At 37.4% G+C, this 1,153,433-nt stretch overlaps 45 protein-coding genes, 5 long non-coding RNA genes and 2 other non-coding genes across 113 annotated transcripts in view; 24 read left to right on the top strand and 28 right to left on the bottom strand.

Moving 5' to 3' along the window:
• Nucleotides 1–10,240, top strand: part of LOC122570632 — a 23,197-nt gene extending 12,957 nt beyond the window's left edge. For 3 of the 5 annotated variants that reach the window (XM_043733208.1, XM_043733206.1, XM_043733207.1), the window contains 4 exons: nt 5,373–5,516; nt 6,152–6,406; nt 8,993–9,083; nt 10,134–10,240. In XM_043733208.1, coding sequence (XP_043589143.1) covers nt 5,373–5,516; nt 6,152–6,406; nt 8,993–9,075 — 482 coding nt within the window. In that variant the 3' untranslated portion in view covers nt 9,076–9,083; nt 10,134–10,240. The remainder of the gene's footprint in view (nt 1–5,372; nt 5,517–6,151; nt 6,407–8,992; nt 9,084–10,133) is intronic. The other 2 variants (XM_043733210.1, XM_043733209.1) reach the window with 2 other exon arrangements.
• Nucleotides 1,547–5,366, bottom strand: LOC122570637. The gene is made up of 2 exons (XR_006317869.1): nt 4,320–5,366; nt 1,547–4,169 (listed from the first exon to the last, which is right to left on the bottom strand). It is a non-coding gene; the product is annotated as an uncharacterized LOC122570637 (long non-coding RNA).
• Nucleotides 6,289–8,986, bottom strand: LOC122570636. The gene is made up of 2 exons (XR_006317868.1): nt 6,570–8,986; nt 6,289–6,467 (listed from the first exon to the last, which is right to left on the bottom strand). It is a non-coding gene; the product is annotated as an uncharacterized LOC122570636 (long non-coding RNA).
• Nucleotides 10,241–10,583: 343 nt separating the features above from the next.
• On the bottom strand, nt 10,584–20,303 carry LOC122570627 (serine/threonine-protein phosphatase PP1-beta catalytic subunit). Of its 4 annotated transcripts, none has more exons than XM_043733188.1 (6): nt 19,458–20,303; nt 18,863–18,934; nt 15,771–16,258; nt 13,964–14,065; nt 13,629–13,868; nt 10,584–13,293 (listed from the first exon to the last, which is right to left on the bottom strand). In XM_043733188.1, exons 1-6 carry the CDS (start codon nt 19,507–19,509, stop codon nt 13,186–13,188), a joined length of 1,062 nt encoding a protein of 353 aa, XP_043589123.1. In that variant the 5' UTR covers nt 19,510–20,303; the 3' UTR covers nt 10,584–13,185. The 4 variants fall into 4 exon arrangements, with proteins under 4 accessions (XP_043589123.1, XP_043589124.1, XP_043589125.1 ...); XM_043733189.1 differs by having other exon boundaries at nt 13,964–14,062; nt 19,458–20,300; XM_043733190.1 differs by lacking the exon at nt 18,863–18,934 and having other exon boundaries at nt 19,458–20,299.
• Nucleotides 20,304–20,430: 127 nt separating this feature from the next.
• On the bottom strand, nt 20,431–26,755 carry LOC122570629 (mortality factor 4-like protein 1). 2 transcript variants are annotated; one of them, XM_043733192.1, is made up of 7 exons: nt 22,652–26,755; nt 22,086–22,319; nt 21,825–21,942; nt 21,446–21,754; nt 21,149–21,361; nt 20,893–21,062; nt 20,431–20,808 (listed from the first exon to the last, which is right to left on the bottom strand). In XM_043733192.1, exons 2-7 carry the CDS (start codon nt 22,111–22,113, stop codon nt 20,636–20,638), a joined length of 1,011 nt encoding a protein of 336 aa, XP_043589127.1. In that variant the 5' UTR covers nt 22,114–22,319; nt 22,652–26,755; the 3' UTR covers nt 20,431–20,635. The 2 variants fall into 2 exon arrangements, with proteins under 2 accessions (XP_043589127.1, XP_043589129.1); XM_043733194.1 differs by having other exon boundaries at nt 21,284–21,361.
• A 43-nt stretch (nt 26,756–26,798) lies between these two features.
• LOC122571147 (transcription factor E2F2) lies at nt 26,799–37,192 on the bottom strand. Of its 5 annotated transcripts, none has more exons than XM_043734525.1 (8): nt 35,170–37,192; nt 31,037–31,134; nt 30,800–30,957; nt 30,479–30,620; nt 30,190–30,403; nt 29,836–30,109; nt 29,385–29,745; nt 26,799–27,563 (listed from the first exon to the last, which is right to left on the bottom strand). In XM_043734525.1, exons 2-8 carry the CDS (start codon nt 31,113–31,115, stop codon nt 27,439–27,441), a joined length of 1,353 nt encoding a protein of 450 aa, XP_043590460.1. In that variant the 5' UTR covers nt 31,116–31,134; nt 35,170–37,192; the 3' UTR covers nt 26,799–27,438. The 5 variants fall into 5 exon arrangements, with proteins under 5 accessions (XP_043590460.1, XP_043590462.1, XP_043590459.1 ...); XM_043734527.1 differs by lacking the exon at nt 35,170–37,192 and adding an exon at nt 34,232–35,137; XM_043734524.1 differs by lacking the exon at nt 35,170–37,192 and adding an exon at nt 32,172–32,612.
• A 450-nt stretch (nt 37,193–37,642) lies between these two features.
• Nucleotides 37,643–40,231, bottom strand: LOC122571153 (protein archease-like). Its single transcript, XM_043734533.1, has 5 exons — nt 39,270–40,231; nt 38,953–39,141; nt 38,696–38,720; nt 38,282–38,486; nt 37,643–38,028 (listed from the first exon to the last, which is right to left on the bottom strand). Exons 2-5 carry the CDS (start codon nt 39,002–39,004, stop codon nt 37,843–37,845), a joined length of 468 nt encoding a protein of 155 aa, XP_043590468.1. The 5' UTR covers nt 39,005–39,141; nt 39,270–40,231; the 3' UTR covers nt 37,643–37,842.
• A 2,523-nt stretch (nt 40,232–42,754) lies between these two features.
• Nucleotides 42,755–48,626, top strand: LOC122571151 (circadian clock-controlled protein daywake-like). The gene is made up of 5 exons (XM_043734531.1): nt 42,755–42,912; nt 44,309–44,401; nt 44,734–45,000; nt 45,167–45,325; nt 47,471–48,626. Exons 1-5 carry the CDS (start codon nt 42,837–42,839, stop codon nt 47,617–47,619), a joined length of 744 nt encoding a protein of 247 aa, XP_043590466.1. The 5' UTR covers nt 42,755–42,836; the 3' UTR covers nt 47,620–48,626.
• Nucleotides 48,206–52,201, bottom strand: LOC122571150 (circadian clock-controlled protein daywake). The gene is made up of 5 exons (XM_043734530.1): nt 52,075–52,201; nt 50,902–51,035; nt 49,756–49,928; nt 49,311–49,519; nt 48,206–49,023 (listed from the first exon to the last, which is right to left on the bottom strand). Exons 1-5 carry the CDS (start codon nt 52,151–52,153, stop codon nt 48,872–48,874), a joined length of 747 nt encoding a protein of 248 aa, XP_043590465.1. The 5' UTR covers nt 52,154–52,201; the 3' UTR covers nt 48,206–48,871.
• A 3,003-nt stretch (nt 52,202–55,204) lies between these two features.
• LOC122571152 lies at nt 55,205–58,152 on the top strand. Its single transcript, XM_043734532.1, has 4 exons — nt 55,205–55,310; nt 56,979–57,241; nt 57,620–57,731; nt 57,841–58,152. Exons 1-4 carry the CDS (start codon nt 55,238–55,240, stop codon nt 58,131–58,133), a joined length of 741 nt encoding a protein of 246 aa, XP_043590467.1. The 5' UTR covers nt 55,205–55,237; the 3' UTR covers nt 58,134–58,152.
• A 3,760-nt stretch (nt 58,153–61,912) lies between these two features.
• LOC122571149 (protein takeout) lies at nt 61,913–69,396 on the top strand. The gene is made up of 4 exons (XM_043734529.1): nt 61,913–62,092; nt 63,642–63,929; nt 65,896–66,045; nt 66,871–69,396. Exons 1-4 carry the CDS (start codon nt 61,927–61,929, stop codon nt 67,020–67,022), a joined length of 756 nt encoding a protein of 251 aa, XP_043590464.1. The 5' UTR covers nt 61,913–61,926; the 3' UTR covers nt 67,023–69,396.
• A 4,859-nt stretch (nt 69,397–74,255) lies between these two features.
• On the top strand, nt 74,256–81,252 carry LOC122570760 (protein takeout-like). Its single transcript, XM_043733566.1, has 3 exons — nt 74,256–74,517; nt 76,247–76,478; nt 80,075–81,252. The coding sequence occupies exons 1-3, from the start codon at nt 74,451–74,453 to the stop codon at nt 80,514–80,516; spliced, it is 741 nt and encodes a 246-aa protein (XP_043589501.1). The 5' UTR covers nt 74,256–74,450; the 3' UTR covers nt 80,517–81,252.
• An 84-nt stretch (nt 81,253–81,336) lies between these two features.
• LOC122570761 lies at nt 81,337–86,287 on the bottom strand. Its single transcript, XM_043733567.1, has 3 exons — nt 86,134–86,287; nt 82,760–83,122; nt 81,337–82,088 (listed from the first exon to the last, which is right to left on the bottom strand). The coding sequence occupies exons 1-3, from the start codon at nt 86,192–86,194 to the stop codon at nt 81,784–81,786; spliced, it is 729 nt and encodes a 242-aa protein (XP_043589502.1). The 5' UTR covers nt 86,195–86,287; the 3' UTR covers nt 81,337–81,783.
• Nucleotides 86,288–91,206: 4,919 nt separating this feature from the next.
• LOC122570757 lies at nt 91,207–96,877 on the top strand. Its single transcript, XM_043733564.1, has 6 exons — nt 91,207–91,252; nt 93,322–93,362; nt 95,176–95,378; nt 95,505–95,676; nt 95,751–95,900; nt 96,090–96,877. The coding sequence occupies exons 1-6, from the start codon at nt 91,227–91,229 to the stop codon at nt 96,242–96,244; spliced, it is 747 nt and encodes a 248-aa protein (XP_043589499.1). The 5' UTR covers nt 91,207–91,226; the 3' UTR covers nt 96,245–96,877.
• Nucleotides 96,878–97,025: 148 nt separating this feature from the next.
• Nucleotides 97,026–102,752, bottom strand: LOC122570758 (circadian clock-controlled protein daywake-like). The gene is made up of 4 exons (XM_043733565.1): nt 102,358–102,752; nt 98,583–98,963; nt 98,343–98,492; nt 97,026–97,908 (listed from the first exon to the last, which is right to left on the bottom strand). Exons 1-4 carry the CDS (start codon nt 102,419–102,421, stop codon nt 97,760–97,762), a joined length of 744 nt encoding a protein of 247 aa, XP_043589500.1. The 5' UTR covers nt 102,422–102,752; the 3' UTR covers nt 97,026–97,759.
• A 4,609-nt stretch (nt 102,753–107,361) lies between these two features.
• Nucleotides 107,362–112,085, bottom strand: LOC122570856. The gene is made up of 5 exons (XM_043733743.1): nt 110,994–112,085; nt 109,770–110,042; nt 109,346–109,472; nt 108,920–109,078; nt 107,362–107,638 (listed from the first exon to the last, which is right to left on the bottom strand). The coding sequence occupies exons 1-5, from the start codon at nt 112,083–112,085 to the stop codon at nt 107,517–107,519; spliced, it is 1,773 nt and encodes a 590-aa protein (XP_043589678.1). The 3' UTR covers nt 107,362–107,516.
• A 1,448-nt stretch (nt 112,086–113,533) lies between these two features.
• On the top strand, nt 113,534–116,131 carry LOC122570756 (protein takeout-like). Of its 2 annotated transcripts, XM_043733563.1 has the most exons (4): nt 113,534–113,654; nt 114,305–114,545; nt 115,333–115,775; nt 116,037–116,131. In XM_043733563.1, exons 1-3 carry the CDS (start codon nt 113,579–113,581, stop codon nt 115,772–115,774), a joined length of 759 nt encoding a protein of 252 aa, XP_043589498.1. In that variant the 5' UTR covers nt 113,534–113,578; the 3' UTR covers nt 115,775; nt 116,037–116,131. The 2 variants fall into 2 exon arrangements, with proteins under 2 accessions (XP_043589498.1, XP_043589497.1); XM_043733562.1 differs by having other exon boundaries at nt 115,333–116,084.
• Nucleotides 116,132–119,746: 3,615 nt separating this feature from the next.
• On the top strand, nt 119,747–127,188 carry LOC122570755. The gene is made up of 4 exons (XM_043733561.1): nt 119,747–120,246; nt 124,817–124,909; nt 125,384–125,665; nt 125,882–127,188. Exons 1-4 carry the CDS (start codon nt 120,129–120,131, stop codon nt 126,184–126,186), a joined length of 798 nt encoding a protein of 265 aa, XP_043589496.1. The 5' UTR covers nt 119,747–120,128; the 3' UTR covers nt 126,187–127,188.
• Nucleotides 127,189–127,338: 150 nt separating this feature from the next.
• LOC122570753 (MFS-type transporter SLC18B1-like) lies at nt 127,339–139,706 on the top strand. The gene is made up of 8 exons (XM_043733558.1): nt 127,339–128,208; nt 133,588–133,683; nt 134,801–135,091; nt 135,530–135,650; nt 135,734–135,957; nt 136,123–136,298; nt 136,637–136,805; nt 137,619–139,706. Exons 1-8 carry the CDS (start codon nt 128,098–128,100, stop codon nt 137,919–137,921), a joined length of 1,491 nt encoding a protein of 496 aa, XP_043589493.1. The 5' UTR covers nt 127,339–128,097; the 3' UTR covers nt 137,922–139,706.
• A 3,819-nt stretch (nt 139,707–143,525) lies between these two features.
• LOC122570752 (protein piccolo-like) lies at nt 143,526–199,942 on the top strand. The gene is made up of 10 exons (XM_043733556.1): nt 143,526–143,802; nt 181,916–182,341; nt 184,843–185,008; nt 188,370–188,494; nt 188,650–195,534; nt 196,305–196,713; nt 197,249–197,668; nt 198,012–198,213; nt 198,302–198,496; nt 198,692–199,942. The coding sequence occupies exons 2-10, from the start codon at nt 181,996–181,998 to the stop codon at nt 198,869–198,871; spliced, it is 8,928 nt and encodes a 2,975-aa protein (XP_043589491.1). The 5' UTR covers nt 143,526–143,802; nt 181,916–181,995; the 3' UTR covers nt 198,872–199,942.
• Nucleotides 199,932–201,660, bottom strand: LOC122570763. 2 transcript variants are annotated; one of them, XM_043733572.1, is made up of 2 exons: nt 201,531–201,660; nt 199,932–200,600 (listed from the first exon to the last, which is right to left on the bottom strand). In XM_043733572.1, exon 2 carries the CDS (start codon nt 200,597–200,599, stop codon nt 200,033–200,035), a length of 567 nt encoding a protein of 188 aa, XP_043589507.1. In that variant the 5' UTR covers nt 200,600; nt 201,531–201,660; the 3' UTR covers nt 199,932–200,032. The 2 variants fall into 2 exon arrangements, with proteins under 2 accessions (XP_043589507.1, XP_043589506.1); XM_043733571.1 differs by lacking the exon at nt 201,531–201,660 and adding an exon at nt 200,945–201,503.
• A 105-nt stretch (nt 201,661–201,765) lies between these two features.
• LOC122570754 (heparan-sulfate 6-O-sulfotransferase 1-B) lies at nt 201,766–209,484 on the top strand. 2 transcript variants are annotated; one of them, XM_043733559.1, is made up of 4 exons: nt 201,771–202,324; nt 203,044–203,447; nt 203,841–204,020; nt 205,256–209,484. In XM_043733559.1, exons 1-4 carry the CDS (start codon nt 201,886–201,888, stop codon nt 205,571–205,573), a joined length of 1,341 nt encoding a protein of 446 aa, XP_043589494.1. In that variant the 5' UTR covers nt 201,771–201,885; the 3' UTR covers nt 205,574–209,484. The 2 variants fall into 2 exon arrangements, with proteins under 2 accessions (XP_043589495.1, XP_043589494.1); XM_043733560.1 differs by lacking the exon at nt 203,841–204,020 and having other exon boundaries at nt 201,766–202,324.
• Nucleotides 209,485–209,626: 142 nt separating this feature from the next.
• Nucleotides 209,627–211,069, bottom strand: LOC122570762 (SPRY domain-containing protein 7). The gene is made up of 4 exons (XM_043733568.1): nt 210,731–211,069; nt 210,185–210,462; nt 210,022–210,124; nt 209,627–209,947 (listed from the first exon to the last, which is right to left on the bottom strand). Exons 1-4 carry the CDS (start codon nt 210,834–210,836, stop codon nt 209,850–209,852), a joined length of 585 nt encoding a protein of 194 aa, XP_043589503.1. The 5' UTR covers nt 210,837–211,069; the 3' UTR covers nt 209,627–209,849.
• A 399-nt stretch (nt 211,070–211,468) lies between these two features.
• Nucleotides 211,469–212,732, bottom strand: LOC122570764 (60S ribosomal protein L35a). Of its 2 annotated transcripts, none has more exons than XM_043733573.1 (4): nt 212,648–212,732; nt 211,881–212,140; nt 211,590–211,748; nt 211,469–211,515 (listed from the first exon to the last, which is right to left on the bottom strand). In XM_043733573.1, the coding sequence occupies exons 2-4, from the start codon at nt 212,136–212,138 to the stop codon at nt 211,492–211,494; spliced, it is 441 nt and encodes a 146-aa protein (XP_043589508.1). In that variant the 5' UTR covers nt 212,139–212,140; nt 212,648–212,732; the 3' UTR covers nt 211,469–211,491. The 2 variants fall into 2 exon arrangements, with proteins under 2 accessions (XP_043589508.1, XP_043589509.1); XM_043733574.1 differs by lacking the exon at nt 212,648–212,732 and adding an exon at nt 212,436–212,458.
• A 128,125-nt stretch (nt 212,733–340,857) lies between these two features.
• LOC122570748 (neuroligin-4, X-linked-like) lies at nt 340,858–564,091 on the top strand. Of its 4 annotated transcripts, XM_043733544.1 has the most exons (13): nt 340,858–342,270; nt 443,102–443,175; nt 488,912–489,097; nt 525,946–526,356; nt 526,806–527,116; nt 537,793–538,090; nt 541,389–541,541; nt 542,650–542,850; nt 554,207–554,399; nt 555,334–555,778; nt 559,927–560,200; nt 560,337–560,483; nt 560,840–564,091. In XM_043733544.1, exons 5-13 carry the CDS (start codon nt 526,922–526,924, stop codon nt 561,484–561,486), a joined length of 2,553 nt encoding a protein of 850 aa, XP_043589479.1. In that variant the 5' UTR covers nt 340,858–342,270; nt 443,102–443,175; nt 488,912–489,097; nt 525,946–526,356; nt 526,806–526,921; the 3' UTR covers nt 561,487–564,091. The 4 variants fall into 4 exon arrangements, with proteins under 4 accessions (XP_043589479.1, XP_043589480.1, XP_043589481.1 ...); XM_043733545.1 differs by lacking the exon at nt 443,102–443,175; XM_043733546.1 differs by lacking the exon at nt 488,912–489,097.
• Nucleotides 405,084–405,190, top strand: LOC122571279. The gene has a single exon (XR_006318015.1). It is a non-coding gene; the product is annotated as a U6 spliceosomal RNA (small nuclear RNA).
• On the bottom strand, nt 513,842–516,314 carry LOC122570749 (AP-1 complex subunit mu-1-like). 2 transcript variants are annotated; one of them, XM_043733549.1, is made up of 2 exons: nt 516,154–516,314; nt 513,842–515,806 (listed from the first exon to the last, which is right to left on the bottom strand). In XM_043733549.1, exon 2 carries the CDS (start codon nt 515,781–515,783, stop codon nt 514,524–514,526), a length of 1,260 nt encoding a protein of 419 aa, XP_043589484.1. In that variant the 5' UTR covers nt 515,784–515,806; nt 516,154–516,314; the 3' UTR covers nt 513,842–514,523. The 2 variants fall into 2 exon arrangements, with proteins under 2 accessions (XP_043589484.1, XP_043589485.1); XM_043733550.1 differs by having other exon boundaries at nt 513,842–515,817; nt 516,154–516,302.
• On the bottom strand, nt 519,452–521,931 carry LOC122570750 (AP-1 complex subunit mu-1-like). 4 transcript variants are annotated; one of them, XM_043733552.1, is made up of 3 exons: nt 521,793–521,931; nt 520,175–521,459; nt 519,455–519,712 (listed from the first exon to the last, which is right to left on the bottom strand). In XM_043733552.1, exon 2 carries the CDS (start codon nt 521,434–521,436, stop codon nt 520,177–520,179), a length of 1,260 nt encoding a protein of 419 aa, XP_043589487.1. In that variant the 5' UTR covers nt 521,437–521,459; nt 521,793–521,931; the 3' UTR covers nt 519,455–519,712; nt 520,175–520,176. The 4 variants fall into 4 exon arrangements, with proteins under 4 accessions (XP_043589488.1, XP_043589489.1, XP_043589486.1 ...); XM_043733553.1 differs by having other exon boundaries at nt 519,452–521,453; nt 521,793–521,929; XM_043733554.1 differs by having other exon boundaries at nt 519,452–521,470; nt 521,793–521,904.
• Nucleotides 564,092–564,227: 136 nt separating the features above from the next.
• Nucleotides 564,228–566,594, bottom strand: LOC122570751 (la protein homolog). Its single transcript, XM_043733555.1, has 7 exons — nt 566,280–566,594; nt 565,731–566,084; nt 565,485–565,627; nt 565,305–565,404; nt 564,985–565,230; nt 564,765–564,897; nt 564,228–564,555 (listed from the first exon to the last, which is right to left on the bottom strand). The coding sequence occupies exons 1-7, from the start codon at nt 566,478–566,480 to the stop codon at nt 564,476–564,478; spliced, it is 1,257 nt and encodes a 418-aa protein (XP_043589490.1). The 5' UTR covers nt 566,481–566,594; the 3' UTR covers nt 564,228–564,475.
• On the bottom strand, nt 564,624–564,708 carry LOC122571277. The gene has a single exon (XR_006318013.1). It is a non-coding gene; the product is annotated as a small nucleolar RNA U6-53/MBII-28 (small nucleolar RNA).
• A 1,027-nt stretch (nt 566,595–567,621) lies between the features above and the next one.
• On the top strand, nt 567,622–569,829 carry LOC122571040 (translationally-controlled tumor protein homolog). The gene is made up of 5 exons (XM_043734229.1): nt 567,622–567,775; nt 568,325–568,395; nt 568,530–568,717; nt 568,796–569,066; nt 569,370–569,829. Exons 1-4 carry the CDS (start codon nt 567,748–567,750, stop codon nt 569,025–569,027), a joined length of 519 nt encoding a protein of 172 aa, XP_043590164.1. The 5' UTR covers nt 567,622–567,747; the 3' UTR covers nt 569,028–569,066; nt 569,370–569,829.
• Nucleotides 569,830–569,912: 83 nt separating this feature from the next.
• Nucleotides 569,913–637,194, bottom strand: LOC122571038 (retinoic acid receptor RXR-alpha-B). Of its 11 annotated transcripts, none has more exons than XM_043734224.1 (7): nt 614,554–614,570; nt 606,776–607,142; nt 585,928–586,057; nt 585,203–585,364; nt 577,308–577,614; nt 575,887–576,212; nt 569,913–575,213 (listed from the first exon to the last, which is right to left on the bottom strand). In XM_043734224.1, the coding sequence occupies exons 2-7, from the start codon at nt 606,858–606,860 to the stop codon at nt 574,940–574,942; spliced, it is 1,284 nt and encodes a 427-aa protein (XP_043590159.1). In that variant the 5' UTR covers nt 606,861–607,142; nt 614,554–614,570; the 3' UTR covers nt 569,913–574,939. The 11 variants fall into 11 exon arrangements, with proteins under 11 accessions (XP_043590159.1, XP_043590158.1, XP_043590154.1 ...); XM_043734223.1 differs by lacking the exon at nt 614,554–614,570 and adding an exon at nt 614,092–614,219; XM_043734219.1 differs by lacking the exon at nt 614,554–614,570 and adding an exon at nt 614,059–614,195.
• Nucleotides 583,018–585,192, bottom strand: LOC122571041. The gene is made up of 2 exons (XR_006317935.1): nt 584,282–585,192; nt 583,018–584,197 (listed from the first exon to the last, which is right to left on the bottom strand). It is a non-coding gene; the product is annotated as an uncharacterized LOC122571041 (long non-coding RNA).
• A 628-nt stretch (nt 637,195–637,822) lies between the features above and the next one.
• Nucleotides 637,823–639,464, top strand: LOC122571007 (uncharacterized protein C7orf26 homolog). Its single transcript, XM_043734133.1, has 4 exons — nt 637,823–638,143; nt 638,227–638,848; nt 638,920–639,221; nt 639,294–639,464. Exons 1-4 carry the CDS (start codon nt 638,065–638,067, stop codon nt 639,380–639,382), a joined length of 1,092 nt encoding a protein of 363 aa, XP_043590068.1. The 5' UTR covers nt 637,823–638,064; the 3' UTR covers nt 639,383–639,464.
• Nucleotides 639,465–639,502: 38 nt separating this feature from the next.
• Nucleotides 639,503–644,059, bottom strand: LOC122571008 (ribosomal RNA-processing protein 7 homolog A). Of its 4 annotated transcripts, none has more exons than XM_043734134.1 (5): nt 643,921–644,059; nt 640,525–640,584; nt 640,108–640,440; nt 639,719–640,021; nt 639,503–639,640 (listed from the first exon to the last, which is right to left on the bottom strand). In XM_043734134.1, the coding sequence occupies exons 2-5, from the start codon at nt 640,577–640,579 to the stop codon at nt 639,555–639,557; spliced, it is 777 nt and encodes a 258-aa protein (XP_043590069.1). In that variant the 5' UTR covers nt 640,580–640,584; nt 643,921–644,059; the 3' UTR covers nt 639,503–639,554. The 4 variants fall into 4 exon arrangements, with proteins under 4 accessions (XP_043590069.1, XP_043590072.1, XP_043590073.1 ...); XM_043734137.1 differs by having other exon boundaries at nt 640,525–640,642; nt 643,921–643,991; XM_043734138.1 differs by lacking the exon at nt 643,921–644,059 and adding an exon at nt 640,829–640,883.
• On the top strand, nt 641,234–644,079 carry LOC122571006 (transmembrane protein 145-like). Its single transcript, XM_043734132.1, has 5 exons — nt 641,234–641,553; nt 641,911–642,334; nt 642,400–642,989; nt 643,113–643,384; nt 643,946–644,079. The coding sequence occupies exons 1-4, from the start codon at nt 641,458–641,460 to the stop codon at nt 643,380–643,382; spliced, it is 1,380 nt and encodes a 459-aa protein (XP_043590067.1). The 5' UTR covers nt 641,234–641,457; the 3' UTR covers nt 643,383–643,384; nt 643,946–644,079.
• On the bottom strand, nt 643,387–645,239 carry LOC122571009 (FAD-linked sulfhydryl oxidase ALR). 3 transcript variants are annotated; one of them, XM_043734140.1, is made up of 3 exons: nt 645,104–645,239; nt 644,547–644,732; nt 643,387–644,375 (listed from the first exon to the last, which is right to left on the bottom strand). In XM_043734140.1, the coding sequence occupies exons 2-3, from the start codon at nt 644,628–644,630 to the stop codon at nt 643,983–643,985; spliced, it is 477 nt and encodes a 158-aa protein (XP_043590075.1). In that variant the 5' UTR covers nt 644,631–644,732; nt 645,104–645,239; the 3' UTR covers nt 643,387–643,982. The 3 variants fall into 3 exon arrangements, with proteins under 3 accessions (XP_043590075.1, XP_043590076.1, XP_043590074.1); XM_043734141.1 differs by lacking the exon at nt 645,104–645,239 and adding an exon at nt 644,774–644,918 and having other exon boundaries at nt 644,547–644,706; XM_043734139.1 differs by lacking the exon at nt 645,104–645,239 and adding an exon at nt 644,930–645,068 and having other exon boundaries at nt 643,424–644,375.
• On the top strand, nt 645,206–647,710 carry LOC122571004. Of its 2 annotated transcripts, none has more exons than XR_006317932.1 (8): nt 645,206–645,401; nt 645,479–645,973; nt 646,060–646,268; nt 646,348–646,421; nt 646,496–646,607; nt 646,668–646,730; nt 646,835–646,967; nt 647,041–647,179. XR_006317932.1 is itself a non-coding variant. In XM_043734130.1 (8 exons), exons 1-8 carry the CDS (start codon nt 645,209–645,211, stop codon nt 647,171–647,173), a joined length of 1,437 nt encoding a protein of 478 aa, XP_043590065.1. In that variant the 5' UTR covers nt 645,206–645,208; the 3' UTR covers nt 647,174–647,710. The 2 variants fall into 2 exon arrangements, 1 of the variants encoding a protein (XP_043590065.1); XM_043734130.1 differs by having other exon boundaries at nt 646,810–646,967; nt 647,041–647,710.
• LOC122571003 lies at nt 647,630–651,850 on the bottom strand. The gene is made up of 4 exons (XM_043734129.1): nt 651,141–651,850; nt 650,305–650,657; nt 649,998–650,209; nt 647,630–649,899 (listed from the first exon to the last, which is right to left on the bottom strand). The coding sequence occupies exons 2-4, from the start codon at nt 650,584–650,586 to the stop codon at nt 648,741–648,743; spliced, it is 1,653 nt and encodes a 550-aa protein (XP_043590064.1). The 5' UTR covers nt 650,587–650,657; nt 651,141–651,850; the 3' UTR covers nt 647,630–648,740.
• A 210-nt stretch (nt 651,851–652,060) lies between these two features.
• On the top strand, nt 652,061–663,256 carry LOC122571002 (calcium-transporting ATPase type 2C member 1). 2 transcript variants are annotated; one of them, XM_043734126.1, is made up of 17 exons: nt 652,061–652,308; nt 653,917–654,247; nt 656,165–656,380; nt 656,470–656,559; nt 656,648–656,745; nt 657,135–657,393; nt 657,475–657,811; nt 657,895–658,283; nt 658,373–658,529; nt 658,593–658,763; nt 658,847–659,162; nt 659,239–659,424; nt 659,513–659,660; nt 659,734–659,829; nt 659,908–660,049; nt 660,134–660,226; nt 663,021–663,256. In XM_043734126.1, the coding sequence occupies exons 2-17, from the start codon at nt 654,137–654,139 to the stop codon at nt 663,074–663,076; spliced, it is 2,865 nt and encodes a 954-aa protein (XP_043590061.1). In that variant the 5' UTR covers nt 652,061–652,308; nt 653,917–654,136; the 3' UTR covers nt 663,077–663,256. The 2 variants fall into 2 exon arrangements, with proteins under 2 accessions (XP_043590061.1, XP_043590062.1); XM_043734127.1 differs by lacking the exon at nt 663,021–663,256 and having other exon boundaries at nt 652,062–652,308; nt 656,180–656,380; nt 660,134–660,941.
• LOC122571012 lies at nt 660,669–662,279 on the bottom strand. Its single transcript, XM_043734145.1, has 3 exons — nt 662,036–662,279; nt 661,568–661,680; nt 660,669–661,313 (listed from the first exon to the last, which is right to left on the bottom strand). Exons 1-3 carry the CDS (start codon nt 662,051–662,053, stop codon nt 661,196–661,198), a joined length of 249 nt encoding a protein of 82 aa, XP_043590080.1. The 5' UTR covers nt 662,054–662,279; the 3' UTR covers nt 660,669–661,195.
• LOC122571011 lies at nt 662,625–663,956 on the bottom strand. Its single transcript, XM_043734144.1, has 3 exons — nt 663,821–663,956; nt 663,035–663,166; nt 662,625–662,913 (listed from the first exon to the last, which is right to left on the bottom strand). Exons 1-3 carry the CDS (start codon nt 663,839–663,841, stop codon nt 662,770–662,772), a joined length of 297 nt encoding a protein of 98 aa, XP_043590079.1. The 5' UTR covers nt 663,842–663,956; the 3' UTR covers nt 662,625–662,769.
• A 112-nt stretch (nt 663,957–664,068) lies between these two features.
• LOC122571010 lies at nt 664,069–664,811 on the top strand. The gene is made up of 2 exons (XM_043734143.1): nt 664,069–664,257; nt 664,349–664,811. Exons 1-2 carry the CDS (start codon nt 664,222–664,224, stop codon nt 664,718–664,720), a joined length of 408 nt encoding a protein of 135 aa, XP_043590078.1. The 5' UTR covers nt 664,069–664,221; the 3' UTR covers nt 664,721–664,811.
• LOC122571005 (beta-1,3-glucan-binding protein 1-like) lies at nt 664,791–669,249 on the bottom strand. The gene is made up of 8 exons (XM_043734131.1): nt 669,034–669,249; nt 667,550–667,777; nt 667,253–667,467; nt 666,954–667,090; nt 666,710–666,876; nt 665,656–665,990; nt 665,004–665,105; nt 664,791–664,931 (listed from the first exon to the last, which is right to left on the bottom strand). Exons 1-8 carry the CDS (start codon nt 669,176–669,178, stop codon nt 664,830–664,832), a joined length of 1,431 nt encoding a protein of 476 aa, XP_043590066.1. The 5' UTR covers nt 669,179–669,249; the 3' UTR covers nt 664,791–664,829.
• Nucleotides 669,250–671,329: 2,080 nt separating this feature from the next.
• Nucleotides 671,330–683,787, top strand: LOC122571001. 2 transcript variants are annotated; one of them, XM_043734125.1, is made up of 17 exons: nt 671,330–671,431; nt 671,575–671,746; nt 673,714–673,930; nt 674,168–674,281; nt 674,350–674,844; nt 674,970–679,350; nt 679,514–679,583; nt 679,716–679,787; nt 680,766–680,955; nt 681,033–681,149; nt 681,238–681,414; nt 681,503–681,670; nt 681,744–681,836; nt 681,933–681,975; nt 682,235–682,347; nt 682,420–682,550; nt 683,398–683,787. In XM_043734125.1, the coding sequence occupies exons 3-17, from the start codon at nt 673,793–673,795 to the stop codon at nt 683,414–683,416; spliced, it is 6,321 nt and encodes a 2,106-aa protein (XP_043590060.1). In that variant the 5' UTR covers nt 671,330–671,431; nt 671,575–671,746; nt 673,714–673,792; the 3' UTR covers nt 683,417–683,787. The 2 variants fall into 2 exon arrangements, 1 of the variants encoding a protein (XP_043590060.1); XR_006317931.1 differs by lacking the exon at nt 671,330–671,431 and having other exon boundaries at nt 671,608–671,746; nt 682,420–682,617.
• A 625-nt stretch (nt 683,788–684,412) lies between these two features.
• On the top strand, nt 684,413–688,207 carry LOC122571076 (signal recognition particle receptor subunit alpha homolog). Of its 2 annotated transcripts, XM_043734333.1 has the most exons (8): nt 684,413–684,638; nt 684,830–685,199; nt 685,628–685,669; nt 685,929–686,070; nt 686,154–686,292; nt 686,380–686,912; nt 687,000–687,414; nt 687,496–688,207. In XM_043734333.1, exons 1-8 carry the CDS (start codon nt 684,522–684,524, stop codon nt 687,619–687,621), a joined length of 1,884 nt encoding a protein of 627 aa, XP_043590268.1. In that variant the 5' UTR covers nt 684,413–684,521; the 3' UTR covers nt 687,622–688,207. The 2 variants fall into 2 exon arrangements, with proteins under 2 accessions (XP_043590268.1, XP_043590269.1); XM_043734334.1 differs by lacking the exon at nt 685,628–685,669 and having other exon boundaries at nt 684,414–684,638.
• LOC122571079 (ammonium transporter Rh type A) lies at nt 688,018–731,925 on the bottom strand. 7 transcript variants are annotated; one of them, XM_043734339.1, is made up of 12 exons: nt 726,870–727,001; nt 722,072–722,313; nt 719,171–719,309; nt 717,660–717,719; nt 702,324–702,510; nt 697,586–697,736; nt 695,996–696,143; nt 694,915–695,133; nt 694,743–694,825; nt 690,197–690,340; nt 688,805–688,970; nt 688,018–688,447 (listed from the first exon to the last, which is right to left on the bottom strand). In XM_043734339.1, exons 2-12 carry the CDS (start codon nt 722,072–722,074, stop codon nt 688,290–688,292), a joined length of 1,458 nt encoding a protein of 485 aa, XP_043590274.1. In that variant the 5' UTR covers nt 722,075–722,313; nt 726,870–727,001; the 3' UTR covers nt 688,018–688,289. The 7 variants fall into 7 exon arrangements, with proteins under 7 accessions (XP_043590274.1, XP_043590279.1, XP_043590276.1 ...); XM_043734344.1 differs by having other exon boundaries at nt 702,324–702,501; XM_043734341.1 differs by having other exon boundaries at nt 722,072–722,281; nt 726,870–726,974.
• On the bottom strand, nt 705,291–708,534 carry LOC122571080. The gene is made up of 2 exons (XR_006317950.1): nt 708,320–708,534; nt 705,291–705,561 (listed from the first exon to the last, which is right to left on the bottom strand). It is a non-coding gene; the product is annotated as an uncharacterized LOC122571080 (long non-coding RNA).
• Nucleotides 731,926–733,080: 1,155 nt separating the features above from the next.
• Nucleotides 733,081–1,081,113, bottom strand: LOC122571077 (connectin-like). Of its 4 annotated transcripts, none has more exons than XM_043734336.1 (9): nt 1,080,970–1,081,113; nt 1,035,823–1,035,886; nt 985,914–985,975; nt 895,333–895,409; nt 865,233–865,801; nt 859,373–859,866; nt 747,206–747,391; nt 744,412–744,536; nt 733,081–742,265 (listed from the first exon to the last, which is right to left on the bottom strand). In XM_043734336.1, the coding sequence occupies exons 5-9, from the start codon at nt 865,775–865,777 to the stop codon at nt 742,017–742,019; spliced, it is 1,599 nt and encodes a 532-aa protein (XP_043590271.1). In that variant the 5' UTR covers nt 865,778–865,801; nt 895,333–895,409; nt 985,914–985,975; nt 1,035,823–1,035,886; nt 1,080,970–1,081,113; the 3' UTR covers nt 733,081–742,016. The 4 variants fall into 4 exon arrangements, with proteins under 4 accessions (XP_043590271.1, XP_043590273.1, XP_043590270.1 ...); XM_043734338.1 differs by lacking the exon at nt 1,080,970–1,081,113 and adding an exon at nt 987,559–987,625 and having other exon boundaries at nt 1,035,823–1,035,842; XM_043734335.1 differs by lacking the exon at nt 985,914–985,975.
• A 716-nt stretch (nt 1,081,114–1,081,829) lies between these two features.
• LOC122571095 (myotubularin-related protein 9) lies at nt 1,081,830–1,085,533 on the top strand. The gene is made up of 8 exons (XM_043734383.1): nt 1,081,830–1,082,051; nt 1,082,152–1,082,336; nt 1,082,430–1,082,595; nt 1,082,682–1,082,974; nt 1,083,054–1,083,157; nt 1,083,313–1,083,617; nt 1,083,709–1,084,032; nt 1,084,115–1,085,533. The coding sequence occupies exons 2-8, from the start codon at nt 1,082,181–1,082,183 to the stop codon at nt 1,084,513–1,084,515; spliced, it is 1,749 nt and encodes a 582-aa protein (XP_043590318.1). The 5' UTR covers nt 1,081,830–1,082,051; nt 1,082,152–1,082,180; the 3' UTR covers nt 1,084,516–1,085,533.
• Nucleotides 1,085,534–1,089,535: 4,002 nt separating this feature from the next.
• Nucleotides 1,089,536–1,152,216, top strand: LOC122571187 (glycogen synthase kinase-3 beta-like). 10 transcript variants are annotated; one of them, XM_043734625.1, is made up of 9 exons: nt 1,089,536–1,091,445; nt 1,109,487–1,109,519; nt 1,139,321–1,139,511; nt 1,140,389–1,140,472; nt 1,141,194–1,141,232; nt 1,142,353–1,142,463; nt 1,142,894–1,143,131; nt 1,144,065–1,144,258; nt 1,146,251–1,152,216. In XM_043734625.1, the coding sequence occupies exons 1-9, from the start codon at nt 1,091,361–1,091,363 to the stop codon at nt 1,146,620–1,146,622; spliced, it is 1,347 nt and encodes a 448-aa protein (XP_043590560.1). In that variant the 5' UTR covers nt 1,089,536–1,091,360; the 3' UTR covers nt 1,146,623–1,152,216. The 10 variants fall into 10 exon arrangements, with proteins under 10 accessions (XP_043590560.1, XP_043590559.1, XP_043590562.1 ...); XM_043734624.1 differs by having other exon boundaries at nt 1,139,300–1,139,511; XM_043734628.1 differs by lacking the exon at nt 1,089,536–1,091,445 and adding an exon at nt 1,091,641–1,091,745.
• Nucleotides 1,097,852–1,102,785, top strand: LOC122571198. Of its 2 annotated transcripts, XR_006317989.1 has the most exons (4): nt 1,097,852–1,099,324; nt 1,099,594–1,099,997; nt 1,100,083–1,100,283; nt 1,101,100–1,102,785. It is a non-coding gene; the product is annotated as an uncharacterized LOC122571198 (long non-coding RNA). The 2 variants fall into 2 exon arrangements; XR_006317988.1 differs by having other exon boundaries at nt 1,097,852–1,099,997.
• Nucleotides 1,152,217–1,153,433: the final 1,217 nt, after the last annotated feature.

Below are 1,153,433 nucleotides of genomic sequence, written 5' to 3'. Positions count from 1 at the left end.
CAATCGCATCGTCGATTTGAGCGACCTTAGGCGACAGCAAATTGCACGACACTGGCAGACTAGAGAAACTAAACAGCGAAACACGCTTACTACAAAAGTGCGACTTCGTCATTGCATACGAAGAAAGGATACTGACATCTTGCGCGATACTAACCTACTCACTATAAACTAATACTAAACTATACCCGATACGCTCTCAATAACTGTGATTAACGATTAGTATCTTGAGCTTGGTAACGTTACAGTGAAGTGTGATATTGATAAAAATTGCAAGTTTGTTTATTATCGTTCTATTTTTGATTATTATCGATGATCTTCACCTTAGGAGAAATAGACGCGATAGAAAAATATTTGACTTTTAATATCGAGCGTTCGTACAACTGCAACTGCCACAGATCAAGATATTAATTGTTGAGACATTACGAAGTAACCCTTGACATTTGCTTAATGGTACACAAATAATATCGTCCTTATCCTAGAATTTACATTAACTGATTAAACTAGTGATTTCTTCGTTCCGAGTGGTACACTATCAACCAAAAGTACTTACCTACGTAGTCTTTACATTTTACCATTCGATCGTTTCATAAAAAAAAATCCCTATATAAAATTACTTTCACGCGTGACCCTTCATTTATTAGGATTAATAACCAATCAATAATAAGTTGATTACACGTACGAAGTATTCTCACCAAATTCTTATTCTCCATAATTCCATAATTCTATTTTTCCCCGGTAGAGTTTCTAAAATCAATTTCGCACTTTACGTTCATAGTGTACGATGAGCACGAATCGTACACAAAAATCAGATCCAAGTATACAGTTGTGTATGGTAATTTGCTGGAATCATGCAAAGCGTACTTAACATACTAACAATATGCCCGCGTCACGTTTTTATCCCATTTCCCTCATCGACACGAAAACGAAAGAAAGAAACGAAAGCAACGATTTCACACATGCGCACGTGCCTGGATTTCTCTCCATCGATGTGTTCAGACGATCGTCGAGAGAATGTCACGACTACCCACGGTTCTCGAAAGCATGGGAAAGGAAATATGATCGAAGCCATCTTGAAACAGTGGCCAATGCGACGGATCGAGAATACAAATCGCTTTGTAATAAGCACGAGAAAGCTGCTACACACTGTATATGCATATGAAATTTCCAATAAATTCAAGTGACTCAACGATCGAACGTTTTTTTTGGCTAATAATTTTTCAGCGATCGTTTTTTACTACTCAAGATACGGCATATTTTTATTTTTTCGAGAAGCGCTGCTATTGAGAAGAATTTCGTTTTCTCGATGTTATTGATTTTATGCTACTTCGAGACAATTTTTCTAATTACACGCGGGCGAATATTTTTTCAAATGCGATATTTTTCGTTGCGTTTCGCCAGGAGCGTTGCCCTCGCCAACGCTATTTTTGATTTTTCCTTTTTCGCTGTATAATCGAAGGAACTTTTTGTCTTTTCACTTTTGTCCACGACGGCAAACGATATTTAGGACGTGTTAACTCTTGCAGCTGAGGTGGAGGTCGCAGTTTGATTACACTAATCTGGATCGAAAAGAACGACAGATGAATTAAAGAACAAAAATAAAAGAACGATTTGGATAGGTAATCGGAAGAAAAATATAGAAAGGAAGAGCGTATGACGGCGATTCGATCGTAATAATTGCGGTAGAAGGCTGAATTCATCGGAGAAAAAATAGTCGTGAGACTTATAAATAGAAGAAAAATGAAAAAAAAGGAAAGCGAAAGGAGTGAATAAAAGGAAATTCAATATGGCCGCCAAACTTGAAAAAGCTGGAAATTTTCTCTCGACGCTTGCGCGTTCTAATTTTTTACCATTGATCTATTCGATCCAATATCGTCACTTATCTCCATTCGTTATTCAATTTCTTAATTTTTATATTCGTTATTATTATATTATCACAAACGAAGACAAAATGAAGAAAAGAATCGAATATAGGAGATACAAGGACGATGTGGAGCAATTGACCCAAACATTCCAATTAATATATGCTTTACTACGCACGCGTATTCGAAGTATTCTTTTCCTCCGACTAACAAGCGATAATTAATTTCAGCTAGATCCAAAAATTTCTATCTTTTTCAGGAGATGGCATGTACTTTTTTTCTTCTCTCTCAATCCGATCCCTCCAACCCCAACCCTTTACCTGCTTATCAATTATAATACCGAGTTGGTGGAAAAGTAACGTTGATCTTTGATAGCACTAAAAGGAACAATTTCAAATAGTCACTATTTTACAATAAATAATGTAACAGATTCTAAATATTATGATAAATCCCATTTCATTGTCTAATCTTTGCTAAAAATTACGTAGATGGAAAAGATACAAATAAATTTGTTAAAAGCAAAATCGATATCTTTGTACGAAAATTTCATCGACCTAGTCTTTGGTCTAAGTTGCAATCGTGTATTTAAATATACGACGAATTAATCGAAATGTTATTTTAAAAAAATTGCAACAGAAAATCACACCTATCGATAAGTTAAAGAATTGTTTAACGATGGATTTGTATCGAAATCAACTCAAAGAATGCAGCAGAAATTAAGATAGAATAAAATCAATGAAAACAATGAAATTGTGTAGCAATCGCTTTGCTCTTCGTTACTTCTCCACCAACCAAATATAATTATAATTCTTTCCTTCGACAGTGACGCATTGATTAACCGGATTAAAGTAATTTTCGAACTAGTAGAATCGTAGCAGTAGATAGATAGCGATATAGATTCTGTAGAAAAACTCTGTAGAAATCCTTGTAGAAAAGACCTGTGTTTCGTGCAGTCTTGATGATGGCCACGAGTTCGTAACGATTAACAGGAATAACTTGTACCTCGCGGCGAATTTCTAAGTGTATTGCGATTCATTGAGCGACCGGCGAGCAGTGTAAAAAATGAGATAAGAAAATTTTTAGAAAATATCTGATCGCTCTTTTTTCCTCTCCGTTTTTGGAGAGTACGATGCGATTTTTTGAGGCGGTATTTTTCACCCCCCACCAGGTTAGTATACTTTTTTACACGTTACGTGGCGTCGTGTTACATTTCATTTCTTTCTTTTTTTTTTCTTTTTTTTTGTGAGAGCGGCTCGAATGTTTCGTTTTTCTCTTTTAGAAGGAAAGAATCGTGCTTCGATAAGCTTTTATCATATACATCTACGGCTTGCTACGGATAGGTGAAACACGCACGGCTTTGAAAGAACACCCAAAAACGGGGACAAAACCCTTGTGAACCTTAACTTGCATTTTTGCCCTCCTATTTATTCGTTTTTATCGGATTAACAGCGAACGGAACACGATGCATTAATTAAGCTTGTTACTATCTTTTTAGCATAGGGTGTTTTAGGTAAAGTGTCAAATGTACTATACGGTAATGAAAAGAGTTGAATGTAACTCATTAATCTTTCCCATATAATTTATTTTTTATTGTTTTTACTCTATTTTAACTATTTTACTGCAACACCTTAGAAGTAAGCTTAACAATAAACAAGATAAACGACAGCGATATGTACATATGGTACATGTAACACTTTTAGCTGCAAACAGCTAATTAAAGGAATTTCGTTAAATCGCTTGAATAATTATTGTATCAAATTGTGTTATATTCTTCCTAAAACACCACTGCGTCTTTTATTAAAGCCACGTACCAACAGTGCATGACACTGCGGCCTGGAAGATTAACAAAAACGCTGCTACTAACAAGAGAAACATCTTTCTTTAAAGAATATGTAGATGCTGAAAGCTAAAGTACTAAACCAGAGAAAATGAAACGCAAATAAATAATAGTTGGGCAGATTCCGGCCAGATTCGCGACGAAATCAAACCGATGGTACGCACGGTTTTTCACATTAGGTGTCATTTATCATACGTAGATTGTAGCATACGATAAACACATAAAACGATTCATCGGAGAAAGACAATTTGAGGAGATGAATCTCAAGCCTCTCAATAGTTTAGTGACATGTTGTTTATGTGGACTTGTTACATTTCTTCATTCTTTTTTTTCTATAGAATATCATCGGTCCTTCTCGATGGAATATTAATCCTTCTCGAGTAAAAAAATGGATTCCATTCATTTTTTGATCAACGATTCGAACGAATTTAATCGTTATTTTAACTTTTTATTAAACTGTTTCGATACCTAGTCTATAAATAAAAAAGCAATCAGTAATATGATGAAATAAAAATTGCTTTGTGCAATATTAAAAAAAAAATGATCTTCCAATTTGCTAAATATTAAACGTTGAAAAATATTCTACACCGGTGTAGGAAGTTCTTCTTCAAAAAAATGATTACCATTGATCACAGATGTGTGAGATGTTTTAGAAAACTCCATCTTTTGGATATCTCCTTAATATTTTTAATTAGCTGTGTATCCTTTCTTTACTCGAAGGAATCTGCAAGCCTGTAACAAAAAGTTGAATTCGATTTACGATAAATCTGATTCGACCTTTTGCTTGTATTTTATATACATATTGAGTTCACGAGAGCATTTTGTACATCGTAACAAGGCAAATCAAATGAAAAGAAAATTAATGACTTCTTAAACGTTGAAATAAGATACGAATAATTCTTCGTTGAACTTGATTTGTCGAGAGATTTTCAATAAAAAGAAAAGCGCTCTTGTCACCTCAGTGTCGTTTGTTTGATCATGCAACGTGGAGAAATTCGCGCCTCGTCATCGATTACCCACGGGACAAATCAATATCTCGTGTAACGGTCGCGCGCGTTAAAAGTTCGGGTCACGTAATGCTGCGATTTGTTGAATTCTCCATGTTGCATAACTCTATCGATTGCATTCCTGTATAGGTCGAACCCTACAAACTGGTTGAAATAAATAAGAAAGATAGGAAAAGATTACATAAGCGAAAACCAAAAAAAAAAAGAAAATAATACAAATTCGCAAAATAAGAGAAGCAAAATATATTAAAGCATAGAGTATATTCTAACTATGATGATAATTTCTAGTCTTTAAAATCGCAACAGTAAGAAAAAAAGCAAATTCTGTCAGAAGAATGAAATAAATCCTATATAACTATTTTTAAAAGTAAATTTTTCCACTACGCTAGATACATGAAAAAGCTAAATTTATAATGAAAAGATATCCACTGTCGATTTACAACTATAGATTTCGAATAATATACGAATCCTAATAATAAACAGAAGACTTCTCGTGTATTTCGTGTACGCTTGTTCCCTTGTTGATGCCGGATAAAATTACCGGTGTGCTCGTGATTAATTATTTTGACCGAGTATCAAAAGATTCAGGGTCGGGAGGGGAGAGACCGTCAGGAATGCACGAAACATTGTGCAAATTTTTGTTTCATTGCCATAAATATCACGATACAGCGAAACCGTTCGACCCTGAGAAAGCTTGGGCCGATCATCTGAACCGCTTGGCAGACATCGACAGGCTGTATCCGAGCAAATCGCCTTTGTTGGCTCGGCATATTAGCCCTCCTCTCAGTACGAAACGATTGTTCGATATCCACGGTGAGTACTTCTCGTTGCTCGCCTTTCACTTCCTCTTTTCTAAACGAGTTTCTTCTTTGAGCATCGCGTCTCAACTCAGAACTCAAGAAAATAAGTGTATTTGACGTAATGAATTAACTGTCAGTGTGATTAATAGCGAAGAAGATTTTAAAGAAGATCGACGAGTCGTTGTTGTATCAAGTTGCTGTCTCTTTATGACATTTTATCGGGCACTTACGTGAACACTGTTACTTTGAATACGAAGATTCGTAAGTGGTACGGATTTTAATAGCGTCATGATTTAGCGCAATAGTTCCGGACATTAAAATTACAAAGAGTTATTACTTTCTTCTAAAATCTAAAACACATTCTTTTATCTCTCTTCCGATTGTCTCGTTTATTTCAAATTCTAAGTAACTGATTCTATCTAAACTGAAGTTCAAAACGCTATCTGACGTCTCAAACATACTGTTCCATTGAACAACCGACGACTCGCAACTTGTAATTTTTACTTTTTCATTGAAAACACTGACGTTTCTTCTTCTTCGTAATTTTCCACTCAAGTAACGCAAGTGTGATTCGTCAAATATACAATATTAAGCATCAAAGAAAAAATCCAAAAGGAACCTGTGAACGAATATCATTTTTAATTCCAGGTAACTTGGTGACCGATTACGATTACTTACCATCCTTCCCCTCGTTGTTACGCAAGAAGCCTTTGTTCGATCTTCTTGAGCCATCACCAATGGCACCGATCAGTGCCTTCACCAGAGACCCATGGTGGTACCCAAGCTTTGCTCCCTATATTCCCAACTATGCTGCGAGAGTTACCCCGTTTTATCTGAGGGACAGTTACCTCAGTCCTGTTAAACGTAGCTATCTGTGGAGCCGACATCCAATCAGGCCTTTCGGTACGTAATCGCTTTATCTTTTTACTGGCGACGCTTTCATAAACAAACGATCGCTCCTTGTCTGAGAAAGTATTTGCAAAAACACCGTAGTACAGGTGTAGGTCTAGCAGAGTTTGATACACTTCTTGGTTATTAAAGTAGTTCGTTTGTTTCAAATACTTACTTGAGAACTTCGTCCTATGAGTGATAATAATTAGAGTGTGGGCTTGTCTATACGAATTTGTATTTTTATGAACATAATTGAAGGAATGGAAATTATGTAGGGATTTATTTTACTCTCTGAATACTGTAACGAGTACTGTGGATACTTTATTTGAATATTTCCTGTTTTCTTTATTTTTCTCTTGACGTTAAAGTATTTGTTCCCCTTCTTATTTTGATATTTGTTTCGTTACGATTTTATTGGATTTATATCGTTTCATATGTGGTAGATGACGACTCACTCTGTCGAAAGAAATAAACGTTTAATAAGTGGGTAATAATTTCATGGAAATTACATTTTGAATACTTCTGTGTCGTATAAGTAACGAAATTTTCTCAGACAAAGAGCGAAAAACAGTTGAAAGCAATTTAGGATACCGCAATATATTTTAAGAATTCTTTTTAATTAAAGACGTTTCAATCATTTCTTAATTAAAAAAAAAGGAGTCAAATAAGAAAGCAGGAATTAAATCCTTGCTAATCTCTCTAGAGTTTGCATTTAAATCAATCGGAGCGAAATTTGCCTGGAGACGCTAATTAGTAGATATGATGCAATAAATTGCACAACAGAAAGAAACTACTTAAATTAAATAGGTTTAAAAATTCAGCGGTATCCCTGTTTATTGCAAAATCGAGGAAAAGTACCAAAATCTAAATAAACAAGGCTGTCCAAAAATTCCCAGACAGTTAGGATTTAGCTTGAAACAAAAATACAATAGGAAACAAAAGCGACAGAGCTTAAACAGGCAAACAAGATTCAAACAATAGTCTAGAAATTTTTTCACCTTACTGTACCTTTTTACGGTAAAGGAACACGCAACGTAGTTATCAATTATTTATGATATCAATGTGTTATCAACGTTGAATTATTTACAGAATCTTAAATCATTCCGAGTGAAAATTTCTTTCCGTGACATTCGATCGAGTGCTTTGTTACGTAACATTATAAAATGGGATTACGTCTGGCATTATCTGACCGATTGTTTACCATTTGGCTCGAGTACAGATACGGTTGCTTCAAAGGATAAACCGCAAAATTCATGGCGACACGTGCCAGACGCCAACTTCCGGATTCGAGCCAAGTACATACGTACATATTCCTTTCTCTTGGCAGACTCTAGTCAATTATTTAACGATTACATCTTCGCTTTGCACTCTATTAAAACACTATTATTCAACTCTGTCGCTGCTTTCGCAAATCGGACAGTCGATATCGCATAAAAGATTTATTACTAGAAACCTGTTGAAAGTGGTTTAAAGAACAATGGATTCTATGAACACAATGGAATCCATGATAGGTTGCAATGATCTGAATTAAGAACTGAGTATCGCATATTCTAGTTGACTCTCTATAGTTTATTAAGTTTTATAATTTTTAGGGAGAAAGAGAGAAATATTAATAAAAAGTTGTAATAACTTGGAACTTACTTATAGAAAAGCAAATTATATACGCGTTATTAAATTGCAAGACGCTCGGGTCAATAAACAGCCTGTTCTTTTTATAACAAAGGCAAGAGCGTTATGGTGAAACTAATACTTCCGGTACTCGCACGATTCAAATGTCAGGGTAATAATATCGCCATCAAAGAGGCGATATCTTCTTTGTTCATTCAATTCCCGTGCCCTATTTCTTCAACAGCATAATGATTCGATTATTACTGAAAAAAAAATTTCATTAAAAAAATTTAATACGAAAATATTTAATAAGCTTAGAACTAAGAAACTTTTATTCGATCTTGACTAATTTTTCAAGATTACTTTCTAATAATATCCAAATTTCTTTTTTGATACTTTCCAACTTGTTAATGTCGACATGTAAATTAGCGAAAGGAGTATTTAAAGCAATCAAATTCAAATATTTATTCTCGCGTATCAATGAAATGAGAAACGTGTGTGACGATAGGAATATTTAATTTAGCTTAAATCAATGGCAGAAACTGGAAATCGTTGTAAATGGTACTGTGCAATTGTTGCTGACTTCGCAGCATTGTTTTACCTCGCAAAGGTTTCACATTGATGCGAAGCCATTCACTTGCTAGATTTTCTCAACATTATATTGTCACGTGAACATGAGCCTCGATCGACCGCTATTTCTGTGGAAGATATGTATCTATTCGTATAAAATCTATCGATCCTAATTAATCAATCGCTTCAAACGTTCGTAAAGATAATATAAACATAATCAATAAGGAAGGTTGCATTCGAAAATTCAGTGGAAAATAATGTATAAAGATTCGAAAGCAATTGGGTAAAGTATCGGATAAAATTTAATAACAGAAAAAAGAAACGAAATAAAACAGGACGATAGTAAGAAAACAACTAGAAGAAAAGACTTGTTAGTGAAGGAAAGTGATATGCAACTCGAATATATCTGTTGTATTTCAGGAGACTTATACTACTATTATTCGAAGCCAGTTCCACGATTTCACTTTACCAGCCCGTGGTATAATAAACGTACCACACATTAAGAAACAAAGTGAGCGATAAGATTAAAATGTGGCCAAGTGTTTTGCATCCTGTTACCCTTACACGTTAATTCTGTGAACAAATAATAATCAGATGGAACGAATCACGTCATGCTGCTGTACATATTTCTGGCTACGATGAGATTTATTTATCAATTAACACGCAGCTAAACGTAACAAACGTAACACGAAATGAAAACGAAACAAGTCTTAAACGAAGTTTAGAATCATTATTATAGCTCGTGTTACCTGGGCTGTTCGAGCGAATGAGACTGAAATACATATATCGAACCTAACCGTGTCATCATAAGATCATATAAAATCACTCACCATTACTTTTTTTCGTATTTACAATACGAAACAATTCATGCAATTAAAAAAAAAAGTTATAGAAAACGAAGAATTGTTGCCAAACAGTGTCACACATCTTGTTTGTAATTTTGTACGTGACTTATGTGCCTGGATTTACAACGTCCCCTCTAATAGGTTATTTTTATTTGAGATACGCTCCTCTATGTACATTTCACTCGACTAATATGCATATCAATATACAATTGTATACATATCGACAGAATATCGAAGCATGTCCTGCAAACAGAAACTCCCGGAGTAAGGTAATAACAATAAACGGATCTTTGTTCACGATTTTTCAACAGCTACTCGTTTCCACAGACTCGTCGATAGTAGTTTGTGTTTGCAGAGAATTTCAGATCTTTTAACACATCAGCTTTAGATGTCCCGCGAGATATCGACGGACACCGGAAACACGATCCGTGTCGAAAACATTTTTCTTACCGTATAAAGAGACATTCCTTTCCCTCCCCTGTTAAAAGATACTTTAATTTTTACTACGTACGTGTATGTGTATATATACCTACTCTGTTATCCTAGCGTTACGCTTTGAGAGTTCTAGCGAAAACACCGTACTACATGTTTTCACGGATTTGAAAAGACTCGATGCTGGAGAACGTATATTTAAGCGATTAGAACTCTCGAAGCAACGTTCACCTTGTTCTAGATATGGATATTTGTGCCTGATCCATCGATCGATCTTTTTGCAGCTCACGTCTACTGATGACTGTGCCGCCCCGCATGGAACGCGTGATACGAAAATAAACGATGGAAAAAGCCAAATAAAGTCTTGAAAAAAGTTAACAAAAAAAAAAAACAAAAAAAGAAAGATGTGAAAGAGTATTTACATCGTATCCTACAAGCAACCATTCGATACCTATTTGCCTGATTATCTCTTTTCTCACAGTACGTATCATCGTCCACGGAGTTCTATTTATTAACGTTTCTCATCACCATGGTTTATTGTACTATTCGTTCGTGCTGTCTACGAATAAAATAAACACTGCCTAAATTTTACTACAAATCTCCTTTCTCTACGAAATTATGATCTTATATGCGTGATCTTATCGCTCTCTCCATCTCTATCTTCCTCTTTGTTGCATTGTATTTATATAAAGAAGCTTAATCTGAAAGCGAAATATCAAACCCAGAGGGACAGGTTTGTACAACAATATGCATGTTTATTATCTGAAAGTTTTACATCTTTAGGATGTCCATTGCATTGGCCTGTTCTGTCGGGATTCGATCGGTGTAACAATAGACAGTAGCCGATGTATGTACGTTCACGCAACTTGTATTTAATAATTACACTTTATTCTCGTATTTGATAGAGCATCATCGTCGAATCCCGACCGATCGGCTCTTTACAAATATAATATCTGTGTACATAATTTATGGGTCTCGGACAGAACGCATATCGAGGGATCACAACCGCTTCTTTTACAATTAAACTTATATTGGGAGGGAGAAATAGAGGAAGAAAGGATCAATGGAGGAGAATGTCACGAGGGAAGAAAGATGGCCGTTTTTAAGTCGGCTTGCTTCAAATCGCATGACCTCTGTAAGAATTACCTAAATAGTCGGAGTAAATTCAGAACGATGTACCGTCGCCAACATCATCAAATATGCCCATTTTTGTCTTCTATTTAACAATTCATAACGATAATTCGTCTATATAATAAATCGATTAAAATTCTCACGATTATAGAAAAAAGTTCACAATAACTCATCCTCGCTGCATAAATAACAATTTTAACAAACATAAATTACTTGGTATTTGTATAAACAAATTGGCTAGTCCTTTTTTTTTTTTATTTAATTATCTAAACGTAATGCATCGAAGTCGATTTATTTCACTTTCAGATAATACGTTTGACCGTTTTACGATTGTTCATTTCTGGAACTATGTAAGTTATTCTGATGATACGGTGCGGTCTAATGTACTTACGTTTCATTTTACTTTTATATATATGTATATATATATATATCTTTTTTTATTTTTTCTTTTCGCTTTTTTCAAATAGTGTATTGTTTCCATTTTAATGTACTCTTCGTAAATATTCTTAGATACTTATCTCCTATAGACGTTGGTATTCAAATCGTTTCTGATACTTTCTAGACTGTTCATTTATGCGAACTACGTTTTATATTGCACAACTTAACAGAAATATTAACTCGTACTTAATGCAAGGAACGGATTCTTCTTAAAACAATTCGAAGAGGATAAATGTTTCACGAAGTACGAACAAAAATGAAATACGGTGTATGTTACTATTTTGCCAAAGCATGTATTAGGTAGTACAGTACTAAATGCTGCCTATTGCCTCATATCAATTAATTACGTAATCGAGTTACATTCGAAACAATAAAGCGACGAAAACATCTGAAAGTGAAATAGTACGTTCTTATAAATGGCAATCATCCAAGGACTTTTTTTTTATCAGCCAATAATAATTGCATTTCGACGATTTGATAGCCTGTAAATCAGTTTTAATATACGTAATACGTATGTACTCGATTTATTTCATCGCAAGATTAAAAATCTCTCAACGACTGAGATTCTTCTTCTTACACGCAAAGTGCTAATACAACATCTCGTTAATAATTGTATTTTGCATCTGAATTAATATCTTTTTCATTTTCTTTAATACCCATTTGTTTCGTTCGAGCATATGTCCTTCGAATAAAGGCAATAATAATAATCTGCATAAAATCATCATCCTAAAAATACTGGTTCTCTGTTTTTTCTCTGATTTTTCGTTCATAGAGAATAAACAATCTAACATTTCTACAACGTACCTTGAAACATGTTGTCGATAGTTTGGAATACTGAAAACTAAAATATGTATTTAATCGTATGTGTACATAGAAATACGACTTAACGCGAATGAAGAAAAATATAAGAAACGGAAAAATAAATGTAGAGCGAAATGAAAGAATATCTATGTACATGATACAGCGCATTTCATTAAACAATTCTAATCAAATCAGCTGCAAAGCGATGGCAATAAGAGTAAGTGGAATAATCAGCAATATCTAATAATTACACTGAACATTGAACATGGAAGCAATAAATAGTCGAAATGAGAATGTGGAAATTTCTTTGAAACGTTAATGGCAATAAAAGAATCACTCGGATCTGGAAGATATAGCTACATAATTGTCCAGAGAACACAGAAGTGATCCTTGATCCAAATCCAACGAAAAAAGAAAGTATTAATTTTTAATTATCATATTAATTATCTTATTCAGATGTAAATCAGGAAAGAAGTAAATTTTACTCCTTTCCTTTGACGTCTTCATGCTAAAATATGAAAAGTAATATTCACGAAAAAGCATTAGCGAAGTCAGAATTACCGTCCTTCTTTTTTTTTTGTTTTTTGGTTTTTGTTTGTTTTTAAACTTTTCATAACAAGCACACTCGGGCGAGTTCTATCGATATACGATTACCTTTTAATCACTAATCAGTCAACATAATAATAATTACTTAAAATGCTATATTTAAATCATACTCGAAGAAAAGAAATTAAAACTGCTTTTTGTTTTTAAAGTCTTCAACGATCACAAATACCACTACGTGTCTCACCCGTTCTTTCCTGTTTTTTTTTTTTCTTTTTTACTATTCATCTGTTTGGCATAACCGCTAGTTAGTGATAAAACATATCATACAATGTTATGCTCTTAATGTTCGCGCCTTAATAAAAATTGTGTCGCCTTGTCGACGAGCTTCCTTAAATGAAGGAAAAACCGAGTACAAGGCTGTCATTTCTTTTTGGCTGGATTCCTTTGTGGTGTAGATGGTCTTGTGGCTTGACCCGTATTCAAACTTAAGTACTGGTATTTAGCCTTCTTCTCTGACGGTTTCAAAATCTGCACGTACACCATGAATAATAGATAAGACATGAACGAAATGCACCATGCAATGCTCAACAAATTATAACGCAGTAGCGCTCGCTTAAAATACAATACAAATGTTTCAACCAAATTCAAACGATCGCGATTATTCCCAACTACTGAATATCTCAGGCTCAGCGTGACAAAAACTTATTGACAAAAACTAGAGTGATAAGTAGGAGATCAGATTTGCTCTTATTGTGTTCTCATTTGTTCTTCCTTATTTTAACATAAATTACGATCTAGCGCTCTAATTTATTGGACTTTAAGCGAACATTACTATTTCATCATCGAATATTCACAAATCCTACCTGAAAACTGCACATTAAAGTTTCATCAACGCTCATCATTCCTCCGGCATTGTCGAACTCCCCGCAGTAATTTGGCGCGGAGAACAGGGTGACCAATTGTCGTTTCGCGAAAAACTCGTAACCGTCTTCAACTACTTGATGTGCTCTACATATTAAGTCCATATCATGGCGATTTAAAAACTTCGACACCACGTCTGGTCCGAATGTGAAAGATACACCTCTATCGTTTTCGCCCCATCCCTAAAACATGGAAGACAAAAATCCACAGTATATTAGTTTGGAATTATTTCGGAAGAATCGACGATAAATGATTACATAACGAAGAAACATTATACCTGGACTTCTTTATCTGGATCGGACCATAACAAGTCACAGAGAAGGCCAGTATCAGGTACATCTGTCGGACGCATTATTCTTTTGATTTGTTCCATATTCTGCTAGATAGTAAATAACAAATATTTTTTATTGTACATTTTTTGATAGTCAATAATTTTACGATGGAAATATTGTTAAACATACGATGAAATTAAATTACATTAATTACGTGATAATTGAAAAACCTTGCGTAAAGAAGGGTCTATTAAATAGCAGAATCGTTTCGTAAGACTTTTATGTATTTTGTAAATATTAAAAAGAAGGCTCTTTAAACGTAGCTAATAATTAAAAAATGGCTAGGAAAATTCACCATTTTATCTAGTAGGCCTTCCTCGAAAATTCTTCGATAATTCTTATTTTTATAAATTTTTATCGAAGAAAATATCCAACGGCACAAACAGAGCAGCAATGTATTTATGGAAGAAATTTTCTCAAGAAGTGACCTTTTTTTATGAATGACAAAAGATCGATAGTTTATTTTATGAAGATATTAATCTTTTGACATTCTAACAGGGATCAAACTTTTAATATTTTCCTTCTTACATTGAGTATAAATAGAAAATCAATATTTCCAGCGGCCAGTTCTTTTATAAATCTTTCTTCGCGAACGAACATGCTACAGAAGGTTTCGATTAAAGATGAAAGATTCAAGAAATATGGATACGCAATGGCCACGAGCCAGATCTAGCTTCAAATTCAGCCAAGGTTAATAGAATTTAATTTTTAAATAGTAGAAGCATCAAAATACGGTCATCGATTTAGGTCTTATTTTTTAAATGAAAATCGAATATTAAATCTCCCTGGCGAGTACAAATTTCATACCATATATTCGTCTGCAACAGGATTAAATAAATCAACGAATTTCACGCTTCATTATATAAGCCAATCAACAAGTTGCGTGCTAACAATCGCAATTTTAACTCATCTTAACGCCTTAAAAATAATATCGAAAATTCTGTTTTAAATATAGATTCCATTTACATTAATTATTCTTTTTTATTTTCCATCGCAAATTTCAACATATTTTGTAATTTGTTTGTTAATTTCGTCGTTCGAATAAATAAATGTAAGTTATCCGAGGATCGTTCCGAGAAATTTTACGAATTATACTTTAATCTTTTATACAAATGGACACACGTGTATTTCATAAATTTTCCGTTTAGCCTGCTAAGAAATGCTCTTTAATGGCGTATCGATTTTAACGCGCCACTTCCGCACGCAACATTACAGGAATGACTTCTTGCTTGAAAAATTTCGCCTCTTATCCAACGTTTAAAATATCTCTCACGCAAATACCTTTCTGCGATCTTTCGCTTTGTTATATCTTTGACCATTCACGATTGTTATTATTCCTATAGATAATAACTACGTAGAAATTCGATAATCATAGACACAAATAAATATCAGACTATATACAGAGTTACAAAAAAGTATATGATTTTATGAGCATAAAGTATTCACAGAGAAAGAGGAATATCTATATCTAATCGACATAGATGCTAAAACTAATTCTTTTTTGATGTTATAGGGAATTATGAAAACTTACAGAAAGGAAAAAAATATACATCGTCTAACAACGAATAATAAGAAAGTAAATCGTAAATTATCTCGCGGTCTTTTATCCCCAGAATTATCCTCAAAATAAATCATCATCTGCGTTAGAAACATATTCGTTGATATATACACATGAAGAAACATAAAAATCCCCGGTAATTTAATTTCGAAAATTTTGCAAATAATTTTCTGCAGAGATCGATATCGAATCACCTGAAGATCTGGACTGAGGCCGCCATGACAGCAGAATATTTTCTCGTCGATGATCGCAGCGATCGGTAGACAATTGAAGCAATCGGTGAACGTTTTCCATAGTTTGATGTTGTACCTCCTCTTACATTCGTCGTAGAACCCGTATATCCTGTTTATGCTGGCGCACTCGTGGTTGCCCCTCAATAAGAAAAAATTCTCCGGATACTTGATCTTGTAGGCGAGCAGCAAGCATATCGTTTCCAACGATTGTTTGCCCCTGTCTACATAGTCGCCGAGGAACAAGTAGTTCGCCTCCGGCGGGAAACCGCCATATTCGAATAGCCGTAACAAGTCGGTGTACTGGCCGTGAATATCGCCGCAAATCTTAAGCGGCGCCTCCAGTTCAAGCAGGATCGGCTGCTGAAGGAAAATCTCCCGTGACTTGAGGCAAAGGCCGCGCACCTCGCCCTCTGACATTAAGACGGTCTTTCCTGGCCGGCATCCTCGGACTGCGCCCAAAAATTCGCACGTTTAAATGGATTTCCTGCCTCTGTCCCCGGGGTTGGGCGACGCATCGCGAGGCATCGGAGAGTCGTTTTGTCACAGGTACATCGAGCATAACTCTACGCTGGAGCATGAAGGTATCTGACTGCCGAGAGTCGATTTTTTCTCAAAAGGGGGAAAAACAAGGGTAATACGATTATACGGATTCCACGGATCGTCCTATTCGGTAGGGTTTTCTCTTGTTGCTTACATAAATACAATCTGGACACGTTCGGGACTAATGGTGGCTAATTTTTTTCCGATCGACTCGAATGACAAAGTTCGTTATTCATATATCACATTTCGTGTTTAAATCCCTTAAACGCTAGCGTAAGTGAAATTCCACACTGTGCATGCTTTGTTTTGTCATGTTCGACCGGTGAATTTCGTTTTTATATTTTAATTATAATATTTAATCGAAGAATAAAATTGTCCGAGTACCTTATGACGCACTTAGTATTTTGCATCGATACCGTAATATTAAAAGTATTGTAAGTTTGTAAAAAATAGTTTTATAATAGAATGTATTAATTTTATCTGTTTAATCAATTATCAATTTTTAAAATAAAAAAGAAATGCACACGGGGTGAAATTTCATCTGTGACAGCGTTAACGTGATTTCCTTCGATGACAACTTTTAATGTTGATTCTTCAAAACAAAAATAAATATCTAGATTTTACTATCTCGTATCGTTCTTCTTTTTTTACAACAAAATATTCATGTAATGAAAAATTATCATTCAGGCAACAGTATTATACAAATATGATCTGCTCCGTTAGGATTGAAGACGCAAGAACGCAAGAAGTTTAATCACAAAAACATCAAGCATAGCGATATAGGTGTTCTCCTGATGCAATACTCAGGGACACAAATGATTGTCGTACACCGTCGTTATAATGCTTCGAAGGGATTAAGCGGCTGTATGAGTTCGAATAATACCGTATGAGCGTAAACTTGCGGAACAGTTGAAAACAAAAGCTCGAAGCCGGTTGGTGATCACGTGTAGATACCACTGATCGTGATATATGAATATAGACTACAGTAACGTATAGAATATAATATGTATATGCATGTATATCAAGAGTACGTTGTACGTATGTATACGTATACGAACGAGCAAAGAAATATGAAATTTCGTTCGGAGATTACTCTTCGGAACCTTGCATCAGTGTCACTGGATTATTTATAGCTATAAAGGAATTCACGGTGCGGTTAAACTGGGCCGATGATGGTTATTGGAAAACTGCATATCAGCAAGGTCACATCAACGAGTCTCTAAGCACCATAATTAATGGCGGAAAGGGAGAGAGAGAGAGAAAAAAATGATGGAATTCCTGTAGCGGAAGAATAACAGAGAGTTTGAAAATGACAAAATGTCGGAAATAAAATCTATTAATAATTCGGTTTATTTATGGAAACGGGGCGTATGATGAAAAAATTGTAGTCATCGTCATCGTTATATTTGCTCACACACGCGATAATTTGAACTGCTCTTTAGCCGCGACGTATTACGATTTATTTCAATAGCGTTATCAATTCGTATATTGTAATAAACGTTTCATGGAAATGTTATTCGCGATAAAATACAAAGATAGTACTGTTGTAGGCACGCAGGAAAGATCAAAATGATTTCTCTTCACCAAGCATTAACATCTTCATTCAAATTAAATAAGTTTCCTTTTGCAACTCTCAGAAGAATGAATTTCCTTATTAAGCAATGGTACACGTGTGTTATATACATTAATCTTTCTGGTACATAACAAACAATTTGGCCTTCTTATAATGTATGTACGTCAAATAATAGGCTCGCAACAAATATGCTTAAGAAAGTCAGTGTTGTAATGTATATTTATTAATTGAACACATTGAAAGAAACATATGCCAGGGTAGTATAAACATTGATACTAAAACATACTCATGAATATACATCAAATTGTGCTGTAAGTTCTTGAAGAAGAATGTGATACTATTCTCTTAAGAAAGTAATCGATTCGCTAAAAGAAGATGGAAAATAATTGTACACATACTATTCGTATGAAAGCTTAAAACAACACTGACAAGAATCGTATGAAACATGCATGTAAACTAACCTGCATTCAAGCAATAATTTACGTGCAAATTGGATCATTACAAATTATACCCTTTATATAAATATGGCTTATTATTTGAAGAAAGTGATTTGAGTTCGATGCATTTATTCATTATAAAGACAATCCCAAAAGCTTTTTGTTCTAACAGGTATTAGATACATTACGATATAGGTATATTTTACTTACGTATTTCACTTTAATAGAAAATTCATACATATTCACACATAGTTTCTTGCCATAAAGAAGCTAATGGGACATTATCAATATGATGATTGAGTTGACTGAGAATGAAGATGATATCTTGGGAAAATTTTGATGTTGCAGGTACCACAATGCTGTATATCTAGCTTTCTACTTTATTTTACATTGTAAATCATAAGCAAACGATGGCGAGCTTTCACGCACGACGTTGAGGCAGGTAAAGACGCAACTAAAGAACGGAAAGAAGAACTACATGGGGTGGTTTCCTTGTTGCATACCGACAAAATCCGAAGAGAAAATATCTTTTAGCTTGGCTTTCTTCTGAACCTGGTCTTTCTGCGTGTGGTATACTTTACCGCAAAGAGTGTTCCGACATGTAGCATGAGAAAAGAGAACAAACAAAAGGAAATAGTTTTGCCTTCTGAGAAAGTAAAGAAAAAGTACGGAATAAATCCAAAGACCTCTGACGTGTCTAAAGAATTACGACGGACTGCAACAACTGGAAGAGATCGATATCTTTTTTTTTTTTTTTGATGTATATATATATGTGCTTTTTTCTCTAATATTCTACAAATCACGAATTAGAAACGAACTTTCGACAAACGAGGAGACTCGAAGAAAACCATTCGTCGACTCGCAATATACACAGATATTGGATGTCATAAAGTAGATCGCGCACGATTTAATCTTCCTTTGGCTGGAAAGAAATAGTATACATATATACTCGATGTACGCGGCGCGACTTCGCATTGAGCGATTTTCACTGGGTATTACCGAGAAAACTTTCAATCAACTGTACACCAAACTGAAGATGATATTACCGAAAACAATTTCACACTTTATTTTCACATAGGCCCCCTTTTTATCACGTACCTTCCAACAATCTTTGTATCAGGTTGTCGACGTTCAACTCGACATCCGCCATTTTTTCTTGCCACTGACTGACTGACCCGATGTTTGTAGACTAGATGATACGTTTGTGTACGCACTTAACTGTATATATTACTCTTGTCGACTTTCATTGTGTATATACATGTGCTGTTATCGACTGCTAGTCCTATATAAATACAAGAAAGATGATCATCGCAAAAACCTAATTTTATCGTCATTAAATACTATTTTCCAGAAAAAATGAACATGGATTTAGATGAATGCAACTGTACTGCATTTGGTTTATCTATATATGCATACATATATCTATATATGCGTATATCAAACAATAATATGTCTTATGTAACGCGAAATGTCTATTCTTATATAAATGAATGCGTATAGACAATAACAATTTGCATATTGTAAGAATGTTTATGATTTGATCGTATCATCGAAATTTACAATTTACATAGGCATTCAATGATTGATATCTTGTTTAAAAAATACGATAAAATCATAATTTCATATCATATAAATAAAATCATATATTTATACATAACAACATAAATTTCTGCTATGTACATTTAATTCATAATAAATACACATAACGTAATTTTGTAATCTCGGTAATTTAACATAATTGTAACTGAAAACTGTTAAAAAAGCTAGAAAAGATAAAACGTGCATTTAGAATGGTATTAATCAAACACAAGCTACGCTCGTGTGTTGAGTATTTCCAAATATGTATAAAATTGTAATTAGATAGTAAAATCGTAATACATTATATTTACAATAAATAAGAGATATATATATACATATGTATATACATGCACATATGTATGAATATACATGTATATATGTATATATGTATATATATATATTCATATTAATCATATTAATATTTTAGCCTAAACTAATTCATATATTATAAAATGTACTACATTTTTTGTGCACTTAATAAACTAAAATGCTATATTCACACAACGGAAAATTTTCAAGAAGATTTCAACACAATTTTTACAATTTTATCTTCTATATTGAATAATTTCTAATAACGCGTAAATGTACATATATATATATTTTTTGAAGAAATATTGCAGCTGCCTTATTAATAATCTCAGATAAAATATTGTAGTATTGCTGAATTTAATTAAAAGTATCCAAACATTTATACTAACTTAGGCATATTTCCTGTGATAATCGGGTGGTGAGTCTGCATAGTCTTGTTGAAGATTAAAAAGTTCAGTATTATTTTTCTGTAAGTATTGTAAAAAATCGTGAAAGTGAGACAGTAACAATTGTATGCTTCTTTCATCCAATGTTGTGTACGACAACATTCCTCCAAGTCTCACTGCAAAAATAATTGACGTAATAGCAATACTTTTGATGATAAGTACATAAGAGTGTTATTACAAAGTATACTTAGAAATAGTACCAAATAGCCTTAGTAAATGAAATGCACCATATAATTGACTGGGCAGTGTTTCGGGATTATCATTCATAATTTGTATAAATTGCGGACGTTCCCACTTATATAACAATTGTAATCCCAGAGAAATATTGAAATATTCGCGAATACCTTTAGTTATTTCTAATGTGCTTTCCCTAAAAATAAGTCAGAATTTAAGGTTATTTATCTTCAAACGTAGAAAACTGACAGCTATTTATATGAAAACTACTGATGCAAGTACCTAACAGAGTCATTTTTTCCTATCGACTTTGAATCTACATAATCATCTAAAATTTTGTCAACTGTATTTTTCACAGGTAAAGCAGGTAATTTATGATATTTTAATATTACTTCTGATTCATCTATGAGTACAAACTTTAATTCCTCTGGTATCTTGATTTTAACTTCCACTTTAGTGAGATATTCTTCCGTTTCACCAGATGGCTCTAATCGGCTACAATAAAGTATTTCGTTTTATACATCTAACACATAAAGTTAAGCTTCTTGTAAAAATTAGTGAAATATTTTTGAGATAAACCTGCGCTTCTTGCGTGGTGCATCCGATGTGGAATCATGCGACGATGATGGTGTCACACTACTACCAGTACTTTTATTGAACCTACTGACACCTTTATCAACTGTTGCAACAGGGGTGCTAGCTCTACTATCAGTATCCTTTTCACGACCACCTTCACTCCTCCGACCTTGAGTTTTGGACGAGGTACTACCCTTTTTATTTTTCTGTGCAGATTGTTGATTCGAATGTGCTCTTTGAACCTCTCTTTGTCTTTGTACATTTGCTTCGTTGTATTTAAGTACTCGACTTTCAGGAACCCACTCATCCCAACTGTTTACATCACAATTGTATTTATGATTTCAACCTTATTAGAAATAGACAATGTAAAACGAAATCTTACTTCTTATTCCATCCTGCATAATGAATGAAATATTTAATTTGCTTTTCTTTAGTAATGGAGGACTTTAGACATTTTGCTTCATATATTAATGGCCCATGAAAGCACAGAACCTTCTCCCCTACAAATTAGCAGATATTTATTGAAAATAAGATGAAGGATTATAGCTGAATAAAAAAAATATTTATTATTCATTGATAAAAATTCATTAAATATACGCTAGGACCTTCGATACAGTTGTATTAAAAATTAAACGTAAAGTACCTTCTTGAAATTTACACTTGGGAGGCATGCTCGTGTCTTTTGAATTGCTTATTTTGACTGTTAGTTTTTTAGCCGTTAGTTTTTAAATATCGCCGAAATTTGCCCGATAATTCGCGCCAATGGAAAACAATTGATTTCCACTGATCAATTTAAAGCAGAACTTTGAATAAAGCGTCTTTTGCTTTGTGTTACATGTTCCCACGAAAAGGCTCGTTCACAATACCAGCGGTTACACTAGTGATAAAAGTTTCAACGTCAGTGATATTTCGTTTGCGCATTTATCATGCCTGAGACGCGGATTTGTTCAAATTTAATTCAAGGCTTAGACATGTGCAACATGAATAACTATAAACATCAAAACATTAGATATATTTCTTTATATTAAAATAAGTATTGCATATCGGCTACAAACAATTGACATAACAACAGTTATATATTTTTTTTAAACCAAATGTACAATCTGTGAAATGTACGACAGTTATCTATGTATTGCTTATCTTAACCCTAACCTATGATGTATTGATACAAAGTACGAAAATAATCAATAATGTTAGTAGCATATTTACATTGTGACTAAACTTTATCTCTATATTCATAGTTTCGTTCCTTTCTTTTTATATAAGATTGTAAGATCATGTAGAAACACCAACATATATATGAAACAGTCGATACTCACACCTCGAGCGCTGACGCGGGAATGACGAATAATTTACCGTAGCGCGGAAATTAGTAATATGCAAACATTGCGCATGCGCTCTTCATTTGAAACAAGGTGAATGCGTAAACTTCTTCTTCAATTAAAGCACTGATTAATGTTTTTATATATACTTTTTAATTTCTTTCTCTTATCCCTTGACAAAATTATAATCGAAATAAAATATCAAGATCATAGATTTAAGCGGTAAAATTATAAATCGCTTTACTTATTCGGATTCATAATGGTGCATGTACAACAAGCGTAAATACGTTCATAATGATCAAAATCAAGTTTTGATACTTTATTTTCTCATACCGTTATACGTATTAAACGTACATAAAAATATTTCTTCTGCTACATTATTCGTTATTTTGATATAGACATTTAGAACTTGTACACAACTTTCACGAACGAATTTTCCGGTGCAAAATTATATACAGTAGCAATTAAAATCGAGTCGAGCAACGAGTGTTTAACGTCGAACAACGGAAATGCCGATTCGAAAAAATAAATACATCCCCTTACTGCTTTATATACGTATATGACAAGGTGAACGAAAACCATAATTTTTCGTCTAATAAGGCGTGATAAGCAAAACACAAAGGTTGTGGAAAATTAAAAACATCACATCTCCCTATGACGTTACACAAGGTTATATTTTGTAACTTCTTCTTCATTTTTTCGTCTTGTTTTTACTGTTCGACGGGTCATGCCCGTAAAATGTGACAAAATTCTCATTCGTCGTATTGGTACGTACATCGCTCAATTTTTTTTTTTTATTTTTTTCTTTCTAAGACAATCGATCAGAATTAATTTCTGTACTTTTTTCAGCAATATTTCTGAACAGTCTCTCAAATACATTCGTAGAAAAGTGTATTTGCTTGCGTGTATAATGCGTGCACGCGAATAGCGATGAAAAAAATCATCGACGAATTAGAATCGAACGAATTCCAAAAGAATATCTATACAAGAATATCTAAAGCAACGCGTTTCTATTATACTTTCTTTTTTTTTTTACGTTTCCTTTGATAATTTAAATAATCGAATCGTCGTTGTTGCTCGCCGCTAACAACAATAATAATTTACTCTCGATGCTTAGGGCCGAGTTAGATCGCGTTAAGTGAAGACCATAAAACTGCCACTAAACGAAAATAGAAAAGAAAAAAGAATTGAGGAAAGGCTCTGTTGTCCATTGTAAAATACGAGAAGCGTCTTATTCGACAGACTGCCAGAAGCGAGCCAGAAGTTTCTTTTTTCACGAATAATCGGGTTTAAAATATGAAAACTGATGGACTGCCATCTTCGCGATAAGTTATTGTAAACAGATCCCGGTAAGTCTGAAAACGTCACAACGTTATTCGCACCTTCGTTCTTTTTCTTTTTTCTTTTTTTTTTTTTTTCTTGTAATCGATGTGCTTTTTACAACGCAGCCCTTCTTCGAACAGAATAAAAAATACAATATCAATAAACCATTATTATTACACTTCTTAAAATCCCGGACGCGCTCAGACTTCGCCGAGATCCCCGCAAACATTCAGGTAGAAAATATCGCAACTTCTCACTGGTGTGTCGGGATCGTTAATCGAACCGTCGACCATCGAACATTCGTATCAATTATCATCATTCGATCATCACGTCCATTCACACACGCTCACGCACTCTCTCGATTCACGTTTTCTTCTTCTTCTTCTTCTTCTTCTCCTTTTCTTCATTTTTCTTTTTTTTCCTTTTGCTTACCCTCTCGTTGCACGATGCGTATGAGAAAAGCACGATACCATCAATTTAATAGAAAGAAAAAAGAAAGAAAAAGAAACGAGAAACGAAACTAATACAACCCTCTCTGTTGCAGACAGGTATTGCGCGCTACGAACATTGTGCAAAATAATGTTATCCAAGGATTTTCACCTTATTTATTTCATTCGACGGTAAAACGACAAGAGGAAAAGTTATATTTAATTGTTTCTCATTTGCTCTGAGAAATGAGCAGTTATTCGTTGAAATAAATACACGTACAGCTAGAAGAAATATTTCGCGTTTTTAAAAAAAGTGTCCTAGTTTTGCAAGTAATGAGAATCCAGCGATTATTCTGCACAATATTCGCTTGACTATAAAACATATGTACTTATTACATATACATATACATCGTACATATATATATATATATATATATATATAATATATATATAAGTGAATTTATAAACTAACATTTTCCTCGTGTAATGTATCAATAATTAATTATTAATCGTAATTAAAACTAACTAATCGATATATCGTGATAATCGCAATGAGGTGTCCGCAGCATCCGGTTTTTCTTTCTCTATTATCTCCGTTTTTGTCCATCGGGGTCGTCACGTTCTTACATTTTGCCTGTCTGTGTGTATGTATATATATATAATATATATATATATTCATATATTTTTGTATAGTATGTAAATTATTTACAGTTCTTTTGCAGAAGGGTGTGATCATTATTGTGTAGGCACTATGGCTTTGGACGTACACTAATTGTAAGTTGTACGTTTAGGGTACATCCTTAAGAGATTTCCAGTTGAGACAATTCCCTCCAATGCGCCCTCGACTTCCTCAAGGAACAAATATTCGTCATCTTGATCCTCCCTCGTACTTAATCGAATTTTTCACTGAAACACCGACTCTTTCAAACTTTCTTTCTTTTTTCCACGCCGTTTCACGCGGCAGAAGTCAAGGCTGACACTGGTGCAAAATTCTCTTCGAAAAATCCCTTTCTTCTTATAAATCAGGTTCAGAATAACACTGTATCCTGAAAAAGAATCTTAAACGTTCTTTATCGTTACGACTCGAATTAAATATACGTGCGTTTGCATACAACGATACGCCCTAAGGTTTTCTGCTTTTACACGATTTTTCCTCTGCTTCGTATGCTCCTTCTTTCCCATCGTACGCTCGAGTTCGTCTCCGTGTTCGTTACGACATCGTCAAAGAAGCTAATCCAACACGACGATGATTCAACACGATGATCATGATCTATTAGCCAGACTGAATAATATTTTTTTCGGTAGGATCGTACTGTAAGATGATAATGTTTCATATATGTACGTGTTCGTTATGTGTGTATTTTTTTTTTTACATGTCACAAAATGTTCCGCACCGATAGATAAATTCAATTATTATAGATATACTTTTCTTTTTTTTTTTTTCTTCATGCATCAAACTGTACAAATTGTCGCTCTTCTATTCGGAAAATTCGACCGATTACAAAAGTATATAGAATAAAAACTATGCCTTCAGCCGTTCGCGCTTTTCATCTTCTTCGTCTCTTTCTCTCTCTCCCTCTCACTCCGTTTTTTTTTTTTTATCATCATTTTCTCTTTTTACAAACGATTTCTTCGTCGATAACGCCTACTGTACGCATCGATCGCCTCGACAAATATTTTAATAATTACAATTCGATCATTCCGGACGGCGGTCTCTCGGCGGTAAAAGCGCACGATTTAGAAAAAAGAGAACAATCAGTCAGTCGAAGTGACAAGAGAAAGGCGACCGCCCGGAAAACGTTTCTCCCGTTGCTCTTATCTTTTCAATTATATATATCGATAGAAACATTATTCTAGGAAGGACCTTTTTTTCATCGAAACTATTTTCTTCTTCTTTTCATACGCTATCGATTCTAATAATAATAATTTTTCATTTTATACAATTCGATTAATTAACCGTAGAAAGAAACAAAAGAAAAAGGGAAACATCGTAGTTGTTCGTACCAGTCTCTCCTCTCTTTGAAACTTCAAATATATCTTCTTCCTGCTATATCAACCGTTCATTTTCACAACTAATCTCCATACTCTTACATCATTTACAATATTAGTACACACATTGCACAAGAAAGCGGCACTTCGACTTCACCAGGGCTGTTTTACGAAATTATTAATCCCATAAACTCGATCGGCCGCGACCGTATCAAGCTGGAAGTACTTCACCGCGCGCATTCAACATTAGCGTGATATGTTTCTCCCCCCACCCCTCCCCCACCCCAATCACTGTTTATTTGATACTTTTCTTATCCTCGCAGAGGCCGAATTTCGAAACTTACGGGCCGACCGTGATAACAACTATGTGCAGTTGATCTCTCGCGGAAACTGCTTTAAAAAATAATAATAATAATAAAAAAAAAAGAAAAATCACCGCTCGTGAAACACACCTTTAATAAAATACTATTCGGTACTCGAATAACACGTTCTATCTGTATACTTTTTAATATATTTACACACGTGTTTATCTTTCTTTGTCTTTACAAAAACTATATAAGAAGCAGAATTATTTATTGTTGATAAAAAAAATTGTCAGAGCAACGTGTCGATTTCCATTGTAACGTGAATTTGATTGCGTTCGAAACATAATTGTCGGAGTATCCCTGTTCCTATATTTTCCTTATTTTTATCCCAATTCGTGTAATGGGCCGATGGATGATTCGTACGCTACGTTTTCTGCTCGATCGTTCCCTTTGAAGTTAATAAAACAAACAATTGTCAATCGATACGAAAGCGCTAGCATTATTGGATTAACCAAGTGATCTCTATCCGTTCGAATACTAAGGAGGCGAACTCAGAGTGGTAGTCCAAAAAAGACAGGGGTCTTTGCGTGTATTGCGTGTCACGACGACGACGATTAGGACGATATCCTTTAGAATTTGAAATCAAAGAGATCCGAAAGTCCCTCCTCTGTGCCTAACGCGAACGAATAGTCGTTTTCGGAAAGAGGCGGTTCCAGAGACAGCAGGTGCTCACCGAAATCAAGAATACTTAGATCTGCAACAAAAGAGAGAGAGCGAATGCTGGATTTGTCCCGTCTCATCGAACATTTTCGCATTTTTCATTTCTTTTCTTTCTCCTAGAACTTCTAACGCTTCTCGTTTCATAGAACTTGTAATTTTCGAGAAAACGTCCAGTTACATTTGAACATTAAAACTTATTTGATTTATTTTTGAAAGACAATAAGCAAGAATAATTATTATTTAAATTAAATATTAATTAGCGACAGTTAAACTGCTAATATCGTTATGTTAATTTATTGTCCATTTAATGAATTGCTTCGCGATGATATTCAAAGATTCATGTACATATTTTTATCACGCTTATACGTATTATGATTGCTTTTGTTATTTATTTTTAATAATATTAAAATTTCATGAGTTATTTATAGAGCCTAGTAGTAAATTAATATATTGGTTTCGACTAATTTATTACAAGCAGAAACGTGCTATAATCAAATTTCTACAAAATTATAAAATTAAAAGTGATTAGTTTTTAATGTCGTTTGAAAAGTTGCCTACTTTTGCTTAGATTATTATTATTAGTAAACTACCAATGTACTAGGTATTAATATAATATCAAGATAAATAGTAAGATATTCTGTGAGATAGAGTGGAAGGATTAAAAGCAATTTGTTTCAATAATGAGGTGAATGCCAGAAGAAAAAGATCACATACATAATTGCATTGAAATACAAACAAGCCAATAATTATTTTATCCATGAAACGTACCTTCGTGCGACATGAGCTTTGCTGTTTGAAACCGTTACCTAACTAGAACTCTGCCTGTGATGTGACTTTCATTTGGTTAACACACAAGTCACAGCCAGAGCTCCATCAGGGTACGGCTATCCTCCATTGTTGAAAAGGTAGAAGATCAAGGAAAAAAAGATAGCTCAAGTTAATGGAACTCGATAAATAATGAAAAATCAACTCTTACTATCTTTTTTTTTAAAGAGATATTTTTATTAGAGCTGTTCTAGTAGAATTCATCAGTGACATGCATAACATTTCTTTCAAGCATTTAAATAAAATTTGAATATTAAGATGATAAATATTTCTTTTATGCAAGAAAGAGATGTATTTGAAATATCTCGGAAGTATACAAACAAAGAAGTGCAGTGTGAAAAGCATTTATTAAAAAATAAAATAAAATAAAGGTATATTTGTGTTAACAAGAAAGAAAGAAACAAGACAGAAGAAAAAGAAATAAGAACTGGAGTGGAAAACAATGTTGAGAAACTGTACAAGAGAAATATTAATTAATTAAAGCCTAATAAAAAATTAATTAGAATCTTGCACTAAATTGTTAAAGCATTGTTATAAATTAATATGTTAATATACATTGATAACAGACTTAAAGAACTCAAAAGTAATGCAAGAAGATAAAAACAAGCTTAACACTTGTATTCAAGATATATATACTATTGTATAGATATATATATACTGTATATATATACTATTTTTATTTAAATATTTACGTTAAAAAGGTTGTATTCACCTTCTTGCAATTATTAGTATTTTATACCCAACATTCGTGATAAAATATGCGATACATTTAAAAGCGTGTATACAAAAAACGGCAGCATAAAAAAATAAATAATTATGATATAACTTCACAAAAAGAATAAAAATTAATATTCATACGGATGCATTGACCTTACTTTACTAAATCTTAAGCTCCGTTTATTTAAAACCATTCACAAATTTTATTAAAAAAAAAAAAAAAAAAAAAAAGGAAAAATAGAAAAGAAGGCAAAATAAAGAATAATAAGTAAATCTTAACAAATCCTGGTTTTGAAGATATACGCCATCCTACCTGAAGTGCTAATTTGATCCTCCGTTTGGAGTTGGAATTTGCCTCCACCCATTGGTCCATAATCATCAGATTCACACAAAAGTGCGTCCCTCATGCCTGCTAAACTGGTAACTGCAGATATAACCGGTGTGGACAAACGAGTATTCAACGAACTCTCGACAGAAGGTACTGGTTCAACCCGAACCCCGCTTTCTTCATTGGTTAAAAGTTCAGGAGGCAGACAAGGTATTTCGGATTCTTTTGACGAAGGCACAGGTTGCGTCGTCGTGTAACCCGGATTGGGAGACGTTTTGACTGTAGGATCATCAGGGCAGAGGAACACCTCTATCTCGCCATGAGATGACCTCATGTGCATTTGAAGCTGCAAGCATAGAAATAACACAATAAGTAAGTGATAAAGAAATATGGATGGTTCTAATTTTAATTGATTTTTATGAAGAAAAATAGCTACCTTTTGCTGACCAAGGTTATTGATAGGTTGTGGAACATGAAGTGTGGCTTCTGGCGGAGCTTTTACTGCCATTATAGCCTGGTCTTTGTACATTGGGACAGAACGTAAATCGTGATACGTTACATAAGCGTATTGTCTGTCTGCACAGAGCTCCCTAAGATTTTTGTCTGCACCGTGAATCAATCGATCCAAGGTGTTTTCCTTAGCTTCTAGATCTGCCACTTCCCTTCTGAGATCAGCGATATCGTTCCTATCGTTTGGTAACTGACCACCTCTATAAAATAAAATAATTACATTTACCATTCGAGTAGAAAAATTCGGTATTTAATTCTTTATAAACGATGAATAACGTACTTCCATTGTATATTGTTTTTACTTTTCTTCTCCAAAATACCTATGCCTTCCAATACATTCGTAATGTCGTATATACGACGTTTCTGTACTTCTAACTTTTCAGACGCTACGTTTAAATCTACAACACCGTCTTGACTGCTCTCGACTAAATGTATGAACTTTTTTGTAAGTAAGCTCAGTGATGTATCGTACCGCGTTCTTTCTACCGTTTTACCTGCAAACGAAGATAACATTTCTTTTCCTCGAAGATGTGAACGATATTATTTTAGGCGAAAGAAGGGAAATTTACTTTTTGTAGGAGTGTGGCCAGCCAGAGAACTCGATCCAGATCTCCTACGTTTGCCTCTAGGGGCTTTGAAGGCAGATTGGCTAGGACCGGTAGTTCCCATTTCCAGATTCAGTCTTCGTTTCACTGCTTGAACTGATATTTGCTATAAAAACATAACAAAACAAAGTAATATTAATATATTGCAATACTGATTTTACTATCATAGAATTTAATTATTTTTTTAAACAATGTTGATTGAAAATATCATATCTGATTAATATGTTTACCAGGAAGTGTTGTCTGATCTAAAAATTATGTGAATGTAAATATAGCCTTATTTACTTCAGTTCGTGGTGGTGGTTGTGTAGGTTTCCTTGTTACTTGATAACAAGGTGTTTGTCCATATTGATGGTCTTGAAGATGAGGACTTGGTGTTTCTTCAGCCACTTTTTGTGCTTGAACTTCATCCAAAGAGCCATCGTCCAAAAACTCTTGTTTCACTAAAAGTAATTTATGCGTATACCAAGTATGTAGCTAAATTAAATGAAAATTATGAAATAACTAGTAATTGATACATACATAATTTAGTTTCCACCATGTCTGGTGTGACAGGCCTGGCAGGATCTTCCAAGACCACTTGTCTCCTTACTCGAGGCATCTTGATTGTTTAGGAGAACCTATAACAAACAATTATAAAAGTATAAAATAATAAGCTTATGGAATACAAAGTACATTATGTAAGATTGAAGGTAAGTAAGATCGGGAAAGATAATATCAAAGTTATAGTAAATATTAACTTCTTTAAACATTTTTAGTCAAGAATTTCAAACATTACACAAATATTTCATAGGAATCTGGTACAAAAAGGCATATCAAGATTATATCACAATATGTTAGAAAGTTTTACATCGTATTACATTGGTTCTATTAGATATGTATGTTTGTAATAACAAATCGTAAATAAAATTTTCCCTATCTGATATGAAATACTATTTTTATTTTATATTAAAATTAAATCTCAGTGACAATTATAGGGAAAAATAATTACTCAGAAATTCCTGTCATCACATATAAATATTACTACATACGATAGAAATACATAGAAATAATGTTATTGAATTCATACCAATAAAGATATTATCAAGAAAATACAAATATTCCTAAACATAATGTACATTTTTAAGAGAATACAATGAAAAATATATATTGTAAATGTTCCATTTTGCTTCTAGAATATATGAAATACTACAATAAATTTGTTAGCAAATACAAAATATTAAGAAATATTCCTATATTGCTTAGAAAACAATACTATTTACTTTGTACGTTTGAAAAATTAATTACATTCAATATTGATAAAATTTTTTTTAATATCATTATGTATATTTATACAATCTATCGATGATGAAACGAATGTTAATACCATTAACAATAATGTTCATAAGTATTTTTTCCTACTTTTGATTGGTTAAATCGAACTGTCGAAGTTTTTTAGAAAACGTGTCATACACTACACATCGTCCATGAAGGTTAATAAGTGTATACTATTTTGGCGGATATGTATTTTTTATTTCATATCGTTTGTCGTAAAAAAATTGTGTATTGTGTATTTGGAATGTATCTGTTACTGAATGTTCGTTAACAATGATTGCAAGAGTAGAAGAAAAATTGATCGGAAAACATGAAATGTAACGTTATAACGTGATATTAGTACCTTGTTAACCTTGTCAGCAGTATATGCTTTATCAAAAATATACCATTTATATGTGAAAATTATTGACAGCGAGGTGTGCGGATCCGATAAAAATTTCTATCGATCGTCGTCCCTTCATTCTCGAGTTTTTGTCAGTGCCACCCATTTGTGAGTGTATTTTATTCGGTCGCGATAGCACATTTAAGGAGAAGCGACTTTTTAGATGCATATCAAAGAACAGACAGCATAGGGGAGAAGGTTTTTGTTCTTGAATCAAGCAACATTGGTAAATCCTAATAATAGAACTCGTATTCCAAAGAACTTCGCATTTGTCTTCGCGAAGGAAATGACAAACTTTCATGTTACAATAAAACAAAAAGATAAACAAGAAATAGGCAAATAAAAAAAATTCTGTCATTATACTATTAATAGGATATTTAAAATAGATTTCTACATTTTCTATTTGTCTTGGATACTTTTAACATAAAATATTTTTATTTATTATATTTGAATCATATCTAAATATCTTTTTTCTGAGAAAATATTAATGATATCTTAGAAATAAAATGTTTTAGATATTTATAACATAATAGTATATAAAAATAGTAGTTCCATGAAACAACGAAACGGAAGTGGTTGACCAAACGACAAGGTGACAATTTTGTAAGTACTGAACATCTGGTGAAACCTACAGATCAATTTCTGTATTGTACTTTAAGTTAAACGTGTATAGCAGCTGCAAAGGTCGAGACCAAATGAATGGAAAAACAAAAAGAGATTAAAACAGGCATTGTTCGTTATATGACTTTTGTATGTATTTGATTTTCCTAGATTTTTAAGAACCACTTCCTGTAATTTTTATAAAGACGATAAGATTAGACGACGTAGCAACTTCGACTATCAATTATTTTATAAACAAATTAAGAAAATAACTATATTATTATAAATATGCGCAATATAATTTTCTACTATTGTTTAAAATCACTATTAAAAATAGTTTCAACTATAAACAGATAGTGCATATATTATTAATTCCAAAGATTAATTAATAAAGTAATAATATAATTAAGATCATATAAATTTTACTTTTAGAATAGTGACATTCGAATTACTATTTCTAAAAACAAGTGATTCAGCGTTATCAACTGTGGCAAGTATTTCAAAGTCGATTAGAATTCTAAACTAATTTCCAACGCGTCGTCTCAGAAAAAATTCCCTAGAGTCGTTTCCTTTTGTTATCCATTTGTTCCGATCGTACATGGTGCGACGTTTTTTCGCCGTTTAGGAGGAAAGATCACAGGAAAACAAAATAGCCGCGAGAAACAGGAGAAAATCGTTCCTAAGGTCCCCGTTTTCAAAGGTCTCGTTACGCGCCTGAGCGGAATGAGAGACCCACGGTGCGGACGCGTACGAGAATTTTCGAAAAAAAGAGCAAGCGTCCCGAGAACACGAGGCAGCGTTCCGGGTGTGGTTTAAAGAGGCACGCCGCGCTGCAGGATCGTCGTGTTACAGCAGCCTTGCGTTGTAAGCAGTTTTAGAAGCAAACTCCCGGTCGAACTGCGTGGTTGTCTCGTTTTCGCCTGTTTGGCCAAGTACACACCGTACTACACCGTATAGAACGAGCGATCGTGAGGCCAATAGCATGGTAAAGCGCATTCGAAGGTTGGGAGCAATGCACGATGCTGAGGCATTGATTGGTAGGATGTTATCTCGAAGATAAAACCCGACTGGTGTAACTTGCGTCGACGGCATTGGATGTAGAACTAGCCTAGAGCCCATCGATTGGTAGGAGTGAGGTCTTTAAAATACGAGATATAACGTCTGTTCACAAACGTTCCACACGAACGACCTTTAAGGAGGTATGCAATAAATCCAATGCTCTCTTTTGATGCAACAGTTTTTTTTTTTCAACTTTTTCTTTTCTATTTTCTTTCTTTTTTTTTCAAATTCATAGAACGTCCTGTATACGAAAAACGTGCAACGCACTACAGACAGGAAATATGGTAAAAGCTTCAAATGGATAATCGTACAGGCATGCCTTGTGTGCATGAGGCTTCAGGCCCCAGATGTTAGCGACGAACCTTACTGTCCTCCTTTTTTTCCGTCCTTCCGCTCGTGGAAACCGCACAGGTCGCAAGGTCTATCAGTGAGACCCGAATAATCGCTCCCTTTCTCTTATCATTTTACAAAAAGAAAAAAAACGTGCATCCATCACAGTGGATCTGGTCTTACAGATCGTTCGTTACAGAGTGACCGCGATCAGCTGTTAACGTTGATTGAAGGTTCAGAGGTTGTTTTCTTTTCATTTTTGCTCGACTTATTCTCGTGTATTTGCGATACCGCGTAAAATGTCCGATCACGACCAAAGCAACGAACTTATACCGATTTTATTGAACTCGGGTAATGCGTACTCGCGATATAAATCCACACGCCACGCACCGAAGCGGCCATGCATACGAGAGCGAGCGAGTGAGCGCAAGCGGGCGGACAACGAGGGAGCGCGGTTATGCGAGCGCGCGCACACACACTACTCCTGCTCAATACACACACATAGAAACGCCACGATTCGCACGCAATACGTAGAGCCGTTTAAAGAGCCAAGCCGGGACTAGAGTATCCCTAGTTAGGCGTGCTACCGGCACGGTCATGAGGAAACCTAGAATCAGTGCACGCTTTCGCGATTGATCGCGAGAGATGCCAGCGACTTTCGACGCACCAAATCGGTTGCGCTCGAAATAACGGGCCATTCTTTCCTTTTCTTTTTTTTCCCTTTTTCTCTCTTTTTCTTTTAATTCTTTCCTTTCTGTTTATGCGCTCCAGTAAGCACATCTTTCGTACACGATAAATTGCGATAGAGAAAAGAAACGCGCACGACTTTTCGGATGGGGACTCGGAGTGTGAATGTTTCGAAACAACTCTGTTACTATTTCCTCTAGGCGGAGAATATTTCTTTTTTTCCATCCGATCGGAACAAATGGATATCGAAAAACTGATTGTACGCGTGTTTATTTCCACTTACTTGGCTCTCAAGCGTGCGGTAGAAACTGCACAGTATTTTGAGACGGAGGCCCACGCTCTCTTCCGGGAGGTTCAGCCAGCACACGGCGCGGCGCGTGTCACAGCGCCGACGAGCGAGGCATATCCGTGCCTCCTCGATAGAGGCAAATACGTCGCCGTCGTGGTCGTGATCGTTGTCGTCGCGTTGCCGATATTTCTAGATGCAATTTTCACTGTAGGCCTGTCGATGACAGGACAAGGAAACGTGTTTGTCTGGGGAAACGACCAGACGACGAGGCTTCTCCTAACCCGGTCTTCCGAGGCTAGCCCATGCACGAAATGCTTCTCTTGCTTTTTCGCTTTGGTATATTATATACACACTTCGTACATATGATTTACTATTCTCTCGCCCTCGCTCGTTTTCTCTCCCTCTGTCCTTCTTTCTCAACTTATAAACGGTTGTCGTTGTCCTCGTCGTAGTCGTAGTCGTAGTAGTTGCGTGGCCTTTATTTCTCACACACACACTTTCTCTCTCTTTCTCTTTCACGCTCGTTTTTCTATATATCTGCTTCGTTCTGTCTCTCTACCGCACTGGTGCGGTATCCATTTTCTGCAGGGCCGATCTCAGCAATAGGAACGACAACCAAGCACCAGCAGCAACAGCAGCAGCAGCAGCAGTAGACTGGGGACCCGAAATAATCGTGCGTAAAGGGCCGAAACTGTACGTGCGTTCGTCGTGTTTTCAGCTTCCAAGGAATGTATAGGCTTTAAAGTTCACGATAAGCCCCGCCTCGACATGATCGGTCGAGCCACCGGCGAGGAAAACGAACCTTTTCTGTCGGGGTGTCGCGCGCGCACACGAGGCCGGCTCGTGAGCTGGGCGATTGGATGGACGGGGCTAGCTGGCGCGCTGGCAACTGGCTCGGGCTACGAGGCAGATAGACCCGTCTGTACCGGTAGTAGTAACACCGAACCGCGTGTCTGTGCGCTCTACTGCGCTCTCACCAACGCTCAGTGTCAATGTGGTAGTGGCCTTCTACCACTGACTCGATATGCTCTTGAACGCTTCTCTGTCATAGTGGTAGTACGTGCTTAGGCGCCTGTCATGTGTCGGTGCGTTCGTGGACGCGCGCGTATAACGTACCGGCGCACCGGCCATCTGCCGGTCGTACACAGGAGTCGAGTACGCGCGCCAAAACCGTCACTTCGCTTTTCTCCGTCCGTAACCACCGCGCCGCCAGCGATAGCAGATATCCAAAAAAGTTCCTAGATCGTGTCACCTTTCCTCAGTTTTTCATGAAAATTATTCACAGGTTCACTTGTTTTTACTTGCCTCTTGATGTTGTTTAAACGGCTATGATCTTTCAAGCATTCGCGATAACGTTTGTTTATATCCGTTAGGGTTAGATGTCCCACGATGGGTACAGGATGTCACGCTTTTCCGTTACAGCATGTCGTTTATGTTGATTGAAAAATGGAAGATTGAAAATTAGAAACACACCAGTTACACAACCTTTTCATGAAGATAAAAGACACACGCGCCAAAACTGTCCCTCTCGTTTTCCTCGAAACTGCCACGCAAGCTCCGGCATGTAGGTGAAAAATCCCTATATCACGACTTTCCCGAGACACGTTCAAGCTTGATGTATCGGTTACTCGTATTTGACAGTTTAAAACGTCACGATATATCGTTTTGATAGATTATTACCGTACCAGTCCGCCATGGTTAGGGGTGTACGCTTTCGAAACAAACGGCCACGCTTGATGTTGGCAGTGAGTCCCTTTAACAGTGGGCCTTATCGCGAAGGAAAGGGGGCAAGAATCAAACGAATGATTAACACAGTCTTCTATTATGTAATTTTCGAAGCTTTTTGATTCTCTTCTCTCGAGTACACGCGCTTCCGAAGATTGGGAGGATCCCACTGCCTATCGTTTCTTGCCCGAAACTAAGCGGGCGGTCGTCGCTTCCTTCACGATGGAGGGGTGTTCGATGCCAGGGCCGTATCACTTTGCACGTGCGAAAGTACTCTTAACTATGCTTTTCTATTCTATTCTATCGTATGGCAAATCTCAACGTTAGTCGATGACTTACATTCTAATTCATATTTTCTTCTAACTACAATTTTATCGTAATAATACAAACATCGATCTTTCTATTCTTTGGTGGCGAAAATTTTCACTGACGCGAAACATAAAAAACATCTTTATTATATGTTTATAAAAATATACAAACATTCTTATATAATACTTGTTATACGTGTCTGGCATTTATAAGTTACTATCAATAACTTTCGACAACAATCAAACATTTGTTAATATAGGTACAATATATAAAGAATTAACAATTGAAATGTTTACGTTATATAAATAAATTGTGTACGGTTATACATTGGCGGTATAAAGTTCTTGAACGGTATCCTCCACAAAACGCAGGGTTCCATGGTACGTTACTACGTACTTGAGGTAGATCGCCAAGAAGGGAGCCCGGTGTTTTCTTCATAACGTATTTATTTGAACCCTACGCAAGTACAAAAGGATCGTACCCTACGTAGGACGTAAGAGAGGGTATATACATCCCTTCTTGCTTCTATATTCATACGTTCCTACATACTGTTCTGTCTCAAGCCTTAACCCGAGCCAAATTACACGGGCGCGCCAAGAAATCAAACAAGATACCGAACTGAATCCGAAACGGCTATATGTCTACGATCACGAAAAGTTCGGGACGTTCTGATTCAGGACGATCGAGGATTTGCATCGCTGAGTACGTAATCGCTTTCACCTCGGCGTTTTGCGTGTGTTTGCCGATCGTGAACTCTTCTCCTAACGCCGTCGCAGAGATCTTGAAGTTCTCGCGGTCGAAATTAGTAATCTTCACTTTCTGATAACACAAAGCGATACTTCTTTTTTAAAAAAATCACAAAAGACAGCGTTTTAAAGGAAGAACAAGGTACTTTATTTCAATTTCTGAATAAATAGTTAAACAACGTATTGAACGGAATGGTCTATCGAATAAATGATATTGTATAAAAGGTAAAAACAGACATAAAAATGCAAAGTAAAGCGTTTTGGTAATCGAGGAGGGATTTTAATTGCAATAATGATGTAATCAAAGTTTAATGAATGCAATATACCTTCGCAACGATAAACGGTTCAGCGCTAAACATGAATAACAATTCGTCGAGGAAATGAAAAAGAAGACTTTCCATGTCGTGTCCTTCCGCTTCTATGTAATGTAACTGTGTCATTTGAACTCGCTCTAAATCCGTCATGTACCCAAACATGGCCACCGCACATTGCTCGAAAGCCTCTTCCATGGTATTGCCCCATGCGTGCAGTCTATAATACGTCATGAGCATTACGATATATATTTATTTTAATAATATAATATTGTTAAAGTTATTGTTAAATTGTTATTGTAACGATATATAACTTGTCGCTGTATTAACAGTAATTATTGTCCTATTTTTTGTTTTAGGTTATCTTTGCAAGTAACCTCTACAATATATCCGCTTTAATTGCGAAGGATTTACAAACTTAATACTTACTGCACATCAGCCGTGTGGTCCAAATCTGAAACAGGAAACGCACGCATATAATTTCAATTATCTTTTTATGTAATTTCTTGTACAATTAGGTGTGAAATAATGCTCTAAATTTTGACTTCGACTCGTTCACATGTGGCAAAATGGACGCCGGTATAATGGCGCGCCGGCTGCCGGTTATATCATTCTAGTACGATGAAAGTGTTTACTTTGTGAATTTAATGCGTCATTACGCTCAAAGTATGATACTGGGTACTTACATTCGTATTTAGCCGGAGGTATCACAAAATCTTCTTCGCTTAACGTGTCCATGATTGCGCACAGCTGATCTCACGTACGTGAATAACCGATCAGCTGATTCTCTGACAGGTTTAATCAATGGCAGTCCCGGTTGTGCGTGTACGAGATTGTACTACGTAGATGGCGTTACGTAAAAGGATACTCACGATCTTGATTACCGATGGAGCAAAAATGGTAAACGCAATCATAAGAAAAGTATATATACATACGTATACATGATTTGAATTAATAAAAATTTATCAACATTCAAAGGTAGGATAAGGAAAAGATTAATTACAATTTTTTTCATTGGTATTTCCAGTTGATCATGATATCTTGAAACGTCCGTATAATCTTTTTAAAGGCGCAGTATGTTTGTTCAACTTTGTGTACTTTTTCCAATCTTTATTTTTGCAATTTCAATGGAAAAGTAGCTTACATATCTCCAGATTAGTTTTAATACACTTACAGTTGCTCTCTTGCCGGGTTTATCGAAGCATTTACAAATCACTACGCCACGCGCGATCGAGCGTAGATTTCGAATTTGTGTCATTTGTGCGCATTAGTTTTCACGATAGCGGCAATCACCGATCAGTGAATGGTGAACCGCATAACCAGCCTTTAAATGCCAACCAACAGACCTACATATTTTTCTTCTGAATAAATACGAGATGCGATTGACTCATTTTTCGAGAAGATGTAAAAGATGTTAAGTTTTGATTAAATTGTTCTTTTCTCATATTTTTATTTCCATGTTAACTGAAATTGTTTTGTCCTAATAATATATAGCTTTGTTTGTTCAGATTTTTTTATTGTAAATAGACAATGTAACGAAAATTTATGATACTGCACTGAAATGAGAGTATATAATACATAAGAACATACGAAGATATTCAAAGTATAGTACTTGTTATAATATTTACTGGATCAGATGAACTTCTGCACAGATTTCATTTCTTCAATTGTACCCACAAAAATATGATTTTGTATAAATGTCCACAGTCTACTTATTGTCATTATATATTAAAAACTACCGATAAATTCATCAACCTAATCATTCCAACAGAAATATCTATTTGCTGGCTTTTCCGATGTTCGAACAAATTATCGAACGATCTCATCGACGATCATCGGTGAATTCACCGCTTCGACGATTAACTGTGTCGATTGATCCTATCGATCGAACGAATGAGAATCGGATAGGCTGATCAGGCATGTAAGTATGTGGTACAGTTTCGTTGGGCATTTTTCCTTGTCAGTCGCCTCCCCGATGAAAACTAGTTTCTCATATCGGTGCGACGTGATCCAAGGGCGTCTGGTTCGAGCTCTTCGTAATCCCCTGTTACATAAAACTGCGTAGACGGTACCATAGCAGTTCCATAGGAACATCTTGTCGTCATTTGTTTACAGTATCGTTTTCAACTAGCTACCGCTAGTGGCAGGTATGTACTTGCAAGGTCACAAGGTCACGGATGCCTATATTTGCTCGCATGTGATTTATGCGCGATCTTGGTACCACAAGCCATATCTCTATCGTTATCTGCTTTTTTTTGATTGACTGTCTTGTATACTCTCTTATTGGTAATTTTCTGTTGGATGATGTTGGACGAGTTTAATGGATCTCAGAATTTTTATAAATAGAATTCATGTAATTAAATGTTTTTATTTAACCGTTTATCTCTTTCCGAAAAGAGACGAGTTTTCAAAGAAACGGCCTGCAAGTACATATATTTTAATAATAAATTACAAGATCTGTTAATAACATCCTGTTTATCAAGTTAAGACGTAGGCCATTAATGTATCTTGCACTCTAATGGTCATAGCTTGAAATAAAGTTTCACGGGAATGGTACCAGGTGCAAACTAGCGACTTTAACGAGCTTCTGCACCACGATAAAGCTCGAAACGTTACTTTCTTCTCTTTATGGCTTAATTTACAATTGCTTTATTATACCGGGTGGTACGCATTGGACGAAAGCCATTAATTTTGCCAGTAATTCTTGTGTAAGTAATTCCTTAATAAAGAAAAGAGTTTAAAAACAATGTATGCATAATAATCACACTGCAATATTAGAAACTCTTCAGTTAATAAAAACAATCTATGATTTGGTCGATTTGAAATTAATAATACCATAATATTATAATATTAATATTAGCATTATTAGTATTAATATTAGTATAATAGTGGTATACACACGATTAACAGTGGTATAAAATATGAATTAAAATTGGATAAATTAGGTATCGTCTTTTAAATTTGAAGAAAACAATGACAGCGCAATAGACCCGATTCAGTCGACCCTCGTTCAAGTCCGTTTTGTCAGCGTTCGTCGTTTCTTTTTTTTTACGGTTCTCGGTATCCTGAAATCGTACTATAATTTTGCACGCAGTGTCGCATCATCTGATAATTAAATGATTGGTGGATGTAGCATCAGAGTCCATTCATTACACACGCGATGCATTAAGACAGTAATCAGAAATAGAAGAAGCTAAATATTGCTCGATGCGGAAGCGAATAAGTATAGTAGAGCAGTAATAACAAGAAATTTGATAATGTTCTATCATTAAGCAAACAGCTCGTGATAATTACAAGATTGTCTCCATTGATCATTGGTTTGTGGATATTTGTATATTTACACAAAATAGTGCAACAGTACGTAAAATATACGCTATCTGTATATAAAAGATATACATTTTTTAAAATTTTTGAAACATGACACTCGTTACAATATTTAGTGGGTGAAACGAGTTTCTGCCTAGATTTTTTGAAGCTATAATAAATAACACTCAACGGCTTATAAGAGAGATTCTATTAAAAATATCGTAGGATTTCATTTCATATTTATCATCTGGCTAATATTAGATCGTTGCAGAAACTTCTAATTTCCATTGATAAAACAAATACCTGTTTGCAGACTTTAACTATGCAGCAGGAGTTGTTTTCGTGTTTCTGCAATTTTGAATATAGTATGAACCTCATTTGCATTTTTGCGAATAAAAGTGTTTGTTCGAATTCCATGACTATTTCACTTTAAGGAGTCATCCTATAAATATCTTATTTCTCAAAACAGAGTTGAAAATTTTGTACCTTTATTTTGTTTTTAACAAAAATGTATTACTTCGTCTCGCAAAAGACAAGCCGACACTTTGGCTTATAGATTATACGATATATCATGTTTATCAACTCATTAGCAATATAATTGCAGTGTTCTATAAAAAATCGAAAGCGATCTAATTCTACCGTAACAATCGTATTTAATCCTTGCAAAACTAAAACTACTAAAATCCTCCTCCGCAACTTCTCCGCCATTCACCCTCTATAGACTTCCTAATCGAATCATTCATTCATCTTCATGGTCCAACATCCCAGATGTACTGTCATCAAAATCAGCACGTACCCGTATAATTTGTCATCGTGGTTCGAGAAGTATATCGCAGCAAAAGTGGTAGAAGGTAAACAAGCGTAGAAATTATTCCGATAGCGGTTCTGAGAATGCCTATGCAGACCATCGATCGCGAAAGCCAGCCGGCACGCCAGAGATGCCGATGTAGTGACAGAAAAGTCTAAGCTAGATCAGCCTCCTCCGATAGAACAACGTTACTTTGTGTAGCTGGTGTTCAACAAAAGAAGAGCGGATTTACGCGTTCTCCGGAATTCGCGACACCGATCGTTACTTCGTTGCACTTGTGTGTATCATAGGCCAGGCGTAGCGCGCTGCTTCTCGCCTCTCACGTGTTGGCGCGTTTTAATGACATGCAATTTTGCAACGTAGCTCTCTGCCTGGAGTCCTTGGCGCTGGAAACTATATAAACGGATCGCTTATAATTGGTTAGGCTAGCTGGAAGATTTTTAACCAAAGTACACCATGTCGTTCCACGCTGTTCGTGCAGTTGTCATCGCGTTATGCGCTATCGCTATCGTCGCTGGGGATTATCAGCTCCGTAAGTTCACGTTTAGGATCGTTCTATTAATCTTCTGCTCATATTCAGAATTCTCACTTACTTCTGGTTCATTGTTTATTTTCGTATTCGGTTGTTTGCGTACTATGGTTGTTTGAGGTAGTCAGGATTTCTGTGGAAGCGCGAGTGAAAGACACTGAAGTAAGTTGGGTTTGAAGACGCTTTATTTTCTCTGTTAGTTCTTTTTTCATTGGGGTGGTAAGTTAGAGTTTTGAGCTTCTTCCTCGGAAGATTGATGAGAGCTCTAGTAAAAGCGTGAGAGTGGCAATGATGGGTTGTAGGGGTAAGTTTTCCCTCTCCGAAAGCTTTTATTCTATTTGATTATACCGTAAAGTTTCCTTGCTGGTTGAATCTCATTCGCAATTATTACTATAGTTCTTTTTTGACCTTAATTAAAAACTAATTAAAATAAACTTCATTCCAATGGACAAAATTTACATAGAAAGAAATTATCATAGGAAAATTGTTATAATTTTGGGATTGGACGAAAAATTTTACTTCACGTTTCCTATTAATGACATCTAAAGATGCGAGTTAATGAAATAAATCGAAGAATATCTCGGTGTAATGTATCATTGTAATATAAATTTACATAAATTGGACGTAAAATCGTAATCGTTCGTGATAATCGGCGCACGAAATAGGTTTGTTTTTACCTCGAATTACAAGTAAAAGTTTCCTTTATTTGTTCCGTAGAACTAGTGAGTTAGAAAGTTAATGTGGGTCGTTTCAGCGTGTTAGTTAGTTGAATTTTAGCGATATCTGAAAACTGCCGTTCACTGTGTTCATTCGTTTTCCTTTGTAAATCACGGAATAACATGAATGGTTTTCCTTTTAACGAGTACTAATGTCATATTAATTAGGCAAATATGATTACAAATGACTATGATACATAAGTTTAACACAAAAAATAAAATTTTATTGTAGAGCATTGTACTAAGGAGGAGATGCTTTAAATATTTGCTTATAATCACCGAAATTCTCTCTCTCAAAATATCCCTAGTGTAAATGTTATTTTTCCAGAAAGACGATTGCAAAATAATTTTATCCCTTTACTTAAACACCAGGAATAATAAATTAGTAATAAAAATTTGATAAATGCTCGAACGTTTTACGTCTCGTTAAAAAAATGTTTCAATAGTTACAAAAATCTCTGGCATAATATTTAACAAATTAAACACGAGCGATTCTTTTTTGTTTTAAAGTTAATTTAAAATATATTAGGAGATGGACAGTGTGTATTTCCAATAATTTAACAGAACGTATCTCGCAATTATTTGGGAATTATATATGCTGAAAATTGTTCCTCATTATTACGTTTAATTGAATTTCAAGTCTTTTCTATCAATGAATAATTTGTATTTATTTTATTCCTCAGCTGAAACTGTGAAAACCTGCAAAAGAGATTCCGATGACTTTTCGTCTTGTTTGAGGCTAGCCATACAAGAAGCATGGCCCACGTTCGTTTCAGGTAATATAATTATCTCTAGCTTATATCTCTGTCATTTTCACGAAGGTAGATGAATTATTAAATTTATGCATCGAGTTGTTTTCATATGCGTCACAATCCAATAATTACAATTCCTTTTTTGTTTAAACTTATCTCGAATTCGTCCTTGCAACGATTGATTTTCCCATTTTTCTCTTGGATAGCATTAAAACGAGAAGGATTACATAACGCTGCATAATTTCAAAGACTACGTTAGAATTTTTACCGATTACAATACTATCAAGATAATAGACGTTGATTTATTAAATTTTTTATTCACGAGTTACGATTAATTTTTGCAAACTTCGCAACAGGATTGCCAGAGTTCGACATACCCATTTTGGATCCTTATTACACCGAGTCTCATTCCATGGAATTCGAAAGTGGCCAGCATGGTGGAAAAATGCTTGCCACGGACATTAGAACATACGGTCTTGCCAAAGCACGTTTCTTATCTGTGAAACCGGAGATGGTAGACGATCTTTTCCGCTTGGAAATCGACGTTGAGATACCAAAGATTTTAATCGATGGCAACTACAAAGCCGAAGGTTACCTGGCATCTTTTAGAGTGGGTGGAAAAGGTATACCAATTAATACAACAAACTTTAACATTTTCCTTGAATTTTACGATATAAAGGCAGAATTATGCTGTTTCACGCGACTATTTCGTTACTATTTCTTACAGCGTAACGAGATAATAGAATTTAAAACAATTCATACCACGTTTCTCATATTTGCATCCAACAGGTTTCTTCAACATTAGCATGGAGGACCTCAGAGTCACATGGGACATCTCTGGTCATGTAGTAAACGATATATGGGTTGTGGAACACTTCAAACTATCGCCTACAGTTGGAGATATGAAGATCTGGTTCAGTGATCTCTTCAATGGAAACAACGAACTGAGTAAGTACATTAGACCATCGTTATTAATAATTGTAGCGAGTAAATTGATTTGTTACGTTAAATAAAAATATTCGAAGAAAATAATGTAGATGACACGATCATTATACGATTGCGACAAAAAAGGTATGATTACTGATAGAACTAAGTACTATTGTAGGTACAATTTGCTGTTTACTTAAGGTAACTGCCTCAAATCGACAGGAACTTTCATTAGTTGAACGACGTTGTCTCGACATTCCATCATTGCATAATGTTACGTTGCCATAAGTACATGTACACCGGGACTCGAGTTTCAAAAGAATCCTGTGCCGCTTAATTAGCATAGAATCGCTATATCTTGCTGTTATTTACTGCCTACCCTAGTACTTTTGTCTCTGCGGACTTCATTCGCTTTTTCTTACGATATCATCGGGTTGTTACGTGACCATCGACTTTAGATGAGCATCAACTGTACAGCTTTGTGTCTGGCTGTAGTTTTTTTTTTTTTTTTATTTATTTAATAATTTACATTCACAATTTGTCCAATTTGGACATTTGGTAGATTTTTTTAGCTGTTTGATTATCGTGTGGGTGGCTACCCCCAACGGGGTAGCATCTTCGTGTTTGTTAAGTTTTTTTTTTTATTATATTGTTTATTTTTAATTTTACAATTTGTCCAGTGGGACATTAGGTAAAATGTTATAACATATGATTGAATAGCATGTGGATGGTTACCCCCAGCGGGGTGCCATCTTCGCGTAATGTTTGTTAAGTTGTATCCTTTGTGAGATCTGTTGGGTGTTTCCTTTTCAGTCTTCTTTCTATACTGTCTGGCTATAGTGTACATATTTACGTTGTTCGATCCTTTATGTTGAGCTGGTAAGGACATGTTGGATGTTATTAAAGTACTCCGGTGTTTAACTTCCACAATGTTTATTTCGATGTCGAGTGCGCGTCATTTTAGATCGTAACGTGACGCACATCGAGCTCGAGCGATGACGATACAGGATTGACACAAACTTGATACAGAATCGATATAAACTCGGTACGAATTAACTGTGACTATCTGTCCGATTGACTAACCGTACGACTTCCAACGACTACCGTGGACTACCATCAACGACAATGGACGACTATGATGGGTTGTCCCGAGCTTTCCCTCGTTTCTCTTTTTGTAAGGTGCCAAGGTCCTCGGAAGAGAGAGTTTTCCTCCGAGGTGGAGATGGAAAGCAATAAAACAATAAATTTTCTTTTCGAAGGCCCATGGGATTTTTTGTAAGTCCCAGGATTTATTCTTTTACGACGTCCTGTCCTCGGACGTCGTTTCACAGGCCATGTGGCCAACACATGTATTTCAATTCTGGAACCTTCTCTACGGCCACGAGCCGCTGCAATGTATTGGATTACGATGTAATTGTTCAAATAATCTTGTATTTTCTCAAGACAATGAGATTCTTTTTGAGATTTTGGTAATGAATGGAATTTATGCGGCAGTTTAGTGCGATTCATTCATCCGATGATGGCATGTTAATGGCTATGTCAAGTAGCTGCATTTATATTTAACGTTTGTCGTTTGACAATGACTGTTGATTAATTTTCTTCCCCAGAGAATAGTCTTTAGCTTCTTTGTCTATGTAATCGTTGTAGATTTATCAGCATGAAATATCGACGATATTCTACATTCGTTAGTTTCTAATTGTTTCTTATAAAATGATCATAAATAAATCGATACAATATTCTATTCTTTAAAAGAGTCATCACAAGATTTGACAATCTTCAGTTTCTTCTTAAGTAATCGCTAAATAAAGCCATTAAGTAATTTTTTTTATTGTTTTATTGCAATTTTACAATTTGTCCAGTGGGACATTTGGTAAAATATTATATCTTAAATATACATAGCATGTGGATGGCTACCCTCAACGGGGTATCATCTTCGTGTTTGTTAGATTATATCCTTTGTGAGATCAGCTGGGTGTTTCCTTTTCAGTCTTCTTTCTATGCTTGTGTTGATTGTTTCTGCAGCCAGCCGGTGCCATTAAGCAATGGCTAAATAAGCAAGGCTCCAATAATACGATTTTTATAAGTTCGAATATTCCACAAAGAAGACACATTACAGAGCACATTATTTTGATTACGAATAACAAAATAAACTAATTCTGTTTTCAGATCGAGCTGCTCTCGTCTTCATCAACGAATACTGGCCTTTAATATACCGAGCAATATTACCAAAATTGACGGATTCTTGGGACACGTATCTGACCGAATTCACCAATCGGTTCTTCTCGAAGATACCTTTCTCAACTGTATTTCCTTGAGTCACGTCGGAACTATAGCAATAAAATAATTGTAAAAAAAGGAAAAGGCATAAATCTAAGAAGGAAGAAAGAAATGTGAAGAAAATTGAAGAATGGAACCTGGATAGATTTTTCGATGGAGTTAAACGTGGGTTGAAATGGGAGAAAGGAACGCAGAACTGATATTATATTATATAAACGACGTAAGGCGAATAATTTTATGGACATTTTGTAAGATTTATTTGATACACAAATTGTATAGTTTTCGAGGATCCATTGTTAATTACCGAAGACACAGCTGCTAACAAAGCGGTGATTATACACATGGATTGTTAACTAGTGTTGTTATTGGATGAAGCATCATGTAAGATAGAAATAAACGCGATGTCGAATGTTAATGGAGGTAACTTTAATTCAATAATTCCGGATTATTTCGGTTAGATGAATTAATCTAATTCAACTAATTTAATCAATCAGGATAAATGGACAGATGCCTGGTAGAAAGTTAAAAACAGATTACAGAGTGTCAAGGCTAATCGTACACGTTCGTAAAAAGCTCAGAGTAAATTAAAAAAATACACAAAAATATTTTTACAAAAGTTGTCTGTTATTCTGGAATTATTACAATACTTCACAGACCTATGTTAAACAATATTTATTTATTCAATTTGTCGATTAAACGATCAAAATTCAAATACAGGTGCAAAATACTGTAATCACAAAATTAATTAGAAAAAAAAAAAAAGCGGAGAGCATAGGTACGTTCAAGTCGATATATTTGCACAGATTCTTGTAAACATCCGTCTACGTATTTTTAAAATGCAAAGTACATGTAAATTATAGAGAAACGTATTCATCATGCTGTAAGCAAATCTTGTAATGTAAAACGATTGTACTTTGCAGAACGATTCTCCTCTTGTAATTTTTATTGCATGAGTGATTATTGCGTATAATATTATCGGGTCAAGGGTAAATAGTTGTTAAGAAAACAAACCTACGCTTTTATAAATATATACAATATACATATATTTTGTTGCCTTCTCTACAATAAATTCAACCTTATATTATCAGTTGCATTGAAACGAATTAAACTAAACGTCGTAACAATACTGTTCCTTGTTTATCTTGTTCTACTCGAAGTTATTAACCCAAGTTACTCGTTACTGTATCGTAACCCTCGGTGAAACGCACTAATTTGGACTATTTGTCGTTTTCTTAGATTTTTTTCTTTCTTAATCGTATCTTTTCTTTTTTCCGAGGAAAAATGCGAAATTCAAGGCAGTAGGAAAACTTCGACTGGCACGTGACGTAACAATTGATTAACGATTCCAGCGAAGAGTACGGACAGCTTCCTTTTCAACTGCGGCTCCATCACTTTTAAAACTTCCTGTCCGTTTTCGCGGAGGAACAGGTTGGTTGCCTCGGCTGTAATCATAGTCAAATTTGTACAAATTATACTTTTAGTCATCGGTTGTTAGTGACATAACGTAACATTCTGCTAGTAGTGTTGTAGGTAAAGTTTTACAAATGTTATCCGTCTAGGAGATATTCTTAGAAATCGTTGCATCAAAATTTAATTCAAGTTATCTAAGAGACTCAGGGAAATGGAGATGATCAAGGAGTTTGGAAGATTAAGAGCTAATGATATAAGAGGAACAAAAATATAAATATCTATATTTCTAAAACTATTCCATGTTCAACGAAACACTTACTAAGGATTCGATTGTTGTTAAAAATCTTTCGGACCCTCATATTCACATTCTTCACTTCCAGAACAACGTCAAGGTTATCCACGTTAAGGTACGTTTTTCCATCCCTTTCTTTCGTCGAAACGGTGCCTTTGACCAGAGCTCTGACATCGTCGAACCGCGCGTGGAACGTTCCATTGCCACTGGCTGGTAAGATAATTAACACTCCTGAACTGACATATTAAACCAAAATAAATGACAATATCGCTGAAAGTTAAAAGTTAAAAGAAATTCTTTTATTTTTCTATTTCGTTGAACATTTTAATATAAATGTTTAATATTTAATTTCGTCTTTTCTCGCATACAATTACCATACCATGTTTTATGTATGAACGTAAGAAGAAGTTAATAAAGTAAACGGTTAGAGAGCAGAATCTAAATAGAGCAGAAGCATTTGCAGATCGTGAACCTGGAATAATGCGCGTCCAAGACGAGGGCTGGCATTCGTACAATGGCTTCGAAGGGTGAGCCGAGTTTGATGTCTTCCACGGTATAGTTACTCGCTCCCTTTACGAACAGTTCACGCAGTTGAACCTTGTAACCGTTCGTACCACCTGTCAGGGAGAGAGTCAGCTCGTCCATCTGTCAGAATACGCGGAGTCGTAGCAGATACGTGGGATAATCAGTAGTAAACGGGTGAATATTAAAATTTGCTAAATTCCCTGTCATATTTTAATTCTTATTGCTGTAAGTCGAAAGCTGACCATGAGAATTTATATCCCTTTGATTTCTGATTCCAGTTGTATCAGATTGACATGGAAATTCTGTAGATTAATTCTCTCTGGACGTTTTAAAAATCTTTTTTCCATACATTTCTAAGCATATCGTTTTATGGATTTATGTATGATCCCTTTTGTAGTAATAGAATAAAATGGATCAAACGTAATTCAATAAAATAACATAGAACAAAAAATATTGTGCATCTACTACTTCCTTATAAAACGGAAACAACTTTTGGACAAGCTAACATTTACATCAGATATGCAAATTTTAATCAATTACGTTAAGATGTTTAGAAATGTATGGAGAAAAGGTTTTAAAAATGTCCAGAGAGAATCAATCGATACGCAGTTGGTAACAAGATATCAAAATTTTCTAATTTTCTAATATTAATCGTTAAACGGTGCTGCATAGTTTTCTTGCGTTAGGTTTGAATGTTTCCTAATGCATCAATAATATTGGTATAAAGATCAAAGATTCGTTATTTCTTAATTTTTACTATTATAATCCTAAGTATACGAGAGATTTTTAATTAAAAAGTTTCCCAACTGTATTATACTTTTCGTTCGTAGGTTCTTTCAAACTCCAAATTCACGATTTTAACCTGTTACTTGAACTCCAAACAGCGATCAAAATTACGGTGGTATAATTTAACGAAAAATGACTATTCTAATGACACACTTGTATGGAAATTTCGCTGGACGTGACGTTCTTAATAAAATTTTAAATATTTATTGGAACCAAGCGAAGGATCATTGTGCATAATTCTGTTAACGAAACAGGAAACATTAACTTTTAATGTATTAGGAGGATATCGAAAGCGGTGAGAACTTACGCGAAATGGTTCGACGGAAGGCAGCTCGATTTCCGGTATTCCGACACTCAAATACGGTCTCAAATGGTGTAACGCATCGATCAAGCATGTTTTTAGCTTCGGATCGCTTCTCGAACACTGTTTCACGTATTCAGCTGTAAATAAAGAGAAATTCATCAAACCATTAAATCGACGAGTTATGACAATTGTTAGAAGGTAAATATTTTCTGTGCTAATAAATAGTTTTCTTGAAATTGCCGATAGAAAGTTTTAATGAGTTGTGGCAGTTGAACAAACGCAAAAAAAAGAGGATTAAAATGAAAAAATTAGAAAAACTTGTTGAATCGATAATCATAATTAGAGAATGAAAGGGAAATTAACAATCCGTGGTCAAAGACGGTAACAAGCGGAAACGGCGTGTCTTTTACACGAAAAGATAGTTGCCAGGCAACTTGTTAGTTTCAACCGCACATTGTGAAATTCAAATGAAATTTCTGAGGGATATTCGCACGAGTGACCTCTTTACTTCGTGTAGTGCATTTATGTAACGTTTACTTCTATCGCTCTTGCCTCAGCAAAAATCTACAACCACCTACTCGTAGCTAGAAAAGTAGAAATTCCTATCTAAAACGGTAAAGGCCACCGTCGTCACAGTTATTGATTATGAACGCATTTCTGTAACATTTAACTTCGCTGTTATGAATAAAAGATCCGTATCCACCTACCTTTATGTAAAAAGAAAAAAAATTAAAAAATAGGAATTTCTATGTAAAAAAGAAAACTAAAAAAAAAGGTCCATCCTCGTCGACAATTTAACTGCATTTATGTAACATTACTTCCACCGTTCTAGAGTCAAACAAAAATCGACCTATTCGCTTTCTACCTTAAGGAAAGAACAGAGAATCAGCTCCATCCTCGTCAATTATCCTAAATTAAGAAACTAAAGTTCCTGAAAGTGATCAACCTGCCGTCGATTCGTCACTGATACGATTAGCAAAACTGGCCAAAATCGATCAAGAATGTAATTGAAAGAAGTGGTTTTCCATCTTCGATGCACCGCGCCGCATCTATCTTATCGGACTTTCACTTGATTTTCTACAAATTTGGCTCTGAATCTTCAGCTCGCTCGAATCAGCAAGCAAACCCATTGCCGTGCAAGAGGTCCAGCAGTCGAAAAACCCCACGATTACTCACGATTCGAGTCGATGGAGAGAGTGGTGACAGCAGTTACGACCAGTAGAAAACACAATGTCGCGATGTTCATCGTGCTCATCCTAACAGCTTCTTTCAAGGTGAGTTTCAAAGAGGAAAAAGGTCTCCAACGTCGTTAAAGAGCTTTCGTGGACTCGGTCGTTCGACGAACAGGATTCACCAGGTATAGAAGCTGCTGACAGACACGGGCACTTTCGACGAGCGAACTGAAAATCCCGGGTCCTGATCAAACGGCACCGCTAGACTTCTACCGACTATGCAAGAGGGCATTGACAGATCGTAACTGCACTCGGATACTTTCACTGCTGTGCAACATGCACCTGCGCCTTCTTCGTCTGGGAAGAGAGACGAGTCTCTAAGCTAGGCCATGTTAGACCTAGTCGAAAGTATATACCCCAGATACTCTTCGATCTTTTCCAATCTTGCCGCGCTCTCAGCAGGACTGGAAAGTTGCTTCGCGAAATGCTCCAACTGCGTCCTGTTCACGCGTCTCTATTTTTATACCAATGGCGCTTGATATTGATTTTTACCCCTTTTTTTAAGCTTTCCCTCGTGTCACCTCGTTTACGTAGGAGGATACTCTGGGATTTCTTTCAGTATTAAATTATTGTTTGACGATGTTTGTTGTTTGGAGAGTTTCACGAAATTTTTATTTATTTTACAAATGTCAGGAGAACGAAACTCTTTAAGCGTTATTTTTATTATCGATTCGGACGTGGCTAATATCAAGGCTACAACTGAAACATTCGATTATCAGCCAATTTACTTTTGCTTTGTTTTTAATTTAGTTAGTTAGTTCAGTAGTTTAATTTAGTTTTGTCTCGTGGGCCTTTTCTACGGACGAGTACTTAATTTTCGAATTTAAAATCGATCGTGGTCGATCCTTCTCGTATCATCAAAATTATTTCTTTGCACGATTTTACAATTGTATAAGCTTTTGTCTTAAGGTAGCAAGAAAAAAGAAGCTAACATAACGAACTCACTTTACAATTAGTTATTAATGAAAATCGCGGATTTCTAAATGCAATGCAGGCATTTGATATAGAAGATGATACAACGGAATGAAAGGTTGATTGCTATTATTTGACGTTCCTGATAATGTCGGCAGGCAATTTGCATTAATTTGTAATCTTGCTTGTTGCGTTTTGGAATCAGATTTTCGGTAGACTGAACGCTTGATATGGATTCATGCCTGTTGATTCTATGTTACCTTCGATTTCGCTCCTGTTTTGGTGTACAATGAATGCAAAGAGATGTACATGTTGAATGAATGAAAAGTAACGTTTCAGCGAAAGCTAAAAATTGTTATTAAAATTATTTTTATTGGAAATCCAAAGTCATATACTTTATCTGAGAAAGTTTGAACAATTTTTCACACGTACGACGTGGAATTATCCGTGAACGTTCGTGGTCAGGTTTTACACGACTGTATGCCTGGTTGTCCTCAGGAAGGTGCAAGGAAAATTCGAAATCGTTTAACATGAAATAATTCGATTAGAGGCGGCTCTTTTAAAGAGAACACATCTCCAAATAAAAAAGAATTATTTCATTTTCTGTAAAAAAATTCTCAAGTTCAAAACTGTCCGTATCATTGCAGCATCTTCGTATTCGCTCTTGAGATTGTTCTATCACGTCTAATAAAAGAAGTTTCGAAAGAAACTTTCTTCTTCTTTTTGAAATTTATGAAATCCGAATTTGTATCAAACTGATACAAACAAAATTGAAGATTATAATGGATATAGCAAAGTGAGTTGCAACAAGTGTTACAAATAATATATCTGACGCTGCAGTACGTATATTCAGTCTTTAGGGTTATACTTTGAAGGAGATAATCTCACATTTATTTAATCTCGAAAATGAGATTTTTTTAAGTCGGTTATTTTCGAAATTTTGTTGCCACATTTCGTATAATAGCGATACATTATGTAAGAAACTTTCGCTTACTGAAGAGCTCACGTATTTTCTCACATATGATATGAAAGGAGTCACGATTAATTAAAAATCGTACATTTACGTGTTAGCCGGCTCAATATTATTTACGTCTGTCCGTTCTTTCTATTTGATTCCGTTCTCGCACCTATTTCTTCGTTCTAATCTCTCATTAGTACACTTTCTATTTATACATATCGAATATTTCACAATGCTAATACCGGTTACTTCGGTAATATCGATTATTGTTTGTAAGAGCACGGTATTTCATATTTTATAACGTTACATTAAATAAAATATTTTCTTAACGAAAATTGAAAATAGCGTAAAGATCATTCGGTGTTATTGACATCTATCGATAAAGGAAAGAGATAAGTTTGCCTGAAGTCGTGTTAGTAAGGTTTTATTACGAATGCGAAACAGATTTGAAATTTCGGAGAAAATTTTTACAATACTTAACGGAGAGTCCTAAAACGTTCAAACTTTATTTAGAAAATTTTCATTTCACGCAGATGTTTTGCCACAAATTGTTACTCTTTCGTGTCACGTGTTAACAGCACTTAACATTTACAATGAGCTTCATTGAACCTTGTTTCGATCAAGTGCCCCCATATGTATCTATCTATGTATACGTTCTTTTCACTTTCAAATCGAACTTCTTTCAAAACGAAGTATAGTTCAAGAAATGTTGTATAAATTGATGATTTTGCCACCAGTAGTTTAATACGAAGACAATTTTAGTCTTAGATATCAAAGATCTCTTACGTTAGCTGGTAGCCTGTTTACAAAACAACTCCTTCTTCGTCGCTAGATCTAATTCTCTCCATTTACGCCATCGTTCAAGGATATTGAAAATCCTTCAGAAAATTGTTATTGCACCAGTCATGTCACCATCCACGAACAAAAAAATACACGTTCGCTAGATTGCGAGAAAATAGAGCAGCAGAAAGTACAGTGTAAAATATTCCAGCGTGGAAGATCGTTTAATTTTTTATTACTTGGTGTCGTTGATAAATGTGAACTGTCCCAGTTCTCGGCGCTGGATTGTGTAGGATCGACCGAAAATCTTAGTACAAAAACCCAATACAGTTAACCTTTCTCTCAGATGTATGGTCGAGAGTGAAAGCGTAAGCATCGCTCGTGTTGTTCGGAATTACACTTCTCGTGCGTTTGATCGCGAACGGGTTGCACCAGCAACACGTTATCGATCGCCGAGATGTCATCGTCGATCCAGATTTTCGTCGTATTCATCTCCTTGTTTTGTGCATCATCGATAAGTGCGGACTTTGGTAAGCGAATGGCATTTCAAAGTTGAATTTCTTCCATCGATACATTTTCGTTTTCTTGAAGCTGGAGTTGAAACAGTGCTGGGTGAGTTATCGTTGTGATACGCGGATTCGACGGACCGAAGGATCGATCGGTGATTAGAATCGACCACATCGTTAGGAATAATTGGAAGAAATAATTGCAAATTGGTTCGATAGTAACAGTAGTTTTATTTCTTTTCAGTAGCTTATTGTCTTCCCTTTGGCATTGCATGTTGCTTACATGTTGCAACATGGTTGCTTATTTGGCTGAGTAGTATTTTGCTGGTTCTTTTCTCTTATGAGTAGAGAAAAGAAAAGGAAATGATACTCATGCTTCTGCCAGTGCGAGTAAAATTACGTTGACCAAGATATCATCTCGAATATGTACAGGCAAAGTGTAAAATCGTAAATGCAGTTTTCGCAATTCCTCATTGTTATTTGCTCGCAATGTTCGTTGTTTCTCTTTACGGGTTTTCACGTAACGTCTTGACGAGTTACGCGAGAGGTTTCGAAAAATGCTTCGTTAAAATATTACCACGATATTGAATAACATGACTTTCACCATGGGCCAACATTATCAATATCAATGCCTCCATTAATGTAATAACAAGATTATAAAGTAACGATAATAAGAAGAAATATTAACTTATTTAGCGAATCGATAAGAAAGTTTATTGCGATTAAACAATGAGTAATTGATTAAACTTAACAACATTGCGAGTTTTATGGACGAAAACTAGTGTGTAAGGTGTCCTCAGGTGACCGATAATATCGTCGATGTTTCAAGGTTCTCGATGAAAATGCGCTTTGTCAATAAATATTGACAATATCGTATTGACGATACATATTGATCCTTTTAGTCGACAATCTCGAAACATTGACAATATATATTGATAGTTTGAGTATACATTGATAACGTCCTAAGGAATGCAACGAAGCGTAAGCGATGCGAGTGAAATTTTCTCAAATGATTCGGAACAATTGTAAGGAAATTGGGGTGAACGGACGGTCTGTTGCGAAAGAGGAAGACGGCATTTGATATAAATTATAATTTCCTTGTGGTATTCGAAGAATAATAAAGCGTACGGAGTGTTTCATTCTATTTTCACGTTGTTTAGAAGAGAATTACTATTTTTCAGAAGAAATAGAAAAGTATTGAAGGGTGCAGCTGATTAATACTTATTCTACAATTAGAATAATAATTATTTACATCTGTCACTAATATGCTTCTAAATGGTAATTTCGTATTCTTTCAACAGTAATGCCCCCATCTTGTTACGTTACTGTTTTTTTATTGAAATAATAATTAGAATGTTGCACGATATTGATACCACGATAACACCTACTTATATCTGCTTTTTTTTTTCTTGTAATTTCCATAATTGCATGTTGCATCAAACACGTTGAAACTATTACGAACTAGATTACTGTATGCTTAAAATGGTAACATAATTCTATGGTTTTCATATTTCCAATTTATCTTTTCCTTTTTAGTTCAGCTAATCTAAAACGCCATATCTAGCTGCATATTATTTTTTCTTTCCTTTTTTCTATTAAGAATTCGAAATCCTACGTGTGGTTTATTTCAGCTGCGCAAGTTTTAATGCATTTCTTCGATTATAGCGTCCTAACAGTATCTCCTTTTCTTAGAGGACTATTTCAAGGATTGTCACCCAAATGTGCCAGGATTCGATGGATGCATACGAGAAGCGTTAAATGCAGTTCGACCTTTCTTCAAAACTGGCCTTCCTCAATACAATGTAGTCACGTTTGATCCACTTTTTGCCAAAGAAGTATCAGCGTCACGCGGAAATGCCAAATTTGGCTTTACCTTAACGCTAAGGAACGTTACCGAGAGTGGATGGACTAATAGCAAAGTGACGAAATTCGTCAGTGACATACCGAATTATAAGGTAAGCAAATATGCTTAGGCACTGAAGCCAAGTAATAGAAAGCATAGTAGTTCTAACTTTCCCTTTTTCGAAATATTTCGAACATAAGATCTTTATCTTTCTTTGAAGACTCGAAAGCGATCTATCACAGCTGTTACAGCTGCAAACTAATAAAAATACACGCTGATCATCTGTAAATAGTTACGACAAAATTTCAAAGTTTCTACAAATCGGTTCAAAGTGCGTCTCAACGCGATTCTTCTTCTACAGCGTCGAAACTGTCCATTTCTTTCATAATACAAACGATAAATGCTAACGTAACAATCGAGCGCAAAGAGAAAGACGAAGATTTACTGCGATACTAGTAACCACTAATTGAGAAATGATATTAATTTTTAGATAGTGTACACTCAGAGTTTCCCAGCAAAATTCCTGTCAGGTTGGTATGAGTTTAAAGGGACAGCACTGGGCTCCAGTATAAACAATAAGGGAACATTCACGTTGGATCTTTGTAAGACAGAGTTTCGATATTACCTTCAATAATTTTTATCTTCGAACGATTTCAGAGTAAATTAATATGCACGAGAAATATAAAATTATCACGGCTGTCTTGTTCTTAGATGATTACTTTCAAACGACCGTCGTTACCAGAAAACCAGGACAAAAGATTCGAGTCGACGTGGATGTACAACAGATCGGGGATTTGAAGCTTCACATCACGAATTTGCTATCCGGTCATAAAGTACTGGAGAACATTCTCGATAAAATAATAAATGGCTCGTGGCAGCCAGGATTTGTGGTTACCAGACGTATAATCAACGAACTTGTTTCTAAAGGCTACACGGAGATTTTTGACGGCTCTTTTCGTAATTTTCCTTTCGACAAAATCATCAAACCGCGACCTACGAGATAACTGTGCGAGGGTTGTGTCACGATTCTTTGTTTAATTCTTTTGTAAAATGTAATTTTCAAGAGATAAAGTCGATTGTGATATCGAAGTTGTAACTTTTTAATTCTGGCTAATTTGTCATAAAGAATCGAAATTTTTGTCTTTGTTATGATTTTTATATCGTATCTAAGTAGCTTCCAAATTATTTTCTTTCTGTTCTATATGTGCTCTATATCGTTCTATGTGTTGGTAAAAATAGATCATTATGCAGTTTACGTTATCTATTTTTATTTTAAAACTATTTCGCGACTTATGATGTATTTGAACTTTAGATCGAAGAAATTATATTTTACACAAGACTTTTAGAAAGAATCATACGTTTCTACGGATTTCGATATAATTTTATTGAAAAAGCTGGTGAATACTTTTGGTCATCACTCGGTACTTTGTATTTTTGGATATTTTGTATTTTTGGTCGACGATTTGGTATTGCCAGAAATGTTTCTTTATCGTTTGATTTTATTTTATACACGTTTTGTAAGAAATAGGAGAAGGAGAAAATGATAAAACATAAGTGAAAAAGAAGGATACAAATCTCATGTGTGTGGTAAAAGAAAGATGATTGGAAATCAGCTAGATTCTTTTTCAAATTCAGAGAATGTCGATTACTTGTACAAGTGAGATCGATAAGTAAAGACGTGTTTATTATGTAAAAAGCGGGATTCTAATTAAAGGACTGCAAATTCTCTAGACTAAACTAAACGTGGAGAGACATTTTCTTTATTTTCTCGAAGGAAGTCTTAATGAATCACGAGTGACATACTTAAACGGTCTGATAAAAAACCAGGATACGGAAATTATAGGTTTGCGTAAACGTTTTGATACGTAGAAAAGATCTTAAGAGAAGTAGAAAGGGCTGATTGAATTTTTAAAAGCAAACACAAATTTATTGTTATTTTCTCGTTGTCTCCTACGTATTTTTAGTTACTCCACCTCCTGATCTTCTGTCAGACAATTTTGCAACAGATAATGCAATTAATTCTAGTTATTCCTCTTTTTCAAGTGTTTTTATTTTCTTCGCGGTCTAATGCAAATATTCAGATCTGTTAGTTTCATATGAATGAAAAACTGAATTTTCATTTCTTTATCGGCTATTCACCCAATGCAAAGTCCCATCGATCGATACATCTATTCTACTCGTAACTTCTATTCTTCGATCTTATCCATCGACATGTCCATTGAGTAAGACCAAACAATTGGCTTTTTACGATGGCAAATTACGATTCAAGGATTATTCAAGAGCTTCTCGGAAATCGCGAATCTTCTCTTCTTCCGTTCGTACTAACGAACGTAACGAAGCGAACACGAGACTTTCTTCCTCTGTCAGGATAGCTGTTCGCCTTGAGAGGCTGACGGTCTCTGACCTCGCATTCTCATGGTGCGTCGACTCTCATCGGACACTGTCGATAATTTGCGTTGAAAGGAAGACATTAGGTAACAAAGGTACCGACTTTGAAAATGCCCCTGCGGAACGTCATTGCTTTTTTTTTTTTTTTTGTAACGAAAAATAAATGGACCACCCTGTACCGTTTCTATCTTCCTTTAATTCGACGATATGTTTGGAATTGGAAAAACTTGGTTTTTTAAAAAACGAATCCTTCGATGCAGTTTTGTTATTCTTCGTTCTCCTCTTATTTCCAGCCATAACAATCTCACTGGCCTTACTCGTAGAATTAATTACGAGTAATTTTACTCTACTGTGAAATTTGTTATTCTTATAGAGGTAGAAGGTGCGATAAGAAACGATAATCAGGGATATGCAAAATCATAGGATTAAACTTCTGAAAAATATCGCTGCTAAAATATTGCTTGTAAAAGCATACCGATGTTTGTAATACGATTTTATTACGAATCATCAACCTTAAGGCTTCAAATATTTTAGATTCGTGCGTTTGCGTATAATGTAACACCGTACGAAAACATTACGGTTAATAACGCTCGATCATGATCGATTCCTATCATGAGCACGAGTTACGGTGCTTATTAACGGTGCTTAACATTCTTCGCTAAACGCGCCAACTTCTCTGACGTCTACCATTCACATCCGCTTACCTTCGTCGTACCTTTTATCGTTCGTTATAATAAATGTGTTCCGTATATATTAGTAATACATAAACGTGTTTGGTGTTTTAACGTATGTTAAACAAATATTGTTGGTTACATTGTATTTTAATAAAGTTATGTTATATTTTTGAAGTTCAAGCTATTTTTAAAACGAATAGTTCCTTCGCAGAGGATCAGAAACTTTACTATCACAGTTCTGGAAACGACAACAATCTTCCAGAGAATTAATTTCTGTAAACTACAATACGAAATAATATTTTCTCCGCTTTTCTGTAGCAAACTGCCATTTATACTTCGAAGATTAGCAACCTTCTCAAGGGTAGATTAGTTCATTAACAAACTGTGTTTCCAGTTCGTGTAATATACCGTTTTAACTAGAAATTCGTGACAATATCGGTGATTAGCGCCACTTTTCGTACATCAGCTCGTCTCCACGCGTAGAAGAAAGTCGCGACTATGGAAACTGTGAGAAAGCTGGCCACTAAAATAATTAACACGTATCGTGCTCTGTATCGATCGTGTGATGTAATGTTCTCAGAGAAGAAAGAAGAAGGAAAGTACGAATTTATGAGAATTGTTTCGTTAGAGACCAGCTTGCGCCTTCTAACGCAAATGTAAACATTGACCTCTATACAACGTAACGATCCTGAACGAAATTATATTACGCGTTAAAGAAGACGAAATCTTTTTCCTAGTTTTTATTTCCCATGTATCGATATACAACATACGCGGCTATAATAATTTCGTAAAATAAGGATCGTTCGCTTTACAACGTTTCTTTTTAAATAACATCGAAATAAATCCGAGTAGAATAAATATGTTAATACGATACGAGTTTATAATACACACTTAACGTTGTTATGCGTTTTGATACTTTGCTTTGCACAAGAAAACACTACATCTATGCGCGTTAATTTAATTTCTGTAGCAGATAATTTTTCATATTACAATTAATTTCTAAATGACCGAAAATAGTTTAGGAAAAGCATTATACAAAACGGTTCAAGAATTGTAGTTCGCCATCTAATCGTCGAAGCCTAGCGCTTGCTTCCTTATACGCGCGTTGAAGTCTCCAGCGGTGCTATCGTTTACCAGCGCTGTTTTACCGACGTTGACTTTCAACTATGTCATTCCTGAACTCTTTCAAAAACTTGTGTACCATTGCGTTGAACCTGTTCGTTGTTTTACGCGCATTGAAAAGTACATTATTGTATCGGTATTGATATACAAATATCAATATAGTAAAATAAACGAACAGCGCATTAAATACAAGAATATTATGTTACATGCTAATATAAAATAATATGTTACGATATGCAATGCTAAAGCACTTGACCTATGTTCGTCCTAATATAATTTCGTCGAGTTAATCGATTTGTTTATCTACAGCTACGCTACTATGAAGCTCGTGTAACGCAATGTTTTGGGAACTTAATTTACAAACGACTCGTCCGTGCTTAATTTCGACATCGAAGAAAGTCCTTCAACAGGGAGGTGCTGTGATCCATCGTTGGGTTCTGTTTTGTTTTTCGTGTACAAGCGTCGAAGGCAAAGCGGGGGCAATGTCAAGGTGCTATAAGGCTTGGCGCATCCCTGACTGTCGGTCATTCCACGCGGAGAAATTCGATCGACACGGAGAAGGTTCGGGGAACGTCGACGTACAGGAGCCAACGATCTGAAACCGAAGACAACGATGAAGAGCATCTTGTTGGTGTGCGCGTGTTCGTTGCTGATCGGCGTACAGGCCATCGGTAGATACAGAGGATTAGAGTTTTTAGAACCTTGCTCCAGCAGGGACTACAACATCGAGAGTTGCCTCGCTAGGTCAGCCAATGTACTCACCGAACACTTCCGGCTTGGTAAGAAATTATTTGCGTTGAACTTTTTGGCCAAGTTTAGTGGAATAATTAATTTAACCTAGCTACGTTTGATTTTTCTTTTTTAATATTTACCATCCGCGTGTATTTAGGTTTTTGACAAAATATATCTATTAAACTTTTGTTAGCAGATATCTTAAAATAGGTAGGAAAGTTATAATAATCATTAGTATAATTATATTTGTTGAGTATCCTTCGGATTGTGAATTTTTAGCGGAAGAAGAATTTTGAATTCGATGTTTTAGAAAGTTACACGCGTTTTACACTTTTTAGTGTCGCTACAGAGACGACGGCCTCGGGAAGAGCGCCGCGATCAAAATCCTCCTCTAACGGTACCTATCTTGTAGAAATTCTCATGGGAATATCAATATTCTACTACGCGTAATTACATAATTGCGGAATTAACGTAACTCTAGAACACACGTATGTTTAGTTTAATTATCTTCAGACATTTTATTTAACAAGTCGATAATTTTCTACACGTTTTCCCATTTATTCCGATTTGTTTATTATTATTTAAACATACACTAACCTCGTATACGTTGAGTCCTTGCTTAATACGTATAGGATTTTAAAAGGTACAATGATTGCTTACAATGGTGGAATGATGTTACTTTTTCCAAATGTTTCAAAATAATTTCTCCGATATTTATAAATATATTTGCAAATGAACAATTATTCTCTCCTATCCTTAACAACGTCTTTTCCGAGAATATGAAAGAACACGTTCACCGATAAAATTTTATTTCGATCGTTCGATTTAACTCTGAATTTCGTTTGTATCTCGAACCTGTGACTTTTCTTTCGTTCGTTCACCGCAAGACACCTGATAGATCGCAGTAACCAAGTTGCATTACACGCTTGCCCGAGATCCGTAGACCCATTTTCTAAAAGTAGGGTTCGCGTGTCATGCGGTGAAAAATACGGAAGTCGAAAGTCGGGAATTACAGATTGCGGGAGCACGTGGTATCGTTGAGAACGAGTAAAAAAAAAAAAAAAGAACGCCAAAGAAGCAGGTTATAACGGTGTATTCGAATGGTCACCCAGTGTCCTACATTCCACTAGAACTACGCATTACAGTACGACGGAATAGGTTCGGTTTACTCGAGAAGATTGAACAAAACATCACAGGAATTTTTAACATCGAGGCGTTCGGCTTTATTTGACATTTATAAAAATTTTTTTCTCAAAATTCTCGATAAATGATACAATAATAAATAAACGTGGAATGAGCTGCAATCGATCGATTAATCTTTTCGCCGTTGCTTTTAATTATAAGCACAAAATTCTGCCGGAGGCTGATATAACTGTTGACGTTTATTCGCATCTGCAACAGGTGAAATGAAAAAAGATATTTTTTATATTTCTCTAAATATACATCGAAACACGTCAACTTTTTCGAGTGTTTCCAATCATTCCAAATCGTTTCAATATTTAAATGATATTTAAATTTCATAATTTCGACGATAAGCCAATAAAATGCTGCCTGATACAGATCAAACGTGTTAATTTAGCGATTATGAAACCTCAGGTTTACCGCAATTGGGCTATCCAGAGGTAGAACCCATTATCCTTGACGAACTTCATATCGCACTTGGTGGAGGACCGGATGGCTATAGGGCTCAGTTTAAGAACATTACGGCAAGAGGAGTTTCTACGTTACGGGTGACTGGTTTGAGGGCCAGATTATCGGAGGACGAGGTGCAGCTGCAATTAGCCCTCAGCATTCCGAAAATCAGAGCCGCTGCCAAGTACAGGTCTAGTGGTACCTTGGTGTTGGTGAATGCCAGCGGTGCTGGTGACTATTGGGGTGAATATGGTAAGGAACGATAGTTATTTTTAACGCGATCGACGATGGAGAATTTTGTGATAATCTGCGATATTTACTGATTATTAACGTAGTAATATGGCATATATGGTATATATTGATATAGCGAATATCAGTGTCAAGGCCGGCGTGATCTTTTGCGGCGCCTGAATACACATTCAAATCCTACACTTAAATTTTACAACGAGGAATTATTTATTTACGAATGCTGCTACATATTATATATTTTTTATAAACAGTTTTTTAAACAAATCCAAGTAATATTTCTTCGCATGCGTAATTCGCTTTCAAGGGGCAAAAAATTCAATGAAAGTAGAAAATTTGTAATCATGTATGACTTTTGCAAAAAGCTATTGATGTAGTTTAATTTCTTTGGAAGCGCCTGAATTTTTTTCATCTAAAAAGTAGTTTCCAGGAAGACGAGGACTTTATGGAGTTACACTGAACTTTCATGATTTTTGTCACTCCTTTGAACTGAATCATTGCTAGTAAAAAAATATCTTGCGCCCGTTAATGGTATCATCATTCTGTAAAAAGTTAATCAAAATCGGTGTTTTTTAATTGGACAATTTTCGTAGACCGCGCGGCTTCTCAAAACGCGGGGCCGGGTTCCTGATCAGTGCTATCAAGACGAATGATCGTAAAGGTTGGCAAAATTTTCGCTTCGCCGATAGTCGAATTATCGTTAAGAATTGCAATATTAGAAATTTGCAACCGCATAGATGGGAAATTTTCCTATCTTCTACGTAATATTGAATTTCGATTGCTGGGCTAAATAACGTTAATCTAATTATTGAAATGTTAAATTTGCCTATCGTACCAACATTGTGAAACATGGAACATCGTGAAACATGATTCGAGTTCAAATGGGTTACTCGTGAGATAAAGTTCATCAATTAGATGGCTGCGAGTAGAAGCGGGTTGTGACGGTGAGCAATTATAATTGAAGAGATAAATAAACAGCGATGGTAGAACATCGTGGGCTAAGTGAAAAGGTAAAAGTCACTAGCGTCCTCAACTTTCACCATCGACGTAATGCAAATTTGTTTTTAGCTGATTTTTATGTTCCGTACCGCAGGCTATACTGTGTCGAATTCGCAACAATATCTATCTAATTATAGAAACGATAACATCGTTCCATATTAACCGTAAAGATTCTTGAAAAAGATTTTCTTTTACTAAAAATTATCTTCGAGTACCTCGAGATTGAGTATCAACGAAGTATCTGTAATGAATTGGGAAAGTATATAAACACTGATGTTCAAGATTCTTCATTTGTGTAATACAACACGCGCTATTAAAAGAGAAAATAAAAAGCTGCTGCTCTTTTGCTTGGAAAAATGAATTCACATAACAATTTCAAAATTCTTCCAAAAATTCGGTATACGTAAGATACAAATATGAATAATACAGCAATCTTATGGTCGATTTATTTATTTATACAACGAAGCTATCCAGAATTGTAGATATATACATTTTTAATTTATTATACATTCGTTCGTTTCAAAGTATTCAGGTATAGCTTTCGGTGAAAATATGGTAATAAACTGTTGAAAAAGTGTGCAAAATATAAGTTCTTTTTGTTCAATGCAAAATGTTTATCTAAAGAAATGTAAAAAGACACGGGTAACGTGTGCATCGTGAGAGACACTGAGCTTATCTTCACGCGAATGGCAACGTTGACCTCTAATTAATTCGCCTTGTAGAATGCAACCAGTTTGATGTAATTGCACTTTGCTGTTTGCGACGCAGAGCGCAAACCTCTTAGTCAATGTGCAGATCTTCAAACATAAATGTTTGCTATTGGTAGGGAAATAATATAATTTTTGCAGGATCTATGAGCCTTTATCGTATAAATTCTGTGATTAATGAGAAAAAATTCTTTAGAATTCTACCCGTCAAGTATATAAAAAGAAGATCTGCTTAGATTTAAAAACGCATCTGTTTATGATTACAGAAGGTGTAAAGGCAAAAGTATTCATCCGAGCGAAGCCATTCGCTGCTCAAGGTCGCAATTATTTAAGGTTGCAGCAACTTAAAATGGACTTTAGCGTGCAGAATATTAAGATGGGCGTCGAAAATGTTCGTGACAGCAACGCCATTATTCGTAAGTTTTTTTTCTAAAAAAAAAAAAAAAATCAATGAACTAAATCACACAAATGTATGCACTAATCTTAATTAAGGTTCAACTGTTCAAAATGAAATTTAACAAGCATTTCGAAACGCAAGACTCGAGAAGAAATTTAATTCGGTAAAAACTACATTTCAAATTCGATCGACGTATTATCGTGTATTCGTGTGTTTGCGATTCAAAGTATAATAAATTATAGCGTTGCTAATTTTGTTAAAAAAGGTGACAAATATATCAATAAAGATCTTTGGAGTCAGTTTGCTAGAAGAACGACATACACGTATTAAATGCACATATCTATGTGTATTTAAAAGATTCTTAATTTGCTCAAAAATTCATTCCAAAGGCGAACATCTTCCAGGAACAGAGTCGTCTTACTTGATAGAATTATAATATTTGAAATAAGAAAAATGTTAGAAGTAAAAGATTATTTGATTTCTTTCTTTAACTACTAAGCGAGACTGTTACATAAACGGCAAAAGAGGAGAATCTTTTTCACCACCAAATGATATAATTGTTAGTAATTTACTGTAAGTTTATCTTAGTCTTTCTAACGGTGTGTTCTTCTTCTATAAACCGCCGGAATATCTATCTAAGCAATCAGTTTTTGATGGAAATCAACGAGTAAATCGCTGTACGCGTAACGTAATATAAACGTTCGTGAAAATCGTGGTATTATGTATCAAAGCTTACATAAAATCTTGGTTTTATCGGTCGTGAGCGTTAAAGTCGATCTGAAACGATCTTAATTACCGATCGATCGTGTTTAATAAGAGTTTTCTTTTCTCTGTGTTATTTCAGTGGCAGCATTAAATCTCTTCATTAATACCAACAGTCAAGAATTGTTAAAGGAGATGAAACCTGATCTAAGGAGGAAATTAGTTCAGGTAATGTCAAGCTTCGTTGAGAGGATCTTTGCTCAGGTGCCATACGATGCGTGGATCGTTGATTGAATCGACTAAAATGGCATCGTATCTGTCGATAGTCACTCGAGGAAAAGGGATCGCCAAATATCTTGCGACACGTCGATTAAAAAATATGAAGTTTATGCATGCGAAAGATACAACAACGAAGATGTTATCTTTATGTTGTTTTCCTTTTTAGAAGATTTTTTTGTCCGCTAGAAAACAGATGAGATGGGCAGCAAAATTGAGTTTTATAAATATTTATTAATTTGTATATAATTTGTATTTAAATGTTCTGTTAAAATTGACAACTGTGAATCACAATGTTGAAAGCCAGTCCGTTGCTAATTTTCATAAGATAGTGTCCTGCATATATTATTGTAAAGCTGTATTATGGCGTAAAACGTACCGTGGCTGAGATTAAAGTTATACAGTTAATTTTTACAGGTTCTTTAAAATATAAGATTAAATTGGTTAAGCTGCGATAATTTGCAAAAGTATATTAGTCGAATCTTGAAGTAATTCGAACTTAAGATATTTCAACCTGATAAGCTTACTCTCGCATTATTTATGTCACTTATACGAATGTGAAATTTTGTAGACATTATGTAAGCGTATGTGTGATAGTTATAAGGAATGGATGATTTACAATAACAATTTAAATACCATCGAATTGGGCCAACCACGTTAAGTTATGTATTCGCGCGTTCATCGATTCCATTGTTACGATTATTTATGACTAACTGAAGAATGAGAACGACGGAAGCTGAATTATCGTTTAATATTCTTATCATGCCGGTAAACTGGTATTCATAACGATCGCAGCTTTCTCCGTTTTCAGTTTTTAGTTTATAACGTGTGCTTCCCAAAATATATTTTTTTATATCCTTGCTTCGTGTTATACGTTTCGTGTATCATTCGTTTTATATTCTCCCGTGTGTTTATCATCAGAAATGGATATATATTTCTTTGATTACCATCGTCGTGTTCAAGTAAAGACGAGCTATTTCATTTCTACCGAATTTTGTAAAGAGCTGTTGAATCTATTTTAGACTGAAAAACATATCGAACGATGTTATTAATACGAAGCTAAAAACAGTTTATTTTCTGGTATTTAAGAATTATGATGCAATGGTCGTTACATATGTATGTATGATTGCAAATAACACGTGTAAAATGAATCGAAATTGCAATCGCTAATTACATATTAAAATAGGAATTTCCACGAAGGAAAATCCTATGATTTATGAATTATTCACTATAGCTGTGCACGTTTTGTATTTAGAACGTATATAATCTTAAAATCCTCTCAGTATGTCAAGGAATAGTGTATTAGAGAGAGGAAGACAGCTTGAAGAAATAATCGTTTATAACATTAAGGGAAACTTGCACATTTAATACGAAAACGTAAGAGGCGAGAAAGCATCGTTTATTTTTACGACGTACGTTTGTCAATGAAAGAAGCGAAAAGTTATCATCTCTCAAACTCAAGCAGATGAATCCACAGTGTCTGCAAATGGTATTTGCGCGTCGTTTATATTTATCATGATATTTACGTACTAATTAATTATGTCCAGACATATGGAATTTCGTATTGTTTAGTAGAACTTTTATACGAGTGGAAAAATGTAATATTATGAAAACGAAACGTAAAACCTGATGGAAAGTGCATCATTGAGAGATAAAAGCGTGCGAAATTATTTTTTGCAGCTACTATACATACAAAATTTAATAGCCTTAAATATAGAATCGGGAAATGTTTTCCAAGTTGATGTTTTAAATTCTAAAATTGTATATAGTCGATATTTAACTCGTGTTATTTTCATTTACATGATATTTAACGCATTTGCAATATTTGTAATCCACTTAACTAAGTTAATCGTGTTGTATTAACAGTTGGTAGTATTTTAATAGAAACTTAATGCACCACACGGTAAAAATAAATTACAACTATTACGCTGTTTGGTTCGCTAAATGTAATAATTTCTTCAATGGAACGTCTCGTTACGAGCGAGCCTATTTGTCATCTTGCAATTTATCAATTTCGATGAACGAGTGTCGTGACTTTTAATAGAGTTCGTGGAAACCATAGAAAATAGAAGAAACGAGAAGAATAATTAATGATTTCGACGTTCGCGACGTTCCGAAGTTCCGGAGCCTTTCGTGAAGATGATTATGCACGGCCGTCATTATTCCTTGGATGGCAGATGAGGAAAATTAATGAAATTACCAATATGATTGGTCACATAATCTAATTAATATTGAATCATGCGCACGAAATGACAAAATAAACATAAAATGCGATCGGTTGATCGTTCGAAGATGACTTAATATCACTGTTTTTCGTTTCCGTGTCTTTTCTTGTAATATGAAATATAATATTTGTACGTTGTACAAGGATGGAAGATATTTTCTTCGTAGTATAAAAATCGTATCACTTTTGTATTGTCTGTATTTGTCTTTATATTGTTTGTCACTGAAACAAGTCGTTACCTTCGGATTATTTTTTCGGTCTTGTCCGGAAGAAAAATTAAACTTCTGATTTTTTATCTCGTACCAATGTAGTAAACAGAGAAAGTACCAAACCGGATATGACTTTTAATCACATGACATAAAATATGTATAAAATATACATATATATATATTACATACAGGAATTATTCAGGTTATAGCAGATAAGATGCAAGAAAATTTGTATTCTTAATCCGAGATGTTGTAGTATTCCTCGAATAATCATGAAACAATTATTTACGTTCATAAAAGTACTATACTCGTAAGAATATTTTCACGTATGAATAAATACACACATACACAAAAACATGTAAATAATATTCCTGCCAACGTTTATAAAAAAGATAATCAATAATTCATGTTCTTAAAGAAGCAGATAAAGACACCGGTACTCCTTGAGTTTACATTTTTATTGTGATTTAACTCGAACAACACGATTCGAAGGTGACAGTTTTTATAACACATCCCTGCAATTAACAAGAAACTATTCGTTTTCGGCATTTCCTTTCGGCGATGATAATGGAAAGAAACACGAATGAAATTAAACAACTGGCGAATCTTATTTCGACGTATAAAGAATTTTATGTTTCTTAGTCTGGATGAAACGACACGAAACTTCTTTTCTCTTAATATCGACCATTTATTGCTAATTTTTCAATGATTCAAGTAATTTTCTCTATGATCATTTTGATATTTTCATGACATTTTGCTGAAATTCTTTCCGAACGAATGCCCAATACATTGATTCACATTTATACGTAAGCTTGTTATCATTTATCTGTAATGTTATATAAGAAGCTTTAAAAAATATCCATAGAAATATGTTTGTTACTTTTAATGATCTAAATTATAACGTAATTGAAATAAATTGTCGTTACTTAAAATACTGTTTTTCAGAGTAAATAAGAGTTCTTTAGAGTAAATAACATTAGATCAAAATTAATGGTCTATCTTTGTTGAAATTTTATAACTCGTTATAGTAAATAGTTAAGTAATTATATTTCGCAAACGTTTGTAGAATTCGGCAAGAAATTTTAATGAAATTTAACAAACTCAATTTCGATTCTATTTTTCGAACTGTCAAATAATTCTTTCAACGTTAAACTGTTCACTCATGAATAGTCTAATTAAAATGCAATAGACTTATTCGTTTTCTTCTTTAACTCTCCTACTCCACTAATGATATGTTTAAAACGATGGATTAATTTTTTTATACAATCGTTTTTCTTTTAAAAATCGCTATTCACTTCTGAAAGAAACCAGTTTTTGCTAATTATTCACAAATACGAGTTCAAGTAAGCTGGCAACCTATCTTCTTGTTATTCATATTTGATCTATCGAAGAACTTCAAATGAAATTTTTACTTCTAAATAGGTTTTTGGGGTTAAATTTTAATTTGCTAAATGAAACGTTTTTTAAACGATATCTATAGGATATCGACAGTATCTTTCTGCGTTCAAGCAAAATTGCATTAAAAATTCCTAAATCAAGCAAATCTAAATACGAAGATATTCTCTTCTTATTTAAATCTCTGTCGGTCATTTATATGCAGTGAGATGAAGAGATGCTTACAACGGAGCCTTGTTTCCCTTTCGTCGCTCCATGGCGTTGATTTCATCGAACAGATACGCCGTCGAAGAATCAGAATGGACAAATCATCTCTATGACGCGTTTCAAAGTGGTGGACGCGCTGAAAAGCACGACCACGCTACCTCGATCTACTAATATTCTAAATGCGTATTGTCTTTCCTCTAGCAAGCTGCTGGTCGTTGCCTGTTTTCCAAGAAAGGGACGCGGACAAACGAAAAACCGGCGAACCGGCTCGTGATACTCGACGACGTCGTCGAAGGACAGGGTCAAAATACTATTTCTACCTTGATACATCACGTGCATATGCTTCCCTGCAAACATTTGCTTCTTTTCGAGCACGTTCGCTCCACGTGTACGCACGTTTTTCCTAAAAATTATTACAATTATCCTGTCTCTCTCTCTCTCTCTCTCTGTCTCTTTTTACTTTCCCCCGCGAGGTCATTCTGTATTTTCGCACAATCAGAATTTTGTTCGTACGTAGAATAAAATACACGAATATATAATTAGAAATCATTTACGAAAATATTAAATTATCTTGTAGGATAAATACGGGATATAAGTAAATATATAATTTTGTATTTTAATCCGACATTTATTTAAGAATTGACAATGGTTATATCATAAGCGGATTTCTTGATATCGGCATAATGTACAGTGATCGGTAGATTATGAATCTTTATGTATATTTATGGGAAATGTAATGCCACAACATTTATGGGCAATATATAGATATTTGATGTACAAAGTAAATAAAAATGTAAAAAATATTCAAAATATATAGTCCTTGTAATATAGTCCTTGTAATATATTCAGTGGCTAAAAAAGAAATATATCTGCGGAAATATCCTTGTTCATAAAAATATACATTTGCATAATGATCAGAAATGTAGCTTTTATAAATGTAAAAAGACATATGAATAAGCATGTGCAATTATTCAGTATACATTAGGTACACTTGAGCTAGTAATAACGTTTTCTCGTCGGAACAAGAAAGCGTAATTGATCGTATCTTTATAGAAGTTGATACATCATTTCATTCTCTTCTTCGGTATCTCGTCTTTGTAAACCTTTGATTTTTATAAATGATTTTCTTAAATTCCTTTAATACGGTTGCGCGTAGCGAAATCGTAAAAGAATACAACGTAACGTAGTACCGTGGTCGGAAAGTAAAATTAGAAAAATATCAAACGAAACACACGAAATGGTAGTACGATTTCAGTTTGTAATAGTAGCAACGGAAAGAAATAAAAATAATAGATTTTTATTGTAATTGTAAAGTAACAAGGGAACAATCAAATTATTAGAGCCGCAGCGCGATGATAAGAAAATAACGTCTATGTAAAAAGATCATTTTTCTAACAACGTTGCTAATCGTGTATTTATAATGAAAACTCGGCATGATTAGATTTTCATTTGAAAGTTAATCTGAAATGATCGTTTAATACAAGTGGCTTTAACAACAATATGATTATCGTACTGCATATGAATATTGGTATTAAGCAATTAAACACTGCAAGATGACGATTAACCACCTACTTATTCAATGTTTTTATTCAAATAGTAGCGAATTGCGTCGCAAGCGAGATAGTTTATCAGTTTTTACGATTGAAATTGAAAAACATTGTAAGTGATGATGACAAGACAGAAAAAATCTTGGATAGGAGAAAAAGTTTTCCGTAGGTGTCGTTGCATTTTTCAGCAATGAGTCAACACGAGCCAACAGTTTTGTCTCTTTTTGTATTGCATAATGATGGAAATTAATGGAAAAAATATGACGATAAGTATGGTTAACTTATTGCAAGGAAGATCTATGGAAACTTCGTTATAGGAATGAAAATGTGAATGGAAAATCTTATGAATAAAACAGAAATTTTAAAGATTCGTTCGCGAAGACGAAGACGAACGACTATAGATGAAGTTAGCACAACCAGATGGAAGGAAAGTAAAGTATTATTATTATTATTATTATTATTATTATACTCGGATTTTAAAAGGTCGTAAATTCTTTTATAATCACTTGAACCGTATTCTGAATTAATTTCAATGACTGATCCATCCGATTAAATATTTCTTGTAATTTATACGATAGTCCAAATAAAATTCTTGTACTCGACGCACCAAAGTAAAATAAAAAGGTCAAATTTACAAACGTACGTATTAGAAATTCAAGCATTATTCTAAACTTTATAGAAGCGCAATCTTTATTCTTGGACTTGAATTCTTTTAAAACATAAATGTTTACTTAAATGTAATAATATGTTTAAAACTCAATAATAATATTAAAACTCAACAGTATTAAACACTCTAGGATCCATTAGATCCTGGAATTTCCTCTTAGACATTGCTTGTACATCTCGAACGAATCTTCAAACACATTAGTGTAGTAGAATTCCATTTGCTTAAAAGTCAACGAAGGACAAATAATTTATGTAACTAAGGTTCACTGACTTTCCCCACAATCTATCATTTCTCGCTGAAATAATAGAATTTCATGTTCAGATAAGCGAATTCGCTCAACAGGAAGTTCATTATCGATCACGTAGTGGCGTAGTAGGTACAAGGCATAATAGCGTGGAAACGCAACATCATTGGGAAACGGAAACGAAGTAATTTACAAACTATAAAAACAGAATAGATTTGCGTGATTAAAAAAAAAAAAAAAGAGCCAGTCTGTCATATTTGCGCAATGTAGGGTAAATATTTCGTAATTTACGAATTTTAGATAAAAATTTTAATAATTTGGCCGAGACCGAATTATAATTGGAAATTTCGAGGATTTTATAAATCTCCTTCTTCATCGTTATTATATTATATCGTTATAGTTATATCACGTGTATATTATTACAATACGCGTATATTATCTCATACATAATAAATAACGTAAATAAAGTAACAAATATTGCAAATAAATCGCATTAATACGGCATTGACCTTTAACGGATTAAACTTCGTCCGAGTAATTAATGAGAAGATAAATCGAGTTGTAGATGTATAGCTCGCATGAATATGCACATTTTAACGTGTATACGATAAAAAATATCGCATCACGCGCCTTGTCAAGATCACATGCTGAGAATTCGTAATGTCCTCCAGCACGTTGATCTGGATGCTCTAGAGCAAGTATCATCGACGAATAACAGCAGAGAGGGGAGAAAGGTAGAACTATAAGGACTTGAGGCTGACCTCCGCGTTATTCACTTGTAGACCGACGATCTGATCATTCGTGGGTGACTAAACAGCCCTGCTCTTTCATTAGCGATCGTTCTCACTCGAGATTCTCTGTTAACAACGATCAACATATACTTTTATATTTATTTTGACTCTCTAAGAAAATTTTCTTCGACCCAAGAAATTAATCTTTAAGAAGAAGAAGAAATGAAGACAATCGTGCTAGCCGGATTTATCGTGGCGATTTTTGGCGTTACGTTCGCGCGCGAACTACGTAAGTGACACTTTGCAATTTTTATTCTTTCGATCGAATCTCTTTTAATTTTATCGCTTAGGTTTTCATTTATCGTTCGGGTACTGGTTGAATTTTGCCCGCAACGTAGGACGAATTTCGGTGATTTATAGTCGAAGGTTTATGTTCCTCGATGATTTATCGATTTACCGTGTTTTTGGAATACTTTGATACGTGATATTTTAACGTACGATTGATAAGTTTTTAAAACGAGTCTGAAATTTTATTCTTTTTCATTTCGTTCGAAATTCGTTTACGCGACTATTGTGTTTTTGTAGAAAACTATTAAACGAAAATACGTCGTATCGTCTGGAGCAACGAATTCAAACAGGCGCGTAATTCTGACGTTTAATTTGATTTGAAAGATTACCGGTAAGCGCGCACGATAATTTTATCGTTTGCGGGAATTTTATAAAACTGTCATTGAAAAATGAATATGCATTGGTAAAATTGCTCGTATTATCAAACCTCATTTTCTATTTAAGATTGAGCTACCTTACTTTTAGATTCGGTGTAATTTCCAAATTGTAAGTCAGATAGAGAAGATTATTTTAAATCGCAATTAGTCATTGGGTGCACGTAATCGATGAATCACATCATTAATTTTAATGTATGTATGTATGTATGTACACTTACTACGTACGCATTTCAATAGACATTCTAATCTTGATAATTAGGCAAGTATGTGAGGAATATAATACAGGAAATAGCTGCATTTTTCTCGAAAGTGAGATGCATAAGATCTGTATTCATATGAAATTGTATTATTGACTTTCAAGTCCTTTTAACAGCATGTTTTCATATTTGAAAATATATTTTTTTTGTTATCTATTCTATATTTCCTACAGTTGTTAATACATGCAATACGTTAAATCACACAAGTTACTTATAATCAAGCAGTTTTCTCAAACGAAAAGTTTCTGTTAATCTTTGTCACGAGTAATTTACATTGATTATGTTTAGTCATTAATTTGTCGCAAAGTACCACAAGGTAAGTCTGGCAAGAATTGATATATTTATATATACTTGACTAGTATCGTCATGTTGCTTTTTGAAAATCTGTCTGGAGTTTCAATTTGCACTACAGAAAAGGCAACTGAACGTATGGACATATAACTGGATGTACGTTTAATTTTATGAAAACGATATAAATATTGAACATTAATTAACTTTCTAGCAATTGAATGGAAAGAAATTGTATTCCGGCAATTTTGATAGATTTAGAAGACTATCAAAGACAACATTTTTGAAATTTTTCGTAAAATTCCTGTTTCTTCGATTTATCGTTCACAAGTGTAAATTAAACGTAAAATAAAAATGATTTATCGATGGTTACATTTTCGGGATTATTGAGATTTTAAATGATCATATTTCTTCGTAGTCCATTTTTTTTATCTCTACGTTTTATTCTTTCAGCTGACTTCTGTTTGTTAACATATTCTACTTTCCGTTACGTTTCACGCTCAATGTTCGATGTAATTTACATATTTACGGAAGAACGTTACTACTGAATTTATCTTCGATTAAATAAAAATCATTTGAGTTTTAATTTTCAGCCTACCATTTTGTAGCAAGAAGAAGAAGAAGAAACATCTCAAAATGAAAAATTACAGCGGACATTTAGATTTGATCATCGATTTAGATGTTTCATCATTGATATAGATTTCGTGATTAAATAGTAATTAATACTTTTTTCTTAAATTGCTTGCAGCGGATTTCATTCACGTTTGCAAGAAGAACGATCCGAACTTGGCCGATTGCATAAAGGCAAGTGTGAATAACCTTAAACCCAAATTGAAAACTGGAATACCAGATTATAAAATACCATCTTTGGAGCCATTGGAATTGAAAGAATTGGTAGCCACGACAGGAGGGAACATCAAATTGATGCTGAAGGATGTCATCGTTCATGGCGCCAGTAACTTCACGTTATTGAGGTTGAAGTAAGTAGCAAAATCAATAAGAAAACAAAACTTTCCACAATTTTTAATATCTGAAGGCTTCAAAGCGGAAGAAAATTGAAAAAATTACGATTTATTCCTCTTAATCCAACCAGTCACATATTTGAAGTTAGAATTATTTCGACCAGATTAAATGGCAAAGTTCTTCGTGTTGTGTTCTTCGTGCTGTTTCCAGTTTGCGTGGCATAAATGTTCACGCGATAAATTTTCTGCAAATTCAAGATTATATTATATTGTTCAAAGGTCTACCAATTGCCATAATCGCAACATCTCCCATCTTGATAATATCTTTGTTGCTTCATTCTCGATCTCGCTGAATCGCGCAATTACAAGATGTTTCAGTAATCTGAAGCGGCTGAGAATATATCCGATCGTAAACTATTTATGTTCCCAGTCAATATACAATGATAGTTAGATTCTAAATTGTTGTGAGAATACGGCGATACGTGTTAAAATGTCTGATATTTCACGCTTAAAGAGAGACGCGTTATATTTTGCTGTGATATTTTAAAATATTTTTAACAACTAGATCGTATAATATATTAAATTATTAAATTAAATATATAAGTTTTGCACGAGAAGAATTTCTATTCAAGCTTCGTTTCTTTCGTTGTGTTTGTAAAAATATAAATATTCCCAGTATAGGCGTTGTTATTACACGTAGTTATGTTTTAGAAAAATATAAATTACATTTCAAAGCAGATAAAGATCTTCTTTCCATACGTAAAGATGTTATGAGCGAATTTTTATCGACGAATTTTCTACTTTTACGCGTTTTTCTAGTTGTAACGCGTTACAATAGTTTATTATAAAATTCAATGCGCTGCGAATTATGTAAATGCGACCGATTTATAATAACGTTGCATCGTTAAGTATGCGTAATAGAAAGTCGATAGGATCAGGGAAAATGCCATATTCGAGCATTATTGTTGTAATCCTGATAACGAACGATCGTTGTGAAAAAAAAAGGAACGAAATTGTGACGGAATCGTTGTGTCTAGACGCTTTAATGTGTCGTTGATTTATCAATCATCAATTTTTATTACAGCATAACATTCATATTAGAGAAGTGATAAGATCACGATTATTTAAAATTTTAAATAATTAAAAAAAATTCAGTTTAGCTTTTGTACCTTTGCGTTATAAGGACGAAGTTATTAATATTTAAAGTATTCAGTAAATTTCACAAGTATCAAGTATCGTATATAATACAATTTTTACTATGAATTAAAATTGCTAGAAACTTGCTATATGTTTCCCTTTACGATAGATCGTACAAAGTTTGTTTATTACGAAAATAATGATGTTGTTGCAAAATTCGATTTACCTACTGTCGCTGTAGGTTAATTATTCGAGACGAGTTTCAGTGAATATGAAGGAAGATTGCGTGGCGGGTTTCATAAAACAAACTTGGCTTCCGTCATTATGTCAAATTAACCGGGTAATGACACATGTTATGAACTCGGCGATGAACGACCTGCCTTGAAATCACATTCGGAAATGACGACGTCGTATAGCGTAGCAGTTAAGTGTGTTGGCGAAAACGAACTTGGACTCGAAGAGGATCGAATTAATTTCGAATGTTCCAGAGAATTCGGACAATCGGAAACCTAAAAATTCCATTCTTTAGTATTGGGATTACCTAATTTATCGTAATTTCTTAAAAATATAGAAGAATGAATTATATGGGTCCCTATATTAATTTAAAGCTAAACTTTTTGAAACGATTGCAACAGTAAATTCTATTTCTCAGGATTAAAGATATTTAATTTATTTTACAGAAATGTAAAAAACGTAAAGTTTTTAGAATTAGGTTTATTTAATTTATTTTATTCTATTGGGTTGGCCAATAAAACCCAATATATTAGGTCGTCCGGAAAGTTTCGTTCGTTTCACAGGGTGATAATAGATGAACAACAATTTCTGTTTTATATTATTTTATTGAATTACGTACATTTCTACGTCATATTTCTATTATGACGTTCGCGCATGATTCGATAAACTAATATAAAACAAAAAACATCGCGCGTCTATTATTTCTTTATAAAACGAAAGAAACTTTTCGGACAACCTAATACATAACGTGGAAATGTGTTCAATCCATTGAAAATAGATCGAAAATTATTGCGTATAACGGTAATTGAACAGTTTACATTTTTCCTTTCTAACAATTATCGGTTAACGTCGCATCAGCGATAACAAGGCTGACAATTTGTAAAAGGTATTCCATTATGTGAATACCTTTTGTTATTTTTATTATACCAGAAGGTTGATTAACACTGAAACTACCGATAGTTAACACGAACCTATTTCTACCAAAACCAGCCAAAATGACTGGTCCTCAAAAATAAGTAATAATAGAATATTTCTATATTTATTGATTCATTACTTTCTTACAGAAGCAATTCCATGTTATGTAGTACATTTTTGGTGTTATTAATCCATCATCCCTACACGAGGATTGACACACTTATAAAATTGTAGAATCAGTCATTCTGACTGGTGTAGTATTGCTAGTGTTAGCATCTAGCGATCTAGCGATCGATCTGGAATTTTCCTGACGATTGATATCATCATATCGAATGATACGTAGTAAAAATTTTAGAAACGCGTGGCAAATTGTACAAAACGAGGAAACTGGTTAATTGAAATTAGATAAACAGATTGCAGGAGCCTTTTGCACCTTGACAGGTAGCAGTCATTTCAACTGGTATTGCTATAAGTAGCCTCGATACAAAATTATTTTCAGTTTGAATACGTAAAAAACAAAACTCATTATATCATTCTTTTAGTTATCGTTGCAAAAGTCACTACACCATTGCGGAAAAAAGATATAACACGAAATAGGAATTTTATAATAAAATCGTAAAACCAGTCAATTTGACTGGTATGGTAGTTCTAGTGTTAATCGTCTTTCACATTTTTAATGTTTCCCCTTTTCCCGGTTTATATCTTTTTCAACGTTTCGTCTCAAACTCCGTTACTTGTCGTCCTTAAGTCTTGAAAATCAGATGCAATTCATTGGTGTTGATTGATTCCCGACCGGGTGACTCATAAACGAATAAATAAAACAACAGTAAGAGATCCTCTCTTTGTATTCCGCATATGCACGAGTGACCGTGACACGAACTGCTGTGTCTCTAGTTGGAAATAATTTGTATGGCGAACGTGACAGGTGAATTGCAAAAAGGGATGGAAACCATATGTTTGGAAACGATGAATGTCAGTGACGTGTAATTTATTAATCAAACGATTCTCCTTGTTTCTATCAATCAGAATCGTTTCCATTTTAACTAAAGGTTCTTTACGAGCACAGGAAATTATCTAAAATTATAAAAGTAAATAATCTTCCATCGTTAAACGCTTCGACCGCCATGAGATTTTTATACATTTTGCCCTGAGAATATGGAAATAAATCGAGGTATACCGCACCGTGACTTTGAATTTTCGCAAAATATATACCGTAGCCGCGCATCTTTTTCAACCTGGCTCATCGGTGTTCACGTTGACGTTCAACGCGTTAAAATTTAAGAAATTCTTGTATTCTTTCAATCCTACATATACTCAATTTTCCGCAGAGCCAGCTTGGATACCCTAAGCTTCGTAGCCGAGCTAGACATTCCAAATCTTTCCATCGAAGGGAATTACGACGTGGATGGACGAATAATCCTTCTTCAGATTCGAGGAAGTGGGCCGATGACTGGCGACTTTACAAATTGCAAGGCGTTGGTGAAGATGCAGATGCAGATGTCGAACAGAAACAACGGTGAAAATTATCTGAAACTGACCGATCTTAAAACCAGAATCTCGGTAGGAGGTGGCAAACTGAAACTGCAAAATCTGTTCGGCGGTGATCCAGTTCTTGGCGAAGCTGTCAACACTGCGATCAACAGCAACTTCGACTCATTTCTCAAAGAAATAAAGCCGTCTATCGAGAGCGCAATCTCCAACACGTTCACAGATATTGCAAACAGTATCCTGCAACAGTTTACTTACGAGATGCTTTTCCCAGAATCGTAAAAAACGTACCAAAAAATATCGTAAATCAGTGATCGAGCACCGACGACAGTGAGATGATCTATGTCATTTTAAAAGAAATTCATTGAAGTATGTTAGTAAACGACGAGGAGGATTTCTTAGTATTCTTAAATCTGGAATTATGATTTTGCACTCGGATTACGTTGACGAGATTGGACGAGATTATTGTACTTATTTGTTCGAAAGATGGAAAAATGCGAGTGTCGGGTACATTACGGATTTTTATGCATTTTATGGGAAATTGAGAAATGTAAAAATATGCATAGAATACATGTAATACGGCAAATATATGAAATATCCAAATAGTATATGTATATAAGTAGTTTGTAACAAACAAATTTCTGCATAAATTCTATTTCTTCTTTTTTTTTTTTTTTAGTGTAAATGCATCAATACTCGCAGTCTGGTGACGAAATATGTAAGACGAATTTATACTTTTTCGCTACCGTTCGTAATAATCGCGTTAATATGTTAGTTTCTTTCGTTGAGTTTTCCATCTTCCGTTTGCAATTATTATTGCGTTATCGCTTGTACTTTCTTTCTTAATTAATTTACAGATACATTTGCAATATTGTAATTCTTCAGTTGCCATTTTCGATGTTTTGTGATTATTACAACACTTTGCGATAAATTGTGAGAAAGAAAATAGTTATCTGTATAATGCTTAAGGGAGTTATATATAATGCGTGAGTCAAATAAAGAAGTTAATTTTACATTACATTTACAGTTACATTAGTTTTCGGTTAATCAAATAGAATGATACTGATACGTGAAATTGGTAAGACAATAAACAAAAGTATAATTCTGAAAGATTTTATCAAATTTATTATCACAATAAACCATTGTATCAAGTATTTTCAGAAATGCGTACTTTTTACTAGTAAGCGTGTAGGGTACATTTTTTTTTTTTTTTTTTTTTTACAGAATATCTTAGGACGTTTAACGAGGAGATAATTTCAATAAATTACAACATAAAAGAGAAATTAATTACAAGAATAACGAAGATGTTATTTAAGTCACTCACATAGTTGACAACTTTTTAATCCACGAAATTTATGTTATTTCATTTTTATTTATTTTTATAAAAATGTTGACGAATTTGTCATCGATAAACCACCGTGGCTAATATATGGTTAAACAAATATTCGAACAACGAACGACTTATTTTATGGGAAACGTAACTCAACCGCTTATTTCGTTCAAATCGCTATTTCCTTTTATTTCACAGGGATTTTCGCAACGATCTCGTTTACTCCCGATCGGGGAAAAGTTCGTCGTAAGTGAAATGCTTGCAGATCTTGTTAGATATTTCTAGGCATCTCTGGCTAATGGCTTTCTCTAAATTAGGTCTGGTCATTTCCAATATTTCCCGATTATTGTGGCCAACCGCCTCTTTGAACGCATCTCGCAGAGTTTCGTCGAAATTTTCCGGCTCGTATTTGATGGTATAATCCTTGACGTCCAAGTGCGTGGTCATCGACGAGAAGTAGACATACTGTTTTCCAGCGTGTTCGACTAGGTTGTACAACATTCTTATCTTTGCGTTCACGTCATCTGTAAAGGGAGTTTGTAATTATCGTTACGGAAAGACTTTTCGCGACGAAGTGTTCAGTTGCGGTTTTGACGGTGAACGTGAGGCGAGGGGAATAGCTAGAACGGATCGATAACAGTCGATTTCTTCCGGTCTTTTCTCCCAAGAATCGTATCCAAACAATTGTAAACCGACTTTGTTAAAATGGACAAACGTTAGGAAATTCAAAGATTCGTATTTCTTAAACAAATTCGAAATCAATAAAATATTGATTCAAACTCTGGCTAATTTCACATGGACTGTAGCATATTTCATCTCTAAGTGGCCCGTTTGGCGTGGAGCAACCCTCTTGTAATTTATATAGCGCACACAATATGCGTACAGACGTTTTCTATGACAAGTGTCCAAACATGTAGTTTCTCGAGCCAATGTACCTGTATCCATCATTTTATAAGCTCAACTTCGCTTTGGCTTACGCCAAATTTGTAGCTGTTTCTTATAACACATACGTTTTTACGAATAGAATGCAGAAATACTTGTTTTAACGCGCGGATATTATTATTTTGAAAATTATCTATATACAAAGTATATATACATAATATGCCTTATGACTCGTGCGCATCCTCAGGAGTTAGACCGAATGAACGAGCATTTTCTGAATATAAAAAATTATACAACGATACTTTGAACTTACTCGTGGTAAAGGTAAGAGGTCCTTTTCCATTTATAGGGATCAAGATCCTAGCGCTAATATTGTAATTGCCATTTATTTTAGCTTCAGCCAAATTCAGATCGATGTCTACCTGATGCTTCTCGAGATCTAGGTGCAGACTATTTATATGATACGTCAATAAGCCATTGAGCGTGACATCGGATCCAGTTGCCTTGAAGTTTGCGGTGTCAATAAGTGTCATGTCTCCGATCAACATTGGGTCTGTTGGTGGAACATTCAACTCTGGTATACCAACGGCCAGATTCTTGGATAGAGCATCCACGCTTTTGATGATGCAGTCATCGAGATTCGGATTTTTGATGCCGCAAATATGTATGTAAGGAGCTGCAAGATGGTCATCAGATTTATCAATATTTATCTTTCAATCTTACTCTTCGAAACATCGGTTACGATTATATTCTATTGTTTCTGTAATATTGGGCCCTGAATCTTCTTATTTCGATCCTTGCAAGATTTTATATTCTTTTATATCGTTAAACAGAGAAAAAAGAAGAAACGAGAAAAGAGAAGTGACAAAAGGAAAAGGAAATAATCAGAGTCACGGTTGGCACGAGATATTAGAGCGTAAGAGGAAATGGAAATCCCGGGAACACTCGATGTCCGTAGAACCTGAGCGACTGGAAGCAAGACAGCTGGCCATTTTGTCATTAGGTGATATTGACAAAAACCGCAATCACTTAGTTGCCAACCCAATAGTAAGAAAATAAGTTAGTTGATAAGATAGCTGAAGGGTACTGTACGGTATTTTGTAGAGGACACGGAAATCCCTCAAACCTGTTAAAGGGAAAGAGCAGTAAAAGAAAATGATTTTTTCTTGAAACTTTCTATCCTTATATATTTATTTCTGTGAAGAAACTGGTCGAGTCGATAATTAAAGATTTATCATCTTGCTACTTGAAATTACCCATTACGTATTTTTATTCTTCTGAAGTTTGAAGTATACGTGTTCGTTCCTAATTCTTTGGCAATTTGATATTTTTTATTTCTAATTTTCTTTGTTTTCCCCTAATTTATTTTCCCTAATATTTTATCATAAAGACGAATAGAAAACTCGAGACACTTTATGCGGCACAAGAAAGAGGAAAAACATAGATTTCCAGGAATACACGTGTTTACTTTTTTTTTTTGCAAGGAAGTTAATTTTAAATGTTGTACAGATGCAGAATAATTAGCAATTACAAGTTGATTACGTAAAGTAGTCCGATAATTAGTATATTTGGTTAGATATTTTTCATTTTTTTTTAGTTTTTCTTAAGAATATTTTTCAATAGACTACAACAATAGACTAAAAATTCAACATATGATATATAAAATTGTTATTCGTTTAATCGTTCAGTTGTACTGACCGATTAAATAACGATCCCTCTAGGGTATGAATTACTTCAACATCGTTTGCATAAAAGGGTAGAATATTATCTAACGTAAGATCATCCGTTTTATTACTTTATTACAAATTAAATTACCGTTTAAATTACTTTATTTACTGTTTTTTAACCTTTTAATTTTTATTTTCACACTTACGACTAAGACGATAATTACATGTAATAGTTTATTTATGATATATATTCAAATCAATAAGAAAAATTTTATTTTTTATAAACAGATAGAAGAAGATAAAAGAGATGTATATATTCCAAATTCTAGATCGATACATTTGACGCATTTCTTTTTCTTTATATTTATATCTTATATTTAAGTTTTTACGCCTACTTACATATGTCAGTGTTTTATTTTTATGCAATGAATTTAACTTTGAAGTACTTCATTTAATATACAATGTATAATGTAATGTACAAATTGCGTAAAATATTCTCACTTTAATACCACCTTTCAGTCAATTAGATTATCTTAGATAATTTGAGATTACTTTAATATATTATCATCAATTAACATACTATTTCGTAAAATGTTTTCACCTACGCAAATAAATATTCAACGCTCAACGTTTAGCATATTTTATTGCAATCTATTGTAAATTGTAATCCTTTAAATTCTTTGCGCAATCGGACTTATGGGCTTCCTGGTTTTCGACAGCATTCATAGTATTAGTATGGCATGCAAAGTTTCCCTCTGTGTTACGATGTACAGTCGTGCGTGATATTTATTCATTTATGGATATCCTCGATATATCTAAGTATTAATTGAAATATCAGTATAAAAAAGCCTTCTCTTCACTTTTTTATTTATCTATATTTTATATCCTGTTGCGAGATTCTGATTTATTGGCTCTATCGATGCGATGTGTTTAAGTCACAATAAAAAGATTTCTTCTAAATCGCATCTATCCGTATTATGGGCTTGAAATTGTATCTTAATAAACGTTAGTCGTATCTTCGTTGAATTTATGGTCGTATTTGTTATAGTGGAATTATATTTGTTTTACCTTTGAATTGACTAAAATAATTCACAGCGAAGAATATTGAATTTAGAGGAAGTTACAACGTGTTTGATTATTATTTTAGCAACACTTCAAAATGTCTGTTTCGCGTTGCAGTGCGAATTTTCAGTGTCAATATTTAATTATATAAAATTATACTTGGTGTACGTATATATATATTTCTATATACCGTGACATTCAATACTTTATTCTGCATTACATCGTATGACACATTTATCGAATATTCAATAAACACTAATGCAGGATTACAGATTTTATTGAAGATTAATCGAGTTTCAATCGAAGGTGAATATGAGTAAATTAAATGTTAACAGATTTTTTCAAGTTTCACTATCTTTCCTATCAACTGGTTTACCGAAAAATGAAGACCGAGAAGAGATCTGAAACAACTCCCAAACTAACTAACTCTAAAATGACAAATAAGTGAATTTTTCATCGATATTAATTGATTGACGGTAGTTTAATTAACTGCTACGATTTAATCAATTATAATTTACAAAACTCGGTTAATATTTATGCAATTTATATTTGTCTCTTTATTTAAATTAATGTTTGCCTTCTCGGAATATATGCTGCTCGATCTATACAAATATTTTGTACAATTAATATTTAATAATATGATAATATAATACACAATGTAATTTGTATATGTAAATGAATTAACACACCGTATATGTAAGTAACTGACGTTTTATTTTCAACTTTCAATTATCCTATTCTTTTCCCTTCTTTCGACCTTCTGATCACCATAATTTTCTACATTTTATGTTTAAAAATCTGAGATCTTAATTATACATTTTTAGTTTAAAGAAATCTAAAATATTATCCTAACAAGCTTTCGAGTTTATAGCTCGATAAGTTTATAGCTTTCAAGAAGTTCGATATATTATTTTATTAAAAAAAGGAAAAGATCATATCGGACTTGAAATTTACTTACGAACTTTAGCTGTCACAAATCCAACAACAATCGTCAGAAAGACAAGCAACCTGGACGACATTCTTTCGTTCTGTCAGATTCAATGTTAAAGCGGAAGCAATCACAGATCTCCGTTTTCCTGTACAAATCGGAACTGATCTTCGGCCGTCTGCCAACCTCTTATATATACTCTCAGGGTACGCTGAATCGACAACGATTCTGAATCATCAAAGTCCACGACAGTCATGATTACAAAAACACATAGGACGAGTCTACTTCCACTATCTTTGTTTTATTAATTAGTCCTTTCAAATTTAGAATTTTAATTAGCGTAATAAATATTTATGAATCAATATTTTGTTTCACGTTATTCCTTCCTCTTTCCATCTTGTTTTCTTTCCTTGTTCCATCTGTTTGCGTATAAGTGATATTTTGTACGATATTTATGTAACCAATATTTCGATTCACGTTATTCCTTTCCTTTCTGCATCTTCTTTTGTTCCATCTATTTGTGTGTAAGCGATTGATTGGGATTAGGGGTTTTCTTATTATCGTAACATTACAATATTTTTGGAAAAGGAAATATTTGACAGGTTTTTAGGAATATTATTTTTACAATGTTATTAAACTTATCTTTAACTGAACTATGGTATGGTTATGATTATTATAAGGAGGATTATATAGGATAAGGAGGATTTTATTATAAGAGGAATTATATTAATAAGGAGAGGAAACATAAATGAACGTGTGAAAGCGTATGGTTTGCAGCCAGAAGTGTTTACAATTCACAGACCAAGAATTATGACTTGTTTCTTAATCGTATAATAAGAGAAACTACTATATTTAGTACTCTTTTTTTCTCTACTTTTTCCTATTCGATATTCCATGTAAATATTAAGCGAAATTTCCTATCGTTATTCTCGTAGTAAAAAAGCGAAAAACTGCAAGCGAGTAAGGCGAAATGGATCGGTAGTTGCCAGACAATCCTCAGATCCTTTGCGATATAACATTCTACTTTTAGAAATAACCTTTCTTAATTTAATTGTCATTCTAATTTCGCACTTTCAATTTCACATTAATTTTACAAATTTGTTTCCTTGGAATTTATTATTGATATGTTTTATTCATGATGAACAAGCAACATTTTTTTTTTCAGGTATTTCGCAAGATCGAGAGATACGACACTATGCGATGCATGATACATATTATACATTCGCGTATAACCAGAGAAACAACGTTCTCTTCTCCATCGATCCACCAGACAATTTCCCAATTATTCTTTTACTATAATTCTACTTTAATACGTTAATTGCTTCTTTGTATTATTTACACAGTGGAGAGGGAAGGAAGAGGAACGGAAGGAATTTTCTGAAACCATGGAAATAGCCGCGAAGCTGGTCATAATCGTCGCAGACGATACAATAGGAAACAAAGAGATCACTTGAAAATCTACGTAGTATTGGGTTGGCAACTAAGTGATTGCGAATTTTGTCATTACCACCTATTGACAAAATCCACAATCACCCAGTTGCCAACCCGATACAATGGGAAAGCTAAGAAAAGGAAGATAAGTTAAATACCATGATATAATAAGATCTCATAATAGGACTTTCGGTTCGGTGCGAGGCAAGGGTAACACGTGGACGGGGAGCTCTGTAGAAAAAGTGAAGTGTGAGGGGAAAAAGGAAAGGAAAGCGCCAAGTGGCACGAAAATAAAGTGGGAACATACGAGGAGGAAATAAGGAAAAGTGAAAAGAAGACAAAACAAGGGAGATTTACAAGTAAGAAAAACCAAAAATAAGATCTCATAATAGCGACATTAAGGAAGAAATTTTGAGGATCGAGCAACACCACCGATGCAATTATATTGTAAATAGGATATTATATCGTATCGTAGCGTACTATACTATACTATAGTTAAATTCACGCACATACAAATTATATTGAAACTGAGTAAACTATGAGCATAATTAATTCCCGTCGTAAATCGATAATTTGCCATAATCTCGTAATAAATCTCAATAGTTGATTCTTTCTCTAGTAAAAACACGAAAAAAAAATCGCAAAGAGGATACTCGATCAGAAACTCAAACTTGTTTCCTAAATTGATCGACTTAGGAAAAGAAAAGGGAAAGAAGGGAGGAAAATCAGAAAGGCAGAGAAACCGCTAATAAAATCCCTGATCGGGTTGCAACATTATTCCACGAACGTGGTACGATGATTAAGATCACGCTTCGAGGTGAGTGACCAGGTTTACTCGCATATTTTGTCACGGATCGCAGAATTTAGGGCCAGCACCGCGGCGATCGCTTTTGCAACTTTCGCCGTCGCTTAACGATCCTCGTAAAAACCGCAGAAATCGCCACGACCGACTCTTTCTCCCTTCTTTCATCCCCTTCCTTCGCCGTTGTACGAATACTTTAATTTGCAATGGTCGAAGAACATCGAACTCACACGATCTCAGTGGATCGTTCTTTTGGGACAACTGTCTTTTAACGTGGCCACTTTGTCGTTCCGATCGATTAGCATAGCTATTAACGATTGGCTAGTAGTAAAAGCGAATATTTACTTCGTGAAGTTTATTAGTGGAATCGCGATTAGTATTCAAACGTCGACAACTCAAAGATAATTGCGTGTGCACGTCATTGCTGGTAACGTGGCTGGTTCGATTAAAGTTGAACGCTTGTTCTGACAATAAGTAGAGAAAAAATGTACTAAAAATTATGAGAATCGTTCGATTTTTTATTCGGGAAACAAGGTACACGGGTTTTGCTGAAGTTAAATTGAATTTTCTTCGGTTTGGGGATTTTTGATAAATCAGAGGCTAAGATTAGCTGAAATCGAACGGGCAATTCCCTTTAAGAGGAGAAAAAGAGCTAAAATACTACGAGCTAATAGTCACCCGCCTAACTCTTATTGTCCTACACGCGAAAATTGTTATTAACCGAGCGATATGTGGCAAAATAAATAGCAAATCAATGGCAATATCTGTAGACGACAACGGTAGGGCTTTCTGGTTAACAGTCTTGGACATTGTTCGATTTGTTATGCAAAGGTAACAGGCTGCTGTAATGATTGTTAATTGTTATGCCCTTGATACTATGTATTGCTGTTATTGCAACTTTGAGCAACTTAAAAAACGCCATATCGATTTAAATAATTTGATATGTACAGGAAATTCATTTAATATAATAATTAATAATATAGAATAATTGGAAATTTGCAATTGTGTTTCTTCCATCGACGCAGAAGCCAAGTTTGTTCGGCTTCCTCGTGAGGGCTTATTCCGAGAATTCTTCTCTCTCTCTTGAGAGATATTTGATAGTCAATGATATGGTAACGGTATTAATAAATAAAGATTGTTTTTATTTTATAAAAACCGTAGAATGCGTTTTTCTTTCAAGATACTTTTATTCATATGACTTTTCCTCTTCCGCCAAAGGTTAAAAAATTAATGTACGTGGTATTAATAGTTCGAGTATTATTTGCAATTCAGGATGTGACGAGTTAATCGTCGCGCGTTTTGCAAATAAAATTATCTTCAAGTATCCTTATGTTCATTATAAATTTTCTATCTCTAACGTGGTCCATAGAATTTTTCAAATCCCACGTCCCCATAAATCATCCGTACCCTTTCCTCCTTTCACCCGTTTATTCTTCCATTTCTTTACTAATTTATTAAATCCCTGGATGTAGCAAGGAGTTAGAAAAAACTACATAACCAAGTAACCTAAATGAAAGTGTGACGTAACGTTTACCGTAATTTACAACTGTTTACAAGTTTTTACTCGGTTCGTCAATTTCACTCGCACAACATTCCTAGTTCTTGCAATAAATGCGTGTACACCTGCAACTGTACATTCTTCACGTTATAATTCTCGTATCTGTTATTACACAATGAATTCTTAAGATAAAGTTAAACGTTTCATACGTCTCTCTGTGGTCAGAATGATTTGTATTGCAAATTTCTTATTTTTATTTTGATAGTATTTCTTCCCCATTCGCTAATAACTCCTTCTTCGATTAACGTACCATATGGAATATAATTTTTATTATTTACACGTGTTCTTAGTACCATTTTCAATTACAGGCATCAACAACCCCTTCCAAGAGGAGACAAACAAACAAACCACGATCACAGAACCTTAAGAATTCCGTAAATTCTCTCAATTTCAACTTCTCCTCCTTCGAAGGTTTTTCTTCTAGCTGCTAATTTCTACATTTCTTAATTTAATATCTTTCCTCAATGTTCTTTTACTTGAAATCTCCCCAAACTATCTACACTTAAAAAATTCCAGCCTTTATTCTCCTGAGATTATCCAAAATTCGAAATCCGCCTTTGGCCATTAGAACCCGAAAAATCATCCCAACCGCACGAACCGTGAACTGTTGAAACGCTTGAAACGTGCCTGCCCTAAAAGTCTCCCATTTTCACTCTGCCCTAATTTCCCCTGAGAATTCTAAATCTCCCTTTGGTTATTAAAATACCAAATAATAAATAAAATATGAATTATTAAAATACGAAAATCTGGAGAATCGTCTTGTCCGAACGATCCACCGCCCCTTGACTCTCCACTCCCCTACCGTAACCACCACCTACCTAACTCTTTGAACTCTCGACCTTCCTCTGAACTGCTCTAACGTGTTCACTGCGGCGCGGTTTTCAAATTCAACGGAAGGAAAATTAGGAAACGCGGATAAACAACTAGTGGCAACCCGTTCGGCGCGATAGTTGCCAGGTTCCGCCAAACAGGAAAGTCGAGTGCGCAATCCGCTTGTTCGGTAGCGGCGAACGAGAAAGTTCTGGAAAGCCGCGACAGTGAACGCGTTAAAGAGTTAGAACTCGAGCATCGAGTGAGTCGTGAAAATCGCGAAGAAAGACGGATGGATGGAGGCAAAAGGCGATTCGACGGTGTGCAACACCGTTCTCCAGAAGTTAGCATCGGTGTGGCGCGAGCCACGGGGCTGGACCAATGACCGACAAGTGGCACGAGGTAATCAGCATGCTTAATGCGATAAGGCAATCCCTGCAGTCCTGTCCGGGGATCGTGGCTTTACATATCATCCCCGTCTTTCGATCGGTTAGACGCTAGAGAACCTGCTGACCGACCGTGATGTACGCTCTTCTTGTGCGCCTTTGGTACGACCAATTTGTCTTCTTTCTCCTCTTTAGTTTCTTTCGGTTACGGGTTCAAAATTAACTTAAGCCGCAAAGGATCGACGTTTAACTCGCGTTTGACAGGATCGCGTTTTGACTGGTTAAAGGGAATTTTGGCTGCTTGTGTTACGTCGCAATTGTTATGGTTGTATAATCGTATTACACGATCGATGGTCGATGGGCGTGTTATTTTTCTCTATTTTCTTGATTTTAGTCTTTTTAATTTTATTAGCTGATCGTGAGCAAAAGTTTCCAGTGAAATATGTGTTCAGTGGGAGTTTGAAAATGTGCGGTTAGCAGAGATAAGTGCGTACTGTTAACGGGGTGTCTTTGAAAGCTTGAAGATTGTACTGTATCGTACTATAGTTATCGAAGAATATGACGATGTTATTGGTAGATTCGAACGTTGAGATATTAAAGTGGGAGCATTTATAAAGGAATATTCGAAATCTACCATGATACTCTTTCGATAAATATTTTATTTGTTTAAGAAGAGAAATATCCGTATCGATGTACTGGACAATTTTCTGAACGAGGCGATACTTTGCGAGCACTTCAGGAAATAGATGACTTATATAAGTAGAATTTCAAACCTACCAGGCAAAATTTTATTGAAATTAACGTAAATTCATAATTACATATTGAACTTGATCCGGTCGATAATCGTAGCGCGTAAAAAGTGGTTGTCATTTATCATGTGCTCGTGCAGACTGGTTTTATTGTCGATTTTATTTCAAAGGCAGCTAAGGATATTTCTTAACACCTCGAGGTGTTACGTTTTCTTCGTGCGAGTTAGATGGACGCGACAGTTTTAAATCAAACAAATAATTATATATTCGCGTCTTCTAACTTTGATCTTCTGAATTTATCGATAAACGTCGCGAAACGATAGAAACATGTACATTACGCGTAATAAAGTGCATAAGAAACCGTGGAAAGTTTAAAAGTAAAAAGTTGTGGACATAAGAAATGTTTCTTTAATGACTAACTCTCGACGAAAATTTGCAAGATCGTAAAACGCGGAAGACATAAAGTTACACAAACCGCGGGTCGAGTATGTTGTGGTTTGGAAATGCTACACAGTGATGCAATACTAGACCCGGTTTATGCCAAGCAGCAGCTATTCCCTTTCTGTTTCAATCGATTATTTAATGATGTACTACACGCTCTCCAGTTGATGGATTATCTTTTAAATAAATGTTTGTAACTGACGTGTTTTCAGACGATTACTTACGAAAGTATCTGATACATCACTATAGCAAATTATTTTGAATTATATAGTTAAAATACAATGTTTCGTTAATCATAGTAATTACAGATGTGTTTAAGACGCCTTTGTGCAAGGTATATAAGACAACCTTGGCATCGTTCGTTTAGAGAATCTTACCAGCATACAGTTTCTTCATAAAACATGCACATACGATTTACGAGCTACTGTGTAATCTCTGATTCGATGGAGTTCTTTATTCAAGTTCGATGTAAATAAATGTGACAAGTTAATTCGATAGTTCATAATAGTTTATTTATGAAGAAGTCTTGAATAAAACCATCTATATATATATACAGAGAGAGAGAGTATATATAAGGTTAGGTTAGTTAGGGCTAATTATTTAAGGTTAGTTTTATTTTAGGTTAGATTTATATATATATAGATGGTTTTATTTAAGACTTCTTCATAAATAAACTATTATGAACCATTGAATTAACTTGTCACATTTATTTACATCGAACTCGAGAATAAAGAACTCTATCGAATCAGAGATTACACAGTAGCCATATATATACATGTATATATAGCTCTATTCGTTTAAAAGTCAAACAACTTGTATAACATAAAATAATCAGCTTTTATGCTATTTTCTTTTCTCTTTCGATGTCTTTCCCCAAAATAAAGCACCATTCATACTTCTCACTTGAACGAAGAAAATTAGATCGATGAAGGTAAAATACCGAGATTCTATAGTCTTTTGTTACAAAAACATGGAATGAAATTAGAGATATACTTTACGATGCAATAAAATAGCAATTAATATTTTTCTATCTTTTTTCAGCTTAACAGCGACTCTGTTCTCCGCAGTCCTTGCTGTTTTGCGTGAGTATTTTCATAATAAAAAACTTATAAAATCAGAAACGAAGGATTACAAAATTAAAAATATAAAAATCCTGTACATTAAAATTAAAAGGAAAATTCCGAAACGATCTCTACTAAGAAATTCTATCCACTTCGAATCACTCTTCCAAGTAAAAGGAAATTTCGCACAAATCGCACATCGAACGATCGGTCATCCGCGAGTTTCAAAGGAATTAATCTCCTTTCACCAGTCCTTATCCTAATTTTTGTCTTGCTTAATGCCAACGAGATCTTCTCGAGAATGTGTTGATAGGTATTAAGGATCGATTGCAAAATTTCAGTAGTGACTCTCCATGAAAGACAGAAGTGAGTACACATGTAGCGTGCATTTTAAACGCGTTTCGACATCTATCGTGCCGCTTTCAGTTTTTTAAAACAGGACTGCATCCACGACATTGAACTCGATTAACAACAAGAAACAGGATCGCCGATCTGGTTCATTTCGACGATCATTCTCTTTCGACGAAATCTCTGATCGATTAAGAATTCATACCCCTGAACCTTTAACAAAAAAAAATAATGTCGAGAATTTTGGATCTTTGAAGCCGAAATAATGTTATGGGAACACAAAATTTACACTTTTAATTAATGTTTGAATAGTTATACGTTTATTTAATGGACGATCTCTATTATATTTATCGATACGTATCTGCACGCGTCTCAGCACTTTCTTCTTTACCCGACTGTTAACCGACGACTCTTGCAGATGCTTCTATCGACTGGACAGTTTACATCCATCTGTTTTTGAGACGCTGTGCACACACATACTCCCACACACTGATACTCGCATACAAGTATTCTTACTGCACGTTTAACCCAGTCCAGCACAGAAAATTATACATATCTGAACAAATAATATTTCGGTAATAAATTGGATGAAATAGAAGATAGAATTTCGTAGTAGAAGATTCGCATTCGTTATGATTGATCGTTATATTTTTGGAATGACAGCAAGTGACACGCTGAAGACAATAACGGAAATAATAGTTAAAGGTGATGTTAAACAAACGACAGAACGAAGATCTTCTTGCGTTGTACAGTGGATTTCGTAATTAAGTAGATACAAATAGATATCGTGGAATAAAGCTTTACACTTTGTATTTAAAAACGTTAGCTGTATCAATCGACAGTCTTTGTTATAAGTGTAGTAACTTTTTCATCATTCGTACGTGTTGGACTTTGAAATTGTTAAAGAGATCGAAGATAATAAATATTTTCTTGTATTATTCCTTTTTATGGAACAAGTAACGTAAAATTGATCTGAATAATAAAATTAGAATCTACAGCGATACAGTTGATATAACGTGAGAAATAAATGGAATCGTATTGACGAGGCAGCCTTGTATTTTCTATTTCCATCGACGATGAATCAAACAAATCACAATGTATGTTCCATTTTTCTTTGTGTCCCTAAGAATTTAAATTTGCTTAAACGTGCATGATCTAATTGTTAATAGTCACGCTAAGAAAATAGTAAATATTATACAAATTCCAATCTCGTGCACAAAGTAACACAATTTTCGTTAAAACGGCATTGTTAATTCCTGTTCCAAGTGATCCATAAGTATTTCTTCTTCGTTTCTGATTTTTAATTCCAGATCTTAATCTTGATTTCTAATTGCCTAACTGTTTCAACCTTTCAACTTCTTCGACCAAAATACACATTTGTATAAAATTGCTTACATTTCTTCGTATTACTTGGACCGTTCGAATCACACGAGACGATTTCAACGCGTCAACAATTAATCCAGTTTGAGCAATCGTTCAATTTCAGCGTCTTACATAAAGCCGTGCAAGAAGAGCGATCCAGATATCAACAAATGCATCACCAGGTCCATCGACCAGCTTCGTGATAAATTATCAGTTGGGATACCAGAACTCGGAGCACCAGCCATCGAACCCCTAAACCTCAAACAAATTCGTCTGTCTCGAGGACCAGTCGGAGCGAGGCTCGACGTCAATCTCACGGATTTGCGGGTAAATTTGTAGAACGGATCGCGATCATTTCCATAGATCGATGTTACCTGCCCGACCCTCTCTTCCTCTTTTTCTTTCGTTGTTATAATTTGTTTTTTTCCTTTTACGTTAATAATCGAAAAACAGGTGTTTGGTCCATCTTCGTTCAATATCCGGGACCTTAAAGCTGACGTAGAGAACGTGGTCTTCACCTTCAAAGTGAATTTCGATAAGTTGAGCTTTCAAGGGAAGTACCAGATCGACGCAAGACTGCTTTTGCTGAAATTGACAGGGCAGGGTGATATCACTGGATCTTTCAGTAATTAAATTTCTTCGTTTCATTTCATTTCTAAATTCTATCCACCATTCATTTGATTTATCTTCATCCCAAAGCCGATTATGATTCGGACGTGGTCCTACGAGCACGTAAAGTGCACAGAGATAACGACGTCTACCTTAATTTTGAGAAGATGAAGATGAAGATCAAAATCGGCAAGGCGCATTTAAATCTCAGTAATTTGTTTGGCGGCGATACTGTTCTTGGTAAGCCAAGTGTTATCTTAATTATATATTCAAATCGGCAAACTACGTTGCTAATTTTCCTTAATTGCTTTCGTAGTATCCTAATTATTTCTCAGATCCTCGTAACAGTGAATAATTATTATTCGATAGTGAATTATGAATTGCATTAATACGTTTTCGAGGTGTTAATCACATTTTTCGTTCGATCAGCCGCTACCACGCACGAGTTGTTAAACAACAACAACGCGCTATTTCTGGACGAAATCACACCGGTGCTGGAAACATCGCTGGCAACACTTTTCACGGACGTGGCCAATAAAATCACAAAGACTTTCACGTACAAAGAACTATTTCCGGACGATTAAACTGTCTAAATCGTTAAGATTCGGTTTCGATAATCTTGTAAAAATTTGTACAGCTATTTTTGTTATCTTTTATTGTCAATGTATATTCATACGGGCATACATTTGCATACGTCGTATATTTTATAAACGAATAAAAGAACACATTTCGATATTGTTATCTTGTTAAAGAATTAACAACGAATAATTGGAAAATAAAATAAATGTATAACATTTGGAAAAGCATTTAGGCGTGCTTTTAAAATTGGTGTAGATCGTATATTGTTAAATGTTACTGTAAAATCAATGTAAGATATATTCAGCTTAAGATTTATTATAACACTTATTCGGTTTATTACAAAAGTTTTCGATCAACGAACGACAAACAAGAAACCAGACAGAAAATGGTCAACATGATACGTAGTTGTGACAAACGATATTATAATGTAGTTATGAAATTGTGTAATTACGTCGTAACATGTCAAACGATTTGTACAAAAGTAGGCGAATAATTTTTAATGTACGAAGGAATGTTCAATTGTAACGAAACATTTTGCCCCATGAATAATAAAATTTTATCAAAAGATCGTAAAATGATTTGCTTTAACAATTACACCTGAAAATTAATAACAAACGTATAATATTCGATATCTATATGAAGATACACATTTATATATACAAACAGATTCTATGTTGTTTCATTGTATATAACAGAATAACGACGAATTAAGATTTCACAATAACAAAAATAACGTATATTCAGTTATTTAAAGTATAATGTTCAAAATTTAAAATATATTTCCGCTTTTTGGTTGTTTAAAAATACTATTTTTGATCCAGGCTATGACGACAATAAACTACCATTCGTTACTATAGTTAATCACATTAAGCTATATCTAATATGCAGTATAAAAACGATCTAAGTACGTACTTAAAATTTAAAAAAATTCTCTATTTTTCACTTTAATACGTTTCCTGTCGAACCTGATTTTCCATGTCGAAATCGACAATTTTGTTCGTGATATTCCAGAACGTTGGAAAAATGCTCGTTAAACCAGAAAGAAACGTTTAGAAGGACTTAAGAAATTATGCAATATATGCGTGCTAATATTTATAATATTGGAAAGATTATTATGACGAAAAAGAAACTGTAGTATTTAAGTTACATCTGGACAAATAACTTTGCTCAGTGAATATGCTTTGAAATATTTACGAGATTATTAACAAAGAAAATGTGCAAATGTGTCCAAGTATAAAATTACAATACCTTGCAAAATACAAATGCTCGCTACTTGACATAATCTGATACCAAGCATTTGACATTTTACAACACTTTTCACGTGTATTAAATACAATTAATAATTTAATTTGCCAAACGTGTATCATTTGAAATTGATAATTTCGAGTTGAATAATATTTACATTTCAATTATATTTCAATGAACATGAATTATTGGATTGTTCATAGTTGACGAGACAGGAAACGCGTTAAACGCACTCTACCATTACTTATGGGATCGCCTAACGTAGCGAACGTGGACTAGGGAAGTAATTCCTCTTTTGTGAGAGCCCCTAATGCTCTGGCGGCCAATGCTCTGCTAACAGTCGCGGCTGTGTCCTCGATAATCGGGCTGGCGATATCCAGGACTAAGCGTGGATTCGAGTTGAAAAACGTGGCCGCTGCGTCAGCTGAAAAGACGAAATTGCAGCGAAAGGTGAGAAAAAGAAGGGAAAGAGGGAAGATCGGAGAACGAAGAAGGGAGGAAGTTGGACAAAAGCCTCGCAGATTGTGGTTGCCGGGGCAGACTTAAAGTTATTGAGCCAGAGAAAAGGAAGTATTCCATACTATTGAATTTCGATTGTTACGAAGAATGTTATTATGTCTGTTTAACGGGAAATTTAGAGAGAATTCACAACTGGCTTTTGTATTTGTATTTTCGTTTCAGTGATCATTCAAATTATCTTTAATAAATATGGACAGATCGGGTATTGTAGCGGTAGACGATTTTTTTAAAAGAATTGGATTGCCCAGGGAATTAATCTCTTTTAACGAATTAAGCTCGCCTTCCCTTCGTTTTTCGATTCGAGACGAAAGTTAAGTTACAGATTAAGTAGATAGTTACCAGCTACGGTGTGACTAGGCGGTGCTTTTAGTTTAATGTTTCCGTCTCCCACGCGAATCTTTGTCACCAGCTTATCGATCTCGATCCTTTGTATTCCATTCTTATCGGTAACTTCTTTGCCTTGAGCAGATACTTGCGCTTCCGTGCTAGCTGTAGCAATAAATCAATTCGATAATACGAAAGATAGAAATATTTAGATTCGGACGTATTGAATGAAACGTTCACTGGAAATATACTCACTGAAGTTTCCTTTGAAACTACCAGCTCCATTCAATGGAAGTAACAGCAATCTTCCTTGTACATCGTAATCTCCGTTCACATGGACATGGGGCAGCTGAACTTTGAGACGAACCGACAGATCATTCGGATTGGCCTTCAAATCGCTAATAACGAAATTCGTTGCGCCGTACACGCGAATCTGGCTCATGTTCGCCTTGATCTTCAGCGAATCCAGGTTTCTATCCACCGTTAGCGATGGTAGGAATAGAGGATCTAAAGCTGGCAACTTCAAAGACGGGATCCCCTTGGCCAGGTACGGCGTTATAGCGTTCAATTGCTGCACCACGCATCTGTCGTATTGCGGTAGGTCGAGCGCTCGTGGACAAGACTGCACACCAGGTGCTGCAAAGCAGGTGCAATAGTGTAATTTTGACGACGACGAAAAGTGAAACGTTTCTTCGCAATAGGTGATATCGATGGAAGGTTTTTGAACGAAAGGATCTGGATTTTTTAAACATGGACGCTGTTACAGGGCATCCGAGTCTTTTCGTAGGCGATAATTTAGCAGTTAATAATAATAGCAAATCGACAAGTTATAAATTACGTGCTTCTTCTTAACGATTTTATCATTTTTCGTTGAATAGAATAATCGGATAATTTACGAAATGTGTAAAAAATTTGTTTATAAAAATACTTCATTTGTTTCGTTATGAAAAATATTCGAATTACGCGAGGGGATTTGTTAAAAATCTTTTATTTTTTTTTTTTTTTTGGAAATTAAACATTTGTGGACGATAGCGAAGTAAGAAAGTGTTTGCTTTATATTATTACTTAGGAATTCAAATGATGTTCGTTCATCATATAAAACGTTTAATTAACAATTTCTTTAGATGCAATATGAAAACGTTTGCAGAAGAATGCGTCTAACCGGCGTGACATAGCGAAACTTCCTTTTACGTTGCGAAAGGGGTCCTGACATTCCAATCGGTGAAAAGCAACGACTCGCGTGTTCGTAGAACCTATAATTATTTTAGCTGGACGCAGTTTAAGCAATTTAAATGACCTACTTTCCACCAGCTAACCAACGCAAACGCTTATTTTAATATCCAAGGCCAATTCGATTAGTCTCACGAAATAATTAACATTTCTTATTATTGAACGATTAATTGGAAACACTGCGGACATCGTTACAAGTAACACGTTAAAAGAACAAACGAAATTCTACTCTACGTGCTTCTCTCTAAATGAAGATCGCATTAGACTTTAAGCCTCGCTGCAATAAATAATATACATACATTATTAAACAATTAAGTATCTAAGTAATTACTTTTTGTCTATTATTTCAGTTTTCGTGATATTTCCCATAAACTTTTTACCATACCGATAACAGTCGTTTATTATTAAACGTAAGAAACAAAAAGAGAGAGATTAGGAATAACTGCTCCTACCAGATATAAATCGGTTTTGCAAAATGATCGCATCTCTTTATATTTCTCATTCTACAAATCTCCTGTTGTCCACCGCAAGATATAAATCGGTTTTGCAAAACGATCGCCTCCTTTTCTATTTCTTATTCTAAACTCCCTTTATCTAAACTCTTATTCTAAACTCCCTTTTGTCCACCACTGTACGAACGACGAACAATGTATACAACGCACTGCGTGAAGAGTCAACGAAAAACGTGCAAACCTTGAGCGACTGAACAATCAACGATGGTTGATGACCAGAGAGTCACGGTGAGCGTCTTTTTGCCAGTTGCTGGAGGCTAGGCTTAAAATCGAAAGTGAAAAACGTTCGGTAGAAAGTGAAATTACGCTGGCGAGCGTCCATGCTCTTTCTACGACCGTAATTCTCGGTGCTGAAGAGTCCGAAGGCAGGAGAGAAGAAAACACACGTGTTCGGGAAAGGATCGATCGATACAGGGGATCAACGGGATCGGGGCGGTGCCGCATTGTTACTGATTGATAGATCGCCGATAGCTAGAAACAGCGGACCGTTGTGGACGATTGATCGTTCTTCGAGAATGTCCTTACGACCTGGAACCTGTCCTTTCGATCCGAATTTCTAAAAAAAAGTTGGATCGTAAAACTCGAAGCACGGTTGAGAGTGAAACGAGGTGACAATAACGTTGATTGAGGCTAAGGGTTGGTTTAAGAGTAGAATTACCGTTCTTTCATGCGTATCTCAACCTATTGTGCACGATTCGAAGTCGAGAGATTTGTACGACAAAATTAGAGAAATATGTACAGTGACTTGCGAAAGTATTCCAATGCTAAAAGTATTTTATGAAAATATTTATTTTGCCTTTTGTCTCTATTTTCTTATATTTTAACATTTTTCTTATCTTTTTAATTTTATCTTCTGTAGAACGTCGAATAAGGATCGTCTGAGATTTTGTATGAAAAATAATGTAATATTTTTGAATATTTTGATGACATTATTTTCAACCTTTTCAACCTGTAGGAAATTTTTCGCGTTCCGTTTGCATATCTGCTACGTTGCTTCCTTGTTTCACCGACGTTTTCTGTTTTTATTGAACAACAAAATTCATATACGCTCGTATGCAAAAGACATTCGAAGAACAAAGTTTGATTTTGTTATTTAAGCAGTTTCTTTCGTCACGGTCGATTACATTCACGTCGAAAACCTGAACCGTCCAACACGTTCGTTACGTCACGCAACGTCATTCTACACGACGCACCTTTAACAGATGTTTACAGGTGTCAAGTTATAGCTACATAACATCGAAAGTTCTTTGGACGATAAATTTTTTAAATGTCGCATCTCGCTTGTTCCATCCTTTTTCTCAAATATCGTACGTATCTTATTGTTATTTTCTTTATTTTATCGGAGCAATAAGAACTTAACTACGTTACATCGTAAATAAAAAGGACTTAGTGTGGTAACTTTTTCAGGAACGTTTTAACGCTGTTGGTAGAAGAAATTTTGTCTCATAAGTTTTGCATTTTAGATCCGTAATGATTAAACTAATGATAGATTTACCAAAAAGCTTTGTAAAATATGTACTTATGTTTATAACGTTTAAGCTGACAACATACTTGTAAAATAAAAGTGGTACAAAAATATTTAAAGTACTTTAACTATACCACTTAACTACTTTACTAAACATGTTGTGACATAAACTACTCTAAGCAGGATATTATTTTAAAGACAGACAATCTTAAATTATTTTATTTCTCAAAATGCTTGATATTCCTGTAAGATTCCCAGAAAACCCTCGAACTATGGGAAGTTAATTTTATTATGTACGTAAATACCTATCAATAACGAAGTTGAACCATGACAGTAGTCACCGTATTAAGAATCAATTTTTCGATTAATATCGTCCTCGAAACGTTTCTATACACGAGTCGTGGATAATCGCGTGTCTGTATCAACGTTTCAACACTCAGATAGATCAGATCAACTCAGCCAGGACATGCCAAACGTTCTTCGTGGATGCAAGTTGTGTTAAACACTTTTTACCTTTTAAGTAACAGCTATGAAGTGTCGCGACGTTTGCAATCAAGCAACGTCCATTATGTGGTATTAGTAATTACCAAACCGCGGTATTTTATCCATCTATGTGAAATTTAAAGATGCAAAACTGTATAGAACGTTCATAACATGCACAAAATACATGAGATACACAAAGAATAGCGCTCTTTAGAACATCTAGTGGATGAAACATGTCATCGTTTCCCAAGATACAACGACGTTTGAAGAAAACCAGATGCGAACGTTATCTCAAATTCGTAACAGGATTTAGAAGCGCGAGGATGAAAATGGTACTCACGTAGTTCGGAGAAGGCAGCTCCGGTCCAGCTGGCAATCAGGAACAATCCGATCAACAACGTCATCCTGTCGCTGGCCGGTGTCAGGAGGACGTGATTATCTCCACCGATTGAAATTAGTAGCGAGAGCGATATTGAAAATGTGTACGATGGCCCGCGTTGCCTGGGTATATATCAACTAACGCCACTTTCTCCGACTGTATGCCGCCCCACTCGCCGTAATGGTAAATTTATCACGGTAGAATGCCTTCTTTTAACTCAGTCAGGGCCGTAGCCACGCACACCGTATTCCATTTGATAGAATTCGCGGTGCTTCTACGCGGAATCGCGCGGAGGTAGGTCAGGATAAGACGCAGAAGGTAATGGCGAGGTAACGTGGGATTTTTCATTGTTTTCGCTTGATACCCTGTATATTTTCTTCTTCTTCGCTGAGGAAAATTAATAAAGCGTTTTTCTGTTTCTACTCGATAAAATATTTTCAGTGTTTTTTGATTTTTTTTATTAGGATCTAGGTCTAATTATCTGGGTCTAATAATTAATAATAAAGGTTGCTTTGTTTGGTCTTGCAGGGGTGAATTTTTTAGTATTTTCTTCCCACTTCTGTTTGTCAGGATAGTAGATGTGAATGTTTATTATATATTAAAAAAAATATTTTGAATATCTTCATCTTTCACTCAGATTGTATACTACTATTTATTATTATTAATTGTTTTTATTTATTATTATTAATTGTTCTGGCAGAGTTTTTGGTATTTAGACATTTCTGTTCCTTTTTATTTACTCAGTCTCTTTCCTGTGTTTCTATTACCGTAATATCGTAATTTGCGAGTCGTTAATGGGAAGCTTTTAGCTCTCAATCCCGTGCTAAAAACACGGCGAGTGTTATCTTCCTCTTTTCTCTAGTCTTCTTCAGAAGAGTAAATTTCGTACAATATTTCTAATCTGAAATAAAATCAATCGTTAACGATATAACTCTAATATCGAATTCAATTTTGTCAATTCAATTTTATTTTATGTAAATAAAAAAGTACTTCCGTTCTTAAGTTTATCGTATCGCATTGTATCTTAAAAAAATAATACGCCAATTGGATAATCTACTCTTCGTCGATGTTATTTTCCTTCGTTGCATACATTTGCGCTTGTAATTGGCTATTATGTTAGATACGTGCAAAGAAAATAAAAGTTGGGCCATTGAAATTCGTCCAGTCAGACTTTGGTGAGAGCGTTCGAAGGATCCACTCGTGAGTAGAGTGCTCGAGCGAATCTTTAACGTATTATACCGAATCAATTAATCGATTGATTTTATCAAGGTTCTTTATAATCCAAAAATTGCAAATAATTTTTGGAAATAGCATAATGAACACAATTGCCGAGTGACTCCGTAAATTAAATATTTATATATTGGATTGAATGTATAACTAAAACGATTTTGTTTGTGATTTGAATTAATCAGGCTTAATCGTTTAGTAATAGATTTTAATTTCGATCTACCATTGTTGAAAGATTCAATAGCGAATGAAAAGTTAATTGGTACGTCAAGAATGAATTATATAATTCACGCGCGTTACACAATTGTCACAAGCTTCCTTGTGGTCAACTTTTGGAAAGTAGGAATCATTGATTATTTAAAAGACCTGTCGCGTTTAGGCTATAAATTCCATAGTAATCGATTTTACATTTATATAATATCATGTTTATAATAATCAAATCGACTGTAGAAAGTAGTAATGTCTCAGGCTAAAAATCGTCGAATTACTCTCGGTTAATAATTTGCCTCTGTGAAACATGCTAAGTATAAGCTAAGTATAATACGTTTATAATATATTCATAGAGAGTAGAAACATTCTGACTTGACGGATATTTTTAATCGGTGTTCATAAATAAATATTTAATAAATGACACATAGCTGAAGAAACTGAATCCATCTAATTGAAAACAAAATAATAATAAATAAAATTTAATCCTTTTCTGTAAGAGAAATTCAAGAAATTATATTCTGTTTCTAAAAATACTGATTTGTCTAGTTATAAAGAACGTATTCTGTATGTTTAAAAATTAATTACCGCTATCTATAAACAAATATATTTATCCATAAATAATTGTAGGTAATTATAAAATAATTGGAAAGAAACATTCTCTGATAGCATTCTTCTAATAGAATAAAATAGATAAAATAATAGCGAGTAAAATTCTCACTAAATTATAATCCATCAAACAACGGAATTCTAATTTGAATTTCTTTTGCATCAAGTAATTTCTTCCGTCAATTACAGTTTCCTTTAGCGACATCCTCCCATCGCAATAATTTCTCTCGCAACTGGCCAAGAATCGCGACGATAATTTTCCTTGCAATGATTCGTCGTTAATCTAACAATCATTGAGTCCTTGTCGCAAATTCCGCCTAATGTTTCGTGTAATAATTCGTAATTTCGGAAGAGTACGATAAAAGATAATAGTTTCAGCGAACGATTGTTCGAAAAAGATCTTATCGTTGGGTGCGAAACGATGGAAAAATTTCGAGTGCTTTCCTAAGCTTTTGCAATAGTTGGCACGCAAATCCTTGCCACATTTAGGTCACAAATATCGTGAATCACTTTATGCGGTGTTTTGCAGAAAGTTCCACACGTAAAACTGTTAATTATCTTTTTCTGTTAATGCTAATCGTGAAGTGACGCAAACCTCCTGTGTTTCGAATTGCTGAAACAGAATTTCCTCCTTTTCCAGACGCGATGGAATCCTTCGGCGTTAAAAGTTGCCTAACTATTTTTCATCTGTTCTATCGAAAATATATCGTAGAGATTTGACATTATTTTAACGATGTGTTTATTCCTTTTGTAACAAATTTCCTTCGCTAACGTGTAACGTTGCTCGAAGAACGAATTATTATTTTAAAAATATGGTTTCATGTCTGGCATAAAATAAAACCAACGGATTGACAGACTGAAATAGATCGTAACGAACAATTTACAGACTATGAAAAACATATTAAACTCAATGCCTAGATAACTCTTTTTATTTCACATCTTAAATCTCCAATACATTAGAAGATTCTTACATATCAATATATATATATATATGCTATAATATTAGTACATTTACGTATTCTTATGCATGAAGTATTTCTGCAATTATTATATGCATTTTGTTAAGAGTATATATTTCTATTTCGTAATATAGATTCTACATTTCCTTTACTCTATCACTATTACCATTATTATACATAACAGTGTAACCATCTTCCGTAATTCAGTTCTAACTTTATAACATATTCTCCACATAAATATTATCTATATTAATTGTATTAACCCTTGCATCCTGGAAAATAGCCTTTAGATGTATATTGCAGAATCCAAGATAGATCGTTGTGCGATCAATAAATGCACGGGCCACTGTCTTGGTACGCGTTACATTTAATTCATCCTTTTTTACATCGTTCGTGTTCCATCGTTCAAATACCTAACGATCTAACGATCTACATATTCGTATAACGCATAAATGCTATTTGGTCGACACGGTTTTGACCAGCGATCAAAAAGAGAACAAAAGTTTGAAAAAATTCAACACGTATAACGTGTGCCACATTCTAATGCAATTACTTCTCTCTCGAAAGGAAACCATTTCCAAGTCCCTGGATATTATATTTCCATTTTAACGCTAAAGCTACCGGACTAAGGAGAAACGACTGACTCGTAATCTTCAGAAATTTTATAAATTTTACTACGGTGTGATTTTTTGAAGATTCAAACGATCCTCTACAAAGTATATGCATGTCGTCTTATTCTCTTTAATTTAATTTTTTATATACTACTGGTATTTTACTTTTCATATTATAAAGCGTCACGCTAGTGTTTCCTGCGTTAAAAGATCCAAAAAACGTAGCCATCTTTTCCTTCGATTTCCAAAAATTACATTGCAAAAATCAATAGCCAATCGATATTACTTCGCGTTATTCAGCTATGCGTCATAATGAAAGCGTTGAAACATTATTTACCACCTACCATACCCTAATTACGTGTAATAATTCTCTGCAACGACATTCTAATATTCTGCTAAAAACGATGTTGATATTCTAAGGCTAACAGTGTAACACTAAAACCGATGTTTCCATCGATATCTAATTCTAAGGAAATTTACGAAATGCAGACCGACGACAAGATTGCACGATCGATTAAAAAACGAGAAGCGTAAAGAAAAATCGCTGCAGCCTCCAGATTTTGTGAAATTTCTACACGTTTCACAACTACTTTCCCCGAGTCGATGAACGTTATTGCAACTCGCTGAATTTCCCAAATGCGGTTATGTAAAATCCGACGGATCTCAACTGGTTTCGCGATGGTGCCGCGTATGGTGTAAACGGCACGTAACGTTCGGGAACCCGTTTGCAAATCGCGCCACTGCAATCACACGGTGACACAACCCGGGGAACGTGATCGGCTACGCACAGGAGTTTCCAGTTTCTGCGGCTAAAGGTCGTGAGATAACGCGTGAACCTGATCGTTTCCATATTGAACGCTCTGACAGTTCTATTTTTTAGCAACGAAGGGACAAATGATTCAGCAGTCTAAGTACAAATTCTACAAACTAAGCTAGATCGACTTGTGGTATATAAATTATAAGGTATTTCTAATACGCGTATGTAATGTAAAACATGTGTGTAATAAATATATGTATAAACTTGAATATAACGTTAAAACACGAGCTACGTTGTAGAAGATAAAATAGAACATAACGTTACTAATAAATTAATCGGTTCTGTAACTATGAACAGAAACAAATAAATAAGTAAATAAATAGAAGCATGCAGTTATTGATTAATATTTCAAACGATTATTTAAGAAACCTAACGTTGAAGGAAATAAAAATATTTGCCTAAGTGAAGTCTGAAGATCTTTCGGTAATTCAATGCTAAAAATTCATAGGAAATTCCTTAAACCTGTGCTATCTTTTTGAACCTGTGTGTGCTTTTCTCCTTTTTTCTTCTTTTTTCTTTTTTTTTTTTTTTTTTTTTTTTTTTTTTTTTTTTTTTTTTTTTTTTTTTTTGTTTGATACAATCATCTTGAAACAATCGTTTTGAGCATTATGCGTCAACGTATTTTATACGATATAAACCTGTGAGAATTACAAAAGTCCAATTGAATGGTAGAATGTCCTCGACGCCACTTTAATTGACCGGAAGGTTTTTGTACATCCTATAAATCATCGCGTCCGCCGTTTTGTCGTTGAGGGCCTTGGTAGCCAGGTCATCGGCAAGCATGGCGGCTACCGCTTCTGCAGCCATCAAACCTATGGTCGAAAGTCAATCGTGAATCTATGATTAAGCGAGTTAATACGCTGGATGTCGCGCATGGATGGTCATGGGGTGCATTAAGACGTCCATTGAAAGTGGACACACTTTTACTTCGCTCGATCGATGTCAATACACCCAATCACTTTTACTTTCTTCCATTGTTTCCTAGTAGCGTGCGCGAAACGTGCATTTCTTTCGATAGCGAGCGAAATAATCCATCGCGATAACGGAATTAGTAAAATCGATTAGTTCTCGTGGAATAATTGATCCATAACAATTATGAAAATGTTTGTCGAATATTTATAGAAGCTATTTTTTATGCATCTATGGGAGATTTAAAGATATCGTCCATGGAAAGCACATGATATGGGAAACTATATAAAATATCTAAATTAGAGCGTAATATCTGAAGCGTGCAACGAAACTCGTCTTTAGGTTTCTTATGTATATGTCGATCTCTTTTCTCTTACATCTAAGAATACTAATTTGCATAAATATCCACATTATGAGGATATTTTCAATAATCAGACGCGAAGATGTTTGTGAATTTATGGTTTACGGAAATTTAAAGATTTGTTAATCGACCGAATAAAGCTACAATTTAAAATAGATCGATTGTAAAAAGAATTCAGTGAACGTATTTTCACGTTGATTATTTTCAGAGGAAACGTTTTTCTTTCTGTGATTCTCATATTTTATGTAATTACACGCATGCCTGCCACGTTCTACGATTTTAATATGCAGCATACATCATCGGTCGTCGATGTTCAAGCGCAACTTTTTAGATCTATTCACGTCGCTTTTCTCTATAAAATTCCACTTTTTTCTGGCGTTTTTCATGACGTCTGCTAATTAAGGAAGAATACCGGTTCTACGACGTAACGAGGACAGATGAAAAGCTTTTACATAATGTCCCGTAATTGCTTTGTTCCCACCGTCTGCCACTTACAGGCGAAATAAATATTTCCTCAAGTACGTAATATGTTACTGTTATTTACGTCATCTTTGATCTAAGAATCATTTTTAATCAATAATTTGTGGCAATAATTTTTTAACGACCAATTTTATTTCTACTTTCGCATTATATATTTACTTCGAGTTGAAATTTAATTTGTAACGCGTTACGCTTTTGTGCCTGTTTTAGACATAGCTTTTTACCATTTTGAAAAATTAAAATACTATATTTAGTATAACATATTAATGCATATATTATGTAAGTCAGATTTAATTAGATGAATCAATGATTAGACAAAATATAAATAACACAAGAAACTCACTGTGACTGAGAATGGACTTTACTGGTCCCTCTTCGTTCATTCCCTGAAGGGAGACATTTTGCTTCCTGGAATTCAATTTGCTTCTAGCTGCACGAACGATTAACGCATCCTGTCCACTGGCTTTTTTCAATTCGATCGTAAAGTCGCCAACGACATCGGCTGCGTTCGTTCAAAACAACAAATATTATTTAAAAAATATCGACTAATTTTTATAATTATCCTTCTCTGCTTAGAGCAGTTATTTTAATTCTTTCTTAATCTTTAACATTATTGCCATTCTCTTTGTAACTATAAATTTCCTATCGTAAAACTTGCTTTCCACCACAAAATTTCCATCATAACTAAAAATATTACGTGCTAGGAGAAAGTAACAATCAAGAAACAGCACTTTTTTCCCAATAAACTTGACACAAAGAACACACTCACTGAAGTTGCCATTCAGCTGCCCGTTTCCTCTCACTAGTTCCTGGCCAACTTTACCCATCAGATGATAATCGGATTTCACGCGAAGCAGGGGAATTCTGATTTTCATAATGACGTGCATAACATCATCCTTGGAAATCGGTGGAAAAGAAATTGAAAGATAATTAAAAACCTTACCGGGAATAATAATAAACAGAATAATAATTTAATGGTAAATAGAATAATGGAATTAAGTAGAATAACAATTCAGATTAATTATTTAAAATAAGAAAGGAGAAAAGTGACCATGTCGATTTGAAAATCCGTGAGAAATCCTTCTAGAGTTCTAATGAACGAAAAAAAGATAAAAAAGAGAGGAAAATAACGCCATAACTGAAACAAGTAGAGATATGAATTGCACGCTAAAAAGAACATAGTTTGTACTTACATCGGTATCATTCCCTCTATGAGCACGCTTGTATCTAGCCCCTTGAGCAAGTTTCTCTTCCCCAGGATTCTTTCGATCCATTCCACCATAATGATAGACCAATTGCATCCCTTCTTCGAAGTATCCTTGCTTCTCCTGATAGTTTGTCGCGTATCTAGACAAACCGTCCAATCTCTTCGCCTCTATGGCCGCCTTAACCGCGTCGTTCCTCTTCGTCAAGGATTCTCCCTCGGTACAGTTGCGACTAATAACCCGTTTATTCTCGAGGATATCCTGTTTACATCGGTTAACTGCTTTACTGCAGCTTAGGAACAAGATCAAGGTATATATACATAGCAATATCTATTTATAATAGTAAATTGCTATTATGGCATTTACGAATAATGAGGCTGACGTTAAATTGTTGGTTCGAGTACCTGCTAATTTTAGTACCTGATGATTAAATGCTGACTCTGATAAAGGTACGTATTATTGCCTCTTTCTAAAGTGTTCTCGATCAGTTTCCCAGAAAGAAAATTTTAGGATTTCACGGAGTTTAAAAATTCGTCTAGCGGTTTATTTCAGAAATTTTGCTCTTCTTAACATTTTAAGAATTTTCTACCATTTCTTAGGAACTATTAATGCTTCCGTAGGATTTTTCAAAATGTTCTGTAAATTACGTTCAAGAGTTTCTTGATACCGTTTCTAAGCTTCTCCGCGCAACTTTTGAAAGTTTCCATAGAATGTTTCTACAAATTATTATACGATTTCATAGATTTCTGGCTGGATTTTTAACGTATTAAAAAATTCGTTCCATCGTGATGGTAATTTTACTTATTTAGAAGATGTTGGTCCTAACATAATCGCAAGGAAAATAATTCTAGAATTCTATCTGCCATCTCAAATTAACGTATCCACGACAGTAGGTTCACACGTATCTTCAAACGCTGCTACTTAATGTAGAATTGTTATACTATCTCTCTACCTAATCGCATCAGTATAGCGGCATACTATTTATTAAATACCAGGAAGTTACAGAAAAATGAATGTTATCCCTTTTTATTTTACTTTCTAGCGGAAATTCGCAACGTCAGAAGCAGGAAGAGGAGTCGATTAACTTGCAGGAAACACGTAGGAAAATTGTTATCATCGACATTTCTACGAAATTAGCAAATCAAACGTCTCCTCTTCGAAAGAACATTACAAAAATCTTCGTTCCCTCAACAGGTAAAATCATTTCGTTACCTTTGAAGCATCCTTCGTACCAAACACTCTTGCATCCCCCTTAGATTTCATTCTGTCGTTCCCGAAACGCCTCACGCCGCCATTACGGTTCTCATCTGCGTAAACTATATCGATATAACCTGGTTGTTCCTCTAGACGTTTCGATTCTCTACCATACGCCTGTTCTCTGCTAATCTGTCCAGGAACAAACCTCTGACCCGTCACTGTACTCTCCACGTTCTCTGACGCTGAAGTCTCAACATCCTCGTGACGTTCCTCGGTTCTTCCCCTAGCGAAATTCTCTCTTCTGTGGCTCTGTCTGCCGTGTTCTTTGTTCAGACCATCATAAGGACCCGGTCTGGATCCATCGTAATTCTCTTTATGCTCAGGATTCTTTGAGTTGAAACCAGAATTTGTTGCGCTCATCGCATAAATCATTTGAACGTCCGAAGGATACCTCAAGTTCTCTACGATTCGACTGGTGTCCGATTTCGAAAGAACCTTTGCGTCTTCCATGCTGTAAGTTCTGAATCCAGATTCTTGATGCAGTTTGCGATTATTCTGAGGGCGATCAGTCGTTGGTTCCTTCATCTTCTCCGCTTGAATCTTCATCAAGAAGGGATCGTACTGTCTGAGTCTTTCGAAACGACTCTCTTGCTCCCTGGCACTAGCCACGAACTTGTTCTCTTGATTAGTGGCAGAGACAATGGCCTCGAAGCTTTCGTTTTGTTCTTTAGGTTCCTTGATTAATGTATGGAATCTGTACCTGATGGAGTCCAGATCTCTCAGGTCGCTGTAGCTCACGTAGCCAGCTTCTAGCTCGCTGAGGTTCGATTTCAATCGACCTCGAGCTATGTGGATGCTATCCAGTGTAGATTCGTTTAGTCCAGTGATCTCCACGTTCCGAAGAATTATTCTGTAGCTGGTATTTCCTTCGGATTGATCCACTTTGATTACCGGCACCTTTAGTGGATCTAGCTTGCCAGCTTTAGAGAATCCTCCCGATAAAAGCTTCGTCCACAGTTGTTGAGACATTTCTAGCAAGGATCCCTGACAGTTCGCCAGGGTCAACAGACTCAGAGCTAGCAATGTGATAGCTACAACCTTCGTCATCGCGTGTATTTATCTCTTGAACCCTTTCTCGCTACCGTAGATTCAGTCCTTTAGCACTTGAGTACTTCTAAGTATCTTTAAATACTATCTTTTAAATATTTCAATCGAATATTTCGAAATAGCTCTTCAGAAGTAAAGAATCTTCAAAGGAAGTGCACCAAAGTATCATAGGTGTTTTATATTATAACATTTCTAAGCGTTATGACTGAACGTTTAGAATCTCATTGCCGAAGAATCAGAAGTCTCCGAAGATGTTTCTATTCCACGCTTTTCATCTCCCAGACGTAGATAGGCTTAAACACCAAGAGAACAACGATGGCAACCACGATGAAGACCAGAAGGAAGCAGAAGAGGGCGGCGCACATCAACACTTTGGCACCTGGTCCGATGATTCGTTCTTCTTCCAGGCTGTTCTCGATTAATCCAAGACTAAAGTCAAGTCAACAAGATCCTTCACGATCATTACTATCACTGGTTAGTGTCGTTCGACGTTTGTCCCTAAGGCGTGTGCTCGTGCAAAAGCGGCGATCGCGAGTGGATGATGCGTTTTATACAGCAGCGTGGAAGGGCATCGGATCTGGGCCATGGACCACTCTGATTCTTCTGATACTCGTTAACTAGGTGTTCTTTCTAGTTGTCTATACAACTTCTTTTCTTTCTTCTTCTAGCGACTTGAACATCGCGTTTCGCCCTCGATGCGACGTAATAGGGGGCAAGGTCCTTCCCCGACCTTAAGTGGAAGACATTATGGCCGCAAATAGCGCACCACCGGAGTTGTTCGCTGTTGCGTAATAGCTTGTTCTTAAATGTACATCGCGGTATGTGGTAGCTGCGACATGACGCTTAATGGGGAGCATAGTTGTGCTTTGTTCAATGATTCGGTGGGAAGGTTGGAAAAAATGTGGGGGGAGAATGGGGAGGTGCGACGAACTTGGTTTTTGGGTGAAGGTGAGGCTAGGTTTTATAATAAAAATATCGTTGAAGGTTTCCTTCGAATTTTTATTTAGATTCGAACATGCTGATCTATTTTCGTGTGTTTTGTTACGCCTCGACGAACATTTTGTTAGATTTAGGTATTTTTATGTGCCCGATGAAACAATTGTATTATTATCACAAAGAAATAAATTATCTTATTATTCTTTATTATTATTTATTATTTCAAGACGGTGTAAAAGCTAGGTATTTTGATGGAAAATTAATATCCGATTAAAAACATTCGCAAGGGAACGTTCGTTAAGAAGATTCGAAACAATATTTTTTACTTTCTCGAGTCGATGAATTAATTTGCGAGGGAATTCGGTGGACGCGAAGGAATGACAAGTGCGATAAAATTGACACAAGACAAATATCGGAACATTAAATTGCGTAACCCGTAAAGGGAACTGCAGGTGTAATAGAAATGACGATGTCAGCGGATTGGCAATCAATAACACGTTGGCAATTTTCGATGGCACACAATTATTTCGCGATCGAACATCGTCGTGACAACAACAATGCGGTTCCACGGATTTTTCTTAATACTTTTGGTGACAAGTTGCTTGTCGATTCCTTTACTTGTTCCAGAAATCCGTAAGTACCTTATTTTTCTCGTAAATGTCGCTACACAATTTTTACTGTATCTTCTCTTTTTCTTTCATTCTATCTAAACGAAATATTTGAAATGATATTTACATTATTTGACGGAAACTATATATTTTCTAAGATTAATCCAGTACAATTTTATTCAATAAAGCACTTTGTAGCGGTATTTCAAATTAAAATGAAATATTTGCTTCTTAAATATCTCGCTGCGACATGACATAACATGACGTATTGTCACGATAGATTTTTAAAACACCCGGTATGCAGGCGTTATCATTGCAAACTGGAACACTTGCATTTAATTCACGATGAATCGTACAGAAAATCATGCGATCTAAGTGTACAAAGAATTCAGGTCTAACTTGAATTCTGGACGAGATTGAAGGCTAATAAACGGCGAACATAATACTTGGATTTTTCTTATAATGAAGGGAAAACGCCTGCTTTATTTATAATCGATAAAAATGAAATGTTTCGTGCGAATTTTTATATGAAGTATAATTCGAACGCTTTCTTTCCCCGACATTTTACATAAGTACATAATTACAACGCATAAAAATGAAGTGTTTAACGAATAAGACATCGAATTTTATTTTTCATTTTGAATCACTGAAATAAAACAATGTGGTTCCTTTTAGCGTCGTTCTTGAAGATATGTCATCAGAGTGATCCATTCCTCGACGATTGTATAATGCAAAGTGTCCTTTCCTTGAAACCGTATTTAAAAAATGGAATAGCAGCTCTTGGGATTCCAGCGTGTGAACCTCTTCGCTTAGAAGAGATCCAAATTGACCAGAGTTCCGGTCCAATCTATATTCACGCGAGGTACAACAACGTGTCCATTTATGGTGGCACTAACTTCGCACCTAAGAGCATCAGGTATGTCCTTGAATTTCAATCAATATCTCTATGTATTTTTCTTCCTTTCTATAACTCACACATCGCTCGAAATACGTACAATATATTGAGTTGGCAACTAAGTGATTGCGGATTTTGTCAATACTATCTATTGGTAAAATCCGCGACCGCTTAGTTGCCAACACAATAGTCTGTAAATTCCTTGTATATCGATTTGTCGGGCTTTGATCATTCGTCAGTGAACTTCGTATATTCCGAAATATTTAATCGCAATAATTTTCATCGTATCATATTTCGCCCGTACTGTATCATACCTGGATTAACGAAAAAATTAACGAATCATGCGTCGCTAATCCTGAAAAAATTAAAATAACAAAAAATGATAATAAATATATATATATATGTAGGAATGTTATTAAATTAGTTTGTAGGTTACAGTATGATAAATACAATATCGTTTGCACTGGCACGAAAACGAATACAATATCCGTTTTGCGTATTTATTTCTCACTACTTTTACGACACGGCAACACAACGATCTTCACACGACCACGATAAATTCAACTCTGACAGCATTTACCACGCTCATTTTTCCCTTAACATACCTTGGTAACGCTCACAACACTCCTTGACAACATTAACATATCTTAACAACGCTAATAAACAATTACCCTCACGCCACGTGCTTCCCTGATGTCACGCTATCCCACATATATGTAATGATAATAAAAATAAACAATTTTCTTAAAAAATGATCTGGTAATCTTAAGTATTTAGATTAACTCCACGAATAATATCTTTTTACTAGCTTCGACTTAGACAAAAATATAGTACACCTGGAACTCTACATTCCACGACTGGAAATGGTAGCGAATTATATCATGGATGGTAGAATTATAATGCTACCAATCACAGGAAATGGTATCGGATACGGAAACTTCACAGACATCGATGCCATTGTCGCTCTACAGTTGGAACGTTATCGTAACGAGAGAACAGGGTTGATTCATCAGAAGGTGGAGGACATTTATGTCGATTTTGAGATCGGCCATGCCACTGTGCGCTTAGATAATTTGTTCAACGGCGACGAAACGCTTTCAGCCGCCATGAATCTTTTCCTGAACGAGAACTGGGGCACGGTGATAACGGAAATAAGGCCGAAATTGGAGGAAACCGTTGCCATGTTGGTCACGAATTTCACGAATACGATTTTCTCGGTGTTTCCGGAGGACGTATTATTGCCACCTTGAAGTAAAATATTATATATTTTTTTTCTCCTGTAAACATGTTAATAATGCGATGTATTGATTGATTTTGTAAGTTTTTTTTTTAATTTTTATATTTTGTTTTTAAATGCTGTTTTCGAAATTGTTATAAAATTACACATTGCAGTTATTTCTATTTTGTCTTAAAAATTTTTAAACATTTTTTCAAGGTAGTTCTCAGATTTCTTTCGACGCTTCTTCAATTATTTGAAAATAAGTAATTAGTATTCGATAATTAATTTTACAGTTTCCTACAACTCATGTGCCTAAACGAAGATAACCACACGACGAGCGTGTAAATAGTACAACAGTATTGTAGGCGCTAATAAAAGTCCTCGCTCATTATATCATATTCCATGTATTCTTATTAGAATTCTATAATAAATAGTAAATAAAATTATCTTATATTTATATAAGATTATAAATTTTCTTACTTCGAAGCTTCAATTTTTGAAAAATATATTAACAATAGATTCTCAAATGGTGTCAGAAAGTAAAAGCAATTACATATGTACGATATTATTTTAATACACGATAAATAAGACTTGGATGTTGATCTTTCTGATTAATTTCCGATTGAATTTTATAACAATATAAGTTCATTCAACTTACATTTGTTATTTCTGGAATTTAAATAGATACATATGTATGGTTTTATATATATATACAAGGCTCTTTGTTTAAATAATACTTTATCCGCAGCAGATTTGAATTACGAATCAAGGGTCGTAATTCTTTGCTGCTCAACTATTGTCGTGGAGTAATGATACCATTGCGAAAGAGGCTGCGAAGAAATTAAAGACTGAGAAATCAACGGGTCTGTTGATGTAATTTTAGGTCAGCGATCGGTTGCTTTTAAAAATTATTAATTCACGAAACATTTATATCATCATGTTTCCTTTCAGAGTCAATCATTGCCATTGATATTACCGAAAAGATGCCAACTGCACGAATGATCATGCGCGTGAAAACCGTTTTTGTTGCCGCAATGTTCCAATGCATTTGCTTCGTTTTCTTTGCTTGGGATAAGAAATTATTTAAAAAATTCAGAGATTAGAAAATTAAGAAAAACAAAGTTTTATAAAACTTTTATTTTATTTAACAAAGTAAAATATTGACTTCTCTAAACAGTTCACGAGAATAAGTAATTTCCTTTGCAGTTGTGTACCGGTGTCGCAATAAAATTGCCTTTAAAAGCCTTTCGTTCATCTTCGCGAAAGTATGTATAATCACGTTCAAGCGAATGCAAATGATTCTCCTTTGGAAAATGAACACCTTTGGAATTCTTATAATACGTTTGACATTTTCAGTAATCGATGCACGATGCTACCAAACATTGGTCGAAACAATTTCATGAATATCACAGGGTATGGTACTCGTTATTGCAATTGTATAGCCGAATAATTGTTACGAGATCTGTTTGCATTTAATTTAATTATTGGTAATAGATAATTAACACTTCTGTCTTCTGCTCTATGATAATTTTCTGTTGAATTTGAAATTTGGAATTTTTTATTATCACCATTGCTCGTTTTACACTTGTACTTAGAAACTTTAGAAAAATTACTATGAAGATTTTCCATATCCTTCTCAATTTTCCTTATTTCTAATTGCAGAACTGTTCTTTCATTTCTAAAGTATTTATGTATATTTATAAAAATCTCGTATTACAAAGCATTGATGTCGACATTTGGTTTCTTACGAGTTACAAATTGGGCAACGGCGACAAGTTCTTTCGGAATTTCTTCAAATACCGTGAAACATCCGAAAGTTTCAAGGTCCCTAAGCGACTGGCTGGATCATTAAAACCGGAATAGGTTCGTGAAATATTTACTCACATAACGCCTATGTCTTCCTCTGTTAAAAGTGGATAATTCAACAAACTAAATCATCGTTATGTTGATTTTGATGTTTGAAAGGAAAAATTGCTCAATATCTTCTTAATATTTTTATATCAAAGATATTTACTTAAAGATGTATTTAAATAATCTAAACTAACGAAAGTGAATAATTAGCAATGAATTAAATAAAAGACCGTGTTCAGTAATGGGGTATCTAGAAATATGATAATTAAATTCTTTCAATTTTTCAAGCAAAATCTTACATTTTCTAGCGCTAAGTATATCCATTTAAGGCAGATTCGTTTAAAAAGATTAAAAAGCAACAAATTAAGTTATTCCTTTGCAATATCTCTATGTACGCAATTTAATTAAATTTCATTAAGTATCGTACGTGAAATATGAATTTCTGATCGTAATCTTTTGAAAATAAATTGCTGACTTGGGTATATATTTATTCCATCAGATTGAAAGAAGTCTTGCAAAATGTAGCTTCCTTCGTTGCTTATTTCCGAGTAATTTGTCAAGCATGCAGTGCACGATCTCTATCAAGGACCAATTCGAAAAGACAATGCCGCATTATACATTCATGGCCAGCAATGCAACGAACATCGTGACTTAATATTATCAGCCATTAATACTTCTCGCCGGAGGCTTAAAATAAACTATCAATTTTTACATAATACTCTCAACCGCTAAATTCCTGTTCCTTTTCTAATTTTGTCCCAATCGATTTACTTTTATTATATAGAATTCATATTCAAGCACTTTCTGTCTCTCCCGGAGTAAAATTAGTTCGACGAGTTAAATTTAATTTGATCGCCTAAGAAAGGAAATAACGACGATTTTATTAAATTTTATTAAAAAGAATCACATGTCGAGGATATCGGGATTTATGGAAATAATATTTATCGATACGAAAGGAAAGAAAATTTGTAAATAATCGGTTTAAGAATAAGAACGATTAAGAAGGGCTTCGTAGAAAATCCCAACGTTCGTCGTCCTTGCAATCTCGAAAAAACCAGACGATGATGGATGTTTCCCAATAAAATTTCGCTTGCTATAACCTCGATCCCTCTCCTATAAAAGCCAACCTAAACGTTTCATTTATTACACAATATTTCGCGCACTGAACAATTACTCGCACGAACGTCTATTTTTCTTTTAATTTCGACGATTCTCCAAAACTGACTTTCGTCATTGATGAAGATGCAGAAGACAATGGCGCGGAACAAAATGACTGAAATTACAAAGAAGAGCACGACCAAGCGAAACAAGGTGCTTTCACAATGAGCATTCTCCATCTGTTTGAATTAATATCATTAAAACACTCGTAATAGGCCGTTCGGACGATGTAGAACTCTCGCAATGATCCAGCGAAGCGCGATTACGCAAATTATACCGTTCATTCGGCAGTGCATAGGTATACGCTTTTCTGTGTCTGTCTGTTATGTTTCCTCGACACCATATTGCGTAACGTTAGACTCCTAAAAATTAAATGTCGTTTACAACAGTTAAATTCGATTAGAAAATTGCACGGTTTCGATAATTCTAATATAACGAGGGTTCTAGATCTACCTACGGTTTATCGAACCACATAAGCGTGTAATAATAGACTTGTGACAGAAATGTGTGACAGTAAATTGCAGACAAATTTCTTTCTTATTCACAGTATCGCAATAGCGTTGTTAATTGTACGACGGACGAATATTATGACTTTTTAAATAACGTGACAGGATAATTAATTTAAATTGGAAATATGTCATAGACATGGTATTCGTTGATATTCGGACGGTGTTAATTGTTACTTCAACCTATGAAACAATGCTGTAATTAATTCTATTTCATTAACGATATTTCGATTACCAAGCAGGTAAAATATTGTTTTACTTCGGGTGAGATATTCGTATGAGATGGAAATAAAAGGAACGCGAAAACACGGGAGCATCCGATGAATTATTCTTCAATTTTCATCAGAAACTTATTTTTCTGGTTACAAAATAAAAAGTATGAATTACACCTGTGAGAGATAAAAAGCAGAGCCGAATACGATGGCGTTTACAGTCGAACAGAAGTCAGAGTAGGGGAACCCTCGCATATAAGACAGAATACGAAGAGAACGCGTGTTTAGTTTACGAGAATCGATCCATTCAGCTACCACCTTGATCCCTCGCTTTCATTCACCATTTCTCTTTATACATCTCGTGTTTCTTTCAAAAAAAGATCAAAAGGTGCCCAAATTATCGAAAATTAAAACAAAGAAACAGATTAAAAGAACAGTGAATTGGTGTATCGAAACGGTTAATAAAACTTGCAAAGTGTATTCGTCGACAAATTAAAAAGAGACCATCGACTATTGGATATTTAAAATAGAATTTTTAAGTTGCACCTTAACGTTCGAAGTTGCTGGAAAAATTTAGAAATATTTCAAAACACGTACAACGTCCAGGACCGATTAAAAATCTTCCAGGGGACCTCGATAGAGGTCGAAGTTCTCCAGAATGTTGCAGCAGCGAGGGATACTCTGTGTGGTGATATTTGGACTGTTCTCTGGAGAACTCGTGTCCTCTGACAAGGAGCAAAACAATCCTGTGTCGAATGAGCCGAACTTCGAGATACGTAAGCCTCTTTAGTGCCTCTTTTACGCTACGGTGGAACTTTGTTTATGCAAACTCCATCTACCGAGGATGTACGCGAATTTAACGAAATCTTCGTTGAATCTTCTCGTTTGAATGTGCGTTCCTACGATATAAACGAAAGGTCATAAGTGCGTGCAGGATCAGTGAATTCCCATTGCATGAACTGCAATTCGAATAAGTAGAATTCTACCGCAATTTTGCGAGGCGCACGTGTCTCGATCGTTTTCCTATCAACTCTGTAAAGTAATCTGTTAACGAAATTCGTCCTTTGACATAATTTAACGGTGACAATCGATCGATAAAATAATTAATTGGCAACTAAAAATCGTAATAAGATTGACGTTTGAGAGTTAATGAAACTAATGTCGTTATGCAATCACTTTCCACGATATTACGATGACTCAAGATTTGATTCTTATTCAGACGAACGTTGGATAATAATCAGAGGGTGTTGGAAATTCCGGGATTCTATGATGACAAGCGTTATTTTCGATTAGCTGGCAGCTTCGTTTAACAAGAGCGTACGTAACTAGCGTAGAATGAAGTTAAATCGCGTCACGAACGAGTAATTATTACTCGTATTCTCCTTTTACGACCATTGAGCGTATCTACCTTTCTCTTTCCACGCGGACGGCAATTGTGGGAAACGATTATATCGCGAAAGCGTATTGCATCGCGCGCGTTTCCCTTTGTTATCAAATCCTTTCGTTTTCTCGAGGAATCGAGGCTTCTGTGCAACACTGTGACCGTGTCGGTTGTCCGATTATTTTCATTTCCTCTTGGATGTTTATTGGAGACAGCTTAAATGAGAGAATTTCGTTGTGAGAATTTAAAGCGAGATTGAAGAAACGCGTGGGTAGTATAGGTGTACGTGTGTGAAAATTATTACGTAAGTTAGTTCGAGAATAAAATTGAAGATTTTGATAAGATTTTTAAGGAAACTGAACAATTCTGACCAACTTTGGCGTGCGATTATTTATCTTCTCTATAGAAAATTCATTTTAAAACTGTAATTGAGGAACTGTAATTTTCACGTAGAATTTTGAACGAGTCCGTCGTTTATTGCTCCTCGAGGAAATTTCTTTTGAAAATCAAATCGAAGAATTGCGAGATCTGTTTTAAAATTTTAATCGATCGCGTATCGATTGTTCGATTATTTTCGTTTCTTCTCGAAGACTTGTCTTCACTGTGGTATTGGAGATTCTTATTGCGATAAGAAACATAAGACGAACGAATACCTACAAATTGAATCGGACATTTTTCTTGACATATTCCTGGCATGATACTTTCTCTTCCTACGTAGGTAGAGCACAAGGAAATTACGCATTAGTTGTGGAATGCTAGCGAATTTTCTAGTTGCGTCGTTACATCGAACGAAGGTCGGGCTTTCAAACTCGTTTCGAAAACCGCGGACGCTTCATCGTCGAATTCACCGCGCCAATTCACAGTACGCTGTTCAATGTATTCGCTCGAAAAACTGCTGGACTATTGCGGTGTTTCATTTGATTCTTTCGGGCAAACAGAAGCGCGTTATTCATAAAATGAACTGAGAGATCAATTCCGTTAACCATTTAATCCCACGAAACCACTCGACGATATTAAAATTCTTGTCGCAATTGTCTTCTTCGCAAAAATTTTAAAAGCTCCTCTTCATCCTAAACCGAACTCTGTCAAAAATTCGCACGAAACTGTCGAAAAGCTTCGGTCTCTACCCTCCAACCCCTCTCAAGGTCCTCAAGAATTACCCGTTGCTGTTAAACGCAACGTCGTCGTTCTACTTCGATAAGAATTACAATTTAAAATTCCTGGATCGTAGAGAGGTCAGTTGGACCGGCCAAGCGAACGTTTGAAAACGTCAAAGGTATTGTTGGTCAGCGCGTCCGACGTAATGGTAGCGAGCATGGCGTAACAGCTCTGGATGGCGTGGCGAAGGTTATGTCAGAGATTGCATAACGGGTCTGTGGATCGACGGTAATCGGCCGGAGAAAGTGGCGACGCGGTCGACGCTTACGTACAGCCGGTCTTACGATGGCGTATCCTCGACCAACCGCTTACACGCTCGTCTTCGCGCGAGTCCGACCCTTCCTGCGATTCCTCGAGAGTGAAAGCCTATACACGGAACCGGGACGGTGCATCGAACGGTCCAGATTGTTTCTTTGGTCGTGCACCTTGTATGGCATGTTGTCGATGAGCGTGGTTTTGAATATGATTGACGGTTTTGTTGATTTTCCCCGTTCGCCAAAAAGGTGACATTTGATCGTCTAGTTTTGCAGAGTTTCCTATGGCTCACATATACGTACGTATAAATATTTTGGATAGAGTATGAGTTTAGATCTGAGCGTTCTTAGTCGACGTAGCAAACAATTGTTGAAATATTAGATGTTCAATGTTCGTGATGAAATTCACAGGTACGACGCTAAGGCAAGGTGACAATTTATGGGAAGTTTTAGTATAAATTAATCTTGGTATTTATCGGTTATATTATTCAAAGGTAATTAATATATGCACATTGTATCACAGTTACTCCGGGCGCTAAGTATCCTACTATTGCATTCATGACGCTGTATATTAGGTTGTCCGGAAAGTTCCTTTCGTTTTATGAGAAAGTAACAGAGACACAAGGTTTTTTGTTTTATATTACTTCCTCGAATTACGTACGATCCATTTTGTTCTGTTGAGATAAACAGCGCGACATTTCACGGACTTGCTTTCACGTTTGTACGAAGGTGCACTGTTGTAAGAAACACGTTTGCGAAGGAAAGACACTTTTCGGACAACACACTTTTTGAAACACACACAAAGACACTTTTTGAACTATCAACATATTCAGTGTTATACCAGAGTGCATGGACTTTAGTACAAGTATGTTGATACATTCGCAAAGACTGAAACTGACTTATCTCTATTTACATTTAATTCCATTGCTTGAAACTGGTTAAAGCTTCAGATATTTCTTGAGGATGCGCGAACAATGTTGCGTCGGAAGTGACTTAAAGAACGTAACAGGATTAAAGTATCCCATGAAATTCCAAATGTTACAACATCGGGCCATTGCGCGTTATTCTCGACCGTTACAGCAATACGTCAAACGAATCTAACGCAAGAACCGATACGTTTGTGTTTAATGGCATAAATTTCTAGCCAATATAAAGCGTTTTATGATTTAACGATTATTCAACGAGTAAACGAACTGTTCTCGAGGCAAATGAGAATAAAAGTAAGGAAACTAGTAAATTTCAGTATAAACGTTAAGTCTATCAGCTCTTTGTATCCTTTTGTAACGTATAGCGTAAAAGAAAATGGAGAAAACCAAGCGTCGTAAATTTTATCCACTGATGTAACGTACAATCATTGTGATTGGTTCTCATTCGATGTTTTAAAGAATTTGTTGGCATAGACGCAGTTGCTACGTTAGAGGAAAATAAATCATGCCATGTATTCAAGCAAATTGTTCGATGACGAAACGAGGAAAAATTCCAACATAAAAAGACGTTTTTAAATGAAGTTATTATTATTTAACTCCTTATAATGCTGCGTATTAGGTTGTCTGAAAAGTTTCTTTCGTTTTATCAGGAAATAATCAAAATAAATAACGTTTTTTGTTTTATATTATTTCCTCGAATTACGTACGATCCATTTTGTTCTGTTGAGATAAACACCGCGACATTTCACAGACTTGTTTTCACGTTTGTACGAAGGTGCATCGTTGTAAAATACACGTTTGCGAAAGAAAGACACTCAACAAGCTAATAATTTCAAAGTTGTACATATTCAAGTACCTATATCTTATAAATTTTATCTCTTTGGTTAATATTGTTACGTCGTACTCTACCATCGCGTCGTTGCTTCGATATTAATGCGTAGAAATTGATATTCTACAAGTTCCGCATTACGCGTAGAAAATTTGCATTTATTTATCGATAAGAATCAATTTTAGGAGCTTTTCAGAAATTCTCTGAGCGTCGAATTGAATTGTATGTCAAGACCGATCGACCGTAGGTGCTTTGCATTTCTATGAGGAAAAGCACATGGTTGGCGTCATTTGTGAAATGAATAACGAAAAAGATAACAAAATCTGTACAAATTTTCAGGATAGACGCAAAATTGAAACGATGAAAAGTTTGGAATATATCTAATTCACGTACACTTGGTCGATTATCTTTTCCGCCAACGTGCATTTATGAAACAAACAGAAAGTCCTTCGAGCATTAAACAAAGAGCTTCGTAATTAAATTAAAAGCCTGAAAACGCAAAAGCCAAACTAAACGCTTTAAAAAGCATAGATAATGGTCAAATAATTATGAAATGCCTGATAACCGCTCAGTGAATAATTAACTAGTAAATTGACGCACTAGAAAAATTAAGTTCATTTACCGGGAAGATCGGAAGTGAGAGTGGTTGCATAAAGGTACCGGAAGTAGGAAGACACGCGATAACCTAACAACCGAAGTTAGGATCGCGTGACTGAAAATTTCACGGGTCTGCCGTCGTGTAAAGATAATTGTTCAATTTTCTGAATCTATTCTTCCAAAATTTTTCCTTTTCCACAGCCGAGTACATATTACCGTGCAGTAGGTCAGATCCGAAGTTAGACGTATGCTTTCAGAAAACTTTGAACCATCTGCAGCCGTATTTACTTAAGGGTAAGTAGAAGATTAAGTTTCAAGATTGAATTCTTTGTGCTGAATCGAAGCGAGTATTACCATTGCACATCGAAGTGAATCGACTCTTTGAAAAATTAAGAGTACGCTATCGAATTGCATTAGAGCGAACGTGTGTTGTGTAATAGATTTCTGAACATCGGTTTAATCGCTACGTATAATATTTTAGTATTTATATAACCTGTAATTAATAAGCGCATATAATTTGAAGTTCTTACATAAACCAGCGGTCTTTCCATCACTTTGAAAGCTTGCCTCGTTCGTGTCCTTATTCCCAAACATCTCTTCGTATACCGCTCCTACTAAAACGCTAATTGATCAGAAGCTCCGTTATACCTTTTTACACAGAACACGACAAACAGAATTGCGAATATAATATATACATAAAACGAAAGAGAGAGAGAGAGAGAAAGAGAGAGTTAATTACTTCCATTACACAGAATTCCACTTTCTTAGGTATTCCTGAATTGGATTTACCTCCGATCGAACCACTGATCATCCCGGAATTAGGAATGGAGAACGGCCAAGGAGCTGTTCGTATTAAAGCGCTGTTCTCTAATATCACCGTCATAGGAGCGGGGAATTATACACTTTCGAAAACACGAATCGACATACAGACATATAGGCTTGATCTTCATTTGGCATTTCCAAAGATCGAACTTGAAGGCCGCTACGAAGTGGTAGGAAACGTGCTGCTCTTCCCTATTCAAAGCCATGGAGAATTTTGGGCGCTTTTTGGTGAGTCGATTACGTTTCTAAAACTCTGCTCGAGAGTTTTCGAAAATTTTCTACGTAAGTTCTATTAAATACGCACACACACACCCACACACATATATATATCCCCGTAAAATATCCGTAAAATATTTTTTTCCCCCGTATACCCTTGGAGGACAAAGTTAGAAAAATCTCGTTCTTGGATAATCCTACAAAAATCCAGGGAAATGTGTTTTGCAGGCGACGTTCAAGCCATCGCTCGTGTCCAAGGAGCAGAGGTGATCCGCGATGGGATTCGTTACTTGGAAGTGGCACGAATGCTGATCGATTTCAGCTTGGGTCGAGCACGATTCCGCGTGGTCGATCAGTTAAACGGTGACAACGTGATCGGTCAGGCGATGAATCAGTTCCTGAACCAGAACGCGAAGGAAATCATCGAAGAAATGAGACCAGCCGCCAGTGCCAGCATCGCCAAACACTTTAAGAATTTCCTTGGCAAAGCCTTGACCAAGATCCCGTTAAAAGTTTGGCTTCGTGACACGTAGTTCCTTCAGATCGTTCCTTTCTATGAACGTTATCGAAGAAAGTCGCGCTTTTTCATTATTTTCGAGCGCGATTTGAACGTGGAACAGACGAACCGTGTTGCACGTGAAACAGAAGAATGATTGAAAGTCGAAAATGGATTTCGCTGGACTAAATTCGTATGTATCGTGCATTTCTGTGCATTTTATCGTCGATGGTAGGTAAAAGAAGATTAATGAAGAGAAATTTTTTGTAGGAATTATCGAGTTGTGAATACTGTTGTTGTTCGATTGGGGTTAGGGTGGAACTTTGATTGCTTGAACCGTAGTTGAAGGATAATTTATTCTAAACGTACTGTAGTGTATAGAATATAGAACAAATTTACAAGCCATCGTTATAATTTTGATTCGTTTATCTTGATCAGTTTAATATTCTCATTACTTTTTACTTTCCTTTATTTTTCTTTTCTTTTTTTTTTTTCAAAGTTTTAAGTATTTTTCGAGATACTTTCAAACTTTTACCGCTTTTTCGTAAGTTTTTAATTTTTCGTTCAAACAATCTTTGTTACACCGTATTACTTTCTGCTGCTTTTAACAAGAAAGTAAACTTATAGCGTAATATACTTATCGTTAATTTCAATATGCAATGATCTCTCGCTTAACTTTTGCGTTATCTTGTTTCCTGCTTTATAAAGAGAAAGGAAAATAAAAGAACTTTATCAGCGTGCTTGGATAAATAATTTATCAGGCGACTGACTAGGACATTCTAGATAAGTTGTCAAAGACGAGCCTCAAGATTTCAAGATAGTTAAATTTTCTGTGTACATTGTATGATAATAGCTGTTAATTTTCTGACAGTTTCTTGTTTACAAACGTATATTACGAAAATAAGTTGACGGTATTCGTCACGTCTTAGTTATACGGAAACATTTGTAAATCGTATATTTTCATCGTGACTGTCGCGTTTACGTTTATGGAACATATTATACTTGGTTTATATACACGTTAATACATCCTACGAACGAATCTTCTTATAGAGTTTCGATACACTAGCTAACCAGAATTTCCTTTCCATACGTTCCACAAATCGATTGAGAGGGTAATTTTTCATTGAACGACCAATCAAATTTTCTTTCCCGATACTTCACAAATCATCGTGAAACATAAACGTCTCCAAACTTCTTCTATAGGTTCGTACACCAACCAATCATATTCATTTTCCAAAGACAACAAGTACGCGTATCGTACTTCCTTTATCCGTACGTTTAACTAATATTTTGTTACAAAATATAATGAATCATCGTCGTCGTTGCTATATCAAAATAAATCATATTCCCTTGGAATTCTTGTAAATCTTCGATGAAAAGAAAGAAAAGCTAAAAAATGCCCTTATTGCGTGCACGAATGATCCCCGAAGAATCAGAGAAAAAAAGAAGAAAAATGCTTCATACGTCGACCAACGATCTATTAGCACGATCATGAAGCAATTTAAACAAGAAACGAAACGTAGAGGTTGTTTAATGTTGGCTGATAATGGAAATTAGAATCGTGGTAGGCTGGTAGGATGCGTATCGTTCGACCTCTGACCCTGCTTCGTTCTCCCTCTTTGTTTCTTCTGTTGCTTGCCAAAGATTGCCTTGTTGAAAAGTAACTGGTTCCTTGGATAGTCGAGTCACAAGCGTTTCGAGATCAAACCGGGAACGAACGTGTGCCGCTGTTACACGTTCGCGTACGCTCGTCGTTTGCAACGACAAATCGGTGATAAGGGTGAGCCGAACGATCAACGGTCAGTCGAAGACCGATCGATTCTGGTGTTGGTGGTTCCTGATGCAACGCGACGAAAACGATTTGTAACGCGCGAATAGTCGAGACAGAGGATCGTGAAAGCCGTTGGTGTTGTCCTTCGAAGGAAGTTGTTGGGAAAGGAGGGCCAAGATGATGGCTCAATTCACCAAGAGGCAATGGCTCACAGTGATTGTCATCAGCATCGCCGATTTCGCAAACGCGATCTGTGTATCGCTACAGGCGCCGTTCTATCCGCAGGAGGTGAGTAAAAAGACCGTAGGATATCGAGGGAATTTCTACTTTCGTTCGAGTGGAACATGCGTGAACACAAACGTTGACCATTGTAGTTTGGTATTGTCTGTAAACAATTTGCTTGGACGCCATTTTTAAGTAAATCACGCGCATTGGTGAGTCAAAGTCACCTTGTTGACCTTATTATTAGCGAACGAATTGAAAATAATTGTTCTTTCAAGTTAGTTATTAGTTTCTTCTTACAAAATGTTATTGCTAACCTTTCTCAATTTGTATCGTTATTGTTCATTGGTAGAACAAATAATAAAACATTGTAGCGTACAGTTATTGAAATTATATTTCGTTTACGAGGTTACTCGAGTTTGTACAAGATATCAAATTGCGATCAGTGAGTCCTAGCGAGATGCTATTTGTGGAAGGAAGAATGCTATGATAAATGAAAATTATCATTACAACGATAGAGTGTAAATTCGTTCAACTCGTCGAGGGGCAACCTAAAACTCGATGTTTCGCCGCTATCGAGTTTGTTTTATCAAACCGTGTCGACAGAAGCGTATCGGATACTGGAAAAACACATTTGAAAAAATGTGTCGAGAGAACGCTGAAAAGATGCCAACAAGGAAAAGAAGTTTTGCATACGTTGATAAGTCGTTTTGTGATCGAAAGAACGTTTTCCATAATAATCGCCGCTTATCGATCTGTCTGGCTAAGGGTTAAGTATCGATGCTCGAGTACGAGTTATCAATTTACGTGGTTCATTAAGAAACATAAGCGCGATCCACGCGTCGCTCGCTGAAAAATCTACAATAATTCAGCAAACAAGAATCACGTTGTCACGAAACATTCAGGGACATAGTGCAAAAAAATTGTTGTTTATGCAGAATTATTTTAAGTAGTTAATTAATCGCGTAAAGTAGAGGAATACGAGCTACGAGGATAGTCGTTCGGAATTCGCGATCCCGTTTATCCCGCGGTACAAAATTCAATGAAGAAATTATCCTGATAATACACGAAGTTTGTTCGATCCGATTCGAAACGTTTGAGGGAAATTAATCTCATTGTCAGTGGCAGGTTAACATAAATCGGGACGCAATTGCCAATTAATGCAGTACGCATGATCTGTCGAGTCATTAATTTAATCAATTGTGCTTGAAAAATGCGATGAAGGAATTCCAGTTTTTGGCATGTTCGATGTTTGTTCGATGAATTTTTATTATGATAATATTGTTTGCGCGTTTAAGCATCGTTTAATAAAATTGCAATTTCTATTGAAATAATTTTACACATACGATTCATGGAGATCGTACAGATTGTGTAATGTAGACGTAAAAATGTCTCGTTGTGGCGTCGTTTACGTCAGTCAGATTTGAAAGTTTATCGATACTGCAATTTGTTTTTTATTTTTTTAATATTTATAAATAAATCTGTAATCCTGCTCGAAAACAAGTAATCTTTCTTTCATAAGGAGGAACGATGGCTGAAGTGTCGTAAATTATATTACATTCTTCGTATGCTTGGTGAAAAAGATTGTAAGGGAAACATGCAAAACAACAAATTGCGTGGAATATAGCGGACGTGGAAGTTTCTCTTTCGCTACACGGAAATTGTAATGTTATCTAAATTATTGAAATTGTTTTTTGAGATCATTGGTCTATTAAAATTGTATCGTCGACAATTAAAATGTTGCAAAAAAAAAAAAATACTGTATTGTGCATTGTTAACATTTTGATACACCATATAATCCCGTAACTATTGAACTTAAATGGCTACGATTCTATTCGAAAATAATATTAATTAAGAAAGATTGAAATATCACGAATTATACAATTTTATAAACTTAAATACAAGAGCTTTCTTTTGTGTCCGAATATTAAGTTGAAGTACTTTAATCTAAGGTTTACGCTCCAAACATATTTGGCTTAACAAAATGAGACACTTTGATATTAAAAACAAAGAAATTCCGCCAATTCCACCAAAACAAAAAAATATTAAGAAAATCCTGATGAAATTGGCCACGATCATTACTATGGTTTACTTTTCCTAAATCCTTCCACGTATCTCGTCATTTTTTGTTTATATATTATAAAATTGAAGAAAATACAAATTTTTGATGTGAAAGTTCAAGAGACATGACGCGAATTAAAACGTTGCCTTTGATAATTACTGATAACATAAAATCTACGATTTATCGGTTAACTTGGTTGCTTCTTGGTTGAATATCATTCCAAGTATAGAACTAAATAATACAAATACAGTAATTCAACGGTTATAAAAAGGAATTAATTTTTGTTCTCTGTTTTCGATGATTCAAACTGAATAGCGGCAAATGTAATTTTTGAGAAAATAGAACAGCAACTTCCCAGTATGTAAATTGAAATGGATCGTCCAGTAAACGAATCGTGTAATGCACAAGTGTATCGCACCGTAATCTCAGAAATACAAAACGTAGATGCCTCGTCGGATGAACGTTTCAATCTCTTTAACTAGAGATGTTAATGACATTTTCTGATAATAAACTAATGTACGAACTTTTGTATTGCTCTTGATTTTCTGTTTAGAAATTTCCGTTTCACGCAAGTCGAACAAAGCTATCGTCTATTCTCATTTTCTTCTTTGAAATCAATGAATCACCTTTATACGTTTATATAACACTAATTAGAGGAAATAATTTCGAAGTGGCTTAAGAAATTTCGAAGATTGAAACGTTGAATCTGATATTAAGAAATTTCACAAGATTAAAACGTAGAAATTGTTTAAATTAAAATCCACATATCCATTAAAACCTTCGTAGGTGATGTAAGATAGTTTGAAGTAAACAAGATAGTTCAAAGTAACTGTAAAAAGGATTTTCGCGATGAAACACGCGAAGCTTACGTGTAAATGATAATTCTGGAACGATAATCGGTCGTGCCACAAATAAATTAGCCACGAGTTAGACGCTGCTAATTATGGAACACTGAAATAACAGTTTCGAGTACTTTTTCGATGATTCACATTTCAGACGGGGCGAGAGTTATCGATGACGCATACTCCTACACTAAGCGTTTTATGTACGATTCTAGATTGAAATTATCTAATGATGTTACGCGTCAAAGAATAGAGCAGAACGTTGCATTTCCTATCGAAACTATCCTAATTTGTTTTCTAATTGTATTTGTAGAAGAAGCAAATTTCTTTAACTAACTTTCTTTTCGCTCTTTCTTACATTTATAACTCTTCGTTTTCACATCTTAGGAACTGATTGAATCGTAAAAATTCGTTTATCGAGTAAAATCCTACTTTCATTTCATTACTTTAGTAAATATACTTGCTTATACGAAGATGCATCGTAAATTTCAGCATATTACAGTGATGTGACTTTTGGATATTTAAGGCAATGATTTACTTGTTCGTTTTTCCCGATTTCTAGTCTTGTATCGATCTCTCAACCACTTTTTCAGTCCTTTTTTGAACGATATTTACGAACTGAAAAATGATCTTAGATTGAATATTCCGATAACTATCACAAATACGGTAGAAAAAGTAATTTATAAATATTAAAAGGAAAATTGTGTGTAACCTTTTTTGATTAAATAATTTGTAGGCTAAAAATATATAACATATATCTTCCTGCTACGTATCTTTGTAATTATGCCATCCTCTCTAAGTAAGAATCACTTCTTTTTGTTATCTCTTGTTATTGTTAGAGTTCTATTTTAGAATACACCGCACTCATAATGAAGGGAGATAATTCATGTTTTGATCTCTATTCCAGATTTTCAGGAAGTCTTCATTATAGTATTACACATATGTGCGCATAATCCCACTGCACGTGTACTAAACACTTTAATTAGAATACAATCGTATGTACACAACACAGCACGTGCGCATTCTAATTATCTCTTGCGAAGATATTAGAGAAATATGAATGGTAATTTAGATACAAGGAAGTAACTAACAACGAGCCTCGTTTTAATGACGATCAAAACATAGATACAAACGAACAGAAGTTAATTCTGTCTCTGTTGCTGAAGATGTTTCGCACGTTTATAGGAATTTTATTAAAAGAGAAAATAAAATAACGTTTTGCAAGTGCGCAAGTTGCCTTGAGGATAAAGTTAAAGAATAGGGAGAAGTAAATTTATGAAATGGGCAAATAACATTGAAATAGAAAAGTATCTATTTATAGATGTAATTTTCAATTTATAAAAGCAATATCCTTTTCACAATTTCCTGTCTACGTTTCTAAATCAAACCAAGGATTTAATCGCGTTATTTACTCCTGTAACACGAAATACATGATTCTTGTCGATCAACGAGTTCTTTCATTATTAGAACCTCCTATCTATCACAACGATTAACACTCTGCAAACGAGGATTTCACGAATGAAAGAGAAACAGGGCAACGTACACACGTTTAAAAATGAACTTTGATCATTTTCATCGACTGATTCACCGTTTTTGCGTTTTAGTAGGTATAATTTGTCTGCGGCAGACAAGACACCGTGTAATATGATTACATGCGTATAACAGACGATTGATTATTCGTCGAAATGGAGCGCAAACATTCGACTAAAAGTCGAGCATGAATTTTCATCAGCTTTCATAACCATAGCAAAATTCTTCTCCGAAGTTTCATCGAATACTGTTCTTTATCTCATTCTGATTAAGTTAATAGCTACATTGTCTAGAGTACAAATTTCTTTAAGCTAATCATCCAATTTAAATATATTTATGTACTTACATGTACTCTAAATTTGTTAATCTTAACTTTGAAGCATAAAGATTATATGTTTTTTCTGAATATTTTATCAAGCTATATTTAGGTAAAGATGATTTTGATCCGAGATGATGTCGAAAAAGTGTAACGCAAAATCGTACACGTTATGTATATAAATAACATTGAAATGTTATGTACATACAACACTTTCAGATTTATTAGAATAATTTAGAATTGATTATTTTTCGAGGAACTTGGAAGCTTTTCCTGGCATTCAACCGTCTCAAAATTTTTAAGTCTTCGTATAATTCGTAATTTTCATGTTCTATCTGCATGAAAAATATAGAATTTCTTGTAAAAGTTATTATTTCCATCCAAGCATCAGCAACAACGAGCATACTGTTAAAAACCCAATGGCAGAGGATTTCCTTGCTTTCTGAAATCGTTTCCTATCCACGTTTGTGATTCTCTGCTGCTGTGAAGTGTCTAAAGTTTATCGGCATTTATCATGGCCAGCGTTAATTGCAGTCGAACGCGTGATAATGCGACGAAATGCGTAGTAATAACACGGAATCGTTTAACATTTCGTATTCCTTCGCGTAAAGTCAAAAATTTGTATGAAAAATTGCACGCGTTTATTATACATTGATCGATTGTAATTGATCGTTTTCTTATCTGCTTGTTTGCAGGCCGAGAAAAAAGGAGCATCTCCGTCAGAATATGGATTGGTCTTTGGAATTTTCGAGTTCATCGTCTTTATCATCAGTCCCGTTTATGGACAATACGTGAGTAAAATAATTATTATACCATAATCTTTTATTGATCCTTGGATAATATTTATAACAGTTAATTATTATACACCAACATATATAAAAAATTATATTTAGAATTTTAGAATTTACTCGTCAAATATATTACTTTCTTTATGATGAAATCTTCTTCGTTTAGTTGGTAACAGAAAGTTTAGTCAAATTTTTGAGAATTTTTGAGAAATTTTACACTGATTTCATTTTTGCTATGACAAAGAGAAAGAAACTATATACCTATAGTTGAGAAAGCATATTTAAAATGTATATGTGTATAAGAGAGACGTTGCTTCAAAAAATTGACAAGGATTGGAAGAAGAACAATTCCATGAACAATTCTGTTTCCTTCAAATCCTAAAGTCTTAAAGATGTAGGAAAATACGAGACCCTAAACGACGACAGCTTCGTTTACTTAGCTGTCGGAGATTGCCTACTTTTAGGCGGTCACTTTTATCAGCGTTGTTTTTTCCCTTTAATCTGACGAAATACCCGAGCGACCACGTTCGTGGGTCTAAATAAAGCTATTAAATTAAAATGAACGAAGGAAAGAAACAAAAAATTAATCAGTCTAAAATTAATCAATCGTTTAATCTGTACACACAGCTGTAAATTGTCCTTCCTTCTTATCGTATTTACGGAGAAAAAGTCCCTTTTTCAATAAAAGGGTATCTTTATCGGTAAGAAAGAAGAGAATAACGTGATCAAAAGGTCTGAACGATAAAATATCGCCTGTGAGCTATCAAAACACTTCCACCATAGCTACTCGTATTTCTACTCATAACAAATCTATTTTTCGCTTTGAACTATGCTTGGTTCAGTGTTGAAACCAGAGAAACGCGCAACTACTGATTTATAATTTGTTTTGACGAGCAAGAAAATCAAATTTTAGAATTCTAAATGTAGAGATATAATTTTAGTCTTTTATTTTCTATTCATCAGGCTTTCTATTTTTACGATTTAAAAGGAAGTTAGAGGAAATGGATTTTACTTACATTACCTGCATACTAGAATATTTGTCTAACTTTTTATCTATTTTTATCTACTTTTCTCCAAGTACTTCAACGTTGATTGCATTCACTGCCATTCACGTGCTTAGTTACATCGAATCGGACCAAAACTGTTGTTCAACGGCGGCATCCTGACGACAGGAACCTGCGCCATCTTCTTCGGTCTGCTGGACAAGGTGAACGGCCATTATCCCTTTATAGCCCTTTCGTTCGTGATTAGAATCGTCGAGGCTATAGGAAATGCGGCATTTCTCACCGCCAGCTTCGCCATTATCGCCAAGGAATTCCCGGATAACGTCGCTACCACCTTTGCCAGCTTGGAGACATTTTTTGGCCTGGGTCTCATTGTTGGGCCAACTGTTGGCGGTGCCCTTTATCAGGTAAACCAATGCGCTTCCAAATATTTTTGTGTCGATCTACTGTTTTTCTTGAAACCCATTAAGGGTAGTACGTTGTGAATTATTCGAAGATGTTTGATCCTTTTTCCTCGGAATGATCAAGGTGAAGACCTTGGGTTAATGGCCTTGACTAAAATCTGGCGGTTCTAACTTAAAATAATGAGCCTTTCACGATTTACTCGGAGAAAAAAGTGGACGATACAGAACTTGTTTGTATGTTAGGATGTTAGACACTCTCTGTTTCGATATTTAGTTTGTTCTTTTAACGAATGAGTATCATTGTAACGACTAATTGAATATCAGAATTTAAAAAAGATTTAATAAATTTAATAGAATACACATGGATTATTAAATTGGATAATTAAAAATCGATATATGAATAAAGGGTATGCAATGTTTTTGTCAATATTTTCAATACAGGTCGGTGGATATACGACGCCATTTGTTGTCTTAGGATCAGCCCTCTTTACCACTGCAGTTATGACCATTTTTATCCTACCGGTTCACTCTAACAGCAGCGAAGCAACTCACAGTACAGTAGGTAAGGTTTCAACAATTAATTATTATACAAGAGAAAATAGCAGAGATACGGATAAATATTGTGAATTTAAAATATTTTTACAGGCGTGACGAAGGCGTTGAGAATTCCAGGCGTACTGATCGCCACATCATCCATAATCGCGACCAGCATGAGCATAGGATTTTTGCAAGCTACCCTTGAGCCACATTTAAGGCAATTTAACTTGAGCCCTATCGTTCTGGGCTTAATGTTTGTTATTAATGGTGGCACATATGCCATTACCGCTCCTGCGTGGGGCTGGCTCTGCGATAAGCACTCACATCCAAAAGTAACTATCGAAATGTTGCACTAATTATTCATTAACCACCATACTAATACTACTCGATCTTCACTCATTTAAATTCCTCGTATTTAACGATTGTCTACATCAACTTATCTCCTTCGTAGTTTTCAATCCTATGTGATTTAATTTCAATTTGAATTAAATTTTCAGGTGGCCACCGTAGCTGGATGTATTCTCGTGGTCGTAGGATTCTGTTTAGTAGGTCCAGCACCTTTCATACCGTGCTCGACTACGCTTTGGATGACAATTTGTGGTCTGGTAATTCACGGTTTAGGCATGGCTGCACAGCTGGTTGCCAGTTTCACGGATGCATTGAGGACATCGATGTACGTTAACATAACAAATTATTAATTGTCTATTTTTAATAATGGACATTGACCCTACATAGCTGAACTCTTTCTTGCGCGTGAAGAACCGCAATTAAAGTTCTGCGTTTAGAATTTTAGAGTACGCAAATTTAAAAATGTAAACTCAAGTGCTTGTAACTTTGAGATTGAAAAGGGAATTGTGAAAAATAAAGTGAGATTAGTAAAGGTGTTAGAATTAACAAATTGGTAATGAATTACGTGTATTAAGATTTGTAGTTCAAGTTTATAGCACTGAACAGAAATTATAACTACTTTATTGTGACTTGATTATTGAAAATGATGTTTGTAATGTTTAGACAATACGGATTTTCAAATAATCTGGAGACCTACGGCCTAATCAGCGGACTATGGACCAGCACGTTTGCTCTTGGAGCATTTATTGGTCCGAGCGTAGCAGGAATTTTATTGGACAATATTGGATTTCGAAATGCTACTATGTTCATCGTGTTTCTTCACATGCTTGTGGTAAGATATCGTTTCTCTAATGGCAACGATTAAATTTAAATCCTTCCTCTCTAGCGATGAAAATTAAATTTAAAACTTCCCTTGCCCGTAGCAACAAAAATTAACTTTGTAGCTTCTTAATCATTTGCTAACGATCTCTCAAAGCTGAATTTTAATATCAATATTTGAGATCCTTGCGAAAAAAAAGTTCCAAATTGATCAAAATAATCGCACCAATCAAATTCCCATCAAATTCAACACTTAACGACACGTTCCAAGAAATTCTAAAGACACCCGACTGTTATACACTCGGGCCTTCATTACGATGTTGCGAACACAGAGCAGATTTCTGAGAAATAGGTCCCAGATGAAAAAGATAAAAATTGCGCGGCCTTGCCAGCCGGAATTACACTCTAAAAGGAGGAATGTGAACGAAAGTCGTAGAAAACGATTTCACTAGGTAGGATGATTTAGAATGACGCATCATTTGAGAGAGTGTGCGTGTCTTTTCCCAAAGCGAACACATCTTAAAGATTTAAAGGCCAATTTCATTCTCTTGAAAATAAAAATATACGTATCTTAATACATCAGGCATGTCTTAATTAGCAATCGTAATCCTTACAGATTAAATATACAATTATATTCTGGAATATTTTTAACGTGTTCTCATCACTGTCTTATTCAAAATGTTCCTTCTTTACATTCGAAGGCAGAGATCAAAGGTTTTATTTAACTATTACAAAAGATGGTCGCGATTCGAGGAAGGAAAGAAAACACTGCCTTACAACGATCTTTAGATCGATTCTGAATAAAAATTCTCGGGTTATCTTTCAGGGCGTGATGGCGGCAGTGTTCTTGAGCGTCTGCACACAAAACCATAAACCATACACAGAGATCAGCGCGACGGAAAACTTAAGGATACCGTTGACGGACAGCGAGCGCTCGCGGAGCGGGAGTCATCGTCATGTTCGCGGTCAGGGCGTGCCGATCGATAGGCCCAACGGCATGAACTCCCTGATCGTGTGCAACAGTTATTCGAACAGAGCCGGTGCTTGGTCCCGAGCATCGTACAGCGGCCGTTATTCCCATAGTTATGGTTCGATCGAGACGAAAAGGTATCTGGAGTTGACCACGTGATGGCTGCAGCCATTCAATGACACACGGACAGGAAAATCTCGGACAGGGTCGTGCCCGGTAGTATTCTCAAGCTTCGTGAGCCTAACTCAACGTTTGGGAAAGCCTCTTCGGTCGTATTTACGAGGGTCGAAAGATTTATGGCGGGGTACGTTTTGATTCTTTCGTTGAGTAACAGATAGTAACCTATGAGTAGAAATGATTTAAAAAAAACGCAAGGTTATCGATGCCGAGGAACAAAATTATTGAAAAATGTTTGAATCGAAATAATTTTAATAATCGAAATAATTTTATACGTTATCAGTCGAAACTTTGGAACTGATATGAGTTTTGCTATTTTAGAAAATATTTTGTTAAAAATCGTACGCGGTACGAATGGGTTCGCGTGTGAAATATAATTCTTATTTATTTAACTTGTGTTTATATGATAAATACGTTGAATAGAATTAACTTGCTTAGTAAAAACTTTTTACTTTGTTTTTTAGATTATTAGGTTATTTTAGATTAGATTAGATTATCGAGTAATCTAAAAGAATTTATCTTCACAACGAAAGAGTCAAAAACATTTTTATCGAAGGATCGAATTTAGGATGTGTTGTTTCTTTATGAAAAAGTAAAGAAAAAGGAAAAATAAACGCGCTTCTGTCTTCTGTCACTCGTCTCCAATTGAAGAAATGGCAGATTCGAAGGGATACGAGGGTTACTAAGGACACAGATTTATGCCTCAGACGTCTCAAACAGTATTCTCAGGATGCAGATGCAGGACACATTTCTACGCTTCAAGCGTCAAGTGTAATCGATCGAGAACAGCTATTTTTAACGGACGAAAAATTTTGAAAGGAAGTGAAATCACTTATATTTCACTGATGAATAAATCAATAGATTAGAAAATAATTATTTTCCTAACAAAGAATTTCATTTTTATCATCGTTAATGGACTTTTACTTGCAGTTAATAAGAGGCACGACCCTAAAACGGAAATCAAACAAAATCTTTTTGATAAAGAACAGGTTAATATCAACGAAAGTTTGTTCCTATCGAATTTTCATTGCATTAAAACCACCAAAGACAAATTACGAAAGGATTGTACTTATATACACTCGCGCATAATTTTAATTGTTATTAATGTACTTCGTCGATGATATCTTTTCGGTTATGTTATCATAGAATAATTATATTTCAACATATCTTTCATAAAAACAACATTTTTATTTAATATTCTCTGGTATCGTTGTCATTGATGAATCTTCTACTTAACATAAAACGTTGAGTTTCATAAAAAGTAGCCGTTCACGCAACTCGAGTCGTGACTTACATCCAACATAGATTTTCACTCTCGATCGCGAGTAACGCGTCGCGTTTTCTACATACCCTTAAAATTCCAAGGCATTTGCGCATTCGCGACACACCCACGCACGTATGTGAATTCTTTTGGAACAATAGCGATCCTGGTCTGACGCCGCTTGCGCGACGCTGCGTGCACGTGCATGTGCAACGACACCCATGGAAATCGATAGTTTCTCTGTCGATGATTCACCTCACCAGCACTGGTCATCCAGAGTTCCAAGTAAAACTAGTTCCCTGTTCTCATCTCATTTTACTTTTACAACTAAATTGAAAACTTATTACAAGATATAGGTGATGCTTTACAAAACGGTATTGTTACGCAATCAGTTACATTAAATGGCGTTTCCTTGCTATCGAATATATTTATAAAAGTCAAACTATTTTGTATTTCATTCTGTTGAATAATATACTCTCGGTACAGTGATACATTTCCAAGTATAACTTTATAGCCAGTTCTACATTTTTAAACCACTTGCATAATGATGTTACCTCGCTCAATGACTACCAACCTTTGATGTATATCTACATGTTGTTACATATCTATGGTATACAGATATTTTCTTTTTTATTTGCTAGAATTTTACAATCAATTCTCATTGAGAATTATAAGTAAATTATTCTGGCGTGATACTATAACTTGGATAATAAGAGTTTATAGTATGTTTGATTCTAGTTGAATCTAATGCTTCAATCCAATGGGTATTTTCTTTTTAGTCTGCGGATCTGATCCGTCGTGTCAAGTAATTGGCTAACTAATGGGTTTTCGTGGTTGTTAACTCTTATGTTATATCTGTTACTGAATTTGGATATTTCTTCTTTCACTGTGGGTATCTTAATGGTATACAGATGATTGCAATTAAATCGACACGACGAAAAGCTAATAATAGAAATCGATATTAATTTTCTCAAAAACGCCCAAGACTAATTTTCTTCTTCTAATCTAATCGCGAAAACGTCACATTGACAGCTTTGATAGCTTTGTTTTAAGACGCGACAGTAAGTATCGACAAGATACATACAATTCTCGATCAACAGTAATTTTATCCAATGTTCAAAGTCTACTGTACTGGATCCACTCTGGTATTATCGAAGCGTGTGCACCGGTAGTTTCTGATTTAAGACGACAGCGAACGCGTCGCGTCCCGCTACTTCCGGTTCGACGTCCGATAACTCGATCGTAAATTTCGCCAGCGAGTCACCCCCGCGCGAATTCGCAGCTCGTAAAGCAACACGTACGCGCTTATAATCGTGACTGTATTCCCTGCTATGTATTCCACTCGGTTCTGTTTCGTTCTCTTCTATTCGACGGTGTGCATCGACTCGCCCGGAAATTACTCTGTTCTCCGCGTGACGCGGCGTTTCTCCCGAGGCACGTGCGAATTTATTCCGCCATTAAATATTGCAGACGCTCGTTGAATCGTGTGTCACGATTCTGTTGCCGATCTGTCACCGAGTTCAATCAAAGTTTAGTCCAGTAAACTACTCTACCACGTTAGGAGATAAACGTGGAAGTAATAAATATGCAAGTGATAAACGATCAACGCTGAGAGATTGATAAGAGGAGAAAGGAATGTCAAAGAAAACGGTAGATACAAATTAGAAAAGACAAATTAACAGACGCAAACAGAAGGAGGGTTTGAAGGCGATGGACGCTGCACGAGGCGATCGTAATTATTTTTTCAACACACAAACGAGCACGAAAGCGAACCGAAGGTACGAAAGGAAGAGGAGTGAATTATTAACGTACGGTGAGGTCAACGATGTGCATCCAACTGTCCGTTGATGCAGCTTAGTCCCTTTTCCTCTCGGTTTCTTCTCCTTTCCCCTCGCCTTTTTCAACGAACAAATGCGAAATTCTTCCAGATAGAACGTATCGTCTAAGAATCGAGGAAGAAGCAGCACGGTCGAGGGCACAGCTACTGAGATAATCATCTGATCGATGATTCTTTTTTCTCTTTCCTTTGTTTGCACATTTGTAACCACACAGTTTCCTCGACATTGATATTTATTACATCATTAGCGTTATGAATATCAAAATTTCCTCCAATCGATATTACTCTCGTGTAAATGCTCCTGTAATACACCTCTTTATATCTTAGAAACCTTTTTCACATCTTACAAACAATTGCTAAAATACAACCTATTTTGCTATTATACTTTTATTTTAATTGCCTATTTATGTAGTTTCTATTTCTATCATTCGCGTATTAGCATAGTGAATTCGTTAGCCGAGGACAATTAAAGTTAATGGTTGCGACTTTATGTAATCAGACGTTACACGCTGTCCAACAGTGAAATAATTACGTAAGCATCGACAAAATGTTTCGAAAATTTATAACGACGATCAAGAGCTCGCGTATGCGGGGAAAGCTAGCGACAAAAGTACGAATTTATTGTTCCATTATGTCCAATATATATCGTCCAATTATGTCTGAAAATGTATTACTATTACGCTTAACCACGTAATTACCGGGCGGACGCAAACGAAACGTAATGGGCCGTACGATTAACTTGCGTAATGCGAAGAAAAATTTGCAAGAAAAAGTGAATGATTTACGCAAACTATGTAACAGTTCTGAGTTTTTCTTGGAACAACGATCGTAGAACATTTCCATGTTACTGTTTAATTCCTTATTCATCAACTTTTTATTTCGAATGAAAAACAAAAGTGGCGCCGCGTAAGAGAAAATTGCTGGCAGAATTCAACACCGAGGAGTATGTTTGTCTCCGCGCAGTGAATTGGAACTTTTATGAGAATTGTTCAAAAGATTTATTATAGCGGAGATTACACCAAGTATTGGGTATTTTAATCACATTAAAAACCGCTTCATGTTTTATATTACTTTACTGAAATTCAGGAATATTCTTGACCATAACTTTTCATGCGATGATCATATCGATTCTTCGTAGCAACATTTTCATTAAAATATCGAAGAATCAAGTTCTTCAAGACCCGAGAAACCAGAAATCATAAACAAGCGGAAGAGATCATTCTTACGCCAATGCGGCGCCAGGATTAGGCGAACGAGAATATCCACAGGTGAATAGTGTTCAGAATGAAAAGGAACAGGTTCACGAAGGGGGTTGGCCGGTAATCCTGTACGTCCTCGATAATAATTTTGAGTGCTGCGGAGATTATTATACACTGTACGCTGTACTAGTTTCAAGGGACACTTCCAAATGACACCTCGAGATAGTAAATTATGAAAGGAAAACGTAATAAAATCGCTGTCAGGATGTCTCGATGTCGCGATGTTTAAAATATCGTATAGAAAAAGAGCGGAAATAATTACATAAGACATTGCAAGGATAGTAATTGAACTTCAAAATTACATAGCAATCTCGAGTAAATATATTTCAATATACTTCATTATGTAAACAATATATGTTTTGTTTTTACGTTAAGTTGCATCTGATTCATAATGGATAATTTGTTGGAAGATTATGCAACAGACTAAAGCTAACAGATAATATTCATATATTCAGCTTAATTGCACTTTAAATATGTAAACTACTACTTTGGAAACAAATTCTAGCATATGGAAGTTGAATCGAATCTCTATCGACACTCTAACCTTTTGAAAGATACGAACACATATGGGAAAACCTAATACATATTACTTCGATTCAAGCGTCATTTCAAAAATTACAAAACTATAATATACGAGCACTACGCTTTTCAGAGATTTCAAAATATGTTCCAAATATTGTCTATCCCGTTTAATATCTGCAACGATACTTTAAATAAAAACCACCGAGAAATAAGAAACTCCTTTTAGCTTTGATAAATTCGTTCCTAAAAGAATTGAACCCTCGGAACAATAGAAATAAGCAATAGAAATAAATAAAATAAGATAAACAAAGAACCACGAATAAAATTAGACGAAAGGAACATCAATCGTGAAATCCACCTTCTGCAATTTCCTCCAAAAATGTAAATAAATTCCACAACTTCCACCATCGTAATTCACTGAATTCAACGTAGAAACCCTGCTTATTAAAAAAAAATCCCTTCTTACGCCACTGTAATAAACACCGGCTGAATCGGGTGTCAGATGAGGTGCTGCCACCTGAGCAGGAAAATCCGCAGGTGGACGAATCGGGTGTGCATGGGACGTCGTGAAAACAAGCAGGTCCACGTAAGAGGGTTGCCGGTTGGTTCCCCCGCCATGAGACCCAATTCATCATGGTGGGGGTTTCTCGACGCATGCGCACGCCGTCCTGGGTCCTGTGACCGAGAGCAGCGGCCAGTTCGGGGGCCCAAAGTCTGTTTCCATCGCGAGGGAAGGCCTCGGATCGCGCTCGTCTCGTCAGCGTCCGGTCAGTCCGTGTTTTCCCGCGTTTCTTTCGTCACGTCGCGATTTTTCACCCCGAAATTGGTCGTCGTAAACTGCTCGCGCGAGTGTACACGTGATCCAAAGGATATCAGAGAGACACTCACGGTGGAACTTGTTCAATACGTTTCAAAGGATCCAGAAACGATCGTTGTGTTTACCAGTGTGCCAAGTGTCATGGGGATCTAGGAACGCCGGCGAGGGTGAGTCTGTTCGCGCTACTGGAAATTTTGCGTTCTACGATAAATTCTCGGATACTCTGCAATTGAGATTGAGAATGTTCAACGAGTGATTGATATTTGGTGATCGTTGATTATATTGGAACAGGAAGACGTGTGTTTTTCTGTCATGTTGAAGGTAGATCCTTTGAGAAAAATCACTCGTGGTACAAGTTGGTCGATGTATGTACATATATACATTAATTATAAGGATGTTCGTATCAGATAGTAGGCTGAGAGTAGGTGTTGCCGTTATGCTCGTAACAGCGGGCACCCTACGGAAACGAGTTAAGGTCTAGGAATTAATTTCATTGAGTTCCCTGCTGCAAATGAGCTGCGCTGTAACAAAGAAAGTGGCTGGCAGGAGCACTGACCGGTTATTCGAATGCACGATACGGTGATAAAGTCGACGATCTTTCGCTTCTAAACGCTCTTTGTTCAGTCTGTGTTGCATAAAGATGCAAAGTACGTTAGATCGAACAGACTATATAGAGACGTAGAAGTCTCTTTACACGGAATGGTTATAGCGTGGCTAAAAATAGACAGTCTCGTGTCATGGAAAATCTTAATTAGGGTCGTAATGTCAAACCAAACGATGCGAGTTGCTGTTGCGATTAGTATTTATAAGAAAATCGGAAAGCTGTTGGAGACAATTTTCTCTCTCGCGATACTTTTAATGATACTTCAAATCTAATAATTAACTGCATAATTACACTACGTGGTCTGATAATCGTAAGTTCCATTTAATTAGGTATTATAGTAGGATTTTTAAAAAATCCTAGCCATAAGAATTAATATCACGAAACTCGTAAACTGAAATCATTAAAGAGCATTTTTTAAAGCAATATGTAGGAATGTAACAAAAATAGGAGATGTTCTTAGACGTTACTATTTCCCCATTAATTTAATTTAAGACGAAGGTCTATAAAATTTACTTTCAAGCTTACCGGGCCTCATCATCCGGCCTTAACTAACTGCTTATAAACCTCTCCAATGATCAACGATCCAAGACGACTCTTACTACTTCCTTAAGATTCTCAAGGACACTTGAAGTAGAATTACAAGATGTAGAACAGATGCTGAAAATCATTTCAATTACATTTCAAGATTATTTCATTGATCTTTCCAACGTTAATAAACAAGTTCAACGACAAATCTTTTTAAATTGATCAATGAAATTGTTCGGTAAACAACTATGGCGAAGTTATGGCTTTGCATGGGTTAGGCAAACGATCGGAGGATCGGTTAGGACATTTGAAATTGTGATTCCAGGCGTGTCCGGGAAGGGGAGGTTAGGCCGAACGGACGGACGTGTTCCTTTCTACGTGCGCCTCTGTACAGATGGAGTCATGCTAGACTAATACGCCGAACGAATGCGTTGCGGCTAGATGGTGGAATCTTAAGTGTCTTCTAAGTGTCCTGAGATCTCTTTCGTAGGATAAAGAACCCAACAGTGCATAGACTCTAGAGGAATTATCGTATGTGTGCCATGGCTAGGGGAAGCAATTACTGGAATCGGATGCTTATATCTTCTTATACTTTTTTCAATTTGCTTCATTTGTTTGAATGGGTAGAATTTTTTTTACGGTGGAAATATTTACGTAATCTCCTCTTTTTGAACTCGAGAGCATGTATATGAAATTTTTAGATATATAAAAATTCATTTGCAAAAGTAGTATGATACTTGATCCTGTTGAATTCTGCGAGCTATTTCCGATTCAATCGCACGTTTCTATGGCTAAAATGTTTCTTTAAATTTGAAGATAAAACGAAGGAATCGTTATTGATACGTGTAATCTCACATAATGTCTGCATAAAATGTTCTCAAAACGCTAAAAGTTTTTATCTGCTGAAACAGGAGTAAGATATCGAGGCTTAAAAAATTCGAGAAATACAACGCGGTTAATGACGTTGCCAATTTCGTTAGAGAAGTTTCAGTGGATTTTAAGCTAATTTAGAAAAAAATTTCTTGGCCATTCACAGTTATACGCGTGTAAGTAGGGTGTAAATCGATGGCAATTAGCAGGAAACCAAGATTTTCTTAAATATTGGTAATTATCTGCTTGTAAATGAATCCCAGGTACAGGGTAATTCGTTGAAAATTAAGATTTTCTTGGCTATGGTAATTATCTGTCAGAGTGAGTTGTAAGTTGTTGCTCGGTTTGTACATTACCTTTATATATCCCTATCTACAGATCTACGTATATAGTAAATAACCGCAGTAAATTCAACTTGAATATCTTATCAGGAGGAAAGGATTGGAATTGGTCGACGAAATGAATTTAAATATTCCACTTCTATAAAAGATAGGAAATATATCTTCTTATCGTGTTTGGCATCTGTGATCTTCGTAATACAGAAATCAATCAAAAATTGATCCATCTTGTCTCACTGCATGTTCCAACCACCCACTGAATATCCGTCGCACTACATCACGAGCCGATCCTGCAGAAACAAAAATTTCCTCGCCATTCACGCCGACACCATTATTCATCAATCGTGTTCCTGGCGAAATTTCGCCAGGCTTTGGACTCGAGGCCGGTCCGTGGCTCGCTCAATCGTTTCCATGTGTTTTGCATATGAGATCGAAAGTGTGTACGTGGTGCACACGGAACGTGGGGAAACGCTTTGTTGTATTGGTGGACGTGCACGTGTGTGCAGAGTAGCCATGAAATGCAGTCGAACCGGCTGTAGAAGACGCGTGCATCGTGGCCCAGGCAGAGCTGTGAGCTTCGTGGGTCCAGTGTTCACGGGACACGCTGGTTGCGGATTTTTTAAAGATCTTCCTTGTTACGGATCGGAAACGGGGGTTCGAACGTAAATAAAAGATCCGCGGTTCGCCTTGATGTCTGAAATTCCATCGACCTCCACGTTAACTCGCGCGCGCGAATGTACATGGTGAAAAAGGCTTTCGTCGAATTCATTAGGAAAAGGAAATACCCTGCAGAATCTGTGGTTTGCTCACGATGTTTGCGCTTCTCCTTTTTTTCCGTTTATTCCAAGACTTTTTAATTGTTCTTCTTGGTTCCTTGAAAATGATTTTGACTCTTAAAGAAATGTCATTGAGGCAGCTTCTCGACTTAAAAATAACCACTGTTTCTGGCAAAATCTCTCGTTCGACCGTTTTCTCAACTTTTCAACGAATTCTATCTCCAACGATACTCTACCGAACCAATTCATCGAACAAAAGCTGGCCTTCTTGCCATCAAAGAAATCTCGTTCGATCTGCTTTTCAGCTCCAAAATGACTTCTACCTACAACAAATCTTACCAATTTCAACGATTCCAAATTTTTCACAATTGCTCGAATTTAAAATCCCTTTTTCCGCTTTAAATACATACGTAAGATGGCTGTCTTTATGCGTTGTTTTGGCGTATGGTCGAAACGCCATGAAGCAGCAAAGAAAACAAGAAGAGAAGGGAAAGGGAGTGAAAAGAAAGAAAGAAAGAAGAGAACGAACCGACTAAGAAAGGCGACGTAGGAAAGTCGTTGCACTGCGAACAGCTCAAGATCCATGATGCTGCGCCACGCGGCGAACAATGGTCTCTGACGTCACTTCGAGGCTACACCTGCGGCGCTACACTTGTATGTGCAACGAGCCACCGACAAACCACCCCGCGGAGCGTGCTCCGATTCACAGCGGCCTGTTCGATTTCAAAACGGCCACCGGATCGAAAATAGCTGGCTACGTGCGTATGTGCCTTGCCACGGTTATGCTTCGCTGTTTATCGAACACCGCGGGTAATACGAGCTCCGTTCTTGCCTCGAAGGAGAAAACGAGACTCGATCTTACAATCTTAGAACGTTACGATGGGTCCGCTCGAGATGTTAGAAACGAAGATTTTAATTGTACGTAGATCTTTTAACGGTGTAAGCGGAGAATTCAATTTTAGGTCTGTTTGATATTAGAAGTTAAAATTCCAATTACCTAAAAAGGTACTTGAACGTTAATTTTCACAAATACAATACGAATAATTCTTCAAGGGGAACTGTAAATGGAAAATGTACCAAGAAACCCTTCGTAGTTGCTTGTTTTCTTTCCTCGAAAACAAGTCTCCATTATATCGATCCAGAACGATTTACGGTACACTTTTGCAACTGAAGCAATCAAACTTCATTTCGTCTGTTATGTTGGCTAAAAGAGTGAGCCGACTTTCGTCCGCACGCTAACGAGGAAAATCATTTCTGTGGGGACTTTCATAACGATGAAACGATTCGAACGAATATAATGATCGGTCACAATCGTGGCTCGTACCGTTCGATTATGTAAAAGTTCGAATAAAGACCGTGTCGAATTGTGATCTGTGCGCTACGAAACGTGTTCCATGTGCAATACTATTTACGTAAGCACGCACATACGACGATCAATTGCAAAAGGAACATTTATTAACATCGATGCATCTGAAAATGGAAAGCGCCATCATCCAAACGCGTTGCACGTAATGTTTTATAATAAACGTTATCACGTTTGTTATGTCATGAGATAGTTGGTTGACGTGAATTATTTGTAACTACGATAAACGTTTCTTCTTCGTTAGAGATATTTCTGGTTACAAATGGTTACGAGTAAATTGTAATTTAAAATAAACGATTCTCATTTATTTTATGTAATATATGCACATATATAAGCATTTACAATTTCGACGATTCGATAGATATTTCATTTTTTTTGAAAGACGTACATTTTTTAGTCATTTCAATCGCCTGTTTTTACTAATACTTTTTAAAAGTAGAATAGAGAATATTTTCGAGCTATTTTAATTTAAAAAGTTTAGTCTTATTTAATCTTGAAATTGTTTAAACGACCGCCATTTCTGAATCACGCGATATTATATTCTCAACCAGGACAGGTATCTAATCTTTCGAGCTTCTTGGATACGTTCTATCCGCATTCTTCATCCTGTTTGGTATGCTGTTCATATCCTGTTCGACAATACGCAAGTAATCAAACCGATAAACGTTTAGTCATTTATAATAAATACAGTCATGCGTTACTTTATCTCGCAATTACGGCTGATTCGCATGATTTTCCTTTGAAAAACGCAGTAAAAGGGCCCGAGCGAATAACGAAAGAGTTTCAAGTAACGCACGAATCGATTCATTGTAGTTCTAAAATATTCATCAACGATCATATTTTTTCACGCGTGTGGAGAAATATCCAACGGTCGAGTGAGAAGACTTTCATTTAATCTCCGATCTCAAATTCTTACATTTTTAATTACTAATTTTGTATCGATTATTTTTAATAGATTCATCAAAGTTGAGATATTCTAAAAAGAATGTTATCCAAAACATCTTCGACCCGACAAACGCGAAATGTTTTTCTACTATTTCACAGAGGGAGATCCACTCGATCGGTTTCATTTTACACGTAAACCGTTGAACTCGAAAGATCGTCCTCCTTTTCCGAAAAGAGGTCTTGTCCAACTCAAGTTCGAGACGTCCTCTTTTTATCAAATTCTACGCAAACAACTTTTCAAAATCAAAACGATTCCTACGTAGAAGGAAATGTCAATCCAAACGATAGGTGAGCGAAGACGGTCCGAAACGTGCGATCACATTTTTCGCGTATCGTTGTAGGACACGACGTTTTTCGTACGCATCGATCGAGTAAGGGGAGACTTTCACCATTTAAAATTCGTCTGGCTGGCAGAGGCGAGTCATCGTACAGCCAGTTCCACCGACCGGATCGAGAAGGAGGCCTCGCTAAATACCTTATTACTTTTGAATTAACATATCGGTACCAAGGTAACAGGACTTCTTCGAGAGCTCGGTCGCGGATTCTTCGGCGATCGTTGGACCGGCAGGAGCCGCTATTTTTTGGGTCACCAGAGAGCTTCTCCTTGTTTCACGTTCACACTGTTAACGCTTTGACCGCCACGTGAATTTTAGGCACACGTACATTTTGCCCTGCGAGCAAATCTAATAGATCGAAATATACCGCAGCGTAACATTTAATTTGTGCACCCTTTTTCACGCAAAGTTACCTAAGCCATTGTCGAACCATCGTTGAAAATTTCTTACACGCAACAATTTCGCTATTTGGCAATATCTTCACGCGTCGTTTCATTTTGTCTTTTAACGAAACAAAGGACGTGTTTGAAATGAAGTCGAAATGAAATCCACTTGAAATCGCACAAGTAAGACAAGCGATCGCTGTCAAGTCAGTGACGGAGAAAAGAAATCCGCGGAAATCGGGACGAGTCGAATTGAGAACACGCGTTCCAAGAATACTCGGACACCTTCGGTATCGTTAGAACAAACAGTTGACTTGGTAGATTCAACTCATCTCCATTGATCAGTTACCTTACTACGGTAGGAAATTACACCTGTTGTTAATATTTCAAACTTTTGCATAAATTTCCGTATGAAATCGTAAAAAGATATGCAAAGAATGGAAATTCGGAGCGATTAGATTGTGTGATATTATCGCTAAGTATTTTCAGAAAATAAAGATATTACGAAAGATATGAATACCTGATGCTAGGGTTAAACTTTAATCCTGAAATATTAGATATTCTCTCGATTACAGAAAAATAACAACGGCCTATCGAACTCGCTTTCATCGAAGACACGTTAAATGGACTGAAAGAAAAATCTTGTCCCATTCCATTGTCTCATCGAGACAATGAAAAAAAAAAAAAAAACGGCTCGTCGAAACGAGACAAGGATGGAATATACGCAGAAACGAATATCCATCGCGCGTCACGAAACGAAACGGCAATTACCATAGTCGGATAGGGGAGACACTAACTGAAAAACAGCGAGCCGTACTCGAAAGTAACCAGCTGCGTTGATAGAAACTCAAATGAAAGCTGCTAAGTGAGTAATCAAGCAACAGGAGGATTTCTTCTGTCCATCCATGGGGCGCAACAGGTTTTTCTCCCGCCTAGAAATCCCCCAGTCACTAGAGGTCTAATCGTGATCGATCCTTTTAGTCGTAATATTCGAGAAGACAAGGGAAACGTTCGTTTAGCTATATTGTCTATTATGAATAACTTTAAATTTTACACAGATGCCGCGTATGAAGGGTTTACGACATATATATGACAATTTACGCTCGAGAACGTTCGTTCTTTGGAAGAAGAAACGTTTAAGGATTCGGCATGATTATATTCGGTGAGTTTTATCACTTTAGCTTATTTGGCAATATCGTTGAAATTGTTTAGCGTAACGAACAATCGTTTCGTTCGCATAACTTTCAATTAAATTCATTCGTAGAATTTTTCCAAAATATTTCAACTCGTACTCAAACGGTTTGACCACGTAAAGCCACAAGAACAGGTTGTGAAAGGCCGAAGGATCTCATTCCACAACCGCGACCTCCGATAACTATACAGTATAAGCAACTAGACCAGCGGACAATCGTTGTCCTCGAACGGTTCCATTAGACGAGGAGACAGTTAGGTTGCGTTGTCGGTTGATTACGATTGCATCAACATCTTCCTGTCTGCACGCGTTGTGGAGCTCTCGTTTCCATCTGGTTCCGTGACGTTCCAGTTTCCGTGGAAACGGTAATCGTTGCTCGACGCGAGGGGTGTCAGGAAGAAGACGAGAAGAAAGAAGAAAAACAAAGGGAAACGTCCTTGATGTTACCGTTAGGGCAAAAAAAGGTTGATCAAGTCGCGTTCACACTTGCCACGAGTCGAAATGGGAATGTTAATGGCGGCGTTTCAGCTTCCGGTTTAGTTAACGCTTCCAAGGAATCGTGTTTTCCGCATTCAGATCGAACGATGTAAAAATAAATGGAGAAATAAACGAATAATTATATAAAACATCAGCGGTAATAAAATTTTGCCATTAAATTCAACGTTTGATTATCGCCAATTGATCTATACGATTCGAACATCTAATAATCACGTTTTACGTTAATATTAATCTCTTTGACGAGGTAATTACCATATAATTGTCAACATTTTCAAGACTTAAGGAAACCATCAATAAGAAGCACGGCACAAAAGCACGATCGCTGAGATAACATAGAACGTAATTACGTGGTTTAAGTAACGAAATTATTATTAAGAGTAATTGAACAATGAAAGATACTTAGCAAGTAACGAACGTTTAATCGCTAAGGAAAAGTGGTCACTGAATTTCGCTGCAAATTACTTCTGATTAATTAGAATCTGATAAGTATGACTCTCGTCTCTAATTATACTAATCATTGAGTGACTTCCAAGTCTCTCATTTCCTTCCTCTCTTAATTTTACCTGTTTGCTTGTCTAACGATCAAGAATGTCGTTGATTGTCCGACTAATCGTATCTAACCGGATTGTACGAATCGTTTGATCGAACAACACGAAGAAATTGACCTCGATGATGTCATGGAAACTACGTAGAGAAAGATGTTCAGCTTTCCTCGCGATAATACGCGACTGTTCCTGATTAATCGATGATTTCTTGTTCTCGTATCCTTCTTCTGGCATCAATGTCGCCGTACATGATCGAACGTTTCACATAAGAAAGAGCTAATGAAATACGAGGAAAGTATGAAACATTTGGTCGTGAAATATCTACCTTGTCTATTTTAAATATCTACTTTGTGAACAATTTACCTGTGTTCTACCAAACGAAAGAGAATAAAGCCGATCGAATGAATTAAATTAACCTTTCCATAGTGGAATTGTCGCGGTTACATCGATGTAGCCGTCCTTGATGATGCAGCCGAGATTCCATTAAAGGTTGAGTCGAGCTTTCTCCGAGCATAAGTCATTCCGAATTCCTGGCAATCGCGAACGAGCACGGTAACCGCAACTCGAAAGTGCATTCGAATTCCTGCTTTTCCCCTTGCGCGCGAAAATTATCGAGAATTTTCCTTTTGCCACATAAACTGTTTCTGTTTCTTTTTCCAACGAAGAAAGTTTCGCTTTTACGTATACAGTTCCCAGGATGATTAAACTCAATCGAACTTCGTAGTTGCTTTCATGCAGAGTTACTTTCGATTATTTATTTCCTGTATTACTCGTAAAAGAGAATAAAGATATCGGACAGGTAAAATAATACGTTTTACGAAGCATCGATAGGTATAAGAAATTTACCATTGCGGATAATTGGCGTGAAATTTAATGGTGTAGTATTTTTAGTTGCTTTATTATCTACCCAGTGACTCTGTGTTTTCATGTGTAAATCATTTTTCTATGGGTGAACGCCGATGGTAGTAAATAATACAACTCATTATTGTTGTAAAAGAAGTTTATTAGGAAATGATTAATAAGCTAATTAACGCCAAATTTATGAAGCGTCAAATAGCAGGCGTTGCAGAATTATAAACGGATCACTTTGGTTTCGTCTAACACGCGATATTAACATTTTTTTCTGGCTGTCAGGAAATCATCGCTTCATTTTTTAATCCCATTGCACCTCTTTAACATTATATCGCCATATGTATATTTTCCATATTTTATTTTATTTATTTATCACGGTGTTGCTATGTGATTCTAAAATTAGTGCCGTAGAAAGTGATCTATTTAACTTTCAATTTTCAAATTGAATTTTAATCAAATTTTCTTATCATTCCCATAAGAGGATTAACTTACGAAAACGAAATTTAAATCTGTTGTTGGTATAATAATTGACTTATATAAAAAATTAGTCAATTTATCGGCAAAGTGATAGTTATTTATTATCGTTCGTTTACGTAACGGTTACGATGTTATAATTTATATATATTTTTCTTGTCACTTATTATACGGACAATCCATCACAGCTGTCTTCCTACTTTCAAAATATCTTTCTATTTTTAATTCGCGTAACTGTAATTGCCCGCATGTTCTTATTTCCCTAACAGGTCAACCGTTGATGACGGAAGTTCAACAAACGTGCACGACGCACCTAGTTATTCCGATTGTATAACCTACTCTCGTCTTTCGCGACCGCCTCTCGTGCAGGCATTCAAGATCGTTCCACATATTCCCACAGGAATTCCCTCGAAATGCCATTCTTTCCTTTACAATACGTTATCACAGAAGAGACCTCGATTATAGTACCAAACCAGCCTATTCTACCCTCTTAAGGAACGCCAGATAACCAAACTGCTTTCCCAGCGATAAAACCAACGTTCCATTGCTTTCAACTCTTTACAACAGCCGACCGATATTCATCCTGGCGGGATTATCCGGATTACTAATCTCCTTCAACGTTAGTAGATAACATTTTATATATAGAATCCGCGTAAGAAAACGCGGTTTAATATTGCAAAATTAATATAATCGTAAAAATTCGCATAGATATCTCGTAGTCAAATAGGGAACATCCTAAACGTATCGAGTACAAGGATTCGCCACTTCTAAAGAAGCTGACGCGCAAAGTCCATAGACCGTCGCACGTTCGAGACGGATCCAATTCATAGAAACCATCGTCGAAGGTGATCTTTCGCGTCTGGAACTTTTTACTCGCTCGAATCTTGGCGCGATCTCTCCTCTTTCTCTCGACCAACGGCTCGAGCAACCTGGGCAAGAGGTCCATTGTCCGATCGGCTGAGATCGTATTGTCAGTCATGGGGAACTGAATTCTCTGGCCAGTGGAACGAAACTGTAACGCCAGCTCGGTTGTTGGACCGCATACCTACAGCCGATCGGACATTGGCAGCATGCAAGTGAAAGTGTCGCCCGGGTCCCATTCTCTGTACGCTGAAACGCGCACGGTTCGCGTGTACACACGCCTGCCTGTTGCTAGAAATCCGCCATGCCTGTCCCTGTTGCCATAGCTAGCTAGTCGAGCACTATGATACCATCCTGTATTCCTGTTCCTGTTCTCGCGTTCCGCCCGGTATCGCGTGTCCATATGCAACCATAGTGAGAAAAGTGGACCCGGCTCGACGAAAAGGTGTTGATCTTCTCCCATAAAAGCGGTCGGGTTCGATGCACCGATGGTGTACGTGTGCTGCTTTAACGCCCTTAACGTACATGCAATTTTCTCCAGCCAACCAGTTGAAAATGTACAATTTTATTCTTAGCGGGATTATTTCTTGGCTAAATAATACATCGATAATAAACAATAACACAATGCTGTAGCTTGCGTTTTTAATAGAATAGAACGCAACCTATGAAGTGAAAGAAAGCAAGTGTTTCTATAAATAGGAAAACGCTATCGTTTATTAGTACAAAGAATGGTTCGCTGTTCCTGTGCGCACGTTAAAAGATTAGGTAGCTTCTTGCAGGGATATTAGAGGTAGTGTATGCTTCTCGAGAATGCGATAGGAAGATTGGGTTGTGTAGGATCATAGGGCTTCCTGGATGAGGTTTCTTTCTTCGTTTTAGGGAGCCATTTTGGTTAGACGGAATTATTGGCCGGTAATTTTAGATCCATACTTCGGGTACGATTCATACTTAATTTCATAGCTATTAAATATCGCGAAGGAATCCGGAGAACAGTAAAGAACAAAATTACTAGTATTCGGAATTTCGTATCGACCCCTGCGTTAGGATGATGGATTAATTGAAATGATCGTGCCCAAACTTGGACAATATGTTACACTAATCTATAGCAATTTCACCTCCAACTCCGTTTCACAATCTCTCCTTTCGCAATATCCATCGTATGACCGCACAGTCGTACGAACCAGTTCCAGACCAACGTTTGCTTGTTCCGTCGAATACGAAAGGATTAGGGTAGCTTAACGATAACGGAAGTAAAATTACTCGTACTGAAGAAGACGCAAAATTAATTCTCTCGATCACCGTTATATCGTACAAAGTTTGTGGAAGTAAGAGGAGAAGGGCGGCGATTCGAAAGCCTGTTCGACATCGAGTCATAAATTCTGAACGATCGCTTTCCATAATAGTAGCGCAGTTTTGCTGATCTTAGATGAATATGGCGGTAATGATAAATGATCCAATCCGCATTAAATTACTTTCTATCGATAAGGAAAAAATATTTTTCTTATATTTGGATTTGTAGTAATTGGCAAACTACGGATGTTCATGCATCTACGAGACATTGGAGAATATAGAAAATGCGCGTGATACGATGTAAAAATATATAAAATATCCAAGCTACGATGTTCTTTTGCAATATTCCGTAGAGACGATAATTTTCTATCCAGATAATTTTCATTTTTTTTTTTTTTTTTAACGATTCCTACAAATACGAATTTGCATAATTATCTACGTTCTAGTAATTAGAAATGAAAGATATGTCGTATAAATGGCTTAGTTATATTACTACATAAATGGAAATTTCTTTTACCGAAGGTTTCATTGTCGAATTCTAACTTAGAAATTGGTAAAAAAAAAAAAAAAGGAAAAAACGTTAAGGAAGTCGGAAATCAGTGATTCGAGTCGCAGATTTAATTCCAGACGCGACCGATGCAACTCGAATCGAATTCCAAGTGTAATCCACTTAAGAAACACCCTGTGAGACGACGTTCTCCGAACGATTTGCAGAATATGCAAGCGGCATAACGCCTACAACCGTGCTGGATTGCACGCTCACGGACGGCCTTGAAAATTGCGAAACCGCTCGAAGCGGAAACCGAAAGCGCAACCTCGAGGCTCCATAGAACGGTTTCTAAACTCTCGGCGTCGTGAGCGACTCCCTGTCTCCTACGAACGTGTTGCACTCGTGTATCGTTAGGAGCTATTTTATTACGACAAAAGGACGTGCAAAACGGTTAACGATCTTCGATGTAGAAGAAATAATTGGATGAGTCGGTATTATTAACGCGCAAACGTAATACTCGTGAGAGCTATTGTTTTATGTTGAGACCGGATCCCGATGGCTATTTCAGATTCTTATAATAGACTACATAATATAACGAGGTTACTGCATCGATTGATGCGGTTACGTACAGGGTCGTATGCATTCTTAGATCTTTTTCAAATTAAATTGAGAATAAAGTATCGGATTGTCCGCAATATTTGTAACGTGAGTTACAGCAACGAGGGAAAGAAATAAATGCGACAAAGACAAATGATCGGTTCAACGATAAAAATAGTATAGACGTGGAGAAAAGATATAACAGAGTAGCTATGAAGACTATGAAAATGTCAAAGCGCAAAAAATAAATAAATACTCGACCAGCTGATTACAAAGTCATTCTCGAATGTGAACGTCCTTCGAATTCCTAGGATAATCTCAGGAAAATTGAACCAGATCGCAAAGATTAGATAATGTTACTGTTATGTACGAGAATAATTATTGTAAATCAAGGCAGTGCACTCCGATGGAACGGTGCCAAGAATCTCGACACGCAGTTATAATGGAAAATTCATTCGTCGACAGAGGAAAAGAACGAAGCTGGATCTCAGATGCGAATAGCCGATAGGAAGACAAATTGTTTCCACGTGAATCAGCCATGAATCCAATGTGGACATATGGAATCCAGTCGTGGGTAGTGCGTGTGTAAACCCTGGCACACCATCTGCAATATTCTAATGCGTTTCGTTCGAAGCGTAAAATAATATACAATAATATTATCTCGATCATGCGAAAGCTTCCAGTTTTGATTTATCTATAAAGTTGCTCGAAACTTGGTCGCAGCCAGCATCAGGTATAGTTTCGTATTGGCGAGCAAAAGTTAGCTATTGAACTCGAGGAAGCCTTCGTTATTCATGAAGCTAGGTCGCCTTGTGCGGGCACGACGATTAATTAACACCGGTGATTACTAATTAGAGAGCGCGCTGTGTGTGAGATGGCGTTTAATATTAACAATGCTAACGATTCCCAACGACTCGTACACATTTAAATACAAAATCCTCTTCTGTTCGTTAAACACAAACGAATCGAACGTGAAAAACAAATTTATGCGATACGCTGGAACATTCGCCTATTATTCTCGATGGTTGAAATTCTATGGAAAAACCATGCTCGATTCATTGGGCTTATGGTCGCTACCATTCGTAATCGAGATGGTCATGAATATTGAGTAGACAACAGGCAATTGTTTCTGGCGTGCACGCGCGTTTTAATTTCTTTCCATTAATTTATGAGCTAACTGTGTTTCGTAATAGTTTATTAGCTGAATTCGCGCATTTTGTGTTTTATATTGCCCTCGTATTTGGTGGAAATGAATTATAGAAAGTATCGAGTATAGAAATTGTTTGAGATAATATCGCGAAAATATTAATTGGAAAATTTAGGTAGTAGAACTACAAATGACGAAATTTTCTAACGATTATACTTACGACGATATGGTTTGATTTTCTCTTTATCAAATCAATAAATATTTTTCTAATAAGACTTTTTTATTTGATTTGTACTTTACAATTTGTCCAGCTGGACATTTGGTAAATTTTTCTAACTTAATTGCTAAATAACATGTGGATGGCCATCCCCAACGGGATACCATCTTCGAGTTTGACTATTTCACTTCTTTAGTGAGGTCAGTGGGGTGTTTTCCTTTTAGTCTTCTTTCTATGAGAGTAATAAGACTTGGTCGGCGTAATTACAAAGAATTTACGTACAAGTACAGGTTTAAAGAAAATTCCATTACTTAGAAACGGATTTCATTACATAGAAACAGATCTCATTAGTGAATGAAGGCGTAGCGGCGATTTCAAGGCCGCTTTCACCTTCCTCAACCAAATACCATATTTTTCTACCCTCTGGTTAATGAAGAGTCGATTCAAGGTCATTAAGTAAAAGGCACTTAACAGTTCACGGTTCTTACCAACTGCACGCGGAAAATGTGACGAAGTACTGTTACACATGAATCAAACATGTTAATGGGATAGCTTCGACCGAGCCTACGGAGAATATCTGATAAATTATAAAATGGGAAGATAAATAATACTGCAATGGCAATGAACGTTTCATTCATTCGCAAACCCATTGTAAGTTTGTTTAATCGAACGAGCAACGCAATCTTTCTTTCGGACATTTGTGCAAGCTCGTTAAATATTCGTGCAAACGTAATTGATACAACAAAACCACGATACACTCAACAAGGAAACTCGTAAAAAGATAGTTGAAATCCCTAGAATATTTTGTCTTAGAACACTAGAATTTTCAACAATAAACAATAAATTACGAGAGAAAGATAGCTCGACAGCTACAATTTTTTAATTATCTACAACCGATAAATCATTAACTGAATAATTTCTCCTTGTTATACCTACTTCCTGGTGAACATACAATTCCCAAATGTACATCACGTTTATTGATCAGCGAACCTTAACCATTAACCTATCGACATTCTGTAAGTACAAAATTAGATAGTTCAGACAGTTTTAATCCATCGTAAACTGAAATTCGCTTGACATTTTGCAGCTGTTCCGTTTTATTGTCCGCGTGTTGGCCAAGCCGTTGAATTAGTCACGTTCGTTTTTAAAATACCCCTCTGTGTTCATCGGTGGCCGACTTTGGTCTAGCAGAGAGAAAGGTCAGTTCCAAGAACCGTAAATTCTATACCTAATACCAGAATCCCCAAATATATCGGTTACATAGTTTCGGGGCGAGGCAGGTAGCTACGCTCGTTGAGGCCCGCAACACAATGCGAGGCGTCGCGAGTTCGAATCCCTCTCGCCCAGTATAAAAAAAAAAAAAAAGGAAGACATCAGAAAATTATATTAAAGCTATTTTACCCGTATTATTACATAGTTTCGGAATCGGCCTAACACGTTACCCTACTTCTCGTTATTGCCATGTGCTCGCCATCACAGTCTGCTTATGGTGTCACGTGTTTCTTCTACCGTGACGACGTCTTAATTTCTGGCAGGACCCTACTTTCCAGTTAGTTGGAGAAATTAAATGTTGACAGACGAAACGAGTGCTTTTTTTCTTCAATGACTGTAGAAAGATATAGTTTACTTATTAGAAGTTCCCTTTGGATATATATGGAAAGATGATAAGGATTGACCCACGCCGCCGGATAGAAACGCAGATCGTGATCCATCGGTGAGTCACGCGCCGGTTTACACGTGTTAAGTATCAATGCCCGTTTGTTTGTTTTGAAGGTCGCTAGAAATGATTAATATTTAATCGATACTTGAAAAAGAATGTCAAAGAAGAAAGTTCATTAAAGAACCCTATCCTTTAGCTTTTTACTCAAAACGCAGCCTGATGCGTCTAACTTTAAATAAGATGAGAATAATCACTATGTTTCTCCTATCGCGTTCCCTATAATATGTGCCTTTCAAAGTACTAAGTATCCCTGGCATCGAGATCTTTGTTAAATTTCACGCTAATTTTCTACGGTATTGGCATGGTAACTGTCCCAGAGCTACCGCGATTGTATGTGGTACACCGGTTACATAACCCTGGCATTCGTGCGATGAAAACGAAGGAAACGATGAACCGCGGCGCGGGAGAAGAAGTTAATTGAAAATGGCAAAGTACGTTCGTCCGGATGGATCGCGAGGCAGCAGGTTACGAGCCGTTTCTCATACGTCAACGAACTTCTATCGTTCATAACTTAACGGTAAATTATTAGTCCTTCGTTTCTGAAGAACGAAGCGAACTGCTTGCTCTGCCGGAACAGAAGCGTGGCTAACAATAAGAAAGGTGCAGGATATTTCACGCGTCGTCATGCTACACAAAGAGCTGGAAAGATGATTAGATAAAGGAATGCGGGTTATTTCTGGATTGATTATTTCTGATGGATCGAACGCGAAACAGTATTATGCGTAATAGAAGCATGATCGTCGAGTCTCATATGGAATTCTGAAATTTATTACGAACGAATATTATAAATAAAAAGAAAAATAAATTTAACCGCAACATTTACTTCCATTCTTCTCTAACAAATAACGTTCATTCCTTTCGATAGAATATGCTTTTTTCAATCGACTCTCTCTTTCTCACGCATGAACGACCTTTCAGTGGCATTTCCACGACATTTTTCCGTGCATATTTCGCGCGTGCACTATCCAACGACGCAAGAATGTTGCATCGACGGCTATGAACGAACGCGGAAGCGTTTTCTGGAAAGTACGTCGAATCGTGTAGCGGTGTGACGAACGGTGCTCGCGTTCAATCATCGCCGGGGCAACAGGCCGCAAGAAAGATAATTCTTCGATTAGGAATCGACCGTTTGTCTCGTGTTACCTCGACCGTGAAATGGCAATTTTCAAGGCTACCATGGGTGTTCCAGTCCCGATGATACGTTCCTGGACAAAAAGAACCCTCATGTAAATTGTGTGTCGTTCGCTTGCGGTATACCTCGAGGAACGTTGATCTCTTAATATCGACGTTGATGCACCAACAGATACAGATTTATGATGGAAAAACATGGTGGAAACGTCGTTATTCAAATTGCTTTTTCGAACCGATGGTATACGAGAGATTCTGGAAAATTTTATAACGCGACAACTCCAAAGAAGGAGACAACGGCACATGTTTTCTTTCGGTGCGTGTGTATATATTAGAGTGTGTATATACGCTTGTATATGTGTATTTACGACGAGATCGCAGAGAATACAATGGAAACGTTATTATTAAAAGCGATCTTTTTTTAACACGGTGTATACGTAGAAGGTTCCAGAGAGACTTGTACAAAGTGTCAACTTGAAAGCGTCGCGACGAAGATTATGTAAAAAATGTTTTTAGAGCGCGCTTGAAGCGTGTAAACTCGTAAAGAAACGCCGGCATGAAAATTGTTCCTTTTTTAAACGTAATGGTGTTAAGCAGTTCAAAAGAGTTTCGTTACGTTTTAATTTTTAAAACCGTCACGTCGAAGACGATGTAAAAACCGTTTTCTTTTTCTTTTTTTTTTTTAAACGATCGGAGCGTGTAACGTGGGAACGAAAGAGCAGAAACGCGAAAGAGTCTTTACGAGTCGCTGGCTCTTCTCATTTTGCGAGAGATGAGAATGAGACGAGAACTGAATGAAGAGAAGTTCCCTGTTGCACTTAAAATATGGACTTGTCGGCGTAATTAAAGATTATCTTTTGCATAAAACAAGCGAGGAAACGTTAGAATCAACAGTTATAACCTGTATCGTCCGTTTCAATGAATTTACCGCTTGGATCGCAACGACGATCACTTTCAAAACGTTTCTGTTATTTCTTTTCGATGTTTCTCGTTTTGACACTTTTATGGAATTTAAATGTGAAATGAAATTCGACATTTTTGACGGATTCGTATATAGAATAACAAAATGACGATTTTAAATGGCAGACGTAGTTTGAGGAGGCTTAACGAGTCGGCTGAACTTTAACGAAGCGTAATTGAACAGGAAGACTACGTTTAATTATGCCGAATATTTATCAGCTTGACGTCACAGTCGACGATATTCCTTCGCGAGTTTAGAATTACCTAAAAATCAAAATTATAAATTGAAAAATTTGTCGTATGTTGCCGCGTAGCTATTCTCATTATTCGAACACATTTACAATCGATAGAACGTTTAGAGCTATGCTTAACAGCTCCTATGCATTTTAAATAAGAAATCTGATGCTTTCACTATTCGAATTCCTATAGGCAAGTGCCTAATACGATTCTGAATTTCCAATTACGAGTTACGTTTCATAGAACATTGGTAAAATATAAATATATAGCCGAATGTCGAGAAACAACGGTGATGATTTTTATAATTCTTAAAAAGAATGAAATTTTTAGGAAGATATAAACGTATTATTATTAAATTTTACAAGCAGTTTCAATCAATTTTTGTCATACTATTGGGTCGTAGCCTGACACGAATATAAAATTCTCATCAAAAGCTGTTTCGATATTTATGAATATTGATAAACCTTTCTCGTGAGAATTTTTTCGAAAGTCCAATGATGGACGGTGACAGGACTCTGTTCGATTAATAAGCGAAGGCGACATTACACCTTCATCCTGAATGAAATCGAAAACGATCGTCAAGAGAGCCCCGCCTATCTAGCATTCGCGCGCTAGACTCGTCCAACATGTAGCAAGGTCGTTTTGTCTTTTCCTCTCTCTCTCTGCTTTAGCCAGTGTGCACTTTCATTTCGAGGCAAACCGTCGGTGTCTTTCGCGACCGTTTATGGCTATTAAATTAAATTCCACGTCCGTCAGCCAGTTGGAGTCGTAGCCGGTCGAACTGCAGAATGCAGAATGCACGTACGAGAGCGTATGCGCGCCTGGCCATTAGTCAAGTTTTATCGGAATCGCGGCTAAACTACTGTCCAGACCTCGGAAGAGAAATTCTCGGCTGTTTCACGCGACCAGAGCGTTCACTTTACGTTCAGAAGCTTTATTAGGTTGTCCGAAAAGTTTCTTTCGTTTCATAAGGTGATAATAGATGAACAAGAATTTCTGTTTTATATTATTTTATTGAATTACGTACGATCCATTTCGTTACATTTCTATTATTATGTTCGTGCATAGTTCAATAAAGTAATAAAAAATAGAAAACATTGTGCGTGTATTATTTCCTTATAAAACGAAAGAAAGTTTTCAGACAACCTAATATTTTGGTTCGAACGATAACAATCCTCTGGGATTCTGAACTGGTATCATCGGGCAATGAAATATTACAAGTTATCGATGCTAATAAATTTTCTTACACGAAAGTAGGAAGTATGGGAATAAAGCGAGTAAAATTTCACGAGATTCGCAAATTACGAGTTACAAGTCGAACGATCGTTCTGTTTAACTTGAAATTGTAAAATTGTAGAAGCTGTTTGCGCGACGGAAGTTTGTAATCCACAACTTATCGTTGGTGAATTATTATCGCTAATATTAGTCTGTAATTTGTGACTGGCCAATTATTATGGAAGAAGAAAGGATAGAAAATATGGGACATAAATCGAAGGAATTTATGACTTCTTTGAACAGGTTTTGGTGGCCTGTTTGAATGGAGTAGCCATGGCCGAGCATTTGGACTTTCACAAGTCGAATAATTTCATACTCGTTGCGTGATCGATTTCGCCAATATTATCTCCGAACTTTCGATAGAATGTTTCTCGTTGTCCAAACTATTCGTACAGCTTCTAAAAAACTTTAAACTTTTGCAGCTTTTATCGTCGAAGTTAAGATACTACTTTCGACTATTATTATTATTTTTTATTTATTATTATTTAGTCCGTGCCTTTCGGCTTTGGACGAACTTTCGGTTTTACATCTCTTTCACTTATTTTGCTCTTTATATATTTACCTCCCCTCTTATCTACTCTATCGCATTCCACTTCCTTAAATTTATCTCTAACAGCTGAAAATCTAATGACTAAAAACTATTGCCACTTTTGGTCTTTTGCCTCCTTGCTGTGCTACCTTCTTGTCTTTTCTCCGCGTCTTGTATCGTCCTTCTCTTCTCTACCATTGCTTTTAATTCTGTTAGTCCTTCCCCAGTCTCATTCAGTGTTTATTCCATGTCTTTTGGTCCTCCCGTTATTTCACATTCTTCTATCACATGTCTCAGGTCTTCTTCTTTCCTTTTACATAGTCTGCATCTTTTTTCTCCCTCTTCTTTCCAGTATTCCCTCGCTTTGGTCTCGTTTGCACGTCTGAATTTAGCTAAAATTTTCCTGCCCTTCCACTTCATCCTCCCTTCCAACTTTCGACTACCATTTTACGCGTTTTAATAATATTCCTGTATTATATTAAAGATGAAGAAAAGTGTCCTCATATTTATAAGCGGCAATGTGAGTATATTTCTAGAAGAGAAGGGAATCGAACTTGGAATTGCATAGCTTATCGCAATGTTGTGACGTACAGTTGTGATTTCTCGTTGAATTATTTATTGCGAAAGTTTGTAGCCGCGTGTAGCGAATCTAAGGACCCAAAGTCGATTGCGCTGCATACTTTTTTATGCAATATGCTCGCGTATTTGATATCGATCTAATTATTATTCCCATACACGCGGAAAACGCAGTATTTTATTTCGATCAACGGTGAAAGTCGTATTGTTAGGAAATTTGGTCGATACGTTTGCGCAAATGAGTTTGATATTCGAAAACTGACGGGCGATAGATGGGCGAAAGACTATAGAAACGTGAGGTTGAATCCTTCGCTAGGTTAGTAATATACGAGTTCACTCTCATTGATTCGTATCTGTTGAGTTGTTTTCTAGTTGAGCTATCAATCAAATTTCAATGAGAAAATGGATATGTTTAAACTGACATAAATGTTGTACACGAAAGAAACAAACATTTTTCGTAATTCTTATTAAATAATAATTCTCCAAGTAATAATTTTTATTGTCACAGACCACGGATAATGTGATTATGACACAGACGGATAAGTCTGAAATTTGATTAACAATAAATTTTTATAACAACGTGAAAGGTTTACATTTATCTACCTTTTATATATGCGGTGCATCTAATGTTTTAGTATCGAATAGGTTACAGAATTCTACACCTTAAATGTATTTCTAGAGGAACTATAGCAAGTAGTAGTTTCATCGCTACGTAGTGCATATAGTGTATGATTCGGTGACAAATAGAGCTTAAATTCTAGCCGCAGTATGTTCCACCCACACTCAAACACACGCAGCACGTATTTACATATCCGCTGTATCATACTGTTCAACGACGAATGGTTCTTAGATTGCAGATACAGTATACCTCTTGGAACACTCCGATGTACAATTTCTGTACATCCCTGGTGCATATTGTAGAATCTAAAGATCAATGTACTTCTAAAAGTATTATACAAAGAAAGGGTATAAAAGAAATGTAAAAAGAGAACGAATAGAAATCTAAAGTGGTCGAAACCTACACGCATTAATAACAAGACAAACTTCTAAACAACATTTATATGACATCGTATAAAATTAAATCTACCTTCAAAACTGTTTAAAGAAGAACGACCACCCTAGAAATATCTCTATCTCTACCTATTTATCAAACAATCCAAAGACATCTCAAGAGAAACGTACACATCTTAATGACAAAACAGATCGGAAGCAAGTGGTATTATATGTTTGAAAAACCACACCTGGTACATGACGCTTGCATATTTACTCCGCATATTACGCACCGCCATGTTATGGACGAACACGAACGCATACGAACGAGTACCCACGCGTGTTCCTGAAGCATGCAAGGCAGATCTTTGACGCGTGTGGGTTGGCAAGGCCCCTGGAGGCTGTACAGCGAGCTACCGGCACCGCGAGTCTACCTGTCCCACTTTCTAATCAAACTGATCCAGCCTGGACCAGCTTGCTCGGTTTCTGTCTACAGATCGGATGTTCTTTCGAATATCTCCCTTGGCTCGAGACGACCGAACCGCTCCAGTTCTATCAGCGAATCGTATTTCCAGCTGTTTACGCTTTCCGTGTGAGAACATTCGATAAAGCGTATACTCTCGAAAGAAAGAAACGATCGGTTAAAGTGAACGCGAATCAAGTTGGAAATGTAATTTTCGTGGGACTTTGGTAGCTTCTAAGTAACTTCGTGTCGATATCAGCCTCCTCGGTAATTTGCTACTTTAAAGGCATCCTTTGAACGAAGATTCCCCGGATATATAAATTTCCGGGTGATTACGTAGAATCAGGCTCACCAAGATAGATATTAGTCACTGGGATTTCTTCATGAAACAACAATTCTTATTCCTTCCGTCATGCAAGTACATACGACTGGCAGAATCATAGCAAGGAAACTAGCTGACTAGATTGGAATTTCCAATAAAAAGGATGAATTGTATGCCGATAATTAATTGGTGCGTAACCAACGGTTTCAAGAAACGAACGAATTACATACAAATTGCATTAGAAAATAAAAAATTTCTTGAAATAGACAGAACGTGTTTTTTCGAATCGTTGAACAGGATATCTCTGATCGATGTAACTAATTGCCCAATTAAGCGTAACTTCTTCGCATGCTGCCTCTTTATTGCAGCGGCAAACTGTGAAAATATATTTAACAACAAACGCAAAACATCCTCTGCGAAAAAGATCGTCCGTTATGAATTTTGTTTAAGCACGAGCGAAACGTAGGTAGCCGGTTGGAATCGTCGGAACGGTGATTTACTCGCAGACAGGGAAAGAATTATTTTAGAATTAATCTCTATTCTTGATTCGACTGATGAGTTTGAGGAATGTTAAAAACGGTTCCTTATTCTTTATTTGCGGTTAGAAGGTAGGTTTTTATGCGTTTTAATGAATTAATTTAGAATTAACGATGGTGCGTCCTATAACGAATTTCAGCATGAGTTTCCTGTTATGTACGTATTTGTAATTTTGTCGTAGAAATTTAGAACACGGAAATTAACAAACGCGAGCATTTAAACATTTAGAAATTCGGGAATCAAGAAATTTCAAAATTTGAAGATTCGATAAGTCAACAATTCGGAGGTTCAGAAGTATTACACAAACTGAAGCATTTAAAAATTTAGAAACTGGAGAAATACAAATTTTGGAATTAAGAGAATGAGAAATTGGACAGTTAAAAGTTAAAACTGCAAACTCTTGCTAAACATTGACAATATGGTCAAAGTACGGTCGATATGCATGCGTTCCGACACGCCACAGCTCGTAATTCTTTCCAAGGAGAAAGGAATTGGTTAACTAAACTCGCTTTCCATGTACAATACCGACGATTTAATTAAAATTATAGACTATCGCAACTCGTTGACTTCCTGTGTATTTTACAAACACCTTTCGAGAGTTGTTAATTTTTAACTGAAAACCCATTACAACCTTGCAATAATCTACTACACCAGTTAAAAACAGATGGAAGCTGGTAAGCGAGCAGTTTGAAAATAATTTCGCTTATAGGCTGCTATTTCCTGCTAAACAGTAATTTATCTCCCAAGTGCAATTAATCGAGATATTCTTGAAGATCTTTTATGACTTGAAATTAATCGTTTCACTTCATTATGATTAATACGAAGATAACGGGTATTAAATCGACAAAATGTTCTTTGAAAATTTAAATTGAAGACATTACATTTATCGGAAGAATCTTTCCCACTGCTAATACATTCAAGACAATTAAGATATGTATTTTTTAATTTGCTCACGGTATTACAAATTATGCACAGCTACTGAAATATCTTGAGTTGTTCGTGTCTATTTTTATCGCTCCGTGTTTTCTCGACGATTGGCACTTCTGATTAGCGAAGAGGAATGTTTATCTTTGTACACGTATCTCGATACTTTTCGCTGTTCGTTTCGAAAGGTTTGAATGTTTAAAAGATTGACAGGATGGATCTACGAATGCCACTTCCATCAGCGAGAAGATTATCTGCCCGAAGAGGAAAAGAATTTTGCTAAAAACAAAATAAGAACTCGTTTAAAAGAAAAATCGGAGATAGGGTTCGAGTACCGAGACCCAAAACGATCGGAGAACTTTAATGGCGAAAAATTGGCCGCAAATTAGCGTCATTTTGATATCGTGACACCGGTGTGCGTGTGCAACGAACCTAACAGAACCTAACGAAATAATGAGTATGCGCATAATTATTGATTTCAGTGAAGCAGCGAGGCTGATTCCATCAAAGAATTCAACCTTCATTACACTTAGCCACGCACATCGCTTCGAAAGTAACGCGAACAGTGTTGCAATTAGAAACGTAATTTGAAAGGGAAACTGCTATTTTGAAAACGAAAACGACACTACAAATGAGATCCCTTCGCCTCTGCATACCAATCTATGTTGAATTCAAACATTTCTATTCGCCCGAGATCGCGATACTAACATAACAGCCAAGGTAAGGGAAAATAAAGCTGTGATTCAACTTTTGATGAAGATACGAAGTTTGAAAATGTCTATATTTTACAGAAAAAATTTGATTTGGCACAACAGTTTCGTTTATCGTTGCGTAATCGATAGATCGAGATAATTCGTCGCTAGAATTGTAGAACGCTAATAACGATAATATTATTAATAATATATTTGGAAACGTTCATTTGTATATTAAATCTCGATTCGATAGCTCGTGTCTTTAATTGAGAAACGACCAGTTGCTACGGTAAATAACCAGGTTCAGTGATTTATTTCAGCGTTGATTCGCTATTTCCAGGATTCTAGATGAACAGAGTTACATAATTGTCCCGGCAAAGATATTTAACAACTCGGCCATTTGCGATAGCCGACAATAATAAAGAACAAGTTCTGTTACCAAGCGCCATATCGGCACAGGTTGTTCGGAACTTTTCCCTTGGCAAATATAGTTCTACTCTAGACGCGTGTGCATAACCGGCCGGAATGCGAATACCTTTTTTCTTCTTTCTTTCTTTTTTATTCCATCGCAAAACGACCAACATGCCGGTGTTTTATTTATACGCTCGAAAGGCTACGCACGTCCATGCTTATGAGCAGCGTATATTGTTCATGCGTGGCATGTAGGTAGACACCGACGTAGATATGTAAAAATTCAGGGCGATCATGCGTAACAATGATTCAATGTGATTTCTACCACCGTGCGGATGTAAATAACGAAGATGCAGGAAATTCTATTCTCGCCCATTCCATTTCAATAATTTCTTCTTATTAAAATTACAGTGTAACACCTGAGAAAAAGTTGATCGTTTTAACGTGCAATTAAACGAAGGAATTTTAACGTATAATTTCATAAACTACCAGAGTATTTTAGAGTAGGCGTATGAAACGGAGCCTCGATCACTTCCTACCGCGGTAACGTAATGTATCATTGTTCTTTGTCGGATCGATGGTATTCGCGCGTCAACGTTCTTCGGAGACTTCAACGCGTGGTAGACGAGTAACCAGTGATTTCAATGACGAGTTCATTACAGACCGCGACGATAGATTGTCAACGTTGTTTAACACGACAAGGAAGCTTCCATTTTTCACAACTCCAAGACATGTTTATTCTCTTATTTTTTTATAAAATTTGTTTTACTTTTCACATTTTTATTTTTTAATAAGCGTTGCGAATACAAGTATGTACGATATTTGTATAGACAAAGAACATATGATCAGAGTGCTTTTCACATACATTTTGTTCGTTTTACTCTTTCCTTCGAACAATCGAGTGAGCGGAAGTTGGTTAATTCGATCTGAATCGGAAATATTGTACTTTATAATCAACCATCGTCACGTAAATTTTGACCTTATTTATAAGGAAATTTCCTTTCTGCTTTTACTAACCAAGTTATCCACGCTGCAGTTCATTAACGCTTCATTGTAAATTTATCCTGCAATTTAAAAGAAATTTCACCTGGACATCGCCTGCCATTGAATGCTGCGTTCAGTGTGCCATCGGTGACCCACGACGCTTTCCACAAGCAAAACTTTCATCGTATGAACTCAATTTGAATTCTCCTATTCAACAGCGGAATGTAATAAGGTAAACAGAATATAACGAAATAAATCATGCATTATAACACAACTTCCCTCATTCTAAAGTGTTACCCATTTTCTAGAAATATTTTACAGTAACGATATTCTCGTCAATAGTATTTTATAAATTCTAAAAATAAATATTTTATACAATGCTCGATAACGTCTATTCACAAGTTATAATTTTCATTTCACGCTTATCTATCTATTTATAACATGTCGATACAAAGACGTTTTCATCGCTATATACGTGGATCATTGGACGTTTTCGGAAACATTCGAAACTAATTGAGGGTTTAACGCAGCTGCTAATCGAAGACAAGATTTGAGCCGACTGACGAGTAAACGCGATAGACTGGACGAGAGAGAAAAGAATGTCGCTCGATGTAAATTAATCGTTCATCCATGAAGTTTACCTTGTTGATTCTGGTTTATAGATACGTAATTGCGAGCAAAAGTGACCTCGTAAATTCGGATTATTTCTAGTTCGATGTTGTCGTATGCTAATTCGAACGAGAGATTGTAATTCTGTTAGTAGACTCGATTGAATGCCATGATAGTTCGAGCTACTTTTACTCTTTGTTTGCTATTAATTTTGTCGAACGTGCATCGAGTTAGTTAAACAGGTTGCTTTTGCGTTTTATTAAGTTATTGATTTAAACTTATATATCAACAACACATCATAGAGTGATCCTATATGTTAGTGTATAGAAATTTTCTGTTTTAGAATATAGGAAAAATTAATCGAATCTGTTGCAAATTTGATATTTGTTGCAATATCAGATAAGGGCTATTGAAATTTGTTGCTGTGAAATTATCATTTGCCATTTACTACGCATAGATATTTTTAACAGCCTTTGTGCGAATGATTTATAATCTCGGTAGTCGTAGAAATTGAATCTAAGATAATAGAAGAGATAAATATTTCTTAATTTCGATTCATCACACATCGATCACTCTGAGACTCACCTCTATTTGTGTCGCTCACTTTCAGTCAACCACAATTCACGCTTGCAGCACACGCATGGAATTCTCTCAACTTCTAAAACGAAGCAATCGTTCTTTTCAAAATTTCTTTCATTCATAAAAGAGTATGTTTTAGTAAGTAATTTTTATTAAGATACATAAAATAACGATGTATAATATTAGTAATGTAGAGGTTTTAAAAAATGATATTATTTAAGATTATTGATACAAAACGAAATTGGCTTTTTGTTTATGCTATATCATATTAATGATTTACATTTTAATGATAAAATATTCGAGGCTGAAATCAAGTTTATCGTTATCGATAGTTCAGCGTTGTTAACTCGACTCATAAAACCGGAACTTCGAGTCCTTGCATCTATCTGTTGACTGTTAGACTTGACCATGCTACGATATGTGTCATTTTATAAGAATATACATATACAAATATACATATATATACCCGGAATATTAAAGTTCAATAGCATGTTTCTTTGCTGTAAAAATAATATAGATTAATTATAGATTGGAGTAAATTATCGCTTGAATAACCTGATTTAATATGTTTTGCGAAGGAGAAGAACTTATTTTATTCTCATTCGATAATTAACAGCCTGCACTACTCTATAGTAATTTATAATTTAAAATGGGAATGTACGATATTATAATATTGTTGCCTCGGGAAAATTCGCCGCGAGACCTGTTTTTATTTACACGGTGTTACTTTAACAGCGTTTAACACAATTACGATGATAATACAATGCGCATGCACACTCGTCGGTGGTTGGACAGCGACTCCCTTTTTAAATATTCGCGGACGTTGATAAAATGCATGGTAACTTCATATCGTCGTAACAATATGTTAGAAAATTTTCCACTTTTCTACAATATGTCGCTGCTGTTCGTTTACAGGCACGATTTGATTATGTCACTGAGGCGAAACTTTATACCGATCCGTCCTCTTGCAAACCAGATGACGAAGATTATTGGAGTACTGTTACATCGGGCGTATGCAACTGCGTTATACGAAAAATATATTTGTATCGAAAGAACGAAAAATAATTGCATCAGAGTACTTAGTTGGAGCTTCAATTCTGCTCTTTGCTTCATTTTCTATAATTTCATACGTTCCATCACGACAATTCAGATTCTAGGCATCGATTAAAACCAAAATTTCTACTTGAAATTCCAACCAAAATTAGGTTCTATTTTCTACGATGACAGCCCCAAGCAACAATAATGCTGCTTCAATCACGAGCACAATATTAATTCTGAAATTGCTAAACGGTACCAAACATCTGGTAGATTAAAGTTCCCCAGAAAATGAACCGCGATCTCGGTCAGAGAGCAATTCCATTGCACAGAGACAGGTACACGAGCACGTTGCGTGGGTGTACGTATTGTCTCGCGAGGAATGTAGAAAGTAAAGTATCTTGGGTAACACAAGACCCCTTCCTTCTTTGTAGAAGCAAGAGTATAGGTTGTCGAGTGGCGAGGATGCGCCTTGCAGAGTCCAACACTATCATCATCATCATCATCATCATCATCATCCAGGCTGTCGACCGGCTTCGTGCGGTAGAAAGGTCATTCGGAACGGCTGACTGCGAGCACAGCCGGTGCATTCATTAGAAAACAACATTTACTTAGGCTAATTCCAAATTTTCTTACGTTTATTATGAAACTTTTCAGAAATATTGTACTTCTTTGTCAGAGAGTCACGTGTATGCGTGTGAGAGAGAGAGAGAGAGAGAGAGAGCGAGAGAAGTGGTTTTTAAACGTAGGAAGTGGAAGAAATGTCAGAGGGCAAAATTGAATAATTTTAAGATCGCTGTTCTTTGTAGATTAATGTTACGAAATGTAATGAAATCTTTCGTTTAAGAATCCACTGTAAAGATTATTCTGGAACCTGAGCGTGTCTAGAAATTAAATTTCGACATTTTTTAGCAATTCCAGTTTGCCAGTTGAAAATAAAAAGCTAGAGTCAAAGGATAATCATTGGCTAAAATTGAAGACAATCCGACAGTAGACGTTTTGTTTTATTTAAAGACTTCAACATACACGCTTTAACAGAAATAAAATCAAAATGGTGAAACATAATTTGCAAGCCTATAATTAACTTGAATTCATGAAGAAAACAGATTCAACGGAAAATTAAATTTCAGCAATGTAGTATCAGTGTCTTGGACATAAATATACCTAGAGTTCGAAGCAACTTATTATTTAAAATTAGAAACGGCCCAGCAGTGGATATCGTAAAATGTTTGAAGAAAATCAAAGATTTAATTTCACTTTAATACAAATAATTTGGAGACGACAGATACATTCAAATCGTAAAATGTAATATTCTCGTTGAATTAATAATGTACCACAGAATGTCCTATAGACGAAATAAATTTCAAGCAGAAAATATAAAATTAGTCGGTGATTTTGAGGAAGATCGGATCGATGCGCTGTAAAGTAAACCTCTGACATTTAGGAAATCCTAGAGAGCATCGTTGCACAATACATGCATCGACAAGCGCATAGAATGTTACTCTGTCTTTTGTGGCACGTGTAATTTATGCGTGCGCAGACTAGTTTTTAGCACGTTCTTTCTTTTTCCAAAGTTTCACTCGTAGCCAAACTTCCATGGCACTATGCATCGAATCTATTAGAATGACTGTTATTTACAAGCTTTCACCGCTTTTACTTTCCTTCTATGCATCGAAATCGTCGATTAAAAATCGATATTCCTACCATCGTGAAATTATATTCAACCATCAATCGAATATCTTAAAATTTTCTCTATAAAACTTTTTTACTACATTACATTACATTAGAATTCTTCGCTTCGTCAGACTGTCAATCTTTTTCCAAAATTTATATGAAAAATGTAGCTTCTCTCTCTCTCTCTCTCTCTCTCTGTCTTTCTCTCCAAAATAATTATTTCGATAGCCAATTTGAAACCGGTAGAACACCTTTTTGAGACCTTGACTATCCCCGAAATTTTTATTTCGATTTTATTCCTAGACTGCGCATGTTTATACAAATGTATATTTGTATGAACAAAACTAAAGAAATGGAATCTATGTAGAGATTCGCTTCATCCATTAAATATCATGGTAAGTATTATACTTTGGATACTCGATCAAATCAAAAAAATGTGCTTTGACGGTCTCATTTTTGAAGAAATAAAGTTCGGAAATTTGTCAAATTCGACTAATCGTAATTTTTTTATTCCTCGTTTTCTCTTTTTAAGCTCCAGAGTGCCTCTCTGACTTCACTTATTAGGCTGTATGTTTTTACACGTTTAAATTCCTGATAAATACATAAAAGTCCGCGTCCATTGTCGAATAATACGATATCGCATCGACGAATGATAAATAAATAGTTGCAAATATAAAGAAAAGTAGAGAAAGAGTGGGCAATTATAAACGTTGGTTGTTTAAACGGTGGAAAATTGCATTTAAAAGTTAATTACCGGTTGGTCTAGGCAGCTCGTTAAGCAATGATTACCGTGCAGTCGCGTGTAATTAAAAAGCACGACTGTTGGCACACTTTTGACGCACACCTCGAAAAATAGCCAGTTTTTCATTGTTATCCCCGTTCGAGGGTAACGTACAATAGGGTGGTTATGTTATCGGGAACCATGAAATTGAACGGTTACGACGGTTGTAATTAAGCATACAATAGTTTGTAACCGGTCGTTCGTTTGCCTTTCAGACACTATGAAATTTTGCGCTTGAACAATGCCAGTAATTACGGATTCCTAGGGATTTTCTTCCTGCGTTTATCCGTCTGAGATCGGTTAAACTGACGAACAGCTTTGATATTATCTTTCAAGGGGATATCGTGGTTTATAATTTTAAGATCGTACGATTATTTTTGATAAAAATATTTTCACTGATTGGTCGCCAGGTATTTTATCAGCGTAGAAATCGTTGAACGATGATATTATTCTATAGAAATTTCTACAGAGATAAATTTAATATTCAGAAACGCCTAATAACATAACTTTTTATTTTATCACTTCGCTTTCATTCTCTATGTGGCGGTGATATTTACGACGTAAAATTAAATACGTTCGAATCTACCGATCGCTGTTGACCCAGTCACCGTACTTCACAGTCCGTATTCCAAGGATAAAAAAATCGCTACGATCGTATCAAAATGGCGCGAGTGACGGGGAGCACCGGTTCCGGCTGTTTTCTCACTGTCCAGATTCCTTCGAAATCAGTAGAACGTTGCAGGCGCCTGAAACAACCGTCTAAAACAGAATCTTCTTGGAATCGTTTCCAATCTCCGAGGAACGTTTTGCACGCGGCTTGTACCAAAAGACGGATCGTGTAATTGCGTGTGAAACGATCGTAGGAACTCGCATGGAAGTAAAGGAACTTGGAACGGTGGGCGTGCGGCCAGGAAAAGGGTGGATAGTTACAGTCGCGTTTCAACGTTTCTCTAATGGTCATTCTCTACGGTACTGGCTTTGTCTAATAATACCGACGCTGGTGTATAGATTCACGTAAGATAATATCCTCTTCTCGAATGACGAGAATTCCACGCGAGGAAAACTCGTCGAGATCACGGAACCCGCTGTAATGAAACGTTCGCTTCGCCAAGCCGGAATCGCGCTCGCTTTCCTCCCACTTTGCCTTCCTATTCTTTTTTCTCTTTCGTTTACATACAGTGACCGAACACGAATATTTCGACAATTACTATAAAATCTTTACTATGTGCGTACTATGCCGATCATAATCTTCAAATTCTCCATTCGCATTCTTCATCTTCCAGTTACTTCTGACTGTTCATGAAAGAAAAAAGTCAGAAAAATTATGTCAAAACTAATCAACGTGTTTACTTCGGTAATATTCCTGAAATTTCCAAAAACTTGTTACCAAATGTCGGAAAATTTTCCAATTGCCGTAATAACAAGCCATCGTTATTTTAACAATTATCGCTATTAAATTTCCAGACAAAAGGCTGGTTTCACGAAAATATCTCGTTTTAGTATGAGTTTGAGTTTCACTCATCTGCATGCCAGTTTCTTTCGTTTCACTTGGGACGAAGTCCAGGCTCGTACACAGATCGCTCGCATTCGAGTAATTATCATCAGTCGATCGACTCGCGATCTTTCAGGTACGTCGAGATCTCAGTTTCTCTCTTTGCCTCTGGCGTACTCGCACGCGAGACAATACGGCCCAACATTTTTGCACGCGCGTGCATGTGCGACGCTCGAACGCCTTCGCGCTTTCTTTCGTCGCGCTCCTCGTTACGTCATTGCTCGTCGCTTAACATCGCTAGGATTCCTCTTCTATGAGGCGTGTCTCCTATTCACTCGCCATTTACAACGTCGACCGTAAAAAAAAAAGAAAAGAAGGAAAAGTAGGATGAATATTTTAAGAATACGCTAGGAGGACGCGAGGGTTTCAAAGGAATTATTGGATATCAAAAACTTTCCACGATGAGTATAATCAAGATGAAAAATTTAAATAACCTACGATCTAAAAAAAAAAAAAAAAGGAAGAAGAAGATAGGAAAAGTTAATATGAAAGAATTCCTGAAATACGTTCGATATTCGTAATTATTCGGTAATAACTAGGAAACGAAAGATTATGCGAATGCATAACAATTAAAATTATCAAAAGAAACGATCATAATGGAAACGAACTGGTTTCTAAAGGAAACCATTATCCTCGACTAACGATTTCCAAGTTCCAGAAACGGTTTCGAGATTCGTTGTTAAAGGACATTCTCCGAGTGGACATTGATTACAATTTACGAGGTTCGCTTGCTGATAATGTTTCGCTCTGGCGAGTCCGAAGACTTTCACCTTGATCGTAATCGACAGGAAACCTTGCGCAACTTTTCTGCATTATCTATGCATACCAACCGTCCGATCAAAAACGAAATTCAACCACGCTCTATTAGCACACCCTCTCTGTCTGCTGTACGATACCGTTCGGTATTTTTCACGCGTCGATCGTTCGCGGAAATTCGGCGCGTTTCGACAGGCGATCGCTCGTGCGTGCAGCGAATTCACGAATAGTTACATCGATCCGTTTTCTTCTTATTTCATTCGTGTTTTGTAGTTTGCCAGATTCGAATACAACATACACACATATATATTTATATCTATATATATATATGTACACATATATATACACACCAGCATCAAGAGATTCGAAAGAATCACATTCTCCATCAACGATATAACCTACCCAACCGACCGAAACAACGAACCAAGATTTCGATTTCTCTTTTCACAAGCTTCTTCCATCGGAAAGTCACAAAACATTTCCAGCTGTGGGACCCGGCCGGACCTCTAACCCGTGGAATCGTGATCCTCGATTACGTTACCAATTACGATGAGCCGGCAGTTAAACGGAAAACGGCGACCAAACCAGTGGGATTATGTCACTTGAGAAGAGCGGAGCTTTGGCGAAGTCGACCTGGGTGGACGCTGAACGCGAGCTCTCCGAGGAGAGGACTCCACTCTGGCCCCGGGGTGAATCAGTCCTTTGTGCTTGCCTCTCTCAGGGTCAACCGCTTTCGGTGCAGTATATGCCTGCAACGTTTACACGTACACGCGCGAACACGGCCGTCCGTCTGACCGTGGTATATAGGGTGTCTCGCAAGTTCTAATGAAAATTTCTATCCCTCAGAGATGAAGAAATTTCAATTGAAATTCTTGCCACCGGAAGATTCGTCGAAACGACTATCCACGAAACATAACAGAGTTGCGATTTTACTCGAGCAACCGGTGAATTTTAAATTTCACCGTGTATATGGTACTTCGTCCTCGGTAACGTCGATCCTGCGCTTTCTTCTGCGTTTCGCCACTTTCGATATCGTTTTTTAAGTTCCGAGGCGGAACTCGAACCTTTCGTCGGAGGATGAAAAAGAAGTCGTCCGGTATATTCCGAAGAACCTTTATGTATCTTCCAGTTAAACATACTATTGCCTGAGATTGAGCGAGTAATTTAACGAAAATAAAATAGCAATGTAGCTTTTTAGGTTTATTCGATTCGTGTTGTGTACTAGGTTGTCCGAAAAGTAGCTTTCTATCGCAAACGTGTTTTCTACGACAGTGCAGCTTCGTATAAACGTGAAAGCAAGTCCGTGAAATGTCGCGGTGTTTATCTCAACAGAACAAAATGGATCGTACGTAATTCGACGAAATAATATAAAACAGAAAACGTTATTTATTTTTATTATTTCCTCATAAAACGAAAGAAACTTTTCCGACAACCTAATATATCCTAGTGGCAAGGATTTTTCATCCTTTCCTTATCGCCGGAGGAAGTACCAGCGTCGTAACATCTTTTTCGCTCAACACAAAGGGCTTCTGCGTTGTTGGATTAAATTTGATCCAGACTACACGAAATAGCTAACAGCAAACGATTATACCGTAGAATTTTCAGCTGCAGTTATATAGCTTCTCTTTAAAGATGGTAGAGTAATATGTACCTTTTTGTAAGTGTAGGTTAAATCAATTGTATGAGTTTCTTTCTTAGATTGGTTTGTATCAAATTATGAGGTTTAATTCTTGGTGATTTTCAAATTGTCATAATGAAAGGGTTCCCGACAGAGACAAAGATCGTGCCGCTCGAGAGCGGCTTTTTAGGAGCCGTAACTTATTCTGCTCCCTTTTTTGTCTCGAGCCTTTTCGTTGGCGCGACGTTTCAGCAAAATCGAGGGAAAAAAAAGACCGGAGGAGACCGTGACTCCCGCTAAAGGGCGCTGGGAGGTTCGCAGGAAACGAAACAGTGGCGAAGAAGGAATACCGAGAGCTTAGACGAGGCACCGATACGGTATATTCTTCAAAATATCGCAAATTTTCAAATTACAATTTTTGGTTCGGGCTACGAGGAATTCCAAATCTTCTGCTTAAAAATTTTTATTTCAAATTGTTTTGTTTCAAATCTTCCACTCAAAATTGAAAATCTTCATTTCGTCATTTAATATTCCTGAATGAGACGTAAAAAGTGAACGACATATTTAATACGGGAAGGAAAAAATGTAATTCGACCTTGAAACAAGATTTTACTTTTACCACAAATAGTCTCTCAGTGTTCCTGCAGCGAAAAGACGCGATTATACATATTATAAGAAATCATGGAAAGATAAATCCTACTGAAAAACGAAGTCGTCTAGAAGATAAGAATATGTAGAGTGTAAGACTCGGGAGACGTGTGGACAGGATGTCTCACGGTTCTCACGTCCGTCTCGTTCATCTTGTGCGAAGTTTTGAAAATTGCTTCACCACTGACGTCATCACACCGGACTGACGTTAGCGTCTGCAAGCATTTGGCGTGTTTCTTGCGCGGATGCAATTTGATGCACTTTAACCCTTTGCAACCAGAATTTTCTTTGATTATGGGAAAAAGGAATCACAATTTGAAAAGAAATCAGAAAACGGTTGCCCTCGTAAGGATAGAACTATTGAAATCAAAACTCGCGATCATCTCAACTGGTTGGGATTGTAAGTTCACATAATAGTTTTCTTAATTTTATGTTATGAAATATATATATGTATATATATTTATATGAAATTCACAATGTGTTACACTCTGGTTACTTACAATATCTTAATCTCAGGTAAAAGTGTTTCTCAATTATTCGTTCGTCTAAGATCTATTTCGGTTACATAACCCTAAAGTCATCAATTAAGACAATTACACGTGCACTGATTACCATATTGCAATTACTATCAAACATCTAGAATAGTTTTGCATAATATCGTTATAATTATGCGAATAAAAGGAACTTGAAAATAGTTCCCGAAGCAAACCTAACCTTATCCCTTAACGATTCCCTCTTCTAACGCGATGGCTGATAAACAAGCGCCTGTCCGTAGTTAGAAAGCCCTATCCGCCGCGATCGCAATATATATATATAGAGAAGAAAAGAATTATGGGATTTAATTAAACTGCAGTACAGACAGCGTGACCATTATATGACGGTGTAATTGGTATCACGTCCAGGTTGATACGAGCAGCAGTTGCGAGCCTGCGATAATAATAAACGCGATTCTACGATCCGCCTAAGGCTACCTAGCGATAACTCGAAAACACGTTGATCGATGTTGTATATATAAAATTAAAAATAATAAAAAAAAAAAGAGAAACGGTTAAATATTCATGGAACGATAAAAAGTGTTTCGACCATTTAACCGTAGGCCGCGTCGATAAAATAGGAAATTAACAAGTAAACAGAACGACGGATGATATTACAGGATGTTCTCTTTTAATTGAAGAGTTTAATCGTAAGATCGATGCATCGAGTAATTGAAACGCGTGTGAATCCGAAAAGTTCCGGTCACTGTAGTTCGTTGTTTATTGAATTTAATGCATTTCCAAGTAACAACATAAATACACGGCCGCGTTAATGAATGGCGTGTAAAGTAGAAAATAAACGAGTGAACAATCAGAGAATGATGAATAATGTTGAGGAATATATTCTTTTTAATTGAAAGTTGAAAGGAATTTATTGTAACATCTAACATTTTCAATCGCATTGAGCAATCGAAACGCAACGAACGTGGAAAATTCGGTCTCTTTCTTTCATCGACCGTACATTGAATTTCGTCAGCAAAAAAGATCGGATCGACTTACGTCCAGTTTCTCCGACGATAAATTACACGCCACAATCCGAAATCGGTCATCGAGAAGCTGCTTACTCAACGAAGAGACGGAAACTACGAAATGCGTTTCCGATATCGATTACAATGCTCGTTGAAGGGCGTAGCGATTTTTCTGCGTGAAGTCACATCGCAGATTATTTTTTAAGAGAATTTAACAGCGAAGAAAAAAGATTTCGCTATTAAAATATTTAAATTAGAAAAATTGTACAGCATATTATCTATTTGATATTATGCAAATTACAGAATATTAATTACGGTATAATACAATATAAATAATCGTATGTCATGAATTTTAAGGTACTTGATTAATATTAATTAATAGCTATGCTTTAGCGAACACGCGAGTCAACAGTTTTTAATGATACCAGTTAAAAGATCGTATCACCTTGAGATAAAAAGAGAAATTAATTGAAATCAAAACAGAAATCTCATTATAACTCGAAAATAAAATAAATAATTTACGACTGACTCTGTACGTTTTCCAGCAACTGCACTTCATTCTCCATCTTTCAAAACGGAACACTCTACATCACTGCCATTCCCTAATGGATTTCCTTATGTAACTCGATTTCTTTCTATGCATCATCAGCAGATCCGAAAAAAATCAACTCAATCAGATGAAACAGACATTTTTCACATATAACGCAGCATCAATCTTCTTCTTCGACCGTACCTTAACTAAAACAGTCTGACAATGCTACAATAAAATCTCCAAACTCTTTTAGATACGAAGGTCAAGAAACGTTTTAACTACTATACACGATGGAGCAGTGGTCATAATAATAACCGGGCAGAAGGTGATTCTACGTGAAGAAATAAACAAAAAACGTGGAATAAAATTCTTCCGTTCAAGGCCTCATATTCAAGAAAACAAAGTTTAAACCTGTCTAACTACGAACTGGTCTGGTACACACTTACACGCGCATGATACATTTTCGAATTTATTTTTCTCGAAAATAAGAGCATCTTACGAAAACAATGTACTTTACATTGTTTACTTATTTTCATATTGATAATTTTTTACTCGTGTTCGTCGGCCCAGGAATTTACCAAATTTAAGTTTGCTTGTCAAATCTGCAAAGTCGAGCTTTCAGAAAACGTAACCTCGGACGAACAAAAGTTTCATCAAATCTTTTTCTTATATTTTCACCCTCTGCCCGATTGTTCCACGATTACGATCCCATCCTGTATATGCAAGAAATCTTGTTCTTCTGTAAATCTTTTGTTTTACACGTTTGACAATTAAGAGGTAAAAACAGATTTGCTACCATTTCGCAGAGTACTTATATTTACGATATAACGTTGGCAATGCAGATTCTCATCAAGTATGAAATAGAAACGGTACAAAATTTGCTATACTCGACTATTTTCGTATTTGAACGGCGTTCTTATTTCTTGAAATTTTTCTATTTTACAGAATCGAGACGCATGAGAGTCGATACCGGGTGATCGTGATCACCTGAGGGCCCAGCAGTTTTCGGCGAGGCATATCACGAGATGGCGGACGATGGTATAGATAATCCGGCGTTCGCCAACGAGGATGATTGCGCGACCGATTCGAAACAGGACAATGACCAACATCAAGTGACCTTGGACCAGGATCGCAAGACGGAGGACGGTCCTGTGGAGAATGGGCATCATCGGACGCAATTTGTGTCGCAGCAATACGTGGAGGCCGGAAGGACCAGCCCTGATCCACATTACAGAACCGAGACAAAGATCGAGCTGCCCGACAGCAACGACAAGACCGTCGTCGAGCCGAAAATGAACGGCGTTCATGGGAATGGAAACAACAATGACGCTAGTTTCTTGAATAACAGCGCGACCAGCGTGCAGATCAATGGTACGTTTCTTATTAATAACTGTTAATTGTTCGCAGATTTCCTCGATGTTAATTTACTAATAATATTAGTGAACAGATTTTTATATTTGTACAATTACATCGTTCAGTATATCTTAAATCTTCGATTGGGTTGACGTTTGGTATTGAACGTTCTAATGTGAAATTTTAGAATTTCATTATTATCTGAAACCTACTGAAAAACAAACTCGATACTTCATCCAATTCACACGGAAAAACTAATGGACGATGAAAAGCCTGTTAAACGATCGTTGCCACGGTTCGTTCAATTCCATTTTCTTTTTTTATCCACTTCTGCAACATGTTTCAAGAGAGATCGTTTAAGAAGCAACAAAACGAGAGAAGGGAAAAGAACGAAAAAGGAGTGGACTTTACGTAAGCGGAGACCGCAGGCTCTACGTCCAACACGGAGAAAATTCTTCGCGACAAAAAGCGAACACGTGGCTACCTGCGTTGCATTTTTCCTCTCGTTTTGCACGCAGAAAGAGCCGCGTGCAATCCGCGTGACGCAAAGCGTAACCGCGATCGGCCGCTTTTCTACGACCAAGTTCTGTCCACGATTAGGAAAACGATCGTTCGAGAATCACATAAATTTCGTTTGCATGCGTTCGATGAATAAAACATTAGCTGGAAGTGAACGATGAGACATAGATAACAATTGTTAGACTGCAACTTAGTCGCCTCGATTGAACCAGAATTATTTATTCTAGGCACGACATTCTACATCTTAAGACTAGAATTATTTAATGCGATTGCAGTAAGTTGATTAATTGAATTTCTCTACGAAAGTTTGAACGTATCGTCTCTTCAATTTATTACGTTTAAGTTATTCTAAGTCTACTGAACGAATTAAGAAATTTGGATTTTATTCTTCGAGTAAAATTCAACGTTAAAATGATACATATAATGATCAGTATGATATGAATGGAATATTAGGCCGAGCAAAAAGTTCTTTGACTGTCTTTGAGAAAATTTGGAGTCTCACGTATAAGTATAAAAAATACTTTATTGCATAATAAATGGAATATTCTTTGGTAATTCATATTTGAAGGATGTATAATTCATATAAAGATAAATCGGTTGTTAAAAATGTTGTAATATCTGTAGAAAATGATAAAATTTTCCTTTATCAGATCGTATAGCAATATCTATTTCAAGTTTCAAACATGCATAAAACTTGGAAGCAAAGAAGAACGTTATAGAAATGGTGGCCGCCGTTACTGAAATCTGCGTTGATCGCTCGATTTTACCAGATATGATCAGGACGAGCCGAACTTTCGATCGTTAATTACTACCACCACCACCAACAATACGTGCAGTTCTCGAAGAAAAAGTTGTTCGAGGTCGGTGAAACGCAGAAAGCATATGAAAGGTCTCCTACATAATTGCTAAAGCTTGTAAAATACGTAAAATAATTGTAAAAAGCGTACATTTACGTTTGAGACAATGGATTCCTAAATCGTTTGTTAAAAATGGTTCGATAAAGTATCATGGCAAACAAAGGAATTGTTATCTGTGATGAAAATCTTCCAAACATTGTCATAGATTTAGAGCCTTCTCGAATTAACTTTCACTCGATAAATGAATTACTATATTCTGTGTAATATTTGTCTTGAAACATGAAGCAAGCCGCTAGAACCAACTTTTCCATTATATAATTATTAATATAAAGAGTTAAAGGATATGTCAACTATTCTCAGGATATGTCAATTATTTTCCGCCCATGTAATGGAACATACTTTCTTTGCTACGTAAAGTTATGATCGAAGAACGTTACTTAATAAAAGTATATTGACTTTTGAACTACGTCCGAGTAAACATGTAATTAACCAACTTCTTTCTCTATAAACAACGACTTTGCAGCACGCGAGGTTCCGCCCCATAAATAAATACTTTAATGCCACGTGTAATTTCCACACCTGTAAATTACATAACCCCTAAGGCACTATAAAGCATGTATGTGATTGAGTATAAGTTTGAGATCACTATATTCACAGTTGTACTAAAAAAAAAAAAAAGAGAGAAGAAATCTATTTGAAAAATGACTGATAGCTATGAATGTGTAATATATTATTACTTATTAATTATATGAAATAATGTCTAGTTGGGTTACATAAATGATACTTCATGCCATGGAACTGTGACCTAATGATCATTTTATAACACCATTAAATAATTGTTAATAGCTCTTAAACACTAAAGTTCCATAAATCTAATAATGAAACGGGGTTTTCCGGCCTTTTTCACTGATTTTTCCGTGATATATGAGGAAGAGTAGAATATTTACATGGATAAAGGCTCGCTTTTTCTGTTGCACTAAGATATATTTCTTTGCTTTGACTTCTTTGGTACATCTAAACACCTTGAAATTTGACGAGCTTGACCTTGAAATTTTCACTGATTGAAATTTCTTTCAATGAAAATTCTACGCTGATCTCTCAATTTCTACGATCGATATTTTAATAATTTCCTATTATCGATAGACACTGGAAAAAAGGAGCAAATCGAGGCTGTAAACTTGGAACTGGTCTCGATGAGGCCTTACGCGGGCAACAATCTACAGACGAAGGGTCAAGAGGCTTGCGAGGTACCAGCTGATCCCTACGAAGAGTACTTCGTTCCAGTGAACGAGCATCGAAAGTACATCAGGTAACGAACGGCTGAAAAAATATTCTTCTACTCTCTGTGTTCTCTTCCTGGCTACTGTTTAACATTCGATCGTGTTCACCAGTCCGGGGCGTTGCGAGATCGCTCGATTTTTTTAGCCAAGAAATATGATAAACGAATATCAAGAAGATTGAGCAGAATAGAATAACCGGGCGGATGCATTAATTTTTTTTGAAAATAATCCTCTAGTTTGCATAAACATGAAACCTGATTTCGTTGACATTTTAATATTCATCTCGCGTCTTTTACGCGTCCTCCGTTTCTCCGTCTGCCACACACGTTAATGTATTCCTAGATTTTACGCGTTTACAGTGGAATCTAAATTAAGCAAGCACGAATTTAAAGCGTTTCGGAAACAAGCTCCTCAAATAAGAATTTACAAAGCTCGTCATTGTTTCAATAATCGAGAAGTAGCACCATTAATTTTCCGTATTGATAAACACCGATAGAATTAAACAATTAATATTCCCGTAATTAGTAAAATACACGATAGAGCAAACCATAAACAGAAATCGATAATTATTTTAATATCGTATAATTGATTCCAAACAAGAAAATGATTCAAATGATTGCAAATATATAGTGAGAAAGAAAACGCAATTGTATCGATTAAAAGAGAAACAAAAATATTGCGGATACTGGCGGAGCGAACGAAGGTCCTCGGATGTTGCGGATTACATTCACCGATGAAGGAGTTTGCGAAACGAACGTGTCACAATGTTTCATAGCAGAACGCAAGAGTGACCGTCTTTCGTCAGAAATAGAACTATGCATTGACCACGAATTATTTTATACTCCATTACGAATAATTTTTATTCCGATTACCTTAGTGATAGCAACAATGATAATAATTTTTGTTGATGTTTCCATGGCGGCAACGAGAATAAAAAGGATAAACGATATAAGAAGGCAGCCACAAAACTATTCACAATATAACAAAACATCAAATATTTCCGTATCTTTGTGCCTGACACCAAGACCGTTCTGCACGATTAAAGTAACATTATTAATGAAATATTACAATTTATCGGAATCGATACATTTTCTTGTATATATAACAAATTTTGATAATAAAAGAAGTAAAATTTTACAAATTTCGGGTTGTATAATTATCCTATACGACGTAAAATTGTGAAATTATGAGAAAGAATCTGAAGTACAAGAAATTTTTACGCCAAAGATATGAATGTTTCTTAAATTGTTCATTCTGAATTCTTCGTCATTTTGTTACACAATTTTTTAAACAATATTTTGGTCTGCAAGAACTGAGTAGTGTTGCGTAGTTGTTCCTTTCTTTCTTTCTTTGTTTTTTACTGCTTGCTTCTCGTTTGAGATTGGCATCGAGATGATTTAAAAAGCATATGTATTTCAAAGATCTTTTTAGAAAAAGTTACAACAAGTTGATTTATGCTGTTTGCCCGTTTAGCACGGTCATATGAAATACCTTCGCGAGGCTACGAGTTATATGCGAATGTTATCAACTTGCTAGAAGAGCAAGTAGTGTGTTCGTAACAGAGAAGTGCACGGAGAAATAGTTGGAACATTATTTTTCGTACGGAGCATATACGAACAATGTTTATTAATTGTGATTTTCATAAATAACACTTTTGATAGTCTTTCTATCATCTTCCTTTCTCGTAATGCATTGCATCACTAGAGATGAATGAACCAGAATCGGTATAAGAATGATACAAATCCGAGACGAAAGCATTATGTAGGATATCTAATTTATCTTGTAGAAAAATAGTACAAATACTTTTGTTTATAATAGCGATAACATTTAATGTTATAGTAATAATATCTAACACAAATTTTTGTCACTTATATCACTCCTCCTGTGACGTTCTCAAATATGAATATATCAAATCTCACAGTATCACCTATGCAAAATCCCAGCTCACAAAACCCGATAAAAGGACAAAAATCAAAGATGGAATTTCTCTTACAACAATACCTTCACCCATTTATGCACATCAAAATTAATCAAAATTTCTTCGAATAAATCAGAATTAACGATAAAAGATGATGAAAGATATAGAGAAACAAAGTCTTCGAACCAGCATCTGATCGCACAAACCATGAAACAGAGTACATGCTCCATGCGAGATCGTTCGCCTAGCGGCCTAGCGTAACGTTAGAGCCACAGCATTCAGCTTCACCGCCGCTGACCGCGAGGTTACAGCTCACACGAAACAAACACATACATATATACACAGATACAGGCACACAGAGACATACGTACATATACGTATAACATAGAGGCCAGCAGCAAGCTGAGTAGAGAGTTAGAGACGGTGTTTTCTGTTGTCACGATACCTAGCAGGGGTCCCGAGGCCGAGGTTGAAACAACCGTGGCTGGAGTGCGTTTTGATTTGGGTCCCGGCGTCGGCCGTGAGGGACTCAGCCTGAGAGACCCTGCCGCCGGACTGGTCGACTATTCCCACTGGCTGACAGCCCTCAGGTACATTGAAGGATGCTTACGAGGATGAGGAACGGGGGAGAGAGAGGCTGCTGATCGATGAACGAAATGGTGGATGCGCACGATTCGCGAACTAACCCGCTTACACCCCTGCTACTCGCCCTATTTTTCTTGTATTTTTCCCTTTTTTTAATCAACGATAGCAATGGCTGAGCCTGATGATACATATATATGTATAAGCGACAGAATGCCACAAGCAATTCACAAATTTCCACCTTGCAAAATGCACCGGGATGATGTACTAGAAAACAGCTACGATGGATAGGCTGAAGAATGTCAGTCTGTTATACTTTTCTTTCTTTTCTTTTTTTTTTGTATGCGTGTGACAGGTGCTTCAGGATTCACGAATCTTGTAATTGCTACACACAGCATCATCCTCCTCATCATCATCGTCATCATCATCATCATCATCATCATCATCATCGTCATCAAAGAGTCGATACACTCTAATAGGCATTTACTCGCAAAGAAACGATTACAACACTACCTCAGAAGCAGACTTCCCACGCGTGGACACTGACCGCTAATATTCGATCGTCGCGATAAAACGGACCGATTGATTCGAAAACCGAAAATGATTTTTGAATCAAAGTTTAAGTGTCGAGAGGGTTGAAAGAACACGATGGATTATGGGTATGGAAGAACTTTAGTTCCGGAATAAGGATTAGATGATCGCGATGAGTCATTTAGAATATGGTGTCTGTTCGTCTAGGGAAGCTTCTAATACCATGGTCGCTGAAGAAGGTCTCGGAACACTGACAAGCACAGTGCTGTATAAAATACGCTTCTTTTGGGTCTAGGATGGGGGTGAATTGATAAAGTTCGTAACTATTGTTGTTAACTATGAATGAAACTGTGTTACAGAGGCGAGAAACTTTATGTAACGAAGGACAAGAGATCAAGGAGTTCGTACTGGAGAAGGATGGCTTGCTGGGGATGTGGACTGATGGTTCTACTGGTAGCGGTCATCATTGCCATTTTGGCCGGAAGTAAGAATCTTTTGAAGCATATAGTTCCTCTAAACTCTTTTAAATTATTTATTTTTGACTTATTTTGAAGATGAGAAATATAATATATAATTAGAAAAAATTTGTAAAAGAGTTGAAATCTTACATAACTAAATAAAGGATTGATTCTGTCCTAGCTGGAGTAATCCTAACGCAAGAAGCCTCAGAACCCTTGGAAAATCTCCAGCAAACCAATTCCCGGCAATTTGGTGACGTACGAACCGCAGGAAGTCAAGAGTACGTGAAAAATCCGCCATCGAGTCCACCACCTGCGACTTCGAGCTTCCCACCCTGGCCAACTACCGATGAAACCATTTACAACACCGTTCCAAGTGCCTTAGACGGTATATTAAAACTAGACGACTTCCATTGGGACAATGATTTCAGCAATCCAAAGTCGAGAGTGTACAGACAAGTCAGCTCAGAGATAGAAGAAAATTTGAAGAATATGTTACAACAGCCCCCAAACAATACAACGGTCATCAAGGTATACGACATAAACAGGGATGGTGAAGTGAGGTTTAGGATAAGCTATCCGTCACGTTCAATGCCCGAAGAAATGCAACAGCTGATCGAGCAAACGCTACAGAAGAGTGGCAACATAATTGGACAATATCATTTGAATAGTTTAAGAGTGAATAAATTGGTTGATCAGTGTCAGAGTGGAAATCTTCAGTGTTCAGAAAGGTGCGAATACGATTATTCTAAAGGTCTGTTTGTTTGCTCCTGTGGAGTTGGAAAGATATTGGACAGTGATCAAAAGAACTGCATTGATGAAAATGATTTGAGTAATGTAGAAATGGATGATGAGATACCGGAATCTAATACGGAAGTGGTGCACGATTATGTTCAGGGAAGGAGTAGAGGCCCTGGTACTGTATTTGAACCTAGAAGGCCTGATAATTGGGATCATTTGGACTTCACTACCGAGTCAACGCATAATAGACATACCTCACCGCAAGGTAATGAACATGAGTTTCATGTACAACCACATGATTCTTCGTCGGGACCAGAGCCTACGCAGACGACTACGACGGAACAGAATCATGAGTTTAATGGGGAATCTGATCAAATAAACTGGATGCACGATCATTCAGCACATGGTCACTCGACTTCTGACCATTCAACACATGATCAATCAAATCATGATCATTCAGCACATGAGCATTCGGAATACGATTATTCTACTCATGATCATTCAGCACATGACCACTCGATGCATGACCAATCAGAAGATGACCATTCGATGCGCGAATATTCGAGTCAGTACCCTACTGAATCAAAAATTGAACCTGAATCTAGTTTTAAACCGGAACCTTCTGCTAAGCCTGAAGCTTCGACGGAACCTGAACCTTCTGCAGAACCAGAACCATCTGCTGAACCTGAACCATCTACGGAACCAGAACCTTCTGCGGAACCTGAACCTTCTGCGGAACCAGAACCATCTGCAGAACCTGAACCTTCTGCGGAACCAGAACCATCTGCTGAACCTGAACCTTCTGCGGAACCAGAACCATCTGCTGAACCTGAACTATCTACGGAACCAGAACCTTCTGCTGAACAAGAACCTTCTGCGGAACCGGAACCATCTCCGGAACCTGAACCCTCTGCGGAACCAGAACCATCTGCGGAACCAGAACCATCTGCGGAACCAGAACCATCTGCGGAACCAGAACCATCTGCGGAACCAGAACCATCTGCGAAACCAGAACTATCTGCGGAACCTGAATTATCTGCGGAACCTGAACCTTCTGCTAAACCTGAAGCTTCGACGGAACCTGAACCTTCTGCGGAACCAGAACCATCTGCTGAACCTGAACCATCTGCGGAACCAGAACCATCTGCGAAACCAGAACCTTCTGCGGAACCAGAACCTTCTGCTAAGCCTGAAGCTTCGACGGAACCTGAACCTTCTGCGGAACCAGAACCTTCTGCGGAACCAGAACCTTCTGCGGAACCAGAACCTTCTGCGGTACCAGAACCATCTGCTGAGTATGAACCTTCTGCAGAACCAAAACCATCTCCGGAATCTGAACCTTCTACGGAACCAAAACCATCTGCTGAGTCCGAACCTTCTGCTCAGCTAAAGCCAAATGTTGAACCCGAATTTTCTGCTGAGCCAGAGCCTTCTACAGAACCAGAACCATCTGCAGAGCCAGAGCCTTCTGTACAGCCAGAGTCTACCTCCCAACCAGAATCTCCTGCAGAGGCAGAGCCTTCTTCTCAATCAGGGTCTCCTGCAGAACCAAAGCTTTCTTCTGAAGCAGAGTCTTCTACGGAGCCAATGCCTTCTTCTCAACCAAAATCTCCTGCAGAAGCAGAGATTCCTTCTCAATCAGAGCCTCCTACAGAGCCAGAGCCTCCTGCAAAACCAGAGCCCTCTTCTCAACCAGAGCCTGCTGCAGAGCCAGAGCCCTCTTCTCAACCAGAATCTTCTGCAGAATCAGAGCCCTCTTCTCAACCAGAACCTTCTGCAGAACCAGAGCCCTCTTCTCAACCAGAACTTTCTGCAAAATCAGTTCATTCTTCTGAACCAGAGTCTCCTACGGTGCCAGAATCTACTTCTCAACCAGAACCTACTTCTCAACCAGAACCTCCTACTAAACCAAAGTCTCCAACTAAATTAGAAGTAAACAATATCGAATCTCCTAACACAGAAACTATGATCAATATTGAATCAGAGTTTTCTGCTGAATCCAAACCTTCAATTGAAGTGGAATCTTCTCTTAAACATCAGCCATCAGGTGAAACAGAATCTTCAACTGAAGTAACACCAATTGTTGAACCAAACCCTACTAATGACTCAGAGTCTTCAACAAAATCTGCAGTAACTGAATATCCTGTATTATCTTCTCAGCCAGATTTTACTGCCAGACCTGAAAAACTTGGAACTGAAACTATTATAGAACATGACTCACCAATTTCATCATCCACAGAACCCGAATTCGATGAGAAGTCTCATCAAAATATACCTGCTATTATAGAACATTCTACCGAAATACAAAACACAATGGGGCCAATAGAGTCCGCAGAAGAAACTCCTGGTAAAACAGAATCCTCTACTGAATCTGCGACTACGAATAAAATGTCTGTTGAAACAATTACCGAGTCAACTTACACTGAATTACCTAGTATGACGAAGGAAGCAGAATCTCCAGTTGAATTTTCGACTACAATATCTATGATTGAGAAAGAAATGGTAAACACATTTACACCTAACGCTCCTATAAACATAGGTTCAGAAACTACAATATCAATGATGCCTGAAGAGACCACATTGCCAAGTAATGAGAAATCTGCCGATGAAATAGCAAGTAATGATACACCCTTACCAGTGATACCTTTGATGCCTGATACCGAAGAGACTGTAATGTCAAATCATTCCGAGGATCATTTCGAATCAACTGTTACGACAATGGATACGACAATGGTGAAGGATGATAGTAAAGATAAAATAACAACAATGACTTCTATCAAGATGGATATAGAAGAAACAGCGAAGGTTGAACACGGCACTGAGACTAACATGTCACAGGATGAAGCAACTGAAACCACTACAATGAATATAAGTAAAGAGGAGTCTGGAATTATGAACTCTTCGTCCGAATCTAATTCTGTCTCTCTGTCTAGCACACAGTCCTCAGCTTCTGAGGAATTCACTCTAAAACCTGAAACGACTCCTCTTGTAATAGATAACAAATCAGAAAACGTTACTGAAATAAATACCATCGTAGAGAACAGTAGTACAGAAGCAAGTAACGAAGTACTTAAATCAATATTATCTGGCGAATCTTCAGTTGAGCCAGAATCACTTATGCATGAAACCAACGAAACTAACATCATTGAGCACATGCCAACGACTGTCTTTCCTAAATTACCAAAAAATTTTGGTCACAATGTAGAACCTTTGTTAGAACCTCTTAAAAACAATACAGGAGAGGAACACATTATGTTAATTCCAAAAACTGAATATACAGCAGAAATACATGATCCTCATGCGATCATTCCTCAACTAATTCCTGAACAAAGCGTTCAATCTTCTAATACATCCTCAAGCGGTGTTCCTGAAGGTTCAACTGTAGAAAATAAAATTCAATCTTCTACAGAAGCTATTCAAACAGTTTTACACCGTTCCACGATTCATCCTGAACAGAATATAGTTTCCTCAGGCGATTCCCTCCGTTATGAAGATAATTTAGATCATTCAACCAATCATCCTCTGCATCCAGCAATGTTCCCTGAAAATGCAATCGAACAAACTACAGAGAAATTTGATCCAGCTTATGATAAACACGTAGATGATATGTCTCCCTTCTTGCCAGATATTCAAAAGGAAAAAGAAGTGAAGAAAGCTCCCAGATTGGATAAAGATGAGCAGGATGTACCCAATCCTTTCGAAGGACACGTTGAAGATGTTGTTACCTACAAATCTACGGAACAAAGTATGAATGAAACTAACGTGAAGGATTCTCTGAATGATGTTCATGTAGAAACACACGATGTCAAAATACCTGAAGAACAAGAAGAGGAAAAGAACAATGTGAAAAATGTGATGACTGGAAATGAAGTGGGTCGTGGTTTCAAGAGTGATGGCTTGGACGTTGTTGAAATTAATAACACGGAGTCTGGAATTCAAAATGGACTACATAATTATGATATTAATAAGCCAACTAAGGATGAAGACTATGCTATAAATGAGAAGGAGAGTAGAGAAAGTTCCGAGGAAGATGAAGAGGCGTTAAGAGTAATACCATTGGAAGAACAGTTCAAGGAAACCACTGTGAATAATGCAGATAAGAATAAATCAGGAACCACAACAGAATCTAACGTAGTTACCACTATTCCAACGGAAGAAAACGAAAAACAATCAAAAGATTCTATGAATAATGTTACTGCTTCTGAGAAACCTGAAGAAAACGCAGTAGAAGATCAATATAACGATATAAACGATGATACTTTGTCCAAAGGGTATCAACAGGATGACTCAGAGATACGAGAGAAAGTTAAGGATGGATCTGATAAATTAATAGCAAATGACGACGAGAAATCATCCAAGATGACAGATATACCTTACACAAACGATAACATGAATGTTACAACGAATGATACTGAAAGTGTCTCAGATAACCATACAGAGGATGCTAAATTAACCACGCAAATACCAGTGTTACCATTGGAGATACAGCAAGAAATGTCTACAACTGAAAAAATCGAAAGCACAACTGTAACTGAAGAGAATCCTCGAAAAGACAATAATACAGAACGTGAGAATAGCGTTCAGGTTAGTATGGAGGATACCACGACAGTTCAGGTACCGACAACTCACATGATGCCAATAGAAACCAAAACCACTGCTCAGGTACCAATATTGCCAGAAGAACTGCAAACTACTGAAAGTGACGTATTGTTAACGACCTCCACAATGAAACCAGACGCTGAAGTGAAAACTAGTGATTTAGAAAATGTACGTTCTAATAATACGGAAGTTGAACAGAAGGACTCTTCAAAAACTAATACTGATGAGATGAATAATAATTCGACTGAAGATTTGGTAACTAGTGGTGATGAAAAAGTGAATGCTCAGAATGGCACTGCGGACGATCTGATGACTAGTGCAGTGGAACATGTAAACAACACAAGTATTAATAACACATTGCTAGAACCAAATATTTCAGTACTAGATAATACAAGTGAGGAAAATGTGACTACAACGAACGTAGAGAAAAATATGCAGAAGAATTTAACAGAAGATTCAACAGAATTACATAAACAGACGTCTGAGAGTTCCAGTACGACAGAGGATATTAGACCAGTTACTGAGATATTGGAAGATGACACTGAACCTATAGGATTCGATTATAAAATACATTTTATCACCACTACACCTCAGACTATGTTACCTAACTTGGATGCGGACGAATTGTCGGAAGAAAGCTTACGAGTGATTCCATTGGAGAAGAGTTTGGAAGTGAAGAAGAAGTCAGTGGACAAGAAAGTTATTGATAAGTACAAGCACAAAAAGGAGAAGGAATTGAACTTGGAAGAAGACGAGGGTGAAAATATATTAACAGAGATTCCAGAATCGGCTACGATATTTTCTACTGAAATACCACAAATATTTACTGAAAAGGAAAAAGCTCAAGAAGAGAACCATACTGCAACTAATACAGACATCCACGTAGAAGAAAATTCTGCACCTGTTCCACAATTGAAGATCATCGAAACGACCAGCGGATCAAATCAAATAAACGTACAAACGTCCGAAACCTCTTCTAATGAAAAAGAGAGTCTGAATGATAAAACAAGCATAACAGTCCCAGACAGTTCAAAGAAGTATCCTAGCTTCATACCGGTTTCGGAGAAGATAGAAGAGCCAGAACCGGTTACAGAGCCGTTCGTAGTTCTCCGAAACTTCAATTTCCATCGATCAGGCGTAGATTTTACAACAGAAAATCCAGGCATCAGTGAACCATCTAACGAAGGCCATACAGCTATAGAACCAGGACAAGTGATTGAAATAAATGGAGAACCGAACCAGACAGGTTCACAGTCTTCAGTATTTCCTTCGAATCAATCGTCAATAGTGTCGATTGCACAGGAAGCAAATCACGTTGCGAAAGAGAGCACTGACACGACAGTTCCACCGTCCACGCAAACTAAATTACCGGATGCAGTTGTGGAAAGTACTAGCCATATTGATGTTTCTTTCCTCAATATCCCTCCAAGTACTGTTTTCTCGAAATGTACAACTGGCCAGTTCCAATGTGTCAATGGAACATCCAGGGATGGCGCATACTGCGTGAAACTATCAGCGAAATGCGACTCTGAGAACGATTGTTCCGATGGTTCGGATGAATTAAATTGTAAGGAGGAAGGTTGTCCAGGAAACTTTCAGTGTGCAAGCGGTCAATGTCTAAAGCGAGACCTGGTGTGCAATAAAATTGTCGACTGTGATGATGGAAGCGATGAAAAGAATTGCGAAGAATGGAAGTGTCAATTCGATGAATTTAGATGTCCCAGTGGTAAGTTTTTGGAATATATACTATCGGTCATAAATATACTGTGTGTGCTCGAATGTAATACCGAAACTTCATAACTAGAAAATAAAAGTAATGGAAAACACACAATTTATGCTAAATATCAATAACTATCTTAATACTTGTGGACCGTGATATTTTTATATGAAGGATCATTAAATGCAAATTAGAAGGACAATTATCGGTGGAAAAAAGTGAAAGGAAAAACCTGGTATAATATACGATCGACTTAATGGCTTTTCGTTTAATATTCAATACAGGTTTCGTAATAATTTGAACGAAGAATGTTCTAATATCGGACGAGATGTTTCTCTCCTAGCACGGGTTATCGGTGTCACTAGTTATCATTCGAGCAAATTGCTTCATCTTTTAGAGTATTTGGAACTACCGGATGCTTCTCGAAATTATAAAAATAGATTGAAAGAAGCTCTGTCTGTTCTGTAATAAATTGTGGCTATTTATTTTATCTACTCGACTGACAACCCATTTAATTTGTTTCGCAAGTATCGTGTTTACTCTGAGATATATTTTTAAATCTACGGTAGACTAATCTAGGGCAAAAGTTGCTCTTATTTAGAGTAGAATCAAATTCATCGTCAATTTCACGTTCAAAATTAATTTGACATTTTTATTCCTGAATTATATAGAACTTGAAATTATGTTGAATCACCAGAAAAATAACGAATAAATAATAACACAATAATAATAGAGCACGAATTTTTTAAAACTTATATTATCATTATTTCTAATTTTAGGAAGATGCATCCCAGGCATCTGGCAATGCGACGGTCGACCAGACTGCGAGGATCACCGAGATGAATACAATTGTGCCGAAAGTTGTGGAAACAACGAGTATCTCTGCCCAACAGAAAAATGGTGCATACCATTAACATGGCACTGCAACGGAATTAGAGAATGTGCTAATGGAGAGGACGAAAAATTATGCGATTGCGCTCTTGATCAGTTCAAGTGTCAAACAGGCGGATGTGTACCTGAAAATCAAGTCTGTGATGGGATAGAACATTGTCCTGATCATTCTGACGAATGGAACTGTTTAATGACAAATATGACTATGGAGAAAAAGTCATCAGATGGAGAAGGAGAAGATAATATCGAGAATAGTGGTGTTCAAGAATTTGGTGGAAGTTCTTTATTAAAAATAAGGTAAAAAAAGAAATGTTGAAATTGGAATTACTAATCTTGAATTAAAAATCGAATAATCAAAACAAAATCCGAAGAATTTTTAGTTGAGACTGGAATTCATTGCTTTCTTGTTGAGAAAGTATAGAAATGGCATAGTGATTTTTTCAATACTCTAACATATTTTATTTCGCTTCGATATTAGAAGTAATCTGTTGTAGGCGAACAAGACCAGATCATCTCCTCTCTTCACGTTTCAAACCGTTCCATTCATAAAGTATATCTAGTCTTATCAAATATCAGTGTTTAACTAACTCCAAGGGCAGTCTGTGTATTTTTTAATCTACCGTTATCGACAAGTAAAACATTTAGCTTAATGAAACCTCATTTCACAATTCTATTCCAAGGCTTAATTCGATAATTTTAAACTTAATTAGATTTCTAATCATCTGATTAAACAAATAATATTGATCCATCCGTATCAGCTGAATTTAAAAAGCTATTATTGTTAATTACATTAAGAAAATAACAAATCAATTAGGACGTTGTATTTTTCCAGACAATACAACGATGAGTATCGTCTTGTGTGCTCCGACGGATGGAGCGAAGAATTTAGCAACTCTTACTGCCAATCTCTAGGATTCGCTGGTTCTGAGAGCACAGAGCTCCAGACATGGGATAAAATCCAAAAGATACTCAGACTAAAGTTGAATCCTAACCATCGTGCGCCATTAGTCACAAATTTGGAACAAGTGGAATTCTGCATCTCCGACAAGGTCGTGCAGATATCCTGCCAAGAATTTTCTTGCGGTTCTGACTATGGCGAGGGACCAACTGCCAGATTGGTTGGCGGAACACCAGCCAGCGAAGGACAATGGTCCAGCGTGGCCTTGCTAAAGGAACCTAAACACGGTGCTGCTTGCACGGCAAGCATACTGGGACCTATGCATGTGCTTGCCAGTTATTCCTGTATTCACAGGTAAATCATCCTTAAGAGATTCATAATCTATAAAAAAAAAAAAAAAAAACAAAAATTCAAGAAAATCATTTCTTTTTTATTATCAACTCTAACAATAATAATAATAAGTCTTTTCGAATAATTTGATATATCACATTTTTTAATTTTTAAAAATACAAATTGAAGATTTGGAAAATTTACAGACAATTCCATTAACTCTTATTTTGAAGATTTCTTGCTTCAATGGTTTAGCAGAAAATGGATTAAATTCAGAATTTTTCTACGAAGATGGACTAAATTGTCGATCCGAAGTCGAATCTCGAACGGAACTTAATTACAAAGATATATTTTTTATTTTGCTTAGATATAAGCAAAGTAGCGGATGGCAACTTTTCACCGGTGAAAACCTATTAAAAGCACATCCCGTGAGGAACATCATTCCCTACCCGCAAGTGAAATACAATCAATTTTTATACAACAACGATATCGCGTTAGTTGAGCTCGAGAAGCCTCTAACTTTCTCAAGGAACGTTAGCGCCGTTTGTCTTCCGAAACATCCTATTCAAGTTCGTATCACGAATATTTGGTATCAAGAATATTTGAAAATGTAGATAAAGCGTTTAAAATATATGTGCATTTTTTTGTTAATTTTAGCCGAGACAGATATGCGTCATGGCAGGATGGGGATTCTCTGCGAATGGCGAAGTGGATTTACAAAAATATTTGAACTTCCTACCATTGCCAACGTTAGACTCTGAGAAGTGCAATGCAACTAGCCATTATGCAGGGTTCATCACAAAGGACAATATATGTGCTGGATTCACTGATACGAATAAAGGACCTTGCTACGTAAGATTTCTAATTTTCTCATAATAAAAAGAGTGTAACGAAAATAACAATATCTATCAGCCTATGAAGTTCCTTTTAAATTATTAACTCCAGTGTTTTGTACTTTCCTAACTTGCATTTTCTAACTCTATCTTTTAACAAACTGAATAATTCATTTATGTCGATATCTATATTTTTATTTTGTTTTTCTCTCAGAACGACGAAGGAGCACCTTTGATGTGTGAAACTGGCGGAGGATCGGTCAGATGGGAAATTCAAGGGCTACTGAGTCACCATAGCAGGTGCTCGAGAGGTCATCCGGCAATTTACTCTAGCGTGGAGCCAGCATTATCTTGGTTGCGAAACTCCGTACCCGCTTTGCAAACGCAAAGTTAAAGTGCTATAAACGTGATTACGTTCTTTTCACGAGGATGCGCGAGCATTAGATGAATTTTAATTTGATTTAAAACGAATCAACGACAACGATACACTGGAACGAACGAACAGTAGAAACGAAATAAAGAAATTCATTGGAAGGGGAACTATCCGGTTGAATGTCGAAGTTCCTGTTAAAATTCATGAGACATAAAAACTATGTACTTAATTTGTATCCGTCTGTATTTTTCAAACGGTATGTTCCTATTTAAATGCAAAGAACGCGTTCAACAGATAATAATACAATCGCGGCCATAATTGATTCTACATGAGAAAAAGGTGTTCTGAATCGTGATCTTTTTTCCTGTCTCTATAATACCGATTAATAGCTAGTGCAATATTCCGTGACGAGTTTTTGCGCTATATATAAGAAATAAAAATTATGACGGAGGTACATATAATTGGCGATACATGATATTTACAATTAAGACGTTTGTAAATACTGTATAAAGTGACTGTTTAATATGCTTAACATTGTAAGAGATTTTTTTACAAGTTAGCGAAATAGGTCTCTTAAGAATGCTGTTCTATACATATGAAAAGATGTGGAACGTTTAATACACTCGTTTACCCTGCTGAATAATCAACAGGTTTCATGTAACAACTATTTCTAATGGATTCTTGCTGACATACACTTTGCAGTTTACTATGTCAGAGAGATATTAACAAAGGTCTAGTGTTACTGATTAGTGTAATGTCCATACGAATCATTTAAATCCTCTTATTAGATTCAAAAGAGTAACAGCAATATGAAAATATTTATTGGAAACGAGAGACCATCAGATAAATACACCCAATTATTCAATCAACAGTTTGTCTCAGAGATCCTAAAGAAGGATTCCTGAAATGAACGACGGTATAGGTTAAGAAATAGATAGGGTTATATAAATGTATATAATATATAAGTGTTTTAATAAAATACATTGTTACGAAGAGATACAATAATAAAATATGTTTATGTATGCATAGTCATTGATGAATGCGTAAGTATTTTTACATGCTAAGATAAAAAATAAATGTATTTTAAATGAATACAAAGCTGTTTTATTTTAAATATAAATAATTTTATTCATGAAATAATAAATAACAATTTTTCTTATGAATTATTTATGCAATCCTTTCTTAATCTAATTGTTTTTTGGGTATTTTTGCTATTTCAGCTGCTGTCACGATAGCATCTATAGTAATTAATGATTTTGAAATACTAGTTATCACTTCATTGTACTTGGAAAAAACTTCATTTATATGATTATTTAATCCTTGTGTATCTTCATATAATTTAAGATATGATAAATTCAAATCATTGAGTTTATTTGTCAATTCTGGAACATTTTTTAAACGATCAGTTTCTAACACGGGCACTAGCTCTTGCACCTGTTTCAACATTTCATAATTTTGCTTGATTTCCGGTGCCATTGCTAGTAACAATTGAACTTTAGCCTCTATTGGTATTTCAGAACTTTCAGTTATCGGATCTAGATAATTATTTAATTCTGGTAATCGTTTTATCATTATACTTGCTTTTTCTCGCCCTGACATTGCAGATGAGATCAGCGTATTCACATGTAAAATATTATCGACTACAGGATTCTCCAATGAAATATCATTAGTTTCATTTTTCTTTGCAAGTCCATATATCTGTTTTTCTAATTCCATAATCCTATCCTCGAGCAACTCGATGGTTGTCATTCTAAATGTCAAACAAAAAATCATTATGAATTACTTATGCATATATTTCCATTAATGATCCATGAATTAAATACAAGGTTAACATAATGGACTATAAATTTCTAAAAAATACTTATCTGTATGTGTCTTGTCAGAAAAATAGAAAGAATAAAATAGAATCAAGAGTGAAACTTTCTACTCATAACTATTTTCATTGTATTTTTAACTATAATAATTAGTATATAAGCAACAATTAAATCGAATATTGTTTCAGATATTTATTAACAAGTCATCAACGTACCATTTCCTAATCAATTTAAAAAAGCTTGCAATAAATATTATAAATTTATATAACAAAATACTTACTTGTAAAAATTTAAGAGTTCCAAAAATATAACCAATTTACACAACAAACTTGTATGATGTGACAGTAACTCAAGATAGAAATTTTGACAGATGAAATTAGGTTATAACAGATTATAGGCTAAGTATGTAAGTATATACTCGACTACAATCTGAAGTGATGCAATATGTGGTCGCTTCCGTTTGTATTGCAACTTACTTCACAGCGATCGAAAAAAGGCGCTAAGCTGAATGTATTGATAATTTTGAATTTTTATATAATAAAAACCCTATTTAACCTCATTACCTTCTAATATTATTTAAACATAATAAACGATAAAATGTATATCATAGCTTTCATATAAATAATATATACAACGCCCAAATTTCTTTAAAATCAAACATCGATATGATCATTTCGCCGCGCAGATACCAACAATTTCTTACAAATAAATTCGGATAAAAACTATCATACATTCGATATGTAAAGAATAAAACATATACATATATCTTAATTTTCTCTGTAGAAAGGAGATATTCATAAGAAAACAATCATAATCGTTAACGTCTCCGAAAATGACCATTCATAGCACGCAGCTGTGAAACTTACCCGAAACCCTCGAAGCAAAAAGACAAAAGATATTGCTTTAAATAGACGCACAGTGGTAGAGTGCATAAGTATGCGTATATAGGAGGCTGCAGCCGTGTACACTCGGTAAGTTCGCACTTTTAAATAAACTCACGATCTCCCCTCTTCACTTAGAGAAACTGTTACAGACGAATACCAGACAATGTCCATAAGAGAATAGCGGCGGGGCGACGCGACGATTGTATGACGAAGGCGCGTGGTAGGGATACGGAGTATCTGTCATGGCCGACGTTCTCTGGGAGAGTAGTTTTCGTCAGGCCGCATTGGCGAGCGGTACGCGGTGTGTTTAGTGGTGAAAAAAACATGGGGCGCGATAATGGGCAGACGGTCAAGCGAAGAAGGCGTTAGCGTACTCTCGGTCCTGGTAAAGGACGATTTATGCGAGAGGTCCGCGACGATGGAGTCACGAGCACGGAGGACTCGGTTACGTAGCGTTGTAGGGATATGTTTGTTTCTCGCGCTCACGGGCATCATTTATCTCGGCTACTTCTGCCCCGATCACGTCTGTGCTCTCACGAGCCGCGAGATCAAGGAGTCCGTGAGATTGTCCGAGGGTCTGTCCGCTGGTCCCGGCTCCGGTTTGTCTTCCGTTTCCGTCGAATTCGACAAAAATGGCCTGCTCTCGGTACATCCTGCCTTTAGATTGCAGAGTATTCAAGGGAGCCTTGGTTACGACGATGTGTTTACCAATGATACCTTTCAGTTTGACATCAACGGTCACGATGTCATTGTTTTCTTGCACATTCAGAAAACTGGTAAGTTGGGTTTACATTGTTGTTTAATTCATCTCTTTTTCTGTCTTAGCTGTCCATGTGTGTCAGTCCTCCTCGTTTTATTTTTGTTGAATGCAGTTTATGAAAAATATGCAATTGAAATTTTTATGAAAATAAAATTATGTTATATGTAAAAATATTTATTTCTGTCAAGATATAAATTTCTTTTTCCATGACTGTTATGTTTATTTATATGTTTAACAAAGTTTGATTATCTGCAAATTTGCTGATAACAGAAAAATTGGATACAATTACATAGACCAGCTACTGCAGAGATTATAGACTGCATAAACATATTTTTGATTGACTTTTCACTTTTCTTTGGACTAATGGTAACCAATCCTATGGCTTAATAAAAACAATGCAACATCCCTTCTGACCATTGTACAACTGAATCTTTGCATTATTCATCAGACACTGTGAAACCTTCAAGCTGTATCTTAGAAGGAGAAAGAACAATTCAGGGATGTTGCCCTGTTTAATATGCTATGCATGCATATCTGTGTTTCCTTTTTGTTTTCCATGTGCATACCTCCCATAAGCTTCTCTTTATCAACATACAGAATAATAGGATATGCATGTCATGAACATTTGTTTAAATTATTAATATACATATGTATGTAAAGTAATAAGAGTACTAGGAAAGTTAAAATATTTGAAAATTATATTTGTTAATTTTTTAATGTTTCTTTATGTTACAGGAGGTACATTGTTTGGAAAACATTTAGTTAGAGATTTAGATCTGCAAAGACCATGTTCTTGTCAAAGAAGACGTAAGCGTTGTTTTTGTTTCCGTCCAAATCGCAATGAAAATTGGCTTTTTTCACGATATTCTACCGGTTGGAAGTGTGGTCTACATGCTGACTGGACAGAATTGACTAGCTGTGTTGATACAGAATTAAATAAAATTGAAGGGGATGGCATAAAACGTAGATACTTTTATATAACTATAATAAGGGATCCTGTTGCACGGTATCTGTCTGAGTTTAGACACGTACAAAGGGGTGCAACATGGAGAGGAGCTCGTCATTGGTGTGGAGGAACTCAAGCAAATATACCACAGTGTTATCCTGGATCTAGCTGGCAAGGGGTATCTTTGGAACAGGTAATATTACATTTATTGATTTTATTGATATTTGGTAATCTGTAAGCATTTTATATATTAGTATTCTTATGAATTCATCATAGTGATCTCTTTCATAAGTAAAACATTAAGTATGTTATCTGAAAGGCTTTCACATTTAGAAACACATTAAGATAAAGTATTTCTCCTTATCTTTATTTTTCTTTCTCTAAATAGATACAATTTTTCCTTCTTGTATAGATATGTTCTCTGCTATAAAAGCAGTAATTATTTCATTGATATAATATTTTAAAACATAAGAATTTATTTACATTGGTTCTGGATAATAAATATCATAAACATAAAAAAGCTATATAATGATAATAGGACAAAATTTTATTTAAAATTTAAACCTTTTTGACAACGTTTATGTAGTTTATGGCGTGTCCATATAATTTGGCAAGTAACCGTCAAACAAGAATGTTGGCTGATCTATCAATTGTTGGTTGTTACAATTCTACGCTCAGCAGCTTGGAGAGAGATCGTCTCATGTTGGCTAGTGCTAAGCACAATTTGCAATTCATGCCTTTCTTCATGTTGACTGAATACCAGAAAGTAAGAACTAATTTTTTTGTTGATAATTAAACGCATGTTCATATATGTTGTACTGCCTGTATGTTTACATATTCTAGTATTGCCATTTTGTTAGTACTGTAATAATCTTTATAAATATCGTTAAGAAATTATATTTAATTTTAGTTGTTATTTGCAATATAAGAAAATTTAAACCAATCTATTGATTAAAATCTTTTTCAATATTTTATTTTATCACATTAAGACTTATTTTATTGTTTTTAATTTATTTGTAAATTTTTGTTCGTCAACTATTTAAATTTTGGAAGTTATTATTTTGGCTACTAAATTGCTTGGACCGCCTGTATTAATAAGATATTTTATATTTTACCTAACAATCATCTCTTGGAAAGTAGCTCTTAATGTAAATATTTGTCTTACCTACCCGTACATGGACGATAAATATGCTTGTAAATGTTCCACGCTTTTAACGTTCCGGCCTTAAAAAGATCTTTCTTCATTTAAAATGCATGTTGATGAAAATTATATTTTTATATCATTGTTATTTAATGCATCTGGCATATTCATAATATTTGATATCGGAAAAAGTATAGAAAGATTCTGAAAATCGACTTAATACGAAAAGCACGAAACGAAGCGATTATGTAAGTTCTGCTTTATGTAAGTACGTTTTTAGCACTGTTTGTATTATCAAACTCTGATCTTCTAATACGTCGTAGTTTGTAAATTGTCACGCTATTGCTAACTTAATGCTAACTAATATATATGCATTTTAATAAAACGCATTTAAATTATGTTAGATTATTACGCTACTATTTAATAGGAGAAAATTGTATGTCACAGATTTTCGCTTATAACACAAAAAGAATAATGTTTTATTTTAAAAAAAAACATTAAAAAATGTTCTATTTGCATATGCTTTCTTTAACAAAAAAGTTAAAAATTAGTACAACTGCTAAACTACGCGAAAATCTTTAAAATCCTCTTTAATTTTTTAAACTTAGTTATGTCAATGTATATATATTTCTAGAAATGACTTTTGAAAAAATTAAAAAATTTAAAAGAAATTAGTATATATGTATAATATCCCGTATTATCGATTTGCTTTTATACGACGAGTTGAAATTTTCAATTTCTTCGCGAAATTTGTTGCGCGCTGTATGTAAAAAATGTAAAAAATTCATTTACTCGAAAAATTCATTTTATACGTTCACCTACGTGCGTACATGTTATAAAATTAACTTAAAATCGAATAGGTGGGACAGTATTCCTTTGAAGAAACATTCGGAATGAGATTTGCCGTTGCGTTTGAACAACATAACGCGACGTTAAGCGCTGCCACGATGGCTACCCTAAGCACGGAGCAGTTAGATGCTGTGCGTAGATTAAACAGACTGGATCTAGAACTGTATGATTTCGCAAAAAATCTTGCGTTCCAAAGGTTCAAACGACTTAGAGATCGCGATCCATACTTTGTACAACGATTTCAACACCTTGGAGAATTACCTTCTAGGCAAAGTGCAACGGAATTCAATTGGGATTCTGTCATAGAAGATACTACAGATGTTGAATGATATGTAAGTATGTTACTGATAGATAATATCGATGCTTTGCATTCACGGCCGAGCGAGAAAAATATTGCTCTGAATCTGAGTATCTCAGGGAATTATCCTTGAAAGAAAAAAGAAATTTTACATAGAATTATTATATGCGGCAGTGGTCTGCATAGAACTTACCAAAAGTGTTTATAGAAAATAATGTGGATAAGACCAAAGAGAGCCCAGAGAGGATCTTGGAATAAATCCTTGGAATCCTCTTTCGGTAGCTATATATGAAATGAAATATATAATCACACAAATTTTTTTTATGATTTATATAATGTTCATAATTTTTTTTAAAGAGTTCTTCCATTTAATGCAATTTTTGCTTAAAATATATCACACTTAAACTTGGATTTTGTTAATGTTTTTACTTCGTATAAGATAAAAGCTTGCAAACAGATTTTTTTAATGTGTATTACGAAGTCAATTCTAGGGAAAAGATACTATAATTATTTCTTGAATGCATACTTACTACTTACATGAAAAAATCTAGTAGGATTAGAAAAAAATGTTAACTTTAATATGTTTTGCAGAAATATAAATGTCTAGTATTTCGTACGATATTCAATATTTTATATGTATTTGTTTTAGTATTCTTCAAAAGTGATAAAAATTAGTTCTGTAATTTAGTAATAAAAATTGAAGCCGTGAATTCCAAAATAGCACAAGTCTGTCAATCAATATTTCGAGAAAATCAATCTTCTTTTGTTTATCTTTCTTAATTCATTATCGATTTTGTTGATTTTTTGCTGTAAGTATCAATTGTACATACATTTTCATTATATATATATATATATTTCTTTTTAATCGTTATTAAATAATCATGTTCTTTGTAAGAAGTTTCGTAAAACCGTAAACTTGTGCTGGTTTGGAAATCATCGAGTAATTTATTATTGTACTTTCAGCCAACTTATTAAAAAAATGGTATTTAACAAAAAAAAAAACATGTTTATTCGTTGACCCAAATTTTACTGCGTGAGTCATCATTGTAGATTTCTCAGTAAATCTATATTTCTGTAATAAGTTTTCGAAGCATGTGCGATGATTTGAGTTCACCGGCTGACACTCTGCAAGTCTTAATGACATCTTTATAAGCATTTTGCTTACTAAAAGTTGAAACTGGTGCTTTCTTTAAATTAGAATGACTGCGTGATTAGTTGATTCATCGATATATCATTGTCGTTGAAAATTGTCGTGCAGGATGACATATTTGCATTGTTTAAAAATGTTATCAGATAGATATGAGTAAACTAAAAACAATTATGTCAATGACTCATATAGCGTCAAACGGTGGACTTGTGCTGTTTTGGAATTCATGGCTTCAATTACTAATATGAATTGATACATAATCTTCTTGCTTTATTTTTTCGTTTCTACGATTAAATTTACTTTCAACACATATCGTATATGATGTAAATTCTACAATAGTGATATCTTTAATCGTTATTCTATGGCAAATTAAAAGTATCATTTAAGAAATGTAATTGTGCCCGCTTCTGTTTGAAAAGAATTTAAAAGAAATGAAATATTTCTTGCTTTAAAATTACATCTGAGGTTATAAATTAGATTACGATCGATATTCCTAATTAACACGTGAAAGAGATAATAAAAGTGACATAATATACAGCATGTATAAAAATCTCTATTTATAGCGGTTTTCAATGGAAGGATAAATATTACAAATTAATTTTGTAAATATATCTAAAAGTCTATATTTTTTAATAGAATCATTTGCAGTGTTATTTGAATAAAGTGGTAATAGGATTAATAAAAGCGATTTATATAGCTTAAGTGATAAACTGTTCATGTGAATGTTGGAATGAATGATCATTGGATAAACGTGTTTAATATTAGATGCTGATTATTTGTCAGTGTAACTGTTCACAAAGATCATGTTGTTTTAGCACACATTCCTTTCAGTTAAATTATTTTAATTTGTTACTTACATGCAAACATTGAAAGAATCGTATTTACAGCTTAATCAATCTTTCGTTCGAAGGTAATAATTATTGCATTAAAAAATTAAGTAAATCGCGTTAAGTTGAAAAGATCGTGTACTTGTTTAATGTGTTAGAATCACACGTGCAATAAGACTCAATGGGTTACCATTATAAATATTTCATCCAGTCATCAAATAAATGTAATATATTCTATGTACATTAGATATATTTAGATAACTAGCATTAAATCATTGCGAAGCAAGATGCAAAAGCTCTCTTTAGCAGCGTATTCGTCGATTACGTAAGTGATCCACGAACGTTTCCAAACTTCTTCATCGATTAATAGAAATGCGTGGCACACGTAAACTTTCACAAATGTTCAGAAACGTTCGTGAGCGTTGCTGATGTCGTCGTATAATTACATTTCAAATAAAATTCGTTATCATTTGTGTCTAGTGTAAAAAAAGAGATCATCATCGACGAAAAATGTTCACGGATGTTGTTGTTGTTGTTCGTTAGCATTTATGTGGACCGGTGTTCATCATAAATGCCATGTAATATCTCCAAATGCTCACAAACATTTATGAACATTGTATGCGTCCGGTGAATACGTGGGTTTTAACGTGTACCATTAGTCTTCTGTATGATTACCACGTTTATATTGTAAGTTGAATCATAAAATGAGTGCCATGAGTGATGTAAAACAAATGGATCTGTTCTTTTAGCTTTGCTATTAGAAATAGTTTATATTAACTGGAAAAGTATATCGTCTTTTCTAACGCTCTTAAATTTCAGGCTTTCTATGGCCTATGTTAAATGTGTTTCTTTTTTGTTGACTTGTGGTTGATAGTAGTATCAATTTAATTTTTAACAAAATGAAGTATAATGTTTTTGGAATATTATTTAAAAGTGTAGACAAGAATTAATTTGGTACTATTATCATTCAGACGTGAACAACTTATGGGCAATCTATTTATAAATATATATATATAATATTAAGTATGTAATATGATTAACGATAATGATCATTTAAAAGTAACGTTAAGGACCAAAGATTTAATAAGTTTTTACAAAAATGCAGAGAGCTTGTTAAAAGCGATTGTAAAAAGGAAACTTTTATATGTTCTTAAACAAAGTGATCATTATAATTGCAATAAGTGAAGAGATGTATTTCAAGATCTTTCCACTTGATATATAGGTACAATAATATAATTAGAAGGTATCTACTTGGATGAAAACACAAATGATTGTTTAAGCAACTGATGCACAGGAACAGATTTTTAGCAATATATCGCTATTTTCGCGTACTTGCCTTCGCTATACTCTAACATCTTCGAAATAATTCAGAAATGATCGAACTTAAATCACACAGGGTGTGCAGTATTTTAAAATTAACATCACATATTTAGGAACGTCGTGTATTATTTTATTGAATCTTTTAAGTTTCACTAATTATCTCTAACTAAATATCTCTGCCATTTTTTCATCGTGTTAGTATGTTTATCTCATTACGTGTGCAACAGGATGCTTGTGACTATAACATTTATGGGGTTGATAGTTACTTGCATTATCAGCATTGTAAAAATGAACTCATACTCGTCAGATTAGCGTGAATGAAAGGCTAGCTTTAATATGTAATATGAAATTTTTAGCATAAATCTAAGTTGTAATAAAAAAAAAAGAATAATAAGGACAAAAATCCATGACAGTAGCCTAATAAAGCAAAATATAGGCCTAAGCCAATGGTACCTTATGTAAGCCAGCCAGTGTACATACCATACCATTAAATCATTAAGGAACAATAAATTGTTGTGTACACAATATTATATACAATCTTATACAGACATATATATATATATATATTATATAAAAATATTATATGTAAGTTGTACACATATTTAAAATTATGTTATTTGATTATTAAACAATTATACAAAAACTATATATATATGTAGTTATATTAAAATATACCAAATTCAAATTAGCCTAGGTTACATTTGTTAATATTATCATTATAGTATTATAAGCATTAATTCTTATAAATATCATTTTATAGGAATAATAAAAAAGAAAGATAAAGGCAAGATATAAATTAAAATGTTTATTTTGCAATTGTTAATTAAATATATTTGTACATTATTAAGAGAAATATTTCTTATTCATAATGCTATATTTTAAGAATTTCTGTCTAGATTAGAATAATTTTTGATTCCATACTTTAATGTTAGACAGATATAGGATGGACATATAATGCATTGAGTGCCAAGGTATAAAGAGATTGACACTTATAATAAGTAGGAATGTCTTTGCTAGAGTAATGATTGCTCTAGCATAATTTTTTCAAAACCTGTGGGTGGGGGATGAGTAAAGTTATCCAAAATTAAGTCTAAAATGGCCCCATCATCCACTATAAAGAAAGATTGTTTTTTTTTTTAAACTTGTTAAAACATTACTATATTCTTTTAATTTGAAAATAATTACCATAGAGTACTGGATACACGGTTCCCTTTATACCCATTACTGGAGCACCTATCGGTTTTCCGTTTAAGTAGAAATTAAGTTCTATGTGGTCATAAGACACACCCTGATGAACAAAAGGTTATTAATTTATGAACTGATATATCCCCCAGTAATTTGTACTTACGATAATATCTCCTTCTTGGACTGGACTTTGAATCTTATGTATTTCTTGCTGATTATGCCTTACAATGGAATCAAAATTGAGAGCCCAACTTTCTTTATCATTTCCTCCAGTTGTAACGTTCAGATCTGTAGATCTAGTGGCTAATCCAATGGCCCATATACCACCTTGTTGTATTTTAATTTCAAAATAACTTTTACTTTGGACAAGAGGAGCATTTGTTAAGGCACCACCACGACCACACACTCTTAGACCATTTTTTACTATCACAACTTCATGTCCTACACCAATTGGATAATATTTTGCTTAAGCACGGCTATTTCTCGTAAAATTTCTTATCGTTAGTATAGATTACGTAAAAACAGAACTCTCGTTATGACCGGAATACATAAATATCATCAGTGACACTAAGTGCACATCCTTATCTTGCAGAACGGTTAAAAACGTAAATTTTATGCAAATACAATGATATGAGTACTGTTAATGTTCTCAAACATTATTTTAAACACTATTATTAAAGTTATTTCAGTAATAGAAGGTAAAAATTACCCATGTAGGATGTATCTAAAGATATAGGATTTGGTCCTCTCTTCTGTGTTTGAGTTGCGGCGAAGCCAAGGCCGTCAAAACAGTTTCTCAAACAGCAAAACATCATCTTTGTCTCCTTTCCTTTTCGGTTTGTTCAGATGAACGCACAAAGCATTGTGACACTGTTAGGAGAAAAATCCTCTTTTCTCCCGTATAATGAAACGAACGAATCGCGTTATTTACTTCGATTACGCCGAAGATATTACACACCATACAGCGCGTAGATATGATAGTAAGTTAGTGCTGCGCGTATTTCAACGTAGAGATTGCACTTTAAGCTTCAGTGTGTAGGTAGATGCGTAGATGACAGAAAATGGCTTCCTCCCAAATTTATGCAATCAATATTAATTTTTTATTTACGTTTTACAGGTATGTTTTATTTTTTATTTAATGTAATATCAGGAACTGCTTTTAATTTTAAATATTATTGTCGCATTAACTAAAATATGCTACATATATCACATGTATGAAATTTAAGGTTATATTTAACTATCTCATAATTTACGACCCTGTTGGAATCAAATTCAAACGTTAAATTTTTAGGTTAAAGCGTAATTACAATTGAAACTTGATTTAATATTAAAATTGAATAGGTTTAACATTTATGAAATATCTTAGACAGTAATGAAAAATAAACGAGAAAACAAGAAAAGAGGGGAAAACACTATATATAGTACCAAACGGTTATTTATTTACTTATTTTCTACAACAGAAAAATTTATTTATATCCGACTGGGGTACAGCATCTGTAATAAAATAACAATATTAACAAATTCATACTTATATATTACTTAACTAGATGAATCATTAAACAACTTACAATTCTGATACGGTGGCCCATGGCTTTAGCTGGCAGATTCTTTTTAAACTTAGCACGTACCGAACCACTGGTTCCATGTGGCCGGGTTACTTTACCCCAAATAGCCCTGACTTTTGTTTTCCTACTTTTCTTGCCAGGAACAGGTGTTTTATTTTTTGCCTATGAACGATTAATATATCACGATTACAACATTGTTTGACTTATATCCATGACTACATATCAATCCAGATTCTCATGTACCACAGTACGAAATTGAAATAAAAGAATTAATGGAAACGTAATAGAAGTTACCTTATATACGTAGACACATCGTTTTCCTACATAAAAATCCGAATCCCCCTTATTCCTAGCTCCTTCAACTTTAAGTAACGCTGTGTGTTCATGTTGATTACGAAGCCCCCGTTTATATCCTGTGAAAATGGCCTTTGCATAAAGACGTCCGTGCCGTTTGAAAGGTCTCTTTTTCAAAGGAGGAGGCTCTACTGGCTTCTCCTTTGGTTTCTTGATTGCTTTCGTTTTCGCCTTTGATTCAGCAGGTGCGTCTGCCATTTCTAGCAGAAGAAATCACATTTGTAAAATTTGGAATTATATTGCAATAATAAATTTTATTGCGCAAAAAATCCATCTTTGATTAAAATAATCACACGTTATGACATAATTATTAAATAAGATCTAAAATTAATGCACTGTTGTAGGTTATGTTGAAGTAATATTTGTATTCTAAACAAGAAACAAAACAAAATTTCACTTTAGTATTAAAACGAAATGTTTGTAATACGGGCTTTTTATAGAATTCATGAAAAAGTATCTAGCGTTAAAATATTGGAATTTCACAGCATAGTACACGCTTTTGTTGTTAAACGGCTGGAAATGCCATGCAGAGATAGAGTCTTAATCCATTGAGATCAATACGAAATAAGCCGAATATGACACTGAGAGTAATTATATGGCGTTACGAAACAATTAACAACAATTTGTAACTATTATTAATCTGTCAATTTCATTAATTGTATATATTTTAAATAATAAATACGAGAGTCTGACACTACGAAACGTACCGTACGTTTATCGTGAACTAAAAGAAACAGGAAACTGTAGCCCTCTTGCGACAAAAGTATAAAATACTCTGCTTGATTATATGGCATATGGTATTGGTACCAATCGAGTACTAGTTTTGTGTAAAAACAGCAGATGCCGTTGAGTGTTCCATAACGTGGCAAACGGTGTAAATTAATTTAAATCGGATTTAATTATGATTCAATACTCGATTATTGTTTGAAATTATGTAGTAATTACAACAGACGAGAATCGGATTGTTCATCAATTAAGAATCAGCCACGATGCAGGTAAACATCCATGTTTGTGTGAAATTAAGAACGTAGAAAATCTTCATATATTATTATTTTAGTAAGTAATAACCTATACATTTTTAAATTTTATTACGAGCTATACATTTAGGGACCTTTTGAATATTTTTCTCTTAACTCGTCTCGCAGTTCAACAATTTATTATTTGTTGAATTATAGCTGATTGTACATACGTATATGATACATTGTATACAATATATTATATCATGAATGGAACGAATACGTACATAAAATTTTACAAGACACTAGATTTCTACTACATGTACGTCGTTGGTTCGATTACTATACAAGTTTAATAATTTAAGTTTTAATTGTGGATATTAACGATTTATGTTAAGAATGATAATTTATATTACATATCTAACAAGCTCTAGTCATACTAGGTATTTTATGAAAATAGTAAACATTTCAATGCATATATATATATATATAATTATATAATATATAATTATATAATATATAATATATAACATATAATTATATATAATTATATATCCATTGTTTGAACTCACCTTTATTTAAATCGGCATGCTAATGCGATATTTCTTATATTTTTTCTAAATCGTGCTAATATTTTTTAGAATAGAAGATATATCAATTCTTCACATATACCTAGAATTTCCGATTCGATCAAGAAATTAAAATTCACGATTCACTTGGAAGTGAGTGTTTTGGAACTAATGGTTAATATCTTGCAACATACATGGATTATGTCTAAAATATATGAATAGAATTTAGACGGTTGCTTTACAATATATCCAAGGTATGTAAAAACGATGCAGAAGATCACAGATGAAGTTCTTCACCGCGACAATGAGAATATTATCCCTTCCATAACCATTTGATAATTCCTCTTTTGTAGTTTCCATTTTTTTTCGTTGAATTCTCGCGTCGCTTCGCCAAGCACAAAGCGCAAATGAGATATCGCATGACGCTCTTTGCTCGAATTTTTCTACGCGATTAAAGTCAAGGATATTGTGTACACTCCAAATAACGGACGCTTTGTTCCGCGAAATTAGCACGTACTGGCGAGCCAATTCAGCGACATGGACACGTCCCGCGGAAACCGGGGAGGGAATGCTATGAAAGCAACGATTCATCGATTTTATAGTACAACCCTTTTTGCCCTCGCTCAGATCGAATACATCGCAGCGCAAGTAACTCGTTTGTTATTTCGTAATACGCAGTACACAGTTCCGAGCGATGCCAAAATCACAATGAAAAACGAGGGAGGCTAAATTTTGTGAAAATCTGCAGTTCGTTGTAAAAATCGTTGCAAGGCTACAAATCTCTAATTAACCACTGAGAAGAGAAGCTGTCGAACTTTATTCCATCTTACAGGAATCATTAAACTAAAGCAAACTACTCGACACTTTCCAAACATTCGCACAAATCTCGCTCCGAAACAACGAAAAATTCCACTTTGCCTTCGCCAGCCGGTGGAAAAAAGCGCGAAGAACAAGAACAACATAAAAGCGGAGAATATTTCGTTTCCAATGAGAGTCCGCTCTTTACGATCCGCATTGTTCGCAGACATGCTCGAACGTTTTACGCCGATGGAGCGTACTTAAAACCACCGATATAAAAGCGTACGTTTATTTTTTGCGTTAAATCTGGCAGGTGAGCCCTTCGTCAGTCCTGCGAGCCCGTTCAATTCAATTCACGCGAACTTTCGATCCCTTTCGTTACGTCCTTTCGGTCTTAGGGTGGGATTTCTCGTAAGCGCCAGCGTCTAGACGCTTACATTCGCTGCTTTCGATTACACGCAGCGTTCTTGGCCGGAGAGAATTTTTTAACGTAAACATCCAAAGATCGGTTAATGCATATGCGCGTAACAACTTGCATATTTGATTACTTCGACGTGTTCGTATTCGGAACGACAGTTCATCGGAACACGTATACACTGCAACGGTACTTTAACGCATAGACAAAAGCGTCTGACGTTTATGGGAAATTCTAGCTTTATTTCTTCGCGACGACAGTTTCTTCGCGTCGCGACAGCCTAACCCCCTCAGATATAATATTTTAGGATAAAAGCCGGCCAGGGAAGAAGTAAAATCGCAGAACAACGCCAGGTCGGTGGATTTATGTCGTTCGTGCGCGGGTCAAGAACAAGATTTACGATCGAAGGGCCGCCCATTGCGGCGATCTCGAGGATGGCATTCAGAATCGCGAAAATTATCGGGGAATGTTCATCATGCTCACCGTTTCTCTAAATTTCTTTGATACATAAGACAGGATTCTATGAACTTCGTGGTTCCCCGAGGAGGAGAAATAGTTTTGGCGAAGTAAGTTTGGAACTCGGATTTTTGTCGAGCATCTTGCGATCTCTGGATTACTTCCGGTTGGTTACGTCGTTGCATTGTGGTTAAAAGCGGGTTGCACGTGTTCGAAATGGTGGAAGTAGCTTAAGAAGATACATACGTTGAAGGCACGTATGTATAAGTAATGGTGCTGGTAATGGGAATTTGTTGTGTAATATAGTTGCGTGGGCGTATGGAAGAATGGAAGCGTAGAACGTGATAGTTTGGGTGAAAGATGAAGGTTGATGCATTAAGGTCTATTTTGTTACGACTGTGAGATCCAAACTTGATTTACATGGAAATAATTTTCAGTTACGATATATCTTATCTTAAATGGGTTATTCGTTTATTACATATTACTATAAATTATATATTAACAATTATATCATCGTCGTGATATAATCTGCTATTATTAAAATATTACGAGCTATAAATTATCTTTGGTCCGTCATTTGAGAAATTATTCATTCATTTTTCTCACTGATACATATAATTTTCATCCGTACGTGTAACATCAACTCTTTCTTTTAATCTATATATCTTTAATTTGTTTCACGATAATTCACGATCTACTTGTAAATTAAAAAACGATCGTCTCGCAATCTATATACGCGTGGCGTGCCAAAAATCTCTTAAAACATCTCACAATCCGGAAACCCACGAGAATCGTTTAAAGACATCTCTCAAAATAAAAGAATCGGCAATAATGAAAAGAATCCAGATATTTCTATTACTTATATTTACTGTCAACACCAATATTCCATTCTATTTCGCGAACAATTTTAAACTATAATCACTACCACAGACACCCTGTGAATTACATTCATGAGTTATTCCGTTCAATATCCAATACTGTCAATATTCCCGATTCATCGCGAAACCTGTACACTAAACAGAAAGCCAGCTAGCTCAAACGACCTGATACAATAGCGCTTCTATTACGATTAAACAATATAAGCGCATCTTTCTCTGCTCCAAGACTCCGCTGCGATGGCAGCCTTCAATTTCACGCGTCGAACGTGTCAACGCCTGGATCGATCAATACAATCGCTGGCGATCTCGTTCCATCGGGAGGCATATCGAAGTCTCGCGTGATCGTCGCGGGAGCGGCGAACTGTTTGCTGAAATTCTCGCTTCTCGTCAGGCTGAATCAAAGAGTGAGAAATATATACAGGGTGTCGCATATTCGTGACTCTTCAACTTTCCAGGGGAGAGGTGAAAAAGCGAACTGAAGCGTTTACGAAAGGTCGCAACAAGATGCTACTGACAATACGATTGAAATTCGAAGAATCGCAAACATATAAACGTTGATTACAGACAAAGGTGTTTTGCACGTATTTTGCGACAACCTGTAGAGAGAGAGAGAGAGAGAGAGAGAGAGAGAGATGAGCATCAAGACGCGGATACACACGTATCAGATTCGGCGCTCGTTTTATGCGTTACACAGTGGCGAATAATCGGAGCGGAAATTCAGCAGGCATTGTTTCTGCTGGCGCAGTTCACTCGACGCCGCAGACTCTGTCATTCGAGCCGGTCGTTCCTGCTCGTCATCGTCATTATCATTGTTATCAACCCCCTCCGGTCGACGTCGTCGTCGTCTACGCCCGCTAGATACGCGACAAATGACGATTTCATCGGCTGAAACAGAGAGAACCTATTTCATTTTTCTTCTGGGGGTTGTTCTCTTCTTCTTTCGGTTTCTATCTCCCTGCGGTGATCGTTTTCTCCTCGATATCTCGTCTTCCCGTCGATCGTCTTTATCTCGCTCGCCGCATGAGAACTTTTTGCGGTTGCTCTTGGATCACGCGTCGTTAGGTTAGCTCCTCACCGATTTTCGGGTGATTTTCAAAGTCGATTTTCGGTTGATTCGAAAGCCATTTCTGATTGCTAGAGGAACAAGTTCGTAGGTGCAGTTATATCTCGTGTTTCGATGGATCGCGCGGTAATTCGGCGAAAGGAAGAGCAGAATGATCGTGAATCGTAGGAATTTCTATTCCGCTTTCCTCGGTGAAAATCAAGGATCACGCTATTCCGACACTAAAAATGTAAAAATAGACCTTAGTACGAGGCAATGTAATTCTATACGATCCTATTCAATTATAGGAAACCAATCTAGCTGCTATTATGTAACAATTACCATGCACCCGCATCTTCCATTTAATTAGCGAACACACGCTCTTACCTTGTCTCCGAACATTTGATCTAAAATTGCTGTTGAGAATTTTGTACCTTTGAAGCCGGAATAATGTTATGGGAACACAAAATTTACACTTTTAATTAATGTTTAAGTAGTTATACATTTACTTAATGTACGATCTCCAGTATATTTATCGATACATATCTGCACGCGTCTCAGCACTTTCTTCTATACCCGACTGTTAACCGACGACTCTTCCAGATGCTTCTAACGACTGAACAGTTTACATCCATCCGTTTTTGAGACGCCGCGCACACACATACTCCCACACACTGATACTCGCATACAAGTATTCTTACTGCGCGTTTAAACTAGCCCAGCACAGAAAATTATACATATCTCGACAATTGCTATTAAATTATTAGGTAAATAATAGCCATCGTAAATATTTCAAATCTAAAAGGTACACCGCCTTTCAAAGTATGCAACCATTTCGATCTTCGAATTCACGTTCTAAATTCTCCTTACTTCCAACACAATCATAGTGCAGCCCTGTTCGATTCATTGAACCTGTCTTCGTCGCTCTTCGATCGTCCCGTCTCCGTCGGGATGCTTTTGTGCGTCTCCGTCCCACCCTCTCGAGGGACGTAGGAAACAATGTCATCTATCTTCCGCTGTGATCCACGTCCGGTGCATCGTGGCGAAATTACCGGTACTAATACACAGTACCGTCGTGTCGCCAGGCCACGTGCATTCACGGCATTCACACACGTAGCCGGTCCAACTGGTCCAGATGTACCTACTTATCTGCGTGTATCCTCCCCCGGCGCCGCTTTTCCGGAACCACGAGGTGACACCAGCAGGACGCCATGTTGTCGCGAGACACCTGATAGTGTTGCATTTCCGCGGAGACGTACCTGCGGTTCTGAATCGCGTCTCTTTTTCTTTTTTTTCGTCGATGCGACGTTGCGGTCGCGCGATTGTTTGGCATCCGAGAGTGATTTATGGTGTTTGATAGAGGAGGAAGGAGAGGTGAAAGGAACGTCATGAGATACGGACAGAAGTTTGGTTACAGGATATTGGGTTTGTCCGTACATCGAGCTGAAGTATTTTAGTTGGAATTCGTAGTTGAAGTTTGAAATTAAATGCGATACACGTGTTTCGTTTATTTCAGTGGAATGAAAATTTATAGCCAGTAAATTCGATGATTCCTCGATGCAGTCGATCAATTTCGACCATACGATTCGTCGATGATTCTTCGATGTTTCAGTGTGATTTATGACGTTTAATGAGAGGATGAGAGGGGTTCCCAAGGAAAAAGGGATGGATCGAATATCGGTAAACGATTTGAAAATCTGAACAAATTGCAGTCCATTGTATATCGTATTGAAATATTTCGTATACACGAGTTCACGTGATATCAGCATCCACGCAACTTTTAAATAAGTTGTCTCGCGCAAATGTAGTAGTAGAACGTAGTTTTTCGAGTAGAAGTGCCCTAAGAGTAACTAACTGCGCGCTCTAAAAGGAACTAACCTAATTTCTCCTTTGAAGAGGCAGGAGTAGAATTCTTTAGGCACTCCTGTTGAATTTATCGTCGAATGTAATGTCCCGGCATTATATATACGACACGGAAGGGCTTCGTACGTTCACAATTTTATCTATCCATCTTTATGGGCACTTCTCCTTGTCTTAAAAGCACCTGAGAGAAGTTCGTAAAGGCCGTGCACGTAAAGTTTCCACTAAGATAATGGCCATGATATGACTTTATCATGAAGCAGTTGTGTTACTTAAAAATTCTCATATTGCAGACAAGTGTTTCCTCGCTGTTGTCATGGCCTGACGTTTCGCGATTGCGGCTATTTCGACGAGAATTCGTGAAAGAATATTATCGCCTATATAGTTCTCGCGGGAGAAATAGAATTTCCTTAAATTTTACATGTTCGAAGAATTTTACCAAACAGCCTTGGTAATAAATTTAGAATAAAAATCGAAATAAGACGAAACGATAGTATTTTATAATCAACCGTTAAGCAGTGACGGTCTTCTGAAAGTTCTCTTTTAGTAGCTCAAAGTATAGAGTCGAGAATAATAATTGTTAATGGGTTGTTTTATGCAGGTGCTTAATTTCCTCTAGCAACTTTCTCGACTAACTTTGCTGTCGTTATAATTTTTAATTTAATTAATCAGAAACTTCTTGCACGAAACGCGGGTAATGCTCTTTTGATTTTTCGAAGAACTGTGACCTGAAACTAGAGACGGCGAGAAACAGTCATAGTTATCATTAACACGAACCTCGGAACTTAATATTTATCGAAAAAGAGAAATAGTCATCTTATCCATATGGTTTAACCAAATACCCTGCTTTGCTAATACAGCGTATAATCGACTGTTCGAACTTTGTAAGCTTCGAGTGCAGTAAAAAAATAATAAATCTACGTCTCTTTAGTTGCAGCCAAGTTTCAGGGATGAAATTACGGTGTCAAGGATTAAACATCGATAACAAACGTTCGTACGATAAATATCCTACCAAAACCATAGCATTTCGCGTGAAATTCTGCAAACGGTATCCAGAGACGAGTCGCATCGAAATAAAACGTATATACTTAACAGCAAAGGGAAAGGGATGAAGATATAAATCGATCGGAAGGATGTACAACCGACGATGCCAGCCAAGATAGATTCAAGGGATGAATCCCTCCAACCTTGCATTTCCGCTCACCTGCTCCTTGTGGACAGTTCGAACCGGGATCCATCAGCCAGATCACAGCCAGGATCGATAATACCATCGGCGGATACATGGACGAGCTGTCATAAACTTAAAAAGAGTATGTCGGGCACGTATGACGAGAACCATCGGGATCCATATGCGGCTATACTTCTTCGTACGTGCCAGAAGGTAGATGGTAGCGTGTAGGGCGGAAGTGGAAGGCACCGCAGGCCTCGAGGAAGCTCGAAAAAGAAAATGCGAGTTACATTTCTTTTCTGCGCCCCCGAGAGATTCAATATTTCACCCCTTAGCGTCGGTAAAAGATCCTTACGCTCGAACTTTCTACGAGAAATTCACCCTTTCCCACCTCAGTTTCTTCGTGTCCGCCCTTCCGGTACTCGCGTACATGCACACGTACGTTCGCACATGTGTGCACGTTTGTAGCGATCGAAAGTTTGAACAGAGGTCTCGTTCGCGCTAGTAACTTCCGTTTGATTCGTTTCGTGACCCAGATAGGCGCGAGACGATGATTTAATTTGTACGTTCGAACGGTACTCGCGTGCTTTTCAAAGAATTCGGAAATTACGACGGTGGTCTTAGGAGATCGGTCAGACGTTTCCTCATCTTACGTAGCGTTCATTTTTTCCGTAAGTTGTTAAGAAAGTTCTGTAATTCTATTTGTATATAATTCAACGAAGGGTAAAAATTCACGCACACGTTCTTACTACGCTACAAACACGAAAGAACGAAGGAAACTTCGCCAAACATTTCCACCGTCCGAACAACAATTCATGAATACTCCTACTTACTCGTTCAACGCCAACAAAACAACACGCGAAGCAACATTTCACCCCCATAAACCGAAACTTCTTCCCGGTATATACCACGCATCTATATCGCTTTGCAGCGCTATTTTGCTCACCGTAATCGTTACAGGTTGATTTATCGACACGTGGCTTCAAATGCGATTATATCGCCGTTCAACTCTTCCGGTTGTAAGAAGCGTTTTACAGTGGTACGAGGAAACGGATGAACCTAGTGCCACGTATTCCGGTCTCGTGCAACCGTTTAACGTTCTTACCACACTAGGTGCAGGCTACAGCTGTAGCTTGCTTACTCGGCTAGGAATTATAGGAATTTCGGCGCACCCTTTCGCCCTGTGTTCCCTGCCATTCATTCGCAGTCAGTCCATTGGCGAATAAGTACGAGTTTCCGACAAGCAGCTCTCACGGTTGAACGTGGAAATTAATAGTGCCGTAACCGTTGTTAAAAATGAAGGGGCGAGCATGCGATCAATTCTAGAGTTCCACTGATAAGAATAACGTTCGCGAGCATCCGTAATCGCGTTATACGGCCGATCCTCTGATTTTTCAGCATTTTGAGGATATCGCGTGTATAGGCTTATCGTGTTGCAATTTGTCGTTGTTCGTTAGCGGAGTTTCGTTGAAAGAGATTCGATCGAAGAACTTGTATACAGCTATATCGCATCTACGAACAAAATAATATTTTCTAAGCGACAAATAATAAATAATAATACTTACCTTAAATCCTGTTTATCTATTATTCTTTCATGTATTTCTATGGACGTTCTGTAAAAATTGATACTGCGACCATAGATAAAAGTTACTGTATTCCCTGGATATACCGTGATCTATGACGAACTTTTTGGAACTACGACCTCCTCAACGCGAGGTTAAAGCATATTGTTGTAGGATAATGTTTCTTTTTAAGAGAAGGGAAGTAGTTCTTGGCAAACGGAGACATCGCGAGGCAAAAGCAAGTGTCTGGCTCGGATCGAGTTAAGAGGAGGATAGACTCGTTGGTTGCTCCAGGCATGACATTATAAAGGAACGATAAAACGTCGCTGAAATAGGTAGATATGTTTCCAGCCGACTCGTATGCTTTATTAAACGAAAGGACGACCTGTTTTGCTTCTTATTGTTCGAGTATGGAACACCTCTTAAGATTATTCTCTCTCAATTTGCACGAAAGAATAAAAAATAGCACGTTCTACAAGCATTTCACGATCTCATTCACGATCGTTTCAACTTCATCAACTTAACATTTTAACGCTCAAACTGCGTCAAGGTCTCCTTTATTTCTTTTCGACTCTTCAAACGGTCGAAATGTAAGTAGTTTGCTAGTTCGCTGCGTTTCAACTCCCACTCTTCGCACGCTTCATAGTGATTTCAATCGATCAGACAGCGTTGTCCAAGTTGTCGTCCAAGTACTGGTTCGCTTCCTGGAAGCTCAAAGAGCCGTTCGAATAATACGATCCTCCGTTTCCGCCGCGGGAAATGGAACATATTGTCGTCGCAGGCATAATATTTGGCGTGCTGGCCATAATAAGATCAGAACACGCTACCTCGAGGACATCGAGGGCAACTCGCGCCTTCCGTTGCTACCTCACATAATAGCGAACCTCTACGTTCTGACGTAATTAGCGCAGTAACAATAGCAATTGAAACGGGCCCGTTTAAAATAGAATATTCTAAAGCTTATGAGACGAACGAAGATATTCGACATATTCGAAGGATTAAACGAAAAGAATTTGGACTTTCGTTGATCTTTGATGAGAATTTTCGCGCTGTACTGTCGAACTCTGAACTGTGAACGTCGATCGACGATTCATTAATTTCTCCTGTTCGTTCTTTTCTCCTGATAAATCAAATGTCTTTCTTTTTAACAGTTACACACCTTTGAACTCGTTCTTTTTATTTTTTCCTCTATGCTCGTTCATATCGTCGTTGCTAGACAGTGTGTGTTCGTTTCTCCGTAAATCCTTTTCTTCTTTTTTCTTCTTACGGTTCTATCGTTTGTCCTCGTCTTTTTTTTTTTTTTTTTTTAATTCGAATGCATAGCAGAGGTTGGCCACGGAATAAAAAAAGATGGCCGGTAATTTACGACGGTTCTCTCCGTGACACTTTACGCGCGTAGCATTGCTCGTCCGTTCTATTTATAAAGCGAATATCATACATCACGATTTCTTCAATTACCGAGCGGATTTTATGGCTGCCGCGCTGCTTTGTGGCGATTCGAACCGCCGGATGTTCGTGCAGCTTTCATGGCCACGCGATGTTGCACGACACCGCCCGAAAAATCTTTGAAATCCTTCGAAGGGTTACAGTGCGCTGTACGTCATACTTTCGAAAGATTGATGATTTCCTGCAAACTATCTAGTTTATCCGGTTTCCGGACGATGTTACAATTAGTTACGATGCTAAGATCGCGTGTATCGAGAAAAATCGACGACGCCTTGAGAAATTCTTCTCCCTCCGTTCTTTTATCTTCGGAACTTGAATTTTAAAAAATCTGTGAACCGACAAAGAATTTTCCTTTCTAAAATTCTCCATCTCCTCGGAAGACGATAAACGTAAAACGAAGTACGAAAGAAAAGAATTGTTTTGTCGAGCATTCTACCTTTCTTTTGTTTTTTAAAATCTTTTGTCGGGTGTCTGGCCTTTTTCTAAATCACCTCGATCTCATCTGTATTTCTGCAACTTCAAACTGTCCTCTTCCCGAATTCAGGATTTCAGCCTCAAGTTTCCGAGATCGTAACTTACGAGCTGTGACAGTAGTCAGGGATCGCGTCAACGCTAGTTACAAGCATAAAAGCAACTTCCTCGCTAGTAACGCGAACAGGTTGTCGCGTGGCGAAATCTGAGGAACGAGCGTGCCGGTTCTGCGTCCAAACTCTCAACGAAAATGCCATAACGGACGAAGAAACGGGTGTGCTCGATGCACATTGTTTCGACGGCGTGTGAAACGCGTCGAGGTATCTTTTCGACGTGGGGAAACTCGGTTCAGGGACCGGTAACATTGATAAAATTCTGCCCTGTGATCATCGTTGTTCGTGGCGACGACGGCTGGCTATTTTGCATATGCAGCTCGCTCGCGTTTTACGACTCGGCCCGAATTACGTCTGACAATGTGTCTCCTGGAGTGGAACGATGTCGTCGTGACGTTGTTCGTGTAATTTGCAGATGTGTTGCCGCACATGTTGGTTATACCAACAATGGAGAACGGCTGGTTATGGTGGCAAGTAGTTTCGAAGAAGAGCGAACCGGTCGCTCGTGTGTATTCCATTTTCCTTCGAAATTACTGTTGTTAGTCCCTTGGCTTACAAATATTTTTCTCTGTATTCAATGTACCGAATTATTACGTTTTATCAATCGACATAATCTAACACCTGTTCAGCGACGGTGTATGTTTGATGGCCGTCGAAGGTTTCCAAGCTTTTTTTCTTTTAATTTTTGGAAAGAAGGAAGCAAGCAGACTAAATAAATTCATAGATATTTACGATCTTTTTCCTTTCCAGACATAACTCGTGGTTTCAGAAAGCTCTATCTCAAAAGGTCAAGCTTTTAAGCTTTTGTACAATTTATGAGTCTTGTTAGCTTGAGCGTGACCAGAGAGAATGCTTGTGAGGACCAGATACTAGAATCGCTTGTATTGTAGCTTTAGAGGATGAAATTGGTCTTTTCCGAGGAATTCGTCCAGATTCTTTTCCTGAGATTTTGTTTGATCTTGTATGAACACAACGTTTCATTGATTTTTAACATACAACGTGTAAGTTCGTTCTGTCACCAACGTCGTACCATCCACAAAATAACGTTTTATATCGATCGAAGATCAAGCTTCTCCTCGATTTTTATCGTCGTAAATTTTTCTTTTATCAAAAGGTTACCATACGAAAATCGTCTCTTCTTTTGAATTTAAAAAATCAAGCCGTTGAATTTTCATCGACTTTGTCATACTTTTTATTTCGTTACATTTTTCGTTTAATGCGAAAGTTCCGCTACGAGATCTTTTTCTGTTTTAAATTAAAAAATATGAAATCCTTGAATTTTCACGATAACTCAAAGTAATCGCGTGAAATGGTATTTCAAGCTTCGAGCCGTCAAACAAACAATCCAGATCGCGGTGAACAAAAATCACTGGAGGCTAAAGGAAACAGGTTGAAGTGTGACGCGCCTCGACCAAGCATGCTAAACCATTTTTCCCGTTGAGTTATCGTTGCATCGCGTCGAGTGACGGTCATGATTGTTGTTCGGGGGGACAATATGTTACCGCGTGTCCATTTGTAACGATATTTTCCAGGTCTCCGCAGCGTGACATTTCTCTCAACGCGTCCACGCGAGCATTTTTAGCATAGGCAACCAGTAGGCTATTCGTCGTTCCTTCTAGTCTCTTCTCGAAAATTTAATTTCTTGTTAGAATCTTTCTGTCGGAGACTTGGGTAACTACATATATAAAAAGAAATATTTATTCATTTATACGATTAAAATTCTCCATTTGATGAACGTTCATCGATTCAAAGACGTAGAATCATCCTATGACAGTCGTGACGTGTCATTTTTATACACATGAAACATTGCCGGTTAATTTATATTAGGTTGTCGGAAAAGCGTCTTTCTTTTACATATACGTCTTTTACAACGACGCATCTTTAAACAAACATGAAACTTAATCTGTCGAACGATTCTGTCTGTTCGATAAAATAATCTAAAACGGAAAGTGTTGTGCATCCATTATTTCCTTATAAAACGAAAGAAACTTTTCGGACGACCTAATAGTAATGTTCGAGTACATTTATTTTGATCGACGAATATTACAATTTGAAGTAAATTTAGTTGGAGAATATTTTGTAGCGCGGTATTATATCGTATCGATAATGCTAAATCGATATCATTAAATAAATCAGACATATCAATAGCAACGAGGATTTTTTGATTTCTAATTTATTGACTTTTTGCGAATTTACAAGTTTGCAACGTTTCGTGACTGTGGATTCATTTTGATTGACAAATATTATGATTTTACGTAGAACTGTTTGGAGAATATTCTGCGATGTAACATTATATTCCAATATTATTTGAAGTGTTCTTTGATTTTCAATGTGTTGATAAGCTACGTAACTGATTTCAATTTGATCGAGGAATATTGTAATTCGACATGAAATTATTTGGGCAATATTCTGTACAATATTATATTGCAATAATTATTCGAAGTTTTCTTTGGACTTTTAATTGATCGATATTTTCAGGGCTTATTGATTTAGGATGTTTCGCGATTTACAAATATTAATATTTAGTTAAATAAGTATCTAGGGAGGAATTTATGTTTTAAAATTTATCTTTAATCGCGTGGAGACAAAAATTTGGCATTGAACAATTTTTCTGTTACTTTTGTTCCAGTTTGCCAGAATTTTACGTAGAAGCTCGTTACAGAAGATTTAATACCGCGATTACCTCAAGAACTTATCTGGAACGGTGTGTTATCTTCTTTACTGCAACTGGTAAGAGCAATAATAAAATGATCCTCCTTTTTCCTTATATATCTACTCTACTAACAAAGAATTTGGAATCATCTTCCATATCCAAATGCTATTAACCGAGATTACTGGTATTAACGATATTAATTAATCATTCAAAGTTGATACTACCAGATATGGAAATACTAATTTCTATTGGAAAATGATATTAACGTTATCACTCGTTAATTCGAAATTAAAGCAGATATTAATAGCAATTCCCTGAAATTGGCTAAATTCGTGGTTGCTTGTTCTTAAAAACTCGTTTCTCAAATAGATCTTGTTGAAGTAATTACTTCAAGAAAGACTCTACATCTTTATTTTTAGCTAGAAAAATTTACCGAACGTCCAGCTGGGAATTGTAAAGTACAAATCAAATAATAAAAAAAAATCTTTGTTTTTGTATATCCGTGACTTGGAGACCGCTGTTACAAAGAGAATAGAATTCAGTGAAACAAAAAATCCCAAAAACAAGAAGAGGTGCATATTATTGTGCCCTTGAATGTAAATTTTGTTTTGGGTCACAAGGTCTAGAAACGAAAGAGCTGTAAGTAGATTTCTATTGCTGTTTCTTGTAGCCTTCAGCTAGAGCTACACACCAAGGTTAACTTTTTGGTAATGTCCTTTGCTATAAATATATGAACGTGCTTCCTATCGTCCTTCCTATTGTATCGTAACACCGAAAGAGTGAGGATGTGGATCAGCATACACTATACCTTTATTTATTTCAATATATTTTTCTATTACTCGTTCCTCTATCAGACAACTTCAACAGATTTAAAAGTTGTCCAATCACAATTATTTATATATATATAAAAAGATACGCATTGAAAACCGATTGTTGCACCGTTGCTGAAAAATGCCGCATCGTTAAAATATTAGTGTATCCCTCCATTCTGCTATCGACTTTTTAAAATTCTCTGGCTAAGAAATAATTCGATAGCTCGTTATCGACGTAACAAAGAATCTGCATTAATAAATAAACGCACACAGTCGGAAAATTGTACGAAATCCCAAGGAAAGAAGGGGCATCAATTAGGATTCAATGAAACTAATTGTCCAGCTTCAGTTTCGTCCTTGATTTTTCGCGTTTTCCATCGGCTATCGACTTTCTCGAGAGCGGTCGCTCATTCCTAACCGATCACGATGTGGATTAACAAGACGAACGTGATGAATGGAGAGCTTTATTCGTTACGGGCAGCGAAACTTTTTTTCCCCCTTTGCCGCCTGCGAATCGATTTGTCGAGCGGCACAGACATCGTCACCACGAAACTAGATTTATTGCAGCTTCCTGTCGGTTGCGTTTGTTTCTCGTCTTCTTCCTCATTCTGGTTTTTTAATACTCTTTCTTCGTCACCAATCGATGGTGGAAATCGTTCGGGAACAACGGCTATAATGTCCCTACTGATTTACAAGTTTCTTGAAATTACGCCTCACAGATCGCTCGAATGCGAAATTCCGATTAATGGGACATCGTGCAACGTGTAAATACTAATTTCTGTTTTTGCGAATATTTCGGACACCACCAAGGCCGGACGGCGGTAACGTGTATAGAGAAAAATTGCGTGCAACGATAATATATTTCAAAATATTAGGTTGTTTTATATATTAAAAGTTCCTTTCGTTTCATAAGGTGATAATAGATGAACAAGAATTTCTGTTTTATATTATTTTATCGAATTACGTATGATCCATTTCGTTATATTTCTATTATTATGTTCGTGCGTAGTTCAATGAAGTAATATAGAACAGAAAACGTTGTGCGTCTATTATTTCCTTACAAAGCGAAAGAAACTTTTCGGACAACCTAATATATTTGAAGGTCATGAAAATGGGCGAGGTGTAACTCGATGTAGATAATTAGCATAAAATACAATAATAATATTAATGATTGAATTTGTAACTCGTAAAATTCTAAGGACTGTTAACGCAACTAAAATTTTGCAACTTACAACTTGCTACTGATCGCTTTGCTACTGTTACTTTGTTGTTAAATTATAGCGCAGTGAAGTACAGCTAATAGAGAAAATTAAATATCCCAACAAGATAACATGTTTGAAGTACATTGTAGAAAACAAAGGAATAAGAAATTCCGGTAGTCTTTGTTATTTGAAATAATGGAACATCCTGTTGCATTTATTTGGTAAATTGTTGCAGTTTCGTATTTTTCATCCGCGCATCTCGACGTCTCCGTTTTATTGTACCCGCGAAGAAAAAAAAATCTGTATCTTCTTGAATAGAGGAACCGTCCTCTGGCGCGACACACAGTTTTTACGAGTCCTGAACGGAATAAAAATAAAATTTAACGAAGAAGCGACGTAGGTTATTAATTGAACAGCATTTTTCCCTTGTTCTCTGGTAGTGAGCAATATTTTCTGAACCGAATAACCAGTACAATAAAAAAAAAAAAAAATTGGTTTAATAAAAAATGGCAGGAAGAGCAAATCGAGAAAGAATTATTCGTTGTCTCTCTTGGTAATAAAGGCGAAATTTAATATCGTATGCAACAAACATACAACAAGGCAAACATAGTTATTAATTGAAAAATTTTATTTCGCTTTGTAAATCGACTACTGTATTTTCGGCGCAACAAAGTTCGAACACCCTTGTCATTCGTAACATTCGGTCAAGAGCGACAAGTGGCACGAGTTCCTTAAACATTTTAAATGAAAACTTGTAAATTGTAAAAGAACGTTAACTTGTAAATATTTCTTCGGTCTACCAGCGAAAATAATTGAGATTGTATATCCCTTGGAGAGAAAAATTTCCAAATGGAGCTTCACCTTTGAGTATCTTCGAACGGAGTATTTAGCTTTTATCGAAACAACTTTGATAGACCGGAAATAAAAAAAAAGAATTTTTCGAAAGCTTGAGACGATAAAAAATTCGCCCTTGGAGCAGGTGATTCAGTTTGCCTACGAAAAGTTGCGATAAAGAAGGACTAGCAGTGGAAATACCTGCGACATGTCTTTCACAAGATGTACATTTTACCTATAAGCTTTTTATCCGCGATCTTGGATCCATAAAGACGACAGGATAAAATAAGCTGTTAAGGTAAACTTTCGTAGCTTGATACGGCAGTTCAAAAATGGCTAATATAATCTATCAAATGTGACGAAGATCTACAGCTACGGGAAAGGATAGTCCATGGTAAGGAAGAAAAATAAATTGACGAAACGTAGTTGAAATTTTACCCGCGAGGTGAAGGTGTGCTCGAAATTGAAAATTGTTCACCTGTCTTGCAACGCGCGTGCTTATTTCGTTTCCCTTTTCAACCTTCCTCACGCGGAACGTGCACGCTGGACAGCTCGAAAAGCCATCGTCGTCGTATCTTCGACGTTACGCTCGTTGGAAACTCGTTTGACGAGAGGTAGGTCGAAACAAAAATGAAGCGTTTTTCGAGGATACAAGATTTTCAGACGCTTTGTTCCTCGATAGTAGGACTTTTCACAGAAGTGCTGCGAACACTTTTTTCCCATGCTATACATCGACTAGTTCGTTGTTAAAAATTCGAGACAGATAGCGGCGAATAACCGAGAAAATATTTCTAATGCGAAGATAGACATCTCGATCGAGCTATTTTCTTTTATTTATCTCACGTGCCTTCATTCCATTAATCACGACTGTCTCGTAAATCTAATCAACCTGCGGAGAAACAATTTTACCGCGACAAAATTTATCAAAGCACGGATATCTCTACGTATAACGATAGCCCAAAACAATTAATTCGAAATGCGAAGCAAAACTGTACAGTGGCAAGAGCAACAAGAAGCTAACCCTTTGCCTTAAACATGGAATCCGAACTTTCTTCTTGAAGCGTAAAACACGATGGCGCAGCTTCGATGTAGTCGCGTTTGCAGCCGCGACAGAGATGAATATCGTCGTCTTATCGGTGCAGCGGGACACGTGTATCATCCCTGAGCAAGCTCGGAGTGGTCGCGATGCCTGCAGATGGCCCGGCATGATAAGTGACCCTAGTGTCGCGGGACCTGGGCTACTTATTTTTCCCGGAGGGGATGACATTACAACGACTACGGCTACGACGAAACGAACGAGGCCGCGGCCAGAGGGGCTTCCAACCTGGCGAGAAACAGAGAGAGAGAGAGAGAGAGGGTGTCGGTGGAAAAAGCGTGGGAAGAAAAAGGGGAAGTTGAAAAGAGGAAGGGAAAAAGAGGCGCGCCGATGTTTCCGTACGAATGGAAACGGGCACGCGATAGAAAAGGCCGGGTCTCTCCAATTTGCTGAGAGCTCTCCATCTCCCCGTGGCTCGTTCTCTGTTTCACTCTTCACTCTGGATTCTCCTCGAGTTTCCCTTTCTCACTCGCGTTTGTTCGTTCGTTCGTTCGTTCTTTCGCCTACTTCGGCCCACGTTCACCTTTCTTTCGTTCGTGTGCGTTCACACTTCATCTCCTCGGCTATCTTATTACGCCTGTACCACCACCTCGCCTCCTCCAGGATTTCTCTTCGGTTTTTCGTTTTCTTGCGCACCGTTCGACCGAGTTGGCAAACTAAATACTCCGACTGGTTCACTGGCGCCTGCTGACATGTTTGCGAGATACTTCGTTCAAACTATTTCGTCGAACATAGCCAGTGATTGCAACGTGTTTGGAAGATCCGCGGACGAGCAGCATGAGGTACTTTTCGCAAATACGACAGATAGTACTCGGCATTGCTTGAATATCGCAGTTAGTATTGCGGATACTTTGTAACGTCGGTGCCACCTGTGCGCAGGATTTCTGTGGCGAGTGGCAGAGTGGTTGTTAGGGTACTGCGAATATTTATGCAAATTCCTATTTCTATAAACGTAATTGAAAGAATTCAACTGAAATAGAGATTTATTCGTTTCACCTACTAAACATCGTAACGCGTGATTTACGATAGATATTTCGTACATCTTTCGATGAATATTGCGCGTGTCCTACAAATTTTTGTATCTTCGCCATAAATGCATAAATATCGGTAATGTGATTATCAGCAAAAATTAGTCATCGATTTATTTTTGGAAAATTTGTAGATTTAAGAAATCTCAACTGTGTTAACCGACTGAAGGAAGATCTCAAATAAGATGCAGTCTTAACACATGACGTTGTTCCTTAATGGGATAAAAGAAACTATTTTTTATTAAATTTTTACGACCTTCCAGGTTCTAGTGTTTCATTGAATCTCCTCTAACGCGGTTGAAGCTTTAATTCACGGAGAGCTTCCACTAACAAGCAAAACATGCTTGATGACGCCAGGCGATAAAATTTAACGTCGTCCAGGTGACGCGAATAGTAGCTCGAATTACTTAAATTGCTAAATTACGCCCCAAGATAGGAACAACAAAGATCTACAACAATAAGAATCTAATTCCGTTTTAACAGCTCGAATTATGCAATTTGTGTCGGACTAACTACGTTGAAGCGTTCGTGCAAGATTACGTCGACGATACAAGGTGTCCTCTATCCATTTTGTCGCTTCTATCGCGTGTTAGATGTTACAACGGATAGGAAGGGATCGCCAATAAGGTTTATCGGAGTTTGATTCGACCTTTTTCGTTCGGCCTGATATCCAAGCGCTCGTCTATATCACAAAACACGAGGTGGAGAGACCATAAACGAAGCAAATCCCATTTCTGACGACTAGGCCGAGGGAAGAATAGATCGTGAGGTTTATTGGACCAAGATTCGAAGGTTCGTCCGTCGTTTGTTCGACGATAGAGTTGTTTAGACGGTTGGATATCTTTTTTCTTCTTATTTCGGTATATGAGTGATTGATTTCTTTAATATAGTCGACTCTATGGTCTTTAAGTGTTTTTGTGCCCTTCATAGTTGTTTTTTATTTTTTTTATTTAATACCTTGCATTCACAATTTGCCCAATTTGCACATTTGGTAGAATGTTTTAGCTGTTTGATTATCATATGGGTGGCTACCCCCAGCGGGGTACCACGTGCCCTTCATAGCGTTCGGAATTTTGAGTTGCCGTTCGTTTATCCCTTCCTTGGGAAATTTCGAATTACATGTCCTCCTCCAGCTGTAAATCTAATGATTTGATTTTGAAACCGAGGTCAGGTAAAAAACTCCGGGAACAACACAGCCGGAAAGACACGATGGACAGACGAGAGCCAACGGCTGGTAGGGAGAATCAGCAACGTAGGAGGACAGTTCATCAACAGACATCGTACCGTGCGGGTAAAATACTTCACTCTCAACAAGATTTTACCACCGCCGTGTTCATAACATCACACTTTACTTTTATACAACAAGTGCAAATACAGTGCTAGATTGCTCTAACATTCGATCTATTAAACCTCTTCCACCTTGTGCGTTGGTTCATTCGAGGTACGCGATATCGACCGATCGGTTTGACCTGACCGGTTGCTCTTTAGTCGAGAATTCGCAACGCATAGAATATTTTGAAGCTCGTATCTTAAAACTTTTTTTTTTAATGAAGAAATACCTCGATATCGCGGATAAATTTAATAGCCATTGGTACAGTTGAAACGTGTTACGAATGCGAATTTAAATGGAATTAAAATTTGATCGTATACGTTGAATTTTCGTAACGCGGCGTTAAATTTGTAGAAAAATGCTAGGTTTTAGATTCTCAGAAGCAGATAGGTGGTTGTTTTATCGGATATTGCTTAGAGACGTGGTCCATGGGTAGCATGAGCGAGATAACAATAGCGTTCGTTTTAAGCGTGTTCGTTAGAATCTCGCGAGGACGAGGAAAGAAGCCGGGGTTCGGCAGAAATTTCTGTAAAAGCCACTCAAGCCGCCGGAAGTGAAGCACGTTAAGCGATGTTTCCTCACGATTCTTCAATTTTCCCCTTGTTTTTCATCGAGTGCTCTCCAAAAGGCACGGAACGTGGATGGAAAATTAAGTTGCGATTTTACAATCGATAGAACGATTCGGTGAGACGCGTGACTGGAAGATTTTCCAATTTTCCTCTCCTTTCAATTTTTTCCCTTTATCTTGTTTCTTTTGTCAGTTTGATTTGCCGATAAATAAATCGAGTTTGGATTTAATATCAACGTAATTATCGTTCTTCTCGCAATGGAGTTTGAATGGAAGGCTGAAGTTACATCGAAAATTGAAATTGAAAGAAGAAAGATCTTAAAGGAAGACCACCGCGGAAAAGTCACGTTTGCGCTTTTAACGCGAGAACAACTTTCAAATTCTGAATATCTGAATGAGATCGGGAAACGTCAAAGAATCGTTGCAACCATCGCCATCCTAATCCCTGTGGCGTTGCTTCGTGCCACTTGCCTTATTTAAAAGCTCTCTTCTCCCGGTGAAACCAGTTCACGAAAGCTACCCTTATTCCATTCCTTTCCTCGATTCAAGCTGTTCCTCCCGAGAGACGAACAGTTAATTTGTAAATCTCCGCTAAGTGCACGATCGAATGGCTCCGTTCGTCTGGCGAGACTCGAGACGATCGTCTCTCCCTTTTGAGGGCGAACGGAAGCCTCTCTTTGCCGTGATTTCACCGTATCAATAGGCAGTAACTACGAAGTTCGTCCTTTGACCATCAGTTTCGTCTCGTTACGGGCGAAATTCGAGCTGGTCAAGCGACCTGTTTTGAGAAATCCTCGAGGAAAACGAAGCAGTTGCCTTGCCGGCCAACTGGAGTCATCGAATTTTCAATTACGTGGCTGGTTTGCGTGGTTGCAAACGATTAGCGATACGCGTCAGTGAAGCTTCGCGTAACAAAACTTTGCTAAACAGAATTTTGTAAAGGGAGAATCGAGAATTTAAACCGCCGCTGTACGAAACTATTTCAGACTTGCGAGAACGATGGTAATATTTTTTTATGGTTGGATAAATTCAAGCTTGTTTCGGCGAGACATTGTTCGTCGTATGATTTACAATTAAATTTGATAGAAATAAATAATCAGAAGCGAAAAGAATTTTATTTGAACGAAACGATTGCGCAATTCGTTGGGAATTCAAAGGGCATGTTTGCTGTTTTTCTCGTTCATTCATTGGTTTGGCTTCAAAGTGAAAAGGTAGCTCCTGCGACGACAAAGCATTACAGAAAGTTTCAATGAAATTTACAATGCGAACTTTGAAGCACCGTTGCCAAGAAATATCGCGAATAAAGCGAAATCTTAATAAAAAATCTTTTCTACATCATCGAATAACAACGTGACTGTGCTCTAACAAAAGAGGAAGAAATTGAACGATCTTTACCATAGTTCACTCGCTCTGTTATCCTGAAAATTGTTCTTGCTTCGTGTTAATATTATTAAATATCATTTAAGTATAATGAGAAATTTTTAATTTAAAAAAAGTCTGGTATACCTACCTGTGAATCGAAAACGAAATTAACTTGATTCACCGAAATTGATCTGAAAATATTCTATATTTCTTTATCCTGAAACACTGCGCCGAAATTAACAATTAAATTACAATTAAATAACAATCACCGGAACAAGGATTAGATTCGGCCAGAAGAGCGACCGACTTAATTGATTAATTCCGTACCGCATCTATCCATTCTAAAGATTCTAGTTTCGCCCATAACGTTCTCTTGTTCGAGTGGAAACTTCTCGACGTTGTGTAAGAAGTCGTTCATCATCCTGACACATAATTGACCTTTCACCTAAAGAATTATAGCTCGATGTCGGCTATAGTTACAATCGAGATTGGTTGCGGTTACATCGAACCTCCATTTTTACGATCTAGTCTAGCGATTCTAATCCAGAGTTTCCGCCTAATCGACGTGTATTTTTATCATACGTTTGCTAACTTTTCATTTCTGGTTCAGAGATGGCCCTTGAACACCTTTTCAACCACTCGTTTAATCCAGAAAATAATAACGAAGCAAAAATTCCTTCCTACGCCTCGTTTATGGTCGCGGAACGTTGCATCATATAATCACAGAAGACGTCCGCAAGCTTCTGGTTTCGAGCGAACTAACGTTCGAAGGGAGAAAAGAAACTGCGAGTTAAAAGGAGAAAGTGACCTCGTAAAGAGAAACTGTTATCATAGTTATCGAGATGCTGCATCAACCTTTTTTGCACCAACCATCTTTTGCACCTGTAACGAATGCAATCGCTGCGCTTTCTATGCGTTGATACGGGGTGGCGGAAGACAAACACACGGCCGGGATCCGGAGGTAAGAAAATTGAGGACGACGCGACGTTCTCGAGGAAAGAAGCTCGTCTCGCCAGCGTCTGCATACGCTTACGGCTGGTTACGCTGTGTTTACTCGAGACCGTGTCCCCCGGGAATACAGGATATGAGGAGTCGCGGTTCAGCCTGCCAACGATTTCTATATCGATTCCGCCCTTCTCTCCCAGCCGGCGTATACCTGTTTCGCAGCTGAAAGAGAGAAGTTTGCATGAAGATGGCGAAGAGGCAAAGGTGGATCGCGCGGAGCGGAAACTTTGCTGTTCTGCCCTTCGGATGGAATACCTTTTGAGGGGTTGTGGGCTGGCGCGCACCATGTTCAAGTAGCTGATCGATGGAAGTTGGAATTTTATGGGTATACTGGGTGATTGATAGGCATCGGTTAGCGAAAGAAGAAAAAGAACGTGCGAAACACATACGTTGGACAAAAGTTTGTTAGTTTCGAACGGGCAAGCAATTAGTATAATCGAGGGTTTGATGACTACAGTATATGAGGTGGTATCGTTCTGTATTTTTTAAATAGTGTCACGGGTATTGTTCTATCTAACGTGTAACGATTCGTTGGTTGCGTCATTCTCATTAAGATTTCGATAAGGAAGATCGTTTTATCAGCAACGGTAACAAGAAAAATAGAAGTAACAGGAAAACCAAAAGAGTCCGTGACACTCTCTGTGACTATCTCTAGGCGCCGTCGGGCGGAAGGAATTAAATTGAAAAATCACAGCCGCGGGGTTGGCTCGCTTTGTCAGGTCAGATTACGCGGCTGTCTGGTCGAGATTATTCCCTCGATACGAGAGAGAAAGAGAAGAGACGGAGCGTTGCCTGGTTCACGACGAATAAACCAAGCTCGATTAAGAAGATCGGAACGGAATTGCACTCTTCCGATGCAACGTCCTGGAGAAGGTCGTCGAGTTGACGCGGTGAAGTGGCTTTCCTAGGGAGGGAACAGGAAGGTCAGGTTTTATCTTCGCTTGGAATTCCATCGCCTCGCCGCCCTTATCCATTCCGTAGCCACCCTTTCGTTCGAATTCTCGTTCTTCGGAGTACGTAGGCGAACGGTTTTTCCGTTCGAAATTCGGTCGGCGCTCCGCAATCTCGAATTTGCATCTCGTTCCAGCGACGCGGTCGGATCTGAGAATCGGCCGGGGGAATACGACGAGCTCTTTTCCGCGGATCGACGCACAGAGGGGGTGGTTAGAGGGGCGAAAGTTGACGGAAAGAAGGAGATTAGAATTGGAACGGGCCAACGGGGCTCGATCGAACGGTATAAGAAATAGAGTTTTATTATCAGTTTTACTAAAAAGTAAGGAGATTTGGTGGCGCGGAAATTTTCAAAAAGTGTAGCTTAATCGAAAGTGACGTAGCTTATCGACGATTAAAAAAATACCAGTCGATGGTCGAAAAGACGTTTAAGAAATTAGACTAAATTAGGATAGTTGGAATAGGCTACTTTATCTTTTTAGAATTTTGCCAGCTTTTTTATTCCTATACTATCTTTCTTCGTTTGGTTATTGCGTTAAGTATTAACGAACGTTGTATCGTGTAAACTCAGCAAATGAGTTTCTTTTTTATCGTTCTCTCCTTTTTCTAATTTTTCATAAATACACAGTGCACGCACGGTTTCTGCGCGGTTAAATAGCGTATAAGTAACGATGATTTTCTTGCGAGGAAGTTGATAGAAATTTTTATCGCGCACCGTCTTAAAAGAGCTGAGCTAAGAGTCTTAAATGTATGTAGTCTTTAAGACTGAATAATATAGTGAGTTAAATTTGCACTTTGTCATCTACTTCTGAGGCTTATTACGATGCCAGGTGATAAAACGCAGCTTTTCTTGATTAATTAGAAGATTTGCAGTTATTAAATGTGCAGATCTACGAACAGATCCACGAGTTCTTAAGTATGAAGTATTTCTGCTGTAGAAGTAATTGCATTAAAGTTTATTCCGCGATTTTTCTTCGATATCTTACAGAGGAGAAACGTACACTTGAATATATTCTAAACTGTAAATATACTTCAATTATTACTCAGCCAATAAATCGATTATTGATATGAATTATTATCGAACGTAAAACGAGACACTCGACGATCTTACTTTTAATTGTTAAACTATAAACTATAAATATTCACAATTGTATTAATTAATAATTTTTTTATGAATAAATAAATAAATATATTTTATAAATAATCGTAAACTTTGACTAATATTTTGTTAAATAATATTTCAATTCTCATAACTCTTCGTACAAATATATCATCGATCAAAGTTTCATTTAACTGTATCCTTTCGTTTCGTCCCGGAAACCGAAGACCGTGGTTCTTAGTTCGATGCACGTCACGAAATTCACAACGGGACGCGGAGTGGCACACCGGCATGAAAATATTTCAAACTATGCGAAACATTTCTCAATAACAGACCGCCTTTGCCAGCACGCGAGTCGAGTGTCCTCGTGTCCAGGCTGGTTTCGCCTGTATGATAATCGTACGACGTGGAACACGGAGGAAACATAGTGCTTGTTTCGTGTGTCGTTCTTCAGGTACTTTTCTTACCGGTGCATACACGTCTTTGTGACGATATTACTTTAGGAACGACGTGGATGTAATGAAAAATTTTGGTAATTTATGATAATGGAAATATCTAAAGTATCCTTAGTTAAAAGCTTCCATTTATTTAGTAACGAGATACATTTAGAAGCAGTTCTTTCGCGTAGACTGTCATTGATGACAGGTATGTGCATGTAAGTAAATAAATAAGCAATTAAAGTATTTTTGACACCAACTACGCCGTAGACTGACTTTTTATCGAGGTTAATATACATATTATATTTTAAATTACGTATAAAAAGATATTCAATACTCTTAAATGTAAAAATAAATCTACCTTTTATTTTATAAATAAGATCTCGTACTCTGATGCGGTACAATTTTATTTAAAGTCAAACTTGACCCGGTCTGATAAGTATTTCGAGAGTTTATAATAAGTATGAAATTTAGAAATAGAATTATTCCGTTGGTTTTAAGAAAACACCATTTTTAAAGTTCTAGTTAATCTGACTGTGATGTAGGTTGATCTTGAGATAGGACGAGGAAGTAACGAGGTTCAATTTACCACCGATCAAGATTCAGCTAGGATCTAATTTGGAATTAACTTGATTCTTGTGTAGATTTAAGCAAGATCCAATTCCGATGATAGTAGAATAGCCGAATCGTCATAATCGAAACTCTGCGACTCCTGAATCAACATAATTACGATCCAACTCAAACGTAACCAAATTCTAATCTAAACAGAGATCCAAACCAGGTCTAATTCGTGTTTAATACTTCGATCGAAATCTTGATCGTAACTTTGCGAAGTTGAGTTTAGACCAAGTCTGAGCGTGCCTGGGAATTTAATCCAATTTTCACGTTTCACTAATTCGAATCTGCTTTAAATTCATTAAACACGGAGTTAACTCCATAATATGACATATCGGCAGATCTTCTGTTTCCATAAGTATCATTAATTAATAATAATAATAATAATATTATCGTTATTAATATTAGCTTATGATCGTTGATATTTTCATTGAAATGTCCTTTAGAATTAAAAATTTCAAGCAAGACTGTCAATTAATAAATACATTTCGCGCGACATAAAAGAATTATTTGGCAATTAGGTACATTCACTGTAATTTAAGGAGTCTGTTTCAGTGAGTAGACACGAACGTGAATTTGTTGTTTCCATATTATTTAATGTCTTTATCCGATATAACAGCATTTTCTCATGACATCGTCGCGAGTGCTTTCAATATACGGCTTATCCGTGAAATGTTTGCCTTTCATCTTGGCCTTGCCGCAACAAGCCTGGATCTTTTAACACGAAATTAATCCACGTTAGCATATCGATCAGTAATTTCCGCGATGTCAATATTTTAATATTATTACACGTTATAAATTTGATTGAAATAGATCGTTCGAGTCGTCGAAAATTTCTCGACGGGACAAATTTTATTTGCTAAAATTCCACTTTATTCTACGCTATACAGCATCTTGATTTTTCGAAATGCCTATAATTCATCCGAAACTCGTCTTCACTCGGACTAATTAGCAGAATTACCAGGTTACGCGGCTGTGTAATTAAACTAAATTAATCGCCAGTGAATGTTATAACCTTGTTGGACGTACCAGTCGATTTGAAAATGTGTCTGCCAACTTACCGCCTATCTGCTATCAAATAGTTTAATGCCGTTTCGGTAAATGACGGACACGGATCCAGACGGATACGTTTATGCACAGCTGTTTGAGTAGGAAACGAGATTTTTTTTTTAAAAGCTTGTACTCTCACGATTTTATCTGTATTTTGTTCTATCGCGTGAATTTTCTCTTTTATTTCAATCAACTGCGATTTTGCACGATATCTGTCGTTATCTGCAAGATGTAATTAATTTTTACTATCAAACAGCTTCTCAAACGATCTCTCTCGCGTCATAAAGGTTTACATAAGAAATTAATCTTTTTCTCTTTGTCCTATTTGCGCTGTACGCTGTAATATCAATGTGTACGTTATAAAAACATAATTATTTTCAAATTACTCGTGGTGTACAAGCTGGATGATTATTAAAAAGTGGCGTTTTCAGTCTGTGACATTTAATCGGTGCACCAAAGTAGCCCTGGAACCTTGTCCCTGCGAAATATATTGCATAACGTATTTCGTAGGTTGCATATTTTGCATAATTTGCGTTTTGCATATTCCACTTAGATGCTGTATGCACGAATGATATCGCATATTTCGGACGATGTTAAGCATATGCATCTCGCGGAATCAGTTTTGTCGTTCATCTCCAACGCGATAACACGCGTCCACCATTAACCGCGTAACGGGTGTTCCGTAACTATCGATTCAGGAATATCCTGAAAACCAGAGGAATTGATGAAAATTTCGCAGAAATCAAATTATTTTGATTCTCTCTTTAGTCTTTCTCTGTATCCTTCAAACATAATATTTTTCGATGCGAATAGTATCTGCGCCGTTTTTAATTAATTTTTAGTAGCCTTTCAACTATTTGCAATTCAATCGTGAACAGCAGAACGTTCTATTCGCTATCTGTTAGATATGTAAATTAATTTGGTGCTTGTAGACTAATTTTATATAATTTTTCACATATGTCAGTGGTTCCTTTTAATTAAATATTTCCTCGTCCTATGATTTTTGCCATAATTCGACTTACAGTAATAGAAATGATCGATGTTATTAACTTTTAGTTGTTATTTCTATTTTTCGCTTAATATTCCGTGATCTATAAAACTTGAATTTTCTTTTATATATTTAATAAGATACGGCAGATCCAATCCAAAGGGATATTAAATTCAATATTTCACATTTGCATATGACATGTGACTGAGTATTACATTTGTTTTTCTTTTTTTTTTATAAATTGATAACTAAGTTGCGAAAATACTGCAAATGTTCAGTCAGGAGAAATTGTTAGAATTTTTGGGACAAATCTATACGATATAGGATCAAACAACATTCGAGGCACAGGCTTCATTGCGTAGTCAGTTTTGGCCTATCACAGATGTGGAGTTCGACAATTAGTCCCTGTTATTCGCATTCGCGTCGAATGATCGTTTTAACGGGCATTTCGATAAAATCGCCAGGGTGATCCTTTTGATTAGAGAGACGCCATTCAATGCGACATAACCGTCGAATTTCCTGGCCCTGTCTACAATTTTAGCGCGGCCAGGGAATTACAGAGGCCGCGGACGCGTGTTAAATTAACAAAGGCCGCGTCATAACGAAGTGACAGTGCCGCCATGCAGGAAACAATCGGCAAATTGTGTGGTTCAAAATGTTTCATCGGACCCACGAAAACATTCTGAGCGCAGCAAGATGAATATTCCGTAGCACCAAGTCACCACAATGTATAATAATTTTGATAAGCTTCGTCGTGCAGCGGATAACTCGGATAAAAGGGATGGCTCCATATTTGTTACGATATTTACATAATAAGTAAAACAAATTTCTCTCTATCTATTCATTTTTTAATTTTAATTCTATTTCGCAACAACGCGAATATGCGTAAATGTATCCGCGATATAATATTCTAATAGAAGGGAGGATGAAGTGGAAGGACAGAAAAATTCTAGCTGGATTCAGATGTGGAAACGAGACCAAAGCGAGGGAATACTGGAAAGAAGAGGGAGAAAAAAGATGCAGACTATGTAAAAGGAAAGAAGAGAACACCTGAAACATGTAATAGAAGAATGTGAAATAACGGGAGGACCAAAAGACATGGAAAAACACTGAATGAGACTGGAGAAGGACTAACAGAATTAAAAGCAATAATAGAGAAGAGGAGGACGATACAAGACGGGGAGGAAAGACAAGAAGGTAGCACAGCAAGCAGGCAAAAGATCAAAAGTGACAATAGTTTTTAGTCATTAGTTTTTAGCTTTTAAAGATAGAATAATTTAAGGGAGTGATACGATACAATACAATAGAGTAGATAAGAGGGGAGGTAGATATATAAGAAGCGAAATAAGTGTAAGAGACGTAAAACTGAAAGTTCGTCCAAAGCGGAAAGGCACGGACTAAATAATAATAAATAAAATAGAAATAATAATATTCTAATAATAATATCGTCCTTTAAAAATTCTTCAAAACGACCTTCCGATCGTTCCAAATTAATCGAATAATAAGTCAAACTGATAGGAAATCGGCAATTCATCGATCGACAAGTCATGTCACATTATTGGCCCGTATCCAGCGAAAGTCACGCGTGCAAGGCCGACGCACGCACGAAAGGGCAGGGGGTGGGGTTAACGGGATCGATATCGAACTTTCCGCAACGTGACGGCAACGCGTAACGAGGCCCGACGTAACACGACTACGACGACCAACGACGACGGGACGACGACGGCAAAGTGGATTGTCCGTGATTCATGCATTGATGATTGGCGCAATTGTCATGTCAACGAGCAGCCCCGTGGCCGCTTTGATTCACTCATCGCGACCGTTCCACGTGAAACTACGGAATTCCATTAACGACGTCGCTTGTCACCGTTTCGTCATGGCCAGTCTGACCCACTCCAAGCGGCCTGGCCTGTCCACTTGTTTTACGCCGTTGTAAAACAATTTCGTCGCAGTTTCTATCTTTTGTTATTCTTCGAACGAACGAGTTTCTTTACCTTTCGCTTCCTTTTTATTTAATTCGGTTGTATCGTCGTACCTACATCCAGGTCATTAACCACAAGTTTGACTCGGTTTTCTTTAGTCAGACTTTGCCTGTAACTTGTGCGACGTTGAGTACTCGTACGCTATGGACTACTGATTCTTCTAAGCTGAAGAGAAAGCGCACGCTGAATAAATTTGAATACTTTTGGTATCGAACGTATATATGCGTCCGTAGTTGAAATCGAATGATTTTCTGAAACTGCATATACGCGAAAATTCTCTTCCATCAATTTATGCGAAACTTGGATATTATATACTATTTACATTTACGATTCTATTTACCTAAATCCAAGGAACCTGAATTCTCCGCGATCCCTTTGAGACTGTAGCAATATTTCGTTCGGTATATTTGTCCACTGCAGCTAGAATAACCAATATTTTAATAAAGCGATATTCCTCGGAACGTACTTACCATCGAAAGGTAAAGAACTGCCGAACCTGATACGAGTCTACCGTTATCGTCGATATTATTAAAAAATTCTTGATTTCATTTCCAAGGTCAGGAAAAAAGAATTTAACCTCATCGTTGTCTGTCTGTAATTAATAGAATTAATATAAAATGATGAGCATATAAATTCTTCATTATACAAAATCATGAAAGCACGAAACTGGTTTACCGGAGGGTAGATTGTTGAAAGTTGAGAAGTTCAACAAGTTTTACGAGCAACGTGTTCACAGATAACAAGTTAAAAGCAACAAGATTTGCGTATAGGATATGCAGAAAATTCAGAAATTGCCTATGCCCCGCAGCTTGTCTAAACTTTTCTGAAAATTTGTAACGACGTTCCTGTCAAGCGTGAATTATTAAAATGTTTAAAGCTGCTTAATTATTAAAATTAAGATTTCCTTAAGAGATGGAATCTTACAATTAGTATTATATCTATGTGGAAATTCAGTGTTTTACGCAAGTCTAATATCAGACGGTAATCCATTGTATTCTTTCTATTCGAATTATTCGTTATTCAAAATACGTTTGAAGTAAAAATAAAATATTTTCAAAGAGACAGTTTATAATGGACTCGTGTCTTTTGAAAGTGCCAATGTCTTTAACATTTTAAAGCAACCTTTGTATCGTTTAATGGAACTATATATACACGTACATTTTCCTATTGTCTATTCGTTAGAACGATGACTATGTTGCAATCGTAAAAAGAATTTCCATCTTCGAAGAATGTTCGTTATAAGACGTATTCCTCGAAGCGTGAAACAACATATTTCTAAATAACAACTAGTTGGGGGATCTAACTCTGACAATGAAGTAATTCTATCGAAACATGGCAATGATATCAGCCTGTAATATATTCATTTGTGAAATGTTTAAATTTACTGTAATAAATTTTATTTCAAACACTCTTTGAAATGACAAATATTCAGGAATTTATTCTGATAAGGAAATAATTTTGTACTCACGTTTTTACGTCACGAGACATTCCACAATACAGGGTGAACCACGCAACCGAGACGGGCTGGTAGTTCCGATTTCGTCGAAGATAAAGAGAAATCAGAGAAAATTGAAATATCTTTGAAACCGAGAATTTCTCGACCAAGTACCTTAATACTTTTTTGCAGAGAATTTTGCAGAAAGAGAAAAATGCGAGGTTAATAAAAAATGATAAAGTTCCACTTAAAAAGGAGTGGAATTACACCTCTTCGATGCATCGATGTATATTAAAAAAAAAAAAAGAGTACCTGCGAACATGGACTTTATCGTGCCATTCAATTTTTCTTTCCACCATTTTTCTCTATCTTCAACGAAATCGTAGCTACAGCCGAGCCCAGTTTCCTATATATTCAACGAATTCTTTAACTTCATAATCCTTCCGACCTGAAATTTACTTAAACGCCACTTTATCGAAAAGATCGATAAAAATTCTCGAGTTCTGTATTACCAATTTTCTCCTTGTGTCAAAGAGAAAATTACGCTCGTCTATATCTCTGCTTCGCAAATTTTTAATCTCAGATTTTTCTGAAAATTTCCTTTCACCCTCTCCCACCACCTGTTCACATAGAAATCAAGCTCAATTCCGAAATCCATAGCTTTTTACCCATACACTTGACGCGCGGCTCAGAATCCAACATCCAAATCGCATCCGCATCGTTCTTAAGCGACCATCGCGCTCCATTATACTCGCGATGCCCGACGAAGATTGCTTCGAGCGGTCTCGTCATCGGTCCTGGAGCTCTTCTAATAGCTTCTCCCTCTGCTGAATCTCGTTCGGGGGATTACTCGAGTCGTTGGTGCCGGAAGATTCAACGGTTTCTCGAACGCCGTATTTCCGGCCTTGGCTCGATTTCTCCGATCCTGCAATCATCGTGAAAACAGCGCGCGATCGACTTTGTTAAGGACCCGTACACACGTGTATAACACGTGTCTAGAGCCATTTTGTGCGGTCGATCCTCTAGATTTTTGTAGTTGATGGTAAGATCAAAGGACTATTTAATGCGATGATTTATTAATGTTTGATAAATTCATGCCCAAGGAATTTATAATCTGTAAAATCTGTAGAATCTGTAAAAAAATACGATAAAAGAAAAAATTACCATTTTCCAACTTTGATAAATTCATGCCCAAGGAATACATATACGTATAAACGCGACAAGTAAGACAAATTTACCACTTTTCGGTTAAGATGCCGAATCTATTAAAGCTGAAGCGTCGATTTGTCAGAGTGTCCATTCCGGAAATAATTTCGAAGCGACAATTTGTAATAAACATAAGACAAAGAAACTCAGAGTAATAGTTTCGGTATATTGCTACGATGGATACTGGTATCACAGTGTTGCGATACTATAGCATTGTAGTATTGTGCCATTAGATTGTAACAGTATTGTAGCATTATAGCGTTATGGCATTGTACCATTGTGGCGTTATACCATGTAGAAGGCCACGTCCATAATCCTTGTACTACCATGTTTAGATCATAATATTGAAGGCTTTAGATATATGCTATGAATATAATCGCATGAACCACAGTTTCGGTAAATTGTAGCAAAATATCTCTCTAAATAGAGATATAATATCCATTAAAATCAAACGTGGTACGTCTTATCTATGTAGCAACATTCTGTATTCTTAAAGATAAAATGGTAGTTGAGGTGAAATTTATCAAGTCGCTGTAATTTAGTCATCGACGAACGAATATGAGAAACATTCTTTCTGTGTTTTCAAAATCTAATAAAAAATCGAACAAACAATTAAAATTAAAAATGTACTTCGATATTCTCCATCTTTCAAAGTTAACTCTCCATCCGCATACTGGGCTGTTTCTCGTCACTAACTTTAAGTAATTTTTCATTTTTTCCATGTTCCTTTTTTAAATGTCGCTTTGCTTCAAAATATCAAGGTAACGTGTAGCATAGAAAAACGATTGGATGATATTCTAGGAACTCGAAAGTGTATTTAAGAATTTTGGAGGAATTTTCTAAAACGCAAATATCTAAAGCAGAACTGCATGAATTTAAACGACTCGGTATACAGACGACGTCGCGAGAAAATAAGGTTGCAGACGGTGGATTAAAAGGAAAATTAATAAAATTTGACGCGTTACAATATTTGAATCGTAAATATCCTACTTACTAAAAATATTATTCATATAGTGTAATTTGATTATTTGCCAGTAGTATGTCTGAATGATACAAAAAACAATGTTGTCCATCGTGTATAATACTGTCGTAGGGATAAATACATATAGACGGCATGCGGCATTCAAGCATCGTTATTCCTCTGTGCTGCAAAACCGACGCGACGTGTTCCATTTGTTTTCGTGCACGTGAGTTACCTACAAACTTTCGATATACATCGGATATATTGTTTATGCCAGAATTGATCGGTAGAAGTTGCGTTTAAATCGTCGGTTAAAAGATTCCTAGTTCCTTCCATATTCGAGGAATCTTTTTCATATCTCTTCATATATGAAAACTTACTACTGCACTTTGTAATATCGCAAAATTTAAGATTCGCTAGTTGCACGGTATTTTTAATATCTGATATTCATCGTTGAAAACCTTTAGTAACTTCTTATTTATCGCATGTATTTAACGCTTTTTAATATTTGAATTTTACTGTCGAAAATGTTTAATAAGTCTTCGTTTTTCCTTCATATATATCACAATGTTGCAACATTTAATTTGCCACATTATTTTTATGAATTGCATGAATTGTAATTGTTGAAAATTTGTATTAATCCTTTATTTATCTAAGCCTGTGCTACGTTACGATAATATAAAATATAAAATCCACGATGTTTCGTATTATCGTTACTGTGTGAATTTTTGATTTTGAACGCTCTATTTTTGAACGTATGTCTTTCGAAATTTGTCTGGTTTTGGCAATTTTATGAACGTTATAGCGTCGAATAAAATGGAAGAACTATCTAAAGTATAATCGGGTTTAGAGAGGATTTAATGCATTGTAATCGCTGTTAATTACTCTTATCGAATAGACAGAATAATTTACAGTAATCTAAGTCTAGTCCCAATTCCCCTGACGCATGGCTGCGTATCTGTTATCGCGCTAAGATATCGGCAAAACCAAAATCCTTTTGTGATTTGTGATCCACGATCTTGTCGTTCGATAAGTAATTTGCAACCGTTGAAAATTATTACGAAAAATTATTTGGTAAAACCCCTTGTTCCTGTGTAGTTGCTATTCCGATGTTTTACAATTCGATGAATTTATTTCCTACAGTCGAGAAAATACCTCCAGGTCGAATCATATTTCTCTGTTGCTATAATGGCCATCTAACGTTATTATATATTCTCTTTTCCTTAGAATTGGCAAAGAAATTATATTTCTCTGTGCAGTAATCGATATTCGATATTGTCCAATATTCTGAAAAATTCTTTCGAAAAAATGATCGAGATGTGTAACACGTGTCTTCACATTATGATAAATATTCGATATTTTTAAAAATCTCTTCTGTTTCTAATAATAGCGAAAGAATCATTGTTTTTCTTCTTAAAAAAAGAAAAAAAGAAAGAAAGAAGGTAAAAGTAATAGAAAAAATTAAGACAGTAAGTATTTTAATAAATACTATATTGTTGAATACTTTTCTACTTAAAAAGTGAGCAATTAAAAATCTTATGACAACAAGACATCTTCAGTTTATGGGTTTCTCAACGAATAAAAAAAAACGACTTAATTTTGGCGAGGGACCAAACGAGGAGCCTGGATAGAGGTGTCTGTTCCAGCTTGAATCCTGCACTTTCTAACTTTTAAAAAGCTCCGTCCTGTACGCGCTATCTCGATGAATCCATTGTCTAACGCTTTCAAGCTTCCCGTGTAAACAATCGTTGTTTACTTCCGGAACTTTGGAAACTAGAATCCCGGGCTGGTTGGCATTTAAACTTCGCAAAGACAGATTGAAAGTTGCTGTCGATCTATGAGCTTACGTGCACTTCGATTTACATACTCGATACGAGAGCCATCTAATGCACAACCTGTTAAAGATCAGATTGAATATAATCGTTATTTTAAAAGCTTACTATAATCGCGAAAAATGATAAAGAAGAGCTCAATATATTTTTTATTTTCTTAATTTCAATTTTTCATTTCAACGTTACGTTGACTGGTGTTCTCTTTTCTTTCTTTGCTGAAGTGGACAATGTGAATGTTATTATTTAGTTCTATTTTCATTAATATAAAACCGAGAAAGCAATATGATTATTGATGATAAAGGAAATTTTGTTCGTCGAAACATGACGCGTAACAATCTCCTATCGCAATAAAATATAAAATTTATTTCCTAATTTTAATATCGATTATTAGGTGGACTAATGTGTGCAGAAAAAGATTTGCCAGAAATTGTATCGAAAACAGGGAGGATACGAGATTCTTTTCCTTAAAATGCTGAAACAGGTACTCGATAAAGCAGGATCGAAAGCAGTCAACCGAAATTTATATCTAGTCTCCTGAATCGATTCAATCGAGTCATGAATGTCAATTTCTCTGTAAAATTCCAGCGTAAGGGCTGCTTAAGCGATATAGCTACTTCTATTTTTCGTGTCTCGTATCAGGGTATACTATCCATTCTCCGATATTACAGCGTGTATTAATCAAAGAACAATTTTTTTTTTACGAATAAAGTCGCAGAATCGTTATTTTCCAATGGTTTGCACGTTTCTTCGTTTCGATATTCTTTCGCTCGTCGCTCTAAAACGTCCTAAATCTCAGTGCAGGGATTTTCGAACGTGTTTTTTCTTTGACATTAAACATTTGAAACGAGAAAGCCGTGCGAGGTTCACGTTATTTCTTATTCCAATACTTCCCACATCATACGCTATTATTTAAAAATATAATTGAAATTTGCATTCCGTTATCGTATTATATTGCAATTGTTCTTACATTTTATTACAGTTCGCACATTTTTCTCCTTTTTCCTATCGCCAAAAGTCCTTTTACGGTACTCTTGCGATATTTTCTAGATTGCTGCAACTCCATTTTTTAATAGCTTTGCATTGTGTACTTTTATCGCGTTAAAAAAAAAAGACAGGTAATCTTTAAATCCGATGCTGTTGCTTGACGTTTTTATTCAGATTCTCGCTATAAAAATCACTTTCGACCACAGACCTGCTCAGTTGACACTGCATACTATATGTGCACTATACGCTGGAAAGCTGGGATGAAATGTCACGAAACTTTTGCATAATAAAATCCAGCGGAACTTTTATCGTTTCGTTTCACGAAATATTGATACATCGTCACAGAGAGACGACCTTCGAGTTTCGTTGAGCGTATCGCGCGATAATCGAGCATCGACCAGATTCAGTCGATCCATTGACTGGTTCGATCGGCCTTCGCGAATCGACAGGATCATGATAATTTATAGCAGTGGGCCGCGTTTAATCCTGCCGACACGTATCCGGCTCCTGGATTCGCACGCGGCTACGTTCTCGAGGGGCTGGGCCCTCGTGTCACTTACAAATTACGAGCTGCTTTTACACGGCCGCTGCTAGAAACTTCCTAGCGGATTAACGCGAACGTGTAAACCGTTCGGCCACGTTCGACAGATTAACGGATTAAGCCGAATTCCGCTACAATGACGAGCAATTACTGGCCATGTAACTCTCTTTCTCATTCTAGTCGCTCCTACGTTAGTACTTGGCTCTGTGTCTGTCATCACGTTTGCGTTTTCTCGATTCTTCAACGGCAATTCCTGCTTGCTCGGATCTCTTACCTCTTTGGATTATCCAAACACATATCTCTTCATACATGTAATAATAAATTAGATAATAAAATTCATAGAATAACTGAGGAATTAATAGAACGAATAAAGTTCGATCTAGAGATATTCGCTTTACAGAACGAACAATTTAGAATATTCTAACGAATCTCGTAAATAGAAAATTACATTACGAACGTTGGAAATAAACAATCAATGGAAGATCAAACGACTCCAATCATTAAATATAGAAACAGTGAAAGATTAATTCTCACTGTTTCCTATCTTGCCTTTGTGATAATTTATACACGGATTAGTAGATTTTGAAGGAAACACGTGACCAAGGGCAGAAGCACGTGGCGGAAGAGCTTCGTTCGAACGTTATTGGATCTGGCCGTAATCTGGTCGGTGGATTTCGCGCGGCTTCCGGTTTGGCGCGGATCCCGCGACTTCCTCATAGAAGCTGTTAGTCGAATTATCCGGCTATACCATCGTCGAACTTTCGCCATGAAACTCTTGGCCACGTACAGTAACAAGACACGAGGAAAGATCGAACGATCGAACATCATCTACGTGATATTCTTTCTCTTTTCTTTTCTTTCTTGTAAACGCTTTGCAAATTGCTGACGGCGCTTTCTAAAGACTTGGAAAATTCCGCGAAACCTTCTCGACTATCGAGGATCGACTTAACCTAATTGGGAACAGCGCGAAAGGATGGAATAACGGAAGAGATTGCAGAGTATAAGAGGATTTCTAAACGATTTCTCGTTACTTGCAAGAAGGGAACTTTGTAAAATGACTTAAGCTACTGTGGATATTGATTTTTTCCAACGTCGCAACTACCGGCGAATTCTTTATACGCACCCTTTTGTATTTGGAGAGAAGATTTGTCGTGCACAGTCTCGTTGATAAAATCGTCGATCGTTCCACTTTATTAATAATTCCAACAGATTTAGAATTTTATTTCGAGAGAATGAATTAAAATTTACAAATATCTTAATCGATAACCTGAATCAACTTCCGTTGTGAACTCGCTATTCTTCTATTAAGATGTAGAAGAATAGCCCTACTAATTCCCCCAAACTAAACAAAGCCAACGACGAGTTAAAAGAGGCAGCAAGCAAATAGACAAAAATCATCGGACAAAATCCACAAGAATCACATAGAACCTATCGAAAGCATCCGGAATCTTCGTAAAGCCAGTCCCTTTATCCCAACGCAAACATCTTCGTTCCGTGGTACTCGATCTCTTCCACCCCTAAAGCGACGTCTTCCGGTTCGATTCTTTAGCTACACTTCTACCATTGCCCGACCGCTTCCGGTTCGACACGTGTACACGAAAGGCTGGAAGAGGGTGGACGACGAAGTTGACCATCGACGACAGAGTTAAACGGGAAGTTCCGAAAGTTTACGAGACGGTGGCGTATTTGTCGAGGGATTCGGGGGCTCGACGATGCAAGACAGGTTAAACCGAGAGAGGCCAGAATCCAACCTCCACCGTATCTCTGGCGGAAGTTATCCGGCTCCCCGGGGGAGGCGAACGGTAACTACCGCGAAATTGCATCGTCTCGATGATCGGTGAACGGAAACTCGACCCCGTGTACACTTCGGTTTAGGGCAAACTATCTTCGATGCTTGGCTATCGTTGACGTACTCTCTGTACCGCGAACGTATGGCCGACATTGTCGTCGAAATCGTGACCGTTTGGGTGTCGTAGGAGGTTTGTCAGTGGTACGGTGTGGACACCGGTGGTTGAGTTATGGTCGTTTTGTCCCATGCCTGATGAATTTATAGAGGTATGCGGCGCGCTGGTATTTGCAGGATGGAAATTTGTCCGGGTAAGGTGTATCGTTGAAGTGTTTGGTTACTGTTAGCACCGTGACTCGTCGTTAGAAACTGATGAGCTTGAAGATTGTCAAAATTCATATCTGTAGCGAGTGTGAGTGTGCGTAGTGTGTGTGCGAGGAGAAGTTGAATTTCATAGGTGAAATTATAATTGAATCGCAGGCAACGTTGTATCATTAGGGTGTTTGTATGGCGACTTGGTGATTGATGGGCTTCGAGATCGTCAGAATTCGTTTCTTCGAGAGAAACGAATTGCAGGAGAAATTAGAATTGAATTGTAATATAGCGGCAGATTGGTCAGACAACTTGATTATAGGGTATCTGTGTGCATCTTGGTTATGTGTGAGAAATAATTACATACGAGAGGAATTAGATATGTGTTTGGTAGAAAGGCGATAAGATTTTTTAATTAAACAAATAAGAACGAATATAGAAGTTCTAACGTACGATTGTTTTGAATTAACACGAAGAAATTAAATTTCAATTGGCAGCTTAGACCCGTTTAAAATGTTTCAACGATTTTGTTGTTAACGCAACACTGTTAATTTCTCTATACAGACGAAAATTGAGTAGCACGAAAGGTTGATTATCTAATAACGACTTGGCGTAAAATTTGCTTTTTTAAATTATTATAGTATAAGAAATGATGATTTATACATATAAGGAGCCGTGTTTTATTATTTTATCCGGTTATTGCAAATGGAAATTGCTGGTATACCGATCTATTTCCCGCCGATTAATCATTGTCAACCGCGATTCGTTTCCTGTCTCCGCCCAGCTCACTAAATTCGAACCAGACACTGTCAATGAAAAGCAAATTGACGACCACGGTATAACTTTGACTCTCGGCGACCTGTTCGCGATTAATGGGTCACTGGCTTCATTTTCAGATTTGTCGAATAAACTATCCGTTTGTGTACAGAGCTTACGATCTTTATTTTCTCCATAAATTCGTCGAATCTACGAAGTTAGACAATCTTATATTCCAACCCATTTTTGAGACTAGATACATACTTTAATCTTATCTAATTTACTTTGATTTTTAAACATTCAATTAATCTAAGTTCTCGTTGAAATTTTAATCAGATTTCTTAACCAGAAGCTTTTACCACGAAGAATGAAAAATTAATAAAAATAATGTAATATTTGCCTTGTCTGAAAACCGGTTAACGGTTACGGTAATAACAATTTTACATTATTCTTTTCTGTTTCCTCTCTCTTTACCTTTCCCATTTTGAAAAGAGAGAGAGAGAGAGAGAGAGAGAGAGCAAATTCTAGGTTAAATATTTTCGTTTTTCCGGAAACTTTGCTGGTTCAAGGAATTAGGTATATGCTAATTTTAAGAGAGTAGAACAGCGTTTTATGTAAGCAGCGGTTACTTAAATATTCTAGATCTTTTAAAACTTTAAGCTAACTGATTTGTGGCTCTTGTTATAGACATTATATGCAGAAGCTGCAATTTTTTGTTTATGCTATTGCCAACTTCGTTAATATTCCTCTGGAAATTTCTAGGAAATTCAAATATACGAATGCGCACAGAATACTATTTTCCACATACTGTACGAAAAATATATAATATACCTTAAGTATACACGCTAGAATATTCAGTGGACAACACGAATCTTTATTTCAGTTCCATTTTTTTTTTTAGTTGCATTCGTACAAATACGAATTTGCATAAGATAACGCAAATTACATATCGAAAATATTCTATCCGTGGCAACTTCGATATGCATCGAAAATAAGAGTCGGCTCGTATTTGCATGAAAATTTCAAAATTAGACAATTTTCTAGGAAAGATATAGGCTAACCGTGAAAGAACGTTAGCTCTGAATTTTAAAAAATGTAAAAATTCATATAAAGGGAGAACGAAAAGAATATTGCTTAGTGCAATTTTCTCTTGAAAAGTTCTGGATATATTACGTGAAAGTAAAAAATTCCTATGCCATGATTACCAGCGCTTCAATGAACGACACAGGGTTGGATTGAAGGGAAATCAGCCGACAGTCGGTTAACAAAAATGAAATCGACCCGCGAGTCAATATCGAACCACAGCGAATCCAGCAAGTTTTCTGCGAACTTTTTACAAATTGCGTTACATCGCATTGCTGCGAATTCCACTCTATGAAAAGTTTTCTCTTTTTTCTAGTAAATTTCAGTGGAATTGGATTGTAACTATATTCGGTTAATTGCCTCGTTTTCGTGGAAAAATGACAAAAGGAATGAAAGCCGCGTGAAAGAATATATTAAATCCATTTTTGTGTTTGACTTACAATTAATCAACGGCTATAAGGAAAAGCTAACTTTGATACAGAATTGGTCGGCAACGTGCTAAATCTTAAGACTGCTCCGCTATAAAAGACGAGAATTATCACGTTTTTCACGCATGAGCTTCAAACGAGGAAGATTATTTTGCTAGTAAAGGAATGCATATTTTTTGATATTTTTCTTTTCAAACGGACAAATTCGTAAAAAACAAAACAGAATTTGGAGATGTTTCGTGCAGTTTCATGGGTAGATAGCAATTCGGAGTAACGCATGCAAAACATTGGAATTACCGCAGGCCTTTGAAGTTTGAAAATTTTCGGAAATACCAATTTTCAAGTGACGTACTTTGATCAAATTGCGAAATTTTATACACCATCGTTCCGAAATATTGAAGTTTGATAGCATTAAAACAGAATACAGCGATTTTTGACGTTTCAATTAAGTGAAATATGTAATCTTGACTAGACAAGATCATGGTGAAATAGTAATTTTTTCTTCTTCTTCTTCCTTTTCAATCTTGTCCTACTACATTAAAAATAGATTTGTCGTGATTTTCTTCGCATTTTATAATTTCTCGTTGCAATCTCTTAATAAACAATTTATTTAAATTTACGCAACATTCTCGTGTCACAGAATCGCCCCCCGTAGAACCGTTGCCGAAGCTCTTATAGAAACCTATGAGATATCTCATAGAAAAGTGTTACATCTCAGATACACTATAAAAAGTCAATCTCCAAAAAACCTAAAAAAGAAAAAAAAAACATCCATCTCACATTTTGCTATAAAATCTCGTCAAGGTATGAAAAAGTCTTCCATCACGCAACGACATCGATTTTAACGAAAACAATTTACTTCGTGCCACTGTTACAAGATTCGCCAGTTTACAAGACATGTTATTTATAGTCTATGGAGCCGTCTACGCGAGTTCGAACGAACTTTCGTAAGAATTAGACGGCCGATGGGAGAGCAGGGAAAACTGTCGATGTCACGCGCTCAACTTCTTGGCAAATAAGTTTCGCGACGCGTTAAACGGCGAGTTTAGGACAGGCTGCCGGCCCCGTCTCAACTCAATTTCACCGATCGTTAGAAAGTTTCGTAAGAATTCCCGTCCGGCTTAACCGCGTCAACGAATCAAGGGAAATCGCGTTAGTTAAAAGTTGCTGCCCCTTCCTTCTTGTCTTCTTTCTCGATACACAGTTCCGTGGTCAATGTTGAGGGGACGGGTTTTCTATGAAGGAAGTTCAATTTAGATAAATCTTCCGGTTTCTTCGATGAGTTTCCTTAGCGCTGCGATACTCTTTCGTTACTTACTATTTTCTTTAGAAAAATTTTACGTTAGCGGTTCGATGCTCGCTTCTTTTTCTTTGACTTCTCTTGGGAAAACGGAACTTCTTTCAGAGATCCTATCGTTGTGATAAAAATGCTGCCAATATTTGGGAAAGAGAGCAGAGGAAATAGAGTAGACGAAGGGAAAAAAAATATAGAACGAGAAAAACTGTGTTCGAATTCTTTTTTTTTTTTCTTCTTGAGGAAGAATCGTGCAGATAGAATCTTTTTAGGGTAGAATATCTCGCCACTTCTAGTTCCCCTACACCTCCAAATTCTTCGACAGGAAATTTACAAGTACAGAGAAGAGAAAATTTAAATAATTGATCGTCAATTTGCATTCTACGGTAGTTGAATGAACGCAATGCAGCAAAAGTAAATAGAATTTTCAAAGTATCGTTATGCAGCAGTTTCGAGATATGCGCATTGAGCCAATAATAAAAATACATTTCTGCATTGTGGACCATTGCCTTTTATTTTTGCGACGAACGCTACTACGGACCAATAACGGGATCGATCGTATCCTTGTTTTTACCAATCGGAATTTTGAAATTCACGCTGCTGCAAATCGTTTAAAGAACAGCATTTCCCAACGATGCAATTAAAATTCCCCAGTCGACACCCAATGCCACGTTAACTTTTTACTATCGCGATTGATAAACCACGTTTCAACATCTCAACCGAGTCAACGCGTGGTTGCTTGAATAATAATCTGCCGAAAATAATCGAACACGCATCTGGTAGGTACAGAGCGATATGTTGCAAGATTAGATAGAATTTCGATATCAGATTTTAATCAATTTGGGATGTGGGCGATGATCATGCGGATCTCGATTTTGTACAAATCTGACGCTGAACGTCAATTTGTTGAATTAATAACAGAGCTTCTATTTTATTGCCACTTATTACTAATATAGTTAATGGAGAATTCAATTTAATAGAAAAGTCTTTGTGTTTCCGAACATTGAATCCGATTCCATCGCTGGCCGTTACAACGGTCGATCGATAAATCGCGTATCGGGTGTTCTGTTCCGGTGAACGTACGGTAATTCGCATGAAGTAATTAAACATACATCGATGTAAATAATATTTCGTGCTGAACAAGAGCCGCCGATGAGCGTAAATAAACATTACGTTCCGCGTAATTTCAAGTAATTTCATCGTTTAGTTATTCGCCAGTCCTGTTGCGAGCGCGTGCATATACACACGGGCGCACACACAGACAGAGGAAATTTAACGATAAATCCCACGATAAATTACAGTCAGCCAGCTTGCAAAGCAACGCAGTTTATGTATATAAATTCATTGAGGAACGCGACGACGTAATGACCGCTGGGAAAACTAGAACGTATCGGTGTAACGCGATAATCGACCCATCGAACTTACGAAAATTCGATCGCGCCGGTTCGATGCTTCGATAAGTTAATACGCGGGGATTGTTTGTAAATCCGATGGTTATGAATCGGTTCGATGGAATATCGAACGTGTTTCGTTGAATTTACCTTCCGATTCCAGCTGTGCCGATACTTTCTATCCAATTCTAGATTTTTATTCCATGTATATATGTTTGCCAGATTGGGCTCGAAACAGAGTTCGCGCTATTTTTGTTTTCAGCCGCTTTCATTCCGTGTCTATTGTTACAAGATTGCGTTTCATATAGAGTTTCGCATTACTTTCGTTCTCACTGCTTTTTATTTGACATTTATGGCTATTATTTCTGCGCTATATTTTTACGCTTTCTGTGCCTTGCCTTGCTTTCCAGATACCTCAACTTTCGCTAAGTTAGGCAATAGCAAAATTTTCTTACTAAACGTCGTTGGTGTGTTTAATTTATTAAATTTTCCTTCAGCGATTTCAGCCTTGAAAACGAAGAATCGAGTGGATCGCAAAAGCAACGGAATAGTTAAACGATCGATTGTCAATAATAGCGTCGAGAATCGTGGATCTTAATCGCCGAAATAAATGTATAGGAACACTTAGATTACGCTTAGGATCGATATGAAAATGGTTTTACATTTATTTGATATGCGATTTACAAGATATTCGTCGATACATATTTGCACGCGTCGCAGCGCTTTCTTCGTCTCATCATCTTCCATACCACACTGCCAACGGGACAGTTACAGTCATCTGTTTTACGAGAAGCTGTGCACGCACATATTTCCACACGCTCGTATTCACATACGTGGCCAGTATAGTCTAGCACACAAAATTATACATATCTGAATACAATTCAATAATAAGATTCAGAAAATATCGATACAACGAAATCGTACACTCGTACCGTAAAAAGCAGTCTTTCTGTTAAACGTGAAATCCGCAACGCAAGACTATCGATCACCCACATAATCATAGGAGCGTCCTATATACAACGAAGTAGGGTAAAGGTATAACGTGGACGATAATCTTAAGGATATCCTCACATCGATCCCGTTCCAACAAAAGACCATCGAATTTCGTAAAATTACGATATTGAAGAGAATTTAGTAATCCATCGAGTATGGAAATAAACGCCAATCACGATAAATAGACGCACATACTCCCACACATTCGTACTCATATATGTGTGTCACTACTACGCGGCTAATCTAGTGTAGCACACAAAATTACAATAAATTTTTATTTCAATAAATAGTTTCAGATATTATATCTGAATAGCAAAAGTATAGGTATTTCAACGACATCGTAGTATTTGCAGGGATAAATTGTAACAACGAGCGAGAGCGTATTTATTCCAAGCGAAAAGGTTGACATATATACGTATATTACGATCCAGTCATTTAATATTCTCTTTTCTTAATAGTAGGAATATAAATCTCTCTTTAAAGATGGGAAAATATCTATGAGACGAGCACGCGTTTGATATTACAATGAGTGTAGGTTGTCTTGGAGAATAATCGGCAACCGGTCAGCTCGGGTTGGATTAGCCGTAACTTAGCGTAGTAAAATCGAGTTAACGAAGGCCGTTAACATTATCCGATGGCCATCGGATGAACGAGCACAGCTCTAGAGCGCGGCCTAACACACTTAAACCTGCTAATTACTTAACACACCTGTTCTGCACGCCGCGCAACCCTTTATCGCGTAGCTTATCCAGAATCGATCGATTATTCTGCCTCTCGGTACGGATCCTTTGGGAGTGAAATTTTCTTTCGTCGCTTGAACTGAAACTGCCCCGTTTGAACTGTCCATTCCGATTCAAGATAACTTCGTGAGCTATAGTTACGAACTTCAACCGCGAGAAATTTTTACCTTCCAGGCCGAATGGAATCGATGATTTTTGTAGATTCTTTCATCTACAAAATAGACAGATATTTGTGCATTTATGGAGAATTTGAAAGCCTAAGAACGTACACAGATTATACGATATTTATTCCAAGCGTATATTTCCAAGAGTATTTGAACGATCAGTTACATCAGTAAGTTACGATATTTGATCATTTTTAGTACTAATTATTATACGTTTAATTCAGTTATTCGTCTTAGAGCGGTTTGACATTTTATCCATTTTTATTGTAATTATATCGTGGCAATCAAATTTCAAAGAAATTTCACACGCCGTACGTGCTAATTTATAACGAAATATTTTCTATGGTAAATGTGGGAATATCTTTGTGAACCAGCGTATCGTTCAAACTATTTCGAACGAAAGATTGCACGTGAACGCAAAATTGACATCGGAACACGATAATGATCCGAGGGACATAATCCTTGTCGACAAGTTCTCGGTGGTTTTAAACATCAAACAATGCAGCCAGCGACGAGCGTTGGCCGACTGTACCATTTAGTGTTACCTGGTCAACCGTTTAATTGATTAACCGGTTACACTATTAACGGCGACACCATCGATTGTCCCCTCTAGTGGCATCATCGCAATCTATCCCGATGAAACGGTTCATTGATGCTTAGCTGCGATACTACTCGTTATATTCCGTGAAATCGATCCCATTTCACGTCATGGTGTGTCCCATAATTGCCACTGCGATCAGTATTTGCACTTGCGAGTAAGTACGCAATTATAGAAGTATAGAAACAAGAAAGTGTTTTCTCTGTTTCTTTCTTATCAATCGCGTAATTTACGTATATATTTGTAAAAAAATATTTAGATTCGGTAGGTACATCATTTGAAGGAGGAGTATTGTGAAAAGTGTTGTCTGCGTTGAAGTATTTGATTTTTGGTTATCTTGAGTAACCAAACGCTTCATGAATTAATGATTTTGTTCAAAATCCTTAACACGTTGACTGCCAGACGAATTTTCCGAGGTTTGCCCGAGGCGCCGACGTGAACTTTTCATTATGCGACGCATATTATGTTGAAATATTATTTGCGGCGAATAAAATGAGTTATAAAATCATGCTTGAAGCATTTTCCCTGGCGAGGGCCACCGGTGACCCCCACGGCGTTGTAGACGATTATTACGATTGTTCCTTTTTTCAAACGATCGAGCTATGTACTTTTAATATTTGCTGCGTCGCCGGTCACCGGTGACCTCCATGGCAGTCAACGTGTTAAATATGTTTAGTAATTACGAAGACCAGAAATCTGATATCGGTTAGTTTCACCGATTTCGTAGTTAAGAAGCTAAAAAAAAAAAAAAGAGTGAAGTTTTCGTGAATTAATAAAACTTTAACTTTTAAAAATTACAACATTTCCAGTTCAATAATTAATTTTTACAGATACCTTAAAATTCGTAATTTTTAACATATGATATTCTTGCAGCGAAATGTATAAACAAAAAACGCAAAAATATAAACCGCTCTCCAATGATTACTGTTTTATTTTATTCGAAGCGAATATTGGACGATCTGCGCGTTTATATCGACTCGAAAGGAGCATCGAGAACCGTGGAAGCTCGTTCCAATTTCCATTACCCGAAGATCTCTCTGGAGCTTGACCTAATACATATCCTCGATATACCGGATGTACCTTTAGATGTAAACACGTAGTTGATTTGGTAGGCTGCGCAAATTAAACTTTGATTAGATCGAATATAGTCGGGCTTCTGTCGGATTCTCTGCGTCTCTGCCGTTCGTTGACAATGCTGTTTGTCTCTCGTTTATGCGAAATATAATCCGTGCGATATATAACGAGTATGTTTTGAACGAGGGAAATGCCAGGCTTAAAATTTTGATTTATATTGATACGAAGAAATGGCCAGCGTTTGAATCTAGAAAATTAGTATTATTATTAGTATTTGTTGAAAATGACAACGTGAGTTCGTGCTCGCCATCCATATGCAGACGCGTTAGTCACAAGAAATAGTAACTGGAAGATAGTTCTAGCTACAACCGATAGATTTAATCGATAGGTTTAAGATGTCTTTTTGTTTTTATCCCTGGTCCATGTGAGAGTGTGCAATAAAGGATTTTTTAGCTCAGAACGGTATGATAGATTTATCCATTGAATATAATAATAGCTATTGCGATCCTACCTCTGAGTAAAGAAATAACAACAGTATTATTATATAAAATTAGTGCTATTAATATAAAAATTCTTTTTATATTAACAAAATATCCACTCAAACATTTAACATTAAGAAACATTCGCTTCAAACTTCAATCCCTTCAATCTATTTAAGAAAATCTTCCCTATCCTTTTCTACCTCTAAATCACTTTCAATCATCTCCACGACCAATTTACATTTACATTCGATACATACAAATTATATCCATCACAATTGCCTCCAACCCAAATTGAATCTCAAATACTCAGAAGTAATCGAAAAGCCAATTTATCTATGTATCTTCTCGTCTAATAACACGAACGTTTCAAACATAGCGTTTCAAACCCATCAAATTCCCCTATCTCCATTTCTTTCCCTAAATCACTTATAAACTCGACGATCAATCCAATCACGACCACTTTCCCATTTACCACTCACTCATTGGTTCCAATAAAATTTCATGGAGATTCGCGTGAAGGAGGCCTCCACAACGATCGCTCCCTTGACCAGCTAGGAACTCGAGGATCGTTCCAGCCTATCAAGCGGATACGCGATCGTACGCGCGTAACACGTCCAGCATACGTCTAGTGAACGGTGTTGGTGCAACGTCGAGAGGATTATGTCCTGTTCGAGAAACGACCGGGCAGCGCACACACTAGGCCCCTTCATCCTCTTCGCGTTTTGCTTCTCTGTGTTTCATGCAAATGCGGCCTGATGCCGTTTAATGCCTCCGACAACCGGCAAAATAGTTTTCCAATACGATCAACGCCTTTTGCGGTTGCACTTCATCGTTTCACTGTTTTATTCTCTAAGACGTGTATGAGTGGCGAACGTCGAACGAGGCTTCGGTGTTGAATTCGCAAAGAAGCCGGCTGAACCGGTTGCAGAGTATCGGATACGAGGCAGGCAAGCTGCAGTACATAGCCGATATTTGATATCCAGGCTATTATCAGATAATATCGTGATACTGATACGTGCTAGAAATTCTATGCTCTAATGATATTGATTAATTTTGAAACGGAATTTTAACGATCGGCGAAGAAGGTTTGCGTTGAAACAAACGCGTTGGTTCGAAGTTTGGTAGATTTGCGCGTAAAGTGAACCGAGGCACATTCTTTCTGAGTCTATATTTATTGCATTCATTTATTCGAATAAGTTGCGTTAATCATAGAAAAATAGAAGAATCCTTTTCAAATAAAATTCAAATAACGAAATTGGACGATGCGGTGAGAATATTCCGTGCTAGCGTTGAACAACGAATTACGTATTAGGTTCGTCGAATCCATTTTTGTTCTCAATGCGTCGAACATGATTCTGACTCGATGTTATTCTTCTCTTACCTTCTCTCTACTTTTTCATCGTGTAAATTCCATAATCTCTCGCTTAATCATTTTCTCAGTTACACTCGATACATATGCTTTATTATTTCCATAATCTCGCTAGATCATCGCAGTTGCAAACAAATTATCCCCGAGAATACCAACTAATGTCAGCCTTATTTTCCAGTTAGGTACAACGCCCGTTGAAAGCAATTAGAAAACTCGAAAGAGACAAGAGAGTAGCAAACGTTTCACGCCTTAGTAAGCGTGCCTTTCGTATTTTGTAAGTATGCAATCATAAGTCTTCGGTATTACGCGTCATGCACTCGCTCTTTGCTATTCATGTATGCGCAAAGACGATCACGTAAACGAGTTGGTAGTTTGCGCACGGTGAAGTTCAGTTAGGCAACTAGCTCGTAAATCTCCGTTCGCTCAGAACTCGGGATTACCTTCGAGGACTCATTAGAGCCGGAATTGCCTCCTTATTTGGGATCATCCTTCTTCGCGTGAAACTGCCAACGCGCGACTTTCTCATCGAGATATAATGAAACTTTAACTAATGAGCGAACATCGGAATAGAGTCGTCGATTCTGTTAGTCACTCGGTTAGTCGTAATTCTTAAGTCACCTAACGTTTCTTGCTTTCCTAATTTTCTCATATTGATACTTTAGAGGCGTCATTGAAAATTATATGGAAAGAAATAGCAGCTGTGATTTACCGAAAGCAAATTGTCTTCATCACGGTATTCCAGTTTTCTGATAGATTTCAGGCAGGTAAGGGAAAGGTTACTTGCTTGAAAAATTGTCTGCGTGGAATATAATTGTAATTGATTGAATGAGGCAGGAAAGAAGTAGGAGTTTCGAAGGAAAAGGAAAAAAAAACCGTGGTAATGGGAATACTTGAGGAAAATTGATTTTATTCGCCAAGCTGATCTTTGTTTGATGGCTTTAAATGGCGGCTTTTTATTTGGAAATTAATGGCGAGATGGTGAACGGAAGTTTAAGCAGAGAGAAAGAGAGAATTATTGATATCAGAGTTGAATTATAAGAAGTAGACGCGAAGTTTCCGGAAAGTATTGGTTCATGATCGGGGGAAAGTGAGAGTATAAATGCGACTACACGCGCTATTCGAAAGAACTTAACTGTAATAAAGACGTAGAATAGAATGAATCAAATGGAATGAGAACTTAGCGCAACCTTAAAGGTAATTAACCTCTGTAACCTGAGTGTAACACACATACCGCTTATACTATGCTTCTTAGCGTGTTTTACGTAGATTAGGATAAATAAATTGTCATCCTGTTTTTGGGGACATAACTCACTTGTTTTAACTTACAATTAGATTTATTCGTATTTAATTTATCTTATCAGATCTAATTTCGCCTATTTCTATTCCAGTACATATCTAGCTAGATTTAACAAAGATTAATTGAAATTTAACTCGTGTTCGTCTAATTTAAAGTTAATTTAGATTTACAGGAGAACATACTTCATTGTTGCCAAGCTGTTTAATTACTTCCCTTAACGTTTCCGCTGCTACCGACGCGCAAGTTTCTTTACATAAAATTTTAATAACAATAATATTTCAATAAGGATAGATACTCGTTCCCAAAGATTAGAAAATATTTTACAAAAATCATTTCCAATAAGAATGAAAATAACGGCAGGATATTTTCTACGAATAAAGAATATATTTAATACTTGTTAAATGTTTTATCGGTTTTGTAGGAGAGAAAGAGAGAAACAGAGAAAGAAATTGGAGTTCCGGAATGGCTGAAAAGAATAGAAAAAGCAATAAGGAATGGAACGGAAAGATAATACAGTACTAGAAAGGAAATAGAAAAAAAAGGGGAAAAAATATTTTACTATCCTTACGTAATATCGAACCATAATTTTAATAAAATTCTTAATTATAATTTTTTCCCTTCGTTAATAACATTTCAAAGTTACGTATTCACGTGTTTGTCAATTCTCGCGTTACATCATGCAGACAACCAAGCAAATAAACCCATCAAACTTCTCACAAACCGGAGTAGATCATCTGCAAGGCTCACAACTTGCCTCCATCCTCTCAGAACTCAGAAATTGGTTCAGTTGGCAGGAATTGCCAACTTCCGACAGACCAGGTTATTCTCCGGATAAACCGAGATTTTTGATTTTCCACCGCATTGAGACTGCCTTGTTCATCTACCTTTTCCAATTCTCTTCCTCCTCTTTCTTGCCTTGTTAACTCGTAAACAGCAATAAGTTTTAAGCACAAAGGCCAAAGTTTTAAACACATATTGGAAACAGTTTCTATCTCTTTTCCATCTGCAAACAGACAATACGTCCAATTGTTATTTAGCTTTTTCTCGTTAGAAACTTCAGAGAATAGGAAATTATTTAAATCCGCATGCAGTTACATATACCACGCAAAAGCGATTCTTATTCCTTTTTACGTTTATTTATTCTTTGAGTGAAAGATCTCTATATCACGATGGATCTTCGCAGAAACTCGGTTACCGATATTCAATCATCTTCTAAGATCTCCAATAATTTTCCTTCAGATTTCTTCTGAAACTCACAGTTTATTATAACTTCGTATCGTTTTCATATTTTTAAAAAATCTTCATCGAGAAAGTAACTGTTGACGTCGTGGTACTAGAACGTTCTTCTTAAAGGAACCTCTTCCTCGACGTTGATTTGCTACGTTTACGATTCTGTCACGATATCACGTAAACAGGAAGATACCAACGGACGTTCACAAGATGGTTCCCTCTATGAAAAGGTTTGGTAAATTTGGATCGAGAATCGAGGGCAACATACGTGATGTCGCTGTGTTGAAAACACGATGATGTACGTGTAATAACGTCGTCAGTCTCGATTCTTCGTCTTTCTTTCTTGTTATCGGGTATGTTTGACGGGATTTCTCGATTCGATGACATGGACATCGATAACGAAAAATATTATGGGACTGATCGACTTCCCTCGAGAAATTTAAGGATTCCTTTTGGAAGACAAATTGTGGGTTTATCGCATTATGTGCTATTAATGCAGCACGAATTAATATTATATAAATTACGAAGAATGTAAATGTATAACATTTTGCAAGAAGAATTTACAAAGTTTCAACTTATAATAATTTTCATCGTCATCGAAGAACAGGACAGATTCTTTTGTAATTTTGTCATGAATTTATTAATCATTTGCTCGTGTTTTCGTCGTTTATATTCACTATTAGAAGAAAAAACAGAAACGATAAGATGTAAAACAGCCGACAAATTTCTTCGTACAACGTATTTTGCCAACAGCATTTGTTACGATAATCTCGAAAGTTAAAAATCAGCACGTCGCGTCGTCGTGCGCCATCGAAAGAACTTTCAACGTAAGTTTAATCATTTTAACGCGGAGGGGAACGTGTAATAAGGACGCACAATTACGCAACGGTGGTGTCCTGTTCTCAAGCTGTTTCCCATCGCGTTCTCCGCGATTCCACGAAGTTTTAATTGTTTCTAATCTTAACGCGGATCACGGCTTTTGTGGTGAACTTAATTTTCTGGCCGCGTTACAAACGAGAACGGGAGAATTCGAGGATCCTCCGGGCAAATTCTTCGGAATTTCTTACGAAACAACCGTTCTTTAATCACGTCCGCGATTATTTTCATCGTTAGACCACGAAATTCGCCGAGTTACCTCCGGAACGCTCTTCAGACTCGCTTCGAATTTTCAATTATTTTCCATTTAAGATCTTCGAGCCGAGATTGCAAAGGCCAAAAATCGTACGATATCTTCCAAAAATAATCGCACTGCTTACGAAATTGTCAAACGTAGAAGAGGTTCAAATGAATTGAAAAATTAAATTCTGACGTTTCATATACATCGTCCTTTTTCTCTTCTTCCATTTACGATGTTTTATGTCTTCCCAGGGATGAAGCCTACGAATCAAATCTCCGAAGTTCGATTATACATTTTTTGATACTTTTGAATTTGCTCCTTTTTTTTACATTTATCACGGCGGAAATGGTTTTTGAAATTGCAGTTCCAAACTTTTTTATTTGTCTCGATATTGGAGTTCATATCGCGAGGATTGAAGCGTTTAATGAAATTTTTTTTAATCCTGCAGGCTATTTTTTCGTGTACCAAAGTTCTGGGAATTTTTTAAACCGCTGCTTCGACATTTAAAAATGTGAGCTGCGGGAATTATGCATGTACAACGAAAATGAAGATGAGTTTCTAAAGCGTTTTGACCCTAAGTTTCGGCCAACGAATCTTGAAACAACTATACAGTTATCGGAAACCAGTTATAGAAAATTCTTTCCAGCATAAAATAGGAGGACATTCCACAAAAATTACTTTTAGAAAAGTTAAAATCATCGAGTAATTCTCAATTTGCTATTGCGAAAGTTTGGTCAAAATTATTTCTTTCGCTTTGGAATTCAATGGACTGTACCAATCGTCGAAGGAGAACGATCACTCGAGTTTTTAGAAAATTTTGCAAATGTTGTAATAAAATACAGCAGCGTGTTAGTACTTTTTGTAGCCGCTGTAATTTCGTCTTACTTCGGAAGACTATGACGACCAACCTGTCCCGTTGTTCTCTATCGTCGGCCGGAGAATCGTGGCGAAGAAAACGTTCGGTGACGCGTTTACGTTGCACGTGTACGCTCGACGTTTCGTCGTTGAATCTCTCAAGCCTGGCTCGACAAAGGCGGAGACATCAAGCGGTGCAAGCTTTGCAGCTTGGCGTATAAAAGCAAGAAACAGCCGGCAGAATAAAAAGTCTGTGACAAAACGAAAGAAACGAAGAAAAAGGGAAGAAGGCGGTGAAAGGATAAAGGAGGATGGAGAACGAGCAGGCTCACCTATCTCTTCTTTCAATAAGATTCCGCGTGAACGGTAGCTCATGCCAGACGCGGAGTCATGCCGGCATATTGAGTATTCGAGCTGCCTCCTTTTCCCCGATTTTTTCTCTTATTTTCTTTTCTCTTTTCCTTCGATCTCCTCCCGCCTTCTATTACTTTTCTATTCTTCGGTATATTCGGCGAGAAAAAGATCGCCATGGTGATCCTCGTCGATTTGCCAAAACGGCACATCTGGCCTACTACTTTCGCAAGTTAGCGGCCTCCGGCGTATAGCGCATCTTGCTTTCAAGAAAACGATTTCTCCTTTTCGTTGATTTATCGCGTTGTCGTGGAATTTTCCGCTATTGTACGGCTATTGAAATTTCCCTCTCCCACTCGATGTTCGAAAGTACAGTTACTTCAAAATTCTTTGTTCGAGAGCCAACATATTTCAGATATAAATCGTTCGATTCAGTTGGTGGTGATTTCAAAGTGGTTCGCAGTATCAAATAAATATTTCGATTTGTAGATAGAATATACGAGCTTGGCACGATGATTTTCTTTTTTTTTCTTTTTTAATTACAAATCTTGGAAACGTTACTAGAAATTCAGCGGCAACTTTATCAGCAACAACTTTTTTAAAGGATCGATAGAGTTGGAGCGTGAGATTTGGAGTTGCTGAGATGTAGCTCGATGCTCGAGAGGATTCTTTCCTTTGATTTTGGATGTAGTTCTTTCGGGAGGTTTGGTTTTGAGGATTTTCTAGCTCTTTCGATTCTAAAGGTAGCTTCTGTGGCTGCGCTTCTGCCATTCTATAGTAATGATCGAAGTTGAGATTCCATACATCAAAGTAATGAATTAGAAATAGAAAAGTGTTCGTCGTAAGGCACAATGGAACATTTTTACGATATATTTAACATTTCGAAGAATAAATAAATGAAATGGTGGGATAAGAAAAGAAGAGATTCCCGAGGGATTTAATAGAAAGCTTAGAAATCAAATTAATTTTAGATACACGAAACATCTAGCGATTGTTGTTAAAATCCAGTTAACTGTATTTCCTATAAAACGTATTTTTCATCGACTAACAGAAATTCATCTCTCAAATTAATAGCCCGTTGCACTCGGAAACTTGAAATCAATTTTTCTCACGTGCCAACCTTCTTCCCGTTTCTGCACACAGTTTCGTCTATCTTTGATTAACGGCATCGCATCTGTGGCTTTTATTTCAATCTTACTTACCGGCGTACAGGTTATTACTTCCTATCGAATACCCAACATCAATCTTTGATTAAATCTCTAATTAATTTCACGTGCTTTCTTAAAAACAAAGCATTAGGTTGTCGGAAAAGTTTCTTTCGTTTTACGAGGAAATAATAGACAACGTTTTTTGTTTTATATTATTTTGTCCAATTACGTATCCGTTTTGTTCTGTCGAGATAAACACTGTGACATTTCACAGACTTGGTATCACGTTTGTACGAAGGTGCGCGATTGTAAGAAACACGTTTGCGAAAGAAAAACACTTTTCGGACAACCTAACGTATATGTTTCCTCTGCTTTTTTTTTCTCAAACAAGTAGTTCAAAGTATTATCGTAAGTATAATGTTGTATAGAAACACAAAAGATACGCTCTTTATTTTCTTAGATATATAAATTTAGATAAGAAGGCAAAGATATGTCTCAGTCGTACAACTCTATTCAGATCGGTCAGAATCTTTCAAATAATTCGCCCAACCCCGTTTACATTCTTATCTCTTTGAATTTCAAACGAATCAGCAAACGACACCAAAGATACATTATCTACAAACTCGAAAGCCTTCTCTGCCCTTTTGATCCATCTGAACGTTCCACTCGCAATCCCAATCAGTTCCACGTCATATATCTTCGTCGATAATCTCTCTTCGCCGATTGTAAGAGCACAGTACGAAATCTTATCAAACCACGTTATCGTAGACACGGAGGATCAATGATAGCGGAAGGATCGGTTCACGAGAAGTATCGTAAATGATACGTTGCGGGGTTGTCTTACGGGTCGTTCCACGCCATATCGATCACTTCGTATTCGATGTCTGGGATTTTATCGTAATCCGTACGAAAATAGGGTGGGTTCGAGTCATCAAAATAAAAACATCAAAATAAATTCTCTGTATCGATAGAGATAGAGATCTCCAATCCGTGGCGTTTTTCTCTTTTCTTCTTTTTTTAATAGGAAGTATCTTCGCAAGAGAATTTGTTAGCTTGTGAATGTGTTTTGCTGGCGATAAGGGTGGCATTATTCGTTCGACGATGAATGATTGGCCGGCGGAGATCGAAAGACTGTTACAAATTCGTCGCTAAACACGCGTCACCGTTAGACATTTTTCGAGAAAATTCAATATGTTCAAGCATGTTCAATCCATCAACCGACGCGGCTGTCGCCCCCTCGTGTTCTGCGTGAAATATTTCTGGCCGCGACGTTATCAGGTGCTTTTTCTCGTTATTAAGGATTGTCACGTCAGGAAGGAAGGACGGGAAGAGGTATTGATTTGGGTAGAGAGTTGTCACGGATGTTTTTGGCGAGGCAAGAAAGATGGAACGATTATTTGCATTATTTCGTTAGATACGTCTGTTCCAAACGAGTTCGATCTTCAGATTTCTAAAAATCTAATAAATCAGTTATACATTTTCCACTTATTTCTATCATCGTCCTCCTCTGTCCTAGATTCTTTTCTCGTCTGTATTCTCCCAGTTTAATAGATTTTATCTTTACGTCATTTCCTTCTTCTACAAATTCCCAATAATCGTCTCTGTAAGCTCCTAACCGTCTTTTTCTAATTTGTCAGCTGTGTATGATTTTATCTTATTAGAAATTTCATATATAAATGTAAAAGAACATCGGAACTTTATTACGTAATAATTTCGTGAAGTTAAATTACATAAAATTATTAGGAAATTACTTAATCAGAATAATTATTATAACCGTTTAAAATAATTAAAGAAAGTGCAATTTGGCATTCGGAATTTGCAGAGAGGTTAACGCTGGCCTGATAAACTTTATGAGCAGGTTAATGTCGGTGGAAGTAAACTGTGCATTATATCGCGTGGCGTACAAACGAGGTTGCGGGGTGGTCAAGTTTGAGAGGGGAGAGGTAAACGTTGGCAAGCAACATTTTGCGAACCGTCAGAATCGTCGTGTCCACGATCATCGTCCATGGTAAGCGTGCTGCGAACAGATAATGTCGAGGAAATTAGCTATCGGTACACCTGACCGATCCTGTATGTCGCGCCTGGATCACCGTAATTCTGCTGAATCCCGTTACAACGTATCGATCTACGATCTCACGGTGAACAAGCTAGTCGTGAACTGGAAGTTAGATAAGAGCGTGAACGATCACCGAATAATGTCCGGAACCATATATTTTACGACGTTGCCACTACTCATGGACAGAGGGTGAGACAAACCCTATAGAAAAGCTCGCCTGCGAGATCGCATTGAGTACGTTCCGTAGTATGTAATTCTTGATGCATCGAATTCAAAGGAGCTTCACGCATTGTTCTGTGTTACATTTTTTACAACTTTAGTCGTGAACATTTGCCTGACGAGGGACTAGAAAATGGTAGACACGTGCGTTTAGCAGCGGTAACTCATGTTTGAGGATTGAAATCGCCGTGAAAAGTACGGTCTCTTAAGAGGTAACTGGGAATGGTTAACGATTAATATTTATTCGAATGTAGAAATATTCTGTAGCAAATGTAAACTAACTGATGGGGAAGGTATTGCTGGGAGACAGAATTCGTTTATTGTATAATTTATAATTTCACGTTGGAAACTTTCAGGTCCCGTAGTAACGTTTACGCGCGGCGGACGATAAAAATTTGAGGGAAACTTTTAATTTACAACTTCCGAAAGGGACAACACGGGTTTGCCCGAAACTTTTCAACTCGAACTTGCTAACTTTCTCTTTTTCTCTCTCTTCGCTGCTTTCTTCTTTTTTTTTTCTTTTGTTGCCCCCTCACCGTCCCTGGTGTGTAAAAGTATTTTCGAACTACACTCGTGAAATTGTCCTTCGACGCAGTTACGAGGATTTTTCGAAACCGAGACTTCCAAGGTGAAACGAAATTTTAAGCGAGAACTTTAAATGGAATTCCCTTGTTATCGCCTGCTCGGGGTAAGTTTTCCTTCGAACCATCGTTTCATCGATTTAGTAGATCGTTCAGTTTTTTTCTTTCCCACTAATTCGCAGTCTAAATTTGACGAAACTTCTCCATGGAGACTGGCTCGATTGTAAGTCAAATCTCCAGGAACACTCGCAGAAAATGTATCTTCGCGGTGATGTTGGTCTTAAGGTATGCTCCATTAACGTCTGTCTGACAGACGAACGTGATTTCAAGCTCTTTGCTTCAATATTGTTTTGCAGCGTATGACGATAGCAATTTTGAACAGGTAAATCTGAAACGTGAATTGTATCGGAACATTTAGAATCAATGAAAAACGTGAAACAAGCGACCAGATATTCATAAAAACGTAATCAAATAACGAAATTCCGAATCGATTAAAAACACGAATCACAGAAAAATATTTTGAGTCACGTAATTGCGAGTTAATTGAAAATTAATAAATTTGGAATTCATCAAAACTGTAAGTCGGATCATAAAATTTCGAATTAATTACGGATATGAATCAAATCGGGAAATATCGAGTAGGTCAAAAATGGTGATCTTTCATTGAGGAACCTTTGACGATCGTGTCGAATTGAATTTGTACATTTATTTGTTTCGCGATCGATAGTATCCTTGAATTTTTAATTTTTTAAAGATTTAACTACATTTCACAGTTCTTTTGCTTCGTCCATTTCAAATTCAGTAGTATATCGTACTACGTTTTGAAACTGTATCTTTTTTTCGGCGGGGGCGTTTGTTTCATCAATCTGCATTCTTTCTATTTTTACCCCTGGCTTTTTTCTGCGTTATAGATCAATCTTTGGGGATTTTCTATTTTTTCTTCTTTCGAGTTTGTTTTTATTTTTGATGTTGAATTTTTCCGTCGTCTGGGGACTAGTTTTCTCTTTTATTTGTGCTGCTTTTTGAGAGAGTATCGTTTAAATTCATCGGTAAACTTAATTCGTATGCCTTGTCACCTGCATAACCTGACAAATTACATCGCATAAAATACGAAGAAACCACACAAAGGCCACAACAGCGTTTACTATACTAATGTCGTGTCCATCCCTGTTTTGCACCGTGCACGGAACCATAAAGGATTCACGAAACGCAGTTAACTGCTTGGAAACGGCCGTTGCGCCGACTCGTTAAGAGGCTTTGCACGACAAAGCAGCTTTCTATTTTGCGACCATCCCTGGAAAATGTATTGTTTTCCACCGGACGAGATTCTCTTTTCCAACCCCCACTGGAAATCCGTCTAATGGGTTCCTGGACGAGCGTTCCGCACGGAAGATATCAGTCTGGTTGATCGAAGTTCTTTGGCGTTCAGTGAAATTCTTTGAACGAATCGTAGATCGTTGATCGCTACGGTTAACGAGAAGCATGGAATCGAGGCTACGGATATGGTAGAGAAATCGAGAAGCTAAAATGCCAAGAAATGTAAATGTTAAAAGCGAAGAATTTGAATTGTCTTAAGAAGATAATTTGTCGCCTGAGTGGTACAGATTTTCGCAGTTTATCGTCTTCGTAGATTTAGAGGCAATGAATAAATGAATAATAGTAAAATAGTAAATAACAATAAAAATAAATAGTACAACATCTCAATTTTCACGCATTACGTAAACAACGCACATACTTGTTACGTTGAATTTAAGTTACGCGATGCATCGCAGAATTTAAATTCGATTATTTTTGTTACTAACACGATAGTTCCATGTTCTTCAGTTAGTTCGGTATAATTTTGTCAGTAGATAAATATTTCGTATGGATTATTAAAATTGTTACGAGTGAAGTTATTACACGATTCGATAGAAAAAGATCGAATTGTTCGTTGTTCATTTTTATATGCATAATCCGATTTTATATGCACACATTTTTATTCCCTTGAAATTACGGTTTATACATGAAATTATCATGCGACCGAATGAGAGAAGATTTTACTATATTGCAAGCATACATCGTTAATTGACATCTACATAATACGATTTGGGGATATGTGGGAATTTTTATCTCTCTGGAATCATGATTTATGGATGGGCCTGCTGAACAGCTAAATTACTCACGCCATGCTACAAGCACTAACATGTACAATATTTTTTATATTACACTATTAAACACTTGAAACATTACACTGGATACATCTTTGTCCCTTGTTCCTACATATTCATACATAGTTTTCTCTTTCGCTTCTATAAATTAATATCCTGAACTTGTTCTAAATTTTTGGACACAGTCACGTAGTACTTTCCCGCTGGGGGTAGCCACCCACATGTTATTTAGCAATAAAGCTAGAAAAATTTACCGAATGTCCAGCTGGACAAATTGTAAAGTAGAAATTAAATAATAAAAAAAAAAAAAAAATGGTACTTGTGAACCAACGATCGTATGAGTTAATCCCAGACATCTAATAATTCTCGTAACGACTGAACCACTAACCCTTTGCACTCCGAATTTTATTTCAATTTCGTTAGCAGCAGCTCCCAACGCTTTTAAGTGTTTCATTTGAAATTTACCTTAACTAGAAAATAAGACAATTTAAATAAATAAAGGAAGAAACGAATTCACTTAAATACCAGTTTTATCCACAGTATTTTCTAATTTTCTAATTTTTAAGTGTATGACATATCTTGAAACAATTTCCGGGATGCAATTCTGGTTTTCTTTCGCACGTTTCCAAAAAAGGTGGGACTGAAAGAATATCGAGTGAGACTCGACAAAGGATCTCCTTTTTTTTTTTTTTATTTAATACTTTGCATTCACAATTTGTCCAATTTGGACATTTGGTAGAATTTTTTAGATGTTTGATTATCACGTGGGTGGCTACCCCCAGCGAGGTACCATCTTCGTGTTTGCTATATCCTTTGTGAGATCTGCTGGGTGTTTCCCTTTCAGTCTTCATAGGAGCTGCTGAGATAAAAACTGACGTCGAGTCACATTCGACATAGGAGTGCAAAGGGTTAACATTCATCTTGGTCGTAGCCATTTCGATATCTCTTCGTGCGTATACCTTGAAAACGCACAGAATTGGCGAAATATACTCGGGTAGACGATAATGTACACGATAGGTACGTAATTCACAACGACTCATCTTTATACCGCGTAATTGTGCCTCGACTATCGTCGCTATGAAAGACAACGAGAAAGATGAACAGGAAGGTTGCGACATCGAAAACAGAGCATCCACTGTACCGTAAACTGATCTCGTACTTGGAATTCCTTTCAGGCGAGTTCTTACTCAGAAGCAGCGTTCGAATACTCGGTAATTCTAAATGCCCAGCTAGCGACCTGATTACATATTCCGATATTCGCATCGAATGGCACAAGTATCGGCCGTTTTGGCCTGTGTGCTGACTAATAGCGGCGTTTACAAGCCGTTTGGAATATTATCAATCGACGCGACGTCCTCCGTAATTCGTGGCGAACACGGCTTCCGAGTTAATCGAACGCAGCCGCTCCTGGTAATTGATTGGGCAGCAAATGTGGTTCCCAGAAAATATAGTTTCATGTTTGTAGATTTTAGCGATTCGGACGAATTTGTTGCACTTGTTCGAGGTTTCAATCGAATTCGAATCTTCGGCGAATCGAGTTGCATCCCATGTTCGTTTCTATTAAATCGTATAATATGCGGGGATATTTATGGATTTTTGGGAAACTTGGGATTTCGAAAATCCAGAAAATGCATATAACATAGTGCGAGAATATGTATACAAAGTATAGAAAGGGCAGTTATCGTAATATTTAGCGGACGAAACGAATTTCTATTTGGAATTTGTTTCTTCAGTCGCGTTTGTAAAAATTCGATATTGTAAAGCAATTTGTTAGAAGGATTTACCAGCAGAGAGGAAACCGCGATATCGACGAGGCCGTGGCGCGTGAAAATTCCTTCATAATGAGACGTTTGCATTGATCAGCCGCTCGAAATTAATATCAACTCCTTTAACACGGGATTTAATGAAGTGTATTTAAACAGAGATTGAATTTTAAATTAAACCGGCGAGCCTTTCATTCAACGGCTGGCATTTTTGTTCGATGAAAGCGCGTTTAACGAGAATTTCGAGGCGCCAGCCCTAGCGAAACTTTGAGTTCAGTACGAACGGCCGTCGAGTAATCGATTCTGAGAAGTTCAACGGCGATAATAATTGAAGGAGAATATAGTGATTCATTGGCGCGATTGAAGTAATTCTCAATCGTATTGTCTGTTGTTTCGCTTTATTAATTTAATTATTGAAAAATCAATCGCTTAATTGTTATTTAAATTGACTACCTGCTTCCTTTTCAAAGAGTATTTTCTAATTAATTCTCTGGGTTAGGTAAACGATTGAAGTTGGAAATATTTATTTCTTAGGTGCGCAAAATATCTTTGACTTTTTATTGTTTATCCAATTATTAGTAAAAGCCGGTGGACGATCACAGAATACCGAATTAGATTCAAGCTGAATTACTCAACTAATCTATCAACTGTCTCAATTGCAAACTGTTGATTGAATTGCCAAAATCAGAGTGGACTATCAATCGGATGGAACTGGCAGGTCTATGAAATTGTCCAAAATCATTGCCTCGGTTCATCGGGCTCAACAAAAATATTAGCGCTTTGTCAAACGATCGTTTCTTTTTCTTCTGAAAAAAAAAAAAAAAGAAAAAATTAACCGAAAATAGGAAACGATTATTTCTTATCTTCGTAAAACTGCCGCAATTCTACGAGATTTTACACAACTGCTAGAATTTTACATCGTCGTTAATTCACGTATCATAAAGTACCAATATAAAAATAAAGCTTGAACTAAAGAAATCGAAATGGAAAGTATAGGAAGAAATACGTAACATACAGAGAAATATAAACTTTTGTTTATATGTAGATTTCAATTTCGAAATATTGCACCGTTGTAAATCTATAAAATTCGTCAGAAAAATTATGATTTTCATTATTTCCCCCATTCTGGAATCCCTAACGTTAAATGAGATGAAATTTTTACGAGATAAATTAGTTTACGCTTTTCTTAACTACGGTTTTTCTCGTCCACAGGACTATTAATAAAATATAGATTATTATCTCACCGGTGATCGACTAATTTCACAGTAATTTTTCATCGGCCATGTTTCCGCGATGCCAAGATATCATCGTCACGTTATTCTCCATTGAATAATATCTATCCTGTGGGCTATGGGCGAGCGCGAGGAAGATGTATCGATGCAATAATCGATCAGAACGTGCCACTGAGTTTATAAATATCGTGCTTGAAACGTATCGCGATTTTTATCGTCCTAGTCCATCGAAAGAATAATTTTTTTTAGGAATATAGGCTGGTTCATTATCGAGAAGATTGTTAGTTGTTTTAATTAAGTATTAATAAAAAAAGTAAATATCCCTTAAAAGACGCATGCTGTCTTAGCATGCAATAAATATAATATTGCATTAAATAAATAATAAATAAATAAATAAATAAATAATAATAATAATAATAATAAATAATAATAATATAATAATAATAATAATAAATAAATAAATATTGCAATAAAAGGCAATAAAACATTGACCAATAAATAATTAAATTAAATCGATAAAATTCATTATTTCAGATTTATGAAAATTACGAGTTGTAGAATTTAAAGGTTCTTGGAATTGAGCTTCTTTTAAAAGTAATTTACGCGTTAAAAAATGTCTAGATAGATTGAAAGATCTTCTCAATTTTCTAAAATTCTTTACGTATGTTAAATTTGTATTTCCAACAATTTTTATGGCATTCTATTTTTAAATAATAAAGCTTACATTCTTCGTAATATCAGTAGTGGGATATTGATATAGTGTAGATGGTTCACGTCTCGTACATCTATTCATTTTAATTACAATTTCAATGAGTGTAAGTCATTTGTACTCTCTTGACGAAATAAGCTTCGAGAATCTGGTGTCTTACAAATGAAACAAACATTGCAACAATAATTCACAACTTCACAAATTTTTCTCCCGTGTATTGTCTTTTGTTTTATTCTTTATCTCTTTTCATGCATGCACAATAAATTTCTGTTTTCATTCTTTCTCCGCGTTACGCCTTCGACAGGGTACACTGTACTTTTAAGGATTTCTGATACATTTATGCGAATTCTTTGAGATTATTATCCGCACTATGCGGGAAAAGACGCGCAGCTACGATAATTAGCGGTAAACGTTTCGCATGATCTAAAGCCAATAGTAAAGCTAAACCGTTACGCCGTTACGTAATTAACAGTAAATTCAAATTAGCGCGCATTATTGTGCGATTAATATGGACATTGACAGATGTCCATGCATGACAAATAGCACGCCTTTCAATTAAATCTGCAACATCACTTATTACAGATCCTAGACTGATAATTAGAAGCACAATTTTAGAATTTACAGTTATTCGTTGTTTGATATCCGAGTTTTCTAACTGAATAGTTAGAAAAATGTTGCTCCTGTAGAAGTAGTTCACGAAAATACTTTTTGCAAGGACTTCTTTACTGACATCCGGCTTGAAAGAAAAAGAAGAAGATTAGAAAAAGTTCGTAGAGTATAGTATGTTGATCAAAATTGCTAGTAAATTATTAAAAATAATCTCCTATAGAAATTTTTGCGAGGAACGAAAGAAGAATTTAGGTTGTATCAAAAATTTGGGAAAAATTACGTCTATCATTTTTTATTATTTATTATTCGCAATCCTCTTGTCTTGCTGCACGTGTTTTTATTTTTAAATTCATTATTCGAGCAAATTATTTGTATAAATAAAATGCAAGCGAACAATGATATTTGCTTTTTTAATATTTGGATAGTATTGTTGTTGTCCATTGGACAATAGAGCGTAAAAATCGATTGTTTAATCACGATCCCGTTAATTTAATACATGCAAACCGTTTGCAATAAATTTCGCGTTCTCGAAATTAACATTTCCTATCTCTGGTAGAGTTGAAATACCATAGATAAAACGTGTTTTATCGTACACGATATAATATCTGTAACAAATAACAGCAAGTTTATTCTGCTTTTGAAATGAACAAAAAGCGCTTACTTTTTATTTCGGAAGACTTTATTTGCACAACAGTGATGATTTATAATAGTACTTGACAATTAATTATCTTTATTTTGAAAAAAGAAGGATATTTTAGGTTTCCGTATCTTTTTTTCCTTTTTTTGCTTATCCTCCGTAGCTTTCCCATCATTTTTCACGAAAGTGTCACTCCTATGCCGTCCTCGTCTTAATTGATCGATAAAAACCGGATGTCGAGGCACACGATACTTCAAAACGTTTCGATGGTAGGGTTCTAAGACTTTAAGAACCGGAGGTCCTCCGATGTATGTATATATATAATAAAAACATAATAATATATATATTTATATTTATTTATAACAAATAATTTCATTTTCTTTTTATTCGTGCGTATTTGAATTGGCGTTGTTTGTGCTGTTTTTTGAATTTTCATAAGCTCCAAGTACATTTTGTATTGTTATTGAAGTCATCATTTTATGCTATCCGAGTGTATAATTATCTTTTTGCTAATATATTTGCCGCAATTCGAAATCGAGCAACAATAGAGACATCGAGAGACGTTTTCACGTAACAACAACTCGATACACGATGCGATTTGTAATTAATGTCGCAATCTCGTGTCGACGAGGTAACTACGCCGAGTTGAGCGAGATTCCGTTTGAAATTACTCTTGTTTCAAGAACGGAACAAAGCAATAGTTGCCGCGATTCCGCGTTGTCCGCTTCGATGCATTCCTCTTGCTCTGATTCGTCGTGGTTTTACATTTTTAATAATGTTTCCGGTCCCCGTGATATTAAATTGCGAACATTAACTCTTATAACGCCGTCCTGTTTCAGCTTACCATCCTCATTTCGTCGGTTGTTTCATAATTTGCCGGTTATTCCCTTTGAAATCGCCACAATTTGCTTTGTCCCGCGGATATTGACTTTTAGATTTCGCCGAGCGAAAAACTACGAAACTGTCGGACGTGATTCTTGAATGTTGCGAAGAGAATGTCACGATGACGCGTTTATTTTTCTTTCGTGATCGAGAAAGTAGTTTGTAGTTCGTTTAGCTGTAGTTACGATCGATCGGTGATCATTCTTGACTGGTCACCTTCGGTTCATCGTCAAATCAACTTTGGCAATATTATAATTATAAGATAGTTGCATCGTGTAATTTAATTATTAATTGAAATTAATTAAATTAATAATTATTAAATTATTATTATTTATAATTAATTAAAGTTAATTATAAACTAACATATAATTATTTTTGTCATAAACTGGCATTAACCCTTAGAGTGCTGAATACTCGGAGCCTATGCCATCCGCACGGACGGCACGCTGCCAGCGCTGACGATCGCTGTGGACTGAATACTTTTTCGCTATACCGAACTCTGTCGATTGACTATTCAAAGCGCAAATCGTAATAAGTTATAGTAATTCTTTTGCACGAGATTAAATGATTCAAGAGCGTTATTTTTTAGTATTAATTATTTATTATAAACATTGAAATTTACAATAAACTAGAATTTGGGTAGTAAACTAGAAAACAATAACCTAGGAAACTAAATTTAGTAAATATAACGCAAGTTAATAATTCAGTTGTGCGTGAAAAATTTCAAAACAATCATCGATACGTAATCCGACATCGCATTTTCTGTCGTTCCTTCTCTCATTTTTCACACAAACAACACATTTTCTTCTTGATAATTGTGTTGTGCCGGCACGATTATTCTACCAAATGTCCAAATTGGACAAATTGTGAATGCAAAGTATTAAATAAAAAAAAAAGAAAAGATAGTTTCTTCGAACGCGGCATTAACATTGAAATGCATTTATATTTATCTCACACAAACGTAATAGTATTACTTGTGCGTAGGTGCTCGGAAAAATTGACAAACGCATATATGCGTCCTTAGTCCAGACCGATGGTTTTCGTCAGACGCATATATGCGTCTTTAGTCCACACCGATGACTTTCGCCAGACGCATATATGCATCCATAGCACTCTAAGGATTAATATGGATTAACACAGTTCTAAGTCTGAAACTAATACCGTAGAGACGTAGATTTAATTTTGGTTTGTAAAAGTGATAAAAGTTGTAAAATCGATTATTACGATTAATTGTTAAAATCCTCAATTGACAATAAAAATGTACAAATTATTGTATCCGATCGTATTATAATAGGAAAATCACGATAATTTTCATTACGTCTGCATAGATCGTCATCTTTCGGCCAACAGTATGTTTATTTAGAGGTGTACGTACGTCTGTTTTTCATATGTATCTTTAGTTTAGGTTTATTTTTAAGTAGGTTTTATATCTAAGATCTAGATTAACTTCATTTGGAGTCTCACCTTTGGACACGGGAACTTATTCTTTGTTTCAAGCTTCACTTTTAAACCTTAATCTCGTGGCTTAATTTTAAGTCTTATGTTACTTTCAAGCTTTAATTTTTAGTCACGTTGTTAGATTTAAATCTTACTTTTGGTACACTTATGGAGATATTGGGTTGGAAACTAAGTGATTGCGGATTTTGTCAATACCACCTAATGACAAAACCCGCAGTCACTTAGTTGCCAACCCAATGGATGTACTCGATCGATACGTTTGTCCACAGAGACTACATTTTGCTAATTTTTACTGCTCTTTTCGTCGGTCTGTATAAATTTGAAATTCTTTGAAATTTGTTAGGAGCAAAAGCTATTAGCGTTGCTACTCGATTTAAACAGGAGAAGAAATGAAATCTTTCTTATAATTTCGAATCAAATCCTAAGAAAATGGATGAAAGTTTCTTACATTTCTCGGAAGCGTTTAAAACAAAAGTCAAACCATTCTCATCGAATACGCGTTCGAGCAAAGGAGATTAATTGGACGAATTATTGGCAAACTCTGGCCGAGTTTGAATCGTTAATATCTCGAACAGCGCAACTAGGCACGTTTTCATGTGATTAAAGCGTCTGGTTGGCGTGTTCTGGCGTAGAAACGAGTGTGATTAGAAACGCGATAATGACGCGTGACGCGGACCGCGTGACGTGTTCGCCACTGGCAGGGGCTGATTGTGAACCGGCGATAGACAAACACGATGACGAATAACTAAAATTACATGATTGTCGTCACGCTGTTCGTTACATTAACGATTTACGGTCGCACACGTTCCATGACGACTATTTATAACGATGCCGACCACACCGGAATGGATGGATCATTGTTGCCCACGTGAATACATTATGATAATCACCGGGACCGCTTCGTATATGCTAAACAACTGCTCGAACCGATAAACGTGCCTTCGCGCCAAAACGGCATCTATAATCCGGTTTATTTGACTCGACTGATAATCGCGATCGAGATTGTTAAGTTGGGATTCGATTCGAGCAAGTTGCACGATGCCGCTGTACGGTAGTTTCCGTATTGATTATTGATTGTCATAGTTGCTGCACAGTCGGTATAGTTTAATGTTACCGGTGTGGATGCTTGGTAGCAGGAACTCGTTGATTTTCGACTGATAGGCTGCGAGCGAAACCGCTGGCAGGTATTGTTCATAGCGATGGGCTTAACCCTTTGAGCGCTGCGTTGTCCGACGTTAAGCGTGCGCCGTGGACTCTTTATGGGTTGCGTATTTTTTACGAAAGTGTGCAAGTTGAGCAGACTGAATTTTCATTGGAAAATATATTGATTGTAACTAAAATAAGCTACGTAGTGACCTGAAAAGCATTAACAACCATTCATTTCATTGAGTAATAATAATACGAACAATATAAAAGTTTGAAATTGTATCTTTTAAATTGAAAATTTAATAATTTTGTATTGTATGGTAAATCTCAAAGCAGAGTTCAATACAGCCAGTCCTGTGATTATGTTTAGTGCAAACAGCTCATCTTCGTCGCGAAGAATGTTTACTATTTTCTTTAGCCACGCAGAATGTAGGGAAATGCCTCCCCGTTAACCGAAATGGAAGGTCGTCCGAATGAACTCCTCCTCCTTTAGCCTCTACTCTGCGTGCTGGGTATTTTTGTAAAATATCTTTTATGAGATGCGGATGAAAATTTTCAAATGTTCCAGTTTTATTATTAGCACTTTTGTAAAGAATATATCCATTATACATAGCGAGGTCTAAGAGGCGGAAAGAATGTTTTTATACCTAAATTGAATGGCTATGTGAGAACTCATATATGCGTTCATAGTCTAAATCAAATGGTTGTGTGAGAACGCACATACGCGTTCAAAGCGCGAGAATTGTAGCGGTACATGTCTCGGGAGAGACTCATACTATTGTGCCTTGGGATACCAACGTTGTTTGGTTTGCGAAGGTAAACGAACTGCGGGCAAAATATTATCGCCGTTATTTGTAATCGGAATTACATCTCAGCTTTTTGTATCAGGTTGCCCGAAAGGTGTTTTTCTTTTACAGACGCGTCTTTTACAACGATGCATTTTTATACAAACATGAAACCTAATCTATCAAGCATTGTGATCTTTATCTTGATAGAACAAAATGGATCATACGTAATTCGATAAAACAATATAAAACGAAAAATGTTCTGCATCCATTATTTCCTTATAAAACGAAAGAAACTTTTCGCACCACCTAATAATAACACCGGTCGATACAAATAAACAGACGAACGTGACCTCTAGGACAGTGATTATAAGGAGTCACTATAGCGAGTCATACAGTCGAATAGCACCAGGTTTTCAGGACAGAAATAAGAAGAAAAATAAACAATATCATATATAAGCACCGCTCTACAGCGGCTTAGATCTAATTCATAAATGCAACACCAAAAAAAAAAAAAAAAAATGTAACCCCGACACACAAATATTGTATGGCTATGTCGTACCGTCACGTATCGGTACTTTTGCCTAAAACATCCCTCAACAGCAATTCACCGTTTATTGTGAATATCATACACATGTAATACTTATTATCTGGCCAATAAACAGTATTAAAAAAAAAAAAAAAAAACACTCGAATAGCGAGCGTAGAATTGAACAGTAACATTGAGCAGCGATTACGACCGGCATACTACCTCTGTACTTGTACTTACTGTGATTTTAATATACACTGACTATTACAATTTTATCACTCGTCTTTTAATTAATCCAACCAACACGTTTAATATCCACCTCAGAATGAATTGGAAAAATGAATCTTTTAATAGATGTTGAGAATTGTGGATCCTGTTCACCGAAATAATGTTATAGAAACATTACATTTACACCTGGAATTAATATTAGAATAATTATATATTTATTTTATGGACGATTTCAAAGATATTCATCGATACACGCTTGCACGTGTCTCAGCACTTTCGTCCATACCCGACTGTTAACCGACTGAACTGTTTACATTCGTCTGTTTTTGAGACGCCACACACACACTTCTACACACTGATAGTCACATACAAGTATCTCTACTACGCATCCAACTTAGTCCAGCACATAAAATTATACATATCTCAATAATAGAAAAAAGCAATTGTAGTAAAATCTAACGAAACGTCTGACGAATTACGAACGAAACAGGAAACGTATATGTATATTTTTTGGAGGAATCGGTTAAAGGTGTTGGTAATTATTTCTTGAGTACGAGGCGGAGTAGGAATAGTTAAATAAATCAGAAGCTTCATATAGGATTCTAGATGAAGAGGTGTCGCATCGTTTGTGGTCACTCTGGCTGCGGTTCCAGAGATATTGGTTCCCATTTGCATTTCAGTAGACGATGCGGGGACCTGCTAATGCTATTTGCGGTTGCTTCAGCTGGTGGTTGCTAGTTAAAAATGTATTGTAAATGTAAAAGCGTAATTGATAAATCTTCTTTTCAGAGAAAACTATTTTTATTAATCCAATATTTAACATACGAATACGTTATACGTATAATATAGTATTGTAGCATCGTGGGCAGATTGTCTAAGAAATATCGGATGAACCGTAAACAATGTTGCGACAAAGCCTAAGTGCCGACAGGCCAAAAGGATTTGGAAACTTCAATGGGCCGAGCGGCCCATCAATGTGTTGCCTGTGGTCCTTCAGTCGATTAAGGGAGAAAGACGAATTAAGAGGCAGTCGTGAGTTGAGAAGTTAGCGTTGTCAGCGTTATCAAGGAGGGTGGTCAGCGTGAAAAGAAAGCGTTGGAACTGCTGTAACCAGAGTGAGTGACGTACTGCATTGGAGCATCGTACTTCATTTTGTGTTGGTGCGAACGATATTGAAACAAATCATACGGTTACCAAACCTACTAGCACTATACTTTCTCGCACTATGCAATGTAAAGTATATACGATCTATGCACTCTACGTGCGCTTTTCGTTATCTCTTCTATCATCTAGTCGTTCGCGCGCCTTTTGTCAAGCGCATTATTCGCGACTCGCGAAGAATACATAGAAGCAAATACGCGTCGATTGTTTATCCGTGAACTCGCTCGAGTGAAAAGCTTGCAGCTAGAGATACAAGAGCGCCTGGTATTCTTCGACAAACAATGAACTTTCTCTCCGCTTTTACTTATTGTCTTTCTCTGTTCGTCGATCGTCGTCGAAATCGAGTCGAAGTAGATTTGGACGATGTCGGGTCGGACGTAATTGGCGCAACATTGTTGTGCAAATAACAGAAGCTACAAAACGCCTCGACTACAAATCGCATTAGCGGGCCTTCTCTGGCCTCCGTCGATCGAGTCAGTCGAGTCGACCGATCGAATCAATATTCAAATTCGTTCCTGTTGACAAACGGATTTACATACAAACCTCGTCTGGTCGCGGCCTCCAATCGATTAGCGTACGTCCATCGTCGGTTCGCTATTGTCAGCGTTCCTGTTTTCGTTTCACGTTCAACGTTAGGATCTTTGAACGATTAAAAGAAATTTCAGCCGGATTATGCAAGGAAAATTAACGACGAGAAACGTTTCTATCCATGTTCTCAGATTTGTTAACGTCGAGGGAGAGAGACGCAAATCGACGTGTTTCGTTTGTTTTGATTTGACGTGTCTTCAACAAATATGTAGAAACTGAGGTAAAATATATTTCGCAATATGTCACCAACAATGTGCTAACATGCTTGTTCACGAGATCGACTAAGTCCAAAAATGTTGAAAAATACAGGAATGTAGTGATGTCACGAGCAGCGTTTTTTCTTTTTCTTTTTAAGTGTATCTTGATTTATGTCACCTTCTTGCGACGAATAAACTTACAGAAGCATACGAGTTATTTATTCCTTGAGAATTGTATATTAACTCGCGTACTCATTAATCAAGTTATCATGTGAATAAAGAGTGTCAGTTTGGTTTCCAAGAAGCTTATATTGCGAACGAAATATTTTGTTGCTGATCAATAGTATTCGGCAACGTATTATTCAACGTTATAGCCAATAATATTTTTTAATTCCATACAGATGGAAATAAAAGAAACTTTAAGGAACAACAATGACTGTATAACGAAATTTATTGTTAAATTTGATTATTATACAAAAGCAATTAGGCAAGAAGTGATCATTTACACATGTGGTCATGGAAATTTAATAGTCCAGTGAAATTCAGCGAGTTGAAACGAGAATCGGGTGAAATCACGCGTCTGCCTTTGAAGGACCGCAAATTAATCATAGTACGGTTTCAAACAACGCAACGAGCACAAATTAATATTAATTTAATGGGCGTATATATATATATGTACATGTATATGCATCCGTGTATCTACCTGTTCCATTTACTTTTATTAATGTTAAATTAACAAATTATTTTTTCCACTCGATTGCAAGAGATTAAGTATATTTTTTTTTTTACAAAAAAAGGGAATATTTTTATTTAATTTTATCGTTTGCATTGCGTAATTGATTCGTTGAATTACTCCGATTTTAAGTTCATAGAACATGATTTGGTTCGTAGAACATTTTTTGAAAATGAATGCCCGCGAAGCTTGGAAATTCGATCGATTCCGCGGAACAATATAAATTCATTTGCATCTCCGCGTTTAATTTAATCTGTATTCTAGCGAAGATAAATCAGTCTTCACTGTGGTCTCGCCAGGAATTTCTGTAATGAACAACCGGATAAAATTCGAACGATTTGCATCGAGAACGCTCGAAACGAATGCTACCACAAACTTCCCAGATTTTAATTTATTTCGTTGCTCATTGGTTTCGTTTTGTACCTTCTGTTTCTGTTTCTGAGAGTGCCGCGTCGAATCGCGTTGTTTGATTAATTTCAAAAGTTCTTGTTTGATGCTTATAATTGCGTGTAATATCCAGTATGTTTAATTTGAACTCTTACGCCATTAACAGAATATATACGTGGCTCGTGTACCTTTCAGAAATTACTAAATTGACAATAATTCGCGAAACGGACATTTAAACAAAATTTATTTTTTTTCAACGTACGAATCGGTCAAGTGGCTCTAAAGCTTTAGTTTTTGGCGGTGAAGCGTTATGTTTGCATTGGATTTATGTCACAGTTGAAGTAGTTAAAAGATTTGGAAAAATCTATCAGTTGATCAAAAATTCCTAATAAGAATCTAAGCGTTGAGTTTTAATTTGACATTTACTTTATCGCTTCATGTTTTCTTCCTTTATCTTCATTTCAATCTCCTATAGCCTTTTTACTTAAATCTACCTACTTCTACATATGTATTCTCTATATAGATATTTATATTTCAAAGAGGGAACCTAAAACTACAGCTTTTAGCGTCATTATATTTTTTATAATTTTATTCAATTTATATTTAATTGTATACCTTTCGATCATATTTTTGAATTTGTTTCGTAGCTTGGAAGAAATATTTGACACGAAGCAGTGGAATTATAAACGTGGAATATGCGTAGGCTGTTCTTGTTATTTTTTAGCTAACGATATATTTCAATATTTTAGTATTCTACAAAGTATGGGTTTTAAAAAATAAACCCGAAGAAATAACTCTTTGGCGAAAGGACGGTAGAACATTTTTACGAGGTTATATGCTTATCCATGCATTTTTATCAAAGGCTACCAACAACTATACACAAATTATTAGGAGGCGCATGTGTGCGCGCGTGCTAATTAAAATGCATATTATGCATTCTATCGCATGCTATCGTTGAAACCTCAAATAGATGCATAAAATTAATGGGATTTACATTCTTACTATAAGGTAACATGTATACTGTAGCTTGGGTCTTTGGTCTTGGCGCACATAAATCTTTCACGTATAATTAATCAAAATTACGCACAAAATGTTTAACTGCTGTCATTTCGTCTAATTTAAGAAAAATCATGAAAACCGAAGTCGATATCCGCAGATGTCCCATAGAAAGAAGTTTGTAAAACTTTCTCCGGCAACTCTAAACGTTTTAATCACGCGACCTGATCGTATCTCGTAACAATGCACGAGATCTTCACGCTCGAATTTCATCGGCCGTGTATTCGGTTTAGAAGCATCGCGAGGAATCGTCGCAGGGGTTAATCTCGCTACGAAAGCGGATAATCCACGCGCTACGCATAAATTTCAGCTGCTTACGTGCCGGAAACGCAACGATGGGGCGGCCGTAAATCTCCAGGCATCGCACTTTAATGGACTGTTTAACAAAGTCGGTGGTACGCGCGAGGAAAGAGCGTGCGAGCTGAAAAAGCTCGTTTCGAAAGGCTCGTTCGAGCTGGTTCGACGTGCACACTTACACGCACATACATAGAAATTACGTATAGATGGTATAACACACAAGCGTACGTTGGAAAGTAACTTTGCCGGAACTCATGTCGTGTGTATCGACGTTGGACGCGATCGAGTTAAGGAAAGTTCGGTCGACGCGATATTTAAGGTGAACGCAAGGTTAACGAGCCGGAAAGATGGATCTGTCTTCGAAGATAACGGATGCTCTGCTTCCCGGCTGAAGTGGATTTCGAAAGTGTGCTTCCAATGAACGCCACTTTCTTGAGAAGTCGATGGTTAATTGAGTGAAAATGGATGGAACACGAAATGATCACACGCAAGGAAGATCTTTTTCCTTTTGAACGAGAAAAATATTCTTTCCATGTAAATAGCCTCGCAAAAATAAAGAAGGAGATTATACTGCTGGTGTTGGTCGATGTTTGCTTATTTTGGAGCCTCAATTCTTATTAGCTTAAGGATTAATGTTGTCACTATATTTAAAGACCAATGGTTGAACCTAATCGTTAAGTAGTTTCGAGCTGAAATTAGAGTAGTTAGCTATAGGTGGTAGAGTGTAGTGCACGTGTCTGACCCGTGACCGATTAGTACTACTTAAAAGGCAGAAATCTAGATTCCTTGTTCGTTTACAGTCTTTATTTACACTTTGACGTTTAATTAGGTTTATTTGTCTTCTTACGCTGGCACGTTGTTTCGTAATGATCCAATAATAACAATAAAAATCCAATTTAAGTTTACTTCTGTTTCACTTAATCTATCCAAGCTAATTATTACAAAGAGAACAAAGCAGATATAGCAAAATATTGAAATTCGAATTGAACCGTTTAAGTATGAAATATCCATTAGATAAAATCTCCAACGAAACAATTACCCATTTAACTCAACAAATTGATTCAATTAATCGCAGAAATTCACCATTTCGCTCGTCTTATTTCCGACCAATATTCCTGTTTCGAAACTTTTCATTCGAAAGCTGTTTCATCAAAAGACCTTAACCACCCCGAAACACCGTCCACATTCAACTCCGATTTACCAAACAAATTATCAGCTTAACGATGCCACTCAACAGTATCAGACCGGCAAGTTCTTAGTGTCCAGTCGTTGGACGATCCCGAGAGATAAGTTTCGCGGTAAGTTTCGTTAAGCTGTTCGCTCGCAGCTGGACCGTAAGGGCGGCCCGAGTTATTGGGTTACGCTAACTTCCGGTAACTTGGTTCGGTCGGTACGGGTCACGTTCTGACCAGGGTTCAGACATGATTGAGCCAATCACGGTCTCGGTCTGAAGCAGCTTGATTTTTCGCCTGGACAGATCCGTTGAAATGCTTTCGCTGGCAGATCGGTCGTGTTCAGTGACACGAATCTGCCCCAGGCGAGAGTTCCCCCATGGAAAATCGCCTACCGAACGATTCGGTGACCGTAAGACTTTGTAGGCATTATTCTGATCCTCTCGCTTGTTCAACTTGTTCAAGGAATATTTCGATGTTTCGAGAGAAGATTTTCCTGCGCAGTTGTATCGTATAAACGCTTCTCGGAGATGGAAGGACGACGATTTGTAAGTGAATATCGTGGATTCTTTTGCGAGTACATAAATATAATAGTATTTTAGACGATTTAGAAGGTAGGGTGGTAGTACACCAACGACTTTTTTTTCATCTATTTCGAGGAACTGGAATTTTCTCAATTATTAGAAAAGATACAGGGACAGAGTGAGGTACAACGCTTAACTTTGCATTGTAATGACAAAAACTCAGGAGACGAAAGAAGCACAGCGCTTCGTTAGGAGTCTTAACCAGAGGTTAGACTATAAAGAAACGAAACACTTTGTTAGGAAGAGTATTTGCATGCGAAAGAAAATTAGATCTTCCGGAAGTATCGAAGTATCCGTTTCGCTCGAGCGGTGGTGTATACAGATAAGAAAGAATAGTAGATATGACGAAAAGTAGGGAAAAAGTAGAAATTTTCAACACTCTTGGCATTCCATGCATTTTATCCAACTTTCCTCTGATACGAAATAAACGTGGGTTTTTACAAGAATAAATAAAATAAAATTATTTCCATTAAATAATTATCTTATTCGCTATAATTTGAACTAACACTTTGATCGAAACGCGTACCTCAAACGTTACAATTTTCCGTACAAAATCAATTCTCCGTGAAACCAGTATGGTAGCTCGTTAAAATTCTATTCCACAATTTAATAATTGCAAAAAGAGTCCTGTCTGTTTTCGAATTGTCACGTTATATGAACCAGTATAGTTAACAATTATTCCAACATGTATATGTAGTATCGTGGGCGAAAGGCCTAAGAGATATCAGGCGACCTATAAACAATGCCGCGAGAAAGCCAAAGTGCCAACACTGTATCGTCGGTCCTTCGATCGAATAGTTCCGCGGAAAGGCCTGCGTGGGGCTAAGACAAAAGATAAAGGGATGCAAAGGGACAAAGACGAATTAATAGTCAGTGTTAGTTAAGAAGTGAAAGAGTGTTAGTTGAGAAGTCAGAGAATGTGAGTTGAGAAGCCATGAATGCGCGTGAGTTGTGAATCGAGAAGTCAGGGAGATAGTGTTGCTAGTGTCACACGCTCAAGAGGGCCACCCGCTCAGAAATAGTAATCAAGTAGACGAAGCATGCTGCATGGCACAGCTATCGAAATAATAACAAAATAGTAGTTGAATAGCCGCCTCTGATATACATCCGACGATAACCCCTCCAAAGGGACTAAAACCTCGCTGATAAATTAGCTCTCAAGACCTTATTCCTTATTATTGTAACACCTTGAACCGTCACTCTGTTGGATTTATATGATAAAATTTCCATCGTCTTATACGAAGTTCAATTTCTTCACGTTATTCGTGAAACGTTCGAACTGCGACGCGAGGAGATCACCGGCGATCTATCGGTTTAGTGATTTCTTGTGTCTCCGACGTGACAGTGTGTTCCGCGTGATAGAGAGCGTTGGATCCGTTTGGATGACGAAAGTTGTAAATTAACTATCTAATCGTCTTAATTATAATACGTTATTGTGATTAGTTCACGTTGAACAACCATCCTCTCCTGTTTAACCAACATCCGTTTAATCCATTCATTGTAAATAAACTAATTGTAGTAAAGATCCTACGTATATTAATTTATATCTTCGTTGTATCTTCGGTCTTACAATCCATTGCTTGGTATCTGGTCAGAAACAGCCGGTATAAAAATCTCTGCAATACGTTGTCTACGTATAAAACTAATAATATCGCAAACACTATCGGTGGTAAAAAACTTGAAGCACCGAGGGGAAAAGTTCATAGTGGCCGTACTTTCTGTACTTTCTCTTTTCTCGTTTCGTGCAAATAACGAGGTCACTGTTATTCGTGGTACTTTACGTTGGTGGCGAAGGAGGAAGAGGCTGAAACTTTCCGTCCGCGAATAACTGTCCGGGCAATCTTACTTCCTCCCCTTGTGTCCTATGGTGGATGGGCGGCGGTATTATCGCGAAGTTTTCGCGGCGAAATAACTCGGTGTGGACGCGTCGCGGGACAAAAGTGTCAACGAAATAATAAAGAGCGGTGGGCAGACGGGTTGAAGTGGCCGACAGTCGACGAATGGAGGTCAAAAGCTTGCCTTAATAAAAATAGACGCGCCCGAGATTGAAACAGCTACCGCGAACGAGCACAAGGGACATGGGAAACAGCGAGTTTATAATTGAAACTCTGGCATGTTGCTTTTTGGCGCGGATGGTTTCCGTGGTATGTCCGTTCTATTTTTCTTAGTTAATTCTTTCAGCGTTGAAACGTGTGATGTCGCCCGTTTATTATACGTTATCCACTTATTAGGATGGATCATAACTTGGACCGAATAGTTTCTCTCTTTTTATACAAGTCATTTCGCGTTATCACTTATGGTTGAATTCATAAACCATTTTTTCTGTCCGTTTGTTGAAACTAAAATTTTTAGAAACCTACAAAGAACGTTTTAAATCAAGTATCCATATCGATTATCGATGTACGTATTAGGTTGCACGAAAAGTGTCTTTCTTTTACAGACCCGTCTTTTACAACGATGCATTTCATACAAACATGAAACGTAATCTGTCGAACGTTGTGATCTTTATTCTGATAGAACAAAATCGATCACAGGTAATTCGATAAAATAATCTAAAATGGAAAATGTTGTGCATCCATTATTTCCTCATAAAGCGAAAGAAACTTTTCGGATGAACTAATATCGAATATTTTTTATTTTTACAAGCGTTGGAAAGAACCACGTTTAATCCTTTTAGAAGAGCGAAAGAATTGTAAAAATTTTGTCCGGTTTTAGACGAAGCAATTACCAAAATCTATTCGAGCAGCATAAAGTAACACTGTTCGTTTCCACGCTGCTTTTTAACTCGCTTGTTAATTAATGTGGCTGACTCGGCGTTTAAGAAGAAAACAGTAGTTGTAATTTACGGGCAACGAAAGATTGGAAAAAGCCATGGTACGCGTATTGTCGTCGAGTTTGATCATCTTTGTAATTGAACGATGCAGGAAGCGTGTAATGTAGAACAGAAACCGAGAAAAATCAATATTTCCTTAGTTTTATTATTTTAATTAATCGTTTATGGATCGAAAGTTTAATTCGATTCAGGCGTATTCGATCGATCGTTTAATGACTGGAAGAAATAATTTAAAATAAAACTTTAAAGGAAGTTATTATACGTAGTATTGAATTTTTCTTTTTTAAAGAATATTTTTTCATAGAAATATCGAATAAAACTTTAGGTGTACTTTACATTGCAATAATCCAGGAAATGATATTCGTTCGTTTTTTTCGAAATAACTTGCGCCAGCGCAAACATTCATTGAAAACGCGTTTCAAATAAAAATATTTCAAAACAAGGTATGAGATATTGCGCAAATATTTCAACCCATTTTTTTTAAAGGTTTTTCGTAACTATATTAAATCACGTTAAACGAAGGGTTTGATTCGTAACCAGAGAAGTATACGTGTTATAGAAACGTGTGAAACAATCGAGGGGTTTTAAGTAAACCGTTTTACGCTTTTTATTTCGACTTTGCTTCTTTGCCAATATTTTTTAATTAATTGCAAGAATCGTGTGATATGATGAAGATTCTTAAAGCACTTGTTGATTCAAGGATGCTATTTTCTAACTAAGAAAGCATCTAGAAATTCTTTATTATGCCTCTTTAAATTTGCAAATCTACTGCTCTATGTTGAAACGAAACTAAACACGTTTCAAACAAGAAAAATAAAAAAATGAATTACCACTAAAAAGTTTTGACGCATTCATTTCCTGTAATTTTTCGTCCTATTGCAATATATAACATAAACATATTATTTGGAATAATAAAAAGAACAATGAAAATGTTTGTTGTATCATAGAATATTCAGTTACCACATCAACACGTTGGTTAATTAGAATTGCGTTTCTGGTGCATGAGATGCAACTTGCATGAAGCGCAACTTGCATGAAGCGCAAACAAACGATCATTTATTGTGTGGCAACTTTGGGCGCAGTTTATGGTGGTGGATGTCTAATGATTACCAGTTACGTAATTACGTTCCACGGAGCTGGAAAACATGCCTCAATTATTGCTGCTAATATCACCGCTATTAACGTTAATATTACACATGGCAACATTTTATTGTTAGAGATTTTATTTATCGATAATAAATAATTATGTTACTCTTTATTCAATACGATAGTACGAAACCGTATTAATAGGAAATTCGATGAATGACAGCCTCAGAAATAGCACGCGTCCCCTTAAATAATTTAAACATTCTTGTTGATTATTGATTATTTTGTTGGATTAAATTCGACGTATATATCATTGTGCAAAAAGTGTCTTTCTTCTACAGGCGCGTCTTTTACAACGACGCGTCTTTATACAAACATGAAACTTAATCCGTCGAACGTTGTAATCTTTATCTTGATAGAACAAAATGGATCATACGTAATTCGATAAAATAATATAAAACGAAAAATGTCGTGCATCCACTATTTCCTTATAAAACGAAAGAAACTTTTCGGACGACCTAATACATATGGCTTCAATTAACATTGGATATCATATAAAAATATAGTACTGTATAGCGTGAATTGATTTATTAGAATAATATACAACAAAAAATCAATATATCATACTATTTTATTCAATGTATTTCTATCGAACAATATAAAATAAAACTGAGGTACGTTTACGTTTCACCCCCAATTTTTAGACGTCCATTGTTCCCTCTAGCTGTTCTATTAGATTATACACAGCTTCGTTCGAAGAAGCCACTTCGCGAAGAAGCCACTTCTTCGAAAAATCCACGTGAATTGAGCGAGTGGAGTTTCGTTGCGCGAACTTCTCGAAGCGGTTTAATAATCTTGCTAATAACCACGAGATAATAGCCGTTTCTTCTCCGACAACTTATTTTAACAAAGCGAAGTTTCTTCTTTCATCGCGCGTATAGGTGGCGCCGGCGGCACAACGAAATAATTTAGTATAATACGATAAGTGCAGGGAAGAAAATTTTTCGCCAAAGTTTATTGCTTTAAAAATGTCTGAAAAATATTTTTTGTAACTTCTTCCTCCGTAACGATAATTGGATTATTAGAATGCCAACATTTTTAATTTTCGTAGATTTTTTTAAATTAAGGGATTCGAAGTTTCCCGCCACCTTTCTCGCCCAGGAGTTTTTCAACGAAAACTTTTCTTCCAACTGTTTCCTATGTACCAATTGGATTATTGCAGTATGAAAATTTCCAACTCTCGCGATTCTTTTAAATTAAAAAATTTGCATTCTCTCAAATTCACTTTCCTTCAGAAATAACTCAGTATAGTCATTCATTGCAATTACGTTACTTCAAGGTATAACAGTTAGATGATCATCGCATCCAAACTTGCAGACTTCTTCTTGCCATTGGAATTTCTTTTAATTAGAAATTATCTATTTTATCACTGCGTCCAATAATTGTGCGATTGTATGCTAAAAGTGTAAGACTTCGTCGATATCTTTGTTAATTAACGAATGTGTGTTCCTAGATACAAAACTTTCTTTTCACAAAATTATCAAAAACTGCTTATTCGTTTAAAATAGTGTCCATTTTATAGAATACACGACAGCAATATTAAAAAATAAGATCAAACGAATCAAATACGTTATTTTTAAATACCGATGAAAAATATTGCAATATATTATGAATATTATAAACTCCAATCTGACTAAGCTTTCTACTGCAAATCATAAACTTCTTTAATAAAGCCAAACTTCTTTGCCAAATATTCAAAACGCTAACCAATTTTTCGCTCGCTGTGCATGCTTATAGTTCTTATATCCCGGGGAAAATAGTAGAGCGAGGATAAGAAAGGAAAATCACGATAGACAGGAACAGCTTTAGCGAATGGAGACGATTTAACGTGGATAGAAAGAAAGTAGAAGGTGGAGAGCATGGATACAGGTGGATAAATAAATGTCTTTATTGGACGTAGATGAGGTAGTAATATGTTTCGCTCGTAGATTTTCCAGATGAGAAAAGTATTTCTCGGTATATATCGTGATCCGGAAACTGCTTGCTTGGAAACGTCGTTATATATAGAAAAATTTATCTCTTAAGCGTCTCAGAACTACACGATATAGAGACACCGTTCGATCGAACTTATTTCAATTTTTAAAATAAGTCACGAAAATGTGGCGTGTAGCGCGATATACGTATCCAGGTAATTTAATTTGTTTTATCATCCGTTTAATATTCCATTTCCCGCGACTTATATTTGATTCGTATAAATTTATAATTATGGAAAACGAAATTGTTTTTCCAACGAGTCGGAACAACCACTCTGAATACGATTATAACCGTACGAAATTAGATATCGCGAATTAATTCCGGTCATTTGTAACATGATACTTAATAACGTGACTCTGGCGTAAGAATAAATAAGGGAAAAGAAGGTAGAGATGATTGAAGCAAACGAAATTCTAGGAACGAAACGTTGATGGGAAGCGAGTAAACGCGAAACGATCGACTCGCTTCCCATTACGGTTTATTTATCCACGTAAATTTTATTTCGCCAGGGGCATCTTCGTCATTCCCGTATTTTTCCGTCATCGTGTTCCACGACTCTTCCTTCCATCCCTCCATCCAACTCTTTTTTTTCATTCATTTTTCTCCTCCTGTCCTGTCGTTTTCCTCCATCGTTACATTTTTATCGCTCGCGTAGGATTTACGGTCGATGAAATTTTTTGCGTCCGGCCATTACTAAGAGATTTGTTCCAGAAGGGCAATTAGAAGCGGAAAACACCGTTCTCTCCTGACTATTAAACGTTTCCACGTCCAAACACGGATGGTTTTAATTAAGCGGCTAAGATATACGCGATCCTGTACGAATTTACGCGCACTTGTCCGTTTGGCGTTCCTCTTCCGGTTCGTTTTTCGTTCCCGCAGCTCTTGCAGTATGAGGTAATCCATGGAAATTTACAGGGGTCTTTAAGTCATGGCTTCGCTTAGTTTGCGTTTCTTTAGAAGATACAGGGCTTTGTATCGATCGAAGCTGAACGAATCAATTATATTTATATTCGTTCGAGGACCAAGAAGTACGTAACGTGAGATCGATTTGTAATTTATTAACTTTCTTATTAACTACTTATTATTACTAACTTTAACTTTTTTATTAAATTTCGTGATGATTACTAGATTTCAGATATTTACGCATCTATGACAAATGGAAATATCCGAATCCTGAAAATCGTGTCTCTTCACAGTGTTAATGACATTGCAAAATACTTTGTGAAATACTTGACACGTATAATCTTACGCATAAAGAATATTAATCGAGCCATTATATACAGAATATAAAGTATAAAAAGTCGAAAAGGAAATGGCAAAGGACGCAAACAATGGCGAATAAAAATCGTGAGAATGAAATTCGTCGATTCGTTTTTCCCTCCTTGTTTTTCCATTTTGACTAGGAAATAGGGAATTTTCGTGATACGAGCGAACGGTTAGGAAATAAAACAAAAAAAGAGAAAGGAGAAAAAAAAAACGAAGGATCATCGGTAGCGCGCGGTTATCGCGAAGAAAACTGTCTGGAAAGTAATTTCCGCGGAGGACGCGACGTAATGTAATCCCGAAGTTCCATCGCTGGTTTTATCACCGTTCGTACAGCGCTGTCATAAATAACGTCGGGAACGGACATTTTAAAACAGGCTTGTCGGAGACCGCCGCTAGAGAAATTGAAACGAAACGGCTGAGGGGATCGAGTAACGCACGTGTTTTTATTATTATAATAAATCATTTGAACGAGCCTCGTGTTCCGCGATTAATCGTTCCAAGCTTCCTCAATTTCGAATCTTCGCAATTAAATGTCTTACTACTTTTTCAGACGTAACTTTTTATATATTGAGATCACTTTTATACATCAATTGACTGAAAAAAAGAATACTAACTATATAAGTTGAATCTGAAAATGATTAATTAAAAAAAAAAAATTATTTCAAGTTTAATTTTAAAAATTAATACGACAATAGATGCTTCGCTTTCGATCATTTCGAAATCTCACGCGCCAAAGCTACACATTTTTCGCGTTTTATCGTCTTTCAAATTCGAAAGTCGTCAAAATTTACCGTCCCTAAAAGAGAGAGATTTCCACGAAACGGTGTCGTATTCTGTTTCCTAGATCTTCGTACGATGGGACGCCGCACCGTGGAAAACGGAAGTGGGCGGTTGGTCGTTTCCAGGCGTTACGGAATCGCTGTTTTCCTCTTTCCGCGTGCAATTTCGGGGATTCTAAAGGTTTGTGAAAACAACGCGTACCCGTTAGACCGAGGAAGACATAAATTAGCGTGGCCAGGAGCGCGCTCGACTAACGTTGTTATGCGACCACTGGCAGGAACGCGGACCTGACAACTTTCGCCATTAATCGCCGCCCGGAACGCTCGTCGTCCACTGCTCTCGACTAATTAATAATTACTGAATCATATCATCGCCATGCTTCACGAGGTCCAGGCGGCCGACAAATCGCCCTGGCTTCGTTGTGTTTTCGTTATTTCGTTGAAATGGAATATTTGGATCAATTGGAAGATCAGCCATTGGAGTTTTCATTTTCGAAAGGGAAAAAGGCTTCTTAACACGTTGACTGCCATGGGGGTCACCGGTGACCGGCGACGCAGCAAATATTAAAAGTACATAGCTCGATCGTTTGAAAAAGGAACAATCGTAATAATCGTCTACAACGCCGTGGGGGTCACCGGTGGCCATCACCACGAAAAATGCTTCAAGCATGATTTTATAACTCATTTTATTTGCTGCAAATAATATTTCAACATAATATGCGTCGCATAATGAAAAGTTCACGTCGGCGCCTTGGGCAAACCATGGAAAATTCGTCTGGCAGTGAACGTGTTAAAAATTCTTATTTATATTCATTTGTTTATTTCGTCAAGACTCGTAAAGATATTGGTATACATTTTTCGAACGTTCTAAATTGGAGATATTATTCGTAGATATTTAACCGATATTTTCCTCGAATCACTTTCGAACAAGCAGAATATAATCGTTGGCAAGTTCCTATTCCATAGAACTTCAACATTTCCTAGTATCATAAAGTATATTATAATCACGAAGGTTTATTCAAAATATCCGTGTAGAAATTTCCTCTCCCGCGTTATTCACTTATCTATTCCGTTTAAATTCACCGCGTGTAATTCCCTGTAAACGCTGAAGGAGAGTTAACAAACACCATGAAACGGAACGAGAGATCGACAGATGAAAAGGGAAGAGGGAGATTCAAGTAGCGAATCCATCGCGACGCGTATTACCTAAATCCTTCATTCATTCAAAATTTCGACCTGATTTAATGGCCCAATTAGCATGGATAGTCATGCATCGATATCTTTGTAAATACGCACTTCACTCATTAACGATGCAAAATCCCTTCGGTGGCCGCGATATTACGAACGAAAATCAGCGATTCGTCCTCCCCGCTGACCCAAGCCGCCACTTGATTCGGATTTAACCGAAAGTGGGACGACGTAATTTTCATAATAAAGCACGTGATTCCGCCCTACACTATCGAGAGATCGCGTTACATCCAGCAATTAGTTTAACGAATTCGTTGTCTTTTCGATGCACGAGAGGCAGAGTTTCGATTGCGGTCGTTGCGTAACGCGAATGAATTACAGTTCTCGTATCTCGATCGGGCAATTCTGTTCGTTTTTCCTTTACCTTTAACGCTCAGACGTATTATGTCGATAATTACGGCGGTGAAGGAACAGTGGAAAGAAGATTTGTTATGATTAAAATTATTCGTTAGAAATAGAACGACGAAAATAGGTATTAGGGCACGGCATTATTCGTTACATTTATCGAAAAGAGACTTTGTGTATTTTTAAGCTTAATTTTTTATCGTTAACTTTCGTTAGCTGTTTCATGGTCTTAACAGATTTACCGAATTTGAGGAAAACATGAAAGAATTCTTGCTGATATGATTTCTCGCCTTAAGAGTGTTATTTATCATAGTGTTATTAGGAGTGTTACTTATAGAAACAAGAAGGGGATTGCAAATAACAAATTCGAAGATCGCAGCAGAATCATATTACGATATTTTTATTGCTAGACTCGGCAGCCTCGATTCAACCCGAATTTCGCACATCTTTTTTCCAATTGCTTTTGTCACATTCGTCTCCGAAACTTGTGACAGTAACGATAATAATAATGTTGAACTACAGAGGTGTTTCCATTCCAAGGGTTATTATTACTCAACAGAATGTTATTATGCAAATTTGTATGCTATTAATTACAGCTCTATGCTGTGGTCACAGGTTGTTCCGTAATTGATTCGATTAAACATAAATCTATTAGCGGTTTGCGGCGGGAGCTTGTAATTGATTTATGTATAATAAGAAAAACACGATACATTGTGCGACATGTATTTCACAGTCAATTGCTTTATCATAGCAGTTCTAATATAAATATATATTTTATGTTCAATAATATTTTATATTCGATATATTCAATCGAATAGGGATAGCTATTCATGTTGTATATTAATTTTTTTACTGGATATATGTCGGCAATAAATATTTTGTAATTTCTATATACATTTTCAGATCGGTTTGAAATTTTACCCGTATAATCATGACGATCATTTTTCACTGCAGTGTTAACGAAAATTTAAAATGTTTTATACAACACGATACGATATGAGCAGAAAAGTTTTTTATAACGTGAAAAGCAAAGAGGCGTCGAAATACCTTTTGATCGGCCAGTGTAGAAAAAGGAGTTTTGTAATTTCAACCCCGTCATCGTTTTAATTATCTACGAATGGCATTATATTTCACAGTCATTTTTCAAATTATTCGTAGTGCGAACGGGCCGAGTTCATTTTTCAAGGTAGCGCGGTGGAAGAGCACAATGGAACCGATACAATCAAGGATTTTACGCTTTCATTGCGTGGATTTATCAAATTTTCATTCCCAATCCGCCGTAGCCGGACTTAATGTCACCGTACAGCTATAAAACGGCTCGAACTATTATTTTTCACCGATGCGTTTCACGAACAGACCGCTCGTCGACGCGAAATGCCTCTCTATTCGAGTGGAACATCGAATCTCGTCTTTCCGGATTATGATAGAATCGCCGTGCCGTGGCGATTATATTTGTCGTTTAATCTCTTAAAAAATGGCCAAAGCGCCGTCTAATGGTGATTAATCGCAGTATCATGCAAATATAAATCCTGCAGCTCGTTCCTTTAACGTTGTAGCTGTACGGTATTTCCTGATGCAAGGGTGGACAACTATATAGGATTAGAATCTCGCAGAATCAATAATATGAGTTAAGATTTACTGCCTCTGTAATATGCAAAATATTTGGAGATTTACTTTGAATCTCACAAAGGGCAACATCTTCTAAGAAAACTAGCGGACAGTTGTCCGCTTTTTACAAGATGTAATTTAATTATAAAAATCGAGATTCTTTGTAAGAGATAATTTAATTATAAAATTATCGTAGTATATTTTCAAGAGCCATTGGGTAATATAAAAGTTGCTGTTCGTACTTTCATAGAATCGCTTAAACATTTCAAAGTTCCTTGTCCTTAAGTTACTTAATTATCGAGTTATATGTCAAATAAGAAAGCTTCTTAGAAACTTTTAATATATAATTGGACGACCAAACGAACTTATCTGTAAGCGATGTTCGATCGTAATTACACGAACAGCCTCGTTCGAAGAGATTACAATCTTCGCGCCGTCCCCATAATATCTCCCAACCTGTGTAAAATTTTAGGAATTTTAACACGCTGCGATATTATAAAGTTGAAGCTTTTGCTCTTTTTTCGTCTGTTGCATCCACGATAGAACGTAACGACGCCTGCCAAGACGAAAGGAATACGACACCTGTCATCTTCAGAACGAGACGAATAAAATATAATTATCACAGATGTACGTAATCGAGCTGGCGGATATGCGAGTCGAGGTATTTAATACGTGATCTATATACGATCTAAATTTAACGTATAATTTAGATTAATAAATTTAAATTAATAATATGTGCGATTAATCCAAACAGATATTGCATCTAGTCGTTAATTTACTATTGATATATATCCAAGTATAGCATTCATTATTGTAACACAATTACTATCAATCTATTGAAGCGTTTGAACATCTTGTAGAACAACCTACGCAATTCTCGCTTTATCTTCGTTGCTGATAATAATATTTTTTAGAATTAAAATCCATTGCAATGCAATTTTGTTTTATTTGGTGGAAAATCGCGAAGCAATTTCCACCATCATCCAGACATCATCGAATGCACAGCTGGTAGATTCATATATCATCTCTGACCATATCTCTTCTTTGCTATCATTTACTCTATCTCATCGTGTACCTGCGGCAAAAGAGAATTTCGAAGAAATTACAGGGCGAAACAAGCAGAAATTCACCGGCTGGCTGATATTTCGTTTTCCTTCGATATTAAACGCAACTCGTTGCAACCCTCATCCGTCTTCGTTATTCGAATTTTCTAGCGCGTTACGTCGCTACATTTTTCGTTCGTCCACGTCCACCTCTTTGTTCGTGACACGCACCGGACATTCGGCTAAATGGAACGCAACGACGGGACCAGGACGGTTAGACCGAAGAAATTGCATTCTTCCATGGACTTTCTTCCGAGGGAAAAGTTGGCCCTTTGGATTCGTGGTCGTCCCAGCTGCGGTTTCGTAAATTGCTTCGACAATAACTCACCGAGTTTCGCCGTTAGAGCACCGAGGAAATTCCATCCCTTCGTCGGTGTTCCGCACGATTGTAATTTATGCCGGGTCGTCCGACGTCTCTCTGATCCGTACGGTATTTTAACGACGCGATTACGTTCGCGTTCCTTGCCGCCCACTTGCCCTGTCGCTTTATGACTCGTCTTGCAGCAGCTCTAGAAGCTTGTTAAAATGTTTTCGAAACGGTGGCTTCTTGCTTCGGCAGCTGGACAATATAGTTTGATAAATTTCTACCAATATCGAGCTATAATAGTCGACTCTTAGGCAAAGCAAAGACGGCTATAATTTATTTGCGGAATTATTGAATCAATGAAATTGATTCTCTCGCTAATAATCTATCGTCGTAATAATTATAAGTCTCAACGATTTATAGTTTTCGATGTGTTCGTACGACACACGAGCTGCACGCTGAAATAGCCAATTTGTATGTTTAAACACAGGTAGATTTTCACAAATGCGAATAAAATGATAAAGTCGAATATAATATGAAATGTAGACGTCGATAAACGATTGCCGCATCTCAAACTCAATTAAAATTTTGATACGGTTGATCGATTCGACAGCGGTGTTTCATAAAATTTTCGTTTTGGCATCTATCGACAGCAATCGTATTTAAAGTGTTCAATTAATTGACTATAAAATACAAAACATTAAAAATTGATCCTAAAAAGCAACCTCGTGGATTGTTTCTCGTTTGTTTTATAAATATCTACTTGGCCCTTTTTTTCAGGGCAAGTCGGCAGGGCATTAAATTTCAAGTTGGATCCATAGCATTAGCTCTTGAGATTGCGCTGGAAAGACGGGCTAACGAAAGGTGATTAAAAAGAATTTAATCTGCTCCCGTGGATGAGGGATTTAGCGCTCCGCTGTTGGTGGAACTTGTTAGCCGGATATCGTTGAGATAGATAGGCAAGAAGATTGGTTATTTCCTAAAGCTTGAGACTCGAAGATCGTTCGTATCGATGTTTTTAAATGTAGATATCGTGGCTCCTTTTGCACATGCTTCGCTGATTATCAAGCTACCAAGACTATCAAGAACGTACGAGGACCTCGGCCAAATAACGCTTCGACGTCAAATTTTTAGTTCAGATAAAACAACGAATAACTTTATAACTCTAATGCTAATAAAAGTTTTCGAAAACTAAAAGGCATTGCGAACGATTCAAGAAATTTGCAACAAACTCTTCTAAATAAAAACGAATCTTGCGCGTCGTTTCCTCCGCTTTTCGCATCTTAAAAAAAACAACGTAGCTGTATCACTTTCTTAGTTTATTTCGTTTAGGTTTTTAGGTTTTCTATTTACGTCATTTCGTTGTTTGCTCTTTGATTAATCGTTAAAATATTTGTTTAGTAACCGTCGATAAAAACGATTAAAAGGAAGAGAAGGAAAACAAGAAACGAACCCTTATAATTCGGTGATACTACGATGTGCTGTTAAATGAAAATTAAGGATCGCAAAATAAAAAAAAAATAATTCTTGCGGGTGGGAGTGGCGGTCAGAATGGAATTGGTGGTATGTATACAGGGGTTGCTGTAGAACAAGGGTTTGTCACTCGAATCGGTGCGGACGAATAACTCTGTTCGTAAGGGCTCACCCTTCCAAGAGAAGATTAAGAGGGATGATAGGTGGAAAGGGGGTGCTTCTGTAAGCACGTTTCGTGTGCTTCCCTTTGGGTTACTTCACGATGAAAATGCGAGTGTTTTCATGGAAGAATAGGTTAAGTTTCGATGGTCACGTTAATGCGAATGACTTTTTTTGAGGGTATTTTTAGGGGATGTTTTTTGGTACGGATGACGAGGGTTCGTTGGAGATTGGATTTTACGTTTATGATTCTATAAAGGCCATTATACAGTTTTATACAGAACGATGTTTGTACGTGTTTTGAAATACGATTAAAATGACAAACGCGAGTTTGGAAGAACGCAAAGGGATTTGTGACGATAAAATTTGCAATCTTCTTCGAGTCTGTTTAACATAATTTTCAATTTTATGTACATTTTCTAATTGATTCTTCTTTTCTTTGTTTCCCAATCTGAGAGATAAAAGTTGTATGGAAGAGATCGGAGCAAGAATTGTACGAAGAAAGGTCTTAAGAAATTCTAGATCTCCATCTTTTAACCAAAGCAACCGTTCGAAACGTAATATGAAATAAAATAAATTTGATAGTTAAGACGGACGAATGAATGTGAAGATCGATATTGCTACTTTATGATAATTAATTTGAAACCACGATTACTCGAACCAGAGACCAGACAGCCATTAATTAATCGTCAGTCGTAATTGATCGTCGTCTAATTGAAGTGGACTAATCGTCATACATCGTTCTGAGATATATCCATTTGGCCGACGAATTTCAAAATCCGTCACTGTGGCAGAATCGAATTTCGATTTCACGCTTAACTGGCAGCTTCTTGCGCGGTTGCCTTAGCGAACATTTGCAAAGGCCGTTTCCAATGCGTGCAGCTATATCGCGGATGCATCCGTCGCAGACACGTAAAGGCGATACAAGAGGATCTCGGCTAACGGAGTTTCAGTTTCCGGATTTTCGATTATCCGGCCGTCTATTATCCGCGCTCTTCAATTATCCCCTATGTGCTCACCCACAAGTATATAATATCCTTTCCAGTCGATGTTTGGCCCACTTTTCGCGCCCTCTTCGTAATATATTACGTTTATACAGTGGTCTCTAAAAATCTTAGACTATTTACTGTATAAATATGTTTTCTTTGAACGATTGAACGTTGTTGAAGCGATTACTTCTACATCTTTATTTTTGTATATCCGTGACCTGGAGACAGCTGTTACGCTTAAAATAGAATAGAAGTGAAACAAAAGAAAAAAAAAAAATATTCTAAATGAGGTGCGGTGCATATTATGCTGCCCTTGAATATAAATTGTTTTGAGTTACAAGGTCTAGAAAGAAAGGAGCTAATAAATAGATTTTTATTCAAGTTTCTGGTAGCCTTTAGCTAGAGCTACAAGATTAACTTTTTTGGTAATGTCCTTTGTTATAAATATATGCTCCCTATAGATTCTATTGTATTGTAACACTATGAGAGTGAGGATCTGGATCAGTATAAACTTATAAATTAATTAATTAATTTATTTATTTCAATATACTTTTCTAGTACAAATTCATCCACTCGTTCTTCTATCAGTGAAGCTCAACAAACGTAAAAACGCGTGCCTGTGAAATTTTACTTAAAAATTACAAGAATACGCGTTTGTGAGATGTTACACCGATCGACCGAACTGATTAAATCCAGTTTTTACGCAACTGTCAATTCCGCGACATGCAAATTAACATTGTAATTAACATTGTTTTATTCATAGACGTTGGGGAATTTTATTTTAGCCGTTGGTCTTTTTCCCGAAAAGTTCTTTCGAACGTGAACTATCGATTCACCAGGCAGCCGGGTGAAAGTTACGAGACCGGAATCAAGCTCGTCATCCGGAAGTCGATGGGTGCAGCGTTTCCCGAGGGAAAAGCTCGTCGCGATACGACCGAGCGTCGCGTCGATTAAACCGGCTAATCGAGACTCGACTAAACCGATTAAATCTAAGTGCATCGTCTAAACGAAGCTTAAACATCGCGCAGCGTAGAAATCTCGGGCCATCCATGTTAGTGATCTTGTAATAGCGTCTAAACATATACGATACTTTCGCAAAACACTTGCACGCGTTGGAACTTTATCGATATTGAGATACGTATGGAAGTATGTGCGTGCACAGAGTCGCGAAAAACGCGATGAATGCGACTGTTCCGTTAGTAGCGTGGTATAGAAGATGGTCACACAGTGGCTGTGTGGTATGGAAGATGGTGAGGCAAAGAGAATGCTGAGACACGTGCAAATGTATATCGACGAAGACTCTGTAAATCGTTTATTAAATAAATCTGAAACTACTTTAATATAAATTCTAAGCGTAATCCAAGTAAGGCGATTGAGATCCACAATTCTCAACAATCGATTGTACGTGTGTTACGTGAACTTTTAGATAGCCGTTCTTGTCTGTTCATAGAGAAACGTTTGCTCGTTTATGGTTCTTCCTGGTTGGCAAATTTTTTGAAATTACTACCATCGCATGAGGTCGTTTGGGTGAAACTGGCAGAGAAAAGGAACTCGAAAATGCAGATTAGTCTTGCTTAATGTGGAAAAGAGAATGAGAGAAAGTACCGAATGAGTTTCTTAAGAAATTATACGACGATGCCGACGATGATGGTGTTGAAAAAATGTTATGTAAAATGTAAACGATTTTTAAATAATTAGTAGGAACGTTCTAAGATTCAGACAGATTTTATTTCACTGTGACAATGAAATAAAATACATTCTCTGAATTCCATTCAAATTAGGAAGGTATGATAGACCTGGACTCTTAAGCGTACAATTTTCTACGGATCTCCCATGCCAAAAATTCGAAATAATAATTTACCCTGATAATGTTGATGAAAGTAAAAAAGAAACAAATGTACACGAGAGGAACTGGAAAAATATTGTTTCGTCGATGAAAAATTGCATTAAGTACAAGTAAAATAAATTTTCCTCTATGCGTATAAATTCTGAAGTGAAAATTAAACGAATTTTTCTCGATAACATATAAATTCTAAAATATTGGTAAAATTTCCAAAAAGTTCGCCAGACAGAGCGAAACAAACGCAGAAATGTCTGGAGTCGCAATTTCTTTCAAAGTTAACACCTCGATAAACGCGAGCGTTGGGTTTTGGGACAAAAGTTTCGTTCGTGGTCACATTTTCGCGGGGCATATCATGTTTGTCTCTGTTCGACGATTCTCCAGCTCGCGACCAACTTTTCGCGTATTCCCGCCACGTGTTCTTCTGCGTTTCACTTTCTCTCTCCCTTTCTCTCTCTCTCTCTCTCTTTCTCTCTGACACGCTCGTTCGTCTATGTAGCTCGTATTCTTTCATCTAAAAGAGAAAAGTATTTACGAAAGCTACCTGCTGCACGACGAAGGCAGAGCTTCGTCGAAAAACAAAAGTTGTCTAACGGCGCGGAATTTATGCGCGATTTATACGCGAATCAACGAAGACTAGAAAAAATAAACGTCGATAAGGGACAACGTGGTCTTTTTCTCGATTAAAACACGGAATCTGAAGCGCGAGATTCTTGGTTTTTGTTATTAGAAGATATTACTACGTTACAGAGATTTTTGACAAGAAATTTATATTATATGAGGTGCGAACTTTCAGGACTAATTGATTTAGGGGACTAATTGATTTTGTTGCTATTATATTCTAGAACTTCTATTAAATTTTCTCAATTAAGATATCCTATATTTTTAAAATTAATATTAACCTATTTGCTTTGAGCATTCGTAGTTTTAAGGCTTTAAGCCTAGCGTTGCTTTTTAGAATTTTTAGCGAAGCGGGAAGTATACAAATATTGCGATTGGTTGGTTAACTATGAAAAAGAAATGACTACGTTATTAACAAACAAAAAGAGGTACGCTTTAAACACGTTATAAAAAAGTAACTAAATACCCCATGTTCTCTAATATCCACGAAGAGGAGAAAACGCTTAAAACGGTTCTCGTTCTTCAAGAAAGAAGACACGTTCACGTATGTATATATCTAAGTGTATGTTTAAAAATGCATAAAACTACAACAAACGCACTCCACCCACGAGTCAACAAGCATTAACAGCGAAACCAGTTCGATCAGCCACCTTCCACTATCAAATTCGTCGCTAACGAATCGTTGAACGCACTGCATTCGGTTCACAGTCGCCATTGGATGGCAAATATTTATCATTGCGAAAAGTTAATTGCTGCTCAGGATAAACAGTCACGTTCCACTGATAATGATCGATTCCCGATGATCGATGGCCGACGAATAATCGCGTGCACGAATAAACACTATAGCATCGTTCACCGTCAGTGCTGCACCTTTTGCACGTGTCGCGACCTCGACGCGTGTTTTACGAGCAAGATGAAACCGATAACGCGGAGAAGCTTTTTCCGCTTGGCGCTTTGCCCGCGACACAGCGTTAATCTTTCCAGGGAAAAAGTTAACAATGATTTAAACGGTGCATGGAACGAAACGACGAGGAGAAATGGGGTTGCAACGGGGTGGATGATGATAGGGGACGCTCAGGTGCGAACGACGAAGAGGAAACGAGCCACGAAGCGAGTTTTTATTCCACGTCGATTTTATTACGCTTGCTTGTTGCTGGTCTTGCTGGTTTTACTGGTTTCATGATGGAAGCAAGCTTGTGCCAGACTATTTTAAATTATTCGTGCGGGTGGAGCAGGTAATTCGTGTTCCGCGCTGGTTTATGCAGATTTCGAAGACTTTGCAGATTTTTCTTGATTACGTCTTTTTTCCCAAAGTTTCCTTTTCTATCGGAGCAGTTTTAATCTCTACCGACGTTATTTTGTATTACATTATGGAATTTCTTGCTAACCTTCCAAAGATTTTTTCTTTTATTTATTTATTTATTTTTTTTTTTTTTTTGCTACAGCGCTTTGAATCTCCGTTAAGATTGTTTGTAATATTTTGTATTTTATTATAGAACATGCATGGCGCGGCATGAACTATAAATTAGAAATCGGTGTGTTCATGTTTTCAATCGATAGGAACGACTTTGATATTTTTCTACTCAACTTTTCCATCGAACATAATTTCCTCCAAAGGAAATTAGAAGATGTTGGGCCAGTTACCATCGATTCTATAACGTGAGCCCTTTAATCGAGTAATATGTTTCGAGGGGAAGCACCGCAAGCGAATCTTGGCTGATACAGAAGCAAAGTTTTGTGACAAAGGTTGCTGGTATCTGGAACGGAACCTCTGCTGGATGTAAGAGATTCGGAAAAGGAGAAGAACGGCAATAACCAGCGTTATCTCCTTACACTCGTGCGAACATGGCGGTATCTTTCGAAGCTTTTATCGTTCGACGTAAGAATCGAAATTTCTCTGGAGTCGCGGTAGGAATTTAAATTAAAATGGGCCCGTGGTAATGGCAGTGGCATATTCGAGCAGCGTAATCTCTCGCTGAGACGTTATTCGAACACGGAAGAAGCTTTCCTGGTATCTCGGAAATTTCTTGATAAAACGAAGCTAGGGACGAAGATCTTTCGCTACTAAAACTCAAGGTCCATGTGGTTTCTTGTCACAATTCTTTGGCAATACGTTCCAAAATATGAGAGATTCGAAAGCGAAGAGATTGAAAAATATCGTCGTATTCCTTGAAGCTGTGGAACAAGTCCAGCCTTAAAGTGGAATTTTTTCAATTAACGTCGCCATTTATTATTTATAAGCTGCGACGTATTTCCATTTTTATATCGGAGGATCGAAGAAACGAGACGAAATATCTGCAGAATAACAGCTAGCAACTTCTTTTCGCCCGATTGCTCATCCGCTTTTCCTCATTAGAGAAGCTTGCTGGCGGGTGCTATCATCTTCGTAATACTCCTCGATATCATGAAAATAAGCTCCTATAAAGCGTTCCGTTTCTTCCTTTTTTCAATCGGAACGGTTTTAATAATCCCATTAAAATTCAATGACGATTCGTCGCGAAAGCCGTGATTTCCCTTGCAGCGCCTTGAAATTCTTACTTCCACGACACACGGTACGTATGTATTTTCCAACAAAATATAATAAACGTGGTATAATAAGAAAAAAAATGTTCTTCTTATCCAAATCATCCGCATCTTCTTATGGAAAATTCTTCACAAAACCCACTAAAATCCTCCAATTCTCCTATAAAATTCCGGAACCTCATTTCAAACCACCCCGGCAATAAAAAGTCGAGGGCAACCCCTCCGTATCCATCGAAACTTCTTTCTATCCGAAGAGCACAACAAAAGCATCATGCGAACACATTATCCGCCATCTGGTTCATCCTTCCTGAGCCAATCGAAACCTCCTCTCGGAGATCTCGCGGTCGTAGCTCAGCAACGGGAATCGCGCGAACCTAATTTCGCGGGTATTGAGGCTCAATCGACGGGAAGATTCTCGGCAGCGTTTCGAATCGGACGGAAATAAAGAATGTGCCGAAGCCAGGCCAGCCTTGGATAAGCGTGGACGGTTGTTTTTGTTGCGTCCGTTGACGTTGTCGGACGTCGTTCCACTTGCGGTCGTGTTTCCACCAGAAGCCACACCAGAGTTAACGACAGCTTGCACGGGACAAAAGCGTCCTATGCGCCGTATTTTCATGTACAGCCATCTTCCTTTATCATGGAACCCGTTATAAAGTGTAGTCGCGACGCCTTTGCCGCTGTCTCGACGAGCAACGATCGTTTGTTCGTCGTTTGCTCGTCGCGAGTGTTATCGAAGGATTTATGATTCTTCGGTATAATGGAGAATTCGTGGAAAATGCGTGAGCTTTCGTTCCTTTTTTCCCTACATTCTTTACCTTTAATACGATCTCGTATTGTGCTGCTGGAGAATCCGTGCTTGTGAATGGAATTGTATGGAACTTAAGGGTACGCGAAAGGGTCGTTTGCGGGGCTCTGTTCGGCCGATAAAATCGTAGATTAGTGCTAGGTAAATGTATTATCGTAATGGGTTCTTGTTAACAAATTTTTTAAATGTTTTAAAAAGGGCGCAAGAGATCGAAGGAAGTTTTAATATGGGATTGATTTAATATGGGATATAAAGGGTTAACGGTAATTGTTAATGTCGAAGTAATTACTTCGAGAAAAACTCTGCACCTCTTCTTTTGTATAACCATGACCGGGAATCCGCTGTTACGAAGAGAATAGAATTTAGTGAAACAAAAATATCCAAAACAAGGATAGGTGCATATTATCGTGCCCTTGACGTTACAACGTCTAGAAACAAAAGAGCTATGAGTAGATTTCTATTGCTGTTTCTTGTAGCTTTCAGCTAGAGCTATACACCAAGGTTATTTTTTTGGTAATGTCCTTTGTTATAAATATATGAAAGTGCTCCCTATCCTTGTTCCTATTGTATTGTAACACCGTAAGAGCGAGGATTTGGATCAACATACACTATACCTGTAATTATTTCAATATATTTTTCTATTACAAATTCATCCACTCGTTCCTCAATCAGTCAAGCCCCTCAAGTTAATTTTACAAATTATTAATCGACAGGCTGGAGGATTAAAAAAATGTCGGAGTTGAAAGCGAGTTAAATCTTTGTTTAAATCCTTTCGAAGTCTTAGATATACGGAAACTTGTTCCCGTAGTATTAGTAAGATGTAAAAATTGGACTTTGTTATAAGTATCTAAGTGTCTGATATATCGTAACATATTGTACATAAATTATACGTATACAGTATTATAATTATTGTAGCTACTAATATTTTAATTATAATACATTTGAATACATTAAATTGTAATATATGTATTTTAAAATTACGAAACTGTCCTTTCCTTATGACTTTATTCGCAATCGAACGGGCATGTTATTAAATTCTTATCGTTGAAATTCCAATTATCCTTCCGAATGGAATTCAATATATCGATCATTGTCATTTTTCTCTTTCTCCGTCCGAGTAAATTATAATGTTCGTTATTTCTGTTTATTCGCAACGTTCCCCTTTCTCTCGAAGCTTTATTATCTCACCGCTGAAAGATGTCGTCCTTCGTTTTGACTGATATTTACGAACACCGGCTTATCATCGGCTCAGCCTGTGAAATTCTATCGCGCTAGTAGAATCGGACGTTAAAAGTCAGACGGGTTGAGTTACGGAATTTAATAAGCATTCGGGCACGTAATACGCGTTTATTTGACTGAACGACGATCGTCGTAAATAAGAAAAAAGGAAACTGTAACTTTAGTGCATGCTATGCATTTAAGAACAAGAATTTATGGTCTTGAACGGAGATATTTTATTTCCATTGGAAATTCTTATGCGAGAATTCTATCGTAACCGAGATTACCTCACGAATTCTTTTCAGATTCTTATGGCAACAAATTGTTTAAAATAACAATATCCTCTAGTCATATTCGTTATCCAAAAATACAGAACTTCTTCGTTCATATTCTCGCTCAAATTCTACTCACCAAATTGTATACTATTACCACCACTTCTATAGTTGTAATGATTTTCCAGATATTAGACGTTACTAAAATATATTTACTACTCTTAAGTTGTTATAAATTTAGGAGAGTATTTGTCTCTCAATTTTGTCACTCTCTCAAACAGCGTAGTAAACATCCCTACAAGTCACTTTCTCTTCTTACTTTTTCTTTTTTTTTACCAAATTAAATATTTATAAAATAATTATAACGTCTTATTATAAAGTAGAATATCTCAAATTTTTCAATATTCAATCTGAATGTAACCTTCGTCATCGCTCCAATATTTCTTCCCATATTCTTTAGCATTTCCTTCGAGAAATATGCCAGTAAACATAATAATTTCTTGGTGTTAATTTCGAACAAACGACTTGATCGATAACGTTTTCCGTATTCCAGCAGCGGTAAATATGCGAACAGATCCGCGCTCAGATTATACAAATCGTTTAGCCGACCGGGTTACACTCGTAAAGCCCATTACAAGAAAAATCAAATTGCTCTCGCGTACTCTCCGGCGGTTTCCTCTCCTCCGCTCGTCTCTTTCGCGCCATGCATCGTGGATATTAAACATTCATATTCTCCCGGGCGTGAACTTTAAAAATTCTCTCATGAATGTCAAACTTTCTACTAACGCCACGCGAGAGAAACTCCTTTTTTCGTTTTCTCTCTCTCTCTCTCTCTCTCTCTCTCTCTTACCACCTATTTGATTTAAGTATCATAAAATCCGGTCCAGATACGTTCGAATCGAGAAACGTCGTTCTTTTTCCAACGCGAAATGACGCTATTTATACAAAATGTTGATAATTTATGGAGCATTGAAACCTTCCGATTAGTTGCAATCACTTCTAAATGCAAATTTGCTGTCGTACGATTTTTCATTCGGAGATTTACAAAGAAGCGTCGTAAATTGATAATCACCAATCATGGTGAAGTTTTGGTGTCCGGTAGTTTTTGGAAAAAAAAAAAGTTCAGCATATATTTCCTATTAACAAATTGCTGGCAATTTTTTCGGTATAAAATTGTTATTTTCCATGTTGCTTTGGACAATATTGATTTTAGGATACAAAATATTTATACATTTATTTACCGCTGAAACGCTGTTCTTTTACTATCCAAATGTAGCAGAGGAGAACTACGAACACGGTTCCATAAAAAGAAGTATTTTTAAAAACATCTATTAAAAGTGCAACGAACGAAAAAGAAAAATACAAAGGTACACATGTAAAGAAATCCATTTTATTAACACACACGAAAAAAAAAAGAAGATAAAGCGATACGAATTTTTCACAAACGCACGTACAAAGAAACACATATAAAACATAAAACTCATTTTTCTGAATACTAAAACTGTCTAAAGATGCATATACGTTGTCGCATTAATTTTGTCCTGCCACCTATATGTTCTTATCACTTGAAAATTCCCTCATTTCTCAAATTTAATCGTCTGATTTTTCATTGAAAAAATTCGAGACCTGTAACGGTAACAAACTGAATATAATTCTAACGTTTGATCGTTCATTGCTTAAGAAACATCCGAATCTTGCAATCAAAAGACACGTCTGCATGATCTCGTGCAATAGAAATAGAACATTTCGCTCAAGTTTTCCAAACAGTCTGTAAACAATAGATGGAAAGCAACGTTCCTCGAAGCTTCTCGTACAGATCTCTCGCATTAAAGTTAAAATTGCCTCGGTCCCTTTCCTCTTGCAAAGTGAACAATTCCGCGACAAGGAATATAATGGAAGAATCGTTAATTTACAATTAAACGAGGGCATCGATCGTTTCGAAAGTATGATGGGTCAAGAGGATATGCCGCGACAAACACGGCGCGTGCATCTCACACAGCTATTAAATTGTTGGAATTTGAGGCCCGAGGATCGTTGAAAATAATTAATCGGTTACGTCTGGCTGCGAAGGAGGTTCGATGGAATTGACGAATCCGCGGAAGGCGATCCGAACCAGAGAATAGATTTATTCGGCGTGAAATTAATCGACGGAACAGCTGGGGAAAAACTGGGATTTATTTAGCGTTCGCTTGATCCGTTCTAAGGCTCTTACGTGCCTGCGAATCGAGTAACGACGAGAAAAGGGACGGAGCTAACATGAAGATTGTTTTACGTATTGAATTATTATTCCTCCTGAGAAACGTAGTTACACAATCTATGTACGTGTAATAAATTGGCTCTTTCTTATTTCTTGTTTTTACTGAGATTATCTGAAATGAAAATGAATTGAAAGTTAAATAAAAATGTAGCGAGAGCGACAACTTGTTTGTAATTCGAACTTGAGGAAATAAGACAGCGGAGACTTGGAAACTAGAAGAAACAGAAACTTTATGGATCGTATTGTTCGTAATATTGTTGGTCACCGTGATATAATAATTGTCATGGTATTGTAATTTCTTTTGTTTTAAAAACATTTTTCTTCCGGTATAATTTAGACTTTGCTAAAAAGCTACAGGTAAGTGTTTCATAGGTAACAGGTGTAATATGAAAAGAAAAAAGGGGTACACGCTTGGTCTATTATATATTTAAGTTCGAGTTTCTCGGGATAGTATAAGTTGTAAATTTAAGGTATAAACTAAGAATCGTAAGAGTTCTCGTAAAAAAGAGAGAGAGAGAGAGTGTGTAAGTAAGAGTGTATGCCTTGGTGACGTCAAAGCTAAACGAGTAAAGGAGTGGGAGAAGGATGCGAGGGTCGAGGGTCAGCATTTTTTGACCTGGGAAGACGGAAGTTGGGAGCCGAGTGTTAGAATAAGACGTACGAAGATATTGTAATCAGTTTTTGTATTGGGTATTGTTTCTTAAAATGAAACTAAACTTAACTTCAAATAAAACATCCTTTCTTGTCCTTGCTCTAGACTATTTTGATACTACACAGGTGTAAAATACTAGCTTTTTTTTAAAAAGAGAATTATTATTTCTTTAAGTAAAATTATTGGTTCGTGCTAGGAACAGGAATAAATACGCGACAGATATAAGGTGACAACGTAGATATTAAGGTGGCAATTAGTTTCTTGTTTTCGAAGGGCTAGCGTAGAAATTCGTTAATTTTCTATCCTTGGTCGGTCTAGCGAAAAGAGCAACCGTGTTCAATCGGACTGCTACTAACTGCTACTTAATTACTGGCAACGGTAATTTGCGAGACAACTTAATTAGATCCATCCACCGCTTCGAGTTTCATCAGATCTGTCCTCCTGTATAAGGTTAATTCCCACAAATTAATCAGTCTCGAAATCCTTATCTCATTTCATAAAACTAACTTCGCCATTACGGATCGAATTTTCAACGTTTTACATAAAGTTAATAATATTCTATAAAATTATTCCATGATAATATCGTCTAATAAATATTTTAAACAAGAAGAATGGGTCTTCCTAATATCTAAAAAAAAAAAAAAAAAAGAGGAAAATCAAATTAAGATTCGCCTGAAGCCACGATTATTGTTTCAAAAATTACACGACACTGCAATTCAAACGGAAGATTTAAAATTATTCTTCCAAAAATCGGATCTTCGAAGATTAATACAAATGGAATACAAAACTTAAGAAATGTAAGCAAAACTCTGATTTCTACTTTGTGTAGATACAATTTTCCTATTAACGATAAACATAGATACGTAAAAATAATAAAATTATATTCAAGATTACAAAATATAAATTCAACTTTATTCAAGATTTTACAAAGCTTCTGCCACTCGGTTTTACGATAGGGGAAGAATTTTTATCTGAAGCGCAAAGACGATAAAGTAACGTGAAATAGTTCAATCCTCGAAGCAGTCGAAGCTGGGAGAAATTTTTTTAGTACGCACGATTCCACGTGTTCGTTCAACAAGCAATGATGAGATTTAGCTTCACTTTTGAAGGGGAAGGGAAAAAGAACTCTTACGGACAGGAACATAATTTCCTACGTGTTATCACGATAACGAGAACCCAGAAGAAAAGTAACGAGGACAGAATTGAGAATCAGTCAATGTTGAACCCGTTCGACTTAAAATAAGATTAAGTTCTTTAAGAGGACTTATCTTAATGCGTTCCATTGCTGTTCGAACCGGTTGCAAATGATTAAGAAAATCCTATTAGAAGAATGGGAAAACTTGTCGAAGCTAATTCACGTAATTATAAAACGAACTTTTTCAAAGGAAAAATTTTAATTTCCTATTAGTTACGTGACTTGGGAACATCTCTTAAATATAACTTGAAATCCACGTAGTGTTATTATACTAAGAAAGAATTTATTGACTTATTATTGCGTTATGATATTTCTTGACCGTTCTCAAAAATTCAAAATTGATCGGAAATGCAAGAAATCCTGACGAAATATTAATAATTTTTTTTGTATATTTTTTTCCATATTCCTTCAGAAAAATTTTATTACATTGTAAAAGCATTCAACAATACACAGGGCACTTTTGCCAGAACAAAGAAGATAACACGTTATTCCGGCGATTGCTGTGCAATAAATGCACGGATAAACGATCCAACTAGAGTTAAGCTGCTCAGGGAATTTCGCGGATTACTTTTCATTCAACTTAATGGTCGAAGGGCCTAGCAGAAAATGAGAACTATGTAACATCGTTCATAAGATTAATCAGATTCGCGTATCGAGCAATAGTTAACGATCCACGTTCAGAGTAAGTAACATGCTAAACGCTAAACTAGTGAAAGCTAATTTCGTTTTTCATTCGCTATCTTTCTTTGCGAATGGATCGGGTACGATAACGTTTATATTGTGCTGGTGTATCGAAACATTCGTATAAAAGGAAGCACAGAGAAAAGGTATTAAGAGACCACGATTCGTAGATTACATTCTTTGAGCTTTCCATTGAATTATTATTAAAAATATCGAATTCGTTCAATTGTGAAATCCAAAATGATTTATCAGAAATGAATTTTGTTCAGATCTTGTTAACTTCGGGTTAATCAGAACGGATTAATTTTGAGTAAAGTTTTGATCAATTCGAACGAAAAATTAATTATCACGAATTAATTTTAATTAAGATGATTTCAATTCTAATGAATACAAATTTAATATCGAACATTTCGGATGTACAAATATAACGATAAAATTAAAATCGGGAATTAATGTTTCAACGAATTCGTATGTTTAAGCTATTGATTATATTAATGACGAGTTAATTCGCATTTGCCAGTAAACTGGTTCTACGAATTTAAAGGAAATTAGTATCGCGAACGAGTAGAAGATTTTGTGAGAATGGAATTTTAGGCAAACAACGTGCCCAAACACGAAGGAAATTTTCTAATTGCAATTGTAAGTGAAAACTTTTATCTAGAGAGAAATTTCAAGTGTTCCATCGTATGTTAACGAGGGTTAAGGCTGTTGCCTTTTTTACCTATTCCCCTTATGTTTAAAAAAGCACTAAGCCTTACCGTATTACTATGTTATATTATAATATATTTGAGTTTTGACTTGTCACGATTTATTGTCCAGCTTATTATACTACATTATGACATATTTCTTTATCGCAGCCTACTTTATGCTCCCTGTTATTATATACCGTCTCTGTATCACCATATTCCAACGTAATTCTATTGGTTTGCGGTTACTTTGGTATTTGGTTTCTTAGGGGATCTTGTTATTGCTCGTGGGTCTACCCTCCTAGGTATAGTGACCTTATTTTCATGCTTCCCTTTTACGAAATTTGTTAGTTCCCATACTTGCTCCTCCGTGTTTGTTCTTCCTGTTTCTGTCCACTTTCTGTTTTTCGAGCATCTTGGGCTCGACCTTTTTGTACACAAGACATTTGATTAATATATGCGTCGTATTTTCCAGTTCTCCCATGTTACACATCCGGCATGACAAGTTTTCCTCTATTCCGTGTCTTAACCCAGTTTCTGGTGTTGTTGTCCACCTTAATTTTCCTAACACTCTTAGTTGCGCCGTTTTATGCTCAGCCAATAGAGAAGCGTTCGTCGTTACGTACTCGGCCCTTTCCAATATTTCCATATCTTCGATACTTTTGTACGTTTCAATGTACGCGGATCCTGGTATTCTATTCTTATCCTTCTCGATTAGTTTTTCCACGCTTTCTTCCAGTATTTCCTGTTGAATTTCTTCCTGCACCATTGTTTCTGGAGTGTTATTGAGTTCGCAGCCGTAGCGTTGTAGTTTGTTTCTTACTTGTGTGACCTAGTTTCCGTTTTTTGTCCGGTGATTTTCTGTCCAGTTCTTTTAGTATTTGCCCACATCTTTTGGGGAATATTTTCCCCGGGGAACTTTAAAACTTACATTTTAAAGGAAAAGATTTATGTAAATGAAAATTTTACGGGGAACAAATCCTACATGAATAGAAAATTCAGGAGAGGGAAAAGGATTTCTATGTGTCGACCGACGGTAGATCTTACGGTAAAGTTAACAATCTTTTAAAGGAGTACAAAATCGGGAAATGTTGTTTCGTATGAAAATTCGACAATTTGCTTTCCATAGAAACAAAAGTATAGAATGTCGACGAACTTCAAAAGCTGCGTCTGATTTATACTTTACTTCTCTCGTTGTATCCTGAATAATTTTCCCCGGAGTCCCTCTAATTTCTGAAAAGGACGAACTTCGCTTCGTAGAAGGTAAAAAAGCTCCGTTGATTGAAAAATTAATCAGCTTCGGCTACATCGACTGAAAGTAGCTGTTTTTCTTCGTGGCCAACGACCATTAGTTATTAACAGTGGTACTTTGTGGTTGAAACTTGGACGTAGAACTTTTTGTTGTATATCTGTTTTTACTGTTTGTCTTCTTCATATTATCGACTCCGTCGGTCCAATTTACTTTCTTATTAAATTCGTACTTGGTTGGCGAACCAGGTGAGGGGTCGTTTAATCAGATAATCAAATTACGTTTTGGGAACTATGATTCAAGATTTATCCACCATCGAAATAACAGGAAATTCGTTGATTAAAAATTTTCCTTTATACGCATCCCAAGAGAAAATCCTATCCCTCCAGGAAATCTCAAATTCGATCAAACTTTCTTCCAAATATCAGAACGAACCTTATCCAACCAATGAAACTAAACTCAAAGCCGATAAAAGCACCTCTCACTCTATCTTTACGATATCTCATTTTTAAATAAAATTCCTGCCTCGTGAAATGAAGAGAATAAAATCGACGGGATATCTGAGAGATAGCGGGAGGTGTGCTTTTGACAACGCACTTTGTTTCGTGTCGATCGGTTGATTGGTTCCGGAGATAGCTCCGTTAGAATCACAGCGTGTCCGAGCGCGAGGCAGGTCGAATGACAGCGGAATTCCAGGAAGACGCCGTGACCTACATTTTTTCCGCGAATCGCGTACGACGCGCTGGTGCTGGGGGGAAAAGCGTAGACTCAGCGTCTGTCGCTGACCAGCGTACACGTGGCGAGCGTTAAGGCAGGTCAGGGAAGAGCAGCGAGCGAGAGGCCCGAGCGAGCAACGAGGGTGGCGATAGAGAAACGCTTGAAATTGTATCTCGCTAGCGGAGAGAATATCCCCGGAATTGAAAGTCATATTGAAACGAGGTAAACGGCATTTTAAAGGGGAGGATATGCTCTTGCTAGTAACGTAAAAAAATTGTGATTACATCGTGGGAAGTTGGAGTATTATCGGGGTAAAGAGAATGGAAGAATAATTGGACGATTCGATTGGATTGTTTGTTTCAATTAGAAATGTCTCGAGTGTTTCGAGACGAGAAAACGCAGAAGGTTAAACGCGCCATTAAACGTTCGGAGTTGACGAAATTAAGATAAGTAGCTTTATGTGTATATTATGTTTAAAAAGCGAATGGAAATATCGTAAATTCAGAAATTTTCATATTAAACACGACTGTATACCATACTCCGATAGGAGTAGAATTGCAGTGGATGGAACCACTCGTGATTTTACCAGAACTAATTCGAAATCTTCCTCTGAAACGTAAAAGGAGGAATGCGTTTCGTCAAAATCTGGAAAGCTTGTAAAGCCCAGGCTACGCTGTCTACCTTCGCAGAATTTCCTAATGCTTCGTTACACAGCTCCAGGAGACACGAGTATTCCAACTGTCATGCGTGTCTGAGGAATCATCGTTCTTGCGTAAGAGGATTTCTCCTGTTTCGTTTCACATCCGACTGCTTTCCCCGTTTTGCCCACGTGTTCATGGAAAATTGCGTTAGAAATGGAAAATGGTAAGAAACGCCGTGGATGGATTACACGGGGGTTTTCCGCGCAAAGCATGGGTAGTATAGAGAAAATGGATTTGCCGCGGGCCATGCGAGTGCTTATTCTTCCAACATGGGGCGTGGCCGTGTAATCGTTGGGATTTTTACCGGAAGGCGGCATGTCGTAAGGCTATGTATGTTCAAAAAATATTGACCGTTCGCACCGTTCTTTTCGTCCGTCGTTCCAAGGGGGAACGTAAAAGCCAAGTCTCGCGCGATATCGAAGAAAATTGTCAACTGTTTCTATCGTTGCAGCCGTCCGTATTTTGCTGTCCTTTTCCAATGAATTGCGTTTAGCTTCGTATAACGTTTGCGTTACGAAAATCTGAGATATATCGGTGGCGGTGAAATATCGTTGCAGTTCGTCGTTAACGTATTTGGATTAATGGAAACGTCGTTTCTATGTTTCTTTTTTTACCAATTTACCGTTTAGCCGCGTATGTGTAGAGTCGCGTGCAATATAAAGAAATAATTTGGGAAAATCGAACATTTTTGAATTTAGATAAAATAAAAAAGAAAGATTTGGAAGGATGTGTAACGTTGGTGTCCACCAGTTAGCTAAATATCAATTAACGCATTCGACAACATAATTGGAACGCGCGTGCGACTAGCTTTTGTCCCGTCATCTTGAAAGCCCCTGTTCCTCTGCGACAATTCCGTCTCTTTCTCTTTGCTCACCACCCGTTATACGATGCACCGGGTATCGTTATCAGAATCGCGGAATATGCATTCGCGGTCGTTCTGTTTCCGCGCGTCTACCCGTATATTCGCATACATCCGAGAGACAATGGGGTTCGCGAAGTGGCGACTGAATGAGAATCGCGAACGCCATAGTCTCGCTTTTCAATTTTCCTGCTACTGCTTGCCTCGAAACACGTGGTCACGTGTTTTTAATATTCCCCATGCTTCATTTTCTTCTCATTTCCATTGATGAGTTTCCGAAAGTTGTATGAAAGTTGCGCATGAGAGATATTTTGAATATTCTAATTAACTATCGATTTTTATCCATATAATGGCTAATCGTCTATTCGAATATTTTGCAATTTTTGCAAAATACATGCTGCCAATAAATATCTTGTTAATCTTATCTACGTATGCGTATTTCTTCTTTCCTTTTTTCCGTTTCAAACTTCAACGATATAATTATGATAATTGCATCCCATTGCGACACTAATGAAATTTCAAAACGTTTCGCATAACGCTTTACACTTCGCGTATGATAATACTTTAGCGAGCCACTGTAGATACAAAAGAGATTTCAAACGTTTTCATTAACATATTTTCCTTTCGAATATTTTCTTCTCTCGTCGTTTCCCACCTGTTCATCTCGTTCTACTTATTCCTTTTTCGTCGTTTGTCCTGGCGATTGATGGAAAGAAGGACTCTGGAAATTTATAAAGAAAAGTCGGATATCGGCCTTACGCCGCGAGGCGTCGAGAGTCTTTTCGACGAAATATTCGACGAGATGGCTTTCCATCGGATCAAGTTCAATATGTACTCTCGAATCTGAATTGATTCCAACCCATCCTTGTGCCAACGTAGCCGTTGTTTCGACGGAATCGAGTGATACTCGTGAACGCGGGGCATCTCGTTTGATGCACCCACGGAGAGAAGTTTGCTTGATGCGGCGTCGAACTTTCCATCGATCACCTCTAGCGTCTGAAAATGATAAAATGGAGAGAAAGTTTCGACTTTACGAAAGGGAACAGTTGCAGGTTTCTTATTCCTTTTTCTAATGAGAAGGCTGGCTTCGTAATTGTTTGTGCGAATAATTCGATCGATGATATTAATAATATAATCTTTATCGGTATGTACATATGCAGACAGCAATCTATTTTGTAAGGTTGTATTTTAAAATAAAAGTTAGAAGATTTCATATCTGCAGGTTGTAAGCAATATATGTTGTTAAGGTTTAATTTAATCCACAGTTTTATCAAATTAAAAATTTTGTCATTTGCATTATTTTTCCTTTGAATTTTCGTTTCTCATTCTCTCCGATTGTAATATTATTAAGGTTCAGCGAAATTTTATTAAATGATATTGTGAAACAATCTCGGCATAAAGTAGCCAAAATTACGCGAATTATATTTTAGCTCAACTTTAATCATAAAAGTGTAAAATACAATACCAATCGAAACTGGTACATAAAATAAATCTTATAAGTAAAACAAACAAATATTTGCATAAAACGGATGGATCAATTTCCTCTGCAAGATCCTTTCTTAGTCTTCGATAACTGTACTAATATTTCTCCTTTCCTCTCATCGATATGCATCACATCGTGTTTCTTATTTCGTGCTTCGCACTTTCTTCCTACTTTTCCAACTTTCTCTTCATCTATTTTTCTCTCGTTCCTAAGTCGTTGCTTCTTCCTCGTAATGCTTTCACAGTTCACCGTTTCCCTTATTTTCGTCACGATCTCGGTACTTTTGTTCGAACTACCTTCTTTCCTCTTACCTACTCGGCTTAACTCTTGATTCTTATCTTCTCAATTCTTTCTACATGTTCCCTGTACTTTGTTTTATTCGCAGATCGCGTGTTACCGTGTCCATTTACCGACATAACTCACTTTTTTCTCTCCGGGCTTGGAAACACCGCTAGCTCGATTGTTTCGCTTGAATTCACTTAAATTGTCGTGCTCCAAGTTTAAAAAGCCAATTTTTCTAGCTTCGAGCTAGAATATGGAACTTTGCTTCAACTTCGAGTTTAATAGCCAGCAGTTTGATAGAATGAAAATTATTTTCCACGAGAGCCGGTGAATTATTTTTCGATTAATATTCAACGCCGCGCTTCATTACGAATGTCGTTGTTTCTAGCTGCGAATCGAACAAAATCCTACGCTTAAACTTGAACTTTCGCAGGATTAAAATAATATTCTGTATTTTATTCGGTGTTCCGAGTTGTGTATCATAAACTAACAGAATTCGATTCTTTAGTTTCGACAAGCAACAAAACCAGCCCTTTTCAGAGTTTCCACATTTACATAACATTTACGTAACACGTACATAATAAGATAACATTCGGGATGTTTCATAAAATATGTTTTGATGGCTACAACTTTGCTGGCTGTTCTCATCCCTTCGAAATACTCGTGAAATATTTTTTCAGAAAGAACATTGTACGTAGGTGCGGTGAAAAACTTGCGTTTCAAACTTGCAGACGTTCCCTCGTCGGTATAAATCTCGCTAAAGAGGCCTTTCAAAGGATTAATAACGATGGTGACACAGTGCCAAGCGCGAACACGATCAACCGTCCTCAACTCTTCCTCTGTCATTAAAAAAACATTCCGAGTAAAAAAACCACCCCTTAATTCTTGTTAAATCTCCGTGCACGACTAGCATGTTACCAGTAGGAACTTAAAACAAACAGACAAACAAACAAGCAAACAAAAAAGAATAGAAACTCGACCATGCACCGATGACACGCGTTCGCAGATTACACGAACTCGCTGTGGAGTTGGCGCGACAAATTCGTTGGAAATTCGTGCACCCAACCCTCGCACCCACGGCTCGTCTCTCTGGTGAAACGTCCGTCTGAAACGCACGAAGAGATCGCGGAGAGCATGTAAAACGTCAGAAGCCATCAATATGCATAACCTGCAGAACGACCAAACATACACGAGGATATCGAAACGCGAGTTTCTCTCGTGCGATAGCGAAGGGTTGAAAAGGGGCGAGAGCCGTTCGTTCGGTGTCGAGGTAACGCGTTTTGCATTTCCTTTGACCCTTAAATTTGGCACCGGGAAACTTGACGACGTGGCCGTCGAAAGTGTTTCCTCGTCGTAGCCTTTCTCGGGCATTCCCCGCTCGTTTTTCTCGTTTCAACCGTCGAGTTGGCTGTTTCCTTTGCAACCCTATTTTTCGCCGATCACGCTCCAAGGTAAGTGGAATTACCAGGCGTCTGATCATCTTGGATAACCACAGAGGTTTCTTCCGTGGGTCTTTTCTTCTATGCTAGATTCATGAAATTCGAGTTTGTGGGTTGGAATGGATGGCGCGGGGTTTGAGGAAATTGGCCTTTGTTGGAGAATTCGTTCCGACTCCGGTTTTATTCGGTTTCGTCGAAGCGATGGATGGTTAGGTTGTGTTACGTTGATTTCTCTTGATGCGCAAATACGTTTTTTCTTATTGCTAAATATCGTATCGTTAAGTATGTCGGGTTGATAGAAGTGACATTTTTAAAAAATCGTTACTTTCGACGTATGCGCGTAACCGTGCAAGCAGCCATCCTAAAAATGAGCTTTTTACTAGCACAAGAGTGTTATAATTAATTAGTGAAATTGTAGCATTTTTCCTGGTAGGAAGCAACGCACAAGCATGTCATAAGCCACCAGCCATTAATCAAGTGAATCAGTTGAAAGACAGAAAATGTGACGATAGCGCAGACGCTATATTTTTTAATTTACTTTGAAATTTCCTACTATTCGTGTCATTTTCTTCGAATAAACGAAGTCATGGAAGTAGGTCATTTATGAGATAAGTCATTAATGAAATTGAAAAGTTGATCAAAAGTGAAGTTGATCCTTGGGAGAATTTGAAGAAAGGTGAAGTTGAAGTTTGGCATGAGGTTCACGTTTCGGCAAAAGGCACACGTACAAGTAGTTAATATCTAATTTAATAATTTAATAATTAATAATTTTCAATTTCAGGCTTATCATTAAATAAATACTTTGAACAGAAGAGGAAAGGAAACATCCAGGAATGTAATTTGTGATTAATTTGACTTTATTTGTTCTGTTTTTCTTTTTCCAAAGCTAATGGGAAATAACAAGCAGTGATATCGATCGGACAGTGAATGTTTCTTGGAGAAAAAGCAAAGTTTTGTGCATTTATAGCGATTGGCACTGGAAAAGGTTCTTTCGTTATTCAATTAAGAGATTGGAAAGTTTCGACTAGTTTCTTAAAGCAAAGAGAGAGCCGTTACTTTTTTTCTCTTGATTATTTGTTAAACAGTTAACTTCGATGCATTGTCAGATTATTATTTAGTCCATTACGTTAATTTGATGAAACGGATACCGAGGAAACTGGTTTCTAACGTTCTGTTACAAGGAAACAATTTTTCTACAGCCAGTGCAATCTTCGAATGCTTCATTCGCAATAAAATTTCGATTCGTCAGTGAAATGAAAATTGTAAAAATTAAAACGTGACTGTTCCGACCATAGAAAAATTCCAAAGCTCACGAAAGCCAAGCCAAGCCAAGCCAACCATCAAAAGCTCCTCTGTATTCACGGAATTAAATTACTGTGCAACTCACAAACTCACTATTTCGAATTCCACAACAAATTCTTTCGACAGAATAGAATAATAAATGAAAAACTGTTTCTTTCAGAACATTCAATTATTACATTTGTGGCGCAATTTCGCAAACTTCTACATAATGATATTCCCTTAAAAAATACCTGACGCTGAAACGTAAATGAAACGCATTCGTAGAAATACAGAGCATGGAATTGTAGCGTGTAAACGCTAGCAACGTAAATTGTACATAAATTACAGGATTCTCAGGACAACGATATCTCTGGAATACATTTATTCGCAGATGACAGCTCCACGTAATTGCATCGACGCCCTTACGTGGATTTTAGCCGCGCTTTCCTTAAGGGTGCTTTTCATTAATCACGCTGCACCGTTCCCTTATCTTCGTTGCCGGTTGCACGTTAAAAGCGTTCGCCCGATAATTTCGTTCCATCGCAATTACGTATCTACGTATAATGTGTGGCCGTGTTCGAAAACGAAAAACGTTGACGTCGCTTTCGGCTAAACCGCGGTTTTCGTCTCTAGAACAGGTTGCTCCTTTTTGCCTCGTCGTTCGAACGTCGAACAATTTCGTATTTCCACGAAACGAACTATGTGCTCGATAAACCGAGAACCGTTTCTGAATTTTAATGCTAATGAGCGGACAGACGTGCGGTATTGATATTAACGGTATAAAACAGGAATTCGATAGTAATTTCAGCTACGTATACTTTTGGTCGCATCACGCTTTACGCTTTGATAGAATTTGTGAAAGTGTTTGGATACTTTTTCTATCGGAACGTGAAATTTCGAATGTTTCGGTGTTGGAATTTTTGAAATTTCAAACATTTCAAACGTTCGAATGTATTTGCGCTCCTCGACTTTTAAATATTTGTATTTTTCTATCATTCTGTGGACATCGGAATGTTTGAATTTTTGAAATGTTGGTTCCAAACTTTTAGAATTTTAAATGTATCTTTCATCGAGCCTGTAAATATTTGACATTTTTTTACCTTTAACCTTTATCTTCGATGTTTGAATTTTTACAATATTTCTTTAGAATTTCCGTAAAATTCGAAACGTTGGAATATCTTAACGTCTATTATCTTTATCTTTCAAGTGTTTCAACTTTTTCTTAACTTTAAACACACGAATTTTTGAAACAGTACTTCCGAACGTTTTAATTTTCAAGCCATCGACTATTTCGCTTTGAAACGTCGATTGTTACGTTCGAGTTTCTTCTAATATTTGAATTATATTGTCTTCTGTAAATGTAGTTTGCCTCAATTAAAAAAATTACTTCGATACAGATGGCAAGATGTGCCCCGAAGCACCCTGTGAGCTTTCTTCGTGCTTCTTTTACGACAAATTGAGGTCGACTGATTCGAATAAGTTAACTTCTTTACTCGAAGGTATTAAGTGGAAAGCTCTTCCCTTCCTTGAGTAGAAAAAATTCAATAAAGTGGTTGAAAACGCCTCGTTTCACTGAGAAACTCTGTTCTATTCTTGATTTAATACAGGACATATACAGCTTATTATGTTAGTTAATATCCTAAAATTAATCGTCAATTTACAAACTGAGTACCGGAGTACAAAATTCTGCTCCTTACACAGGTTGAAATTGTAGAAGCGTTGTAAATTGAAAGTATCCTTCTTTTTTTTTTTAAGAATGAAAAGAAAAAGTAAAGCGGAGAAATCAAGAACAATCTGTAAAAAAATATGTTTAAAATTAAGACAAAATAAAGATTATTTTCATTGTACGCTGGAATAATGGAAGGAATTTCGTTAATTCTGTTTGAATCGTGGATTTAATTATAATGACTTAATTTTAAGTTTAAATCAAATCCGGACTAATTTATCGCAAATTCGATCATATTTGAATTTCGCTACTCGAAGTTTTAATCAATTTTCACCGACTCTACACCGAATTTTAATCAAATTTTAAATTTAATTGAAATTTTAATCAAGCTTTAATAACGGTGCCCCAAATTTTAACCCTGTTTTAATAATTCCATTGCAAATTCCAATGATTGTACTCTGAGTGAGTGTCAGTAGAGATTAAAAATTAAAATTATACATCACCGTCATCTAATCTACGTATCAACAGATTGAATAATTCTGCTTTAAACTCTCATGCATGTTTAACAACTCCGCCACAAATTTCAACTCACATTTTAATCCAAACCAACGGATTTTTAACTAAAGTGAAAAATTTACTTCGGATTTCGAGCTTTAGCAATTCCACTTTACATTCTAATTCATTTCCAACAATTCTATTTCATATCCTAACAATCGGCAACGTTAAAGCGATGATTAAACACGGCCAACGTTTGTCCTAAGCTCTTAATTTCTAACGATTCTATTCCAAACGTCGATAATCCACTTTCAAGCATTAACCAGAATTTAAAATAACAATTAAACACTGTCGATATTTCTAGCTAAAAAAAAAAAAATTCTATTCTATTAGAAAAAAATATCCCTTGACTTTTTAATTTCACCATCTACCACGATCGTCCTTCAAGCAAATTGTCAGAACAGGGAAACTGAAAAAATCCCTTCGAGTCTGTTTTATCTGCATCCCTTTCTTCAGATGATCGAAAGATCGAGGAGCCAGCGTGGAGCCGGCAGCCGGACGAGCTCAATGGCCCGCGATAGGAAAATGGCGCGACGGGAAGTAACGATCTCTCGAATCCATTCTCGTTACAGCGTGAAACGAGGCTGACGTGACGTCGACCAAGGCTAGTTTCGTCCGGAAGAAGCGCTCCTCAGGGACCAGCTATTTCGACGGAGCCAATCGGCCTGTCTCGTTGCGTGAAGCTTGACGATCCATAACGCGATTTTTCCAGCAACCAGTGACTTTCTCTATCTACAGGAACGTGTTGTTCTTTATATAGAAAAATGTCTTCTTTCTTTCTATATTTTTATCGAAATTCAAGTTTAATATCAAAGATAGTTTCGATACGACGATCGATCGACGACGTATTGAATTTAAAAATTACTCCTCTACAAAAGGCGAGAAACGTAGCTTGTGACCATTTTTAGCTACGATTTTCGGTCGTGTATCTGCGTAAGGAAATTTGACGAATTTATAAACATGGAATCGATCGGTTTGACTTGTAAGAGGCTCGTACGATAATATCTTCGCGTAAAAAATTCCTCTTCTCTTTTGAGTAGTTGGAAGATAAACGAAAATAGAAAATTGTGGAGGATAGGAATGTGACGAATTCTATGGTGGTCGTGAAAATGCGAACGGGTGATGAGAAACGTCAAGGTGATATGCTAGCATTTTATGACAGGTGTAAACGCATTCCTTCGTGCCTTTGGTACATCTACGACGTAGTTTGAAACGGGGACAGAGATCTGTGCGGGAAACTGCTCGTTCGATGGTTTACGGGCGTGCCGTGGTCGCGGTTCTGCGGATGGCTATGGGAGATTAAATGGACGACAGCTGCAGATGGAAGAGGTTCGCGGTTGAATTTACGCGAGGGCAGCGCTCACTGCTTTTTGGGATAAAAGGAATTCCGAGTTTCAGTATTTTGGATATTTGCGTTACAAGGATCCGTAGAAAATACATAAGAATTGCGAAACAATATAAATATAATTTCAAAAATGAAAGTCAAACGATTCTTTCACTTACTAATTAGCGCGACAAGTCCTGTGGTATATTTTTGCACCTTCAAATTTCTCACAAATGCATAAAAGTTCACAGTATACTCATAAATGATATTAACTTCCAAGATATTAGGTTGTCCGAGAAATCTTTCTCTTACAAACACGTCTTTTACAACGATGCATATTTATACAAACATGAAACCTAATCTGTCGAATGTTGTGATCTTTATCTTGATAGAACAAAATGGATCATACGTAATTCGATAAAATAATATAAAACGGAAAATGTGCATCCGTTATTTCCCTATAGAACGAAAGAAACTTGTTGAGAATCGTGGATCTTAATTGCCGAAATAAAAGTAAAGGAGCACTAAGCTTACACTTAGAATTCATATTAAAATAGTTCTAGATTTATTCAATAAACGATTTCCAGGATCTTCGTCGATATACGTTTGCACGCGTCTCAGCACTCTCTTTGTCTCACCATCTTCCACGCCACACAGCCATAGTAGTGACATACTCATATTCATATTTTAATAAATTGAAAAGAAACGATATCTGTAACATCACTACGTCCCTATTATCCAATTTAAGCGCTTAATCAACGTGTTTTCTCAGCTGTTCGTAATAAGCTCGATCACCATCGATGAAAGCAAAACGCGTTTTAATATATTCATATAAGCTAGTAGACGATCATAGTGCTCGATAATGGTCGTTCTTCGTGGCAGACGATTTTGTAATTCAAGTAATTAGTCGGGGAACAACGGCTACCGACGAGAGTCGAGTCGGCTCGTTGAAGATGGAACTCGAGAGAGGTAGGAGAACGCAGGACATCCGGTCTTAGCTAGGAAGGGTGGAAATGTACGGAAGAAGAGGATGAAGAAACAGCGAGTTTAAGAGCAACGGGAGAAGTTAAGTCGAAGTATCATTAGGTAACCTGGTGGAGGTTGTTTCGGTTAATGAGGTACACCTGGTGCAGCCAAACGAACGTGTAAGCTGCTTCTTATTGTTTCATCTTGTCGTTTTTTTCTTTCTTTCTTTCTTTTTTTTCTTTTGTGTTTAACGTTACGCCGATGTACAAGAACTACATATGTACGCTGCTGGGTAGATTAAATTTTTCTTCCGGTATACCGTGCAAGTTCTTGTTTCAGCAACGTTGTTTACTGTTCGTCGGAAGATCGAAGATTAAATCCAGTCAAAAATCGTCTTATAATAAGGGATGAAAATGTATCGACAAGGAGGGATGAAATGTTTATATTTAGATTCTTTAGTTACGTTCACAAAAATATGAAACTGCGTAAATATTCTCGGTCTACTAAGAAATTTCTAGAGTGCACAGTTATTGCAAATCGACCAAAGTGTCCGGATACTTACGAAACGGTGGTAACGTAGCAAACGCGTTAACCCCTGCTGGCAAGCTTACTTTTGCACTAGTAGAGCTATATACATAATTTTCTTGCCTAGCTACGCTATATACGATACACACGTGCCTCTAGAACGAAATCGAGACGATACTGGTCGGCTGTGAGCGTGTACGCGAGTTACTGGAGATTGCATTTACCAATTACCAGGGAAACTGTATCGGATTATTATTCATTGGTTGGCTAGCCAGCGTTAAATAATAAAATTCACTCGAATCGGCGATGTTTTCGCGGCGAGACGCCAGCGTTTAGGCTTTCATTTTTCGGCCTCGAATTTTTTCCAATCGCCGGCTAACTCGATTAACATGAAATACAAATAATTCAGCGACCATGAAACGCTATACAGGCCGGTTTAACACGATTTTCAATGGCTTTTGAAACTGTTTTACCAGCGAAACGAAGAACGACGTTAAAATATTTCAAAGGATCTCGCCATTATTTGGCTTTTATTTCTAAGTGAATTGGAACGACTATACAAATTATATCGAGCAATACAGCTTCGTCCGGTCGTATTTATTTTATCGCTTTTTCCATAGCCGATGTTCGTTCTTGGAAAATTTATTGTTCATTAATCTTTACTCATTAACGTTTTGAAATAATTCCTTCGCCTTCGGTGAATTTCATTGACGAAACTTTTCAGTAAAATTGACGATTCAATAATGGATTATTGTAAGTGAATCGTGTTTTTTTTTTCGTTTTTGCATTTATAGGAAATTTGAAAGTGCAAACCTGCATAGAATACTCTGCGTAATGAGAAAAGGCATATAAAATGTCCAAAGCGTGCCGCCTTTTGTAACATTTGGTGGGTAAAACAATTTTCTATTCCGAGGTTCTGCTTTTTTTAAATTATATTCTCAAAAATATGAATGTGCATAAAAATCTGCTCTTTAGTTACAGTCTATTAATAGTACGTTCGAAGAGAATAACGAAAGTTAGACTAAAAGACTCTCGATTCGGAAAGATTTAAGCGAGGTAACCAGCAGGTCAACCAAGGTTCCCCGTTCGTTTTGGCGCAACAAGTGCCTTTTTCGCAGCGTCTCGTAAAATCGTCGTGCGAGCCCGATCGTTATCCAGAAAATTAATCAACCACGTCTGGCGTGGCGGAAGGGCTCGCGGTAACCCTAGAAGCTAACGAGGTGAAACTTCGTTAGCCTTAAAGCGCGAACCTCGAGATTCCTGGTATCACGAGCCTGGTGCCTCTTCTACGTTGTAATAACGACACCGCCTCGTTAACTGGCAACAGTCAAAGAAACGCCGCCTCTTTGGATTTCCATAAATCCGATCATCCGAAGCAAGGAAAAAGAAGACAATGGCGATAACCGATTTAGACGTAGAAAATTTTTCCACGTTCTGAATATCGTTTATGACTTTTTAACTCGTCCGAAATTTTTCCTGCTTCACGTTTACGTGCTACGATTTTCGTTATTTTTCCGCGAAGTTTAAAACGAAATTGCGCATCATCGAAAGCTACGAACGCTTGCCAATTTGACTTCGGCGCAGAACGCGAGACTCGCTTGCTATTTTGTGACTGCAGCCGGAGAAACGAGCAGCTCAGTGACGAGTTAACGAGAGTACTTTGCAGCAATTGGATCTTCGTAATCGATTCTACAGCGTCTGGTTTAATCGATCGCGAGCCGCGTAACTCACGATCGCGTAGCCTAATGGATCGAAACTTCCTTAACCCTGTAGCATGGAAACCCGTTTCTGATGATTTCTCATTTCGTGCAATGTTGGTATTCGGTTTATCGTCGATCTTGTTGAGAATTGTGCATCTTGATCGCCGAAATAAATGTATAGGAACACTTAAATTACACTTAGAATTGATATCAAAATAGTTTCACATTTTATTCGTCGATACATATTTGCACGCGTCTCAGCAATCTCTTTGTCTCACTATCTTCTTTATCGCACTACCAACGAAACAGTCGCACTCTTCCGTTTTACGAGACGCGATGCACGCACATACTTCCACACGCTCATACTCACATACGCGTGTCACTACTACGCTACTGCAAAATTACACATATCTCAATAGATCTGTTTGAATATCTCTGAATATCTTTGGAATTTTAACAATTGTCGAAAAAATTCGTCCTTTTAAAAAATCCCCCCTAAGTGCGTCAACATCGGCCAGTGTAGTTATTAATTTACATCAACACGATCTTTCGAGCGAACAGGTTTGCGAGCAGCATGCGTTGTTGGGTAGACACTTGATAGAGGCGTCGGGGTGGATCCACTGGGCCGGCAGAATGTCGATCAGAGTCTGTAGATATTTTGATGAGATTCCTTTTGAAGCGACGTATCCTTAACCCATGCCGCTTTCGAGGCCTATCAAAGCGGAATGTAATAATTTGCGTGCACGGAACAGCTGCATACATACGCGTCTAGCTACACCCGCCACGATATGCATGATATACTACAGACTCTCGTATGTATAGATATCATTGATATCACACAGGTCACCTGTATATGCGCGTCAACCCCTAAACACGTGATTAACCCCTTTACCCCATCGAGCATAGTAGCTAGCGACAAAAGATAAATCCACAAACCACTGTATCTACTTTCGCTTTCGTGCTAATCAACTACGTATGGCACGTTTAGATAGACGTTGAAGGCGCTGAAACGTTTTAGCGCTAATAAAGGTCTGAACATTTCAGTGGATTCTAAAGCAAGCAGTCCAGTCTTCTCGCACTAAGCTACATTCATCAAATTCGTAAACTGCAAACTTAACTTTCGTCTGGAACATAAATTCACACGCAGTATCCTCAACTTTCATCCGATTGTTACGTTAGTAAATAGCAGGAGCGTTCTTGATTTGTGCGTACTGATAAAGAAAGCAGGAACAAAGGGATGGAAAAAAGCGCGGAGTACGCTTGTTCAAATGTAAAACTACTATGCCCCACCTACGGAGGATGCAAATACGGTCTCGTATAATTCAGCCGACGAAGAAGCGTCCAACGGTTTATGTGCACTTCTGCGAGGTTGGCAACAAATCGCGAGCAGACTCGCGTATTTTCCATGTAACGTGAAATTACTCTGCCAGCAAGTTGCACACTCCGGCCTCGATAGCGCTCGCTGCCCGCGTCCGACGATATTGCGAAACGCGAGTTACGCACGGAGCTTCTGTAAATCTCGACGTACAGGCCGATTAAAACGTAACAACGGGGCTCCTTGCGTTTGTGTGAGGAGACGTGTGACTCTAGCAAGTAAATGCCGAGATTTGTAGCTCATTCGTTTGCCAAAGGAAAACGAAGACAGAGGTGTCAGAGTTTACGCCCTTAATCGAAGGTTCGGCTGTTTGTAATGAGAAACAGAATCATTATAATCGGTTATACATTTTTGGTATAACGAGATTAAATAACCTGACAGCTTATAACTGTAAATTATAGCGATACGTATGTACTTGGTCGCGAGAGTATTTCGATATTCACTGTAGAAAACTTTTATTTGTTAGGTGAAACATTTGAAAATTTCATTAGCGTTGTTATGAGACGGGACTGTCGCCACTATAAATATTTTAAACATTTATAATTGGCGATCGAGTTTAGACACTTTTGTCATCTGTCGGAAATATGTACTTGTGTCAAATATCTCATAATTTTTATAGAAACGGCTGCCTCGTTACAGCGCTATTGAAAGCCATTGTATGGTAGACGTAAGTGTGTCAATGACGAAGGATCGTCACAGAAGTAATGCAAATTCGTGGCACATGAGTGTTAGTCGAGATTCTATGAAACGTACGTAGTTAATATGCACGTGCCAAAGTGTGAACGTGCGACCAGTCATTCACGGGAAACACCGTGTGTTGTGCATCGCGTACAACTTGTTTATAGGATGGTACGTGTACGTTACAGACTGCACTCAAGAACCTATTGCAAGGTTCGAATTACAAATTTTACAATTTTCTAAAATATCTTTATAATAATTCATGCGAAGTCATCGTGTCTTTGACGCGACATCCTATATTTTATACAGTTGTGGGAAATTTAAAAGTGCAAAAATATCCAGAATATGTATAATATGCAAAAATGCATAAGATTCTATGTCTGCTCGATCGTACTCGAAAAAATCATGAATTTGCATAAAGCATTCACAGTTTATTGACAACTTAACCATACGTATACGTATATAATTCACCTACACGAGAGTTAATGTAGATTTATTTTACATCAAGGATGATTTATTTTCACTCTGAACTACATTAGCCAACCCAGCAGTTACTCAATTTACTGGACACTTCACCAACTCATTAAATCTACTCTCTCTTCTTCTTTCGTCTGATAACGATCGAGTAACGTGTTAGTACAAATCCGTAACAAAAGAAGGACGAAATAGTAGATGAGCAATTTGAAATAAATACGAAGAGGGTCATTTTCTTGCGGCCCAGCCAAGCTGACAAGTAAGGACGATAGCCAGCAGCTCATAAGCTGCCAGGTTCGTCGCTTCTTTGCTTTACACCATAGTCGTTAATTTATAATATTACAGTTTTTATATTAACGTTCTCTGTCTTATAATTATGTCATGTAATAAGGTCTTATCATTATTACCATTACCATGTACAGCTCATAAACTGTGCAATACCTTATAAAGTGTGCTTTTAAATATATCATTCGCGACATGTTCGCCGTTGCATTTTTTACGAGACACTAATGAGCAGCTTCCAGATTCCAATTCTTTTTATAACTCGGGTCAGTATAATGAAAACAGGGTCAACGAGTTCCAAATGAGGACTTTAAACTATTTTAGAAATTGTGAAAAAAAAAAGAGAATAGTGGAAGGAAATATAGAATAAAAAAAATATATATAATAATATAAAAATAGATGAATAGTTCTCAGCAGAGCAAAAAGAATTATGCAAAGAGTAAACCATTAAAGACCAACACCATGTTCGTGTAATATTTCATTCGCAAATTTCTTTTGGTCCATTTTCTCGAATGGATTCAGCTTTCTAGTATTATGGTTTAGAAAAGGAATTCTGAGAATTTTACTATATTTTTATCAGCACTGTCTCCTTCATCAAGACGACTCAACCCGAGTTAATCAATTTCAATTTATGAACTGGCAACGAAGTAACCCTTTGAATACGGAATTATCGGTTCCAAGAAAGACAGCAAAGCTGACAGGAAACTTTCAAAGAGACAATAACATGGTTACTCCCTCTCACGAAGCAATCACTTGACAGCAGAGAAGAACTATTCAGCCACTTTGACTTTCGTTCTTGGCTTTCTCCATTCACTTCACGCTTTTCGATTCACAATTTCGCTGGGTTGAAACGGTAGAGTCGAAGTGCACTCGAGTTCCAGCTGGTTAACGCGGCAAGCGGCTGACGAAAGATGCGACGACATGCCGATGCGTGCGGCGGAATCGCGAGCGTTGCACCGGAAACGTCGAATGGAACACAGGTCGCGTCGTTTGGACATGGGGAACGAAGCGGAAGTTCTTCCTACGGCACGACAGTCTGTTAGACGCGTGCACGCCACTTTCCAGAAAAGAGTAAACACGTGTACGCGTGGCTGGCGACAGCATCGAATTAGGGAGAGACAGTTCGACGATTGTTGCAGTTACCGTTTCACTGAGAATTCAGATTGACAGTGTCCCTTTTCAATCTTTAAACATCTTTTCGGTGAAGAAGCTTCATGTTGTGTATGTTGGTGTTTCGTCGTATGTTGGTCGTGTACATATGAGCAAACTTTGATTTCGTAGAGCATTAGAAACTCATTTCAAATTACTTTGCTTTAATTTAAGAAATGTAATAACTCATACGTATACAAGATAATAGAAGCACATGAACTTCCTTGAAATTATTCTACTGTGTTTGAAGAAGCTCCATTGTACAACTTCCTTGCTCATTAAACGTAGGAACTTTCTTCGTGCTATTTAACAGACACGGTTTAGTTTCCTCTTAGAATTCTAAGGTGTCCCGTTTGAAAAGTTTCGCCCCAAAGCTTTCAAATTTTCATTTAATTCGAAGGATTGCATCGTGCAATCTCGAAAATCGAAAGTTCGCAAAATCCTTCCGGGATATTCGGAAAATAACTCAAGAATATAATGATAACGATCGTCGTATTAAATGTCAAACATTTATGAGAAATGAAAAAATGCAAAAATGCGTAGAATGCGTATAATATGCAAAAGTACATAAGATATAAAGTTATAGTACTTGCCAGGTGAAAAAATCTCTACCTAGATCTTATTATTTTAGTAGTGTTTTAAAGATGCAGCTTGCACGAGTATATACAGTCTAGTATTGCAATAATAACTAAAATGATTTAATAAAAAATGAAACTCTATGTGCGAGGTCGAAGAATATGGCTGAGTTACAAGAATGAACAGGCGAAATAACGATAAAGCATTTACACGCAGTCCAGAGAATTTCATAATGGAGCATAACATGGAGTATCGAGGGAAGTATGTGCATGAAAAATACCTGTGAAATCAGATTCTTTGTAGAAAGAGATAGGCACGCGAGACGTGCTCTGTTCGCAATATACGACGCACAAAGTATACTGGTGCACATCCTCTTTGAAACAGTATCATCGGTTGCTTCCTCATCTTCTGATATCAGAACGTTGTTCTTTTTATCTGCAGAAGTTATTTACTCCAATTATTTTTTATTACAAATATATTGATAAGGATACGAGATATTCTTTTGGTTTATTACTAACTAAAGCTACAACTACTTCACACACGCATTTCGTATTTTCAAGGGATAAAGGCATTCTATGTCTTTATATATGTATACGTTATTATTGAAAAAACGGAAAATTTGATAAGGTTTATCTTTATCACGAGTCTTTCAATTTTAATGCATAATTTTATGAACTTCGTACCAAGATGAAAGAGTGGAGATTATTTGGCAATGTAGATAGTAAAATTTTCAAGAATATCGTCCAGCTTGGAAGTGCTATGCTTTGTGAGCGTCGATCCGGGGTGTAATTTTGGTTATCATAAACGGATGACGATCATAAAGCATCGACTGGTATCTGTGTCATCTTTAGATCCTTGATCAACCTGGCTGCTGCGATAGTATACTATTCCGTTAAAGGAAGATCGTTTGTCGAAGGATAATATTACTACATGTTTATCCTTTAATACTGAATGTGCAAAATATAATTATTCGTTGTTTGTACAGCGTTCATTTTAAGTAATATGGTATGAAAGAACGATACATATATAAAATTAAATATCTTTCGTTAAATAATCTTATGTTCTATGAAAACTGTCGAGAAAACTGTGGGTTTCGTATATTCTTTTCGCACCACACTTTTAATACAACTCTGTTACATTGAAACATATTGTGCGTGTAGATACTCATTACTGTTGGGAAAGGTATAAGGTAGGTCGCGTAACTGAAAATCTTATGAAATATTTTAATTATTCCATTCTAGTTTTCCAGAATTCCAAAATTTCAATCTCGGAAACGAAGAATAACGGCGCCTAAAATATTCCTTCATTTATTTTCTCTAAAACTTGAATTTGATCTTCGAATCTTCTTATCGTAGACGGCAATCTTCCAATTCTAATGCAATACTTTAATTAAAAAAATCACTTTTTCTTCCAATTTCTTGTTCGATTGAATCTACCTTGAAAATTCGTTGAATTCTGTAAAAAATATTGCTCGACGAAGTTGAAAATCACGTTTCGCTGCGAGAACATGGAAATTCAAATTAACATATGACCAAAGGAGTCACGTACTGTGCTCTAAATCCGAGTCGAGTCCAAGCAAGAACTCGCGAACAACCTCGTACTTCACGCGTGCTACTTTAAGTCCCCACACGCCTGCAGAATTCACGACGTGGCTGCACGATTGCGTGACGTGCACATATACGCGGGGGGTAAACGCGCGTGGCTGCGCTAATCCGATGGTTTCTTCCCGCTAAGTTCGAATCCCGCTGTGAACTCGTAATCTTAGCCCTACACGAGTTCCCAATACGTTCCCTTCTGAGTGCAGTTTCCTTCTGAGCGCTGCTGAGGTATCACGCTGTTTTCGCTTCTTTTCTTATTCGCGCTTCGTTTTATCACAGTCTTAATTTTACCTAAACTGCGATTCTTTAGAAACTCCGTGCTGTAATGGAAGATAACGTGAAATACAGCTATCGTATTCAGTATAACTTTGTATCTTTTTATTGGATGGCGAGGAGCGGACGAATGAATTTTACCTGCTAGAGGAACTCTATCTATTATTAATGAAATATTTCGGATTGTTCTTGACGCGATAAATGTTTTCATTCAAGATTGGTTTGCATTCAAGAGATTTTTGGTAGAAAAATGAAGTAGAACGTAGCTTACATTGGATTTTATATAACTTCGTATCTTCTTTTTTAGTGAAGTTGCCGGATGTCAGGATACCACGAAGGAAGTTCTCGGAGTCTACGTACAGCTAGTAAAATATTTGTTATTATTTATGGCAGATGCATTTCGAAAGTGGTTGGCGGTTTTGACGTGCATCCAGGAGTATTTTGGTAGAAAGATAAGGTGGAATGTAGCTGATATCGTATTTTATGTAACTCTGTATCCTTTTCTTTTACGATAAGGGTAGGCTATGCAGGTGCGTGAACACTGTGAACACATTGCGACGAATTTTTTCATGTTACTTGTAAAATACTTTTGATTATGAACGATATCGGGCACCGTGAACATTTTTGAGAAGTAATTAATGATTTTGATGGTAATCTACACGTAGTTGGACGTAGCACATATACTTCGTAGATATTGATGATAGTAGTTGAAGTACCTACTAAGCTGAATCAGTGGCAGAACTGTAGATGCTGGTGCAACTAGAGAAGTACATGCATAATTTCGAAGTTGTTGCATTTGTGTATACAATATACATACACATATACGTTAGACGTGCATAGTGGATCTGAAATTTAGACTAGACTTTGGGATCCACCTTATTCGAGAACAATTTGGTATTGTACTAATATTCTTAAAAAGCAACTATCAATAGTCATACAAAAGCATGGTCTCTAGATATTTTTATAAAACGTTAAAAACTTCCCAGTCTAAAAAGTTCTATCGAAGCTTCATCAGTTCGACCAAACAGCAAACACCTCGTCACAGTAATCATTCAATAGTCTGTCATCTAATTTATGTATGATAATATCATCACGATCAACCTAATAAATCAGGCAATTTTAGTTTTCTCTACGATTCAGCTCCAGAGTCAAGTAATGATCTTGAACTAAAATCCTGAACATATCTGTTTCTTAATTAAACTTGGAAATCACAGATACCACCTTACCAGTGTTTACCAATACATTATCTAAGCGCCGTTGCAGTGATCAAATATTCCATTCTTGCCTTCTCAATGATTTAAAGGAGAAATCGACCGATCAACTAATCTCATCCACCTGAATCTGCTCATCAATCAACTCGCCCATCACCGCGCCTGACACTTATCAATACCCCATACAAATTCATCATCAACAACCAAACATCGCACCCTCTGTCCCTTCAGCCTGTCCAAAGAAACCGACCCATCGTAGCGATCACGCTGCAATAGAATGTTTATGTCTATAAATCTTGCCATCGGCCTGTATGACACTCGGTAACACGGCATATACAAATCTACCACCAATAACCAAACAACCACCCCCAGATCTGTCTATCTCTTTCCCCAATTGAACCAAGTCAGTTGCTACATCCTTTCGACGAACCTCATCCCCTTCCGACTTCTATACGCTTCTGTATCGGCGCGAGTTAACCCGATGGATTCCGGCACGGTCGCACGGCGTGGCGCGTACGCGCGAGCATAAGCCGCGTTGTCGGCGAGGCGTACGGACGGACGTACGGACGGACGTCGGATCGATCCGGTGGCAGGGGTTGTGGAGGCGGAGGGGCAGTTGGCGCGTTCAAGGGGTGGGCTAGCACACACAGTAAGAGGAATGGAGGGAGCGGTGGTCTGGTGAAGAAGGACGGAGATCCTTGGAAGCGGTGCGCCGTCGCAACGGCAGGACCGTCGTCGTCGGGACCAGGCGAGAGCTTCGCCTGGTGGGGGCGAGACGAATGTTCCGTCTCGTTCCCACGAGCGTTTCCCCTCTGCAACCTAGCAGGCTGTGTTCTCGTGTCGCGTTGCACAGTCAGTTCATTCTTTCCTGTGTTTTCGCCCCTCTACTTTCAGCTGTTCAACCAAGTGTCTCTCTTTAGCTTAGATCTTAGGCTCGTCTCTCTTCCTCGTTGACCACCACCACCACCACGTCCATTTCCCCTACGTGCGATCCTCTTTGTCCCTCTTGCAGGTCGACCATCTCTTCGTATCCCTGTTCCTCGCCGATCTTCATCCCCGTCGCGCTCACCAACCGTCGATCTCGGTTCGTTTCACGTGTCCCTGCTCCTCTCGCCACAGACAGACTCTTCCTATCTCTCTCATCCACCCCCCACTGACGAGGTCTCGCTCGCGCGCCGCTGGCAGCCCTGCAAAAACAAGCATACGGCAATCCCCAGTAGCACCCTGGTACACAGACCAGGCCAGAACGTCACACCGGGTGGCACTGGCAGCAGGTGTAACGTGGCCGTTATCCTCCGCGTCTCCGCGTCACACACGGCCACGTCGTGTCACGTGCTAGCCAACCGTCACGCGACTCGTCCAATACACTTTCACCTGGACCACTCGATTTATCCCGAAATCGGCCACGATCACTGTTGTCCGTTCTCCATTCGGGACTCTTTGGATGGTCTAGCTTGGTTTTGCTCGGCTTGGCCTGGCCTGGCTTCGCTTGAACTAAGATTGAATTGCCCGAGGTCAAGATGTTTCTGTCTCTAAAATCTGTGGTTCCTTTGCAACCTTTGTGACACGATTGTGAAACGTGAACGAACGACGATCTTGTGGATCGTTTGGCCAGTTGATACGCGAGTCTCGTGTATGAGAAACTCGTGACTGGTTGGTGGGACGTCCAAGCATTGTGGTTCCGAGTGATAGCAGTTGGTTTACGACGTGAGTTGCAGACGTGTTTGGTGGGACGATATGTGAGGGATGTTTGATGATCCTCGGGGGTCTGACTCGGGACTCCGTTTCGAGAAGTTGGCGAGGAACTGTGGGGAACATTCGACGTCTATTGGGAACCATAGTATGTTATCAAAGACAAGAATATTTAATATTTATTGGATTATTCTCTGGTACCATAAGTAGCCGTACTATATATTCTTCTGTGAGTGACTGATTTCTCCAGTGATTCCAGTCGACTAAACTATGTTTACCAAGAAACAACAACTATTAAACGCTGTAAATAAAAGGTAAGAAGACTCTCATAAAAGAGACCATTATACATATACGAAAACAGAAGAGGAACTGAAGTTGCTATTGAATTTCAGCAACCGTATCCATCGAAAATATTTGACAAGAGAACGTTGCAAGTGCAAAATAATAACTAACTAACTAACGAAAGTAGTTAAGAGAGGAATTGGTCAGACCTGAATACAAGCTTAAACGGTTTTCATCTTCCTTGAAAAGAAATCTCATCCCCTGCGAGGTTAGTCCCCCATAAAGTGTACACGTGTTTGAGGGAAATTGACGCATGTGGATTGAGCGGCGATACATGGAGTAGTTTTCGAGTGATCGAGCCGATTGGATGATATTTTCGCGAGGTACGCAGGTCAGGGGAAATTAAGTGGCGGACGGACGTGCGGCGAGGTGTTGGTTTCAGTTGGTCGGCGGACGTCGCAAGCCACGGTTCTCGAAGAAAAAAAGGAACGAGAGATGTAGTGTGTGTAGGTGCGTGGTAGTGCGATTTGTTTACCCGGGGGCGAGTGTTGACGGGAAGTGGCGGTGTTTGTCACGTTTCCGGATGTGAATGGAAACGGGACCCTGTCTCGTTTTGGACAACAGATTATCACGAGCATGAGGAACGGATACGTCAGACTAAGACGATCTGTTTGTGATACTCGATCGGTAAGATTCCTCTTTTTAGAGTTAATTTCTACTTTCATTGATGTTTTCGTGATTAATTTGTCGTTACAGGTAATTGGAAAATTTTGTGTTTTATAATAATTTTGACTGTTGGTTCAAATATCGAATGTGAATTTTTTAACGGGCAGAGAATTTGTTAGAAATGTTGGAATTGTTGTAAAATGAGATGTAGATTGAATATTAAAATGATAATTTACTATTTCAGACTGATGTTCCGCTGATTAATCTGTCACTGAAGATATTTGAATAATTTTGCGTTTCGTGATATTAATTTAGTTAAGTTTGAATAAGTAATAAGTTTGAAAAGAGTTGCACTTTTAAATGAAGAGAGAGAATGCTTAGGTTTAGATCGAACCTTTAAATGATTTTCGTTCCTTGAACGATGTGATTGGTTTAAATATCAGAAATGGATTTATCAATGAAAAAAAGGTTTGTTGGAAATGTATTAAGCTGAATCTTTAAAAAAGCAATTTTAAATCATTTTATATAAATTAAGAGATAAATTAAAAACGAATTTGATATGATTCGAATTACATAATTTTATAATATTTAACTTACACATCTAGCGTCATCTATACACGTGTATATATTCATAAATAAGTTTGTAATTTTCAAATTTCTCCGATTTTAATATATCTCAGCTCTCGAAACAATCTCCCATATCAATTATGCTATTACTATTCACGAGTATTTGATTTCTTAACAGAAATATTTAACAGTAGAGATAGAAACCTTTCTTGAAATTTCATATCGCATATTACATTTTCCGTTGTCGAATTGTTTAACTCGCCCTCCATCCAGCAATACGAATCTCCAAAATTTTAATTATCTTTCGAGAATTGTAATTCAATCTAGTAATTTCCATCGTTGCTAACGATCGTGTTTCAATTTTGGAAACATCAAAATCTAACCTTCTCCTCTGGTGTAAATAACTAAAACAATTTTAATTAATTTTAAACGATCTACTGCAAATAATTCACGGTAATTCTACGATGTATTAGCAATCGTAATTAATATGATTAAAACGTTGGTCCTTTCCCACCCAGTGAAAATTAATCATTTACAAAGCGCTGGCGCGACACGATTTGCTTGATTCGCTTCATTTATTTAAAATTAGTCGCATCAAAACTCCGCCATATTACAAACAACTCTATGTCATTTCCAATTGCACCGATATTCATCAACGTGGATTCGCCGAAACACTCCAAGTTCCTGCGAATTTTACGGTTTTGCAGATATGTCGATGGATCCACGATTATTTAAATACTAAAATCTGGTAAATCGACGTCCATTCCAATTTCAGTTTAGAACGATCGGAATAAAATGTAAAATGCATATACCCAGCTGTGGAATAATCAAACAGCGAATTTTATATAAAACAGTAATTGACCATTCCGTATAGTTGTTTGAGTTTATTTTTCGTATTTCCAAATAGTAGTCGTTTTTGTTCTGTGCTGAATAAATCGTACGAAGGGTTGACTTTTCGCGATTAGAATTTCGTTGAACTATAGGTAAAAGGGTTACAATCGATAACAGCTTTTTAGCTTGGTTGGCAAATATAGGAAATACAAATTACCATAGAGAAATCAGTTGCATGATTGATAAATTCGGTTTAATTGGAATATCAATAAAATAGTACAATCTATAGAGAATTTAGAGGTTTTATTTATACTGGCTTTCTGCAAATTCTTTGGAATATTAAAATTTACGAATGATACCTGTTTAACGCGTAAAATAAAAATATTAATTTATATTTTCTTCCAATAAACAGAAATAATTTCAGAAAGATAAAAGATTCATGGTAATAGTCGGTAATAACTATTACGTCGAAACTTTTTCATACCTCCACATGATTATATTTAAATTAATGGAAATTAATATGCTTCCTTTGACGGATAAAGATAAAAGGATGATATTTAATTATATTTTAATGAAAATTCATTGCTACGAAATTTTTCTACAAACGAGATTCACGTATGTATATCTGAAATTAAATATGAATAAAAATAGCACGCATTCATACGTATGTACAGGAACGTGCTCTTACAAATGTAATGAACTTTTCCTAGAAATTGCAAGTCAGCTATTTTTATTATTTCATTCTTTTCCTAATAACGGAACCTTTTTAAATTGAGATTCGTTTACATCTGAACACGATCATTAAAGGAAACATCGTTCATTCAAACTCTGATATCGTTGCATTCTCATAAATTCGCGGAATTTTTACAGGAAATTATGCGTTGATCCTTTACGTTGCTTCGTTGGTTTCCCAATAGCGAAATTATTAATTGTATCGTATGAACAAGAAAATTAGGAAACATTGTCCATTCATGTGCTCACAGAAATACATTTTTAGAAAATTACAAAACCCTCCATTATCCACTGTCTTATTAATATCCATATTACGTTATGCTCTTCGTGGACGCGAAAATGGAAATGACAAATTTTCATACGTTTATAACCATACGCATTTGGAAACAAAAATGTAGGGGCAGTTTTGTTTACCAGCTCGAAAAATCGGTGAATACTTTTCTACTCTCCTAATTTTCTCTTCAATTTCTGTTGGCCTCGCAACGAAGTTTCTTGACTCTATTCACGACTGATCAGCAGTGGGATAAAGAAAAGTCATATTTCGCTATTATTCTTTCAACAGTGAAGGAGTAACAGGTAGAAGTTGGGAAACTACGTCGATTCTAATCAAAGTCGGGTTTCTCGTTCAATTTGTATAGAGTGGTTTACGTGTGACAACGGGGATGGCGGAAATTCGTAGTTGTTTCTGGACAAAAATTGAATTTATAGACAAGAAAGAGACGTGTCGTAATAATAGCGTCATTTTTATTATTGTTGTTATTTCTGTATCTAGAGGTAGGGTCGCGATAGCAATTATTTTATTCTTTGGATAAATCTATCACACCGTTTTGAGCCGAAAAGCCTTTATCACACTTTCTTACATGGACTAAGGATAAAAAATAAAAGAATATCTTAAATCTATCGATTAAATCTAGAACTATCTTCTAGTTACTATTTATTGTAACTAGCGCATCTGCATATGGATGGCGGCGCCAACTCAGCTTGTCATTTTCAACAATTATCTTTTGTTCTTTTCTGTTTTTATCTTGCAATACTACACTTGCATACTGGTGGACCGTCGTTGAATCGATCCGATCGGTCGATCGGAAAAACTGGCCGGCTGGCTAAGTTCGTTCGCCTCTGAATACAAAATCCAGCAATTCAATTTCCGTGACTGCTTATCGATTGCATGTATCCGCCGTTTCGCTTTTATTCCGTTTAACGCTTGAACAGTGGCGTTCCTCGTCGCGCACGCTCTTTGAAATTATCGTGGCTTAGAGCAAGACTGGTCTTAATGAAACTGGTTGAGAATGTTTGTGATCGTGCGTGTCTCGCGAATCGAGAGAAGCTTGCGAGAGCTGTGCTTGCAACTAGTATCGGTTTGATTTTCGTGAGATAATACCGGAACTCGATACAGCGAGTGATTTCGTTTACTATCAGAGAGCGACACTTCGTTTAATTCTTCAAGAACGAGGGATATTTTTCAGATGTACCGGTACAACTTACGGCAGCAAGTCGTTTGTTTTCGAAACTACGACCACGTAACCCGCGACGATATAAATGTAAAAAATTGAAAGATCAACGAACAGAAAATTCAACGAGCTTTCGCCGCACCTAGTTCCAGCTAAGAGCTTCTTAATACATCGCGTACGGTGCTCCCAGGGCCCGCACATTTTTCATCGCCACAGATCTACCGATGTGCTGGCTATACCGACCGATTGTTTTTACATGCTTGGAGTGTCAACATTCAGTTGCTTTGCTAATCGTTTGTCACAAGAATGCGCAAGGCTTCATTACCCTGGTAACATAACAAAAACATTTGTCTCTGGTTGCTTAAGTGACCGATTCAGTCGAAAAAACATGAGAACGAGATACCTCGTGACTCGGCCACAACGTTCGGCTTGCTAAAAACGAGATGTCTCTTGACCTGTACGTAACGCGTTGATACGCAAATAAAATTTCTCCAATCGTCTAAAACCGTATTATCAACGTGAAAAATTGATCGTGCCTGCGTCTCTCGTTTTCGGCAAAAAATCCGAGGAAAAGTTCGGTTCTGCTTGTCTCGAAACAAGATTTCGAGAGCCGACAGACCGAGGCAGCGGTGGCTGGCAGGTGTCATCGATCGACAAAGGGAAAGTCCAACGAGCTGCAGCGTGAAGTTCGCGGCCAATTTCCCGGCGATCCCGGGCTCACGAGCGAGCTGCGATCTTGCCGTGGCTCGAACACGAAGCTGATATCGCTGCCACCAGTCAGCTTTTCATTATCGTCGCACAGACGTCAACTGCTTCACTGTGGGATCGAGTGTTCCCTAATTAAGCCGGCCGGATACCGCACTCTTCTTCGTTCCATGTCAACCGCGAGTTTGCCACGTGGCTGCTCGCTCGTTGAACAAACGTCGTCGTTTAGCCTCGCGGGAAACCGGCCTTTTCGTCGCCGAAGAATCCTATTTTCTTTATGCAAACATCGTTGTCACGTGCCTTCGGAGACACGTTGCGTCTTACACGTCGGATTATTCGATATTTTCTTGGATTTCTAGCGAAGGATACAGGCGATTACTAGATCACGGATTTTCCTGCAAATTCATATTTCCGAGGAAATAATTAGAAAGGTCGGACCCAGGCTGTGATTGGTTCCATCATATCAAGTATTATAGCAGTCGTTGCATTTTGAATATTTTATATATTTCTGTGTATTGCATCCTGCGCGTTCTATGAAATTTGTTGTCGTTAAAATATGCGTAAAAATCCGCGGTTCAATGATTACGGACCTTGTCAAACGATAATTTGCTAATTGATGGTAAATCGTGAGTCGTAAACTCGAACGCTTTTCGGAATTTTACAATTTTGTAATTTGTAGTTGAAAATCGGCGGAGTGTACAAAGTAGACGATTGTAAACTAATAGTATTACATCGATACAGACGTCGAATTAAATTCTACACGCACGGTTGATAAATTTCTGAACAAAGTTTAAAGTTTAATTCGACACGGTTGAAACAGACTATCGTGCACTTACGCGTGCGCGATTTTACATCGATTTGTATATATTCACGCGCTTGATCCGTGCATACGTTATACCGATTAAACGGAGAATAATAAACCGTGGATACGTGATCTAATTACCATAATTGTCGATTTGATTATGCCGAATAAAGATTTATCGTGTACGAATTAGTTCCTATGCACGAGACAGTATAAATTAGTGAATTAATTATGTAGATAAACCCGAATCGTCGTTGTTTTTCATTAAAACGCATCAATTTCGTTTTAACTCCATCTACGTTCGCCTGACGTCCACGAAAATTATCCGTTTGTTCATTCGGAGAATTGAAAAAAGCTATTAAAATAATAACAAACCAGAATTTCTTTATTCCCTGTAAGTAACTCGAGTAATGTAATTAAATTGTTGGCTTTCGTAGGATTAAATATTTTAATTGAATTAGTCTTCGTTCGAGATACAAGTTTTAAACTGATATTTTATTTATTTCCTTTGAAAGAAGATTTTCTGTAAAGAACGCCTACAATGTCGCTCATAATTAAGTAATATCCATTTATAATTAAACTACTTGGGCAAATCGTAAAAGTTTTAAGATAAGATTCTAAGATTTAAATTTATGATTTGAATAAAATCCAAACTATTTCATCCTAATAATTGACAAACTGTCTAATATACGCAAGTTATAAAATTACACAAATTTGTAGATATTTCACTAAAATAATAGGTTAATTAAAATATGTTTTCCAGCGATACTCCGTCTCGACATTATACAAGAAATACTCATAAGTCGTCGAAATGATTTACGGAAATTCGATAAAGAATCCGACCAATTCCAGCGCAACGCGTTACGTAAAATTTCCAAGCATCCAAATTTATTCGTACGTCTCACTTTCGCCCACCTCTGCCTTCAAAATTCCACAAATCCCCAACCATAGTCAAACGTTGCCCGAAAAGACCAAAGAACATCCCATTTACTCGACGGAATCACAGAACTCGTTTACCTCGGTGTATTCACGAAACGTCTCCGCGAAATGCAGCAGGTGTCGCCGAGAGGCGGAAAAACGAGTCCATCTCTTGTATCCGGGCCTGTTCTCCGTCTGATCAAAATGGATATGGACGTGGAAAAACGGCGTCGAGACGCTTGGACCATTCGTACCGGGAAACATCAGGTGCGGAGTTTACGCAAGATAATTTCCACGAGACGAACATTCGTCAGTGTCGCACAACGGAAGAAGAAGCTTTATAATAGGTTTTCGATTCGAGAAATTCGACGAATTTCAACGACCAAGATATCGTTGAAATATGAGCAGAATTAGTAACTTGAGCGATGTGCGAGGGTTGCGTAAAATATTATGCTAAAAGTGTTCCCTTCTGGCATTTTTTAATTTCCTTTTTATTACATTTCTCTACTTATCGTCTTAATTCTTTGTTTCTTTCGATACTTTATTCGATGTTTTTGTTGGAATTTGACGTTCTTTCTTGAAGTTCTTAGATGGTTAAATTCTTGTTAGGAATATGGGACGGAGGAAAAATGATCGTGGAAAGTCTTAAGAATTTCTTGATTCGTGTCTCCTCTGAAATTGTAGTTTCGCTAATTTACGACAATACAGCGAAGAAGATACTGTCCTCTATTATTCTACCAAAATTTGTGTAGCATGCATAAGCAGTTAGAAATTACGTAGACTCTAATTAGGAGTACTATATTTCGATCGTAAAATTTCTTTTATTTTCTAGATATTAAATTATAAATAATAATGTTTTCACAAAATTTTTAAGAGCAACTTAGGTGCAACTAACGAAAATTGTAATTCATTTCATTAAAATTGACTCGCTTGATTTTAAAATCGACGGATTTCGACCAAAAGTCCCACGAACCCTCGATCACGCGTCTAATCTACTTTTCACCCCTGTCATATTCTAAAATACTCCGACCATTTAATTTCCACGCCATTAAAACTTCATTATTATTAAAACGTTGAAAACACAGGACTCGATCGTTCAGAATATTCAAACCTGTTCTCAAACCTTTTTCCCCCTGTGCGTAGCACGTTGCTTTGGTCAACGTTCGACAAAGGGGCAGAAAAATGGGGATTACAAATTGCAGCGATCTCTGACTATAGGTTCGCCGCGTCCCCAGAAATGGAAGGGAAATTGATTTTTTATCGCTGACTGAATAACTGCGTTTCCACGGAATCCTGGTGTTGTCGGTTTTGCGAAATAGAGAATAGGTATTGTTGCCTTTTTCCAGAGGGTGTGATCCGCTGGGGTACTGGGGTGTGTCGGGGGAAATTGCGTTAGGGAATATTTTAAAGCCACCAAGGCTATTACACCAAGACCTATCGCGATGAAATATTTACGATTTTCTATACCGACTTAATTTCAAAACGTTCAGTCACTTTTCTCCGTCGATCGTCTCTTATTCGTACATAGATTACGCTTGATTTATCATTCTCTTTCATTTATTCTCACAGATTAATCGCAGCTGATTAGTCATTATTTTTATATCACAGTTTCGTTTTAATTTTTCATCTCGTTCATCGTCATTCTACTCATATTCGCTGCAAAGATAAATGATTAATTAAAGGACTGGTTTGAATAATTAATCAACTAGCTGTAAAAATCAAATCTGTTAATTTCTTTTGGTGCGGAAATATCGTCAAACAAACGATATCGACGAAAGAAGGGTAGTTTTATGAAACAACAGACCAGAGAATATGAAGCTTCCTGGAAGATAATGTTTTGAAATAAACGAACAAAACGACGAAATAATTGGAAATATCTTCGCCGTAACACGGCCGATCAGCAAAATCCTTCTCTTAAAATACAAAATCGAGGGAAATGAAATTTCTCGTCCCGCGCGAACATTGGCACGCGTCAATGCGACAGAGTATGGACGATGGACAGAAAATCCTTTCAAGAATCGAATTTAATCCAGAATTCTCCGTAATCAGGAAAAATGAATTAAAACGTATTTTTCGAGTGCGCTCTAATCCCCGAAGAAAATCCTGTCGTGCTATAAATATCGTCGGGACAGTTGGAAATCGACGTCTCGACAGGCGGCCCTTGACCGCTCGTTAAACGAATTTTTTGCGCGTTTTTCGTAGTCTCAATTAAGGGAGGCAGTTCCACGTGATAGCCACGCTTTATCTCGCGTTCCTTCGACCAGAGGAAACCACGAGCAAAAGCTCGGAAAGACGCGTTTAACCGCGCAGACTTTAGCTGGCGAGTAGGATTTTGCTGGCTTAACAACGTGACTCGGTTAGTTGCTTCGCTGCACCCTGTCCAGCTAGTTAAGCGAGCTACACCTTTGTCTTAACGCAAAGATCTATTTATTTAGACGTACGAGTGAAATTAGTCGATTTCCTCGGGTTTTCTCTTTTGAATTTCTAGAATTTCCTTTACCCTGTTTCTTTAGAATCTTTCTTTTTTCTTTTTTTAATTGGAATGGAAGAAAATTGCGATGATTTCTGATTTTTTAACGGGGTCTGAGGTGTGACAAGAATAATTTTATTAATATCACAATTTAATGGCTAGAGACTTTATTTATCGCAATGGAAACTATATTCGTAGAATTTGAATACAAGGTTATTTTCTTTTTTTTAGATATGAAGAAGTATTTTGCAATTCGTAAAATTACATTTCGTAACACTACGCTCTTTGCCTTTGAATCTCCCAAATCTCGTTTCTGTAACTGCATACTCTGCAGCTGTAACATCTATAACTTTGAACTCGAAGGCTTTAAATTTCATAACCCGAACCTTATAATTCTGGTCCTGCGAGTATAACTCTGTAACTTTTAACCCTATAACCCTAAACTCCGTAACTGTAAACCCTATAACCCTAAACGCTGTAACTTGTAACCCTATAATCCTAACTCTGTAACTCGGAATCCTGTAACCTATGAACTTTCAAATTCCAGGTCGTGAATTTACAATCAGCAACTTTCGAGCCCAATAAATACAACACACAATACCCTTTGTACCGCTTAAAAAATTCATCAAATAGTTTTGAAGATAATATCAATTTTCTTATCATTAATGAAAATAGTTTCCTCGGGAGAAAAGAAACAGAAAAGAAGATGGATTATGGGTAAAGTTTTATCTTTGGCCTTGCTGGACGAAAACTCGAAGAAGTCAATGCACGAACCTGATTTATATGCTGACAAAAGTCGCGTTTATTCGGCAACGTCCACTTTCAGCAAACAAAAAAGTTGTTTCATTCCGGCAGGCGATGGATCACGAAGTTCCGAAAGTATTTTATAATGACAACTTAAGGGTTGCGTGCTGCAATATTCAAGCCGCAATTTCTGTAAGAGCTCCGGCACACGATATCGTGTTACTTGGTGGTTGCGATCGCGTTGGCACAGCCTGCCTGATGGTGTTTCATTATCGAGTTTCAGATAGAGTGATATTTCAAGGATATTATGACCATAAATTAAGACTTGTTCTCTTCATACTTCGAAATTTTCCCGTTACTTTCCATCGCAGCCTCGTCGGGGGAGAACCGTGTGTAAATCAGGAGATTGAACATTATTTTCTTCGTGGTTTCTTTTTGAAAATTATGAACCTACAAGTAACGTACAGTGGCTACGGTATGAAAGACATTACGGTACAAATCGCTGCTAATAAAAGTCTGCGGAAGAAATAAAGCGTTCCTTTTAAAAGAATTTCATCGACAGAGAAAGAGTTTGTGTGTGAATAATTCGGTATTATATGCATAGTCATAAACAGGCAGTGGCGACAAAATAGAAGCATTTTTGCTTGAATGTTTACTTCAAAATTTACCGTAGTATGCACGATATATACTTTTAGCTTGGCGAAATTTTATTCTTCACCACGATTTATGCTTTCATTCATCTGTGACAGATTTATAAATGGATATATATATATATATATATCCCGAGATTAGTTTGATATTTTGATATTCGAATCAATTTCGTGTATCAAGCGACAGTTCTATGGCATATTTTTATAAGAAATAACTTTTGCTCAATATCGATCATTTAATTGTAAGAAAAAATTCTGTTCCAACGTAATATCGTTCTTATTCTGCTAAAGATTCTTCTGAATTATTTTTATTATTATTGTCATTATTGTTGAGGTGTTTATTATACCTCATAGACTTTTAAAAACATGGAAAATTGTATAAAACGCGAGAAGATACCTCTGAAACATATTAAATATAAAATGTATGACCGAAAACAAAAGCCTAATATCACGTTCAGGAAAGCTTTCGAAAAATTTTCCTGGCTTTTAATTTTCATGGCTAATTTTCATGGCTGAGAGAGGCTTATCCGTGGATTTATTTATGCATCCACGTAACCATAACTCATCACGGTCATCGAGAAACCTGAAAATTTCCAGGTATTAAAACTTGCGCTTTAATTTACCGCTTTGTTCGATGCTTTCGAGTAGCCGGGCCGTAATAGCAACGATGTTTTCGAGCGTAACAGTTTCTTCTTTGGTAATTATGGTTAATTGCGAGTTGAATGAATTGTGATAATATTCCAACGGCTAGGGATAGACGTTTATACTATTTTAGAGAGATACGCTTCAGCTGTGTACAGGTATCTCTTCGTGTTATACTTTCAAGCATTTGTATCTATCTGAAATTTTTACTTCATTTTCTAAAATTTGTATGACCTTTCTCTAATTGACCCTCTAATTCTTACTTCTTTTTAAACATTTTCACATTTATCATACGTTTAAATAACGAAAGCTACAATGTTATACAGAGGACGAAGTTGGCGGTACAGTGATAAAATTATTCGCAGCAAACGCTACGTAAAGAGAAAGTTTCTAGGATCAGTGTCGTCAATTCTATAAAAAGCATCTAGGGAACAGTTTGTTTAATTTGCTATAAATTGTTCATGCGTGATTTAGTTCGTACGACCGATCCCCGTGCGTCATTAGCCACTTCACTACTGAATCGAATAAAACAAATAAATTTGTATGAAAACAGGTAAGTTAACACGCGCAACAATGTCGAAATTAATAGAATACATAAGGAACAGAAGAATGGTAAACTTTGAGAAAAAGAATACAAACATAAAACACTTTCACATACTAAAATAAACTAATCAAAATTAATCCATACGTATGTGTGCATAGAACGCTTGATATTCCTATCGAATGCTATTAATTTCCAAGAAATATCGTAAAGCACAAAGATAAAGAAGAAATCTCACGGGACGCTAATCCTCCCTAACAAGTATCCGTAAGCGCGTAGAAACCGCGCAAGGTGTCCCCGGGAAAGTTGAAGACACCTCGCGGGGCGTGTAAAATCCTTGGCAGCGAGTTACGAAGATAGCATCGGCGCGGAGAATATAATTGAACGTCGAGTGTAAAGGGGTTCCGCGTGCGCAAAGGCACGATGATGGAAAAAGAAGAAAATATAGCGTAAAAGAGACAGCGACAGAGACAGCGGGAAGGAGAGGAGAGAAGAGGAGACGAGGGACTCGCCTTTTAAAAGGGGCACGAAAACGATGTCTCGTTGCTCTCGAAAAAGCCGAGTGAGTGGCAACCTCGACGACGACGATAATGATTTATTAATAAGGCCGGGATGGCCGGGGACAAGTATAAGATCTCAAAGGGGGAAAAAAAGCCTGTCTCCTTCCCCTTCATCTATCTTTCTCTCTCTCCTCGAGGGGCAAAGTTGTCTTTGTGCCCGGTCGCTGGCACGTTTCCTTCCTTTTTGCCGCGGCGACACGGCGCACTAGGTCGATGGAACAGGACGGCGAGGAGGAGATAAAAGAGGACGAGGAACGCCCCGAGCTTTCTGATTCCCTGCTGCACACTCGACAGACGTCTTACACGCCCCCGTCAACGGTTAACTTCATATTTGTTGACGGCACGGACGGATAATGCGAATAGTCTGGCCGCGGCTCAACACTCACCCCAGCCGGGACTACTTGCCCAGATGAGCGTAGTTCTTAGCCAATCTTGATTGTGTCGTTGAGACACGCTTCGCCGATTCCAGGCTCAAGTTAGAGGATCCTGTCGTCTTGACGCTTTTAAGCGGTTGAAATTTTCAGATAATTTTACGTTCGAACGTTGTATGTAAATTCTTATTTCGTTTATGGTGACCACTTGATCCTGGATTAAGAACGATGTTTGCCGATTTGCATTTGAATTCTTGTTAATGCTTCAAGCTCTGAGAGAATTTATCGTTTAAACAGACAAATGACATATGCAGGTTGCGTGAGATTGGTAATTCGTCGACGAAGATGTTTGATCGTGGTTGAAAAACATGGTCGATTAAGTCGATCAGATTCGTTGAGTGGTTGAATCTTTCGGTAATTTATCGTTTAAGCACGAAGTGAATATTTCAATATTTTAATAATCTGTTAAGAGATGATAGTTTGAAATATGTTATAGATTACCAGGCCAAATATTGGACTCTTTGAAGTTTAAAAATTGAACTCCTTAGAGTTTACAGCGACTGAATTTCGTTTCTTAAAAGTAGGATGAGTAGACTAAGGACACTCGCTGCATACGAGAGACTAATTATTAACCAGTTCGGTACAGCTTTTAGCGGCCCTCGACACGAACAGCGCAGTTTTTTTAGAAATTCTTGACTCACTTTCCGAGACCAAGTGACTCGGTTATTGTTGCAGAACAAGTGGCATCTTAAGATGTTATTGATCCATACAAATTGAACGCTCTTCTCATCGAGATATCTGAATTTAGCTCGTATAAATACTTTAATATTCGGACGTAAGTAGAGTTCCTCGAATCTTGAAACACCATTTGTTATACTTTTACTTAAAAAAAGACGCTTCACGTGAAATTGCTCTCTCGACAGAAATTAGAAGCTCCGTGTTATCTGTCTCGGGTACGATCGATCACTGAAAGCCGCATTTTCTGCTTCGTGGCGTATTTAAATTTAGCTTTTTAAGCTCGAACGACGAACACAGGAGACCGCATTATCCCAGAGTAATTATTTTACGCAACACCTAAACATAAAATCAATCTTTAAATATTCTTGTTTGTTAATAGAACTCGCTGCTATAAACCGAACGAACGTTTTCAAAAATTGTCTACCACGAGAGAAGCGAAAATTCGATAAAAATTTCCAACGTAATATATACAAGCTATTTATCTTCGTATTTTCAGACATCCTCGTATTCCGTCCAGCGTGTATTCTTTCTTCTCAAACGTTGTGTGAAATCATTGTCAAAATTGAAATCGAATTAATCAATAAACCAGCGTTAATACCAAAAAATAAAAACTCTCATCTAAATGATGGATTTTATTCTCGCAGCAGAATCCTAATCACTTCATCGCGCGCTAAAATATTAAACGGAGTTCTCGACAGAGCAGCGTAGGATTTTCACCGGTTTTGAAATATACATTGAAATTGAAAGGCAGTCGGCTAGTTTGCGTGCAGTTCCGCTTCGGTACCACAAAGACTTTTAATAAAGAGGCACACGTTAGAAGCGGGTCTGCGTTCTCTCTTGCCGCGAGAGCTTCGTTTTTCACAACTAATTGACTCGCGCCACTTCGCTTTTAATTATCTCGACTCGATCTCCCTTTTTCGTCGTAAACACCGTGCGTGCGAGCACACGGCCATTTCACTCGAATTAAATATGAATGCGTCAGAGCACAGGACTGAACGCGAGAATAACTATGGTCGCGGAGAGTACGTGGTTGAGAATTGCTTAATTTTCTATAATATTTTCCATGGACACCGAGGAGTCAATGTATTTTACATCTTGACATCTTGAACCGACTGTCAGCTTCACGAGTCTTTGATGTTACGAATGTTTGTGAAATTCGTGAAAGTTGTCGCTCGTGAGATGGCACCAAAGGGATATTGTTCTTCGAGAGTGGAGAAGTGCTCGACGAGTTCGTCTTATTCTCCTTCCATCTCGTCCAACTTACACGTAGAGTGGCGGTAAATCTTACGACCTCGTTGATCGATTTCATCTGAAATTCACCTGCAGATATGGGGACAAGGATCTGGGTATTTGTCGAAATTCGATGATTTTGAAAAACTGAGAGAACAATTTGCAGGTGAATATGTACGATCAGTTTACGGTGTACGAAGATTGTTCGAGGACGAAATTCTGCAGAGGAATCAGAGACGAAGAGAGATATTCGTGCAAAATTATTAAAAAGAAAAAATTGTAATATATGGAAATAAAAAGTTGGGAATTAAAAACTGCAAAAGTTGGATATTGAAAGAAACACGGTGGATTGGAAATTATAGTAAGCGTGAGATGGGAGGTAAGAATTGGGAATTGGGAATTGAGAATTCTAACAGTGTGAGTTGGAAAATTGCGAAAGTTGGGAATTACAAAAATTCTGAATTGAAAATGCTAGAAATTATGAATCGCAAGTTATAAAAATTGTAAAATACAGCGATCATTATATCATTGAAGCTTCATAGCTGTTACATACTTTTTTTTTTTTACAATCTTTTATTACCGATCATTTCCACTCCGAAAAATTTAAAATACCACAATTTTCCCAAATGAAAATTCATGTTTCATAAACGCCGAAGAAAGATACATAATTAACAAAAGCTGACGTAGCATTTTCGATAATTTTCGCTTACAAAACCAGAATAAAAGAGGCAAAAGGAAAAAAGTGGCAGAGAAAGAGAAAATTGTACGGTCAGGATAAAGAAGGGCATTTTAATATGCGGCTACGAAAATATGCAAAGGGCGGAGATACAGTGCATAAAAGTGCGGTGTTTCCCGAACAAACGGAAATTAATTAGCAAAAATACACGAAGAGAATTCGCGCTGTGGATAGGAATATCGCACGAACGGAGCTGCGGGGCGACGATAACGTCGATCTGGTTCACGTGCAATTAAATCATATGCGTGAAAATAAATTTAACGATTCATATTATGGCCGATGCCTGATTAAACGCATCATCGATGAGAAAAAGATAAATTCTGGTGTCGTGTACGAACGCCGGATGAATTTATCGAGAAGGAATTACGCGCTGCCTGGAGAAATACTCGAATAAAATATGTTCATTTCGTTGGCATTATTTATCTTACTTTAATTGCATTATTATTCTGTTTATACGAGTAAAATTAATCATTCAGGTTTCTTTGTTAGCCGTTGAGAATTGTTGGAAATTGTAATAGTTGAATTGCGACCGACACAATGGTAGATTACTTGTAATAGCGTAGCAGTTGATCAAGTAATAATAGCACGGTAGTTGACGAAAGTTCAAACAGAACAGCGATTATGTTCATTTGTGGTAAGAACAGTTTCAATTGTCTTTAAATAGAACAATTAAAATCCTACCAATATGTAAGAAGAGAAATGCATTTCTTTCGCGTAAATTGACTTTCGACATTTTTGTAGAAATACTTGATATACAATTGCACACAGAGATTTATATCAAAAGGCTAAGAAACATAGGATACGATTCTATGGGAATTTATATTTTTGGTGATTTTGTTGGATCACGGAGTTACACGAGGGTTGGATAAGTGAGATTAATTTATGGCTCGGATCGCGAGATCAAGCGGCGGAAATATCGACACGCGTTACCGGTGAAAAGCACGCGAGGCTATATCATGCAAGACAAGACCCCCTATTATACGTCTATGATAGCTCTGTGTGACACCCGGTAATTTGAGTGTCCATTCTCTGTGAAACTCGAACCGTATTGTTTAGGACATCAAGCGGAAATGAGATTCTAATACCGACTGATCACTTTTTCCGCCTCTGGCGATATCTCGTTTCGGTGTTTAAACGTAACTACTTGATCATAAACAACAGTCAAACGCAATTACGTCGGGTCGTATGCGTTCGCAGGAAACGCTCGTATAAACGTTGATTAGAATTTTTATCGCGGAGCTTGCTATTTCCTAAGGAAGTCAATTTCGTTCTTATTATTTTTGTTCTCGGAACTTAGCCCGGAGATTTCCGAAAAATTAACTTCCATATTTCGCTGTATACGTTTCACGACCTTGAAATTTGGCTTTTTTAAAACTGGGACTTGTCCCTTTTACAGTTTGCAGGATTTTCGTTTTAGAAGTTGAAACTTTTTCAAAAATTGCTTTCGATGTTTTCGTACAATGTTTATGATTTCTAGTCTGACGTTTGAATAATCCATAGAACTCGATATTTTGCATTTTCCATGGAGCTCGGAGAAAATTCTTTTTGGCACCTGTAATCAAGAATATATAGGATGTCCGGGGTGAAAAAGCGGCGGAAGAGTCCGATAGAAGTAGAACAATCGATTCGTTGCTGCTGATACCGCAAATTGAGTTCATCTGCCATCGCTTCTGGATGGTTTTCCACCAAGGGGAACGCTCGAATTACAATGTTCTCGCGATCCATGGTCGCAGGAATAACTTCCGCGAAACGAAAAAGTTGCGTTTCACTCGATTTCTACTGGCGTTGTTAGGATGTTTGTCCTGCGATAGTCGTCCAACTATCTTCGGTGCTCTCGACGAACGTGAGTTGACTTTTTCCTTGTAGAACTTACGCGAGATCATTGAAACGATTCAGATAGGTATCCATAGGAAACGAAACAACTCGAATACTTGAAAAGGAATTTGTAATATACGAATAATTTATACGAATAACTATATTAATTAAAATTAAAGGAAACGAGTTTCAAGATACTTCGATCACACTGTCGCATCATCTGCATTCGACAGAATCTTTAGCGCACGTCAGAGAAATGAAAATACACGGAAACCTGACAAGACAACCGCGGTGACAGCGCGAAGAAGATACCGAGAATGGAAAAAATGAGTTTGAAGCCAGCCAGGGAAGCCAGCTGATTTTTTTCTGAGAGAGAAACCACTCGGTAAGGGCAATTAGCATAATAAACGAAGTCGCGAATAAAAGAGGGCCGTGACCAACGACGTGGTCGGTCTCGTGATTAGGACAACAAAGAGTGGCGGAGGTGGCTTATCTGCTGGGCGAAATGTCAATTAACGCCGAGTCAGTGGTAGCTTGTGAAGCGTTGGTCGACGATAGAGAAGCTGGTTTTCGTGCCAGGAAGCTTCGAACTCGCGCCACGTCTCGTTTTTTTACAGTCGTTCGTTAGCTACTGGCTGCCTCGACTCGCGTCCAGAGTCGAAACGTATCCCTTTCCTATTTCCTTTTCCTCTTCCCTATTTTCTTCATTTTTCTATTTCTCGAATCTACTCGAAATTAGCTTAATTTCGTTTGCCCCGCCTGATTTTGACGGATGGCTAAGTTTATTCCAGGCGAGAACTGGGTTGCGTATCGCGAACTTGCGGATGTCGCGAGAGCAAGTGCTTAGAAGATTTCGAGGGGCGTGTTGAAGGAGCTCTTGCACTCTGAGAATCGTATGTTAGAAACAGGGTAGACATTGAATTTGGATGGTAGGGAAACGTGATGGGAAGGTTTGTAGGGATTAGAGGAATTATAGTGAAAGTGGTCGTTGTGATTAAAGTGACGGCTTGCAGGTTGGTTGTGTTATGCAGGTGTCGAAAATAGTTCCATGACGAGATTTACATGCGATAAAATTCTGAGATTGAATTGCAACATCACTTAGAAATAAATTTTTTTACGAAATTTCACATCTTTCGACGAAACAAGAGCGTTCTTTCATTGTTTAATTATAATTAAGAACTGTATTTCATTTTACGATCCAAATCTTTCGTCAAAGTAAAATCACGTATAGTAAAGTTTAAGTTATGTGTTATAAGGAAGCATCGAAAGGACGATGTTCTTTCGAACGAAAGATTTATTTGATCTACTTCATCAATTAAAGTACTCATTTACGTGGGTATTGGTGAACTATACCTTTCAGTCCATTGACGCTTCTCCTTGATGTGGTGGCGGCCCTAGCAGTCGCCACCAAAGGATTTCCCTTTGAAATTCCTGTTAAGTTAGCTTCAGACTGGTAATCGATTCCTTCACTTACAGGGTGTCTTATTGTACTCGGTGAATAATCGAATAGAAAGTCCTATACGGAACGCGATTATAAAAAAAATGTACCTTCTAATTTCACTTAACATTCATTTTTCAAATTAATTAACATTTTCATTAATAACTTAACAGAAAAAGCTAAAAATGTTATATAGAAAAAAGAAAATATATAAATAAATGTTGATATAGTCTCGTAAATAATCGAAATTTTTCTCATTTTATTCTCCAACTACTTCGCTCCGCCATTTCCTTCGCCTCGTATGTTTCAACCTCCATCATTCCCTTCCTACACGACTTAGAGCATTATTTCTTGCATTTTTATTTATTTCCCAAGTGAACCATCTACCATGCCAAGATTCAGAAGGAATCCTCCACGATAAGAGAATTCGAATTAATTTTCTCGACGGTCAGTGACAACGGGGTCAGCGCCGCTTGGTTCCCATGTATCGTTCCCTATGCAATAAAATAATTTCAATTGCAAATACACGACGCGGTCGCGTCGTATGAAATTTAAATAGGACAATTAGCCCGCGCGTTACGCTTTTCTTTTTCTTCACGGTACGGGTAACGCTTCTTCTCGCCCTGGAGGGCGCGCATCCCCGAACGAACACACCGCATTAATTATTCATATCAGTTGCACGCCTGAGAATAACGCTCTCCTGGACCGTGCCTTTTCCTTTTTCTTTCTTTTTCTGCCTCCAGTTTCGTCGTTTCTCTTTGCCGCGGTATAACGTATTTCTCAGCGGAGGTCGTTTCGTGAACGGACGCTTAATAAGGATGATCTTTCGAGAATTTCGTTCATGGATGCATAAATTGACGGCGTAATTAGTGTATTAATAGTAAAGAGCGCTCGAGCATAGTTGAAGAGACTAGAGTTCCTACGGAGAAATTTTTCCTTCCTTTCTGAGAAAAATCCTAGAGATAGCTGCAAGGGGGTTTTAATATATCATGAAATCACAAATAGAGAGATTAAAAATATGGTACATTCAAATCGGGCACGTAATTGGACAGAAAGGAACTTCGTTATTCAATTTGAAAAATTCATCATTTGTAGTATTATATTCGAGAAAGGTTGGAGAATATTGAATTCGCAAAAGATTCGCGAAACGAGTATACGGATCGACCACTTGACGGCAAAATATATGAGATAAGTTAAAGATGAATCCAGGAAGTACATGAATGTCTACCTTCTCCTAATTGCACGGTTCAAAGGGTCTGCTTCTAATGTCGAGCTACTTACGTCCGTGAAACGCTCTATATGAAAGTAATAAGGAGCTTACGGATCAGCGAGTCTTCGGTTACAAAAGCCATATCGATCAAACGGACGGGAAAAGTCGAATGATTCTTCGTTGGATTCGGATCGTGGAATCGTCGGATTCTTGGATGTGATTCAATCCCAAAGTAGCCAGATATTTTTCACTGGAGGGAGAATATGAAAACTTCAAAGCAAAATATGAACGGACACAAGGAATATTGATGAATGGCTATGGAACGCGTTTGATACAGAACGGGCGTTAGAGAAACAAAAAGAATTTTTGATAGAAAGGATCGATGGAATATTTCGAAGTTTTTGGACGAGTCGAATATTGAAAATTTTATTTGACTCATCGATTTTTAAGATGTAATTGACAGTTCATATTTTACTTTATACGGTTTATATAATTTATTTATTTTACTATCGAGAATATTATACGAAACGTCCGACTTTATGTGTCTGCTGTCAATGACATTTATTCTTGTTCATTACTGTAATAAAAATGAAATTTTATTCAGAAGTTTCAGAAAATGTAGCACTTTAATTTCATTACAAAGCTACGGAAACTGTACGAACTCGAGACATGTTAATATACAAAATTTATTCTTACAAGAAATTCAAATACATGTTCTTCAACTACTCTGAAATTAAAAACATCCTTAAGCAGCATCTCTAAGCTGCTGTATTCCTTAACCTTACTTTCACATTTAAACTCATTATTCCTTTAAAAGCAACCATAAAAGGCGGAGATCGTTGAAAGTAGCTATGAAAGGCAGAGAAACCCATCGCAACTTAATTAAACGTCCTCGCGATCGAGCAACTTACAGCCACCAATATCTATAAATCGACAAAGTAAAATTTAACGTTTTTCTTCAGTGAGATGTCTAAAGGTTTTGCAGAATCTCCAATCCGCGATATCAAAAGCCACGGACGGTAAACAAGAAACAAGAACAGACAGAATCCATCTATCCAGCGAACCGAGTGTCTCTTTGAATTCCGGGTCAAAAGTTGACCCTTCAAACCCAAAAAGGCGCAAAGGGCGGCTTTGATCGCAAGAACTACTCCTGTTTCTTATCGTTTTTGCGTTTACCAGCGGCTGAAACTGCTGTCGAGCATCGTTTCTCAGCCGCTTCGACTGGCTCCTGTAAACCGACCAACGAGACGTTTTCTCCGCGACGGAAAAAGATACGCTCGCAAGAAAATTTTATTTAATTTTAAATCTAGGCAATATTTTTTGACAAATTGGTTAAAGTGCATAAATTAAAATCTTTCTCCTAAAACGATTGCATGATTTTCAGAAATAAAAACGTTTACCTTCTTCGTAATCCTGCCTCCGAGTTTCTGGATTAAAATAAATTTCTCGAATTGTCACTGCAAATCTATCAAAATATCCGAATATTTGCGCAACGACAATAGAAAACACGTTAATCCTTTCTACAATCTACACTTTTTCTCAATGATTCAACTCCTCGTACAATATATTTATTACGTCGTAAACACTTGTTTTATGTACATGCAATCCTGATCCTGTGCATTATCTTCAGGCAATTACGTAAATGTCTCTTGTACCATATTTTCGTCTTTCGATTCTAGGATCTTGTAAATAATGTCACTCTGAACTACATGCTTTCTTCGTGAAGCTTCCCTCTGTTGTTTTCTTGGTCCAGAATCATTTTTCTCTTTCTCTTTAAACGAACCGCCCTAAAAGCGGGCGTCGCCCTCGGCTGTTTTTCGCGGGCCACCCTCTAATTGACCCAGTTCGCGGGATAAGTATCTTTACCATATATAGTTGACATGGAAAGTTGACTTTCCGGAGTCTTCTTGTTTTCTTCATACTTGTCAGAGTTTTAGGCGGATAGAATTTTTGCAGGTTAAAAGATGAAATTGTTTCTGCAAGGTACGCGTTGTATACAGCTGCTACGAAAGGTATTGGCACATCCCTTATTTCCCAATACAACATTTCCCCCCCCCCAATATTACTAAATGATAGAAAATTCAATATGTCTCTTCCTGTTTTCTTGGTATTCGCTAAAATTGTAATTTTACTCGTTTTAGTTCTGAAAGAGATTTGATGATTCTAATTCTGTAATACTCCTTTACAATACCTTCTTCTGTCACGCGGTTCGGAATGTAAAGTATCGATTTTAATTAAAAATTTCTTTGCGAACGTAAACGAATTTCTATCGATTGAATATTTTATTCATTTTTGTGGAGACTCTACTATCTCGTAGAAGGCAGGTCGAGAATCTCGTACTCTCAAAATTCGCTTAAAGAGTAACTAACTAAACAGAAATAAACGAACTGATCAACACACTGGTCGACCTGTGCAAAGTGTACGCAAAGACAATCTGAGGTAGTCGGTTTAACTTTAACTATAGTTGCATCTAAGTCAACCGTAGTTCAAATTATCTGCAATTGGTTTCGCTCGCTCTTCATTGATCGTCGACAGTTTAAACGAATAATTATCGAAATTTAGCAACGTCATATTAAAGAACAGTGCACTTTCATTGCAAACGTGAAACCAGGTCTGCGAAATGTCGCGGTGTTTATTGTTGAGAATTTTGGATCTTAATAGCCGAAATAATGGTATAGGAATACTAAATTTACGCTTAGAATTCATATCAGAATAATTATGTATTTATTTGATAAACGATTTCAAAGATATTCATCGATACTTGCACGCGTCTCACCACTTTCTCCCATAGCCGACTGTTAACCGACTGAACAGTTTACGTTCATTTGTTTTCGAGACGCCGTGCGCACACATACTTCCACACACTGATATTCACATACAAGTATTACTACCTGCAATAGTTTGTAGGCATAAGGTGCAATAGATTGTAAGCATTAGTTTTAGGTTAGAGGTAAGAATATGCTAAGTGCAATAATGTGTTGTAAAAATCGAAAGTTCGTCCAAAGCTGAGAGGCACGGACTAAAATAAATAATAATAATAATAAAAAAAATACAAGTATTACTACCAGGCATCTAATCTAGTCCAGCATATAAAATTATACATATCTCAATATTTATCTCAACAGAACAAAATCGATCGTAAGCAATTCGACGAAATAATATAAAACAAAAACCATTGCGCGTCTATTATTTCCCCATAAAACGAAAGAAACTTTCCGGACGACCTAATGCATTTTAAGACGATTTTACATTATAGGTATTATTAGCAGAGTAGAGGAATTTAAACTTTTGCAACAGGAAATATTTCTATCTTCCTGTAAATCATTCTACGTATCGTTCTAAAACGAAGAGTTTTCTCTTTCGTATGCTATCTCTGTTCCGGATTTCTTGTTGATATTTAAGAATCACGTAACATATCTATAGGAAATTCGATCCCAATTATGATTTTGCCAAAACTTTTAGGAAATAAAAAAAAGCTTGTTCTATTATTCTATATGCGTTCGAACATTCGTCTCGGAATAACGATGCTGCTCGCAACTGTCCATATAATCCCAGACGAAGAATAACGAGACAAGACAGAAGCATGGACCGTTACGCTCGATAATTAACGTCGAATTCGTACATATGTAGAGAATTGTGTGCGCGAGCCGAATGCCCGCTCGAATAAAACAACGAGGAGAAAGGTAGGAGGAAAAGAGAATAATTCGTTTGCTTTTGAAACCGACGTGGCTTTTCCCCGTGGCCCGATGGTAACGGAGGGGTAAGTGAAGTAATAACCGAGTAACCGTTTAACTCGCAGTGTGTATAAGTATAGCAGGGAGAATGGAAGAGAGGAAGAGAAGGCAACGTCTCAGTTTCTATTTTATCCGTGAACGAAACACGAGTCTAAAGAGATGAAACGCGTCCCTCGAATTAGAATGCAAATTAACGGCGACGTGTAACTGAGAATTTAAATCATTTTTTGTTGGACATCTTTTATGGAATTCCTGCCGCTATTTTATATAATAATATTGCCATTGTGAATGATAATTCCATGAGAGTAGTTGGTGCGTGAAAATTAACAACGGATTCGAATGGGAGGGAGGAAGCTGGCAAGTGAATGAAATGAAATTTTTGTAATGTAAATGATGAAACGTAAAAGTGGTACAAAGGACGTATAATTGAGAAACGTGAGAACATAGAGGGATAATACTTTTTGGATTTATTCTAGATAATTATGGTAAAATGAAGGGATTGGACGTAATGTGAAACGTGGTACGAAACGTGTTGTTAATATGGTATTTCGAATGAGTGTATAATATGGAATAGACGTCGTTTAGGATAAAAAAAATGTAGCTCTAAGAATCCGAATCTACAAGGTTACAACGATTCAAGTATCTCTTATTTTTTAGAAAAATTAAAAAAACAATTCTTCGATAAAAATCCTTTCATAAAGTTCGATCTAAATGAAACACAAAATCAATTATTCGCTTACAAAAATTTCTCATCCACCCTACATATAAATATTCAATGTTGTCGGAAAAAAAAAAAACATCCCTAAAATCCTGCTGTTACCCAAACGATCGATTCTCGTAAGAGAAAAGACAAACTCGCAGGTCGTCTTTAAGCTCGTTCACACCGGATTCTCTGATGCTTTTTTCCCCGTAGGAGACAAAAAGGAGCGAAGGAAGAAGGGTCCTGCCCATATCGATCGACAAGGTTCCTCGACGATGGAAATTCTAAGCTGACCCTGATCGATACCCAGCCGTCTACGAGCCGCACGGCGTTCATTCCATCGGAGATTTATTCGTCGCTGCTGCCCGCTTTATTCTCTTCTCCGCAATGCAACCGATTATTTCTTCGCTTAGCGACAAAGCAGCCAGCATTTCCCAAGGATTACGCGTTCTTTTCGGATTAAACAGTGGATTTATCGACATGCTTTTTCGTTAGTCGAAAACAGGCTCAGTTGGTTCAAGTTGGATCGAATTGACTATCTTTGGTTTAGGTTGATCGACGATGGATTCTGGGGGTGAAATCACCACACATATCTAGTTGATATTCTGAAGTATTTCGAAGGTCTTGTGGAAATTGTGGCAGTCTTATGACTGAGAGTCGAGTTAAATAGAGTTTTGACAGAGCGATAGAATGATTGTTTTTTGAAGTTTCGAAGAGAAGCGTGTTTCTAAGCCGCAGAGGAAGAAAGCGTTTGTAGGCTGCAGTTTAAAGTAAACGTATTCGGATAGTTCTTAGATTATTTGTACTTTTTCAACATATTCATCAGTATGTTTAATACTATTTCACTACAATATATTTGCATGATGATATTTTCTTATATTATTTTCGTATTACTTCTTGAAGCTATTTCTTTAAACCATTTATTGGAACATTTACCTGTTGTATTTTTAGATTTCTATCTAAACAAATTACCTGTTAAGCCATTGACTCGGCCCATTCTGAAGCTACCTGTGAACTGAAAATATCGATAATTTATTTTTACACGCGATCAAACACGCTCTAAATAATCTAATACAATGTCGCCGCTTTAAGCTTCGAAAAGGAATATTTTTAATCTTTGCCAGGCACCGGGGAACCTTTCCGATCTTCCTGCAATATTTTCTTAACGATTTTCTATCGCCGCGCGATCACCCTGTGCCGAACGATTTTTCCTCGAGTAGAAAAATTCAATTATAAAATGGGAAATTCCATGGCAGTTAATACGAAAACAAACCTTTACGAAGACACGAGAGCATATATCGCTGCCGGTTTTCTAATTTAAAGAAATTAATAGGTGGGACGTTATCTAAACGAGGGCCAGGACAAAAGCTCGTGGAAGCTGGTAGCCGAGGTGAATTCCAGCCACCACAATTCAGCTTCTTGGCTCAATAAAAGAAACGCTGGCAGGTACGTTCTTTATGTGCTCGTCAGATAAGTCGTGCTCGATGGAGGGTTAACAAAACAAAGCGTGGGAGGGAACCCGAGCTCAGTCAACTTGTTTAGGAAATAGAAGAAGTTGGCCGTGACATCGGGACACCCGATATATCTGTCGATTTTTCACTCGCAGCCCCGACGTCGAACGAATGACGACAAGCTTCTTTCAAATCGCACGAATCCAGATTTTACCATTGTCTTTCTTTCTTCCTTTTTGTCAGCAGTCACGCGATAAAAATAAAACAACGATTAACAGAAGAATATACGTTAGAATTGTAGTACAGTGTAGCTGTCAGTTTGAAAAAAATTGAATTGTAATGGAACGCGCTGCAAACAACTTATTTTATCAATAAAATCGCCATTCTTTTTCAATCTGAACGCAGGCAAAGTTTACTCATAATTTAAATGCAAGAAACATCGTTTATTCTTTCCAAATTTATGAAAATCAAAGGAATGCCTCGAATAGATCGATCGATCCAATTGTAACGATCTAAATGTGAATATTAAAGAAGAAGAAGAAAAAAGAATAGGAATTTTTTTTAATTAAATAATTTCTTAATTTTACATCTTTCTATCTTTTCCGTAATACATTTTTATGCTGGAAATACTTGCGCTGGAAGCAAGGAGATTAAAAAGATACACGGGAAATTATAATCGCCAGTGTAAATTTAACTTTTTCGATTATTTCAATGGAGCTGTTTAAGTTGGATAGGTTCTCTACAGTTAGTTTTAGTTATATATTTGTTGCAAGCCCTCTCGTGCTCGAGAAAGAAACTTCAAACTTGAGGGAGATAGGATTTTTATATTTTAAATGTTTCCTTTGAGAAGTTTTATCAGCTAATCGGTTTAGAAGAATTTTTCCCACTTGTTAACCTCTTTTGATAACTTTGCAATTTGCATGGGAAACCGTTAACTCGAATCAGCCTTTGGATTAATTATAAAAGTCTGGGACGTACAGATGTTCCGTGATAATAAATTGGTGAATTTGTCGCAATGTCGTTACGTTTATTACATTTGTGTAACATTTGCGTTGTTTGACATACTTATTTTCCCTTATGAATGGATTTATATTTTACGTGCATTTTACATTTTCAATTTCATGCCATTATTTCCCTTTATTCATTTCATTATTTCATTTTACTCTTCTTAAAGCCATATCCGTAATTTGAAAAAAAAGGTTAATTTTTTTTTACATAAAAAGCTAACCAGATTGTCCATCGTGTCAATCGAAAAACGTAATAAATTTTCTATAAATGTATAAATAAATAAATAAAAGCGAACATCAATCGAAGAGAACGTTAAACGTTTTATAACACATTCTATATAATACTTCCTGTAATAAAAACTAGAACCAAGTGAAAAATTGTATTTTTTAACATATGTATCTATAGCTAATTATTTAAAAAAATTCTCCAATTATCTCACGTTTGTTAAATTACCAATCACCGCTGCCTCTATCAAAATGAAAGAGCCTTAGAAACGATTTACTTTTCCGTAATAAAACAAAAGTGAGAGAAGGGAAGATGATTAGTAAAACATCTCCGATACTTCGTAGAGAATAAGGCAAGCTCTGAAACTATCGATTATCTCGTTCGAGCGGAGCCGATCCTTCAATTACATCGACCGAACGTAATTTCCTCTCTCCTTACATTTAACGAGTGAAAGTTACAGGCACCACCCACTCCCTTGATCAGACACAATTTCCTTCCCCTGTCTTCTCCACCCGTTGTTCCAGTTCGCGACATCCCTTCGATTGTCCATTACCATCCACGTCATTCACGGTGTTCATACAATTAGATCGAAATTCCCGGTTATACATCGGGCGAGGTCGACACGGTTTGGAGAATCAGTAACCAATCGATGACCAAAGTTGCTGCTCAGCGTTCTGCAACACTCTGCAAATTGCTCGACTGGGACGCGGAACACCAACAAAGAGCTAATCTCGTGTGATACGTGGTACTGACGATTAGAATTTCATTGTGGAACAAGGGATGATATCGATGTGTGTTATTCTGTCGGTTGGAAAGGGTGGAAAAAATTTGGTACAAAGAGAGGGATGTTCTGGAAAGAAGCAAACAGTTTCTGCGCTTTTTTATATTTTCAGATTCAGAGATACCGATTTTTCTGTATTTACGTAAAACTTGTTGGCTGCTAGAATTCGTTCACAGTATTCGCACAATGCTCGTTGCCAGCTTCTGAGGAATCAAACAAAATTAAAACCTCGAACATCCTCAACAGAGAGGAAAACAAAAACATTTCTGAAATAACGCCATACGTAAAGCGACATCCCAGAAAGACCAACAAAACCTTCGCCAAAGCGAAACCGCAGAAAAGTTGAAGCGAATCAAACGCGACGAAGAAAAAGAGGATCTCTAACCGTGAACAAGATGAAGTAAAAAGTAAAAAAATCAAACGAGAAGAATGGAAGGGTGGACAGTTGCGGCGGTGTTGGCGAACGATCGATCGAATATTCCTCTCTCGTCAGGCGAAATACCTGAATTAATGTTCGAACTCGTCCCTTGGCGCATGGTCCTTCCGTTTCATAGCTGGTCGGCGAGCTCTCACGTGTCGAGGTGACAAAGGCTCGTGGTGCGCCGTTCTTCTCTCGCAGTCGAGCTTTCAATTACCCGGCAATTCCCGACGACGTCCGTTTAATTTCTCCTCTCTCGCGCACGCAGTTTCCCCGCAGTTTGCCGTCTTCGTTCCGTTCCAACCGTCTCTCCCCTGTTTTCGTTCTACTACCTCTCGGCTCTGTCTCCGCCTCGTGGCACAATGTTGAACGATAAATTTTCAAACATCAGACTCAAGTCTGTTTTAACCCTTCCCACTATGCAATTTTCCTGTGTCCTTTTTGGCTCGAGATTCGACGCACGTCTCTCTGCGCTGTTTTTATCAGTTCCTGCGCTTAGATGGATTCCATGGTGTAGGGTTTGATTTTAAATGTTAGTTGGGACGTATTAATCGTAGACGAGTTAAAGAGACATTTTTCACGGATTTCGAGTCGAAGAAGCTTCGTTTCGGAATGGAATGGCGAAAGTTTGTAAATAGATGGAAAAGCAAACGTTTGAATAAGTTATGACAGATGAATTGCCTTCGTAAATTCATTCAGATTAGATAACTTTCTTCGTTCTAGTCTGAAATAACTGAAAATAGTCTGAAAATAACAACGCGCGATTGTTCTAGTATAAAACAGTCAGTCAACATTGTTGTCGATCAGATTGCTCCTCTGCTAAAAATTGGAATGAGAATCTAGTAATAGTAGTAGTAGCAGTAGTAGTAGTAGTGTAGAAGAAGAATTGAGAGATCACAGGATAACTAGCGTAAATGATAAAATCTTTAATTTGGGAAAATCGTGGGTATGATAAACCCTTCGATTTATGATATCGAATCACACTTGTGGCTTTGGTTGAGGACCAAATATAACGAAGGCGGACGATATTTTTGTGCCAAAAGTTCATTTTATTTCCGAATTACAAACTATAGAATTACGAATTGTCGAATATAGATTATGTATAATATTTCGATGTTTCGCGTCAGATATAGCGATAAAGCAATGGCAATAAATATTTTTAATGAATGTAGATTCTATATATCCGTAGTTATACCTGTCCTTATCTAATCTTTAAAACGAGCATTTCGATCAATACAGATTGTTAATATTATTCCAGCATTCTCGTGCGTTTCATTTATGTCGCTCTCGTACTACTTACAAGTGTCATCCTTCTAAAAATTTTTATAAGTTGCATTGCGATTACAAATTTCTGTATGTCTGACTTACAGACGTTTCTACTACTTAAACGTCAACCTTTTCAATATTTCTCTATAATTTGCAGTAACATTTAATGAAAACGCACAAGGTACACGGTAACTAGAAACGTCCGAGACTCGTCAATTCTTCGAAAGTTGCATTCACTTTCACGCGTCTCGGTTATACTACTCTTGTACCACTTAAACGTAAACTTTTATATTTCTTTATAACGTGCGACGAAATTTCATGAAAATGCATAGAGCACGCGATGTTGGACATGTCCGTGATTTATTTGTTTACTGGGACACGAAAATACGATTGTCAACGAAACGCTGGCAGCGGTGCAGTAGTAACGAGCTGCGTATAGTCAGACATGGAATTTTGGAAGGGCCTTGGCTACATTGATTATGCATGAAACACACGTTGAACCTATAACGTCTGGCAGCGAAATATCAATCTAAAGTTTGCCAATAAACGTCGGTTTACATCCTGGCCGTTGTTTGAAATTTGTTGCAAAATAAATTTATCGGGAATGTGCGGCGCGAATTTATGCTTCGCGTTTGTCGCGCCTGATGGTGTGTGACTGCTCGAGGTAAACTGCCATCCAGTTGAATATCAATAGCTTTTTATATTTACATGCTAATGCGAAAATATAATCGAGAAACTCGATGTTTATCAATAAAATTTGATGCAACATTCGTTACGAGGTATTAATCGTTTGTAAAATAGGTACGTTTTATCGGAACACGATCGTGAGCAAGTATCGGGAGATTAATATATTCTAATGGAACTTAACGGAGGACTTCACGAGTTAATACCAAGCCTTCAATAAACTGAAGTTCACGAAATATCAAGTTCCCAGCCTCTAATCTTAAGCTTGTGCTCGAGTAACAAACACACCGGAAGCAATCAAACTACAGTCACTTAGCCAACACTGCGAAATCGCATAAGCTCCTACTAGACTCCCTAATCAGTGCAACGTAGCAGTTTCTACCGAAAACTATCGAGGCTCCATCATCGCTTATCCTTTTACAATCCAGCAAATTTTCGCTAGGCAATTTCAATTAGATATTACGTAACACACAATCTACTATCGTTCTCATCGATCCTTAAACTACCTTCAGCACAAATTATACGTGTATTATCATATTACGTTTAACAACGCTGTTCGTCGTCTATACTAACGTTTTACTGAACGTATATTTGCAATGAGAGTCTCTATACATTCCTCTATACATTTTCGGATTAATTTCAAATGTGATTAATATAATCGCGACGATGGTGTGCTGTTACAGTACTAGCGAAATTTTGGAAGATTTCGCGTACTATACGATGCACTATATCACTATGTAATATTCGAACACTTTCGTGTACCTGATTCGTCAACAACAATTTCTCTAGAGTCGACGAAGAATATGACTTTTCCTTCCAATCTCAATTACGTCGAGCTTCGATTCGTCGAATTGTACCAAATCCTATAGCGAGCGAGAGAGAGAGAGAGAGAGAGAGAGGAGAAAGAGGAAATCGTAATGGTAGGTTCTCAAAAACAGAGAACCAGCCTCGTATCGTAAACTTGGTCCACTTTGGCGTGCTCCCGACAAAAACATCGTCTGCGAGGGCGCGACGTCGCGCAATAAAACAACCCGTCTACGAACTGGTTCGTGTACCCAAAACAATTCAGAGATACCAGACGTTGCTGAACCGAGAGAGAAAATAAAGGGGAAATAGAGGGGAAATAGAGAGGAAATAGCGAGGCAAGGTGATACATTCGTAAATAATAGTAGTCGCAGAGGTTTAGCCGTGCGTTCATAAATATTTCCTACTGCGTGGGCATATCTAAATCCATAACGACTCGCGTGCAAGTGGAATGGTCCTGGTATCTCCGCGTCACGATCCTTTTTGCCGCTCAGGATCACGAGATAATTTTATTTACCGTTGTTTCGAAGACTGTTTTTTGGAAACATTTGCAAACTGCTAACTGCGACGTTATGTAAATTTGATGGATCGGTGTAATCGAGTGGATGACCGAGGCAGGAGACGAATCCTGATCCAGCTTTAGAAGATCGACGAAGAATCGAAGAATTGAAAGAATTTTGATCAAACTCATTTTCATATCTTTTACTAGCTTTTTCCTTCGTAATATCGAAACGCATTCGCAAGGTTTGCAACATTGCATCGACGATACATTAATCGGCTAGAAGGTCTCTTACGTACGATAACGTTGAGAAACTGAAATATCGAAAATAATATCGATCGTCTGAACGCTCCTTAATGTGAAACGTGGAGAAAACACAACGAAAGCAGCTTGTATTTCTATCGAAGCTCCGTTTTGCTTTTAGATGACTTCATCTTCAAATTACACGACATTCTAGTAATTTTTACGATCTTTAAAGGCTAAGTGTACTTCAAATTTTTCCAATTACCTACTTCAGAGAGAATTTTTCAGCGCAAAGTTAGCAGTGTGTTAAATGAGAAACATGAGTGAATTGCTCATAACAGTCACGCAGCTACTTCTCATTTCCATTAGCGTAACGCTGTATCTAACGCACGAGTAAAATATTTATTCCAGTGTTTAAAACTACGTGTCTCGCTACATTTCCATGTTTTTATCGGAATTCGACTTCGTTTTGTTCATTTCTTCATTTATGTTTGAAAATTAAACAAGATCGTAACAAAATTATAAGGTGGATTTCGCAAGGTCTGTTGCTTTTCCATCGTTAATTTTCCATGAATTATTTTTACTTTTACCACCTTTACACTCAAAACTTACAAATGTTTTTGGTTAATATTTCACTTTATCCATTTGTTTAATTAACATTTAATTTGAACTAGATGAAAGTTTCAAAAAAATTGACAGGGTGAAGGAACGACGACTGGAAGTTCAAGCTCCGAACATTTAAGACACATGGCATACTTTATGTATTTTTTTAAACAGAAAATAAAGCAACAACGGTAACAGAAAGTATTTACTTCGGTTTATCTGCAAGGTTTAGTGCAAAAATTTCGACCAAATTCTAAATCACAGAAATTGTATATACTAGGAATAAACAAATTTAATTTCTAAGTAGGCAAGATGGTATAGAAAACAAGAGAGAATACGTTGATACTTTTCTGTGATAACATATCGATTATTTGATAAATAAGAAAACGGAGCAAGTTGTAAAACGACCTAATAAATCCACTCATTTCTTTTTTTAAATTTCCTGCTGCGCCATTCAACCAACCAAGACGTTATACACTCGCGCAGCCGTATCGCGAAAAATTAACTCATTTCGCTTTTTTCCGCCGTCCAGAACGTTCCGACAAACGCACAACCGAAACGAAAAACGCTGAACAGAGCGAAAAAGCAAAAACAAAGTGACGATCAGTGGCGCGTGTGAAAGGCTCGTCAAAAGCGAAAAGAACGTATCCACCGCACCGGCGGCGTTGTTCGCGATATCGTGCGCGTGGAATCGAGCGTCGATCGCCGGGAGAAAAAAACTACAAAGAGAAAAGGAAACTGTCATCGACTGCTCGCCTCTCTCCCGAAGCTTTTCGACGGCTGTCATCGCCGTCATCGTTTGACGTCCGTCCGATCTTCGGATCAGAACTCGCCGGATTTCAGACAAGGCACACGCGAAGGGATGCAGAAAGAGAACATGAGAACGAAGAAGGAAATAAAGGAGGGTTGGAATCGGTGTGTCGATCGAACGAACGAAACAGAGGCTCGCCTTTGGCACAGTTTTAGCGATCCTCGACGAGATAAACGAAACGGCGAAGTGAGAGCAAAAGTGCAGGGGAGAGCGTGACGAGTCGAGGGATCGATAGGGTGATGCGTGTGGAGGGTCGAACAGTCGTAAAAGCGAATTTATTTTGTGTGTCTGTGTCTCGTTTGCTTTCTCTCTCTCTCTCTCTCTCTCTCTCTCTTTCTTTCTCTGACTGTTGTTATAGTTTGCTGTTTTCACATGCAGTGGCTCGAGAAAGTACTTAAACACTTACAATAGAAAACTTTTATGTATACATGGTGGCTCGCCTGATATTATCACCTTTATATTTTTCATTATTGTTGAAGTAACTACTTCAAGAAAAACTCTACATTTTTATTTATGTATATCCGTGACCTGGGGATTGTTATTACGCAGAAATATTCTAAATAAGGAGAGGTGTATATTATTGTACCCTTGAGTATACATTATGTTTTGGGTTGCAAGGTTTAGGAACAAGGGAGCTAATAAACAGACGTCTATTCATGTTTCTTGTAGCCTCTAGCTAAAGCTATGAGGTTAACTTTTTTTGGTAATGTGCTTTTGCTGTAAATATACGAACGTGCTCTCTATTTTTCCATTGTATTGTAACACTAAGAGAGTGAGGATCTGAATCAGCATAAACTTATACTTACACTTTAGACTTATACTTTTATTACAAATTCATTCATTGGTTCTTCGATCAGTCAACCTCAACCTCAACAATTATCATTATTCCCAACGAGAAACGTTTGGATGGATGTTGAATGGTTTCGAGAGATGCATATTCTGATGTTATTAGTTTCTTCGAAGGTCAGCCTTGACTTTTTAAATAGAGTCGTATATTTGTTAATACGCCGATCGATACAGTTCGTCTTTCCCTACACAAAAGTATTGATCTGTTTCTACCGAAAAATCATTAGTTTAAGAGATAGCCTAACTTTAATTTGTCAAATTCGATGTATGAAGGATAAGAAAAAATGCGAAACGTAGTTCCGTGTATACGTTGTCTTTGAAATCATTCAACTTCCATCCAAACGTTTCTCGCTGCGAAGAAAAATTAATGACAGAAAGCAAGATGGTAATTTCAGGCGAGACATTCCGTACATCGTGTGTGTCGTGTAAAACACTTTGAAATTTCACTGGCATTGTGACAAGGCAACACTACGTGTCACAGTTATATTGGTAAAGCAGGAAATAAATCTGGAAAAGTATGCATGGAAATTGGAAGATATTTGGTACAAGTAAAAATCGCAAAAGTATGTGAACAGTCAATTTTTAGAAGCGTTCTTTTCATACCATCTACAGCCGAATACATTCTACGACTCAACTATCATTCTCACAGCTATCATTTCGCTTAATCCTGGCATTGCTGCCAATTTCATCCATTTAACAAGTTTTCAACTATAATTCCTAAGGACGTTATTCTAAAATTCGCAGACAGCGTAATAGAGATTTCTAAAATGAAATTTTCGATTTGAAGAAACCAAATCTTTAGGACAATTCTAATGGCTCGACCATCGTAATAACTCAATTTGATCTCAGTCTCGCTATCAATTTCGTTTATATAACAAGTTTCAACTGTTCCATAATCAAACGGTTACATCGACTGGTGTGATTTATATAAAACTCTGTCTAGAAGCTTTCATCGTTACGCGATCCTTGCAGTAGGTTCTCTCATCGTCGATTCATCGAACAATCGAAACGTTGTTTACTATGCGGAAACGGCGGCCGCGAATTTCTTTGAATAACGCGGCCGTTCCCTAGTCCTTTCGCCATTGTCACACATGTGCCCATTGTTTCCGGTTATGGAAATGTCGATCGCATCGCCGCGGTCATAAAATCGCTCGAGAATAACCTTTGTTTGCCATGGGGCTGTTATATTTTTTTTTTCTCCGACGTTTGTTTCGCACAGTCCTCGCGTGAATTGCAAACTAAGGCACCGCGCCGATGCCAGTACCTGGAACGTTTCGTTTTCCCGCTAGTGAATTTCGAAAGCTAACTTCGGGAGGAAAGTAACTTTGAGGGGAAACTGTTGGAAACGCGAGGGAAATATTTATCGGTGTCTCGAAATTAAAGGAGAAAGATCTAAAATGAAATCAAATAGAGATGCGAACGAGTGAATTTGAAATAGGCTAGTTGAAAATGATAGTTTGACCTTAGGGAAACAAGAAGCTCGTGGTAAGCTCGTGAGTTACTCGGAAAGTATAGAAACTGTTGAGAATTGTGGATCGTATTCACTGAAATAAATATGTAGGAACATTTTCATTACATGTACGGATGATAATAAAATAGTTTTGTATTTATTTAATACGTGATTTGCAAGATGTTCATGGATATCCATTACACGTTTTCCAACGCTCTTCTAGTCTCACTTTTCACCATGCGTATGGAACAGTGACATTCTTTTGTTCTACGAGACGCTGCGCACGCACATGCTCACGCACACATGTATGTGTATTACTACTACGCGGCTGATCCAGTGTAGCGCACAAAATTACGTATATTTCAATAGAAACCATTGGAATGCACATCACGAGTTGAAAAAATGCCACGAGACAGAAAATATTAGATCCCGTCCCAAAAGTATCTTTCGTTCTATAAGGAAACAATAGACAGATCCATTTTCTTCTATTATTACAAAATGGATCACGCATAATTCAATGAAATAATTGTTGAGAATTTTGGATCTTTGAAGCCGAAATAATGTTATGGGAACACAAAATTTACACTTTTAATTAATATTTAAATAGTTATACGTTTATTTAATGGTCGATCTCTATTATATTTATCGATACATATCTGCACGCGTCTCAGCACTTTCTTCTATACCCGACTGTTAACCGACGACTCTTCCAGATGCTTCTAACGACTGAACAGTTTACATCCATCCGTTTTTGAGACGCCGCGCACACACATACTCCCACACACTGATACTCGCATACAAGTATTCTTACTGCGCGTTTAACCTGGTCCAGCACAGAAAATTATACATATGTCAACAATAATATAAATAAGAAAAAATGTTCTCCATCTATCATTTCCTTATAAAACGAAAGAAACTTTCAGGACAACCTAATATTATACGTCGATGCGATATTCGTACTTTAGAGAGTCTTTAGAAAATGTTATAATCGTTTCACTGATTCCTTCCATAAATACTTTGTCCTCTAAATACTCTCTATATCATGTAAACCAGTGGAATCTGTTGAGGTTATTAGATGTACAAAGAGAGGGACGCGTGGATAAATTGTAAGGTAGAAAAATATATTTGAAATACAGAAGTGAAAGTACATGTATGAAATAATAATTTGAGCTGGTCCAAGATCCGCACGCTAGTGTCACGTCGGGGCACGAGAAATCACTAAACCGATAGATCGCCGGTGATCTCGCGTCGCAGTTCGAACGTTTACGAATAAGGTGAAGGAATTGAACTCCGTATAAGACGATGAAAATTTTATTGTATAAATCCGACAGAGTGACGGTTCAAAGAATTATAACAGAATGATGTCGAGCGCTAAATTTGGAGGGTTTTTATAGCGAGGTTTTAGTCCCTTTGGAGGGGTTATCGTCGGATGTATATCAGAGGCGGTTATTCAGTCACTGTTTTGTTATTGTTTCGATAGCTATGGCATGCAGGATGTTTTCGTCTACTTGATTACTATTTCGGAGCGGGTGGTCCTCTTGAGCGTGTGACACTAGCAGTGTTATCCTATAATTGAAAACCCCGAAGTCAACGTCGCCTGTCGACTGTTTGTGGTCTGTCTCCGTCCCACTCTTTTGTCTATACGCTGTCGATGGCTTCAATGCTTGAGAAAGCTAAAAAGACCAGGTTTTTTTTTAGAGTTTTCTTAAAAGTGGTGACCACTTCAACAAAATTTACTACGAATTTAAAGAAGTATACCTAATTGAAGAAAGAACTACCACTTCTACATAGAATCCTCCAGTTAGCTCTACATGCAAATTTACCTTGCACGTTTATAAAACTATTCACCAAAGCCGCTTTGAAACACGTAACGAGTGTCGCCCCAACAAAAGCAAAACGCGGAACGGGAGAATTTCCCGTGGAATCGGCGGTCGAATGAAGGTTTCGCCGTCCCTGGCCACTCTTCGAACCATTTAAAGGTTAATTACGCTGCATCAAGATCTAATTGGGAGCAGTTCTGTCGAGACCAGGTTGAATCTCGCTGCCATGGAAATAGACAATGACGTGAATGCGTTTGCGGTTGTGGCACGTGTTGCACGCAGCATAGCTCCGTTTCACGAACCTTTTTCACGATCAAAGCGGCTGATTCCTTGCATTTCGTGATATCGTTAGATCCTCTCGTTCGTCCGGCGATTTACCAACGATTACCAAATTCTGCTTGTCAATTGGCAAAAGCTAATAACCATTTATCCTCTCGAGGGTTAATTTGCTCTTTGATATTAGCGCAAAGCGAGGTTAATTTGCGCGTGAACGAAAATAAAGAGACGTCGATTTCGATGGTTGTTCGTGGCGGGATTGTGAAGGAATTTTGAGAATTGTTCCATTGGCAATCTCCGATTTTACTCTATACGCGATAGTTTTCCAGATTTTATAAAAATACGTAAAGAAATTTGAATTAGTTGAATCTGAAGACCACGAGGAAAATACGCGATAAGCACGTTCCTGTTTATTTTCTGACTTGACGTGATATAAAAAGGAAGATAGTTAACAAAGCTTGTTAATTAATAAGAATCTACGTGATCGTAATATTTGAATATTTAGCAAGATTCGAATATTCGAATGCGACGTTGCTAATTTAAAAAGTCCGTCGTATCGCAAGCGTCGAAAATATTTCTACAAAAACAACCTACATACACACAAAGTCCAAATTAAATTGGACAGTTCCATTTTCAGATGAATCCAACTTTTTCCGCCCCATTTACCAAACGATAAAGATACGAAATGAGCGAGCGTAAACGTAATGAAATAAATCGACAAGCCGTGGCTATATTCGTATAAAATAACCTCATAAATAAATAAAATGAGTAATAAATGAATTGCCAGTCTCTGTTTCGCATGACTGAGAATCCACTCTACTTTTTTCCAGTTTCAAGGCAAACAACCCACATGTTTCATCTTCGGTTGCATCTTCCTTTTCTCTCCTTTTTTTTTTCATTTCGCGTCGTCGTTCTTTTTACTTTATATGAAAATCGAATCCTCGGTAAATAACGTATAACTCGTAAATGTGCAGTGTTCTCTCATATATGATAATATATCGTTCAGTAAAGTCAAAGTTGTCAACGCAGGGAGACAACCGATTGAATTATTTCCCGTTTCCCGATGACGTTCTTCGCATTCGCAGCGAATTAAATTCAATCAAATGTAAAATAGGTCGTAAATCAACGGGACGCGTGCTTCGGGTTAAATTCGTTATATCGATATGTTTAAAAAAGGTCATACGATAGATAAAAGTCGAAACAAAGGGAAAAAGACTAAGCAATCCCCCTGCACGGCCGTATTGATTGGTATTCCAGTCTCGATTATGCCCTATTGAAATACAATTGCGAAATAAAGGATTTACTGAGCGAGTATTACGATTCTTGTTTTCCTTTTGTATCGCGCGAACACACGATTATTATTATTATTGTAACTAATGACAATTTCGTAATCCATTGTAATCCGTAATCGACACGTAGTATAATACATTAAATATAAACGAACCGCTAATTTGAAGATTTATGAAATCTACGATAACAGGATTGTTAAAATAATATTTCACGTGTATTTTTCTTCCGCAATTCTTCTACGTGTAATGTAGTAAAAAAAAATACACTTATTTTCGTTGTTTTTTATGATATTCGCCTGTTTCAAAAATTCCCAATTCCGTTCTCTTTCAGGCCATTTAACTTTGAATCACGCGATTTTCTTTCTTTTTCGAACGATTTATTTCGAAAAACCGCGGAACGGAATGGCAAATACTGCGATCAACACGTTCCTAAATCTCTAACGAAATCAACGGAAATTCATCGTCGTCCGAAAGTCGGCGCCATTTCCGGCCATCCAGTTTTCTCCCTGTGGCGCAAAAAAAAGAATGCGAGATTGTCGTTCGACATCGATACGCAAATCGGAGAAATTATTCGCGACCTACATTTCTTTACGTCCACGTTTATTCGCCGCGTTTCAGATATCGATTATCGCGTGAGCAAATATTCAGGCCGGATCCACCACTTGCCAAAGCGTAATCTTTCCTTTTGATTCGTTGTCGAGTGTCTCATTCCATTCACCTCTCCTTTGAATCTACCAGACTTGAATATCATTTCGATAAAATGTTTGGACATGATTATTTACATAAATGATGTATTATCTTGTTTTTGTTCTCTTGCTATACCGAAATAATTGTACGATAATTTATTTGCATAAATAAATGAGCTTTCTTCGAGTTATTTGATTATTTAATTATCGAATAAAATAATTGTTTGCTTTACGGCGGAATCTCGAATATCAGAATAACAGTTATTATACGATTATTAAAATCGTATCAAGATCACAGGAGAGAAATACGACAGGCACATTTCATTTATTACACGTTTAACTTTATAATTAAATTATTAATTTTAATTTGAAAGTCTACGAGGAAAAGGGAGTATTTTAGTATAAGATGCTTAAAAGTTGTTAGGTACAAAGATATAATTAATACGATTATTTACGGGACAAAGGTATAACTGTGTTTTAATATCTCTGATATTCTATTATCTTCCAAAATTTTAATGCCACGACAAGCGATATCGTAAAAATTATGAAGTGGGTGAAAAAGTACGTGTTTAGTCCTCCTCCCCAATTTTTGCTACATGCGATTAACGAACAGCATACTGAATTGAACAATTGCTCCTCTATAAAAGATAGAAAATACGATTTATCGTATTCTCGTCCCATTGTTTTCGTATATGAGCGAGAAAATTACCAATTCTAAAATACGAGTTATATGTTATACGAAACAATCTGTACAGATAAATGTGTTTATTGAGAAATGAAAAGATTTAGAAAACTGATAAAACGAAATCCGACATTTCATATCTCTGACATAATAAAGTCTCGATTATCAAAATACCGATCAACGGAGTTATCGATTAGTTGAACGTTCGTTAATGGAAAATTTGAAGATGTGCGTCTGTAGAAAAAGAGTATAAAGAGCTTGGGTATAATAGTAGAAACGTTTAATTGTATTAAAATCTCGAAAAAATGAAAAACTTCAGGTTATATCATACTTTACGTAACAGAATTGATTAAAGTACAAGGTAATTGGTGAATGATTTATTTGATTTTATCGCAAGGTTATTTCTACAGTAAGAATAATAAAGTATTTGAAATGATTTTATTTCTATTTGAAATAAAATCTGCCCAAGCGTGTCATTAACGCCATCCCTTATTTATATCTGTGTCTCGTTAACCTGTACTTTCATTTTATTTCGTTTGACAATCTTGTTTCTTTTCTTCCTTATTATTCACGCGATCGTCGATTCCTTTCCTGGCTTTTTACCTATTGTTCGTTTGTTTTATGTAGAAATAATTCTAAATGATAATTTTAAATAAGATGAACAAAAAATCGTAAAGATATTTGTAGAAAGAAGAATATCTTTATTCAAAGAGTGAACGTATGAAAAGTGTAATTCTGATCGATTTATCAGAAATTGAAATGAGAAGAAAGGAATGATAAAAGAGATTGAATTCGGGATATGTGATTAAATTTGTTATTAACTTTATATTCGAGCAATTGAGAGTATGCGGTGAATGTTACATTATTGTTTATAAAATCAGTCGATTTCTGGTTGAACAAAGAAACCGAGCGAAGATGGAAGAACAATAGAAGCAAATTAATTAAGAGTAGAGAGTAAACTATAGTACTGAAGTGTAGTAAAGCTCATATTATGATTCACACCTGAACAAAGCTTTTGTTGACGGAGCCAAATGAATTACACGAATAGATCGTATTATTCCGAATGAGGGAGATGAAGAAACGATAAGAAGAAATAAACATTTTAAATGCTCGTAGCTGAACTAAAACAAACATGAAAACGATGATTACCGAACGAGTGAGAGAAGACAAATATTATAACTAAATAGAAATGCTACGCGGACGAAAACATAAAACGACGCAAAAGGGTTGGCTCGAAAAAAGAAATAAATAAATAAATACTAAATACAAATGAATACCTTTCGCGAATTTCGAACGAACCAAACTGTAAGTAAATGCGATTAAATAATGAAAATGTATGAACATTCGCAGTGCAAAAATAGCCTGTGTATCCAAAGCGTTTCTTTATACCTTTTTGAGATTACATACAATTAGTTCGATACTAATTAATATAAAATATATGATGCAACGCAACACAAGGACCAAAGAATAATTATTCCGATTCAAAACAAGTAAAACAAACGTCCAATAAATTTTCCTTCTGCGAGTGTACCCTCTGACTATATTTTACCTTAATGATTGAAGCTTATCACGGAATCGTATAATTAATGAATCGTGTTACACAACACGCAGCCGTTATGACGGGTTTGTTAATCACTGAAAATACGTACGCTTAATCACGATCGATAACGCCATAGGAAACAAGATTGTTTTTCACATTCGACGCTGAAGCGATGCAAAATAAATGCCTCCATCGATTACCAAAGATGGGAGGGAGGGGTTAAGAGTGATTTAAAAAAGAAAAGAAAGAAAAAAAAAAAGAAAAATCGATCAAGCATACGATAAATAACGTTTACTTTATCAGTGTACTATTTGTACGAAATATACGTGTGGATAATACATTAGAGGTGATATGAAAAAGATATAGTTTGCCAAACCGTGTCTATGGAACGAAAAAAAATTGATAGAGCTGTTTAAAAACCGTAGCGAATCGTTTTCTCGCGATTGTTATATCGTTGATATAATCCGACAAGATTTACCGGGTATTTTTTGAAAGATTTTTTGCATCCGTTGAATATAAATCAATGCCGGATACGTGATAAGCTTTTCGTCAGATTTGTAAAGATTTTAAGCAGTTGGAAAATTTATTTTTCTGATTTAGTCTTGATCAAGGTAATCTATTATTATTTGTCCGAATAATATTAGCGATAGTAAATTTAATTTAATTTTGATTTATTTAGCTATTTTAATTAATCGCTGTTACTGATGTTCTAAGAGAAATAAATTTTGAAAATATTATAGAAGTCAAGTTTTTCCGTTTGATATTCACAATTCTGTGCCTTTCTCATTCCCTCGATGCTTTTTTTTTTTCATTTTTATACGCAGCTAATGTACACTACCATCGAAAAACGAAGCACATTCATTTCGAGGTTTTAAAAAATTTCTGGTAAAGTGCCTTTGAAATTCCATAGGAATGAAAAGAAATTCACCTAAAAAATATTATTATATCTTTTCTAATAAAAAGGATCTTGCATCGCTTCCAAAAGTACTATAAAGGAGACACTTCTGAAAGGCTTAAGCGTTCCACGTTTGCCAACGAAAAACAGAACGAAAAGTCTGAAAAAATTACTGACAAACACAATTTCGTTTTAAAGATATTCGCCTCATTTTTTTGTAAATCTATAGAATTCTTATCAACAATTCAATCTCACGTTTGAGCTCTTTCGCTTTGGGTTATTTTTAGCCGAATCGCACGTTTCTATGGTCCGACAATTTTTTAAATTTGAAAAAAACATGAAAGAATCATTGTTGATATGCGTGATTGTCCGTTTCAATTTTATACCAGAGGTTTTTTAAAAAAATATGAAAAGTCCTTTTGTCGACTGAAAGGAGAGCGAGATTGAAACGTAAAAAATTGAAGGATCATAGGAACATTAACACATTGTTGACAATATGCGGCGAAATAAATATTTCCCCAGTTCCCGCATATTCCTGAAAAATACGTTAACGTTTATAAAACGAGAAACGTTTATTCGCGTCTCACGTTCTCCACGTTTAACAAACGTTAACGACAAAACGTCGATTCATGTTTTCTGTTAACAATGCGTTACAATAATTCATACTGAACGATCACGTATAAATTCAAATACATACATATATATATATTATAAAAAGAAAAAAAGAGAAACTTCTCCTTCTGCCACTTTTGAATCTCGAGTTCATCGCTGAAGAGGCGTATACATTTCAGAGCACATTCTGCATAAAATAAGAAGCCTGATCGTGGCACATCACTTGCTTGGCGTTACTTCTACTTATCTATGGCAAGATCTACGTACAGTCTGCGAGTAACGACCTGGCGAGGAGACCTGGTGTATCGCTCTAGTTGCTCGAGGAAGACTTTTAGAGGTTCGCGAGACGTTCATGATGGAGAAGTCTGCTTAATGAATTCGTCGTTCCTTTGTGCGTTCAACTGGCGCAACGAAAAGGACTTGACCAACGAAATTTATGGTTTGGCTTGAGATTTATCTTCTCGTTGCCGTACGCCAATGTCGAATGTTGTACAAGAGTGATTGAAGAGGAAATTTGTTTCTATTTAAGGTAAATATTAAAGTGGTATCGTTGGCAGATTGTTGGGAAAATTGAAACGGACGAGATCGGTAAAAGTTTGCGGACGTTTCCTAGGGAAGCTATCGTTTAGAATTTGAAAACTAGGGGAGTAAAGGATCACCGAAAGTGGAATTAATAGATTCTAAGGAAAATATACTTTTTTTTACGACTGTAACGGGTAACTCACTCGTCCATTGCAAGAAAGATGAATGAAACTGCCTCTTAACAAATTTCAAATGTAACTTGTTACGAAGTAAATTGTATTTCGTATTTATAAACGTTGAGGTTGACCGATAGAGGAACGAGTGGATGAATTTGTAATAGAAAAATATATTGAAACAAGTACAGCTATAGTGTATGCTGATCCAGATCCTCACTCTTTCGGTGTTACAATGCAATAGGAAGGACGATAGGGAGCACGTTCATATATTTATAGCAAAGGACATTACCAAAAAGTTAACCTTGGTGTGTAGCTCCAGCTGAAGTCTACAAAAAACAGCAATAGAAATCTACTTCTAGCTCTTTCGTTTCTAGACCTTGTGACCCAAAACAAAATTTACATTCAAGGGCACAATAATATGCACCTCTGTTTATTTTGAAATATTTCACTAAATTAACCGCGGCCAGGCAACTAGAGACGTCGCGCGGACTGTTTCACGCGACGTAACAATCGGTCTCCAGGTCACGGATATACAAAAGGAAAGGTGTAGCGTTTTTCTTGCAGTAATTGTTTCAACAATAAAAATTTATTTTTGCAGCGCGAAGGATCGATAATCCCAGGCCTGATAAAACTTTAATCCGCTCTTAATTTGAGCTCACAGCTACTGACGATCGACACGCTCTATCCCATTATCCTATAGGCTTGTAACGCAAAGATAATTATTGGTCTTGATGCGAAGACTGGTATTAGGTTCGATTCCATCGGCGGAACGATGTTTACAAAGGTGTCGGTTGATGACTGCAAGGTCCCGAGTGATTTTATCCGCGTCACGAACGACGTCGATGGAGAAGAAAGTATCCCTGTTCCCAAACTTGCACGCAATCTCGCTGGAATTAGCGTCGTTTGGAAGTCAGGCGCCGCAAACGATCCAGAAATCGGTAAAACTTGGAAAATTGTCGTTTAAGTTCAAAGAGTGTTTGTCGCTATAGCTTGGGTCTGATGGTGTAGTTGTACGTACTTTTAATGGAAAGGATTGCGTCGAATCACTGAGTTACGGAATTAATGGAACGTGTCGTAGATTTGTAAATCGGTGAATTTGAAACGGGGTGATGGAGTAGATATGCAGACGAGAAAATTGGTTAATGGAATATGATGTATGTAGTATTTTGTTGGTGGAGTAAATGGAATATATATAAGTAATCGATACAATTTGAATGGGTTTGGGAGAGTTAGAAGGATCGATTAGGAATTAAGGAAATGAAGAAGGTAGCTGAAGAACAAAATTACACGGGCACGAGGAATAAGGCGAAAAGAAAAGTTACACGAACAATGATTAAAACGTGTTTGCTTTGTCACAGAAATTTCCTGTTTATTTTCATCGACTACGTAAATTACGAGTATGTTCGTTCCTGGCGCTTATTATTTCATTAATCCAATAATCGATCCTAGAACACCTGCCGGGCGCAATTGTAACAAAGCTGCGGAACACTCGGAAAATCAATTCTACCTCGAATTTATCAGAGCGTTAACGTGAATGTTCGTCGATCCTTTTTGGCCGTTCCCTTCGTTTCGCAAAATGAGCGAACGCAGTCGAACGAAGAACGATTCGTACAATTATTCCCGAGAACGTTTAATAATTCATAATTATGACAGTCATAACAATCAACGGTGGGAATTACTTATTTTAATGCGTGACAAACAATCGGTAATTCGTATACGTAACAACCAGGTACAGTTAGTGAAATACCGAATATTATCATCAGGCTGGAAATTTGTTACGATGATATATTGCAAATGATTCAGTCCTGGGTAGTAACAGGGCTAACGCTAACGACGAGTGTTTGATATTATAATGTAAAAGAAAAGTACATATTCGTGTAAAATTTCGCTCAGATTAATTAAGTTATTTAGAAGACGTTCAATTTTTCCCACATTTTTCCGACCTATTTATAAGCAGTCGTGTCCGTTTCGTGTCCGAACAGTGTCCGATTTCGTTAATATCTATATATTACTGCTGGCCATCGGAGATATAATCGAGGTAAACGTGCCAGTCAGTTTGAAGTCACACGTGATATAGATTCGTACAACAACATATCGTTTTCGATTGAAGATCGAGCTGTAATAACTTTTGAACGAAGAGGAGAGAGTAGAAGTAAAGCAACAAAGGAAGAAAAGACGATTTAGTGTGCATCCGTTATGGCAAATCCGTAGAAAGGAGGAAGATCTCGTATTTTATAAAAATTGATATTACGCAGTGAAATGTTACAAGAATATCGCGCGATTCTGAGACGTTCATAAAACTCCTGTTTATATTATTAATTGCTTGTATTGGGTTGGCAACTAAGCGATTGCGGATTTTGTCATTGGGTGGTTCCGCGAAACCTGCAATCACTTAGTTGCCAACCCAATACAAGCAACTAATAACATACACAGGATTTTTATGAATATTTCAGAATGACACGATATTCTTATAACGTTTCACTGTGTAATATCAATTTTAGAACGTCGCACACAAACGAGATACATTTAGATACGTTTATATAAGTTTGTGCTGTGATCGTAGCCTTCCGCGATCAGATCGGCAAACGGAAAAAATATCAGAGGCAACCAAATGCGATCGAGACACGTCTGGCTCACTGTTACGTGTAAAACTATGGTAACCGAATGAAATCTGGCGCACGGCCGGTACACGAACGGATACGGCACAGTTGTACATAAATGGATCTTTATATGCGCGATGATAAGTCGTCATATGATCATGTGAGATTTATTCTTCTGACGTGTGACCCACCGGTGATGTACGCTGCCTGATGGAAGAATAGATTGTGACCTACCGGTGGATCACGCTGCACCGGGTCGAACATGTTAAATTTAAGCGACTTGACTTGAGAATGAAATAAAATTTAATAAAAAAATATAAAGTTGAAGGAAATAATTATGTACAGCGAGGGATAGAAGTAGATATACTCATACGTTATACGTACGTTCTTACGTAGACTCAACATTTAAGACAGAAAATTTGTATATATTAGGTTGTCCGAAAAGTTCCTTTCGTTTTATAAGGAAGTAGTAGTATTTTTTGTTTTATGCTATTTTATTGAATTATGTTTGATCCATTTTACTCTATTACTGCAAAATCGATCATACATAAATCCATAAAATAACATAAAATAAAAAAATGTTGTGCATCTATTATTTCGCTTATGAAACGAAAGAAACTATTGGGACAACCTGATATATGTATGTTACATAAAAAGCATTTTGACATTTCACCTATCTGTCTATAAATTTCGTACTACATTGTACTGTTTCTAGAATTATTTTTAATTATTCAGAATTTCACTTAATTTTAATACTTAGAACGATATGATGTTCTAAACCATAATCTTATTCGGTGTTGAAACTGTTTTGTGCCTCCAGCTCTTCACCCTTCCGGAGATAGCGGAAGAAAAATTCCTGCATTATCCATGCGATATCCGCATTCTACGAGAGTTATCGTAAAATTCTGGTGGAGGATCGATGATTTTATGGAACGTATGTCGCTTTAAAAAATCGTCGTCACGATAACTTAAGGAAGCTGTCGTCTGCGTTCGATAACCGGGTTAGATATCGACACGCGTGATATATACCGCGAGAAATCGTTGCGCACAGAGTCCCACTTAAATTCAATCGAACGAACCATATCCCCGAGGAGCTGGCAAAGAATAATACTTCCGTGGGGAAGTGCATTTGTATTCCAACCTAGCAACCAGTACTTCTAAAAGGTTCGAAGAAGAGGCGGTCAACCCTTGTCAAATGATCGTATAAATTTTACTTCTCAAACGAGTTTGCGAATCATGATAATAACGTAGTTGAATGACGAAAATCACGGAAAATCGAATATAATTGATAGATATTTATGCATTTATGGTGATTTTCAAGGTGTTCAAATGTGTAGAACGCGCATAATGTACAAAAGTATACGCGATCGTATAAGTCTATATACCTCCCGTAAATTTGAACACGTGTCGTAATGAACACGTTAGCAAACATTTGTGGCAACAAATTTGATATTAATTGAACTCAAATATACGTTTAAAAACGTAACGTAATTCGTTGCGCGTATTTAAAAAAAGGTAGCAATTATACACTGAGCGGCTACATATTTTAATATTAGGTCCTTGCTTCAGAAAGCTTCTCGATTATCAATAAGGGCAAGAGAAATAAATTAATAGTTTATTTAACAATTTGTCGATCCTTGTCCCGGTTCTTCGTTCTAATTTCCATTGTTTTAATTATGTACTTTGATTGAATTCGACTAACCGACTGAGTATATGGGTATATTGTAGTCGTAATTTGTGGAATTGATTTCATTGATCCCTCGAGGCTATTCTTGGCTATAGATGTTCGATTTTCTCCAGAGCTCTGGTTTAACTAGGTTTGGATCTTCCTGGCTTTCCCTTCCTCTTTTTCGTTCTTGGTTTCCTTCCACGTTTTCTAATTGTTCCTAGTACTTCCTGATTATTTTGAAATTTCGTTTATCATTTGCTATCTTGCTTTCTTTTTCTTTGCCCTGGCCTTCATTTCGATCTTCCCTGGTTTTTCATTTTTATCGACTTTCTTTAACTTTTAACTACTCCTATAATTTTAACCATTATGGCACGACCTCTTTTAGATCTCTACCTCTACTTCGATCTCTTTCGTTTCCCTCGTCATTTCTCAGCTCTTTCCAATCCCTCTAAGCTTCATTTCCTAGCTCTTCCTATCCTTCTCGTTCTCTCTTATAGCTCTATCCAAACTCTACTTTCTTTTCGCACCCTCTCCTCTTTTCACTTAAATACAGTTCCTCTAGCTATTCTTGGATTTTATTTCCTTCTTTCTTTAATTCAAAAAATTTTCCGGAAAGAATTGTTGAAAAATGTCAATTTCTGTTAAAGGGAAGATAATCGATAGGTGAAAGATAATGATCGCCAGGATGCGAGCTTTTATGAATTAATGTGAAATTTCAGGATGCAAAATTACGAACAACCGTTCTAAATGACAACAATTTTATGAATTACCGGTAATCATTATCAATGACGGAATCTACCTGGAAACTTGGTGTCTTGAAAGGGTTAAGAGCTAAGAATATAATTCGGACACGTATCGCGTTTGGGTATCATTTTGACGATGAAACAAGGATCGACGACGATTCCAATGGAAACAGTAAACTAGTTACTGGATCAGTTCGGCGAGAGAAGATTAATTAAACGAACCACTTAGTCGGAATTAGAGATCGCAATTCTGGAAGTTTTGCAATGCAAATAGATACAGGAATCGGACGAGGTGTGACGTTGAATCAACGGTTAACACTCTCACGGGATAAAAGCAGAAACTGTTATCCCTACATCTCTGTGATCTTCCGAAGCGACGATTTACTCGCGCTGCTGCTTAAATCAAATGATCTGTATTAATTAGTTATCGATCAGAGCGAGTGATATGCGACGTGATACACTCGGTGTACTATGTTGGTGCATTCCCTGCCAGAGAGAGAGAGAGAGAGAGAGAGAGAGAGAGAGAGAAAGAGAGATTTGCGAGTGTTACTAATTTTTACATTACACATTTTTTTATCTCGTCAACGACAGCTGTTGACTATATTGTACGGCACATACTATGGACTATATAGGGTGTATAGGATATATATCTATTTTGTTACACTGCTTTTCCCCTTTACCACTTAAACTTTCCTTTGTCCGCGTCTGCAATTGTACGTAGTGAACGTGTTATCCTTGTTCGAGGTTCTCATTCGATGAAACAAAAACACGATACAAATCCATGGGGGTCGAGTATTAAGAAAACAAGGGAATTACCGCAGGAATGGGATACAGACCAGAATGCGGCGAAAGATTCGAAAATGGGACAACGCTGGGGGCTTGTCGTCCGGGCGAATTCCTGTGGCTAGCGCTCGCTGTGGCGCTGGTAAAAGACGAGGCGAGAAACGACGACGAGGAATGTCTGCGGTGCCAGCTGCGGAAACGTAATTTCTCGGTACGTTGCCATCGGCGAAGCTTCTTCGTGGCAGCGCGCCGCTCTCTCTGCCACACCGAACTAGCTCTTTCAACGCGAACCGAAAGTGTCAAGCGGAGGGAATCGTTGGAACACGTCGTCTACCTTCCCTTTTTCCATTCCTCGTTTTTCCTCCCTACCTCCTACCTCTAACCCCTCGTCATCCGACCCCTACCCTCCTCTTTCTTTCCACGCTTCTATGAATTCTTCCTTTTTTATTTCTCTGCCCTTCCTTCTTCCTTCCTTCGTTTTCTGTTTTTGGTTCGTTTGCTTGCTTCATTTTCCGCACGTTGTGCTCGTTTTCTGCACCGTTTTCTTGCGTTTCTTCGATTTCCCTCTTGACTTTTACAGTCTCTGGTTTCCTTGCCGTCCCTTTTTCTCTTTGCCAGGAAATTCTCGTTGCGGTTCTTCTGCGTTGTTTGCAAGCCTGTTTATTCCAATTTGCTCGCGTTGATTCCTTTAAATTCTCGCGGTGTCTGATGTTGGTGCTTGAACTTGGCTTTATCTTTCATGTTGATTACCAGTAACAGCTTGTGCACTTGCGAGCGTCAGATAGTCGTTGCTTATGCAAATCGTGAAATTTTAAGAGCGTTTCAACATGAAAAAAAACCTGATTTTAAGTATATCTGTGGTGACTATCACGACGCGCTATCTCTACACCTCAGAATTAAAGTAGTATACAGTTAAATGGAAATTTAATTTAACGTTTGTCTCTATTTCTATCTGATTATTTGTATATATATTATATACATTTACAAATTAATATTATAAATATTTATATATATTTATATTACTTACATATAGGAAAACGTTGATTGCTCAAGGATCGATTACTCAAGTTCCGATTATTTGAACGATTAAGCAGAAATTGATTTTCCCATTGTCAATTACCCGAATGTATACCAAGCTGCTTACAATTACAAATAACACACAGAACGTTAGAGTCGAAATCATCTGAAATAAATCTGAAAATTGTCTTATATCTTTATCTATTAATATTTCCATTAAAGCAATATTATCTATAGATTACCGAAACGGTTTGAGAAAATTCCACTTGGCTTATTACAACATTGCAACCTGCGAGATGCACGAAGAACATATGATTTTTTGAACGAACACTTCGTAGGTGGCACACGAAGAACGTTGAAAAATTCAGACCCATGTCTCATGGAGACGTCAGGTCATCGTAAAGCGAATGTCGTCAGCGAATGCAAAGTCGGCGAAAGAAACGCGTCTTCTTCGAGTGTCGTAAATAGCAGACGTTCCCAGAACATTTTACATTTTCTTCTCTTCGCCGATGAAATATATCTCGAGTGTAAACCTTTGTATTTCAGATATATAAAAACCGTTGTCCGAAACGATTACAAAAAAGTATTCGAACGAACAAAGGTGAACCGAAGATTAAAATGCATGTCAATTTTTATTTCGCCTTGTATTTCGTTCAAATAGGTTGTTGTCTGATAGCGATGTACGTACTCGTTACATCGAGGAGAAGGATGAACAACTTGGAAATAAGTCGTCCGTCCATAGATTGAGCGAATACGCGCGACCCAAACAGTGAAGAGCATCGAGGAATTTTGCGCTTACGAAAGGCTTTCCAACGATTGATAGATACCTGTGGTAGACGGTGGCTGCAGGTGCGAGGTAATGGATACATCGGTTTGTCAGCGTGGTACGATTAATCGGCAGAATCGTGACAAGGCCGCGCAACATTTCTAGCCTGCTTAGAAAAATTGCCCGCTGTAAATTGTATCGTTTCGTTGTTTCGCGAATTTTTATGCAAACCAGTAACCTCGATTATCGAATAACCATAAAGTTACTTGAATTGGAGTAAAATACATCTTATTATTTATCTTCTTCTCTTCTGTTTCATTTTCTCGTTTCTTTGTATTTCTTCGAAGAATAAAATTATATTAATAAATATCGAGTTTGTAAAGTTTTCGTAGCTCCATGATGCTAATGACAAGTATTATATCCATGGGAAGATATTCAGAAATTTTCATGATTTAGTAGAACATAGGTACTTCAATTTCTTCAAATTGTGTAAAAATGCAGAATCTACGTAAGAGGAGAAATAACGAAGGAAAAGGTATAGAGCAAATGTTTGGAATACTTTTAACCGCGATATTGAATAACAGAATTTGATCATGTAAAATGACCGAAAAGAAATCGCGAATGAAATGTTGTGTTTGCATAATGTTAGTCCTGAATGTGTGAAGATAAATCTAACAAAAATTGACTTGATTCTGTCAACTTTCAGTTGCACGATCATAAAATTTTCTGGTTAAGTTTAATACTAAATCGTCCGTAGATACAATTTAATCCATCAAATTTAATATTTAATTTACCGGTAGTCGAGCGAAGTAAACTTAAAAGATAAACAGCAGTTATTAATTAGAAGTGGTAGCATAATATTAGGGGTGAACGCTATATCGACTGTACTGGATGGTCTACCAATTAATACTAATTAATAGAATACCGATAGTCTGGACATGCAACCAAAGGGTCAACTCAAACAGGTTGTTAATAACCACATGAACCAAGCATGCAGTTATAACACTTTGTATAATACAATTTCCAAGTTTCATATTCTCTGTTCTATTCTTTGACAACGAATTATCAATAAATGCAGAACCAGATGTACCGAATAACGTTGCTCGTTAAACCTGCATTTTGGAACTTCAATCACTCCATTAAATTCGTCAAATATCTATATAATATTTTATTTCATCTTACCTTACTTTTTTTTTAACATAGCACACTGCTGTAACTCACACAGTTCCGTATCCTATGTTAAACAATTTTTTCCTAAAAATATATTTTTCATATACTCGGCGTCTACTTGCATTTGGATATTTGTATATTTAGATTTCATTCATTCCTGTCTTATTTATTTATTAAATAATTACACGATCCTATTTAAACGATTTTACCCTGTATAACTACGTTTATTCATTATGCATCGTAGCGACCGATGCGCGTAATTGCAGTATTCACGCTGAAAAAAATAATAACGTTGCTACCAAGACCACCGTAATGGATCAACGTTTTCAACTCGTAGTTGGCTTCTTATTCATCGCAGACGTATTGTATGCACACAGAGGAAATTATCCGGTAAAATAATCAGACCGCCATCTCGTGAATCACAACGTAGGAACGCAGGATATACGCCGCATTAAAACTTAATTAAAGTCCAGTACAGGCGGCTGAGTGGGATTTTTAATGGTCGTAATCAACGGCCACCTAATTTCCTTCGCGGCGAACGAGGCTCGGTAATCGATACCGGAAGTTGGCGGGCGAATTCGTCTCGTTCGCTGAGAAATATCGCGATGCAATTTGGAAAGCGCCGCGCGAAATGCCCGGAGACAAATCGTCGTGGTGGCCATTTTTCTATGGCGAGAGACGCGCCATGGCCCCCACGGAGGCAGTTTCGAGGAACATTGATTAATTCGAACCGACTGGCTGCTTTTTCTCCACGAGATACTGGTGTATACGTTAAAAGAGGGATACGGTTTCCTGTCCCTTGAAATTATACGTATCGATATTATGGAAATTGAAATTACGGCGACTAAAATAGATAGTAAATTTTTAATGAGAAAGGAATTTTTGTTAATTAGATTAGTGGACTGATTAATTAGTTGATTACGGTTTCAGTCATTTTTCCGGAGAATTTATTAATTTCGAGAATTTTTGCGCTCTAGCTCCTTGTAGCTACATCGATGGCTTTTATATTACAAAATGGCTAATTAATAAATAATCAATTCCATTAGCTTCGTTACATTACCTAGAAGCATCTAAAAGCTTCCTGCATTATACTCGGAGAACATCTTGCACGTATGTGCGAACAAACCAATAAACGAAGGAAAACTTCGATCTGTTTAATGTGTGTAAGTATGTCGTATCACAAATACACACAAATTACTACGTAAAAGTTAGAATGAATCAACAATCCGATACCAAGGCATGCTAACAAAAAGTTCTTATTAAGTTTGAGCTCGACCGAAGGCAAAAAGAATTGAAAAACGAAGGAAGAGGACTTTGAGACGCGGAAGAGGAAATCACCGAGAAACGAGCGCACCTCTTTATTACGCGTTGTCGAAGAGCACGGTAAACGTCTATGGCATGTGTTCAAATATTTTGCCACGGAGCTGCTTGCAGGCACCGCAAGCTCGAAGCAGGGCCTAGTTACTGGCCGCATAACGCGGCCACGTGTATTTCTAGCTTGAAACGAGTGGCTCTACCGTTCTTGTAATCCCGTATACTGACGGAAAAATTTGCATCGTGACACACGGTTCAGCTGCCCGTTTACTTTCGCTGCACGGAACGAGACTGCCACGAGAGGGAAAAGGGAAAGGGAGAACTGGGTCGACGATTGGGTTTTTCCGACCTCGGGCAAGGATTGGGAACGTGCGATTTTAGAACAAGATGGCTGGATTTGCTCGTGCAACGAAAATATAGACATTGCTCGTACAATGTTATATTAAAGAATTTGTTTCTTTCTCGTGATATTCATATATCGTGCTGTTTCTCCTTTTCCGGCTAGGAATGATTTTATTAAATATATCATTGTTTTAGATTATTTAATGAGAGGATATAAGCTTCTGATTATGCGATATTACGCAAAGTGAAGCGGATGTTTAAAGAGAAAGAATCTATGGAAGAATCGAGAACGGGTAGGTATAGATACGGGATATATTATTTGAAAGTAAGTCAGACAATATTGGATCAATTGAAAATATTCATCCTTGTTATTTAATTTCATACGTTTATTTAATGCATCTCTTTAACGATCTGCCATTGTCATTCACGATTTTATGATCAAAAGTTCAGAATTTCTCGCGCAATTCTGTAATAAAGAATTCTCAAATTATTTGTAAAAAGAGAGTGGCAATTTTCAGCTTCTACTCTCATGGTCGAGGATCGATAGAAACCATCGCTTCGGTCAAATAGATGGGAACTTCTATATCGGATGCTATTACCACCTGACGATCACGGTATAAACGTTCTTATAATTGGAAGCTGATCAGCCGTAAAATTGCGTCTTACGTACGGTTCCAAAAACGACCTATACTATTGCGTGCCTGAAATCTATCCGCAAAAACGGGATGTTCATTATGAAAATTACTGGTGTTAGTTTTATCTACAATTTCTATTTTTATCGCGCCACTAATTACGAGCTGCTAGAACAATGAAACAGAAAGCAAAAGGCGAGGTGGAGTTGGCGCGAAAGGGGTTTTCGTTTTTCTAGAAAAGAATTACCACGTAACAGAAATCCTCTTCAACGATACGGGTGTCCTCGCAAGTTTTTCTCCACTCGCGCAGATCCACGGAGACGAAAGTATGTCGAGAGGATGTCGCGGTTGAAAACAACGCGACAATTATTTTCACTTTTATTTTACCAGCGTATCTCGTTTCGGTCGTTGCGAACGATTACTTTAAACATTATTTCAAGAAAAAAACCTACCCGATAGTAAATGAATTTCCTAGATTTATTCCAAGTAACTCCACTCGAGTATTAACACATCTTCGACATATTCTACACTTACGAAGACTCGTACTAAAACAAAGTCTACGTAATCTCTCAAAGTCTACGTAGAAAATAAACATAAATATAATAAACAGAAAGACGAACAACGCTGTGTTTACGATCGAGATTATATTAAAAAGCATCGTCTGCTCCTCGCTCTACGTCCCGTAGTTAAGATATTTCGGCTGAAAGATCGCTAGAGAAATATTTTGGTTGCTTGGCGTTAAAAACAGCCAACGCGGCCTCACTTACTGCACATAATGCATCTACACGTGGAAATCGTACAAACACATAGAACTACGGACAGAGAAGAGAACTCAAAACGAGTATTGCGACTCTTCTTGTAATCTCCGGCGTGATGGGGACGGGGATGCTGGCGGGGTGGTGGAGAAATTTGCATCGCGAGACAATAGCGATGCTAGAAGTTCCCGTGTACTTTCCGTTTGCGTACACGGCCAAAAAGTAGGCCGTCCGGCAAAAATGAATGGCCTCTTTGTCATTTAAATACGATCGTTTCCAGTTCCTTTTTCGGGGTTGCAAGCACACGCGTTCGCTCGCCTACTTGCTGCAAAGAAATCATATCGTTGATCGTCGCCAAGTACAATTTCGAGTACTGTGATTTCTTCATTTTGGTTATTTAACATAGGATACACCTCAACGATTTCTCATCTTCCTGGTCGATTCATCATCTTTGAATAGTTTGTCAGTGTCATGATTCTGCGTAACATTTTCCTACGCATATGGTTGTAATTTGATTTTCGTTTTAAAATATGAAATAATTTGTCTTGTGTGCTATATACGTTCAGTAGTATGTACATTTGAAAGATTTAAATTAAGTTTGGATTTTTCAATGTCAGCAATTATACGTATTTCCTCCAACTGAAGAGAAGATTAACGCATAAGATTGCATCGAAAGAATGATACGGTATTTGTTGATATTTGATGGAAGATAAACGATTTGATAAAGGAAATAACGCCTTTTTAGATACTGCTCTTGAATATTTCAGTTCTTGCATTATACGTATTGATTAATTCAAGCTATACGTGCGATGCAATTTAAAAGCAGAAAATTCTGAAAAAGAATAATCTGAATTATTTCCGAGTTTTAATCAAAATGCACTATACACTACACAATGTACATGCACGAATAAACGAGAACACGTGAAATATTTTAAAACATTTTAAGCGTGTAGAACGTAAATATTTTAAACACGTGAAACATTTCAGAACACGTAAAACACGACTTTACCGGAAAATTAGTTAATTTTACCTGCATAATGTTCTAGTTTAGATATACAGATTAATTCAAAATACAGAAAGCATACCACGAATAGGAAATTAATCGGAAAGGAATTTATCTTTTAATACGCTTAATTAAAAATCTCGAAATTATACATTTAATTCTTATATTTGTACCAGTTTATCTTGTATTCTACTTATCACGATCTTTTTAACAAAACATGGTATAATCAAAGATAAACACGTGGTTTGAAATTCTTTCGCATCAGACTTTACATAAGAGAAGATCAATTTAGGTGGTGCATGGAACATTCCAGATATTAATTCACAACGACTCACCCTGTATGTTAGATAAATATAATTATTCGTGTTCAGTGAACTGTTTCGTTCAGTGGGGTAACCAATTCATTCGAGTCAGTCGCTCATGAAATTTATGCATTCGCGTTTGCGCGAGTGTTAGAACCACCGGTCCTGGGTTATTCTCTTATTCCCTGAAAATTCTTCCCTTTATTCATTCCTTCTTCCCTGGGGGATGATTAAATTTACTCGCAAACACCGGCAAATGAAAAGCTCCATAATTAACGATACTTCGAACAAAGCTCCTATATTTCCATTAACAAAATATTACAAAATTACCAAACGACATAACCACAAAGTTTTACATATTTTTGTACGAGATTTTGTATTTAACATTTAACTGTCACAGGTGTAGATATTCCTTTTTTCAAAGATTTAATCTTCCCACAAACGATTATTTTTACTGTATTATTATTTTATATTTTCATATGTACTTTATTTTGCTGTTTAATCGAATGCCTGAATATTAAAAAGAATCTGAAAATATCCAATCCCATCGCATGCCATAGAAGCCACATGGAAGCCAAGAATTTGAAAAAGTCAACTTACAATTGGAAATAAGATAAAGATCTGAGAAATACTTTCGAAACGAAAGGAAGCCAAGGAAATTAATATATTGAAATATTAGGTTGTCCAGAAAGTGTCTTTCTTTCGCAAACGTGTTTTTTACAACAATGCACCTTCGTACAAACGTGAAAGCAAGTGTGTGAAATGTCGCGGTGTTTATCCCAACAGAACAAAATGGATCGCACGTAATTCGACAAAATAATATAAAACAAAAGACGTTGTGAGTCTATTATTTCCTCGTAAAACGGAAGAAACTTTTCCGACAACCAATTTCCAATTAACGACAACGGTCAGCAGAGATCTCAGTATTGTCGTAATTAAAAAACAAAGGAATCTAAAGTTTTATGCAACAATTTAAGAACACTCGATAGACTTAACTGATTCAATGATAAGCGTAACAAAAGCATTTTTCTTAATATCCACGTCTGACCAACGATACCTCATGATTACCTTCCCCGTTAGAAAAGATTCAGTGCATCTATGGGGGTGAATTTACGCGTTGGCCAGGACAGGGGAAATTAAATGTCGATAGAAATGCTGATTTAGTCGGTGGAACGTTTCCACGGTCGCGTATGAAACCGTGTCTGGACTCTGGTAGATAGCTAAAATTCAACGTTTATTCAAGCGTCAATTTGAAAGGGTTCGACGTGCTCCTCGATCACTCGTCTCCGAGGAGTTGGCTGCCAGGAATCATCTTCGCGAGATCGAACATACGTCAAAATTCGCATAATTTCCTTCGCAAAATGACGGCTGAAGATATTTGAGTTTTCAGGAAAAATTGCTTCAAGCGTTTCTATTAACTCGGTAATTTAATTTTTAATTTCTTATCGATTCATTGACGACTGCAAGTAAAGAATATCAACAAGATTGTTCAAAGGTTGTACATTTGTTTGTTATAGATTTTCGACTTTCGTAAACAAAAAATGCATCATTACTTACTATTGAGTATTATAACGCGATATACGGAGGATTGCGTTAAGTCTTCCAGCGCTCAGACGGTATCCGAGCAATTTAACGGATTTGCAACGCCATGTATTTTTTTTCATAAACCTTAGAGTTTCCAAACTGTCATGCGACCAACCTAACTTTAGATTCCTGCGACATAACCCGGATCCTCTCGAATATTCCACAGGGTTGTACGTTCCACTACCTCGACGTATCGAGTCTCGGGTCCTCGTCCAACTGCACAACGTGCAATGGAAGGGTGGCTGCGAGGTATTAAAAATGTTGAAAGAGCGCATTTTCAGCAGAATATCAATCCTAACTCGGTAGAATCTCGATCGTAGCTCAGAAAAGTCAAGTTAAATCGCTATCTCTCTGCAAATCCCTTAAACGTCGCGAAATCGTCAAGTATCTAAATTATACTAACTATTAAATAAATTATGAAATTGGCCATGAAGTTCAGTTTCTCCGTCAAAATTCTAATTCTCATAAATATCACGACCGGTCAATTTTAATCCCCGATCAGCTATCCGATCTCAACAAATAGCAAACGTATCGCAACAAATAGCAAACGATTGTGTACCTGTCTTGCGACGTTTCGTACATCAAATCCTAAGAAGATAAAAACAAACGAGAAGTTATCTTAGAAAACGACGACCAAGTCTTGGCCGAAACTGTATATTACGATCCATGCTTCGACTACATCTAGTAAATCGTTTATTTCAAATATATAAAATTCTCTATTCGAGTTTTACCCTTGATAGAAACAGACGTAGAAAAATATTTTTTAAATAATCTACGATGTACGCAGTGCATCGATGTGTATTTTAAATATACCAAGCATACATCCATCGATCGTTCGTTGCACAAGTCATTTAACGCGTTCCATTTGCAGTGGAAATCATGAAAAAAGAATCGAAAGAATGGTCGAAATAAAAGAAACGTCCGATTCGGCCGATCCATTAAGAAAAATTAGCATACGCTCGGCGTGAGTCGCGCGCTATCGCGAGCAATGGTACGGAAGCGGGAATTATTTTCTCTAATCCAATTAGCGGCACGATAAAAGCTTACGCCCTAGTTACTGTCCGGCAATCGGTCTTCATTAGCCAGACCAACTTTTCCTCGAGCTTAGCTGAAATTAAGCTCGCGTGCTGCGCGCTAATCGCGCGATAACGAATCGCTTTGGAAACGGGATCTGGCCCGTTCGAACGACCAATCGAAAATCGTTTTTGTTGCTTTCCAGCTGTTCTCGTTAATCCTCGAACGATGGGAACGAAGTTTGAACTTGGTGCACCGGATTTTCGAAGTGACGCGTTTCGAGCCGGTCAGATTGATGCACTGTTGGGAGATCAAGCTGGTAGTTTGGTCGAAAAGGTGGTTTAAGGTGTGAATAAACGTAGTTTGCCAGGTGTGTTGAAAGCCGTGGCGAAGTCTGAAGATCTGTTTGCTTCGGGATAATAGCAAGGAATTTTATTCTTAATTGTTTCACTGCTCGATAAAGTAATAGAACGATGAATTTCAATTCTCCTCCTTTCTTATGGCTACTAGGAAGATGTTGGTACTTTTGGAAAAATTAATGTTAACTTTTATTCTATCGAATATATTATTTTATATTGTTGTAATTGCATGGATAAAGAATTTTACATATAATACGTTTAAGAACACACTGACGCATTTGAGAATACACATACAGGTGTCAGCACATATTTTAGGTGATTGAGAAACGAAGCTTCGATGACTTTTGTGTCGTACAATGCTTTGTAACAGTAATGAGTACCTACTGCTGTTTTTAAATTTGCCTACTACATAGACACGCGAAATGAAATCAAATCACTAAATTCGATCGCTCATAAAGTTTCGAAGTTCATATAAATGGAAGATGAATTTATTTGCACGTTGAAATGAGAAATCATTTTGTGCGGATATATGAAGATAGATAGACGTGTAGATGTGTAAATATCGTATCCACGCAGAATTCATTGTTCGATATTAAATAGCAAACGGGAGATATAAACGTAAAACATTGACGACTGATACAGATTAATCACATCCAATTACATACATATATGCCAGTTCAATGGACACCAGCCTGCATATTCGAGGAATCTAAATTTCAATTTGAATTGTATCCTTTATTAGATTAGCTGGAAATTACGCGTAGTTGAACTACAAATAAATTTTCAATTCGGTAATATTAAGTCAAATAACCTTCCTCTAGTCGTGTATAATGAAGCATAAATTTTAGACAGTTTTTTAATTTATTCCCTTGCATATAAATAAACTCAAGACAGAACTGTGGAATGCTAATGACAGTGATAAAACAATTGGGTGTTTTAACGATATACCAAAAATCGTTACCAGATCTACTATATATCAAAAACCGATTAAGTGAATTTTTCTTCTGCTTTTCTTCTTTCGTTTATTTTCCTATTCTTCATCCACATATATGTTGGACTTTTATTTTCTATGTACACATATATTGGCTTTATATCCGTTCTATGAATAATGCTGATAACAATAATAATAATAATAAAGGTGTTTCATTTTCACTTTTATGCTCTTCTAAATGTGAAAATTTCGAAAAATATTAAATATCCCTGAATTCGTTGTAAAATATCTTGTTGCACGAAGTATTGTATATATGATATGATAAAATTTTTATAAAATTCAATCGAAACAAGTCCCCAAACGTTCTTTACGTCGTTTTTTTTTTAATAACTTTTTAATGACATAAAAATGTCAAGAGACGCTTTCTACATTTAAAAATAATATCTTGGTAAATTCGAGGATCGTAAAATTAACCGAGCAACGTGATCGTAGATGAATATTGAAAAATTCTTCCTCCTTGCTGTATACCACTCTAACCATTCTTTAGCCAATCCCCATAAACTATCTGCCGAGACGTACTTCACGTTCAATTAAATCCTTGGAGGTTTATGACCAACATATTCGTTCTGAATAAGTTCTCGAAATACGATCATTGATGGTAATAAATCGTAAGAATATGATAGTGTTCAAGGTGGAATAGTAGAGACATAAGTTATTATTACCATTATATTATCGTCATAAATGAAATACTGAGAAAGTCTTAAACACTTTATATTCGAGGAATTACCGATTTTAATAGCCGCAAGAAGAATATATTTCAAATAAAGCAGCTTCATGATATGTACATGAAACATTTATAGTATGCTAGCTGCGTGTAACCTTTTGAATCTTTTGAATCTTGAAGTTGGGTGATTGGATCCTTTTCTAACGGACTATATCTCCAAAAAATTATTCTTTTTTTTTTCAGTATTCATATTTTAATTTGTTCAAAGTCCTCGTTTATTCAAATTTCACCTCCGAATAGTTTTAGTTCTGCTATATAAATCAAGTTACAAGTACACTCGCTGTATAATAATTACCAAACAATTACTACTTAAGACGATGAGTTTCAAAATGTAAGTGATTTATAGATTAACGAGATGTTTAAAAGTTTATAAAACATTTCAGCTTTGAAGGGTAAACACAATTTGATGTAACGACTTGATAACCAAGATTCTACGAAATTATCAGGAAAGCGAAACTTTCCCTTAAAGTTAACCGAAGAATCCGTTAATAAAGCAATATCTCCTCTCTACTTCGAAACATCTCATGGTAACAACTATGTATTCGGATAGTTTCCACGGGAAATTTATTCACGCTTCGTCAAGCTAAACAATGCAGATGCAATTAAGTCGCGACACTCTTTACGTTGTTTACCGCGCGCTTAACGATCTCACTAAACGCCCGGATCTTTTTATTACGCTCGATAAAAGTTGCTTCAGCCGTGAGAACTTCGGCTAGCGTTTCAGCACTTAATTTACAAAGGTGCCATGAATTCTTATGGTTTCACGCGATCCACCCGTAAAATTCAAAGTATTAACGGCCGTGGACGAGGTCATAAATGCCACTTCAGCAGCAATGTTTCGATAACCCGCGTTAATTGAACGAAAGTCTTAACGCCATTGTAAAACGGTTGCTATGAATTATGAGAATATAGCACGATATTTTATACGTGGAACCGTAGGGACTCCAAGTTATTGGCCAGCAATTTATATAGATCATATTAAGGATCACAGGTTATTTTTTCTTCTAGAAAATTTTACCGCCTATTTAAAGTTTCATCTTCCATTTTCTTTTTTCTTTTTCTCCTTTTTTCATTACCGACGAAACGAGTTATATCACGCGCCTTCAACAGTCCGCTCGGCAGGAAATATCTCAAGAAATTTCGATTTCAAAAATCCTACAGAAGTCAAAGCACGAGGCGTCGATGCAATTTCTCACAAACACGCACAATGCGAATGGTGAGAAGGAGGAAGAAGGATCCTTGTCTGCATTTTAAACGTGGATTTCAATTACGTCGGCTGGTTCGTGACATAATCTTCGCGGGCAGGACACGACAGGGTTCAAGGAAAAAAGCTCGCCATCGCTTACTGTCGTGCTCCCACGACGATTCCGTATCCTGAATACTTAAAAGGAGTCGCGAACCCACTTTGAATTGTAAAACAAACCAAAGCGATACCGCCGAACTGCTTTCCCCCCTCTTCTTCTCCTGCTATTCCGATGCTTTCTTCTTCCTCGTTGTACGAAGTATCGTAACGGAAAACAAAATCTCCGCTTGGATTTTAATGGTCCTCTCGACGACGACGACGACGAGAATGATCTTCGAGAGTGATCTCGTCGGAGCTCTGGATCGGAGAATATTCTGCTGCTACTGAATAGAATGTTCAGCGAGGAGGTCAGTAGGGATTGTACCTCGAGTTCGAGATGTTCGTTCGTACGTTCTTGCACCGGGTCGAGCGGCAGGGTGAAGTAAGAGAGTTTGTTAGGAGATTCGGCTTTTTCTGAATGTGGGTGAAAAGGTTTGGCGTGTTAAATTTGCAAGTTTCAAGTATGTATACTTGTTAAATAGATGCTACATTTATACTGTACGTGTGAAAGTGTATGCGAGCGTTGAAGGACGTCCAGGTCTCGGTTGAGACGTACTTGCTTCGGCAGTACATTTACTAAAATTGAAACGATACGAAGAAGATTAACATGGCCCCTGCGCAAGGATGACACGCAAAATCGTGAAGCGTTCCACATTTTTTGAGTCCGACGGTACTCTGCTGTTGCCGATTATTAGCAGCTGTTGTCCATGAGGATTTCTCCACGTGCAAAGAAAGAGGAAGGTCTCAGTTGAGACAAAAGCGATTAAAAGCGGTTAGAAGTTATTAAAAGCCGTTAGAAGTGATTAGAAGAGATCAGAATAGAACAAACAAGCAAGCGAGTAGGTTATCGAGTACTTCGGACAATTACGTACACGTAGAGCTGAATAATTTGTAAATTAAACTATTTATTTTTCCAAATCATCTCTATACCTTAACAATACTTCTCGATGGTAATTGAGGAACAATTGGTAGAAAAAGAAGTGATATGAATTGTTTTCGAAGCGAGAACATTTTTGGAACGTTTCATTCACGTTCTCGGAAACCTTTGTATCTTCAAGACTTTCTGGAAGACTCGCGTTTGTTATTTGGAACATGATAGTTTATAATTATTGAGATACGTATAATTTTATGCGCTAGACTATATTAACCGCGTAGTTGCGATACATGTATGTGAATATGAGTGTATGGAAGTATGTGTGTGCGCGGCGCCTAGAAAACAAAGGAATGTAAACTGTTCAGTTAACAGTCTGGTATGGAAGAAAGTGGTGAGACGCGTGCAGATATGTATCGATGAATATCTTTGAAATCGTTTATCAAATAAATATATAACTATTCTAATATAAATTCTAAGTGTAAATTTAGTGTTCCTATACCATTATTTCGGCTAGTAAGATCCAAAATTCTCAACAATAATAATTCGATTTTTAAACAAGATATATTCGTACAAGACTCTTTATATCGCGAGTAACAGACTATTTTCATTTGACTTATAGGTGGAATTTGCATGCGGGACAAATTTGTTATGATCGAACAAATGCGTCACATTTCGATGCGCGGCAAACGATGCGGGTGTACAGAAATCCCGCGGGAATCTCTGTGGAGTTATCCGGCTATGTAGCTGCACGGTTTTTCGCAGTTGACGAGCTTCGCCGACAAATGACTCTCAGGTTCGTCTTTATTATACGGTTGGACCGTGGCGATGAGAACGCCGCGGATGGTCGATTTGCTTTCCGAGGGAAAAGGAGGATCGATTGAGCGCAGACCAGAGGTCCGCCGCATGCGTGTCGCGATCGCCGAAACTTCATAAACTATGCGAAGTCTCGTCACGTTTGAGGAACATGGGATCGATCCAAGGAGTTGCAGACTAGCGATAACCGCAACGTGGCCACGAAACAGTTTCAAATGTATGAAGTTTCCTGTATATCTGAATTCCGGCTCGCTTTTTGCGGATCGCCGCGAGTTATGCGGTATTCCGCCTGACTTTCCGCTTTTTACGCGAATTCTTTTATCAGTTTCTGTCTGTTCGTGCGGAAGGACTAGGGCACGATCTTCTTTGCTGATCATTAAAGTATAGTTACAAATTATTTTTTTTTATTTTTATGAACAATATCAAGATGTTTTTTGTAACCTTCACCTGTTCAATTGATGATTGTTTATTTACTTTTATAATGTCTGCGAGATATATACTCGTACTAAAAATATCTCGCGATTTTTATATATATTTTCCGATTCGTCTCTGTTGAGATATGTATAATTTTCTGTGCTGGGCTAGGTTAAACGCGCAGTAAGAATACTTGTATGCGAGTATCAGTGTGTGGGAGTATGTGTGTCTCAAAAACAGATGGATGTAAACTGTTCAGTCGTTAGAAGCATCTGGAAGAGTCGTCGGTTAACAGTCGGGTATAGAAGAAAGTGCTGAGACGCGTGCAGATATGTATCGATAAATACAATAAAGATCGTCCATTAACCCTTAGAGTGCTATGGATGAATATATGCGTCTGGCGAAAGCCATCGCTGTGGACTAAGAACGCATATATGCGTTTGTCAATTTTTCCGAGCACCTACGCACAAGTAATACTATTACGTTTGTGTGAGATAAATATAAATGCATTTCAATGTTAATGCCGCGTTCGAAGAAACTGTCTTTTCTTTTTTTTTTTTTTTATTTAATACTTTTCATTCACAATTTGTCCAATTTGGACATTTGGTAGAATAATCGTGCCGACACAACACAATTGTCAAGAAGAAAATGTGTTGTTTGTGTGAAAAATAAGAGAAGGAACGATAGAAAATGCGATGTCGGATTACGTATCGATGATTGTTTTGAAATTTTTCATGCACAACTGAATTATTAACTTGCGTTATATTTACTAAATTTAGTTTTCTAGTTTATTGTTTTCTAGTTTACTACCCAAATTCTAGTTTATTGCAAATTTCAATGTTTATAATAAATAATTAATACTAAAAAATAACGCTCTTGAATCATTCAATCTCGTTCAAAAGAATTACTATAACTTATTACGATTTGCGCTTTGAATAGTCAATCAACAGAGTTCGGTATAGCGAAAAAGTATTCAGTCCACAGCGATCGTCAGCGCTGGCAGCGTGCCGTCCGTACGGATGGCATAGGCTCCGAGTATTCAACACTCTAAGGGTTAAATGTATAACTATTTAAACATTAATTAAAAGTGTAAATTTTGTGTTCCCATAACATTATTTCGGCTTCAAAGGTCCAAAATTCTCAACAGTTTCAAACGAATAAAATCGCGATAGTGTAATCTCATAACAGTGACGATGGAATTTCAAAACGTTTCGTATAACACATAGAGTATGGTTACAAAAAGTATCTAGAACTGTTGCAATACTATCGCGAGCCCGTATACGAAATAAATTTAACAAAATTCGAGGAAAAGTCTTGCCAAAAGGCCAGTACCAGCTTTCGCGACTCTGTTCTCGGGTTACATCAATCCCTGTGTCTGATTGTATTCCGGTTGAACGTGGTTTTCCATTGACGGAAACGAAGAAAACCAACGTTTGGAAAGGGCTGTGGCGAAGTTAAAAAGATGAAAGAAAACGAGGCGGAGAGAACGGAGACATTAATCATTGGAACAATATGTTATGCTTCAAAGTCAGATGCAATATTTCCTGTCATACAGATGGAAGCAGAGCCGTGTGTCTCTTGTCTCGTGTAAAATAAACTATCCGACTGTTTTTCCACCAAGCCGAATCTGCCCAGCCACGCTACCTGATAGCAGATATTCGCGTTCCAACGCTCTGCATGAAATTCGATTTATAAGTTCTATTTATTATGAGCTCGCTAAAAGTTCTACGTACGAATTGCAAATCAGAATCCTTGATATCATTCAACGTGGCGAATTTTACTTCTTACGATCGGTAAAAAGAGTCTTTAAGAGTCGCAGTGATCGATCAGTGTCAAGAAAGTTTATTGGTTAGTTTCGGATCAATTGCAAGGTATAAATTTGAATTGTAAAATGGCAAATAAAATCGAAGAATAAATATTATAAGCAATTGTCAATCAATATATAATTTTACTAATTTTGTACGATCTTGTTATAGTTTTAGGCTTCTAAGGAATCTTTTCGATTTTCAAAAAATTACTCTTCCAATTCCCTCGATTCTCAGTACCCTACGATAAACATATTTTCCTTTCAAGGACACTTCTTAATTTTCGGCTTCTTTTTATCTTTAGTAGAATCGCGAATGTTCTACATGTTGCTCGATGCAACTCCCTAATTAATGAAACTTGTCGTTGGTATACAACTTGGAGAATCCATCTTAACGCCATACAACATTCGCGTCGCTTCAAATGGAATACGAAACAACGTAACCACACAAGACGATCTCTGCGCCCCAAGTCATACTGCAAAAGATTCACAATTAGCTCTAATTAATTTCCAACTCGATCATACGCGAAGAGGACTGAAAATTAAAAGGGAGACACTCTGACGTACCGTAAGCAAGCTGTGGTCAGACGCTTGCCAGAATTGCAATTACTCACGCGTTTCATTTACGTAAAACAAAGTTGCTACACCCTTCGTATCGTATCGCTACTTTACCACAATATTACTGTTTCAACCATCATTGTATATGTTACTAATTATACCGGTATTTACATTTACGCTATACAGTTAATGTGATGCAAAGATAGAAGCAAGATATCCCATAAGTTTCGCATAAGTCTTTAATAAAATTATTATCTGAACCATTAGGAAGGTTTCGCGTGGACAAGTCTGAATCTATGTGGTTTTCGACAGGTTCGACGCTACTTACGCAAAACAGCCCGGTTCTCACCAAGCAGGTAAAAACAAAAAGTATCCAATTTAAAAAAAAATACAATTTGGGTTCTCAGAAGTTCATACACAAAAATGTGATTCGCGATCTTACTAGTATTTTCATGGCATTTATTTTCAGTAATATAATCTCACTATCCTATGCGGTAGTATCATATATAGATAATAGATGAACAACAATTTCTGTTTTATATGATTTTATTGAATTAGGTACGATCCATTTCGTTATATTCCTATTATTATGTTCGTGCATAATTCAATAAACTAATATAAAATAAAAAACATTGTGCGTCTATTATTTCCTTATAAAACGAAAGAAATATTTCGGACAACTTAGTACGTCTATTAGCGACGCTATTATATCCACACTGCACACTGTACGCAACTATTTGTGCCAAATACAGCCTTCTTCCTTATTTGTTAATTATCCGTCGTTATTGCACGGATTCTCAGAGAACGACTTGCATTCACGGAAATTCCAATTTAATACGCGACCCCTGGTCGCGGTTACCGAAGTAATTTCAATTTAACTTTTTAATTATAAGTCGACACTCGGAGATAGGTCGTCGCAAGGCTTGTACATTTTGTTGCCTACGGCCGACAACGTCCTGTAATTTACCACGAACCAAATTTAATACCGAAAAGCCATCTGTTCGTGATTTCAGCGTCCCTTGGCTACGAAGAATGGGCACCGAGGGTGAGTTTCGTTCTAGTTTCTCGCCACGTACCACGGGAAATTTGAAAAATTTTAATCTTTCAAAGCTGTCCTTCTTACCGCGACGAACGATTTATAAGGAGGAAGCTTAGGGCTCTGTTTCAACGTCGTCAATTTTTCTCTTACAGCCAAGTATAAAATGTAATAGCGTAAATTTGTTAAGTATCGTCGCTAAATAACGCGAAAGCAAACGCGTGAATTTGTCACGCGTTTGTCGGAGAAAAGCTGAAACATCGTCCCCTATCGACTTAGCAAATGATATTTTTATTAGGCTGAGTAGATGTTGAGAAATTGTATAGCTACGTGTGTAGAACGGAGCTGTTTAATTAATAAAGTTAGTGTTTGCTCAGTGGGTGTGATAACTAGCATTCTGCTGGTTTTGTGTCAATACGGCCTTTAAGCTGATCGTTGATTTATGGTAGCGATATATTCGTTAGTTGAGTTTCTGTTTCGAAACTGTAACAAGTTTGCGCGAAGAATAATTTGCCTTGTTCGTTCACTCGACTCCACACTTATTAAGTTACTTCGAATGTACGTTTCGAAAATTGTATCCCCGTGGCAAGCCAGAGTTTCGCTTTAACGTTCACCAAATTAAGTTTACTTTTAATCGAAATACAGTCGCTCTATGCACCAAGACCACTTCGTAGCAGGATATCAAAAATCTTGTAAACTTTCTCAAGCTAAAGGAAAGATCGAAAAATTGACGTTGAGAAATGGGGAATTTCGTAATTGAAAACAGTGGCGATCAATGTTTGGCTCGCGCGAAGATTTCTTTCCACGTATCGAGATGCAAATTGCAGTTAATACGAATTCAGCAGAGTAGAAACCAAGCAATGCCAGGGAAAATTTGTTTTACCGCTTTAATGCGTTGTTTCGTGGCTCAGTGAGAAGAGTTCAAGCTGGCTGGTCGCGGAAAAAAGGATGCACTTTTGAGGGAACATAGTGTAACGACGTTAAAAAGGGCGATACTTTTTCGAGGCCAAGCTACGTAGACCGTCGCGGTGTGTAACATTATTCCAAGGACGTTGTTTTGTGCGTGTCTCGGTGCTGTTTCAAAAGTGTCGCAATTATGAAATCGTAACCTCTTTTGTGCGTGTGCAGAACACTTTTCTTTTTCGTAATACCAACTTCCTCTCTACTACAATCAGGGAATAAAATATTTGGACGATCGAATGCATGGACAAAGGAAATGCAAACGTATACGTTTCGGCGAAATTTATTTTTGAATAAAACGTTTCCGATATTTTACTGCACGGTAACATTAGACGATTTTTAAAGGATTCGACGTGAAAGAGAAAATTCGAGATATTTTCGTATACAGACTGGAGCACAAAAATATTTGGACACTTAACGTAGGAAAATTTTGTGAATATATTATACGTACGTGTTATACATTTTTTTTGAAATTTTATTGATAGGACCATCAGAATCGTATTGGTAAAGCTTGAAAATAATTTGAAAATGTATTTGATTGAAATGTATCACATTAAAATATCTTGTAGATTTTATATATATTTTTAGTTTCGTTTCAAACTTTCATCTAGTAAAATCTGTCCACTTTAATTCGCTTGATCTTCGATAATCTAAATGATACAAATTGTGTTTTATTATAGTACTAACAAATTTCGAAATGTTTCGTATATCACGTACGATATTATTCGCTAAACAATTCTCTATTTTTTATTGTTCAGTGAACAGTACTTCCGTGAACCATGTGTTGCGTTATTTCGCTTCTTTCCTTTTATCATACATACTGGAGTGATAAATATTCATGATGCTAGTATGTCTGTGTCATTCAGTGGAAAACAAGACATCGATATGTGCATAAACGAGGATATATGTATAGGCGAATTTCAAAAATTACTGAACCGAAAAAAAAAACAGAAACGTGAAAAAAGTGTTATCGTTGAAATGATACGCCGATCGGGCGTCGAACAATGATAAAAAAAAAAAAAAGAGGAAAAAATTTGGAAAGGAAGGAGGACTCAATTGTCCATGACGAACGTGAAAAAGCGTGAAACGTAATGGCGTCGATACAGCCGAAATAACGTTTCGAGATCGTAACTGAAAATTGTTAGCCGGGATGAGCGGCGTTTCATAAAGTTTCTCTACCCTGATGGGGTTGCTAGTTTTCAGAAAGTTTTACATAAAAGTTGAAAAAATGAAGAGCCAAAATAATTTCGTAAAAAAATTTCACAATTTTACTATATCGATCATTACGCTCGATTTTTTCGTGTAATTGTAACAATACATTTGCATAGAATATCGATGAAATAGTTGGAAAAATGTATTCTATCTTCTTCCTCTTTATCTGTTTTCATTAAACAATTTTATTTTGACACATCTATTTTCTCGCTGAAAACTAAAGCGAGATTGAGACATAAAAGATTCAAGCACCGCAGCACCGTTAAAACAGACATCGCGATAAATCTTCACGTCCAATCGACAAATCCACCATTCGGGTTTTAACCTCGCAAACTTGGGGCTATCAGATCTGAAATCGCGATAAGACATGGTGACAATCGATAGCTCGCTCAGGATTCACTCAACGGCCAATGTTTCAATATTTGACACGGTTCGCAGCTGTTGAATAAATAGCGGCTCCTCGTGGCGGCTAAGTGCGCTCGTGTTTTATCTACATCTTGCATCGAGTTGGCTAAACGGTTTTCGTATTCGAAACAGAGTAACATCGTGGTACAGCGAAGATGTATTGTCACCTGTGTATGCAGGTGTTCGCACGGTGAATGGTTGGCGATCAGAATCAAGTTTCAGGGAGTAACGTGTCGTAACACTGCACTGTTGACAGGGTTAATTGCGTAGGTTGTGCGTAAATGTTTATACGTGGACGCATCAACTGGTTTGACAGCGTGAATCGTTTAAATACCTCGCTCTGCTATCAGAAAATCAGACATTTCAGCAGACGCGTCGAGCAGATCTTTCATCTTCCTAAAGTTCTGTGGTTTGGTACAACGAGACATTGTACAGTAGAATACAGTAGATTGGGAAACATTCTGCGTAGGATCAAAGTTAGAAAAGTGAGGTCATTGAAATGGAAGTCGAGGGAAGAATCGACGTTGTTGGCTGATATAAAACATTTTACAAAAGATTGTAGAAAAAGACGCGATATTATAAGACGAAACAGAGGGATTGTTAGGATCGCGTCATAGACACTGGATGTAAGTATTGGGTTGGCAACTAAGTGATTGCGGATTTTGTCAATATCACCTAATGACGAAATCCGCAATCACTTAGTTGCCAACTCAATGCATATGTGGCAGCATTCGACGACGGAACTTTCCGACGGCTTCGCGAAACAAAGTGCTATACCATCAAAGCGTGAGGCCGACATGCCCAATATATCATCGACATCCCTACGGTTCTTCCGCCGAATATTCGGAAGAATGCATACGCGGCAACGGTCACGGACGTCTAAAAAACGCGTGCGTAGTGGAGATATCGAGGGGCAACACAGAAAAGAATCCGTTTGATTTTGAACAAAAGACTCATTCCGTTTGGAACAGCGAAGTGCCAAGGGTCTAGCGTAACAGCGAAGCAAACACATTCGAGAAGCGTAGTTGTTGGTTTGTTGACTGCTAATTGTTAAATAAATTATATTGTTGAACATCAGGAGTATTTCTTGGTCTCTTAGATCTAAAAATCACCTCACACGTATAAAATATCGTTGAAGGTATTAAACTTGCATAAAGTTTCAGCTCCGATCTCGCATTACCTCGATGCCTAAATTTCAATCTAACGCCGAAAAAGGAATATTCTATGCACCTTTATATTCGTTTACAATTTGTCATATATAATATTTATATTTATATTACGTTAGATTATTTATTACATATAACAGTATGGCAGTAGAATTCTGCTCAGTCTGAATTTGACTATAGTTGGCCAATCGACACGTGACAGTAACGAAAGGAATCGATAAATGAAACGATCGGGTTTAACATCACCTTTGCGATGGTATAAACGTCGAAAATTTTGAACGTCGACGGATGTGATTTCCAACGACCACGGACCATTTGCCGTGAAGTGGCTGAAATAAAAACGGAATTGCACGGCATCGAAAGCGTGTCCCGGAAATTTTATAACCGATAGCGCGCCGGTTTCTTTATGCTGGCCGTAAAATCCTCCATTGGAGGTGGGATGAACGCGTCGACGGAATGTTAAGAGCTACGATGCCCGAGGAATTGTTTAATTAAACTAAACGCGGCCCGTTACTGGGTAAAAGTACGGGCCTCGTTAATTTCAACCGCCGCCGCGCGGCAACTTGAAATTCTACGTTGTCTACTTTATCGCCGGGACATTCTGCGAATTATTAGAGGGGAATTTAGCGCGATCTTGATGAAAGTTTAATTGTCCGGATTGCACAAGCGAGTGCAAGAAGGATTTCATCGTTGATGTAATCGTGGAAACAAGCTTGCAAGTGATTTGTTTCGAAGGGCGAATTTTGTGCGAAGCCCGCGAAGCGAAGTTTCAGCTTTTGCGAACGGAACGTTAGAGCTTTGGGAATCGCTGTCAAAATTCCGCGAATAGGATACTAAATATAGTTCGTTTGGATTTCGAAGAACATGGTTTGCGGCATTACCTGTGCTTTCAAAAGGGGATTATGTGCAACTGTAGCAACTGTAGGGGAAGGGAATTTCGATTTGATAACTACATCGTCCTTCGTTCGTTTGTAGCGATTAAAAAGCTGATAAAATCCATTTCTACCTGAAACAAACGGTCTAAAATTAACCAAAATTTAGATAATAAAATAAAAATATAGCGACTGAAGGATTTAAATAAAAACTTCAAATATGAAACACAGTGCATCGAATAACGACAAAATCATCTCTAGAGCACTAGCAAACTGTCCCTGAAACGGTTCCATTCGAATCTAACTACAATGTGGCAGTGTCCTCCAATCAAGACCAGTAGTCGACCAAAAAGTCCCGCCATTATCAACCACTCATTCGTCAGCCATAAAGGGTAACCAACTCTCGGTAGAGGAATTAACGAACTCCGACGAACTCTGCTGAGAGGATCCAACGTGTTCCACTTCCTCTATCCTTCTGCTCTGCTCTTGGTGCACGTCTAAAGGATCGTGACCAGCTTCGAAACGCAAAAATCAAACTAGGAGAAGATCAAATAGGACAGCTACGTTCTCCGATGTAAAGACCAGATAGATGTCCAGCTACAAACGTACATCAAACACGCAAAATCCAATGTGAGTTGGCACGTGACATGTGTATGAACGTGTACTTGTAACTGCAGACTCGTGCTCCGTGCTGTCTTTGACGCGTAAGAAGTCTCGATATCGAGAGTATAGTGAAAATCATGTAGTCCATATTTAAGCTATAATATTTTACCAAACGCCCTACTGGACAAATTGTAAAATTTAAATAAATAATAAATAAAAAAATTGTAGTCCAGCTATATATTGAATGTTTCGTTTCTTCCTTAAGAAGATTTTTTTTTTTGTTAGGAGAGTGAAAAATTTATCGAATGACCGTTTAAAATGTTTCAGATAAAACCAATAAGTATTTCAGATGGTGCTTCTTATTGGCCCACTCTGTATGTATGTAACTTCCCAAAAAAGTAAAGTAGTCGAACAAACAACCGGTAAAATATACCTGAAAACGTTTCAGAGATCTCAAAGAGCGAATTTGCATTCCAATTAATTTCGCCGTTGCTCGGCTGTAATATTTTAACGCTGGTAAAAACCTGCATTACGCGAACTTGCCCCGGCGCCTATAATCGATATCAGGAATCAACCTATTAGATCGTTGAAATGGCCGAAGTTTCTGCTTCTATCGGTAATTTCAGAACGGCGAGAACTTTCGAGAGCTACGATCCAATTTGAATCTTGTGTTTTTGAACGTAACTGTAACCATCAGAACGTATATACCAGTAGTAGAAAAAACAACCCCTGGATTTGTTACAGAAAGAAGAAACGAGAGCGCTTTATACTTAAATTTCCAATTTTTCTCCATTTTCTCTCTCTCTCTATATATATATATCTTTTTCTCTGTCGCTCTTTTTTATTCATGACAATAACAATGGCGGAACAGGAATTTCATAGACGTCGAAAAACCGAGCGCTGGAAAACGAACTATTCACCATCGTTCGTACGTTCGGTTTGATCCATTTCATTCTATTGTTCCATACGTGAGGCATAAGATATTAAAGGGAAAAAGGAAAGGGAAAAATTAGTCCGTTGCTACGTTTCCTCTGTTAAAAAAAAAAAATTACCAGTAGATTTTCGAGTTTCATTGGACCATTAAACTGTTAAATATCAATATCTAGGTATTCTCGATCGTATATGCTACCTTAGCAAGGTATTCAGAGATTAAACCGAATTTCTATCACTGTATCGTATTTTATCGTGTTCTACGAATTCGAAGCTTCACATTGTAAAAACATTTTCTTGAATAAATCCCTGCTTGAAATTTGAAACGACAAAGAACTCTGTGAAGCTTGAATATACGAAAAGTTATCATAAACCTCTCGTTTCGATGCATCGTAACATCTCTATCTTTCGGTTTATCGTTGCTTCTATCGTTATGAGACTTCTCCTAATGAAAATCAGTCATTTAAAATTTGTTAAATACGTTACAGTAGTTCGATTATTTTGAAATACTAGGGAAAATTCACGTACAGAGGATTCAGAGTTGAAATCGAACTTCTACTATGCTATTTTATCGCATTCTATAAACTCGTGAATCCATATCGTAAAAAAATTCCCGCGAATAAATTCCCAACTGAAATCCAATTCAACGGCGAATAGAATTTCTAAAACGCGACACACGGATGCGAAAACCCATTCAAGTTCTCTCCGCCATTTGCTCTTTAAAACTAAATCGCCTAGAGACCGCCGTATAGCGTTAGCTGTATCGTTGCCGTTTAAAGCTGTGTGTAGAAAAAAAAAAAAAAAGAAAAAAGGGAAAGACACTTCGATAACCAGCTGCAGTTCGAAATATAAAAAATATTTCCACTTCCCGTGGGAGGATGACCCACGGTCGTGGGTGATAGAAAACGAACTGGAGGACGAAATGAACGCAGCGGCCGTAGTTTCTCCTTTGAATTCGCTCGATTGCGCGCGGATTAACGTTGGCCGGGGCGAAAAAGAAACGCGTCGCCGCGGGAAAATGTCAATATCAACGGTGGTGGCGAAAGAGGATGGCGAACGTGAAGGTAGAAAAAGAGAAGAGAGGAGAAATGAAAAGAAAAGAAGGAAGGAAAAGCAAGGGGGAGAAAAAACGACGAGGGAAAACGAGACGCGGAGCGAGAGTGAATAATTCTCGCGTTTCACGGCGCGGCGTGGCGTGTCTCTACGAACACCGCATTTTCTCGAGGCTGGTTCGCTCGCGAGTTCGCTGCTCCTTCAGAGCGGAGGCGTTTAAGCGGCTTAATTCCCAATAAGCTGCAAAGCTGATCTCCGCTGAATTCGCCATCCTCGCGTCACCATGCCGGTCACCTTAGCCTCTCGTTGTTCCACGTGATTCTTAACGATTTAATTCTCGAGTATGCGACATAAACGAATTTGAACATTATATCTCTTTTTCTTTATTCTTGTTGCTGTTGCCATTCAAGTAAAGGTGTCTTTGTATTCGGAGGAAATTTGGAGGTGCGAAATACGCGAACTGCATGTTTAAAGCTGATATACTATGAATTTTAGGAACTTTTGTATTAACATCGTTTACTATACTGACAATATTTCTTATATTTCTTATTAAATGCATCAGATGTATAGAATTAGAGATCGATATAAAACTCGAAAGACGTCTAGCAAGCTTAAGTTTCGCTACTACCATTCGGAATATTGATACGTTGAAACCTGAAAGTAGAGACAACTTCGGTAGACGCGACCGGTGCTGGAACATTATCTGGAGCAGGCGCGTTTCCGAGGAAACTTGGCCAAGAACAACACACGGAAAAGATATCCCCCGAACCAGTCCCATCTCCGTCCGAAGCATTCCGAACATTCTCCTGGTTGCTTTGTCTTCGATTCGTAGCTACGAACCTCGTATAATAACGAAAAAACATTGTACCGACGAAAACGAAAGAGGAAGAACCACGAAAGACAACAAAAGTTGCCTCTCGTTTGAATCCAGTCTACCCGCAACATTTTAAGACTAATAAACGAGCGAATCAGCAGTCCGGCTCCTACTCCGAGCCTGCGTTATCTTTCCATTCAACGTGGAGAACTGAAGATTTGAAATCGTCTGGTTAATACTTTCCTGCTCGATAACGTACCACGTAATATGTCCTGCTCGATTTAAAAGCTGTTCTACAGTGGCTCGCGAAATTATTCGGAAACTTGTAACGATAAGTGAGCGTGCATATTTATGCAAATTCGTATTTTCATGAATATAATTTAAAAAATGGAACCTAAATAGAGAATTGTCATGGTCATCAAAAAGTTATAGCGAATATTATATCGATATTTTCCATATTTTTCGATATTGTATGTAGTATTTGCACCGTCGAATTTCCTATAAATACAAATACAAATCCGCGCTTTATTTATGACAGAATATACGAAACGAAACAATTTTTATGTAATGTATGTAGAATTATTAATTATTGATGTTTGTAATAATCGTGGAATTTTATCTTAACTACTGCCCTTTTAATTCATTTCTTTAATATTCTCGCAATTATCCTTTAATTATCTTTTAATTTCGATATCTGAACTCCCTTTCACGAACTCCTTTTACTTCACAAGATCGGAATGAAGCAATTTACATACAATTATTATTTATTGATACGTATTACCCGGACGTTGCGATATTCTTTCAGTTATTTACGCTTTCATTTCTCATTCTAATATACTTTTCCCGGTCTTTGCGATTTTCACGGATATTAATTTAATATACGTATAAAATATTCTCCGAAATCGTCGTGATATAAAATTATTCTCATCGCTGTACAAATAATTATACAAAATCAACGAAACGTATATTCTCGTTGAATTACATTTTTTCTATAAATATCGTCTCGGCCTTGGTCTTTTAAGAACACCAAACCGAAAGAGTAAAAGTTGAGATCTCGTTTATCAGAAATCGCACGGTGAAAAATGATAGCGAAAAACATAGGAAAAATAAAATTACGACAGATACACGAAACATATTGCTTCTGAAAGTAAGAAATGGGTTAGCTTGTGGCTACCAAAGAAACTAGTAGTCTGCCGCGTTTTTCCGCCGGACCTCGAGGGTAATTGACTTGCGGAGAACTCAAAATCTTGCCGGGAACTTTCCACTGGCTTCTTTTTGGTCGTGTGAGCGAGGACTCTTAAACAGTTGAAAGTATTATGACGCTGTTCGGGATAAGAGTTATGAAGTTTCCCGTACATCCAACCAGTCGGTATTCGCCGAACTTCTGGTTCTCGCGAACCAAGAAGAGAGAAGGTAAAATCACGAAGAGTGAATGGAACGTTAGTGTTAGCTTCTAGGGAAGAGAAAGTGAGAAACGCGTGGTACGCTGGGTTACCGAACACGACGTAATCGTGGAAAGTTGCTGGGAACACGGATAAGTCGATTAACGGAACGAAGCTTTTGGATTATTCTGATAGCGCAGCTACGGTCCGTTTAACTGAATGATCGTGTTCTTCAAGAATAGTATTGTGAATTTTAGCTTTGCGAAAGAAAACCTTGTCTTATTCAGCTACAGACGTTTACATTTGCTTACAGTTTCCAATGAAATTTCTCTGCGAACTTTCTAAACCTAGACATTTTCTGCATTAAATTAGTCGCCTTTCTCTGCGCGGGAATTTAACGCGCTAAATTAAAGAACAAAGTAAATCGAGGAACCATTCGACGTATAAGCCAGTGTTAGTCGAACGATTCGATGGAAAACTTGGAGGAAAATCCGTTGGAAGTGTCGCGTATAGCGAACATCGATTGCACCGGTGTTCGGCGAAGATAACGACGGGCCAGCGAAAAATAATATTAATCCATTGAGTATGCATTATTCATAAGACGACACACGCTGTGCGCAGATAGAATGTCGGTTTATCTGAAACACGTGCACACGTACGCACACGCGAGCCGACCAGCTAGCGAAATGAACGTTAGCGAAGGAAAAAGGAACAGGCAGAAACAGAGGTAGGAACGGCGGAAAAGACTGTTCCTCGTCACGTAACAGAGTTTCGAGAGTTTTAACTCGATCATGCCCGCTGCTGATGGATCGGATAAGTTGGCAGGGCCCGCGATTTATTTTCCTCCGCGGGAAAAGAAGGCGAATTAGGTATTCGACGAAGGTGACTCGTGGAACGAGCTAGCTATTCATTCTTTTCCTCGAACCCCGTGCGCGAAAAACTCTACCATCCTCGCGAGTTACGTTTCCACGCGGCGAGATTTATTATACGAGGAAACTTCGTCCAAAACCGTGGATTTTATTTCGTTGTTACCTCACGCAGCAACGAGCTATGTGTGCAAGAGCTATGTATATGTATAGGTGTGCACAAGCGTGGAAGAAAACGAATTGTTAAAGTTTGTTAAGTCCAGTTTACAGCATGGAACGATCGATGTTTGTGATTTAACGCGATTTAAAAGCTACGACGCAAGCTTCCGCTTCTATACATTTCGTTGGAATATTTAGAACGAAACAAATGTTACAGATGTTTGATGATTAGTCATCGTTCGGTTTTATCGTATCGTGTTAGCGGAGAAAAGAATTTCTCGATGAGCGTAAGAAACGTAGTCGAGCTGTGGCACAGTGTAGACCGGGTAGTTCGTAATAATCGACGTTGTAATTAAACCATGCACCAGCCGCCCTTTAATATCCAGCCTTTGAGTACTCGATCGAGAGACTGGTTCTTGGTTTTGTCCGTAAGGGTTGATTAAGCCTGCAGATTGAGTTGAATATTTCAAAGAGTGAATTTGGAAATTCAAAAAGGGCCGCGTAAACGTGTAATCTGGAAGGAAATATTAGATTTCCCGAGTCCGACGATGTGCAGACTAAAAATTCGGAAACTTCTACGTTCGAAGTTTGTAAAATTCGAAAGATCATTTAGTATACTTTTCACGTCTTTTACCATTTGTACGAACCAACCAAATTTATGCATACCAACTATATACATATTAGTAAAATACACTATAGATGTATTTATTTACACGTATAAAATCTTATAATACAACATATATAACATATATTTATTGAAACAAATTTCTACTTATTCCATGTCCTCGGTTACGTCCATAAACATACGAGTTTGCATACGGTTCTTTGTATTTACTTAAAAAATTAATACTTTCCAGTTATATCACGTTCGAACCAAAGATTCGCAACTACTTTGCAAACTCGTAAAATGGAAATACAGTGCGTAAAAGGACAAAGCTCCGAATACTACGAGAAGCCCTCCTTTTTCATCCAAGTATCAAAATTTCAATTTTTTTTCCAAAAATTCATCACTGGGCATCCCTTTCTTCGAGCCGAGCGAGAGAGAATTTTCCCCGCCATAATCGATTTCACCAAAAAGTGCGGAATATACAGGCTGACTGTCACGAGACGACACGGTTGGCAAATTCGATAAGAGAAACTTCAGCTCGGACGTGGCTGGAATAATTTCCCGAAACACCATGAAACCACCCCTAACAAGATCTCTCCCAACGAGAGAAAAAAGAAATACGTCGAGCAAGGGAAAGGGTGCTTAGGAAAATCTCGTTGACATAATCGAACGTATTCTCTGGAGATGTGTAACCTCGGAAGATCTGTCAGGTAAACAGGATGTCGGTACACACGTTTGTTATGCATGCGCCGGATATGCATACGATGGTTGAAGGATGCATATGTAATCTCGCGTGAATATGCAGCGTGACGCGATTACTGGTGGCAGGCAGAGCTCGAATTTGCCGCGACAGTGCATTTTTGCGATTGTTCCGTCATGATACGTGCGAAAGAATATCGTGCAATGTCCGTTAGTAAAGTTTGTTGTGTGTGTGTGTGTGTCTATGGTTGACAGAAGATTGACAGAAAGTCGACGCAAGATGCTCGTTACATAGACAATGACCACATGCTACCTTATCTTTGCGCGAGATATTTCAATGACCGGAGAAAACAATATTTTCAAGGATAATGATATGCTCTATGAATATAGGTAGATACAGTATACGTGGATAATTTTATCAAGTGGATAAAAAATGTACAAAAGAAATGTATAAAATGTGATGCTGTGAGTTACTGACACACATTGGCATAGTCTTTAAATTACCTATGCATACATTTACGTTAACAGTGCAACATTCCAAGTATTATATTAATACATTCCAAATATTATAGAATAATATGCACGTGTATTTTCCAAATTGTCAGGAACATAGAAATTCTTAGGATTTCATCGAACTCGCCTCCCCATTTATGGGTTGATAACGCCGACTATTTATTTGATATTAGGTTGTCCGAAAAGTGTCTTTCTCTTACAGACACGTGTTTTACAACGATGCATCTTTATACAAACACGAAACCCAATCCGTCGAACGTTGTGATCTTCATTTTGATAAAACAAAATGGACCACTCGTAAATCGATAAAATAATATAAAACGGAAAATGTTGTGTATCCATTATTTCCTTATAAAACGAAAGAAACTGTTCAGACCACCTAATATTTGTTCCCGAGGGTACCGTATGAAACGCCTGATCCTTAAATTTCCCCTCTTTTCCGAAGCTACCCTTCTCGAAATACAAATCAGTCGTACCAAAGTTTGCTGTTTCACAGAATCTGTACTCTAACCTCGTACATTACCTCTTCGATATTTTTGTCGCGCTCGGAACAAACGATAGAACGCGGCGCACGTGACAAGTTCTCCTAATTAAACTATATCGTTGTTGAATAATTTTCCGATCGTATCCGATACGAGGTCGTTTCACGGTGAAAAATTAGCAGGGACAAACAATGACAATCTCGGCCAAGGCGATCCTGATATTAAATTTTCCTCGAAGCAATTTCGAAGAAGAGAGAAGATTCTACGTAAATTTCGAAGGAGAACGAATTCCGCTGAAGAAATTTTTCAGCTGCCTCTCTATATCTCTTTCGCTACCATGTCGAGTTGAAGCGGACGTACCGTTTGATGAATGGTTCTGATGGATAGTAGGATTACGATCATCCTTCATCGAAATTGTTCGTTACTCTGAAACTGCACCAGCTTCTTGACTGGATCGTGTTACTAATTCCTTGGTGATTCCAGGATTTTTCACCTCGACGGTTTTTATTGATTCGAATGGTGAGTAATCGAGAGGATTCTCGATTTATCGGGTTAGTTCGTTTCGTGTTTGATGAAGTTCTTCGTTCCACCGAAGATTTTTCCTTGATAGATTTTTCCAAAGTCCGTCGCCCGGCGATAGATTTTTCTATTCTAATGGATTATTAGCCGATGGACGATTATATAAATTAAGCGATCAAAGAACTGAAGGATATTATCACATACATAAAATATAATACGAGTATAATAAAGATAGAAACTAAGTAAACGTATGTATCACTTTTCAATTTCAATGGAATAGCATCTAATAAAACAAGTAATAAAACTAAAAATCTTCCTTCTACTCCGCTTAAAATTTACGTAGAAGCTCTTTGCAAGAGTAGAGGAGATTTAATATTGCGATCGCGCAGCTGGCTCATCGCAGGAGTGCATTATCGTTGATGCAATTCGTGAGAGTGATAATAAAACAAACACCCCTTTCGTTATTATACGTCGCTTTCTTATACACCTCTGATAAGAAATTCTGCCACGAACGTTGTAAAAAGTAATTTTTTATTCGATCGGTCCTCGATGCCCGTAAATACAAAAACCACGATGAAATATAATTGTGAGATATTTATTTAATAATAAAAACGAGCCAATAGAGTGTTATTTTATTTCGTTATTGTCACTCTATAATATTGAATATACTTCTTATCATTTTATTTAATATTTCACCATTTAATAATTCATACAAAAGTCCATCTGCGATCCAATATCTCCGCAAAATGATAAAAATGATGGCATTCGAGCGTTTTAGCGTTAACCACTGAAAAGTTTTCATCGATGAATCGGCCCATTCAATTCCCTATTAACTCTCTGCATCGTTACAAACGTTTCGTCCTCTCCTTCGCATCCTTCGCGAAAAGCTTGTTCGCGTTTTTGCAAAAAAGAACCTATTTTGTTCGATATCGCGTTTCATTTGCCGCGTATAAAGCACAGCTCTACAGAGATGTAGAGACAAAAGGGATCCCGGCAAGTGGCGAAATTTCACCGAATTCCAAATCGACGATTGATTAATCGTTAAATAATCGTGCTAGACTGCCTGCAATTTTAACGCGTTCAGGAAGCTTTAAAGCGGAGGATGTGGGCCGAGAATTTTCCGGAATTTACGACTCCCTTTCATGACCCCATTCTTGAGCAGCCTCGCTCTCTTCATGCATCCTGCAGCTGCATCCTAACCAGAACCTTTTCTCTGCCTGTGAAAATGCATCAAAGGGGCGTCTGGTCTCTCTGCGACCCACTCTGCCGAAGATTCGCCGAGGATCTTCCTTAGCTATTCGCTAAATCTCACGATCGTCCTGCGATTCTTCCGTTTGCTCTTTCGCGCCCTCGTCTTCCTTTGCTTTGTTACAACTCTCTTTTCTTCCTTATTTTCGCATATCTGTTACGTAAATTATCAACTTGTCCACAAGCCAATTCTTTGCTCGAGGAATTTACAAATCGTACTGTGTTCTGTACATTTTCAAACTTCGCGCAACGAACTTAAATCGTCAAACCTCTTTCTGTAGCTCAGCTTGTCAATCGTATTTTCTGCTTAAAAAATACCTCGCCGTGGCAAAGCTCGCGTATTCCGGCAAATATGAAAAAAATTCCAGGCATTGTAACGAAAACGATAAATCCTCTGTCCAATTAACAACCTGAAAATTCCGGCGTCTCTGCAGTCGGTTCATTAAAAATTACAACAAAAACCACGAAATTTTTCCTTTTCTTTTTTCCACCTTCTTTCTTTCTGCAATCATTAACTGGCTCGAATCTACACGGTCTCCCGTATAGTTATACGGGCAACCTCCGCATTCGAGTCACGCGAACACGCAATATTCACGCTGCGATACTCATTCCGTTTCTATTTCTCTCTCATCAAGAATGATTGATGCGAAACAATATTAAACGTAATAATGTTGCACGAAAAAATTATTTATTAGAATCAAAGAAACGGTCGAGTCTCGCGTTCCTTCATACGTGCCTGGAAAAACGAAGAATCAGATATCGAATTTGTCTACGTCGTTTTTCCATGTCGAACAAATCGTTCGATAAAAAAGACAATTTCTTTTGACGCTACCATGTGTTTCTACGTACCAGTACTGTTACGAATTTATTGTACATATATTTATGTATATCGCGTGTGAACGTATGTACGCTATTATCCTTTTATACGAAATCCAGTTGTGGGCCACTTGTTCGTTAGAGTAACTTACAGCTCGCGTGCTACGGAATGCAAATCGTCGCGTTATCGTCCGGTATTTCCAGCGCGCTAACAAGCCGCTGGCCTGATAGTACGACCGTTTGATAACGCGTTTGTATCGGCTAATTGAACGATAACAGAGAGGTCCAAGCGTATTACAACATTTTAGCGACGTGCTCCGCACTGCTAATCGCCGGCTTTGTGAAATGTAACCGGCTATTTTGCCGGAAATCGCAGTATCGAGTTAAACGTAACGATTAAGGATGCAAGAGATTGCGGTTTGTCTTTCGTTTCGATGCTGCACTATCTGTTTCTTAAGGTAAATTATTTCGATAGATAAGAGGACTGTGCATTAAAGGCTTCCGAGTAGTTACACGAAGATAAGATTTCGAAATTAGGAAAAGCAATGTGAAGTCGTAAAGTAAGTCGATGTAAGAGTCGGTTAAATTTTAACCTTCGGAATATATCGGTAGAGAAATCAGTGAAATTTCACATCTACTCGTATCTACTCATTTTACTCATTACTAATTATATATGTAGCATCGCGGACAAAAGGCCTAGGAGTTAGCGGGTGAACCACATACAATGTCGCGAGAGCCGAGGCGTCTCTTCGATCGTATGGTTTTGTAAAAAGGACCTACGTGGCCTTGGCCACGAGCGGTCGCGGATCACGTGCGTGGTGGGTCTACGTGAAGACAAAAGATATGCAAGAGCAGGTCAGTTTTAGTTTGGAAGTCGGAGAGGATAAGTCGAGAAGTCAGAGAGTGCGAGTTGCGTTGTAGAGTATAGTGTTGCTAGCGTTGTCGAGAGAGTGTGGTCCGCGTGAAAGAGAACGTTGAATCCGTTGTGTTGAGAGTTGTGATGGCATGCTAATGAGCGTTTTCAGGGCCCTTTCCTGCAAGCGCCAAGTACGGCCACCGTGGAGGTTTTAGCCGGTACGAATCCGGCACTACCCGGCGCCCTCCCCCCGGAGGGCGCGGGGCTCCTATGAAGGTTTCCTCCACGAAAAAGAAAGAAGATTGCAGCGTGTTATTGCGACTAGTTCATAGTAAACTACCATCGTTTTTCTGTCTATATTTGTACAATCCATTCATTATAAATAAATCACAAATATCAGGATATAATAACAATATATTCCATAGACGATACTACATATATGTCGGAGATGAAAGGACATCGGGGCCTCCCTTTTGGAATGTTTGGGAAGCTCCCCAGTACTTTAGTCCAGACTTTTATTATAGCTACAATTAAATAATAAAACTGAGAAATAGTTGTATTGTTCTAACCCGAGTATGGGTGCCCGAGGTTTATGACAGTGGGCTTGGGCTCCAAGTGACACAGCGGGTCACTGAACGTAGCCACGGTCACGGGAGGGACGTGTACCTAACAGAGGTATGGAATAATTATATAACTCTCCTTAAAAACAAAGATTGACCCGAGAGCTATAGAGAGGAGCATATAAGGACAGTTCCACTTGGACCGCGGGTCAGTTCATTCAGATAAGTTCTACTTGTACGTCGAGTCACGTCGCATTCGTCATCCCGTTGGCCGTGGATTCGTTACCGAACCTAAATTCATTGTCATCGACATCTCGTTTATGCGATCGCCGTTATTACTTGTTAACTCTTGTAATAATCACATCTGTACCAATAAAGATCAGCTAGAATACATAACCACGATGGCCAATTCGAGTGAAGATTCGTCAAACGGCCAAAATTCCAATGCTAATCCGACACATATATATCACCTGATTGAGAAAATTATTAATTAATCTTCCTTTTAGTATTTCTTTAAATAGAAACCATCTTCTTCTAATTTGTTTAATCTACATATTTCATTGTTTACTTCTTAATCTCGATACATCGATCCCAATTATGTGGAAGAAAGGCTCTAGGCAGACAATCATTTCCGATAAAAAAATTATCAACTTTTTGAAATTATATCGTATCGTCGTCGGGAATGAGCGTATGTTGGAAATTTCAGCTTTCTAACTGGCCGGGAAGTGAGTGAAATTCCGCTTACAAAATTCCATCCAAATAGACAGACAAACAGCGGGATAAACTGAACGAAACTCGTTAATAAAAATGACGCTATATTAAGGTATATTTGAAAAACACATAATTTCAAGTAACAGGCCGTTAAACAATTTTCGAAAGAGCGTGAGAATTTTCCAGACCAACTTGTCAATACACTCTGTTCTTACTAAGCAAAGTCGACAAACATATTAAGACTATAACTCGCGGACTTTTTTCGATCCGTAAAATCGTCGGAACGATTACGAACGACGCTGTACCGGTGACACGGAACGATATTAAATTTACAGAATGTTCGACGTCGTCGTTATAACAGGCTAGATTTACGTCGTTGCAGCGCGCCACATTTACGTCGAAATAAAATGTCACCCGGAAAACGTAACTCGTCCGACGCGACACCGTAACGTACAAGCGTTTTTTCTTTCCCTTTGTTTAGTCTGCTCTTTTATTTCCGTTACCCTTTTACTTCCTTTTTTCTATCCTTTTCTTTGTGTTTCTTTTTTTCTCATTTATTACTGCAGAACTTTTAATAGTCAGTCGGACGAACGATAATTTATCTCGATGCGTAAAATACGCGATACAACCGCGATAACTAATTATGAGTTATTAACCGCCAAGTAATATCGTTAGCAGAATCGTGAAGGTAGAAAAGTTGGCCAGCTATTGTTCGTGAAATATAATTGACTCAGAAACTGCATTACTCCGCAATATTTAATTCCTTCCTGTGTATATTGTATTTCGTTACGTCGATATAATTCGGGTCACTGATTCCTTTCAACCTTCCTGTTACTTTTTACCTCTTTTTCTTTCCTTTCTTGATCGTCTATTTCGTAGAGAAGTAGAAATAGTTTTTGGAATATGTGTATGTACGTCGAATTTAAATAAAAAGTGAGAGAATTTGTCCAACGTCGATAGGCAGAGTATTTCTCAATCAAAGTCCGAGCAGTGAAATAACATGCATCGAGGATTTACGTAAAGCGAACATTATCAAAGGAACGTAGGTAAAGTGAGCCACAGGTCGAGGAAAAAGAAGTTGTATAATTTGAAAAGAGGATAGCTGCTCGTTCGGTCTCTTCAAACTTTATAAAATTGCAAAATTTAGATGGAAGAACAGCAACGAAAGTTGAGCAAGAAGAAATGATTAGATTGTCCGAAAAGTTTCTTTCGTTTTATTAGAAAATAATAGACGCATAATGTTTTTTCTTTTGTATTAATTTATTGAATTATGCACCAACATGATAATAGAAATATAGCGAAATGGATCATACGTAATTCAATCAAATAATATAAAACAGAAATTCTTGTTCATCTTTTGTTCGGAATTTTGAGTGGCCGTCCGTTTATGGCACGGACAGGCCCATTTCCTTTTTTAGAAAATTCCGAATTGCATGTTCTCCCCGACCTGTAAACCTAACGACTCCGAGGTCAGGTAAAAAAATCCTGGAAAGGACCAGCCGAAAGGGCACGATGGACAGACGAAAGTCAACGGCTGGTAAGGAGAATCAGCAACGTAGAAGGTCATCAACAGACATCGTACCGTACGGATGAAAGACTTCACTGCCAACAAGATCTTACCGCCGCCGTGCATCACATCACACGTTACGTTTATACAACAAGTTCAACACAGTGCTGGATTACTCTAACACTCGATATATTAAACCTCCTCTACCTTGAGTCGATCGGTTTGACCTGACCGGTTGCTCATTAGTCGATCATTCGCAGCATCTATTATCACCTTATGAAACAAAAAAAACTTTTAGGACAATCTAATATACATTAGGTATGTAATATCGAAAAAAGGGGGGTTATACGCTTGGTCTATTATACCAAGCGAAAATTCAAAGTCGATTTTCTCGAAAACAAAGCCTCAAACGAAAAATTTTTATTCTATATTTTCGACTTCTTTCTTCGCGTAGAATCACCTCCTTTCCGCTTGTACCATCAGTTACCAACCACCCTGTATATTTAAGTTCGAGTTTCTCGGGATAGTATAAGTTGTAAATTTAAAGTATAAACTAAGAATCGTAAGAGTGCTGGGGAAGAGAGAAAGAGAGAGAGAGTGTAAGTAAGAGTGTATGCCTTGGTGACGTCAAAGCTAAATGAGTAAAGGAGTGGGAGAAGGATGCGAGGGTCGAGGGTCAGCATTTTTTGACCTAAGAAGACAGAAGTTGGGAACCGAGTGTTAGAGTAAGACGTACGAAGATATTGTAGTGAGTTTTTGTATTGGGTATTGCTTGCACGGATAAAACTAAACTTAACTACAAATAAACCGTCCTTTCTTGTCCTTGCTCTAGGCTATTTTGATACTACAGGTATATGCTGCGTTTACGCGATGTTGGTCCTTTAAACGACTTTCGAAAATTTCTCATTCGAAATATCCTTAACGAAATTAATTGTGCTATTACTGAGGATGGCGATCGTATTTAACAAGGAAAATCATCAACTTTTGTAACTCGAAACGCGAGATGTCGCGGCTTCAAACTCAAGTCGATTGCCGGAAACTGTTACAAGTCGGTGACTTTCTCGTTAAACGAACTGTAACCAAGATCGCCTGTAACCGTATCTCAAATACCAATCTTAGTTGCGAAACTGGATCTTCGCTTTGAAATCCCAACATCGAGAAAAACATATTCTCTCGCCGTTCAACTTACACACAAGCTTATTTACACTGCGAACGTTTCCGTAATTAATTTTCTGTGCCGTGAGTCGCGTATTACCAGTCATAAACTCGCGACCTATCCAAACTATCTAGCCCACGTTTCGAGGAAAACGCTTTTCCCACCCTTTCTCGACGCGAGATTCGTTAATCATCCCCTTGGCTCTCTCGGTGAATCCACCGTAAGGAAGCTGAGTATATCGAGGACTAATCGATAATTCGCAGCGGTTGGGGCGTTCCGTGACGATCCTTCAAAAGTTTCGTGCACGAAATTGAGAAATTAAACCGACAGGATAGCGAGAACCGAGGGATAGGGTTTATAAGCGGGCCACGGGGGTTGGATGTTCCGGCGAAGAAGCCACGACATCTCCGGATGCGAAGTCGGTAATTTATTTCGTATCGCGGCATCTGAATCGCAAATTGTCCGGGCTTATGTGGTCCTCGTTAATTCCATTAAACAAATTAGATTTTTTTTTATCATATAACTTCAAAGTAGTAATTGAGTTAATCGAAAACCAGAGTGATCCTGCTCCATTTCCTGGAAATTTGTTAATGTCAGTGATAGTGGAGATAATTTTTGTGTCTGATTTTTCAAAGATCAAAGAATTTCATTCTTCGATAGAATTGAACAAATATCTTTGATAACTTTGATAAACTTGACGATTTTGTCAAATAACGAGGCATTCTCTAACGGATAAAAGGGAGTTTGTTAACAAATTTGGAATCTACTTGACGAAAATTAGAAATTGTAGAATATTTCTTGCTCTTGCGGGAAATGACAAAAATTGACAGGGATCGTCTTTTATACGAAACCTTCGATTATCGCATGAAATATTTTTTAATATAGCGGGGATGAATCTCAAACGACTTAGCTTATGAATTTCAGAATAACAATTAAAATAAATTTCAGAATAAATTTAATTAATGAATTTGACGTAGAATCGTGTCGTTAATTCGAAAAGACGATATTGTTCTCGAATGAATTATATCTGACGATGATAAAGTTAAACGTATAGAAATTTTTAATCATCTAATTATTCGATTATCAGTTTCTAATAAATGAAATTAATTTATATCCTCGCGAATCAAATTCGGTATTATTAAATTCCGTATATAATCGATATCATTGATCTCAACTTTATCGAAGAGAGTAATTGATAATTTCAGCAACAAGATTTGCACAGAATTTTTAATGAAGGAAAACAAAACAAAATAGTAAACAATAGACGGAGTACGTGATCGGGAGATGAAGCGGTAAGTGATATTTAACAGAAAAATCGGCTTTATGTTGGATTTTAATAACGTTGGAATCATTGAGAAAGGTTAATTAGCATGAAGTGAATTTTCGACCTTTGATTAAACTTTGGATCGTGCTTCGCTTCTTTTGACGTAATCTGCGTGGTCTTTTGTTGGTACTTTTTGAAGTTAGAATAGCGCGAGGTAATAAAGAGGAGCGTATTGTCGAACCAATGTGACTATAATATAAGACGAATTTAGAAGTTTTAATTATGGCTTAAGATACTTATTAATCTTATCAAAAAATTGTATGCAAATTTACTTGAGGATTATAGGAGAGATTTTGAGTTCTTAATTACGGCTTGAATCACTGTATGCTACTTCATGAAGCGAATAGTATGACGTTTAATTAAAAAGTAGACGCGACCAAAAAGTAAATAGACCGAGTTTTCATTTTTCATTAAGCCACGTAGCTCGCGCAAAATAGACAAAACTTAGTAACCCTTCTACAACGATCGACATATTGTAAAATCTTAAAGTAAGAATATTAATTTTTATTCGATCTGGTTGTTTCTAAAAATAAAGTATACCGTTGTTACGTTACACGCGTTAATGACAAACTAGCAATTGTTCAGTTGTTGATTCAAAAAATTATTTACGTGGCAGCTGGCCAATTAACTCGAAGTTTAACGTTGCGAAAATAAATGCGAATCGGCGAAAATTTATCGTTACTGTTTTATACAGCCGTGTAATCACCGCGATAATTACATTATAATTGCACGGAAAGTCGGTCGCGTATTTCGTTAAAAAATAAACCGTGCAATTTCCATTCCATGAACTAATTTTCGGTTGTTTCGAGCACGACCGTGATGAAATTTTGTTTATAGATTATCGTTCTATTCTTTTGTAAGCGTTATTCGAAAAACCACTCTCGCAATAACAAGCAACGTATTATATTACGATTCGGTATGTTACACCAATATGCTACACGTGCTGGTTGCTTATTGAAAAGATGTGTACTTTAAAGTTTGGCAGTTATGTAGATACTACGGTTATTACGTCTAGGAAGAGGATTATGAGATATTCAAAACTTGAAAAGACACTTATCCCTTCAGCATCCTCAGTTATGACTCCTGTTATATTGTTACTTACAATTAGCTTCAACTCGCTGTACAATGAAAAATTATTGTCGTTTCAAAACATTTACGGTACGACGGTTATCAGAAAATGGCGAAAGTATCTTTTCTTATACAGGGAGTAATTACGATACTTTGAAAAAATCGTAAAATTCCAAAGGCGAAGGATTAAAATCCCTAACCGAGGTATTACAAAACAAAATTAAATTCATAACCAAAGAAAACATCGTAGTTAATTTTGAACAAATTTCAATCTGGAAGAAAATTAAATTTTCTTGCTTGCAGATTAAATCCAAGTGTAAAGCGGAACTCCATTTATCATTCGCGAAATATATAATCAATTTGTAAAATCATTCTAAAACCTTGCGTGTTACATATAAAAAAAAACCCGTCGTTTCGACTCATTTCCTTCGAAAAAAAAATTCACTAAAATGATTAGCAAATCGAAGCATGAGCGAAATCGAACGAAACATATTTGTAATACAGCGAAAAACGAAACAAGAGATTTCGTAAACCGCGTTCTTGAAATATTTACCGAAACGTGGCCGCAATTGCGCTAGTTCCAACAGAAAGTTCCATTGTGGTTCCAGTGCAAATTTACTTTTAACGGGAGGGTTACAGCTGCCGGATGGACAGACAACTTTTAACGACATGGTTATCGCCATTATTGGTTACATATTGGCCGTTAAACCCGATCAGTTATAAAGCAGATTGAACTGGTGCCAGTATTTTGACGCTTGCTAATCCCTCCGCCGCATTTCGAATAATTTAAGCGCTTAAGAGACGCGAGTTCGTTGTATCGCGCCGTTTCAACGCCATTTCGACCGTCGACCCGCCCTTTCAACTCGAACCAGAATTACGTGATGCGTGTACACTCGCGGGAAACTCTGGTCCCTTTTCCGGTCCCTGGCAATTCAACGCTAGGCGCCATTCAATCTCGAAACGTTTGCGTTTCGCACTACGGGGCGCGACGTTTCGTTAAATGTCTCAACGTCTTTCTGTATGCTTGCAGCTTTTTCTATTTCCTTTTGGCAAAGTACGGAAAAGGGGATGAAAAGTTGAGAAAGTTCGTGTTAATGAGAAATAATTGGAAAAATGTTGTTCCGCGATGTTTTCCTTCCAAGAAATTTAATTAAAATACGTTGCTCGAGAATCGTAATTCGTGAATTTTTAAGTAATACGCATTTGACTTGGACAGTTTATTTCGCAAATGTTTCGAGAATATAGAATATTTCGCAAATATTATGGCGTTTCGTATTTCTCGACAAATTATATTCCCATTTGGAGTTTTCTCAATTTGCCAGGTTTTATAGCGGACAGGAAAGTCAAACACGAGTAGAAATTAACTGCACTAACGATTTATGCGAATAACGAACGAATTTTGTTTGACACAAAAATAGTAAGAAGTACGAGACGAAGATTAAACGGCGAAGTATCGAGAGGAAAATACGCGAACGATTGTATTTGACTCTGAAATCCGTCAAAATCAACCGAAGCAACGAAGCAGAAGGGAAATTCGATTTGAATTTGGCCAAGTTTAGATTCGCTTGGCCTAACCTGCGATAACGAGGTCGTCGAATCTGAAAGGCACGTGAAACGATCTATACTTTCGATGGAAAATCGATATGCTTGTGAAACAGCCGGCCCAAGAGAACTCTCGAGTTTATAATACAGGCTGTTTCAGCCGTTACAAGTGCCGGTTAACGAGTTCTCCGTTAAGAAACGTTTTGCTCCTTCCTTTGTTGCAAAGAAATCGTACAGCCTTCGTTTCTTTCAAGGACGTGATAAAAATATTCGATTTTAACGTGCTTTACTTTTACCGCGGTTGAAATTCTGTAATATACGAAATATACAGGGTGGTTGGTAAATGGTGGTACAAGCGGAAAGTGGGTGATTCTACGCGAAAAAAGAAGTCGAAAATATAGAACAAAAATTTTTCGTTTGAGGCTTTGTTTTCGAGAAAATCGACTTTGAATTTTAGCTCGGTACGCGTGCACTTTATCACGTCTCGTTATAACGTGCAACGCGATATCATAAGTAGACTATGAATATTTATGCAATTATAGGTTTAGACGTGCAAAAATGTAGAAAATGCGTATAATACGAAAAAATATGTAAAATATTCCAAATTTAGTACGCCATTTGGTGGATAAAACGAACATTACCGGTCAGAATTTTTACAATTTATACCGCTAGAGATTTGTTCGAGGCGTTTCATTTATTTTGTAATCTTTTTTTATCCTTTCCTCGGTTATTTAATTCATTTTATCATTTGTTTTTAAGCACTCGCCATTCTCGTTTACCCGTAAGAAGTCCACACCCGTTTTAGCTGAGTAATACACGTGATTTGTCGCTGGAAATACGATAAACCGAGCTTAACTGGTCGATTCGATGTTCGAGCGGAAATTTCGCGAAGCCACGTTCGGTTACATTAACTTCGATAAAGGGTTGCGCGTAATTTTTACAGAAAATTTTTATGAAAATTTCCAAGTTGCCTGAAAGTTAAACACCAGCCTCTTGATTTTTTTCATTACAACTTGGGGTGAAGTCTTGCCTGAAACTAAACCACTCCACCGTACCCCGACCAGTTACCAACGGCAGTTCAACATTTTTCGAACTTTCTTCCCTGGCCGTACTCGCGTCGCTTTATTATATTATCTGCTTAACGCTTGTTCTTGTACATTGCACGATAAACACGTCATCTTTGTTTCGTTTATCGTTCGCGAGGCCTAAGGTTCTGCACGATAGGTAACTGTATATACATAAGTGTCATATATATGTTTATTTATTTATTTAGAAATTTATGGGAAATTGAAAGGTGCAAAAATATAAAAGTCCTCGTTCCGATATATTTATACCTTTTAGTAATTTTGATATTTATAATGTTTAGGCTACTACACTTCTCGGTTCACCCAACAACGAAAATGCTAATTTCGGCGATATTTTAAGTCGCCAAACCCCTCTTTTTCATTCTAACATGACTTTTAGCGAGGTAACCGAGCAACGCCTATAATGTCTGGCCTAAACGAGAGCGAGGAATTCGCGTTCCTTTTCAAAAGGACTCTTTCTTCTGGATTATGGCGTCACTCCTTAAAGAAAGAAAGAGGGGAAGTGAGCAAAAGGAAGGAAGAGTCGGCACTAAGAACGACGTGGTCGCTCCATAGTTGAACGAGATCCGCAAAAGGAACCGCATTCATCAAGATTCTTTTCTCCGTTGGTTATGTGGGAACGGCTGAACAAAAGCCTGGAAAATATTAATTTAATGCCAGGACGAAAATTATGCGTCGTAGTAAATCAACCTCTTCCCTGTTCTTTTGTCCAAAAAGTACCGCTCCTGGATGCGTGGTCTTCTTCTGTTACCGGTCAACCAGGTGACCGTCGATGGAATTTCTGTTCGACTTTCGCACAAGCAACGAACGAACCGCGAAATTGAATGCCAACAGACTATTGTCCACGGCCAGGGAGGAAGAAATATTTTTAGAGACATCAAAGAGTTTGAGAGCGTTAAACGAAATGTAGATTCAGAAACGTTTGCGAGTGAGAAACGATTATTCTGAAACAAATGCGGTTTCTTTGAGCGTCGAATAATTTCTTCGAACTTTGCTTAGAAATGAGACGGAAGCATCGAAATTGAATCGAAGTGGAGTTTATGACTCGCAGACTCGTTCGATGAAGCCAACGAACCTCGTTCCTCGATACATTTAATTTGTGTAGGAGAATCGTCGAGCGATATTTGGTGGTAAATAAAAGAAAAACAAGTGAAAAGGAAGTCTTGTCGTTGTCTAGCCCCAAGTCTCGTCTGCCCTCGTTAAATGGCACAAAAGATAGCATTCCGTTTCTGATTTATAATACTTCCACGGCATAATTTCAATTCGTTTGCAATAAAACACGGCCGAACTTTTTAACCCTGGCATTCAACGGCTGAAACGCGGCGTTCAATTCAAAACGGAACAAAAGAGAAACGTGTTTATAAATTTTCCAACGAGACGCGTTAGCCCGTACAATATGCCTGTTCCTCTTGCTTTCGGATCGACACTTTTGTTTCCCCTGATTTAAACCAGTTCGAACGGACCTTGTAAAACCGACCTTTAAAATTCATTATACTCTTTTATTCAAGCGTTTCTTTATACCAGACTTAAGTACTGGTTGAGATTGAAAATTACAGAACCAACGTGTTCTCCGCATTCATGCGACTTACGCTTATAAAATATTCTGCGCGCGTAAATCAAGCAAGTTTTCATTTTCCAATTAAAGTTGGACGACTCACGCGGAACCATATGGAAGACTTACATCCTATTCGCGCGAGAATATGAAAATTGTCGACGAAAGTTCTGCCATTTCTACATTTGCAGCTTCTTAAGAATACCTTGCAGAAGTCAAATTTTCGCATCGAGATCAGAAGGAGCCGGGAACTTGGCAGTTATCGTTAGAAGCGCGACATCCAGGTGAAACTGTGTACGTGCCAAGCATACTCACGAACTTCTGGCAAAGTCGAATCGGCCAAATTAACTCGTTACCAAACCATGACATAATAAAATCTATTCCGAACCGTCATCTCTCTGGTATCGTATAAAACATCTTGATTAAAATCAAAATTGATACTGTTGAAAATGGCAACGTGAGTTCGCGCTCGCCAACCATACGCAGATGCGTTAGTTACAACAAATAGTAACTGGAACATAGTTCTAGATATAATCGATAGGTTTAAGATATTCTTTTGTTTTTATTCCTAGTCCATGCGAGAAAGCGCAATAAAGGTTTTTCGGCTCAGAACGGTGTGATAGATTTATCCAAAGGATAAAATAATAGCTATTGTGATCCTACCTCTAAATACAGAAATAACAACAGATAGCAAGGAATAAAGGGAATGAGCAAATATTCCATTTCCTAGTGATACTTGAGTTGACAATTGTGGATCTTAATTGCCGGAATAAAAGTAAAGCGACATTAAGGTTGCACTTGGAATTCATATTAAAATAGTTTTAGATTTATTTAATGAACGATTCCCAGGATCTTCGTCGATATACATTTGCACGCGTCTCAGCACTCTCTTTGTCTCATCATCGTCCATACCAGACGGAATTTTGGATCTTAATAGCCGAAATAATGGTACAGGAACACTAAATTTACACTTAGAATTTATATTATAATAGCCATATATTTATTTGATAAATGATTTCGAAGATATTCATCGATACACACATAGTTCCACACACTCATATTCACATGCGTGTGTCACTACTACGCGGTCGATCTAGTCTAGCACACAAAATTATACATATCTCAGTAACACTGATTCAAATCGACGTCGAAATCAGAGTAATCCTTCTCTTTCTCAGAGAGTCAGGAAAGAAATACGATCGTGCGTCACCGAAAAGTGTTATCGAGGAAAAATGGCGAGAAACCAAACTAACGATCATCATGGCTTTATCCTCTGGTCTATCCCTATTGGCTTATTCTGCACTACTTCAACGATTGCATGACTCGGATACTTCAAGCAGATCGTATCAAGTATCGATATATCGAGTCGGTCTTTATCCCGAGGATGGATGTTTGTTCTTTGTCCATATCGAAGAAACTAGAATCGTTGGAAAGATCTGAGAAAAATTGTGTGGTAACGAGAAAAGTGGAGTCGAAGAGCGATTAAGATGCTTTTAGGGAGATTTAGTGATCAAGATGCAAGGGACACGTTGTTGAGGGGGTGAAAATTTAAGAAAATTCCAAGCTAAGGTCACCGGAAACATTATGCAGGAAGAGAAGCAGTGGAACAATCGTAAATGAGAAGAACTTTCGAGATAAAAATGTTTCCGAAGATACTCGAGGGATGTAAAGTAGGCGATTAAGATATGGGATTTTGTGTATCCGCTAATAAAGTTGAAATTTCCAAGAAACTTAACGAGAAAATTGCTTGAAATTATATTTTCAGTAGTGTTACAGCCCGGAAGAATGTCAAGACTGTAAAGATAAAACGTGTTTCAAACGTTACTCTATAATTTACAAACTTAATTATGAAACAAAGGGAAGAGGATGGAATACGATAAAAATTTGAATAAATTTTCTATAAGTAGAAAATAGTGAAACCAAGAGGTGTTTTAGATATCCCGAATATGAAAACAGTGGAGTTACGAGGCAACGAAAGGAAGTCTGCATAAAACCAATGTTTAAATACATCCAGTTACGCGATAAAAGAATAAATACTGAATGATCTGAAAATTTAAATTAACTACTATTAATATTAATATTAAATGTAATTTAAAAATATTTAAAACACTAAATCGCTATTACTATTAATATCAGATTACTTTCAATATGTTAGTATTGAATAACTAATAATCTTGAATTGGAATCAATTAGTAATTTTCAAATGATGGAATTTCTATGCTATTCCATAAGTCTCTGTGAATAAAATAGTCACACGAAACATTTCTTGGTAAAAAAAAAAAAAGATTACGCTTGTAGAACTCACCAGCGAACGAAAATTCTAATTAAGTCTCTGGAACTGGGTTAAGGTGCTAAGGTTTTTCTTTGCCATTTTATGCAACTATAACACAAACTTCGCAATTTCTCGTATCTTCTAACTTTAATTACAAAATAGATCTTGGCAACCGGCTGCCGCCGGTCCCTGCAAACTTATAAACTCGCCTAACTCGATAATTACATAAGTTTCAACATTCATTACGCAACTTTTAACGTGTACCTTTGTGTTTCATAATGTTATCAAATTTGTCGGTAATTTAATTACGCGATATCTGCTACAATTTTGTGGCGCGTTAGCGTGCGTCAACGTTGTTGTTTAACAATGTCCCGTCCACATTCAAAAACATATACATCCACGACGAGATGGAACTAGGAAACGTTAAATATTCGTGCTACGCTCGAGTGTAAAGATAACTTGCGCCGACGGTACAACCTTTTACTATTGTTTTTAACTTTTATACCGTAAATATCACGTTACTTTCGTAATTATAATTCAACTTGAAAAAACTCTTCTGTTTTTCCTTCGTTGGTTCGATACGACGCGACACCCGCGGCGAACTATTCGCAATCAAATTCTTAATTGGTTTCACTCGCTATGAATTAATTATGAAATGCAGTGTACGTGCTGCAATACTCGTTAACGAGCTATTTCGTACGCTAATAACGAACTACGAGCCGTCGAAGTGGTCGCGAATTAAATTCGAAAACGGGTTAAGGAATTACGATACAAACTAATCCCGATGGAGATGTTCTCCGATGCAAACTTCCAACAACACCGATCGAAATACAAAATACGTTAGCACTTGACGTGGTATTCGACAAATATTAGGCTGTCGGATGTTACCGTATGTTGAAAGTATCGCATATGGCGCTAGTCACATTTCCATAATGGGAATGGCGATAGAGGTTGTGGCAGAAGAACCAACGATTAATCATATCACACAGCTGGAAAATGTCGGATAACTTTGATCCCCTTTGAATACGCCTGATTTACCGCCGCGGATGATACGTGTCGATACATTTCGGCCGCGTTATCACTTGCTGCAATTTATAGCGAGATGCGTGGCAAAAAGATGAGAAAGTGGAACATACGATTCTAAACAATTACTTGATTAATTTTATAAAATATTTTGCTACGTGTTACATAGAAATTTCCTAATTTATCTGTTTGAGATCAGGAAGCGAAATCATATAATAGAATTATACGATTCAATTCTATTAAAGTATGTACGTAATGTAATTTATATACTGTTTCGACAACATATAAAAGATATATTATTAGAATACTAGATAATACAGTAATATATTACAAAGCTGTTACGTGTATCAGAAATCTACAATATTACAATAATCAAAGATTAAACAAAATTTCTATAATTTAAGAAAGTGTTTTTTTTTTTTTTTTTTATCGTTCACGTACATTCGCATTATAACGTGAGATATAATACAAGAACGTCAGATATGTATAGGTGTAGCAATTCTTAGCTATTGTACAACGATTTCAGATGTAATTTGCTAATCTAACCATACACCATCCAATTCTACATGCTCGATCGCGTAATTCCTCTATGCCACTTGCCAGACTACATATCATTCCTGTTCTTCTCATCTGACTGCGGACGTATCCTGTTCTACTATGCCGACGAGATATACCAGCATTATTCTACTCGTTTGACTATATAAGATTATGATGCTATTTATCTAACTAAACACGATCCTCTCTCTGCTTGGCCCGCCACGTAACGTCTTCGTACTACTTGCCTGGCTGCGTATATCCATGCCGTCGTCTGATCAAATACCGCGCATAATCTACTTGTCTGACCACATACTAGCTGTAACACGCTAGTTTGGTTACACACTGTATATAATCTAGTTGTTTGGTCGTACGCCGAAATACGGTACTTGTTTCAAAGTTTCGTGCACCTCTGGTTGCTTGTTCGACCGTGCACACACCTGTTCTATTCGATTCTAAAGTTCTCTGTCGCGCCATAAACGTTTCTGTTCTACACGTCTTGCCACATACAATTCTGTACCGCTTACCTGACCGCGTACGCTCCTGTAAACGACTTACCAAATATTAGTTTCAAGTAAACTTTTTATTAAATCTGATCGGTGTTACATTCTAACATTCTCTGTTTCCCGCGTCTTTTGTTTAAATTATCGTTATAAAATTAGCTGATAGTTTTACACGGATTTTATCAAATTCGGAATAAACGTATTTCAAATGAAATATCTTGTACCTCGATAGAAAGAAGAAGGATATTTATTTTCAACCGTAACAGAGTATTTAACGCTGGATAAGGTTTCAGAAATGGCACGTAATTCAGCTTTCTTTTCGTAATCTAAATAAAAACTGATAAGTGCCGACTTCATTTCACCGCAACATTACTTTATCATTATCCTAAATACACCGCACGTTCCATTTGTTCGTACTTGCCTACCCATACATCGTTCAACTGTATCTCGCGATAACTCAGGCTCGTACGTCAAGCGGCTGACAAGATATCGCCTCGTACTACTTGCCTGACAAAACGTAATTCATTACTATTTTACAAGGATAAAATCTAACATTATCGTTACCTTCAAATAGAATTTTAAACATAATATACGCTCGTATTGCGCGTCGTAACTTCTTTTACTTTCAATTTTTAATTGCACGCGCGCCTCTCGTAATACGCGAAGCGTAAAACGCAAAACGTAAGGAAGTTTGGATAAATACGAAATAGTCGGTGGGGCTTGGTTACGTGGACATACAGGCGGCATGCAATGGCGAGGCTGACGTGCTTCTGAAAATTATAAATTCCAGCTCATATTTTATTGCGCGAGGGATGAAAAGTCGTGCAGACGCATCTGGCGTGAACGGTCGGGTCCGTAGTGGCAAAAGGCATAATTTGTCGGACGACAAGGGCGGTGCGCGTCGGGTCGGTGAAATTTTTAATTCCTTGCGAGGAAACGCGGAGAAAAGCCGGGGCTCGTTTGTTGCCAGGCAATTACTCCTGTGCAATACGGCATAATGGATGCGTGGAGACGTAGAAAAACGACTAGACAGAAAGAACAGTTACGCTACCGCTCCACAGTATCTCGACATTTGCTTGTTTCTCGTAAGATGTACTTTAATTACCAGATTACGAACGAATCGAACTACGATACTTTCGTCGTTTACGACCATCATATCTACGATGGCTGACGAAAGTATTCGAATACTTCTCGCAGAAGACTTTTATGCATACCTTTGTTCATAAATATTAGTGCTGCCTTCTCGCGTAGGAAACTTGAATATTTTTCTTGTATCAAAAGAGAGAACACGATGATATTTTTCCACGAATTTCGCGAAAGAGGGTTAACAAATCTGATTTAACAAAATTAAGCCAGCGCACCGTACGGAGCTTAGAGTTTAAGGAAGAAATGAACTTATGGAACAGGATTTTACGCTGCAAAGCGGTGCAAGTGGCTGGGAGTTAAAAAATTAATTTTTTCCCTGGTAGGATTAAAGCAAATGTCTACGCCTTTCGTTGGATAAAATCTTGATCTTTTTTTCCTTTCCATACAAAGGTTCTTTTTTAATATTTGCGTTGTTTCAGCAACTCTTTGCCCGTTTCTCGTTCCCGACACGGGTTTCCGTAATTATTTCGACCAATACATTTTCATTTGACGGGACGCTAGCCGCAAATTGAGCAGCTGATTCGTCACGGCAGCTTTAATGAAAACACATTTCGCATATTTCAAATTTTCTATGTAAATATTTTTCGGCTATCGATTGAAGACCACGCGGACAATTTATGACAAGTTCGTTCTCGTTGATTTTCTGACTCTTGTGTCGCTTGTTAATTAAAACGAACGTATAAAATAATAATTCGTATAAAATAATCGAAACTGTATGAACATTAACATAGATATACACGTAACAGATAATGCTAGTAATATTTTTTTAAATGTTCGATTTAAATATAAACGATAACGACGCATATTTGATCTGGAAATCAAACTGAAAGTTATTTTGTACGTGAAATTCAAACACAAATGAAATATTTGTTAATAAAATATGGTAGTAAATATTTTTTAAAGATATGTTTGTCGGTTTATTGCAGAAATAGCGAGTAAAATTCCAAGAGAAACGAAGATAGCAAAAGAAAAGGGGGATTTATCGTGCGTTTCCAACCTGGTAAGTTTCAATGCCAGCCATATATCATTCTACAATAGCAAAATAACATTTTTCGATACAATACGTTAACACTGCTAACAAAATGAAAAATTCAAAACATTATCTGCATCTACCTTTTTCCTTTCTGTCTGCTTAAAACTTCTCTGTAACGTTCCAAAGTATTACATAGAACTTGAAAGAAGTTATGAAAAAATTGTCGCGCTCGTACATCACCCTATTCTATCTATTGTTTCGCTAACAAAAGTTTTCCTACGTTGACACGTGGGATTCCATTACATTTCCCTCGAAACGTATCCAACGTGAGAAAGGAACAATCCTGCATGATGTACGACGAGAATATTCCGATTTCGAGTGTTACATACGCGACCAAGGAAAACTCGTGTCTCGTTTCACATCTGCGACCCTCGAATTTCACCGAAATTCTCACACCGATGTCTCCGAGCCTCGAAACAACCTTCTATCGTCCGTTGTTCGTCGACGACTCGATTACGACGCGATAAAAGTGGACTAGCCGAGGAAAATTTACGCCATCGCGTCGCTATTAAGAAGCTGTCGAAGTTAATAGCGGCAATTCGTTTTTGGCTACAGTCGACTCGCAACTTTCTCGTTCACTTCCTTCTACCCCTCGCTTCCCTTTGACTTTAACTCCGCCAGAAACCAGCCAGTTACCGTAACAGCTTCTCTCGAGAAGTCGGACGACACACTTGCCTTTTCCACTTGCCGCCACTCTGACTGCTTCAACTGCTGAAATACTCTCGTCGTAGTTCCTCGGGTGCAGGACAAATACGACTGAATGATATTGTTTACGCTTGAGCATAGTTAATTTTTCGTCGATTACGGAAGCATAGAATTCTGGAGAATACTCGAATGCGTAAAAAGTGATTTTTTCAGTAATTCTTGCAGAATGAATACGAATAACGAATACATAATCCTGTTAACGAACGAGTATATTTGATTTTTTAATGGTTAAAGAAGGAGTGAAATGTCAATTATATTTCATGACTATACGCTAAGAACGAAGACCAGAGTTATATTTAAAGCCTTCTCCAAGCTATGGTTGACTTTAATTGTAAATTCTCTCTGTCAACAATTATTTATTCTTCCTTTATCCCTTGCACTATCCTTACACCACGTTATCGTAGTATTAACACGTTGTTTGTTTCAATAGTTACACCTTCAATAGTTTATTCAACTATTTTTGAAAGATTTACATCTTCGAAACTAACAGATTGTTTGCACTTTCAATTTTGCTTATATCGAAATCCGCCTCATTCATATTCAACAACGCAATTGATAAGTAAAATTTGTCACCCAATAGACGACGATTAAATAATTTAACGAAAGGTTCGAAAGTGATTCGCGTCGCGTGGATGTGAAATTTTCACATAAACTGCGAACAATTTCATCGTGATCCCGATTAATTCGGTCGTTTCTAGATTTCCGGGATTCTCAAGGATGAAGAGACGGGAGGGGCTTGTAATTGAACAGAGTCCAATGCATGTCGGATAGCCAGAATTTTCAGGCGGCCACCTAATTCAACGCGAATCGATGTCTCGAGTTGAAACCGATGCCAGGAGGCCGGCACAATCCAGGAAACGGGTTTCCCTGCATTTCAGACACTCCTACGTGCTTCCCGCTAACAGATTGCCTGTGTTCTCCGAATCGACGTGTTTAGCTTAGGATTATTTAGCTTTGGGATTGAATGCTGATTTGGCGCAATGGTATCGGTGAGCTGTTTCGTTCCAACGAACGTTTCGTGGATGACGCTGTAGCGTATGTGGTCTCGTTTTACGATGAAAGATAAATCGTTTGGACTTGAAATTTAAAGTGACAGGGTACAAATTCTATAGAAATTTTATAGAATAATATACACTGTAAAGATACTATTATCATTGCCAATGTATTTTGTCACCGTATTTCTTCGTTTTCCATTGAAACAATTCTTTACGCAAACTGGTACAATATATTCGTATGCAGTAATCCATCGACACGCAATAATATCGCAACGAATGGAAGCGATATACGATTCGTAAAAAAACGAAATTTTAATTTCTTTATCCGTAGATAACGATCGTTCTACAGGAAATTGGAAAGCAGCATCGGCGTTATCCAATTTTTGGAAGTTTAAACGTTTCCAATGGCAAGAGTGATCTCCTTTAATAGCACCAGAGGGAAATTGCACGTGCTCGTCCCCGTTGAAAATTTCGAGCGCAGCAAAGTGTAATACAATGCGCGTGTTAAAATGAACGCTCACGTTCCGTATAAATCCGGCCAATTTTTCCCAGGATCGCGCACGCAATAAACATTGATCAGGCTCGTTCTTTAGCCCGTGACGCTATAAAATACCGTGAAAACGAATACGAAAATCGGTCGTTCGAACGATCGTCGTTTTGCATTTTCCTTTCGAAAGCCTATGCTTTAAGATTCGCACGTGCTGTGGAAACACTTGTGTCTTTTGGCAGATTTTCCCCTTTCAAGAATTCAATATTTGCTAGATATAACAGTAGAAAGGACATTGTTCGAATAAAATCCAATGGTACAAAAATTCAACGTGATGTTGATGGACGATGTCGTTGCATTTTCCTGTGCAACGACCCGAAAAACCTTCCTAATTTCTTCAAACAGACGAAACTTTAAGATGAAACGTTAGGACCGGAAAAATACTGAAAAAGAACACTCGTTAAACGGATGAAAGAGTGATGAGGCCAAAACAGAAGCAATCGTAAAGTCGTCAACGTGAAATAGGAAATGCTCTTTCTCCATCGATCTGCATAAAATGGAATTTCAGTTGCGTGTTATTGAAACGAACGAACGAACAACTGTGATCGGCGCAGGTTATTCAGAAGTTTATACGTCTCGATGGCATTGTATCTGGCATCTATTATTTCGAACCGGCACCGATAGGCCATGCCAAAGTGGCCTGGCAGCATTGAAAGATCAACACACGTTATTATGTATCATGTACACGTATTATGTATATGTAGTCCTTACGGCTAACTCGCACAGGGTCGTGCTACTAGCTGGCTACGAGGTAACTTCGGTTTTCTCCAGTTGGCGATCAGCTCCGGCCACTGTACCAGGACTCTTACAATTCCCAGCTAGAACAACACGATGCATACAGAGGAGGGAAACTACTTTATGCGGAACTCGAGGTACGCGGGGAAATTGCATTTATAGCGGAGCACCGAGGAACTGCACGTATGCCTCTGTTGTGGACAGTTGTTGTAATTGTTTGATTTATATGAAAATTGGAAACACAGCATGAGCTGACCTCTCCGGTGACTGACGTAGTAAGTCTGGGTTTGTTGTATGCTGATTCTACTTAAGGGAATCTCGATGACTGTCCGATTTAGTTGAATTTAATTCTGTACTATTGTCGATTTTCTTGAAAAGAATTGCGAATGACAAAATTTTATTCACAAAGTACGATCATCTTAGAAATCGTTTAAAGAAAGATGAAAGAAGGAAAGACTCGTTAATTCAATTACGTACCGTTTTATTCGAATTTGATTTCATTAGTATCGCGAAATAAGATTTTAAACGCGGAGAAAATACAAAAAAAGAGGCTACAGAAACCTGTATAGAATTTTTACATAAAGGTTACTAGAATAGAATTTTTTTTTTTTTGTATAGAATTTTCCTAAAAATTTTCTATCCACGCAACGAATATAAAGCGAAATACTATAGAAACTTCAATAAAATTTCCATATAAAGGGATTTTTTTTATATTTCATATTCTCTTCGTGGTTGTTTCCCCGTTGAAACTATTTTATCTGGAATTAGTATTGGAAATAGTATTATCGAAATCAATAACGTCAATGTCAATATGACGTTAGAATGGTGAACGTTGAGAAACACGAGCGATACAACTACTCGGCTTACGGCCGACGAAAACGCGGCATTTCGACCATGCGCGGTTTTCAAGCCAGCAAATCATTGCGGGGAAACGTAGGACAGTGTGCAATTACATCAAGCTTTAGTGAACTAACCCATGGTTGCCCGGACGATTGGAAATCCCCGGGTCAGGTACGTGGCGTCGACCACCTACGTACTATTAGGTGCTCACCTAGCTGGATCGTGCACACGCGATTTAGCCAGACGTTGTAGATAAATTTCTGCAGACGCCTGCCCATTCCCCCCGACCCTTAATCCTCCGATTACACGATCAAATCGGCAGCAACATAAAAAGTAAGAGCCTCTTGTTCGCTTTTAATGAGTTAGCCCGAAAGAACGATCGCTTTCCGATTTTTCCGAGATTTCCTTGCAAGCACACCATTGCGAACAAAATATAACTGCGTTTTATTTACACGGTTTTGTTTCATTGGCAGCAACGTTGTTCTTTTTATAAATTAATTCACTGTGTATCACGGGAGGGGCACGCGCATGTTGTCATACATAGCGACGTAAATTTCAAACCTTAAACGTTATCATACGGAACGTGGTTTGAAATATTTGTCTTGTATAAAAAGATTTAGAGATTGAGCCGGAAGGCATATCGTTATACCGTTGGACCGAGCTACTTGTCGCGTTAAGTTCATGGTACGCGTATTGATTAATTTATATCGTCTAGAGACATCCTGCTTTAAACTAAGAACTTCTAATCTCAATGGAAGCCTGTAACACAGCTGAAGATAATTCCTGTAATTAATCTTCTTACGTGGGATTTGCTTCAAGATGCAACAAATAATTTATAAATAATATTCGGAATTTCTATAGGGGGAAAGTCAAAAATACGCGTATTGTTTCGCGTATCTAAACGCAGACTTTTAATATCATTTAAAAAATATACAATATAAATGTACATATAATAGACATTACAATATAATAGACATACAGACAGGAGATCGACTCTCAAACGAAAGAAGAATTTTTTTAAAAGCTTCGTCTATACGACCCGAACCCGAAAAGCTGCCCTGTTGCAGGAAAAAGAAGAAAATATCTTTCACGATAAGCACCAACGATGTATGTATGTATACCGAATAAACACAAAGACAAGCCAACTGCGATTTTTTCCAAGCGTGATATCAACTTGCCGGACAATCGTACCGTACGAGGCAGCGTTTCCAGACGGCGGACGTCGACAATAAGCACACGCGCGCAACGGTATAAAAACGCGATTAACCCCGGGTCGAGCCGTAATCGCGAGTCATAAATAAAATCGCATCACGCGTAATATCTGCTCGTACGAATCGCTGGCCGTGACTAATGTCCTGCCTCGTTAGATGCAAAGCCGGCTCGTTTGCGGATTACTGGCGTCTTTTGTGTTGGCACGAATCGGCCAGCGCCGTAACCAAAGGGAGAACTAAAAAAAAAAAAAAAGAAAAAAGAAAAAGAAAGAAAAAAAGAAAATGGGGCGAAACGAAGGAAGGAAGAGAACACTCCGTTAACCTAAGTCTACATCCTTCAGCGTGGCAATAAAGACGGCTAAGCGAATAACGGAACAGAAGCCACGAGAACATTTCGCAGGGAACCTTAGCCAACGTTTGCCGGATGCTAGAATGCCAAAGGACCTTGGAATGCGTACAAACTGCTTGGATAAGGAGAGCACACGTTGGTGCTGGTGTCATAGAAGCTTCTCTTTGAGCTGCTGATGCGTTACCGAGTTCCGTATTGTGAAACTATAACGGAGAAGAACAATAGAAAAGCTTCTCGAAAATAGAAGAAATAGAGAAGCATACGGGTAGCAAAGGCGCTTCCAATTGAAAACTGGGAGAAATGTATCGTGTTTGGTGAATAACTCCGAAATGAAACATCAAACGCGTTGAACGAAACTATCGGTATATGCCGAACCGCCTATTGTATTTTTATTTTTATCCACCATATCTTGCTGTCGAGTATGCACGCTTAAAATAGATATATTTGTACGTTGGATAGATACGAGGTTCCTACGTCTCTGCATCTCGCGCGTTCCGTCATCATCGATGGTGAGACGAATTATTATCTGTATTAGTATCTGTATATCGTATATTCATCGCACTTTGTCTCCGTGTCGCGATTAATTCTCTTACCAAATAAATTCAGTCTCAAGACTAACTATATATAGCGGTGTCGTTGCTTATTCCAAATCGATGAGCAAGGACGCTTGTGTCTGTTCCAAATGAGTTGATCGCTCCCGATATGCCTGCAAATCTCCTAAACCAGTTCCTCGGAACACGAAAACATTCGAAAGCGATCGAAACTCGCAGCTCGCCGAACTAAATCGAAGCCGACGAACAATGTGTCAAAACATCAAACACTCGCCTGGACCGGAACGATAACAATTAACCGTCGTTAATTCCCGCTAACGAGGGACAATATTGGCGAACAGGCGGCTAGAAGTTCGCCGGAGAGTCAATCCAATTAGCGAACGCTGCGATCTCGTCTTGGAGGTCGCGTAGCGACGCAATGCCATGCAACATCCGTCGTATAAATTCGAGCTTCCCACTCGAACGTCGCTCGAGGCCGTGGTAGTTCACCATCGCGTCGTTTTCGCTTGCATCCTGTGCGATTCGCCTCGAGGCAGCGAAGAGTCTCGGAACTTGCATTGTAAACCAAAGGGGAATTGGCCAGGAAGCTCCGAATTTCTGTCTTTAGTCACGTAGTCGAAGGACGATCCGTAGCTTTGTTAAGCAGCCTGTCCTTGGCTCCTGCGAAATCTTCCTCCGAAGCGGATACAAACAATACCTTGTGGGGATTTGTCTCGATTGCCCCCGTAATAGTTCGCTACTATCCTCCGTGATCGTTTATGCGAACCGTTTGGCTTAAATTTGATAGTTTATTTGGTAGTTTATTAGACTGCCTGTTGGCATAGAGTGTTTGGATTCGGATTATAGCATAGTTGGCGTTGTATCGCATTATTATGGAATTATGTAAATTATTATTTATCAAAAGACACAATATATGTGCTTAGTATAGATTCTCGCGTTACAAATTATCCTAAACCAATAATATCATGAGTTTCCAACGATCTGCAAAAGCTGTATCGTATATTTACTGCCTATCGTTTGTTCAGTTTCGTCCGATAATTAATAGAGCAGAATACCGTGAACCAATGTTGCTAAACATTTCTAGCGTGTTTCGAAATTTATCGAACTTAATAAAATTCCTTCTTAATAAATTCTCGCGTTAGAAGTTTTACTATAACCGTCATCCTAATATCATTAGCGAGAGATTCGGTACATCTACGAAACGACGTTTGGGAAAGTCTGATTACAAGCGAACGATTCTCAAGCTTTTGGCTATTGACGAACGGGATTCCACGGGATATTTAAATTTGGTTCTTTGAGTACGTAATTGAAATTTAGCGAATTCACAGACTCAATGAGACCATGAGTGAACCAAGTTCGTTGGCGAATAGTATGACAGTGCGTAAATGATATTAAGTAAAGGAAGTTCCTCCACGAATTTGTACTTTAACTGCGCGATATTAGATAAGAGCAAGTGGAATCTTCATAACTGACGTTTAGTTCGAAGCACTGAATATCTCAGAATGGATATTGAATTTCAGTTCGTTTCAGGCACGTCGGAAACCGTGGAAATCTGATTAGAAGAATTACAGAAACACCCACTCTGTATGCATCTTGAAATAGTAATCGAGGAAACGTGGAAAAGCGGCTTTAACAATTATTAATACACGCGATACGCACGTACGTGTGACACAGCCGAATAAAATTTATTGAAAGAAGAAGACCAGAAAAATACAGATAAATCGAGCACGATCGTTATTTATTGCAGAATGTACATCTTTTAACGGGGGAGAAGATCGTGAAACAATATAAAAAGGAAAAAAAAAGATGAAAATTGCTATTCGCTATAACAGCAGATAGCAAAACGCGTTCGTCGAAGGTATTCGTCATATTCTCGATGGAACTGTTGATTGACGAGGAAAGTCACTTCTGATGGTGAATTTTCTGGGATGCATTTCAATCTATCTGCCTTTTCCGGCTGTCTATTATTCCGAATAGAAGGAATCCTTCAGCGGTAAATGGATGGTATACATAAGTCTCGGTCGAAAGGAAATTCCACGGATGAGAGCGGTTACGTGACTAAAAACTGGCTGTCCGTATGCACGGTATCGAGAAAAAGTTTCCGATAATTTTCCCTATTCCTTGTAGAAGTTACTTTTACAAGCTATTTTTACGACGTGTCTTCCTCTTTATCGAAATCGAGGCCCATCGACGATACGTAATTTTTTAAGTCGGAACTCTTCAGACACGTTTGAATTATTTTATCTGTTAACTAATTTTTATTACAACAGCGTCAGACTATTTTGCCTCGCATTTTTACTAGCGTAAATTAGTTAATAAATGTAAAACTACCTTCCACGTTGATCTTTTCTAAAACAAGAAGCTAGACTAACGAAAAAATTTCATACTGATCAGAGATTAAGTTCATAAGACACGCTTGACTTTACGTGCACTTTAACGACTGATTAACCAACTAAACTAATAAATGTGCTTATTTCCTATAAATATCTTTATAGGAAAAACCTGACCTACAACTTAAGCGGAACGAGTTCAAACGAATATTTCGATGTAGGAATAATCTCGCTTGATTTATATGCGATTTTCTCTGTACGAACAAACAGGAAGATTGAACGTCACTAAGGGTATTCACAGCAAAAGTGGATGCACCTAAGCGAACAGCGTATAGTACGTGCAGAATTAACTGCTAGCTACCGATAACTTCATGCTCGTGCGCATGACTAACGTCATTACACCGTGGATGAGCAACGAAGACGCGATCAAAAGAGATAACGCCCGTAGACCTCGATCCCGGTGGAAGATTTTGTCGTTACGATAAACGCAACCGATGCACAGTCAGCTGGTGCATGAAGCTAATGCTGCATACACGATGTCCCATTTTAGTCCGTAAATAGATGTATACCATCGTTAGAAGCCATTCTACGAGAGGCACGATTATCAAGCGACTGAAATAAAAGCCAGAATTTTTTTAACGCATACGGAAATACGAAAAGCAACTTGGATAATTTAAGATCGCGAAATTATTTAAACTTTCTTAATAAAGAAAAAGGAACAAGTATGTATTCGTTGCGACAAAGCGTAGAACTTGCTCCGTTCTCTTAATGACTAGAATCAAACTTTATAGATGCCTTTTTAACGTCTTGTTTGAGCGATGCACAAAGATAACAATATTTATTCATGTTGAGAATTGTGGATCTTAATTGCCGAAATAAAGGTAAAGGAACACTAAGGTTACACTTAGAATTCGTATTAAGATAGTTTTAGATTTATTTAATGAACGATTCCCAGGATCTTCGTGGATATACATTTGCACGCGTCTCAGCACTTTCTTTGTCTCGCCATCTTCCGTACCACACTGCCAACGGAACAGTTGCATTCTTCTGTTTCACGAGACGCTGTGCACGCACAAATTTCCACACACTCGTATTCGCATACGTGTGTCACTACCACGCGGCCAATCTAGTCTAGCACACGATATTCAATAATACAATTCAATAATAAGAAATCGTACACTCATACCGTGAAATAACCTTTCTGTTAAATGTGGAAGAAATGAAATGGAAGACTATCGATCACCCACATAATCATAGAGCGTCCTATATACAACGAAGAAAGGTAAAGGTATAACGTGGACGATAATCTTAAGGATATCCTCACATCGATCCCGTTCCAACAAAAGACCATCGAATTTCCTAAAATTACGATATTGAAGAGAATTTAGTAATCCATCGAGTATGGAAATAAACGCTAATCACGATAAACAGACGATGCCACTTCAAATGGAATAAATAACAGCAACAAAAATCATTCGCTATATTCTATATACATATATAATAATCCAACGTAATTAATAATTTCTGAAAAATTCTACAAAGTATATACGATATTGCTATGATAAATATCAATAAGTATACAGAATAGAACACCAAATATCCAGCCCATCCATTAACAAAATTCCAGGCGAAATCGACGCATAGTGCTCTGCAGGTTCGCCTGGAGTCCTATTCAAGCACTCAGCGAGAGGCGTTCATTCAAAACTCTAACAAGTCTCACAGGCCGAGCACGTAGCGAGTAATTCACTATACTTTTCTCGTGGTAGTTTCCACGAAGCTCGTCCCGACTCGCGGCCAGTTGCCCCATTGTCTTCTACCATCGTCGATGATCTCCTTCCACCGTTTCCTTTATCTTTTAACCGTGGAGGGAAAACTTCTTGGCGCGTTTATCAGCGCAACAATGACGGCGAATATCGGCGAGCGGATGCGTTTTCATAAGTTGCTCGGCGCTGATATTAAGAGGAGAGACTTCCGGTAAATTTATAGGTAACCGGTTAACGACCGCGTGAAACACATCGGATCGCTGACGGAACGTTCCTTCGCGCTTGCGGAACGTTAACGTTTATTATCGTCGTGGACGTCGCGTTTGAACGTTTCCTCGAAATGGACGATCATTAGCGATAAGGCACGATGAGAGAAGCTTTCGAGAAAATGAACTGAGCCTCGTGCTGGCATTGCTTTTTTCTTCGAAGGTGTTTTTCTCTGTGGTTAATGGAAGTGCTTTGGACGGTGCTGGCTTATGGTTTCGGCTATTCTATGGAGTGTTTGAGAAGCGGAGGTGTATTAAGAGAGATGCGATAACAGGGCGATCTTGCGGACTGAAACACGAAGAACTGTATATCGTAGATGTTTTATAATATTACGATTTTACGTGAAAACATCTTTCGTTTGATAAACGTCGAATGGCAGATGAAAAAAGGGCCGGAAGTACAGTATTTTTAACGAGAAGAATAAAACAGCGATGTGATAAAGGTAGGTAGTGTTCCACTGTCGCGTTATAAATGTACATGACGCGGATGCAAACGAGCTATTAAAAATCCGCCTGATCCATTCGACGAAGCGTTTGAGATCGCGATTCTGCCAGTAATCGAATATCGCTGTAATTTAACGACAATTCGATCGTTCCGAAAGGGAGCTTCAACCGTGGGAAAAAATGCAGAATATTCAAGGAGTTGAGGATTGTTACGAAATCGACCTTTCTCCAACTGCTTACCGTTCGCTTGAAAATGTTGCCATTTTTCATTTCAATCTCTCGCAGGGACTCAACGATGTATTTCTAGACGGATCCAATTTCCAACGCGAAATCTGCTTTAAAAAATGCACCTCTTTTCCGCCTCTTCGCTCTTATCATGCAGTGAAATAAATCTTTCTGTTTACATATAAATTTGTAATAATTATTACTTCGTCTCGTTTTATCAAAATTCCATAGAAAGGAGAGAAAACGACGAAAATTCTCGATAAAAGTTCGCGTGTCGACCAAAGCAAAACCTTTTTTTTTTTCCAGCAAAATTACAAGAGACTGGAATCGAAGCTTTGCACGAAACGAGACGTTCCGCGAGAAAAGAAAGAAAAAGTGTAGCAAAATATTGTGAAACACTGGTAGCAGAATGCTGGATTTGCAAACGTCGCGTAATTACAAACAGTCTGATGCAGCGGCAATTATTAGAGGCAAAGTAGAGACACGGTTATTCGTTTTGCTTCAATTATCACCGTTTTCGATCGAAGGAATGTGAGAACCGACGAACCTCGTTGAAGATCGTACGAGTTGGCACGCTTTCGTAAATTGCTTCCTCTTACGGGTATTAGACGAGAGCTTCCGGCGAATTTCAGGGAATCCCGATGAACTGAATCTTGATTACGCTCACAATTTCGATCATTCCGTCGCCGTCCGAGCCGCGGAATATTTCGCCGAGCGAATCAGCTCGTTACTCGCGAGTCACGATACCGGGCGAACTTGTGTACAATCGTGCAATGGATACAGAATTGGTCGCAGAATATTTGTACAAAGAGAGAATCGTTTGTTCAGGAACCCGCCGTCTCGTTTTCCCAATGTTTCTTCCAGAGAAAAGCAAATAACGTTCGAAAGGAAACGTGAATTTTAGTTTTTATTGTCGGTACTCCGATGCTTCGAATCAACTTTGGTTCAATCGTGTTTTTCTGTCGTTAACAATTTTTTTAAGTTTCAGAAGAATATCGAGAAATCGTTATCGTTACTTTTCGTTTCAATGTTATGCCGAAGATTTTCATGAGGCGAGATCGAGGCGTAAATTTTTAAGGACACGAGAGTTAAAAATTATGAAAAATAATTTTATATCGTACGAGAGAATCATTTTCTTCGATCTATGTTTCGAGTCTTTGAAGTTTCTGTAGAAATTTGGATGAGTGGTTTTTAGAAACTCGATGCGACAGAAAGTTTATCCACTTTATCGTTTTTATTATAGCATATCGAGAGCACCGAGAAGAAGATACGATAAGACAATTTTTGTCAGCCTTTTTATTATAAAGACATCCACCGTCATTACCTTGATGTAACGTCGTTGAAGAGAAAAATAACCTGAGGCCAGAGAAACACGCCTTTTAACGGTAGCTCATAAGTTCATGCAGTTTTGTAAAATGACAAAGATGCGTTTAATATCACCACGATCGATATCTTTCAACGGAATGATAAATTACAGATTTAATCCTCAAAATGACCAGTTGAAAATCAAAGTTGCACTATTTCACGTGTAAAACGTATTTGATAAATTTGATCCAACAAGGAACGATATATTAAAACGAACGTTATCAACGTAAATCCGTTAATCAGACAAGTCTAAAAGAGTCGACTAAACGACACGAGACTGCAGAAGCTTCGTTTCATCGAAACATTTTCCACGACGTTGATCATGAAAATTGTTTACTTTTCAAGCTTGTGATTTCCATGAAAATCGTCAGATTAATTTTACCAGACGCCTGGAGGGTTGCAGCCACAGGCTGGAAACGAATAGAGGGAGAAACGAGAGGAAATTTCACGATTCCCACCGTGAAATTCTCTCGCCGGTTCGTGTTGCGCGAAAGGAACGTGTCTCCTTATTTCGAGGTTCTAGCGGAGTAACGGTGTTTTCCGTGTAGTTGGCCTGAAATTTTCGCTAGTCAAAAATTTCACGCTACGACGAGATAACAACCGCGAATAAAAGCTCGACGATGCTTTGACAGACAAACCATCTCTGCCTGTGTCGATCGATATCGAGGTCGAAAACTGGCTTCAATAATTGGCCGTCTACCCTGAAACCCTTTAATTGACACCGAAAAAATGGAATCTGATACTTGGAATACTTGGTTTCTGGCCATTTATTACTGGACTCTGAATGTTTGGGGCTGAACGTACACAAATGTACAAAACGCGCATAACGTCTGGAAATGTATATAAAATATTCAAAATAGAGAATTCGTTGTTCCGTTAATTCTGTAAAAATTAAAAAAATCATCTGAACGATTATTATTTCCATGCGATGAAAAATAATCGAAACTTAATCAACTAATTAGGAATTATTAGTCAATTATGGGAATGCTTCCCAAAGTATATAATTCGTAAGTAATCTCTCCGATTCTGAAAATGCAAAAATCTTCTTTTCATCTAATTCCTTGAATATTCCAACCTTTACGAATGAAATTCTATTATTTTTTACACAGATCACCTAAATATTTCGCTTCGTTTCATTTGAGAGTAACATCAATACACGTCACATCCATGAGAGAAAATCCATAAGAGCAAATTAAAACAGAATGCCTGCAATGTTAAAAATAACCGAGCTGCAAAAGCATGTCAAAACAATTCCATGAATCCTCAGTAAAATATCACCGTGCGCCATTCTACCTTCCAACGCTGTATTCGTCATCAATTTCCTGCATAACATTGTTCAAAATTTGTTTTTATCCAGAAAGTGAAACAACAAAAGAACGAAGGAGACACCAAAAAATTTCACAAGTAAATATATACTACTCGTCGTATAGTTCATCGATGAAAAAACTAAATTTGTCAAATTTATCGAACGATCGCCGAAAAAATTGTTAAATAAAATGTAAAGTGGTGGACATTTCGGTAGAACCGAGTTCTCTCCGGCGATATTAAGCGGGAACTTTGCTTCCCGATTTATACTGGCATGTTTAACATGATTGTTGCATCACGCTGCAATAACAAAGGCGCGACTGCGTCAGAAAGTTCTGATAAACATTTACGATATTTCGCATAATACGCAGAGAGAGAGAGAGAGAGAGAGAGAGAGAGAGAGGTTCACCGTGTTTTATTGCAAAACAACGTGGCGTTTACGCGGCTACGCTTTGTTTTCGTGAAAACACGTCAAATCTCCTACCGTCTTTCATCTTTCGTAGTGAAAAATTAATAAATATTAATAACACAGGCGAGAAAGTTATCGAAGGGTAGCTCGGTGTTAGTAAAGAGCGAAAAGTAAGGTTCAAGGACTGCATAATTATAAAGATTACTCGTAGAGCGTACAAAATATGCATAGTAAATCTATATGTTACTTTTGTTGTGAAAATCGACAAATGCGAAGCTGAGTGGATTTTGATGGATTTATTGTTCCTAAAGGGATGCAAATGGGACTCTCTTTCGAATAGGAATCTGAATGTTTTTATGCATTAACTGCTACTATTTTTTGTTGTCGATGAAACAGAATAAATAATATGAAATGTGAAAATGTAATATGAATTCGACAGATATTGCATTTTCCCGATGTACGTGATGAGTGTTTTATGGAACTGGAATATTTTTACAAGAATAGTTTTAAATAATGGATTACTATTCTTTCTTTGTTTTATAGCGACAGACTGTATGACAAATCTGTGTCTTCGCGAAAGATCAAAATTCTCCTTGTTACAAGTCATAATTGTTTCTTGTTAATGTGTATTAATTGTACTTGTTAGTAGTAAATGCCAAAAATATATAAAAGTTATTATGCGGAGAAAAGTCCCTTGATTTAATGGAAATACTTCACTTAGCAATTTTTTCAGTTGATGATGAAATATTACTATTCTTTCTTTGTTTTATAGCGGCAGACTGTATGACAAATCTGTGACTTCGCGAAAGATCAAAATTTTCGTTGTTACAAGTCATAATTGTTTCCTGTTAATGTGTATTAATTGTACTTGTTAGTAGCAAATGCCAAAAATATATAAAAGTTATTATGCGGAGAAAAGTCCCTTGATTTAATGGAAATACTTCACTTAACAATTTTTTCCGTTCAATGTTCTAATTTTACTATTTACAAAAATATGTGTTTGCATAAACATGCGCAGTCTGATAACAGCATTCCACTGGTTTCTTTGCGCGACTTCTCATACTTTACACATCGTCTGAACGACAAAGTGAACAGAGAGAACACTCGACGTTCGCATACGAGAACGACTCATACTGGGAATTGGATGCACTTTGAACCTTGGAAAACGTCTTGTCGACGATCCCGGGCAGCGTGAAATTCGGCCGCGTCTCAAAGAAGCACAACGAACGTCGAAGAATTTAATACGACAGCTGGACCATCGAGATAGAGAGAGGAGAGGCTACCGTCTTCTGAGTTTCTTCGATCTTTCTCGGCGGATTTTCGATACCGTGGCGAGTGCACTTCAGTTTCCGGGGAAACGGCGATTTTCCTTTCGATTTCCTGGCCAGCCCATAATGTCAGCGTAGATCGCAGTTAGAAGTGGCGGCACGATTGGAAATTGAACCCGGTGAAAGGGTGGAAGCGGTACGCGAGGTCACCGTGCGTATAATATGGGAAGCGAGAATCCAACGATTCGACTTGTTAAACAACGAATTTGTTTGTGATAATAATTTTACAGTTCAAATGTCTAGAAATTAGATTGCGACAGATACATTTCATTTATAACGGTATAACGTTTTACATTCTACACGAACATGGTAATATTTGAAAATGTTCACGTAGAACTAAATATTTGCAAAGTTATTTCATTGGTTAAAAATACAAGTTGGTTGGTGTGAAATTACGAGGAAAGGAAGAAAAAAGGGATTTTTATAGGCTCAACAGGTTCTTCGAAATTCACGAAAGAATGGGCAAAATGGTTGGCAGAGATGGGAAATAAAACAGGCATTGAAAAATTCATGCACAAGTCGAGCGAACGTTTAAAAATAACGTTGCGAACTGGTTCTACCGGAACGACAAGCTGATTTTTCGGCGAATGGATGGAAGACAGAATTATTAACCGGCCGCGGAATATTGATGCGGCCATGTGTTACTTCGTTTCACGAACTACGATTTGCGTTTCGAAAAACTAATTTCGCCTCGTGCACGGCAGGCGTGATGAACAGCGAGGACTTCATTCCGGCTAGTAAATTTACGAGGAACACGGCGCGTGTGACGTGCTGATCTTCCACTTCCGGCTATCGTTCTCCAAACCTTCCGCGAATAATCCAGCAAAATGGATGTTGCAAGAAAATTCATCGTACTATAAATTTTCTTTAAATTTCCCTTCAGAATGTAAAACTTTATCCAGTCGAATGTAGCACCGATAAAGTATAAAATAATATTCAACAAGTTCGAAATGTTAAAAGTTATTTTATTATTCGGAATTCTTTTTTTTTTTTTCTTTTTTCTTTTAATTTTGAACGAAAATATACATGTATTCGGAGGAAATAGGATATCGTTGAAATTTAACGTAAATTCTTCAACGTCTTCATTTTCTATACTTTCGTTTACCGTGATAATGTATTGCGAGGACATGAATCATAATTAGTCAAAACAATAGGCCCGAGGACATAATAACGTATAAATTATCGTCGTTATGAGAAGCCCTAGGGGTTCCAGGGCAATCTGTTAACCAGCGGGGACTTAATTTAATGGACTCCCAGTATCGTCATAGTTTGCACGCTTGATATTTCCTAACGAGCTGACACAGAGTCTCGGTCTCGAGCTAATACCCAGAGTCGAAAATGTCTGAGCCGCTATAGCTAATGTCGCGAACTATTCACGGTGTCTGAAAGTATGTCCGCGTCCATGGGATAAAATTCCAGTCACGGAATGTACCATAGTATCGGGTAACCCTTACCATGTATGCAACGTTAATACCTTTGTAATTCTCATGGAAAACCGTGTGATAGATACGAGTAAGAGAAAATCGAATTTTCGAGGAATGAGGTATCGTTTTAAACAAATTTAACTGCTTAATGTAGCGGTTAATATTCGAGAATAGCGCCTTTGATTGGAAATACGACTATCTGGTATGAAATTGTAGAATTATAACGAAATCAAATTTCTTCCGCGGTAGTATTATTCTATTAATCAGAATTTTCATTGGCGAAAAGTATAACGTGGCTGATTCATTGATGTAATAATAATAATATAAAATTAATATTAAAATATATATAAAATTAATTTAGCAGTGCCCCTCTAACATTCTGTTAATTATAATTTTCAGAAATTAGTAGAAAATTACGGAGTAGGAAAATTTGATGTAGTAATCAGAAGATGATGAATATTAAATAACATGATGAAATAGAATTCTCAGTGCAATGATGATATTTCATTAATTATAATTTCATCTATTTAGAGAAAATTATGACGTAGAAATGTTTGACGAAATAACGATAATTCGATGAATAGTAATAAGAAATATTAATAATTAACATAAATATTAATAAACGCTATTAGCTGATATGTGCGTGCTAACTGGCGAAGAACATGGCTTCCAGCGTAAAATACCAAACCCAAGGTGAACGTAACAAAGGAGGATAGGAAGTTTGCACAAGTTCGTGAACTAGTCCCCATTTACAGATCCATCTTCCGGTCGTAGTTTGTTCCCAGAGCAAATGTTCGTTTAAACTGGCAACCAGTCCTGCTAGTTTTCCTACATTTCGATGTCAGTTTAAATGAGCACCAAGCCTGGAACACTGTTAAACGCGCGGTACATAATTTATCTTCTCGCTGCCTTATGCGTTCCTTTTCAAATGTACCTATATTCCTGTGTCTCTCAAATTGCACGCTGAATTTTTTTTTACCGAAACGTCAAGCCAACGTAACGTACAGCGACGAAAAAATGCCGCACTTTTCATGAAATTTAACTCTTATTAGCTACGGGCGAATAAAAATTTATACCGAGAAAATTAAAATATAAAATATACGAAAACATATACGTAGAGCGCAAGGCTCATTTTACACAAAGTCTGAAATTCCCATAAACGCAGCGTTGTAAATCTATAAGATTCTTATGAAAAATTACAAATTGATCGATTCGATTACTTTTGTAGGAAATTTCTCTGAAAAACTACGAATCTGTCATTTCGTCCAATTTTGAAACAAAGCCTATGACTTTCCGTTTATATTTTCATTCGTATTTTCGTTCGTTTCTATTTTCTTGAACTAAAATTATCGGCCTGTTTGAAAATTCTGTTTGATCCCGTTTGAAGAAAATCTTAGAGTGGCTGAAACTTAAGTAGATCCGGAGAGTTCTAATCGGAAAAGATTTTCACGATCTCATAAACAACTTGATCCTCGGCTGGCTGGAGCACGAGTTAAAATTAATGGTCACCGACAAAAACTCGAATCCTCTAATCTCCGTGACTCTACATTATTCATCGGCTTTTCGTGGCGTCCTTTATTTTCTATTAAAGACTATGCCACTGGTCGGCTTTATTCGTTCGCATAGACTTAGGTATAATCGTTCAGATGTCATCCTACGTAGATAGATCGATACGTTGAAAAATTGTCATGTGGCGAATTCAAAGATAACGCTTTAGACTTTCATCGTGTAACGACGTTAAACCGAAAGATTATTGAATGAAAAATGGACGGATTTTGTTCGCATTATCTCGCAACACGTAGCATTACATCTTTCATACTGTAATACCATTTTCATATATGGAAGTATAATGGTAATAAGTTTCACCGCGATTTATGAGTAAAAGGGAAAGGAATTAAATCGTAAAAATATGAAAAAATGTAGGGACATTAATTTATATTAGTACGGAAAAATATGTATACAATATCCTGTTTGAACATCGTATTTTTCTATGGTCTTTCTATGTTAGAGGAAACGAGATACTCGAGTAAAATCCTCTTCGTATACAAAGTCCTATCTACGATAAATTCTCTCAAAAGCAATTCATTAACCTTAAACTACCTCATCAATCTTATCAACGTCGCTTGTAATTCACAAATTTTCATAATCTAACGACTGTGTTCGCTGTTTCGTATATTCGCAATAAACAATGCCGAAATCTTCTTCGAAAAGAAATATTCGGTAAGACTATCTGTATCATAGTATTAATCCAATTATAAGTAACTTCTGCCAAAACCAATGCACAAATCTCAAACTGTCCTTAACTGAACTAAATCACTCGCGAGTTCACGAATTTTCTTCGAGCCTTTGGACAAACAGCAACGCTGCTAATAAATTTGCCCCAATCGTCGGTAAGCCTGAACTTAGTGACCAATAATCCAGTTCACAGACATTTTCGCTTATTCAAAGAACAATAAGAAGGATTTATCCGGCGCGATTTCGAACCGATTCACTGAAAAACAGGTTGAACTTGCGGTGTGAACGATGGAAAGGAAGAAAGAAAAAAGAAAGGGTGGTACAGATGGTAAATAGAACAAAAGAGCCTTCGGGCTGGTTCCGAGGGCTTCGTAAACCGCTTTCCCGCGAACGATATTAACGACTGGCCGGCGTGCCGCTGAATTTATAGCGCTAAAGCAGCCTGCAGGCCTCCAAGAACCGCTAATACTAAAGATAAACTCGTGCACACGAGCTGGTGCTCTCTCGTTACCTGGAAAACGCGACCAGTTCTTCCGTCCAGGGGTTAACTTGGTTTTGATATTTGCACCCATCCAAGCCAGAGTACGTGAAAGTTGCATTGAAATTTATCGGGCAGATCCAGTCGTTACACTGGAAACTATGGAATCGTGTTTAATATATACTGACATTGTATGATAGAACAAGCGGTTTGGTTCAAGTGAGGATAGTTTGCGTTTTATGGGTTTATTCGAGGGGTATATGACTATAACTCGATATAAAAGTAGTTTTAATGACTGTGAGTATTATTTGTTCTCCTTCTTCCTTTAATTCTCTTTTTAAATATACTTTCATGCACTATGAAAGTGTCTTTCTTTCGCAAACGTGTTTTCTACAACAATGCACCTTCGTACAAACGTGAAACAAAGTCTGTGAATTATCGCGATGTTTATCCCAACAGAACGTAATTCGACAAAATAATATAAAACAAGAAACGTTGCGCGTCTATTATTTCCTCATAAAACGAGAGAAACTTCTCCGACAACCTAATACATAGATCACGCATACTGATATTTACAAAAAGACTGTAAAGACGTAGCAGCACACCGGAACGCTCGTAAATACTAAAAACTAGATGCTTTTAATATTTTAATAACATAATCCGCTTCGCAATCCTTTACGAGCAAATTCGTTCTTCGCGCAACAAAATTGCATCCTTTTTTCCCCTGGTATCCCGGTGCAACTCGATGAACTGGAAGTCACACATTTTAATTTTAAAATGGACCACGCTTCGCGTCGAACTTCCGGCGGTGAAAAGTTGAGAGGTTTCGGCAGTAATCCCCGTTAGTCGTGTTCGGGTTTAATGTCACGGGGGTAGGAAAGGGTAACCGACGTGTTCTATTCGATCTTTCGAACTGAATTCACCGTGATCGAAATGGCCGCGATCGTTCGTTATTTCGTCGATGAATATGCAAGCAGTAGCTCGAAGGATTAAATTCCCGAACGAACGAAGGGTGCCCCGAGGACTCGTACAACAGAAACAGTTTCGACAAACGTTGTCGACGATCAACGATGAAGGTTGATTGACGATTGGAGGGGGAGGCATTATGAAAAATGTTCAACCACAGACACATCCGATTCGTTCGTGTCGATGATTTACTGTTTTACCAGACATGATTATTTCGTATATCAAAATCTGCACTTTTTGACAAATAGTATAGTAGAATTGGCCGAGTGAGACTTTCGGATGGTCGAGTGAAAAATTACTCGGTTGTCGAATTTCATAGTGATATTTAAGTATGTTGAGGTTATTAGATGTATAATGAGAGAGACGCGTGGATAAATTATAAGGTAGAAAAATATATTTGAAATACGGAAGTGAAAAATACAAAGATTGAAATAATAATATGAGCTGGTCCAGATCCGCACGCTAGCAGTGTTACTCTATAACTGAAAAACCCTGAAACCAACGTCGCCTTTCGACTGTTTATGGCCTGCCTACGTCGCAGTCTTTTGTTTATGCGCTGTCGATGGCTTCAATGCTTTAGAAAGCTAAAAAGACCAGATGTAGAGTTTTCTTAAAAGCAGTGACCTTCAACAAAGTAAACTCTGTGATGTGATATAACATGTGTATGTAGTATCGCGGACATAAGGCCTAGGAGTTAGCGAGTGAACCACGTACAATGTCGCGAGAGCCGAGGCGTTTTTAAACCATAAACAATGTCCCGAGAGCCGAGGTACCGGTGGGCCCGTAAATGCGTCATTGGTCCTTCAAATGAATAGTTTCATAGAAAAGGTCTACGTGGCTTTGGCCACGAGCGGTCGCGGAACACGTGTGTGGTGGGTCTACGGAAAGACAAAAGACATGCGAGAGCAGGGCAGTTTGAGTTGAGAAGTCGAAGACGGTGAATCGAGAAGTCAGAGAGTGCGAGTTGCGTTGTCGAGAGAGTGTGGTCCGCGTGAGAGAGAACGTTAGATCCGTTGTGTCGAGAGTTGTCTAGATCGTAGCGTGTTATGGCGACTAGTTCATATTAAACTACCATCGTTTTTCTGTCTATATTTGTACAATTCATTCATTGTAAATAAATTACAAATACTAGGATATAATAACAATATATTCCATTGAAGATACTACATGTATGTTGATAAATATTAAAATTAACGACGTGTTCACGAGCAGGAATATATCGTACTCTTCGAATTAAATTGTTCATGCAACGATCTATTTACAGCGTAGCGAAATTCAATTTACAGTTCATGTAACTACATTTCATTATTTACGATACACACTAACTAATAAACTATTATTATAGAACGCTAGATGGGGATAAAAGAAAATATTTCAATTTGCCCCATCGATAACCCAGTTGCCAGTTACACGAGTCACGTGAGTCACATCAGTCACATTTTAACTAATAAATAAATTCTGAGGGATGGCAGATCGAATGGGAGAGTTGTACGACATCGAGAACTGATTTGCTCATCGATATCGTCGAAGAACCAGCTCCATTCGATCGTTTATTTTGATCTTTCTCTTATCTCTCTTCCCCTTAAAACTTACCATCCAACCCTCTCGTTTCATCCCCGCTATTTCATTTTGACGCATCGAACATTCCACGACCGATGTTTCATTATTTACGAGGAAACCGGCGTACGTACTCTATGCAAAAGTCACTTTTAAACATGCAATTCGACGACCTAAATCCATCTATTATGCGAGGTAATCACGAGCAATTCACTCGCTCCAAGGATTTACTTTCAATCGTGTTGAATATTTTAAAACTTCGTACCGATAGACCGACAGCAATCGCATCCAGCTAATTAATGATTCGTTAAACGATCATTGAGTGCGAATCGAAAGCGCAGGAGCTGATATTTCTCTTTCGAAAATAAATTTCGATGTTTGCTATTATCTATCATTGTTTCAATCACAGGTGCAGCCGTGGAAAAGTTGGAACGAACCGGCTCGATCGAAGAGTCTTTCTCTGTAATTTTTCTATAGCCTGAAGTTTCTGTCTGACTTGTTAGTTGGATAATAAGTAGGATAGCTATTTTTCTGCCGACTTTACATTGTTGCGAGTTGTTAGATAATTTTGCAAACTCGAGAGAAGTTTAAATTTTACAATAATCTTCGTTGCGCTTCATTGCACGGAATTAATTTACTTAACGATACTTGAGAAGCGTTAATTTCAATAAAAAAAAAAACATTTCTTTGAACAATTTGGAAGAAGTACATATAACATCTTGGAATATTTTTGATAAATAGTTTCTTCAAAAATATTATGCAATAAATAGTATAGCGAAAGTGGAGTAGAAATTTATAAAATATTGCACGAAAGACTCGCCTCTAGATCTGTCATTTATTATTTTCCTTAATCGGACAATTAAAATGTGGGAAATAATCGAGACACAAATAAACTGTTTCTCCCTTCATATTTGTCCCCAAGATTGTACATAAGTTCAACGAATGATACTCGAAATAATCCTCTAAAGACTTGCAATTATTTTATAAACTGCTCTAACAATAAGTTCCTGTTTCTATTGAAAATTATAAGACTTGCCTTAAGACTTTATTCATTCTCAGACAAAAGCCGATGCCTGGTATAAGTCCTAATTCCTGAACTAAAGATGGCTCGCTCGCAATTTAATCCCTGAAACAATCATTATTTGATCGTTAACGTGGAAGAGAGGCGTAGTATCAGGAAACAATCCTAAACGAGCAACACCATCTGCCTGGATTCTCATCATCGATCGCCATTTTGCCGGCATATTCGTTCTCACACAGCTGGAAGAAGTTACGAGGAACACTTGTAACTTCTGTTTCGATCCAACTTGCTCAACAGCCAGATATTGCCACTATCACCCTCCGACCGAGAACATTACTAAGGAAAACAAATTCCTCAAATCCTGAAGTTGACACGTTATTTACGGTATGCAGTAGAATTTTTTCGAACAAACTTTTCCATTTCGAATTTTACTTACGCCTACCATCCTTTTTGAATCTATCATCCAGTTTTAAATAATGATATATACATGCGTGTAGTACAGGACGTTCTTTTTCTCAACTACTTGTACGTCGTATCGAAATATCCTCTTTTTAGTCATTGAGCGGCATAAAAGTCAGAAAATCAACAAATATGGACGTATCGTGCTTTTTTTCTCTGCGTGGCCTTCATATAGCAGAGTTCCGTTTATCGAAACCGAATGAACGTACGTGAAATATGAATAAACTATAACGAGTAATTGAATTAAATTGTGAAAGGTGGCAGCGAGCAATGAAAAATATGGGAAGCCGGAAGATTCGAAAAATCAGATTGAGATTAAATGAAAACTGACAAACACCGTTATATTTACTCGGTTCGACAGGCATCGGCGCTTTTAATCGCGAAATCGACGTTTATCGAAGGAACCAGCCGGGTAATATGTCCACGGCAATTTGCTCGAAAATCGGATATTTTAATCCCCATTAGTCCCTATGACACGAGGTATCGATGATTTATCGGAGCGTACATTTTTCACGATACCCTTAATTAGCCCCGGCCCAATCGATACGTCCGCGTTTTAACATATTTGGCTGGATCTCGCGATCCGGCTGGCTACCTCGACAGCCAATGCTCTCTCGAACTAATTACGCGTGCACGCGCGCGATCGTTTCGCTCCGATGATACTCGCGGCCAGATAAATTTGTCAGCGAAACGACCGATTGTGCGCCGCCCCGGCCAAGATTTTATAAGCGTCGCCTCGTTGCTGCCCGATTATCGCACGCGTTCCGACAATGACAAATGTTTCCACGCTTTTCCACCGAGTTTTGTCGGCCGCTGTGCATATCCTGGAAGCGTTACAGCTACGTTCGGATCACCTGAATTCCAATTGACTTAAATTTAAATCGTACGAAACTACTTTACTCCTTTGGACGCGGATTAATCGAATCGGCAGATCGAGCGAACGTTACAAGCTCAAAAATTACACCTTCGAGTATTTCGTAAAATAATTAGTAATTTCTAGCTTTAATTGCTTCTAGACACGGGTGAAAATTATCGAGAGATTCTCTAGCTTCTCCAAGATTCAAACACAGCAAGAATCTGCGGCTAAATTTCTTCAAATTAAAGAAGCTGACGACTCTCTGATCTTCCATTCATTCAGCTAGAATTTACTCCGTATACTCACAGTGACTCGTGAAAGTATTTGAACACTGATAAAAGCATTTTACGTACTGTACGAAACATCTGGGAACTTCGTTAGATGGAAATTAGCTAATTGAATTAACCGTAACGAGATTCCACTATCACGGCAAAGTTTAAAACAAACTTGTAAAACGTACGTAGACGCTACAAGATATCTGCTGCAAGCATGTATTTCGCAGAGATCAGAAAAATACTTAACCGATCGTCCATTATATTAACGTTACGTGATACGTGAGCTACTTTGAATTCACAGCAACAATGAAACAGACACGAAAAAGAAAAAATACAGAAGAAAAATTAAAAGCTTTTGAAGAGGCCCACTTACGTGGATAGATTAACAATGTTCTGTCGAATCTCACGGTATTTGATCCTGAATGGTTCGCCACAGAGATAACCAGACTAGCCGTAATTGCAGTCTTACGAGGGGATCCGCCATAAGGTGTGCTAGGATAGCTGGCACTCGTCATCTCTCGACATTCTCCGCGTCACGAATCATTAATAATTCCCCCTGCCATTAGCTGACACTTTAAGCTGTTTAATCGTGCAGCACAGCCGGCTTTCCACGACGTTTCTCAACGTGAATTAATTAAGACACCGACCGACTGTGTAATAATTAAAATTTCCATGCGAAAATCAAGAGACATCAGAAAGTGTGGAAAGAGGCGAGGATGACGAGGCAGCACGAGCTGTCGAGTCGAGAGACAGCCGTTATATGCGAAGATTGTGAGAAGAAAAAGAAACAAGGCATCGCCGAAGGGTGATACCGACAGGTCGAACAGCAGCCTACGGACATTATTCACCCTCCATTGCATAAAAATAATAGGTCGCGTGAAATCTCAGGCGATGATGAAGGAGAACTTACGTTGGGTGGTTTTCAAATGATGACTTGCACGATTATTATGAAAGTGTTTGGGTTGTAATAATACTCGAAGAGAGTTACGCGTTTCTTTTCAAATATTTTTCGGATTAAATTAGAATAGGATGAAATTAACCCTTCAGTGACATTATTATTATTATTGGGTCGTAACTGGCACATTACCAAGTTCACCTTCGGATTGAATCGGGTTATTTCATTTTGCAGTAATTAACCTTCGTTTGGATTACAATCTTTTAATCGTAAATATCATTGGTTGACTTTAATGTTATCTAGAGAATCTAATCTCGGGCTCAAACGACTAACTATATTGGAGTATCAGTTAAAAGTTGATAATTAATCTCGCAAGAAATATATTTGTAAGATCAATGATCTTAGATCATAGATATTTGATCAGTTAAAAAATGTCATTCTTTGACAGCAAATTTTTGCTCGAAAACAATTTGATATAGAGCTACCGTATGAATTACGTCCAACGATTCTTCGTTCATCACGTGACTCGGTCGTTCGAGTGTTTATTTTTCCTTTTTCTTAGCGATGGTCACGTGACGGTGTCCATTATACCCCGTGAAAGCGAAGGTGGATTCCGTGTATTTCACATGGGAAAATACGACGTACGTGAAAAAAGGGCCATAAAGAAAGGGAAGAAGCTTTCAGGATTTTAGACGATCCAACGTCTTTTAGAGGATCCACATGATTAATTATCCGCGAGATTTGATTAACCTCCAGGATAGAGTGTTGATTACGGTGTTCTCCGCCAAGTCAGTCCTCCGCCATAAAATTCTTTACTGGAAAAAGTTTCAGCATTAATTAGTCATATAAAAGTTCGTCGTCCCATTATATCATTTGACACTAACGAGAATAAGATATCTCGCCGATAGTTTTACCGCTTTCATTGCAAGTAAAAATCCGTATCAACGTTTTCTGGGTTTCGCTTGTTAAAGGAAACGAATTCCTTCGTTTTTGTACGAACAGCACAACCTATCGGAATAAATAAATGCTCTTATTTTAATATTCGAGTCATGGTAATTAATCGAGCAAGATGAAATATCTCTACCTGATAAATTAGCAATTTATTAAATACGGTGTTCAAATAAAAGGCGAATAAATCCACAATATTCAAATAGATCGATGTATTCCCTGGAATTCAAAGTCGTTCAGACAATACTTAATCACGATTTTATGTTCATTTGATTTCTATGTTCAATGTATACCACTGAACGATGATCATGGAACACGCGAAAAGAAATCTTTGATCTATAAGCCTGAAATAACGACCTTTCTTAAATTAAGACGATTAACTAAAAACGATTGAACTAAAATTTAAATAACCAATTTATCATTAGGTAAAGTGCTTTGCTTTTCGCAATGTGGATGGACAAATTATTTGGCAACACTATTGATTAGCAATCGTCATATTTGCAACTCTTACTGTGGATCTCCATTCAGGTAAATGATTATCATAAATTACGATCTCATCGAGTATCAATTAATCTCTCGTTCAAAGGCTGTATTTTCGATGATCAACAAACATCAGATTACTGGGAAATAGCCAGTGATTGGTTAAAAACAAACAGTTTGAAATTAATCCTTCTCGTTTAATTGCGTTTGTATAAGCTTGAAGGGTTATTAGGAATTCCAGAAAATAATTATGGAATCAAACTAATCGTATTATTCAAGGTTTAATATTCGTTAAAATATTTATCAAAAACAACAAGTATTTGTCTAGAACATTTTCATCTCATCGTACCGAATATAATACTTAAAAAATTACATAGGTAGACTCGTTGGACTGAACAACCTGTATGCTTTAATAACAATAAAAACATAATACCATTGATAACAACAAGCTACTGAGAGCTGCGTTAGCAATAAACCCTTGCAGTCATTGCAAACAGACAGTCCTTTTCCCGGTAAATAAATGCGGACGACCGATTCGAACGCATGGACGCGTGCACGGCACGCAGATTGCGCGAACACAAGATTTTAATTGCGTTCCCGACCCAATCGGCGTGGATCTAATTACGACAATTATCGCGTGTACAGGCATACAGAAAGTGGGGAGAGAGAGAGAGAGAGAAAGAGAGAGACAGAGATGAAGAGAGGTCACTTGGATCGCTTTGTTGGCGTCGCGTTCGATCGCAAAAATACCATGTTATTTAAATTATACACGGCCATTGGCTTGATTTCTCTCTTCCTCTTTCTCACTACGATCGATCGATAAGCGATTTCACCATCGTCACCAACCTATTGGCCGTTTAGACGACCACTTTATTGCAATCGTGGCAAAAATGACAGGCATGGTAAGCCGCTAATCAATCCGACTGTACGCTTGTCTACGTCTACGTACAGATGCTTATGAAAATAATCGAATATTAATTGAAAATTTTTATGTATATATTACGTATATTATACGAAACATTCTGAAATTTCATAGCGCAGTGACTCGATTATCGTGATTACAACTTGGTAAGGTCTTCAACGAATCTGAAAATACGTGTAAAAATTGTGAGAAACTCGATACAAACTCGATACGTACGTACAATCGGTTAGGAAAAGTGGAATACGGCGCTAAACTTCGGTCCCTTGTTTCTGGAACATCCTGTATACCATATTTGTAAGCGTATGTGTTTGAAAAGATGCGTGTTCGTGCGAGGTCACGATTGGTCATATTATAGAAAACAGATTAAACCATCGCTTCGATGTCACGCGGATCGTTCTTTAACGTTCCCTCTGGTGTTTCGTATTTTTTCCTTTTTCTCTTCCTTTTATTCCTTTCTTTTTTCGTTTCTACTTTTTTGTAACAAGTGAACGCGAACGCCTGCAGTGTTTATGGAACGGATTATGCGTACGGGTAATATGGATTGCTCCGGGGTTGTGCGAGTTTTTGTACGGGACAGAAATTCGGTTGATACTTCCTCTCCTACTAGTGTATCCAATATTTTTCCGACAAAGTATCGCAGAACCGTTTTTTGTCCTCGGAATTATCGCAGACAGCGTCGATGGTTTTTGATATTTTTGGACACAATAGGATTGAACGGCACTGGTGTCGATCAAATACCGCTGCAGCTACGCGTTTTTTTTTTTTTTTTTTTTTTTGAGAGGGGGATGGAATTGCGTACGAATTTACGCATGAACTTCTGTGCGGCTTTTTCTATGTAGTGGAAGGAAGTTCTCGCACGATTTTTCCACATAGACCGTTTTGAAATATTTCTATTTTTGTAATTACCTTGAAAACACAAATACTTAAAAAACATTTGTAAAGTACGCTTTGGTTACCCATGCATGTGCTGATGGTATTTTATACTCTGTGCCTCGAATAAAACTAGCGATAGAAAATCAGTATAACACGATTCAGAACCGAAACGATTAAAACGCAATGACAAAATGCCGCAACAGTAAAATAAACGAAACGATCGAATTATTTACTATCGGCCGTTGGATTTCCTTGTTGAGAAAGCTTCGTTCCAACCTTCATTAGTATACGTAGGTTGAAACTCGGTTGCTTAACGAATGCGCATATTTGCCAGGATTTAGGATGCGCGCGACAAGAAGCACCGAGAGAAAAACTCGTTAGATCGCCCGGCAACAACAGTTTCTCGAGTGCAATCGGTTTTGGGCTGGAGGATTTCGACCCGGACCGGTTGATTAAATTTTTCTACGACTAAATAAAATATCAGGCCGGTCTTCTTGGCCGACTGACTGGACAGGAAATGCAGATTAAGCCAACGGTCGATCGCAGATTGTTCGCTATTGGAAATTGAACGACCGATACCTTCTCCGAGGTCGATTCGTTTATCCGGTAAAACCGTTGCACAGTCAACAAAAAGGAAGTATTTCTCTCTCCCTCTCTGCCTATATATATATAGTTCGTTTATTCTACAAATACTTTATCGGACCGTATGTAATGGTATTGACTCGTCTGCCACCGATTAATCAGAGTTTCGTGGTTATATCGTTGATCGAAAATGTTCCATCTTAAAAAGTTGATTTCTAAAGGTGGAAAATTTGGTGGAAGTTTGAAGAAGAACATGAATGAAGGTAGACAGAATTTTTTGGGAAATTACTTTCTTATAAAAGTGACGAGTTTCAAGATTTCTTCTCGCGATTAATAAAAAAATGCTAATGTTTTTGAAATGAATAACGTTGATTTTCATTGAAACTGAATCAGAGTTAAAAGTAGACTTCTGCTACTACTCTTAGGCTAAAAATAACTTTTAGTTCTAATCTTGGCATCACTCCGAGGTACATTTGATCGCTTGTCGAAGACGAATGAACGACGTTGAGAAATAAGACGTGACACTGAAAATCTTCGTTCTTCTCGTAAAAATCTTCTGAAAAACCTTCCAAAGAAAGGAACGTTTTCCAACGAAACGAATAGATACTATAAAATAAAGCCGAAAATCGACGGAATAAGCTTCCTTGACCCTACTCCAAGGTAAATTTGCTCGATTATCGAAGAATGAACGACGCTCGAAAATGAGGCACGACCCTGAAAATCGGCGGTCTTTTCGGCATCGCTTCCGGTTGCATTACCGCAACCAAGCGCATCCCCTCGGGATTACAGGAACTGCCGGCAGTGGCAGATTGCTCGGCAAATAGGATTGTGCAGCCAAACAACTAGCAGCAGTTACGAGAGAGATTGGTATCGCGAAACGATGCCGGAGTGTATGTATACGAGTGTGGATGGTGAGAGGGGTTGGGGATAGTTAAATCGACTGGAGTTTTTCCGTATTTGCATTCGCCTCGAAACCAGCGAAAAGACATTCGTGGAACACGAGGCCACGAACTGTCGGAAGCGCGAATAACTTTCGCCCGGAGGGCAGCCCTCGCGGAATTGTTTCCCCTTCCGGTTAACCTTACGCGATACGGTGGTCCAATTCTCGTTCGTTTACGACGAGCACGTGCTTCCCATGGAGTACCTCGAAACGACTACAAATACCACCCCTTTATGCGAATACGAGCATTATTCTTCCCCAACATTTTTTTTTTTTTTTTTTTTTTGATAATAATCCCGAGCACGCGTTGTTACGATTTTTTAAAAGTGTAGCAAAATGGTTAAGAACGGGGGAATGTAAAAACAGAGAGGTGCTTCCGAATTTAATTAAAAGGAACAATTCAAAAATGTTCGAATTTAATAAATATTGTTAATGAATTTTCGTGGAAAATTGATACAATCGCTGAAATGGAAGCACCAATCGTGCAGATGTGAATAATGAAAAGGGAAACAGAGAGAATAATCATCGAGATATTCTGTTGCAGTTTCCATGGCAAATGTTTTTATGCAGACTAATTTGCAGCGAAATAAAGTTTTAATGCGTATAACGATAATCGACTGCGTACAAAATGTACAACGACAAGCTATTTCTATCTTCTCCCTTATTATTGCTCTTCTTATTTGATGCAGTCGATCTTTCTTCTCTGGAGAAATAGCAGCTGTCTTGGTGAAAAGTGCTCGTTAAAAGCATCACGCGCTTGATATATTTTTTTAAATTATAAATACATCTCGCGAAGTAGCATGAACGTCATGGGACGGGCGTGATATATCTGTCGTTCCCTACGCAGATTCTTTTTAATTTTAATTTTTTCCAAACGGAAGAAGATTTAGCATCCGGAAGCATTGCTCGGAGAAACAGAACGAAATGGGACGCAATAATTTATAACGGCATTTGTTGATATAAACAAGGAGAAAGAAAAACAGAAACGAGATATTCCATCGGCCTTTAGAATCGATTTTATATATCATATAATAAATATGAGCGTGAAATTTGTGTTGCATATTTGCTTCGCGAAAATTTCATCGTTTCGTCGCCATCCAGATTTGAAAAACCGGTGAAAAAGTTACGAATTATAAATTCAAAACGTAAAATATAATACATGTTAATGAAATCTATTGAAAGAATATGATGACACTGATAAATTTTACAGATTCTGCATGCACAGATTGTTACAGTATCGCAATACTAAATTCATAAAGCTAACGTATCACCGTTTCGTTACAACAGCGATGTAACTGCTGCAAATTGCCAAATAAATGCTATACTACAAATGCTACCCTCGTAAAGTTTCGTAATTTTAGATGACAGTGACGTTGTTCACTATCCGCTTCGGTGAGTGTTGGTTGAGTCGCGGACATACTTAAATCTAACTAGAAAAATAAACAACGTTGTATAACCCAAGATAGAACGGATAAAAGCACAATATGTAGCCCGTGTATATTGCAACTCGTCGAAAACATTTTTCATATCATTCGTACTTTCCCAAATATTTGAACGCAATTTTTCCAGTTAAACAGAATATGCTATATGTATTTTGAATCGTTAAAACTAACAGACAAAATTCTAAAAGCTAAAATCTAACGAAACTTTAAATTGATCCCACCTTTTCAAAACAAAGCATACGAAACCGAAATTACCCAAAATAAAGACGACATATCGTTCAATTATTACGGCAGGTCGATTCATCATCGTGTCAAGGTGTTCGCCGCACAGTCGCCTAACAAACCTCGAAGACGGTCCCATTCTCGTCTATATTCCTCCCTCGCGGCGAACCGCCCCATAACGTCTAAGAACGTTAATCTTCGTGCCAGAATACCGTAACCGGTGATCAGATAGCGTCGTTGCACAAAGGGACACGAACGAGGATGGCGGTGATCGTGAGGAGGTGTAGCTTATGTCCATCGACTGGCCTACCTCGTTTCTACGATCCGGCCAAGTCGCTTAGCCTCGAGAATGCCCATAATGCATGAGATTGTCAGCGTACAGAGACATCGCGTCGCGTCGGTGTCGGACGAGCCAGCCAGTCGCGTGTAGCCGAATGTTGGCGGGCTGACCGTGCCAAGCCAGGAAGGAAATATCGATCGATTGTGCCCACTTACTTCCGTTGTCCTGGACGATGCTTCCGAACGGGGCTGGACGCGAATGCACAGTGTGAAATGCGGCCTCCGTCAGGACCGGACGTTTGGATTTCACGGGGTCGGAAACGTACTGTCGCTTCGGCAAATGCTTCCCGTATTCATCAAGATACGATCCTTTCGTTTGCACGGTTCTTCTTTTACGTAGGTTCGATGCATTGTCTTTGGTGGGTTTACAAGGAAAATGTATAGACCATTTTGGGATATCATCGATATTGTCTGTTGTCATCGAGCTCTTCTTTTTGGTAGCTTAAGCGTTCGTTATTTACTACCTTCGAGTTCTCTTTAATAGCATTAAATAGAATATTACCTTTATTGTTAAGAAATTATCATTTAGCTTTCCTTCTTTAATTTTCCATACTGAGATACGAGTGAATATTCATGGAACATATAGAATACATTTAAATAAAAAGAAACGAATATAACTCGCAATCTTGCGCGCGTACTATCGTATAAACTCGTTTATTTCGAAATTTATCATACTTTCAAAGAGTATGACACCGCGTAGTATATTTTCACTTTCACGCATTTCATACAAGTCATACAAAATTTAAGATAATCGTTATTTTATTGCTTAAAGCTACTAAGCTCGCCTCGTGGAAGCTTAAATTTAAAAATGTAATTGTACGTTGCCTACTAAAGATGCACTGTGGTCAGCGTATATTATATTAAGAAAGTAAAAGTTAGTCTTAGCGTTGGTATCCTGAGTATGGAATTTAATAGACGGTAGTAGCCCTGATAACTCTCTCAGCACACTTTGTAACAACGTTGAAATTTTTAGAAATTTCCTATCGACGAATATTACACTGCAAAGTTCGAAAGTTTATATATTATATATAATAATATTAACTGGAAAGTTTGGAACCTTCGAAACTTTCATGAAACAAAACTTTGATCCTTCGCTACTATCTATAATATAATAGAATTTATTTCCACATTGCTTTATTCTGGTACATACACTTCGTTCTTTACTTACGTCTGACCAAACCTATCCCGCATTCCCTTTAATCTTCCAAGGGAAGCAATCAATTTCCCCCCGTATAAAATCACTCTCGAATCACGTCAACTTCCTAAGTATTTACTCTGGAACTGAATTAAGACAGAGGAGAATAAGATCGCTTGATCGCACACAACTCGGATGAAAGTATTGTTATACGGTAAAAAGGATATAATTTGCTGAAAACGATAAGTAAAAGTACGAAAGTCGTGAAAAATTCATGCAAGAGATGAAAACAATTTTTCCTCGACAAATTTATTAAACGAATTCAAATTCCAACAGCTTCGTGCTCATGAACAAGGAAGAAATTTCCTATATAACGGACGGCATTCGCGTGTTCGGATTACTGCAGATTGCAGTTGGTGTCTTTATTCGATATTGGCGCATCGGAAGCACCAAGAAATTGTGGGAACAATTTTGACGCCATTACGCTGTCTCGTAGTCCATCTTAATTTCCTTCGAGGCCCTTCGAGGTGATTCCGAGTGGACTACGAGCCACTCGTAACTTCTCCAAGTGTCTCCCTTTACGACGCATCGTAACGTTTCCTCGCAATTCTCCTCCGCATCGACCATTTTCTTAGTCCTCCGAGTGGATTCAGCTGTATTCAAGACAGTTACTTCTCGTTTCAGTGATTAATTGTTGCGGCGTGTAATTGGATATATTCGATGGCGGTCCATGCGAGTATCTTATGCCAGTTCGGCACAAAGTGAGTCATGAAAGCATTCACAGTGTTCATTTGCTAATTTCCGTGATAATTCAAAACGGTAATTTGTACGTTTGCAATTCGTTCTCGCCACGAGACAGTTATAGAGTATGGAAAGATTCTATAGAATTAGACGAATAGTATAGATAACCCGTTTGGCGGATAAGTAGTGTAAAACCGTATATGGTCGGACGTACTTAACATAATTTCGTTCGCGATTTTTTAATAGAAATGTCACGTGTTCTTACTTTGATATATCATAGAATCCATGCGATGAATACGATGTATATAACGTAACAGCTTCTTCTATTATTTTTCATAAACATATCGAGTGAACATATTTCGCTGTACGAAAGATTGACAATGTATTCGATCATTTCCGTGTGATTCATTTACATAATATGAAGTTACATTCCATGAAACGCGTACATTACTTAAGGATACACGAACTCGTTACACAACCTAATAATCTGAGAGTTACAACTAATTAGTTCATTGGTATGCGAACCAGTCCTATGCCACAAGTAATACAGGAACCACGCCTAGTCAGACAAACAATATAGGAACCATATCAAGACAGACAATTAATATAGGGCCTGTGCCTTGTCACATAAACACTGTCACACGGCGTACCTTGTCAGACAAGTAGCGAGTAGTAATCATATCCTGTCACGCAAGTACCGTAGAGGCCATATACGTGGTCAGATAAACAATATATACGTATGTATCAGGACAGATAATTAGTATAGAAATCGTAGCCCATCGCGCAAATGATACAATCTCTATCTGTTTATAAAAGTGCAAATAATAAAACTATAGACGCCTAAATATTTTTTATAAAAGATGTTGAAGTAAGTACTTCAAAAAAAGCTCTACATCTTTTCTTTTGTATATCCCTGACCTGGAGACCATTGTTACAAAGAGAACAGAATTTAATGAAAAGATTCGAAATAAGGAGAGATGCATATTATTGTGCCCTTGAATATAAATTTTGTTTTGGGTTACAAGGTCTAGAAACGAAAGAGCCACAAATAGATTTCTATTACTGTTTCTTGTAGCCTTCGGCTAGATCTACACACCCAGGTTAACTTTTTGCTAATGTCCTTTGCTACAAATATATGAACGTGCTCTCTATTACGCTTTATTGTATTGTTTCTATTAGAAATTCATCCACTCGTTCCCCTGTCAGTCAACTTCAACAAAAGACCGTAATCCAAAATTAAACAACTCCGATCTTCTATGACCTATCGATGCCTGTATCACATCCGAAGATTAAAATAGCTTCGATTGTACAAAGGCAAGTATCACGACAGGAGTTTCCACTTTCCTATTTTTTCTTCCACGAACGAGATTTCGTAATTTCTCTTACGTATCCTGATGGCGCGTCGAAAGAAAGGCTTTCCGTGTAATTCACGGTGCAATACCGGGGACTGTTTCGCGCGAATTACGCCAGTGAATTCGAGACGCGTGCAATTTTAACGCGTTCACGAAGCGTAGTCGGCTGGCATAACAAACTACCAAGCCCCCGTTACTCTTACACCGTCGTCCTGACGACGCGACGAAAAGCTGCGACCGAAAGTTCGCTCGACGACAAAGGAGCCAGCCACTCGCTAGAATCGGAACGCGCTTATAATGGGAATTCGGAAACAATGCCACCCGCTATCGAACCGGTCGCATTCATGCAACGGGTGCTCGAAAACTTCCGGCCGAGTTTAATATTCCGTCAACACGCTCGACGTCCGAGTTTCGTACTCGAAAATGATCGTTGAATACTTTATCGTGACAGAAATATCGTTCATAATTCGAAAACATCAGAAACCTCTTGCATAACAATTTGTCAGCTGATAGTATTAATAAATTGATAAATTTAATTAGATCGTAGACTTCTCTTTTACATTTTTTTAAATTTCCCGTTAGTTGTAATTGTAAGATAATCAAGTGACATTTAATTTGTAAGACCTATTTCAAAATTTCGTTCCACTAGAAATACGCGTTACTCTCTTTCATGATTTTATTATTTTAATTATAATTTATAATAATTGAAATTTGTAAAATTTACTTATTTTACAATACGAAGAGAATAGAAATTTACTTATCACAATATTAGTTCAATTGTATCAGATGCCTAAAAAGCTGTCCAGAAATTTCCCACGTGATACTGATATTTTGATTTGATAATATTGATATAGTTATGTAAGACGACTAAAAAGTTGTTTAGAATCCCATTGGATTGCTCGTTAATTGTCATTGCAATGGAAGAAGGTAATTTATGAATAGAATAGCAATAGAATGGAAACGGTGACTCAGAATTATCCAATAATCAAATTGGAAATTGTACAAAATTTACACGATTCTGTATAGATCGAAGCTTTCTAACTTCCTACGTGAATCATTTTCAATGTATAGGGTGTCCCAAGTTTAATCAAACTTCACCAGTGTATTCTACGAATAGAAATAAGAAAACAAAATAAGTAACATAAACATAGGTTCACAAACGTATTATTATCATCCTTTATTCTACAGAAACAATGCTGAGTTATGTTTAAATTTCAAAATACCACGCCCCGTTTCGAATGCAAGCCTGACATCGTAAAGAGATTGAGTTTATCACTCTCCGAATTTCATGTTTATCTTGCTTCGGTCCAGTGAATTCATCGTTAATCCTTTCTATCAGTTCTTGTCACGAATTGACTCTTGTACGATACACAATCGTTTTCACTGTTCCCCACAAATAAAAGTGAGGTATAAAATCTGGCGATCTCGCGAGCCAAACAATGCATCTTCCCAGACCAATCCATCTTCCATGATAATGTTTGTCTAGCCGTTCGTACGTCTCGTCTGTTGATTAATTTTAGGTTTCGTACTTTTGTTATAACCTTTTTATTAAGCGTTCGCAGGCCTGTGTTTATATAACGTTTTCTTCTTACTCTTACTCATAGAACATATTGGTGACGTTTGATCGTTTAAATCTAGGATACCCTGTGTATAGAAAAGCATCGTCATATAACCATCGTAAAATATATAAAGATCATATAACCATCGTCTATGTGTATGTATAACATCTACCGTCAATATGCTGCAATGAAAATATATTTACTAATGGATACAAAATCGAATATGAAAACATTCCCCATTTTCATTCATTCGAAATACACATGAACCTGATACCTATCAAACCATACGCTATTTATTTATCCACCCAACGAAGCGCCCAAGCACAGTTATTACTCGTAAACGTGCACGTTTGCCGTAGATAGAGCTTTTAACGTATCGTGTACGCGAAACAACTCGGTCCAAATTTCCACTAATAAATCCAATTCCTTGTCATTCAAAAATTAGAGAAAAATCTTGCCAGGAAACATTCGATTTTTGATAACTTTCTCGCGTATTAGAACGCGATATTAAATCGCACATAGAGGAATCGTAAATATAATAAATACCATTAGTCGCAAATTGATCTGATTAATAAAGCCAGTCCAATTGCGTATTCTAGTGTCTCCAAATTTTCCATAAATACATAGAAATTAGAAGTGCATTCGCGAGTCACTGTACACGTATTGGGTAATAATTTGAATAGCCTGTGAGGATATTCTTTATTTTAATGATTGATTTTAATAAAATTAATGACATAAGTGTCGCAGTCGTAGAAGAGAAATTAGAGAGATTGAACAGTTGCGGCTCCTCCTGGAATTGAAATAAATTTCCTTGTTGAAAGTTTCGATACGGGGTCGAAACAATTTGGAAAGCCGGTTGTCGGCATCCGATAATCCAGAATCTCGTTCCGGGGAACGTTCTATCGACGACACAGAACTCTCGGGCGGAAGTTCGCGCGCCAATAATCCGTGCGTTACGCGAACTCGGCCGCGCAAATACGTACACGGTTCACGGTTTTCGTGCACGCCATAAAGGAAGCTTATGCGGCACGAAACTTTCCGACGACGGCCGATATCAATTTGCTTAACGATAGCCAAGTTTTCGTTCGCCCGAGATACGCTTCTGGAACGGCGATGGTCGGCGATACGGCAGGAGAATCGGCCATCGTGTGCGGACGTGCCTAACTTTTGTGCAGTCCGCGTGAGCATAACTTTCGCGGAGAGGGGGGGGGGGTGCGATGGGATGCCATTGCTAGCCTTTTCGCGATCACTCGACTAGTTGCGGAATTGCGAGCTCTTTTCGGAATACGCGAGCAATGGAGCAAGAAATGGAAGGAATTGTGGAAAATGATCGACAAAGGGACGTTCGAGAAACGTTATGACAAAATTGATACGTATGAAATGCCATTTTTTTTTTAAATAAAATTTTAACGTGTAAAGAGTACAAAGTAGTGCGGGAAATATTGATAGTGCGAATATTTTTGGACGTTTATTGTTTTCTCATGCGCATGTTTTATACGTCTTTTCATCCCTTACAAAGTTTTGTAAATATTACTGGTCTTAACTATACCTTTGGCTTCCAGAAAACTTGAACAATTTGCTATCACATCATATTAGAGTTCGTGTTTCGTTAGGAAGTCACGTTGCAATCAGGAAATATTATTCTCCTGTGATCTTCGTGCGTTCTTCAAAACATCATTATTAAAAGAATAACGTAAATAAGAAAAGGTAATTATTCGTGAAATAGATCTCAAATAGAAGATTATTAATCGATCTCTATCATCTTGACGATAAGAAAGATATCCTTGCTATAATTTAATGGATAATCCTGGGGTTCTAAATGTCTGACTGCACAAGTTCGTATAATATTAAAACAGAAAAAAGCAAACTGTTGTTAGCAAATATCGAGAAGAGTAGCGAGGAATTTGAAATCATTCAACTCTGTTATTAAAAAGTTCACTTTTCTCTCTGTTCCACTAAAAACGTAACGATCGATAGTTAACGATATAAACACGAATAATTTCTGAATCAATTTTCATGCATTTTAACGACTTTGAAAATTTACCCTAAGTACTTTTTATAATTTAAAAGTAGCTGAATTTTGTGTTGGATAACTATAAGTAACCGGTAAAAATACATCTCCGTTATTATACTGTTTAATATACAAAACATCTGTCTATCATTCCTATGCTATATAATGTATAAATAACATGCTTAATAATACTAATATTGTCCCAAAAATTTCTCTCGTTTTATATGAAAATAATAGATGCACAACATTTCCTGTTTTATATTATTTTATTGAATTATGTTCATATTTACATTTTTCTATTTACATTTGACAGATTAGGTTTCATGTTTGTATAAACATTGCCAGATAAAGCAGCTGCGTGCAGATAGCGAAGGACACTTTTGGGACAAACTAATACGTGCATACATGATCACACAATAATCATACTATAGTCTACATCATAAACGCTATAAAAGTGGAGTTTTTATAGACTATGATCTTAAACAGAAAGTTAGTTTGCCGAATCGTCAAAGAGATTACTGCGATTCACGGGCTTGAAAAATTCGGCAGTCGCTTTTATCAGGACTGCGAACGAAGGACGCGAGAGTTTATGCTCCACTCGAACTCGATATTTTATTATTTTCGTTTTATTCGGAAAGTTACGCGCGAGAAAAATCTGCTGCGCGACGTTGTTCGACGTACGCGCGTCGAGCTGTACAATAAAATTTTACGGTGTACCAACCGTGCAATGCGACTGACAGCAGTTACATCTACCATTTGATTTAAGACAGCGAAATAGGTCATCAGAGATCATTCGATTTATTATTCAGTGCGTATAATTCAATGTATACTGTGTTATCTATTATCTATAGTAAATTTATTCATTTATAATCGTAAAATATACTATCTAGAACTGCTTACTATTAATTTAGCAATAATTTTCATTCATTAGAAACATTTACAGAAACAGAAATTTCATTATACACGCTTAAATAAAATACGCGATAAAAGTTTAAGATCACTTTTACATTAATAACTCGATGAGTAACTATAATTTCAAAAAATCTACAATAATTTTCGTAATACTTTTCGCTTAAAAATATCTGCCGAGATGAAAGTTCTACGATAAGCGCTTCGGAAGCAAGATAAAAGGTAAAATAATTTTCGTATCGATAATTGAATGACTCTGAAGGTTAATTAAGACTTGAGAGAATCCACCGATAAAGTTGGTCCGAAAAAACACACGAATATTCGAAACTACAACTGCTTTTTGGGTCGCAATATCTATTTAACTCTGCGTTTATACGTATGCGTAGTATGTGAAAGACAGTCTGTACGCAATTTGGTGTATGCGCGTGAACGTAATCAAATATATAGAGAGCAAACGTATGCATCTACTTATACTTGCGCGTGCAAACACGCGCAGCAGCTACGATATAGCTACGAACACTTGGATATGCGTTACCAATATTTGTATGCACAAACAGGCTGCATTGTTACGGAAGCAATTCTAGCAAATGAAGAATTTTACTTCAAAGAGATTGAAACGATCTACCATACGAACGCGGAAATCAAATTTTTCTTTCAACTGAAACCTGCTTCCGTTGATGGAAATATGAAAGAAATATAGCTACAAAGGATACGAATAATCTTTCTGTCTCTCGATCTTCCAAATGTATCCGTAGAAATGAATGAAATTCCTAACGAAAGTTCTGTTATCAGTTTAGGAACGCCCTGTATACGGACGCAGTTCCACACGGATACTAACTACATTTTCGTGAACGATATATACATTCATACGCATAACCGCAGGTGTAATTCATGCATGTGCGCATTCACATGGACGTGTTGTAACCGCATGATTTATCGTCTTACGTGCCCGGACGAACTCTCGGTCCACTTCTATCATCGGTTTCCCCCGATCGCTGCCTCCAACCGCTTTCGTTCTCCTCCCCAGTGGCGTGGCCGGAAAAGATGACTGATTTCCACTACTATCGAAATTCCTCGTGGGGAAAAGGTAACACGAAGTATGAGATAAAAAGACAACGAAAATGATTAACTTGTGGCGATTCTGGAACACGAGCTGATTCGACGATGAATTCAATTAAACGTACAGTATCATTCGAACGTGCCCTTTCTCGTGTTTAACGACGTGTATTCCAACTACGAAATAAAGGCAAAACGTACTCTTTCCAGTCGAAGGGAACCACGTAAGGGATATCACGTAATGATATCATATCACCTAATATCAAACAAATACGAAACAAACGAAACACTCGACGATCGATCGTCGATTAATACCTAAACCCAAGGATCCATTCATCTTCGATAGCTATCGTCACGGCGTCGATCTCAAACGTCCTTATGTATCCATGATACTACGTTAATGACCAACCACAACCACCAAGTGACCTTAAGTATCAGAGACGTGACTTCGATCACCTACGTGATCCGACCAAATGACAAGACGATCATTGTACGATTCTCGAGCGACCTCGAGTGTGAAGAATACGACTTTCACGACCTCTGTCGAGCTTCAAAGCTTCGTTTGCTAGACTTAAAGTACACGATATTTTCTCATTTTTTCGTTATTATATTAAATACTGACGGCGTCTCATAATATACAACAAATTTGATTATTCTGTCCAAAATTCAAGAAAGAATACAAAGACATTGAACCTTAGGTAACTGAGATAGCTCTTCGCGTCACCAGGCAAACATATTTTTGACCAAGTACCTTGAGTTTTCACCTTCGTTCGGACGAGACGTCATGTAAAAGTGGAAGTTGTTCCGATCATTCTCGAATATCTTTCCTTTCGCGTAAGCCTTGACGCGGAGGAAGACTCCGTTGAATCTACCGTGAAAGATTCTGGCCACGTTTTACAGCTTCAGTTTTACGCCATTCTTTCCCCCATGCCATTTCCCCTTTTCCTTTTATTCTCTTCCTCTCTTTCTCTCTATCGTTGCGACCTGAAATTCCGAAGTCCTGCTCGAGATGCCTTTTCATTTAGAATTTAATGTTTCAAATGTCCCCCCTTGCCCTGGCCTCGGTTTCAGTCACGGGTTCTACGAACCCTTCGAGAAAACGAGGTCGTGGTATAAAAGATATTGTAGTAGAACAAAGGGGAGAGGGAAAGATGTGAAGTAGAAGGTAGGACTGGAGAGAGTCGTTGAGAAAGTTTTTATCGGGCAAACGAATGGACGTTCTCTTGATCGATTTTCCCGATCGATGAAGTGCCGCCCCTCCTCCTTCGTACTATCCCTGTCACTTCCGTGTCCTTTTAACGGCTGTGGACTTATCTGATATTTTACTTTACTGTTTCAGCGTTCACTGAATTTATATATCCTCTTTCACTTTACTTCTTTTTCTTGTTATTCTTTTCGAAAAATCACGTAACTCCGTAAAAATACCACTGTACAACACTGCACGATTTGTGAAACAGTTACGACTCTATCGTGTCAGATAACAGATTTCTATCACGAAACATCGAAATTTATATGGAAAATTTAAAACAGTACGAGCATGATCTGTAAGTGCGATTCTGCGAACTTGTTGATTTCACCATTTCGTAACTGATAAGATACCAATGAAAAATAATAAATTCTAAATATGCACTTCGATACACGAACATTTATATAAATAATTCAAAATTCCAGGCCACAACATTCCAAACTTCCTGATTTCATAATTAATTAATCCTCGCCTGTAATATCTAATTCCCATCTCCCCTACTTAGCTAATCGTATAATCTATAACTAATCATAATACTCGAGCGACTCTATAATTTAGTATATACAGTCCCGAAGACGGTCTTGCCTCGAAACCAACATCGGAATGCATATTGGCGATACTTGAGTCGTTATTCAGTTGATCCAGCACGAGGTAGGCACGAGAATTGTATAATTATATCGATTACTCGGCGATTATACACAGTGCAAGGAAATAGGCGTTCGAATGTAATCAAATTCGAAATCGATATGATAATTGGTTGGCGAGCGTGTAATAGAATTGTCACTGCCGCGATGTGCATAGAAATTTGGATTGCCAAGCCATAATGGTTGACACACACTCAAGAAGTATTTTTCTATACACTTCCTAGCCACCACGAATGAATCGCGATAACGACTAGTTTCACGACAAGGATCCAATACCAATAATCGTACCTTTTATTTAGCCGAAATGGCTCGTCCATGGCGAACACACTGGTCTCATGTTGGAAAATGATTCTCCGATACTGTTACGAGCAGATTTCACACATACCCTCGCGTTTGTTCTGCCTGATGCGAATTTTAAAATAATACCGCCACCCCGCTTCAAATTCTTGCTAATAAACGAACTGTACTTTGATGATGCTCGCTGTCGACTCGCTATGTAGGAAATACTTGCACCGAGAAATATACTTGTACCGAATAATATGAAAATCTTTGATCAGCCGTGGATAAAAGGCGAATGAAATTTCCTTAGTTTTTACGTTTAAGAGAGAAGGTGCAATTGCTCCCCAACAGTATATAACTGTAATTTATTCATATTAGGTTGTCTGAAAAGTTTCTTTCGTTTTATAAGGAAATAATAGACGCACAATTTTTTGTTTTGTTTTATATTAGTTTATTGAATTATGTAGGCACATTATAATAGAGATATAACGAAATGGATCGTACCTAATTCAATAAAATAATATAAAACAGAAATTGTTGTTCATCTATTATCATCTTATGAAACGAAAGAAACTTTTCGGACAACCTAATATATAAACGCAATTTGAACACACACATATCTATATATTTATTATACAACCTCGAGTAGGAAAAATCTTTGGAAAGAGGAAATTAGGAGGATAACGTTAAATTTTCTGAATTGCATGAAATTTCTTATAAACGCAGAAGAAATAACGAATTTAATATGATTAAAGAGAGGCTGAAAAGAAATATTGAAAGTCGAGTAAGAATAATTCTCTGAAATGCTTTTGTCTGGTGATTGAGGAGAGCATCGTTGATCACTGGCTTCGTTTCCCCTTGCGTCGTCAACGTTACTTCGATGCTTTTATTCGATGTCGTAAAGCAAGCTTAACATGTCACTTGGCCCGATACAGAGCCGGGTAGGAATGCGCCGAATGAATTGTGGCTTGATCCAACATCAATATTGATTAAGTACACAACGAAGGAGAAGTGTAACTTTTCTCTCGAGGCAACACCCTTACGATGCCTGACACATAATACTCGGATTAAATCTGCAGTGTCTTTAGGTGTAACTGATGAGACTGGCTCAAGGAATCGCGCGAAACATTACTTCTCAGACTGAAAGAAGCTCCTAATACTCTTCGATCAAAGTCTAGATTAAAAGAACAAGCTCTACTAGCTACGGAAAATACGAGGGAACAAGGAATATTGACAAGTCGTAGTATTCTCTTACATCTTAAGTTCACGTTAAACCGAAATACCATTATTATTTCCAAATATTAAACTTTAAAATGTGATAATTTTTTTTATTAAAATTCACTACAAGTCTCGCGAAGTTTCTCATTCTTTTACAATTGCAAATGAGATTTTTCGTGAGAGAATTTCGTTCATAGGAAGCTTTAAAAGAGATATTTTACGTGTATGTCTAATTTTCATAATATAAATTCATCCTGTTCATATATGTATATATGTGTTATATATATACATCGTGACATACGTAAAAACTCATTTCGTGAAATATTTCACAAACTATATTTTCCCTAGAATCTATGAATATATTTGTGTTTTTCAGTATGAATATTCTTTCGTGTAAAAATATTTAAAAAAAATTGTGTGTTTCAAGATACAGAATGTCCTCCGTTTAGCGTGCCCGTAGATGACATGTCTCACGAACAGATTTTTATCTGAATTTATGGCCGAGATATCTCGCACCTTAATGAAAAGACACGCGAGATGTCTCGTCCATAACTCCACATGAACAACGCTACGTAGCAAGATATCTCATCCAACACATCGCATGAACGACACTGCGCCACGAAATATCTCCTCCTTAGATGCAAAACAGCTTAATTTATTGCTACGTCATCTCTCCAAAGAAATGCTCGCGAATATAGCTTTTAATTAAATAGAAAACTAAAATTTTAGTCTCTAAATCCCTTCGGCATTTCCTTTGATCTCCAAAACTGTTGTTGTAAGTTCAAGTAAGTAAGAATATTCTGTTTTAAAGACAGAACCTAGCGATTATTGTTACCTAAAAATTAGTTTCAGTTTTAAAAGACGTTAGAACAAAAGTCAGCCATCAAACATTGAAAATGAAATCTTCGTGCTCGTTTGTTTTGCATATTTTAAATAATACATTCTATACATCTTTTGCAATAGCTTGGAAAAAGTATTTACACACGACTGCATTTATTATTGAGATATAGATGAATATAGGAGATGATTGAGCAAACGTAAACAAAAATATAGCAATTTCCTTAGAAATAATTTATGTTTCTAAATATGTTGCTATAATTTATCCCATTGCTGCTATTTATTACAATTTATGTTGCTAAATTCGTAACGATTTCTCTCACGATCAAATCGTAGTCGGTCCTCTTTTCCTGAACGCAAATGGTTGCGCAACGATTCGGCCAATCCCCATGCCGGTTTGCCAAGAATAACGGGCCCGTTTCATTTTGTTGCAGCGTCGACATGCTTCACGCCGAGAGCCGTGTCGAGTAGATAGTGAAAGGACATTTAATTCCACGTCGTGGCACGTAGCAGAGTCGGTGCAGGACATTGTCGGTAGCGAAGGGAAATCCACGGATCTCGTGCCTAGCATGTCTAGGGGATGGACACTTAGAGAGCTTTATGAATCGTGCGCGACGCCGGTAAGTGAAGCGTTTATTTCTGCCTTAATCGCTGCGTTTGTCTCTGGTGATAAACAACCGAAGCCTTGTCTTTTCCCGCAAGCTTACATCGTCCCCAGACAAGTGTCCATTTATTCCGAGAGAGCGAAATGAGTCGAGCAGTAAATTTCTCTCGGTCCCCCTCGTTTCCTCTCAATCTGTCCTGCCTCACGATTTTACTTGGTTTCGCCGAAGCCTGGCCTTCGACCACCATGGAAAATTGCGTCCCCGATCCTTCAGACACAACTACGATGGATCGTTTCTCAAGCATTCTGTTCACCGTTTAAGAAAGAATCTACGTTGGATTAAGATTATTCTCTCGTTTTCAAGATGCTTGTTTCATGTGATTGACGATAAAGTGGCTGACTCAAATATTTCACCACTTACCGCAGAAGCGTTACTACAATTAGTTTATTTACAATAAATGGATTAGACGGATGTTGATTAAACAGGAAACGATGTTCGTTTAACGTGAACTAATCAAAACAATAACGTATTATAATTAAGACAACTAGATAGTTAATTTGCAATTCTCGTCAACGCGGATCCAACGCTCTCTCTTACGCGGACCACATTCTCTCGTCAACGCTGGCAACACTCTCTTGACAACGCAATTCGCACTCTCTGACTCCTCGATTTACGCTCTTTGACTTCTCAACTAACACTGACTGTTGATTCGTCTTTCTCCCATTGCATCCCTTTGTCCTTTGTCTTAGCCCCACCACGCACGTGTTCCGCAACCGCTCGTGGCCAGGGTAACGCGGGTCTTTTCCGTGAAACTATTCGATTGAAGGACGATACATTGTTGGGCCTGTCGACAATTCGACTTTCTCGCGACATTGTTTATAGTTCGGCCGATATCTCTTAGGCCTTTCGTCCACGATACTGCAATATATTACGAGAGTTGATGGATTAATCTAAAGATACGACTAAATTATGTGGAACCACGTTAACATGGAATGGAAGAAAAGAAAAATTCGATATTTACTGGTGTCTACAATTACCAAAACAGCATCGTTAAGGATAAAATACAGATATCCGTCACAAGTAGCATAGCTAATGGTTAAAGTAGTTTGTACCGCTTCAAGGCGGCTGCATGTGTCTGACTTATGCTATACATTTCTACTGTACAGTTATCTATTGTCACCGGCTACGTGGAAACACATTTAGCCCGTTCTCTATTATCTCTGCACAGCACCAAGTTTCCATTATTTATGCGTTTTACTACCGGCAAAGTTTACAGTCGATGCAGTTAACAGTTGTTGTAGTTTGCGCCCGCGGCTGACTTATCCCGTACCATTCTACCGGCGCCTTCTCTGATTATATCTATGATCGCGAAAATGTATCAGAAACTATTTGTTTCGTCCTCGTGGAAATTCTTACGCAAAACAATCTCGATGAGCGCCGATTCAGTTCTTGCCATTTAATTACAATAGACGTTTTATCAAAATTCGTATCAAACGAGGTTCGATCGATCGAAGGGAAAGCAAGCTGAAACGAAATTTTCGTGTCATCCGATTTCTAAAGTTTCTACAATTTTACTGCTCGACGCTTGATAATAAACCAAAGTACTTTATACTTAACTTAAACTGCAACGGCGTAGCTGCCGTTTTCATTTCGTTCGAGGCGTGAAACAAAACGCGTATGATCTACGCGAGCAACAGGTTACCATGGAATTTTTCGAGAAAGTCTAAAATTGGAAAAATTCGAATTTTCTCGCTACAAATCTCTCTCAACTCCCACAATGTTGATCTCAAGTTTCTCGGCAAATAACAAGGATTAAAAATCCCCGCATCTTTTCACATTACATTGCGCGTTTCCATTTATCTCGTTTTCCGCTTTCAGCGTCGTCGATAACGATAATCAGAAAGAGAATACGAAAAAACCACGTAACCGGATTACCGATAACGAATACAGGCTTCACAATAGGGATACGATAAGGAAAGTTGCGAAAGAAGGTTTAACGTTACTTCATAAAGCGGTGAGTGTTTCTCCACTATTCAGTTAAAGGCATAAAAGCCAAGAGAAAAGGGGCGTGGCTGAATACCTCCGTAAATGAAGGATTATTCTTCCTGCTTGATAAACCAGCGAGGGCCCCGCAATGAAACTCGGTCGCGTTTATTAAAACAAAGTTAAGTCCCGTAAGCATAGACCGGCTAAGAGAATCGAAAACAAGCGGACAGTAAATTTGCGTTATCTCCTCATCTCCTTGAAAATCCCCTTTCCCATCCCGAGGACGGATTTCCCGTTAGTTTGCCGAGGAGAACGCGGATAGGAAATTACGTCTGTAATATTACCTGTTACAGACTATTGGCTCTTATTCCGGTCTGAACGATAACTTTGTACGGCCTCAAATGCCATTCGCCGCAAGAAATATGGAAGGTCTTTCGGGAATAAAGCACCTTCAGCATTTTCGGTCTCCACCGATGCAACAGTGGCTCTCAAACTATTCTCAAACTTTCATTTGTAAATATTCCAAGAAATATTGTATAAAAAATGTCTCGAAGAGAAAATTGTTTGAAATGGAATTATTAAGGACAAGATACTATTTTTTATCTTTGCTTAATTTGTGGTTCGTTAACAAATCTTCTTTGACAAATTAAAAATTAAAAGTCGATGATCCTCGAATTTCTTTAAAAAGAATTTTACTCCGTTAAGTCGATAAAGAATTGTATAACATGGTAAAGGCTTTGGAAAGTGTTTAAGAATTTTTTCAAACTTTTTTAAAGTCTAAGACAATTGAATAGTTAAGCTTGGGTCGTAAACGAATCAGTTTATCTACGGATTATGCAAATATATATCTATTTGCCTACGGAGTTAATGACGAATATTGTAATAGAATTTCTTAAATCTCTTTATACTGGTACATTTTCAATGTAAGGTATAAGATTCCTCTATTTATATAATTTTTCTATATTCGGTCATTTCTGAGATACGTAAATGAAATAAGACTACTCACAACCTCGAATACAATTTACGCTCTTCCAATTTAGATGATAACCGATAAAAAGATTCGTACATAAGAGATGTATTAAGAAATACATTTTACCAAAATTCTTGCTATAATACTTTATTGCTTTTTTCCTCCTCGAAAGTGTCGTTCAAGAGAAAATTACAAGCACGTTGAATTACTTGTTACAGAAGCTTTATTAGCTATCGAAGCTCGAAGTAAATGAAGTAAGCCGAGGGAAAAAAGAAAACGGGAAGGGCCGTTGGTATAATCTAATTTGCTGATGCGACAAGAAGAAGAGTCTAAATTGGTGGGAATGGGGTAAAAAGCGGCATCGATCGATCCGCGCGGGAAAATTGGAAATACCTTGGTCCAATCTCGAATCAAACTGTTCCGCAGTGAATCAAGATAAGGAGGATCTCTCCTTACTCCACTCGGAAATGTCGACGTTTAAGATCGTTCGAAAGGATCTCTTAAAATTTCTCAGAGTGTCACCGCAAATTCATCGATTGTACTGCACAGTGAAGACACGGATCATCCACATTCCCTTTTTCAATCTACTACATTTTTACGAGCTCGTTTACGGATAAATAAGCTTCTGGAGATATTCGATAGAAAGCCTTAAATTAATTTAAGAAACTTACGAATAGTTGTGAGATAAGAGAAAGAAGATTTGGAGTTTTGTGCTTCTTGATTCGACCATTACGAAATGGATAAAATTCCACAGTTTCTTCCTTTTTTTTTTTTTTTTTTTTGTTCTACACCTCCGAAGCAAACCTTCTTTTGACGAAGAGAAAAGAAAAAAACGGATTCCAACCAAGGATTCGTATTTCAGTATTTCACAATGGCAAGGAAAAAACCGAGACGAAAGTACCGAGGGAAAATACGAGGATATGTTAGAGGATTTTCTTTATGCTTGTACGTCTGATAGAAGGATACAAGGCAGCGTGTGGATCGAAAAGATCCAAGGTATATATAGCGTATGGTATATTAATATTTAATAATCGGAAAGGAGAAAAGCTCAGCGGGATACATATCGCACCGCATGCATATTGAACGTATAGAGACGCGGACTATAGAAGAGGAGAAGAGATGTACAAATGGCAGAAATGTGATAGCAAAGTTGAAAATATGAACCTTTTACTTTCGTGGCATAGCTAGATCGAAATATACGTGCTTGAATAACTCACACGTTCTGTCTCCGAGAAGAATACAATTTTGTACTTGTACACATACCACAATGAAAAATCTTGCTTGTTAAATAAAAATGGTAACGAAAAGAATATTTGCATATACAGTACCTCGGAAAGGTTAGGTAAAGAGAAACTTAAAGAAAAAGGCACAGATAATTATTAATAGAAATTGGTATACGACATAAACGTATAATTAGTAATCGCACTACAATACATATTCGTATCGTGGTTTTCCAATATAACGAATAATTGACTGTGAATAATTGACAAAATACTTTGACGATATTTACCATGTTTGTGTTTGCAACAAATATCTCGCAACTTCTCTGTACATTTTCAGACTCATGTCAAATTTTATCAATGCAATCATGATATTCGTATACAGAACTAATGAAATTTCAAAAGGTTTTATACAACGCATAATGATATATTCGTCACAAGTTTCTACAAGTTTCAAATAGTTTCGCGAACAAATGCACCGTATGTATACATTGTAAAACGATATTTTTACATATTATTTTTCTCAACTTTGTCGTAATCGCTAATTGATTCACTGAAAACATAATTATTCAAACCGGTGGGATTGAAAAGGTTCAGAATTCAAAATTATCTTTCCATTAACATTTTTCACCCTTTCCCTTCTGTCCATGCAATTAATTACTACATTTTATATTTATGAAATTATCAACGATATCCACTGCCCGTCGATTGTCAAGTTGTCATTGAGTACGATAACAATTAAGATAATTAATTGCCGTTCCGTTATTCATGCAATTTTCCAGTTCCTTCCCTCCTCTATTTCCACTTTGTTCAATCAATGTGCGAGAACTCTCAGAGGGGATCGATATATTCATCCTGTTTCAGTTCTTCAATGCGAAAAATGAATTAACTCGTTATTCGAATCTTGTCGATTCGTATCGGCATATTAAACAAAATCCTGCTTTATTTTCTTCTTAACTAATACCTGGACACTTGTTTATTTCCGACAAGATCTATTTTAATAAATCAGAATGCAGTGATTTTACTCTTCAAAATCGTTACAATTATGCATAATAGCATTACTAATAGCTATATATAGATAAAAGAAAATTTTCGCAATCCCCACGAAGGCATATCGTTCCAGTTCTTACCTCGCAGCAACGCTCACATTTTCACTAAAATCCAACTCGAATCGTAGCTATGCATTACGACGCACGAGACGACTACACTCATCCTGATTCATTTCTAATATTCATTCTCCAAGAAATTCCTTGAGTTACACGTTACAATCCGGCTCGAAAGTGGCACTGTAAAATGGTAAACATCCTGAACAATTCACCAGGCGTTGTTCCAGAATTGGAAACCAGAAATCCTCTGTTTACGCTCCGAGATTCTCGGATCTGTGAATTTCCTGCCGTGTAGCCCCACCCCGATCGCCCTACTATCGTCCCTTTCGGATAAGAATTCTAATATCGCGTCGCCCGCCCGGGACTTCTCGCTCAGTCTTGTTTTTGCGTTCGACTTTGGTGCCTCGTCGTATAATTCTTCCGTATCTTTTTCTTAATATCTCATTCAGTGGATTTATTTCGGTTTATCAATTAAAACGCAATACGGTATGATTAGTGTATCATTAATATATTAGTGTACCAGTGTGTATGTTACGTCTTCGTACAAACAACGACATGGTGAGTTTTACATGATATTTTTTGTAAATATCTGTTTCATGAGAAAATATTGTCTTGTATATTAAACGAATTTCAAATTTAAAGAGACATTCGTTTAAATAAATTACAAAATATTTCTCTATTGATTAATATGTAAAAATAATATTGAACATTGTGACTCATTAGGTATATTTCTTATACAGAATTATTAATATCCTTAATATATATTAAAATTACGTAATTTTCATAAGCAGAATTAAGTAACTTAATAAGGCGGCATGTGAGAATTTTGCAATTGCAAATACGCAGAAGATCGTAAGCCCTTTTGCAATGCCGGCAGCTAATAAAATATACTACTACTATTAGTATTCTTAGTAAAATTATTAATAGCACGAATATTGTTTTGTATCATAAATAAGTTTTAAATTTCATAGGAAATTTATTCAAGTGATCAATGATTAATACATACGTAAAATGAAAATTAACAATTTCTTCATATTCCAAATTGATCGTATCTTATCCAAATATTAAATTATTAATATTTTTTACAATTATTGACAGTTTAACGTAATAACAGAATTCTTGATATGGAAATATACAGCGTCAAATATCGCTATACAAATTTATAACATCGGATATTACTTGTTGCGTTCGAACGTTACACGCGCGACCTAAACACGTCCTCGCGTGATTCCCTCATGACCGAATCTCTGTTTATCTATCGATCGAGAACCCAACGACATTGCACGCACGCGAACGATACAAAACAGAAAACAAATTCAATCAATAGATGACATAAGGAAAGCGAACAGGCTGGACATAAACGTTATCGTAAATTCATCAAACCTCGAACAGCAACGGGAAGAAAAGCCGAAGAAAGCGAGGCTAGTCTGCGTCTGGCAGTCTCACAATCAATCTCCAACCCCTGTCTCACCCTCTGCAATCCTTTTTCCTGATCCCAAAAGCTCGAGAAGTTCGCGAGTGGACAATGAATACACTCCTTTCGTCCAGAACACGAGTGGGTTTGAAAAAAAGAGAGGAAAGGAGCGTATAAAAAGGGGAGAGGGATTGGTTGAAAATAAAAAGAAAATCGAAGTGGCCGGGTTTCGTGTTGCCATTCTTTGACACGAAATCATTGACAGGTCTCGCGCCGAATCGACACAACTTTTCCTTCGGTCAAACAAGCCAATGTTTACTGGGAACAACAAAGGAAAGGCCGATATACGAACGGATGCATGTAAGTAGTTTTGAGACGTCTAGCTACATTTACACTGGGAACACAGTGTCTCTTTAACTACCATCGCCTCGTATAATCGACGTTCAACCCCTCTTCCTTCATCTTGTTCAACCTGCTCTCGTAGAAAGCTCGGCAACCTAAATGAGATGCCGCCCGATCCCGGTTTCACTCGGAGCACTTTCACCATCCTCCTGGCTTGTGCCAACGAATAGATTCTCGTATGCATTCTCAGAAGGATACCTCGAGGGATTGGAACGATAGACAGGCGGAGATAATGAGTACAGGGTAATTTATATGAGCATTGATTTCGAATGGAGCGTGTAGAGAGAACTGAACTGCATTGTATAAGACAGTGATATTTAGGCTACTGAATTGGGTGAAAGTTGTTTCTCATATCGAATGAATTCGATCTTTTAATGTAATACTGCTAATACTGATCTGATTTCGATTAGGACCAAAGATGAAAGATAAAAAATTATTTGTTTTCATCATTCTCTATTTTAATTGATTGTAAAGTAACGAAATTTGTTTCCTATAAAAGAAAACTTGTAGGATTGATATTTGTGTGAAGTATTACATTTCATGCAATTTTTCCTAGAATATTTTATGACAATTAGATCTTTGAAAGACACATAGAAATATAATAATTATAATAGTGGCCAGTTACTAGATCTTATCCTGTGGATATTCCGTATCTTTAAAACATATTTTGCGCAGTGAATAAAACATCAGAAAGTGAATCTATACGATTAAAATTCGAGCTCGAGTTGGAGAATGAAAGTGCGATAAAACATACGAATTATTCTTCCCAACTTTCGTTTGTCAAGTCTTGGACGAAATATTGTAAACATGCGCTTATAACTGTATCAGAGATGGATGGAGTATATGAAGCTTTTCTCTTACGGACGAAGTTCATTAACGATACCTTCGAGTTGCCAGTCTTTTCTTCTTGTTCCGAGTTAAAGGAGTGAAACCCGTACTGCGATTTTAATGAGATTTACCCCATCTTACCAGCGTCGAAACTAAAATCTTTAACCTTCTACGTCTTTCCTTCTCTGTTAGTGAAGAAAAAGCGAAAGGGGGCTGCCAACTAATTCGTTTAACACAGAAATTTTTGTACTTTTAATTTCCATGAAACTTATCCAATCTGACGTATAAAAAGATTATGATATCCTCGGACGTAACTTACAAAAACAGAAGTAATTATACAGTCATTTCAAAGTCTTGGGAATTACTGACACAAACCGTAGATTTTTCATAAAATTTTCATAACTTCATTGTCAAATGTGATACCGTAGATATATAGATACCTACAAAGATATACATGTACAGGCATAGGTAATCACGTAATCCAAAGAAAAACTAGAATCGAGATAATAAAAATCTCTAAAGCATCAAAAGAAACGCTTCTTACTAATAACTTGAAAAGATATGAAAATTTCAGATTAGAAACAGGCATACAGATAAAACAAACTATAGTTATTACTGTAAGGATAAAAGCAACGGATACGCCTTCGTTATCACGAATCTTCTGTGGCATTAAAACGGATTAGCATCGAAGTATGCAAAGCTGAATCTGTCTTTTACGTCAAAGGGCATCGTTTTTCCAGATGGAAAATTCTGTTCATTTACCATGGACAAGAAAAGAAAGTTACTACTCGTATAGTCGTCTTAATATAATTTAAACCTTAAAGGATTATGAAAATATTTAATATCACGGGGATTTAAATGGTATTGCGTAAAAATTATTTTCAAACGAATTATAACAAATTGTATCACACCTAATGATTATGATGAGTAAAAGAAACATAAATCCTTGGGGAATTACTAAGACAAAATCTCTTTGAAAATATTCAAAGAAGTAAAACGATGATCTCTCGCAACATCTTTCTGTTGAAGAATTAATTTTTCCTACAAAGTTTTCTATTCAACCCTCTCGATTAATTTTTTCCCTCGTTATTAGTACATGTCTTGCTTCAGATAGACCAGACATTCATCGTAAAATTTATAATTCCAAGAAATCAATATTCTGTATTAATTTCTGGCAATATCCCATGGAAATCAGTGATTTAACTAAAAGCCTTGCTGCGATAATGAAGTCTTTCGTAATATTAAAAATTTCCATGTGTTTTCCTCTTATACATAGATACGCGGTATTAAAAATTGTTCAAAGCGAAAATCATTGAATACAGTGAACGGTAGATCTCGATTCTTCCTCGTTTCCATTCTCGGAAACTGGTTATTTAAAAAATCGAACGACAGATATTGGCGACGTGACATCTCGGATCCTTTTCTTTGAACGAAGTGAAACGTTATTAATATCGTACTGAATTCGAGGCCTCGAAAGCATTTGCATGGACTGAAAATGGGGAACTCTCGTTTACGAGTACGGTCGCATCGTACGCCGATATTAAAAAGTACCATCTCTTCAAAATTATTTCTAAATTATTAAAAATAACCAAGATACGAGCATACACGGCGACTCACGAAAGTAACTTGAACATTTATTACAGAAAATTTTTATAAATTTATTATGTGTGTCACACAAAACTTTTTGAAATTTACTTAGCGATATAATATAATGGTAGAGTGAAATTGACTATTTAATAATTTTGTAACTTTTTTTAAATGTACGTTTACAATAAATATCTTTAACTTTTATGTATATTTTCAAATTTGTTTCAAACTTTCTCAATGTGAGTGACCATGATGGTTACATCATGTCACAACTCGTGCAAAATATTTTATATAATATACATATTCAGAAAAAGTTTCTACAAATGTTCAAATATTTTTGTGGGCCGCCGTATATGTATAATCCTGATCAAATAGATGAAATTACGAGTTCTAGATTAAAAATAAATTTTATTCTATATCTAGAAATAGGGAGAATCGAACGACCGAACTCGCGGAGCGTATTTAATATTTGAGTTATTGAAATTACACGGAATAGAGATCGCTTTGGGCTCGTTCTCTCGTATCTATTTCGCTGTAAAAGCAGGATTACGAGCGATGGGGAATATTATTTTCTCTATAATAATCATCAATCTATTCTGTACTGGCGTACTTTGTCGAGTCTATTAAAAGATATACAGGGTGCTTATTGCAATGTTATTCAATATTTTTTAACGCAAATGTCATAACCAATAAAAAAACTTTGAATGCAATCGAATATTCAAAATTTCCAGGCTTTCCATATTTTCAGTTCTTGCTTTATTAAAAATTCCCAAATTTCTAGATATTCATATTAAATTTTAAATATTATGCTATTTATTAAAAATTGAAATCTAGAATCATATATTATTTTTCTAAGAACTATATTTCTTTATTCTCATAACTTCCAACTATGGTAAATTTAAAAATGAGGTACTTATATATTCCATTTTTTACAATTCACCCTGTATATGTAGTTTACAGCATCGAGTTCCGATAAAAACTCGAGAATTAAAGCCACGCGTTTTTCCTCGTTTGCTTGTAATGAAGAACGGTGATATTTTTCTTGTTCCCATTTTTCCCCCTCTTCTGTTTGTTCGTTTTCTTTATCGTTCGCGTTTAATTAGAATCAACGATCGAAAAAAATGCGGAGAATGTGAATTCTTACCGTGAAATATATATCGCCTGATATTTTAAACCCCGTTGCTCCCTCGAATGTCTCGAAATTGCAGCGAAGATGGTGATTCAAGTTGACGTCTTAATAACACAATTTTCCCCTCGCTTGAAAATAAGCGGCGTAAAATCGTTCTCCGTCAACACGAGTGGCAGCCATTAAAATGTTTCTGCTGAAAGGATAGCGAATTAATAAAAGCAAAACATCGACAGTAAAATATAAAAACTGTCTTTCTTCTTCCCTACTCTTGTTCAAAGGAGGAAGTGTGAGCCAATCTACTCTAAGAGGTAACCTCTATTATGTTTGCAAAATAAACAAAGTTAAGTTGTAAGATTAGATTGTGACAAGAATTAACCTCTTGCAGTTTTATTTTTTACAAACACTTTTATATTATTTCTATGGATTCTGTAAAACGTTAAGTAATGTTAATTAATTAATTAATAGAATTAATTAATAATACTTGTCAAAAATGAAACAGAAATGTCTGATAAATTGGGATAACCTTAGTTTTATATTTAAGAATCTATCTTCAAACTATTCTTAACACGTCAGTATATCAATACTGATATGCATGATTTATCAACTTTAATTAAAGCAAATCTTCGATATACATACCTAATCGTATACGTTTTTGGTGACAGTTTCTCGAACGACAAACTATGATCATCACATATATGCTTCATACTTGCATTTACACTGTATTTACACATACCACACTATATTCTTCCTGTCACATTTCGATTAAATTATTACTTTCTCGCGAATTTTTATGAAAAATAACACTTAATCTAAGGAAAATTTGATCAAGTTACGGAAAGCAAACCGTGCTTGCTTGTAATCCGACGTAACTTTCCCGCGCTTTTAGCGTCACCTTAGCAAATTTGAGTCGGCTTTGTTCCTTTCGGGTATCTTCGGAAACTTTCGATTTCCGTAGGACGCTGCGGTAGCCATGTAATATCCAATCCGCGTAGTTCGTTCTGTCGGTTGCAAAACTTGTGATATTTTTCGGAAAATTGATAAAGCATCAGTGTTTTACTGTATATACTAACTCTTTTTACTGTGTTTAAACGCGTATAAACCGTGGTTTAATACATAAAATAATATGTAATAACAAAAGTTGTGTTTCGTGTATCATCACAAGAAGCATCTCTCGCTCCATAATATTTCAACAAAATGACGACAACATAGCCAGTGGATCTTCACAATCTTCAGCTCCCAGTTTCTTCCAGGTACATACATTCATTTTCCTCACTTGATCAGTTCCATTATACATACGTATATATGTGTACTATCCGAAAGAGGTTAGTTTGATAACCAAATTTTAAAAGACAAATATCTTCGAGCAATACGAGCATTTTTGTGACATTTCATTTACATTATTTTGTCTCAAATTTATAAAGATCAGTTTGAAAAATTCTAACTACTGACATTTAGTGACTGCGAAATTATTTTAGCATTCAGCTTTTAGCTGATTTAGAATATATTAATTTTTTTCGCTTCACCATTTCGATTAAACATATATACCGCACATACATATAATTATCATATAGAAGAGGTTAGTTTGATGATCCAACTTTAAAAAGTAGGTAACTTTAATAAAGAAAAGCATAAACAAAAGATATTTCTATTACGCATTGTATCATTCATATTACTTTCTTTCAAATTTATAGAGCCTATCCTCAGAAATACAAACAAACATCCATTAAAAAGTTCTTTTATACAAACATTCGCGTTCATCCATATTATCTAAAAAAAAACTAACTCCTTTCTAACTTTCCTAACCACCCAAGAGCAAGAAAGGATAATCCCAACGCTCTTTACTATGCATTACATTTAGCCTTCCACGCAAGTTTCATAATCCCTTGGTTTTTCCGTGGCGAATCAGAGGTCCGTAAATCAAAATTTTACGGGTGCGAGAATAAAGTGGTTGACTTTAAAAGGGAGGCCAGACTTTGTTGAACGTGACAGTATATACGTGTTCCCAAGTTTTGTCGAAAGCGACAAAGATCTCTGGAAGAGGGTGGTCTAGGACATGCGCGTGCTCGCGCCCTCGCGCCCCCGCAATGATTCGTAACTAAATGCAAATGCGTGTGGGCACTGCAGTAAATGCAAATGCAATGAGACGTAGTCGTCGCCATCTCGACTTTAAGCTGAGCTAATGCATTCAAGTGCAACGAAAGCAACGCGGTTCGTCGACCCCCCGGTCTTGGTAAGCTGCAACCTTCGTGCAAAGTCCCAACTACGTCACTCTATTTAATTACCACTGCTTCCGAGTGCCTCTGATAACGCGTTTAAGGGGCGTATTTTCTCCCGTGAAACTTTAGCAGAGATCACGGATACCTGTTACGATACGTCGATCGAAGGAGGATCTCCTTTTTTCTCCTTACTTCGAGCGCAAGAACTTTTACACGTGACCCATCGTCCTAGAAATTTCCAAGAGGAAACACGGCAACGTGATTACTCCTTGATAAATGGAATTAAGGAAGCAAAGGATTATTTAGTATGTTATTTTGGCAAATTTCTTATTTAATATTTTCGAACATCATGTTGAATTTCATTAGTCGTACGAATCCGTTAATTGTAGAAATCTTCATGTGGCAGAGAAAATATACGTTTATTTATGAAAGCTCGAGAGTATGATCGTGTTTTTGATAAATAAGGTCGAAAAAGGAAGGTATTGCGCAAGAATTTAGATGAAGTGAAACACAACTTTTTGTATTCTTCAATAGCCTCACTGTTAAGCTCTGGAAAAATTTCAGAAATTTTATTAATGACAGGATTTCATTAATAGATTTCATCGATCAAATAAAGCTTAATTTAGATCATAAAAACTTTTGCCTCTTAATAAGCTAATTAAATTCCCGAATACGTGAACGTATTCCAGAACGAGTTAGAGATATCCATCATTTGGAATAGAAATATGGTCATAACTTAGTGTTTCAATCTGCATCGACCTAAACCAATTCAACTTACGCCATCTCTGATAATCTCCACTTTAAGTTTGTAACTTTATAATCTACCTCCCTAAAATGATTATTGTAAATCATCCATGAATTCCTCTTTAAAACAACATATTATATTATACTTTATTTAGAACTTTATATATCGACGAAATGAAAATTCCATAAGAAAGGATTCCATAGGAAAAAGCAAAATCTCTCGCATTTTGGTTGGTTTATTTTAAATTCTCTCGGTTAATCGCTCGTCGGACGAATCAGTTCGAAAACTAACAGTCAACAATTTTCGACGTTGGTCAGAGGCGTACTATTTTGTACCTCTTTTTTCACCATTCTCTGCCATCCTATCGGCGAGAGAGAAAAAAAAACCAAAGCGTGAACCAATAAATCGAAGTGTCCATAGAATACTGATGGTTATTAGCAAATTTAGTGCAAGCTAGATCCCGCCGCAATTCCCATGTTTAACGTGGACCGACACATTATTCGAGCGTAGGTAATTTGTCGACGTTTACACGCATGCAAATATACGCGGTACGTCCGTACGTACATAGCAGGCCGCCGCAGCATTTATCTGAAGTTCGATTATCTGACAGCGTTCCTGTAATAACTAACCTGGCCTGGATGGAATTTCCACTAATCGACCGTGACGGTAATGGAAATAAATGAATCCCTCCAACATTGCAACCTTTATTAGATTCGGGACGCGAGACTTTGCAACATGAACAGGATCCATAGTTTACATATTTTTCTTTTATAATATTATTCAGTTTTGGTAGCTGGAACAACCTATTTTTAACTTTTCGTCTCAATATTGATTTTTATCAATCACTTAATGACATATACGATGAACATGAATTGTTCTTAGTTTAGCCGATTATTTTAGTCGTCGACTTTTATTAATACGATAGCTACGATATCTCATGTACATATTAAAATATCTAAATATTTTATACAAAATATATGGTACATCCATTTGCGTTATAAGATCTTTTATTATAAAAATATTGATCAATTTCACGAATATACCGAGGAAAAATATATGCGTTAAGGGATTGCGAGGTTGGGCTGAATCGATGAATGTATGTTAAACTTCTTAAATTCTTATGCATGTTAAAAATTTGAGATTTTTCAGTTGAACGTCTATACTGAATCTCTTGCTACTTTTGTTAGTAATGTGAAATTAATTGTACAGAGATACAAGTAATAATCTTCTTTACTTGCGCAGACTCGTGAAAGAGTTTTAAAATTCATAGAGTATTTTTGGAAAATATTCAAAATTCCGATAAACTTGGTAAGGAAACACGTTTATGTTTCTTCGGCACTTTAATTATACCCGAAAGCATTGTCGATTCATCGTCGTGCAGCCGGAAATTATTATCGGCCCATCTAATTCGTAATATCATCGTATCCGGCTGGCGTCGCGTTTATTTCCATAACGCGCGTCGCGACGCCGACAATCGACGCCGCGCCTCTACGTTGCCCGTGTGCTGTGCTGCTGCGGCCTCTTTGCCGTGTATTTGCATACGCAGCGATACTCGAATGCATTAACTCTCGAGTTTAACGTCGAAGAGCCTCCGACGTCTCCAAACTGCTCTCTATTTGCATTTCCCAATGTCCGTGGTCGCGTTGCAACGACAAAACGAGCTCACGTAATGAGCATCCCTTCTTCCTTTCACGGTTACCACGAGCGAACAAAATCGCCTGCCTTTCTTGGAAATTTCAACATTTTTTTTATTCCGCGAATTAATGAGAATTTTCGTATGTATTTAATTTCTCACTTCTCTTAAATTATACATATAAACGCGTACTTTAATATGGAAATATTCGTTGAAATTCTACTGTTCTGCTGATTTTCCCTCGATGTCTTCGAGATTTAAAGATTGCCCGATGTAAGCTTCTTATCCATTGATGGTTTAAAAGTCGGAGGATAACGAAAGACTAAAGATAGATTAATAAAGGAAATAAATAGATTGACGTTTTTACGTTAAAGGAACTGCAAGATTTTATGAATGTTTCAATGTGGTTTAGTTGGTGGCAAGTTGAGTCTGGTTTGCAGACACTTGATATTTTGTGAAAGTTAGGATAAGTTCGTTAAGTTGGAGAGTTGATCTAGTTGAAGCTCAGGTGCTTGAAACCCTGAAGTGCTTTGTCGAGTATGGTATTAACTATCAAAGTACGGCAATTTAATGAAATTTTCGCGGTACGATAAGGGGAAGTGAAAGATTTGAAAGATTCAATACGCTCTGAATCCAAACGCACTTCATATTTCGGTATACACCCGTCCCTCGATTTACGCGGAGTATCCGTTCCACGTGGATTCGTTTCACGCGAATGAAAATCGCATAGATAAAGCCTGTCAGTCCCAGGGAAAAAATATGTACACATACGATGACCAGCGAAACGTAATGTACCTTTATTCTTATCTCATACAGCACTGACGCGACTGACCACGTAAATTAAGATCGCGCGTAAAAACTACCTCGTAAATTGTGTTATAATCTACCGCGTAACACAAGTGCCGCGTAGATTGAGGGATCAGTGTAATTACACGCTGATAAATAAATAACAACGTCGAGTGTCGTATTATCGAGAAATAATTACACATAGCTGTGAGAGCAGAAAACGTCACGCGATCTTATTCGATGGACAATGATTATTTTATTTATTCTAACTGTGTAATAAATCATTTTCTTCTGTATAATCTGCGGAATACGCTGTACCAATTTGGCGTCGTTTTATTGAGCTACCCTGTACAATAAAAGTCATTCATTCGCGTTTGATATTCCAGAATTTTAATAACTCTGAATGGAGAACGACTTTAAGCATCGTTGTAACAGTCGAATGAAAGGTTGGCGATGTTACAGAGAACGAAAAGGGATGACGAATAATGCGAAAGATGGTCGTATTAAGAGTGGAAAGGGTGGAAATGGAGTTCGTGGTACCGTTGCAACGTCACAAAGCGTCATTGTGCAACGTTTTCTTTCCCTTCGCCGAATGTAAATGCCACGGAACGGTATCTATAAATATTTGCTGGCGTTTCTCTTACTAATGAGAACCGCCGTGAAAGCTATCTGATTCAGAAGGTTTCCAAGGGAAATGAAGAATAGACGGGGGTGGTGAGGCACCGACAGATTTTTATCGCCACCATAACGCCCACGGAGAGAAGAACACGCCGTCCTCGCGATCATAATGTCATTTGCATGGCAAAATTGAAATGTTAAAATGCAAATGGACGCGCGCAAATCACCGACCGAAATGCAACACATTTTTCGACTCCGAGGTACCGTGCAGATCTCGTGAAACATTTTCGAGCCGTCGGTTATCCCTCGAGAGGGAATTAGAAGAAACTAAATATATTATGATTGCATTTCTAAGTAAGATGGAATTTTATTCCAGACAAAGACTATTGTATATTTCTCAATTAAGAAAGAAGCTTGTGGTAGAGAATATTTTTCCTTCTTGCGCAAAAAATCTTTCAAATTTTTGTGCAATTTGTCAGTTGTGTTCTCAATCATCGTGATTCTTCTAAACAGAAACAACTGTGTCTTTCTACTGCTTCTTTTTAATTTAGCAAAGAGGATTGCGGTAAATATTTGCCAGCCAAATACCTATAACGTTATACTTATACAACGGTATTATTCGCCTGCATAATGCACCGCCAACAATACATAAACTTACAAACAGTACATAAACTTGTAAAACACTCCCCCCATACAAACATATTTGAAATTCCTGCCTCTTCTTGCTACTCTATCGCGCGATCTCTGTCTTTAATCCCTCGACTTCTCTTTATTCTCCATTGTAATCTGCAATTGTCACTAAATTATACCAACAATTACCAAAGCGCTTTACACGAACCAACCATAGTTTCAATTCACCAACTCTCGTTAACAGTCTCCCTCCCAACGTTCAAAACCCGAGCGTAACTTCTCGCGCGATTGCTCTGCAAGTCACAAATGACTGTACGATAGCTAAAAACAGCGCAGACAGGCAAAGTCTAGGAAATCTCTGGCAGACTTCGCAGGAATCCCCGAATTAAGCGATCCCAACGTGACGGATACGTTGGAGATTATTTCACGAGGTCCAGGGGCTTACGAAGAAAAACGAAGCGCCTTCGAGAGGCATCGATCCGGTATGGCGGAACAGCGGAAACAACTCGTAACCCCGAGAACGTAATTTGCAATCAGATGTCGAAGCTCCAAGCACGGGGGAGCGAAAACAAGGAAGCTCGATTGGCTGGGAGCCAGTGACGGATCCCGCGGTCTTCCCGAAGGGGTGGCGTTTTGTCACTCTTGTCAGTCCGTGGAACAGACACGAGCTCGTCTATCGTGGATGCTTAACACCCATCCGCCTGAAATTCTCTTCTTCTTCTCCCGCGTTCTTCTTCTTCTTTCTCTTTCCCCTTTTTTCTCTTTCTCTTCCCCTTTCGGTTTTTTTCGCTTTTTCCTCCGAAAGAACGTTGAAGGATAAATCACAGCGGCGCACGCGATTTGCGGCCTCGCCTTTTCCCAAATGACTCGGGTAAATGCCGGTTTTTCCGTGAAATCCGGGTAATTCGGGAATCTCGTTTCGAAGCTAGGCCACCGACTCGCTTTTCTTCGGTTTTACGTAGCCACCACGGTGCACTGCCTCTTGCCGAGTCCTATCGATCGATAACGAGCTAGAGAATCTCTTCGTGTCGTTCGCGTACATTTTTACCCAACCAGTCCTCTCTCTGGGGAGGATTGCAACGGTAAAGGGTAAATTGCGAGTGATTCTATCCCTTCCTTTTCCCATCCTACGAAATTGCCTGGCCATTTTTGGCAAAAAGCTTGTATCTAAATCGTATTTTGTCAGGGACTATCGTCGCGCAGTATACTAACGCGTTTATAAGCTCGCTATCTCGAAACGTTCCATAACGTGTCACGCGCGAAAATATAGACGGAATTTTATCCTCGAGAATTCCTGAAAAAGAACGTCTACTTCCTCGAAAGGACTAGATTAAAATTTTCAAACTGCAGCCTTTACTTTGACTCAGCCTTTAGCTAAGCTTAACAACCCTTTGACAGCTTAACGTGTAAAAATCTACCTTTCGCCAATAGAACGTACAAGCCGAAAAACAGGTCCGAAGCAGAAACGCAACACGCGAGATATAACACAGAAATCGCGATAAAGCGTAGTTGCGGTATAGTTGAAGCGATACACATACGCGAGGTTAATTAGACGCGGGAAACGGCGTAGGGTAGTACAGGGATTCGACAAAAACTGCAACTTCCGCCGGATCTCGGCTGTAATCGAGTGGCAGAAAATTAGGGAGTTCGTTTCTTTGGACCGGTTTGCCAGAGGATAGAAGGGAAAAGGGTAGCGTTTTTTCGAGCACTTTTAAGGCGGTTGTCCCGGTTCTCTCCACAGTAACGAACCATCGCGGCCAGCAGGGAAGGGAATTTTTTTCGGCCGAATCCCCGTAATTCAAGGTAGTATCTCCGCAGTGAGGGAAACCGCGGCCCGTTTCTCTACGATTTTATACGCCCAAGCACGCATATATAAACTCCTTTCATGGCGCGACGGGCAACGGCAACAAGCCAGAGCCTCGTTTTCAACGCCAACATTTGAGACTTAAACGTACATATACTTTTATTTATCACGGGGCCGTGGCAAGCGTGTCCCTCGAGAACCGCGAAATGAACGTCACTTAATTTACGCGCTGTCTGACGTTTTCATACATGCTCAACCACCGCTCAACTGTCCCAGTTCGTCGAGCTTCCTCTGAAAGCGGCTTAGCTTCGCGTTTAAAACGCCACCCTTCTGCTCACCTAGTCTTTCCCGAGCCTTTGAACAGGTTTTCGATAGAACGGTGAATTCCTTGTGAAATTCGTGTTTTTTGAATTTGATGGAAAGGCGAAAGAGAAGCAGAGAGAAATAGAGAGAGAGAGAGAGAGAGAGTGGTAGGAGCGAACTCACAGGTTTTGAAAACCGGAGGTGCATTGAAGTCTGACGCATCGCCATTAATCACCGGTTGTTTTGCCGAGGCCGTCTTAACGCGCTATCAGGAACTCTAAAATGGCGTGGCGTTATGACGTCGAATTTTGTGCAAAGCACCGGGAAAACAGGATATTAAGGCGCTTAACTGCGCGAGAGAAAAGGCGCGGAGGTTGGCTTCGTGTTATTAAGAGAAAAAGTTTAAACGCTGGTGAAATATTGTTTGCGTTTGGGAAACGAAAAGAAACGTGTAGGCGGAATGGGGAAATTTTCATGACCGAATCCCTGGAATGTTTAGGTATCTTGGTCATTTGTTTCTCTTTCAAGATCCTTCGTTGTCCGACTACTTTATAGTTAAGTTACTTTCAAACGCTGCCTGATTAGTTTCCATTTGTAACATCGTAAGAGACGTTTAGTAGGAAAGTTTCAGAGCATGATTTTCTATTCACTTTCATCCGAATCTTCGTAAATCTGAATTATCTTGAATTTTTTACCCCATAATCCCGAAGAGCAACGTTTCTACCTACCTTCGTCAAATCTCGCTTGTAACCCAAGTATACAGAAATGAATAAAGAAGCAATGTCTGGCAAAGTTTTGACACTCTTAGATTCGCGAGATGCTGCCACGTGTCACTTACCACCGGGACCAGACAGCGTGCATCCACTTCCGCCATGGAAACGGATGACTTTCGGGATTCAAAAGCAGAGTATTTCTAGCGCTGTAACTTCGCGCCAACACTTTGTACGCAAGGTACATAAACTCGGCTTGAATTACGAATGGCAAACTCCTCTGGAACGTATTTCTGTGAATATACACCAAACAGCTCGGAAGTTATCCACGGGTTTTGCGATTCATATTCCTGTAATTCAATGGATCCCCCGGAATTTAAGCGACATCGCGAGATGCCGTTCCCTAGGAACCGCTGAAATTAAGTCCAAATTGCAGTGCTAATTCGTTTTACGACAAAACAATTTTCGCTCTACGTTACTCGTGCATATAGAAATGTATAAATTCGATTTGACGTTCTACTTTTCATACAGAGAAGCGCTTACAACAAAGACTTTAAGATCATAAAGCCGGTCGCTCGACGAACCTGACCGAGCGAAGAATTCAAAAGATTTCCAACGAATTTAATTCCATTTTTGCTCTTGTTTCGCTAACAATGGGCTATTAACAAAATTTAAAAAGAACTTTCTTCCAATCCATTCGATTAGATATACTTTTTCCAAAATCACGTAGACCCTAAACACCGCCATAAGTCCTCTCAAGTCAATCATCGCAATGTCAAATATTTCCATTTACTAACATAAAACATCTCTCGTATCGTTGCACGATCAAGTCCTCGGAATAACAGCATCCTCAATCCCAACAACGACACCGTCTAAATCTCCGTTTCCGGCGAGTTTTGCAGTCGTAGCCGCAAGTCCCTCGAGAAAGACGCAACTTCGGCCGTCCTCTTTTTTTTCTTATTCTCCAGCCTGTACTATAAGTCGCATTTTTATTCGTCCCCCGACATATCCAGTCGACCTGACAACCGCTATATATTTCCCAGCGAAGTTTTAATATCCTGCGGCGGAGACGACCAGACGTCTGCCATGGATCTCGCGACAGGATCTCGGATGCAACTTTTAAATCGGCCTCGCTAGAATTCCCGTAGAATCCCAGGGCAATTCCGGAGCCGATCGAGAGGCCGATGCTCCATGAGACGTGTGCAACCGATCCCCTAAGGGGTTGCACGCGTACCTCGTACCTCGTTCACCGCCACTTTCCAGTCTGATTTCCTCGGTGAATTTGCTTTTTCTATTAAAGGAACGTTAAGGGTGAAAGGGGAACCATGAAATTGAGCCTCAACCTCTATCTCCTCTGTAAGATCGATCAAGCGACGAGTGGTAAGCGTCACCGCTCAAAGGGAGATTACAGATTCTTAATTCGAATCGATCTCCTTCGTTTTCACGCTGATAATGATACGGCCTAAGTGTTTGATCGTGGCTTATGTGAGATTACGCTCGTACATTTCGAATTTGTTTGATGCTCGTTGTTCTTATCGGGCAAATCTCTGAATAAATAATAGATGGTCTTTGGTGCTGTTGATGTGATTTTAATTGAGAGACACGATGCAGATACGGTATTTACATAAGTGTATTTTTAGTAAAGATAAATGTCGAGAATAATATAGGATAAATTATAAGATATAATTATAAGATAAGTTAGTTTGGTAACGATATGATTTATTTCAATATCGTTGACGCCAGCACAAAATCAAGCATGATGCTCCGTCAGTCTATATGCACGCAGTCATCATTCGTCGCTAACTCGTCTCGTCACAACGGCTCTTTTTCACGCCGACCACACTCCTTGACAACGCTGACGATACTCTTCGACAACGCTGGCAACACTATAGGAGCTCGCTGGCTACACTAAAGCCCCGATGGCAACACTAAAGCTCCTCAACTCACTAACGGCTACCTTCTATACTCTGGTTCTGGTATACCTGGCCCGCACATGTCCCATAGTCAAGTAGACTCTCTTAATCACTTATGGTTTTTCCCCGATACTACAATAATATATAATGTCTGTATTAATGAATTAGTTTAATGAATTTTGTTTGGAGAATATTATGACGATTAATTTTGTATTTCTAATACTTTACGAATATATACGTATAGTAATTTGTCTTAATATCTACACGGTACATTTAATTATATACAGATATATTACAAGTCTAGTAGCTCTAACGATAAAGGAAATAATAATCCTCCGATTGAAAGACAATTTCACGAAATAACTTCGCGAGGCCACGCTTCCATTTGAGAAACAAAAAAGAAACGAAAAAAGGTTAAGGGAAAGAAACGAAAGAATCATTTCGCTCCAATAATTTGCAATCCTTAATGGGTTTCGGATGGCTCGCCGGCTTTGCATGCTTTCTCTCAGCCTTTTTCAAGATACACAATATGAACAACGTGTACGAAACAGGTAATATCATCTTCCAAATGAAAATATCGACATGTTTTATTCCCCTTAATTAAACCCTGCTATTTACTATTTTCTCGTTGGTCAAGATATGTTAGAATATTTATAGTTTGCCGTGTTCTTTGCCTCTTAACCAAAGGAAAGGAATAAACTCTTTTTCTTCGGACAGCTAAAAGCGCCTTTGAAGTTTTCTTCAATTTGACAATCGTAGATAAGATATTTTAATTAAGGAGAGTAGGAGATTCCTTCAGACTCGTTCAGAATAGTCAAATTACTTGAATCCAAGCTGTTTGAGTTCGAGCGACTTGATTTCAAGAAGTATACTTAATATACATTTTTTAAAGAGTAATTAATTACGATATTAATAAAACATCTAATAGAAGTGTTATACGTTACGAAACGTGACTGAATATAAAATTTAAAAAAGCTTGAGTTGCGACAAACTCGTTGTAACTCGAAGCTTGTGACTTGTAAAATTTCGCTAATAACTCGTTAATTGATAATAATTGTGCAAGATGGTCCACCTATCCATCCGTATCACGAACACCACGATAACGGATCTCAACTATAAATTACCCTTCTTTGTGGTATGATAAAGAATTTATATATAGATTTCTCTTTCGAAGCATCACCGTGCGAACCGATAAGCTGAAAATTGCAGTTGCCCATGGAAAACTCGTGGAGTATACATTAACCTTTATTGATCACATCTCTGGCTGAAGACTGCGATGTAACACAGGTGCATGCCCGTACTATTATAAATATATATGTACGTGTGAGTATATAAAGGCGCATACCATAGGAGGAAATTTCGAATAAACGTGTTGTCGTAAATATCCTTCGATGTGCTAGCCGATGTTGCGAATTGATACACAAATTCCAGATGCAAAGCGATGAAAAAGGAGAAAAGGAAAATAACTGACGTACCCCAGGAATATTTATCGTGTTGTCTAGTGAGAATTATGTTTACGGCGTAAACCATAGGCCGTAAATAACGTTAAGATACGTAAAATAATTAGATTAATCGAGAAATTTTGATGCTTTCGTTCTTTGGAAGAGAAAATATCAATCGAAGATTACAGAAGAGAAACATCACTGCAAATACGTTTTTTGTTAATTTTCTGATTTCAATACCAATTAAAGAATGATATTTTAATGTTTAATACTTCGCGTTAATAACCGTTGTTGACAAAAAGCGAGTTTCACATTCAAGTTTCTGGTGAAAAATCAGTCTATAAGAATTCTCATGTACACAAAGAGCTACGTAATACACGGTAAAATTATTCAAAAATACTTTATCCCGCGATAACGGAGAGTCGTTATCAGTTCCTCGCACGTATCTAATACATAACACAAACCACGTAACGAAACCATTGTAGAACTTGTTCAACATTCTAGTCGCGATAGCCAAGCTAAGAGAAGAATTCTTAAAAATTGCCAAATAAATATAAAGAATCCCTTTAAGATGTAGAACGGGTCGGTCTGGTTGTTCTCGATGACCTTTCTTTTTTATTTTCTTCATCTTCTTCCGATACGTTTGTGCACGTATTACTCTGGCGAGATGCGTTTCGAAATTCCTTGCAGGATCAGCAATTTCCATAAAATTATTACACAGCGTGCACACCACCGAAATTTGCATGGCGTGACCGTGTCGCGGCCGCGCGAATAAAAAAGACTCGCTGCGTTTCGCTCTAATCGGGTTTCCGTGTCCTACGGTCTGTTCGCGCGATTCAACGTAGTCCACAGTAGAATATTTACAGATTTTCCAAGGGAAACCACATCGAGCGTAATGTTTTCGCGATTTTTCTATACCACCGTCTTTGATTCCCTTCGAAGCTATCAAACGAATTCGCGATATAGCCTTTTTGCGAATAGAAGTCCCATAGGTAGGCAGCCTTTTAACTTCGAATGACTTCCGCTCAACTCGATAGTCAGGTTTATTCGAGACCTTGCGAATGTAGATTTTATCGAAGTTGAATTAAGGGAGTACATAGGAGGAAATGGTTCTATTTATTAGGATGTTTCTTTTTTCTGGATTATAAGAAAGTAAAATTGATGAAAGAGTCAGGTCAGTTTTAAAGGAAATATAGAATATGTACTTGATAATAAATAATAGAAAAAACTTTTGAACTGAAATTTTGCTTCTCATAAAACTGTTTATTTTTAAAACAATAAAAGACGGATTGTTCGATATAATAAAAAGAGTATAGATAGATTTTGTTAAAAATTTAATAAATCTTCTGTGTATCTTAAATTATTATTACAATAAAAACAATATTATTATTCGTTGTCATACTGACATACAATAATAAGTCTATAATACTATTACAGATTATGTTAGTACAGGAAAACGCCTATTAATTCGTTAACAATTCCATGAAAACACTCAAATACGATAATTTTCTATATATTTACAATTTTTCTTTTTCTTTTTTACATTGGATAATTTCGTTGGAATACACATTTATAACATAGGATCCAAACGTATTACAACTAGTAAATTAAGTACATACTTTGCATTTGCATAGTTTATAGTACTATGAGAGGAAATTATTGCAATTGTTCCTAAAGAATTATATACAGAACATGAAGAACACGGAAAAAATGTTAAAGTGTCAAAATTGCAAATGGAATTAAAATTATACCAAGTGTGTCAAATAAAGATCAATGACGATAAATTATTAGTCAATATCGCAAACACTAGTTTTACATTCTATAAAATCGCAGTTTTTATACGGATCACGATCGTTTCCGAAACTTGCCATAAATTTAATTGTAAATGTGTTCGGAAGCGTACCAAGCGTAGCAAACCGACTAGTTTTCACTTTTATACTACGATTAACATTGGCGTAACGTGTTAAAAATGTCTTTTCCCTTCACAAATTTCTTACATTTAATTCGTCCTCAGCTGGTAATCTCCATTTTGCGTGATATACCGCACCCATGGTAATGCCTGATATCCGCTCTTTTCTATAATTTTCAAATAGCGCACTTGAATTCCAGAAGTAGTGAAATATGGAATTTCAAATTTCACTTGAATTGGTGGCTTTCCTTCCACATCCTCCCCAATGACAGATGGTAGACCAAAGTGTGCCCTCATCAGATATTCTTTACCACCAGGAAACGACTTAATGAACCAAGTTATTGCACTCTGCTCTGGTGAATATTTAACACTACCGATGGTAGTCCTAAATTTGGGAGAGTCTGCATCGTTGGGTACTGGGATTACTATTTCTACATTGTTGGCTGTAGAACGTCTCTTAAATTGCGATCTCGCTTTTATCATGTATTCTACCCTGCTGTGGGCATGCCTCTCAATGACAGATTCTATCCATATCAGAGGTTTTACGTGTGTATTCAGTCTGTAAGACATTAATTCAAACTCTCCATCGGGAGGAATGAATGAAATTGTTCTGTCGTTCTCGAATCTAGACAATCTGACACACTGATGGAATTTCACATCTTCCAGTTCGACAGATTTGNGGCCTGTAGATTCGAATAATACTTTGTCGTTAAGACCAAGTCTTAATTCTGGCATTCCAGACAAATAAACTCTCATCTTTATTGCACCCACAATTTCAGAACTTAAAACATTTCCATTAGCATTTGCAAGAAGATTCACAGACTCTATCACGTCTAGGAACACTTCATTTTTACGGTACTTTATACCTTCTGATCTCCAAGATACAGCATTAGTCACAGCCATGGGAATGCGCGGTTGGATTTCAAGTTTATGACCTTCCTGCGTAATGTATTCTTGTAATATCTTACTATCCGTGGTTTGCGGATACCCAAAGTCTATTAATTCATCTAGAAGCTCATAAATGACTACAAAATTATCTCGTATGCTTTCTTCTTCCAATTCCTTGAAATATTCTTGCATCACTTGCACCAATTTATGCAAGAATACAAATACTAAGGAAATATTTGCATTCTTCTTTGTAGTGGATACAATATACAAATTATTGTACTTTATATATGAATATGTGCATTCTGTGGTTTGTATAATCGGAGTAAGATTGCCCTCCTCCTCGCGTTCCATTACGAGAGGCATGAACTTTTCTATAACACCCGTTTCTATGTCTCCACGATAATTTCGTGAGATCAAAACCTTCCCCTTCACGTCTAATATATATATCGCAGACGTCGACATCTTGAAAATTTGTTATACTGCAACTAAGAAAAACCTAACCGTTATCCTAATATGCCAATCTTTACTAAAAATGTGAAATTGCGATGAAGAAGAAAAAGGTATGACAAATGCGAACGTTCGATAAACCGAGTATGGAAAATACGTGATAGAGGTTATGTTATCAAACAAAAGTACATAAATTAAAGGAAGAATTCAGTGTAAAATTTAAAATACGATGCACAAAATTTATACCAAAATCGTAATATAAAGAAGTACTAGAAGAACGAATGAGAAATGTATCCTTGAAAAATCTTAATTTGACATCTATGGTACGTCAAAAACACTGGATATGAGTTTCAAGGAAAAATTTGTCACATATATAAGTACTTACTACGTGTCCTTGCAATTCCTGAAGAAATGTTAACCCTTAGATTATTTACATCGAAGGTAATTTCTCTTATAAATGAATAACAGAAAAGATGTTATTGACAAAAAAGAGACAGCCCCTCCCAGTTGCTTGAGTGCCACTGTGGCACTACCTGAAGTTGCTCGCTACGAATGGACGAGGTGCGAGCCGTAATCGAGGCGCATGCGTTGCTAACTTCTATTTCTATTACTGCTATCTTTACTCTCTTCCCTTGTTTTCATTTAAAAATTGTCCGATCGCTATCTTTCCAACTTTATTGGTTTTATTAATAAGAAAAGGTAATGTTTAATACTCTCAGAAAGAAAGCGTTGATGATTACTGCTGAATTGACGAATTAAAAAATTTATGTCGACCTTAAATCAAATTATTGATACTTCCGCTCAGTTTCGCATTACATTTCGTGGTTTAACATTTTTGCATAAAATTACAATAGAATTTTTCTAAGGTAATGCCCGTCGGTTCATTATCATAATTATTGTAATTTTATTCTAAGCATTTTATCTTATCTTCGACTAAAAATATGTTGTCGTAAACCTTATCATTCCTCATGGCCTATTTAGTAATTTTTATCTAAAAAGTTCTTCAGAAATATGAAAACGGTATACCGCGATCATAAATTAATAGTTATAACTACGAGTTTCGTAAGGACACTTTAAATCTTGGATTATAAGAGTTACTAGTAAATTGATATTCTGTTTATGTATAACTTTTCATTAAAATCATATTAATCCAATTATATGTACCTATTATTCTGCGGAAAGAACAATTGGAAAATAATTTCGTCGTACATACTGCGCAGCATATACTTGTCAATATTTTCTGGAAACTAAATAAATAGCAATATAAAAATTTAAATACTATTATATCTCATAACAATACGAACATTTAATTATTAGACCCAAATAAACAAAAGATGACATCATTTTTGGTCCATTTAAACAAAAATCACATTTGACAATAACATTTCTCACAAAACCTTACAAAATGACTGTTATTTTTGGTCCCTGACTACTGCAATCTTCTAATTCTTCAGATTTAATAAATTTTTTAAATTCAAGACGTAATTTACGAACATACAGCAAAGTAAAGGAGGTATAAGCTTGACACGATGTTTCAAGAAAAAATCTACCAGGTTCGCGAATTCCAACGTTACATAGGAGCACAATGGCCATCGGTGTTACGTAATAAAAGTGTAGTGCACCGAAGTAGGCAATTGTTCGGCACAAAAGCGCATCGATGACCTCACGGTGCGGTGCGCTCGCTATAAAATATAAAAGGACTAGGGAGAGGTAACTGAACCTCGTTTGACTACGTGAGCTTTGAAAGGAGAACGGAAAGTAGAAGATGGCGCGGGAACCGACTGGTCGCTGTTACCCCTTCCTCTTCGTGAAACTGCGTACAACGATCGAAGCCTTTCAATTTTAATTAAAATGTAATTTACGATGTCGTTCTACCGATAAAGTATAAAACCGTGACTTAAACCGTGAAAAGGGCTTCCGAGAAAAAAGTTCTATCGATCGAATCCTCTTCGCCTTTCCTTTCATTGCATTTTATTGAAATGTAATATTTAACGTTATGAAAATCTGGCGATGTATAGCCACTAGTGTATCGCACATGTGCTTTTCAGGATTAAAGATGTACGCTACAAAGTCATCCTAAGATCTTGAATTTTTATAAAGGTACAAGGTGCAAGATACAACGCGACAAAGTCTGACTAGAAGTACGCAAAATCGAGCAGTTAAAATTTCAAACCATAATTAACCAAACGATAGCTTATAAAGTCTATTTTTGTAGTTACATTTTATTATATTTTGAATTTCATTTTTATATAATAAAACGATAACACAAATCTTGCGTTATTTCGTCTAGAAAATTGTCGTCTAAAAGCTGAATAAAAAAGGAAAAGATAATGCTTGGCTTGTGGAACGGTGCAGTGTAAAGATACTAAATAGAGGATTCCAGCAATAAAAGAAATAACAAGAATAATAAAAAAAGTATATTTTTCATATATCAATAATAGGAACAAACCAGCGATACCATAAACGAGAATATACCTGAAATCAAAAACCGACGATGTCGTAAATAACAAAAATAATAAAAGAAATATATCTCATATATGTAATATCCGCAATAAAAGTAAAACAGTAGCATCACAGACAAAAATATTATATAACAGAAGTTCAGAAACAATGACTTCAACGAATTAATAAAAGTGATACAGAAATATATAAACCATGAAAACTAAATATAAACTAAAATTACTCGTCCAGGAAATCGCATAAAGAACGCGTAATATCGTTAGTTCGATTTTTCTATTTAAAAAAAAAAACACTGCTCGAAACAAGCGAGTAAATAGATTAAATCGAAAAACAATGTGTTTACATTTAAAAATCCGTGCAGCCAGCTTGTTTCCACGATAACACAATTACGCTGCATCAAGTGTTTTCGCACGTTAACCAATCTCTTTCGCTATTTTATCCGAGAGGGAAAAATAGAGGAAGCAGCCAACGTATGGAGAACCGGAAAACTGCTGACCGAGTCTCATCAACGAAATCAGAAATTTCACCGTAAGAGAGAACGTAACCGATCGTAGCAAACGGCACAAATGTATTTGCCGTATAGATGGACAAATATTGTTTCCACCTTCCGTAATAATCGTTAACTTGGAAATGGTTTATTTGATTGACTCTGGATCGTCTGCATCCCGCCCGAATCCAGCTACGAGAAAGAGATATTTACTAGGGAGATCGACTCGTCCTGAATCCCAGCACTGTTTGCACGAAATTCCGCGAGAAATTCCATCGTAATTGAACGAGACCGTCTCGATTATAAAGTCAAATCATCAATGAAGTAGAGGATAGCAACTCTTCCACCGCTAGAGAATGCATTTTCTTTCCTCCTTCTTGTCCCTCCATTCTAATTTTCTCTCTGTTCCTCTTCTACAGTTTTCTTCAGACGTGATTTCCTTCAGTTGAGTAAATAGTCGGTCGTGGACAGGAGATGGTAAATAAATGGTCTATACGTTAAGGTACGAAATGAAAGAGTAAAATGTGCACAGAAGGAATGTAGCTCCATCGAATTAAATCTAAAAAAAAATTTGAAATGATTTAGCAGATAAAAAGATTTCGAACTTACAAATATTTAATAAAATCATATTTAGTTTCATGATGAACTTTGATTAATTTGAATACTGTATCTAAAACTTAATGAAAAATTGGGATTTATAATAAGAAAATTGGGGATAATAAGAAAAAACATAATTTTTATTAAAAATTTAATACATCTCAATGTCTTAAATTACTAATACATTGTTTACAATAATAACAACATTATTATCTCTCGTCATACTGATATACAATAATAAACTTGTAATACTATTAGAACTTACACATATATTAATACCGAAAAATGCCTATAATTCGTTAACAATTCCATGAAGACATTCAAATACCATGGTTTCCTACATATTTACAATTCTTCTCTTTTTTTATATTGGGTAATTAAATGTATACTATAGTTGCCCCTGTATGTGGAAAATACTATTTGTAGTACATATTTGCAATATGGAATGGGAAAAACATATAGTCAATAAATTAAGTACATCGCCTTTGCACGCGATTTATGGTAATATGAGAGGAGAATATTGAAAATATTCCTAAGAAATTATATACAAAACATGAAGAAAATGTACAAAATATTAACGAGTATTAAAACTGCAAAAAAGATTAAAATTACACTAAATCCGACAAATAAAGATCAATGACGATAAATTATTGGTCAATATCGCAAATTCTAGTTTTACATTCTACAAGATCTTAATTCCTATACAGATCACGATCGTTTCCGAAAATTACCATAAAATTAATTGTAAACATTCGGAAGCATACTAAGCGTAGCAAACCGACTAGTTTTCACCTTTGCATTTTTTATTAACATTAACGTAACGTGTTAAAAATTCTGCCTTTCCCCTTCATAAATTTCTTACGTTTAATTCGTCCTCAGCTGGTAATCTCCATTTTGCGTGATATACCGCACCCATGGTAGTGCCTGATACCCGCTCTTTTCTATAATTTTCAAATAACGCACTTGAATTCCAGAAGTAGTGAAATACGGAATCTCAAATTTCACTTGAATTGGTGGCTTCCCTTCCACGTCTTCCCCAATGACAGATGGTAGACCAAAGTGTGCCCTCATCAGATATTCTTTACCACCAGGAAACGACTTAATGAACCAAGTTATTGCACTCTGCTCTGGTGAATATTTAACACTACCGATGGTAGTCTTAAATTTGGGAGAGTCTGCATCGTTGGGTACTGGGATTACTATTTCTACATTGTTGGCTGTAGAACGTCTCTTAAATTGCGATCTCGCTTTTACCATGTATTCTACCCTGCTGTGGGCATGCCTCTCAATGACAGATTCTATCCATATCAGAGGTTTTACGTGTGTATTCAGTCTGTAAGACATTAATTCAAACTCTCCATCGGGAGGAATGAATGAAATTGTTCTGTCGTTCTCGAATCTAGACAATCTGACACACTGATGGAATTTCACATCTTCCAGTTCGACAGATTTGNGGCCTGTAGATTCGAATAATACTTTGTCGTTAAGACCAAGTCTTAATTCTGGCATTCCAGACAAATAAACTCTCATCTTTATTGCACCCACAATTTCAGAACTTAAAACATTTCCATTAGCATTTGCAAGAAGATTCACAGACTCTATCACGTCTAGGAACACTTCATTTTTACGGTACTTTATACCTTCTGATCTCCAGGATACAGCATTAGTCACAGCCATGGGAATGCGCGGTTGGATTTCAAGTTTATGACCTTCCTGCGTAATGTATTCTTGTAATATCTTACTATCCGTGGTTTGCGGATACCCAAAGTCTATTAATTCATCTAGAAGCTCATAAATGACTACAAAATTATCTCGTATGCTTTCTTCTTCCAATTCCTTGAAATATTCTTGCATCACTTGCACCAATTTATGCAAGAATACAAATACTAAGGAAATGTTTGCATTCTTCTTTGTAGTGGATACAATATACAAATTATTGTACTTTATATATGCATATGTGCATTCTGCGGTTTGTATAATCGGAGTAAGGTTGCCCTCCTCCTCACGTTCCATTACGAGAGGCATGAACTTTTCTATAACACCCGTTTCTATGTCTCCACGGTAATTTCGTGAGATCAAAACCTTCCCCTTCACGTCTAAAATATATATCGCAGACGTCGACATCTTGAAAATTTGTTATACTGTAACTAAGAAAAACCTAATCGTTATCCTAGTATGCCAATCTTTACTAAGAGGAAGAAAAAGGAATGACAAATGCGAACGTTCGATAATGGAAAATACGTGATAGAGGTTATGTTATCAAACAAAAGTACATAAATTAAAGGAAGAGTTCAGTGTAAAATTTAAAATACGATGTACAAAATTTATACCAAAATCGTAATGAACTCGAAATCGAAAGAACTACTAGAAGAACGGATGAGAAATGTGTCCACGGAAAGTCTCAATTTGACATCTATGGTACGTCAAGAACACTGGATATGAATTTCAGGGAAAAATTTGTCACATATATAAGTACTTACATTTTCTGGCAATTCGTTCAGGAATGTTAGCGTTTCGATTATTTACATAAAAAAGAATTCCTCTCATAGAAGAATCACAAAAGAGGTATTATTGACAGAAAAACCCTCCCCTCCCAATTGCTCCAGTAGCACTGTGGAGTGCCAGTGCCCTGAAGTTGCTCGATACGAAACATAATCGAGGCGCATGCGTTGCCAACTTCGTGCTGAATATCGACCCGCTCCTCTTCCGAATCATTCAAACACTTTATAGACGGCAATATTTAGTAGGAAGTATTTTGTTCGAATTGTAAAACGCGCTATCATTTCAACTTTACTACCACAGTAAAAAAGATAATTTAATAGTCCCGCTAAAGAGAAAAGCACCAGTGAGACTGCTGAATTGACGAATTTTAAAATTTATGCCGACCTTAAATCAAATTATTAATACTTCCACTTTGTTGGTGGCATTGGTCACGTTGCACACGTTTTATCGTTTTTGCGTAAAATTGCAATAGAATCTTTCCAGGGTATTACACGTTGTCTCATTTTCATAATCATTATCAATTTTAAAATAATAATTACATCAACTTTCCTTAATTACCTTCAACTAAAAGTATATCTTGTTATAAACCTTATCTTTCAATAAATTGAAACTTTATTTTTCGAAATTCTTACATTACGATAAAGATAACCTATTTAGTCATTTTTCAAATTTTATCATTAAAATTTCCAAATGTTTCCTATAACGCATATAATATATTCTTTATAAATAAAATTTCTGTAGTAAAAGTTCAAATACAATTTTAAGCCAGTGTACATAAACATCGGCAGTTAATCACAAACATGAAATTCGTTTTTCACGAAGACGTCAGCCAAGAATCTTGTCACAAGTATTCTTCCTCAGCCATATTCCATCACTCTTTCCTTCTAGTCAGCTTCAAATTTCCCCGCAGAACAACAATCTTCCCGCTCCCATTCGCCTTGCTTCCGCTGTTTCCCCGGGTTTTGCACCATTTTGTTGCTGTTTCTTTCGCCTTTATTCCCCGGCGAGCATGCGGCCGCAAAGCAATCCCGTCGGTTCTCGGGCTGTCGATTTCCGTGGATGAAACGTCAATCCCAAGATAAAGTGGCGGAATACAGGGGCAAGATCTCGCGGCTATACTACGCGCCAACCCTCTCTATCCGGGGATGCAGAGGCTTGAAAGTTAGAGCCGCTCAGGGAATCCGACGCGACCGATAATTGAGATTCGGAATTAAATTAGCGGAACTTCGATTCCTCGACCGGCGGGCTCGTCCCCTCGGTGACTTGGCCGGAAATGCGTTCAGCTGCCTCAATCCTGTTTCCCTCGATCAAATCGTTAGGCGAACTGCTTTCCCTTTCTGATAGCCCGTCAACGCGCCAATGGCAGTGCAATTGAATTAAAAGGGCGCGGTGGAGAGTTGGACGAAAATTGTTTATTAACCCATTCGAAACCAACGACACATCATGCGCGTTCTATGTTATTTCATTAACACAACCGATAATGCGTTATATACACTGGTTCATGAAAGTATTTAAACACTTGTAATAGAAAATATTTAGGTCCATGTTGTATATGCTACACGAAACATTTTGCAAATTCTCTAAACAATTTTCGTTTCACTCGATTCATACCGTAGACTAGCTTTTCTATCAAGTAATCTCTATATAAATTTTGAGATCGTTTTTAAAGTTAAATAATATCACGATGACAATCGATTCGAAGTATTTTAAAGAAATTAATATTATCGTTAACATTTACATATTCGCATTATATGTAAAAAATTTGCAAATTAACGCACCAGTTTGATGGGAAATTCTATTTGGTACGTATTAACTTCCGGAAAACAGGTGTTCTCCATGAAGATTCGCTTTAAAGAGCTAAAAACCTCGCTTACCAGTGCAATATCCCGCCGTACTTATGTACAACTTTTCAGTATGAATTCCCTTAAACCCTGAAACACCATCAAAGCTTTGAGAGTCGTGTCCGTTTTATACGCGCTTTTCCACATATTTTTCAAGAAAACCAGAATCATTAGCCCGATCTCACCGGAAAAGAGATTGTTTTCTCGAGCATCAAAGAGATTTTTCCATTCTGCGGCTAGCTGAGAACGGTGCTGGTCCTTTAGAAGAAAATCCATTAGGATTCTCAAAGAGTCTCCTTCCGTTAATGCGAAACACTCCAGATATTTGCATGCGTTCCAGCTTAATTTTTCATGGTACAAATGAAAAAAGTTCGAGTTCGATTAATAATAAATTTCTGCCAGGATGGTATCGTGTTCGAAGGGACCATAGAGAATGTTAATCTACGCGAAGGACACGCGACGTTTCTTTTTATCACTGGACGAAGCCTGAAAGGTCTATGAAACTCGCGAGCAGTTACATTAACGATAAAGTTGACAAATCGTTTTGTTAGCGGCATGAATAACGGTTCCAAATCGTGTTCTCGCGGGCTCGCTCATTCTTTCCACTCGAACGAACCCTTAACTACGTAGGTACGCCCTTATCTGGAATTTTCGATGAACACGCGAATACCACGTAATCGAGGATCAGTGAATTTCGGAAGAATTTTCTTAGAATTAAAAAAGAACGTCCTCTCACGACGAATAAATAAAAATAAATGTTTTATCAACTAATCTGGGGTGTATTTAAAACACAATAATGCTAAATGTAAATAACAAGTATGTAATAAAATAATACAAGGAATAATACGTATCAAAAGTTTTATTCTCGTGAAAAATTACAAGCGAGCATAAAGGGAAAGAAATCACTTCCTGAATGTAAAAAGACCTATCGACGCCCGTGGGAGAGATAATTATATAATTAGAGGAAAATAATGAAAAGAAGATAAGGTGCCTGATTGTTACATCCTTTTTGTTTTTAACTCTTTGACTCTTTATTTGCATCGCATTGTATTAATTTAATTATGTAATGACAGGCTTGCAAAGGTAACAAGAAAAAGCTCGAACGAAAGCTTTTACGGAATCGCCTGTAAATCTATCTGGCTCGAAGCATTCTAATAATTGAAATTACGATCCAGTTAAAATTCGCCTCTTGTTCAAACAACTGACGTTTAAAACAATTAACAATTATTGTACTGTGAAACGTAGAATTCAGTTCTCATTTTACCGATACGCAACTAATGAATACGTACGAATATTATTTATTACGTACACTCACTTCTCGTTTGTCCACTTTATAATTCCTACTTTCCTCTCGTCTGCCAAAGGAAAATATTACAGAGCCTTAAAAACATCCAATTTAAATTTTCCAAATTACCATAAAATAATGAAGTTTATTTATTCATACGTACGAAATCCAAATTTACAAAGGAACAATCACGAATGAAAATAAGCACATTGTAATACACACACAGGATTCTACGTAGCTACCATTAGACTACGGAGTTTTGTGCATTTATGGAGAAGTTAAAGGTGCAAGACTGCACTGAATGTACGTGATATAAAATACGAACGTATATAAAATACATAAAATGTAATATTCGTTCTAAGTAAAAGTATTTAGTAGGTGTAAATGTTTCAATTATATTTATCAAGATTTGCATAAATATTCTCGGTCTATTTGTCGCGAAAATTGTTTTCGCGAAACATTTGAAATCGCTACTTATGAGAAGACGAAGCATCCGGTACGGGCTAATCTTGCTGTTTTCGCTCGAAGCTCGTCCAATCTTCCATCACGATCCGGCGCAGCTTGTCAGCTTTAAAGATTTATCTCGCAGCGCGAAAGATTGCTTGTCGCAAGCCTACGTACAGTCGGTAGGACCGATATAACGAAGTTGTAAATTTGTGCGTTAAGTAACGACATCCATCGATGTAACCGCGTCTAACATCTGTAGTTACCAGAAGCTTCGACTTTCATTGAAAATTCGAACACGCGTTGTCCCGAATCTCAAATTATCGAGATTTATTTAAAAAGAAATAGAGAAACGCAGCTTGGAGAAGAGAAAGTAACATAGTGCAGATATGTACAGCTGGTTGAGAATGAGAATGGCGATCCAATGGAAAAAGCAAGCATGGAATGGCACTGATTGCTCCGAGAAAACTTGCTTTCCCTCAGGGCATCCCTCTGATCAAGCTTCTCACCTCCCTTCTTCTATATAGAACTGGACTCACGTTCGCCTTCTTTTGGTTTCAGATCGCCGCTCGGTTTTAGCGATTCAGAAACAGCCACGTCGATTTCAGAAAGAATCACGACCGGGATCGCGCAGCCAGGAGAATTCTCATGGAAACGGGAAAAAGGTATTCAGGCTGGGCCATGTTCTTCCCTCCTGTGTTCGAGGGATGTTTTGAGTGCAATTTAACTTGCACAGCCGAAAGAGAGGGTTAGGAAAGGAAGGTAGGAACAGGCGAAAAAGAAGTAGAAGTGGCTGGCTGGATCTCAGCCGCGGGCCACGCGAGCTGCAACTACTCAAAGACGTTTTGCATAACGAAGTTACGAAGCGATTCGTTGGCGAAGAACGTTGTATGGCCTACAAAATAACTCGAGACTCGTCCCGCTGATTGAAAGTACCTCTAGAACATTGTATCGCTTCCGGTGACGGCTGAGGTAAGTCTCTCGATGCAATCTTGACGGAGTTATAAGACGCGTGGAGAAGATTGCCGCGGGTTATTTTTTCAAATAAATCGAGCATCTCGTGGAACGAAGATGATCTTAGTTAATTGTACACGTAAATGCAGTTGGAGGTACATTTATGGAGAAAATTTATGAAAATGTAGCCCTTTCGTTTTACTAACAGTGCTTTTATTGGAAACGTTATTACGTTAGGCTTTATGGTATACTACATGGAACAATTTTATATTTTACATTAGATCATTACTACTGCAGGTAATTAGTTCTAGTAATTAGTTTACGTGTGTCATGACGCGAAGAAGGTTGAATATCGTTGGTACAGAATTACAATTACGCTGTAGCCTGTGCGAATAAAAAAGAATTAATACGATAACCGACATGTAATAAAATATTTGTTGAAAAGGGAAATTATTTCGAATGTTTAGAATTAAGCGGAGGTGATCTCGGCGAGCGGTCGGCAGACCTTCGAGGCCGTGGCTGAAGTCGTGTTCGACGGTTATGCTGCTGGCGTCGCTTCGAGTGGCCGCCAGCAAATGCTGTCATGCTCTTGCCATGCCAGCCGGCGGCCAGGAAGAGGCCGCTGGTCACGAGGTCCTTGAGCAGATCGAAAAGCTGCCTCGTGTTGATTATTATCCTCGTGTTGATCGGTCGCGAGGTATCGCGAGCTGCCACGCAGATCCGCTACGCTTCGCGCATCGTCGAGACCAAGAGCGGACAGATACGTGGGATTCTTCAGGTATGTATCGATTTTCTTCTCTTCGAAAGTCATTCGTCCGAACAAACGAGCCTGTGGCTCAGCCGAATATCGATTTCAAGGGTTGCCAAACGGATGGGCAATGTTTTAAGCAATACGATCCTATTATACGATAATCCGTTGTTTAATTATTTTTTGGAGCTATTGAATGTATTATCGAGAGTGTATCTTTATAAAATTTGAGAGGGTTGTTTGAATTTGTTAAAGCAGGGAAAAAAGAAGGCTTTGAAACTAATGATGAAATCACGTTTCGTCGCAATTTAAGGCCAATTAAAAACACAGGCAACTATGTTCTGAAACATCTATTAATATTCTTGTTACCAAAGGTTTTGGTACTGAATATTCTTCATTATTGTACTTATTATTTATTATTAAAGTTGTTATTATATAGTTTTTATGATCTCAGAACATGGAGTTCCTTTTGTAACATAATAATACATCAATAAATATAAAAATATTCTACTATTACGTAAATACCAGTCATTTTGACTGGCTTTGGTAGAAATAGCTACGTCTCAAGTGCCAGTAGTTCTAGTGTCAAAACGTGCGAAAGATATACCCATGACATATTTGCTTCGGTTCTGACAGCTTGACTTTAAAACCAGATTTATTCTCAAAATTCGAGTTGCTGCAGAGGTAAAAATCTTTCCTCTGCGCTCTTTGCATTCTTTGACTCCATCTTTTTGGACAGATCCAAGTATCCAAACAATAGTAACATTACCCGCTCGATGCTATCAAGTAGGAGATAAAAAGCAACGTATTCAAAGTTTTCTCAACTCGTACGTCCGAAGAATGAAAATAAAACAGAAAAGAAGGAAGGATCGATCATACTATCAGATGGTTTGCATATTGAATACATAACCCTTGTGCACGTAGGGAGCCTGAAAGGGTCCGTTGTAACGCAGATTGCGTCACGAAAACTGGATCAGTCGGCGGATAAAATTCCCGTTAAAGCGTTAAAAATCCGTGTGAAGGTGGTGGATTCTCGATAAAAAGAGGAGATTCACTGTGTCCTGGTCGTAAAGCACGCGATCGTATAAATAATTTCCCAACGCGATAACTATGTATCGCATCGCGTTTAAGCTCAGAAATCTTTGCCGCGGTATTCATGGAATATTTGAGTACATCGATTTCTGCCATTTTAGCGGCGTGGCGAAGCACACTGGCCCTAAAGGGTGGGAGAGACTATCGAACGAAATGGTTACCTGGGCTAGGAATAGAGTTTGAATATCCGATGCAGTGGAAATATGAATCCGAGACCGCGAATATGGATACTCGAAAAATTCTCTCCATCGCCAAACGTCTTACTTTCTTGCAGCGAGTTTTTAGTCCTTCCTGTTCGTTCTCGAAGCTCTGATCTTGTGGAACGAACCGTGATGGAAATTAAGATTGAAGTTCCGATCCTGAAAATGATTTTTTGGAATCTTCGAAGATGATACGGATGCTTGGTTTATTGGTAGGACATCATGTGTAATTATGAATCAGTAGAATGAAACGTGCAGAGCGTAGCTACGAGTCTTCTATATCCCTTGTATGTATATAGTACTGATTAGTATAGAGAACCGTATAAAATCGTATACTTAAGATTCTAGATCTATAATTTGTTTATTTATGAAACAGATTAATTTATTAAACACCTTAGCAACGAACATAAAATTTCCGCGCCGTTTTTCTGATCAAGAAATTTATGCGTAGATTAAATAGTTTTCCTAAATCAGTCTTTTACATCGATTTTATGATTTTGACGTGTAATTGACATACGTATTTGAAATGTTCTTTTACTAAAATACTTTTAGGAGTTTCCCTATATTTCCCTTTTTCGAGATTCAGTCCGACCGGTATTTCGAATTACAATAAAAATTCCACGTGACATAATTCCATTACGTAAGAAATTTATTCTCGTACAAAATGTCTATCGATTTCAGCCAAATATTTATCACAGTTCGCCAATTGGATTGCAATGACACGCAATAACTATGTTCGCTAGCACAATAGAACGTCAGTAGCTTCTAATTGCATTTGTGGAGTTTTCAAAATTTTTCATATAGAAAACATAAAACGTAAATAACATACCGAATACAGGTGTCACACATATCCATACACAGCAGCGCTGCGATAAATATTTTCCATAATTTAGTTCTCCAATATTACTTCCATCATCCAGACAAAACTCACCGGTTCATTTCAATTATCCTCCATTCAATTCCTTTCTTTCTTTTTTTCACTCGAACGACACTTCATCGCTCTGCGTGTATACAAAATAAAAGGTGTGCTTTTCAGAGAATTGTTTTTTTTAAACATCGGTGTCGTCGCGTCTATCATTTGAAAAGGAAATATTCGTGTCGGATTTTTACGACGTCAATCAACCGGCAAAAACGACGCCAACTTGACGTTTACTGCGACAATCGCCACGTCGCGTCGCGCTGCGAGACGTGAATTGCGTTTAATAGATATTCATATCGACAAGGGAAAGGATCGATGGACGTCGAATGATTTTATAGGCAATCCAGTACTGTGACGAAAGCGGACAGCCAATTTCGCGAGCGTGAAAAGTATCCGCCGATTGTCGAGCACCTTTTATTCAATCTTTTATCCGACCCTCTTTCCGCGAGTTTAAGCAATTCAGGCGATAGCAAGCATCGTCGTTTTTGAATTTTAAATCTTTCTCTTTTATGTCGGGTAACGTAGAGCACTCGAACGCTTGCTCGATAATACTTGAGATCGTTGATAGAAAATCGGTATATCGGTCATTGAAGTTTCAAGCTATTCGATATTTTTAGATCAACTGATTTACGAACTCGAGATTATAAACCGAATGTGAAATTTATATCCCACCGAGCAAAAGTTTGAAGTCGCTACGTGTCCCATAAAATCAGACAATTTTTAATCCTGCAATTTGCTCTTTCGCTTATTTTCCATCCAATCGTATTTTTTCCGGCAATAAAAAATATCTTCGGTTACAACTAAATAAAAAGATTATTACCGATATGTATATTCTCGCTTCAATTTTACGTTAAACATCTTCTTGAAACATAAAAATTCAAGGATCGTAGCAGAGTCAAGAGCCAATTCAGAATTTCGCTACCTTGGAAAACTCATTTGAAATTAGAATTCTGACGAACGAACGTATCGCTCTACTACCTTTTCTTTTTCAACCGCGAAAGAATGACGATCATGGAATGAATAACGAATAACGAATAACGGGTCAAGCTTGTTCTCGCAAATCTTCCCTTAGAAACGATCGTATTTACAGATCGGTAGGGCAACGCGCTACGCCGATGTAGCGAAACGATTGACATTGCGACGTTTCCCTCTTGTAGCACTCAATCGCGCGAAATGGAGCGAGCCAGGCGAACGAGAAACGAGCGAGTTGCAGCGCGTAATGTAAAGACCAGCAGGCGTCCCGGGTGAAAAACTTTTCTCGTTATCCATCCATCCAACGGGACTGGCCAGGCTAAAAACGCTCGGTAAATTACGGGTCCGCAGTTCAGCCGGAACGACCGCGCGCTCCCTCGTTTCCGTTCCGCGCGGAATCGCGCAAGATTTGACACCGTTCTCGTTGATTCTTTTTGCTCGAAACCGCCCTAACCTTCTGACGGCTATCGTTGGTTTTGCACAGTGAATTTCACATACGAAGAATAAGAATTTTCTGCGTGTCTTCGACAAATAGCTCGGTAAGCTTTTTTTTTAGATGTAAACCAAAGAATATGATCGCAAGGGAAACGAATAATACGTGACAGATTTAGAATTTGCTCTGGATTTTTGTACAATGCCAAACAGTGTTTTCGTATTATGATGTTGTTTTACGATAAATACGATGGATTTTCTTTGAAAATTTAATATTATTGATCATCGTAGTTAAAAATTCTGTTTACCGATTCCTTTCAGAAGCTTTTTAAAAGCACTCGTATTAAGTACTAATATCGAACATCCCGTAGACGTTTATAGTGTGAAATATTGGAATATCAAAAATTTATACACCGGAAAGATCCTACTAAAATGTTGAAATTTTCCTTTTAAACCCATTTTTGAATCGATTATTAAATTTTTACGTACATATCGCCCAAAATAGTAAGCAATTCTCTTTGATACCACAACCATGTACATAATTTTTTCGGTTGAAAAATTAAACGCCCAAGCGCAAACACAAGGAACGAATATTTCACTAGTCTAAAGTAGCTGAAAGAAGGACTAAAAGGACATGCGTGCTAAAACTGGCCGTATATTTAAGCTAAATTACACGTTCCGCTATTTAACAAGTCCCTCTTCATACTCTGAAGACTCTATTATAGCTCGTTGGCTATTTTTCTTTCTTCGTCAGCTACCCCTCGTTTAAATACGCTCTTCTCTTTTACCCGATCTATTACGGGACGAAGGAATTTTTTTTGCCAGTCAGTCCTGGCCAGCAGGAATTGTTCGAATTCCACTTTGCGGGGTTGAAACTTTTCCATGCGCCACCGCGATAATGAGAATTACGATCACGTCTGCACGCGGATGGTTTCGAGGCAAAATTGCCGTCTGCAAAAAGGAATTATAATGATTCGCCGATTAGGCAGTCGTCTCACGTATACACCGGATTGCGTATCTCTCTCTCCTACGATGCTCGAGAGGACGAAGAGTGTAATAAGTGCGTTGTCTGGATCTTGATTCGTCTACACTGTACAAACTTAAGATACATACCGTTGTCCTAAGTGCGATGTATAGCGGATAAGTAAATTCTATAGGTCGAAACGAAAATCAAGAATAACAAAATTACTTCGCAGATAGCACTTTCGACAAAATCAAGTTTAAAAACTTGTCACGTATAGATGAATTTGCATAATCGCAACTAGAGGGAACAGATAATCGATAGGAGATTACTCTAAAACGACCACACTGAATATCCAGGTTTATTAACTTAATGGATAATTAACCGTTGAAGTACTTTTTTGATCTCTGCCAAGTACGTACTTGCATCTATAATACTATATAGCTTGTAGTTTCAATATGTCGTTATAGTCTCATAACAGTGCTAATGGAATTTCAAAATATTTCGTATAACACGCCCGACATATTCGTAAAAGGTATTTTCAAGTACGTAGTCGAATTTCTCCGTGATCCTTTGTGTACGTACCTGTGTATATTCACAAAATATAATACTTAAAATTATTGGGCTGACAACTGAGCGATTGCGGATTTTGTCATTGCCATCTAACATTTCACTAGTCTAAAGTAGCTGAAAGAAGGACTAAGGACATGCGTGCTAGAACTGACTGTATATTCGAGCTAAATTACACGTTCTGCTATTAGATTGCGGATTTTGTCATTAGCTGGTAATGATAAAATCCACAATCATTTAGTTGCCATATATATATATATATGTATATATTAGAAAATAACCTTGGTACATATACCAACCACTCCGGCTCTCTCGAAATATACAGTTTATAAATAAAAATGAACTCTTATCAAGCGTTCAATAAATTCACGCTTTTTAAACACTTTATTATTCCATGCTTCGTAATTCAGGATAAAAATTGTTGATAATTTCATGGCTAAGTACGCTTTTCGTTACTATCGATCGTATTACGTTAATCACGGGGTAATTACGGAGTTACGTTAGTCCGTCGCTCAAACAGTCTAATATGTGCACGGTGCACATGCCGCAGTCTGACAATAATAATGGTCGGCCCGGTAATACCAACATAATTACGGAACGATGACATTACGTTAGCTACCCGGAACGATGGACATCGTATACACGTTGAACGTTGCTTGCCAGTAACTATGACCTATTAATAAAATATTTAACAGTTTACATGTCAATTGCTGATGACACGCGGTACAGTCGGGGCAGCTGTCGCATCGCTGAGATTTTATGGATGATAAACTGACTTGCAAGTGGAAATGAAAATGTCTCGTCGAATTTTTCGTAGCGACGCGTTCATAACTCGTGGCCACTTCGCGTGGAATTTTATGGTTCAGTGGAAAATTTGCATCGTACCGAGATTGACGATGCTATCGTGGATGAGTTACGAAAGGATTTGCGTCTTTTAAGAAATTTAAGAGCGAAGTTATCGATGATCGTTAATAAAGGAAAGGACAATTAAGAGGTACGAAGGATCGGTACCAACAGATTGTTAAAATAGGAGAGAAGAATTTTTAAAGTTTAGCAATCGTAAATTGAAATCGTAAAAGAAGAAAAACAGGGTAGATGTTTTAAAGGATTTTGTTTTAAATTAGGTAATTAGAATGTTTGGAAATGATGATATTGAATGATCGTTGAAATAAGAACGAATTTTTAGAGTTCGAAGATTATAAGCTTAATTAAAATAATAAAAAGTTTGGAGAATGGTCAGAAAGAAAGAAAAGTAGATTTTTAAGGGATCTTACGTTAAGGTCACCTAACGCTACTTACCGTTTCCTTAACGCAAAATCATTCTGCTCCTCCCAAGGTATTCGAGCTTTTTTTCTAACCGTCTCCAATTTCCATTAGACTCACGAAGTTCGACTTTCCCTCCCCAACGAATTAAATTTACGAGAATTCGAGGGTAATACGGCCGGAACCATATCTCGAGGAACAGTGTAATTTCACAGGATACGGGCCGTGTGTACGAGATCTTTCTTTCTTTCATGAGGGCATTAGCGGAAAATTGCTCGGCTCGAAGCGGTGCAGCATAAGTACAGCTTCTCCATAAACTAAGAAAGCACCGTCTCGGATTTTCTAGCCGATCTATTTATCGCAGTGGCCCAGATCTGCTCTTTAATTCTTAAGCACGACCGTTCGACGCGTTCGTGCGTCTATGAACGCATTACGCAGTCCAAGTTGCACTAAGCGCGCGCTATTTTTCTTTTCTTTTTACTCTCGCGCTTTAATACGAGCTTTCAGCGTTATTCTTCTCTTGCTTTTTCCACTTCTTCTTTTTTTTTCTACCATTTTTTTCCCTCTCGAGGACAATGAAATATTTTTGTCCGGAGCACAACAGCGCGCAAATATTTGTGGTTTTCTGCGGGCTCGCGAGATATTGGCGCGAAAATATATTTCGAAAATTATTTTAATGTCGTCGGGACTCGAGCGCGACGACGCCTCTTTTCATTGGGAAATTGCCGTGGAAATATGCATTTTTTCAAATTGACGTAATAAAGAGGCTGTCCATTGCGATTGTTTGAACGTTTTAGAAAGATAGTTCACGCGTTGTTGTATGGTCGTTTCGAGGGGATTTTTCACGGGTCTCTCTCGTCTCGTGACCACAAAATGGAATTTTTTCATTCAACACCGCGGGAGTTGGCGTCAATTTTTGCTCGCAACGGTTTTTAAAAATTATACTCGGGTTAAAAAGTACAGAAGGAAGCGCTTTTATATCACACGTAAGGGCTATCCGAATGAAAGCAAACTCGTATCACTAATAGTGTTTCAGCTTTTCGTGCCACCGCGAGCGTATAATTTATTTTCCCCTATATACATGCAAGTCCCTTTAATTTCCTGATCTTTATGAAATTTTAGTATAAAACGCATTCGAAATTTTAATTACGCGTCGAATTTATAAAAGTTTCCAGTAATTATATTTAACATTACTGCTCGCCCGTTTTCTATTTAATTTTCAATTTCGTTTGACAATGAGTGCGTTTTAATAAACGTTTCTATAAAATTACAATAATTTATTTTTATAATAGATTGTAGAAAACATAAGAATAATAAACAAGTAATAAAAGAACGAAGTAAATTGAAATGCATTAAACGAGAAAATAGTGCAACAATATTGAAACAGTGATATAAGTCCATCTACGATCAGACCTATCGCTAGTACAGTAAGTGATACAAATATCGTCCTAAAGCATCTTATTTTTCGCGCGTTCGTAAAATATTTTAATCGACCATTTTTACAACACATTCTTCCGCGTTTCATGCGTTTCAAGTGTCACAGAGATGGTAAACCAGAACACGGAGCACACATCGGCATCCGACTCGTTACAAAGTTCAAAATCAACGCATCGAGCGCTCGATTTTCCTGGAATCAAAGTCTCGCAACAAACCGAAATGAAAGCGAAAAAAAGGCCAGGAAGAGCACAGGCAGAGCCAAGATAAAAGAATAAACAGAGAGGGATGATAATTGCGTGGGTGTACCAACAGAAATCAATCGCGCGACGACGAGGGAAATCAATGACCCCGCGGGAATAAATAACGCATCAACAACGTTGCTTCATAGACGTTTTCAGCAGCACGAACGCTGATTGTCGACGCTGCGACGCCAGGTGAAGGTCGTTAATTTTTTACGGACTCGAAAACACAAGCGCGAACGAGGTCGAATCGAATCGTCAGGCCGCTTCTTTTTTTTTCATTTAAATATTTTCTCCATTCTCGTCGATTTTTCCCCGCAATCGAACATTCGCTCCTATTACAATTATCTTTTTCTCTCTTCTTTGCGTGTTTTCTTTTCTTTTCTTTTCTTTTTTTTTTTTTTTAATAAAATCCCGAACGGAACTTAATCGGAGCCCGCGGTTTCAAAATTAACGCAAAGTCGTCAGTTTCTAAGCATTGGTATGCATGGTATATTTTTGATCATCGAGCTCTCGTTGTTTCCGAGCGTCATGGAAAAGCGTTATTTTTTGATGGACCTGTTTGATCACCGGGGCTTATAGAATTTCCGCGAATATTTACACGAATATTTTCACAATCGGTAAAACCAGAGGGAAGAATGGCGAAGAAAGAACAGAGGCAGCGGCTGAATAAAAGCGGAAGATAAAAGAGAAGCGACAAAGGATAAAAGTGGAATAAAGAAACAAGGAAAGAAAGGGAGAAAATTAAGACGATAAAGAAAGAAAGCATTTGATTCGTTTGAACTTAATTTATTTTTAGACGTCAAATTGACAATGGTGAAAAATCCAAGCATTGAAATGTCCTACTTAAGTAGAAGATGGAAAATGGACAGAGATGATGTAAAAATAATTTTAAACGAATTTATCTTATTCTTCCATTTTTCATTTTTTCGTAGTATATTACATTCTTATCAATATCAGTTCCATGGCACTGATATTATAAATCCTCGATAAAAACTTATCTTCCATTATAAAATTCCTTTCGACAGCGTTCAAGATAGAAAATGCCATAATTATAGAGGGCTGAAGGGTAGAAACAAGGCCGAGGGGCAAGAATTTTTTTCACGTCTTTCCAACATTGTCAGCTTGCTCTCTTTATCATTCTCCGGGTAACATCGCGAATCCTCCAGTTAATGGGAATTCGTGATTTTGAACTCGATGCGGCTCCATCGTCCTTCTCAATAGGGGTGGAAAAGAAGAGGCGAAAGTTCACCTCTCACGGCCACCAACCGGAGGTGCAATTAACGTCGACGCGCACCAAACGAGATTTATTAGCCCTTCTGGTATAATTGCTTCCAAGAATGTCAATGTTTTCTCCATCCCTTTTCTCTCCTTCTTTTTTCTTTCTCTTCCATTCTCCTTCTCTCCCTCTCTCTCCCTCTCTCTCTCTCTCTCTCTTTCTCTCTGTGCAATTACATCTAGCGAAAGCAATTATCGAGTTTCGTTAACGGCCACACGCAAACGTCTCGCGAATTTATACCGTTCTCTGAAGCGATTGATTGGAAATAAAAATGTTTGTACCTCAACGTCGTATCCATAGTTTCATGTATCCACGATAAATATATATAGGCGTTTAGAAACATGCGGAGAGTGTGAAAAAAGCGGTGGAAATAGCATTGAATATGCACATATGTATGCGAGTACAATGGCTCGCAAAAGTATTCCGACACTCGCCGTAGAAAATTTTTATAAATTGTGTCATTTTAATTTCAATTTTGATACGGCATTGTAATTATATTGGTCGAAGCCAAGCAAAAGTCACGGTACATAGCGCGGAGAAAAGCTTAGTAGCGCATAGTGCAATGGTAAAATAGACTGTCAAAGTTTGAAAACGTATTCAATAATTAACGAATCTTTAAATTACCATTAGTTATTAAATTAAAAAATCTTTTCTACGATAATTCTTGTTTTTTTTTTTCGTCAAATTTCTGCCTTCCTAAAAAAAAATCTCGGTTGTTGGAAAGGAGAGACAGAAATCGATCGTTCGATGAGACAAACTGCGATGCTCGTGGATTGCCGGGAATCCAGCAGATCTTCTCGTCAAGCAGAGATAATCGAAACGCAGGGGGTAATTAGGTAATTAGTTTTCGGAACAGGAACATCCGAGCCACGTTTATGTACATAAAATAGAGGATTTACATCTAACTGTGTGTTCCCGGGCAGAGATACTACCGCTAGAGATCTCGCTATCTGGTCTGCGCACACCGAATTCAAGTAACGAGGTACTTTCGTGGTTATTAGTGTCTGTCGAAATTCATATAGCTAATCGAAAATCCCATCTATCGGCGAATGTGATTTCAGGATCGTATCTATGAATTATTGGAAACTTATATATACAGTGGCGAATAAAAGACAGTTTAAAATTATCGCTACTTTTCTCTACGAGTTTTACTAGCTCCTCTACTAAACATTTTTTACTATTTTCATAAAATATCTACAAATTTTCAAATACTTTCTTCGCATTACCGAATATTTCATACGTTACGGTCATTTCGTATGTGAAGTTGATAAAATCGTCCAATCTTTCATTCCTTTGATATATATTTTTTGGCAATACATAGTATCTCGTGTATCTGTCGCAGGATTTGAACAGCAGGCACTTAGATCCCGTAGAAGTGTTCCGGGGTATACCGTACGCGGCACCTCCCGTAGGAGATTTACGTTTTCGACCACCGATATCGCCGATCCCCTGGGACGGCATCAAACTGGCGGATTCCTTCGGCGCGGTTTGCCCCCAGCACTTTCCCGACATCAGCAATGACACAGCTGCTTTGTTGCAAATGTCTCTAGGCAGATACCAACAGCTGAAACGTTTGTACATGTTCCTGACCAACCAGAGCGAGGACTGCCTGTTTTTGAACCTGTACATACCCGGCAGTGGTAAGTAGAAGAAAACTCTGTGTTACGTTTCTCCTCTCCTTTCTTCTTGTTTTTACTTGTGTAACAAGCCTACATTGATCATTTGTATATTTTATTACTTTCTAGATGTTGAGAATAAAATGTCAACATCTAGAATATACAGCGGAAACAGTGCTTTCGCAACTAATCGTGAAACGCATTGTTTGAATAACTTTACCTTTATACGGAAAAAGGACAATTCACGTTTTTATCACTGTTGAAAATAAATCACAGGAAAGCGCTTTATTACATTGGAACACAAAAATTGTCTCTTTTTCATAGGTAACACTCTGGAACTCCTCTTTCCATTTTTCCTCTCCTTTCTCTCTGTTTCTTTTTTTTTTTTTCTTTTTTTTTTGGTTCATTGCGTAATTAACAAACTTATATCCAACATTCGCGGAAAAACGCCAGGGAAACGTCACGAGTTGCTGACATAACGTTAATGAGGGAGAATAAAAGGAAAGACGAGGGAATATGTGTCGCGCATTAAGTATCTAATTAAACGCGCGAATCTCGCCTTTATATTCGCAAGATTCCAGGTGTAATGCTCGTAATTAATTAGCACGCGTTAATAACACACGGCCAGGAAATTTCGAGCCTGCCACCTATCGTCTGTTTATGGAATAATACGATATTACGAAACAAGTTACTTCCTCGAGTAATTAGTTCCCAAGTAATTACGACCTTTATGCCTGGTATTGTCGCGAAAGTAAAAGCCGCCTCGTATATCATTCGATGAACGTCGTAGTCGAATTTACGAGAGCAAATTCACGTCGGTCGAATTTACGTCAGCGTTGAAAATTCATTGCAATCTACTAGTTTTTTAAATAAATTTCTATTGACAAATACTTGGATATATGGCGAAAAATAATTTCCATATGGTCAGCAAGTTTTTTTTAAATTAATTATTGCGTACGGTTTTTGTACAAGCTTCTCCTAATCTCCATAGAGTTTGGACGTGCTTATTTTTAGACGTATTTCTGAACGAATGACTACTCTTGTTCTGCATCTATAAATTACTCGATGGGAAGGAAAAAAGAGAAATAACGTGTGAACACGGAGGACGAAATTGCACGATGAAAAGTTGAGATTGGAATTAAAAGTTTGCCTTTCGTGATCTTCCCCGGGAATTTGATGGCAGGGAAATACGCATTTGTTATGTAATAACGTGTTTCAACGTGGGATAAAGTAGATTGCAAATGAAGTAATGACGAACAAGAGAAAAGCATAAAGAAGAGAAAATAAGAATTAGTAACAAGATACAATGGAAATACTCGAAATCACAAGAACGCTTTTTTCTTTTTACATGAAATGCAATTTCTATGCAAACACGCGTATAACGTATGACTCTCGTTGGAATTATACATGGTAAATAGATATAGAGTAACGGTATATCTTAGTCGTGGCCAATTCTGGTCTTGATCAACCATACATTACCACGCCAGGTCTTCTCTTCATTTGGAAAAAAATCCGGTTCACGATAACGAGCGAAATACTCGTTTTATTTTCCCTCTGTTTCACCACACAAACCGTGTATCATCCCAATCAACGATTTAGCCGAATTTTTTCCACCGGTGTCTCTCCCTTGTACACGATGGAACACAAGCTGGGGCGGAAAGGGGGATGGTTGTTACGTAATCGAGGAAATCGCGAGGGAGCTTCACCGTTGTTGTTTCGCCGTTTTCGATCAGGCGAGCCGCTGCCAATTAAATCGGTCGAGTGGATTGTAACGCGATAGAGAAATTGAATTTTCGACGAAACCAATAAAACCGTCGTCGCCCGCTAATCGCTTCGCGTCCGTTTCCGCTATAGCAACCGGTTAAAGAGCGATTTGGCCGTGATTGGAGCGCGATTAACGATACCTGGCCAACGTGATATTACGGTGACAAGTAAACGGATAACAGGCGGAATTAATCGCGCAGAAAATCGATTTCAATCGACCATTGAATCTCTTCTAGTGTTCTAAAAATTCCTGAAAGAAAGAAATGAAGAATACAGTTGATTTATATTTTTCGCGCGAAACAGGGTGGAATTTTCGTATTGGAATTTTTTTTATAACGTGATAATGATTTTTGAGTTTAAAAGTATATACGGTGCTTTAGTTTAGTTTGCCTGGAAGTTTCATTTTACATACTCGTCAGAGTTTATTTTACGATGTACTTGATGCTAGTTTTTATGATACGGTTTGCGGCTATGGGAGGAATTTATTATGTGCATGAACTTCGTACAGGTTCCTGTAAGCGTGAACAAATCGATATACCTATGTACACAGGGATAATGTAATATTTGAATTTGTCATAAATTTCTCTTTATTTATTATGACAGAACAGATTTCGATTATTGGGTATTGAAAATTATCGTAGTACTCTGAATCGAATAGACGAAATAAATTCTTGGCATAAAGTAAAAATGTTTGGTTGTTTCGAGGGAGAAAACCATTCTTCCCTGTAGCACTTCGATTTCTTTAGAAAAAGAGGAACAAATAAAACTCGAATAAAACCATATAATCTAGAATAGGCAAATATGAATAATATTTCTTAATACTGAAAATGTGTTAAAGGATACATGCAAAATGTAACGTAATAAAATTATATTTTCCAAGTTAATAAACACAAGCTGTACGCGTGGAGAAATGCAGAAGTTATTGCGACGTAACTCACCATTACTAGGGGTAACAAGCCGTGCACTTGGAGCAAACTGACACCACGCTGTTCCGGACGTAAAACCACCCCTTGCGTCTAATGAATTTAAATCCAGCCAATTCAACCTGCTCGTCGTTCTTCCCCGGTCTGAGAGTTTCCCTTATGAAATCGCCCAACGATCTCTTATCATTTAATTACGCGTTGTTTCACGGTAGAAGGACACTTTTGGAGGTGGCGTTAATGATGAACGACGTGTTTTCGAAATATATGGGCTACGTGAATGCAGGCTGGATTATTACCATGGTAATAAATCATTGTAAGATCGATTGATCTCGATAACGAGGTAATGGCTTGAGTTGTCAAGGTAAATCGAATGTTACGTTACGTATTAAAGATCTGACTCGCGCATCTCTTCGACGAATCAGCTTGTGATTCGTTAATTAAATTGATATCGTTAAATGGAAATATTATATCGCTTCGTCAAAAATATTTCTTCGAAATATATTAATATAGGGAGGGAGTTATCGAGGTTTTATGAAATGCTATTAGAACAGATTACAATATTTTAATAATAATCCACATATAGTCGCGATATTAATAATAATAGATTTCAGAATTGAAATTATGAAATTCCGTAGGGTCTCGAGGACTAGAAGCACCATACGCTGTGATGGTGTACGTTCACGGTGAAAGTTTCGAATGGGGAACGGGAAACATCTACGATGGGTCCGTTTTGGCAAGCGCTGGACACGTCATAGTAATCACCCTTAATTATCGTCTTGGAATCTTAGGTACGTATCATTATTATACATATAACAAGAATTATAATTTTTAACTAACGAGTAAATCGTTTCTTTCCACAGTGATATTATTACAGCGATGATAAATAGCCAAGACGACATTTTTGAGATTCAGATACGTGTACACGTAATATCAAAATTACGCAACGACAACATACAGACGCATTCAAGTCGCAAGCTTTGCCATTATTTTCCTTAATCGATCGCACATAAAATCCGAAGAAAAAAGCACGTGTATTCACGTAACGGGATTTTTATTCGCGAAAACTGAAAACGTAAAATGAAAGTAAAAAACTGTAAGTTCTCGTGAATAATGCATGGTAAATAAGAAAACACAAATAAAGCAGGAACACCGAATAAATAATTCATCCAACTCGGATGAATTCTTATTCCCCAAAAGCTTGCTCATTATTCATTTGCCGCGTTAAACTCTGTCCAAACGAAACGTACACACGTGCACGGCTCTATGGCAGAAACACAAACGACACGGTCGCATTATTTAACGTTATAATTGCGCGCGTCCAACGGTCGTATAAATCCATCCGATAGCGGATTAATATTTTACGGTTCCTTTAGTATATTCAATTACGGTATCCGTGAATGTAGAAACAAACTGTTCCCTATGGTATCCGTTTTCCTGTAATCGAACGGCACTCAGATATCCGGCATAACTTTGTCGTGGAATTAAGCGCGATGAAAAAAAGATAGATCTCATTTGCGATATAAATTGTATTTTAATTGTATGTCATTTTATAACATGAAACCGAATAACGATAAATTACGATAACGATAGAAAATAAGAAAAGATTTATTTTTAGTATGTGAAATTGACCAGATTATTATTACAATATCGAATATAGATTCTTTATCGTCTAACGTTTCAAATTAGTTAACAAGTTTCTAATGATTCTTCAGATACACTACTACTTTCGTAAATGTATTAATATCTACGAATAAATAGTAAGAGAATCGAAGAATATTCAAAGATAGAAATGAGAGTAAATTTTTATTCAAATGGAAAAGAAAATTAGCATAATATTGTACATATTTGTTTCATAAAAAAATAAGGTAGAGTCAAGTATGGTTGGAAATGCTCCAGGTTTCTTGAGGACTCGTCCGTATCCAGACAGAACGCCAGGATCTGGTGGAAATCTGGCCTTGAAGGATATCGCTATGGGACTACGCTGGGTACGTGAAAATATCGCTGCTTTTGGAGGCGATCCGACAAAAATCACGTTGATTGGACACGATACTGGAGCTGCGCTGGTGAACCTTCTTCTACTTGCTCCTTATGGCAAGGGTGAGCGAATTGAATTTTATTCTGCGCAATACTCGCAGCAAGATAAAAAGGCACACGAACGCGTTATTTCTAAAGAAACGCCTCGTCTTTATTCTTCTTTATCCTACACGTTATAAAACACGCGAACGCGACGTCAAAAATTAAACTTTCTGCCTCGTATTAGAGAGAAACTGCAAGAGTTGAGAGTTAGACTTAATCTTTGATATATTCCTGAACGTCTTTTTTATAATATTTCTTCATAATTCTTGATAAAATATGTGGTCAAAAATTACGATCCTCCAACTTTTCTATTTCAATCTTGCTCTTATTCTGGCAAACAAACAAAATTTGCAATGTTTCAGCAAGATGTTTAGTAAGGTAAGAGTTTTTAAGAACTTTTTAAGATACTTATTAACGTTAGAAAATTATAATTGGACTGAATATGAAATAACGCGGGAAGATTGAAAAATACACACACACATTTTCCCTAATTTGTTTTTTCAGAGAAAGACCGTCTCTCCGATAAAATATTCATTTTTCTTCTGTTTTGTGTTACACATCACAGAATACACCAACACAGTGATATAATCCGGAATTCCGATGAGCATTAAACGCTTGTTTTCCAAAAACTAAACACATTCGGCCGTGTCGAAGACAAATTGCGAGAGTCGGAGAGCCGACCACGATGACGAAGGACCGTACAATAACAAGCGGCATGGATGAAAATCGATTCGAAATAGAGCAGAAATATCGCATGTCGGTCGCGATTAGGCGAGATCCTGGCTACCCGACACTCGATAGATTAATCGGCAAGAGATTAGTCTGGCAAACCCGATCGGATCGACGATCGAGATAGTACGACATCTCACGTGGGGTGGGAGCAGGGGACAAAGGGAAGAGGGATGAAAAAAATCGTGCGTATTGATCTCGCGTGGATAGTGACAAATTACGTGGCTTCGTTTTATTCCTCGAGAACCGAAAATGTATTTTTTATTGCGCTCTCTCTGTAGTACAGATTGGACGTTCCACTTTTTGGCTTTAACTACTGGAATTTGGTTTTTCATAGTTGGTGGGATTTACCTGATGGGATCGTGATATTCCTGGTATTTTTTCACTCACTTTGCTTTGTGCGATTAGTGTACCAGTTAAGAAGAGAAAACTGTCAGTTGATGAAATAGTTTGTTAATTGTTGGTTAAGTTATGGCAAAGAGTTAGACTACGTTCTTGAAGCTAATTTCATTTGTCCGGAGATTGGTTTAATTTGGATTTCTATTATCGATGAGAGGTTTATCAAACTTTTACAATTTTTATGTTAAATATCATTTAGATAGAACAGTTGGTACTTGTTGTAATTAATTCACTGAGGATTGTCCGACGTTAAAGGATTTGAACAAAATCAGGACAGATAACCACAGAAACGTCGACGTGCTTCTAAGAAGAATACACATGCACAGCTGAAGTGCAGCGTAAATATTCGTAAAGTATAATATTGCTATAGAAACTCGAGCAACGCGTAGGAACATTAATTATACTTTGAATTTATCAATTGTTTATTAATGAATAATTAAGAGCACACCACGTGTGCTTCTGTTATTACTTTATTTTCTGTCTGGCAAGAACATTGACACTTGCTCTCGAAGTTCTCGTTAATATTAAGACGCACTAGAGATCGATTATTCCCCTTGTTTGTTGTCGATGGAAAATAATCTATCATCCGACCTGTTTCTCTTTAATGATAGTTTGCAAAAATACTCTCTAACATAATAAAATACTCGAATACGTGAATAACTGAAAACAGAATTTCAGTAACAACAATAAACCGAAAGAAAAGAAATGCCAAAAAGAAAAGGATTCCAGAAATAAAATGTAATAGCCAAAGGAATTCTGACAAAGAAGAAATACCGAAAACGCTGAAGCAGAAATACCGATAAAATAAAAGACCTCTGAGCAATAGTCACAGCACTAAGAAAAATACCAACGATAAAAGGATCGTGCAAAACTAATAAAAGATACCATTTTCGCAATTAATAACACGACGAGCTACGTTCGAAGACTTCTCGGGGAAAGAAGGATATTGAAATCTCGAAGATTTCCTAAGAGACCGAGATATATGCGGGAGAAATCCGTGAAGAGCAGCATTAGCGTATTCAATAGCAGGTAAACCATCAGGCACTCGATACCGCATTAGTTTCAACTACAAGATCCACCCGAAAGGAACGACGAAATTTAAAACCGAAATCCACTCGGTGAATACCGTGGAGCTGTAGCACCGTAACAGGACTAAACCGTACGTACCACTACCGTGGCACTCGAGGATGCATTTTGTTACAAGTCGATATCCGAATCGGTTTTCGAGATACGAGGCACGAAAATCGGAGCACGTCGAGTGCACGGAGAGCGTTGAATGGTGGGTGAAATTTCGTGACCCACTTCTTTCCTTTGGAAATGCGTACGCGTCGCCCTTATAATAGTAGGGAAAAAAGCGCTGACTCGGCGGCTGTCACCGACCACTGCATACGTGCCAGGCTTGGGACAGGTCAGTAAGCGCGAGAGAGGACAGCCGTAAAGGAACAGCAAAAATGATGTTTCCTTCGACAATATCTTCGGGACAAGAAATCGTATCAACGTGAAACGGAAAGTATTTTAAAAGGTACGGTTTGAAGTCTGCAGAAGGGGATGCAAAAATAAAATATCGGTGCATCTTTGTTTCAAGGAGAATGCAGCAGTGGTTTCAATGGCTTCGATGGCTTCGAAAAATATCGTTAGAATTAGAGCGAAGAATTTTTTCTCCATAAAAGGAGATTTTCATAGCTCGGTGTATTTTTCTAGGTTGCTCGAAGTATATCTATTTTCCTCTCAAATTCCAAGTCGAAAAGTCTTCAAGCGAAACTCTCAATAATTATAAATAAATATTAAAAGTATTCGCAATCGTACAGGGTTCGACGCTCCATAATTATGTACATCGCGGCTGGTTATACAAATTCCTATTTCTAAGGGATACTGCTTAATATTATAACGAATACCATACGAGTACCTTTGCGTATTACGCGCACTTTTGCGCCATTAAATTTTCCATATAAGCATAATTATCCAAAGTAATAACTCTAACAACCACATACGCTCGATACGACGATAAAACTTCTCGGCGAGAAAGAAATACAGAAGAATGGTAAATTATCTTCGTTTTTGTTCGATATAAAGAAAGCCCTTGAAATCGCGTATACAAAGTACATGATAAACGTTCGTAAGGAACGAATGTTTCGTAGCCTCGGCAACAGGCCGTAATTTCCTGGAACTTGCTCGAAATTCACCAGTTGGGAATGGCGTCAACGGGAGCGAGGCAGGAGCATAAAAGTCGAGGCGCGCATCAGCTTGATTCCTCGATTTCCAGCATCACCATCGGCCGAGTGGATTTTTACCCGCGTTTCCACGACGCGTCGGAAGAGCCTCGTTGCCTCGTTTTATTCACAGGAAGTCGCTCGTTGCTGGCGTATCGAGGTCGAAAAAGCGAGCAAAGAAAGAAAGAGAAATAGGAACGGCGGTTGAAGAGTTGCCGTGTTGCAACCTTGGGCAACGAAGGAAAAGCTGTTTTCCTCCTTTTCCTGCCGGCTTCTGGAACGGAGACAGCGTGTTCCCGGAGCTGCAAAGGCCAGGCCGAAGATGTAAACTGTTTGGTAACATTTCCGGTGCAACCGGAACCCGGCTGGAAATGGCCGAGAAGCGGCATGGATCCTGTTCAGACAGCCGCAAGCATTCGAAGCAACTCTCTCTCGCGTCTGTCCTGTCTGTTTGTTTTATCCCGTTCCGACCGCCGTGGCGTCTGGTTCTCTGAACACGAGAACGCTTCATACAGTGCTAGGACTTGAAGCATCTCTCGCTTTGTTGCTCGGTATATAATGGCCGTTTGTATCGACGAAGGAATGCGCTTTTCAGCGGTTTCAAAGTATACGTGCAATTTGCATAACACGATCCTTTCGTAGCTTTTCTAACGCTAATACTATCAACACAATGGTGGTTAGGATAGTTGATTCGTAATTAAAAATTCGTCATAGCAATTTTATACATTCGCAACGGTGTATTTTCGAGAATTCAAACGATGTTTCGCTTTAGAAGCTTATATCGTGTCGCATTCAAGTTGTACAATTTTAACGCCATTGCGATATCAAATATAACGATAATTTTTGAATAATCGCATTTGTATAATCGCGTAAATGCTTCATTCTCTATATTCCTCCGATTATCGTTGACCTCGCAAAATACAGCATCGTAAACACCTTTGCAAGAAAATTTCTATTCGAGTTACGTTAAAACGGAATTACTGGTCTAAAAACTTCAGCAGCCGCTGTACATGGATATAATACGCTAAAATAGCAATACCATTTCTTTGAACAAAGATCAACCAGTAAAAACTCTTTTAAGATAAAAATACGTGTTAATAAAATTCTCTTAGACTTACAACTTTTCTTTAAACAGATACAATATTCTTCCAAGATGTTACAAAAGTAACCAATCAATCCAAGTGGATTTCAGTCTCTTCTGGCCTCGCTTTTCCACGTGACCATGCAAAGTCGTTTAAATCGTGTGTCCACCTAATATTTCGCTGGTTTGTCACGAATTTCTTTAGCTGGTCGCGTACTGTGCAGTCAGGTCGATTCGAAAGCAGAAGAACTGATGCAACTGGCGCGTATTGAGTCAGCCAATTGCCAGGAATCACGGTCCACTGCTCCCGTCATTACTCGCGAAACCAATCGTTCGTGCACACGAAGTATAGGCGAGAAACAGCACTGGAATAGCGACGGACTAATCGATAAAAAAGAGAAACGAACGAAGGACTCGTGAGTAACTCTCAGCAGAGGCGATAGCCTTCCTTTAAAAACCAATCGATTTGGTAAAAAGAGAATCATACTGTATATACTGCTTATCAAAGCTTTAAAACTGGCTAACAATAAGAACCTTTTACTCTCATACGCTACTATCTATAAGTATTTGAACGTTTCAGTGAATCCGTATATGTAATATTACGCGAATTTTAGCAAAGTGTTGATAAAACACTAATTTATGAAACTAAAAGTGAATGAATAATGAGAGTCAACGCTGGCTATCTTTTTATAGAATCGTCAGAGTATAAATCGAAATTATCTACCGAGAAGACGAAGGTATTTGGACCAGTTACCATAAAAAGTATCACGTTCCCATTGTCTTGTCGAATTGCAAACATAAATTTTTAATTAAACGATCTAAGTCAATAGCTAAGTCAATAGCTGAGATATCCATCGTCATCAGTTTCAATTTGCGTCCTCTGCTCTCGTCCCAATTAACTCGGTACGCTTACGAACGCTCTACTCTCTCAAGATCTGCAATCGTACGCTCCACATTGCTTCGCTATCGTCGAGATTAATAACTCCCTTGTAAAATTCATCGGTGTTGTTAAAATCCACCACTTCCATTCCATTTAATCGACAAAATTGCAAATCGTTTTACACGACACATGCAACATGCATATAAAAGCTTCCTACGACAGGACTTTGAATACTTTGGTGAACTTAGCGAAATGATATAATATAGCGGAAGAAAATTTCATAAATTTTATCCCAATAACTTCTATTAAAGTAGAACGTATTAAAATCCGCGGTTATCCAACCAACTTCAAATTACTCCATCGCAGTTTACGAAACCTCGTGTCTCCGCTGACGTACCAATCAGAAACGTTTTAACTTGAGGCTTAAATTACCCTATTTCGTATCTCGAGGGTAAAATCAGTTCTCCATCGGGACAGGTTTAACGCATCTTTTAATCCACTTGAAAAACTAGCAGCGCCAACTCATAATGAACCCTTCTCGGTCCAATTAACAGCTCGACACGAAGAGCTTGGCAATTTCGCCGGCAGGATCGAAAGTAAATCAAAGTTTGAGCACGATAGCAACGCAGTATCAGGTGGGTTTAATTTATCGCGGTTATTCGCGCTATATAATATTATACGCGGTTTTCCGAATCGGAAATTCCATCGTCGTCGGCATCTCTGCCTCGATTCTATTCGCGACAGCTTCGTTTCTTATCGTTTTCGTCCTCGACCTTATGAAACGGTGCATCTTGCATACAAATCGGCTGATTCACGAAGATTTCAGAGTATCCGGCGTTCGACACTTTGTACAAATTATTTCGACCGTTTTCTTCGACCTGAAGATCGCGTACGATTTACGAACTTTACGAGTCGCTCGAGATGCGAGTTAATAAACGCGCGTTACAACTACGTTTTGCGATTATGCGATCAGAAAATTTTTGGAGTTTCCAATATTTAACTTTGAAAATTTCAGGCTTATTTTGCGACAAGTAATCGGTTACGTTTTATAAAATCGAAGTATGAAACGGAGATATCGATCGTGAATGTCGGTTATCGGTTAATTAAACGTACAAAGTATTCGACTGCTCAAAGAGTCTTGATGAAGGAGTAAAAGAGCCTTAAAAACATCTGTTTCCTTCTTTTTTCCTCCTATAAATGAATGATTGGTCGCAGAGAAAAAAGAGTAGTAGCGATATTCCGAATGGTTATCAAAGATTATTAATTAATTGAGGAACAGCAGCAACCGATAATGGGGCAATATGTTCTTCGTTCGAGTTCCGACACTTTGAAATTAACGATTCGGTCTATTGTAATTCATGAACCGCCTTCCGCGTGCACCAATTGTAAAGTAAGAAGTTCCGATATTTAGGGGTGGAGCGTGATTGAAATAATCGCTGTGATCCGGTGTCTCCGAGTTGGCTATGCGCCACGGAATATCGAGGAAGTTTCGAATGCTCGGTATTTGAGAAGATTTTTGGAATAACACGCCGAAGAAAGTTTCGAGGAAGTTGGAATATTCGATAACCGAACGAGATTTCGAACAGCTTATGTACCGTAAGACGAATGGCAATGGAGACGAGTTAAATTGTTCGGCGAATATCGATGCTAATTTGGTATTTATTCGCCTATTTAGATCAACTTCCTTTCGATCGCGATTATACCGATTTGAAAACGCTAAAGACATTGATAAACATTTAATGTAAATGTCCTATGTTGTAACTCTTTATACTTGGAAATATCATTAATCGACTTCGTGAAATTACGAATTTATCTAAACATCCGCAGTGTATACTTTTTTTCCATCTTCCAGTTTCCATCTTCTTCGAGGTACCATCTTCAAGTTTGACTATTTTATTTCTTTAGTGAAGACATTCAGGTGTTCTTTTTATAAAAGTTTTGCTCGCTTCAGCAGCCAGCTGGTTTCGATGTGTTGCCGTCCTTTCCTTGTATTTTTTTCCGTACCTGCCGATTTCTTCTTTGACCGTTGGTATTTTTAAGTCTTTGCGTATATCCTCGTTTCTGACATACCATAGGGCGTTGACTATCGTTCTCAGTATCTTCGATCGTAGTGACTCTAGTTTATTTAGGTGGCTCGTTGCTGCTGTACCCCATAGCGGTATTCCATACGTCCAAATTGGTTTTATTGTCGTTTTGTAGATTTTTAGTTTATTTTCTATGCTGAGTTTAGGGTTTCTACTAGTTAGCCAGTACATCCGTCTTCTTTTTATCCATATTTTGTCCATAATTGATTTAGTATGTTGTTTCCATGTAAGTTGTGTGTCTAAATGGAGTCCTAGGTATTTAACTTGCCTTGTTTGTGTTATGTGCGTGCCATTCAATTAGACATTTCGTGGTTTCCGTTTTCTTAGTGTAAATGTAATATGATTGCATTTACTGGGGTTTGCTTTTATTTATTTATCTTGTAGCAATTTTTCTATTTTTGCGATGTGCTCTTGTAGTAACGTGACTGCCGTTTCTGGATTAGTACAGCCGTGTTGTCCGCGAATGTCAGTATTTTGCTGTTGGTAGTTGTTGGTATGTCGGCCGTGTATAGTGTGTATAATATTGGTCCTAAAACCCTTCCTTGCGGTACCCCAGCCTTGATGTCTTTGCTTCAAAATACACATCCTTTATTTTAGTGGATACGTGCAAATATAAAATAAGATACCAGTTATATGAAATCGTAGATCTGCTTTGAAGATTCTCTCGGATTTCGCTCCAACGAACATCGCGAAGCTTTCGTCATGAATCAGATACAGACGGAATCGCAAGTTATAGGAAAATATCGCCTTTTCGTTCGCAGTTGTCTCGTGCAAGTAGCGTGTGCCCGAAAATTATAGCGATAGGTGCGCAGCGTTAGACAGAGAGCGAGCGGGATACAAAATTGTAAAAGGCAAATATTTGCGTTCGACGAGGCGGAGGATATTTACATTGGACACGTATTGCATCGTATTTCCCTTCGGCATAGCACCGGGATTAATCCGAATACGCTTCTCTCTGCAACATTTCCGCGTGAAGTACTCGATGCTTTAAAGGACGTTTGTTTGGATATTCCTCCGGCTTACGATCTTTACGAGGCGACCTCGTGAAGCCACACTAAAACATAGTGTAACGATGCCGGACTGAAGCGAGCGAGGTTTTTTCAGCCGAATCTCCTTTACTTCATCCTATTTCTCTTTATTTTTTCCCCCTTCTTCCTTTAATTCTTTATCGAGAATTCGTTCGTATTCCTCTTCCCCGCGAAGAGAATTTTCAATCTGATAAATTTAGCATAAAAGGTAGCAAAGAAAATGACGAACTAAACGAACCGAACGAAAACTACGGAGGAAGAAGAGCTGCTTGAAAATTCAGTATCGCGTTATCGAAATTGTCTTTTCATTTCTTTCTTTTCTTAAGCCTTTCCCTCGTCCTTTTCAACATTTTCGAAATATTGCAGACACATCGTTTGACCTGTCGATAATTGCGTCAAACGTTGAGAATTTTCCAACGAGAAACGTCGTATTTGTTGTTTCACATAATCAAAAATCTATCCGTAATATTTAATATTTTACAGTAAGTCGATAGAAATTTGCTCTATCGTATTGAATCCGGCAGTTGTTTGAATGTCACATAGTTTACAATGCGTCGTATTGGATTATTAAAACGGATATAGAAACGTGAAGAACGGATACGAATATGGGTCGAACGAGTAGGTTCCAATTGCAATTAATTGTAACCTAAATAATGGGGACAATGGATATCTGTAAATTAAAATCGATACGTGTATTTGCGAATGGAGAACGGATAATTGTAGGCACGAAATTTGTTTTCGTATAGCAGAGCAATAACTGTATTGTACTGTAAATAAAAATAACTAAAATACTTTCTCGTTATACATATGCAATACATATATACAGGGTTTAACAGCCAAATTTTCACGGTGTATGTCAGCCTTTTTCAACTCCCATCGTCGTTCTACTAAAATAACAGTGATTTAAAAATGGTCTTCAAGATATTTTCTTCTTTTTTTATTATCAGACATCTAAAGTTTGCCATTATTAGTGGGAGTAATGAGAAAATTTGTCGAATGTTAAACGAATCCATCGATGATTTAACCGAATTTATGTAGAGAGTCCGTTTGGCCAGATCCTCTCAGACTCGAATGTTCTTACGGCGCGTTGGTTTGACAGGTCGCTGACGAGATTTATTATTATTGCTGGTTCAAGTTGCCTTGTGACAAGTATATCTTGTCGAATGAGAATCGATCACGTCCTTGACCAGACGTACTCGTAGATCGTTGCATAGAGTCCGATCGAAGACATACCAGACCCATATCACGCAGCATATTTTCTGACCAAATAATATCTCTACTTGCTGTTAGAATTACACCGTTGTGGTCCAAGCTTAAATCGTAATTGGTCTCGATTTGTGCGTGGATTTGGGATACATCTCTGGTGAAGGAAAACTAAGAAGTCAGAAAGTTTATTCGGGTCAGTTGGCCAGTAAGTTGGCTGACCTGTAGACATAAAATCCAAGTTTCCAGATTGAATTGCTCGTAGCAGACTGCGTCCTTTCGATGTGATGATCCTAGATCCTCAGACATCGGATTTCTCGGATAGTCCTCGGCTACGACGAATTCTGATCCAATTTTCAATCAAACATCAGAGTATTCTACACGTTCTTCAGCTGTGATAGTATGTCGCGGTGGAGAATAGACGGAGGCTATTGTCAAGGCCTGTGGTAATATTTATCAATTTTTATTTTGGAGAGATTCCGTGTCTCCTCCTTTTTTTCTTTTTAACACATTGCCAATGGTTTGTATTTACACGAGGCTCTTGGCTATATAGCATTGTCATATCGTCGTTGTACGCAGCATGATCATCGCGATCTGCATTTTCTCTGGTATACCTTGTACCTGGTATCGAGGTTCTCGTTTGCGTAAGTAGGAGTTATAGGCAATGAGGGATATGGGTTGGAGAGTGACAGAAATATAGATTGTTATGTCTCTGCTGGGGAAACATTACGGTAGCTCGTCATCAGATTCGATTCAGATGAATTCCGATGTTGGAACATCAGGAGCGATTGCCGAACTATTATTACTCGATGATTTTGCGGGTTTCTCGAGTGTATCGATGACTTGTCTAATATCCGATGTTCAAGCAAGTTCACTCGGCTGTTGGTTTACCATTTCGTGTAGATCACGTTAACCGAGCCTATTTCCTGCCGGTAACATTTTTATTTTACTGCCACGTAGCCTGATCCGACAGAAGGATAACGCTTATTGCGCGTTATTAAGTCTGTTTACGATATCTCAACGATCGTCGTACGTATGAACGAACAATGATAACACGCACGCACTGTCGACGTCAACGATCATCTCGAGAGTCGATCAACAGTCTTCGAGATGGATGTAAAATAAATCGTTTCTCAGAAAATAAATATCAAGGGGAGTCACATTTTAAATCTAATATTCGTTAACGCGAAGCAAACTATTTCATGGAAAATATTCGTCTCGTAAAAAGCGCGATAAATTGGCGTTCTATTGGCTGCAGGTAGATGACGGCTTTACCTATGTACGTGGCAGCCGGTCACAATTCGTCGCCGCTGCCGTTTCGTTCTCCCCTCTGAATATCTTTTATTATCACGTAAATCTCTTTGAGATATCGTGAATCGTGAATAACGACTTTACCGTGTTGATGTAATAACTTCGATATATCCGGTGGCCCTTTTCGCCTGGACTTTAACGCGTTCCTTCTTCGGAGCAGTATTACTACTGTGACGCTTGAGACGATCGTGAAGAAAGCGCTTCGTTTCCTATTTTCAATGTAATTTATCGCGGTGTCCTTACGATCCGTTTTACGTTTCATTTTCCGCGAAATATCGAGAATGGAAATGAAAATTGTCGTCGCGTAGTAACGGTAGATTTTAACCAGACGTAGCTCGAAGATACGAGCGGAAATATTTGAAAACGCACGATTCGCCTTGTTTATTGATCTCAAATCTGCTGCTGAGAGATCGTTAAGTTTGTTAACAAAGTATGTCGACCAATGTTTGCAGGCCTTTTTCATCGAGTCGTGTTATCGAGTGGCTCAGCGTTAAGCCCGTGGGCGTCTGTTCACGATCCGAACGACTTACGATCGAAAGTAGCAAAGCAAATAGGATGTTCCACCGAGGACGACGAAGATATTGCCAACTGTCTACGCGGCATTCCTCTGCGTGAGCTCATGGCCGTTGAACTGCCGGAAATCCGGTAAGATAGTAACTCTTTACGATCTGGATTCGAGGCTGATGCAAGATCCGTGAATAGCTGCCCGTAAATTCCATGTAAAAATTCCTCGTGCGTTACCTGCGCGAAATAAAAAGCTCCGAGTCGCCGATATTATTGTTCTCCGCACGAAAGAATCCAATAAAGTTCCCGTGATCTTGAACGAAACGTATCTTTTAAAATCTGACTGTACTTTATCGCGTATTTTATTACGTTTACCGGCGTAAAAAGATCGCGGCCCGTCCATAACGCGAATCAAGTTATCGTTCATCTACGATTTATAATATCAAACGTCGACTTAAAAGAGATGTTATACGTCTATACGTGTAAAGTACTCGATCTAAAAAAAAAAGAAGAAAAAACGTTAATGGCAGGAAATCATAAAAATATATTTGTATAGTGATTCGTATAGTTGAAATAATCAAATGTTGAACAATTACGCGCGACTTATTTCATTAACCATTTATAGAGAACTTAATGAGAGCAACGAACTTTAGCTGGAAAAGTTAATTATACGATCATATAGGATCATTCTTAACGCAAATATACGTTGACTATGGTGTAAAACATCCTGAAAAGTATACTACGAAATCGTACGATTAACCAATGCGCAATTACACCAACGCGAGTATGAAAACTACGCGTAAGCTCTCATCGTAGTATCTCGTGATTGTAACCCTAAAATGCCGTGCTATATCGAGCTCTATAACGCCCAAGCCACAATCATAGTACCGTTTATTCCAGATCAAAGCATAAGTGTAGTCGCTAATCGGCTAGCGCAAGTTTTCGCCAGTCAGATCACGCTATTGTTGGCACCCGATTTACTTGCTCGCCTTATCGATCGACATGGAAACACCATGCCATTTCGGTATCCCGACGAGCAACGAATCGCACTAATTCGTCTCGTCTTCCGCTTCAGATTCGTGCCACGGATCGGACCAGGCTTACCAGTGGACCAAAACAATCCCGATCCAGGGCTGGATATGGAACGAGCCAGTGACACGTTCATCAAAGTACCTCTTATCCTTGGTGTGTCTACTACGGAGTCGAATTTAGATTTTAACGCGAACGATATTCAATACGGATTCGAGGAGGATCATCGAAACCGAATTTTACGAACGTTCATCAGAAACGCTTATGTATATCATTTGAACGAGATTTTCTCCGCGGTGAGGAACGAGTATACGGACTGGGACAAGCCTATCCTTCATCCTATCATTATACGGGATTCGACGATGGAGGCGTTGAGCGATGGTCATACCGTAGCACCACTCATGAGGATTGCCTTTTATCACGCCAGAAGGGGAGCCAAAACGTTCTTCTACCACTTCAGCCATCAAACCAAAGACAACAGCCTTTTGCAGGTTTGTGGAAAAGATTGCACGTTTTACAGGCAATCGAGCGTGTGTTCTGTGTATCTGACGATGAAGAAAATGATTGGTGCGTTGAATTAGAATTTTTACGGTGGGATTATTCTTGAAATTTATTTGGGCGATCTTCTTATGCAGTAAAGTCAGTTTTAAAACTTGTTTGTATCTTTCAAGTTTGCAGCTAAATTAGTTTTAATTGCGTGTAGGTAAACTTAGAAAATGTACAGTTCCAACGTAATTTTGTTATTCTTGATTTTCGTCGGAACTTGCATTTACTTTACTTGTACCGCGAATTTTGGAACACACTCTGTATACACGTAGGAAATAATTTATAGTCTTTTATACAAATTACTTGCGACCTACAGTACTCGATCCCTTTTCCATTCGTAAATACAAGAACGCGACAGATGTTGGAAGTAATTTAAAAGGAACCGGGTCTTTTAACGATTGAAACGCCCGCATGAAGTGTCGACAGTAAACCGTGGCTCTTTGAACCACTTCAGTCGTAAACTTATTTCTCGACGAAAGTTGTTTTTCTTTTTTCTTTCCTTCTTCCTTTGGTCGTCGTCGTCGACGCCATTTTATTCGCAACTTCTTTGATTCTTCGCGAAATTTTTTAAGTACACACACTACCAATGCCCTTCCTCGCGTTCTCGCCAAACACAGCGAAACATTAAAGATGGTATGGTAGTTTTTCATGCAGCTCTTGACTCGACTGAAAGTGGAAAGTGGAACGCGCGAGCCAGAGAACCGAGAGGCTTAACTTCGAGTTAATTTTACATAAAATTATACATGTAGGATGAACGAGATCCTCGAGCGCCTTCGTTATTTTTGTTAAAGAAGCATACAGAAGTTGATCACAATTACATTGTGGTAAGAGATGGAAAAAAGATAAAAGGAAGAATTTTTACTGCCAGAGCTACGTTGCATGGTTGCGCTGATGTCATTAGCGAATTTGTACGTTACGTTGGTTAATTCATATCAAGGGTTAATAAATTATAGAGCTTTTCTACAACTTCAACCTCCGTGTCATTCGTCTGGCCAATCAAACGTATATTCTACTTGCTCGCTTATACGTTGACCGTCGCTACTGGTAAGGAGAATACGTCGGTATGAGGTCAGACTAATGGTACGCGTAAATTAATACATAACTGGTTAAATAGCACAGATTAATACGTAATTCTACAAGTAGAATATCGATAGAGATAAAAAGATAATTTCAATAAACTGTACTATCCATTGACCCTTAAGAAACAACGAATTTTCCAATTGACGAATCATTACCGTTTGAAAACTCGCACATCACATGGCTTAATTAACCAACTACCCGATAGATTAATAGACTTAATAACGCAAACTTCCAAGAGTTTAACGTGGAGGCAAAGTTCCAACATAGAGTCGCGCTTAATTTACATCGTCGTAGTCTTCTGGGGTAACGCAAACGTCCTTCCACTGGTCCCATGAGACGTTTGATTAGGTCACAGTAGCTTCATCGTGAAATCATGGGCAGCGGTTAGTCGGAAGACAAGCACGAGCATAAAGCTCCGAGAAGTCCAAGATCGGAATGGATTCCAGCAGAACGGAAGATTAAAGAGGCAATCCGAACGAGCTGTGAGCTCGAATGCTGTTCTTGGTCTTTCGCTCTGTCTGTTTCTTACTTTAAAATGGAAGAAAATATTTTCGGTGTTTGGACAGATCGAACGGTAAATAGATTGCTCCCTTTTGTGTCTTTTGTTCATTTTGAATTATCGCACTTTCAAAATGTAATTTTGTTTGTTGCTTATGTAAATGTAAAATCGTTGTTCTACGCATTTGATTGGCAAATTTGATTTAAGACAATTTGCCATGGTTCCTCGAAATTTATGTACGTCAGCAATTTGATGATTTTAACTAGTTCATTGTGTAATCGCGACGCGCTCATAAGACTGGTAGTTGTTCATACGTCAAGAGGAAGAGAGGCAGGAACTTCAAGTTAACGAGTTTCGTTCTCGGGTCACGGTTAATAGCGATTTAGTGCGTTTAGCTGCCACGCTATGGCCAACTGTGGACGTACAAAGCGAAATTTTAATTAAACGGAAGTCGAGTCGCGTGCACGCCCGTGAAAGTCCACCTCGCTTAATAAGTTTCAGTGTCGTGACTGAAACTCGAAACGCGAGCCTAATCAATGCGTCGTCCATGCATTTAGAAACGTTAGGAAAAAATATCGTTGGCTAATTCGAATAGAAATTCAGCATAGGAGAGGGAAAAGAGAGGAGACTGTAAATTTCTACTAAAAAGATAACGAAGTGTAAATTATACAAGGCGTATTTATGAATTTATATTTCGGATTTATACGTAATATCTTGTAATTACAATTTCAGCAATGGAATTCAAATCTGAGAACTCGACAATTTACAAATTGACAAAATGAAAATTGAATATCGTGTAATTGTAAATATCACTTATAAAAATGATATAATGAAATATTAAGTATAATTTAGTATGTCTGACGTAATAGGAAAACTTTTGGACCAAAAAGGAATTCTTTTTATCGAAGAAGTCGCATACTTTTCTCAATAAACTGTATGAACTGCGTTTGTTGTTATCATTTTTGTTATTGTCTGTTATTTAGTAAGCTACAGTACAACAGTCTGTTCTATCAAATTCATTAAATGACCGAACGATTAAATTTCTATGATTATAATAATTCGTAATAGCAGTCACTAATCTTATCTATTTATCTAACCATTTACTGCGTACACTCTGGCTGACTATACACTGACCTACACCACTTGTTAACTGAGATCAAGCTAATCCCTTAATCTCTTGGCATATGATGTCAATAAAATTAGTACATGATAAATAATAATAAAGTAATAATAATAATAAATACACTAAATATTTGACAAGCAACAAATGTTTCTCTCTATGTCGGTACTCTAAAAATATCATCGATAATAACATTAACTGACACACCCGTTCTCAGGTCACTTCTTTGAGAGTAAAATCCCTAAAAAAATGTAAAAACAGGAATTAGGATAACAACACACGTTGCAACTACTACGTCGAAGAACAAGCCGAATGTCATTGACCCGAGCGTTACTTTAAACTCGGAAATTAAGCTCCTTTCCCGGTAAATTGAGTATGTTGAAGAAGCCACGCTTAGGTAAACCACATTAACGAAATTCACTTGGGATTCATTCAACAAGCTACAACGTATTTAACAGAACAAAGCTAAACGGTTCATCCGTTAAACGATCCGACTGTATGGATGCCAGAAGACGAGACGGTAGATCCTCCAGCAATATGCTAATTCGCTGTTCGTTTCTTCGGCGCGTCTTCGAAATGTATGCACATGCATATACCGATCTACAGCCCATCCACGAGCTTCTAGCAGATCCAGGCGACATTTAAGTCGGCAGGCAGCTGTAAATCCCATTTGCTTGCGCTCTGAATTAACAGGATTTGCATCGCGACCCAGACATTCTGTCGAACGCACAAATAGAATTGGCTGTGTCTCCGCGTGATTCACGCTGCTTTCCAATTAAAATTATTTAATCGAATTACGATAATTAATCGTCGAACAGCTGGCCCGACAGGAATTTTTGTTTCGCTGTCATCGAGTTGTTCTCGAAAGGAAAACGCGATAACGAACGACGCGGTCGTTAATCTGCGTAATTTTTGAGCGGAAATTTTCTTTCGGGCAAACTTTCGCGACACTTTATATATTAAATGAAAGAATCGCTGTTTCTGAGAATTATCTGGGTAACGTTGTAATAATTCAAGGCGTAAGATAGTTTGAAAAGGTAGTATGAGACGTTCATTTTGAATCTTTAGGTGTTTAGATCTTGAAACTTCTAAATCTTTTGGTCTTCGAGTTTGCGCGTATTTGATTCCCGAATCGTGGGATTTTCACGTTTATTTCTTTCTTCTAATTGCAGGTACTGATTATGAGTAATATTAACGAAAAATCATAGTGGGCGAAAGTGGAGGAAAAAGAACTCCTTCGTCAAAAAAAGAAAGAGTTCTCTCGTCGATAATGGTTATCTGTAGCTGAAAATAATTTCCGGCATCGATATTGAATACCGTTTTGAGCAGCATTTGCCGCAGGTTTCGAACGTTACACGTACATGCCACCAACGAACGAAATAATTTTGTTTCAGCGTCTGGGCAGCATTCGTGGCGAGGATATACCGTATATCTTCGGGTTGCCACTGGTGGCTGGAGGAGCTTTCTTTCCCCGGAATTATTCCCGACAGGATCAGGGCGTCGCCGAGGCAGTTCTCACGTTTTTCACGAATTTCGCGAAAACCGGCAATCCGAACGAGCCACACAAAATCGAATCGGTGGATTATGGGACACCGAAGGAGAAAACGCGATACCGTGGTCTCACATGGGAGCAATACGAGACTGGTACTCAACAGTATCTCACAATTGGTGAGTTTCTTCCTGCTACGTATCTTTTCTTTTCCTCCTATCCTCTTTCTTTCATTGATTTAAATACTCGAAATGTCGTATATGTACTATATGCTGTATGTAATTAGTGAATAATATCGGTGATTAATCGTTTCAGCGATGAAACCGAAAATGAAGAGCCACTACCGTGGCCATAAAATGGCAGTTTGGCTAAATCTGATACCACAACTGCATCGACCCGGAGACGACGATGTCTCAATGCGGCATCATCATTTTCGAGAAAGAGGTGACCACTTTTATGCAGGTAAGAAACCAAAAGCTTCTTCTTCAAATAATTTAAATTTGAAAGGCAATACATTTTGTTTTCGATTCGCGTGAAATATATACTATCTACTATCTAAGTTAATATTATTAACTAGTACTTTGTATAAAAATATTAGGAACGAAAAATTTCAATTATACTGGCACGAATACCGGTATATATTTTACGCTTGCCATATTACATTTTATACTGAAATTATTATATCTATGTATTATAAAAAAATTCAATTATGTAATTATTAAAATTAAAAGAAACCTGTCCCTAACATACACGATGTAAGTAACGTTTAATTCACCCAACGAATCGAGTAATTAGAATGCAAGCGTTGAATCTTTCAGGACCAGTTCGAGACGAATGGTACACTCCTCTGCCGCTTGTAGCGACAACGAAGATGAGCGCCTCATCGACAACAGCGTGCAGCACATCTACAGGCGATGACAGTATCACCGAAGACATTACTCCTATTCTGGACGATTCAGAAGACGACGCTGAACTTTTACAAAGATTAGATTCTCGTCATTACTACAGTACTACTACAGCCCTAGCGATCACCGTAGGAGTCGGTTGCTTTTTATTGGTGCTTAACATGTTGCTATTCGCCGGTATTTACTATCAGAGGGGTCGTGACAAAAAGAGAGCCGCAATAGACTGCACGCCAAACGGGCAAGAATCACTACCGATGACTACCAGGTCGTCTATGAAAGGTCCGGAAAGTCCTAGGCCGGCGCAAGAACCTCCACCATCGTATACTACCCTTGCAAGAAGCCCTTCGATCCAGGAACATCAACAGATTGCTCAGAGTCAATCGACGGATGTCGATGAACAGCCTAAAAGTGAACAGAAACCTAGCCACGGGACCAGCAACGCCATCCATAAGGATCCCATTCCTCCAAAACCTCCCACGAGAACGACCAGCTCCTTGAGTACTACTAGTGGCACCAATACTATTAAAAAACGTGTGCAAATACAAGAGATATCCGTATAGCATTAGGGGTTGCCCCAAGAGGGCAACATGAAAACCAAGAAGGTGACTTTCATAGATTTTGCGGCGACTGGCGAGTCTAAGTTTTGAAAAAGTTTACGAGAATATGGATTAACAAGTGTCTGGTTATGGCACGTAGCACAGGTTGACAAAGAAAATTATCCGTTTGAGTTGCAGTGAGATATCGATGAAGAGTGAAGACTATTGGTGTTACTTTCAACAATTGTTGGAGGAAACTCTAAAGAACGATGAGGTCTAAAGCGACGTTCAATTGTATGTTAAGTATTCTCTAATTATTCTGATGTATAAACAGCGATAACTGCCATATGTCACTGAAAAGACAAAGTGCTTTAAAGGAAGACTTAGCAGACTACGAGTGTTCCTCTATCATGCACGTAAGACTTTATGACCATTTTGAGTGTATTTCTTTGCAGGATACAGTGTGTTTCTTCTATGGAATGCTATCAAAGTTGTATTACAAAGCGATTCGAAATGAGTTCATCAAATTTCAACTAATTAATTTCTTGTCGAGAAATACTTAGCTTGACCACAAGAACTGTATCGTTAACTGAGAATGAAACATTTACGAAATCAAGTGTCTAGGAAGCCGATTTCGTTTTTCTACAAATATACTGTCGAATAATTAAAATCTAACAGATATATCTTTTCTTTTTATTTGTTCTTTATTTTACACTTAAAAAGTAAAGTAAATTCTAGACTATGATATTTATCTCACATATTGAAGTAGACAAAAGTTGAAAAAAGGTCGTATCTCTAAGATTGTTTAATTTGACAGTATATTTAACGAAGAATAGAATCGATGATAAAAATCCATAAGTCAACACTGTAACTGTTCACAATCAGTGTTCTTTCAAGTGTTCTTCTCGTAGCTGACATAATGATCATGTAATTAGAGTAACTCCTGGTATAACTGACGCTGGGCTCATGAAAAATTTCTATTTGCGTTTGTGTATACAACTTAAAAATGGTTTCGTGTCTTTCCTATTCCAGGTATTGGAAACCGTGCACAAAATCGCACAGAGATAATAAATTAAATAACGTCTATGTAACACGATCCGTAGAAAATTGTATGAGAGAATGGTCGTCTGAAATGATTTCTAAAATTTAAATGATGATAATTGTACTTCGTAGTGTCACTGTGATCAATATCAATATTTTTTAAAAATCAAAAACAAAATTTATAGATAAAAATCATTATGTTAGTTTCATTTGTCGTTGAAAATTATTCGTCTTTGTTTATTAAAGAATAGGAATTATTATTTATTTCTGTTTTTTATTTGTACTATGAATATACATATTCTACTTTATTATGTGACATATAAATAGTATAAAGCGGAAGTTGAAGAACTCTGTCAATTTTGCGTTGCCTCCTCGTTATATTGATATCATCGCTCACTATTTAAAATAATTTAAAGAGAAAAAGAGAAACAAAACCTAAAAAAATTTATATTTAAGCACTCGATACTGAAAGAGATCGGTTCTCGTATTCGCATTAGAATCTCATGCGAATGTTGTGTGAAAGTTCTGGGTTAAAGTAAACAAAAGGAAATTACATGTTTAATGGTTCAATTTGAGTGGAACTCGCACTGCACTTGCGGAAGTATCGATGGTTCTCTAGTGACAACATGTGCTCAAAACGTAATCATAAAGTGGAACACAATTTCCTTTAAATTAAATATTATCTACACCTCTTCGACCAAGTAATCTAAGGCGAGATTACGCCCACGTTTATGCAAATATCATTCGTCTTTATAGGATTTTTTAAGCTGAATCTGATGTCTGTGTTACACATACATTAAAAATTAACGAAGAAATTGGACTTATAAAGCTCGGTGTAAATTATAATGTTATAAAGGGATTTATCTTCTTTTCAGGTACTTCAAGTCTCTATACCATTTACATAATTTTAATTATTGTACGTTATATTACGCATGTTTTAACATTATTTCTTAACTAAATTAAAAGCAAAGCTTATTTCATCATAATTTTCGTACAAACAGATACTCATGGTCATGGTTCTTCCATTAGTTGATAAAATTAAATGTTCCCGATACTATATATGTACATACATTTCATTTTAAAGATACTATTAATTTTTTATAAATTTGTTCCCTGACATACTTCGTAATCCAGACTGATTATCAAAAACATATTACATAATACAATCATTCTACTAACAGACAAGTTTTTCTTCGGAAGAAGAAAAGCATCACGAATAACAGCAAACGACATTTCGATCGTCATGTAAAAAGATAAAAACACCTGTTTAATATAGTCGAATTTATCTAATCGATTGTACGCATTTTCTGAGGCACATGAAGTAATGAAAGCGTATTGGTATGATTAAGGACATAACGTTGTACTTTAGATAGCAATCATACTATGCACGGTGTCGCGTAATTGTACTATCGATTTCGATTATTTTCAATACACCGTTTCACAAAGAAAAGATTAGAAAAGGAATACTCATCAAGTATTGTTTGCGAATGGTATGAATCATCAGCACATTGTGACTATTCGTTAAATTGTGTGAACGGGATTATTGAACAAATAACAGTGAAATTTAAGTAGCAGAATAGACGAAACATCTTTGTAAATTTCACTGTAAAACAATAAAATGCTGATTTCTAAATACATTTCCATCTCCAATTAATATAATTACTCATATCCTTATAAACTAAGAATGTATTAAGTTACACGTGGGACTATGAAATAATGTACAATTTACAAATATAAACGGTGTTGTACTTTTATCTTTTTAAATAATACACACTGCTCGAAGCATAACAAAAGAATATGCGCTTAAGATAGTTTTATCTATCTTGAATACATAGTAGTGTAACATCTATCTTTTCTTATTTTATACAATAAGTATCTGTATAATAAAAATATGATTAATATACATGTTTAGTTGAATAATTATAAAAGTTTTGGTTTATCCAGGATAAATAATATTTCTGAATTATTCAACTCAATTATTCCCTTTTTTGGTAGGAATCACATCACTGCTGTCAGTCATATGTCTTTTATTTGCTACTCGTGTGTTACGGCCTACAACATAATTTTCACAAATTTTACATATGCTTCATTTTGACGACATGTAAAATTTGTAATCATGAAATGTTCAGTGATATTTGTAAGTTTAACTCATTGAGATCCAGAAAACTGATCTCTCAGTATTAGCATGGCAAAGCATCATTACGGAGCAAGAACAATACTATTTAAAAAAAAAAGTTATTTATGTACACCATTCTACTGACCTTTTTTGCCTCTCTTTCCTTTAAAATTCCTTTGCCTAGAATTTGCCATTTGTTTTCTCACTTTCAAAAAATATTTTTCTTCTTCTTCACTCTCAAGGACACAACAGGTTATATCTTTACCGCGTATAGATATCTTATAAAATAAATGAAAAAAATTTTCACAAAATAAAATATAATATTATGAACTTAAAAATAACAAAAAATAATTTGAAATACTCACTTTACTTTCATGCATTTTGTCAATTACTGTTTTTGCATCATTTTCTCCCTGCAATCGAGCATATCCCACTGCATCACCTTTATTAAAATCAATAAATGCAACATTCGCACCTAATTCACCTAGAGATTCCTTAATATCTTCTCTTATACATTCATCAGGTACATTAGTAAAATGTATTACACAACCCTTTGGAAATAGATTTACCTTGTCGCTTTCTTTCTCTTTATCATTACATTCCGTTTTCTCCTAAAAAATTGAACATTTTGTCATTATGTTTAATTATGAAAATAAATGTATAAAATAACGAATTCTATACTAACAGATTCCATATCAACAGATTCACTTTTCTTTGTTTTCATTTCCGATCTCTTTTGTCTCCTGCTTTCCCTTTCCTGTGTTTTAGATTGAGAATAGTCAGATCTGAAATTTCAGAGTATTAAATTAAGTACAAAATATTACTGAAACTTTTATAGCAGAGATATATAATCTGATTAACTTACGACCACATCTTAATTAATTCAGTGTCTCCATATTTTACAGATTCCCTAACCATAAAGGCTTTTGCATCCTCTAGAGTTTTGAACTGCACGAAAATGGAACCTTTAAACTGAAACTTCTTCTCTTTATCCACATACTTCCTCATCTATTAAACAAGAAAATGGTCTGAAGATCTAAGCATTATTCGCAAATTTTTTTCACTCTGATCTGAAAATAATACATCCATTGCACAAGAGTCAGATACTTACAACGATATTATCAAATGGTTCATAAGCACTGAAAAATGTTTTAAGCTTTTCAATAGTGGTGTCCTGTAAAGGAAATCCTTTTATGTAAACTGTCTTGGCCTCCTGTGCCTTCCTATATTCTTCATTATATATTGGCAAAGGATGCTTTGGAGAACGACGAATCTTTTTTCTATCCTCGGATATTTCCATAAGTTCGCTTGATTTTACGGCTTCTAATATAACATTGATATCTTTACTCATGGAGGCCAACAATTTGAAATTTAACATAATAGTCATAGGAATCCATCCTTCGTCCAATTTTGTTTGCTCAATGAGAAATTTATCTCTTTGCATATTGACATCTCCAAAGTAGAACTAAAAATATGGAAATTTTTATTAATTAAATTGTATTGTTGCCATTTATGTCATAAGAAAGCTATGAAAATTGAACTTTTTAATTACGTTCAAGAATATCTACATATATCTATACCTATACATATATTGAATCATGAGATATAAATAAATGGATATCTTATTTCTATAATAATTGGTTAATTAATAAAATACTACCTCGATTTGATTTTTTATTCTTTCTAACAGTTCACTAGATGGTTCCTCAGATTTTACTTTTGGGGAATGCTCCTCAGAAACCGGCTTCTCGTCTTTAACCTCGACATTGGCATCATTTATTTTAGTTTCGCCTGTAACCTCTGTTTTAGTTTCTGTTTGAGTCTCTGTTTTAAAAACTGTCTCTCCTTGTCCGTTCTCCATGTTTGTTGTTACTATGAGATACGAGCTTTCAAAACTTATTGAGACCTGAATGAGAAATCAATTCCGCAGAGATGCACTTCAACCGACGGTCAAACGTGGTCTGTTTTCTCGGAAACAGGAAGTAACCGTTAGGAATGAAAACGGTAATTGCATCAATATGAAATTTGAAAATGGCTGCTTGTTATAATTTCACAGTTTACTGCATTGAATAAAATTCTCCTCTTTTTATTATTCTAATCTCCGATTAAAGTAATAAATCAAATTACATTTGATAATTATATAAGTTATATGACAAATAGGAGAAATAATTACAAAGTTAAGTATTAAAATAAATTTTTTTAATTGCAATATATCATTTTTTGAAATAAAGAAAAAATTAAAGATAAATGTAAAGATAATTTTTCTAAAATATGCAATAATTTATAAACCGGAACTAAAAATAAAAATTTTATCGGAGTTAGCACGATTTTAGCCACGGTAATGTAAACAGGCCTAAACACTCGCTAGGGAAAACCGTCTATCCTTTGAGTTGAAAAAATCAAGATACAAGACAAGAAAAAATCCCGTTCTACGAGATAGACAGAAATAAATAGAGTATCTCTGATTCTGTCCGAACCATGTAACATACATTATTGTATTTTTACATTAGCATTAAAATGTGCCTAAATATTTCTTTACACTATTAACAGGAGTAGCAAAGCAGAACGAAACAAAATTATGCAAAACACTTACAATTTCTAGTGAAGTCTTACTTGAAAATTGATGTTCCTTACGATTTTTTGAATCCTTACAATTTCTTTCGACTTAGTTTATAGCTGATATTCATGCATTTTATTTATATATATTAAACAAATAACGTATAAATGAACTAATATTTAGTTATTAATTATAAATTGTTATTAAATTACATTATTAGTATATTTTAAAAACTAAAAGCATAGAAAATATAAATCAAAGATTTATTTTCGAGAGATTAAAATGATACATTTATTTTTAATGCGTCTACTTTTAATTACAATAAAATAAATATATAATCTGTATAATTGATAAACTACTTCTTTTGCATATATAAAATAACCGGATATGCCTTGTTCCGGAATACGTATAATGATTTTAGATCCTTATGTTGGCAAACAGGTAAAAGATAAAAGAATGCAGTGAAGCTGGCTGCAATCTTTCAATACTGCGCTCCCTTCCGGTTCGTTCTTTCGGGGAGAGTGAGTCTTGTTTAGTTTAGCTGTAATTGAATCTTTCTCCATCTTCCAACATGAAGATTTACAAGGATATTTTTACTGGTACGTAAATTTAAAATATCATTAAATAACACGTGTAATGAATATTTTTTCAAAATTTTTCATATACTAAGAAATAAAATATTACACTTGATTGCAAACGGACTTGCAGTGACGTTTCTATCACGAGGATCAAAATTTTAAGTGTAATAACTATAAAATGCTTCCTGGCTACGATTTTAATTGTGTAAATGTAAAAATATATCGTTAAACATGTTTTTAATGGTCTTTCATATTATAGAAACATTATACTGCTTGAATATTTAATATTCTAATTTATAACCTCTCCATATGTTCGAAATGACTCATTTCAATAGCAAAATGATACATTTCGCACTAATCACATATTTTAAGGGAGAGTAGAGATTATTGCTTTAAATTAACTGTTCTTTAAACTAACTCTACCGGAGTAAAATGATTATTTTGAAGGTTTGACAATTACTTTGTTCAAAATTTATAAAATTAAGTTTTACGAAATAATATAAGTTTTATATAATTAATTTATTATACTACATTGAAGGTCATATTTTTATTTTAAAATTTATATTTCAGGTGATGAAATGTTTTCTGACACCTACAAAATAAAATTGATTGATAATGTTGTATATGAAGTATATGGCAAGGTACCTATTATCTTTTTACTCTTATTTTTAAATTGTATTTGGATAATGTGTATTAAACTTATATAGTTGTCTGAATACTTATTTATATTATATTCGTTGTATTAATATCTTTATTTAAATCTTTTTATAACTAGGTAGTCACTCGTAAATCAGGTGACATTGATATTGCTGGATTCAACCCATCTGCTGAAGAAGCCGATGAAGGAACGGAAGAAACGGTGGAATCCGGTGTAGATGTAGTTATGAATCATCGGCTGCAAGAAACTTTTGCATTTACAGACAAAAAATCCTATACCTTGTACTTGAAGGATTATATGAAAAAGTAATTATTTTTTCTATAGCAGTGTAAACTATTACTTTAGTAATATTAAAGCAATATTAATAATGCAATTTTCATTAGATTGGTAGCAAAATTGGAAGAGGAAGCACCTGATCAAGTGGAAGTTTTCAAAACAAACACAAATAAAGTAATGAAAGACATATTAAGTCGTTTCAAAGACCTACAATTTTTCACTGGTGAATCTATGGATATCGATGGTATTGTTGCATTAATGGAATACCGCGAGATCGACGGTGAATCTGTGCCTGTACTCATGTTATTCAAGCATGGTCTTGAGGAACAAAAGTTCTAAATAATTTTAGGTATTGAAGAAATTGTGGGAAAAAATATTGTGAGTTTTACATTTACTACTTGTATTTCGTTAATATCGTAATCACTTAATGTACGTGTAACTGTGTTAATAATATTCAAAAATAGACTTAAATATATAAACATGTTAATTCATGCCTATACTTCAGTCATTTGTATTTGGCATTGCACAAACATGTAAAAGAAAGATGGTGATCAGATTCCCGCTGTGGTGCGTTTCCTCGACGTAGCGTCTATTATAGCCATACACTAATAAACAAAGTTTCGTTATTAAACGCATTAAATACACAGCAAAAATGAAATTAATTTTCGTACATTTTTCCAGATAAACTCAAATGAAGACTGTACACACGCTGAAAAGCTTGTGTAATTTAGTTAAAAGGAAAACACGATTTTACTTCCAATCTCATTTTATAATGCAGTTAACTTATTCATTTCAACAACAATCAAAGACTCCAGGTCTTACAGGAGTTAATAATTGTACATATGACTTTAATGAAGGGAAGATATACGAGACATATTATCCCTTCGATTGTATTATCTGGGTCTGATTTCCCTGTAGGCTTGTAATATTTTCTACTTTTTTTATTGGTCACTTATTAGAGAATTTAATTTATGATTCAAAAATGGAAGATGGGGAAAGAAGTTTGCAGCAATGAAAATATCAAAACACACGTCTAATTATTGTTAACACAAAAAGAAATGTCCTTGGATGACAATTAAATCTGAAACATACTCTGTATAATGTCCATCAAATAAAAAGGTGTTTTCATAAGTACTGCTTACGAGCCGTGTTCTTATTTTGATTATCTAATTGTTTAAATTAACTTTCCGTAATAATACAGGTACATAGTAAAACAAACAATTATTAATTTGCTTCATAAAAATATTATATTTAGACAAGTCAGAATAGACGATTTATCTCTTGGCGCAAGACCATACATTATATTTTTTTACTCAAGGACTGTTATTAGCCATACTGTTTTACAAGTATATTCATAATACGACTTCTTCGCGTTTCTTCCATGAACAACCTCGCTCTCACTATCGCATTCTCTCTTACACTCTTTGTTTTCTATATTTATATAATTTGTGTACCCATCGTTATCGTCATCATCATATTTATTACGCATATTCTTTTATGAATATATTACTCTCGTTCGTTATAAAACAGTTACCGATCCAATATAGAACTCTTCACATTCCAAATACGTTTTCATGTGCCATTACCTGAAAAAGTGTTATGTTAACACATAGAAAAGCGTATTTTAATAATGTAATAATAATTCATATGTATGTACGTATGTACACAGCCGTAAATGTATACATATACATACACGTACGTTTAGTAAATGAACGTTCAATAGGTATATACGAATTAATTATCGCTTCAGAGTAACTCGAAAACTGACATTTACAGCTTAAAGATAGTAAAATTGAACTCCAAAAAATATACGTACATACAATTATATATTTATGTACGTACGCATTCGTCGTTCATAAATGTGCACATATAGACATTGCTTTAATTATCGAGCACAACCATAGTGTCATTAGTTACTAAGCACTAAGATGAATTAGTATCTCAATTTCAAACAATGTGTTGAAAATGATGTGATACAATTTGACATACCTGATCTCGTTATAATAAATTGTGTTAGCCATATAGAAATAAAAATTGTTATTCACAAGTACCTTTAAGCTGTTAATACAATAATGATTTCTCAAGTGAAATATTATGTTAGAAAGCTATTCCATACATTTATGATTATTATATTTTCGAACATAAATGATAAATGTTTTGTTCACTAACCTTCTTAACATTACAAGTCTTGCGCATAATTCAATGATGTACAATCAAATTATAAAAATCTACTTAATAAAATGGTATAACAATTTCACAGGAATCGTTCCTTTTTTTCTCATTGTTTCAATTTGAAGGAAGAAAGATGAAACATGTAATATCGGACCATGCTAATGTTTCAAAAAATAGTTAATCACAATGGCAGTTGTGTAAGTTAATTTGTTATTAATGTATAGCATTCATATTGATACATGAAAATTTCTGACATTTATACACACAGAAGGATTTGTTTTTAGTACTCTGGCTTTTTAGTTTAGTTCGTCAAAGGTACAGTATTTAGTAGGACACCTGCTACTTTTTTAAGTGGGATGTACCTTACGATTCAGTAAGGTCAAACAATTATTTTATTCGTTATTACTATTAGTATTAAACTTATTTGTACTGGTCTATGCAGAATGGGTGCGTGTGGAACCTCTTTGATACTACCATAATATACCATGATTTGATATTCTAAAATTCTAATTTTTAATAATAACATCCATCTTCATTTTAGTATAAGAAAAATATAAAAATATAAAATACAGAGCATGGACGTATATCGTTAACCATCTAAACAATTAGCTACATAGAAAGTATTCCTAAGTACCAAATGACGACGAAAAATATACATACTTAATTTAACGTAAGGATTTATTCTCCAATTATTTTAATATTCATGATGGTACAGAAGGTTTGCAACGCACCGCATTCATTCGTTCTAGGACACTGTTACTAAGTAAAACATCACTACATACAATTTGAGCATCGTACGATTTCTATAATAGTTCAAAGAAGTATGGCAAAAGCATCAAGTTTACATTGATTACAATCATGTACACGATTTGTGTATAGCACTTCATTAGAGAAGCATGCTATCATCTGATAGATTTTTTGCTCCAATACATTCCAAGATTCACCATGTTGAATCTCTTACCTTTAATACGTCTAATCATAGGACATTAAAAATTCTGCCATTATCTTTGTTATTCTACTGACCGCTACTGAGGTTCTCAATTATTATTTGTGAAAGAGTTCTGTTTATATGTTCATATATTATTATACGTATGTATAGATATCATCATTTTAACATTTATATATTTATATGAAACTTCATTCACAGGTAGCTTCATTCACGCCCGCCACTCCTAATGGTCTTTCACTTGCTTATCTTCTTTTATTATTACTATTTATTATTACTATTATTACACGTATCGAGGAATTAGATGAGGTGATCGCAAAACGCGTTTCATTCAGAGGTAATTTTGGTCGAGATGTATATTTCCAGTATGGATGTAAAGAAACAGAACATTACATCCTGGATTATAAAACACCAAGAAAATTGACATTACAGAGATTGTAATACGATTTTCTTACTATCTTATACAAAACATATAAATATAAGTGATAAATATAAGTGAATTTATTCTTGGAAATTATTTGAAATCGTCGAAATTGGATCGAGTAACTATGAAAAAAGTTTATCCTGTGTTTGTGTGCCGCACGAGAGAACTATAGAAAAAGAAAAAGAAAAAGAAACAGTTAGATATAACAGGCGTTTGAAATGAATAGCAACTCCAGTAATATTAAAAAAAAAATCGGGAATTTAATAATGTGTTTGTTTTTTCTCATGGTATGCATAACATTAAAAACTCTCATCAAATAGATAACAATAACCAACAACTAACAATCGTAAGCATTCACGCAAAAATAGAAATATGTTTAATAATTTTTTAATATTATCATAATTTATATTATCGAAGTAAGTGTGATCATTCCTTACGATTTCTAGAGTACTATAGTAATTTATGTAGATGACTAAAACTGAAGGACACTAAGAAGATAAATCTTTTTCACTCTTCTAAAATCTTAAAATCGAATTACAATCTAGAAAGAATAAATATTTCGAAATATCTTACAAAAGAAAAATATAAATAAATGTTTATTTATACATTTTTCGAATAATGCATCAAGACTCTTTCAATACGTATTATAAAATATATATTTATATTTTTAAAAATTCTTTCTTAACTTACTGATAGAAGAATAAAATATATAAAAATTTGGATTCTTTATTGCCACAAATTTAGATCGATCACAATTCATAACATTTTTTTTTTTTTATCTATTTAAAAGTAGAAAATTAGTAAAACTCAAAATCTAGAAAACTAAAATATGGATCTTTTCGTTAAAAATCCTGTTATTTTCTTACATCCTTCAGCTCAAATCATAAAAAGTGTTTTGTGAATTACTAACAACGACGGTAAGGTTCCTATCATAGTCCTGTCACTGATCAATTAATTCTTATATATCTAGGTTTAAATAATAAACTATACATCGAAAGCATCGCATCTTTTGAATGTTTTTTTCTTTTCCTTTTTTTAAAGATTTTACATCTCACAATGCATTGAATTCAAAGGAAAAAACTGAAAATTTTCACTAACTAGTAAATTTTAGTACATTATCAATATACTATCGAATTACTTATACTGTTCGCCATTATGCAATCACGTAATGAGAAATTGTTATCGAACGAAACGAACGCTATCAAATAAAGTCGAAAAAATATTAATAAACGAGTTATATGAAAAATTCCATGGAGTTCGCTGTATACCAAAAGTAAAAATCGTCCTTAATAAGAAATCCTCTTTCGCATTTCAGTTTATCTTTCAACAGTATGTACGAATCAATGATTCTTGATATATCGAGCGCACTATTTATTCACCGGTTTTGTAACGGCATATGTTACAATTTCAATATTTCTTGTTACAGACATAAGCTGCATATATATACATATAATATATATATATATATATATAAAAAGAAATATTATAATATATATAATCATATATAATTAATAATGAATTAGTAAGTTTTATTTTTTTTCTTCTATACTCTAAAATACAAAACAATAAATTATCGTATTATAGTGCACACACGTGTAAAACGTTTCCGTTTTATGCAAGTATGTATAATAATAATAATAATGATAATAATAATAATAATATAATAATAATAATAATAATAATGACAATAATAATAATAATAATAATAATAATATATCTAGATGCGATCGTGGCTCTTTCAAATGACGATCCGAATCGAGGCAGCGTTGGAATGTAAAAATACCCGATAAGCTTACGCTTATTACGGATTGCACCCACGTCGAGGACCGCAATCCATACAAAACTGGAGGAGATCGTTGGAGAATCGTGTCGTCTGTACAACTATATATGTATTCTGAAAGACTGGCGAAGCAGATTGAAACTGACACGTCAACGATGACAAGAGATAACACAGGTTGTAACAGAGGATGTAACAAAAAGGTAAGAAGAAACATGAGAAAACAGCGTCTTAGGAACTTCCACGTGGTTGCAGAGTGTAAACAGTTCGACGTGAGCGCAATCGAAGCCCAGACTAAATCAAGGATCGGCAATATCCGGTAGGAAATCGTCACGCGTGAGAACTTTGCTCGGACATACGATGGCATGACACACATACTCGACGTGTGTCATAGACTAAAGAATGCAAAGAGAGAGATCGTTCCAAGGTATAAATAAGCGACTTCGAGAGCTTGGAAATTTCATTGAATCGATCGTTTAAAAAAGCGCTGGGTCTCTTTGTTCTCCGGGAGTGTATTATCCGTTGCTCGACTTCCGGCATGCTCTCGATACGAATCGAAGAAAAGGATCGTCTTTACATCAAATATAATGCGTTATCGAACAGATATAAATAAAATGGTGAAGAAGAAGAAACGTAAGTAAATTCCACCTTACTCGACTTCTGTGAGAGTATCAATTTTTCTTTTTGTTTTTTTTTTCTTTTTTTCGTTTTTTAACCACCGTGAGAGGCGTATTAGAGTTACCAACGGGAATTTCTTTTCTTACACACGCATATATATATATATATATATATCTTGAGTGCTGTTATTTGTTTTTCTTTTCTTGTCGATATATATCTATGTATATATACATATATATGTGTCCTTCTTTATGTTCCGTTATTTTTTTTCTTTATAAATCGGTGTGCCCCAAGACGCGGCACACCTTTTGCTCCTAAGGGTCCGATCGTGACTCTAGCATCTCCACGAGGAAATCGTCGATCGGCACGTCGCCGATCATTTTGAAAAAGAACAGGTACTCCAGACACTTTAATCCGATGGATCGGATGGCCGGCAGACGTAACAGTAATTTCGCGAATCTTCCAGCATCGTCGGGCCAGGCTACGCGACAATAGCCTTCCAGCGCTGCGTAGATCTTCTCGCGGAGCAGGGTTACTTCCTGGATGGATTTTAGTCCTCGGACTTCGGGGTTGAAGAGTATTATAGATCTGTTTGTGATTAATTGCTCGATAAATGAACGTAATCTCGGGAAAATAGAGAAACGAGTTTAATCGTACGCGCAATACAAACGATACTTTTCAATTCCTTCGATCCTTTATAGATACGCTTAATATAAATTGAAAGACACAATCCATAAAAATATTAACTAGTAACAAAAATAATACTAACGATTAATCGAGGAACTTGAATAGTATCTCCTCTTAGTGTTTTCTATTTCTATCCTATCTCACATTCCTAGTGTTAAACAAGCATCTTCCGAATATACGGTAGAACTCCATTTACTGTTGTTAACTGGACTTTTGCCGGTTGAAATCAAATCTGTGGCCGAACGTGAGCTCTTAATTATGCGAACGAAGAGTAATATACTGAAAAAAATCAGAGAATATCAGAGGAACAGCAATTATATAAACTATTTTTTTTTTTTTTTAACGTGGGGAAATCCTCGCGGACACCCCGCCGCCCTCCGGAAGGCGACGGGGTAGTGTCGGACTCAAACCGACTAAAACCCCACGGTGACCATCCTGACGTTTGGCAGGAGTGTCCCGGAGCTTCTTTCGAATTACTGCCGGAGCAGCAATTATATAAACTCCGAACAATGTTCAGATAAATGGAGTTCTACTATAATCTATTGTAATCGATATAAAAATAATGATTACCGACCTCAGGCAACCAAGCTCCGTCCTGTCCATCTTCATTTCGCGCATTTTCGATACAAGCTCGGAAAGTACCCGGTCGAATATCGTGCCCACGCCAGCCTGCTGCGCGGAGTTTCGGTGCACCGTGATCCCTGTCGCCAGCACGATACCGTCCTTCACGTCGATCGAACGGTGGGAAAAGGATGCTATCAGCAACTCGTTCCAGCCGGCCCTGAGCAGAAGTACCTGATCCTCCAGCGGCAACGACGTAAAATGCGGGATGTGTTTCGCCCATGCTACCAGCTGGAACAGCTGTTTGTTCGTGGCGTTGCAAATGTGCGACACTGCATTCTGTGCATTGCAAGAGATGCCGAATTAATCGGAGGAGCGTTTCGTGGAACGGCTACGCGCAACCATTCCACGAAAATCAGTTCACAACGTCGTTGTTCATACAGTGGCCGGAGAAAAACTGGGGACAGTTTCCGGCTCGCGTTCGAGTTACACAGTCAAATATTCTGATCTTTATTTAAGTTTTCACAGTCAAATAACAAGTTGATCCAAATCTGAAATTTCACGATGTCTCGAAAACGCTCGAAATCCACGATTCGTATCTCTTTTTCCTTCTTTTTTTTTTTTTTTTTTTTTTTAGGAATACGTATCTTGCCAGAAGCAAAAGCCCAAGAAAAACATTTACCAAAAGCAAATTATCGATAGAAATCAAAGTTGCTACTGACCAGCATTGACGATAGTCGCCCGTTTGATTCGCAAGGAATTAAATTGTTGTTTTATGTTCTGTCGGTATAAATGACGGTAACGAATTGATGGAATCGTACTAATTAAAATGAGTCGGAACGAGTCTGTAAAAAGATACTGGTAAAGTTGAAAAAAAAGAAGACAGTGAAGTTACATGGATTCATATTAATGAGACAAATACTTCTGTACCGTTATTAAATGTCCTCGATTATTTCGACCAGCTTATTCATCGATGCATACACAACTCGATCAATTTTTTAATTCGCATTACACGACGAAACGATCATATCAGATCGCCAATAAAGGACACCTCAAACGAGATTAATTCAATCACCAGTCCAGGGTCCAACGACGAACAAATTGATTTCGTCCCGGGAGAGCTTGTACATTGCATAAAACTGACGTTCCAATCTTACGAGCTTCTCCGTCACGTTCATTTTCGATAAATTGCTGAATGAAACGAAACCACGGTTTTCATCTAACGACTAGTTGAGAACTTCTTAATTAAAAAAGAAAAAAGAATGGAAAGAAAGAAAAAAGATAGAAAAATAAGACGAGTGGTGTATATCGAAAGTCGAGTGTGTTCAAACGAAAAATAAAATTTCTCAACCGGACAATCGACGCGGTGAACTGTTCCAATTCTACTCTTACTATTTTCGCTTGTTCTCTCCGTCGTTTCTCGTTAATATTTACCTCGTAATTTCCTTGCTGTTCCATTTTGCACTCGACTCGTTTCTCGGCTTCCAGAATACGCTCGATCGGCATGTCCGAGTGCAGGCTACTGGTGCTCTCCACCTCGCTCTGATCCCTTTCCTTGGTACGTTGACGCTCTTCCTGTACTGCTTCTCTCTTCATGCCCATCGCCAGGCATTTCTGGTATCTACAATACTGACATCGATTTCTCTGCCGTTTGTCGATGATGCAGGACTTCTCCTCGCGACACGCGTACGACAGGTCCTTGCGTACGGTCCTCTTGAAAAAGCCCTTGCAACCCTCGCAGCTACGAACGAAAGAAGAGAAAGGTTACTACAGTAAGACGCACTGCAACGGACGAGTGCCATAACGAACAATTTTTCTAACTAACATCAATCCGCTATAACAACGTACAAAGATGTTACGACGAACAGGAAGAAATATCGGACGCTCTGCCGATTTTTCTAGTTCGCTTTCGTTACGACGGTAAATAGTAAACGTTAATGGACGATGCGAACCTGTTTCAAGCTCGCTTGCTTCCACTCTCGTTTAGCAATATCTATCGCGTAGAACGTAGAAGATAGCTAAGCAGCGTAAGAACTGGCGAACAGCGCTATAAACCAACGTGATCCAAGATGAGCGAGTACCGGATGTCATAGTCAAGGGGCGAGATTTGTTTATGCATAGATAACGGAGAGGCTGAAGAAGGCTGGCAAACGCGATTGCCTCGTCGTTTTATGATCGCCACTGAATAAGCGAATTTCATATTGTTTTTGCCATTTATTTTTCAGCTTGTATTACATCTTTCCAGCGTTTAAATGGTCGTAGCAGTGATAACTTTGCTATTAACCGTGGGCTTGGGACGTGTCACTTCTAAATACGTACGTGTCGATGTACGTTAAAACGAACAGATGCTGCAACGTACGTGGCTCGAGCGTATCTTGTCGTATCGTAATCGATTATGTTCGTAAAAACTGTGATTTCGCTTTACGATTTCTGTCTGCTGGAAAGGATACACGTGCGTCTTATTTTATTTCATTCTGATTCGGTTCCTAGGAGATACGAGAGAAAACCTTGCAACCCTCGCAGCCGTGAACGAAAGAAAAGAAAGAATCTTATTAGATTGTCCGAAAAGTTTCTTTCGTCTTATGAAGAAATAATAGACGCTCAACGTTATTTGTGTTATATTATTTTGTCGAATTACGTACGATCCATTTCGTTCTGTCGAGATAAACACCGCGACATTTCACAGACCTGCTTTCACGTTTGTACGAAGCTGCATTGTTGTAAAAGACACGTTTGCGAAAGAAAGACATTTTTCGCACAACCCAATACATATATTTACTCGTCCTGTTGTTTAATAAATTTCGAATAACGCGTCTTATTCGTCTTCCCGGTGTGTTATTACGTAAAATGTATAGTATAAAGATTGGCGTGTCTTTTTTAAATTTCCTTTGTTACACGAACTGCGACAATCGATTTACTTTCACCCAAGAAACGTATCGTTTCATTGAAATACCGTGGAAAATTATTAGATCGTAATGATCACCTTGTAAATCCTCAAAGTCCAAACACCCGGCAACATTACTTTCGTCGAGGTGACTTTTATCGTACAGGTTGCAACTTTCGATTGTCTGGTGGCGACGATGTTCTCTCCGAGACAGCGGATTACGCGAAAGAAATCGTAAACCCGGGATACTTTATTCAAAGAATCCTTGGATTAGTGGAACGGAGCAGAGCGAAGGAGTCGGATAAGACGCGCCAACGAATTCCAACTCTTTTTACGACACACGAGTCGATGTTGTCTGGCTTTTGGAGTGATTCACACACCGAAACCGCGAATTCCTCTTGATCGTGTCGAAATTTATTCGAAAGTATTTTCTAACAGTGCACTTGGGAAGATGCAACGAGGCACGCGACGAAATTTATGTCGTTTCCTAGTTAATTTTATACCACTGGAACGTGTTTGATGTAATCGATGGAATGTTTGCGACAGTAATTTGCTTACCAGGTAACTAAGCCTTCTAAGATCTAGGAATTTGGTCAACGAGTTTGAATTTTAAGAAACTTTAGTTAGAAGAACAACGAAACTGTCAGAGGAGAAATTCGAGGACTAAGAATGGATAATTCGAAAAATCACCACTGTTCCTATTTCTTCCTTCTTTTTTCTTTGCCAATATCGCGTAATATTTAATAATATTGTGCAATAGTTAATAAATACTTTTTTATTTAAAAAGCTTGTTCGAGTCGTGTCGAAACGCACGTCCGATACTTTAACCGATAGAGATCTTCTTACAATTAATTTAGCTGTTTTTATCTTATAGAGAAAATTAGAGAAAAATCTCTTTGAAATTCGGTGTTTCATTTGTTGACAAAGAAATTCGTAATTTAAAGATCTTGCGTAATGGTAGCTCTAATTACCACGAGATTTCAAACGAAATTAACGATCCAAAGACACGAAGGAAAGAGGTGCATCCACTTGTCGTCGCTATTAAAAGTGAAAACAAGAGAAAGGCACGCTAAACCGTGTCGAAAATACGCGCGATGTTTTGTGGCCGGCTGGAGCAAAAATAAATTCTTACTCGCGGAATGTCGCCACTGTTACTGGAGAGGTTCCAATTTTAAAACGAGTCTCGGCAATGGCTGGCCATCATCGAGATCTTAACGACAACGGAAAGTGGAAAGGTTGTTTGCAATACTAAAAATTTAAACGGTCCTCGAAAATACGTTCCACGAGTTTCGTCAAAATTTATCATCCTCGTTAGCTTCGAGGAAGACAGACATATTAGAACCTCGCGACAAACCGAAATGAATTAAAGTCTTTTTTAATTAGCGTCTACATACGTTTCATCTTCATAGCACGTATTACATTTTCCTATTTGTATGTGAAAGTACACGATATGAAATTTAATATATTCGCGCATACTCTTTTCCTAGCCACTCTGTAATGTAGAAAAATTGTATGTGCACGTTGTATTTGTTGTAGAAAACATTTTGAAATTTCGGTAACATTCAAATTTGAAACCGATTTGACGGTAAACGGAAAGAGAAGAGATTTGGGATAACGATAAAATGGAAAGAAAAAAGTAAAATGGAAGCAAATATTCGATCATAGAATGTTTCGTTCGTTCGGATCATGCGGTTCTTATCGAACACTCTGCTTTGTTCGGCTCGTAAATTCGATGAACGCGAAAGAAGAACAATACGGAATAGTAATCCTATGGATCTCGACGGATGTCAAAATGCTCTCGCGACCTTCGCTAGGAATAGCACGACAATACGCGACTTATCGAGGATTTATTCGTATTTTCGGCTATGAAATCCGCTAAAAGCAACGCGGCAGCGACGAATGGAACAATCTTCTGCTTTCTGTCTATCCGTTTCCACTGTCGCGAGGATGAAACAACGCTTATTCGTTGGCAATGAATTTGGACGAGCGATAAGTTTCAATGGCCGATAAAATAGGTTGAACTGTTTAAAAAATAATTGCAAACGATACGTACTTCTGAAAAGTAATCGAAAATTAATAATAATAATAATAATAAACCGTATAAATCAATTTACATCGTTCGAATTTTTATCACTTCGTATTCTACATTTTTGCCTTATTTAGACTTCTTTCTAATCGTGAACGCTGTAGGTACATAGAAAATGAAATGTGTGAAAGACACGCAAGAAAATTTCTGGACCACCGTGAAAGTCGTTTGATCTCGTTGAGTTTACACGAAAGACAAATAAGTCTGACGCGGGACACGCGTGGAGGAGCTCGATCCATGGACCAAAGTTCCGCCATAGGAAACGTGCAAAGGCCTCCGGCATTTGCCTATGAATAACATCGATTTTCTTTGATCTACTACCGTTTAATGTTTTTCCACGAGTAAAGTAACTCGTAATCTCGCGTAATCTCCTTGAAGACCTACTTAGATCGTGTTGTGAAAATAAAGAAAGCTTCGACAGCTATCGTACGTAATAAACATCGATTAAGAAGGATTCAGGTCTTTTTACGAGGTTCAGTTCACTTTGTCAAAACGTTACATGGTTTATTTAGATCTATTTAGGTAATTTTTAAGTCTCAAAACTAAATAGCTCAAGGAAATTAAATTAAACTTTGCTATACTAGTACTAATGACACAGGAGAAATGGTTCTGTCTGTACACAAGCTCGATGGTCAAAGTGTCGAGAACTCGTTTCGACGAGCTCAGTTTGCTATTAATTCCGCCGAGTATAACTTCACGTTTAATTATACAGTCTCGATCACGTTTTATCAGCCTAATCGCTTTATTAATTATCGAACTACTTTGCGACCACTCTTGGACTTAGGCTGTAAAAAGCAGCAGTGAGTCTAATGTACAAGGGAAAAAAGAGATTACTAGAGATTAAAAAGTAACAAATTGCGTCTTTCGAGTTTCTTGCTGTAATTCATGGCTAATGGACAGAATCGGTAAGATTCGATTAATTTTGAGAGACATCTGTAAAAATAATCTCTCTTTAGTTTTACAATATTCCTTATCTTTGTTACAATTTTAGCATTTATTGATCCATTGTTCTCGATTTTTCAATCTTTTTTCCTTTTCAACGCGCCTTGTTTTCCAGCTATCGATATTGTTAGCCCAATTTGTTCTTCCATTTGCTATTACACCGTTGTATCGCCTCTTTTGAAAAATTCTCCGTCTGGAAAGCGTTAACAGGAAAACATTCCTCGGCAAAAGGTAGTCGAAAACAGATAAAGAAAAACGGTAGCACGCTTTGACTACGTTAAATAAAGAAATTAAAAATCCATCGCTAGGAGGAAGTCATAAAGTGCATAGAAAATACCAGTCAGCCAATTAATCATGAAGTGCAGGAAGAAACGAAGGAAGAAAGGATTGTTGTTTCTTACAGACAGGCGATATATCTGACGCGGGCCCTGATAATGGCCGTGATTGCTTAATTAGCTGCCACTGGAGCAGAGTGGCTGCACGAACAGCAGAAGACAAGGCTCGTCGTCCTCCCTTGCCCCGTAGGAACTACGGCTGGCTAGTCGTCCTAACCACGCGAGCAAGTCCAAGGTTGTCGAGGCTCTGATGCAACGTGAACCATCATCATCGGCCGTGGTCACTGATCACACACGCGCAATACCCAAAGTGGGGAGGCGGATGACGATCGGAGTGGAGCACAGTGATACGCTGTGTGTATGACTTGAAAACGATTGGAATTCCAAGGAGATTTCTAAAGAATTGGTCATTTAAATGGGCGAGTTTGAGTTTAAATAAAGAAATTTCGAATGTTTAACCGGAGCGAGGTTAGGAAGATTAGGATTTCAGATTTAAATACAGAAAGTTGGACGTTTCGGTTTACATAGAAGAGATCGAGGCTTTGAAACTTGGAATTTGTTACTTTATTTTAATTTCAGAGGAACGTCGTAAGAAAAAGAAAAAGAAGACAGAAAAAATAAAGGAAGCGAAAGACCAGTAGCTTGTAGCTTTCAAGATCGTTTTATCGTGCGTTTACGACACATTCATGATCTCGAGTTTTTCGAGCGACTCACGTGCAACGCACGACGCTTAATCGGTCGATGACGTCTATTACGTGGAACATCGGTTGGTTCTTAATCAATTAAAAGCGAGATAGCAAGCGATACGTGATAGAAATGGTTCAGAAACTCGATAGCCAACGCTCGATCATTTCTTCTTGCACACAGACACGTTCCATCCAATTAAATGAAAAAAAAAAGAGAGAAACGAAGAACTTTATTAACCCGAGTTTTCGTCGAGTATCACAAAATTTCTACGGTGTGCACATCTATAGATATACTTATTCTTAACATCGTTTTTCAAGACGAAAACGATAAACGCGTTGACGAGAAGTCCTGGACGTTAAAGTTTAATTCTTCGTCGCGTTACGGAAGAGAGTCATCATCGACTTCTTCGTCTGACAGATCCATCCGTTAGGAACGCATTAAATACGAATTTCCTGTGCGTTAAAATATTTTTCTTATTTACATTAATTCTTTGCAAACCTTGGCAGAATGATAATCGACTAGAAGTCGAAACAGTAAGAGTTACATCAAGGTTAAAGGAACTAAAAATAAAAATGAATAAATAAATAAAAAAAAATACTTTGCCTAAACTACAAATCTTTATGGAGGTTGTTCTCTGACCAACAGATTACCGATGTTTGCTATGCATACGCGATAATATTCTTGTCTTCGGTAGGTGTCTCGAAACAAAAACGTCTAATCGCGTTTCTAGTGCTACAAACTTATCCAATTGAAGCTTTTATCAACTTCCTAATTTCGTGCGAACTTTGCACGCCGTAATGAGTAGGGACGAGAACCAAGAAAGAAGCTGGCCTACTCAAGAAGCTAGTCGAAGATGTGTTTCACGAATTGTTTTTTCGATATCTGGCGCGCGAATAAAGATGCCTGTACATTGCACAGTGTACGCTCGTTTCTGCAAGATGATATATTTCGCTAAATGGATATTTATATCCGTCTCTTGATGTCGTTATTAATCTTATTAATTTAACCCTCGTCCATCTCTTCTTACAGTAGATATAAAAAGATTGTACGTCCTCTGTATTATTTTTTATCGTACTTTTTAGCTTCTAGAACTCGTAAAGCCATGACGAATCTTTTTTGCATCATAAATTCTCTGAAATTTTGTTTCTATCATACGTTACATCGTGCAAATTTTAAAGTAAAAGAAATTTATTAAGTTTTTAATAAATTTTAATTCCTTTGACTCCAGAATAATATAGGTGTCGATAAAAATATATGTAACCTGTTGTTAGAAAAAAATTGATGGTTTATTATCCATCCATTCATCACGGTCTCGTGTTCTTCGTGTCAAGACAAGTGGTTTTTCGTAAAAAAAGAGCAATTTATTTATCATATTTTATATGCAGAGTTACTGAAAAATACGTCACCATTCATGGGATATTTTAGTATCCAGGTGTTACATAATTTTATAAGAGATGAATTATTCCTAAGTCACCTGGTATCGATCAGTTTAATATGGGACATGGACTATTCTACTTTCTATTTCAGTCTTCGGATAAATCCATCCTGTGTCTCAACCTCTTCTCTCTTAATTCTTTTAGTGTTTTTTTGTCTGCAAGTTACATTCGTCGATTCAATTCCAAAGCTAAAATGAAACAAATATTTTTCATTTTTCTCCTTTCTTATAGCCACGCAGTCTGCATTTTTTTCTCAATAATCAACGTTGGAAAAATGTTGTAACTCTCTGCATCTGATCGTACCGCGTTATTGGCATAAACACCTTGTTGTCGTTACAACGATATCGCAGTAAGAATGAGCTCTTTGTAACGACATTCAGTGCAATTCAATAAATGGTCCTGGTCGTAAGTCTGACAACAAACGAGCAGAGATACAGAACGAAGACAGTGGAAGGTCGAAGGTGACGATAGCTAAAAAAACAAACATTTATCATTGCATCCAAGACAACGTTATCGTGACCACTACGTTATAGGTAAATCAACGAAATTTATTAATACGTTCTGAAGCCACCCCCCCTCCTCCCCCAACTATCCAGAGGTCAAGGTTATCAAAGTGAATTCATCGATCTTGAAGTGACCGTCACGACTGATGAAAAAATCGTTCGATATCCGGAATGAGACCGATTTGTATTCATTGGTGAAAACCCTGACAAATTGGTCCCATAAAACGAGGAACCCTACGAGAATCCCTAAGCTTGTATAGTAAATACGTAAAAAATAATAGAAAAGTAAGGTGTTTTCTCGAAAATTTTTATTTCGCACAGTCCTGAAATTTAATAGCTTGATCAACGTACTAGCAAGGAAATTAATTCAGAAAGTTTGCAAATTTGCTTCGCATACGACTGTCGTTAGTTTATTAAGTTCGTTCGTGAATTTGTAAATATTAATGTCTGACTTACCTATAGACACCATAATGCTTGCCACTGGCACGGTCACCGCAGATCGAGCAAAGATGCTTGCTTCCGGAAAGAGGGTGGTTCGGCGGATAGGGTGCGGCTGCTTTGTTCTGTCCACTCGGCGACGTACTCAGAAGGTTGCTGTGACAACCAGCGGTGAAGGATCTTACATGCAAAGAAGAGAGTAACAAAAACTCCAGCTACGAAACTACTGACCCGGATCGAGCAAAATACTGTGAAACTTTTTTTTTAAATAATCACCTCTGTATACGGAGTGGATTTTGCGACGTATTTTCTACTATTAATGGGCCGCTAGTAAAATTTGGAACAACTTTTCAAATTACCGTGTATCCAAGTTTCTGAACAAATTCATCAAATTCATTCCGGAGTTATCGTTATCAAATTAAGATAACTTTTATTACTATAAAAACATTCGGAAGATCTCGTTTTACAGTTTCCATAAGCAAAGCTTTAAATATCCCAACGACGCTCTATGTGTTACGTCGCAATAAAATGCTAGAAAGAAAATAAGAGAAGGAACAGTATGTTGCTTGATTTCTATAAGGGCGCGACTACGTTCATGGTAAACCCTCTATTTACGATATCTTCGCCAGAATGCCGTTTTTTCGGTATCTGTCGAACCGAATTCAATTGTACCTCCGTGCCATCGATACAATGATAATCGTTAAATCGTTACAAATTGTCGAGAAAATGGTAGTGTTACTTACCCAGGACTATTGGGACCGGAAGGACTGAAGTTCCCTGGATTGATGAGGCTCGCTGTGTCAGGTTTCATGTCCAGTGGACTTTGTGGACCCACCGAGGACATGGACATGTTACTGTTGTCCAGACTCAACCCTGGAACAAACAAACTTTACGTTATTAAAGGAATAATGTTTCTTTTCTTTTTTTCCTCTTTTTTTGTAAAACGACAGGATTGTTTTTTTTTTTTTTAAATCGTTTAAGAATAGCAAAATACTGTTTGCATTAGGTTCATTAAATTATATTATATTAAACGTGAGTTTAATAAGTATAACTTGTTTTAAATCGAATGTATCGAACGGTGTTCGCATAATTCCTTAGCCAATGACTAGTTTTTAATCTTCGTAAACGTTGCTCGTAACATACGTGTCCCAAATAACGTTACTTTCTATCGCGTCACAGAATTACACTTTTACTCCATTAATATTCACGAGACAGCGTCCTTTTACTTTCAACCTCGACTGACCGAGATTCCCATTTGCCGACCGATCGAGGACGACTCGTCTTGTCCAAGACGCAACCACGTTAACTACCGCCACGAGACTCGGAGTCATGATTTACAGCTACAGGAAGAACCGATACGAGTTATTAATCAGCGTCGTCGTTTCAATTTCTATATACGCACGCGTATAACGTAATATACAAATGTAATGCTATTAAGTATATTACATGTAAAATGTATTTCTCTTTACATCATGTCGCGCATGATACAAAACGTTTCGCATAAAGCACAGCATATTCGGAATAAATCCTCGCAAGTGTTGAAATAATTTGGCGATCTCGTGTACGTAAAACTAGCTTAAAATCTATCTTATAATAGGTCGAGTAACTTTACTCGCAAATGTACTCAACGTGTAGCGTAAATCTTCGCGAAAGCTTTGCTTCTTTCCATGACAAAAACGTAACAGCTCTAACGAGGCGAGAAAATGGATAAAATGGATCTCGACTTGCGATTGCAAAACATCGCATCGCAGCTTTATGTCTCAATAGAAGAAGTAACGTCGAGTAAGTCGCGGTACAAATTGCTTGTTTTACCATATCGTTCCTCGTAATTCGCGTGGTTCCATCATCGTGCTCCGTTCTCTACCGTAACTGTCTCGATGCTTTTTTTCCACGCTCTATTTCGAGCGCGATTTACGATGAACCATGCACCAGTCGAACAGACACTCGCATATACCTACACGTCGTGAATTTTCTGTCGTGCCATCGTACAGAGTATCGGAAGATAAACGACGTTTTAACAGGGTTTGCACGAGCATCGTGGCCGTCTGCTGTTATTTAACGAAGGGGGGAGGCATATAATCGTTGAAAATGACAAAGAGGAGAGCGGAGAGGCAAGCGCAACTGTGTAAAACGACGGAGAGCCAGGGCGAGTTAGGGAGAGACAGGGAGAGACAGGGAGAGACAGGGAGAGACAGGGAGAGACAGGGAGATCTCCGAACCCCTAAGGATGCTAGCAAGTGCACCAATAATTGTAAATTCGACGTCATAGTTACTTCCTCTCTGTTTTCATCTTCCTTTTGTTCTTTTATTTTATAGCACGTTTGTTCCATTATTTTATTCTTCTCTTTTTCTTTTTCTTTGTCTTATTTTACGCAAGAGAAACCTCTTCTCTTAAATCTCTTTTATTTTCATTTATGGTTAAACAGACAAAATCCTTCACCCGCAAAGCCAACCATGTAACTTCAAGGTTAAAATAATCAACGAACTATGTTTCGAAAACCTCTATATCCAACGATGTAACGAAATAATTCAAGAAAAAATAGTTTAGAATTCAAGAGAAACCGCGGTTCAGTGGGTTAATCGTTGGCATTCGAGGTTAGTAATAGTTAAAAGGTTAAACGACACGCCATTATTCGTATCGGCCGTTCGTCAGCCGCGCGTTTCCGCGGAATATATAATTACAACGAGGTCGCAACTCTCATCGGTGACTTCTATTTCGAGTGTTAGGGTCGTCGATTGCGCGTTGCTAATCGCGGTCGTTTATTAGGCGCCGTTACGCCGTTTGCTTTAATTACGCAATCGACGTGCGTGCAAAGCGGAGCGAAGGTCGCCGATAGACGGCGAAACGAAAGCACTTTTCGTGTCAGCATTCAACGAATCCGTCTCCTCTTTACGCTACTGGATGTAGAAATTAATTCGATGTGTTTTTTTTTTTTTGACAGAATTATCGTCTGTTTATAAATTTTGCTTTTGAATGAATTACATCCTGTTCACACGATGGCGAATTATTTCTTGCACCAATCAAATTCGTAAAACAAATTTCTGTTAACACGCTAAAACTTGCATTACGCAACGCTTCATTTATATTTTCTTCAACTAGCAGTTTACATCATCCTTTCCCATTTTCTTAAATGGGAAGTTGTTTAAATTTAAAATAATTTTCTGATCGATTCGATATAAAGGGGATGAATTAATCTTCAGATTTAATAGTTCAAACGTTATAAGTTTAAATGACTCGAGAAAGACGTCGAACAAGACGTTCATCCTTTATAGGGAACCGTTTGAATGCTCACGAGCAGATTTCGAAGCAGATTTTTACGCTTCTATAGGTATGTTGCAGGCTGTTCCCCTCGTCGATTATTAGATCGATTTTCAAGAAGATTCGGGTAATCTGACCCTTTTCGGGCTAGTGTGTCAAGGGCGACTTGTGTGCTCGATGGTGACGCAAGAGGTTCCGTGGAAATTACCTGTTGCAAGGTTAGTGAAGACCGAACTGATGAAAAACGACGCTTTCAAATTTCGGGGAATGTTGTAACCACAGCGCCCCGATAAAATTCATCTTTTTTTTCAGAGATACGATTGTAGCAAGGAATACTAATCGACAGATGCAATAACAAAAATGGCCTAAATACATCATTTTAAAAAATGCAAGGTAACTACAGGAAGAACCATACGCAAGATTCGCTTTCATTTAAAAAATTGTATCATGAGTTTCCAAGCGTTTATAACGCTGCGTCGTAACACGGTACGTCGTTTATTGGAAAGAAATTTTAATTTGATACTAAAAATATAAAATAATAATAACAATAATATGATAAGATATAATAACAAGAATATTAAAAATGTAGATATAAACGGTTCTCGTGGAACTAACAGTCAGTGAGACAGGAGGGTCAAAGGTCTATAGCCGCATCTATAGCAACTTGAAACAACGTTCGAGGAAACGTTCGGGTTGCGAGAGCTGTGAACGCGGCTTTAAGCATAGCAAAGAGGGTGGGAGACGAGGACGCGCGAGAGTGGCTGCAAGGCCAAGTCCGGTGACGGTGTATTATACCGGGGCAGTGTCGGGCACCTTGACCAGGCGCAAACACACCCGGTGCAACGCTCGAAACCGTCTTGCATGCGGCTGTACCGAAATGCACAAAAATTCCAACGATTGCAGTTTTACGAATATATTATATACTTTATAGGAAACATTTTGAAATTTCGTTAGCAATCGTACTTAGAGTCTCTCGAAAGTTTCATTCGTTTCATAAGGAAATAATAGACGCACGACATTTTTTGTTTGATATTATTTTATTGAATTATTACAATGGAAAAAATTGGGTCATACATAATTCAATAGAATAATATAATGCTTCGCACTGGTACAGTTAACGGTGCTGCATGTTCCACGCTGTTTGAGATTTCTAAGCAAAAGCCTGTGAGATTCGTCTATCGTGGTTACATTGGAAAAGTTTGCGATTTCTATGTATGTATATCTTGAGATTAGGCTCGACGTTGAGGAAACGCAACTACCCTTTTAAACTAGACAGCGAACGTTATGCACTTGTGGAAAATTTGAAAGTTAAAGATATACAAGATATTCTAGACACCCTGTTTGTTATAATATTCGTATTAGATGTTCACACGCCTCAAGCAAAAAAAAAAAAAAAAGAGGAAGAAAACCAAATAAAAAGGAATAACCGAGTATTTTCGCAACGAATCGCATGCATTTTTCATCGGCAACGAGCGAAAGGAAAAGAATAAATTACAGCAAAGTGACATGGGAAGAGGAAGCCGGCGAAACGGGAAGAAAGGGGAGGTAAAACGCAAGACGTCGGAAACAGAGCGAAAGAGAGGGAAAGCAAACCGACCTACGCCAACAATGAGTCAAGTGCGTTGGCTTTTGAATATTTAAGACATATATTCCCCTTTAAAGGCGCGTCGACCGACCGAATCGAGCATGGCCTTTCGAACAACCTGATTTTCAAGGGCGGTACAAGCAAAACGCGAAATTGAGAATGGTCATGTTCCTCGCGTGGCCGTCGAGCATCGATCATATTCTCTACCCTGACGACCAAATGTGTCCAGGCTTCTCTTGTTCCGCACTATCATCCACCGAAATGTAATCTCTTTGTGAGCGGGTAACGCGTTCGAGTGGGCTGAAAGGGGATGAAAGCGTCGCGGTTCGTAATTCCACGTGATGGATGAAAATTTGAAGGAAGATGGAACATCGATACGATGGAACTTGCGATCGATTTGAAACGAAATAGTTATTTCTTGGTAACTTTGATGGTTTCGTGATTTATGATTTTGGCACGTTGAGAAGAGCAGGCTCAAGGTATTAGGGTGACATCTGTGACGTACGGGGGGGTCTTTTGACGAATTTTTCGTCAACGAAACCCCGAACAAGGGAAGAATGGACGAACCGAGGGAGGTAATAGCATGGATATAACGGAGATAAGAGGAACGAGAAGCTGACGAGCCGTGACAAAAGGGAACCGTTATTAAAAAAGAGGCATAATAGACGACATCGTGTGTCGCAACCATCCCCCTATCGATAACGAATGGCTGAGAAAAGTTCTTGCTTAAAACAGGAATTATTTCTGCGGTAAAAGGTAAATAAAAGGGAATAAATAAAAGGAAAATGACTGACTGTTAAATTGAATAAAGATACTAGGAAAAATGATACGGCAAATAATTAAAAACTTGTAACGAACATCAAAGAATTTGTGATACATGGAAGAACAATGGAAGAACAGAGAAACGATTAATCTTCGATATAATCTAGAGTTGAATCCTGTTATATGTCCACGGAACAATAATTATTAACGTTTCAACGTGATGAGATATTGCGAAACTATCCTCGGTCCATAGAGGAAGATGAATATTTATGTTCCAAGAAGCGTCGGAAGCCTTGAAAACAGCAATAAACCGTTTCACTGCACCGTTTCGTTGCATTCCACGTTCCAGCGGGATGGAAACTCGAAGAAAAGCCTGCCACGTTAAACCATAACGCAGTATAGTAACCTACAAAATACGATAGTTTTACTGTTTTTCGCGTTTCAGTTTCGGAGAAACAGATTCTGTAACTGACTTTGCGCGAAACGATCGAGTTTATTGTGCTACGCTTTGTTATGATCCCCCTCCCTCTTCTCCTTTCCTTTAAACAATTTTACGATTCACCTCACGAGTGAAATTATATTTCAAAACACGTGATTTTTAATTAATTACGATTAATTGTTTCACCGTAGCTATTCGGAAGGAATGACAAATTATTATTTATCGATCGTCACACGGATATCTACGATCGTCCAATTTTATCCAGTGGAAAAAATGAGCTTTGCCTGATCCGACGAAGCTCGTGACGTATTAACGAGAAATCAGCGATTTCGTTTAAAGACGTCCATTACCGGGTGGATATTAAAAGCACAAATTCCTTCCTTTTCAATTCCCAGAGAGCGGCACCGTTTAAGCCGATCCATTTTCTTCGTTAATTCACTCGGGACATTATTTCGCCAGCGAAAGCTTTACAAAACTTATCTAACAGCCGTAGCAGCGCTTCGAACCAGAAAACAGAACAAATGCTCCAAGAGACAACTAATTACGTAAGTTCTTTTAACGAACAGAATCAACCTCACAGAACAATATACGTAACGATATTATTTATAAGAGTGTAATTGGAGCTGAACTTTAAACGAACTCTAAACTTCTCCGGAACATTTAATTATTTCGTGAAATTCGAGCCGAACGATCAGCCATTAATTAGACCGAATCGATACGCGCTTTTTAGTTTTCAGTTACATAATTGTTTATTCATACACAGTCTCTATCGAAATAGAACCACTCGAAATTTTCAACGTATTTCTCTTTTTTTTATTTATTTTTATATTTTTATTTCGCAATTGAAAGGCTCGAGCGAATTTTAATGGCAAAGTTTGTCGATTAGTAAGGTGGAAATCTCATTTGTTACACGTAATACGGTTGAACGGTTTCTTTATTCATATCCATCGGCTATTATTACCTGTTGTATGCGTTGGACGATTTAATTCATTATTTAATCTTGTGTTATAAATACAAATGTAAAAAAAGGGAGAATAGTTATTGGCTCGTATTTTTATGATAACTGTAAGTTTATTAACACGTGCGTTAGAACGGAAATAGCCTCTTGTCGAACAATCGTCGCATTTAGCAACAAGAAGTCAGCATAACATCATGATATTTCGATATCTTATCAATGTCACCGAGCTCTTCGTTTTACTTCGAGCTGCATTTTGTTACTATTTTCGGTGCACTGTGTCGTTCAGATGTATATGTATATTTAAACGCGTCCCATGTAATCTAGCGCTAAAGATAACACCAATGCAATGGCGTACACGAGGACAGATAAATTCTGATAAAAAAACTGCGAGGGAATAGAAAACATAGACGCCCTAAAATCTTATCTATTCCATTCGTAGCTGCATTATTGGTCGTGGTGACCGATTATGTTCAAAAATGTTCGAGAACATTACAATTTTATTAATACGATATGACGTCATTTTTTAAAACCTAGCGAGAACCGTTAAAACGTAGTTTCTTTCGCGTCAAAATTCCTCAGTAATATCGAACAAAGTTTTCTAATTATATTTTTTGCGAATATGAAACTATTCTTACTAAAAAAAAAAAAGACGATACATGTCGAACAGACGTCTTTAATTTTATAATTTTAAAAAAGGACACTCTTAATTTTAAAAAAAGTTGGTTAAAAAGTACGAAATATCGCGTTAAGAAGGCTGTGCCAAAAATTCTACGTAAAAAAGACAACATTTTTATCAGAACGATCTAGAGCTAAGTTAGACGATTTCACGAGTTTCGCTGAACTTTGGTTTATCATTTGCGGCGATCAACGTTCACAAACGTGAAATATGCGTATCAACGCGACTGTCGGTCTCGCCGCGAGTCTCTTTAATCCGCACGGCATTGAGCTCGAGAGGCATCCTGAAATGAGTAATGCAAAACACGAAGCAGCGGCGTTCGTTGGTCGTCGCTAACTTTAGATCTATGTAAACGGACGTATAAGCGCTGAATTAAGCAAATAACTTGGCGCACGCGGCACACGTTACATACTGCTGATAAGTATCGCGACACTTTAGTCGATTTCAAATAACGAAATACGAACGTCTTTAACACGTTTAAGTTAATTAAAGGAGTACGGATATCAGGCGTGTAAATTAATACATTTTTTAGCAGGATACAAATTTTATTCGCGAATCACGTAATATGAATTTGATGAACAAAATTGTTTATTTAATCAATTGAAATTATACGGAGGATGTGGATGGAATTTTTGTTTAATTACTATGAGGGTAGAAAAATGTCGGAATTTGAAATTATCGCCATCAGAAGTAGGTTAGTCGAAAGATACTAAATTAATTTTACGAACGTTTTTATGTTTCAATGTAGATTACCAACGAAAATAATGGAAGAGGTGTTATCAGCAAACTTCTCAGCTCTACAGGAAATTGTCCATATCGCTTGTCTGTTAATTTTATTAACGAAAAATCAATAGTAATCTAAACCAATATGAACGCAATATTCATCGTTCGTTTCATTCGTATTACAGTCTGAAAACAAGCGGTGATCCATTAACGTTCAAATTTTTATTTAACGTCGTTTCGAAACGAACCGATTCGATGAATATTACCAGAATTTGCACGAAAGCTAGAAGAAACGTTTGAATCAATTTTTTTACGAATCTCGACAACTTTGTGCCTAGAGTAGTAAAATAGCCAGATACTAAATTCCCAAATGAAGCTCATAATAGAAAATAGATCAAAGATACGAGTCATCGTCGGTACATCTACGACGAGCCGCGTCGTGACAAATCTCAAAAATGATACATTTTACGCAGATTTGTTATGTTTCAGCGAGGAAGAAACTATATCTTTACAGTATCCATTGAGAAATGAGAATAGAACGGTCGAATAATCCAATAGATTCAAAAATATCAACCTTTGGAAAACTTTTGCGATAAATCCACGGCCTTTTAACGATAAGTGTTTAAAAGAATTACAAAACCAGATATATCGTTTCAAGATCAACTGGAAAAGTAATTTTAATATGGGAAAGGTTGACGATGTATCGAATTTTAAAATTGCCCTCTCATAAAGGAGCATCGTAAAACATTGACAAAACGAAGCAGACAAATCACCGACCAGTTTCCTATTCGTATCGTCCACCTCGTCCAACTCGTATTGAGAATAGGCGTTTGAAAAACTGCGCGAGAAACGCTCAGCACGATCGTTCGTGCATCGATCGTAAATGGATCAGAGAGTAGAATAGGCGAAGACCAACGATCGGTGTATCTAAAGAATCATTTTTCAGTCATTATTCCATGGGGAGGGCCGACCGTTTATGACGGTGACGTCACCGTCTGACAATTTGAACGCTCTTCCGAAACTGAAAACCAGTTTCCCGCGCTGCAGACCTCTTCTGCAAACGCCTTAGGCGCATCGAGGATGCTGCAGCTCCTCTCGCGCCAGGTACGACCGAGATCGTAAATTCAGTGTAAATCCACCTCTTTCTTCTGTCAGATATAATATATACATTGGCGGTCGCGTGTGCTACGCGTTTATTGTGTCATGTTTTCAAATTGGCAACTTTGTAGCTTTCACATTCCAAGTTCATCCTCGTTTAAAGATGCCATCATCGGATTTCTGGCATCTGCACTTTAGAATGCGAAAGTATCCTAGGAATTTCAAGGCATCGCGGAATTTATCCACGTGTTTTCACTCGGGAAACGTTGCTTTTTCCTTGGTCCCGAGTGTTACGTTCGACTTTCCACGGATCACGTTTCTCAGTTTTTCAGTTTCTCATTTTTGTGATTTTTGCTTGGGCCAACTAGTTTAGAAAAATACATCGAACGAAATATATCTCGGCTCTTCCTGCTTGTTCCGTATCGTAAACGAAACTGTGAAAACATAGATGGAAAATAGATCAGGAAACGTTGATCTCGTCAAACGAAAACGTATCGATTTACCCGAATGCGAGGCAAGTTGTCGCTGCTTTGAAGCGGCAGAGACACGCGAAATGAAACGGAGCAAATAAAATAAAAAAAGACGCTGGTTTTCGACGATGCTGCCACGGAAAAGAAGAGAAAGACAGAGAGGGGGAGAGTTTTTAACAGTTTCCTGCACGCAGCTGCGACCGGATGCCGCTCCCACACCAGGATAGCGTTATGACGTTGCACATGCAACCCACGCGAACCTACATGTGCACGAACGTACCGAAAATAGTGGCGCTGCCCGTGACGTTAGTCCTTGAACCCGTGAAAAAACTCACTGGATTAATGGCTCGACCGTCGCTGATTTATTTTGTAGAAGAGTAGAGATGCGCGTGCGAGCTACTTGCGACGACAGTTGGCGAATTTTCTCGTATTTATTGCCTGTAAACTCATATATTTATGGAGACCATTAAACTAGTAACCTAAATCATTAACGATCGCATTTTCTCCAAATTTATAGAATTTTATACGTAAATCCTGGTTGCGATTTTCACTGACTAAAATATTACTATCTTCGATAAACATATTATCGTAAATTATAATTTTCGGCAAATATAATTAGAGATTGTAAGTTTCGAGATTTAAAAAATCTTGATACGAACGAATGTTTTAATCGCCAGAGGCAGCGTGATATATTTTTCTGCAATTCGCTTCTTTATATTATGTTCTGTTCCCAAAGATTTCCAGGTTACTTTTAGTCTTTTAAGTGGAACTCTATTATTTATTCAGCTTATCTCGTACCCAATAGAGAGGCATAAATTCAAGTACCGCGCGTGATTTTTCTTTTTTTTTTTTTTTTTGCCGTTATAGACATCCTGTTACGTTATTCTACCGAGATAGATATATTACCGAATAAATATAAAAGCATCGTCCTAAATTCAATTTTACGTACAACATTGTACGACATCGTACACGAATCGATAGACTTGGGTAATAAAATATTCGTGGCTTCGCGAAATAGGCTTTTCCTTGACAACAGCCAGAGATCAATCGCGAGCACAGGATGATCAATCGTGGAACGAATTTGTTTTCCTTCGAAACAGCAACGATTTACGACGAGCGCGCAGCTCGAAATACTCTTAATACCTGAACAAACGCGCCAGTAGAAATTCCATTGTACAACGTACAAGGCTCGCGTTCAATGGTTCACAATGCATGAACGCGATAAGCGTGCGATTTTTGCTTTATCTTGTCAAGGTCGCCTGCGATTCTACGCAACACCCGCACAATTCTCCTATCGTGTCTGGTACAATTGCGCGATAATTATAATTCTGTATATTTCAGGCTGTTATATTCGCAATTTTCCCAGTTATCGATGATTCGGCTGACGGACGAAAATCTTACACGATTCCACTATCCAAATTATGTTACTCGATATATAAAATCGAACAATGAAAGTTAACAGTTTGATGCGACGTATCGATGCAAGGTCGAAGGGAATTAGTTTCCCAATGCATTGAGAACGCGTTACAAGACCGTCTGGTGGACTCTTAAGCGCGTGACGTTCCCGTTTTCTTTTATGGATGTAAAACGTCTCTGCTGGACATTTTCGATCTCGCACGTGTGTTTGGTCGACGATGAAAGTCAAAGTACGATGCATCTAGAGCGACACTGAATACGGATCGAAGTGTACGCGTGGAAAAAACGCGTGCGAGCCGCGTGGCTCATGCATAAGGCCATTTCTTATGTCGGCAGGCGGCGTCGACTCTCGCCGAGAGGAGGACGCGAATCTCGGTCACATAGACGAATAATTCATATTCGTTCGTGGCTTTCTTGATAGATCTGACGAGTCGTGAAATTGTGAACTCCGTTAGAAATCAACTTTCGAGATTGAAACGAAATTCTAAGAATTTTAGATGTCCAATTTTTTAGATGTTGAAATTCCAGTAGCTGGCGAGTAGCTAGCCGACCCCTTACGTACCGAAGGAACACTTTGAATCTTTTCAAACGTTTCTTTACAAGTATTTATTATTATCTTAAAATTGTCAGTATATTATTCTAACAATATCTGCTTCTTTTTATTATACTATTTATACTATAGTTATTAGTATTAGCGTCGTGTGTTAATTGATCTTTCTCAGAATATTTGAACATTGGCACATCCTCCTCGTTTACACCTACTTTAGAAAAAATAATTTTAGCTATATAAAGTATATTTAGAATCGTGAATATTTTGTCGTAATACAAATACCGTAATAAAAATAGAAGAGACATTCCACCTTTTCTTTAAAGTATACGTAATTACGTACTTGAAACGTTATGACATTTGAAGACAGCTATCGATTTCGATCTTTCTTAAGCAGGATAATTATTTTATGATAATAAACTCCCAGTACCGATTATATATCTCAATCTCGTTACGACTATTTCAGTTATCGTACATATGCAATAGTTTTTTCTTCCACATCGTCTCGGGACTTCCATTCCCGCTATGCTATTTAGAACATGGTAAACAGTCACAATTACCATTTAACCGTGTCTTGCTATATGTAATTCGCAATTCATATGCATGGAAAACAATGGTTTATTGCACCATTAAGTTGCTCGAATGTGTCTCTCGTGCAGGTTTCCGGTGGGCATATCCGATTGAAAAATTGTATACAACAATAGAAATACGAGGAAAAGAAGCACGAAGAACTTGACGAACCTTTTACAAATTATCTTTGACACATAAATCGCACATTATATAATCGATTATTATAATTACCATTTAAATTATACTAATTGTGAATAATTAACTAACAAATTCACGGACAACAATGTAGAAAAAACAGGTTTAGTATGCAAAGGAACAATTCAAGATTTAAATATTCGCAGATATACGTCTAGGAAAGATGCCTGGCGAGCAAAGTAAGTAGTCTCTTGCGCCTGACCAGTCACGACCCGAATCTCCTTAATCCTAACCGAGTTACACTCGCACTTTATCTACTGCACGAAAAAAAGAAAAAGAAAAACTCGATGTCGTAAAAAGATATTGCTCTTTGATGCTTCTTAACTCGTCGGAATTACGTCCTGAACTTTCAGTATTTTCACATTGTTCTTCGTGCATTTGTAAATTATTTATTAATAACTTGCGCATGAAACTAAATTGTATTAACTGCGGAGTATATCATTTTAACTTGTTAACAGCTGAGTTTAGTTTCAAAAATCCCTTAGGGGCTGCGCTGGTAAAATCAAGCAGCGACGAGTATACACGTCGAACGCAGTTAACTGGCGAACACTTTTCGAAATCGTTGATGGATTCTGAAATTAAAATAGAGCGAAATGGAAAGTTTAAATCGTAATTTTTGTCATGGGACAAAAAATAGGATTTGTTGTAATTTGCGACATTTTATTCCAGGGCGATCTGACCTTTCGAGCTTAAAAATCCGAAAGAATATGGAACACGAACCCTGGACGGTAGCGGATGCAACGTGCACCTGCAACGAGTCGCGGTTACACGCCCACGCAGCTGAAATCCATGCACCTAGGTTGAAATCTCGACCCCGTAACCTTCTCCCGGTGACCCAGGTACCAAGTTGCCCTGCACGTGGCGTTTGCTGCTATATAAAGTATGACTGCATATAGATCGGTCTGTTGTGCGCTCGCAGGAGCGTAGCCACGACCCCCACGCACCCTGCTTTATCGATCGCGACAACCTCGACCGTCGATGCTCTTATTCCACGTCATAAATAAAACTGGCTCGATCTCTTTAACCTCCCCAGGGACGAATTTATTAACGCCAAAAAAAACTTCGTTCTCTTCTAATCTCCGTCATCGATTTTGATAATTTCGTAATATGAAATTTTATAAGAGCCATCGGATTTTTACCCTTTTGCTAGTCGCGATTGTTTCGATATACGGGGCTTGCTAAGAGATTAAATACCAACAGACAAGAATGTACCAATTTCTCAATTCACGAGTGACATCGACGCCACATAGATATCCGATTTTCATGAACTGAACGATCCGATTCGAATCAGAAACCTTTCCATAACTTACCGTCTTTTCATTCCAATTGTATATACCTTGTCTGTCTAATAAATGTAAAATAAAAAATCTTGGACAACAATTGAAAGATATGTTACAAAGGAAAAAGAAAAGAACGCGAAGGTAAGAATGGTTTCTCGTTGTCTAATAGCGCACCGTTTCAATGCAACTCGTATCTAACCAAGAAATCGAGCTACCGCTGCCGCGTGGTATATCAGCGAATAAGAGTATGTCGAGCTTGAATTGGCCTTGTACGCGAATACCATGGCGAAGGTCAGGGGTTCACGATTTCAAGCAGGTGAGCTAGCATATACTTACGCGCTCGTGGAACCGCGTGTATACGCCTCGTTGTCACAGGTGCAACGAGGCGTGCCGTTCTTGCACGCTTCCATTTACTCCCTCCTACTACCGGTGTAGCACGATAAAGAAATATATTTACAACGTGTTATATATCCGCAGGTAACTAGTGGAAGCTACACCAGGGCGAAAAAAGAGTGCGTTACGCAAAAATGTGTCTCCATTAAAGCGGATGGAACGTTATTGACGGAACCGGAAACAAGGGAACGACAGAACAAATTTTGATTTTTATTTTCTTACATTCTTTGGAAGATTTCTCGACAGAGAAATAAATATGTACGTTCTATGTATCTAAGTATTTACCTTGCTAATTGACATATCAGGAAATTTCAAAGCACATTTGCGCGGACACCTCGATACTAGGATTATCGTGCGTATTTGTTTAAAACGACGGGTTTCCATCTTCTTTTTCCGATAATTTCTGAAACTCATATCGGTCTCTTAATATCTTCCTGATCGACTGTAAATATTTGTGCTAGCATGTGATAAATGAACGTAGTAAAAACACGTTTAATAACAGTACTAGTGGAATATAGCGGTAACAGTAACCCTCCATTATAAAGTGATTATTAAACGGTGAGTTTCGACGCAATCATAATGTAATTTGTTGGACGTGGTGAACGACGAACCCGCATATATCCATGTTATTCAGGCTAATACGTGGCTTTTTTCTCCTCTACAATGAAGATACATTCGCAAATTTTTACTTGAATTTGTAGGATAATATTTGTAACAATGAAAGTCTTTCGTATCTACAGAAATTTTATAGGAATCTAATCCAAATCTTTTCTCTATCCAAACGTTCTCAGGAAAATATCATTTTACACAGGAATACTAAATAAATTCTAGATTTTTTTAATCAACCGATCAATATATTCTAATGCGTCTAATAAAGAAGTTGTGGGAAATTCAAAGCGTAAGTATGAGCACGAAGTTATACAAAATGTAAAAATAATAATAATAATTCAATTAATTCTAATCGACAAGTCCAACAGAAACGCCAAAAGCAACATAAAATTCTTTATATCGATATCAACATCCCTAAAAATAACGTATCACCGACTAATCTTTCTGGAACGAATTACATCGATTCCAGCGTCGATTCGCGATCAAATCAAACGTAGGATCGGAACGAATGTCGGTCCCAAGGCTCTTGTTTTATCGCGAACAGAAACAGAGTCGACAGTTTTGTTCGTCTGTTCGCCGACAAACGCTAACGAAGTTAGTCAACGAACGTCGACCATGTTACATAATGGCGATGTACATAAGGTAGAAAGGTCGTTAATCACGAGACGGGACGATCCCTGTTGACCTTCCTTCCACCAGTAGAACGATAGAGAAGACGGATTTCGATTGTTTCCAAAGTGAAGATCATTGTACCTACTTTCGAGCCTTCGTGGATTCTCGTTTCTACCAGTAGAAAGAAACTGCTTGTTAAATCGACCTCCGATCGGAGATTCCGATCTTATTGTACTTACACTCGCACGTTCGACTATACAGAATGTTCCATTTAAGACGATACTATAGATGAGAAAGAAGATAGCGTTACTTGAATCTAGTGAAATCCAATTAACAGTCATTTTCACCAATGAAACTTTAAATCCTCTTATGTATTTAGAGTAAGATCTTTCGAAATTGTCAAAAATTCCAAAAAGTTTCCTCGTAAAAATCATCATTAAAAATTCCTATACTTATATACGTCCAACTGAAAAACAATGAAAATATCCACAAATTTCAAATCGATAGGTTGATTGTGAAATTAACTTGAACACCCTGAAGAGTAATCCGTGGATGCACGTTCTGAGAATTACCCAGCCATCGAACGGGCTATATCAAGCATGTCCATGATTCAGATCACTGTCATCTATAATCAATGTTCGTAACAAAATGATGGAGATCGTTGCTGCTCGAGATGGTCAGAAAATTTGCAGTTCCAACGTCCACTGGGTAGAACCGATCGCCCGCAGGACACGTCGAGTCTCTAGAACTCGAAAGGTCTTCGCGACATCGGGGATTTCACGTTCGATAAGAGCAACCGGATGTCTGGCAGATACGTAGATAAATGGCAGGGGGATGAGCGAAGACAAAGTCGAGTTTCCATGGACGAGGTAAAAATAGCTAGATCACGGATGAAAGAGATCGCTTATGAGGAAACGGAATAAATCCGCATGGACAGTTACCTGAGGTAACGCGAGATTCGTATCGTTTCGTTCGATTTCCTGCCTGTCATTCGCGAAACTTCGTGATGCGTAGTCGGACACTTTTATGATATCGTTTCTGTAGGGAGGAAAGAACTTTAGCAGGCTATTTGCATATTGCGCGCGAAATAAATAGAATACTAGGAGAATTTTGTTTCTGGCAGTAGTTTGACGTTCGTATCGAAGTGAAACGTTGAAAGTTTAACGAGTTAACGAGGTTTTACGTTTGTTAACGATGCATCGTGTGACGCAAAAGTTTCTCTGCGCTTTATAAAAAATTCCTTATCTTTTATTTGCATTTTATTTTAATAAAATATGAACTTTCTGTACGGATCTTCGTACGAGAAACGTATAGGAGATTTGTAATTCTGCTTGGTTGCTGACTATTATCCTACATGCACGTTTATATTTCCAGTTAATGTAGCGGAGGCAACGGTATACATACACCATGGGGAATAACAATGGAGGCGTGCATCCAACGTGGCCGAGTCGCACCGCGTATGGAAATTTTCTGCATGTGTCACGGTATAAAACGTCATCTTCCCCATGGCGCATCCAATAATCAACCGTCATAAACGCGACTACTCGAGCACGTGCTTACATCGTGCCTTTCATCGTTACGCGTGTTCATCCCTTTGCTGCACGTTAGGTTTTATTATCGAGCTTCGTCGAACCTCATTTAAATCCTTGACATAAAGCAGTGAAACGAATAACGTAATTTGGGTATAAAAAAAAAAATTACGTATTCCGTCTAAAATAAATTTGGACGTATCACGTGATATATCGAAGAAGAAAGCGAGCCAATAATATTTTTCCATACAATTTTGTGTGAGATTTCACGATATCTGTATGAAGAATTAAATCTTTTTGATTAAAAATTCCCCATCTGTACGTTCTTGGCAATTCGAAGATTCTCGGAAGCTTGTTGCGTGTCGAGTAAAGTAAATCTGATATTTCAGGAAATTATTTCCAATCTTCAGCAGTGTCACTTTTCAAAATTTTATTTTATTTTTAAAGAATTGCACTTCGTCACAGAACGATGAGAGAATTTAAACGAAAAGGGAATATGCGTTCAAAGTATCCGGGCGATTTCTGGTATTCGTGATTGCGTCAACAATAAAACAAAGCAGACAGATACCGCGACTTTCACGGTGAAACTCGGTGGCGACACAAGAACTACACGTTCCATATAACGCGAATACGTGCAGCTTATTAACGCTGTGATTGTCCCGCTACGATTGCGTATGCCGATACATACACGTAATAGATACATCTAATCGGTCACTATTCACGTTACGAAGACTGCCAACGTGACTACAATGAATGATCGCTTCCTGTACAAAGCCTTGCTCTGATGTATCTCGTTGTCTCATGGGATTTCGATGATTAACCTCGTGTGATCCAGTCTTCTTCGAAGATCAAAAAACGATGATAAAATCTTGTTTGAGTTTATTAGATGTCGGTGGAATCGATGTAGACGTACACGATCATGCATCTGGTTCTATTCTTAGCGAAGAGAAATTTCATGAATCAAACGATCGTCACTTGGCAGAATATTCCGAATAATATAAAGCAGCTGTAGGTGTTTAAAATTGAAATATAGCGTAAATTTCGGAAATTAATTTCAGGCATTATGTACAGCAAAATTGAGAGGAAATATCTCGTTTAATTTAAAACGCACAGATACGAATATTCGTGCGTTTTTCAAAGAACCATCTTTCGAAAGAGTTTGCGATCGCATATATTAATCGATTACGCGCCAACTACGTGAATCATCAAGACTTATCTGACGTTACTTTCGTTGTAAACATCGACGCCTGTAACACTGAACTCAAATCGGATGAACGAACAGAAGGAATCAACGCGGCACTTTCGCTCTTACATCGATCGAACGCTGTCATCCACAGCTTGGTACACGAACGATATAGGCTTTACGATTTATCCGTAATCCCTCTTCTCCTATTTTCTCTTTCTCTTCCCTCTTTTTTCCTATCTGTTCGCTTTCCTTTCCTTCCAGACATTACCATAACTCGCATCGATGTCTCAGCCACGAAAGAACGTAATTTCCGACGTATTCTTGTACGACGTACGTGGTCCCCACTGTAAAAGGATTAAACCTACTTCGGTGTCTGATGCAGTCACTCGAATCGTTAATTAAACGCGCGCGTCTGGTCAGAATTGCTCAAACTCAAGCGACTACCACCCACGTACCGTTACGAACCTAATCAAACACGATAGGTGTAGCGTTGGTGCACACGTGTGCAACCGCGAGGTTGCACTTCACGGCTGGTTCGCATCGGTGCCAAGGTTGCGTTCGTGCTGGTGCGTGGATTAATCGAACCAGCACAAACCGCTCTGCCGATCGTCTCGTGCTCTTATCGGGCGTTGTTGCACGTGTACATAGTATAATCTAGGGGTGGACACGTGTGTACAACGGAGATTGGGCCAGGGGACTATGCTAAGCAAATAAAGCCGCGGAAATTACGTAGAGGAGGTGAAGTTCAGTTTCTATGAACACTGAACGAGGTGAGGTCTGTAAATATTAGGAATGAGAGCGTAGCTAGAGGTTATTTTTTTAAAAGAACCCTTTGACTTATATATCGAGAATTTCCGTGGTTTTGTAGATCAAGCATCGAGAGTTTCATCTCATCTCGTTAATTTTACCACTATATTCTTAGAAATTGTTGTAATTCCGTGTAAACAAATTTGCTTAATTTTGCGATTCCGTAGCTTTGGATACGACGTTAGGTTTTTGTTCATTTTCTCACGCAGATAGTCGTAACTTTTTATTTGGATCTCTTTGAAGAAAAGATGTTCCTCGTACTGTCATTCCTATACGTAGACAGCGGATTTTTACGCATTCGTGGGAAATTTGAAAGTATAAAACGCGTACGATACGTGCAATATGCAAAGACATATAGAATATTCAAAGTGCAGTACGCGTTATAACATGTAGTAGGTAAATCAAATTTCTACGTAAGTCTAATCTCTACGCATGAATTTGCATAAATATCAACCAACTACCGATAAGGCGTACGAATACTTTTACGAATGACTATATGTGCTTGCCAGTGTAGATATTCGCAATTTAACTGTTGTAATCTACGTTATTCTACGTAACAGCCAGCGTATCATTTTCCCATCTACAATCTGCCAACATATTTCATCTTCGTATAAAAACTTTGAAAGAAAAGGAAGAATCCAACGAAAAAAAAAAAAAAGAGAGGAAGGAAGAGAACGACGAAGAGATGGTGTAAAGCTTGAAACGCGTCACTCCGCGTGTTGGTCGGCAATAGGGGTACGCGATAATGCTCGAAAAGCCTCGTAAATTGCGGCAGGGGCGTAGATAACGAGGCGCATTGGCGTGACCTTCTCGCTGCTAGCGTCTGCGGACCGCTTTAAGGCCACTTTTAAAACCGCGACTGATAACGATGTGCTCGCGAGACCGCCGCGAGCGCATGCGTTTTCGCTCGCGAATTCTACAACACGCCATTCAAGTTTCAATAGCCGACCTTCACCCTATGCTATGCTTAATAGCAGAGGAGCGCGCGTTAAACGCTGCAATCCGCGAGCGGGTATCGAGAAGAATCGGCGTGAGTCACTCGGGCATCGAGATATCGATGCTTGGGCGATAAAAATCGCGTCTCTCTCAGCGATGAAAATTTGCTGATTCTATAGCTTTTCGCGCGTTCAAGCGAGAAAAGGTATAGCGATAATGAAATGTTAAAATTTTGATTGATTCGATTTCTATTGATCTAGACACGACAGCGTCCTTCCCTAAGCGATTCAAAATATCCAAGAAGAATTTTAATTTACTGATTTCCTGTGAAAATTGACAAGAATATTTCTTCCGCGGTCTGTTAAACAATTATAGAAGTATAAATTCGAATTTAAAATAAACAGAAAACGTAATATATTATATTACGGATATAGTTATTGCGAAACTATAACAAGGATAATATCGAGGACAGATAAGAGCGAGCCTTGACACAGGTGCTAATTGACCGTCTACCAGCAGTATGCTAATTACCATTCGCACATTTCAACAGTCGGTTTCGTTTAGGTACCATTAGAGCTTGAAATTCATGACGCGAGGAGTTTCCAGTGACATCAATTTTAATCGTTAAGGGTGATCGCCAAGGCTATAATTCGCGGTGCATTTGCCAAACGATGTGTATCGTTTCGAGTGAAATTATAGCACTTAAATGGAACAGGTAAATTAATCACCTATGTTCGACTAACTAAGAAAGAATACCTAATAGTCTTCGTACAATAGTAGACCGAACCAATGACGAAACCGACGGTAATATAAACGGCTAAAACGGTATATAAAAATATATCAAAGAAAGGAAAAAAAAGAGAAAAAAGAAAAACCTTACACGTATGGATCGTAGGATTAATTAAAAAAGACCAAAGTATCTAGGACGGCGTACAAAGTATAAAATGAAACACAGTACGGTACAAAGAGTACTTTATGAGAAACAAATACGTCTTGCATACGCGAGCAATTAATGGCGCATATGCAATCTTTCAAGAAGGTTTAACGCGACTCGGTATTTTATTAGCCTGGTCATATAATTCTTGCGAAACATGCGTAAACTAATGACTCGGGAATGCAATAAATGGTATTACGTGTCTGACGGCACAAAGAATAGGACCTTTCTTTCCCGCTTTCGCAAATAACTGGAAATGTTATATCGCATTCCACGTGCATGTACAGGATGATCCATACATAGGGGATTATGTCGTGAAATATAATTATATGCAACTGCATCGTAGGACGTAGTATATTTCGCGTTGCGTACTTTGCTTAAATAATTGAAATATTCTACGACAAGAAATTATTCTATTACCGTCGATAGTTCCCGATCAAAAAAGTTATAAACAATTTTGGAAAAATAAGCTACTTGTCGAGAACTTTCTTCTTTTCTCGTTTTCAACGAAGATTATTATTCTTGATAAATGGAACATCCTGTATAAAACAATTTAAACGATTAATTATAATAGTTATACATATATGTGGTATCAGAATATACATACAAGTGTTCCCACGGGACCAATGCCGGGCCTGGGTCCCCTGGATGATGGCGGTCACCGACATCATCGGTTTCTCCTTCTTCATCATCTTGGCCGTCTTGATCTTCCTGTTTTCACTCGTCACTTTTATCTTCTTTCTTTTTTCGTCGATACTTCACTGAACCCGAGGGATCCTACTCTCAAGCGAAACTCGCGCGATACCCTGGTCGCTTCATCTCGAAAAACGAAAAAACGACTAACCGCCACCACCCCCTCCTCCGTCTTCCCCTAGATCGAGCTAACTTCCCCGCCTCTTTTGGTATCGATTTGGTTTCGTTCAATGCACTTCTCTTTGGCTGTTTTGCGCTCAACCGGTCAACTCTCGATCGTTCTACGATTAGGAACAAGAATGCATTTATTGAACGAACGGACTGGTTTTTAACGTCGCGATTCGAATCACAATTTGGTTCACGATACAAAGATTTATCGTACTTGTTAATTATTGCTTCGATATCTTCTTTTTTCCTATTTTTTTTTTCTTTTTTTAATCAAGAGGCATTCGGTAAATTTAAATTTTGAAAAGGAAACTTGTTTGATATTTTCAATAAAGGCATACATGTAAAATGGAAAATTGATGCGAGAAAATGTCATTAAAATGCTGCATTCCAGAGAAAAATTTTCATTGTCGGTTTTTGTGTTCTTTTTAATTACCGAGCATAAAAAAGGAAATATCTTTACATTTTTAAAGAGTACGAACTACGCAGAGCACACGTGTAAGATAGAATAGCGAAATTCGATTGGAAGTTTGAAGTACGGTATGGCTGTTACACGCTGAACTTTAAATAGCTTTTCGAAATTGGATATCATGATATGTCAAGAAGTAATTGACCAATTTGCGCGGAAGTTTCTACATACATATATTGTATGAAATATAGAATTTCTGTATTACTCCTGTTGAAGTCTACTCGATGCCAATATTTTATATCGTGGTTTCTTTATGAAAAAGTATACGAAGGAATTTTACAAAAAATCGGTACGACCCTGGAATTTTTCGAAAAAGAATCTGTTTATCATAAACTTGGAACAAGAATTCCTCCATATATTCGTCAAACTTAAGACAGTTTTCAACGTTAGAAAAACGCAAGTGGCACGAAAACTACCGCAAGAGCGCAGTAGGATTAATGATAACGCGCGAAACAAATTTCAACATTTTAACTCAAATTTTCATCCAAACGCTTGATGATAAAACAAGAACGTAAATTTTATCTGCGTACGCTACGGCTTTATAATTAATAATTAGTGACGACGATTTTTATCGTGATATCAAATTGCGAAACGATCGTTTCCGATTCTCTCGTTGTGTTCTTTTCTTTCTGATCGAGCTTATTATTCAAAAATGTAGAAAAAAAGAAACCTAAGATAAACGTATCGCGGTGCGGTAAATAGAGCGGGACGTTAATCCAAGCTAGATAGAGTTTCTGCTGGAACCGAGCTCCACGATACGAGTTTCGCTGGCGTAACGTGAGCGGAAGTTCGACTTGGCAAAAATGACAGCCATCCCCTTGAGAAACAGCCTTTAGTACGTAAGAAAAGAAGAGCACTCGCTGAGGAATAAAAACATTACGATTATAGTACGCATAGAAAATATTTCTCAAAGTCATGAACTTGAGAGTAAAGCAACTGCGGGCACAGTGATAACTTCCGGTTATGAGTCATATGTTCAATTAGATATTGCTATATTACGTGCGAGATACGGGGAGTTTCGAAGAAAAATGCGTTCCGTTACATCGTCGCATAGATAATTTTTTTTTTAATGTTAAAATGTATCGTTTCATAAAGTGGATTGTAGCGTATATCGTTAACGATACGCAAACGTTATTAGAATAATCTGATATTAATCGTGATAGTTGACTCGGAATAATTGAACTTGCCAAGATAATTCGATTCAGAGTATAGCGAATTGAAAGCCGAAGAAACTCGGAGATCATCGATTCTTCGGGAACACGTTCAAAGTCGTAGAGGATTAAAATATGTACGTAAACCGAGAATAAACCAGCGAGATTCGGGGAGGACGAGAGAGCGAAAGCGAACGAAAATGAAAAGTTGGAATGCGTCATCGGCGAGATCAAAAGAATCCCGCGACCGACTGTCACGGACGGCGATATTTCACGCTTTTTACGCGTTCGAGAACCGACGAAGAAAAGCGAGAGTCCCTGGTCGTCCTCGACAAAAATTCGCACAAGATATCTGTACCATTTCTCAGACCAACTGTTTATCATTTAACGCTAACTACAATTTTGATTAGAAAAACGATTGAATTTTCGCGTTCGATCGATATTTACGAGTTCCAACGTACGTATTTTTGCGATAAATCGTACCGAATTTATTCGCAGAGTATCTCAAACGTTTATCACTGTAGACCCTTCGATTTTCTCATTCGAATCAAAGAAATTCACATCGATATAAATAATAATAATAATCCGGCAAAAATTCGTTCAATCCGGAACCGAGTAAAATCTCGTTCGGATGAATAGAGTGCCGGTGTAAATGGAATTCCTGCAGTCGGTGTTACAAACGATGACCTTGACCACAGCATGTAGGCAGCAAAATGCGATTGCCTTGGCTGTGCAACGGCGACAATCGCCGCCGGTGGAGAAACAATGCTTACGTAACGCAGCCAATTATGCAAAATGCAACGTATGTCCACGTGCATCGCAGCGGTGCATCTTCTATTCTCTCAGCGTCGCGTGTATCCGCCTGGCGACTCCGCTTCCTAACGTCGCTGAACGATAATGCTCGTGCAAACATGCCGCGAGACTGCCACCATTGTTACGTAAAATCTGTCCAACAGGGAAACGGAATTGCCTTCGTTAACCAAGGTAAAAACGAATTTCGTCTCAGGGTCCCTCGGTTTTGTAATTTTTCTTTTTCGATCGATCAATTTTTTTTTCGCTCAACGATCAATCTCGACGATGAATGAAAGGGAGGACGTATTTCTAATGGCGGCTCCCGGAGTCGAGGTTGAAGTTCAAGGTTACAGACGAAGAGGCTACGTCAAACCCTGTCTACTAAGAAAGACGAATCGATATGTACCCGGTGCTCCGCAAGTAGAATCAGACGGCGAATGCAGGTGGTTGAAACTACTTGAGTTTTTACGACGAAGATTTCCACGCAAGATTCAACCTTTTGTGATGCACTTTTACTAGCGATCGATTTCTCATCGCGATTTCTTGGCGCACAATTTTCTACTGATTGATTCTCTGTAACGATACTTGATAAATGCTGATAAAATGGTAAAAAAAGAAAAAAAAAATTGAAAAAGGGATGGGAAACAACGATGCAGAACGTGTTTTCGACGTTTCGAACTAGCTTTCACGGATTTTTGAAGCGGTATTGGCAGCTCGAGTACAATGCCATCGATCTGTCTTTTAAAATAAAGACGAGTAGCGCAGAAACAAAGGAGACGCCAACATACATGATTTATTTATTCCAGAACGACCGAACTCGATATGTTATTGTCATTTGCAGCGTGAAAGTTAATCGATAACACACGCTTCACCCGTTATCCATTTCTCACATGTTGGACGCGTAAGCTATTCTTCGGATGGCCTCGAGCCACTAGACACGACGTAGACTGAATTTGGCGAATCATTTAGCAACCTGTGAAATAGCGTCACCTACATACTTATCAAACGTTTCTCAAACGTTGCCATCTCTAGACGTTGAATAAAATTATCTTTTAATGCATTTTATCGACGATTTCGATCGTCTGATCGATTAATTTTTACGAAAGGATTAAAAGAAAATAAATCCATGTACAAAGCTATTAAAATCAACAAAGTGGAAAGTTTCCAGTATAAAGAAACTCGAACGAAGAAAAGAAAAATATATAAAATTTTCAACTTTGTCAGGGTAACAAAGTAGAAGATAGGAAGATCGATACGTGTGTCATCGAGCAACCTCGAGTAACTATGCAGAGAACCAAACAGAAGGGTGCACGCAAACTTGTTTACAAACCAAAGAAACGATGAAACAGGAACTTGGTGTGTGCAACGTATTTGAACGACAACAAAAAGTTGACCGCTGCAATGTTGCAGTCGTAGCAAAGATCAGTCGGGACCTTAATACTGCGTAGAAGATTCAAGAGAAGGAGAAGAGTACACTGAAACTGCGTACTTTCGTAGTTAGGGGACGATGATTCACGAATACACCAGCCAATGCACCCGTGGAAAAGTACACAAACATAATAAATTCGTTGAAGCTTCGTTTCATAATCAGCCTCCTATCTGCGCCGATACGCACGCATATGAAAATAATTCGTTGATAAGACATGGATTTCGTAATTTTGATCCAAAATAATCTCGTATCGCGAATTGTCACAATTTTTGCAACTGAAGTAACAACGGTTTAAAAATCGTTGGAATAAATAAAACGGACGAACGACGATAAAATTATTTTCTATCGCGAAACGTTATATCACAACGTGGCGATGAAAATTACAAATATTAGAAATAAATCGAATAGACGAATGACGTTGAAATAATCCTCTACCGCTATAACTTTTGCGATTAAAGACGCAGATGTTAGAAAATATTTAAAGATTTATGGAAAGTAATTGTTAAGTCGCACGAAGGTATTAATTCTCAAATTTGCATGGCGTACGCTTTCTTGAAAAATATCGTTGTAACATTGTTTTGTTCACGGTGGAACGTTTCAAGTGAAAAGAATTCATTGTGACTTGCGCAAATCCATCCGCGTCGTCGAATACATACGGCGGTACTTTTCACGGAAGAAGAAAGTAGCCGAAAGTATGAGACAACTAGTTCGACCAACAACTACAGTATAGTTGTGTATATCGTAGGAGAAACAAACGGAATAACACGAGTCTCTCGAAAGCCAAACTGATCCATCTGCATTTTTAAATCTAAAGTATTTATTCTTTATTAACAAAATGCGAATATTCGTACAATTTCATATTTTTATTGATATAACTGAAATCCAAATAGCAATCTGCTTGCTTGGATGTCTCGTGTTTCCGTATAATTTTACACTCTAAAAGCAACTATTAATCATCGATTCGCTACGAATTCCTAAACACGACGAACAAAATAGAATTCAAACGGATATTTGTGTCAACCTGTAGATATTACAAGTATTTTAAATTAGATATTGGTAGGTATTTAAATCTCCTACAACTCGGCGCAAGAAAATCATATGAATAGTTATACATTCGAAAGCAAATTTTCAAAGGTAATGTTTGGAAAAGACAATGTCAGAGTGCCTTCCAAGCGGCTCGTATGTCGTACTGTGAACTTATTACAATGCGTTTAAAACGTTCGTGAAACTCGTCGAATTTCGAGCGAACGAGGCCAAAGATTGCTCGTTTGGCACGTGCGCTTCGACGGGCATAATGATCGTGTCCATGCTGCCGCAAAAGTCGTTGCAGCAAAAGTCACGTTTGATTACGACACACTGTGACAATATGCTTTGCACGATCGATAATGTTTGTGGCATCCAGCGACAGTTTTAGCGTAGCGCGTTCTCGGTCTTTGGCACCGAAATGAAAATGCAAAACATTCGTCACGTTGCTCGGAACACGGCGCGAGCTTCGTTTTCGATATTCAAATCATTCTCCTATTCTAATTACCTCGTTATTCTACCACAAAGTCGTATCATCTTAAACCTAGAATTTGTCGTTAGAAAACCAAAGATTATTTTATTATTATATTATTCTCGCCAGATTTTGTCGTGTTCGATCTCGTACCTGTATACGAGTTGAACATTTTAAAAAGGTTTCACGGTTACGAGACACCGTGTATTAATTAACATTCTTTTAAATATTTTGCAATACGAAGCGAAAGACCTGTCCGACCAAAAACTTTGCACATGTCTGTACGATACTTGGGAAAGGCAGACGAACAGTATTATGAAGTAAAACTTCGTTTATCTAATTTTGTATAATATTTCGTTCGTACAATACGAGTTCGGATAAATGAATCAGGCGGAAGTTTATTTCATCGGGCATTAACTGGAACTGTACACGGTCGAAGCATCGCTTCGAAGATGTTTCATCGACGCGACGTTTCGAAGCTGCAACTGTACGCGAAGAAGAAGCACAACAGGTACGACATTCCCTTTTTACTAATCCACGAAGGTCGAGTCGCATTGTTACCGCAAGAGGCAGAACACAACGGGCCGCAATTGCGCGTTAGAAGCACCGTGCACTTTTTATGCACCATAAACGCAACGAAGGATCGGAGACGCTTATCTACGTATGTCGACAAACTATGCCCGTGCTACGACGTTACACCGATAAACACTTCGCGTTCGATCGCTTTTCGAACAACACTGGTATACTTTGACAAAAATCTTCGAGTACGAAACCACGGACAAAGATTTTGCATCTATCACAGAGGTAACAAATTTGGAACGTCTGGTTTTAAATATCGCGCGTTATATCGTTAGTCTTCTTATTATCGTCATACGCGAAAGAAATTCTCTTTTTACTAAGAGTCGTTCGATAATTGACCTGTATGAACTTTAGGAAAATGTAGCGAGATATAGGAGCGTGGTATAGTGGTGTTAATATTCAACGCGTACCGAGAAGAAAAAAGGAGAAAACAAGCATGCGAATTTCTGACATTGAACTTCACTGTTGCACTCGTTTGCATATAGACGCACAGTCGAATCTTTCCCACTGGGCAAAGGAGGACACGACGATGATCCTTTCAACATTCGGGATTCCAAAAGCAATCCTTTCGCTGTAGCGCGCGTGAACGGAATACCGTTCACAGATCACTGTTGCACCGCTCTGTCGGAGAAACAACGACGAAAATACGAGCGCGCTTCACAAACGCGACTACGTACTACGCATTCCCTATGACCGATCCTCGACGGGACATACGAGCACAGTTATTGCACCTCGTACAGTTGACGTGGAAATTTCCTAACGCACTGGAGTTGGATTTGTTTGTTCGTTCGATATCGTACTTACGCACGTGTCGCGATACACGTTTCCAACTTCCTAGAAACGAGCAAGTTGGCTCGGTTTGACGAGACGTAGGCAGCGCACGCGACGAGGGCTACGGACGCACATATTGCACCGCGTCCAGAGCGTTACACACGTGCCGCGAATAGAGAAGCACGCGGCCAGCAACACACGACACGACCGAATGACCCGCGACGCGAATAAATTTCGCAAGATAGAACGACAAAGAACACAACGAGAAAGGGAGAAAGGGAGAAGAGGAGGGGAAGAAGGTTACGGGCGAAAAGAGAGTGCAAGTAGTTTAGAGCAGAGACGATACCTCCGTCGCGCGTGTATCGTCGACCCGACTCACCGACTAACTGACTCAATGACTGACTGACTGACTGACTAACTGACTCGGAGATGCACGGCGCTAAAGGCAACTGAGTGCCAGCCGGCCGGTCTCGTTCGTTGCATGTGAGCGTGCAGCCGGTAGGGCGGCGGGGTGGGGACAGGGAGGACGGAGGAAGGGTGCAGGAGGAGGGAGAGCCACGGGAGAAGCAAGAGAGGGACAATAGAGGATCGAGAGGAGGTGAAGGACGAGGAGAAGGCGATGGAGGACGAAAAGGTGGCAGCGGACCGCGTAGAGGGGCGACAAGGGGAGAACGCTGAAGAAGGAAGGAGTGCAAGCGAGCCCCGTCTGACAAGTAACGTTCCGTCTCTACTTGCACTTTTCTTCGTAGGAAAATGTCGAGCACGGGACGACAAGCGATTTTCGATCATCGATCGAACACATACGTTTTCCATATATTTCAACGAGTAATCGTAATTGTACCTTTGAAATTTTTTCTTCGTAGAATATTCTCGATCAGTCTATCGACGATCGCGCGAAGTAGGTCACAGGCCGATTCGTCGGCTCGTAAAATAAAAACCGCGCGTGAAAGCGAAATCCCAACTTTCTATTCTATCGGTCCGATCTACGTAACGCGAATGCGAGGAAAACATAGTCAGTGCGACGATATACGGCTATCCATAATCGATAAAAACGTGTAATACTTGACGATAGAAATGTAACCTTACCGCTCGAGGTCTTCGAGCGAGTTTGGTGCGATGCGAGCGAGGTAGGGGAAAGGAGGAGATATTAGAACGAGGGAGATAGGAAGAAACGACGTATGCGAATAAGAGCAGAAAGGAAATGAAGAGGGACGGAGAAACGCAGATAGAGCTTGCGCCGTCACTGTCGAGCTTAGGAGTCAAGTTCTAGTGCACGGCCGAAACGGGAGAATCGACCTCCCCTCTTCGTCCCCCTCTACCGTCGCGAGCTGGCTCGTCCAATGGCACGGTAGTGAGGGAAATCGTCGAAAGCGAAGGGGAAGGGAGCGGTTCGCAATGTCGAGCGTGCGCGACGGCGAGCCTTGCATGGGGATTTCTACCAGGTGACCGAAATATACACCTCCGGCACCGAACATGTAACAACGAATCTGATAAGGGAAATAAGCCGCAGCTAGGTACCTTTAACGAAGATTTACGCTACGCTCGTAACGAATGCCCGACCGAGATGCTGCATCAGATACGCGCGTTTTCGTAAAGGCGTGTTTAAAACGCGCCGCGACGAAAGGAGTTGCCGAGCCGCGAGAAGCTATTCTTAGCCGCGCGACGGCGGAACGAGCGCGAATCGGAACGTACGAAATACCGAAGAATCGCGCCGAAACGATTATAATTAACGACCAGCCGCAGTCGATTCTTCATCGACGCAGACACGCTCGATACCAGGTATAAATGGACAACGCGGCCAGATTGCTGACGAAGATAAAGCCGAGTGTCGCGAACGATCGTTTCCCTTTTCTGTATCGCGAGTCGATAAAGCTCGTTCGCGACATGCCAATAGCGACGCGCGGACCACTCGTGCAGATACGTGACCGACGATACAAACGATCCAGTACCAGTTTCACGCTAAACATCGACGTTCGTCTATCGATAGACATCGTTCCGACTATTTTTACTTATTCACCGCTGTAATATATTTTTCATGCGCAATCCGTATCGATAATCCTCGTTAAAGAATCGCGGATAAATTTTCTTCGGAGTACGGAATTTGCGTTTGGAACGAAAATCACGTCATCGGCATAGCGCGATATTACACGACAAGAGGTTAATCGTCGTCTCGCTTTTAACTCTGAACTTGTTCATGCTGGCAGCCTCCGCTTTCTTTGTTAACAGCGTAATGCGCGGAAAGAACTATCCTTGCAGCGGCCTTTCGTGGAACGGAACATGTCCACGAACGATGTACCGCACCTGCTCCGATACCTTTCTTGATTCACCGCAACATACTAGACACACCCGTTTCGTTGTCCTCGCAGCAATCAAACTCGCCCTTTGAGGAAGTTCCCCGATGCTTCCCCTTTTCTTTTTCTCTCTATCTTTTTTCTTTTTCACTCTTTTCGAAACCGTTTGGCCCATATGCCAGCTAACCGACGTTCTATGTAGATGCACGATAATCAGCGGCGTGTGTGTGTGTGCGCGCGTGTGTGTACACGGCTGACTATCGCGTTCATAGGAGTAGCGTCGCGTGTCTGCGTTCGCTGCTGCAGCTCGTGCGTGCTCGACTATGCGTCGGTGTGTGCGCGTGCGTGCACGCGCGAACGCGAGCGTCGATCGCATAAGTGGTCCTCAAGGTTAGCCACCTACTCGCTATCGCGGGATTCGTGCACACTCTCCGCGGACGCATTTGAGTCGTCTTGCCAGCTTTAAAGTTTATTACGTGCTCGCCACGGAGGATCGAGGAAACGAATCTCAGCGCGCGCGCGCGCTGCCTCAGCCTTGTCCCGTTGCGTTCTGCGACTTCGCAGTTTTATGGCGCGTTTCGTGCGTCCATCGCGGTTGTGCAACACCCGCTCGCAGCGTACGCTAGCTTCGCGAGCGGTTTCTTCTGCTTTTTGCGATTTAAAAGTTGTTTACGATTGCTCCGGCTGGAATCGATGAGATACTGTTTCAAAGAACGGTTCTTTTAATAAAACGGAGGTCGTTAACTTTAATAACACGACAGCCTTCTTTATGGCACGTCTTAGCGATTCGCGCGAAATCTTTTTAGTCGTTGGTGTACTACACGTAGAAGCAGAATTAACGAGATTACTATACTCTTATTCGAAAGTGCAATGGAAAATTATTTGCCTGATTAAAAAGTATTTAATTGGTTTATGATATCGTAAAGGAGTTAAGTTTCAAAATTTGTTGTTTCAATTCCTAGTGATGAGATATTGTTTTGTAAATAACACCGATAGAACGAAGTACTTTGACACCGGTATAGAACGGAGCAAAAGTATCCTTGCTTGTTTTTACGAACAGGTGAGTAGGACGAGGAAAGGTTAACAGGACTTGAGGATATTCCGTTTGCATTCTTCGTCGAAACTGGTTTCTCCCTCGTTCGATCGTCAGGGATGTTGTATGGTCTTTTGGACCTTAGAAAGGTTGCAAAACGCGCGAGAAAAATCAACGAAATTAATTCCTTTCGTCCGAAATCGAATTCTTTTATCCGAAGGAATTTTAATGAACAAAATGAACAAAATTCTAGATAATTAAAATCTAAATTTCATTTTAGAACAATACTCGTAAGCAATTGCATTATTAAATATTCAAAAACTATAGTTTTTATGAATTTAATCGACGTCACTGATATCGCAAACTCAACTTACCATGAACTTTTCTGTCTTAAAATACGACATATTAACCGTACAGCGATATAACGTAAAAGACTGCGTGTCGATGACGAATCGCGCTTTATTAAATTTGCATCCGAACAAAATATAAAGGAAAAAAGATTTTTCTCCTCTGCAATATGATACGTGAACAGTACGAAGGTAAAAAGGCAAAAGCGCAATGTCATCGATGAGTTGCACCTGAGCAATCTCATCTCCATCAAACGTCGCAAACGGACAAGGTAAAAAAGACACGGTACTAACGTCCATTCGATTAAGATACGACGGAAGCGTAACTCGAATGCGGAGGAAGTTGAAGCGAGGCAAGGAAGGAGGAAGAGAAAAAAAGAATCGAGAAAAAAGAAAGAAAGAAAGAAAGAAAGAAGTAAAAAAAGGAGTGTCGGTTCGATGCAAGCCAGAAGAAAGCAACGGCGGTGCAGCTGTTTCGCTGTTGGTCCGGTTGCACAATGCAAAATTCGGGTTCTAATTCTAAAGCGAGTACCAATCAGCCCGGGCATTGTTCACCCATGAAAGCTCGCAATTTTTCAGGGTTAATCGTTCCTTGAAACCTAATAAGCGACGAACTAACGCCGTTGGATGTCGTTTTCTTAGGAGAAAAAAAAAACACATCCCCGTTCAGGAGTGGACACACGTCCCCCGAAAAAATTACCAAGGGGATGCCGAAAGAAGGTTCGAAAAGTTTGACGCTCGAACACGCCTCGAATGTGTCACGATCGGGACCGGTTAACAGTCGAGGTAATTGGCCATTGTAAATTCGCTGTGTGTCGCCAAAGAGTACCGTGCAAGTGCAGGAATATAGATATTTTAGCTCGTTTGAGTAATCTGACTTTCAATGGATAGCTAATAAAAAGTGTCGAAGAAAATCAATTAAGAAAACGCGTCAATGTAAATGGGATAGGTAATCGATAAAAATCGCCTTGGGTTACCTCGTTCGATGTTCAAGAAAGTTTGTAACGCGAATACCAACAGAGAATCTAAAGTGCAGAAAAGTATAAACCGTGCTACGTGTTATACAATCGAACCGTTTGAAGGCAGGATACCACAGTTAAATTCTACGTACCAAGACAAAAAAAAATAACGGAACTACGATTCCACTTTGGAAGCTTCGCGTGATTTCTCCTATTCTGAAATTAACAATTGGAATAGCAAAATTGAAACTGCTATCGAAAATCAATAAGATTCGAATAATTAACAAGCTGAGCGTCACGAGGTCTTAAGAAATTATTTTGCATATTTTATACTGGCAATTTTTGAAAGTAAATTAGATTCATTACAAGTGATATTTATTATGTAGTCGATATATCTTACGTCACGATGGACCTCCAATTATACTACATAAACTGCAGAGATAAATTGTTTCTTTGAAATTACGATTCACATATACGTTTCTTACTCTATAGAATATTCAAATCTAAGAAACTACATCGTAAATTCGTATCGTGTATTACGTTCCTTGAAATAAAAAGATTCTCGTAAGTAATCATCCACGTTTAAAATTCCACGCGTTAAACCATTCTGAAAAAATTTCCGATAATAATCCACGTTACCACTTTCTTCATTTTATGCGAAGAATTCTGGGAACTCAGCCAGTCGCTTGGACGCCTATGAACTTCAGCAGCCGGTCCAAAAGCGTGATGCATCCAAAGCGATCCATCAAATCAGTCGACACGTTTGGTCTTGGGTGCACTGGATCGGTCACACCGTGGCGATTGCATATGCACTTACATCCCGCTATAAATAATGCTCGTTGACGGGGAACGAGAGGAAGGATGACCAATCAGGTATGGGTGGAAGGGATTCACCGAAGCAAGTTGCCAGAAAGACGGAGAGAGAACAGTCAAGGACAACTTACGTGACCACCGCATTGCGACGGAGGAATCAACAACGATCCTAAAATTTTCCTCTTTTCTCTGCCGACAGAGACGAACTGTCCGTTCATAGGCGATCGTATAAATAGTTCGTTCACCCAATACGTTTGAAAGCGATCCAAAGTTTGTAAATTCGCGGAAGAACGACGACAACACGCCGGCCGATTCTTGAGACACCGGAAGAGAAGCGACGGGACGCGACGTGTGAAACAGAAAAGAGCGTGTGGTATGTCAGGACGCTTATCAAAGCGAACGAGGAAGCGTCAATAAAAGCGTTCTCGAGTCAATTCCTGTTGAGTTATGGCCGATTTAGCGTGTTGCCTGTGTGACGGATGCTCTCTGCGCTTCTTCTTGCATCGCTGTTGCTTTTCGCTGTCATGTTCGTATTCCGTTTGAAGTAGACAGATCTACACCTGTTTTGAGACAGACATGAGATAGACGTTACGTTATAAATCTGACGAGTCGACTTCCTTTGGCGCTGGATATTTTACAACGATTATATATCTTTGCGAAGATTGTCAGATAACGTGGTATCCTGGTGCGAGGACGTCGGTAATAATTTTATTTAAACGTGATATTATACGTTCTTCGGCAATGGACACCTTTCTAAAGATCGAATAAAATAATAATACCTCGCTCTAAGTATGCACGATGAAGGAAAATGGACGATGAAGATTCTTCGATTCAACGCGGATTCGGACAACCGACCCAAAAGATGAACGAGCAAGCAGGAGCATGGAACAAAGTTCTTGGAATTGGACAAGAAATACCCAAGGTACAAAAAGATCCACACAGATGCATCGGAAAGAAACTCAGAAATCGCTATCACGCCCAAGGATCAGACGATCAAGACACATGTCAGTTGTCGCAGCTGAGACAAACGCACTGTTGGACACCATGAAACTTGCATACTGAACTACGCTATACAGACGACATTCATAATCTAGTCGTATACTCGAGCTCCATAAGTGCAATTAAAGCCCCATCAAAATCAATCCAAAAACGCGCAATTATCAAATGATTGAATCTCCGATTTAGATTCTTTGCTAGGATCTCACCAATCACGCAAGAAAAAGGAAAACAGAGGATAAAAGAACCTACATCCATAGCATAACTCGGGACTTCTACCTGCCAATACATGGAAAATCCATGGACAAGAAAGATAAATCCCCTTATTGTCCCGATTACGAACCGGCCACGCTGAAATCATCCAGGACTACATGATCGGCAAAACAGACAGACCATACCGCCACCGTCTGTGAAAATCAGCCGCTAACAAGTCACCGCGAACGATACGAATGTACAAAATTTGAACAACAGAGACGAAAAGACGGCATCGAATCTAGCACAGCGTCAACATCCAAGGAACATTTAAGAAATACGATTCAGTTCGTTAAAGATTCCGAGCTATCTCTGACGGAATCTGAATCAGAATCTGAATCTGAATCAGAAAAAGTGGTTACGTGGGAAAAAGAGAATAGTACGTTAATAGTATTCCGTTAGAAATATCTGGTTTATTCTTGTTCGTGACAAGTATCGTTTATACGTATACGATATCGTAAATTTTACGAATTAATCTTCTTTAACGATGCACTCGTTAGATCGATACTTGGATCGTCGTATCGTGAAAGAACGACACGGCATTAACGGTGCTCGTTGAAAGAAACAGTTAAAGGAGCTTGATCGTTTCTCCTTCGTCTTCCGTTTCTTCTTTTATTTTTGTATTTTATATCAGCTTGTACACGCTCCCTTCGGACCGTGAGATAAACCTTGACCAAGTTAAGGATAACCGCATTAAGGTAGCACTCTCTCGTAAGCCAATCAACCGAGGAAAGTGCTTAACGGAAAGCGAATTATTGTTTGTTCTTACGTCGAGCAAGTGTGACGAGAGAGTATAAAAAAATAGAACGACGCCTTTCGAGCCCATTCACCGGACAGTGTTGATCTATTCGCGTTAGAATACCTTTGTTTCGTCGTTCTTTATCGAGTGCGTGGTGACGTACTCTTCTATGGCGTAGATAGTTAAGAAAGTTTAAAAAAAAAAAAAAAAAAACAAGGAGTTTAATATGTAAAAACTCGTGGATTATTAATTGCAAGGCTGTGGTTTCTTAGACAAATTCTATGACATATCATACAAGAAACATAAGATAGTGGACGTAGAAAATGAACAGGTATTATTAAATTACCGATTAATGCACGTTATCGTCCTGTTTCGTTCGACCTAAATTCGCATATTTCGCTCATATTTCGTTAATAACTTACTTACGTAACGAAGCATCGCTATTCTATTCGAACAAGAACGTCGTAACTCACCTGCAACAGAAAATGAGATAATTTGTTAGTGGCGACTTTATATAAAATACATAAATATATTATCCATTCCAGCAGTCTCATCGTATATTATCGATTACAAAATTACACGAATATAAATTAACGACTGATGAGACTATTCTCTACTACTTCACTACCGAAGGACAATGTGCTAATAATTTTTATCGATTCATTAGTCGTCCGTTTTGGGAGACATCAACGCGTTTTTTCCTTTTTTTTTTTAAGTATATAAACTATCAAGGACTCGATCGATCAAAGAAATTATTCTCTCGAACAATCGCCGGTAATTGTTCCCGACGAACAACGAAATCTTCGTAACGGTTCCTCCAACTTGTTACATGCGGAGCAACTCGTGGCAACCAACCGAAACCGCGTCCGTTCAGCAACGAGGAACTTTACGGATGCTCCTGGAGAGAGCTTCGTCGGTGGTTCGCCGATGCATAGTCCCCGCGGAAGCGCGCTTTACGTGACGAGCTTCCATTTGCCGATCTCACGGGAATGTCAAGGTTCCCGTTGCAATTTCACGCTGAAACACGATTCGTGCGTCCAACCTTTCCTCCCCCGAGCGCCTGCCGTGGAAACTTCGCGGGACCATCGGCTATCGAACAAGCTGAAATTGGGTCAAGTGCGGATTTCCCATGGAAACACGTGCAACGTGTTCGTGAAAAGAGAATAGAACGGTGGGAAATGACGGTTGGAATCCTTTCGTCGAAATGGGAGCTAAATTTAATAGTAAAACTATCTGTCTATAATGTATTACGAGATATATATACACGGCAAAGTTGGCTGGCAGACGTTTCCGACTGGAGTGTAGTCTCATTTCGGTTTAGATTATGCGTTACAATCGCACATCTTCCGATTACTCGTCTTGCAGCTGATATTTCGAAAGGAAAAGGACAGATCGATGGAACACGCGTTATCGTTTCGCGGACTGTCGAGGAAAACGCATAAATAGAAGAACGATACGTGGGTCTGGAAAGACGAGGACAATAAAGGCGGCGCTCCCCGTTGGAAGCGGATATAGGTCAACCAAATGAGTCAGGATTATGAAGGATGCGCGTACCCGACACGTGTAACGGAGATATTTCCCGCTACCCCTTCCTCAGCGCGTATTTTTTCAACAGCGATCTCTTTTAAAAAATAAATTATGTACAGCGAACACGCGTGGATTAAACATACCACGACAGCCATAGTAATTAGAGTGAAATTCGTTATCCTGTAATACCGCTGGCCTCGTGATAATTGACCCAGATTATCAGATGAACGATTAATCAGATAGAATTTTGTATTCGTGTAACATTACGACGTAAAATGTACAGCGAACGTTAGTTTTGTCAAGACTATTTGTAACGGTTGCAGGAAAATGAGGAATGTTGATTTTCGGCAAATTGCTGGTAAAGAACTGCTCGACTTTCTATGTATGAGAAGAAAAGTTAAAGAAAAAAAAGAAATTAAAATTTGTACGCAAGATCATTTTCCTGGCTATTCGTCGCAGGTGATTCAGATGCTTTAATCACGTCGCTTCGTAAACATTCATGATTTTTAATTGGTCGTTATACAGCTCGTTACGAAGTGTGTCGGAAAGCCGACGATGTCGTGTTGGCGAGAGTAACCGCGTTTACCTTCGTCGATTTCTTCGACTAACGAGTTCCAGGTAATCGCGTCAGTTTTTCTCCCAACGATCCTTCGATCTTGATCCGATCGTCACGCTATTCTTTGAAAAAATCTTTTTACACGCGATCGTGTGAAACGTCTCGTTAGTAGCTTTCCGATCGTATTAATAATCTGAATCGCGTAAGAGTATTATTTCCCGACTATTTTCCGTATTCCTATTTTTTCTTATTTAAAATTCCAATCCTAACTTGACGTACGTACGCGTAATCGATCGTTCGTCTATAGGTTCGTAGAAAAATGTCGACCACACCCTGTATAACACCTGTGTCTCGACGTCTGGAACCGCGAGAGACCGGGAACCTAGGAGAGGAGCTGGTCAGAGTACGCAAAAGGAGGAGGCAAGTAGGTCAGTAGGTGAGTCGTGCTAAACAGTGCACGGGAGTGTCCCGACATTGACCTATATGTCTACTTTGTGTGTGCACTTGCCTTCCCCTTCCGTGACCCCTCTCTTTTCTCGCACACCTCTCCGTTCTCCCTTTCGCCCGGTCTCTCTTTTACACGACAGCATCCCCTCCAGCGATGCGCTTTCCAGCCAATTGCATATAGGGTCTGCTCGTGCACACCGAGTGCACTTTCCCCACCATAGCGACGCCAACCCCGGCGCCGGACCGTCCCGCCACCCTGGAGCAGACGCGATCGATGGCCTGACGCGACCGACCACCGCCAACGATTCGCGATTCCCCGCTTATCCGTCCTCCAGTAAATCCCTTTACAACGATTCTTGATCCTCGTGGCTGAAGAATGCAGGACAATACGATAGGAGGAAAGGAACGTTGGATTTTCGCATTGAGATTCGCATTGTATGGGTTCGTTCCAATTTTTAAGGAATTTGGTCGGCATAAAAAATCACATTGAAAAGTTTCTCGCCGAAATAGCTGAAAGGTACTGGAAGGATTCGAGTTACGCGAAGGATGCAGAAACTGGAATACAAAATGACACTTATATAATTCGATAGACGTATTAGGTTGTCCGAGAAGCGTCTTTCTTTTACAGACCCGTCTTTTACAACGACGCATCTTTGCACAAACGTGAAACCTAATCTGTCGAACGTTGCGATCTTTATTTTGATAGAACAAAATGAATCATAGGTGATTCGATGAAATAATATAAAACGGAAAATATTATGCATCCATTGTTTCCTTATAAAACGAATGAAACTTTTCCGACGACCTAATACATGGAATCGAAATGTAAATAAACCGGCACGAACTTCCCGAGCGACCCAATGATACGAACTGTTGATCCTCCGAAAAGTTCGAATAGACGGAGTTGTATCGTATTTCGTTGAAAGAAGGAAAGATTTAGTTTTAATCTTTAGTATCGTATAACGTGGACCTGGTGTCTTGCAGCGGATCATACCGTATATACGTTTCATTCTCCTGACGTATTCGCTGTAAAACGTATATACACCGTTAACCCGAGTCTAAATCAAAGCGATGAATCTTTTTTGCAATTCACGCGATCGACGAACGCGCACCTGAACGCGTGCTCGCAGCCTTGCGGAAATATAAATAGCGATCGCGATAGAAAAGGAAGGAAACTTGAACGAGTCAGTCACACTCCACGTGTTTTCCTCACGGCGTGCATCGAGCTTCAGCAGCGCGACTAACAACGACGACGACCCTGGTCTAGCCGTGTTACGTAAAGCCTGGCACCGCTGTGGAGAGCCGTTCCCTCTCGTTTTATCGCCAATACGACCGCCACTTTCGATCGCGTCGAATAACACGTTCCGACTGAATCGTAAATAAACGATCTATTCCTCGACGAAGCGAAGGAAATCATCGTTTTGTCGTTGATTCTGCTTGAATTAACGCTTTAACGACGTCACGCGCGAATCGGCGTTCCACGCGAAATTATTCTATCGCTGTCTGTAAAATACTTTGTCTCCTTCCTCTTATTTCTTCAAATCTTACGTGTCTACTCGAGAGCGAAGAAAATTGTCGCGATAAAAAGACGAGATTAGATAAAAAGGTAATCCAAGGGACGCGGCGAGTTTAACGAAGACAAAAATTCCCGCGAGTTCGACCAATTCGATTATTCTCATCGGCGAGTAAACCTCGCGGTTGCTCTGTCATCGAGCAATTTCGATGGAGAAGAATGAAAAGAAAAAGCCGAGAACGGAGAGAGAGAGAGAGAGAATCGTTGGGATAAAAAATTTCCGCTGAAAACAATTACGTCGCGAAGCAACGTCTTATCGTCGAAACGAAGCGTAACACATCGTACCTTTATCGTACTTCGAACATACTTTGCAATATCTCGTTACTTCGTCTTTTTTTCTTTTTTCTTTTTTCTCTTTTCGATATGACGCACGATATCGAGACGTTGCGCTGGTCATGCACGAGAATCGACGCGATCACGACAAAGAAATTCGGTGAAAGCAATCGCGCAGAAAAGCAAACACCTTTTAACCGTACGTTTTTAGCCGCGAAACGTTAACAAAAGCGATATCTCAAAAGTAGAATATACGATTTACCAAAAAGAAGATTCGTTAAGTATAAATTATATAAGCAACCTCGTTCCGACGACAGTCTACGTTTCAATTCGTTTCTTTATCTCGGGTAGTCGTTAAAAAATCTGGTTTACCGATTCCAACGTTTAAATTGCTCCGTGGCAAATGTATTCGCGCATTGATTTATGTTACAAATTGTATTTACATCTTTCGTGTTTTTCAAACGAAGCCTCTCAAGAGACGTCGCGATGATCATTAGTTCCGGTGACTTTTAATGATCAGACGGGTCATGTTCTCGCTCGAGACACGAACAAGAAACGACGATCGCAAAAGCGATACCAGTCGGCCATGCAACCAGATAAAAATTACAACGATGACGTAACGTGCAAGTAAAAAGATAATTTCACTGAAATCTAAAAAGCTGTACGCGAGGACAGTCGGAAGGCCGTGTTTTTTCTCCGTGCCCTTTAATTCACCTTGAAGATTATCCTCTCTTTTTGTCGAAATATTGGATCTAACTGCTGAAAATTGATTCCGAAAGTAACCTTGAATTCTCGAAAGCGAAAAAAGTAAAAGAGATGGCGAGAATTTCCTGCGACTATAGTCGACAGTAATCGTAGGCAATTTTCTTATGAACGCTGAAAGTCACTTGGTAGATGTATTAGAATGATCGTAAATGAGTAACGAATAAGAATAATACGATATACGGTTAATATATCCACGTAAATTAATTTCTTATTATGTGGTAAAGAACTACATTATATATTACGTATTTACATTGATAATTTGAATGTTTTGCCAATTAAGGAACATTTTTCTTCTGTAGCATGCGATTTCAATTATTCAGGAAGAAATCAATTATAATAATTATCGTATATAATAAAATTACACTGCGACGCGGAAAACGCAGCTTGTTACTGTAACGATGGGATCGTCTGATCTTAACGACACGAACTGCACGGATTAAAACTCCTTCTGAAAGATAATTTGGGAGAAAACTAACGGCTATGTCAAGGAAACCAAAACAAATTAGCCGATAAATTTATTGAGATATGTATAATTTTCTGTGCTGAACTAGGTTAGATGCGTAGTAGAGATACTTGTATGTGAGTATCAGTGTGTGAAAGTGTGTGTGCGTGGCGTCTCGAAAACAGACGAATGTAAACAGTTCAGTCGGTTAACAGTCGAGTATGGAAGAAAGTGGTGAGACGCGTGCGAGTGTGTATCGATGAATATCTTAGAAATCGTCCATCAAATGAATATATAACAATTCTAATATTAATTCTAAGTGTAATTATTTCGGCTATTAAGGTCCAAAATTCTCAACAAAAATCTAAATTAATCTCGAAGAGGACAAATCCAAGTACAACAAACCACCAATAAAATTCAGAATTTAATCAAACGGTATAAGAATTTGCCTAAATATAAGAAAGAAAAGGAAACGCCAACGTGATCAGCGCTATAATTTAGTCGGATATGATAAAACGCCACAATGATATTCAATAAAATTCAATGATATTCATAAAATAAATATATAATTATTCTAATATTAATTCCAAGTGTAAATTTAGTGTTCCTATAACATTATTTCGGTTAACAAAATTCTGAACAAATTTATATACGTATTTATATACATATACTCATATATATATACATATACTCATATATATATGTCGGAGATGTAGAGACATCGAGCTTTTCTTTTGAAATACTTGGGCTCGAGGTGACGCAACTGGTCGCTGAACGTAGCCACGGTCACGGGATGAACGTTTAACCTGACAGAAGAAGTTCCGATATTGAGGGACACGCTGTATTAACGGACAAGCCCCGGCCAGGAGCAATGTCGGCTCTATGCAGAACTGCCTAGCAACGGCGCCTGGAATTTTGTTGATATTTCTAATCAATATGTAATTGACAAACGAGATCCAGGCAGTCTTTTATTGAGATCTCCTTGGAGAGTTTACCAAGGAGAAGATACCAAGCGATACAGCTAACGTAATTTGCGATACAGAGAAAATACAAACTATTGTACAAAGAGTTTCCCGTTGACCGTGGATTCGTTTGAACCTAAGAATATTGTTAACACGTTGACTGGCACGCCTGTTTTCAAAAAAATCTCCGTCAGGCCACGCGTGCAGCAGTACCAAGCGTTCTCTGCTCGGTGCTCCCATCGATATTTTCATAATGCGAGTCGCTCATCTGGCGGTCTTGCCTCTCGTTTCTTTTGCTTCCATTTCTTCGCATTTGTTTCTCATTTCTCCACTTTCTACAAAATCAGTTTGAATCTTGGCCGAGCAACGAACGGTATAACTTAAAATCTCTGCCCTAATTCGTTACAATGTCGAAAGAAAAATTGAAAACTCATTTCTTAGTAAGTCAGATAACAGTGAAAAAGAAGGCTTTTACGAGGCTTATGATTGCGGAACAAGCATTAGACGTGCATGCAAACTATATTATGCAAATAAAAGACGTCGAATGGACCGAACAAAGGCACGAAAGAATTTGAAAAAAAAACAACAACTTATTGACCAAATTGTCCCGACCAACCTCAGTTTTACATGCTAAATAATTTTTTTAATAAACCATTTTCGTGTTACTTTTATAACAAACCATTTTCGTATTACTTTTATAACAATTCAACAACAGTTTTATTATTATGGAATATCTTTTCAAATACCTACGACGATCCTTCGCAAGTAGTCAAATAAGCGACACCCGAATATGGGTTTCGTGGCCTGACCAAAAAGTCAACGTGTTAAAAGCGTTCGTTAAACTAATTTATTGCTAAACCTTGTAAAAGTTATATCTATTCGTGTTAAACAATTTAAGCGTAATATAATTTAGTTAAGTTAAACAATGGTAAATCCAAATGAAGAATTGATACGCGCCCACAATTCAAATGATGATTCAACACAAAACTCTAATAATAATTCGACATATATATACATATACTCATTTATATACATATATATTTGATATAAATTATATATATTCTCCTATACCTCGTCTAATTAACAACTTTGAATTCGACGCAACGTTAAACTCCATTTTAAAAAGATACTGCCCTACGACTCTGTCTTTTGTTTGACTTCTTTTCATCCCTTCTTGTTTGATCCCATTAGAAAGGAATAGATGTATCGCGGTGAAATCAACCTTTTTGAAAATCAGGCTGACAATATTGGAGAAAATAGTCTGTTTAACCAGTGTCCTTTATCAGTTTTATCGTTCGATCTCCAATTACAGCCAGCGTTCCCAAGTAAAACTGCTTTACTCGAGCGAGGAACCCACTTGTCCTAATTATAAAAACGTGCATCGAAGGTTGATATCTTAAATAAGAAGATAAAAAGCCTAAAAAGATGACAGCCTTGTCGATGAGATTTAACCTTCGACGAAAAAGGCAATAAACCACCTCGTTACCTTACCTCCTTATAATTCACCCTTTTTCTTCATTTTCCATCCTCTCGGATTAATTTCGTATCGACAGAAGATACTAAGCCGACCGCAATCAATTAATTCGGACACCTTGACACATTCATTTCTAATCTCGGATTTGCGTTATCTCCTATACGTCTACTATCTACTATACAGCAATAAATCATTTTTACACGCATGCAGGATTCGTACAGTGTAAAATCCTATGTAATATAGCTATGTAGCGCAGAAATTTCGTGAAAATTCCACACAGCAACAAGCAACCGCGTTGTCCCTTTCGTTGAAAAGACCGACCAAGTTCTTTCCTATCGAAACCGACTAAACCTTCGAAACCCTTCGAATCTTCAAAAACCTCGCACAAAAGATTCGATAAAAATTCCACAAAAACGACAGATAACCAAATTATCCCTCTTCTTAAAAAAATTTACGAAATCTTCCAACATAAAGACAAGATCGTCTGCAAGATCCCGACCTAAGAATCTCATAAAAATTGCGCGATAAGGAATCATATCCCGTCTAAAAATTTCCACAAACAATTTAACTCTTTCCCTCTCTCTGTCTCTGTCTTTCGCAGCTTGAAAGAACGGATGGAAAAAATTGAGAAAGAAGAGTCGTGCGTTCCGCGTCGAAGCAACGTCACCCTATCGGAAACAGGCACTTGGCCGTAGGGCAAACGTCTGAACCGCGACGCAACGCAATAATTGCACGTGCTGCTTACATAATCGCGCTCCGCCGTTGCAAAACCTTGGATGCATCGCGATCAATAAACTCTTCGTAGCCGTCTATTTATATTTGCCGCGAACGAGCCGCGACAGAGAGACAAACTCGTGCATATTTATTGAAAACGAGCAAAGCGGATAATCCAGAAGAAACGAGCAATGGAGACTTGCACGATGACACGATCTATCCGGGGGACGACTATTTTCCGTCGTTGAATCCGCGTTTTGATCTCGACAAATTCGTTGAACGGCCAGATACGACGAGTTACTTGTTTTTTTGTATCTTTTCCTTCGCGCTTCTTCCTTTTCCTCCTTTTTCCTTTCCTCATCGATCACGAGCTACATATCGCTATTTACATATGCGAGTTCCTCGCGGGACAATCTTATCGACTATATCGAAGAGCAAACAGGTCGGGTGAAAAATCTTAAGGCTTTTTAGCCGTCGTTAACGATCGGACGTTGGCTATGCGCTTGGAATAAAAATGGAAGACGACTTGCTCGGCCAAATTCGAAGCAATCGTGCATTTAGATTTCCGGGGAAAATACCGTTGACTTGCTACGAGAACGATGCAGCTAGGAAAAATAACTTTTTTACGAGATCGGTTTAAGATAGAAAGCTTGAAAAATTATTAATCGCTCGGTCATTTAGCGACGATAAATTTTTACACGACGGTGATCTTTCTGTAAACGGTATATTGTACTATAGGCGTAGAGGTGCGTTAGTACCCACGTATTTCGTGTAAACGCAGTCTCTTTAATCCAGAAAGAATACAGTTACCGTATTCTTTAAGTCATTTCGACACAGTCGTGTTCTTCTGCTGCTAAAAGCTCCTCCATTCTCGGAAAAACACAAGAAATATGTACGATACGAGATACACTCGTTATTCATACGCATAATCTCTTCTTTCAATTTTTCATTGTAGCTTCTTTGGAAACGTTGAAGGTTCCTTTGTTCGTTGAAACAAACGTCGCATTAGAGTCTGAAAACTCGACCGCGGTAGAGTCAAGAGATATATTTAACGCAAGTTATTAACGCAAACGGCCGATTTTTTAAAAGGAAAACTTCAAGAAACACGGTAGTTTCGCGCGATTACGATAGATCGAACGAACCACAAACCCAAAGCAGGTTTTTCGTCGCAGGATATCGTCGCAGTAGCCAATTTCGTTTCACGTTTCCCGCATAAACGGTACTGGAAATTACCGTTTGCCTGCGATATACGATATTTGGTGGATCGTACGAGCTCGTTCATGGAAATAATCCCTGAAATTGCACGTTTCAGGGGACGGGTTGCAACTGCAGGATGTCCTGACCCGATACGACAAGCGAGAGATCGACCGAGCTATCTAAACGGGCGAACGTGAATGTCCTACGCCCACACGATGAAATTCTATCTCGTTAATTGGCATAAAAACGTAGAACGGATCCTTGCGCTGGCCAATGTTCGTTTGGAATTAAATGCAACGGCCACCAGTTACGCCGTAAACTGCCGAAACTCACGCTTCAGAAATTCACGCCTTCGTTTAAGCTACTCGAAACAACTCGCAGATCGTGTTTCAAAACCATGGCGAACTTGACGCTACTCGTTTGACTCGACATCGATGCTCGGCGACGGGCGAGTTGAATTCGACGCGACTTTTTGGAACCTCCTCTTTTCGGATGCATTTGGTAAATTGCAACGTCGTCGGGAATAAAATAAACATACACGCGGTAGAAAAATAACGCAAGTAATCGGAGGTGGATGAAAATTGATCCTACGAAGACATCGCTAATACATGCTTACGTATTTTTAGCCACATCCTAAAAGTTTATATAGACTTTATGAAGTGCCAACTACGTGAAATTTTAGCGACGCGGGTATATTCCTTGATTCGATTTAAATGGTATTTGATCTCAGCTATGGCAAAAGATAAAGAATTCGTAATGAAGAAACGTTTAACCCTTAGAGCGCTATGGATGCATATATGCGTCTGGCGAAAGTCATCGGTGTGGACTAAGGACGCATATATGCGTCTAGCGAAAGCCATCGCTGTGGACTAAGGACGCATATATGCGTTTGTCAATTTTTCCGAGCACCTACGCACAAGTAATACTATTACGTTTGTGTGAGATAAATATAAATGCACTTCAATGTTAATGCCGCGTTCGAAGAAACTGTCTTTTCTTTCTTTTTTTTTTTTATTTAATACTTTGCATTCACAATTTGTCGAATTTGGACATTTGGTAGAATAATCGTGCCGGCACAACACAATTATCAAGAAGAAAATGTGTTTTTTGTGTGAAAAATGAGAGAAGGAACGACAGAAAATGCGATGTCGGATTATGTATCGATGATTGTTTTGAAATTTTTCATGCACAACTGAATTATTAACTTGCGTTATATTTACTAAATTTACTTTTCTAGTTTATTGTTCTCTAGTTTACTGCCCAAATTCTAGTTTATTGTAAATTTCAATGTTTATAATAAATAATTAATACTAAAAAATAACGCTCTTGAATCATTTAATCTCGTGCAAAAGAATTACTATAACTTATTACGATTTACGCTTTGAAAACTCAATCAACAGAGTTCGGTATAGCGAAAAAGTATTCAGTCCACAGCGATCGTCAGCGCTGGCAGCGTGCCGTCCGTACGGATGGCATAGGCTCCGAGTATTCAGCACTCTAAGGGTTAATCGTGACTTTGAAATGATAACAAAAATACATATGTGTAGTATCGCGGACATAAGGCCTACGAGTTAGCGGGTAAACCACATACAATGTCGCGAGAGCCGAGGCGTTTTTAAACCATAAACAATGTCCCGAGAGCCGAGGCGCCGATAGGCCCATCAATGTGTCGTCGGTCCTTCAAGTGAATAGTTTCATAGAAAAGGTCAACGTGGCTTTGGCCACGAGCGGTCGCGAAACACGTGTGTGGTGGGTCTACGGGAAGACAAAAGACATGGGAGAACAGTGCAGTTTTAGTTGAGAAGTCGAAGACTGTGAATCGAGAAGTCAGAGAGTGCGAGTTGCGTTGTCGAGAGAGTGTGGTCCGCGTGAGAGAGAACGTTGGATCCGTTGTGTCGAGAGTTGTCTAGATCGTAGCGTGTTATTGCCTTTAGTTCATATTAAACTACCATCGTTTTTCTGTCTATATTTGTACAATCCATTCATTGTAAATAAATTACAAATATTAGGATATAATAACAATATATTCCATTGAAGATACTACATACGTGTGGGATAGTGTGACATCAGGAAAGGACGTGAGGGGTAATTGTTTATTAGCGTTGTTAAGATATGTTGATGTTGTCAAGGAGTGTTGTGAGCGTTACCAAGGTATGTTAAGGGAAAAAATTAGCGTGGTAAATGCTGTCAGAGTTGAATTTATCGTGGTCGTGTGAAGATCGTTGTGTTGTCGTGTCGTAAAAGTAGCGAGAAATAAATACGCGAAACGAGATATTGTATTCATTTCCGTGTGAATGCAAACGATATTGTATTTATCATACTGTAACCTACGAACTAATTTAATAACATTCCTACAAATGGTATAATTCATTTTCATCGAATTGCACCAAATGTTCGAATACTTGTGGACGATAAGTGATCATCTACCGATCAGTTTTTACTTAATCGATCGGACTTAAAAGCGAATTTTTGAAAAACACCCGATATATGTGTAAGTATACAGTATAGGAACTGCCAGTCGAAGCAAAGGAAAACGATTCTTTGCGGCAGATGTTAGAGCAGCTTGCTAATTGACTCATTCAACGAGGTTCAAATATAAGAGTTAGTCGAACGATAGGGAAAATATATCTACACTCAACAAGGCCACTCGCGCATAAACAAACTAATTCCAACCTATTTTTGTATTCCTGAAAACTTTACTCTTGAAAATTAATAAAAAGAAAATCGTAATTTTTAAGATGAGAGATAAAGTTATTGAAAGAAATAACGATTTGAAAAGTTACGCCTAATTCGTCATGCGTGTAATTCCGTTTGACGAGGCAGTTCGTGCAATGCCATCCCCGAGGAAGCGAAATCGTACGATACCCGGTGGACGAGTGTAAGCTCGCGCAAGGCCGTCGATTATCCATCCTTCTAGTTCGCATTGAACGCTACAAATCAATACCATTCAATTGTCGCGAACGATAGTCTAATGAAACGCGACGAGCGTCACGCATTTGCATCCTATTTATCGTCGATATAGTTACTTATGCAATTCGCATTATTTCTGCTTCCTCTATTTAATAATACACGATGTATTAATTATTAGCGGAATAATTAAGAGAAATATTCTAAATTTAAAAAATCTTTTAATAGATTTTAAAATTTGTTTACGGAATGAAAACTTCCAAGGTGCTTATGTTTATCCGTTTAATTCTGTTAGAAAAGAAGCTTTCTTTCCTCGAGATCGTGTTATACATTTTCGATCGAACTCTACGTAAGTAACCTAGGATCGTTTATTTCTAAATCGTTCAAACTTTCCCATTTGTGATGAATTATTAAACTTTGCTCGTGAATTTTCTCGAAGCAAATTTTTTAACATTTTACTTAGAAAAGCTTTACGTATTTGATCTAATAACTGATCGTACAGCGTAGTACAGACTTTGTTAAATGTCCTACAACTTTCTCAAATTTAGCGCAAACCTGGAACAGTACATATTGGACGTGGCCATAAACGATCCCGTTTGCACACGGCACGTGCGAAAATAAACTTGTACACGAATAGCGAAACACGCTAACCCCTTTCTGATTTGATTCTTTCGAAAAGCCCGCTTAATACACAAAAATAAATAAAAATTCCAATAGAAATATAATTCAGCTAGGTTAACCATATATAGTACATAAAAATTCATATAAAATGAAATTTGAGTAAAAATGCGATATAATTTTGCACGAGGGAGGGAAGAAACAGTTCAAAGTTTTAGGCTCGGTTGAGTATCTCTGCAGTTAGTCCTTGATTACGTAAGTTCTGCTCAGTCATGACCTTGAAACAATTCAAGGTTAGGATGTATAATCTAAATCCATTCGAGTTCATTTCGAATAATATTCTGTTTACGAGAACTATGTGGTTGACCTTGAAATGAGTATTGAAAAATTAGACAGAAGAGATCCGACAACAAAAAGCATGATCTTTCTTTCAAAAGCGGGTAGCACGTTTTTCATAAATTATTCAACCGAGGACGCGTGTTAATAGTACACCGGTTTTAACAAAGAACAGCATCCAATCATAATGCAAATCGAAGCACAATGAGAGAAAGAAGGAGAGGGATGCACAACATGCACAGGCCAATATAATAAAGCAACAGTGAAGCAATGAATAGAGAGGTACGTATATTGGGAGGGAGGGAGAAAGAACGATAATGCAACACACCGGAAGAATAAAGAGGAAAAGAGAAAGAGGGACAACAGAAAACAGGTTAGAAAAGGAAAGAAAAAGGCGGCGTTACTAGTATATATATATATATAGAGAGAGAGAGAGAGAGAGAGAGAGATGGAGCAGAAAAAACCGACAAGAAGGGAGAGAGATGCAAAAATGGAGAGAGACAGTACAATCGCATAGTTCGTCCTTGGACTTATATAACAAGGAAGAGTCTGGCAGAGAAAGAAGAGAAGGATCTCGGTAGAAGAATGAAAAAAGGATGAAAAGAGAATGGATTAAAAATAAAAGGGAAAACAATGGCGCACGCCTGCCCTCTAGTAGCGACCGAAAGGTTCTGGAAATTTCGCGAAACAGCGTACTCCTAGAAAATTCAAACTACGTACTATGTTTTATAAATTGGGCATCTATACAAAAAATGGTTTTATAGGAGAAGAAACACTGACACATGATTGTAAAAAGTTCGATGAAAAAGATAAATTGTACATTAAATCTTTGAAAAATGATGCAAGATAATTAGCTGCACAATTTAAATATACTTATGCGCTATTAAACGTCTTCTAACCTCATCCTTTGTCAATAAACATTGTATATAAAATAGAATATAGCTTTTCCTAACATCTTAATTCTGTTTAACATTATTGCCTCGATAGATTACTAGTAAAAAAAAATAAAAAAACAATTGAATATTATTACTCGAATATTCGCTTCTTTGCGCTACTTGAAACTTAACCTTCAATTACTTTTTAATTCAACTATATTCATTTATTTAGCACGATAACTTTCTTCAACGTTATTAACCCAGCATAGATTTTTATTAAATGACAAAATAGTTTCTAAAAGAATTCACTTTTATTTACTTTACTACATCGCTCCTTTCGTCTCTGACTTTCATAGAACGAAAGGGTTGAACGACAACAAACACAGGGAGGGTTAATTCGCACTAGCTTGAGGTAGGACGTGCACGAACGGTCGGCAGGTGTCGCCACATTGCAACAGATGCCGGACTCGGTCAAGCGATAATAATTCTCACGTGTCTCTGTCAAGCGGTACCCTGGCTTCAATTCACTATACGCGAGAGATTATCTAGGTTAGAGACACGCCGTTATGTTATTGCGTAATACAAAACGTAGCCGTCTGACCGATCAGCTTTCTTTACCATCTCAGAGTAAAACGTCAAAGAAACACGAAATACAAGCTACACCTATTCGAACAAATCGCTCGTTTATGATACAGACGATTAAGAGAAAAATAAATTACACTGAAATATAAAATGCTTCTTTCTTCTATCTCATTTCTATGTTCATAAATATGTATAAAAGAGATACGCGTAAGAATTGAATCAAGAGAGAGTACAGTCAAGATCAAAAGTGAGATGCGTGACATAGATTCGGTCTTGAGAGGAATTTTCACAGGAAGACTATTCTAAAGAGAAATGCCGTATTCATAGAGAGTTCGAGATGAATAAGGGATAGATTCGAAAAGAAATTCTCCGGTAATATCGCGGTCAAATGCCGCGAATGCGGTCACTGAACTAGTTCCGTTTCGACCCTGACACTGCCATTGCCCCCAGGTCGTGATTTGTGTCAGAGGCTCAATATTGTCGTGATTTTATTTCTATTGCGGATTTACTCACCCCTTTCGCTAGACTCCATCTCGAAAAGGCCTTAGACACCGTGCTGGACGTACGGTAGACGACACGAGTATCGAACAAGTACACGTGGAAAATTACTTTGTAGATTACGGGCCGCTGGCTCAAAATTCACCACGGTATAAACATGGCCGGTCGGTCTCTTGTCACAATTACCGTGAGGTCGTTGAACCTTTCCGAAATCGAAAGACAATTACACGAAACACTACAAGCGTCTGTCCCTTTTTTCGATGCACACGAAAATTAGTAAAGTACCGTAGCTTAGCGAGTGCCGCCTAAAAATAGATCCTGAATTCGGCGATTGTTTTGACTAACAGTGTAGTTCGCAACCTACTCAAAGGTGGCGCTACGCATTGGATACCCGATTTCATTGCGATACATGTGAAACAAAAGATAAATTTTATTAAGGTCCTAAAAAAAAAATATATACTCTATTAACATATGTACATATTACAAATGTAAAATAGAATTTCAATAAATCATTTATACAAATTTAAAAGAAACGAGCAGAAAATTTATGTAAAATATGCCACAAATATTTTTACACTTTTTGTAAATAAATTGAATTTTTTTTATATGTACCATAATTTTCCTATATCTTCCTTGTAATAAAAAAATTACTATTCTTTATATCATGTATGTTTTAAAACATAAAAATATTAAGCTTTAATGTATAATATTATTTTAAATAATATATTGTGTTGTTCGGTTTTAAAAATTCGGTATCGCATTGTATATCCTGCATCATATTGATTACGGATAAAAATTATATTATTTACAATTGAATGCATAAAAAGTACGTACAGTAAAATTTTAATTCATAATTTAACGCAATTAAATGAGGGATACAGGCATATGTACATGAAATAAGTTGCAGAAATATTTTTCTTTCTCGCGCGTTTATACCAGCAGACTTAACTACGTATTTATTGGATATTTAGTGGCACAAATTCAAAAAAATATCACCGTACCAATCAATATACAGTCTTCGTTAGCTATCAAAACCATATCGCTTTCATAAAAATCCGGAATTATAGCTTTAGAAAATATATTCAATGTTTTGATAAAACGCTTATTAAATGTCACGCAAAAACTGAATAGTTTATTTTTAACGTATTTAGATATTATAGTGGCACGTATGCATTAATGGCAGGGAATGATATAAAACAAAATTTGCGAAAATTAGATTTTCCTTACTGCGCTAGAGAAGCATTATGCAGAATCGGTAAGACATTGGTTGAAATAGGTTAGGTTAGCAGATAACCTTATATTTTTTAACATTTTTTAATTTTATTACTATTTTTAAAGAAATATTATGCAGCAGACCTGGGAAACAAATGGATCTACAACTAGATTTAATATCGGAGTTTGTATTCGGAGAAATAGAGAAACGGAAAAAGCGCAACCTGACAACAGCGATACAAGAGTTGCAATTAATAGAAGTTCTGAGCGATTTTTTTCAAAGTCCTGGAGGAAGTGCCGCTGTACGCAACGCAGTATTTTTATCCCTTTTCCCTGCAGATAGTCCTAGATACAAAATCTTAGGCAATTTAGTATCTTTAGCCATTGCCACTCAAAATAAAGCAGTCTTAAATGCGACTGGAATTTGGATGCAGCAATTAGGCTCTACTTCACCACAGAGCGTAGGATTAGCAAGGCACGTACTTAATGACTATTTTGTCCTTACTCCAAAATCTATTGACAAATTGAAGCAGCTTCCTGTTCTTGCGCCACATTTCACTGCCAACTTACTAACGGCAATAGGTGAAGTCTATGAGGACAAATATCCACCTGCAGAACTGCTCAGGTTGGTAGGAGAATGGATAGATGAAAACCCAAGCCTCTTATTGACTCCTTTGATGGATAATCCTGCTTTACCAACCGGTGGCATTCCAATGACACCGATAACTCCAATAGCAGGTTTATTCAGGTAACTCAAAAGAAAAATTTTGCATAAAATTAAGTATAAAGTATTCATAATTGTATAACTCTCTGTTTTAGGTGGTGTATTTTATCACCTGTACGTTCAGTTGGTACAGAAAGTACAGAATATTCTGAGGAGCAGAAGAAATTGTATTCTAAAATTCAACAACTGCTTATGGATTCGGTATTACGATTAAAAAATAGCGGAAATAATAAACATGCTATATCCGCACAGCATTTTGCTGCTACCACTCGAACTTTAACAACTAGTTTACAATCTCAAACAAATATTAATTCTATTTCGCGTGAGTTAGCTATGGAACGCCTTGCACAAGCTGTTAGTGCAGCTATGTCTGCAAATTGTATTTATGGAAACAAACGTACATATCATAATCATTTAACATATAAGATTAGTCCTTAATTAAAGATTAATTTGTGTTTTTTTTTTACAGAAGAGTTACTGGCTTTGTTACAGCCTTTATCATATCAACACTTCTTAATTGAATGGACTTTACAGATGTATGCATCTAAAGCTGCTTAATTACATTGTTTTCTTTCTATTGTAGTTATTTTTATTTTGTGAAACTTTATATAAATTTAAATACAATTATATACATACAAAACCATACTTGTAAATGTAAAAAAAATTTTTTTACAATATAATAAATATATATTTCACGTTGATATGATTAATCTATGTTATACATACAGTCTTAAAATGGCTTAAACGTTCTCTTAGATTTTAGATCTTGTAATCTCTTTTTGTCTAATTCGAACTTCTTCCTTAATTCTGCTAAATCTGTAAAAAAAGTTTAATAAGACCCAAATATCAAAATTCTGCATATATTTATTAAGACCAATCTGACATAAAACTTACTCTGTCTTTTACTTTCCCGAATTTGGAAAGTATAAAAGTTAAGCAATTGCTTTTTCTTATTTTTTTGTTCTTCTTTGCGTTGCACTTTATTAATAGTAGATTCTTTCCTGGAAAGTGCAAACTGTCCTCTCTTCTTTCGTCCTGTTACTGTTACCCAACCATCATTTTCTGCTTCTTCTTCCATAGCTTTTTCTTTTGCTATTTTCTCAGAAATTTTTTGATCATAGTTCTGCATATAAGTTTCAATTTTCTTTTTCATTTCCTTCTCATTACATACTGAACGATTATAGTTTAAGCACCATTCTGTTAAATTTATTAAAATGAATTAACAGGTATTTTACGTAGAAAGATATCCAATAAATCCTTGCATAAGTGTTTAGATAACTTACTTTCCACTCCTGTAAAACAAATCTTTGTCTCTTTATTTAATGTTATTACATAGTTTTCAGAAATTTCTAATGCTCTCTCTAAAGCAGATTCTTTTTCAAAAACTATATATGCTGTTTTAAATCCTTTAGGAGTTACAAAATAAACTTTAGAAACAGTTCCACACAAATCACTGAATATTTTATTTAATGCTTTATGTGTAACATAAGGAGGAATATTTAATAGAAATAATGTTCTTCCTTTAGGATGTATAGGTTCTTGATTTCTAATTGAATGCTCTTTAAAAAATAGTTGGTGCTTGTCCGTAGTTTCTTCGTCAAATCGAATCCATAATGCTACACGTTGAATAATTGAGTAAAAATTTATTCAGACAGATAAATAAGCTGATTATTGTATTTAACAAAGAATATTGTACCTACTTTTAAAACCCTTAAGACTTCCTGTTTTACTTTTCATGATCGCTTCGTTGTGCATAACCTCTATTGAAATTAATAACAGAAATTAACAGTAATTTTTAACTTAGATTTATGAATGTTGCTACAACACATAATATAAAGATTAAAAATGACTTTTAGAGATACTAGGAATTTTCTTAGAGTTAATATGAATTATCATTACACTGTAAAACTCAAAACACGTGTTTATGTTTCAATCAGTACGAGACGACACGTATGACTAAAGCGTGAAACTAATTTAGCATTTTTAACAAAAAGATTTCTTTACCATCATGTTATATATATTTTCTTAATAATGGTTACAAATTTATGTTAAAATAAAATATTGATATTTAATAAAAAATGTTCAAAAAATTGATTTATATATAATAATTTATTAATCATAAAATAACATTATTTTTTATATTCATATGTATCATTCACTAAATTTAAATAGACTCGTAAGTTTCTAATTACACTTTCTATCGTAAAACATTAATTCCAACAATATAATTTAAATAAAATCGTTAATATTTCCTGTTACACTCAATACATATATGTATACGTATTACTTTGTTATATATTATTATCGTATTATTGTAAAGAAAGGTCAAGGTCATAAAAAATATACACTAAACAATAAAACGATTCTAAAGCTCTAAATTATGATTAAAAAATATAAAATTTATATATTTATCATTGGTTATTGTTTTTTCACATTCAATATTTTTTATTTTATATGTAAAATATTTATTATCACAACATAAATCAATACACTAATTGAAATGCATACATAGCTCTAAATAGCAGGGAAATATTGATCATGAGAAAAACAGCAGGTAGCAGGTAGCAGGTAACATATTACAGATATGTAGATATCATTTCAGTTCAAGAAAATTGTACGGCCGTGTATCAACTATGTTCAACATATTGTCATTCTTTTTTATGTTATTTAATTTTTTATTAACATACTCAGAGACCAAAATTCTTCGAGGACATCTTGTAACACGTGAAGTAATAAGCATTTTTTTCGAATTTCTAAGTGCATTTTGAAACAGTAATAATAATACTAAATTTTGAAAAATAACGCGTAAATATAAATTAATAAAAATATGCTATTTCTAAAAATATATCTTAATTACTACCACATCTAATTTCAATCAAATAGAGATAGTAAATATAAACTGTATTGTTACATTGTACATAATATTTCTATATATTACGTAGTATTATCAAGTGTCATTAGTATCATTAATTATCAAGAATTATATTTCGTAATCATATATATTATATTTCATAATTTTCCTAATAATTATTAATCTAAACATTTATTGATTTCCTTCCACTCTATATCGCTGTAATTTTTTTCAGAATTGGGCATTTTTAGCAAGATTTTGCTTCTTAACGGAACAAGGCACGTTTCGGTACGAATTCGAATTGGGAGGCAAAGAACAAGATTTAAAAATACTATTGTATTATGATGCGCCTGATCAATGGCCAAGCGTTTATCCTTCGAATAAAACATGCATAGAAAAAGAAGCTATACTTTGGGACGGAATTGGTCAAATAGTACCATTATCTACATTAACATCTGAACAATCAGGATGCGTCGAAGAAGAAACAACAGTACGATGTTCTAGTCATCGAAGATTCCGATCATCTCGTCCGAGATGGTGGTTTATCGCACTAGCAGATTGTTCATCAAAAACTGGACTAAATGTGTCGTATTGGATATCGCTAACAAATGCGCCGCATGGTCATTTTTGGAAAGAACATTTTTCAGCAGACGAATTCTGCAAGTAACGTTATATTGATTTAAAATTACTCAATGCTATTTAATTAAATCTATTTTCATTTCAGATATACTGCCAGAATTGATAACAATTGCTTGTATTTATGTGATACTTGTAATACTTAGTTTTTACATAGCTATACAACTAAGGGCAAGAAGACTACTACATGTTTCTTACAAAATATTTATAGCCTCGCTACTTTGTCAATTAGTAGGAATATTATTTGAGATTTATAGTTACATAAATCTTGGTTTGAGAGGAATACCAACAGAAAATGCTTATTTATTAGGTCAACTTCTAGAAGCATGTTCAGATATTTTGTACACTGTACTTATGTTATTACTGGCTCTTGGTTTTACAGTGACTAAGAGCGTTTTAACAGCCAGACAAACTCGATGGCTTATATGTTTTATTTGTCTGATTTCTTTCTGTCAATTTTCATTGTATATTTACCAATCCGATGTCTTTGATCCTGGATTGGTATTGTATATTTATGAGTCACCACCAGGCTATGGATTAATAATACTGAAATTGATTGCATGGATTATATTTTCCCTTCGATGTTTTAAGACCGTTAGGAAAATGTCAACAAAACTTCATTTTTATGGTTCATTATTTTCATTGGGATCAGCATGGTTTTTATGTCATCCATTAACGGTATATAAAAAACTATGCATTTAATTGCATTTACAATAGTGTAAAATATTATGTAACAAAATATTTGTAAAAAATTTATTTTTTCTTTTTACAATGTGTAAAAAGATATTTATAATTTTATAGGTACTCTGCATTACTTTATTAGTAGATGAGTGGGTACGAGAAAGCATTGCTAAAGGATGTTTGTTATGGACTATTTTTATGGGACATATAATGTTTTTATACATCACCAGACCATCTATGGCTAACAAACGTTTTCCATTTCATATTAGAACATGTCAAGTTATGCCTGTTGGTGGTGAAGGACAAGATCACAGTTATGAACCTCATGTTAGAACAACAAGCTCTGCATTCACTATTTCACACTTAACGCCATCTACTTTGCAATATTAATAGTAAGGATGCTTCAAAACACCTGACAACCTGCATAACTGTAATTGTATGACGAGTCTATTTCTATTTTTTTTTTTTTTTTTTTTGAATGTCCATAATTAAGGAAGGACATTATATTTAACAATTAGTTAACAAAGATAAATATTAACCGTTTGAGTTCCAAGCAGCGCGATCGCGCTGTTTAGATTTTGCCTCGAAAAGACCCAGTACATTTGAACGCTACGGACGACTGACTGTATTTTGTATTTAATTCTTATCTTCTCAATAATGTTTATTGAAAAAAAACTTGATATATTTATAAATTAATAGTACGCATATATAATAATAAAGATGTATTTCATAAAACTAACAAATATGACGAACACTATTGCGCCGCTCGTTTCTTTTCGATATCAATTAAGACAGGCGCTATCGCGCTGTTCGGGATTTTTCGACCTTGTTTTTCCAAAGACCCCTGGGACTCAAACGGTTAATTTATATGTGATACTAATATTTTTAACTATTATAGCATTCCTACAAGTATTTACAATAAACTTACATGGTGCTTTTTACATCACATATAGGTTTCATTACAAAATTTACAATCATAACTAATAATCATCAGTCACATGAACCATCAAGCCAGCCATCTCTCCACCTTTGGTCAACTAATTTACAGTCAAATTCAGGTTTTCCAAGTTTTTTATTTACTTTGTTATGTATCATACAAAGCCATTGACTTAATTGTGACTGTGAATTGGTTTGTGGTGGAGTTTTTTTTAATTGCTCTTGTAAATCCTCTGCACATACATAACAAGGATAAAACTTGGAAAATGTGTGAAAGAACTTTGACATATCCAATTTTTGTTCATCAGTTGGATTATCAGGGTAATATGCTGCCATGGTATGTAAAAATGACCATGTTCTTGAACCTAATTCATCTTTATCTAATGGACAATCATCACGTTTAACTTTATTTACAGGTGGACTTTTCTTCTCTATTTTCTCAGTTTCCTGACATAATAAAATATATATGTGAGAATAAATAATTTATTTCACAACATAAAGTGTAATACTATTTTTCACCTTTTAGAAACTAATCGGTATTAGTTTTTAACATTACTATTAAAAAAAAGATAATTTATGTATCGTACACAGCTTTATTTAAAAAATCCTTGTTTATACCTTTTCGGAATCGAAAGCCTCCTTTTGACTCTTTGCCCACGATTTAAAATCCATGCATGCACGACAAGGTTTTTCGTGAGACATTTTGTATTTAAAATCGCAGTATACATTCGTTTAAAAATTGCTGCAATTAACGATATTTCCACGTGGAAGATAACCTCTATCACAAAATTATAATTCACGCACCTATTATGTTGAAAAATTAACATATAAATATTTCATATTACCGTATCACATTTCGACATAATAACAAATGTTTACTAAGTCAATCATTTAAAATTATTTTTATCATCAATTATTTCAATACACGATAAGTGTTTTACTAGCTAATTTTCTTTAAATATGTTTGATATATGCATGTATGTATATATATATATGTATACCTTTATATATACATGATCACTTGTAACTCATTTCAGATAAGGAACTGAATATAAGAATAACTTTATATTACGAAACAGAAGATGCAGATCGAAAAGTTTAAAACATACGCCGCTCCTACGTTCACATTGAGCTCTTGAGTGATGAAAAAGAAGAAAAAGTTACGTATGACTAACCTGACCCGACCTGCAGACAGAGAGTGACAAATGTTAAGTGCAGTTTTGACTGTTTGACTGCACCGCAAATGATACGGTCGTCGGTAAAGTTGATCTTCTGCATAGATGATGGCGAGTCGTAAAAAAAGTAATGATTCGTCTCGATCCGTATCTAAAAATGCGAGGCGTCACGTCGGAGAGGTCATGTTTTCGTCATCTTCATCTTCCGAAGAAGAGGTAACAACGGGATGTCGGAGTTGTAGAAATACATCGAAAGAGTACTTTGCTAGGAATCGTACTGAGACAGAGCCTCAAACAGGTTAGATTTAACCTGGTATTTGTCAAAAAATTTAGCTGATAATTAGCTTAATATTTGTTGTTTCTTATTTTCTACAGGGCAAAATACGTCGAGAATTGAAGAGAATCCTTTTAGCTTTAAGCATTTTTTAAAAAATGGTTCACAAATAAATTATCAAAATGCTGGAGCTCGTCCAAAAGTTTATTCATCTCCAACACAGTATAATCTAGAGAAAAGTTCGGCTGTTTATTCTCGTAATCCAACAGAATTACCAGACTTTGTGCAAGATCATTTGGTCATAGAACAATATTATTTAAATCATGAGCCCAAACAGCAGACGATTTCAGATGTGGATAATCTTCCTGATTTTGCATTAAACAGTGTAGAACAGAGGCAAGCTCGACTTAGAAATGAATCAAAGAAGAATGGATCTAGTGCTTCATGTGATCTTTCGTTTGATCTAACTGGAAATTTGGACAAAGCAATACCTCAGAGGAATCAATCTTTACCAAATACAAGTTGTTTTGCCCATTTAAATTTACCTGTTTTTGCTAGATCTAGTATAGGATCTACTGAAACTTCAGAACCATTAGGTATTTATAAAGTGATATGTTAAAATTAATTATTAATCATAGCATGATTTATGTAGGTTATTTATTTATAGTATCTCATTATTTAGGGTTTCCATTAGATTTACCAATATCTACAGTTGAGCCTGATCCTGAGTCAAATGTGATTATAAGAGATTGTTCTCATTCAGGAGCAAGTGAACCAAATGTTCCAAAATCTTTACCAGACTTTTTAAATGATGGTCCTATTCATAATAGGACAACATTATCAACAGAGTCTGGATCTATTCCAAATAGTGCAGAGACTACAGAAAGGAGGGTATGAATAATGTTGAATTTTAAATTATGATATATTTATTATAATTTTTATAATTATAAAATATCGATTCTTTTTGTAGTTACTGCTGGAAAATGAAAGATTGCGGCAGGAATTAGAATTAGCTCAAAAACAGATTAATGAGAAATCGGAAAAGTAAATTTTCAAAATTCTTTTATCTCTAATAATAGAATATATTCTCTAATTTATTTATACAATGTCTGTTACAGGATTCAATTATTAGAATCAGAATTGGTATCTAGAAAAGAAGTGGATCATGAAGAGACAATCCATCTTGAAAAAGCAATGGAACAAGTTGAAGATAATCTAAAACGTAGTACAGTGAGTACAAGAATGTTTTATATATCCAATTTATGTCTATAATATATCTTGTTTCTATAGAGGAGAGCGGTAAATGCAGAAAGTACTATTTCAGCATTGAAAAAAGAGATTAAATCTTTAACGGTTGGTATAGATTTTCGTCTCTTTTTAAATATCTTATAGCGCACTTGATTATTAAATGAAAAACATAATGTTAATGCAGACAGAGATATCGTTACTCCGTTTAGAAAACAAAGAGCTTAGAGCTGGGATTGCGGCGGGAAATACAAGCGAATATGTTTCTTCAAACATGAATCAGACAGCAAAAAGACTAGCAGGTGATTTGAGACATGCTGCCTCATCAGCAGAAGTGTCTTTAAGGTAAAAAGTTATATTTCAACAAGATTTCTAAATTAAGTAGTTCAAATAATAATATATATTGGAATCGTTATAGACAACTAATGTCTGGCGTGGACAATTTAAGAGTACTAGCTTCAGTACTTGAAAATATGAATAGGATAGAAGACCGGACCAAAGATTTTCTACCAGATTTTGATGAAGATAATGCTGCTGGTCCTGCACTTTAATACATTCTTGTGTACATCTTTTTCTGCATACTACCCTTGTTTCACTTCTATGGCATGTATCCCAACCTGTGTTAATAAGTTCCTTGAACTCACGTAATTGCGTTGAGTACCCGTTTTGGAGTCGATTAGTGATTTGATTCGATTAAAAAGCACGATATTCATATCATGTTTGTTGTATCTTTATGTGTTAATAATAGCTCTTGAATTTCGACTTATATAATTCTAGATGTATGACAATTATATATCGTCCCTGCTTGGCAAAGCATGACCTTTTAAGTGTAATTTTAAACCTTAGCAACAAACATGAATAAAACAATAGCTTAACCGTGATCTGTCACCATGCGGCTCCGAGCAAAGAAAAAGCTAAAGATTTTAACTTTTATATGTACGTTTTGACGTGAAGCTATAACAGAAAACACTGGTTGGGATTCAATGCATAATTCCAACGCAATTGTTAAAAAAAAAACAATATTTTAATAGTTATTGTAACAATGTTACGTGTACAGTTTCAAATTACATGTCCCGTTTCTTTGTAAATGTTGAAACTATCAGTTAAACAATTACACCTCAAGCAGACAAGATTCTTTATGTATTTTTCTATTTAAGGGGGTATATGACTCTTGAGTCTCAGAAGCATGAATCTCCTTTCAAATAAGGTTGTAATTATGCGAATTGACAAATGTTTTTCTAAGCAATGTATAGTAACAATACGATATATACAAAAAATTAAATTTTTAAAAATTATCTTTGTATATGACACACGAACGATTGCAAATATTTCAATCTAAAGATCATACTTCTATTCACATGCATTAGAAAATTAATTAAGTTAAAAACTTGAAAACCATATGTTGTATTATAAAAAAATGTCTTATCTTCATAATACATGACATGAAAACATCTTAAAACTTATGAATCAATATTTATAAATGAAAAGTGTTTTTTTTTAACATATGTATGTTGTAATAGTAATTTTATATTTTATATCCGTAAATTATTTTGAAATGCAATAACTTGAGTCTATTATTATACACCTTCAAATTTCTTAATTCAATTTATTTGTCATATATTATTTGTGTGTGTAAATGACATTATATTTCAGTTAAAAAACAGGTTTCAATTCAAGGCTTATTTGCCCCCTTAAAACTTAAATTGAATATTAATAATACTTTTCATAATGCAAATTTTAAATTAATAGCTTTAATAATAAGTTATATGTATAAGAATTACATTGCCTGCAATGTGTATGTTTTTATTCTGGAAACACATGTATAAACAAATTGTGGCAGTGGCTAATGTGTAATACAGTAAATTCAAAACATTTTCTTTTTAAAGAAATACAGTTCTCGATCAATGCACGTAATATTCCATCATCAAATTGCACATATACAGGAACTTAAATAATTAGTTTGTAACAAAATATAAAAAATACCAAAGTACTAAATAACAATACGAAAAATTAGTCTTATTTTACAATACCAAATGCAAATTTTCACTTTATACATAAAGTATTTTTTCTAAATATTCAACTATTATACTGCCATATGCATAAAGATTGAATATCTTATTATTGAAGACCTTCAAAAATACTAAGTAAGTCAGTTTGTGTTTCAGTGTGACTAGTTTGAGTACTCAACCAGGAACGACATGCACCTATTGATATATTGCAACCTGTTTCACATATCAAGGATTTTGTTTGTGTTTCGGCAGAAACAGTAGTATCCTCGAGTTGAGTCCAAGGTGTTTGTGTTTGAATGTTAGATAATCCTAAATCAGTCGGTAGCATTTCATTACATGTTTGTGTGCATGTATTACTATATAATAGTTCCATGTTGTCAAGATTATTTGTAGTTTGTGTTTCAATGGTAGAACTTAAAGCGAATGATCTAGTTAATGGATCTGAATCAAAAAATGATTGTGAATAAGCTTGTTCTGTTTGAGTTTCTATGCTGCTAAACTTATCATCAAAAGTTTTGTCTGTAAGCATGGGATCTGATCGTGATATGCTATTTGAGGATACAAAGGAATATCCTTCAACAACAGTCGACGTTTCTTCAACATAAGGTAAAGTCATTAAAGCAACCGTACTCTTTGGAGTACACTGTATCAATGGATTTGTACTATGGTTATAAAATGTTTCGAACTCTGTCTGAGTAACATTATCATTGAGAACTTCAAACATGTCTTTTTCAGGTATTGTTTGAGTACCCGATGTACTCTTATCTTCCCAAAAATCTTGTAACCCATCATCATGGCGAAGTGGTAATGGACTGCTAGGAAATAAATTTGAAGCTGTAAAGTTGCTAAGATTAAGGTCTTCCTTTAACAATGTATAATCAGAATTTTGAGATACAGAATTTTTTCCATGTTTCTGAAGCTTCAGCGAATTCTTAAATGCTTGTGAAGCTTGTATCGTTTGTGTTTCCATGGACATTACATTTTGTCTAATTCTTTGAGGGATACTTGTCTGTGTCTGTTTAGATATTCCACATTTTCCATTATGATAGCAACTATTGTTAACATACTTTAATGGACTTGATATTCTTTTATTCTTTTTGCATTCATCAGTTTGTATACCAATATCTGATGTAAGCTTCTGCATTGTATTATTATTAGGATTGGATATTTTATTTTCATTTTGATTTATTGGTAGTATTGTAACTAGTTTATTTATTTCTGTTTGATTACTTGATAGAACTAATCTCACTGTTTTAGAATTTGTGCGTCTGTGAAAATGTTAATAATTAATATAAATTGATGATATTGTATTTAAATGTATCAAACAGTAGAACATTAAAATATTTATCTTTCATGATCAGCTTACCTCAAAGAATTTTTATATTTATCATTTATTGTATGTAAAGATCGTTTTGCATGTGTAAGCAAGGCTTCATAGGAGCTGTAAATTTTTGAACAAGAACATACAAATTCAATTCCACATACTCTCATGTGGCCTTCTTTTGCTGATTCGGTAGAGAAACTTTTTTCGCAACGAGTACATGCATACGTTTTTTTCGCATGTACTTTAAGGTAATGCTAAATATATGTCAGAATATTAAATTTCATGTTGTAATCGAAACACTGATTAATTTCATAAAAAAAAAACATTGTTTTACGATGACAACACTAACCTGTTTAAGATATTTCATAGTACTAAAATGTCTTTCGGCTTTTAGAGCATAAATACAAGATTCTACCGGACAATGATATTGTACATTTTCTTTTATTGTTTTATCTAAATTTTTACGTTGATGTACTTTAAGGTCGTGTAACCGATATCTCGGCCCATTTTTAAATACGAGTCCACATTTATCACATTTTACGTTATTTGTTATAACACTAAGTTCCTCCGGCGATGGACAAATAGTTTTGATACATTTCGAAACGTTTTCTACCGGTTTTATCCTCTCCATTAGAGGTTATTTTTCTGCGGCACTTAACATGTATACAAACTACCGCCATTTAAGTGACTGGTCCAATCGATCTGAAGAGATATTTGTTTGTATTTTTCGTAATACAGCGCCACTGTATTTTATTAAATTATTATCAAAATTTTTATGTAGATTGAAACTCAAAATCCAAATTTTAATAATTAATTTTTTCTACTTTGGAAGTAGTGAATATATATATATATATTATACAGAATATAATAGTAATAATAATAATGTATACATAAGTTTTATAAACAATTAATAGCAATTGTAAGCAATAAATAGAAATGACATACGTATAAGAATATTTCGAAATTTTAATATAACATCACTCTAACAAATTTCATTGTCAATCTCAATGTGTTGAAAAATTCTAATAAGTTCTAACTTCTAATAAGTTGATAAATTTAATGACAAAATTCTTATATTTCTAGATGTAAAATCGTCATTATATAGTTTGTTAATGTTTAAAGATTATAATTGTATTATTTAGAAATATTATAAGGTGAGTATTTCAATTTTTAATCTTTTGGTACCTCAATATCTAAACGGAATTCACATTTTCAAACTCGTAAATTAATGAAATACAAATTTGACCAATTAGGTAATGACATAATAACAATGTATGATTTATTATGTTTTATGATATTTCAATAAGATGAATTGTATTTGTGCATTGTACAGAATTTTGTACAATAGGTTAAAAAAGGCATATTACACATAGTATTACACATCGCTGAATGCTTCCAATAAACTGTAATATGATACAATTAAATACATACAACTATTCTACTGTTCTATGTACTATACCAACGTGATAAGCGCGAAAATTGAATAACCAATAATTCCAGTGTTTCTCCATCTTTACATTCTACATTTTCGTTTACCAAACGTATTTCACCAATTATACTTCGAAGTGTGTTTAGACTACCCAATCGATCAATTTCCGACACTTAGATTTGGCATTAATTGCTTACAGTAAATTATCATAAACCACAATTAAATTTTCAAATGTTTTTATTCAGATTTCTAAGAAAATCTGGGGAACGGGATAAAAAGCCTCCAACTTCTATTACCGCGCGTACGCCTGATATCGATTTTTTAATTCACATGAATAATATTGAATATATCCTTATATTTAACATTAAAGATAATCATCGCTTATACATCATGTTCTTATAATCTATCTTATTTTATCTGTTAAAAGACACAAATGCATTGCAGTATAATAAAATACTGGTCAAAAAGAAACGATGCGCGAATTTGGAAGTGCAGCAGCTTAAGGTCGTCGTACGCTGGATCGACACAGTCTGCTCTACTTCTACTACACAGCAGGCCGTGCTATATATATGCACGACACACATCCACATTCATATAGCTGCTTTCTCAGCCCAACTAGCAGGGTATAAGCGGCGCTGCTCGCTACATCGTCAGCTACTTGTCACTCGGTCTTCGGTAGTCATACGTTAACCGAACATCGTATTCGCAGTGTTTTTTTATTGTATGAGTGTATACGTAGAATTTCTCGTCGAAGACAAGGCCGCTTAATTAATTCTCGTCGAGACGAAGCCACGAAAGCAATATAAATCACACGGAATTTGTGATTTGTGAGCAATTTTATTGTGCGTGTTTTACCTACCAGCACATCGAGACTAGATCCTTCGACGTGCCTCGGATATTAAAAGGGTTTCGCGATCCTTGAGGGTAGGATATTTTTCTCAGAGATTCTGTACAAGTGTGCGTTCACTTCCTTATTCATATTTTGGAAAACGTCGAAATTGATGTAGGTTTATATGCATTTACCGAAAAAATCTCCATTATTGATTTGGAGTAATAAGTACCGCGTAGTTGTATGCCCGTGTTTGATCATAAATTGCTCGAGTGCATTACATCGCTGATACTAAACAGTACAATAATTGTGTTTTCGATTAATTAACTATTTATCTCAATAACAGATAACAATCGTATATAATATATGGTTCACTTTTTATCTGATTTTTATTATCGTTTATTAAATAGGAAGCTTTTCTTTGATATTCCTTTTCTTTTTCCTTTTGTGATAACACGTGTAAAGTATTCGCTGTACGTTACTATATCTCCCATCGAAATTAAAATGTCGTTTTTCCATACAAAGTAACAGACTACTTCGACTGGTGTAATGTAGTAGTATACATATGTATGTAAGTAATGCTATTAGTTTCAATGAGCGTCATTTAAATTTAAGTCAAAGTATTTTGCAATTCCGATTAAACTAGGCGAATAATTATTTCATTTAAGGTAATATTCGGGATATTTACTATCTGTACATGCTTCTTTAGGAAATCGATGAAGCTCTTTTGTTTAATTTAAAAGTAGGTTAGTAGCAGTTGTAAGCATTATCCGGTTAAGTGTCTTTGCCGGTTCTTTCCAGATTCCATTAAACTTGACTGAAAAAATATCTTCTTAAAATAATCGATACTTTACATGTCGATTGTTTATTAGAAATAAGTATGTAATTTCTGTTATATGATCTATCAAGTTAAATATTTATAGATATCGTAAACAATAAGTGTCGCAAGACCATTTAAAGAGGACAATATTCATCCATCTCTACTGAATACAATATCGTTCTACTCACTATCAGGTGTCGAAATTCTTCGAATCTTCTAGCAAGCGTGCCAACTTGTACGTTCCAATGAATCTACTAAAATTATTATTGTCTTTTTTGCCGTTGGTTATTTGACAATAATTAAATTACCAATGATCTTCAGAAATGCATTCGTTTGACCTTCGCGTGACTGGGAACCAGCAGATATTTAATTTCCTCACACATACACATACAACTATAATATAAATACTATATCGACGGTGCCTAGAAGAGTGACACATTTAAAAAGTCGTCAATCGAAATATTTGCAAAAATTAATTTTAAAAATAAATTATTTTCTATTGATTAGGTAAAATTATTTCGTAACTTTATTTAATAAAATTATACCATTTAATGTCATAGTTCAAAAAGCTGTTTTCTTTAATAGTAAAAAAAAAAATTCTTTCTTTAATAGTAAAGTATATACAGGAACAATATTTTATTAAAAACCCATAAAATCCACGGAAAATTTTTTGTTATCAAATGATTCAATAATTAATAATCTTTTATTTCAAAGTTCTTGTTTCAAGCCAATTTTGTAATTTTACTTATTTTGTGACTCAATTTTAGATATCGGTCATTTTGGTACCACTCTTCTACTAACTTCTAGTAGAAATCAATGATATGCGATACATGAATACATATATAATATTCGGTATATATTCAATGCCAACACGTTTTGACAGGAATTCATTCGGACCATGAGCTGTGTGTTTCCTTTTTTCGAAACCGTAAAACCGGACTGACGGATAGTAACGTATATTGTTAAAGAGATATTGCGAAATCCTGTCTCCAATAAGAATTTTAACTTTAAAATAAGCGACATACAAAATCGTCGTTGCATATATCGTCGATAATTAACGAGCTAGGAAACAAAAAAGAAAAATAGAACGTGACTTAGAAGAGATGAAAGACACAGCGAGTAAGAAATACGAAAAACTTTTCGAAGATAATGAACTTGATGCTGCCACCGCAGCTACTGACAAGGAACACAACGAAAATGTACCGGTGAAAGAGGTAAGAATTATCTTAAATTATAATAATATCGCATTATCGAATTTACAGCATTGTTAAACATTCCCATGCAATTTTTTATTTATCTATTTAATATTAATTATTCTTTATAATGTATTTTTTCCTTTAACTATATTATACGGCATTATGTACGCTGTTTTATTTTGTAATAAACAAGGTTTAGTCTTCAATATCATAGCTTTTCCTTATTAAAAAAGGAACAGTTCTGAGTGACATTATTTATATTTTATTATTAGAAGCATAAGAAAGAATTAAAATGAATTGTAAACTTAGAGTGTGAAATGAAGAATTGTTTAGAATACGTTAACATGAAAAGTTCATTGCAACCATTATGTCTTCAAATGTTTCGCTATTGATCGAATATTTAGCCTGCCAACAGCACATTCTGGAGCTCCTATTGTTACCTCTGATTTCATCTACGAGCAATCTTTTTCTCATTTCGTTGTTGAGATATGTCATTTTTATCTTTGTTAAAAAAGTTCATTGAAAACAATCGTATCTATAACGCATCTATACATTTTTTCTTGGATGGATTATCTAACACATTGAAGATAATGAGAATTACCTAACTATTAGAACAAATGGTATTGATTGTGAATGATAATTTTCTGACGTTAAAACACAGGCATGATGCAGCATTTTGAAATGTTTGCAATGATAGTGTAGGCAGCAAATATTCTGAACATGTTGACCTAAGGTAATAAGTGTAGCAATGTGGCCTTGCGCATTCTATGGAAAACGGATCGATAATTGCTAGAATGGAAAATCGAATATTTACGATTTGTACAATATTTTAAAGTTGATGTTGCATGGAATTTTTTTACAGCCAACAATTGAAATTCTGTTTCCCTTGTTACTTTGTAAATTGAATATTCGAAATGAGTACGTATAAAATTATAGATATAATTATATGTTATATAAATGGTAGTTCCTAGAAAAATAATTCCCCCTTCCGTAATCTAGGAATCAGTTTGTACAGTCGAAAGTATTGGAACGTTATTTCAGGCATAAACTGCGTAATACAATACTTTCAAATACGATAATGGAAAATACATGTAATAGGTATATATATTAATTAGTTATCGTAAAGAAGTTATTATTATACCTATATATAATAGATAAAACATTTATAAAAATTATATATATTGAATACAACCATCTGTAATATTCAGTAAATTCGTAATACTTGATAGAGTCATTCAGTTTTTACTAATATCCTTAGATCATATTTGAAGTAAAATAATAATAATATGTAAATTATATATTTGTCAATAGTTTCGTGAATTTTTCAAGGTTAGAAATTATGGTTAATCATATTTCAATGTCTTTACCTTACAAGATAACATTATTTTAAAAAAAATTTATCGTGAAATATGCTTATTCTATAAATGTTTTGTTATTCTTGCAAATATATTGCACCCATTTCTGTGTTAGATTGATACGCCCTATAATACAAACAGAATACAAGGTACACGTGTCACCTTACTAAACGTCGGTCTAACACTGATGATTTATGTTATATTTTTCAAGTGCAAATAAATTAAATGCAGTTACAACTTCATTATGTACATATATTTATAAACAAAATATTATTTATGTTTATATTTTTTATATAAAGATATTTTGTAATTCCTTTGATGTATACTGTAAAATGTGGAAAACCCTTAATGGGTTTAACAATGCGTCATCAATATCGGCAATATATATCTCGGAGTAGCAAGTGTTTTGATAGCAAAAAAGATAAATATTTTTGTCAAAAAGACAATGTGTCCAATTTTATTAAATTTGTTATCTGTTACTTTAAAATGAACGAAAGTTCGTGATAAAGGTTAGAAAATCATTTTCATGTCTGTTAAAGTTGGGCGAGCATTTGAAAAATATTGAATAGAAAACATTTAGTTTTCATTTTTTAAGGGGAAAGATCAAACATCAGAAATGTGGTTAACAACAGCTGAAGCAGCCAGCCTTGGTGCTGAGGAAGTAGCAGCTAGATTACATGTTGACATAAGAACAGGTCTTTGGTGGCAGGAGGCTGATCATCGAAGACAATTAGTTGGATTCAATGAGTTCAGTGTTAAAGAGGAGGAACCAACATGGAAAAAGTATCTTGAACAGGTACCTGAGGGGTTTTCAGTGTATTATTTAATTTTAAATTAATATGAATAATAGAGTATAAAATTTATTATATCCTTTTCTTTTTGCAGTTTAAAAATCCTCTAATTCTGTTACTTCTTGGTTCTGCCTTCGTCAGTGTATGTATGAGGCAATTTGATGATGCAGTCAGTATTACAGTGGTAAGTTTATCATAGTTCCTGTCAGCGTGATATTTCTCAAATTACATTTTAATTAACATTTACACTAATAAAGTATATCTCTTCTTAGGCTATCATAATAGTAGTGACAGTTGCTTTTGTACAAGAATATCGTTCTGAAAAATCCTTGGAAGAATTAAATAAACTGGTGCCACCAACTTGTCACTGGTAAGAAAATTTGTATTATTTATCAAATATTTGTCCAATAAAAATTATGTAAAATTATATTAAGTATAGTAAAGATAAAAATTGTTGATAACATTTATTTAAATTAACATTTCCTCTAGAAATATGGTCTTTGGAGGATATATTAACCCTTTGTATGGAGTATTACTTTGCTTTCTTAAAACAGAAGATATAGTATCCAATTCCAATCAGTAGATTAATAAGGTGAAATTCCTTCCCCTTTATTTAGAATGTCCAATTTTAAAGATGCACAGTTCTAGGTTGAGAATGGAAGTTAAACTTTTTAATTTAATTTTATAATATGCAACAATGTTTTAAAAGGTGTTAGAAAATTTTGATATCAAAATAATTCTTTGAATATTTTTTTACAGCGTAAGAGAAGGCTGCGTAGAAACATTTCTCGCTCGCAATTTAGTTCCTGGTGATGTAGTTTACTTAAATATTGGTGATAGAGTACCTGCAGATATCAGGATATTTGAAGCAATAGATTTAGCAATTGATGAGAGTAGTTTTACTGGAGAAACTGAACCAGCACAAAAATCAACAGCTCCATTACTTAAAACTAATGGATTAACAACAAAGAGAAATATTGCGTTTATGGGTACATTAGTGCGTTGTGGCAATGGAAAAGTAAGTTCTACTAAATTTTAATGGGTTCATAATGTAGCAATTACGTACAATTAATTTAAATGTATAAAAAATATTCTATAGGGTATAGTAGTGAATACAGGAGAAAAAAGTGAATTTGGAGAAGTTTTCTCAATGATGCAGGCCGAAGAAGCTCCAAAAACACCACTTCAAAGAAGTATGGATATTTTGGGTACTCAATTATCCTTTTACTCATTCTGCATTATCGGTATTATTATGCTTCTTGGCTGGATCCAAGGCAAAGCTATACTCGAAATGTTTACCATCAGTGTGAGTTTAGCAGTAGCAGCTATACCAGAAGGTTTGCCTATTGTTGTAACTGTGACCTTAGCATTGGGTGTTATGAGGATGGCTAAAAGAAAAGCCATTGTGAAGAAATTACCAACAGTGGAAACATTGGGTAAATATATGTGCAACAGAGTTTCATAATCATTTATCAAAGCTAGACAAAGATATATAGGTATTATGTCGTCAAATGCGTAGGTTGTGTAAACGTGATATGTTCTGATAAAACTGGTACTATTACGAAGAATGAAATGACTGTAACCATTCTGATGACACCGGAAGGATACATAGCTGATGTTACTGGAGCTGGTTATAATGATAAAGGAGAAGTACGAATTCGAAAATGTGACAACATGGACCTTGCACGTACGGCCATCAGCAACATGTTGGAAGTAGGATGTGTTTGCAACAATGCTATACTGCAAAATGATACTTTACTTGGTCAACCAACGGAAGGTGCGTTGATAGCGGTGGCAATGAAATACGGAATGTACGGAGTTGCTGATAGATATCTACGATTACAAGAATATCCATTTTCATCCGAACAGAAAATGATGGCTGTAAAATGTACTCCCAAATACGGAGAGGTAAATAATAATTTGTTAAATAATTCTTTAATTATTAATACCATTCATATTAAATATTTTTATTATATTTTTGTAAATATATGTTACAGAATAAGCAAGAAATATATTTTGTAAAAGGTGCTTTGGATAAGATTTTACCGTTATGTACCAAGTATTCTATCAATGGTCAAGTACATTCTTTGAATCAAAAAAAAGACGAAGAATTTTTAACAGAAGCTTATGATGTTGGACAACAAGGATTAAGAGGTGCGTTTTAATGACGATAATAATTTCAATTTCTTTACTTAATATTTTTTAATATATTTACAGTAATTGGATTGGCACGTGGTACATCGTTGCAAGATCTAATGTATGTTGGTTTCGTTGGTATATGCGATCCTCCACGACCACACGTTCGTGAATCTATAACGACTCTTATAAATAGTGGTGTTAAGGTAAAAATGGTTACTGGCGATGCCAAAGAAACTGCATCCGCAATAGGTACAACATAGATTTATTGAATTTTTTATAGTTTGTAAAGATATTGCAAGAATAATGCATTGTAACATATTTTTTTATTTTAGCAAGTATGATTGGGTTAGATGTACTTCATTCACGGCTAATCTCTGGAGATGAGATTGATTTAATGTCCGAACACCAGCTAGAGCAATGTATCAATAGCGTTAGTGTGTTTTACCGCGTTACGCCTAAGCACAAATTGTGTATCGTAAAAGCCTTGCAGAGGGAAGGAAATATAGTGGGCATGACAGGAGATGGTGTGAATGATGGAGTTGCTTTGAAAAAAGCAGATATAGGCATAGCCATGGGTAAAAATGGTACTGATGTTTGTAAAGAAGCTGCGGACATGATTTTGGTGGATGACGATTTTGAAACTATTATGTACATATTAGTTTCTTCTTTAATAATTCTCAACATTTTTTACATTCACTTTACTTTAATTGTATATATCTTTTAGTGCTGCAATTGAGGAAGGAAAAGGAATTTTTCATAATATACGAAATTTTGTAAGATTTCAATTAAGTACTAGCATAGCTGCTCTATCTTTAATTGCACTTGCTACTTTGATGGGTATACCAAATCCATTAAATGCGATGCAAATTCTATGGATTAATATTATTATGGATGGACCACCTGCTCAAAGGTAATGTAGAAATCAAAAGAGTTCTCTATGATACATTAGATGGTTCTAGATACGTTATCATATTTATATATTTAATTATTTCTTATAGTCTTGGCGTTGAACCAGTTGATAAGGATGTCTTAAAACAAAAACCACGCAACACAAAAGAACCAATGATCACTCGACAGCTTATTATTAATGTATTGTTATCAGCTACTATTATTATTATTGGTACTTTGTGGGTTTATAATAACGAGGTACGAAATTTATTGTAAAGAACATTCATGTTTTATAAACTTTATAACTTTTCTCGTGTCTTGTTTTTATTAGATGACGACTGATGGTAACACTGCAAGGGATACAACCATGACATTTACATGTTTCGTTTTCTTCGATATGTTTAATGCTCTAAGCTGTAGATCACAGGTAAAAAAAAATAATGAAATTGTTTAACATTGAAATATATATATTTTCCATGAATTAAACATGTCATAAACATTTCAGACCAAATCAATATTTACTATTGGTTTATTTAGTAACAAAATGTTCCTGGTAGCCGTAACATTATCAGTAATAGGACAGATGCTAGTGATCTACTTTCCACCGTTACAACGAGTTTTCCAAACCGAAGCACTTTCGGCAGTAGGTGCGTATTTTAAACGAAGCTTTTATAATATTTCATTTTTATTTTTTAACTTTTGAAGGAAATATTTGTTTCTGTTTTCAACAGATATCTTGGTTCTTGTTGGAATCACGTCAAGCGTTTTCATAATTAGCGAGATAAAGAAATTAATAGAAAGGCAGCTGTATAACCTACGAACAGGTACACGATATTATAATAAATCCGAAATGGATTTTGTATGACAGTTACAGTCTGCCGAAGATAAGGCGGACAAGGATCATTTGGAATAAAATACCCAATACACATCGTACGGGTAGTAGTCATTCGTTTATCAATAATATCTCGCTATACACTCGACTATGCTTGCACATTTGTAAACTTGTATGTGCACTTGTCACGGAACGAACACTTTCTGCGTCTAACTAAACGCGTTTAACTAAGATTTAAAATGACTGCGTTTTTTAAACTTTACAAATTTTTCTGCCTTTCTGATGTACGATACCCGATTTCTAGGCGCTAGAATCTAACCGTATTTTGTCTTCACGGTGATTATATTGGACACGTCATAGACTCTAGAAATGCTATGCACATTCCACAAATTTTTCATAGACGATCAATTTTAATGATATTACTCGTAATTGTATTTGTAGTAATTTCTGCATCGATTTATAATATTCTAATGTCTAATACATTTTTTCATTCATCTGACTAACGAAGTAATTTGTCTTTAGAGATAAATACATAGACTCATTTCTACTTTCGCGAACTCGTATTGTCGAACAAAAGGATTCATAACCCGCGGCGAAGAAACATAATATTTACATGTTTACAACGTAATTAAGCATATCGATTGATTGCATTTAAAAATACAATTGGTTATGATTGGGAGAATAAATGATCTTGTAATGTTCCTTAATTCCATAGCGTGACTCGATGTGTTTCTGATAACAAGAAAAGATGTAAGGATATAATGAAAGTATTAAAAGTTACATATTGTATGTTATTATTGTGCAACATAGAATATATGTAATCATTTTCTTGTAATCCGAAGCAAAATCGTGTATGTACTATATGTCATTTCACAAACGATCACCCTATATGATAATAATCACAACTCATAGAATGATTATTAACTAGATGTCTTAATAGCGCAATTTAATACTCCTTATCTTAATGAATTCCCTCAAGGGCACTGAAAGTTTTGTATTGATACAGATCTGGTCCTCCATAACCATAGAGTAATTTTCCCCTGCCATTTTCATCATAGTATGGGTAGCGATATTTAGGCCTATAAATAATCAGTTAATAATTAATAAAATCTTGTGATTGCATTTATTTTTAAACAAAAATCGATGCATATGTATTTTACACCTTTAGACGATTATTTCTTTAATAATATGTATGTAATATTACAAATTGTAATTTAGCATGAGATCATTGTAATCCTTTTTACAACTGTGTAACAGCGAACCATTGTTTACCTCCTTTCAATATGTTTAAAATATGAATTTATCCTCTTTGTATGTTTCTTTAATCTCTTACCGTTCAAAATACTGAAAATTAGGTGCCTTTGGTTGAGCTATCGTCGCCGCGGTTTCGACGATTAATCCAAGTAAAGAGGCAACGATTATTGTAGCAAAGATCATGGTCGTCCACTGAAAGTAGACCAGTTTGTATTAGCATGTCGAAACGAAAATATGCGAAAAAGTATCCTACATTTAGCGTATACATATATATTAGATGAATCTATTAAATGTTTCATAATAAATAGCACGAAAAAGAAAAAGAAATGAGCATCGTTTTATGTAGCACGTACACCGTAAACAGGTCAAGAAGTACCTACTTTAGACCTACTTTAGCCAAAGATTACATATTCCTTGAATCCTTTTTAGTTTACTGTAAATGTTTGCACAAGCATAATTTTATTTACGTATGTTTCTTTACTTGCACATTTATCTTTATTTTTATTTTGAAGTTTTATTACGTTCGTTTTTTAGTTCGTTTACTTACAGGAGCGTGTCTTGCCATTTCGGTGACAGCAAGGTAATAGTTTCAATTTGCAGAACGAAAAGCAAGTTCGTCACAAAGCGTAACACTAGTAATGCGAGTGTCTTTATTCCAATGTATCGGTTTTCACCGAAATATAAGTAATGTAGATTATTTTAATTGAGAAAGAACGAGAGGAAGACGATACTGCGGCCCGTACGATCGGTCTGTTTCCGTTTTTCTGATTCTACTTGATAGTTTGCCTTATTTCGAAGTCCGTTACTGTGCCTCATTCCGTCCCCACTTCGCCTTTTTTTTGTATGAAGTGAAAGTCGTACATTTTACATACGCGCACCTGCTAACATTGTGACGAATTGAATTTTTACGTACTCCTGTTATTTGGAATTCGTCGAAAGTCGATTATACAATTGACAATTGACGAAATTCCTTGAAAAAAGCATGACCTTGAAATCTAAGTAAATATGCATACTTTTAAAGCAGAATATATTTTTTTAAATAAAAAGGAAGACGAAGAAGAATTGTATTTAAATATAAAGTATAATATATTTCAAAATATTATGTACAAGATAGAATACTATTTATCCAAGTTAAATACTTGAAAGAAAAATGTTTATTTTGTTTTACTAAAATACATTTGATTTTTTACAACAATTAGCGTAATCAATTTTACTTATAAGATAGTTTTCATTAATTTTTGATATATTTCTTTTTGCAGATTAGCGATTTCCTATTAGTTTTTACGCAGATTTTGTGGATGGCTCCTGGATTCCGACTCCCATACCGACCTTTGCTATTGCGATCTCTCCATGACGACCATTTTCCTTCTCGTATCTGATTCTTCTCTGTTTCCCATCTTCTGGATCAAAGTTCCATTGTGTTTTCTGCGCAACAATTAGCATACGATTATTCACTTAATGCAAGTAATCGTACTATTCTTAATTACATTTTCTCAGAACTTTTATTTTAACCTTGATTTTCTGTTTCACAGAACGTTATACTTGCCTTGTGGATGAGCGGTATCCCCGCTACGTTATACTGAACTAGATCGTGAATAAATGAAAAAATGTGGAAGACATCGGCGGCTGATACGATTCCATCAGCGTTAAGCAGCAAGATAAGAAAAATCGAAATTGTCTAAAATGTCCAAAAATTTATCGATGTAATTCAATCCTAAGTCTATATGCATAGAATAGTATATAATAAACGCGTATTCTTGCATGATTATTTTGTAAATTATTATTCTTTATTTAAGCATGTTCAATCAGTATAAGAATGCTTTATACTAAATTGTTATGTAAATGTAAAATTCACAGTTTTTATTTTGAGCTATAATTTTATATCTTCTTCTATGTATTCTATTACATTATAGTTATTAAATTTCTCAATGTTTTATTCATATTTCTCTTGTGCCTACAAAAAATTAGAAAGAAGATTAGCACCGAACGACGACATTAGTAAATTCAATCTATTTATACAAATGTGTCATCATTTTCAAGCTATTACGAAACTATTCTGCGAATTCACCCGTATCGATTATACCACGTAATTTTGAAACACGTCATGCACGAACGTAACTTATCCCTCTTATTAAGTTCAAGCATGCGTTCGAATATAAAATAACCTCAATAATTTCTCTTATTTTTTCCCCTGTAAATAACCACAAAATACAAGTTTTACATCTCTACTACTCATTCTAACTGATTACTAGCTTCAAAACCACTTCAGAGAAGGAACTAAAAAAACGATCGAAAAATCGCTGTTTGCAATTGTATAGTAAATTGTAACTACCAAACTACGAGGGAAATCCATGTTGTTCCTCTTCGAGGTGGTCACGTAGGATCACGTTGACGATAGCCTGATTGATGATATCGGAATGAGCGCGGAATACCAACTAACATTGCTCCGTGAGGACACCGTGAAAAAGAAATCAGTTGGTATATCATGGAAGTCTGGCGCAATGCTATTAGTGAAAGTAAAGAAATCCGATGTCGAGGAAGGAGGCGCGAATCGTTCGAAGAACAACGCTACTGCTCAACGCTTCGACGATTGATAATTCTATCACGAAAAAATCACAATGTATTCTATGCACGAAATTTTCACCCACTCGAAAGACATAAAGGTGAGTGGGCACCATGAATGATGGGATATTGCTTTCCCTGTCTTCCTACCTGGAGGTTCGATAAAAGAAAATGCGCGCGAGCCACGTGTTAATATTAATCTGCGCGGTAAGTGGATCTACGCTCGGCTATATCGATCGTGATCTACAGTAAAAACTTATCAGAAAATCGTTTCATAATTGTTTTATTGCATGTACAGCTGTGCATAGTAGTCCGGTGCGAAGGAACTGTTTCAACTCGAGTCGCTAGGACACTTCCGTTTGGTTTGTCTCCCTCGAGATGGATGGCCATGATTCGTTCGCTATGGTCTAGTGGAAGATTTTGGGAATGGCCAAGAAACGGTGTGGATGGTTTTCTGAGACTGGTAGCTTCTCCGGACACTAGGAAGAAGATGATGTTTGAATTCAGACCAGAAGATGGACCTCGTGCCTCGTTTGATTATCAGAGACGCTATGGCTATCGAGGACAACGACTGATTGAATTGCTTGGTTCTGGTTTTCATCCGGATGACGTGCCTTATCAAGAACCGTTACCTGCTTCCGTGTTGGTACCTCCTCCGCTTCCCTTCTAATTGCTGTGTATTTTATCAATTTATATGGATTTATATGAAGGAATACGAAAGCGATAGAAAATAGAAAGGAGTGATTAAATGTGTTCTTCAATCAAAGTGAAAAATGGAATTAGACAGCCAGAATTTTAATGTAGTCTATATGAAGACCGGTGTCTCTGTTCCTCCAGGTTGTTTGCCATGTGTTTGCTGCTGTATAGAAGTTGAGGAGTGCCTGAAATCAATGATATTGTGTTTTAAATGTCCTGTTTTTGTAATGGAAGCCGATTTTTTTAAGTAGATGTACCTTCGATTCGACGTCTCTCCAGGGCTTTGCGTAGTCGCTGCTGATACAGCCGTCTGGGAAGACCAAGTGACCTCCTACGGCTAGACCGATGTTTATGTAAGCCTGTTAAAACGTGGAATATGTTAAATGAACATATTTAGAATTAAAGATTATAGAAAAGGCATAAGTCATATTCTTCTTCTGTAAGAAAGCAATTTTTAAATTCAATTCTTCAACTACTTAATGCACATGCTCGTGACATGTACAATATATTACTCTAAGTAATTATTACTCTAAGTAATTTAATTAGATCCAGGTACTACGATATTTTATATTAAAATATGTACGTATTTTAGCCGATTTTTATTATAAAAAGATTTAATTGTTTATGTTACTAAACCAAAGAAAGATTTGTGCATGAAGGAATTAGTTTACTGTTCTTTTTTCTACAAAAATTGTGCATTTGTTGCCAAGTCTTACATTTTTTAAGGTTGTTCTACATTTCAGTTATGTATTTCTTCCAGCTACCAAATAGTATAAACATCAGAAAGTTACTAAAAATAGACTTGTCATATTCCTTCCTTGTGATCTTAGATTGTTAGCAGTATTACAAGACGAACAGATAAAGAAAGATGGTGAAAGTAGTTACATATTTGCAGTTTAAAGTACTAACCGGATTATTGAACAAACTTGGTGGAACTTCTTGATCGCCATACTGTTCTCCATCAACCTTGAGCGTGATTCGATCGCTTTTCCATTCCAAATCGTACACATGATAATCATCTGACCATAAATTCGTTGAAGTCTTTTTAGGAAGCATTAATCGATTATCACGTGGAGAATGTTGGTTTATGGTCGTCGCATGAGCTCCAGCTATAAGAATGTGTCCGCTAATGTCGTTTCCTTCTCGCGTTTTGAGGAATTGATTTCCGTTTGAATGAGCCACTATGATGTCAGAATAGAGCGGCGAATTTGCTGTATATTCGTTTATGTTCTCTAGAGTGAGTACTAAAATATAACAATGAATTATACACCATTTACTAAATTAAATAATCAATCTTGATAACTGAACTTTTTAAAATAGTGACACAAAGTACAGTACAGAGCCTCCTATATCCGTACTAATAAGGAGACAAAATTGTCCGGATAATGAAATCTTCGACAAAAAAAAAAAATAGAGATAAAAAAAATTGTTAATTTGTTCCACTATTTAAGGATTTCATATTTCTCTGGCTGCTAGAAGCCATTGAGGTCTTTTATTGAATTATTTATCATTTATTTGTACATAATCCTTGTCTCGCGGCTTATGATAGTTTCTGGTTTGTATAATACATTCCGCTTTTTCTACAATACATTCTGGTATCTATATTAAGATATAGATATATCTTAGATATAGATATAACTGTCACTGTAACAATAGATATAGATATAACTGTCTATATCTATTTGTTCAATTTTCAGTATGTATCTCAATTTTTCTATGTTTATGACACATTTGTCACTCATAAACTATATATCGTATTTTGGCAAGTATTTTTTGTAGATGTGAAAATAAGTCATATAATAATATACACATTCAATAACATATATCTACGTACATAGTACGTAACGAGAGTTCGGATGCAAGAGGCTCTACTGTATATTAACCGGTATATTTAGCAGTTAACAATTAATTAGCGAAATATCATAACTATATAAAGATCCACAAAATGTACGATAGAACTTACAAGGATATAACCAGTCACCACGAGGCAATTTGGCACGGATTTGAATGCGTCCGTACTGAAAAGCGAACGATGACTTGGTATTTAATCGTCCTGATATAACAGGCGGTAAAATGTACGCTGCAAATGCATTTCGTTTGCAATCATCGGTATTAGCTACGCCTGTACAGCTAAAGAGACATTCAAGATTTTTAACATGACGATTATGACTTCATTATGATTGACTTGTTGATAATTAAATTTTTACCTCGTCAAAGTCAGATTTCCGTTTGTAACGAAGTTGTGACCAAACTTATCATTGATGAAAGTTGGTTTAATATGCAAAATACCATCTTTGACTTCCACGTTGTCGCTATTCTTCATATATACGACAAATTCAAAATTCTAAAATAAAACAATAAATTTTTAACTGGCTTAATTCGATTTTATCTATGTTATTCCTTAACATATTAGATTTATTATTTCTACAGAGAACAGAATATATTCTCCTATCTTCTTTAATAATTTAAAACTATCTATAAATTCAAACGTGGCTAGCATATTTACCGGAATGCCAGAAAAACGTTCGAGGTTCGTCCAAAGATTCGTATTAAGAAAATCGAAATTTTCTTCGAAGATCGTTTGTCCCGGACAGATAGTTTTTCCTTTCGTCTGCTGATATATAGAACTACCTTCAAAGATTTTAGTCTGAGATGGTGTGGTACAGGTGATGTTATCTGTGGTACCTCCGTCCACTGGAGTTCCATCGTAATTGTAAAATTCTAAAAACAGAAGGAATAAAATGAACAGTCAAAGTTTTACAGAGAAACAGTACCAAAATCATTTCTTTTATTTTCAACAAACCTTTGACTTCATATTGTTGGTCAAGTAAATTATAACCAAGACCTTCGTAAACGACATGGAGCCAATAATAAATTTTGTCGCCTCGTTTTAATCTCGTGCTTCTATCTTCATAAGTCCAACGGCCATTTTTCTTTTTTATGATGTCCCTGGCAATAGTACCCGCTTCAAGGCTGTAGAAATCGTCGTTAAATTTTACGTGAAATGCGACCAAACTGATACCATCCTCATCTGAGTAGAAAAAGTATTTTCTTCGTCAAAAATTGTCAGTGCTTTTAGAGATACATTAATCTCACGATATACAATTTAAAATAGTAGAACTTTGTAAATATGTATAAATATAGCTGTAAAAAGTCAAATAAGAGATTCGTGCGCAGGGATTTATTTTATCTACAATAATTTACATGATAATGAGTACTATACTTTGGATACTTATTTACATATTTTCGCATTATTATGAAAAAATGCATTATTATAATGGTAAAATGTATCATCGAAGAAACCTATTCAGAGTACAATACAAATTTTTTTGCATTAATTTAATTCAAAATTATCGGTGATAATCTTTTTTTTATACAAGTATAATCTTGTTTATTGTTTGATATATCGTAATGAGGAAATTTCAAGTGCATTACTATTGTATCAATGTGCGTGCAATGTACAAATTAAAATATGCAAATTCTCTATTGAGCCATCAATCAAAGATTATCACTGGAACTATAGAATTGTGCAATTAGAAGCGTGAGTAATTTCTTTTGGGAATTAAAATATTACACTTACAATTGTTATATCAAACGCAAAAAGGGTATTGCAAGGTATTTTATACGTGTTTTTCGTGCATATACAATTTTCGTACTCTTTAAACAAACACATTCCTTTCGTTAAGATGTAAAATATTTCCTTGTTCCTGTTCACCTTCAACGGTTACCTTCATCAACCATTTCATTTGAATAATTTTTAGAGATGCACCGACTAAATCGACCAATAAATTGGCTTTCAAAGCTATCGCCGATTATTGTCAGACACGTCTAAACCCAAACAGAAAATTGTTTAACTTTTTTCTTATTTTTATTTTATTATAAAATTAAAAAATAATGACGAATGTTTCTAGTTAATTGGTATTTATTTAGTTCATGTATCTGTAAGTACATTTAATTACTTAGGTTATTTAGTTAATTTAATTAATTAGGTTAATTATTAATCTGTGTTAATTATGTACCTGTAAGTAAATATACTATGTTATTGCATATTGAAAAATATTAAAATTATACTAATGAAAAAAATTATACTAAAATAAAAAAGAGAGAACATTGTATTTTTATTTCTATGCTTTAGCAAGATGCCTTAGCACTTAAGCCGGATAATCGACCACAAGTCGGTACATCTCTCATTTTAACAAAATAACAGAACACTAAAGTTGCACAAAGATACTGGTACCAAGCGAATATACATATAGACAGACACCAAAAATAAGGAATCCTACTCACCTGGAATAGACATCCGTAATCCTTTTGGATAAAGAGGTTCTACGCTCGCTGCTGGAGGAACATATTGTGCTGAATTTTCTTGAATTACTACGTTAAACAATAAAATGACATTAAAAAGTAACCACTTTGTTCCGAGAACGTTCATGATGACCACGTTCGATGATGCTGCTGGTTCAAGCGATACTGAGGAATAGAACGCCGCTGTGGCGTTTTATTAGAAACAGGTTTTTATATAAATGCATACATATAAACGTATATTTATCTCTATGAAGCTTCCCATCTCGGAAATGATCTTTCACTCTTTTGCGGATTGGCGATTCTTCGACTGACGCTAAAAATCTCTATCCAGTTAATCGAACAACGTAAAAATCATGAACTACAGAAATGATTAGTAATTGGTTTGATTCATTTCGTTGATTGTCAATACATACGTATATTCTTTATATTGTTGATTCGATGAAACAGTCCAAAAAGTGAAGTTAAAATTCGAACTAATTTATATATCTTATTAATCTTTAAATATAATGCGAAATTTACTTTTTAATTTATTTTTTGTTCCAATAATTTTGATTTTCAATTGCTATTTTAATTACAGACAGCAAAATTCAGTAGGAATATACAATTACGTAAAAATGATTAATTATTGTTCTTTGAAATATTGTAATTGTCGTAAATTATTAATCGTCGCTCAATTTCTTTTAATCGAGTAAAGATAATATTTAGCTAAAGTAAGGAAATATATTAATTAGTTTATATTACGCGATATTCTCGGTTTTCCCAGTATTTTGTAAGAGTTGAAGAATTTCTCCGATAGATAAAACGTTTCTCGATTACGATATGTATTGATACTAATATATGTTTCTTGTCTGTAGTAGTAAATGATTGTTGGTATCATTTCATGATTTATGTATTCATTTCTTTTTGATGGCAGTGACATGAAAACGCTGATAAAACAGATTTAATCCGCACAAGTGAGATATTTTTATTACTTTTGTTGGTTTACTTTTTTTGTAATAATAATTCATTTCGTAAAAGGTAGAGAAGGACTTAAAATTAATAATTTTAATTATGGAAAATACATTCCTTATGAAAACAATATTATCAACTTTAATTTTTCTCCTCAACTTCACTTTTTTTATTTTATTAAATTTTTTCTTAATTTAATCGACCTAAAATACTGATATCTGAAACATTATTAAAGGAATAACAAGAAGTACCAGAGAGAAGAATTATTGATATTCCTGTTATTTAAAAATGCTTTAAAACGACCTATGGTCGACATTACGTCTAGTTGTTTAACGTGAAGAAATGTGTAAAGAGAGTAAAAATATATTTTTATAGCTCGTTATATAAACCGCGTAAAACGCAAGAATTAAACGGCATTTAGGGACTTCTTTTTGTCGTTTAATGTTTAAAATTAATTGACCCACCCACGATCATATAAACAGGTCTCTCGATACTCATATACCTACATGATTATCTAAATAGATCTTGATGATTATATACCAAAGCCTAGGAAAAAACGTCCGAAAATTGAGTCGTAAAATATCAATATGGAAGGTTCTCGTTTTGCGCATGCGTAAAGTGCTATGAATGCTTTAGACAGAAACGGGAACATTCTATTCATCTTTATCTGCCTCGCAAAAATGTGGACTTTATTGACCTTCCGTGTTGATTTTTTATGATTAGACACGGTTCAATTTTCGGATGGTTTTCTCTAACGAATATCGAGACCTGTTTATATATTTGTTTATATTGATTTATCTCCAGAATGTCTCCGGATCTCCAGTACAATCATATTACGTTATCGCGAAAACTTGCCTTCAATATAGCCACATAAATTTAAATTTACTGACTGATTGTATATACGGATAGAAAAGTCTGCATTGTTCAGATATTTACCAAGAATGACCGAATAAGAAAAAGCCAGAGCTCGGGAAATAAAAAGCATTTCATCAAGTAACGTCCAGTTGAGAGCCGCATTGACAATTGTGGAACAAGTCACTTATAGTCTGTAAAGAAGTTTGGATTTTCTCGAGATCTTTTTCTTTAACAATCCATATAAACTTTTCTAAACGTTTTACCATCTCTTATGAGATATTTTTTTCGCGCGTGCTAGTTTCTAAGTACATACAATCTTGGAAAAAATCTTAGATTTGAACTACAAAACTTTCAATTTTCACGGACTCCGGTAAACAGAACGGTCTAGCGCACCATGGGCACCAACTCACTTACTCTTTTACCCTAAAACTGCAAACGTAACGTGACACCTAGTAACGCTCATATGAAACAGGTCTGGACACTCACTAGGGAAAACCATTCATCTTTTGATTCAAAAAATAGCAAGATGGAGAGTAAGAAAAAGTCTCGTTCTGTGAAACAAACAGAAATAGATAGAGTGAGTCTGTCATTGTGTGAAATATTCATAATATCTATGCATATGTATATACGCATTACGCTTGCGTAAAACAGGACCTTTTCTTGCTCTACATCTTGATTTTTTTCGACTCAAAAGATGAATGGTTCTATCAATGCTTTCAGTATCGAAGTGTCTATACTCCAGACGTGTTTATACGACCGTAGTCTCCAGTCGCCATAAGTTCCGATCAGTTTCGACGTTTTCGTGCCAAGTTTTGATTTAGTTGCTGTACAATAAAAAAAGCTTTGCGTGAATTGCATTTCAAAAGTGTAGCTGCTTCCTGGACATCCAGTCGTGAGTACTATCTTATTTCAACTACTTACATTGACATTCTTATTTTCGTTCTATACGTTTGGAAAAATGTTGGATATTGCCAAGCGAGTTTTTCGGATTAATGCGTTTAATATACACAAACTTCTTCTATATTTATTATGTTATCTTATCAGAAATTACTGTATTATCATAAATGCAATTTTGAAGGATATATTCTAACTAAATTTAAATTGATACGTCTTCAATAATCATGGCGATCACATTTGGATGCTTATGAGAACGTTCTCCTGGAGTTTACAAACTTCTATACTTAACGAAGGCATTTTGAAGTTTTCGTCAGCATCATTAACCTATTTAAGGAAAAATCATTTAATCCCTGTCTTTTTCTTTATTATTGTGTTTAATCTCGAATAGATTAATGCATTTTATTTGGTTCAATTCGACTTCTTACAAAGTTAATATATTGGATATTCTCTCTTTTTATATGCAAGTTTATATAGCACAATACTTTTGTGCACTATTTATATATTATGTAATAAGATGTATTTTCGATCACTCTGTATTTCATTTTGTGAAATATAATAAATATTGCAGTATGTTTGTTATTGGCTTTAGGTTATTTCCAACAACTACAGTTCTGATGTTTAAAACACATATCTGTTTTATATCATATGTTTTGTTGGATGTAATATCTTGGTGTATTACAATACTGTTTATATTCTTCTAAGTTAATGAATTTGAATGTTTATAAAAACATATTAATTATACATATTTAAAGCATATTTTTATATATTCTGAATGATATTTAATATAATAATTTTAATTCGATCTATTTCAAATCTATTTCTTTGTCCTTTAAATAATTTTACCGTACATCTATTGAAAAATATAACATAATTTTGGTTTTATATATAATTATTTTACATAACTTCAACTTTTAAAAGGTTTTATTTATACTTGATAAAGGAGAAAGCATAAATATTGGTTAAATGTGAAAAATATTTATATATATTCAGTATTAATATGAACCTAAATTTTTTAAAGAGTCTAGTTATTAGAGTAAATCTTTTTATCTATAGCTTCTTTTTACATATTACTGTGTATTAATGTTATATTGCATTTATATTGTCAGATATTTATTAGTTTTCATATATTATTTCATATATGTTACTTATAAATATGTTACTGATTTTAGATTCTTTTGCGAGATATTTTGTGAATGAGTATACCTTATCTATCAAAGAAATATATTGTACATATATCAGTATATAAGCAAATAATTGCATAATTATGAAATTTACATTGTTTGTATTTTAACAATGTATCTTATATCTACAAAATTTGTAATGTTTTGCATTTAGTAACTTTTTGTAAGATATGATAATCATCTTATAATTATTTACTAAATGCCGAAGATTAATAGACTGAACATTTAACTTATTATATTCTTATGTTAATGTATTTGTACAAATATTGGCGAATGTGTGTTTCTGATTTATACCGAACATATTTTGTATTATTTTATTGACTTGTAAGTATTCTGACGATGTGTAGTTCTCTCTACATCTATTTTACAAGTGTTTCTATTTCTTTGATCCTCTATATTTTACCTATTACAAAACAATAAAATCACTATTGAAATTTAAGAAATAAGTTTCTACATATTTTATTACTGTGGCGATTAAGAAAATTTTAGGTAATTTGTAACACATGGTTGAAACACATTTTATATTTATATACATAGTTTTAACTTTTATATTTTCGTAAAACTGCCTTAATATTGACTAAAACACAGATATTTTTAAACTGCTGTATGTATAATTTTTATTAATATGTTTAATTAATAATTCCTGAGACATTTTTTCATTTATGTATGATTGGTGATTGTACCATAAAAGGAAAACAAATAACTGAATAGAGATTTTTACTATATTTTATACACGTATGTGGTGGTAACTCTATAACAATTTTCTTTGAATATAAAATAGCGTCCAAACGGACTGCGGCCCTTAAAACAGTTTGGAATGCACTAGCAAACCATTTGCTAGAGTGAGAGAGATTTAAAAAATGCAAAATTGGAACCAATGGCAATTGTCAGCTGGTGCTGTTGCTACTCCAATGCCACAACCACCAGTTGGTTATGCTGTACCAGGAACAGATCCTACGGCTATGATGCAAGCATACATGCAGTATTATAATCAACCAGTAAGTATTTTATTAAATATCTCTATCTAATATATGAAAAAATAAATCTTGCATTAATTAATATATATGAAATTTTCTTTAAAAATTTGACATGTTAATTACAATTTTGTTAAAATATTGTCATATGTATTTATTTTCCATTTAACTAATGAATTTATCAATTTATTTAACATAATATATAAATATTTCTATATTATATAATATATGTAGCATACCACAATTATACTGTTTTATTAGGCACCTAGTGGGTATACAGCTGAACAATGGGCTGCAGCTCAACAACAAAACTGGGCTCAGTGGCAGCAATGGCAGCAACAATATCAGCAATGGCAAGCACAGTATGGGGAGAAGGTATGTAAAAGGCATAAATAACACAAAAATGTATTCATTCATTAATTCAATTTTGAACTTTGTTTCAGTACCAAGAAACAATGAAACACATGTCAGCCCAGAACATGAGCTTAGCTAATCAGGTGTCACAGTTACCAATCGTACAACCTCCACCACCTCTTCCAAAAGAGGATACAAAACCGCCATTACCTCCTAATAATATGAACACATATCAATTTACAAGCATGCCTCCTCCACATCAAAACAATCTTCCATTATTTCCCGTTAAACAAAACGCGAATACACCAATACAACAAACAAGTATACAAAACTGTCCTCAAAATCCCCCTTTACCTCCAAATCAGCCACCATTACCTCCTGAAAATAACAATAGTAGTAAAGAAAATAATAGTTTAAATGGTAAACGCAGTAATAGTATCGGTAGTGAATCTAATAGTGCTAAAAAGTTAAAAATCGAAGATGAAGAATTAACTGAAGCCGAGAAAACATTTGACGCTCAGTTTAAACAGTGGGAGGAGCAGTTTAATAAGTGGAAACAGCAAAATGCTAATCATCCAGACAAGGTAAGTATTATTACAATTATTATCACATATCAGCTACGGAGAAAATCAGATATGATGATTGAAACATCAGTAAGTGATTTACTGCTAGTTCTAGTTTTATTCGAAAAGGGATTATTTTATTATAGACCCAATACAAACAATATGAAGCTAAATGGACATCCTGGCGAGAGAAGCTTATCGAACGACGTGAACAAATGCGTAGGAAACGCGAGCAACAAAAGCAAACTGTTGTTAAAGTAGATGTTGAAAAGAATAAAGGCTCGTCTGGTGATGATAAGATACTGAACATTCTATCCAGTACAGAAAATCAAGGATTAATCAACAATTTATTGGGTATTGGAAAAACTCTTGGCTTAACTGGAAAGCAGAGTATTAACGTACCTCCACCGCCACCGCCGCCACCAGCAACAGAGACAGTAGCGTCTAACATTCAAACGGCAACTTCCTCCCAAGTATCACAGTCGTCGACAACTCAGCTACCAGTCATGAACATGATGTCTTCTAATATGACTTCGTCACCTTGGAATTCTCAACAATGGACAGCACAGTATAATGCAGGCGTGAACGTATCGAATTTCTCTAACTTCCAAACTATGACTGGAGTACCTCCACCTCCATTCAATATGCCACCAACTCAAATGCCTCCACCAAACTTTACACAACCGCCGCCGAATTTTCCAGCTATACCAAACTTTTCACAACCACCGCCAGGTTTTGTTAGCAACGACTCACGACAGAATCACAACGTACGACCGCCAGTTCCACCCAACATGCAAGGAAGGCCTCCTTCATTCGGAATGAATACTGGTAAAGGTCCAGATAATAATTTGGTACACAACGAACGTCAAAATCAACCTGGTTCTATGAATAACTTTGACTCAGTAGGTCATCAGGGTAATTTCGGTATAAATGATGCTGGGCATCAAAAGGAAGGCATACCAGCAGAACGTTTTGGTCCAGATAGTATAAATGATCAACAAGGTAATCAATTTCGCAATGATATGTTTGGTCAACGAAATGAAAATTATAAATTAAACGATGAACGAGCATCTGAAGCCGAACAATTTAGAAGAGAAGATAGGAACTATCAAGAACACGGAAATAATCAGTTCAATCAACAGAAAATGAACTTTAACAACGATAGATTTGCTTCTGGAAACGATCGATTTGGGCCAGGAAACAATCGGTTTGGTCCAACGAATGATAGATTCGGACCTGGAAACGATCGGTTTGGGATGACAAATGATCGATTTGGACCTGGAGATAACAGATTCGTTGTTGGAAATGATAGATTTGGACCAGGAGGTGATAGGGTAGGACAAGGAACTGAACCTGTTAATGATCGTTTTGGAACAAACAATAATCGATTTGGTCCAAATAATGAACCTTATGGTCCTGGGGGTGATAGGTTTAATAGGAATAGTATGGATCGTTTTGACCAAAAAGACGATAATAGACGTGATAGTTTTCCAAATGTTCCAAGGGGTTTCAGTAGGAATAATCAATTTGAACCACCAGATAAATTTGCTCCAGAACTAAAGAAGCTTATGGAAAAAAGGAGAGCAGCGATGGACGTATTCAAACCAAGCTATTTTGATTCTGATAAAAGTAGCAGCGTTGGTTCACTGAGTGAAAGCTTTAAGAAGATTACAGGTGATTCTCCATTCATGAAATCTGCTGGAAACCAAAATTTGGGACCTCGTGGATCTTCTAACTTTGGACCAGGCGCACCTGGTAATTTCAGAATACCTGGAGATTTTAAGCTTCATGGAAATTCTGACTTTGGACCCCGTGCTCTTCTAGGAATTGTACGCAACAATTCGTTCGATTCGCGGGATTCATTCAAAGGATCGAATTCTAGTTCACAACAAATGCAAGATCTTATGCATACCGAACCTAGATTGGAAATGGGGAATGTCGGAAACGACACGAATGTGAAGAACGAAGTTAAAAATGAATCTACTATTGCAGTAGAACAAGTTGCGGTAAATAATTCGAAATCGACTGAACAAAACGTCGATAATACACAAAAAGACAGTTCTGAGAATTATTCAATACAGAAAGACATTCCATTATTAGAAAAACCACCTTGGGTTAACGCTCAACTTCCTGAAGATAGCTTATTGCAGAAGGATAGTATTAAGGAGGAAGAAATTCCGTCTACAAACTATAGCTCTTCAGAACAGGATCCACAGAATGGTTTCAAAGAACAAACAGAGGTAAAGCAAGAACTATCTAATAATGATAGTGAAAATACCGAGAAAAAACCTGAAGTGTTACCTTTTATGGGAGAAAATGATCTAAAACCTGAAGATTTAAATATGGAGCCACCGCCTGAATTACCCAATTTAGGTCCTGTTCTTACAGACACTAATGAACCTACTGATTCTGTACAAAGAACAGATGAACCATATGATGGAAAAGAGTCTTCCTTGAAATCATTTGTAAGTAACACTGAATCTTATGAACCAAGAGGACCTTTTGATTCTACATTTGGTCCAAGGGGAATGTCATTTAGACCAAGTACACCTTTTTTGAGTCCAAGAGGTCCTAACAATGTAAGATTTCCTATGTTTGAACCACCATTTAATTCTTCTGGTCCAAATCCGTACTCATTAGGTCCTCGTGGACCCAATGATGTACAATTTGGTCCAAGAGCTTTGAATGATGGGCAGTTTGACCCAAGATGCTCGAGCGATGGACAGTTTGGTCCAAGAGCTTCGAATAATGCGCAATTTGGTCCCCGAGGTCTTGGTGATGGACAATATGGCCCTCGAGGTACTGGTGATGGACAATTTGGTCCAAGAGCTCCCAATGATGGGCAGTTCGGTCAACGGGGTCCAAACGATGCACAATTTGGCCCAAGGGGACCTAATGATGGACAATTTGGCCCAAGGGGACTTAATGATGGACAATTTGGCCCTAGAAGTGTCAATGATGGAATGTTTGGACCAAGAGGTCCTAATGATGGACTATTTGGGACGAGAGGTCTCGTTGAAAATCAATTTGGATTAAGAGCTCCTAATAATGCACAGTTTGGACCTAGACCTTCGAATATTGGACAATTTGGCCCCAGATATGATGCTCAGTTAAGTTTAAGCAGACCTAATGATGGACAATTCGGTCCTAGGGGTACAAACGATGGTCAATTCGGGCCCCATGGGCCTAATAATAGACCATTTGATAATCGAGGTCCTTGCGATCAGTTTATGTCCAGAGGACTTAACGAAGGACAGCCAAGATTTTCAGGACTCAATGATAGACTTTTTGGTTCACGACGCAATGATCCACCTTATCAACGAAGTCCAGGTGGTTCGAAAGGTGCAAACGACGGACAGTTTCCAAATAGATTTAATGAAAAACAATTTGATAATTCTATTGATGGATGCTTTGGTTCACAGAGTTCTAATGATGCATATTTTGGTTCACGAGGTCCAATAGGTAGCTCAAATGACAGCTCTTTCTTATCTCGAGGTCAACCTGACAGATCTTTTGATAATCGACAACTTGATGTCAGAGGAATTGGAGAACTTAGATCAAAAGGACCAATTGATAATAATTCTGGTTCCAAGATACAGGGTACTTCAGAAATAAGTGGTGATGGTGGAGTATTCGCTAATAATGAGCAAATATCAATTGATGAAAGTATGCAACAGAGGCAATTCGATTCTAACGATGCGCAGAACGCAGTCTGGAGGCAATCATACTCTAAAAACAGCTTCGGAGATGTAGATCAAAGATCTGGAAGAAGCTATCTTGATAAATCCATGTTGCCTCAAAATGAATCATTTAATCAGAGTATAGCGAACGACATAGAACGACGATCTCCTAAGAATGGAAATAAATGTAATGTTCCTGATAAAAGATCAGAGAGAAATATTAACGATATAACGGTGAGTGATTACAAGACTGGATACGCAGAATCTTCATCAGGTTCTGATTATACAAAATTCGATAGCTCTAATATATACGTGAAACGACCTATGGATAACAGGCAAAGTCAAGTCAGGTGTTCAGCCGTGAAAGAATTTTGTATAGAGAAACAATTTAATTATAATCATAGCGGGGCTAGCAGCGACAAGAAATTTATCGAGCATATACCTGCTAAAGTAATAGATTATGCCCACACGTCCCGATCATCGAATCAAGATCACTTAACTCCTGTGCAATGTTTCGACTATGGACATGGCAATTTAAAACCACTAGTGCCAGAGCATGAAGTGTACCCAAAGAAAGATTTTAGAAATTGGGAGGAGAACGAACAGAATTTAAAAGATTATACAGAGAAAATCAGGAGGTACGAATGTTATGCGAACAAAGCAGAATCTAGACACCCTCGAGACTACAAACAAAGAAAAAATAGCGAAGAATTCATAGATGATAGAAAACCTGAAAGGGAACGCAGAGAGAAGGAGGACTATAAAGCGAAAGAACGTGATGATAGGATATTTGATCATACGTCTGACAAAGATCAAGATAACCGCTATGATAAGAGTCCCATTAAAGGTAATTTGATGTTAAGTTGCAAAAATATGCAGTTTTTCATTTCAAGTATTATTATTGAAGTCTGTAAAAATATATTCAGAAAAAATACATAAGTATTTATTGGTATTTAGTTATTAAATTGTATAGACAATTTTATGTTTATTATCATTTTTCCCAAATGTAGAAAGAACGCGGGAAAGATGTGAATCGTCTCAAAAGGAAACGACTAAAGAGAATGACAAAGATGAAGACAGGTATAGTATAACAAATATATTATTTATAAATTTATCTGCGTACGTATATAAATAAAGTACCGTAAATTATTATTCATATTGTTTAACATTAATGTGAATTAATTACGTTTGAAAATATATAACTTTATTTAGATCGAAAGGAAATATAAACTGGCAGGAGAATTCGAACAAGAACGTCATAGATACAAAGCCATCAGAGACCAGGTATGTTTTTTTGATTACTAAATGCGTCCTAAATGTTTTAGTCTTTGAAATATTGTAAAATAAACGCTTTCATGACTTTTGTGTTCTTAAATTTACATTTCGATACACATTGGTGTCCATCTGTAGACATAATGTTTCTGATAAGTATTGCATTTTGCATAAAGTATGAAGACTTATTTATGCAAATTCATACCCTTTCTCTCTCTCTCTCTCTCTCGCTCTCTCTGTGTCTCTCTTTTTCTCTGTTTTTAAACTGCTAAAATGCAGTTGCAAAATGTCATTATACATACTTTTATTCATCGTGTCAATATTATTGGCACATAAAAATATTTCGAAAACCATTGGTTTTCTTCATTAACAATGTTATATATACATATATACATGTATTTTTATGTGGCTATATTATTAATGCCACTATATTGATTAATATTATGTAACCACATATTAAACCACGAAAATTTTATTTATACGCGTAATGCAAATGAAAACTATTTCTGAAAATTATTTATGCTTCTGCTATTTTGTAATATATATCATAAAATTTTTTAGAATTAAACGCACGGATCACATAGCGGCATAATACAAACACGTTTCATTTTAATCTGTTCGTATTATGTGCAAACATGTTTCTTGTGATTTAATTCATTTACTTTAATAAGATAACATGGAAAAATATTTGCTATTTTCAGGTGATGGCTATTTTTTAAAATAGCTTCCAGAAGGTTTCACTTATTTACTGTGTTTAATACAATTTTAAAACTTTTTAATATCGCAATACCTTGTGCAAAAAACATCAAATATAGCACATTTAAATTTGAATATACCAGTCCTTACTACTTACAATTATTTATCTCTATTGTTATTTATTTTCCATTATGTTGTACAAAAAGAGTTATTATATGTTCTTTATTCTATACTTAAAGATTATAAGTAGATTATATAAAAACCTTTTAAATAAGTTGACATTGTTTATTATAGTGTTACAGATGCTCAGCATAATGTGTTGGAATCTACACCAAAAACTTTGGAATTGGCAAAAACACCAAACTGCACAATGGTGGATGACTTATTGTGCCCTCCAGGTCGTCAGAACAGACCACCAAAAATAGCTATAATTTTAAGGGGTCCGCCAGGCAGTGGGAAATCTTTTGTGGCGAAACTTATTAAGGTAAAGTTATATTTATTAAGATATAATTTACTTTGTCTTATAAGTAACGATACAATTTCGAACATATCTTTTTATAGGACAAGGAAGTTGAACAAGGAGGTTCTGCACCACGAATATTAAGTCTTGATGATTATTTCTTGGTAGAAAAAGAGATAGAATCCACAGATGATAACGGAAAGAAAATTACGGTTAAGGTATAAAACAAATTATTATCTTTTAATTAAATTTAAAGTTTTATGCACAAATAAATTGCAGCACTTTTTGATTTAATAAACTTTACAGGAAATGGTCTATGAGTACGAGGAAGCAATGGAGCAAAGTTACATCACATCCCTTGTTAAAGCTTTTAAAAAGAATATTACCGATGGTTTCTTTAATTTCATTATATTGGATTGTATCAACGAAAAAATATCCGATTATGAAGAAATGTGGAGTTTTGCTAAAACAAAAGGGTTCAAAGTAAGTTTTCATTGCAGCATCAAAATTCGAATAAATGAGAACAGAGAACAGTTCTTTGTTAATATTTTCTTTACATAAATGTTTATAGGTGTATGTTTGTGAGATGGAAATGGATTTACAAATTTGTTTAAAAAGAAATATTCATAATCGTACAGAAGATGAAATAAATAGAATTATAGATTATTTTGAGCCAACTCCAAGTTATCATCAAAAATTGGATGTTAATTCTATGTTACAGGAACAAGCAATTGAAGAAGTATATTTTTTTTTATTAGTAGTATTGTATATTTATCTTTTCAGATTTATGTTAATTATTTACCTGATTTTAGGTTCATATGGAAGATACTGAAGAAACCCAGGAGAAATCTCCACAACAAAATGAAGATAGTCAAGATAGTCAAGATGATATTCAAGATACTATTGTAATTTACCAATTTCATACATATATATTTTTATAAATATTAGGTTCATGATATGTATATCATGTATATGTATATATACTTGTTATCCATTTATAGGGGGTTAGCAAGTGGGAACGTATGGAAGCAGAGGACAAACTAGGTACATTATTATATACTTTAAAAGATATTAATATATCTTACAAACAATTTATATCTTGTCTAACGTTATTATTATTATTATTATTATTATTATTATTATTATTATTATTATTATTTATTTAGTCCGTGCCTCTCGGCTTTGGACGAACTTTCAGTTTTCTTTACAGCTCTTTATTGCACTAATCGCATTCTTACCTCTAATCTAAAACTAATGCTTACGATCTATGTCTAACGTTATTAATTATATCAATTTAAAATAGATCGTTTGGATGGGCTTGCGAAAAAGAAAAATGAAGGAAAGGTGCAAACTATGAAAGATTTCCTTCAAGTTCCTGACTATTATAATATGGAAGATACTTCTGGCAAAAAACGTGTAAGTATATTTTTGTTTGATTTATTGATGAAATATATAGATGAATTTATCATGAACTGTTGGATTTGATAGGTACGTTGGGCAGATTTGGAAGAACGTAAAGAGCAAGAAAAAATGCGCGCTGTAGGATTTGTAGTCGGTCATACAAATTGGGATCGTATGATGGATCCCACAAAAGGAGGAAGCGCCTTAACACGCACAAAGTATATATGATTTAACTTTACCTCTAGGTTATCTAGAAAAAATTACAAAAATTGATATTATTCGCGTGTAAGTTCTAGTCTACAAATTTACACGATTATTTATTAAGACCCGAAAGAATGAATCTTTTTGCATTTTTACAAAGAACGAAGAATACTTCGTATTTAGAAATAAGATGTATGTAAAAGTGGAATTATAGAATTTACGATTAATTAAAGCTTATGTAAAAAGTTGTATTACATAACATCAGAAAGAGTGTTTATGTTGCAGTATTATTGATATCGTATAAAGACTGTTCTTTTAGCATAATTAAATTAAATGTTGCAATTAAATGTTACAATTTTATAAAATTTCTTACGAATCTGTTAACGTTGATATCTTTGCAAAGAAATACTCTTAAAATTCGGCAAATCTTACATTATTGTATTGACAATAATTTCAATGAAAAACATACAATGCCAAAGCATTACGTTTGTATCTATGTAATTATATATATGTTTGTATATGTATCCATAAATTGTTTTTTTCTTTTCCTTTTCGGAAAAGAATATTCAAATTTCATTTTAGAAATTGCGTATAAGGTGATGTATGAGCATCATTTTAATTTTCCTATAGTTTATAATGTGTATTTTTACAAATGTAAAAGATCTTTTTGTACATTTATACATGAACCGTATTTTTTCTGATCTAATTTTTTTTAATTATATAAAAATTTGCTAAAATCATGGATGTTGTTTTATTCTAAGCATTTAGAGTATCGTTGTTACTATAAGTGTTTTTTTTTTTAATATATATCTTTATACAGATATTAAATATTCAATGCCTTATATGATCATTATTATATTGCAGGTTTTTCTCACTATCATAATGACATATTTTTATTCGACTACAATAGTGTACAGAAGTGAACACGAGATGTCTTCAAACTTTCAAATTCTTCAGATGATGTATGGTTCTAATATAGCCTTATAGAAAATCTAGGCTAGTGTAAATCTTGTTAATTTATGTAAAGCATGCTGTAATTATTGTACATAATATTAATGAAATTGTTTTCACGATACATTTCTATATTTACTTCATGCATAATAATAATAATGTATAAGATAACACTGAAAGCTTAAATATACGTGATAATCGTACACTGCCCGTTCAGGATTGTAGCATTATGAAGATATACTCATCATTCGATTCAAAGAATAATTGTATCGATAAAGTAAAAAAGGAGAATAATAAATTGTAGAAAATTGTTTAATACTTTATAATTATTATTATAATTACATTAGATTTGTTTTTCGAAAATAGAAAAATGTTTTCTTGCAAATTTGTACGATATTGAATATTTAATAGAAAAAAATATGTACAAACATTCATATATGTATATATATAATTTTGATACTTTTCAATCACTTTTTAAATCAATATTTTGGACAAAAATGTTAAATTATTCTTTTTTTTATATGTATATATATATATATATATATATATATATATATAATATCGTATTTAAATTATTTTTGTAAGGAATGAAGCAATGTAAAAGTAATAATGAATAATTTTATGTATCTTTTATGTATTATGACAGTATAATGTTTATTAATAATAATAATACTTATTAATATTTAGTAGTAGTATAATATACTTCATATTATTGTGCATTTAATAATATTACATAATCAAGATTAAGGATTTTTAATATTCTAAATTTTAGTACATGTAAAACTTCATATATACACTTAAAATATGCGGGTCTTGCGTGTGGCGCCTTTTTGTGGCACTAACATGGCATTCCGTTGCAATGTACAGTTGCCTTAAAACTTCTCGATGTTTACGTTTCATCGTATCTTATAGTTTTTGTTCTAAGGTTTCTTGCAGTATCTGTCTGACGTGTACAAAAATCAAAGTGCACGATCGCCAGTAGGTTAGATTGTAACATCAAATCAAACATTTTTTTATTACTAAGAAATCGTATAATCATGCTCGACTTATTTACTATATTCAGTAAAGGTGGTATTGTTCTATGGTGTTTCCAAAGCACCTCGCAAATATTTGCTCCTAGTGTTAACGCTCTAATACGAAGTGTCATATTGCAAGTAAGTGTTGCTGTCAATGATATTTACTTTTTTGAATTTCGTTACGTCCATATGGAATACCATTAAAAGTTTGATCTTAATGTTGAAGAGGGATTAAATTCGAAAAAAGGAGTGCCTTCCATATTTAAATAATCGATCAATTAAACAATTAATATTTATCATAATGACATTTTGTATATTTTTTTTTGCAGGAACGTACGGGAAATCATACTTTTGAATACGATTCCTTACGGTTGCAGTATAAACTCGATAACGAGTTTGAGCTAGTGTTTGTTGTTGCATATCAAAAAATACTACAATTGTCGTATGTAGACAAATTTTTAAACGACATCCATTTAGAATTTAGAGATAGATTCAAAAATGAATTGGAGAACTCTAAGTGGTTTTACAATTTCGAATTTCAAAATAATTATGAGCATGTACTTGCTATGGCTGAACAATGGGCACGAACTCAGGCTAAGATACCTAAACAAATGCGTACTTTTGATGAAAGTCAAAAATCAAAAAAGACTGTTGCTAGTATGATTGAAAGGAAAGATGACAAAGATAATAAAAAACAGGGTATGTAATGAATGCAATTTGGAGATTTTATTCAATGTATCTTTTATTTATTTCAAATGCTTTGCCTTTAATAAGCTTAAGATATTACTAATTACTTTGTTTCTGTAGCTTAATGCTATCTGTATATTCTTTTTACATTATTATTGCTTTTTTATATTGGAAGGCTTAAAATGGTTTAGGTATAATTCTTTATATAATACGAGTAGTTCTATTATTTATGATTATAACCATTGCCAATGGTTTTTTGGAATAATCTAGAATTACTTTTTATTAGCCTTTTCATTTATTTTTTATTGTTGAATATTTTAAGCTGTTGAGGATATTTGTCTAGGATTTAATATAGAATCACAAGCAATTTTCATTTAGGTAGTAATATGTCCTTTCCAATGTGGGTATCACTAACAGGAAATGGGGATCTTCGCTTCTAGGTAAAAGGAAGACGGGAGTTAATACTAATAGAGATGATCAAAGTAAGTGATTTTGGATTTTACATACACACATAATCTGCTGCATAAATGAATTATATGTTACTGCTATGGATTAACAATATTAACAGTGATTGGGTCTATGAGAGAATTAATATCTTCCATGTTATAAGTTAAATATCCCCAATAATGAATTATTAAATTTTAAAACGATAATTAAATGTCTGTAACAGTTTGTTTATTTTCCTTTTTCTTTCTAGTAATTTTTAGTCTTTCATGTTCTGACCTTTATTTAATTCCACAGTGAAAATTCAAGAGGTCCCTAAACAGGATTTGTCAAACAATCAAGTAAATCATAACGGAGAAATGGATGAAGAAGTTTTAATAGCAAACCGTATGAAATTGGCTCAAAAAATGAATAATCAAAAGAAAAAAGTTGATAAACAGTGAGTTTCTTACATTTAGAAACAATAAATTTTGTATTATATGAAATAATATGCTATTGCTATACAATATTTATGTTTTATAGAAAAAGCCAAAAACCTGAGAAAGCTGGCAAGAAACCCCGTGTGTGGGAATTAGGTGGGACTATCAAAGATCTTGCTGCTTTGGAACGCACCAAAGATAAACCAGAAGAAAGTGGCGATTATGTGGGAGCTGATAAAACAGTATAAATCATTTATTTTTAATTAAATAATTATGTCTAATAATTTATTCATAATTAAAAAATGGAATTTTCAAAATTATCTCTTTAGTTAGTAGGCCAGATGAAAGGTGGCATTCGTGATATAGTAGTTGAAAGTGATTCCGAGGATGAGTCTGACGAAGAAATGGAGAATCCCAAACCCCAAGTACAAAAGAAAAGCAACAGTATGTTTTCAATGTTCAAGAGTTTGGTCGGTAATAAGTCTTTGAAACACGAGGATATGGCTCCGGTTCTGGAAAAATTAAAAGATCACTTGATTTCGAAAAACGTAGCAGCTGATATTGCTCAAAAATTGTGCGATTCTGTCGGTGTAAAGCTCGAAGGAAAAGTACTTGGTACGTTCGATAGCGTGACTAGTACCGTCAAAGCCACGCTGACCGACGCATTGGTGCAAATACTGTCTCCAAAGAGACGTGTGGATATTCTGCGAGACGCAATGGAAGCAAAAAAAAATAACAGACCTTATGTTATGACTTTCTGCGGCGTAAATGGGGTGGGAAAATCCACAAATCTAGCGAAAATTTGTTTTTGGCTTATAGAGAATAATTTTCGTGTGCTAATTGCAGCGTGTGATACATTTAGGTACCTTATTTATTTACCACAGTTCCTATTTCATTAATTTTTTATTTTAATATAGACGTGTTGTATTTTCAAATAATTTCATTTCAGAGCTGGTGCAGTTGAACAATTGAGAACTCACATGCGCCATTTGAATGCTCTTCATCCGCCAGAGAAGCATGAAAATCAATCTATGGTTCAACTGTATGAAAAAGGTTATGGAAAAGATGCTGCTGGTATTGCCATGGAAGCGATCCGTTTTGCTAAGGATCTGAAAATCGATGTAGTTTTGGTGGATACCGCGGGCAGAATGCAAGATAACGAACCATTAATGAGAGCCTTGACTAAGTTGATCAAAGTAAACGAACCAGATTTAGTACTCTTTGTTGGCGAAGCTCTTGTTGGAAACGAAGCTGTTGATCAATTGGTAAAATTTAATCAAGCACTAGCCGATCATAGTCAATCCACCAATCCTCATATCATTGATGGCATCGTGTTAACTAAATTTGATACAATCGATGATAAGGTGAATAGAATCTATCAACAGGATATAATTAAATATTTATTACGATATATTATTATACTGTTTATTGTTATTGGTTTTCAGGTAGGCGCGGCAATTTCTATGACGTATATTACTGGACAACCCATCGTTTTTGTTGGGACAGGGCAAACTTATACTGATTTGAAGTCATTAAACGCAAAAGCTGTGGTACATGCATTAATGAAGTAATTGTTGATTTGAATAATAAAAGATGATATTAAAATTATTATATAAAAAAAATTAATTAAAATTTCAATGGATTGTTATCAACTATTTCGTGGAATTAATTATCTCCATTATAATAATAATTACAATTATATACAAAAAGTTTAGCAAGAATAATATATTATCGTGTTTAAATACATATGTATTATTTTTTATCATCTTTCATCGATTTATATTGCTCTTATGATAAATTTTTTAATACGCTAGCGTTTAAACGACTCGGTAAATACTGCTATTCCTAGAATCGCTCGAATTCGTTATAAATGATTTATGATATAAATTTATGGTGTTTTCTAAGAAATATAAATAATGCGATTAAAAAAAGGAGATGGAATGCCATACATTCTTCGTATGCTTCGCTTTTCTTTCAACAATTATTTTATTTTGTATGCTCTGTCTGTAATATCGATTTTTCATTTTCCTGCCACTTGTTGAATACGTAGCATATAAATTGACTGTTCCTCTTGCAAGAATATTGTTGCACCGGTGAAAATGCGTCGTGTATGTGATGTTTAACAAATTGTTTAATAAATTTTACAAGTTTTCCTAAGTTCAGGGTTCCATTTTTGTCATTTATTTGCATTCACGTGCAAGCGTAATACTTTTGCTGTTGTTGATAACAAGGACTCGTCTCAGATATGGGCCATCGGTAATTGGTCGCCGCCATAGCTCTTGCCTTCCTTGATTTTCGACTCTTGCGAGGCTTCCTCTTCCAATTCCCAATGGGCTTCATCGTCGAACTTTTGCTCCTCGGAAATCGAACCGCAGATCGACATCCGCATCATTAAACCTACGCAAGAATTTATTTGTCCCAGTGCGATGTCGATATGATTTTAAAGCGAGCTATGTATAAATTTACATTTCTTTTCTGCATATCCTCTTCCAGAAGAAGAAAGAAATAAAAGAAAAAGAATAACACACAATGTCCTAGAGAATGTGACTACAATTAAAATTGAAAGAAAAGAAATGTAGAAACTTTTATAAATTTGCATTGTTGATTCCGTGAAATTGAGTAAATATTTAAATGGCAATCAATATTCTAATAACTGTTTATGCTCCTTCTTTTAATTCGAGAAAGATACAAGGAGGAGTTGTGCAATTTACTATTTTCAAAATATCACTTGGATTATCAATGAGAAACGATTACCTGTTACTAATCCTGAAACGATGGCGATTCCCACTGTAATTACTAGTACTAATAATTGATAGCCAGCCTGTTCCCCTGCTGTTCTGTTAAAACCAGCTGATATGCCATAATTGTCTCTCATCTCGGCCAACTTTGCTTCAGAGTTTGGTGCTCGCGCGGGGAAGATCTAACAAGAAGAAGCGAGATAAATTTTCTATGAAACAATATGCGAATTGAAAACCACTCGTAATTTTCAGCAAGTAGATTGCGAAAGTAAATTGCAAGTAAATTGCATAATTCTGAATCTTTCAGTAATAACGATAAACTTACATACGTAAATCATATTTTATACAATATCATTTTTATCAAAATCATTCAAGAATCATTCAACGTGCACATCATAATAACGACGTATTATTTTTTAGACGTTTGCCGCCGTCTAACTTTGAAGACAAATTTCAAATGTCGCTACTGTAGCGACATCCATCTTTGAAGAGAAATTTAAAATTTGTCTTCAAAGTCGGATGGCGGCAGTGTGACGGCTTTAAATATTTAATGCTTCGACTAATTAATAATGTCATGAGAAAAATATGCCGATCGCATAAAAAATTGATCAGTAGCTCGAGCTGAGTTATAGCAGATATTTGGATTGTACGTTTAGCCAGTGAAAATGTGAGTGAGAATGTGTAGACATCAGACGATATTTATATAGTAACTTGAAGTCACGTAGCTATCGGGTATCGAGTGTATGATTGCTTATAACGAGAGAATTTAGATGGCAAGTAATGATTGTGTTGAGAAATAGGAATATCGACAAGTACTGTGTCTTGAGAAATAGGAATATTGTTCCTAGAATAGCTAGTCACGGAATGGAGAACGTAATGGTGCCCTCTGGTATGGCACAGAGTATAGCACTTACTTCAGAACTTCCGACATATATGTATGCTTGCATACGCTCTTTATACTTACAGTGATTCGGTCACGCAGTATTCTATATTCTAACATCAAAAATTTCCAATATACCAAAAGAAAAGGGAAGCATAGATCGAAATGTTAAAAATCATTCATAACCTCTCCTAACAACGTTTTGATAGAAGATACCAAGATTCACCGACACAGAGAATATAGAGCAAAGATCACTGCAATTGTCCCCTAGGATTTAGGTCGAAAGACTAAAGTTACGTTGGCCAGCGGACAACAACAACAGCCACGAGTTTCTTACGTTCACCTACCGGGATATCCGTTTCACAACCGATAGATTAAGCGATCTCCGAGGCTTTTCGTTCTCGTAGAATAGACAGAAGTTGGCCCCTATTCACCGGCTAGTCGCGTATTTAGCGTCCTTCCGCGAACTCAATTACCCGAAAGCCAGTCGCCAATTAATCCTTCGTTAAGGAGAGGAAACTTACGTACCTCGTAAAGGGAATAATCGTAAGAGGCTTCAGTGGCGAGGCCTGCCATCAGTGCGCCAAAGATACCACCTAAAACGCCGGGCATGCCGTGGAGATTGTGCACACCGCACGTGTCATGAATCCTCAGACGTTTTTGGATCAGTGGCTGGAAGAAAAAGTGGAAGAATCGTGACCAAAAGCCTAGAAATTGCAAGTTTGAAGGAGATTACTGTAACTGGTGAGTCAAGCCATTCCTCATTTTTTTCAATTTGATTTTTCTACTGATACCGAAGGCACGATGGTAAAAGTTGATACAATGAGATTATAATGAATAGGTAAATTTGAAAATTCTTTTATCGTACATGAAAAGAAGATAAAATTCGTATATGTTTAGGCATAAGATTGCTTGTTGTATTGTTCGTGAATAGGTTATGTAGTAGTTGAAAGAATCGATACAATCAAGGTGTTAAATTTGCAAATTCTTTTATCGAAAAGCAATGAGAAAAAGTATGATTTTTACATATTTAAGCACAAGATTGCTTATATTTTTTACAAATATGTGCTATAGTATTTAAACCGTGAACAATTCCAATTTGAAATCAGTCGCATGGTTTCCGAAAAATTGAACATTGCATTAAGCATACAGCCGGTATTTTTGTATTTATCGAAACGTATCAGATTAATGCGAAGAATGAACAAGGGTTAAGAAGATAAATTGCAGGATGAAGTTAAAGTGGATGACTTCCGGGGAACGGCGGTTAGAATCGTGAGGGTTGATAGTAAGGATGAAGTCGAGGCTATAATTAGGGTATTGGGGTTGATGATGGGTGTAGATGAGAGGTAATGATTGGGCATTAATGGGGACAAGTGGGGGGTTTGAACTGATTCACGAAATAGTTCGTGAATTTTTCGTGCGATAAATTGGCCGTATAGTTATTTTTAGAGATATGCACTGTAAATTTTCTATCTGTGCAAAAATTTTATTCCGTTTCGTTACTGTTTCATTTACTTTTGTTTGTTATTCACATTTTTTATTGATATAAAAAATTACTTCTTTGTAAAGTGATTATAATTTCTTGAATGTTTCTCCACTTTTCTTTTTATCTGTTTTTTTAATTTCTCTTTACGATCATTCATCATCCTTCTCCAATTTCGTTCAACATCATCTTTGATCTTGTGTCGATCTTCTTCAATGGATGTTCAAAAATAGAATTTGATTTTTTTTTTCTGTTATTAGAATAAAATGTCGAATGTCATTTTAAACATATATTTAGCACATATTTTCTTTTACGGTCACTGTTCGAAGCAATTTGACAGTGGTTGACTAAATGGTCTTACATTTCCTCGATTTTCGTTTGTCGTTCTGCTGTGTGTTATCTCTGAATAAAATGCATTCAGTTTATTGGAAAACCAATTTGTTAATTTGTTTCCTGCATCAGCTGAACGCTTCCTCTCTTTTCTTTTTTTTTTTGTTACCATTCCTTGTTTTAGTTTTTTTTACTTAATATCGCTGTTTCCTTTGAACATGGGGCGCGCACTGTGTCGAAAAATGTTACTCTCGCGTAATTTTCATTTTTACAAAATTTAGGAGGACAAACTAAGGGAGAAAAAGTTGATGGAAAAAAATGTATCTCGTACGAAAATGTAGCATTCGTATATTTGTTGTTCTCGTCGTTTTTTCAATCAAAGTGAGAGACTAAAAAGAATCGTACCTATTACGTCCTTGTTCCTTTCTCTGTTTCTATTTATATTTTTTTCGCCAGAAGAACAGGAAAATTTAAGTTGGCAATTTGACTAACGTTTAATTAAAATGCATTTCGTTAGAGCAATCAGGGTTATTAATTTTTTCATGCATATTTTTTCAATTCCCCTTTATATTTTATTATACGTTGTTAATCGCTATTAACGCTAATAATAGTAACGCATTCGAAACGTACGATAATTGTTCCTCCTAAATTTCACGCAAATTCGCGACTACCTACACGTTTCCCAGATATGCTTATATTTACTGTTATGCTTTCCACTGACTGTTCTGTGGAAAGCATAGATCTACGCGAGCGTTAAACGGGCGAAAGATAACAAAACCGGAAAATCTAAGTGGATGATGCGTACCACGTTGAAAACAATTTAGTTTTAATTTTTTCTCCCCTTTTTTTTGTTTTTTTTCGTCGTTACGACTTTCACATACAAAATATTACTTCCATGTGCTTTATCGTTCTACTTGCAAAGATATTAGTCTCTTTTTACCTTTAACAAATGTTCATTTTATATTATCATTGTTACTTGTAAATTTTATTCATTATCTTTTAACGCTCTGTATAATACCATGATAATTTTTTGGTAGAAGATCCGCTTGTAACAAATTATTATTTTCTCTTTGATAAAGTTGGACTTTTTAGCCCGAGAGGAAATATCTCGTTAGTTTTGTATAAGTTAGAATTTCCAGATTATTTCTTCTGGATTATAGTATCCGATAAATTGGAGTTTTCGCAGAGGCGTTGAAACCTCTGTTACCTCTCTTAATTCATCTTAGTAATATCACGCGAAAGCATTAACTCTACTAATAACTAGACTAATTTCCAGGCAACTTTCAACGAAGAAATTTAGCATAGATGCGAGGAGATTTTCGTTGTAGAAAAAAATCGCTGATTAATACGATTAAACCGCGTTTGATCCGTACGTGTTCGGAAGTTCCACCGCGGAAGGAAAAGGGCGCGGAAATCAGAAGAACAAAGTACATAAAGAATATGGAATTAGCGAGCCGCGAAGGAAACCTCGCCGCATGAATCGCGCGGATGATTAAAAGAACTTCTGACGAAAGTTCTTCGCGATGATTATTCGTCTTCCGCGGATCTTGCAAAGTCAATACCGCCATCGCGCGTTTTCTCTATTCCGTTGTCGAGACTCAGGGCGAAAGGAAAGGGTTTAAACAATTTAAAGTCTGTGTTCCGCGCAAATTAAGGAACAATTGGTTAAATTACGTGATATCGATAGCTTGACTCTTTCTTCATTATTCTTATCTTTTATTGATCTTTTCTTTAGCCCCTTGTGCTATCCCTCTTCGGCATGTTTTAAGAGTATTTCAAACGTTATTTTTTAACGTTACAAATATTTATACAAAGCGCGTATTGTCGTATTATCAATGCGTGACAAGTATAAAACTTCATCGAAGAGTATAGTATTTACAAACGCTGTCGAGATTCTAAATATATTCGTTTCATGCTAAGGTTATTAGCGATACTAGTGTTTTAAAGTAAATTCGCCACCTAAAAGGTCAATGTAACATCGTTTTTCTGTACTTTGTAGGAAATTAGGAGGATGTTTGAAACTAAATCGAATTAGAAAACATAAACTTTCGAAGTCTGAAGAATTTTCAACGATAATTGCATCTCTTTATATTTACAACGCTTATTCGTATATTCTGTTTTTACATTTACTACATCCGTAAAATAAGTGCAACTTTGGAGAGGACAAAAGTTCTTAACTCAGTGAAAAACTGGATTTAGCGAGGAACATGGCGAGTAAAAAAAATTCTTTTCTCCTTTTGCGAAGTATTTTACGATCTAATTTAGAGAAAAACGATATAATCGCGGTGGGAACTTTACGATATGAAATCACGGCATTGACACAAGATTAACGAGAATCTGGCTACTGGACGGTAACGAAATACGAAAGTAACGTGATATAGGCTGTTGGAGGTAACCATCGAGGATAACCGACGTCAGAGCCGATCACGTGCCGGTAAATTTAATTTGCTCGCGATTCATAATCGTTTCCCGGGCTTCACGTGCACGTCGTTTCATCGACGAAACCCACTTTCCGCGAAATTTATGTTGCCCACGTATATGAACCTCGCGGGAACTTTCCCCGCCACTTTGGCAGCTTAAAAATTTCAGTCGACCTCGTCAACGCTTTGCACGGAGCTTCTACTATGATTATATCGAACGGGACCACTCACCTTTCGAACTTAAACTTACCTTCATTACATAATATCACATCGTACTGTCACTTCTGATTCTCTTGTAGTTCATTTTACCTCGACAGCTTTACATTCCGTATCGTGTAATTATTAACTGTCGTTGGTATTTTAATTTCACACGCTCTACGACTTTTCATAATATCAAAAATAATATCGAATCATTTAAAATAACGAACGTAGAACATCGTTCGATGAAAAATATCCAACTGACTTACAGCCCTCGTACGTACAGTGATCATCGTGGTCGTTTTGTAACCACGTTTCTGTTTCGAAATAATTACGATCTGCCATGAAATCTCGCTACCCGTACGCCGTCGTAGTTTCAAAAAATCCTTTTGTTTCAACATCGATCCTCTAAAAATAATTGACGTTTCACAATTCTTACCTTTACCAACAGCGAATCCTAAAATCAATCCAGCCACTGCTTGTCTCCGATCGATCGAGGCACGTCTATTTCTCACAATCTCAAACATTCTGCATTCTCGTTTCTTTCTTTCTCAAACGTTCCAACTACCAGCGAAACTTTCATCATCCATCCGATTCGTCCGTTCATTTCACACGCGTTTAAAGCAAGAAAGCAGCCAATTACCGTGAGATATTTGTATCCTAAGACGCTGAGTAGTCCAGCTAGAGCACCCACGACCAAAGCACCCACCGGTTTGCACATCATGCCTGTATTTATTCAGAAAATGTCGGCTGGTTAGACGCACGGATCGAGTACCGTCCAATGTAAATCTCCGATTAATTAGATCGTCTTGTACCTGCTGCGGTGCCGATGGCTACACCGCCGGCCAACGTCGAATTTTGCACGTGCACCATGTTGAATTTGCTATCCTTGGAGACCAGGGCGGAGGTCGCGAACGCGATCACACAGCTGGACGAGATGGACAGAAGAGTGTTTATAATGGCCCTTTGCTGATCGTCTCCTTCCAGAGCGGCGCTGTTGAACGATGGCCAGAACAACCACAGGAACACGGTACCTGTCGAAGCAAACTATGTTCTCCTTTCCTCCGTTTCCCTCAAAGATACTATCTTTGTATTCGACGTCGATGAATTTACTTGCGATACGTGAATTTGCGGAACGTGAGTTTGTGCAACGAGGAATGGCGCGATGTTTGAAGAGATGGCTATATCTTTGATAGTAGCTTTTAGCGTAGACGCGTGGTTAAGTTACTTCGGCTATTAGCGAAATGCAGTTTCATTTTAAGACGATATAAATCGTTCGTCCGTGATTATCTCGCGCATGAACTTTCGAACAAAATTCAATGCTATTTGTATTAGGTTGTCGGAAAAGTTTCTTTCGTTTTATGAGAAAATAATAGACGCACGACGGTTTTTGTTTGCTATTATTTTGTCGAATTATTTTTGTTTTGTTGAGATAAACACCGCGACATTTCACAGACTTGATTTCATGTTTGTATAAAGGTGCATTGTTGTGAAAGAAAGATACTTTTCGGACAACCTAATGATACCTGGAATATTTCGTTTAATTTCAATCGCGCGAATGGTTAGTCTGGAAATGGAAGATCAAGCAACGGTATATCGTGTGCACTAATGATATAAATACTCCAATTACTTTAAATTTCATAAAATTGTAGAATCTAGAAAAAAAAGAAAGATATCGAACGAATCTTTGGAATTTCCTTTCGTAGTCTCCTCCGTGTTAAAAAATTGAATTTGATAGTATCGATGGATCGAAAGAGATTCAAAAATTGGATAAGTCAATGATTCTTCCGTAAGATTCTTCGAACTTGAACGATTATTTAAGGTTGGGAGTATAATTTGACTAAGTTAGCGATGTTTCTGGATCGTGAAGCGGAGAGAAAGATTAGAGAAACAGACCAATCATCGCGAAAATGTCAGAGTTGTAGGATGCTCCCTCGAGATTATGTTCCTTAGGCTTGTCCTTCATTCCAAATACGAAACTGACGGCAAGTCCAAAATATGCTCCGAACGCATGGACAAACATGCTATCGCCTGCATCGACGGCCTGCGAAATGAAAATTCATTTGAGAAAAAAAAGAGAAAAGAGAGAAAAAGAAAGATTGACAGGACTCGTCCTTGTTACGAGTTCCTCGATCTCTAGTTATGATTTTTATTTTTTAAATCATTTTGTTTAGATTTCTGTCTCGTAGAGTAACGATATTTTCATCGATAAACGTTAACACGCGTAACACAGTAGAGATTTCATTTCTGTTTCGAGCAAAATCCCAAAGTAAATTGAAAATAAAATCGATAATAGCGAAAGTAAATAAGTTCGATGCGCCAGGACAATATGGAATACTGTGGAAACATGTTTGTTCACCAGTAATACACATCGTGCTTACGACTCTTTCGAACATTCACTGCCAACAGTGATTTCAACGTGTGTTGGTCGAAGTTCTGGTAATTTTTAAAACGGAACTTTCGAAGAAATTTAATAACGAAAGTAAGCAGGAGAAACGATTTGATTAGTACGTGTTCGTTCTACTTTTTTGGCTATCGATTACACGATGGCCGACTTTAGTTTGTTTTTTAAAATCGACCGCTTCGAATACCTTTTCGCAACTTTTCTAATTATCAGTATTCGCTAATCCTATTCCAACGTCGCGTCGTTTAAAAACTTTGAAATTTACGGAACTTTCGAAATTATACCGCACGCGATTGCCCCCTCGAAAATATCAAACTTTTTGAAACTTTGGGACGAACAGAGATCGAAGTAGATCGAAGAAAATCTATATAAATGTCTGTTTCGATCGTATGTCAGCGATATTTCACTTTTATACATATATCGATTATTCTGTGAAATAGAAAAAGGAAAAGAAGCAGCATACTGTCTTTAAGGAAGAGAATTTAAAAAAGCCCACATTCCCAAATTCTCTTCCGTTTTCGATAATCAAAATTTATCATATAGAAGTCTTAAATTTAACTTCACAGATAAATGTTTCAAATGCTCGAGCTTTGGTAAAATTGAAGAATCTTCAACGGTACGTAAAATATTCTACTGTTCTCTAAAGATACATTGGATAATTGTAGAACAGCACGCGCGTAATAATTTCCCGCTGTTCTTCAAAAACTATTACTTTAACTATTTTTAGATCGACTAGCGAGCCTGTACATACACTTGACAGCTTCTCCGCGTTACAAGAAATTTCCTGCCTCTATTCTTTCAAAATTAACCGACGTTTCAAATTAACCAACAACCCCGCACGCCCCTGACAATCTCATTTTATTAGCAGAAATTCCTCTTCGATCTCTGCGCCCCATCCATCATCCAATATCCATCATTTTCTTCCGCAGAAGCCGATAACGTGCCTAGCGGAAAGCCTCTGTACGTGCCGTTGAACCGGTCGTTTCCGGTATCGAGCGGAAACTCGCGCTCTCGATGGCGGGTCGTTTGAAAATCGAGCGTGACGCTCGTAAACGCGGCCGAAGAAGCAGGAGTTGACTTACCATGAGCAGATGCTCTCCCACGTACTTGTTCACGGTGAACATGATCAGCTCGAGAATGCCCATGAACACGAGCTGTATGTAGGTCGTCTTACCCAGCAAAGCACCCATGGATATCAACGGCGTGGCTACCGCAACGTCCGCGTTCAGCAGGCTGAAAGTTGCCACGTGGGTTGATCGATACGCGCGTTATTAACCGGCTGCTAGTCGTCCCGAAAACCGGAGATCAGTATTCATAACATGGATGCGCGATCTCGACTGTTATGCAAACAGGTCGGATCACGGAACCGGAACACGGACGTGATATCCTGGTGGTTCGTTCTCGCGGACCAAGCGCGACCATTCCTCCGCGCCTCTGCGGCTCGTGTATAGCAACCAGAGTGAATATACGTTTTATTTTTCTTTTCGTTTCCTACTTTTATTCCTTTGGAATATTATGGAAGATGGGACGTTGCTTCTTTCGAACAAGCTTCCCAGCCACCTTGCTCTTTATCCTTGTTTCTTAACGCTGTTCGAGATAACTGGAACAACGGTTGTCATTGAGAGGCAAACGAGAGGCGGCCGGGTAGCGCGTGGATAATTTCCGATGTTATTGGGTTGGTAGCTAAGTGATTGCGGATTTTGCCACTAAAATTTTGTCATTAAGTTTGTAATAGTTCGTGAGGATGTAGGTAGAGAAGGCTTTTTCGTAACACCGCATTTACAAAGCGAAGATATGCAGAACGAAACTTGAGATGGGAATAAATCGAAGTTTTGGATGAGTTCAAGAAACGGAAAATCCTGGCTGAAGGTAGTGATTAAGAAATATTAACCGTTCCAACGAAGAATTTACTAGTCTATTCTGTGTACAAGGTGATGTTAAATTACCACGATGCGATGTATTATTAATGTGATAGGAAGGATAAGATCGTAGAAGATTTCGTAGGTGGAGAACATTGTACCTATAGATATTTATCAGACGATAATTATTCTCTGGGAATATATACATTTTGAAGAACTTGTCTACAGTGTTGTAGCGTTTTATTCGTATCATATATTAATGAAGGTAGAACGCAAGGAATTCGGTGTTTAATAGGAAATGTTTATTCCCAGATTAAACACAGATCAAACACTCCGCATAAAAATTCAATGTAAAATGTCTCTTTTATTTCCTCTCGTTCCATTACCCGTTCTATATATTTTTCAATGCGCTCTTACACATATTTGTGCACGAATTACTTAATACGAGTAAATAATTGTCGTAACAGATACGAACGAACAACGTAGAGACTACGAAAGTAATCGCACTAACAAACAGCGATACAGCGATATTCCACTTTATGATCACTTTTCGTTTGGAAATTCGAGCGGACTGTTATTCGAGGCAGACTTTTTCTCTTATTGCGATAGGCCAGCGTGAATTCGAGGCTCGACGAAGGGAAAAAAGAGGACTCGAAACACAGAGTATTCGTTGCACACTTTTTCGGCTTATCAACTATTCATGCATCAGGTAAACACAATCCTACAAGCTGGCTTTGGCATTCAATCGTGCATCGGCCGGTTCGAATATATTTTGCAGCAGTATCCGACAAAAATATCCTCCGACTTTCCTGCCAATAGGAACCTGATGTGTATATTACCGGGACTGCTATACGAATTTATTTGTTTCCAATAGCTATATACGTACGTGTACCATGCGTTTTTCGAATACAGTGACGTAGACGAGGCGCAAACTTCGGCCTTGCGTCACGCAAGAATTTCCAAAATTCCTCCCGATGGCGATAATTTTGCGAATATTTGTGAAAATCTCGATCGGAGCAGTAGAAGTTCCAAACAGAACACATTGTCCATGATAATTTTTTACAAAAGCGAATAGCCCATGAACTGCTATTTATAAGTAGTTGTAAACATAGCGTTTCTTTTTCCTTCATAGCCTGTTACATGTACATTTCTTTCTTCTGATTTATTTTTTATTCTCTTTATCCTGAAACAAATTTAACGATTGCGCCGATCGAGTAGGACCAGCGCTATTTTACATCGTCGAACTAACATCGTCACGACGAAATTTCTTATTTCTTAAAAATATCTTGATTCTTGAAATTGAGAAACTTTACTTTCGAATCTTGGAGAATATTTTGCAAAAAGGAAATTCAGGTTTCCCGGATTCGCTTTAATATATTTTCTCTTGCGTATGGAAAGTAACTTGAAATATCGGAGTGTGCAATGGTATTTCCTAATTAGTCAGATTATTCAAATGGAAAAACATCTGTGAATTGTGCGGGGGAAGGTAGGAAATATGGAATTAATACATCTGTCTTAAGCAGCGAGCTTTAGAAGCTCGTGGCAAACAACTGCGCGCTTTGTTACTTTGTTCAACACTATCGTGGACCGTGAAACCACTTAGGGAAGCTATATAACATTCTGCGATATTGTTGCGCTGCCTTAGATGCTTTAGGCCCTAAGAATGCTGCAAGTTGAATACCCAGAAAACCTTTGCTGGATTAAAGAAACTTTATGTAACATCGTGCAACAGACTCCGTACAGTGTACTCCAAAATTGTTCTTGCAATTTAGAGTCTCGCGTGACGCGTTAGATTCGCGTTAAAATTATTTCCAACTTTCTTGCAAGATTGTGTAGCATCAAAGCGTGCGAAAGTTGTGAGAAAATCTGGCGACGTTGCGCAATAATTTTTCCACGCATTGGAAATTTATAAAACGTTTTAAAACGTGGCCAAGTCAATTGGAGAGATCGTTGCAAGTAGGAAAGATTCCGCGGAACATTTCCATATTACACGTGCGACTATTTGCAATGTTCTAAAACAATATCGAGTACTTTACAAGTTTATAGAATGTTTTAGAACAGTTTGGAGTATTTCGAAATCCTATTTTCCTCTCTCTAAACAATTTCAACGTTACACCGTACACGCTATTATTTTGACTTTGTAGATTGTTGCGGAGTATTACAGTACACAGTAGAGCAGGTTTGTACGTAGAACATTTTGCAAATAGTTTAGAATAATTTGGAACGTAGTTGCATATTGGAATTCCCTCTCTAGGGAATTGTTATGTTACTCGGAAACATTTTTACGATACCCTTGAATATTGTAGGCTATCCATAATACTGTAGGATAGTTTGTAACTTTGTTGTAGTAAATCTGTAGATCGATGACATCTTTGAAAAACTTTCAGTTACGTTCGTAGTGTTGCAACGATGATTTAAAAGTCCGTGGAATTTGTCAGAACGTGTCTTACGGCATTTTCAAGTTTTCTATACAATACCGATTATTTGAAAAAATATGTCGAAATTTCTTTTCTACTTTTTTTTTTGTTTTACTAATAATAACAGCGACTAACCGAGTGAAATCGAAAGTTGGATTCTTCGTCAAAACGAAGTATTATTAACAGCGAGACAAAGGAAAAGTAGTTGATAAGACTTTTGTTAACCAGAGTACGAATGTTGGAAAAATATAAAGTTTACTATTTAATGGACGTAATGTATACGGAAAGGTGATACCGTGTCTCCTAAGATTTTAAAGTAAAATCATGGAAAGGGCTGGTGTATGAAAAGGATGCTCGGGAAGAGTTAATTTAATTCTGAGAAAAGTCGCGTAATGAATATTATATGTTTCAATTAGCTTGCTTACAACCTTAATTCCATGATAATTCCGACTCGGAATCTGGTCAAGCGAGGAAGTTTTCAACGATTCAGAATATCCTCATTGTGAATGCGACGACATAATTAGCCGCGAGAGTAATTACTTTCGCTTTCGTTAGTTTCCGCCTCTCAAAGCACCGTGCTCCGTTTCCGCGATCCTTGCGAAAATCTTACCCCCAGTAATTTCGAATCTCCTTTGACTTAAAATTTTTGAAAATTTCGTTTACATCATCCTTAATTAATAATACGTTTCAAGCAAAATCGAAATACGTTTCTATCGTTTCATCGCGACGAATCACAAACGAACCAGCGCTGTGATCGAAAAAGAATAAAATTTCCTGTGCTTTGTTCCTTGCGTAAAATTATTATTTACGAATATTTCCGTTTTAAAGCTTTTAACTGTATTATCTGCCATACACGTTTTTGTAACAGTTGCCGCTATTGTAAATGTTTTAGTTTTGGATGTTGGACGTGAAAAATATTCAAGTCGCAGGAAATTTTTCATTCGTTGTACGTTAACGCGAAGAATCGCGGAGTTAAATAAAATACGTTTTACAATTAAATAAAATTACAGTGAATTTTATTCAACCGTTGTACTCGTCTGCTTTTTCTCCTCTCGCAAATTGTTATGCAAATTCGTTAGCGTTCCCATTACATATATGTATTTGCAAAGCGCGAGAACCAATCACCATTTATAATTCCATCAGCCGTGTAATTTGTAATTCAAAATTTCGAAAGCAGCTCGTGGATTAGCGAAGCTTAGCCAAACGATCTATAATTCGTGAGGTTTGTTTGAAACTTTTAAAACTACGAGTTCCACGATGGAAGTTTTCATTTAATTATTTTAATGGAACGCTTCGTCCGCTACATATGCATTGGAAAAACTTTTCCATGGAATTAACCATAGGCTCTCCGATTTACGGCTAGACTATCCGGTTTTTTCGGTAATTTCCTACGGTTGGTCGCGTTACAGAACTTTAGACACGCAAATATAAGTTATTCGTATAAACGTAATAGGAAATTGATTATCGTGATATTTCTACGGCTGAAATAACACGAGAAATTAGAATAAAACTGTGATAAATATCGTGATAAAAATCTCACCAACCTTTTTAACGACAAGGAGGACGCGTTGTCTATCTGGAAATTCGTCACTCCCTCGCAGATCATGGCAACCTGGATGAAAATAGCGCCGAGTAGGAACGTCAGTCCTATCGCGCTTTGTCCGTACCTTCTTAGAAACGTCATCAGGAAGCCGAATCCGATCCAGATCATCACGTGGACATCTTGATACACTGAGTCGTTTTAACGGTGGCCCGAAATCGCACGCGTGCACAAGGCGAAAACAGAAAGAGCTCTTTGTAGGCGCATGCACAGCTCGCGTGCGGTTAATCAGCTTGGCTCGCTCGCTCGTTTGTTCGCCGGAGATCGGTGTTAATCGCTCGTTAATTGATCGTTGTAATTACGTGGCCCGTTCGGAGGAAGAACGCGGTTTCTCAGAAATGGCTGGGGCAATTCGAAGATGGCTGTGTGAGCTTTCTTCGCCAGGTATATCCATCGGTGTTTCCGGATGGAGGATGGAACTCGTCGGTGGAACGTGTTGATAGACGAATCGTAAAGTGTAAGAAATTCAAAGCAGTGTTTTCTTTCGTAGCAGAGAAGAATTGACATTTGGTACTTTTGTCTTTTTGATACAATTTTTTGAGAGGACGAGGGTGAGTCTCCTGCGCGTGACGAAGGATCGTTAATTCCCATGTCTGATATATTAATAGGCGAGTAGTACGATGCAACAAATTTCATACTAATTGGACGACTTCTTTTAATGGTAAAGAAGAGTTTGGTCTTTTCTTTTTCGCGATGGAATTTTTTTTGTGAAGCCGGATGAACGTGTTTTGAGGGTGGAATCTGGTTCAGTTAAGTGGATAACGTAATACACGTTCAAGGTATCACTTAAAGCAGATAGGATAATTTAATGGTTTTTATAGCAGAAGAGACTTGAAGCTTCCATGTGCTTCTTTTTTCAGCGGTATGAAGTATGACTTGATTGATGAGTTCGTTTGGTTATGTGAATAATGTAATGTAATACATGTTTAAGGTTTTATGTACGGTAAATAGGGTAATCATTCTTGTAGGGAAGAAGATTTGACGTTCCTTTCATAGAGCTTTTCTTTTCTTGTCATTGCTCCAACAGCTCAAAGAACGATTTCGATTAAATTTGATTCTTTGATGAGACTCTTTTTTGGTTTTCTGAAGCTCGGTTCATTTCACTTATTTGGCAGGAAATAATCGTTAAAATTTCTATTGTGTCTTCATTTAGAAATATTTAGAATATGTATTTTTGAAATCTTTTTAAGTCCGAATTATGTCCGAATTTCCTGTGAAAAGCGTTAATTGGCTATGTAACTTTGACCTCTTAAAGATTCTTCGTTGGTTACGTCGAAGAATTGATTTAACGTGATTGATTATATATCAGTGAGATCTACGTGGAGTGACACATTAACCGACACGTTGCCATAATTTAACTCTCCGTCGTTTAACGAACATCAAAATCGTTCCGCATAATTGACACTGTTACGTTTATCGATGTATTTAACTATTAAAATTATCGATAATCGTCGATCTATATAAGCAACGACGGAATTGGATTGATTCGCAGTAGGAACTTTTACCGGAAGTAAAGAGAAGTCTGCAGGCAATTGTATTTTTTAAAATAAACGTTCCAAGATAAACGTGTCTTTGTACTTTTATATTCAGAATTCGCTATATTCTACGGAATCTTATTACAAAAAAGTTGGACATTCCATTTGAAAAACTGAATACAACGCCGTTTGAGAAATTTCTAATCGAAATTCCCGAATCTTTTCTCTATAGCTCTACGTGCAAAAGAATTTCTAACCATCGTATCGTACGTTGTTTGTTCCTACGATTTCTATAAATATCGAAGATGTTCTCTTCTAATTTCAAATAACAAAAATGTTTCATACGGAGAAGTAACAAACTCTTCTAATATTATCAATTTCAATCCCGCATTCTTAATTAAAACGTGACACAGAGACCGAAATAAAAAGGTGACTGGTTGTCGCCGCTCAAGAAATCGATACTAATTTTCACGATAAAAACCTGGTGCTTCCGGTTCGCGTGAACCTTCCGCGCGAAAGATATCCGGACGTTCTATCCCCTGACGTAGACGGTCGTGGTTGTAACTCTTCGCCGCTGTACGTAATCGATTTCACCGGTTTGAATTTTCATCCGTGGGCGAAATTAAGCGCGAATAAATCAAACACGTAAAAGAGGCTGGATTAAGAGGCGACACGCCGGCCGTTCCGCTGTAAAATATGTTCGTAAATCATTGGGAAACCGGCGGACGTCTTAGGATTCGCTTCGAAACAGATAATTCGCGCTTCGCCCCGGGACTCATCCATCACCGGGTGTCGCTGCTTTACCGTGAATGCATAATAACCGGAAAATCGCGCTGATCCGGGTCACCGTTTTTGCCGGGGAAACGAGTCGGCTGATAGCGACTGGTGGCGGGATTCGAATTTTCCCTTGTAATTCCTTCGAACACCGTTGATGCAAAAAGATCGGCGTCCGTCGATTCTCGTCGTGAAGAAAGTTGCAGCTCGAAGTTGGATTTGCCTGTCATTGATCATTGGTCGAGCAAAGACGTGAAAGAATTGGTGATTATTCGACGAATGATAGATCGCTACTTGAACGTATTTGAATATCTGCTCGGTTTTGATAAGACGGTGCTAACAAAATGGTAGAGTTATTAATATTAATCGTTAATTTAATCGCGAGGTGTAAATTTCGCTAGTTAGCGATTCGTTTCATCTTGGAAACTCGAAGCGCAAAAAAGAAAGGGACGACGTTATTTATGCGATGATCTGATAATTACTTTGTAAATCGTTCGTTTTAACGTTTCTCGTGGCTTTATCGCGTTGTCAAAGGATTAATAATATTCTCGGTGTACGTATTTCCCAGAGCGAACGGTGCAAGAATTTGTGAATGGCGGACAACTTATTCCAACGTTTCCTTGGGAAGTGGAACGGTATGAAAGAAGAGAAGACTTTCCCGGTACTGGTGATCTATTTATTTATCATAGGTATTGCGGTGTCACTGTCACTAGTGTAATTTATATGCGGATAACCGATGATCGAGGAGTCAAGTCGAAATTCAAGTGGGTCGGAGGCACATTTCATAAGAGGGAGGAGCTTTTCTTCGAGCGCCTCGTTTCTCGTCGAGCGTGTGCATACATCGTATCGATACATCGAGACGTCGTCACAGATATAGCGAACGCCACCAGAAAACGAAGATTAAGAAGCTTCGAAACATGTGCAGCTGCGCTTCTACACGAAAAGGGACAAATATGAATTATTAATAGAATAAATATGAATAACTTTTGACGTTCGATCTTAAAATTTAAATATGAATTCTATCGATATCGTTAATAATTAATGAGAACTCTTCTTCCGATCTTTTCTACCAATTGGAGATTATTTTACCTTTTTCTCTTATTTTACAAATGAAATTCAATTAAATCACGATAATCCGAGAGATTCAAACTTCGTGATAAATATCCTTCGCTAACGAAGATATCTCATTTCCGTCAATCCGTCGAATCTTTCTCACCCTAAACAGGCCGTTCTGATAAAAATCCTGGATCTCACGGTTCTTTAAACGCGCGATGAATTACCATCGATATTTTTATTCGACTCGAAGCCACCGAAAAAGAAGAAAAAGTATGGGACGAAATATAAAACGCGAATTCGACTAAAAAGGGGAAAGAAGGAAAACGAAGGGGATAAGACTTGGTTACGCGTTTACGCCGCAGAAAACCATTGGTTTCCGGTGGAAATTATTCGAGTCACGTCCGGATAATCTATTTATCACTTGAGGCATCGCTGTCGCTGTCGTGACTTTTATGAGAAACAGAGAGAGAAAGAGAGAGAGAGAGAGAGAGAGAGAGGGAGGGGGCGAGAAAAGGAAGGTTCGACGATGGCCTCTCTTTTTGCTCGTTCGCATCCATCAAACGGTAATTTTGAAAAGCCAGCGAGGGAAACGGAATCGACGACGATAAAGTTGCAGCGGAATCGCATTAGCCGACTTTCAAACCAAAGATAATTGGCCCCGACGTCGACGTGACTCGATTATTCCCTCGAATGAGTAGTTAAAATCACCTAATTCCCCTCTCGAAAGTTGTTTGTCCGAAAGTTACCTGATTTCCACCTTTTTTTCGCCATTATTTTTCTTCCCACTTTGATAATATCGCAATTTTCTTAGGATCATTTTTATAACATTAAATTTTAATTGGACGAGATATGCAAACGATAAGATAAGAATTTTTAATAACATCGCTTCTTTTCAAGCACGCGTTTAAACAAAAATACACGAAATGGAAAGAAAGTATTAAAAGTGAACAAAACTCTTATCGTTAGTTTCACCCTATAATACGCCTGTGCCGCCTATAAAAAAGGGGAAGATACCGATAAATTGTATTTTCTGAATAGGAAAGAAAAAACAGAATATCCCTTTTAGCTAATTTGATAACTTCCTCGCTAATCCAAGGATTCTTTCGCCAGCTTTCATAATTTTATATTATCCACGGTGGTTACACCGAAAGCTTTGCCGTTTAATAATCACGAAGTTTCGCGAAACTGTCGCGTAACACCATATTTTCTCATTCAAACGTTCCGTTAGACTTCGCTGAACTCTCAGCCAACGTTCCGATTTTTTTCAAAACCTGTGCGACCTTTTCACGCGCGTTCTCCAGCGTAGCATAATCCAGCTGGTATAAGTTGGCGAAACTTAAGCCTGCAACTTGTATATAAACAGGCACGTATAGTGTCAAACTTGGTCCAGCTTCGCATGGATTGCGCAAAAGTTTCTCCCGGAATGGCAAAATTTACACGTTTCGCGTCGCTGCGTATCTTTTTCATACGAGAAACGATTTTCCAGCACGATTTCTATCACACCGTCTCTATTTAATGCCTTTACGTATAAACAAAGGATTCGCGATCCATCCACTTGCAATGGAGAAACCCGTGTTGTATTAAAAATTCGCAATTTCGACCGTTTCATCGTTAATTCGAGCTGATCGATCTCTGCCATTTCGCGTGAATTCTCGCAATAAAATGACGATACGAACGCTTTTATCTGTCATCATTTTATTCACAAAGATTTGGTTTTGTCGTTTTCATTTGCGCGATCCCTTTATTTCACCCGTGGATATCGTTAACATCATAGATATTTCTCATTTATATCCAGATACGTTTATGCTTCTACTTTTCGGAATTTAATTTAAACACGTAACCGTGTAAAGAGGGTCCTCGGTGAGGATATTGGTATTTACTAATTACGCTAGATGTTGTTGTAACGTTTCTTTTTCACGGAAGAGGAGGTATTTTTTATCGCATATTTCATTGGTCCGGCATGAATGAAATTTATCGTAGGTTGGGAAAATAGGATAAACAAAAATCGCGAGTTGCGAAAACGAAAAATGGAAAATCGTCGCTCGATTACGTAGTACAATTTTAAAGAATGCAATTTATTCGGCCCTGCTGAGCACCGTTGCTCTTTCTTTTTACATTGTACGCTGTTTTGTACGTTGAACGAATAACAAAGTGGTGAAAGGGGAAGAAATTGTTCGTTACGAGTTCCTATTGGAAGGAAATTATGGTGGAAGAACCCTTTGTCGGGTCCGGTTTATAGAGGTATAAAGCTGGTTTAAGAGCGTACTATAAAAAACGTGAACTTACAAATGAATTTATAAAAAGAGACTTAAATCATTCTGCTGGAAATATCGATAATAACATTTATGAAACATTAATGCCAGAATTTCAATTACCGATCGTTATTAGCTACTCGTATCATTCAAAGGCACGCGTTGCTAAATGCGTATCGATTTTTAACAAACCTCGAATTAGCTTTCGTTTTTTCGTGAAAAATTAATTTTAAATATTTCCTATCTTTCGGAAGTCGAACTTTCAGAAACAGAAAATACCAAGTAACCTTTCTTTCCAATTATTCTTTCGTTTTTTTAGCGCGCGTTCCTGAACACGATAAAAGTAACGTTGACGAGCTAATAAGTAAACAAATTTCTTTTACCGCATTTTCTGCCACGTTTCGTCGAAGAGACAGCGTTGTTTCTCGATGTTGCATTCAAACGGAAGACGACAATAGGACGCCTACATTTCCGTATCGTTCGCAGACCATTCCCAAGCGTTTCTCCGTAACAGTCGCGATTTCCATGAGAAGGAAATTTGGTGGCGCGCGCGAAAACCGATTTCCATGAGAAAACACGCGCCTGGCCTGGCCGTAGACGTCTGAAAATTTATAATCTTTGAGAAGCAACGAGATTAGCCCGCCAATTATGCTACTGCCCGCAGACCCAGTTACGTAATCTACGCAAAGTATCACTTTGAAATTCAGATTCCGCCGGATAAAGTGTTGACCACGTGCCCATCCGCGTTATTCCGCCTTCGAAATTCCCGAGACACTGGCGTCTCTGTTACGTTTACGCGTGTAATAATCTCCTTAACTGTGTTATTATCGTTTGCTGGAATTCGCGAATCTACACCAAATTGTCGAGTCGCAGTTATATCCGAATCTCGTCGTTACCAAACTCTCTTGCTACATTTTTTCGTATCTTCGTGTTACATATTTACCCTGAACTTTATCGTACACTGTCTTTCCCAAAGAATATCTTAAACTAATCGTATCCTGTATTTGATAGAATCGTCGCGGAATGATATTTTTAACGTACACGTTGCGATAGAAATTGTTCCGCTGCTGTTCCTTGCGAGTTTAAAATTAGAGATATTGATTTGCAATATGTACCTTTATACGTCGCTTTGAATTCACTTCTTTCAGACCTATACTTTTATCGGGACTTTTTGCAGAATTTTTCTCCACGCAACATGAAAGATATTTTAATGTTGGAATTTTTGGACCGAATGGTATTTTTAATACGTGGATTGTTGCAGAATTTGTTGATACTGTTCCTTGCAACGTTAACGTTTCCACGTCGGTATGGTGCCGCGTGCACGTAGTCTCACCACCCGCACATTTTTACAGGGTAAATATGTAAATGGTAAATGTGGAAACGCTGGAAAAAATAAAAAGAACGTCCTTCCACGTGTGCCATCGGCGACGCTCGAGAAACTCAAGACGCGGATTCACATCTGGCGACGTCAATGTGTTAAGATTAAAATCTTCGATTATAATATCTGTATTTTTGTACGCGCTTTCAAAGCGTTTTGTTCCATTGGACCGCATGTTTTTAACGGAGAAACGCAATACCGCGAAATTATAACTTTAGGAAGAAAGGACATTTTTGTCAACAACAAGGACGTGGCTTGTCGTAAAGCTTGTCGTACAATAATAGAGTAGTTTGTTTGTTATCTTACGTAATACGATCCTAAAAAGGGCAGAGAAAATTTTAGGACATTTACCGACGACTACTAAATCACGCGATCATATTCGTTAGATCGAGCGTTCGAAATATTTTTCAACAAAAAATATTTTTCTTCGCCAAGTGGTAAGATTTTTGACTCAAGTTGCGAGTTTTTAACGAATATTTAAATGTACGCGTTTGAGGAAATTGCCAGTCTAAGACGAATGGAACGGAACGTTTGAGTAACAGACTTTATAAACAATGAAACGCTTGCTTTGAAAGAATGGCACGTTTCCACCTCTGAATGCTACTGGAAGCTTCTCCTTTCATTTCCCTAAAGGCGTCCATCATAAAAAACAAGCATCCTCGTTTCCATTCTTTTTTCACGAACTCCCGTCTCAACGATCAAACGCGATCTCAGCTTCAATAGAACTTCCTTCATCAACCATTTACAAACACATCCGATTTTCACAGTCTTCATACTTTGAATCTCTTAGAATCCATAAAAAAAAAAAACAGCTATTTTGCGTCTCTCAGAATTCAGAAGAAGAGTCGTAAATATTTCAGTAAAATCATAATAAATTCAACACCAACTTCATCAACTCTATCTGCTTATCGTATTGCTTCAAATTTCTTAAGGCTCGCCAAGGTTACAAAGAATCGTGCAAGAAATTGACAATATTTTACTAATGTTAATTTCGACACGATTCTCGAAGCTTGAAATCGTTTCAAACGTGGCAGAATCGCAGGCATCTCGATAGCGTTGAATTTACCAAAGAATTTAGCATTTTCACGTGCGTTTCATTCGCAAAATCTCGAATCTTTGAAAACGTACGCAGAAAAGACGCGAAAGTCTCGCGAAAGAGAGACGACCGAACTAAAAAATTCGACGAACAGCCGGCACACGAAAACAAAACAAGCCTACACGAAATCATGACGATTATCGTCAGCGAAGAGACCAACGATTTCGTAATCGTGGACAGTTGGTCGTTTTCAACGACGGCGTAGGACGATTTGGCGAAACACAGTGCCGGCCATATCTTATAAAGAGGTTTCTGGTGTAGCTGTACGACGTTAATATACGTACTTTATCCGACTCCATGGATAAAGTTAAGCCCTGGCGTCGACTCTTTACATCCTTCCACGGGTATACACGAGTTCCACGGAATATTACGCGAGCGTATCTGTCTCCCTGCCTCTCGTTATCTTTCACTGGCTACGATTCCCTCGCCGTCTTTCGTTGCTCGTGATCTTTCACGAAACCGCACGATGAAAGAAGACCGAAGAAAAACGCGTAGTTTCTCGTTGGAGGGGTAAAAATCGCAACGAGAAAATGAAGAAGGAAACGTATATACAGCTGAGTGGGTGGAAATTCGTGGTTGAAGCGTGCTCGGGAAGATTCCGCGGTTCGAAATAAGGCAAAAATCAGGAATAAGAAAACCGCGTTTGAAGAAGAAACCGTCTTTAGTTCAAATATTCTGTCTGGCATTTGTTCGTTTCTCAAGATATAAATACATATTTGAGATGCCTCGTGGATTTTTATCTTTTATGTAAAATTACGTTGCACAGGTATAATGGCTAAATATTTACGAAAGCGAAATACGATTAAATATTTGAAATTTAAAGCACGGGAACAGAGACGGCACAAAGAAAACGATAGGAGCTTCGGCTTTCTTTGATTATTCGAGACGACGGATAAGGATATCTGGTTCGACGAGTTTTCGCGAAACAGAACAAAAGTTTGCAAAGTAGTTCTGGTATCTTTAATTTTCATCTTACGATTAATTAAGCCTGTGGGCGTTTCAACGCTTACACGGACGATCGTGTATTCACAGCACCATGTAACTGATTCAGTATTATTCAGAAATATAAGAGAAAGATCGTGTTTTATTACGAACGTTCTACTTTTCCACCAACTAACCACCACGAATACGTTGAACCAGGTAAAAGAAGAAAAATGAGAAAGAAGGAGGAAAAGGGAATAAAAATACAAAAGAGGAAGACGAATAAGGGTAGAAAGCCGTGGGTGGTCCCCATCGAGAGAGACCGAGATCGTAGGACTTACGTGTGTACGTGACCGGCAAAGAGCTCGGTTTTCCATTTAGATGAGGCGAGTAGCTGTTCTGCCTGTTACCGGCGTCCGCCTCGGGGGCGTAATCGAACGTAGCCAAAAAACCGCATAGGAGAAAGCCCTCGATAAAGAGGAGCACGATAGCGTTCCATAGGCTGTTGCTCGTCGTCATCCTTTCCTCCGCTTTCCCTTTACCCTCGTGAGAAAGCTTTTCTTCGCGGGCAACGCTGGCCGCGAAATTACCACGGCACTCTCTGGCACCCAGGGGGTGATTTTTCCTCTCCGCGTAGCCTCGTCACCTGCCACAGCCACGGTTTAACCATTTCTCGTTTCTATGAATCGAATCTATGAATCGAATCTATGAGTCGAACCACGATTCCAGCTCGTTCGTTCAACGTCCCATGGGAGTTACCGTTTCCACGGTATTATATCGAACTTCTTCTCGGTTTTTAGAGGGTTCGAAGGGTTGATTGGTTGCGAGGATGCTTGATTAGTATCGGACGGCAGGGCAGGTAAGGATTTTTGCATTTCTTTTCTCTCGACGGAGTTCAAGAAGAATCGAGTTCCCGAGGTTTTGTTATCTTTTCTAGCGGATCTTTTTTAACCTTTTGCACTCTGAATTTTACTTCAATTTCGTTACCAGCAGTTCCCAACGCTTTTAAGTGTTTTATTTGAAATTTACTTTAACTAAAGAATAAGACAATTTAAATAAATAAAGGAAGAAACAAATTCACTTAAATACCAGTTTTATTCACACTATTGTTGTAATTTTGTCATTTTTAAGCGTATGACATATCTTGAAACAATTTCCAGGATGCAATCCTGCTTTTCTTTCGCGCGTTGCACAAAAAATAGGTGGGACTCGACAAAGGAGCTCCTGAGATAAAACCTGATGTCGAGTCACATAGGAGTGCAAAGGGTTAATTCTCCGGCTGTGAGAGTCACGATGGATCTTCGTCACTTGGATCACGCGTTTCGATTCAACGTTAAGCTCTTCGAACGACGCGAATCTCTTCTGGGAAGGGAGGAAAGTCAGATTCGATAAAATTTCCTTCCTCCGTCGTTCGCGAGTCCTTTAGTTTAGACGAATCTCTCAGTAGACTGCGAATAATACAACGGTAACGTCTGGACGCTACTTTGATACATCACGCTGAACTTTGGATAGATAGCTGTCACTTCTTTCACAACGATAAAGTACTTTCCTTCCAGTTAGAACGTTTTTAACTTAATAAATCTCCGAACGTATTAATCAAGTTTTTATTCTTCTGCCTCGTAATAAAATACGGTACGATAGTGGAAGAATTAAAAAGGAGAAAAAAAAAAAAAGGAAAAGAAGAAGCAACAAGACAAAAAAGGGGAAGGAACGAAGACACGCGAGCTGTATCGATTTCGCGCAAAAATAAAGAGAAACAAACCTATTGAAATGGTATCCAGCTTTTTCCCCTTCGTTAACGCACGTCGAATTCGCTTAACCGTCGATTCTCGTTGCAAAGGAGGACGTTGGGTAACTGACCACCTCTTCTGTTCACTGTTTATCGGAATTCTATCTGGTAACTCTTACGATACTCGATCCGTAGCGCATCCACAGGGTTCTGGTATGCCACAGTGCATATACGAGCTACGCAGGAGAACCACGGTCTTTTGAATAAACCCGATAAAAATCGGTGGCGTTTTGTAAAGCAATGAGGGAGTTGAAACCTATGGCCTCTTTCTTCGCTTTCGTCTCGGTGCGTCGCGAACTTGTATCACCTATCGGCTAAACATTCCAATGAATTCGATTCCGGACGACGCGAAAGAACAGCGAGGAAGAAACGCGTACTCCTTCTGTTCTTATGGAAGTTCGATCGCCACGAAGTCTCGAGTGCACATCTTGCTTAATATGCGATTGCCTGGCTCCATTCGCGGTGCTATTATCAAAGATACGTATCAGGTTGTCCGAAATGTTTCTTTCGTTTTATAAGGAAATAATAGGCGCACAATGGTTCTTCTTTTATATTAGTTTATTAAATTATGCACGAATATCATTATATTCTATCATTCTATTTCTATCATTATAGAAATAGAACGAAATGGATCACATCTAATTCGATAAAATAATATAAAGCAGAAATCGTTGTTCATCTATTATCTCACCTAATGAAACGAAAGAAACTTTTCGGACAACCTAATACGCGAGTTTACGTGCGAGCTTACGTGTCGTTCGATACATCTTGGTATATTCGTAATTTGTGGTTTCAGTTTGGTGAGACGACGTTTTTTCTAGCAATTGGTTGAATTGAAACGTTGGTAAATGAGCTCTCTTTTGTATAGTTGAAGCAATATTATTAATGAGATTAAGGAGAGCGACTGCGCGGAGCATTGTTTACTTTAGCCGACGTATCGAGAAGATTAAAGTTCTGCGAGTAAGTTAGTCGAGTCAAGTAACTGTAGTTAGTTAAGGAATAATACAGTTCGATTATAAAAGCAAATTTTTCAGAAGAAAATTTTTTAGATCACAAGTCAGTTGGTCATACTATCGAAGGTGAAACCAACATACTAGTAAAACTATAGATCTACGAGTAAATTGGCTTCGTTCGTTGAGTAATTAAACGACTAGCAATAAAGTTCTGTAGTATCGTAAATAATAATTATGATTTATTTACAATGAATGGATTGTACAGATGTTGATTGAACAGGAAACGATGGTTATTTAACGTGGACTAATCGCAATAACGTACTATAATTTAGACAACTCAATAGTTGATTTGCAACTCTCGTCACCATGGATCCAACGCTCTCTCACGCGGACCACACTCTCTCGACAACGTTAGCAACACTATCTCGACAACGTAACTCGCACTCCCTGACTTCTCGAATCACACTCTCTGGCTTCTCCACTGACACTGTCTCTTCTAGCATCCCTTTGTCTTTTCTTAGACCCATCACGCACGTGCCCGCATCCGCACTTGGCCAGGGTCACATAGGTCTTTTCTATGAAACTATTCAATTGAAGGACCGACGACACATTGATGGACCTGTTGGTACCTCGGCTCTCTCGCGACAATGTTTATGGCTACCCGCAGCTAAAGAAGAAATATACAAGTTCAGAAACAGATATAACATAAGAGTTAACAACCACCGAAACCCATTAGCTACCCAACTACTTGACACGACGGATCAGATCCGCAGACTGAAAAGACTGTACCCTTTAGATCGAAGCATTGGATTCAATTAGAATCAAGCATGCTATGAGCTATTATAATCCAAGTTACAGTACCACGCCACAAGAGTTTACTTATAATTCTCAATGACAATTGATTGTAAAATACTTACAAATAAAAGAAAAAAAGTCTTTCATTGGCAATACCAGACGAATCAGCAAGTTTTTTATGTTTTATATATTTTTTATAATACCTTATACACGATGCCTAAAATATGCAGAAAGGATATGTTCGATAGTGATAGTAGCGATGACGAGCATTATTTTGAACCTGACGATAGTGCTTCAGGCAGTGGAAACAAACTTCTTTCAACAGGGAATCGATTCGCGACCTTAAGATACCCACAGTTAAAGAAAAAATATCAAAATTCAGAAACAGATATAATATAAGAGTTAACAACCACCAAAACCCAGTAGCTACCCAACTACTCGACACGACGGATCAGATCCGCAGACTAAAAAGACTGTACCCTTTGGATCGAAGCATTGGATTCAACTAGAATCAAGCATACTATGAGCTATTATAATCCAAGTTACAGTACCACGCTAAAAGAGTTTACTTATAATTCTCAATGAGAATTGATTGTAAATAGTCTACGAAATAAAAAAAAAGAAAAAATGTTTATGGTTCACCCGATATCTCTTGGCCCTTTCATTCTCGATACTACAGTTCTATCAGAAATTCATAAATTATACAAATGCGAAAGAGAAGTTTGCGATTCGCAACTTTCGAGCTATAAATTATGTTACATTTTGAGCTTGTTCTTCTGTTTTCGAAGTAATTCTTCGTTGATTTTCTTGACGTATTATGCAGCAACCCTTTGAACTAATAGAATTTTGTTTCAATAGAAATAGCCTCGTTACATAACGGGCAAAGACTACCGTGGCTGATTGCGTGTTTTCCAAAAGAAAATACTTTTCACGCTATCTTGTAAAGTTATCGGTATGTAACTGTTTCTTACTCTAGATTCCGAAATATTAATATAACTTGTATTATTTACGAGCAAAGAAAAATCTAATTATAAGACTAAACGGCACTGGTGAACGCCTAAACTCGCGTTTTACGCGTTTCGCTGCGCGTGAAAGCAGATCCTGGAAAGTTCTCGCTAGTCACTGTCGTTCTTCGCCGAATAATGCCGGCGCGGTTGTTAACTTCCGGCTGTGCTTACGTTTTGGTACCCGGCCTCCAATTAAACGGCCTCTACTACGATCCTAGTCTCGCAAATTCTATTATTTCGCGGTGCGAGTTGCCTCTGCTACCATTTTCACGAGTTTCATATGTTGCGAATATTTCCGGTTAGAACGTGTTTTACACGTTGTCTTCTTTTATATTTTCTTCTGATATCTGTTCGACCGGACTGGTGGAGTTATCGGTGTGAAACGATTCTCGTGAAGTTTGTTGAAATTATTGTATGAAATCTTTTGCTCCTTAGCGCAAGTTAATTGTTTTTATAATCTTTTTAATCGCAACTCCTTTCTCTTTATTTCGAATCTCAGCGTTCCTTCTAAATGAAGACACATTGGAAATTTCAAGACAAACTGCAATTAATAAACTACTTATTTTACGCGTAACTATCAAAAACAAATTCGCACGATAAATTGTTTTATACGCCATCGTTTTTATTATCATCACGAAGTTGGCAAATACGCGGAGCTTTATATTTAGACGGAGAGTATTGCAACGATCTCGACGTTAATTAAAATATTTCAATAAAATCCAAATTTCGATTTCCAAGTCTCTCTTCATCGGTTGGTTCTGATCTCGCTCGAAAATTCATCGCGTTTTATATCTTCGATAAAATTATTCACGGGGACATTAGCTATGAAATCAACGTGGCATTATTCAAATTCTCCAAGCGACAAAGTAAATGGACGAATTCATACGGATTATTCGGGCCGACCTCGAATAAACGTTGGGTCAGAGTCAAAGAGTGAATTAAATTAATAGAGCTCGCGAAAGAGTATGACCGGAATGGATTTATTATTAAGCAGACGAACATTTTGGTCTATCGACGTCGAAATTCTGCCATGCGTTAGTCGGATTTTTGAGATCTCCAGGAAACGATCACTTTCGTTAATATTGTTTCAAGCGCAGAATTATTATACAAGAATATGTTATCAATTATTTTCATGCAATTTAGATAATTCAGATTTCACGTATAGGCGGAATAGATCCCATTAACAAAGCCTTATTTCTTTTAAGCTCAAGGTTGTCCCTTTTCTTTTAAAACGACGTCACAAACTTTTGTTTACGGATCAATTCCTATACTCGTTGATGCCTTTTTTATTTAAAATATTGTACGTGAATATTTGCGATCGTGTACAATTATCTTGCAAATAACGAAAGTCAGAAAGAACTCGAGAGCCATTTCGAACATCACGTTGTTTCTTTTTTCTTGGTGGAAAAGCAGATTTAACAGGATAGTTCTTGCCTTTCGGTTTTCATAATTTCTTAATAATTATACAGAAATTAATGAGAAACTTCTGCGTTATAAATCAAAGAACACAAAAGCTGCATATAAAACCGAGATCAGCATTTTTATGAAAGAAGATGCTATGCTACGGGGCTGGTAACATAATTCTAACACTCTGCATATTCCCCGTTTGCCAAAGTATAGCGTATACAGGTGGAGGAGCCATAAACCTCGAACTTGTTACAAGCTAGACTTCAAAGTCGAGGCCGAGGTTCGTTCTCGTTAAGGCAAAGACAGAGCTCTCCGGGATTCGTTTCTCACGGGGCGAATATAAATATGGAATTAAGTAAATTCGTTCGGATACTCACTCGGATAAACTCGTAACGGGTCCGTATCCGGTTTCTTGACGTGCTTCCGGTCGTGGTCGTCTGAAAGTTTAATTACTCCTTCAATTATATGCACGCCATGACGGTGTGGAAATTTTATGAATATCCACCGGATCCATGCCGGAGGACATCTTTCTTTTCTCGTTACTTTCCCTTCGTCGGGAACGACGGAAACGTTCTTCGCTTTTCCTCCTTCGATGCTCTTCGAACGCTGCTGCTCGAGATACGTAGCTCAAGGTGGTCTACGTTAACGTTGCCAGAGGATAACGATGCTTCCAAGAGAAGTTACTTTAACGATCTTTAGAACAGTATATTTCTCGTGACACTTTGATTTAGACCGATGGAACGCGAACTGTGTGATATTCGACGTACAACTTCCATTCGTATTTCGACTCGTCGTTCGACTGTCGATATTTATGGAAATTCGATCTATTTAGTTTTTGTGATTGTGACCGAAGAAGAAAATGGGTCCAGTCATTTAAAATTATATACGAAATATACGAAACAACATTTAAGGAAAATAGGACGCAAAGATCGTTTCCTTCTCAATTTATCGCGACACGACACGGTGCAACTTTATTCGCGACCGAGTAAAGGAATAAAAAAAAAAAAAAAAGAAAAGTAAAGAGAAACAGAGACGAGAGTGAGTAATTGTTTGCTTCCTGGATCTTGTTCGTTTGTCTTTTCCTTTCTTCGTTTGATTTCACCCGGTGTATCTTGTAATTTGCCTAGAGATAATGGTAGATTGATGGCAAGGGAGGAAGGAAGAAGCGACAGTTTCTTTGTCTTGGGATACTTTCCTTCTTCGTTCGCCGAGACAAAATTAGACTGATAAAGGAAACGTGTACTACCGTTTATATTTAATTACCTTCTATACTTAACGCTTACAAAGGAAAATCATTGGACTGGAGGTATCAAATTTTTGCCTATGTAAATGATAAAAAGTGGTAATTGTAACCCTTTGCGATACGATGGTTCTGCAGTTTCACGATCAATTTGCCACCAACAAAATACGCTATTCCATCGAATCATTAAAAGTAACATTCCGTGTTACCTCTTTTTACGTTTCACGACATTTTCTACGTTATTTAACCTCGCCAACTTGTATCAATTTCTTTACGTTTAATCGACGTTTCGATCATCAGGGAAAGAGAGGTTCGTAAAGGACCAAACAAAATTATTCAAATTCCATCTGTACTATCAATTCTATTAACATTTACGAACGTCGTGTGCTAGAAAAGCCAGGTTATTCGCATCTATTTACGTATTCTCGTTGTTGCACAAGATTTATTCGCGTCGTAATCATCGTATCGTAAAGAGAATCACGGATAAAAATTTTCCAAAATTAATGTACAATGACCGTGTATATTTTTCGACGCGACGTCACGAGATACATATTCAACGATAATAACGCGTGCTGGCCGTTGTGATAAGTTACATCGTCGAGTATAACTCGTTGCTCGTATGCACTCTCTTATGGAACTCATACAGACCTGTCTGTCCGTGATTTTTTAGCAAATTAGCGTCCGCCTCGGGCCCGTACGTCATCAACGCGCCCATTAGGACGATTAGGACGACTTGGACGAAGAACAGCTGGCATACTTGTTGCTTTCCACTCACTGAGAACATTCCCTAATGAAAGAAGCAAGGATTTAGCGGAAACTGGATAAATGTTTATTAACATTAGCTTTAATAACCGGCCACGTCTTAAGGCGTCTTTTGTAAGCTGAACGTTATTACGTGTCTAAGCGTTTTTTAAATCTGACGTTTGTTTACGAATAAATGTACCATCGTTAAAGCGATTAACGTTATTTACCGTAGATCGCTTAGCTACGTGGAACAAGCAATATTTGTTATTATTATCAGACCGCGAATATCTATGTAACTTCGATACAGGCGACTTAATTCAATTAAAACCTTCTATTTATTTATTTATTTCAGATATTTTATATAACTTTGTATATCATATTTTTCATTTGTTCGTTTATTACGTTGCGTTCCAGTATGTTTCTGTATCTTCAAATTTGTCGTAAGTGCATGAACATTTTGCAGTCCCGTTATCATATGTAGAGATGAGAATGTGAGTGGTGTAGGCTGTGCTGCTGCATGAAATAGTGTTCTGCGTTTATCGTTATGAAGCATTCGTTACGTTTCTTCGAGTCGCGAAATCATTTCCTATAAGTCACGCGGTATTATAGACGTGGCAAATAGTAGAGGAATTATATGAAGGTAATTGAATGAGAGAGAGAAAGAGAAGAGAGAGAGGATGCAAGAGTAGTATAATTGCGAAGGTTTGCAGGAAAGTTCCGGACATAATTTACGAATAATGTTATGATTAATGAGTAATTATTACGATTATATCTAATACTGCAATAATAACAGGAGGAGCAAAGGAAATGGAAAAAATATTAAATGGGACTGCGGAAGGACTAATGGACCTGAGAGCGATAATAGAGAAAAGAAGGGTAAAGGCAATACAAGAAGGGATGGAAGGACAGGAAGGTAGCACAGCAAGGAGGCAAAAAGACCAAAGTGGCAATAGTGTGTAGGCTTAAGTTGCAATAAATCGTAGGCATAAGTGGAAATAGATCATAAGCATTAGTGTTAGATTAGAGATAAGAATGCGATTAGTGCAATAAAGAGCTGTAAAGAAAGCTGAAAGTTCGTCCAAAGCCGAGAGGCACGGACTAAATAAAATAATAATAATCTAATACTGCAATATTTAATGACTGCAAGTACATTTTTAGCTATCTGTTCGTGAAAGTATTTACAGTTTCGTACTACACGTTTTTAAAATCGATCTTTCCAATAAAGTTCTACTTCCAACAAATGTCATTCGCTATCTTTTATTAATCTGTTCAATACGAATCATTCGATAATTCAATATTGCAATCGTACTACGCATTCTGCGTATCAATTACAATCTAATAGCGAAGTTCCGATACAAGACAGCAAATACATTCCATAAACATATTTACACTATTATATTACGGCCAAATTAATTAGCAAATATAGATATAAACAGAAATTCCAATAAGCAAATGCTATATCCTCGAGAATCTCAAACTGTTACACGTATCGCAGCTGTACACTCAATAACAGATCGAAATTTGCTCATAATCTGTTCTTAAAAATCGTCAGGAAATATACAACGCTTCGTGAGATTGTACATAGTCGGCGTTATAAATATAAAATGTTCGTGGTCTAGGATGAAAAAGAGGAAATAACGCTTGCAATTATTCGAAGGTTTAAGCAGAAAAATCGCAAGCGCGGTACGATGGAAAACTCGATAATTCGTTAATCGTTTACAGAGATAATATTTGTAAGGCAAATTGCGTGTACGTGAACGATGCAGATAGACGTTGCTCGGTTTAATGATATCATATAATGTTAAAGCTGAAATTTCAGTCGCGTCGCTCGCAGTTGTGTCACTCTCCATCCGTTTTCATCGTTTTATCTTTCGATGCTGATTTTCCGCCGATAATTGCAAGCGGGAAACGCGCAACCAGCAAGAATGAAATTAATGAACCCGATACGTACACGCAGACGTTATTTCATCGAGGATTTCGCTCTGCTTCAGGTTTTTCGCCTGTCCGAGCTAAGACACAGCTATTCGAGTCGATCAAGTTTCTACGTTTTAGGATTCGATCCTGAACTTTGCACGGAATAACCAAACTCGGTGAGTATTATCAGATTATACTATTAATCTTTGATACAATAATGGAAGAACGAGGAAATGATTTGTATTAGGTCGTCCGAGAAGTTTCTCTCGTTTTATAAGGAAATAACGGATGCACAATATTTTCTGTTTTATATTATTTTATCGAATTACCTATGATACATTTTGTTCTATCGAAATAACGTTGTAAAAGATGTGTCTGTAAAAGAAAGACACTTTTCGGACAACCTAATATTTTAGGTTTAGCGAGAAAAAATATCGAGAACGAGGAAATGAGTATAGCACTATGATGGCTGTATGATATTTTATCGTACAATTGTTCTATTTTTCGAAGTTATTTCGTTGTTTATTTTACTCGCCGACTCCAATACTCGTATCTTGCTGTATATGGAGGAAATTGTAAACGAAAATTCGTCGACTTTTCGATTTCGAAATCGCTTGACGAATAACCTGTTAACGAAATAGGATATCCCTCGATGAAGATAATTTCTTAATTTAAATTCTCTTAAGAAGAAGGGTTTTCTACGAAGAAACTTCATTCCACTTTTATCACGTAACTTTACGCGTAATATCACGTTGTGCACATGCTTGGAAAAAGACTGATTAACGAAGAACAAATCGATCGAAAGCTGCGATCATGCACCGAAGCAACTCGTATTCAAATTTCACGTTGGCAGCGACGTTCGCGGCGACATCGTTCAGGCAATATTTTTACCATTTTGATTTAGATAGCTTCGTAACTTGCGGCCGGTTGCAAAAAGCTCGTTTCACCCTTCACTGGCCGTCGATCAACTCATAGTTCTCGCTTGACGCGACAGATTTTTTATTGTTTCACAATTTCGTTTCGCCAAGAACTGTTCGTCCAAATGGAGCAGATCGTGTTCCCCGACGAGGCTATCTTAATTCGAACGGCGTTGACGAATGACTGTGCCGTGGCAAAGATCGATGCAACGATGACTGTAAACGATGTAACGATGATCGTTGGGCGCGCGCGTCGAAAAGGACTCTTTGGTCGTTCGAATAAATTTTTGTCTCTCGAGGTTGTGAATTCTCTGAACGGTTTGGAGAAAGGATAGATTTCGCAATTTTGCGCTACATTGTTTAAGGTTTACATTTTATATTACAATAATTTCATAATACTTAATATTCTATAATACGATACCATTGTCAATTTTATCAAATTCAAAATTTGGAAATGATATTTATTACGCAAGAATACGATCTAACACAATCGCAAAAACAAGTTCCAATTAGGATCTTTTCTTTGAATAAAACTATTTATTTTAAAACAAATTACACCTCTATCGATACCATTTGTTCCGAAACGACGCTTATTACTGTAACAACCTAAAAATACATTGGTTTGCTATCGGTAACCCATCAAAACCTATTTCCCAATAAACACACGAACGACAGTTTCACGATATACGAAGCGGTTTGTAGAAGAATCACACACAGAGGGACAAAAGTATCTGTCGTGAAATCAACGATTCTCGGCCGATATATCGGCTCGTTCGCGATATTGTTTATCCGTTTCTACTATGGACGATCCAATTACAACACGATTGATCCTGATTGACCTCGTCGTCTAAATCTCCCCAACGGATATACGCCATTCCCTTAATGCCGACACGTTTGACGCGCGAACAGTGTCGCGAAGCCAACGTATAGCGTTTTTCAACGGAGGCGATCCGTTCGACAGAAACGTTATTATCCAGTCTTGCCTGGTGTTAATCGATTTCTCCGTACAGTTCAGTGGGAAAGGATCGTTGAAAACGTTCACGCCTAATATTTCACCGCGGGACGTTTGGCCGGCAAACGATTTCTCGAACGCGTTGTTCGTGCCGCGTACTAACAGTTCCAATGATTAATTAACGCGCAATGAGTAGTGGAATTAGCGTTAATTCTCCTTTAAGTCGCGCAAGACTGAAATTTGATCGAATTAAATCTTTGTTGGAATTGAACTGCGTGTGTTTGTACGGATTCAAATACTTTGGAAAAATCGGAAATTTCATATTTAAACGACGTAGAGTATCGTAAAATTTGCTATTAAATTCTTTCTGCAAAGATTCTTGAATTTTAATTTACTTTATTCTTTTGCTGCCAATCTTTTTCACGTTTCTCTGTTTTAAATCGCACGATATTGTTTTCGTTCGGCGAGCGAACAATCAATAAAACGGAAAGTCAATCGGCTATTGTTATTACGCGATTAACTCGTAACCGCAAACTAACGTTCGATTGTTCGTCGACGATTCGAGAGGCGGTTTCTCGTCGACGATGCAAAAAGTGTCACGCGAGCGTCAAACGAAATAGCAATCGAATGTATTAGGAATGAAATCGTGACTGAACGATCCTACGTGAACGACTTCATACGGAATAACGAAAACGGATGATAGATTTCTTTGTAATTTTCTGAAAACAACACGACGATTTAGCTCGCCGCGATCGAATATTTTATAGTTCAAAAGTAGCGTATCTCGTCTATTTAAATTTTATAGCGCAACGGTGAATGGACTGAACGATAATAATTATAATTTTGTAGAAATAATTTTTAATTGATGATATTCTAATCGATCGATTAATTTTAACTATTCTTCCAACTGCCCAATTTTTTAATTTCCTTGTTTAAAAAATGTTTGAATCGTCAAACGCTTAGAGTTTGGTCGCTGCTTGTTCGTTCGATAATATCACGTTTAATCAATTTCTCTGTATTATTTTATTGCTCAACCCCCTAATGGGTTAAAACAAGGACAAAAGAAGATATTGCGACCTATTTTTATTAAAAGTACAATAAGAACTTCTATCTTTTGAATTCTCATTATTTAAATGCTTTTACTGTATAGAAGATTTTAATGGCGCTCAGAAGCGAAACGTTAGATACTGTCCTCCTTCGATCGTTCGTACAATGCGGAAAAAACAAACAAAAAAAATAAATAGAGAGAAAAGAAAAATATCGATATCTGTATGCGAGGAAGCTCTCGAATTCAATGGAAAATCGACTGGAGAGGCTGAAAAACTTGCGTGATTCCGGCCCGCCGGAAAAATATGGAACTCGTAACTCAAACCTTTACCCAAAACATTCCTTTTTCTCTTGCTATTACCATTTTGCTTTCTCCCTTCTGTTGTTCCTTTCTTTTTAAATCGCATAAAAATCAATACCCGACAAAAACAGGTATTACGTTGCTGTATGTCGAATAGAATAGAGGAACTCGCCAACTCTTGATTAAATTGTCCCCCTTTTTCTAAAAATTATTTTTTCCTATCTTTTATATTTTTGTACAACATACTACAAAAAATTCCACGCCTAGAAAGCATGAAAAAATGTTATTCTATCTGTGTACTCTTTCAGAAATATTCTACTGTTGCGCAGATGTTAAAAATATCAAACCATTTTACAATTATAACGATGGAAACTAAAAAATCGACACGGACAGGGAGATCTGCAGAAATTAATCGTTGTGAATTTACAAATCTCCTATGAGAAATTATAAATTCTTAATTTTGACCACTCTAACAGCCGAAATATCTTATTATTCATACCATTCTTTCCCTAAGTCCATTAAACGCATTAATATTTCAAAGATATCCAGTATCGAAATTAGCGTTGGAGGAATTAGCATCGATGGAAAAAGAAATTTCCTCTGTCGATTCGCATAACGAACGAATGCCAGAATGTCGGAGAACCAAGCCAATCCCGTTATCCCAATCAGCGCTAAAAGCAATTCTCTATTAACATTAGAATTCTATCAACGAGCGAAATAAAAAATTTGTATCAAATCAAAATGAAAAACACACGATAAGATACATTATGCGAAAGAGGAAGACAAACTATTATCCGTATACTTTCCAAAAAGTCATTCGGATCATGAAAGATTCTCTTCGAAATTATTCGATTATTCTGACTACTCTGTTAGTTCCTTCGTTAATGTTCTCATTTACAAATTTCTCAAATTAATCGTTCTTCCGAATTCTTTAAATACCGCAGCAGGTACTTCAAGGATATTCGATACGAAAATTAGTATCAAAGGAACCAACACCGAAGAAACGCAAAATTACCTGTGTTCCTCGTATTGCATAGCGAATAGCTGCTAACACGTGGAAGAAACAAGCCAATCCCTTTGTCTCAATCGTCGTTCCTTTATGGCGAAAGGAGGGCAGGGCTTGATTTGTGAGCGGTACAATTATTTCCACGTGGAAAACTCTGCCAGTGGAATGGGTTTCCGATGGAAACAGAAGCAAATCACGGTTGCAGACACTGCAGAGGATTATACGGAAGCTGCTTTCATAAATTATGCGATTTATCTTAGAGCTCGCGGATGCTTTTTTAGAATAACGATGAGCTCGAGTAACTAGCATCCGACGCTCTTCTTTCTTCATTTTTTCGCCCCTATTTTTCGCGAGCCAGGACCGTTCCACGTCTTCGCAAGGGTTGGATAAGGTACACGAAAATCAATTTGCTTCTCTACGAACCTCTCGGCTCACACAACATATTTCCTTGACCGCACAGCGAAGAAATCGAATTTCCTTTTCATTGAACGACCACACGGACTCGTTTAAATCATTCGATTTATCGTCGTCCCTCTTCTTCTTCTCGTCACTTTCGCGTGTTACGCCGTTGATTATTTGTATTTATCTAAATCAGTTTGCTTTATCTTTGCTGATAGGGAACTTTTACAATGAAACTTGCTAGAAAATATGCAGAACCAAGTATTTATTAAACATTTTCAAGGAAACTAAATCATTTGGTAAGATATTTGAAGATTGTTTGAAACGGTGTATCATATTATGACAGACACTATGATACTATGATAGGCTGTGATACACTTTACAATAGCCATAAAGCATGATCCTAAAGAGTGGAAAATTTCATTGCAGAAATAGAATACGGATAGCTACGAAAGAAATTGCATTTTAATCCCGTTCCTTGTCTGTCAGAGAAACGTTTACAACGCTTAATTTCCTTTTATGGAGCGTTTCGTGTAGCTACCTTGTTCCAAATACCTTCTCATTAATGTAACTAACGACAAAATAAATCTCAATTTAGAGGGAAAAAATTTAGCCTGAAATTTACCTTGAAAAATCTACGATACGCAACATACTGAGAACAAAATACACGGTAATCTACCCTTATTCGGTCATTAACTTATCCGGTCAATCGTTCTCTACGTTTAATCAAATAAACTTTTTCTACAAAACGTCCAAACTACTGATCATTTCCTTCGTTATCCATTTTGTTTCTACCCTTTCGACCAAACCGTCAAATCCACCTTGTCCAATGTAATCGATAGATCGCGGGCTTTTCTGCATATTTACATTAACGAACGCAGTTAAAGTTAAAGAAATAGAATTTAAATAGAAATTTCACGCTCTAAGGGAAAACCGCTCTTAAAGTTAAACTTTACAATATTCTTGGTTCTTTCCCCTTTCATTCTCTACACGTTTCATTCTCCACGTCTTTACACAATCAAATTTCCCATAAACGGATGAACACCCGCAGTCTATTAATCTCGAACCTCGAGTCGCCTCGTCAAGGAATCTCCGCCGATCTTCCCTAGACACAAAAAAGAAAAGAAAAGAAAAAAAGAAAACACGATTTCCGCGCACAAAACAGTACAAAACACGACAGTAATCCGACAAGAACGTACAACAGGTTTATATAAACTCCGTGAATTAGCGATAATTGGTCCTTTTACATAATTCTGCGTGGATGACCATGCGGAGGCAGTTTAGTTCTCCAGAAATAGGCGGGTAGCAAGGATCCCACGACGTTGCGTTGAATTTCTCAAGTTACCACTCGGGCGACTGTATCATCGCCGACAATTAGCCTTACTAATTGAAAGTAGGCCGGCTAAGAATGAGGATTTATTGTGTCCAGTCCTCTGGACGCTAATGACGCGCAAGACGAGTGGTTGGTTCGCTGTGTTACGCACGTAACGGCGAGGGAAGGTCAACGAGACGACGAGACGATGGACATGGTGGAAATAGCATGGACGAAGTCGAGATGGAAGTTCAGGACGAGAAGATTTTTCGCTCAAGAGGAAGATTTCTTTCTTGATCGAGAAAGCGGATGTCGAAGCTATGAATGCTAGATGCACTGGAATTTCTACGTTTTTGACGATTTTTGGACTCGTGTTAGACGACTGATCGTTCAATGATAAATTAATTGGCTAATCGCTCTTTCACCTAACGATTTCCTTTGCGCTATATTATTTCTTTCGTTTTTCTTTCCTGTGAAGCTCGCGTTTCCTCCGGATCGTTAATGCAACTTTCATCCCTGTAAACAGGAGGTCGTGAAACTTTCGAAACGAAATATTTAACGTCCTCTGAATCTTCCTTGTTCGACCTTCTTTAGAATTTTTCTTTTTCTATCTGTAACCTTGTACACTTATATTATATTTCTTGCGTTTTATTACAGTAATATCACGTGATTTATTTTGCATGCGAATTCATGTAATTTCGTTTATTATGCTTGTTATTCTTTACATAAGTTGATTTCTTGAAATAATACGTAGTTTTCACGATAGAATTATTTTCCTTTGGCCCGAACGCACCTTATTAGCATTTATTTGCCATTCCCCTTCCATTTCCCTTCATCGCGAACGATTTTCCAATTTTCTTAAAATTTTCATACTTGGAGGATTTTTCAAAATTCCAACATTCCAACGACTTCTTCAAATTGTAACGCTCCAAGGATGGTTCGTGATGCCATTTTCAAAATTATCTTTCCGATCCTCCTCGAGTTTCTTGCATTATAACAAACACAGGAAAAAGTCGCTTGCAGAAATTGTCAAATGACATTTTTTCGCGGTCCATCTCTTTCTCGCGAATTCCAGCAGCTTTCTTTTTTTAAATTCTCTCCACGGATCCGCAGTCGTGGCACGATTTACCGGAAGTGAGATTGAATCGAGGCAATCGAGCGGTCGCCATCGGTCGAATCCATCGGTCTTTCATCCGCGAATCGTTCCTGGCTAATTATATTCGAACCGCGACTTCAAATGCAGCGATTCAACGGGAGAGTGTTTTCGACGTTTGTCAACGAGCCTCGAAATGAAAAAGGTGAACGCCGTTACTCGATATTTTTCATTTTGTTTCCTCCGTGCCAGATGTCCCTATCGTAATCGTGTTCTTCAATCTCATTCTACACAGGCTGTTTCTTTTGTAACTAGATCTACTGGAAGCACGTCGTAAATGGTTGAAAATATGAGAAAGAATTATTACACGTAATACGAGTTTCTTGATACGAAAAAGAATACCGTGCGGTTTAAATAATTTTTGTGCTCCTAAATGAAGTTGGTGAAAAGATTTCAAAGTATTCGTTCAAATACACGGTTCTTTTAAATATTTCGAACGCAGTACTATACAATTTTGCTCGTAATATTAATCCTCTCAAGTGGAATTTCGTGGAACTACGAGTTATTTTTATACAATTTTATTTATAACGCAATATGTTGTTCGTTAAGGTAAATTCAATGGTTATACACGCTATACAAGATTAGTCACGCGATATGCATATATTTAGCGAATCGGAAATTGCAGATGGAAGAAAATTTCCAAGATAAAAATTATAAGAACTGTTTAAACAGGCGCAGGTGGTACGTGTAAGCACATTTTTTGTTTCTGGTATGATCAAATTTTCCCAAATTTTTGTTCAAACATTTGTTGAAAATATTTTTTACACTCTCTGTATTGACGCGTCAGTTTACCTCGCTGATAGTTGTAATTATTTCTGTGCAATAATTCTTCGTTTTGTATCTCGTTGCGTTGTTGATTTTCTTAAAAAAAAAAAGGCAGCAAATAATTATCTTCATCCGTTGCCTTGATAAATTTCCGTTTCTGAGGAAGTTACATCGTTTCGTTTCCAAGAGAAACGAAATGGAAGCTCGATTTCTCCAGCGTAAAAGAACGTTTGGTTGGTTGGAAAAGAAAAAAAGGGGGAAGGAAATTAATGAAATTCTTAGCGACGCAGAATGCTTTTCTAACTGCAGCGCCATTGGGAATAGGTGAATTATAAAAGGGCCCTTTTAGACGCTTTTAACAAGTGGCCGAGAAGAATGGAGTTGCATTGCGCGTGTTGCGAGAAATCCTTCCAAGAATGATTGCAAGTGAAAAGGTTTCTTGCTGCGAGATGGAGAAATTCTCGAGGCGAAAGAATACCGTTGCAAGATACTTGCGCGACGATGGCTTTTTACATATTTATCATCAACTACACGTCGAATCTAACGTTTCTGAATTTCAGAAATTCCGACATCGAGTACTTCGTGTCCTTCGTTATCCATTGGCGCACAAAATTTCATGAAATTTTTACGATATGTCCAACGACATATCAAATATTTCTCGAGTCAATTCGCAAACGTTAACTCGCTAAACGATAATTCTACGAAATCTTCTGAAATTCTATGAGCGTGGAAATTTTTAACGCAACGGTTATTCATAAAATCGAATCGCGATATCGAAAACAACGTTACAACGTCGCTAACAGAGTTACGATTCATTTAGGAGGTGAATATCGTTACGACGTGGAAACGTCTGGTTTGCAGTCGATGATTGCGATTTCGATACGGTTAGTTTCGAGGTATTATACTTGTATCGTTAATTGAGCAGGGGAGATCGATATGCGCAGCTGAGATAAATTAAATCGAATCTGTAAATGCGGACCAATTACCGCGGCTTTAGCTCCCTCCTGTATAACTCGCTGTAATTTACAGCCGACGTTCTGCGTGTTGATGCTTTCGAGAGTCTGGTTTCACTTAATCTCCGTAGCGCTCGATGCGTGCACAGTCTGGTCCACGAGTAATGGGGTTAAAGATCTCCTGTTATGTGGAGGTACATTTACGATTTAGGTGGATTTCAAGTTAGACAAACCAGAACCACGCGATACATAACGTAACGGTGTAATTCTGACGACCGAGACGCGAGAGATTTTTAATTCAAATCCGATTAGAGTGAACATTTATTGGAACTTTGAACGATTTAGCGTGTAAATAACGAACTTAAGGAATTTCGAGTTGAGCAAATCACGACGATGTAATATATCGCGAGTAAAAGTATAATTCTTGTAAATTTCATAGTACTTACTATCTTGTTTTTTCTTTTACGTCATTATTGTGAAATATCAATATTTATTGCGAAATATAAAGATTTAATTCTACTTGCAATAGAAATTTAGCGGAATCTTTAACGGATAGTCCACGAGGAATGGAGTTAAAGGTCTCCTGTTGTGTGGAGGTACATTTACGATTCAGGTGGATTTCAAGTTAGAGAAACCAGAACCACGCGATACATAACGTAACGGTGTAATTCTGACGACCGAGACGCGAGAGATTTTTAATTCAAATCCGATTAGAGTGAACATTTATTGGAACTTTGAACGATTTAGCGTGTAAATAACGAACTTAAGGAATTTCGAATTAAGCAAATCACGACGATGTAATATATCGAGTAAAAGTATAATTCTTGCAAATTTCATCTTACTATCTTGTTCTTTTTCCAATACAATCTTCTTCTACGTCATTATTACGAAATATCAATATTTATTACGAAATATAAAGATTTAATTCTACTTGCGATAGAAATTTAGCAGAATCTTTAACGGATAGTGGACGAGCAACGAATTTCGAGATTTCGTAATTTACAGTTTAACGAAACTTCTAGTCGATCGAGCGAGGGAAATCTGATTCAAGATTTAAGGATTACAAATATTGGAATTTTATTGGTACGATGTTCAAGTATTTTTCCCACCAAGAAGAAATTTCAACGTCTATAGAATTTTCTAGAGTTCTCGCTGAGAACTCGAAGAACTGATATAGAATAGGTTTCTGTGGAGTCGTCGATACCGGAATAATATTAGTTCCGCGTGAGAAACGTCACCGTCCATAGAAAATTTCCCAGGTTTCCCACTAGTGAGTTTTAAGATCCATAGAATTGCTTCATGGATTGTAACCGTAGAGCTATAGATGATAGAATTTCTCCCTTGCTGCTCTCTCTCTCTCTCTCTCTTTCTATGAAGCGGAAAACAGGCAATTCACCGGAGTTGATCGATGTAGATCCATAAATTCGCGACATCGTTGGCCCGGTAATCGAACACGGAGATATTTATTATATTTATGAGCTACTTACGGGAACACATTTCCCAGCGTGCTTACCGTGTCTCTGTAGAAAAGCCTTGGATGGAAGTGAGCAACTCCGTAGTAATTTATGCCGTCATATCGGCTACTTCTCGTTCGCTCTAAATTCACGTTAAAACCGGTCGTTCGTTTGCCACTCGCGAATCGATGCCTCGGCCAATTTCACCAATTACAGTTACGAACAATTAGAATTGCTAAATTTTGCCGAATTCAAAATTAATACAACGAAGGAGAAGTCAGAAAGATGAGAGAAGCGAACGATAAAATAGATTTATGAGGGAGAATAAGTTGAAAAATTCGGGTAAATCAAGGTGTACCTTTTCCGGAGAAACTTTCGCCAAGATCGATGGTATCGCACGAAATCGTTGGCTTGTTCTCTCGAACACGGACAAGCACGTACTCGGAGCAAACAGTCGTTCAATGCCGACGGATGACACGCGATCGATTTGCGTTGCAACACGAATCGATGGGTGATCGTGTATACTCAGACGATTATGTATTGCGACGAGCAGCTAAAATCAGGACAGCTTCGCTCGAGTCGCAGAAAGTCGATTATCGCGTGTTTCAGAGTTTGCCAAGTTAAAGCTAAAATGTCTTTTTAACCGATAAAAAGTCGCGTATAATACATGGGCATTTAAATAAAAATATAAACATTATGTAGGAATCAAAAAATCAAGGGAATAAAAATAGTAATAGATAAGAACCGAGAACGAAGAATTTTCAAGATATTTTAACGAGGTTGAACAAAAATGCTATAGATTTAACGTGTTACCATTATTTCGAAATTAGTCGCGTAATTCAAGGAATAAATATGCCACTTAAATGCGCATCAGACATGGAATTAGCGAATGCACGTTTGTCGTAGGATAAACAGACTATAGAATCACGTACGATTTACTAATTTCATTATTTATTTGCCTTCTAATGTATCTGAAATGGCAGTGAAAAAGGAAGAGACGTATCCCATGGTGGTCTCGTATTCCAGTTTTCCGCTTCGATTCTTATCAAGCCACTGACAACCTTTGATCTCGTTAAATTGCTTCCGTTTAATATTTGCTCGGTCTTAAAAAAGGAAATTACAAAGCAGGAAATGCAATAACCAGGAAAGGCAAAGCTCGTAAGAATCCAGACATCTTTGTCAATTTAGAGCAACAATGTATAAATGTACGAGTTAATAGTAAATTTAAAAACGCGTAGGTTAATAGAATTTCATGAACAACTGATTTTGCTGTCGCGCGTTAAGTTTTAAAAATCGATTCTATCCTATCGTAATATTTTATGATATATACGTGTATCTATAAAGCTTTTTTAATTGTAAATAAAAATTAAAAACGTCGATGTCCCTCTTGTTGGAGATATTCTAATGAAATGAAATTTTGTCGAGATAACAAAGGCGAGCAAACACAACGTAGAAAAGGTAAAAATAATATTTTGCTTCGGCCATAAGTAGCAAGATAATGAGTAAAGTTCATAGATAGACGGACGAAGGATAATAACTGGAAAAGTTATCGAAACATGTTTTTGGAAATGATGTTCTCATTCTCGAAGGTAATCGGTATTCCAGCAGGCAAAGATATACATTTCGCAACGTTCTTCTTTCTCGACGATTTATTTATTTATCGTTTAGATCTTACAAAAGAACATATAATACATATTACGGCTTGACAGTGAATTCATAAGTAGTATAATATTCAAAACCTTAGAACTTATATCGTAGCGCACTCACGCTCGTGTGTTAGCTTAAAAATTAGAATCACTCGGTGTGAGAAAGAACCCATACGTACGTGCGTACTTACTCTCCTTGGACAGGTGTATATGATGGTGACACATGACGGCAAAAGTATCGATGACGATCTCGTGTGCCGTATACATACACACGTACGACACGATTTGCGAGAATTCGGCGTCTGATCGTCTCCGCGTTTTATCCTCTTTTTAAATAGAAACAACGACAATCGCCGTAATTACTTACGCGTAACGAAAGAAAAAAGAAAAAAAGAAAAAATACGGAAGTCACAAAATTTCGCTGTGTTTCTCGTTAAACAGTTTTCTTCTTCCTTTCTTTTCTGTTTTTTTTTTTCTTTATTTTATTTTTACACAATACGAAACTAAACGAAACTCGCACGATTGCGCTGTATCTCGTCGTTGAATAATTTCTTTCTTCCGTGTTGATGATACGGAAACCGAAATTCACACGATTTCGATCACGAATCGTAAAGTTTCGCTGTGTTTCGTCGAATAATATTTTCTTTTCTTTCTTAGTAATACGAAACGGAAACAAGATTCGTACGATCTTACGGCTAAAAAACGGGGGACCGCATCGTCGTCGTTCGCTCGACGACGTTTAAAATGGCCCCTCCTCTCATTTAAATACAATACAAGAATCGAACGTGCTTATACTATATTCTCTTATATCTTTCACATTTTAATTTCTTTTCTCTCTGATCGGAGCGATTTTAGAGCGATTGGCTCTACAGCTCCTCGGTAATGACTCGAGTATTAATTCTGCTTTTAAAAGACGTGATCGATCAAAGGCGGACGATGAATATCCGGTTGTGTTAATGAGCTTTCCTAACGACTAACACCGAACTTTCCTTATCTTTGGTTTACCTACGAGCTTAATATTTTTTTTCCAGAGAATTCGTATGTTTTGTGACTGTGTGTAACGTATGGATGTATATGTATGTACGTGTGTCTTATATTCGTGTGAAAGAGAGCGAGAGAGGGGGAGACAGGGAGAGAGACAGAGAAAGAGAGAGAGAGAGAGGGGGACAGATAGACAGACCTTTTTGTTATTTTTCTTTTAGACAGAATCGTACTTAAGCCTAGCTTAGAAGATATCGTTTTTTTTTCCTTTTCTTTTATATCCTATGCTCATCGAGAATCATTGAAAAAACTCGGAACGTTTTCTAGAACATCTTTTATATCCTCGATTCGAGCGAGAACGCTCCACGCACACGTGAAACATGGGAAATCGGCTATCGGTGCGTTCATGGGATTTTCCTTTAACTTTCTCGTTACTGGTAAACTGCGGATTTTTATGCATTTATGAAAAAATATAAAATTATATAAAAACATAACGTGCGCAAATATATAAAACATTCACGGTCGATTGATAATGATAGTAATACGTAACGTAATTATTATTAAGTAATTACTAGGCGAAACAGATCTGTCCTTAGTTCTGTTAATAATTCATTTTCAATCGGACGAATAAAAATATGGATTTGCATAAATATCCGCAATCTTTAATAGTTGGTAATTCCTTTCTTCTTTTCTCTTTTTTTTTTTTTTTTTTTGAAATAACGTGGCGCACGCGACAGCCCCGTCTGGTACACAATTTTATTCGTCTCTTCGTTTTTCATTTTCGTTTACTTTTGTTTTAGCTTCGTTTTGTTGTATCTCTTTTGTCTCCCTTCGTACGCGTGCGTGCGTCTCCATCGACAACAGACGTCGTGCCACAAAATGCCATTCGTGCAGGACGCATGGATGACGATATACAATGAAGTCGGCGAAGAACAATGACAATGAGAAAGAATTGGATTAGGGTAAGACGACGCGGTCCAAGACGAGAAACCAGGAAACTCATTTATGGAACTTCGTACACTTAGGTCTTGTGACTGATGCTACGTTGGCAAGAGGATCTTGAGATTGATCGAATATATCGAATAGAGCGATCAGTTTCGTTTCACAGACACCACCGCTTCTACCATTTGCTCTCGTTCACGTTTGCCAATTTTAATTATCTTCTAATGCCTAAAGATTTGACTCGCCATTGTTCAATTTTGATTCGCTCGATGCTACGTGTTGTCCTCAGCGTCGCCTTGAATTCTACCGAATCTCTTTCTCAAGAAATCTCCGAGAAAACGTATTTTTCATTCGATCTTAGTCGGTCAAATCCCCCAATCCTTTCGTTACCCAGCAGCTTCGCTCGCTCGTCCCAATCTCAAGATCGTCCCTAGTAAAAGAATCCAGTTCGTCTACCTCAAACTTTTTCATCTAAATCATTTGTCTTAAATTATTTTCTTCCAAGTCTGCAAAAAAAAAAAAAAAAAGAGAAAAATGGAAAAGAAGGAAGAAGAGTAAAAAGAGAAAAGAAAAGAACGTTCCTCAAATTTTCTCATCTCGTCTCGCGCTCCATTTCCCCTCCTTTATAATACCGGGAAGTAGAAGAAGAATAGAAAAAATGGTTGTTCCTTCAGAATCTACGTTCCGTTTTCTACACGTTGCTCGATCAACCGATTAAGGATCAACATCGATTAAGGAATGATATCGAATGAGATCTTGAAATAATCGAATCTTGAAATAGTCGAATAATTTAAACACTTTGTCTGACATAGACAGAGAAGCGTCTATCACAATGATAGATAATTCGTAAAAGTACGAAAATCGGATCTCTGTACGTAAGTCGCGAAGATTTCTGACTTGCTCGACCCTCGTAAGGTTCTATGGCCTACATATATTTCATCGTAGATAGGACGAAATAAATTTTTCGTATCTCGGTTCGCAACTTCGATGTTGAAAACACCGGAACGCAACAACGTAAATTGACGGAAAAACGACGTGTAAATGCAACGTTGTCCCTTAATGGATCGAGGCTTGTTTTCAGTGCGCGCTATAATCGAATTTTCTCCATCAACTCACCAATCCCATCCTCTGCAGCCAAGGTCATTTTGCAGTCCGACCATTCATATACTATATATCGCGATACTATATATATGATAACGCATATACTATGACAAACAATCTCAACATCATCGATAATTCTCCATTTTTCTACTTTCTTTCTCTAGATCGCGCGGGGCAAGCGATACTCCACGTTATCAATCGTTCGTCCGCCGTTATCAAGGGGTGCTCGTCGTTTCGATTGTTCCTTTCGACCCTACACGCCATTTTATCTTCGATCGTTTCGCGTTACGATAAAAGCGACGCGCGGGCTACCTTTAGGGGGAAAAAATGAAAGATAAAGCACAATACGAAGCTTTACGTTGCTTTTCAATTTCGTTTCATTCGTGCGCGTAAATCCTCGACTTTCTCGTTTAGTTTCTTGGTAGACAGACGCTTTAAATTAACGCAAACGTAGGATTAGAAGGAGAACTTAGACGTACGCTTATTATACCGTATCAGACGATTCTTCCGCATTTTTTGGGAAAGTCGTTGAGATCAACCGGCGGGAGAATCGAGTTTCGACATCCTTTTGTCACCTGTCGCCCTTAGTTTTGTGTTTTCTTAACAATGCAGCAAACATATATCGATGGGAGAAATTTTGCGATCGAATAAGCTCGGAGATGCGGACTATTGTAGGATCGAATTATCATTCGAATAGAATTAAGAATTAAAGATTAGATTTTAATTTCTGTCTGGAGAATTTTCACGATCGTGCGATAATAAATGAGTGGATGGTAGATGTGAACGATATTTGTATCTTTCGTTGTTTATTTGAGCGATCGAAGGAAGTAAATTCTATGGTCGAACCTTCCAAAACGGTATTTCGTAAATATAGAAGCTTTTGCAAGTTTTATCGAGTGACCAGTTTTATAGGTTTCGATATAAAATTGTTCGTCCGGCTTTTCTTTTTAGAACAAAGCGAAAAAGACCATCGATCCAACGAATATGGATTGGGTAAACAATGTCGATTGTGTGAGCTGGCTCCCGTTACGCAAAGCCGATTAATCCGTTGACAAAGTGCAACGCGCGTGACTCAAATTTTCGATACCATGATTGTTTACTTACGTAACTTTATTCATATAGAATTTCACGCTGATATTTTACTAACGCAGTTAAGCTACCAACATCATCTGTTAATACTAATTTTCGCAAATCCTAAAAACATGCAGCTAAATAAATAATAAAAGTATTAAAATAACAGCGAGATAAGTTGTCAGATATTCGCCCGAACGATTTCCCTCTTTCGCAACGTAAATCTCTAGAAAAGTTTCATTCGAAAGCAAGGACGACGAAAATTTCAATCTCAGCGATTTTTATCTTCAGAAATGCAAAGATAAATTATCGTTCAACGTTCGCTCGTTCCCTCAACAATTTCAGTATTTCGCTGTTTCTCCAAAATTCACAACTTTCCAAGAATTTATAATTCGAAACGCGGGATGATCGAAACTCCACTGCCACCAATTTCCCTGCGATTTTCCCAAAACGCAGAAACTTGCTGATAAAATCCTAACCGAACTATCCTGCTCGTTCGAACCTCGATAAAACCTAATCTCTACGATTAATAAGTTAACAGCTAAGGGATGGCACTGAGGGGTCGGTCGAGAAGCAAAACACAGGTACCTAACTCGTCCAATCTAGAACGCAGCTTCTCTATCGTACAATAAGAAACTATAGCCGTTTCTTTCGACCGTCGCGCGTTTCGTTCTTTTATCGTCTCGTTTGCTCTCCGCGGCTCTAAAAGAAAAGAAAAGACGATTCGCTGTGTGATATCGTCGCGAACGATCAGTTCACTCGCTCCTTCCTTCTTTCTCTCGATTGTCTGACGTTCAATTAGCGGCGTAATTAAGCTAGCTACGGAGACGAAGGATTTGCCGGATCATCCTCTGCCCTGTGATAACTCGAGACTGTGCTAATTTATTCATTGGATGTCGCGAAACCGCGCGATGCTCTCGAAACACGATTCACTTGGGCAATTCGATTCGTCCTTGCTGCTGCGAATTATGCAGCTGGAGGAGGAATACGCGTCCTCGAGCGCGAAATTTTTAGCTCGATCGCGAGGAACCGATGTTTCCAGATGGGCGGATTTGCGCTCGAAAGCTTTCAGAGACTGCGACCTCTTTGGAAACGTATGACGAATTTTTCCGATTGCCGAGTATTCCACACCGATTTTTTCACAGATACGAATCATTTTATTAGCTTTCATCGTCGATATTTTTCTTCTTTTTTCTTTTAGCAAACGATAGATTAATATATCTTAAATTCGAGAGATAGGTTGGAAGTAATTAAAAAGCTAGTTCGTATTTCACTTTGGCGAAACGCAGGTTAATGAATGAGGTTTAAATTAGGTCTGTGTTAGGTTTAGTTTTGGGGTAGAGGTGATAAATCGATAGCGAAATCTCATTTTCCGGGTCAGTTTCGGTTAATCCGAAACAGGTGGTTAGAAACTCGCACCTAAATCTCCACCAAAATCTCCATTACTATTCGTAATTTCGCTAATATTGTACAATAGATTCAAATAATCGGACAAGTATTTTTACTTCTGTTACAACTTCTTAATCGATTATGAAAGAAATTGACGATCAAACATCTGTTTTTTCCCTTTTCTACGCTGATTTGACCGCGTGATCTATAAAGCAGCCGTCGCAACTGTATTCCATCTTTATGCCAGAAATAAATTTCCCAGTCACGATCCACTCTTTTCTAGCCTTCCTCCAGTATCGTTTGTAATTTCATACCACAAGCAATGCCGTTTTAATTAACGTCTCTGTAAATCTATGTTTCAATTTCCAACAAATATCTTTCGTCTCCTATTCGAAACCTATTTCAGCATTTCCAAAAAATGGTCGAATTTCAATCGTCCTTTCTCTTGCAGCTTGCAAATTCCATATTAGCGTCAGCATTTCTGTAGACCTAAATTTCAACTAAATACCGATTCTCATTCTATTGCAGACCTATCTCGCTACTAAAAATAAAAATACAAGATTTCGCATTTGTCGCAAATGAATTTGTGAGACAATTACGAGATCAGATTGTCCCCATTCCTCCTCCAGCGTCGTTACAATTTTACATCAAAGTCCAACGCTATCAACTAGCGTCAAACTAGCGTCAAACTGTCTCTAAAACTATCTCTGAAGCAATCCAGAGAAACGTTAACAGTGTTCGATAATCGTTTCTACATATCGAGATGGATCTACCGTTGCGGTTTTCCAGGGGATTTTGTGCGTTTACAGATAGAGAGAGAGAGAGAGAGGGAGAGAGAGAGGGAGAGAGAGAGAGAGAGAGTAAGGGAGTGGAGACTGATCCACAACGATAAAACCGACGCGATTGCACGGGGAATTGACTAAGCTTCGGGTGGATCGTCTCCTCGGTCAACTTCCGTTCCCGTCGAACTTCCGAGAGCCTCGCGAGGACGCGGCTGGCCAGAAATTGCCAACTCGTGGAAACAATCTTACATGTGTACATGTGTCTCTGTGTGCGCACGTATATGTGTATGTAGATTTAAGCAACGATGAATCAGACTCGGTTGGAATAGTCTTCGTGCGAATCGAAAAATACATACAAGTATCATAAACGTTCACGATATATTTAAAAAGTTTAGCTTGAGAATATTTGTGGTAATATTTTAAGCGATTGGAGATATCGACGATTTTAGATACGTTCGATATATATTTGGTTAATTGGAAATATATGGTAACTCTTTCAATGTTGGAAATTACGTGATATCGATATTTCTTATTTTCTCTTGTCCGTCTTTTTCCTCTTTATCCTGCTAGAATCTAATATAGGAAAGATTGCATCGCGGATAAAACGATTTTCGTGGATTTTAATCGTAAAAAAGCGTTCGGTGAAAATCTGAAAGTACGACAGAATTGAAAGAGGCAGTTTCGAATTCTTTGATGATATGTAATTGAATTAATTAATAAGGGGTACTCTGTGATTGATCAAATGAACAGGTATCAGTGGAAGTTCATCAGAGGCTGTAATTTCGTCGATTGCAACCCGATCGCGGATTCCCATTTCCATTTGCGAATTTATATCCAATTAATGTTGTTAAGTTATCGTTGATTGATCATCCGATGGAAATTAGTCGAAATTAGATATCTACGTAATCAATAATCCAGTCTGTAATTTACTTATTGATAGTTTTCGAAGACATTTTTCCCATTCTTCCTGAGAAAGGCTGTTCCTTCCGCGGTAAACGTGTAGAATAGAAAAAGAACAGTAAACGGAGTAAAATCGCTAAAAGGGTTAATCAACTAAATCATAATCATCGATACTAATCCTACGTTCTACTTACATAAATTCTAGACAAGATTTATATCTACTGTTATCGATTATTAAGAAGAACTTCTTTCTACGACCCACGAAACATCGAGCCTCGAGAGGGTTTTCTTATCGGTTAAGGGCGTTTTATCACCTGTACCAATTTTCCTTCGAATCCCTCGATTTTCCCGACACCTTCCCGACCGATAATAAATCTTGACACCGAGAAAAAACCGAGGAAAGGATACGAAAGATCGGCCATAAAGCACACGAAGACTATTCCCGACCAATTATGTACAAACGTTCTCTATAATCGAGCGAGCTAATGAAAAAGTCGCGCGAAAAACACGAGTTTATATTTAATAATCGATCGTTCGAAAAAGGGACTCCATTATGGAGAATAAAAGTACGTCGAAAAGTCAATAATACAAAATGGTCACTGAAAAGTGCCAGCTGGTTAAGCAGCCTGTAAACGTACGCGGCGATAACGAGTCCGTGCGTAGAAAAACGTGAATCGAACGTGTTTTTCCCCTCGAAGATACATATATTATATTCCAAGCGTACTCCGTGTCATCTCGCGAGATCGCGCTCGATAAATCCGATTCGAGTCTCGTCCACGTCCGACAGCACGCGCTTCAAAATTCTTCTCACCGTGCGTAGGTGGAATCCAGTCTCGCGAACGATCCGTCGATCGTTCCGGGACGGTTGTGACGCGACTTGAACGCTTCTTCATTTACGAGAAGAGCCAAATTGATGTTTCGCTCGTCGTCGCCTCGGAGTTCCTATCACTCACCTCGGCTTCTTGTTGGTTGAAACTGACGATCGACGTTTCTCGACTCGTCCGTTTCATCGTGTTCAAGTTCTCACGCTTGTAAGTTTCATTGGTTTAGTTAGATTTTGCGGATAGCGGTGGAAAGAGGAGATCGATCGAGATACGTAACGTTTGGCATACCAGATTGATTGTTCTTTCATTTTTAGAAGAAGACTATGGATCGTGGAGTTGTCCGAGCCTTTGTTGCAATTTAGAAACATAAAGGCTTCTTGAAATTGAAACTCGAAAAATGTTGGAATACGTAATTCCTAAACTTGTAGAGTAAAACCTCGCATCGATTGCTCCTTCGTTGGCCATAAATTTCGCAAGGGTTGGAACTCGCTTCGTCCCATCGAGGAACGTTGTCAACCAGATTATTCTCATCGTTAAAAATTTCAGAAGTCCGATACGTCGCTTGATCTCGCGCCAAAGCTCAAATTTGGCGAGATAGTAACCTTCAGCCCACGATCCTTGCTACAACGAATTCCTTCCACCGGAAGAATACCAAATACTCTGCGAATATCCATAAAATCTATCTTGCCAAACGACGACGGCGGAGAAAGCTTGTTCGAAGTGAGAAAATAAAAATTCCTCGGCAAGAAGGATCGCTCGAGACGCGTCAAACCTTGGAGAACACCGGTGAGAACGCACGCGACGATACACACACATATACACCTCGCGCGATTCGATTATGTACGCTCTTATGTTTCGGAATAGCGAGAACCGTCCTCGTCCTCGTGCACGGGCCGTCTTTCCGATCTGTTTGCTGGGCCGTCCGGCGAACATAGCCGCTTCTACGTGAACAGAACCGACAGAAACAGGAGCAGAGAGCATAGGAGGACGGACAGGTCGAGGCGAACGAGGTCAGGCGAAGACGAAAACCATATGGAACCCGAGGAGCCGACACGAGCATTCTCATGGCGACTCGAAGGTTGTTCGGACGCCATTAAATCCTCCCTCGAGGGCTCCGGGCACGGCAGCTCTTCTAGTTTCAAGTCGAATAGGTTCTTCACGTAGCACAGTTTACCCTCCACCATCTGCACCTGTAACAGTATTCACGAAGAAGGGTGTTTTAGTCGGGGATGGCTGCGGTTCCAGGGTGAAGTGATATTCTTGTAAGCTTAAATTAAAGCACTGTGCAGAGCTGGAAAGATGATTAGCGAGACGACACTGGGTAAGGGAATTAGTGCTCTCTATCGCTCATCGTCACGCGTTGCTATATACCAGTGGTTCAGTAACCGGTGTTCCGCGAACTTGTTCTAAGCGTTTCGCGAGATTAAGTTATTCCATCTTGACGAAAGAATTATCCAAGTTACGGTTTTTACCAACGTACCTTCTTTTGATTAACGTTTTCTTGTTTCTTTTTCTTTTTTTTTTTTTTTGAGGAATATTTTTACGATTAGACAATTGAGTCTATCAATAATAAAATAAAAATAAAATTCCTACGACAGTGTTAGAATTTCTATTTGTGCAAATAACATTTCCTTACGACTGTATGGAATTCGAACGATGTTGGTTGCAGTTTCTCGCCTTCTTCGAAAGTATTGCTGGAAACTATGCAAGAGACTGGTATCGAGAAAGTTGGCGCAATTGATAAAACTTTCGCCGCTTCTTGCTCTTCCTCTCTTACTTTTTGCTTATTTTGTAAATACGAATAAATGATATTTCGATACTTCTTTTCGAATCTTGTTAGAAATTAAGTTTATACGTGAAACGCTGATGCACACCACACGTTTACCCTTCGTTCTCGATTCATAAAGCCTTTTTTCATTTCGGGCGCAACTAAACGCAACGTGAGAAACATTCGATGGTTCGAAATTTTTATCCGCTGAAAACGAACGGACGAATTAAAACTTTAGCCGCGGCATTATTTTGACAAGTGAGTCGATGCGTACATATTTTGAGAATAAATCGAGGGACGAAAAACGTGGCCGAGTGCTTTGGCCAGTTTTAATTGTATATAAAAATACAATGCGGCGTTTCGTTAAACAAATTTCACAGTTTGTTAAATTGTTCGCTTGAAACTTTATGGCGCGATATATTTTTATTAAAAGATAAAAAGAAGAGCAGCACGAATAAATAAATGCCTCCCGTCACGCAGAAAAATAAGTTACGCCATTTCGAATAAAGTGTTGACTTTACTTGTGGTTTTTCCGAAATATCGTCATGCCTGGTCAGCTTGTCCGCACCCTATGCTTCCGTTGGACATTTAAATAAAAAATAGTCTCCGAGAAATTCCGAGCACGTCGAAAAAACCGGCGAAACCAAAGGTCCCTTCGTGATAAGAAACTTTATAACAGCGTTTCATAACCAGACAGTGTTTCGCGCCCATGTCGGCGGTATGCAGCGTTTCGTCAAATTCCAGACGATTTTTCTACATTTTTTAATTTGCTCGCTCGTCTCTCGAACATCCGATACGTTTTATCGCGACACTTGGATATGCGATTAAAGCAATTTGAAAATCTTCTGCCGCGACACTTGCACGATGTGTAGGTTTTGCTTACAGTATAGATATCTGTTCGTACGTAAAATAATATAAAATAAAATAAAAATAAAATCAGGTTACTGAAATTCCAATCGACATTGGATCGACGTAACACTTTGTTCGCTTAAATGCACGACGGGTAAACGGTGTGGTGTAAAATCGAAGATTCCCTTCAAATATTAGCTTGTCCGAAAAGTTTCTTTCGCTTTACGAGGAAATAATAGACGCACAACGTTTTTTGTTTTACATTATTTTGTCGAATTACGTACGATCCATTTCGTTCTGTTGAGATAAACATTTCACAGACACATTTCACAGATTATTTTGTCGAATTACGTACGATCCATTTCGTTCTGTTGAGATAAACATTTCACAGACTTGGTTTCACGTTTGTACGAAGGTGTGCCGTTGTAAAGAACACGTTTGCGAAAGAAAGACACTTTACGGACAACCTAATACTGGGTATCGACAGGGAAATATTCGCGAATATCAAAAACGAAGAAAAAAGACGTTGTAGAAATTGTAGACAAATATTAGGTGATACGCGATATTATCATGCCAGGCGCGATGAACGTAACATAAAATATAATGTCCCTTAATTCAGCGACAGATTCGAAGAAACGTGGTGATGGAATTGGGGCGAAATTGATCCCGTTCCCTTCGATGGCAGGAAGAAAAATATAGAAGGTAAACGTATATCTTACCTTTGGCTGAAAATCGGAATTCGAGGAAGAATCCTCGTATCCATCTTTGCTCTCGTATTCGTCGCCCAAGTAGGCGTCGTCGTCCTCGATGCTGCCGTCTCTCAAGCTCCCGGTGCGATATTCCTCTGTAACAGCAGAGAATCGAAAATTCGAACAAAATGCATATCGAGCAGTCGTCGAAAATGCGTTCTAGATTGTTGCTGTTTCCTACCTTGGTCTTCTATATCGCGAAATGAAATAGAGATGAGAAAACGGCTTGACGTGCCGTAGATAAAGCGAAATAAAACGGGAACTTTTTGTTTAAAAAAGGACGTACAACGTGGTCCGCATGACTGTCGTCGCGAGAATCTTAGGATCCCTTTCTTTGTTCATTTTAGCAAAAATGGAAAGAATGTCGTTGAAAGTGTAGTAGAAGGAAAATTAAAGGACGATCATGGTTCTCATTGTGAAAAAATCGTCTACTTATTAGAAATATGAAAATTTCGATATCCGCGATATCTTTTTTTCTTTTCTTTTAATTTATGCGCGCCTACTGTTACGTTAATTTTCTGTATTTCCATTTTGAACGACGTATAATTTGCCTGTCAGCTTTTAAAGAGAATAACTACATTTTCATTTGTAACCGATTGCTAGGAAATTGAAATGCTCTCGAGGAATATCGATCAATTAAACCGATACCAAATATTCCTTTTGAAGGATTCGATTATCGAACAGAGAATTTGAAATTCGAAATACCGAAGGTCTCTAACAACGAGTGGAATATCGGAAATTCTATTTTATTGGTCGGGTACTGATTAAACGTTCTAGATATCGGTAAGTCCAAGCATCGGCTGGATTATTAAAGATTTCGTACGACGGTGAATTTGACCATTGAACGAAAAAACGTTGTAATTTAATTCTGAAAAATTAGATTGCAGAGACGAACAACGAAATTGCAAAATTTCCCTCGATATTTCGAACGTTAATTAATTTGTTTAGCGTTCGCTTTTAACCGTAATTTTATGCCCTGGACATTAAATTTTGTCATTAATTCTGTTGGAATTTAAAGTTAAGATAAATAATCTGTGGAAGACACAATGTTTATGTTGAAATAATATCAGCTGATATTTATTAAACAGAATTACAGAACCAAATGTATTTAAAATATAAGTGAGTGTTATGAATTGTTGACAGTTGGCCAGTTACTCTCAGACTGAATGTAGGTAGTGACCCATGGTCCCTTAAAGATTTTCAACCCCACTCTCTCTACAGTAGTGAGTATGACCTGTGTAAATGTCCTGTTCAAATGCCTGTGTAGGTGTCTGTATGCGTAATATCGTTGTATTCCAACAAATTCAATTAATTCAACTAATTTTTAGCCCTCAGATGATATCGCCGAGACACAGGGAATTATTACAAAATATTTGTTTTATGAAATTTTATCCTGTGGGATGTAATGCGGGTACTAGGTGCAACGAAACAATGGAACAAAATTTAATATAATATTATTCGTCGATATGGTTTACAATGAAACGAAAGCTCCTTTGTCTCCAAGCGGTTTTCGCTCTTTTTTTCTTGCATTTCATTTTATTTTTCGAGCCTTTATTCGTATCTGGCAGTAATGGCAAACGTGACGCACCAGCAAAATAAATGAATTTAATGGATTCGTGATTTACGTTATGGCTGGTCGTTATAAAGGTTAATATTCCGGCAGACTTTGGACCAATTGAAAGAAACTGTAACGTGAAACAGGTGTTCTTGCGATTCAATTTTGCACAAAGTGGCTAATAAACAGAAGAGATTTTTTTTCCTTTTTGCATGTATCGATTAAAAATCCACCTATACACGGTACACGTATCGCGTTCCGATAGTTTCGTAAAATAATATTTCCTTTTTTCCGTTTAACGATAAAAATATTGTGCGCTTTAATCTAAAGCATCCACGAAACTAGATTCGAGCAGATGTATTTTTACTACGAGAAATTGGTCAAAGTTTTTCTTTTTAATTGTTGGTAAATCGAAATAAATTCGGCCAACGAGATGGTTAAAATATCTCTTCTTCTATAACTCAGACAATCCGAACTCGATCCAAACATTCGGTACGAAGTAACGTTTACCATGAACTGCGAAAACAATGTAGGGAAAGGAGCTATCCTAGCGGACAATGGAAGATCCCAAGAAGCAAGCCTTATTCATTCGTTACAATGAGGGAAATGCACTTGGACGAATTCAGCCCACTGTCCTCGACGCTTTTTTCTTCACGATGAAAGATAGTATTTTGAATGACGAAAGATTAACATCCGAATGCGAATAACGGGATCGTAAAGTGTGATTCACGCGTGTTCGCCGTGTTTTCAATTACGTCACGCGTTTCATTCTCGTGCTACTATCTGAGAAAAGGCTCACTGTTACATTTACAAAATGCATAGGTAGACTTTTCTTGTACAAATTTACTCGACTTTACCTCAACTTGTATCGACGTTATAAAATTTACTCGCAACATCTTATCTAATTTATTACGCGACTCGCGATTCGTAAAACTCACCTCTCCAACATTTTCTTCATTTTGTTACTTTGCTTTATTACTCGCTATTTTATCACAAACTTCTCGCTTTCTTGTTTCGCCATTGCCGAATATCTGCATTAATGCTATCAACGCGTGACTCGCAACGTCGTAAAACTTCATCAACGCTGTTACATAGTTCTAACGGAACAAGTGGGTCTAAGACGAAAATCTGGCCAGCCATCAGGAATGTCCAAGAAAATTGAACGGGCAGACAGTAGAAACGAAAAGGGTGTAAGCACCTTGAACCTACCTGAGTTCCGTGCAATTTCGAGCGCTTCGTTCCATTCGAGGTCGTCGTTGTTGATCTTCAGCGTTGCGTTATTGCTCTCCAGGAAGCAAGTGAGCTCCTCCAGGGACTCCCGCAGCTTTACGTTCTTCGTTTCGTTCCTCAGGCCCCAGATCCATGCCAGCTTGCAGTCGCAGATCAGTTTATTGCCTGAAACCGAGACACCGGCGGTGGATGTTTGATTAGATGGACCCTCGTCTTAACGTGTTTCCACGCTGTCGTTCATTGGAAAAGGACGCAGAAATGCTAGAGGAAGTTCGGGAATACTCGGATTTCATGGAGAAATTTAATAATATTACCAACGAGCTTTTACAATTATCCTACCTTTGGTAATAGTATTAGGTTGTCCGGAAAGTTTCTTTCGTTTCATAAGGTGATAACAGATGAGCAACAATTTCTGTTTTATATTATTTTATTGAATTAGGTATGATCCATTTCGTTATATTTCTATTATCATGGTCGTGCATAATTCAATAAACTAATATAAGACAAAAGCATTGTGCGCCTATTATTTCCTTATAAAACGAAAGAAACTTTTCAAATATGACCATAATGAATGTCATTAGGTGGTTTTGACAAAATCCGCAATCACTTAGTTGCCAACCCAATAATATCCAGTGGAATGGAAAGGTACAAGATTTCAGAGGAAAAAAATACAACAAATCGAGAATATATCGATACTATCAGAGAATACAAGCAGCCGAAGAATCTTGTTAGTTTCCTTAGTTGGAAATTAAAGTTGGTGTATTTATTTATCGGGAAATGAATACTACGTTGATTCTAAAGACTCGAAGAACCCTATTAGATCCATCGAATTGCACGTAACAGTTAATTTAGATGTAAAATTTATGTATACTTTTCCCTTTTAAGAGGATACTCAAGAAATGAAATGAAATAAAATATTCTCGGCGAAAATACCGTTCGTTGCTATGTTAATTCGAATACGTGGCAACATCGTAATTCAGCGACGAAGAGTTGCAACTGTCTGCGCTGAAATAATTCAAGAATGATCTGGCTGGGCTACAAGGGATGGGAGACCGCGTGCTGACCATTGTAATTAATTGTTTAATAATACATTCCTAGCAGAGGGGAAGCTTCTCCAGAATTTTGTCCCCTGTGGTCCTCAGAAATTCATGCGATTGCGGTGTGTCGTCCATATACAACCGGACACGAGGAACGAAAAGCCGACTAGAGACCGGCTTTTCGACTTTGCACGCGTTCTACCTCTAAGAGCTTCTTTATGTTCGCCACTCTTGTGGAATTTCCATAGCGAAGTTCGGCTCGCCAGGAGTTTCGCCGATTACACGCGATTCCCTCGGCCCATTTTAATGAGTTCTATTTGTTTTCGCTTCCCACGAGTGTTGGAAATGCTTTCATGTTGTCTGAGAATCGCGAGAAAACCTTGCCGATTCAGACAGCCATGAAATTTATATGAAATTAAGAGATAACAAAATCCTCCGATGAAAATAATCCTGCGAAAAATACGACCTTCGAATACAGTTTTCATCTCATTTTTTTACCTTTTATTTTCCATTTTGTTCCCTTTCGTGTATCTATTGATTTCTCGATTTTGATAAATACACTGGAAAAATGTTCCATGCGAAAAATATACACACGAGAAATATCAAATCTCCAGTGCATCTGTATAGAGAGAGAGAGAGAGAGAGAGAGAGAGAAAGAGAGAGAAACATCGTAACAAATTCCCAATACAACGTTACAAGTTATTAAAAAACAAAGGAAAGGATTAATTTTTCGGGCATTCTGTACCTGCACCCGTGAAACGCACAGAATACGCGATTCCCCGGAGAGCAGCTACGAAATTACAGAAAATTCATTGTCATTTACGGGAGAGTAGCGTCGATATCTTTTCTTCTCCGCTTTTTTTTTTCTTCTCCTCTCCCCACCGCCGCGGCGAAGAGCGAAGGAAGAAAGAATGCTATTAAAGTTGGTCGTTTCATTTTCGAATTCAGTGAAGAAGGATTAGCGCAAGACAACACCTCGCTTCTGTGAATGTAATGGATACGAGCGTGGCGATTGTTGCGTGGACAATGGCGCTTAGCAATTATTTTAAAGCGGCCCTCGAAACAATGAGAGCGAGTCGCGTATATAGTAACTTGTTCCATATTCCAGCTTTGAAGCTCATAATGACTCATAATAACAGCAGAAGCGGTGACTGAAGACGAGCCAAGACAACCGTCTCTGTCCCTTTAATCTCCATTTATCGTACTTTCATTGTTACGTGGCTCGGTCTCGCGATACATCCGTTTAAGTTCACGTGTCTGCAACCTCGCTAGCTACTCTTTTGAAGGAGACAACAGTAGAAATCGTCGAATCTCATTTTTTGGAACGACGAGACCACAGTAAGAGGAGAAGGATGAAACTATCGTTTGTTGTCCGTCAGATTTTTTAAAATTTGACAGGCAACGAGATGTATTGGTACCTGTAAGAGTGAACAAAAATGTTACGATGCAATTTTTTCAGAAAGTCACAGAGAATAGCGGAGTTGTAGGATAGAAAATAAGAGTTTTCTAATCTTTTACCAGGCTTTTTGTTTATTTCGTTCATTTCGTTTATTTTTGTACAGGGGATTAGAATGATGGAATTGCGACGAGGAAATGGCAACTTTTGTATTCTTTATTAAAGTCTCGTTCCTCCGGATTACTTTTTCACGGATCAAAAAATAATGAAATCGTGAAAAAAAAATGGAAATTTTTTGCAAGTTTTTCACCGGCTGCCATTCTTGCGGAAATTTTTCCCAGAGATTCAAGTACACGCGTGACAATTATCGTAACGCGATCGGATCGCAATTTTTTTGCAAAATCGCATTGAAAAATCAAATTATTAGAATCGGTCGTCTTTATTTACCACAGATACTGTAAAATTTATTTCTGAGCAATATCCCATTTTTTCATATTCCTACGAACATTTCCCGCAGGTTTCTGAAACTTTCTACAAAGAGATAACTTTCAAGGAAAGAGGTAAAACTCTTAAGGAAACAGAACGTTCGCTAAATTTACAATGTCCACGAGCTCGTCGAAATAAAGAAGGCAATCTCGTAAATAAAAAAGTTAAGGATTCCGTGAAAATAAAGTGTCGAAAGAGGCACAGCTTCGAACCTATTTATCAGGATTTTGTAAAGGAAAGAATGATTTATGTAGAGTCTTACGCAAACGAATCTTACCTTCTACGGCGAAACAAGCGCCCTATCTAAATAAGATTTTTTAACAAATAGAAAAAACGAATAGAAATATTTTCATTAATTGGTAAAACAGTCACCGATCACCAAATATAGAGAACCTAGCTGCGAAAAGGCTATATAAGAAGATAAAATGGTGAAAATTCTAGTTTTGGTACTTCGATATCAGCAGCCTTTGAATTGACAATTCTAACGACTCTTAAGAGGCTTTATACTTTTTCTATACTTACGAAATAAGAATTTTTCACGAATGGAAACGGAAAAAGAACTGTAGCTTTCAAATATTTCGTATCTTCCACAAAGAATATAAATTGAAGAAGAGACAAGATCGAGAAAACTGTAGAAATATCTGACAATATCAAGAAAACAGCGCGTCTAGGAATATTTAAAAAATGCAAGCGATCGAAATTCGCTGGATGGAGGTGGAATTAGCATAGAAATTCGTCTCGAGGTAGGTGAAATGATATTATCGTCGCTGATTGCTTCCGTTGGCTGGTCCAGCGACGAGTTACAAACGAGGAGTAGAACGACAGAGCTCGTTGCTCTCTACTCGTTCTTCCTGCATCTTTCATGGACGACATTTTCTAGTACCTCGCGTTGTGTTAGCGGGATAGTGCGCTGAAAATTGAAAGGCCAACCTGGCGAAACAAGCGAACTCGTGGGCTCGACTTGTGAAAGAATAACGAAATAGTATAAAGAGATCTGGAGGACGGATCTCGTTTGCTGGAACGCGATCCTGCCTGATTCATCGCGGAATCAAGGAAAATACAGGTCAGAATAGGGACGTTTCCGGATGAGCGACAAAATTGAATAAGTTGTCTCCCTTCGAGCATGAACTTGTATAGGGTTAAATCTCGTGGCTCGTTTTCGTGTTTTCTTCGTACGGGCAACGCTGCTTCCCCGCTTGACGGTTATTGCCTGCATTCTAAGTATTTTTGCCGTGATTTGTCCGTTGTGCGCTGCCGATGAAATTGCTACAGCGTGTAGGTTCGCCTTTTGTGCAAAGAATTTATTAAGAACGAAGAGAGATGGTTTTTAGTTTTTAGTTTATCTCGTAAATATTCGTATCGTACATTATTTCGTCACGTTTGTAATCAGTATTTTCTCGCCGCGCTCGATCATTCCTTTTATTCAAATTATTCAATTTTATTAAAATCCGAATCGGCAAGCAAGAAATCGAAGTTGAATTTTTCTAATATTTCAAAATCCACGGGTACGTGTTCTTCTCAATTTCCTTTGTCGGTGAAGAGGAAAATTCTGCCGAATCGTTTTATCGGCGATTATCGGTAGCCACGCGTTCCATACCAAGACGTGGTAATCAAAATTTATTCAACGGTTCGAAACGAGCTGAAAATGAAACAGGATAGCTGTTTGAACGCGACCACTTCATCGTTGCACGCAGATTTAATAGCGACATTTAACAGCGTGCCTATCGAATAATTTTCCGCCGGAAGCCGCGTCGATTATATACAGGAAATTTACGGTATCAAACGAGCCAATCTTTCGATTTTCAACGTTTTCGCTTGGTTCGCATACAGAGTTCAATTATGCTCGAATCACCGTTCGAATTTTCGAATTGCAAGAAAGTTACAGAGAAACGACGCGCGTCCTGCTATTTTTACTTATTCAAGGCGAACATTTTCGCCGGAAATCGTTCGAATGGAAAGGAAAAAGAGGGAAAATTATTGCGTAAAAGACAACGGATAATTTCTAGCGACGTCTTAGAATTCTTTCATACGCTGTCCGAGCGATCTTCGACGAGAACGAGAACTTTGCAATTATTTTCAATCGAGTTGACAATGTCCGGACGAAATTCCGAGACGAGGGCTGAAGGATCAAAAGGGTGCAGAGTGTTCCGTAGCTACTTTTTCCTCCTCTGAGCTGTCGCAAATATTTTCTCCGTGGGTTGTGTGTATTTTCCCTCGCGATAGACGTAGACAAGGTAAGCGGAAAAAGAAACCAGAGAAAATGAGTGGCTTATTGAGAAATTATTCGTAAGACTGGGCGAATACGCGACAGCATTTCATTTTCAAATATCAATTGTTCAAAAGATTAAACTTCAATCTTGTAAACCATTTCCAAGCAGGTGTGTATTTCTAAAAGCAACTTTAAAGCATTGACTCGATAATCCCGGAAGATAGAGCATGTCTAAAAAAGAAAAAAAAAAAGGAAAAAAAGGAAAGGAAATGGAACAAACAAAGCTACTACTCAGAAAATTACTTCTTTCAGTAGCACCTGTGAACCGTTCGAAAAATTCTTTTAAAAGTCCTACCGATCCGACAAAATCCCAATAAACTCTTCGCTGCTGAAAACATCTCCAAAAGTAATTCTAAAGCTATGAAGAAAAACCTTTGAAATTTTCCTAGAAAATGCTCGCTAGAAATTCTCATTGATCAAACAGCGAAATACGGAATTCGTAAACGTATTAAAAATCGAAGAAAACGAAGAAACAAAAGAAACGAAGAATATCGTTGAGATTTTCCTAAGATCTGCGATTTTTCCATGCTTTTATTCGTTTCGGTGTGCTTTACTTTAGCTTGAATCTTTACTTACCAATGCTTGTATTCGTTCTAGACGGTTTTGTAGTGCATCGAACGGCACAAACCGCTTTCAATCAGCGATATCATCCAGGAGAAGAGTCTTCCACTACGCAAGATGCCGTAGAGAAAGAGAAGACAAGGCGAGCGAGCAGCGTTTCCCTTTTTCGAGCGTGCTACGAGTGTTTTCTCATCGCAGTCTTGCCCGATTGAGATAGAGGGCAATATCGAGAACCGATCGTCGATTCTATCGAGATGAAAGCGAATGAATACTCCTCCCTCTACCTTGGAAGAACGTGCTCGCGCCAAGTACAGCGAAAAGTTATATGGGTTATAGAAGAATTTTTCCGAGGGATATTGTAATAATTAAACGGTGGATTTTTATGCCAGCTCATTTCTTTCGCTAACGCGATTAAAGAAGTGGAAGTTATACCAGAGATTTGCTTCGTTCGCTAAATATTAAACCAGTATTTTACTTTGGATAATTTATATTATATTCGTATTTATTATCGCTCGCGTTCCGGCTTCACGGAGCTTTCTATTTTCCACGTAATTTCATCCAAATTTTATACATCTGCTTTCCTTACGTTTATTCGATCTAAGCTTGCTCTTTACTCTTCATTGCGTGAACTATGGATTAATTACTTAAACGATTAGTGCAAGATCAGCCCTAAACTCTTAGCAATCTTCTAATAATTATACTTTGGTCTGATTCTATCAGGTCGTTCGAGAAGTTTCTTTCGTTTTATAAGGAAATAATGAATGCACATTTTCTGTTTCATATTATTTTATCGAATTACGTATAATTATCCATTTTGTTCTATCGAGATACGGATCACAACGTTTGACAGATCAGGTTCCATGTTTGTATAAAGATGCATCGTTGTAAAACACGTGTCTGTAAAAGAAAGACACGTTTCGCACAATCTAATAATTTATTATTGTACTTTGATATTTTATGTATTTTGGTATATTACACGCTTTTCCTCAGCTTCAAATTTCTCAAAAAAACGCATAAATATTCGCGCACCAGTAAGAATAAAGTAGCAATTATTGTCAGAGTCGTTTTTCTAAATAAAATTTACTTCAGTTGCTTCCCATTTTTCGTTTACCAATGTCTGTTGGTTAAGATTCACGTTTCGTGATGAAAATTTGTACGCGTGCAGAATTATCGAAAGCGGAACGAAAGATCAGAAACGTTTCACCGGCGGTAATCAATCAACGTGTTTCAAGCTGATGAAAAGCCGGTTCACAAAAGATGTTTGGGAAAGCTCGTAGCTCGTTGCGATTATAAAGAACGCGTTACGACCTCTCTTTGATACACGGCAAGAACTTTGACGGTGAACAGGATTTCAATCAGATTTTGATTTCTAGTTGGCGGATGAAACTGCCGTGAGCAGACACGGTTCTGGAAAAGATAGTTCTTACGGATGATCTAGTGAAAGCCTTCGAGCGATCCGCGCTGCGATGAGACGGAACAAACGATCGTCAAACCGATCGCCGAGTTTTCGCGTAAAGATTATTATCAGAGTTGCGGGAGAAACCACGAGGAACTTGTTCTTCAAAGAGAATTAACAGTACCGTTCCACCTCTTTCGTTTCGACGTGGCGAACTTTGAAAATGTTATATAATTGAAAATGATTAAAATCGTGAGAAAATTCGATATACCCCGAAGGAGTAGAAAAATTATGAAATTATATATAAAAGCGATTAAAATTGTGAACGAAATTGGACGGGATATCGCAAAGTGTGGAGTATCAGAGTAAAAAGTGATTACAGTTATGGGAAAATTGTGGAAAGAGCAAAGAAGAACTGAAAATTTACGAAATTATAAACTAAAAAATGATTGGCTCCTGATATTCCAAAAGAGTCGCAAGAGTACCAACGAATGGTAAGTTTCAAGCAAAGAACAAGCGAACGAGAGTAGAAAATTGTAAAGCGAAGAACAATCCAAGCTCGGAGAAAATTCAAAGGGGAATGTACCTGGCAATTAGAAACTATAAGATTAAAAAATGGGAAATGATAAAAAACGTAGAAGAAGGACAACGAATAATTGAAAGTTAATAAAATTGCAAAATGGAAAATGATCGAAATGATTTACGAGAAGAAAGTAGAGATGAAAAAGATTGTAGCGAGACGCGAAGATTACAAACTTGTAAAGCGAATAGTAAAATGAGGTAAAGCTAAAGCTATTTGGTAAAGTAAATAGTAAATTGAAGCAAAATTCTAGCCAGTAAACTAAATAAATAGCGAAGTAAGGTAACGGTAAAAGTAGCAGGACAAATAAAATGAAATTAAATGGATATTAGATGAAAAGTTGAAAAATATAGCATCGTACGATTCATGTGAGAAGTTGCTCCTGGAATGGTAACTTTTGCGTATCGGGTAATATCCGGTCCTTCCGTGCATTTACTTCCTTTGGATTCGATATAAGGTCAGGAGAGGATAAGGGATTTGGGAAACTTCAGTTGCAGTATCTGGATAATAATGACTGCGACTCTATTATATACTTTGCACCTGATACTGGCACGTTTAACACGAGCGCGGAGGTCTATAAACTGCAGCAAACTAACTTCAATTATAACGACGATGTTAATCCGGGATTCTTAATGACTTCCTGTTCAGTTGCCACTTGGCAAGCTCAAAATGGTTTGCGACGTGTTAAGAGAGAGAACTGTATGTTACAACATAGTACAACTAATCACAGTCGTTTCGTGTTTTTGGGTTATCCATTCGAATATCGTATGGAAAGTGCGAAGTGATTAACTCTTCGAAGACCAATCCTTTTTATCCTGTAAGAAGAATTTATCGATAAAATTTTGTTTCGTAAAGGAAATATAATATATTAAGATTTCAGATCGGTTTTATCGAGAACGAATACATCGTCTGTCGTTTAGTTCATTAGCATCGTATCAAAGGTACGTTTATTCGACACAAAGCCACGTATTCGTATAAATTAGTAGCCCTTTCATTACTATGATTTTGCTTTTTACCAATAATTAATCTCACTTTTAAATCGGGTTTCATTTGGTGAAAGGGAACGTGATATCGATCCTTTCTAAAGAATCTATATGTTAAATATGATTGTTCGTTGAAGGTTCCAGCCAAAGTAATTATTTTTAACGGCGATCTGTCGTTTACCGTTCACTCATCGCTGTGATTTTTCCAAGAAACGAAGAACGAAGACTAATCGTGCCCATTCAACGCCTCTAGCACCGAAAAGAGTTTAACGAATGAACTCGTCAAAACCGTCGTCAAAATACGAGGATAAATCATCTTAGCACGCTTTACTGCTAACAAGCATAAGCAAACGTTTTACGCTTACGTTTGTATCTCCTGATCGCTTTCGCCGTATGAAATCCCCGCTTTCCGTTGCTATCGAACTTTATTTCCCACGGGGAGATTCCCTCCCCGCGGTATTTGATTATTGTTACGCACACCATCTTGGAGAACACGTCTCGTCGCCTCATCTTTTCGCTCAACGGTGATACGCTCCTCCTTCGTTTTCCTTTCTTTCCAGAGATCTTCGTGGTCCTTTTGATCCTTCGAGGCCAGGCAGAAGGCATCGAGGATCGATCTTCCGGAATGAAAAACGGCAAAGAGTCCTCTCCTCGCGGAGGGAAATAGAGAAAGGAGGGAAACGTTTCACTTCTTCCCCTCGATCCACCCTTTCAGGCTGGCTCTCCTTATCCTCGGTCGTTCCTCTCTTGACTTTGGAATTTTCATCTACGTACGTCCAGCGAATCTTTAACCGGATCCCTCTTTATTGCACGATTCTCGTTTCTCCTCTCTGTCATTTCTCTTTTTCCTATCTTCTACTTCGTCTCCTTTTTCGTTGTTTTTCCCCTCTTTCTTCTGGTTGGTTTCGTCGGGCGTTTTTCGAAGATCTGTGGAGGTTCTGGGTCAGACTGGAACAGAGAAACGGCTAGGCTCGAACAGAGGGAACGATGGCGGATGATTTCGTTTGCCGGGTGGTTCCGTGTGTTTCCTTTGAGGCTTTCGGTTAGCAGAGGTGGAATCTAATTCCGGGCTTCTTTCTCGCAAATATTCTTCCAATCGTGAATGTTCTAACGTTCGCACTAGCAAAAGAGAAAGGGCATCTTTAGAGCGGTTTAGTTAAAAATTGCCTTCCATTTTTAGCGACCATTATATCATTCGAGGGTAATAATAAATAAATGCAGTGCATTTCGCTACGAATAATCGTTGGTGGCTGATTAAATTGGAATATTAAGCTTTTCCAATAGATTGGAACGTGGTAAAAATACAAAATAACGAGGGAATAAATAGGCCGATTTTGGAAGAATAAAATTATTGCCCGAAGATAGAAATTTATGGGAGCCAAACAATTTTTATTTTATAATAATTATTTCTTTCTGAATTCATCGTTAGTTGCCTCTTCTGCACTTCAAGTAACTTTAATTTCCCCCATTAAGCGATACCCTACTTTATTACCCCATTACGATTACGAAAATCCTAAATAGAACTGGAAGATCGACCCATGTAAAAACGTAAATCCATGGAAGCCGAATGGTCGAAGCCAATCGCCATTACATCGACGTACAGCGATTTCTGTTCGCGTAATTACAGGCGCCGTTGTATTTCAGCCGGATGGTACAACAGCTAAGTGGAATAATTGTGATTGCAGGGTGGCCAGCTTTCGTTCCGGACTGCTAGTCCATAAATTTCGGCCGGCGGCGCAACGGTGTTTATTAAAGTTCAACGAATCCTATTTTTGCGAAATAATCGCGCTCGACGTCTGCTAACGAGGGTTAATCGTGTCAACTTCGACAAAACGTTCGTTAATTTCAGAATTAAAGTCTACCCATGTACATTGTTCGCGCCTTGAATATTTATCGAAAGGGGTGTATCCTCTGTTTCTCCACGTACTTCCTTTTTTCTTACTCGTATTTTTATCCTTGTTCCCAATTAAATTACTGTTTCCTCGAACGAGGAACGACGTTAACGCTGCGTGATTGTTTATTTCAAATAATTCGAAATACGATATTTATCGATTCTATTGGATTATGAATATTCTTTGCTTTTGATTTTATGCAATCTTTTATACGGGTTTCTTTTTCTTTCTTTTTTTCTATTAAAAGTAGCAAAAGATTCATTAGAATTGGAAAAATGGACTAAAAATACGTTTTGTACGTAGAGATCTCATCCCATGAATATTTCTACTTCCATTCGGTACAGGCACACATTAATTCACTGTTCCAAGCCGCGAGTTTCCAAGATGAAAAATTTACAGAAGCAAACAGCGATAGGTCCGAGATGTCGAACGGTTCGAGAAGATCTTTCTACATACTTTGGGACATTTGCACGCCATGAATCGTGAATGTTCCCCGTGCTCCTTCAAAATGCCCTCGCTCTCTCTTTCTCTCTCTCTCTCTTTCACTGTATCTGTTTCTCAGTGCCTCGAGCCACTCACTCTTCCAATTCTTTTCAGCAGCTTTTCTTTGTTTTACGATACTCGTGTGCCCTTCTTCGTGCTTCCAGCGGCGTTGGATAGTATCAATTAAACAATTAAACAGCTTGGTCAGCTGGCCGAGATGAATCGTTAACGATGACTCAGTTTGTGACAATTGTTTCAATTCTGGTTTCGTTAAAGCTTCGAAATAACTCGACTAACGAATAAAATACAAAAATTAGATTACGCCATGATTATTTTTATTCCATGGCCTCGTCGCCTCAAGGCTCCACAATTTTATATAATATCGTCGAGAATATCGTCTTTTCGACGAACGACCTCTTAATCGTCACGGCATACTGCGAATTACAACTCTTTTTTTTCATTTACGTTCTTTAAGTATTTTACATATTTGTGGCTTATCTCCAAAAACAATTTCACGCAGCGAAAACGTATCGATGGATTTGTTGGCCGCAAAAAAGAAACCGGAAAAATAGTAACACCAAATCTTCGCACAACGTTGACACACGCTCGTATCTGAAGATACTGCAAATCGAGTCTGCAAATGAACCTAACGATTCAAGGGAAGATTCGTGGACAATGCAACGTTCCAATAAATGGGAAAGGAAAATAGTGGGAAGAAAAAGCGACCAAACGAAAAGAAAATCGAAATAGGAAATGCGAACCGTCGGGGAATCCTCGATTGAAACTCCCGAAATTTCATCGGCGCTCTGTTCCCTGTTTTCTCTTCGTTATACCCCCAGTTGCATCGGTTCCTCCATTATCGGTCTCGTGTACAAAGTGTTCGAGGCGACGAAACAAAACGCAGGGTGCACGACAACAAATGGAAAGTTGCGGGTACCGCGCGTAAACTACGCAGCTTGCACGGACGCGGATTAATTCGGGAATTAGCGATGGCCGACGTCGATATCGGACCAGCGACAGGGAAAATAGATTAATAAAATGAACCTTGACCGGTTTCGGATTGTCGGTCGGTTCTCTGGGCTAATGGATTCGCCAGATAAGAGAAACGATTATACTCTGGAAAATAGAAGCGGAGCTATTTCAAGCGAATCTTCTACTTTAGTTTAGATATTTCTGGTGAAAGACACATAGCGAGATGTTTCTCATTGGAACATCGTTCCCACATCGGTTGATTTAGCCAGATCCAGGATCTCAGGCTGGAAAATCGCGATCCTGGTTTGATATTAGCTTGCCCGACAGTTTCTTTCGTTTCACAAGTGAAATAATAGATGCACAAGATTTTTTATTTTATATTATTTCATGGATTTATGTATGATCCATTTTGCAGTAATAGAATAAAATGGATCAAACGTAATTCAATAAAATAATATAAAACAAAAACAGTTGTGGCTCTGCTACTTTCTTCTAAAACGAAAGGAACTTTTCGGACGACCTAATACATCGAATCTCTTTGTAACGTGACAACATCAAAATACGGTCTAGAGCAAGGACAAGAAAGGGTGGTTTATTTGAAGTTAAGTTTAGTTTTATCCGTACAAACAATAGCCGATACAAAAAGCTGACTACAATATCTTCTTACGTCTCATTCTAACACTGGGCTTCCAACTTTTGTCTTCTCAGGTCAAAAAATGCTGACCCTCGACCCTCGCATCCTTCTCTCACTCCTTTACTCATTTAGCTTTGACGTCGCCAAGGTATACACTCTTACTTACACTCTCTCTCTCTCTTTCTCTCTTCCCCAGCACTCTTACGATTCTTACTTTATACCTTAAATTTACAATTTATACTATCGAGAAACTCGAACTTAAATATATAATAGAGCAAGCCTATACCCCCCTTTTTTCGATATTACAAACATTTTATAAAAAGTAGTAAACTGTGTGCTTCTAAAATTCTTACGTACGATCTTTTTAAATATACCGCAAGCAAAGAAACAGTTCGCATGGCGCTCGAAATAAAACCATGTACGATCGAAAACAAGATTTTACGCTGGAGCTAAAATATCCATAAAAATGTCGAGAATCAGTTTTTCTCTTTCTTGCGTAGTACACCTGCTATTATACGCGAGCTTTTGGAAAAATTAATACCGTACCTTTTACTCGCATCGAATACGCATTAACATTACTTTACTGAAAATTCCACCATGTTCAAGGAGACGAGTTTATTTGTCGCTATATTTTATTAATTGAAAATTGAGAGAAAAAAGGGGATAAGAAAAACCAGGCGACCGTAGTAACCGTATTTACTGGAAGGCGTGTCGGCTTTTCGTTTGTTATTAGGGGAAACATAGCCGCGTGCGGAGAATACGAGCGGTACAAGATTCCTCGAGAGGAGTTCCCCTCTCATAAGAATATCTCCTGGACGAGTCTACTGTAATAACAACGCATCTCCCTCGTGTTTCCTTTCGTATTGTTCGCGTTGCTTCTGTGTTACGGTAATAATTGTCGTGTAGCAGGATATTATCAGCTGCCTCTTTCTTGTTCAGATTATTTGAAGAACGAGTCCTTGAAATTCAGTTTTCCTCTATTTGTCTATTTATATTTAATGATTTAGGTTTTTTTGGATTTTCTGGTAAATCGAAATTTAATAAAAATTATATTAGATTAAATAATTTTTACAAGATTCTTAAATAATAAATATCGTTTCGTTTCACTAATTCTAAAATCGTAGAATATTTGACAATTTTCAATTTGTATATCGTTTTATACAGAAGAGGCTTTGGCGTATTTCTTTTCCTTCTAAAAGTTTAAATCATCACCGAAGTAAGAAGAATCAACAACCAACAGATCTGTATGATTTATCAGACTCACGTTTGCATAAAGTTGTACGATTATATAATCGAGAAAATTTTCACTATTAAAATAGTACCCACGTTGATTGAAAAATTTCATTATCCAAGCGATTTATATTCATCGAAATATTTCGTCTCTGTGGAAGATGTTGTCGATTATGCAACCATCGGTCGAGTACAGGAAACGTGGTCAACCATATTTTCCATATTTTTTCCTATTTTGTAACGAAGAAATTGAAAAATTTAATACGCTGTCAATCATCTTATATTATAGAAATTATCTTTTTATTTGGATTTCGAATGAAATACGTATTTTCGCTATAACGTCGAGTATTTAATTAAAAATATCAATCGTCACAAAAATGGCTATTCCGTGTTCCATTGGCTTTTTATGGAACATCGTGGATTTATTACGCCCTAATAAAAGATTTAAAGGATTCTTGAATTTCATAGATGCTTCACTTTTTCAAGTATCTCGTATTAAAATATTCCTTTTTAGTCACCAAGCGACATTAAAATAAAAGGAGAAGATGGAGTTTCCTGGCTTTTTCATATAGCTTTCGATCGAATGATTATGATTTTCTGCAATATTTTACCTGCCCACGTTATTAAAATTAAAACATTCCCTTTCAGTCACCGAGTGACTGATTAAAATAAAAAACCTAAGGAAGTTTAATTTATTCTGTTTTTTCACGCAACCTGCGAGTGATTTCTATTTCCTTTGAAATTTTATCTACTTACGTTTCTATTTTATTATCTACTTATTTCGCGGCTTTATGCTCCATTTTTCGTTAATGCTCTCGCATTACCTTTTCGTTAGAAACCATAGATGCAACGTGCCGCTTACAAACGGCGACTTTGTTTCGGTAAAAGCGATACTTTCGATACCTTGAGGGACAATTTCTGCGACAAGGAACATGCAGGTCCGTATTCATGCTCACGCGTACACTCTATGACAAGCGTCGTAAAAACGAATCGTTCAAGAATCCACGAAGCCTGTATCATGTGTAAATATCGAAAATCGATCGACCTGGATTTCAGTTACACTTGCTGTGCATTATACGATCGTCAGAGAATTTGAAAAAATTTAAATTATTTAAACCGTTATTGCCCATATGCGTGTCACATATTTCAGCCTGTTATCGATGTCGCTATACTTCAAAGGTATCACTTACAGAACGGCAAATTTATGTTATTCGCGCGGTTAATTTCCTTTGTAAATCAGTTGGAAAAGTTCGCAGCTGAAGGCTAACGTTCATCCAGATTCCTTCGATCGAACAAAATTTGTATTCTTTCCAACTTTTCCAATGTTACCTGGCTTCTATACAAACGCAGCTAGTTCCAAAAATTATCAAGTACAAACTTTGTATCAAAAATTACCAACGACAACGATAGAAATGCCGTTCTACAGCTTACGACAAAATTGCAAATATCCAACAGAATTCGCGATAAATTTGCCCACGAAAACAAGAATAACCAAGCGCTCAGCCCCCAGCGTATCCTGCATAGTCCGCCAACTTTCAATCAAACTTCCATTTAAACTTGAAACCTGTGCCTTCGTTTCGAGATGAACAACGCCTCATCCACGTTGCAGAGAGCGACGTATATTCGACTGCAGCCTCGAAACCTACTGCGTTTCACAAAGCAAGCCCTATTGGCAGGTCAGTCAGCTATTCGAGTGCCGTCAGAGGTTTCGGCTCGGTGCTTGCAGAAGACAACGTAGACGGCGCGATATCGTGAACGCGTGCTCGCCGGAAAAATTGAATACGTGGTCCGCGTGTTAGGACATCGGATGCCTGGAAACCCGTTTCCTCTTTGATCGCCGATATTGGTAACCGGATCGACTCGCTTGCCGCTAGAAACGATACCCTTGACCGAGCTGGCAGCTTCGATTTCCCTCCACCTCCTTCTATTTCTCTTACACGTCCTTTCGTTCGTCGTTCCAGCCTGTGGAGAACCGTGTGGATAGGAGATAGAGATCGGGAGAAAGACAGGTTTTTGCGCTACGACTCGTCGACGATTTCCGGCCGCCAAGAATTATTTAACGATCGGTATTTCCTGTCGTATGGTGGAGAGATAGTATTGGCAGCAGGGCAACGCGATATCCCTATCGAATTTTAATCCGGTACTCCGCTTTGACGTAAGCGAATATTCTGCCGATGGAATGTCGTCGCAAATCATTTTCTTCTCTTGGGCGAGGCGAGGTGAGCTTTTTCTGGTTGCTCGTTTCATGGAATTTGGTGGTTTTTGAGGTCGGTAAAACTTCTACGCATTCTTTGTTCTGGGAGGAAATTCGAGGGAAATTCTCAAACTCCATAGTAGTGCCTTTCTGATTTTGGAAAATTTGTCTAATTGTAGGAAATTATAGAATAATTTCGTAAATCGTAGAAATTTGTTTGATCGTAGGAGCGAGTCTCGTAGGACGTGTTTTTAAAAGCGAAAAGCTCTTTTTGAAAAATTCTTCATCTTTTTCAACTATTCCTTCGGGAATTTCCATCTCTCGTTTTTAAAGGAATTAGAAGAATAAGAGACTTAGAAGAATAAAAATGAAATTTGATTTAAATACGTATCTTGGAAGCTTATTGCACCGTATGTTAAAATTTGTTATCCTTGTTAATGAAATTTATCTATATATATTTCGTATTTATAAAAATATCGTATCGTAACGTTTATAACACGTAGTTCGTTGACAAAGATTTAAAAAAGATACAGCGTCACACGAGACGTACAAGTAGATCGTCTTCTGGTATTTTTCTTATTATCCTCGGTTCTCCTTTATTCTGTTCCTCTCTTGTACCTATTCACCATTCCTTTCTTATCTTTCTCTTAACTTTTGTTCCGACTATGTAGTTCATCCCTTTCCACTCGTTTTTTACTTCGATCGTTACTTTGATCCGTCTTGTTTCTCCTTTATTTATATCTCTCTTCCGCCTGTCTTTCACCCGTCCTCGCTTTTTTTTTCTTCCTTCCGTTTCACTTGTTTTTCCACTCTTCTGGTCGTTACTTTGTCCCCCATCTCCCTTTCTCACCCCTTCAACTCCTGTTTTTCCCTCTTTTTCCCTCCGTATGAGCTGCTTTTACTGGCCCTTGCTCATTAATTCGATATACTCCTCTTTTTTTCTCTCGTCATCTACATTTACTCCACGCGTTCCGTATTTCTTTGCATTACCTCGTTCCTTCTTTCTATATTCTCTTCTTCTCGTCGATATTTTTATTCGTTTCCTTTTGCAATTATTTTCAGGTTCTTGTAAAATATACTTCGATTCGTTTCTTATCTTTTTATACCTTTTGTTTTTCCTCCTTATGTTTCACTTCCTTCTCTCGGTCAATTTTTATATTTTTCTGTACGTTTCTTTTTCTCCTCTCTTGTTTTCAATTGTTTTCAGTTTTTTTCTGCGGTGTTTCCTGCGACTCGTTTCTTTTAATTGCTTGTCATTAGTACTTTTTCTCCCCAGGAATATATTGAAAGTTTCCTTTTTCTAGTCCGTTGCACTTTTTACGTTCGACCTTTCTTATTGTTTAAGGAAAGGGAAACTTCGAGTCTTAGCGTGGTTTCTTCTTTTATTTTTTTTATCCTATTTATAGTATGTTGGACTTTCTTTCATTGCCTTAATTTACGCTCCCCTTGTATTCCTTCCTCACCACCTCCTGGTTTTTCATTCTTTTCTTCTTCTTTTTTTCCCCTTTTGTCTCAATCGAGTTTCTTTCTCACGTTCTTTGTTCCTACATACACTCATTTAGCTCTTTGCTTCATTTAATTCCCTTCCTCGTCTCGCTACATTTCCCTCCTTTTATTTATTTAGCTCTCCTTTCTTTTACGGCATTTCGCTAGTTCTTGTTACAACAATTTACATTAACTTCTGGCGTACTGTGTACACTAAGGCACTAAGATACCGATTCAATTTTTTATTCAAACTGAATTACACGAAACTTGTACTTTCTTAATTATTCTTTCTAAATTGCTTTCTTTCTTCATTATCTTCTAAAATTATTCCTTGAAACGTTCTTAAGTTATTTTCTATTATCCTCCAGCGATATCACGAAATCGCGATACTATCTCAAATAAACAATTTTTTAAATTAATAAATATATCAAAAGATATGTTCAATCAATCTAACCGATAGATTTATTAAATTTAATGATAAAATAATGGATGGCGAACTAATTGTTCAGAAATTCTATCGTAGAACAGAAAAAAGAAAAGTGAAAAACTGCGGAAGCAAATGAAAATCTATAAAACGGTTCATTCACCCTCTTCCTTTGCCATCTCTCGTTCTGCTTACATCGATCCTCTCCTTTCTCCTCGCGGCTCGACTTTTCCTCTCTCTTTTTTCCTTTCATCCACGTCGTTTCTTTCGCGCTCGAAGACGATGTTAAAACATTTGCACATTTTTATCGCGGACGAACGAGCAGGCCGACGAAAGGGAGACAACTAAATCGATAAGGCTCGTGGTGGCTAGCCCTGTTGCGTGATATCGCGAAATATTGCTACGGCACGCGCTGCAGACAGATATTTCACGCGAATGTGCACCGTCGAAGCGAGGGTATACCTTATCCGCGTTTCATGTAACCACCACCGTCGCGTAAAGTGGAGGAATTAGTTGGCCCTCGAACGTTTCTTCGGAGCCGCATTAAAGTTGAAACTCGAGTCAGCCGATTTCCTCTGGCAAAGTTTCCAGTAAAATGTACGAGTCATCGTGAAGGAAGAATTTCAATGGAACTTTCGTAATTCTTGTGGATTACGTGGCTTTACATCGTATAATTCTAATCTTATTTTAATACGAGATTTCGGTGTATTTAAATGGAAATACTGAAATATCCTTGTTCCGAGCTATTCTACCGTTATGGTTGAATTTGTCGCTTTATTCTCTACCATAGTATGAAAGAGAGAGACTAAGTATACGTATGTTATCGCGTATAAAGAAGCATCGAAATCAATTAGCGAACTCGATTTAAAAGGAATTTGCGATAGAGCGCCACGCGAATAAAACGATCGAAGAGAAGGCAAGAGGATAATTATATCGTCGCGAAAAGAAACTTTTCACCGCGGTCGCTTACCAACCAATTAGAAGCTACTTTTTATTCGATTTCTGACAGAGCAGACCGGTTTTTAATTCGAAACTTTTTACCTTTTAGTTCTTATGCAGCGCCTCGACGGAATAACAGCGCGCTGTTTTATTTCATTGAATTTCCAGAGTCACTTGCGCCGATGCGACGCGAAGTTGAAACGTGTACCACGGGGATGTTTCAGTTTGTTTAATCCGCGGTAACATTTTAGTCGATTCAACTCGCTGTATCCCGCAGATTTCAGTTTTCGCGTGCTGAGCTGAAAGTCGAAGGCGATACCTTCATTCGTCGTACGCTCTCATCGTGCTTCCTTATTCCCCCAACGAGCAACTGCGATCTATTTTTTTCCTTCTGTCCGGCTCAGGTAAGCGATCGAAGGATTTTCGAGCAAATGAAACGAAAATATTTGACGTTGGATCAGTGGCCCCTGTCATCCCATCGAAGGAGAATGGAAATTGCAACGAGAAACGGGACGTTGGACGAATGTAAATGGTGTCCGACAGGACGATAATTTGCAATTAAATAAACTTTTACCGTTGGCTCGATGAAGGAATAAAACCTTATTCTTCTTATTATAGTAGAAATTCTTATAGTAGAATTCTTTTTATAGTAGAAAATGTTTGAACCAATACAAATGGAATTTGTTGGTTTGTTCTTAGAGTTTGATGAGTTATTTAAGTTCAAAAGAGAACTTCATTGTGGCCCATGGAAAATGAAGAAAGATTTATAATTTAAGTTTTCGTTCCCTTACTGTCCTACTTCTTCGTATTTCGATGTTAAAAACTCAAACTACGTTGCAATTTGGCCACCGGGAACTTCGATTCATAAAAGACGATTTATCGCCTCTTTTTCCTTTCCTTTCGTTTGAATGATCCGCACGAAGAAAGTCACTTCTCAAACTTGATCGGTATCGTTCATTTCTAAAAGACGCGTCTTTCAATCTAACAAGTCTTCTTCATCTTCGATTATGTTGTATCGAAATTCTCATCAGTTCGCTCATAGATACAGCGACGTTAAAAACCAAAAAATCTGATCTTTGCATACAATTTTTGCGCAGCTACCATTTTCCTTTTGTCGTAGTAATATGGCATACTGAAAACCTCGTAGACAAATATCCAGAATCCATGACGAACATCAGACCGATACAACTTTCTGATCAGCTTCGAAACTCCTATCAAATTGTTCGGAGGAATTATCTCTGGCTATGCAAGTTCTCACCCTGTGCCATATATCGACGACAACAACAACAACAACAACAAGAACAACAACAAGAACAACAACAAGTGAACAACTTAAATTTCATACAGTAAACTCGTTTCGACTTCGATGAACCGGTCATAGTACGAACTAGCACTGGACGGATCACGTTTCCCCTCAACTTTCGAGTAAACGCAAGATATTCGCGGTTCAGCGCTAGAAATTAATAATTGCGTTTTGATGAATCGTACATATTACAGGTCCTGCTACGCGCTAAGAGTTCTCTGGATCTCGCACAGCCACCGGGACGTATTAATCCTCGCGGTAACGAGGATTTAACGGTGGCCAAACTTCCGGAAGTTGAGCGCTATCCTCCGGGTCGCCGCCAGTCACGCGCACTCTCGGCCTGGGTCACCGGGCTTTCACGCCTGTTTAATTAATCGAAAATGGACGATCGGGATCGGTAGTGTCGACGGAGAGCCGGAAGGTTCTCGAGGAAATTTGTCGTCGATGGCGGAAATTGGCAAGTCGAGGAACGCTTCGAATCGATGAATTGATAAACTGACTTTCATTCAACCAGTTGTTTTATACTTCATCCTCGGTTATGGTTGATTGGCAAATTGCACAATTCCATGATTGAATATCATTGTGGCGTTTTATCATATCCGACTAAATTATAGCGCTGATCACGTTGGCGTTTCCTTTTCTTTTTTATATTTAGGCAAATTCTTACACCGTTTGATTAAATTCTGAATTTTATTGGTGGTTTGTCGTATTTGGATTTGTCCTCTTCGAGATTAATTTAGATTTTTGTTGAGAATCTTGGATCTTAATAGCCGAAATAATTACACTTAGAATTAATATTAGAATTGTTATATATTTATTTGATGGACGATTTCAAAGATATTCATCGATACACTCTTGCACGCGTCTCGCCACGTACTTTCATACTCGACTGTTAACCGACTGAACGGTTTACGTTCATTTGTTTTCGAGACACCGCGTACACACGCACTTGCACACACTGATATTCACATACAAGTGTTACTACTACGCATCCAACCTAGTCTGGCACATAAAATTATACATATCTCAATAATTTTAATTAAAATTCTTTAGGTAGAATTTCAAGGAATAGAAAATAAATGAATTTGTACCAGTTGCTTATAAGTTGGAGAATAAGTTTGAACCGATATTTTTGTATATCAACGTCTGGCATCTGCTTCGGTATTTAGAAACAATTCTGCGAATGTATCTCATGTATTTATTAATGCGTATAACTATCGTACCTGATTAAAAAACAATCTCAGACATAAAAGTATGTCGTATTGTTAAATATCTCGTAGAAAAATGGGAGAAATTCCATTACGTGTTAAATAATCATATCGGCATTTCCGCGTCTCGTCATCGTGTTTTCTTAGCGCACGTAAAACCTAATGCACCGGCACGTAAACGACGAACACGCGCAGCCGTAGCTATTTTAAAGGCGAAGAAACGATTCGTTCTTCCTTGTCTGTTGGCAAAAAAAGAATGAATTATGGAAGGAAATGTTGAATTTCTCGAAAGTTTGTATAAACGCGAAGTACCGTCCGTCCGTTGGACGATGGTAGAACAACGTTTGAAGACGAGCGTCCTGTCGCGGCGAATGTAACTTTACGTCAGGCGGTCCCTCTTAAATCCAGAATTTCAATTTACCCGGCAAGTTCGTGCGAATACTGAAGGAGGGTTATGTTAGACGTTCCCGTAAGACGGTCTCGCGTTTTGTTACTGAAATCTCTCGTACTAAACTCCTGAGAAGGATATCCGACGCTAAGAAGGGGTAGTTCAAGGTTTAAGTGTTTGTCTCATGGGATCCTGTAAGTTTGCCTTAATTAATATTTCAAATTTTCCTCCAGCTCGTGCAATAATTACCGAATTAATTTTTCACTGTAGAAATTAACGAGTTTCGGAAGAGCTTAATCGTTACGTGACCTTTTCTCACTCTTCCTTTTGAATTACTTTTAAGCTATATTTTCATTAACACAGAAGGTAAACTTTACCTTACTTTATCTACTTAAATGGTCGTTTTAAAGATGGCCAGAGAGATATTCGATCGTTATTATCGAACTAACAATTTCCAATGACGATAAGAATCAAATAACCGTAAAATCTTGTGGAACGATGCGCTGTGTATAAGTCGACCGAGTATCCGAAAGGAAGCCATTTCACGAGCGATTCGACGATAGCGTTGTCGAGCCAGAAAATGCATTGAAATAGATCGAAGATGCAACAGAGGATCGGTAGAGACGCCTCATTGGCCGCGACGTCTGGCGTCGTGTACCAGTAGTCTATGCACTTTGTCAGTCGGACCATAACTTAGCGCGACAGGCTTCTTGCTGCGCGAACTCCCATTGTCGCAGCTGCTGCACGTATTATTTCGTTGGTGACGCAAATCGAAGTCCACTGCCGAATTGTGTCGAACGAAACAAAGGATAGCGGAAATAGCCAGAACGGAGAACGCCCGTTTCCTATACGGTATTATCGTACCCCTATTGTATAATATATGAATTTTTAAGCAAGAACGCTTTATTCCGAGCTCTGTCGATGTTTCTCGATGTATCGATATTATACCACTTTCTAAACATTGTATGCATATTTAATAATTAGATTGCGAATATTTATACAAATTCAGACATTTACGAATACCATTGGATAAACGAAACGTAAATGGAAATTTGTTTCGTTCCTTGAATATCATAATTTTACTTATTTTATTTTGGATATTCCCTCTATATATTTGCATATTATGTGCATTCTGTATATTTTAGCATATAAAATATAACTCAATATCAAAGTTCTCATAAATGCATAAACGTGCACGGTCTACTAAAGTCATGAAATGTTAATAATATCAATGATATTAGTAGTAATAATTAGTACTAATCGAACTATCGATTAACGTTAATAACGTTCTAAATGTTATTATTAACACTCTGTGCCATTCTAATTCCATTGGAATAATATTCCACTCGAGCGAAACCTTCCATTCCATCGATTCCAAATTCCACTTTAAATTTCTCTCTACGAAGCAACAGAGACAAAACCAAAGATGTCGGACTGGCAACCAAGAAATTGTATCGAAGAGTCGAGTCTCAACGTCGCGCATCCTCTACGGTCGAAATGGCGTTTCCGCGTAAATTTTGAGGAAATTTTCAGATTATAAATCGCAGGGAGAGATCGCGAGATAACGCGAATCCATGGAGCGGCTTAGATAGTCGTGCGGAACCATCGTACTGTGAAGAAATTTACTGCAGATTACATGCAACTCGCAGCCTCACAGACTTTTTCCAATGTTGGGCTATCTTTGTACTTCGCGACGAACTACGAGCTCGTGTTTGCTTCCGGAGATGACTGCTATAGCAATAATTATTGTATTAGGTTGTCCGGAAAGTATCTTTCCTTCACAGACACGTCTTTTACAACGACGTATCTTTATACGAACGTGAAACCTAATCTGTCGAACGTTGTGATCTTTATCTTGGTAGAACAAAATGGATCATGCGTAATTCGATAAAATAATATAAAACGGTTAATATTTCCTTATAAAACGAAAGAAACTTTTCGGACGACCTAGTATCGCGATATCAATTGGATGTAATCGACCGGAAGTGAATTTTTAACACTAGTCGTCGATATAGCGTACTACAAATACTTTGTGTTTCGTCTTTCATGAATTTCCGTGGCTCCGAATTTCGTCCATCGTAGATTTCAATTGTCTTTTTAATCCATTTTATATGATTGGTTCGCGATGAAGATATGTGATGGACGTTATTATCATTTTATATGCGACGCTGCGTAAAATTATAACGTTCAATTTAACTTTGTTAGTTTGATTATACAGTATGCATTCGCGTAATCAACTAAATGAATTAATAATGTGATAGGTACACAAAGCGCACCACCGAAATACGAAACTCTACCCATTTCGTTCATTCCAATAATTTGAACGTTACGGAACGCTAAAATACGTTTCCATTGGAAATTACGAATAAAGTCAGGAAGCTAGCGATTACCTGCGGTCATAAACTGATTAATCGAAAAAGTGCAAAAGCTACAACGAGATCAGAAAACAAGCGTCACGACGATAGCAAATAGTTAGAAATCGAAAGCCAGAGAGAATAAAAAAATATAAGATACGTTGAAAATATTTTCTTACAACGCTCTAAACGAAAAGAATGGTTCGAAAGGAAAGAACAGTGCGCCGTATGTTACTAGAATGTTGGCCGCACGATTCTCAATAGCAGCTGACAGACAAAGTTCTAGAAACTCGTGAAACAGGAACCCCTGAAAGTATTCTATCGCTCGCTAACCGGTCTAAACACTTGCTGCAAGTGGTTAAAGGGAACTCGGACGAAAGAAAGTTTCGATGTCGAGATGTGCCCATTCCTACTATATACGAGCAAGAATTTTAGTTTCCATTTTAAAGCGAAGAAGTTCGAATAGATTGCAGTTTATTCAGAGCGAGAAACGCTGCAAAATGAAGCACAGAGTCGAGTCGCTGCACACGCGATGTCTCCCTTAACCCTCGATTTTCGCCCCTCAAACTAACCTCCGTTCTGCGGAGAGTGCGTCGAAATGCGGATACGTTCGCGACGAATTTGACGATGAGTCTGCAGAAAGGGGGTTGTACCCGGCAGAAGAGCAGACTACCACGCCTACGCGCCTAAAATTTCATCCCCTGAATGATTAAAACCTAATACAGAGACACGCCTACCGGCGAGCAGTTTCGCGCCCCTCTATTTCCATTTGCAACCCCCCTGGCTCGCTCCATATTCGCTTTCGATGTTCCTCTCACTTTCGTACGGGCTCTCACTTTCAACGATTCCATTGCTTCCCCTCTGCCACCCTGTTCGAACCACCCTCGTTCGTTGCCTCGCTTTTTTCCACCCCTTCGTCGTGTTTTTCGTACGCTGGAAGGAAGAAGGGTCGAGACGCCCTCCGTGAAAATCTGTGGCTGAAAATTTTCACGGTCACTGGCTCCAATTTCGTCGACTGCCTGGCCATGGCGGCGGAAAGAGAGGGGAAAAGCGGACGTCTTTATTATAGGAGCGGCGCAGCCGAGCAACAGCCCCGCGGTGATACGTATAATTATAGCATGGTGAAATTACAAGGTAGCGTGATCCGGGACTGCTGGTAATTGCGAGCTCTTCCTCGCGAAATCGATACGCCTTAATGAGACACGTTCAGCTCTGTTCAACGTCACGGGCACGATTCATGACGAAAGATCTCTGCATGGCATTAGACACGCGTTAAGAGACGTTTCCGCACAGGCTTGAGGATTTCGCGACATTCCTCGTCGATTTATCATTCGTTCGTAGTGGAATTACGGTAGTGCGGGACTATTCTGCTTTCGAGATTCCGATCGTGCGATGCTTTGATAGTTTCAGCGCGATAAAATGATAATATAGTAACTTCAGGGGTAAGTGAAAATACGTGCAAATATCTGAAAATAATTCTTAACGCCGAATTTAATTTACCCTAACGAAGAATTAAAATCGGTATTTACGTATCAAGTTATCGGCTTAATAGAAGATCTTTAGGACGTTTGATAGATCGTGCGAATGAACGAAAAACTATGTTGCTATATTTCTGGTAAAAATCTGCATCCGAATTTCAGGCAACCAACCAGCTGACATTGCGATACGTTACAAAGCTCGTTGGAACTTACTATCGCCATTCGCGAGCCAATTTTTTTTATCATCATACGGTCGTAGAAAAGTTGTAACGGTACTTGAAAATGTACTTTTCAGCTTAACTAGAAACCACGATTGCTCGAGCAGAACGTTGCATACGAGTTCAGAATCCGTTTAATTAAGAAACTTGCCTTCGAACGATCCGTGTTCTCGCAAGCTTAAATTCAATTGCAACGTTTCACAAAATCGTGGCTCGTTAATCCGTCCTCGGGAAATTCCAAAAAGAACGAAAACACACACATGGACGGACACGGACGAAAATGGAGGAACGTTAGTTTGGTTAGAAAGTTACCAAACTTCCTGCCGAACATCGTGTCCAAAAATGTTCCAATTACAATGATTACCGTCTCCGTGACAGAGTCCCTCATCCCCTTTAAATCAACCGCGTATGCATCAAACTAACGAACCATGTTCAACTCGTTAAGCGGGAAACCAAGCAATATAACTCGATGTAAAGCGCGTTATTGCGTATATCCTTTGGTTTGTCTTGAAAAAATCTACAGGAAAATCTCTGGTCTTTCGACGTTTAATTCTTGCACCTATGAAATTCGCATTTCGTCGATTGTTAATTAAAAATCGTAGAAAATGTAGCGAGAATACACGGTGGTTTGAGAAACATGAGAGATTAAAGTTTTTATAGGAAATTAAAGTTACGTTTATTTTTCAATGGTTAGTAATAGTAATAAAAATCTCAGGTACACAGCCGACTGGGGTTCGTTATATGACGTAATTAAATTTGTTCTTCGATATCGAATAACGATACTTTGCTGCTATATTATTTTATTCTTCTTCTGTTTCGTTGTTCCTTTAAACAGACCCCGATATATGGTACTTTGTAAATTGAAGGAAAATAAAGATTTAACTTTGGAAAACTCCCATTCGATATAGAACAAAACACGATAAATGATTTACGGAGAACATTTGAAATTAAAATTGTTTTCTTTTGTTTCATAAAATTCCTGTCGTACTGGTATATTTAACAGAAAAAGTAAGATTAAATTGCGATAAAACAAACCACGAAATTTTTCGTTATCTTCTATTATTTCTTTACTTTATATTACGATACTTAAAGCTAACTTTGCTAGCCAGTTACGAAAGAAAGAACATTTAAATACTCTCTCCAAGGAGAGATCTACGCGATCATGGCTATTGAGGTTAACCATTAAAGAGAAAAATACAGTCTTGATAGAAGATAAAAAGTTTCTGTTTTCGTTCTTTTGAAAGTAAAATATTATTCGATAGAATATACACTGTTCGCCACGTACCATGCACCTAAACGAGGTCGCGAAGATAGTTTCAAGTCACGAATTAATGGTATTCCGTAGTAGCCTGTAGGACGAGGATGAAAGGGCAAGGGGAAACGTGTCTCGAGCCGATACGCCGCTTTTTCAAGGGGGAAATTGGGTTCTCAATTATTCAGCGCGACGCATCCTTTGGTATCCCCGAAGGAGCAAGAACGATATTTGGGAAGAAAGCGTTGGAAAGTGGTAGTTCCTGCGTTTCACCCGGTGCCTTTTGTTTGCTGCTCCTTTTGCGCTCCTTTGCTTAACCCAGTACTCGTCTCCAAGCGTTTCCAACACGGAAATCGATAGCCCATATCGGGAAACATTTTGCAAAAATACCGTCTTTATTCCTTTCGACGATGAAAATTGTCAGAACTTTCCATCGATCGCCGATTTCCATAACTTTTCCTTTGGGGTTCTAATACAATTCCTAGAAAAAGCTATTTTTTGGTATTGTTCATAAAAATGGGAATTTGCATCCGTGATCCCCTTACATGATTTCAGTCGTATATATTATAATATATATGTAGTAGCGTGGACAGATTGCCTAAGAAATACCGGGTAAACCATAAACAATGTTGCGACAAAACCTAAGTGCCGACAGACGAAAAGGGTCTGGGAGCTTCAATGGGCCGAGCGGACCATCAATGTGTCGTTGGTTCTTCGATGGAATAGTTACGCGGAAAAAAGGTCTACATGAGTATGATTGCGGAATACGTACGTGGTGGGGCTATGAGAAAAGACAAAGGGATGTTTAAGGAAGAAGGACGAATTAACAAGGAGTCGTCAACTGAGAGCCGAGTCGCGAGGAGTCGTCAACTAAGAGTCGAGTTGTGAGGAGTCGAGAGTTGAGTTGCCGAGTTGTTACGAGTTGTGTAAATTATTAGTTGTGAGTTGTGAATTATCCATTTAGTTGTCTTAGCTATAGCACATTACGGTATTTAGTTCACGTTAAATAACCATCGTTTTCTGTTCAATCCATTGTAAATGGATCTATCTATCGGTAAACTTATCATATAGGATAGAAATAATTGGAAACCCTAATTTTTAATATTTCTGAATAAATAAAATCCTATATACATATGTATCATAGATATTGATAATATGTTTTACTCTTTTGCGTTTTACTACACTGTCAAAGACAGTTTAATCAGTAAATTATTGCACAAGAGGAACGAGACGCAAAGTTCGTCTTTTTGAAAGAAATATCTCAACTCGTAGCAAACATCGTAACTGAATTAATCAGAGACTCAATGGGCGCACGGCTGCTAAGAAAATTGAGATAAATGCGAACAATTGTTGGGGAACGTTCGAACTGAGCAAGTTGTTGCATTCAATTGTCGCGAAAATTTCAGCAGCATCTTCGGCCGTTGTTTCGCAAATTTTTTCCAATGGAAGTTCGACTCGGGGAGACTCGCTTAACAGGTCGTTTCCGAGTCGCCTGAAATACTCTTCTTAATTAAGAAGCAGCCAGACCTAGAGAACTCGCCAACAGCCGTGAAACGAGCACGGCTCGATTATTCGCTCGTGATTCCCCGAGTCTTTCGAGAACACGGTGCCCCCCGTTCCTCTCCCGGTCGCGATAACAATGAAAGTTCCCATTACATTTAAGTTGGCGAGACCGCGGCTGCCTCGAATTTAGAATCGTAATTTGAATTCGTGGGAATTCGGCCGTGTACGAAACGAAAATCTCCCCCGTTTCGATAAGTCGTTTCCGAGATTCTGAGACTTTGTACGGTCGCGTTAATCGATCGAAGAAATCTCACGCAGATGATGAGTATTTCGCGAGATAATTCGACGTTCGATTCGTGATTCGTTCGTTGCTCTGGAAATTAACACGTTGATGAGGAGAAAATATCGGAGAAGGACAATGTTGCGTTGTAAGGAGTAATTTAAATTCAGCGAAACAAAGTAGCATTACTCGTAATCCCTTAGGCGTTTGAGTAAAATTAGAAGAAATTGATGGAAACGGCACACTGAACTTTCCAATTTCAAAAACATTCCCATTTTGTTCATGGTACTTCGATCGAAGCATATAAATGCAATTGGCGGGAAACAACGACGAGAGCAGGTAAAAACAGAATAACTCGCGCACAGACGCGCTGGTTCTACGCAAAACACCGAAACCAACGTGGGAACAATAGAAAAGTGGCATTTATTTTGTGTTCCAGCGTGGAAAAGTAGAAAAAATTGGATACGTTCGGCCGTTCCCTACTCTCTCAAATGGTTGAAATCGCGAGGCGCGATTCGAATTCGCGGAATTGTCCCGCCGCATTTGCGTGCCAGCCAGGCTTCGTTTAGAGCTTCGCCGGGATTCATCCCTCGGCCGGGCAACAATTTCGCTTTGAAGAGATATGTGACGAGCCCCGACGATTATCTCGTCGCGCAGCGGTGATTTCTATCCGATGGCCTTGTCCGGACGCAATATTTTCACCGGCGTGATTCCGCTTTCTCGCTTCTACGAGGACAATGGACAAATAATTCCACGCAGCATCTAGCGATTTTCTCCTTTTCTCTATGGCTAAACGATGTCAGGATGCTGACAGAATTCTTAATTTGTTAGAAGTTTTTATTTTTTTTCCGGGAAAATTCGTTCGATCGTGCGAAGTTTTATGAAATATTCCATTAAATATTATTAAATATCGTTATGAAATATTTTATAAAAAATTCAATAGAACGTTAAAATTCTACGGCAGATGCCGGAATTACCAAATGTTCGAAACTCTATGCAATATACAAGATTCTAGCAGAGATTCTATGAAATATGCAAATCCTGTGTATAGGTTCTATGAAATATCAAAGATATCACGCTACTTGGTGCATTCGGAATTTCGATAAACACGTTGTTTAAACTTTTCTATGTTTGCTATTTGTTATTAAATCGTAGTTTCTCTACGAGATGTAATATAAATTATGAAACGTAATAAAATTCCTAACGTTCGCATACATGTATAAAAATCCTACCGTTATACCTGTCTTTTTATACCTACTGTTATTTATGCGAAATTATTTTACGTTGTAACGGTTGCTTTTAAAGTAGCCCCATTCGGTAGCTATGCACCGTTGCCATTCGCCTTTTCCACCTCTGAAAGCTCTCCTTCCCTTATAGGTACTTTTAGGAATCGATTTTAGATCAACTTCCTTTTATTTCTTCCATTGCTTTAAAACAGTGTTCTTTCAACGACTCGCTGTACGAAACAAAAAGGAAAAGTCGCAAGGAAGCTAGAGCAGAATAGAAATGGCAACGAGGAATTTTATTTTTGCCGAAAAATTATCGAATTAGAAGGAGAAACCTTTCGACTTGGACAATTAAAGCGGAAGATATTTTCAGTCGTAAAACGATCATTTTTTCACTGTCAATTGTATCGTTAGATGCGAAAAGAGCATCGAGGAAGAATCAGGTTCGTTCGTATAAATATCTCCGTCGATTTCCTCGTCTGCTATTCGCCCGTCTATGCAAACTAAATCGATCTTCGTATATGAGGGAACATTAGTGGAAAACACATCTCGAGGCATTAGCTATAATTCAATGTTGCAAGTCGCAGCATTGACGTATCGAAAGCTGGATAAATCAACTCGTCGAAACTTTTACGTCATTATTCCGAGATTCTGATCTGCGATAATCTCATTATTTACGGGCTTCTTTGGCTCGCATGGGAACGCGATTTATTATAATTCTCGTAACGTGTTTCACTTTAACAATGAGTAGCTTTCAGCACGGTCTGCCTTCGCTGGCTTTCGTCTGTATCTTAATTTATGGTTGTCAAGTTAACAACGCGTAAATTCAGCGAGCGCGTCGAGACGGTCATTTTCGCCAGCTCATTAAATAAAAGCGCTAATACTCGATCCTTGTTCGACCATCCGGTCCGTAATTCAGCGAAGGACTTTTTACTTTATCGATCCACTTCTCATCTATCGCTTTAATTTATATTATCCGTCCTAATTTATACGTACGCTTCTAACATACACATAGCGGACTTGTTCATTTCACTGCGAAGGAACAAATCGATTCTAGAGTTTCTTAATTTCCCCAAAGTGATTTCCTTGAATTGATCGTTAAATTTTATTGCAATGGGATCGAGTTGTCCTCGATTAATGTCCCGTCAATCGCAGTTTTCTTCGACGTGTAATTTCCGACGTAAACACATCGTGGATTGATCGTGATTTTGTATGAAGATTACAGGGCAAATGCACGATGTATAAGTCCATTTTTGTTGGTTTTGAAATGTTCATTCTACTTGGCGCGTAGAAGAGATTATCTTGGAGTAGTTGCGCGGTTGGGAAGAAAACTTCTGTTAAATTCAAAGATACAAGATTTTTAGAAATAGCCGACGAATCTACAAAGTTTCGCAGCAAACGAATGCTGTGATAAGTTGAGATGAAATTAAATAAAAGAACAGACATTGATAATGTAAAATAGCTTGACAGCACAAGTACTAATTTTAATATCGTTGCTCTATAAAATATGAAAAATACATTGCGATCTTCGTACGAAAAGGCAAGAACGTGACTCGTCGTGACTTTCCTTCTCTTCATATATCGTCTGCTCGAGCGAACTATGACTTTAGAAATGTTCATTCCGGTTAAAAATTGCAAACGATGTTGGTTGTAAAAATCCATGTAACATTTATCAACGCATATTTGGATGTATAGGTTTTATTCAAACTTATATTGTGAATTTTTCACTGAAACGAGCTATTATCGACCGCGTTTTCTCTTATGCAATTTACGCACACCGAAGTTAAATGGTCGTTGACTGATAGTTGGGACAACACAGTCGCCACCGATCAAACTTGCGCTCGGTACAAAGCACCGATTGTCTGATGACGATTGTCCCCGCAAATCCGATTCGGTTCAATAACTGCGCCAGGGTATGAATTGATTGAACGTCGACGAGATTTACACGACGCGGACACTGGATATTCCAACTGAAAGCGAAAGGAGACGAAACGGACGTTTTGTAAGGACGCTTTTAATAAATTTATATGACAAGATTGTTGTTGAAAATGACAAGGTGAGTTCGCGCTCGCCATCCATATGCAGATGCGCTGGTTACAATAAATAGTAACTAGAAGATAGCTCTAGATATAATCGATGGATTTAATTGATATATTTATTCACTTTTTTTAATATCTAGTCCATGTAAAAAAATGCAATAAAGGTTTTTCGGTCCAGAACGGCGTGATAGATTTATTCAAAGAATAAAATAATAGTTATCGTGATCCTACGTCTAAATACAGAAATAACAACAATTGTAATACACCTACGTTATTTTAATACAACGTGTATACATGGCGCGACCGAATAATATGTCGAACGAGTAGGAAGTGATTTCCTGTGAAAAAATAAGTTACTATCGAGGCTTAGTTTTCGGGGAGATACAGTTTGAAAATTGTGTATAAAATGCACATAAAATGCAAAAGTGACTGGTATGCTTATCAACGCTCAGCCTAAACGGCTGTACGTAGAATCGTGAAGTATGTATAGTACACTACTTTTTATGGGATAGTCGTGGGGCGTAAAACGAATTTTAAAAAGGGGGTGCAGTTCTTTTTTAAGAGTTAGCCATATTCGACGAGTTGCTGAAGTTGGGGCTGCGAAATTCAGCGTACGAACTCCTAATTAAAAATAAACAAACGCTTGTTTGAGCGTTTTTTGAAATTCAACATATAAACGGTGTTCGAACAGAGGCTAATAAACGTAAATTGCTATGAAAGCTATGCGGGCGGCTAGTTGGTGTTAGTAAAAACTTAGGTTATTTTTCGTCCTTTTTATTTTTTTAATGAAAATATATTTATATTTGTTGCTGTGTGTATCTATATCTATGAAATATTCACCTATGCAATCGAAAGCACTTTGTTCCTTTCACGAGTACGCGTTTAATATAATTAAGTTAATATAATTAGAACGATTTAATCTTCCGAATGATTTTTAATATTTATTCGAAATAATTGCGAATATTAAATTAGCAGAAATCGAGCACGAAACAAGTATCTACCGCGTCAGAATTTTTATACTCGTGTCGAAGTTACTACGCTCGATTAAACTTAGTTTTTCCATTTCAATTCCTTTTAATGGATTGGATGTTCGATGCAAGTTGCAATGTTTGATGTTGTACCGTTTCATCTTAAACGTAACTACGAATCGCGTACCTAGTATCGCGCAAAATATATCGTTATTTACAATACGCTTTGTTCGATGCACGAACGTCAAACAAAAGCGTAGCTCGAAAATTTCATTATTTCCTTTCGTCACCTGACCACGCATCTATCGTGCGTGTTATATTGTTCACTAAATCGTTCAAATATTTGCCACCAAGTACAGTTCGAATTCCATTGCTCTCTTCCTTTGTTTCTCTTTATTTCCATTATCGCATTTTATTTCGATAACACCTCGCTGTTTGATCGCAGGCTCGAAAGTGCGCAATCGAATTAATTCGAATTTCTGAAACGTTAAATTCCAAGTTTTGGTAACTTCAAGTGCGTTTTAATGCATTTTTAAACACAGAATCACGCAACAATCGTGAAGATTATCGAGCAATTCAAACAATTTGAAGAAACTCGAGAATTTCAATGGAAAGTTCAATTATTCCAAAATATGGGAATGAAATGGCAAAGATTTAGTTTGTACAGCTGTTGCAATGTCCCGGTGTATTGGCAAAATTCCGGGATTCTCTAACGAAGCCCGAAGGTTATTTTTCCTCCAAAATTCTCGTCGTCCCAGTGAATCACATCGGTCGTGACACAGATGCTGGTCGAATGTCGATCGTCAAAGAGAAATTTGCAAGACCAACGCGTATTACCTTTTGCGAAACGCTGCTTTCTCATTTTTCTATCTCGAATCGGCATCGTTATGCAACGTGATCGGGTTCTGTTTTGAAATCCTTTGTAACTTTTCCCGTTCGAACGGAACACGGGAACCCGGTCTCCTTCGCGGTTTTCCAAACCGACAAAGCTAGCCTACTCTCTTTTCTCATTCTACTTGTAACTTGCGTCTAGTGCATTCTCGTCGATTGTAAATGGGAACGTGTCGCGTAACGGAATTCATTTAATGTTGAACATTAGTTCGAAAAAATTGTACTTGATGTATGGATCTTGAGTAAGCAGATCTCTTCCTATATTTGTTGTTATCAGTAAAAAATATAGAGTGTCGTAACTAACTTTTAGGAACTAGATATGTCAAGTAATGGAACAAAATATTCTTAAATTGTCAATATATAGGGTATGCAAGTAAATGAATGGTATAAAAAATTCATCGACATGTTTTACCTTTTTACATTTGGCAAATCTGATTGTTGTTTCTTCGTTCGTATGTAGCGCAAATAATGGAGTAGCAAATTAATTATTAAGAGGGTACAACAAACTGCGTATCCTGTTGGGTGTATGGTACAATTGTTAAAATATTCCAGCTTAATAAAATTTTAAGTAAATGATAAAATTAAAATGATAAAACAAAAGGTAGTTTACTTACAAACACAAACATGTCAACACCAGTATCAATTATATTAATAACGTTTGTTTTAACATCGTTGCTCGCTGTTTTCTACATACATACACAGGATGTGTTAGCATTGATAGTACAATTCTACGTGAAAGAGCAGATCAAAGATATGAAATAAGATTTTCTCATATTACGTTTCAAGCAACGAAAACAATAAGAAAATGCTTTTATCGCGCAATACGTAAATCCGCCCTCACTGTTCCCTTATTTTCGCGAAATCAAGAGCAACTTTTCCACATTCTTGCAAAGCAATCCCAATCTGCATAGGCAGCCAGCCAGCCACTTCGCCCTCCATCGATTATCCGTTGCTCTCTTTCTCACGGCTGCCTCGTCCCATCGAAACTCTTTCTCCATCCAATAAAGGCCAGCTTCCAAACTTACACGTTTTTTGCTCGAGTTCCACAGCTCCGTTGTTCGTTACCGAACGAGAGCACAAGGAGGAAAGAATCGACGAAAAGAGAAGAAAAAAAGGAACGGGTCGAACTAGAATGGAAAGTAGATAGATATCCTATACGGAGGATCGATGGAATGCTGGAACGCGTTAAAAATTTATACAAGAGTGTGAAGAGAGTAAAAAAAAAAAAAGAAGAAAAAATAAAAATACGGGAGAAGGATGGTTGGGAAAAAACACAAACAATTCGGTGGCCGAGCAATCAGCATACAGTTAAACGGGAGTGGCGGCGGTGATTTGAATGCGTGGTGGATTCGAGGTCTCGACGCTTTCGCCGATTTCCAGGGAACAATTTGCTCGACAAACAGCCGAGCGAACCACGAAATCAGCAGTGATTAAAATTAGTCGACGAAACGGCCGTTTCGGTCGTCCCTCGTTTCCGTTTTCGCCGCGATTTGGCATCCGCGAAACACCATCCGCAAACCACAAATTGCGTCCGAGTTTTAGTTTTGTAAATGCACGCTCTCACGATTTTCCAGCTGTTCTTCCTCGTGGGAGAGAGCTTGTTCTCTGCGTTCGGTTCGGGGAATTTCCAGTTCTACGTTCTTGCGACGATTTGGAGACACCAATGGTGGTTTGAGTTCACGTGGTTTTTGGGAATTTTTTTCTTTTTGGAGAGTTTTGCTAACCGATCGATCCAAAAGTACTCGACCGATCGTAATAAAAGCGATGATTTGCTATCTGGAGAATGAACGTGTCTATAGATGTCAGGTTGATACTACAATTAAGAATTTTTCAGGAAGCAGAATTGACCGATTTGGCTTACGAACGAGTCATATGCGTTTTGGAAGCTCTGATGATTTAAGAATTGCAATGCGAATGTTTCATGGTGAATTAAAAATTATATTTCATGTTACAACGTTTTATGAATATTATGGGTTCTGTGATCTTCGACGAGTACATTTTTTAGTTTGCTTTGGATGAAGTTAAAATGAAATTTGATTAAGAGATAACTTTCGTTCCATCCTGTATTTACGAATACGAAATGGAGTTTGAATGATAAAGTATGTTCAAATTGTTCTTAAGTTCGTACTAGGATATACGAATATCGTAATTTTGCAAAGTAAATTTGTCAAATGTTTTAGAACAAGGAGATTGAATAGAGTATTTGAGCATTAAAAATGGAACGTATGAAACGAATAGAGTAGATAAAGTTTAAGGAGTGAAAAAAGTTTGTAGAACGTAAGGAAAATTAAAATCTAAATGCAGATCCACGTACTAATTATTTTTAAAATATGGAATTAACTCTCTGGAATATTTCGAGGCTGTTGGTTTCACTCGCAATTTATTTCATAAAATTTCTGAAAGCTTTGGTCATAATACGCAAGAAGTATAATTACTCTTCTGTCATGAATATGGAAATAATGAATCTACAAATATATAATTACAAAGTAATGATATACCTTGTTTTATTGTTTTCTAATGAGATTTTATCAGTAATTATTATCGGATTCACGAGCGGAAGTTTATAAATGATTACGATCATTTCTGTTGAGATAATTAAATCGGCCAATTTTCCAATTAGTACTGTGCTCGTTTAATATTATAATATTTCCGGGTACTTTTTCCAAGAGTTTACGATCAAATTGTGGGGATTTTAATTAATTTATTTCTATATATCGTTTATTGAATAATTTCATTTTGTCAAGGAGAATATCATGTCGATATTATCAGTTATTATGTTCAAATACATATAATATTTTATTATAATTAAAATAATATTTGTGTTAAAATAAGGATATGTAATACGAAATAACGAACAATGTCTCTCCTGGTCGTTGATTAATTAAACAACATAAAGAGAAAAAAACCGTTTATATCTTCGCTCGAAACTATAATTTATTCACGTTTTAAACAATTAAATCGAAAAATAAGAAAAATGAAATTTACAAATTTCTTGACATTTTAAATAATATTACAGTAATTACAATTGGTTGTTTCTTTTTCACATCAAAACGTTTTTAATTCGAAATCTAACTTTTTTTTATGATATATATTTTCGATTCTATATCATCTATATCATTTTCCCGTTATTAATTACTATCGTAGTTCTTTTGCATTTCATGACTTTCTGTTATACCCAAAAAGATCTTGTAAATTTCAACTTTCGCGATGTTTTCAAGTTCAAACAATGTCGTGCGAAAATTTTCAATTAACGCGCTATCCCGTTATTAATCGAACCAAATTCGAGGTTCCTATATCAATTCCCCTATAATTCATTCGCAGTCGATTACGTTTATGTTTCACTCTTGTAACGCATGCAGCGTCGCCAATAAAACCAGTGGAACGGATGCTCGAACAAGTGTATCTTATTTTACGATCACCGGCCCAGTGATCGTTATCCGAAAACGAGCGGTGATTTTCGACGAGGATAATAATAGCCCGGCACCCATGGCCTGCTAATGAGCTTCCCGATATAGTTATTATCGATGATAATAATGCTATCATAGTATTTTCATCCGTGGATATCTCGGTTAAGGTAAATAAAGAGGAACCTGCGTTTGGAACGCTATACGCTTTTCGTTTCATTGAATTTTCCAGTGCCATCTTCGAAATTATCGTCTCCTTTCGCAGTTTTTCCAGCGTTCCTTTCTCGTCGAAATAATAATAATAGTTAAAACGCTTTGTAATTACGTTCAACACTATAATTTATCGGAGGAATATCAAACAATTTGGGATAACGTTATCGAAGAGAATCGCGGAATTATAATTAGAGAAAAGGAAGTTGATATAGTCCAAAAGATTTATCACTTTATACGATGATTTTGCAAATAAGATACGTTCTGGAATAATTATAAAAAATAAGGTTTTTCTATGAGAAATATTCGAAATATTTCCTTGTTCGGTATTTTCTCGGAATCTGTATATTCGCGTATAAATAGAAACAAATGTAAAATACAAATTGCAAAACATCAGGTTGAAAAGTTATTAAAGCTCGAGGTAATTACGACTATCGAAAAGCGTTCTGTCCAGTGTTCTCCCACAGTTGAATTCCTTTGCCGCTTTAAATGAAAATCGCGAGGCACGATTTCACGATGCTACACATACAGCAAATTAAAACGCGTGTACCAAATGGCTAACGATTTGTTTAAACGTCGAGAAGTGACCATTTGCCTCGTTCAAAAGATGCAACAAGTGCAATTATCCTCTTTCGCTTTCTCTCTGAACAAAATTTTCAGTTAAACGTGTACTTTGTATTTAGGCGACAGGATAACGGCTATTAAAATAACATTCCTTATGAAAATACATATTCAATAAAGTTCGATATGTTTTCTCCGGATTTTAAACTATTTTATACTAATTATTTTGCCTGCTTGCTAATTAAATTGGTAATTAATAATCGGCAAGAGAATTAAATTTCTACGTTTTAATTTATTTCGTTCTCGCATCTTTCCGCCGTATCATTAATTATTCGTCGAGAAAGAAGAAGAGTAAGTTTAGGGTTAATAGAGGAGATATCGATTAATCATTTCATTGAATATCGTCTAAACATGAAATTCTTTGCTTCGTTTTTACAAACAGAGTGGCTTTGCGTTGGATATTTCAGCGTCGTTTGCCATATTGTATTGTACCGTTGCAAGAATTTTCAATATGAGCGACGAAGAATGATGAATTGTCGAGAAGATCGATAAAAGTATTGATATCAATTCGCAACGATGCTGCAGCGTTTGATGTATCGTGTTTGATACAGTATATGAAAGAAAACATTATGAAAGAAAATCGATGTCATTTGTCGCAAAGGGAAATCTAATTTTATGTCATTGAAAGTTTCCTAATGCCACTTAAGGAAGCTTTAAACGGCCAGAGCATTCAGAAATGTTTAATCATCAATAAAATTTTAAGACAGGGTTGTACATAAATATTTGAACAATTTATCCCAATGATCGACAGAAGACAGTTTTGTTCTTACGGGTTAAAAAAAGTTCGAGCCTAAAAGAATTAACTAAACGAACGATACGTTTGAGAGTCAAAAAACGATATTAAAGTAAAAATTTGTAATTTCCTATTTACGATATTACGATTCTTATTTCATCATAAACGCATATATTAATTTTTTTTATTAAATTACTTACTTCTATCGAGAGAATCGATTAATCTCGCAATTACTGTGTCAAGACATGGCAATATTCTCTTTTGTACTTCAAAATTACTTCGTGAAGCAGCTATGCAGGATGCACACCACCGCACTGCATCCAATTTTTCCATCGGTTCAATGGGCGTCCCTCTTCGAAGCGTTAATGAGCTCGTCGCCGAGACAATCATCCCAACGAACGCGTCCTCGTGGCCGATAATACAAATCATCCAACAGCAACATCTATCCCGTAGAACAATCTTCACGCATCGACCCGTTCTCCATTAACCCATTAAAGATCCGCCAGCGAAACAATTCGTACAAGTTGGAATATCGTATAAACGCAAAAAAATATAAAGAAACATAGGAGAAACGTAGAAAGAGTAAATTAGATATTGTTTTATGGAAGTACGAAAAATGTATAAAATTAATAGAACCTGCATAGAAGAATATCGTACAAAGAAGAGTATGCGATCAAGTTTTCGTGTTTCAAAGAAAAACAGATTATTAGAGCGTTAAAAATACGGTAGAATGTTAATTATGCGAATTAATCGTGCGTAACTTTAACTTCACAGCAGAGAACATCATTTTTTTCGGATTTTATTCTTTATCTCGTGAATAGTAGGTGGCTTCTTTATTTTATAGATATTGACACCAAGCAAACGAATAGAAACACGATATTCTCTTTTATAAATATCGTTGCTCGTTGTGAATTTTTCCATTGTAAATTTCCCAGAAACGAACTGAAAATCGGAGGCAAATGTTTCGAGCAGATATACGATAGAAAAAAGTTATATAACTTTTAAAAGGAAAAGCGTGTTGAGAATTGTGGTTCTTTGAAGCCGAAATAACGTTACGGGAACGCTAAATTTACACTTGGAATTAATATTGGAATAGTTATATATTTATTTTATGGACGATTTCTAATATATTCATCGATACACATTTGCACGCGTCTCACCACTTTCTTCTGTACCCGACTGTTAATCGACTGAACTTACATTCGTCTGTTTTCGAGATGTCACTCACACACAACACATACTTCCACACACTGATACTCGCATACAAGTATCTTTACTACGCATTTAACCCAGTCCAGCACAGAAAACTATACATATCTCAACGAAGCGACTCGCGGACCACCCGTATATTTAAATATATATCATCGCCTATTTATTTATCGATTTTTCAAGTAGTAATTTTTTTATAACCGTCTTCCTCCAACTGAAAGGGCGCGTCATCTCTTAAATAAACCAGCCTGTAACCACGTAGCAATCTCCTGTCACTTGTCTGATACGTTATTCAGCTCCCGTTGCCTAAAACTCGCTGGTCTGAAAGGCAAACTCGGTTACGAGTCGCAATCCTGCGCGCGTTTTATTTCCTTCCGACTTCCATCCCTCGTTCCATCCGTCCTTCTGCCATCCTCTCTCGACTTACCTGGTCCCCGTTGAAATAAAAGAGAAGCTCGCGCAAGATATTAAGAGCAGCGTCGTGTAAGAAAAATGGACCTTTATGAATTTCCCTCGACCGAATTTCTCGACGCGGATGAATCTTCGCGACAGATCTCCTAGTCTCATCGCGTGACGTCTGTCCCGGATCTTGTGCCATGGTCTTTAAGAATAACTCTGCTGCTTGAATTTTTGCTACGGATCGAGACGAAGAATTATGGCAATGTTGATGGGTTACAGCTTGCGAATCGGTGTTTCGTCATTTCTTGGTTCGTAACACTTTCAGTCGATGGAACTTAGTCGATCGTTGCGAATAAATGTTTCGTAGGTCGGTTTGGATTTTTATGAATCTCGTAAGAGTGGTTTTCTAATTATTATTCGCCATTTGGGCGAGATATTGCAATTACGTAATATTTATTAAATAAAAAAAAAAAAAGAGAAAAATATTCACAGGTAGAAAATTTCAGCTCAAACTTCTTGGTGAACGTTTCAGCGAAATTAATTTACGGGGAAATATGGCAGCTACGTGAATCTGTTATTTCAAAAACAATTTCTGCTTAAACAACCGTTGATGAAACTTTTGAACAAAGTATTACAGCTTTCTAAATGATACGTGATACATGGATGGAAACAGTTTTTGACGAAACCTTTGCAGAAAAATATTGTTTGACAAAATATTGAAAGTAATTTTTTTTTCTAGTCCGGATAGTTTTCAATATATCGGAAGAAACATTTTTTTCGTCCGTAACATCGAGGGCTATTTTTGCTATTTAAAATGGCAAACGATCGACAAAGAAAAATATTGGCCAAATATTTTTCAGAACACTATTCCGACTAGAAGTTTCATCGAAATTGGCAATTGACAGCGACAATGTCCTCTAACGTTCTTGTTGACGTTGAAATTTGTCTCATTTCAAAGTATCTTCTTTCGTCGTAAATCCTTTGACCGCTAAACTTGCCGCTAAAAATTTGTAATTGTCTGTACGAAATTTCAATCTTGATCGTTTGTTTGCCCTTCCTCGTGAAAATGACCGTGCAACTAAGCAATGGCGCGATCGTTTCTAGGCGGCAGCCTTCTCGGCATCGCGTACCATCGTTCCTTCGATCGAACGACGTGGATTTTGCTTCGTTTGCAAGACGAAATGGACGCTCGACAGTTTCCAGCACAGCGGCTAGAACCAGCTTTGTTTATAGTAGACAAGCCAGTGAACTCGACCAATTTCGCGGCACAAAGGGATTCCCCGAATCGGCTGACGAGGGCCGTAGCTAGCTCACTTTGGAACGATGAGGATACGCCATCTTCTACCTTGAGGCGATGCTCCTTGCTTGCTCTCGCTCCCTCTTCCTCTTTTACATATATTCCACATATACATGTATATCTCTTTGCTGTCCTGATTTGCATTTTCCAAGTTATCTTTACCAAACATGTTCGCCAAGAGGCGGCAAACCACGATGGACAGCGTGAAACTTGCTGTATCGAGAACTGTCGTGACAAAGTTCCTTCGACGAATCGTCCACGAGTTTGTGAAATTAGGAAGAAGCTCTTCGAAGAAGTCGTTCTGTTTCAACAATAAATTACATCGTCGCAAAAAGACGAATTTTCCTCTGACTCGTCTGTTTTCCTTTAAGTGGGATGGAATTTGATTTGAACTTCATTTGAATTTCAGGGTGCAGATCAGCGTGAATGGGGCGATTTCTTGAGCTAGAATGGTTTGAGAATATTGCTAGAAACTCTTCTGTTTATAAAACCATAAACTCGTCCTGATAATATCGAATCGACTTGCCATCGAGATTTTTTAACAAACGACGCTACAATTGGCGATGCGTGTACGAGAAATCAGGGGATTACCTGTCATATTCTTCTTAGTTGTTTTTTTTATTATTTAATTTTTACTTTACAATTTGTCCAGCCGGACATTTGGTAAATTTGTCTAACTTAATTGCTAAATAACACGTGGATGGCTACCGCCAGCGGGATACCGTCTTCGAGTTTGACCATTTTATTTCTTCAATGAGGTCAGTGGGGTGTTTTCTTCTTAGTCTTCGATTCTTTTTAGTTTACTCACGGATTCTGTCCTTGGCCTCATTGACCGTTTTCATTTTTGATTCTTCTTGATGAGAGATCGCGAATGTATTAGGTTGTCCGAAAAGTTTCTTTCGTTTTGTGAGGAAATAGTAGACAACGTTTTTTGGTTTATATTATTTTATCCGATAACGATCCATTTTGTTCTGTCGAGATATTTCACAGACTTGGTTTCACGTTTCTACGAAGGTGCATTATTGTAAAAGATATGTTTGCGAAAGAAAGACACTTTTCGGACAACCTAACATATCCGAACTTCGCGCAACGTTGGCTTTTCGTCCACCAGCCTTTCATTTTGCTTTTATAGCGTTATTTAGAACTATTATATATTCTGTATATCTGGAAAATTATGGTGTCCGAATATTGAGTGACCATGGCATACGTACGCATTAATATAATTTGTTCAATTACCTGATGTGACTTCTCCATTTGATATATTTAATACTCGATATGAGTTTCGTCTTAATTTAATATTTTGGAATAACGAAGTAGAGGTGTAATTGAAAATAAAAAACTGCTTTACCTCTTTGCAAGTTAATTGCAGCGTATCTACGCCCGTGGTAATTTAATTAACGTATTCAACGTGTAACACAAAAATAGGTTATTCTCGTGAACACCTCTCTTAATATAATTTCATTAAAAGCAACACAGCATTCGGGTCACTTTGATCGTAATAAAAGGAAAGCGAGAACGAATACTTCTAAACAGAAGATTCGTAGAAATTATTTTAACCATGCGTTTAGAAAAGAGACACGTAACAAGAATCGTGATGAGATTTACAGAAGATCGTGCGTGTTTCCTCCGATAAAACGTTCCTTTTCGTTTAACCGTGATTTATTATCGAAACGAATGAATTTCGATGGTTCAAAGTTTTCACATCAGTATTCACGAACAGCCATAACGCGACTAATTAATTTCAACTATAGCACTAATTTGTCGGATAATTAATATTTGTATGATTCATGATCTTTCTGATATTTCGTGAACAATGGACGTTGATATTAAGAATTACACGCTGAGTAGAGTTAATGTAAAATATGCACGTGGAACACATATACTCCGTACTTTCCAAGATCTTCAGTATTATTTTTGCAGGATATTCATCGTGCAAATGCTTAATTAATTTCGCTTGGGCAGAGATTGATTAATTAAATGACCAATTTCCATTGCGATATGTATCAATTATGGTGTTTTCATTTTTTCATAATGTATCATCGTTTATCCCCACTTTGGGTTAATTAAATTTCTTCGCCAAACATGAATATTTACTTTGAAATTTACCGACTAGATAAAATCGTTTAAACTATAATAATGCAGTAAAGTTATTAATATGTACCGTTACAAAAGTAAACCAGAAATATGTACAGCCAATTGAAATATCGTTTATTAAATTTCCATAATTAATTCCATACTCGTATCGAAATATAATAATACTCCAATACATTGGAAGATTACAATTTTTACAGCCCGATGAAGTTTCCCACTCGAACTGCTCATCATTTTCCTATTCGCTTTTATCAATCTCTCTCTAACGCTAAAGTACGAATTTAATCAATTACAATCCCACATAGGCTTCGACTCAATCGCTTCGTAAATATACATTCAACATTTAATTTAATGCAATATTTCGTTGCGTTTCTTACACAATTTCAGCCTTAAACGTTCTTTACAAAAAAAAAAAAAAAAAAAAAAAAAAAAAAAAAAAAAAAAAAAAAAAAAAAAAAAAAAAAAAAAAAAAAAAAAAAAAGAAAGAAGAAGAAAAGAGAGAAAAAGATCGCCATAATGTAATACTCCACAAAAGCCTGCTTCACGGTGGCAAGAAACCTAGGAAGCTACGAAAACCCATTCACTTCCAGTAGCGAAAGGGTAACGAGAAACAGACCGAGCAATCTTCGCAAAATCGAAGAAGCTGCTCTACGAGGAACGTACCCCCACAGCTTCAAGTAACATCGTCTAGAAGGTGCTGGTCATACAACGCGTTCAATCCCATCGGAATATCTTAAACATAAAGAAGCTCTTCCTTGCTCGTTTAACCGACGTAACTGCTACTCTCTTTGTCTTGACCGTTCGTTTCAGCGACGAAGAGAAGCGGCTGGTATTTGTTTCGCAAGATATCGGGCGAAGAGGCGCGGTGATCGCGAAAAATGGAAATAATTAAGCCAATGGTAACGAAGGCACTTTGCATAATTGCTGGCCAGGGAAAGTACAGTTTCTGCAGCGACGCTGATGGAGGAGATGGAGAATGCGAGTGGAAATTCGTTGCATCGCGTCGTGGCGAAATCTGTTGGTGAAAATACGTGCAAAAGCGTTCGACCGAGGGCTGAGTTATGAGTAGCGTGTGCCGCTGAAAAGAAAGTAGGAAGGGTAGAAGTGTGGTTTGGTCTCGGTGTTTGGAAATAGGGGGCGATGTTGAATCGGTTGGAAGATTCTTTCGTCGGAGTTTTGAAGATTCTACGGGGCTATTGTGTCGAAACGTGGCCGTGTGCTAGACCCGGAAGGCTCTTTTAGCTGTTTCTCGCGAAAGATTTGTTAAGCTGCTACGAAGTTACTTCTAAGGTATGAATATTGAGACAGTGTAAAGTTATCTTTCAAGTAAATAACGGTGCTTTGTAAACAAAGATAAATTTTTGTCAAGTTATTTATTGGGAAAAAGGAAATATATATATATATAGTATCGTGGACGAAAGGCTAAGAGAAAAGACAAAGGGATGCTAAGGGAGAAAGACGAATTAATAGTCAGTGTTAGTTGAGAAGTCAGAGAGTGCGAACTGCGTTGGCGATATAGTTATTCTTTTTTTTTTTTATTATTTGTTTTCTAATTTTACAATTTGTCCAGTGGGACATTAGGTAAAATGTTGTAACATGTGATTGAATAGCATGTGGATGGTTACCCCCAGCGGGGCACCATCTTCGTGTTTTTTAGGTTAAATCCTTTGTGAGATCAGCTGGGTGTTTCCTTTTTAGTCTTCATTGTCGATATAGTGTTGCTATCGTTGTCGAGAGAGTGTGGTCCGCGTGAGAGAGAACGTTGGATCCGTTGTGGCGAGAATTGTCTATGTTGTAGCGTGTTATTGCGATTAGTTCATATTAAACTACCATCGTTTTTCTCTCTATATCTGTACAATCCATTCATTGTAAATAAATTACAAATATCGGGATATAATCACGATATATTCCCATAGACGATATTACATGTATTACGCGTGTTTCGAAGGTGTTTCACCCTTGTGTTAGAAGGAGGGACTTCAAAACTGTTAAACGAGGAAAAGATAAGAATGGAAAATTACAGAAATAATATTTGATCACCGTTTATACCGTAGATTCTACAAGATCATAATAGAATGGTACGATGTAATACCGCGTGGCCTGAAATTCCTAAGTTGACAATCTATACGATGATATAGAGTGGACGGACAGAGTGATATAGTATCATAAAGGCATGTATATGCTTTAGGCTGAATCTACATATCGATCCGTGGAGAATTGTACGATTGGAGATCGTGCATATTGTACTCTCTGAAGCATGGATTATCGTAGATGAGATTCGTATTGTTTTCTCTTCTACTGTGCTATAATCGATATATAGAGACGTTTCGATCGTTTCCATCTTTAAATTTGAAAAATAAATTATTCTAACGACCCACGATACCGCAATGCTATTCTGTCGTTGCAGAATAAGCGCGTTAATATCGTTACTCAAATTCTCTACGAATATTTCACGTTTCCCTCTCAAACTCTGATCCCCAATTTCAAAGCCACACCGTGCTTCAAATTCCGAAGCAAGACAGAACAATCTCGTTCGGCCGATGACAACTATTTTTCCCCCACGTGAATCCTCTGGCGTGTTCGATCGATGACATCTTTCTTTTCTTTTAATCCTTTGTTCGCCATCTTTGCCATCTCGCAAAAAGAAACTAGGAAGACGACGAAACCAATGATTCGGTGAATAATCCGTATATTTCCTCGGAATGCACGCAGGCAATCGGAAAATGCGGGTTGCAGGATGGGAAAACAAATAAACAGAGCAGAGACACGGAGAGAGAGAGAGAGAGAGAGAGAGAGAGAGAGAGTTTTCGCGCACGTGCATTAGCGGCAAATTGAAACCGACGATGTCAAAGGGAAAATAGAAGAAGAAGAAAAGAAAAAAGAAACGTTCGACGCGATATTAATAAAGGCGTCGCGTCGTCATTTCTTTTTCTCCTCGTTTCACGCGTTACTTTTTCATCGAGGGTTTGCTCGTTTTTCGATCGAGGATTGCAAGCTCTCAGCCAGCGAGCGCCAGCAGACACGCGATTCCACTACGTCTCCCGGAAGTCTTCCGGCGGAACTCATCGTCGTCGCGTCTCGCCAACGCCACTCTTCTCCGTGTTTTACGTACTTGCGATTCAGCACGGCTCGCCCCTTTCGCGTAATGAGCCTCGTTAAGGGAACGAGCATCGCGAAAGAACGGTTTAATCCCCGATATCCCCGAACCACGTTAGAAACCCTGTCGATTTTTTCTCATTTTTCTGAATCGGCGCCCATTCTGTTGGAATTTCCACGAGTTGGAAGAAATTCGAAGTTGTGTAACACTGAAAACTTCGTTTAGAGTCATCTTGTTCGAGCTCGTCATTTCTATAAGTCTGGTTCTCGAGAATATCGTACAAAAGATGTTCGTCGTTCCATTCGTTTTTGAATGACAAATAAGTCTTTTCTTTAATCAACAGTAGGTTTTCACGTAGGGTCACGAATAATCTGGATTTGGAAATTATCCAGTAATTTTGTTTCGCACCGAAGCGTATAATAAATTTCCATAAAAAACATTATACGAGTGATATATGTATAACACTCTACGACAAGTTTTCGTTCCTTAATTTACATATTTCACGAATATTCGGACATTTTATTCTACGCGGTGATGCGGATTCGGCCAGGCGTGATAATGTATCTTTATTTGTTGGCTAAGCGTGAAATATTTCCATCTTAAATCTTTACGTCGCGTTAGATTCATTTCCCGGGAATGTTTTAAGTTCGCCAAATTCATGGCCACTCTCTGCTTCTGGAAACTTTATCGTCCGGAAATATAGTCTCCGGGTGAAAAGACAATCTCTGCCTCTCCACGTTTCGCTACTTTATCACGGTTAATAAAATTAAAATTCTACGTTATTTTTAATTTTCATGCTTCGACGATCCAGAATAAGTCGATGAATATTTACTAAATCTCGTACTTACTTAAAATAAAGGAGTTTCCTCTCGAGATAATAATTTTCTATAAAGTAGAACAGTGTATAAATATATAAATCCGTAAAAATGTATAAATCTGTACTCCGCAAGTACCTCTATAAGTTGATTCTGTAAATTTATTTAATGTCGTAAGAATATTTGAATTACGTGCTTAAATAATTCAAAATAAATTGACGAAGATCGATTAAATTCCGTGTTTCGTTAAAATAGGGCAACTTTGATAAACATAGATTCTGAACGTTAACCTGACGGGGTGAAAGGTCAGAGGCACAAGAAACGTAACTTTATGCTGTGTGGATAAAGAAAAATGGCACGAAAAACGTTTGACGTCTCTTCTTGTCTCCAGTATCGAGCTGCGTGATTATTTTGCATTTTTTTCTCTTAGACAAAATAACGTAGCAACTCTGAGGTAAATTCGCTGTAACTTTTTTACGTGTTGCATTTTGAAACCGCGGCTGGTGGAAGTTGAAGCGTAAAAGGACGGGATAAGATTATACGGGCACATAAAAGAATTTTAATTCGCGCTAACGGCCAGATTCAAACCGTACGAAGAAGCAGAATGAAGCTGTGATATCGACTCGGTGGAACGAAGAAGCACGATTCGGTTACAGTGTCTGTTAAAATTCAGATAAAGAATGGTCTGAGTTTCAGAATCTATTACTGGAAAGAATGATTCGGATTTAAAAATTAGGCGGAAGATAAAGAATTATTCAGGTCACAGGATACGTCGAAGAAAAGAGAGGAAAATAATGGTTTCGATCGCAGATGACATTAGTAAAGAGACAAAAACAATTTAAACGGGCAAATACGTTAGATAGAGAAATAAGCAAGAAAATGAAGAATCTAGACGATTTATAGTGGGAGAAAGAATTTGTGGCTGGATTTTATCTTTTCAGTTGTATTAAATTATTAAAAATATGAATTTGCACAAACACGAAATAACAAATAACAACGTAAGAACAGAAATTCTATTTTCCTTGAAATTAGCGACATTCTTTCTCTATCCATTCTCCGTCAGTTCTTTTTCTTGCCAAACAAAAATTCTCAACTCTTTCGCCAAATCATCCAACTAACTCCGCTTCACTCGATGTCGATAGAAGTCAATAGAAGACAGACGAGAGTCCCTTCGAAATCAGTATGATGTAATAGAAAATGGACCGGTGATCGATTCGTTTGACCTAAAAGTGTCACTTGGAAATTACTTGTCAGTCTCTTGTCTCTTTTACGTTCTACCTTTTCCCATCAGAGAGAAACAGAGAGCAGACGTGCTCTTTCCTCGCCAGACGCTTGTAATTTTCTCCTCAAGTTCTACGCTCCAACCACCGGTTTTTGCTCTCGTGCTTTGCATAATTCACGGTTACCCTGTTCGCGTATAAAAGTGGCGGCCATTGACAGCTGTGAAACGAAGAGGATGAAATATCGTTTTGGCCTCTTCCTGTTCAGGCAAAGCTTCGTTCCTTCCGGGATCACCGGCCTTCGAAGACAACTTGATCCAACGCGATTTCATTCCCTAGCTGCTCTCGTCACGCTGTTGCTCCATTTCTCGGTTATGCAAACGATGCCCACGAGAACTTGGATCGATGTCCTTCTCGCTGCCGTGATTTTCTTCTTTTTCCTTCTTTTTTTTTTTTTTTTTTTTTGTGACGATGGACGTGTACGTTGTTTTCATATAAATAGGATTAGATCAAAATTTAGGGAAGTGCGTTATACAATTATTGAATTTACTAATAAAAAAATACGATCTAACGAAGAGTAAGCAATTTTTTTCTATCATCTGTTTCTTCGAGTTTCGTTTCTCCTAGTTACAGGATATTCAGGACATGTTTCTGGAATATAATTTCTATTTATTTTGATCCATCCTGAAAATGCTTTCGCCGTTATATCATATTTCAATCATATCCTTTTCGCCATTCTTTTTCCGTTTCGTTTTTATATATCCAACAAATATTAATTACAGTCTCCGTTCCATCCAGCGCAGCGCCAGGCTATCTAATCCGCGAGGATTCGCCAGATAAACTGTATCATTTTCCACTAGCCCGGCGGGAAATTAAAATCCCCAGAATCATATTTCCATCCTTAAAGCCTGCCTCTGTACATATAATAAGCCGCGGCCAGTTTTATTTATCTTTAAGTCAGCATCCAGTGGCGAATTGCGTTCGTAGAAACGATAACTATCGGAAAATGAGAAAAGATGATAAAGCTATATTACGTCCTGATAAAAAAAATTCGCTATTATCCTTTCCTTACTTATATTAGCTTTTATCCTGTGAATCCGGTTTAATACCGAATCAATTACTCCAAGTTAATAACGAAAAATAAACTTCTGTATCTTTATGTTCGTTTCAAGCATCCAAGATCCGTGATCATATTACAACACCAAGAAGCGTTCTCGAAATGGAGTTCTTTCGCTTTCACTATTATTTACCGTTAGCTGTACAAACAATATGAATCCCAATAACGATTATTCGATATACACATTCAGTGAACAATTACTCGATGCAATTATTAAGCAACAGCTACTCTGTTGAAGGTCGCCACATTTAAGAAAACTCTACATCTGGTCTTTTTAGCTTTCTAAAGCACTGAAACCATCGACAGCGTATAGACAAAAGACTGGGACGACGGCAGACCATAAAGAGTCGACAGGCGACAATGGCTTCGGGGTTTTCAGTTATAGGGTAACACTGCTAGCGCGCGGATCTGCACCAGCTCAAATCATTATTTCATACTTGTACTTTCACTTCTGTATTTAAAACATATTTTTCTACCTTATAATTTATCCACGCGTCTCTCTCTTTATACATCTAATAATCTCAACATACTCAAAACTACCATACTTCCATATATATGTCGGAGATGAAAGGACACCGGAGCCTTTCCTTTGGAATTTTGGGAAAATCCTCCAATACTTTAGCCTAGATTCTATCATAGCCGTAATTGAGCAATCGTTGTCGTTCAATTCGATTGTATTTGTTCGAGATTCGCGATAGTGGGATTGGGCTCGAGGTGACACAACTGGTCGCCGAACGTAGCCACGGTCACGGGATCGACGTTTTGCCTGACGGAGGTGTGGAGTGGTTGTACGGTTCTCCCTAGAAATGTGGTTGTGGCGGCATACGGCCTCGAGAATGGGCCTAGCCACGTGTGATTTTGCCCCGGAGGTGTCGATATAATGGGACACACGTTGTATTAATAATCAAACTCCAGGCAGAAACTGCCTAGCAACGGCGATTGGAACTTTCGCGATGCTTCCAACCAGTATGTAACGAACGAACGCAATCGTAAAGAGAGGAAAATTTTCATCAGGCTATTATTCGTGCGATCGCCTTGGAAAGTTACATATCGAGCAGTATATACCGAGCGTCCCAGTAAACGTATTTTGTGCTTCAAAGTATTCTACGTTTAGTAAAGAGATATCCCGTTGACCGTGGATTCGTTATCGAACCTAAATTCATTGTCATCGACATCTCGACCATCCGATCGCCGTTGTTACTTGTAACACGCTGTAATAATCACGTTTGTATCAGTAAATATCATCTCTAATTCATCACAACGATGGCCAATTCACGTGAAGGTTCATTATACGCCCCTAATCATAATGATAACCCGACATATATATATGTCGAGTTCTCATTAGGGTCCGGGGGGTATAACGAATCTTCATTTGGATTGGCCATCGTTGTCGTCCAATAGAGATAATATTTACTGGTGTAAATATGGTTATTACAGAATTTGACAAATAACCGTGATGATTAGACACTCGAGATGCTAATGACTACGATCTTAGGTTCGATAATGAATCCACGGTCAACGGGATAACTCTTTGTTAAGACGTAGAGTATATTTTGAAACACGAAAACGTTCGATAGGACGCTCGGTATATTAACTGCTCGTCAAGACGATGTGTAACTCTCCAAGGAGATCGCACGAAGTAAAAGACTGATGAAACTACTCTCCTTACGATCGCGTTCGTTTGTTGTATATTGGTCGGAAGATACCAACAAAATTCCAATCGTCGTTGCTGGGCAGTCTCGCGTATCTTTGTTTCTGCTCGGAGTTTGATTATTAATACAACGTGTGTCCCGTGATATTGACACTTCTGAGGCAAAACCACACGTGGCTTGATTTGTCCTCGAGCCCGTGTGCCGCTACAACTATATTTTCTTTAAGGAGAACTACAACAACAGTTCCATACTTCTGTTAGGTAAATACGTCCCGCGATCGTGACTACGTTTAGCGACCAGTTGTGTCACCTCTAGCCCAAGCCCACCGTGTCAAATCTCGGGCAAACATAATCCGATTGAATCACAAACAACTACTTCCAAGTTTTATTATTTAAGTACAGCTATAATAAATAGTCTAAACTGAAGTATTGGGGATCTTCCCAAAAGTTGCAAAAGAAAGGCCCCGATGTCCTTTCATCTCCGACATATATATACATACACACCATATAAACAAGTGTCACTATAATCTCAAAAACTGTGGGATGAAATATTAGAGAAGAATTACGTCCACGAGATACTGGAGAAACAAATGTACGGATCATCGTATACGCGTTACAGACAAGATATTCGAGAAAATTTCATGCACAGCCCTTCAAAAGATAGAAGGAAGCGTACCCTGGAGACTCCATTTTGTTTCATCCTCATATCTCGATCGGTTCTCGAGATACGGTCGTTTGAATATAGCGTCGAAGGCGCGAGGTATAGTGAATGGCGGCCAAAATTCCCGGAAACGCCGTGACCCACTTTTTTTCCTGGAAATGCGTACGTTGCGAGTGACGCGACGATAGTAAAAAAGCGCTGACTCAGCGGCTGTCACTGACCACCGCTCTCGAGGTAGGTCAGTGAACGAACGTGCGAGAGAGAAAGGAGGACAGAGGGAGGGAGAAAGGTGCGAGCGTGCGACAAGGACAGCGACAGCGAAAATTAACGTTCCCTTCGAACGACGATACCTCGAGAACGGTACATCGTATCGACACGAGGTAAAAACGGTTTTGAAGAGGAGGATTTTTTGTCTGAAACGAGCTAAGAAGATGTACGATCTTGCTGCGGGAAAGTGTTTTATTTTTCCATTAAAGTTTCGGCTACTTTAATTAGGTTTTGTAGTCAGGTGCTGTTGATCGTGAAATATATCGACGAATTTGATTAAATTAGGTGATGGAGCGAGATTATGGGCGTTATTTATAATTGTGTGCATTGAGAATCGGATGGAAAATTTTATTTTCTAACGATCGAGATTTGGCGAAGTATGATTCGTGTTATAAAATTTCGCGTGCTTTCGACTGATTGTTAGAAGGGATTCTCCGATTGTTCTAGGTAGCGCGATCGTGTTATAGCAAGTAGTGGAATTCAAGTTTTAACGGTGGAAATTATGCAAACCTCATAACGTACGCTTTTCGTTGCAGGAGTTCTTAGAAGTTGCACAGGGTGTACAGGCATTGTTTAAGAATCTTTGCAGGATAGAATTTCAAGTTGAAAACGGCATGAATTTCGGAATTACAGGAACGAGAAACGAGAAGAGTGAGAAGATCCGAGCACCGTCTAGTTAATAGAATCGAAAGAACAATTGACTCGTAGTCCCTCCGAAAATTTCGTGGAATATTTCAGTCCTGCGGAAAATGTAATTTTTCAAGCCGCCACGCATTGTCGAAAAATCGATCGTCGAGTAACGCGTTCTGCAAATTCATCCTTTGTTTTCGCGTGTGAGCGCGTGGCGTTCGTGAAAAGGTTGGAAAAAGCGAACGGAAACGCGGCGATTAATTAATTAACGAACGTAGCCGTTGATTTCCGCTAAGCGTAGGGGATACAGGACCAATGCAATTAGACAGATTGCCGGTAGACTTGCGAGCTCATCAAATTTTAAGATCACCATCGCAATTTCATTAAGCCAGGTTCGCGAATATCTGACAGGATTTAATATTTTTAGCACGAATGTAATAATAATGACTGCCGGAGATCGTTTCTCATTAATAGCGCAACTAACATCCTCTCTAGTTTTAGATGAGAAATTTATCTCATTTTTTAATATGGTTATCGCGATTAATCTCTTTCTGTCGATATAATTTTAAAATTTTCATCATTTTTAAAAATTCTTTCTATTTTATATTATTCTGCTTGTTTTAGTTATCGCTCCATGGTATTTCACTTTCTTTTATAACTTCGTTTAGCGTTCATTACGCTTCTTTCTTTACGTCCCCTTTCTATATTCGTTTAATTGTTGCTTCAAATTAGTTAATTAATCGGTTGACTTTTTTAATTTTCCTTGCGTCGATTAATATTCAGAAAATTTTCAATTTTTTCAAAATAACTGTGTTACCTTCTTTTTGGTGATTTTAATAATTTTAATAATATAAATACACGAAAGTCCAGTACACGTAGCATCTTTTCTCTTCGTTCGATTCAATTTTGATAATTTCTGTTTGCAATTTCAATCTTGCTGCGCTGAAAGCAGGGAATAAAATATTTTCGGAGGCTAAGTAAATAGTTATTGCATATTCCGTTGTTAATCAGTGAAGTATTATTGGAGGAGTTTGATAAACCATATTTTCTGGCTCTACTTGCTGCAAGTTTAATTCTTATTGTTCCAATCGTTCGAGAATAATATTTTACAACGATCTATCGGTAATTAGTACGCGATAAATAATTAGGTGCGTTATGAAAATAAAGGGAAAGAGCGTTTAATAAACGCATGAATAGAAGGATATAAAATAGCATTCCTATACAGTAATTTTCTTTCCATATTTAATGATTTCTTGAGCTACAATCATTTGCGAATATCTGTAGGTAGATAGAAAGTGATCGATAGTCTAATTTTCCACAGAAATCTTATAGATTTACAATCTCATACTAAGAGTGTACCAAAAATTGTGCAATTGTGGGCGATTGCAAAATCGCCTATGCGAAAGCAAGTCGAAAATATAGAACGACAGTTATTGATACAAGACTTTGCTTTCGAGAAAATCAATTAATTTACTTTCCAAGTACTCGCGTATCTGTACGATCGAATTTCATGGTCCATTTTCTTGAAAACGAGGCCAGGCAAAATTTTTACAAATCCGAACGCACGCATACGAATACCGTTTACTTCCACACACATTCGTATGTCCTGTTTTAGTATTTTTCTGTAAAACAACGTCGAATAACAAAACTAACTACCTTAGCCAACGTTCATACCGCGCTGAACGTACTCGTTTGGGAACTTCGTGTGGTGTTGGCTTTCCTTTTCATTCTTCCAATCTGTTTTACTTTTCTTAACAATCTATCGATGATCGTATACATCGAGAAAACAATGCATCTATAGTATTACATATCGTTTTCTCATGCACGCACAAATAAATTAGCACGTGTTTTAAAATTGAAAGAAGTCACGTTTCTCGACACAGAGTTTATGATAACGGACTAATATCAAAAATTGTTATTCTACATTTTCCGCTTCCACCGTACGGGAAATCGCACCCATTCGGCCTGTATCACCGAACAGAGCCCCTAAGCGTGGGGAAATTCGTTCGATAGATTGTCGTTACCTCTCAAGTGCACGCATATTTGACGGAACTTTATGGTCGATTTTCTGGAAAAAAAGCCTTGTATCGAAAATTGTCATACCACATTTTCCATTTACTTTTACATAGGAATCACCCTTTTCTTTGGCTTGTACCACGATTTTCGATACATCCTATATAAAAACTAGATTTTCTCGTTGTTTTATACATTTTTTCATGTACCTTTCATTTTAATTTCTTTGGTACAAGTTACATTTTATTCGTCTGTAGTACTAGTATTAACATACACTTCAAACTTCAAACAAGTTCAAACTTATTCTGCCTTTCCACACCAGAAGACTAACGGAGAGCATAAATTGGAAAGAATTACCATCTTTTAGAAAAAGCTGAAATGAAACTAAATTCCGAATACAATGCTATAATATTTCTTCAATTAGAATCTCTCCAATTGGAATTTGATTTAATTTATTTCATGATTATTAATTCAAGTGAAAATTTGCAAGCTGCTTGACGCTTACGAGGCTTCAAAATAGAACAAATGTGTTTTTGAATGTTGTGAATGAATAAAAATATTATAAAAAACAAAAAAATACATTTAGTTAAATTTACGAGCAAGCGTTTCCTCGCTGAGAAACGTAACAAAGGATACAAAAATAATTTACATTCGCAAAACATAAAATTAGACCTGCATCGAACATTAAATGTTCACGACAAGCAGTAAAATTTTATTATTAAACACGACGAAGGTAATAAAAAAAAATCGTGCTAGAGAATCGTAATACACGTTTACCCTGTCTTTCCTCTTTCCACGCTCGAAACAATTTGAGAGCCATAGAATCTCGATCGTGGGATCGACCAGAAACATTGTAACAAATATTTTAATTCCCCAACCCGATTGAAAACGTTTTCCACAGTCGATACAAAAATGTCCTCGTAAATTCGGAGCCGGCTCTCTCTCTCTCGGCGAAATTTCCGTTTAATGGAATTAAAAAGCCGCTCGATGCCGCTCGATCCCACAGTCGAAATCCAGACCATGTCGCGTTAAATAATGGCCAATTCTGGCCTTGTCGCATTTATTAATGTTTTTACGGATTCGAAATTCGGCCCCGATGTCTGCTGGAAAATCATACGGAAAACCGTTCAATTTTTCGCATCGCAGAGGAGGAATTAATTGCTTTGAAAAATTATTCCGTACGTTATCCGAAAATCGTTGAAATATTCCATCGAATGGCTGTAAGATCTCTAAAAAAAAATCCTAAATTAACTTGCAATCGTTAAAAAAATTCTAAATTATCCTAAAAATTCTAAAAACGTCCAAATCAACTCAGGCTTCGTAAAAAATTTCAAATCGCTAAAGTTCCTAAGAAACCAGCCTCTTTTACGCGACTCTGGGTACACTGCATCCCCGTTGTACCCTTAAACCCTTTATTCTACCCTTCCAAACTCGATCGAAAGATCAACATAAAGTCGTGCAACCCCTTCCAGAGCTTACCGGGTTGGTCCGGTAGCGCGATCGGCGCTCTGACAAAACGTCCCCCGCCGGGCGAACAGCTAGTCCGAACTTTCTTCTGGCGGCGTGTACAGGGCGAGAATGATCGACGACAAAAGTACAAAGGCCACGGGGCGTAATTTATGTGTTTGTCCCGTGTAGTCGACCGACGCTATTCGTTCTCGTGTATCGCGCGCGTCATTGGCGATGATAAAGCCCCTTTCTCTGGCTTCGCTCGAGGTGAGCTTCGAGGACTGCCACGGGTGGGATAGGATTTTGTTAAATAGCTGCAACTACTATTTTTCATCATCCTGTCTTCAACGACATTGTTCCTGATGTTTCTCGTTGTTCGAGGTGGAAAGATATTTTCCAACGCCTGTATATTGCGTGGGGTGGGTGTTAGTTTCAACCAGTTTCTCTGCTTTCTTTACGAAGCCGTTGATTAATGTTGTTACGAGTTTTCGAGGAGACTGATCAACCTTTGCTTTTCTTCGAGTTACTGAATTTATTTGTTTAACTTTGAAACAACACAGCGAGGTATTGTATTATCTACTCATTTTTATTCTACATATCTCTAAGGGATGATCGATGTTGCTTTTCGATAATTTATATTACCATCACGACCCTGTATCTTGGACCTTACTTACCCACTAGAATACAGTCATCCTAATTTTCTAACGTACAAACGGCAAGAGCATTCAGTCACCGGGTGGAATTTATTGGGAACAATTTTTATCTTAGTTATTCTAGGTAGAATTCAGTTTCATTAATTTTTATGGTTGGGGTAGGCGTAGAGTTTGCTTGGTTCAAGGGATCGTAGGGATTAAAAAGTCGTGCAAGTTCTACGACGGAAGAAACTTTTGATGGAATGTCAGGGAGGAATTGGATAAAGTGGTTAAAAATCGTTGTACTCGTGAATTTTGAAAGGGATGTCAGTCGAAGGACAATATCGATATTATAACGTATTTATAATTTTAGAATCGCGAGGGAACTGCAATTTTATCGCAAGGACGCGAGCATATCTCGACAGTTTTGCGTTGGGAATAAGAATTGTAGGTCCCATGGCGGCCGACCCGTTTCCCTTTTTCTTCAAGTTGTAACTCGCTAGGGTGATTCACGGCGATTACGCACGACACGGACTACGCCCTCGTTGTAATCCATTAAAAGCACTTTAATAAATTGACAAATATATGAAATATCATACCGACGGTCCATTGTCAGTGCCCTCTTTGCATACACGCCGTAGATACGGTTACAGAGCGGGAATCTCGAATTTCTTACAGATCGCATCTGCTTGAGCCGACGAGAGGGAAAGAAACGTGCTGCACCATCCTTGTTGATACAGTCGACGGGACGTGTTATTCTCTCAACGTTGGGGGACTTTTTGATTAAATAATAGAAAACTCTGAATCAAGCTGTTTGCGTTTCAAGAGTAGCAGACTATCGAATTACGTTATCTATTATCAAGATTGAATTGGATAATTTATTATTGACGCAACACACAGTTTAAGGGTGTATAATCAAATATCTGACGTATCTTTGGAATATTTAGCAGGTTAATATTTTAACAGCCGATATGTCGAATTGTATTTTGCGAGCGTTTGAATATTTCTATCGTTCCTATTCTATCGTTCTCTATCGGTATATTGTTCTGACCCTGAATTATTGTAATTATCAAAAAGCTGTGTATCCTTGGACGAAAGTTTATTCAGGATATTGTCAATTTTTCTCGAGTCGTGTTCGTTTGTCAATATCTCCGCGTATACTCAATGGATTTATACGTTTTCACCCTCGGATGTATCGAGTTGGCAACTAAATGATCGCGGATTTTGTCATTAGGTGATAATGATTATGTGTCATTAGATGGTAATGACAGAATCCGCAATCACTTAGTTGCCAACTCAATACACTGCGTATGTTGAAACAACTAATTGACGCTAAAAGCTACGCTCTGCCAATGATAAAATCCAGAATTATCGATTGCAACTATTCGAATCCTAATGTCTGTAACGCGATATCGAGTAAGCGCCAAATACGAACAATTCTTCCGAATCCATACGAAAGTACACGTCGTTCAAATCGAAACCTCGCCGGTTTGAAAACGATGCGACGGTAGCCCGAGGGTGTAAGCAGCCCTATAGAACCCCTCCGTTTCCCTCTCGACTGTGTTCTTCCCGCGGAGCGTGCAGAATCCGCTGGAAAACGCACGTATGCCCCGAGAATCCTGCGGCGCTGGGCGCGAGACGCGGCAACTGGAAGGAACCGAATGAAAAAAAAAAAGCAGGATGGCCGTAACAGCGCTTTCTGGTTATTAGCAGAACCCCGGTCTGTGTACCTTCGTGATGGGGAGTCGAAATATAATTAAAGGTTCGGCGGTGGCCGGCCTAAGGGATGTTTTGGTTCCATTATAACGTGCGTCGCGGCCCCTCGAAGCCCGTGCCGGCTCTACAATTACGATTTGCCCTCTGGCCGGCTATAAATTTCGACGCATGCATATTCACAGAGAGAGACGGAACATCTTTGGTCTCGTTCTTCCTCGTTTATTTTACCGTTTGTACCTATACAATGTGTCTGATAATTATAAAAAGCTTGCTAAATAATTCCTGTACTGCTACTGAACTCACGATATATAAATAGCTAATAAATAAATAATATTTTTATTTTGTTCGGCATTTCTTACATTTCTTTCTTGTTTGATTTCTCATTTGGAAAAAACTGACCTTTCATGATATTCATAGTTTCTCGCTAAGTACACAGATATTGCGTCGTTTTAGATGGACATAACTCTACGAACGAATAATTTAAAATTAGCTTTCCATTACTTGGACGGATATTTCTCTAAAAACTTGTGCAACGTAACAGAATGCTATGTGGAGTCTTGCTTCTAAATTATTCGATTCCATACTTTTGTCCGGTATTGTACGCGTGTTGCTTTTACTTTCTTCCTACCCTCTCTCCGTTTCTCTTTACACATCTCCTTGCTTGTTCCCGGCTACCCTCTGCTCTGTGTTTTCTGTTCGTGAAATAATCATGGAATTATTACCCCACGGCCACGTCGAAATGCTGGCGTGCAGGGTGGCCCGATTTATGGCAGCGTAGCTCAAAAGGTAGCTTTCTCTTTCACCCCCTCTTCCCGTATATACATATATTCGTATCTGTGTTTGCGCATACGCGTTCTCTCTTTGAAATTGCCGTGGGGATGCGGCGTCGAAAATAATTCGAGAGGTCGTACCCGTGATCTACGTGTCAATTATACGAGATTAATTCTCGTTTCAATGTTAATTTCTTTCTCTTCGGCTTTGCGAGGGTAACGTTTGAGGGATGGTTGATAAGGGAGAAAGTTCGAAGCTGAGATTCCTTTTAGGAAGTTGCTTGGCAAGAACTATCATGTTTAGATTTCAATTTAAATTAATGTAGAATGTATCAATAGCGTGTGTGTGAAAGTAATACTATAAAAGTAATTAACGAAATGCAAGCTGAATGGAGAGTCATGTTTTATTGATTAAATAAATATTATTTCGTTTTGCTGGAATATTTTATTATTGTACCGTTTATGGGTATCCGTAAATTCATATTTAATTTTTCACCAAATTTTGACCAACTATTTTTATTGTTTTCCACGTGAACGTAAAGTAACTCTCTTTTGTTAATCTACGTTGACTGGTTTATCGTCGCATTTCCTTATCAGACTACGTAGGTCTATTTTTTAAACCCACTGCTTAACGGCTGCTTTTATATGCGAGATGAAATTACTAACCACTATTATCAATAAACATGCGGCGAATATAATTTGCATCTGCGGATTAGAAGCGCAGCGTGTGTTATTCTACATTCTCCAAGTAATAATCCGCATATCTATATTGTACATACATATTGATGTTCTTCGATAAATATCGTTGGTAGTTTGATACGATTGACATAATATACCACACGTATTTACTCGATAAGTAGGAATATGTCACACGATCATCGCGTAAGTTTAAAATCCAAAAAATGTCGGTTTTTCATCCGAGGAATTTTGATTAACAACGTAAATAGGTACAGCCGGAGCCAGAAACAGTGAAGATAGCACACGTCGATGTTGAACGTATGGTTTATTCGCACAAGAAGATGTAAATATTAATTTCACTTACTCGTTAAGCGAGCCACGGGTCTGTGTCAAATGGAGTCCACAGGTGGATACGGTGAACTCCAGCTTCCAAAAATTTTCATTTCAAAACGTTCCAAAATCTCAGCTTCCAGCCCCACCCTCTAAAGGTTTCTCGCTCGTCTAGCAGTTACGATTTCCCTCTCGATTCGCCAGACAACCCCCGAAAGACAAACAAACGGGAGAAAACGAAAGTTCCAGGAAAGAATAAACGAACGTGTTCCCTGAACGCGGGCTCCCGGTAATTAATTTCGCGGCAAGGGAGGAAAGGAAAGGAAAGGAAAGGAAAGGAAAACGAGCCATTAAGGTGGCTCCCCGCGCGATACCGAGCGAATTGCCAGCAATTAACTTCTCCGTTAGTGCGGCCAGAGGGTCACTCCTTTTCTCTGTAGGCCCGGTGAACGCAAACGGCTCTAATCACAGCGTGGCCGGGGCCATTAGAATTTTTAGGTCATCGCCGGAGAGTCGCGTGCCTCTGAAAATATTATGCGCTGACCAACGGGGCCGCGAGGTAAGGCATAGGGGTGGAAAAGGGAGAAAAGAAGAGGGTGAGACGCGTAGTAATAATAACAACGGAGAATAATTGCGTGCGTGCGTTGGATGCTTTTACGTACATGGCATCCTGCGTCCACCTACCAAGGTATTTCAGCTTTTTAAAGAGGGTGATCTGTGAATATGGTTGCTTGTTAGTGATTAATCGAGTATATCGTGCACGTGGGCGAAAGAATGCGAAGCTCGGAGAAAGTTTCGAGGGATTGATTCGTTCAGTGGTATTTGTTGAAGTGGGTCTCGCTTCAAGGAAAACTCTACACCTTCTCTAGTGTTTAGTTTTTGCCACGACCCTTGGGGATGCTCCCTTCAGCGGCTTCTTTGGTTGCTATTATAGTATCGCGGAAAGATCACCGACTTACGGACAATGTCGACGATTAAGCGCAAATGCCGACAAGGCGAAAGGGTCGGAAAACTTCGACAGGCCTAACGGCCATCAATATATTTCGGCATCGCAGCCGTTGATCGTCAGTTAGCCGCCGGAGAGTCAAGAGTTCAAGTTAAATAATTATCATTTTCTGTTTAATTCACTGTAATAAATCCATCTATCAATACATTATCACACAGGATAGAAACCAGTGGAAATCCTAATTTCTAACATTTCTGAATAAAGAATTTCTATATTACGTTCATCCACGCGTTTGCTCTCTCTCTATTCCGAGATATAAAACCTCAGTAGTATTTGTTGAAGTAACAACTTCAAGAAAAACTCTACATCTTTATTTATGTATATCAGTGACCTGGAGACTGCTATTACGCAGAAATATTCTAAATAAGGAGCTGCACATATTATTGTACCCTTGAATATACATTATGTTTTGCGTTGCAAAGTCTAGGAACAAAGGAACTAATAAACAGATTTCTATTTATGTTCCTTGTAGCCTATAGCCAAAGCTATAAGTTAACTTTTTTGGTAATGTCCTTTTGCTGTAAATATACGAGCGTACTCCCAATCATTCCATTGTCCAGTAACACTAAGAGAGTAAGGATCCGAATCAGCATAAACTTATACGTATACCTTTAATTATTTCAATATATTTTTCCATTACAAATTCATCCACCCGTTGTTCGATCGATCAACCTCAACCTCGACAGGATTTATTTGCGTTCTTTTGTGTCGGGTCTGGAAGAAAACGATGTCAGTGTGATTCGAGGTTCGTAGCATCTGCGTGGTAAAAGTAGCTTTTGCGGAATTCCTCCACTTTAATTCACCTTCTTATCGATCCGTTATATCTTTTCGTCGTTGTTATCAATTCGTTCTTTTCTTGCGAAGCACATGGCGATCAGAAACTTTCGACCCGCGATAGATGTAATATTTCTGTGGGACGTACGTATGAATGGAAAGGTGGAAGAAGACAGGAAACGAGGGTCCAACGGGGACAGTTTGGACAAAGTTCTGACCCCTCTTAATCTCGATAGGGGGTCGTCACATCGAGTGGTAATGCGATTCACGCGCGTTAATGAGGTCTATGGCGCGATTGTGTAGGGCGAACTGATTCGTTTTGGAAGAACGATGATTAATGCTGTACCGGCGGTAGAGAGGCGGTTGTCATTCGATTATTTCGACGCGTGCTTCCATTTGAGTGGAAGAAGGATGTTTCTACGGATATTTGTGATACTCTGGACGAGCACTTTTAGGGTGTTTAATGGTTTATTGGCTGAACATCACAGTCCTATAGGGTTTGATCAATAGAGCGTAAATATTAACTGACGTGAATCGAATATTTTGATTTATTACTTTCCCCTATGTACATTTTCTGTTTTTAATCCCATCATTTTACTTATCGTCGTAAAATTGTTCCGTTAAATAAAATCGTAACAATTTTTACCACCGATAAGTTATAAATGGAATAATATAATTGAGTCTAAAAGAAATCTAAACGTATAATTTCATTGTAAAATTGCAAACTACAAAGATTCGTAATAATTCAAAGGCAAACAATTGGCAGATCTGTAGATCTTGCTCTATTTACGTTTAAGCGCACACGTTTCAGCGTACAGACAATCATCAATCCTTGGAATATTTATTACACAGGCTCTTCTAACGCTTGCAACTGAAGTCGGAACTTGCAAGTATTCAAATACTCAACAAATTATATCGAGCTTCGAAAGTTTCAAGTTTCTCGGTCCGACACACGAAGCCTGTCTACGATTATCTGTGAGCATTTCTAAACTTGCCAGACTACCGAGCAGTCGTTTAATCGTACGAACTTTCATCTTTTACGTCTCGGTGAAGAACGAAACGTACTTTGGAAATTTCTACGAATTGTTCGCATGATTCGTACGTGGTTGATCACGGAATTACATTATTTTAAGCAATCGTGAAAGCAAGAATTCCTAGTAGCCCGTTAATCGTAATTTTCACGAGTTAATCAAGTGAACGTATTGGCGCGAAACTACGTGGCTTCGATGAACAAAATGAACGCATCGATGCGCGAATAAGGCGGAACATGTCGTAAAAGACTTTTTGATAACATCGCGTGTACCAGTTCTTTACGTTTAACGTTTAAATCTACTTGCGATATCGTAACATTTATGATACTTAAATCTACGTTGCGATACATGATCTCACATAGAAACGAAATTTCTATTTAGTCGCGTTCATAGAAATACGAATTTGCACGATTACTCGCAGCCAAGTAATCGATATACGAGCGAGAAAATCGTTATTCGATCGTCCAGCAACTTCTGGTTTCCACGCACACCACTTTCGAGGAGGCTCGTCGTAATCGAGCATCGTTTTGATTTACGCGCATTAATAAACGTTTACGCGTGGTCGATGGCGCGGCCCCTTTGGCACAAAGAGGCGGATAAATCGAGAAACAGGGGGTCGATGTCCCGTTACGAGGGTTGTGTGTGGTGTCCCGACGCCGATGCAAAGACGAATGGAACGATCAAATTGAATTCCAGCCAGACACCCGTCGCGGCCCTTTCGCTTCTCCACTCGACGCGCTTTCGAGATTCACCTGCTCGATCGAGATACAATCTGTATACGTTCCACTGGCGAAAGTTTCGTGCTCTTCGACCAGTATCGATAGAATTTGCAGAATTTCTGCTGACCTCCATTCGTATTTCTGTATCTTTAAAGCTCTCGAAAGCTTATCGTTCCCTACGGAAAGAAATTCTTTACCTTCTTTCTTTTAGAAAGAAAATTCCACCGTTTACAATACCACGCACGCAGCGGCATAAAATTAAATTGTCACAAAGTGAAAGTAGAACGTTGAATTGAGTTATCCACGTCCGGGCGAATTACCGGCACGCTTTTTACGAGCTTTGGCTCGCGTGCGTTTCTTCGAGTACGAGATGTCTATCTTCCATCCAGTGGCGATAAGCGGCCGTGCAAACATCCCTTAAAGCCGCTCGCTAATAGCCTGCAACCGAACGAATCCCTTCGTAACGAACGATAAAAGAAAACCGGAGCACTCGCTCTATCGTTTATGTACATTTTTACGGACTCGCGTAAATTCCACGGACGACAAGCGTGAAGAAGTTGGACGAGTGGCGCAGGAGAAACCAAGCGGTAGTCGTAATTCAGCGTTGCACGATCCGCGGAAGTGGAGGTCGTACATCGACCCGGAGATGTCCTTTTAAGATTTTACAAGATGCGGATAAACGAGCTGCGATGGATGAATTTTGTACAACAGCGAATAACAGATTGAAGGGACATGTTTTCTCGATTTATGGGACAACGATGGTCGGGGATAAACAATTGTAAATGGCGTGCAGTAGACGTAACTAACAATATCGATTAATATTGTACAATGGATGGTAATTTTGCGAATTTTCAGCATCGCTCCGCAGCCGAAATTTCTCTCTCGATAATAATCCGTAACAGGAACGTAACGTGGCCGTCTGGTCGGACGTAATATGACGTATTCAAATGGAACGGTAATATCCATGGTGACACGCGTGTCGCGCGTCCAGACGTCGATCGCGTTGGACGCGCGATGCATCTGCATCGATCAGCGTGTCAGAGTAAATTGAAAGGACCTTTGCAACGAAATTCTCTCCGCGACAGTTTTTTTCAGACCAAAAGAATTATCCGATAAAATAATCGTGCAGTTATTATCGAACGATCGCGCCATTTATAATCCTTCGTTCTCTGTCAATTTAATCAGTTCGTTCGTTTCAATTCGGAACATTGATTAATACGATCAACAATAAAATAGGGAAAATCAAGTGGCCGTGTCATCGGTGATTTATTCGCAAGAGCGGCGTATCCACTGTACGATATGCGATACCTCTTCGTCGTCACGTTGCTGAAAATTCGACGAGAATGGTGCGAAGACGTACGCGATTTACGCGCTTGTATCGTGCCCGATGGCACGGATTTCGCCTAGAAGAAACATCGAGCAGGCGCGTCTTGCTAACGGGACGACGATGGCGTTCCTTTTTCGTTGTCGTTGGTGGCTCGAAATAAATCGACGATAAATCAACGTGGTCATCCCCACCGTTGGTTCGCTTGGCGGAAGGAAGTAGCGTCGCGCCAAACCATGCCAGACGAAACTGAATAAAACCCGTAGCAGCGAGGCTTCTCGCAACTCGTAGACTTCCGTTTTAGACGCCTTGTCGAGTCGATAAAACCTGCTCCCGCCGATTTATCTTTATCCGCCTTCCGTTAAAACGTGTAGCTCGTGACCAGATTCCCGCGGACAAATGGTACCGAATCACGATTTTTCTATCCCGGATTCCTTCGGTTTTTCGACAGAAATTTGCCGAAAGATGAATTAGTTTCAAAAATATTTCTAGGATTCGTGATCGTTATAAGGTTTGATGGTGGATAATCTGGTAAGAGTGTGGTAAAATTAGAAAGTTTTGGTGAAACGTGCAAGCTGATTCGAAACTGTAAGTGAATTATTCTTTCAGTCAGATTATAAAGAGCTTTCTGTTTCTTTCATGTTAGGTGTCAGTTGCGTGTGAATGTTTAAAACAGCGATACTGGTTATAATTTAATAATTTGTTAATATCTAACGTTCCCTGTTTAACTGCAGGATTTAATGTTAAATGATACTACTCCTTGAATATTATATAACATCTGCCTGTTCTTCCTGTGTTGAATTTTGATCGTTCATGTGTATTAAAATCTTGTAATTAAATGCTATAGAATGTTTCTACCATACGAATGTTAAATATAGTGGTAGTATTTTCATGTCTAATATTTACTATTCAGTTAAACGATTTAATGTTATACAAGGACATTATTCAACATTCTATATTTCTTATATTACAATACGATAAATTAAACAGACGAAAGGAGAGAATAATAAGAGAAATTATTATTGACCTCTATCGTTACAAAAGACACACTTTTATACGTATGTCTGTTCCATTTTCGTTGAACTATTTTTATATAATCCTACGATACAACGTACTTTTAATAGAAATCTAACAATATACCTATTAAAATATATCTACGACCTATGTTAAATAAAACATTACTTTTAGATTTGTTCTAACTCGGCTAAAGATTAGCCTCTCCTTCTTAGAATATTAATTCACCTCAATTTCATTCTGCAACTTCTTGATAGTCAATTCCTGCTAAAAAAAATTCAACCCTGTACTAATTACTTACAAAATGCCAAGCCAAAGTCTCGGATAATCCCGCGCCATAGCACACAATTCAGCCTAATCTTTTAACTTAACGCTTTCCGCAAGAACAAGAGCAACGGTAGCAACCAGAAAGGCTGCTGCACTCCGTAAATCTTCGCAGCGTTGCACAGGATATATCTTGCCGGCGAAATTCCCGGAGAGAACGGGTCACGGTGCGGAAATTTAGTAAGCAGAAGATCAAACAAGAGGTCCAACGTTGTTTCCTTTTTCCGCTCGTTACTTACGATGTGACGGATAAAACACGATAACGCTATCTCAGACACTTACATACACAAACTGATAAGGATTAAGTAGCGAATGTGACAGAGGATCGAGTGAATCAGTATGGTTAATCGACAAAAGAAGTCAATTTCAATGATTTTTACACGCAACGATGGAAGCTTCCATTTAGCGATATTTTACGTTCCTGCAGTTTGTTTTTTCGTAATTATTTATAGACCGCATATTTTTACGCGCGGGAAATTCGAAGACGCAGAAATGCACACAATACGTATAGTATTCAAAAGTATATAAAACATCCGAAATAAAGCGTCTATTATAATATTTCGATGAAACTTTCTATTTAGATGGCATTTCTTTAGTTACGTCTATAACAATATGCAAATGTATAAAAATCCACAGTCGAATTATTTAACGCGATCTCATATTTTTCGTCATTATTTACGAGTTCTTCTCCAGAGTTTGAGAGTTCCGAAATTCGTTGTTTTCAACCCAACAAACTATTACTGCAGACATTTTTGCAGTTCGACGTCGTTACGGACGACAACTATGTTTGAAGCGTTTTAAAGGGAACAAAAGGGAACAAAATCGTGTGAAATTTGTGTCGTATGTTTCTCGTATTTATGCTGAGAATTATTTAATATTTTAGGCAACTTTTTGCAAGATAAAAGACGCTTCTTCGATATGATTGTAATATCTTAAAAAAGGGGTGAATAAAAAATGTAGAGGAATTTTCTTCTATCGATAGCTATCAGATTGTTTGGTAACCAGTTTCTAACAATGATAAATTTCTTCAATAAGAATCTACGAATGAAGCTTTTTGACAAAAAAGTTATCGCACAGACCATTCACCACGATAAATTCTTAATAAATAAAACTGTATCCACGTTATTTAAAATCTTGTAATATTGTTACAACAATACGTACAATAGAGTTTAAGAATATTATATTCATCATTATATAGCTGTCTGGTGAATGCATGCTCGTTCTTTTTTAAAAAGGGGCAAAAATTTGCAGAGACGTCAATTAATGCGCAATTGTTTCCCGCTTGAAATCGAAACGATCCTCGAGCGGAACAATGAATGAAAGTTCGAATGAGAGAATAGAATATATCTGAATGCACCGAAAACGTCAATAAGAATTCAGGACGAGCCGCAGAAAAACAAAGGAAAAAGAAAAAAAAAATGGCGATGTGGTTTGCGTTTTTGTTAAAAGAATCGCTTTAGGTCGATGAATAATTTCGCGTCGCCGTATTGGAATAATTGCGAAGTTTTTTTTCGAAAGATAAGCGGTATTAAGTATAAAAAACGTATAATACTAACTTCAACTTCTTATCTAACCTTATCTTCCACTTCTTATCTTCAACCCCTTATCTTTGAACGTGATACGTTACATCGTGTCCTATCGAATTACTGTAATACCCAAAGCACCATATTACAGCCTTCTGAAAATTATGCATCTACAGCGAGATAAAATCTTCCCTTGCTAAATATTCTTCACGATCGAATGAAACATATCGTACGTTTCGATATTCTTATATCGAGTTTATTAGGGTGTCCGAAAAGTTTCTTTCGTTTTATAAGGAGATAATAGACGCACAATGTTTTTTATGTTATATTAGTTTATTAAATTATGCACGAACGTAATAATAGAAATATAACGAAATGGATCATACCTAATTCAAAAAATAATATAAAACAGAAATTATTGTTCATATGTTATCACCTAATGAAACGAAAGAAACTTTTCGGACATCCTAATAGAATGCAGTGCAGAGTTAAACATTTTAAATATGTACATAGTGAAATACCGTAACAGACGATAAGGATTAAAAAATGAAAAGGTGAAATGTTTTGAATTTTTGCCAATATATTTAATGAATCGCGTACAAGTCAAACAAGTACCGGTTTCACAGTTACCAGAGAATCCACCCCCAGGAGACGATACAAAACGCCACAAACCCTCGACTATAGTTTCGCCATTGAGAAGGGGGAGAAGAAAGTGCGGGACATAGATCCCAGTCACGAAATCTCTCGGACGACTCGTTCAATCTCGATAATTTATTTACAATAGACCCCCGCCAGCCCTCGATTTCATCGAAACGGGGATTAAGCAACCCATCCAGCCTCCGAAAACCTGCCCCCACCCCTCCATCGAATCAAACAAACACATAAAGCATCGACGATCCTCCATGAGCCATTGCACGCATTCGTTAAGCCTTTCTCACCATATATTATGTAGGCTGGTTATATCGTTCGAGGGATTATTATAAAATATAAAGCATATATAAAGCATACGTTGAAATAGTATTTAGATGATTTTAGGGACGAATGGAGGCAAGAAATCGTGTGGGAATTTTATTTCGAAAGAAATTTCACAGACTGGGAAGTTTCCGTGACACGCGTCGAAGCAGATTTTGAAAATTGAGTTTTCAATTTAATTAGAAGGATTAAATAGCGAGACGTTAAGGGTAGTTTGAAACGTAGATTTGAAATGTCTGGTTTGATGGTTTTTGTTGGAAGTTCTTCGGACATTATAACGTTTCACGGTTACACGAAAATTTTCAAGGCTCTGGAGGAAAGTTGGAGGCCTTTTAAATTCATTGGGATAGTTAACCAACTATTCGAGGATCTTAAGCGATTGCAATGCCGAAGAACTTTCGCAACTCTCGGGTTCTTGGCTTTTCTAATTCAAGGCCAGCAGATGATTTCAAGATCTCGGAGAGTTTTCGGCATTCCTAAGAGTAATCGCACCCCTCAAAGCGATCGGAACCTTTCTCTTGCGCAAAGAATTTCAACGATTAATTAGTCATCGATATTTAAAAACTTTCGCTAACCATTAACCCATTAAAAAGTACAAAATGCAAAAGGTCAGATACATTGAATTCTGACAAATTTTATATCGTTCCAAATATTTCTCCGCTCGATTCCCAGAACCCCCTGCAAATGGAAGTTCCTGCATCTCGAACATCTCACATCTTCAGCATCTGAACGTACAAATTCCATCGACACCAAAATCAACGCGCAATTCCACCACTCTCAACGTTATACCGATACTCAAATCTTCAACTCGCACATCCGCGCGAAAGTCCAGACTAAAAAAAGAGAAAGACAAAAAGGAAGAAAGAAGAAAAGATCAAACAAAGAGGAAAAACGAAACTCTACAATGTCGTACAATTTCCACGAGTCCCATAAACAGAATCGAAGCGTCGCGTGAACGTAGAAGAACGGGATCCCATGCAGCCAGATACAGAACTCGTTCCCACCGGCGTCGGTGCGTGGCAACGTTTTGGCAATTAACTGGCCGGACGCACCCCTGTCTATGGACCGCGTATCGGTTACCAACCCTCAGTGGCCGAACGGCTATTTACACAAGAATAACGCGCTTTATGGGATTACGTCAAAACATCGACGCTAGGAATCACCGGCCACGATCACAATGAACGTAGAAATAGAGAAGAAAACCGTAGAGGGACCGATAACGGTGGGGAGGGTTTAGTTTAGTGGAAAGGGTGCAGACGTACGATGGGGTCGAGGCAAACCCTCTCCGTAGCGAATGCAAAATCAACGGACCATTGTTGTTTCGTCTAGGGACACGCCGTGTTTTTCTGCCTACCGGGTGCGCGTGCAGCATTCGCTTCGCTTTCGCGCTGGTGGCGCGATTCGAGCGCGCTAATTGGAACGCGATGCGATCCAGGGGTAGCGATCGAGGGATGAGATTCGACGACCGTTCCTCTTAGAAATGACGCGCGCGTGTATCACGGGGTTGGAAGAATTGGTGGGATGGTTTGCGGTATGGCGATGGTGGTGGAGGCTTTTTACGGTAGCTTAGATAAAGCGAGCGCGCGAACCGATTTGGTTTGTTGGATTGTGATCGGTGTCGTATACTAATTAGTAGTAAGGTAATTACCTTGATTGCAGGTCGCGCTGAGAAATAATTAAGAAAACTGTATTACATTTTTGCCGTGGTATTGTTAGATTGACTTTTGTCGATTACCTTTGCGACGTCTGTCTGTTGAATATTCTTTAAGATTTAAATTAGATTTTTATATTGTAATGATATATCACAGATACTTATATTATACGTATTACATCGCACCATATTCAAATATTTTAGCTCGTGCACGTTGTTTTCAAGATTTTCGTTTATCAAATATTCTTAATTATATCCACTTCAATGGGATTTTTATACTGCGCTATATTATTATGATACGAAATTATGCTATCAAGAATTTTAGTTTTACGAATTATTTTTGAAATGTTTGTATACCGAACCTACTTAGGTCGATCGAAGGTGCATCAACAGCTAGTTTGTTCAACGAATTTCGAATACTATCTTCTTCCATCGTCTTTTGCAATCTAGTCGTTTGTCATCCCCTACACCGTAAATCCACCATTTTCCGAGTGCATGATGTTAAAAAGATGTTGAAGAACGTTAGCTGTTTCTCGAGGATTTTTTAATAGTTGATTTTGTTAGAAAATAAATGTGTGTACGTCTGTATTGTACGAGCGGTGAATGAAAGAGAGAAAGACAAAAGGAAAACACCGTGAGACGAGCGCATCGCGTATGCGTTGAATGAATGAGTGTGCAATAAAACAAATTCATTGTTGTTTGAGATGTATAAGAGAATAGAGCGGTGTACGTTAATACTTCAAGTAATTCTGTTACATATAAATTTTCTATTTAATAAAACGTTATATATTATTACTTTAACAGGTTTCGATTCATCGGCGTTGTTCGTTGAACGTGTCTCTTAGGTTGATCAAATGTTTATACGCTCCATCTTATTGACAGATTGACATTTTAATGTGTTAATGCAATAGCGTCGTTGCTCGTCGCTGTCTCCATGAACGATATCGATTAAAACGAGATGGATGATCGTTCGTCAAGCACGTCATTAGCTTATATCAAACTCTCGATCACGGGAAACTACCCTTAACCGATCGCGGAAAAATGATCAACATCGAGGGACTACCATCGTGAAAGTCACTTATGCTCGTGGTAAAAATTTCCATTTGAAGCGTATTCACGCTCATCCATCGTTGTTTATTATTCGACTTTGTGTACCGTGTAAAAAATATCTAAAGCGAGTAAAAAGTACAAAAGGTATAAAAATCATAGGAAAATGAAGTAAAAGATGGAATGATATACGTGAAATCTTTTGTATAAAATGCAACATGGAATAAAATACGTAGATTTTGTATTGGAAAATTGTAAAACACGATCGCGCGTTGAAATTACGATCGATCAAAATTCTGAAATAAATTTAGATATCCTGAAACAAACTTACGATTTGTCAATTGGAAATAAAGTAAATAAAATAGTAGGAGAAAATAATAGAATGTAATCGTTTTTGCATTAAAATTATAATCGATCAATCTTAAGCTTCCGTAAATACCACTGTGCCGAATATTTCACAATCGAGCAAATTTTTCAGTGCGTTTTCACGTTGATTTTTCCTGCCACATGTGTTTGATCGCCTTTTCCGACAGCAGAGAACAAAAAGTGCAGGAGAACCGTTTCCCTCTCGATTTTCAGATAGTTTTCCTTGACAGGGGAAACAATCGGCGGGATAGTTTCTCTTTGCTCGGCTGAATTTCGAGCTGTCATGATCAGCGATCGATTTTTAGCCATCGAATGATGCGCTTTAGCTTGACCTGTTCGAAAATCATCCATCAATCGTCGAAACAGCGAAGCAAGGGGTGAATCAGAAAGAGAAATGAGGCTCTGTCATCTACAGTGGTACGCTCAAGCTAGCCTTTACACGCTAGAATATCCTGGTCATATCGAAATCTTTGAAATTCCACAGAAAAATATCAGAATCTTCTCCTCTTAAAATTTTCCTTCCGAGAAGAAGCATTTCTTTAAAGCGATACAATTTTTGCAAGATATTGGTTTACAAACTTTTCACGATAGATGAAATTGATGTTTTTAAGATACTTTTGCGAAGAATAGTCGAGAAAAACCGTCGTCGCATTTACATTACAGTTGTTGCCGTTAAAAACAAATTGCTGTAACCTGTCTTCACGGTTGTACGAAGGAAGATAGACTGACCTATTGCGCTATGATCGATCAGACTATCGGTTAACAAATTTCTCACTTTTCCGCTCATACACAGACTCTATCGATATAACAATTTCCATTAATGTAAAAAATTTGTATACCTCATCCGCTTCGCAATGATGCAAAAGAAAATAGATCATTCACGCCATGATCAATTTAGTCAGAATTCCTTCCACTTCTTATCTTTCCACTTACACGGTGATCGTACATTAGAAATTTGCGGTTGGCGTACGCCGTCAAGGGAATATCGATCGAGGCGTCGTGATACTGGAGCTGCGACCAGACCACTTGAATCTCGATGAGTGCGTTCCTTTTCCTTCGTTTGGCCGGTCGTTTCGTTCTTTCGCCTAGTCATCTGAGGCAACTTCTCCGGAGGAGGCGGCAGAAATTATCATGTCGCTGATATTACGGTCGAACGCGTTCGCAGGAAGCTCCTGCGTGTCGGATGGCCGACGTTCGAGATGCGGACCCAACGGATGAATCGATAGCACAGCTTGCGGATTTGTTAATTCCATGTGAATGGACGAGTAAGAGAGATTTCTGGGCTTGAGTGGATAGATTAGGGTAGCAGGATATTCGGCAAATCGTTGGATTTACAGGAGATACGCAAAGAACGATGATATTCGTCGATGAAAGATGTGGATGTTTTCGATGGTTGTTGAAAGTTGAAGGTTTCTATGATTTCTAAGCTGTGACAGCACGTTCTAATTATTTTGAAATAAAAATACTCTCCAAACGAAGATCGGAAATAATTAAATTAGTTACGAATATATTACTTCATTAAACTGCAGACGAATTAACAATCGAAATATTCATACTTCTCAGCTGCAGCTAGATATTCATAAGGTTCGGCTGATTTGAAGAACTTGATGATTTTTCTACCGGAAGAGCCAAATCCTCAAGCCCAGCAACGCCGCGAATAAATTAACCGTTGGTTTTAAAGCGATTACGAAGGTCAGGTTCTAATCCGACCAGATGCGTCTTCCACCCCTTTTTTTGAGCCAGTCTGGTTACGTTATTGTTAGAAAAGGATTGAGCAGAGTTTAACGAGGTTACCTGAGCGTGGTGGTTTCGTTGGTCTAATATATACCGAAGCAGTGAGCTAGATAAAAGTGGACGTCGAGGAGGGTGAAGTGATGCGAGGGTGAGTTGTGGGGGATATTGTTGTTGGGTGGTTGATGGATAGACGAAGGTATTGATGTATTGAAAAGTAGGGAAATGGGAAGGTTGTGAAGAGAGAATAGGTCATCGGTTGAATCCTTGCGGTCTAACAGGATGCAGTTTGTGGTTGATTAATCTTCTTTACAACGTTTGTATTCTAAAATCTTAGCATTGGTGGTGAATTAATAAAGGTGTATAGTAAACGAAACTTATGGCAAGTTTAATCTCTCCCTTAAGTTTCTTATGGTACTGAAACGAACTGCGATGTTAAGTATTTTTTACCGTAAGGTGCATTCGAAAATTCAGCTTGTTATTATAAACTTAAGTTTTAATATTCGTCGTAGTGAATTAATAAAACTGAAATGAAAAGTGAATGAATATGAATTTTTCGATTTTATTTGCACTGTAACGTTGAAAACGTTAAACGTGAAACGTTCTCGTAATTTTTGATATTTTTTTAACTCCATTAAAACAATTACCCTTCGATTGGGCAGCTTGCAGATATCAAATTTGCTGTACCTGTTTAATATTTTGATTAAAAATTTCTATAGGTAGAATAAGTGACATTGAACGAAGTGCAATTTTTGGGATTATTGTTTTTTTGTTTAATGTCAGTGTCGATTTAACGCATCCGTGAATTCGTATCAAAAAACCGCAGGAACACATGAAACGCGTTTGTCAACGCATAAGCCTGGCCCAGCCCATTTGTTAACAAATAAAAGGGAGCAAGACGAGCGCAGACGCGCATTGTTTCGTCGCGATAAATCGAATCGTCGCTATAAATCGCGGCTCTTTAAAACGCGGTCTGCATACCTCGTGGTGGAGTTTAAAGGGGTCTTGACACGGCGCGTTTCAGCTTTTAATTGAACGTTTCGAAACTCGTCAAATTTTCCCCTTCCTTTGCGTTGTACAAGTGACAATGTCGATGGAAAATTTAAACACTTCAATTTCAGGCAAAAGACATTTCTCCGATGAATTAATCGCCAATTTCAAACTTTAAACGTTCGATACCAGCAGCAAAAATGATTTAGAATTCTCTCGAGGAAAAGTTTTACCAAATAAATTAACCAATGCCAAATATAATATTTTACACCTCCCAGTACAATCCCTCGCCTTAAAAAGAAGCAAACACGACTCCCCTTCTTGTTCTTTTCTCTTTCATTTTTTCCTCTGTGAAACAAAATATGCTGGTTGATATGCAGAATAATTGAAGGTCGATTCATCGAATTCTTGCCCACGAGAAATAATTTACGTTTCCTGCATGTTTCGAATACTTTTAACGCGGTCCGCTACGTTTTCGACGTGCCAAAAGAACGCAAGCTGAACTAGTCCAACGTTGGCAGGTCCATCTAAATTGAAACGAAACCTCAACGAACGGAGCGCGGGTCTTTGGCGTTAATTCGGTGATTAATCGCGTTGACTCGCGGCGATGTGTTTATTTCTGAAAATAAATTAATTTAAAACGATTCTACAGAACGACGCCGGTAACTTCGTTGCTGATCGCCAGGTTTCGCAACTGTTTGCACGATTTTCCAGCCATCGATTCGAGGATTTCATCATAGATCAGTGTAGATTTCTGATAATTAAGCGTTGGACGTTTGGCAGATTTTCAAAGCTTTTAAAATCTACGGAAAATTATCGGACGTAGGAAGAGAATTTTCTGCTGTTAGTTCTATACTGAATTTTGCCCGATTCTTTTACAATATATTCTTTAAATTTCATGATTCTGGAGAGTTTGAATTTGATTAATTGCTCGAAGGACGCGATAAAAATTTTAGTTTAGAAATTCGCGATACGAATCATTGATTTTTACGTCAATCGTAGAAAAAATACGAAGGCTATATCGATTTCGTGGCGACAGAACGTAAGATCCGTTTATTGGATACTTGTGTTTAATGTGCCCACGATTTCATTGCTTCTCTGGCATCTTTGTTACGCTGGAAATGTTGTTCGTGATTGGAAAAGGTTCGAGAAGCTACCCTTTTCATGGCGTTTGAGATTTTATTTTTTCGTAGAAAAAATTCCAATCAAACGTGACTAAAATTATGCGACACTTTTTACTCCACATTAACCAAGCAAATAACTGATCGATCAACACCGGGTTATTTTGCGTCTCGTGGATAAAGGCTCGTTTAAATTACGTGTATTTGGAAACAAAATAGCAACGTTAATTAAAAAATAAAACACGTTTGGCAACGTTCTATTTCCATTCAGAAAATTCAATATTTGTACAATATTGTAACCGAAATTTCACGGTTTTCTGATCCTGTTAAATATGTTCTCAGCTTTATGACTGAATTCAAATATACGCCACGTTTTCACAAATATCTCCTATTCATTGGTATCTTCGGTGATTAATAAGCATAAGTATCATCTAAAAAAAAGTCTTCTGTTAAAACATACCGTAACTTATATATTCTATTGTTTTTAAAAATGAATTAGACGTGTTTAACGAAATAAATATATAACTGAAATAAAAACACAAAACTGGTGAAAACTTTCTTACGGTTCTCTTACAAAAATTCCCAGAATAAATTTTTCTTTTCGTTTCCTTCGTAAAGTATTCGCGGATCTCTAGGAAAATTAAAAATTTTATCATTCAAGACACAAACGTACGAAACCAACCTTTGGAATTGTATCTTCGAATCGATACAAAATAAGAAATAACCGTTTCTGAAGAAAAAAGAACTATCGGTTTCTAATATGATCCAGAGTAGAGGAACAATGGAATCGCAATGTCGTTGGAACGTTCCCATTTGGCTGATGCTGCGACGCCATCGCGTCACGTAGCCCTCGAATAATTTCATTCTCGCGATCCCAGGTGTCATTATCGTCTTTGATACCGTGGCAGGAGTCTTCCAGTGGATTTGAAATTCAGATCTCGATCATCGAGTAACATTCCCATCTCGTTTATCGCGTGCGTGGCCGAGGTGTTATTGAAATCGGTCCAGAACGCAAAAAGCCACGATTCTTTAGCGATCGTTATTACCTACGCTTCGACGGTTATTCCGGAGTTTGGTCATCGTTGAAAGGAAAATGTTTTCCAACGTCACGAATACCAAGGAACATCGAAATATTATTTTTTAAATCGATCGTCTAAACCGATTAATAAAACTCTATTAGGAACGAGCCACTATATCCAATTATTCTGTAGTGTTGAAGTAATTACTTCAAGAAAAACTCTACACCTTTTCTTTTACGAAGAGAATAGAATTTAGTAAAAAAATTCAAAATAAGGGGAGGTGCATATTATTGTGCCTTTGAATATAAATCTTGTTTTGGGTTAAAAGGTCTAGAAACGAAAGAGCTAGAAGTAGATTTCTATCGCTGTTTCTTGTAGCCTTCAGCTAGAGCTACACACCGAGGTTAACTTTTTGGTAATGTCCCTTGCTGTAAATATAGTTGAAAAACTCTACACCTTTTCTTTTGTATATCCATGACTTGGAGATCGATTGTTACGAAGAGAATAGAATTTAGTTAAACAAAAATTCAAAATAAGGAGAGGTGCGTATTATTGTGCCCTTGAATATAAATTCTGTTTTGGGTTACAAGGTCTAGAAACNATAAGTAGATTTCTATCGCTGTTTCTTGTAACCTTCAGCTAGAGCTACACACCAAGGTTAACTTTTTGGTAATGTCCCTTGCTGTAAATATAGTTGAAAAACTCTACACCTTTTCTTTTGTATATCCATGACTTGGAGATCGATTGTTACGAAGAGAATAGAATTTAGTTAAACAAAAATTCAAAATAAGGAGAGGTGCATATTATTGTGCCCTTGAATATAAATTCTGTTTTGGGTTACAAGGTCTAGAAACGAAAGAGCTATAAGTAGATTTCTATCGCTGTTTCTTGTAGCCTTCAGCTAGAGCTACACACCAAGTTTAGCTTTTTGGTATAAATAAATGAACGTGCTGCCTATCGTTCTTCCCATCGTATTGTAACACCGAAAGAGTGAGGATCTGGATCAGCATACATTATAGCTGTACTTATTTCAATATATTTTTCTATTACAAATTCATCCACTCGTTCCTCTATCAGTCAAACTCAACATCTACCACTATATCGCGTGACACAACGTTCGATCTTTCGTTTGAAACATGTCGTAAGCACGGAATAAATAAAACGAAGTTGTTCGAAAGAAATAAAATTGCAAAAACGTAGTTATTCATACATCGCTATAATTATCCATCGAAACTTCTTTCTAGAACGATTAAAGCAACGCTCACCCCATTGAAACTGAGAAATCTCTCGTTAAACCCTCGGTATTCCATCGCTACGTTTCTCTTCGCTTCGTTCCTTCGTTCGGTTCGATTTTTCGGTCGACACTCGCCAGTTTTCCCATTTCAATTATTAACGACCGCGACTGTCGGAGGATTTACAACGTGCCCACGGAGGGCAGCGTCCCGGGTGTGCACCGCGACGCGGCGCTTCGCTATCCTCTTTCAACCCTCTCCTGAACGTATACACCGTATCTACCGTGTGTATACAAAAACGGTTCTCGGTACATTGTTTTTCCGTCGAAAAAGTCCAAATTCTCGAGCGGATCCCGCTTAACGTCCGTTCGAATCGTTCGACCCTCTCGACAACCGACTTGTCTCAACCCCTTCGCGCGTTTCGCAGCCGAACGCAGACAGACAAGAGGCGAAAAGAGAGGGAATTCGTATTTCCCACGAGATCGTGCGGCGTATGCAAGCACGCGTACACACAGAAAACTGTGCGTAAGCCGATCGACGACGCCATGTGGCTCGCATCGAGACGCATTGTGTCGCCTCGCGACTCACCGTGAAACAATGGGGGATCGCCTCTTAATAAATGGAACGGATTACGTCATACAGGGACACGGCCGGACGCCTATTCTCGCCAGAAACTACCATACCGCCATGGAACCTCTCTGTCTGTGTTTTTTCATGTTTTATTTTGTTCTGTTCTCTACTTCTCTCTCTCTCTCTCTCTTTCTCTCTCTCTCTCTGTGTCCGCTGCTTTTTGACTTCCCTCGCAAACGAGAGCTCGTTCGTTGTTTGAGCTGATTATGCGAGCGAGGGTGAAAATGTTCTGTTTTCCTCGCTTCTTCGTCTTCTGTCCGCTCGATCGGGTTTTGTTTTGCTTTTTACACGAACAATGCGAAACTCGCCAGAGGTGAGGCTTTTCTTTCTTTCGAGGATGGTTGTGGGGGTGCTCGCACGAAACGAGAATTCCTTTTAGCCAGTTTATTATTTGGCATTCGTTCGAGCGTATCAACGTAGAATTTTGTTAATTGATTCTTTGTTTTTAATGCGATCAGTTTGATAATTTTATTCGTATCCTTGGGAAACTCTTTGGCGATGTAAGTAAGGAATCAAGAAAACCTTCAAATATCTTCGACTTGTCTTTCAGTTGTTTCAAAATTGAATATCTTGTTTGGAAAATTTGGAGTCATTTTATTCGATATAATAATGCACGTTTTGTTTCATCGTTCATTGTACTAGAATATTTTTAATTTTCCACTTTCTTATACGTTGAATTTTTTTTGCTTTATTTACAAGTAAAAATGTTATCACAGTAGCGTAATTAAAACATTTTCAAGAAATTCAGCGTCGATTTTAGACAAACTTTAGACAAGCAGAGGTTTCGACAATTTCCATTTATCTGGCAACGATATAGCGGAAATTTTGAAAATTGCTACGCTCGCTGGTATGCAAATCGGTTCCAAATATTTGGTGGAAAAAAAAAATGACCAGCTTAATCGAATTACATTAATGGTGTTCCTGCGTCTATATGTGTAACTCATGTAGTATATTTGTACAAACGAGCATGCAACGAGCTTTCCACGCGGGAAATTTATTAAAGTCACGCTTAAAATCAGAATGTTTCATTTCGCGTAATGGACGCTCGAAATGATGTTCCATTTGTCAACGACGGGCTTGTAAATATTTGTCGAAACGGCTATAATGCACGCGTTGTTAATAAACAGCAAACGTGTAAGCTAATGAATGAGAACTGGTCCGGATGAAGGGGTTTGCTCGGAAAAAACACTCTAAAAACGACAGTTTCGATAAATCATGCATAAGTGACAGGGCTCATCGACAGGTAGGAAAACTCGATAACCAGATTTTCATAAATTTACGTGCACGAACGTTCAATTTTAAGAGGAAATTCGAGAAAGAATTTCAAAGGGTTTTCAAATATTTGTCATTTAATTATTCAGAGTCGAGTGTACGAAGAGAATTCTGCCCTACGATAAAATTTCAAACTGAACACATTCTCCATATAATTTATTAGTTTAATCTATAAATGTAACATTTATGCTTCACTAATGTAACTTATTTCGCCTCTTACTTCGTTAAACATCCATAGCCATCGTTAAAAAGACATTCAGTGGCGTAAGCTCTCAGACTATGGTCTCGGAACAAAAGTGCATCGATACAAAGCAGCGGGTTCATTAAACATAAAAACAAAACCTAGACAACGTCTGCAACAGAGAAAGGGACACACAAGGGAGATTCGTATATCTTGCAGGGTGGAAACGTTGCTTGGTGAATCTTTTAAGCAGCCTCGTTTACATTCCGCACCGTAATGCTCGACTTCGTGACGGTTGTTCGACCGATCCTCCGAAAATGGATAGTTTCTGTGCCTTTTACGAGCGCGTAAATCTTCCGGTCACCGTCGAAAACGCATTCGTAATTCAAGGGCAAGGAATTAACCCTCCGTGATCGCCGATATAGGGTAGGGATCAGAACCACGCGCGTGCCATCGTGATCGCTCTGTTTGCGGATTATTTTACAGGGGGCACGCGACTTGTCGTTTCGTCCCCTGCTTCGATTCCGCTTCAACTTTTATTTTCCCTTTTCATTTTTTTTCTTCTTTCGTCGTTCTTTGTTTAACCGTTTCGTTTACCAACGAAAGATGCAGCCCTAAGCACGAATAACGACGACGAAGCAACGTTCGACCTTTATGAAAATAGGTTTTGGGAGCCGCTCTTTGAAAAACGATACCGCAGTGTGTACATAATGCTACGTGTTTGGCATTTGTGGGGATGTGACGGAGTCAAAGGTAACGAGAGAGTTCTTCGATATGGGCTGAAACGTATTTGTTTACAATATCGGCAGATGCAGCAGGTTTTCGGGAAATTTATGATAGCTTTTGACGTTTTGCGGATAATAGCTGGTAATATTTATCAAGTCTATATAAAAATTCTACTCGTTCCTTTCCACTTCTAAAGAATGCGAGCAGTTTTCTGGAGAAAAGAATCTGTTAGGTGAAATAACGAATTACATAAATTATGCTAGCAATTGTAGTTCAATATTTTAATATTAGGTAGGTTTGAGATTATCATTGAAATGGGTCTTAACGAACTTGGTTTTTTAATATATATAAATCTCATAGACTTTCGTAAGTTTAACTGAAATTTGAATTTATTAAATTCTTACATTAAATTCAATTTATTAAATTCTCCACAGTTTATTCAATTCTTCCATTCAATAACGTAATACTTGATGTACGGATATCTAGTGCATAGCATTTTATACCCGACGTATTTACGACTAATAAATAATTGACAAGTTTATTCAATTCTCCCATTCAATAACGTAATACCTGATGTACGGATATATAGTGCATAGTATTTTACACCTGGCGTATTTACGACTATTAAATAATTGACAAGTTTATTCAATTCTTCCATTCAAGAACGTAATAATTAATGTACGGATATATAATGCATAGTATTTTACACCTGACGTATTTACGACTAATAAATGATTGGAAAGTTTATTCAATTCTTCCATTCAATAACGTAATACTTGATGTACGGATATCTAGTGCATAGTATTTTACATTTGACGTATTTATAACTAATAAATGATTTGCAATCGATAGAATAAAACAAACTATCGTTTTGTCGAATTAATAATGTCACGTGCGATAATATTACATCGAGTCTTAAGAACTGCACGGTGGTTTAAAAAATGTGTCTAGGAAAGCACATTGGTGTAGCCATGAATACTGGTACGAGGTTGAATTCGTTGGCGATATTTTATAAAATTTCCAGCTTCACTTTGTAATGTGACGGATGCATATAAGCATAATTCCAGCGGCTTTATGGGGACTTGGATTGAAGCTGAGCCGAGCCCAAGATCCGACGATTTATGGCACTTCTACGTACGACATATGGTTACGATTCCTTTCTTTTCATTCGCCAAGTTCAGGACGTTTATTGTACTTTGTATGTACGCCTATCGTGCACGAATACGAATTTCATACACGTACTGCGTGTACAGGAAAGTGCCTGCCTATGCTGTTTGTTAAATCCCATTCGTTTGATATTATCCATCCAGTAATCTTTTTCCGTTTCACTGAATAATAACCAAACAGTCGATGCAATTTAAATATTAAAAAGAAAAAAATACCTCTGTGTAATTTTTAATATTTTCTTTTTTAATGTAGGTGTATATCAGACACATGAATATATTTTTAAACGTCGAACGTAAACGTAAAAGTACGAAAGTGTATTTTTTCGATTATTTCGATTATTAATTCCTATTGATATTGTAACTATTTGCTTTAATCTTATAGGTTGCGTAATATCCGGGACGAAACGCGATCTATTATTAATTTTCAAACCATCGTTTTACAATTTCCAGTCTTTCCTCATAACCTTTCAAGAATCAATTGTTGCCTCGTTAATAGCTTGAAAATTCTCGAAATAAAACACGGAACATCTTTCTATTTACCAATTACCTCAATTTTCCATCTCTTCTCGTACTCTTTCGAGAACAAATTATTACTTTCACTACTGTAATATAGAAACTCTCCAAAGAGAAAAATAATATCGATCGTGCCTCTTCAATTATCATTATCACTTTACGAACCAATCACAGATATATATGTCGGAGATGAAAGGACACCGGAGTCTTTCCTTTGGAATTTTGGGAAAATCCTCCAATACTTTAGCCTAGATTCTATCATAGCCGTAATTGAGCAATTGTTCTCATTCAATCCGATCGTATTTGTTCGAGATTCGCGATAGTGGGATTGGGCTCGAGGTGACACAACTGGTCGCCGAACGTAGCCACGGTCACGGGATCGACGTTTTGCCTGACGGAGGTGTGGAGTGGTTGTATGGTTCTCCCTAGAAATGTGGTTGTGGCGGCATACGACCTCGAGAATGGGCCTAGCCACGTGTGATTTTGCCCCGGAGGTGTCGATATAATGGGACACACGTTGTATTAATAATCAAACTCCAGGCAGAAACTGCCTAGCAACGGCGATTGGAACTTTCGCGATGCTTCCAACCAGTACGTAACAAACGAACGCAATCGTAAAGAGAGGAAAATTTTCATCAGGATATTATTCGTGCGATCGCCTTGGAAAGTCACATATCGAGCAGTATATACCGAGCGTCCCAGCAAACGTATTTTGTGCTTCAAAGTATTCTACGTTTAATAAAGAGATATCCCGTTGACCGTGGATTCGTTATTGATCCCAAGAACATTGTCAATAGCATCTCGCGTGTCTGAACACCACGGTTATTCGTCAATCTCTGTAAAAAAGTGACATTTATATCTGTAAATATAATCTCTGTTGTACAAAACGATGGCTAATTCAAATGAAGAATTGTTACGTGCCCTCAATTCTAACGATAACCCGACATATATATATACGCACGTTAATTCATTTTTAAATATTATACCTAAAATATTATAACTATCCAATTACGGAAAAAGACGTGTTTTCTGCATGCGTTATATGCTTTGCTTTTGCTGTCACGAAAAAAAGACGAGCACGAACAAGAGTCGTTTTATGAGAAGTATAAATATCAAAGAGCTTTTCAAAGACACAACGATAATTATCGTAGAAAACGAGACGACAGGCAGACGAACGAAACGGTACAAGAGTCTTCTCAATTTAACTTATACTCTCGTTTCATTATCGGAACGGTCTGGCCCGTTCAAAGAGAGCTTTTGCGCAGCTTGTGCGCGAAACTTCCGCTTCTGACGGTGTCAAAGGACGGGTCGGAAGTTTCGACTATCGCGCAAAGAAGGCTAAGGACTTTTTAATAGAGCGCCGCGACGAAGAAAAAAAGGAAAACATTCTACGGGACAAAGTGTCTGTCGGATTAATCGAGATAGGCTTCGTAAGATATTTTTCGTTTTTAAACATTCTCTCACGCGCCCACGAATATTCCAATAAAGAAAGGTAGCCACGCGCTGGCGCAGACTTCCTTTTTTCCCGAGCTCGTTAAAATCATTACTCTTTCTTCCGCTTGTTTTATTTCCTGTTCCTTTATTTATTTTTCTACCCTTTTTTGTTTTTAAGCTAACAAGCGCGCAACTTTCGCTTACCAAGCAAATTAGATCGCGTGCTGCTTTAGACCTCTTATCTCGGTTCTTTCCTCTCGTTTTCGTTTTTCGATACACGGATTCGACGTGGAAAATGCGTTACGTATTTTCCTTGATAAACATTTCGTACGAGTTTAATCATAGGCGGCTGGAATTTTTCTTATTATCATCATAAACGCTTAATACTTCAGACTACTTAACAATTTTATTTATTATATTACCACGCTATAAAGATCAACGGAGTACGGAATGTAATTAATGTTGTACATAGATATACGGTATATAACATTCTAGATTATTTACCAGCGATTTATTTAAAACCACCGATCAAAATGAAAAATTGTTTTTAAAGCAGAAACAATAGATTAATTTTACCAATTTCTCGACAAAGAATAATCTGCGGTCAAGTGTTCAGTGTACTTAACGCGATGTTTAATTCTATTTTTTCTCCACTCTGCTCAACCTGCTAGTTTGATTGTGTTTCTGAGCGTTTTGAAGAAGCAGCATCAATTTTTCAAGGTGACGGACGCGTAAAAGACAAATTGAAAAAACGCGACATCGTGTAAAAGTCTTGCGATTTCGTCAGAATAAGCCACCACGGAAGTTTCTTTCGGAAGAAAAAAAAGAAGCAATGAATATATTTTCCTTTCCATAAACCAGACTTCATGCATTTTTCCTTTTCAAGCTGCTCTCCGCTTCTTTTCTAGTTGAGATTCTCTTCAACTCGCGCATTCGTGTCTGCCAGGTTTCGCACACTCTCTTTCTAGATTAATCGACCATATTCTGTTTTAACTTTCCTCGTTATAAGCATAACTTAACCAACTTTTAGATTTTTCAACATTTTTCAGCCTTTAGTTAAGCGATAAAGCTGGCTGTAAATCAATCGTTTTACGCTCATATTCGTCGTAAAACTGAAGATATTTATGAGAAATTTGGATGGCGTATATAACATACGAAGATCTGTCAAGCATCTAAAACGAAAACAGATATATCGTTACAAATCTTTGATTTGATTTCACTCTTTCAGTCGCGTTAATAGAAATGCGAATTTACATAAACATCGGCACTGCCACTTATGAATCTCTGCGCAGATATAAAAACACATAAAATATGATAAATTGTTTTTGTTATAACGTCAAAAATCAACATGTCGGTTTATCCGTATTTCATAAAATTGCTCGAAGTTTGTACATGCAAATTTTCATGAAAATGGATTAACGTTCTTCCAATAAAAATATAATAACTTTTGCTGTTAAAAAAAAAAATCAATAAAAATTAAACGAAACATTTTATGAATATGTTTAATGTTTACGAGTGACATATGAATTATATGGACCGTTTTTTTTTTTTTGGTGGTAGCATAAGTTTATATTTTGAAAAAATTGAGAAAGCGAAAAATTTACATATACCTATCTCGATACGAACCTTTTATTTCCAAACGATTTATAATTCGAGCCTTAAAATATACGCTTGTTTCGATCACTTGAAATTTCCTTGATAAATGGAATTACGTAATCATTTATTTTGGAAGCGGTGTAAGTCCACTTGCTGTAATCTGTAGCCCGGCCAAACAGTCGAGGCACCGATAATTAAAAGCAAATGATAGTCAATACGATCTTAACTTTTGTAACTGACATAACATTGCACACACGGAATGCGAACAAATTGCTTAAATACACATTCAACAACATACTCGTAAATTATTACATTTATTAAATTATTATTATTACAATCAAATTAAATTGTTATAATTCAATGCTATTTATACGATGAATTTAATCTGCTTAAACACACAGAGAAGTGAACAAACAAAGTGGACGTTATCAGGATTTTTTAATCGATAAACGCAAACACTTCAATATTTCAAAACGAAGAAAAATGGACTTTCGAAACAAATGGCTGACATACGGATGGAATGTACGATTTAAACAATTTTGCCAGTATTTTCAACCTTTTCCGTTGTCTATTTACTGAAAAAAAACACACCGTCGATCGAGTCATAACTGGAAAAACGAAAGGCAAAACGAATCGTTAAAAAGCTAATTTCCTCGATCGAGGTAATATTCTGTGCAGTTTCGCAATTTCCAAGCACACACGCAACCAGAAAATGGTCTGCTGACGTGTAAACAAATCCATATTCGTTCTTGCGCACCGATTTCGTTTAAAAAACTCTGTCCGAATTTCGTTAATTTGTTTGTATTTCTTCTCGTTTCCCGATTTTTTTTTTTCACCTCTCGTTTAATACGCGTAATTCTTGCGGTAAATCGTTATTGGCGGTCGTTAACGGTGAACATTTTTTACGAAACGCAACTGCAAAGTAATAAATCCAAGCGGAATGGACTGCGAGTTGTTTCTCGTGTTCGATTCGATTTCACGTGTACCGGTAGTCCATCGTGCAACTTTCATTTCCCGTTCAACGTTCGACGTTCTCCTATTTTTCAAAATTTAGCAGTTAAATTACCAAGCTTTTTGAAAGGTCCATGTTCTGACGTGTGATGAATTTGTTTGCCAAATGGTTAGACAGTGTATCACACGGTTTAATTAATCCTCTAATATTTTTGTTTGCATTTTCAATTGCAACGAAGATCTTCTTCTCGCTGGTAATTTACGACTTTCAATAAATTATACTAATTTCTATGTATCATGATGTTATCGTTTCTTGAAGCCGAAGCGAGATACGAAGGACACTTTCGATAGGATTAGTGATAAAACATTTTCTCTGGAATCGATACAGTATCGAAACATGTTTATTTTATTAGAACGATATATGATTTTTTCAATTATTAAATACAAAACATAGCAAAGAATCAACATCGTAATTGATAGGTCGCAGATGGTCGATAGCCTTTGAAATATTCAAGAGGAAAAAATGTATATTTGACCTGAACATCGGGCGAAAAGAGAATTTTGCGATTAAAATAGGATTCGTTGGCGAGTTGGATTGAATTTCAGGATTGTTCCCGTGGAAAGCACGAATAATAATAATTCAACGTGATATTCTCATCTGATATCCGTTTGACAAATTCCAGAAAACCCTGACAATTCTCGTACAAGCAAATACATGAACTAAAAAAGTGGAAAAATAAAAATCAGCGAACGAGGTGGAAAGCGCGCGGACACCACAGTCCTAAATTTATTCCCGTTATATTTTTAATTGTTTCGTATATCGCTTTACCCATCAACTTTCTATTGGTCACCGGTTCGCGGAAATTTTTCATGTTACATCCGCTCGTTTCGATCCATCCTTCCATCCTTCTACCGCTAAGAATCAAAAAGAATTCAATTTGCATGAGAAAGAATCTCCGTTGCTCAAACGCGGTTTTACAGCCGCTCGTAAAGGTTGAGAGGGGAAAAAGTGGCGGAGAACGCAAGAAAATAGAAAGTAGGAAAGGAAAAGGAGAGGGAAAACGAATAAAGGGGACACCGTGGCTGCGGTGTAGGGAAGAAAAAACGACGAAGAAATAGAAGTACAAAAAAGCCGAGCATCCCCGGCGGCATAAAATTACGCGGAATTACGTGTGTCCCGGAACTTGTTCCGGAATTCCAGCAACTCCCTCTGTTTCTCGTCGCTCTTTCCAACACGACGATGGTCTCCGTGCGGTTTCCGTAAATATTAATGCCATTCGTTCGACCATGGGATGCGGTAATTATTTACAAATCCAGCATCAGACACGGCCAGCACATCCCTTCCTTCGGCTTCTTTATGCCACTTCTAGCCAGGTTGGCTGTCGTAAAGCGTTCGATCGTAAAAACGTGAAATTCTATGGTCGGTCGAGGTGAAATCAGGTACGCTTATCGGGCCAATTTCAACCCACCTCTGCTATATATTCAATCGAGCTGCTTTATGGCAAAGTGTATCTTTGTGTCTTGCCTGGTTCGCGATAAGCTGCTTTACGAGCCGATCGTTCGATGGACGATCCTACGCCCGTTATCAGCCGCTTCGAACGATCCTTCAAGGGCGGTTTGCGTGGCTGAATTTGATACTGCCGAATTCGCGATATAGACGCGCTGTTGACTGAAGCTCCCTTTGAACGATAGTCGTTTTCGACTGCATTTCGCGCTTCACATAGGCAGTAAGTTTTCTGAATTGCGTTGTGGTTTTGCATTTCGAATCAAGTACCGTGTATAGAGAATTATAGTAATGAAACATTTGTTAATAGTACAGCAGCGAGTAATAGCGGCGAGTAAAATATCGTGTTTTGAGTATTATTGATAGATCAAAGGTTGAATGTAATTAATTGGTAAGAAGATTTGTATCGGTCGATATGATTTAATACGACTTGTACGAGAGAAGAATTGAAAGAGGATTTCGCGTGAATGTTCGCCGAGCGCAGGGAAAAATAATTCCGGGAACGAATGTAATTGGAAACTGTGAACAATTTTTAACCGTGTTTTAAAGTAAATATATCGTGTGAGTTAAAAGCGTCGTGATGCTGGTAACCCTGTGGAGGTTGCTTCTCTGGGAATTTTCGTTGAATAACAAAACGATTAATCAATGACCGGGTGCAGATGCTTAGCTGGAAGATTCTTAGCTTCGCCTGGGTGCAATATGATTCAAAGGAATTAAAACTCTCGGTATACATGCAGTTACTCTTAGTGGGGAGAAAAAAAAGGAAGAATAAATAGGATAAAAAGATAGGTTCCCGAGGGATGTTTAAAAAAGTAAGGAATTCTCTGCGGTGGCAGTAATAAGAACGAAGTCTGTTATTCCAAGTACGCTTTAAAATTAAACAACATAAATCAAGACGAAATAAAGAATTGAAAAACGCGCACGGCAAACATTTTAGGAGATTAAGAAGTAGCTCGGTCTCGCTGAGCTTAAAATTATTCTTTGCAAAATATTCGCTACAAAATAATATATAAAATTAAAATACAAATACACCTTTTATTCAAACGGTATACATATTGTCTATCTCTCTGAATCCTTTATCTGTGAGCAGAATTTCGGGAAAGATATTGTGAAACTTTTCGACAAATCTAAGAGAACTGTCGTCAGAGCACCACCATTACGGTTGAAACATTTATGGCGATGAAACAATGCTTTGTACACTGGAAAAGAAACCATTGTGACTTTCGCGACACAAAGGGGCACAAGGAGCACCCTGGAAAGCATTCCGCCAAGGAAACTTTCAAACCTGTTACAAAGAACCAGAAACGAGACGAAAAACTCACGGCCATCCGTATTACTTCGAGAACCAGAGACATCCTTCGAATCTCGTAATTTTTCAATAATAAAACTTTTACCACGATGTTTCCATACTTGTTCCATTCTTCCTTTTTTACACGTTGTTCTCTCGTTCCTTGGGAAGCGTAGGACATGCCACAAAAATATAACAGGGATGGGATACAAAAATATAAGTAACAGGGATGGGAATAAAAAGAATGTTTCACCAATCATAACGTAAATGAATCTTTTTTCTTTTTTTAATGACTGACTTTTTTTTATGGTACCAGATTTTAACTTATTTGATATTTCTTGACATTCTGCTGTTCAAATTTCTACTGTATCAAATACTACGGTATTTCTCCTATTACAAGTTGTGTACTATTGCTATTATCAGTACGTGTCTTTCTACGTGCAATTACTATTCCATTGATGACCGTACATACCAGTCATGTTCCATATATCTTCTTGCACAACACGTTCCTCAGCGCCTTAATCACGACGCGACGTCGAATTTACAACCCGATCACCATAAAATCGATCGAATTATGGGGAATCGATGGAGCAATAAATCGACGCTGCCTCCAAGGTCTCGCATAACATCCTCGCGATCGATTCATTTAAATAAAGAATGTGTCAGCGGGGGATGCAATCAGCTCGGGACGAATGAAAGATGGAGCTCCTTCGTAACGTCCATTTTAAACGTCCAATCACGCGCCATTTTGCCGTTCAACTCGCCATTTGTTACGGACGATCCAGAAAATAGCACGTAATAATCACCGTCAATAAAACAAGGAAAAAAGAAAGGTAGCAAAACAATGAAATGAAAATGAAAACGCTCGGTTCGTTTCTGTTGGCGTAACATACGTCATTGTGTTCGATCAAACGTAAATCATGGAAGAACGTCGGATACATCGAATGATGTAAATGATGAAGCGTTCACGTGGCATTCTGCGTTCATGATTATTCATAAACCGATGATGTTCGATTTTCATAGACTTTCGATCGGTTGCTTTAATCTTCCGACGGAAATACATAAAGGGAATTATTATGAAACAAATTCTTCGGAAATGTCATTAAAAGTGCAGTAGGTATATACTGATGCATTGATAACGACGATAACAAACAACGATTGCATGGAGCTTTCATGGCTAAATAAATATTCGGAAGTCAGTGTTACTTTATGCCTGTGTAATCGTTCATGAAGCAACGATTGCGCGCGATTTTTATCAATTTTAAGTTTACCATAATTTCATTGTTAAACGTTGTTAACAGAACGGAAGATATGATAAACGATATACAATTATCTATAGTTATATTCGAACGGCGAGATAATTTATAATTTACAATTTATAACGTTACAAGTAAAAATCAGTTCTTTAATTGTTATAGGTTCTTATTACACGTTTTATCATCAAAACGAATTATCTATAGAAACAAATTACATAAGAATAACCTCAGCTAATATATTGGCGGCATTATGTTACCTGTTATATTACTATTGTTCTACCTGTCAATTCAATGAATTGAATTTATTATGTCGTTTATTATATTAGATTTATTACACCAGATATCATATTCAATTTTTAACATTAAAATTTTGATACCGTGTTGGTTTATGTTAAATTCTATCGCGTCTATTAATATTGAACGACATGTTCATGATTATGTGAAATGGGTCATATTCGCCATTGTATTAACCATTACATCGAGAGTGGTAATAACATGTTAATAGTTGTGCCAAATGAACCATGTTGATCATTATATTAAGTCTACTACATAGTTTACTGCGTATAATTTCAATGCTACATCGAATCGTATTAAACATTACGATGAATCCGGCAATGAATCTGCTAGATTAACTATTATATTAAATACAATATGCTATTTATTATTTTGAGAGCTTGGTGTATTGAATATTAGCTACACTTTTTCCACCAACCATAAATCATCATATTAAATTTTCTATGTTCGCTATTATATTGAGCCTACTACATCAATCATCGTACAGAGTCCACTACATCGATCCCTATCTATATAGGAATTCTACCACATACGAGAATATATCCTTAGCATATTCGTCATAGCGAGTCGTTCCTCAGGATTCCTTATACTCGACCATCTTTCAACATGCTGCAGTTCGAATTCGCCGTAGAATTCATGGGGCCATCAGCGCTTGTACAAACGAAAGCGTGTCGCGATGGTGCAAGCGCTGTAAATGGCGTGGCTTATCGGCCGTTCCGTGGCAAACAGACCTTTTCTGATCCCGCTTCTCGGCCCGCCGCGTCGATGAATGATTTATGTCTCTGCCTACGTATACCACTGGCCAAGTGTCGACGAGAGGGAAATTTGTCGTCCCTTGAGCCAGCTTCAGAGCGAACGAGAAAAGGGAGGCGAAAGGGTGGAGTAGAACGACACTGCTCCCATGCGTTCAACCCCTATTTGCCGGACATTATTTTTCAACCAGTTGGATCTCGCGAAAATACACAGAAACCGCGATGAATTTTCACTGGGTCGAAAGGAGCTTGAAGATTTCTAAATAAACGAGCTATTCTTTCTTAGTATGACTTTTACGTCGTGTTATTTTTTGACGATAATTTACATACGTACGTAATTTTAATAATCTGAAAGTCGATCATACGTTTTATTTCTGTAGAATAGAAAGAAGGGGTGATAACAGAAGCGATGATCCCGATCGTGTTAAAGTTAAATATAGAAATTAGTAGTCGGGTAAATTAGCTGGTCAAACAAATTTTCAGAAAAGTTACTGATCAAATTTATGAAAAGTTTTGAGATACCTTGCTTCGAAACAGTAATACACCGTCTACGTAGCTCGTTTTCCAAAGAAGTCATTGTCAGGTCAGTGAAACTACGTCCGGAACGTTTAATCAGAATTTCCAACTAATTGGGACGCAGGTGGTGCGGATTAACTTGTGTCAAGTGGATTTTAAAACTACCAGGAAAAGGGTTCTCTGGCGTTCAATGTTGTTCGAAACTAGTGTACGGTTTATTTTAATCACGATCATCGAACCACGTATCGTCAATAAAGTCTGTATTTACAAATACATGTAATACGACATTACAGAGAATAAAAAGCACAAAAATTGTACGAAAATGCACGAAAGTTCCTAGTAGGCACTAACGAATCCTAAATTTCCTCGTTGAAGGTGAAACCGCGATCCAATTAGAAGTGAAATAGATTCTCCAATTTCTTTTTATACGGACAAAGAATTTTCTATACAAAAGTAAGATAAAATAACATAATTGTCGATAGAATTTTCTCGATATAAGAATCGATATATTGTATCTTTAAATTTTTTAAAATACACTCGTTGTTGTTTCATTAAAACTCGCTTTGTATTTTCTGCGATTCTGTTCTCGTCAATTTGAAAATTTGATTTACATTCTTAAAAGAAAGACTAAAGAATATCACGACTTTATCCATTCGAATATGTAAAAAATTCTACCAATATAGAGAGAATTATCTCTCGATAATTAAATTATCCCGTAAATGATTAATTTCTATAATTGAGACCCTACTGATAATCCAATATAATCCTTAATTTTTTGGATAAACACGTTAAACACATTCACGAACCACGGTTCTCGACTGAGTAATCCTTAATTAAAAGCTGGTCAAACGGGCCGGTGCAGTGGGTTGCAGATCGTTCTACCGTGAAAAATCAATTGCCGTCCGATAAATCATTTTTGTTCATTATTCGGTTCACTCGGTTTCGCTGATTTTTATTCATTAACGGAGAAACGCCGAAACGATTCGATTATTGCGACCGATTATTGGTGGGACGCGAATCGGGTTCATCTCGTGGCCGAGATCGATTCACGAGTCATTGTGCACGTTAGCGGAAAACGTTCGGTTCCACGTTGGCTGAAGTCAATATTGTAATTTAAAATGCACACGTGCACATCGTGTTTGAATTCGCAAGCTCGATATATGACCGACAGTTTCATCTTTCGGATGAAAATGACGAATATACGAGTTTCGAATCGGGCCATGTTAATTATTCGGAATGGCAGGATTATGTTTTATATAAAAAAAAAAAAAAAAAAAAAATACGAAGACTCGTTTTTGATAGTCGTAGGATTTATGCTTGTATCAAACTCGAGTAATAAGACACCTTAGCTTTGATATGTTCGATAAATTCGCTTTTGCGGATGCATACATTGCATCGATTCGATTGCCTTGTTCATTGTTAGGTTTTGATTGTTAGCAGCATCGATGACGCAACTATTGCGTTTTGTTCAGCTTTTTTATCGTTCGTGAAGCCAGTTGACGATTTATTAAAATAAGATTTGCGCACATCTCTCTGTCACGCGGGTATTTCTCATTATGAGATAATCGGAAACGAATTAATATAAAATGAAGAGGCGTAAAGTATATAAAAAGATAGTGATACAAAAAATTGGACGAAAAATTGCCGATAGAATTTTGTAAGAAATATTCCACGATTTAAGAAATACTCGGTTACGATATTGAAAATTCTACTGCTTTGCTTCTTATCCATTGCGTTTCAATTAATTTTTCTAAAGCAATATACATACGTATATAGTGGAAGAAAAAGGCAAAGAAGAAATCAGTAAATTCTAAGACGAAACTTCAAACAACGGTAATCTATCTTCGGACGTACAATTACTAAGATTAGTTCTCGGAACTGGTAGCTTTAATTCCTCTCATTTTCCACGCTCAATTCTCATCAAATGTACTAACAAACCATTCATTTTCTCCGCGATGAACCTCTTTCGCCACACCTCGTTGAAAATTCACCGCCCAATCGAGATTTCAACTGTTAATTAAATTTTTGAATGATGAGAATTATAATTCTATAATTCTCTGTAATAGCTTCTAGAATATTTTTATTCCAAAAATTTGCAATTTTCTTTCCAAATATTCCCACACTTGATATAAACTTCGCGTAACGTCTCAACGGTTTAACCGCTCAACGCGTACAATTTTATTCCACTTAACCGACGATGCACGATTTTTGTCTTAGCGGAATTGTCTCTTGCCTGTATTACATCCAAAATAATGCAAAACCCAAAATGGGAAGTAAATGAAAGCGATTGTATCCTCACAAATACATCGATACAAGAAATAATTGACCGAGCGTGTCCGTGTTTCACACTCGATCATGATCGTTAAGGGACTAAAACGGAGAGTCGAATTGCTACATCGTTTCTCGTCAAAAAAAAATACGATATTCGACGTTTTGCTTCGGCTTCTCGAAAACGTCGAACGGAAGTAGCCCACATCGCTGAGGAGAGCGATGCTCCGGCTAAGCAGTCAGTTTAAAGTATCGGTAGCACTTAATTCGCGGTGTGCGCGTTGGCAAAGTGCTCTCTCGGTCCCTGAAGACTTTTGGCGCGACGTTTTAAGCGTAATGCTTCGCGATATAGTATACCGACTGAAGCGACACGTGACTTCCTGTGAGTCATTATAGGTGGGCCACGTTGAAATATCGCCGCTTTTACCGGCTGACGCAGCTCTGCGACCTGCGTGATATTCCACCCGGAAAAGGAACTAGTCTACCCTTTACATATCGCGTGCTTCGATGGCTGAAATGATTATGAGTAACTGTGCTATTCGTGGCTTTTGTCTCTTGTCGTTTTCGTTCGGTAGAGTGAACGTTCGTGTGCTGCGATTGTCACGGATTATGTATGTATAGGTGGCTCGATGTTTTACCGTACAGGATATCCGGTTTAAGTTGAAATGATTAATACCTGAAACGTTAATGGAATCGTTAAAAACTGTGATTTTAAATTTTATTTCAACGGGAACGATCTCGGGTGCTCGAAATATAATTTGAATCGTAGAAAATAATTTTATCGCGTCTAACAATAGAAATTGCACAACTCTGTCATCGTTTTCATCGTCCTCGTCGGAGATCGTATCCTATGAAACAAGTTTCCATTTATAAGAACTGGAACACCGGCGAGCTTTTGAAAAACTTCACTTACCTTCCACGGGAGATTAACTTTCAACCATTTACGTTTCGGTCGTTTTGGGCAGCTGGACTCGTCGCGGTGCAATCCGCGACAACGAACGTGCAAACCAGAGATCAGGAAAAAATGGCGATGGTAACGGTTTACCGCGTTCAATCACACTCGCGTCGCGATGAAATCTGACTTTACGCCGTCGAATCGGAATCATCCTGGCCTCGATTCATTTCGTTCGTCCTAGGGTGTCCCATTACGGGACTCCGTTGTGAAATTCGCCATAAAGAGGAACATCTTTTCCTTCTTTTTCATTTCTCTGTTTATCCATCTCTTGCCTATTACTTTCGTTCGTTGTACGTCAAGGATTATGTACAAACAATATGTCAATCATAATGATATGGAATTTACTGGCGGAGGAAACAAAAATTTGCTATATTCAGGCGTAACGTAATTCTTTTACACTTCGACTTTTGATCTCCTTTTGCTAGTCAATGATAAAAAAAAAAAGAAAAAAAGATCTTTTTTTTTTAATTTTCTTCATTTCACTAGTTTATTATTTAAAGCAATAGTTTAAATAATAGCGGATGTAGCGTGGATTGCTCACCGGAAGAAACGTACGTACCGAACATATCCAAAGTTAATGGTAACATATCAAATTGAAGTTCTCCATTTTCATTCTCTCTTAAAGCCCGCGTTTCAAAGGGAAACATCGTTAAGAATGTTTTTCTTGAATTATACATTTTTCTTACCGCAGTGTACACTACGCGCCGGTATTCAGCAGCGTTTCGCGTTATTCTAAATATTGAATTACTACGTCCGAGCAGGGCTCTTTACGAGATAAAATAAATCTTGCTTCTGCTCGTGGCATTACCTCGACTTTATACGGCTAATGGCGAAGATAAACGTGAAATATTAAGAATGACGTTATCTGGTTTCTTAAAAACCAGGCTCCTCGAGATCGTAATTATTTGCCCGGGGCGAGAGGGATCGCGTTGCAGCCGCTGTTAGCCGCCACTGACCCAATCTCGCTCGAATTATTCTCATTAAATTCTCATTAAATTATTGTTGCAACAACGAACCATGAAACTACGTCGATAGAGAACAATCATTGACTTAGCTTGGAATCGATCGTTGGCCGAAAGCGTGAAATTGATCACACGCATTGGAGAACCAAAAAGAAACATACGAAGATACATTTTTCTTCATCTTCTTCTTTATTTTTAACGCGTTGAATTTCAAGGGGATTTCATTTAATATCAATTGCATTAAAATAACTGAACAGTTTAATCCTGAAACTCGATATCGTTTATTTTTCGTTAATTGCAATAAACGAAACGAATGTTCAGGGATTTCATAATCCATCGTACTGTGTTTCACATTTTATTACGTTCTCGATCCTTGGAACCGTAGTTATATTTACAGCTCGTAGATTTCGTGGAATTGAGAAAAGAATGAAAGGTAAATTTAAAAATGTTTCTCTTAATCATATTACTTGCACGAAGCATTCTGCGCAAGCATCGTTGTAAAACAAACCAAGCTGTTTCCAGTGCCGTAGTCGTACAAAGCAGACGTCCATTAACCGCCACCGTCTCCTTCGAACTTTTCTGCTCGAGCACGCGTTCACGTTTTTGACGACGGTTCCCGTCTAACAAGACGCTTCGAAATCGACACGTGCGCCCTTCCTCAACCCCCGTTCAAATCGAACGTGTGGCGCGAGCAACTTTGACGCGGTGGTTCTCGAGTGTGCGCTGGCGCAAGAATTAAAACGTGTCAAAGGGTTGAACTCGCTGCCGCGCTCTTTGAACGTCGACGCGCTTTGTGACGGCGTGAACACAGTCGATCTACTCGTACGCTGTTCTGTTCTCCGCTAACTTTGATTAGAATTGCTTTTATTTGTTGCCGGCTTTCGAGTACGAGCTGCGAGGTGGAGGATTTCTCTGGTAGGTTTAAGGCTCGCTTTTGATAAGCATTTGTTTTACACCGTTCTTTTCTCGTCGTTTTACGTGGCGAGAAAAAGATTTCTCTATGCGCGTTTGCAGTAAACTATTCTCACCTTCTCTTTGTTTCATTAAAATTCTAGTAATTTCTTACAGTTCGTAATTTAATACTATTTAATGTAATCTTGCTTCTTGGTTTTATCGTAGTTCGCTATTAGATGTATTTAGTAGACATCGATGAAAAAATTTAGGTAACGTTAATTATTACGAATAAAACTGCACTAATTGAAATTGCACGATAATTCCTGATCTTTCGTATAGATACCAGAATTAATTGACTTTGAATCTTTCTCTCAAACAGGATGAAGCTTCTTCCAAACTTAACGAAAATCTATCTTCCTTAATTGCTATGATCATTCCCTTCGCCCCTAAAAGAAAAAAAAAGAAATATTAGAAAAAGACAGAGAGATCTACTCTAAACTCTTGATATCTCACTTAAAATTTCCAATCATTTCCGTCGCAGTTGCCGCGCAAATAGACGAACGTAGCAAAACCCGCAAATTCCACCTATAAAAAGTAACGAAGCAATAAACTGCGCTCTCACATTGTCAACTTTTGACACACGATATCTCGTCGCAATATCCCTCTCTGGTATGTACCTGTGTATTTCCGAAAAGCTTTTCCAGCGATCGGACAGGGGTGGCGAGGCCACGAGGCAATTATTTCGCAAATCGGCTCGATCACGCGGTGGTTGTCGTTTCGTCGTTTTACGATCATCCACGCCGACTCTCCATCGAATACAGCCGACAAAGTAAAAACAGAATTTGCTGATAATTTACAGGCGAATATCGCCGGCTCGTAAACATATCCTTCCTGTTCGAGCGTGGCGGAAAGTCAAACTCGATATCGCGATATTAGCAAATAACGCGGCCGCCAGAATTGACTGCCGGCTATACCGAATCCATTAGACGCGATCGATGCCCTCGTGTTTAATAGATTTCGATTGACGCTCGATGCAGAACCGTCGAAATGTTGTTTGAGATCGATGGTATTGGAAAAATGCGGCTACCAACGCGCAAATATTTGATACCGATAGGTGTTTCGCCAGAGGATAAGTTGGAAAATGTAGTACAGACTGGTTAAAGTATTCCGACGCCCATAGACACCTTTTATCGATATATTTATATACGTTACGAGTAACATTGCGAAGTTTCGTTAGCAGCGTTTATGAGGCTCGTAGCGATTCTCGCGATTTCAGGGAAATCCAAGGATATCTCGAATTCAACGAAAGTATGAGAAAATCATTAGAATATATCAACGATGAAAGAACTTTTTCAACGAAAGGCAAACAAAATTCGCTCGTAATTGACCTAAAAACGTATCAGAGTTAAACGGTATAAAACGTTTGTTCTTTTCAAGAATTACGCAACATTCGTCTTAAATTCGATGAAAAATAGAAAGAAAGCTGTTTTTTTTTCTCTAGACTTTTGGTTTTAAGCAGCGCAGGAAACACGCCTAAATTAACAGTGGAATTTCGGGATAATTTTATTTAAACGAAGTGAGCAATAAAGCGAAGTTCAAACAAAGTGGAAGGCACGCGGCATGGCTGCAAACACGTACAAATGAAATATACGCTGACTTTGATTTACCGTCCAATGTTTTTCCCTCGACTTTATTTTGAGGTCGGGACACTCGCCATCGCGAGATCGTTCTCCATTCCCTTTAAATTGTCATTGTTTTAATCCGATTAATCCTAATATCACGGTGACTGCGTTCATGAGCATTACTAATCCCTCGGATCACAGGAATTATTTACGAAGACTGCAGACAATTACGCTGTATCGATTATTATAATGTGCATCGAATACAGCACATTCTATGCACAGGAATGATCATATTTGATTTGCATCAGCTTAGAAACAGTTCAGAAGAATGTGAATTCGAAAGTGGTGATAATCAATTGTGGTAATAATAGACGAGTAACGAATTATTATTACGATCCTTTGCTCGAATTTGACAGAACGAAAGTAATCTGGACGAATTAAGTGGAAAAATATTATTCGATCGGCAAGATAGATCGTGTGGTAAAATTTAAAGAATAATTACAGTTCCTGTAAGACCGCTGACAGGATGTATAAAATAATCAAATATAATTAATACTTTAAGATCAAAATCGGTGGAAAGAAATATCGTATTTGGACAGCTTTTAATAACAACCGCGATTTCTCAAGAAAATTAAGGAAAGAAAGCGTCGACATCTCGTAAAACGGTACGAAATGTATTATCAACATTTTTCTAGCTTACGCCGTGGAAAGGAGCGCAACAAAAGGTTGCAAGAAATCGTAAATCAAAGCTTGTCTATCCTTTGCTCGTTTGTCGACCGCGTGCCGCCTATAAAGCGTATTTAAGACGTTTCGCGAGACGGTTGTTCGTGTTTCAGCTCGTGAAATATCGTGAAACAAGCAGCTGATCGCCGCCGCAAGAAGGGTCGAATCGGGGAATAAACAGCGGAAAAGCACCGATACGATCTTAAGAGGCTCCGTGGAAATCCTTTGTTTCTGCTTCTATTTTCATCATGGCATAACAGAAACGTCTAATTTCTGCTAAAAATGCATCTAAACCGGCCTGTTTACAAACGTATCGCGTACGTGCCGTAGCTTTTTAATGGATTTTTTTATTACAACGTTAAACAGGAAGTTGGAAAGTAGCAGCAACCTAAATGCAAGAACTATCAAAGTGATCAAAATAACCGGTTCATAGTAAATAACTTTTCATAGTAATTTTATCTTTTTACCGAATTCATTAACTTCGTAATATTCTGCGAGCAACGATATTATCCGAAATATTCTTCTTTTATTTTTCTAACGATTCGGATACTGCAGCTGGACCCATCGACTAATTACCGAAATATCGGAAACAAATTAGTGCGTCAGTTTCAAGAGAATCTTCGAAATGAATTATCCGCTGAACGAGTGCGAATAAATAACAGCTGATTGATAGTTAGTAATCTGCGATTATAGCAATTGCGTCAGTTTGATCTTTATCTTTTTTTTTTTTTTTTATAAATTGAAAATCTGTCGGCAATCAATCAAGAATCAATGCTTAATTATTTCGAAGAAACGTTCTTCAAAGAAACAGCTAGAGACGACTAATCGACTGTTTGATAAACGCTATTTTTTGACATAGCATGTTATGCCATTTTATTTGAATTTTTAATATGCATTCAAAGGAAATGCACGAAATGCATGAAATGCAGGTCGATCGATATACACTGCGTGCCTTTCATTCCACACATTTGAATCATTCAATTATTTACATAAAATATCTCTCAAGCATAAAAGCGTGACATTAATGATCACCGTGTAATGTTTAAATGTCAATTGACAGATACTCGATATCCGTTCAGAGCGAATAACATGATAAATATGACTACATATCGTAACTTGGCTTCCTAAAACACGTATTCTATTCTTCCACTCTACGGACAATCGCGACTATACTGATGATTCTTATTTTCCAAAGACTTTCAATTGCACAGCCTGAGAAACGAAACGTTCAAACAGAAGCACCCGAGAGTTTCCGCATTGGATTTTATATTACGTACAGAGCGAACAAAATTCACAAATGATTTTTCCCTATAGCATGACGTACGCATTTTACCTCTTTCGTAAATTATTGTTATACAAGTACCATAAATTACTTGGAGTAAAACAAAGAAAAATTTAAAATTAGTCGGTTGCTTAGAAAACGATCCAGAACCCTTCGATTTCTTAAGAATGAGATCGAAAATTCGTCGTGGAAATTTCTTAAAACAACGTCTCAATTACTTCAATTGCATAAAAAACACAACGATGTAAAATTCTTTAGTTCCTTCGGATAGGATCTAAAATTCGTCAATTTTTAAGAAAGAAACGTAACATTCTCCATCGACGTAAGGTAAAAGCGAAACATCTAAGATACTACAATTTCTTAGCTAAAAAAGTACTATGCAAAAGAAGACAGTTTACCAAGCGGAACGTACAGTCGAACGCGTGCGCGCGATTAGCCAGGATCATCGTGTAAAATGGCAGCCGTACGTTTTATTAATCGAGCAGCAACGAGCCGCGCCACCTGGTCGAGAGGCTATTTCGATATACATATATCGCAGAGCGGCCGCGATAAGGTGATAAATTTCCAGCAATTACTCTTGCAGCTAGCTTAGCTGGCGATGATGCATCCCTCGTGCCTCTCGTTGCCTTTCAGAACCCTCTATCGTCGAACGGATGCGCATTTTACGCCGCAGAGTCGCTTTTCTATTACGCGACGGCTAGCTGTTTGAAGAGAGGCCGGGGATTTATGGGCCTGGGACACGAGAGATCTATTAGGGATCGATAAAGAGAGGTAGAGATGCTGGAGATGCCATTAGGGCTTTTGAACTCGTTGGTCAATGACAGTTTCGAGGGGGAAGAACGACCGAATGCGAAAGAAATACGCGAGTTTGAAGAGCGGTTATTCCGAAATAAAGATTAACGAGAATATCGAGAAAGTTACTTAACCACTTTCCTTTACTTTATATTTTCGTTTTCGTCGTAGATAGTTTCGTTATTCGTTCGTGACCAAAGATTTCATACGAATAAGTTTGCTTATTTATTCTTAAATTTGCCCGTTGCTTATTCATAGCCGACGCTTCTAGAATCCTAAAATACAATTTGTATTCTGAAAATGGAATATCGCAACGAGGGAGAAAGGCAAACGAGGCGCGTGCCAATGAGAAATGTTTTCCCCATATTCAAGAATATTCGATGTTAAAATAACGAAATTGAGGATTATCGGCGAAAAGTGGTAAAAATTGCGGAGGAAATAAACGAAGAAGCAGATAGAACGTGACTATTTATCAGATTTTGCCAGGATATTCCTATTTTCGGGACGATAAAACTGCATGTTACAAACGTCTCAGCTATTGATCTGAAATCAGAAAAGATCAGCAAAGTCTCTTAGCTAAATAGCGAAGTCTTGTTCCAAAGTAAATCTCGTTTCGAAATTCCTGTCTTCACAGCTTCGAAACAACGAAGTCGTGTTCTCCAAACCACACGAGTCTCGTTTCAAAAAAATCTCAACCCTTTCGTGATCAAGAACGAAAGGTTCTACTTAAATAGATTCTCACTTTTTATCGAACTAAATTAATCGTTAATCCAAATATCAAGCAGCTATTGTATCATAAGGGTCTCATTAATTTCAGTATTTTCTGCTCTCGGCCCAGGCGTTATTAAACGTGATATATTAACGATAATTGCCACTTTACATTGTATTGTCGTTATTAACTCTATTATTATTACAATATTGCACGAGTATCGTTTTACATATTCAAATAATCGTCTCGCCAAATGTTATACACAGAGCGTTCCACGATGAAACAAGCTTGAAATCTTGGAACACTCTATATATGTTTACGCATATATAATTGATCTATTGCTGGACAAATTATATGTATATGTATGTCGATTGCTCGTCCTAAAAGTAATAATTCTTCCTCTTTGCTCGGCTTCTTACAACGGTACCACGAGAAACAACAAGGAATGGAGATTGATATTTCATGTCTTTTCTTTTCACCTCCACGGTTACGATAAATCTTTTGCCGGGAGTTGAGGAATGCTTGATGGATTATAAGCAGGACTATAGGCACTTGGTGAAAGAGATTTGGAGAAATTCGGTTTCTTTGCTATGTTTTTCGCGAACGAACACGAGAAAGATATTTAGCTGGCTGGATTATTCCTGGTAATCCTTTGGAACGCTTATTTTTATACAGAGGAGAATAATTCTTCTGTTTATTTTAAAGTGAAAGGAAATTATAATTACGTTTCAAATTGTTCAAAGTAACGTAAATGCTGATTATCGTAGTAAACGTGGAGAGTATGCATGGTAATTTATTATCCTATTATCACGTGTCGTTCTATTTATAAAATATTCATTTTATTTTATATATTTTATATTGTTGCAGGTATGTTTTAACATCGTAAGCATAATTAAAAAGTTTTTTAATTTACTACATTCCCATTCCTAACTTTCTTTAACCATTCTACGTATAATAATAACTTTCTCATTTTTGTTTCAAAATAATGCGATTTTCCAAGCTGTAAAAGAAACCGTTCAAAATTGAAATTTACAAATTTCTATTATTCAGGCAGCAAAGTCGAGTTCCTTATGACACGATATCTTGCAACACTTATTAATAGATAAAATTTACAACGGCAATTATTCTCCTCTCTCGGCGTTAGTTGTATAATTCAAGGAAAGTCGTTCAACCTGCACGTGAACACGCGTAAATACCTCGCGGCGAATGCAATATCGCGCGACTTTAAGGAACAATATCGGGGTTAAATATTGAAGCATCTGTGTGCCACCTGTGGCGCACATATTCAAGTACGTATTTCCTATAATCGGTTGCTTCACCTGCCCGATATCCAATGCTCGAGAATAACGTTCACGATAAGTTGCCTCGAGAATCGCGAAATTTATGCGTGCAAATTCGAACGTCGCGGAACAGCAAGGTGTTGAGAGAATAAAAATGGTTCTCCAAAAATGTGTTCTAACGCCGTCTAATGGAACACGATGGAAATAATACTTCGGCTATTATAATAGAGAAGCTATTATCGGGCAATCTTAAATCATCCATTCCAGTTTCATCACTCCATAAAAGACTTTTTATCCCCTATTTTTTGTCCCCTGTTTTATCAGTATATTCGATACATTTAAGCTGCCTCTCTTAATCGAACTGCGATATATCCTTTTCCAATAAGTTCGATAGATTCAAGAATTTAATATTCCATGTACATGAACTTTTAGGAAAGGGTATTTGCTCTTTTTATAGCCTTATCGATTCTTAAATTTTCTTGGTAACCTCAAATTGATGTTCGAGGCGAAGTTTATTAAATTTTTGCAAAATATATTTCCGACAAAATAGTGGTCTACCCACAGTCGTACATTCTCAATACCATCTAACCGAATTATGTAGCAATTAAATTAAAATACGTTTGTTAATACGTTGATCGGGTGCCCGTTGAAGAATATGGCAAAGGAATAACTTGTTGGAATGTAAATTCATCTTTTGAGTAAAATCGTCCCATTGAGGGGAAGGAAAATAAACGTGAGCCATCGAACGAGAAGATGAGGATATAGAACCCGATGGAATCGATGTGCTGACATCGGTCTCGTTATCGAACTTTTCTTCGATATCTGACCGAATGTTCCGCTCGAGTATCTCTCATCGGACGTGTGTATGCCACCACCTAATGCGATCGGGCGTGTTTGGCGAACGAATTTATAAATTGACAGGTATAAGCTTCGTCGAACGAACGAGAGAACGAAGAAAAATAAAATCGCGTGCGAAAGAGAGAAATCCAGTTACATATTATATCGATCGCGGGAACTGTAATCCTCTGTGGAAGATTCATGAAATAGAATTACGTTTTAAGCATAATGGCGGTTTAGTACTGACTAATAGCGTCCGATCGATCATTTTGAGGTTAATCGATCGGTTGCTATTAATCGGATATAGTTTGAAGTTATGGTTGATTTAATTGATACTAATATCCGCATTTCGTTGGCCATTGCGTACACTTGTGGCTCAGATAATTATTAATGTTACCGAAGTTTATTAGATTCGACGTTGGCAGTTTTTAAGCCTCCAAAGCGAAATTTCAATCGACGCGAATTTTCTTTTAATATTACGCGACGTAATAAAATACTAAAATATTTCATTTCAATTGGTTCACTTTATACACTGTATAGCGGTGCTCGATTCTTTTTCCTTCAATCTCGGCTGAATTTCGATCAGTGAAAAAGACTTTTAACGTTTTAGGAGAATCTTTACATTTTCTTGAAATTTATTAAGAAACTTGTTAACGATAGTACGACTTTGTAATCTAGAAAAGATATTCTGCAGTGAACAGCGATTCGATGTCGCATAGAAATTGTGTTCGCTTCTCTTTAAGTGTAAATTTAATCGAACGATCCGCTGCACTCTGTGGATTTGGGTTAGCTGAATTTTGTATTTAACGTCAGCGAAAATCTATCCGTCGTTGATCTTCCGCGCAAAATAACACGAATGTCAGAGTATGCTGCATTATAATGAAATTAAAATCGATGTTATATAATAGAACGAATTATCTCAACTATGCTACGAAAATAAACAAATTCGATATATTGCAAGGTATCCAAGTGAAATCGGGCCATGAATTATTAATGAATCATTTTATCTACGTGGCATATACTGTACTGGTTCTTGAATACAATTTAAACCACGACCACGTTAAATAACGATTTTACATTTATCTTAGATTACTCGAAATTTTTCTAGTCATGCTCGTTAAATTCTTCATTAAATACTTTTCAATTCCTGCTGTTCTCAAATTTACAAATTTACCAATTTCTACGTTAAATATTTGACAATATACATACATATGTCTAAGTAATTCGCAACAAATAACCACTAATGGAATGCAAAAATAATGTATATTGGATCATGCACATATATGATGTATTTATAAAAGCTTTCTATTCTAAATATACTTTTGTGAACCACTGTATCTATGTATATAGCTTCTGTGGAATTTATATATAAAAGCACACACTTCTATTAATTCGTAATCGAAACACGACGACGCGAATAGCCAAGTACAGAGATAGCCTTTTTAATAGAATCCTCTGCAGGTTCGTTCGAATTTAATGCGCCATGTATATTTGATGAGTCTATATCAGCGGGAATCCGCTTCAAACGCGGTTCATTCGTAAATGGAACGTGATTTGTCGTGGTGATACGAGGAGATGCGCTTTAAAGTCGAAATTCTCAGATCACTTTCTAATTTATTTCATGAAACGACGATAACCATCAAGCTCCGCAACTCGAATCTAACATCCACGGGTGTAAATTTTGCAAAATTGACTGGCTAGATGGCTGTTTCGTAACATATTTATAACGTACTCGTTATATCTTTATTTCTAAAACGTTCCATTAATTTTTCATTGAAGAATCGATCGATCGATTTCGAATATGTGAGATATCTGGGATATCAATATCTGCAAGCTTTAATAAATTACCAAACTTTATATGAATTTTATATCCGTGCATGATAGTTATTTTAAATTAGATAACAATATATGCCTGTTACCTGCTGTCGAATAAACTCAACGAACCCTTGAAAACTTTCAATTGAATCGTCTCTTCTTTTTCATATATATTTCCCGCTACATTCTATCTTTATTATATTTTCCCAAATACAGCTTGAAAAAAAATGTACAATTAAGAAGCGTGAAAAATTAATTTTTCCACTTTCTTTGAAAGATATTGGAAGTGTTTTAAATCATACGAAAATTACTTTTATTAAATATATGACATTTGGAAGAAATTGTTAAGATTTGAAGCTATTAATTATGATATTAATTAGGTTATTAATTGTGATATTAATTAAGCTATCAATTATATGGTTGAAGATATGACATTGCATATGTGCATTATCAATGTAATAATAATATCTAATAATTTTATTATATAAGGTGGAAGATTTCATCCGCGTGTAATAACGTTCGATTCAATTCTACCTGTTAATATTAATTAATGATCACTACATTGCCGAAATTAGACGAGGCGAGTTAATATTAAAGCCGTTTAATTCAATATACGTTTCCGGTGTACTGCTTCAGCGAAATGATCATCCTTAATTAAATTCGCTGTTCGAACATTGATTTAAAGTATTATCATTATCATCAAGATATTTCGTTTGGCAATATAATACGAAAATTATCATTGTTACTTTCGACTCCATTTGTTTCATAATCGTTTTATCGTCTCGTAAAGTCCGTGCTCTTTAAAATTGCATGCAAGCGATATTGAAAAGTCATACGTTTCGTCTATTATCCGATTTTAAAATTAGATTGATGATAACCAGAATGTTGCTTTAAATACTTGGGAAATTGGGTGAAAAATACATCTGTTATTCTGTGTTAACACAAACAATCTTTGGCTCCGAATTATTTCGATATTTATTATTAATCACAAACTTGAAACGCGTCAGTATAAATGAAGATCGCTTTCTATCTTTTACAGGAGAACAACTGTAAAATTCGATACACTGTTAACTAGTATCATTGTTTTTTATTTGTTGCTCTCTTTTAACGATTAAATATATGTTCTTTTATTCACCTATCGCTGAATATTGTCAAAATATCGATTGCCACAACGTTGATTATTCCATTGGTATCGTACAAAACTTCTTGGATTTACTGCACGTTTTTAAAAGGTAAAATATTTTTGCACATAACAGGCCATTCTTCTTTTCAACAAATTGCAAGTCATATAAATCCATTAAGGACGAAACAATGAAATAACAGGTAGAAAATGTAACATTACTGAGAAACGGAATAATTGAAACCATCGAGCGATATCAAAATCGCGAGCTCGACGAATCTAAACTTCGTCTGAAATCGTGTCACGTGTCTTTTCGGACGTTGTACAAATAAAACCGCAAGCATAACCAAGTGAAGGATTTCCACGATTATAAATTCGTTAATTGGAGTATTAAAAATAAAAAATACTCGAACGTTGGACCAAGTGTCATCATGAATATGCAAGTTCCATCAGGAAGTTCTTGCTTTCCTTAGAAACTTCGTTCTGAAAATCGTCTCGTTTCGCCTCTTCCTTCCTATCCTCAAACCTTACGGTACCCGCATTCGAAGCTGTCAAGTGTTAGAGGGTCGACGACCCACTGTCTGACGTCCATCGGTTCTCTTATTAAAGTTATGCTTTTCGAAATTTCTTGCCGCGAAATCGTCGTCCTGGACAGGATTTGCCAGGAAGTTGGTCAGCTTTTCGGCCTGTCTCGTCCAATTCAATTAACTCGTTCGCTAGGAAAGCAAGTTTTGCAGCCTCGTAAAACGTTTTGACACTTGAAACTCCCCTGGCCTGCTTGTAGTTCGAACATGTATTTTGGCTATTTCTGGGGATACCAAAAGAAGTAGACGGATGTTTTTCAAAGCTCGATATATCGCAGAATATCACAGCGTATCCTAGAATTTTATGCGTTTCGAGGATTCTCTATCAGTTTTTCATCATTAGAATCTTCTTGATATTTCTTTCGATATTTTTTTTACAGAGAAATATTGAATTTCCCTGAATTTTAGAGTCCCATCACTTCAGTGAATGTTCGCCGCTGGATACACATTCGATGTTTTTACAATCGTCGATAATAGAGGAATCAATTATTTATATCGTTGAATTCTCGCAGATGAGATGGATAAAGTTTTAGATGTACAGTTTTGTCGAAGACACGTAATGTTAATTAAAATATGACGCATCAAATTTGCTATATCTCGATCACAGTAAAGCGAGGCTGGTTACGATTGTACGAAAGAATCTTCAAATGCTCGTTACTTTTACTTAGCAACTTTTTACTCCGTCTTTCTTAATGTTTCGACATTTAAAATATTTGTATCAACGACACGTTGTCTGTTCTCTCAACTCGGTTCACATAACTTTTCCGAAAGTCGTATTTAATGGCAAATTACCATAAGAACTTGTGACGTCTACGCGACGAGATTCTAAAAGCTGAAGAATAACCGTGGTACAACTGATACAGTTGGTGCAGCGAGGCTAGTGGTCTTGAGAAGACAACATTTTCGGAGCTATACGAGTCTTATCGTTAGTGTTGAGCGATTGAAAGCGGACCACAGTTATCGTTGCGCTTCTCAAAAGGCAGACAATGGTCAGAGGCGGCCTTTTTGCCGCTCTATGGTAATTTCAGGATGGATAGAACGCGCTGCGAGAGACAGACCAACCTCTGCGATATCGGAAACTGCACGCCGCTTGGAAATATTTTGCCAGGAATTATTTACATTTCAAACTAGAGGGGCCGGCTCCGATGGGAAATAATCCTCTTTTTTCTTTTTTCTTTTTTTTTATCCCTTTATCGTTCGTCAGGCCACGAGATGAAGGATTGCAGAGGTATTTCATTGAGATTTGATCGCGATGCACGTGCGCCTACGACGAGTCGATGGAAACTTGTAGGTTTTGTTCCATGTACACGTCTGTTCGTGACTATCAGAACATCTAGAGAAAAACGAGGTAAACCTGATAAATTATTAAACCTCGTTTGAAATATTAGCCTGTAAAGGTCTCGTACGTGTCTTTTACAGCAGAACAATTTAAAAATCCATTTTACCTATCAACTTTATATTGCCGCAATTTCTCTCGTTTTATATGATCATAGAATTAATCGTGTGTATTTTGAAAGGAAATTGGACAATCAACGAAAATAGATTTCTCGTGAATTTCTCGTATGAAATTCCTCCTCGTATGAAATCCTGATTGATGCAGGATGTTCGATTCGAAAATAAGAGGTCAAAGAAAATTGCGACTGTAGTCGCATAACAATCAACGATTGATCAACTATGACGTTTTGCGCAAGGACAACCGGATTTCTTGATACTTATGAATAGGTTTGTATGGTGCACGAACGTTTTATCTCTTTTTCCCGCGAGATTTTCGAAGAAGAATTTTCCTTCGGTAAAGAAACTTCCTTCCACTTACCTTTTTCTTCTTCTCCTATATTTTGTTTAGTTTGAACATCCCGTAATTGCAACGGAATTAATCATACATGATTTACTCGCGGAGATTTTTTCTTTTTCGTGAGCTGCACAAATTTACCTAAGTGAAACTCGAGTAAATCTAAATTTACGAAAGCGAAGCGGAACTCATTAGAACTCCTCCTAAACTTGCCTCCCATTAACCCCACGATTACCAAGATGGAACGCACGACATATATTTACTAAAATAGCCTCGAATCTTTCTTAATTAGAGAACAGATAACGAACCAACCGAATACTTCTATTATGTCCACACACGAATATATTTTCTGCAAATATTTCAAAGAGATACGCGGCATATTGTAAGGACAATAGAAATTCATCAAATTCTAACAGGACATATGTATGTACATTTGCATTACAAGCAGTTGAGGAATACTTGCAAAAATGTATAACAAAATTATTAACATTTTCTAGTTGCTTTTTTAAAATAACACCCCGTGTTATTTTAAAGCAAATTAATCATACAGTATAATATTGTTGATTTCAAAATAAATAAATTTCACGTGAATTGTGAAAACAAAATGCTTCTGTATACTTGTGAGCGATGTAAGATGAAGTAAAAACTAGAAAGAGAAATAAAAGCAATTGTTAAGAGTCCAGAAGAAGACATAGTTTCGCGACATATTCGCGGATAAGTCGGCCGGTAAAATAGCAGATAATCGTTAGAATAGAGAAGGTACCGTGGCAGGGGGGTGGGGTTGCAACCCTCGAGTGGTCAGAAAATTGGCACGCATCGCTCGTTTAACCATGAAAATTAAAGATTTCCAGCCACGATAACATCGTATCCCGATCGCTCGGCTAAAGGGCAATTACCGGGCGCGTAAGTCGACCGAAGAGATTTCAGATATTCGCGTGGGATATCCCTTAACGACGGCCATTATAGGATCGTTAGAAAATTATCTATTAAGCGTCAACGAGAAGAAAGTTGCTGCGTTTTCATCAACCAATTACGAACGATGAATCTCAATTTCCTGACCGGCGATTTTATAGGTGTATTAGGTGTTAAGTATTCGACCTGGAGGGTCTCCATAAAATTGTTATGGGCTTTTCGTCAGAGTTCCGCTGAGAGCTGAATTTTTGCCGATCGTAAAATTGCGGTCACCAAAGTCGATCGCCATTTCGTAATCTCCGGTTCTCGTTATTTTTATGGAATTTCTATCTTGGATTATTCTAGTTCAGAATTTTTATACTTTCTTCGTGACGTTCAGCAATTTCGGTCTTCTAATTGAGTATGTAATCGACACGCTTTATAGTATTATTGCTTGGGCTCGTAGGTGTCCGGCAAGTTATTCTAAACTTATAGTTTATTAAAACGATGTGCGCAATTTTTAACACACTTCCTATTATTCTTTATATTTAGTCAACGAATCAACAGGAATTTCAAAGTCGGACAAATTTCTCAAAAATGTAGAACGAAACCGTCACTCACCGCTCAGGTAGAATTGGCTGCTGCTGTTGTATAAATTCGTCACGATTGGCTTGATATTATCGAAGGTCAAGGTCTTCAGCGAATTATCCCTCAAGTCCAGCACGTAAACTCCCGGTGCACCGGCCAGGAAATCCGGTTCCAGGGTGACCAACTTGTTATCACTGAGCTTCAACTTCTTCAAATTCCTCATTCCGTCCAACGCCTTCTCCGAAATATACTCAATCTCATTTTGATCGAGGTCCAGCTGTCTTAACGAGGGCATCTCGATGAACGTTCTATCGCCAATCATGGCGATCAAATTGTTACGCATGTCCAGCTTGAGCAGACTTCTCAAACCGTGGAAGCTGTCCGCGGTGATGACTTTGATCTGATTGTCGACCAGCTGCAGTTCTTCTAGAGTAGTCAGATGCTTGAACGCCTTGTCATGCAACGTGCTGATGTTGTTCCCGTTCAGGGAGAGTATCTTCAGCGATGGTAGATTGACGAACGTGTCTCTGGAAATTGAACGAGCACAATTAACAACTTCTTAAAATAATCAATTCGAAAAGTCCTAAATAATCGGTTCGTTTCTATGCAAATTACCCGAAAGGGTAATTTCAACATTTTGACTGGGTCTGGAATGAAGCAGCCATCGTATCGCTAGGGTTGAACGAAGACGACAAGACTAGCTGCGAGAATGATGGAAGAGACAGAGGTTCCGGGAAGAAGTTGCACGAGCAGGATGCTTTATGACCGTGTTAATGGCGCCGCGCATCACGAACGACATACTTGGTGTATCGAATCGATGTGGGAGCTTCGACGTTGATAGGGATGCACTCCTTAAGGAACTGTTGTGTTGTTTCAAGAAGGATGAGGTTGCTGACTTTCGACGGTTGTGCTTTAAAGTTGCTGCTGTGGCTCGGTTCGAATGATTCCGAGTGGTTTTTTGGAGAAAGTTTTTGGAGAAAGATGATGCGTGATTCGCATTGGATTAAACGCAGCAGATACGTAGTGCTACGTAGAGTAAAAAATGGAATTTAATATGTTTGTATTTTAATGTTTAATATTTTTTTATTTTTAACTATAGGGCAATTCGGAGAATCGATGTGATAGAAGTGCCGAGGGAAATAACAGGAGAAAGAATTCCGTAAAATAGTAGGGCAAGTGGTAGAAGAGATACAATAGCGAATACTGTTCCACATACTGGATAGAATAAAGCAGAAAGCATTTTTCAAAGCTTATAAGTTTCAGGAAGAATATTACACGGAAAAATAATCTATTTTGTGAAATAACGACTTTACAATAGTAATTGTAGTTATCCATAAATAAGGTATATGAATTATTTTTACGTCATGAATTATATTCTTACGAAGTTTCATAGATAGATAAAAGAAGTGAATCACGTTGAAATTTTGTACGGGCACGTCGCGATTTCTAAAATATTTGTCAATAAGAAGTACTATGCTTTTTATCGAAATATATAAATTGTATCTTTAACGGGAGTGATATTGAACGTAAAGAAAGAATATACGTAATGCTCCTACAGGAATATAAATCTATTACTACAGCTATTCGGTCCATATCTTTCCTTGAAGCAGCAGTAAAGTCACGAATGCTTCGTGTATCGGCACATAAAACGCGATCCTCATTATTAAGCATCTCGTAAACTATTACGTATAGAACCAACTCGATACGGGTCAAACGTCTCCATTCTACAAAATTCGTTCGATAAATATACAGCAAAATGGTAGAAATTTTTCAGTCGTTCCTTCGAAAATAAAAATCTAATCACATCGTAATTTCCAATTCCTATCTTGCCTCACATCGATCCTGAGAGAATTTAAAACGTACAGATTATTTACTTCTACGCTCTTTATCAGCCTATAAAATTCACGTAGATTTACATAAATTTGTTCCTCCCTTTATATAGAAAAATACAATCACGCGGTGATGTGTAACCCCTAGCTTATCTCAGGCCAATCTTAAGAAGGCTAAAAAGTGATCTGAAATCAATTTAAAACACGTCACTCACCGCGAGATAAAAAATCAATCAACCTAAGTACTTCTAAAACACTCTTGAAACACTTCCAACGATTAATCCTACCCTTCGATCAATTAAACCCGCATATTCTCCGCTTCGGTACCTTTCAACCCTTCGGAATATTCTCGAGAAATCTACACAGAGGCAGGATACTCCCCCATCGAGCAATCTTTTGTCGTCTATCCGCGTTTACCCTAAGCGACCGCGTTTAGACGAAAGTCGAGCGATCGAGATTCCCCGCCTTATTGTCCGCGTTTCTATCGCGTGACTGCATTCATATCGAGCGTCAACGATTATTTATGATGTTACAGGGCGCGGCGCGATGCAGAGATTGCAAGTACTCGCGCGATCACGCGCGCGACACCCTCAGACTTTTCGTCGATAACGAGCCGCCAGTTGCAACTTTCGACGCCTGATAATGCGTTCGGTATGCACCCCAAGTCGCGTTTTGCACGCCAGATAGGAAATCATAATGCATATACCGTTACGAATGCTGGCAACGTTGTTCGCTTTCTAGATTTCTCATTCGTTTAATCGGAATCTTGAAAGTACGACAAGTATGACAATATATGGACCTTGGCCATCGAATTAAGACTACGCTTGTTTAATTACAGCGTGTGTACGCGTAAACTTTATCAGATAAATGGAAAATCGTCGTTGTTTGTCCAAATATTGCAATTTCATTTATTTAAATAATTACGTAGAATGTAATTAAAAAGCATACTTTTTCCAATTACGGTATGTTCTGTACACACGCGCAATGTGTCACGTAAATTGTCGTTGGTTGTTCAAATATAGCGATTTAATTAATTGAACTCGTAATTACTGTAATTTATTATATCGCAAAATATGTTCGAAACATTCGATTACGTTGACAATAAAGTTAGGGTAGGTAGATTTGAGTAGAATCTGTTTCTAGCGTACTACCCGGTATGTACAAACAGAATTTTGTTTTGCTTTCACATCAGTCATATTTGCGTTCCATTAATTTCATCGGCAAGCTAAACTTGGATTGTTTGATTCAATTGTTTATTAACGACTTCGATAAGTTTGCTCTGATCACGTTAATGTGGTTGGCACACACGAATGCAGCTGTGTTAACCGGTTAACCGGTTAACTGTGTTTTATCGATTAACTCTTAATTGCCAGGTGCACTTTATAAACTCTGTTCACTTTGTCGTGTAAATGTAATTGATCAATTCGCGTACTACACATTGCTCGACTTAATCTCTGTTATTAACTTGTCATTAAGTTATTTCATTAAGAACAACTTTAACTTTAATCGAAAGCTATGAGTATCACGGGTACAATTTTTAACTTGTTAACTTACACACATAGAAGAGAAAATGCAGCGAAGAGAACTCTGAAGCGTATAAGTGAAACGGGTCGAGATTTAGTCAGACATTGTGTTCCTATCTTCTAATAAATATTCTATTTGAAGCTTTGTTCATCAACTAATCACATGTATTTTATTTCATGAATTTATATCATTTTAAACAATACATAGTATAATTTGTCCAAATTTATCAAAGAATATATTGCCTGCTAATATCTATGCTAATATCTGTTATATTATCTTTCATAACTTAATGTATTTAATTAATGGACACTGAAAATATCTCTAGCGTTGAATTACGTGTTCTATGTTATAAAATATATCGTATAAAATTTATCTATGAATTAAACGAACAAAAAGTAAAAAAAAAAAAGGACGAAATACATATTTAATGACTCGTTCTTTGTCACTTTTAATGTATCGTTGCGGAATTAAATACTTCATAATTCTTCGTCGCTTCCATCATACTTTAACACTTCACCGTACAGCCCCCAAGGGATGAACAAGATAATAATTTAATCTAACAAACTACCACAACCCTCTATCCGTTTGCGACAATCAACTACTTTGCTCGGTTATTCATTTTTACCCCATCAATTACCACGGGAAAAACGAACGATTACAGACGTACATATATCGCTTTGCCATCTTTATAAAGCATTTTGATAAGAAGAAAATATTAGATTGTAATTAGATTACGAATACGTTAGAAAAATATTTAAAAATATTAAGTAAATATTATATTATTATTATATTAATGTAGTATCCGAGAAAGGGGCCTAGGAAATATCTAGCGAATCATAAACAATGTCCAGAGAGCCGAGGCGCCGATGGGCCCATCAATGTGTCGTCGGTCCTTCAAGTGAATAGTTTCGTGGAAAAGGTCTACGTGGCTTTGGCCACGAGCGGTCGCGGAACACGTGTGTGGTGGGTCTACGGGAAGACAAAAGACATGAGAGAACAGTGCAGTTTTAGTTGAGAAGTCGAAGACTGTGAATCGAGAAGTCAGATAGTGCGAGTTGCGTTGTCGAGAGAGTGTGGTCCGCGTGAGAGAGAACGTTGGATCCGTTGTGTCGAGAGTTGTATGGATTGTAGCGTGTTATTGCGATTAGTTCATATTAAACTACCATCGTTTTCCTGTCTATATCTGTACAATCCATTCACTGTAAATAAATCACAAATATCAGGATATAATAACAATATATTCCATTAACGACACTACATTAATATAAAGCAAAGACTTTAGGTTGAATAAATAATTTAGATAGGATAAATAAATTGCATATATGAAAGACGTAAGTAACGATGAAAATTAAATTAGAAATTGATGAACAGAATATTCCTTAGGACGAGGACAAAAATCAGGATGGTGGAGTATTTCGATCGGCCCAGTAACGATCTAACGAATCTCTCGAAAATAATTTTATAATTTATAACTCTACCAATGAATAATCAACTATCAAATTATTTTTAAATTTTCCTGAACGCGATAGCGTATATTTAATCACACGTTATACGTAGTCAGTAATCGCCTAATCGTCAATTAATGAAGCGAACACATCGCGTACACCGTATTTCGAGACATTCTAACGCGAGGAGTCGATTCGATTTGCTAGAGGAGTCCTGTGATTCTCCGAAACGCGAATTCTCGGCGCATCGCGAAATTCCACGGCAATTTATGCAGTCGGCTCGTAAAACGCTGCCTTCGAGGAAGACATTTTCACTTTACTCGAGCTCAGACTCCGTAATAGAGCGTAATTGAACGAATCAGTCAGAATTACAAAGGGTGAGGAAAGGGGATATTCGAACATCATCGAACGACGTTTATGTGTGGTAAATTGCGATTCTTGTTTAACCAATTCAGGTAACTCTTTAACTAACAGCGGAGTAACCTCGAATTATTAAAGTTATTTCAATTATAGTAACTTTTACTATTTATCAGGAATATTTTTGCAAATGTGAATTTTGATAATCGTCTAGCCGGAATTATTGAAATTATTTCTTATTAAGTACTATTTGAGTACTATAGGTTATCGGCAGACTCTGAATTCTTATGCATTTATGGAAGATTCAAAGGGGATTTAAATAGAAAAATGCAAAGAATAATGCAGTTAATATGAAAAAATATGTGGAATATTCAAAGTATAGTATCTTTTGTAATATTTTGTAAGCGAAACAAACGCCTGTCTAGTGTCTACTATTTCAGTTGTATTCGTAAAAATATGAATTATAAGATAAAGTAGTCTAATTGTCGGTGCTTTCTCAAAGAAAAAAGGGGTCTAGCTAATCTCCAATTACCAACATTATTCCTCGGTAGCCATTTATCTGCGATAACTGCGATCATTTATCACAGATATTTTCTCAAATATAAAACTATTAAAATTACTTCTCAATGACTGCCATTAACTCGCGCTATTCTAAAAAAATTCCTACTCGAAACATGCCAAATATAAATGCGCGAAGAAATTTAAAACAGAGCGTAACAAAATAAAGAGCGATCCTACCTATTGATCTCGGTGATCCGGTTCGAGTTCAGAAAGATCGCCGTTAGATTCTTCAAGTTCTCAAACGCGTGCGTCCTCAGCGTCGAAATGGAATTCGTGCTCAAATCGATTTCCGTGATCGTAGGAAGGTTCGAGAACGCGGATTCCTTCAGCTCCTCGATGCTGGCATCTTGGAACGTGATCTTCTGCAAGTTCTTCAGCTGTCTCAGCAGTTGAACCGGTATGTATTCCAATCCGTTTGGCGTTCGAACCACGAACTTTAGCTTCTGTAAGTAGATCTGCGAGGTGAAGTAATTCCACGTTGGATCGTTAATGCTGAACGGGCTCAACACGACGCAAGTGGCTTCCGTGGCGTTTCTTATGGTATTGTTATCGCAGTAGCAGTACATAGGAGCCTGTATGCCTTCGATCGCGCAGATGTTCACTTCTTTCGTCTCTTTGGCGACCTTCTTCTTGCCCCGTGACCTCGTCGAGGCTGACAGGCTCGAAGGAAACATCGAGGTCAGAAACAGCAGCTGAAGAAAGATCCAGGATAATTGTTTCATCTTGATCGTCGCTCTACAACGAATCTGGAAGCAGAGAAGTTACTTGTTGGAAATTATTTCTGGCTATGATCGATCGATTATGTATGGATTATCGATAGAGATATGGAGGTTGTGTCGCTGGCATATTAACGATAATAGAATTATTAAGCGCTGATGAAATATACAGCGGAAGATACATGGGATGCTTTGTGTTGTCGTTGGACACGGTACACATCGCGCTTTCGGATTAATTACTGCGGATATCGGCGATTGGATTCTGTAAATGGAACGGCGTAAAATGTAGATTCTAGAAATTTGATAGTGCGATTAATCGATTATTGTGTTGTAATAGAGTAATCTATGATTGGATCGTTCGTTGCTGCGATTTTTATAACAACAGCGAACTACAATTTCGATCAAATTCCGAAACTTTGTGAATTCCTATGTGCATGGAAAAAGAGTATGTAACTTTCTGTGGCTCGTTTTATTATCGTTGTTGTGATCAATTTTTGTACGGTTAATTATATTATTCTTTTAGTCTTTAGATTCTTTATCTATCGCTAGATCATCAAAATCCTTTATATAAATTTCTTCCATTCTCGTACGACGATTCACCCTATTCCTTCGTATCTTGCTCAAACGACACGTTATCGCCCTAACAGTGAACGCGATCATGCTTCATCGGCCCAGAAAGATCTAGTCGAGAGCCAACGAAACAAAGGGGGAATAGGTTAGGACCGTAGAAAGTGGAAAGAAAAAAGTACAGAAAGGTGGAAGAAGGCTAGGCGCTCGGGGGCGTAAAGGCCGTGAAAAAGGTAAACGAAAGGGAACAGGAAGAGGGAAAGGAAGGCGAGTTCACGGCCGCGTGGACATGTGTGAGAGAACCTTTCACCTGTCGACGCCACGCTTTTTTCTTTCCACTTTCTCCATCGCAAAACGAAGACGACCCGAAAAGGACAGCGGCTCGCGAGAAACTCTTTGAAAAATTATCATTCCGAGCGGAACGCTCGCATAATACCGCGTTTCGTTTGTCTTTATTTTTCAAACTGGCGTCCGTCGACGTCCGGGGTCGCCTTGTCTCGCAAGCCGCTTCCGCGTGGGTGTATTCTCGCGGTCATCTTCGCTTTACGAGCGTGAAAAATACTCGCAAGTACTTTTCCCGTGTCTGGATTCTGTCTTTTGTCTCTTCCTTTGACGACCACGTGTTCCTGTTTTGTACAGGATGCTTCAAAGTGGCGAGATCAAACCGATGGATATGCACCGCGATTCTTATTAGGTTGTCCGAAAAGTTTCTTTCGTTTTATAAGGAAATAATAGACGCACAATGTTCTTTGCTTTATATTAGTTTATCGAATTATGCACGAACGTAATAATAGAAATAAATAAAGAAATGGATCATACATGATTCTATAAAGTAATATAAAATAGAAATTGTTGTTCATTTATTAACTCCTTATTAAACGAAAGAAACTTTTCGGACAACCCAATATAAGAAACGTTGTTCGATTGACGACGAATATTTTCAGACACGAATATTCGGCAAATGAAATTATCAAAGTATTTTGATCCACGAGTAATCGAGTCTTTGGGTAACCTAACAATAAGTATCTTGATCGATGAATAACCAAGTAAATATAGCCACGTGTTTTGACACACAAACGTTTGAAAATTCGTCCTAATCATTTATTTGCCAGCTTTAAGCTCTAGTTCCTCTTTCTGGTCAAACGATGCATCCAAACATAGAAATAAAAAAGCTTATAATAATCGAAAAATAATAAACTCTGCCGGTTTTTCAGACCAGCAGGAAATTTGTTAGCTCGTAAGGTGCATCGAATATATCGCCTGGGTCAAGCACGGTCGACTTACTGCATCGCGTTTTTATCCACGCCCGTTTTTTTTATTATTCCCGTGACAACGCGGAAAAGGGCGAAGCTCTCACTTGCTCAGCCTCTGTTTGCACCCATCTATTTTATAATTGAAAATTCACGTTGAATACCTGTGGCTCGGTCGCATCCCGCGCGGCGCGAAAATAAAAACATTAACCGCTATGTCGCCATACGTTACACAAGACGGTCCATTAAACAGAATCGTTAAGCCGAGTCTGGTCTCTTTTTCCCAGCTGAGTTTGCGTGCACGAAAAAAGGCAACGCTGTTGCACGTTTCCGTCCTCGCGATTACCATTTTACACAGCGTATAAATAATAACGCGTTTAAAAACGCTGCTTCGCGCACAACGAACGATCTCTGCGTTTCATTTCAACTCCTGCATTATGCTTTTTATAGTGTGCCAACCGACTAACTGGACACGTGGCGCACGCTCGAAACGTTTATGCCAACGAACTATTCATAAACGTCTGAGGATTCAGAGAATACGTATTTTCGTGTCGTGGCTCGCTGTACAGAAAGGAATAAATCAGTTGGATGAAAATCGAGCGATCACGAGACCTGTACGGGACCTTTAATTTTTGATCGTGCAATCAACCGCCGGCTATCGATTTCACGCACACGCTCGTCCTTGCGAGTTCTCCAATTAACACGCGACGCACCAACAATACGGTAGATGGTCGGTTTTTGATTGAACGCTCGAGTTTCCCGAATTAAGCTCGATTCAAACTCGGTACGGTCAAATCGCATCAAGTCAGACATCGGTCAAGAGATTTTCATTTGGATTGACCGAACGAACTGCTTACTACGAATGCTCTCATTGGATCACGTGTAAGCGACTTTTGTGTGTAAGATTTGTAGATGAATTTAGCTGCGGAATACTATAATACTATAATCAGGTACTGTGGTGAAAGCTTGATGGTTGTAGGTAATCTGCAGATATTATTTTAAAAATACTGAACCGAATTTCATCTAGATATTATGACAAGTATACCGTATTTTGAATGTTCTATACATTTTTACGCATTATATGCATTCTATGTATTTCGCAGCTTTAAATTTCTCATACGCGCATAAAAATCCGCAGTCCATTTAAAAATAACGTGTCTCGTAAGCGTTCTCATAACATATCGTTTATGTAACCTGTTATTTCTATTTTTCCTACTTACATAAGATATTGTACGCGTATATCGTGTCGTATTTTTATTCGCTTGTAAAATTCTCCTCCAACTTCAATTTTCTATCGTAATAAAGATAGCCAATAAATAAAATGCCATCAGTATCAATCAATTCCAAGGAATCTGTGTTACAGACACATATAGCAACGAGCAAGGAACTCGGGAAGAAAAAGTCGAATCGAATACAGTCAACAAGCAAGCTTCATCGATATAAGATGGGAGAATCTTTCTGACCGATTAACCTCCGCAACGACTCCCCTAACATAGTTTCAAGGGACACAATTTAAGGATGGAAACTGGTTGCTTCGCCAGCACTTAGGCAAGAAGCGAGAGACCCAGGATTTATCGTCGGCATTACGCGAGAATCTAGGAAAGAGAACGGAGAGGAGACAAGCTCGAAGCAGACGTAGGCGGAGCCGAGCTTTCGAGGTCTTCGAAACAAGGAAAATCCCTCTCTTCCCTTCGCTAACCTCTAACCAGGATACCAATGGAAATCGCAATTGTGCAGACAGCGTGATGCATGAGGGACACTTTCGAGATTTTGTTTACGTTATACCGTGTCTTGGTACTGCATTCTCTGTGGTTCATTGAACTGTTGACACTTGAGAGGAGACGATCAATTTTATATCAATTTAGGCTTCTCAGATATCTGGGCATGATTCTGGACAGAAGAATGGCATGGAAATAACATATCGTAGATAAATCCAAACAACTTAGATCAAAATTTAAAAAATTCTACTGGCTCATTGACGGACGTTCCAAACTATGTAAGGTCGTATTAAAACCTGTTTGCACCTATGGAATCCAACCATGGGGAAGAGCAAGTAGTTCAACATAGAGACTCTAAGATCCTTAATACACGCAGCTTGGTATGTTACCGACGAAACGATACATCGCGACCTCAAGATACCCATAATCAAAGAAGATATATCCAAATTCAGTAATAGATACAACATAAGAGTCGAGAACCACCAAAACCCACTAGTTACTCAATTACTTGACACGTCGGATCAGGTCCGCAGGCTAAAAAGACATTACCCTTTAGACTTGAGCACTAGATTCAACCAGAATCAAACGCACGACAAACACTTATTAAACACGACATAGTACCGCGCCAGAAAAATCGACTTATAATTCTCAATGAGAATCGATCGTAAAATCCATCCAAATAGAAAAGAGAAATTTAGAGTTCAATTTCCCATTATAGAATCGTCATGACCAACTCTGTTTTTTGGGGGGAATACTCGATATTATCAACAGAATACATAATGACTTCCCTGTAATCAAGTCATTGCTCTGTATGACGTTTATCGTGCCTTCTGTATAGCTCAATTGCTCTCATTGTATGATTCATTGGAATGGAACGCCTACCTGGAACGGAACCTTGTAATATTTCTCATAATTTTGTGTTCTTTTGAGAAAGAACAAAGGGAAGATAGAATTTTGTAAACAGGAAATAAAGAATATCATAGTATAATTATATAACACAGGTACATCATATAATTTTGTAATGCTAGTATAACACAATTCTATATGAAATGTGAATTTTCTTCCTCGATCGTTTCTAGGTCTGTCGTTCTCGAAATTTTCCGAGAATATTTGATACGTATAATCCTAATTATAGTGAGGATATAAATAAGAAATACGACTCAGGAAGAAAATCGATTTCACGATGAAATAAATATAGTTGTGGATATATATAATAAAGGAAAGTAAATATATTTGTATTAACAACATATTAAAAATTCAATATCTCTAGCATCCTTTAGAATATAAATGTGATATGAATGAAGAATTAAACATGTACAAATGAAAAATAAAATACGTCATCACCTATTGCTTGCAAAGCAAGCGCGCTAAAAATAAATTCATCGCTGGTTCGCTAAATAAAAAATAAGGGATTATAAATTGATTCCCAAAGCGGTAAAAAATTTGAATATTTACAAACTTCCTGACGATAATATTCTCGCGAAAACAAGAAGTCACATTTTAATTTTCATGCAGTTTGGTACTATTTTGTCGAAAGGCGACACAGAAATAGACGACAACAACCCTTCAAATTGGACAAATCCATCGCATACAACGAATAAGAGAAAGTAAGAACGCACTAGTTCTGCTTTAAAACGCGTTTACCGATCGATCATTATTTCTCCCTCTTTCTGGTCAACTTTCGAGCATTATACACTTCATAAATGGCAACGAAGTTAACAAGCGAGCGACAAAATGAAAATCAAGCCCCCGGTTTATAAAACGGGGCCGGGCTAACGATCCCTGTCACGATAAATAAATAAATAAACAAATAAATCCCTTTCGACAACGAACAGAGAAAAGTATCTCGGTGGAATTCCTCCATGACCCGCGTTATCGTACAATTCAATTTATTAATTCACCGATTCACCGTCAGATTTCATGATTTTGGAACCGAAACCACGGGAATCTCGCTGGCAATATTCGCCACCTGGAAAATTCCTCGGCTGCCAAAAATTCCGCGCTCAAAGAATCACGATTTCGTCGGTTGCTGTTGAAATCGATTTATGCCCAGAGAGGGATGATCGACTAATCGGAATGCTTTTAAAGTTGCGTGTAATCTCGATACAGAGAGGTTGACGGATCGAAGAAAGGCCGGAAATCGGAAGAAATCCATCTCCATCGGTAGCTTCGGCGTGTTATCTGATTGTAAATGCTTCGATTCAATAATGTTAATCCCCAAATTCTCATAATTCAAATTGTGATACAATATGGCGAATTTTGTTAATTTCTACTTTGGTTAAGAAATATTTATGAAATATTTGTCGTCTACATTCGATGCAAGAAATATTCGAGTAAACGCTACACGTTTTTGGCTGAAAAAGCTTTACAGCATCCCACTTACAAAGTTGAATATCAAGAAAATCTTTTCAGAAAATCTTCCGTTAAAGAAAAGATTTCTTTCGCGAGGAGAATAGAAAATTTTTTAAAATTCGTCGCATATTATCCGTCAAATTGGTACAACGAATGTACGTAACGAGAAGACTTGGAGATGGTTCAAAGTAAAAGCTATAAAACACCACTGTACGTTTGAAACGGATATACAAAGTTTCCAGTGCAGCTAATAGATCAAGTTGACGTCGAAACGTGCTTAATTAGAAGCTACGTCGATGAATGGTACTCCAAAGAAGTTATAATACAAACGTAATTGAATGAAGAGATCGTTTCACAAAATTGAAAGTTTAGTTGAAATAAAAGAAAAATTCTACTTGTTATATTACAATCAGGTTGATGTTTTTAAAAGTTAAAGCAACTCTACCTGAAACGTGTACGATTGTAAAGTGGGACAGACTTTACATCGAGAAGTCTTGTTTATCGCTAGAATCGTAGTTGTATTTCGTTGAAATCGTCGTGAAGATGTATCAGGCAAAGGAACAGGTGCAACGAAGATGAAGAGCCAGGAAAGCTCACTTTAAAAAGAAGCACGAATGAACGAGAAGATCTCCTAGCAGGTTGTATACGTAAAGGAGTCGAACATTAAATATAAAAATGTAACAAAATGAGGCAAACTAAACGTAAAACCAACGAAAGCAATGGGAATACGAGAACTACACGTAAGAGTTTAAAACGACGCAAAATCGTAGAACACAATAGAGAAATTGAAGCTACAGCGTAAAAACAACTGTACAGAACTACTGCAAGTTTACACAGAGATGAACGAAAAATCATTGAGAAACAAAAATCGAAACTAAACCGAAACTAAAGGAACAAACATTGAAATAGAAAAATGAAAGCTTGCGAAGGACATACCAACCACTCGCAGCAATTTCCGAAACAGGAAGAGAAAGAAAAGAAAAATACACAGAGATTTTTACTCAAATATTTCATACGCTATGTGAATGCAGATTTTTCTTTATTTTTTCACTTCTAAATTTCCTATGAATGCATAAAAATCTAATTATTAGTTATATCGTAAAAGAAACTTACTATAAACGAAATTAGAAATACCCGAACACCTATGAACGACGTTTCGTCTTCAACTTTAAGTCTTACTCTCGTATCAGAGAAAAAGTAACAAATACGAACATGGTTCTCAAAAAGGAAGAAAAAAAAAGAAAGAAAGAGAAGTAGAAAGAAAAGAGAAATATAGGAAAAGCTGTACTAAAACAGTTCGTATACTAAACGTGAAAGAAGAACTGAAAGAAGAAGGGAGAAGGGCCTCGCAGCCGGGGCATGTGCCGTCGAAACTTTTAAATGAAATTCCTCGAGAATAACCAGGACGCGTTCATCCCTTTATACCCAACCGTAGAGCGGAAAAGGTGTGTCGACGAGCCTGCGTGTCGATTTGCACACACATTCGCCATCCCATGCAACAGAGGGATTCCTGTTTAGAAAGCGGCAGAGTTCGCGTTTCGCTACCTCGACACGAGGCGAAAACGTCGTCTGTGGAATGTTAAAACGGCGTTGGCGGACTAAAACGACGCAAGATAGGGAGGAAACTAGGAGGAATCGAGAGTAAAATGTTCCACTGTATTCCTTAATATTTTTTACCCTTGGACCTGCTGCTGTTCCACGTCTTCTGCTGATATTCTCTTATCTGGCCTCGTTTCCGGTTCTAAGGGGCACTCTCACTGACTTCCGTTTCAACGAAGATGCTCGGTGCAGTTCGAGCGTTCGAATTCCGACGAGGATCGTATAATTTTATGAAGGGATCGATGGTCTGCTAGTTTATTAGTATTCCAGATACGTTTCCACCCTGTTCGATAAGACTTTAATGATTCGAAGGGCGATGGTGAATGAAAGGGGATGGTCTTGCTCGCGATTGATTCGTTTTCACGCAAAGTTATGAAGATTTCTTGTCCAAGATTTTCAGTTCTTGCGGATGAATCTCTTCGATTATTGCAGTATATGAATACTGCAATAGATACAATGCCGTGCTAATGTGTTTTACATCTACTGTATATACGCAAGAAGAGTAGAAAAATGAAAACGTCATAGCAATTATCAAAGCTATCAACCACGTTGCATCCAGCAATTCCACAGACGAGCTCAACTTCCAGTAACCTCGTTTGCTCGAAATTCATCCACGGAGAATCGAAACCTTCGTGATCTTTCAAGATACTCGGGGGATCTTTAAGTTCGCGGAAGCTAGTCACAGAACACTGCCACGTCTCGGGCCTATAAATCCCCTGTCGCACTGTGGAGCGTGCGAAGTCACGCGAATCCTCTGCGGCAATTTCGTCGTCCGCATCTCGGAAACAGATCGATCCAAGCGACGATGAAACGTCTCTAGTCCAATCACGATGGTACCGCGTAAGTCACGCTGTCAACGGTCCCGTTAAGAGATCGATACGTCTTGCCAGCTAGTCGTTCCGTCCTCCACGTTGGAAAAACTTGCGCTTATCCGGAAGTCAGGCACGCTCCAAAGGTTGCAACGGAATAGGAAATCGGATGGAGGCAGAGACGGGAGGAATCGTAGGTATTCGACACGGAGCCACAGTCGCAGACGACCCACGATAAGTCTCCTTAATTAGAATCTTATCGGAATAAGCTCCAGACGCGCTTGAATGCCGGCTGTGCCGGAAGTAGCCTCTTAGAGATCGGTGACGAACGAAATGCGATTTCGGTGCTTAATTTGTTAGGAGAAGCTAGGTTATTTGTTCGTTGTGTTTTAAAGTGTTCTAGTAATACCAATATTTTAACTATTCTTATTTATCATTAAATACACGTCTGCAGTAAATATATCATCATAATATCTGGATACATTTTCAATTTGATTTCAAATTTTGTCAATGTAATCACGACACTGTTGTCTTATTACGATGCTCGTTACACGCTAATGAAATTTCCAAACTTTTCGTCTAACACGCGTTATATATATATATTCGTAAGTGTTCAAAGACTCGCGTGTACCATTGTACCTTAAACGATCGAAATATACCGGAAGAGTGACATCGGATCTTCAACGAGGCGAGTCGCGTTCCAAAGCATCGATTTAACGCGATCGTGTTTCTCAAACAAAATTTGCATACTCCCTCTGCGCCCCGGCAAAATTTCTGTTTTCCAGGAACATTAATCTCTGTACAGTTAGGTGATCGCTATTCAAAATTCTGTTCTACGTAGTTCGTGTTTCAGCGTCGAGCGTGCACTTAAATCGTGAACACCCTGCTGTGAAATTTTCCTAGATGTACGTCGTTTCCCGATCTTTGCCGACCGTGAACGCGTATGTATTTAAACCACCGACCACGATGTTTCTCAAACACGATTTGCATACTCCACTTACGCAAAATATGTATTTCCCAGAGAACGTTAACGTCCCTATAGCAACATTGTCCCGTGAATTTCACCGTAATCTCTACCCTTCACACGAGTACCTGCTTGACACTTTCGGAAACGTTTCTACTCAAAATGGTAATTTTAGTATTTTTGAAAATTGATTTTTTTTTTTTTTTTAAAGAGAAGTCTCGCTTTTTTAAGATAGGTTTGGAAAATACATCAAGGAAATGAACATCTGCCTAAGAACATCTGTTGAAGAAAATGATCAAATGATTTTCTCTAAGAAAGTTATTAAAACCTAAATTAAATGTTTTTGATCGAAAATTAAATTTTTGTCTCCTAATTACAATGGATAAAAATAATCACCGACACGTACTTTTCGCCAGAAAATATTTACCCTAAAAAATACTAAAGCAATTAAATTTTATTTATCGATCGACCGTCCATCTAATTTGTCCATCTAAATGTCTTCATTATGTGATAAATTTTCAATTTTTTTTGGTGCAGCGACTTATTCTGATGATATACACGCGTCTAGGAAACTGCTATGGTTTCCTTGCACGAAGTTTTTAATCTTATATTATTCATCAACTTTGTTGCATCGCGATTACAATTTCACTTGCAGCACTGTTTTTTACAGAACCGAAACTCGCATAATAATTTTCTCTTTAACAAGCATGTATTTCAAAGCTTACATGCTTTGAGATTTTCAATCTTTTAAAAAGTTATTTTATTGTATATGTAGTACCGTGTCACCAGGAAACTCGTATAATGCTCTGTCGCAAGGTCTTTATTTTACAGCCTCGAAGCAATGGTACGACATGATTCCCCTTTGAAAAGGGTTTTCCATGTATTTCAATAAAATTTCTATCTTTTAATCTCCATGCAAATACACGTATTTTACAAAGTTACATTCCCCAAAGGGAATTTCCATACTTCGTTCACGGTTACCTCTCTCTTCGAAGTACATCAGCCTCTTCGTATGTAAATAAAGTAAATCTTACAACGTCGAACAACAAATTTTTGCTAATTTATGCTTTCAATAAAACAGACCTAAATACTAAATACTCGAGCCATTAATTTTCAGAGGATAATGTTCTTCAACAAGCCAGCTTTCAACCAGCAAGCAAAATAATTAAAAAATAGTCTCTCTTCCATGAACATTAAATATTTTCACTGTTCTTGACTCTGTTACAGTCCTCGGATGTTTTATGTCCCAATTTCAGTCCTCGTTCGATAAGGGACAACGGAAAGGATTTTGAATGTTTTACGAAAAATTTGTATAGAAAATTGGAACGAGAAATTAAACGTATCGATAACCATTCTTTCATACTTTTCCCAAACGATAGACATTAATGGGCAGATGGATGTTTTCAGAAGAAATTTTCATAATAGGTATTTTTATAATAGGCAAACATACCTGTACACACGTGATACGTCAGTAACAAGCATTATTAACGTCATATTATTAGGTATTATAATGTATGTTTAATGTCACATGTTTCCATGATAGGTATTATCGTGTAATTTTCATAACAGATACTTCCATAATAGAAATGTAGATATTTTTTATCATCCACTAAAAAGATACTTCCCTCGATCTTAAGAAATTTTTCCATATAAAGTCTAGAACTACAAGTTTATGATCTTGGGTCGAACATAAATAACATTCAAGATCAAAATCTCTACTTTTCTAGGAAATGTTCATTTTTGTCAATGTGCAAGGAACAGCGATTCTTCGAAAAAGAAAAAAGAAAAAATAAAATTCCTGGAAGTTTGGTTCGCGAACGTATACTTTCGCGTTATTAAGTTTAATATGTAGTTTGAAGCATGTGAACCCGCATTTACGGATAAGAACCGATAATCCGGCCGGAAGACGAAGAAACGAGCGTGAAATACGGCGATCCCTTGGCCGACAGTCGTGAAAATTTTCCGGGATACCGAGTCGATCGTTTCCCGGGACAACCGACGAAATTTCCGGATATCGCCTGTGATATTTTCGTCGCTTTTGTTCGTTCTCGCGATCCACTTCGCGCTATGTTTTTTGCCTCTTCTTCCATCTTCTTTTTTTATGGTGAATGGAGACGGCAGGGGAGGGAAAAATACGTGAAAATATATTTTTCAAGCGATGATTCGTGTTTTTCGAGAGAAAAGGACTAAAAGTAAAAAGTGCCGCTGTATTTGTTGAAACGTTGAAGGTAACACGATGAGTTCATTATGAAAACCAGAGAACTTCTTCTATCCCTTGGAATTAGACATCTATTTTCTGGAATTTGCTGTTTTCAGGACAACAGATTTTTTTCGTGAGACTTCAAGTATTAGTCGGTTCGTTAATAGTTTGTAGTTTCAAAACGATCAATAATAACATAAAAGGAACGTGTTTAAGAGGACGCTACAGCGCGGCAAAATAAAATATCCTGGTAATTTTAACATCAATGAGCGATACCTTCGAGGAACGGTGAAATAATTTCAGAATGGAAGAAATATTTTAGCGAGATTTGAAACTTTGGTACATCAGTGATTAAAATATGGCTGGCTGGCTGTGTGATAGCTTCGAACGAATGTTAACTCTGGAACTGAAGCAGGGAATATTTTTCAATCACGCGGGATGGATCTCGTCAAAGGTGCTAAAACCTTTATATAGACTAATTGCGAACATTAATATTTGAAAATGAACATAATATTAATACGTACGATATAGTTAATTACATTATATGGAATAGATTGTTTGCAGTGAAAGAAGAGGGATCAACCTCGAGGAATTAGAACCATATACATAATTCAATTTGTACATGGAAACATCAACCAAGAAGCGAAAATAATACACATTGATGTAAAACAAATATAGAGAATTTCACAGTAGATTCAAATATTAAATATAATTTTAAATAGATTTTCAAATTTTCAAATATTAGATAGATTTTTGCTTATCGGCTTCCTCTAAATCTTAGATGCCATTGATCTCTGGCTGTAAAATTTGAGGTGATTATGAGTATCGTGAGGATAACCGTCGTCGGTTTCGTCTTCGACTCGACACAGAGAGTTGTTTTTCGTTTCGTAGCGCAGGATCGAATAACCCATCCAAGAACAAACGAATTCTTTCTTTCGGTGCCCATCGACATCCCCACTAGAACGCGACGCGCTCATTAGAAGTACCGTGACAGATGCCACGTGCGTGCTCTTCCGAGAATTTGGCTGAGGAAAACATGGGGATATCGATGACACAACGGGCACGCCGATGCTGCGCTCTTGGCGGCCTAACACCTCGCATCGCGAAGCCAGCGGAAAATTCCGTGGCGGGTGCCGTCACAAATTAATCACTCGCGATTCCTCGAATCTCGAAACAGATCGTTCTGGCTGCTGTATCGATTTAAAAATAATAACGACGACGAAGTTGAGAGTTTCTTTCAAACGACGCGTGGTTCCACGAACATCAGAAAACTTGCCCAGACAAAACCTGATATCGTTTCCTTTTTATGTACCTCGCCGACCAAGTTGCCAGCGTAAAGTAGTGCGACGTATCGTACGATTATTCCTCGACTTCGCTTCCTCTTACGACGCTACAACCCTCGAACAAGCCCATCGACCGTATGTATCTCGACCAGAGCAAGAAAATGATCCTGCTTCGTTAATTATAGATGCACCTCGGTCAATGCATCGAGCGTGTGCACACGCCACAAGAGGCTGCGTGCGATTATCGAGATTTCAGAAGTGGCTCGAGGGGATCTTGTTGCGGTAAAGTCTGCCGTGAGTTTTGTGGAGCTGGCGTTTTCTGATTTATTAAAGAGATGCTCGATCATTTGTTCATTTTACGTCTCGTCATCTTCCTTCATGTTTTATTTCTCTTTCGTAGAATTTTGTTGTTCACGTCGAAAGTTTCTCCGTGATCATAACGATTTTACACTCGTAGTATACGAAATTTTCTCTTAGTTTAGAAGGATGTCTTTGAACGTGGAATTTCTTCTTTTAAGAATGTAACCTCCCCGAATTAAAAATGTACAGTACCTCTGAATTGTGAATTTTTTTAAAATTCAATCCTCTTTTTCTTAAATTTACCATTCCTCTGGTCGTTATTAAGAGCAACCGGTATTTTATAATCTGTTTAAAAAGAATTTTATTTTCTTGAATGTTATTGAAATTAGAATCCTCTGCTTTGGGATTTATAAATCAGAATTTTTCCTCTTATTTAGAGTTACCTGCACGACCAGATATTCAGAATTACCCATACTTATACCTAGACGACAAGTTTATTGCCATTTTTTATTCGAATTATTATCAAGAACCGCGATTGAGGGAAACTCTGGAAAATTGAAAGAATTCTGTGCAATTTGCCTCTATCATCATTCATGCCTATCCTGGATGATTCAGAAACAAACAACAATGCACCTTACTTGAAAATTCCTTTGAAAAAGAAACCGGTGCAGACGCCAACAATCGGGAGAAAATCTGAAAATAACACACGGCCATTACGCTGGTTTCTCGTAAACGGGCGCATTTATTCCACGGAAGCAAAAGAGTCTTCTATTGGCTTCCTCGAGATGAATTCAAGCGAAACGCGGCGTACTCGAGCGGATCTACGGCGACACAAAGCCTTATACGCGGCTTTCAGTTAACGATACGTGCGTTAAAGCGGGCTGGAAATGTAAATATCGCGTGTCGCGCATTGATGTCCCCCGTAAAACCAGCTGGCAGAATTTCTGGTTCCATTTGGCCGGTGTCGAGAACGATGGAAAATGGAAGGTCGCGTACGAGAATTTAACATCAGAGATCGCGGAGTACTTGCCTCTAGGAAAATTGAATTACGACGCCGTTTCATACGAGAAAGGGATGCAGTTAAGGTGTCCACTTTGTGTTTAATATCGTGTCCCTGCGGCTGTTCAAAGTGAGGTACTACAACTTTAGGAAACAGATTTTTATGCCCCGAGTTTGAATAATAAATTCTGCAGTAAATTCCGGAAATTCGTTGCCGACAACGTGAAAATTCAATTTTTTTTTTTTATTTTTCAGCTCGGTGAGGAATTTTTGTCGCCTTTGTATCTTCCATAATGATAACAAGGTTTTATTTGGTGAAACACGGATCTTTAATTCTTTATCGTTGCGAGAAATTTTTGTTAATTTCGTATTTTTGTAGAAAAATTCAGATTTAATTCCGCGATAAAATTCCGAGAAGTTATTGTCATTAGTCTGTGTGAAAATTATTTTTATCAAGCGACTTGAAACGCCAGTTTTGAATTTTTAATCGCGAAAAATTTTAGCTCTCCGAGAAGTCCTCGTATTTAATTATTCGACACCGCTACTGCTTAATTAACAAACTCTTTTCGGAATAAATTTAGAATTAAACGGCATGACGAATGTGTTTAAATGAATAATATTGTCTAACGCTTCTGCACAGGATTGGTTCTTTCCATTTTAAGTGTCATGTCGTTTAGAAGATCCGTAATATACGAAATGGCAGATTATTTTTCCAGATCTGTTCTCTTTGCGACAGATAGAGTTGAGACAACTTCTTTCCCAGCGTTTTTTTTTTTTTTGCCTGTCGCTTAGGTGAGCGACACGTATTTCCCGAGTAAAGGATGAATTCGTCGCGAAAATGGCTGGGGACCCGCTAAATGACGACCGTTGGCCAAGAGAATTTTTGAAACGTGACGAGAGACTCTATGAGATGGAGGAATCAGAGGGAATTTTTCATCTAATATCTTCTGTTAGACTGTAGCAATATTTCGGTACGATGAAGCGTACTTTGTTTGATAATTAATTTGCATGATAATAATTAATGCTAATGATACGATAAATCGGGCGAGAATAATTCGATCGATACGAATCAAATTTAATTTAGATTTATTTTAACGATCTTATGTCGGGTCAGGTAATTTTATCTCCTTAATTTTTTATTGATAATTACTAATGGAATGAGCGATATTACCATTTTTATCGATTTAATTTAAAACTAATATTATTAAGTCATTAATTCATTACGATTTAAACAAATTGTAAATTAAGTTTAACCATTTCTCAGCGGGAGTTGTATCGTTGTTGCCATTTTAGAACATTTTACTATATAATATAGCTTACTAATTAAGTTTACTGGGGTTAACATTATCTCGCACGCGGAAACAGACGAGGAAAAGACTCAAAGCAGCCTGTAATTATTTCAATACTTTCATAGCTCCTGCGACAAACCGTGTCATCTTGGAAACTCCCAAACTATTAAGCAATCGTTCAGAAGCTCCTAATTATCACGAAGTCGGATAGAAGTGCTCAGGTTCGGCCATAATTAATAGAGAAGCATCTCAGATTACCGGACGAAGCTTGAACTCCTCTAAATTCTCGCGGAACTAATAAGCAGACCGTGGGTTTTTATGCAAATTCATATTCTTGAGAATATGATAACAAAAAAGAATAAAATAAAATTCCGCTAGAAAATTGTTTTTGTCGAGGTTGACTGATAGAGTGGAACGAGTGGATAAATTTTTAATAGAAAAATATATTGAAATAAGTATAGGTGTAAGTATAAGTACAGATATAGTGTATACTGATCTAGATCCTCACTCTTTCAGTGTTACAATACAATAGAAAGGACGATAGAGAGCACGTTCATATATTTACAGCAAAGGACATTACAAAAAGTTAACGTTGGTGTGTAGCTCTAGCTGAAGGCTACAAGAAACAGCAATAGAAATCTACTTATAGCTCTTTCGTTTCTAGACCTTGTAACCCAAAACAAAATTTATATTCAAAGGCACAATAATATGCACCTCCCCTTATTTTGAATTTTTGTTTAATTAAATTCTATTCTCTTCGTAACATTCGAACTCCAGGTCGCGAATATACAAAAGAACAGGTGCAGAGTTTTACCTATCAATTATTGTAGAAAACAAAAATTATTAACAAAAGTATATTGATAAGGGGAGGACTTTTCGATTAATTACACACCTTTGCGAGTTCCGTGCCGCATTTCGAGCGATTTCCATTCCGTAAGACCCGCACAGGTTTGTCAAGACGCCTCCGCGTGCGTTTTGCGTCCATTAATTACTCGGCCGCTTTTGTTCTGGCGGAAGTTCGTCGCGCGAAACGGGTCTTAATCACCCTTACGACGCCGACCGTGAATAATTAACGCGTCGTTGCGGCAAGGTAAACTGCTTTCTCCTTTCTCCTTTCTTCGCCGACTCCTGTTTTTTCTTTTTCATCGTCTTCCTTCGTACGCTGATAATAGCTTACTTTTCTGGCCGCCGGCTAATCCAATTTGCCCCCGCGAGAAGCTTCGGGTTAACATCGTGTAGCCCGAGCGATTTATGAACGTCACGGTGGAAGGAAACGTAAACGAGCGTGTATGGCGCTCGTGTGGGACACCTTGGGGTGAGAGCTTGACCAGCAAAGCGTCTAACGAGACAGCGGTGTTTATGCGATGTGGCTTTTTTTTTCGAAGAATAGGAGGATTTACGGAGGAGGAGGAGGTTTTGTTTAGTCATCTTGGCATTAACTATACTTGGTTTTCTCTCCTGTTTTATCTTTATTTTTAACGTAAAATAGCAATATCATCAGTAAAATTATGAAACCAGTGGAAACAACGAGTATTAGCTTTCTTTTCATCGCGATTACTAAAGTCGCGTACTTGCCTTTGGCAAAATTGAATTACGTATACTGTACGCCTATTTTAATTTCATCGTACCATTTTAATTCTTTTTCAATTCTACGTTTCTCTTAGCTATTGAACGCTGTTTAATGCAAATCTCACAAACTATTATTTCCCGCCGCGATCCCAAAGAATTAACGCTAACCCTAATAATCCCTTCGTCATTATACGAAGCAGCTGGAAAGGTATTTCTGCGCGCTCCAACTAGTTCAACTATTTTCTATCGTCGTTTCTGACCCCATAGCCAGCCCCTATTTTCCAGCCGCGGCATTTTGTGGTTTCTAACGACTACGATTAACGCGTTATTGCGCGATTCTCGTGAGATTGTACATGCCGTTCTGCCACGAATCACGATGGCTCGATCGATATCCGTTTCCGGTTCAGACGGAAGAGTCACAGGCGTTGTTCACGATCGCTACAGCGACGCTCTCGCTTACGGTGGTTTACGCCAATTTCGAGATACACACGCCACAGGGATATTGGAACGCTGCTAATATAGCGACCAGTCGTCGTGCACACGCCTTGGAGAACGTGCTGTCGCGGTTCCCAATGGAAGATCGGTGTATCTGTAGAGAAATCGAGGACGGAGCACGCGTTTCGTCAGGTCTGCTCGATTTAATCGAATTTATTTCAAATGGAAAGCAGTAGAGGCGTATAAAGTGGCATAAGTTATAGTCTTATAAATTCACGAGAAATTTGATGTTGCATAGAGTGCATATAACACGCAAATATGTGCGCGAGTATCCTGGCTGAAGTACATTTCGCAATATCTGGGATTATATTTTGGGGGGAAAATAACTTTCCAAGTTCTATCTTTCAATTATATTCTTTCTTCCTGTTTCGTTCTATTAATAACATGATATTTATAAAAGTTATATCAAAATCATAGTTTATATCGATAAACGAGACTCCATTGGTACACGCATGATTACGTGTATCGTTAAGAAGAAAGGAAGGAAAGAAAACAGAGAAAACATAAAGAGCGGAATAAAGATGCATCACGAGGAGCGAGGAATTTCATTTTGCCTTATCATTCATGGAAGAACGTAATAATGGTCAGAAGAGCCAGGAAACCGCATTTAAGAATTTATCTTGTTACACTGCAAGTGTGAACCGTCGTAATTACGCGAAAATTATGCAGCGCGATCCTTGAGTCGTATTCGTTCGACCTGGTATACTCGAAATTTTCTCTGGTTAATCAACGTGTTACCAGAGACACTTTAAAATGTTGCTTTAAACTGGAAACAAAGTTACGAATATTTTCCAACAATCTCTCGGAGTAGACCGAGTAAAAGTAGTTCGTCTTTCAGTTCCCCTTTCTTCGAAAAACTTCGAAATATTTGCCCCTCGACAAAACGATTCCTGAAACTTCTAAAATACTAACTCTTTCATTTCTGTATGTAGATCGATTTTTTTTTTTTTAACAAAGTTGATACACTATCGGGATTGAGTTAGACAAATTTACCAAATGTCCAGCTGGACAAATTGTAAAGTACAAATTAAATAATAATAAAAAAAGAAAAAAAACTATCAGGCGTTCAAAGAAGCCCTACTTTAAGCGCTTCGTTCTTGGAGAATCTTCGAAAAACATTTGTTTCCAAAGAGGGTAAATTTTTCTCAAAGAAATAACTTTCCTGATTTGTTGCAATTTATAATATTTTAAGATTAACTTTTTTACTTTCGTATAAATCACAATTTCTTTGAACAAGATTTATACACTATGAAGTTTCTGCAGAAATATCATCGTTATTATCATCGTCATTCTTGTTCTACCTTGAAGAATTTTCCAAATATTTTTCTCAAACAAATTTAAACAAAGCGCGGCGTTATTTTCACGCGGCTTTCTTTACCAAGTTTGTTTTAGTACCAACGTTTAGAGATTAAACGTCATCGCGCGGTTTGTACGATATTTCTTCGTTATTTCAAACACGCAGGAGCGTCATTTCCTATTCACGCGCTGTGCCGCTTCGTGATTTATCCACGGTTCTCGGCGACACGCTAATTCCTCTGCTTAAACCCGCGTTCGATCATTTATACACCCCCTTGCTACGTGTTTGCTGTATAACGACAGCAAAATCTTCGGTTCTGGCCTTAATCGATGTTCGTCAGTACGTTTATGATGATGCTACGGATTATCGAGTGAAATCACATAGGAAAGTTATGTAATCCTTTAGGACGTTGCAAAATTGAATTCTAAATCGATATCGCTACGTCAAACTCAATCGCAACAGTTTCAAACAAATTTCGGATACTTGCATAGATCATTTCGTTTCAAACAGACGAATATTAATTTGATTACTCTAGTTTCCGATCTTCATTTGTATCCTATAGATCGTGTATTCGATCCTTGTTACACGTTACAGTATTGTAGTATCGTGGACAGATTGTCTAAGGTACGCAGAAAAATACAGGGGAAGAAACGGCAACACATCCGAACCAGCTGGCTGCTGAAGCGAGCAAAACTCTCATAGAAAGAAGACTAAAAAGAAAACACCCCACTGACCTCGCTAGAGAAATAAAATAGTCAAACTCGAAGATGATATCCCGCTGGGGGTGGCCATCCACATGTTATTTAGCAATTAAGTTAGAAAAATTTACCAAATGTCCAGCTGGACAAATTGTAAAGTACAAATTAAATAATAATAATAAAAAAAAAGATTGTCCAAGAAATAAACAATGTTGAGAGAAAGCCTAAGTGCGGACAAGCCAAAAGGGTCTGGAAACTTCAACGGACCGAGCGGCCCATCAATGTATCGTCGGTCCTTCGGTCGAATAGTTAGGCGAAAAAAGGCCTACGTAGCCGCGGACGATTGCGGAACGCGTACGTGGTGAGACTATGAGAAAAGACAAAGGGATGCTTAAGGGAAAAAGACGAATTAACAGGCAGTCGTGAGTTGAGAAGTCAGAGTGTGGTCAGCGTTGTCAGAGAGTGTTGTAAGCGTTGTCGAGGAGGGTGAACCGCGCGAAAGAGAGCGTTGGAGCCGTGGTGACGAGAGTTGTAAGTCAACTATTTAGTTGTCTTAGTCATAGCACATTACTTTATTTAGTTCACTGTTTAATCGATTCTAAATAAATAAAAAAAGTCCTAAAGTATCGAATTCTGCTTTTCCTGGTGTATATGATTCCCAATACAATTTGATATAATGCAGCATTACGTACAGATATACATCGTATCGCAGGGAGAGACACAGAAAGATCTTTCGTGCATTACACGATCAAATTACACAGATAAATAAACTCCGGTATCTGAAAAAGTAACACATCATCCATAACTTACTGACGTATGTATATGACATTCGAATTAATCCAAAATGATCCAGCACGCTCGATAAATCATCGTACACGCTCGCGCAAACCTCAAATACACATCGTTTCCTGCGGTAGATCCATTCATCCTTCCATCGTTATCCCCCGGGCATCTCTCGTTCTCCACGCATTCATCAACGTATATAGTACACGTTTCTCAGAATTGACGAGTTCTACGCAGCAGTCGAAATTAGCACGAGAGTACCATTCGACGTGCGATCAGCAAAATAAACCCGGCTTGCACGCCTAACTCCTTTTCCGGTTGGTCGCACCTTCTGTCTAACCCTCGTTCGCCTACGTCGCCGAAACGATAACGTAACAACGTATTACGACGTGTAAACACAGAACGACAGAGATCCGGCGCGTGGAAATGAGCGAAATAATCCCCACAGCTTACGTTGCTCTAAGATTTCGCGAAGCCACCGGTCGGCAGCCTCGTAAATTTCCGCGGCTCAGCACATAAATTACACCGTTTCGCTATCTTCTTTATTCTCCCGTCGTATTTCCGTCTATTCCGTGACTCGTTATACGACTTACGTCGTCTCGTGACAACGATCGAAAAGATGCGACGCTAATTCAGTACGTTCAGGGCGACTAGAGGAATTTAGAGGAGAATCGTATTTGATTATTCTGATCTTGCTCCGAAGATTTTGAAATATTGTTTCTATTTAAGAGAGGGTATTTAGTATCTCGTTCGTAAAAATTTGTGTAAGTGTATCTTATAGTTGAGAGGCTTTTCAAGCGTTTTATTCGAAGAACTCTTTTGGCATCGATCAATTTCTCCATGTATTTGTAGATTTTTAAGGAAATGCTTAAGCAGTTGAAGAACAGATTTACAGTAACGATTATATTTTCCAATATAGTAGCAGCTTGAATCTAAATCAATCTTTCATTTCTGTAGCATTACTGCAATTGATTGAGAATTACATTGGTAACAGATAATTCGTTGCTATTCCGCGTAAAATAGTGTTTCGCATATATTATCATAAAAAGCTCGATACATTTCTTGCAGAAATAATAAGCGTGTCTGGAAATGGGGAAGAATTACCATTTACAGATTAGCTAGTTCATTATGTACCAAACGAACACATTGACACACATTATTATACGATATTTAACACAGTATTAAATACTCGTAGATGATATACGATTAGGAAATACGTGAATGATATAAAAAGATATAAACGATATTTGACGCTGTCTTGCTGTTACAGGAATAAAAAAAGGCGAACAAAATGGCTTTGAATTCTTCTAGAGGAGGTGCTATCTTCTGAATGCACAATGAAATCACATGGCACGAAATAGAACTGCTAGCCCAGAACACCCAACAATCTCACCCCCAAACCATCTCTGTGAAATCGCCGCAACAACCTTGCCTTCTTGCCAAGCTGAACCATCGCCGCGTAAATTGTCCCATCTTCCCATACTCCTTTGCATATAGCGTTTGCCTGCAAAAACTGACAAACGCTTGCCAGCAAGTGCGGGAGACGCGTCAAATTGCCAGACTAAGTTACAATTCCAGCGCTCTTTGCGTCAGAATTCTCCTTTTGAATCAAAAGCCTCGAATTAATGGCACCAACAACTCGATTGCACCTGCCATTTTTCTCTCTTTTCGTTCTTTTCCGTGAAATACGCGAAAAACTCGCGATCATCGTTTAACCATCGTAATTAACTCGTAGCAACTGCGAGAATATCCAATTTTTTTTTTATCGCTGAGCAAGTTGAACAAGAAAAAAAGAAGAAGTGATAAAAATTCGGTGGCAAAAATGTAATGAAACGATTCGCTGCAATATCGCCGTGGCTATCGGCGGATATTGAAAGAGAGGAGATGAAATAAACTCGTTTCCTATCTTCTTTTCTTTTTTCACAAAAAGTTATGGAGAAATTAACGCGCCAAAGTGATCCAGAGTAACGATGCTAACTCGATTTCCCAATTTGTTAATGATCGGTTCTGTTCCGTTATTTACATGGATTACGATGATTATAATCCGGCTGTACGCTACGTTCTTCGATGAAAGTTTCGATTTTTAAACCCGAATTTTTATGCCTGGCTTGGTATAACCGAGTAGCAACATCGATTTATCTGATAGACGATACGTAGGATACAGATTTTTCTAGGGAAATTTAATTATGAGAAAAACGAAACTCTGTTATATGAAACTGGAAGCAGAATCGTATCTACTGTTTTTAATATTAGATACTTTTTTTGATAAAAATGAAACAGAATCGGCCAAAAAACGTTAATAAAATAAGAGCGAACAAATAAATGGTAATAAAATAATTGTCCGAAACAGAGAGAACAGATTTTTTATCAAGTACATTGTAAATTAATTTTAAACGTTTATAGAATAAATAGTTCAGAAACGACTAAACGCGTTAACAAATATTATGTATAGCTCGTCGATCTTTTTATATCGCATAAGCGTTATAAAAGATCGTAAATCGAATATATCGAAAGGTTGAAAGGGATTAATTTCGGTTTGTGCTTGTGTGTGTAGGTTTGCAGAATTTGAACGCAGGAAATGTGTAATTGCGCTCCAACATACGGAACGTATCGCTGAAGCGTTAAATTGTATTCTCAAACTGCATTTCCACGCAAATTACACGGGCATGCGATATCATCTTTCGAGTGACTTTCTTGCGGAGACAAAACACGGTACACTGCGGGCTTGCGAACACCAACAAAACCTTTTATAATTCACGGATTCTATGATGGAAAGCAAATCCTCTGTACCGTCTGAGAGATGGCAATCCTCGATACGAAAACTACTCAAGAATTCGTAATATCTGATATCTTTATTATTCTCGAAACCTAGTTAAGGAACTCTCAGCCATTTATATCTCAAATCTGAGGTATAATAATATATGTTAGGTATTACGTTGTTACAATATTTGAAGTACCGAAGTACTGAAATCTTCATAATTAATAGTTTTTAAGAGGTAGGAGATGTTCATGAATGTTCAGAATTCATGATATTTAATAGCGTAATGCTAGAAATACCAGAAACTCTGAAATTCTAATGTTATATTTTGTAATTGAGAATAAATTCAGAGCAAGTTATAAACTGTAGTATCTCTTAATTAAACACGTAAATAATCGTGGAAAGTTACTTGAAAGTTAATTTTAATTATACCGATTTCAGTTCTTGTGCAAAGATGTAACTTTATTGCAAACATGTTGTTTATTTTTAGAAAAATTATTCACAGTTAACAAAAATGCATAGTAAACAGGTTATACCGTGCTAGGATACAGATGGAATAAAAGTCCAACTCGAGACTACTCGCTCGAAAAGTTGATTCGATTAACCTGAAGCACAAGGAAATCATCAGAATCTTAAAACCATCCCCTGACGACACTCTTACGTCTCGCGTTTCCTTTTCATTTCTCCGCATCGACGTCAAATTATCACGTAATTTGCGTCAAGCGAATCAACCAATATCCCACCGACGAACCATGTGAAATGCAACGCAAATCCCTGCAGGATGGTACCCGGCAAGACTCGCAGCTTCGACTTTCGCCGAAGGCAGGTTAATTAAGCGAGCAAAAGACGCGCTCGAGTGGCGTTATCGAGGCGTTAGGTTTGTGTTTGCAACGCGAACAATAAACCACGACAGAGTCTAGTCTCAAGTCAATGTATCGCGTGGCATACTGTTATTTCCCTGGTACTATATTGATTCCGGTGAGTTCACAATTACGCGACCCAGCCGCTGGCTTTCAGTATCTTCCTCTCGACGACGAGCTTTCTTTCTCATGTTCCAGCCAGCCCCATCTCTTCGCTAGCTTGTCGCTTTTGTGGCCTCGACTTCAACGATGTGACGCTCGATTTCAGTTTTCGAGCTACTCTGTTTATGAATATACATCACTTGCAGCGATGAATTTCCCGGCAAAGTACACCGAGGCACGTCTAATTATGCGGCCAGCCTTATCGTCTGGCTGGCTGCTCACAGTGGGTGGGATTAATTACGATGATCGTTTGCATCTTACTCTACGTGTCTTATAACACGTGTTTTAAATGAGCGAATTTTGCATCTTGGAGAACGAAAAATCGTTAGTCAGATTGAAATTCCTTGTTATTTTCTGCACAAACTGCAACAGCTGGGAACATTCCTAACAAAATTTAATTCATCACGATATAACGTGACATGGTATTCCGAGGATTTGATTTTTATTTTACTCGATTACTATTCCTACGCCACTGTGTCGTTCGAATGGCCCAAGAATTGGTGAAGTTGTATAAGTATAAAATGATAAGGAAAGTGAAGCTGTGTGAATGCACGCTGAATTTGAATGGGTAGAATGTTTGTGTGTTGCTAGCAAAAGAAGCTAGGGTTACTTCCGTTTGATGATGTGTCCTGGTGGGTGTGGTGATTGCATTATTTTTTTTTTTTTTTACCAGTTGTGCTTGAAGCGTTGGGCGTGTCGAAGCGAGTGAAGAAACGTGTTTGTGGGGGTGAAAGTTTTGGAACAAGTATTGAGAAAAACGGTTAGAGTTCTCCCTTGTCTGGTTAATCGTTGATTGGCTCTGAGTACGTGAGATGCGTGGGTTAATAAAGCTAAATCCACACAGGCGTCTGCCTGTCCGCTGATCGTCCGATTGTCCGCTTACAGATCAATTGCTATCTACGAATTTTCCAAAGTCCACGTACTTTGTCACGACAATGGTACAACGACAATGTCAGAATTTCTATCTGATTTTATCCTTAATGATAAAAATCGAAAAAGGTAAAAGGGTTATTGCACGTATAAATTTACAGAGGTGCACAACCATTCTTTTCTTAAAACGAAACATTTGGTTTCAAAAATATTCACTGCAAAATTATGCTACGATCATTGGTCGATCATATCATAAGAATTGTCCAAGTTGTTCATCAATTTGACATGCATCATACCAGCAATATCATCGTATCACGAGATCAGCTTAGTGTACGAGTATAGAAGTAGCGAGCAAACTTTGGCGTTTGCTTTGGTAACGGTGGTGGTAGTGCTTGGTTTCGGATACTTCCGGTTTCGAAGGATACGACAAGGATGGATAGAAGTTGCTGAAAGGAAAATATAATACAAGTTCGTAGTCAGGTAAGTATGGAGTTTAGAAGGTTCGTTAGTCAGTCTATATGAAACATAATCTTCGCAAATGGAGTAAAAATTATGAAGAATTGTAACGATGTTTACGTAAAAGCTAAATTTTAACGAAGTTGGAAGTCGTGTTCCCGTTTTATAGCAGATGATAAATGTTACGTACTCCGTGATGAAAAATGGGAATGAACAACTAATCACTTATATACATATATCAAACTATTTTTCATTCTTTATTTTAAATATCCTGAACAAATTTATAAAAATCACATATAAATTTACTTCTGCGTATTACGATTTCTAAATTGATACTTTTCGCAAGTTGAAATATATCAGAAATTAATACGAAATTAATAAATCCAAAATCAGATAGCGTACTTTTATATTTTTTCTTTCGTAAACGAATTTTACAGTTTAAATATATTTTTAAGCGTATTTGTTAGACGTATAAACGACGCTGATTTATTAGTTGGAAGAAAAAGATGAATGATACGACAAGTACTACATTTGTACCATTTATTTTCAAACAATACTACAGTCATGTGTATTTCACAATTGTGTTACTATTTTTAATGGAAATGTACAATTGTTTTAGATAGACTTTTTCGAAACATTGTCACGAAGCATCCTCTATGAACCTCCATTGAGCTGTCCCTTTCGAATACTTAATAACAAAAAAGTATTATTTTTTTATTTCTTTCAGTCATTTATATATTATAACGGACCCTGCTAGAATCATTGGTTTAGTATTGAACACATATCCTATTTATCTTTCTTATACGTCTAATGTTTGTTATATGTAAACTACTGTCTTATGCCTTATATATGTCTTTAACCTGTATTTGTTATTATAATATACCTTAACTTACATATATATAATTTATGCTGTATATTATGCAGTATATGTATATCCATTTTGTGTATTTACAAGGATGTATTTGTTAGACTTGCTCGACTATGGAGGCTGTGTCTGTTTAGTTCTACTCTTTCATGCAGAAGGCTCTTTAGGGTTGCTTTGATGAAGTTTGCCAATTCCCATACTGGTTTCTCTGTATCCGCTGTTAGGATTTGCGTCAGCTCTCTGTTCTCCAACCACCTCGGTCTAATTTCTTTCGTAGATTTGGACATTTAGTTAGAACGTGACTCATATTTTCCTGCTCTACCTCTTTGTATAGTCTGCATTCGTAGATTTTTTCCATTTTGTATTTGTACTTCTTTTCGTTTCTTGTAACCCAATCTAACTTCCCGAGTAATCTTGCTTGTTCGATGATTTGTTTCGCTGCAAGTGAGATGTTCATATTCGGCTAATTAAGTTTCTCCAGTTTACTTTTACCAATCTTCTTACACATTTTTGCTATAGAACGAGTTTAGCACTCTCCTTCCATTCTTATCGCGCAACTTTTTGGAGATTTGTTCCGATAATCCTTTTCGTGTTTCTACTTGCACCTTTATATTTAACAGGTTTACATTTTCTCTATCGTACCGCTGTAACTTAGTTTTCAGCTGGGTGGCCCAATTTCTCCTTTCGTCTGGTGACTTTCTGTTCAATAGTGTCAGTTTTTCCCAACATCTTCTTGAGTAGCTTTGTCCTGTCATATTTGACATTTTTGTCCACTATTTTGTCAACAAGAAGAAGGTAAATCGTTAGCAAAAGCTCATAGAAGACTTTCACGCTAATAAAACCGAAGAACGCACTGCAATCGTGCCATCTCATTCCACGTTCCACTGTCATCGTTTCCATTATCGCGCGAATTCAGTTCTCTTTTGTGAAAAGCAAGCAACCGCTCCGACGAACCAGCAAAGTGCCGTGAACTCGATAATCAACAACATCTACTTGCCAAGTTTCATTAAATTCAATTCCATTAGAAGCGCCATACGCGCCAAGTAATCGACTGTATTGTCGAAAACGATCGGTAGATGTTTACGCGTCGAATCGCGCGCAACACGACGAAATCGATAATCCAGGTCGTAAGAGAACAGATACGGAAGATCACCCTTAACCAGTCCCTTCCACTTGCCCCTTTAACCCAGCGCGAGGTCTCTATGCAAATGTAATCATATTGTTTCGCGAAATGGCACGCCAAGATTATCCTCAATAGCAGCCCGGCGTACAATGCTTAAGTGATGTAGCTGTTTATGAAGTGCCTTCCAAGATTTGCATATCGACCAAGTGTGTGCGGATTACGCGTTTCTCTCCCCGCCTTCTATATTCCACGAGACTCGCGCTCTTGCGCCGTGTGAATTTGCATCCCTCAGAAGCAGGTAGGTTAAGGCAAGTACATTTACGAGAAGATGACTAGGCAAAGTAATGCACGTCTGATTGGTTATTTCACACTGATCACTGGATACAATTATACAACGATGAATCTAGTATTAATTATGAGAAAGTATGGCAATTATTGTTAGCTATTACAAAAGCATAATTGACTATGCGTTGATGATCGTTGCTCTGATCGAGCGAGCGACATTTATAGAGAAAGTCCTTGTACGTTGTATAGAAAGATAGCTTAATTTAATTTGTAATTACTGCCGCACGTAAAAATTTAAAAATCGTTTATAATTAATCCATGCAACACAATTAGTTATATTTGCGAGCAAGCTTCTCCCTGGTTATACGCTCGTTACTTTATGTATTATACTAATGAGAGGCGTTTCACTTTTATCCTCCATATATTTCACGAAATTTATATGGAATAACATTCCATTGAAATATACCACAACAAAACTAGCGAAAATTATTTTTCATTGAAATATTCGACGATAAAAGTACCAGAAATCATTTTCAATTCATCTCCACAGCTATATAATACGCGGCCACGGCGTGATTTTATCAAACAGCCACAAATCTACGGCACAGACAGCATCATTGTGGCGCACAACAATGTGGTCCCATTATATTGTCAACACTGGCATTAGCTTCATCAAGTACAAATATATCTCAACACCTGTCTATTCAGCTCAACAGCAATTCGTAACTTACGATGCATATTATTAAATTCGAGCTTCTATTAATTGGCACAATTATCGTCTAATTTTCTACATATACTTTAACGTAACAAGATTCTTATTTAATTAGCACACAACAATAAGGGGACTTAATGATCGTGGAAATGAAAAACAAAGTGTATTTGAATATTCATTTCGAAATAAACTAGCTTGAATGTAAAATAGCGAAATTATATTTGTATTGTTTTATAGAGTCATTTGGAACTCAAGAGTCTTCTGGCGTCACAAAACAAAGTGAATTGAATAAATTACGTTGCAACTTCTACCACAGTTCTACTATTTTAGTATCAACTACTTTTGGATTGATAATCATAATGTTTTTTCTTTTTAATTTATTCTTCTTCTATTAACAAATATAAATCGATCATTTCAATCACTTTGATAGTTAGAATATTGAACACAAAATCGAATAGAACAAAAATGACACGATTTATTAACATCAATTTTTCAGTTGCCAAAGTTAAGCGATTAGAAATTTCCTTTCTCACATCCCAAAGGAAGATAACAAATATTCCTTGTAATTACCGTTTCGTGGTAAAAATAGCAAACGTAATAAAATATTTCGTAATAAAAATAATATAAATAATCCTCTGCTTGAGCATTTTTCGGATTCACGCAAAAGTACAATTTTACGATGAAGAACAGAGTCAATGTACATTTTTGCGAGACGTACGGCTACGTCTTGGGTTATTCATCGGAGAAGTTCGATACGGAGCCGAGTGTAAGAAGTTTAAACGTGGCGAGCTTATCGCGCCGCGGTTCCCTTCTTATAGTATTTTTCCGTGACTTATGCGAACACATATCGGCCAGTGATCCAGCATTTTCGCGCCGAGTGTCTGTAAACCACGCTATCCCTGGCAACTTTATAAAATATCGGCCATTTCAACTTTTCCTACGTACCTGTACCACCGCGGTTTCCAGCTATTAATCGCGTTATAAAATTGATCACCGCTACGCTGAGGCCGCGAAAATCAACTGCGAACGAGCATCCCCTACTTTGGAAAATTTTATTAAACCTCGTACGATTATGTTCGGATCGGAGCAATATTCCGCTCTTTCTTAATATTTTATTCCACGTCTTTCGAGGTTGTTTGGAAATATTGCAAATTAATTATTAATTATAGTATTATTTATATCCGCTAATGTACAATACGACGTCCAATCATTGATTATCTATTTGATTGAATTAGTAATATTCTGTAATGAGTCTATAGTTAAGAAATTTTAATTAACAAATTTTGAGTACTATTTACCTATTTTGAAGATGAAACGTTCGCTCGAAGAACTTTCGAAGAAGACAGCAGAATCACGGTACCAACGGTATTTCAATCTGTAACAAAAATTAATCCATAATTAATGACAAGAAATAGTTACATAGAAAAGATCACAATGACGTGTCGATACATTTTTACAGCCACTGTAATTCCCACATCTCGATCTTCCTAATCGACAGAATATTAGAAAAAATGTAAAAGAAATCACAGAATATTCACAAACGCTTTGTTCCATCATTCGCTGTTCTTGTGACGAAAATCCACGGAAATCGAAAATGTCGTAGATGGAATGTATACGCGAAAGCGCTCGTATCTTAATCGCTGCTACAAAGTGCGGATTTCAATCGACAGAGAAGGTACCGATACCCTGGCGTACCTAATTGGTTCTGATCGATCCGACCCTCGTACTAATTAGTAAGGACGAGTTGTTAACGAGCCTGCCCCGTCGTTTGGCTACACAGAGTAGTACCAGGTACAGCCGGCGCGTATGAGAGCAGAGGAAAACGACGAGGAAAAGAAGGAAACACGGCTGGACGGAAACGGGTGTCGCTTCGGGCGAGAAGATGATTCTACAGAGCGATTCACGTGGTTGGAACAAGCGTTTTTCGCTTCCTTTTTTTTCCCCCTTTCTACCTTTTATTCCCTTTATGTTGTCAGCGGAGAAGAAAGTTTAGAAGAATACGTTTGGAAGGAAGGGGTGATTTCTGTTTCTCTCTTTTGCGATGTCTGTTCGTACACTTTTGTTGGTTACATTTTTCGTAAAAATTTCTCTTTTCGTACTCTGTATATATTCCGTTTTTAGCTTTACGTAAGTGGGAAAAAATTGTTGTGGAAGAAAACGTTAAGGAGATGATTTGAAATATTTCTTTTCTGATGCTTCTTGGTGGCCTGGGTTAAATTACATTTCTCGCAAAAACTTCATTTTTGTGTTGCGCGTTCTTTGCTCTCGCGCGTGCATAAACGGAGAAGAAATGGTAAAAAAATGGCGAAAGAAGAAAGAGCGAGTCAAAGATTTTTTTACAGGTTAAACTTTTCACGAAAATGTCTTCTCCGTGCTGTATACCTCTTTTGGTTTTATTTTTGTGTAAACAGAGGAAGATCGTAGAAGAAAATATTAGATAGAAGCAGTGACTCGACCATTTTTTAATGGAGTAAATTTTTCGCAAAAATTTCTGTTTGTCCTTTCGTGTCCTTTCTTTTTCCCAATTCTACGCACACGAAAAATATCTTTTACGCTGATCTTTAATTACGTGCTTGTAGTTCTTTACAGATCGAATCTTTTCATTGAAAAATTTCTTTCTTGTATTCCGTGTCCCAAATGGCATTATAATTTCTAATGCTAGGCTCGACAAATAGTATTTTTCTGGAGATTTTACGAATGGATGGAAATGCGTATGTATAACGTAAAAAATAAAAATGTCGAGAAATGAAACGTTCGAACGTTTCGTGATTTACACTTCTTTTTTTCTCATTTGCATCGGCAAAGTAGATTTGTAATTTATTATAGTTTTTTTTAGTTATTGCATTTACGCGTTCGTTTAAGTATCCATCGCAATAACGTTGTCGTATCTTGAATAAAAGATGAGGTGTTACCACTTTGAAAGGTACTCATTACCTCACTATTCTACCCTAATATCTTTACACGCAGAAGGGTAAAAGGAATCGATATATGGAAAGAAGGGACACATCAATCAAACTAAAGGAGTAATTTTTCGAGATTTTTCCTCGCGTTGTTACGAAGAAAATGGGGTTAAAGGAAGTGGAATTTCCTTAAACTATTTGGTTCTTTAATGCGCTACCAAAAATGACGTACGATTCGTCTAGTAGCTGCGTGACTGCGGCTATATACACAACGAAGTGCAATTTTTCATAACAAATATAATATAAACCACGAGAATATATCTTACGAGTCTGACTTATGGCTTCAAGTCGCAGCAATGCATTCGTGAAATATAATAATTACACATTCCTGGTTTAAGTAAAAGAAGTCCAATATTTTTCACCACTTACGTACAGAAACTTTCAGTAATTTTCTGCAATCTCGACTTTTATTAATAATCATTGATATTGCAAGGTGAAAAATAAAAGAAATACAGCAAGATTGAATGTTATTACATATTAGAAGACAGAAATTGTGATTTAAAAATTGAAAAATTACGTTTCTTCAAATTTTAACTCGAGATAGATAATTGAAGAAAATGTTGAGAAATTTTGACGAAGAAAAGAAAGTTGAAGGATGGATTTTTATCCGTGAAGCGATAAAGAAAAGCTTCTGGAGAGAAAAGAAGGTCAATCTAATCGCTGGTAATATAATTTCTATTAAGATCGATGTCTCGCTGGACAATTAATACGAGGCTATTTTCTCAGTGCTATCTGACGCATAAATCACAGCTCAACGTACTTGCAGATCTTAACGTTCGATTAAACCGAGGGCACGCAACTAAGTACACCGAGAAAGTTTGTTTAACGTGAAAGTGTCCTAGGCCTTTAACGATAAAACCGGCCGACGTGGAAATTGTTTTCGGGCAAATTTGTTTTTATGGACGTGAAAAATCGCTACTAAAATACAGCCCGTTGTATATTATAAAACAATTAAGTATTCATAATCGTAGACCGGTAAAGTTAATGCCGCAAGGATATTAAATCTTCAAGTATTTCGAAGAATGAAATTGAAATGTCGAAAAAATTCAAATCTCTAGATATTCTACTATATTCTTGTTAGAATCGTGGAATTAATTTATCGAAAAATTGGGGATATTTAAAATTTGTAAAGGATTGAAAAACGATTGGGATATTTAAAATTTCAACCACGGTATTCATATTAAATCGGGATATCTAAATCGGAAAAATATGTTCGTAGACCTGCGACACGACTATTTGTTTCGTTAATTGCGAACAAGTAATTACCAGTCGGCAACACACTTGTCAAGATAATTCGGGAGGAGTCGTTGTGCGTTTAATGCTAGCAAATGGGATCAGCCGCTTCAATTATCCTGGCGACACGAGTCGAAAAAGCTTGGCTTGCTGCTCATTAACAGGAATTAATTATTCGATGGAACATAAACCGATTACCGATGACGAGAAACTTACTTTACGACGGTTCTACAACATTTTCATTCTTTTCAAATTAAACTGTTCGTAAAAACTGACCGATTTCGTGATCGAAAATCAACGAGCGAATGTATAATGAGCGAATGAAAGAGATTTAGCGATTAAATAGTTAATTTACAATATTTCCATTTAAGCAGAAATCAGAGGTAACTGGAGAAATATATGGACGAAAATTACGAAGGTTACGAATAGAATTGATGGAGGAATAATCGATATTAATGAATCTCAAATTCTGTTTCACCGTGACAATATTCGATCGCGAACAATGAAGAAATATTAGATAGAATAAAAAAGTGTAATTGGAAATTATTATGGAAATTATTACGTCGTCCATTCTATTCTCTGTATTTATTGTTAGTATCGACAAACTTTCATTTATTTCGATCGCTATAGAACGATACACGTAATAGATTATCGTCAGCATTGAAGATGTAAAATTGATCTGGTAATAACGATCGATTATCTATGTTTAGAATCTATAATATACAGCGTGCTCGCTGAAAAACAGTATATTTAAGTTTCCTTTTCATATAGCTACGAATATTTAGTATAAGTGCATCCATTATATCTTTCTTTGACAGTAGGAATTTTAAAAAGACGTAGAAAATATGAAAAAAATATTCAACGGAGGAATTAATAAATTATCAACGTTGTAAAACATGGGACAGATATATCGGAATATCCCAGAAGTGAGAAGGTTACGTTTAAATGAAATGTTAGCTCGATTTCAATGTTAAAATTAAATTGTCATGGTACAAAACGCACTTGAAAATTTTCAAGTAATTTGAAAAATCAATTTGTTCGATTGGTTCGGCTAATAAACAACCGGCAACTCGATCGAAAACTTTCGCCAACTATTTGGCTTCTTTACGGTAACTTCGAGCACGCTCGTGATTTTTCTTCTTTAAAAGCCACGAGTCGGCTTCGTAACCGCTGCCAATGCGCCGTTTAATGCTTTTTCCTCCTTTTTTCCCCCCCGTTCCTTTACCGGAAATAAACGGAACACGTAATAAGAAGCTTTCCTCGTGCAGCTTGCGGCTCACACGTCGTAGTTTTTCCGCGGTCGGTGGCGCAGTTACTTGGGGATTTTGGTAATTAGCCAGGACGATATTTCACTAACTGTTACCCGAAGGAAAGTTTAATAACTGGGGCTCAGTTCGAAATCTCTCTAAACGGTTTTTCAACTTTCAATAACACTTCCGCACATTTCCACATATATATATATATATATCGAATATATATATATATCGAACATTTCCTGCGGATTAATTATTTGCGATCTAATTGAAACAACATTTCGATGGATAATTTTGATCTTTTATGTACGTACTGCGTTCAATGATTTTCGAACTGGTTTAAACTTTCAATCACACTCCCGAATATCGTGAAACCTATGGATTAAAAATTATTTTAATATCCTTCGTGAACTGATTGACAAACATTTCGGTGAATAATTTGCATTTTTCATATATAGTATTATATAACATCTAGTACTGTATGTCCATAAATTGTCAATCTAAATTAAATTAAATTAAATTAAATTAAATTAAATTTCTCTAGTCACGTTGTACTTTTATAAATTATTAATTGACTAAACAATAAATATATTTGCTTTTGATAAAGCTGCTCTGAAATTTTAGCATGTACATCGCATCTTTAACAACTAACTGAGAAAATTGCTATTAATAATTGATAAAGAAGATCGTTTCTTTCACAGACGAAAGTATTCTATTCCGAGTAAATTGACTCGCGTTCACGAAAATTGATAGATATTATTCGACGATTATTACATCGATGTAACGATTTTTCGGGGATGCATAGAGACAATTCAAGAGGTGACAAAACGTCGGCAGTTGCGTTTGAAAATAGACGTGACTAGATGCAGAGAGAAAAAGACAAACGAGCAATGGATTCTGGTCGATTTGTCGACCGGCAGTTTCCCGTGGACGTTCGTCAACCTCGAGGATAATTGCTGTCAAGTAAAAGGGGCGCGATGTTAAACTATATCTCGTCGAAACAACCGCAATTAAGGTCGAGCGTCCCTCGAAATGGCTCTAATGGCTCGCATTACATGCAGGTTACATGATCGTGTAAAACGTCACCACGAGGCTAAGCATTGACCTACATGGATCTATGATTTTTTAAATGCTTTCTCTTCACTAGTGTGCGTCGAATTTCAAAATACACTGGGTGACCATTTCGTGGCAATTTTGCCAACAAGTAAGTTTATATTTTAGAATAAAGTTTTCGCATAGGAAGATTCATTTATCGAGAGAAATATATTTGAAGGTTGATCAGTTTCGCGTATATTAAAAGAATACCTGTACGTAGGCCGAGATATGTTTAAATAACGATAAACTTGCATATAATTTTGTTAACGAAAGAAGAAAGGAAACTGGAAAGTATCGATAGACGAATTATTCGATTCCATTAACTGTTAAAATAAATAGAATATTTCTTCTGGGTTTAATTTCTATTTTCAAACACCATCCCTTCTGGAGTACCATAAATTATAACATTAGGTTGTCCGGAAAGTGTCACCTTCGTATAAAAGTGAAAGCAAGTGTGTGAAATGTCGTGGTGTTTATCTCGACAGAACAAAATGTACGTAATTCGAGAAAATAATATAAAACAAAAAACGTTTATTTTAATTATTTGCTCGTAAAACGAAAGAAACTTTTCCGACAACCTACTATATTTTCTGTCAATCGTTCATTTTCTATTTTCAGTCGACAAAAATATTCCATCGTAATTAGAATAAATATAACAGTAAGGTATTTGATCCTACTAACTACCGAATATTCTCTTCGAGTTTAGCCTTCGCTGTGTATGTTATTTCACGTTTCCGATTTCCTCCTGCGTGTAAGACCCTTTTCAAGTTTCACCTCCTGTTGCATGTCACCTTATACGTGCAATGAAGCATGATCATGCTCGCAGGTAATTTAATTTAAGCGAAGAGACACTTACGTGAAGTTGCTTCGTAAAGACACTTAAACGAAGCTTTATAACTCATTGATAAAAACTACCTGTTGCATTTGATAGTAGTTGATAATTGGTAAATGAAAAAGTTTCATTACACATAATGCTACTATTTGTTCAGGTATTAGTTCGCGAGAGATAATGACTTAAGCTAAATTTGACATTAAATCGATAAAAGTGGTTGGAAGTTAAATAGTAGGAAATATATGTATACCTTTAGCTACCTCTTTCTAGTAGATAGCTATTTAAATAGATTGCTCGATACATCTGTAAAAGATAGCTGCGAGAGATCTGCAAATCTGAGCGGTCAAGTATTTCAAAGACTGAAATATTTCTCGAAAAAGAAGCGTTCAGATTTGGTAAGCGAATATTTTAAGAGAACCATTCCACTGAATGAAATTTCGCTTAACTCCACCAAGATAAACAGACAAAGAGGAAAGCAGGCTGAATAGAGAAAGCACTAAAAATGAAATGTTGTAAAAATGCATTTTCTTGAATTGAGGTAAAATTCTGCTATTGAGAACCAAACATACAATTTTATCAACCAAGATGGTCTTTCTTTCAGTCGAGATATCTTTATATTATTCCTTTTTTTAAAGAGATAAAACCATCCTCTTCTTTTGTTGATACGATTTCCCTAGCTTCAGTTCTGAAAGAAGATGTTATAATTAGCTTCTTATAGAAATTTAGGAAACTCTTGAAATACCGACTATGACATTTTCCCATCAAATTCACTTTTTAATAATTCTCTGAACGAAAAATAAAATAGCGTTTGGTCCCACTGATTATTCTCGCCGTTATAATCGACAATAACGAAAGGTACACGTGACGTTAATGTCATAATTAAAAAAAAGAGATAGAACCTCGTTACGAAGAGAGAATTTTGATTTCTAAAATTCAACTACATTTAAAAAAAAGGCATATCTCAGTGATATACACTTTAAAATAACAAAAAAAGCAGTCTCTGAAATAGGATTACCATAAAGATACAGTATATCGATAAAAGCACAGATGAAAATCCAATATGCAAATCGATATCAATATCCAAAGTATATTTCCACGTCCTCGTTACACGGATACTGAATCCACTGTCAATTTTTTCGTATTACTTCAAACTAATTTTTAATTGATTAATTTTAATATAAAGTTAATACTAAATAATACATGAGTAGCCAAAAACCTCAACGTACAACCCCTGTCACATAATCATACCCCAAAAATTTCACTTTCTAAACCGCAATCATCCACGTCCAATGACATCATGAATTCACACCCACAATGCCACGAGCAATTAAAAGGGGACCGAGTCTCGTTTAACACGACACGTGTTACGCCAGTCAAGAGGAATGTCCATCGAGCATGGCAATGTCCTCCGCATGAGATGAGTCATCGGATCATTGAGATCTCTGCTTGGATCAGCCGGTTTATTGGGTTGAAGTGTAGCCGAGGAAACCGCTTCACTGTTGCACCCGGATCCGCCGATTCAAAATTAATGAGATTCGTTCGATCAATTTTTCTATTCAAACTTCAATCAACGCTTCGAAAATTTAATGTTAAAAATATAATTCTTGTTTATTCGTTATCTGTCACAAAGGATAAGTCCTTCATCCGATAAACGAATTATTCCCTTAACGAGAATAATTCTAGTTATATAACTTTTTTAATCACATCTACTTCGACTAATTATCAATTTCCGTCTGTTATTCTCCATTAACAAAAAAATAGTATCAAGTACCCGTGTTGATGAAAATTGTTCACTCACAAAGTTCGTTTTCAGGAAAACTGATTAGAAAAGGTGAAGAATGTACTTCGTTTGTTCGATTGGCGTAAGTGCTGAAAATTTGATTATAGTTTCAACGTGTTGTTAATCGAGGATCAGTTATAGATACAGTTATCGAATTCCAGTTCTGCAAACTTCGCGCCATGAAATTTCTAATCCTTTAAACTCTCTTAACTAAGCACCCAACTGACTTTTAATTAGTTCAGACACCTGCTAATAGCGGTACGATAAGTTTACTATTTTTATTTTAATTGTTATTTGTTAACCAACTAACTTTCCACTGGCAATTTTTTTTTTTATCGATAACAACGGTTAAAAGATTTATGATGCGTCTGATCCGTGGAAAATTCCAAAAGCGACTGATTTTTCTCTCAATTTAACGAATATCTTGGATATCGCTAAAGATCAACTATTTTCTTGAACTTTATAGCAGAGGCTCAAGTATTCGTGACAGTACGTTCGTTCGTACCAACTGTCTAACAGACTCGTCATTCAATTTTTATTCTATTCATTACTTGCAGATCCCTTCGTCTTATTAAATTTCCCCAACGTCTTTATCCGATATTTCCTTTCTATCTGCCGCCCTATGCTTCATCCCCTGGATATTTCTTTACCGACTCGTCGCCAAAAGATCGTCCCAATAAGTCGTCGAAATGGTGTCACATTTCAAACTGGCAGCTACTAAGCAGCAGACTGCGCGGAGACTTGCCAAACAAGGTTCTCGAGCAACGGGCAAGTGTTAGACAAAATCGACGAAAGTTTCCAACAAGTGTGGAACAAACGTAACTTTCTGCCACTTTCTTCTTGGCCCGATCACCCGTGCATTTGACTGGGAACACTTCGGAGAACAGAGCGAAGTAATTTGTAAAATTTCAACTTTCCACCAAGCCATATGAATGTCATTTCTGTTTCCATTTCTATTTCTTATTGCTTGCTTTATTACGTATCGATGATCAATATTCCTTGACAGAGGAATCAAATTAGTTAAATTCCTTGAGAAATTACCTTGACAACTGGCTGTCTTCGATGCTACTCATAGTCTGTATTATATTTTTCTAATAATGTTGTCATTATTGTAATTGTAATTTTGTTGACAACGTAGGAACGTTTCAGACTCGAATTGCCTCGACAAAGAAAAAGTATTTCGGAGTAATCTATTAGGTCGTCCGGAAAGTTCCTTTCGTTTTATAAGGAAATAATGGATGCACAATATTTTCCATTTCATATTATTTTATCGAATTACGTACATCTCGTTCTGTTTGATCCATTCTGCTCTATCAAAATAAAGATCTCAACGTTCGACAGATTAGGTTTCATGTTTGCGTAAAGATGCATCGTTGTAAAAGACGTATCTGTAAAGGAAAGACACTTTTCCGACAACCTAATATTAAAAAGGTACGACATCTCGAAGAATTCTTACGCAATTATTGGAAATTTTTATAAATTTCTATAGATCGAGCAACTTGTTCAATTCTTTCCTATTTTATTTAATTAAATCGCGAACTTAAGCTACTTATTCGACATTCCACGGACTCTTAACCAACTTCGCAACTACGTTTGTTTTTAAGCACGCACCGAGAAAGGCGAACACTTCGTCCGATCAGACCGGAAAAACGGTAACAGAAGCGAGCAAGTTTCCTTTGAACCTGGCTCTGTTCTTGCTTCACTTTTCTTGCATTCAGCCAGTCTGTTCATTAAATTCGCATTTTCGCGCAGGAAATATCCAGGCTCGATCGAAAACCATAACCACCGACAAACTTTGTATCGAGTCACGAAGAGAAACAAATATTTTCCATTCCGATAATTTAGTATTATCTGCTCGCTACATACCACAAATATGTTTTAGAAATGGCGCCGCTATCAAATATCGGTAAATATTCATAATACCGAAATGTTGTCCGTAATGCAATATATTGATGATATCGTTAACATGCCGACAAATTCCATTTAATTAACAAATATGCTAATACATGCTACATCCTGCAAACTCTCGTGTTATCCACTTCTAAACAATATTATTCATGTTTCGATAAATATTATTGAACATGGATAATCGGAATATCAAGAAATATCGATGATCTTTAATAACCTCTCAAGTATAATTTTTATTTGCTCCATCACGCTGCTCACTTTTCTTCGTTTCATCCACGAAAGGAACGTCGGCCTGTCTTTGCGAATCGGCGAAAGCTCACAGCCATCAGGTTTGTTTGCCCATTTCCGAAGCGGTTTGCTCCCTCATCGACGTTTTAACGATTAAAAGCTACCCACTCCCACGCTCTTACTCGTGGTAACGTGAATCTTCGCCGAGATTTATCCGTTTATTGACATCTACGCGATTAGAGCAGCTCTTCGCGCCGGTGGCGGAGCAACGATTTCCACGGGATCTTTGACCAGGATAATCTTTTCACCGAGAAAAATTGTTACACCGGCGCTTAAGGCTGGTAAACGTCGACCGATTTCATCTTGGGACGTTCGATCTCGCGTGAAAGTTTCGAGCGATATTCATGTCCTACGAATAATTCAGAAAATTTCTGAATAATGGATCTATAAGGCTTCTTTCAATTAATAAATGCCAGTTTTCTGCATAGATTCTGTTCGCTACAGCACATATTTTATAAATTCGATATATAATATTCATTTGTGTGGATGCCTTTCTTTATCAAAATCTGTGTATTTATTGTTAAAGGAACACTGTATTTTTTACGATCTTCGAATTATTTAATCTCCTCCGTTGAAACTCGAAGCGAAAATCTACAGGCATAAGAATGTCTTTGAATTGTTAAGAAACCGATCAGAATATCCAGAATATCCTTCTGTATGCTTTCATAAACATTACTATGAAAGAGGAACAATAACATTTGAAAAAAATGTAACAAATTTCTTTTAGTTTCTATCTTTGTTCCTTTTGTTCATTCGAATTTTTCATTTTTCCAAAGTATCTTTTTCCCGCATTTATGTCACAAAATAACACCGGTTTTTACCATACTCCATTATTTCAATGCGCAGCAAAATGGTTTAATTCCACGAAAAAATGGTGATCGAGGTAATACAGAAAGGGACGTTCTACAATAGATTCACAGCAACAGTATTGCATCATGCACGGAAATTTGGTTTCGAATGTAGGTCGATATACGTACGGTATAATAGAATATTCTATCCAATAATTTTTCTACAGTCCTGAGCTTGAATAATGCATGGAATAGAACGTAGAACGATAACGTAGCGTTAATCAGTATTATTTAGTAGCTGACTACACGATACGCGTAACTATCGAGATATCGTTCTATTGCGCTCGTAAATCTCTCTTTTACAATGCGAAAAAGTATTCAAAGAGCAAATATTCCCAGCGAGCAAGACAGCCAGTAACAAATCATTTGTCATTGTACCTTATGCTAATGCTGAAATGTTCCAGTTAAAAACGCGACTGGCTCGAGTATCAAAAATTCAAGCGACGACTTTTAAAAATGGAAACACGTGGATTCTTCCTAAATCAATGGAATTTCGAATGGACAGCTGTAATTTTACACGGGGAGAAAAAAATGAGAATAAATCATTTTTCATCTATGTTTTATAAAACGACTACGCATTGATTCAACATTCAAGAAAATGCAATATTAATTTTGGTTAAAAAAAAGTTCCCCAAAATATTGGAAAACAGAGTTTTAATTCGATACAAAATTATTGAAACTTCAGTAAAATACGGTATTGTTATAACGTAAAAAAAGATTAAAGGGAAAAATACAAATTTCTAGACAAGGCCAGAGAGTGACAGGATTTTAATAATGAAAAAAATTGAATAGTATGATTAATAACATAGAGTTTTAAAAATATATAAAAACATGGTTATAAAAGCTACATAATATAGGCGTTTCAATATTTAATGACGGATATTTAATAACGTAAACGTTCGAAAATACAATTTTAATATAGAAAAATGATTCCAGCGACACACGGATATTGGCAATATTAATTTAACAATATGAAAAGTTTAATAAATGGAGTATATTGAATAATACAAAGTTACAAAATATAATAAAAAGTTTGCAATTTTTATTTAACGTAGGGAGATAATTCAAAGGTCACAGGGATACAATTTCATATTAAAGTATCGTACAATATGAGAGATACCTCTCTCTATCATAATTTATACGAAACGCGATGAAACGTAGTTGTAATTTAATAGAAGAGTATTGCAACAAACTACCCTACGAACGGAGGATTGTCCTTGTTCACCCCAAGACCCAATTAACCGTGCAATAAGCCATAAAATTTAGTCCTCGTGGACGTTTCAAGCGATATATCGTCACAAGCGGATAAAAATCCTTGGTGGTGTTCTTCGCGAAATTTGAATCTACTACGTTGCAGGGTCCTCTCTCTACCCTTCGGGTTGTCACGCTTTCAGCCATGTACGTAACACCCGACGACGAGGACGTGGCATCGTCGTGGCGTGGAAGACGGAAGCAGGAAGAGGCAGGAGGACGACAATAATTTACCACAAAGGCGAAACGTAGAGGCAACGAGGCAGGGGAACGGAAAGAAATAAATAACGAAGAGTAGCTGAACGCTCCAAGAATCACAACTGCGCTAAAAGGAGGTTCGCGCGTTTCCACTAACTTTTTCCGGGTTTTTTTTTCGAGAAGGAGGGAGCTAAGGGTGGAAAAGGGCGGGAGAGAGAACGGTGCGCCTAGAGTTTGTAAAGCAGACTCGAATTTTTCTGCCGGATTAACGCGGTACTCTTTGACGTGCTACTGAAATGAATTCTATTATTTGAAGCAAGAGGATTTTTTGAAGAAAGTGTCAGTGTAATCTCAAAAGGACGGCATTCTCGGAGAAACGAGAGGTACGAAATGCAATCGTGATTAAAGCAAGAATTTCGTATCCCTTCTCCTTCTAATTGAATTCTATTCTTAATTCATTCTGCAATTGAATTGGATTGGTTTGATCTATGGCCGAGAAGCTATTTAATTTATTTCATTGATGTGCCGTGGAAATAAATTCCATTTTGTGATATTGAAAGATGTTCTAGGGGAAGTGTAAGTTTAATGTCGAAAAACTGTCTCGTTTCCCTTTAAACGTGATATTTGTATCGCGATATAAACACAAAATTCTTCAAGCAGGAATAACGAAAATTTCCTGAAAAAATGGCAAATAATTGTAAACTATTCTCTACAAAAAGGAAAGAAAAGAATAGACAATAAATTATACGTATAATAAAGTGATTTTATACGTGAAAGGTTTTATAATGAAACTTGTCTTTAAAATTCCTTAGAAGCAATAAACCAACTTAATAATCTTGTGGTCCTAAATGTTTGGTTTCAATTAACTTTGGTTTAATGCTATTATATAGGGGCGTGTGTATAAACTGAGGGTTGTTTGTTGAAGAGTTTCTTCTATGATTTTTGGAGTGAATTTTAAAGTTACATTTTACTACGTGATTTCCAGTTGGATAACTTATTAACGCAGTGGAGTCTTTGAGTTGAAGTACTGATGTTTTTGACTAACTGTCTATGACTAAATTTCCGCTTTCATAACTCTCTTTGAAGTTCTCCTGAAGGTCCTTATTTACTCGGTAGCAGTTTTTAAACGACTCTTTCAAGGAAATATTTTGTTTAAAAGCGCAACGTAGCAATGTCCTAATTAACATAAAGTTTGTATAGCACTAAAGTTTGAATAGAATCTTGAAACATCTTGAATCTTTTATGCATTTTTTCGACAATAAGGATTTTACAGTCCCCCTAACGCTTTAACTGCTCAACATTTTCAATAACAGTCATCAACCATTCTAATCGCTGCTAACAATTCTTTTTCCCAAAAAAATCACTCCTTCTTCGATCCTTTAATATTTTCCGCAAATTTATTACTTCGTACAGCGCAATTCATCCTCCTGTCAGATGACCTCCCTAATTACCATTTTCTTTCACTTCAATAGCAGTCAATCGCGCCAATGTGTAACAGAATCCCTAGACAGTTGCTTTAAAGTTTCAACAATATTTCGTTACAGCGTGACTCATCCTCCTGTCAAATCCAAACCATCTCCCTAGTCATAATGTTTCTTCGCCCAAACTTCCCCAACAAACGTTACCAACCACCCAAATCCACTTTCCCAAACCAGTTTCCGCGATGCATCGTCGATAGCTCTGATCCAATTGGTGCGAGTAATTTTAATATTTCACAGACCGGCAGAAAATCTTGGAAGTTGGCCACGTGAGTCAAACGAGCCACTTTCGACCGAGGGGATAGTCTAACGCGTAAGTTTCGCGAAGCGACGACACAGCGACAGAAAGGAAATGCTTCTACCGAGTTGGCCGGCTAAATCTCGAGCAAGCGAAGCGGAATGCGCACGAGGAAGCACGAGATGATGAAATTCACCGAACGTACGATCGACGTGGTCGTGAACACGTTTACAAACAAATATACCAAACGTTCGGTTCCTGAAACCGAAACAGCAAGTTTCGAGTAGCGTATTTCCATCATCTTTTCCAATTTCCTTCTCCTCGTTAGGTCGAGTTCAGGAAAGAGCATCGATGGACCAAGAGTCTTTCCTTGTTAGTGTTTCCTCGATTTTTCCATGTTTGTCGGTACTTCAAAAAGTATCGAAAAAGAGAGAGGCAAATGTTCGTTGCGTAACGAAGAAGTTGGAGTAGATCGGTTGCGGTTCGAAGAAATGTAACCTAAGTGTGAGTTGATTAGTTGTTGCAACGCTTCAAGTTTGGAATCAGCTGAGAATACGCAGAGTGTTTCCGCTGTGAAAACGATCTTCGATGTACAGTGTGTCCGTTTTATCCGGAAACACGAAAATATCCAGGAAACTATGGATGATGCAAAAATGGTTTGAGACGAATGTTGCACGACATCGTGTCGATATTTGTTTCGAAATATTGCAACGTTTGTAAGTTCTAAATACCAATGGTTCAGAAAATTTGAGAGTTGCTATCCAAAGCCTACTATCTTGTTAGGGAATTAATCCATGCAAACAGGATACGAACTTTGCTCAAAAATGAATACAAATAACAATAAAAATTCAATTACAAAACAAGAGATACGAATGGCAAGGAACCAAGCTACAGGAAAGCGAACAACAAATAAATGTACAAAATATCTCTAAATATCAATAATCCAGAAAATCGAAACTATACCACGAAATCTAAACTCTCTATACAGAAAACCAATCTGAACCGCGCTATAAAGAGCCAAACTAAAAGCTGAAATTTAATTTAACGAAATCCCTAAGCTATACAACGTCACATTTCGAATTTGCAGTTCGCGCAAACCCACGAAACCTAAAGCTCGAACTCTATTTCCCGGGTTTTCAATTAAGTCGTCCATTTTTGCGTCGCGACACGCAGAGGAAACCGCGTTGCCGCTTATGAAGTTGCGGCCTTAACGGGCGCAGACCCGTTCGCAACGATGGCAACCGAAGAGACGGACGATAGTGGAAAGGGGATTGTCGGAGAAAAAGCGGAGATCGTTCCGCACGTTTGTACCGTGCAGAACCCTCGCGCCGCATTGGCTCGGAACTCGTTTGCGGGACACGAAGTTTCTACGCCGCTTACCTCAGGAAGAGGTGACTCGAAATATAAAAAGAGAACACGAGCGGTGGGCTACGTGCTCGAGAAATTAATGACCGGCCAAGGAAAAGCGGCGACCCGCCGCTTGGACATCGAAACCTCGGAGGAAAACTGTTAAGTCTACCGGGGGTTGATTGGCGAATCTGTATTTAAAGAGCTTAAGGATCACTCGCAGGGGATTTTCTAATGGATTTTTATTCATCGATGAAGTTTACCCTTTTCTGTGCTACGGTTTTTGAGGTTTTGCGTTTGATACAGCGGGTACGGTGTTCTTTTGTTGCGTTACTGCTGTTTTATTGTTTAACACGTCCGCTGTAGATCCGAGTTTCATTTACTAGAATATCGTATGGTAACAAAAATTGTCATAGAATACGTGTCGTCAAAATAAAAATGTCGTCTTTATATTGTGAAACATTGTATCGTTGATCAAACGCGCTTCTATAGAAACTTGATGAACCTTGGCAGTGAAAGGGAAATTTCAATATTATTGTGATTCTCGTGTTTCTAAAATAGTTTCGACTCTTCCACCTGGTAGAATTATATCGATTCTGTAGCATTAACAACATCGAAGCGTTGTCTCTTGAATGTTGTTTAGCGGGTGCCAGCATAACTCACTGGGCCGTTTCCAGGAAAGTGGATTAGACAATATGGCCTTTTAGAGCGCTAACTCGCCGCACCGAATTAAACCCTCCGGATATCTTCGTCCCGGTTATTAATGGCGCAAGCGTATTAATTAACCAAGCAGTATATTAGTCAACCAGTTGTTGGTTTGTATGGAATAGAGGATGGCCACTTTAAGCATAATACTCTGTTCCGTCATTTGCGAAATCTCAGAAGTTATGTTTCATACGCTGGTACGTAGCGAGTAAAGGTGAACGGTAATGAAAACACGGATTATCAAAAATTGCTTCAGAAGGTGAAACGAATCATTGGATAAAACATTAAAGAAGATATTTGTCAATGAAAGATCGTCGTAGTTTGACGGTAGAGCGTGAAATTTTAAACAGATCGTGAGAAGTTGAATGTACAGTCGGAGAAAAAAATATTCATAAGGCTAGAGGAACTATGATATAAAATTAGAAAAAAAAACTGGAATATACGGAATATATAATAATTATTATGAAATTCTAATGTTTCGTAATTATAGATAGGTCTAAATATTTGAATATATTTTCAGATCGGTTTCAAATCTTATCAATCACGATAGTGTCGTTACGATGCTAATGAAATTTCAATATGCTTTACATATCGACACAAATATACGATAAATGGACGTAAAAGTTCACCGTCGTTAAATGTTCCAATGTACTTCTTCCTGAATTAGTGTACGAATATTTTGCTCGTGACTATGAGAAAACCGCGTTACGGGGAGTAATTAAATCGGGGAGGGCGAGGAGTTTTAAAAGTCTCCGGCATTGCCGTGACTTCTTCTCCTGTCGGAATGAATTTCAAATGAATTTCAAATGAATTTCCTACAAATGCGGCCGGCGAACTTTCGGGACGGGCTGTGTGAAAGATTTACGACGCCATGGCTGGCAATAAAACGTCGCTTCGTCGAGTTATAACGCGTCGATCTCGCATGAAAAAGATCGTGTTCAACCCCGTCGCAGCTCAACTAACATAATTTACGTCGAGTTCAGAACGGATAAGCGGTTGGAAATGCGACGAGGTGATTGTGAATATTTTTCTAATGAGGTCGGTGCGAATTGGAATCGGCGAGAAAACGCTGTGTCGTGGAAATCGGGCGAGCGTAGTTTGAAGTACAAAAAGAATGTAGTTCACCGGCGGATGATTAAGCGGGGAAAATTAGGTTTCAGAGAAGAAAACCGGTTGACGAATGTTAATAGCGATTATAATCGCTCGGAATAAAAGTATTCAAAGTTGATAGATCGATAAATTTTTGGCGAATTAGAAAAGAAATATGATTTAATAAAATTTCAACGAAATAAGTAGAATTTTTAAAAAATTTGCTAACAAATTTGCGAAAAAATTGTATGCTTTCGTTAATGTCTCTAATCATTGCCAAAATTAGGCTTGTAACTTCACCTATAAAGTTGAGGATGCTGAATAATGGTATAGTTATTATGTATAATAATTATATCACTGTATACAAAGTAACAATCACTAACATCATCTAAGTACAACTTTACGCTCTCAAATTATAAACTACCTTTCACCGATCAATCCGCAATTTATCAAATAAAAGCCTATCCTTATAATCAAAACTAAAATAAAAGAAAATTTCCATCTACCAATGGTTTTAAGAATCTTGATCCGAATATAGTTTCAGGGCGACGTTATCGCGACTTGACAGGCCACAAACGATCAATCGGTCAGGATGGCGTGCGTCGATCATCGAGCTTTAATTACAAGCCCATATTATCGGCAGGCTAAGGGTTGGAACCGCCTGCGGGCTGTTTCACGTTCCTACACGTTCGTATCGCGTCAATGCGGCTCTCGAATCGGCCACGCCGACGCGACGGCGCAAATAGATTTCTCTATTAAATCGCATCCTGCAAACTGCATGCAACGAGTCACCTGTACCTATTCTCGTCGTTCGTTCGACCGATCGATCGTAATTGACGCGTTTGTCACGCGGATTTTGGTCACTGGAATTCCTAGCGAACCGCAAAGGGAAAACAAGCGAAGGGGTGGCTTCTTGTTTGTAAACGATAGAATTTGAGACTAATAGGGGTGTTTTTCGAGTGACGGATTGTCGGTGTTCCAGTAATTGGAGGTAATTGAAGGGTGATAGATGCGGTGCACGTTTTGCCCAAGTTTCAAAGTTCCAATCGAGGAAATGTTTGAGAAATTACTTGGTTTTGAAATTTGATATTTCGGTTACAACTTTTTCGAATTATTTTATGAAATATGGACAATGGTGGAATTGTTTGAAAAGAATTTAAATCGGTTTTTTTGCCTCGAAAACGGCAGAAACGTTATGAAAAAAAGTTAACAATTTTAATCAGACATGTAGTCTATACATAGAAATCGACGGAAAAAGTTTAGCGAAACGTAATAACGTTGAATACATTATTTAAACGAATGAAAGTTCGTTGCTCCAAAAATATAAAATTCATCCATTTACACCATTTTTCTAGATGTAACAATTTACGAGATACTGAGGGAGATATGTTTACTACCCTCAATTTGAAGAGCAATTTCCATGCGTCCAGTGTGGAAGACGATCGATAACAAATATACCTATCGAATATTTTTTGAAAGCTACCATATACCGGAGTTTTATCATCGTGATGTTTTCTTTATTCTGACGAAAAGTTTATGGTATTCGGAATTGTACGAATTGTATATTGCTTTATAGGAACGTCTTTAAGGGGTGGGGGGGGGGGTGTGCTAGATTTTTATGTCTGGTTGAAAAGTGTCTGAAACGTTTTCGGACAGCTTGGTTTTATGAGAGATTTACCCGGTGGACCTTGTGAGAACGTAGCAAATTACGAGTTAGAGACGCTCTAATTACTATTAATTAGGAACTACAGTATCAAACGAGTTGATTGAATAAAGCGGTAATTATACGAAGTAGGACGATAAGTCTATCTATCACGAATAGTTGACTATATTTAATATTTATAGAAATATTAAAAAAGTAATATAACTATTGAGATATGTATAATTTTGTGTGCTAGACTAGATTGGCCGCGTAGTAGTGACACGCGTATGCGAATACGAGTGCGTGGAAGTATGCGTGTGTGCGCGGCGTCTCGAAAAGCAGACGAACGTAACCGTTTCGTTGGCAGTGTGGTATGGAAGATGGTGAGACAAAGAGAGTGCAAATGTATATCGACGAAGATCCTGGAAATCGTTTATTAAATAAATTTAGAATTATTTTAATATGAATTCTAAGTGTAATTTTAGTGTTCCTTTACTTTTATTTCGGCAATTAAGATCCACAATTCTCAACAATAACATAAAACGTGACCGTCCAAGTAAATAAAATTATTACTCGATACTATAAACCAACACTTGTGCTTAAAAACAAAATATATTCATTAAAACATCTTTCAATACTATTTACGTATAGCTATATAAATCTATGTCGATAAAAATAATTTCTACGAAACATAACTCTGTTGAATTTTCAATAAAAAAAATATATGGGAAGATTTAATTTTCATTACGGGTATGAATCAACTCGTATTATTAGACTGAGCGATACAATCTCCAATTCCAAAAAATAAAAAATAAAAAATAGAAGGAAAAAATCGGAATAATAATATCCTGTTTTGTGGGTGGTGTTAATTGAAACCAATAAAACAATACATCATATTTTACATCAGAGACCAGAGATTCGTGTTATTGTTCGCTGTTTGATTAAATTCCCCGAGAGATTTCGAGAAGCAAAAGTTGCGTGCACCGACGAGCGAAAGTTGCACGTGAAACTGCACGGCGAATCTCTTGATTTGCTGGCATCGGTTTTGCTCCGTAATAAATAACCGGCTGGGATTTTGGAGAATTGGTTCGATTTCCACTCGATTTTTGTTAGACAATATAAAACGTCGATGTAATTCACTTGGCTCTTTATTTCCTGTACGAAGTTTCCCGGAACGCATTAAAAACCCATCTAGCTTTCCATTCGACCCGTGTTTGTCATGCTTCGCGTTTGTATCAGCGAAATTCAACCGTTTAAACGTTTCAAATGAATTAGGACAGACGCGATGTTACTATCGGTTGCTCCGTTGCGGAGAATATTTTTCTAGCGGATTTTGTAGAAATAAATGTCGATAATTTAAACTGGATCATTCGAGGCAGACAATTCTATTTCTTATTCTTTTGATAATTGAACGAGTAATGCAATTTTAGGTCTTCTTTAGTTCTCCGTTTATAAAGAACTTCTTAGCTGATACGAATTCGCAGTTGAAACACGATAAAAGTCAAATTTCTTACGCGATATATATATAACGACACGATGTTTGATAAATAGAAAATATCAAATAAAATGACAGTATCGCAAAACGATCCACGAAATTCTATTACGTCATAGGCAAGATGTTACGCTAAAGAGATAAAAAGGAGAAAGAAGAGATCCATAAAGAAACCATCGAAGGAAGAAAGGTATTGACACGGATATCGGGTATCCGATTAAATCGTTGGATAAGATGATACAGTAAGGAAATAAAAAAGGGAAAAACGAGGTCGAAGACGTTGAATGGAGGGTCACGTCAGGAAACGTAACTTCGACCCGTAAAATCGCGGAAGTTTCGACGTGTGACGATGATGCTGGAAACAGGGGTTGCGCGTGGCAGTGATCCTGAGGCCGCGGGGAAGCCTGCATGACGTCTAAATCATATGTCACGGCCTGGAAATACGCATATCAGGAAACGTAAACTTGATTCCTGGTAATGCTTCCGGCGCTGCGAGTTAACCCCACGAAGCTCGCAAACATACACAGCCGATATCCGCTCTCTCGCATGGACGCGGACTGCGTGTACAGGGTGGCTCGGCAATTACGTCACAGTCCAGTATCCTATGGGACTTTTTCCACAAGGAAATCTCGACCACGTGGACGATTCGTGGTTTATAGGATATTTCGTGTTAATTTTTTTATTCGAAAAAAAGAAGGTTGATTTTTCTGCTAAATTTGTCGGATATTATAAAAATATTATATGGTGATGCGTGAAATATTGCAAAATATATTACAAATGGACTGAACGGTGCGTGACAGTTCTAACTATATTTCGAGAAATGCTGGTTAAATCGGATTATAAAGTTTAGATTCAGCTTTTATGACGGTGCAATTTTTTGTTAATAAGAAAATGTTTGACGTGTATTATTCGTTTAAAGAATGGAGTTTCAGTTGATACGTACACTGTTCCAATAATGATAATAGAAAACAAATGATAAATTGCCTCTTTAGAGATGAAATTACGGGAGACCGACTGAAACTGTATACGGAGACAGCGTATTTTATCGTGACCCGTAATTGTTTCGTAATTCCATAAAAATAGTATTCTATTCGTAGTCGAGTAAGTTAAGGAAATTAAGAAGACTCTTTTATAAGGTAGCGTAAGATCGATGTCTAATATTTGTCTCGGGGTAATTAAGCCAGAGTATGATTTTCTGTGCAAGTAATTTATCTTCTGCAGAAAAACATGATACTTTCGTGTTTGATGTTCGTTTAAGGATAATTGCGAAAAGATGAGTCTTCTTAAATGAAGCACAGCGCAGTTTTAAACATTAAACTTCCTTTCTCTCCCGTGACAATATCTATATCTTATTTAAGAATTCATAAAAATTCGATCTCTTCTTATAACGTTGACAAAAATCATTTATTATAATACGAATGACAAATTCGCCTAAGAATTTTAACAGATGTTCGAAAAATTCGTACAACGAGGGTGCAATTTTTTCAAAATATCTATATTTCTTGCCTTTTCTGTAGAACAATCGAAACTTCAATTCTTCTGTAGCAAAATCCTTTAAGTGTTAGTCCTTAATCCCCTTAAACAATCAATGATATAGTCAATATTTCAAAATTCTCGCAATTTAGTTTGTCAATGAATATTAACAATATTGTCTGAACAATATATATTAATTCCATTAATCGAGAACCTTGAAATACTGACGATATACTTAAATTGATAGTCTGTGGGTGTCCTCACAGGCGAGATTATTAAAAAATGTCCGCGCATCTGATAGAAATGAAAAGCGAAGGACTGACAGAATCTCGTAAATAGTTCTCCTCGGGAATGCATAGTGAAAAAATGAGGAAGCAGCAATGAACTTAATATCTCATTTTTATCGCGCGGTTTCTCGCTACGAGTTTAGAAACTTTTATCTGAAACACTCCACCTTATCTGCAAGAAGTCAGGAAGTTATTTGGGTGGCCTGTTTCAAGTGCCTCGCCCTGTGTACTCGAAACTTTTCCAGCCACCCAAATCTGAACGTCTGAACACTGGATGCAGACAATAATCTGCTTTACGAAGGATGATACCATCGTTTCTCTCTGATACACCATACTTTGAAAGTACCGAGCGAATTTGCAGCAGGATTTATGAATTCATACTTAGGTGGGTAGGTAAAAGATCATCATCTTCCTCTTATGTTCCTCTCATTTTAGATTTACATGATCGTCGCAGTTACGCAATTATATCATTTTTATTTTCTTAATAACATCGAACAATTCTTTGTCTGTACACGTATCGTGGATATTTTTAAATCTACGATAATAAACGATATAAACACCGTCTAATCATTATTCCGTTAATCTAGCTATTAAGGTATCCAATAAAACTTGAATCAACAGATTCGCAATAAAAATATTCGAAATCTCTAAATAAAAATACCAAATTCCCGATCAATACCAAACTAAAGTAATTCCATCAGAGTAATTTGCAGCATCCTATTCTAGTTCTCGCGCGCTATGAAATTATCGTATTACGATAAGCGTGGACATCTTTGTTAGGAAACGATATCTATTACATAAAACCAAAATTTAATCAATATTTGGATTTAGTACGAAGAATAGGATAAACAGTAAATTTTCTTATTAAATCTTGTCAATTCACCAACTGAAAAACAGATTACTGTACATCGAATTAAACAAAGAAGATAATAAAACAAAAGGTTCTTAAAATAATTAAAAAATTCCCAAGGCTGTATTATGCATCCCAAGAGACGAAAGGGACGAGTTGAACGTATCCCCTTGACGATCTCACCCTGTAGATAGAGTACGGTCAGATCGTGGTCAGTTCGCGCGTGTTTACGATGCGTCGGTTCAGAATATATATTTGATATAGGGTGGTTGGGCTGGATAGCTGTTTCGAGCATGCAGTTTCGTTACACCGATACCCAATATTTACTGGCTGAATCGCAAATTTAACGGCCGATTTTCCCATGCAACTTCAACGGAATCGACTCGCACATTAAGGGCGCGGTTAAGGGTCGTGATGTGTCGCCGTTTCTACGTGCCGAACGTACTACAAAGTGGGGGATTATTGGAAATATTCATCGAGTACTTTACCAGCGACTTTTTACTTTGAAGACTTTAAAACGTTTATTACACCCGGGGGGATATTACGATATTTGCTTACGGATGCTTTACGATATTTTTATTTAAGTTTCAGACAAATTTTTGTTTGAAATCTTTTCCCTTCGCCTTGCCATTTGACTGATTACATGTTTGAGCAAAGAATTCCGATTTTTTTCAAATTATTCGATTCTTGCAGAGTTTCAGAGGATTTATCGCTAGAATCGGGTTGTTAAATTCGAGAATAATTAAAATATTTAAGAAATTCTCTTCTCGCTGCCTATTTTACGAGAAAGTCTACGAAAACAACGCGACAGCGGCTAAATAGAGCTGCGTTTTTCTCGATGAAATTTTCTTTGTATCAATAAAGCCGCCTACATTATCGTAGAACCGAATTAAACATTCATTTTCATAAAACGGAAACCTGCGCCGATTGATCTCTCTCTATTCTTGAAATATTTTGTGCAACTTTTATATACTGCGCCATAATATTTTCTTGCCGAAATGCTATCTGGCCACGGTATTAAATTTCAACATAATATTTTCCTCTATTCTTTGTTATGATTATTCGATGCCTGTAACATAATCAAAGCTCGGACTATTTTTGTGCATTTTTTCTGAAGGGTATTTCGTCGCATTAGAAATTGCCAGTGAACTTCTAGGAAACCTTAAACTCAGAAACAAATGCAAAAAATAGATCAAATTCTGTCAAGTGTTTACATCTCACGCCCTAAAGCTATTTCTTCCAAAACAAAATTTCAAAACAGAATCGATACAATCTGTGCGTATGTACACAATACGGTGACTCGCGTATATTTGAGCGTTCTTTAAAACGGAATAACTTTTTTGATATTCGACCAAACGATCTGAGTTTTCTATTTTAGAAATTACATAGTTCACTAGATGTTAGACGAAGTGTAAAAAAATGTTGACAAAATTGTAATTGATCAAAATCACGAAGAAAGTGAGGAAGGTCGCGGTTACAATTTTTTTTTTTTTATCCGTGGCTAGCAAACATTAAAAAAATACTTTATCGATTTATCGATTCATGTTGGTTACACGCGTGCTGAAAATTTCATCGATGTCGGTTAACGTAATTGTAAGCTACAGATGGTAAAAAATACTAAAAATGGCAGTTTTTCCACCAGTTTGGGCTTATAACCGATCGAACTTCCGAGTATAATATTCGTAAAATTTTTCTGGAATCCATTGGTCGGCCGAAATATCTTAATAAGTCAACTCCTGAGAGAAATCAACGCGGATATCGACTAGTGATAGATAAATCGCCTTACCTTTTGCCAGCGAGATTCACGCCGGCGTTCTCCAAGTCGGCGAGGCCCAAGGGTTTTCTAAAACATTCGTCCAGCCAAACAGCGGATGATAAATCAGACTGTCTTCCACTATTGAAACTATTTTCTCTCTAATCGGCACAGGAACACTCACTTTCCTTCTAACGTTCACGATATTCAGAAACTCGAGAAATTGCAAAAAATTGTTTCGACAGTCCACTATATTAATCCAAAGTCACTGTATCAATTCAATATGTTGTTTCAAAATTTAATAAAATTTAATATTCGAAGACGTCGTTAAAGAGTTAATAACGTTCGAAGATACTTTACGAAATATTTTTAAGAACTTCGTTAATGAACGTTAAGAAAAGAAATACAGAGAAAGTCGCGCACACACGTATAGAAACACTAACAATAAGCTGGTGTGTATAAGTTACGCTTCGAATGGGACGGCACGCGTTAACGAGCAGACGACAACGATGCTTCCGAAGCGAAAGGCAAAGCACGACTGACTCGTTCCGAACAAAGTACAAAGTCGTCCCCGAGGTCAGGTATAACGAAAATGCCCGCCCCACTCTATCCCCCTCCTCGCAACATCCCCCTGCGTAAATAGGGGGATGCTAGTCGGAGGGAAAGGTCCCGTGCGATCAAATGATATCCACTTAAGTCGATGACGTCCACCGTGAATTGTGCAACTCTCGTCCTCTTCTCCTTTTTCTTGCTCTCTCTCTCTCTCTCTTTCTCTCTCTCTCTCTCTCTCTCTCGTTCTCTCGTTCTCTCTCGTACTCTTTACAAGTTGGACAATTAACTCGCTCCTTCGAACAGCTCCCGACGCGACGCCTTTCTACGCTTGGCTGGAAGTTGAGCTTCGAATTATCGCCGGGATGTTCGGCAACGTTTCCGCCCTTTCAACATGCGTTTAACTGGTGATTTTGATGTTTGAGGGTGGATAATTAGCGTGCGAGAGATTCACGATTTATCGTTCTGTAAACGGGGAGTTTGATCGAGGGTGTAACGTTTGGGTTTACGAATCGAGGAATGGAAAATTGACCATTGATACTCTTGTCAACTTTTTCTTTCTAACTGATCCGTGGACGATTCGCGAATTGAAGTATGATTAATAGACAATTAATTTTTCAGTTTGTACTTTACAGAACAGGAAATAAATATCTTTGAATTTTTATTTTTTTATTTCTTTTATTTATAAGTATCTTTATGAGAGTAATATTCTTTCAGATCCTCTTCTTTTTGTTTCCTTTGACTCGTTTCATTTACCTTTTGGAATATGGAACGATTTGCGCGTGATGGTATTTTGGAGTGTTGAAACTTTTTATGCGTTGAACATATAAAATATTGAAGATAAAGCAATATTTCCCTACGTCATCGAAATGACACTTGTTTGCGAAACTGTTACCTCGAGCCTTAAGCGATATTCAACACCTAATATTTGTTGCATAGCGAAATAATATTGGTGAAAATTGGATCGATAAAAATGATATTTGTTTGCAAAATTGTTATCGCAACGACTACAAGTATTTAACGACTCAACAATTTATCATCCTTGGTGCGTTACGTTTTTACCTCGCTGAAAAATTATTTTAATTGCGATGATTAAATCAGATTTTCACGCTCGTAAAACGACAGCTTTTCTGCCGCGTTGTATGTCGCGGTTACTAATTAAAAAAGTTAACGCTTTCACTGTCCTTTGTGTTCATTCGTGTGTCTCATTCGCGGGCCCGAAATAAAAAATTTATTAAACGATTGCGAAAGGCCGTCGGCCTTTTAGTTTAACGCGTAACACAATTGTTCTCAGCATGTGCTAACGAATTAATATAAAGCACGTGCCTACCTCGTTCAATATACTAAGACTCTAATCCTGAAATTTTATGTTTATTTTTCTGCGGATACACGCACAGCGACATAAAGCAGAAAAATTTCCAACGAAACAGTAGTTTAGAGCGAAAAGATAATTAATTCCTATTAAATTTGAAAAATATCAAATGAATAAAATTAACAAATGTCGTGCATTCGCTTCCGTAGCTTTTTGGCGGATTCATGTATTTAGCATACTGAAATACTAATCCTGCGACTTTGTATTTAGTTTTGAACTTTACACAGACAGACACATAAATATAAAATACAAAAATTTATAACGATGCAGTTGTTTAAAGCGGAAAGATAATTGGTTCGTACGAAGCTCGGATAAAATAATACAAGTACATTTTCGTTGATTTTTAAATTTTAATGTCGTTTTCCGATTAAGTACGACAAGGTATATTTCGATATAAAATGGTCAAGAATGGAACCCGTTAGGTCCAGCCAAATGTAGAATTATTGAAACTCGGAAAAATACAGATTTAACCCTAAGATCGAATGAAAAGGCAATTTTGAATAAAGCGATGTAAAATGAGATTTGTCGTGTTATTTCTCTACAAACTTTGTATTAATTTCGGATAATATTAAATAAATATAATCGACGAACGCAGTAACGTTATATCGCATAATTCCTGGGAAAATTGTTAGAGAATCAATTTGAAAACGATTTTGGTTGATCGTATGATGATCTATGAATAACGTGAAAACCATAGACCAAACATTCGATTCGTTTTACCGACAATTTACACTATCAACAATTATACGAATTACCGCCAGTTTCCGATAAATTTCCCGTTAACAGTGCCGCTCGATAAAGCGACAGCCAATCGCCAATATAATTACAAATCATCAGGATGCGCGTGTACATTAGCTGCAGTGGGTGTATTCGAGAAATGATCAATTATACCGTGCGGCAGGATGCCGTAGCGATCTCCATTTATCGAAGGAACGGTGACCCGGTTTAGGGAATTAACCAATAGATCATAAATCTCTGTATCGACGTACAATGACCTACAAACCATTCTTCTTTGCTGTAAGTAAATTATAATTTCTTTATTATAATTAAATCGTGACAAAGAAACGCTACGAATATTTAATCGACTTCTGTGTTCCTATTTCTGCCAATTTTAAGTCTTTCATAGAAAATTCAATTCAATGTTAGTTAATGTAACGTAATGTAAATATACTGTCGAATTCTATTAAGTCAATAATGCGATCATGAAAAGAATTTTTTTTTTTTTTTTTTAAAGAATTTACTTTATATTTTTTGATTACTATTTCTGCTCCCACGTAGAATCTAAATTCTAAAGGAAAGTCAATTCAGCGAGCTGAAGGTAGAAACTTTGCTCTTTAAAATAACGTCAAGCAAATACTTGTACGATTTTTCTTCACAAAGTTATAATAGCTTAAATTTTACAGCGAAAATTTCCAGATCCTCTAATTTTACTTCTAATTCGTAAAATAGCCAGAGAAGAACTGTAATAAATAAAATAATTTCTCCCATATGAAGACAAAGTTGTTCGATGTTTCTGTAAATTTCTATTTTCATCAGCACCGTTCAGGACAACGAAGAAAGAGATTTAATTTTCGCATAAATTCTCCTCATCTATCGAATAATACATTTTTACACTTTTACATATTTAATTTTCTCCTAAATACATAGAAATCCGCTTTTAATTCTAGTTACAATCAATTCAGATGATAACTAATGGCAAGCAAAAAGATTCTACTATAGTTACATCTCATGTTTACACATCGCAATGTGATTATTTCACACCGAACATCAATCGTCCGCCTCGGCTGTAAAAGTGTTGAGAAAAACGATAAACAAGCTCTTGTCAGAGCCTTATGTCGATGGACCAGCTACGGAGATCGATGTCGTTATCGCAATTTTCTTTTCTTACCGCGAAGGTATTCAGCTCCATTTCAGTAGACGGAGCTGGTGGGAAGTCGGCTGGATGGTTCAATAACGTATGTTATTGAGGAGCCACTCGTGCGTTACCCGCCATTAAATGCGCATGAGGAACGTTCCCAGGACTTCGATGCAATGCACCACGCATACCTTGCACTCTTGAACTTTACGAGGAGATAACTCATAATTGAGTCGACTCAATAATAGGTTATGCCCAGACCGTTTCAATCGGTTCCACCGGATGGCTGAAATCGATTTCTATGAAAATTGTGCCTGCGATCTAAAGAGAAAAACTTCCAAGAGAAAGATCATTCGCGCGAGTTATACCGTGTCATTTTCTCTCGTTAAACACGTTGACTGTCGCGTTAGAGATCGGTGACCCGCGTACTAAATCTTTAAGGACGATTAAAATAAGATAAATTTCACGGATTAAAAAGATTTTCATTTATCATCGTTTCTAATTCTTCCTCTTTTTCATCATCATCATCATCATCGTTTCTTAGATATTCTGTTGCATCTAATCAAAGCCTCTTGAAGGTTTCGAGAAGTCCAAATATTCTTCTTTCGCATCCGTAACATCATACGTTAACTTTAGACTGACTCTCTGTCTCTGTGATCGTTCCAGACTTCGGACAAATAATTGATGGACTTTCTTCAAAATTGCGAATGCGCGAGCGAGTGGCAAACCGTTCGAATGAATCGAATACCGACCGCGTAGGGTAGGACAGAAGTTAAATTAACACAAGTTCTGTAAACATGGCGGCATTAAAGGGGTTTCGCTTCGATTTTCTTCAAACGCGGTGAGTGTAACGCGGTACTAAGTTGCTCGACGAATTTCCGTGGATCAGTTCCGCAGGCCCTGACTCTCGCCTGAGAGAGAGAGAGAGAGAAACATCGTACAATTTAACAGGAAGCCTTGGAAACGTGAGCAGAATCGTTTCGCCGATACGTTTCATGTTCCATCTATTTCATAGTCGAATAAATAATTTTGTCGAGGTTCATGTTTCTCTTGATCTCACGCGTGGATTAAGAGGCGGAGAGGAAGTGTCTACAGCCGAGGGCCTAGCTATTCGAGAAAAATACGTTTTATCCTGCGAGTATAACGAGAGAATTACCTTAAGAAAAATTAAAAAAAAGCAAATATATTTTAGAAATGGGTACTAAAAAGTTTGGAATACAATTTGTTACAAAATAAAATAAAAATTTCACTTTAACTCGTTCTTCCTTGAAGGAATCCTCAGGGCCTCGTGAGCTTTAATTCGGCCCTGCCACACCTTATCCAATTTGAAATCGATCGAATGCGTGAGAATGTGTATACGGCTTTCTTAAGGGAGGTCAGTGCTCCGCTTTCCAAATGGAATCAAAATGATTGGATCTGGGATAGAAAACAGAGGTGGAAGTTACGTTGATTAAATAATAGAAATTGGTGTTTAAACGTGGGAATCTTCGATTGATAGTAAATGACGAATTTCGTACGAAATTTTCGATTATATTGATTCATCGTATAGAAACATTACGCTTATAAATGCATGATTTCTAAAAGTAGCCAATTTCACGAAGATTCGTAAAATCATATAACTAACAGTTTCAAGACTTCGATAGAGTAGCAAGGATACGTATTTTATCGTAGAATCAGTTAATTGATATCGTGTAACGTACGATTATTTTAATAGCTCGTGTTTAGTTCACGGTACGTCGAACATAAGAATTGCTGTTCTATAAGAAACAGAAAATACAGCTTCCTATATTTTTCCTCCGCAGCCTTCATTCCTTTAGCCTTAGAATTTTTCGTCGATAATTAGACGAACGCTCTAATTACAGGCAGTTAGAAACCAAACTACAGATCGCGTGTTTTCATAAAATCGCGGAAGTTTCTGTACCAAACAAGAAAGCTATTCTCGCCAGAACCAATAAATATGAAACCGAAATGCAAATCTATCTTGAGAAAGATCATATTTCCCGCGCGAGGTTTGCATTCGAACTCTGCGGATCCATAAAACTTAAACTGCATAGAAACTTAATCACCGGTCCGATGAACGACTTGAGACTAACGAGAAGTCTGAAGTGAAATCTGACGAGGAAGGTCCAGAGTTGGCGGCATAACCGTGTTTTCGAACGGCGTGGTTCAGTTCTTGCGAGCCAACTATCGGAAAGATAAATACTTGCTGTGGCAACTATGCGAAAGTTAGCCCTCGCCGACACCACGTGACTCGATTGCATTTACAGTCCGCCAGTGCGGCCAGATAAGCCGTTTCGGAACAAATTAATCAACACTATCGTGGCGAAAGCACAGGGACCAAGTTTCGACTGGAAGGTAACTTGCCATCAGATTAAAGTAGCCCGTAACCGAATTTGAAAATCGGCCGTGAAAAGCGCGTGCCTCGTTAAGGGAAACATAGGCTCGTTGTCACAATTGAAGGATTGCAAGATTAGCTTATTTCGTAATTACCACACAGACTGCATTTTTCGAGAATTCAAGAGTGCAAATGTCCACAGACTTCGTTATTAATATTAACGCATTATTATAATATTTCATAGAATTATTCGACTAAATTTTTGTTCGAGAAAAGTTCAATTTCTTTATTTATGTTCGTACGAATATAAGAGTGCTTAGACATCTGCAGTCTAGTGGCGTTGTTTCTTTCAGAATCGCAGGATTTTACGTTAGTCGGACGTTGGATTACTTCTGTCTGAACTTTAATATCAGGACAATGCTATTATTAAGGCAAATACTATAATAGGACTGATAATATTATTCAGGCAAAGGCTGGTACCGTTTATTGTTCGAAAGATGATATTGAAGATTGCAAAAGAACAAAGATACTCGACTGGTTCACAACGTAATTAAAGGAACACGATTATCAATTAATGTTGAGATTATTAGAAAAGTATAAAGAGAGAAACGCGTGGATAAATTGTAAAGTAGAAAATATATTTTAATACAGAAGTGTAAGTACAAGTAGGAGTATAATTTGAGCTGGTGCAGATCCGCACGCTAGCAGTGATACCCTATAACTAAAAACCTCAAAGCCATCGTCGCCTGTCTATGGTCTACCTTCGTCCCATTCCATTGTTTATACGCTGTCGATGGCTTCAGTGCTTGAGAAAACTACAAAAACCAGACGTAAAGTTTTCTTAAAAATGGTGACCACTTCAACAATTAAAAATCTTCTCGCGTTATTAATGTAACACGAATGTCGAAGGAATAATTCGACAGACATTTTTAAGACAAATATGCAGTGGGATATCGAGAGGAACTAGAAAAAGGATCGGATTAAGTTCCACTTTGACACGTTACTAAAGTGATTGGAAGATAATAATAGTCCTATCGTACGCCGTTTATCATTGGCATCGATTGCTCAAGGATCGTGCAAAGATTCAAAAGCAGTTCTGTGACGTTTGGATAAAAGTTACGATTGTCTTTAAGGGATGCAACTTCCGTTTCCGGAGTTTCCGTCCGAGCTCGTGAACTTGAAGGGTTCCCGCGTAGTCACCTGTTGAAACACACTGTCCCTAGGTATATACTCGTAGTTATCTATTAAAATTGATGTATCTACCAGAACTTATTGATTATGAAATGAAATATTCGTGGATCGAAGCTACATATATATAAATTCTTAGAGCTGGATCGGTATATCGCGTTATGTCAACCTTTTTTTAGCGGAATAATGAATTTTGATTGGGTTTGGGTAATTTTTACGCCTCTCTGAGATTGTGTTCCGGTTTAAATTAAAGACGAGTACTATAAAATATGGTGTCGAAACGAGCTTTAATAAAACCACGAAGTGTTAATCGACGACCACACGCGCCGCGATCCAGTTTCCACTTTTTTTTTCCTTTCATTTTATTTCACCTTTTTTTTTCACGAACTGTGGTACAGCTCTGGTTTAACAAGACCGTTGCTCGACAATTCGGCTCGCTGTAACTGTAAACTCTCGCTGGTAACCAACGTTATTTGCAAATGAGTACTATTTTATCCTATGGACGTCGATACGTTCGGTTTTAATAATTTACCTGGCGCAAACGTTTTAATTTAAAACAAATAAATTCGACGTTTCAGTTGCAACTAAGAAAAAAATTAGAAGAATTAAAAGTATTTTAAGAATAAAAGACTTATAGATCGTTTTCGAGATTTGGGATTCTGTTGAGATTCGCTACACACCGTTCGATTGTATTTCCTCTCTGCGATTGATTGAAAATAAAATCAGTGAAAAATCCATACCATACTAATACCATACTAATTTTCACCATTTTTCTTAATTGTATCCTAATGAGTCTTAAGTATTTCGACAGTGAATTGTTAAGCTTTCATAAAATAATATTCATTAATTTGAAGGAGCCTCCTAAAGTAGGTACGTCACAAGTCCTTTAAATCCAAGTTGCTTTCAACTTCTTCGATCTTAAGATAGTATCAACGTCAACAACACAGTCCTGAAGTATTGCAAATTGACGAATGTCCATAAACACGTCGTGCAAATTTCAAATCTATCTCGATATGTCGCTCAAAGGTAACAGTCTCCCTATGTCTGATTAAAACTACTAAATAAAAACGAAGAAACCACTTCAGAGAAACTACCGTGCTTACAGTGTGCTCCACCAACCAACCACCATTTTCCACCGGCCTGATGACACATACCCATTAAAGAGATCCACATTCACGAACTCTCGGCAAACTTGACTCTGGCCCGGCAACTTCTGTTAGCCGGAGCATTATCTTAACGAAACGTCACTGCAGAGTGTCCAAAAGTCCGATCTTCAGCCGCTCTGATAATGAACAAGCGTTCTGCAATGACGTGGACCATGTTTCATTGGTTTAAGCCCTATATAGACCAGGGATAGCGATCGTGGCAATTTCACAGCGGTGGCTGTCCTCATTACTCTGCTGGGAAACTTGCGAAAAAGATGAAATAAAAGATAGACTGTTGGTTTACTCGTTAACAGACTTCGAATATTTATACAATATTCATATTTTTATAAATGTAGCTAAAGAAACTGAACCCAAATAGAAATTTACAGCTACTATCTACCTAAACATTGAGAGGACGAAGTATGCACTATGGGTCAACATTTTTCAACCAACTTTCCCAATTGCATCTCTAACAAATCTCTCGCTACTTTTCTTATTGATTACAAATTAACGTTATAGATGATAATAATTTTCTTTGTTCGTTAGAAAGCTTTCTAGAGGAATAAAATCCCAAGCCGGCATTTCCTGCAAATTCTCGAGTTCAACGGAATTGGTAGAAGTGCGAAACTTATAGCCGACAGCGTAGTTCCATGAAAGCGTAATAGCGATGCAAGCTCGGAACATGGAATGGATTCTTAATTTCTAAACGTTCGCCAGAAATCTGCTCTGGGTGGAAATCGAGCTTTATAATGCTGCCTTTCGCAAGAGGAGAATCTGCATCCGCCAGAGAGGACGCAAAAAAGAAACCAGGCGAACCGCTAACGTGACTACTCGAAAAGGCAGTGCATAACTGGCGCAGCGTCTTGAGATTATGCCTAGACATGATCCCATATAGATCGTCGGGCTAGTCTATGCAAATCCCCGTAGCAAACTGCTCGGCATTTGCATAAGCTCGCAGATAAGGACGCGTTAGAAGTATGCCCTCCGTTCGAATTCGTTTTTCCGCGACACTGTTCCAAGAGAACTCGTCGAATCGATCTCCTCGTCGCATCACGAACCTGGTATCCAACCTGGCGTTTTTCCGATCCTTCTTTCTCTTCGTTCCTTATTTTCTCACCTTTCCTCCCTTCTCGTGACCATGGAACACCCATGAGAAAAAAATGAGGATGCTCCTTATCGATAATGGCACGCGTTGGCAGCCGAGAGTTCGTTTATCGGAAAGATGGGAAAGGTTCGAGCCAAGTGGAACAGTTGGCAAACCCTGGCCACGCTGCTTCAGGCTATGGTTGGAAATGTCTAGCGAACTTGTATGGACGGTGATAACTATCGATACGAGAGTTTGTCGATTGTCTTTTGCTCGGCAAGTTTCATTCGAGAATCCACGATATATTGTTATAACTTGTACTATATTTGTTCTATGATAAAGAGACGATTAACAGCTTTCATTGTATAAAATATAGGGTAGAAATTAAAATGAATCTCACCCTAAAATTATGTAATCTAATCGAAATCGTTGTGCACCCTTATGAATCAACTATACCAGGAGATGAATTTTTAGTGAATTATGTTGCAAGATATAAGTTTCTTTGGGCAGAAGCTTTTTAGGAAAATGCGCTATTGCATACGCTGATGTTGAAGTCATGAATATTAGCATAATAGTAAATTTATAAAAGGTTTAGGTCTTCTTGACGGAGTCTGACTACAGACTGACTTATACTACTTGAAATTTCACAAGCATACCCGTCCTTTAATGGCTCGGATATATTTCAAGAAAAATTTAAATTCACGGGGTACTATCAGAATTGCTTTAAGATGTTACTCGTGGGCTATAAATTATATCTTCCTCGGGATTGTATGAATTTTTCAAATGATAAATTATTAAAAATTATAGAATCCTTTGAAACGAACGGTACTTCGATTACATTTGATATCCTTGACAACATTTCGTATGACATAAAAGACAATACAGAAGAATAACCTTTTGGTTAAAATAGAAATGCACCCTCTGAAACCATAAAAGCATTGATATTTGATTTTACAATATCTACTTCCATTTGAAAACTACTGACTCGTACTTCATCTCCTAGAATATTCAATCTTCGAGCTTTCTGTCTTCCATTTGCATGATACAAAGCTCAACAAAATTTTTCAAATCTCCTTCAAAGAACTAATCCAGAGCTCTTTCGTTACCGAAACACTTTCGATATAATTCAAAATTCAATGGCTGAAGATAAAAGGCATCAAAAGTTTCACGCAGATTTCATAAAAATAATTTTAAGATCCCTTCGAAATGTTCGATGCAAGAATAATTTATCAGAAAATATTAACGATAAATAATTTCCATATCCGAAATGCTTCCTAGAGAAACTATAAAATTCTTCGAAAATTTCCTTTCAAACAACCTCCATTAGGAAATTGTCTTCCACAAAGGACACTTTATGCAATTGTGGAAGAACTTTACCCAGTTTATTTACATAAAGGTAGGTATCGATATTTTTACAAAATTTGAAAAACTTTCAAATAAACTTTACCAATCGATTTACCTGTCAGAAGTGAAACTCTAGCCAGTTATTAAAAAATTCAACATAAAAGAGTAACAAAATAATACAATTACCAGAAATTTCCTTTCAAATTCGTATTATCAAACAGCATCAAACTTCCCTTTGCACAGGATACTTTATTCTATTATCAAAAAAATTTCAAAATCGCTATGTTCGCGTAAAAGTATCGGTCTCCATCGACAAAGGATTAACCCAATTCCAAACATTTGCACAGTTACTAGAAATTTTCTCTCAAACTGACGTTATCAAACGTCGTCAAACTTCCCTTTACAAAGGATACTCTATTCAATTATCAAAAAAAGCACCACAACGGCTATGTACGCGTTAAAGTATCGATCTCCATTGACAAAGGATCAGTCGAAACCCAAGTTTAACAGGTCGATTATTTACGAGTTTCTCTACTAACCGGGGATCCGACTAGCTTCCGTCTTCGGCGGCGTCTTATTCAGCGAGAGCCGTTTAGATTCCCCTGGGTTGAAAAGACCGACCTCGTAGCCCGTACATTAACCTGACCCTCTTCCTTCCTGCCTCTCCTTGTATCCACCGCGACGTATCCAGACCAAGAACGAAATTCGCAAAATTAAATGCACCCCTCTGCATGTGTGCGTTGGTCTGTGTGTGTGCGTGTGTGAGAAGGTATCGCGAACACGAGACGACCGGCAACAGGCCACCACCCTCGTAATTCTGTCCATGTTGGGAACAAAAGGCAGTAGCTCACCTGTGCCTTACGAAGGAACTTGAAAGGGTGACAACGGTGTTCCAGTCTGGAATGGTAAGAGGCAAGGAAAGTGATTCAAGAGCGAAACAATTTGAGATCGATTGCTGGAACTCGTGAGGATTGGGGAGGGTGGCGGGAGAATTTAGAATCGAAGAATGAAGAGGATCGAAGAGGCGGGTTAGGGCCGAGGGATTTGTGCTCGGAGTTTTCAAATAACTGCGGTTTTCCAGATAGGAAAATATAGAAATTTAGAGAGCAGGGAATGAAATTTGAAGAGGCGAGTTTAAAATATCGAATTGCAGGTCTGAATCTCTTAATTTACATTTCGGAAGTGGATTTAATTTAAATTTTGGAATCTTTCCAATAAAATCTTCCTCCAGTGTATTTCATAATTCATGCGGATCATCATTTATCCAAACTATAAAAATTCCCCTCGATCGCGAGAAACAGCACGGCCAACATCGAAACCCATTACCAGGCTTTTCTCACGAAAGCTCTCTTCAACGAGCCGCCGTGTAATCGTCGGATTACCGAAAACGTACGAACTTCATCCACCCTCACGCTTTCCCACGGAATAGCATACGCACTGCTAAAGTCGACCAGAGTCTGTTAACGTTCTATGCGTCGATTAGCGTGTATAAATACTGTGTTTGTGCAAGGATAATTCGCATGAACGTGGTTGAGAGACTTTCTGGAAATCGTGAATGTACCTACGCATTAGGATATCAACTGACCATTAGAGATTCTGCAAGATAAACTGCACCAAGTAATGATAATTCTTCCTAGATTTTGGAGACTCAACGGTTTTAGTATGATAATTTGATTAAACACGGTTTAAAGAAGCGAAATTTCAGGGATTAAAAATTAAGGATGTTGCACAAATAATGGAATTGAAATATGCGGCTGTTTAAATTTTTCCACGATGAATATTATTTTTGATTAATATTAAAAATTCATTCTCTTAATGAAGAATATTATTCTGCAGTGAAAATATATATTATTTCTAATTTATTCATATGATTTACACTGCAAATACTCTAACCTTTTTGATGTCGCAGAAAAGCCAAATACAATCTACAGAGAATTTGTTAAATATTTAATAAAAATTATTAAAATAGCGACAATGATTGGAAAATGAGAAGGATTATAAATCTGTAGAATTTGATATAGAATGTAATCAAGTCATCTATTCTTCGAATCTCTACTTCAAATGCGAAAATTAAAATTCTCAAAATTTACATTTACGAAAAGACAGAGGAAGGATTAAACAACAACGTAACGAGCTTAGAGAGATCGAACGAACAAAAACGGGTCACTTTAAAAATTTCCATAAATCATATTACGAAATGTCTTGGCAAAAATCAAAATACGTGAAAGAAAATAGAGGGTGTCCAAAAAAAAAAAAAAAAAAAAAAAAAAAAAAAAAAAAAAAAAAAAAAAACGCGAGAAGAAAGGAAGAATGGCGAGATAGGGGTAACCATAAGAAGAGGGTGCGTATGCTGCAACGATATAAACCAGAAGAGACTGAACAAAATGAAAACGAGCGAGGATTGGCGGAGGGCGTGCGTGAAAAAGAGTGGTCGAGTACGTGCAGGAAGCAGAAGCGTGAAAAGGCGCGAGGCGCGAAGGAAAAAGGGCAAAAATGCGGAAGAAATGGTAAAAGGAAGACGAAAACGATGTAGAAAGAAAGAAGACGCATGTGGAACAAAATAGCGTGAAAATAAAAGGAAATTAAGAGCCAAAAGCAGAGAAATACTGCTGCTGAAAGATCTTGAACGGACTTAGCTATGAAAATAAAACGAAATAAAGGGGAAACAAATGCTTGTTTGCTATCGTCGAGACTAGCGTTCCAAAATATTTGAAAAATAATTATTTAACTAATGTACCTTCTTGTTTGACGTGTGTAATTATTCTGATGTAACCGTGGGTCGGTTTACTTTGATAAAAACCATATCATAAAGACTGTCCGTGATACTATTATACGTATAGAATAAGGTATACAAATTAAATACTCTGAAATTAAGTAACCTAATTTAAATCTAACTTAAATTGTTCTAGCTACGTATAACGCTGAGCCCTGTACCGATCACTCATACCAACGAAGGACAAAGTATGTAACACGAGTGGTAAAAACATAGGCTAGCGATGCTAATTAGAGATTAAGCAACAACAATTTGGTCTTCGGTTAAACTCGCAATAATCCTGGATAACTTTCACCTTAATCTTCGGCCGGATTTAAGGGGCCGGTTGTTAAGCGTTCGCCTAATCTGCGGATTAATGTCTTCGCGTTAAGGGAGAAAGAACGAGCGTCGAGAATCGGAAAATTCAACTCGAAAAAAACGTTACGCTCGCTTGTTTCTATTTTTTTTTTCGATCTTTTATTTCCTTCTATTTTTGTTTTACATCGGTGAGCGTGCATTCGCGATTAAACGGCTATTCTGTGATTTACAAGAGACTGCGAAACGTGGAAATTGGTTTAGCCGGACGCAGGTTCGATTTTAAACGTTGCGGAAGATTTTCCATAGTTACAACAGTCGTGAAACGAGAAAATCGTTTTGCGGAATAAAAGTACATTCAGCAGCCGCGAAATTAACATGCTCAAGTTCCTTTCGGTTTCGTGGATCGCGCGAGAAGTTCAAAAGCTGTTTTAACCGAGCCCTTCCAACACCGAAGTAGAGGAAACTTGAAACAGGCCGGACGTCGGCCGAGTGTAAAGCGGTTCGCACCTTGGAAAATCTGGATTTCTCTTTTGGTCTCCGCTACGCTACTCAAATTAACCGAATTACGTTGCATCTGACAGAAAGTATGCAATTAATTTCGACCTGAAATTAGCAGCTGTTAAAGTTATCAAAGCAATTGTGATAATGTTTAACGAATTCAAAAGGAACCTTTTACTTCAAAAATCCTCTCCATGTTCTCAATATTTAGGAATATCTTTGTCATCGTATTTCTTATTGTTAATCGAACGGATTGCTGTTTAATTATTTTATTGGACGAAGAAGGAAAAGAAATCAACTTCTTCGACAATAAACACGGTAAGCTTTTATTTAGAGAAATGAACATTTTTGCTGTCACGTGTATGTATTTGATTGAATTGCTTTAATAACAAAAATTCTTTCACGCTTTTTCATCTTCCTTCTGCTCGTATAACTCTCGATTAAATACTAACAATATATAATGTACCAATAGCATCTGGCAACATCTTTGGTATAATTCGAACGTGAAACAAATCTTCATAGCAGAAACCTATTTGCTAAAAGGTTCGAGCTTTCTTCCAATCCGATATGAATCCGTTAAAATCCTCGCAAAACGTAGATCTCCGTTACTGGAAAGAAGAACATGTCAGGAGGGTAGGGAGGGGAAAGGAAGAAGAAAATCACGTGTGTCGCGGCCACGATTTACGAACACTTTATCACTCACGGAGCTGTACAGTAATTCGGTGACAAACGAGTTAGCCGGAGTGCATAGCGAGCTCCCCTACGAGGCCGATGCTAAATGCTTGGTTACGACTTCGTCCTCTATCCTCTACTGAGACAGCTCGCGCGAAACTCTCGTTCGGGCCTCGATTCGTCCTCTGAGCCGTGCAACGAGCCAACTTTATTGCTTTGGGTGACGTGCGCGGTTTAGATGCTTCGATGTTAAACGTTCAGTGACTCGGGTATCAGTGGTCGTTCTGAAGATTGTTGTGATTTAGTTTGAAAATTAATATCTGACAAGGGAATTTAGAAATTTAGGAAAGTAGTTTACGGTGATATTGTGAGTAGATCGTGCACGTTTATTCAAATCTTTTTCATTCTTGCAGAAATAGATATTGGAGAATTTGTTTTATTCGATGATTATTTTAAAGTACTTTAAGTATTTTAAAGGATTATATTTCATAGCAAAATCAAATGCAAAGGGAGTCTTAACGGCATAATAGCTCGTCGTGAAAATTTTATTATTTTCCTGAACATTATATTATTCCGTTGGAACAAAATGGATCGTACGTAATTCAGTAAAATAATATAAAACAGAAAATGCGTCTATTATTTTCTCATGAAACGAAAAAAAATACTAGGACAATGTAATATTTGTAAATTTGTAAATTGTCCTTCTACAAGAGAGATCATCTATCATTCTTCATATGTAACGATAATTTTCTAGATTCTATCAATTATCGATAGATAAAAATTCATTATTTTTCAGACGTTTATCGTTTGCATACGAATCTATTTAAATTCGTAACGCGTTAGTTGGTATGTAGTTTGTTTGCGCGTATAGTTCACTGGTTTTCAGTATATTAGTGTGTGTAGTTTATCAGTTCATAGTCCATTACTGCTTCTAGTTTATTAATTTGCGGACTACTAGTTTTGTTACAGACTACTAGAGTTTACAGTTTATTCCTGCACATATGCAGCTCACAGATTCGTTTATTAGTAGATGCAATTTATTAATTTATATTGAATCGGTGTTTTCAGTTTATCACTTTGTAAATTACAATACTATAATACTATAATCATATTAGTTTGCGGTCTATCGGAGTGCACTCTATTAGATCATAGTCTGTTAACTTGTGATCTATTATTTTACGGTTCATTAGCACGTGCGGTGAGCAACGTTGTGACGTAAAGGGTTCTGTGTATAAGTCTAGCGTGAAATTTGATAATATCAATAGTAATAATAATATTAATAAATTAGAGTAATAATATTAATAGTTTAACAATGGTAAATCCTAGACTGCGGATGTTTATCCATTTGTGGGAAACTGGAATGTGCAAAGAATGTAGTAATTTATAAAAATATATGAAATATCCAACATAAAATTCTCATTACAATATTCCATAAAATATACATCTATACTTGAAATATATTATGTATATTTCTTTAAAAAATGTTTTGATTTTTCAGTTCTACTTACATATAGACAGATATTCGATTGATAACAAAATATGGATATGCCAATAACATCAAGCCCGCAATATATTCTTTGTGAAATAATTCAAATCCTTCAACTCATCATAACACGAATTTACGAGTCTCTATAGTCTGTTCCTTCTTCATTGAAATACAATTTATTGGACGTAGATCGTACCATTTTTACTCGCCCACAAAATTTCTATCAATTTCGAGGAATTATTGAACTTAGAGAGGTGAAATCTACTCACGAACAGGATGGCTCGATTGGTTAGAACAGTCAGCCGAGAAAAGGAAAGATCCAGATTCGAATCACGGTTCGGTAAACCGCGCGAGACTCATCCCCTTTTCTTCTACGGGATAGAAAGTAAAAGACTTTATGGTGTCTTTTATTTCTCCATAAGACCCGTCCCTTTCTTGTACCTAACGTAAGCAAAACGGAGCTCTCTGGTACTGTGCGCCATGCTCGCGGAAACAATCATATTATTCGTATTCTCATCCGTGATATCCTGTCGTCTAGAATACGACGTATTTTAAACTGATATTTCTGTTTGACTGTAATAATATTCAAGTCACGCTGTGGCGTTGTGTATTTCAAAGACGACAATGTTTCTTTTAAGTAATATAGAAACTTGTCGAATAAAATGTAAAACGAAGAAAAGTTAAAAAAAAAATATATATATATATGTAAATAAGAAAAGTTACACGTTTTAAATTCTGTAATTCGTTTGTTCGTGTTTTCAAATCTTGTTTCAAATCGAATGTTTTTTCTTAGATCAAATCTTTATCGTTCAAAGCTTCAATTTAGTTTAGCGTCGAGTCAAACTCGAGGACTTCTATTTTTAAATTTCGCACGGTCTAGCTGGTTTAGGAAACTATAGTCATTGCAGAAATATTATCAGAGTTAGGTTACTGTGCGAGTATTTCCACAGGAAATGTTATCCCTAAAATGTAAAAAATCCTTAATAGACGTACTCCGCAACCAAAAATCTGAAATACCTACTGGCCTAATTTACCACGGATTCGATAAAAAAGGGACAATGTTAAGTTTACAGCGGGTAAGGACACGACGTTATTTCGTAATTACGTTGATAGTGCATCCCAGGCATCAACGTTGTTACGTAGTTAAATATTGCACTGTTAACTATGCAAATTTGGATAGCAGCGGCAAACGGATGCGTCTGGTTTCTCGTTAAATAAGTTTAGCACCGATTCCATCCTGCGGACCCGCAGTTCCTGTTAATACAACACAAACAAGCTCTTTCTACGACTTTTCGATGATGCACCACGAACTTCCAGCCTTAAGAGCGATTTAATTCGCCTCATTTTCCAGGCACAACGTTCATAAAACTGATTTTCGCTCTGTTAAAGCTACAACATACATTCGAAATATCGACTGGAGCAAATTTTACATAGAAGATAGACTCACCGATATTTGTCTCCTTTGCCAAGAAATATAATTACATTTCTATTTAAAAAAAGAGCATCCAATTGAAATACCTAAAATATGTCAATAAATAAATTAAACTCAAACGTCTTACAAGCTCGTAAATGTGTCCCTTATTAACAATACATGCTTCTTAATATATACACCAATATATTTGCCAATATTTCGCAAAATCTCTTCTACCATCATTAAACGTTAAAACACATTTACCACCATGAAACAAAGAAACAGAGATTTGCATCTCGAGTAAATGAAAGGTAAATGCGCGACGCGCAGATCCGCTTTGCCACGAGGGCGAAGAAAGGGGTGAAAAAGGAAAAGAAGGGAAGTCCTCGGCAGAAGTTTCGACAGTATGTCCTTTCCCCGACATCGTAGAAAAATAAATAATCCTAATTGCGGCTGAATGGACTCGCCATGATGAGAAAGAAGGAAATAAGAGCAACGAAGCCGCGACGGTCTATGCTTCGAGACAATGGCCGTCTGCTGCTCTGTTCCTGGTTTTTTTTTTTTTCCTCTCTCGACCGCGGCTTTTTTCTTCCAGCCTTTCAGTCGGCCATCGTGATAATTTCACTAATTATTTATTCACATGCTACGAGACTAAGTAGTCGTTGATATTTTCCTCCCAGTGTCACGTGCCACGAAGGATATACGGTGAGTATACACGGTACTTTGACGCGATGATTAGTTGATCTTCTCGGAAAAATATACGAAAGAAAAAGAATGGAAAACATGAAAAAAAGGGTACGAGATTGTCTTATTAAAATTCTATATCCATTTTATCGTTTAAGAGATGTTCGAGCAAGTGGTGAAAGCAAAGTTTTGGAAATTGACAAGTTTCGTTGCCACAGTGGTTTCAAAAGGCAATTGTACGGGATCGCCAATGATCAAATAGTATTAAAATGTTCGAAATTGCGATATGCCTGGTGATAGCTTTATTCGGGAATGGAAAACATGAAACTGTGAATACAGGATTTATTCCACTCTTGGCAAAATTCTATATCTGCTTTTGCTTCGAATAATATTTTTTGATGGGAACAAAAGTTCGTTTGTAGAATTGATTTCGAAAAGCAATTTTGGTAGACCGAATGATAAAACGTTCAGAACTGTGATATTGGTGGCTTTTTCTCGGGGGGTGAAAAAGCATTAAGCCAAGAGCGAAGGATTTATTAAACTCTATCATCCGTAAACTCGTATATGTACGTATACAAAATTAATTAATCATTCTTTTCAGTACCAAAAATGACATTGAAGATCATGATAATTCGCTTACTTACGTACACGCGAAAATATTCATTTTTTCAATTACTCAAACCACACAGAAAAAATAATATCCACTGTAGTCGGTAAGAAACTAGCTGTACGTATTACACGCGGAAAATTAAACATACTTTTCCCTACATTTACCCAACATAGGCCTATACTTCCTCGCTATAAACATGCATGGTAATAGCCATGAACTGACTAGTCGCAGGCTGGTTCAAGGTTTAAAAAGAGCCGGCACTCCAATTATTCCGTGGAATCCTCGAATCCCACGGTCACAGTTCCACCGTCTCTTTCCGCGACGTCTCTTGGCGGCCTGGTCGAAGGCTTAATTAAAGCAAATTCAATTAAAGCGGACACGGAGTATTAAAAATTCGTTGAAAATCTTAATTAACCCTAAGCACACTCCGTCTTTCGGAGACGGTGCACCCCACCGTCGTCGACTTCATTTGTTAATAGATCTTTAAATCGCACGATCGTTTCTCCTTATCGTCTCACCCTCCCTTCGATAGTTTCTCTAAGCTGCTTTTACCCTCAAAAAAAAAAAAAAAAGAAAAATTGTTTCAATTCTTTCCTCGCTTTATACGCTTGTTCCTGTTCAATCGAAAAAATCATCTTAACGGCCTCTTTGGTTTCCGCATTAGTCGATTTTTAATCTACGAAAGCGCTCGTTTTTAGCGATACGTTGAGTCGAAAGAATTCGAGGGAATTGGGTACCGTCGAAAAACACGGTGATTTTTCAGGTCAACGACACGCCCGCATACGTTAATGTTGGTAATGTCAAAGTCTGTGGTTTGAGGCTATTGAAAGGGGAGCGAAAGGGCATGGAAAGCTCCGGTAGGGAAAAGTAGGGCGATTTGGAAAGAAGAGAATGAGTGACAGACGGGTGGAGTGTCTTTCTTTTTTTTTTTTTCTTCTACTGCGGCTAAAAAAGCGGGAGTAAATGGTGATCGATGGGGGAAAGGAGAGGAATTGAGAGGAGGTAGGAGGAAATGGAGAATAGATGAAGAACTATGGGGATGGATAGAAATAAGTTGTAAAATTATGGAGATGATACTAACGATAATATGTAACGGTAAAGAGAACAAATGTTGTACAAAGAGTTGAAAAGAGTAAGGAAGCTTACGAATAGCGACAGACTACATAGAAAATAATAAAGGTAATAACAGTAGAAAAATAGCAGAGAGAGAGAGAGAGAGAGATGATACTAAGAGGGTTAACAAGGAAAGAGAGAAATTTAAACGTATCACGATTAATTAGAATCGAAGCAATAAGTATAGAACGTAATCTTCCTGAAAGAAACGCGTTCCTCGTGTCGTTGGATTTTATCGTTTTCGTGTAACCATCGTTGGGTTTGGATTAAGTTTGTCCGAAGATTGCTTCTGAGAAACTAGAAGAAATATAGGAAGTTGGACGATCGTGGGTGATTTGGGTGTTCGATGAAATCAGGGCGACGTTTGTAAGAGAAGTTCGCGGATTTTGGTGCTGGCTCATCGGGACAATTCCACTTTCTTCGGAAGAATGATGAAGAGGAAGTTTATGAGCTACGTTTCTACGATGTGTGGAAACCTCTTTGTTGGATTAAACTTTCTCGCAAACAGTAAAAACTTAGGGAATGAGCGATGGAAGAAGTTTATGGTTTTGGATTTTTATGGTGTAAAGAAGGCTCGTAAGATAAATGATGCACGCTTTCATGATGTATCTTCTCTGTCAATAATTTATTTTTCTATGGTATAATTGCATCGAGCAGAAATTTCGAAAGCTTCCAACGCACGAGTTTCGTTAAATTTATAACATGACATAAATGTGGAAATATTATGGACAGACTATGGACGTTGATGCAAATTCATACTTTTATGAACTCAACTAAATGTATACCTAATTATAGAGCACTTTACATTAGATATTTTATACAGTTTTGCATATCTTGCGCGTTCTATACGCTTTTCCTATAAATATTAGCAGTCTAATCGTGAACGATAGTTTATTAAATTTATTACCAGCGTTAATAACGAACGATAGTCAATACGCAACGATTCAACGATGAGAAAGTATAATTTCGAACTTTGGAGATTGTTTCGACTCATGATACTTGAAAGACTCTCGACTTATCTTCGCGAATAGTCGTCTATCGACCTCGATACCCTCACGATGACTTGCGCCAAATCTTTACAACTACAAAAAGAATTTCCTTCGGTTTTCTCGTGTCACTAATTTCCTCCTGGCTTTCCATTTAAAACCATGATACTACATAAATCAATTTAAGAAGGTATAAAACTTGAAAATCCTAATAAATTGTAAAGGCACGACGAAAAAGTTCGGTCTCTATATCACAAACCAGAAGGCCTATTAGAACTTATTCGACAACAAAATACCTTACTTAAACTTCCAAACTGTCGATAAAAAGCTATTAAATAAATCTACTATTCTTTTCTATCGCGTTATGAATCTCTATGGTAAAACAATTTAGATGACAAGCGTTTGTTCTAATTCCAGCTGCAGCTTAGCAACATGACGTCCACTATTTTCATCATCGACCGAAGTTGTTTTTAATTAAAAGACCGCTCAACTCTGGCAAAATCTGACCGACAGCCAGAAGTTTTTCCTGCGGCTCGTTTCGATCCGAGTTCCCATTTCTCTGGCCCTCAAGCACTTCAATTAGATTTCTCGACGAACCGTTGCATGTCCGCGAGACGCACGTGCGTGTGACGTGCATCTCAACTTTAATTAAACCTGAAAACCACCGTTTCTTTAATTGGACTTCGAATAATGTCCGTGCTACCTGTATAAGTTCGTCGGCATCAAGTTTTACGAGCAAGATTTATAAGATGTTCCGCGTTATTACGTTACCGCTGCCATAATCGAATATCGCAGGTGAAGCGAATGTATCTTTCTGCGTGTAGCGCTGGTCGCTCGAGTGACAACCGGCATAAGACGAAGAAGACACCTCGATCTTGCGATTTAATATAATCCGCTTTTAGAGTAAATCATTGAAGACGTTCGTTAATCAACGATTTTCTCGAAATAATAATAAATGATACACCAGGATGACCTTTATACCGATATTCTACTTCCGTTGAAGTTTTCATTTAGGATTAGAAGCTCGCGGCGAATCGCGTTCTCGTTAAGAAAAGCAACTTTACGTGGAGGAATAATGGAAAACTGAAACGACTCGAAGAAGAAACAAGCGGCTACACGCCGATAGATAAGTTTCGTAAGAAGCTTCTTCGCGTTAGCCATTCGATTACATCGGAGAAATGACCGGAAAAGGCGGCACGGGGACGGGGAAGAATCTCGAAGGTATTCAAGCGTGGTTAATTAAAGGGGACCATTAAAACTGGCCGTTTTCGTTTCCTCTAACAGGAACAAAGTTCTTCCTCCAACCCTCTTTCGCATCGGTTCTTTCCATTAACTTTTTCGAAGCGGCATTGCCCCGGAGAATCCACCAACGTTCGACTAGAAATCGGCTTATAAGTTGGTGCGTCGAGTTGTTGTGCTTCAGCCATCGTTGAAAGCCACGATCGTGCAAATAATTGATCGACTTTTTCAACGATCCGGCTATTGATCGATTCGATGAAAAATCGAAAGTCGACTGAAACGACGTTATCTGGAATTTCTACACACAATGTGACACCGTAATTGGTCAGATGAAAGATTGATCGATCGGGACGTCGACGTTTCCGCAACTTACCGTCGAACAATGGGCCCGCCGTGAGGTGTTACAGATCGTTTACACAAGGATTTTGAATAATTATCGTGTGGAACAATTAGCGGAGCTGGAAGAGAGCAGATCGAATCGCGTAGATCGAATAGATGCTTGATTTACTTTATGTTCGCATAGTTGGTCGCTTCGGTTTCTCCAAGATAGAAGTGCTTTATTAAGGATCGTTATTAGGTTGAGTAGTTTTCTGGAGCGGATTAGACGCGATTACGTTAAGAGGCGTGTCGCAGTTATCGTTCGATTTTATTCTCGTGTTAAAGATCCGAACTGAAAAGATAAGAGACGACAGCTTTTATGAAATAACCTAATAACATGTATATCTGATCGTCGGCCACTGATCAAATAACACGCTACTCTATTCACCAAAGATAAGACACACGATATTGTACGAAAATGGAAAAATCGTAAACTGTATGCAAGCTATAATGTGCACATAAATTAGATAAGATGTTGCGACTCGTTCTATAACTGGGTCATTGAACTTCAAGTGTGCCGTTCCATGCTTCCCTTTTCAATTTGCCAGGAGTAGCAGACACGTGGGGAGCTTGCAGGAAAATCAGTAGAGTCCCAGAGACTCACGAGCGACATGGTCCTATCAACAGTTCGCCTCTTCAGACAATTCCTGTAGGCTACGTGCTTAGCAATTTCACGAGTAGCTAATCCTACGGAGACCTGATGGGGGACCGTCGGCTTTGTTTCCGGTTGAAAACGCTCGCGAGCTCGTCGAACGACGTGCCGAGAACGCTTCCATTTAGAGGGATCAATTCCGCGGATTAAAGTACACGCGTGTCCCCCGACCAGAGGTCTAATAAACGTTTACGTTCGTACGTGAGAACCGTATTTGCTCGGAAATCCAAAGGTAAACGACGGAATTTCCAGCAAGCGTCTTGCAGACGCCACTCTGCCGGGAAGTCTCCTCGAATAGACAGAAACACGTTGGATGGACATCTCGTGAAGCCCGTTTGTCCTATTTTTACGCATGAAGACTTTACTTTTTCTCTCTTCTGCCTTTCTATTATTAGCCTGTTATGGTGCCTTTATTGTGAATTGCTTCCAGATGTCCTTGAGCTATTTCTTTTATCGTTAAAATTGTCTCCTGGAATCTTCCTAATTTTCTGCTGCATTTATTGTAATCTGGATTTTCTATCGATGCAATTCCTTTATTTATTTACTTATATTCTTATCACAGAAATTCTATTTATTTCACTATTTGTCCGGTTGTCCTATTTTTCAAAAATTCTTTACTCGAACCTTTACTTTCAACTACATTTTATTGGTGAAATTTTATTTTGGGTCGATATACTATTTTTCCTCTTTTCGTCGCTCGCAAATCTTATCGCTAGCCTATTCTTTTCCTTCAATCGAAATTTAAGTCCAGGCACACGCATCATCTCGTCCGAGCTTAAAATTCACCTTTACTCTTACCAAATTACATCGACTCTGACCAAAAGAGTCTACGCGATAATATTCAAAGTGGAACTTGTTATTAACGATGGATCGCCTGATTAAAATATATTATTTTCTAGAAATGGAAAAGACGATAAATCGTATAAACGCTTGTATCAAAAAAATATCGAATGACATTTACATTCCGCTTAGCCGTTGTTCGTATACGCTTTAATTTAGGACCTCGTTATTGCCATAGAGATTACTATATCGTTCGATTAAGTGCTCTTAGTCCGTTATATCTCGAAAAGTCAGCAAAATAGAAAATTCCTCGTCGCGAGAAATATCGCCGTCGGATGACAGCTGTGATCAGGTCGACTATAAAACATTGGTATGAAATAACCTGTCGGCTAATGCGCACAGGTGAAAATATTTGGAACTGTCGGATATTAGAGCGTGGTACATCGTGATTTACGTAGAATTTTTTGCACGGCTGATCGGCGAACTCCAGCTCACTTCGACTGTATGAAATTTATTTAAACGGCCAAAAAAACGCTTATGCGCTAAATTGAACGGCCGTTTCGCAGTTTAAAGTATCGGCGCCGCGAGTGTAATCGTTACAGAACGTCAAAAAGCGTTTTTAATACTTTTTACACACACACACACACACACACACACACACACAAACCGGTGTCGGCGCTGCACTCCCGACGCAGCATTTCAATCGCCTTTGCCCGACCAGTTGGAATTTTGTTTGCCGAACTACTCGTACTAGCGCGACTAGAAATCTTTTAATATTCAACGAATTTAAATTTTTGAAACCAACGTGGCTGTGAAGGTAAAAGGAACTCTGTCAATTTTTATCAATTCTTAGCATTTCCCAGGGAGAATTTATGATTCTCCCCATAAAGAGGTCTTAACGTTAAATTACAAATATAATGTTCACATATTTAGCCATTTTAACTATGTATCTCTTATGGAATCGTAATTGAATTACAATAAAAATGAAATGCACGATATTTCTTATAAGAGTTGAACTCTTTCAATTTCCGATAAACGTTGATCTAATTAATTTAACAATAGTCGATTACAGAAACGTTCGTAAAACGATTCATTGGAAATTATGACAAACTTAGAGGAAGAGGAACATAAATAATAAGACAGGTGATTTTTATATTTCACGCAAGTGTTACATACGTTTCGACACTTCCGCTTGAAAATTATTTTCCGCGAGTTAATGTGATTTTAATATAAATTTTCGATAGAATATTTAATGACTTTTTAAAATAGTATTTTAATTTCAATAAAGTTTCAATTTTTGTTATATGTTACATAAAAGTAATATTCCCAGTTATGTAGAAGTTACGCTCGATATTTGAAGAACAAGAGCAGAGGGAAGGAAGAATCGTACGGCGAATCGGTTAATTTCTGTACCGTCCTCGAATTAGACGCTATTAATTATAATTCCGTGCCATGAGCGTTCATGTAAATCGCGATTAAAGAACTAAACGACCGAAAATCCTGACGATATCTCGATGTTCTTTTTACGTTTCTCCCGATACGTGACAAAATTTGAGAGGACGAACGACGTTGGCAACAATAGAGATTCCTGACGATTCTCTGTCGTAATGGCGAACGTAAAATTCTTGATTCGCATTTTAAGCGAAGCGTATTGCATCGAAGAGCATTTGGGTTAAAAACAAATATGACGTAAATTTAAAAAATCCTTGCTAAAGTACGAAATGAATTCGGATAAGAAATTTCTAAAATAATTTATTTCTAATTCAAACAAATAGCAACAAAGTTTTCTAACAATTTCGAATTTCCGTAATATCTTCATTAACGATTTTTCTATACCACAGCAAAATTAAGAATTCGATGAAATAGATCTAGGGTAAGCTATTTCAGTTATCTGAGCTTTAACATACGCTGTAGGTACAAGATACTATTAGCCTTTAATAAGAAAAAATGAGAAAAAAATGTCGTGTATTTTAGGTACAACGATCAAGAATACAAAGTACTTAAGGTAAAGTGTCGACAACGTGAAACGTCTATATTCTTTCTAAATGAACGCTTCCAAGCTGCGAAAGCTCGCAGGATGACCGAATAACGTCACTCCATCGCGTGAAATAAAAGAGGGTTGATAGCTACCTAACACAGGTTGTACATATTTTCCTGTCATATCTTCGGAATAATTTCAAATTCCTGCTTTCATTTTGAATTCCTTAACAAAACTCCGTCCCATTCACCACAATATCGGAACACGCTCGCGTAAAGTATACCGGTTGTTCATTAGCGAATCATATTAAAGGATTACGAATTGTGTACCTCATTAAAATGCCACATCGCGACAAGCCAACAAGACGCTGAATTTCGAAGAAGGGATTCAATTGAACCCGATAAATTATGGGACGACGTTCAGCTGGCTAACAGTCTCGTCAAAGGGGAATTATTCATAAGCAAGTACAATTACAATAATTGCATAAAGCTGAGCGCTTCTATGCACCGTGATTAAGGAATCCGAGACCTTCACGGCAGAGAAGAGGATGGAATCTGTCCGACTATTGCCTTGTACTTGTCTCTTGAATACACCAGGATGTTCTGTCCGTGGCGGAGAATTGCTGGGAACTTGAATTTGCGTAAACAAAGAGGGAAAGGGATCCAAGAGGGTAGAGGGTGGAAACTGAGAAAATGAACGGAGAGAAGAGAGACGAAACAGAGGCAGGAAATGGACAAAAAGGAGAATCGGTGGAGATGAAAGCGGAAAGCAGAGGCAAAATAGACCTACGAGCGAATAGAATAATAAGGTAATTGGGAATGATAATAAAAAGTATAATAGAAAAGCTGAGGAAGAGAATTTATGGATAAAATGTCAGGAATTTTTTAAAAAGATGGGGCCACGGCTAATGGAAGAACGGAACGGTTAATAAAAATATGAAGATAGTTAAAAGGAAAAGGTAGAGAATACGACAGGGTAAAAGGTAAAGGAAAATTAATAGAAATTATAAAATGCTAATAGGGTAGATAAGAATTTTTACGAATGAAACGTAGAGAATCTTTCTACGATTGAAAACAAGGAATGAAACGGTTAATAAGGATATTAAAATGGAAAGAACGGTGGTAAAGAATACGAAAAAATAGAAACAGGAGTAAAGGAAAATTAATAGAAATTACAAGACGCTTACTACAACCGAGAAAGGACATTTACGAATACAATGTACAGATTCTTTTACTTTGGCTAGTTACTTATTATTCCGTATTTATTTATAATAAATTTATATAAAATAATCAAACTAGAAAATTAAAATAACAATAAGGCAATTAACCACTAATGAGCCACCTACGAAGAAGATAAAGAACAGAATACATAATTAATAAAACGTGAAGAAGAAGTAACACAGGGAAAGAAAGGGTTGAGGAAAACAACCGGCAGGGAGGCCAAGGCAAACTTTCCGGAACGTGTGTACCTTAGGAGACCGTGGCTGACATAAGGGGTTGCCAAATTAAACAAGGACCTAAGGGCCGCTCCTAATTTGCGCACTCAAGTAATTCAACCCTTAACTCGTCTCGTTCGTTTTCTGCTTAAGCGAGGATTACCTTTAACCTACACAGACTGCGAAAGACAAGACTGATGCGGATGTTGGAGGATTTTCATGTCGGAAATCGCTTATGTTTAACTGTGGCAGCTTCGTGATCCACCATTTCCAGCGTGAAGTAATCGAATTGTTAATCCGCCGATGATTGTCGTTCTTGAATCGTTCTGTATTGATTCGTTTCAAGCTTCTATGAGAAAATTTTATAGATTGGATTTTAAGAGACGAATAACGCAGTCTGGCAATTTATCATGCTACGAGAGACGTTATCGGAATTACATCTAATTATTTCAAGGTCTGAAAGCGGATGAAACAGACGCGTTGAAACGTTACACCATCGATTTATATCGATAAAACGATAAAACCTTGGAAGGGTAACGTAAACGTTGAAAGATTCCAAGAGAAAAGGAATGATGTGATTTTGACAAAATTAATAAAATTATTTGATCATGATTCTGTTCACGTGGAAGGTTGTCTGAAATGGCGCTGAGAAGAAAAAGGAGGAAATATTGGCCAGAGAGTTGGACTGCTTTTCTCATTATGTTCATTTACTATTCGTGTTGAAACAAGAATGAGATTGAAATAAAAAACCGAAGATTACAACAGGGTTAAAGAATATAATAAAAGAAGCTGTCAGAGATAAATTTAACGAATCACGTTTCTTGAAACCTGACGAGATACGCAAACCTATTCATTTAGACAAACATTTCAAAAAACACAAATTACAATTATTTTTTTCTTAATTTATCTTCATACCCAAACTTTTGGACGACGATGTACTTACTGGAATGGAGAGAAACAATAGAGAACGATGCTGATTTAAAGTCTACATTTTAACTGGCTCCGGCCATTCCGAGGAAGTAACCGTGAGAAGAGCGAGCTTAAAGAAAATGAAAATTCTCCGTGCAATTTTCTCAAACTGACGGTCCAACGGAGCGGGCGTGAGCGATGCGTAGATGCATCCTTTTCTTCGCGAACAACGAGATTTTCTGAATCGCGAGAGCGAACTCTCGGAAAATGGCGTTTTCTCTTCTCTCCTATTCCTTCATACTTTTTCACAGAAAGAAGCTGCGACGAGAAAAGGGGGAAAATACTGCGAGCGAACCGACGAAATTCTATAATGCGTCTTTGAAGCGAGCGACGTTGCAATTCGGCGAATTCGAATTCTCCCTTTCGTGCGCCTATTTCTTTCTTTTCTTTCTTCTTTCTTTCTTTTCCTTTTTTCTTTTTTTTTTCTACATCTACATTATTTACAGATCCGGAGAATGGATTACGTGTGTCCGTAGTATCTTTGAGAAATTGGTGAAACTTAGCAAAGGTTACAAAGTGAAAGAGTCCATATATACTCGAATAATTCAGTTAAATTACGCTAAATTTAAGTAATATTGTAAAATTAATACGTAAAGAGACTCTGGAAATTAAGGATATTGGCAAACTTCGAGTCCTCGTTGCCTTCAAAATTTGATAAATTCGTGTTTCTCGCAACACGGCATGATAATTGAATGTTGTAACGTATCTCTGTTATTTTCACACCAGATATATGAGTACGCCTTACTCTGAACCAGCCCGTAAGGAAGTTAACCGAGTCAGTGAAGCTGTTTACTCGAGGGTATACTATATTTGTCAGGATCTTACTTCAGTGAGTGCTTTCTGTCTTACGGTGTCTTAGCTTGTAAGCAGTTATACACCTATCGTTGTAGCTGTTGCTCTGCAAAAACAACATGGACGAAGCTTTCGTTTGTCGCTCACATGTAACTGGTTGGACAAGAACTCTTTCTCTTTCATCTATCTCTGACAATGAATAGAATGGCGCAACTTTTTTCTTTCCTTGATTTATTACTATCGTAGTGATAAGATACGTAGAGAAAAGACTTTCTTACGCGTATTTTTACGTAAATAAAAGAATATAAGTCAGGTCTTCAGTTTCGTCGTGTTATATACTGTAGTTCGTAATGCCATAAAGTTCATTATAGGATCATATAATGACACGTATACTCTAAGAGTAGACCAATCAATATCAATTACCAATAATTCCTCTTATTACCGTCGCGTCGCCCACGCTAAAACACATTCAGTGTTTCCATCGTATGGCAACAAAATATTTAGTATCTCTCGAATGACCAAAGATGATAAAAGGGTCTCGTATGAAAATTAAATCGTAAATCACAGAAATCGAATATAATCGGCGTGCTTGGCAAAAAATTATTTGTTGTAACACCCTATAAAGCGTAAAAGAATCGTCGATATCAAACAAAGATAATGGACGAAGCTTTTTCACGTATCAAACTTTTTCATTGAGGAAATTTCTCCTATCACAATTAAATCATAAATTACTCCATATAAAAACCGATTATAACAGAAAAGGCTATTTCACGCGATACACTATGAAACAAACGAACGAATTGTTCTCTTTCATCTATCACTGACAATGAGTAGAATGGTATGAGTTTTTTCAGTTCTTGATTTATCGATATCGTGGCGAAAGGGTACATCTGTCGATTTTGGAAAAGAGGATCAAATTAAGGATGTTTCTCATGGATAAAACATCCCCGTCTCAAAGTTATCACGTATGCCAAACTACATTCTAAACAACGCCAAATAAAAATCGATTATCTAATATCCTTCGCGATAGATTATCTCGTTTGATACGGAATAAAACAACAAGATTATCGGCCTTATTGAATTATTAAAAAAACTATTACAAAGGGAAGAATCTATTTCGTGATCCACATCCACGGAACGCACAATTTCCGTTCTTCCGGCAATAGGACGCGGGTTATCTTCGATCCGCAGCAGCACGTGACTTGGACCATCGCTCGAAACATCCGGTTGTAAAGCTGTTGGCGAGATAACGGATCGCAGGGCAAACGCAAGCCCGTATAAATTCATATTAGCGCCGGTTGTACGGTCTTTTTGCGCCTTCGACTAGCCATGCTTCGAACTTTTCTTCGCGCTCTTCCTCCGTGACTCGAATTATACGCGAGGTTTTTTCCAGTTCCGCCTAGCCGACGTCTTCTCTCCTTCCACGTCTCGGTCGACGACCGGTGGAAATTATGCGAAGAAGCTTCCTACTCGACGGAACTCGACGGGGGCCGCTCTCAAATGGAATCCAGACGGATGGAAAACTTCCCGATCGAACCGGACAGGTCGCCTGCGCGCCCGGTAAGTGTTCTGATTACGGCCGCTGGACGACACTTAGACATCGAATGGTGAAACTGAGTTACCTGGGGCGGCACTTTTATCGGAAAAGAACCGAGAGGTCGAGGTTGCGAGCGAAGTTGAGTACACGGAGGGTGTGCTCATGTTGGGCAGTCGATGGACGAACGAGGGTTGCCTCCTGTTTGAGGTTAAAGCGTCGACTGTTATACGTTGCTGCGCTTTGCTTCGTTCTTTTGATGTGTAAATATATTTTTGTAGAAATACGGGTAGAACGTGTAACAATTATTATACGATCAAAGGAATTTTAAAAAATGAATCGACAACTTAAAGATGACGCGTAACAAGTATTATGTGTTCTAAGAAATTTGTAGAAAAAGATTGAGTAGGTTTGAAGACGATTTGATGCCATACATAGTGTTGCTATTTGATTAATTTAGCTTCGTCGATCGTTTTGTTAGAAGACGAATCCTTTCCTGTGAACCAGATATTGGCGATGTTTCAAGATATTCTCGTAATTACAGCAGGTAGTAAAATGCTAAATGAGGATAATGGAATCAAAGAACTACAATAACACCACTAAATACAACATTACTATGCTTGAGATCCCATTGGAAATGCAAAATCTTCCCGTGCAACGCGATAAACTAATATTTTCAAGAGTTGAGAGATTTCAAGATTGCATATATCAGTAAAACGTTTTAACTTTGTTATTCGTTGTACGGCGTTATACTAGTTGTGCTAAATGGATGTTTCAAACGATATCATTTCCACAGCTTCAGTCTGATTTTCGCGATGTGTTACTTTCAACGCGGCATTGATATCGTGCCTCTGTATCTAGGTTACTAGTCGAGTTAATTTCCTGACGTAGATGGCCATCGCTGATATGTCGCGTTTGTATTCTGTTTCAGTTATTGCGTGAGGAAATTCGAGGTTCAAGCACGCGTGTCATACGCAATGCTACGAGAGAGGGAGAGAGAGAGAGAGAGGGGGGGGGGGTCACAATGCGTTCGACAATTCCCCTGGTGTCGAGAAACGATCGAACCCCCAGGTAATCCGTCGAAACCAATTCCTCCCTGAATGTTCCATGCAATTCAGTCATAGCAAATTTAACAAAACACTGAAACTTCCTATTCGCTCGATTTACAAAGAGGATCTTTATTTCTTCCTGTCGCTTGCAAAAAGTATGAGAAGTTCTCTAGTATTTGATCGATAACAATTATTTTAACACATTATGAATCGGTGAAATTTTCACAGAAATTGTAATTTGTAACAAGCGTTTCTCGATGGTTTGATACGATGCGCGTACTTTACTGATCTTCTATCGTTTGATAATTCGTAAAATAACTCACTTTGCGTGGAGATTCTTTTTAAAAGCTGAAAATTACGATGAGATTTGCTTCTTTCTATTCCTTTTCAAAAAATTACTCAATTTTAATTCCACATAGAGATAGTGATCGTTGAAGAAGATATTCTTCTTTTATTGATCTGTTCAATAAAAACGAGCTAGTTTCGTTAAAGATACATCATATATATCTTAATTTATTAAACAATTTTTAAAGGACACTGATCAACTAGATAAATCGATAATTTAGAACGTACATCGAATAAAGAGAGGCAGAAAGATTTCATCCTGAAATTGAATATCAGTCATGATCGAACAATGAAACTATATTTTCTCGACCTATTGATTCCAAGTTCAGACTTTATTCTTTATCGTTTAATGACTGATAACACGTACATCGGATACTGCTACCTTCGTAGAAAGGCTTATGATTTCTCGTAAAGTCTTTTATTTCTGACTCGAGTGACTGTCATCCGACAGTAGCGTAACCTTTTTTGAAATTTCCCTTTTATATACTCGATAAACGAGAGATGTAGCGATAAGGAAGTCCGTCGACATTGCTAGATCCGTGAAAGTAAATGCGCGATCTGAGCGGCTGCTTCCGGAATCGATGTCGATCCTCTTCGGTCTTCGAAGATGCTGTCAAAACGTTATCTTCCGTGTCATCGACATTTCTTTTCGTCGACGGGCTTTATTGGTTAACGAACACTAAAGAATCTCTGAAAGAATTTCAAGACGTTCGAGAGAATTTTAAGGTACGTGTAAAATTGGGAAGAAAATTTATTCCGGAACGTTTCAGAAAGAGAAATACTTGAAGCAACCGTATACTTTCGAGAACAAATAATATTTGGAAGTTGGGATCTGGACAAAGAATCTAAAATGTACTTTCGCGAAAGACGATACAAGTCCTGTTGCACAAAAGGTTTCGAAATACTTGATATACTGTTTCAGCAATCGAATTCACATGTTTCCAAGGTACGAAAGTGCTGCCTCGTTCAAAGTGCTGCACAGCACGCTATATCTGATCTGTATCAGATCTTTCTAGCTTTCTACCAACTTAAATACTTTTTCGTGTGAAAAATGCAGGTATCGGGATCTTTAGTTCGAGTAACGCGTTAAAATCAAACATCGTATTTTGCAAACAGAGAGAGAGAGAGAGAGATCTCATTTCCTTTCTACCCATCTTTCCTATCGCTTATTTCCAAAATCAAGCTATTTGCTTCTAAAATTGTCCGTCATAAATTCCACCGTTTGCTCGAATAATTAACAATGTCCCATGGCTCGGAACATGTGTCGTTAAAATCCACGTATTACGAACAGGAGCTTCGTTACTGCGTTTGTTTCGACAATTCCTCGCGGGACATTCCTTTCTGAGCCTCGCGTATCTTCCGTTCTCATGCTCTCGTGTATGATGATTACTAAGAGGTATTTGAAAACGTTGATTTAGCTGTGGGGAAGTCGACGAAAGCACGTCGCAGCTCGTCTCTATATACTTTATCCAATGGGAGGGGTGCTGCTTGTTCCACGATAAATAAGAGAAACGCAAAGAAGAGAAAGAAAAAGCGACAATGCCGGCGGCAGTGCATTTGCAATTCCACGCGGCCATTAAAAATGTCTGCACGCAACACCGCCTCTACGTGGAATCGTAACATGACAGTCCGTTTCATGCTACTTGTTCAGATTATCATCTCGATTCTCCATTGACACGCTACATCTTGTAATCACCGAACTAAACGATAATCAGCAGCATTTACAATTGAATTTTTTAATGTTCGAGAATTTCATTCAAAAGAAATGAGTTCGTCGGTGAAACGAAAGAGAATCGTTTCAGTTGATACGCGTTTGATCAGCTTTGGGAGAAACTATGAATAACTTCAAATTTCAGATCGAATTGAATGGACAAAGACAGCAGTGAATGTGTAAATAGAAATATGCTTACATATAAATTCAATGAATTATATCGTAACAAATTTCCTTTCTTTTCTCGTATTTTCAATCGTTATCAATCCCTCTTCTATGAAAGACAGTTTACAAATCTTTCGAACAAACGAATCTTTTCTATTATTAATCATCGAAACTTGCGCGAGACGTTTACACGCCGGACCAAAATAGCTGCGAGATACTGGCGTTAAATTAAATGTCTGTTTCAAGTAAAATCGACGACGAGAATAGGAACGCTTATTGTTCCGGGTTTATCTTGGCTAAGCAACAAGAATTGCGGCTTTACGAACATGTTTCCGCAGTGCATGTACAGTGAAATGTCTCTGTCTCTTTGTACTTGATAGGCAGAATCTTTTCTTCCTTTTGCATCAGAACGTCGATAAGATAAATTCGAAACAGTAATGAAACGGTCGGAGGAAAATACGAAGAAAAGTCCTGCAGACAATCTTCTTATTATCTTAAGTATCTTAAGTATATAAGCTGACTCGCAATAACGTGGTTAACCGACTAGGGTGTGATTCTACGTGCAAAAATAAGTCGAAAACGTGGAATAACGTTTCTTTTGTTCCAGGCATTGTTCTACCGAAAATTGAGTTTTCGCGTAATGTAAATTTTCAAACATTTCTGAACGAAGTTTCCTTCTGAACAAAGAAATTGCTACGTTGAATATGATCGGAGACTTGCGTAATAGGTGGCCAACTAGCAGAATGAATTTAAACCTCTTACGTAGACCAAGGAGAGGCAAGTTTGCGTAATTAACGAGTGCTAAGTACAGATTCGTTTTCATGCTTGTATGTGCTTTCGAGGACCATCCAGACGCTGAGATTAACTCGCGGAAAATTATGGTTGCCAGTGGAATAGACTTAGAGGTTCGTGTCTTGAATCGTCGCGTGTTTGTTATTTTGGAATATCGCATGCAATTTTGATCTTGATCTAATTTAACATCGTTTGATTGTTGCCTCCGGTTCAGGTAAAATTACATTTCCATCACATTCTTTTCTCTTCCTCTCTTTTTTGCTCTTTGAGGAATTCAGATTGCAAATCCGTCCAATAAAAGAAACAAAATAATCTCTTCCTCTTCAACTTCTCTATAAAAGAAACGTAATCATCAAATGTTCCTTGAACCCGACAATCCCAAAAATTCGGATTTTACGGAATATCAAATTCTTTCCTTCGTTTAAGAGGCTCAAGTTGAAGATCTTTCAATTGAAAGCAACCAATTCACCGTTAAATATTTTTTAATCCCAACAGTTCTTGGTCCGTTAATTTTTATATTATTTGTCAATGATCTAGCAACGATGTTCCACAGTTTCAAATTTTTGCTTTAGACCGATGAAAATGTTCAAGCTGATAACATCCTTTCATAACTGCATTTTACTTCAACTGTACGCGTATAACTTTGACACGGAGCAAACGGTACATCGTTTAGTTTAAATGAACGTTACTTTATGGGGCCAACTCGCGAGGTATGTTCGGTCGAATTAGTACGAGTCGTACTCGCTTCAGACCTGCAAAACACCGATAGGAGTTTACGATAACGAATAAATAAATAAACGAAAAATAAATAGAGAAAGTCAATTTCAAGGAAATGTACGTTGGGCGCAAATAAGTCGGAAGTGAAAGTAACAAAGGGGAAACACGTGGGCGTGATCGAGTAACGCGTAGAGATCGTTGTCAGGGGTTCCAGTTGGGTGGTAAGTACTAATCAATTGCACTGACAATGGCTATAGGTACATCGGTTTAATTAATTGACTAATTGTTATGCTAATTAGCTTTGCTAAGTTGGACAGCGTCCGTCCGATGGGAATCGACGGCGGCCATCGGGAATCACTTTGGTAATCGACTAGCCTGGAAATTTCCATGCGGCCCACCAGAATGTCCAGAGTTGCATGAATATTCCAGCGATTCGCGGCAAACATCAAACTTCAATTACTGGCTCATTAAAACATGCAACGATCTTTTTCCAACGGGATCGAACTTCAGACTATCGGGACGAACATAGAGCCCTCAAAGGAAACCAGAGGTTCCTTGTCAACGTCCCTAAATAGTTCGTTTACTTTGACCTCGAGTTTCGTATTTATTTTATTCTTGGTTTCCAGAAATATAGAAGACGTCTAGTCACGGAGACCGTCTCTGATTTTCATCGAGGAGGGACTTTTTATCGCGTCTATAGGAAATTTGTTTTTTGGACAAATTCTTATCTCGTACTATGTTCTCTGGAAATTTAAAATTGACCATTTAGCAAGTGTGATCTTTTCCTGTTTTTAACTGTCTTTTGTTCAATGTTTATTTATTGCGTATATCGGGTGTGTCGAATAAGTTTTTTGGCGAAAAGATCATAAAATCCGAAGATATTTTGTCGGAAAGACTAAACTTGTAGACGTCTGTAAATTTACATATGTACAATCGCCTTTAGCATCTTTTAACAATGGAAAAAATACAACAGTCAATTTCCACGTTATTAATGTCACTATAGCGGCACTAAGGAAAGTTCGAAGAGTTGAAACGACATTCAATTCCAAACAATAATTCCTACCCAATTCTCGGAATTCTCGCTGCACCTGTCTCCAAGTTTTCAAGACTTGACAGAGGGTTTCGCATAATTTCCCACCATCTAATCGCTGCGGCTGCTGCACGCATCATCAGTTCGCATTTCGCGCCACAGAACCGCCCCATCAGTTCACCTCGTTCAACAAATCATCCAGGACCGGGTATCAGTTTCGCGAGTTCGCGAGCCTCGTTCCTTTGTTCGTTCGACTTCCTCAGGGGCGTCATTTCTGCAATTCAATCTCGAAGTGCTTGAACACCGGAGTGGAACAGAGACAAAGAGAAGCGTGCGCGCGCGCGCGCAAGAGAGAGAGAGAGTTTAGGCGAGCACGGGCGGTTCTGTAAATCACGCGGGACGCGACTGCCATTTCGGATTCCCGGCGTGGCCCTTTGTCGGCGTATAATTCACACTCGGTCACGTATTACAACGGCCGTTACAACGTGCATTACACTAATGTCAAACAACGGTCCTGGACTGCGCGACGACCTGGCGTTAATTTCGAGAACGCTTCGTTTCACAGAATCGATCGCAATGCGAAATCCTTCGGTGTGTTCGTGGGTCTTGCGTATCTTTAAAGGACAGAAGCTTGAGAGACGATGACCGATACATTCGATACGTTACATGCGAAAGATATAGTGGCCATAAATATGTATCATCGATACGATATTGTCAATGTTTGCTGACAAACAGCCGGCATCTTCGTTGAGAATCTTGAAATATCGACGATACCGTTGATGGCACCCTCAGAGTTACAGAATTTTGAATTCCCTTCGGACAAACATTGCAACGATTTCTTTCTTCCTACGTGATAGAGCATTGGAATTTAATTATACTGTATGATGACTCTGATCGGATGATAAACGAAGAAACATGGAAGAACAATTTCTTCGTCGGTCTCACGTGGAATTCTCTACCCTCGAAGCAAGAAAGGTCAATATCTGTAGCCAGGGGAGAAGTTCGCTCTTCGACCAGTTACTCGATCTTGATCGCTGTTATTCCATCTTTCTGCTCCACTACTTTTTCTTCTCTCCTTCTCTAACCTATCTACTTCTCAACTTCTATTATATTATCGGGATACAGGACGCCAGTTCTTGGAACTGCTCGTCGAGATCCTCGAGTAGTCGGTGCAAGTTCCACGGACAATAAAAGCCGAAGTGCTCGTTCAATCTTCCGGTACAAGCTGTCGTTCGATCGGCTAAGGACGCGTTACCTTCGAGATATCGATTCCGGCTGTGACGCGTGCCTCTAGGTAGCATGGATCACGTTTCACACCTAAAGGACACCTGTCGTACATACTTATTGTCTGCGTTCCCGTCACTAGGGGAATCCTGGCTCACGGATGTTTCGACGTTCGCGTCGATATTTCATGGATTTGATAAAAATTTGTGGACATCATCTGACGATAGAGATAGCACATCCATGGTCGGTGAAATTATAGTTGTTACTTTTATCGTGGAAACTCGGCGGTAAAATTAATAAATTCGTATTTGTTTGGTGGAATAAATTTGTAGAAAAATAAATTTACTTGCTTTTGCGATTCGGGGTAGGTATGTTCGATTAGGACGCTAATATTCCTCCGATTTTGATATCTTTAAGTAGCGCACGATTTTCGCTACTTCGAAATGTGGAAAGTTATACGTGAAAATGATATTTTCTTAAGAATTACCGCGTTATATCGGGATATCGTAAAAATATTTGATAACGGAGAATGATTTATTTAATATTTATTTTAAACTAAAAACACATCTATCGATAGCTGGTGATATTAGCCAGAATTCCCGAGAAATTCGTATTGCGAAGAGATTCGTCGGGGACAAATAAATTTCACGCGCGAGAAGTAATAAGAAAAGAATGTAATAAAAAGCTATAGTAAACGGAATGAGGAACGAATGGCGAAAAGGGATAGGTTTGACCCAGTTCGAATAAAACGGCTACTAAAATACACATAAAAGCTACCTTTTCAAAAATATAAAAAAGTTGCTTTCTTTGCCTGTATATACCTTACTAAATTAATAACTCGTTTGTTCTTCGTTTCCGCCACCTAATTTTTCATTTGTCGTCGAATTGGCACGACGAAATCCCATTTTTTACGATTTCTAATTTTTATTCCTAATTTTTCGATGCTTGAATTTTCAGCAAGCGACGCGTTCTTTCGTTACATAGACTAATCGATTAATCGATTAATGAGAATACAAAGGCTAGTAAATTTTACAAGCATTCGCGTCGGAGAGACATATTGAACAACGTCGGCGTAGTAGGGTTGTATAAAGCAAATTTGTGCGCTGAAATTGTCTCATATGACGCACGGTACGTATTCAGCCCGTTTGCTCTCATACAACAAAACTGGCTGCTGATGTACGTTCGAATTTACGAAGCTCCGCTGAATATCGTAAGCAAGTGTTTTCGCGATTTACGCGTACGACGACTGACCGCGAAACCGTGGCCCATAAATTTCTCGCTCGTCTAGCTGGTTCGTGAAACGGGAACGAGGTATTCGCCTGGCTACAAACTCTGACACGTTCCATGCTCACGTCGGAAGTATTCTTTCTTACGTCTATTAATATTGCTGTTATTACAGTTTATATCACGAGGTTTAACCTCTTGAGATTTACTGGCACGTATACGCGACGTTTGTTTCACTCAATGTATAAGTATACGAAGATACAATGACTTTAATATCTTTTCGAGCAATTTTCACGTTCTCTGTACGGTAGGAAAACTGGGTCATTTGTTCAAATTTAATTCTTTCGCCGCTTTAGATTTTCAAAAACTGTAACGAGATTTTGGTATATTAATCGAGTGTCTATTGTATTATGGAATTCGTCGTTGAGTCGAATACTTTAAACTTTTGTAATAAATAGAAAAATTCGGAGAAAAGTAACTTGACAGTTCGCGCCTGATCGTTCTTCGCTGTTCTAGTCTTTCGAGAAATCTACAAAGCTCTAGAGCATTTATTATTTATATCTATATCGTCAAATTCATTTTCGATAAAAATGGAAATATAAAGAAAGGCAACCATTGGTCCTGGTCTAATTTTTTAACAAATTTAAGCATTCAAAAAGTCTGCAAAAGTTCGTACATTTATCGGTATCTCTACTATATAATACGTTCGTTAAATGAAATACTTGAAATCCTTGGCAACAAGAATACAAATTCAATGAGAAAGAATCGAAGAAAGAAATTTGCCTGCGAAAAATTCGAAACCAAAGACTAAAATAAAGCTACGTCAAAAGAGAGTAATTAATCACATCACAAACAAGGAAACGAGAAAAATTCAATTCCCGAGATAATTATCGACAACCGGATATCTAATGGATAATCGATAGCGAGACGCGTCCACGGTGGCGAACCACGTGCGTTAGATCATCCGTTAACGCATTCTGGGCCACCATTTAGCGCAATTTACTACTTTATGGCGATTCGTTTGGTGTGCTATGGTCTCGCACGGCAATCGAACGCGACCGCACGCTCCTGGGATGAACGATCAAAGCGAGACCCGGCCCGTTTATTTGTCCCACACGGTATAACGATCGTTATTCCCGCGCGGGCCTGCTCCATTTTCCACTGATCACACGCTTTTTCGCAAACCCACAAAACGCACGTTAAAACGCACAGGATTCTTTCAACTACATATATATTCCTTTTTTTTGTCGATATTTCTCTTTTTCTTTTTTATTTTGGATCGAATGCTGGTCCGTGCAGTAAAAAGCGATAGCGATGGCGTGGATCGGAAACAAAATTGGGGATGTTTCCAATCTTGTAGCGATTTTGGCGAATTTTTGAGCGAGATGAAAGGAAAATTTTTGCACGTGATCTGCATAAGGTTTATATCGCCTTGTTATTTACGTGTCGATCGACAAACCTTCTTTATATTAAAACTCGTTCAACCGAGACTATCAACCGCCTACAAATACTTTAATTTGCTAGAAACCTAGCACGTTGATTTTCCAAAAATTGTATCTTCATTCTCAATTATAATTTAGTTAATAATAGGAAATCATTATCCAGGGGTTTTACGCTGCTAGTCCATACACGGTCTAGTCACAGTGACAATTATGCGAACGTTCACTTTTCAGCCTAGCGACCCTCCACAAAACTTCCCTTCGCGTCCAAACGACCTCTTCCCCCTACTAAGCACTTGAACGTATAAAATTGAACTCACCGAGGGTGGAGTGGTAAATTAGGAAGCTCTAACTCGCCTAAACCACGTTTCAGACTTACGCTTCTGCCATGCGTCCGCTTATTTCGTTCTCGAGCAACAAATACGATATCGTATCGACGAAAGTTCTAAGAAAGTAACAGGTAACCAAGAGACGACAGAAGTAATCGGTAGAAAATGCGTGATAAGGGTCGTAATACGTGGTTGGCATCGATCGTGCTTATGAAATTCACCCTCTGCTTATGAGCGTTGAGAAAAGGAAAAATGGGAGACAAGGAGGGACAGAGAGTACTGTTATCGGCAACGTGTCGCCAGACCATTCGGTTAAGTAAAGCCCGCGCCTGTTTCACCGACTCTACGAACATTAATTATGCAGGTAATTAACATTCGACCGGCCCTAGCACGGGAATATCATTTTACGCCGGTTCCCCCTTTCGTCATCAATCTGAACGTGTCAGCCAGCCGACACGATGTCGCGGCTCTTGTCGAATGCGTGTATCGTGCACCCTTACACGCCCAACGCTACGCGATACGCTTGGCACGCGCCCTTTTGCCTCCTAAATGCCACGAGTATAATAGCTGAATGTAGATATTTAGTATTAAGAAGGAATTTTGGGCTAACGAGACTTTCGAGAACAAGTGGAAGAACAAATTTCGACCAGTCTTTTAGGATAAACTTTCGTTTTATCGTTCGAAAATATTTAAATAGTAGATTTTTCGAATTTGTGGCGACAAAATTGGTCTACAGAAAGATTGCTAATTGCGATTAAAATTGCTGAAAGACGACAATTTTAGAGAGAGGCATTTGGTTACTTAACGAGCACAGCTTTGCTTTTGCAGCGCATCGCTTTCATCGCATCGTTTTCAACTTCATCACTTCCCGCCTGTCATTAGCACGGTCCGCAACAAAGTTTCCATTCCCCTTCGTGCCTTTCGTTGTACCTACTCCTAATTCCAAGCCCGAAATTCCCTTTGCCGGAAATGATTATCTCGCAACTACGAATCCTCCGAGAACCAAAACTGTTCCCCGTACTTGATAGGAAAGAATGATGCGATACTTTACGAAGTAAAATTCATCAGAATTCCTATCGAGTCGTCTGTAAACTCTAAACGATTGAATATACCGTGGAATTCTTAATCTCAACGCAAGCAACCTTCGAACTCCGAATTATCCCAACATTCGGCTACGCAACTTCTCCAGCCGAGTCAACAATCCTCGATCTTCTACGTCGTCAACGAACCAAACAATCTTCCTTCCCTAAAATCCAACTCGTTGGTCAGAATAAATCCCGAATGGTCCGTTTAAGCGTGATCCAGGACCCGTGGAACGATCCATCGCGGTCTCGTCGCAGCGGCACGTCTCGCGGTAACGCCTGGCCGACTAACTTCCGGGACCAGGTGAATATTCATGAGACGATCTCTGCCGGCTTAAAGCACGGTTTACGCGGCATATTGCAGGACGTCTGCTATCAGTTCGACGTCCGTCTAAAGCTCGATTCCCACTAGACTTTGGGAGCTTCCCGACTGACATCGCGTACAGGGAAATTTTTCAATTATTTTACATCCAAGAATATAGAGAAGCGTAACGAACGTGTTTCGCGATTTTGTTTCCTTCGTCATCTACGCAGTGTCCTTTTACGATATATGCTTTTCTCGTTAAAAACGCTCGTTGAGATCGTAGTTGCAAAAATTATCTGCTAAGTAATATCACATTTTTCGTACATTTGAAGAGTACAATTAAACTGAAGATTCTTATGATTTTGCAACTGCAAAAGTCTGCCCTGAAGAAGCGAACGGGAGAACAATTACGAAATGTGAAACAAAGCGCAACGTACGAATAAAAAACACGATTGAGAAACCGAAGAATCAGAAATGTGTCATTTAATCGTCCTGATAGCTTGAAATCCAAAAGCGTAACTAAACCGTGCGTCGGTCGCCACGTTTTTTCTAGTTAGTTAGACTAAACTGGAAAATTGTTGTTCTGTAAAGAGGATAGCTCGTAAACCGAACTTTTAAACAAACCTTCTTAAACGCTACTATCGTGCAAGGGTTTAACACGAGGACGGAAAGAGCGCAGTCGTTGTAAATGAGGCGCATTTTGCAAGCGAATCTTTGGAAATTGTTGAACAAGAATGTCGCGTCCTTTAGAGCAAGTTGGGATTAAGGTTAAGTTTATCCAGAGGGAAACTCGACCAAGTGACTTCGTTCGAGTTGAAACAAGGTGGTTAGGGAAGATCTACCTTGTCGAGGCGACCAAGTGTGGTTACGAATTTGGAATATGAAATTAAGGGCAAAGAGTGACGATGCGGTTGTTGCTATGGTTCTGTTACCTCGTTCGGCTGGCGTCACAGAATACTGGAATTTCTTGAAGCTGTATTCAAGTGTCATCCGCAAACGATGACTTGCAGCGAGTTTCAAGTAGGACCTGTGGTCCGAGAAAATATAGAATCCTACGGAATTACGCTAATATTAATATTATATTAAACGAATTGAATTAATTCGTTTTTTTAGATAAATTTCCTATCAATTATTTATCGCCTTTTAAATTTACTAACATTTATTTATCAATTTTGATCTTTGATCGATCGTGCTTTATTTATATGACAGATAATCGTTCATCGAATTACTCCAAGGAAACGAGTTGTTTGAAAATTTGAGCGGAATTTTCATTTGGTAACCGTTGGGGTCGGTCGACTTCTACGTCTGGTGTTTCTATTTTTATCGCGAATGTCTTTCACTAAAATGAAAATTCACAGAATGATAGTAAAGAAAGGAGCATAAGCGACAAAGGGATTAAACGTTAAAAGACATGAAATTACGATAGTTGGTTAAACGAGGGGCCGTTTTACAGTGGCTGATACGAAACGGAATGGTTAATTGGACGAAAGAAATGTATCATTACGCGATCGTAAAATGAGGCAGAATTAATTGAAGGTGGTCGTACCATCGTTGGAAGTAATCTTAACCCTGCGATAATAATATTCTCGTCCGAACCGCAGTTAATGAGGCGAGGTAAATTAATACCCTTCCGTTTAATTTCCCCCGGGGTATAAAAACTTCTTACCGATACGATCGAAGGAAAAGCAGCATTTTCTTCGAGGCCAGCTTTGAAAAAAAGAAGCAAAGGATTACTACGAGCGATGTTCCTCGTTACCTCAATAGTTGAAAATCTAGTTGCAAGATCCGATACAATAGAATTGTTGTGCTTGAAAAACAACGTTAACGAATCCTAACGTGCGCGAAACAATTAGAACATTTTTCATTTTCAATTTCTTGACATTTTCCTTCGTCGAAAGTCTACATATTTAATACGCGTAACGATCGATATCTAGAACCGAATTATTAAACTTAAAGAAATTGGAAGATCTACAAAGTAGACGTTACTACGTGTGTATGTGTTCTTCCACTTTTTCGAAATTCATCGACAAAAGACTACACGCTTCCAAATGCAAACAATTTTACCAATATCCTAAAGATATATCTCTGTGCCTGACGAATCGAGAAACTGACATTCAAAACTGCTCGACCAAAGACAGAAAATGTTCAAAAGATCTGTCCTCGTTGCCAAAACTAATCTCCTTTAGCAGCAGGAAAACGCGCAACTTGTGTAAATTCATTCTCAGCCTGTCATAATTCTCAGCCTCCAGAAAGGACGATGTAAAAACGTACAAAAAAAAAAAAAAAAAGAAAAAGAAAAAGGAAGATGAAAGAAGAAATCTCTGTTAACGAAATCGTCTAATCCTCGCACAAAGCGATCAGAATTCCGGCACGCGGTACGACCAATGTCGACGACTGCCCCGGGCTCACGTAGCTCGAGTCCCTAGCACGGTCGGGTAACCGCGTTACAAACACGGGGCGGGCTCGCTTGAACGCGAGGCATTTCTCCGAGCACGGTCCTTTGTATGGTTGGGCAAAGAAAGGCCGGAGATAAAGATATATATTTCCAGGGCTGGCTGGATAACGAGCCAGCCAGACGCGGCGCATTGTAGTCAGGGCGAAAAAGAGCGTGTACAAAGTGTAGACAACGCGATAGAAACACGCCGGCCGGAAAAGTCGAGGTCGCTGTAACGAAGCGAGAGGTGAAGTGGCCTCGTCGCCGCGCCACCGTTGGGAGTTGGGTTCGGAGCACCGCAACGATGCTGATACCCGGCGCGACACAACGGCATAAACTACAATTATTCTCGATCTCTGTCAGGATGTTCGACTGTGCCGAGTAGCAGAAAGAGTTGAAATTTTGTCGCTTTGCTTCGCTATTTTTATTTCCTTCCCTTCCTTTCTCTCTTTAAGGGTACATTTTGAAGGGTCGTTTCATGGTTTTTTATTCTTTTTTTATAGCGAGGGGTTGATCCGTGGAAAATCACAGCAAGGAGTTATCGAAGAATAGAAAGTGGCGAAATTTGTAAACTCGATATTTTTGCTCTTTTCCGTTCGCTTCTCTCAGGTACACTGTGAATATTTATGTATTTATGCTGGATTGAAAAATACAGAGACGAATATAACGTGGAAAAATAGACAAAATAACCGAAGCTGGGTACAATTTGCCATAATTTTTAACAAGCGAAACAAATATTAAACAAACTTTCGTTCAGGTTCTATTTCTTTAGGTGTATTGGTAAAGATTTAAATTTGTACAAAAATGCGCGGTCTAGTTACGCGCAGTTTTCTTGCAAGTGAGAGATTGATCTGTGTAAAATAGGAAAATTGCGTCGTAGATGATAAAAGAAAGATAGGAATATTCTTTTTATTTCTTTCTTGGAATGTTATTTTCGTACGCTTCTTTTAAGGGCGGCTTTGACGATCGCGCAGGAATAAAATGGTACAAGAGTTTTCAGCATCTGATTGCCTCGAAGCGTTTGAAAAGATTGTTTATTAGGATGCAGATAGCGAAAATGAGAAAACAAAACAGCGTGGAAAATTTTATTACGATAACTGGCCTCTTTGCGCTAAGACCTTTCGCGATGCGTCGAAAAAGAATCATGCTGAATACCGCAACATGATCGGGAAATGATTTTTATCTATTTATCGAACCGTTTTGCTCAGCTTCTTCGACGATTATAACTTAATTTACATACATACGAATATATGATAGAGAGAAAGCAGTGAAAATAACGACAGTTGCAAATTAAATAACTAGGCAGGAAAAACAAGGGAAAAGACGTAGAAGACGAGAACAAAATTTTGCCATTATCTTTGAAGAGATTGTAAATTCATAATGAAATCTGGAAATTTTTCGAGATTGCCGAGACCGCTTCGTCACTGATATGGATACGACCTGTACACGTCAATTTACTTAGCCGCACGACCCGATCTAACGAATCATATTATTAACATAAATCCTGCGGATTTCTGGCCGCGTATGCAAATTTCGTATCACCGCCAACTATCCGAAATTTCCGCTCACTGAAACTGAATCCTATTATTTCGACTGAGCACGATGCAGCTGTATACAAAGCCTCAACCGACACCTCTATATCATAATGGACCAGTTCTCTGGTAACCCTCATATTGGTGTATACGCGTTCGACGCTGTCAATTTTCAATACCGTAATTGTTTAGCGCGAAATCGGAAAGATCGATCCTCTCACGTATTTGTATTATATTCGTCAAAATATCATCTAGCCTTAATTAATTGCTGGACTGGATCTTTGTTAACGGAAAGCTTGTCGAAAATGTTCCAGCGATTCTAAATTAACAAAATTAATTGAATCACTGGTATCGTTATACGCTGAATAATACTGTTTTTTTTTTTTTTTTTTTAATATCACGATGTCGAAAATGTACAATAGCAACTACACACACCTACGCATTTTACCTTAGTCACCCATAGCCATATATATTAATCTGTAGCGGCACATGAGCCACAGAACAATTCGAATCATGTTGTTGTTTTGCCTCGGAGTATCAACATCGTTAGGACATACATAATGTGATAATAAATAAACTCCGAGCAAAACAATGCTACGTGCAACGAACGCGATCGTAAGGTGACCAGTTTATCAGTCTCGAGCGATTTTATTAGCCATCAATACACAGTCTTTAACGAATCAGTTTGTACCGAGCGTCTTAGCGAACATTCTCCGTGTTTATTAATTATTTTTAAATACATTTGACGGTTTTAACATCGAGTTATCTCGTCATTTAAACCACACGATCAAACTATCCTCTAGAAATCCTACAACCGTGTCGAGTTGGCTTATCAACAGAATTTTTCTCATCCAACGGAGCAAACTGCCAAGCTAACAACGGTGAATCCTTCCATTCCGCCATTCGCGATATCTGGAGAAGTCTCTACACCAAAGACGTACGACTCGCAGTCAGCAGCCTATTAACACATCACGCTGTTCCTCGTCTTTCACCCAACTCCCGCACTTCAGCCAGTATCAAACTTTCGCCGGCTTACAATAGCCTGCTCGCAATCGACGCTAGATCCTCGAGCAGGCGGGCGTCCATTTGCATTCGTGCAAGATGCACCCTCGACCAGCAGGAGGAAACGCGATACGCGCAAACCTATGCATCTATGTCCGGGTTACGCGTGCCGTTTCACGAACAAGCGAGTACCGTCCGCGAACGATAACTTTGGCGGCACTTTTGATGCTATCGCTGTTCGCCATGCTACTGTTGTACGGGCGTTGAACGTTATAGACGAGAACGGATAGAACAGAACAGAACAGAACAGAGTACGGAACTATTCGTATGTACAGCATGATTAAAGTTATCGACGACAATGAAAGTAGAAAGAGAGAGAGAGAGAGGGAGAGAGATGAGCTTCATAAAGTAACAACTAATTACACTGGTTGCCGCGAGGTATTACGTATTCGGTAGTTCCGGTCGGTGTCCGTCGGGGATTCGAATTTCATAAAGGCAGGCTACTCCATATTCAACAGCCCCTTGTATCGTATTGTCGCCGTAGCCTTCTAATGGACACGATGAAGAGTTTTCCCTTCGAGCGACAATGCCTGGCTCGCGTTTTAACTTCATTTCCGATAGCAACGGTGGCTAATAAGCCAAGGCTAATTGGCTGCGTCGCGATTGCTTTTGCGTGGATTACCTGTTTGTTCCGTGTAATAGGTGAGAAGCTTGATTAATCGTCGCCCGATTAATTGCGATCGTCCGTGTCGCGGATAATTTAGTGTTTCGCACGTTGGTCTGTTCACGTGTTCAAGAATATCGAACGATTCGTTTCCTGAGAGTTACGATCATCTGGTCGAATATATCGTCTTGATCGTAATATATTTACAAGTTTGTAGTAAAAAAAAAAAATTGCTATCAAAAGACGTGAAACTCCGTCGAAAAGATTTACACGCTGTGTGTCTATGGAAATGTTATATCGTAGATATCGTAGAGCTTCGAACGTAAGCATCGGATTCCAAAATTCTTCGTTCTCCAAAATTCGGCCGAAAGGAAGCTACCTTCTTTCGATTACTACGCTGCTATCTGGCGCTGTTCAGCTCGTTTGTTGGTAAAACACGACGAAACAGCGACGCTAACAAACAAGGAAGGAATAATTGAACGACACGCGTGATTTACAGAAGCAGACCGTTGTACGTGTTTCGGCTTAACGGCGCCTAAGGAAAGCGTTGCGCGGAGTGTAATCTACTTAGGCAAAATTATTCCGGACCGTGCATCTCGTCGACTGTTATTGCGTTTACGACACGGCGGCAAGCGGACCGGCCTCGGTGGTCGCTTACAATTTTCCGTCGCAATTACGTTTCTCATGACGCGTGGATCAGTTTTCAGGATACGAGCTTCGAACGCGAACTTCCACGCTCCGCAGAAAGAACTTTGTCGAATTGTGCGCGTATGTTTCGATTGTCGGCAGCTTCGTGGAACGAGACACGTTCGAATTCGAATCACGATCGGGCGGTACTTTTTCCCTTTACGGTTTCGAGAATGGAGATCGTTCTATTGCATTTTGATTCTGTGTAGTCGGTGCTCGTAGGTGCGGAAGCTAAAATTTTTGGATGGTGCTAGGTTTAAAGCGTTGATACGGAGATACGGGCGTTTTCAGCGAACGTAGAATCGATGAAAGAATTTCAAATTGTTAAAAGGTTGCAACAGCTATTCGATAGATGAAATATTGTTGCAAATATTATACAATCGTTTGGAAAATCGTAATTATCTTTGCAAATAGGATTTTTTATATTGCTACTTAATAATATTGAATCCTTTCATATAGGTGATATCGCGTATACACATACTCCATTGTTCTTCACGATATTATTAATCGATTAAACGATGAATGTATTTGTCTTTGGTAAAACAGATTAAAAATGTTAGCACGTTGTGTCTTTTTAAAAAGAATGAGAAACAATTCTTCAGAATTACTTACCACGTATGAGGTATTATCAAATGAATTATTTTCTTTCGAATATTAGATCGAATGTCACTATAATAATATACATTCACGCATTCACATGTAATATTCGATATAACAGATATTCGATAGAATGAATACATGCATCGGGTTTCACACCAGTGAATCCAAAATTTAATGCATTTATATTACATCGATGGTGAAAAATTAAAATGTATATACAATAATACATTTATATCTTCTTATTGAAGGAAGCAGAAGTTGGAAAATTGACGGAACAAAATCTCGTTATATCCTATATTCGATATTAATTATTATTCTATAAGTAGCATTATCCTATATTTATGAATATCGTTATCCTATAAATTCTCATTTTTGAAATTGTAAGAAGGATTGCATGCTTGATTACGTTCTGATAAATCGAACGAAGAAACAGAGATTCAGATGGAAAAATAACCGACCGTGCAATTTAGTTGGCGAACAAATCGCCGATGAATTTCTTATCATGGTTTGGTGATCGTTAGAAGCGCACGGAGTGACAAAACACGGTATCCAGATTTTTTCGTTCTCTGACAGTGACCAGCACAGCGCGGTTTATCAAGCCAGCTTTTTTACTCACCAACAGGTCTATATGTCGGTATCAGCGGATCTAAACTCTGCCTCTCGATCGTAAATCGACGCCCGCTTTTTCCACGATCTCTCGTAACCGACGCTCCAACTTCAGAAAAACCTCGATATCGTAGGTATCCACTTTAATGTTTCTTTTTCCAACCGTCTACCGACGGTACATAATACCCAAACTGCGATTGTTTATGCATTTACGGGGAATTCGAAAGTGCAGAAATGTATAAAATATACTTAACACGCAGAAATATATTAAATATTCAAACTAGTTGCTACGATATCCGAACGTGAGACAATGCGGATGAAAACATGATAAGAATTCTCATTCAAAGTACGAAGGTACGATGTTTCGAGTTATTTGAAATAGTGAACGCCTTATAAATTATTGTAGTTTGAATACAGGTACGCGTGTGTGTGTATGTTGGATGATGTTTGAAAAACGACACTCGATAAACAAATTTGATCAAAATTTTGATAAAAATTTAACCGAAGGAAAGAATCGAGAACGATTTTTACGAGTTAGGATTTGCTGTATTATCCTTATTTTACATCAACTTGGAAGGACTAGTAGCGTTACGTATTTTATAGCTATACTTTCAATCGCGACGATATTTTGTCGATTCTATTCGTGTCGTCGAATACAAAAAATATTCAGAGATATTCTAGTGATGCAATCTGCTCATCTTATTTTTCACAAGGCTGTTCTACGCGAACGTACGAGAAGCACGCAACGAAATTTCATTTCTTAAATAATGATAGCGGCGTGTAATGCGATGACTGTTTACTCGAAACGCCGGATCAGTTCGGTTTACGAGTTTGGCTATTTTAATCTGCGCATTAAACAGAAACGTACCGTGTTACATGCAAATCGGGGACAGGATGTGCGAGTATCGATTGGAACGTGTGACTTTTGAACTGGAACGTGTAATTTTCGGCGTCGGGCATTCGATTACAAATTTAGGATATTTGACGTTGGAATTTTAACCTGCGATTGTTAAAATTCGTCATTTTATAGATCTTTATAATCTCATTTTGGAATTTTCGGAAATCGCAGATGGTTGAACTGTACAATAGCAAGCGTATAAACAGACACAAGCATGTGCCTCTAATAATTTAATTGATACATCTATTAATTTAATACATAGTACAATTAAAGATTTTTATATCTGCTAATCTAACGATACAAACATACATACGATACAATAATACAAATTTCCGAGATCTATCGATTGAAAGTTCAGTTTTTATTAGTTAAAGATGAAACTTTCAATCGCTTGACATTCTTGATCGAAACGCTTGATCTCAAACATCTGGCTGTCAACAGATGCTATCGATTTGCGATTCTAAACATAGGACTTCTAATTCTGAACAATTTCCTGTATGTATCCTAGAATGCGGTTATCCACATCCAGTACGTTTCCCTGACTTTAGAAATCCCTCTCGTTCGAACAGTAAGTCGAAATATATCAATTTCAACAGATGGAAGCTATTGCGATTCACCGAGATGGCGTTTCGTCAAATTCCTGCAAAAATATTGCGCATTTGACACCCTTGCTGTTATCGTATCTTATTGCTGGGAGAAGCACGAATCAATTTCTAATTTTAATTGGCAATAAAGAACGTTTATAATAAAGCAGGTCGGTGAAACGTTCGTTTCACTGTGAATCGATGGTATTAAGAAGCGGTAACAAATGATCGTCGGTCTACTATAACACGGATAATTAACCAGTTAGTCGAGAAGATACAGCGAACATGTCTGCGCGTAAAGCGCATTTACGACGTCGTATATTGCAGGAGTATGTCCTAACAAGGAAATAACGCGGTTATAGCTAGCCAAAATTTCCAACTTATTTATGAGTTTGATGGCAGAGGTAATGCACGTTGGCAGCGGCACGAAGAATTCAAATTAAGAGATTTCGATCAGCGAGACGAATTTTATTCGCAAGAAGACATAATATAACGTATCTTTGCTACTCTATGTACGTTAATATCTGTCTGTTAATCTCGAGATATAAATCTTACATATCGATGTTTATGCTTGTCTCTTTAAAAAGGAAAACGTGCATCAGTTTTGAAATAAGTTATTAAGAAATATGAAAGGTTCTTCTCGCGTATTGACAAAAGTGTTTTAAATAATTAATGAATCACCAACATCGACGAAATATTCCTTCCAAAGACAATCCAATATACCTATACCAATATTCCTATAATCGAAGATTCCATTCAAATTGACTGGGATTTGAAGATACCGATAGGGAGCCACGCTTGTTATTCTCTACGTGTATCTGCTCGTGTCCCAAATTGACTGCCAATCAGTCTTTTAGATGGCCAGCCGTGCAATGCATTCAGCTTTTGATGAACGTAAGCACCGGCGTTGACGAACCTTGGTATAATATTTCATACAGCTTGCGATCGACAAATCTAAGATACAATAATTTCGAGAATTTAATTCAACCAAAGAATTCTCATCCAACGAATTCCAACTTGGTGTTTGAGACACCGCGAATCCAGCGTCGCCTGTTCGTGGAAATTTTCATTAGAAAATTGTCGGAATTATGCGAAATGTTTAATAAGAGGAATATCGCATAATTTTAGGAGAGCAGAAAAAAGTATGGAATTCGCGAGAAAAGGTTTATTAGGAGATGTTATCGGTTAAATATTAATGTGATTCACGACTGGGACCGATTTCGTAAGTAGAATCCAATTTGCGACGAGAATTTCGAGATCTCAAACTAAATCGATTCGATCGAGAACGACGTCCCGCGGGCTTCGAAACTCCAAGTTCCGGAGAAATCGGAATTCGCGATGTTAATCACAGGAAGATGATTGCGTTACGACCAACCACTTCCAATTTGCGTGTTTGTAATTGTATAGCGATCGATCCCTAATTCTAAATTTTTAATTTTTCAATGTGCTTCTTTCTATATAATTACGGGACTGTGGATTTTTATTCAAACCTTATCAGCTTCTACATTCTCATAACATTAAAGTTTCGTAGTCAAACGAAAGTAATACCAAGCGATATAAAACTTAATACACTTAAACTTAATTGACTAGCATATAAATGCTACAATAAATACAGTGGTCTACAAATACTCGCTGCAGCCGTCCTAACTAACGAAATTAAACAATTTTTCCACGATCCTACATCAACGTCAAGAAACTATCATTTCGAACGGCGAAGCGCGAACGATCGGAATAGATCGAAGAGCCAAGGAACGAGAGTGTAATCGTTTTAAAAAAGTTGAGGCGTGGCGGCATCGTCTTATAGCGAAACTTTGAAAGACGGTTTATTTACAACGGACAGGACGGTGATGCGATTAACGAAACATCAAACTTCAATAAACGGCACGATTGAAATCCGCTTAGCAGAGACTTTCTCCGCGTAGTCTCTTGATGAATTTTCTCGCGTCCACTGAGAATTGAACCGGAAATCTGTGTACGTGTACATATTCGTTGTGACGGACAGTAAATACGATATCGTTATCGAGAGCAACATCGTATCAACGAATGATAGACGCTTGCAGTAAGAACGTGATCGTCGACGAAGTGAAAATACATGGTAAATATATTTATATTGGACGACGATCGCGAATCGAGTTGCTCGAGAATCGATCGTTATGTGATAGAAATTGCTGGAAATTTCACCCTGTTCGTCAGACGTGATCAGTTTCAGTAAAAAAGTATCGATTTCGTGAAAGAGGATATAGGAAAGTGATTTTGTGAAAGTGTAACGACGATCGCTGAAGGATCGATAGGATCTTTTTTCTGAAGGGAGAAGAATGTAGGCCCTGGAGATTAGGTTTCCTAGGCTTTGTATATAATGGATGGCAATATCGAAGATCGAACAATGATAATATCATTCCAAAATTTATTTTTCGTAGTTTATAGTTAACGTTTATGATTGATATCCCGATTGTTACGTGTATAATGACGATACTTGATGTTTAAGTACTATACTAGGAAATTTGTATAAGGAAAGCTTAACCGAGAAGCTACGAAAGTTTGTGAAAATAAGTACGCGTAGCAATATATTCTTTAAAATAGCGCAGTAAATTCTTGGATACTTGTTCAAAAAAGAAAAGAACGCGTGGCCGTTTGAAAGAGATAAACAAAGTGAAACGACGCGACTCTTGGTAAACGGACATTAACTCGTACCTTTTATTTCAACGATTATTCCGTGAAATCTTTCTCCGGCCGGGAGAGTCGAATAGCCAGAGAAAGTCACGTTGAACAAATTCACGGGTAGCCATGAGCTGTAACGAGAAAAATAGGAATGTGGAATACGGCCGCTTGTAAGGGCAACCATTACCTCTTAACTGCTAACTCCTGACTCCCACGACTCATGTCCAGTGAAGATACTTCCCAGTAAAGAAATGTAAACTGTCTTCCTCGTGTTTGTTCCTCTTCTTGCTTTGCAAAGATAATCGTTAAACTCTCCAAGACGTTCATAAGAAAACTATGCTTCCCGCGATACAAACTTGGAGAAAAAGCGTTAAAAAATTTTTGAAAGAAAAGTTCAAACATCTGCGATCTAGTCGTTACGTCGGATCCCAAAGCGAAAAGAATAAAAAAATACATAGAAGGAAACCAAGGTTTAGTAATCAAGAAAACGATATCACCGTTGGCACAAATTTCGGAACAAAGAACTTCAAAATTTACATACGAAGACCACGATTTAACAGTCAAGAAGTTGATATTACTGTCGGTTCCAAAAACAGCCAATAATTCAGAAACTTACACAGGGAAACTAAGGCTTGGTAATGAAGAGAATCGTATCACTGTCAGTACAAATTTGAAGGTAGAAAACGAACAAATTTGACGGGAAAGTGTTTTACCGTCAGAAAGAATTCCAAAGCGAATTCCATGAAGAATTAACGACGTAATTAAGTTTAGCAATCAAGAATACAGCGTAAAGATATCTAAAAATCCGCTGGAAAATATTCTCAAACAATCATCGTAGAAGGATCACGTGGGTAGCATAGCGATATTCGTATGAAACCCGGATGGCGGATGATCGAAAGATTGCTTTCGGATTGGAACAGAAAAACGCGTACACAACTATTGCGATATCTCCCCATAGTCGCTGTCAAATTAGCCGTATATAGATTCAAAACTTTTGATCTGTGATAGAAAAATCCAGAGACTCGATTCCGAGGCTCTTTCGCGCAACGATAATCGAAGGAGGCACGGAGGATCGCGTTCCGCATGAGAACGTGTGGCTGCCACTTTTCCATCGACGAGAACATCAAAGGACCCGCTGGTCCACGTTTCGAAAACGAACGAAAGGGAGAGAGACGGGGAGAGTTCATATAATTTACTTTTCGCTTCGACGGATTTCAATAGTATCGGAAATCTAGCTACCCCTGGCCACGGTACTCCGTGCGCCCCCTCTTCAGAGCCGAGTTGCCTGACGTCTGCCGTGGCGGTAATGACGTGGATCCACAAAGGCACGAAATTAGTTTCAAACGAGATTTGATTCTCCGCGAAACGACGGGGAAAAAGACGCGTGGAGAACTGCGAAGGGATGAGCCGCCGGAAACCGAACCCCGTGCCTTCCCCTCGCCGCTGCCAAGTCCACCCCCTTTTCTTCGTGGATATGCACCCCAACATTCGACGAAACCGGCATCAGAGCTGATCAGAGATGATGGAATAAGAAGAACGAAGTTACGACGGATTGACGTTAAAGAGAAACAATCCTGACAATCTCGAGATGGAGGATACCGTCTCCGGGGATGATTCGTAGAACCGAGATGGCTTCCACCTGTCCCCGCCTGTTTTTACGGGATTACGTGTTTTATCTAACTTGAGCGGCCTGATGGTCTCCGCTTTCGTTTAAGCGACGATGACACGTATTGTCTGGCGAAGTAACGCTTGGCAGAATTGTCGTGTACTTTTCATTTCTTTTACGGGGGTGGTTCTTTAGATGGAATGTCTTTAACGAAGATTATTCGATGGTTTCTAAAATGCGTTGCTGGAATAGTAAAATAACGGACATGCTGTTATTTCTACGTTAAAATTCGCAGTAAAATTTCTTATATCGATTATCCAGGTTCATTGTCCTTATTATCAGCCGTTTTCCAAATTTCTCGAATAATTCCTTGATATTTTTACAATGCTGCACGAGCAAGACTGGGGCAAGTGATCAGATATAGTACTACGTACACATTCTACATGTGAAATACCATCTAACGTAACGTAATTATTCGTATTGATTTCGTATAAAAAGTTGGGTGTATGTATCCTTGTGACACGATATCGGAGACTCAAGAAGTCTTGAAACTAAAATTTATTCTCTAAATGAATATCAGGATCTTCAAAGGTCAAAAGGTTAACGCCTAACAAAAGGAAAATAAAATTAATTTCAACCGTTCAATTACTCTTTATCCATATCCAATCAATCTCCCATCTCCATATGAAGATTATTTTCCAATACATCGTTCATTATACAAAGTATAATTACGATTAGAATACATCTAACAAAAAGAAAAATACATTCTTCCAATGAAAAACTAAAAAGTTGTCGATAATACTCTGTTGCTTCTACATCCAGTACTCTTATCGCTTGATGCAAAACTCGTATATCCCGTAAATTAATCCCTTTTACCAGAGTAACCTAATTAACCATGCTCGGCTCTCGCAGTGAATTTTTTTTTTTTTTTTGGAAGTAGCTAACGAGATACCGGAGAGCAAACAAGTTTAACGTTATTGATACGCACGGTAATCCAATAATAGCAGAGCTTGCAGAACGACCAGTGGACAACGAGAGCGGTCAGCACGGGGGAGGTCATCAGTCCTTAAGGTCGATTTGCAAATTATGCACGTGCTCGAGAGGGACCAGGGTTGGTATGCTGATGACATAACCCAATATTTATAGAATTAAGCCGGTGGCTGGTAAGTGGGGTGGTGAAATTTCGTTAGGCTAATCGGAGCGTGAAACCATTCGCGGCTGAACCCCTCCGACAAAATGGCCCCCACTGTCGGGTCAAAGATGGCGAACATCCCGACGCGACGTCTGGCTAATTTTTGCGAAAATTACGCGCAGACCCGGCCCACCATTCCAATTCGTCTGATAGTCGAAGGGTCGCAGTCTCGCCATTTTGCCCTTCTTTAATTCTTACGCTTCGATTCAAACGATTTCAACCCCTCGTCCGCTTAGCCTGCAACTTTATCCTGCGATTCGGTTGATCTTTTCTATGAAAATGCAAACGTTCGTACCTCTTGACTTCGTCTCTTTCGTTTGTTAATTCGCGCAATGAAAATTAGAACGCTGTATCGCGCTGCTATAAATAGGATAATTTCTGTCTTGTCTTTTTATATCTCAGAATGTCAGGAATACGATTAATTCATAATCGTCTAACATTACACGTGAGTATGGATTTTAGTATGTGAAATGGAGTGATTGTGGAGGATTTAGTAACTGTTGTTGTAGCTCCGAATGATCAGTAGAACGACGGAAATCCGCTTTAAATAGTCGCTTGTAAAGTGAGACGAACCACTGAAGTGAGCGTAGGTACAATGGAAACGACGAAGTATTATGTTAGTTCCCGACTACGGATTTCGTGGAACTGCAAGCTAGGAAACGATGCCAGAATTACGTGTTGAGTATATATTGTAGGTACGATTAACGATAAATTGCTTGTTTCTACACTGTACTCTGTCAATGTTAAAACTACCTTCCATTTCCGTTTATGTTGCAAGAATCAAGAAACTCGATTCCATATAATCTCCTTTCTGTAACTCTGGAAATGTATGAAACATCACGAGAATTTTGACTCGGCTCTTAGCGGTAATACGTTTTATGCATTTCCGAGAAAAAACGACTGACACGACGCATCTTAAAATTAAAGTTTCCCATTTTAACGTCTCTTTAACATCTGATGCATAACGATATCTCCATATCGATATTAAACAATAATTTTACAAAACATTTTTCCAGATAAAACTGTCTTCCATTGAAACTTTACGATAGAATCTCCGTACGATTTCGCAATATTTTTAAATAAATCGTAATATATTTCGTTACGAGTAAAAAAGAATAAAAGAGAATTAAGAGAATCAAAAATATAATTCTAGCAAAATTTGTTTAACAAAGAATACTTCGGTTCGTATTATTTCGTTAATTAATGCTTTAAAAAAAATAGCGAAACTAAAAGAGAACTCTAAGTGAAAGTTATCAACTACTCTCCAAACAAATATTCCGCATGGTTGAAAACAAAATTATCATAGATCGTTTGGTCAAGTAAATCTTCAATTACTTCTGCCCTTAGTTCAGTAGATATTACATAATCCTGAATGAAACTTCCACAGTAATCCTCTAAATAACACACACAAATGTTCCTCATCGTTCAAATAAAATTACCACAGATGGCTGGGAAAACCAAATTTTCCCCTTAAAATTACTCAGAGCCACGAAAGGGTAGCGTGAATGTTCCATTAAATCCCGAACTGCCTCGCGACCTGGGAACACCGGTCATCGGTGACACCTGTTCCTACGAGTAAATCAGAGGACAGGTGGTGTGGTCGGTCTCTCGTCTCTTTTATAAACGACGAACTGGTGTGCGTGGGGTAGGCAACGGTGACGAAAGCGTCGGCGGGTACGTTGAATAGAACTGCAACTCCACCCACCTGTTCCATCGGTCAGCAAACTCGTTCCGGGTCCTTCTGTCGCGGATTCCCAGCGCAAGTTAAACGCGCCATGGAACCACAATCGAAGGATTAAAGGGTATTCCTTTGCATTCAGGAAATCTGCCGCTTTGCGGCCACTGTCGCCACCGAGGACAATGAATCGCTCTTCTAGCCACGATACAGATCAACAAGTGGCTTCCGACCACCGATAGCGAAACGATTCGTCTCTTTCGTTTCCACCCCAACTATCCTAGCAATAATTCCCGCTTAATTTATTAATTCGTGTTTTCCTACGGCTTTCGCGAATCCTCTGCTGCGTTCAATATTTCATGCACATTTGCTTGGAATTTTAGATTAGGCTAACCTTGGATCGTTAATCTTCTTGAATCGGTGATGCATTGCGGGAATGGAACCTTGTTTGCTTTTTGGCAGGCTGTCCATTGCAAATGACGAAGCTTCGAGTAATAGAGATACGGATGGAAGAATCGGGAGCTTGAAATTGGAATGCGACAGAAAGGTACATGTCCATGACAATTTTAAAATTTTGGGCAACCCGTTAAACGGTGGTCGCTAAATCTGCTTGTGTTGCACTGTGATGCATCGTGTCGTATTTTGTGTATAGTAGAATTGTTTTTAATATGTACACACATGTATCCAACTATGAAGTAATAATTTCAGTATCGAAACTGTTTTTCCTTATTTTTTCACCTTCTAGCAATGGGAAGAAAAATTTACGTAACATATCACATAGGATAATCTCCTAGTTCGGCGAAATCCTAAAATAATTTTGATTTCGACTAAAGGAAATCTGTGTGTTGACTATTTTAAGTGTTTGAATATTTCTAAATATATTTTACTATTATATATTATATATTATACTATTATATTTTACTATTCTATTCTGAGATTTTTATGAAGAAGTTCCATTTTTGGTTCCATCGAATAAAAGAATTTCTCATATTTATAAGTTAAGCTGTATATATTTTAGGATATACTCGGGAGAATGAAGGGCCTAGTATCCTCTCATGCCATCTTATTAACGTTAACAATGCCCGTTGCTCTTGGTTTTACATTAATCTGCAACGGAAAGCACGCTGTTAATCCTACCTAATCCTGTTAATTCCATAAATTCTCTAACAATTACCAGAATACCGTAATGCGACGGACAAAGCAGAATTTAGGTACTCTAATTAATCATTTCCAAATTCACCACAGGGAAATGCATAGCTTTCAAACAAAATTCATCAGGATTACGATTTTCTAAAAGCTACTTTCCAAGCTGTGTAACCCGCCATAGATACAACGTTATCGCACTGGAAGAACGATCATATAAATATAAGTTTCGAAGAAATAAATATAGAAAAAATATCCAATGAAACGTGAAACAAATATCGAAAAAATGTCGAATGTTATACACACTAAACAATAAAGATATAGCGTGATGCATTCCAAATTAAATTCCTCTTCGTATCATACAATAAGCAGTTTATTAATAATGTAAGATAGTGTAATTGATAAAACTACGCGTGTTTACGCGAATTCAAATTTTTATGAATACGATTAAACAAATGAAATTTGTTTCAACCCCCTTTAATTCTATACCGACTGAATTATTCCGAATATTATATCCTTTCGCGTATTATCTGCGTTCTGTACATTTCCCATAAATTTATTAACACGCTCAATCGAAACGATATAGATAACGAATACAACATAGATACGTCGGTCTGCGTGCGCGATTTTCAGACAAATTTTTCGCCAACGTTCCAATTGACGGATCGCGAAGAAATAAATAACGAAAGGTGTGGTAAATCAAAAATCCATGAAACCGGATAATCCCTGTCGAAGCATCAGCGACACCGAGCTGCCGGCTAATTTCTTTCCTGTCCAAGTGCGCAAACCGATATATATGGAAAAAAAAAAATCGAAAGCTAAAGTCGCACGTGCGGGAAATTGACAATCCAACCGGCGTGTGTTTTCGATTTATTCTTCGAGGCGATTTCCACGAACAAAACGCAATAATTTCAAAGTTGAAGTTGAACCCTCGTATAGAGCTGATATAGGGTCGATCTGCAACGAGTCTGCAAATAGTCATTCACCTGCGCCATTTTTCTGGCTCTCGCCCAGACATTTCGCACGCACTTTGCGTCCCGCTTCGTCTTATTAATGGATTCTAGCCAACGTACGAGTGTTTGCTCGTCCGGCACAATTGTTGGACCCCGCATAGGGGTTGTTTTATTCCCTGCTGAGGGTAAACGGCGAACCTCTCGCGTGGAAAAATATCGACCGACACGGGCCAACGATTCTGATCGAAATTTCGTATGCTAAGCGGTTGCCGGACACAGAGGGAGGAACGTAGAATGCTGTGGAAGGAATACGGTGGTCGTAATGGATGTTATTTAGGGTGGTCATCGGTGGAAATCTCGTTTGTGAATCAGAAATTAGATACAGATGAAGTCGATGTTGTGAAATTGGAAATTAGATTACTCGGCTTTAAACTGATTTTACGAACGTATGAAACCATTCAGAATTTCGTGACTAAACGTGCGGTTAGGTAATGCTTATCCCATATCGGTTTCAAATTTCAAGTTAATGAAATAAAGTACGATAAATGCGTCGTCACGATTGTTTTACTATAAAGCGACAAACTATGAATGACTATGAGTGCCACTGTTTCGTTGCTAGTGTGGTAAAGAAGATGGTGAGACAAAGAGAGTGCTGAGACGCGTGCAAATGTGTATCGACGAATATCTTGTAAATGAAATATCAAATAAATCTGAAACTATCTTGATGTCAATTCTAAGCGTAATCTAAGCGTTCCTATACATTTATTTCGGCGATTAAAATGCAGGATTCTCAACAGAAACGAATCCTGGATCAACGTCGATTTTCTTATACATGGCGATATAAAGTGATGAAAGCCACCGGTAAAATGAATACAAATTTGCTGAAGTGTACGTTAAACTAAATTCTCCTATTTGATTGTTCCGTTGTTGTAGAACCCGAGGAATTTTGAAGATACTTCAAAGTTATTTTAAAACGAAATAATCGGAAAAGATGTCGAGGAGAGAATTTGCGCGGCTTCTGCACCGTATGTTCCTAATTATTTAAATCGCTCGAAACGAAATGCCAGAAATTCAACGAAGCGAGCAGCAGCAGCGAAGATAAAAAATGGAAAAGAAGCAAAAACCGGTAGAATAAGTAGCTAAGGTTCCCCTTGGAACAAACAAACTCATCGTGCTATTATTTCGGGACAAATAAAAATTAGGAAAAGCAAGGAATCGGGAACAAAAGATAGCTGTGAGAATGAAACGAAACGGCCTGCATCCGAACGGAAACAAAAGCACAGAAGAACAGGTAGGAGGAAAACTGTGTAAATTCCGACGTAAAAATTTTATTTTAATTCTATTTGAAAGCGGAACAGGTCCGAACTGCGAACTTTCTCTCTGAGAAGTTACACGCGAGAATTAATTCCCTTTACCGAAAGAATAGTAGAATTGTCTAACGAAGAGAAATCATCCCCTGGAGACGGAAGGCTTCGTATGTTTTAATACGTGTGGCTCCCTGGGCGACGCAAAGGGCAGCTCGCAAAATACGAACAACCCGTGTCTTGCGGATGTTAACATCGTAGTTTTTTAATTATTCAAACGGCGGGGGAATTAATAAATCCCATTAGCTCGTTAAGACATCGTTACAAGAACTTTCCTTCTAGCAGAGCACGAAAGAAACCGGGCGGTGTTTTAATCGTCCGGTAAATCCACCCTTGGCGGTTAACGCGCCACCGTTCAGGAAAGGAGGTTCTCCGAGGAATACTTTTTTCCCCTCCGATAGGAGAAAATGGAACATTTTATATAGTTTTTGGTTCTTCTATCTCGTTCAGGGAATTGAGAATCGTGGTAACGTTGTAATTTGTCTTCTGTCTTGATGAGTTTTTGCGTTTGGTGGGTTGCTCGGCTCGATGACGAAGAAACGGTCAACAAGCTGCTAACAATAATGGAAATATTAAGACGATAAGAACAAACTTCGCTGTATACGACGACCACGTGAATCGTCAATGAGATTTACGATAAAGCGCGTTCTATACTTTAAAGTAGCTACAGTATTGATCGAAAGAGATCTTAAAATACAGACCCATTCACTTACGCTACAACTATCTCCGATAATCTTCCATTTAAGAAATAAACTGTACATGAAATAATTGATAAACTGTATCGAGCCTCGAGCAACAATAATCTTACAAATAAGTACGAAACTAATGGTCCAACAACGCTATCCGTAAAATAACGTAAAAATCTCTCAATCCGAAACCTTTGACCGAATCTTTCAACATGACCAGGCTTTCGTTCAACAAAGTCTATAGGAACGATAGAAAACAACGTTCCTATTGAAATATCTCGTGCATCGAACGCTATACCTCTCGGGGCACACACGAGAGGCGAGATAACACAACATCTCCAAAGAGGCGGAAGAGCATTCGGTTGGTTGAAAGTGAGGATATCCTGCGCCAGCTAGAGAATTCGGTCCAACGGAACCAGTGATTCAAGCGATAACAACGAACCTTCCTATTTCTCCATTTTGCATAAGTAGACATAGCCATCGGCTTTTGCTTGTTGTTCCATTCTACGCGTTTGGAGTGCATCCAATCCTGGGGCTTCCTTCAATATCAATTGTCTCTCTTTCTCGCTTCGATCGCCGTTTCAGCCTCTTCGCTCAGATGCATACCATCTGGAGCCCTTTAATAGCACTTCAAACAACGGAGGATTGTTTGTTCGACGGCGCTCATCTTAGGCGATATGCTCGGGTCCTATATGAGCATAAACTTATCATGGTTGGGTTAGGGAATATACGGTGCGCTAGGTTTGGTTTCTGGGTAGGTTCCGTTGGTCGGGGAAATCGTGATGCGGAAATCGTAATCTTCGTGACTCGGCGTCAAATTATTTTAGACGTGATAATTTACCTTGATAACTGTTTCGACTTTGTAATCGTTTTACAGAATTGTTTATAGAGATAAAAAGACTAAGGCGAATGACGTGGAAATATATTCACCAGTCTTTGAATTTGGATCTCGAAGGTAAACTTTTTGTAAACGCTAATAGCTAATTTTGTACTTTTGTAATTCCTTGCAATTGAAATTGCGATCTTCTGAGAATAGCTAAAGTCGAAGAGAAATTTCTCTTGGTAACAATGTCATCTAAAAGTCACAAAGAAGAAAAATCAGAAATAAAATAAAATTTCCACGATAGGAGATTTTAAATATGCAACATGAAATAGAGGGAATATCGAAACGAAAATTGTAGTAGATAGAACATTGTGTCGTTTGGTTCGCATGAATGCCCATAAGCGACGATCGCTATTCGACGTTTCTTCTTCCATGCATATTCGCCATTCGCTCATCTTGAACAGATAGCGCTACAAACGGTTTTTAAACGAAGTTCGAGGCACTTTAACGCTACAGCTATTAAAATAGCCAATGATATCAAAATGACCAATTGATAATTTTCTATACCAATTTTGTAGATTTACAACCGATGCGTTCTAGAGAATTTGAATGATTATTTAAAGGTCATATTTTACGAAGCTCAAGAAAAGACAAGGCGAAAAAATTGATATCTGCTAGAAGTTCTAGAATTAAAAAGAATTACAATTTAAGTGGACGATTATTAATCCATGGAAAAGTAAAGATTATGTTCTAAAAGGTTTAACTGATTCCATTACACCGAGGATCCTTGAAATTCAACTTTCAACTCAATTTCCCTGGAGCCCATTTCCTAAACGTTGTTCCGTTTCCGCGACAACTTCCACAGTCATTACTAACCGGTCTCAGGAAGCATCGACTTCAACGGGAATTGAACCACGACGCCACGCTATCCTCGCAGAGTAATCCTCGGCTCAAATGTTCGTGAACAACGCTGGACCAAAGTCAAAAACCGTGAACGAGTCTGTTCTAACCTGCAGAAGCGAGGACAACTTTGCTTTTGTTATTTTATGTTAAAAGCATCTTACTTTTGCAATCTACTCGTTTTCTCTTCAACTGTACACTTCAACTATCATCACTCCACGCATACGTCGAACAATAAAATCAAACGTACGTTCTACCCTCTTGAAGAAGGGAATTTGATACTTTTTATCCCAAAAAAAATTCCGTTTAAAATCACCTCCCGATCTTCTCAAGGGATCGTAAAGAGATCTTTCGAGGTGAAAGCCAGCATGCGACGATATTACGCGAACAATGAAAACTTGGTCTCACGGGCCGAATTCACGTGGAATCACTCGTGCGTGCTCCATTGTTCGCAAAAGTTATTCGTACGACGCGACGGTTGTCTTGGACGATGGCCGTTCGTAAGTCGTGGCTAAGTGTTTGTCCAGCCAGCAGAACGCGCCGGATGGATATCTTGGCAACTGCTTACGGGCATAAATTCGCTCGGAAACAAGCGAGTCAGAGAAAATAATCTCACGGTGTATTCCTCGTGCACTTGTAGTTGCTTCCGAGCCACCAGGTGTACCACGTTTCTCGCGAACCTACACGAGCCAATCCCTCTGTTTATCCGTCGCTCGATTGCCGTCAGATGTTCGCCTGAGAAGTATAGCGAACCGTGCGAGGGTCTCATCCCGTTTGGATTAACGCTTCGAGTGATGCGTCGATCTTTGTTCGCGCGTCCAAGGTAGTAAATTATTACCGGCGTTGCGTACCAATAAATTATTCACAGTAATTTATGAATCTTCGGTGTATATGCAGTGTTATTAATAATATATGAACCTTCTCCTTTACATAGTCTAGTATTTTCAAAGAACGTAAATATGATTGTAAAGATATGAAAAGGACGCATGGGGTGGGATCGATCGAATAGATATCATTTGAAAAGAGTTTCAAAGTTGAGCAACTTGCTCGATCATTCAGAGGGTCCTTTGACAAAGAACGAAAGATAAGAGGAAGAGTTTTCATAGGTAGCTTTGAATTTATATTTCGAGGTTTAATTCTCGAAGGTTTGTAAAGATCCATCAAATTTGGTACCGATCTGACAGCGATATATATATATTTATTTATTTATTTATGAAGCAATTTGTACTCTGTTTCGCAGTTCATATGTACCAAATTTGTATATACATACTAATGAAGCGTATTTTATGAACTGTTACTTACATTAAACGTCAAAGAACGGATCATCAGTGGCGTAAGACGAGAGTGGATTACTCGAGACTCACCTGAAAACAAACAACACCACGATATTGTTAATTAACGAACTCTTTTGGCAATTGACCAAAATCTTAATCTTAATGTCCCGTATCTCATCGTCGCTATCTAAAAACGTTCTTCGTCAAGTTTTACTATCGATTTATCGAACTTATCCTCCGGCTTAACCGAATGCCTATTGGCCTATTTTACTAATAACCCACTGACAGTAAAAAAAAAAACACACACACAACTAAAGCTGGGCAAGCAGTTAGTTTCGTTGGAAAAGTATGTCCAGGCGATGTTTTGGCCGTTGTATAATGACTTGCCAGCGTATTTCGTGCAAGCCAATATTTGTACGTGCTCGACTCGACGAGGGGGCAATTAATAACCGGCACGAAGACAAATACACGGGACACGTGACAAATGAATCGGTGTGCAAACTAACGTTCGCGGGGCGGCCCTAAACGGCACTCGATATTTGTTTTTTCTCAATGTCTGGATTTTCGTCTGTTGCATGCACAACGCGTATTAAATACCGCGACTGGAAATTCGGGTCGGTTTATCGCACGCGGGAAAATAGTTTAGATCGGGACCAAACGGTGTACGTATCAATCACGGTGCCAGCACCGCCACAATTTGCATGGGGAATGAGATTCAAATGGCTAACCGGCGCAAACACAGTGTAACGCGAACCGACGTAACTGCTTCGAGAGCATTTTGCCACCGATTTGTGTTCCAGATGGGAAAGAATTGTTTCTGCAGCATAATATTTTGAAGAGCGTGAGACAGCTGCGAATTCTACAGGTTGTTTTAATTTAGAGCAGAGTGACGAGCTATTTCTATTCCAAAAATTGGAGTTCTTAAAACGAGTTCTTATTTGTTCACTTAGTTAGATTTTCTTTTGAATTTAAGCTCCTGCGAAAACTTTGAACGAAAATGAAAATTCGCGAGAAGAAAGATCGTAGAGCGTGTAGCGTGATTTCGTTGGGTCATTTGTTCTACGTTAAAGTTGGCAAAATACGAAAATATTCGTAAGATATTTAACCAGAATGCTGGATCGTTTTAACTTCCAGTGAGATCTATATCGGAGATTGTTACAGCGATCAAATTCGTTTTCGTTAGTTGTACGACAACTCCGAAATTGCGTGTACGAATCTCATCCCTCCCTCCAATCAAACCGATATTTTTTTTCTTTTTTTGTCGTTTGTTCGGCTGGTCATCGTGTGAAAGATAGATCTGTGTCGCATATGCACATAGACGCGCGAATCACGGACAGTGTTGAAAAAAATAAACGATTCTATAAACCTAAAGCGTCTCTTTGTTCGTCACGGTTTTGTGCCAACTAACACGATGAACATTTTGTTAAAAAAATTCGGATGCGTTAAACAGAAGCTAAATGCGCTAGAATATTCTTCTGCTTTCCTGAAATGACGCGAACCTCCCAATTTCTATAAAATTCACAAAATGACGAAAGAAAATCATAATTTCTTAGATGCTGATTCGCATTAAAACTAACAACTATTCTCATCGCTTTTCAACGACGGTTCCTAGCGATGATATTAGAAAAAGGTGTGTCGAGATATCAAAATGCGATCGAAGGTGCATTACTTACGTCGAGAATATTATGCAACAGAAAATATCATAGCGTCGTTACTACAAGCGTTCTCTTTTTTCCCATTCTGCCTGGAACAAGTAACGTTTCAGAATACATTACGTATGCTAGGCACAGTTGCAATGCTTCTTATTATGGGGTCTTATGAAAAATTCAATCAGTTGAACGAGCAAGTGGCAACGAGAGCACAAACCTGTACGATAATGACAAGCGGCTGAAATTAAATGCGAACGCGGCCGCGGCGTGTGCATAATTACCGCAAAAACGGAAATGACTCCGCCATTGTTGGCTACTTACGACGAAGATCGATTGCGAACATAAGCTCGTAATCGGCTTAAGTGCCGGTTTTTCGAATTCACCAGATCTCGCAAGGTCAATTCAGCCGTTCCAACCTAATGGTCTTTCGTCAGATGGAAATTTCATTGTCTCAATCTGTATGCTGTGTTGATTAGTTGAAACAGACTGCAGAAAAAGGATAATGAAATGGTAGCGATAATGAAAGAAAAGTATGATATATCGAGGCTTGCCGAGCCACCTCGAGGCGAGATGCATTACCGTTTTGATGGTTGTCTTGATTCAACTGCGAGGGAAATATATTTATTTATGCAAATTAACGTAACAAAGATTAACGTTATCTTACAGATGCGTATAATTATCAAGAACGTGTTTACCTGTTGTAGGATCTCGTGAAAGGCAAACCGATTAGTTTTAATTTATTAGAACGGTGCAATTTATTGCTCGATTAGAAAGACTTTCTCGACTTGAAACGTCTCTCTGTTGCTTCCTTAAAAAGGAACAACTTTTGAAGACAAAGGTACGAGTGTAATATAAGTGTTGCATGTATTCCATGGAATATCGTGGCGTATTAAAATTTCTGCTAGAACAATTGTATTAGCATATAATTTAAACTGAAACAGAATTACAGTTCGTTTAAAAATGTTTCACAGCCACTGTAATTTTCTAAGAGATTAAGGCGAATGAAAGAGAATCAAGACGTAAGCTGTGATCGTTTGAGTTTCCTAAATAGATATTAATTAGGAAAATAAAAGATAAGAGAAGCGAAAGATCCGGAATTGGTAGTGGGCATTTGCGACTCGCTTTCCGATGCTTCTATTTTCCGTTACCAAAATAGTTTTTCTTTTCGTAGAAAATTGCGAATAGCTGGTGATTGAAAAGTATTGATAGAAATTCAGCACGCGGAATGTAATTTTTAGCTGAGAGCTACCAATTTCCACCATTTGGAGATCGTTCACTTTGAAAATTATTTCATAGAAAAATAGAGAAAAGAGAATTGAAAAATATCGCCTGGAAACACTGTTCGCGTAAATGAATTAAAGCAAAATCGATTAGACTAAAAGTTTGTTAAGAATAGTTGCAAGTGAAAAATTATTCAACGGAAAATAACAATTTTACTCGACGCAATAATCTGAAAGTTAGCTCAAAGGTAGATCGAATTCTACAACCTGAACACCGAACGTGTCTGTCTGAAAGTTTCAGCAATTCTAACTTCTAAAACCCGTCTTACCCTAAAATGTACATTCTTACGCTCCACTATAGAACCTTCTTACGCTCCAACGTAGGCGACACTTCAAGAATGTATACCTAGTTATACCTAGAGGGGATTTTTTAAGCGAACTCCATTTCGGGAGAACCGACCTGTAATCCTGAGAATGGAAGAAATCTCTAGGACCCTCGGTTCTAATTAGAATTTCGTACTTTCCAGTGGATAAAATAAAGACAGTTAACAAAATCCATGAACTATACCTATTAACGCGGTCGCTTCGAATAAGTATATAACGCACAATTAGAAAGTTATCCTACATTTGTATGTTTATGCTTCAAAGTACAGGAAATATATTTTCAAATTCTCTATCATATATATGCGAAAAATATGTAAATAAAATTGTTCGTGATTCCATAAGCATTTCGTTATTTATGCGTTCGCCACTGCATATTACAATTTCGTTGTAAGTATCGAGAACTTATTAAAACTTCCAAGACTTTTAAAACTTATCGATACCTTAAAAATTCGAGATTCACCAATACTCAAGATATAAAATTTATTAAAATTTCTTAAAGAACATCTACTCTCGAAAAACGTCGAGTCGCTGGAAAATTACACGAACTTGAAACGCCCATGACTAATTACATCACAAGGAAACAATGTCTTGAAAAGCAACGATAATTATCAGATTGTTCACAAGGTTTTTAATTACATCGATGGTTAAGCAACTATAAAAAATGAAAGAAAAGGAAAAAAGATGGAAATAAAATAGATACTCGTCGTATAGTCACTGTATCGATTCTCATATTTCCTCGTCGATTACTTTTTCGTGTTTCCAGTAAAAATATTCGCCCATATTCGTGGAATTTCGATTGGAATTACTCGTCCGCCGCGTTTACACCGGTTGTTCTTCTTTTTCATTAGAAACTTTCAACAAGGATGTACGTTTTCCAGCGGTCGAACGAAGATCCCGTGCGATCCCTTCGTCGAGAATTCGTCGATTTTTCGTGGAGCTCGCGTCTAATCGTCACGCCGAGAAATTACAACGAATTTTCCGACCGGCTGTAATTTACGCCGCTCGAGTACACGACATTCCGACCCTTTATGGCGCGCGCCATCCATTGAATGTCAAATGAGAACGGGGTCACTCACCCGGAAACGTCCTCGATTTTCCGTCTCTTCGCTGTATCCGCCGTGAATTTTTCCACCTAGCAGCCTCCCGTTGACTCCCAACGGTATTAAGACCGTGAGCTTACGGCGCTTCGTATAAAACAGCATTACCGAGACGAAACGCACGAAAGCTGGCCAAGTAGATTCACGAGTAAAGACGAATTTTAGACGAACAGCTGCTTAAAATAGTAGCTTCGATTGTTGGAAACTTATTTCAAGATTACGTTATTTAGGCTTTTAAAGATCTTGGTGGAACCATCGGCATTATGTCAACTTCAACTTATGTTGAACTTCGAGTCACGCAGCAATCATCGAGGTTGTAATACTGGGACTCAAGACCATTGAGAGTCCTCGAGGTCATATTGTCGACGACTAAAATTATTTCAGGACGATACGTAAGATCACGAAGGTCTTTTTACAACTAACATTTGCTTCAAATAATGTTCAATAAATATTAGGTTGTCGGAAAAGTTTCTTTCGTGTTATGAGGAAATAATAGACGCACAACGTTTTTTGTTTTGTATTGTTTTGTCGAATTACGTACGATCCGTTTTGTTCTGTTGAGATAAACACCGCGACATTTTACAGACTTGGCTTCACGTTTGTACGAAGGTGCGTTGCTGTAAAAAAAACACGTTTGCGAAAGAAAGACACTTTCCGGACAACCTAACTTTGAGATGAAAAAAGGAGAAGAATTTATCAAAGATTTTGATCGTATTTTTCACATACAATGCTAAATGCCCCATTTGAATGAGACGTTTCTGGTCGTTTCGAGCAACTAGATATTAATTCAAACAACCCCTTTGTATCCTATGTAACAGCGTATAGTGATCAATATGCGAGACCACGTCTTAAATTGAATTACTAATTCCATCCTTTCCACGAGTAAGAATAATTTTCATCAACAATAAATTAACCAACTCCAACGCTATCGACAAATTCTGCCTTTCTAGTTCTAATATTCTGTTAGATCGGCGAAAGGCGGGCAGAAATTAACGGAGACCAGTCCGACGTTACACGAGCGAATCGATTTCTATTAATTTCCACGTTATCGGAAACGCGTTTATGGATGCACTAGGGCAGCAAATAGTAAACGAGTTCGAAAATCGATGCACCGATCGGCCGTGCGATTTCGAGTATAATTTATCGACATCGGCCGTGTCTGTTCCTCGACGAGGCATCCGTTCGTTCGATTCATCACCGAGCGTTGAAAACTCGTTCCTTCGAAATTTTCACGCACCGTCGCGTAGGCTAACTTCTACCGACCAAAGACAAAGCTCTTGAAACTATTTTTCAAAATCGTAAAACTCATCGAGAAGGAAACACTTTCAAGACATATAAGACATTAATTCAAGTCTAAATAATTTCTTCGCGATTTTCAACACATCTACTTTAAGATGTCCTGTTTAATTTCAGAGTATTCAGAGATAATTTCTTGCATTTTGCTGCATTTATTTAACATATTTCAAACTCTGAAAAATTGCGTCTTTCATGGTAAGATCGAGGTATCGTAGGCAGGTCGAATTTATCATCAAACTACGGAAATTTGCGCACTTTTGGAAAATTTGGAAATTTGGACACAATATAGAAAAATATACGAAATGTTCAAAACGTAGTATTCGTCGTGATATTTAACAGTTGAAACATATTTCTATCTAAATTATATTTCTTAAATCATATGCGTAAAGATATAAATTTGCACAGGTATCCGCACTCTATTTATCATTATCATCGATTTATTCCGGTCCTCGATCCACTCTATCCTAATCGTTCTCTCGCATATTTCCGCATTTAAAGCCGCTATATCGACGCTTTCGAAATGAACCGGAACAGATCGTGCGTTTCCAGATAAATCACGGGAAACTCGTCGCGCGTAATTAACGAGGTGGCTAATTACGAAACTCCTTTCACGCTCGACGATTCACAGAAAGCCGTTTTTCCGACCGATCGATCAGAATCGTAGTGCGCGAAACATTTCGAATCGTCTGGTCGCACCGCCTTTCCCATCCGAGCGCGACGCCCGCGGTAAAAAGCGCTTTCGAGTAGCGCCCCCGGCGCAACATTCGACCCACGAAGCCCGCACTACATCGGGGAGCAAGGATTTTTCCCTGTTCAAACTGCTAGACAACGCAGACCGGTCGAATTCCCTCGCAACTCTGCAGAGTTCCACCTAACTCAAACCGAGCGATTCGACTTTGAGATCCGACAGATGTTGCAGAGGTCTCTTTGTAGGCCGAAACTTGGGCGTAGCTTGCGCATTTAAGCCGAGACTGAATGTCGAGGATGATAAGGAACTGTGCTACAATTCAAAGAACGAAGATCTTCTTGGAGTTTGTCCGTAGTACAGTAATCTATGTGGGAATGTTCTACTTGCCATTTCGAGATTGAAGTTTTAGCATTTTTCCACATATCTTACGAATTGTCCAAATGAAATTAACACGATATATCCGAAAGAATATCTTCCATTGAAGCTTCATTGTTCGACAATTTTGTATTTGAAAACGAGAGATTGAATGTTTTTACAAAGCCATTAACACCAAGTCTCAGGATCCATCTTTAATTCCCAGTGTCTTGGACATTTACTTTCAAATCAAGTAAAAACAGTAAAAAGCCTCTCGGAAACTCGGTTAGAATCTTCGGAAGGCGGAGACGAAAACTCTAATCCTAAGTTAAGCATCGCCAATAGAAGGAAGTTCGTAAACCTGGGTGGTAACTAAGCCTTTGGCCAAACGTAAACCTAAACCCTTTCCCCTGCTTTAGTAAGGGACTCCTAAGTAACGACACGATTATTCAAGGAACGCAAAGAATCAGCTCTTGGAACCTTTGGTCCTCGAGACGAGGCCAAAGAGAAACAAAGTTCCAGGGCCGTTACTCTACACCGTGGAATTCACTTAACTTTATCTCCTTGGAACTTCCGAATGATCCTTTATCCCCAACGAGGTCGCGCCGCGGCGCCGAGATCACTGCTGGCAATTTGCAATTTTTCCTCCCCGGAAAGTTCGGTGCCACTTCGGTCGCAAGGAGGAACTTCCGATTTTATCGACGCCCTGCGTTAATTATAATTAATGGCCAGGGTTCGCGTGGCAGACGGTACGTTTCAGCGAATTTGCCGTTTAGTTGAAATATTGGAGATTGATAGATCCATCAGGTGTTTGAGTTCGACCGCCAACGCAACTAGTTTTTTCGAGTTTTTTGACCAAACTATGATTCGAGGATTAGCAGTTGTGCTTTTGCTTCAACAAACCGACTACTTTTGACGTTTCAAAGAAATCTATAGCGTACGATTAAAACGAGAAATCGTGCGTGCCAATGACAATTTTGCTGAAACTTGAAATATCTTTTAACGCTTTGACTGCCACGCCGAAATCACATGTTTCAGGACGGGATATAATGGCAAAATAATAATAAATTGATGATGTAAGACAACGTTCTTCCCCAATGGACCGTTTATCTTATTGGCACCTTGGCAACGGTTGATAGCTACATATTATGACAAGACTTCGTTTATTTCAACAAACCATTCGCATTCGTTACTTTGTCGTAAGCAAAACGTGCAGAATGTATCGTTGAAACGTGTAGAAGATATTGGTAAACGGTATTTGCTCATTCTATATATAATAGTAAGGTACGTTCACACTTTTAACTTCAATTATATGATTATAAAGCAGCATTTACGATTATTTTCTAAGCTGTGTTTATAATAATATTCGTAGATTACCCCCAAGGATATGGATGCAAACATAATGCACCGTTAGATGCAAGATTTGTTCTCTTTTTTTTATTAATATTCTAATAAAAATGTTTAATCGTTCAATGGGGCACTTTTTATTTCAAAGTATCTTCTATTCGTCGGTTATATACAAAATACCCTAACTATCAATTTTCATTCAATTTTTACAATTGTAAGCAGTTCAAGCGCTTCGGTCACCAATGACCAACGTGGCAGTCAAAGCGTTAACGTGAGAAAAATGTAGAACTACTAGGCGAAAACTGTTTGGCAGAATTTTTAAAGAAATTGTAAGATGACAAGTTTCTCATATGACCCTCTCTCGTTCTCTCATTTTTATTAGCAATAATTCCTTCGAAAATGTTCTCCAATCATCGTTTAATTCTTCGTTCAGTTCTACCGAAAGCCAACAAATTTTCGTTCTCCGATTGCACGGATCATCACTTTCTTGTCACACGCTGTTCAACTACGTGTATGTACGCAAAAACGCGAACGTGCATCCCAATTCCCGACAGTATTAATTTCTCTTGCAAGATAGTATCGATTCGAAACCAGGTCAGTGAATCCGCCCCACCCAAGCTTCCCCTGGAGAGAAAGCAAAGTTTGTGCCGGCAACGTGTAGATCGAAGCGTGCGCCTAAGTCTGTCGTTTCTTCCGTTGAAAAATTCCTGTCGTTACGTAAACTCGGCATGCTTTACCCTTGCAAGGATCTTGGACCTTCTAATGTTTCAAAAGAGAGAGGGTATAGATGGATGGATCGAAGGAAGTTCAATGTCCCGCGGTCGATGGGTATAGCCGAGTCATCTTACGGAGAATACTGTTCCCGAAAGTGAGGATTACTCGAGAGAATGATTCATGGAAGTGTGTTTGGAAACTCTGTAGTTGCAGAGAAGGATGAAATATGATATTTAGACCTTATTGGAACATCTTTTTGGAAAGTTTAGGTAGTTGACGATGAGATAGGGGGATTACGCTATCGAAATATGATTTTTCCTGTTTAAAATTTCATATTTGACGAATCGATTGCATCATAGCATAGCTCTCTTTTTATTAGGTTTCCAGATGAAACATGTAATTTTCACACAAGAGCATACGTTATAATGTTCAAACAATCGACGCTTGTTGAGATATTTATGTTTTTGATTTTTGATCAAATATTTTGATAACATTATTTCTCTATAGACTTTTAATGTTTTTAATACGCGACGTATTTTTAGAGAACTTGTACGCGTATATTTATGTTCTTGATCAGGAAATCAATAAAAATGGACTTATCGTGTTTTCTCGGTATAGTCTTCAAATCATAATACCAGTTGGAAAATATGATAAAAGGAAAAGTTCTGCCGCGCAAACTATAAAACTCTGCCTGCTGAAAAATGGAAAAGTAGAAAGTTTCACGGTGGTTGAAATTGTTCCTCCGAATTTCAGGAATATGTACACGTGTCAAGTTCACGCTTTGAAGACCGTCATTTTGAATCGAGCACCTCTTCGCGTCCAAAACTCCAACTGTATTCCCAGAAACTATTCAGCGTAATTACTCAATCGCTACTTCAACGATTCATCGCTCGCACTCAACGCACGAGAATTTCATTCATACCCAAGTCCATTCACCTATTCGTTATACTCGTTCCTATCCATTCGGAGCGGACCTACCTCGAAAATATCATACAAAAGAAGCAAAAATCGGAGCGAAGGTATTCTTCGTGTCATACGCGATTCATCCTTATGATAGAGAAAATTAATTCATATTTCGATTACGATGCTACGGGGCACATAAAGAGAGTAGTTGCAAGAGAAGAAATAAATGGGCAAAGACAAGCGATGGATCGTATCGATTGTATTGTAAGTAAGTTACACGTAGAAATAGTAAGATGATATCGTCTTGAACGCAAATGATAAAAATGATTAAAAGAGAGAGGAATGACGGAAAAGTACGAAATTTCCTCGACGAAATACCGATGCAATTTCACTCGTTTCGTTTCAATTATTTTTCAACCTACAAAAATATTTTTCGCGTTCAGATGCATTCGGTTTTACGTTACACCGCGATATTCCAGCACACGGAAAAATGTAATCGAATTAGAAAGGAACAACAAAATAGAAGAAAATAAAATTTTTTCCGAACGAAAAGTAGAGAAACGTAGTAACGAATCGTAATCGGCGTGCGTGCAAAACGCAATATCAGAATCGAAAACGGCGAAAATTCGATCTCGCCCAACAGAAAGTGGAAATTCGAGGACTACGTTTAAAAATGGTCCCGATTTTACTCCTGCGGAACCGCGAAACGCTATATCACCGTGTGGCCAGCCTTTTTCCTCTCGTTCGTTGAAAGTTATTCCCCTGTCCGCCTTTTTCCAGTTCGAGTTTCGATTTATGATTTGTCGAAGCCTGCGACCGAGCAACGCCTTCCCGCGGAACGCATCTGCATAACACGGGCGTCGCGACGCCCAGCAACCATCGAACGAGCAACAATGCGATAACGAACGACGCACGCGATCCGATAGAAACTCCATCCCACGATTACTTCTGCATTACGTTCGATTGAAACTTTCTCGGAAACGTTTACTAGGAAAATCCTACGCGGTTCTCTTGAGGATTATAGTTTTATTCGATAACTGGAGAAATGAACGAATTGTTACGCGATTTATTCTAACGCGTTCGATACGAGATTCGTTTTTAATATTACACTTGCGATTTCATTCCGAGTTTGACCTTCGTCTCGTGGGTTATTATTGAATTATATTATGAAATATTTCGATTTTAATTCCGTGCAAGCGTTTATTTCTCTCTTATCGCAATCGTGGTAAAAGATCTTGTCCTTTTATCTTTTTTATTTTTTATTATTTAAATTTTATTCGCATTTTATTGGGAATATTTTGTTGTGAAAGATCGAGATTAAATGCAAAAAGTTATGCCGTAGAAGATTTGGAAATATCATGAGAAATATTGTTTCTTGTCCCTATATCTTGTACGTTTTATATATAATATTGATATTTAATATTTTGATTATGGAAAATTGTAAATGTAACAAGGAAATATTATTTCTATATTTTACACATTCTGCGGAAAAATCTGGAGAAGAGAGTATTGTAATTGATGTTCCGTGTTATATGAACCTGTTTGTGCTATAGAAGACCATAATTCTGAATGATCTATATTCGGCGAGGAATGGCAAAGAATACGATGCCCATAATTCTACGGAGGAACAAGATTACTTTCGTTCCAACAATTTTCTTTCATACGTCGAGCATTTCACGCACAATTTAAGATCGTCAAGTCAGTCGAGTTATTTCGTATTTCGATGCTTGGAAAATTGGAACAGATACGCCATTCTGGTAAATACATCGGACGTAAAATAAAATTCGAACAACTTCAACGATCTACGATTCGATTGTGCCTACTCGGAACAATTCGTAAAACGTTCGTTCGGTAATCATAAAATGATCAAAGGAAAGAAAACGCAGTTGTTAGTTTCTTTTACCGACCTCGAATAACGAGGTAACGATGAGGCATTCTTCTAAGCGGAAATGTTTAAAAATAAAGTCACTAGTCGACCAACTGGCGAGAACAAAAATCAAAACGAACAAGTCGGGACGAGAATCACACCGCAGGAATCACAGAGACCTTCCTCCGAAGGTTCACTCAACTTGCTAGAGAAACAGGAGATCCAGAATAAAAGAATCGCAGTGCAAATATACAGTGTCTACCATACAATAGAACCGAGCGCAGGCTTTCTGACCTCGTTTCCAGATTGTCGAGGAAATCCCTACTCGCGGAAGATTTCATTGGAATCTTTCCGCGAAACGCGTATTATACAGTTTACAAATTTCCTAAGCCATTAACCAAACACCTACGCTCTTCCATCGAATTTATTTCTATCTTTCGTTCTTCTGTCTCTTACCCGTCCACTGCGAAAAGATAGCCGAATTAACGACGAAACTTAAACTCTTAATTGAGCGTAAATTAGACGATCAATTGCTTACTCACGCGCCAGTAAAAATTTACGCAGTTTCTCGTTTTTTCACGCCCTGAAAGGTTCATCTACTGCAAAGAAAGTCCATTAAAATTGACAAAAGCCGGAGCAGAAATTACCAAGCACCGGAACTGCAAAATCAGGTATATCGTTCCATTATACAGGATCCTCCGTTCTCCAATTAACGACGAAATTCTGGCATAATCTCCTAGTGAAATCGCACGAATCCCACCGTATCCGAAACGTGTTGCCAAAAACAACGTTCTCAAACTGGCGAGCTTAACTAATATCCCCAGCCATCGAGTGTCGTCTGTCGGCCATTAGCACACGGTCGTGCACCGCTTCCGGCCGAGGAGTCGAGTTCGCGTGAACAAAAGCGGTTCACCGTGGCAATATCGTTTAGTTCATTGGTCGGATGTAGCTGAGGCCTGCGCGCCACGCGAGTGATTACATTTGGCCGCCATTTCTAATTAGATAATTGCGCTCCTACACAGCCAAACAGCACTAGAAACAGTAAGGGATGGATAATAGACAAAGCTGTAGTCGTCGTTCGACGTATCGTACCTTCGCGCGTTCCCATGACGTTACACCGACGTTTGTTATCGGCGACGCGATATTCCGTGCGTTTCGTGCGTCTGAAAACAGCCGTAAATCCGCGAGGGAGACGATGGAGAGCGATCATAAAGCCGGCCGTGTCGCGAATTCCACGGAAAAATGCCGCCCCGTTATTGGGAATCGCTTCGTCCCTGCACCTGCTCTCGTCGATCCTCGAGTGCCCTCCTTTGTTCGCCGGTCGTGAGTTTACCGATTCCCAAAACTCGAAGATGGAGTGCATGGTTTCAGATACAGAAGACTTTGATATGTTGTTTCTTAACACTGGCTCGTAGCTTCTTTTATTTTTTTTTAGCAGTCTTTTTAATGTTACGTTTGTTAGAGTTGACTAATCGTCGATGATTTGTAACATCGTAGTTAATTCTGCTGCGTTCTTTACAGGCAGTTTCAATCCATAGTATTGTACCATCGTTAAAAGATTCAAATAGATTGTGTGAAACGAAGGGAAGAAGAGTCGATAGCAAATGAGATAGTTAATCAATTGAGAGATCTTAATATCATGTTCCAACATGAGGAGTTCTAGATATTTCCTCGACCAATTGATGAATACGTAACGTCCTCTAATTAATTAGGAAAAACGAACGAACAGATTCGATATCTATGGACTGCATTGATAAAATGAAAATCACATGTACCAACTCATCTGTACGACTTTATTAAAACCAAAGATGTACTCGATTTGTATACTTTTTAATTGACAAAGTACCAGTTCTATATGAACAATATTCTCTTTCTAAGGAATATTATAAAATACAGCTTTTACTTTCAATCGTATTTTACGTTCATGATACGCATATATTAAATGCACAAGTTTCTAACAATTGACTAATACATTTTTAACAAATCCACACATTTTTACTAATTTCTTCTTATTCGTATCGCTTCGTGTCTTTTGCATAAATTTCCAATATCATTTCTAATAATTCCTTTCTATTTATATCTCGCGTAACTACTTCCTTCTCCCATGTTCGTTTGTTTCCTATAAATTCATAAATTTCGAATAACTTGATGCTTCAAAAATAGCATCATACCTCGGCTGCTTCCTGTTCCATTACCGCATCGTAGCAGCCTCCATCCGCAACCATCGCGTCGCGTCGCGTCGCATCGAAATAAAAGGCAAAGCAACGCTCGACTCCTTTAAATACAAATAAGCAAACCTCGAAGACGTATTCCCGTATTCCTTCTGCCTGCATTTCGACGCGAAGCAAAGACAGACGGAAGCGGCCGATCGAAATAATATGAGAATCAATTCCACCGCTGGCTGACGCCCGTCTTGCCCGTTGAATTGAAAATCAATTTAGTCGAGGCTGATTTTATTTCACCGTCACGTTGCATTTTACCAAGTTCGATCGAGAAAAGGGGAACAAAATGCACAAACGAAACGCTCGAGAGTTTCTCCTCGATACGGCCTTCGAACTAATTGTTCTTGCCCAATCTACCGGGAAAATTTCTTTAATGGAACGCTGATGCATAATACATAGACTGGCGGGCATTTGAAAAATGCCGCACGCGTAAACATTCGATATTCCTAGGAAATAAAATTCGAAAGAAATTTGCTTATCAAATTTAACGGCAAGCAACGGCGCTCAATTATCAGTCTTATCACGCTTAACCTCTGTGTACCACCATCCTCCGTGAAACTTCCTTCGGATCAACCACTTTCCAACGAATCTCGGTTCGAGTTAATCGCCGCACGATGTAACTAGCGACGTGACGACGACTTCGTCTAACTAAAGCGAAGGTTTCTGCGAATGACGGCGTTCTCGCGCGTAACGTTCATGCGGAAAAAGACGATCGAAGAAATTAAGCACAGACACCCGGAGAGACAGAATTAAGGGAAGAGAAAAGGGGTGGAAGATGGAGTGAAATTTGAAACAGCATGTGACGCGTAGCATCGTTTCAAAGAATGACAAATATAGAACACTGGAAAGACAATCTTGCCATTTTCGAATTAGAATCGATTCCAGTTTCTCGAATTTTGGACGAAGCTTAAAACTCGGAGTATCAAACCAGCGACGAAGAGATATTTCATTATTCCGTCGTTATTCGAAACGCGAGACGAAAACTTGTTTTAACCCGCAGCAGGAAATTGTTAACTCTTCGGCAAGGTAACTACGAAGTAGGAAATAACTTGGCCAATTAATACTTAACAATTCTAAGTACAGGCCGGCTGATTAAACCAGGCGAAAATTGCTATACATTTCTTTAAGCGTGAATAGAATCAAGCACAACAGGACGAGGCGAAGGAATCTAGAAGAACAAGGAAAAAAGAAAATAGAAAGGGAGAATGAGATAGGATAAAGGGAAGATATTAAATAATACTTCGTAGGGGCGCAACAGGAGTGTAATTGCGAGTACAGCATGCTGCACGCTTCGAATAACTGCAATCCTCTAATTAGAACGTAAGTACTTCCTGTAGCAGCGAGTACGGCTAACATTTACTACCAAATAATAATTATCATCCGGGAATTTTCATTTTATTAGTAGATGGAGGCTGGATGTAGTATCGAGGATCGCCGTGAATAAACGAACTGAAATTCTAAACGAATCTACGCTAGTACTTCCAACGAAAGGAAATTCCAGCCAATTGGATGTTAATCGCGATACGTTTACGGTAAAAGAATCACACGCGGCATAATAATCGTGGCTTAACGTTTCCTTATTACCACGAGTCATTAACCCGATATTAATTACTCTTTTCCATATCGCTATCTTAACCCAGTAGCCGGCATTAAATTTTTTTACAGCTCCGTCAAGATGGACCGGATAATCGGATAAAGCACCTTTATCGCACTTTACACCATTAACTTAATATTAATGACTCTCACGATACTCGATATCTAGATTAACTCACCCCGTTATTAATTATACTTTCGCGACGTGATTGATCGAGAAGAAATTCCGTGTCGATTATTAAAAGCCTAACATTGAAAACGGAATTACATTTGTTTCTACAGTTACATCTGATTAAAATTACAAAATTTATAAGAAAAAAAGAGAAACTATCCTAATTGTACCATTGATAATTTCCTTTTTTTTTTCAGATAAAGTAGAAAAAATATATAAAAAGATATAAGTGGATAGCGAAGTGAATCGAACATATTTGTAAGATTTACGCGGCTATTAATTACGTCTTGATAACGTAATTGATTTAGAACAAAAATGAAATTACATTCGTTTCGTATATGTATAATCGTATTTGTTTTATATTTATCAGGATATTTGTTTCCACAGTTTTATTCGATTAAAGTCGAAGATCGTTATACTTCTTTTCTCCTTTTCTTTTTCACGCGGAACAAAAAAATAGAAGAAGGCAATGGAACGAATGGAACGCACTCGCAGAAACGATTTACGTTTCGGCACGGTAAATGAAGAGCAAGCATCTGTAATCTCCAATAATGAAGCAACCGCAAGATTACCGGACTGTATCATGATTACACAGTTTCCCCGCAACATAATGAGATGGAACCCAATTGAAGTTCCGCTATTCAAGTCGGACTGCGTACAAAGCGGATGAAGCCATATTTACTGAAGAGACTATATCACTTATTAATGATCTGATTGTTAATTGCGTGACAATTAATTGATAGCGGAACATATTATGGAATCCCTGTTCTTCAATTATTCGCGGCTGCTAAATAGAATTATACATGATAGAAATTTTCGATTTGAACGAACGAATTCGTGAAATATTTTCCTTATTATTTTCCTTAAGCCATTTCGCAGCTATTAATAGCGGGCAATTAAAATTGAAAAGATTAGAAGAATGAGAATAGCTAAAGAGGTGTTTCGAATTTTCCTTCTACATCAATTTCAAAATACATTTTCTGCTTAATTCGTATAGAAAATAAATAATAATAAATTAAAAAGACACAGCTTTTGTTTCTAATACCAGACGTGAAAGTAATCTTGGCGATAAACAAATAATTATTTTCTAAATCCTAAATTCTTCGCTATTTTATCAAAATTATAATTTAGAAACTAATTATTTGTTTATCGCCAAGATTTCTTTCACGTCTGGTATTAGACACAAAAACTGTGTCTTTTTAATTTATTATTATTTATTTTTTATATACCATTCATATTCATTGCCATCTAATGACAAAATCCGCAATCACTTAGTTGCCAACCCAATAGAAATTCCGGTCTCTGATCGTAAAATATTCGATGAGTTCGTTGCAGTACAATTCAGTGTACGAAAGAGATTACTATTAGGAGCGAATATGCATAAAAGTATGCGGTCTACTCATCGAATTTCTCGGAACTCGAAAGAGAGAGACACTTGATCAAGACACAGATCAAAGAGTATCAGGATGCAATCAGCCAGTCAGGATGATCCGCAATCCGATAGTACTCTGTAACAAGAACGTGCTTCAGATCAACTTGTTCTCGAAACACAGGCCGACGTTGGTCAGCAGCACACAATGGTCAGGCATCCATTTAATTAGCGCAACCGAACGCGCTCTTACGCACCCAGCTGATTTCGATATCGTCGACGAGCCTGCGGACACGCAATCTCGTCCGAACAATTCATCAGGATTAATCCTGGCTTCATAGACGTGGCGTCAGTTTCAACGTCGCGACACTATTATGTTGTACAGTGTCGCGAGTGGTCGCATTGCTAGAGATTCATCGTCGACAATTACCTTGGACTAAGAAGATCGTGTGGGATTGTAGCTGAAAGACATGGTTCGTCTTGGAGACGGCGAATCTTCTTGGTGAACGAGTGAAAAGCGCGAGATAGAGAGTTTCCTTATTTAATAATTCGTTTCGGAGAAAACTGGAATTAGAAATTAATCTGTCCTTAACGCATCAACATCGAATCAATGCATGTTATGCACATATATGCATGCTATATATAAATTGTTCGGAATTTTGAGCGGACAGGCCCATTCCCTTCTTTAGGAAATTCCAAATTGCATGTCCTTCCCGAGCTGTAAACCTAACGACTCCGAGGTGAGGTAAAAAACCCCTGGGAAGGGCCAGCCAGAAGGGCACGATGGAGAGACGAGACCCAACGGCTGATAAGGAGACGCAGCAACGTAGGAGGACAGTTCAACATCAGACATCGTGCCGTAGGGTTGAAAGACTTCACTCCCAACAAGATCTTACCACCGCCGTGCATCACATCGCACGTTACGTTTGTACAACAAGTTCAACACAGTGCTGGATTACTCTAACACTCGATATATTAAACCTCCTCCACCTTGAGCGTTAATTCATTCGAGGTACGCGATATCGACCGATCGGTTTGATCTGACCGGTTGCTCTTTGGTCGATAATTCGCAACATAAATATATATATATATATTTTTTACGAATTTCGCTAGATACCGATTCCTGGTAAATGTGAATATCTTTAATTATACCTGCAGCTTTATATATAAAAAAGCAGGAATTTTTTATTCTATTTAATTAAAGAAAAATTAAGGTTAAAAATGGAGCTAAACATATAGCTGGTGTTACGAGAAAGGCTGATTGTACAGACTGTTTAATCATTTCTTTTTGTGTTTATATTAGCACATAAAATTATTGGATATTGTCGGAGAAAACGAGTTGCGAGTTAAAACTTATTTCAGACTGTCCATTTGGTACTAGCGTAGTTTTCAACCGAATTCATACACCTGACAACGGTATAAATAGATCCTTTAGAAACAATTCAGTTTCATATCGTTCCCGCACAAATGAAATAAACGGAAAAGACCGAAATTATGGCGCAGCCACTTTCATAATGATTGAAACAGTTGGACGAACTTTTCGGTTGAATAATCGAGAACATCGCGTGTCTGGCTATAAATTGTCAATACTACTGAAAGAAGCGTTTCTACCAGTCGCTAGTGGCCAGCGAGATGTAAAGCTATTCATTTCTACACGTCGATAATACTGTCAACGAACACTGTATAAACAAAAATAAAGGAACATAGTAGCGAAAACACTAACGCAAGAACGGGATGTAGTTTTTCCGCTTTGTGCCAGTCTCTTGACACAAATAGTCGGAAAAGACTACTGGATCTGCTCGTGGCAGAAATAAAACATTTTCAACGCCAATGATTCTTCGCATAACATATTCACTACGTTATGAAGAGACGCGCGGTGTTCAACGAATAAAAGTTAGCCGGTGGAAAGTTCTGAACAAATTCGCGGATAAAACAAGAGAATTTCAAGACCCGCATGACTCTGACAAGAACGAATTCTCCGCAACAGCGGTAATGGACCACATTTCCCACACATCTAACCCTTCGAGCAAACATTTCTGGAATAGAAACATTCATAAACCAAGCCGCGTACGCACCGTTACCACCGGTGAGAAACAACAATTCCCCGCTGGTCTAAAAACCCCGTATATCCGTTTAGCCGCATTCATAACACTCCGTGCAATCTTGGAAAGTCCCTCATGGCTAACTGACGAGGCAACGCCGGCGAAAACACCAGCGGCCATCAATAAATAACACTGTCCATCTCGTAAACGTGGTATCACGTGCACCGATATCAAGTCTAACGTCAACACCCGCGTTTCAACCGCGTAATTATAATACAGTCGGGTGCCGTATCGTAGTACAGTTTGCATCCGACAAACAGTACCAGATAAACCACTTCGCAGAGCTGAAGGCGAGTTTCCTACGTGGCCTCGAATCGATATTTTTGCATAATTCAGCTGTAATGTCTGGCCTAAACGAACTGCCTGCATCTCCGAACAGTCTACGGAAATTACGAATCGTTTCAACGTTGAAGCGACCTTCGTACGATGTATGACACCGTTTGCAGGTATTGGATTTCTTTTCACGAGATGTGTTTTAATTAGGAAATTATGGACAACCCGAAATGTATATCATCTCGTAATCATCGCAGCATGTAATGCAACGCTATGACGCCGTTAAATCGATTTTTGAAAGTCGACACGCGATGATAAAATTGGCGTTTTTAATCGGTATGTTAAATTTTAACAAAGCACGGATTTATGCTACTTAAATCGTAATTAACTTTTTTACATCCATATAAAGTTACCACAAATTGATCAGTGTCGAACATACTTACAAACGTACAATGTAAAGCATTACAATGGTAATATTGATAAGCTGTGATATGCTGATTTGAAGAGACCAAACTTACTAAAGCTCCTGGAAGCTTCAAACTTAAGCATCGCAGTCTTCATGAAATAATCAGGAAAATATTTTTACAACGATGTAAGCTATAATTCCCGTCGTTCGACGATACCGTGACTGAACAGTAATCATAATCTATAGGTAGAGGAAGAACACAAGGGACGCAGGACAGAAAGTTTGCGTGGTCGGAATGGCGCCGGCTCGAACAGTTTTCAACTTCTATAGAGGAAAAATAGTGGTCACGATGAGTAGTAAAAAAACGCGAAAGTTGTGCACGAACGTAATTGCAATTGCTGATCTGTCGTACGATGCGTCACCTGATTGCTGATAAAACTATTTTCTGGAATTAAAAATTACGATAACCGCGTGTTTAACGTGAAATAATAATAAATGGAAGGCTCGCAAGCCTGCATCAGACCTAAAGGATGAGATTTTAATCGTACATTCATCGAAGAACATTTTTTTCCACGAAGTTAATCGGGTTTCTAGCTACGACAAAATCAGCTTTCGTGTTATATTGGTTCGGAATTCAAGCGAGTCTCGAACAAGTGCACACAGATCTCATAATCGGATCTCAAGCGACTCGCAACCATTGTATTATGATTGTTAAATCATCTCAACTGCGTTATTACGCGGTTTATATTTTATTGTCTGTTGGTTTCTACGATCTTTCGTACAAGAACATAGCCACGATATTTGCGAAAGTCGATAGCTAATAAGAGGGAAATTGTGATAATCTAAACATGTACGCTCCTCTCGAATATGCAATGGCTTGGCTCGCGTCTCAGTTTCGTATCAAGTTTAAATTATCGAAAGAGCAGATTCGAAGGAACAGAGCTTTCCGCGATGAATGTGACGTACGCTAAGCGGTTTCAAACGACCTTCCACGGTATCACTGTGTCGGACTGACCGTTCCAGTCGCCCGACGCAAATCGCAAAAAAATGTTTGGTTTGCTACGAAGCACGAATTGAAAGGTATTCTAAAGTTAAGAACTTCGATAAATCGCATTTGAAAAATATGCAGATCGCTGCCTGTATTGTACGCTACAAAATTAGCAGAGAACACGCCGAAACGTTGCTGCTAAACTATAATCGATAACGTAGGAGATTAGACCGATTACCAAGTAAGAACGTATTAGTGTTTTAGGTGTACTTTCGATCCATATTACATTTTTGTAGAAATATACTCGTTTTTGCCGAGATACCGTCGGTACGTTCTTACGTAACGGGCTCTATTTACGAAGTTGAATTGAATTGATGTACAGTCGTCTAAACAAGCTATAAACTTGCATTTCGAGGAACAGGAAGAATTTCAATTTCATCCGCGGTTTACGATAAAATTACATCTCACTTTCATCAAAACGAACATTTAGCGATTAAACGGAATGTTGCACTGAAAATGAATGAAATTTAAAGTATGTCTAAGAGTTGTTCGAAAAATTCATAGCATTTGTTGCTGTTAATATCTACGATATTAATAAAACAGTGGAACATCGACAGTGAGATTGGAGCGTTGTTAGTCGAACGCGCAAACAACTTTCTGAGCTGTTTCTTGTTGAACGAAATAATACGAGCAAAAATTGCTCGTGCTGTTTCTCCAAGCGAAAGCAACGTGGCGTTTGTATGCAAAATAACACGTTAAGACACTATGGAAATAGAAAGGAAGGGCGAAGGGAAAAAAGTAGAAGACAGACGGACGATCGTCGTCGATCACGATTGCGTGATCGTCTCCCTGGAACGTTCGCCGGTGTGGAGGGCGATGACAGGCTGTCGACGAACCAAGGGGAGAGGAGCCATGAATCTTTGAACACTTGGGCGAAGCTGCAGGGGTCGATGCCGAATTATGAAACTTTCATTCGACCGGTCGACGTGTACAAACGTTTAGCGTCGAAAACGAGGCAATTTTTGTGACAGAATGACGAGATAAAGAATCCACAGATGCTCTTGATTTAGAGAATTTTTAGGTGCAATCAAATATGGAAGAGATAGAAAGTCCGATAAATTCTAGATGAAGCGATGAATGTCATTTTTTATGATTTCTTGATATTACGAACGATAACCACTCCTTTCCGTATCGTAAAAGTAAGTAGAATATTTGGAAGAAAGTTTTAATTTAAATGTTAGAAAGCTAAGAAGAACTTTTAATTCTCTTCCTATAGAAATTGGGTAGAACATTCGGAAATATAAAGATTTAGATAACAGTTTTTTAAAGACTGCTGGAAATATTTTATTCTCTGAATTCTTTGTTTTAGTTTTATTAATAAAATTTATGAAATTTTTAGAACTCTCCAAACTTATTCGAATTATAAAGTGAGAAATTTCCGTTACTTTTCTGTAAGGAATTTTATTAGAATTTAAAAACTCTAAAAAAATATTACCTTCGTAATCGTTCTGGCTTCAGCGTATGCGTAATATTTTACTTCTCTACCTTTTTCACTATGCGGCTTCGGTTCGATTATCAATATTCATATTCGAACACATTTCATTGTAAATTACTTTCCATATCGGTAGTTCAATCGATTTTTAATACGGGTAGGCTAATAATTGCAGGTTGATGAATTGGGGCAGGCGTTAAAGCAGGCTTTTAGAGAAACAAGAAAGCCAGTTGGATGAATTTAGTACAGTCATTAAGGAAGGAAAGGCTGCACTTATTAGCGGAAGAAGAATCACCCTTCATCATGGTAGCTTGCGGGCTACAAATAGCAACACTCGTTTAAAAATAGATTCCTCCATTTGGGTTAAGAAACAATCGATCGTATTCCTTAACTAAAACCATGCTCACAAAATCCAACTTAAGTAATCTGAGATCGAACCTTATTTTAAATTTGCTCGCACTGTATATTTCTATTTTCTCTCTCGGTATTTTGACCGTTATCGCATGAAATTATTCTAAGTGCTATAAATCTCGATAAGAATTGTTTAATTTGTTCGATAATTCAACAGTAAGCTGACAAAAATGCGGAATAATTTAGAAAGTATAAATTTCAAGAAACGACACATATTTTATGCAAAACATGAAAGAACACGTTGAACGAATTGGAATTAGAAGTTTGAAATCTTGAGAATTAATTCTTCGAAATAGTCTGATAAAAAGGAAGGGACACTATGGAGACTATGAATCTCTGAAAATGTTTAATGCTTTAGCCGGAAGAGAAACACGTTACGAAGATCGTTATTAAGATTCCCGAGTCGGAATTTTGACAAATTAGCAGAAGTACGAAAGCATTCTATTATAGCAGATTATAAATTATAGATTATAGTTTATAGATTACAAATTCCAGAAAATATCCAATACTTTATTCAAAAGCAAGGCAAATAATTAATAGACCGGTGATTGCCAATTCGATCTCCGCTAATAATAAGAATTAACCATTTCGTTTCTTTTCCCTTCTTTCTCCATATTTTCCATCTATTTTTCCCCTTTCTTAATCTTTTGAGTAGCGTAGCAAGTTCTCTTAAACTCAGTGGGTCGATGCGCTTTTCAAGAATAAATTAAAACGAAATTTGTTGAAAAGTTCCTTTAGTGCGGCAACTGGCGCGCCACCGACCCATAAAACACCGAAGCTCCTTAATTACTTTTCTGATTTATATTATCGGTATAAATATCAGTTCCAGCGTGGTATTATGAACGTTGCTTGTTAAAATAAATCATAATCCAACGAAACGGAGGACACGTGGTGTTTTGTCGAAGCCAGGACCATCGATGTCCTATCCTCTTGACACGTTGTCATGTCGCGTCAACCGGATCTAGTTAATTAAACGTGATTACCTATTTTCTAACGATCCAACCGACCTTCACGAAAATTGGCTTTTTACAGCCAGCCTCTTTCGTCTTCGTTACTCTCGATACGTGTCGCTATTTCCACGCTGCTCTTCCTAAAATATCTTTCATTATTTTTCTCGATCATAACTTGATAGTTTCTCTGGAAATATTCCAGCGAGTTCAATTAAAAAAAGATACTCTGACAATAGAATCTCACGTCACTCGTAATAGAATCTTCCACTAGTTTTGTAAGAAGATATCTTTTATCGTTTGTCTCAATCCAAGAGAATAATATAATAAAATGGTACTGATTAAAAATGGATTGAGTTTCTGCTAATTTAATCCCAGGGATCTTTAAAAAACAGGGTCGAAAACTCCCGAACAGCGCGATAGCGCTTGTGTCTTAATCGATTGCGAAGAGAAACAAGCGGCGCAATAGCGCTCGTCATATTTGTTAGTTTTATGAAATACATCTATATCATTATATATGCGTACTATTAGTTTATAAATATTTCAAGTTTTGTTCAATAAAAATTATTCACAAGATAACGATGAAATACAAAATAACGTCAGTCGTAGCGCTCGAATGTACTGACACTTTTCGACACGAAATCTAAACAGCGCGATCGCGCTGCTTGCGACTCAAACGGTTAAGTAGGACTTTACGTTCAAAACCATGCGCCAGGCAAATAAAAATTGGAAAAGTAAAACTTGCGTGTTTTTATATAGAAAAATCAGAGAAACTACTATCGACTTACTAATTTAGATTCTTCGAATATGTTACAACGTCTGTCCGACGCTATTATTACTATCCGATACCATTGTTTCGTATTATCTTGCAAACTTAGTTGAAAATCCTTTTATTTTTCCAGTAATTAAATTCGCCAACTCAGTGAATCGTTAACTTTCCTACATAAATACAGATTCTTCGGTCTAGAAAGAGAGAGAAATTATAAAGATTGCAAATGACAAAGGGCCAGCCGAATACACGCTAACAAAAACAAGAAACTCTTTTGTAAAAGCTGCTCCATTCACGAGACGCGACAAGGAAGAAGAATTAACGCCTCTGTGTTTCTCAGCCGGCTCGGAATAAATCGCAGAACGGCCGATATCGTATTGAGCATCGACTTCTATTCTCATTTCGGGAATGGAATGCATCGAAAACAGAAAAGGCGTGCGATCGGAATAAATTTCGTAGGAAGGAACGCGGGCCTTTGTCAGCGGCGTCATTTTTCTTCGAGGGGATTCCCTCGCGAATCGTGACTATGTATTAAAACGGAAATCGATGCATTTAGATACTACCGACCAAGATTAATTGCAGCTCGATCTCCGTTCTTCTCTACGAGAATATTTTTCGCAAGATGTAGTGTATCGATCACGTTCACGAAAATTTCATTCCTTCCGATGTTTCAACAAACAGCGAGATACAGATTATGAAGATGGATAAGAGAGTAAGCGAAGAAATTGGTAATTTTTAATAGACGAGTTAACCTCTACGCTGTGATATTCGATCATTGTCGAACTTTATTGCGCGTATATTTGGCGAAGAATTTGATCGTAATATGTTTTCTATCAAAATTTACTCTCTCACGCTATGGGAATCGGCGAGGATACATGGCAACGTAAGAAACGCAAGACAAGTTGAAAATAGAAAATTTTTTCATTTGAAATTATTAGGTTGTCCGAAAAGTATCTTTCTTTCGCAAACGTGTCTTTTTACAACAATGTACCTTCGTACAAACGTGAAAGCAAGTCTGTGAAATGTCGCGATGTTCACCTCAACAGAACAAAATGGATCGTACGTAGTTCGACAAAATAACATAAAACCGTTGAGAATTGTGGATCTCGTTAACCGAAATAACGTTATAGGAACGCTAAATTTACACTTGGAATTAATATTAGAATAATTATATATTTATTTTATGAACGATTTCTAAGATATTCATCGATACACACTCGCACGCGTCTCGCCACCTTCTTCCATACCCGACTGTTGACAGACTGAACTGTTTACATTCGTCTGTTTTCGAGACGCCACGCACACACACTTTCACACACTGATACTCACATACAAGTATCTCTACTACGCATCTAACTTAGTCCAGCACATAAAATTATACATATCTCGATGAAAACAAAGAACGTTTAATTAATAATATTAAGCAACAGTAAAATGAGAATTTGACTGTGTTCGAGGAAGAACGAAACTGATTGAGAAAAAAAAAAAAAGATTCGCGCGATGTGAAGCAAAAGACGATGCAGAAACCAGGTCGACGATCACTCGATAATGCCACGCGGTGAGAATTCGTACAATTGTAAAATCGATACGATAGAATATTTAATTTGAATTACATACAAATTGAACTGAGAACGTAATAACGTGAAATTGCCTAACAATAGCCTAATAACATGTAGGTCTGCTTTCATTTTCGATAAGTTTAACGTTTCCAGTTTGCATACTTTTATAAAACATAATTGGTTGGATAGAAAGAGGAATTTGAAATGTGGAATTACGATTAGTACTAGCTGAAACTCGATAACAGTACATTTTGCCAGTTACCGAAGAGACAAACTGGCAAGAAACAAGTTTGCTCGCTCGGTGAAATAACTTGGTAGAAGCTCGAGAACGAGACGAGCTTGCAGAACCACTGCAACTACTACCACTCCGAAGAAGTTGTACGTTCGATTCGTTTGCAACTCTTGGATCTCGATGGACGTGAATGCTGAACGTAATATTTAGCGACGTTTATCGCACTGCTCTATGTATTTCTAATATGCAACTTTTACCATAGAAAAGTTGATATAGAGCTGTTCGAATAGAAACTCTAAAAATACTTTGTGAAACTGATGATCGCCATTATCCATTAAATATGCTACGGAATCGAAGTTATAGACTGCAATTTTCTCTTTACGACGTAGAGAAAGTGATGTAATACGACGGTGGGCGAAGAATCGAGTACAAAGAGATTAAAAATAGCAGCAGCAATGAACAAAATTGCGGCAGCGATATGGAATATCGCAACGATATTTTCGAAACTTCGCAAGTCTCTGCTAAATCTTTCACGGCGATTAAATTTATCCAGTCTTTGGATTTTCTTCGGCTAATAATTAAGCGATCGAACAATTATGAAGCCGAGTTTCTCTAAATTACGAATCGTAAAGCGTAAACAGTTGAAGGAGCCGCGTACTTTCAGTCACGAGGCTTCCTCTTTAAATCGCAGCTTAAATCACCGATCAGGCAGCGTGTGTCACTTTAACGACCGGCGAAGGGTTGGACCAATTAATTCATTGATCCTATTTATACTAATCGGTGAACGATGCAACGATGCAGCCGACTACACAGGAAAGAAAAGAGACGGAAAAGTAACTGGACGATCGTGCACAGGTTAAAGGGCTTGTTTAAACGTCCGGAAGTTCCGCCCTTTGACCATGTTAAATCTGTTCGCGTTAAATTACTATTTCCAATTCACGAGCCAATGATCCAGCTCGTGTGTTTCACGTTCGAGCATACGTACTCGCGAAAGTATTCAAAGCATTCGAACACTTACCACAGAAAATTTTTACGAATGTATCGTGTACGCGCATTGTACGAAACTTTTTTAAATCTGACACCGTAGCGAGACACGACTGTCGCAATTATACACTGGCACAATTTGAAACTAATCGAAATCAATCGATAAATCAGTACAGGATATAAATAGCGGTATTAAATATGCAATCAATGCTAAAGATGATCCAAAACCAGATACAAATACTTTTTCCGACTACTATATATGCATAAAAGATTTCTAGGTATAAGCGTGCCAATACTTTTGTAAAAGTAGTAAACGCACGCGACTTTTCTGTATTTCGAGCGGCGAAAAAATGAAAATGTATGGAACTTTTTCTATTTCAGTTCTTATTATAAATCTAAAAATTCCGGGCGAGAGACAATGCTGGTGAATTTTCGAAAAAATTCGACTTCAAATACCCACAATTTATATCCACACGGGACATCTGGAAATATGCAGACAGGGTGTACCAGAAATCGTAACATAAACCGAAAGGGAACGATTCACTGTGGCAAAGTCGGTCGAAAATGTAGAATGATAATTTTTGATACAGATTTGATTTCGGAGAAAATCGATTATGGAGTTCCGCTCACTTGACTCATATTACTTCTCTATCAAAGTCGATTTTATCGAAAACGAAACCTCGTATCAAAAATTGTCACTCTACATTTTCGATTTACTTTCGCTTTGCAGCACAATTTTGCGTACACCGTGTATATAACCGAGCTAGAAGTTTTGTACAGTTGATTATATTTCAAGTATTATACGTTCTAATTTGGATTGCGATTTAATTAGGAATTTCAGGAATTCGGTTTGTTATAATTATCCGCGATTATTTCTGCCATACAAGTCTGAAATCTGATCTTATCTATTAATAACAATTTCATTACAAATTAACGAAGATTATAATTATATCCCTGCGGCATGAAATTATTAATAATCAGATCAAAGTTTCGTGTGTCTGTACGTGAATATGTCGAGTTAAATATTGTAAAAATATCTACTGACAGAAATGCCGACTTAATTAGTAATTACGTATCCTTCCGTAGACACGTTTAACTAATTTCCAAGGAGGATGCTGTTAAACTTCGCGCCACCTGTGAATTTCTAAGAGTCGGTGTAGTTTCTTGTTAAATTAGCGGATGAATTTACTCGTAAGTAGACGTACATAAGTAGCGTGTAATATATCTAGTATGTAATACGTAATTACATACAAATTAATTAAATAAATTGCATATAAATTTCTCAAATTCACTCCTAACGTACATATGTACATATCTCGGATATTATTGCATTAACTCAATATCAAAAATATGTCTGAAACGTTTCCGCGTGTATATTTATTTTACGAAGAATCGAATGCAGCCGTCGTTGGATCAATTGATATTATACTTATGGTTGTTAAACATTAATCACAGTTGGCGTAATTAAAATATAAGGTATCTTAATGGTTAGACATTTGTCAAATGTTCAGACGAGGCACAAGCTGTGCAGGATTAAAAAATCTTGATTAATCTATGGCAAGAAAAATTTAGAGTTGGAGCAGAACTTGCAGAAACAGAGACAGATAGTGTTCGTACTATTTCCTCCTTTTGTATCCTTCTTTCCTTACTTCCTTCTGTTTCCTTTTTCTTTCTTTTTCCACTACCCTTTCATTTTCTTTTCTTGTTTCCCACCCTTATCTTCCTTATTTCCACTTCATCTCCTTCTGTGTCTCGCTACTCACTTCCCTTCGCTTCTCTTTCTCCCTTTCCTATTCTTTTTTCCTGCCTCTTTCTCTCTATCTCTCTATCTCCATCTCCTGCCTCTATTTCCTTCTTTTCACATTTGTCCTTCTTTCTTTTCTATTTTTTTCCCTTCTTGTTTTTTCACCCATCTTCTTATATAATGTATGTATGTACTATTTACGCCGATAGATGCAACCCATGCAAGCGCGCCAGTTATTTGGCACAAGGTAAGCTTAGAAATGGAAACACGGAATCGTTTATAGTTTTAGTATTCTGGTAAAGCAATAAATTTCCAACGTGATGATATAACCAGAATGAGCTTAGCTACTTCTCTTCCGTTCTATACCTGGCTTTACCACGTCAGCCGATACGCAGATAGGACGATAATAAATATAAAGATTGTAAAAAGATACACTTAACTGCTGCGGGGCACGAAAGTCTTACAATTAGTAACACGATGATTTAGGGAATGAGTTAACATCGTTCAGTGACTAACGAACCATTTCAACTACGATTCCATCCTACGTCGCTACTGTTAAATTCACTTTGAACAATATAGTGCTATTTGCACTTAATGGCAGAGGTAATAAATGCTCAGTCGTCGCATTTTGGAATCATGAAATCAATTTAAATTAATCGATTTTAGTCCATATCGAATTTAATCCTCACACGTGTAAATCTGATGCAATTCGTTTTCCAATAGAAATGGAACGACACAATAAGAAGCAAGAAATTCCTAGCTAAAAAGATTATTCGAGAAATTAACAGAAAGCGTCTCGTTCCTTTAACGAGTTAAAAAGTCCAAATAAAAGTTCTAGTAGCTTGGCGATATCAAGCGATTAGCAATCACTAAATTAGCACATAACCAGCAAGATCAAGCAAGGGCATCTTTGGCACTCCACTTGTCCAACTGTTACCTCGACTCTCGATCAAACTCACTTTAGGACAACCCGTACGAGTTCACGAGGGACTAACGACGGCCCACTAATTACATCCTGCTCGATATCAGTTATCACGTGGAACGTCACATTCGTAATTAGTAGAACAGATTTGTGCGCGAGACATTATTCGAGCAATCCGTAATGGCTGATTACCAAATAAACATTAATTACTACTGTCGTCCGTTACAGAATGTCGAAGCGTCGCAACGACGCCATTCGACGATCACTTTGTTATCAATGTGTAATTAAGGTTTTTTTCCATCGTTGATTTAGACCAACTCGCACGGGTGAAGCCGTCATTATCGCGTGATTATGCTTTCAACGTTCTCCGTTGGAGCAGAATATGTATGGAACTTCTGAAGTTTCTTCTTACACGGTAAATAATTAATTATCCGTTCTCGAATATGCGTCGCAGCTACCTGTTCTTATACAATTCCGCGAATTTCGAACTTTCGAAACTGGCAACTTCCTTATTTCTATTTTCTCGTAGTACGTGATTCGTTTTTCAAATTTTCATCAAATATTTTCATACGTATGGGAATAATAGAAGGGAAAGACTCGAGCCTTTGTTAGTCATTAAAATTACGTTACCGGTATATACAGTGGCGTGGAAAAATATTAGAACGTCCTTATTTTTTAATGAAGCATATTTTTATCAAGTTGCAAATTTCATTCTCGTAGTATCAAATTTTTGCAAGCACATGAAAGTATTACCAGCGAAAGATACATGTTTAATCTCCGAAATGAAGAGAAAATTTTAGGAACATAAAATTAACTAACAATGAGCTGAATTTTAAAATTACTTCTCTGCAGAATGTAAAAGATACGACGCATAATATTACGCGTCTGAAATATTAGTCTTGAAATGGAATAAAATTCTCTGATAAAGCCTGGCTCGTTCGACGAAAAAAATAACTACTTTCCACTTCTCGATAAAAGAAATAAACAAAAAGAAAGAAGCAGTGCAACGAGAATGGTGGAGGAATACCGTCTGAACTGTATCCGGAACACTTTCGAAACTTTCAGACCGACAGAACGACAGCCAATAAACGATCGACCGCGAGATTCAAGTTCCGCTCGAAGCGACGTAGAAATTTAATTACCCTGCCGTTGGCAGTTGGATATTATACATAGCTTTCCTCTAAAATAGCATTTTCAGCGGCCGCGAAATCGCTCACAAAGCCGCCTTCGTTGGCGCATAATTAAGCACGCGACACCATTCTATTCCAAGTTTCTCGAACGATCGACGACGATATAACGACATAATGTTTAATCGAGAAGAGAGGGAAAAAAAGTAGACTATAACTGTGAATCGACATTCACCTGGCGACTAATTAATTCGATAGAACGCGACAATGATTGGATATACGTTGTGATCGCGTGTGACAAGCAGAATCGTGCGTGAGTGGGCGCGACACGGAAAGAAAGGTAATAAAAGCATAACTGTCCATTACACATTAAAACAGTGGGTTTAGCCTGCGCGCTGCTCGAGTTGCCTCGCCTTTTTATTATTCACGATTGAATTTTGATCGTGGGTCTCGAACGTTCTACGTTCGTTTCTCTTCTTTTTCGTTTTCTGGGATCCTTTTTTGCAATGGCTGTGTAATGAAAATGGATTATCGAGAGATTTGCGTGTTGTTATATTGGAAAATTAAGATGCATTCCTTTCACGAGATATTAGATTGTCGGAAAAGTTTCTTTCGTTTTATGAAGAAATAATAGAGGCACAATGTTCTTTGTTTTATATTATTTTGTCGAATTACGTACGATCCATTTTGTTCTGTTAAGGTGAACACTGCGACATTTCACAGACTTGCTTTCACGTTTCTATGAAGATGCATTGTTGTAAAGAACACGTTTTCGAAAGGAAGACATCTTCCGGGCAACCTAATACATAGATTTTTGAATCCGATTGATCCTTCCTTCGATCGTGCCGATTCTTTCCTTTTTGTTTCTCATTTATGGGTCCCTTTGCATTGGATAAGAAATATTATTCGAGAGGCTGTTGTGTTTTTATTCTGGAAAATCTTAATGACTTTTCTTGTGAAATTTATAACTTTCTAAATTCTGTGGACTCTTCTCTTTTTGAGAGGAATAGTTTTCTTGTGTCGAACGAGTAACAAAAGATACTCGATTTTAGTGTTATCTTAGGAAATTTAGAAGGGTGCTTTTGGTAAAATTTATAATTCGGTTGAATGAAAAAATTCTTGGATCGTAACGAGCTCGAAGACCTGAGAGAAGAAGTTAGTTTTCGAGATATCTTGAGTGGCCTTCCAAACAATGTAGAACGACGTTCTTCTCTGCCTCTCTTCCTTCCTTCGGTCTAACTTTTCTTTCAACCTAGAGTCTTCCGTTCCCTTTTGTGACCCATGATACCTCCTTTCTTTCTGCAATTTTTTGCTCTCTCACACTTCTCCGATCCCAAGGATCTCTTGCTTTTACTCTGTTTATACTCGCTGATAAGAAGACAACGAAATTACCATTTTTAATGAACTTTTATAGAATTTCACTGGTCAGTTAACGGCCCGAATGATCTTCCATTTGAAGAATCTTCGATCGTATCTTACGACTTAACGTTAACGCAAAAACGAGAAGCAAAAAATGAAGTAAAGATTCTTCTGAAACAATGTTATCTTCAGTGTTGAAACGATACGTAGGATATTTTAACTAAAGGCGACGACATGGATAATGTAGCTTAGAATTAAGACAGCAATTAGCCTCCGTCGTTAAATTATTAGAAGACATCGTAGACTTTAAAGGAATTTCTCTCTTTTTTTCTCTCTCTCTCTGTCTTTGAAAATTGGAAAGATCAATTCAGTTTTCAGGTAGCGTTTGAAAAATTCACGTTACATCCTAAAAGTGTGCTCGTTCGAAATTTACCATCGCCGGATATTTATATATTTAAATGGCCATTCATTTTTCATAATGCGTTTAGTTACACAGAAGGAGTGACAAGTGTAGATGAACACGTGGCTTGTGAATTTTTCACGTGGCTTAAAAGACCAACGAATGGAATATCGATGATCTGTAAGTGGCCTTTACGAATAGAGGAATTTACGCCTACGCGTTTTAAAACACCACTGGACGACCTTTTCAAGGAGCCCTTTGCAAATTTTTAGAACCTGCCGAAACCTTCGTACGCGCGGTCCAGCAAAGAGCAAGAAGTGGAACAGAGCTATCAGGTTGTCCGAAAAGTTTCTTTCGTTTCATAAATGAAACAATAGATATCCAATATTTTGTATTTTATATTGTTTCACGGATTTATGTATAATCCATTTTGTAGTAATAGAACGAAGTGGATCAAACGTAATTCAATAAAATAATATAAAACAAAAAATATCGTACGTCTACTATTTTCTTATAAAACGAAAGGAACTTTTCGGACAACCTAATACATAGGGAAATTAAAAAGTATTCGCTCGTACGAATCATATCGATACAAAGTTATACTTCACTCGAGGTTTCGTACGATTTTTCAACCGACCTGAAATTCACCGTCACGCGATACAGAATTTTTGAAACCTCCAGAGGAACAATGATGGCGACCAGAGGAAGGTTGTTTTACACACGAGAAACGAAAATAGCGCAGGGGTAAACGGCGCCTGGGCGTCGATACGCATCGGCTGGTGACTATACTCGCGGAAAAGCCGCGTGGAAATAGGACTGCGTCAGCTTGAAACTTGAATGAGCGGGAACGGCACTCTTTTCAGCGTTACGGCTCGTAATTCCGAGCGCTATGCGGTTTTCATCGTAAGCGTTTGCACGAGCGACGAGTTTATTAGCAGGAGATGGGTGTCTCTTATCGTGCTATTCCTGATGTAGGCAAATGTAGATACAGTAGCGTGCAAGAGTATTAGGTTATCCGTGATAGTGATCTCGTAATGGCCACTAATCATATCTTTAGCACTGCATCCATCAGAATGGTCGAAACGAGCAATTTAGAATATTTCACGATGGATTATCACAAGTCTACGATGATACATTTGTTGTTTACAAATTTGAATGATTTTTTTTTAGTAAAGTACACGTATAGATCAATGCTTGCTTCTTGCCTTAACGCAGAATCAGAAACGGGCAGTTTCGACTCTATCCAACTCATTTCTACATTCGTATCGTTTTCCATTATGTATGAAAACTGAAGTTTCAAACATGATATCCATGATGCAGTCTGTTTTAGAATAATAGAGAAAGATGGACTAATGTTCGGCCAGGTGTCTAATATTGTCAACGCGTTGCACAATGCTGCGAATGATGCACTCATTCGTGGATCCGGTGAAGTGGTTTACGACCCTCTGGCCGCATATGCGACAATGTGGACGCAATATACAAAATGCGTAAATTGCTGTCACAAAGAACGTGCCGGCGAGTAGATGCTAAGAGCTACGTTGCATTTACGCGCTTCGCGTCTCATTCCATCTAGTATTTCGTTCGAAATGCAACAATAATATCGTAAAGTTTAACCTACGATAATATTCGTAGGTATCTGAGCATTGTATTCACCTAATTTTAAGCATATAAAATATGATTCAAACGAATCTCTGATGTAATTTCAGTTTTAGATGTTTTCTGAGGCAATCATATATAGCTGACAAAAGTTTTACTCTTTTCAAGGTTAGTAGCTGCTGAAAATAGTATTTATTTAGCTAATAGGGATAGAAGAACAATAAATAAAATTAGACGAAACAGCGTCTATTGAATTTATTTATTACAGCGTTTTTAGGGATATTCCAAAAGTTGATATAGATTTTATGAAGCATTAGACATTCGTTAACACTAGAACTACCAATTAAACTGGTTTAACAACTTTATTTTCAAATTCCTACTTCATGTTATATTTTTTCTCCGCAATGATGTAACGACTTTTGCAGAGATAGTTAAAGGAATAATATAATAAACTGTAATTTTGTTCTATTCATTTAGAATAAAAGTAATTTTGTATCATGGCTACTTATACCAGTACCAGTCAAATTGACTGGTCATTCCATAGAACACTGTCGTTGGAATAAGACCTGATTTCTCGTTTTATAAAGCAATATTTTACAAGCCTTGAAAATGAGTAAACAATTGGAAGCATTCGAATTGTTGCAAAAGCTGAAAAGAGCGATGCAGTCGTTCGTCTTATTCCAGTCCGATGTTATTCCAATTCGTCTTATTGATAGGTGATTTGATCCTGATGATTGCTCTTAGTAAGATTGTTATTTTATTCGGATATCACAATTATTTAACGTTAAGACATCGGATCTACTATCAAGTACGTGTATTGGAAATATCTTCACAAGGCTCGTATTTGTTACGAACCTTTCGTTAAGCTATTGTATTATAACAATATGGTGATTCCTGGTATATCTCGATTACCAATTTATTTCCTACGTAGCAAATAAAAGCAATATTCACATGGAAGGAATAAGGAAAAGAATGAAGAGCAGAATCAACTGAAAATACTCATTGTTTCTAGAACAGTACAAATCAAATTAGTCACTCGAGCAAATTAAAACGTTCCCGCCATAGCGTTGGTCTCGGGTACCTGATTCCAGGAGAAAGATAATTAAATCTACGAGGAAAGCAAAACCAAACGTCAAGGGTCGCGAGAGTAGAAGCATTTCCGGCCACTTAATCGCGCCAAATGTTTTCTTTCCAAGTTGAGACAAACCCCCGTTTTCTTCTTGTATCGCGAAAAGCTCGAACGAACCAGCTGAAAATTTCACCACGGGACCATTTTAGATTTTAATTTAGATATCACTTCGTACGTTGCCACAATGCACCTTGTGATATCACGAACGGCAAACAGATTGATCGAGCTAACAGATCACCACGTTGCGACGCTTCCGGAAATCTTATGAAACGAATCTACGCTATTGCTAATATTTATTGCATTAGTCAAACATTAAACGTATCACGATAGGCATCGGTGTTGAACATCGACCGTTTAAAGTTTACAAAAATCTCTGATCGATTAATTCTTATGGTTGAGAGAAATTAATCATCGAGAACTTTGATTTAATCGCCTGATTAAATTAGTCGCTGATCGGTATTAAGATAATTCCAGATGGTTAATCATTGATCGTTGATTAAAACTGCTAATTAATAAATCGAAGGTCGGAGGAAATAAACGTGGTACGTTCACGTCAGCTGATTTTTCAGAGTTGAACGTTAAGTTAGATTTCAGATTCGTCGCCTTCGTGATTATTAAAAATATTTAAAATTGCTTGACAGAATTAACGTCGGTTTTTATCGAAACAGAGACACGTAGGAAATATTGATCATGAATCATCAATTGTTTTTAATCGTGATTTGTTGAACAGCTATTCAATATTCATAAATTTGCAAATTATATTACAGGTATATACGCGATATCTATCTAAATACCGTTAATGACTAAAGCTGATTAACGCTAGATTTGAGGTTCGATTCAAACATTAATTTCACAAGGAGAATTTTAGCAGTTAATCCAATTGATCCAATTAATTGTGGTATTTTAATTACGATTGATAATCAAACATTTCAACTGCATTCGCTAATCATTAATTCCGTAAAATATTGTTCAACGATAACTTGTATCTCTTTTATTATCAGCGTTGGGAGAATATAAATCGTAGCACGGGGAAACGATACGAAATTACATGTATTATTCGTACATACACATATTCCATAGTTAGAAAGTTTATGATGAAAGCTCTTGGGGTAAGTGAGAAATATTAATATCGCGTGTTTATTGAATCTAATTTAATAAAACAAAGGCTTGATCGTTTTTTTAAATATATTTAAGAAGACCAATATTTTCAAAGCGAGCAGTAAAAAGAGATTTTTTTTCCATTTCTATCGGCTCTGGTTTCCTTTATTGTATCGAATACATTGAAAAAATATGTACGCTTTGATCAGAAATTTTTTTAATTTTTAAGAGAATATTCGACAAATTTAATTTTCATTCTTCTCGCGTGAAATTAACGAAGAACGAATAAACAGTGAAATAAATAAGATAATCGAGATACGAACGAAATAATTTGTTACAAGCATCGTGAAAGTTATAATATTTTCAGTTGATTTGCCAGCTTTTTCAGTGTTCGGTGATATAGAAAGTTTCTCGTGCGGTTTACAGGAAACAAACATCGAGAATCGTTGACCTTATCCACCACTAATAAATCGACCACAGGTAGAGCTTCTAGCGATCCTGTCGGTTACAGTTACGATCACATTATGAAAACTGATGCTTTGCCCTCCACACCAATCCGTGTAATATGGCGCAGCTATTTTTTCTGCAGCTCGAAAACATGCGTTCGTATCGATGAGTATTTACGACAGCTGTGTACTCGAATTATGGTTTATTTCGTTGGAATATCGTTGATTCATGTTAGTCGTGATTGAAGGATTATTAACAATGTAAAATATATCGATTCGATGACTTGTAATCAAATTTGTATCATCCGCTTAAACGTTAAATAAATATCGTTTGCAAATAAACAGCATAAATCTAATATTGATAAGTTGTCAAAACTACATGATCGATTCGATAAACTGATTTAAAATTGAATAAGTCATGAATCTGACGTACTAGTTAGCTAGTATATAAATATATCCCAGAATATGGATATGTAGTTATTAAATAAGAGATGCCTATTGCAATTTCAGATATTTGATCTGGTACATTTTCTGTCAAAATAGTGCTCAATTCTGTCAATTAAACGAGAATAAGAGATCCGTGTTGTAATCTAATATTAAACTAGAAAGTGTGATTTAATGAATAAAATAGTAAATTATCTCGACAGGATTATTAGTTTATTAATGTTCTAAAATTCTAACAGTGTTTAGTTTAAAAGCTAATTATACCTATATGTAACTAGCGCTCTGTGGAATATTTATAGTTAGAATAATTAGTCGGCTGTACATAAAACAGTAACCAAAAAATATTTACCATGAACATTTCGTATTTACCGGGAAACCAAAACGTTATGATGAGAGGCAGGAAGTTGAAAGGAAATACAAATGAAATAACGCGAATGATACATTATATCGCTATTTGATTTCATAACATTCTCGTTAACATCGAAACAAGCAACGCAAGTTTGTTTCGGAAAGCAGCCTGCAGGCAACACAAACAACATACACGCTATTTACACGCTCCAATGCAACACGAGTCTCAACTTTTACTTGCTAGCGAGTTTCAAATTATCATTATCAAAACCACATTTCGTTAAAGTAGCATTTCATGAAATCAACGAAGCTGCCTAATAAATTTCATCGATTCTCATTTGCTGAAACCGCAATTGTCAGAATATTACGATTAAGGAGCTAAATTATTTGCAGTATCTATTTATTTAGCAACTCACCATCGTATGTGCCAGATATGAAGATTTCTCACAGCAAAGAATCCATTTACGTTAGTTTTGCACCTATGCTATTTACCGTATGAACATTATAAACTTTCAGCACCTTGTCGCCTTTTAAAGCAGAGAATAAGTTAACCACAGCTGAAACTTTCGAATGTATTTTGTCAATTACAGCGTCGAGTACCTTTCGTCGATCGCATCGTTTATTATTTCAACGTCACAGTTACACTCGTCCTTGTCAAAATTATTCACAACTGAGCCAACAAGCGGAAAATTAGAAAGTGACGATGACGGTGGAAGCTGAAGAAGCGAAAACAGACTCGCTACTGACAACAATTTCTCCCGCCCAATGAGAATTTCCGTTGTTGTCAATGTTTCCAATGAAACCGTCATTTGTGTCATTGAAAAGCTGGCGATTGCCAGAAACGAAACGACAAAACGAATGAAGATGGCCGTGCTCATCGTCGAATCTCGTGATCTTCATTCGAACCCGTGCGATCTCGCTTTGCTCTGGCGATACGAGCAGCAGTGATTACTCTTCCTGACAACTTAGAACTGTTAATCACTCGAGATTCTTATCGAGCCGCGATTTCTAGCCCCAGTTTGCCTCTGTTTTTCGGCCACTATCGACCCCGTGCACATGCTTCGTGTTACGTTACTCCGCGAGGATGTGAATATTTTTTAATTTAAATTTAATTAAATGTTTCGCATTAGGGTAATTATTTATAAAAAAAATTATATTAAGATTATATTTATATAAAATTCCTTGATCATTTACTTAACTATATTTATTTGCGGTATACAATTATCTACTTAACGATGTACTTCTTTATAATATACATGTGAACATTTCTTTCTTCGATTTACGCAAAATGAAGATAAACGTAAAGTTGGCTAAAAGATTATTCGGATATTCTCCAGCTTGTTGCAACGAAATCGAGATACTTTCACCGTAAGTGAGAACCTTACTATCGTTTGAATAATCCAGAATCAACAAACAATAATGTATAATACGTCGCTATTTCACAGAGGCTACGAACCACAATTTCCTCGGACGAATGATACACAAATGAAGCAAAGTGATTCGTCAACTACGAATCGTTAGCCCATTTCAGTGCCGGGACAGCCTGAAATAATCGTAGTCACAAAATAGCCCTGTGGTGCCGGATTGCCGAGGAACACTCGGTGGATGAGCCATTTCACGGGTTTTAAACATCATCCCATCGAAAAAGAGAAAGCTGCGCTGTCCTATTCTTCGCTCTCTTGCGACCTTTCTCTGATTTCCTCCGGTCGGAGCGCAAAAATCCCAGCGGATGTGCTCGATATCCCGCTATCATTCCCCTTCTTATTCCCTCCGCTTCCTGATTTCCACCCCACGTCCCTTTCTCCGCCTCTTTTATCGCGACCAAAAACTAGTTAGCTCGTAGTGACGTAAGCCTCAGCTAGGGAAAGGTACGCGGGGGTGACGCACCCCTGGCACGCTGCAGGGCTCAGGACTGTTCAAAGGGCGATTTGTCGACAGTCAACATGACAAAGACATTAGTCGTCGGTAGCTTCACCCCGTGGCGGAAAGCAACGGAACCCTCTTGCCGCGACCCATTAAGAAGGAAAGGGGGTGGGATCTGGTAGCGAGGCCTGACGGGGTTGTCTCGCGAAATTTCGGCCAAGCGATCGTCAAAGGATATCACGTCGGGACAAATTGATTTTTTTCGCTGCCGACCCTCCGCTCTTTCCGGCATCCCCTGCGTCACCATCGCCGTTTAGAGGATAGACAAATACGATTGTCGACGGCTAACACGTGTCTGGCCGGCGCATGTTTCATGGAAAATGCTTTTCCGATCCTCGGTGTGCGTCCTGCTAGAAAAAGGAGCAAGTTACAGACCGTGTTTGAGTTTTTGTCAAATTGGATAACCTAACGATCGAAGCGAATGGAGGATCAACGTGTCCGTTGGAGACCCGATTTTTGGAAAATCGTTTGACGTACGTTTTTGGAAAATGGATGAAATTGGAGAATATAGCCGAATTGTGAAAAGAAGGAAAGCCGAAGATTACAGTGTGTTATGGAAAATTGAAACAAACTATGAAATTAACGTGTCTGCTCGGAATTTGTTTTATAGAAAATAGTTTAGTAGTTGTAGATGTGTATTTTTTGAAAAAAAAAGAATAACACATATATATTCATAAAATTTGCGCATTTTTGTAATGAATAGTATAAGAAATAAATTGTATATTTTTTAAGAAATCAACATACTTAGATAATATTGATTCTTCCGAGACTTTGATTCTTACAAAGACCATGCGAAGCTATCGAAAACACACAAATCTGTCCCCCTATCGCAAAACTTTACGCTATCCAGTATCTGAATCTCGTTTTCCCGCGCCCACAGCACGCACACCACCCACGCATCCCGTTTCATTCCTCCGTTTGGCATTCCAGAGACGAGTACCGATTCCTCCAGCCCGAGGGCAGAATCCTGGGATTCTCTGGCTGGAACACGTTCTCCCTTTTCGTCTTTCGTTCTCGTGCGAACGAAGGGGCTTCGAAAAGCCTGCAGGTACCTCGAGGCGGCTCGATTTCACGAGGCATGTGGAAATGATCGGTGAAAATATATACGCGCACGGTATCAAAAATGCAAATACTCTTGCGACTAGTTTCAGCAGACTAGAATATCGAAATGTTACGTTAAAATTGATCTTTAATTACACAATCGATAGTTTCGCCTTTACCGCAGACGTAGTCTCTCGGATTTATTCGGTATTTTAATTTTTATACAATAAAACGATTTAATAAATAATCTACGCCTTTCTGCGATTTCATGCTGTCAAAAGTGCGAAGCTGTGAACATTCTGCAATAATAATTATTGATATACTCGTTTGTTGTAACGATACGGTTGTTCGTTAAACGTGTTTTACAATTAAAAGTACGACTATCAAAGAAACTTCTTGGCATAAAAATTCTTATCAGACTGTGATAATAAAATAATCATTCGGACTTATCTGAGAATAGACTGGTCTGTGATCAATGATTGAAAGAAGAATAAGTAATTTTAAGGATAGTCGATTTGAAATGAAAAATTAACGTTATTATAGAATATTTAACGTTGATGGTAATATTTATATTGAAGGTAAATTGTAATGGATTGTTCGTTTCGAATCATAAACTTATGATATCTCGCACCGAGAACAATCGATGTTATCAAGCATGAAATTATTTTTTCTATCAAAAATAAATAGTTCGTTTGGTAAATTGTTTTTATATAGAACGAAAAATTGTACGAGCCAGTGTAATAGATAAATTAAAGATAATTTCGTTCAAATTTTCGAGAAATGGAAAAATAAATGACTTTGCCAGTTAAATATTAAATTTAAAGGGGAGAATACTTGTTCTAAAACAAAATACAAATTCTGCTTTAGTTCCACCGAAAATCTATGTAGTATAGTCGTTTATTTACACTTCGGGCTAACCAGCCTATTACGAAGGAAATGGGTAAAAATATATACTTTAATACACAGATGTTTTCCATTAAAACGTAGTAACAAATATTCTTCAGATAAGCGAACAATAGGAAAATTATGAACTTGGAAATTGAGATATTTTATAAATAATTAAAATCCATTAGAACAGAGAAATACTATCGTAGAATTTGGATTATATTCATAAACGTGTGGATTATTTTTATCAATTAAAACGCGTATACATAACGCTAGATACATCTAATTTTTGCAAATTAGAATATAAATACGAAATCCTTGTAAAGGTATTTTTCCATGGGATCTTTCGACTTATGGTGTATCAGTAATATGCATTTAATGTATGATATGTATAATGTACAATGAAATGTATGAATTATTACGTTTGAATCATATCAGAGATATATAAATTACTATGTATGATTACAATAAATGTATAATATCTAGCGGAAACGAGGGAATTTGTAATTAAAATTAATAACATTCGTCGAGTTAATACTTGATCATAGTTTGCAATTAGTTATTCAAGAATTCGTAATCTATCTAGATGTGTCACGCAATGATAAGAATTTCTCTTCGATCGAAATACTACGATGGCAATTTGACACGCGCAAGCACGAAACGGCCCATGTTACAATTTCTTTATATCGAGAAGTAAAATTTTCTGTTGCTATGTGGCCGAATAAATCACGAGTACGAGGTAAAATTTAGTACCTATTACTGCCCCACGTCCACGAGCACAAAATATTCCACCTTCTGACGTGGAATTTTACCTCCTGGGAACAAGTTTTATTTTCCTCGTTCGAAGTTAGGCCACTGCAAAGTTAAATAATTTAGATCGCAATGAAATTTTTTATAATTTTATCGTCGTTGTCGCGTATTCGATGCTCGTGTACATTTTCGTTTCTTCTTTGGTTCTTCACGGTTTGATAAGGAGATAGAAAATGTTGCTATAAAGGCGAACCAGAGCGGTTTATAAGAAAATTGATTTATCTTGTATCGACATATTATTATTCATCGCTATAGAATCTCAAAAACAAAAGAAAAATCTCAACAAAAATTACATAAAATAGTTAAGCAACCTCTCTCGATATAATAAATTTCTAAACAAATTTCTACCGTTATTCTCCAATTCTGTTCCCTTCAAACACTCGTCAAACGCTATTCCCATAAATCACCGAGACATTTAGCCGTTAACACCATAATATCCGTTCTCCCAAAAATATTCCTTTGATATTCAGAGCGCGAGAAGTCTCTTAAAAATTCCTCAAAAATCTCTCAACGATTTCACGCGAACGGTAGACAAAGAATAACTCCGTTAAGTAAGTCGCACGGTCGGAGATCACTAAAAATTACCTTAACGATGCATAAACGACGTGCATCAAGCGACTTTATCACTCGCCCGCGATACTCAACGTAAAGTATGCGAGTAGAGCGAATACCATCTCATACCAGCATCGTTGAACCACCCCCAACGCTTAGTTATTTGAATTGCAACACGGTTCAGGGATGTTTAGGCGAGGCTGCAAAGTGTTCGGTCTCGTAAAGCTCGTTTTCGATGGCTTTTATCCTCTTCTCAACGTTGCCGACGACACGTGCAAGTGTTTTCGTCGACCATTAGCGTATTAACCCATCGTTACTGACCCATTATTATATTTTTCCAGTCACCATAACGCGCTACTAGAGAAATTGGAGCATCGGTAGAATCTAGTGTCGATTTTATGTCAATTTTCAGACACCGATAAACCCATCTTTTATGGTTCCTATCGATAATGCGTTGCCCTCGTTGCGCGTTCCGGTATTTTGTGTTACGTTTTATAGCTTTGGTTTGGCTTGTAATACGGTGCCGATGGGGCAAGCAAAATTGAGAAATAACATGAACTATGATAAAAATTTTGCGATCGTCGCGTGTTCCGTGGCATCCAGCAATTTAGAGAAAAGTCTAGAAAACGTAAAAGAAATTTCTATTGTCATTTCTATTATTTAGAGAGCCGGAAAATTAATATTTGCAGTGGCTAGAAATGACAGTGACAATGTTGAAATGAATATGATAACATAAATTAAGACAGCCTTGAAGGCTTAGTATCCAACAAAATTAGCGAAAGATTCAACATAAACATCTGGAATTGTGAAATGATTTCAAACTTTTGGGGGGTAGTGTAATCTCATTGGAATCTGTATATCAGCATCTGACGAAATATCGCGGAAAATATCGGCGGAATATCTGGGATCGATGATTTTGGGAATTATGCTTCGTGGTCGAAGTGGAATTCTCGTAAGGAATGCCATTTAGATTGGTGTCGAATATGTTCGAGGATTCTCAACGTATGGCAAATCGTGTCACGCTGGAATTTCGTACACGATCTGGTCTAGACATTTATAAATGAGGGAATCTAAGGTTTAAAGGATTGAAATTCAGCCAAGTACGAGTGGTTCGCCTGTGTTTTCGACACCAAGCGCGAACTAATATCGTCGCTTTTACGGTTATGGGTTCTCGCCGAATCGACGCGATGGAAACAAAAAAGCAAGGGGTTCGGTTGGGGAAAACTGTTCAAACATTTTGATGAAAGAGGCAAAACGAGATTTATCCTCGGCATGGGCAGATTTAATTTTTCTCTCTGGAAATTGACTATCTGTGAATTTGCTAAACTAATGATTTCGAGTCTAACTGGAAAATGAAATTTCAAGAACGTTAACAACAGAGTTAATTTGACGAAACCCGCTAGAAATGAAATTCTCGGTTGTACATGACCAGGCGAAAAGAATTTCGCAAAATCACTGGCAACATGAAGGATTATAGTTTAAAACAAGCAGAAGCAAGTTCTATCGGCCGACGAGATTAAGCCAGACGCATTTTATTATCTCTGGCCAGCGGCACGAAAAACGACGGAACTTTCCGACAGCCCTAATAATTCATTAACGTAAAGCCGCGGAATCCATGCTATCGCGTTCACCCGTTGCCCCCATTTCTTTGCCTGATTTACAGCCGATGAAATTCCAGCTGCACAGGTAAAACACGATCAACTGGCCGAAATTTCGAAACACCGCGGTATGAATATGGAAATGCGGCTTACAGTAACCTCTTGTCTTTCAGAGAAGCTACGACCGACCACACGCGAGTTTCTAAATCGATTACCTAACTTGCCTGACAAACTCACCGGAAATAATAAACGGTAGCACAAATGTTATAGCCGCATTGAAAAATCCGAAACGAAACGGTCAAGTTGTTCTAATCTGTGTGTTCTCGCGATATTTTAAACTCTCGTTTTCATTAAAACGCTGAATTATATATGTTTAGAATCTCGATCTCGATATTGAAAATTGCTGTTTCCGCGCTATTTTCACTTATGCCCTGACAATCGTCGAAGATATTTATACTAAAAATCTCGGAATATCTAAAACGAAGATAAACATAAAAGAGATATAGTTTGGAACACGAAAGGTTAAAGATCCTAAAGATTCCGATGGAATAACGTGATTCCATAGACGAAAATTGAGACGTTCGTAAGTAAGCTGCGAAAGTGCTTATGCAAATTTACGTGTTTACAATTACGCAAACATTTGTTTCACTCATTAAATATCATAATAAATTCAATAGTCTGGAGTCTTCTATATTTCTACGCATTATCCGCATCTTTTAATTTTCTATTAGGTCGTCCGAAAAGTTTCTTTCGTTTCTATAAGGAAGTAATGGATGCACAACATTTTTCGTTTTATATTATTTCATCGAATTACGTATGATCCATTTTGTTCTATCGAAATAAAGATCATAACGTTCGACAGATTAGGTTTCATGTTTCTATAAAGATGCATCGTTGTAAAACACGTGTCCGTAGAAGAAAGACGCTTTTCCGTCAACCTGTATGCGTATAAACGTTCTCGCTCTGACCACAAGCGACGATTACAATACAAAATTGGTTTGTAATGATAAATCGAGTCGATTTTCTCGATTTTTAGGGAAACAGTGTTCACGGAACAGCGTTAGCGGAAGTTAAGGGACTTGTTTCCGGAAACGAGTCGAAAAATGTCGCTCTACAAGCCGGAAGTAATCGAAAGTTTTGCTGCAGCTTGGCAAAGAGTACTGGGAACCAGCGTGTTTTTGCATGGAATTGAAATTTTTCGACTTGTATGCGCGCGCGCGTGTGTGTGTGCTCATAACGAAAGTATATGAGTATTAGCAGCTTCTGTGCGCATTAAAGTAATTGATTGTTTAGAAGAAAAGTAGCGAGTAAAGAGATTTTAAATTTCTGTTCAACGCTAGTTATCCTCTTGACTGTTGGAAAATTTGATTATTTGTGAATTGAAGCTTGTAGATAATGCTGATGTCAATATGCAAAGGAGGCTATTTTCGATGATCGATGGTGAAGAGTAAACTGGTTGAAAAGTAGCGTGCCAAGTTGGCCAGGAAACCGAAATGTCAATCGATGAAATCACGCTCATATAGAAGATACTTCAGAATTCTCTTCAAAATAGAAATTTATATTGACTGCAAAAAGCATTTGCACATATCCTTATTTTTCCATACAGCGCTTTTTTTTATCAAGATCTACGTTACGTATTCGTAGTATCAAATTTTTTGTAATCATACGAAAATACCAACAAATAATATTTTTTAAATTTAATACATTTGAATCAAATTGATTATTATATTGTAATCAGTTCGTTGGTCTTTCAGTTACGTTTTGAGGAGCATTATAAGAAGCGTTACTCGATTGTTATCTGATAGATAATTCTTATACGTAAATATTGTAACCGTTTCTGATGAATAAAAATTTGTAACAAGTTATATGTCTTGTAGATTTTGAAAAATAAATGTAACGTTGAAAAACTTTAATATCTCGGATTTCTTGAAATTGTAGAAAAGTAAATAATTGTATCCTTATTCTGGAGACACTGATTTAAAGTGATCCACGAAATTAGCCATATGTAAATTGAAGAGAAGATAGCAAGGACAATTGGGAATGTTCGGGAAGGTAGTAAAAGCCGCGGACCCGCCGACATAACATGAATTATCGGAACAAAACTGGGCTGTGTGAAACTTCAGTCCGCAATTTATTGTCCGGCTGACAACTTCGCGCAACATTTTTGGGTCAGATGATAACAAGAGATGAAAAACCTGTCACGTGTAGCAATATTTCAAAACCAGAGAAAAAAAATATAGTAAAAGCAGAAAAAATAGAAACAAACGGATGCCTGAAGCTTTTCATTCACAAATGTAAAATCAATTTGTAGAAAATGATACTACATCTTCCTGTCAGAAGCCGCTCCAAACATATAAATCATAGTCATATCGTCTCGATTTTTCTTTACCTCTTCAATAGGTAATAATCATATCATAATAGGCAACAATCAAAGCCAATAATCATTCACAATGAGATTTTAACATTAATTATGCCTTCGTAATTAAATTTTTCTTCGATCGTAACGAAGAGAATCAAAGCTAGTTGAAGATTGATTAAATTCACGAAACGTTCTGAAACAAAAATTTATTCTATAACATCCTCTCCTTTTACTCCAATTTTCTCCCTCAATTTTCCTTCTTTCTTTTTATAATTCTCAGGTCGTAAATGTTATAAGGAATTATACTCGTAAAAATATTAAATCGAAATAGTAAACTATAAAGCTTGGAAAAAATTTCCCGGCTCGAAAATTCACGTGTCACCTGTGCAAAGACACTGACGACAGGTTAACCGCTCGTTTTATCGAAAACGAGCTTCCAATACCCGAGAAACTTCGCGTAGCTGCGCTTAATTGCGAGCCACGAAGACGTGTCGTTCGATCACAACCGCGTTTCAGGTCTCGAGAAAGGACTGCAGAAGTCAAGAAAGCCTCGCGAGCACAGAACGCGGTCGGCTGGAATTCGCGCGAGAAATATTCTCAAACATCGGAAATCTTGCGATCGTTCCTGCTCTTCTCGCACGTTTCGCGTTTTCCTTTCGATGGACAATTCCCTCTAAAACTTCATAGCGGGACGATCGATTCGAATATTTCCACGGCAAACATTTTTAAGCAGCCGGGAGCCTTTCAACTCGACGACCGTTCGATCACGAGACAAACATTTCCAATCAACGACGGATAGAGGAAGCCGCGTAGTTTTTTTTTCAGAAAGCGTAACCGGTGAGCTTCAGATAGCGTTCGATTTCGATACGAGTCGATAAATCGTATTTGCGACATGGTTTTCATGGTGAAAGAATAGGCGAGAGGGCGTTTGTTCGATTTTGTTGAGAATGAGAAGGATGAGCGAGAGTGTTTTTGTTGAAGCGTTTGTTTGAAAATTTAAGTTAAGAGGCTGCCGAACATATTATTTTGTGTACGCGAACGAGTGAAGATCGATTTATTAAATGGGCCGTTTATTTTGAAAGTGGGATAAGTCCATTCCTTGAAAAAATTGAGAAAATGAAAAATGTATGTGTATTTTAATGTGAACTTTTTCTTTATAAACAATTTACAATTTCAATTTGTCTTGATATATTCGCTTGTTCTGGTTAATTAAATGTTTGTTAATAAATAGAATTGCACGACCACTCATCCTGAATTATTTTGAATCTGTACTCTAATCAAATAGCCGCTGCACCGATAATAATCAAAAACAAATAATGGCGAACAAGTTGTTTAAATGTGATTCGGTAATATACTTGTAAATAATTATTACCTTTAATAAATTATTATTATTACAATTAAATTAAATTATACTTAAATGTAATTATTATTATTATTATTATTTCAATTTATATCGAATTACTTTACGAAAATTATTTACTTTTTTATCCGCAATTCTGCAGTTTTCGATGCGTAACATCTGGAAATGCAAGATTGAAGTTGCAAAATCCAGCGATTCAAAAGTCATGGCTATGTAAAACCAAGCATTTTTAAAATATTTTACACGTTACTTTGACATCATATTGACTTTACTCGATGCTTCGTTCGACGAATGGACCGCACAGTGACACCTGATCGGTGCGCACAGCTGAACAATCGCATGATTGAAATGAATTTTTACTGTTAATCTCACAATCATCCCTATCTTCTTTGTTACAAACCTTTTTGTTCAACCATCGTACAACTAACTGCAGCAAACCATGCAGAATGAGATTGTCTCTAATTTTGTTTTGGAACATAAACGAATAATGACGATAATAAGAATAAATCATACACAAAGTACCTATCCCATTAAAATAGATGAAATTACATACAAAGCAAAAGTATCAAAGCCACCCTACTTGCCCCCAACCATCGCGACCAAATTTACTATTCGACAAACCGTTTCATCCCCGAACTAACCCCCACGTATCTGTCAATCATCGTAACAGCTAAAACACCTTTCACATCAATGATCGAACTTCCGACAGAGAAAAAAATCACGCTGAGTCCATAACCGGGGTTAGGATCTTCCATCGTGGTGATTTTATCGAGTTACGAAAGGAGAAATTAGCACAGAAGTCAGGCAAAGGCTCTGGAAATTTGATTTCCTCGCGACGCCAGATGTTTCGTGGCTCGTTCCTTCCTTTTTTTCCCCCGATCGCTTTTCTCACCGATGGAAAACAATAACGACAGAAGGAGAATCGAGTAATTTCGTCGCTGCGTGCAACTCTCCTCGCCCTCCCATTCGTAAAACCGTCATCGAGCGGTCGCGATAGGAAAACGAGCCGCGAAGTTATGGGCTTCTTCGTTCGACGGGCAATCGAAACGAACCGTATCGTCGAGATGAATTTGCTGTTTAAAACGGCCAGAGACACCGGCTGGTGTCGGCTCGTTAATGGGTTCGATGGTTATTGAAACGCAGGATGAATGAGACTCCATGCTGCGAATGCTTCTCGCAATGGCTAGTTGTCGCGACTATTATCGCGAATATTGCCGGGAAATCGAGGCGTTTAGCTTTAGTAGGCGGCAGATTCTTCGCGGGCTTATAAGGAAAGGATAAAGAGCTGCAGCACTGGGAAATAGAATCGAAGTAGGACAGAAATAATTTCGAACGTTCCGAAGGAAAACGATACAGAAATCGATGCGAGTTAGGAAAGTGCGGAGCTCTGTTCCAGCCGTTTAGTGATTTCAGTCTACGGAAGTTTTGAGAGAAATTGTCAAAGAATAGTACGGATACTTGCAGCGATTGTTCCTGCCTTAAATATAGAACGAATTTTAATTTCTCTTGTAATTAATTGTTATCAAGAGACGAATATTTATAATAAACCATTGTATCTTAGATATATGACGAATTTTTGTTACTTGTAGTGAAGCAATTCAATGAGGGAAATACAAAAACAATGAATATTCCATAAACATTGAGCAAATTGAATTGAATAATATTAATATGGTTAATTAACCAATTAAAAGAAGAAACCAATTAAAAAACCAGCGCGAATAGTCAAGTATACAATATCGTTGATTTCATTCGACTCACCGAATATTCGTCGACTCCAATGATCACCGATCCTTTCTGCCTTTGCGTGGACTCGTTCGATCTTCTGTAAAAAAAAAGAAGAAGAAGAAGAAGAAATTAGAAATAAATCAAAATGAAATGTTTCATTCCGATAATTTATGGATAAAGTTGGAGGACTTCCGTTTTCCTTTCGCATCAAGATCGAACTTTCGCGCCGACTAATTATCGAACGACACGGAGGTGGAAAAATAGTCGAGTTTCGAGATTATTATCTCGAGAAAAAGTTCATGCGACACGATTACAAGAGATATCGTTATACGTCTCGAAATCATGGGAATTTTATGCAGTATTGCTGATTTCAACGTCGTGCGAAGGGATTGCGTGATTCTTCTATGTAAAATTCAAGCAATTTCTGCTCTGTTACCATTTTTGTTACCATTTTCATCGCGTATCACTTATTCTACGATCTCTCGTTGCCCGGCTTTCATACGTTTACCTTTATGTCGATTTTTTAAATTTACGTTTTGATAAAAAAAGTACTACAGAAAAAAGAGAGATTCGCTTCTTCGTTCATAATGTAAATTAAAGGAGTTAAAACGAATAGAGGCGGCACGTAACCTGCAATAAAATCTTCAGCAAGGACGACTCTAAAAAGTCGTTGGGAAATGTAAATTACGAAGTCTGTTTAGTACCTTCAACTGATCCTGATAATATACCGTATTTCGGTACTATCCAGACCAAAGTACCTACTTCCATGGTAATATTAAACACAACATTTCGTATAAAATTTCTTTACCCTCTGTATAATTGCTCTTCATCAAAAAAAAAAAGGAGCAAAAAAGGAATAAATTACTTTATAAATCCTTAAAAATCTGCTTCGATCGTTACAGTCCTTAGAAAATAAATACAATGTATAAGTATACGACACAATCCAATTGAATAACGAAATTATTAAATATACTACGCTCGAATCTGACAGGAGTCACTGGCAAACAACAAACCAGAAACACAATGCAAACGCCGTTACATCTTTCTCTAACGAAATAAGCCGTCGTAATCGTTCACTAGGATTACGAACTTTCCACAAAATAGCAACTCTTGCCCAGTCATGAAACCTCTTTAATAAAACAAATACCCTACAGAATTGGGATAAACGAATCCACCAACCGTCCTACCAAAACCGCTCCGTATTTCGTAGCCTAGAGAGAAAGAGAGAGAGAGAGAGAGAGAGAAACAAAAAAAAAAGGAAATTCGAGCGACCGAATCCCTGGAGTAAGCCTCGATTTTCCAACTGGAAACGACCGGTTGACACAACAACTCTCTGACCATTTTCGAAGTTGACAAAACGGCCAGGCGTTCGTTGCAACAGCCGTTTATCGCGAGACAAATCCATTTCGTCGGATCGCGTCCTCCGGATGTATGGAAAGCCGGTATGGTCGATTCTAAACGAAGCGATTCCCTGTCTAATTAATATTCATAGACGTAATTCGATCCGTGGCGTGAACTCCTCGTATCGCGGGATTATAACCGGGATATAGCTGCGGAGCAAGTAAGCAAACTAAATTATCGTTCGCCGTCTTGCGGCGATTAATTGTTTTCGTCCGCTTGCGGGAAACGCAGCCGGAAGTTCCATGTGCCTGCCGCGTGATGAACAACGTTATCTGCCACGGCGGCGTTGAAAACTTGAGGAAACGATTAATAGGTCTTTAATTTCGCTTCGTTGTTCGCGGAGAAGTGGTGGGAGATTGAGGTGGACCGTTTGAGAGTTTCGCGGGGGGATATTTCGTGGTCGTGAGGTAAAAGCTTGGCGAATAGTTTAGAACCGTGCCGTTTAAAAATGAGACTCTCTGAGCGACTGAGATTCTGCGGGAAGAGATCTAGAAATTTTGGAATCATTGAAATTAGCTTAAGTTGATCATTTTTAATCTACTTTTGTGCCTTGAAAGAGTTTTGCTATCTCTGACTAACTATAAAGTCGTTACATTTTCTTCGTTAGTTGTGGCAGTAATTCATCGTCGCGATATATTCACAATTAATTATCGATTATTCGTAACATTTCGATCGAAGGACACGTGGAAGGATATGATATGTCCGATGTTATCGATTTTCTGATTTTCGTGTCAGAAATAGCGCTTGGTACGGAATTTAATGTGGAATTGGTAGAAAGTAGAACAATCTGTCAAGTTGAAAGATATACATTTTGTTTGAAAACAGATGGACTTTCTTCGGAAAGATTTGTATTCTTAATATAGAAGACGTTTCAATATATTACGATATATAAACTAACATAGACAAAGGTTAATCCTAAAACCAAACGAAGTAGATTAATAGCATTGGATACTAAAATTGCAAACTAGACTACTCAGGTATCGTGAATATCAGCTTCGCGTAAGTAAATCTAGTTTTCCATCTTTATAACACACTGAACTTCCGCAACTCGAGAATTCGTAGTTTTCACAAACCACAGCTGCACCTACTTTTTTAACCAGTGCGTAACATTGTGCACCATTGTGTGCCATTCTGGAAACATAAATCAAAATAAGCATAAAAATGTTTAGAAAGTAGGAATTTAAAGAAATTCTGCGATATTTTCATAAGAACGTAAAGAATTGTTAAAAGAGAAAGAAAAATGTGTACGAAATTGACAAGAGAGCTAAAAACCGCAGACAAAATAAAATTTCAACAACTTTCCCCAACTTTGCTCTAATTATATTTCCGTTATCGTAGCTACCGTCATACACTCGATATACTTAAATCGAGTAGCCGATAAGCGTAATCGCGTGATAATAATATCGAGGAAAATCGCCAGGGGCGATCTAATAAATCGGCAATCCACTTTGGCCAGCGTAAAACCGACACCGTTTCATCCAAGTACGTGTACACCATCGCGCGCTCGCGTTTCATCGACACGTGTAGCTCGCACACGAACAACGGTAAAAACCGTTTAAACTGTCCTTCCGGTAAATAAGTTTTACGAGACTCGCGACGTTTCTACTTTTCCAACCAACCAGCAGTTTACGAAACTTCGACTATAGAAACGATGCGTCACCGTTACCAGGGACTTTCCTAATTTCTATTTCCGTTTCCCACGATGACATTGGGATTTGTCATCCCCGTCCTCTGCGTGCCACAAAATTCGCTATGTTCTGTATATCGTTAGACCTCGGAGACACTTTTGTCATAGCGAACGCGAGACGACTTCCGGTTACCGTTGCTCCGCTTTCGTCGAATTTAATAATCGTTGTTATCCAACTAATTCGATAAAGAATAAGATGGCAGTGTGGATCACTTTTCCGCTTTAGCGAAATAATCCACTTGAAATTTATTTATTGCATTAAAATTTCTTACACACTATACGTTTCTTCTGTGTATTCTATATCGTATTATGTATATTGTTAATTTCTAGGGCACAAAAGGGGTTAGACAATGGCTCTTTTAACACCGAGCGCAGAGTTTTTAGAATATCAGGAAATTTCTAAAACACGATCTTGCTCGATGTTAAAAAACAATAGAGACGAATGCGAATAAGACGAAACAAAAGCAGTTAATTGTTTCGCTGTTACACGAAACAGCGATATTTGTCTTTCCGTTTGAGAAATACCTAAGAACTATGAAGAAAATCGTCGAAAATAAGGAGAGATGCCTAAAAGTTCCCCGTCTTTCCGCTCCCGAAAACTAACCGAAACTTCAGTCCATAAAACAGCGATCACCTTTGCGTGCTATACGATTCAAACTCGACGCACGTCCCTCCCCCATTGTTCAAAATAAACCGTCCAGAAAGAAAGTTCGAAAGGCGCCCAAACCTACTACGATCTATCAAGCTCATAGTCATCAATCTGCAATCGATTCACATTTTGTTAACTCCTAATAATAGCAGGAGACCCTAACAGCCCCTGGACTATTGTATCCTGGTGCGTGTTCAGGATACAGAGGAAATTCGGATGAACCCGTCACGGGCGAGCAAATGGCCAATGACAGAGAGAAACTGCGCGGCGAAACTGAGTTCCTGGGAAAAGATACACAGACGCGACATCAGCACGGACCATCGATCGACCAGTCGTCGACGGTGACTTATGACAGAGTCGCCGTTTCTGCCTTTCGTCGGGCCTGTTCAACCCTCCGCTTCGATTCGCAACTCGATTCAACGCGAAGCTTACAAGCTGCAGACTCCAGCCTGTCACGTGGAAAAACGTCAACTATCGTTCTCCTCTAGCGTTCTGGAGTATTTCATCGACTCGTTTTTCCTGTCGCCACGTGGACACCTTGCCGTGCGTCATTAATTTTAACGATCGTTAGAACACGATCAGCCGTGACGATCGTGTACCCTCGCACTCGTCTTCGAAGTAGAAACAGCACTGGTTTTTGATAGACGGCGATAGGATATAGGGGGAAAAGACACGGCGAAAGGGTTTTGAACTTTGGAGAAGATCGAGGGGTGTTGTTTGGGACACGTAGAATTTTTGTCGCGAATACGGTAAAACTCTCGTGGTTGATGTTATAGCAACGAATTTTACAGCGGTACAGTGTTTGATGATGGTTGACTACGAGGAAATTAAATAGCAAATTCCACAGTTAAGTCTAACTTCGGTAAAGCGTGATTTGATAGAAGCTAAGTAACAAGTTCTAAACGAAGTCTGAAATTGCTGCGCTGTAATTAGCGATGGCCTGTACTATCGCCATATGGAAGATTAGTAATAGTCGAATATTGTGTCACAATCTAATACATTTAGGTAACGCGTTTTGTACGAACAAAATTAGCATCTTGGTATCTTAATACTTAAGGATTGATCGTGACGTACAGGGAGGTGGCTTGGAACCTATCTCGTTATATGTATATAGAGAATTAGTTTTATAAGATCGTATTATGACAAGGATGCAGCAGCTTTAATCGATCTTCCGCAATATCAGCTAATAACTTCATAAAATTAACAACGAAATAGATGAGATGGAGATAATGCCAAAGTTCTAGGGTACTTATAACAGCTACTTATAACTCTGAACTAATGGTTTAAAAGGAGGGGGCGAGATAAATCTTAAAGCTTCTTGCAAAAGGCAATTACACGCGATAATATTAATTAGCGATTTTATAGAGTTTGCGAAGAAAAAGAGAGATGAAAACTTGTTATAATCCGGAAAGCAAAGCTAAGAGCCGCCAAACTTACGATCGCATAATAAAATACTTTCTTGTTTTGCGTGCCAGATTTACCATCTGCTCCACTGGAATACTGACACACAATTAGAAGACTGAACCTTGAGAAAATCAATACGAATCCTCGACGGAGAAGAGACGAAAACTTTTCTCCATTTAGACGCAAGTTGACTACTTTCCGGTTCGATCATATTGATCCCGTAACTGGAATATCTAATTTGCTGAACATCCGATGTCAAAAACTTTCGAAGCCTTCGAGAAGATCTTTGCCATTCCTTAAATTTAACTTTATCTTCGGCAGAGATCTTCATCTGGGGAAATTCTAAAACCGATTCTTTCCTGATGTTTGCAAACATCCCATCCAATATTCTTCTCGGAAGCGTGGAGCAACGAGTCTTATTACAGAATAACTCGTTGTTTTAATCGAATGTACGATCGGAGAACGGGAATCGGCGTGGCAATATTGAAAATTCGTTATCAAACCTGTTTACGTCGAATATTTTCACAAAAACGCACTTTCTGCCAAACGTTGCCGCAAATTTCCCAGCCAACGGTCCATATAAAAACCTGCGAAACTACACATCGAACGAAAAAATCTTGAATCGTACCGCAATAACCGAAATCGAGCACGGCAATGTCCGGCAGTGCGCGTAATGTTGCCAAAATTCCTGTTAATTGCGATCCTGGCGACTGCCAGCGCGTCACACCACACGTGCCAAAAATCCTCTCGCGGCTCCACCTTTTTCTTTTTTTCCACCCCCGATTTCTATTGATTTTGGCACTTGAGCCCGGTCGCGACGCTCACCAATCCCCTTCCATCTTCTTTCCTCCGTTTAATAATAATCTGCACCCTTTCGCCCCCTTTTCGTTTCTTTCTGCTCGACGGAGACGCAATTATAAGCAGCCAGCTCTCGAGGATGCACTTGTAACGCGCGCGCGTGTTTCTTGCGCACGCAAGCACGTGCGTGCTCCTCGAGAGTCCTGCAATTATTCATCGAGCCACGGTCGACCAGGGATACTCGAGAATTAAAGCGGGGAGAGATGGACGCTAGCCACGGGACGATGCTAATAATTATTATTGTTCCAGTCGTCCCTCCTACGTTCCATGATGAATGGTCAGAGTAGATGGGACACGGTGCAGCACGATAAATAAAGAAGACAGAGTAGCTCGCTATAGTTCGACTAATTAATGAAATCGTTCGAAGGCTGAAATCGTCGACTCGTGCCACGCTATCGCTGGTTAATTAGATTAATGTAGTCTCTAAATTTATTCAAACGTAGTCTCTAGAGAATTTTAGCATTTTAAACGACATATCAGTCAGTGACGGAACTGGAGCTGACGTTCGATAATTGGAATATTACTAGATATTAATAAATTCACTGATACAATTATCGATATTTTTGACGAAAATCGAAATTAACCGCTTTAGGGGAGAATTTCACGTTGTAAACATTTCAACGTATGTATAATCTGTTTCTTTCAATTAACTTGTAGAATCGAATATCGTTTTCTTAGCAACGTAGTTGCGAAAGTCGGCAGAAGTCGAGAAATATCGTCGATTATTATATTATAAATCAAGCTTTTCTATCCAATAAATTTTGTTACTTCGACGAAAGAATCTGTAAATTATTCAAGATAACGAGCTAACGATTTTTACAAATTAACATTCGAGGGATTTAATAGGAAATCGGGAAGGAAAAGCAGCAACTACTAAAACCTTCGAAAAGTTCTAACGGACAATCGTTCTAGCGGTGTTACTGGGAAAGTTTCACCGATGAGTCGCTTTATTATCTCCGATTATGGTCGATACGATCGTAAGTGTCGGAGTTAATACCAAGAGTAGAAGTTAACCGACTAAAGATGACCCGGTTCGATACCTCGCGAGCTCGAGACAGCTGGAATTTTGCTAAAATTAATATCCGCATGCCAATAGGATCGAATTATAACGCATAGAAGTTCCAACTGACGGAAATAGTTCCACGTGGTTTCAATGCAGGGATAGAGGATAATTGAAATTCGACGGAGAGATACTCGGACCAGGCGGTTAATTAAGTTCGAATTGTCAGAAGGCAGTGGCGAATCTCGTTGAGATTCGAAATCGTAACATTCCCTCTTCCTTTTGTACCGATATTCGAGAAGAAAACCAAGTCGACTTTCGATCGTTCGTGTCATTATTCGTAACTAGAAACTCATCGGTTAAAATTACCACTTGTTATCTATTTATCGTTATTTAAAATCGCGTCAATTGTTAAAGCGATCTGCGACTAAACGTTCTGTTTGAACAACGCGTATGTATATTTTCCGTTTTCTTAAAGATTCTATTACGTAAAATCCACATTGCGATACTCGCGTACGAGGATCTACTATTCTATTGGATGGCTCTGTGATGTTGTCGACATTGAAACATGTTACATACACGCGGAGTGAATGATAATGAGTTTCCAAAAAGTTGAACTGACTTATCAGAACCGCGCCGAAATAAGCACAGCACATTGATAGTTCAGGTATTAAGTACACGGTAAATAAGTGTAGTAAATTACTTAGTGCGCAACATACCAGCTCGCGTTACCCAGAGAAGAGCTCGTAAGCACCAAGTCACATCTGCAACTTCGGCAAACGCTCCAAAATATCCACGATCTTGACAAACACAGCCCTTTATACAGCGCAAGATAAAAGATAAGCCTACTTACATAAGCTGCTCTGATAACGTATCTACCGAATACCTCGAATTTCCACCATAAAACGGATCTCGGAATTTGAAACGAGTGCAATCTAGAACTATCTTGCTGTTTATACGAGTTGGTTTAGCCCGTTCGAAAAGGCGTCTAACGGGCCAGGCTGACGTTCCATTGAGAAAAGATCTCGGCGAGGTGGCTGAATTTTAAGTGACCTGTTAGATTTACTCGCCAACGGTTCACGGATAAGACCAGTTTATCGAGTTATCGAGTTATGCCGCGAAATAGAAGGCTTACAACCGGAGGCAGACTCGGCAAGGAAGCTTTCTGAGCGTTGAGCGTCGCGGATGATTCACCCCCTCGGTTTAAAACGTAGGCGGCAATGAAAGCGGCAGAGGGAGGCGAAGTTGAGCGGGTGGGGGTTTATCGAGGTTATTGAATCGAGGCATGTTGTTCGCTTTCGAGAGACCGCGAATACACTCGATGGGCTTTCAGAAGGCACTCGTTTTGCTTGTTCCCGTTTCTCTGGCCTCGATTTGATAAAAAAAAAAAGGCAAAATTAAGAGGAGAAAGGGAACGGCCCGTGATATTTCGCGAATGCGAATAACGTCTTTTTAAAATATCACGAGTATTTGTTGTTTTTTAAAGCAAGAACTGGATCAAATTCAATTTTAACGGTGTTAATTCGGGACACGTCGATATTTTGTTATGGAAATTTACTTATACGAAGGCCATTACGTCCTATTGAAATGAATGCATTTATAATTCGATATTACAATAACTAAATTCCATACAAAGAGAAACTTAAACACCTGCGATATATCGAGTTTCAGAAAATCCTTTAAACTTTAAAAATTATACGCGGAAAAAATTTGAATATGCAAATCGTTCCAATCTGCACTTTTATTCCCTTACGAATTAAAATAAATCATCTCGCGTGTCCTTCCCTCGGAATGCTATATAATTTTCGCAAGTAATTTGCTTTCGTTTTCCCAAGATCCCAATTTTCTATCGCAGAATCCATTACATGGCGAATTACGAAAGGCTCCTCGAGGCTTTCTCTTCGTAATACAAATACATCTCGCGAATCGAATAAAAGTTTCCGCGAAGCCTTAATAAAAGACATTTAACAAATTATGAAGTCTCATTATGTACTTAGGCCGCGGTGCAATAATATTAATTGCAAAAGTTAGGCCACTCCCTGCTAGCGCCAAGTATAAAGCCCGCAGGCTTATTTCATTAATAAAATGCGAACTTTCAAGACCGACCGGCTTCTTCTTTTCGTAAGGCGAACAGATTTCGAGATTAAAAAACTTCCCCTTAAGCCGTTATTTAAAATGCTCCCGTTGAAGAACAATTTATAGACGCACGAAGAGTAAGCTAGTGACGATAAATCATGTGAATCTTCGCTTCATCGTTTCTCGTCAACGTCCCAACGGCGTTCTTTCGGATGCATCGCCTTGGAAAACCTCTTCTATATCGGCTTAAATAAAAACCAACCTAACCCCATTCTTATTTTAAATATTACCGACTTACGCTGCCTTGCATAAGTAGGATTACGATACTTATGAAAACTTACGTGAACTTGAAACATCGCTACAAAATTATTCAAACATTCAGGGATTACTATACCGCTGGAAACGTTAATAGACATGTTATAATAATATCTCGCTAATTTAGTATAATAAAACTAATTTCTTTTCTTCGTTACTTATATCTACCGCGTTTGCTTATCGTAATTTTTCTTCGTAATATCATAATTTTCCAAAATTTCTGATCAATTTTCAACCTACGTATTGAACACTTACGACGTAAAATTCTATAAACGAACCGTATAAAATATATTCGTAAAATATTTCTTCCGGTGTACGAATACGTTCGCGTCGTTGTATTAAAATAGATAATAAAATTACACGAAGAATGAGACAGTCTAACAGGAAGCAGAAGCAACGGTCGGAAACGTCATGTTGAATCGAAAGTTTCATCCCCACGACGCCCATCCATTGTCCAAGCCATTTAAGATCGTCGCTTTTCATTCCAACGCACTTATCCGACCGACCAATCTATCCGGCTGATCGTTCACCACGCGATAAATCAAAGTTTCGTTGTTTTAATATATCAAACACGACTTTCGATTCGGCCATGATAGCGATCTATATCCCGGAAATCTGCCAAACCAGAAGTGAATCGTAAAACTCCGGTGAAAAATCCCGTCGAAATCCCGCGTAACATTGTTTCCTTCGACTCGTTTTTTGTTGCTCGAACCTTATTCCGTGTATTTCGTGGTCCGAACGAGTTGCGACGAGCATCGCGCGTAATAAAATCGACATTTGCCATGCAAACGAAAACAAACGTAAAATAGAACAGCGACGCGGTTCGCTCGCGGTGTACACTTTTTCTTTTGCGAATTATATTCTTTGAAGACATACGCTACCGTTGTGAACGTCAAAGTGAAAGAATTGTGGTTCGCGTGATTGAGATTTCTAATTTCGTAGTTCGTTTAGTTCCGCTATGTCTGAGTAAGGAACAAGCGGCGAAGTAACGTGCGCAAAAATTGTATAAATGTAACGTTGTTTAAAGATATAAATTGCGAAATACACAGATACAAGTATTTTACGGATGCTCGCAGTATCAATCAGAGATACGAGAAGACCAACAGCGTTAAAAAGAAGAAAGATAGTTTATCACAGTGCTGTCTAGTTTCTTCAAATTCCATAAAATTTGATGTCGTTGAAAGAAGATAGGGAAGAAAACGATGCGAAGCAAATCCTTGGCATTCGCTTTCGTAATTACATCGTGAAAAAAACAGAGTTAGATATAACGTGCATTAACTGAAAAAAGTTAATAAATTACGTCAAGGGAACCAACAGTTTCTCTAACTTGTAAACAATCCCGCTTTTTCCATTCTACGAATAGAGCGAAATTGTATACAAGGGTTGAAATCAAGCTTGTACGTGTGAAGCTGTATTGTAAAATGTAACTTGCTTTTCGCGAATAGGTCTCTATGGTGCCCTCTGCTCTCTATAATTCTCCTTGTTTCTCTTCTACTTGCTGCGCACGAATAAACGCAGCCTGTTTCCAAGAGTATATGTTAATACGGAGGCGTGCGCTGAATACGATTCTAATAAAATTTGTTATATAAATAGCAGCAATTTGCAGCTTTCAAATTTCGAATATGGCGAAGGTAGAGGAATATATGCTTGCTAGTTTTAATGGAGAGGGAGGTTTGTTCAGTTTTCTACGGAGTGGTAATCTGCAATTCATCGTTCGCCGCAAATCATGGACGTACACGAGAGATAAAAGTCTGAAAGATTTCAGCCAAGAGACTAGAGAGGGCTGAGATAGGAGTCCGACTGCGCTCATCAATCATTCTAGCAAGACATCATCCAGGAACGTGAAAACTGTGAGAAGAAAGTGTGTCGATGAAGCTTCGTGTATGCCTCGAGTATGAATCCTGCTATTCAGAAGCGTTTCTATCGAGAACACGTCGAGTATCGTTATTTCGACGCGTTGCACGCATTCCAGTTATCCTGAGTTTTTTATATAATTTTCGTAAAGGGAAGAAGCAAATGCGAGGGAAATTAGTAGGAAGATTTGCATAATTCCACATTAAGTCTAAACAGAATTACGACAGTTTATATTCTTCTAATGAAAATATAACAACAATTTTCCGATAGAGATGTTCTATGGTAATATTACAGGAATTAATAGGAAAAAATTGCATAATTTTAGGTTGGATTGGGATAGAAATAATTCCTTGATTGTTCGGTTTTGATCTCGTTAGGTTAAAAAGGATATTGTAGGGTTAACGAAACTGCGTTATCTGTATAGAACTTGCTTACGAAATTCATCTATCCAGACAGACCATAAAGAGTGATTTTCAATTTTTTATCGTTCGTTTTTTAATTCCAGGAGGCATTCCATTTACGCGAAATTCATCGCTTTTTGACGTACATATTTAAACGACAGGGATATTTTTCGCGATAAAATCTAATACGGAGCGCAATATTTTTGACATCGGATCGTTGAGCAACCATCTAACTACAATCGTATCACGATGATTCGTGGAACTTTATCAATCCTCTCCAAAATCCGATACCCTGGTCGTTGATGGGCTCTGCTGCTGCTCATGCACTGTGCGACCAACGCGAAAATCAATCGACGTCCGTCGAGTATCAGACGCACCACAGAACTCAGTCAAAAACCAGGGGCAAGTTCCAAAAGGACTGGCGCGATCCAGCATAGGCAACGATCGAAAGCCCGGACCGACGTGACTGGATCCTAAACGACCACCGCAGAAATCCCAGCCTCTTTTGAAATGAAAACATTGCGTACGTCGTACGAATCGACCATTCTTGCGTCCGAATCGCAACAAGACTGAAAAAAGGAAAATAAAAAAGAAGAAAATTCGCTAGGAACCGCCGCCACTTCTATCAGACTGTTGACTATACTCACAACAGGCCACGTAATAAAATCTCAATTTATCCATGCAAGGTTCTGGTCGACAAGAAGAAAAAGAATAACAAGGGTGAAAGGGAGCAGAAGGTAGAGCGAAGAGCAAGAGATAGATAGATAGAGAAAGAGAGAGAGAGAAAGAGAGAGGGTGAGAGAGCAGGGAAACGAGGATCGTGGCGGCGCAATGGCGACACAGGGTACCACGAAACTAGTCTCTGCTTTGTCCGAGAGCAAGTCGCATGTCGGACCGTGCCGTCTGCGACTATACTTCATAGCCTAGCGCGTCGCATGCAAGTTTAATCTTGTGGAAGTAACGCAAATGCAGTAGCCACATAGCGGCGGGCCAGCCCGTACCGGCTGCCTGAATAATGCATTTATGTATGTGTCCACGGATATGCTGTTCGCGCCATCGCGAATCTCTCGCGAGTGTAGTCTTCCGATATTCGAGACAGAGACAGGCTTGGCCTATTTTGAAGCTTCGATTGACTGATTAACGCTAACGTCGTTCACTCAACGCGATATACACCCTTTACACCCTTGACTACCGCACAGAGCGAGGCGATAGTCGGACAGCCGGACAGGAATGATCCTACGTGAAAAACTAGGAAAGGAGTTTGATACAACCTTTTTTCTTTCGAGGTTTCGTTTTAGAGAAAATCGAGCTTAAAAATTTGACGATTATACTCTAACTTGATTAATTCCGGACTGAACCGGAGAGTAAATAACCGACAGGGGTTTCAAGTGCGTTAAAAAATAAGCAGAATATGTGGAATAAAATGTTTTCATAAAATGCGTCACATTTGAAAATGTATCGTAATTAAACGTGTTTAAACTTTAGTTTCTTAATTAAGTTCCCTACTTATTTTCGCGTGTATAATAACCTGCTGTTGATTGTTTACTTATACCTAGTCGCTGGTTCGCCATGTTAAAGCAGCATACCTGACAAATGTGAGTCGCGAGACACCCTGTATATACAGTGGTTATATTCCGGATGGTCTTAGTTGCAGTTTGTAGCTTAGAACAAATTTATTTAGTACCAGGTTAGATTTGCTAGGAACACGCATAAAGCCTGTCGTTTCTGGGACATGGAACCCTGTCATTTTGGAATTTTGAATAAGACAACTTGTTCGTAAAATCTCTCTTTGGTAAATACACACGCGCGATTTTTATCGTAAAAGTCTTTTAAGCATTCTACGACAACAACAGCGACTTGAAGAACAATTCAGATTTAATTAATTTATTAAAAAACAACGACGGAGAAAGATCCTTTTTCGGATCTTGTCTTTTATTAAATTAGGTAAAGGACGAAAGAGAAATTACTTTACCAGAGCCTTTAACAATAGGCTCCAATATACATATACATATATATATATATATTACAACGTGTTTATAAAAATTCTTCTGCCGCAAACACCAGCCGATAAGAGCAATTCCGACGATGATAAAAATCAGTAGATTTCAGGCGGCCACGAGCGATGTCGATATTTGAATTTACTGCGGCTTCCGGTTGGGAGCGGCGCCCATTATTTGCGAATCGATGCTCCCACACCTCGGATATCTCTATGCGGATGTTATCCGTAACAATAAACGCGAGTACAAATATGGCTTTTACGGGACAAGAATCCTCTTTCTCCCGTGTCTGTTCAATATCGCCATTCTATAAAATCGGTTCGATTAATTCTCACCCATGTATCATTCGATCCTATTACCTCCATTCTCGTGGATAAATACCAACGTAACATTATCAACCACTTAAGCCTAATTCGGATTAATCGAGTTGATTGCGCGTAAGTTCGAATAATCTAATTTTAATAGATCAATTTTTGATAAAGGAACGAATTGTCGGAAGGAGTTGTTGCGCTACAAACTGATGGAACTCTGTTAAATGTTAGTTAGCTGTAGAAAAAGCTACAACGTAATAATGGAAGAGAAGATGTTTCCGAAAGGAGGTACCATAAGACAAAATGATGAAAAGAGTATTTTGCATCAGAAACTTAAAAGTATGTGCAATAGTATATAATACTACATAATATCCTATTAGTATAATAATTCTACATTCGGTTTAGAAATAATTACACTTCCCGTTTCTGAATTTGTTAATTTTGTTTCTCGGTAAGAACAGAATTGTTTTATTCCGCTCGTTGACCTCGCATCCATTGATATGCGATTTTCGAAGCAGATAATCCTCGCACGCGAATAGCTTCCAGTTAATTAACTCGAAAAAATACTTCAAGTCGAATAAACGACAAATTCACGCTGACAAAGTAGTTTCAAATCGCTTGAATCCGGTCAATTTCGTTAATCCAAGCGCTTGCAAACGATCAACGTATCTAAGAAAGAATACGCTTTACATTACACGAAGGGATTGATCATCTCGAAACACAGAGCCGACAAAGAGAATTCATAAAAAGCTTGGTCCCCTATTCGAAAGGTTTAATCGCGACCGGCGAGTAATAGTCGTCTCATGTGCTTCAAATATCCTTTGTGCACATTTCCCTCCACGCTGTTCTTCCGAAGAAGATTAGTTTCCTCTTTTTTCATTTCTTTTTTTTTTCATTTTTGCTTCGACATTCGCCGGCAGACGGGACAGTACGAAAAGCAAAGTGAACAATCTCCGTGATTATACCTCTTGGCCGCACGAATACCTCGCGAAGGAGGTCAGGAAGTCCAGGGTTCGATGACCATACTCACCCTCTATCTTCTCTCTTTATATTCATCACACGATAACCAGCCTCTTCTTCGTACGTTTTTTTGTTTCGTATAGGATACTACCGATAGTACAATCGCTGTTATTCCATTTGATCATAGTTCTCTTTACCGCAAACCTACTCGACGTAAAAATCCAGGAAAGAACAGAAGGAACGTTAAATATGGGAGATAAGGATCGGCATAAATTTCTTCCACAATCTCCGGCAATTTCTGACCGGTTGTACGATTCATACCTTGAGCAGGTCCGTGATTATCGAATAAACGCCAGGGAATAAAAAATCAGATTACAAACGATCCCGTTACGAGAACGAAAACGGCATTAATAATTAGATCGAATCGGTTGCGAGAAGAAGAGGGCGGGGATAGACTAGAGAGAGAGTATCAATTTTCCAAGCGGAGGGGGTGGCACCCCGACATAATTGAGATATGCTATGTACACAAGCACGAATCACTACGAGGGAGCCTCTCTCTTCTCTAGGCTAATAAATCGTGCATAATTCAAGCCCCCTTACGTAGCCTGCAATGCGCCGATACTTTTGAATAATGCAACCTGCGCCCGAACCTAAGTGAAGAGGGTTGGTTGGTCGTCGTGCGGCTCAACGTGCGCTTAAATACCCGCCGGTTTGTACTTCTGACAGCGGAGAGCCTACCAGAACGCGGATGGAATTGATTCACCACGCTTTACGCCGATTTATTCCGCTCCCGGCTGTATTCTGCACGCTCCAACCTGGTTAACGGTGAGGAGCATCGGCCCTCTTAACCGTCATCGTGAGAACTTTGACCCGCGAAGAATTTTACAAGATGTTTTCTGTTCTAGATCTACTTTGGATAGGGTCCTTTTCCTGGCAACGTCTCGAAATAAAGACTATCTGCCGATTCTTTGAAATAGATGGAAGGTTCAATTTAACAAATATAAAATTTACATTCATATCTATATATATATGTAATATTTAATAAATCAATAGTCTCAGCGAACAAGCAGTATGCGGTTCCTTGGAGAAAATAAAAAACTACATCGATTATTAAAGATTATAGACTGCAACTGTAATTCGTATATTAACCGCATTTTCACGATGCGACTGCACAAATTTCCTTATAGGGAACAAAGAGGAGTTGCATCGACGTAAGATTTCATTTAAAAGAAATATGCAATTGCATTTTCGCGATATAAATTTAGAAATATAGATCGTTCGATGGAATTTAATTTCATCGCTGGACGTTTCTCTCTAATTATAACTATTTACACCAACCCACGGCACACGCTGGCAGCGTGAAACGTCCTATGGATAGAGGCGTACGGAAAACTGGCATTAATTTCATCTAGAATGAAGCGTTCACGGTAAAGCGAAGTTTTATGGGAGCACGTGGTCAGATCAATTTCCACGGGCGCATGCAGCACCGCATGCAAATAACCGAAAAACTCCACGGTCAGCAAGAGTCAAACTTCCTTCTCGTACACGTAGGCAAACTCTCGGCTCATTCACATAAGCTCGGTTACGAAACTTCAAGATAGGAGGACGCCGTGTCACCTTAGACCATAGTGAAATCCTGGCTCCTCCTCTCTTGTCTCCATCTTGTTGACTTTTCTCTCATGGACCAAGGAAGACGGCGGGGATTTTTTCCAGATTCATCAAGTATACACGCGCGATCCCTCGAGTGTGCAAATTAAAGTTTCAACGTGGAAGAACTCTGAAACTCGAAGGGAGAGAGATACCATCGGATCTAGAGGAAACAGGGATCCAGGATAGAGCGTTTCAAGGGGCGAAATTCGCTACTTCCGTCACGATCGATTGACCAAGGCCGCTACTTCCGCAAGCATCCAGCCACTCCGCGGAATTGCTGGCGCCGCTGCATAGGATTATGCAGCGAATTCCTCAACTTATGCACGGAATTAGGTTTATAAGATCGAACGATTTCTCGCGACTACCGACGATGGAATACGCCGCATAGTTGGCGTTTCGCCTGATTAGACGAGCCTGACGTTTTCGTCTATCGAGAAAGGAACCAGCCTTCCGGACGAATGGACAGTTTTCGCCGTAATTTAACGATTGGCACGTTCTTAAGGATTTCTCTAAAATTAGAAGTCGCGATTAGTAGGTTCGCCTCGTTCGATTTAACAACGATTGATTTTTTCGCAATTTCAAGTTACTAAGTGATAATGACCGAAAATAACGACGATTCATAATAGAACTCGAATTATTAATTACAAGCTTTAGATTACAAGCACTATCGTTTATGAGTACCTATCCCGCGATTCAACGCCATTACCGTGCACGATCAAATAATTCCAAGTTCATCGTAGAAAATATGCAAATATCTTTCCATGTGGAATATCCAGGATCTTCGAAAATTTTTCCATTTTGTTCGCGGGAAACATTATATCGAATAATGACGTGGTAACTGGGTCGAAACCCGTTTCCATATTTGCAAATGGCAATCGCGTATCTCGGATGAAATCATTTTGCAGCATCGAAACGTTGGCGAGTCGTATGCATGACAAAAATAATATCTTTGCATTGACAATCGTGGACCACGCGTGTCTCTACCACTCACGCGTTTCGACGATCGATCGATTCCAGCGAAACGAGAAGATCTGAATGGCCCAGACCGAGCAAAGTAATTAGTTATGATTTTCAATTAGTCGACCAGGGTAGGATTCATTTTCGTTTCTAGCCGCAATCGTCGGAATTGATCGTTCATCCGATGATTAATGGACCACCTGGCGTGTAAGTTAATCGTGGGACACGATAAAGTAATGTAAATATGGTTAATCCGCGCGGCTGATCGCGTCATGTAATCTTTGTTACATTAATTTTGTCGACAAGTCCGCGACAGATTTTGCGCGTTCGTTCCGCGACTCAGCCTCGTTATTAATAACATCGATCGATCCTAAATTATATCCAACGCTTTGTTCTGCTATGAATTACGTTTCTATTTGGAATTTGTCAAAATTGAAATGCGACGCACGATTTGCACGAGTTGGCAATACGCTTTCAATTTTACAAATACTTTAACGGCACACCTGATAAATTCAAATTTCTCTTTTGATCCATAACGCCCGAAACATATCGATCGTTTAGCCTTTTACGAAAATAGATGATCGATCCACCGTCAAACTATAATAAACTTCAAGATTTCGTAAGTCGAACGGAACGCAACGAAAAATAGTTTCCTTCGCGCGATTTCATTGGTCTAATTTCGAAAGAAGGTCGATAGAAAGGCGAAAGGTGGCTAATAAACAAATCGATAGGTAAGTCGAATGATAATCATGAGATCGAAACGCAGACGTATCGTCTGCCGTATGGCCGCATCTGAAAGCTCGAACGTCTATGAAAACGGAGTTCTTTCATACGGCGGCTACGAGGAGAAATTCGAAATGTCCGCGGCTGAGCTCACAGAGTGCTTTTAAGCCACTCCAAGGGATTGCTGCCCGCCTCTTACGGGATTACCGTATGCATACACGTGTATTTTGGATCGTATCGTGCAGCCGCTGCCTCTCGAAAAGATTATTACGTGTATTCACGTCAGCTCGCTGTTCCTTCACCGACCACGGAATTATCGAACACTTCAACGATATTGCTAGATTTTTCGTAGCCCACAAACGGACCAACTAGCCGATAAACCGATTTGCATTATTACAAATTGTTACTTCTCCTCTGTAATCTTCGCGTTGCAACGCACGTAAGAAGCTTCAGCTATTTATTTTATTTCGCGTTAAGAAGGCAGAAGATTTCTAACTAAATGGCTTCAACAGGCAGAATCGTCTCTCTATAAATTTTGAACGATGTGAGAGAAATGACACATAACTCGAGTAATTACCTCTTGTTTATTCGTGCGTTGGTGACGGTGCGTTTCTAAGGATCGTCGAAGACAGTCAGCCTGGCGTTATTCCACTTTTGGCAACTTAGGCCGCGTGTGACCAGCGAAAGCGAAGATGTGCCGATAAATAGTGAAAGTCGCGTAACTATTAAGCGTCGATTATGCTTTCGATCGTTTAAAAAAGGGCGCCAGAGACATCGAGCAATGGCAAACAGCTTGGCATTAAGAATTCGTTATATTTTGAATGTTTTCATCAAATTTAGGGGAAGCGTTCTCAAAGTATATTTTTAAGAAACCAAATAGTAAAGAGAAGGCATCTTTTTCAGGGGATATAAACGAAATCATTCTTTACATCTCCTGCTCTATTTTGCTCCTTTTAAAGCGCAGCAACGCTATTTCTAGAAGAGTTAGCTACGGAGTGGAGAAAGCGAGGGTGCCTTATGGTACTGCAATGGTTCAATAGAATGGCCTCCTCGATCACTTGACTCGTACTCGCTGGATTCCTTTTTACGAGCTGATTTAAAGACTTTAGTTTACTCATCGCCGATAAATAATGTAAAAAGGTTTGTACGTCGCGTTGGTAGCAGGAAATAGGACGCAAATTGCGTCGAATTATTCCGATTCGACGATCTGCTAGAAAACTAACGTTGAAATTTGGACTGCAGTTAGGTTTTCAACCTAATTCAACGATTATAGTTTCCTCTCTATACAAACAGGTTACGTTATAGGCAAGAAAAATTGAAAAGGAATGATTGATCGGAGCGAATTTTTCACACCGTGTTACGTCTGTCAAGGTTTCCTACTTTTCTTCGTTTTGCAACAGCTCGTTTGTTCGTAATAAAATAACAGCTAAGGGACAGAGCTCTTTTAATTCAATATGCAAGCGACGTTCTTTACGGTGTTAGATACCTAAGACGTCGTTACCTTTCATCGCTTCCAGCGTCCAAGCACGTTCGGTACCTTTATCATTGCTCGCGTTTCATTTAATTCTTTCCTTCGCTAAGTCACTGCAGTCAACCCTTTTCTCCCTCAGAATTCTACGAAGGGAAAGAATTTATAGAAACCGTGGAAACTTTACGAGATGCGTGTTTTCTTTCTTCTCTTTTTAACGTAATAGGATTGTAACGCGTGAAACTGTCACGTTTTTCTGTTGACGTGCAAGCAATAATTATTGGAAATAATATAAAACGTTTTATCTGGAAGCTGCAGAGGAAGGAGAATAATTCTAACGCTACAACGCCAAAGTTTCGTAATTATAAAAGTTTTTAATTAAGAAACGAGCCGGTTAACGGGTCAAAGAGTATTTCATTAACGAAATTCTTCTTTGACCACATAATCAACTTCGACAAGAGGAAACCATAGGTTTTCACGTACACATGTACTCGAGGAAAGGAAAAACTGTAACGATATATAAAAAATGTAACTCGGCTGCTAGACGAGCAAAAATTGTCTAAGCCGTCGTGTCGGTCGTGCATCGTGAAGACGCAGATGCGCGGATCGTAACAGTTGACAATACTACGTGGGAAAGAGTTACGCGAACGAGAGACATCTTGGTCGAACATATATTTCCGAGATGCCAAACGGCCGCTACGTGTTTCGTTTTGAGCGTCAGGCCGCGACAGTTTTAGCCGTCAGGTCTGAATGAAACATCCTCCGAACGAAAATTCTGTCGTCGATCACGCTTTTTTACACTCGGGACCGGTTAAAATGGTGCAAACGGGCGACGCCTGACTTTGCAAGAAATGAAAAATATCCATATATCGTTCTATCGTCGCTCTTCTCGTCGAAACCGTAGATTCAAACATAAATTCTTGACACTTTGCAACGCTAGATATCTACTTTTTAACTCTTTCTGCACACAATTGCTTACAATTGTTTTATTTTCGTCCCACGTATAACGAACATGTTATGAATTTAACGTACAATATAAGAGCTAACTTTCGTTGGCGAGATTTACATTCAGCCTGTCAAAATATAATTTTCTTTCAACTGACAAATATCACGATCCTTCGTCTCCGTCGTTTCTTCCGCTTCGTACAAAGCTTTCCAACTCGTACGATTCTCCAATATCTAAAATTTCACAGTTTCGCTATCGTTCCACTCTCGCTGCAAAAAGTCAGAAATATCGTTACACAGGAATGATCACGTAGAACCTAAGAATTCCAGCAGCGATTATGTTCATAAAACAATTCACCGTAAACGGAGTTGGAGCGTAGTTGGAGAATTCCAAGATTCCAGCCACATCAATCTCACTGGCAACAAGACATTTTTCCCCTATCCTGAGATAATTCGATTCTCGAGACCCGACACTGAGGATCCGTTGTCGCAGGTCGTCGGGGGGATAGGACAGGCGTTGAAAGGACGACACGCGACCCGTGTTCTCCAATGTCTGTGTCTCGATGCATCACAGCGAACGCGAAAGATGGAATTGGAAATACGAAGAAACGTTCGTGTCTCTTCGACCAGCCGGAAGACGAGCCCACCCCTCTTTTGTGTACGACGAACGAAAAGATGCGCGAATCGAATCAGATTCGGATTATCTCGATTCCTTTCCCCTTTTGCCTGAAGAGAACGGCCTAACAGTTTCGATTTGAAATGCCTTTTCGACTATGGAATCGACGCGAAACCAAAACCTAATCCGCAAGACGATTGTCAACGGAATCGCGAGCTGCGACACGATCTTCATAACCATCGCCGACTTGCGGAATTTGTAATCAGCTCCGCGGCGATGGAATCGCAGGACGCGGGAAAGGCAGTTTTCTGTGTTGCTCGACTGCACGGAGTCCGCGATAAATTCTATCGGGACGCCATGGCTCCTTTATTGCGCCCTCGCAAACCCCCTTCCCGCTCGAATTTACCGTACCGAGCGTGCAGTGTACATCGATATCGTGCTCGGATGCATGCCGGGTTAATGGGACTTCGTAGCGGTAATAATTGTCGCAGCCCGAGAATTAACTCGTCCTATTCGAAATACCTCCGCCGTGGCTCGTTCCCTCTTTAATCGGAAATGCGAGAGGAGGTAGGTACATACCCAGAAAGGGTTAGAAGGAAATGTACGATACAGCGGAAGCTATGGGCTGTTTGTTTCTTTTTGGAAGTTTTCCTACATGCTTACGGCAGAATCTGTAAATCTGTGGGATAGGGTTAAACGTTAGTCTGCGGGTATTTAGGAAACACCTGGCGTAGGATACCTCTTTGGGTAAAGCTCTTTCAGCAAAGAATGGTACCTACGCTGGTAGAGGAGGTTTTTAATGGTCTTGCGAGAGCGTGGCTTGTGGAAGAAAGGGAAGACAAGTAAAAGCTTGTTCTCTTTAATTTAATGCAATATGGGTTGCACACTGGGAAATACAAACGCTTGAAACAGGTGACAGATAGAAAAAAGATAATAGAGATTTCAAAGTGTAAGAGCTAAAGAATCGCGATTTTGAAAAGGTATTTGGTTTTTAACAATGAAGAATTTTAAACATCGATGACAAGGAAAAGATTAACAACGAAAAGATCAACGAGGAATAATAGAGAAACTGAACAATGAATGGCACGTTCTATCGGAGACGCTACGATTTTCCAGGCACCTGGTCTAAACGAAAATAACTTGTAGATGGAGACACGGTCGAATGTATCGAATACAGAGCCAAATAAACAGGAAAAAATTACCGTACCTTCCTATCCTCGATAATATAATATATCCTACCTCCCACGAAACGAGATACGCGAAATACGATCGTGGCCTGTGTTGTACCTGTCAAGCGCTACCCTAAGTCCCTGGCGTTCCCCTAATCTAGCAAATCACTCGGTTCCAACACAGTGATTTCGTGATACATGGAGTTGAAATGAACCCCAGGAGGGACTGGGTAATGTATGAACGCAGGGGATTAGTAAAATTTTAGGGGAATATGACGGCCGACGAAGAATCGCAAGTACGGCCATCCACGTCGAGTACAAACGCAACTTTAACATAATAATTGTATTATTTACGATAATCGTGAAAAATGGGTCGATATTTTTAGTTGTAAAATGCGAAGATTAGTTTTGCAGAGAGATGGAAAAGGGTGGGTTATTTCGAGAGAACAAAGATTAACGTCCATTATTCTATTTACGAGATTGTTAAGTATCCCAGTGCCAGAGGCAGACGAATATCAGATAGAAATATGCAATAAAAGCATACGTAACGTGCTTCAAATCTGTCCAGTCTCCATGTTCTTCTACTTTGTCCTTTAACAGCGATGTCTCTGAGTTTCATCTGATGCATCTATTATTATTGCCTTTCATATCTGTGATCTCCAAATCGATGAAGATACAGGCTTTCTTTTAATGTAGTAGAATTTCGATTATTAGAAAGTAATAGTGTCTCGCGCTGATCGAATAATTTAATTTTTCTATTAATCTAACCAATTTTTTTCATACGGAAGATAGTAATTCTGTTCACTTTCAATTATCGTTTCGCAATCCTTCTTAGAAAGAACGATCCTTAAATTTTTCGTTAATTAACGTTTCGATAGAGGATCGTTCCATTAGTCTGTGTTCTAATAATCGACGCTTTATTTTATATTAAAAGTAAAAAAAAGAAAAGAAGTAGCACAAAGGCACGCACGCATTTAAAATCGCCAAATCGATCGACGATTAATCGCCGGCTGATAGGCGAAAATTTCCAAAACAGACAACCGTTCGAGATTTCCCTACGATTAACTATAATTAAACGGACACATTATCGTATAATTAAACAGCAGTGAAACGGCCAGCCGTTGAAACAAAGGCGAAAGAACCGATGAACGGGAGGAACACGGTCGATGAATTTCAGCCAAGTAACCGAGCAATGGCGATGGTTCAGGCTCGTGCATAGCTGCGTTTCGACGATAACGAACCGACGGTAATGCCATTAGGCGTTTGCACGGCGGCTCTTCCGCCCCCTAGAGGTCCTCGAAAATCCCTGAAACGAGTTTTGAGGAAAGGAGACAGAGTGATAAAGGGTACTCGTTGCGAGCAGAATTGATCGAACACGGACATTGTCCGGTTGGAATCGAGACCATAAAGAGAGAACGGTGGAAGGAGAGAAGCGAAAAAGAACGAAAGAGGCGGGAAACGGTAGAAATAACTTCGGCCAGGGAGAAAGAAACGCGAAAGAAAGGAGGGACCGGTGCGATGTCTAGGAGCGAGGGTATTCAAATCGTATCAACCGAGGAGTGGCTCCATTAATTAGCACGAAATTGAATTAATACGTCGATCGCGCTCGTAGAGAACAGCCAACCGGCTGAATGACGCTCGAATTAAACATTCATTCGGTCGAAATGGGACTTGTGTAGCGGAGGACGTCGATCTGGCTCAATGAACCGGCACAGAGAGGGAAAAACTTGGTCGGTGACGGGCCTCGAACAGAGACACGAGAGGATAGTAACTGTGTTACAAAAGTCAAGTACGCGAGAACGCTCGTGGCCTACTGGACGAAACCATTGTTGCGCCAACACAGATGTCCAGAAGAGTCGAGTGGCCCATATGGTCGATACGTTGAAACGCGAACTGGAGAACGCACTGCCAAGTATCATCTTCGGCTGTTAAACGCGGCGCAGTGCAAATTCGGAGGGGCGGGTGCAGGCTGGGTGAAGAGGATTTTTGATGCGTTCGAGGATCTCTTTTTTTTCAGTCGCTCGAGATGATTTATTGGGGACGGTGAAAGCGAATGACGAATACGAGACATTTTTTTCAATTTGTACGTTTCATAGATTTGGAGTTTATTGCGCTTATGTAAATTCAAATTTTTACAAACGGAATTAGAGAAATAGAACTGAAGCAAGGATTTGTTTCATCCGCTCAATGTTACAACGATTAACGAGTCAGAAGATACAGCGTTGTGGTTGTTGTACCGGAACGGTAGAACGAGATAAAACAAGCGTTAAGCGGGTTGAAGAAATATTTGGAGATAAAGCAAACGATGTTGAGCGCAGAGGAAACGAAGATGGTGGCGGTTTGAGAAAGACATAGCAGCGACAAGAGGGAGTGGAGGTGGAGAGAGGGACAGATCGAGAAAGCGAGGCAGATAAGATATTTAGAGTATATTTTACAGCGTAGTAAGAAGGTATAAATTATTCTAATCATCGATGCGGAAGTAATCATGCTCGACTTCTCCATCGCACGGCTGGAAACATTATTTCGTTAAACATCTTCGGTCGAAAGGCGAAAAATATCTTTCGGTAAAAAAGAATAAAGCCCCTCAAACTTTGAACTCCACCTACCTGATCAATAAACTTGGCTCAGTCATGAGTTTGCTTTGCCGGTGTAAAGTTCTCGATTCTCTTTCCCTTCTCAGCGATTCCGCGAGTCTCGATCGTTTACGTTAGACAAACAACCAAGGTGATGTTTGCCGAAAAATTTTTATCATACAGAGAGCTCGGGAACGAAGGAAAAATCCTGACCACGTTTGCCGTAAAATTTCAAGTTTCGGAATTCTAAAATATGTAACGAAATCTTCTTTGCCTCACTTAGATAACACCGAAGATAAACGTTTCAAGCAACTAAACGATCAGCATTTGTTTTTATAAATCATCCTCCCATAAATTCAAAGGATAAAGGGGAATTATTTACTTATGAAAATAAATTAAACTAATAAATCGATCAAATTAACAATCATAACGATCCAAGTTTATTTCTCTAAATCTTACTAAACTTAAAAGATAAGAAGGAAAATATTCGCCCAGATTTTTCTCTGTTGAATTACCATCTCTATTATTGAAACGTAGATTTCTGAAATATATATATTTTTTTTTAATATCGATATTACATTTACAACAAGCTCTGTTGAGCCAATCGGTAAATATCCTGAAATATGTAACGAAAACTGTTCGCCTCACTTACCTAACCATTTCCAAACGTTCAAACGATCAAGATGTATTTCTGCGAACCTAAGGTCCACAAACCGCCCAAAAAAAGAAAAGAATTCAGCAGAATCCTACTCGATCGAGCTAACATTGATCTTCAAAGTAAATAGCGAAGTACGAGTGTGCTTTTCCTTGAATCTAACCATAGAACCAATGAGAAAAAGGGCCAGTCAGTGAAATGTAAAATACGAACCTGCCATAGGATTGGCGATTCTTCGAAGGGTCCGTGTCAAAGGGAAATAAGAAAAGAAACGGAAAAGAGGGTTAAGCTGTCCACCCTTTGACGCACTCTGCATAATCCTGACCAACCTTATAACCATCCCGGTACCTGCGCAAAGTATCTTAAGATTATATACGCGACAGAGGAACGAAAAATTCTGGGTTCCTTCGACAATGGAAAGGAAGAAATGGAAGGAAACGAAATGCTCGATGAAAGAATTCCGACGATAACCATCTATGGGAATTGTCGTATTCGAAGATTACTGGGGTAGAAGGGCGAACGCGTCGTACAGAATAAAGCGACTAATGGACGTGGATATTTATTCTTCGTATCGGAAGATTCAACGAGGTATATGTTACTTACGACATTTTTAATTCCATTATTTTCCAGGAATTCGGTTCGCGAATATCGACTGTCGATTTTAAACCGACGATGTATCGAGTCTGATAAATATCGATGTAACATGCGCATCATAGCGTGCTCAGTTCGTACAAGATACGGTATCATCGAATATGTATATGGAGCATATTTTATAGAAAACAACGATATCCTTCCAAGTATATCGATGAATTTCCTATCGAATTATCGTATACTATCGGTCGATTTATAAACAAATAATTAAAAAATTTGTAATTCCAGAATTCTAGCGTCTAAGAAGATGATAAAGATTGCTTCAAGATATCAATTTCTCGTTAATTTATATGTTTTGACGTCATTCGTGTATATTCAATGTCGTATTCGAATCAAGTAAAATGTCCGCGTACCTACGAACGATAGTGCGATACACCGTTTGTGCAGAGTTTTGCGAAAGGATTGAATGAAAATTCTTGTCTCTCGTGATATCAAATGCGTGATAACCTGTAACACATAGTTGGTAGGAAACTAGCAGAAACAAAGCTGCATTTTTAATCTTCCATTTTCTCACAAAGAAGCGATTCTTTAGCGGTTATACTTGTCTGATGCTGGAAGATACAAGGTTTCCGCCCACGCAATTTATTCCACGATTCAGCATGCATTTTTTATCGGCCGCGTTGGGGCGTAGTTTTATTAGAACGCGAATGGAAAATCGCGTCGCTATGTAACGGGTCAGGAACACCTTCCATCTGGCGTAAAATATTAATCGGTACCGGATCGCGTCGAAACTCTCCTCTCCTTCGTTCCGTGAATAATCAATTCTGATAACTGTGAGGATGGAAATTCAAAAACGAAGATATCAATTATTACATTTACAAAGCATTAAACGAATTCGATCCTTTCATTTATGCCGGAAAATTCCATACGCTACGTAATACATTTTATATCCCATTTTTACGTTTCTTTCATTTTATTTGCCGATATACATCTTCCTTTACGTTTTATTTCATTTTTCTGTTATTTCCGTTTTTATTAAGGTTAAGTTGTAACGATAGAAACAACTGTGAAGAAAGGGGGCAGGCTGCTTCCGAGAATCCAGTGCCGGGAAAGGTTGGAAAGTTATTTGAAAGATCGACTACGAAACTATCTAATAAATCGTAAAATGTAAAAATAAAAAGAAGCAGCTCATACAAGTATATTATTTAAGAAAAGTTTCACACGTTCTTCGTGCGTGTTTATATCGTCGTTAAAATTTATAATTTCCTCTTACTAATACGAAGCCTGTCTAAGAAGAATTACATCTCAACGTTACGCCAGCATTGCCATTAACTTCTTCGGGCGTCGAGCCGATATTTATGATAAGATCGTGAACTTATTAAAAATGTCAAGCTTAAACAAAAGTGTATTAATAATTATAATCTTCTAAGAATAGGTAGTGTATTCTATATTTGTTCAAATACAATGTCGATGATCTCGCGAAATATAATGCTGTTTCCTAAAACTGTGGTATTTTTTTGTACTACTTGCATTTAAACTTTCTTTTGTTCTACGTGACACCGCTTCCAGCGACTGCTTGAAACTTTCCACGGCAAAGACAAGGATCGTCTCTCGTCGGATAACCAAATTTCCACAACGAACCTGAGAAATTTGCCGGCGTTTGACTGTCCTTCTCGCGAGGAGACTTGGTATCAGCGAACCGAGCGACTGTTAAACTCATTATCATACATCATTTCGACCGGTTGACGAGCAAAGAACGTTCAACGTGTCTCGAAACGGACGTTGACTGTTTTTTTTAACACCGAGCAACAATATCTTTTTACGCGTCTGTACGCATTAATTTACTCGTCTCGCTGGTCGACAGACGCGTTCTCTTCTGAAAAATTTCAGCTAATTTTCAAGTGGAACGAGGTTTCACGGTCTCACGGTTTGCGTGAAACACGGTTAGCATTTTTAAACGGCGCTTTAAATGCAAACGAACGTCGGCAGATTTCCTCGTGCAGAGATACTTAATCGAATTGCCAGGGTTTCTAAGTACTTGTACTCGATAAAAATGGCGAAATTTTGAATGGGGACGACGTTGATGGTATAATTCAAAGATCAAAGATTAGAAAAATTTTCTGAAATTTTCTTCCTCCTCTTGAATAATATTTTTACGGGCTAATAGCAATTTTTCGTTCAGAAGAAATCTTCGTTGTACGTGGATTAGTCAAAATCAATCGCGTTAGGATTTTGTGCGGGGTTGTTTCTCTGTACGGCAGAGTTTGACGCGAATTACGCGTAAACGATGCAGCGCTGCAATGTGTGACGGATAATGGTGTTCTCTACGCAAGCACATTGGAACGAAGTTGTCGATAATTATATCACAATTTTTCTTAAAGATATGACGCATTAATAATTAATAACACAATTGAGTGCGATATATTTTAAAGCACGGTACGACATATAGACCAACGTCTATAATTGCTCTTCTTCAAATTGCTCTTAGTTTTCTATTTTGAAGCGACATTTTCAGCTTGAAGATTCTAAAAAATTATAAGGACACGGATCGGCATGTTTAAAAAAGCATCTAATAATGGTATTATTTATTTGAACGGAAAGCAACAATTGATATCCGACACTCGCGTATCAAAAACAAAGACTATATATTCCGTCTGTATATTGTTAACACTGTTATAAAACCTTGCGACGACAATAAAAGTGTGAAGCAAGACAAATAAAATGATCGTTTCAATAAGTAATATTATACGCCACTATAGTCCCACTATTACTCATAAGATGACACCCACCCTCTATATCAGGGTGGTCCGATTTCCGGCAAACCCAGAGCGTCGTCTCACCTCGAGAAGTGACTAGGCGAATCAGCATAGCCAAACACTGACGTTCGAAATTTTTGACCAGACTTTTGCAAGATGCAGATCTTGCAACGTACGAACGATCGGTTCCCAGAAGAGATTCCTGTCAGGGTGGTGCGAGTCGAGACATACTTACTACCATTTGGGTCCGCATAGGAGGATGGCCGAAAATAACCGAAACGCTCAATCGCGAGATGATGGCGCGGCCGAAGACGAAAAGCTTGAAACCAGACATGCTCGTCGCCGTGCTAGCAAATTTTAGGGATGATAGCTTTCGGGACGGAGCTATTCTCAACAAACTGCGAGGGGTTATACCGGTTTTTTAATCGACTGGGGGATGGAAACCCACCGAAGCCTCAATTCGATTCGGTTGTTGCCACGGAAGTTGGAAAGGGTGGCACCACGGGCTAGAAAGATCCGCCTGTCAGGCGTACGTGACCAAGCGGACCAAGCACTGAGGCACCGTGTGGTCCAACTTACCGTGTTGAGATGGTCGGGATGCCTGGTGAACATCGACCCTTCCCCAGGAGAAGCTATGACCGCGAGGTTGCTGTTGGACCGGGGCCGGGAGAATCCCCGAGAGACATGGGAGCACACTGGTTGGAGCTGGGATACCTCGATCCTGAATAATCGCCACTCTTGCGAGACTCTTTTTTTGTTTGTTATATGTATTGCTTTATGCGCATATTTGTATTTTTGTATATATATTGGTATCGTTACTGAGTAAAAAAAACTAGTAGAAGCTTAAAGACTTGTAAACGCTGAACAAACCAATTCGGCAACACGTTCAAAATTAAAATACGATTGGTTAGAATAATTTATAACGGAGAATGATTTATAACGAACACTCGAAGCAAAACTAAAACACGTTTAGTATTTAATCCAACAGATTTGTTTCTTTTTAAAGTATCGATAAACTTATGAAAAGTTGCGTGTAACGTTCGTAATATATTGGTACAAATTTTCTATGATAAATCCTCAAGCACTTTCGTAAATCGCAGTATCTTGTATCTAAATAAAAATTCATGTTTTCACAAGTCCGCTAACTTTCACAAGTGGGTGTAGATTCGTTTGAAATTTGTTGCCCAATAGCGTCGCGAAGGATTTCAGTTACGGAAGTGGCTCGAACGTCGTGAAACTCCTGGTTCCCGGAGAAAATGTCCAGGGCACACGCGGCCTCGTTTCTAAGTTGGACGAGCCGAGGTTCGATCGCGTGTCTTCCCACATTCCACTGCTCCTCAGACTTTTAAATCGAGAATACGGAATGGCAGAGGGGCTTCGATTTAAACTGGCTACCTCTGCATAAAATCGTTTCCCGTAATTTCCATGGATTTATGGATGAAGCCAGCCTCGTACACCAACCGATGGTTAACAATCGATGTTTCGGTTTAGCGTGTAAACAGCGGTGATAACATTGCCCGTTGACAATCTAATAAATACTCTAGCGGGATATTTCGCATAGTAGAACTATTCAGACCCGCCGAATGAATTTCGCTGGCGCCAAATCACACGCGTTTTGTATCTAAAATTCCATTTAATTCGTACAATGATAACGACTATACATTGTAATCTTTGGTAAGATAAAATTTGTTCGTCCGTTATTCATATTGATATTCGATACTAGCAAACACAAAAAATTATCGACGAGCTAAATACATCGAGATTAATATTGGCAAATATTTTATTTATAAAATATTGCAATGTAAACGGTCAGTTGGGCATGATGGAAAGTAATTGGCAAATAGTCGCTGCATTTGCTGAATTAGTTATGGAAATAAATACGGCACGCTGTTTTTACCGTGGTGCGCGATCTTGTACAGAATTCTCGTACGTGTGATTCTGACGCCCGTATTCGAGCATTTCACACGGTTTTACGAGATTTTGACCCTTTAATTCGGTCAGGCGCCAAAGTCACCAGCAAAAAGATATACTTTCGACAAAATTTCGGAAAACGCCCCTTTTTACACGGGAAAAAACTCGCGCGGACAGGTAAATGTACGGACACACGATGCAGTTTACATATCCCCGGCCGTAAATCTTGTCTGTCTTTAGGGGAATTTACATTCCATCGGTGTCCTGCCAGTCGTAAAATTCCACTGGAACAGGTGTACCCGCGCTTTCACGATATTAAGGTCTTTTTTGCACTTTCAAAAGCGTGGTTAGAGAGCTTTTGTCAGCTGTCGCGTGGTTGAATAATTACGTGCGAGAGAAGCGACTGAACGAAGGAACGTTCACAGAAAGGAGATTATCGGAGGAAGATGGCACGAACGACGACATAGTTTGCCAGTTTAATAGCTATTTGCTGTATTTTGTAAACATTTATTCCGACCGTATTCCCTGCACAGGGTGAGTTATATAGGGGAAGACAACTGGATATTTCCATAAATATTGGTAATATCGAAAAATGTTAATAAACGAAGTTGGGATATTTTGGCATTCGAGTTTTCGCTTCTGTATTTTTGGACCTGAAAAACCAGCGCATTGCACATTGTCGAGGATATGCCAAATACGTCTGTGCTTCTCTTTTAAACACAAACGTTGCTCTTTCAATACGTACGAACCTGACTAACAGACACTAATTCTCACGAATTCGATGATTATAAATCGAGGGATTCGCCACATTCGAACGTTTGCCACGGACGTTTAGGAAATATGGCGAAACAGAGAGAAGAAATCGGAAAATTTGTCAGATTTTGAACTATATTTAAAGAGTTTTAAACTACGTTAAAAAAAGAGAAATATATTATGTTTCTTCGTTTCGGATCGAATCTATTTTGCCGGTCGTAATTCTGTCGTTAAATTTGATTTCGAGTCTCGATGCAATTTATTCAATTTCAATCTCGATGTTGCACATATTGCTTTTACGCACGCTCCACTTGTAATCACGTTTTACAGGCGAGAAACTATGGAATCCGTCAAAAGGATCAATTTGCCCGCCTTAAAGAGCGCATTGTAGAAACCCCGTGCTTCTCGTGCATAATGTGGAATCAAATTGTCAATCATGATCCTTGCGTAGTCTGCATAATTTACTCTCGGGCAGGTCGATTGCCTGATTCGATTATTCGTGTCACATTGTACCGAATTGCACACGCATCGTCCGCCAATTTGAAACCAATGCACCGCGTTAATGTAACAGGATTCTCTTACTCCACTGATTTATATATAAACACGCAGCACAACAACTTTACACGAACACTACGCACTGGCGCGGCGTATTTTGAATTATCGTATCGATCTTACCAAACTATCTCTGCTGTACGTACTAGGACGCATCATTTTTTCTTCTCAAGTATGTATTTCTTAACTCGTTAATCGCTTAAATCTGCAATTGAGATTTGAGGAAAAGAAGAGGATAAAAAAGGAGATTAATTTCGTTGTAATATTTAGAGACGAGTGGTTGCGTGGATCATATTTCTCTGGTTATACTCGCAGATATATGAATTTGCATAAAATTCCACGATGGATCACTAACGGCTAACAATCGCTTACGTTTGATACAACGTTCAAATCTAATTAAAAAAAAAAAATTCCAATTGTCAAGTTAATCGCACGTCGTAATTATAACGAGGTTTAATATCAGTTCCGCGACCACATTTTTCATTTTTCCTACCTACCTTTTTTCCGTAACGTGATGTACATGTGAGATATTCCTTCGAATATCTTTCAATGGAATATTTTCGGTACAGTACGATTTACTTGTGAGAAAACGGAGATATACGGAATTGGCGAAGCCGCCTTATAACAAGAACGCAAAGTGGGAAAGTTTGCAGCTTCGTCGTCGCTAGTTATTTACGCAATCTCGAGCAAACTCGAAATCAACGTTTCACAAGCAATTTTGAGATCGTACGAGGAAACTTGCCTCCGCAGAAAACTGGAATATGCTGACCCATCGACGAGTAGATAATCCGAGACGCGGAAACTTTCGTAGAAAGTATCGGACAACTGGATTAAAAAACGAGAAATCGTAAATCGAACAGACTCTTTTACTCTCCTTGAGGGATAGAACCTTGAATCTAATTGCCTTCGAATACGTTCACTCGTGAGATCATCGTACGTACAACACGACTGTAACAAGTAAAATCAACACGTTGGCTGTAACGCGTACATCCAACGAAACAAGCAACGTGGGTCTTTCGCGCCGCTCAACTTAAAAATCGTGTCACATTTCCTCGACAAGTACAAAACGAAGGTATCGAACATGGTAGTATCGACTGGTGCGATACCAATGGCCATTCGTTCGCTTTCCAGGCTTTTAAGGGACGCGTTTCCCTTTCTCCGACCGCGCATTCTTCCACAACACCGTCCTATGAATCACCGTTTAAAAGCGTCGCGTGTGCCAGCGTCGAAATCATTTTTCACGTCACCGGTTGATTGATACAAACGCGATCTAACCGTGACGAAACTCGGTGCTCCCGGAGGCGAAAAAGGAAACGAGCTTTAGGTTGGAGGATGGCTAGGAAAAAGAAGATCGAAACACCGACTGACTCCTGAGGGAAGGATGGAAGCCGAAGTAAAAACGGGTAAGAAGAATAAAACGGGAGTTTGGGAGGGAAAAAAAGAGAAGAGGAAGAGAGAAGCGCAACGGAGAAAAACGACGTGTCCAGCTGCTTTTTACGCCTCGTTCTTTCTCCGCGAGATCCCACGACAATGAGAACGACACCGGCGACAGCACAGACCTAATTAAGACGGTGAATTCGTTCTCGATGCTAATCACCGCGACTCGCTTCGCCCGTGTATATTTAAACGTTCATTAAACGCTTCATTGTACGAGCGTACCCTGCCGTTTTAAAGGGATTAGGAGACGTCAAAGTTACTGCGTAATAGAGGAAGAGAGAAAAAGGAATTCCCCAAGTCCGAGTTTAATCGCGGCTTCCACTTTTCCTCCCTTTTTCTCTCTCCTTTTCTAGCTTCGTTTTTCGTTCGCCAAGCTTTTGTACTTGTTGCGGCGATACTCGCGCACAGATAATACGTAACCGTTACGAAAGCTTTTTCTGCAAGGCAGTCGACGATATTTCATCGACGTTGCCCGACCTACTCTTCCAGTATTTGACTCGCGAGTTCATCTGCATTCTGGCGCGAATTCCAGCAGATATCGAGCAATTGAGAAGAGCGTCAAGGCAAAGGAGAATGTCGTTCGTGAAATTCGAGGCGTTTTCTAGAAGATTTCCGGTAGTTTCTTTTTTCGTTTGTTCGAGAATCGTTTCGGTAGTTTGGTGCGAACGACACATACGGAAGATGAGAGACAGATATCGGAGTGTCTGAAACGAAGCACGCGGTTCCAGATACTTCGAAGAGATACCGTTGCGTCAACTAAATGACGATCGGTCAGGTTCAAGTTCAACAGATCGGTTGATATCGCGAACCTTGAACGTGATTAGCGCTTAAGCGTGATTAGGTAAATTAAATATATCGAGTATTAATTTCGTAATTTATTTGCACTTTTAGTATACACGAAGAGTTTCACGTCTTCATCACGACGGTTGTACCATCTTGTTGATACTCAATACGGTGTAGTATAACGCGAACAGTACGACGCTCTGATGAAGACTGTGGTAAGATGTTGTTGCTACCGCTGCCCTTGACCCTTGACGCTTCAAGCACCACCGATATGCGGCGTTATAAATATCGTAATCAAAATTATATTACTTCAGAGACGAATAAAGATTGTTTCGAATGACTTTAATATTATCATTTAAACGTCATTGTAGCATTTAAAATCTGACACTTAAAAACTTGCAAGTCCAAGTATGATGAGAATAAGTTGGAGTTGCCGGTCGATATTCACAATTAAAAGTCGGAGCGTTAAGGGTTAATTGTGCATTCTCGTAGGCGCGTATCTTCTGGTATTGCCAGCTCTTTACCTCTGACCAGACCCACGGACACTCAGGATATTTTTTAGCCTCTTAACGAGGTTCGCATCGTAAGGTTTACAGCTTGGGGAGGTGGGCAATTCGGATTTCCTCAAAAAGGGAGATGTATTGTCCAAGTCATGAACCGATGGTCACTCCAAATCCCGAACAGATACACCGTACGATTGATTAACTGTATATGGAAAACAATCTCAACTAAACTCAAAGACCTTTCATTAATAAAACGAGGCTAATGTAAATAATCGTCCAGTTTAAGGGATAAGATTCTTTAAAATTTACGAAGACCGTCCGCGGATGGTAAATTAGCTTGTAACTTTACAAGACGCGATATTATACTCGTTCCATGTAATTCGCCTAAATACATTTATAAACTCGATAGAGTTATGTGTAAATTTGCGTGCTAGACTAGATTAACCGCTAAGTAGTGACACACGTACGTGAATATGAGTGTGAGGAAGTACGTGTGTGCACAGTGTCTCGAAAAATAGATCAATGCAACTGTTCCATGAGTAGCGTGGTATAGAAGATGGTGAGACAAAGAGAATGCTGAGACGCGTGCAAATGTATATCGACGAAGATCCTGTAAATCGCTCGTTAAATAAATCTAAAAGTATTTTTATATAAATTCTAAGTGTAATCTAAGTGTTCCTTTACTTTTATTTCAGCGATTAAGATCCACAATTCTGAACGAAGCGAATAGCTGATAATTTACATAGCAACTTAGGTACAAGGAAAGGACGAAATAGTAAGAAAGAAGAAGCGACTTGGTCGTTGATGTGGGTGTTGGTCAAGGAGAGCAAGTTTCCACGCAGCGATCTATAATTCATTCATTATGCAACAAATTCCAATATAAACGCGTTCTGCGTGGACAATCGTCAATTTCACAGGCTATCCACGAACATAAAATCCATAGAAAATAATCAGCAAACGATCTACGCGGGTGCTTCGTCACTGCCATCGCGTCAGATCAAATTATTGCTACGCAAAATACTAATTTCGCTGATAACGAAGATCAGATAGCGATATTCCATTAGCTGTTCGTGTCCGTGTAACTCGATAAAGTCGCGAATCAAGTTCCGCGTTCATCAAATTAAAAAGCAATAAACACGTTCGCTGACAATTGATCGAATATAATCTACTCGATTTTATCCATTCCTTTTTAATTAATAGGTGAAACTTTTATAAAAGTTAATCTAAAAACCGATAGATATTCAATTAGTGATTTAATTAACGATTCTTTTATTGTCTTGATTTCATATTTTTACAATTCATAGTACTACACCTACATAGGATCGAATTTAAAATGCGAATAAAGTTAAAGCTAGGAAAAAAAAAAAGAAGAGAGATTCTGAATGGATGTTACGGAATTATTCACTTTTTTCCTGCGGACGGGGAAACTCCGATAAAACAAGTCAATTACTCTAAAAAGAAATTAATAAAAAAATTAATATCTATGTAATTGCTTTTTCACACTTTCCAACACAACTACAGACACCTAAATTAAATTACGATCGCCCGTACCTACGTGTACGTATATTGAAAACGTAATACACGAAAAACGATTCGTTCGTGAACGAATTTTTATTCGAATATAGCTCGAAATCACGTGCCAGAAGAAGCCTCTCGTTCGTAAATGAAATTTTTATACAAATACCGTGGCTTAAAGATCGCACGATAGACGAAACGGTCGAAACGATGGAACGGGAAACTTTAATAAAGTTAAGCAAATAAATCTCCGATCGAACGTAATAAAAATCATAACGAAGGTTATCTCGCTTCTCGTTCGTAAAATAAACCAGTTACTTTTCAAATATAGTTTTATATAGTTAGACGGTTACGTGTAATTTATATGATATAAAAATCTCGTAATACGGACAAACTGTGTTTGATCTGATCGCGCGTCGTTCGCGGACAGCCCGTTCGTATTAAACGTTCGTCTACGAATAGCTTCGGTTTGGAAAATTCAACGATCGACAAGCGTTAAACTGCTCCAAGTTATTCGTCGATGGCGATTATTCCGTTGTATAGCAGCCGGCACTTTGCCATGGGATTAATTCACCGTTGCATCCGTCAGTCATGAAAACAACAAGCGTGCACAACGTGTTCCGTTGGCGGATGCAGTCGGTTCAATGGTTTTGGTCGCGCGTGCTCGCCGAAATCGAGTCCACGGCCCGTCCATTTTGTCGCGTCCATTCTGCCGGGTGACTTCACCTGAACGCTGACGAAAGAAACGCGATTCACAAGACGAAAACTGAACCGATTCGTTATGCCGCGTTGAACATTTGCATTTTGTTCCCTTTTTATTTGGATTCGTCGGCGATGGAACAATAGAGAAACAGCGAAAGATAGCGCGGGAGAAGAGCTGCGTGTTTCGAATTCACAGCGAACCGTCGATTTATTATGAACATCGATACGGCCGAAACAGGAAACCGTAGAATTTATACCGTTGTCGATGCAAAAGCGAGAGGAATTAAAATCATTGGAGTGTTCGCTTTGTAGATATTCGTTGTAACGTTAAACGGAACAATGAGAAAATATCCACTTGGTCGAATAATGAAACACCGTGTCAATTATCCGGAACGTTTTCGACAAAAACATGTCCCCAAATTAACAACAGTTAAAATCACAGTTGCCATCTCATCTGCCTTATTTTATATTTTTACGTCTCGCATTATGAATTTTCTGCTATATCTTTACAAAATGTGGACGACATCATTCTGGTAAGAGAAATTCCGATAACGTTCGACCGTAATCATAACCTGCGATCTTCTATTTATATAAATCTCGTTTAAATTTGATATCAATGGTGTTAATGCTTCTACAATCGAACTCGCAAACTCTCTCGCGAAATTACCTTACGCGTACCGGAAATATACAGCCAAAATTCCGCAAACAGCCTCAACGAAGATACCTCAACGATCGCGAACCAAAGCAAAATACCTGTTTACGCTCCTATGGAGCGAACTTTAGCCTAATTTCGCGCACTACCCGGCGTATCCAAAACGCACCGAGAGAAAACGCACGCGAGCAACATCGCGAAATCGGTCGGTGCAACAAACGATGCGGCGCGACTTGTGTCAAAGAAGCTCGGTAAATTGAATATATCGCGTCAGAGGGAAAAAATTCAGGCGTCATTTACGCGAGAGCAATACTCGCGAGCCCTGCATGTCGCAACCGCGCGTTATATGCACGCGTTACACTCGAAAAACAGAGACAAGCAGCGTAAAAAAGAGAGAGAGAGAGAGAGAGAGAGAGGGAGAAATTGGAACAAATAATCCGCAACTTACTGCCGCGAACCTGGTGCGGCTCGTAACTAAAAAGGGTTGGCGGACTGTTTTCACGTGTTTCGCGAGCTTCCATACATCGGTTTGGAACGAGTGCAGACTGAGAATGCACTGGGTCCACACACGGTACAATATCGCGGCGGCGTTGACATTCGAAAGCAAAAGTGGACAAAAACAACGTTGCAGATGGAAATAAACGGCGACCGATGGAGGTAGGCGGCCGATGGCAATTTTTAACAAAGTTTTTACGTAACAAACAGGTGCACGGGTGGAAACGGTTTATTTGATCGCGCTTCATCGCCCACGTATACGTACTACTGCGTGGCTCTGTGATTATGGTAAAAAGTTGGTCGACGTTTCCCGTTTCCTCGATCCCTTTCATCCAATTGTTTCGTGGAGTAATTGGAACCGAAAGTCTATCCTTTTGTCTCCACTTTTCCAGTCTTTCTCGCCGTATAATTCGAACGAAGATCCTCGGAATACATAGAAGTTAATCAATATGCTTTTAATAGAAATAAAACGCTCGTTCCCGGAGAGGATTTTTCACACAGCTGAATTTTTATTTCGTTATTACGATCTAGCGAGAAACGTTAAAACTTCAACGTATCAATATATCTACGTGTTTCGTCGTAGAAAATTGTAGAAAAAGTATAGAATATCGTGAAATAAATGACATTTTGTTCTGTAACATTACGATTTAACGAATGAACGTATTGCCAAGTCAAAATTTGCTGGTACCTCCGGTACGTTTTCACCAAATAGTTTTGCCAAAACTTTAAATTCTCGTAAACGGGCCGCGTTAGTAGCAACGTAACTTTTTAATCGGAGAAAAAATTCCTCACCTTTGACGTTGTATTTGCCAACGATACGGCAAGGAACGTCTCTCTTCGTTCGACGAGAGCTTTACTTCCCTCGACTAACACAGACACATCGACGCTACGTAGAACACGTTAAACGAAATACTTGTTTGTTCAAGTAAACTTTCACGCTGATACTTCGTTTAAATTTCACATATTCGCGATTGACGTTTTAATCGATGTCCGAAAGTGATTTACCTTTGCGGTGACACGTGAAAATCGACGAGAAATATCAACTCTGCGTGTCCCTGGCGAAATAGGCGAGGGCCGTTTGCCCACAAATAAACGTGCACGATCATGCTTCGACAATTTCAAAGGGACTTACCAATCGTTTTCAAAGTTAGGGGTTGATATGAAAAGGGGTCGGCTAAGACTTTCGGGCTTTCACAGGGCCAGCGGATCGTAATCTGCCGTCCATGTATATTCAAATACCCGACACGATAAATCTTCTTGCTTTTCGTTTATTAACGAGACGACGATTCCGTATCCATCCGATCGATTTCCATTATATCCCACTGACCAGGATTAAAGAGAGCCGTGTCATACGACGTGTTGAATAGCGGAGGAATCTTAAAACTATACAGAATATATATATATATATATATATATATATATACTTAATGGAATTTACAAAATGAATCGGATCTCTAAATTGCAGGATTGAAAAACGACTATCGCGTATAATACGCGGCATTTGTAGTAGCAAAAGAAGGAAACAGGCGCCAAGATGTTTGTACAATAGATCAGAATGCTTGAATTTTTGTAACAACAGTTTCCTTTGGGAAGCGATTCTTTGAGAAAACTGTCTCAAGACCCTCGGAAACTGAAAATGAGACGAAAAGATTATCGCGGGTTTTACTCGACGCGTTAAATACCCTGGAAACAAAAACGATTCTGTAAGAGAAAGATTCGCAGGCCATTCACGTTCAGATCCTCGGAAGAAACTACCCCTAAATTCAGTCAAGAGAGCACGGGGCTAAATTCGATCACCGGATCAGTCCTGATCCTATAAAATTTAGAGAACTGTAGAGGTAAAAAAAAAAGAAAGGAAAAAAGAAAGAGAAGAGGCGAAGGGAGAACGAACGAAGGAAGGAAATAGAGGGGAACAAATCGAATCCGTGTTCCGCGAGGCGCGGGACCAGAGATACGAAACGAAAGACAACGGCTAACAATACGCCGTTTCGAGCCCACTGAAAGGATTTTCGCGACACCCTAAAGTGGCCGTTGAAATCTTGTTAGGCTGCGAAAATGCGAGGCTCGATACTGTGTCACCCGAAAACCCACTCGTTCCACGTTTTCCCTTCTCTTTCTCCCTCGCTGATTCACAGCTCCCGGTCGTCGTTCGTTTTTCCCATTACGAGACTATGGTGCAAAGGATGCTGATACTGTTCGACAGGAACGAAGGGAAACAATTTTATAACGAAATAAACGCGCAGCGCGGCATGCACTGGACAGAAATGGAAATAATCGTTGCTCGATTTTCATCGTATTATTCGATGATTTAATCCGCAAGTAAGTAATAAGTAACGAACGTCGACGATAATTCGTCCAAAAATCGACAGAGGATTAATAAAAATCATCTATACACCAAAGTCAATAATTACTTGGAAATTAGCTCGCTGGTTATACGTTCCTGTTCTTACACTTCTGTTGATTCTTGTTAAGTAGCATTTGTTACGCCTCAAATATTAAATATAGAGAATTTGAAGAAAAATACGTATAATTTCAATCGGCAATTTAAAAGATTGCTCGTTTTCAAGAAGGTATTGTATTACGTTGCTACATAATCTTTTTCTGTTACAGACTAAGCGCGACTTGGCTGAGGAGTGGCTGAGTCATCGCACTTGTTCCAAGAAAGTTGTCAAAGTTACGCAAAAGCTCCGTTCTTTACCAGATGTCGGCGCAATGTCTGACGAGATGGAAGGAAAGACGAACGATTTCTGCGTGACACTTACGAAAAAACGATCGTTCCCAACATCGCCGCTATTTGCTGAAACGTCACCGTATGTGTGGTTAGACGAAGAAAAAGATATATTAAAACATATTTAAACGGAGCCAGAGAGCAGGAAAAAATCCTGACAAAGAGTCGATAAACAGACTTTTACTCACGTCGAATCCCTTAATACCAAGTTTCAGGAAAACTGCACATTACGTACATTTTTTAGCTTTGCCCCAAATCCTTATTCAAATGCCACACCGTGGAACGTGAGAACGTTACCTGCAAACGTACGATCGCTGCCTGCGAACCTGGTCTGTGAACGTGCGAACGTGGCCTGCAAACGCGCGAACGTGGGCAACAATTTTTGCTTTTTGTCTGGAATCCTCGTTCGAATGCCGCACTGTGCTCTACTGCGGAAATTGAGAAAAAGATATTGGATACACAGAGATGTACACTACCGGTCAGAAGCTTGCAATCCGTCAGATTCCTGGAATCAAACGTACGTATTCCGTCAAAGTTAGGAAACAAGGAACTTGGGAAATGTAACGATTTAGAATTTCGTTGTTTTAGCGAGCTTTTCCCTCGATTTATCAAAGTGCAAATAACTATCATCGATATGACTGCGGTGTATCGGTTTCGAATCGATCATGAAATTATAATAAAATTGAAATTATACTAACTGCGGTCTATTGATATATTAGCAGCAAGTATATTAGCTTCTCGTGCTTCCTCGATTGATCTCTTACTTTGGAATAAAATAAAACTCTCGTAATACAGAGTAATAAGTAATCAAAGTTAAGAAACTACTTTCGTTCTGAAACAGCCTGTACAATTGGAACAGCGATTCCCTGTAACTGTAGACGAACACACGACTCGAACGACTCGTGCACGATTAAGCATTACAGTTTCACGGTTAGTGCGTGAAACTTGAAGAAAGCTACAAGGAAACACGATCGCAACGAAAATGAAAATCAGGGTACGGATCAGCGGGTACCGATTTCATTGTCGCGCTTTTTATCGTATCGAGCTTTCCGGCCAGTTGTCGTGCAAGCACGCTCACGCGAGCATTACGAGATTAGCGGCGCGCCATTTTCAAATGCAGGCGCTCGGCTCGGCGAAAGGGAGCGAGCGAGGAACGAGAGGGAAAAGAGAGCACACGCCGACACACGCTCGAGAACGCGTATAATTGAATTGTCAGGAATCCGCGCGATTTACATGAAGCCGCGACCAATGCTGTTCCAACGTTCATAATCGCGTGGCGAACGAGTCTTTAACCCTCGAACGGCCGTGAGAAAAGCAACAACGTATCTACCCTCCTCCATGGAATAATTTATGTTTAAGGGTAGTCGGATATTTCGAAATTATACGGTTAGGTTAGTTTAAATTATACATCCGAGGGAAATTGTAAATTCGTAACTCGTAAATATGTACGTACGGTGAGTCGCGGAAGCGTTTGTAATTATTTTACCCGAAACGGTGATTATTTTATGAATTACTTCTTACCAGAGCCATTGGTGTAAAAGATAAATTATTGGAACTATAAGTGCTGGCGATAGTTGAATCAATTATCTTTTTAGTTACAATAGCGATAAACGGAAGTACGATTATTGGAAATTAAAAATAAAATTCAAACGATATTTTCGTCGTTAGCTCGATGTCCAGAACCTTGGGAATATATCGGGTTGGCAACTAAGTAATTGCGGATTTTGCCTATTGATTCCATTAATGATACCGTTAGGTGGTAATGACAAAATCCACAATCACTTAGTTGCCAGCCCAATAATTTGCTTTTTATCATTTACATCGCTTCTACCAACAACCTGCGTTCGTCATAAAATACGTTCGTATAGTTGAAATTATACTTCGACTGATAATATAGATTCATAGATGTATAAGATCGCGGTATCCGGAGCTGAGCATTAATTTGTTCGTGTAAACCACGTTCTACTGTATCGTACATTTCCGATGAATACACAAAAGTTCTTTCACATTCAAATTCCCGCAGGTGCTCTAAATCGAGCATACATAGTCGGAAGAGACACGCGCGATCGTGATATCAGTTAATAACGCAACGGAACAGAATTCATTGGTCAACATTAGACGCATAGAACTCGCCCTCTGCCGCATTTTGACAATAGCAGCGGACCTTACGCTGCTACTGGGTAGCGTTCAATGAAAACGGCATTGTTACGATTTCCAAATAAATCGCGGCGTCGGTGCGGTAATGCCGCCGCTATGCCGTCGAAACGCGAATCAATTCGAATGGTAATTTAGTGGCGATGCTTGGGCGGATTATGCCGGTCGAATAGCATTTCAGATTCCTCGCGAGCATACATGCGAACGCACACATGCATCCGCGAACCGCGTGTTCGATATTTCGAAATACAACGTAAAAATCACGAAATAAAATATTAGATTTACGAGGAAATCGCGTCCGCTTGCCGATTCACGAAATTTCCAAACATAGAGTTATTAGTAGCTAGAGGTTATAATTCGATGTACTAACCACTTGACCGAACCATTTTTTAACCAAATGCCTCTACTATCGTAGAATTACAAATTACAAATTATAAAGAAACCAAATTTCAGTTCTACGTTAGCTTGTTGAAAAACGGCACTCGATTCGTGCATTTGGTATTCTATTTGAAAACAGTACTTGTCATACGCGGTATTTAAATCTTATGAAACGTGTAGCACACAGAACGTAGGTAATGAAACGATAATTTGCTTCTTAAATTACTTCTTTAAAATTGCTTTCCATATTGCTTCCATCTATAAAAGGTAGAAAAGAAGAGAATGCTATTAAACGAGTGTAGGAATATTTTTCTTTTCGAAACAGGACTCTTCGGTTCGATAAAGTTTTACTGTAAAAGCGTACTGGAATTGCTAACCCGACCATAAAAATTTTCAGAACGCAAAGAGTTGAAATCAAAAAGAAGTTTCCGCTAGATCGAATAATATTTTGTTTTCATTTTTGCATCTTTCTCTCGGTCGGCTATTACTGCCGAAAAGTTGTTCGTCGCGCGACATTAATATGGCGGTGTCTTCCCGCGCCACCTTCTTCGCCGGCAGTTAACACGCGCCCTCTTAAAGTTCCGTCCAACTTTTCGCCACTAAAACAATTTGGCCGAGGCGAGAGGCGACAGCGTCGCGGATAAAGCCACCGCTACGCCCCGAGAACTTCTCCGCGATGTTACCGCGCTGTCGTAATACCTTTCACACCCCGATCGTTTGATAACGTAATCGTTCAGATTAATCCTTTTTAACAAGCGAACCGCGCGTACGCGTAGGCGACGAGCTAACGACGACTACGTGACTTTCGCGATTCGACGATCTACGGCTACCAACAACCACGCGCGCGCCACGATTTATGAATTTATACGCCGATAACCTATTCGGAATACAGAACGTTCCAATCGATTATAAAACACGCACGGATTCGCCAATGAGCCTCCGAATGATGTCACGACAAATTCGTGCCTTTCGCACGAGATTCCTATTTAACAGTATGTAGTAGGTTATTGACAGGGCGAAACGATGGAAGAAAACGTATTCAAACCTGTACTTGTACGAACGCATGTTATGTATGCCGCCAACAATGTGTTAATATTGAAAATTATTTAATTTTTTATTCGGATTTTTTAGTCGATATTCACTAAATACCGATCTAGGGGAATTTACAAAATGTGTACGTGGAATAAGATGTTGATCGTTAACGAGCACATCGACTGTCACATGTAGGAGACGTAAACGTGTCGCGGTGATCAAGTACATTCGACGACTTCCGTTGACGCAGGAAAGTTGACATTAATTCGAATTACATATGATTTGACCGCTTCGGACCAATCATGCAACGCCGGATGCGGTTCGCCTCCGTATTTCAACTCCACGTGCGATTTAACGTGGTTACGTATTAAACGAAAGTACGGCAATTTCGCTCGATAAATGCCACAGGAAACACGGTGACGAAACGTCATCGTACGACAATGCGTCAAATCACCGAAGGGAGAGAACGTTGACTCGCAACGAGAGTCGGTGTACTGGTAATGTCAACATTTTCTTGTGGTTAAGGAACATGGTTGAACAAACGGAGAAATGTCAACATTGAAACTTACCGAATTCTCGATCGTAGAGTCCACAACGAGATATCACAACCTGCACCACTCGACCCTGTCCCTCTTCGCAAAAGTAGATGAGTTTCACGAAACTTAGTTCATGACCACTAACCGAAAACGATGTGCGTTCGTTCGCATCTAAAATGCAACTTGAACCTTAGCCCGCGCTTTGGTGACTGCCAAAGAACTGAGAGTGGGGATTCTCTACCCTCCGGCATTATGTTCACGCGACATCGCCACCAGATGACTGTACGGGTTCGGTATGATTTTACAGTAGATGACGTTAAGACCGACTTCTACTATAGCAACCGCTGTTATTAGGAAATGTAAATACTACTTATTGAACACATAAAAAACACGCATAGGCCTCGGACAAACCTAAGTACTACTAGCAAAAGGAGAAACAAAAAAGGAAAAGATAGCAGTAAATCGACGCACATTAATACAGAAAATGATTTTATCGATGACGAATCTTCGTTTACCTTTTGTAACTCAAAAACCGGGTAAACCTGATCACAGACGAGTACACAACACGGTCATTGACTAAAAGGAGGTTTAAAACGAGAGTTTCACGTCTTACCAATGTTTCTTCTATCAATGTTGCTTCTAACGACAAGAATTATTAGTAGCTATCAAGGATAATTAATAATTATGACACATAATAAATTTATTATTACAATTCCTTTGTTCGTTTCTTTGACTACATTGCTGTACGATATTCGTATTTACCGCGACAGAATTCATACTACGAGGGGCCACAAGTGTGCTCTCAAAAGTCATAGACAAAAGGCGAAGGCTGCCTACATAACCATGACGTTCTTAAAATTAACGCTGCGGGGAGCCACATTACGTAAACTATACATAACATAATAAGTAACAACGGCTAAGGGAAGGCAAATTTACTAATGAATAGCATAAAATATAAGAAACGTAAACAGAAGTGCAGCGATTAAGAATACATTTTTCCAATGTGTACTAAAATATAAGATATAAGCGCATTTCACAGAGATTGAAGAATATGAAGGCTTGACAAATATTTCATTATAAATCTATCCATAAATCTACGTTTGCAATTATTCCAAGTAACCAAATAAAATTTGTTCAGTGATGATTATATAGATAACAGTGTTAGGTTATGTAGAGCTTGATAAACAAATTATATGTACTTCTGTCAATAATTAGATATCAATAACGTTCGATCGAAACGTATAATGGAACTTGGCGACCTAATATTAATTCCAAAACTTGATAATGTTGCCTTGGTAGATAAAAGTGATGGCAATTACAAAAGTATAGATGGAAGACTATGTATTAGTAGTCACCATCTTCTTTGGTCTTCGCGACAAGGCGATGGACAAGAGCTCTGGGTACGATCTAATGTGAAAATTATTTTAGCATTATGATTATTTGCAATGTTAGTTTAGTCCATTTATGTTCTATCTTCTTTCAATGTTTTTCAGCTATTATATCGAAATATTGATCTTATAGAGAAAAAATTGAATACCCAAAGTCCGGGTGGTACCATTATATTAAAATGTAAAGATTTTCACATTCTTCAATTAGATATTAATTCAACAGATGACTTAACAAATGTTGCGCTATCTATAGAGATGTTAACGTCACAAGGTGAAATACTTAATGTTGTTTTCATCTTTGTAAAAGTATATTTTTTCCATATTTTATGTTAATTCCTATTTCTTTCTTTACTACAGAGCAAACTTTACAGTATCCATTTTTTAATAGACCACAAGTTACTAATAGTACTATAAAACAAATAGAAGATGGGTGGACTGCATTTGCTCCAGTATCAGAATGGTCCAGATTGTTAACTGCTTATGCGGATGAATGGCGTATTAGCTATTTAAATAAAGACTACAAAGTTTGCAATTCTTATCCTTCTGCAGTTATAGTACCGCGTCACATAGAAGATAAGATTATAATATCATCTGCCAATTTTAGAGATGGTGGACGATTTCCAGTTTTATGTTACAGACACGAAGGAGGGGTATGTAATATCATATTGTGCAGCAAGTACAATGCAATAAATTAGATATACATGCAGGATTGATCAACCAACGTTACAGAGTATCTTGTTAAGAAGTAGTCAACCAATGTGTGGCACTAATGGTAAAAGATGTAAAGAAGATGAAAGATTGTTAAATGCTGTGTTAGGGCCAGGAAGACGTGGGTAAATACCATATTCTTTATAGCTTATACTTTAGCCGATCATAGAAGTGTTTAACTATGATTTGATATTTAATATCAATCGCAATGTCTCATACTAATAACAAAGTAATACCTTTTCGATCTAACCAATGTTACTAATGTAAAATTTGTCAATAGTTATATAATAGATACAAGATCCATTAGCCAAGCTCAAAGTTCCAGAGCTAAGGGTGGTGGTACAGAAATGGATGCTGCTTATCCGCAATGGCGGAAAGTACACAAAGCGGTTCCGCGACCCCATGATTTAGCAGATAGTTTTTTTAAATTGATAGAAGCTTGTAATGATATAACGTGTTCTACTTCCCAGTGGATCTCAAGACTTGATAACGGTGGATGGTTATCCGCTGTACAAAGCGCTTTAAACGCTGCTTGTGTAACTGCTCAGTGTCTTCATCAAGAAGTTGCAGCTGTATTAGTTCATGGTATATAATCTATAAAATGATTAAGCAAATACGATTATACTAATTATACTATACTATTACTAAGTAAGGATACTTGCTGCGTTTTGAACAGGTAGTGCTGGCAGAGATTCTACTTTAGTGGTAACCAGCTTAGCACAAACGATATTAAATCCTGACTGTAGAACAGTACGTGGCCTTCAAGCTTTAATCGAACGTGAATGGATACAAGCTGGTCATCAATTTTTTAGCCGTACACGTCATGGACCATACCATCCATCGAATTCACAAAATCCAACGCATGCTCCGACTTTTCTTCTTTTCCTCGACTGTCTTTACCAACTCCATTATCAATTTCAATTTAGCTTTGAATATACAGTAGAATTATTGATTGAGTTGTACAATCATGCATATTACTCTAATTATGGCACATTTTTAGGTATTTACACATAATACTATTATATATTCATTCTAATACTTGATTTCCATATTTAAAATATTTGTGTATATATTGACTCCAGGTGATTCAGAAGCAGAGAGAGTTAGACTTCGATTATCTGAACGAACGTGTAGTTTATGGTCTTATATAAATCAACCGGAAATATTAGAGAAATGGTTGAATCCTTTGTATGAACCAAATTCAGGAGTCATTTGGCCCAGCGTTGCACCTATTAGTATACAGTTATGGAAGGAACTTTATCTTGGCCATACAAGTGTTGCTCCATGGAAAAGTTTACCATCATGTATAAAACAAATAAAACAAAACTATATGGCAGTACGCAAAGTTGCCAGTCAATTACAAATTCAGATTAAACAAGCGATAGAGCAAATGCGTTCAAACCCTGATATATGTTATGAAGAGGAAAATCAAGATGAGCATACTTGTATAGCACAATTAAGTCTAGAATCTCGAAATACGTGATATACATTATGGACAATGTAAAGAGGAAAAAACTTCATTTATATGAGACACGCAATATCGTAATTTGAACTTATTTACGACATAAAATTACCAAGTAACATAATCGTGTGTTTATCAAAAATTCACCAAAATTTCAAAAGTTATTTATCTCATATATACGTTTTTTATGTTTCCTTAGGATAAAAATAATTTTCTTCATAATATAGTAATTGAAATATAAATAACACGTTCACGCGTGTAAAGACGCACATTGTTTATTCATATTATTTATTCTTAAACAAATTATTATAATATACATAAGATTTATATTATACATGTAGAGCAGAGGAAACAAGTATTCATTGATTCCATGGAAATATCCGGTCCCTTATATACGTCAAGTAATTGTAAATGTAACATTGTACGAAGTATATATACAGTGAAAGAATGAAATGTTTACAACTACTTCGTATTCAATATTGTTTTATTTTTAAATATATACAAAATATTTTGATAAAAGAAAATAGAAAAAAGAACGAATCATAAAATTATGGTACATTGATTCCATTCTCGAATTTTACATATATCCGAAAGTAAAAATAATCTGGACGCAGAAAAAAGACGATAAAGACAAGTTCTTACCGTTATATAGGACGTAGAAAGACGAATGAAATATGAGAAGGAAAAGTGAATAAACAGAGACAGATAGATCAGGAGGGGAGGGTTAAGGGCAGCAGGATTATTACTACCAATGAAAAGAGGGAGATCGTTGGAGGGGAAATACTGCAGGTGTTCATACACAAAGAAACTGAAACAAATCCTATATTCACTGGTTTGAAATTTAAGTATCTTTCGTATATTCCTTACTTTTACACAACAATTGTATACTAGAATAATTTTAAAATAAGATCATATAGAACACAAAAGATTTGTTCTTACGTGAAACGATATGAAATAAGATAAAAAAACAAAGAGAAAGAATTTAATTTTTTTTAAATACGTTACTTACGATGATATAAAAGTATATTTGTTCATCAAATATAGCGATATTAATTATTTCTTTGCTTCTTTTCTTTTCTTTACTTTCTTCATTTCTATAAACTATTTACAATAAAACACAAAATTTGTTGGAAAGAAACTAACTGAAAAGTATTTTCTGTAAATCCAACAAACAGGTTCAATCTTGAGGATCGTCTCTGAACATCAGCTCGATTTCCCTGGATGAGTGTGGATCTAGTCACGATTAAAATCAAAAAACGTGGACTGAATTCAAACCCATCCAAGGCCAGCAAGCAAATCCGTTTTCTATCCTGATTTGTGATGTTTAAACTTGCCAAAATGTAGATTGTGAATGAAAAGACGTTCCAACAAAATTTCGTTGAGAAAACAAGTACACGATCTCAACCAACAACGGAATCACGAGGCAGAATGCGGAGAAATGATGCTTTTGAAAATGGAATTGTAGAAGTTCCAGGTAGGGGAATAAAGTAAACGGGCCTGGATTGGTGTGTCTCCCTACTCCTCCTATATTACAAGTAAGGCCCTTAAGTGGGAAAGGGACCTTCGATGGATCGAACCACGGTCGTCCGTGGATCGAACAAAACACAACAAAAGATTCCCTATAACCTGGTTTTCACTATAATCACCTCACGGTCAAACAGACAAATCTGGACACTCGCTAGGGAAAACTGCCCGTTCTTTGAGTAAAAAAAATCAAGATGGAAAAGAAGAGAAGGTCTCGTTCTGTGATATAAACAGAAATGAGAAGTGTCTCTATCTCTGTCTGAGACATTCATAATATCTATGTATATGTGTACATATCTGTCACGCAGTATAATGAGAGCTTTTCTTGCCCTCCACCTTGATTTTTGTTGACTCAAAAGATGGACGGTTTCGTCAATGCTTTCGGTAGAAGAGAGTTCGGACCTAGTTATATGACCGTGGCTCACTTTTGCACTTAGTAAAATATGGTCGGTAATGAAATGAACGACACTGGTTATAGGGATTTCCTACCTTTCCTATTATTTTTGTTGCGTACGCGCTTTAATATATTTCCTCTTCCTTACTATTGGCCTTAATACCTCACTAAAATTCTCTAAAGCTGGGAAGATATATGCAGGACAGTACACAGATAACGGGAAACACTGATCTCTATCCCAGTATGATACTTCAAATTACCAATACGCGTGCTTATCTATATGATTACGATGGGTCCATCAGAAATAACCAATCAGATTTGCATTCCTCTTCATAATCCATTCCAAGATAATCACCTTTTCTGTTCCCTATTATACATATATGTAAATCATATAACCATCTCACTTTGTTAATGTAGCTTTCATAATTTTTATACTCATCTTATTTATTTCCACCCACATTAATGATAATCAGTTATGTAGTTCTTACGATGACCACTGTCGCATACATAACGCAATCTGACAATTCGCCGAATTTTTGGCTTTTCATTTTGAAGTCCTATCTTTAATTCACTTACCTCTCACGTAGCAGCGCTGCTTGAAGGAACCCAAGAATGCATATGCGCATTCGCCATTATTGATATAGCCAAGAATGTTACTTATGCGTAATTTATTGGAAACATTTCGACAGAAATGAAATATAATTATTAGGTAAAAGAGGTACAGTACAGAAACCATTCTCTTTTTATAAAAAAGAGCAAGATAAAAGTAATTTTATAAAAGTAAAAATGTGAGATTGCTTTTTGAAGGTAGAATGTTAATAAAAATTTGTTTTATATATATATATATACTTGTTATATAGTTTATCAAATATATCATTTTTCCAATAAATACAAAACTATTGGGTCATCATATGCAAGATCGCTGATACATTATCCTTAACACCAACTATACAATATAATATTTAAACTATCGCAAACTAAACAGTAAATAATGTAAAATTTTCTATATACATACCTACATTTTATTCAATACTTTGTATATATTACACAACATATTATATATGTACAAAATAATACTAATTATATATAAAATTATTACAATAATCTTTTCGAACAATTCTTTTTTTTATAAATTCCTCTTTAAAATGTTTCTCACATATTAAGTGTCTTGCCTTTAGTTCTCTTATATCAGGAATGGCTTTCTCCCATATATTTTCAAGTTTGAATTTTTTGACGTTTTAAAAAGGCAATACTGCCATTGTATTTGTAAACACTTTTACAATCTGGTATAGCATATATAAGAGCCATCTTTAACATTAACAATAAGCTTTAGTTATGATTGTACATAGTATGTACGGCAACTGTATAATTCGTATAAGGAAAGAGTAAGTTTATTAGTAATAACTATGTATGTAAATACTTTTCTCTTTTCTCTATTTGGCATTCTTTCCATCCTCAGTGGGATTGCACTGACGACTGATGACAAATATGCATCGTCTGTGACTTTATCAACTTTGTTAGTTGGATTGAATATAATTCCTACATCTACTGCTATAAATCACAGAAGACATAAGAAACACTCTGATTTTCTATACGATCAATATTTCAAAATATGGAACACGAGGATCCATAAAATGCAAGGTCTATGCTGTATATTATATGTATAGCAATCTATATTTAGTCAATTAGATGACTATTACTTGACATGCTATTGATTTTATCGATATCTGTTTTCAACAATTCCAGTGAATATAATTCCTATATATTTGGCGCAAGGAATACTCTGATCCTTTTACAAAGTCGGTATTAGAAAATATGGATTACGATGTTTGAATGTTATTAAGACAAGTTTATACTACATTTTGTCTGTACAGCAAGTTCCATGATTTCAAATACAGTTGTCATTGCAACAGTATGATTTGATTAACTAATTTGGCAATAATTTCTTGTCTACGTATTTACCACACAGTGGCATCATTATTTGTACCTTCTATATCTATAAAGAGGCCCTACGATATTTTTAAATATCATATTCGATATGTAGAACAACATATTAATAATGACGAGTTTAATTGCACAAATCGTGTAATTTGATGACACTACGATTAAACGTTGGTTGTCCCATGTCATTCGCGAGGTTCAAGTTACAATAAAACTATGATAAGCTGTACCAATTATCGTTCATACCTTTTCATTAGCATTATAACGTCACTTTTCATGATAATATACCATTTTTAACACAACCATCTGAAATATTCAGATGGAAAATATGTTCCACGCTCTCTGCACTTTTCACATTCAAACCAGGAAATTGTTAACTATAGCTGAAACTAGAAATCGGAAACCACGTGAGTCAAGTAACGTGTATATCAATATTCAATTGACATATGTTTATTGGTATACAATTCCAAATAATTTTAAAATGAAAGTTGTTTTAACAAAAAATATTTAATGTTCCTATATTATCCAACACTTTATAAACCAATCGTTTATTTATATTACTAAGAAATATTGATATAGTATTTGAATAAAGTAGTACAATATTTAAAACTGATAATGAACGGAAAGAACTTTATAATATATGAATATTTATTCCTTGGTTAAGACTAATTTCAAAAAAATAATAGATTAATAGAGAATGTAACATATATAACATGTTAGAAATACATATTTACACATGCTTTTATTATTTATTTTATCCATAAAACATAATATTCTATATGAACAGTTTCGTTAAAGAAATATATATATATTACTTAAGCAGCTATTCGTATACTTGTTATATATCATCCTTTAATACGATTATTGTATATTATTTGAAGACCACATGAAAATAATATGATAATTCCATATTAGGATCGAATTTTAAAATCGCTTTCTTGTCAAAATCTAAAAGTGCAACTTATCATGTTTTTCTCCTATGGTTTTCGTTTGTAAGTTTTTTAAACGTATACAATATACTGTTAAATTTAGCGCCCAACTAATTTAGTAAGAAAAATTGTCGCAAGATGGTGGTAAGATGGACGACGAAAGCGCCATCTCACTTGCTATACGTTGATCAGCAGGTCTGCAGGGTAAGAGGCAGGGCGGGGTATTACTGACGTCACTTTCGGCAATGTTCGTGGACATTCGAGTGGCCCGATCTAGCCCGAACGGGTCAATGTCTGAGGAGGCTTCGAAAAATTCGTAAGTGGTGTGGTGTTCGTGTGCACGGTGAGGAAGAGAAAACGTCGTCGTTGATTGTCGAGGAATTGGTTTTGCCGCGTAAGTCCAGCTCGCGCCTTTTACCCCTTTCCCGCCGTCAGGCTCGAGACGACGTTCGTATAGTGGTTTCACAATTATCGAAAGCAGAGGTGAACAACGACGGTGACGACGACCTCCCCTCGAGCAACGTCGACACGGACGACGACGAAGACGTCCACGTCGGCGTCAGCACGGTCGAAGCTTGTTTTTCCGTCTAGGAAAGCGGTGTTCGCGACGAAGCGTGCACAAGCCTGGCAAGTCGATAAGGTCGGGCCTGACAAGTCAAGAAGCGCCAGGAGTGACGAGTAGTGACAAGATTCAAAGTATATCGAGAAAGATAGAGCGAGCGAGAAAGAGTGGTAGTGGTGGAGGTGAGGCAGTAGCGCTTCCCCCGCATACTCGAAAAGTTCGAGCGTAGAAGTGAGAGAAAACAGTCGAGAGAATAAGAGAAGCAAGAGAAAGGAAGAAAAGCGAGAGAGTGAGAGAAACGAAAAGAGACGATTGACGACTACGCCGTTAGACCGAAAAAGAGAGAACGATTGGAAGAAGTGTACGATGTAAGAACGACAAGCGTCGTATAGGTGTATCGTCATTGAGAGAAGAAAAATTCAAAGTGTTGCGGCTGTTGTAGAAGCCACGGTGGCGAATTACATAGAAAGATCACCAACGACGAAGAAATCCGACCCGTCAGCCGGATCATCGTGGAGTTGTACTATATAGGAAGGCAAGCAAGTGCGGCGGTGTGCCTCCACTGGCGAACGTGTACGAACCGTTCCGAAAACGTCAACCCCTGCCTCCCCTCGCGGCATAGCTCTCCGCAACACTCCGCGCCCCCGTCAGGTTATTAGGTAGTAGAACCGCACTTCTCGGTGCGTGATACTCCCTGACAGTCAGCGGTTAATACGAAAGATTGTCGCAAATTGTGTCAATTCGTGTAGTTGGACGCTATCGACGCGGCGTATATCATATTCATTGGTGGAGAATCGACTAGATTCCCCAAGGGAAAAGAGAGCATCGAGTGAATCGCGTATCGCGACGGTCAAGTCTATCACGCGAAGTTGCTTGTGCTAACGGAGCGTATAACCCAGTGTGCGTTGTTAACGACGAACGTTTTGATTGTGAGAGTCGCTGCCGTCACTACCATTGCCACGCTACATCGTCAGCGGTTAACAGGAGCGTAATTCGTCGAAGAAAGTGTCGAGAAAGTGATCGAAAATTTCGGCGACCACCGTTTTCCATTTTCTTTATTTTAGTGATTCGATTAATCATCGTGAAGGAGCACACTGTTCTCCGACGTGGTTTCCGTTTTCTGGATCTTGCGCGCGCTTTGCTCGCTCGTAGCTCTTCCCTCCCATCTATCCCTCCTACTCCCTCCCACCCTTCCTCTCTTTTTCTTTCTCTCCCTCCATCCATCGATCGAGCGCGGCCGTGGCGTAATATAGAAGAACCGAACCGTGCGGACGTGCATGCGTGCGTGCGATGTAATTATCGTTCGTGCTGTCATTGATGTCCGAGGTGGTGTCGACGACGACAATAACAACGACGACGGCGACGACGACGACGCGCTGCTGGCTATCTTCACGTGAGGAAGTGCCACGGCCAGCCGAGGCGGCGACCAGCATAGGAATAACCAGAAGCGGCGTTTTATTCTAAAAAGATTTGAGTGTCAGGTGGCGGTGGAGAATCGGGTCAAGAAGATTTCAGAATGAGCAGCCGACCGAGGACCACCTCCTTTGCCGATTGCACCAACGCGCCCACGAATCCACCCCTGGGTGGCATGAGAGTCAGCAGTGAGTACCGTAGGCCGTAGGACGTGCCTTAACCTCTAGCACATAGCTTTTACTCGGGTCTCTCGGGCTTCTCTCCCTCTTCTTTCTCTGTGTTCCCTCCCCCCGCTGCGTCTCTCTTCCCCGAGTCTCCCTCCCTAGGAACCCCTTCCTCACTTGTTGCCCCTCTTACCGCGCTCTTTCTCTCGCCGCTTCGCTCGTTTGCCTGTCCGTCTCCGAACTCCGAATGCAGAGCTGTGCGTCTGCGTGCCAGTGCCTGGGTTACTCTTGGGAAAACGATGGAGCGGGTGCCCGAGGAAGAGGGTAGGGGGGACCATCACTTTTTTACCCGATGCTGTTCTAAGGATGTTCCTTCGTAATTCTCGATTTTGGCGGCTTCTGCTGAATCCGATGTTTACGCGACACGCGTACCACAGTTGTGCTCGACTCTTCTTGATCGTCGCCCGCACGATCATCGTGAAAACGCGATCTTCTCCGCGGGTGTTGTCCACGGAAACGCTGTGCTTCTCGATCGTTTTCGCCAGAAATCGCCGTTACGTATTCTCTTGAACGTTTCCTTACTGTGACATAGAGAAGTAGATGGTTATACACACCATATACATGTAGATCATAAATTGTGTAGAGACATGACAGTGAGATGCGTTGAACGGTAAACATTGTATTCGGCTGATACCGCTGCACGGACACGTTGAATTTCTTGATTTTATACTTTTTGATACTATTTTAATAGTACAGTACTTCCTAATGTGTGAATAACATGAGATACGTCAAGTTTTTCAAAGTGAAAAGTGATAGTTGCTCGACAGTCCTAACCTATGTTCAGTCTTGGCATGAATTGTCTGTGTTCATTGCATGATTATAGATATTTTTAGATGGTTTTTAAAGGATTAGACGAGAAATTGTGGGTGGGAGCTTGACAATAATGTTGGATTTCTAAGCTATACCTTTAAGTTACTATTTCCTTTATACGATGGGGAGATTCAATGTCTTTTCTTAACAAAGTGCTACAAATACTTTTTCAGTTAATTCCTTAAGACTTAAATCAGCTAACTAGGTAACTAATAAAGAATTATCCTTCGCTTTGGTTCCGCAACTTAGTTCTTAAAGTATGAGAGAAAGTAATCGAGTACAATAATATTATATAGAACTTTATTAATTCACAGAGTTTTATGTTATTAAGGTACAAAAGAATAAAATCTAAATCCACTAAGTGGTTTAAAATCATATTACAAGATATTAAGGCTGTATAATTGCTATTAAATTCGTTCAAGATATTTTCTAGTTATATCTAACTGTATCGTGTAAAACATTACTGGCAATAAAGAAGTTCAATCGACACAGTCTCTTTTCTTTGACAAGAGACTTATGCAATGTCTATGATTAAAAATAGTGTCTGCTTATACAAATGATTTTTTCATTGGTTGCATATTCAGATTCTTTTCTAATAGCTTGAGTAAGTAACTAAGAGCTCTGTGTGAAGTTCTTCAATTACACAGCCCTTACGATCAACAACATTTACAACTTTATACAAATACTCTTTGCCATTTTGTCCCAAATTAACATACCACGAAACTTAGTTTCTTTACAAAATGAATGAAGATTTCTATTATGAGTCTGTAGATTTCTAATTATGATTTCTCAGATATCAATAAACATTTTCCTCCAGGTCTATTAATTGTAAACACGTTAGTTTGTATTATTATGAAGAATCTAATCTTCTCAATGATGTTTTCTTATCACTTGGAAACTGATAGTTACTGAAAGCTATTGTTTAAGAATCATTGGCTTCTTAAAAACAACTGTCCATACAACTCTAATTCCTCGTTCTTTGAACGCAAATAAATAATATCTTCTTTGTTATTTGTCTCGTTTTATCTCTCTAGTTTAAAGGCCACGCTCTTTTTACTATTTTTCTAATTATTCCGAGATGACTAATTATCGACCGATCAATGAATCTCAACGGCGATGTATGCGAGAAAATTCAATGAGAAATATGTTTTTGAGAAAGGCGTTACACGATGGTACCATGACAGTGAACAATCGAGGGTATCATCTGGTTGATATTTGGGCTACGCCCTTCCAGCCCTTTTGGAAATTCAGGTATATACGTTCCAGCGGCACAATGAGAGAACCTATAATGTCAGAGGGGGAGAAGAAAACTCGCGCGAGATCCTCGCAGTGTGTTGCCAACTTGACACAGAATTCAGAAAATCGATGCTTCTTTCTCGTTTTCGCTTTGCTCTCCGTATCCTGATATTTCAGTGTCTTCAACCTTGCTACAATGTCAGAATTTTTATATTGCGATTTCGCTTTTATCTCGACAAACAAAGAGACTCGTGATAGAGACGTTAACATAAAATTGGAACGAGAAAGTTCACATACCAAAAACGATCCTTTCATAGTTTGTTCGAATTTTAAGAAATCTTCCAACGATATAGAATAGGGAAAAATTGAATTGAAAATAACGTAAAAACGTGGCAAGGCTAAGAAGAAAAGTTGAAAAGCACGATATCGGTGCACGTAATGCATCGTTCTTCATTAACGTCTTTATTGCCCTGTTGGATGATTAATACGCTCTTCTTCAATGTCGCACTCGAAAAAGCAATCGACGACGATGTAATTTTTAATACGTCTAACAGCTGTATGTATACGACATCGACAGGCCCGAAATAACGAGCTTTCGTTCGAGTTGTTGGTGTCAATCTCCGTTCCTATCAAATCGATATATCGAACGAGCAGACATGCGTCGCATGTATCGTATATTTTTGGCAGATCGCCTCTGTGTGAAGGTGCGTATAGAAAAAATCATTATTCCGTCGTTTCTTCGTCCAGATGCTGCTACCTTCAGGAGAATATTACGAAATAGCTAGAGGATTCGGCTTCGATTTTCCTCTACAACGCTACGTTATCTAATCAATTTGCATGATTGCATAAACGAAACGGCTGTTCGATGATTATCATTTTGCCTCGTACTCGCTGTTTATGGCTTGGTTTAAGGATTAACGATATTGATCGTCGTCGCAAATCCGCTCGTATCGCCTTGTTGCATGATTTTCAAACGGAGATCACACGGCAAAAGTATGACAAGTCTATCGTTGTTAATCTGTTGATCTTCGTGTCACTTGATGACTAAGAAGAAGCATTGGAAATAATCGAATAAGATAAAATTGCATGAAAGAAATTTTTACGATGTTTACAACATTTAACGATAAACGCGCAATATTTTGTAAGAAACGAACGATATTAGTTTAATTATTGTGTTATCTTCATTTTATTAACAATAGCCTATATATATATATATATATATATTTACAATTAATATTATTAAGCGATTTAAAAATCGAAATATTAAAAGCTTAGTTGTCTTATTAATATCTACTTATGCTCTTGCCAATGTGGTCTTCGATTTTCATTCCCTGCACCCTGACAATGGAAACGTAACATGGATGGTTAATTAATTCTTAATTAATTGGAGTAGGTTCGTTTGGATTGCATTGTTCGTGATAGAACAAAGAGAATACATGCTTTGTGGTATTAGATGATGTAATTAGCATTGATCTAACATCATCCAAGTTGAAGTTTAATTCTGAGATTTTCAAATAGAAATTTCCTTTCAGTCTAACCTCATACAGAAAACACGAAGTAGTCGTGTGATCGTCAATTAATTCCATAGATAGAGTAGTTCGAGTTCGATAGAAAAGGAAATTAATTTAACATCGGCCAGACTTGATGTCTAGATTATCGATCTTTAATTATGCTATGATCTTCAATTTTTTTTATATTTTTTTACGTTCAAGGGAGAAATCACGAATATTAATAATCTTGTTTAGTTGATGTCTCTTTATATCTCTTGCTCTTAAGTAAAATGATTCAGACGACATAGCAGGGTTAATGAAATTTTGGAGATCACGATATTTGGCGATTAAACTTCGTAGGAAATAAGTCAAGTTAAAATAATTGAACTTTCCTTTGGTTGGAAAATTTTCGATGCCTAAGGTTATGATAAAATAGATTTCTCTTATTCTGCTTCTTCGTCGTCTACTGGTGTAGCAACGATATATTAAGATTAAAATTGACGTCTCGATGACTCCTATGATCGATTTAGATTAAAATAAAGTTAAATGGAAAGAAACTTAGACACCGAGGAATGTTAAATCATATCTCAGCGTATATTTTTAAATATAATTTTTAAAGAAATCGTGTTCTCGATGTTACGATGCCCTGCTTATTTACGAGAATCTTTCAGAAACGAAAAACCCACGACCGCGAAATGTGCTATATAACTTTACAAAAATTTTTTCTACAAATCTTTCACGATATTAAGCCATTAATCAGCTTGATAGATTCATTCGCGTGTACATGTGATATATGGTGATCGTAAAAAGAATTTTCCAATATTTTTCAATTTTAGCAATACCGACAACTGAAAAATTTATTTTCTTTTTTTCTCGTTCACCAAAATATCTACAGTGAGTCATGTGAATATTTGTACATCCTTTAAAACCGAATAGCTTGTTTAAAATTGGGCTAAACGACTTGATTCTTTCTTCTTTTTTGGAAGTTAGGAAGACTAGTTTACTAGATGACGCTAAACAATTTTTTGAAAGAATTGCAACTGATCCGAACTGCGAAAGAAAGGTAAACGTTACTTTTAACAAATTTCCGTTTGGGCCTGTGATGAAAATTTAAGCTACATGTTGAAAATTTCATGGGACATGAAATTGGAACAAACACGAGTTAAAGATGCTGAAAATCGCAGCTTTTCATCGTATTCGGTCTGTAACTGTAATAAATCTAAAGATTCTTACGTCTTTCGATATCTGCCGCACGTTTCCGCAGAATCCAATTTCGATACAATCTTCAGCATATATAGTTGTTCGTACAGTATTATCCACTTCAATATGTAATTGGCATAGGTAAAAATCACTAAAATGTATTGTTTAAATTTTTCGCTACAGGGCCAGATAAAAAGGTCGTAAAAAACGACTCTCACCTTCTTCTTCGCGATTCCGACCAAATGCAACTTTTTCAAAAAACTTTTTACACGCGCGTCATCTAGTAAACTAACGCGTCCATCTTCTAAACGAAAATTTTAAACAACTTATTTGGTTTTAATGGGCGTACGAATATTCATCTGTCTCACTCTAAGTACTTCATAAATTTCCCGAAAGCAACACGTGATATACGATATCTTTCAATTTTGGTACATACAGTATTCAAGTTACGGACAACTGAATAATCTATTTTTCATTTTTACTCGTTCACCGGAATGCTTAAGTACTTCGTAAATCTCTCGAAAGCAACGCGAAATACACAAGCGTTCTTCCCTCCAATTTTCCATCCGGAACGAGGACCGCCTTCCTCGTTTCCACGAGCGCGATGAAAAAGCTGGTCGGCGTAAAAAATTCATGCGCCAGGGCTGCGAGCGCATCAGCTCGAAATGATCGCATGACACATTCATGGCAGCCCGCGGTTGCCTAGAAAAACTGGGTCAATATTATGGCGTCACAACGCCACGCGTCGGTGTCGACCGTTTTCCAGGACAAAACGCGATATACATATCCTTCTCTGGTACAATGGAAAAATTTTCAAATGGAATCGAGCCGGAGCCGGATGAACGCGTTTCCGCGATGTCGTCGCGTGCACGACGTGCAAAAATAGTGTCATCGGCAGCGCATTAATCGAAGCGAATCTCTTAGAAAAGAATATATGCACGCGCGCCTGCGTGTAAGTTCGATCCTTCCTGCTAAGGATCCGTGCGCCGTGAAAAAAAGCAGAAAGCGTGTCGAGGAATCTCGGCCTGAACGAAATCGCCGTGGCTCAACTCTGTTCTTCTGGCCTTTACTTCGATCTGCTCCACTGACGATAGGTTGGACGTATTCCTACGAATACGCTGAACGCCCGAATTCGATGTTTTATACCTGAGAATTCTTCAGGATTATATACAGCGTGTTTTAGTAATCATTCGTCCGCGGATGTTTATGCATTTGTGGGAAATTTAATCTTTTAATCGTCCCTTAATCAGAAAATTGTACAGTTGGAAGTATAGGTTGACAAAAACCAACAAAGTAATCAATGAGCTTCTTCAAACATGGTACAAACTCGTAGTCAATTAATTAAACGTACGTGAAGACAAATCAATATTAGTTGGATTGATTTTGTTTCTCGCAAATGTAAATGTAATGTAATTTATTTTTGATAAAAATGGATGAACGCGTTAAAAAATTGGGGATTCAACAGGTGTAGGTATATGTCATGAAAATTGAGAGAGTATCGTATTATCGTATGTTTCAAAGTTGACCGTTTAGTATGGCTTATCATGGTGTATTTCTTTTGTTGTGTGTGTGTGTGTGTGTACTTTCGTAAGTCGTGTAATTTTCTATTCCAAATACGTATTGATTTTTCATAGGAAGTTGTCGCATATTAGGACAGAGAATTTCTACTAACTTTAATCGATTATTGCTACGTAGCAGAGTGGAACCGTACTATGGAGTTTCGTTGTAACTAAACTATGTCACAAAAGATGAACTGGCTACAGGAGACGCAAACAGAAAAACGATAACTATCCTATGGAATGCTTAACAAATAGAAACTGGAACCTGAAAAGCAACTTGGTCCAAACAGTATCCAACACTCATGAAACTAATATCAATCAATATCGAATAAATACAAATCATCGTACGAAAAGCTTAATAAATAAGAATTGTAACCTGGAAAGCGTAAGAACTTGCTATGAATATGTAACATAATTGTTTAACAACGTCTATACATAATACAAGTATGCGTATTATATGCACGAAAAGAATATTAACCACTTTTTAAAAACAACATAAAATCATATTTTTTATTCCAACATATTTAAACCTTAGATTTGAAAAACGTCCGATACCTTGACGATCATCATAGCGTTGCGAATTCCATTTTTTATCATATCAAAGATCATTAAAATGGGATGCAATAAAAAAAAAAAAAAAAAAATATTCAAACGTATGTGTCTCTACGAAAATACCTCAACCCCTGTTTCTATTGATCAAAGAACCGCGTTGAATATTCTATTTAAAGCGTTCGTGTAACTGCCCTTCGTAATTACACGAACGCACGTAACCGCATCCGCATTAAAGCCAGAAATTGCTGCCGTTTTTCCTCGCGAAAAATAATCCTTGGATATCCGCAACGTTTTCACCCCCTTGGTTCGAAAGCGTGTCGACGTTATAGACCGACCCAGTTCCGCTTCTTCCCTTCTGTTTCGAAAAATCGTGTCCCTACCCTGTGAACGCGTGTGTGCCAGCTTATCTTCGGCGACGGCGCGGCGGAGAGACGCGTTCACGTTGAAAGTTCGCGGCTGTTTGCGTTGCAAGAAGGTTGATCACGTTACCAGCTCACGTGTCGCTATCTGGGTCAATATGCCCCAATGATATTAAGCCATTCGCGACACGCGAGTTTCGCAATTGGGCGGTTCGTCTCATCTCCGATTCGTTTCCTTTCCAGTCTCTCAGCAACGATTCATCACGTAGAAATGCAAATAATCGCAGCTTCCCATTGATTAATCAGTCTGCTTTGGTAGTGTGTAATTAAGAGAGAAGCTGCTTGTGTTTCTTTCATTTAATTACCTTTTTATATTCCTCTTGGAGAAATTCCTTATCTCGTCCTTATCTGAGTTTATTCGAGAAGCTTTTAAACTGTAGAAAAATAGAGAATTAGATAAATTGTAGTCTCAAAAGTGTGGAATTATTAGCTCGTTGGAACGATTGGTCAAAGTTATAGTTCACGATGGTAGGAGATACCGAAGCGGCTCAAAGTGTCTAGTAGCCAGGCAATTTTACGAAACGACGTTCGGAATATTCTACAATAAACAAGAAAAAGAGTTTAAAATCGTAATGGTGTAAGTCAAGACTTGGGGAATTTAGATTTAATCACGTATCGACGGTAATAACTCTTAATTTCATAATTAATTAGGTCGTAACTCAATTCTTAGTCACGATACGTTTTTATGGCTTAAAAGAATACAATGAATTTTTTATACTAACGAAACATAATGAATTTGTTCTATTGATAAGACAAAACGTTATTTCGTAAGAAATATTATATTATTTTATAAAAAATGACAGTGTAATTCTCAGTCCATTAATTGTAATCGTAATTGTTCTTCAGAATCTTCCGTTAGCTGACCATTGAACGACTATAACTTTAATAGCTAACGCTAAAGAAAGTATCAAGAGGTAGTTTCGTAAACTGATTTCGGCAAAATGGTTGCGTGCAGCTCGTTAAGAAACGATTAGTCAGTTCGGGGAACGATAACTGATCGATAATTTCGCGGCCCGTTGTTCGACCAGAATAACGACGTCCGATCGGATTTATAAATAATCGCGCGTGATGGCCGATTAAGTAATTACGAATATCGATATCTCGCGGTTGCCAGGCAGAACGAAGGCAGTACTGGTACCAGTGTTCACCAGCCAAGTATCGATTATCCTCTCTGTCTCTCTTTCTCTTTAAGCTTCTTCCGACCCCGAATGAAGTTCATAGAGACATGGGCGTTGTTCATAGATCTTACGGTAAACAAATATCATTCATTTATTACAAAAAAAGTAAAAAAAAAAGTGTGTAAATATTGAAACATTAATTCTGATGTTTTTTAAGGATTCGAATGCACTGTGGAATACATAGCGACTTTATCTTTTTGGACGGTGATGCATCGTATCTAAATATATGATTCAGAATGTGTAGAAATATTGGAGATATAAGAATATGGAAATATAGCGTTAGAGAATTAGAACTTATACAGGAACATAATGATTTGATACACCGTAGACGCGAATATTAATATTACAATGTGTTATAGTATGTATATTTATTTTGTAAGATTCGCAAGCCTTAATAGATATTATTAATACGGTACGATGACTCGTTATCTGCTTCGATATTAGACTAATATTAGGCAAAAATATACGATCGTTTTACATCATCCGGTGTTTTCAAGTGTTCGATCCTATGCTCGATTTTCCGATCGTTGAACCACTTGAAGCAGCGCGGAATTAAACGAAACGTTTTCTCAAAATTACACGACGTTTACTCAAAGTTACACGGGAGGCGGTTAAATAATCATTGATTAAAATACCATGGATTAGAGAAAAGGGAGAAAGAAAAAGATAATAAGAGACAAATTGTAAAGCGTCCGAGTCTTACGCGATAAATATTAATAATGCACTCTCTAAAAAGTTCTCTCTGTGTAATCATTTCTGAGATAACATAACAAAAAGTACAAAGGAACAGTTATTCGATAAAATACATACGTTATTCATCATCTCGACAAATCGAGCAATATTCTTCGATGTTTAAATAAACTGCTATTTCTGACCTTGGGCAATTTCAAATATCAACTTCGCAGATTTACGATGTTTAATCCGCATGATTTATTTGCCGAATACCGTTCGCTTTAACGCCAGATAGAAAGCTAGAGGATAGAACCAGAAGTAGTCGAATATTTCGTTCCCAGTGAAATTCGTTGCTATTAAAAACTAATTAGTCGCGGTAATAGCTTTTAAATTGCCAGCTAATTGCCGGTCACCACGACGATCGCCTCTCGTTCGACTTAGTTCCATCGATATTACGTTCATTTTCAACGTGAACAGATAAAAGAAAAAATATTGATCGCAGGTACCGCACGAAATTCTACCAAGCGACTTTCTAATTTGTCCAAGACGACTCGCCTCGTTTCAAACGTGGATTTCTGTAGCTCTCATCGCCAAAATCGTGTTTCGAGTATGGCTGCCAACTGGTTACGCAGGAAAATCGCGAACGTGGAAATTAATTCTATCCAAAATATCGCGAAACTTTGTACGTTGAAGTGTTAAACTAAATCTTAACTATAAGAAAAAATAATACGCAATTACATCCAAATTCTCGACTTGCGTCGCTATGATTTTTCACCATGCCACATCTCATTCCTGCATTTAGTACCGAGGGAAAAACCAAAATAAAACGAAACCAAAAAAGCAGAAACTGCGCAATCGAGGAAATTTACACGTTCAAAGAACTCAAGTTCTCTTTATCTTGGCGCCTGCCAAGAGATCAGAATTCTACAAAGTTTGCCACGCAATTTACTCTTTTTACCAGCTTTTAGCTCCCAGATATCGCTTGCTTTGGTCAATTCAAAGGTTATCGAGTGCTCATAAGAAATCGTCGTGATATCTTGTCAGTATGATTTTTATCCAAATCGAAGATCTCGATCCTTCTTCTAAATTCACGTTAAATCCACGATTCTACTTTAATTCGTGATATTCGTTGAAATTCCAATTTATTTCCCCTGAGCTCTTAATCAGGAAAGTTGACTTAATTCACCAATTTCTTGATTTATTTACGCGTACTCCGTTATTTAATGTGTCGTTCTATTTCTGTTAAAAATAAATTGTATCATATTCATATTTCAAGAACGAACGTTGGTTTCTTTCCTTCAATCGTCGTCGCAGAAGAGAATTTGGTCAACAGATTAACAACGACCGTGATTTGTCCGAATATTTCGACATCTGTTTATAATATCTGAGAAAATGAATCTAAAAATTGGAATTACATAGGCCATTATGTTAGCCACGTCAACCGTCTCGACGATATTTCTGATGGTTTTCGCGTGTTATCGAAATTATCAGTCGAAGCTTGATCGATGATCGAAACCTTCGATACCAGAAAGTTACAAATCGTTACGTAGGTTGGTGTCTATGGTTATTCGAGACATTGATAGCCGAAGTGAACTAGTCTCAATGCTCGACAAACTGAGTAATTCGCCGACTAAAATAAACGTGAACACAAAATATTCAGTTGCAGAGAAATCAGTGTGATTTCGGCACGTTATCCGGATTTAATTTGGAAAAAATTAATTCCTCCACTTTCGATCCTACCAATTTCACATTGAGAAAAAATTTTCGCCCAGCCACATTACTTTTACTCTCACTGTACTCACTTCGAACTCACGATTTCTCATAGCTATCGTACATTATTTTGTACCAGTACGTTCGTTCACCTTTCTGATTCGTATGTTATTGGCCCCATAAAATGGCATTGAAAGTTTTATGTCGCTCATAAACCTTCTCTATCTTATATACACGGTGTTTCAGTTTCGGTATATCGGATTAAACGATTTGAAAGATATAAAAATTTTGCTGAGAAAGTTTGATAGACAAAAGTACATTTCGTTTTTAACGTTAGACAAGAACAACGAACGTTAGGTGTAAAATTAATATTTATGTTGCTATCGGCGTAACAGGTGATTAGCGTAACATGGCTCTCGTTAAAATTTAGTTTAAGACCAACATATTTCAATTTACTAATTATAGTGCACAGGATGATATTGATTTCGAGGCGTTCACGTAGAAAAAAGCTAAACGACTCCGGGTATAAAGGAGCTTAATCTACCATGAAATTTTATTACCTGCTACCAATCCTAATGATAGTACTCGCACAGCCGGTTATAGCCGGTTTCTAATAACCAAATTAAGATTAAAAAAATCATTAAACGATCCCTGTTCCATTATTAACCGCGTAATTGCAAGTTTCTCGTCGGTTGTTACATTGTATCGTACATCATACTTATCGCCTATCGGAACTCGTGTTTTCCACAGCCTTTGAAAAACAGAACCATCTTATCTTGTTCAAGAAAGGAAAAAGAAATCGTAGTAAAAATAAACCTACCATGTGTCATGTTATATATTTAAAAATATTAAAGATCCACAAGTCTAAACAATTCGTTAATTATATTCCAACTTTACTTTTTTTTATGCTAAAGGATAATTGTTTCGAACTTTGAGATGAACGAGTAAGCTCAAAGAATACTATCTCGTAATCGAACAAAATTGTTGCTTTCACGCGGTGCAGCTCCTGAGGTTAATCAATCTATTAGCAATTACTACTTCCTGGACTTCGATTTCAAATGAGAATAAAGAAACGAGTTAATTTCAAATAAGAATGCGTATAACGCTTTGTCTTCTAATAAAACAACAGTTCGATTGTAGAAAATTAAAACGATTCCACCCTTCAGAATTCACCCTCTGTCAAAGTTCAACTATCGTCCCTGAAGGAATAATTATTCAAAAATTCCATTGCCCATATCTATAATAGCCAGTATCTCTGATTCAACATACTCCTCAATGTATCACGTTCATTAACATATTAAAACGAGACATCCTGTGCGTTCGTTCTTCCAAACACAGTCATCCATGCGCATCGTACTTCGTCATCAATAAATCACTTACCTTCGAGCCGGTCACTGGAGAATATCGTCATTGAATTTTTCCCCATTAAACGACATTTGTCATCTGTGCCACGTGTACACGTTGCATAAATTAATTAAGCATTCGTTCAGCCGATTCCACGCACCGTGAACATCGCTTCGTTCCTCTCTTTGGCATATTTTCCGAGTTTCTTACGATTGCTGCATTGGGAAAATGGCGTGTTGTTGCAGGAGTTTCGGTAACGATCTCGCGAATATCTCGCACGTTTTCGCGTGCCGACGCGTTTTGACCCTGAGCCAAAGCGTGGGTGAGCGTTTGTTCCAAAAGGGGCGATCCACTGCGGCGAATTGTCGTCACTTTACTTCGTTAAGTGCTAAGGAGACGAATGCTCTTGACTTGATGCATATTTTCTTTATGCTCGTTTCGTTCATGAACGATGGGCTGGACGAACAAGAGCGAACGACAGGTAATTTTCTTCTTCTTTCTTTGAAAATGATTTTTATGGTGCGTGAAATTTAAAAAATCGAATTTGTTAGGGAAGTGGAAATAGCGGGGATAATAGGTATACGCGGATGAGATTAGTATGGAAAAATATGTGGTTGGTCTTGACGTTAGGAAGGACTTCGATCACTTATTCTTCGAGGCTTTTACATTCCTTAAAAATTCCTAGTAGGTGCAGAAAATATTTGCATTGATCGCATAATTTACATATAATTCTGTTTGCACGTGGTATGTGGATAGGTTGCTGTAGAAATCGAAAAAATGCGCGCAATGCTTAATGTGATTTAATTAAATCTGTATTTGGTTATAAATGAGACTATTTTGCGTAGAAAATTTATATTATGCTGATAAAACTTGGAAAAAAACGTGACAACAATTTTTTCGATTCTGCTTTACTTGAACTTTACATTTAACTTGAAAAACGAAATGAGACGAAGATTGACTATGTATTGAAGATAAAATTGAGAGGAATTCCACGTAATTTAATGCGATGATGGGAGTTCCCAGTGCTCCGTTTTATCCATTTTATCCCAAATGAAGTAGATCTCGTTCGTTTTTCTTCCATAAAATAGAAAACGAGATAAGAAAAGAGCTGTTGAAGGAAAAAGCATAAAATAGAATCAGAGTGCACATTTAAGGCAAAAGACTAACAAGAAGACTTCGTGGCCGAAGCGTTAAATCCGAGTAAATATTTTTGAAGTGGCGTTGTCTGTCGTGTTAGATCAAACTATATCGTCTACGAAGACAATTGGATTCTGCTTCTAAGCCATTTAAAAGAGAACCGTGCAAAAATAGGATTGCATATTTGCTTATTTATTTAGTAAGTGAACCAATTTAAAAATGTATTTTTACGTCGTTACAACGATTCGATGTCGATGAGACAAACTACGGAATTCAATCTTAAAACACCTCTGATTGAGAAACATGGGAGTGCGCAAACACTTCTTGCGTCCATTGCATCTCCTTTCTGAACAAAAAAATTAGATAAATTGCTCATCTTGAAACTCCAGTTTCTTTTCCGTGTGATCCCCCGCGATGCATTTGCACGCAAACTCAATTATAATTACAATTGGCACAGACGTCGGTACGAACGATCTTCCTAGCGATAATTGATCAATTGCGGGTCTTTCTTCGTCGGAATAAATCGACTTCCACGTAACGTCAAATGGGTGATACTGAAACTCATATCCATCCACGACATTATATAACGAGCTTGTACGTACAATCGAGACCACTCTCGATAAACTAATTAACCTGTAGATAAACCGCAGAAAGGCGTCGCGATGAAAGCTTGGAGGGTTGCGTGGACATAGGACAAAAAAGATCTGCGATCGATGCAAACGGTATTTTAGTGCTTCTAAGTAGAGTCGTGATAGATTTGCGCGATGACAAGCGAGGACAAGGAAGCGGTGGACGCGATCAGGGGTTGTGTTTATTTCAGGATAAAAGAGAAAATCTGTTTGATTTTGAGACGAAGGTTTTGTGATTTAATAGGAAACTTCAACCGAGACCCAGAGATTCGGTAGATCGAGAAGTTCCAAAAGCTGCATAAAAGTTGATGGAATATCAAGTTTCTGAAGCAAAATGTTTACTTACGAGACCGAAGGTTCAAAGTTTCGATAGAATTTCAAATATTCAAATTGGAAATTCATTTAGAAATTTTGGGAACCTCGGAGGATGATTTCACAACTTGAACTAATCGTAAGACACAAAGACTCTATTTACGTTCTAGGAACTTTGATAGAATATTCCAATCTGGAACGAAAGATTCGCAAACCGAATATAACTTTCGATCTCCGAATGAAGATGGAAATGAATGGAAAATTTCCACTTACTCTGACTCTGAATCTCATATCCGTTTGTGAAGTTTGCCTAAAAGCGATAAAGATCGCTGAGTCACCAGATTGCCAGGATCGAAAAGTAAACAACCCCCCCCCCCTCCCGCTCCGTGACTTCGTCAGTTCATCTTCGCGTTGAGACAATCGCAGAATTAGAGGAATGCAACGGCGAAGGATAATGAACGCAAATCAACCGCGCATTTTTGGATTTATTAATAACACGAAATTCTGGTACCAGGCCAACCAACTTGTTTTTCCGGCTGCAAGGTCAGTCTCGGCGGGTTGCGTTACGAGAGTCGACGAGAGACGAGCTCGTTGACTCTTCGTCTCTCCCGCTTTTCCTTCTCTTCTCCCCGTGACACACTTTACCCCACTGAGTGTTCCATGCGGGTGTAGTCGCGGGGAACTCCCGTTGCGAGTGAAAAGCGTCTCCTCCTCCGACCCCGGAAACCGACAGACGTTTCAGCAAAGTGGAAGCTGCAGCCAGAGGGTTACAAAGGCTGGCCAAGAATGAGAATGCTCTGGTAAAGGGAAGCTCGCGTTTGTGAGCGTGACGCTAGGCTTCTCTCTCTCTCTGGCTGTTGTACGTGTGAGGTTATTCTTTGACGGGAAAAAGGTTTCCGTGCGTTATTTCGGATCGATCACGCGAATTAGCTGGAACAAAGACTGTAGAAGCGGAACTGGATGCTCATTCAATCGTCTAAACTCTGGGATCAACTGTTTCACCATTTTTCAGGATCGTTCTATTCTATTCGAGCACCTCATCATCACATCTGTACGGTAGAGTCTCTTGTTTTTTACTCTTTCATATTTCTAAATGATGTTACTTGTTTCTAAGGTAATTCATTCTATTAACTTGTACAACCGCGGCTCATTATTATTGGCAGCGGCGAATTTTTATTTCATATTTTTAATATTGACATATCCAACAAAGGGACGGTTGCAAAGGATTGTTACCCTCAATGTGATAATTAATCTGTTAAATCAGGCAGTTAAGTTAATTATTCGCATCTTAGTTTCTTAAATATAATAGCTTTTGTTTGCTTATGTATTCTGTATATCGTACACACATTTCGAAAGTAACACAACGCAAAGTCGTAATTCAATCCTATGTTGAAAGAACGTCAGAGCCGTTAGGATTTCAAAGAGGATTTCAAGAATTAGAAATGGATAATTATAAAAATAATATTTGCATATTGGTTCCTAAAGTTTACTCTTTCCGTTAACACTACGCGTAGAGTAACTAATCGTTTCGCAAGTTTTCAAATAGTATTTCACTTTTCGTCTAATAGATTCATTGATTCATGGAATAGAAAGCCAAATAAGGATGCATTTCGTTTGGGAATGATACAAATGATGCATTAAGCAGAACTTTTTTATTCGTGACGATATATAATGCACAACGATGGTTGATTCGATGTTTTCGCGTTTCCGAATGAAAATCCGTTGTTTGTCAAACACACACCGAACTGTTTGCTTTTCGTTAGTATCGCCTAGCGATATTAACCGTAGGGTGCTACCGTTTACCAGTTTATCTGCTTCCTCAGCAAAAATATGCGCACGCGCGCACGTGGACGTCTGTTTGTGCGCTTTGAGTGTCCAAGTGATCATTATTCTAATAGTAGGGAGGTATATCTGTGTCTTTTTCTCGTCGATAAGGGTGGTAATCGTTAGCGACATCGGTAAATATAGTTCTATGGCATGATCTAACAGGGTGCATGGGATGTGGTGGTAACACGAATCGTGTAATTACTGTGTAAATGTTGACGGTTAATAGGGTTCGATGCGAGGAACAGAGAGGCTGATAGGATGTGTTTATGACATGTGTATATCGTAACTAAAGTGGGATTGTTATGCGCAAGTGAGGATAGGGGTCACCAAGACTCGAAACAGGAAGTACTATACGCGTCTTCTAGATGTGGAGCAAATTGGGTGTGGCAGCAGCTCCCGTGCTCGCCACCAGAGGACTTTCCATCAATCCCTCTTCTCGCAAGCTCCTTTAAATCATCGATTTCTTTCTGTAGATCTCGTGATAATTAAATATTCATAGATCTGAGCCTCGAGTTCGCCTTCGGTTAATCTTTACTACTCTTCTTGACGAATCTATCTGTGGATTCGAAATGAATCCTCTGTCGTAGATATATGTATATGTTTTAAAAACTTCCAAGTGAAAAGAATCTATGAGGTCAATTCCTAGGGTTATCAATGAAAAAAATGGCGCCTATGTTATTTCTATCTTTAATTGTTAAAAATGTTTACGATACAATCTTTTTTCTTCAAAAATGACTTATTTTGTTAACCTTTGGGAAAATTTGATGATAATGTTTGTTAGAAGAAAATGAAAGGGAGAAACACTTGAACGACTTCGACAGTTGAAAGAAGGAGAGATTTTTAGAATACGAATGGAAAAAGGAAGTTTCGTGACGGAAGTACTTTAAAAAATATATGTAGTCAACCTGATTGTTCGAAGAGTAGGCTATGCCCTTTAAGGTCGCGCAAGGTCACCGGAATTCAATACGAGATCGAAATAGAGGATTAGAGAAATCGTGCTTCTCGATCTCAATCGTATTACGCTTTAAATAGCTGCCATTAAATTTCTGTGATCAATTTCCAGAAACTCGTAGCACACCCGTCTGGTGTATACGATGCTTTCGACGGGCCGCAGACTTCGATTTAACGAAGTAACGGAAGTTATTCGGGGCGGCCGCTCGGAAACTATTGTTACGTTTACTTGGTCTTCTATTTCCGACAGCGATTGCCGACCTTGAATGTAATTCGGCAAAAGCTAAAGTTGAGCGAACTATCACGGGAAAACCGGTGCACCTAAAAATTCAAAATTTTAAATTTGTACCTTAAAAACTGTGTGTTCTGTATCGTGCTTTATATGTGCTTAACCTATAAAACGTTTTTCGATCATTGATCGGAAGATTGGTCAAGGTTGCCGTTCGCCGAATGACTTTGAGCGTCTTGTATTAGTCATTTGCAGAGAAAGGTTAATCATGCCTAAGAAGGAGCGGTTGATTGCTTTTCTAGTGACGCCATTTTGCTCCTACACTGATGCTTGATTAAATGACTGGCGTCCGATAGCGGCGCCACTTTCCTGCGTTAAGTGGCGCCCCCACCTTCGCGATAACTGTAGTTCTCGGTTAGTAAAGCAGAACACACGTCCATGAATGATATCGGAGAATTTCGTGTAGCGCCCTTTTCTCCTTTTTCGAGTATAGCGATTCCCCTGCGTATTTCGAGGGCAATCGATAAATCCGCGAGGGTTTCCTCCCCGATCTACGTATTAGCGCTAATTTCCAAGACACGATCTATAATAACGGGCACGCTCCCTCAACATAAATTTTTATTGATTTGAAATTAGCGGAGCACGTCTTTGTTGTACATACGAGAACACAATATAGTTGTATAGCATTATATGATTAGATTATAATTTTGTGTTGAAATGCCGCAGTTTGGTTTATTGTTTCATTTTCAGGTCATCCGGCTGGTGGTGTAACTTTAAAAAAAGGTAATACTCCGATTGCTACTGTAGATGCTATTCGTATACTTCGCAAAGTAAGAAACTTTAAATGTGAATCATTTACAAAGACAGATAGGAGAAGAAGATTCATTTAGTCGAGTTTTTAGTACTTGGATTTCCAATATATCCTACAATGAGTTTAAAATCTTTAAATGTAAAAGAAACATGCTAATGACAAGTACTCGCGGCCCTCTAGCAGCGGCTGTAAGAAGTACTAACCAATCTATATCATCGATACTTTATGATTAAGGAACTCTAAATTATTCCAATTTAATATCTTCAACAATAATCCAAATACTAAAAATCAATGATTTTAGCTGCCAAATCATTCATCATCCAGCACGATTATTTTAAACACTACCATCATTTTAGATATAACCATAGTATCAATATTATTCCAAACCTATAAATGAATTCTACGCCAAATGAGCCTCCATGATCTTAAAGAATCGTCTCTATTTTAAGAAAGTTACCGCGATCGCGTTTATGCACCCAGATGTCGAGCATGTGTCGTTAAAAGATTTTAAACAGTTAGCAGAAAATAGACTCGACACGTAGCGAGAATGTAACCAGTAGCGCATCTCGTCGGCAAGTCGTGGCTGTCCTCGAAGTCGCGTGTCATTCTTACTGTGACAATATCACAATATTATGCGTTCGGGGGAAGATCCGAGCGCAGAGTCACTCTCCGCGAACATCTGGTCCACGTTCCATTGATTTGTCATCGCGTCGAGACGGAATCAGCTGTTTGCAAGGCTGCCCTTGACGAACACGAGTTCACCTTTCTCCATTCACGCAGCGTCGAGTGGCTCGGTCGGTGCTCAGAGCCTGGTGAACTCTCTCAGAGCGACAATACCATTATCGGCTCTGATCTATTACCCTCGAGTGATTACGAATTATTCTCACTCTCGCGACCTCGTTCTTATTGATCCTAGTCAATAACGTGCTCGACTGTAATTCGCTAATGTCTGGCCTCGCTCGCGGGACCATCTCCGATATATATATTATGTTTGTATCGATCCCGACGATTTTTGCGAATATTTTCTTCGAAACGATATCAATCGTGCTGCGTTGTTTCAGTCATTTTCGGTTGAGAAGTATTTTTCTATTCGTTAGAGAATTTCTCAAGTTTGAGGAATATGCGAGGAATGAAGAAACGCACCGATGCGCGTGCTTTCATGTTTTAGTATTATTCTAACGATGTCCTTAAAGTATCAGAATTTCGTTGTTTTATTTTGCAAGTTATAATTAATCCGTAATCGATAATATTTTAACACGGGAGATAAAGTTAACTTGAAAGACGGAAAAACAAACGATGGATACCAAATTGAAATTATTCTACACTGCAAGGAGATAGAATTACATTGTTTTGGTGTTTAACGCAGGACGTTTAGATAGCTCACAGGCAATTTGCAATTCATGATCTCGGTCTGGATTCAGGGGTTCATTCGCATAAACTCAACGCGTAAGTCGTCGCTCGGAAGTTCCCAAGCCGAACACGCTATTGGTTAGTAAATTTTGAGCACGTGATTCACGTGTCTACTTTCAGATCGCGTGTTACTCGTGCGTCAAGGATTGGTAGACATTGTTTCATCTACCGCGTGACGAATTGTGTTAGATGTCCAATCGAGTTTCTACTAATCCCTGGAATCCTTACGTGTAGTGTCTTGACACGACGACGGGACGAGGTTAGAACTCATCCATTTACAGATGAGAAACAAGAACGGGAACTGAGTGTAGCGAGTGAATACTCTCGCAAGCCGGTTAGTATAATAGGAGTTCGTCGTGACTCGGTCGATAACGCGTTCCGATTGGCCGGTGCAATTGGATTCCGATCGACTTCTATGGTTCTAGCGTGAATTCGATGGAGTACGTGGGATTTTTCTACGTATACAGGCCAGTGTCGGGCTCATTGGACGGGTCGATTGATTCTCTCTAGGGAAATTGTTCGGATTGTTTTTGTTTCTAATGGAATCCCGGTTATTCAAGTGATGACCTTTAACCCATCAAGCACCAACGTTACGTTGATTTAACGTTTCATTTGCAATTCCTTTTTTAGTTATTTTACATCATTCTTTTTTAATTTGAAAGATTTGTTTAATACTTTTTCGTTATTTACCTTTCTTTTTAATTCTACCTAGAGACCTTTATAATTTTATAAAGTTCGAGTGAATTGAATTGCAACGTTTATAATATCATAATCAACTGTGTTCCCTAACTCGTAACTTGTAAAATTTTGCTAATAATATTAAGTTTATATATTTAAGTTTAAGTTTTCATATTTAAAGAGAAAGATTCCTCGTTCTCTTTGTATAAACGATATCACGATATTTCTGTTGAGGTGATACGACGATGACATTCCACTTTTTAATACAATCTACATTATTTTTTTTTTTTTTTATTATTTTACGAGCAAATCTGTTCATAAAGATTAAAAAAATGGAACGATATCCTTCGGCCCGCGTCTCTTTTCTATCTTTCACGACCGACGAAGTGTCTGCCGCGATAAGCTTATCGTCGTTACGAGACACAAAAATTCCGAACACGTTTGACCGCTCCGCTACGCGAGATCGATCTCGATTGTCTTGCTTCGATATCGAGTCACTCGATATCGAGTAAACAAAGAAAAAGGTAGTGGAATAATGGATCGTTGTTTACAATTATATCCCTCGAAGATTTCAAGCGAATAAATATTCTCGTCTAAAGATACGTAGATGTAGAAAATTTGAGGTTAAATCGCTTCAAGGTTATATTTGAAGAAAGAATTTAAAAATCGTTGATTTCATCGAGAAAAAAATATTTGCTTCTTATTGACAAGTTTGTTAATTAACTCATAATTCAGAAGCATTTAGTCGATTAATTTTTTACTGGACCATATTATGTAACCAATTGCTAATTGCACAAAAACAATTCTTGTCCTTGCGTTTGCGAATCAAATTTCAATAAATTATTATCAATTGATAGAGCTCGATAATATAGAAACGCTCGGATAAAACAACGAACGAAAAATCAGGGCGCTATCGACGATCTGTAGAATCGTTAATTTCTACGAACTGTAATAATCTCGACAGCGGCGTGAATTAATTCCATTTCTCTGATATAATTGATATTCAAACAAGCCTAACAGCTTTGTTCAGTCGTCTCAGACGATAACATGGATTTATTAAAAATTTCCATTGGGCGATGTACAATCTTCGGAGCGAGACTAACCGATGCGATGGAAGCATCAAGCGAGCATTCGACCAAATGCGATGAGGTAGCAGGTGTTCCAGCGATAACGCGGAATAATTAAAATGTAAGTAATTAAAACGGTCCGGAAATTGTTATCAAATCTCGTTATCGAGCTCGTTATCAAGATTCGATAATCTGATATTATTGCGATGCGTGTTTATGAAAACATACCAGGTAGAGTAATAGTAATGATAGTTGACGAAACAGAGCCGACTGTATCGTGCTAGGCACGTCACTCGTTATCGCGATTAACGTGCTACGTTGCCTATGAAACGACTAACGTGTCGTATGATAGCGATCTCTGTTGACGATCGTTGACATCGGTGTTCCCCCGTTCTTGCATTGCGTTGGCGAGATCGATACTTAAATGTTGGTCGGTAAGGTAGAGTTGTCTTCTCGTCGGTTTATTGCTTATTTATTGGGATGAACGAAGACCTATTCTTTGACGCGTTCTTTAGGAAAGGGATCGGTAACTCAGTGCTAATCTAACAAGGTGATTTCAAAACTGTAAGAATATGCAGAACCACTGTAATAATGAAAAATAATTGAAAATTTATCGCAATAAATTGTAAACATTTAAAATATCGAAGAAAAGTATAACGTCGTATTAAAAGAATTTATAAAGTAAGATACAGGACTATGCACTGAAATCCTTTCGAAGCTGTTTTACCATCAGCCTAAAGCATCGAATGTACATACAACCAACTCATTCGACATTTCGTAGTTCTTGCCATTGCCTCGTAAGCGACGAGTTAACATATTAGTCAGTCTTTCAAAACTTTAAACATACTTTTCTAAAAATCAGGAATCCTCAATCTTTATCTGCTATAATACGATTATGACTCAACCGCTAGAAAGAGATTTATGACAGTTTTATTTTTGAATGAGACGATTTATCAGAAACATTCGGTATCTAAGCTATTTATCGAAGTTACTCGGTTGTTATCATTTAGCTATGAATCGAAATGATCTACGAATCCTTGCTGGAATTCTACGAGTTCAGGTGCCCCTAGTTATAGAGTCGAAATGATTTATCGAGCATTCCCTGGTACATTGTGCGTTTGAACGCTTAGGTATGAATCGAAATGATCTACCTCCTGTGTCTAGCAGCGGTTGGGCATAGAATCGGAATGATTTATTGAGCAGTCCCCGTACCTCGCGGCCGTACCGTTTTACCTATCTATAGGATCGAAATGACCTGCGTCTGCGGACCATAGTACAACTTCGCTGAGTCTGAATTTCACGAACAGACTGCTCTTTACATCTAGAACTGGATCTTATCGGTTAATCAAATTTGTACAACTTTACTGTCGTAATTTTTTTTTTTTTTCTAAAAATCCTAATGAAAATCGCAAGTGATTGGAAGTTATTTTGAATCAAGGCGTATCAAAACCAAGAATTAACGATTCAGGAATAGAAGTAAAAGCCACTTTGCCAATTTTCAAACAGCAAAACGAACGGTCAAACCAATTTGATACGATGACAAATAGCGATCTCGAGCGACGATCGTTCGCATAGAACGTCATTCGATTTCGAGTGGAACGTGGGCTATTTTTGCGGGTATTGCCGCGGGGAATACAACTGGTTCTTTCTATTAATAGTTATGGCGTTATCGCCGGTGTTCTGTCTCTAGATAGGATCAAAAGAAAATAGCAGCCCATAAAATACCTCAACTGTTGTTCTCTACCAGAATCTTTCATCTCTGTACAAAATTTAAATATTCGCATATTTACGTTTATCATTAATTTTGTCTTCTTCTAAAAAGAATCGTTAACGATTACATAAAAACGAAAATCTTAATGCGTCGATGATTTTTCTTAAATCTCTCTTTCATGAACTTTTCCTACACGTTGGCGTGTAAAAAAAGATTTACAGGAATGGCTAACGCATCGGGGAATTGGCAAAAGGCTCGACAACAAGCGACGTCATCGTTACAAAGAATTATTAGTTGGCTTCGGCCGAATACGTCAGAGGTGACGTCGCCGAATTTAGACGCGTTTGATGCTATTCCAACACGTACTCTTCAGACAGAGCAGTGGCATTTTTCACTCGAGACTCATCACTAATAGGAATTCACGCCCTCGCGTTCTGAAGTGACTCAACTTTGGTATTTCTATGAGTATCGAAAATTAGGAGCGTGTGAATGGTCGACTTTGGGATGGCAGTCGAATTGGTTGGAAGTAAATTACAGTGTATATCGATCTTGTTACCATTCTGAAAGTACATATTTTCTAAGACAGCTTCTTTAAGACCATGTTACATTCATGAATTCACGAGTAAACCTGATCATTTGCATCTAATCTTTATTCATCATCCAATGCTGAAACCATTCTACCTCTTTGACGTTTCATTTTATCAAAAAACATATACATTAGGAATATCTTTCTTTGCTTTTTCTATCAAGATCATAATTAGAATCTTGCGAATATACAACGCGATTTTCTTTCGAATCGTTGAATTCCGTGCGATCTGTTTAATTATAGTATAAAGAATCGCGTGTCGTTGCTGTCGACTTTCTCTCAGACTGATCATTATTCAGCACGTGCTGCTAAATTTGAACTTTGCCACCGTGGTTGCATGGCCGCGTGTATTCTTTATCACGAGCGATTGCCCATGGAAAATCGTCTCCGCGAGAGCGTCGCACTTCCGAGCTCTGAATCATCGGATCGTATCTCTACTAATCTGGATTCTGCCACCACAGTTGAACTGTATGGTGCATTATATCTTGTTTACAAAATTCGCAGAAATATGTTCGCGTTGTTGGTAATCGTTGAATAAATTTTTCCATAATCAAACGATACATATTCGGCGCTGAGAAGGTTATTTATAGTATATTAACAGAATGAAGATACATATAGTAACAAAGAAAGAGAACGAAAGAGATCTGTGAGATTTAGCTGTTATTTTTGCGACTAAGAGATAAAAAGAAATCGGAATTCTTTTTAATATCGTTGTAGAGTAACGTTCGGGTAATCTCTTTCAAGAATATCTAAAAGTTCAAAGAAAAAAGCGAGTTTCAGTTTTGTTCGAGGGCAATGTGCCACTTCTGAGTAAAGATTAAAGAAGACACAGATTGCCGACTGCTTTGTTTTTAAGAATTCGATCCTCACCTTGTTCTTCTGTCTTCTGGCATGGGAAAATTGCCAAATCGCTTCTTTAGAATTCGCGAAACTTGGGTCAGACGACATTACCACTTTTCAAATATCAACTGCCAGAATTATGTTCCTAACACGCGAAGGAATATTTAGATTGTATCTAATTTTAACAACGTCTGTTATATTGTAATACAATAGCTGTTACTCAAGCGCAGTCAATATGCTGCCAAAATTTCCAGGTTTAATGACTAACATTAAGTTCGAAATTCGTAGAAACGATATTTCATAGCTGATATGTTATTGCGTCAACTCCATACATGTTCAAAGCAATGCAAAATAATTCTTTACCAATTATTCAACCCATTCCACGTGAACGATGACTTGGAAGCAGTCGTTCAAAGCGTCCAAAAATGTAACATATAACAAAGTTACGTAAACGCTGTAACAGCGATTAACACGAAGCACATTATACGTATCGCGAAACACGATTCTTCGGCTACCGAATCTTTCGTTAACATCTGGTACACACTGTGTATTTTCCTCGAAATACGAAGATGGATGAATCTCTTTGACGACAGCCAAAATGTGGCCTATGCAGGCTGGAAATTGTTCGGCGCGCATCGCGAAAATTGATCGAGGTCGGAGAAACCGAAACTGTATCGAAGTATAACACGCGAACGAAGCAAATTTTCCGTCCACGACAATCCCCAAGATTCCTCGCGGTTCATCGTGTCACGCGAATTGGCAAGAATTCCATGTGACCTAGTCACGTCCCGTTCATTCGCACGATTAATCGCGAATCCTAAAACCGCTGCTGCTGCTTCTTCTGCTTCTTCGTCTTCTTAGAAACTTAATCGTGTGAAAATCTTCCGTTTCTTTGTTTCGTCGCGACGATTAACCCCGGAATACGAAAGTAGCGTGTAGACAATCATCACCGTGTACTTAGATTATTAATCACTTCTTCTAGGAAAACTCATTTTTATTTACGAGAAACAGAGATATGGAATGTTATTAGGCACGGATTAAAATGTTTCTAGTATTTTTTGTCGGTTTTCCTTTTTTTTTACATTTTACAAAAATTCTGGTTAATGTTTAGTACATTTAAAATTTACTACGATTCTTAGATGATCTTTCTTAGATAAGAAAAATATAACTTAAACAATGGAACTTAGGTATATCGTTATTTTATCTACTAATAAATAGCGCTCAGAGTATTACGTTCTGGATATTTGAATTTTTGCGTTTTTGAATTTCCCATAAATGCGTCAAAATCCTCAGTCACAATTATACGCAGTGTACATCGATAGAGGATCAAAAACTACGAACGAAAAGCGCGATAAGATCTAATCAAGACACATCCAACAATTAACTATCGATTCGTCCAATTTCAAAGACGAATAGATTTATTCTTGTATTACGCAACGATAGAAATTCCATGTAGTCCCATGGAATTATACGTCCATTCAACCTCACCTTACAAGCACGTCCAACGGATCGTATTGAAAGAGTGGTTACGAAAGTCACGTACACAGCTCATCGGTGCATCTTGCGTCAAAGTGGTTTCCGTTGACGCGAGCTTCCGGTCATCGCATCTGAAAACGTCCACGAATTTTAATGTCGAACGCGTTCCTATCTATCAATGTTCTCCTGTCTTTTGTAGAAACGCGACGATAGCACGAAACGAGGCCGAGAATGAATTGTACTCTGATGGTATATGCACCGATCGGTTAGGCAAGCCTCTTGACGTCACAATGAACGTTATGCTTGATCCAGGAGGCTCGAATGACGTCATTGTTTCTGTCGAACGTAGCTCGAACGAGAATCGTCGATTTGTTTTTGTGGAAATCCGACGGAAATCGAATTGAAATCGTCAATTTCGGCCCATTAGTAATCGGTTTGTTTGATCTTCTGTGCATGGTCTTTTATGTTTGAAAGATAGTTATCTTCTGGTTTCTAGGAATTATAGATTGTAGTTTGAAATACTTATAGGCGTTAATAGCGGATTAGTTATTTAGTTAAATATCAAAGAGGAATTGATGCGATAGAACCGGAAATTTATTTACTTACAATCACATCTATCTTCCTAGGGACTACGCAACGCTGGCTATGATACACAAACAAGTCACGTTACATTATTTAACTTGGATTACAGCATAAGTAATAATAGTACGAGGATGATATAAAAGAAATAGACATATATTTTTATATTTTATATATATATATATATATATATAATATATATTTTATATATATATATATATATGGTAGTTCCGAAGCAAAAGACTGTGTTTTGAAACTTCTGTTAAATATTTCCATCCTCTGACGTGTAAGATAACAATAGCTTTTACCGTCCGATACAATAAGGTAACAGTTTATTATTTGGAGCTGTATAATTTATAAACAATCTAGCGTTTAGAGGGAAATAATAATCGTAGTGTTCAATTACTATATGAAGACAATACCCTGAAGATTCTTCGAGCGAAAATATTTAGAAAGACACAAGTCTTAGATATCTTTAACGTTTATTTTTATCCTTTGCATCCTTACCATCTTAAGTCGAAAGGCATGGCTTACGATAAATAAATAAAAAATAAAAAATTTAATAATTATTTCTCTTCCGAAGCTATATTATTTATAATTTGTAGTATAATAGCTAGTGAACTTTGATCAAAATCACTTGGCAAAAGTCAATTAACAGGAAAAGAAGAACTGAGAATTTCTAAAATCTCTATTTTTGTAAAAAAATTTTAAGAAATATGGAAGGCTATTATTAATTTGCGAATGTGTTTAAAAACACAGTGGTAATTTTTCATTTAAACTTATTTCGTTTGTGGTTTCATCGCGTACCATCGCCGGTAGTAAACGTTCGTCATCTTTATTTATAAAAATACAAGCCTTGGTTGCCGTTAATCGAACAGAGCCTAATAATCATATTTCGTGTCACATGAATTCACGGAAGCCTCCGAGAAGCTAACAACGAGGAAGAGAGGATAGGCGGTACACGCTCGTCGGCGACCCTGAGAGAGTCCGAGTTATTGATTATATGAAAACACCGTAATTTTGCTTTGCTCTTACTCGCAACAGCCTATTATTAAACGCGTATCCTCGAGGCACGCCGAGGGCTTTTGCGGGTACAACGGATCTGATTAAGCGGAATTTTCATGCTCGTTACGCGTGTTGCACGAGCGGAGATCTTAATCTATCCCATGATTCGTCGATTTCTTTCGAACCAGGCCTTGATCCTCTTTCCACGGAACAATTTCCGATCTTTGCTGTCAGATCGATCGACTTCTCATCGCGTAAAGTCTCTATAAGACTTATGTTATTCGATATTGTATGTCATGTAAAACCAAATAAAATTGGCCAGAGTTTTGCAATACATGTAACGAGTAGGTAATTTATTATCATATTATTTTCAAGTCCTTGCAGCTACATATATAGTAAGGTGTTTCTCTGTATATTTTATTACGATACTTGTATCTGAGTATAACCGTGTCAGTCATTCTGTTCCGCGACATAGTCAAACGACGTTGATTCGTTGTCGAGGCAGATCGTTTAGCGACCTGTGTACGAAAATTTTCTCGAAATAGCTAACAACGTGTTTGGAGAGGCAATCCAGAGCTGCTAGTTTTTGTTCCAAGCAAATCCGCTAATTGCCAGACGAAAATAGAACTATCGAGCTAAGGAACCGTGCTATACGTTCGCTACTTCACTCCGCGAACCCGTACAAGTTGCCTTTTGTCTTTAATCGCAACCAGCTAGCCACTTGCTCGGCCCGACACCAATTTTAGCAGACTCTGCTGGGGTTCATCTTCGATCATTAGTAGTTAGACACGTGTTTCGCCAATCAACGATGGAATCAGTTAAGATATTCGTCATCGACTAACAAGCAAAGCGCCCGACACGTTGTGAAAAAAGTAGATCGTGGTATTCGTGTACTTTCTTTCGGAGTGAAGAAAGCAAGGAAAAGAAAAGAGAAGAAAAATGTTGCAGTTCGTGTCGCAGAGGCGTTGCAGCATCTCGCGACTCAATTTGTATCTCGACTCGAACGTCGATTAATCGTTGGCTGTGTATAGCCTTTGAGCTAGGTTGCACGCCTCTTTCTGGTTCCTGTGAAGAGACCTGGAAGCCCGCCAGATCGGTACCAACCTGTCCGTTGACGACACTATCCCGAATCTAGATTAGTGTGAACGAACTCTGCCCTAAAATTTCGTTCCGCGTTCAGAGCAGCGTGTCTAGGTCTTTCCGTTAGTCGAAACCTCCTTATGGCAATATCGTGCAATATATTCTCAAAGTTATACTTGCCCGAAAATTTTTCATTACACGTTTCTTGCTGCTTTCCGGGATCTTTTGAAATCTGTTTAGAATCATTTTAGTCCAGTTAGAAACGGTTCAGATCAACGAAAGATAGATGTGCAATACAAGATTTAATACGATTGCACTTCGTCGATAGAGTTGTGGAATTTGAATATCGTTTATTAAATATCGTAATAAGAATCGGTATTTCCAGCATTTGATATATTTTTGTATATTACGCGCATAATCGATAGATTTCTCAAAAATGTATAAAAATGTGCAGTCTAATCGCAGCCAGTATTAAACTAGTCATCTTTGCAAAAATAACTTTGGCTCGCGTTAAACCGTTGATCTTATAAGTGTTAAGTGTTCTTTATTGCTTTAGAAAATTCATTTCTTTGTAAAAGAGGAAAGAAAAGAGTGGCAGGTATCGTCGAATGTTCGCCAGAATTTGTTTCCAATTAAACTTCTTTGAATTTCATTCGCACGGAGCATCAGATACTTGGTCTAAATATTCCCAATCGATTCTTCGAACCCATTGCCTGACTCTCAATGGAAAATAGGTTATCTATAGTCGCAGAAAATTTACAACCCTATAAAACAATATTTGAAATGCACTACACGCAGTCAAGCAGTAGTTACATACGAATAAACACGGGTGAATTATAATTGCAACCCTTGATTCGCTGTATTTCAAAATGAAACAGCAAATGGGTGGTCCGTGAAGTTTATAGCCGATGATTTAATGCCAATCATCCGCATAGTTCGTAAAATGGCCTGTACATTAGAAACTCGAGGAATCGAACTATTTCTTTATCCATTGGCAATTATTCAAATGTCGTATGATTCACGATAAATGTACGAAGCCGAGGAATTTCGTTTTACAATGTTATTACCAAGGCGCTTTATTCTAAATTTCGCTTTGCTAATTCTTCGACTTACGATTATCCTCCTTGCCATCTTTATCGAATTCCGATATCTTCCTGTGTGTATACTTATTACACCTAACCATTACATCGTCGAAATTTACATGACATATTTATGTCATAGGTTAGCAGTTACGACGAATCTAATTTGCATCTACTATGATTATTAGATGATATAAATGCATGTATGCATCATATATATCCGGTGTATTTCATCGATAAAGATAAATTATGGATGTATAGACGGGTTGGAAAAAAATCTCGTCGGCATGAACTATTGACGTATTTGAAGTAAAAAGAAACGCAGTTCATCTAATTCGCATTCTTTCCTCGGCGAAATACCTCGAACGAGGTATATGGCTTGAATATACATGTAGAGTTTAATCGACGTTTTGTATACCAAGGATGATATTAAATACGCAATTTCGATCATAGTAAATCACATATCGTGTCGTCTATTACGTAACAAATACTCGTGTTTAAGCTGTTGGCAATTCAAAGGATTAATTGCTCGCTTTAACAATCGGACACTTGTTAGAAACATATCACGAACGTCGTTATCGATATCTTACATTTATATTTAGTTATTATTATTATATAATATTATATAATATTTAGTTATTAATTTACGATAGCTTTTTCTATCGAAATTCATCGGTATTCGATTATTAATTAATTCATAATAATTTCTTCACCGACATGTTAATTACATCCTCCGTAATCTGTATATCTTTTCATACGCGTTTCTATCGCCTGCATATTCTTTTCATTTTCTATGTAATTCGAACTGCAATCTATTGCGCTGATAATATGTACATTGGAAACGTCTGAACGAAGCAATTGCATTTGGGAATTGGAAAGAAGCGGTGTATAGATAAACGAACGATCGTTAAACGGTCTTGCGTCAGATGATTTTCTACGTCCTCGTCGGTCGAAGTGTATCAGTACCGAACGAGAATAACCGTTCAATGTACGGTCGATCTATTTATATGGTCGATCAGCTGCATAGCCTGCCCATAACTCAATAGCGATGGCCTCGACGCGTGTACGGTGTTACGCGTGTTCGTCACTTTGCCTCGCTCGAAACGCACCTTTCGCTGTTTCGAAACGAACTGTCGCTTGTAAACAAGTTATACGATTGACGGAACAGGTGTCCATCATGGATTGCCTTTGTTACGTACATCGGTTTACAAAAGTATTTAAACAGTCAGCAATTCTTTTGTTACACCGTATACAATCAATGAATCATATCTCGTTGCGAAGGAGTTAATTAAGAATTCAAACTTTTTGCTATTTCTTATTGGAATCGTAAGATAGATAGGGAATTATAAATGGAATTTTGCACACGTCTTTGATACAGGAAAAAAGAACCACTTGTTTCGAAGTGTCGTGATAAGCACAGTACAAAACAGAGTTATACAACAATTAATTGAATTGTCCGGAATATGTTTTATCCATTTAAATGTATGGCACGCATGTTGTGTGTGTACACTTAGAAGCACTTTAAAAGATTTCTCTAACGAGAAACTCGGGTGATACCTTACGGGCGACAACTTCCATATCTCGCTTATCGCGACTTACCTCTTATTTTCTCTTCTTTTTCTTTTTTTTTTTTTGCTTTATCGTGAGATTCGTTAATTAAAAGGAAACATCGATATATTTTTTGTATACCTCCTGTGTTTTCATGTAAAAATCGATGAAAGATAAACGATCGTTTCAATTTTTCAGAAAACCCTGGAGATTATATAACGCTGTTTGAAAAATTAGTATAAGTTCTCAGTAAAAAGATTAGTATAGGTTCCCAGTAAAAAAATTCTGAGACACGTTGTATTTTAGGAAGGCTTTCTGTAATCACTAAAAACGGACGATTCCGGTTTTTCTCTGATTACCTTTCATTTATCACTATAATAGGCCAGTCACGTTTCAACGTTAGGGCATCCTCGCGAATCCTTCTTAACCGGAAACCGGACCGCGTTGAACTGTGCTTCGTGGAATTGTTTTCGACTACGACTCGTTTATTTTTGCGCCAAACTCGTTGAGCCACGGGTGTGTTACTTCGCGTTTTACAACGTCCGAGCAATCCAATGATTCGATTAATGACGTCGGTTCATTATTCATTGTCGAGAATACACCGATTCCACGATTACGTTTCGTGGAACGGTTATTCCGCAATGACCGCGATCGATAGCCACGTATCGATAAAAAAAATAAAAAAATAAGAAAAATAAAAAAAAAGAAAGAACGCTCGATAACCCAGCCGACTGGAGAGTTCCGGATTATCTGCGACCTATTGAAATTTCTATCAGCCGATCCGCGTGACGGTAGATAATTTTAAATCGATCTTACGCTCAAGACGTATTTCGAAAAGGTATTTTTCGAGTGCTTCGGAAATCGTCTAATCGTTCGATATGGCGACATATCGATTTCTACGTAATCCAAAAGCAATCTCCGATTCCATGATCGTAGTAGAGTGAAATTTATTAGCCAGGCATTTCAATTTCGTCGTAGTTGCGGTTCGTAGGCCGTCCAATTGAATCTGATTCGCAATATCGGCCTGTTTGGAGAGATTCGAGGCTTGTTTCTTGGCAATTAGACAGTTTGAGGATCATGGTTGTCGTTCCTTTGCACGCAGCATGCCACGTTACTCGGATTTAATTCGTTTCATGATACAATTGTTTGACCAGATTGATATTCCATTAATTTTCATAATTATTTACTCATTAATTAATACAGGATTAATACAGAATTAGCCTTTCGATCCTAACGTTTCTACGCCTCATATTCATTTATTTTCATTAATCAATCGAGTCAATTATAGGTAGAGCAATGTTTTCCCAATATGTTCGATCATATTACATATTCATTTTCATAATCGTTCGATTCATAGGTCACTCTAATTCTCTCTAATTTCTTCATAAAATTATTAATTCATTTACCTTGATAATCATTTACCTGCGATCATCAGCCTTATTTTTACAACGATTCTCTATGAATGAAATTAATTAATGAAATCGTAATTTATGTAATTGGTCGATTCATATATTTTCATAATCGTCTGTGACCGCGTACATTAATAGACATAATTCTCAGGTCTGTCGTTTGATTCGAACATTTCCTCGACTCTTTCATTTATTTTCACTGGTTCGCCGGTGACCGGTCTAAATTATAATTAAACGTAACTAACCGGTCGAACCGTGCACTCTATTAATTTCCTTGCTCCTTTCGTTAGATCTTGAAACTCATTGAAGCTTTTAACGTCTGGACGTCGCCTAATAAGTGATATACAGACGACTGCGGCTTCTTAACACGATCGCCGGCCTTTAAGTTAGTTACAAATTCCCGTTTTGTTCTCTCGGTGTCATCGGCCTCGCTAGGTGCTATAGACGGTGAACTTGCTTTACTTCTTTCAGTCTCGCGGCTATAAATTGTCCAGTTTGTTCGCCCCGAAGCTCGAAGCGCCGGCTTTCGACACACTTACCGGGAATAAACCGGCGATTCTATAGAACGAGTTCCTTATCGCGAAGCGCGCGAGCTTCATCGAAAATTAATCACGCGGCTCCTCGTTGCTTGTTTGTTACTCTTTCCCTGTTTTTTCTTCTTCTTCTTCTTCTTCTTCAAAGGGAATTCTGCAATTGAGACGGTTGGACGAGAATGCTTTTTCAAAGAGCCGTGACAGTTACTTTGAAGGCAAAAGATAGCACGGAATGAAATAAATATCAAGAAAGAAGAAAGTAAGAAACATAAAGAAGGAAAGTGACGCGCGAAATAATCTCTGCAGAAAGAATACTCGTTACTTTGTTAATTTTGTTCGGCCGTTTTAAGACGCGGAGAAGCATTTTTTTTTTACATATCAAACAACGATAAACAAATAAATTTTCACCGAGGGAAAACTTTCACGAAACAAACGGTTCATCGATATTCCAAGCAGCACGCTTGAAGCAACCTCATCAACTGTCCGCGTTATTGGTCACGAAAGCGAGCCTCGATTCCTTCTTGGACGAGCTGTACACTTTCGATATCGAAGACTCGGCCGCCTCATTAGCATCCAAATCATTGAAATAAGGTAACAAGGACACTCAGTAGCCTCAAGTATTTGAAACATATAAAAAAAGAAAAAAGGAAGAAGAAAAAAAGAAATGCAAAGGATCGAATTTACGTCGTTCCATCGCGCATTTCTTCTAAATCTTCGTGTTTTTTTCCTGTCGATAAAAAAAGTGATGTCACCGGAGAAGAATATTTAACGTCATCCTTATTTTCCCGAAGATAGAATTGTTTTTTTAAACTCTTGACAGTGTTTTGAACGCAGAGCACAGGTTTCACGTGCGATTTCTGTGCTGTTGCTCGCCTGTTATCTGCTTATTACGGCTAAATATAGCGGGTGCTCTAACCAGTGTTCAAACACCAGCGATATATCAATGCGCCCGCGACTTTGTGGCGCTCGGAACAATTTACACTGGTTTTTGGAACGTTCTAAATATTATTTCCATGTATATTTTAACAGAGATTATGTTCGTACTTTAGAGTCTTAAGAAAACAACGCTGGTTACGTTAAAATGATTGACATTTACGAGGATATTGGAGTTTCGGAATATCATCCTATTGGCGAATCGTATTAAAGTGGTTTATATTTAAAAAAGAATTCTTTCCTGTTTTATCTCGAAATCGAACGTTAAACAGATTACGTTCGTTCGTAAAAATTTTATTTCAACAATCCCTGACCCTGTTAATCCTGCCAATTAAAGAACTGCGGCTTTTCGCCTGTTGCACTTGTCTCCGTTATTTTCTAAACTCATTTTATATCACGAAGAACTCTACTCTTCGATCGTTCGTAAAACTTATTTAATATCGAAAAAAAAATGAACCTTCGATTGAAGTTAACTTATCTTCGACTATCAATAACTAGAGCTAATCTAACTTCTATTATTGATAGCTTGAGTCAACTCAACTTTAATTAATAATAACGAAAATAAAAAACAAAGTTCTTTGGATCGTACTCGTCGCTAGAAAGTTTCTTCGATCGGTGGGAAATATGAAAAAATCGTTTCGTGGAAAATTTTCTGAAAAGTTGGTCGTAAGAGTTTGAAGAAAGCAGTGACACAGGGGGAGTACGATAGCAACACGACTTCCGTGGGATTTGTTCTCGTTTCGACTATATACGAAGCGATGTTCCTTATCTTCGTATCTTCGATCGGGATTCACAAATTACTGAATTACCCATTTTCATCATCAGCCTATGCGTCTAACGCGCCAGCTTCATTACCCACGTCGAAGTTAACGACTCCATTAAAATATCATTCTTTTTATTGTTCGGCTTTCTGTCGTTTCAACAATAAACATTTTATTACTTTTTGTACCAACAGTTTTTTACGATCGACACGGTATCATTTCCTTTAACGAATCGTCCCACTTGCGTCGCGTTTTTACAGATAGTAAAAGCGCGCATGCAGCCTTAAAAATAACCGTTTCATCGCGTTCAATCTTAAATAAAACAAAGCCTGGATCATATGAACCGCTTTTCCTAGAGTCATAAAATTGACACTTGCAACAGAATATTGCTTACTTCGTAGCGAATTTCTTACATCGCTCTGCGTTCACGGCCTTTTCCTTTTAGTTATCTAAATTTGATATTTAAAAACGTATTTCGTTTATTCGTAGCATCCTTTCCAAGGTATTTTTTGTATCAATATCTTTTATCTTTCTGCACAACTGAACTAATATCGTTGATGAAATTTTACGAATAACAAGCTTCACGTTACAATCAAATTTTATAAGTTAAAAATCATCCGATTGACACGCAAGTTCGTAATCTCTCGCTTCTAATCTGCCAGCTCACTGCTGTTATTACTTGCTAAGGTATTACGTAATCTTCCGTCATGCAATTACAGTTGTTTTCTTACTTTCGTTCAAAATAAACAGCTCACCTGGTATCACCTGTCGATATTTATCATATTCAGATTACGGCGAGAACTTTGGACGAATGAAACGAAATTTTCGCGACTGCCGCGATACGAAATGCAGCAGAGTCTTCTATTAATTAATACCACGATCGAGGAACTGAAACGTCGCCATCGAGGTGAAACCGCGGATAAAACCGAGATCGCTGCAAAGTAACGATAGCACCTTAACCTTTGATTACGCTTCGTCTGGCGCACAACTCCACGCCGAGATTGTGGTGTATTCGTTTGCTCATTCCGTTTTCCTTCTACGATGAAATAATCTTCGAGACAAATACAGAGTGTTCCTCGGAGGGGAAGATTTTTAAACGCGCTATCAGCTTGCTTCAGCTATTTGATCGCCATCGTTTCTTCGTTCGTTTTTACCTGGTTTAAACGATATTATATCGGTCGTTATTTTTCAGAAACGTACGTTGCGGCAAATCGCGGTAAAAAGCTCGAGCTCGATAGTTGTTTATCTGCAACTTGTTTTCTCTTCTTGCTATTTATATATCTTATTTATAATTCTTATTGATATACAATAATTTCATTTCGCGTCTGTTTGCATTCAGAATACCTCGGAATTTGCTAAATGATTCTGTCCTCGTTGGAATCGAGTTTTATAGGAATTTCAATTTTGCGGTAGAAAGTATTTGGTTATCCTGTGTATAATCTGTTTAGATAGATGTCTTACGCGCTACTCTATTTTATTTATGTTGTTAATTTACGCTACTTTAAATTCTATGCAGTAGGTGGGAATAAACTGTCGGTGGACAATTACGTAACAGGCCGCCTCTGTTCAGTGTTCGTGCATCTGTGAAATATCTGAATTATAAAAATGTCACGCTGTTGAACGATTAGTTCGAGTTGATAAATAAGAAAGAAATTCGCCGGAGCTAAGAGCATAACCATGGTTTTTATGCCGCGTGTAATTTATGTAATTAGATTTCCGTTTTAATTTATGTAATTAGAGATAAGAAATAAAAAGAAGTTTGTTTAGTATAGCTCTTTAGAGAAAAAGTAAGGATAAAGAGGATGATAGGAATAATTCCGAGTAAGAATCACGTTGTAATGCTCGCTAGATGAATCAAGTCTCCATTTAAATTCTATTTCCTTCGCTATATTCATGAAAATATGAATTGGCATAGACATCTGTAATCCGATATTATTTTCAACGGTTGCTCGTCATATTTCTAAGTTTTCAATTCCCCTTGTACGTATCGTGGCGCGATTATTTCTAATTTATCGCTTAGAAAATTCTGTTTACTCGCGAGATATCGCGCTATCTTTCTTCCAGAGGAATATCGTGATCTTTATCAAATAGAAATATTCTTTCTCGAGATAACAATGTCTGTACCAAAAAGCACGCAGAATACGATTACAAACGACGACCTGCCAAACAACGACATCAGGTTGTAAAACTACTCGAGTAGATGAAAAAAATTCAGAGAAGAGTCGCGGTCAACGTGATTGCTCATCAGCCGCGAAATTCTACTTTGCAAAACTGGCACGTTCTATTTAATCCAACGTAACGTCATTGACGACACGATCTACTATAAATAGATTTTATCATGAATAATCCTCTGGTGTCACGCATAGTCATGACGAGTTTACTGCTGTACGCGAATGAAATATATTGCAGACCACTTTGTTCCATGACAAATTCGTTACAGAGTCCAAGCTTTGCTCTTCGTTCGAGAAACGAGAGACTGCAGACGGTCATTAATAAGCGACTCTTCGAATCTTCGTTGATCTATTTTACGTGGTTGAATGGCTTCACGGCTTTGCAACTCGTTAAGGAAATATGGGTCAATATGGGTACATATTTCGTATTTAGGCTACGAATATGCTACCGTTTACGAGCATCCGGACATCTCCATCGATATCGCAATAAAGATATTTGAATTTAACCAGTGTGTACGAGTTAATGACGAATCAATAATCGGAAGCAGAACTTATTACCTTCGAATATTACGAATCGTCTATCGAGCTATAAATTTCAATTACGCATAGAATTCTATGAAATATCGCCTTTGGACTCTGAAGCGAAAAGTTTATCTGATTAGAAATTTGTCCGCGTTACTTTATATATTGTTTGCTACTTAAATACGCCGATTACGTTAATTCTGTAGCTAAAATACATTTTATCAAAAATATGCTGATATCCTGATACTTTTGAAGAATAGCGTATTTAGTAGATGACCGTCAGATAAATATTTATGTCCGTATTACGTCGATTTCGTGGGTTTAATCGGTTAACGAACGACCGACTCGAAGGTGATCCTGTAATCCGCATTAATGCAGATGTTAATTATCTTATCTGCTTCCGGAATTAAATAAGGTCTTAATCAAGCGGAAAACATGGCGGCTCGAGTTAGCAGATGCGATAGAAAAAGATTTTCGAGAATCGAGGGATAAAAAAAAGAAGTGACTTTGATACGTTAAGTCGAGATCAAGAAATGCTTGTGCTCGAAAAATACTTTACTTTCCAATTTTAGCGCGAGATTGTGTTTTGCAGGGTACGTCGTGTTGTCGCGGTCTTAAACCTGTTATGCTAAAAATAAGATCGTTCGATTCTCAAGAACCGCGAGAGAAATAACAAACGTAACGTAAGTCGATGGAAGAGCAGCTGAACTAAATAGAGAGGCCCGGTAAAAGCTTTCAGATCTAACGCTATCGAGTATTTCTCACTAAACTTTCGAAGAATTCGAAGAATCTAGCGTTAGACTCGTCGGAACTCGATCTAAACGAACTAATCTGAAAAAAATACATTAACCTAAAAGAAGGAATTCACCTTAAAAGACACAGAATTTTACGTTAGCCGTCAAAGAGACGATACTCGACCTAATTTCGATCTAAAGTGCATCACTCAACCTAAAAGCCAATATTCGGTATAGACTTGGCTGAAGAGACAACGCTCAACCTAAATTCGCCCTAAAATAATAAGAAATTGTACGGTAGCGTTGAAAGAGCAGTCAGGAAAGTCGAAAAGCGGCCAGGCACCGTTTATCGCTAGCTCTCGCGGCTCGTATCTGTTATACGTTGTACAACGCTCGCTCCCCCCTCCGCGACGCTCGGCGTCTTCCTCCCCCCCTCCGGGAAGCTGATTCTTCCGCGGGTAATGGCGATTGGCGACGCGTTCGGCTTAGTCGCGTGCCGAGACGCCGTGGAACGAGAACGTTTCTGACGAGCTGGCTACGTGGAACGCTAGCGATACGCAGCGATACAAATCGGCCAGGTCTCGGATCGTCGCGTGATCTCGACACGTAAAGCCAGTCCGTTTCGTCAACCTGAGAACGCGCTACGATTAACCGCGCGATTCTCACCTCGTCGTCTTCTACCTCTACCGAAATACGATACGAGCCGAAAGTGTTGGAGGAAAGTTTGTGATCCGATCGTGCGGTTTGAAAGTGCTACGTTTCCAAAGAGGGAGAGGACCGTTTGATTAAGATTTCCACTAAGAAGATTCTTAGAAGAGGAATCTTCAAGTTGATTTACACGTTCTACGTTCGACCAAAGATTCACACGCGCTGTGACTCGTTTTTATCCTCCGTGAGCATTATTTGGTGATAGCAAGCGGTTAGAACCGATCCGAAACCAACGAAATAGACCGATCACTCGGCAAGGAGGAATTGCACCTCCGCGTAGCTTGGTAGCCCGAAGCAAGCGAGATGATCGATGCTCAATCCGAGCTATTATAACGATATACGTGCCAACGAATCTCCTCGAGTCTTCCAGTAACGACTCTACCGAAATAAATCTCCTAAAATTGCCAAAGATTGCTGAACGCTCGGTGAGACAAAATCCGAGTCTTGGAAAATCTTCAAAAGGGAACCTTACCTCGAGACAAGCAACAATATCTGTACGTTACAAAGTGTCCAAAGGAGGCTCGCTGAGCATTCCAAAGGATAGGTGTCATCGGTGGAAGCAATCTGTCGTTCGAGCACACCGATCGATCTTACGTCGTCCGATCGAATCGTTGTAGACGGTGGTCGATCTTGAACCTTGTCCTCCTGTCTCACAAATCGGCTCGGACGGAAAACGAACAATGATCGCGTGATCACGACACGTAAGCTAGATCGCGGAGTTATTGGCGATTCGTGGCACGCGGGAATTCGTGCACGACCCGGTGTGTAGGCTCGTGCGTTTCAACGCCGCATTCCCGTGTGCTGAATGGCGATCGTGTGAGTCGCCCCGAATTACCTGGTTTGGCCAGCTTCTTGTCGGAAGCATGATAAAGACAGGCAGTGAGATCACCGTGGAAAATCGTTTATTTGGCACAGTTACGATGACCCGCGCTGTGCACCTTGACACGGTGTTAATATTAGTTGCTGGTGACCTTCCAAGTAGTCTCAGACTCTCGGAATATTTGTAAACTATATGACTATAGACTAGATGCGTCAAGCTTCTGTCGCACTGAGATATTTATCGAAAACGAACGGGTAAACCAGAGTATTTTTCACCAAGAAAATATTCACACGGTCAAGTGTTCTTTCTTTTTCGGTGGATTTTTTTTTAAGTGAATTTTGTAAAGTGTAATGGCGCCAGCTGCCACGTTAGACTGGTCAGAACCATGCCAGCACTGGCGTTATCCGAAATTCTGTCCGTCTGGACAGCAGAAGCATGAAAGGGCGAAGAGCGCGATGGAACTGAGCAGCAAGGAGGCGAACACAGCGTACAAAAAGTTCTGCAAGTTCCTACGCCGGCTGAAGAACAGGAAACGTAAGTTGCTCGTCTGGAGGGCGGAGGATGATCGTTGTTCTAGCAGTTGGGCTCGGTTTTGTTAGCTCATAGTCGCGTAAGAATCGCGAAATGATATTTCGCGTCCAAGTTTCCCGCTTTCGAGAAAATGTTTCTCAATGAAATTTCTCTAAGTTCTCTTTCACAGCTCTTTTTTCGAACTTCTTTATAAAAATTGATAAAAAGAAATTAGGCTCTTCGAGGCTCGATATTTCTAAATAGAACATATCGGAAACGTTGGCGCAGTGATAGTAGCAGATCTTTTATTTCACAGAAAATAGGGCAAATCGGGGACGATAGTAACAGTTCGACTTGAGACTTCGTTTATGCAAAAGCTATTACATTTGCAACAAAAGTTCTTACACGAACTCTTTTTATAAGTTGCAGATTTGAAAATTGTAGTTACCGGTCGTCGGTGGATTTTTCGTCTTGTAAAAATTACCAAAAATTGTCAAACTTAAAGTTTCTAGTTTAAACATCTTTGGATTCTTTGGTTATTGAGTATGCGGTGAATGGATCTCGCTTCGTAAAAATCGACAAAAACTTGTAATTGGAGAGTAGAAGAGAATTTTTGAATTAGAGTGACCTTTAGCCGCTGTTCTAAACAGCGTCGGAGTGGCCTCAATTTTATCTGGATTATTAAAATCCGCTAATAATTAGCCTTGAAATCATCATCGATCATTGACTTTGACGATCCGTAAGCCTAATATATTCGCTGTTTCTACCAAGTTTGACTGCTTTTTAATCTCGGCGTGTACACTGTACTCGGAATATTTTAAAGTATAATGAACCCAGACATTATCGATAAATTATTCAACACTGGATTATTCTTGCTTTTCAAACGTGTCAGTCGCCTCGAGACGAGTTGTGTTATTTCTGACTTTCGATGGAACGAGATGCATCTTAACAATCTCGAGTCCCATCTTCTATTTGTTTCGATTAATTCACAAATATATCGCAGAGCAGACATTTTCAAATTTGAAACGCTATCTAGTATTTTTCGTCATACTGCAAAGTACTTTCTAGAGAAGCAAAATTATAATAACTCGTATTTAGAAGCTTGTGATTTTTGTAATAATTTCCTGCTTCGTTAAATTCCGAATCCCAATTTTTGCAAAGATTTCTACCCATTAATCTTCGAATCTCGATTTTATCGAGAAAATTATGACTGAAACGGAGATGACGCAAAAAGCTCCAACGCGATCACGCTTATGAATTTGTTTATTAAACGAAACATCTAGTCGCGTTTTTAAAAAACCGTCTGCCATTTGAGCGGGAAAGGTTAGAAACACAAGACGGATGAGTAAAGAAAGAAGAACTGTTCGACGAGAAGTAATACACCGACCCACTGACATTTATCCCTTGTTATTCGTATTTATTTTAGTTACACACATCGACCCACGGGAATTATTTTTTCATACATCAGAAGCTAGCTACGTCGGCTTGACACGTTGCGGCAAAGAAAAAGGGGCAAAAAAGGAAAAAGAAAAAAAAAAAGAAAAGAAAAGGTGAAATAAAAATGGCAGAGATCTTTCGCTTGCCGGGATGCCCGATGTATGCATCAGATCAATTCTTTTCTTCTTCGTCGCGTACCGGAGGCTCTCAACCTTTGCAAAATTAAAATTTCTTCCTGCCGTTGAATATTTAATTCCGTCACAAACTCTTTCTTTGTATAAAACTATAGAACGTAATATCTAACGTTCAACCACGTAGAATAAAATCAGAAGAAGAAAACCACACGCATCCCTTGCGTTGAATAACGTATCGTGTATGAAACATCCCCTCGCACGAGGATAACTGACAAGCTTTGCTTTAAAATCGAGACTTTCTGCATCGATGATGTTTTCTATAACCCTTGAAATACTTGTACAATCGATAGAACGCGCTGCGAATTATTCGATCGATCCAAGTGCATAGTAACACCTTTGATGCAAAGCGAAGGAGACAATACTTGTTGCGAAAGCGTTGCCTAACGTCGCTTATAAGTGGTGGATAAGCACCGATGCGGATCTAAAGTCGCGTGAAATGTGTGTTTCGTGTGCAAATCGGATTTTGCATGATCGCAAATTTCGTCGACGTTGCTTCTGAGATTTCATGCGATAAGAGATCGAAACCTGCGAATAAAGTGCAGTTTCAACACCTTGACACGCCAATATTGCACCGATGTTGGTGTTTCGGAAGTTTTTGAAATATTCAAGTTGCTACTTTGAAACTCGTTATTTCGATAAATAGATCTGAAATTTTTGGATGCAAAATAAGCCTACGATCTTTCGTTTGAAAGTAAACGATAAAGTTCGGAACAGCACTCGGACAATTTCTTCGCTGAAAATACTTCGAACGAATCTGAAGGAATTTTCAACGCAAATAGATCGAGACGCGTCGGAAAATTTATTGCGAGATTATCTTTGTCGTAATTAATATCGGGCTAGTATATAGTCGAGAGTTAATAATTACTTACCGCGAGCTTTTTTTCGATTCGTAACACCGACTAGCGCGAACTCGGTTCATCAGCGCAAATCTGCGTGTCAAAGAAAACGCGATTATTCTACCCCATGATCCTGCAATCGCTTTAGACGATGCACCGTTGAGCCAAAGGCTGTGCATCGTCTGGTTGGCCGCAAAATGTCACACGGTTGCCAGTCCCGTGCGATACGGCCAGGAAAAAGGTCGTGAATCCTCTGATGCGCGCGTAACGCGGTAAAAGGGAGGCTGACGTGCATCCGGATCCTTGGGTTGCACTTTTTGTCGCACGCTGGATTTAGCCGGCTCCGATCCAAGCGGCACTTTTGCCAGAGATCGCTGCCGGTTGACCCACTTCTCTTGTCTCCCGCGTGTCCCTAAGGACCCTCCAATAAAAACTAGGGAATAGTAATTGCCCAACTATTTCAGGGAACTATATCCCCGAAAAAAATTCAAGACCAAATATATTGCTGATACTTGCACATATCTCGTAGAGCCGAGTATAAAAATTAAAACATACGATTTAAAAGTAATATATTTATTAGAAACAGGTGTATTATTGTTATTTTTATCTAGAAATTGTATATCGCGATATGCACAGAAATAACTATACTTTCTATAATATTTAATAATATTTAACGATATTAAAACCTAATTAATACAAAGTTTCAATTTCTTTTATACATGCAGCATTCTAATTTAATTGTCGAAAGATCCGAAAATTCTAATCTTCGCATGGTTCTCATAATTCTAAGTCTAAAGGTTCTACTTCTAAACGCATATTATTGTTCAGTTCTTCGTTATTCTTTCTTGTAATATCTTCCAAGTTCGATTCGCGTGAAACTATCGCGTATCTTCCAATCCCGTTGGAGCGGGATTTTTGTGCAACCGCGCGGACAGCTGCTGAACGATGCGGATCAGGATCTTGATGTATGAGCTGTCGCTATTTTCGAGCGTTAGTAATGTTTCGCACCTCGACTTGGCACTTTTCGATCAACCGGTTCGCGAGATGGAACTTTACAGTCTAATTAGGAGTTTGCTGCCACTTCGAAATAACCGTTGCTGTTTTGCGAATTTCAAAGATACGTTTCGTTAGAACCAAGGTTAGAATATATCTGTCCCAAGGCCTTTAAAATTCTGTTGACGCGACTAATCTTGCATCAGCTTCTGGATACTTTAACTATATTTTAAATCATGGTACTTGAGATATTTTCGGCCATCGTAGGTCTGACATAAACATTCGAGAAAAATACAAATTTGATGTAAAGCGTATAGAATTTGGAATGTGTTTATTTTAGTGGAATTGTCTTTTTTTTTTTTTTTTGGTGCACTACTCCTTGGAAATTAGGACGGTAGATGTTTTCCATTGTATTAGGTTGTCCGAAAAGTTTCTTTCATTTTATGAGGAAATAATAAACGCACGATAAATAAATCGTTTTTTGTTTTATATTATTTTGTCGAATTACGTACGATACATTTTGTCCTGTTGAGATAAACACCGTGACATTTCACAGACTTGATTTCACGTTTGTACGAAGGTGCATTGTTGTAAAAAACACGTTTGCGAAAGAAAGACATTTTTCGGACAGCCTAATACATTTGGAGAAAGTCAAGGACATTCTATATATTCCGCTCAAACAATCTTCGATCTATAAATTATTTGAGAAGGGAAACTACAACAGTTTCGTTTCAAGATTTTTGGAATTCAAGAATCGATAATTCTTGTAAATTTGGAATAATGCGATTAATTTCTTCGATTAGAGACACCATATATATACACATATTTTGACGAAACTACTGATTAAAGATTAATCCAGGAAGCCAACACTTTCTATGCATCAACCTAATGATATTCCAAAGGTCACCATTTCCTCTACAACCTCGTACGCCTCGCATTCCCTAGGAAATTACCAAAATCGTTCAACCTGAAATTTCTCCAACGATAGTCGACCGGCGTCCTATTCGCCTTGAAACTGTTCGCAAACTGTTAAGAAACAAATCACAAATGCGCCCAGTTCTCTGCCGGTTCGCGTTACTCCGCATCGAAACTTGGAAATACTCTGCGTGAAGAGGAAAAGAGGTGACGATACGGAAGAGGAAAAGGTTAACCGAAGGGAAAGATGTTGGCGAAATGTCAAGAAGTAAATCGTGGCCCACGTGGCATGTTATCGTTGCCTGCCCCTGTTTCGATTCATCCGACGACGATAAACGCGATCGCGAGACATCAACCGGGTTTCCGGTACGGTCGCGCGAATTTTCGGGCCCGGTCGGTCGCGTTACAACGCTTGAATTATGCGGCGCGTGGTTATTTTCAGCCGCGGTTCAATGAGAAAACCGGTCTGCAAACGCGGCCCTCGCATTATCCTACGTCGCATCTTATCAAGGTTATACCTCTCACGCGCCCGCTGCTATCGAGCGATAGAATAGAATCGCGAACCGTCTAAGAATCCAACCGGTGTAAACTGTAACAGCGTTTTAGTTTTCCTTTCTTCTAGGTGTTGAGCAGGACAAGGGTAAAGGCTGTTTGTTTTTATCGATTACGTTCGTTGGTCCATCTCGCTTTTTGATCGATGGTTACCTTTAGATCCGAAGATAATCCTATGACAGAGCGATCTTTTCGAAGTTAAAGTAATAATTTGAAGTTTTCAAGAATCGAATAGATCAGCTCGAAGATTAATTAACTCTGCGCGCTTCAAGAACTTTGGCGCTCTGTCGCATAATTGTTTATCGACTAACGATATTAACGTATCGACAAGCGACTAGTTAGAGGTTATAGATTTCTCTTCTTCTCTTCAGCTTTCATGTACAAAGGATTGAGATTGCGAGAGCTCGCGCATCGCTATACAACCTCGCTACCCTTACGTTTCTAAAATGTAGCCGTCCTTTTTTGACTATAAATATTTTTGCACAATTCGTCGGTAGATTTCTTCTTAAAAAAATGTACGGAAATAAACACGGTGTTTTTTCGTTTTAGCTACGATGATAGCTTGGAGACTTTGCTACCAGTATAGAAATGTAGAGGGAAATCTCGCGGTAAGAACGCTAGAGAATTTCTATGGTAAACACTAATTTTCATAGATCTCCCCTCTAATTCTAGATGATTGTACGACCTTGATGGATACAAAGCCAGAGGAAGCAGTGATTTCACTGATCTCCGTTCTTATTTCTTCGTTAGCTGGCCGCGAACTTCCTTCGAGTTACAAAACACTACGCTTCTTTTAATAGCCTTCTTTTTTAATCATCTTATGAATTAAAAACTGCTACGATAACCTCGCTTACTATCGAAGATCTTGCAGTATTTCTCAAGATCTCAAGGTTACATAGTCTTCTTTTGGCGAGACAAATGGATAGATAAAAGGAACAACAAGACGAATTCGATCATACCATAACGCTATATCCTCCGATTTTATTGCAAATTTAACGTTGCCTTTACAACGTTGTGTTTTATGCAGCCTTTCAAATCTTTTCTTATTACGTTCCTCGATAAAACTGTACGAAAAGTAATACAATAAATTTTTAACAATCTCGACATCTCCGAATTCATCGTCGGGTGCTTTTCATCGTCTATCGTCGAAGTAGGTAGTAAATATTTTGGATCTCAGCTCAAGGTTTTTTTGTTTTTTTTTGCCGTATGCAACGACTTTGTTTGTTTTCAGCGAACATTGCTTCGATTCTTATTCGTCGAACGATACAGCTCTATGGTTGGGCGTTACAAACGTAACGAATGATTAACGACGAGGTTAAAGCGAGAAAATTCTCGGCAAGATTGTTTCGTCTCCGAACGGGGAACAGTCGTTTTCGATCCTGACTTTTCCGCAATAAAACCGAATGAACGATCGCGCTATTTCGGGTCGTCGCGCTATTTTCACGGCGACGCGGCTATTTCGACTGTGTGCTGCGTCTCCTTCGATGTTGTGTTGTACATTCTTTCGTGTCTGACCCCGTGTTGATGCTCCCCGAAATCGTTTTCAAGTTTGAGGCCGCGCAGGATGTTGCTCGGTTCGAAAACGATGAGTCGAAAATCGATACAATGGGAATAGTGGAACAGGATTCTAGAATTTCTTTTTTAAGTAGGATTTTATATTGTTTGCGGCGATTAACTCGGAAATAAGAGCAATGAAACAAAATGACGATGATTTCAATCGATAAGATTCCGACGAATTCATAGTTCACGTTAATCGCTATTTCTGTCATTGAAATATTTCTATTTCCTGCTTAAATTGTAGTCGAATAAATCGTAACTGTATCGCTTTACAACTTTCAAATTCCTGACACATTTTCTTCAATCTACTTCATCTTTCTACAAATTTTCTTCGATCTTCTAGCCACACGTATTATATTGGGTTGACAATTAAGTGATTGCGCATTTTGACAACATCCGCAATCAGTTAGTCGCCAACTCAATACATTTAGTCTTCTAAGTATTAACACGTTGACTTCTGTTCGAAGTTCATTGACTGTGGATCTTGCTTATTGTTCATTCCCACATGACAAGTAGCTTAGCTTTCGAAAATATGTTGGAAAAATACTTTTTCTAAACTCACGTAATCAAAGTTGAATATGAACGAATGGAATATGAATTTCATGAAATAATTGTCGTTTCAAAATGGATTATTTATTTTATTAAAAATTCATCGACGATTCTCATACTTCTGAACGCAGATACTCAACATACACATTTATTGAAAAAATAAAATTCTTCGACCATTTTATAACACGTTTAAATACTTCGTAACGTTACCGTCACGTAGATCAAAATATCGAAAATTTCCTCGAATACGATTGTTTACAGAGTTTAAATCATTCGATTAATTTCCTGGTACGATCGGTCTCACGTGAACTTACGTAGCAGTCAACGTGTTAAACGATCATAACTGTTTCATAAAATTCTTTGAATAACAAAACCTTCAAAAATTATAGCACCGAGCATGAGTCCATTGCCTCGTAGAATCAATTTGCTATTTCATCTTTCCTTTATCTTTCTTTTTCTTTTCCTCTCTCTTTTTTTTGTTATACGACTCCAAATCGTTACTATACCTTCTTACTTTCTACTTGTACTTTACCATTCTGGTTTTCGATTGTTTCTATGGGCGGTGTGATGTATAATGCAGATAGAGATGGCAACAAAGTCACAACCGTGGTGGCTACACCTGGTGCTGGTCCAGATCGTCCCCAAGAGATCTCCTATACAGACACTAAAGTAATCGGTAACGGCAGCTTCGGCGTTGTATACCTAGCGAAACTATGTGACACGGAAGAACTGGTCGCCATCAAAAAAGTTCTCCAAGACAAACGATTTAAGGTAAGAAAAAGATGAAATTCTTCGATAAATAATTTCTTAATAATTTCAATATATCTTTAACCTCTAACCGATACGACAAGCTAAACGCATATTAACCGTTCAATTAATAGAAAATAAATTCGCAGATCCTCTGATGTTTCTCATTACGACTTGCAATTACAAAATAATGTTCGACTTGAAATTGAAATTCGACCGATAGAAACTTGGCGTCGTTCGTACCTGGATTTAACGATCGAATTGACCAATTTGTATTTTTCTACAGTAAGAAATTAGCAGAAATTATAGTGCAGGGAACGGACGATGGTCTGGATAGAACGAACAGATTCCTTTTCTGTCTGTTGGAAATATATAGGCTCTATGAAAGCTAGAGATCATTTGCCAACGCGTATTATAGTAATTCGTCGATTCGAGGTAGCTTCGATTCGGAAACAGAGGGTCTGCGAAGACAAGCCTATACTTAAAAGTAAATTCTCATTTTTTAATCCTGGAACGCGTTTACAATTTTTGCTGTATCTTTCTATAATTTTTACCTTCGACCGATAGTCGTAGAGATAAAACGAAAAGGAAGGAAATTGTACGAGCAGAGATAAATTATCGTTGTTCGATGGAATTGTTTAATTCGTCCGATCCAAGACCACCGAATAATATCGTCGTATTTACGTATCGATAAAATTAGATTTATGTTTTGCGAGATTGCAATGTTTGAGAAACGATAATCCACGACCTCAATCTCCGTATTAAATCTCGGGAATGTAACAACAAACGTGCTTAACAACGATTCTAATCGAAGATAAGGGAAACACCGTCGTCGCGACGAAGTAAACACGAACGAGGAACTACGTGAATTAATCAGATTTTCCCTTCCTTTTATTTATAGAACAGGGAGTTACAAATCATGCGGCGTCTCGAGCACTGCAACATTGTAAAACTGAAATACTTCTTCTACTCCAGTGGCGATAAGGTAACTATTTATTAAGATTCTTTTTAACGATAATTCCGTACACTCGATTGAAATTTTGAACGTTGAAGCAATTATTGTTGGACGTACGATCTACTCCATAAGAAAGTGGATTTTTCTTTTCACACAATTTTTTTTATTCAAACGTTTCTTGCGTCACGCAAGTTACTTCCCTTGATTCTTTCTCTCTCTCTCTTTTTTTTTTTCTTCTTTTTCTTCAATTATACTCACGATATACAGATATTCCTTAAAAGTATTTGGATAGTAACAAAATTTAACTGTACAATGATATATCTGAGTTAATTATATGAAAGAATTGAGGAGTACAAAGGATGAATATGATGTCGTATTTTGTATCTTTTTTTTTTTTTTACAGGGAAGCAGTTTTAAAATTCGCTCAATCCCGTGTTACTAAAATTGTCTTTTTAGACGATTGTTGCTCGAAGCTAAACGAGATCTTTTATCCTTCTTCAAAATTTTTCAAACATTACGTTAAAATATCGTTTGCTTTAATAATCGCATATAATTTTGTCGAGCATTTTGAGAAAAGTGAAAAACAAATTTAATTGATTTTTGAGCCGTAGTTTGCTACTGTTCGAATACTTTTGGAATTAAATGCAGTAGAACGATACTTCTGATTTCTCTCGAATGATACACAATGATACAAAACGCCAAGTATTCATTGTTAGTTTAATGCATGCGACGTTGTTGTGTTATTTTGTAGAACATCTTAAACGCAACTAATCCAGTTTTTCATGTGGACGTAAGTGAACAAGAGAGTACCCAGTAGTTTTGACGGAGAGGTCCTTTTTTTGAGAGAATTTAGGCAGTTCCGCTTACACGTAGACAGATTAACGACGAAAAAACGATAACACGTTTTTGTTGTTATGTGTCAGCCGCGAACATCGTAGAACACTAAATACGAAGTCTATAGCCTGAGTCAAAGAACTTCGTTGCTCAAGGCCGCCAGCCCCATCACCAATCATATTGGAAACTCTACCCTCACCCCTACGAATCATAGTTTGGTTCCACGTGTGTTGCACAGTGTCAATTATTTCTGGAATTTTATTTTTTCTAAATAGACTGATTTTATATAGAGATGCGGTACGATGCAAATGTTTTAGGCCATCTATGATAGCCAGCTTTGTTTATCATTGTATTTATCGATCATATTTTTAGAGACTAATTAGGGAGGGAAGGAGTATTAGAAAATTAGAAAATTGTGTTCAGCTATTGCCTAGATGTTATAAAGCATTTGTTTAGATAGATTTAAGACGAGCTATCAGTCAGAACGGAGGAAATGAAAAATGTGATTTATTTGAAATACTGGAAACAAAATAACGAACGGCACAAAATACATTTCAATTATCGTTGAAAAATTATTCGACAAGATCTAAGAAACATTGAAATACTGTTATTATCTTTTTAAACAAATTACCAATGATTCTTGTATTAAACATCTGCTCTAAAAAGTAACGACAAATCTAAAATGACATGGAGAAATAAAAAATACAAAAAATTGTTGTTCGATGGATGGGCTAAAACTTTCGCACGGTACTTTATTATCGTTGTTCTTGTTTTTTCTTAACTTTGAGTAGTGGAGTGTATCCTTGAGTGACTATATTTTTGATTCAAGCTGTAGTAGCTAACGCAGCTTGACTAGTTATAGAAAATAATCTTCTGGAGTTGCGTGTGCGCGGTTCAAAGGCACTTCGCGTAAATCGTCATGTAAAATTCATGCCGATCGATTTCTACGATGAAACAAGCAACTAAGCCGCGCAAAAGAATTTACTCTCGAGTCGCGTGTGCCTTTGAAACGGTACACCTTCGTATGTTGACGGTGTAGATTCGTACTAACAAAAGACTTTGCGAATTTCTTTTAGAAGGACGAGGTTTATCTGAACCTAGTGTTGGAATACATACCTGAAACTGTGTATAAAGTCGCTCGGCATTATAACAAAAGCAAGCAAACCATACCGATAAATTTCATTAAGGTAAGCTGAAAATTACAATAATAATCGTTGAACTACTACCGCAAGAGGTTTTATACGTGACGTAATAATTTAAAATAGAATACAGCATCATTATCAATTCGTTGAAAAGTAAATAACCAAGCATCTTAAAATTCAAAAATATCATTATCTTAATCAGCCGTAGAACTCTGATGCTTATAAATATACCAACTCATGCATATAATACGAACTCGTTTCATTCTACAGAACCACGCGCCATAGATTGCAAAATTACTCGTTCTTACATATAATCATATGACATACAATAATTATGCATAATTATTGACGGACGCAATTAAACTGTAGGACTGACTACAGCTTTTCTCGCATTCGATTCACCAATCGCTATAATCAAAATATTTTTAATTTCGTGCATAACATTCTAATATCATTTTTTGTAATATATTTCCAGTTGTACATGTACCAACTGTTCCGCTCTCTGGCATACATCCACTCGCTGGGGATCTGTCACAGGGACATCAAGCCACAGAATCTACTCCTGGACCCAGAATCCGGTGTCTTGAAGCTCTGTGATTTTGGCTCTGCTAAACATCTGGTCAAAGGAGAGCCTAATGTGTCTTACATCTGTAGTCGTTATTATCGCGCACCCGAATTAATCTTTGGTGCTATCGATTATACCACGAAGATTGGTACGATTACTTATGTATTATTTTTATTGTTAATGTCATTCAATTCAAGTTAATTCGTTGAATGGTGTACTGTAGACTGTTTCATGTCCCTAGCGGAATACCAGTTTGGTTAATTGTAAACAAAAGGTTCTTTAACCTTCTTTGAACGTTCGAATTTTATCAGCTCAAACTACGTACTTGAAGGTATTTTAGTAAATTTGTATAAAATCTCTTACTTGTTCGATACGTACGAAAATCATTCCAAATTTGAAAAATATTGGAGCGTGTAAAAACGTAGGCTGTACAGGATATGTACGAGCGCGCAAAATATCCAAAGTAAAGCAGATTGCTATAATAGAATTCTGGATATTTGAAAGTTTGAAAGTCACAATGTGGAACGTCAAAACTATCCGACAGCCGCAGCCTGGAACGTTAAAGGCAGTGCGTATCGCAACAGAAAATCAAGAAGACGACTTTACCTATATCCGGGATATTGATTGAACAGAAAGGACAGCAGCCAGTCGTTTCCGTAGCCTCGACTCGTACAGATCTAAATACATCGCATGTGTAGAATTGTATAGAATATATATAGAATGTACGTAGCATGGACAAAGAATCATGCAAGAGGAACAGAATCGACCCCGTAACAGTATTTACGGTTCTATTTAAGTTCCGTTTTTTTAGTCATGCTTATGAAAGTATGTATTTGCATAAACATCCGCAGTCTATTTATTACGTTAAAGATTGAAAGATTGGCTGGCAATGCGTCAAGGCATTTTACTTGTATGAATATGATAAACGAGAAAGAAATATGGCATACAAAATATATATATATGTATAAAATAAACATAAAATATAAGATACAGGAAAAAGGAGGGACAGAAGATAGAAAGATTTATTTTTTTCTTTCGTTTCGTTTCTATGTCTAATTAAAAAGTTTTATCGTGTTTACAGACGTGTGGAGTGCAGGCTGTGTGGTAGCAGAATTGTTGCTCGGCCAACCGATATTTCCCGGAGATAGTGGCGTGGATCAACTGGTCGAGATCATCAAGGTGCTCGGCACACCTACACGCGACCAGATACGTGAGATGAATCCCAACTATACCGAGTTCAAATTTCCACAGATTAAGGCGCACCCGTGGCAAAAGGTAGCCTATCATCTGATCTACTCGTTGTATTATGCGCTCTTTTCGCGCAATACGTTAGACTGTCGAGACGGTTTTTCGTGTAGCTCGTCTAATTTCGTAACTGCGTACTGCGTACATGTTTGGCGGTTTCGTGACTAACGGGGGAAACAGATGATCTGGTGTGCTCTGATTTCAACGATTTAGAGAATTTATAAGAATAGTAGGTCTACCGAGAAACAACATCGTTCGCATAGATATCCGGTAATTTGCCAAATTTTATTTTCGTTAGAAATTATATCTCGAAGGAGTAAAGATATTTCATTGAAAATTGAAATATTTAATGTCTATGCAAATGTAAAACTAGCGTAGAAAAAGAGAAAAACATAATATTTAAATCAATGCACACTCTTCACACGATCCCTTTGTAAGGGAAACATTATTGTATTAATAAGGTTTCTTGTGACCACATTGTGCGAAAAAAATTGTAAAGAATAGCGATGGAATCGTTGAAGGATAAGGTCTTGTTCCGCAGTCTTGTTCCTTCTAACTAACAAATCGGCTCTAATCACATTCATCAACACATGGTTACTCGTGGTTACAGTTTATGCTTCAACGAATGAGTGGACTAAAGTGTTCCACGGAGCACCAAAAGATTAGAGTAAGTGGTCCCCTGTTCAAAAAGCAATGTGTCTTTATCATTTACTGGCTGGCAAATATTCCTTTTTTTTCTCTCTAGTCCGTGATATTACTAACCAGTATAACCAACATTTTCAGCATCTGAAACGGTAAGAAATAAGCTGGATACGATGCTCAGTTACCGCTGTGTCAAACGGAGGACGACGAGCCTCGACGATTGAAAAAAACCACCTTCATTTCGATTCTTCGCATCACAAATCGCTCGACGTGCACCTTTTCTCGAACTCATGTGTAATATCCATTTTTCTATCTCATAATCATCATCATCATCATCATCATCATCATCATCATCATCATCATTATCATCATCCACATTACTAACTTTTTAAATAGAAACAGATCTGTTCAAAATCTCGGTGTATCACTTACTCTAATGTTCTGGTGGTGAACAAAAATATTTTTCACTGACCTGAAAATGGTATGCAATTATTCTTTTCTTTTTTTTCTTTTCTTTTCATTTCATTTCTTTTTTTTTCCTCTCTTGTATATTGTAAAGAGCGTCGACAGATTGTCTGCGAAACCAACTTACTGTTTGTAAGATCTAAATTTATCATCTCTTTCACTTTCACGCACTGCTTTTGTGCCTGCCGAGTATCTTATTGATATGATTTTTATGGATCGTTAATTTTATGTATCGAACGATCTTCCTCTGGGCGAATTATATTCTCCCTGAGTAAACACATTTTATTGGAGAACAGATAAAAAGCAGTGAACATCGAACGAATCTGACTTCGTCTCCCAAACGGTCAGCTCCTCGGGTGGATAAACTTTTATACGGGAACAAATACCGAAACCGAAGCAGTTCATCACTACTAATATCGATTGTAATACATCTAATATACACTGACCAGATACGAAACTTCAAACGAACTTGTAAGCGGAACGTATTGTTGCCGTTTTTTATTGCTTTGTGATACAGGAATTCATTCAGTTTGTGTTGCTATGCGATTTCTTATGGTGGAGGTGAAAAGTTTTTTTTTAAGTCAAGGCTACTTCCTGATCATCCACTTCTTCGCTATAAATCTCTCATAAAAATATACATTTGCATGAACATGCACAATCTAATAGCGAGTATATCGAGACTACTTAATCCTGAACAGACGAACAAAATTTCTTGCCTCTACCGTAAAATCCTCGCTACTATAAAAAGTGGGCAAATCCCGAGGAATAATTTTTTCTTTCTTAACGAACCTTCGTGCAGTAACAGTAATTAACATCGAGAAACAAGATCATCTCGAGATTTCTCCTTGTTAGCCACAGATTAACCAGGAAAATTTTACCAGGACAGATTGAAACTAACGACGACGATGATTACAGGTGTTCAGGGCACGCACACCTCCGGAAGCGATGGAGTTGGTCGCTGGACTTTTGGAGTACACGCCATCCGGCCGGATCACACCGTTGGAAGCGTGCGCTCATCCGTTTTTCGACGAACTTCGGGAGCAGGGCACGCGATTACCAAATGGCCGAGAGCTTCCCCCTTTGTTTAACTTTACAGAGTACGAGCTACGAATTCAACCGTCGCTAAACTCGATCCTAAAACCGAAGTACATGCAGACTTCGGAAAATCCTGGAGGCCAGTCGGAACCGGTCGCGGGGAGTAGCGGTAACTCTAGTGATAATAACGTGAACACCAACACGCTGTCCTCTTCAAAGAACACAGACCCCGGCCAGTCGAACATGGCTTAAGCTGCTTTCTATTTTTAACGTTTAATTAAACAACAAACGATAGAAAACACGGCGAGAGAGTGAGAAAGAGAAAGGGAGAGGGAGAAAGGGAAAGAGAGGATGAGAGAAGGAGAAAAAGAGAGATATAACGATAGAAAGAGAGGGAGCGAGAGTGAAAAAGAAAGGAAAAGCCAAGAATTCGCGTGTTAGAAACTAGCCTTAAAAGAAACGAAAAAAGAAAAAAATTCAAGTACGGTATAGCAAGGACGAAAAAAAAAAAAGAATAGAAGGAAGATCGATATTCTTCTGAGGAGGATGTCCATAGACGATATAACATACACATAACACAAAGAATCCCCAATTGTAAATTTTTTTGAACTCGATGCAAATGGCGATACCAGTGTGGTATTTTAAGCTTTGTTCGCTTGAAACACGAACGACGAAATATTATAGGATTATTGAATAAAGAAGATGAATAGTTCCCCTCTTTATAACGATTTCGCCTGAGGACACCTCGAATTTTGAGTGGCGTGTGCGAACGCTTGATTGCCACCTTATTGCCAAAAACAGCATAACAAACAATTCAATTCAATGTATATATATGTTATAGGAACTGGCTCGTAACTTCTTTTAATTGATAATTGCTATAAACAAAGAAAGAAAGAAACAAAACAACAAAAAAAAAAAAGAAAGATAATAACGAACGCGAACTTTTTCTAGTTGAAGAAAAACCAAACAATGTGTAATCTATGATACACTATGTCTAGTAGCGCGTTTCGTTGCTTGCCTCGTCGTCATCTCATAATTCGACAACACACTCATACACACATACACACGCACGCACGCGCGCACACACACACACACACACAACAGATACACGATCATCGCGATTATTAAAGAGATACAAGAGCCACCTGCCTTTTGACACGGGCTTCGACAAATTTTAGTGATTCAAGGAGAAAGAGATCGCTAGATTCTCAGCTTTCGCGAAGAACAGTATGGATAGGAACCGAGACTCGGACGTTTCCTCTTGAACGCGTAACAACGAACTGGAAAAAGGGAAATGACGACTACAATACTTATCATTATATTGTATTAAAGAACACGGATGTTACATAGATAATATTCTTATTGTGTTCAAGATTCAAGCGCCGATCGATGCTGTCGCAACTGATAGGGAAATTTTCACGCGGAGAATGTCACGATTGAACACCAAACACACACACATAAACATACACGTTAGTAATTTGCGTGCACAATCTCTATTTATCGTAAGACGAATTTCCGCGACGTAAGACATGGCTGCGTATACCAGCACAATTAGCAGAGAAAAAAGGGAGAAAAATATGTCGGAATACGATCCTCTATTTAACGAATGAATTAACTCGAGTACGCTATTTGTTACGAATTTAAACGTCGCGCGATTATCATTATATATTTCTGTCGTTGGTCTTACCGAACTCTCGGCTTCACCGAGCGATATTTTTCACCACACGCGACAAAACTCTGCGCATCAGAGAGCGATTTTCTTTTTAAATGACCACAACAATTTGTTTATTCCTACGCCTCAAGTGCTTTAGATTTTCGACAAATTTCGAATGTCCTCTTCTTTTTTTTGTATCAGCGTGTGAACGACAGGCGATAAAAAAGTAAGAACAAGATTTGTAAGCAAATTATGAAGTTATCCTTTCGTGCGCATCACCATGCATACTTTGTATGTCCGCGGGAGAGAAAGCGCAGTCGTACGAGGCCTCTGAATTTCTTCGATCGAGATTGTTGAACCCTTTTTAATATCTAGATCGCTGTCTCGTCTATGGTAGTCTTGGAGAATTGTAAGATGAAAGAAGAGGTGTACGAAGGAAATTTGTGCATTTTGCGTGATGAATTTCAATTCTGCGGAACGGTAACAAAACGAAAGAAAAGAACCCCTGAACCCTTCCGGGCATGTCGCGCGTGACCTAGCCGCCATTTTGCACGTTTCTACATATCATATCGCGCCGCAAGAAATCACAAAAGAGAGGCTGCCGATGAAAGTCCATGCCGAACGATCATTTAGTTCCTTTCTTTTTTTTTCCTTCTAGAGAGAAGGAAAAGACGAACGTTGATTAAAAGAACAGGGAAAAACGTGAAAGAAAGAAAGAAAATAGAATGGTAGCAGAGTGAGAACGTGGGAGGAAGTATGAGTGGGAGAGTGAAAGGGACAGCAAGCGAGTGAGAATGGGAGAGAAAGAGAAATGCTAAGACATTTGTTTCAGAGTTTTAATGAACGTTGATATGATGTAGATTACGTTTAAACAATTAACACGGACGGTTTCCTTCGTTACTAGCTGAACAGTTAGGTGAATTTATCGATTTCGTTTTTCCTCTAGTCTAAACACGCGAAAACGGAGGGAAATACATGAGATTTTTGATACACGATCATGAAAATTACGAAGACGAGTCTTTGCGTTCTGACGACTGAAGGATAATTTGTCGTTTTTGCGTTGAAAAAGAAAAAACAGGATGTTCAGATATGTGTCGATCGTGGCACTTTTAATAATGGTGGTATCTTTCCAGCACTTACTCGCACATAAATCCATACGTATTAAGTATATGCTAACATAATGGTCGCCTCTTCATTTTTTGTTTCAAATTATACAATGTATTATTTCAATAATTGTTATATAATGATTCGTTCCTTTCAAAATTTATGAACTTCGACCTTTGATCATCAAAAATTCCAAGCGTACATTGGATATTCCATAGGCGCCATTAGTTCTGCGTTTGCTTAATAATTGAGCCATCATTTTTCCGCCGTGAGACAACGGATCCCTTGAAAGAAACATTAGGCAAGCTATATAGCTGTCGAGGACACTTCAAAGGAGCTCGAACAGATTACATAAGCATGCGATATAGTTTTCATATACGATTGAAAAGAAGAAATATGTAATTATTGTAGATTTAAATTATTTATATGTTCAGGCAGCAGCTGGTTTGATGTATCTTCGTTCTCCTTGTCGACCGACATCTTGAAAAAAAGGAGACGCGATATCCGTGCGTAAAAACAAGAGGAAGAATTATCGACCGAACAGGTTCAAACGGAGATTATTAATTTTGATCTTCCCGACCGACAAGAAACCGAAAAATGGTCATGAATCTAACTGTGAAAAGTAGAACGAAATAAAATAGATAAAGAGGAAAGAAAAGTGAAAAAGACGAATGTGAAAAATTCATGGACAACCTGAAGTATAAATTGTTGGTTAATTGTCGTGATTATTCGATTAATAAAGAAGTTCATCGATTTAGTTCTAATCCAGTCTTTCTCGTGTTCTGCGATTTTGCGTGCTTCGAGCATTATTTTGTCACCAGTTAGAGAAGGCAGTCTGAGAGAAAGCATTCATAGTCTGAGAAGAAGGAAGATATGATTATCATGATATGAGAATCATATATGATCAAAGGGATGAAAAATCCACCTTAAATTAGGTGAATTAAATTGTATTCCGTGCAATTGATAGTGGATGGACACCGACATTTCCTTATTTTGCCTCGGTTTTTCTTTTTTTGCTCCTTTCGAGAGACTCTAGCGTTATTCGATTACAAACATACACGCAAACATACATTACACAGACATTTGCAAAATGTAGGGAAATCATCAGGTGAGGGAAGAGCCCGTGTAAAATACTGAAAGTCTATATATATAAATACTTACATATATGTGTGTGTATATAATATACATATACATACGTATAGGTATATACATATAATACGTGCATACGATTCAATTACGTATATGTGTGTACATCTATATAAATATGTAGATTAATTTTTAACGATAGCAGTTAACGATATTGCTGCATTGTTGTAAAGAGAGAAAGAGGAGCTGAATGGAAGTTGCGCGTGAGAGTGTGAAAGAGATGGGAGTAAATGAGAGTGACATGGAGGGAAACACGATTTAGACGGAGAGGAAGGGAAAAAAAAAATGATTAATTGACTCTTCGAGAACAACTATATTCGTCGTTTGCCTGACATTTTCATCACCGTTACCACTACAGAGACCACCAGTTTTTTGTTCTTTTCTTTGTCTTCTTATTACTATCATCATGTCGCACCGTTTCGAATCACCTAGTAAATAAATTGTAATAATTGTGTAAAGAAAACAAATTAATAAAGTAATTTAATATGTATATATATGCATATATGTATGCGTGTGTGGTGTGCATATGTATATACGTGAAAAAAAGGGAGCGAGAGAGAAAGAGGAAAAAAAAAAAGAAGTTAACTCGCAAGAGGTATACGTATATTTAATCGCTGCTGTACCGATCGAGCGAGATTTAGCGATGGCTTTCTGTCGTTAATTAAAGCCACGAATCAAATATTTTGCGTTCGATTCGATGCTTTGGACGAATCATAAATATCATAAATATATGATATCCCTATCGAGTGTCTCTGTGGAACAGAAACGATTATCTGATCATGTATGAAGAATTAGAAACCTCCTTTGAGAACCACTGAGCTTCGAACATGGAATTAGAGATTATCGTCATGGGCTATCCCTGATGCTGCAGTAGCTACTTCTATTTGCAAAAAAAAAGCTACTATCTTTCCGCTGATTCCACGGAAATTCCAAGATGGACCATTAATCGTTCGTATTATTCACGAGAAACAAAAAAATTAAGTCGAGAATTCTATTCGAATTGCACGTTTTGAACGATCGTGGCTAAAGTAGTGTAGTTAAGCACTGTATATGTCCGATATTGTACGCTTGATGAACAGCAAACGCTTGAATTGCGATGAATTGTAGTTTATTGTTACGATTAGACTGCGGATTTTTATGCATTCCTACAGAGTTTTAAAGATACAAAGAGATGCACAGAATGCATATAATGTACCGAAATATATAAAGCATTCGAAGTAGTAAACTAATTGTAATTTTTAATGGGTAAAACGAATCTCTATTTAAGTTTTATTCTTTTAGTTGTGTCTACGAAAAGAAAACAAGCTTGCATAAAAGTTGCAGTCTAGTTACGATCATTTCCGATTTCGTACCGTTTCGTTTTAGTTCTTCGTATCGTACGGAACTACGACGGTGATGAGTAATCGATTTAAAAGCAAAACGAGGGGAAAGAAACTCTGTATCTGTAAATTCATTTCGCTGCGGAGTGTATATATATGTATATACACACATATATATATATATATATATATGTGTGTGTGTGTGTGTGTATATATATATATATATATTATTACGATATTTTTAAGGACAAATATGTTTTTAAATTATAATAGTGATTAATTTAATACGAAATTCGTCAATAAATAAACGAATTATATTTGCTTCCGTTTTCCATTGGTTCGAGTGGATCGTAAACAAAAAAAAAAAAAAAAAAAAAAAATAACTGTATTCTTTTTTTACGAGTAATTTCGTTTCTACACGAATGTAAAGTTTGAACGAACGACGCAATAAAAATTTCGTATTAAACTTCACGTGTTATAGGCTCAATGTTATCAGTACTCTTTGTAATCCTGGGAAACTAATCTCATTTTCTAACGTGTCTCTTACGTTTAACGTGTAACATCCTCTTTTGTTACAAATAATTACAAGTCGAATTAAAATGGCAAACAGCTGTACGATATAATTTCCGATTATTAACAATTTCATCGACAAACGTGGTACCATCGCTCGAACATTTCATCGAATCTATTTACGAGTATTTTTTATTAGTAAGCATGAATTTTCGTATGATTTCCGATACATGCGACTAATTTAAGAGGCTGATCAACTGATTCACACGATTCCAAAATCCGAATTCCAATATTTGGTCGGTTCTGTAATATTTTTGAAGAAACGACTAAGTTGTACCTATCACGCTCTAACAAGAAAATAGTCTATCGCAAGACCCCGAGCTTGTACTTCATTCTGAATGGCAACTGTTTTAGACGTTCCATTTTCTCTGGTCCATCTTCGAAACGTACTCGCGTAGTCGCGTGACAACGAGTCACTATCCGTACTCCTGATTCGTAGTAGTAGAACTAAAATAGCTAAGACTTTAATCAGCACGCATCCCTTTTCCGATCTCGATCACGAACAGTCGTGCATGTACATAAGGATGAAATTGAGTCCCTATTTTACGTCGTTTAACTCTCAATTGGTATGATTGGGATATAGGTGACCAATAATAGCTTGGATCGAATGGCTTGATCATAAAGCACTTTATCTTAATTTCTATTCTATGTTTTACACGACATTTATCGCATAAAATACGAAATATAAACGAACTCTCTATGGATAAACTGCGTTGTTGATCGACGAGCTCTTCTGTCTAAATTTGTATTTTCATCGAACAAGGTCTCGGACGTTTTGGTTAACGAACGAATTTTATGCTGCGGTAAAGATATCGATGAATATTCCGGAATTTTTTCGGACTTGTTCATGGCTCGGTATTACGAAACAATTAGGTTTGAAGACAATAAATTAAAATTTGATTTCACCAAGGAAAAGCGACCTAACTGAAAAATCCAAACTATTATCGGGCTCATTCAAGACTCAGCAGTATCGATCGAGAGTTGGCATAACGCTTTTTTAACGACAATCGAGCGGAAAAGGTGAACCGACGAAGCCGAGTCTTCGAGACTTTTTAGTGGAAAATTTTAAAGACGGACCTTACGACACACACACGATCGAATTTTTATAAGCTTTTTACTTTTGCACCACACTGGCGATTCTGTCCGTACCACTTCCACGCGTTTTACCTCCATTAAAGGTAAGAAGCGACGAATCGAGAAGGAAAAAGCCGAGGAGAGTAAGAACCATCGCAGTCGATCGATATTTAAAGACACTGCTACTATTTTCGCA

This window comes from Bombus pyrosoma, linkage group LG9 (assembly GCF_014825855.1).
Source record: "Bombus pyrosoma isolate SC7728 linkage group LG9, ASM1482585v1, whole genome shotgun sequence".
NCBI classification, from domain to species: Eukaryota; Metazoa; Arthropoda; class Insecta; order Hymenoptera; family Apidae; genus Bombus; species Bombus pyrosoma.
This window is presented reverse-complemented; position numbering and strand designations above follow the sequence as displayed.

What these genes read in the sequence shown, in the direction of transcription:
- LOC122570763 (XM_043733572.1), bottom strand. Translation starts at nt 200,599, where the DNA reads ATGACAACCATCGAGTTGCTCGAGGATAGGATTATGGAATTAGAAAAA.
- LOC122570756 (XM_043733563.1), top strand. Translation starts at nt 113,579, where the DNA reads ATGCGGTTCCACGGATTTTTCTTAATACTTTTGGTGACAAGTTGCTTG. An exon ending in TTTACTTGTTCCAGAAATCC is followed by an intron (nt 113,655 to 114,304) that starts GTAAGTACCTTA and finishes GGTTCCTTTTAG; the next exon opens with CGTCGTTCTTGAAGATATGT. An exon ending in TTCGCACCTAAGAGCATCAG is followed by an intron (nt 114,546 to 115,332) that starts GTATGTCCTTGA and finishes TCTTTTTACTAG; the next exon opens with CTTCGACTTAGACAAAAATA.
- LOC122571147 (XM_043734525.1), bottom strand. Translation starts at nt 31,115, where the DNA reads ATGCCTCGAGTAAGGAGACAAGTGGTCTTGGAAGATCCTGCCAGGCCT. An exon ending in ATAACCTTGGTCAGCAAAAG is followed by an intron (nt 29,746 to 29,835) that starts GTAGCTATTTTT and finishes CTATGCTTGCAG; the next exon opens with CTTCAAATGCACATGAGGTC. An exon ending in GGATCAAATTAGCACTTCAG is followed by an intron (nt 27,564 to 29,384) that starts GTAGGATGGCGT and finishes CTTTTGTTGCAG; the next exon opens with ATCTAAGTATTCTTGATTTC.
- LOC122570753 (XM_043733558.1), top strand. Translation starts at nt 128,098, where the DNA reads ATGATGGCTCAATTCACCAAGAGGCAATGGCTCACAGTGATTGTCATC. An exon ending in CGCCGTTCTATCCGCAGGAG is followed by an intron (nt 128,209 to 133,587) that starts GTGAGTAAAAAG and finishes GCTTGTTTGCAG; the next exon opens with GCCGAGAAAAAAGGAGCATC. An exon ending in AGCAACTCACAGTACAGTAG is followed by an intron (nt 135,651 to 135,733) that starts GTAAGGTTTCAA and finishes ATATTTTTACAG; the next exon opens with GCGTGACGAAGGCGTTGAGA.
- LOC122571006 (XM_043734132.1), top strand. Translation starts at nt 641,458, where the DNA reads ATGTTCAACATATTGTCATTCTTTTTTATGTTATTTAATTTTTTATTA. An exon ending in GACATCTTGTAACACGTGAA is followed by an intron (nt 641,554 to 641,910) that starts GTAATAAGCATT and finishes AATTTTTTTCAG; the next exon opens with AATTGGGCATTTTTAGCAAG. An exon ending in TTTTATGTCATCCATTAACG is followed by an intron (nt 642,990 to 643,112) that starts GTATATAAAAAA and finishes ATAATTTTATAG; the next exon opens with GTACTCTGCATTACTTTATT.
- LOC122571152 (XM_043734532.1), top strand. Translation starts at nt 55,238, where the DNA reads ATGTCATCGTCGATCCAGATTTTCGTCGTATTCATCTCCTTGTTTTGT. An exon ending in GTGACATACCGAATTATAAG is followed by an intron (nt 57,242 to 57,619) that starts GTAAGCAAATAT and finishes ATTAATTTTTAG; the next exon opens with ATAGTGTACACTCAGAGTTT. An exon ending in AACATTCACGTTGGATCTTT is followed by an intron (nt 57,732 to 57,840) that starts GTAAGACAGAGT and finishes TCTTGTTCTTAG; the next exon opens with ATGATTACTTTCAAACGACC.
- LOC122571010 (XM_043734143.1), top strand. Translation starts at nt 664,222, where the DNA reads ATGCGCGCGAGCCACGTGTTAATATTAATCTGCGCG. An exon ending in TGTTAATATTAATCTGCGCG is followed by an intron (nt 664,258 to 664,348) that starts GTAAGTGGATCT and finishes TTGCATGTACAG; the next exon opens with CTGTGCATAGTAGTCCGGTG.
- LOC122570627 (XM_043733188.1), bottom strand. Translation starts at nt 19,509, where the DNA reads ATGGCGGATGTCGAGTTGAACGTCGACAACCTGATACAAAGATTGTTG. An exon ending in ATCCAGATAAAGAAGTCCAG is followed by an intron (nt 13,869 to 13,963) that starts GTATAATGTTTC and finishes TCCATGTTTTAG; the next exon opens with GGATGGGGCGAAAACGATAG. An exon ending in CTTTAATGTGCAGTTTTCAG is followed by an intron (nt 13,294 to 13,628) that starts GTAGGATTTGTG and finishes GTGTACGTGCAG; the next exon opens with ATTTTGAAACCGTCAGAGAA.
- LOC122571001 (XM_043734125.1), top strand. Translation starts at nt 673,793, where the DNA reads ATGCAAAATTGGAACCAATGGCAATTGTCAGCTGGTGCTGTTGCTACT. An exon ending in TGCAGTATTATAATCAACCA is followed by an intron (nt 673,931 to 674,167) that starts GTAAGTATTTTA and finishes CTGTTTTATTAG; the next exon opens with GCACCTAGTGGGTATACAGC. An exon ending in AATGACAAAGATGAAGACAG is followed by an intron (nt 679,584 to 679,715) that starts GTATAGTATAAC and finishes AACTTTATTTAG; the next exon opens with ATCGAAAGGAAATATAAACT.
- LOC122571007 (XM_043734133.1), top strand. Translation starts at nt 638,065, where the DNA reads ATGGCAGGGAATGATATAAAACAAAATTTGCGAAAATTAGATTTTCCT. An exon ending in AGAAGCATTATGCAGAATCG is followed by an intron (nt 638,144 to 638,226) that starts GTAAGACATTGG and finishes CTATTTTTAAAG; the next exon opens with AAATATTATGCAGCAGACCT. An exon ending in CCAATAGCAGGTTTATTCAG is followed by an intron (nt 638,849 to 638,919) that starts GTAACTCAAAAG and finishes TCTCTGTTTTAG; the next exon opens with GTGGTGTATTTTATCACCTG.
- LOC122570755 (XM_043733561.1), top strand. Translation starts at nt 120,129, where the DNA reads ATGTTGCAGCAGCGAGGGATACTCTGTGTGGTGATATTTGGACTGTTC. An exon ending in TGAGCCGAACTTCGAGATAC is followed by an intron (nt 120,247 to 124,816) that starts GTAAGCCTCTTT and finishes CCTTTTCCACAG; the next exon opens with CCGAGTACATATTACCGTGC. An exon ending in AGAATTTTGGGCGCTTTTTG is followed by an intron (nt 125,666 to 125,881) that starts GTGAGTCGATTA and finishes TGTGTTTTGCAG; the next exon opens with GCGACGTTCAAGCCATCGCT.
- LOC122571008 (XM_043734134.1), bottom strand. Translation starts at nt 640,579, where the DNA reads ATGCACAACGAAGCGATCATGAAAAGTAAAACAGGAAGTCTTAAGGGT. An exon ending in AAGTCTTAAGGGTTTTAAAA is followed by an intron (nt 640,441 to 640,524) that starts GTAGGTACAATA and finishes TTCAACGTGTAG; the next exon opens with CATTATGGATTCGATTTGAC. An exon ending in TCGGGAAAGTAAAAGACAGA is followed by an intron (nt 639,641 to 639,718) that starts GTAAGTTTTATG and finishes CTTTTTTTACAG; the next exon opens with ATTTAGCAGAATTAAGGAAG.
- LOC122571004 (XM_043734130.1), top strand. Translation starts at nt 645,209, where the DNA reads ATGATGGCGAGTCGTAAAAAAAGTAATGATTCGTCTCGATCCGTATCT. An exon ending in TGAGACAGAGCCTCAAACAG is followed by an intron (nt 645,402 to 645,478) that starts GTTAGATTTAAC and finishes TATTTTCTACAG; the next exon opens with GGCAAAATACGTCGAGAATT. An exon ending in TCAGCAGAAGTGTCTTTAAG is followed by an intron (nt 646,968 to 647,040) that starts GTAAAAAGTTAT and finishes GAATCGTTATAG; the next exon opens with ACAACTAATGTCTGGCGTGG.
- LOC122570629 (XM_043733192.1), bottom strand. Translation starts at nt 22,113, where the DNA reads ATGCCTCCCAAGTGTAAATTTCAAGAAG. An exon ending in CAAGTGTAAATTTCAAGAAG is followed by an intron (nt 21,943 to 22,085) that starts GTACTTTACGTT and finishes GCTAATTTGTAG; the next exon opens with GGGAGAAGGTTCTGTGCTTT. An exon ending in TATGCAGGATGGAATAAGAA is followed by an intron (nt 21,755 to 21,824) that starts GTAAGATTTCGT and finishes TGATGTAAACAG; the next exon opens with TTGGGATGAGTGGGTTCCTG.
- LOC122570762 (XM_043733568.1), bottom strand. Translation starts at nt 210,836, where the DNA reads ATGATGTTTTGCTGTTTGAGAAACTGTTTTGACGGCCTTGGCTTCGCC. An exon ending in TTTAGATACATCCTACATGG is followed by an intron (nt 210,463 to 210,730) that starts GTAATTTTTACC and finishes CAATTGGTGTAG; the next exon opens with GACATGAAGTTGTGATAGTA. An exon ending in CGTGTATCCAGTACTCTATG is followed by an intron (nt 209,948 to 210,021) that starts GTAATTATTTTC and finishes CTTTCTTTATAG; the next exon opens with TGGATGATGGGGCCATTTTA.
- LOC122571040 (XM_043734229.1), top strand. Translation starts at nt 567,748, where the DNA reads ATGAAGATTTACAAGGATATTTTTACTG. An exon ending in TTACAAGGATATTTTTACTG is followed by an intron (nt 567,776 to 568,324) that starts GTACGTAAATTT and finishes TTTATATTTCAG; the next exon opens with GTGATGAAATGTTTTCTGAC. An exon ending in TATATGAAGTATATGGCAAG is followed by an intron (nt 568,396 to 568,529) that starts GTACCTATTATC and finishes TTTTATAACTAG; the next exon opens with GTAGTCACTCGTAAATCAGG.
- LOC122571153 (XM_043734533.1), bottom strand. Translation starts at nt 39,004, where the DNA reads ATGGACACGTTAAGCGAAGAAGATTTTGTGATACCTCCGGCTAAATAC. An exon ending in ACCTCCGGCTAAATACGAAT is followed by an intron (nt 38,721 to 38,952) that starts GTAAGTACCCAG and finishes TTCCTGTTTCAG; the next exon opens with ATTTGGACCACACGGCTGAT. An exon ending in GACCACACGGCTGATGTGCA is followed by an intron (nt 38,487 to 38,695) that starts GTAAGTATTAAG and finishes GACGTATTATAG; the next exon opens with ACTGCACGCATGGGGCAATA.
- LOC122570761 (XM_043733567.1), bottom strand. Translation starts at nt 86,194, where the DNA reads ATGTCGTCCAGGTTGCTTGTCTTTCTGACGATTGTTGTTGGATTTGTG. An exon ending in ATTTGTGACAGCTAAAGTTC is followed by an intron (nt 83,123 to 86,133) that starts GTAAGTAAATTT and finishes ACCATCTTGCAG; the next exon opens with CTCCTTACATACATATTTGC. An exon ending in ACCTCTTACCTTTACCACGA is followed by an intron (nt 82,089 to 82,759) that starts GTAAGTTCAAAG and finishes CTCCCTTTACAG; the next exon opens with ATGACGTGAACGCAAAGATA.
- LOC122571149 (XM_043734529.1), top strand. Translation starts at nt 61,927, where the DNA reads ATGAAGAGCATCTTGTTGGTGTGCGCGTGTTCGTTGCTGATCGGCGTA. An exon ending in CACCGAACACTTCCGGCTTG is followed by an intron (nt 62,093 to 63,641) that starts GTAAGAAATTAT and finishes ATGAAACCTCAG; the next exon opens with GTTTACCGCAATTGGGCTAT. An exon ending in TGACTATTGGGGTGAATATG is followed by an intron (nt 63,930 to 65,895) that starts GTAAGGAACGAT and finishes TTATGATTACAG; the next exon opens with AAGGTGTAAAGGCAAAAGTA.
- LOC122571151 (XM_043734531.1), top strand. Translation starts at nt 42,837, where the DNA reads ATGTCGTTCCACGCTGTTCGTGCAGTTGTCATCGCGTTATGCGCTATC. An exon ending in CGCTGGGGATTATCAGCTCC is followed by an intron (nt 42,913 to 44,308) that starts GTAAGTTCACGT and finishes TTTATTCCTCAG; the next exon opens with CTGAAACTGTGAAAACCTGC. An exon ending in CAATGGAAACAACGAACTGA is followed by an intron (nt 45,326 to 47,470) that starts GTAAGTACATTA and finishes TTCTGTTTTCAG; the next exon opens with ATCGAGCTGCTCTCGTCTTC.
- LOC122570760 (XM_043733566.1), top strand. Translation starts at nt 74,451, where the DNA reads ATGAAGACAATCGTGCTAGCCGGATTTATCGTGGCGATTTTTGGCGTT. An exon ending in TACGTTCGCGCGCGAACTAC is followed by an intron (nt 74,518 to 76,246) that starts GTAAGTGACACT and finishes AATTGCTTGCAG; the next exon opens with CGGATTTCATTCACGTTTGC. An exon ending in TTCACGTTATTGAGGTTGAA is followed by an intron (nt 76,479 to 80,074) that starts GTAAGTAGCAAA and finishes AATTTTCCGCAG; the next exon opens with AGCCAGCTTGGATACCCTAA.
- LOC122570751 (XM_043733555.1), bottom strand. Translation starts at nt 566,480, where the DNA reads ATGGAGAACGGACAAGGAGAGACAGTTTTTAAAACAGAGACTCAAACA. An exon ending in GAATTAATTAAGATGTGGTC is followed by an intron (nt 565,405 to 565,484) that starts GTAAGTTAATCA and finishes CTGAAATTTCAG; the next exon opens with ATCTGACTATTCTCAATCTA. An exon ending in AATCTGTTGATATGGAATCT is followed by an intron (nt 565,231 to 565,304) that starts GTTAGTATAGAA and finishes TCAATTTTTTAG; the next exon opens with GAGAAAACGGAATGTAATGA.
- LOC122570764 (XM_043733573.1), bottom strand. Translation starts at nt 212,138, where the DNA reads ATGGCAGACGCACCTGCTGAATCAAAGGCGAAAACGAAAGCAATCAAG. An exon ending in GATGTGTCTACGTATATAAG is followed by an intron (nt 211,749 to 211,880) that starts GTAACTTCTATT and finishes AATCGTTCATAG; the next exon opens with GCAAAAAATAAAACACCTGT. An exon ending in TGGGCCACCGTATCAGAATT is followed by an intron (nt 211,516 to 211,589) that starts GTAAGTTGTTTA and finishes ATTTTATTACAG; the next exon opens with ATGCTGTACCCCAGTCGGAT.
- LOC122571011 (XM_043734144.1), bottom strand. Translation starts at nt 663,841, where the DNA reads ATGGATTTCCCTCGTAGTTTG. An exon ending in TGGATTTCCCTCGTAGTTTG is followed by an intron (nt 663,167 to 663,820) that starts GTAGTTACAATT and finishes TGGACATTTTAG; the next exon opens with ACAATTTCGATTTTTCTTAT. An exon ending in GGATACCGCTCATCCACAAG is followed by an intron (nt 662,914 to 663,034) that starts GCAAGTATAACG and finishes ATTGTTGCGCAG; the next exon opens with AAAACACAATGGAACTTTGA.
- LOC122570748 (XM_043733545.1), top strand. Translation starts at nt 526,922, where the DNA reads ATGCTCTTGCCATGCCAGCCGGCGGCCAGGAAGAGGCCGCTGGTCACG. An exon ending in CCTGTACATACCCGGCAGTG is followed by an intron (nt 538,091 to 541,388) that starts GTAAGTAGAAGA and finishes GAAATTCCGTAG; the next exon opens with GGTCTCGAGGACTAGAAGCA. An exon ending in AGGTGACCACTTTTATGCAG is followed by an intron (nt 560,484 to 560,839) that starts GTAAGAAACCAA and finishes TGAATCTTTCAG; the next exon opens with GACCAGTTCGAGACGAATGG.
- LOC122571077 (XM_043734336.1), bottom strand. Translation starts at nt 865,777, where the DNA reads ATGAAACAATTATCCTGGATCTTTCTTCAGCTGCTGTTTCTGACCTCG. An exon ending in CGGATCACCGAGATCAATAG is followed by an intron (nt 859,867 to 865,232) that starts GTAGGATCGCTC and finishes TTCAATTTCCAG; the next exon opens with AGACACGTTCGTCAATCTAC. An exon ending in ATTCCGATTTTCAGCCAAAG is followed by an intron (nt 742,266 to 744,411) that starts GTAAGATATACG and finishes ATACTGTTACAG; the next exon opens with GTGCAGATGGTGGAGGGTAA.
- LOC122570754 (XM_043733559.1), top strand. Translation starts at nt 201,886, where the DNA reads ATGGGCAGACGGTCAAGCGAAGAAGGCGTTAGCGTACTCTCGGTCCTG. An exon ending in CTTGCACATTCAGAAAACTG is followed by an intron (nt 202,325 to 203,043) that starts GTAAGTTGGGTT and finishes TTTATGTTACAG; the next exon opens with GAGGTACATTGTTTGGAAAA. An exon ending in AAGGGGTATCTTTGGAACAG is followed by an intron (nt 203,448 to 203,840) that starts GTAATATTACAT and finishes ACGTTTATGTAG; the next exon opens with TTTATGGCGTGTCCATATAA.
- LOC122570752 (XM_043733556.1), top strand. Translation starts at nt 181,996, where the DNA reads ATGGCGGACGATGGTATAGATAATCCGGCGTTCGCCAACGAGGATGAT. An exon ending in GACCAGCGTGCAGATCAATG is followed by an intron (nt 182,342 to 184,842) that starts GTACGTTTCTTA and finishes TATTATCGATAG; the next exon opens with ACACTGGAAAAAAGGAGCAA. An exon ending in GAGCATCGAAAGTACATCAG is followed by an intron (nt 185,009 to 188,369) that starts GTAACGAACGGC and finishes ACTGTGTTACAG; the next exon opens with AGGCGAGAAACTTTATGTAA.
- LOC122571038 (XM_043734224.1), bottom strand. Translation starts at nt 606,860, where the DNA reads ATGATGAAGAAGGAGAAACCGATGATGTCGGTGACCGCCATCATCCAG. An exon ending in TCCGGTCCCAATAGTCCTGG is followed by an intron (nt 585,365 to 585,927) that starts GTAAGTAACACT and finishes TTTGCATGTAAG; the next exon opens with ATCCTTCACCGCTGGTTGTC. An exon ending in AAGCATTATGGTGTCTATAG is followed by an intron (nt 577,615 to 585,202) that starts GTAAGTCAGACA and finishes TTTCGTTCGTAG; the next exon opens with CTGCGAGGGTTGCAAGGGCT.
- LOC122571187 (XM_043734620.1), top strand. Translation starts at nt 1,131,548, where the DNA reads ATGGCGCCAGCTGCCACGTTAGACTGGTCAGAACCATGCCAGCACTGG. An exon ending in TCTACTCCAGTGGCGATAAG is followed by an intron (nt 1,140,473 to 1,141,193) that starts GTAACTATTTAT and finishes GTTATTTTGTAG; the next exon opens with AACATCTTAAACGCAACTAA. An exon ending in AGGCGCACCCGTGGCAAAAG is followed by an intron (nt 1,144,259 to 1,146,250) that starts GTAGCCTATCAT and finishes CGATGATTACAG; the next exon opens with GTGTTCAGGGCACGCACACC.
- LOC122571012 (XM_043734145.1), bottom strand. An exon ending in AATTTTCAGTATTTTGAACG is followed by an intron (nt 661,314 to 661,567) that starts GTAAGAGATTAA and finishes GATTATTTATAG; the next exon opens with GCCTAAATATCGCTACCCAT.
- LOC122570856 (XM_043733743.1), bottom strand. Translation starts at nt 112,085, where the DNA reads ATGACGAAGGTTGTAGCTATCACATTGCTAGCTCTGAGTCTGTTGACC. An exon ending in GTACGAAGGATGCTTCAAAG is followed by an intron (nt 110,043 to 110,993) that starts GTAACGAAATGA and finishes CGATGTAAACAG; the next exon opens with GATATCCTCGAGAATAAACG. An exon ending in ATAGAGGGAATGATACCGAT is followed by an intron (nt 109,473 to 109,769) that starts GTAAGTACAAAC and finishes CCGATTTCCAAG; the next exon opens with GATGATGTTATGCACGTCAT.
- LOC122571150 (XM_043734530.1), bottom strand. Translation starts at nt 52,153, where the DNA reads ATGAGCACGATGAACATCGCGACATTGTGTTTTCTACTGGTCGTAACT. An exon ending in TCTCTCCATCGACTCGAATC is followed by an intron (nt 51,036 to 52,074) that starts GTGAGTAATCGT and finishes CTTTATTTACAG; the next exon opens with CTGAATACGTGAAACAGTGT. An exon ending in TTGGACGCGCATTATTCCAG is followed by an intron (nt 49,520 to 49,755) that starts GTTCACGATCTG and finishes TTAATATGTCAG; the next exon opens with TTCAGGAGTGTTAATTATCT.
- LOC122570757 (XM_043733564.1), top strand. Translation starts at nt 91,227, where the DNA reads ATGTACGCTCTTCTTGTGCGCCTTTG. An exon ending in GCTCTTCTTGTGCGCCTTTG is followed by an intron (nt 91,253 to 93,321) that starts GTACGACCAATT and finishes ATCTTTTTTCAG; the next exon opens with CTTAACAGCGACTCTGTTCT. An exon ending in TGGCGGCGATACTGTTCTTG is followed by an intron (nt 95,901 to 96,089) that starts GTAAGCCAAGTG and finishes TCGTTCGATCAG; the next exon opens with CCGCTACCACGCACGAGTTG.
- LOC122571003 (XM_043734129.1), bottom strand. Translation starts at nt 650,586, where the DNA reads ATGGAGAGGATAAAACCGGTAGAAAACGTTTCGAAATGTATCAAAACT. An exon ending in CTATGAAATATCTTAAACAG is followed by an intron (nt 650,210 to 650,304) that starts GTTAGTGTTGTC and finishes ACATATATTTAG; the next exon opens with CATTACCTTAAAGTACATGC. An exon ending in AAATATAAAAATTCTTTGAG is followed by an intron (nt 649,900 to 649,997) that starts GTAAGCTGATCA and finishes ACATTTTCACAG; the next exon opens with ACGCACAAATTCTAAAACAG.
- LOC122571095 (XM_043734383.1), top strand. Translation starts at nt 1,082,181, where the DNA reads ATGGAACTTGGCGACCTAATATTAATTCCAAAACTTGATAATGTTGCC. An exon ending in GCGATGGACAAGAGCTCTGG is followed by an intron (nt 1,082,337 to 1,082,429) that starts GTACGATCTAAT and finishes AATGTTTTTCAG; the next exon opens with CTATTATATCGAAATATTGA. An exon ending in TGCAGCTGTATTAGTTCATG is followed by an intron (nt 1,083,618 to 1,083,708) that starts GTATATAATCTA and finishes CGTTTTGAACAG; the next exon opens with GTAGTGCTGGCAGAGATTCT.
- LOC122571009 (XM_043734140.1), bottom strand. Translation starts at nt 644,630, where the DNA reads ATGTCTCACGAAAAACCTTGTCGTGCATGCATGGATTTTAAATCGTGG. An exon ending in AGGCTTTCGATTCCGAAAAG is followed by an intron (nt 644,376 to 644,546) that starts GTATAAACAAGG and finishes TTATTATGTCAG; the next exon opens with GAAACTGAGAAAATAGAGAA.
- LOC122570758 (XM_043733565.1), bottom strand. Translation starts at nt 102,421, where the DNA reads ATGACGTTGTTGATCGGATTGTTCCTGATTGCCAGCTGGACCGGAGCT. An exon ending in TAGTTTCAAAGGAAACTTCA is followed by an intron (nt 98,493 to 98,582) that starts GTGAGTATATTT and finishes TTATTGCTACAG; the next exon opens with CTAGCACGGAAGCGCAAGTA. An exon ending in GCCTAGTCACACCGTAGCTG is followed by an intron (nt 97,909 to 98,342) that starts GTAACTATCTAC and finishes TCGTCTTTTCAG; the next exon opens with CTGACGCAGCGGCCACGTTT.
- LOC122571005 (XM_043734131.1), bottom strand. Translation starts at nt 669,178, where the DNA reads ATGAACGTTCTCGGAACAAAGTGGTTACTTTTTAATGTCATTTTATTG. An exon ending in CCAACAATATGAAGTCAAAG is followed by an intron (nt 667,468 to 667,549) that starts GTTTGTTGAAAA and finishes TTCTGTTTTTAG; the next exon opens with AATTTTACAATTACGATGGA. An exon ending in CAAGTTTGTTCAATAATCCG is followed by an intron (nt 665,106 to 665,655) that starts GTTAGTACTTTA and finishes ACGTTTTAACAG; the next exon opens with GCTTACATAAACATCGGTCT.
- LOC122571079 (XM_043734339.1), bottom strand. An exon ending in AAAAAATCACGGACAGACAG is followed by an intron (nt 717,720 to 719,170) that starts GTCTGTATGAGT and finishes TTAAACTTTCAG; the next exon opens with ACGACCACGACCGGAAGCAC. An exon ending in CCCGTTACGAGTTTATCCGA is followed by an intron (nt 702,511 to 717,659) that starts GTGAGTATCCGA and finishes AAAACGACTCAG; the next exon opens with TGTATCAAGATGTCCACGTG.
- LOC122571002 (XM_043734126.1), top strand. Translation starts at nt 654,137, where the DNA reads ATGAAAGACACAGCGAGTAAGAAATACGAAAAACTTTTCGAAGATAAT. An exon ending in CTCTAAGCTGTAGATCACAG is followed by an intron (nt 659,830 to 659,907) that starts GTAAAAAAAAAT and finishes TAAACATTTCAG; the next exon opens with ACCAAATCAATATTTACTAT. An exon ending in GCTGTATAACCTACGAACAG is followed by an intron (nt 660,227 to 663,020) that starts GTACACGATATT and finishes TCTGTTTCACAG; the next exon opens with AACGTTATACTTGCCTTGTG.
- LOC122571076 (XM_043734333.1), top strand. Translation starts at nt 684,522, where the DNA reads ATGCTCGACTTATTTACTATATTCAGTAAAGGTGGTATTGTTCTATGG. An exon ending in ATGTGGGAGCTGATAAAACA is followed by an intron (nt 686,293 to 686,379) that starts GTATAAATCATT and finishes TTATCTCTTTAG; the next exon opens with TTAGTAGGCCAGATGAAAGG. An exon ending in GCAGCGTGTGATACATTTAG is followed by an intron (nt 686,913 to 686,999) that starts GTACCTTATTTA and finishes ATTTCATTTCAG; the next exon opens with AGCTGGTGCAGTTGAACAAT.